The 1,104,439-nt window shown below is 43.4% G+C and overlaps 8 protein-coding genes, 10 long non-coding RNA genes and 2 pseudogenes across 72 annotated transcripts; 11 read left to right on the forward strand and 9 right to left on the reverse strand.

The window, feature by feature from the left end:
• The first annotated feature begins 100,625 nt into the window (after positions 1–100,625).
• Positions 100,626–362,066, forward strand: CHD6 (chromodomain helicase DNA binding protein 6). Of its 7 annotated transcripts, none has more exons than XM_077168258.1 (38): positions 100,626–100,819; positions 109,648–109,746; positions 174,482–174,537; positions 198,297–198,820; positions 229,250–229,397; positions 232,123–232,272; positions 260,189–260,251; positions 261,065–261,123; positions 261,842–261,959; positions 265,906–265,992; positions 266,196–266,330; positions 267,785–267,906; positions 269,291–269,534; positions 270,724–270,900; positions 271,531–271,674; positions 274,104–274,359; positions 274,915–275,125; positions 285,108–285,303; positions 299,624–299,788; positions 301,052–301,231; positions 302,250–302,360; positions 304,113–304,315; positions 304,976–305,175; positions 305,900–306,059; positions 311,833–311,922; positions 314,136–314,239; positions 318,661–318,790; positions 320,450–320,510; positions 341,694–341,754; positions 342,445–342,661; positions 344,125–344,333; positions 345,405–346,976; positions 349,737–349,888; positions 350,234–350,440; positions 351,520–351,972; positions 353,652–353,843; positions 354,882–355,001; positions 361,148–362,066. In XM_077168258.1, exons 3-38 carry the CDS (start codon positions 174,505–174,507, stop codon positions 362,042–362,044), a joined length of 8,151 nt encoding a protein of 2,716 aa, XP_077024373.1. In that variant the 5' UTR covers positions 100,626–100,819; positions 109,648–109,746; positions 174,482–174,504; the 3' UTR covers positions 362,045–362,066. The 7 variants fall into 7 exon arrangements, with proteins under 7 accessions (XP_077024373.1, XP_077024378.1, XP_077024362.1 ...); XM_077168263.1 differs by lacking the exon at positions 109,648–109,746 and adding an exon at positions 133,723–133,842; XM_077168247.1 differs by lacking the exon at positions 109,648–109,746 and adding an exon at positions 147,090–147,255.
• LOC143678132 (endogenous retrovirus group K member 5 Gag polyprotein-like) lies at positions 147,387–164,095 on the reverse strand. The gene is made up of 3 exons (XM_077155228.1): positions 163,537–164,095; positions 162,310–163,284; positions 147,387–147,466 (listed from the first exon to the last, which is right to left on the reverse strand). Exons 1-3 carry the CDS (start codon positions 163,853–163,855, stop codon positions 147,387–147,389), a joined length of 1,374 nt encoding a protein of 457 aa, XP_077011343.1. The 5' UTR covers positions 163,856–164,095.
• LOC143690646 (uncharacterized) lies at positions 311,952–355,161 on the reverse strand. The gene is made up of 7 exons (XR_013179159.1): positions 355,042–355,161; positions 352,392–352,507; positions 351,185–351,270; positions 349,427–349,557; positions 347,103–347,360; positions 313,540–313,677; positions 311,952–312,072 (listed from the first exon to the last, which is right to left on the reverse strand). It is a non-coding gene; the product is annotated as an uncharacterized LOC143690646 (long non-coding RNA).
• Positions 362,067–370,451: 8,385 nt separating the features above from the next.
• On the forward strand, positions 370,452–382,854 carry LOC143690654 (uncharacterized). Of its 2 annotated transcripts, XR_013179161.1 has the most exons (6): positions 370,452–370,983; positions 372,542–372,679; positions 372,848–373,030; positions 373,694–373,811; positions 382,181–382,334; positions 382,594–382,854. It is a non-coding gene; the product is annotated as an uncharacterized LOC143690654 (long non-coding RNA). The 2 variants fall into 2 exon arrangements; XR_013179160.1 differs by lacking the exon at positions 370,452–370,983 and having other exon boundaries at positions 371,952–372,679.
• LOC143690665 (uncharacterized) lies at positions 377,232–392,944 on the reverse strand. Its single transcript, XR_013179162.1, has 3 exons — positions 392,816–392,944; positions 392,207–392,432; positions 377,232–377,385 (listed from the first exon to the last, which is right to left on the reverse strand). It is a non-coding gene; the product is annotated as an uncharacterized LOC143690665 (long non-coding RNA).
• A 2,004-nt stretch (positions 392,945–394,948) lies between these two features.
• On the forward strand, positions 394,949–400,683 carry EMILIN3 (elastin microfibril interfacer 3). Its single transcript, XM_077168289.1, has 4 exons — positions 394,949–395,106; positions 396,401–396,523; positions 397,750–397,973; positions 398,252–400,683. Exons 1-4 carry the CDS (start codon positions 394,949–394,951, stop codon positions 400,033–400,035), a joined length of 2,289 nt encoding a protein of 762 aa, XP_077024404.1. The 3' UTR covers positions 400,036–400,683.
• Positions 400,521–416,341, reverse strand: LPIN3 (lipin 3). 6 transcript variants are annotated; one of them, XM_077168281.1, is made up of 20 exons: positions 416,234–416,341; positions 412,482–412,691; positions 411,218–411,313; positions 410,105–410,388; positions 409,863–409,943; positions 409,405–409,525; positions 408,904–409,246; positions 408,050–408,149; positions 407,780–407,940; positions 407,357–407,450; positions 407,204–407,273; positions 405,422–405,514; positions 405,306–405,349; positions 404,764–404,902; positions 403,661–403,809; positions 403,384–403,470; positions 402,738–402,890; positions 402,440–402,554; positions 402,248–402,351; positions 400,521–402,023 (listed from the first exon to the last, which is right to left on the reverse strand). In XM_077168281.1, exons 2-20 carry the CDS (start codon positions 412,671–412,673, stop codon positions 401,879–401,881), a joined length of 2,571 nt encoding a protein of 856 aa, XP_077024396.1. In that variant the 5' UTR covers positions 412,674–412,691; positions 416,234–416,341; the 3' UTR covers positions 400,521–401,878. The 6 variants fall into 6 exon arrangements, 5 of the variants coding, with proteins under 5 accessions (XP_077024396.1, XP_077024391.1, XP_077024393.1 ...); XM_077168276.1 differs by having other exon boundaries at positions 409,863–409,946; XM_077168278.1 differs by having other exon boundaries at positions 409,863–409,946; positions 412,482–412,694.
• A 234-nt stretch (positions 416,342–416,575) lies between these two features.
• Positions 416,576–593,837, forward strand: ZHX3 (zinc fingers and homeoboxes 3). Of its 18 annotated transcripts, none has more exons than XM_077168438.1 (6): positions 511,891–512,060; positions 512,156–512,274; positions 515,063–515,147; positions 536,232–536,338; positions 586,893–589,901; positions 593,666–593,837. In XM_077168438.1, exons 5-6 carry the CDS (start codon positions 587,042–587,044, stop codon positions 593,674–593,676), a joined length of 2,871 nt encoding a protein of 956 aa, XP_077024553.1. In that variant the 5' UTR covers positions 511,891–512,060; positions 512,156–512,274; positions 515,063–515,147; positions 536,232–536,338; positions 586,893–587,041; the 3' UTR covers positions 593,677–593,837. The 18 variants fall into 18 exon arrangements, with proteins under 18 accessions (XP_077024511.1, XP_077024536.1, XP_077024564.1 ...); XM_077168362.1 differs by lacking the exon at positions 512,156–512,274 and adding an exon at positions 512,538–512,586 and having other exon boundaries at positions 515,063–515,158; XM_077168389.1 differs by lacking the exon at positions 512,156–512,274 and adding an exon at positions 512,538–512,586.
• On the reverse strand, positions 425,056–460,057 carry LOC143690809 (uncharacterized). Of its 3 annotated transcripts, none has more exons than XR_013179194.1 (5): positions 459,984–460,057; positions 457,641–457,705; positions 457,462–457,525; positions 456,074–456,122; positions 425,056–425,946 (listed from the first exon to the last, which is right to left on the reverse strand). It is a non-coding gene; the product is annotated as an uncharacterized LOC143690809 (long non-coding RNA). The 3 variants fall into 3 exon arrangements; XR_013179198.1 differs by having other exon boundaries at positions 459,911–460,032; XR_013179199.1 differs by lacking the exon at positions 425,056–425,946 and adding an exon at positions 454,608–455,754.
• LOC143690802 (uncharacterized) lies at positions 522,100–539,705 on the reverse strand. Of its 3 annotated transcripts, XR_013179193.1 has the most exons (7): positions 539,294–539,705; positions 538,755–538,894; positions 537,661–538,009; positions 535,941–536,037; positions 527,008–527,260; positions 525,294–525,425; positions 522,100–522,290 (listed from the first exon to the last, which is right to left on the reverse strand). It is a non-coding gene; the product is annotated as an uncharacterized LOC143690802 (long non-coding RNA). The 3 variants fall into 3 exon arrangements; XR_013179192.1 differs by having other exon boundaries at positions 537,794–538,009; positions 538,755–539,705; XR_013179190.1 differs by having other exon boundaries at positions 538,755–539,705.
• Positions 547,940–548,561, reverse strand: LOC143680067 (brain acid soluble protein 1 homolog; annotated as a pseudogene).
• A 9,229-nt stretch (positions 593,838–603,066) lies between the features above and the next one.
• Positions 603,067–638,720, reverse strand: PLCG1 (phospholipase C gamma 1). 2 transcript variants are annotated; one of them, XM_077168295.1, is made up of 32 exons: positions 638,489–638,720; positions 619,296–619,448; positions 619,094–619,187; positions 618,892–618,939; positions 616,060–616,144; positions 615,886–615,969; positions 615,626–615,660; positions 615,310–615,382; positions 615,109–615,210; positions 614,778–614,896; positions 614,612–614,697; positions 614,411–614,531; positions 613,578–613,746; positions 613,318–613,440; positions 613,137–613,238; positions 612,843–613,030; positions 612,330–612,530; positions 612,127–612,246; positions 611,862–612,042; positions 610,829–610,906; positions 609,893–609,996; positions 609,532–609,628; positions 609,161–609,230; positions 608,486–608,643; positions 606,746–606,842; positions 606,350–606,574; positions 606,121–606,269; positions 605,176–605,290; positions 604,909–605,070; positions 604,714–604,802; positions 604,425–604,609; positions 603,067–604,297 (listed from the first exon to the last, which is right to left on the reverse strand). In XM_077168295.1, the coding sequence occupies exons 1-32, from the start codon at positions 638,703–638,705 to the stop codon at positions 604,255–604,257; spliced, it is 3,873 nt and encodes a 1,290-aa protein (XP_077024410.1). In that variant the 5' UTR covers positions 638,706–638,720; the 3' UTR covers positions 603,067–604,254. The 2 variants fall into 2 exon arrangements, with proteins under 2 accessions (XP_077024410.1, XP_077024406.1); XM_077168291.1 differs by having other exon boundaries at positions 604,425–604,612; positions 638,489–638,705.
• A 1,689-nt stretch (positions 638,721–640,409) lies between these two features.
• LOC143690823 (uncharacterized) lies at positions 640,410–646,943 on the forward strand. Of its 2 annotated transcripts, XR_013179204.1 has the most exons (4): positions 640,410–640,583; positions 642,075–642,108; positions 645,438–645,511; positions 646,156–646,943. It is a non-coding gene; the product is annotated as an uncharacterized LOC143690823 (long non-coding RNA). The 2 variants fall into 2 exon arrangements; XR_013179210.1 differs by lacking the exon at positions 642,075–642,108 and having other exon boundaries at positions 640,417–640,583; positions 646,156–646,938.
• Positions 646,944–647,284: 341 nt separating this feature from the next.
• On the reverse strand, positions 647,285–756,399 carry TOP1 (DNA topoisomerase I). The gene is made up of 21 exons (XM_077168493.1): positions 756,097–756,399; positions 755,752–755,776; positions 725,242–725,344; positions 710,300–710,423; positions 707,686–707,741; positions 706,363–706,458; positions 705,310–705,385; positions 702,009–702,115; positions 696,005–696,120; positions 692,431–692,552; positions 691,705–691,827; positions 674,349–674,536; positions 673,981–674,125; positions 659,125–659,268; positions 657,998–658,183; positions 656,870–656,938; positions 656,179–656,293; positions 654,955–655,082; positions 650,007–650,101; positions 649,634–649,783; positions 647,285–648,589 (listed from the first exon to the last, which is right to left on the reverse strand). The coding sequence occupies exons 1-21, from the start codon at positions 756,127–756,129 to the stop codon at positions 648,487–648,489; spliced, it is 2,304 nt and encodes a 767-aa protein (XP_077024608.1). The 5' UTR covers positions 756,130–756,399; the 3' UTR covers positions 647,285–648,486.
• Positions 730,817–755,382, forward strand: LOC143690830 (uncharacterized). Of its 4 annotated transcripts, XR_013179214.1 has the most exons (4): positions 730,817–731,035; positions 735,143–735,238; positions 750,406–750,453; positions 754,808–755,382. It is a non-coding gene; the product is annotated as an uncharacterized LOC143690830 (long non-coding RNA). The 4 variants fall into 4 exon arrangements; XR_013179211.1 differs by lacking the exon at positions 750,406–750,453; XR_013179213.1 differs by lacking the exons at positions 750,406–750,453; positions 754,808–755,382 and adding an exon at positions 736,658–736,984.
• On the forward strand, positions 748,976–749,843 carry LOC143690818 (exosome complex component RRP43 pseudogene; annotated as a pseudogene).
• A 17,997-nt stretch (positions 756,400–774,396) lies between the features above and the next one.
• Positions 774,397–796,992, forward strand: LOC143690870 (uncharacterized). 2 transcript variants are annotated; one of them, XR_013179236.1, is made up of 5 exons: positions 774,397–774,761; positions 778,039–778,141; positions 779,300–779,367; positions 792,168–793,311; positions 794,783–796,992. It is a non-coding gene; the product is annotated as an uncharacterized LOC143690870 (long non-coding RNA). The 2 variants fall into 2 exon arrangements; XR_013179237.1 differs by having other exon boundaries at positions 792,168–792,331.
• Positions 796,993–836,458: 39,466 nt separating this feature from the next.
• On the forward strand, positions 836,459–1,030,340 carry LOC143690839 (uncharacterized). 14 transcript variants are annotated; one of them, XR_013179231.1, is made up of 14 exons: positions 836,459–837,180; positions 837,451–837,932; positions 843,713–843,852; positions 843,996–844,072; positions 844,816–844,969; positions 899,737–900,346; positions 902,079–902,309; positions 912,420–912,693; positions 960,314–960,436; positions 962,737–962,875; positions 963,470–964,570; positions 995,780–995,843; positions 997,005–997,086; positions 1,005,555–1,009,297. It is a non-coding gene; the product is annotated as an uncharacterized LOC143690839 (long non-coding RNA). The 14 variants fall into 14 exon arrangements; XR_013179235.1 differs by lacking the exons at positions 899,737–900,346; positions 963,470–964,570 and adding an exon at positions 854,914–855,279; XR_013179220.1 differs by lacking the exons at positions 836,459–837,180; positions 837,451–837,932; positions 843,713–843,852; ... (7 more) ...; positions 963,470–964,570; positions 1,005,555–1,009,297 and adding exons at positions 991,105–995,574; positions 1,010,890–1,010,964; positions 1,027,142–1,027,346; positions 1,029,922–1,030,340.
• Positions 1,030,341–1,042,060: 11,720 nt separating this feature from the next.
• On the forward strand, positions 1,042,061–1,048,688 carry LOC143683475 (uncharacterized). 3 transcript variants are annotated; one of them, XR_013175443.1, is made up of 3 exons: positions 1,042,061–1,042,462; positions 1,046,383–1,046,471; positions 1,047,509–1,048,688. It is a non-coding gene; the product is annotated as an uncharacterized LOC143683475 (long non-coding RNA). The 3 variants fall into 3 exon arrangements; XR_013175447.1 differs by lacking the exon at positions 1,042,061–1,042,462 and adding an exon at positions 1,043,208–1,043,668; XR_013175442.1 differs by lacking the exon at positions 1,042,061–1,042,462 and adding an exon at positions 1,045,736–1,046,141.
• Positions 1,048,689–1,055,380: 6,692 nt separating this feature from the next.
• Positions 1,055,381–1,058,409, forward strand: MAFB (MAF bZIP transcription factor B). Its single transcript, XM_077168601.1, has one exon. The coding sequence runs from the start codon at positions 1,055,438–1,055,440 to the stop codon at positions 1,056,407–1,056,409; it is 972 nt and encodes a 323-aa protein (XP_077024716.1). The 5' UTR covers positions 1,055,381–1,055,437; the 3' UTR covers positions 1,056,410–1,058,409.
• The last annotated feature ends 46,030 nt before the right edge of the window (positions 1,058,410–1,104,439 follow it).

A 1,104,439-nucleotide genomic window follows, 5' to 3' on the forward strand; every position in this document is an offset into this window, starting at 1 on the left:
TATTTTCCCTTATTGTTCTGCCACTTGCGTTTTTTCACTTAATACATTACCAACCTCTTGCACGTTTAGGTTCATACCTGGCACTTCATGCCTGAGCTCGCTTAATCCTCCACGAAGCTATGAGACAGGGATAAGTACACCCACTTCACAACGGAAGACACTGAGCATGGAGGCTGAGTGACGCACTCGGGGGCACCGTTCACGCCAAGCCAAGCCCTGAGCTGGCTTCCTGCAGTCAGTGCCAAGCGTGACAGCTAGGCGGGGACAGGCAGGGCTGTGACGAGGCCCTCACCGGCTAGTAGCTGCACTCCAAAAGCCTGGGGGTGGGGGGTAAAGGAGACCAGGCCCGTCAAGGACAGACTGGGGAAACTGGCCTAGGGTGACCAGCTTGTCCTAGTTTGTCCAAGACTTTCCCAGTTTCTGCACTGAAAGCCTCACAACCAGGAAACCCCTTCAGCTTTGTTCTAAAACTCAAAGTTTTACATCCGGGTAATCCATCCCCTCTCTGTCCCCGCACACAGGGCTGGTCGGCCACCCGATCTCACAACCAGGTCAGCTCCTTGTCCATCAGATGAGGGGCCCAAGGGACAGGCAGGGCGCCCATCAGCATCAGAGCTGAAATTCAGATAAACCGTTGAAGACATCCATCCAGGCACAGCAAGGCCCCAGCCGGAGATGGGCAAAGAAGACAAGAAGCCTGGGCAAGGGCTGGTCACAACCAGCTGGAGCCAGGCAGGGCAGGGCCCAGAGGGACAATTCAAGCCAGAAGTCCTGGCTGTCTTCTTTGCAGTTGTAGCCCTCAGTTCATGGCCCAGTATCTGGCACATGGGAGGTGCTCAGTGCATATTGGATGGATGGATGGATGGATGGATGAATGCCTGGCCCATTGCAATTAAATACCAGACTTTAAACAGCTAGAATGGATCCCCCACAGCCCAGTGGCACTCAGCTCAAGGGTGCAAATGCTGACGCATAAGTTGGATACATGGGGGCAAGGTGTGAGGGGCCAGGATGGAAAAAAAAACAGTCAGGCAGGGTTTCCACTGAGCAATCACTTCTCACTTGTAAAGAGCTTTTTTTTTTTTTTTGCCTTTTTTGTTTTGTTTTTTTATTAATTTAAAAAAACATTCTTAACATATGATCATTCCATTCTACATATATAATCAGCAATTCACAATATCATCACATAGTTGCGTATTCATCATTATGATCATTTCTTAGAACATTTGCATCCATTCAGAAAAAGAAATAAAAATACAACAGAAAAAGAAAGAAAATGAAACAGAAAAAAAAAAAGATTATACATACCATACCCATTACCCCCCTTCATTGATCACTAGCATTTCAAACTAAATTTATTTTAACATTTGTTCCCCCTATTATTTATTTTTTATTCCATGTGTTCTACTCATCTGTTGACAAGGTAGATAAAAGGAGCATCAGACACAAGGTTTTCACAATCACACACAGTCACAATGCGAAAGCTATGTCATTATACAATCATCATCAAGAAACATGGCTACTGGAACACAGCTCTACATTTTCAGGCAGTTCCCTCCAGCCTCTCCATTACATCTTGACTAACAAGGTGATATCTATTTAATGCGTAAGAATAACCTCCAGGATAACCTCTCGACTCTGTTTGGAATCTCTCAGCCATTGATACTTTGTCTCATTTCACTCTTCCCCCTTTTGGTCGAGAAGGTTTTCTCAATTCCTTGATGCTGGGTCTCAGCTCATTCTAGGGTTTCTGTTCCACGTTGCCAGGAAGGTCCACACCCCTGGGAGTCATGTCCCACATAGACAGGGGGAGAGTGGTGAGTTTGCTTGTTGTGCTGGCTGGAGAGTGTAAAGAGCTTTTTACCATAATTATTCCGATGTACACAGGCATGGCACCATGGCTGGGCCCGAAAAGCTGCGGCACCACCTTGTGACCATCTTGAGAATGCCACAGGGCCTTTGCGTGTCACCTGTCTGGACGCCAACTACATACATCACATGGTCTCTGAGCATCCGCAACTCTAGACTTCTTAAGAAGGAAATCTGCTCCACTATTTGACAATCTAATCCACTGCTCAACCTGTATCGGAATCAAAAAACCTGAAATCGATGCCCAAGTTCAGTGTGGATTCATTGATGTGTTGATACAACCTTTGTGTTTTCAGGAAACTTGGAGCTTCCCAAAGTAAACCAATATTTGCTCAACTAACAGGCACGCAATGAACAGGTGCAAATCAGACGGCTCTCCTCACGCCTTCCATTCTCCAGCCATGGAGGCACACCTTTCCTGCTTGTAAAAGGAAATATTCAGAGACAGCATGAGCTTCCTGATAGGAGGTTACTGCTGGGAAGAAGGGGTTTGAATTGCTCCAGCACTGGGGTGGGTTTTCAGCTGAGTAGTTTATTCATTCATTTAATTATTTATCAAGTGCCCATTATTTGCAAGGCCCTGTATAAGGCACTGTGATACAACAATGAGGAAAGCAAATGCAGTCGCTGTTCAGCCTGGTGCTGACCATCTGAGGCATAAGTCAAATAATTACTGAACTAATACCCTCCCTGCGGAAGTGCTGTGAAGGAGTGGTGACATCCAGGGGGATGGAATGCTTAAGGTGAAAACTGAAAAGCTGAATTCTCTTCCAGTAAACTTCAGAGGGCATGAGCTTCCTGATAGGAGGCGTCTGCTGGGAAGAAGGGGTTTGAATCGCCCCCAGCACTGGGGTGTGTTAGCTGGTTCCCTTTCACTCCTCCCCCCACCCCAACCCCGCAACCCAAGCATGCACGCCTGTGTGTACAAACAGCACACATCCACACGCACAATTGATTTCTCATCCCTTTGTGTTGAAAAGGAACTAAATTACGTGCAGACAAGAACTGTAATCGGATGGAGTCAGGCTCAGGTGGGGAGGAGCTGAAAGGTTCTTTAAAAGAAAACCTTATCTCTGCGGTTCAGACAAGCCGGGTCTGCAGCACAGCCCCAGAGCAGCAAGACTGCCTGAGCCCCTCATGGAAGAGAAGAGGGGGCTACAGCTCAGCACACTTGCTCTCCAGGATGCAGAGATTCAGATTTGCAAGGAACAGGAACGTTAAGGCTCACCTCCTCCTGATGCCTGAGGGGTGGGTGGCATGCGGGTGAGCCTCAGCATCACATCATTGTTACCACCTGGGCTCCACCGTGACTGGAATTAACTTCTCTGAGCCATTTCCTCATCTGTAAAATGAGATTAACAATCTCTCTGCAACTGAAAAATCAGGATTTAAGGGCTGATTATGTTACTGAATCATGATATAGATATTCCTTTTTGCTTCCTGGTGTATGAGAACAGACAGCGGGAAATACCTCAAGTCTCTGATCTGTAGTCCAGCTGCCTGCATCTCTGATGGTGATTGTATAGCCTTTATCTTGCGCTCTTGTGATTGCAAAACCTTGTGACTAACCTTCGCTGTATCTATTTAGCCAGTTTTTTGAGTTTAGAGTTTGTGATCCCTAGAGCCGTCCCCTAATGTTTATTAACGACGGGTCTTGGGTAGGCCGGGAACTAACCAGTTCAAAGTTATTTTGATAAGAGAAGCTGGATCTATCCAAAATGGGCTGCCTGACATGTGGATAGCTTAGTCTCTACCTGTACATGATCTATGCCTCGTTACAATACTTAACTCCCGCCTGTCATCTTATCCAGGCCGCCGATTTCTTACACACGTTTTCGAAGCACATGCCCCATCTGCGCATGCTCAACACTTAGACCCTCTCTAATTACATCACCGGGGGCCAGGGGGCCACCGGTGCTCAGTATGCTAAACCCTGCCCGTCTTTAAATGCTATAAAACTATCAGACTTACTGCAGTTTGGGGAGACAGAGTTTGGGGCCGACAAGCCATCTGCTCTCCTGCCACACACTTAGTAATGACCTCTTTCTCTCTCTGAAGCCCCAGGGCCTCAGGAATTGGTCATTTGAGCGCATCAGGCAGAGTATCCCCCCCTTTGTCTGGTAGCATCTCTCCTGCAGGGAGGGCCAAGCTCTGCTCTGGGCCCCAAGGCTGGGCGCCAGCCCCCGCTCCCTCTGCTCTGCGTCACAACAGATCATTTTACCAAATATTATTACTTCTTTCTTTCTGGAAAAAAAATAAGTCAAAATGCAAATTTAAAATTTGCGTTAATGTTGTGAAGAGAAGATCTTTTTAAACATGTTTATTTTCCACACTGATATAAATAAATGTAAATAAACAAAATAAATTGGGGAAAAGGGACAGCTCTCCTTTACCAAAAAAAAAAAAAAAAAAAAAAAAAAAATCCCAGTCAATAAATCTAAAAGGGATGATAGAAATAGAGCAACACCATTCGGCAAACCCCACGATAATAACTTTTGCAGGCAAGTACCTTGAAGGTACAATGAGAAATAGGATATTTGCATAACCTCAAAACAGCTTCCGCAAGATACTTACTACATACAATCAGGAAAATAGTAACTTTTGGTGGAGAAACCCCGCAGCCACCACCTTAATCAAGAGATCAAAGCTAACATCACAAAGTAGTAAGATACAACAGTGACAAGGAGTCCTGAGGAGGGGACAGTACCACTTCCATAACACTCTTACTAAAAATGCACAGCTTCCATTTAATCAGGAGAAAACAGCAGGCAAACACAAACTTACAGCCAGTAATAACTCAGGAGTACTCTTCAGAACCGTGAAGGTCATGAAAGACAAAAATCTGTGAGAGAAACTCTCCTGGGTTAGAGAAAACCGAGATATGACAATTAAATGCAATACAGCTCCTGGGAAAACTGGTGAAAGTTAAATAAGGTGTGTAGCCTTAATTCATTAGAGTGTATCAATGTTAATTTTGTGAGTTAGTTACAAAGGGAACTCATTGAAACCATTTAAACAACACAGATGAGTGTAAAGTGGAAGTAGCCTTCTCAAAGTACTCAAAGACATTCAGTGTCTTTCACACAAGTATGCACATTTATATGTTTACACAAACACATATGTGTGTACAGATGTACATATACATAAATGGAATTCTACATATGTACTGTTTTAAGACATGATATATAATACATCATCCAAGATATTTTCATTTAAAAGAAAGAAAAAAGCCATTCTTTTTAATGACTGCATAATATTTCACTATAATGACACACCATTCTTCACTTAACCAATCCCATATTTGTCTCTAATATTTTCCCTATAGTAAATGACACTGCTGTAAAAAAAATTCTATATGTGTGTGTGTTCTGTGAGTGTGTGACAATATTCTGTATGTATTTACATAGGACAGAGTCCTAGAAGGAGTGGCTGAGTTAAAGTCTAAGAAAAGTTTACATTTTGATCATTCTTCCACAGATAGTGAACGACAGAACCCATTTCCTCATATCTTCACAAATAATAAATACTACCAGCATCTTGAAGATGTTCAGTAGGATGGCAAAATGTGAATTACTGATTCTTTAGCTTACTTTGACTGTCACCCAAGGCCCCTGTCCCTCCTGCAAAGGAACCGTGGTGCCTTGAGTCAAGGCCAGTTTCTCTGCCAGGTGGCCACCTTGCTAAAGCTCTTGGGACTAACCAACTCCAAACGCCCCAGCGGCCCAGTCTACCGTCCCATGTCCTCGTAGCGTCCCTTCCACACTGTTAGAGAGTTGGTTTGGGCGACCAATAGAAAACGGCAGCAGTGATGGTCTATGACTTCTGAAGCCGCTTTTCTTGGCTCACTGGACGGAAGGAAGCCACTGCTTTGGCGTGCCATCGCGCAGGTGCCTCTGAGGGCCCTTTCCATGGCGGGAGCCAGAGGCCAGCGCCAAGCAAGTGTGCCCGCTGCAAAGCAGCGTCCAGCCCAGTCCAGCCTCCTGTGGCGGCAGCCCCGGCCACCGTCTGGGCTTCACCCTTGTAAGAGACCCTCGATTAGGACCCTTGGCCAAGCTGCTCCCAGATTCCCAACAGTCGGGTCATAAACTCTCGTATTTTAAGCTGCTACGTCTGGGGGTGCAGCCGTGCAGCATAGACGCATGCCGTGAACCCCGCTTTCCTCTTCTGGAAGGAAGGAAAGACGATAATAACAAAGGCCCTTCCCAGACCCCAGGGGTGAAAGCACCTGCCGCCTGCCCCGAGCGCCAGCCTCCTCCCCGCTCGCCTAGGCGGCCTCCACTCAGGCTGGCAGCCCTGCCTAAACAGAGAGCAACGTTTGGAGCTGCAATGCCTTTGACCTTTTCATTTAAAGTATGTGTCAAATCAGCTTCTAATTCGTTTTCTATACCCATTATTCTGGGAACAAGCAGGGAGTAAACTTCGTAGCAATGAGTTCCTTGCCCTTTTATTTATGTCATTACAAAAGCAAGCAGCCCTGTCACTCTAGTCTTGGAAGATCTGCCAAGGCTCCCTCTGGGGGAACAAAGGGGGCAGCTGCTTTGGGGCCCCAGCAAGCCACCAGCTAGCACCGAGAGGGGGACATGGTGGGGGGGGGGCTCAGGAGACAGAGCCGGCCATGGTGAATATCCCACCCCTTTGTTTCTGAGCAAAGTAGGCACACACACCAAAGACTAAATTACTCCTCTCCTCCCCTCTCAGCTGATGGGGTGTCCAGTGGGTGAGGGGTGGCGGTTTGGGGTAAGCTGCCAGGAGCCATGAAAAAAAAAGCCCATGGATGCTGCTCCCTAAACATTCAGCCCAGTGAATTCTGAGCTGGGGACATAAGACCGACCGACCGCTCCTCTCCCCTGGAGAAGCCACACTCTGCCAGAGCAGGCCGGCGTGGGATCTCCTTCCTGGAGCACCCCTGGAAGCCCGAGCACCGCTCCTGTCCAGACGGGAACAGTGCGCCGCTCCACTCTGCCACTTGGTGGCCGTCGTCAACGATTGCAGCCTCCGTCTCCGTTAGCAACTGTTTCTCCCCTCCCAGCAGAGTAGCTGGATTCTTTCTGTTTAGTTCCTCCATGGCCAAGAATTGGCAAAGTTGCCAGAGAAGGCGCTAGAATGTTTTAAATAGACACCCCTCTGAGTCTTATTCCTCAGCTCCGCTGCCAGCCAGGGCCCAGTTTGGGGTCTTTGTCTGCCCCGGGGCAAGCTCCGACTACCCCAGCACACTCTCCTTGGAGGGTGGAGTGGCCTCTGCCTCTGTCGTTATTCCTTTCTTAATCCCAGGGCCCACAGCCATCAATCCCAACAGGCTCTCCATCCCCAGGAGGCTCCAGACGGGCGCGCCAGCACAGAAAGCCCAGGAGCCATTTCACCTGCATGTGGCAAGAGACACAGCCCATGCCCCTCTCTACTTCAGCCTGCAACAGGAGAGCCACAGTGGAGAGAAGAGAGGCGTCGTCGTGGGGGGCAGACATGTGAACTACAGTGAAGGACACTCGTCAGGATGAAGATGGCCCACAGCGCCAGGGTGGAGCTCCAGGAAGCAGGGGCTGGAGAAGGGAGCATCCCTCCAAACCTCTGAATCCTGCGTCCCACCATGGAGGTCGCTAGAGGTTTGGGAAGAGAGAAAGCTGGGTTTGAATTCTGCTCGGTCCCTTTTCTCGGTGACCTTGGGCAACTCACTTCACTTCTCTGAGCCTCAGTTTCCTCTTCTACAAAATGGGTGTGAAAAGCCTGGCCCCACAGGTTGTGGAGAGGACTGGGTGAGGCTGGGTGTGGATGCACGATGCAAAAAGCCCACTTCTCTGGAAACACTCAGCGATGACTGCTGCCCTCCTCTCATCCGCGTTTTCAAGCTACAGAAAGCAGCCATTGGCAGGGGAAATGGAAATGCAAACTACTTTCTCTGGAACTTAAAAAAAAAAAAAGGCTTAGTTGATTTTATTTATCACACTTTCAGAGGGTGATTCCGTCCGATATGGCTTTATTGAGCACGAGCCTAGCGTAAGGTTCTGGGAGAGAGAAAAAGACAAGGGAGGCATGGCTCCCAGGGGCTCACGGCTCATCAGCGGAGACAGAAAAATTGCCGTGATCCAGAAGGGTGGGGTAACACCTACAGAGTGCTGGCTCCATTCCAGGTTATATACTGGATTAACCCTGACCCAGCCCTCTGAGGCAGCACTGTTGTCACCATCCCATGCTCCCTGTGGGAAGGCTGGGAGACAGAGATTGAGAAGCTTGCCAAGGTCACACAGCAAAGAGATACCCAAGCTGAGGTTTGAACCCAGGTCCTCAGGAGCTAGAATCCCTACACTTGCCCAGGACACTGTCCCAGCCTCAGCAAGCTCAGGGAGCCATAAGCCTTTCTCAAAGCACGCGATGGCCGTTCATACCCTTGCAAACTGTTCATGCTGTTCCCTCTGCCTGAAAGCTCCCCACCACTGGCCACCTGGAAAAAAAAAAGAAAAAAACATTCTATGTTTAAGACTGGACTTAGTTTCCTTTTATGCAAAGCCTGTGCAAATCCCATCCGAACCTCATGACACTAAGCACATACCACTCTGGGGACACTCGGGACACATCTTGTAATTGTCTTGTTGAAGATGGGACCCTCCTGAGGCAGGGGCTGGCACTTACTCCGCCCTGGCTCCCAGCTCCATGCATGTCCCCGACAGGAGCCCGTGGGATATTTCGGTCTCAGGTCACCATGCTCGCCCGACAACTACTCCTGCATCCACACGAGCTTGGCGTGCCAGTCAGCGCCACGCGCAGGAGCGGCCTGCAGAAATTGGGGTTCAGAAGGATTTGCGCACAGCCCAGCCCACTGGGCACCGTGGGAATGGAGTCGATCACAGAGTGGGCTTTGCCATCACTTTTCAAAAACATGTTAATACCAAGGTATTAAAAATGTGACTGGGCTCGCTGAGAACAGGTAGGACTGGTCGCTGGTGGGCTTCGCTTTGGGGTGATGGGTTGGGAGCTGCTCACATCAGGGGCCCAGGTCAGGGCTGCCCTTCCCTTCAGGGACCTCGGGCACTTGTACCTTCCTGGGCCCCTCCTCCATAGAAGGGTGTTAAAAAGTTTGTTTTTTGAAGTACTGGTATGAAAGCAAAACAATCCAGGCTGGATTCATTAGTATATATTCCTGACTACTGTTATACTCATTTTTTTTTCTTCTGATTTCAAAAGAAATTAAAACTAAAACATTTTCATGGGCCCCTAAGCGTATTGTGGGTTCTAGACACAATGCTTAATGTGTAAGTCAGCCCTGCCCCACATGCCGGATGGCAGAGGCCATCTCTCTGAGGTCATTCGATTTTTCAAGAAAAGAACACTCCAGGGTAGGCACGGTGGCTCAGCAGGCAGAGTTCTTGCCTGCCATGCTGGAGACCCAGGTTCAATTCCCGGTGCTGCTCATGCAAAAAGGAAAAAAAAAAAAAAAAAAACACTCCAGTGTGTTGCTTGGCCTTTCTGAGTTGGGAGAGGGGAATCAGCATTTCCACATACAAAACTTTGCTTAATGTCCATTGCCCACCGCACCCCGCAACTCACTCACCACTGCGGCTTCTTCAGTTGCCATCCGCTGCCCCCTTTCCATTGTCCAGAACTTTCTTGGGATCTCTTGCCTGCTAACGATCCTTCTCCCATTCTCTGCATCATTGTGACTTCCTTATGCTTTCATTTCTTCAGTGTGGCCTCAGATCGGGGAGGAGGTCGACACATATTGTGAATTCGCCATCCTTAACCAGAAGCCAGCTTCACATTTTATCATTTTGGCTGCATGTAGCAGAAAAAAAAACATTCAAGTTGGCCTAATCGATAAGGAAAGTTGTGGGTTCATGTAAAAGAAAGGCAAGATTGTACACTGGGTTGAATTCTGTCCTCCGAAAATGCATGTCCACCTGGAACCTCAGCATCTTTCCTCGTTTAAAAATAGGGTCTTTGCAAATGTAATTAAGTTAAAATGACGTCACACTGACTAGGCTGGGCCCTAAATCCAATATGACAGGTGTCCTTTTAAGAAGACAAAGAGAGGCCCACAGGGAGAGAACCAGGTGAAGAGAGAGGCAGAGAGGAGAACGGTGCAGCCATAAGCCAGGCATTTCAGTTTGTTAAAGCTGCTGAAATGCAATATATCAGAAACAGAAAAGATTGGCTTTTTAAAGGGGATTAATTAAGTTACAAATTACAATTCTAAGGCTGTGAAAATGTCCAAATTAGGGCATGAACAAACAGACACCTTCTCAGAGGAAAGGCTACTGGCATCCAGGGTTGCTCCGTCACATGGGAAGGCGCATGGCGACATCTGCCGGTTCTTCTCTCCAAAATAGCTATGTGGGTGTTTTCTTTCTCTCTTAGCTTCTCTTGGCTCTGGGCTCTCTCCAAAGTGTCTCTCCCTTAAAGGACTTCCACGAGCAGATTAAGACCGAGCTTGAATGGTAGGGTCGCATCTCCATGGAAGCAATCTAATCAAAAGTTCCAACCCAATAGTAGGTGTGCCGCCACAAGACTGGATTAGGACAGGGGTCTCTCCGGGGCACGTGACAGATTCGAACCAGCACACCAAGGAATCCCCAGGATTGCCACAGCCACCAGAAACTAGAAGAGTCAAGGAAGGATTCTTTCTTAGAGCCTTCAAAGGGTGCATGGTCCTGCTGACACTTCGATGGCAGGCTTCTAGTCACAAGAACAATGAGAGAATGCATGTCTGTTGTTTTAAGCCACCAAGTTTGTGAAGATTTGTGACAGCGGCGCTAGGAAACTAAGTCCGATGGCTTCAGACCAGCCTGAACTAGAGGCTCCAGCTTCACTTCTCCATAATCCCCTAGCTATGCCCACCTTGGGGTGTCAACTTTATCCTGGGGCTGCTTTTCCTACTGTGACAAAATGGCTGTAGCAGTTCCTAACTTCACATTCACACACTATGACAGCCAGATATGATGGCCAGTCGTTCAAAAACGAGAAAATCTCAGATAAGCAGCCAAAACAGCAGTCTCTCCCACCTCCACAAAAGAAAGAAAAGCTCAGAATGGAACAGACCCTGGCCTTACAACTTAAGTCAGAGCGACATATGTGTTTTCTGGGCCTCTGGGGAATGAGGTTTAAAGATCTGCTAACTGGGTCACGGCGCAGTGCCATCTGAGCCACGGGGCAGAAGCGGGACCCCAAACGATCTCTGTCCACTCAAGCAGATCTAAGTGTGATTTAGCGAGACAAGTCAGCTCTCAGGCAGGCAGCTGATGGGACAGAAGGGCAGAGACCTGGAAAGTGAAGCAGATCCCCAGGCCTTGAGGGACCTACTTACCTACGAGGTACCCAGACAGGGCCTTGGCTATTGGAGCTGGGTGATCTCCAAATAAGACAAACAAGGAACCCCCCACCCGCCCACCCAAATTTCCCACATCCTAATCCTTAGACCCTGTGAACATGTTACATAACATGGCATGCGGAGGATACCACTGTAGCCCTCATTTTATACCTGATGAATCTGAAATGTAGACAGTAAGTGACTTGCCCAAGTTCACACAGCTAGAAACTTTGCCATCTGCTGACAGCTAGTCCCGGAAGTGGCCCATCCTCATCTGAAGAAGAAAAAGAATAAGAAAGAGGAGGAGGGAGGAGGAAGAAGAGGAGACAGAGGAGGAGAAGGGGAAGGAGGGAGGGGATGAAGGAAAAGGAGAGGAGGAGTTGAAGTAGGAGGAGGAGGGAAAGAAAAAGAAGGAAAAGAAGAGGAGTAGAAGAACTGAAGATAGAGCAGTGTAAGAAGAAAGTTGCTCTGATTGAGAATGACAAGAAACGTTCTCATCAAGGGAATGTGCTTAGGAGCATACTGGCCTTGGGGTCTGGAGTCGGGGGTTCGGTCCCTCCCCACAGTATCCATGTGTGACCATGGGCAGTGGCCTTCCCCTCCACTCAGCTACCTTCACTGATGCTCAAGAAGATAAAATAGCAAGTTCAAGTACATAAAAGTAGTACATGCTAGAGTTAGAACCAAAATCCAGATCAACCAGCTCCAATAGCCAGAGATCTGACCTCTGAATACTCTGGCCTGGGGGACAGCAGTAAGTGGTGTCTGTGTCCAGCACAGAAGCTAGAACTCATGTCCTGGAGAAAAGCTGTGTGATGTCAAGCCAAGCATCAAGTTAACAGGCTGGGGTTTGGGGCAGAAACTGGGGATGAAGCCAAGCAAGCATACGGGGCTCTGAGGACACCTAAAACCAAGGACAGGGGATCAGTGCAGCCTGAAGGGATCCTGGCAGAGGCTTATCTCCAGAGCAGCCCCAGCCCAGGCTGGCAGAGATGATGAGCTGTCCCTTTTGGCTCCACACAGAACACATCAATCCACCGCAACCCTGAGAGTCCCTGGGCAGGGAAAACTAGGTGACCCTAGGCATTATGGAGGTGAGGGAAAGCCCCCTCTGGCTCCAAGACCAAGGAAGCACTTCTCCCTTCCTTCCTGCCTTCATTCTCTGATGCAATATTTTCTAGATCAGTCCTGCACAGGCCTGTTTTTTTGGACCCTGAGACATTGGAACAGTCTCAGAGACTGCAAAGATGCCATACCCCAAGGAAGGCAAGCAAGCAGGAAAGAAGTGTGGGGCTCGCTAGGGTGTGGCCATGCCCAGCTGGGGATTTCCTGAGCTCCTCATTCTGTATTGTCCTAGGAACAAACCAGCCCTGTGCAGATTTGCCATGTGAAATGGAACAGCAGGCAATGCACTCACCCTGCTGAGTTTTCAGAGCCATACAATATGCTTGATTGAAAACCTCTTTGAGAAGCTTAATTTTTTTAAACATTGAAGAATTAAATCAATAATGTCCTCACTTGGCCTTCCCTGTGATTTTGTCCTTTGTGTCCTGTTTGCTATTTAGTTACAAGCTTTCTAAAAATCCCAACGTATGTCATCTGTGCCAAAGGAAATCAAGGGAAGGTGGGGGGGGGGAGGAAGTAACAGAAGGTGAGGGCCTACTATGTGCTGAATACCCTTCCAAGTATGTTACATCCATTATCTTAAGTCATCCTCAACACAAACACAAAAGGAAGATGTTGCTATAATCCTCATTTATAAGCAAGGAAGCTGAAGCTCAGCGAAACAAAGAGAATTCTCCAGGGTCACACAAAAAAACTGCGCATTATTGGGACTCTGGCCCTTTGGATTCCAGGCCCTTCCTCTTCCATTACTTTCTTTGTTGATTTCCTCCACTCAGAGGCCCATTCAGCAACAGGACCACTTGGTGCCAAGGACCCTTCTGGCCAGCAGGGCTCCCTATCAGGGATGGGTCCGTGGGGCACACCTGGCTGGGCCCATCCGGTGCTGCTGTGCCTCCTGTGTCCTCAGGTATGGAAAAGGAGCCCCAGATCGCCTGGCTGCAGAGGGTCAAAGCAATAGCCTAAGTAGGATTTTGATGTGTAGGCCTCCTGCCTTGGGACTAGGCGTAGGGTGGCTGTGACAGAGTTTAGACCCTAGAAAACAAATGTGGTGTTCCAGCACTGATGGGGTACAAGCTAGAGGCAGGATGCCTGGCTACAGGGGAGACTTTGGGATGGACACTGTTCTAAGCCAGTGTCCTTGTCAATAAAATGGGACCAACTATACCTTCCACAGGAATTGTGGAGATTAAATCAGAGGTTGTACAGAAAAGTTTCCGGAGTCTTTCCTTCATGGCGTCTGCAGAAGGGACTCCCAGCCGGCACAGGGGGACCAGAAGAGGAACTCAGGGGTCAGTGTGCTGGGGAAAATTTTCATATATGAATATGGATTTTTGCTCACTGAATTAGAACTCAAGAGTGTGTGTTGACAGATATCCAAGTCTAAGGTATAACAACTCCCCTGTCTGCTCGGCAGGTTTGGGTTTGCAAAGCAGCACACAACCACGTACACACATACACACACACACACATATATCACAACCTGCTCACATCTCATAACTTTAATTGACACAAAAGGACTTCAGCAGACAAATCAGGGAAAGCGGGGCCTGGACGAGGAATCAGGAGTTGGGGTTATAGTCCTGATGGGACCTGTGACCCCATTCTAGGTTCTGAATCATAAAGCACCCCAGACATGCTCTATGCCTCTCTAGCTGGCTACAGCCAGGCTTCTGTCCCATCATTTGGAGTACAGCGATTTATCCAGGACCAGACTCAAGACTGTCTTGAATGGCAGGTCCCACCCACGTCAATCACATCAGGGCAATTGCAGGCATTGTGGCTTCCATCATGGAAGGAGTCGCTGAGATGCCTTTTTCTAGAGGCTGAGTACAAGTTCCGTGCGTGAAGAGAGGTGACCAGCCTTCTAGATGTTGCTGGGCAACCTCAGGCAAGCCTTCCCTCCTCCTTTATTCAATCATTCATTCAAGAGAGAAACATTATTGAGACCATTGCACCCCATAATGGAGACCTGACAGTAAACAAGGTAGACCTGTCCCTCCCTCCATGGCATGGCAGCCTCATCTAGCTCCAGTCCCTGACCCATGATCTGAGAACCAGATTGCCTGCCTCGTGGGGCTGTGGCAAGAAGTAGGAGAAAATGTGTGTGGATGAGCCTAACAAACTTAAAAATGTACACAAAAGTTCATGGTAGGTTCATTCATAACAGCACAAAACTAGAAGCAACCCACATGTTCGTCAGCAGGTGAATGGATAAAGCAAACCATGGAACAAGCATACAGTAGAATGGTCCTCAGCAATAAAATGAAACAACTGATGCACACAGCATGGGTGGGTTGCAAAAAAAAAATATGCAGAGTGAAAAAAAGACAGAAAAAGAAAACATGCTGGATGATTTATATACAATTCTTATAAAATGTAAACCAATCTGTAGTGACAGAAAGTAGATCAAGGTTGCCAGGGGATGGGGGCAGAGAGGGGAGGGAAGGAGTAACTACAAAGGGTTGCAAGGAAATGTCTGGAAGCGATACATGCATTCATCATCTTGTTAAGTAAAATAAGAGGGCTTCCTGCCCTGGGTGTTGCTAGAAGATTCCCCACCTGAGAAGGGCTTATCCAGAAAACAAAAAACGATTGACCTGCAGGGGGTTGGGAGAAAACCCCAAGAGGTGCTAATAAGCAGCATCTGGTGCTAAAACTAGCTTAGGTCCAATTGAGAGAGCTTCAGGATGGATAAATATACCATAATAATCCATGTAAAACTGTCCCCCATCTTGTAAGACTGCTCCCTGTGTAAAATGAAACAATGTCAGCCAATCAGAACATTTCCTCTCTTCCTTCTGCATTGACCCTATATGAACTTCCCTTACCACCCCCTCCATGGAGCTCCTTTCTACTTTCTGAATGGGTTGCTGCCAGATTCATGAATTGCTCAATAAAGCTGTAAGATCCTAAATTGCATGAAAAGTTTTTCTTTTATCAATCTGGATTGTGGTAATGGTTTCAGGGGTATATACATATGTCAAAACTCATGTAATTATACATTATTAATGTGTACAGTGCATTGTATGCCAATTATAGCTCAGGAAAGCTGTGTTTTAAACCATTAAAGTTGTTGTTTGGCTTAATCAAGCATTCACCCCAGGCACCCTGCCAGGTGTTACATCCCCTGCAAGGAGGTCTCAAGGCTGGCCACTCGACAGTGGAAGCCCAGAAAGGGGAGGAGCCTGAATGGCCTCCTGCCTCCAGTCCAGCCCATGCATCTCAACCGTGCCCCGCAACTTTGAATCACCTGGGAAGTTTTTAAACTTCCCATGCCAGGGATACCCCCCAGATCAACTAAATCAGAATCCCTGAGGGTGGGACTCAGGCATGGGTAATTTTTACAGCTCCCCAGGTGATTCCATTGCGCATCCAAGGTTAAGCAGCCACTGCTTCACCCTTTGACCTGTGAGGCCTACCTTACAGAAACAGGCTTCTTACAGCACCTAGCAAAAGCCAGCCAGGCACACTGATCTGCTCACCTGCACTGACTGGGAAACCTAATTACCTCAAGTTTCTGTGCTGAGCCAGCCAGGGCTTAATCATTCCACTCACATCAAAATATTTACTCCAAATAATCATCACCTCCCAGAAGGGGCTTGCAGGTAGCTAGGGAAGAGGGGTGGGGGAGGCAGCAGAGTTCAGCACACCCTGTAAGAGGCGCAGGCTGTTTGCAGAGGCTGCTGCCCCTGTCTTCCAATGCTCAACTGTCCCCTGAGAGATTTCTTGAGTTAAGTGTTTTCACTTTAATGCTTGGAGGCCTGAATCATCCGATCCTGACTGGTGCAGGTGCTAAGGCTTGGGAACACACGGTAGGTGATTTGCATAAAGTGAGTGATTTGCACAGAGTGGAAAATTTGCATGCAGTAAATAGCTAAAGGGAGGATAAAATCATGGCCCAGAAATGGCCTAAAATAATGTGAAAGCTTCACTGAAAAGCGATCATCTCCCTTTGAAAAGAGCTGCCCAGTTCGTGACCACCAAGGCTCTTGGCCCAGAATCTGTTGGGACAGAGTGATGTGATACAAGGTCGACAAGGTCAGGGCGGTGTCCCACAGGCTGGACACTCAACCCTTCCCGGCCACCACTCCCTCGCCGCTCACCACTTTGTGCCCAGATGCAGCTCCCACATGGTGCTCCTTGTTGGAACTGCGAGCCCCTTAGGCCCCCTACCCCAGCACCCAGCACAGGGTACAGCTCTGTACTGCTCGAGAATATTTTCAGCTGCAGGTAACAGAAAACCCCACTAACAATGGCTTTACACCAAAAGAACATTTAGTGTTTACTTAACAAGAAGTGCAGAACTAGGTTGGGGGAGGGTTGACTCAACAATACCATTAAGAACCTCAGCTGCTGGGCTCCCTCTGATGCTGGGCTCCCTCCACTCTGCCATCCTCAGAGCCTGTCCTCATGATATTAGGACAGCTGCCTCAGTGACAAGCCAGAACATCCTCTCAAGAGAATGCAGGAAACAAGGGGTCTGTAGCCAAAAGGCTGCTCTGTCTTATCAGGGAGTGGTTCCCTGATGGTCAGGTTCATGTGTCAACTTGGCCAGGTGATGGTGCCCAGTTGTCTGGTCAAGGAAATACTGGCCTAATTGCTACTGCGAGGACATTTCGTGGACGTAAATCTTCAGTAAGTTGACTGCATCTATGGCTGATTACATCTACAATCAACTAAGGGGAATGACTCTCGCAATAAAAGACATTTAGTCCAATCACTTGAAGGCTTTTACAGGAGAATTGATACCTTCAGCAGTCAGAAGACAGAATTTTCATCTCCACTTCAGCCAGCCAGCCTCTCCTGGGGAATTCATCAAAGACCTTCATTGGAGTTGCCAGCTTGTGGCCTGCCCTTCGGAATTTGGACTTGTGCATCCCCACATATTCGGGAGACACTGTTATAAAATGTCATATTTACAGATATCTCCTGTTGGTTCTGTTTCCCTAGAGAACCCTCACCAATACATGGAGGTAAAATTTCCCCCAGAAGCCCAAGCAGACATCACTTTAATCTATTTCACCAGAGCTGAATCACCTGTCCACTTCTAGACAAATCACTTATAAGAGGGAGAAAAATCAGGTTCCGTTAACAGGGATAATCAGAGAAAGGCTGTTGGGTAGAAAACCAATGATACCTACCAACGACAATGTCTGCTGACACTGAGAAATATGTATTTAAATCTGTTTTCTCTATCCTTCTAGACTGTCAGCATGCCAAGGACAGGACCTGTGGATATGTTGGGCTGTCAGTCCCACGATTATGTTGAATAATATGGCCAAAGGGATTTTGCAGATGTTTTAATCTTTGAGTTACTCAAAAAGGAGTATATCCTGGAGAAGCCCTACATGATCAGGTAAATCCTTTAAAAGGAGATTAAAGGCAACAGAGACAGCCTCCTCTTGGCCTTAAAAGCAAACTCATCTTGTGAAAGGACCATGACACAGAGAATGGCAGGCGACCTCTAGAAGCTGAAGTTCTGAGTCCTACAACCACAAGGAGGTGAATTCTGCAAACTTAGAGCTTAAAAGAAGACCCTAAGCTCCAGCTGAGAATGCAGCCTAACCTAGACCTTGATTTCAACCTTGTGAGGTCCTAAGCAGAGACCTCCTGTGTGCCATGCTCAAACTTCTGACCTACGAAACCTGTGAGAAAATAAATGGGTGTAGTCTTAAGCACCTAAGATTGTGATAATTTGTTGCAAAGCAATAGAAAACTCATATAGCAGAGGTTAAACCTTAGCCATTTTTGTCACACACACACATGCATAGCAGCTATCACGCTATCTTACATGCAGTAGGCCCTCATCAGTGTTAGCTGAAAGAGTGAATGGCTGCTGGGAGGTAGTTGTTAATAAGCATGGATTTCCCAAGGACCATGGATGGGTTCTTCTTTTCAACTGAGTTGAATGGATTAATCATTGTTTTTGGGGCCAGTGTGACATGTAGGGGCTTTTGCCTCTGGTTCCCTTGAAAGGCCTGACTTCTTGTCTTCACCCTTTTTCTCCAAGAAGAATGAGAAATAGGAAATTATGGAGACCAAATTCCTATTTGGGGCTGTTCTGGAAGAAACAATTCCACCCAGAGAACACCGAAGCCAACACAGGCCCAGGCTGCCTCTCAGAAAAGGTGTGGGTCTCAGCTAGAGGTGCTAGCATGTGGCGAGAGCACTCCAGCAGATGGAACCCTGCTGCTGCACCCCAGGAGAAGGCTTCCGGAGAAACAGTTGGCCTTGAACTATGCCATGACTGCAGAGTCAGCCAACTGTCAACCCCCGAACATATGTTCAGCCACCTGGGACTGCCACAAGCCGGAGAGGCCAAGTGAGAGCCACCCCCAGAGCGGCCACCCCGCCAGCCGGGCAGGAACCAGCAGGGAGCACATCAGTGTGGAAGGCTGAACAACGCAGCCCCAAATATGACCACGTCCTAATTCCCAGAACCTATGAATACTACCTTATACAACAAAAGCAACTTTGTAGACATGATTAAGTTAAGGATCTTGAGATGAGGAGATTACCCCACACTGTCCCGGCAGGCCTGACAATGGAGTCCTTACAAGTCCTTGTAAGGGAAGGCAAAGTCCCAGGAGAGGGTGATGTGATGATGGAAACAGAGGGAGATTTGAAGATGCTACACTGCTGGCTTTGAAGATAGAAGAAGAGGCCATTAGACAAGGAATACAACTTTAGAAGCTGGGAAAGTCAGGGAAATTAATTTTTCCCGAGAGTTTCCCAAGGGTTTACAGCTCTCCTGACACTTTGGTTTCAGCCCAGTAAAACCCATTTGGACTTCTGACCTTGAGGACTTTACAATAATAAATTTGTGTTGTTTTAGGTCACTAAGTTTGTAGTAATTTGCTACAGCACCAATAATAAATTAATACAGTCAAGGTTCATCTTTCACTGCTTCTGTGTTCAGCTCTGCTTACCTTCCACTCTTAGCTGTCTTCCCAGCAAACCAGAACTACATGGTCCCAAGGTGGCTACTGGAGCTCCAGACCTCTCATCCTTCAGGTCCCATGGAAAGAGTCTGCTCGGTTAATCTAGATCACCTGCCCACCCTCTGGCTCTACTATACTCTGAGAAGAAGGAGTCGCCTGAAGGAGCTGAAGGGACTCTTTGACTTTATGGGGGGAGAACAGTACAGTAGTGTGGTAAAGAATATGGATTCTGGAGCCAGACTGCCTTAGTTCAAACTAAAGATCTGCCACTCAGTACTGTGTGACCTTGGGCAAATTACTTCTAATGCAGGTCTTCCTAGACCCAAAACTTGGTCTTAGAGGTGCAACAAAGAATTAGAGCTCCAGCACAGTTTGGCCACAAGTAGCACAAAGCAGGGAGTAGGGGGGAGAAGGAGATGGTAAGGAATCAGATGGAGGCTGAAGAGAGCCAGTCTTGAGGTTCTCAGTCAGAACCTTCACCACACATTCATACAGCCAGCATCAATGGAAAGCTGGAGACAAAGGGAGGCACCAGACAATGGCCCTACCCTCAAGGGGCAGTATGGGATAAAGGAAACATAAAATGACAGCATTGCATGATGGGTGCAAGCATAAATGTATTTACAAAGGCTGTGGCAGCAGGGCAGGGGCCAGCTCGCTGTCCAGGTGATCCTGGGAAGACTTCATACAGGAGGTGCTGTGTAGCTGGGTCTCAGAGAATGGACAGACCATCTCTGAACCAAGAAAGGGGGAGGGGGTGTGTGCATCCCAGGCAGAAAGAAGAGCTTGTGCAAAGTCACAGAGCTGTGAACACTGTTATTGTCTTCGTTTCTCAGCTATGGTCACAAGTATCACAAAATGGAATGGCTTAAACAATTTATTGGCTCATGCTTTTTAGGCCAGGAGAAGTCCAAAATCAAAACATTCTCCTTGGAGAATGTGGCATTCTGAGGCCAGTTGCTGAAGATCCTTGGTCCTTGACGTTTCTGTGACATGGTAATGCACATAGCGGCCTCTTCTCCTCTCTCTCCTGGGTTCTATTGACTTCCAGCTTCTCCTGTGGCCTTCTTTTCCATGTTCAATTTCCTTTGCTTATGAGGATTTCAGCCATATAGGATTAAGATCCACCCTCACTGAGTTTAGGGTCACATTAATCACATCTTCAAAAGACTTATTTACAATGGGTTCACACCCACAGGAATGGGCTAAGTTTAAGAACATATTTCTTTCTCAGGGACTTAATTCAAACCACCACAGTTACCATTACTAAGGATACTTTTAAATCCTGGTCTTGCAGCAGAGCTGACATGAGAGCACTCTAGCCAAAGGCTGGGGTAAGCCAGCAGGTTGTATAAATGATGTCCAGACTCCTTGCCCCACCCATAAGCACTGCAGGATCTGGCCTCTGCCTTCCTCTCCGATCTTGCACCATTCTTCCCTTCACTGCCTTCTCTTCCTTAGGTTCACCAAGCCCATTCCCTCTGCCTGGGACACTCTCCCACCAAAATCTTCTTGTGCTTGCCTCCATCTTATCTCTGTGCAAGAGTCACCTTCTCAGAAAAGCCTTCCCTGATTATCCCCATGAAACAGGCACCACCATTACCACCACCACCACCCCCTCGCACCCCCAGCACAACACTCATCCCTTGCTAAAGATCTGATTTGTTTAAGAGCAGGGCATTTGCATGACTGTTCACCTGGTACCTCAGAATGGGTTAGGTGCATTGCTGATGCTCAGGAAATGTTTGTAGAATGGATGAATCAAGAATGAACAAATAAACCACTTACAAATACTGTCAGAGGTAAAATCTATGTCAGAGAGGCCAGCTCAAAAACAACCATGGAGACACCAAGTGGGCTTCCTGGAAACCCTCCCAGGAACCTGAGTGCACCTACAGGTGTCTGGGGAAAGCATGGTCCTTCCCAGGAAGGAGGAATGGTTCTGGTCGGCAGCTTGTGCTTGAGCTCACTCATCGGAACTTCCCCTCTCCTCTCCTCTGCTCCATGAGGAACGGCATCCCTGGGCTGACCAGCACTTACCACCATGACTGGATGAGTGGCTGGACTCTGATGTGGTCTTCCCGGAAGCATCCTCATGTGAGAGTATGACTGCTCACCAACCCTGGAGTCAGTCAATCCTGGGCCTAAGAGCCATCTCAGCCAACTTGTATATAAAACATCAAAAGTTGTCCTGAAAAGTTTTATCTTTCATATTTTTGCTTGAACATTTTTTCCAAGGTCGGTCGCAAAAGCACAAGTCTGACCCACCTTCTAGAGCTACCCTCTCCCATAAAGTTCTCTGCCTCACAGCTTCCCTAAGCAATAGTCCCATCCAGCACCCTCACACGCTGTCCTCATGCATTTTCCCCACGTATTGTCCCTATGCAGTGCCCCCACTTAGTGTCCCCAAAGAGAGTCCCTTTTCTGACATATAAGAAGTATTAACTACCTTTTTTTCAGTGCTACATGTCAGGCACTGAGCTAAGCATTTCACGTTACATGTCTCATTTGATCCTCACCAGAGCCCTATGAGGTGGGATCTATTTTCACAGATGGGGAAATTCAGGGTCAGAGAATCACCTGCTGAAGATTGCAGAGCTGATGGGCAGCAGAGCCTACACTCCTTACCACTACCTGCTATGGCCCTGCTGCACAGAAGAAAGGAATCATGTAAATCCGAGGACAAAATTCTAATCCCAAAGGCTACATGGCAGGTTCAAAGCAAAAATTAGAGTTGTTCCCAGGAGTGGGAGCTGCTGGCCCACCATCCATCAGCCCTGCAAGGTGGTGCTGGTTCTCAGGATTGAGGTTTGCAGGTAGCCAGACTCTGGGCTTCAGCAAATTCATCCCACTTTCCCAGGATCATCACAGAAGCTCTGTTGTTTCTTAGATTACCTGGCATCTAGCCACCAAGTGATTTTACTGCCAATGGGGCTGTCGTGTGAAACCAGATTGAGAGGGCAGGAGAGACAAATTACCTGGAAGGAATTTGCTTTGCCTCTTTTCTGTGAGATTATAAATACATTCCAAATTTCCTGTGAAACAAAATGGGCAAAGACTGGGCATGAGCAGCACTGGTGGGTCTTATCTCTGCCCTAAGGAGCATCTCAGCCCTTTTCAAGGTTGGGTGCTTTAAAAGACAGTGTAAAGAAATGAGCCCAGAACTTGGAATCTGAAGCTTCAACTGAAGTGTAAGAGTCTCTCTAAGTCTCAATTTCTGTAACTCAAAAACAGTAGCAGTGTCTGCAGCAGTGCTAACTTTACCTGCTTGGAGTATCCAAGCTCCAGGTAAACTACCAAGGTCAGTCCAAGGTCAAGAGTGTCCATCCTTAACAACCCAACAGCATTTTCACAAGCCACACAGAATGTAATTGCTGAAGAACAGCCAACTCCTTTCCCCTACCCATAAAGAGCAACGTGTTGTATTGAAAACTCAATTTTCTAAAATAGTTTAATTTCTATGCATTTTAGCTTTAGAGAATGATTTCAAGTGTGGGAGATTCATTTTTTCCATGCAAATTAGCTTTGACTTCGAAAGAACTGAAACAGTTTTCTGGGGTGTGGCCTCCCATCTTAATGACCACATTTGCATATCAATGGCCTCTCACTTCATTTGCTGCCTTGGCCACCCTCTGAGCTTAGATGGCTCAAGACATAGTGGAAAGATGGGAGAAATTCTGGGCATTCTTTTCACAGAGTTTAAATATAAGAAGTGCTTTGGAAAAAAAAATCTCCCCAAGGATTTTTGAAGTCAAATCAAGGAGATAAATAAAATAGATAGTATTTTCCTAAACTTACCAAGACTATACGAGAGTATGGAATGAACTCTTTTACATCTACATGGGCACACGTGCCCTCTGGGATTCTCAATAGGCCTCCTAAAGACCAGTCATCCATTCCCAAACAGCTACAGAGGGCTCACAGTGCCAGGCACTGTGCTAGGGCCACCAAGGGAAAGGAAACAGACAAGGTTGTTCTTTGGAGCTCGGAAATGGAGAAGACATATCTTAATGAAACACTGAAAAACTGCAGAAATAAAATCTGTACTAAAGGCCAAGAGTAAAAGAATAGAGTGTTCTGAGAATGATGAATAGGGGAAGGGGAGGGTTCCCTGAGAAGAGCGAAACTGTGAAGGAAGAACACAGGTGAGAACACGTGTGTGCACATGCATATGGCAAGCAGGAGAGGTGAGAAGTCATTTGAGTTTAAGACCTGGAAGGGGCCAGTGTGGCTGTAGCACAAAGAGCAAGGGGAAGGAAGGCAGAGGCCAGGAGCCAGACCCTAGAGAGGACTGTAGACTTTGGTCTCCTTGGAAAGAGCAATGGAAAACCACTGAACGATTCTAAGTATGGGGATGGAGTGATGAGATTCACCTTTTTAGAAGATAATATGGCTGCTGTATGGAGGGCAGGTTCAGAAGGGAGCACATGTGGAAACCTGGAGACAGGAGGCCATTGTAGGACTAGCCTAAAGGCAGAGAAGATAGAGAGAGTAGATGGATTCGATAGCTGTTTAGATGGTCAAACCCACAGAACTTGGCATTGGACTAGCTATAGGAGGGGAAAGAGAAGCAGTTATCAAAGACAGTTCCCTCGTTTCTGGCTTCTGTAGCTGAATGGATTGTGGTGCTATTCATGGAGATGGGAACACAAGAAGAGAACCAAACTTGGAGAGGGGGCTGATATGGAGACCCTGGAATTCAGTGTTGAATGTATTGTCTGTGAGGGACCTTCAAACACCTTTGAGAGGAAAAGGAACAATTGGACATTCAAGACTCAGTTTAGGGAAGTGCCCTGGGCTGGAGGTGGAGAGTCCTGGAAGACGGGCTGGGCTTGGAGGGTACGGGAAGAATGAGAAGACAAAAAGAGCCTCAGGCAACTCCCACATTCCTGGCCTATAAAACTGTCCCTGCCCACACTCTGGCCCTTGGCCTAAGTGCTACATCCATGTACCACACATGGGGTATCTGTACTAACTGCCGATGCACTCTTCCCTTTATCAGTCAAAATCTTCTATCAACACATCACCTATGTAGTTTGTATTCTTGCCACAAATGTATAATATGGATCTAAACTCCTCTCCCCTGCTTTGTTGATAACAAATCTCCAAACTCCTGTATCATGAGACCCTGCTGAAATTTGTTCTCATTCCTATGAAATGTCCTAGTTCTAAACCCTTATAAGCCGTCCCTTGAACTCCCCACTGTGTGCTGACTTCCATTTCCCAAACGGCAACACTGGGAAGAATCTTCTGTTTTTAAGTCCTAATAAAATTCATGTACAACTCCATGCCTGGCGTGTTCTTTGGTCTTGGGGCTGCTCCGACTTGTGCCCTTCAAGGGCTGGGTTGGAAGAGTGACAATACAGTTTGTAGGAGAATCTCCTCGTTCTTAGGAGATAGATGCTGAAATGTCTAGAGATGACGTGTCTGCAAGTTTTAACTGGTTTAGACAAAACATTCTACACATAAAGCATAAATAAATTATAAAACACAAACACTTGGAGAAATAAAGCAAAGATGGCAACATGTTAACAAATTGGAGACTCTAAGTAAAGCATGAGTATTCATTATAGCACCACCGTAATTTTCTTTAAGTTTTAAATTTTTCTAAATAAAACATTAGAGAAATAAGAAAACAAAAACCTTCACCAAGAACCACAGTAGGGGTGGCCTAAGGCATTTGAATCAAAGAAAGCCAGGCTCCAGGGATACTGTCTCAGCTCCAAGCCTCTGTAGGATAGTCTGTTTGCATGTTGAGTTTAAAGAGGCCACTCAGGTGTCTCAACAGTTCCCATTTCAAAGGCATTAGAATAAGTCGTTTCAATTGTCTGTGCAAGATCAGTCACAAACAGCAAGTCATAGTTCTGCAGGAGTGAGAAATGGAAAGAAATAATTTACATTTGTTGCCCAATACTTCCCAATTCAATTTAATTTGCCAAACCTTGGTGATCTTCACAGACTACAGGACTTCAATCAAATCTCAGCCTCTAACTCTCCAACCCAAGCAGGGAGGAAGCTGGGATTCCATAACAGTGTGAAGAATCATTCTATAATTGCACATTAGAACGGTAATCAGACTTCTGGCCCCTGAGTCATGTTTGTCACTAGGCTGCAAGCCAAAATGATTTCTTCCGAACATATCTGCAGAAGAGTTCCAAAGCACGGAGGAGCTAGCACTGCCTTGTGCACGGACCCAGTTGAGAGCATTCAGGGGAGAAACGTTCATGAATAATGAAAAGAGGAAGTCTGTGGTGTGGAAAATATAGGCTCTAGAAGCATCACGATTCTCTTTCTAACTAGTCCGTTTTTAAATATGAAAATGATGCACACACATGGCTTTTTAAAAAAAGTTCAAACAGTAAAAGGATGTAACAGGAGTGATGTTCAAAATATTCAATTGTTGTAGGAATGTAATCGAGAAGTTAGGATTCAAAGGATGATTATGATTACTGAATCATTATATAGATATTCCTTTTTACTTTCTGGCATATTAGAGTAAACAGAGGGAAATCTCTGAATTGTAATCCAGCTGCCTTGATCTCTCATGATTGAACAGCCTTTATCTTGTACCCTTGTAACTGTAAAACCTTGTGATTAACCCTCAGTTGCACCCTTTTTATCTGCTATAATCTATTGCCCTGATCTTTGATGATTGTATAACCTTGTGCCCAACCCTCATTTGTACCCATTTAGCCAGTTTCTCAACTTCAGAGTCTTGTGATCACTAGAGACAGCCCCTAATGTTTATTAACAAAGAGTTTTGAGTCCGCCCAGAACTCACCCACCCCAAGTCCAAGGTTTTCTTCATAACCGAAACTAGATCTAACTAACCAAAATGGACTGGCCTCACATGCGCAGTAGCTTAGACTTTAACCCATAAGTCACCTATAACTGCTTATAATCCTAAAAATCATGCCCATCATCATATTAAGGCGCTGCCATTTTCAGACATATGTTCTGTGGCTAAACATGCAATCAATGTGCGTATGCTCAATAATTAGTTCATCTCTAATTATATCATCTAGAACCACAGTACTCATTATCTTAAAATCTGCCCATCTTTTGATATCATAAAACTATCAGAATTATTGCAGTTCAGGGAGACAGATTTTAGGGGGCAGATGGGTCATCTGATCTCCTGCTTCACAGCTAGCAATAAACTCTTTCTGTCTTTGAAACCCCAGTGTCTCGGGAAATGGTCATTGAGCACATCCGGAAATCTACCACCTTTGTTCAGTAACAGGAAGGGCGCAGACCAATCTGAACAGATTAGGCCATCACTGTACTAGTACACTCACTGCGTAGCAGCCGGATGTACAATAAAAGGAGCTTTCTCACCCAGACTCTCAGTCTCACTCCCAAGAGGTAAACACTGTTAATTTCTTAGGTCTTCTTCCAGAAATATTTTATGCATCCACCAGCATATCTGTGTTTATTCCTTTTTTTCCATACAGGTCCCTTTCTTTGAAACACCATACCGTCCTGCAGCATATTTTTTTCTTGTAACAGTGTAGCTTAGAGATCTTTTTTTTACATCTGCACATGTAACTCTATATCATTTTTTTCAAGCTTTGCAGTGTTATTCAAAGTGTAACCTGTGTACTGGTACTAGGAATGTTTTGCTACTGGTCTGAGAAAAGATAAGGAGCTTGCCCCAGAATGTAAACCAAGTGTGTCTCTAAACATATTTTTTCATTGTAAGACTCTCTTCATAAAGGCATTGATTTACATTCTGGACCAAGCTCCTTCTCTCCCAGCAGACCAGTAACTAACAGCAGACTGTCTACGTACAGCTACACTGCTGTAGAGTTTGTACATTATTTAACCAATCACCTCCTGCTGGGCCAGTTATTCCATACTGCAGTCTAGGCCTCAATGAACATTCTTGTATTCACATCTTTAAGCATTTAAGAGACTATCTTTGTAGGAGTGGCTTTTAAAAAAGGGTTTATTTTTTTCTCAGGTTAAAGATTTCCAGAAGTACCAATCCGAGCTAGTATGAGGTCTCTAAACACGAGAGGGACACACTCTTGCTATCTCTCTGCCTTTTCATCCTTACTATATTGCCTCTTGGCATATGGTGGCTGCTGGACTGCATATAACACTTCTGCTTATACTGCACTGACCAGAACTTAGTCACAGGGTAACATCTTGAAAGAAAAGCTAAGAACTATCTATAGTCTTTTAGTTCAGCATCAGGTCTTTGCCACACCAAATAAATCAGGCTTCTGTTACATATATATGAATAAATATTGCCATGGTGGCCACAGGAATGCACCTCATAGGTTTCTTACTACTTGCAGCTAGCTAAAGGCCCAAGCTGCTAAGCTTTGAAGTCCATTGACCATATCGCCCATGGGCTGTTCTACCACATTCAGTCCTTACTCTGGCGATGCATGGGGCTCCTTTGTTGGCTGACAGCTTTGCTGAGCCTTTGCTAGATGGCACCTTCCTTAGACCACACTGCCATCTGGGATGCTTGCACTCAACTTTCTTTCCCTCTCACCTTCAGTATGGCTCTCTCAGCTTTCTCCAGCTCCCTTCCTATTTCCTTTCACATAGATAGTCCCCCTAGTATAAACTTGCACATTTAATCTCATCTTGGTGTGTGCTTCTCAGAAGACCTGGACAAACAAAACTGGCAAGGTAATTCAGTCTCCATCATATATTCAATGCAATGATGCAAAAAACACTTGCTCAGCTCAGTGACAGGATCACCATAGGCAAACCATAAATAATAGCTGTGTTGTCATAATGGTGGGGGCAGGGGAAGGTGGTGTTGGAGGCAGTGGTGGTGGAAGTCGGGGCAGAGCCAGCCATGGAGAAAGTATTTGCAAGGAACGGGACATAGGATTGAGGCAAATCACTCTGTTTCATTCTCCTTCACCTCCAGAATATTTCTATTGCAGTAAAATCTGGTTAAAAACATCACTAAAGTAAGTGTGAAAAGGAGAAAATAGAATCTAGATAGTTCTCATCACAGGGCAACTGAACGGTTATTACTTTGTATCAACCTTTTCAAGTTATTTTCAACAAAAAGAAAGGAAAACAGAAAAAAGTAGGCTAGGCCTCAAGGCATAATCTCACAAAATCAACCCAATGTTTTATCAGGGCAACTCTGACTCTCTCCAATTGGAAAAACAGAGGCCAAAAATTACTTGTCATGATGACCTCATGACACTCTATCTATGAGAAAGATTTCAGTATAGATGTTAAAGCACATGTGAGTCTCTATAAAAATAATAAAGAATTCAAGGAGAATACATAGGGTGAGAGAAGGTAGAGTGGGAGCAAAAGATGGGTGTGAATTCGTACTTGACACAAAAGTTAAGTGGAACTTAACAAACATTATATGCCTGGAGCTTAATTAATGATATCGGAGCTTAATAAATGATGGTTGCACAGATAAATGAATGGTTCCTCAAGATTACAGTTCACCATTCATTCATTCATTAAAGAGACATTTGCAGAAAGCTTTCTATTCCATGCCCTGTGCTAGGGACTGAGGATGGCAGGACAAACGAAACAGAAATTTCCTTTGCACATATTTTATGTGAGCCCCTCTGCCTAAATGGGAGCCCAGATCTATCAGATAAAAGTTCATACATTGTCTCTGAAATAATTTCTTGGTCTTTAAAACCAAGTTTAGACCACTCGGCCATCCTGACACACTGAAATACAGAGACACACAGCAAACAGTGAATTTACTCTGTCCTGGAAACCCAGTGTTTAGAACCCACAGAACTGCTTTTCCTCAACTGTACTTTAGCACCATGCCACAGTCCTGCATAGAAGGAGAGCATAAGAAACAGCTTCAGTTTAGTAGTTACTGTATCTTTGTCATGGTTTAGACAGTATCTTCCGAGAACCCACAGGAAAAATATTTCTGGTCAGGAAAATGTGTGCTTCCCCTAAATAAGTATTCTGTTTTTCTCTTCTGAAATTGGAATCTCAACACTCATGTTTCCTTCTTTGCTTTGACTGTTCAGAAGCTCGGAGGCAAATGTACCAGCCTCTGCAAACAAAATTCTATGGCACCTATCTGCTGACCTAATGTTAACCTGGGGTTGTTCTTTCCATTGGTTCTCTATTTTCTCAAGTTCCTGAATTTTTTCATGTTATCCTTTTGTACATTTTGTACTCTTGTAATCTCTCTCAAAGCCTTTCTGGATTGAGGTGGAACAGAAACACATAATAAATAAAGACTGATGACCTGTACATGTTTGCCATCTAGTGGTGAGAGGCATAACTGCGTGAACAGAGGCTTCCCTGACTTTTCAGGTTTCTATTTTTGCAGGGAAGTGCAGAAGACCAGGGCTGCTCTCTGTGCTATGTTAGAGAATTGAGACTGCCAGGGATTAAAGAGACTCCAGGCAGAGCTAAAGAACAAGTGATTCAACGGCTGGAATACAAGACAACTTACTGGAATCTGAAGAAGGCAAAAAATAGTGACAACCTTGCAAGTGAGGAAGGTACTGGCAGTGGAGGGGTTAAGTGAAAGGTGTTAGAAAAACTAAACAATAAAAATAGACCAGACTCAGGCAAATGATCACTTGAAAGATGCTTAATGTGGGCTGATTGCAGATGTGACCAACCTTTTTTTTTTAAGCATTCACATTAATATAGAAAGAAGCTTAGATATATATTGTGATGTTTTCATTTTACTCATGAGAAAACTGAGGCCCAGAGGCATCAAGCACCTTGTCCAAGGTCACAGAGCCTGTAAGCCACATTCCAGGGTGACTCCTCAGCCAGTTACCTTTCCCCAGCACCCTGCCGCCCTTAACTATACGTAGCAGATGCTCATTTGGGCTTTCATTTTGCAAACAGGATTTCCAAATAAAATCAGATCACATAAAATGCTGGATCCAGCATGTTTCCAAGGAATCACTACTCACTGTTTTTGCAGCTGCCCCTTGGCATAGCCTCAAAAAGCCAGGGTGGAAGAGGCAGTTACCAAGCACTAGTTTCATTAACCTTGACCTCCAGGCCGAGGCCATCAGTTCACAGTGATAGGAAGGGAATCCAGAAGTTTCCATAGCTGGGAGAGCACTAGCCTGGGAAGGTATGTTCATTCATTTGCCACTGTTAGACAAGCACCTGCTCTGGACCAGGCTCCAGCATCAATCATGTACCAGCAAAAAAAGCCTAGGCCATGTCTGGAAGCCATACACATTCCATCTGTCCGCACCAAGACGCAGGTACACGTCTTGATCTTTTGCTTCTCTGAATGCTACCTGTTCTCCCAGGCACGTCAAACACTTGAGACTTCAGTCACTAATTTCTGGACTGGGGAGGACCCAGGTGTAACAGTTGTTCCAGTCTGAGGTTCTCACATTTACAAATGACACACCTGCGATAGAAGGTACCTAGAATTCAGCCCCTTAAGCATTTCAGGCTTCTCTGCTAGTAAAAGATGTCAGAGTGGGGCTGAGAGAAGGCAGTGGGAACATGAGGGGGCGCAACCTTTAAGATCAGAATAACCGAAATTTCTATCCCAGAGCCACCATTACTAGTTGGGTGATCTTTGGGCGCCTGTTTCTTTGCCAGCAGAAAGAAGCAAATACCCACTGTTGTTACCGACTAAATGAGACACTAGATGAGACAGTGCCTGGCTTGTGCTAAGTGCAGATTTCTTACTCAACCCTTCTTGCCCTTTCGGTAACTCATCTCTATTCCACTATGGGTAGGAACTGAGTCACTGTTTCTTCAGGTACCAGGTGGAGGCTGGTCATGATCAGCCACTCCACACTTTCTCTCAATGAAAACACCAACTGTCTGGCTTCGTGCTCAATATCCTACAGAGCTAGAAAACAAATTCCTGAGATGAGGAGCTTATTGTCTCATGGGGGACATTAGTGGATAAATATTAAATAGCAGGGAGAAGTTAATTGAGAGTGCACAGAGGGAAAAAGGGACTCAAGGACCTCTTCACTGAGGATGTGATTTTAGGACAAAGAGAGGAAGAGCAACAGAGCATATTAAGCAGAGGTAACAGCACACGCAATGAAGGGAAGGTAAACCCACTTATGGAGGTCCTTGAACGCAGGGCTGAAGAGTTTGAACTAATACTTACAGGGAACATACAGCCTCCAAAGGAGTGAAGTCATCATATTTTGGTATTGAAAAGATTTCTATGGTTGCTAATGCAGGAATGGCTTAGAAGAGGCAAAACTAGAGAGAGGAAGCCAGCCTCAAAGTGCATCACTCTCCCCTACCTCACTGTGCTCCAATCACAAGGGACTTCTCTGCTCCCGAGGAGCAAAATACCAAGTACTTTCCCGTCTTTGGGCCTTTGCACTTGCTGTTGGCTCTGTCTACGTGAGTCTTCTCTTGGCTTGAAAAGAGCTCACTCTTTCTCAGTCTTCAGGTCTCAGATCATACATTTCTTCCTTTCCCTAATTTTACAATCTAATGCTCTTCTATTATTCTCTTTTGTAGTACCCTGTTTCTTGCTCTATTTATCACAATTGGAAATTTCATTCTTGTGCTACGTGATTAGCGTCTCTCTTCCCTATTAGACTGTAAACTCTGTGGGGGTGGGACCACGTCTACCCCATTCATCTTGTCCCCAACACCCAGCACAACGTCTGACACTCAGCACGTCCTCAATAAATACTGGACCGATGAAAGTGTTAGAAGAGCTGGGATGACCATGGCTGGTTTTAGGCAACAGCACCAAAACCAAGGAAAAGAAGTTACACCACACGAAGTGGACAGGACACGTTTGAGGCACGAATTGGAATGAGTTCCGACTGTGCAAAATTCTGCCCTCACTACTAGCTGTCTGCCCCGGGCAGGTTACCCCTTCATTCCCTCCACCTCCGGTTTCCCCCTCGGTGAACTAAGGAGGACACCCCTGCAGGTGGACAGAGTGCTTGTCCAGGACCAGCAAGGACACAAAGGGCTGCGGTGACGCAAACGAGAGCCAGCTACCGGATGAGAACACCTGAAAGAACAGCTGACGCTCCTGCGGGCGGAAGTCGCCGTCCGATGGGAGTCCCTCCATAAAGCGGATCCCCCGGGAGCGCAGCGCCATGGCTCTTCGTAACACCATAAACTGTCCGATGAGCAGCAAGAGGGAGGGAATAACGTAGGGCCGTTATCATTTGTTTCTTTTAAGATTGTTTCCCCCCATTTCTCTGCAGAACTCTAAAAATTGTTTAATCGAAATCTAAGCCCGGAAGACTCTCAGGACTACAGGGCGGAAGGAAAATTGAAGCTGAGGTATAACTGTGGTGTATGTAGTTAGACGCCGCAAACAGCGCCATCCGGGGAAGAAAAGACAGTGCGGAAGCCCCGCCCACCCACTCCTCTTTCCGCTGGTTCCCGCCCCTCCCGCGACCCCTCCCCCTGCCCCTGGGCGTCGGGAACCCAAGCAGCAGCCGGAGACCTCCACGTGACGACATTTCCCTTCCTGTCTGCGCAAAGGAAGGAGCCGTTTTGATCCAAGATTTTTCCCCTCAGGACCCCCTCCCCACCTTGTCAAGATTCCCACCACCACTGGGCAAGCCTGACTCCACCGCTCTGGATCAGCCGGCGGGAATGAGATGCCGCAGCGCCCCCTGGGAAATGTGGCTTCCAAGACGACTCCTGGCTGACAGTCCCCAGAGCAGCCCGCCTTTGCGGCCAATCGGAGCCCGGCGCGGGCGCGTCACGTGACCCGCGTGGTCAGCTGTTGTGGGACTGCGCGTTGGCGGGTCCTGCGGCCAGGAGGGCTCGGAGAGCTGGGCAGTGGCCCCGCTAAGGCACGTACCCGGCCTCAGCGCTGGTCTCCAGTCCCTACGCGGTCTCTGTCGCCGGGACGCAGCGCTGACCGCATATTCGCAAATACTTAAACTTGTTTCGACCTCGAGTTAATTTGCACGCGCCTTTGCCTGATAGTCCAGACTCTGTAAGGTTCTTACATGCACTTGTCCCACCTATGCCCCTGCAGCAGCCAAGCTGAACCACTAGAGTTACTTCAAAGCTTTGGTGGATAAACCTTAGTTATTTGATGGCCTCATCTATGGGAACCTTTTCCACTACCTGTTCTCACTCTACCACCTTGTCCTCACCCACGACTGTCACTTCAGAAACTTAAGTCCTGTGGCCCTTTTACTTTATCACTACCAGTCCCGTCCTATTTTCATATCTTCCCCTGCCCAGCCTAGACCCTAAGACTTTCGCCTCAGCTCCAATCCCTAGATTAATAAAATTGTCTGCTTGCTACTTGCCTTTTGCCGGGTGCCCCTGGAGGGGAAAGAATGAATCACCTATCCTCAAGTTGGTGCCGCTGCGAAATGAAGGTCTCAGACTTCAGCTAAGCCCTAGATTTAGTGGGTTGGGACAGCTTTGGAGGGAAGGAGGCAAAACAACAAGGGTAGGAAGTCGGCTTCTATATCTTCTGGTGGGAATAAGAGGTTTTGGAAGGGCTGTCTTCTTTGTTGCTTTCTGCCTCACCTATAAGCCTCATATCATTTTTACCTTTCTATAAGGACGTGAGAGTGAAATGTAGAACAAAGGGTAATATTTGATACAAGAATATTCTAGAACGGCAGATTGGTAAGAAAAGAGAAAACACACAGAGTCAAATAGAAATGTATAAAGAATGAAGTATGTTTCATAAATAAATTTTAAAGAAAGAATGAAGAAATATCAAGAAAATATAGCAAAGCCTCTAAATTAGTATAACTTAAATGAACCCGGAAAGCAAATGATAAAAGTCCTTTAAAAGCATTATGATGAAACACGATTGGGTATAGCTGATGGAAAAACCATGCATAGGCAATGTTTGGATAGCTTTCCAGAAAGATTAAAAGATTATACAAAAAAAAAATTCCCTTGAGAAGTGGCAGGTGTAAGAAAACCCTGGAAATCAGTAGGTAATCCGGCTTCAAAAAAATAATTTTTTAGAAGAACTCTTTTTTTGAGGGGAAAAGAGTTCTGTTTGGGCACATCAGAGGCCCCTACTGTGCTGCACCTGTAGAGGCAGAATTCCACGCAGATTGGGCTCCTGCTGTCACACAGGCCATTAAGCAAGCTTTGGAGTCCTGGGTGGAGGACACACACAGCTGAAACTTCTCAGGAAGTGTGCTGCCAAACACTAGGGGAGAGGTTTGGTTTGGTTTGGTTTTCTTATAATGATAATATATTAATAATTTATAGCTTTCTTTCCCCTAATGCATAAAGTCCATTTGTCATAACAAAAAGAAATTCACGGAATGCCTTAAACTATAGTGTTTTCACATACCATGTGATAGCTGATATAATTAAAGCAAGCAAACTAGTGAGCTAACACTTAATTGGAAAAGGTATTGCTTTGAAAGCAATCATATTTTGTTACATATCGACCTCACCACCTAGTTCTAAATGTAAAGACTTGGTGCTGTTCGCCGACAGGAAATTATGACTACATTTACATGTGTCTCTAGGAAAAATGAATGTAGAGAATAGTCACATCTTTACCTAGGACAAATGTCCGGAACCGAACAAAACAATTCTGGAATTGCACACATTAATATTTTAGGAGTAGAGCACCAGATACCCAAAAACAAGAAAACCTACAAAAGAGAAATCACATAGACAGCGGTTTTCAGTGGGACAGAGAAATGCATCAACTATTTGTGCAGGTCCAGTTTGTTCATTGTTTACCAGTACTTTTGTGAAATAAAAGTTTATTTCTACTAAAAATGAAAGTAAAAAAAAGATACAAAATATAAGTTCCATCTTTTTATTATTAGATTCCACACACATAAAATCACTCTGTAAATAGCTATTAAGGTTCCCAAACACTTAGTCTCAGGTCTACATTTACTTCATCGCAGACCAGATCACCAACTCCCAATGGCCCAAGGATCATGCTTGAAGTAGCATTGAAAAGAGGCATCTAAAAATGGGAATCTTCCAGAAGCATAGCGCATAATACTCCCTGGCCCAAAATTTCATTATTTTTATGTTGACTTTTATTGAAATAGTCATTATGAATAGTTAAAACGTCTACCAGGAGCACAAGGTTTATAACAAAAGTAACCCTTCAACTCCCCACTCCCAATTCCTCTTTTGTTTCCCTCCATATTTCTGAATAATAAGCCTATCATGCTAAACTTACATATTTCACTCACAGACACAAAAAATGTTGAATAGCCATACACCCATCATCCACCTTAAGAAATAGAGCATTATTATATCTATAGTTGAAGTTTTGGGTTACCCTACTTGATTCCCATCCTTCTACCACAAAAAAAAAAAGAAAATTATCACCATACATGTCTTTTTACAGATGTCTATATGCCCAAACATAATTGATTTTAATGTTTTATAAAAAATGGTACAATAATCTTTTAGCAGCTTTTTTCCACATTCAATGTAATTTTTTTTAGAATTATCCGTAGTGATACAAATAGCTCTGATTCATGAATTTTCTTTTCTTTAATATTTTTATTGACAAATCTTCACACACATACAGTCCGTACATGGTATATAATCAACGGCTCACAGTATCATCACATAGTTGTGTATTCATTACCATGATCATTTTTAGAACATTTGCTTCACTTCAGAAAAAGAAATAAAAGAAAAATCTCACACATTCCATACCCCATACCACTCCCCCACATTGGCACTAGTATTTCAATCTACCCAATTTTTTACCCTTTATCCCCACCCCCTATTATTTGTGTATTTTTTTACTCATCTGTCCATATCCTGGATAAAAGGAGACTCAGACACAAGGTTTTGACAATCATGCCATCACACTGTAAAAGCTATATCATTAAACAATCACCTTCAAGAATCAAAGCTACTGGAACACAGCTCTACAGTTTCGGGTACTTGCCTCCAGCTACTCCAATACACCATAAGCTAAAAAGGGATATCTGTCTACATAATGCATTAAAAATAACCTCCAGGAAAACCTCTGGACTCTGTTTGAAATCTCTTAACCACTGAAACTTTATTTTGTCTCATTTCTCTCTTCCCCCTTTTGGTCAAGAAGGCTTCCTCAATCCCATGATGCCAGATCCTGGCTCATCCTGGGAGTCCTGTCCCACGTTGCCAGGGAGATTTACACCCCTGGGAGTCATCTCACCATAGAGTGAAGGGCAGTGTCACCTGCCGTGTTTGCATAGAGAGAGATGTCACATCTGAGCAACAATAGAGGTTCTCTGGGGGTGGATGACTTTTAGGCATAGTTATAAGTAGGCTTAGTGTGCTGGCTTGAACCTGTTGTATACCCCAGAAAAGCTAAGTTGTTTAATCCTCATTCAATATTGCTGAGTGGGAGCTTTTTCATTGTTTTCACGGAGTTGTGACCCACCCAATTGTGGGCCATAACTTTTGATTAGATGGTTTCCATGGAGATGTGTCTCACCCATTCAAGGTGGGGATCCATACTGGAGCCCTTTAAGAGGGAACCATTTTGGAAAAAGCTTTAGAGCCAACAGAGCCCACACAGCCAGAGGCCGTTGGAGAAGCCTGGAGAGAAAGCTAGGCGGCATCACAATGTGCCTTTCCAGTTGAGAGAAAAACCTTGAACATCATCGGCCTTCTTGAACCAAGGTATCTTTCCATGGATGCCTTAATTTGGACACTCTTATAGCCTTGCCTTAATTTGGACATTTTAATGGCCTTAGAACAGTAAACTTGCAATTTATTAAATTCTTCCTTTTAAAGCAATTCTGTTTCTGGTAAATTGCATTCCAGCAGCTCTTGCAAACCAACATACTTAGCTTCTCCTTTGCAGGAATAAGTTTCATAGGGCAAACCCAAGATCAAGGCCTCATCCTATTGAATTGGTTTTCCCCACAGCTTGTGAGAATATCAGGAATTCCCAAAATGGGAAGTTGAATACTTCTTCCTTTCTCCTCAGTCCCCCAAGGGAACTTTGCAAATACTTTTTCACTCTGCCCAAATTATTCTGGGATATATCGGGGAATCACACTAATTTGTACACATCAACAAGATTTCACACCCTATTCAAGATTCCATGTACTTGTGGTGTTCAACTAAACTGACATACAAGTTAAATCAGGTAATGTGCTACCCAAAATATAAATTTTGCACCAAATAAACATCTCTCGCTTTAGTCTCACATAAAAGTTGAAGTTTTAAAATATGGACCATATCATCCTCTACCCTGTATTCAGGTTCACTTTTTTACTTTTGATTAGATTATCTCCATGGAGATGTGACACACCCAGTTGTAGGTGCGACCTTTTGATTACATGGAAATGTGACTCCACCCATTCTAGGTGGGTCTTGTTTAGTTTACTAGAGTCTTTAAAAGGGGAAAGATTTTGGAGAAACAACAGAGCCGACAGAAACTTCAGAGCAGAGCTGACAGGCACAGAGAAGAAAGACACGGATGTCTGGAGATGCTTGAAGCCCAGCAGACGTCGCCATGACATATTAAGCAAGCCAGAACCTGGAGAGAGCCAAGGAAGCCAAGAGATGAAAGCCAGCCCTGGATATGTAAGGTGAGTAACCCCCAAAGGAGCAGAGGCTGAACACAATGGAGCACAGGAGCAAGGGACCAGGAGAGGAGATGTCAGTCACATGACTTCCCAGCTGACAGATGTGTTCCAGACCCATCAACCTTTCTTAAATTAAGGTATCTTTCCCTGGATATCTTAGTTTGAACATTTTTATAGGCTTAAGAGTGTAAACTTGTGTGGTAGTTAGGTTCAGGTGTCAACTTGGCCAAGTGATGGTGCCTAGTTCTGTTGCTGTGGACATGAGCCAATGACATGTGAACTTCATCTGTTACTGTTTACATCTGCAGTCGGCTAGGAGGCGTGCCTGCTGCAATGAATGATTTTGACTTAATTGGCTGGTGCTTAAATGAGAAACTCAACGTAGCACAACCCAAGCAGTTTAGCATACCTCATCTCGGCACTCACAGCTCAGCCCAGGCCTTTCGTGATGCAGAAAGGAATCACCCCAGGGAAAGTTGTTGGAACCCAGAGGCCTGGAGAGAAGACCAGCAGAGATCACCCTGTGCCTTTCCATGTAAGAAAGAACCTCAGTTGAAAGTTAGCTGCCTTTCCTCTGATGAACTATATGTTAACTAAATAAATCCCCTTTTATTGGAAGCCAATCTGTCTTTGGTGTGTTGCCTTCCAGCAGCTAGCAAACTAGAACAACTTGCAACTTATTAAATTCCCCTTTTAAAAACTGTTCCATTTCAGGCATATTTGCATTCTGGCAACATTTAGCAAATTAATATAGACACCTTTTAAAATTTTTTATTTTCCAACTCTGCATGCCTGGTCTATAGGAAAACAATTGACTCACTTTGCTAAACTCTCATGTTAATTCTAAATAATTTGTAAGTTTTCTTGGCTTTTTCTGTGTAAATAACCGTAGAGCCTGTGAATGGTTGCATGGAAGGGATGTGTGGTGGGCAGAATCATGGTTCCCACTAAAGACGTCCCACTAAAGACAAAAGAGGTCCCTGAAACCTGTGAATATGTTACCTTATGTGACAAAAGGACTTTGAAGATGTAATTAAGGTTACAGATGTTGAGATGGGGGAATAATCCTGTATTATCTGGGTGGACCCAATGTAATCACAAGGTTCCTGATAAGAGGGAAGCACGAGGGTCAGAGGCAGAGAAGGAGATATGACAATGGTAGCAGAGAGTGACGTGACAATGGAAACAAAGGTTGGAATGATGTGCTCTGATGACAAAGGAGGGGTCACAAGTCAAGGCATGCAAGTGGCCTCTAGAAGCCAGTAGAGGCAGGGAAACAGATTCTCCCCTACAGACTCCACATGGAGCAAAGCCCTGCCAACATCTTTCTTTTAGCCCCGTAAGAATCATTTTGAACTTTTGACCTCCAGAATGATAAGATAATAAGTTTGTGGTGATTTATTACAGCAGCAATAAGAAATAATACTGGCTATATGGAGGATGAAATTTTAAAGACCTGTTGTCTCTGAATTTGTCTTATGTTCTCACTTTTGCTAGTTTGGTTTGGGTCTAGATTTCTAGGCTCAAATCTTGTTCCCTCAGAGAAAGAAAGTTTTGTTTCTCCCCTTACAATCTTTATACATTATATTTTTCTTGTCTTACTGCACTGGCTAGGCCTTCCAAAAACAATGCCAAATAGAAAGGTATTCGAGGATACCTCTGACATCTTTCTGACTTTAGAGGAAATGCTTCTAATAGTTCATCATCAAGTTTCCTATTTTCTGTAACTCATTAGTAGAAACTTTTCATCAAATTAAAGAAGTTCCCTTCTCCTAGTTGGCTAAAATTGTTTTTATCATTAATGACTCCTGAATTTTATCAAATGCTTTTTCTGTACCTATTGATACAATCATGCAGCTATTCTTCTTTAATCTATTATTGTGATGATTTACATTAATTTTTTTAATTAGACTGTTCTAGTTTGCTAGCTGCTGGAATGCAATATACCAGAGACGGAATGGCTTTTAACAAGGGGAATTTAATGAGTTGCTAGTTTACAGTTCTAAGCCGAGAAAATGTCCAATTAAAACAAGTCTATAGAAATGTCCAATCAAAGGCATCCAGGGAAAGACACCGTGGTTCAAGAAGGCCAATGAAGTTCAGGGTCTCTCTCTCAAGTGAGAAGGCACATGGCGAACACAGTCAGAGCTTCTCTCTCGGCTGGAAGGGCACCTGGTGAACATGGCATCATCTGCTAGCTTTCTCTCCTGGCTTCCTGTTTCATGAAGCTCCCTGGGAGGTTCATGAAACCTTCTTTTTTTCCTTCTTCATCTCCAAAGGTCGCTGGCTGGTGGACTTTAGCTTCCAGTGGCTATGTCATTCTGCTCTGCTCTCTCTGAATCTCTTATTCTCCAAAACGTTTCCTCTTTTATAGGACTCCAATAAATCAATCAAGACCCACCCAAATGGGTGGAGACATGTCATCACCTAATCCTGCTTCACAACCACTTTTGACTAAATCACATCATCCAGGGAGATGAGCCAATCACAGTTTCAAACACACAGTATTGAACAGGGATTATTCTACCTTTATGAAATGGGACTTATATTAAAACATGGCTTTTCTTAGGGGGCATACTTCCTTTCAAACCAGCACATAGACCAACTGCATTACTGAGCTAAGACTAACTTGGTCTTACTGTGTATGTTTGCTAACATTAATTTAGACTTCTTGCATCTATGCTCATCAGTGAAACTGGCTATAATTTCCCATCTTCTGCTGTTCTCGTCTAGTTTTGTTCCAGGGTTAAACTATCCTTACGAACTGAGTTGGAGAGCGTTCCCTCTTCTGTTATTGTGGTTAATTCTTTTCATTTTAGAAATTAGGCATTTACTTCCAACTACCAAAAAATGCAACTACAAAAAGATTCAGTTTTTTTAAATTTTGCACACTCTGCTAACTTCATCCTCCTTATATAGTTGTATCACAATTTTTTATTCAACCAATATTCAGCATTATTAGGATTTTTAAATATTATATGGTAATGAGCCATATTATATCCTTTTATGTGCAACCTTTGGTTTTCCTTAGATTTAATAAATAACCTCTTTTTTTCTTTTTTTAGGCATAGTTTTGCATGTACCAAGCAATAATTCTTCCTAAAACTGTCCCACAGGAATATCTTCTCAATACATTTACGTATCAATAAGTTTCATGTTTTCCATGGAGAAATCTTTCCTGGAGCACTCATTCTCTTGTTCTAACCTGGATTTATTTTCCTGTGTGCCTGCTTCCAGCTGTCTTTTGGGGGGCTCCCCTGGACTAGCATCCTTTATATCCTCTTTGTCTCTCTCCTGTGTTGGAATCCCTGTCCAGTTTCCCAGTGTTTTCCTCTTCCCTTATTTGCTGGCTCATTTTGGCAGAGTATATTTTCTGGTAGCTTTTGAGAAGGGGTGCATGAAAGATAAAATTGTAAGACCTGTCCTGTTTGGATTTGCCTTAATTAATTCTGCTCTCTTATTTGTTACTTTGAGTGGTCTGGAATTCTAAGCTAGAATCTTGTTCCCTCAGAATGTAAAAGGCCCACCATCTTCTAGCTTCTGACAAGATGATCTTGCCAACAAGACTATCTCCATTATGACTCTTGGATTTTTGTATATGAGCTGTTTTCTCTTGTTTTATGAGATTCTCTTTATCTCTATTTTGAAATTACATGAAAATGTGCTTTGGTGTAAACTTTTTTTCTTCATTGCATTGGACCCTTGGGACCTTATACTCTGGAAATCCACATCCTCAATTCAGGGAATTTTTAAATTTCTTTGTGTGGATGGGGTGTGGGGGTGGGTGGATAGAACGAGAGAGAGAGAAAAATACTTGATATTTATTTTACGGTATCAAGGCAACTGGACACCGATTCAGAGATCTCAGTTATTTGCCTGTCTTCTCCATAATTTCATAAAGCAAAAAGGAATCTTTGTATAATGATTTACTAATCAAAATCATCTCTTCAGGAGATGTGCCAAGATGGCGGCTTAACAAGGTGTGAGATTTAGTTCATCCCCCAGAGCAGCTACTAAATAACCAGGAATAGGACAGAACAACTGCTGAGGCCACATCAGTGACCGGACACATGCGTACCCCAGTGTGGACTAGCTGGACCGGCTGCAAGCACCCCCAGAACCGTGAGTCCCCCAAGCCATGGCGGCTGGCGCCCTTCCCCCACAGGCTGCTTCCCAGAGGGGAAAGGAAAGAGACTTTACCAGCAGCAGGGGCTGAATCCAACCAAACACCAATTGTGGAATTAACTAACAAATTCTGACTACTAAAAATAGGCCCCCAGCTCAGATGAACCTGGTCAAAGCAGAGGTTGCCTATTTTTGTCCCAGCACCAAAGGGGCAGGGCTGACAGAAAAAGAAAAAAAAAGAAACAGTGGTTTTGGTGGCTGTGTTTCTACAAAGGTTTGACTGCCTTAGGGTACACCAGCAGGACTTCTCAGGCTGCAACTGCCCCAGGCATAGGCAGAAACAAACTCATTTGAGAGCTTGTCTGGAGCCTGTGCCTTCCCCAGGGGAGGGGTGAAGCCCAGCTCAGGTGGAATCCCTCCCTCAAGGAATTCAGACCCCAGGGCTTGGTAATTTGAAGCCATTAAAACCAGCCTACAACCTCTCCTCTGTCTCCACCATGCCCCCAGCAGGGAGAGTCTGCCTGAAATTAAAGGTACCACATCACCTTATGCTGGCGGGACCCGCAGGCAGACAAGCACCTCATACTGGGCATGATAAGAAAAACAGAGCCCAGAGACTTCACAGGAAAGTCTTTCAACCTGCTGGGTCTCACCCTCAGGGAAAACCGACACAGGTGACTCTTTCCTTCTGACAGGAGGCCAGTTTGGTCTGGGAAAATCCGGCTGGGGTCTATAATATCTAAGTAGACCCTCCTAAGGCGGGGGGTGGGGTGGGGTGGGGGGGGAGGCACCATACAGGCAGGGCAAGAAACAAGAAAACAAGAACTGAAAAATTCTGCTCTGTTAAATAAAACCTAAGCTAGAGGTCCAGAAAAAGCTGAACTGAATGTCAAAGAACAGGCAGCCAACAAATTCACCCAGCACTAAAAACCTAGGTAAATAAAGTGAAAACAATCTCCAGAATAAACTAATTAAGGTAATTAAATGCCTAGATGCCAGCAAAAAAAACAAATCACACTTGGAAAATTGAAGATATGGCCCAAAGGAACAAACCAACAATTCAAATGAAATGCAGGAGTTGAAACAAATAATTCAGAATTTTCAAACAGACATGGAAAACCTCATCAAAAACCAAATCAATGAATTGAGGGAGGATATAAAGAAGGCAAGGAATGAACAAAAAGAAGAAATCAAAAGTCTGAAAAAACAAATCACAGATCTTATGGGAATGAAAGGCACAGTAGAAGAGATGAAAAAAATGGAAATCTACAATTTCAGATTTCAGGAGGCAGAAGATAGGATTAGTGAACTGGAGGATGAGACATCTGAAATCTGACAAGCAAAACAAAATATAGGGAAAAAATAGAAAAATATGAGCAGGGACTCAGGGAATTGAATGACAATATGAAGCACATGAATATACATGTTGTGGGTATCCCAGAAGGAGAAGAGAAGGGAAAAGGAAGAGAAAAACAAATGGAGGAAATTATCACTGAAAATTTCCCAATCTTATGAAATACTTAAAATTACAGATCCAAGAAGTGCAGTATACCCCAAAGAGAACGGATCCAAATACATGTACTCCAAGACATTTACTAATCAGAATGTCAGAGTTCAAAGAGAAAGAGAGAATCTTGAAAGCAGCAAGAGAAAAGCAATCCATCACATACAAGGGAAGCCCAATAAGACTATGCATAGATTTCTCAGCAGAAACCATGCAGGTGAGAAGACAGTAGGATGATACATTTAAATTACTAAAAGAGAAAAACTGCCAAGCAAGATTTCTATATCTAGCAAAATTGTCCTTCAAAAATGAGGGAGAAATTAAAACATTTTCAGGCAAAAAATCATTAGGAGAATTTTTGATCAAGAGACTGGCTCTGCAGGAAATACTAAAGGGAGCACTAGAGGTAGATACAAAAAGACAGGAGAGAGAGGTGTGTAGAAATGAAGACTATCAGTAAAGGTAAAGAGAAGAAAAATTAGATATGACATATAAAATCCAAAAAGCAAAATGGTAGAAGAAAGTACTACCTGTACAGTAATAACACTAAATGTTAACAGATTAAACTCCCCAATCAAAAGACATAGACTGGCAGAATGGATTAAAAAAACAGGACCCATCTATATGCTGTCTACAGGAAACACATCTTAGACACAAGGATAAACATATGTTGAAAGTGAAAGATTGGGAAAAGATATTTCATGCAAATAACAATCAGAAAAGAGCAGGAGTACCTATACTAATATCCAACAAATTAGACTTCAAATGTAAACAGTTAAAAGAGACAAAGAAGGACACTATGTATTAATAAAAGGAATAATTCAACAAGAAGATGTAACAATCATAAATATTTATGCACCGAGCCAGAATGCTCCAAAATACATGAGGCAAGCACTGAAAATACTGAAAAGAGAAATAGACACATCTACCATAATAGTTGGAAACTTCAATTCCCCACTCTCATCAATGGACAGAACATCTAGACAGAGGATCAATAAAGAAAAAAGAATTTGAATAATACAATAAATGAGCTAGACTTAACAGACATTTATAGAACATTACACCCCACAACAGCAGGGTACACCTTTTTCTCAAGTGCTTATGGATCATTCCCAAGGATAGACCATATACAGGGTCATAAAGCAAGTCTCAATAAATTTAAAAAGATTGAAATCATACAAAACACTTTCTCAGATCATAAAGGAATGTAGTTGGAAATCAATAATAGGCAGAGGGCCAGAAAATTCACAAATATGTGGAGGCTCAACAACACTCTTAAACAACCAGTGGGTCAAGGGAGAAATCAGTAAATATCTCAAGGCAAATGAAAATGAAAACACAACATATCAAAATGCATGGGATGCAGCAAAAGCAGTGCTAAGAAGGAAATTTATTGCCCTAAATGTCCATATCAAAAAAGAAGAAAGGTCAAAAGTCGAGGAATTAACTGTCTACTTGGAAGAAGTAGAAAAAGAACAGCAAACTAACCCCAAAGCAAGCAAAAGGAAAGAAATAATGAAGATTAGAGCAGAAATAAGTGAAATCAAGAACATGAAAACAATTGAGAAAATCAACAAAACCAGAAGTTGGTTCTATGAGAAAATCAATAAGATTTATAGACCCTTAGCAAGATTGACAAAAAGAAGAAGAGAGAGGATGCAAATAAATAAGATCAGAAATGGAAGAGGAGACATAACCACTGACCCCACAGAAATAAAGGAAGTAATGACAGGATACTATGAAATGTTATGCTAATAAATACAACAATGTAGATGAAAGGGACAACTTTCTAGAAAAGCATGAATAACCAACATTGACTTGAGAAGAAACCAATCACAAGTAAAGAAACTGAATCAGTCATTAAGAAACTCCCCCAAAAGAAAAGTCCAGGACCAGATGGCTTCACATGTGAATTCTACCAAACATTCAAGAAAGAATTAGTACCAATCCTGCTCAAACTCTTCAAAAAAATTGAAGAGGAGGGAAAACTACCTAATTCATTCTATGAAGCCAACATCACCCTCATACCAAAGTCAGAAAAAGATATTACAAAAAAAGAAAATTACAGACCAATCTCTCTAATGAATATAGATGCAAAAATCCTCAACAAAATTCTAGCAAATTGAATCCAGCAACCCATGAGAAGAATTATACACCATGACCAAGTAGGAGTCATTGCAGGTATGCAAGGATGGTTCAACATAAAAAATCAATTAATGTAATACACCATATCAACAAATCAAAGCAGGAAAACCACGTGATCATCTCGATTGATGCAGAAAAGGCATTTGACAAAATTCAACACCCTTCCTTTTTGAAAACACTTCAAAGGATAGGCATAGAAGGGAACTTCCTCAAAATGATAAAGGGAATATATGAAAAACCCACAGCTAACATTCTCCTCAATAGGGAAAAACTGAAAACCTTCCCTCTAAGGTCAGGAACAAGACAAGGATTTCCAATATCACCACTGTTATTCAACATTATGTTGGAAGTTCTAGCCAGAGCAATTAGGCAAGAAAAAGAAATACAAGGCATCAAAATTGGAAAGGAAGAAGTAAAACTCTCACTGTTTGCAGATGATATGATACTATATGTTGAAAACCCTGAAAAATCCACAGCAAAACTACTAGAGCTAATAAATGAGTACAGCAAAGTGGCAGGGTACAAGATCAACACTCAGAAATCTGTAGTGTTTCTATACACTAGTAATGAACAAGCTGAGGGGGAAATCAAGAAAAGAATTCCATTCACAACTGCAAACAAAAGAATAAAATATTTAGGAATAAATTTAACTAAAGAGACAAAAGACCTATACAAAGATGTCAATTCTACCTACACTGATTTACAAATTCAATGCAATACCAATTAAAATCCCAAAAACTTACTTTTCAGAAATAGAAAAACCAATAACCAAATTTATCCAGAAGGGCAGGGTACCCTGAATAGCTAAAAGTATCCTGAGGGAAAAAAATGAAGTCGGAGGTCTCACGTTACCTGACTTTAAGGCATATTATGAAGCTACAGTGGTCAAAACAGCATGGTACTGGCATAAAGATAGATATACTGACCAATGGAATCAAGTAGAGTGCTCAGATATAGACCCTCTGATCTATGGACAACTGATCTTTGATAAGGCAGTCAAGCCACCCACCTGGGACAGAACAGTCTCTTCATTAAATGGTGCCTAGAGAATTGGATATCCATATGCAAAAAAAGAAAGAGGACCCATATCTCACACCCTATACAAAAATTAACTCAAAATGGATCAAAGACCTAAACATTAGATCTAACAGCATAAAACTGTTAGAAGAAAATGTAGGGTAATATCTTATAAATCTTATACTAGGAGGCAGTTTCCTAGACCTTACACCCAAAGCACGAGCATTGAAGAAAGAAAGAAAGAAATGGGAACTCCTCAATATTAAACACTTTTGCACATCAAAGAACTTCATCAAGAAAGTAAAAAGACAGCCTACACAATGGGAGACAATATTTGGAAAGGATATATCAGATAAAGGTCTAGTATCCAGAATTTATAAAGAGATTGTTCAACTCAATAACAAAAAGACAGCCAATCCAATTACAAAATGGGAAAAAGACTGAACAGACACTGCTCAGAAGAGGAAATACAAATGGCCAAAATGCACATGAAAAGATATTCAATTTCTCTGGCTATTAGAGAAATGCAAATCAAAACCACAGTGAGATATTATCTCACACCCACCAGAATGGCCATTTTCAATAAAACAGAAAATGACAAGTGCCGGACAGGATGTGTAGAAAGAGGCACACTTATCCACTGTTGGTGGGAATGTCAAATGGTACAACCGCTGTGGAAGACAGTCTGGAGGTTCCTCAAAAAGCTAAATATAGAATTGCCATATGACCCAGCAATGCCATCGTTAGGTATCTACTCAGAGGACATGAGGGTAAGGACACAAACGGACATTTGCACACCAATGTTTATAGCAGCATTATTTACAATTGTGAAGAGATGGAAACAGCCAAAATGTTCATCAACAGATGAGTGACTAAACAAACTGTGGTATATACATGCAGTGGAATATTATACAGTTGTAAGACAGAATAAAGTTATGAAGTATGTAACAACATGGATGGACCTTAAGGACATTATGCTGAGTGAGATTAACCAGAAACAAAAGGACAAATACTGTATCGTCTCACTGATATGAACTGACATTAGTGAATATACTTGGAGAATGTCATTGGTAACAGAGACCATCAGGAGATAGAAACAGAGTAAGATATTGGGTAACTAGAGCTGAAGGGATACAGATATTTTAAATTTTATATTTAAATATTAAAATAAAATGTTTTATTAATAAATAAAATAAAACATATTAACATAAAATTATTTTAAAATTTTAGCTTATGTGTGAAACTAAAGCAAAAAATGTTTATTTGGTACAAAATTTATATTTTAACTGTGCATTTCCTAATATAACTTCTGTAGACAGCTTAATTGAACACCATAAGTACATGGAACCTTGAGTAAGACATGAGATTTTGTTGGTTGTCCAGAGTGATGCCCTGATAAATCCCAGAGTGATATGAACAGTGAATAAAACAGTATTTGCAAAGTCCCCTTCGGGGAATGGTGAGAAAGGGGAAAAATTCAACTTCCCCAAGTTGAATTCTTGATATTCTCACAAGCAGTGTGGACAAGAAAAGCTATAGGCTGAGCCCCTAGTCTTGGCGTTTGTTCATATGAAACTTAACCCCACAAAGGATAGGTCAAGCCTACTTAAAATTAGGCCTAAGAGTCATCCCCAAGAGAACCTCTTTTGTTGTTCAGATGTGGCCTCTGTCTCTCTCCAGCCAACACAACAAGCAAACTCACTGCCCTCCCCCTGTCTATGTGGGACATGACTCCCAGGAGTGTGGAACTTCCTAGCAACGTGGGACAGAAATTCTACAGTGAGCTGAGACTCAGCATCAAGGGATTGAGAAAACCTTCTAAACTAAAAGGGGGAAGAGCAAAATGAGACAAAATAAATTGTCAATGGCTGAGAGATTCCAAACAGAGTCGAGAGGTTATCCTGGAGGTTACTCTTACACATTAAGTAGATATCACCTTGTTAGTTAAGATGTAATGGAGAGGCTGGAGGGAACTGCCTGAAAATGTAGAGCTGTGTTCCAGTAGCCATGTTTCTTAAAGGTGATTGTATAATGATATAGCTTTCACAGCATGACTGTGTGATTGTGAAAACCTTGTATCTGATGCTCCTTTTATCTACCTTGTCAACAGATGAGTTAGAACGTATGGAATAAAAATAAATAATAGGGGGAACAAATGTTAAAATAAATTTAGTTTAAAATGCTAGTGATCAATGAAACGGAGGGGTAAGGGGTATGGTATATATGAATTTTTTTTCTGTTTTCGTTTTATTTCTTTTTCTGAATAGATGCAAATATTCCAAGAAATGATCATGATGATGAATATGCAACTATGTGATGATATTGTGAATTACTTATAATATATATATATGTAGAACGGAATGATCAAAAGTTACGAATGTTTGCGTTTGCTTGGGGGTTTTTTGGTATTTTAAAAAAATTTTTAAAATTAATTTAAATAAGTAGTGGGAGAAAATAATATGAGTAATATCAGTTATGAAGCATAGTAGTGGGACAAACATTTATGAATACCACCCAACTTAGGAAACAGAGTATCACCAAAACCTGGAAGCTTCCCATATACTCTTCCTGACCCCATCCCCTTTCCTTCTTTCCACTGCCCACCAGGCGCTCACCCTTCACCAGCCACATAACCACTCCCATTATTTTTTTTCTAATTCAATTACCTTCCCTTATTGCTTAATTTCATATGCATGCACCCCTGAACGGTACATTGTTTACTTTTGTTTGTTTTTTAACGTCACAGAACTGGCATCACACTGTATTATTCCCCTGTGGTTTGCCTTTTGTTCAACTTTTGTTCCTAAGAGTTATCTATGCACATGGGCTATAGTTCATTAACTTTTTCTTGCAGTGTAGCATTTTGTTATGTGGAGGTATCACGATTTATTTATCCATCCTTCCAAAAATGGTCATTAGGGTATTTCCTTCCTTTTTATTTTTATTTTTTGTCATATCTGTTAGCATGATAATTTCCTTTCCTCATTTTGTCTCTCCTTTCAGGAACTTTTATTAATCAGATGTTGGATCTCCAGAGCTGAGTCTTGAATTTTCTTACCTCATCTTTCCTGTTTTCTGTTTCTTTGTATTGTTTTCTACCATCTCAGAGAATTCCTCAAATTATCCTCTAATTCACCTGTTGAATTTATTTCTGCTATCATAATCTGAATTTTCAAGGGCTCCTTCTTAGTCTCTAGATGATACTTTTATAGCTTGCGATGTGGTTTTCTTTTGCTTCCTGCATCCTCTGTGTTTCCCCCTTGTATGGCTGGCTGGGTGGGTGGTTGATTTACAGCTCTGTCTTTCATGTTAGAAGCTCCCCTCTACTGTCTAGTGATGCTGAGCTGTCTGCCCAGAGATAAGAGTCAGGGTACCAAAATGCTGATTTGGGGCCCTGTGCACAGGGAAGAGGGTTCTCCTGCTGATGGGCTTCACAGCCGCATGACTTGGTGAGGAGACAGCAGCTTCGCTGGGGGAACATCAGATGTTAGTAGGCGAATTTTGGACTCGTTCAGTTTCCCCCTAGAAGAATCTTCCATTTTTCTCCTGGCTGGAATAAGCCTGGCTGCTCTCATTCTGGTTGCTGAGCGGGAAAAGTGAGGCAGGGTTTTTGCCATTCACAGGAGGACTTTCATTTAATGCCCCTGTTTTCAGTAGAGTTCCCTTTTCTCAGCTGTGCCTGGTGCCTCTGAATGCAGAGGTCTCTCTTGGAACCCTATCCCACCCCTCACCTTGGGTGGGTGGTCACCAGGCTGCGTGGGGCAGGAAGGGCAGTAGTGGAGACCTGGGAATCTAACTGCTCCTCAGACAGCCAGGTCATGCCTCCTGTTTCCAGCCCCGCCCCTTGTCCCCACCCTCCAACTGGGGTTCTACAGCGAGGAATTCACTTGCTTCTTTTTATCGTGCACCACCCCCCTTTCAGGTTTAAATTCCAGCTTTCTCTGCTCTAAATCAGTTACCACTGACTTTCTAGCTTCCAAAATGTTCTTGACATCCATCATCTGCTGCGGAATCATCTCCAATTCTCTTTGTCCTTGTGCATTTATGCTTTTTCAAATAATCACTTTACTGTCCTTTTGAGGCTTTGGGGAGGAGGTAGAAATAAATGCATATGTTTTCACTGTGGCTACCCCACAGGACGCAGAGATATTAGACTCTGGGCACATACCGGAGGGGAGGAACATTGAAAGCGGCAGGAAGTCTGCAGGGCCTCTCTTGGATGTCTGCCGCAGCCTCTGGCTGGCTGCCTGACACAGTATCCAGTTATATGGCGACGAGAGAGGTATGTGTTCAGCTTTGCGATGCTTTTGCAGAGGGTAGCAAAGGAGGCTGCTGTTGAATCGAGAAGAGAAGGTCAGGTTCACTTGGAGCAAGCAGAAGTCTACTGCAAAAGCACTGACTGCTGAGATCTAAATGAATCTTCTCCGCCCCAATCTTCCTGTCCATAGAGTTAATTCCTTGAAAGGAAGAAAAGGCAACATCAGATAGCTGTATTAGTTTGCAAGCTGCCAGATACAATATAACAGAACTGGAACCGCTTTTAAAAGGGGGAATTTAATAAGTTACAAATTTACAGTTCTAAACCTATAGAAAATGTCCAAATTAAGGCACCTACAAGAGGTTACTTTCATTCAGGAAAGGACAATGGGTCTGGAACACCTGTCAGCTGGGTGGTCACGTGGCTGGCACCCGCTGGTCCCTTGCTCCTGGGCACTGTTGCTTTCAGCCTCTGTTCCTGTGGGGATTCCTCACTTTACTTCTCCAGGGCTGGCTTTCATCTCTTGGCTTCCCTTGGCTCTCTCCAGGTTCTGGCTTGCTTAACATCTCATGGTGACATCTGCTGGGCTCCAGGCATCTCCAAACATCCGTGTCTCTGTTCTCCACATATCCATATCCGCATCTGTGTCAGCTCTGCAGGGAAGTTTCTGTGGGCTCTGAGGCTTCTGACTCTCTACAAAATGTTTCCTCTTTTAAAGGATTCCAGTAAACTCTTCGAGACCCACCTAGAATAGGTGAAGTCACATCTCCATCTAATCAAAAGGTCACACCCACAACTGGGTGTGTCACATCTCCATGGAGATAATCCAACCAAAGGTTTCCAGCCTGCAGTCTTGAGTCAGGATGAAAAGAAACAGCTCATCTGCCATGAGGGAGACCTGGGTTCGAATCCCTGTCCACGCACTTCCTCCCCCCAGCCCCCCCCCCAAAAAACACACAAAACAAACAAACAAAACTTCAACAAATGGTGTTGCAATAACAGGATACTCACATGGAAAAATAATGAAATGTGACCCCGCCACACAGCAAACAAAAAAAAACAAAAAGCTGCTCCCACAAGATTGGATCAGGATTAAAACATGGCTTTTCTGGGGTACACAGTGCTTTCAAACCAGCACAGCAGCCTTCAGAAATAACCCAGGACAGCAGAGTTTACATCAGCAGCCCCTGCCCAGACTCAAGGATCTAATACCTGCAGTTGAGTTCTGACATGGAGAAAACAGCTATCTCATCTCCAGGTCGAGGGCCCCCCAAAAGGCCCAGGAAATGGTTAACAACTGCACCCACTCTCTTTCCAGTGTGGGGCCGAGAGCCAGAACAGGAGAGCTGTGCTTCAAACAGGATAGTAACTTGCCCCTTGCATCTCACAGCCCAAAGTCTGATGACATCAGTCTTGAAAGAGGACAGGGCAGCTGCCACCTGCACAGCGAGGGCACTGGGATGAGGACAGAGATGGCGAAGGAACCCTGTCTGTAAGGGGAGCTGAGCAGTTCCCCATGAGAATCCTGAAGGGCAGATCCCCAGGCTTGGCATGAATGCTCATCCTTCTCTCGCAGTTGTGAGCAGCCTGCAGGCAGCCGTCGTCCTGAGCAACTAAGCCGTACCCGAGAAGAGTCAGAAAATGGGAGAAGGGCCTGGAAGCATAGCTCCTCCTGGTGAGGGGCATGCTAGGGCCATGCCGCACTGATGGCTTCTTCTGCTTTCTGCAGGCTGGCACGGTTTCTTATCAGTGGGGGAAATCCTTCTCTACCCATTTCCCTTTCCCTGCCAGAGGTGGGGGACGGGGTGCGGAGGAGAAGGTAAGACTCTGCACCAGACATGTTGGAGCTCTGCCGGCAGCACCTCGGAGGCCGGGATGGGTTTCGGTGCCCACCCGCTCTGTGTGCTTTCACACCCAACAGCCTGCAGCTACATCTCTTGGGCGCAGCGCCTGGGAATGTAGAACCCCTTAGGGGCAGCTCTTAACAAATTCAAAAATGCGGGGGTGTCATCCTCCAGCTCCTTTGCCCTCTGATGGGGACAATTTTAAGGTGTCTCCAGAATTCCCATAAGGAAATGAGTGGAAGTTACCCTCCTTGGCACTCTGCTTGATTGCACGTCTTTGCTCGGCCTCCTTTCTCTCTGCGCCCCACATCCCCATTCCCTCCCCACCGGTTTTTTTCTGGGGACGCTTCTGGAATAAATACGTTTCACATCCATCCTCACCGTCTGTCTCTGGGGACTCAGTCTGAGACAGCCTCGTATTTCAGAGTCCTTGCTGGTTCTTCGCTACTGGAAAAATGGGAAGAGTGGGCCGTCCTTTGTTTCTCGGGTTTATTAATGACTGTAGGTATGAAAAGGTAGACCTGGGATGAGGAAAAGGTGGAGACTTATACTGAGTTTTCAAACTGGAGGGGGAAGGATGGAGTTCCTGAGGGGAGCGGGAGTGGTAAGGAGAAGAGGAGCCTTGGAGATGGCGGTGCAAAGGGGCTGCGCAGCATGGCAGAGGGAAACCCGTCTACTGCTCAAAGCCTTCCACGAAGACTCCTCCTCACACAAACGCTGCGTGGGTGCAGTGTTTGGGCTGGAGAGAATCAGATTAAAAGGCTGCCTGGGCTGCAGAGCACAACAGAGGAGCCCGGGGGGAAGGCGAGACGATCCCGAAACGGAACTCATTTAGTGGAAGCAGGAGGTCTGCAGAGAAGACCACAGACTGCAAACCTGCCACACACGCGCCGCTGTCACACACACACACACAGACACGCACACGCAGACATGCACACGTGCACACACACACATGCACACACACACAACAATCCACCAAGAAGCTGAAAGAGATGAAGACTCCCTCTAAGATCTGGATTGTGCAGGAAATGGCAAACGAAATGACACACTTGAAATGACGGAAGGGTAAGTTCTAAAATCATCCCAAGAAAACATCCAAAGGCTTCTACAGCACCAGAACAGCATTTCCCGGTTGGAGTCTATATGTTGACTCTCACGGTAAAAACAAGAGTTCGTGGAAGATAGGATGAGTTAAGGCGATGGATTCTAAACCTACACTGGGGGGGAGGGTCTGCGTCCCTCCTACCCCCACCCCATGGTAGAGCTGGGGCACCCCCGGAACGCCCTCCCCTCTGCCCTGCCCAGCCTGCCCCTTCCCCGCCCTCCTCTCCTGCTGCCAGCCTCTGCCCCTGTGGCCTGGGTCACTGAAGTCTGATGTGGGCAGCAAGCCAGGCACCTGCCTCAGAATCCACTCTGATCTCTGGCTCTTTCACCTTTTGAGTCTTTATTCCACAAGCATTTATTCACCACGTGCTATATGACAGAGCTGGCCTATTGTCCCTGTCTCTCTTCCTGTTTCTGCTTCTCTTTCTCTTTCTCTCTCGCCCCCTGATTCCTGTCTTTTCCTGTCTTCCTCTCTCACCCCTTCTCCCTCTCCCTCTTCCTCTCTATCTTCCTATCCCTTTTCCCAATCGTGGCCACTTTGAATTAAAGACATCTGAAGACCGATGACACCGCAATTTTGACAGTGTCCACAGTAACTGACATATCACAAAGCAGTGAGGGCTAACAAGTCTATGAATAACCATAATGAACATTATTTTGCATTTCAGTCTCTGATTAATTCCTTCAGGAAAATTCCCTAGATATACAGTTTCAGGCCAAAGGATACAGACATCATTAAGGCTTGTGGTATATTTAAAAAACTGTTTTTACAGCAATGTTGTACATATCCCTGGACTTCTTCAAGTTCATACTAATGTTAGGTTTAAAATGGAGTCACACCTTGCACCCAAAGCAAGAGCATTGAAGAAAGAAAGAAAGAAACAGGAACTCCTCAAAATTAAACACTTTTGCTCATCAAAGAACTTCATCAAGAAAGTAAAAAGGCAGCCTACACAATAGGAAACAATATTTGGAAATGATATATCAGATAAAGGTCTAGTATCCAGAATTTATAAAGAGATTGTTCAACTCAACGGCAAAAACACAGCCAACCCCATTAGAGAAATGCAAATCAAAACCACAATGAGATATCATCTCACACACCAGAATGGCCATTATCAACAAAATAGAAAACAAGTCCTGGAGAGGATGTGGAGAAAGAGGCACACTTATCCACTGTTGGTGGGAATGTCAAATGGTACAACCACTGTGGAAGGCAGTTTGGTGGTTCCTCAAAAAGCTGAATATAGAATTGCCGTATGACCCGGCAATACCATTGCTAGGTATCTACTCAAAGGACTTAAGGGCAAAGACACAAACGGACATTTGCACACCAATGTTTATAGCAGCATTATTCACAATTGCAAAAAGATTGAAACAGCCAAAATGTCCATCAACAGACGAGTGGCTAAACAAACTGTGGTATATACATACAATGGAATATTATGCAACTGTAAGACAGAATAAATTTACAAAGTATGCAACAATATGGATGGACCTTAAGGACATTATGCTGAGTGAGATTAACCAGAAACAAAAGGACAAATACTGTATGGTTCACTGATATGAACTGACATTAGTGAATAAACTTAGAGAATTTCATTGGTAACAGAGACCATCAGGAGATAGAAATAGGGTAAGATATTGGGTAATTGGAGCTGAAGGGATACAGATTGTGCAACAGGACTGAATGTAAAAACTCAGAAATGGACAGCACAATACTACCTAACTGTAATGCAATTATGTTAAAACACTGAATGAAGCTGAATGTGAGAATGATAGAGGGAGGAGGGCTGGGGGCACAAATGAAATCAGAAAGAAAGATAGATGATAGAGACTGAGATAGTATAATCTAGGAATGCCTAGAGTGTATAATTACAGTGACTAAATGTACAAATTTTAAAAATGCTTTTGCATGAGGAACAAAGGAATGTCATTACTGCAGGGTGCTGAAAATAGATGGTAATTAATATTTTAAAACGTTACCTTATGTGTGAGACTAAAGCAAAAAATGTTTATTTGGTACAAAATTTATATTTTGACTAGTTGCATTTCCTAATATAACTTATGTAGACAGCTTAATTGAACACCATAAGCATATGGAACCTTGAGTAGGACATGAGATTTTGTTGGTTTGTCCAGAGTGATGCCCCGATGAATCCCAGAGTGGTTTGAGCAGTGAATAAAAAAGTATTTACAAAGTCCCCTTCGGGGAATGATGAAAAAGGGGGAAAACTCAACTTCCCCAAGTGGAGAATTCTTGAAATTCTCACAAGCAGTGGGGACAATCAAAGCTATGGTCTGAGCCCCCAGTCCTAGAATTTGTTCATATGAAACTTAACCACACAAAGGATAGGTCAAGCCTACTTAAAATTAGGCCTAAGAGTCACTCCCAAGAGAACGTCTTTTGTTGCTCAGATATGGCCTCTCTCTCCAGCCAACACAACAAGCAAACTCACTGCCCTCCCCATGTCTACATGGGACATGACTCCCAGGGGTGTGGACCTTCCTGGCAACGTGGGACAGAAATCCTGGAATGAGCTGAGACTCAGCATCAAGGGATTGAGAAAACCTTCTCAACCAAAAGGGAGAAGAGTGAAATGAGACAAAATAAAGTGTCAGTGGCTGAGAGATTCCAAACAGAGTCGAGAGGTTATCCTGGAGGTTATTCTTATGCAGTAAGTAGATATCACCTTGTTAGTCAAGATGTAATGGAGAAGCTGGAGGGAACTGCCTGAAAATGTGGAGCTATGCTCCAGTAGCCATGTTTCTTGAAGATGATTGTACAATGATATAGCTTTCACAATGTGACTGTGTGATTGTGAAAACCTTGTGTCTGATGCTCCCTTCATCAACCTTATCAACAGACGAATAAAACATATGGAATAAAGATGAGTAATGGGTAAACAAATGTTAAAATAAATTTAGAGTGTAATGCTGGTGATCGGTGAGGGGAGGGGTGGGGGCTATGGTATGTATGAATTTTTTTCTGTGTTCTTTTTATTTCTTTTTCTGAATATATGCAAATGTTCCAAGAAATGATCATGATGATGAATATGCAATTATGTGATGATATTGTGAATTTACTGGTTATATATGTAGAATGGAATGATCAAAAGTCACGAATGTTTGTGTTTGTTTGGTGTTTTTTGGTATTTAAAAAAAAATTTTTTTAATTAATTAAAAAAAATGGAGTCACAGTTGTTTTTTGAGGGTCCCTAAAGACACCTGGTTTCTGGAATGTCTATACAGATTGGTTGGTTTGTATGAGTCTTGACCTCTGAGGACATGTGTAATCCCTTACAGGGGCTCCTGCAGACCTAATGTCCATTCATCCATGCTGTGCTCATCAGCACTTGTCCATATCAAGCATGTGCCAAGTGCTAATAATGACCCTGGAATAGACCCTGGTGACGTAGAGACATTACAAAATCATGGGTGATTCCCCCTTTTAGTCTAGTTTCAATATTGGTACATTTAAAAATCAATGACCTGATTTTAAAGCTTATTATCCTAATTTTAAAGCTTATTATACCTGATTTTAAAGCTTATTACAAAGCCACAGTGGTCAAAACAGCATGGCACTGGGTACAAAGACAGAAGTATTGACCAATGAAGTCAAATCGAGAGTATGGAAATAGCCCACCAAATCTTTGGCCAACTGATCTTGGATAAGGGCCCCAAATCCAGCGAACTGGTACAAATTATTATTTTCAATAAATGGGCATGGGAGAACTGGATATCAATAGCCCAAAGAATGAAAGAGGACCCTTACCTTAAACCCTATGCAAAATTAAAGTGGATCAAAGACCTAAATATAAAAGCCAGTACCATAAAACTCCTAGAAGAAAATAGAGGGAAACATCTTCAAGACCTAGTAATAGGAGGTAGCTTCCTAAACTTTACACCCAAAGCACAAGCAATAAAAGAAAAGAATAGATAAACGGGAACTCCTCAACATCAAATGCTTTTGTGCCTCAAAAGACTTTGTCAAAAAGGTGAAGTAGGCAGCCTACTCAATGGGAGATATATGGGGAAACCACACATGGGATAAAGGTTTGATATCCTATATACATAAAGAAATCATACAATCCAATAACAGAAGAACAACCCAATTATAAAATAGGCTAAAGATATGAATAATATTTTTCCAAAGAGCAAATACAGATAGCTAAAAAGCACATGAAGAGACGCTCATTTTCATTAGCTTTAAGGGAAATGCAGATCAAGACTACAATGAGATACCCCCTCACACCTATTAGAATGGATGCTAATAAACAAACAGGAAGCTACAGATTTTCCTGTTTGAAACTACAAATGGAATGAATGTGGAGAAATTATAACACTTGTGCACTGCTGGTGTGACTGTATAATAATGGTACGGCCGCTATGGAAGACAGTCTGGCGGTTCCTTAGAAACCAGACCCTATGACCTGGCAATGGCACTACTTGGTACAAACCCAGAACAGCTGAAAGCAGTGATATAAACAGACATTTACACACAGATGTTCATAGCAGCATTATTCACAATCGCCAAAAGAAGGAAACAATCCAAGTGCCCATCAACAGATGAGTGGATCAACAAAATGTGGCATATATATATGATGGAATATTATGCAGCAGTAAGACTAAATGAGGTCCTGAAGCACTTGACAACATGAGTGAACCTTGAGGACATAATGCTGAGTGAAATGAGCCAAACACAAAAGGATAGATGCTGTATGATTTCACTTTTATGACCTTGGTAAAGGTAAACTCAGAAGCTTATAATACAGACTTGTAGATACACAGAAGCTAGAGGTGGGTGAATGGTTAGCTAATGAGGTTGAACTTAAATGTAAGGGAATGGATAGAAGTGAAGGTGGTTCATTAGTGGGTCTATAAGTAATATTACCATATTGAAGGTGAACATGATTGAAAGGGGTTGTATAGACACACGTGTCCCACCAGTTAACACTACAAATATAAATAAGTTCTTGCATGATCTACTTCAAAGGTATGAATCTTGTACAAAGAGTAAATAATATTTGGGTATGGGGGGAAACTACTACTGCATGCTATGGGATATGTTTAACAGGAAGACATCACAGTACCACAGTAATACCAGGGGTAAATAATTGGGGGTGGGGTGGGGAGGACAAGAGTTAAGGGGAGGTTAGGATTTTCCATTTGGTGAGGGTATGGTAATCAGTTATTTTTCTCTTGGGAGAAATGAAAATATTCTAAAATTGAGAGTGTTGATGATTGTACAACTAAGGGAGGATAATGTGAGACATGGACTGTTGACTTAAAACATTATACATGAAGCCCAACAGATGGAGATGGCTGAAGGATACACTGACTGGGAAGTAGAATGGCAAACTGTGATGTATTCATATGATTGAATATTGTGCTGCTACAGAAAGGAACAAAGTCATGAGGCATGCAACGAGGTGAATGAACCTAGGGGACATTATATAATGCAAAATAAGCCAGAAACAAGAAGGTAAATATTGTATGGTCTCATTTAGAAAATAATTATAAGAAAATTGGGGCCTAGATTGTAAACTCTTATAGCAATCACATTTAGTCTGGAGCTGTAATTGTTATTTGTAGATCTTGAGAGGCTGTGCTATATATGTATAACCTGTATTTCCCTGGAACTTTGGGTTCCTGTATGGCATCTAAGACCCAGAGTAGTAATTCTGCAGGTCTGAAAGTCAGTATTGCCACATACAACTACTGTTAAAGACATTGAAAAAGAGATCAGACTTCAATTAAAGACAAGAATGAAGGCTTTCAGGTGAGGACTAGGATAAACTGAAATAGGGGTGTGCTGGTTTGAAAGGATTATGTACCCTACAAAAGCCATGTTTTAATCTTGACCCACTTGAGGCAGCCTTTCTTTTAATCCATATTCAGTACTGTAGTTTGGAAAGTTGATTAGATTATTCTTACAGAGATGTGACACACCCAATTGTGGGTTTTAATCTTTGAATGTAGGGAGATGTGACTTCACCCATTCCAGGTGCATCTTGATTAGCTTACTGGAATCCTTTAAAAGAGGAAATATCTTGGAGAAAGCTTCTGAGCCACGGGAAAGCCACCAGAGAGTCATAAAGACCAAATAGAGCCAGGCAGCCGGAGACTTTTGGAGATGAAGAAGGAAAATGTCTTCAGGGGAGCTTCATGAAAGGATAAGCCTGGAAAGAAACCTAGCGGACGTCGCCATGCTTACCACGTGTGTTTCCAACTGAGAGAGAAACCCTGAACTACGTACATCGGCCTTTCTTGAGTGAAGGTAACCTCTTGTTGGTGCCTTATGTTGAACATTTTTATAGACTTGCTTAAATTGGGACATTTTCACAGCCTTAGAACTGCAAACTTGCAAATTAATAAATTCCCCCTTTTAAAAGCTGTTTCATTTCTGGTGGATCACATTCCAGTAGGTAGCAAACTAGAACACAGGGGTAAAGAGGACTTTGTCTGCATTTTAGAACTTCACCTACTCCATGAGACCAAATGAAGACAGGTTTATTTTGTCCAAAACCTAAATTTTCTGTAGCACATAATCTAACTTACCTGTCTGGATAAAGTATTTAAACAACCCAAACATATGGAGCCCAGAATGGGAATGAGGGCTTGTAATTCTATATAGTTTTATTTAATGCATCCCAGAGTATGTTGAGCTGATAATTTAAAAGTATTGTCAAAGCCCCTTGAGGGATGGGAGAAAAAATGTGGCCTCCCTGGTCAACAGGCCCAGCCCTTAATCTTGAGGCTTGCTCTTGTGAAGTTTATTTATGTAGAGGAGAAGCTTAGCCTACCTATAGTTATTCCGAAGAGTTATTTCCAGAGGGCCTCTTTTATTGGTCAGATGCAGCCTCTCTCTCTCTAAGTCCAGCTCTGCAAAGAAAAACATTACCCTCCACCACTACGTGGGACATGACATCCAGGGGTGAAAATCTTCCCTAAACATTGGGCATGACTCCCAAGGTTGAGTATGGCCCTGGCACCATGGGATTGCCAATGCCATCCTGACCAAAAGGGAGAAAAGAATTGGAACAAAATAAGGTATCAGTGGCTGAGAGAGTTCAAGTAGAGTCGAGAGTCTACTCTGGAGGCTACTTTTATGCAAGCTTCAGCTAGATACTGCTATTTACCATGGTTTGCCGAACCCCAACCAAAACCATTCCTGCCAACCCTAAAGAACACCTAGGGCTCTCTCTGAGATTCTACCATGGTTCTATGCACTATCATTACTTTCCAGAAACCTGCAAACTCCAGATGTGTTCCTAGGCCAGATAAGTCCCAAAACCCAGAGGGGCCAGCCTCTCAAGAACCTCAACTACCCCATATTATGGATTGTCCTTTCCAACATTAAAAAGTTAGAATAGGTAGCCCAAATACCCCTAAAGATTGGGAGAAAAATCATAAGAGAAGGTGGAGTTATAACAGAGAAGTTAGGATCTAACAAATGAGGATGACTGTTCAATCATTATATTGATATTTCTTTTCATCTCCAGTGTCTTTGAACAGCTAGAAGGAAAAACCTAAAATTGTGGAACCATAACCCATACCAAACTTTGAAATCTGTTCTATAACTATTTATTGCAATGTGCTTTGAAATTTATTGCTTTTTTTGTATATATATTTCACAATTAAAAATTAATTTAATATTGGGCTGGCCACGGTGGCTCAGCAGGCAAGAATGCTTGCCTGACATGCCCGAGGACCCGGGTTAGATTCCAGGTGCCTGCCCATGTGAAAAAAAAAAAAAGGTTAATTTAATTTAATTTTTTACAAATCAGTGATAAGGTGTAAGTTTTCAGACACTGAGAGACAGAGTATGATCAAAGGTCATACTACTTTAGACATTTATTCTCCATCCAGGCAACAATCAACAACGTTCACTTCCACCCTCACCGCCTTCAGTCTCTGTTGGCTGAAACTTCTTTTTTCAAACATGTAAACAGTTTTGGACATCCTATAACGTTTAGTGCAGCAGTGACTTACTCATAGGAGGGAGGTGCTTTGACCCCTATATTTCCTTGCCTATGGCAGAAATCGTGGGCCATGGGGCCCACTCATAATTCTTTTACCTCATTTGAGATGGATTCAGTGGGCTGGTCCATCTCTACTATTCACTGGGAACATGAAAACACAAGAATTATATGTTTGACTTGCAATATTTGCTCACAGGCCTTAGTATAATGTGCTCAATGATCACAATTTTTAGCTGTGAGTGTCAAGAAGTTAGGTCCACAAAGAATATTTGATGAAAGTTCCCTCAGAACATTTAGATGCACTTAGAAGCTCATAGTCTGCTATGGGATACCAGCATGTTAATCAAATAATCACAAAAACAGTATGAAAAAGACTTTGCTGGACTTGTACTGTAGGTGGATGGAAGAAGTCCATAAAACAACAAGCAAGGGCAAAAGACAGATGCCTGAAGAAGAGGCCATGTGAGCTGTATCACTCAGTTACTGCTGCCTAACAAACAGTTGCAATAATCTCATTGTCAAACAACAATACCTATTTATAAATTTCTCAAGAGACTGGAAATTTGTTGGGCTTTGATCCTGACCTTGTCAGGGCTTAGATAAACTTGTCTCCAGGCTGTAGATTTGTTTGATATCTAGTCCATGCATCTCTCTTCCTCCTGGGACTAGTTGCTCCCTGAGGCATGTTGTTATCATTGCAAAAGACAGGCGCCCAGGAAGCCAAACCCAACACGCAAGTACTTGCAAGTCCCTTCTCCGCATCACATGCACTAATATCCCACTGGCCAAAGCAAGTTACATGGCCAAGCCCAAAGTAAAGGTGCAAAAATGTGCATTCTTCCCATAGAGTTGTAATGAGAAGCAGTGAATAATTGCTAAATAATAATCTAATTTACCACAATCGGATCTTGAAGAATTGGGACTGTTGTTCTAGAGAGAAGTGGGGGAAGCATATCAGGAAAAACAGGGAGACTCAAAGAAGCATGGCACAAATTAGGGAATTAGGCAGGTAGAGGAGGTTGGAAGGGGCAGAAGCCCAGGACACTGGTGGGAAATGTTGAGTACATGTAGGGAGCTGAGGCAAGAGAGACAGGAACTAGTATCCCAGGGTTGGGGAAAACCCAAAACATTGGACTGAGAGGAGCAAGGTAAGAGGCCTGCTCTCCCTGTTGGATTTTCAGGGGGCTGATGTCCAGTCTCCTGAAGTCTCTACTAGCTGGGAATAAAGCCCTTCATTACCTTTCTAGCCAACCACATTACCATCTCCTCACCAGACAAGTGAACTGCACTAGCTCTCTTTCTCCTCATCCCTAGCAGAGTATCTCATAAATGTTTGTTGTATACACACCAGAATGTGTAAACATCTGGGAATTCTTTTTTCCAAATTATTTGTTTGGATAAGACATACTTATTGAGAGAGTGGCACAGAAAAGTGAATATGATAAGGGTATGGTCAGATAATTGATGGGAACAGATCATTTAGGGTCTCGTTGGCCACTACAGGACTCTTAGTTATTATCTCATTTCATAGAGTCGGTGAGACTTGGTCAGATTCAGAATATATTTTGAAGGTAGAGCTGACAGAACTTGCTGACAAATTGAATACGGAGTAAAAGAGAAAAAGATGAATCAAGGATATTCTATCAGCCTGAGAAGCTGAAAAGATGAAGTTGTTATTTGCTGACATGGGAGAGGCTGTAGGAGAATGAGGTTAGGAATTTAATTTTGAACACGTTATATTTGAGATGCTATTAGACAACTAAATGAGGATATCAAGCAAGTAGTTGAAAATGCAAGCCAAGAGTTTTTGGAAGAAGCCTAGGATGAAGATGTAAATTTGGTAGTATTTAAAGCCATAAGACTGGATGAGCTCACCAGAGAATAAGTGTAGATAGAGAGGAGGACCAAGGACTGAGCCCAGGGAGACCCAATAGCTAGAGATTGCAGATATGAGGTAGAAGCAACAAGGAAGACTTAGTAAGAGTGGTCACTGAGATGGAAGGAAAACTAGGAGAATGTGATGTCACAGAAGCTAACCAAAAGAAGAGTTTCCAGGAACAGAGATTCAAAAACTGCATCAAATGCTGCAGATAAGTTGTATTAATTATAGTAGACCTAGTGCCATAATAGGAACGTCTCCATGTCTCAGTGGCAGAGCACATTAGAAGTTTATCACTCATGTAAAGTACATTTGGTAGCAGAAGGAAGGGATGGAGACTTAAGAGAAACAGTAGCTCTCTGCTCCAGGACAACAACCAGGGTCCCAGGGTGACAGAGGCTAAGTCATTTTCAACATGTGGCTTTTAAAGTTGCTCTGGGTGTCACTGTCTGGGACAAGGAGAGGAGGACAGTGCATGGAAGGATATTGGTCAGAGTCTAGCAAGAAAGAGGGCACACTCTAGTTGGGAAATTGAGAAAGGTATAATAAAGAGAATATTTACAAAGCTGTGAGCAGGGGCAGGAAAACTATCAAAGGATGTTGCAGTAGCCCAGAGATAGTAGTAGGAGCGCTTGCCACTTCTGGGTCTGAGGAAGCAAGAGAAGGGAATGTGAAACATGGAGAAAGAAAGAACTTCTTTGGCCTGACTGACGCTTTGGCCTTCTCTAGAAGAATATGGTCAACTTAAAGCAACCCCACAGGGATAGATCTTGGGAAATAAATAACCTGACTTCACTCACTTTCTTCCCTCCAATCTCCTGCAGGTAACTCCCATCCAGAAACCATTGATAAAAGCTCATTGATAAAGCTCCTAATGAAATTAGACTTCCAAGACACAAATAAGGAAGGAGAAAAGTGAACAGTTTATCTGGAGGAGAAGATACCCAACACAGAAAGTTTTCATGAGTCAAGCTTAAAATTTGTGCATGTCCCTTCCACCAACATTCCATTGGCAAGAACCCAGTCACATGTCTTCACCGAGCTATGAAGAAGTCTGGGAAATTTGGTCTAGCTAGTGCCCAGGAGTAGGAAGAGAGATTTGTAGCTCCTCATGGACCATGCAAGATGGTCAAGCAAGATGAGACCTGATTGACCCCTGGATTTAGCAACATGGAGGCAACTCATGGTCTTAATAATCCAGTCTTGATAGGGTGTAGGGTGTGGAAGCCTGATTGTGTTGTAGTAGGTTCAAGAGAGAATGTGAGGAGAATTGGAGAAAGCACTTATTTTTTTAAAATGGAAGCAAAGCAATGTGGTAGTAGCTGGAAGGGGTTGTGAGATCAAGAGAGTTTTGTTTTGTTTTGTTTTGTTTTTATGATGCAGAAATAACAGCATGTTTTTATGCTGATGGGAATGTTCCAGTAGAGAGAAAAATTTGATGATGCAGGAAAGAGAGGAAAAATTGCTGGACTGATGTCTTTGAGCAAGCAAGAAAGGATGGGATCTAGCAATAAGTAGAAGGTTGGCCTTGGAAAAGAACACAGGCAGTTCATCGATAATAACAGTGAGAAAAGTAGAATATGGACAGTCCTGGAAGACAGCAAATGTGGTGGTGGGAGCTTGTTGCAGTTCTTTTCTAATCATTTGCTTTTTCTCAGTGAAATAATAAGCGAAATTATCAGCTGAAAGTGAATCTGGGGGAGGCATTGGAGGGGGTTGAGAAGATATGAGAAAGTGTGCCATAGTTACCTAAGAGAATGTGAAAAATTCTATGTAGATGTTAATCTTCCCAGTGGAATGGTCTAATTGTCCTTGAGATACTCTATTCTGAATCCACCCCCAGGTGAAGGGTGAAGACTTCTGGCCCAGCCTTTCTCTGCACTATCTACAGACCCCTACTCATCTAATTCAGCATCAGAATTGGATAATGATCATAGATAGCACTTTTTTAATATTTACAAGGTCCAAGCACTGTAATAACTTGACAAAGTAGCATTATTAACCCCATTTTACTATGAGGATACTGAGGCACAAGGTAACAAACATAGTAGACGCCCAAGTTGAATTTGAGCTTAGGCAGTCTGGCTCCAGGGCCCTCCTTGACCTCTACATGTATATTTCTACATACAGAAGTGGCAGAGATGGATAAATACTAGAGGGGGCTGGGCTTGGGAGGAATACATGAGATCTTTAAAGGTCAAGGGGCTGTGGCTGAATTGGGGGAGGCAGGGAGAAAGGATGTACTTGAGAGAGAGTTGGTGGGGGTTTTCTGCTGAATTGGAGAGCCTAAGACCAAAGGACAGAGCCAATGTCAGGAGTCCAGGGACAAGCTAAATAGGCTCGGGAAGAGCCCCATGTATCTTCCTCATCCTATGTGTAGACTCTTTACCAGTTGGCATACGATTGATGTGATTGCAATTTAACGTTCCTTTGGATTCCAAGGGTGCTTCACTGGCTGACATTACATCTATTTTGTTTCCACAAGAGGGGACATGGTCCTGTGATGGTCACAATAATGGTGAGAAAACAACTCCCAATCAATGAACACTTTATCAATAAACATTGAATTTCATGAAGAACTTTATCAGTGGAACACCAACCAATGAGAAAAGTACTTTACTCGTATCATGTCATCCAGGGCTTACTACACCTCTGTAATAACAGACCATCATTCCCGTTTTCAGGTGAGACTCAGAGAAGCTGTGTCATGTGACCACGGACACATAGGTAATAGTGGAGGTGGGGCTGGAATCCACGCCTGTTAGAGTCCACAGCCTGCGCTGGCTCTGCTGTACCAGCTGCCTCTCTATTTTGGGATGAAGCACCAAGAATGCTAAGGAACTTCACAGGGTCCCAAGGGCCTCTGGGGCAGGGCACCTCGGTAAGATGGAGTTCCTTTAATGAAGGCAATTGAGAAACAATCCTCCTCTTTATTTGCCTGTAACAGGGGCTCAGAAAAGTTCATTATCATCCTGTGAACCAGTTAACTACTCAATTTTCTCCATTTGGGCAATTAATTATCGGAGTCAAATGCAGGATCCAGCTAATTTTAGAAACACACAGCTGTAGGGTCATCTAGGGAACAAGCTCAGCTGAGAAAGGAGGAAAAGCAGGTGCCAGCCTTTGCCATGGCTTGGAGAGAGGGGGGGAGTGTTGAGGGACCTCACTTGGGCTGTTGGAGAGGTGGTCAGTTCAAAGAAGCATGCCAAGGCAGGCTGGCTGGGATTTCCCTACAATAGAGAGCTGCAGAGTCAGTATTCTGGGCCCAGGGGGGCAAAGCTGCTATTGCAAGCTACCAGTACCACCTAAAGGTGGGAAGTACACTTCAACCACAACTTCTTTAACAGCCTCCCTTCTCTCTTTGAGGGACAGTGGGAGTCTGTCATTTCCTCGGACCTCACTGTCTCAGTGGATGCCAGCTCCTAGAGGTGGTAAGCCACAGAGAGGGAGAAAGCATAGGTCCTATCTCCAGCTGCCCCATATGTTAACATTACTAACATTTATCAAAAGCCGGGCATATCTCCTACCAGAGAGGTTAGTGCTATCACTTTCCCGTACTACAAATGAAAAACTGAGGCTCAGAGAGACGATGGAACTGGTCCACGGTCTCATGGTAGCAGTGGGATTAGGACCCAAAGCTGCTTGACTCCTGAATCCACATTAGCTTTGCCTCCTAAAGTGAGATGCTACTTGGGCAATTTCATGAACAGTTCCAAGGTGAAGATGGGGTGTTTGGGACAGCGAGGGTTAGAAGAGCACTTGGTTCATTAAAACAAAGTTCAACTGGTCAAGGGTATTGAGATCCTCAGCAAGCTCCTCAGGGGCAGGAGGACCCTCCTCCCATCTTCAAAATGCAGAGGGTCTAGAGTTATTGCCACTCTCTAGTCCTGAGTGCTCCAGGGGCATCAAGCAAGTCTGGAGAGGACCTGGCTTAAAATTCTGTCTCCTGGGTTTGGTTGTTGCTGGTGTCGTTGCTGTGGTGGTGGTGGTAAAGGTGATGATGATGACAATAGTTTTATTAAACACTAACTATGTGCCAAGAAGTGCAATACTCACTTTTACATGGGTTAACTCATTTAATTCTTCTAACAGTCCAAGAGGTGGTCACTCTTATCACTCCCATTCCACAGAGAGAGAACATTTAAATATAAAGTTCGGTTCATTGCCCTTGGATGAGGGAGCTGAAGTCAAATCTAGGCAATTTGACGCCATGATTTACTGGCCTCCAAGTCAAAGAGCCCTGGTTTAGGGTTAGAGAGAGAGCTGGTGGGGAGGCCACCCCCAAACCACGGAGAGCTCCCAAAGGCTCTGAGGTTTAAATAGCCAGGGCTCCTGGGGCCTGGTTCTTTACACCTCCTGACCACCAGTGTCCACCTGTTATGAACAGCCCTGCATTCAGGAGAGGGGACTTTTTCTTGGACTCTTAAGGGACCAGATGCTCTGGCTTGGTTTGGTTCCCTGAGAAGCCCTGGGGAGTTGGGTGCCTGAGCCAGGTACACTCTCCTCAGGGTTTGGAGACCCCTCTTCTGAGATGTTCAGATTTTCTCTGGGGTGGATCAGATAAGGAACTGCTATTCACATCAGCCCAGCTGTCTGTCCATCCTACCTAGCTGTGCTCCTCCTACATCCTCCGCCCTTCTCCAAGCCAGTCCTCTCTGCCTCGGTGTCCCTATCTCTACCTCTACCACCCCTGCAAAAGCCCAGATCCAATACAGGGCCTCCCCAAATTGGGTCTTTCTCCTACTGCCAGCTGTGATGGGAGTTTCCACGTTCAAAGCCAAGCTTCCTGGCCCAAGCTGCAGGCCCAGAGCCCCAGCAGGTGCAGCATGGTTGCTAAGCAACGTCTCCAGATCTCTGTGTGTTCCTGTCACATGATTATTGTTGCTAAGGAAACAAGTCCTCTGGCATCCCAGGACACAGCAAGTCCTAGGCAGCGGTGTGTTACCTGAGGCCTAATGAAAACCCTCCTGTCCCATGGTCCTGAGGAGTTATGAGTCCCTCAACTGCTGCAGGGGGACTCTCGGGTTGACCCCTGTCACTTGTGTTGTCCTGGCTTTTCGGAAGGAGCGCCCAAACTAGAGTCTCAGTCACCTTGCCGGGCCCTCGTAGAATCCAGTTCTTTGAGGTGGCCAGGATTAAGAGTGGCTTTAGAGGAACAAATTAATAAATCAGGGTTCAGAAGAAAGTCTTTCCTCCTCATTTCCCCATTCTCTATCGTAGATTCCTGCTGTTGAGGCAAAATGGAAAAGACCTGGATTGGAGGAAAGGAAAACTAATGAGGGTCTGTGAGCCACAGGACTGTAGCAGGGTCACAGGAACACAGCTGGAGAAAGCCGAGCAGGGGCTCCCCGTACTCACAGCTCACACATGAAAGGAGGATGGACGTCCTGTGAGGGGCCACCGTCTCCCAGAAAGGCTGGCCTTCCTGGATCTTCCAATCTAGACATCGGGGGTTCCTTACACAGGAATGACCCAGAAATGAGGTAGAAATGAGGAAACTTGTCAAAAGGAAGGACAAAAAGATATGGAGATGAATGAAGGGGAGGAAATAGAAGAGAATTTGAGCACCATTGAGGAAGTCCAAAAATTGAATAATAGGAATTCCAGGAATAAAGAACAGACAGAACAGATGGGAGGAATTTGTCAAAGAAATATTTGAAATATATTGGAATCCACTGAAATAACCTAGAAAAGAAAAGCACACACGTCCACGTGCAAAAGTTCCACAGAGTAGCCAGCACAAGCACTGAAAATATTTCTATCCCAAGTGACATCTTTAGAAAAGATCACTGCTGGCAAGAAGAAGATCCTAAAAGCTTCCAGAGAATAAAACCGATTTTCATAGAGAATATAAAATATCACAATGGAATCAGATTTCTCAACTGGAGTTTAGAAGACCACGGAGCAGCATCCTCAAAATATCCAAGGGAAATGACTTTCATTCTATTACAACAGTTTTCTTTTCCAAGGTCTCTTTTGTTAAAAAAGCTAATTGATCCCCTTTTTATAACACCCTCTCCTTCATTCATGGCTACAGTGTCTCATCTTATCTTTTCCCTACATCATCTCTAATGCACCTGTTGGCTAGTTTAGGTCTCTTTCGCAATGGAGGCGTTCCTCAAACGCTTTGTGTTGTCTGATCGTGTTAAGAGTAAAGCGAGAAACACTAACCTGAACCTCTATGCACATGTCTGGGAAATGTGGTCTGTGAACTTCATTGTTAGGTAATCTCCTGGATCCATTTTTTTGGTCCTTCTTATTAGGCTGGTAGATTCCCTGGAGAGAAGTTTCCCATTGTCCTACCTAGAGGATAGAATCCTGGCTATCAGCATTCTAGGAGCTGGGAGAAAAGAGGAGGGTGGAAGTTTTAACATCTAGTATGCAAACTTATCCCCTGTTTTCATCATGGAGCACCCCTGCCCTCAACTGAACCCGACACCCCCAAATCCAGAAGCTCTCTCTTTTACCTTCACCAGAAAATAATCTTGCTATCTGCTGAGATTGAGGAGGGGATCTGGGGATTTGCATAATTAGACTTTGAACCAATATTCCTGGTTTTAGCCCCTCTTGCTATCACCAATTTGGGGGTTTCTGCAGTAAAATCAGGTTGCTGTTTCATGGTTCTCCCCACTTCCAGTTCAGGATTCTGTTTCTGGGACCACTACATTTATTAACATTCATGCATCTGCTTTCCATCTTCTAAAATTTCATTGGTGCTTGAGGGTATTGTCTCCTCTCCCACTTCTTCTCCTTGTAGATTAATACCTTTTGAAAAAATTCCTTGACTATTGTTTTAGGAGGGTTTGGGGAGAGAGTGGTGGTAATCAACTGCATTATTTTCAATCTGCCATGTTAAACCAGAGGTCTCTATATTGGATGATACCAGGACTGGAACTGATGGCTCCAACTACTTCGGTTGGAATCCTGGCTCTAGCATCTTGGCCCCAGCACACACCATGTTTAACTATGGATAAGTTACAAAAACTCTCCACGCCTCAGTCTTCAAGCGTTGCATCAGGAATCACTCTCACTCCTATTCTATAGTGCCTAATCACCGGTCGTCACAAGGGCAGGGGGTCCCGGGAAACCAAGATGCACATATTCCACGTTCAGCGTGCACTCTTTTCTACCCCAAACTGGTAAGACCCGTTTTCCCACTCTGGTCTACGCCATGTAAACACTGTATGTCCCCTACATAAATTATCAAGCAAGTAGAGGTTCTACTTGTGCAAATATAACCGGTAACAATGCAAACAGAGTATTCAAATGACACAGGGCAAATGACACCATCTGGAACTGGAGACAGCACGTGCCTGGGGAAGTCTCCTCCCCCTTCAAAGGAGCAGCCTCCGCTGCCTTTTCTTCCCCGCCCTGCTCGGCTTTCACCTTCCCTGCTCTGCCCTCCCACCCGGGAACCGGCAGGCAGCCCTGCGGGTCCTGTGATCCCGCTGCTCAGCTTCAAAACAAAAACAGCAAAACTCTTTTGCAATTTGTGAACTTTCCTCCTGGAAGGCACAAGCCATCAGCTTTATGTGAAAGTAGTTGCTGCAAGGAGCTGGCCTTGAAACTGAATAGGAATAAACTGAAGGGAAGGAAGAAGGGAGAGAGGACGGGAGTGAGGACGGGAAAGAGAGGGGGGAAGAGAAAGAAAGAACAGAGGAAGGGAGGGAGAGGGAAAGAAAGAAAGGGCATGGGGAGGAGAGGGAAGAGGAGGAGATGGGAAGGGAGGGAGGGGGATGGGGAAGGGGAGGGGAGGGGGAGGGGAGGGGAGGAGGGAGGAACAGAAGAAAGGAAAGGGATAGGGAGGGAGAGAGAGGGGAAGGCCCCGAGGCTGAATCCTGCTTGACTCAGCATTTAAAGAAACAGGGCTCGGATAACATGAGTGCAGGTATGAGTCAAGGCATTTGCACTGCGCATTCACTACCAAGCTGGAAATGGCCTGTCATTTTGAAAATGATAGCAGCTGGGCCTATCCTGGAAGATGCGGTTATCCAGGCTGTTAATGTCCCCAGGCCCTCTCCTTGGAATGTCCCTTCTCCAATGACGTGTATTTTAATGACTCTTGCCCCAATTTCAAACACGGAACTTCCCAGTCAAGAGCCTCACAGAGACTATTCAGGTACCCAGGGCCATCTCCCTTGTATTTTTGAGCCTGGGAAGTTATCCTGGGAGGTCTGCAGGGATGTTCTTCTTTGGCTCCAGCTGTGCTCCAGTGGGTACGACTGCAGTCTGCTGGGCGGTGGCCTCTCCCTCCAGACACCATCACCAGTGCCAAGAGGTGCCAGGGCAGCAAGGCATCAGGCTGCTGAGGGGGATCTATAGAGACCTAAAGCTGCACTGCTGAGGACCTGGGCTGCCAAAGTTTCTAGCGGAGCAGCCCTTCCAGTCTTCCCGTGCTGGCCATTTGCAGTTTTCAGAGTTCAGGCTCTCACTCTCTCCCCTCTTAAGATTCAGACACATGCCTATTGGGAAGGGCCAGGAGACAGATCTGAGTGGAAGCCGCCTCTCTGACACCATCTGGAACTGGACACAGCACATGCCTGGGGAAGTGCCCCCCACCCTCAGAACAAGGACCATCCCCCAGAACTTCTCTCAGTGGGTCTTGTTCTCCGGTTCCCTCTTTGTTTGGGGTAAGTTTCTCCAAGGAGCCCCTCAGATCCTCCTGTAAATAGCTGTCAGGTTGACAATCCCAATAGCTCCATAGAGCCATACCTAGGCTGGTCTACACCCCCTGGGTGTAGCAATCCCAGCTGCCCACTTGATCCCAGTAAAAATTTTGCAGTTCCTCTCATGAACCTCTGTCTTCACTCTCCTGTTCCACCTTAGAGAGTGAAGATACAATTCTTCTATTAACTGGGGCTCTTGGGTACTTCTTCAGCACTTGGCTTCTAGAGACAATGACACACATGTACTCAAAAACCCTTTGCTAAAGCCCCCTGAGTGCAAACGAAGCTGCGCTAACATAACCTAGGAATGAAGTCAACCAGCCATATCCCTGCCCTGTTCTTTGGTTTCCTGTTTAGGAATCTGCTCCTGCCACCCTCATCCACCCTCACGATTGACAGGTTTGGTGAATTGTCCTGGAAGCAAGAGGACTCTGATTTGTCCCGATAGGCCGTCTGGTCTCATGCCACATCTTCATTCTCATATTGGCCTCCATTTTGGTTCTTTCTAAAAATTTTCTGTTTTTTAATCTCCCTATATATATGTATTTCTATATCTATACATGCACACTCACAGAGGCAGATCTGTGCTATGTAGATCATAAGGGAATTTTGTTTACAATGCTTTGTGTGTGTGTGTGTGTGCATGGGCTGGGAATTGAAACCGGGTCCTCTACATCACAGGCAGTAACTCTACCACTGAACCACCCGTGCACCCCTTCCACTTGGGTTCTTGACTAGTGTTTTGGCTAGAGAGGGAGATTCTCCTGCCTCTTCATGTCACCACCTCTTCATGCTGTACTCATTTTTACTGTGGTCCAGGGTGCAAATACTACAGCTCTCCACCTGCTGTCTCTTCTGGGAGATCTTCTTTGTCTGCATTGCACGCAGCCTTGGTGGATTTCCTACAGAAGCCAGTCATCTTGCCTAAAGCACTAGTCTATTATGTCTGTCTTCAACTTAAAATATGCTAATGGCATCCTACTTTCCCTCAGCCTAAAATCCAAACTCCCTGATACGCCTTCCACTCTAGTTCATTTATCCTTTTTGCTTGCATCCCCAGCCCTATGGAATCAATTTCAGTTGCCCAAATGCACCAGGTCTTTACATGCCCTGGACCATTCTTCTCCCTCATTTCTTCGCCTGGCTAATAGCTACTCACCCTTGAGGTCTCAGTTTAGAGCCTTCTTGGCCAGGGATGCCAGCTGTGATGAGTTAAGTCGTGTTAGAGATCATGGAATCTGCCAGATGCCCAGGATTCCCCAAGACCTGAAACCTGTCCTGCCACACCCACTACTACCCAATTCTTCTCCCCAAGACTTTGAAGGAAATACGTGTCCGGAGAATAAGGCCAGACAAATGCACACTCTTTCTTTCTCAGAGGTTCTGGCCTCTGAATGTGCTAGATTAAACAATGTGGAAGATTTCTTTGACCTGCTCTGGAGGGAGACCTGACTCAGAAGATGACATTATTATTTTTGACTTCTCAGCATCTGAGCATTCATCCTATTTAGGGGAAGGGGTGGGACAAGAGCCCAGTGACTCGGCAGTGTGTCCACAGCACCAGCAGAATTGACCTAACCGGACTGTCCCTCCCTATGGTAGGACCAAAGCTGAGTTTTCCAAGGCCAGTTTTTCAGGTTCTTATCAGTTCTGTGAACTACTTGATATTCTTCCGATAAATCCCTGGAGATGGTCTCAGAAACCCTTAATAGTACAATGTCCTTTCTCCTGCTCCCGTGCCCCTGCTGTGGGAGGCCATCCCCACTGCCCAGTCCCATAGTGCAGAAGTGACAAGCCCAAGTTTGTGTAGAATTGCCATATGGCCCAGCAATCCCACTTCTAGTTATATACCCAAAAGAATTGAAAGTAGGGACAGATATGGGCACACCAGTGTTCATACCAGCGTAATTCACAATTGCCAAAAGATGCAAACAACCCATATGTCCATCAACAGATGAACAGATAAACAAAATGTGGTGTATGCATACAGTGCAATATTACTCAGCTGTAAAAAGGACTGAAGTTCTGATACATGCTACAGCATAGACGATCTTTAAAGGTACCATGTGAAGTAAGCCAGACACAAAAGGACAAATACTGTGTGATCTCACTGATACAAAATAATTAGGATATGCAAATTCATAGCGTCAGAAAGTAGAGTAGAGATTAGCAGGGGTTAGGAGGGAGGGAATGGGGAGTTAATGCTTGGTTGGTACAGAGTTTCTGTTTGGGGTGCAAAAAAAATTTGGCAATGGATGACAGTGATGGTAGCAAAACATTGTGAATGTAATTAACACCACTGAATTATATATATCAAGCGGTTAAAATGGGGAATTTTAGATTGTATATTTGTTACCAGAATAAAAATTTTTTAAAAACACAGAAAGGTACAATACAAACAGCAAGCCTTAATGTGATCTGTGGACTACAGCTAATAGTATAATTATAATAATATTGTTTCAACAATGGTAACAAAAGTACCATACCAATACAAAGTTTTACTAATAGGGAAAGAAGTGTGTGGGGGATGGGAATATATGGGAACTCTGTACTTTCTACATAATTTTTTTGCAAACCTACAACAATTTTAATTTAAAAGGCAAGCCCAGAGAAGACAATACTGAGCAGGATAGAGTTTCCAAGTTCTCTCTAATATCTTAATTTATCCACTCACCCCAGGCTTTTCTTGAGGGGTTGAAAGCACAGATCCTAAGGGGAAACAGACCAAGGTCATCTTCCTTTTTCAGCCAAATAGGAGGAAGAGGGGAAGAATGCCGAGTTGGTCTCCTGGCCTGTGGCCCACCAATACCGACAGGCCTCCTACCTGGAGGCAGAGTCAGGGAGAGAGGACACAGGGAGTTGCTGGACCTCTCCCTGGAGTCCAGCAGGTATGGATGAACAGCAGATGTTATTCTTTTTCCAGGCATCGTGTGGTTCCTGGAGAAATAGACACCATTGCTCCCTGCTTCTGTCGCTTCCTTTCTATCTCCACTCTCCTGGCAATTGCATTGACTTCTCTCACCCCAGCCTATTTATTTACTTACCAGCTCATAGCTTCTTTTTTCTTTCTTTTTTTTTTTTTTTGCTGGGGGGAGCGGTGCATGGGCCGAGAATTGAACCCTGGTCTTCCTCATGGCAGGCGAGAATTCTACCTCTGAACTGCCATGCACCCCCTCTCCACCTCATGGCTTCTTTCAAGGCTCCATCTGTCCACCCCATGGTTTCTGCTGCCTGATGGCCTCTGCCACCTTATTGATTCTGTTTGCTGCCTTTTCTCTGCATTTCTCTCAACTTCCAGGACATCTCAGTCTATCTCTTAGAGTCAAACTTCCCAAAAGGTGATGTGATTGGATCTGTTGGTCCCTGCTCATACAAAAAAAAAGTCCTGTGCAGAGTTCTACATGCAAAGCAAGACCTGTGGCCCCTTAGAAAAACTAAGGAAGTGGCAACCACAGAGAGCTTATGAATTTCATTCTCATCCAGTATTTCAGACTCAACTTCTGCAAACCTAAATATGTCATCTTCACTCATAGTTCTGTCCCTTCTTCTGTGTTCCTTAACTCAGTGAATGCTTTGCTGTTCCGGTGTATAGATCAAGACTTCAGAAAAAGCCCCTTCTTGTAACTACCTCTCCAGCTTCATCTCCCACCACTGCCACTGTCCTGAAACCATCTAAACTTACTCTTCAACATGTAATTTAAGAAATGAAATCAGCTCTCCTGTTTCTCTGGCCAATACTCTCTTCCTTCAACCACGCTTTGCACAATGGGGATTTGCCTGGAATTCTCGGTCTCTGCTTGTGTTTTCTCTCCTCTCCAGGAGCCTAACCTGGAATGCTCTGACCTCCTCATCTGTTGCACCCTGAGCCCTCCGGGGCAGGAGTGGTATTTTGGTAATCTTTGGAACTGGCTCAGAGTGAGTGTCCGTGAGTATCTGAAGATTATCTCAGCAATGACCCTCAAATGTCCTTCCCTTAAACTCAGGACACAGTGTCTCATTAGTTCCCCATCCCTTGTCCAGCAGCCCACGTTGGGGAGGCATGCAGAAACAAGCATCCTATGGATAGTCTGGTGGGGCTCTGCAGTTCTCGCTTTGAGATGGAAACTGAGCAGATGTGAATGGGTCTGCAGGCACAGGTCTGGAGAGCACCCCTGTCCAGACAGGTGACTGCTGAAAGGACACAGTTGTGATCTAGGTGTCCTTTACTTGGCCAGCCTGGGCCTTTGGGCTGGCTGGCTGCTCCAGGGGCCTCTTTGTGGAATGAGTTAATTTTCTCCTGTTCTATTGGTTTCTCTCTGATGCTGCAGGACTCCTGGCCCAGGAATGACTCAGCTGATTTGCCTTCTGACATGCCTGAAGTGGTGTCGGAGAGGAACAGGGATGGTAGGGAGCCAAGTTGGAACTAAGATTTGAGTCCTGTGGTCATGAGGAGACCTGGCCTCCTGCCCACAAGACCAGGGCCTGGGACTGAACTCACCCCTGGAGCATGGCAGCGGCTGGGGGAACTTTTCCAGCTCAAGAAGGATTTAAGGCACTGCAGGGTTCTCACTGAAGCCCAAGCTTCCAGACTCTCCCATCAGGTAGCCAGAACTAGTGAAGGGAGGGACAGGGGAGCTGCAGAGAGCAGGCAGGTGGTGCAAATCAAAAGGTATATAGGGCTCTCTTAGCAAGGCTGAATGAGAACCCGTTTACACAGAAAGCTGGGGAAGGAAGCAAATTCCTCAAATGAATAAATCAGAGTTAGATCCAGCCCAGGAGCCAGTCCTGTGAGTCAGAAACATCCACATTCATTCACCCACCCTGTTTTGGGCGTGGATAATGAAGAGATGAACACAGCTCCTGCCTGGAAGAAATCCCTGTTTGAGTTTGATAGGGAGCCCAGACACACAAACAACTTCTAAGGTCAGCACGGGATGAGGACCTAGTCTACCTTTTTAAAAGGAGGTTCTGGGGTCCATCAGAATGGAGGGGAGGGTCTGGGGGTGAGTTAGAACCTGAAGGATGTAAGCAATTTTGCTAGGTGGAAAAGAGAAGCCTACGTTGGCGTGGAGGTGTGTTACAGCAAAGCCTGTTTAGGACACTGATGGTAATGAAGTGGACTGATGCACATGGCATATACGTGTCTATAAATAACACTGCAGTACACACTGCAGATGTTATCAGGAAGCAGAAGGAAGGTCCTTACTCCTGGCTATGATTTTAGTGACACTGCCCACTAGTAAACATGGATTCTCACCCACAGCCATAGCATTAACCCAATCAAATTACAATACTTCCTCTTGAGGAGGGGAGATGAGTAACAGCTTGCTCCTGTTTAGTGTGCGTTCTTTTATTCTAAGTGTAGTGGAATGGCTTGGCCTGGCCCTTGAAGAAGAGGGAAACTGAGGCAAGGCAGGGGGCAACTAAAACTCAGTGGCCGCTGAAGTGTCCAGGACTCAATCTCAGTCCCAATTCCAAACAAATAATACTGAAGCAAGGGCGGTATGCCTAAATTTAGCCTACTCAGTCTATCTCCTGAGCAGTTGGTATTGGTTCTGGAAGGAGCTGGGGTTAATCCTCTGGCTGGATTCCCCATATGCTATAGCCTGATGGTGATTACATGATGGTCAGAAGAACTGGGAGCTTTCTGGGAAGACACGTGCGTGGCGGAGAGGAAAGAGCACAGCCTTAGGCTTCAGCCTTAGGCTTTGAGTTCAAATACTACTTACTAACTGTATTTCCTTGAGCAAGTGACCCAGTCTCTTTGAGCCAATGGGTCTTCAACTCTAAAATGGGGATCACAGCACCTTCTTCCTTGGATTGCTGTGAGGGTAAATGAGATATCTGTGTAAAAGAATCTGGCACACAGTGGACAAGAGAATTAAAGAGAGTTCTCTTCTCTTTCTCCCCCATGACCCTGCACCAAGAAGTCCAGGGAAGGGAAGAAGGGAGAAAGAGTTTATGCAATATGCATAAAGGGTAATATCTGAATATAAAAAGGTCTCTTTTAAATCAATAAGAGAAAGAATACCATAATAGAAGAATAGACAAAGGATAGAAGGCAATTGATAAAAGAATAAATTTTGGCAGCTCTTAACCATATAAAAAATGACACTATTATATATATACCACATACAAATATACAGGCATATACCTATATACTGCCCAAGAGATGGCTCTGTTCTCAGTGCTGACAAATCAGGTTTCTGAGCTGGAAGTCTGAGAGTCACACTCTGGGCTGTGTTAATCCATCCAGGCCTTTTTGGAGAAATAACAGTTTTATAGCCTTTTCTTGGAGATATTCCTCAATATTTCCTTGACTACGTAAGTATCTTTATCAATGGGCAAACAGTGAAGGTGAATTTGTTGAAATCCCAATACTAATAATCATACCTATGTCTTGTTAAGCTCTTTCCAGGTTCCAGGCACTGTTCTTGGCACTTTTCATGGACTATTTAATAGCCATAATATTTCTTTGATGTAAACAGTATGTTTCTAATATACAGATAAAGAATTAGGGACCCAGAGAAATCAAATAATTTGACCAAAGCTGCAAAGTAAGTGCACCAAAGTAAGTGGCGCCACCAATATTCGAACCCTGGACTGTCTGCTTTTCCTTGTACTTGTTTTTATAATAATTGATTATGACCTTTTCATGAAATCTCCTTTTAACTTAGGGAGCCTCATTGTTATTCTACCATTCTACTTACCCCCCCCCCCCAAAAAAAGTTTATAATCCTTTCCCACTGATTTCTCATTTGCTTTCTGAATTTTCATATCTCTAGCATTAAATCAGGCAATGAGCAGCTTCTTCTGGGTAACTCACAGGAGTCTCCTGCAAAATACCTCTTCCCAGGAAATGTGGGCCTCCAGTCTTCCACAAGCTTCATGGCTGTTCCATCGGACTCAAAGTATAAAGGGTTTCTTTTCTATTGCATTGTAGTGGAAAAAATAACTATAGGCTGACACATTCTCTGTGAGGTCTTAGGCCTCTAGGAAAATGTCTTTCCCTTACCATTTTCCATAGTATTAATCTAGCTCTTTATTATCTGAATGTGAATTTAAACTTTTATTTACCGGTTTCAGATGCTTCAATAACGCTCAAAGAACTACAACTGGCCAGCCCGTAGTTGAGTTATTTGGAGGCTATAAAAATATTGTGAAATTTGTTTTATGTAGTACTATTTTTATGAAAGCTAGCAAATGTTCTGTAGACAGAAAAGTACAAAATAGAAAAGGAGACTACATTGTGCTTAGGAGGAAACAAGAGACAAAAAACTGGGAGGAAAGAAAAGGAATCAATAATTGATTATTACTTACTATTGCCAGTTCCCATGCTAGACGTTTCATTTGTATAATCTTGTGTACTCCCCCCGAGCATCCTGTGACATCAGTTTATTGCATCCATTTCGTGGATTAGGGAACTAAGGCTCAGGAAGATTGAAGTAGCTTGTTCAACAGTACACAATTAGTTCATGCAGAGCTGGGATTGGAGGGCAATTCTTTCAGATTCTTAGTGTCCGGTACAGAAAGGAAGAATATTACAATACTCAAACAGAAGTCTAGTGCATTACTGAAAAGATAAAAATGAAACTAACTGGAGTTGAGAGAAGAGAAGGAGGAGCAGGGTGAGTGCCAGAAGAGGGTGTGCCAGCCATTGATAAGAGGTGTGACCTCCCAGTTTGCCAGCCTGGAGATGGCCTTGATGGAGGTGGGAGACGGCTAGAGGACTTCATCAAGTCCTGCTGGCCCCAGGAGAGCTGAGTGAGGAGGACCCAACTTAAGGCAAATAAATGGTTAGCCTGGGGCAGAGGGGACTGTGGGAAGAGGCAGTCCTAAACTCACTGGTTGGCTCCTTCCTTTTGGAGAAACGCTCTCCTTGTCAAAGTCATCCAGCAGGAAGCCAGATGTAGTCCCCATAGTGTTATAGTGCCCCTGCTGCCCGTCAAGATCATTCCTGATGAGTGGCAGCACCACAGAAATGTTCCCATTCATTCAACAAAGTACTTACTGACATTCACTATGTACCAGGCATGACTTCAGTGATAGGGATAAAATGGTATGCAAAGATACATTTTTCCTTGCCCTCCTGAAGCTCACAGTTTCGTGTGGTGAGAGACAGATACTTATCAAATAATCATACAAATAAATGTTATATTGAAACTTTAACAAGTGTTTCAAAGGGAAGGTGCACAATACTATAAGAACATATTGAGAAGGCTTTTCTGAGAAAGAAATGGTTGTGCTGAAATGCAGGAAATTAGAAGTTAACTGCTTGAAGGAAGGGTATTTCATTACAGATATAGAAATCATTAGATTTTTGCAAAGGTCCCTTGTTTCAAATGGGCCATCCTGTAGGATGGAGGGTTAGTCCAAGATCAGAATCTTGGACACATTTTACAGTCAATCTGGATATCTCTTTCCCTAACTGGAAACTTCCCTAACAAGGTCCACATTTCAGGTCAAAGATAGTACTTCTATCTTTAAACATAAGACGCTTTACAGACACACACACACACATGCAGCTACCTATTTATCCAATTATAACTCCAACCAAGTATATATTTATCCATCTATTCATCCATTACCCATTCAGGTATCTGTTTAATCACGCCTCATACCAATCATCAACACATTGTTTGTCCATAGACAACCATTCACCTATCCATGTATCTATATATCTGCCCATATTCCATTTTTTCGATGTGATTACATATTCTTTTGTCCATCCATCCACCCACTTATTCATCCATTCATTTACACATGCAACAATTTATTCATTTATGTATATGCCCATACATCCATTTATTCATTTATCCTTCCCTCCTATCAACCAACTAATCATTTATCCATGTATCTACCCATCCATCCATCCATTCATCCATCGTCCATCTATTTAACCATTAATGTATTCATCTAGATGCCCATCCAAATTAATTTTATATTGCTGCTGTGACAAATTATCATAAACCTGGTGACTTAAAACGACGCAGATTTATTATATTATAGTCCTAGAAGGCAAAATTCTGAAATGGTCACATTGGGCTAAAATGACAAAGTAACAGCAGGGCTGCAATCTTTCTAGAGGCTCTAGGGAAGACTTCTTTTCCTTACTTTTTCCGACTTTTAGAGTTTGCCTGCATTCCTTGCTATTGGACCTCTCTTCCATCTTCAGTGCCAGCAATGGAACAATTTCAAAACTCTCTCTCTGACTTTTCTGCCTCTACCAATTATAAGGACCCTTGGGGTTATATTGGGTTCATCAGAATAATCCAGAATAATCTTCCACTTCAAGGGCAGCGGATTAATAACTTTAATTCCATCCACAAGCTTAATTATCCTTTTCCTTGTGACTTAACATATTCACAAGCTCCAGAATTAAGATGAGGACATCTTGAGGGGAGGGGAATTTATGCTGCCTAACACCATCCATCCATTTCAGCTTTAATTCATCCATCCATTCATTCATTAATCCAACTTTTTCTTCATCCACCCATGCATCTGTTTGGTTATCCATTTTCTCATGTATATATCTATCATCTATGTATATCATCTGTCATCCACCTATCAATCTATCCATCCATTCAACTGTCCATTTATTTATCCACTCAGACTATTAATCATTCACTTGCCCACCATCCATCCCTCAGTTATATTGGCCATCTGTCCTAATTTTGTTATTTTCCTTTATTCATCTCACCATCCATGCACCCATCAACCATTCATGCACCCATTTACCTATCTACCTAACCATTTTTATACTCATTCATGAGCTACTCTTACCTGTCTTGCCTCTGACCCTTTAATTAACTAGATAGGATCTTCCAAGACCCTAAACACACACACATACACACAATTTGGACCTACTTACCAAAGCAGGAGATTCTACCTGAATCTTTGATCCTCGCCATTTTTTTCTCAGTCATCTCTTTTCTGATCCTAACTCCAATGATTTGGAGCTCCTGGTTCCTAGCCCAGATTCCATTTGTTCTATGGCACTTTGTATTGTCTGTATGCCAATGGGTCTCCCTGGGATATTACTTAGTTTATTGAGCCCTACCTGTGTTGATTCTGCCTATGTTGACTCTGACTGCCCTTCCCCTGGGTATTTCCAGAAGAACTGGGGGAGATAAACAACTCTGCAATATGTGAGCGTTTCTGTAGAAGAGGTGCTGGATTTGATCTGTATTTCTAATTTTTTTCCTGCCACCCTTCCTCATCATGAGGAGGTCTGGATGAAAACCATCCTCCCACTCTTAAAGGTTTTTCCCCTAGGAAGTAAGATAAATAGTACTGGAAAATAGTTTGGTATAATTGTCATAAAAACATTTTTCAAATACTTGAATAATGATAAAAGCCATTTATGGATTTCAAAGCTGCCATTATATAAGGAAAACTAAATAAATATGACTAACTTTATTTATTACAATAAGTTTGTTTTTCTCCCAGACTTTCCTCACTCCCACAGCTACAATTAATAAGGTGAGACAGCATATACCATTGAAGTAAAAGCATAAATACGGCAATAACTATAAAATCACCACTCACAAGCACTACCATAATTTATAGTTGTCAGAACCTTTAATGGTCTCTCACCACAGGAGTAGACATAGATAAGGTGGGCTGTGGGCTGTGTGAAATTCCCAGTGCTTGGCTAAAATGCCACCCCGTGCTCTATTGCTCAAGAGAGTATGTCAGAATGCAAACAAATGGGAGTGACATTATTATAAGAATAATTGCTCCCATTTATTAATAAAAAGGTAAATCACTCATAGACCCTGGTACTTTATATATGATTAGTAGCAAATTAATTGCATAATTAATATACCTCATTACTGGCCATGTCAAGACATGGCCATTGAGAACTGGCTAGATGACTGCTAGATTCCTATACAGTTGAAAGATCAAAAATCCATGATTGTACCTAAACGAATAAAATATCTAGGAATTAATTTAACCAAAGAGGCAAAAAACTTGTATGCTGAAAGCTACACAATACTGCCGAAAGTAATTAAAGAAGAGCTAAATAACGGAAAGACGTCCTGTGTTCATGATTGGAAGACAGTACTGTTAAGATGTCAATACTACCCAAGGCCAACTTACTGATTCAATGAAATCCTTATAAAAAACCCAGCTGATGTTTTTGCAAAAATATAAAAGCCAATCCTTTAATTCATATGGAATTGCAAGGGGCCTCAAATAGTCAAAACCAACTTGAAAAAGAAGAACAAAGTTGGAGTTCTCATACTTCCTAATCTTAAAACTTACTACAGAACTACAGTAATCAAAATAGTGTAGTTTTGACATAAGAGTCAACATATGGACCAATGCAATAAAATAGAGAGCTGAGAAATAAGTCGGAGTGCAAGTGTAGTTCAGTGGTAGAATTCTCACGTGCCATGCAGGAGACTGCATTTGATTCCCAGACCATGCACTTCCCAAAACAAACAAGCAAACAAAAACAAACAAAGAAACGAAAATTCAACAAAATGGTGCTGCAATAAGGGGATAGTCACATGGGAAAAAAAATGAAATGTGTCCCCTGTCATACAGCATACAAAAAAAAAAAATCAACAAATGCATAGTCAATTGATTTTCAACAAGGGTGCCAAGCCAATTCAATGGAGAAAGAATACTCTTTAACAAAAGTTGCTTGGAAAACTGGATATCCACATGCAAAAGAATGAAGATGAACCGCTACCTCATACCATATACAAAAACTCACTCAAAATGTATCAATGACCTAAATTTAAGAGCTAAAACAACAAAACCCTTAGAGATAATATAGAGGATTAACCTTGGATTTTGCAATGGATTATTAGATACAACATCAAAAGCATGAGGAACTAAAGGAAAATTAGATCAATTTGACTTCATCAAAACTAAAAACTTGGGCGGGCCACAGTGGCTCAGCAGGCAAGAATGCTTGCCTGCCATGCTGTAGGACCCAGGTTCGATTCCCGGTGTCTGCCCATGTGGGAAAAAAAAAAAAAACTAATAACTTTTGTGCGGCAAAGGATATTATCAAGAAAGTGAAAAGACAACCTACAGAATGGGGGTAATAGCTGCAAGTCATGTATTTGATAAAAGTTTAGTATTCAGAATATATAAAGAACTTCCACAGCTCAACAACAAACACAAATAAAAAATGAGCAAAAGACATACAAATGGGCAATAAGAACATGAAAAGATGCTAACATCATTAGTCATCAGAGAAACGCAAATCAAAACCACAAAGAGATACCACTTCACATTTATGATGATGGCTATTATTAAAAAATGGAAAATAGAAAGTGTTGGTGAGATTGTGGAGAAATTGGAACCCTTGTGCATTGCTAGTGGATATGTAAAATGGTGCATCTACTGTGGAAAATAATTTGGCCGTTCCTCAAGAAATTAAACATAGAATTACCATATGACCCAGTAATTCCACTCTTAGCTATCTACCCTAAAAAAGCTGAAAGCAGAGACTAAAACAGATACTTATACACCAATGTTCATAGCAGTATCATCTACAATGGTGGAAACAATCCAAGCATCCATCAACAAGGTGAATGGATAAACAAAGTGTTTATATCCATATCCAATTAGTATATACACACAATGGAATATTATTTGGCCAGAAATAAAGGAATGAAGTTCTGATACATTATATAACATGATGCCTTGCAACAATGTACCTTGAAAACATTATGTTACATGAAATAAATCAAACACAAAAGGACAAATTTTGTATGATTCCACTTACATGGACTTTCTAGAATAAAGGAAATTCATAAGAGATAGACAGTACATTAGATGTTACTAGGGCTGGGGGAAGAGGGAAATGAGGAGTTACTCTGGGAAACAGAAAAATTGGCAATGGTTGTAATGGTAGCACAACATTGTAAATATAATTGCAGTGACTGAATTGTACACTTAAAAGTGGTTAAAATGAATCCACGATGGACACAAGTTAGAATTGGAGTGAACTAATTTGAATTAGTCTGGGTAGACACAGGTCTTCTGCAGATATCATTCAGTTGTAGGGTGAGCATAAGTACTGCTACTCCTCCATGGAGGTCACAACTGGCCCATGAGGGCAAAGTCAGTATAGAAGCTTCTAAAACCTTTCAGGTGAGATTTATTGGAAACTATGCTGCTGTCAGAACCTTGGTCAAAAGAGTAATTCAGAAATGAATGAAGAGGGGTAGTGCCCTGGAAATTCCCCTGACTTATCAGCAGTCTGGTCTTGGAAGATGTCAATTATTAGCAGTGAGAAGATTCTAAGGTCCCGAGTCAAAAGATTTTGAAGTTACTGAAACTTCAACAACACGAGATTACTGGTTTATAAATACAGGTTCAGGCCATCACTAAGGCATATGCAAATTATACATAAAGGGTTTATAAATTAAAGTCCCACATATAAAACACTACACTTAAAATCCTTAACAACAATTCTTAGATTTTTGCCAAAGCCCTTTTGTTCTAGTTTGCTAGCTGCTGGAATGCAATATACCAGAAACGGAATGGCTTTTAAAAAGGGGAAATTAATGAGTTGCTAGTTTACAGTTCTAAGGCTGAGCAAATGCCTCAATTAAAACAAGTCTAAAGAAATGTCCAATCAAAGTCATCTAGGGAAAGATACCTTGGTTCAAGAAGGCTGATGAAGTTCAGGGTTTCTCTCTCAAGTGAGAAGGCACATGGCGAACACAGTCAGGGCTTCTCTCTCAGCTGAAAGGGCAAATGGCGACCACAGTGTCATCTGCTAGCTTTCTCTCCTGGCTTCCTATTTCATGAAGCTCCCCGGGAGGCATCTTCCTTCTTCATCTCCAAAGGTCTCTGGCTGGTGGACTCTCTGCTTTGTAGTGTTGCTCTCTCTGAATCTCTTTCTCCAAAATGTTTCCTCTTTTATAGGACTTCAGAAACTAATCAAGACCCACTCAAATGGGTGGAGACATGTCATCCCCTAATCCGGTTTAACAACCATTCTTAACTAAAGCACATCAACCAGGGAGATGATCTCATTAGTTTCAAATATACAGTATTGAATAAGGATTATTCTACCTTTAAGAAATGGGATTTATATCAAAACATGACTTTTCTTAGGGGGCATATAACCTTTCAAACCAACACACCTTTCATATGATTCATCTCATTTGATACTGAGAAATTGCCTAGACAAGGCTTATCCAATTTTACAGATGAAGTTCCTAGCACAGAGAAATGACTACAGCTAGAGAATCAATGTCCAAACATAGCGGAAAGTTTCCACACTTCAAGCCATTCCTAGTTGATTGATATCTGAAGGAGCACAGAATTGAGGATTCTGGGGCTAAATCCAGGATTAGTGAGAAAGAACGTGAGGATAAATTAGCCTGAATTTCTCCATGAATGGAAGAAGGAGGGGTAGAAACAGGTATGTCATGTACTTTCCATCACTTTTACAGTGTTCTCCATTAGTCAACCAACCTTTGCTGAGTACACACTCCACGCAAGTTTCTTGTTAGATGCTGAAAATAGTGAAAAAATATAAAAGACCAAAATATAGTTCTTCATCTCAAGCAGCTGATAGTTCAGTTAAGTGCACGCCACTATGTTCCAGTTGCTATCTCCTCTACAGAAATACATTTCTTCTTCATCTTGAGCACACAGGTAGACTACATTGCTTAACTTTCCTTGTGGTTAGATGTGGCCATGAGTTCTGTCCAGTGACATATGAGCAGAAGTGATGTGTCAATTCCAGACCAATGCTTTTAAGAAGAGGGTGCATTCATGCCACAATCTCTCTTCCTACAAACTAGATGCAGAGATGAGACCCTAGGATGGTGTAGTCATGTGGTTAAAGGAACCTGGATGATGCCTGAATCACCAGGTAGAGGATTGTGACTTGCCAACCAGAAACTCTTTCCTTGAACCGTCATATGAACAAGAAATAAACTTCCTTTTGTTAGAGTCATTATTCTTTTGTGGCTGTATTTGTCATAGCACCTAGGGAGTGCTACTTTATCTAATCTTGGTCTAAAGTGACCGGGCCTCTGTCAGCCTTCTCCCAACATAGTTCATATCCATCAAGATGAGCATTTATTCCATATTTTCAAGTTAAGTCAGGTGGGTACTCCCCGACCCCAATCCCAGGAGTCTGTCTTTGACAGGGAGTACCAAGGACATGATGGGGATCTCTGCTTTATTCTATACTTCTGAAGGAATGATAGTTATGTTTCTTTTTGCCTAGAATGATGTCTTTTATTGTTGCTGTCAGACTTCAAGATTGGCATTGTAATGATTACCCAGAGCTGTTATAGACTCTGGAGTCACACAGTCCATGTGAAGCCCAAGTGGGTCTCCTAATCCATTCATCTCAAAGTTTAGAATGTGTCTAATAACCTAGCACTTGTGAAAACACAAATTGCTAGCTAGTCCCACCCCCAGATTTTTGATCCAGTTGATTCGAATTGGAGCCAAAAATTTGTGTTTCTACAAAGTTGGTAATGCAAGGGTCCCACTTTGAGAACCATTCCCCTCAACTAAGCCAGATGCCTTTGTCAAGCTATGTTGCAGCTATTCATCTTTTTAAATTAGGATAAGACATCTGTATTCTGCAGATGTTTTTGTTCTTATGCATTGACGTGTGTTTTCTTCCCACTTTTCCTTCAGTAAAATCTCAGCCTTGTTGAGATTGCTTGTGATTCCTGGAGCAGGAGCCCAGGGGAACTTAAGATGCTGGACTGAACAACCATGTGTGTGATAATTACTGACCCACCACAGCATCTGGGCCTGCGGCTGATGGAAAGAGATGGTAATATCTGTAGATGGTGCTGCCTTCCTTCTAGTGATGTGCCTCAGTGTTACCATCTACAAAATGAGGGTGATTACATCTCCTTTGTGAAAGTCAAAAGTGGCTTTTCATGCAAACACAAAACAATGCCTGATGCATTCTAAGTCCTCAATAAATATTAGCTATTATGAACTGTCAGTATAACAGTCCATGTTTTATCAACATGGTGCATTCATTCTCTTCAAGGATTAAGGATGTCCCTTCAACATTATTTCCTTCTATATATTCAAATAAGAAGCAAAAGAAGTCACAGGAGCTGGACTTTGGGGCATCTCAGACTTTACCTACATGGAAATTTTAAGAATCATTGACAAAAATGGGAATTGGCTAGAGAAATACAGCTTACTCTATCAGTCTGGTTCAAGTTGTCGATGGCCTATCTGAATTTTCTGTCACTAACAGGTCATGAAACATGTAATCAACACATGTTTGTTGAATGGGTCTGAAATAAGCCATAGAGCAATTTAAAATATCTGGATGTAGATTATATGTTGAGAAAAGATTTTAAATTTTAGGGAAACTTATACAATAACCATTATCAATTGATATCATCTGTATCACCCAAGGAAATACTGAATATATTATTTATCTATTGCCTGAAACTTGGTGGCTTAACAACAGCAATAAACATTTATTATCTTATCTAATTTCTGTAACTCAGGAATTAGGGAGCAACTTTGCTTGGTGACTAAGGGGTCTGTCATGAGGATGCAATCAAGTTGTTGGCTGAGGAATGTAGTCTTATCTGAAGACTTGACTGAGGCTAGAGGATCCACTTCCAAGATGGCCATGCTCAGGGCTTTTGGCAAGAGACCTCAGGTCCTTGCCACAGAGACCTCTCCAGAAGGCTGCTTGAATGTCCTCATGACATGGCAATTGGCTCTCCCACTGCAAGTGATGCAACAGAACTAGGCAGAAACTACAATGTCATTTATGACCTAGCCTTGGAAGTCACTCTGTCATTTCTGCCATATCTTTTTGGTTGCACAGGTCAGCCCTATTTTATGGTGAGGGGCCACTATAAGGGTGTGGATCTCTATAAGTAGAAATTACTGGGGGCCATCTTGGAGGATGTTTACCACGCTTTACCTCAACCAAAAAACCTGGAAACTAATTAATTAATTTGAAAATTAGAGTGTTTTATTCCTATAGTGTCAAACAGTTCTACTTCCTTTGTTGTCAGTTTGCAGATGGTAGCCTTTTTAAATTGGTCAGTAATGCTGAAGGTGGAATTGCACACATAGAGGAAAGGAGTCTACAGCAACTTCAGGCTTAGAAAAAAAGCCTCATCTTAAGCAAGTTTTTATAGCTAAAGTGGTCTAACCATTGCTGCAAGAAAATACAGAGCTGAGCAAGAATGAAGGATTTATGGAGCTGTTTCAGAGTAGGGTGTTTTTAAAAAATCCCGTTCAAGAACATTTGAGGTGTTCAAAGTTATTAATGGAGAGCAGAATCATAATTATTAATGGAGAGCAGAATAATTTATATTCATAAACTCAGATTTTTAAATATCAAAATACTAGTAGGGCTATATATGAGTGAGAGCAAAAGCTCTGCAGCACTTTAAGAGTTAAAGCTATCAGATTAATATCTAAGGGTTAGAAGTCATATATCAGCAGAAGGCACTCTAAAAGACAGAGGGTCCTCCAGGCCAAAGACAAAATGAACAAAAGGGAACTTCAATCGAATTAATGGAATTAGTATGTTTCAAAAAGAGCATGTCATCAGAAGAGGAAAAGTCTACACAAAACATGGGAGAATAGAGGTCACAGGAAAGGATTCAATAATAATGTGGCAATTAATAATTTGTTGAGCAGTTACCATGTGCCAAGCACTTTGTGTGAATCAGAATCAAGGAACTGTGAAGTTAAGTGACTTTCCTAAGGTTATAAGCAGGAAACCTTTGAACTTGACCCAAAGTCTGTAGGCTTTACTCTTATTCAGTGTTGTCCTGGTGAAAGGGTGCGTTTGGCCAGAGGTTCCCTTGTGGCAGATCCATCTCTTTTGGGGAGATAGAGGCCTTGCACTGTTCTACTCCATAATACTGGCCATTAGCATCATGCCATCAGTGCCATGTGAGCCAGTTCCAAGTTCCAGAAGTCATCTGCCAATCATGACTCCTCTTCTCACAGAGAGAGAACAAGGTTGGCATCTAACAAGACAGGCTGGACCATACAGCAGGTACAATTCTCAAGGGAGTTAAAAGAATCCAGTTTAATCATGAAATATTTCAAATGAAAATATTTCAAAAGAAAGGTACAGAAAATAATGATACCCCAACGTACCCCAAGTAGTCTTTATTGATAGTCAATCATATTTGCTTCAGAGACCCTCCCTCTCTCTCTTAAAGAAATAAATTATTAAAGATAAAGGGAAAGACCCTCACAACCCATCCCATCCCTCTCCCTCTCCCCACAGAGGTCACTACCACTGTGAAGTTGATGTATATAACCCCTTGTGTTCTCATGATAATTTAGCAACCGCCATCTGGCTTACATACCTGTTCCCTGGGAGTTTGGTTAGAGACTTCTTACATTCAACAAGGTCAAGTTTCAGCATCTGCCAAGGGTCTGCTCCTGTGCAGGTCACCTGAAGTGCCTAAAAACCTTTCAAGAGTTTGGCATTGGCATCACAGAGGAGCCCTTGGAGCCTAATTTTTCTACACACATTCTTCGATTTCTTCTTTGGGAGTTACCGCCACACACTGTGGGGGCACTCTTTGGACTCTTCTCAGTGGCGAATCGCAGGCACATGAGTTTTGAGATATAAGGGAGGACAGAAGTGATATTATTCACCCTCCTCATTTTACAGATGAAATCTGAGTTTATTTTTGCAAACTGCCATGAACCCCTCTGTGCCAACTCTGGGGAAATATATTCGTGATCTTGCAGGGGAATTCCATTTTTGGTAAGAAGTGAGATGTGATTCTGAAGGGATGCAGTTGATTTTCTTGCATGGTTTATTTTATTGGTCATGGTCTAACCAGAAAACAAAAATGCTGGGAGGTTAAAACACAGGGTCCTTCTCTAAAGACAAACAGACCTGTGCCAGCACACTTGTAAACTGGCTCTGAATTATTTGCAAAGGTCGCATTTTTGGGATAAGCGTATGGCCTCAAAAGATACTACTTTGAAGGGAAAAAAACTCATTGGAGTGATGAAGTTCTGATATTCTTCAGATTCAGCTCAAAGGCAGCTCTCTTGACCTCTATGACCAAGGCAGATCCTTCAGTAGATGCTCTTAGCATCACAGACTGCTTCTTTATCGTCCTTGCCACCATTGGGATGCTACATTTGTTTGCATGATTATTTGACTAATACCTGTTTACTCCACTAGATCGCAAACCCCAAGGGGGTTGCGTTTGTGAGGGATTTTATTCACCATTGTTTCCGCTGACACTTGGCACAATGCATTTCAGTAAAATGCATTCAATAAATGCCCTTTCATCAGGATGAATTCAATTTTAGACTTCAGTCTCCTTAGGTACCCAACATGGGAGATAAAAAAAACTCATGTTCACACAAAGACTTGTATGTGAGTATTCATAGCAGCATTATTCAATCGTAATAGTCTCAAAGTGGAAACAATCCAAATGTTCATCAATTAGCGAATAGATGCATAAACAAAATGTGGTATATTCTTTTTTAAAAATTTATTTATTAATTAAAAAATTAACAACAAATGAACTAAAACATTAACATGTGATCATTCCGTTCTACATATATAATCAATAATTCACAATATCATGACCAGTTGCATAGAAGGTGGTATATTCTTACAAGGGAATAATTCTCTGCAATAAACAGGAATGAACTACTGAAACATTCTGCAAAATAGGTGAACCACAAAAATATTATGTTAAGTGAAATAAGCCAGACGCAAAAGACTAAATATTGCATTATTTCACTTACGTGAAATTTCTAGAAAAGATACAACTATAGAGAAGAAAGCAGATCAACTGCTGCCTGGACAATGCTCGTGGGAGTGGGGGAGTGTTTACTGAAAATTGGGACCCAGGGGACTTTTGGGGGTGATGAAAATATTCTAAAACTGGATTGTGGTGATGGTTGTAAAACTGTATACATTTACTGAAAATCACCAAACTGTATACTTACAGTGGTGTGTAAATTATATCAACAAAATACTAAAACTGTTTAAAAATCAATCTCTTTAGTCATTCAGATGTCAACTTGGCCAGGTGATGGTGCCCAGTTGTTCTGTTGCATGTGAAATTCATCTGTGGTTGGCAAAAGGGGAGTGCCATCTGCAAAGAGTGAGGCTTAAAAGGAGAGGTCAGAAGAGAAAGATGGAGCTCAGCCCAGCCCAGCCCCTCAGCTCAGAGTTCAGAGCCGTTTGCTGATGCATAAAGGAACTGCCCCAGGAAAAGCTGTTTGAACCCAGAAACTGGGAGAGAGGCCAGGCAGACCTCCACAGTGTGCCTTCCTAAATTAGTAAATTTGTAACTAAATAAATCCCCTTTATAAAAGCCAGCCCATCTCTGGTGTGTTGCATTCTGGCAGCCTTAGCAAACTAAACAGTCATTTTATCCCAACTTAATCTGTGTATCACTATTTCCGTGGAACGTTGTGTTAATGACTGCTAGCTGAGTGCCCCAGATCCTTAGTGACAGCCCCAATTTTTAACTTGGCATACAGCCATGAAAAATAAAAATACCATATTTCCCAGCCTCCTTTGCTGCTTGGTATGGCTATATAACCAAGTTCTGACCAATGACACATAAACAGAAGTGATGGACGGTATTTCCAGGAAAGCTCCTTTAAGGGACATGATTCAGCTTCACTTTTGCCGTTTTGCCTTTCCCTCTTCCTTCCCAGAACTGGTCCTCCAGCAGCCTATGTGGACCATGAATTGACCTTGGGAATGAAAGCTAAGGATGATGGAGCAAAAACATTGAAGGTTCGAGACTCAGTGACATCATAGAATGACCATACCACTGTTGGGCTCTCTGCTTTCAAGATATCTTTTTACATAAGACAAAAATAAATGCCAACTTTTTTTTTCTGTTATATGCTGCCAAATGTAATTCTTTGTGATAGGAATTTTAGTAGGTATTAAATGACAAGACGGCTCTGTGGTCAAATAATTTTGAGGACTATTACATTAAAGTTCAACTGACTTCATTAATTTAAGACCTCTCAGTTTTAATATGCTAATGAACAATGGAAATGTCTAAGAAAGGGCAGAATTTGTACAGCTTCTCAAACCACTTTGACCTCCAAACTTCTTTCTAGTGGAGCATCTCATGTGGTGAATGATTTGGGGAAAATACACTTTGGGAAGTGTTACTTTAGAAAATCCATATGTTGCTTTTTCTGATTCTATCCATCCTTCTCTTTTGCTAGAGAAACCTTTCTTGAACTTAAACCCAGTGATATCACACCCTGTTTAAAATCCTTCAATGATTCCTACAGGATAAAGTTTAAGCTCCTTCATGCAATGTACAAAGCCTTTTGTGATAAAGCCCTTATCTTTTCCCTAGTCTACCTTAGTTATCTGCCTCTCCATTCCACGGTCCCCCATCATGAATCATTTGCAATGCTGAGAACTGACCATTTTCTCTCTGGTCTCTGCCTCTTCACATGCTCTGCCCCTGCTTGGAACATTCTCTACTGGCCACATTGTCTGACATTCTGCCTCTGATCCTTCAAGACCAGGCTCAGGTTTCATACTTTGAGCAATGCCTACTATGTGCCAGGCATTGAGCTAGTGCTTGGGTTACAAAACCACATCCACATGATCCTTGCCATGAGGGGTGTAGAGTGAAATGAAGTTAGACCAGTACTGTTGTTCTAGTTTGCTAGCTGCTGGAATGCAATATACCAGAAACGGAATGGCTTTTTAAAAGGGAAATTTAATGAGTTGCTAGTTTACAGATCTAAGGCCGAGAAAATGTCCCAATTAAAACAAGTCTATAGAATTGTCCAATCAAAGGCATCCGGGGAAAGATAACTTGGTTCAAGAAGGCCGATGAAGTTCAGGGTTTCTCTCTCGTCTGGAAAGGCACATGGCGAACGCAGTCAGGGCTTCTCTCTCAGCTGGAAGGGCACATGGCAGACACAGCGTCATCTGCTAGCTTACTCTCCTGGCTTCTGGTTTCATGAAGCTCCCTGGGAGGCGTTTCCCTTCTTCATCTCCAAAGGTTGCTGGCTCATGGACTCTCTGCTTTGTGGTGCTACAGCATTCTCTGCTCTCTCTGAGTCTCTCCAAAATGTTTCCTCTTTTATAGGACTTCAGAAACTAATCAAGACCCACTCAAATGGGTGGAGACATGTCACCCCCTAATCCAGTTTAACAACCATTCTTAACTAAATCACATCAACCAGGGAGATGATCTCATTACAGTTTCAAACATACAGTATTGAATAGAGATTATTCTACCTTTACGAAATGGGATTTATAGTAAAACATGACTTTCTTAGGGGACATATATCCTTTCAAACCAGCACAACTGTATTAGGGTGTGCTAACAGCTGTAACAAACAATCCTTGCATGTCAGGGATTTAACACAACAGTTTATTTCTGCTTCTGAGCATAGTCCAATGCAGGTAAGCTCCATGCAGTAGGGACCCAGGCTTTTCCCACTGGCATGTTCTGGGGCCTCTGAGTCCTCCATCGGATTTTTTAATATATATATTTTTTCAGTTTCTTAAACTCTTTTTTTTAAATTTATTTATTAATTTAAAAAATTAACAAATGAAAGAAAAATTAGCATAGATAATCAGTAATTCACAATATCATCACTTAGTTGCATATTCATCATTTCTTAGAACATTTGCATCCTTCAGAAAAAGAAATAAAAAGACAACAGAAAAAGAAATAAAACAGAAACTGAAAAAAAAGATTATACCTACCATACCCCTTACCCCTCACTTTCACTGATCACTAGCATTTCAAACTAAATTTATTTTAACATTTGTTCCCCCTATTATTTATTTTTATTCCATATGTTCTACTCATCTTGACAAGGTAGGTAAAAGGAGCATCAGACACAAGGTTTTCACAATCTCACAATCACATTGTGAAAGCTGTATCATTATTCAATCATCTTCAAGAAACATGGCTACTGGAACACAGTTCTACAGTTTCAGGCAGTTCCCTCCAGCCTCTCCTTTACATCTTGAATAACAAGGTGGTATCTACTCAATGCGTAAGAATAACCTCCAGGATAACCTCTCGACTCTGTTTGGAATCTCTCAGCCATTGACACTTAGTCTCATTTCACTCTTCCCCCTTTTGGTCGAGAAGGTTTTCTCAATCCCTTGATGCTTAGTTTCAGCTCATTCTAGGGTTTTTCTCAATCCCTTGATGCTGAGTCTCAGCTCATTCTAGGATTTCTGTCCCATGTTGCCAGGAAGTTCCACACTCCTGGGAGTCATGTCCCACATAGACAGGGGGAGGGCAGTGAGTTTGCTTGTTGTGTTGGCTGGAGAGAGACAGAGGCCACATCTGAACAACAAAAGAGGTTCTCTTGGGGATGACTCTTAGGCCTAATTTTAAGTAGGCTTGACCTATCCTTTGTGGGGTTAAGTTTCATACGAACAAACGCCAAGACTAGGGGCTCAGCCTATAGCTTTGGTTGTCCACACTGCTTGTGAGAATATCAAGAATTCAACTTGGGGAAGTTGAATTTCTCCCTGTTCTCACCATTCCCTGAAGGGGGGGGCTTTGCAAAAACTTTTCCACTCACTGATTGAATCACTCTGGGATTCATCGGGGCATTACTCTGGGCAAACCAACAAAATCTCATGTCCTACCTGAGATTCCAAGTACTTATGGTGTTCAAACTATCTACATAAGTTATATTAGGAAATGCACTAGTCAAAATATAAATTTTGTACCAAATAAACATTTTTTGATTTAGTCTCACACATAAGGTGAGATTTTAAAATATTAATTCCCATCTATTTTCAGCACCCTGCAGTAACGACATTCCTTTGTTCTTCCTCATGCAAAAACATTTTTAAAATTTGTACATTTAGTCTCTATTATTATACACTCTAGGCATTCCTAGATTATACTATCTCAATCTTAACATCTATATTTCTTTCTGATTTCATTTATGCCTCCAGCCCTCCTCCCTCTATCATTTTCACATGCAGCTTCATTCAGTGTTTTAACAAAATTGTATTACAGTTAGGTAGTATTGTGCTGTCCATTTCTTAGCTTTTGTATTCAGTCCTGTTGCACAGTCTGTATCCCTTCAGCTCCAATTACCCCATGTCTTACCCATTTCTATCTCCTGATGATCTCTGTTACCAATGAAATATTCCAAGTTTATTCACTAATGTCAGTTCATATCAGTGAGACCATACAGTATTTGTCCTTTTGTTTTTGGCTAGTCTCACTCAGCATAATGTTCTCAAGGTCCATCCATGTTGTTACATACTTCATAACTTTCTTCTGTCTTAAAGCTGCATAATATTCCATTGTATGTATATACTACAGTTTGTTTAGCCACTCGTCTGTTGATGGATGAGTTTCGATCAACTCGTTGATGTCCATTTTGGCTGTTTCCATCTCTTTGCAATTGTAAAAAATGCTGATATAAACATTGGTGTGCAAATGTCCGTTTGTGTCTTTGCCCTTATGTCCTTTGAGTAAATACCTAGCAATGGTATTGCCGGGTCATATGGCAATTCTATATTCAGCTTTTTGAGGAACCACCAAACTGCCTTCCACAGCGGTTGCACCATTTGACATTCCCACCAACAGTGGATCAGTGTGTTAATATTTTTTTTTGCAGCTGGCCAGAGGATGAGAGAAAGTCGAGAGTGTAGAGAATCAAGGGGAGGATTTAGGGGATGCCCAGGAATGAGATATATCACTTCTGTCCAGATTCCATTATCCAGAGCTCAGTCACATGGGCCTCCTGATTATTGAGAAATATAGTTTTGCTATGAGCAGCAGAGGAAAATGAAATGGGTTGGTGAACAAAGCATTTTCTCTGCCACAGATACATAAATAAAAATAATAAAGTAACTTACAGTCTAATGGAGGAGACATACAAGAGAACAGAGGCAGGAAGGCAAGAGAGAACATGGTCAGGCAGGATGCAATTCATATTTAGGGAGTTACCTATTAGAAAGTCCTAGAACTCCTGGAAACTTTTCTGTAGCTCCCTTCAGAGCTCCTAAAGATTGATCTTCTGGGGACGTTTGTAACCATGGACATACTATATGACACAGAAAGATGACAATCACTGGTGTTACCCCTGTAGCAGACCTTTAGAGGCTCTTGGCATCAGCAGTCTCCTATTCCAGCAGGTGTTATGGTGTCCTGCTCTGCATGGGCTCATTCTGACCTCACACAGCTGCATGCCCCTAATGTTTTGCCTCATGGCCCTGCCGGTGCCTCTTGCCAGGTTTTCTGTTGACACTGAGGTTTGCCACACCATAGAACTTCACTTGGCACTGGGCATGAACAACTGGGATGAGTCTTTATCTAATGGGAGATGAGCTGGTGGATGAATTTCCTTAGACTATATTTGAGACTCATTTTATATTGCTTCTCAGAGGATGGTCCCTTAAGCAGCAGTAATCAGACACACATAGAGCAGGCCAGATTAATAACCATTCTGGTATTGGCTTTCCCTCCTTCCCTGCCTCTTCTTTTGTCTCTCACTCCCGCCCTATGGAATCAGGCTTTGCATTGTGGAGAACCTGGTCTAAGACATCTCCAAGAACAGCCTCACGGTTATAGGGAATTGCCACTCAGCTGTCTCTGGATCCCCTCCAGGGTCTACCACAGGCCTCTGGAAGCTTTGAAGTGTTCTGTTTGTTTTTTTAATTTTTATTAATAAAACCAATCAACATACAATATGAACATTCTTTTTTCATCACATAGTTATATATTCATCATCATGATCATTTCTTAGAACATTTGCATCAATTCAGAAAAAGAAATAAAAGAAAACAGAAAAAAAATCATTCATACCATACCCCTTACCCCTCCCTTTCATTGATCACTAGCATTTCAATCTACTAAATTTATTTTAACATTTGTCCCCCCATTTTTATTTATTTTTAATCCTTATGTTTTACTCATCTATCCATAAGGTAGCTAAAAGAAGCATCAGACACAAGGTTTTCACAATCACACAGTCACATTGCGAAAGCTGTATCATTATACAATCATCTTCAAGAAACATGGCTACTGGAACACAGCTCTACATTTTCAGGCAGTTCCCTCCAGCCTCTCTGTTAGCCTTAACTAAAAAGGTGATAGCTATTTAATGCTTAAGAATAAGCTCCAGGATAACCTCTTGACTCTATTTGGAATCTCTCAGCCATGGACACTTTATTTTGTCTCATTTCTCTCTTCCCCCTTTTGGTTGAGGTTTTCTCAATCCATTGATGCTGAGTCCCAGCTCATTCTAAGTTTTCTGTCCCATGTTGCCAGGAAGGTCCACACCCCTGGAAGTCATGTCCCATGTAGACAGGGGAGGGCAGTGAGTTTGCCTGTCATGTTGACTGAGAGAGGGAGGCCATGTCTGAGCAACAAAAGAGGTTCTCTTGGGGGTGACCCTTAGGCCTAATTTTAAGTAGGCTTAGCCTATCCTTTGCGGGGTTAAGTTTCATATGAACAACCCCCAAGATTGGGGGCTCAGCCCGTTGCTTTGGTTATCCCTACTTCTTGTGAGAATTTCAAGAATTCTCCACTTGGAAGTTGCATTTTCCTCCTTTCTCACCATTCCTCCAAGGGGACTTTGCAAATACTTTTTTATTCACTGTTCAAATCCTGCTGAAGTGTTTTAAGGGTAAGAGTAAACCGACTCCTCAGCTCTGCTTACCTGACTCTTTGAAGGTCAAGCTTGCAGCCTTCAGACCCATTCTTTGTGATTTAATCATGCGCTCCCTTATGTTTTGTTTGGGATGGTAACATTTGTGCCTCTGTGTGAGTTTAACTTCTTATGTGCTACTGACTTTGCAGGGGGGACAGGCTGTATACTTGCTCAGGGTCCACGTGTTAACCTCCAACCCGTTCTCAACTAGACTGTAAGCTCCTTGAGGAATGGGATGCTGTCAGCCCTATCTAATGCTGTATACCCCAGCATCTAGAACAATATCTGGAACATAATTGGTGCTTAATAAATATTTGTTTAAGGAAGGATGAAAGGAAGAGGAGAAAGGAAGGAACATGAGGTATCTTGGCCAGCTTTAAGTCAAATGAGAAAAATGTGCACAAATGAGACTGGTAGCAGGGGCTGCTATCTTAGTATTTTTGGATGGGAGAAACCTCTAGTGTCTGCCAAGAACAGAAGAGGTGGTTCTCAGGAGAGTTAGGAGCAAGGGGTGAAAAAAAGGAAAACTGGGGTTTCAAAGAAACTAAAAATATCCTCTCTCTGGGGGTGCAGTAAGGCTCATCTCTGCTAAAGCATCATAGATATCCCTGACAAAGTGAAAACATGCTCATCTCAAACGTCTCCCACAAACTGCCCTTTTAATCATTAGGACTCAGATAACTGCAGGCCTGACTGAGGAAAAATGAGCGTGCACTGTCAGAATCCAACTATTTTTTGACGAGGGCTGAGGAAATACCAATGATGGAGGAAGGGGGCAAGTAATGGAATGCCATTCAGAGAACTCAGCCGGGCAGGTTAAATTCCCCAGCCCTCCCCGCCTTCCCTAATTGCTTCTCCCCAATTCCGGTCCAATTTCTTTCCTTTCTCCATCTATCTTCTTTATAGTATTTATCACTAACCTGCCTTTTGTATTTATTTATTGTCTTTCTAACATCCTTGGCAGGCCTAATCCACGAGGGCAAAGGTTTTGTCCCGTTGACCGCTGTATCTGCTGTCCCAGATCACTGGCACTTAGAAGGCGCCCAGGAATTACTTGTTAACCATCGAATTAAAGAACAGAACAATTAGTCGAATCGCTGCCATATGCTGGGCCCTGTCCTCGAGGACGCTACAAGGATTGTGGGGGAGATAAGCCTGGAAATAAATACACCGTAGCTCGCCACCTGGTTTTTCTGGAGGTATATATCCAAGATGCCGCAGGATTCCCGGGGCCAGAAAACGCCCAGGGTTGTGCGGGACTTTGGGAGGAGGCCCGTGTTTGCCAGGAGTGCCAGGGAGCCAGGCCGAGCGGCAGGAGATACGCCTGGACACCGAGGCTTGTCCTCGCATTTCAGTGCCTTCTTTTCCTGACTCGCGGGACCCTCGCCTCTCCTCGCATCTGTCTGCAGGACCTCAGCCCCAGAGGAAGCTGTGTCTCGCGGGACCCCAGCCACATCCCAGTCCACCCCTGGAGACGCCTGTCCCCGGTCTTCCAGACGGCTTCGCCTGCTACCTGAGCTCTCCACCTGCGGGCTAAACGTCCGCCCCGCCCGCGCGCGCTCGCGGTCCCCGCCCCCTGCCTGCGGTCTGCGGCGTGCGGGACCCCGCCCCGCCCCCTCGGCCCGCGGGACCCCGGGCCCGCCCCGCCCCCAGGCCCCCGCCGCTCAGTCCCGGGGGGCGGGGCCGCGCGCAGCGGCGTCTCGCAGGCGGGGGGCGCGAGCAGGGGGAGGGGCAGCCCCGTTGCCGGCCAATAAGCGCAGCGATCACATCCATGCAAATACGAGCACAATGGAGCGAGCCCATCACTCGCCCCTGCAAGCAAGCTTGAAATGGGCTTCTGCCCGAGCGACAGCCTTGCTGACCAATAACTCCGTGTTTTGGGGCGCTGAAGGCCAATGGCGAGGCACGGAAGGCGGGCCCGAGCTGTGTTAGGGTGTCCTTGCAGGGTGTCTGAGCTAAACTTCACCAAATAATAGCTGTTTGTATTTTGGCTGCTGCAGGAGCCATTTTAGGTAAGTTCTTCTCTTAACTTTTTATTTTCCCCCTGGCCTCGGAGGGCTGGCCTTGTCCGTGGGTCGCCGGCCCCGCCCCGCCGGCCGGGCTGGGGTGCCCCTATGAATGGAGCCGGACTGAGGGGCTGCGGTGGCGCCGAGGCCCGGTCGGGCCGGGGTCCGAGCGGGGCCGGCGGGCGGGCGGGCGGCCTGGCGGAGGGCAGGCGGCGGCTAGGCCTGAGGAGAAGGGCCAGCCTCCGCCGAGCCCCGCTCTCGCCCAGGCCGCGCTCGGGCCGGGCGGCCGTCCTTGGGAGTGCGCGGCTGCGGGCCGCGCGGAGGGGCGAGGGTCCGAACAGACCCCGGCCCCGGGCCTGGCGGGCGGAGGCGGGGCTAGTCGAGATTCCCCCTTGCCAGCCCCCGGGGCGTGCGGAGGAGGGACCCCCGGGCCCGGCGCAGCTGGGGCGGGGCGGGGTGACCGCTATTCCCGCTGCCGCCCCCGCAGAGAAGTTGCTCTATTCGCGTCCTGCGTCTGTTTGCAGGGGTGGAGGAGGGTGGGCTGGTGCCAGGCTGCTGCTCTGCGGGGGGCGGGGGCGCCGGCGCGTCCTGGGGTGGCGCTCCCCCTCCGCCCCCTTCTTACGCACTAGCGCTTGCTCGCCCTGAAAATTGAACCCTAGAGGTGTCCAGCAACCCCACAGCCAAGTTTTGTGCGTTATTAGATTGCATGTTTGAGCTTTTAAGAAAAAAATAAGAAATCTGTCCCCTTTAGGGTATTTATTACAGAGTCCGTTGCTCCCAAATGTCCAGGGACGTACCTGTCAGATGTGCGGAGGCTTGGCAGTCACTTGGTCTTTTTAAACAGACGTTATTAGGAAATCCCCTCACTAGTGAGATAATTGAAATTTGAGTTTGTTTGCAGCTTCGGTTTTATTTGATCCAATTAAAAATACATAAGCAGGCACTTATAGTTGTGTACCTAAGTATTTCTAATTCCAGTTATGACTAATGTGACTGTGGTTTCGGTAGTGCGGGATCTAATAAGGCAGTATGATTCAGTTTTGAGCTTGTAGGTCCGTGTTCTCCAAATTAGGGTTTATGGACCATTTAGTAATCTGGCCCAGGTTTCTAGTGGATCTTTGGCATCTCCCGGCATCTTTTTCGGGGGCTGTGTGTAGTGCGCGCGTTATCCTTCCTTTCCAAACTCCCGGCCAACTTTTTACTTCTTGGTGTCACAGACCCATGTACAAAGAAAATGCACGTTTTCGATATTGACAGTTTTCAGGAGCTCTGGAATATTGCCTGAGATTTGATTATCGTTTCTTAAATGGTATATATGAATGCCATCCTAAAAGGCCCCAAATTTCCGCATTCATTATGGGGATATGATTGTGGCCTTTGGAGAAATCCTGAGAACAGAGAGGCCACTCTGTTGAGTGCCCGAAAATAATTGGGAACTGCCTGCCTACCTGGGGATATGTAAGCCAAATTGGAAAGTCAGGTTGGCCACCGTAGAAGATAGTATATGTGAACTTTGTGGCTATCTCAATAGGTAGAAGATTTGAGACCCATGTATGATCAAGATTAAGCATGACTAGTCAGGTAACATGGTTTATGCCAACCAGAGCAGGTGGTTTCCTATAAGCAATGCATGACAGTAACCAAAGGCCTGGGAAGAATGTTGAGTGGTAAAATTATTAATTTTGGAGTTCGTTTTGTCCCAGGACAGATTTCATAGATGAATTATGACTCCCTTTGTGTTTCAACTTTATTCTCTGTGAATAGGCTCCTAAAAGCTAGCCTTACCTGTGATGCTGTTCTGAGTGTAGTCTGGCTGTGGGCAAAGTAAATCTAGCTCTGTTGTGAAATGAGAGTTGTGTCTCAGTGTGGTATGAAGGTCCCCCTGGGGTCATGTCTTTTGTACTACAGTTATTTCTTTGCTTCTTACATTTAGTTTTTCTGTGATAATACTGCAAACTCCTTCCATATGATCATATTATTACAACTTTTTAGTATTCTCTATCTTAATAATTAACTTTGTAATTTATTATTAGTATAGTTGGAGATTTTTTGAACTCCTAAGTATATTATTTCAGGCAAACCGCACAAAAAGTTGAAAGCTCAGAAGTGAAGTGGAGGGCCACAAGTAAGGTTGCTGCATTTCTGAGTGGCAGAAATAGTAATTCCCTTGGCAGTTAATTTTTGTTGATTTATTTTTCTTATAACTGTTTCAAATACCAAAAAAAATCTAAAGAAGAATAGTACCACTTTAGAAATCAGATCTTATTTGGGATGGTTGCCATACTAGTGTATAAAATGTATCCAAAGTAACAAGCCCTTGGGCTACTGTGTCTTGGAGACCTCTTTTATTTATAGACTTTTCAAATAGACTTTTCAAATACACTTTTTGGTTTTCTTGAAAGTAAGGTGTTGCCCAAGCAGTTTGTGACTGTGTGGTCCTGTGTTAAACCAGGAGGAAAAAGGGTTCTATAGTCTCAGATTTGATTAGCAGTTCAGGTGTCTGTTTATGTTTTCTTGGAAAGACTATATATTGGTTCTATAAGACTATATATAGGTTCTATATATATAGTCTTATAGTCTATATATAGTCTCTCTATATAGTCTTATAGTCTATATATATACAGTCTTATAGTCTATAAGACTGTATATATAAAGACTATATATAGGTTTGTTCTAACTCGTGTTCTAAACTCCTTTGAACAAGTTTTAGGATTCAAGTACTTTCCCCTTGCAAAAATATCTTTGGTATAGGGCAATGACAGAATCTAGATCAACAGAGGAGACTGCTTGTATTCCCTTCCTTCTCTCAGTATAACAAAGTTTGAAATAATTTTATTTGTATTCAATATTAACTAGTTATCTTCATAGTTTCATCCCTCATACAAAGCTTCAGTTTAGGTGGAAGGAAATCTGCAGCAATTTCCATGGGGCTGTAAATTGTCCTGTGCTAGGTTATTATATTGAAAAGTTTTGGAAATACATAAAATAATAGCCAGGGCTTAGATATATCTTTTCCCCATAGAACATTTTTGTTTGCAGTGAAATATGACATACTTGGTAGGGGACTGAAAAAGAAGGAACACTAATTGAATACCTGGTGTGTGTCAAGCACTCCGCCAGGCATTGGAGCTACAGAGATGGAAAATTATCCCTGTTTTCATTGCCACTTTGAGACTGGACTAAAGCTCAGAGAAATGATGTAACTTACTCAAGACTATAAGGCTAGTAAATAGTAGAGCTTGTATTTGAACTCAGAACCACCTAAAGTTCTTACCATATAGTTCTCTCTAAGGATATCTTAAAAAGCTGGGGTGTGCTGCCATGTTTTGGTGGTGTGGTGCTAGGTTAACAAACTTAGTTCCTAAGTTCTTCCATACACATGTCCATCTTCACTATGGACCATTTTAAGAATTTGTCACTAAAGAGCTGGATTGGAATACGATGAGGGCACCCTCTCCCCCCTTGTCTTTATGGTGTAGGCGTTGTCTTCTTAGGGCACTTAGTTCAGGTGTAGCCTGGTACGGTGATAACCATGAAGTGCAGAGGGAGAATGCAGCCACTTTTTCCTTGCCAAAATGTTTTGCTCTTTAATTCGTGTTGTAGAGGCATTGATATCCTCATGAGAAATTCTTCTACTTCCATAGAAGTCCTGAAGGTGGTAAAATGGAGTTAAAGATATCCATCCTTGTTTCCATTTCCTAACAAAATCATTTGCATAAAATCCAGGAGAAAAATTGTTTAGTTTTGCCTTACAACCTGTTTTTGTGGTCTAAAATAGTGATTCTTACACTCCTATGTTAGTTTATTCTTTGTGTCATGTGCCATCATTGTTCTGTTCTGTGGCCTTTAGAATCTGTGATGGTGTATTTGACATAATTTAGATAGCTCCTATCTTGAGGAATCAGATTTTTAAAATTGATGAACCTCTTTTTCTTTATAGTCATAATAAAGGACTTAAACTTTTAGCATGGAAAAAACTGATTGTTCAGCAGACTTCCTTCATGCTTTTATCTGCTAGCTACTTCAGAAGAACTTAACTTCTAAGACAGTATTTGAAAATTTCAGGAAAGCCTAGAAAGTAGAATTTCAGGGACATAAATATAGGGAGTTGTCAAACCCCTTTATTAAAGTATTTTTTAATAAAGAAATATTGGGAATATTCATTGATATAATTTTATGGATCAAATATATTTTATAAGTAGCTAAATTTTAAATGAGTTTCAGGTTTTCTTGTACACTGTATGATCAAGGTATTTTACTTTTGGAATTTATGTATTAAATTCTAAGATTGTCTTTATGTAAAAGGGCACCATGGTTCAGATTAAAAAGAGTATTTCACTGCTGTGGCAATGATCTTTATGTAGTTCCTACTTATTTAGGTTGGAACTTCTTAATCTGAAATTCAGGGTTTTATGGTTGGTCTATGATCGCCCCCAAAATAGTATGCAAAACTTTGCTTGTGGGCATATTTTTATAGGAGGAGAATCTATGGTTTTTTATGATCCCCCCAAACAAAGCAAAACATTAGGAATCATTAATTCCGTTTATTTCAAAATAGTTATTTTACATTGGCAAAATCTTTTCACTGGAAGCCAACTTATTTTTGCCCTTTAGCAGGTCTTGCAGTCACAGCCTTGACCAATTGGTGTGGGCATGGAGAAGTACTTATTCTTCACCCCTCTGGGCAGCATCTGGGCATTCAGTGAGGTCATCCCAAAGTATCCCCTGATTTCTTGTACTAGAGACTTCCATACCATTGCCCATGCAACCTGAAAGTAGAGTAAGGGTTGGAGTGGGGGGCCTGGGGCAATTACAAGACAGTCTTGGAGGGTCCTGGGTCTTTCTGTCTCAGCCATCTGCCTCTGCAGGTGAGACTGAAGGAAATAGCTATGGCAAAAGCTTCTGACATGTTCCTTCTTTGAGTACTACTTCTTATTCAGTCTGTTTTTGCTTCATTCAGTATGTTAGGAAGTATAAGAAAGAGCTTTCTTTCTTGTATTGTAAGAGGAGCAATTAAAAACACTCCTTCCCTTTTTAAAATTCCCTAGATTTTGCCTTGCAACTGTTTTATTACTGTTAACTTTAAGTGGTTTTTCTTAAAATAATGCCTAGTTAGATATGTAACAGCGAATATGCATATGTATCAATTTCTTTTTAAACAGATGTTACTACAGGAAGAAGGTTCACATAGTGACAAGCCTTATTTTATGATTTACTTAAGTCAAGCAAATTGGTAAAACAAAATTCTAGAGCAACAAGAAAATTATGAGGAAAATTCTTGGAGAAAGTTGAGCTTGATGTTATCGTGGAGATTTTCTTGCAGAAGTCATTTTTTTGGGCCAGACCAGAAGTTGAACAGAAGAAAAATCATACTTCTATGATTTGGTTTTATATGTGAATTGAGTAAACAGCTAAGCTGTAGGCAGTTTGGTGAAGGGCATTGACTCTAAGGGAATTCTGTCTGATTTGCTCCTTCTCTAAGGAAACATGCCTAAAGAAGTGTATGTAGCGGGTTCGAGGAAAACCATCAGTATTCTAAGAAACCCTATGAAGGATTTTGTCTGGTAAACTGGGTTCAGATCATAGATTTTATTTACTGAAAGAAGTTTTACATAACTTAACATAGAGACTTTGTTAATGTTCATTGTGTATTTTGGCTTAATTCTTGCAGCGTTAGTAGTGTAAATTCAGCAGTGGATTAACATGAAAAAGTTAAGCCACCATCTTTGTTGACAGGATTGGATCACATGATAAATGATGACCCAGATTGCTTTAAGCAATGCTGTCACTTTAAGGGAATCAGGGATACTCTGCTTAATGAAATTAAGATTTTTGCCTTGAGTTGTCAGAATGCACTGAGGAAATAATAGAGGATGTGAAAGAGATGTTTAACGACTAGCTCTAAAAAGATGATTGTGAAAATGTAAAATAATTTTCCTAAACCAGGGCTACTCTAGGATTCTGCAGATCTGTGCCAGCATGTGGAATATTTGTTACCTGTCTGTGAAGAGGGTAACTTGAAGCATTTAGATTCTTTCATAGCAGTTTGTCCGAAAAATGTTACATCTTGTTAAATCTAATAACAATAATGTGAGTTTATATTGTAGTTCTTGTTTTTTAAAACATTTTATTTTTATGGTAATTTATTTTTGTGATATTTTATAAAACCATTGGTCCATGATGGATTGGGAAAAATGTAAACAAAAATTGGTCCTTTACCAAGGAGTGCGCTACTTAAAATGATAGGCAGCTTCAGCTTTATCTGGGAGCCTGTTAGAAATGCACATCTTTGGTCCTCATCCCACACCTCCTGAATTAGACTATTTGGGGTGGGGGGCCCAGGAATCTGTGTTTTAAAGAGTTATCCTGATGTTTTTTTGTGCACATTAAAATTTTTTCAGTAAGAGAGGAAAATACAATTTGGGACAAGACTATGTTTATAGCCAAACATGAGTCAAAGCAAATCATATAATAAAATTTGCAACTATTTATCTATTTATATTTATTTACCTAAGATGTTGCTGTGATGTTCAGAAAATAGTAAGGTCAGAGAGTAAATTTAGATCTTTTTCTTGTAAGGCTTCGCCAACTACAAGGAAACTGTTCTCGTGAGGCTTTACAACCCTGACCCTTCGTGTCTGTGACTTCCATGCATGATGTCTTCTGAAACATTTTCCTTTCATACAAAGATTTAAGACAGGCAGCCTTTAAGTGCTGGAAACTGAAATTCTCCAGTCCTCAATAGAAAATAGTGGTTAGCTGGGTTCTCATTACTTTAGACTAGTTAATGGAGACTTTTACTATGTAAAGTAGTTCAGGTTTCTCTACTAGCTAACCTAGAAGATGGTTATTCAGTTTATAAAGGGATTGTTGTTTTGTACAATATTAACCAAGACTGAACGTTATCTTTTGTTTCCTTTCCAATATACTTTTTACATGATTTGTTAAAAGAAGGGATTTCTTGTGCTCATTTAGGATTATGTATACTTCACATATACACGCCTTCAAATTTTGAACTCCTAAAAATCAAGGATAGCATTGATTCTAGTATATTGATCCACTGCAGAATTGGAAATTATTTTGCATTTCACAAGCGGAAGAAAGTTTGGCTTGTAGAAATAAATGAAGAGCTACATATAGATCATAGCTTTTTAAAATCCTGCCCAGTCAAAATAAAATGAATCTTTGTAATCACACTGTAATTTGATTAAATATATTTGCCATGTTTTTGACTTTCAAGCTAAAGATTATTAGTTGTTTAGGCAATGGCTCTTGAAGTATGAGAGACAACAGTAAGGGGTGTCCTGTGTGATTGTAGACTCATAGAATGCTGAAATTGATAGTCTTCTTAAAAATCAGTAGCAAAATTTATAGTGCAGCAGTATATTGTTTTATTTATGGTGTGAATTAATATTGTATCATTCCATTGGTGTTTCATTAAAAATCAGTGTTGTTTTCCCATTAGTTCTTTTGTGGGAGTGTCTTACACAGAGTGAGCGAAGATGTGTTGGTAGGTTTTTCTGGGCAGGGGCTTCTGTATAGCTGAAAATGATAGAAACATTACTGATAGAGAGGAATTTAACATTTTGTAACTTGCTGTTTTGGACTCTTTTGTCTGACTTTCTTCAAAGAGTTTCAAGTTATACATTTCTAGGTGTATTTGAATTACTACTGTGTGTCTTAAGACATTGGAGAGCCTGATCTATTGGAATTGAAGTCTAATAATTAACAGATCCCAGCTTGAAAGGTTTGGAGGTTCTTTGCCTGAAGTTTTTTCCCATCACTGCCACTGGTTCCCTGAGCTTCAACTGGAATGTTGATTGAGATGTTACTAAAAGACTGTGATTTCATAAGCCGTGCACAAATACTAGTTTTTTAATTTACGCATCATGGTCATACTCTGTCCCCTCTTGCCCACTCTTCTTGTTCACCTTAACTGCTGCACTTCATGCCAGCATGCCTCTCCTTGGGTATTCCCGAATGTGTTTTATGTTCACTCTGGAACTCAGCCTTGTAGCTGCTATTACAGAGGGGGTTGTGGCAGTTCTTTCTAGTTTAAGACTTAAGTGCTATTAGGTCTTACTCAAGTTAGCAACATAGCTAGATTCACTTAAACCAAAGCTTCTTTCTGGCTCCTCAGCATTGTAGAAGAGTAGAGTTGGAAGGGATTTCAGAGGCCATCTAATCCAGTTTCCTCACCTCTAGATGATGGGATTGGGGCGTAGTCAGGTAAGTATTTTGTAAGGTCACAGAGTTGGTCTGTGACTAAAGCCAAAATTAGAACTCAGTTCTGATTTTTCTATATAGACCTCTTTTCCTAATCACATAGGAGAATTTCTTTTAAGAATTTATGATGGAAAATCTTGGGAAGGAGTGCTCTGAAATTAAGAGTGAACCTGTAAAAGACTGTAATTTTTGTTTATCTTCTCTAAAATAAAAAAATAAAGAGCTTATCAATGAAATTTTACATGTCTTTAATAAGATTGGGTGTGCTTTTTTGGGTAGCTTTTGTTTACTGTCTTGCTTGCTAGAAACTTTTTGGCGTATCCCTTCCACATTGTATGGTAAAATGCTTGGACTGTTTTGGTAGGTCTTGTTTACTATTTTTTGCTTACTAGGAACTTTTTGGCATGTTCCTCTCTTATATTATGGAGAAATACTTGTAAATTCATTTTTGCTTTGTTGCACTTTCCTCAATAATGGTGTTAATAATAATAGCAGCTACCAATCATTGAGTGCTTACTATGTGCCAGGTATGGTAATAAACTCTTTCATGGTAGGTGGTCATTAGGGCTATTCACCAACATTCTGGTTCTTTTTCTTCTGGCCACTAGTTCATCACCTTGAAGTTGGGCAAGGCTGTGTGACTTGCTTTCGATTTTGAAATCTGAGTCGAAGTGATAGGTGCAACTTCTAGGAAAATACCTAGACAGGTATGTACATGATTCACCTTGCTCTTTGACCCAACTGGTGAAGTTCCAGTTGGGGGATTTCTGAAAAAAGATGATGTGGAGCAGAGCCCCAGCCAATCTGAAATAGTAATGTACTGTAAGCAAGAAGTTTCTTTAAACCATTGAGATTTTGGTGTTTTTTTTTTTTTTTTTTTTGGCTTCTGCAGCCTATCCAAGCCTATTCTGATGAATACACATAGATTATTTCCATTGATCCTCATGGGTTTGTGGTTGAGGAAACTGAATCAAAGAGGATTTAAGTTACTCGTCCACGCTTATGAAACTAGTAACCCGGATAAGCTTGACTTTTTTTTTTTTACCTTGTATTTTTTTTTTTTTTTTTTTATAAATTAAAGAAAAAAAAGAAATTAACACAACATTTAGAAATCATTCCATTTTACATATGCAATCAGTAAATCTTAACATCATCACATAGATGTATGATCATCATTTCTTAGTACATTTTCATCGATTTAGGAAAAGAACTAGCAAAACAACAGAAAAAGATATAGAATGTTAATATAGAGAAAAAAATAAAAATAATAATAATAAAAAAACAAAGAAAAGGAAAAAGAAAAAAACAAAAGACAAACAAACAAACAAAACTATAGCTCAGATGCAGCTTCATTCAGTGTTTTAACATAATTACATTACAATTAGGTATTATGTGCTGTCCATTTTTGAGTTTTTGTATCTAGTCCTGTTGCACAGTCTGTATCCCTTCTAAGCTTGACTTTTGAGCCCAGCAATGTTTAGCACTAAAGTTTGCTACCTTTTTCTTTGTTGTACATCTCAGTACCCAGGATTGTATACATATATGAGTTTTGTCCATGATAGCTTTTTGCCAAAGCATATGTTTACATCTCTGTTTTGCCCCTTCTCACAGATGTGCCTGAAGTTCAGTTCTAGGTCCAGCCGACCATCTTTTACCATCATTTATTCTTCCCATCATTGTACTGAGCAAACCTCTGTTCCTTTTCTGTCATCTGTTACCTACTTTTACTGCCTTCTGTAATTTTGTCTCCTACAGTGTGATGAGGATACTTCCTTGTCTTAATTAAACATCCTCTTAACTGTAATATTTTTGGTGATTCTCAGAAGGCCATAATTCTAGACCAGCCATTAGCTGTATGAATAGGCCAGCTGCCCAGCATCATTAAAGACATTACAGCCTTGTGGTTGAATGCATAGATTCTATCACCAAACTGCCTAGCTCTGCCACTTACTGGCTGCTTGAACCTCTAAAACAGTTTCCTCATTTGTGAAGTGGGGATGGTAATAGTCCCTGCCCATATGGTTATGTTATGTTGGTTAAATGAATTAGTTTATGTTAAGTCCTTGGAACAATGCCTGGTATTTAGTAAGCATTATATAAGTATTAGGTACAGTATTATCATTTTAAACAATCAGGTATCATAGGGTCAAGACAAATGGAGAGAAGTCTTTATTAGTCTTTCTGATGTTAATATTAAGATATTAAGGGTTTAATAGCACTTTTAATTTAATTTTTCCTTTTATTCAACAAAGATTACTGAGCAGCTGTTCAAGGTATGATGCTTAGGGGAAAAATGACCCTAGAGCTTGCTCTCAAAGAATTTACAGCCTAAAGGGGAGATAAGATAAACATAAATGCTTGTATGTAGATAATTGCACTGTTACAACATAGCCTGTGAAAAGTGTCATAAGACATGAAAGATAAAGGGTTTTGGGAGTTCAGGAAAGGGGGAGGTAAGGAATCAGAGAAGACTTTGAGTCAGGCAGCCCCTTTGGGGTTGAAGGGATAGGTAGGATTTGGATGTGTGGGGTTGTGGAAAAGAATCTCTAGGAGGAAGGAAGTATTAGATCAGTGCCCAAAATAAATATGTTCATTCATCCATTCAGCAAATACTTATTGATCATCTTCTATATGTTAGGCACTGATATATGCCCCTGGAGATACAGCAGTAAGCGAAACGAAGTTCCTTCTTTCATGGAGCTTAAGTTCTAGTGAGTATTTGAATATGCAGAACCATAATGTGTTAAGTGATGATAAAGGCTAAAAAGAAAAATGAAACAGGGTTATAAAACAGAATAGACTTAAAGCCCTTGGGCTTGCGGCTTGCTCTTGTGAAGCTTATGTATGTAATGGAGAAGATTAGCCTACCTATAGGTATGCCTAAGAGTTATTTCTAGAGGACCTCTTTTGTTGTTCAGATATGGCCTCTCTTTCTAAGCCCAACTCTGCAAGTGAAGTCATTGCCCTCCCCCTACGTGGGACATGACATCTAAGGGTGAAAGTCTCACTGGAGGTATGGGAGATGACTCCTAGGGACGAGTCCGGCCCTGGCACTGTGGGATCAACAATGCCATCCTGACCAAAAGAGGGAAAAGAAATGTAACAAGTAAGGTATCAGTGGCTGAGAGGGTTCAAATGTAGTTAAAGGACGACTCTGGAGTTCATTTTTATGTAAGCTTCAGTTAGACATTGCTAACTATCATAACTTGCCAAACCCTAGCCAAAACCATTCCAGCCAATCCTAACAAACATCTAGGGCAATATATAAGAGTCTACAAAGATTCCATGCACTAGAGTAACTTTCCAGAAACTTCCAACCTCCAGATGAGTCCCTGGACCCTGAAACCTAGAGGGCCCAGCCTCTCTAAAACATCAACTAGTTCCATCTCCCTACCCCATATTATTGACAGTCCCTTCTACCAAGAAAAAGTTAGAATGTCCATAGCCTAAATACCCCTAAAGAGTGAGATAGAAAGATCAAAGGTGATGGTAGATTTATACAGAGAAGGTAGGGTTTAACAAACAAGTATGATTGCTGAATCATTAAATAGATGTTTCTTTTAGTCTCCCGTATCTTAGAGCAGATAGAATTAAAACCTAAAATTGTGAAATTGTAACCCATACCAAACTCTGAAATCTTTTCTACAAGTAATTGTTGCACTGTGCTTTGGAAAATGATTGCTTTTTTGTGTATATGCTATTTTTCACACACGCGAAAAAGTCGATTGTGATGATTAAAAAAAAATACTTACTCCTTCTAGCCTCCAATGTTCTGGAGCAGCTAGAGGGAAAAATCTGAGATGATGGTGTGGTAGCCCATGAAAAACTCTGGAATCTGTCCTGTAACTACTTGTTGAAGAATGCTTTGAAAAACTATTGCTTTTTTTCTTTCTTTGCTTTGTATGTATGTTATATTATACAATAAAAAAAGATGGAATAGATCTACATGACCAAGAAAAACACAATACATTTCTCTTTTGAGTGAATACATAGACAGGGGGAGGCAGTGAGTTTGCTTGTTGTGTTGGCTGGAGAGAGAGAGGCCACATCTGAGCAACAAAAGAGGTTCTACTGGGGGTGACTCTTAGGCCTAATTTTAAATAGGCTTGACCTACCCTTTGTGGGGTTAAACTTCATTTGAACAAACCCCAAGATTGGGGGCTCAGCCTATAGCTTTGGTTGTCCGCACTTCTTGTGAGAATATCAAGAATCAACTAAGGGAAATTGAATTTTCTCCCTTTCTCACCATTCCCCGAAGGGGACTTTTTAAATACTTAAAAAAAACAATTTATTTATTAATTAAAAAAAATTTAACAAGTGAACTAAAACATCAACATATATAATCAGTAATTCACAATATCATCACTTAGTTGCATATTCATCATTTCTTAGATCATTTGCATCAATTCGGAAAAAGAAATAAAAAGACAACAGAAAAAGAAATAAAATGAAAACAGATAAAAAAAAGATTATACATACCATACCCCTTACTCCTTGCTTTCATTAGCATTTCATACTAAATTTATTTTACCATCTGTTCCCCCTATTGTTTATTTTTATTCCATATGTTCTACTCGTCTGTTGACAAGGTAGATAAAAGGAGCGTCAGACACAAGATTTTCACAATCACACAGTCACATTGTGAAAACTATATCATTATGCAATCATCATCAAGAAACATGGCTACTGGAACACAGCTCTACATTTTCAGGCAGTTCCCTCCAGCCTCTCCATTACATCTTGAATAACAAGGTGAAATGTACTTAATGCATAAGAATAACCTCCAGGATAACCTCTCGACTCTGTTTGGAATCTCTCAGCCATTGACACTTTGTCTCATTTCACTCTTCCCCCTTTTGGTCCAGAAGGTTTTCTCAATCCCTTGATGCTGAGTCTCAGCTCATTCTAGGATTTCTGCCCCACGTTGCCAGGAAGGTCCATGCTCCTGGGAGTCATGTCCCATGTAGACAGGGGAAGGGTGGTGAGATTGCTTGTTGTGTTGGCTGGAGAGAGAGGCCACATCTGAGCAACAAAAGAGGCTCTCTTGGGGGTGACTCTTAGGCCTAAATTTTAAGTAGACTTGACCTATCCTTTGTGGGGTTCAGTTTCATATAAACAAACCCCAAGACTGGGGGCTCAGCCTATAGCTTTAGTTGTCCACACTGCTTGTGAGAATATCAAGAATTCAACTTGGGGAAGTTGAATTTCTCCCAGTTCTCACCATTTCCCGAAGGGGGCTTTGTAAATACTTTTCCACTCAATACTTTTCGAATCACTCTGGAATTCATCAGGGCATCACTCTGGACAAACCAACTAAATCTCATGTCCTACGTGAGATTCCAAGTACTTAAGTTGTTCAATCAAACTATCTACATAAGTTATATTAGGAAATGCACTAGTCAAAATATAAATTTTGTACCAAATAAACATTTTTTGCTTTAGTCTCACACATAAGGCGAGGTTTTAAAATATTAATTCCCATCTATTTTCAGCACCCTGCAGTAATGACATTCCTTTGTTCTTCCTCATGCAAAAACATTTTTAAAATTTGTAATTTAGTCACTATCATTATACACTCTAGGCATTCCTAGATTATACCATCTCAGTCTTTATCGTCTTTCTTTCTGATTTCATTTGTGCTCCCAGCCCTCCTCCCTCTATCATTCTCACTTCAGCTTCATTCAGTGTTTTAACATAATTGTATTGCAATTATGTTAGGTATTATTGTGCTATCCATTTCTGAGTTTTTACAGTCAGTCCTGCTGCACAATCTGTATCCCTTCAGCTCCAATTACCCAATATCTTACCCTGTTTCTATCTCCTGATAGTCTCTGTTACCAATGAAATTCTCCAAGTTTATTCACTAATGTCAGTTCATATCAGTGAGACTATACAGTATTTGTCCTTTTGTTTCTGGCTAATCTCACTCAGCATAATGTCCGTAAGGTCCATCCATGTTGTTACATACTTCATAACTTTATTCTGTCTTATGGCTGCATAATATTCCATTGTATGTATATACTACTGTTTGTTTATCCACTAACATGAACATTCTCAACGTATGAACCTTCCATATTTGGTGTGCAATCAGTGGCTCACAATATTATCACATAGTTATATATTCATCACCATGATCATTTCTCAGAGCATTTACATCACTCTGGAAAAAGAAATAGAAAAAACTCATACATACCAAACCCCTTACCCCTCCCTCTCATTGACCACTCATATTTCCCTTACCCAATTTATTTTAACATTTGTTCCCCCATTATTATTTGTTTTTAATCCATATTTTTTATTCATCTGTCCATACTGTAGGTAAAATGAGCATCAGAACAAGGTTTTCTCAATCACACAGTCACTTTGCAAAAGCTATATCATTATACAGTCATCTTAAAGAAACATGGCTACTGGAACATAGCTCTACAGTTTCAGATACTTAACTGCTAGCCTCTCTGTTACACCTTAAACTAAAAAAGGAATATCTTTAAAAATGTAAGAATAACCTCCAGGATAATCTCTGAACTCTGTTTGAAATTTCTCAGTCACTGACACTGGGTTTTTTTTGTCTCATTTCTCTCTTTCCCCTTTCAGTCAAGAAGGTTTTCTCAATCCCTTAATGCTGAGTCCTAGCTCATTCTAGGATTTCTGTCCCACATTGCCAGTGAGGTTTACACCCCTGCGAGTCGTGTCCCATGTAGAGAGGGGGAGGGCAGTGAGTTTGCTTGCTGTGTTGGCTGGAGAGATAGGCCACATCTGAGCAACAAAGGAGGTTCTCTAGGGGTGACTCTTAAGCCTAATTTTAAGTAGGCTTAACCTATGCTTTGCAGGAATAAGTTTCATATGAACAGACCCCAAGATTGAGGGTTTGGCCTGTTGATTTTGTTGTCCTCACTGCTTGCAAGAATATCAGGCCTTCTCCAATTGGGGAAGTTGAATTTTCCCCTCTCACTCACCATTCCTCCAAGGGGACTTTGCAAATACTTTTTTTTTTTTTGTCGTGGACAGGCATCAGGAATAGAACCCGGGTCTCCAGCATGGCAGGCAAGAACTCTGCCACTGAGCCACTATGGCCCGCCCTGCAAATATTTTTTTATTCACTGTTCAAATCACTCTGGGATTTATTGGGGCATCACTCTAGACAAACTTACAAAATCTTGTGCCCTACTCAAGGTTCCATGCACTTATGGTGTTCAATTAAACTGTTCATATAAGTTATATTAGAATATGCACTAGTCAAAATATACATTTTGTACCAAATAAACGTTTTTTGCTATAGTCTCACACGTAAGTTTAAATTTTAAAATATGTTTACCAGATGTTTTCAACACCATGCAATATTGACATTCCATTGTTCTTCCTCATGCAAAAACAGTTTTTAATTTGTACATTTAGTCACTATCATGGTATACTCTAGGCATTCCTAGATTATACCATTTTAGTCTTTATCATCTATCTTTCCTTCTGATTTCATTTGTGCTCCCAGCCCTCCTCCCTCTATTATTCTCACATTCAGCTTCATTCAGTGTACTAACATTATTGTACTACAGTTAGGTAGTATTGTGCTGTCCATTTCTGAATTTTTACAATCAGTCCAGTTGTACAGTCTGTACCCCTTCAGCCCCAATTACCCAATATCTACCCTATTTCTGTCTCCTGATAGTCTCTGTTCTTAACTGAAATTCTCCAAGTTCATTCATTAATGTTAGTTCATATCAGTGAGACCATACAGTATTTGCCCTTTTGTTTCTGGCTAATCTCACTCAGCATAATATCCTCAGGGTTCATCCATGTTGTTACATCCTTCATAACTTTGTTCTGGCTTATAGCTGCGTAATATTCCATCATATGTATATACCACAGCTTGTTTAGCCACTTGTCTGTTGGTGGACATTTGGCCTGTTCCCATCTGTTTGCAATAGTTAATGCTGCTGTAAACATTGGTTTGCAAATGTCCGTTTGTGTCCGTGCCCTCATGTCCTCTGAGTAGATACCTAGCAATGGTTTTGTCGGGTCATATGGCAGTTCTATACTTAGCTTCCTGCGGAACCTCCAAACTGCCTTCCACAGCAGCTGTACCATTTGACAATCCCACCAACAGTGGATAAGTATGCTTCTTTCTCCACATCCTCTCCAGGACTTGTTGTTTTCTGTTTTATTGATAATAGCCATTGTGGGGAGTGTTACATGATATCTCATTGTGGTTTTGATTTGCATTTCCCTAATAGCCAGGAAAGTTGAGCATCTTTTCCTGTGCCTTTTGGCCATTTGTATTTCCTATTCTAAGAAGTGTCTGTTCATGTCTTTTGCCCGTTTTGTAATAGGGTTATTTGTCTTTTTGTTGTTGAGTTGAACAGTCTCTTTATATATTCTGAATACTAGACCCTTATCTGATACATTGTTTCCAAATATTGTCTCCCATTTTATAGGTTGTCTTTTTACCTTCTTGACAAAGTTCTTTGATGCACTAAAGTGTTTAATTTTGAGGAGTTCCCATTTATCTATGTCTTCAATGCTCGTGCTTTGGGTGTAAGATCTAGGAAACTGCCTGCTATTACAAGATTTATAAGATATTTCCCTACATTTTCTTCTAAAATTTTATGGTCTTAGGTCTAATGTGTAGGTCTTTGATCCATTTTGAGTTAATTTTTGTATAGGGTGTGAGATATGGATCCTCTTTCATTCCTTTGCATGCTGATATCCAGTACTCTAGGCATCATTTATTGAAGAGACTGTTCTGTCCCGGGTGAGTTGGCTTGACTGCCTTAGCAAAGATCAGTTGTCCATAGATGAGAGGGTCTATTTCTGAACAATCTGTTCTATTCCATTGGTCAGTATATGTATCTTTATGCCAGTACCTTGATGTTTTGACCACTGTAGCTTTGTAATATGCCTTAAAGTCAAGTAGCATGAGATCTCCAACTTCATTTTTCTTTTTCAGAGTATTTTAAGCTATTCGGGGCACCCTGCCCTTCTGGATAAATTTGGTTATTGGTTTTTCGATTTCTGGAAAATAAGTTTTTGGGATTTTAACTGGTATTGCATTGAATCTGTAAATCAGTTTACGTAGAATTGACATCTTAACTATATTTAGTCTTCCAATCCATGAACACAGTAGGCCCTTTCATTTATTTAGGTCTTCTGTGATTTCTTTTAGCAATTTCTTGTAATTTTCTTTGTATAGATTTTTTGTATCCTTAGTTAAATTTATTCCTAAATATTTTATTCTTTTGGTTGCAGTTGTGAATGGAATTTTTTATTGATTATCCCCTCAGATTGCTCATTACTAGTGTATAGAAACACCACAGATTTTTGAGTGTTGATCTTGTACCCTGCCACTTTGCTGTACTCAGTTATTAGCTCTAGTAGTTTTGCTGTGCATTCGTTAGGGTTTTCTACATATGGTATATCATCTGCAAACAGTGAGAGTTTTACTTCTTCTTTTCCAATTTTGATGCCTTGTATTTTTTTTTTTTTTTGCCTAATTAATTGCTCTTGCTAGAACTTCCAACACAATGTTGAATAACAGTGGTGATAGTGGACATCCTTGTCTTGTTCCTGATCTTAGGGGGAAATTTTTCAGTTTTTCCCCACTGAGAATGATGCTAGCTGTGGGTTTTTCATATATTCTCATATATTCCCTTTATCATGTTGAGGAAGTTCCCTTCTATGCCTATCCTTTGAAATGTTTTCAACAAGAAAGGATGTTGAATTTTGTCAAATGCCTTTTCTGCATCAATCGAGATGATCATGTGGTTTTTTTGCTTAGATTTGTTGATATGATGTATTACATTAATTGATTTTCTCATGTTAAACCATCCTTACATACCTGTGATGAATCCTACTTGGTCATGGTGTATAATTCTTCTAATGTGGTGCTGGATTCTATTTGCAAGAATTTTGCTGAGGATTTTGGCATTTATATTCATTAGAGAGATTGGTCTGTAATTTTCTTTTCTTGAAGTATCTTTGTCTGGCTTTGGTATGAGGGTGATGTTGGCTTCATAGAATGAGTTAGGTAGCCTTCCTCCTCTTCAGTTTTTTTTTTTTTAACATGGGCAGGCACCAGAAATCGAACCCAGGTCCTCGGGCTTGGCAGGCAAGCATTCTTACCTGCTGAGCCACCCTGGCCCTCTCTTCAGTTTTTTTGAAGAGTTTGAGCAGGATTGGTACTAATTCTTTCTTGAATGTTTGGTAGAATTCACATGTGAAGCTATCTGCTCCTGGATTTTTCTTTTTTTGGGGAGCTTCTTAATGACTAATTCAGTTTCCTTACATGTGATTAGTTTGTTGAGGTCATCTGTTTCTTCTTGAATCAGTTTTAGTTGTTCATGCCTTTCTGGGAAGTTGTCCATTTCATCTACATTGTTGAGTTTATTAGCATAAAGTTGTTCATAATATCCTGTCATTACTTCCTTTATTTCTGTGGGGTCAGTGGTTATGTCTCCTCTTCCATTTCTGATCTTATTTATTTGCATCCTCTCTCTTCTTCTTTTTGTCAGTCTTGCTAAGGGTCCATCAATCTTATTGATTTTCTCATAGAACCAACTTCTGGTTTTGTTGATTTTCTCAATTGTTTTCATGTTCTCAGTTTCATTTATTTCTGCTCTAATCTCTGTTATTTCTTTCCTTTTACTTGCTTGGGGTTAATTTGCTGTTCTTTCTCTAGTTCTTCCAAGAGAACAGTTAATTCCTTGATTTTTGCTCTTCTTTTTTGATATGGTCATTTAGGGTAATAAATTTCCCTCTTAGCACTGCCTTAGCTGCGTCCCATACACTTTAATATGTTGTGTTTTCATTTTCATTTGCCTTGAGATATTTGCTGATTTCTCTTGTAATTTCATCCTTGACTCACTGGTTGTTTAAGACTATGTTGCTGAGCCCCCATATATTTGTGAATTTTCTGACTCTCTGCCTGTTATTGATTTCCAACTTCATTCCTTTCTGATCCGAGAAAGTGTTATGTATGATTTCAATCTTTTTTAATTTATTGAGACTTGCTTTGTGAACCAGCATATGGTCTGTCTTTGAGAATGATCCATGAGCACTTGAGAAAAAGATGTATCCTGCTGTTGTGGGGTATAATGTTCTATAAGTGTCTGTTACGTCTAGTTCGTTTATTGTATTATTAAATTCTCTGCTTCTTTATTGATCCTCTGTCTAGATGTTCTGTCCATTGATGCGAGTGTGGAATTGACGTCTCCAACTATTATGGTAGATGTGTCTGTTTCTCTTTTCAGTGTTTGGCTCATGTATTTTGGAGAACTTTGGCTCAGTGCATAAATATTTATGATTGTTATATCTTGGTGAATTATTCCTTTTATTAATACATAGTGTTCTTATTTGTCTCTTAATTGTTTTACATTTGAAGTCTAATTTGTTGGATATTCGTATAGCTAGTTCTGCTTTCTGATTGTTGTTTGCATGAAATATCTTTTCCCAGCCTTTCACTTTCAACCTATGTTTGTTCTTGGGTCTAAGATGTGTCTCCTGGAGACAGCATATAAATGGGTCCTGCTTTTTAATCCATTCTGCCAGTCTGTGTCTTTTGATTGGGGAGTTTAATCCATTAACATTTAGTGTTACTCCTGTAAGGGCAGTACTTTCTTCCACCATTTTGTCTTTTGGATTTTCTGTGTCATATCTAATTTTTGGTTTTTTTTTTTTTTTACCTTTACTGATAGTCTTCATTTCTACACTCTTCTGCACACCTCTCTCTCTTGTGTTTTCCTATCTGTCTGTAATGCTTCCTTTAGTATTTCTTGTAGAGCTGGTCCCTTGGTCACAAATTCTCTCAGCGATTTTTTTGTCTGAAAATAGTTCGATTTCCCCCTCAATTTTGAAGGACAGTTTTGCTGACACAGAACTGTTGGTTGGCAATTTTTCTCTTTTAGTATGTTAAAATATATCATACCACTGTCTTCTCACCTCCATGTTTTCTGCTGAGAAATCTATGCATAGTCTTATTGGGCTTCCCAATCTATGTGATAGATTGCTTTTCTCTTTTCTCTTTCAGTAGTCTCTCTTTCTCTTTGACATTTGGCATTCTGATTAGTAAGTGTCTTGGAGTACATCTATTTGGATCTATTCTGTTTCGGGTACGCTGCAGTTCTTTGATAAGAATTTTAAGTCTTTCATAAGAGTTGGGAAATTTTCAGTGATAATTCCCTCCATTAGTTTTTCTCCTTCTTTTCCCTTCTCTTCTCCTTCTGAGACACCTACAATATGCATATTCTTGCGCTTCATGTTGTCATTCAGTTCCCTGAATGACAGGGAGTCCCGGCTCATATTTTTCCATTCTTATCCCTACATTTTCTTTTCCTTGTATGATTTTAGATGTCCTGTCCTCCACTTCACTAATCGTATCTTCTAACTCTTCAAATCTGACATTGTAGGTTTCCATTGCTTTTTCATCTCTTCTGCTGTGCCTTTTATTCCCATAAGTTCTGTGGTTTGTTTTTTCCGACTTTCAATTTCTTCTTTTTGTTTGTCCCTTGCCTTCTTTGTATTTTCCCTTAATTCATTGATTTGATTTTTGATGAGGTTTTCCATATCTTTTCGAACATTTGAATTAATTATTTCAACTCCTGTATCTCATTTGAATTGTTGGTTTGTTCCTTTCACTGGGCCGTATCTTGAGTTTTCCTAGTATGATTCATTGTTTTTTTGCTGGCATCTAATTTCCTTAATTACTTTATTCTGGAGATTGTTTTCACTTCTTTCACGTAGGATTTTCTTGCTGGGTGACTTTGTTGTCTATCTGTTCTTTGACATTCAGTTCAGTTTATTCTGGACCACTAGCTTAGGTTTTGTTTAACAGAGCAGAATTTTCAGTTCTTGTTTCTTGCCCTGCCTGTATAGTGCCTTTTTTCCGCCACCCTTAGGAGGGTCTACTTATTAGACCCCAGCCGGATTTTCCCAGACCAAACTGGCCTCCTGTCAGGAGGAAAGAGTCACCTGCATCAGTTTTCCCTGAGGGTGAGACCCAGCAGGTTGGAAGACTTTCCTGTGAAGTCTCTGGACTCTGTGTTTTTTCTATCCTGCCCAGTATGTGGTGCCTGTTTGCCTGTAGGTCCCACCGCATAAGATGATGCAGTATCTTTAACTTTGGAAGATTCTCCCTGCTGGTGACATGGTGGAGACAGAGGAGAGGTTGTACACTGGCTTTAATCACTTCAGTTTTCCAGACCCTGGTGTCTGAATTCCTTGAGGGAGGGAATCCACCTGAGCTGGGCCCCACCCCTCCCCTGGGGATGGCACAGCCTCCAGAGAAGCTCTCACACAAGCTTAATTCTGCCCATGCCTGGGGCTGCAGGAGCATGAGAAGCCTTGCACTTGTATCCAAAGAGCCGTCAAGTGGTAGAAACACAGCCACAAAAAAAAAAAAAAATAAGAAAAAAAAAATCCTTTTCAGAACAGGATCCCCGTTCCTCGGATTTGCCAATCAAGAACTTAAGTTGGTATGTTGCTCTGTGTATCTCCAGGTTTGTGCCACCTCCTTTCCTTCAGGGCCCAGACCCTTTCAAGTATTTTGTGCTGCCTGATCCAAAGGAAAAAAAAAAAAAAAAAAAAACCTCTTTTTTTTTTTTTCTTTTTCAGTCAGCCCTGCCCCCTCTGTGCATGGGCAAAATCCAGCAACCTCAGGTTTTGCTGGAGGTTCAGCTGAGCTGGCAGCTTATTTTTAGTAGTCAGAATTTGTGAATTAATTCCACAGTAGCATCTTGGTTGCTCAGCCCCTGCTGCTGTTAAAGTCCCTTTCCTTTCCCCTCTGGGAAGCAGCCTGCGGTGGAGGTGCGCTGGCGTCTGCAGCTTGGGGGACTCAGGGTTCTGGGTGGCTCACAGCTGGTTCACCTTGTCTGGACTGGGGTACCCTGTGTGTCCAGTCACTGATGTGGCCCCAGCAGTTGTTCTGAACTGTTCCTGGCTATTTACTAGCTGCTCTGGAGGACGAACTAAATCCCACACCTCATTATGCTGCCATCTTGGCTCCTGAAATCACATTTCTAAAGAAGGCTTTTTACAGGATATCTCTTGAAGAAACCTAAGACAGAGCTGGATAGCTTTTTCCTGTGCGATGGGCCATATTTGCACTATTTCCCATGCATGCGCTATTTCATGCATGCCCCTTGCTTATCGTTGTCTTCATGGGGCCTTTGCTCGCTACATATGCCTAAAGCAATCTCTCCCCTCTTCTGCTTTGTGTAACTTTTGACATTTTGCCAAATTTGCTTTATAGCCTTGTCTCTCTATATATATGCACTTTTTTGGGATTGTGGTGGCGTGGTGGCGAACCATTTGAGGGTTACTTGCCGACATTGTGACACTTCACCCCTAAATATATTTGCATATTTACTCTATGAATAAGGGTATTCTCCTCTGTAACTGTAGTATAGTTGTATCACTCAGGCAATTTGACATAAAACCATATTCAAATTTTCCCAGTTGTCCCAGTGCTTTTTTTTAAACTATTAGAGAAGCCATAGGTTTATAGAAAAATCATGAATAAAATACAGCGTTCCCATATACAACCCTGTTATCAATACCTTGGATTAGTGTGGTACATTTGTTATAGTTCATGAAAGAGCATTTGTATAATGTTTATGCTTTTTTTTTTGTCTGATCTGGGATCCATTCAAGGATCATGCATTATATTAAGTTGTTGTGTCCTTACATTTCGGTATAGATTAGTCTGATCTGGTAGTCACAGAATTTCAAAATGGGAAATAAAAACACCATAAAGGACAGTGTGGAAAAGCTTCCCCATCCTTCTTCCCTGCGTACCTCCTTCCGTGTTCCCCAGCACAGGAGTTGGGCTTCTGAGATGGATAGGCACTTAGCACTCAGTGCAGACCTGTTCACAGTTTCCTGAGTGAGGCTTTCTCTTAAAGAGAATTCTTTCCCATCTTTTCTAGGATTAAAGCCATTCAGGTCACCCAGGTGCTTAATTAAGACAATGAGATTGTATTAATGAGACTTTGGAAAAGGATTTTTATAGTTGACTTTTGAGTTATCTGATATGCTAGGAGTTAGATGAGGAAGGGGCTTCTGTTCTTGGGGGCCACTGGTTATCAAAAGCTTGTCTTTATATCGATTATGGGGGTTCTAATTTATTATTATTTTTAAATATTAAGTATCCTCCTTTAAATATTCCTCAGGATCATGACTTCTGCCCTTCTTGCTTTACATATCATCTCTGGGCAGACTTATTCTCTCCCGTTTTTTCACCTTTGGATGATTCTGAAATCCGTATTTCCCTCCCACCCTCTTCACTCCAAACCTTCATTTCCAACCGCATACTCAATCGCTGTACTTGTTTTTAAGAAAACTGAGCTCTTTTCCTGTAAATCTGAGCACTGCTTGGATTTTGGGCATAGGGTGAAAATGAGGTGGTATTTGAACAGAGGACTTGAAACCTTAGGATCATGTCCTTTCCCAGCCTTCTCCCCTTCTTATACACTCTTGTCCTTATGCACGAAGAGAAACAAGTGACCAAAGCAAGGCCTTGCTAAGCCATGCCATTTCCAGCTGCATATGGAGTCTGAGAAGTTAAGGTTCATAAAGTGAATTATTTTAACCTATTGTTTCTCAGCCTTTTAATTTTCATTATTGCTGTCCTAAGGCAGTTTTTTTTTTTTTGGACGTATTTTTAGACTTTATTGCCCTCCCCATGAAATTTTAATACCACAGAGGTACTGTTTCTGTTTATGTACTATATGTACATCTGTGCTTTAGGCATAAAAATGTAAGATGTTTTGACCCCCCAAAACCAATTTTTGCCTCTTTGGGAAGATATTGCCCCATTGAAAATACAATGCTTGACCTAAATTGCAGGCAGCCTGAAACCTAGAAACAAAGTAGCTCTGAGAGTCTATTTCTCCTACTGGCAAGAATTTACCTTCCACTCACATCTGATTGCCAAAATTACAGTTTTGTAATCTTGTTGTGAGTATAATTCAGTAACACTGTATTATATCCTGTATGCACACAGATGCGTATGTATGTATAGCTAATTCAAAATTAAAAAAAAAAAGTTATTGAATACATACCATGAAATTCACCAGTTTTTATTCTAAGTTTTTTTTTTTTAACCTAAGAAGAAATACTGATGGTGATTCACTGACTAATTTTTAAGACCTTTCCGCAGCATGACAGCCAGTGAGAAGATAGAGCCATGAACCCTGTGGAGGCACAGCTGGTCCAGAGACCACCCGCCATCCACCAGAGGGCTGAGGGGGAAGAAGAGAGATGGGGCAGCGTCCTAACCTTGAGCCGCTGTGCTTATTGCAGTCATTGGACTGTTTAAATAAAGGCCCTTGAATCTGAGCACACTCTTTTTTTTTCATCACATATTTGTATACTCATCATCATTTTCATTTCTTAGAACATTTGCATAAATTCAGAAAAAGAAATAAAAAGAAAACAGAAAAAAATTCATATACACCATACCCCCTACTCTCCCTTTCATTGATCACTAGCATTTCAATGTACCAAATTTATTTTGACATTTGTTCTCCCTATTATTTATTTCTAATCTGTGTGTTTTACTCATCTGTCGAAAAGGTAGGTAAAAGGAGCATCAGCCACAAGGTTTTCACAATCACACAGTCACATTGTGAAAGCTTTATCATTATACAATCATCTTCAAGAAACATGACTACTGGAACACAGCTCGGCATTTTCAGGCACTTCCCTCCAGCCTCTCCATTACACCTTAACTAAAATGGTGGTATCTATTTAATGCGTAGGAATAACCTCCAGGATAACCTCTCGACTCTGTTTGGAATCTCTCAGCCATTGACACTTTATTTTGTCTCATTTTGCTCTTCCCCCTTTTGGTTGAGAAGGTTTTCTCAATCCTTGATGCTGAATCCCACCTTATTCTAGAATTTCTGTCCCCCATAGCTAGGAAGGTCCACACCCCTGGAGTCATGTCCCATGTAGAGAGGGGGAGGGCAGTGAGTTTACTTGTTGTGTTGACTGAGAGAGAGGCCACATCAGAGTAACAAAAGAGGTTCTCTTGGGGGTGACTTGTAGGCCAATTTTTTTTTTTTTCTTTTTTAAAAAAATATTTTTTACGGATCTTCACACACATAGAGTCCATACATGGTATACAATCAATGGCTCACAGTATCATCGCATAGTTGTGTATTCATCACCATGATCATTGTTTTAGAGCACTTGCATCACTCTAGAGAAAGAAAGAAGAAAAAAGAAAAAAAATGCGTATATCCCATACCCCTTACCTCTCCCTCCCATTGAACACTACTATTCCTATCAACTCAATTTATTTTGTCTTAGCCCCCTATTATTTATTTATTTTTATCCATATGTTTTTTGATTTATTTATTAATTAAAAAATTAAGAAACCAAATAAAGCGTCAACATACATAATCAGTAATTCACAATATCATCAGTTAGTTGCATATTCATCATTTCTTAGAACATTTGCATTAATTCAGAAAAAGAAATAAAAAGAAATAAAATGAAGACAGAGCAACAACAAAAAAATTATACCTACCATACCCCTTACCCTTTGCTTTCACTGATCACTAGCATTTCAAACTAAATTTATTTTAGCATTTGTTCCCCCTATTATTTATTTTTATTCCATATGTTCTACTCGTCTGTTGACAAGGTAGATAAAAGGAGCATCAGACACAAGGTTTTCACAATCACACAGTAACATTGTGACAGCTGTATCATTATTCAATCATCCTCAAGAAACGTGGCTACTGGAACACAGTTCTACATTTTCAGGCAGTTCCCTCCAGCCTCTCTATTACATCTTGAATAACAAGATGATATCTACTTGATGCATAAGAATAACCTCCAGGATAACCTCTAGACTCTGTTTGGAACCTCTCAGCCATTGACACTTTGTCTCATTTCCCTCTTCCCCCTTTTGGTCGAGAAAGTTTTCTCAATCCCTTGATGCTGAGTCCCAGCTCGTTCTAAGATTTCTGTCCCACATTGCCAGGAAGGTCCACACCCCTGGGAGTCATGTCCCATGTAGAGAGGGGGAGGGCAGTGGGTTTACTTGTTGTGTTGGCTGGGAGAGAGGCCACATCAGAGCAACAAAAGAGGTTCTCTTGGGGGTGACTCGTAGGCCAGATTTTAAGTAGGCTTAGCCTATCCTTTGCAGGGTGAAGTTTCATGTGAACAAACCCCAAGATTGGGGGCTCAGCCTGTTGCTTTGGTTGCCCCCACTGCTTGTGAGAATATCAAGAATTCTCCACTTGGGGAAGTTGAAATTTCCCCCTTTCTCACCATTCCCCGAAGGGGACTTTGCAAATACTTTTTTATTTGCTGTTGAAATTGCTCAGGGATTTATCGGTGCATCACTCTGGACAAACCTACAATATCTCATGCCCTACTCAATGTTCCAAGTATTATGGTGTTCAATTAAGCTTTCCATAGAAGTTATATTAGGAAATGCACTAGTCAAAGTATAAATTTTGTACCAAATAAACATTTTTTGCTGAGCACACTTTGACAGTTTATTTCTTGGTGTGGTTTGGAGGCTGGGGAGCACATGAAGGGGAGAGCTGCAGTGAGCTTTTTAAGCCAAAGGTAAAACTGCCTGAATGGGTTTGTCTCAGAGGCAGGTGAATTGGGCAGTTTCCTTCATTCTGTGATTTGTGGTGCCTGTTGCTGCTCTCCATCCCCCCAAAAAGGAAGAAGGGACAGAGGGAAAATATTCCATCTGACAGTTGGTTGGTAGAGCCTGAGATTCTTGAAATTCTCATTATTAACTGGTTTATCCATAAAAATATTTGGGCAAGTGACTGTAGGAATCTGTGTATTTGATTAATTTGCTGTCACTAATCTGTTGGCTAACAAGGAATAGAGAGGGCACTGAGGAAAAGAAATAGGGAACTACAAAGCTTTTGTTAGAAGAGTGGAAGAGGACAGAGTACGAAGAATGAAATGTAGCTTCACTTTTCTGAGCTGTGTTTATGGTCAGAGAAGGAGGCCCAGCATAGCCAGGGGGAGTCAGATGTTCAGGCAAGGAGGCCAGTGAATGGAAAGGCCTAAAGAACACATTTTGCCCCTGGTTAGTTTTGGTCCCAGTGCCACATAAGATAGGAATGTGACAGGACCAAATAGAACTGAGGCATCCCTAACCCATCCTAGAGCAGCTGCAGAATTCCAGTTATGGTGAATAAAGATAGAGCAAATGCTTATTGGTGCTTACTGTAATGCTAGGTACTGTGTTTAGCATTTTATATTTATTGTCTTATTTAATCCTTTAAACTGTGTGCTGTATAGGTAGTGTTTCTACCCCCATATTACTGATAAGGGAACTAAGACATAGGGAGATGAAGTAACTTGTTCAGGGTCACGTGATTACTTGTCTTCATGTGTAATATAAATGCAGAGCTTTGGAGACCCTGCCTCAGAGAGGCTCAGCTCCCCACTTCTGGGGCCATGGCTGCTGCATCATACCTCTCTTCAGGAGCTTAGCTTCCCTAGCAGATTCATGATTTACATTTAAGCCATTTAGTCTTGAGGTTGCTACCCTGAAGTTCCTTCTTCAAGGCTGCTGACCACAATACTAAAATTAACATCGTTCAAGAGAATATTAATAGTTTTTTCACCCCTTTTTTGAGTACAGACTGTGCCTTATCTGGGATATACCACTTATTTTAGAACTCTAGAGTTGGGTATTTAAATGGCAGGGCTTGTCCAGTGGTAGTCATGTTTCAAGTTAGTTAACAGACATTGCCGTTTCCTAAGTGCCTGCCATGCAGTAGAGGCCAGAGTGATGAATGTGATCACAGTATGGAAAGTAGACATAACCAATATTTTAATTATAGTGAAAAAAGTAAGTACAGCAGTAAAAGGAATGTAGAGGAGGGTGGTGAGGATAGGGAGAGCTTTCCAGAAGAGTTGACATCTAAATTGGGTTTTGAATGATGAATAGGAATTTGTCAGGTAAACAATTGCAGAAGAATTAAATGAAAATTGCTAGAGAGTTAGAGAGAGACTTCCTTTTGATCTTATTGTCAGTGTGTCTAGATTCTTAACATAGTAGAAAGAGCTTCCAGTTGTAAAATTCTATTTTTTTCCTAGTGTCTGTAAGTGCCATTGGGATAGTACCCTCAGCAATAGGGCTGGACACCTAAGGACTCTGCTCCTGGCCAAATGTACGTGGAGGAAGTGCTGCTTGAGGGTGGCTGTGGGTGAAGGTGTCCCTGTGGCCTAGCGCCGGTAACCCAGGATGGTGATTGGAATTGCTAGGTTTTTCTTCTCTTATATGTAAATGGTTTATTGATTATTGTATTCAGAAGGTATTTAGGCATTCAGTCCCAGAGCCTTTACTTGAGCACTGATGTTTTCTGGGTGGGGAGTGTGTGGGGTACCATGCATGGAACTTTTACCCAGGTAGGTAATGGGAATGAGGAATCTTTTTTATTTTTTCCTTTTTTTTTTTTTTTTTAACTTTTTTATTTTATAGTATAACATATATACAAAGCAAAGAAATAAAAAAGCAGTAGTTTTCAAAGTACTCTTCAACAAGTAGTTACAGGACAGATCCCAGAGTTTGTCAAGGGCTACCATAATATCCTCTCAGATTTTTCCTTATAACTGCTCCAGAATACAGGAAGATAGAGGCTTAAATATTTTTTTTATCACCACAATTGACTTTTTTCTTTTCTTTTTTTTTTTTGTGAAAAATAACATATATACAAAAAAGCAATAAATTTCAATGCACAGCACCATAGTTAGTTGTAGAACAGATGTTGGAGCTTAGTATGAGTTACAATTCCACAATTTTAGGTTTTTACTTCTAGCTAAGTTTTTCATATTGGAAGTGTCTGTCACTAATTTTATCATTTTTAAATTAAAGTAAGACAAAGTGTACTAGTCTCAAATACGTGCTTCATGAATTTTTTTTATTAATTAAAAAAAATTAACACAACATTTAGAAATCATTCCATTCTACATATGCAATCAGTAATTCTTAATATCATCACATAGATGTATGATCATCATTTCTTAGTACATTTGCATCGATTTAGAAAAAGAAATAGCAAGACAACAGAAAAAGAAATAAAATGATAACATAGAGAAAAAAATAAAAATATAAAATACAAAAAATATAAAAAAAAACCAAAAAACTATAGCTCAGATGCAGCTTATTCAGTGTTTTAACATAATTACATTACAATTAGGTACTATTGTGCTGTCCATTTTTGAGTTTTTGTATCCAGTCCTGTGCACAGTCTGTATCCCTTCAGGTCCAATTACCCATTGTCTTACCCTGTTTCTAACTCCTGCTGAACTCTGTTACCAGTGACATATTCCAAGTTTATTCTCGAATGTCGGTTCACATCAGTGGGACCATACAGTATTTGTCCTTTAGTTTTTGGCTAGTCTCACTCAGCATAATGTTCTCTAGGTCCATCCATGTTATTACATGCTTCCTAAGTTTATTCTGTCTTAAAGCTGCATAATATTCCATCGTACGTATATACCACAGTTTGTTTAGCCACTTGTCTGTTGATGGACATTTTGGCTGTTTCCATCTCTTTGCAATTGTAAATAATGCTGCTATAAACATTGGTGTGCAAATGTCCATTTGTGTCTTTGCCCTTAAGTCCTCTGAGTAGATACCTAGCAATGGTATTGCTGGGTCGTATGGTAATTCTATATTCAGCTTTTTGAGGAACCGCCTAACTACCTTCCACAGTGGTTGCACCATTTGACATTCCCACCAACAGTGGATAAGTGTGCCTCTTTCTCCACATCCTCTCCAGCACTTGTCATTTTTTGTTTTGTTGATAATGGCCATTCAGGTGGGTGTGAGATGATATCTCCTTGTGGTTTTGATTTGCATTTCTCTAATAGCCAGGGACATTGAGCATCTCTTCATGTGCCTTTTGGCCATTTGTATTTGCTCTTCTGAGAGGTGTCTGTTCAAGTCTTTTTCCAATTTTGTAATTCGGTTGGCTGTCTTTTTGTTGTTGAGTTGAACAATCTCTATAAATTCTGAATACTAGACCTTTATCTGATATGTCGTTTCCAAATATTGTCTCCCATTGTGTAGGCTGTCTTTCTACTTTCTTGATGAAGTTCTTTGATGTGCAAAAGTGTTTAATTTTGAGGAACTCCCATTTCTTTCTTTCTTTCTTCAGTGCTTTTGCTTTAGGTTTAAGGTCCATAAAACCGCCTCCAATTGTAAGATTCATAAGATATCTCCCTACCTTTTCCTCTAACTGTTTTATGGTCTTAGACCTAATGTTTAGATCTTTGATCCATTTTGAGTTAACTTTTGTATAGGATGTGAGATACAGGTCCTCTTTCATTCTTTTGCATATGGATATCCAGTTCTCTAGGCACCATTTATTGAAGAGACTGTTCTGTCCCAGGTGAGTTGGCTTGACTGCCTTATCAAAGATCAAATGTCCATAGATGAGCGGGTCTATATCTGAGCACTCTATTCGATTCCATTGGTCGATATATCTATTTTTGTGCCAGTACCATGCTGTTTTGACCACTGTGGCTTCCATAATATGCCTTAAAGTCCGACAGCGTGAGACCTCCAGCTTCATTTTTTTTCCTCACGATAGTTTTAGCAGTTCGGGGCACCCTGCCCTTCCAGATAAATTTGCTTATTGGTTTTTCTATTTCTGAAAAATAAGTTGTTGGGATTTTGATTGGTATTGCATTGAATCTGTAAATCAATTTAGGTAGAACTGACATCTTAACTATATTTAGTCTTCCAATCCATGAACACGGTATGCCCTTCCATCTATTTAGGTCTTCTGTGATTTCTTTTAGCAGTTTTTTGTAGTTTTCTTTGTATAGGTTTTTTGTCTCTTTAGTTAAATTTATTCCTAGGTATTTTATTCTTTTAGTTGCAATTGTAAATGGGATTCGTTTCTTGATTTCCTCCTCAGCTTGTTCATTGCTACTGTATAGAAACACTACAGATTTTTGAATGTTGTTGATCTTGTAACCTGCTACTTTGCTGTACTCATTTATTAGCTCTAGTAGTTTTGTTGTGGATTTTTCCGGGTTTTCAACGTATAGTATCATATTGTTTGCAAACAGTGCTAGTTTTACTTCTTCCTTTCCAATTTTGATGCCTTGTATTTCTTTTTCTTGTCTAATTGCTCTGGCTAGAACCTCCAACACGATGTTGAATAATAGTGTTGATAATGGACATCCTTGTCTTGTTCCTGATCTTAGGGGGAAAGTTTTCAATTTTTCCCCATTGAGGATGATATTAGCTGTGGGTTTTTCATATATTCCCTCTATCATTTTAAGGAAGTTCCCTTGTATTCCTATCCTTTGAAGTGTTTTCAACAGGAAAGGTTGTTGAATCTTGTCAAATGCCTTTTCTACATCAATTGAGATGATCATGAGATTTTTCTGCTTTGATTTGTTGATGTGGTGTATTACATTAATTGATTTTCTTATGTTGAACCATCCTTGCATACCTGGGATGAATCCTACTTGGTCATGATGTATAATTCTTTTAATGTGTTGCTGGATTTGATTTGCTAGAATTTTGTTGAGGATTTTTGCATCTATATTCATTAGAGAGATTGGTCTGTAGTTTTCTGTTTTTGTAATATCTTTGCCTGGTTTTGGTATGAGGGTGATGTTGGCTTCATAGAATGAATTAGGTAGCTTTCCCTCCACTTCAATTTTTTTGAAGAGTTTGAGCAGGGTTGGTACTAATTCTTTCTGGAATGTTTGGTAGAATTCACATGTGAAGCCGTCTGGTCCTGGACTTTTCTTTTTGGGGAGCTTTTGAATGACTGATTTGATTTCTTTACTTGTGATTGGTTTGTTGAGGTCGTCTATTTCATCTTGAGTCAAAGTTGGTTGTTCATGCCTTTCTGGGAACTTGTCCATTTCATCTACATTGTTGTATTTATTAGCGTAAAGTTGTTCATAGTATCCTGTTATTACCTCCTTTATTTCTGTGAGGTCAGTGGTTATGTCTCCTCTTCCATTTCTGATCCTATTTATTTGCGTCCTCTCTCTTCTTCTTTTTGTCAGTCTTGCTAAGGGCCCATCAATCTTGTTGATTTTCTCGTAGAACCAACTTCTGGTCTTACTGATTTTCTCTATTGTTTTCATGTTCTCAATTTCATTTATTTCTGCTCTGATCTTTGTTATTTCTTTCCTTTTGCTTGCTTTGGGGTTAGTTTGCTGTTCTTTCTCCAGTTCTTCCAAGTGGACAGTTAATTCCCGAATTTTTTCCCTTTCTTCTTTTTTGATATAGGCATTTAGGGCAATAAATTTCCCTCTTAGCATTGCCTTTGCTGCATCCCATAAGTTTTGATATGTTGTGTTTTCATTTTCATTCGCCTCGAGATATTTACTAGTTTCTCTTGTAATTTCTTCCTTGACCCACTGGTTGTTTAAGAGTGTGTTGTTTAGCCTCCACGTATTTGTGAATTTTCTGGCACTCTGCCTATTATTGATTTCCAACTTCATTCCTTTATGATCCGAGAAAGTGTTGTGTATGATTTCAAGCTTTTTAAATTTGTTAAGACTTGCTTTGTGACCCAGCATATGGTCTATCTTTGAGAATGATCCATGAGCACTTGAGAAAAAGGTGTATCCTGCTGTTGTGGGGTGTAATGTTCTATGAATGTCTGTTACGTCTAGTTCGTTTATTGTAATATTCAAATTCTCAGTTTCTTTATTGATCCTCTGTCTAGATGTTCTGTCCATTGATGAGAGTGGTGAATTGAAGTCTCCAACTATTATGGTAGATGTGTCTCTTTCCCTTTTCAGTGTTTGTGGTGTATTCCTCACGTATTTTGGGGCATTCTGATTCGGTGAGTAAATATTTATGATTGTTATGTCTTCTTGTTTAATTGTTCCTTTTATTAATAGATAGTATCCTTCTTTGTCTCTTTTAACTGTTTTACATTTGAAGTCTAATTTGTTGGATATTAGTATAGCTGCTCCTGCTTTTTTCTGGTTGTTATTTGCATGAAATATCTTTTCGCAACCTTTCACTTTCAACCTATGTTTATCTTTGGGTCTAAGATATGTTTCCTGTAGACAACATATAGAAGGATCCTGTTTTTTAATCCATTCTGCCAGTCTATGTCTTTTGATTGGGGATTCAGTCCATTAACATTTAGTGTTATTACTGTTTGGGTAATACTTTCCTCTACCATTTTGCCTTTTGTATTATATATATCATTTCTGATTTTCCTTCTTTCTACACTCTTCTCCACACCTCTCTCTTCTGTCTTTTCGTATCTGACTGTAGTGCTCCCTTTAGTATTTTTTGCAGAGCTGGTCTCTTGGTCACAAATTCTCTCAGTGACTTTTTGTCTGAAAATGTTTTAATTTCTCCCTCATTTTTGAAGGACAATTTTGCTGGATATAGAAGTCTTGGTTGGCAGTTTTTTTCTTTTAGTAATTTAAATATATCATCCCACTATCTTCTTGCCTCCATGGTTTCTGCTGAGAAATCTACATATAGTCTTATTGGGTTTCCCTTGTATGTGATAGATTGTTTTTCTCTTGCTGCTTTCAAGATCCTCTCTTTCCTTTTGACCTCTGACATTCTAACTAGTAGTGTCTTGGGGAACGCCTATTTGGATCTATTTTCTTTGGGGTGCGCTGCACTTCTTGGATCTGTAATTTTAGGTCTTTCCTAAGAGTTGGGAAATTTTCAGTGATAATTTCTTCCATTAGTTTTTCTCCTCCTTTTCCCTTCTCTTCTCCTTCTGGGACACCTACTACACGTACATTTGTGTGCTTCTTATTATCATTCAATTCCCTGAGCCCCTGCTCATATTTTTCCATTTGTTTCCCTATAGTTTCTGTTTCTTTTTGGATTTCAGGTGTTCCATCCTCCAGTTCACTAATTCTAACCTCTGTTTCTTGAAATCTACCATTGTAGTTTTCCATTGTTTTTTTTCATCTCTTCTACTGTATCTTTCATTCCCATAAGTTCTGTGATTTGTTTTTTCTAACTTTCCATTTCTTATTTTTGTTCATCCCTTGCCTTCTTCATGTCCTCCCTCAATTTATTGATTTGGTTTTTGAAGAGGTTTTCCATTTCTGTTCGTATATTCAGAATTAATTGTCTCAGTTCTGTATCTCATTTGAGCTATTGGTTTGTTCCTTTGACTGGGCCATATCTTCAATTTTCCTGGTGTGATTTGTTATTTTTTGCTGGCATCTGGCCATTTAATCAGATTTCCCTGAGTGTGAGACCCAGCAGGTTGAAAGATTTTCCTGTGAAGTCTCTGGGCTCTGTTTTTTTTTTTTATCCTGCCCGGTATGTGGCGCTTGTCTGTCTGCGGGTCCCACCAGCAAAAGATGTTGTGGCTCCTTTATTAATGCCACTATTGGTGTTTGGTTGGACCCAGTCCCTGCCTCTGTCGGAGACTCCCTCCTCTCCCTCTGGGCAGCTGCCTTGGGGGAGGGGCGCTGGCCACCTGCTGCCGCGGCTTGGGGAGCCACTGCTCCAAGACTCGCTGCCAGACCGGGAAGCCGCCTGTGGGGGAGGGGTGCTGGTCGCCGGCCGCCGCGCCTTGCGAAGCTTGCTGATCCGAGACTCGTAGCTGGTCCAGGAAGCTGCCTGTGAGAGAGGGGTGCCAGCCGCTGGCCGCCGCTGCTTGGAAAAGTTGCCTCTCCGAGACTCTCGGCCGGTCCGGGAAGGAGGGAGGGAGGGGTGCTGGCCACCAGCCGCCGCAGCCTGGGGAAGCGCGCGCCGCTTGGGGAGCTCACCGCAGCGGAGTCTCGCAGCCGGTCCAGCCAGGCCAGACTGGGGTACGCTGTGTGTCCAGTCCCTGCCGTGGCCCCGGGAGCTGTTCTGCACTGTTTCTGGTCACCTAGTAGTTGCTCTGGAGGAGGAACTAAGACGCGCGTACCTTACTAAGCTGCCATCTTGGCCCCGACCCCTGTATTATGTTTGTTTCATCTGATCTTGGTTTTCCTTTTTCCTTTTTTTTTTTTTTTTTTAATGTGGGTAGACACCGGGAACCTTTTTCCTATTTTTATTCTTACTTTTAGATTGAGTGTTTTATTACTCCGTTTTATCTCCACTATTGTTTTAATTACTCCATTTTATCTCCATATTATTTTATTAGTTATACTTCTTTTTAAAAATTAGTAGCTATAGGTTTACTATGTATTTATAATCTGGTTATGCTTCTTTTAAAACAAATTGACGATAGTCCTAGCATTTACAATCTACATTATAGTGTGTCTTCAAAGGATACTACACCACTTCACATAGAATGTAAGATCCTTACAAAACGCAGTAGACCTCCAGTTTTTTTGTCCTATTCCGTGTGATATTGTTGTCATACATTTTATGATTACATATTTTATAAACTCTACGTTCTGCTTTTACTACTTTTGCTTTAGATAGTTATTTTTCAGAGTGATTGAAAATATGGTAAAAGGTCTTTTATATTTATTTCCATTTTTACCAGTTTTGGAGCTCTTCACTTCTTTTTGTAGATTTCATTTTTGTCTGGTACCATATACTGCTCGAGGAACTTTGTTTACCATTTCTTGTAGTGCAGCTGTGTTTACCTTGAATTGTTTGTCTGAAACAGCCATTATTTTGCCTTCATTTTTGAAAGGTAAAGATGATAGAACTTGGTTGACAGATTTGGTGTTTTTGTTTTAGTACTTTTGAGGTGCCATACCATTGTATTCTGGATTGCATAAATTCTCATGAGTTTTCTGCTAAAACTTTTATTGCTTTTTTTCCTTGTCAGTGTAATAGCTTTTTCCTCTGGCTGTCTTTAAGAATTTTTTTTTAATTTTGGTTTTTAGCAGTTTAACTGTGAAGTGTTTAGGTATATGTTATTCATTGTATTCTTTATTTGCATTTATTCTGTTTGGGGTTTTCCTGAGCTTTTTGCATCTGTGGTTTAATGACTCTTTGCTTTTGGAAAATTCTCATTTTCTTATCGGTTATCTTTCTTACCCCAACCTTTGTCTGTCTGTCTTTCCGTGTTGGGACTCCAGTTACATGACTATGATATCATTTGATCAGAGCTTACAGCTTGTAGATACTCTTTTCTGGGTATCCCCTTCTTTTTTTTTGTTTTTTTCTTCTTTTGTGTTTTAATTTGGTTGATTTCTAGTGACCTAACCTCAAGTTCATTAAGCCTGGTCCTTCTCTGCGTTGAATGTTCTGATCCCGTCAGAGGAAAGTTTCATCTCTGATATATATATTTTTTTAATTTTTAACATTTTCATTTGACGCTAACATATTTCATCTTTCTGCTGAAATTTTTCATCTTTTCATGCCTATTGTTTGCCTTTTCTACTATATTCTTTAATATATTAATCATTGTTATTTTAAAATTTCCTGATAGTTCCAATATCTGAGTAATTTCCTGATTGTTCCAATATCAGTGTCATCTTTGTCCATTTCTGTTGATTGCTTTGTTTCTTGACATTCCCCCATCCCTACTTTTTTGGTATTTCTTGTAATTTTTATTTGGCTGCTGGGCATTATGTGTAGAATAGTAGAGACTGAGATGGACATTAAAAATTGATGTTGAAACTATTATGTTAGTGGGTAAAAAATTTAAAAGGAAGGAGTCAAATCTGTGCATGGAGAATATTTGTGATCTGTTATGGGACTTGGAGCATAATTTTATTATTTTCAGGTATTATGTAATTTCACATATCCCGTGTCTTATTTTCCTTCTGTAGTGTCTCTCAGAAACACTTTGTCTGGGACTTCCCCTTGTAGTTGCCCACTCTAATTTCTGCTCCCACTGCATTTGAAATTCTCCCTCACTTATATCTTCTCTGACATCAAATGACATTTGTTATCAGGTTTTGTTTTTTACTAGACTGATTTCTGTAGGTGTCATATCTTTTTCATATTTGGGTCTGTAGGTCTTCTAATTACATTTTAGGTTGAAGTCTTTATTCTAATTGAATTCAAAGTATTTAATGATTTTTATTCCTCAGTTGGAAATCCATATGACCAGTTTGTGGGGGAATTGTTCCTACTTTTCCACAGTCACACTTGATATTTCTAAAATATGCATTGGGTTGAGAAGTGAGGGAGGTAACTTTTACACCAAGAAGACATTTTCTCTACTAGTTTATTTGAATGCTTTTCTCCCTACCTTGGTGGTAAGATTTTGGGAGGAAATACCTGCCATCTATTTCTCCAAATGATCCTTTAGTATCTAGCACAATTGTGAGCACGCAGATACTCAGCAAATATTTCTTAACTAGATTTGACTAAACTAAAGAGTTTGGGAGTAAGTTACTAATAGCTTTAATATTTTCAATTTACCCCTTAAATCTGAGTAGTGATGATGGTGTTCTATTACTTACTGCCCTCCTCCCCCAACATTAGATTAGTGGTTATATCATTTGAGCAGTGTTTTCTTCCATACAGTAGAGCACTATCATGTGTGTGATGAGGGTGATAATTACTCTCATATTTTTTATGTTTTGAAAGTACTAAGTGATGTATTTGACCTGCATACCTGTGGTATAATCTGTTAATATTTTAAGTACTCTGAAACCACATATGAGGTGATAATGGCCAAAACTAAGCTGGGGCAATAGAAATGGAGAAGGGATTGGGTTTAAAGAAATATTTGTTTAAAAAAACACATTGAGTATAAAAAAAAAATTGTACTAAAGGTTATTTGCTCAATTTGTACAAAAATATTTATTTATATGACCATTGGAAAAACTGAAAAGTATAAAGAGACAAACTGCTAAATTCTTAGAAATATGCATACCCTAATAAAAAATATTTGTTTTGTAATCAATTTCTTTGAAAAACTTTTCAGGATAAAGATACCGAAAGAGTTTGATTTCATTTCAAGATATCTTCTTTACACCTTGGTAATAGAACATTGCTTTATAGAAAGCATACCTTCGTTGGAATGTGGTAGAAAGAATTCCTGCTGACGAAGGAAATCTGCCCAAAGTATTCACATGTGATCTTAGAGACCACTAATGTCAGCTTTTTCATAGGCTCTCTGCAGTTTTTCATGCCTCTCATGAATATTGGCCAAACTTAGATTTATATACAGATTACTGTTTCTTTTCCCCTTATCCTTTTTTTAAAAAAAATTTATTATGGAAATTTTCAAATATGCACAAAACTAGAGAGACTAATACAAGAATCCTTATGCCACTCTTGTTTTATCTACCCTCTCTCAATTAATTTCTTTCCTGAAGTATTTTAAAGTAAATCTCAGGCAACTCATCATTTCACCTGTAAATATTTAGGGTGTATATCTACTAGATAGGTACTTTAAAGAAAACTGCAATATTATTATAGCCAACAAAGCCAACCCTAGTTCTTTAATATTACCCAATATCATGTCTATTTTCGTTTTCCTCAATTTTTTTTTCTAAAAATGACTTTTATTTTTAGTTTTTATTAATAAAACCAATCAATGTACAATATGCTTTCAAGAGTCTCTCTTTCTCTTTGACATCTGACATTCTGATTAGTAAGTGTCTTGGAATATGTCTGTTTGAATCTGTTCTGTTTGGTGTACACTGCACTTCTTGGATCTGTAATTTTCAGTCTTTCATAAAGAGTTGGGAAATTTTCAGTGATAATTTCCTCCATTAGTTTTTCTTTTCCTTTTCCCTTCTCTTCTCCTTCTGAGACATCCACTGCACATATATTCGTGCGCTTCATGATGTCATTCAATTCCCTGAGTCCCTGCTCATATTTTCCCATTCTTTTCCCTATATTTTCTTTTGCGTATCAGATTTCAGATGTCCTGTCCTCCAGTTCGCTAATCCTATCTTCTTCCTCTTGAAATCTGACATTGTAGGTTTCCATTGTTTTTTTCATCTCTTCTCCTGTGCCTTTCATTCCCATAAGTTCTGTGATTTCTTTCTTCAGACTTTTCAATTTCTTCTTTTTGTTCATTCCTTGCCCTCTTTATATCCTCCCTCAGTTCATTGATTTTATTTTTGATGAGGTTTTCCTTGCCTGTTGGAATATTCTGAGTTAATTGTTGCACTCCTGTATCTCATTTGAATTGTTGGTTTGTTCCTTTGACTGGGCTGTATCTTCAATTTTCCTAGTGTGATTCATTATTTTTTGCTGGCATCTAGGCATTTAATTACCTTAATTAGTTTATTCTGGAGATTGTTTTCACTTCTTTTTACCTAGGATTTTCTTGCTGGATGAATTTGTTGTCTGTCTGTTCTTTGACTTTCAATTCCATTTATTCTGGACCTCTAGCTTAGGTTTTATTTAACAGAGGAGAATTTTTCAGTTCTTGTTTTCTTGTTTCTTGCCCTGCCTGTATGGTGCATTTTTTCCCCCACCCTTAGGAGGATCTACTTGGGTATTATAGACCCCAGCTGGATTTTCCCAGACCAAACTGGCCTCCTATCAGGAAGAAAGAGTAACCTGTGTCAGTTTTCCCTGAGGGTGAGACCCAGCAGGTTGAAAGACTTTCCTGTGAAGTCTCTGGACTCTGTGATTTTCCTATCCTGCCCAGTATGTGGTGCCTGTTTGTCTGCAGGTCCCACTGCATAAGATGATGCAGTACCTTTAATTTTGGCAGATTCTCCCTGCTGGGAATGTGGTAGAGACAGAGGAGATGTTGTACATTGGCTTTAATCACTTCAGTTTTCCAGACCCTGGTGTCTGAATTCCTTGAGGGAGGGAATCCACCTGAGCTGGGCCCCACCCCTCCTCTGGGGAAGGCATAAGCTCCAGACAAGCTCTCAAACAAGCTTGTTTCTGCCTATGCCTGTGGCCGTTGCAGCCTGAGAAGTCCTGCTGCTGTATCCTAAGGCAGTCAAGACATAGAAACACAGTCACAAAATAGAAAGAGAAAAGTCCTTTTCAAAACGGGGCTCCTGTTCCTCAGGTTTGCCAATCAAGAGCATAAGTTGTTATGTTCTTTTGTGTACCTTCATATTCTATGTGCCCCCTCTCCTTCAGGGCCCAGACCCTTTCAAGTATTATGTGCTATCTGATCCAAAAAAACTCTGTTCCTTTTTTTTTCTTTTTTCTTTTTCCATCAGCCCTGCCGCCTCAGTGCCCAGGCAAAAATCAGCAACCTCTGCTTTGACTAGGTTCGGCTGAGCTGGAGGCCTATTTTTAGTAGTCAGAATTTGTGAATTAATTCCACAATTGGAGCTTAGTTGTGCTCAGACTCTGCTGCTGCTAAAGTCCCTTTTCTTTCCCCTTTGGGAAGCAGCCTGTGGGGGAAGTGCGCCGGCCACTGCGGCTTTGTGAACTCACAGTTCTGGTGGGCTCGCAGCTGGTCCAGACTGGGGTGTGCTGTGTGTCCAGTCACTGACGTGGCCCCAGCAGTTGTTCTGTACTGTTCCCGGCTATTTACTAGCTGCTCTGGAGGGCGAACTAAATCCTGCTCCTCACTAAGCCGCCATCTTGGCTGTCTCCTCTAATCAACATATAATACGAAGATTCTTTTTTTTCCATCACGTAGTTGTATGTTCATCATCATGATCATTTCTTAGAACATTTGCATCAATTCAAAAAAGAAATAAAAAGAAAGCAGAAAAAAATTCATACATATCATACCCCTTACCCCTCTCTTTCATTGATCACTAGCGTTTCAATGTACTAAATTTATAAAAATGGCTTCTTATAGTTGGTTAACTTTGAATAACTTTCTTCTACTCTGTAATGATTCACTTTTTTTTTTTTTTAAATATATATACCATTTATTTGTTGGAGAAACTGGGGAACTGGGTCATTTCCCACAGTCTGGATTTTGTATTCTTGTGGTGTCATGTAATATATTCCCCAGGTAAAATGATGGAGGCTTGATCATTTTTATTACCATTCCTATTTTACAAAGATTCAGCATGTTTTGTTGTCCCACTTTGTATGCTAAAATTGATTGGTGGGTTCAGGTTACCGACAGCCCTTTCGTTGTCAGGTTGTGTTTTGCCCATTTGACCAACAAAACCCATGGGGCGACCAAACTGGTTATCCAGATCTCTGTCCACCCTTTATTTAATCGTTTTAGCATTCTTTGAGGAATGCTAATGATTGTTGCCTGAATCATTTGTTTTGCTATCATTACATTTTAGGAATACTGAGAAATTTTTAAAAATGAAATGAAAGTTTTGATTCAAAACTTAAAAAAATTGGGAATAAAGTTTCAGGTGTTTGGAGAATTCATTTATGCAAAGTATCCTTTTCTCTGATTATGTTAGAAAAGAATGTTGGAAAGTTCTGTTTAGGTAAATTAATTACCCTTTTATTTGTTTTTGAATGAGTTGTCTTTAGAAGGTTTTATGGGAGAAGATTTTGAGCTTGAGTCATGCTTCTGGATTATCACACATTTGTGAGATGTTTTTATTCATGTTAGAGTTTGCTCCTTTGACCAAGGGTAATAAAATTCTGCTGTTATTTTGGTTGGGGATCATGGTAGAGGTATAGGTCATGAATTCATATGGATTCTCAATTACTGCTGTGGCCATTTATTTTTCCTGTAACCCTACATGACTGTTGTGTTAGTATCAATTGTAATGTTTAGTTTTTATAGTACTTCCTATATGCCAGGCTGTTCTTTGTAATTTACATGCGTTGATTTATTTAATCCTCACTTGATTGCTGTCATCCCTGCTTTACAGATGAGGAAAATCAAGGCACAGAGAGGATAAGCAGTTAGACTGTTGACACAACTAGTAAACTGCAAAGGCTAGGATTTGGACCGAAGCAGTTTAATTTCAGAATCTGTGCTCTAAACAGAAGAAAGGAGTGGATTATGCAGTGTAGCCAGTGTCTTCTACTAGAAAAATACCTCAGAAGTATACTGTCCTAGTAACCACAGAGGAGAATATATTTATATTAGATAATCTTCATATATATGAATTTTGTTAGTGTGTGTGTGCAGACACAGCATGCCCACATGAGGGAGCAAATGTGTAGGGTTTTCCCTTTAGGAAGGCCCTTCGTGGGCTAAAACTGTTTTGAACCTCTTAACTTCACTTTAGGCTTGGGAGAGGGGAAAACCTCCAGACTCTGGCATGTCATCTGGTGTAGGGGAAACCTACAAGGTCAGAGCAGGGAAAGGTCACAGAGGAAATCTACAGACAGCTTAAGGTCACAGTCAGATTCACTCAGGATACCACTTTAGCCCTGGTCTTTGAATCCTGTTTACCTTGAAGTTAAAGCTGCTTGTTCTCTAAGTAACCAGCCAGGTAGATCTTAACTACATAATTCCAGGCTTATTTTTGGAGCAGAAAGCTATATAGCTAGTATCCAATACTATAAAAACAGTATTTCACATTCTCCAATTCATAATAAAAAGCAGCTGTAGGTCTCTGATTATAGAACCAAGAATCAGGAGTGATCGTAGAGACCATTTTGTTCCAGGTTGTCTCTGCTGCCGCTTTGCTTAGTGATTTTTTAAAAAATTGTAGTTAATATTCTCTTCCCCTCTTTTTACCTTAGCAAGTGAATTTATTGTTTCTACCAAATGTCGACTGAGATGTTTTCTCATAAATAATTACTGCCTTTTCCTACATTTTAATATTTGAATTGTCCTTGTTGTATATTGGTCTCATAAAAGGTTACTCTGTGTAGATGAGGAAATGACCAGATCCTCAAGAATCTGAACATAGTAGTAACCATCTGATGGGTTGAACAGTTGAATATCCTTGATAGGGATGAGTGAGAGAAAAGCGATGCCGTCAGGAGCTGAATGAAATGGTCTGGTGTCTTCTAGCACGTGTTTAAAGCTTCAAGCAGTGTGTCCTAGTGGTAAAATTTATCAGGAAAGTCCTCAAAGGATCGATTCTCTAGGTATAATGGTGAGGATAGACTTAAAGAGAGCATATTTCTTAATTTTATTTATTTTGTTTACAGAATCAAATATACAAACTCTATGTAATGTTGGTATTCACTATTGCATGATTAATTTTTCCCAAACACAGAGAATTGTTTTAGTACATAACATGTTTTAGTAAGGATGTTTATGCTTTTTGACAGAAACATTTCCTGAATCATCTTCCTGACTTCTGTGCAACTTTCCTTTGTTTTGATTGAAGAAAAAAAATGAATGTAGTTTTCCTCTATATACAAAATATCAGCTTTCTTACTCACCTGGAGAATGGAGAAGTCTGTAGACTAGAATGTTCCCTATTTATTAATTTTTCAAAATGTTTTTGTAGAAGGCTATGTTTCCTAGATTTATTTTTCTCTTGGTATGTAGGTATTGTATGTACTGGGGTCTTTTAGAGTGATAGAATTGTAGGAATTTAAAGCATAGGATTCTTAGGAAATGATCATGAAAATCTTAGGGCAAACTCATTTTATAGTCGAAGAAATGGAGCCTGTTCTTTTAGTTTCATTGGTGTCTTGTGCGTCGTCTTGTGTTCTTTGCTGAGTTGGCCAGCTCTTTAGAGATACGAAAAGCCATAAAAGGAGATGGTTGAACTTGAGAAATAGCTGGATTTAATGTAATAGAAATTCAAAGTGAATATTATCTTGGGTTATACTAATACAATTCTAGGGGCTTTAATGAAGACAAGCTAAACATGAGCTGCACTTGTGGATTTTTTTGTCTGGTTTGGGTGAGTTCCAAAATGGTGCCAAACTATAGCTCCAAGAGGTTGACCTGTTGTATCCTACTGGAAGTGGGCATTTTCCTTGGCCCCATCCCTTGAGTAGGCCATCACAGCCCGAGTGGTAGGATTGGTTCATTTGGTGTGCATGTCATGGAACCAACAGCTGCACACATGAAGAAAGTGTGAGGTTTCTTTCCTCACACTTTCAGTGTTTGTATACATATATGTTTTTTACTGATAATTTCATATGCTCTTTTTGTGGGTTCTTTTAGTTTTCAAGTGATTTCTTAAGGGCTTTCAAGGTAAACATTTACGTCCTATATGAATAATAATTTCGTATCTCTCTTTCCAGTTTATTTATGTTGTAGTTTTCTCTCATGCTCTCTAGAATGTCGGGAGCAATGCCAGTAGGTGGTGTCCTTCCTTGCTTCATTCCTGACTTCTTAATGGGAGTGGCTGTGGCATTTCACCTTAAGATTTGACTTTCTGTTTCAGATGAACATTTATAAAGGTTGATACTCCTTTAACCTGATAAAGTATCTTACTTCAGCTTTTGAGTTTGCAAATGAAGAAGGATACAGAACATAGAAGCTTCAGGAAAGAGCCTAAAATATATAGATTATTAAATAAAATCTGAGTGGAGAGATTAGAAACTGGGGATAATTGTCCTAGAGAAGAAAACCTATGGGATGCTTTCACGATCCTTAGGTAGAGGCAGAACCTGTGCTGGCAAATTAAAACTACCAGGCCACCTTTGAGAATTAGAAAATGTTCTGTCTTTTTTTTTTTTGTTTTCCCCTCTGGTAAACTTTCTGTTGAACAGTAACATACCCAGAAAAGTGCAGAGCATTTTAATTTTAGATGGTTTTTATGTGTTTGTGTTTCTCTGTGTTTCTCCTTGTTTAGCTCCCGGTTCCCCATGTAGCAGTAGCTAAAATAATGTTGGCTTGCTTCAGGGCATTGCAGACGTGAATTTAGGGAAAAGTTAGATTGTTATCAGAACTTGAGTGATGGGGCCTTTGCTTTTCTCTGGACCCTAATAAATCCACAGCCCAGTGCTGCCTTCTTCTCTGTGGCCTGTGAGGCCCTGCGCGGGTGGGTGTATTTGTGTGTCACCGTGAGCCCTTCTCCAGGCTGGTTTCTCTACAGCTTGTTCATGTTGAGAGAATCCTCCTAAATGGCAAAAGGTAGAATCAACTCCCCAGGTTTTCTTTGTCTTCACTTCCAGTTTTTGGATACCCTGTGCGCTTTGTGAAATTAATTCTTCAAACTTTCATTGATATGGTCCCTTAACTTTTATAGCTCTTAATTGTTTAAGCATAGGTTTTGATGTTTTTTGTTTAATTGCTCTGCAGCTATTTTGTGCTTTGATCTCATCTTCTCTGCTAGATTATATGTCTTCATCCCCTTAAGTCATAGATATTTATATCATTTTGGTCTTCATATTCCCTATTTGAAATACTCAGAGTTTAGCTCCTCCTTTTCACTTGGCCTGGGTATTTACGTGCTTTAAACAAGATAATCTGCAGTGTATCTTCCCAGTTACTGTTGCTGTGTGACATTCATAAGGCATCCTGGAAAATCACTGGGTTTGAGAATTTAGGTATTCTAATATCATTAGCTCAACAAATGTTTATGGAGTAACTTCTCGCTGCCAGGCACTGTATAGGTACTAGACTATAGTGGTGAATAGAACACTGTCTCAATCTGCTTAGAACTTAGAGAATTTGGTGAAATCTCTTTTATTTCACCCAGAATGATGGTGATAAAAAGAGCTTGGAAATTAGGACCACACCATCCTGGGTTCAGATCTAAGTTCTGCCACTTACTGAAAGCTGTGTGACTTTAGAAAAGGAGCTATACTTTGGATGAGATAGAAGGGCCCCTTGATTAGGGCTGGGGTTCAGATATTGTTACTGATATATAGTTGTAGCCCGTTGAATAGCAGAGAAGTTCTCTGAATTGTCTGGGCCAGAGCTGTCTCTGCAGTTGTTGGACAAGCAGGAAGCAACCCTCTGTGGGTAAACTGAGGCTGGTAGGTAGGTATGCACTGGGAGTCAGGGTGCCACTGTGAGTGCAAGGCTTGGAGCATGCAGTGTCCACATTGGGAGGGCCACGGGAAACTGCCCTCCAGGGTGCAGGAGAGCCAAGGCTAGTGGGTGGGCATGCAGAGGGAGTTGGTGTGCCACTACAGGCGCAGTCCTTGGAGCACAGTGTGTCTGTGTTGGGTGGGCTGCTACCTCAGGATGCAAGTGAGCCAAGGCAGTCGGGATGCAGTATGGGCATGAGGCCTAGAGTCCCTAGTTTCTGTGTTTGGGGGACCATAGGAAGGTGTTTTTTTGGCCTGGGCTGCAGCTGTGTGGTTGCTGAGGGACTGTTTGCTCTGGACACGTGGACTGGGGCAGGACACCACCATATGTCACATGTACTTTCCGGCATGCCACATGCCTCAGGGCAAGATACACATGCTGTTTCCTTTACTTGATCTCTTATTCTAGTTGTTTGTGTGGCTAAGTCATTTTCATCATTTGTATCTCAGTTTATGTCGCCTCAACATTGATAATGATTGCAGCAGGAGCAAGAAAAAGCGAAAGCTTGTTACCAGAGAGACAGCAGTCTTCCTCCTGCAGTGCCCCTCCAGCGCCCTCTACTGACCAAGTTTAACATCATGCTCACGGTACAGGAGACATGGTATGGCAAAGCAGGTACTGAAGGGTGAATTTGGAGCTGAGGGGCAACTGGCACAATGGCCAGAGACAAGAATACATGCTATATGATTTCACTTTTATCAGGTACAGAATAAAGACAAAACTAATCTATTTTGTTAGAAGTCAGGCTAGTGATTACCCTTAGAGAGGGTGTAGTGATCAGAAAGTAGTGTGGAGGGGGCTTCGTAGTGCTGGTAGAGTCCTGTTTCTGGGTGTGAATGATGGTTACATGGGTATGTTCAATTTTTGAAGAGCCATGCTTTTTAATGTATGTAAAAGCTAAATTATGGTATAGTCTGATTCAAACTGTAAAAACTTGGAAACAGGATTCAGTCTCAAATAGGGGAAATGCAAAATAATCTAGTGATCTTCACTTTTCTTTTTAAAAACCTGTTTGAAGGTTATCTAACTTAATGTACCTCTAAAAAGAGATGTCTAATTCGTTCAACAAAGATATTGCCAAACTGCCTTTCTTTTCATTTGGAATCAAATTGTTAATTCTGAGACCTTCTATAGAGCAATCTGTACCTCCTTTTACTGATCTTCTTCACACCAAGTAGTTGAACAGCAGCTTCCAAGTGGTTTTTGGCTTTCCACATACAGCTTTGTTCTAGGTCTAAATAAAACATCATTGCTCTCTTCTGTTAGTCTTGTCACCACATACCCTTCTTCTAGCAACTGAAAAATCACCAGATTTCTTTTTTCTTGGTTAAGGGTTTTGTAAGCCCATCATGATGGGAAACATATCTGTTAGATTGAGAAATCTGGTGGTGATAGAAGAAACTTGGTGATGGGGCTTGCAGAAGCTGAAAGCAGAAGCAGCACAGTGCTCTGGTCTGTTTAGGAGTAGGTAACTCTTGGGACAGAATCTAAGGCATCCACTAAGCTGGGGCTTGAACCTGACTTTGAATAGGAGTCATATTCTCAGTTGGCAAAGGTTGTTAGGAAAAGAAACTCTGGTATTAGATGCAGGTAGAATTTAGAGTGAATTTTAAAGTGGTGTTGGCTGTTTAAAGCCCAAAGCCTAATTATTGTTAAATTAAAATGAACAGTAATAATAGACTTGGAATTACCTACTTTTATGTTAGAGCTTGAGCTTTCCATAGACATAGGTATGAGATTGTTTTTATGATTTGAATAGCTGGTGGTACTCTTGTATCTAAAGAGGATTTAGTCACGGCAGGAGTTACTGAAAACATTTAACACGAAGGCTAAGAATCTAGAGTGGTTCACCTATAAAAATAGTCTTCTTATATGTTTTGATTCTTAAGTTATTTATGGAGGGAAAAAAATTGTCTAAGTGATGAAAGTAACCAGTGAACCATTCAATTATATATTCAGTCTTTGTACTCATCCACCGATATAGGTCTACTTAGAATATCCTAGCCCCTGTCTGAGTTATTGGGAATCCAAAAGTGAATCTGCTGTTGTCTCTTTGCCCTTGGGAGGGTAATTATTTAGTGCTCCTCTGTTTGAGGGCTTCCTTTATTATACTTGTCTGTGACATCTCGCTTTGTTACCAGCTCTTTTAGGATTCTGTTGAGTCCTGAACAACTGATACTTGAATTTCATATCCAGGCTAATAAGAACGTTTTCTGACTTTGTTTGATTACTAGCCTGGGCTGATGTTATGCTATAATGTTCATTGGGAGATTTAGCATCTTGAGGAAAGGGTGTCTATGATCATCCTGTGTGAGCCTCGTTCTGGGTGCCACTTCCAGAGCGTTCATTTGGGAATTTGTGCCTTCCAAATTGGTCATTTGTATCTCCAGAAAAATCTTAAATCACACCCCTGTGCTTGAGCTCCTAATGGAAGGGAGCATTGGAATGTGTAATATAAATATAATGTAGTGTAAGTGGGTGATGATTTATATTAAGAGGTTAAGTTTGTAGTTGTCTTTTGATCTGGGAATTAATACTATTTGCCAAGCAAACTGAGAGGCCTTTCTCCTTGGTTCTCTTGCTCATTCTCTCAGATCATTCCCCTTAAAGTAGTGCAACATGCCAGTCCAAAAACTTGTTACCTGTGAGTTTTACTCCTAGGTAAGTAACTATTCAGGTGTTAGAAGTCAGCAGTTTTAATAGTCATTTGTTTGCTCATATTCATTTAAAATAGGTGACCATGTCCATGCAAATTTGTAAGCAAATTAAATGAGTCAAACATAATGTAGATGGTGTTGTCAGATTTTTAGTTGGTGGGCTTATATCTGCCTATGGTAACATCGTCAGAATTGTGTTCAGTGCCTGACATTTCTCTTTCTTGTGCTTTTAATGTAGTACAGCCAGATTTTCTTTTAGAAATTAAGTATTGAGGATAGTGCAGGGTTTGCATAGTATGCTTTTAGGAAGCTGAGGAAACTTTTGGAATCCGGTAGGGTACAGCATCCTCCTGGGTTTACAGCAGGTGATTTGTAGTGAAATGAGAAAATGTCAGGATTTCGCCATAAAGCCTTAAGGAAGAAATTTTATGTCAGATTTAGAATCCATTATTTGTCTTTTCTTTAAGCAAAGGAAAAATGTTTTGGAAAAATCTTGGTTTTTATTTTACTTTAACTTGGAGGAGGCAAAATGGAGTTGTAGAATTTGAGGGGAAAGTCCGTCTTTTTAGTACTAGGAGTGTTGCAGATGTAGTTGAGAAGATTTGCATCTTGTAGAGAATAACTCATGCTGGCTCTTCTCTTTCTTGTAGAATGGAGAATGCTGAGCTGGGTACCATAAATATGTGGTTTTTTTTTTCTTTTATTTTTTATCCCAAAGGAAAAAAAAAAACAACTACAAAACTCTGCTGAGTATTGCCTATGTTATGATTCTGTTAATGTGTGTACTTTGTTTCCTGTGGTCTTGGATAGCTATCAGATTTTGTTCCTTACCTTAAATTGCTCTAAAACAATTTTATTTAACAATCCAGGATTCAAATGGAAGGCCTTATAAATGTAGATAAAGAGTTTAAAGAGAATTACTTGCAGTTGTATCCCTGAAAATTTTATCTGGTTTATCTTATGAATTTCTTGTATGAAATATTTTGTTCTCCGTAGTATGTAATCTTATCTGAAGAGTCCATCTATCTCCTTTAAAATATGCTTTACGGTCTCTTGAGTGATAATATTGTCAAGCCCTTATGTAGGGCTTTGAAGACTTGTTTCTATATCCCCCCATACCCCCCCTCGCCCCACAGTGTTAGTAGTTATCCCTTCTCTTGCTGTCTCCATGACCACTGTCCCTTCATTCCTCTGCTCTACCTACTCTCTTTAACCAGTGTTAAAAACACACTGTCAAGGGCGCGGCGCTCACGCCCCGCCAGCCAGCCCGCCCTCCTCTCCCTCTTTGTCCGCCGGCCTGGTGCGGCGCTCACGCCCCGCCAGCCAGCCCGCCCTCCTCTCCCTCTTCCCCCTTCTGCTCAGGCGGCGCTCCATCCGCCATCTTATTCTTCCCTTCCCCCTCCTGCTCCAGTGGCTCTCCAGCCACCACCGTGCCCTCTTCCTCCTTCACCGGCTCCTCCGCCACCGGCCTTGACAGCCTTGCCACCCTCACCTTTCCTCCTCCAGAACAGCTACTGGGGGAGTGGAGACAATACAGAGCAGCTACTGGAGCCACGACGGAGATCAAAGGGACGGCGTGCCCCATCCTGGAACGGCTGACTATCTGGGAGAACCAGCTCCGGTGAGATCACCGAGGGGCGTGGGCTTTCCTGGGCGGGACGGCAAGTGGCCGAAGTCCCTCCCTTCCTCCTTCCCAGGCCAGCTGGCAGAATTGGGCATGCGGTCCCCTTGGGCCGCGGCGGCTGGCGCCCCCACCACGCGAGGCCCCCCGGACCAACTGAGAGAGTTGGGTCGGAAATCCCCAGACTGCGGAGAACGGTGACCAGGGGGTCCATTCCAAACACGTGACTCCCCGGTCCGGATGGGAACAGTGCACTCTCCCGGGCTGCGACAGCTGGCGCCCGCCCGCCACGCTTGGCGCCCCGGGCCGACTAGGAAATTCGGTCGGGCGCTCTCCCGTGCTGCGGTGGCCAGAGACCCTCCCCGCGTTCGGACCCCCGGGCCGGCTGGCACTCTTCCAAGCCGCTTCCGCTGCCGAACCTCCCCCACGGCGAGAGTTTTCCAAAGTTAAAGGACCCACAGCAATTTTTACTGGTGGAACCCGTAGACAAACGTGTGCCACGAGCGCCACCTACTGGACAGGATAAGAAAAACAGAACCCAGAGATTTCACAGAAAAATCTTTCAACCTATGGGGTCCAGCACCCAGGAAAATCTGACTAAATGCCCAGACGCCAGCAGAAGATAACGGATCACGCTCAAATAATTGAAAATATGGCCCAGTCAAAGGAACAAACCAATAGTTCAAAGGAGATACAGGAGCTGAAACAACTAATGCTGAATATACGAACAGAAATGGAAAACCTCTTCAAAAATGAAATCGATAAATTGAGGGAGGACATGAAGAAGACATGGGCTGATCAAAAAGAAGAAATAGAAAAACTGAAAAAACAAATCACAGAGCTTATGGAAGTGAAGGATAAAGTAGAAAAGATGGAAAAAACAATGGATACCTACAATGATAGATTGAAAGAGACAGAAGATAGAATTAGTGATTTGGAGGATGGAACATCTGAATTCCAAAAACAAACAGAAACTATCGGGAAAAGAATGGAAAAATTTGAACAGGGTATCAGGGAACTCAAGGACAATATGAACCGCACAAATATACGTGTTGTGGGTGTCCCATAAGGAGAAGAGAAGGGAAAAGGAGGAGAAAAACTAATGGAAGAAATTATCACTGAAAATTTCCCAACTCTTGTGAAAGACCTAAAATTACAGATCCAAGAAGTGCAGCGCACCCCAAAGAGATTAGACCCAAATAGGCGTTCTCCAAGACACTTACTAGTTAGAATGTCAGAGGTCAAAGAGAAAGAGAGGATCTTGAAAGCAACGAGAGAAGAAGCAGTCCATCACATATGAGGGAAACCCAATAAGACTATATGTAGATTTCTCAGCAGAAACCATGGAGGCTAGAAGACAGTGGGATGATATATTTAAGTTACTAAAAGAGAAAAACTGCCAACCAAGACTCCTATATCCAGCAAAATTGTCCTTCAAAAATGAGGGAGAAATTAAAACATTCTCAGACAAAAAGTCACTGAGAGAATTTGTGACCAAGAGACCAGCTCTGCAAGAAATACTAAAGGGAGCACTAGAGTCAGATATGAAAAGACAGAAGAGAGAGGTATGGAGAAGAGTGTAGAAAGAAGGAAAGTCAGATATGATATATATAATACAAAAGGCAAAATGGTAGAGGAAAATATTATCCAAACAGTAATAACTCTAAATGTTAATGGACTGAATTCCCCAATCAAAAAACATAGACTGGCAGAATGGATTAAAAAACAGGATCCTTCTATATGCTGTCTACAGGAAACACATCTTAGACCCAAAGATAAATATAGGTTGAAAGTGAAAGGTTGGGAAAACATATTTCATGCAAATAACAACCAGAAAAGAGCAGGAGTGGCTATACTAATATCCAAAAAATTAGACTTCAAATGTAAAACAGTTAAAAGAGACAAAGAAGGACACTATATACTAATAAAAGGAACAATTAAACAAGAAGACATAACAATCATGAATATTTACGCACCGAACCAGAATGCCCCAAAATACGTGAGGAATACACTGCAAACACTGAAAAGGGAAATAGACACATATACCATAATAGTTGGAGACTTCAATTCCCCACTCTCATCAATGGACAGACCATCTAGACAGAGGATCAATAAAGAAATAGAGAATCTGAATATTACTATAAATGAGCTAGACTTAACAGACATTTATAGGACATTACATCCCACAACAGCAGGATACACCTTTTTTCAAGTGCTCATGGATCATTCTCAAAGATAGACCATATGCTGGGTCACAAAGCAAGTCTTAACAAATTTAAAAAGATTGAAATCATACACAACACTTTCTCGGATCATAAAGGAATGAAGTTGGAAATCAATAATAGGCGGAGTGCCAGAAAATCCACAAATACATGGAGACTCAACAGCACACTCTTAAACAACAAGTGGGTCAAAGAAGAAATTGCAAGAGAAATTAGTAAATACCTAGAGGGGAATGAAAATGAAAACACAACATATGAAAACTTATGGGACGCAGCAAAGGCAGTGCTAAGAGGGAAATTTATTGCCCTAAATGCCTATATCAGAAAAGAAGGAAAGGCAAAAATGTAGGAATTAACTGTCCACTTGGAAGAACTGGAGAAAGAACAGCAAACTAATCCCAAAGCAAGCAAAAGGAAAGAAATAACAAAGATTAGAGCAGAAATAAATGAAACTGAAAACATGAAAACAATAGAGAAAATCAATAAGACCAGAAGTTGGTTCTATGAGAAAATCAATAAGATTGATGGGCCCTTAGCAAGATTGACAAAAAGAAGAAGAGAGAGGATGCAAATAAATAAGATCAGAAATGGAAGAGGAGACATAACTACTGACCTCACAGAAATAAAGGAGGTAATAACAGGATACTATTAACAACTTTACGCTAATAAATACAACAATTTAGATGAAATGGACGGGTTCCTGGAAAGACATGAACAACCAACTTTGACTCAAGAAGAAATAGATGACCTCAACAAACCAATCACAAGTAAAGAAATCAAATCAGTCATTCAAAAGCTCCCCAAAAAGAAAAGTCCAGGACCAGACGGCTTCACATGTGAATTCTACCAAACATTCCAGAAAGAATTAGTACCAACTCTCCTCAAACTCTTCAAAATAATCGAAGTGGAGGGAAAGCTACCTAATTCATTCTATGAAGCCAACATCACCCTCATACCAAAACCAGGCAAAGATATTACAAAAAAAGAAAACTACAGACCAATCTCTCTAATGAATATAGATGCAAAAATCCTCAATAAAATTCTAGAAAATCGTATCCAACAACACATTAAAAGAATTATACATCATGACCAAGTAGGATTCATCCCAGGTATGCAAGGATGGTTCAACATAAGAAAATCAATTAATGTAATACACCACATCAACAAATCAAAGCAGAAAAATCACATGATCATCTCAGTTGATGCAGAGAAGGCATTTGACAAGATTCAACATCCTTTCCTGTTGAAAACACTTCAAAAGATAGGAATACAAGGGAACTTCCTTAAAATGATAGAGGGAATATATGAAAAACCCACAGCTAATATCATCCTCAATGGGGAAAAATTGAAAACTTTCCCCTAAGATCAGAAGCAAGACAAGGATGTCCACTATCACCACTATTATTCAACATTGTGTTGGAAGTTCTAGCCAAAGCAATTAGACAAGAAAAAGAAATACAAGGCATCAAAATTGGAAAGGAAGAAGTAAAACTAGCACTGTTTGCAGACGATATGATACTATACGTAGAAAACCCAGAAAAATCCACAACAAAATTACTAGAGCTAATAAATGAGTACAGCAAAATAGCAGGCTACAAGATCAACATTCAAAAATCTGTAGCTTTTCTGTACACTAGTAATGAACAAGCTGAGGGAGAAATCAAGAAACGAATGCCATTTACAATCGCAACTAAAAGAATAAAATACCTAGGAATAAATTTAACCAAAGAGACAAAAAACCTATATAAAGAAAACTACCAAAAACTACTAAAAGAAATCACAGAAGACCTAAATAGATGGAAGGGCATACCGTGTTCATGGATTGGAAGACTAAATATAGTTAAGATGTCAATCCTACCTAAATTGATCTACAGATTCAATGCAATAGCAATCAAAATCCCAACAACTTATTTTTCAGAAATAGAAAACCAATAAGCAAATTTATCTGGAAGGGCAGGGTGCCCCGAATTGCAAAAAACATCTTGAGGAAAAAAAATGAAGCTGGAGGTCTCACGCTGCCTGACTTTAAGGCATATAATGAAGCCACAGTGGTCAAAACAGCATGGTATTGGCATAAAGATAGATATATCGACCAATGGAATCGAATAGAGTGCTCAGATATAGACCCTCTCATCTACGGACATTTGATCTTTGATAAGGCAGTCAAGCCAACTCACCTGGGACAGAACAGTCTCTTCAATAAATGGTGCCTAGAGAATTGGATATCCATATGCAAAAGAATGAAAGAAGACCCATATCTCACACCTTATACAAAAGTTAACTCAAAATGGATCAAAGATCTAAACATTAGGTCTAAGACCATAAAACAGTTAGAGGAAAATGTAGGGAGATATCTTATGAAACTTACAATTGGAGGCGGTTTTATGGACCTTAAACCTAAAGCAAGAGCACTGAAGAAGGAAATAAATAAATGGGAGCTCCTCAAAATTAAACACTTTTGTGCATCAAAGAACTTCATCAAGAAAGTAGAAAGACAGCCTACACAATGGGAGATAATATTTGGAAATGACATATCAGATAAAGGTCTAGTATCCAGAATTTATAAAGAGATTGTTCACCTCAACAACAAAAAGACAGCCAACCCAATTACAAAATGGGAAAAAGACTTGAACAGACACCTACCGGAAGAGCAAATACAAATGGCCAAAAGGCACATGAAGAGATGCTCAATGTCCCTGGCCATTAGAGAAATGCAAATCAAAACCACAATGAGATATCATCTCACACCCACCAGAATGGCCATTATCAACAAAACAGAAAATGACAAGTGCTGGAGAGGATGCGGAGAAAGAGGCACACTTATCCAATTTTGGTGGGAATGTCAAATGGTGCAACCACTGTGGAAGGCAGTTTGGCGGTTCCTCAAAAAGCTGAATATAGAATTGCCATACGACCCAGCAATACCATTGCTGGGAATCTACTCAAAGGACTTAAGGGCAAAGACACAAACGGACATTTGCACACCAATGTTTATAGCAGCGTTATTTACAATTGCAAAGAGATGGAAACAGCCAAAATCTCCATCAACAGACGAGTGGCTAAACAAACTGTGGTATATACATACGATGGAATACTATGCGGCTTTAAGACAGGATAAACTTATGAAGCATGTAATAACATGGATGCACCTAGAGAACATTATGCTGAGTGAGTCTAGCCAAAAACTAAAGGACAAATACTGTATGGTCCCACTGATGTGAACAGACATTCGAGAATAAATTTGGAATATGTCCAGCAGGAGGTAGAAACAGGGTAAGATAATGGCCAATTGGAGTTGAAGGGATACAGACGGTGTAACAGGACTAGATACAAAAACTCAAAAATGGACAGCACAGTAATACCTAATTGTAAACTAATCATGTTAAAACACTGAATGAAGCTGCATCTGAGCTATAGGTTTTTGTTTTGTTTTGTTTTGTTTTGATTTTACTATTATTACTTTTATTTTTTTCTCTATATTAACATTCTATATCTTTTTCAGTTATGTTGCTAGTTCTTCTAAACCAATGCATATGTACTAAGAAATGATGATCATGCATCTATGTGATGATGTTAAGAGTTAATGAATGCATATGTAGAATGGTATGATCTTTAAATGTTGGGTTAATTCCTTTTTTTCCGTTAGTTAAAAAAAAAAAAAGAGAGAAGGGATAATTGGAGCTGAAGGGATACAGACTGTACAACGGGACTGGATATAAAAACTCAGAAATGGACAGCACAATACTACCCAATTGTAATGCAATTATGTTAAAACACTGAATGAAGCTGCATGTGAGGTATAGGTTTTTTTTTTTTTTCTCTTTCTATTATTGTTTTAATTCTTATTCTGTTGTCTTTTTATTTCTTTTTCTAAATCGATGCAAATGTACTAAGAAATGATGAATATGCAACTATGTGATGTTATTAAGAATTACTGATTGTACATGTAGATTGGAATGATTTCTAATTGTTTTGTTAATTCTTTTTTTAATTAATAAAAAATAAATAAATAAAATAAAATAATGCCACAAGGAAGTCAGAAAATGGCCTGGAAAATGCCCATTGGTTTTGGCAATTTGGGAGTTATTACTAAGAGCAACTTTCATGGGAGGAAGTGAAATTTCAGAGGTGTGTGGCAGCTGTTTGTGTTGTTATTTTAAGAGTTGAACATACTTTATTGACAGAAGTTCTGTAGAAAGGGAGAGATTTCGTGATAAAGGAAGGAAAGGAAATAATTCATTTAACACATAATTATTGGGCACCTGCCTTATATCCTCTGCTACTTTACACTTAGAACAGTGTGAATAAAATAAAGCTTACATTCTAGTTTGAAGGGGCCACACAGATCAAGACTATCTGTCAAGAGTCTTGGTAAGAGGAAGTTGGGTAGGAGCTTAAAGAAGGGGACATTCCCCAGGAGATCTCTGCCTTCTTGATTAATTCTCTCCAAATGAGTTATATTCTTCGTGTCCTGTTCGTATTCCCTTCTTTAACCCCTACCCTGTAACAATGTGGGGTTCCCTTACATTTATGCCTGCTGTTGTTGGAGTGGCTCTTAGGAACCATCCTCAAAGATAGTTGATGTTAGGCATAAATAAATATGTATTCAGAAACTATTAACCTTTTCTACTGGGGAAACCCATGGTACTGTCTCAAACACTAGGAACTCCCAAGTCAATAGGCCAAGCCTTTGATCCTGAGGCTTGCCCTTAATGAAGGTTATTTCAGTAGCAGAGAAGCTTAGCCTACCTATAGTTATGCCAAAGAATTACTTTCAGAGGACCTCTTTTGTTGCTCAGATTTGGCTTTTCTCGAAGCCCAACTCTGCAAGTGTAATCATTACCCTCCCCCTCTGTGTGGGGCATGACATCAGGGATGAAAGTCTCTCTGGCAGTGTGGGGCATGACACCCAGGATGAGGCTGGCCATGGCACCGTGGGATTAACAATGCCTTCCTGACCAAAAAGGGGAAAAGAAATGCAATAAACTAAGGTATCAGTGAGTAAGAGAGTTCAAATAAGAGTTGAAAGGTTGTTCTGGAGATTGCTCTTAGGCAAACTTTGGCTAGGTATTGCTAATTGACATAGCTTGCCAAACCCCACCAAAACCATTACTGTTACCCTATAGAATACTTGGGGCTCTATCTGAGATTCTACAGATGTTCTGCACTCTTTAAGATTACTTTCCAGAAACCTACAACCTTCATATGGTTCCTAGGCCATCTAAGTCTTGAAACCTAGAGGGGCCAGCCTCTCCAAGTCTCCAGTGTTTTGGAGCAGCTAAAAGTAAAAACCTAAAATTATGAAACTGTAACCCATACCAAACTCTGTTCCATAACTGCTTGTTAAAATGTACTTTGAAATTTATTGCTTTTTGTATATATTTCACAATTTAAAAAATACATATCCAGTGGGGAAATTGGAGCTGTCTACGATTTTTAAGTTGATTCACATGTACTTTTTGTCCCATGGTGCCTGATAGAGTTGGAGGGGATGGAGGACCCTGCTGACTCTCCAGCTCTCTATCCTCATTGCCCTCTATTTTGTTTGCTGTGAATATGAAGGGTCACGGTGGGGGCTGCTGTTTGTGCACTTGTCTGTGTTTGTAAACACATACACTCCTATGATAATATAGTAACGTTGGACTTAGCAGAAATGGTTAGGATGACAGAGTTTTTAAGGTTTAATAAATTAAATTGATTTCTGTGAATGGTGAAATATTGTGTACCTGGTGATTTATTATTTTTAAGTGTCCATAACACAGTATGGAGGAACTTGGAAATGGTGCAACACTGTTCCAGAATTTTGGAACTGGAGGGAGATTTAGTAATTAAAATAACTTTCAAAATGTTCTCATTTAAACCTCGCACCCAGTCTTCTTACTAGAAGCATCATTAGATGGGTGAAGATAAGAAGGAATGGGAGGGTGGGCCATGGTGGCTTAGCAGGCAAAGTTCTCTCGCCTGCCATGCAGGGACCTGGGTTCAATTCCCGGTGCCTGCCCATGCCAAAAAAAAAAAGAAGGAATGGGAAATTTTTTTTTTGTATATATATATTATAACATTCATTACAGTTTTATTATTTTTTGAATTTTAACTTTTTTATTGTATAGAATAACATATATACAAAGCAAAGAAATAAAAAAGCAGTAGTTTTCAAAGCATTCTTCAACAGGTAGTTACAGGACAGATCCCAGAGTTTGTCATGGTCTACCATATGATCCTCCCATGTTTTTCCTTCTATCTGCTCCAGAATATAGGAGGCTAGAGGGCTTAAATATTATTTTATCATCACGATTGACTTTTTTTGTCCGGCGCCGTCTCGCTCAGCTTCTGGTCCCCGGCCGGCGGAGGGAACAGGAGGGAGAGAGAGACAGACGCAGACAAACTGACTCAAGTGACAGACACGGGTTCGAGACACGCTGCAGTTGTGAGCACAGACCTTTACTGGAGCTAAGCTTGCAAGCTCTGTTACAAATTCCGCGCGGGACAGAATACCCCGCGGGGGAACAACCTCTATGCGGCCGTCAGGTACGGCTCCCTATGGGTCGTCTCCACCCACCCTGTCCGGGTAACCTCTTATATACTGTGCCCAAACCCAATAGGTTAGTGCCACGTATACAGAGGTGATTGGAAGACAGGGTTGGTGGGCGCGTGCGTCATACGCGGAAACAGGATGCGGGCGCCATCTTGACTCACTCGATGGGCGGGGGGAACTCTAGAGCAGGCCGCAGCGTGTCCACTAGGCCAGACCCGGGAGGCGGCTCTCCACATCTCCCCTTTTTTTATTTATTTTGACCCAGTGTCTCCATTGATGAGTGTGCTCCCGTGGACCTGAGCGGCCCACTACTTGTTTTGGTGCTTTGGGGAGTCTGGACTAGGCTTGCTAGGCACCAACCAGAATGCCACCTCATATAGAGACCGGAGAGCCCGTGAGCTGGAAACCACGTGACTCTCCCTGCAGTGCTTCGCCTCGCAACTGGGTTAGGAGGGGGGCAGGAGAGCGGCAACCAGGGTCGAAAGTGTCGCTAGGCATCTCTGTGCAATGGCTGGAGCCTAGTCTGGCCAGGACCGTTACTCCGCCGTAGAGATTATCCTGAGACTAAAATTATGACTCCTGGCGCCGCCTTTTATACCCGGGACACAGCCATGGGCCTTGCAGCGGGTCTTGCTTTCGAGCGTCCCGCCCTGAGTGGCCGGGATGGGTCATACGGTGAAATGGGGGACTGGGCAGCAGGGCGGTCGTTGTCAGGAGCACCAGGGGTGAGCGACATAGCCAACATGGTAGTAACACGCAATTGCTGCTGTGTCTGGAACAAGCGTTCTAACAAGCATTTAACAGTGACTAATCCCACTAATAGTCCCACCGCTACGAGAATCCAAGTAGTCAAATTGGGCCAAGAGAACCAAGAGGTGACTCGGTTCCACAGACTTTGTACAGTCTCGCCCAGTTTGGAAAGGTCGAAGGCAACGGGGGTTAACTTGATCTTCCCAAGCACTTTAAGGTCTGATTCCACCTGTTGGGAGAGTGGGGGGTATTAAAACTGGTCCCCCTTCTAAACAATCGAAGGGTGACCGGCGTTTTCGTTGCCATCTCGTCAGTCGCCGCCGTCATCAGCAGAGTTGGAGGCCTGATCTGATGGTTCAGGTTGAAGGCTTGTTGGTTTTTTGGGCAACAGCTCCTTGGCCTCCTCGGGCGATGTCACGGTTCTCACCAGTCTTTCTGGAACCCACACTGGCTGACGTCCTGGCTCCTGGGGAAAAACACAAACAGAGCCTCTGGCCCAGCTGAGCACTGGGTCAGGGCCTTGCCATTGTCCTGACAGGACATCCTTCCAACGGACTAGACCTCTATGTGGAGGACTCGGAGTAGTGTGCTGAAGAGCAGGTGTCATTCCTAGTGAATTTTCATTTAAAAAATTGTACGTAAACAAGGCTATAGACAGTTGAGCCTTTGGGGACAGGCCGTGACCTATTCCCCCTTTCTGTTTCTTTAGTAAGTCTTTGATGTCTAAGATGAAAATAGGCCAATGCTCTGGCAGAGCTGAAAGAAGGGGCAACCCCATCTGAACAGGTCCTAAGGACTCCATGCAATTATTAATGGCTCTTAAATCATGTAACAATCTCCATCTGCCTGATTTTTTCTTTATGACAAAAATAGGGGTGTTCCAAGGTGATGTGGAGGGAATGATGTGGCCCTTTTTTAACTGATCTGACACTAGAGTGTGTAATGCTGAGAGTTTTTCCTGTGATAAGGGCCACTGAGGCACCCAGACTGGAGTCTTAGTTTTCCACCTTAGTTTTATAGGTGTGGGTGGGAATCTCTCCTCAGTGGCCCCTAGGAAAAACCCAGGCCTCGTCTGTCAGAATTGGAGACAGCTTGTATAGGCCTTGCGCGCCCCTGCAATGAGGCTCCTAAGCCTTTGCCGGGGACATATCCCATTCCTTTTAACAAGCACTTAGAAGTTGGAGAGCAGCCACTGGTCAAGGTAACGTCCATCTGGGTTAGAATGTCTCTTCCCCACAGGGAAACGGGCAGGGCTAATACATAAGGCTGAAAACTACCTTGATGTCCTTCCTCATCTGCCCAGTGGAGGGCAGTGGCACTCAGCATGGGTGCTGAGACCTGGCCTATTCCTCTAATGGTGTCCTCCGCCTTGCACGTCGGCCAGGTGGAGGGCCAGTCTTGTTGTCTTATGATTGACCGATCGGCCCCGGTATCTAGCAGGCCCAGGAAGGATCTGCCTTGTACCTTAATAGTCAGCATGGGTCGAGACTCCAGAGACATATGGAGGCCCTCAAAAACTTCTCCAGTAGACCCAAATCCCTTATCTCCTCTTTGTCTGGCTTTACTCGGAAAGAGCGGATGTAAGCTGGGCAAGAGCAGGAGCTGTGCCAGCTTATCACCTTTTGCAATGACCAGAGTACCTTGCTGAGATTGTACCATAACTTGGGCGTAACCTGTGAAATCTGAATCTACAACGCCTGGTATGACTGTTAGTCCTTTCAGGGCTGTGGATGCCCTCCCTATTATGAGCCCAACAGTCTTCGTTGGTAAGGGCCCTTTAAAGGAGGTCCCTATCAACTGGACACCCATGGAGGGGGTCAGTACGAGTCTGGAGGTGGCACAGAGGTCCAGTCCTGCTGATCCAGGGGATGCGCGAATTTGGACGGGTGTTGTGTCGCCGGATGGCATGCAGGTCCACCGAAAGGGTGGACCCCCTCTGCCCGTTTTTTGGGTCCTGTTCAGGACGGCCAGAAAGGCGCACACCCTGCGCATTGAAGGCTGACCTACAGTCTTCTGCGCAATGGGGTCCCTTGTGGCAACGGCCACATAGCCTGGTTGCCGCATATGGTCTACCAAACTGTTGAGTGGCAGGTGGTTGGCCTTTATTGGGACAGTTCCTCTTAATGTGTCCCAACTGGCCACAATGATAACATCCTCTTGGCTTTGTTCCTAGGTCTTTGGATTTCTTTGCAGCTACTTGTAAGGAGCTGGCTAGCATGGCAGCTAGACCTGCATTAGTTAACGGGCTACCAGCATCTCTGCAGAGCCGAACCCATTCCGTCAGGTTTTTTCCTCTGTTTTGTGCTAGGATAACTTTACATTCCTTGTTGCACTGCTCAAATATCATTTGTTTAACTACAGTCTCTGCCACTCCTGGATCTGAGAAAATTCTCTCAGCCGCAGTTTGCATTTTGGCTACAAAATCCACGAAGGGTTCTGTGGGGCCCTGATGTATGTTGCTGAGTGAGGCTTGAGCCTCTCCCTCACCTGTCAGCTTTTTCCAGGCTCCTACGAAACAACGGAAAATCTGGGCGTAGACTTCTTGAGGGAACCCTGTTTGATTCTGGGAGTGGGCACCTTTCCCTAGTAGCATATCTGCATTCCATCCGCCATGTCTCCCCGCTGCGTTTTTCGCAGCTTGCTCCTCCGCTAACTCTTCGAACCATGCTTTCCAATCTATGTATCGGCCCTGGGGCAAGCAAGCACGGGCCAGCTGATATATATCTGCGGGCGTATGATTCAGGGTGGAAAGGTTTTCAACCATATTCAAGGTAAAAGGAGCATTGGGGCCATACTGATGGACAGCTTGCCTCAATTCCCTTAAAACTTTGTAATCATATGGCTCATACTGGTTATTACCTTGGGGATTGATAATAACCGGGTACGTCTCTGAGACTGGTTCTGGCTTAAGCGGCTGGTAACCACCCATCATACCGAAAGGTCTAAAGGTTGAAAAAGGAATCCAATTCCAGAAATGCCTCCCTCTATTGTTTGATGACGTGGGACCCTGAGGGCCTGCGTACGCAGGCGTGGGGCACAGCTGTAACTGCCCCTCCCTAGACCAGCCTGTAGGGGGTTCCGGGTCTCGCAAAGGAGGGCCACTGTAATTACCTGATTCGGCCACCAGAGGGAGCCCGTGGTGAGGGTTTTTGGCGAGATCACCAAAACCATTCACCGGAAGCCGCCGCGCCCCTGCAGCAGGCGCTGGCGGGGCGGAAGGCTGCGTGGGTGAGACAGGGGGCCTCCCCCAATCGATCAGCGGAGGCGCGTCTGCACCCTCGGTCTCGTCACCATCTGACTCTGAGTCAGAGTCGTCTGAACTAGCGCCAGACTCTGGCGGCTTACAAGTGGGCGGCTCACTTTCACAGGAGCCGTCCGCTAAAAGGGTCTTTAAGGGAGCTAACAAAGGTAAACTTCCGAACTGCCCCATGTTTGCAGTCGGCACTGTACTTTAATCACTCGGAGAGCTCTTCCGAGTCCCCGGGGCTACCTGAAAGCCCGCGGGCCTTAACTCTCACGTAATAAGAAGTACTCACCTTCTCGCGGTGATCAGGCGCGGGAAGTCCGCTGCGAGCTCAGGATGCACGTCCTTCTCAGTTCAAGAAGAGACAGTACGGCTCTCCTTGCAGAAGAGGTGTCGAGAGAGAAGGTTCCCCGTACGGGCCACCACTTGTCCGGCGCCGTCTCGCTCAGCTTCTGGTCCCTGGCCGGCGGAGGGAACAGGAGGGAGAGAGAGACAGACGCAGACAAACTGACTCAAGTGACAGACACGGGTTCGAGACACGCTGCAGTTGTGAGCACAGACCTTTACTGGAGCTAAGCTTGCAAGCTCTGTTACAAATTCCGCGCGGGACAGAATACCCCGCGGGGGAACAACCTCTATGCGGCCGTCAGGTACGGCTCCCTATGGGTCGTCTCCACCCACCCTGTCCGGGTAACCTCTTATATACTGTGCCCAAACCCAATAGGTTAGTGCCACGTATACAGAGGTGATTGGAAGACAGGGTTGGTGGGCGCGTGCGTCATACGCGGAAACAGGATGCGGGCGCCATCTTGACTCACTCGATGGGCGGGGGGAACTCTAGAGCAGGCCGCAGCGTGTCCACTAGGCCAGACCCGGGAGGCGGCTCTCCACATTTTTTTCCTTCTTTTTTTGTGTGTTTGTGAAAAATAACATATATACAAAAAAGCTATAAATTTCGAAGTACAGCACCACAATTTGTTGTAGAACATATTTCAGAGTTTCATGTGGGTTACAGTTCTATGATTTTAGGTTTTTACTTCTAGCTGCTCTAAAATACTGGAGACTCATATGGGGTAGGGAGATGGAACTTATGGCGTGCAATAGCAGTTTTCCCCCGTACCCTGGACTTAAGCACTCTTTGTACAAGAATCTTATCTTTGAAGTAGTTCTTGCAAGAACTGATTCATATTACTAGTGTTCATCAGTGGGACCCGTAGGTCAATACGACCCCTTTCAGTCTTGTTCATCTTCAATGTGGTAATATTACTTATAGACCCACTAGGAAACCACCTTCACTCCTATCTATTCCCTTACATTGGCATTCAACCTCATTACCTAATGGTTCACCCATCTCTAGCTTCTAGGTATCTCTAAGTCCCCTATATTCTGTATTATAAGCCTCTGATTATACCTTTATTCTAGTCATAAAAGTGGAATCATACAGTTTCTATTCTTCTGTGTCTGGCTTATTTCACTCAGCATTATGTCCTCAAGGCGTGTCCATCTTGTCATGTACTTCAGGATGTCATTTTGTCTTACTGCTGCATAATATTCCATCCTATATATATACCACATTTTGTTGATCCACTCTTCTATTGATGGGCATTTAGTTTGTTTCCATCTTTTGGCAATTATGAATAATGCTGCTGTGAACATCGGTGTCCAAATGTCTGTTTGTGTTGTTGCTTTCAGCTCTTCTGGGTATATACCAAATAGTGCTATTGCTGGGTTAGGGCAACTCGATATTTAATTTTACTAAAGAACCGCCAAACAGTCTTCCATAGTGGCCACACCATTATACATTCCCACCAGCAGTACAGAAGTTTCCCAGTTTCTCCAACATTTATAGTTTCCTGTTTGTTTAATAGCAGTCATTCTTACAGGTGTGAGGTCGTATCTCATTATAGTCTTGATCTGCATTTCCCTTATAGTCGGTGAAAATGAGCATCTCTTCATATGCTTTTGAGCCGTTTGTATTTGCTCCTCAGAAAAATGCCTATTCATATCTTTAGCCCATTTTATTCTTGGGTTTTTGTTCTTTTGTTGTTGAATTGTATGATTTCTTTTTATATACAGGAAATCAAACCTTTGTCTGATACGTGATTTCCAAATATTTTCTCCCATTGAGTTGGCTGCCTTGTCACCCTTTTAACAAAGCCTTTTGACATACAGAAGCATTTGATTTTGAGGAGTTCCCATTTATCTATTTTTTTTCTCTTTTGTTGCTTGTGCTTTGGGTATAAAGTTTAGGAAGGTACTTCCTATTAACTAGGTCTTGAAGATGTTTCCCTACATTTTCTTCTAGAAGCTTTATGGTGCTAGTTCTTATATTTAGGTGTTTGATCCATTTTGAGTTAATTTTTGTGTAGGGTATTAAATAGGGGTCCTCTTTCATTCTCTTGGCTATTGATATCCAATTCTTCCATGCCCAATTATTGAAAAGACTATTTTGTCCCAGTTCAGAGGATTTGGGAGCCTTGTCAAAAATCAGTTGACCATAGATTTGGTGGTCTATTTCTGCACTCTTCAATTCGAATTTGATTTCATTGGTCAATGCTTCTGTCTTTGTGCCAGTACCGTGCTGTTTTGACCACTGTGGCTTTATGATAGGTTTTAAAGTCAGGGAGTGTCAATCCTCCCACTTCGTTGTTCTTTTGTAGGATGCTTTTAGCTATTTAGGGTGTCTTTCCCTTCCAGATGAATTTGGTAGTTCAGCTCTTCCAAATCTTCAAAGTACGTTGTTGGAATTTTGATTGGTACTGTGTTGAATCTGTAGATCAATTTGGGGAGAATTGACATCTTCATTATATTTAGCCTTCCCATCCATGAGCAGGGAATGTCTTTCCACCTATTTAGATCTCTTTTGGTTTCTTTTAGCAGTGTTATGTAGTTTTCTGTGTACAAGTCCTTTATGTCCCTAGTTAAGTTCATTCCTAAGTACTTGATTCTTTTAGTTGCTATTTTGAATGGATTTATTCCCTTAATTGACTCCTCAGCTAGATCATTGCTTGTCTATAGAAATGTTACTAATTTTTGCCATTAATTTTATATCCCACCACCTTGCTGAATTTATTACCTCAAGTAATTTTAGTTTTGCTGTAGATTTCTCAGGATCTTCCAAGTATAGTATCATTTCATTTGGAGATAATGAGAGTTTTATTTCTTTGTCCTTGCTGATTGCTCTAGCTAGAACTTCTAGCACAATGTTGAATAATAGTGGTGACATTGGGCATCCTTGTTTAGTTCCTGATTTTGTGGGGAAAGCTTTCAGTCTCTCTCTGTTGAGTATGGTGCTGGCTATCAGGTTTTCATATATTCCCTTTATCATATTGAGGTAGTTACCTTTAATTCCTATATTTTGGAGTGTGTTTATCAGAAAAGGATGCTGAATTTTGTTGGATGCTTTTTATAGTCATGTGATTTTACCCTTTTGATTTGTTAATGTGCTGTATTACATTAATTGATTTTCTTGTGTTGAACCGTCTTTGCATTCCTGGCATAAAACTCACTTGATCATGGTGTATAATTCTTTTAATATGTTTTTGGATTCGATTTGCTAATAGTTCATTGAGAATTTTTGCATCTTTGTTCATTAGGGAGATTGGCCTGTAGTTTTCCTTTCTTATGGCATCTTTACCTGGTTTGGGTATTAAAATGATACTAGCTTCATAAAATGAATTAGGGAGGGTTCCTTTTTCTTCAAGTTTTTGGAAAAATTTGAGCAGGATTGGTGTTAGTTCTTTCTGGAATGTTTGATAAAATTCACCTGTGAAACCATCTGGCCCTGGGCTTTTCTTTGTAGAAAGATTTTTGATGACTGGTTGAATCTCTTTACTTGTGAGTATTTTTTTGAGACCTTCTATTTCTTCCTGAATCAGTGTAGCTTGTTTGTGTTTCTCCAGGAATTTGTTCATTTCATCTAAGTTGTCTAGTTTGTTGGCATATAGCAGTTCATAGTATCCTTATGATTTCTTTTATTTCTTCAGGGTCTGTGGTAATGCCTCATTTCGGATTTTATTTGCACTCTCTCTCTTTGTCAGTCCTGCTGGTGCCCATCAATTTTATTGATTTTCTCAAAGAACCAGCTTTTGGTTTTATTAATTCTTTCTGTTGTTCTTTTGTTCTCCCATTCATTTATCTCTGCTTTAATCTTTGTTATTTCTCTTCTATTTGCTTTAGGGTTAGTTTGCTGTTCTTTCTCTAGTTCCTCCTGGTATGGTGTTAAGTCCTTAATTTTTGCTCTTTCTTGTTTTTTTAATATAGGCATTTAGGGCAATAAATTTCCCTCTCAGCACAGCCTTTGCCACATCCCATTAGTTCTGATAACTCTCATTATCAGAACTAATGTTGTACTCTCATTTTCATTCATCTCCAGATAGCTACTGATTTCTCTAGCAATTTCTTCTTTGACCCACTGGCTGTTTAAGAGTATATTATTTAATCTCCATATATTTGTGAATGTTCTCATTCTTTGATGGTTATTGAGACCCAGCTTCATCCTCTTGTGATCAGAGAAAGTACTTTGAAAAATTTCAGTGTCTTTAAATTTATAAAGACCTGTTTTGTGCCCCAGCATATGATCTATCCTGGAGAATGTTCTATGAGCACTAGAGAAGAATGTATATCCTTGTTTTGGGGGGTGCAATGACCTATATATGTCTGTTAGGTCTAATTCATTTATCAAGTTATTTAACTTCTCTATTTCCTTGCTTATCTTCTGTCTGGTTGTTCTGTCTATTGAGGAGAGTGGTGTATTGAAGTCTCCTGTTATTATTGTTGAAACATCTACCTCTCCCTTCAGTTTTGCTTTGGAGCTCCTTGATTGGGAACATGAACTTTCATGATAGTTATATCTTCTTGGCGAATTGACCCTTTAATTAGTATATAGTGTTGTGGTAGTTAGATTCAGTTGTCAACTTGGCCAGGTGAAAGCACCTAGTTCTGTTGCTGTGGGCATGAGCCAATGGTAGGTGAATCTCATCTGTTGCTAATAACATCCGCAGTCGGCTAGGAGGCATGTCTGCTGCAATGAGTGACGTTTAACTTAATTGGCTTGTGCTTAAATGAGAGAACGCAATGTAGCACAGTCTAGCAGCTTGGCATCCTCATCTCAGCACTTGCAGCTCAGCCCGGGCCCTTGGAGATGGAGAAAGAAATCACCCCGGGGAAAGTTGTTGGAACCCAGGGGCCTGGAGAGAAGACCAGCAGAGACCATCCTGTGCCTTCCACGTAAGAAAGAACCTCAGTGGAAAGTTAGCTGCCTTTCCTCTGAAGAACCAACAAAATAAATCCCCTTTATTAAAAGCCAATCCGTCTCTGGTGTGTTGCATTCCGGCAGCTAGCAAACTAGAACAAGTGTCCTTGTCTCTTATGATGTCTTTACATTTAAAGTCTGTTTTGTCCGTTGTCAGTATAGCTACTACTCCTGCTTTCTTTTGGTTACAACTTGCATGGAAAATCTTTTCCCTTCCTTTCTTTCACTTTCAACCTATTTGTATACTTGTGTCTAAGATGAGTCTCTTATAAGCAGCCTATAGCAGGATTATCTTTCTTAAGCCATTCTGCCAATCTATATATTTTAATTGATAAATTTAGTCTGTTAACATTCCAAGTTATTACTAGAAAGGCATTTCTTGAATCCACCATCTTATCTTTTTTATTTTATTTGTCAGATCTTTATATTCTTTTCCCTCTTTCTCTTTATATTCTTTAAGTTACCCTTAGTGGTGCTCTTCAATTCTGTGCCCTCCTCCAGACTTCCCTTTTCCTGTCTTTTTTTTTCAGCAAGCAGAGCTCCTTTTATATTTCTTGTAGGGCCAGTCTTTTGTTGACAGAGTCCTTCAGGACTTCTTTGTGCAAACTTTAATCTCTCCCTCAGTTTTGTAGGATAGTTTGGCTGGGTACAGAATTTTTGGCTGGAAGTCTTTCTCTTTCAGGATGTTGAATATATCATACCACTGCCTTCTCTCCTCCAGGGTGCTAGTTGAGTAGTCTGAACTCAGTCTTATTTGGTTTCCCTTGTATGTGTAGATTGTTTTTCTTTTGCCACTTTCAGTATTTTCTTCTTCTCTTCAATATTTGACAGACTGATTAGAATGTGTCTTGGGGGAAGGCCTATTTGGATTTATTCTGTTTGGAGTTCACTGGGCTGTTGCTTCCTGTGAAACAGAGCTCAAAGAATATTAAGGAATGATGAGAAAGAATGAATGAAAGACAGACACAGATGGGTTCAGGGGGTCTGAAGCTCAGTGATAACAGACCAGAGACATCAGACAACTTTATTTTTAACTGGTTCCTGCTTATATACTGCAGGGTTCACGTGACAAAGAATACACATGTTGCACCTGGTGAGAATACAGAGTGCTTACTTAAGATGACAACAAAGAACCTGGGGGTAAGACAAAACAAACATTCTCTCTCTCCCAGACTGTTCTCCATTAAGCAAATAACTTCTCAATTTCTTGCCGCCACTTTGACGCCAGCTGCCACAAATTCTACAGGTCTTGTTTTAACCCTTGGCTCCTACATTGGGCTTCTTTAACTTGTATGTTTATGTCCTTTATAAGGTTGGAGAGTTCTTCCTCAACTACTCTTCTTAGACCTTTACTCCTCTCTTCTCCTTCTGGGACACCAGTGATTCTTATATTTGTACGCTTTTTTTTAATCTGTCATTTCCCTGAAACCCAATTCAGTTTTTTCCACCTTTTTTGCCATTTGTTGATTTGAGTCTTCAAAGTCAATTACCGTGTCCTCTATATCACTTATTCTTTCTTCTGTCTCTTCAAATCTGGTGTTGTGTGCCTCTAGTATGTTCTTTATTTGGTCAACAGAGTCTTTAATCTCTGTGATATCTGCTTTTTTTCTATTTATTCTTTCAAATTCCTTTTTATGCTCTTCTACTGTCTTCTTGATCTCCTTTATGTCATTTGCTATCCCACTTATTTTATTAAGTAGAGCAGTATGAACATCTTTGATTAGTTGTTCCAACGTTGTGTCTCCTTTGGTGTTTTAATTTGGTCATTAGTCAGGGCCCTATCTGTCTGCATTGTGATCTGTTTAGTGATCTTCTGCTGTCTTCGTGGCATGTAAGTATCTTGAAGATTTACTTTGGGAGTTGATTTCTTTCAGTAGTCTAAGGCCTTGTGTTTGAGGGGTGGTTGCACAGCAGGGAGCAGGGTATGGGGTGGGCACTTAGTGTGGTGATTTGTTTCAAGGCAGGTATAGGTACAGGTTGGGGATGTTACACTGAAGCTTGTGGATGTGGACGCCCAGCAGCCAGGGAGGATGTAGCTGGCGGGGTGCACCAGTCACCAGTCTGGGGGGCATAACTCTGGGAAATAAATTAGAAGAAGCTCAGGGCTGAAGCTGAAATGCCTATCATAGCAGAATCTGGGCACAGGTTCCTTACTCCCCAGCCTGTTTCCTCTTAAGGCCCACGATGGGAAAAGACAAACGAGCACAGGCTGAAACAAGTGTGGCTTGAATTTGATTACTCCTCAAGGGGAGAACGCTTGAAGGAAGAGAGATGGGTGAAAGGTCCTACACCAAATCTTTTCCCCTCGCTTTGTTCACATGCAAGACATTACCGCCCTGCATCTTCAGGCTGTATAAGTAATTCCAACCAATTCCATCCTATTGAGAGGGAGAAAAAGAGGAAGAGTTGTGTGTGTGTCAGATCCTTGTGAGAGTGAGGCTACTGTAAGAATAAATGCTTTAGTTCACTAGAAGCAATCTTAGGCAAACATCATGTTAGTAATAAACAACCCCTGGATGCATCTCCAGCATGCCGCCACCCCACAAGGTAAGAGACATCATAGGTGTTCAAAAAACATTTATTGATTTTCACTTCCTAAACAGCATCCTATAATTTAAAGGATTGTCTCTTACATTACCTCTACTTTCTACCTCTCTCTCTCTCTCTTTCTCTCATTGTGAGAAATAATATATATACAAAACAATAAATTTCAAAGCGCACTGCCACAAATAGTTGTAGAACAGATTTCTGCATTTGGTATGTGTTACAATTCCATAATTTTAGATTTTTACTTCTAGCTGCTCCAAGACACTGGAGACTAAAAGTATCAGTATAGTGATTCATCATTCATACTCATTTGTTAAACTTTGTCATCTCTGTAGACCTCCACCTTCTCCTTTGATCTTTCTCCCAATCTTTAGGGGAGAAAATACAGTTATAGAAAATGTCTAACTTTTGCCCATTCTGACTTTTTAATGTCGGAAAGGCTGTCAATAATATGAAATAGGGAATGGAACTAGTTGATGTTCTAGAGAGGCCGGCCCCTCTGAGTTTCAGGACTTACCTGGCCTAGGAACCCATCTGGAGGTTGTAGGTCTCTGGAAAGTAATGCTAGTGCATGGAACCTTTGTAGAACCTTAGATAAAGCCCTAAGTGTTCTCTAGAGTTAAACAGAAACTGTTTTTGTTGGGGTTTGGCAAACGATGACCGGTAGCAATGTCTAGCTGAAGCTTCCATAAGAGTAGCCGCTCGACTCTATTTGAACTCTGTCAGCCACTGATACCTTATTTTTTATACTTCTTTTCCACTATTGGTCATGAAGACATTGTTGATCCCAAAGTGTCAAGGCCAGGCTCATTCCTAGGAATCAAGTCCCACATTGTTAGAGAGACTGTCACCTCTGGATGCCATTTCCCACATAGAGGGGAAGATAATGATTTTCCTTGCAGAGCTGGGCTTAGAAAGAGAGCAAGAGAGAGGCCTTGGTATATATTTCTCAAAATGAAATTGGCAGATGAAAGAATTGGAAGTTTATAGATCTAGTAGCATATTGCCCAAGTGCTCTTCAGAAAATTTGCAACAATTAAAAGTGCCTTATCAATGATAAACAGGACCTGTTTTCCCACATTCCTGGCATTGTTGGTGCTTATTTGCTTGTTAGTTTGTGGTATTTAATTGGAAATCACAGTTTTTGATGTCTTTAGTGCATTAAACTTAAATTAGTTCTTTGTATATTAAAAAGTAAATTTTTATTGGTATTGGTGAGTTTTTTTGTATGTATGTTTTTTGATGACTGATTTGATTTTGCTGCATAGAATTTTATTTGCGCACATATGTTTTCTTGATAATATCCCTTTTTATTAGTCGAACTTTTTTCCCAAATTCTTTCTTCATTTCAAAATTTCTGGCAGTTTATGATGATTGAGGATGATGACTTTCTGGAGTCTGAAAATTTGAAGTTGGGAGATAAACTTGTACTAATATAATTTATGTAGAATTGACTTCATAATGAAGCTCGGGTGAAATTAGGTGCTCTGATTCCAAGCACTTAGCATTTCCCTGAGATTTGTGGCTTCTTCCTTGAGGTGAATAATTGTTCTAGCAAATGCTAATCTTTACAGTGACTCTTGGAAACATCATTGGCTAATTTAACTTTACCTTTCCCAGATTTTGCCAATTCTTTACCCTCCTCCTGCGTGGTCTTGCACCTGACCATGCCCATTTTCTAGCTTGTTACTTCCTTAGGCCACTATGCTCTTTGCAAGCAGCAATATCTCCAAGGTAGTATTCATGGTATTTTATGGTCCTTTTTATTGAAAATGTCTTTGACTCTTAGGGAAAAAGCTAAAATTACAGGCATTAAACCGATAAACTATAATTAATTCTGGCCCCTAGGATGATTGGAGTCACAAATTCTTAATTTTTTGTTTATATCAAATATGCCATGAACTCACTTAGAAAATGAGACCCTCTCACTGTAATCTCAAAGCTCTGCTTAATAACTAAATATCACATTCATCTGGATATCAGAACTAAATATGAAACTTAAAGACAATTGTGTACCTCTAAGACATCTGTGAGATGTCCATGAAAGCAAAATTAAGCATCAAATATGAGGCAGTATCTACATCTGGCTAGAAATGGAAAAGACCTTCAAGATCTGGTGATCCCTCCATCGATTACATTTAAGGAAGGTGAGAGCTTCAGAGCTGGATTATCTGACCAGGTGCAATGCCACTAGCCCCAGACCCTGGATTTCACAGACAGGACTTCTTTTTGCTCTCCCAAGATGCTCCAGTTGCGCTTCTAGATCACTAAAACCAATTACTGGGCTCTCATTATGGTGTTCAAAGGGCATTTATGAGAAAAAGCTCAGTGTCATCCAGGGCATTATGGTAGGGGGCTTAAATCTTGGGTAGATTAAAATCACTCATTTAAAAAAATCAAATGAAATACTGGAATGGAATTTATCTTGTCAGTAATGTATGCACGTGGTTTTAAACGTCAAAGAGTATAGGAGAGCTTATGATGAAATGGAAGAATGACCTGCTCCATTTGCACTCAACTCCCATCTGTCTCACTCAGTAGAGAGAACTACTTTAGCTCTGTTTTAACTATATTTTTATTTCTTGGATTTTCAATTACAGATATTATTTATTGGTTTTCTTCCAAAGAGACAAGGGTTTAGCTTATTTCTTTCTCCTTTTCCCCACTCCTTCCTATAATGTCATTATTTTTGGTTCCTCCTTTAAAGTTACCTTTTTTAAAAAGTTGCCTTGGTAATTTTAAAATGTCAGAATCTTTTATAAATTATTTTAACTACAAAGACAGTTCTTTAAACTCTATCCAGTTTGGAGCAATAAATGAGGGTTTGGAATTTAGGATTAGGGTTACATTTAGTGCTCTTGGGGTAGATGAGCTAGAACACCACCCACCATAAATATTCTCTGCAAGTATCTACTTGTGCTTTCTTCATGTATCACATTCAATCATGAGATTATCTAAAATGCTTTATTTTGAACTTTGTTATAATCTTTGTCTTTTTTTATTTTTTCCAGAAATAACTTTCTTCATTCAACAGATGATAATGAAAATACAGAAGAAGGAGAAACAGGTAAGTGATCACATTTCTTTTAAGTGAATGCATCCTGCATACAAAGGTGCTTTTATAGCGAGAGGAAATGCTAGCAGTGTTGTCTCATCTCTTAGTCTCTAGAGTACCCACCCTATTGCTTGTTTCCCATTCTCCACCTGGTAACTGAGAGCTTTGTTTTGAATGATTTATGTGGATTTTACCTTTTGCTCAGATCAGTACCAGATAGGAATAAATGTAATGAAAACTGTGAGTCAAAATATTATTCAGAATTAGCTATGTAGGAGAGACATTTCTTCCCTCCCTAGGAATAGCTTTCCAAGTTTTCATAAAATAGAGTTGTGACCAATTCTTTGCAGTTTATATTTTTATCATTTTGGATTTTTTCCTAAACTATAACCATTCTTATTTATAATGATCTGTAGGAGGTTCCTTCCAGAGCTTGTGAATTAGTTGGAAGGGTATGAACATGAGCTTTTTGGCATTTGGTTTTTTAGAGGGGATGGGAATTGATTTAAAGATTTGGACTGTGTGACCCATCCTGCTTGGATCTCTGACTTTAGTTGCTATTTCCCTGCTCCAGTTATTTAAGGAATCCAGAGACTGCAAGCAGTGTGGCCTAGTGGGTGAAATGAAGGATCTGCCTCTGGCTCTTGTGAACAGACTATATTGGCGGGCTGTTTTCCCTTTTACAAAGTTAAATGACAACTTGGTTACTGGGGGCGTCTGAATCCCTGCCCTTTACTAGGACCCAGGGGTATTTGATTGAACCAAGGATAACTTTTTGTGTAGAAGTTTGACAAAACCAGCCACTTATACCTCTCCACTCTACTTCTGGGGAGCACTATTCAGATAAGGGGTGGCTAGTCAAATACATAATTACGGGGACTAATCTCATATCTATACTCAGTGAATAGGTCCCTATGAAGCCAAAACAATCTATTGGGGAAATAATTGACTCATCTGCTACCAGTTCCTAACAAGAGCAGTGGCTAAATACTGTCTACATATTGGATTTCTTTCTATCTAGCTCTGTGAAGAGTTTTCAGCTGTAGTGTAAACACTACAGAGATGTAGTTGCATCTGTCAAGAATTTATTCTATGGATATATTCAGGTGCACAAAGCTGTGTGTGCAAGGGCTTTCATTGCTGCTTTATAGTAGCAAAAATGGAAAATAACCTACATGCTTATCAAAGACGGGACTGTTTAAATGACAGCACAGCCATTTTAGTAGAATATTATGCAGCTGGTAAAAGGAACACAATACTGAAGATAATTCTGAGACCTCAAAACTGTCATCATTTATATGTGTAAAGGTTTATATTTCCTGAAGCCATCTGCAGATTTAGTTTTTTAAACTTTCTTTGAAGTTAAGTTTTTATTTAAGTAAAACATACTATTCTAGTTGTCATAAAATGAATTTTGATTTCTTTTGACATTCTTCTTTTTCTTCTTAAGTATGTCAGCTGTTATGTAGCCTCAGATAGATGGGGCTTTGTTTTATCACCTTACCAGGGATATTTTAAACCGCATAGTAATATTGATAAACATGGTTGGGATTTTATTTAAATGTTAATAGAAGATACAGTAGAGGAGCAAGTTCAATAAGTGGAGCCACTTTCAGGAAGTCTGTCTTGTTCTTCTTAAAAGTATTGATGTTAGGCCAAACTGATGACTTAATTGCAAGAAGTTTCACAGCATGAAAACAGAAAGTTAAGTTGGAGCTAAAGCAGTCTACAGGCTCCCAGATTGAGCATGTGTGTAGAGAGTTCGGTGCTTGACAGAGGGGAGGTCCACATTCTGGAAAGAACTTGACTTCAAGTTCAGCACAACTACAATGAAATTTTAACTCTCACTTAGCTTACATGCCTTTGGGCAAGTTCAGCTTAGTTTTACTTATTACTTAAAATTGGAGCAGTCATACATGCCTCACAATGTATTGATAAGGATTAAGTGAGATAATTTGTTGTGTACTTGGCATTCAGTTTGTCAGTGGCAAGGAAACTAAAATTCTATAGTATCACAATAAAATTAACCAAACTTCATCCTTTCTTTTATTATGATTCCAAAGCGGGAGAAGTAGCAGCAAATAAAACATTCATATTTAAAAAATCTTCATTCCCATTAATTCATTTTTCCTCCTCTCTAGAGAAAAAGGACATGTTAATCACATTCTAATCTTGAAAATTCCCCATTTCTTTGTCCACAATCTTATCAGAGTAAATTAAACTGATATAACAGATTTTACAGGTTAATATTCAAAACTCTGTAATAAATAATCATGCTTGCCATTTGCTGGAAAGGGCATAACAGGAGTACTACACCAAGAAGAAAGGGTCCAAAGATTGACTTTATATTACCTAAATAAGCATTGCAAGAAAATAGACTTCAATAAAACATTTTATAATGAATCATTCTGTTAAATTTGTTTATTCCCCTTACTAGGAGGTGCCATAGTCATTTGTCTAACTTAAAAAAGAATTAAATTTCAGCTTCGAAGAAATAATATATTTTAATTCCTAAGATGACCAAGCAATATTAGACAGAAAAAATTTAGAGAAATAAAATGTGAACTCTAATTGCTGAAAAACCATATAGCATTGCTGATGATAGTATAGTCAAAAATACTTCTTTGACAGGGGACACATCCTATTGTTAGAGGTGACAAATCTATAATATGGAAAAACTGATTTTTATTCATTCCAGCTCCTTGCTTTACAGTAAGAGAGGTACAAAATATGAAAGGCATGGCCCTGGTATGTAGGCCCTTCTAAACTGGAGGTGAGGGGATTTTTTTTTTCCATTCTACTGAATTTATTTTAACATTTGTTCCCCCTATTATTTATTTCTTTTTAATCCATATATTTTACTCATCTGTCCATAGGTAGATAAAAGAAGCATCACACACAAGGTTTTCACAATCACACAGTCACATTGAGAACGCTATATCATTATATAATCATCTTCAAGAAACATGGCTACTGGAACACAGCTCTACATTTTCAGGCAGTTCCCTCCAGCCTCTCCTTTACATCTTGAATAACAAGGTGATATCTACTCAATGCGTAAGAATAACCTCCAGGATAACCTCTCGACTCTGTTTGGAATCTCTCAGCCATTGACACTTTGTCTCATTTCACTCTTCCCCCTTTTGGTCGAGAAGGTTTTCTCATTCCCTTGATGCTGAGTCTCAGCTCATTCAAGGATTTCTGTCCCACATTTCCAGGAAGGTCCACACCCCTGGGAGTCAAGTCCCACATAGAGACGGGGAGGGCAGTGAGTTTGCTTGTAGTGTTGGCTTCGAGAGAGGCCACATCTGAATAACAAAAGAGGTTCTCTTGGGGGGTGATTCTGAGGCCTAATTTTAAGTAGACTTAGCCTGTCCGTTGTGGGGTTAAGTTTCATATGAACAAACCCCAAGATTGGGGGCTCAGCCTGTTGCTTTGGTTGTACCACTGCTTATGAGAATATCAAGAATATCAAGAATTTGGGGAAATTGAATCTTCCCCCTTTCTCACCATTCCCCCCAGGGGACTTTGCAAATACTTTTTTATTCACTATTCAAATCCTAGGATTTATTGAGGCATCACTCTGGACAAACCTACAAAATCTCATGCCCTATTCAAGGTTCTATGCACTTATGGTGTTCAATTAAACTGTCCACATAAGTTATATTAGGAAATGCACTAGTCAAAATATAAATTTTGTACCAAATTAACATTTTTTGCTTTAGTCTCACACATAAATTAAAGTTTTAAAGTATGTATTACCATCTGTTTCAACACCCTGCATTATTGACATTCCTTTGTTCTTCCTCATGCAAAAGCATTTTTAAATTTGTACATTTAGTCACTATTGTTATACACTCTAGGCATTCCAAGATTATACCATCTCAGTCTTTATTGTATAGCTTTCCTTCTGATTTCATTTGTGCCCCCAGGCCTCCTCCCTTTATCATTTTCACATTCAGCTTCATTCAGTGTTCTGACATTATTGTATTACAGTTAGGTAGTATTGTGCTATCCATTTCTGAATTTTTACAATCAGTCCCATTGTACAATCTGTATCCTTTCAGTGCCAATTACCCAATATCTACCATATTTCTATCTCCTGATGACCTCTGTTCTTAACTGAAATTCCCCAAATTCATTCACTAATGTCAGTCATATCGGTGAGACCATACAGTATTTGTCCTTTTGTTTTTGGCTAATCTCACTCAGCATCATGTCCTTAAGGTCCATCCATGTTGTTACATACTTTATAACTTTATTCTGTCTTATAGCTGCATAATATTCCATAGTATGTATATAACACAGCTTGTTTAGCCACTCGTCTGTTGATGGACATTTGGGCTGTTTCCATCGGTGAGGGGATTTTTGGTGCACATATCCAGTGTGGGGGAGACTTAGTAAATGATGAGTGTAATAGAAATAGATAATATTATAAGCAGAATAAAAAGTTGGAACTACAACTTGCAGTAACTGGGGGGGGAGTCTTGCTTCCTCACCGTATGATCAAGAGTTAGATAAGTAGAAAACATAAAGGTGGGTAGAAAGAATTTTCTTCAGGTATGCTGTGGGATTCTCAAAGGCATTTAGGTGATTAGCTTTTATTTCCTTCCCTAGAGTGAATATGGATATAATTTATTTAGTAAACAAATATTCAGCATTTATTCATCTAAGAAATATTTGAATGTCTACTTGGAGCCAGGTATGGCAGTGACTACAGGTTGATTCTTCTTCGTGCGCAGCTTAATTGCTGATTGTAGGTAGGCAGTTTACATTGTGGGCAGAGGAGTGATGATCTGGAAATGGGAATGTCATCCCCATCAAAGCATTTGAGAATGTTTTAAAAGAGGTGATGTGTTGTCCTATGGAGAAAGCCAGGTTTCAGTTAAAAGTGAAGAAGAAAATGAATGTTCTGGTTGCTTCAGAGGGAGGGAAGAGAACAGTGTATGGGTAGATTCAGGAAGGTGAGGCACATGGTGATGAGGGAGAGTGGAAAGACCTGCAGTGCAGTGCTCTGTTTTGGGTGGTGACCGAAGATACACTAAGATAAGAAGCATGGTAGATTTAGGTGGCCACTAGATCCCTAAATAATTGGTTTTACTTGTCAGAAGATCTCTAGATCCTAGCTTCAGATCTCTAGGAAAACATTTATACCAATATGGGTCCCCAAATAATGATCCACGACTCAAAGTAGTGGAAGAGGAAGAATAGCAAAGTTGATGTGTAGGTGTGCAGATAATTAGTTTCTAAGACTTTTCCGCTTCATCCCATGAAAGGTCTGAAAATGAAGGCTTATGCCAGTCAGAACTTAGGTTTAATAGTGAGTGGGAAGCCTCTTTCTTCAATGCATAAAGAGAGATAGCTAGTAATTTGCCCAGTAGAATCAAGAGTCAAAATAGCCTCACCCTGGTCTTACGTTTCAAAAGTACTTACAGCTACTATGGACCTTATCTAACCTCTCTCTCCTCTGAAAAAAGAAATCTGAACATTAAGTGCTCTCCTCAATTTGTAATTGAAATAGCAGTTTTTTTTTCCTCATTCTAATTCATTTTATGTTATGAAACATAATTGAGAGGTCAGAGCAAAGTGACCTGAGATGTGATAGATGAAACTACAATTAACCTAAAGAAGTGAAGGTTTAAAGGCATCATGTGAATGAGGTATTAAATTTATCTGTTGCTGGGCCTGTGAACAAGAATGAGATACATGGGGAAAGGTGCAGGATGATAGGCTTTTAGCATGATATAACGAACAATCTGAGAAGTGGAGCTGCCTAGCTGTGACATATGCCTTGTAAGCAGTAAGCTTCTTGTCCCTAGGAGAGACTAGAGGGCCATTTCCTTATATGTAGGGGAGCATGAGATGTGAGTTTGGTCTAGAGGACCTCAGAGGTCCATCCTGACAAGGATCCTAGGTTTTGCTGGTAGATTTATTTATGGTAAATTTACGTGAATACCTAATAAATGTCATATAAATAAAATTTTAGCTAACATAAGGTAGTTATTACATCATACATAATGGTTCTTTCAGCTTTTATTACTCATGTCATCTAATATATCATTGGCATTTATGAGACAGAACAATTTATTTTTTAATGGAAATAAACTACTACTTTTTGAATTCTATGAATAAAAGGGGCTTTAGCTCTGTTTCTGTGTGGAAAACATTGGGATAAAGAAGACTACTTAAAAACATTAGTTAGAATTATCTTGTTCCTGTCCTAAGCAGGGGAGGAGTCTTGGGAGCTCTGATGAAGAATCCTTTGGAGCCATTTCATAGTGCGATTGAAGATTTAGGAGTTGTGATGTTTTTAGCTTACCCATAAATGTTGATATGACTGTGGAGAATAGTTTTCCTCTACCTAATTTTTATCCAACTTTGGGAAAACTATCCCAAAACATCAGAGTATTATGAAAAAAAAAAAAAAGCGGGAGCACAACAGGGAGTTACTTTGCGTTTTTGAAAGGATATGGTTTATAACTTTCTCACTGACTCACTGTTCCATTCCTCAGTTTTAGCCCATCCCTTTATTAGTTGGTCTTGGATAAATTTTGCAAATTTTTAGAAATGAATGATATTTAGTGACCAAAGGTCAAAAGTTTTCTCATTCAGTGGGAGTAAAAGATATAAAGTGCCCATGGTTTGCAGAATGTGCCCTTATAGGTGGTGGTTGTAGGTCTTCTGGTAGCTGCCAATCCACAACTGATGTGCATTTACCCTCATCTTGGGACCCTAGTGGGTGAAGATAAAAAATCTTAGAAACCACTTATTTAATCTTATGTGTTCTGCTAAGTAACTTCTAGCATTTCTCATTCTGATCTATGAAACAAATAGATTTATCAAGAAATGGGTCGAAGAGGAAACGTTAACAGTTGGAAGTTGTCTGGGGAAAGACTGGAGAGGTGGAATGGTTTTGGGAGATGGATGAGGGATATAAAGTAGAAATGTTTAGAGGTTCTTGCTGATTCTCATTTCTAAATTTGATGTATCCAAAATATGAGGCAACACTGTGAAGTGGTCATAAGTATGGGTTCTTGAACCCAGGAGTCAAAGCTGGGTTTGTTCAAATCTTAGCTTTACCGTTTACTAGCTTTTTGACTTAGGTAAGTTATTTAATTTCTCTCAGCTTCTTTCCAGTTCTTTAAACTTGAGCCATAATTGGAAGCATAACATGCCTCTTAAGGTTGTTTTGGTGATTTAACACATTTAAGATGGTTAGCGTACTGACGGATACTTCATACTTAATACAATTAAGGCTCAGGTCTCTCTGAACTTGGTTCTTCTCACCCCAGTAAGGCCATGTCACAAGTTGAATACAGGGAAGCCCAGAGATGATATCTGATTTGTTATTATAGCCATCTTAGAGGCTATAAAATTATGATTATAATTATTAACATCCATTTTATCTTTATATTTTAAAGCAGTTTTTGGTGTCCAGAGTGTTTTAATCTGATTGCTTCTAACTAAAATGTTGAGTTTATGAAAAGAACTTTTCCCTTTGCATGCATGCAATATTCATAATCCCAGGACCAGGATCTTGCTTTCATTTTTGTATACGGCAGTGATATGGGCAAAGTTTGACCTAAATTCTGGATTTAGGGGCTCTGGTAGTCCAGGGTTACAGTAAAATTGCAGATGGGGCTAAAATGAAGTAGTAGGTAAATAAGTCTTTTTCAAATCTGCTGAGTGTCTTCTTAGCCTAGAAGATATCACAAAGAAATTCTAGAAGAGATTTCTCCTGGCCTTGGTGGAATAAGCATCTTTCAGCTTAAACATATTAGGAAATGAGGGTTTAGTTTGGGCAAAGTCATAGCTGTCTGGAAATAAAACTTGTAGTTTTTAAAAATAGCACAGATACTTATTAAATATTACTTTCCCTCTCTCCTCCAATTCACCAGTCCTCAGTTTTTGTTTCTGCCCAGAATTATGAGGATTGGATTGACTTTGCTTGTGGACTTAAAGAAGTCAAACTTCTAAGACTCTTGAAGCATCAATAGAGAAAATGTCTCTCCCTTATAAATTCAACCATGTGGAACTGGAGGTGGGAACTAGAATTGAGAGAGATAATAGAACAATTATATCCCCAAGTTTGTTGATCACTTTTTTTAAAAATGTTTTTTATTGTAAAATATACATAAAAAGCAAAGAAAGAAAAAGAATAATTTTCAAAGCATGCTTCAACAAGTGTTTTACAGAACAGAGTTTGTCAGGTGCTCGCATTCCACCAACTAAGAATTTTCCTTCTAGTTGCTCCAAAACACTGGAGGTTATTAATATAGTAATTCAGTAGTCATATTCATTTATTAAATCCCATTTTCTCCAGAAGTCAGTCTCCACACAGTCAGGGAGATTTTCACCCCTGAATGTTATGTCCTACATAACGTGAGAATGTGCCTAGGGTTTCTGAGATGGGAAAATTTAATAGTTTCACATATATTTTCATCCCCTTTCAGACCCTCAAGGGATTCTACCAATACTTTTTTTTTCTACTAATACTTTTTAATTATCAACCCACCATAGTCTGAGTTGTATCCTGGTATTACATTAAGCTGTACTGAATTATAAGGCCTCACTCCTGTTCTGGACTCTAGGAGTTTGGGTTGTTTAAATGCAAGTTGATTTAGATTATGTGTTACCAGAAGTTCAGGTTGTAGACATAATAAACCTCTCTGCCTTTGGTCTCATATAGTAGGTGAAGGTCTAGAGTACATACACTATCGTCTTTTACCCTGTATTCTAATTTACGTTAGACTCAGCCAGATTGGCTTTGTTTTAACTCTCATTGTGACTTGATCTCTTTTTTGGTTATTTTAACTATTGTATAATTATACATAGCTATGCTAACTTTCAGGGCTGCATCACTCCATTTCTGAGTTTTAGATGTCACAAAGTTATTCAAAGTTCCAGGGAAACACCAACTGATATACATATATAGTTTGGTGTCTCAGAATCTAGAAATACATTTACAACTTCAGCCTAAGTGTGGCCACTATAAGGGCTTACAGTCTAGACTCCAATTTTCTTATAAATATTTTCTGAAAGAGATCTTAGCATATCTCTTCTTTTGTTTCTGGCTTATTTTGCACAACACATAGTCTCCAAAGTTTATTCAGTTTGCTATGTGCCTCATGAAGTCCTTCCTTTTTGTAGCCGCACCATATCCCATCATATAGATGTATTAGTTTGCCTTTCTGCTTCTCAGACATTATACCCTTTGACTCTCTCAATCTGTTGGGCATTATGGGTAATGCCCAAAATAAACAAGCCATGCCCTGAGGTTTCCTCACTTGGTTTTACAATCAGCAGCACTTTCAGTTTCAGGCAGTTTTCATTTGTCCATAGTGACAAAGAGCTGGCAAGCATAGCATCACCAACTGTCAAATCAAAACTTATCACTCGTCCCTCTCCCCCACCCCCCATTAGATGGCCCTGGTATTGTTGTGGTACTATTGATGTCCTCTTGTTAACTATCGGTCATAGCATGCAATTTTAGTTTTCCCCCATACCCCTCTTCTGTCGACTCTATGTCCACTATCAAACTTTTAAAATAGCTAATGCAAGAACTTCTTCATAATTAATTGTAGGTTTAATTTAATCAGTGGGATACATGACAAAAGACATCCCCTTTCAATCATATTAACCTTCAATGTGGAAATGTTACTTATAACCCTACTAGTTAATTACCATTACTTCTATCCATTCCCTTGCATTAAGTTAAACCTCATTGGGTAGCCTTACCCCTGTCTCCAGCTTTTTTGTATCTCTGTGTCTGCTATATTTTACTACATGTAACTTCTGAGATTGCCTTTACCAGAGTCATAATAGCAAAATCTTACAGTATCTATCCTTTTGTGTCTGACTTATTTCACTCAGCATTTTGTCCTCAAGGTTCATCCATGTTGTCATATGCTTCAGGACTGCATTTCATGTTAACTGCTGCCTAGTATGTACCACATTTTGTTTATCCACTTGTCTGTTGATGGGCACTTGGATTGTTTCCATCTTCTGGCACCTGTGAAAGTGCCACTGTGAACATCGGTGTGCAGATGTCTATTCATGTCACTGCTTTCAGCTCTTCTGGGTATATACTCAGTAGTGGTATCAAGTCATAGCACAACTCAATATTTAGTTTTCTGAGGAATTGCCAAACTGTTTTCTGCAACACTACATGAGTATACGTTCCCACCAACAGTGAATAAGTGTTTCAGTTTCTCCACATGCTCTCCAACATTTGTAGTTTTCTGTTTTTTAACAGCAGCCATTCTGTATGGCGGGGGTCACAATTCATTCTTTTTCTATGTGAGTATCCCATTGTTGGAGCACCAATTTTTAAATTCTTTGTTTGTTTGTTTGTTTTTCTGTTGTTTCATATACTACTATCTATATATGTATTTTGGCCTAGGTATTTTAAAGTTCTCTGTTTCTCTAAGCATATTCTTTCTAGAAGTTTTATTTATTATTGAAAGTTTTCCAATCTTCATTTACTGTTTTTGAACTTCCTCTTTCTTCCTTTGTTTCTGTCAGTTTGCTTCATGTAAGTTGGAGTTCTATTATATGAATTATATATTTATAGTTGGTATATCTTCCTTTTTGAATTGATCCTTTTGTCATTTTATGGTACTCTTGTTTCTTATTAACAGTTTTACACTTAAAATATAATTATCTGATTTTAATATATATAAAACAATATATAATTATTTTGTTGTTGAGCTATGTAATTTCTTTTTTTTTTTAACATGGGCTGGCACCGGGAATCGAACCCGGGTCCTCTGGTATCACAGGCAAGCATTCCTGCCTGCTGAGCCACCGTGGCCCGCCCTGTGTAATTTCTTTATGTACACAGGATATCAAGCCTTTATCTGATATGTGATTTCTAAATATTTTCTCCCATTGAGTTGGCTGCCTCTTCACCTTTCTGACTGTCCTTTGAGACACAGACGCTCTTGATCTTAAGGAGTTCCTATTTGTCTATTTTCTTTTGCTGCTTGTGCTTTAGGTGTAAAGTTTAAGAAGTTACTGCCCATTACTAGATCATAAAGGTGTTTCCCTGCATTTTCTTCTAAAAGTTTTATGGTACTGGCTCTTACATAGGCCTTTAATCCGTTTTGAATTAATTTTTGATTAATGTGTAAGGTAGGGGTTCTCTTTCATTCTTTTGGCTATTGGTATGCAATTCTCCCGTTTGCATTTATTGAAAAGACTGTTCTGTCCAACTTCAGTGGATTTGGGAGCCTTAGTGAAAATCATTTTTTCAAAGTTTTTTCAAATCATATTTGGTGGCCTATCTCTGCACTCTCGATTTCAGTTCCATTGATTGATACTTCTATCTTTGTGCCAGTATACCATGCTGTTTTTTTTTAATGTTTTTAAAAATATATTTTTATTGATAGAACTTAACATACAAACATAAGAACATTCTTAACATACAAACATTCCATACATGGTGTATAATCAGTGGATCACAATATCATCATATAGTTGTGTATTCATCGTCATTTTTTGGAGCCTTTGTATCACTCCAGAAAAAGAAGTAAAAAAGAAAAAACTCATACATACCATAACCCTTACCCCTCCTTCTCATTGACTACTATTATTTCCATCCACCCAATTTATTTTAATCTTTTGTCCTCCCATTATTGGTTTTATTTTTTATCCATATTTTGTACTCATCTGTCCATATCCTAGATAAAAGGAGCATCAGACACAAGGTTTTCACAATCACACAGTCACATTGTAAAAGCTGTATCATTATACAATCATCTTCAAGAAACAAGGCTACTAGAACACAGCTCTACGGTTTCAAATACTTCCCTAATACTCTAATACACCATAAACTAAACTAAAAAGGGGATATCTATATAATGCATAAGAATAACCTCCAGGATAACCTCTCAACTCTGTTTGAAATCTCTCAGCCACTGACACTTTATTTTTTCTCATTTCTTTCTTCCCTATTTTGGTCAAGAAGGTTTTCTCAATCCCTTGATGCCGGGTCCCTGTTCATCGCTGGATTTCTGTCCCATGTTGCTAGAGAGATTTACATTCCTGTGAGTCATGTCCCACATACGAGGGAGGGCAGTGAGTTCACCTGCCCAGGTGGCTTACAGAGAGAGGCCACATGTGAGCAACAAAAGAGCTTCTCTGGGGGTGACTCTTAGGCCTGTTTTTAAGTAGACTTGGCCTATCCTTTGCAGGAATATGTTTCATAGGGGCAAAACCAATATCGAGAGCTTGGTCTATTAATTTGGTTGCCCCCACTGCTTGTGAGAATATCAGAAATTCTCCACATGGTGAAGTTGAATATTTCCCCCTTTCTGCTCATTCCCCCAAGGAAACTTTGCAAATACTTCTTTATTCACTGTCCAAATCACTCTGGGATTTATTGGGGCACCACACTGTCAAGCCAACAAAATCTCATGCCCTATTCAAGATTCCATGTACTTAACAGTGTTCAACTAAACTGACCATACACAAGTTAAATTAGGAAATGCACTAACCAAAATGTAAATTTTGCACCAAATAAACATCTCTCCCTTTAGTCTCACACAGAAGTTAAAGTTCTAAAACATGGACGATAATATCCTTTACCCAGTCTTCTGATATACCTTAGTCCTATCCAGATCAGCATCGTTCATATCTCTACTTGATGTCCAATCACTTTTTTAGCTTTTTATACAGTTCCTGTATGGGGTACTGCTCACTTTCATGGCTTCAGAGCTCTAACTCTGAGTCTCAGATATCACATAGATACCTGAAGATTCTGGGAAAGACCATGTTATATACAGACAGCTCAGTATCTCAGCGTTTAAAATTAACAGTTACACCTCCTGAATATATATGATTGCTATAAGAGCTTACAATCTAGGACCCTTTACAGTAAGCCCAACCTGATAACTCATGCTGTTGACTTCAGTTCACCAAATTTTTATATTATAGTCTATATGATTAAGGCATGATAATATTTGTCTTTTTGTTCCTGACGTTTCATTCAACATACAGCTCTCAAGGTTCATTCCTGTAGTTGCATGCCTCACAACTTCATTCCTTCTTGCCCCTGCTCAGTAGTCCATTGTGTGTATACACCATAGCCTCCCCCCTTCTGTACCTCAGTCCGTGTACCCTTAGGCCACCTCCATTCATTGTGGATCAGGAACACTGCCCCAGAAACACCAGTGTACAAATGTCTATTCGTGTCCCCTCACTCGGTTCCTCCAGGTATATACTGAGCAATAGGGTTTCAGGATCATAACACCATGCTGTTTTGACCACTGTGGCTTTATAGTAAGTTTTGCTTTTTTTCTCCCCCCCATAGGCAGGCACTGGGCACCGAACCTGGGTCTCCGGTATGCAGGCGAGAATTCTGCCACTGAGCCACCATCACACCACCTATATTAAGTTTTAAAGTCAGGAAGTGATAGTCCTGAAAGAGTCTCTTTCCCTTCTAAATAATTTTGATAGCAAGCTTTTCCAAGTTTTCAAAGAAGGTTGTTGGGATTTTGATTGGTATTGCATTGAATCTATATAACAGTTTGGGTGAAATTGACATCATAACATTCATTAGGGAGATTGGACTGTAATTTTCCTTTCTTACAGCATCTCTAGCCAGTTTGGGTATTAAAATGATATTAGCCTCATTAAATGAGCTAAGTAGAGTTCATTTTTCCTCAGTTTTTTAGAAAAGTCTCAGTAGGATTGGTGTTAGTTCTTTTTGGAATGTTTGATAAATTTCTCCTGTAAATCTGCCTGCCCTGTGCTTTTCTTTGTAGGAAGGTTTTTGATGACTGATTGAATCTCTTTACTTGTGATTGGTTTGTTGAGATCCTCTAGTTCTTCCTGAGTTAGTATAGCATGTTGTGTGGCTCCAGGAATTTTTCCATTTCATCTAAGTTGTCTAGTTTGTTGGTATATAGTTGTTCATAGTATCATCTTATGATTTCTTTTATTTCTTCAGGGTCTGTGGTTAACAACCCCTGTTCTAGTTCGCTAGCTGCCAGAATGCAATATACCAGAAACAGAATGGCTTTTTAAAAAGGGGAATTTAATAAGTTGCTAGTTTACAGTTCTAAGGCCGAGAAAATGTCCCAATTAAAACAAATCTATAGAAATGTCCAATCTAAGGCATCCAGGGAAAGATACCTTGGTTCACGAAGGCTGATGAAGTTCAGGGTTTCTCTCTCAAGTGAGAAGGCATATGGCAAACACAGTCAGGGCTTCTCTCTCAACTGGAAGGGCGCATGGTGAACACGGCGTTATCTGCTAGCTTTCTCTCTTGGCTTCCAGTTTCATGAAGCTCCCTGGGAGACGTTTTCCTTCTTCATCTCCAAAGTGCTGGCTGATGGACTCTCTACTTCGTGGTGCTGCAGCATTCTCTGCTCTCTCTGTATCTCCTTCATTCTCTAAAATGTTTCCTCTTTTAGAGGACTCCAGAAACTTATCAAGACCCACCCACATGGGTGGAGACATGTCGTCACCTAATCCAGTTTAACAACCACTCTCGATTGAATCACATCTCATGGCTACATCGTTCTGCTTTCTCTGAATCTCTCATTCTCCAAAATGTTTCCTCTTTCATAGGACTCCAGTAAACCAATCAAGACCCACCCAAATGGGTAGAGACATATCATCACCTAATCCAGTTTAACAACCACTCTTGATTAAATCACATCTCCAGGGAGATGATCTGATTACATTTGCAAACATACAGTATTGAGTAGGGATTATTCTGCCTTTACGAAATGGGATTTTGATTAAAACATGGCTTTTCTAGGGTACATACATCATTTCAAACCAACACAACCCCCTTCTCATTTCTGATTTTGTTTATTTGCATCCTCTTTCTTTTTTTGTCAGTCTTGCTAGTGGCCCATCAATTTTACTGGTTTTCTCAAAGAATCAACTTTTAGTTTTTTGTTCTCCCGTTCAACTCTGCTTTAATCTTTGTTATTTCTCTTCTTCTATGTGCTTTGGGGCTAGTTTGCCGTTCTTTCTCAGGTTCCTCCAGGTTTGTTGTTAAGTCCTCAATTTTTGCTCTTTCTTGTTTTTTAATATAGACATTTTAGGGCAATAAATTTCCCTCTCATTACAGCCTTTGCCCATCCCATAAATTCTGATAAGTTGTGTTCTCATTTTCATTCATGTCCAGATAAGTACCGATTTCTCTAGCAATTTCTTCTTTGACCCACTGATTGCTTAAGAGTGTGTTATTTAATTTCCATATATTTGTGAATGTTTTTGTTCTTTGGTCGTTATTGAGACCCAGCTTCATCCCATTGTGATTAGAGAAAGTGCTTTGAATAATTTTAGTGTTTTTAATTTTATAAAGATGTGTTTTGTACCCTAGCATATGATCTATCCTGGAGAATGTTCCATGAACAGTAGAGAAGAGTGTATATCCTGTTGTTTTGGGGTGCTGTGACCTATATATGTCTGTGAGGTCTAATTCACTTATCAAGTTGTTTAACTTCTCTGTTTCCTTGTTGATCTTCTATCTGGTTGTTCTATCTGTATATTGAAGTCTCCTACTATTATTGTTGAAACATCGCTTCCTTCAGTTTTGCTAATGTCTGTCTCATGTACTTTGGAGGTCCTTGATTGGAAGCATAAACATTTATGATTGTTATATCTTCTTGGCGAATTGACCCTTTAATTAGTATATAGTGTCCTTCTTTGTCTCATATGGTGTCTTTACATTTAAAGTCTATTTTGTCCAATATTAGTATAGCTACTCCTGCTTTCTCTTGGTTATGACTTGCATGGAAAATCTTTTTCCATCCTTTCACTTTCAATCTATTTATATCCTTGTGTCTAAGCAGCATATAGCTGGATTATATTTCTTAATCCATTCTGCCAATCTGTATCTTTGGTACTCTTCAATTCTGTGCCCTCCTCCAGACCTCCCTCCCCTGTCCTTTTTTTTCAACTGGCAGAACTCCCTTCAGTATTTCTTGTAGGGCTGGTCTCTTGTTGACAGATTCTTTCAGGATTTGTTTGTCTGTGAAAATTTTAATTTCTCCCTCAGTTATTGAGGACAGTTGGTTGGGTACAGATTTCTTGGCTAGAAGTCTTTTTGTTTCAGGGTCTTACATATATCATACCACTGCCTTCTCGCCTGCATGGTGCCAGTTGAATAGTCTGAATTCAGTCTTATGTGGTTTCCCTTGTATGTTGTAGGTTGTTTTTCTCTTGCCACTTGCAGGATTTTCTGCTTCTCTTCAACATTTGACAGACTGATTAGAATGTGTCTTGGGGAAGGCCTGTTTGGATTTACTCTGTTTGGAGTTCATTGGGCTTCTTTGACTTGTATGTTTATGTCCTTTATAAGGGTTGGGAAGTTTTCCCCCATTATATCCTCAGCTACTCTTCCTAGACCTTTACTCCTCTCTTCTCCTTCTAGGACACCAGTGATTCTTATATTTGTGTGCTTTGTTTTATCTATATTTTCCCTGAGACCCAGTTCCGTTTTTTCTACCTTTTTTTTGCCATTTGCTGATTTGAGTCTTTGAATTCAGTTTCCCTGTCCTCTATATCACTTATTCTTTCTTCTGTCTCTTCAAATATGGTGTTATGTGCCTCTAGTATGTTCCTTATTTGGTCAACAAAGTCTTTAATCTCTGTGATATCTGCTATTTTTCTGTTTATTCTTTCAGATTCCTCTTTATGCTCTTCTACTATCTTCTTACTCTCCTTTATGTCATTGGCCATCCCACTTATTTTATTAAATAGAATTATATGAACGAATTTGATTAGTTGTTCCAGCGTCTTTGTCTCCTCTGGTGTTTTACTTTGACCAGTAGGCTGGGCTCTATCTGTCTGCATTGTGATATGCTTGGTGATCTGTTGGTTTTGTCACATATAAGTATCTTGATTGATTTACTTTGGGAGTTGATTTCTTTCGGTAGTGTAAGTCCTTGTGTTTTCAGGGTGTGTGTGTGACTGGATGCAGTATACAGGGTGGAGCACAACAGTGTCGTGATGCGTTGCAGTGCAGGTAGAAACGCAGGTTGTGGATGTTACTTTGGTGCTTGTGGAACGTGGGCGCCCAGCAGCCAGGGAGGATGTAACTGTGTGGGTGCACAGGTTTGGGGGTATAACCCTGGTATGCACTGGTCTAGGGCGCAGGACCCTTTGTGTGCATGCGCAGAGCTGTAACAGTGGGTCAGCGTTATTCCCGTGCGGGCTGGGGGCGGATGTGACCTGGCTTTGCAGAATGAGCAGTTGACTCTCTGAGCTCCTCAGAAACTTAGGTATCTACCAGGTTAGAAGCACCTTAAAGACTATGGTTGTCAGGTATCCATGTTTAGATACTTTACAAATAGAAATGTGGTTTTTGACTCAAAAAAGTATAGAGTGAAATATGCTTGTTTTATTTTTTTCAGCCTGTTGTGTTGGAATTTAATGATTATGGCTACGTGAGGTTTTTCTTTTTTTCTTTTTTTTTTTTTTACATAGGCAGGCTCCGGGAATCAAACCTGGGCCTCTGACATAGCAAGCTAGAATTCTGCCACTGAGCCACCATTGCACTGCCCAGCTGCATGAGTTTTAACATATCATTTCCAGGCCTGACTGGTCAAGGAGATTCTGTAACAAATAAAGCTGTAATAGATAGTAAATTTTTACTTTTGCAGGCTTGAGTGATTCTTAGGGTGATAGCCCAGGTTTGTTTGAGACCTCTCTTTGGCAACCGCTGTGCTAGGCCACATGTAATCTTTCCATTAGTTCTTAAATCCTTTTCAGCTGATGTGAATCCAGTTTATCGGGATTCATATTATTGTGTCTTTTTTTTTTTTTAACTTTTCAGTACTTTTATTTTGAAATAATTTCAAACTTACAGAAAAGTTTCAAAAGTAACACTGAAACAGTAGACATTTGGGGGTAGGTTACATATATCATCCTCCTTTTAATACTCAGCACTTCAGTGTACGTTTGCTGAAAAAAAGGATACTTCGGTAATCACTCGAAGCATAGCCATCAAGTTCAGGAAATTTAGCATTGCTATAAAGCATAATGTTCATATTCTGATTTTTTTCAGTTGTCCCAATAATATCCTTCTGGGCATTTTCTTTACCATTATTAGATCCAGTCCAGGGTCTGTATTGCATTTAACTGTTACAGTTTCTTGTAGTCTCTCTCTCTCTTTTTTGGGGGGTAGGGGGGTGAAAATTAAAAATTAATTTGGTGTTGAAAATATTTTTTCCTTTCTTATACCTTTAATTTTTTCCAGATTTGGCCCTTTCTCCCTGAAATCACTGTAGGCTCTGTCTATTACTCTTGCAGATTTAGTTTTAGTTCCACTCTCTCTTTGTGTATCACTTAAGTAGATGTTTAGCTGCCTAGGACTTAATTAATTGTTATTTTTTTCCATCTCTCTTTTTTTTCTAAGAATTTTAAAACTGTTATTCTGAAATAACTTCAGACTTACAGAAAATTTATAAAAGTAGCTCAGACAGTTCATGCATACCCTTTGCCCACTTTTTCTAATGTTAACATCTGACGTCTTACCATTGACCTGGGGGATTAATGTTAAAATAGTCATATTAAATCAACTACAGATCTTGTTTGAATTTCACCATTTTTTGTCCTCTAATGTCCTTTTTTTGCTCCAGGATCCCAGATAGTATTTTTTTTTTAAGTTTTTTTTAATTGTATGATATAACAGATATACAAAGCAAAGAAAGGAAAAAGCAATAGTTTTCAAAGCATTCTTCAACAAGTAGTTACAAGACAGATCCCAGAGTTTGTCATGGGCTGCCATACCATCATCTCAGATTTTTCCTTCTAGCTGCTCCAGAATGTAGGACACTAGAAGGAATAAGTATTTTTTATCATCACAGTCGACTTTTTTCTCTTTTGTGAAAAGTAACATATACACACAAAAGCAATAAATTTCAAAGCACAGTACAACAATTAGTTGTTGAACAAATTTTAGAGTTTGGTACGGGTTACAATTCCACAATTTTAGATTTTTACTTCTAGCTGCTCTAAGATACTGGGAACTAAAAGAAATATCAATTTAGTGATTCAACAATCATTCATTCATTTGTTAAACCCTACTTTCTCTGTATAAATCCACCATCACTTTTGATCTTTCTATCCTACTCTTTAGGGGTATTTGGGCTATGTCCATTCGAACTTTTTCATCTTGGAAGGGGCTGCCAATAATAAGAGGCAGGGAGATGGAACTAGTTGATGTTCTGGAGAGGCTGGGCCCTCTAAGTTTCAGGACTTATCTGGTCCAGGGACCCATCTGAAGGTTATAAGTTTCTAGAAAGTTACCCTAGTGTGTGGAACCTTTGTAGAGTCTTATATATTGCCCTGGATGTTCCTTAGGTCTGGCTGGAATCATTTTGGTTGGGGGTTGGCAAGTTATGATAGGTAGCATTGACTAACTGAAGCTTGCATAAGAGTGACCTCCAGAGTAGCTTCTTAACTCTATTTGAATTCTCTCAGCCACTGATACTTTATTAGTTATACTTCTTTTCCCCCTTTTGGTCAGGATGGAATTGTTGATCCCATGATGCTGGGGCCAGACTCATCTCTGGGAGTCATCTCCCACGCCACGAGGCAGACTTTTATCACTGGATGTCATGTCCCACGTAGTGGGGAGGGCAATGATTTCACTTGCAGAGTTGGGCTTAGAGAGTCTCTTTTTAAAAAAAAATATTGTGAAAATATATATAAAACAGAAAATTTTCCATCTCAACCACTCTCACCATTCAGTGGAATTAATCACATTTGCAGTGTTGTACAACCATCTATTACCAAAACTTTTTTTTCACCCTAAACAGAAACCCTGTTCCCTTGATACATGAACTACCCATTCCCCTCCTCTCCCTTCCCCTGCCTCTGGTAACCATACTCTGTTTATTGTCTCTGTGTATTTGTGTATTCAAATTATTACATATAAGGTAAATCATATAATATCTGTCCCTTAGCATCTGGCTTATTTCATTCAACATGATGTCTTCAAGCTCATCCATGTTGTAGCATATATCAGAATGTCTTTCCTTTTTACAGCTGAGTAATATCTCATTGTACGTATATGCCACGTTGTGTTTATCCATTCATCTGTAGAGCAGTTGAGTTGCTTTCATCTTTTGGCAATTGTGAATAATAATGCTTAGAACATTGGTGTACATATGTCTGTTCCAGTTCCTGTTTTCAATTCTTTTTGGATATATACATAGAAGTTAATTTGCTGGATTAAATGATAGTTCTATGTTTAGCTTTTTGAGAAACTGTCACAGTGATTTTCACAGCAGCTGTACTGTTTTACATTTCCACCAACATGTATAGGATTCCTGTTGCCAGCGGTTGTTATTTTCATATATTTTTTTAAATGATAGCCATCCTGGTGGGTGTGAGGTGATATCTCATTGTGATTTTGATTTGTGTTTCCCTAATGACTAATGATGTTGAGCATCTTTTCATGTGCTTATTATTCAACTATAGATCTTTGGAAGACTGTTCAAATCCCAGCCCATTTTCAAATGGGCTTGTCTTTCTTTTTGTTGAGTTGTAGGACTTTGAATATTTTGGATATTAAACCTTTATTAGATACATAGTTTCCAAATATTTTCTCCTAATTAGTAGGTTGTCTTTTTACTTGTTTCTTGTTAATGTCCTTTGATATATAACATTGTGTCTTTTTTTTTTCAGGATTATTGTGGATTGGTAATTTTGGATAAAAGGAACTTTTTTTTCTTTTTTTAAACAGTGTGCTTTATGAGTTAACATTTTGCTTATTTTATCACTTGGCCCCTCTTCATATATCCTTGTGTTCTAGATGCTTGTCATTATTTAAATAGTCAGTTAATATAAAATATTTTTGGTACCTTATAGTCTATGATTTTCAATCTGTTCCTTTTATTCCATTTTCAGAGTGACGCTTTAATGATACAACGTCCTTCTTGTTAGAAGCCAAAATACTTTATTTAGTCTCTTTGCCTTCATCCCCAACCCCCAGCAGACACACATATACACTCTGACCTCATGGGAGAATAACTTTTTGTCTAATATTTTTATTTTTATTTTTTTGTTATTATTATTTTTTTATATGGGCAGGCACCGGGAATCAAACCTGGGTCCTCGGGCATGGCAGGCAAGCACTCTTACCTGCTGAGCCACCATGGCCCGCCCTGTCTAATATTTTTAATCCTCAGCAAGTATCTTTTCCAAACTTCCGATAGATGCTTTAAAAGTAAAATAGTTTGTGATATAATTTTATATTTTTTCATCACTAACACTTGCTTTTTGAGGCATTTTCCCTTTTTTGAACATTGAAAACTCGTGTTGCATTTCTTGGGTTTCCCTTCTCACTCTCAGATGTCCCATCTCTGCCACTCCCTAGGAGTATAACCTTGGATAAATTGCTTCATCTCTCTGAATTGACACTATTAGCTGTAAGATGAGCTTTAGACTAGCCAGTTATTTATGATTCCTGGAGTGGAATTGCTGGAACATGAGTAAGTGTATGTTTTTTTTAATAGGTAACTGCCTGACCTTTCCCCAAAGTGGTTGGATATATACTCCATCACATTTAACATTTCTAACCATGTTGGTTTGGTGGTCTGTCAGTTATTATAGTTACCAAGGAGGCCACAAAATGCTCAGTGAGATGAACATTAGCTTTTGTCCAGATAAAGATTTTAAATCCAAGCTCTTCCACTTACCAGCTATATAGCCTTGTGCACATCTCTTAGCATCACGGGTCTTCCATTTCTCTGTATATATGCTAACCTGGTAGGATTGTGAAGATTCAAGATATCCTAAAACATGACAAGTGTCATTCCTGGCATATCCATGCAACATTTGTTCAATGAATATTAGCTGCTGTTGTTTTTACTGCCTAGTGATTGAATATCCTGTTAGTACCCCTTGCCTCTAGCTGCTTTGGAGAACCCTATCTTTCAGAAGACAGACCTTGATAGGAAGAGGTCTGAGTTGAAGAGTCTATAGGAGAGCTGCCTTGGTGGAATTAGTTCTTTTATGTGTTGTGTTTGAAAGCCTCTTAAATAAACAAATCTGTATCTCTTGCTTTTTTAGTGTGTTCACCTCTGCATGCTAAGCAAAAAGTTGTTCCATCTGGGCCAGTTGTCTCCAGCATAAAATTCAGTAATGTTCTAGGATGGCTAAGTGCTCACAGGACCTGAGCTTTAACTGGATTCCTGTCACCCACTGTTACGGTCTCCTTTTGCCTTGTGTTTGATTTTAAATTCCTTTTCAGCCCATTTAGCATCTCCTTTTCCTAAGCTGTCTTAAATAATGAATCTACAATGAGGTAGTCAACTGAATTTTCTTTTTTTAATTGTTGTGTCCTCCAGAATGACCATTTCCCTCTGGATTTAGGCTTGTTTAAGAAGCTGGACTTTATGATAGAGCTCTAAAAAGCTTTCTTTTCTTTCATCCTTATCTCCTGTTGTTTTCAGTGTTACCCTTTGGAAGCATCATACTAGGGAAGGGAACTGGAAAAAAACAGAAGGGGAAACATGCAGCTTAATTTTGCACTCTCCATTACTTCCAGAATGGGCCAGGAAGTCTGAGCAGTGGCTTCAAACAGTCTTTGGTCACTTGCATGCTGGTGGGAGACCATACCACCTGGACAAGTGTCTGGGCCCTTTAGCACATGCCAGGCCTCTTGTTAGGCACAAGCTACTTACAGATGGTGGTGTTCCTAAGCCATCATCCAAAGATGATTGTAGCCATCTTACTGGCGAGCATATCTGTCCCTACCAGGCACTCCTGAAGTCATGTTTTGTTCCATACCCAGGAGCGCACGCTGTTCACTGAAACCAGCACCCACATTGTTATTATTATTGCCAGCCTTAGCTTGGGCATGAAATGGCAAATGTATTTTGCTGCACCAGACCTGAAATTGTGAGATGCATCTTTTACTTCCAAAGGGATGTTTCCCTAAAAGTAACTTACTGTGGGAGGCTACATCTTTATTTGATGGTGCGCAAAGACAACTTTGAAACTTCCCTTTTAGGGTTCCCTTTAGTACATGCGACACAGTCTTCCTAGTGACATCTTTCACAATAAAGCTTCCTCTTCTGGGTAGTTTGTGTTTTTGCAAGTGGCCAAAGATTATTTGGTGCTGAGTCTGATGGCTAAGTCAGATGAAAATACAGAAGAACACAATTTTTAGTTAAAAATAAAAGGAATAGCTTTGATTGATTCTGATTTTCTAGTTGAAAATTATCCCAGCTGAATGTTGATGTTGTTTGGTGATAGGTGAGAATAAAGATTTGGTGGAAATAACACACTGAGCTTGAACTTGCTTCCTTTTCAGCTCAGTGATATCATCTTTATTTATGACCAAGTTTCAGAGCACATTTAATGCTAACTTGTGTAGTAGCATAATAAATGCCACTCTGGGTCAGAACAGTGTGCCCGTTTTGTGATAGTGACATCTAAAGGTATTTTGTAGGAGAGTGTTACACTTGCTTTTTCTAGACTTGGGGCTTAAAAGATTGTTCAGTTCCTGCATATAACTATGGGAATCCTTCAGATTTTTATGTACTGTTTTATTGTCCCACTCCCCTCCTCCCGCCCCCCACAACACATTAGCAGCAATGTAATACAGCTCCACAAGGGCAAAGGGCCCATGTATCCTGTTTGCCAGTATATCCGCAGCCTAGCACAGTAGGAGCTAACACATATTAGGAACTCAGTAAATGTATGTTGAATGAATCCATTCATTCAAACTTAATATTCCCTGCATGAAGCAAGCAATGGAAGGGTAATATGCTTTTCTATTTCTCTCTCTTTTACAGTTATCAAATTTAAAAGTTCTGAGTCACTCCCCAATGTCTGATGCCTCTGTCAATTTTGACTACAAATCCCCATCCCCGTTTGACTGCAGCACTGATCAGGAAGAGAAAACTGAAGATGTTGCTGCTAGTCATTGTCTGCCCCAGAAGGACCTATATGCTGTTGAAGAGGAAGCTGATACCCTTTTCTCTAGGAAAATGACATCCCATAATGGGATGGAGAACAGTGGAGGAGGAGGTACTGGAGTGAAGAAGAAACGGAAGAAAAAGGATCCAGGAGAGCAAGAGGGTACAGCAAAGGGAAGCAGGGACAGGGAGCCCAAGCCAAAGAGGAAGCGAGAACCTAAAGAGCCAAAGGAACCCAGGAAGACTAAGGAGCCGAAAAAGGCCAAGGAGCCCAAGGAACCAAAGCAGAAGGATGGAGCGAAGAAGACACGGAAGCCCCGGGAGGCCTCCAGCACCAGGGAGGCCAAAGAGAAGAGGAGCAATACTGACTCCGTAGGGAGGATGAAGTCCAGGAAGGCCAGGTGCGCAGCTTTCTCCCTGCTTTGAGCACTTTGCTCTGCCTCCACAGAATCTTTTGCCTTTGGTATTACCAAGCCTCTGGGCATCCTTTTACTACACTTCTATGGGCCTAAACTTCATACCTCACTTGTATAAAGTGGGGAATGGGGCAGCCACTTGGTTCTCATGCATGCAGGGGGCTGTTCTTGGCAGTTGCTATTTTCTGATTGCATTCCAGAAGTTGTCTTACTCCAAAAACAGCATTATGTCTTAGAATTCTAAGGACCATTTTCTCCATCTCAATCATCCTTTTTGGCCTGCATACTTAATACTTAGCGTTCTTTAGTTGGTGGCTAGTATCCTATCTCATGTGTGGATGCCCCCCAGATCCTGTGTTTTGTACTCTTTGTGTATATATTAGCTTTTGGCCAATGAGTTACTTTTCTCACCTCCTGATGAGAGAAAAGTAGCTTTAATTAATGCTGGCCATAATATTTCTTACTGTTTCTTTTGGGTTAAAATATAACATGAGCAAGTTATAAAGGAAGATCTGATAAGGGGAAAGTGGCAATTGTTGGAATGGTGGCAGCTTAGAGAGTGGCAGGAGAGCAGATGCGAGGAGATCTCGTGGTGTAGGAGGTCCGGGAGAGCTGTCGGTGCAGAGTTCCAAACAGAAAAGGACTGAATTGCTTCCTGTAGGCTACGTGCTCTCTAGATGTGGGGACCATTGGTGCTTTCTTTCAGTGTCTTGCACAGTGCCTGACACATCAGCAGTGCTTAAGAAATGGAGCCAGAGGCGACTGTAATGACTTCAGGGAGCTCAGAGGGCATAGGCACAGACTCAGCGCAGAGTGGGTGCTGTTGAGGCCCTGCCATATCTGTCAGGGATATGTATCAGGATAGTCAGTGCCCTCCTTTTTCACAGGATGTAGTATGTCATCTATATACAAATATAATGGTTATCATTTTCTCTTTATAAAACTTTGTGAAGAACATTATATTTAAGCTTTTTGAGGAAATACATAGAACAACGACATGATCCCAGTCATAAGGAATTTAAGTTTCTAAAATTTAAGTGCAGAAAGTGAGGACAAGTGTATATGTACGTCTGACCAGGAGCATCCATAAAAATCCAGAGATTGTTGTAAATACTGTTGGAACATAAGATAATGAGGCCATCAGGTCTGTGTGGGGTCAGAAATGGAGGGAGGTAAGTTTTAAAGAGACAAAGTATTTTAGGTGGTGTGTGCTGTGACTTGGAGTTTAGTGTATGGTTCTCTTATTCTTCAGAAAGACAAATTGCTGAAACCAGGGGTATAATTTCCTACTCCAAGTTAAATGTTTGCTTCATGATACTCTTCTGCCTAGCAGGGAATTTCATCTTTTATCTATCCAAGTGGTTTGGGCAGGATCCCAGGACTGTCGTTTTTCAAAGAATGGCCAGAGAAGATAAAGAGAGATAGGTAAAATCAGGACTCTGACTAAGAAAAACTTACTGGGCTTTATTTCTCAGTGAACCTAGTAAATATACTTTGATCTCTGGTTTGTGTATGGGGCAGCAGAGTGACTTTTTGGCTTCTGCCAACAATTTTGATCTCCAAATTATTTTGGAGAAGCTGAAGTACTTCTTTAGGGTAGTAGTATGTGTGAAAAGGGTGAATCAGACTTGAATTAGTGCTTGATTTAATTTGGTTATGACTTAGAACAGATAGTGTTTCAGAATAAGGGTAGTTAGAGGAGGGTTTCATACCCTACTGAGGAGTCTGGTTTGGGTGTAGAAAGCCAGCACACAGATATCTGGGCTCATGTAGCCTCGCTAGTCTCTAGTGCTTGTGATTTTATCCACCTCTGTCTTAGAGGAGTTTACATTTATCTTGCATGAGACAAAGTAGTAAGTATACACACAAGTGGAGTAAGGCATTTCACAAAGCAGTTGTGTGTCAAATGTATATATAGCAGTAATTAAGGGAGCATGGTTTTGATTAAGTAGTCCGTGTAAATTGAAGTGACTTGGAGAAGTGCTTGGTAGTATTAAGGGCTGCTGACTTAGAAGAAAGCAGAACTTCTTGAGATTTAGAAATCCAGGAGACACATTTGTAAGGATGCTGGCAGATAGTTAGAACTAGTTTAGAAATGTGGGCAAGTGACATGACCCTTTCTTCTTTATTTTGGAGATGTATGATATTGATTTGTAGCATAATAGAATTTTTCTATGGCGTATATAAAGGTTTTTTGGATGGTAAACCTTTGGTTTCTTCTCTATCTCCTTATAAAATTGCTTCATTGCCTTTTGTTGATGACCCCACTGGCCAGCAGAAGCTGTTTTAGTTATGAAAGGACATTATTTGATATAAATATGTATTAGTAATTTTTTTCTGCTCTTTGTTTTATTCTTTTGAAGATTGGCTCAAATACATGTTTTGATTTGAGCAGTTATTGATTAGACCCTGCATAAATACTTGATGGTTACAAATGATTCACTGAATCCTTAGATTATTGTAGGAACTTCACTATAGGCTTCCGATACTTTCTTCCTACAGGTCCATCTTGCCAACTGTTGCTTTTTCTGAAGTACGGCTAGCCGTACCTTACTTATTTTGGGAGTTTTGAATGGGGTGGTAAATCAAATCCCTTTTTCTCTCTCAGTTCCAAATCACTTAACGGATAAATGGAGGTCTAATTACTGGCTTTATTATTGGTAAATTGGATCGAAGAACCTAAGCTGGCTTGTGGCCAGAATTGGGCTGCTGATTATCCCCTCAGTTGAGTTTATTCACCAGAACTGAGTCCATACCTAAAGCAGAGGGAAGGACCTCTGGCCATGTACTTTCCATTACTTTTCTCAGGATTTCCAATCAGGTATGTCCCTAGTCAAAGAAATGAGTTGAGTTTGAAGGGCAGAATATATGTTTCCAGTATTTTTCCATTCTAGGGACTAAAACATGATGTTCCTCATGAAAACATGGGGGCAGGGAAATAGGATTCTCTGCTTAGAAGCTGCTAATTGTTCCTGTTGTCACCAGGGCAAAACTCAGACTCCCTTCTCTGATATTCAGACCCTTTGTGGTCTGACCTCATGCTACCTTTCTATCTCTCTACTCACTGATACAGACCTCTCCAGTTTGATTGACCTCAAGTTATTAACTTCACTGATTTCTCCTTCGAATTAATTGCTCATGGTGTTTCTCCCAACCATTATGCCCTTTACACTTCTCCCAGTATTCCAACTTCTTTCCATTCTTTGGGTCTGAGTACAAGTCCCAATTCCTCAAACCACTATGCCTGTGTATTCCCCCTGCACTTCTGCAACACTTGGAGCCTCACTTTCCATCATGAGTCATAGACTTTTAGAACTGGAAAGGCTAAAAGACATTATCTAGTCCAACCCTGTCATACCATAGACAGTGAAACGGAGGCCCACAAAGAAGTGACTTTTTTAGTATCGTTCACAGGGGTGTATTATAAACTTGGGTCTTCTGATTCCCAGTTAAACTTTTCCCTGTGCAACAGGTTACCTCTCACTCTTAAGCTGTTATTTTCATGTAAATTAGTATTATGACTTGCCTCCTTAACAAAAGTTGAATGCCTTCAGGTGCAGACCACCATGCCTTGTCTTTTATGTTCTTGAATGTCAATCACCAGAAAGGCTTGTCAGGTTGTTGGACACCTAGGAGGCATGCATAGATTATATATAAATTCTATAATTTAATTGTATTCCTAGAATAAATAGAGCTTTTCTTCCTGAAAATAAAACTCATATAAAAGATACATTGTTAAAATAACAGTAAGTCATGTCTCCATTTTATTTTTATTTTTTATTATTATTTTTTGCAATGTTCTTTTATTTTGCTGTGTAAGCATCTTCTGTTTGTTTTGTTTTGTTTTTTTAATTGACAAGCCAAAACAACATACAAACATGAATATTCTTAACATGCAAACATTCCATATATGGTGTACAATCAGTGGCTCACAATATCATCTCATAGTATATTCATCACCATGATCACTTTTTAGAACATTTGCATCGCTCCAGAAAAAGAAATAAAAAGAAAAAACTCATACATACCATACCCCTTACCCCTCCCTCTCATTGACCACTAGTATTTTCATCTACTCAGTTTATTTCAATACTGTTTCCCCTGTTATTTATTTATTTTTAATCCATATGTTTTACTCATCTGTCCATACTGTAGATAAAAGGAGCATCAGACACAAGGTTTTCACAATCACACAGTCACATTGTGAAAGCTATATCATTATACAATCATCTTCAAGAAACATGGCTACTGGAACACAGCTCTACAGTCTCAGGCACTTCCCTCTAACCTCTCTAATACATCTTAAACTAAAAAGGGGATATGTATATAATTCGTAAGAATAATTTCCAGGATAACCTCTCAACTCTGTTTGAAATCTCTCAGCCACTGACACTTTATTTAGTCTCATTTCTCTCTTCTCCCTTTTGGTCCAGAAGGTTTTCTCAATCGCTTGATGCTGAGTCCCAGCTCATTCTGGGATTTCTGTCCCACGTTGCCAGGGAGGTTTACACCCCTTGGAGTCATGTCCCATGTAGAGATGGGGAGGGCAGTGAATTTGCTATGGCTGAGAGAGAGAGGCCACCTCTGAACAACAAAAGAGGTTCTCTGGGGGGTGGATGTCTCCATTTTATAATTAAGGAAATGAAAGTTAAAAAATTAAGGCCCAGAGCTAAGAAGTAGCAATATCAGAATCTGACTCCAGTTGACCACTCCCCCTACCCCCGCCCCAAGCTTTGCATCTCTTTATGCCTTATAAGAGACGGTTAGGAATGGAAAAATGTAGGGAGATTCCAGTGTCAGAGAAATTGTTTTTTTTTATTTATAAGAAATGATCCCTCTTCTACAAATTTCAATTTGTATTTTCCACTGTTTCCTTTTAAAGACTAAGGTGGTTCTGGCTTTTCCTTTGCTGTTTTTTGAACTTGAGGCAGCAAATAGGTAATTGAACATACCTTCTACCCTAACAGTAATAGATAGAGTCCAGCAAATTTTTCTTTTCAAGGAAGCTATTAATAGCGACAAATATATATTCAGTGCTTAGGAAATAAAAGTCTAAAACTCAGCAAGTGGGTGAAGCTTTTCTTTTTAAGGAACCACCCTTTCTTCTTTCCCTTCCAGATTATCTTAAAATGTGAGTTTAGTTGACCGCTTTATTGTATAAAGCTTCAGCAGGACAGCTCCTCCAGGAAGCCGATTTAGACTCCTTATCATTTCCCTCGCTCTGGAATTAGAATTTTCTTCACAATAACTTGTTTGCTTTTCCTGTTTTTTAATTATAGTACCTTTTTTCAAAGAGTATATAAGGACTATGTGTTTATATACCTGCTCACTTATCCAGTTTATTTTTAGTGCCTGCTATGTGCCTTGCTTTGTTCTTGAGTATTTCTGTTGGGAATGAAATAGTGAAAGAAAGGTGTGACCGAAGTATAATCTCTGAGCCTTCTTTTTGAAGAGCTTCGGCAAGTTAGAGAGAGAGCCTTGCCAGAATTCAAAAAACAGGCAAAAATATAGGCAAATGAAAGACAACCTGGTATAATTTTATATACATAGCTGAAAAGATTTAGATGATTATAAGGGTTTCATTCTAATATAGGGAGTCCCTTGGAAGAAGTGAGTATTGAGCCCAGGTAGTTATTAAAGGAATTAATACATGAGAAAAGACTTAAAGCAAAGAAAGCAAGACTTTTAACTAATGTTCTTTGGGGGACTTCAGTTTAAGATGGTAAACCGAGCATATTTTTTTTTTCCCTTCTTCTCTAGGTCCTATTAAAATGGTGGGGAATACATTCTTCAAATTTGAGGGATGCTACTGAGTATCTGGGTGAGAAAGCCAAATTTTTGATAAATTTATCCAAAAATGTATTATATTTATGGATAAATTCAATGTAGGGAATCCCAGCTTATGGCATATGATATGGGCCTTATTGGTAGCAGGGTTAGGGCATCCTCCTCACATTAGAGCTGGCAGCCCTGGAGAAAGGAATGGAGATAGGCCAGAAATGGAGGTGGCTGGTTAAGGGACCACCTGCAGAGTGGCTGCATGGTTCATCATCTCTAGACTGAAGTCATCAATTATTCTGAAGATACAGAGCAGTTTGTCTTGGGGAGGGATTAGGACTCCAGGTGAGGGCTCATATCCACCAGAAGGGCCATAGGGGCCCTAAGTTATCTGCCTTTTCCTGCCTGGGGAGGAGGAAACAGCCTTTTGACATGGCCAGCCTGTGCTTGCAGAATTCCCAGCCAGGCCTCCCTTTCAGGGGCAATGGTTTTTGGAGAAAGCAAGACTTATCTCATCGTCAGAGGAGAGTTTTACCGGTATAAAGTATGCATAACATAAAGGTCATTTTAACCATCTTTAAGTGTACAATTCTGTGACATTAGTTACATTGACAGTGTTGTGTAACTTTCACTACTATCTATTTCTAGTACATTTTCGTCATCCCAACAGAAACTCATTAAGCAATAACTCGTCATTCTCCTACTCCCCCCACCCTTGATAACTGCTCTTCTACTTTCTGCCTCCAAGAATTTGTTTATTCTAAATATTTCATATAAGAGAAATTATAGAATAATTGTCCCGTACCTGGCTTATTTCACTTAACATGATATCTTCAAGGTTCATCCATATTGTAACATATATCAGTACGTTACAATATGGATATTTTTTGGTGTAAGGTTGTGTAATGTTTTTTGTGTAAGTTTTTTTTGTGTAAGTATGTTTTTTTGTGTAAGGCTGAATAATTTTCCATTGTATGTAAGTACCATCTATTGTTTATCGATTTATTTATTGATGGGCACTTACTTGAGTTACTTCCATCTTTGTACTATGGTGAATAATGCTGCTATGAACCTTGGTGTACAAATATTTGTTCAAGTCCCTATTTTCAATTCTTTTGGGTATTTTCCTAGAACTGGAATTGCAGGTCATATGGTAGTTCTCTGTTTAACTTATTTTTAGGGAACTGCCAAATTGTTTTCCACAGTAACTGCACCATCATACTTTCTCACCAAAAAGGTAAGAGGGTTCCTATTTCTCTGCATCCTTACTTGCTCTTTTTTTCCACTTTTTAAATAATACCCATTCTATCAAGTATGAGGTGGTACCTCGTAGTTTTGATTTCCATTTCCCTAATGACTAATGATTTTGAACATCTTTTCATGTTTTTGTTAGCCATTTGTGTATCTTCTTTGGAAAAATGTCTATTCTAGTCCTTTGTCCATTTTGTTGTTATTGTTATTTTTTTTAATTAGAGAAGTTGTAGGTAGAAAGAGCATGAAGAAAATAAGGGCTCCCTATATGCTCTCCTTACACACCTTTGTTTTGGGTTCTTTATCTTTCTGTTGTTGAATCATAGTAGTTCTCCATATATTCTGGATTTTAAACCCTTTCAGGGAAAAGATTTCCAAATACTTTCTCCCATTCTATAGGTTTTTTTTTTCTTCTTAATAATGCCCTTTGGTATGTAAAAGTTTTTAATTTTGATGAAGTCCAATTTATCTATTTTTTCTTTTGTCGCTCATGCTTTTGGTGCGAAATCTAAGAATCCATTGCCTAATCAAGGTCCTGAAGATATTTCCCTATGTTTTCTTGTAAATGTTTTATAGTTTCAGCTCTTATATTTAGGTTATTTATCTATTTTGAGTTAATTTTTGTACATGGTGAAAGGTAGAGATCCAAATTCATTCTTTCTCATATGTATTTTCACTTGTTCCAGCATCATTTGTAGAAGAGACTGTTCTTTCCTTATTGAGTGGAGTTGGGGCCCTTGTCAGAATTGACTGGTCATAGATGTGAGCGTTTATTTCTGGACCCTCAATTCTATTCCATTGGCCTTTGTGTCTGTTCTTATCCCAGTACCACACTTTATAGATTACTGTTGTTTGTAGTAAGTTTTGAAATCAGGAAGTGTGATCCTCCAACTTTGTTCCTATTTAAAATGAACTAAATTGAGCAATCTACCAAAAATTATGAGACCATAGAGGAAAACAAGAAGCATAGAAGAAGGAAAAAAGATAGATGAATAACATAACTGTTCTTAAATAATTTGAGGAAAAGACACAGCTAGTTAAAATTTTAATTAGCATCTGTATTAGTTAGAGTTCTCTAGAGAAACAGAATCAAGAGGAAACACTCGCAAATATAAATTTATAAAAGTGTCTCACGTGACCATGGGAACACAAAGTCCAAAATCCACAGGGCAGGCTGTGAAGCTGACGATTCCAATGGAGGGTCTGGATGAACTCCACAAGAGAGGCTCACCAGCCAAAGCAGGAATAGAGCCTGTCTCTCCTGAATCCTCCTTAAAAGACTTCCAGTGATTAGATTGAGCATCACTCATTGCAAAAGACACTCCCCTTGGCTGATTACAAATGGAATCGGCTGTGGATGCAGCTGAAGTGATCATGATTTAATTCTATGAAATGTCCTCATTGCAACATACAGGCCAGCACTTGCCCAGCCAGACAAACAGGTACCACTGCTTGGCCAAATTGACACATGAACCTGACCATGACAGTCCCAGCTATACATATCACCTTAAACCGTATTAATTTCTAAATAAAAAATATTAAAACACACATTTTTTCTTTCACCTAACAATACTCAACTGTCCTGCATATAACTGGAAACACATTAACTCTCTCCAGCATTACAGTCCTTGTTTCTGTAACTGATCACGTGGTTATAGTTCATATTTATCACTACCTCTTTAACTACCCATTCCATGTTCCCTGTACCCTCAGCGAGCACTTCATCTGGCCGTGGTTCTTTGCCTGGTGGAGTGACCCAAACTTTCATTCCTGAAGTTTCAGAGCCATTGGTAGTCCTGCCTGGATTGGGCTTTTGCAGTTTTCCATTGATTTTAATCACAGGGCATGGTAGTACTAACAGATGCCCTAGGGGATCGGTTTGTTGATCCAGGGGCATGAGTAGCCCAGAGTGACCAGGTGGCAGTGTTAGATTCCAGTTCAATGGAATCATTGTTTCGCCTGGTGGAAGCACTCCCCCTTTTGGAACTAAAACCTGTAGACCAGCAGAACTCAGGGTAGCAGGGACAGGAAGCAGAAATTTTTCTAGTGGATCACTAGGGGTAATAGTGAGTGGTACCACTCCCATTTCCACCCCTTGGTTCCTGGACCCGTGGATCCTGGCTATGGGAGAAACCGCACCATACAGCAGATGCTGATTCAAAGCATATACAGCTTCCTGGAAAACATTACCCCAGCCGTTCAAGGTATTGCCACCTAGTTGACACCGTAATTGAGTTTTCAAAAGGCCATTCCACCGTTCTATCAGTCCAGCTGCGTCTGGATGATGGTGAACATGGTAAGACCAGAGAATTCCATGAGTGCCCATTCCTGCACTTCATTTGCTGTGAAGTGTGTTCCTTGATCAGAAGCAATGCTATGTGGAATACCGTGACGATGGACAAGGCATTCTATAAGCCCCAGATGGTGGTTTTGGCAGAAGCATTGCATGCAGGGAAAGCAAACTCATATCCAGAGTATGTGTCTATTCCACTTAGAACAAATTACTGCCCCTTCCATGAAGGGAGTGGTCCAATGTAATCAACCTGCCACCATGTAGCTGGCTGGTCACCTCAGGGAATGGTGCCATATCGGGGGCTGAGTGTAGGTCTTTGCTGCTGGCAGATTGGGCACCTAGTGGTGGCTGTAGCCAAGTCAGCCGTGGTGAGTGAAAGTCCTTGTTGCTGAGCCCATGCATAACCTCCATCCCTACCACCATGACCACTTTGTTCATGAGCCCATTGGGCAATGACAGGACTTGCTGGGGAAAGAGGCTGACTGGTATCCACAGAACAGTTCATCTTATCCACTTGATTATTAAAACCTTCCTCTGCTGAAGTCACCCTCTGGTGCACATTCACATGTGACGCAAATATCTTCATGTTTTTAGTCCACTCAGAAAGGTCTATCCACATACTTCTTCCCCAGACCTCTTTGTCACCAATTTTCCAATTATGGTTTTTCCAGGTCCCTGACCATCCAGCCAAACCATTAGCAACAGCCCATGAGTCAGTATGCAAACACACCTCTGGCCAATTTTCCCTCTAAGCAAAATGAACAACTAGGTGCACTGCTCGAAGTTCTGCCCACTGGGAGGATTTCCCCTCACCACTGTCCTTCAAGGACACCCCAGAAAGGGGTTGTAGTGCTGCAGCTGTCCACTTTCGGGTGGTACCTGCATATCATGCTGAACTATCTGTTAACCAGGCCTGCGTTTTCTCTTCCTCAGTCAATTCACTGTAAGGAACTCCCCAAGAGGCCATAGCTCTGGTCTGGGAAAGAGAAGGTAATGTGGCAGGAGTGGAGACCATGGGCATTGGGTCACTTCTTCGTGTAACTTAATTATGCCTTCAGGACCTGCTCTTGCTGTATCTCGTATATACCATTTCCATTTTACAATAGAGTGCTGCTGTGCACACCCAACTTTATGGCTTGGTGGGTCAGACAACACCCAGCTCATGATAGGCAACACAGGTCTCATGGTAACTTGGTAGCCCATGGTTAAGCATTCAGTCACTGCTAAGGCCCAATAGCAGGCCAAAAGTTGTTTCTCAAAAGGAGAGTAATCTGCAGCAAATGGTAAGGCTTTGCTCCAAAATCCTAAGGGTCTGTGTTGTGATTCTCCTATAGGGGCCTGCCAAAGGCACCAGACAGCATCTCTTTTTGCCACTGACACTTCCAGCACCACTGGATCTGCTGGATCATACGGCCCAAGTGGCAGAGCAGCTTGTATAGCAGCCTGGACCTGTCGCAGAGCCTCCTCTTGTTCAGGTCCCCACTCAAAATTAGCAGCTTTTCTGGCCACTCGATAAATGGGCTGGAGTAGCACACCCAAATGAGTAATATGTTGTCGCCAAAATCCAAAAAGACCAACTAGGCGTTGTGTCTCTTTTTTGGTCGTAGGAGGGGCCAGATGCAGCAACTTATCCTTCACCTTAGAAGGCATATCTCGACATGCCCCACGCCACTGGACACCTAGAAATTTCACTGAGGTAGAAGGCCCTTGTATTTTTGTTGGATTTTTCTCCCATCCTCTGACACTCAAATGCCTTACCAGTAAGTCTGGAGTAGTTACTACTTCTTGCTCATTAGATCCCATCAACATGATGTCATCAGTATAATGAACCAGTGTGATGTCTTGTGGGAGGGAGAAACAATTAAGGTCCCTGCGGACAAGATTATGACATAGGGCTGAAGAGTTGATATACCCCTGAGGTAGGATAGTGAAAGTATATTGCTGATCTTGCCAGCTGAAAGCAAACTGTTTCTGGTGGTCCTTGCTAATAGCTGTTGAGAAAAAAACATTTGCCAGATCAATAGCTGCATACCAGGTACCAGGGGACGTATTGATTTGCTCAAGCAATGATACCACATCTGGAACAGCAGCTGCAATTGGAGTTACTACCTGATTGAGCTTATGATAATTCACTGTCATCCTCCAAGACCCATCTGTTTTCTGCACAGGCCAAATAGGAGAGTTGAATGGGGATGTGGTGGGAATCACCACCCCTGCATCCTTCAAGTCCTTAAGAGTGGCAGTAATCTCTGCAATCCCTCTAGGGATCTGGAATTGCTTCTGATTTACTATTTTGCTAGGTAGGGGCAGTTCTAGCGGCTTTCACTTGGCCTTTCCCACCATAATAGCCTGTATTGCACGAGTTAGAGAGCCAATGTGGGGATTCTGCCAGTTATTCAGTATGTCTATACCAATTATACATTCTGAAACTGGGGAAATAACTACAAAATGGTTCCAGGGACCCACTGGACCTACTGTGAGACGGACCTGATCTAAAACTCCATTGATTACCTGCCTCCATAAGCCCCCACTCTGACTGGTGAACCAGAGGGATGTCTTGGGTCCCCAGGAATTAATGTCACTTCTGAACCAGTGATTTATAATCCCCAAAATATCTGATCATTTCCTTTTCCCCAATGCACAGTTACCCTGGTAAAAGCCTGTCGGTCTCCTTGGGGAAGGTTTGGAGGAAGATTAACAGTATAAATTTGTGGCAGTGTGACAGGTTTCTCCCCCAAAGGGACTTGGCCTCCCCCTCATTCAAAGGGCTCTGGATCTATAAACTGTCTCAAGTCTGGAAATTGATTAAAGGACCATGACTCTGTTTCTGTAATTCAGATTAGACTTTTGTTCACTTGACCTAGAACTGTTTTGTTTATACAGCTCAAACAGGAATTTAGTAGATTGCCCTTCTATTGTAGTTTTAGGTACCCCATGATTTACTAGCCAATGCCACAAATCTCTGCGAGTCAGATTATTTTGACTCCTGCTTTGAGTTTGCTGTCTATTATAGTAGCCACATCTACCCTGTCTTTGGCGAGTAAGCGCTACCACCTAGCTTCTGCCAACTCAGGATCCAGTCATCCCCATTGTATTTAAGGATTCCAGCTCAGTGACAGCAGTTCCTACAATAATATCTGACCTACAGAGAAGTGCAACTGCAGAGCTCTTCATCAATGATGGCGCTAGTCTCACAAATTTATTTCTTACTGTTCTGGTAAAAGGTGCGGCCTCTGGACATTCCTGGGGTGTAAGAGCAGGCTTTGCATGATAAATCCACTCTAACATTCCAGTCTCTCTAAGCCTCTGGATCCCCTCATCTACATTATACCAGGGCAGTTCTGGCATTTCAACTTCAGGTAATGTCGGCCACCTTCTGATCCATGGTTCAACCAATCATCCAAACAAACTGTTAATACCTTTTCTAACCCCTCAAGCTGTAACGTTGAATGCAGAATCTCTGCTTAGTGGGCCCATATCAATAAATTCAGCCTGATCCAGCCTTATATTCCTCCCACCATTATCCCACACTCTTAAAATACATTGCCACACATATTCCCCTGATTTCTGTCTATATAAATTGGAAAACTCACACAGTTCTTTTGGAGTATAATGTACCTCCTCATGTGTGATACTTTGTACCTCCCCTTTAGGGGCCTGTTGGGACTTTAGTCTAGTTATGGGTCTGGAAGAAATGAGGAGTGGTGGGGGTGGGTCATGGAAAGAATTAGAAATATCTTCCAAGCCGTTCATTTCAGGGCATTCATTTGCAGTTTCATCTAGTGAAACAGGATTAATCAATGTAGGACTAATCCTAATCCCTTCTGGAGGAAGTTGGGTGGCCAATTCCTCAAGGCAGGCTGGAGGTGGGGCGGCTATGTCCTCAGGGCAGACTATTACAGGGTTACCTAAGAGAAGACTCAGCATAACCTAGGATTTCAACCTCACTCCCAACATCATTATCAATACATATGCCACCATCCAATTTTTCCAGGGTCCCATTCCTTTCTAATCAAGCCCTCAGTTTAACGGCAGACACCATGCAACATTGAGATTTCCGTTTACATTGTAAAGTTGCTACTCTAACAGCAAGATTCTGAGTTTGATTTTTAGAGATCTCAAGTCTACAGTTACAGGAAATAAGATTTTCCTTCAGGATACTCATAGAAACTTCTACATCTATCACACCACTCTTAAGCTTCTTGTTTGAAGCCTTAAGCCCATCCCTTTCACTCCTTAATGTAACCAATGTATCTCACAATGGCTAGCCAACATTTCTATGTCTCTTATTTCCACAAAACTCCATAAAGGTGTCAAAAACATTATCCCCCAGAACCTGACTTTGTACAAGCGAAGCATAATGAGAATCAAATGTTGATATTTTGACTATCTCTTTTTCCAACTCACTCCATGGATTGGGAGTGTCATTCTCATTATGGGAATCAGAGTCCTTAGTGCCTTTGAGTCCAGTCAGAGTAGAAAAACATTCATTAAAACCCATTTTTAAGATTCTGTTTCTTAAGAATCATTCCTGGTACCAAGTTGTATTAGTTAAGGTTCTCTAGAGAAACAGAATCAACAGGGAACACTCGCAAATATAAAATTTATCAAAGTGTCTCACGTGACCGTGGGAACGCAGAGTCTAAAATCCACAGGGCAGGCTGCGAAGCTGATGACTCCGATGGATGGCCTGGACGAACTCCACAGGAGAGGCTTGCCAGCCGAAGCAGGAATAGAGCCTGTCTGCTCTGAATCCTCCTTAAAAGGCTTCCAGTGATTAGATTGAGCATCACTCATTGTAGAAGACACTTGCCTTGGCTGATTACAAATAGAATCAGCTGTGGATGCAGCTGACATGATCGTGATTTAATTCTGTGAAACGTCCTCATTGCAACAGACAGGCCAGCACTTGCCCAACCAAACAGGTACCACCACTTGGATAAGTTAACACATGAACCTGACCATGACAGTGGATTCAAGATGATTTTTTGTGTACAAAAGAAAAATGGGTTTTTATGAAAAAGAAGTGCAAATCAGGAAAATTAATGACAAAAGTATGGTTGCTTAAGCTAAAAAATGAATCGGCAAAAATATTGAGTAGAGGAAGTATATAAGTGCCCGCGACTTCTCGCTCAACGTCAAGTCTCCGGCCGGCGGGTGAGACAATGAGGAGAGACAGAGAGACGCAGACAAATCCGCGCTGGTGAGAAACACAGATCTAAGACACGTAGCAGTTGTGAGTACAAACCTTTACTGGGGCTAAGCTTGCATTCTCTATAGCTGGCACCGTGTGGGCGAAAGCACCCCACGGGGGAACAACCTCTATGCGGCCGTCAGGTACGGCTCCTTGCGGGTCGTCTCCGCTTTACCCCGTCCGGGTAAAGCTTATATACATAGTCAGGGTCCAATAAGCTAACGCCGCGTGTACGGGGGTGATTGGTAGGCGCGGTTTGAGCAGGCGTGTGTCATTTGTGGAAGCAGGATGTGAGCGCCATCTTGGCTCACTCGATGGGCGGGGGGAACTCTAGAGCAGGCTGCAGCGTGTCCACTAGGCCCAACCCGGGAGGCGGCTCTCCACATATAAGATCTAAATTTTTCATCATTCGTAGTAGGAAGTCAGCAGTAATTGCCTAATATTGTTAAATCGAAGACATGAACATATTTGGAGTTATAGAGGTATCAGTTAAAAGTGACTGTCCCTGTGAATTGAGATTTGGTACAAATGGGTGTGGCTTTCACTTTTCCTTTGAAATCTTTCTATACTTTTTTGAATTTTTATTTTAATTTGCTTTTATCACTTGTAGGAAAGGTATTTGGTGAAAATCTGCTTTCTCATTTTTATAGGTAGGGATTTTGTTTTGTTTTTTAACCTAGGATATCACAAACCTCTACAATCTTTGTTTGGGTGGTGATGATGGTTCCATTAAAAGGATTGAATGACAGGAGACAGGATTGGTTTGGTTCACATTTTGTCTGCAGCTGATTACTTCTGCACCACAAAAAATTAGTTTCTGTGTTGTTGTTTTTTTAAATCTGCGCTAACTCAGTTTTCTGAATATAGACTGAACTAATATTGTCATTATCTAAAAGTTGTGTTCAGGTGAGCTCTTTTGGGATTATCCCTGAGTTTTTATTGTATCCCTGGGAAGAGGGTCAAAACCTGTAGGAAAGCTGAGACTGGAAACTTATCTGAAGAATTATACCTAGAGTCAAGTCGTGTTTCCTAGGCTGTACTTTCAGACTTGTGCATGTCTGTTGGAATCAAGAGATATTTTCAGTGGTTCTGAATATGGAGATTATGACAACTCACTGTGGCAGTACTTATTCTTTCCTGCTATGATTTTGATGCTCCTTTTATAAGGCTTTAATTTAAAAATGGAACATAAGGATGGGCCACGGTGGGTCAGTGGCAGAGTTGTCACCTGCCATGCCATGCTGGAGACCCAGATTCGATTCCCGGTGCCTACCCATGCAAAAAAAAAAGGAACATAAGTTATTTTGAAATAATGCAATCTGTTTGATGGATAAAATCTTTCAATATGCAGAATCCATGGGAACAAAGTAATAAAAGACTCCTGGTAGTACAGTATTGTGAAACATACCCTTATATTTCTCATATTCAGATGCAGCTCTAATTTTCCAACTCTCAGATCTGGCAGAGAGATCTGGAAGTTGGGGGGCTGGAGAGCAGATGAAGTGAAAAGTTTCAGAAAACATATCTACTTAGTGTTTTAATACTGTAATTTCATATTCGAAAGATCAGTTATTTATTTTCCTAATACAAACTGCAGAAAGTAAATATGGACAAAATATTCTTGGGGTGAAGCCTATTGGATATACCAGATAGTTTATTGCAAGTAATTTATATATTGTGAGTTCCTTGCATGCCAAAAATATATAGTAGGTGTTTTCTTTAAAGTAGATATATGTTTTATTGCAAAATCAAGTTTGATTTTGTTATTAAAAATAGGTATGTTAGGCGGTGCAATGGTGGCTCGGTGGCAGAATTTTCGCCTCCCATGCTAGAGACTCAGGTTCGATTCCCAGAGCCTGCCCATGCCAAAAAAAAAAAAAAAAAGGTGTGTTGAAAAATAAAAAACAAACAAAATAGGTACGTTGAACCTCAAAAATCTTGTTTTCTATTTTTTTCTATCCTGTAAGTTAGTTTGTTCTAACTCCGAAAGCTAGAAAAGAGATAATGATAGAAATGATTGCTTTGATCTGATCTTAAGTGCTCTTAAATGGTGGAAATTTAAACCTTATTATTCAGAACTCTTGATTGCAAGTGACATAAGCCCAACTTGAATTAGATTAAACTAAAAAATAGATAAATGAATAAGGGATCAGAATCAGGAGAAATAGTTGAGGGTTTACTATGGCTCTTTGTCTTCAACCCTTCTCTGCATTTCTCTGGCTGTCAGCTCCATTCTTGGCAACTGCTTTCTTCCCGAGATGGGACTTATGGCTGCAGCTCTGGGCTACCTCACAGCTTAATGACTTCATGACCTAGGAGGAAAGAAATATGTGACCTATGCACTCCTGCCAAAACAAAACAATATTAAAGGAAGCGCTGCTACGTTGATCTGGCCACAGGTCATATGTCCATCTCTGGACCAGTCTCTGTGGGTGTAAAAGGCATAGGATACCTACTATAGTCCAGCCTGACCTTCTGCCCCTCTCATAGACTGGAAATTAATATTGGTGATCATAAAAAAAGGTGGGGAACACACCTAGTATCCACTTTAGCAGTGGACTCGGTATATATGTAAAATGGATTGTATGTAATGTATATGTATGTATATATTTTAATTGGGCCTCATCATGACTGGATGCCTTAAATAGTTCAGTTACTCAATAGCTATTATCAATACCATTCCTCAGTCTGCTTTCTGTGCTGCTTACTCTCATCAGGTCTTCTCTTTTTCTTAATCCATTTTTTCTTCCTACAGATGCCCACTCCCTCCCCTCCCTTGCAAAAAAAAAAATTAAACTGAAAATTTAGTGATGAATGAATCAGTTTTAGTTCATTTGTCTTGCAAGGCTGAATTCCAGTTTCTTCAAGTGATGACTAAAAATAATGACAGTCACTTGGCCCTCTCATTTTCACTTACATTTGGGTCAGAAATCATGCAAGCCCAAATTTATAAAATCAGTGAAGTAGTGAGGATATTGTGGGGTTAGTTCAAGAATACATTATGAGAAATCTGGAGGTTATGAAAGTTGGGTGTGAAATAACTCTTAATTGCAAAGGATAACATTAGATCATTGGAGAAACAATCATGGAATCTTGAATCTTTTTAAATTCAAAAATTTGTTCCTTAACTACAGAGTAACACGTTTTGTTGTAAGAAAATTAAGCAATACAGATGTGTAGAAATGAAAAGCCTCCCAGTGAGGCAACTAGTTTGTGTTGACTGTTCCTGAACTTGGTAAATTTTCTAAAATATCATTGAATTGTACATAAAAAAAAGTCTATCATAAAGTATGTAAATTTTGCCCCAGTAAAGTTGTTTTTAAAAAGAGCCAATCAAAATAAATAAAATGTAATTTTTAAAAAAAGGCCTCCCATCCCTCAGTCCCACCATTCTCACTAGGTGACCACTGTATTGGTTTGTTAAATTTACCTTTCCAGGCCTTTTCCTGAATGCCACTAAAACTTTGCTAGAGAACAAATTGAGGATAACTCCCAGAATTGTCTTTGCCCGATTACAGTGGCATACAGACTAAGCTAAGTCAGACATCCAGTTTTGCTGGACCAGATTGTGGCTCGTTTTTACTTTTAATCGGCATGACTCATTGAAGGACATTTCATGTGTCCTGAGATATGTCACTCAATTAGTTTTTGCTCAGCTACTGTTTTATGTGATATATTTAGCTAAATCTTTATTGGAAAAAGGAATGTCCATTTTCTCAAGGTTTGAAGACATCCAGTAAAACTGAATAATTTTTTAAGCTGTACCCAAATTCTTCAAAATAAATGGGCTGCTTTGGAAAGAAATGATTGAATTATATTTCTGATGGTTCTCTAGATTTTGAGTTCATGGTCAGTGGAAAAACACTTCTCTGTTATAAGTAGATACAGTTAGGGTTCATCAGCAAGCACTGGTTCCTAAAACTCTGTCCAAGAATCTATGAGGAGACCTCAGTCTCATTATCAAGATATTCAGTTTTGTGAAAAAATAAACAAACAAACAGGGCTTTAAAGACAGTTTTTTTGTTAACTTGCCATAGCTGTCAAAAGCAAATTCAATGAAACTTGACACATATGCAGTTTTACTTTGTTAATGCTGCAGGAAATTCAAAATACCAGAAATAGGTTGACTTTTATAAAGGAAACTTAAGTTACAAGTTTACTGTTTTAAGGCCATAAAAATGTCCAAACTAAGGCATCCAGAAAGGATACCTTGACTCAGAATAAGGCTGGTCTGGGAAGGCATGTGCTGGAATCTGCTGGTCCTTTGACTTTTGGTTTCAAACAGCTTCTCCGGGGATGTTTTCTTTCTGAATCTCCAAACATCTCTGTGTTGGCCCTGAAGCTTTTTCCAAGATGGTTCCTTCTTCAAGGACTCCAGTAAGCAGATTATGAACCACCTTCAATGGACAGAGACACATTTCCATGGAAACCACTCAATCAGAAGTCCTACCCCCAATTGGGTAGGTCACATTATCATGAAGCAGCCTAATCAAAATATTCCACCCTAAACAATAGGTCTGCCTCCACAAGATTGGATTAAGAAAATGAACATAGCTTTTCTGGGGTACATAACAGTTTCAAACTAGTACACACACCTTTATATGTATATGAATATGTATATATGTCTGTGTATTTATATATACTTATGATTTTTTTCTGGACCACTTGTGAGTAATAATACATCATGCCCTAAATACTTCAGTGTGTATTTCTTACAAGTAAGGCCATTTTCTTATATAACCATGTTATATAACCATTACTACTTTTATTCCCTTGCAACTAATAAGCAATTTGTGGTAAGACACTTTAAGATCAAGCAAATATTCTCCTCTTCTTCAAAAATCTTCTCCCTAGATTTATTATTTATTGATAATGCTTGACTGTCCAATCTTTTCTACAGTGGTTGCAAAATCGTTTTCTAACTCCAGCACTTCTACATTTACTATTCAGATTTACAATAAGCAAGAACTGCCGCCCTCCCTCCCTCCTTCCCTACTTCCCATCCATCTGTCCACTCATCTTCCCATTTAACCATCCATCTGTTTATATTTAGCTCCACCCCCCCACCAATGGCTGTAATTTATTACTGATTTCTATTATCTGGTGCTTAACTGTCCCAGTTTTGCCCGGAATTGTCTTCATAATGATTACTGTCATTTGACAGGACACCTCTGTTTTGTTTTGTTTTCAGTACTTCACTTACTTTCTAACATAGTGAAATATTTCAGGCTCATCTTTCATCTTCCCTAACCCATCCTTGTGTTCAGCTATTCTTCTAAGAAGCTTTGGTGTTAGAAACCAAGATTTGGGGCTAGGCGTACTCATTGGTATTGGGCATCTTTGCTGCTAGGCCCTTCATTTGCCAAAACTAAGAGGAAGAATACACACATACTATGTTCATAAATTAATTGGATTAGGATATGTGTTTGAAATATTTGTGGATTCATTTGTTTAGCTTTTTTCATCCTTAGTTTTTCCTTTCCTTTCAGTCATTATTGATTTTTTATTTTTTGAAAATCTAGAACTTTAACATGCTTCCGTATATGCTCATAGAAGCATCACTCCCTCCTGTAACCCTTCTACCCACTGATTCATCACCTTTCCCTTATAGGTAATCAACTTCATTGTTTTCTGTTTTATCCTTCCTGTGTTTCTTTTTGTGAAGATATGTGTGCATGCTTTTGTATTTCTGTTTTTTTCCTTATATAAAAGGTAGCATACTATGCTGTTTTAGTCTGCCAAAGCTGCCAGAATGCAACACATCAGAGATTGATTGGCGTTTAATAAAAGGGAATATATTTAGTTAAAAACAGTTCTTCAGAGGAAAGACAGCTAACTTTCAACTGAGGTTCTTTCTTATACGGGAAGGCAAAGAGCGATCTCTGCTGACCTTCTCTCCAGACCTCTGGGTTCCAACAACTTTCCCCAGGGTAATTACTTTCTGCATCTCCAAAGGCCTAGGCTGAGCTGACTGCTGAGATGAGGTATGTTGAGCTACTTGGGCTGTGCTACGTTGCACTCTCTCGTTTAAGCACGGGCCAATTAAGTCAAACATCATTCATTGCAGAAGGCACGCCTCCTAGCCAACTGCAGATGTAATTGGCAGCAGATGAGGTTCATGTGCTGTTGGCTCATGTCCACAGCAACAGAACTAGGTGCCTTCATCTGGCCAAGTTGACACCTGAACCTAACTACCACATGTGCTATGTTGCACTTTGCATTTTTTTTTTCACCACTTAACTCTACCCTAGAAATCACTCTGTATCAGTTCATACAATTCTATCTTAATCATTTTTTAAGCTGTATAGTACTTCATTGTGTGTATGTATCCTGGTTTACTCAGTTTCTTATGTTTGAACATTTAGGTAGTTTCCATTATTTTGTGGTTACCAAATAATGCTGCACTGAGTAACCTCATTTGTGTGTATTTTTACATTGTTGGAGTAAATTTCTGGAAGTTGAATTGCTGGGTCCAAAGGTATATGCATATGTAGTTTTGTTAGATATTATTTGACAACTATTTTTGAAGAACCTGGAACTGAAAGGAGCAGGCAGGCATTCATAGGACAGATCTCTCTATGAGTATAGCAATTTGAAAGTTAAAATGTTTTTATTTGGGGAAAGTATCAAGCATAGGTATTTTTTTTTATTAATTAAAAAAAATTAACAAAACATTTAGAAATCATTCCATTCTACATGTACAATCAGTAATTCTTAATATCATCACATAGTTGCATATTCATCATTTCTTAGTACATTTGCATCGATTTAGAAAAAGAAATAAAAAGACAACAGAATAAGAATTAAAACGATAAGAGAGAAAAAAAAACCTATACCTCACATGCAGCTTCATTCAATGTTTTAACATAATTGCATTACAATTAGGTAGTATTGTGCTGTCCATTTCTGAGTTTTTATATCCAGTCCTGTTGCACAGTCTGTATCCCTTCACCTCCAATTACCCCTTCTCTTTTTTTTTTTTTTTAATTAACGGAAAAAAAGAAATTAACCCAACATTTAGAAATCATACCATTCTACATATGCAATCAGTAATTCTTAATATCATCACATAGATGCATGATCATCGTTTCTTACTACCTTTGCATCGGTTTAGAAGAACTAGCAACACAACCGAAAAAGATATAGAATGTTAATATAGAGAAAAAAATAACAGTAATAATAGTAAAAACAAAACAAAACAAAAATCTATAGCTCAGATGCAGCTTCATTCAGTGTTTTAACATGATTACTTTACAATTAGGTATTATTGTGCTGTCCATTTTTGAGTTTTTGTATCTAGTCCTGTTGCACAGTCTGTATCCCTTCAGCTCCAATTGCCCATTATCTTACCCTGTTTCTACCTCCTGCTGGACTCTGTTACCAATGACATATTTCAAATTTATTCTCGAACGTCCGTTCACATCAGTGGGACCATACAGTATTTGTCCTTTAATTTTTGGCTAGACTCACTCAGCATAATGTTCTCTAGGTCCATCCATGTTATTACATGCTTCATAAGTTTATCTTGTCTTAAAGCTGCATAATATTCCATCGTATGTATATACCACAGTTTGTTTAGCCCTCTTCTGTTGATGGAGATTTTGGCTGTTTCCATCTCTTTGCAATTGTAAATAACGCTGCTATAAACATTGGTGTGCAAATGTCCGTTTGTGTCTTTGCCCTTAAGTCCTTTGAGTAGATTCCCAGCAATGGTATTGCTGGGTCGTATGGCAATTCTATATTCAGCTTTTTGAGGAACCGCCAAACTGCCTTCCACAGTGGTTGCACCATTTGACATTCCCACCAACAGTGGATAAGTGTGCCTCTTTCACCGCATCCTCTCCAGCACTTGTCATTTTCTGTTTTGTTGATAATGGCCATTCTGGTGGGTGTGAGATGATATCTCCTTGTGGTTTTGATTTGCATTTCTCTAATGGCCAGGGACATTGAGCATCTCTTCATGTGCCTTTTGGCCATTGTATTTGCTCTTCTGAGAGGTGTCTGTTCAAGTCTTTTTCCCATTTTGTAATTGGGTTGGCTGTCTTTTTGTTGTTGAGTTGAACAATCTCTTTATAAATTCTGAATACTAGACTTTTATCTGATATGTCATTTCCAAATATTGTCTCCCATTGTGTAGGCTGTCTTTCTACTTTCTTGATGAAGTTCTTTGATGCACAAAAGTGTTTAATTTTGAGGAGCTCCCATTTATTTATTTCCTTCTTCAGTGTTCTTGCTTTAGGTTTAAGGTCCATAAAACCGCCTCCAGTTGTAAGATTCATAAGATATCTCCCAACATTTTCCTCTAACTGTTTTATGGTCTTAGACCTAATGCTTAGATCTTTGATCCATTTTGAGTTAACTTTTGTATAGGGTGTGAGACATGGGTCTTCTTTCATTCTTTTGCATATGGATATCCAGTTCTCTAGGCACCATTTATTGAAGAGACTGTTCTGTCCCAGGTGAGTTGGCTTCACTGCCTTATCAAAGATCAAATGTCCGTAGATGAGAGGGTCTATATCTGAGCACTCTATTCGATTCCATTGGTCGATATATCTATCTTTATGCCAATACCATGCTGTTTTGACCACTGTGGCTTCATAATATGCCTTAAAGTCCGGCATCGCGAGACCTCCAGCTTCGTTTTTTTTCCTCAAGATGCTTTTAGCAATTCAGGGCACCCTGCCCTTCCAGATAAATTTGCTTATTGGTTTTTCTATTTCTGAAAAATAAGTTGTTGGGATTTTGATTGGTATTGCATTGAATCTGTAAATCAATTTAGGTAGGATTGACATCTTAACTATATTTAGTCTTCCAATCCATGAACACGGTATGCCCTTCCATCTATTTAGGTCTTCTGTGATTTCTTTTAGCAGTTTTTTGTAGTTTTCTTTATATAGGTTTTTTGTCTCTTTGGTTAAATTTATTCCTAGGTATTTTATTCTTTTAGTTGCGATTGTAAATGGGATTCGTTTCTTGATTTCCCCCTCAGCTTGTTCATTACTAGTGTATAGAAATGCTACAGATTTTTGAATGTTGATCTTGTAACCTGCTACTTTGCTGTACTCATTTATTAGCTCTAGTAGTTTTGTTGTGGATTTTTCCGGGTTTTCGACGTATAGTATCATATCGTCTGCAAACAGTGATAGTTTTACTTCTTCCTTTCCAATTCTGATGCCTTGTATTTCTTTTTCTTGTCTAATTGCTCTGGCTAGAACCTCCAACACAATGTTGAATAATAGTAGTGATAGTGGACATCCTTGTCTTGTTCCTGATCTTAGGGGGAAAGTTTTCAATTTTTCCCCATTGAGGATGATATTAGCTATGGGTTTTTCATATATTCCCTCTATCATTTTAAGGAAGTTTCCTTGTATTCCTATCTTTTGAAGTGTTTTCAACAGGAAAGGATGTTGAATCTTGTCAAATGCCTTCTCTGCATCAATTGAGATGATCATGTGATTTTCTGCTTTGATTTGTTGATATGGTGTATTACATTAATTGATTTTCTTATGTTGAACCATCCTTGCATACCTGGGATGAATCCTACTTGGTCATGATGTATAATTCTTTTAATGTGTTGTTGGATACGATTTTCTAGAATTTTATTGAGTATTTTTGCATCTATATTCATTAGAGAGATTGGTCTGTAGTTTTCTTTTTTTGTAATATCTTTGCCTGGTTTTGGTATGAGGGTGATGTTTTTCTCTTGCTGCTTTCAAGATCCTCTCTTTCTCTTTGACCTCTGACATTCTAACTAGTAAGTGTCTTGGAGAACGCCTATTTGGGTCTAATCTCTTTGGGGTGCGCTGCACTTCTTGGATCTGTAATTTTAGATCTTTCATAAGAGTTGGGAAATTTTCAGTGATAATTTCTTCCATTAGTTTTTCTCCTCCTTTTCCCTTCTCTTCTCCTTATGGGACACCCACAACACGTATATTTGTGCGGTTCATATTGTCCTTGAGTTCCCTGATACCCTGTTCAAATTTTTTCCATTCTTTTCCCGATAGTTTCTGTTTGTTTTTGGAATTCAGATGTTCCATCCTCCAAATCACTAATTCTATCTTCTGTCTCTTTCAATCTATCATTGTAGGTATCCATTGTTTTTTCCATCTTTTCTACTTTGTCCTTCACTTCTATAAGTTCTGTGATTTGTTTTTTCAGTTTTTCTATTTCTTCTTTATGTTCAGCCCATGTCCTCTTCATGTCCTCCCTCAATTTATCGATTTCGTTTTTGAAGAGGTTTTCCATTTCTGTTCGTATATTCAGCATTAGTTGTCTCGGCTCCTGTATCTCATTTGAACTATTGGTTTGTTCCTTCGACTGGGCCATATTTTCAATTATTTGAGCGTGATCCGTTATCTTCTGCTGGCGTCTGCGCATTTAGACAGATTTCCCTGGGTGTTGGATCCAAAAGTTTGGAAGATTTTTCTGTGAAATCTCTGGGTTCTGTTTTTCTTATCCTGCCCAGTAGGTGGCGCTCGTGGCACACATTTGTCTGCGGGTCCCACCAGTAAAAGGTGCTGTGGGTCCTTTAACTTTGGAAAACTCTCGCCGTCCAGGAGTTTCGCTAGCCGAAACAGCTTGAAAGAGTGCCAGCCGGCCCGGGGTCCGAACGCGGGGAGGGTCGCTGGCCGCCGCAGCCCGGGAAAGTGCCCGTCCGAATTTCCTAGTCGGCCCGGGGCGCCAAGCGTGGCGGGAGGGTGCCAGCCGCAGCAGCCCGCCCGGGAGAGTGCACCGTTCCCAGGGAGTCATGGGTTTGGAAGGGGCCCCCCCCGTCACCATTCTCCGTGACCTGGGGATATCCGATCCAATTCTCAGTTGGTCCGGGGGGCCGCGTGTGGTGTGGGCGCCAGCCGCCGTGGTTTAAGGGGACCGCCTGTCCAATTCTCCCAGCCGGCCCGGGAAGAGGGAAGGAAGTGGCTCCAGCCACTTGCCGCCCCGCCCGGTGAAGCCCGCGCCCCTCGGCGATCTCACCAGGGCGGGTTCTCTCAGCCAGCCAGCCATTCCAGAATGGGATACGCTGTCTTTTTTATCTCTGTCGTGGCTTTGGGAGCTGTTCTGTATCGTTTCTACTCCCCTAGTAGCTGTTCTGGAGGAGAAACTAAGATCCGCGCGTCTTACTGAGCTGCCATCTTCTCCAAGCATAGGTATTTTGAAACCTTTTCCAGAGAGGGAGAAAAACACATTTCATCTAATCTTCCTACAGGAGAAGTTCAGATGGTATTTTCTTAATGTCCTTTTTGAAAATCCCATTTGTAAGCTTATAAGAACCTTTTCTTCCTGATATTTGTCTTTATCAGAAGAGCTCCAAGAACTTTTGGACCTCAGAATTGATTCTTTTGCTTAAAGTAAATCCTTCAGAAAATCAATTCAAAGATTTCCCATGAAGAATATCTTTTTGTTTACTTCCAAATAAGTGAATGGTTTTCTCCAGGCATTTTCCTTTTTTCCTTATGTATATTTGAGAAGGTGTTCTCCCCACTTCAGAACTTCTGGCTAAGATAATCTAATAGTGACTTAGGCTTGATTTTGGAAGTGTGTCACTGTGAAGCCTTTTTACATTGATAATTGAATGTGTTTCTGAAAACATGGAAGGTAAACGTACTTAAGTTCTGCAGTAAATATTCATATTTTAAGGAGGCTTTATTCCTTGTTATGGTTTGGGCTTGAGTTTTGAGTATGATGTTTCACAGTAAAGCAAGTGTTTCCAGCATATGAGAAGATTTAAAAAGGAAGATTAAACATATGTAGACAAAGTTTTTTAATGTAACGAAGTTGTACAGAGTAGATACGTGAAATTGATTTCAAATGTTGGAAGGTTTTATTGATTTTACAGGAGATTGAATTGGGCTTTAAGTATGCATTTGCATGGCAACTTTTGTTTTAATGTCAACTTTCTTTTAAATTTGTGTCAAAAAATCAAGATGAAATCTTTTGATAAGCAGTCCATAAAAAATCAACAACTGTGGATTTTCAAAGTTTTTTCTGTATTTGGGTTGTTGAAATGTTTTTGTTGGTTCTTTTAGTTATTATTTGAGTTTCAAATAACAGTTAAGAAATTTTCCCTTTATCCAAAAGGGAGAATGGAATTTAAAAAAAAAAAAAAAAAAGATTGAGAGACATTTCGTGTAAAAACTAGTGGACAGTGACCCTAATGACCCAAGTGTCAGCCTTGGCTCTGCTGCTGACTTTGGAACTTTTGCTGCTTTTAAACCTCAGTTTCCGCATCCGAAATATAGGACTCTTACCTGCCTTTGCTCTCTGCTGACACTGTGGTTGCGACAGTTAAGTGAGACATGAAATATGTAAGTACTTTTTAGAATATAAATTGTTACACATTTTTCATGATCAGTTGCTGCATAACATGATATAAATATTACTATGAACATTGAGCATCTTTTGAAACTTTCACCTGAGTCTCTGCTTCTGAGCCAACTTTTCTCCTGCTTGAGAGATCAAATCCCTTGCCAAAATCTATACTCCTATAAAAAACTGGACGTACTTTTCTCTTCCTTAGGCTGGACCAAAATAGTTTTCATCATGAACTTTCCTGATAGGTAGGAAAGCTGGTGAATCTGGGGTGGGCTAAGCTTGTGTTGACCTTGATAGGATCTGTGAGGGGTGAAAGGTATTCAGGAGAGAGAGGCAGGTCCATTCAGCAGTCAGGATGCTTGCCACGCGTCATGTGCTGGATCACTCGTCTCTAGACAAGACCACCCAGCATCCCTCACTTCCTCCATGCCTTTGAGACATTCACCTCATGGGAAATACTGTTTTTTGAGGTTCTTTTCTTTTCCTCTACATTCTGTCACTTGGCAGAACTTATTGGTTCTCCTTTGCTGGGCCTTTTGAATCATATTCACCTTTGTGCTCTCACTGATCGTATCTAACTTAGGTCTTCATTCCTTCTTGCCTATGATTGCCATAATGGCCTTTTCCACAAAGACGAAATCTAAACTCTCAAGCCTGACATAATCTTTGTATTTATTTCCAGCGATGTCATTTAGCGCTTTTATTTACTTGTCCTATCATCTAGTTATACAGACTATCTTTTTTTAGTTTTTTTAAAAATACCAAAAAACACCAAACACAAACATTCTTAACTTTTGATCATTCCATTCTACATACATAATCAGTAATTCACAGTATCATCACATAGTTGCATATTAATCATCATGATCATTTCTTGGAACATTTGGATCTATTCTAAAAAAGAAAACGGAAAAAAATTCATACATACCATACCCCCACCCCTCCCCCTCACCGATCACCAGCATTTCACTCTAAATTTATTTTAATATTTGTTCCCCCTATTATTCATCTTTATTCCATACGTTTATTCCGTCTGTTGATAAGGTAGATAAAAGGAGCATCAGACCCAAGGTTTCACAATCACACAGTCACATTGTGAAAGCTGTATCATTATACAGTCATCTTCAAGAAACATGGCTACTGGAACAGAGCTCTACAGTTTCAGGCAGTTCCCTCCAGCCTCTCCGTTACATCTTGAATAACAAGGTGATATCTATTTAATGCATAAGAATAACCTCCAGGATAACCTCTCAACTCTGTTTGGAATCTCTCAGCCATTGACACTTTATTTTGCCTCATGTCACTTTTCCCCCTTTTAGTCGAGAAGGTTTTCTCAGTCCCCTGATGCTGAGTCTCAGCTCATTCTAGAGGATTTCTCAATCCCTTGATGCTGAGTCTCAGCTCATTCCAGGATTTCTGTCCCACGTTGCCAGGAAGGTCCACACCCCTGGGAATCATGTCCCATGTAGACAGGGGTAGGGTGGTGAGTTTGCTTATTGTATTGGCTGGAGAGAGAGGCCACATGTGAGCAACAAAAGAGGTTCTCCTGGGGGTGACTCTTAGGCCTAATTTTAAGTAGGCCTGACCTACGCTTTGTGGGGTTAAGTTTCATGTGAACAAACCCTGAGATTAGGGACTCAGCCTATAGCTTTGATTTTCTGCACTGCTTGTGAGAATATCAAGAATTCAACTTGGAGAAGTTGAATTTTCCCCCTTTCTCACCATTCCTCCAAGGGGACTTTGCAAATACTTTTTTATTCACTGTTCAAATCAGTATTTATCGGGACATCACTCTGGACAAACCAACAAAATCTCATGTCTTACTTAAGGTTCCATGTACTTATGGTGTTCAATTAAGCTGTCTGCATAAGTTATATTAGAAATGCACTAGTCAAAATATAAATTTTGTACCAAATAAACATTTTTTGCTTTAGTCTCACACATAAGGTAACATTTTAAAATATTAATTACCATCTATTTTCAGCACCCTGTAGTAATGACATTCCTTTGTTCTTCCTCATGCAAAAACAGTTTTTAAATTTGTACATTTAGTCACTATCATTATACACTCTAGGCATTCCTAGATTATACCATCTCAGTCTTTATCATCTATCTTTCTTTCTGATTTCATTTCTGCCCCTAGCCCTCCTCCCTCTATCATTCTCACATTCAGCTTCATTCAGTGTTTTAACATAATTGTATTACAGTTACATAGTCTCGTGCTGTCCGTTTCCGAGTTTTTACATTCAGTCCTGTTGCACAATCTCATACAGACTATCTTTTAATAAAAGTGTCTTTTAAAACTATTTGATTCACTAAGAATGCTGTGGTGGTTACGAGCACAGACTGCCTGAGTTCAGTTCTTGTCTCCACCATTTACTAGCCATGTTACCCTAGAAATATAATTTCACTGTGTCTCAAATTCCTCAAGGATAAAATGACAATAATAATACCTGCCTCAAAGGATCATTGTAGGGACTAAAAGAGATAATCCATGTAAAGGACTTAGAACTATGCCTGCTTGAAGTGTATGAGCCGCAATTATATTTATACTAATAATAGTTATTCTTCTCTACTATCTATCAAAACTCTATGTGTATTCCGTTGTAAATGTGTTTTCCAAATCTCCCCAGCCAGAAGTAATCTTATCTGTTCAAAAATGCATCCATCTATCCATTGCTTAAATATTTATTGAATGCTTAGTATTTATAAAGCAGAAGACTATTCACTGTGAGGAATATGAAACTTAAGTACATTCTGTCCTCTAGGAACTTTGAGTTTGACTGGAGAGATGACTGAAGTATAAAACATTCATCCATTCAGCAAATATTTATTGAGCAACTGTCGCAGATAATCAAGGCTCTGTATATAGTTACTGGTGTCATAGTTAAGACTAACTTTGATGAAACGTTAGTATTTGATGCCTTAACGAAAGCTCAGTTGAACTGCTTTGGGAGTATAGAAAAGAGAAATTTTTACAAACTAGAAGGATGAGGAAAGGGTTTATAGAGATGTTGAAATTTTAGCAGAAACTGGCAGGATGGGATGGATTTACACACCTCTGCCACTCAGGAGGCATTCATGTACTGCCTTGGGCTATGGCTGTAGGTGTACTTACAGGATTTTCATAATTGTAAGCTCTTCAAGTTCAGAGACAGTGTTCTCTTCCTTTTTGAATCCATAGCACTCCAGGTCTTGTACATAGACCATTCTTAAAGGACGACAGTTAGATAATAGATGTCTCTTACTATGTAGTCTAAAGGAAGATTGTAATTTGATGATTCTTAATATCTGTGATGCTAATTAAACTTCCTACAGATAGGTCTGTATAAAATGAAAGTGATATTTTTGCAGATACTCATTTTTTATTACATTAATCACAGCCATAGTGGTCATGATATGGGTGTAATAAAGTGAATTCTGAATCAATCATGTGGTTATTTCTTCCCATATTTCTAGAAGAAACTCTTATAGATTCTCCATTGAAGCCTGTTCTAGTCTTAGAATTCCGGGGTGTGGAAGACTTTGCCTCATATATTTTAGTTTTAAGAACTTCCCAAGAGGTTTAATTCTGAATTTCTCCTTGTAGCAAGGAGCAAGGACCAACCCCAGTGGAGAAAAAGAAGAAAGGAAAAAGGAAAAGTGAAACCACAGTGGAGAGTTTAGAGCTGGATCAGGGCCTGCCAAACTCATCTCTGCGAAGTCCTGAGGAGTGCACTGAGTCTGCAGACAGCCAGGTACAGCTGTGACTGGGAACCCTGATGCAGGTTACGGCTGCTGGATGGAATCTCATTTACAAGATCTTGTTGCTCCTCTATGCCTGTCCTTAGCCTGCTATTTTTATGTGCAGAGCTGGGCTGGCTTTTGCTGTCTTGGTGGGTGGGCAGGTAGACCACAGGTTTTCCTCTAATAACTAATTCTTACTCAGTTTTTTAGTGGTGTTTGCTTCCTTCTTGGAAAGTAGTTTGATATTAGGCTGCAGAGGGAGCTGATATGGGAAATGGAATTATAAACCAAGCTGGGTAGGCTCAAGGCGCATGTTTTGCTCAGAGTGCTGGGCCAGTCTGTGCAAGGATATTTTCATGATCCTAGAGGTTAACAGAGTCAGGAATGTATTCATTATGACAAAATAGTAAGGGAGGTTTGGCAAAACATGGAAATAAATTATTGTACACCTAAATCTCGTTCCTTGAAATATGCCAAAATGTCCTGATGACATTTGTAGGAAGTGTCTTCCTTAATTGAGGCCATCTCTCTGGCACATGAATTCTGATACTCAAAAAATGTTGGATTTCCTCTGATATCCATAGCAACTTATCTGACCCCTGTTGCTTCAAGGAGACTATTTAGACTTAGACCAACTTATTGTATTTTCAAGGCTCATCTGAACCCTTAGGTTCAGTGTAGGAAGGTGCCAACTCCTAACATCATAAGCAACAATAAATAGTAGTATCTGGGCACCAGAACAGAGACCCCCATGTTGTTTGTGAGCTGTATGCAAGGATGTTAGGTATCCAGTTGAACATCGGCACAAGCATATCAGATTGATGGGATTTGGCAGGAAGTTAAGTGTAGGAGGGTGATCTGTATGATGTAGGGAATGGAGAAGAGGTCATTATGTGGAATCTTTCACTTAAACATCATAAGTGTGGCATAGTGAAGAAAGGATGGGTACATAGAGAGAGGCCCAGGAACTTTTAGAATAAAAAGGAGGTGGTTGTTTTTGTATTTGGGTTTTTAAGCTTTAAATATTTGAAAATGAGCTAGCAGGGGAAAGGTTCTCTGGAGTGTTTCTGTGCTTAGTGTATTAGAATTCTCTAAAGAAACAGAACCACAGGAGATATATGTTGTCATGACCAGGTTCATGTGTCAACTTGGCCAGGTGGTGGTGCTCAGTTTTCTGGTTGGGCAAGTGCTGGCCTGTCTGTTGCTATGAGGATATTTCATGGATTTAAATCATGATCACCTTGGCTGCATCCACACCTGACTGCATTTGCAATCGTCTTCTGCAATGAATAATACTTAATCTAATTGCTAGAAGGCTTTTAAGGAGAATTCAGAAGAGACAATTACTCTTCTTGCTTCAGCCAGCCAGCCTCTCCTGAGAGTTCATTGAGAACCTTCACTGGAGCTGCCAGCTTTCAGCCTGGACTCTATATCCCCACACTTGCCCAGCCAGCCTTTCTGAGAGTTTGTTGAGGGCCTTCATTGGAGCTGCCAGCTTGCAGCTTACCCTACAGACCTTGGACTCTACATCCCCACATTTATGAGACACTTTTATAAATTTTGTATTTACAGATGGAACCTACTGATTCTGTTTCTCTAGAGAACCCTAGCTAATATACCTGTTAATTTGGGATTTATAAAAGTATCTCACGCAACCATGGGGATGGAAGAGTCCAAAATCCATAGGGCAGGCTATGAACCTGGCAGCTCTGACAGATGATTTTGATGAACTCCACAGGAGTGGCTCTCTGACTGAAGAAGCAATGAAGTTTCTCTTCTCCCTTAAAAGTCCCCAACTGATTGAATTGTCTCATTTGTGGAGACCTGCCCTTAGTTGATTGCAGATGTAAGCAGCCACAGCTGCAGTCAGCTAAGTGATGATTTAATAAACCAGCCTTCCTGTTTATCAGCCAGCCACAAGGTATCCTTGCAGCAGTGGTCAGGCCAATGCTTGCCTGACCAGACAACTGGGTACCATCAGCTGGCCAAGTTGACACCAGAACCCAACCATCACACTTAGATATGATGAGTGTGTAGTTGATGAATTGTGTGTTTTTCTGTTTGAGGAGAGCCACTGGGGCTGCTTTGTTATTGAATGCTGTCTCTTTAGAAGGTCGTGTGCTATGTAATTATAGATGCGTCCTTAGATGGTAACTGATGATCCTTGCTTTGTCATACTTAAGATATCTCCCTGCATTTCAAAGGGTATTAGGAGATTCTCAAAGTAAGGCCTGAAAAAAATTGGTATTAGTTTTTTCAAATCCCACTTTTAGGAGTTTGTAGTAGGTAGAGTGACTTCAGTACAAAACAAAACAAAAGTTCCATATTATTGTCTTAAAATCTGAGCTTTCAGCTAGAGCTAGAAGGGACCTCATGGATGGTGGAGTTCACTTCCCACCTCCATTTTACTAGAGTAGAAATTGATTCCAGAAATGAAAAAAGGGGGAAAGGTCCCTGCCATTGATGAATAAAAACATGTCTCACTGGGTTCTGAGACTATACCTTCTTAGTGAATTCTGATAATTTGGAGATTGGGCTTTTAATTCCTCCCACCCCTAGCCAGATCCCATTTTAAGTGAATTTAGTACTTTTGAATATAGTATTTAAAGAAGATGCCTTTTATAAATTTAGAAAGCTCTCCTTCTTATGTTAGTAGGTATAGATGAGGATATGCTGTATAAGCTCTTGCTTTTGACTCATAGAGCTCCTCTCTGACGGGGTGTGCTTGCCCTGCAGAAACGACGCTCAGGACGACAAGTGAAGCGCAGAAAATACAACGAGGACCTGGACTTCAAAGTGGTGGATGATGATGGTGAAACTATCGCTGTTCTTGGAGCTGGCCGAACATCCGCCCTCTCAGCTTCTACACTGGCTTGGCAGGCAGAGGTATGGCCTTGGATAAGAATGCTGACCATCGCTTGACAGTCATTATGGCCTACTGAGCTGGATTGTTCTGTGGCTCTTTATTAAAGCATAAGTTAGGTCATTTGGATTGCTGCTTTAACCCTCTAGTGGTTTCCTGTTGCTAGAAGAAAATTCAGGTTCCTTACTGTAGCCTGTGGGAGCCGCTTTGATCATACTCTCTCCTTATTTATTCAACTTCATTTTTTTAGATAAACTGCCTTTCCCCATCCCTCATTACTCTCTAGGCACATTGCTGTCTTTTGTTTCCGAACTAACAGTTCTTTCCCACCTACAGGCCTGTGCCTGTGTTGTTCCTTCTGCCTGGAGTGCTTTTGACCACATACTTTACATGGCAGCTCTTTCACATTTCACCTGAAGTGTATCTTTTCAGAGAGGTCTTTCCTGATTCATATCTGAAGTAGATCCCTATCCTTCATCCCAGTGATTCTCTTTCAATTCCTTGTTTCCTTCATAACATTTATCACGTCTTGCAATTGTGTTTGAATAGGTCTGATTTCATTTTGTCTCTCTCCTTAGACTGTAAACTTCCATCTAACTCATCAATGTATAAGAACCTCGCACAGAATGCATAGTAACAATTGTTCAATGAATTAATGCCATCACATGAGCTAGTAATTACAGTTGGAATTTTGACTGAAGAAATACATATTGAGAGTCTACCTCAAAGTCAGGTCCTTGAATACAAGGATGAATAAGGCATGGTCCCTGCCGACAAGGAACTTTGCCTAGGAGAAGGGACACATGGTTATAATAATATTGTGATAAATGCAGAACTAGACAGTGGCTACACAGAAAGAGGAGAGTTCAGAAAAGGGAGGTCAGAGATAGAAGGGCATTTCTGATATGAACTAAAGCTCCAGATCCTGAATAGTGCTGTTCGTTATGGCGTGACAAGGATCTGAGCATAGCTGGACTGTGAGGTCTGATCTGAGAAGCAGGAGGAGCCATGCCATGTAGTGCCTTGAATATCTGCTAAAGTATTGAGCCTTTATACTGTAGATTAAATGAGTGGTTAGGGCACATTGATGGATTCAAGCAGAGAAGCAGGGTGACTATATTTGCATTTTAGAAATTTCCATTGGCAGCCATTCCAAGAAGGCAGAGGAATTGCACTAGGACCTGATTCACAGATACTAGAAAAGAAGAGGAGTAAATGTTGAAAAAGAGGAAGTCTGTGCCAAAGAGCTTAAAGGGAATAAATTGTAAGCAAAAGAAGAAGTAAGCTGTGCATGTGGGAGGGGCGTTGTTGCCATAGCACGTTCTGGGAGGCAGGCCGTCTGTTGTCACAGAGGTGCCATCACAGATGTGGCAGAATGCATGCTGTGCGGGGAGTGGTAGCAATGCAAATAACTGTCCCTCTTCTGGACACTAGTGTATCTTACCGAAGCTAATAATACTTTTTCTCAAACCACCTTTTCTCCAAATTAAAGTCTTTTTGTATAATTTCACATGTCCTTTCACTGTGTGTTTGCATGGAAATTAGCTAAGAGCAGTGATAATTTTCTTTATTTTATTAAGTGAGAAACTGAAGCACAGAACAATGCAGGTCAAAGAGTTATATAGCAGCAGTTAATCAGTGACTGGCATATGTGAGTTGATTTCATGTCTCTGTACTAAGGGTTATCCAGCTAATGAATATAAAGCTTAGTAGGGGGCAGCCCACGGTGGCTCAGTGGCAGAGTTCTTGCCTGCCATGCCAGAGACCCGCATTGGATTCCTGGTGCCTGCCCATGTGGAAAAAAAAAAAAGCACTTAATAGGCAATTTGATATATTGTCATTGCAATATTTTTCAAACAAATAGTTATGAATAGCCCTTGCCAAGACTGCCACGAGGTGATAGGATTATATTGCTTCAAAATATATTTCACTTCCTTGGGGATTTTATAGTAGCTTTGGTAGTTAAAACATAAGGGATTTTATTTTCTCCTAGTAGCCATATAGTCTAAATCATTAACCTTGTTTCAGTTGTTTTCGCTGCTCCCCTGGTACCTGAAGGACAGGTAGCTGATCATTAGCTGATCTGACAGTAATAATTCAGGAAATTTTATGTATACGCCTCTGAGGGTAGAGCAAAGAAAGGGCTTACATATGGTGAAACATAAGGTAGGATCTGAATTTGCATTACTTATGCCTTATAAATTTTTGCCCAATCTAGGCAAGAAAGGGTCCTGATGTAGGTTTTGGATTTGATGTTCAGAGAGGCAGCCGTGTGAATCTGGCCTCCTGGCCAAAGGCTCACCCTGCCTGCTGGGACTGAGGAGATCAGTTTGTTGAGTGGTTTTCGAAATTTGTCCTGTATAAAGCCCTTGCAAGAGCAGAAGCCAAACGCTTCCACTTGTACCTGTTTTATCTGTTGGACTTTCTGGTGAGGTTTGAGCAAAGATTTCCCTGGGCTACAGAAAAGCTTGAAAGTCATGGATCTCATCTAGCATTCTAGGCAGTCCTCTCAGAACCCACAGTGGGATGAAAAATCATTTGGAGAAGATGAGAGTTTTTCATATTTCCTTTTCCTGAGGCCCTTTGGGTAGGTTTCTTACTGCCTGTTAGCACTAGCTTGGGGCAGAGAAGGGTGCAGAATCAGCACCAGATAGGCCACACTGCCACCTCTGCATATCTGTGCAATGTCTTTTCAGCATAGCTTTGGTAAGTTGCTAAAAACATCTTTACACATGATTTATTCTAGCTCAAGACTTGCATGTTAGTACATCCCTGCATTGGGATTCAGGAGCTGAAATTAAGTTTCTGTCTTGACTGTGATGCTTTGCTTTCTTATTCTTTGTCAAACTGATGTTGGTTCCTAGAAAAGAGACATACTTTCACAATTTGGTGCATTTGTGATGGAAAGACTTTTACAAGACTGTCTTAGTTGTCTCCTACATTTTGGATGATTTGTGTGATTTTGCCTTTTGCAACAAAAGGACTTTAATCTGAATGAGGCTTCAACTCACTGTGCTTTCTTGTGCCTGGCTCTGTGCAGAGGCACTTGGTATCTCTTTGGCTTTTTCCTGCATCTGGCAGGCTGAGCTTAGTTGTTACCTCCTCCAGGAGACTCCTTCCTCACCCTGATTTGGGGATAAGTTCCATTCTCTGTCCCCGGAGCACTCAGATATGTTTAACTCTGTCACTGTTCTTTAAACACCTGCCTGCTTTTTGCTTCCTTCTTCTAAACCATGAGCTACTTTAGAGTAGGACATATCTTTTTAATTTTTCCCCCTTTGGATCCCTCAGGCATAAAAGAGTTTCTCTAAAGTAAAATTTACATTAACTCTCAGGAACCACTCAGATGAAACCTCGGTTGTAGCATTTTTCCATCCTCTGTTTTATGGTGTTATTATTACTGTTAATATATTTATTATTCCCAAAGTTGAAAGTTAATTGGAACTCTGTTTCAGCTATACCAATTGTTCACAGCTTGAGCCTATTCTGATTTGTCAGTGTCTCTGCCATACTGTTTTTGAATGTCATTCTTGGTTGTTCTCTTAATTAGATTGTAAATTTTGCAAAACAAGCATTACTTTATTATTATTTTTTCATGGGCAAGCACCAGGAGTCGAACCTGGGTCTCCAGTCATGGTAGGCAAGAACTCTGTCTGCTGAGCCACCGTGCCCTGCCCAAACATTACTTTTTAATATTCCATAATTTTCGTGGTAGCACCTAACATAAGGACTTACATGTAGTTGTATTTATCATATATTTATTTAATGAATGAATAATCCTGCTTAAAATTCATTATGTAAAACAGGTACTATTTTATTCCTAGATTAGAATGACAGGAATAGAGATAGTTCTCTTCCTTGTCAAGCTCTCATTGTCTCCATTTTCTTATGTGGGTATGTTTTTCTGCTGGTGTGTATCTGTTTCTCACTTCAAGCAGGCACTTGCAACTGAAGACAGACCCATTTCTGAGGTTACTTGCTACTGTTTGGCAATACTCTAGCTTATTACTGGTTTGCGTGACTGTGCAGGGAAATCCATTTCTGGCCTTTCATCAGTAGATTCCTATCTGCTCAACCTGGGTAAATGATAGTTTTTGATTTTTTCCCATTTCTTCTTTGACTAGAACCACCAAACACTGTTCTGTGTGTTTCTTCAGAATGTTTTCTGTGTTTGTGTCCCCTGAATATCCTCTGCCCACTCCCCCCATCCCACCCTGTGCAGAGACCAGTGTTCAAGTATTCAATAATCTAGTTCCCTGCCACAAGTCTCTGTCCTCCCTGATCCTTTAACCAGAATAATTTTCTCAAAATACAACCTTCTGGAGGAGGGGCCAAGATGGCGGCTTAGCAATGTGCACATTTTAGTTCGTCCTCCAGAACAACTAGTAAATAACCAGAAACAGTACAGAACAGCTCCTGGAGCCACGATAGTGCCCAGACACACAGCATACCCCAGTCTGGACCAGCTGGACAGGCTGCGAGCCTCCCCCAGAACCGTGAGTTTCCCAAGGCGCAGCAGCCGGTGCGCCTCCCCCACAGGCAGCTTCCCAGAGGGAAAGGAAAGAGACTAACAGCAGCAGGGGTTGAGTCCAACCAAACACCAATTGTGGCATTAATTAACAAATTCTGACTACTAAAAATAGGCCCCCAGCTCAGGCGAACCTGGTCAAGGCGGAGGTCGCTTATTGGGCTAACCGAAAAAGAGGAAAGGGGACGAAACAGAGGTTTTTGTGGCTGTGTTTCTATGGAGACTTGGCTGCCTCTGGATTCAGCGCTGCAACTGCCCCAGGCATGGGCAGAAACAGACTGCTTTCAGGCCTGTCTCCTGCCTGTGCCTTCCCCAGGGGAGGGGTATAGCCCAACTCAGGTAGAATCCCTCCCTCAAGGAATTCAGAACCCAGGGTTTGGCAATTTGAAGCCATTAAAACCAGCCTACAACCTCTCCTCTGTCTCCACCACGCCCCCAGCAGGGAGAGTCTTCCAAAGTTAAAGGTGCCACAACATCTTTTGTTGATGGGACCCGCAGGCAGACAAGTGTCACATACCAGGCAGGATAAGAAAACAGAGCCCAGAGACTTCACAGGAAAGTCTTTTAACCTGCTGGGTCTTACCCTCAGGGAAATCGGATGCAGGTGACTCTTTCCCCCTGATAGGAGGCCAGTTTAGTCCAGGAAAACCAGGCTGGAGTCTATAATACCTAGGTAGACCCTCCTAAGGGTGGGGAGGGAAAAGGTACCATACAAGCAGGGCAAGAAACAAGAAAACAAGAACTGAAAAATTCTCCTCTGTTAAACAAAACCTAAGCTAGAGGTCCAGAAAAAGCTGAACTGAAGGTCAAAGAACAGATAGACAACAAACTCATCTAGCAAGAAAACCCTAAGATAAGGTAAGATAAGTGAAAATACAACTTCTCAGTTTCCTGCTCAAGAATCTATGGAGGTTACTTCTTCTTAACTCTCGGATCAGATCAGAACTCTAGCTGAGTTTTTGTTTGTTAGTTGTGTTTTATTTTAATGTGGCCACACCCTATCTGTTTACCCTCATTTCCACTTCTTTCTGTAGAATGCTTTTGCTTTAATAATACTGGTTACTTAGTATCAATATTTCCTATACACTTGTTATTTGATCCTCTAGGTTCACTTCAGCTTCCCCTCCTCCTTGCTGTCTTCTTTTATTAACCATTATTCTTTAGGGACCAGCTAAAACGTCACTTAATTCTGTGAAGTCCAAGAGTCTCTCACTCCTTCTGAACTCTCTTTGGACTTAACAGTTACTGTCACACCAATTAGCATTTACCCTGAGACACACATGCTAATTTTGTCTTCCCTGCATTAGTGTAAATCCCTTGAGATTAGGCAGGATATTTGATGCTACTTTCGTTCCCTGCGTGGCACTCTGTAAATACTTGTTGATTTAAAAATGATTTGCTTCTTGTGAGATCCCCTCCTTATTAGCTAAATAGAAGTAAATAAGGTGGTTGAGTTGGAGGTGAATAGGGTTCAAATTTTTTTAAATTTCCTCTAATACTTTTAAAATTAGAAGAATGCACTGATTTAAAAGTGAATGAATTAAATGGTCTTTTTTAAAGGGTAGTTTGAGAAAATTCCAAGCAGTGGAAACAGATGGCAGTTATGGAAGTGTCTTTGGCAAACAGGTTTAGTTTATATCTATGTGTGTCTGAATATACTGTGTGTTTATACACAAATGATCATGCTCATGTACAATCTCTGTTTAGGGGGAAAAAAGACCCTGATTTTCCAGAGTTCCTGTCCTAGTTCATGTATTTCCTTTTCCTTTTATAAAGGTGGAGTAAAAACCCATTCTCTATATTTTGATCTGCATTGATTCTTTAACGCTAGTGTTCACCCCTAATCTTTAACCAATGTTGAAAAGTAAATTGAAATAAATTTTTGTGCTTGAAAATATTTTATAATGAAGAATATTTTAAACCCTCTATTCTCTTTTTTCTTCAATAAATGATTTTGTCAAACTTTAACAAACATTTAAACATTCTATACATAATGTACAATCAAGGGCTCACAATATCCACACATAACTGTATATTCATCACCAAGATCGTTTTTTTTGAACATTTGCATAACTCCACAAAAAGGAATAAAAAAGAAAAAACTCATACATACCATATATCTTACCCCTCCCTCTCACTGACCACTAGTATTCAATCTACTCAATTTATTTTAACCTTTGTTCCCCCATTATTTATTTTTTTTAATCCATATCTTCTACCCATCTGTCCATACCCTAGATAAAAGGAGCATCAGACACAAGGTTTTCACAATCGCACAGTCACATTGTAAAAACTGTATCATTGTATAGTCATCTTCAAGAAACATGACTAGAGGAACACAGCTGTACAATTTCAGGTACTTCCCTCTAGCCACTTCAGTACACCATAAACTAAAAAGGAGATAGCTGTATAATGTATAAGAATAACCTCCCGGATAAACTCTCAACTCTCTTTGAAATCTCTTAGCCACTGACACTTTATTTTGTCTCATTTCTCTCTTCCCCCTTTTGGTTGAGAAGGTTTTCTCAATCTTTCGATGCCAGGTCCCAGCACATCCCAGGATTTCTGTCCCATGTTGCCAGGGAAGTTTACACATGTAGAGGGGGAGGCAGTGAGTTCGCTTGCTGAGTTGGCTTAGAGAGAGAGACCACATCTGAGCAACGAAAGAGATTCTCTAGGGGTGACTCTTAGGCCTAGTTTTAAGTAGGCCTAGCCTATCCTTTGCAGGGATAAGTTTCATAAGGGCAAACCGCAAGATTTATGGCTCAGCCTTTTGATTTAGTTGTCCCCACTGCTTGTGAAAATATCAGGAATTCTCCAAATGGGGAATTTGAATATTTCCCCCTTTCTGTCCATTCCCCCAAGGGGACTTTGCAAATATTTCTTTATTCACTCTCCACATCACTCTGGGATTTATTGGGGCATCACACTAACATGGACAATCCCAACAAAATCTCACGCCCTATTCAAGATTCCATGTACTTACGGTGTTCAGCTAAACTGACCATACAATTTAAATTAGGAAATGCACTACCCGAAATATAAATTTTGCATCAAATAAACATCTTTCCCTTTAGTCTCACACAGAAGTTGAAGTTTTAAAATATGCATGACCATCTGTTTTCAACACCCTGTAATATTGATGTTCCTTGTTCTTCCTTATGCAAAAACATTTTTTAATTTGTACATTTAATCACCATCATTGTATACTCTAGGCATTTCTAAATTATACCATCTCCGTCTTTATCATCTATCTTTCCTTCAGGTTTCATGTGTGCCCCCCAGCCCTTCTTCTATCATTCTAACATTCAGATTCATTCAGTGTACTTACATTTTTGTGCTACAATCAGGTGGTATAGTGAATCCATTTCTGAATCTGTCCTGTTGCACAGTCTGTATCCCTTCAGCACCAATTACCCAATCTCTACCCTATTTCTATCTCCTAATAACCTGTGTTCTTAACTTCAATTCTCCAAGTTCACTCATTGATATTAGTTCATATTAATGAGACCATACAGTACTTGTCCTTTTGTTTCTGGCTAATTTCACTCAGCATAATGTTTCCAAGATCCATCCATGTTGTTGCATGCCTCATGACTTTATTCTATCTTACAGCTGCTTAATATTCCATCGTATGTATATGCCACAGCTTGTTTAGCCACTTGTGTGTGGGCCATTTGGGGTGTTTCCGTCTCTTGGCACTTGTGAATAATGCTGCCATAAACATGGATGTGCACATGTCCTTGCCCTCATGTCCTCTGAATAGATACCTAGCAATGAGATTGCTGGCTCGTAGGACAATTCTTTTTTTTTTTTTTTTTTTAAACAACATGCAAGCACATACATTCTTTTTTTTTTTTTTATTAACGGAAAGAAAATAAAGAAATTAGCACAACATTTAGAAATCATACCATTCTACATATGCACTCAGTAATTCTTAACATCATCACATAGATGCATGATCGTCGTTTCTTAGTACATTTGCATCGGTTTAGAGGAACTAGCAACACAACAGAAAAAGATATAAAATGTTAATATAGAGAAAAGAAATAAAAGTAGTAATAATAGTTAAAAAAAAAAAAAAACAAAACAAAAACCCTATAGCTCAGATGCAGCTTCATTCAGTGTTTTAACATGATTACTTTACAATTAGATATTATTGTGCTGTCCATTTTTGAGTTTTTGTATCTAGTCCTGTTGCACAGTCTGTATCCCTTCAGCTTCAGTTACCCATTGTCTTACCCTGTTTCTAACTCCTGCTGGACTCTGTTACCAATGACATATTTCAAGTTTATTCTCGAATGTCCGTTCACATCAGTGGGACCATTCAGTATTTGTCCTTTAGTTTTTGGCTAGACTCACTCAGCATAATATTCTCTAGGTCTATCCATGTTATTACATGCTTCATAAGTTTATCTTGTCTTAAAGCTGCATAATATTCCATCGTATGTATATACCACAGTTTGTTTAGCCATTCTTCTGTTGATGGACATTTTGGCTGTTTCCATCTCTTTGCAATTGTAAATAACGCTGCTATAAACATTGGTGTGCAAATGTCCGTTTGTGTCTTTGCCCTTAAGTCCCTTGAGTAGATTCCCAGCAATAGTATTGCTGGGTCGTATGGCAATTCCATATTCAGCTTTTTGAGGAACTGCCAAACTGCCTTCCACAGTGGTTGCACCATTTGACATTCCCACCAACAGTGGATAAGTGTGCCTCTTTCTCCGCATCCTCTCCAGCACTTGTCATTTTCTGTTTTGTTGATAATGGCCATTCTGGTGGGTGTGAGATGATATCTCATTGTGGTTTTGATTTGCATTTCTCTAATGGCCAGGGACATTGAGCATCTCTTCATGTGCCTCTTGGCCATCTGTATTTCCTCTTCTGGTAGGTGTCTGTTCGAGTCTTTTTCCCATTTTGTAATTGGGTTGGCTGTCTTTTTGTTGTTGAGTTGAACAATCTCTTTATAAATTCTGGATACTAGACCTTTATCTGATATGTCATTTCCAAATATTATCTCCCATTGTGTAGGCTGTCTTTCTACTTTCTTGATGAAGTTCTTTGATGCACAAAAGTGTTTAATTTTGAGGAGCTCCCATTTATTTATTTCTTTCTTCAGTGTTCTTGCTTTAGGTTTAAGGTTCATAAAACCGCCTCCATTTGTAAGATTCATAAGATATTTCCCTACATTTTCCTCTAACTGTTTTATGGTCTTAGACCTAATGTTTAGATCTTTGATCCATTTTGAGTTAACTTTTGTATAAGGTGTGAGATACGGGTCTTCTTTCATTCTTTTACATATGGATATCCAGGTCTCTAGGCACCATTTATTGAAGAGACTGTTCTGTCCCAGGTGAGTTGGCTTGACTGCCTTATCAAAGATCAAATGTCCATAGATGAGAGGGTCTATATCTGAGCACTCTATTCGATTCCATTGGTCGATATATCTATCTTTATGCCAATACCATGCTGTTTTGACCACTGTGGCTTCCATAATATGCCTTAAAGTCCGGCATCGCGAGACCTCCAGCTTCGTTTTTTTCCCTCAAGATGTTTTTAGCAATTCGGGGCAACCTGCCCTTCCAGATAAATTTGCTTATTGGTTTTTCTATTTCTGAAAAATAAGTTGTTGGGATTTTGATTGGTATTGCATTGAATCTGTAGATCAGTTTAGGTAGGATTGACATCTTAATTATATTTAGTCTTCCAATCCATGAACACGGTATGCCCTTCCATCTATTTAGGTCTTCTGTGATTTCTTTTAGCAGTTTTTTGTAGTTTTCTTTATATAGGTTTTTTGTCTCTTTGGTTAAATTTATTCCTAGGTATTTTATTCTTTTAGTTGCGATTGTAAATGGGATTCGTTTCTTGATTTCCCCCTCAGCTTGTTCATTACTAGTGTATAGAAAAGCTACAGATTTTTGAATTTTGATCTTGTAGCCTGCTATTTTGCTGTACTCATTTATTAGCTCTAGTAATTTTGTTGTGGATTTTTCTGGGTTTTCTACGTATAGTATCATATCGTCTGCAAACAGTGATAGTTTTACTTCTTCCTTTCCAATTTTGATGCCTTGTATTTCTTTTTCTTGTCTAATTGCTTTGGCTAGAACTTCCAACACAATGTTGAATAATAGTGGTGATAGTGGACATCCTTGTCTTGCTTCTGATTTTAGGGGGAAAGTTTTCAATTTTTCCCCATTGAGGATGATATTAGCTGTGGGTTTTTCATATATTCCCTCTATGATTTTAAGGATGTTCCCTTGTATTCCTATCTTTTGAAGTGTTTTCAACAGGAAAGGATGTTGAATCTTGTCAAATGCCTTCTCTGCATCAACTGAGATGATCATGTGATTTTTCTGCTTTGATTTGTTGATGTGGTGTATTACATTAATTGATTTTCTTATGTTGAACCATCCTTGCATACCTGGGATGAATCCTACTTGGTCATGATGTATAATTCTTTTAATGTGTTGTTGGATACGATTTTCTAGAATTTTATTGAGGATTTTTGCATCTATATTCATTAGAGAGATTGGTCTGTAGTTTTCTTTTTTTGTAATATCTTTGCCTGGTTTTGGTATGAGGGTGATGTTGGCTTCATAGAATGAATTAGGTAGTTTTCCCTCCACTTCGATTATTTTGAAGAGTTTGAGGAGAGTTGGTACTAATTCTTTCTGGAATGTTTGATAGAATTCACATGTGAAGCCGTCTGGTCCTGGCCTTTTTTTTTAGGGAGCTTTTGAATGACTAATTCAATCTCTTTACTTGTGATTGGTTTGTTGAGGTCATCTATTTCTTCTTGAGTCAAAGTTGGTTGTTCATGTCTTTCCAGGAACCCGTCCATTTCATCTAAATTGTTGTGTTTATTAGCGTAAAGTTGTTCATAGTATCCTGTTATTACCTCCTTTATTTCTGTGAGGTCAGTAGTTATGTCTCCTCTTCCATTTCTGATCTTATTTATTTGCATCCTCTCTCTTCTTCTTTTTGTCAATCTTGCTAAGGGCCCATCAATCTTATTGATTTTCTCATAGAACCAACTTCTGGTCTTATTGATTTTCTCTATTGTTTTCATGTTTTCAGTTTCATTTATTTCTGCTCTAATCTTTGTTATTTCTTTCCTTTTGCTTGCTTTGGGATTAGTTTGCTGTTCTTTCTCCAGTTCTTCCAAGTGGACAGTTAATTCCTGCATTTTTGCCTTTCCTTCTTTTCTGATATAGGCATTTAGGGCAATAAATTTCCCTCTTAGCACTGCCTTTGCTGCGTCCCATAAGTTTTGATATGTTGTGTTTTCGTTTTCATTCGCCTCTAGGTATTTACTAATTTCTCTTGCAATTTCTTCTTTGACCCACTTGTTGTTTAAGAGTGTGTTGTTCTTAGGGGGAAAGTTTTCAATTTTTCCCCATTGAGGATGATATTAGCTGTGGGTTTTTCATATATTCCCTCTATCATTTTAAGGAAGTTCCCTTGTATTCCTATCTTTTGAAGTGTTTTCAGCAGGAAAGGATGTTGAATCTTGTCAAATGCCTTCTCTGCATCAATTGAGATGATCATGTGATTTTTCTGCTTTGATTTGTTGATATGGTGTATTACATTAATTGATTTTCTTATGTTGAACCATCCTTGCATACCTGGGATGAATCCTACTTGGTCATGATGTATAATTCTTTTAATGTGTTGTTGGATACGATTTGCTAGAATTTTATTGAGGATTTTTGCATCTGTATTCATTAGAGAGATTGGTCTGTAGTTTTCTTTTTTTGTAATATCTTTGCCTGGTTTTGGTATGAGGGTGATGTTGGCTTCATAGAATGAATTAGGTAGTTTTCCCTCCACTTCGATTATGTTGAAGAGTTTGAGGAGCGTAGGTACTAATTCTTTCTGGAATGTTTGATAGAATTCACATGTGAAGCCGTCTGGTCCTGGACTTTTCTTTTTAGGGAGGTTTTGAATAACTAATTCAATCTCTTTACTTGTGATTGGTTTGTTGAGGTCGTCTATTTCTTCTTGAGTCAAAGTTGGTTGTTCCTGTCTTTCCAGGAACCTGTCCATTTCTTCTAAATTGTTGTATTTATTAGCGTAAAGTTGTTCATAGTATCCTGTTATTACCTCCTTTATTTCTGTGAGGTCAGTAGTTATGTCTCCTCTTTCATTTCTAATCTTATTTATTTGCATCCTCTCTCTTCTTCTTTTTGTCAATCTTGCTAAGGGCCCATCAATCTTGTTGATTTTCTCATAGAACCAACTTCTGGTCTTATTGATTTTCTCTATTGTTTTCATGTTTTCAATTTCATTTATTTCTGCTCTAATCTTTGTTATTTCTTTCCTTTTGCTTGCTTTGGGATTAGTTTGCTGTTCTTTCTCCAGTTCTTCCAAGTGGACAGTTAATTCCTGCATTTTTGCCTTTCCTTCTTTTCTGATATAGGCATTTAGGGCAATAAATTTCCCTCTTAGCACTGCCTTTGCTGCGTCCCATAAGTTTTGATATGTTGTGTTTTCGTTTTCATTCGCCTCTAGGTATTTACTAATTTCTCTTGCAATTTCTTCTTTGACCCACTTGTTGTTTAAGAGTGTGTTGTTGAGCCTCCATGTATTTGTGAATTTTCTGGCACTCCGCCTATTATTGATTTCCAACTTCATTCCTTTATGATCCGAGAAAGTGTTGTGTATGATTTCAATCTTTTTAAATTTGTTAAGACTTGCTTTGTGACCCAGCATATGGTCTATCTTTGAGAATGATCCATGAGCACTTGAAAAAAGGTGTATCCTGCTGTTGTGGGATGTAATGTCCTATAAATGTCTGTTAAGTCTAGCTCATTTATAGTAATATTCAGATTCTCTATTTCTTTATTGATCCTCTGTCTAGATGGTCTGTCCATTGATGAGAGTGGGGAATTGAAGTCTCCTACTATTATGGTATTTGTGTCTATTTCCCTTTTCAGTGTTTGCAGTGTATTCCTCACATATTTTGGGGCATTCTGGTTCGGTGTATAAATATTTATGATTGTTATGTCTTCTTGTTTAATTGTTCCTTTTATTAGTATATAGTGTCCTTCTTTGTCTCTTTTAACTGTTTTACATTTGAAGTCTAATTTTTTGGATATTAGTATAGCCACTCCTGCTCTTTTCTGGTTGTTATTTGCATGAAATATGTTTTCCCAACCTTTCACTTTCAACCTATATTTATCTTTGGGTCTAAGATGTGTTTCCTGTAGACAGCATATAGAAGGATCCTGTTTTTTAATCCATTCTGCCAGTCTATGTCTTTTGATTGGGGAATTCAGTCCATTAACATTTAGAGTTATTACTGTTTGGATAATATTTTCCTCTACCATTTTGCCTTTTGTATTATATATATTATATCTGACTTTCCTTCTTTCTACACTCTTCTCCATACCTCTCTCTTCTGTCTTTTTGTATCTGACTCTAGTGCTCCCTTTAGTATTTCTTACAGAGCTGGTCTCTTGGTCACAAATTCTCTCAGTGACTTTTTGTCTGAGAATGTTTTAATTTCTCCCTCATTTTTGAAGGACAATTTTGCTGGATATAGGAGTCTTGGTTGGCAGTTTTTCTCTTTTAGTAACTTAAATATATCATCCCACTGTCTTCTAGCTTCCATGGTTTCTGCTGAGAAATCTACACATAGTCTTATTGGGTTTCCCTCATATGTGATGGACTGCTTCTTCTCTCGCTGCTTTCAAGATCCTCTCTTTCTCTTTGACCTCTGACATTCTAACTAGTAAGTGTCTTGGAGAACGCCTATTTGGGTCTAATCTCTTTGGGGTACGCTGCACTTCTTGGATCTGTAATTTTAGGTCTTTCACAAGAGTTGGGAAATTTTCAGTGACAATTTCTTCCATTAGTTTTTCTCCTCCTTTTCCCTTCTCTTCTCCTTCTGGGACACCCACAACACGTATATTTGTGCGGTTCATATTGTCCTTGAGTTCCCTGATACCCTGTTCAAATTTTTCCATTCTTTTCCCGATAGTTTCTGTTTCTTTTTGGAATTCAGATGTTCCATCCTCCAAATCAGTAATTCTATCTTCTGTCTCTTTGACTCTATCATTGTAGGTATCCATTGTTTTTTCCATCTTTTCTACTTTATCCTTCACTTCCATAAGCTCTGTGATTTGTTTTTTCAGTTTTTCTATTTCTTCTTTTTGATCAGCCCATGTCTTCTTCATGTCCTCCCTCAATTTATCAATTTCGTTTTTGAAGAGGTTTTCCATTTCTGTTCGTATATTCAGCATTAGTTGTTTCAGCTCCTGTATCTCCTTTGCACTATTGGTTTGTTCCTTTGACTGGGCCATATTTTCAATTTTCTGAGCGTGATCCGTTATCTTCTGCTGGCGTCTGGGCATTTAGTCAGATTTCCCTGGGTGCTGGACCCCACAGGTTGAAAGATTTTTCTGTGAAATCTCTGGGTTCTGTTTTTCTTATCCTGCCCAGTAGGTGGCGCTCGTGGCACACGTTTGTCTACGGGTTCCACCAGTAAAAGGTGCTGTGGGTCCTTTAACTTTGGAAAACTCTCGCCGTGGGGGAGGTTCGGCAGCGGAAGCGGCTTGGAAGAGTGCCAGCCAGCCTGGGGGTCCGAACATGGGGAGGGTCGCCGGCTGCCGCAGCACGGGAGAGCGCCCGACCGAATTTCCTAGTCGGCCCGGGGCGCCAAGCGTGCGGGCGGGCGCCAGCTGTCGCAGCCCGGGAGAGTGCACCGTTCCCAGCCAGACCAGGGAGTCACGTGTTTGGAAGGGACCCCCCCCGGTCACCGTTCTCCGCAGTCTGGGGATTTCCAACCTAACTCTCTCAGTTGGTCCGGGGGGCCTCGCGTGGTGGGGGCGCCAGCCGCCGTGGCCCAAGGGGACCGCATGCCCAATTCTGCCAGCTGGCCTGGGAAGAAGGAAGGGAGGGACTTTGGCCACTTGCCATCCCGCCCGGGAAAGCCCGCGCCCCTCGGTGATCTCACCGGAGCTGGTTCTCCCAGACAGTCAGCCGTTCCAGGATGGGGCACGCCGTCCCTTTGATCTCTGTCGTGGCTCCGGGAGCTGCTCTGTATTGTCTCCACTCCCCCAATAGCTGTTCTGGAGGAGGAAAGGTGAGGGTGGCAAGGCTGTCGAGGCCGGTGGCGGAGGAGCCGGTGAAGGCGGGAAGAGGGCACGGTGGTGGTTGGAGAGCCACCGGAGCAGGAGGGGGAAGAGGGGAGAGGAGGGCGGGCGGGCCGGCTGCTGCGGGGCGTGGGCGCCACGCACCGGGCCAGCGGACAAAGAGGGGAGAGGAGGGCGGGCGGGCCGGCTACTGCAGGGCGTGGGAACCGCGCGCCGGGCCGGCAGTCAAAGAGGGGAGAGGAGGGCGGGCGGGCCGGCTGCTGCGGGGCGTCGTAGGGCAATTCTATACTTAGCTTCCTGAGAACCCACTGAACTGCCTTCCAGGGCTGTTGTATCATTTTATATTACCACAAACAGTGAACAAGTGTGCCTCTTTCTCCACATTCTCTCCAGCACTTACTGTTTCCTGTTTTTTGTTTTTTTTTTTTAATAATGGCCATTCTGGTGGGTGTGAGATGATATCGCATTGTGGTTTTGATTTCTGTTGCCCTAATAGCCAGAAAAATTGAGCATCTTTTCATGTGCCTTTTAGACATTTGTATTTCCTCTTCTGAGAAATGTCTGTTCATGTCTTTTATCCATTTTTTAATTGGGTTGTTTGTCTATTTATTGTTGAGTTGAAGAATCCCTTTATATATTCAGGATACTAAATCCTTATCTGGTATGTGGATTCCAAATATTGTCTCCCATTGTGTAGGCTGCCTTTTTACTTTCTTGACAAAGTTCTTTGATGCACAAAAGTTTAATTTTGAGGAGTTCCCATTTATCCGTATCTTTCTTCAGTGCTCATGGTTTGAATATAAGATCCAGGAAACTGCCTCCTACTACAAGCTCTATAAGATATTTCCCTACATTTTCTTCTGAAAGTTTTATGGTATTAGCTCTAATGTATAGATTTTTTTTTAGTTAATTTTTGTATAAGATGTGAGATATGGATCCTCTTTCATTCTTTTGCATATGGATATCCACTTCTCTAAGCACCATTTATTGAAGAGGCTTTTGTGTTCCAGGTGAGTTGGCTTGACTGCCTTATCAAAGATCAGTTGTCCATAAATGAGAGGGTCTATATCTGAACACTCTATTCAATTCCATTGGTCAGTATATCTATCTTTATGCCAGTACCATGCTGTTTTGTACATTGTAGCTTCATAATATGCCTTTAAGTCAGGTAGTGTGAGACCTCCCACTTCATTTTTCTTTCTCAAGATATTGTTAGCTATTTGGGGCACCCTGCCCTTCCAAATAAATTTGGTTATTGGTTTTTCTATTTCCACAAAGTAATTTTTTTGAGATTTTAGTTGGTATTGAATTGAATCTATAATTAATTTAGGTAGAATTGACATTTAACTGTATTTAGTCTTCTGGTCCATGAACACAGTGTGCGCTTCCATATATTTAGGTTCTGTGATTTCTTTTAAGCAGTGCTTTGTAGTTTTCTGTGTATAGGTCTTCTGTATCCTTAGTTAAATTTATTCCTAGATATTTTATTCTTTTGGTTGCAATTGTAAGAAAAAAAAATAATTTTTTTCTTGATTTCCTCCTCAGATTGCTCATTACTAGTGTATAGAAACACTGCAGATTTTTGAGTGTTGATCTTGTACCCTGCCACTTTGCTGTACTCATTTGTTAGCTCTAGTAGCTTTGCTCTGAATTTTAAAGGGGTTTTTTTTTTTTACATTACATTTTATTTTCAGCAAACATTTTTTGAGAGACCGCCACATTGGCTATATGATTGACATTAGAGTTTACAATAAATAAAACATAGATGTTCTCAACTGCCACAGAATATTAGACTAGTTGAATCATCTGCCCAACTCAGCACAGTTTTCCTGTGTTCTTTTTTGTCTGTTCGCTGGGTGGTGGGGATCACATTTCATTCTTTTCCATGAAACATTCCATTTTCGCAGCACCATTTGTTGATCTTTTTTTTTTTTTGGAGTGCAGGGCCAGAAATTGAACTCTGGTGTCCTGCATAGCTGGTGAGAATTCTACCACTGACCCACCGTGCACTCCTTTATTTTTGTGTTGTTAATGGACTGGCATTTGGTTTCTGTTGCAAAGTCTGCTGGGTTTGGTTGCTGGAGATCCATCAATCCTGGTAGAACCTTGAACTTACTTTGTTTAGCTGAACTCCAGTGTATCATGGTTCACCACAACTGTGTTCATGAGAACACTATATGTGATGGGGGTGGCAAGGAGCAGTGGACAAACTGCTTGCTAATTGATAATCTCTCTGCTCACGTGCATGCTCCATTGTCCCATCCAACTTCAAGTCGCTAAAAGGTGGAAACAACTCGCACAGATGAACCTTTAAAATATTCTTAAAGGGTTTTTGACATATAGTATCATATCATCTGCAAACAGTTGGAGTTTTACTTTTTCCTTTCCAATTTGATTGCCTTGTATTTCTTTTTCTTGTCTAATTGCTCTGGCTAGAACTTCCAGCACGATGTTGAATAACAGTGGTGATAGTGGACATCCTTGTCTTGTTCCTGATCTTAGGTTTAAAGTTTTCAGTTTTTCCCCCATTGAGGATGATGTTAGCTGTGGGTTTTTCATATCATGTTTAGGAAGTTCCCTTCTGTTCCTATCCTTTGAAGTGTTTTCAGCAAGAAAGGATGTTGAATTTTGTCAGTTGCCTTTTCTGCATCAATTGAGATGATCATGTGGTTTTTCTGCTTAGATTTGTTGATATGGTGTATTACATTAATTGATTTTCTTATGTTGAACCTTCCTTGCATACCTGGAATAAATCCCACTTGGTCATGGGGTAAAATTCTTTTCATGTGCTGCTGGATTTGATTTGCAAGAATTTTTTGAGGATTTTTGCGTCTATATTCATTAGAGAGATTGGTCTATAATTTTCTTTTCTTGTATTATCTTTGTCTGTTGGTTTGAGGGTTATGTTGGCTTCATAGAATGAGTTAGGTAGCCTTCCCTCCTCTTCAGTCTTTTTTTGAAGAGTTTGAGCAGGATTGGTACTAATTCTTTCTTGAATGTTTGGTAGAATTCACATGTATAGCCATCTATGAATGGAAAAGAAAAGTCATTTCTCTTTTGGGAGCTTCTTGATGACTGATTCAATCTCTTTCTTTGTGATAGTTTGTTGTGATCGTCTATTTCTTCTCAAGTCAATGTTGGTTGTTCATGTCTTTCTAGAAAGTTGTCCATTTCATCTATGTTGTCCAGTTTATTAGCTTATAGTTGCTCATATTATCCTCTCATTACCTCCTTTATTTCTTCAGAATCAGTGGTTATGTCTCCTCTTCCATTTCTGATTTTATTTATTTGCATCCTCTCTTTCTTTTTGTTAGTCTTGCTCAGGGTCCATCAATCTTATTGATTTTCTCATAGAACCAACTTCTGGTTTTGTTGATTTTCTTGATTGTTTTCATGTTCTCGAGTTCATTTATTTCTGCTCTAATTCTTGTTATTTCTTTCCTTTTGTTTGCTTTGAAATTAGTTTGCTATTCTTTCTCTAGTTCTCTAATTCCAAGTGAATTCCTTGATTTTTGCTCTTTCTTCTTTTTTGATATAGGCATTTAAAGCAATAAATATCCCTCTTAGCACTGCTTTTACTGCATCCCATACATTTTGATATGTTGTGTTTTCATTTTCATTTGCCTCAAGATATTTACTGATTTCTCTTGTAATTTCTTCCTTGACTCATTGATTGTTTATGAGTCTGTTGTTTAGCCTCCATGTATTTGTGAATTTTCTGGCCCTCTGCCTGTTATTGATTTCCAACTTCATTCCTTTCTGATCTGAGAAAGTCTTTTGTATGATTTCAGTCTTTTTAAATTTATTAAGACTTGCTTTGTGATCCAGCATATGGTCTTTCCATGAGAATGATACATGGGCACTTGAGTTAAAGCTGTATTCTGCTGTTGTGGGGTGTAATGTTTTATAAATGTCTTTTAAATCTTTTCAGTAGTTAACTTATTATATTACTCAGATTCTCCATTTCTTTATTGATCCTCCATTTAGATGGTCTATCTTTTGATGAGAGTATGGAATTGAAGTCTCCAACTGTTATGTTACAAGTGTCTATTTCTGCTTTCAGTGTTTTCCTCATTTATTTTTGAGCACCCTGGGTCAGTAATGATTGTTATGCGTTCTTGTTGAATTGTTCCTTTTATTAATACATATCGTTCTTCTTTGTCTCTTTTAATTGTTTTATATTTGAAGTCTTATTTGTCGGATCATTAGTGTAGCTGCTCCTGCTCTTTTCTCATTGTTTGCATGAAATATCTTTTCCCAGCCTTTCACTTTCAACCTGTTTTTGCCCTTAGATGTGAAGTGAGTCTCCTGTAGACAGCATATAGATAGGTCTTTTTCTTTTAAATCCATTCTGCCAGTCTGTGTCTTTTGATTGGGTAGCTTAAACCATTAACATTTAATGTTATTACTGTAAAGGCAGTACTTTCTTCTGTCATTTTGCCTTTGGGATTTTATATGTCATATCTGATTTTTTTTCTCTTTTTACCTTTTCTGATAGTCTTCATTTCTACACTTTTCTCCACACCTCTCTCTCCTGCCTTTTCCTTTCTGCCTCTAGTGCTCCCTTTAATATTTTTCACAGAGTTGATCTCTTGGTCACAAATTCTCTCAGTGACTGTTTGTCTGAAAATGTTATAATTTCCTCCTCATTTTTGAAGGACAGTTTTGCTGATATAGAATTCTTAATCAGCAGTTTTTCTCTTTTAGAATCTTAAATGTATCATACCACTGTCTTCTATCCTCCATGGTTTCTGCTGAGAAATCTATACACAGTCTTATTGGGCTTCCCTTGTATGTGATGGATTGCTTTTCTCTTGCTGCTTTCAATATTCTCTGTTTCTCTTTGACATCTGACAGTCTGATTAGTAAGTGTCTTGGAGTATATCTATTTGGATATACTGTTTGGAGTACGCTGAACTTCTTGGTTCTGTAATTTTTTTTTAATTTTTTATTAATTAATTTAAAAAAATACAAGAAAGGAACACAAACATTCCCAACACATGTGCATTCCACTCTACACATACTTAGCAATTCACAGTATCATCACATAGTTGCATATTTATCATCATGATCATTTCCCAGAACATTTGCATCAATTCAGAAAAAGAAATAAAAAGACAATGGAAAAATAAAACGAAAACAGAAAAAAAAAAAGATTTTACATACCATACCCCTTACCTCTCCCCTTCATTGATCACCAGCATTTCAAACTAAATTTATTTTAACATTTGTTCCCCCTATTATTTATTTTTATTCCATATGTTCTCCTCATCTGTTGACAAGGTAGACAGAAGGCTCATCAGACACAAGGTTTTCACAATCACACAGTCACATTGTGAAAGCTGTATCATTATGCCATCATCATCAAGAAATATGGCTACTGGAACACAGCTCTACATTTTCAGGCAGTTCCATCCAGTCTCTCCATTACATCTTGAATAACAGGGTGATATCTACTTAATGCGTAAGAATAACCTCCAGGATAATCTCTCGACTCTGTTTGGGATCTCTCAGCCATTGCTACTTTGTCTCATTTCACTCTTCCCCCTTTTGGTCAAGAAGGTTTTCTCAGTCCCTCAGTGCTGAATCTCAGCTCATTCTGGGATTTCTGTCCCACATTGCCAGGAAGATCCACACCCGTGGGAGTCATGTCCCACGTAGACAGGGGGAGGGTGGTGAGTCTGCTTGCTATGTTGGCTGGAGAGAGAGGCCACATCTGAGCAACAAAAGAGGTTCTCTTGGGGGTGACTCTTAGGCCCAATTTTAAGTAGGCTTGACCTATCCACTGTGGGGTTAAGTTTCATATGAACAAACCCTGAGATTGGTGGCTCAGCCTATAGCTTTAGTTGTCCACACTTCCACACTTCTTGTGAGAATATCAAGAATTCAACTTGGGGAAGTTGAGTTTTCCCTCGTTCTCACCGTTCCCCGAAGGGGACTTGGCAAATACTTTTCCACTCACTGATCAAATCACTCTGGGATTCATCAGGGCATCACCTGGACAAACCAACAAAATCTCATGTCCTACCCAAAGTTCCATGTATTTAAGGTGTTCAACCAATTGTCTACATAAGTTATATTAGGAGATGGACTAGTCAAAATATAAATTTGTACCAAATATTTTTTGCTTTAGTCTCACACATAAGTTGAAATTTTCAAATATAGTTACCATCTGTTTTCAGAACACTGCAGTAATGACATTCTTTTGTTCTTCCTCATGCAAAAACATTTTTTAAATTTGTACATTTAATCACTATCATTATACATTCCTAGATTATATCATCTCAGTCTTTATCATCTATCTTTCTTTGTAATTTCATTTATGCCCCCAGCCCTCCTCCCTCTATCATTCTCATATGCAGCTTCATTCGGTGGTTTAACATAATTGTATTGCAATTAGGTAATATTGTGCTGTCCATTTCTGAGTTTTTACATTCAGTCCTGTTGCACCATCTGTAACCCTTCAGCTCCAATTACCCAATATTTTACCCTATTTCTATCTTCTGATAGTCTCTGTTACCAATGAAATTCTCCAAGTTTATTCACTAATATCAGTTCATATCGGTGAGACCATACGGTATTTGTCCTTTTGTTTCTGGCTAATCACACTCAGCATAATGTCCTTAAGGTCCATTCGTGTTGTTACATAATTCATAACTTTATTCTGTCTTACAGCTGCATAATATTCCATCTTATGTAGCCAACCGTCTGTTGATGGACATTTGGACTGTTTCCATCTCTTGGTAATTGTAAATAATGCTGCCATAAACATTGGTATGCAAATGTCTGATTGTGTTGGTTCTTGTAATTTTATGTCTTTCATAAGAGATGGGCAATTTTCATTGATAATTTCCCCCATTAGTTTTTCCTCCATTGTCCTTCTCTTCTCCTTCTGGAACACCCACAACACGTATATTTGTGCACTTCATATTGTCCTTTGAGACCCTACTCATATTTTTCCATTCTTTTCTATACATATATATTTTTTGTGTCAGATTTCTGATGTCCAGTCCTCCAGTTCACTAGTCCTTTCTTCTGACTCTTCAAATCCATCCTTGTAGGTTTCCATTATTTTTTTTATCTCTTTTGTTGCCTTTCATTCCCATGAGTTCTGTGATTTGTTTTTTCAAGCTTATGATTTCCTCTTTTTGTTCTCCCATTGCCTTTATATCCTCCCTTAGCTCACTGATTTGATTTTTGATGAGATTTTCCATGTCTGTTCAAACATCCTGAACGAGTTGTTTCAGCGCTTGTTTCTCATTTGAATAGTTGATTTGTTCCTTTGTCTGGGCTATATTTTCAGTTTTCCATGTATGATTCAGTATTTTTTTTGCTGGCGTCTAGGCATTTGATTTTCTTAATTAGTTTATTCTGGAGATTATTTTCACTCTTTTACCTAGGATTTTCTTGCTGGACAGCTTTGTTCTTTGACATTCAATTCAGTTTATTCTAGAACTCTACTATAGGTTTTGTGTAACTGATCAGAATCTTTCAGTACTTGTTTTTATGTTTCTTGCCCTGTCTATATAGATCTTTTTTTTAAGAAGGGTTTACTCAGATATTATAGGCCCCAGTCAGATTCTCCCAGACCTGACTGGCTTCCTCTGAGGAGAAAAGAGTTACCTCATCAGTTTTCCCTGAGGGTGAGACCAGCAGGGTGAAAGACTTTCCTGTGAAGTCTCTGGACTCTCTTTTTCTTATCCTGCCCAGTGTGTGGTGCTTTTCTGCCTGCAGGTCCCACCAGCATAAGGTGATGGGATGCCTTTAACTTCAGCAGACTGTCTCTGCTGGGGCGTGGTGGAGACAGAGGAGAGGTTGTACACTGGCTTTAATCACTTCAGTTTTCCAGACCCTGGAGTCTGAACTCCTTGAGGGAGGGAATCCACCTGAGGTGGGCCCCACCCCTCTCTTTGGGAATTAACTCCTTTCACCTGACCAGCCACCTTGTCTCTCAGACATGTTTAATTTTGCCCTGGCCTGGGGCAGTTGGAGCCTGAGAAGCCTTGTAGTTCTAATTTAATGACCTGTTAATTGGTGGAAACAAAGCAAAAAAGGAAATAAATGCTTTTCAGAGTAGGACTCCTGTTCTTCTGGTTTGTTAATCAAGAGCTTAAGTTGGTATGTTGCTGTGTGTATCTCCAGACTCTCTGTGCCCCCCTCCCTTTTTTTTTAGGGCCCAGCTCTTTTCAAGTATTTTGTGCTGTCTGGTCCAAAAAGCCTCTGTTTTTTTTGTTTTTGTTTTTTGCCCCGTCAGCCCTGCCCCCTCTTTGCTGGAGCAAAAACTCCTAGTGCCTTTAGCTCTTATTCCAGGTTTATCTGAGCTAGGGGCCTATTTCCAATTGTCAGAATTTGTTAATTCCGCCATTGTAATTGCGCTAATTCCCATTAGCTAAACCCCTACTGCTAGTAAAGTCAGTGTCCTTTCCCCTCTGGGAACCAACCTGCCATGCCCATGGGGGATGGGCACTGGCTTCCACTGCTGGGGGAACTTCCAGTTCTCTGGTGTCACAGCTGGTTCAACTTGTCCAGACTCGTGTACGCTGTGTGTCCAGTCACTGATGTGGCCCCAGCAGTTGTTCGATACTGTTCCTGGCTATTTACTGACTGCTCTGGAGGACGAATTAGATTCTGCACCTCACTAAGCTGCCATCTTGCCCCAGGATATATCTGTCCCTCTATTCTCTTAATACTCAGAGTAAAGTCCTGTACTTTCTTCATCCATGCATTAAAATTTGTTTGGATTTGATGCTGGTAAAATACTCTGAATAGCAATCAAAATACTATCTACCACCAGAAACCATCTTTATGTATATTATTCATGTTAGGTAAGAATAAGAGAATATTTGAAGCTTTCTACTAAAGAGTAGGAAAACATTGTTCCTTTCAGTGTTTATGTATATGTAATTGGTAGTCCCAATTACGAAAGTTTAGTGCTAACAGATATCTAGTTCAGATGTCATTTCAATCCCAAAGCTTCTCCCAGTTTGCCCAAGTGCTCTGGCTTCTGTTTTCCCTAGGCACTTGCTTTATACTCCTACTACAATATTGTATTGCAAGTCTCTGAAAATTCATTCAGAAATATTTATTGAGTACTTGCTACATGCCAAGGACCATTCCAGGTGCTGGAGATAATATCAAGTAACCAGAGATACAAAAATTTCTGACTGCATGAATAGGAGTCTACAATAGAGATGAGGCCTGCAACAAAACACACAGCCAGTCTCTCCCTCTACATGTTTGCCAGAATTTGAACATGTACGGACTGGGAAGCTAAAGGGCTAAGCTCAGAATTTCCAAAGGGTAGAAATACCTTGGAACAGGCTGGCAATGCATTTAATAAATAAATTATATAGTACGTCACTGGTGGTAAGTGTTATGGAAAAAAATTTAGAATAAGGGTACTATGGAATTCAAGGATGAGTGCTGCAGTTTCAAATAGGACGATCAGAGTTGGTGTCACTACAATGGTAACATTTGAGCAAATAATTGAAAGAGGTGAACAAAGAAAGGAGTCATGCAGTGAGGAAAAACATTTTAGACAGAGGGAACAGCCTATGCAAAGTCTTTAAAGTATAAACGTGCTTGGTGTGTATGAGGTGGGAAGCTAGGGACAGATCCTGTAGAATCTTGTAAACCATTGGTGTGTCTTCGTCTTAATGAGAAGGCTTTTATCAGTTTAAGCAGAGTAGTGACATAATAAAAAGGGTCATTTAGAATGTTGTACTGAGAATAGACTATTGGGACAAAGGTGAAAGCAGGGAGACTAACTAGGAGGCCGTGGGGATGATCTGGGTGAGAAATGAAGGTAGTTTGGACTAAAATAGAAGCAATGGAAGAAAGGTGAATTGGCTGGATTCTGGATGTATTTTGAAGGTAGAGCTAACAGGATTTCTTGGGGAGTCAGATATGGTGTATGGAGAGAAAAGAGTTAAGGATTATATCAAAACTTTTGACCTGAGCAACTAGAATAATGGAAATCCCTTGAACTCAGGTGGGGAAAACTATAGTAGGAAGGGGTAGGGATGGGAGGTTCGTTTGGAGATCAGGTGTTTGGTTTTTGGACATTTTAGGTTTGAAATAGCTATTAGATTTTCAAATGGAGATATCAAATAACCATTAGAAAAATGAATCTGGAGTTGTGGGAGAGGTTCTGAGCTGGATGTGTGAATTTGTGTCATCATAAGTTTCTGGCATTTTAAACCGTAAGAGTGGATGAGATCACCAAGAGAAATGAGTATAACTAGAAAAGAGAATATACCCCGAAACTGGGCTAGGGAATCCAATGATGAAGAGTTAATGTTGGAAAATATCCACTTCTAGGTAAGATGTCATGGCAGGCCAACACTCAGTATAAGAAAACAAAACAAGAAAAGAATAAACAGCAAAAAATATCGCTTTTTTAAAAAAGCGGTTGTATCGAGATGAATTCACATACCATACAGTCCGTCAAAAGTGTACAATCAGTGTCTTCTAGTAGAGACACAGCGTTGTGTATTCATCACCACAATCAATTCTAGAACATTTTCACCTTCAAGAGGGTTCACTATGTTATACAATCCCATGTTTCATCCTCTGGCTTTCCTTCTAGTGACATACTTAACCCTAAACTTTCCCTTTCAACCACAATCACAATATCATCTCTGTTGATTACACTTATTAAAGTGACATAGATAAAGAATAATTGCCTGCAGTCTGTGGTGTCAGAATTGAATGCTTTATTTCCTCACTGTATTTCCTTTTATCTCTTGTTTCCTCTTCCTTATTCGTTTAGCATCCAGCAGGTATTTATTGATCACCCACTGTGTGCCTGGCATGTAGCAACATCAGTAAAGAAAACAAGGATACCTGCCCTCAGAAGGTTTACATTGTAATGGGAGAAGACAGGCAATAAACAATAAATGCTTCCTCCTCTTTTCCTTACCTGTGTTAAGAATCACACAGAACAAATACTTAAGAAAAACTAAAGCTTAATCTGTCTTCTCACCTGTTCCTTCTGTTGATGAAAAGTATGGTTCATACATCACTGCTTGCCTTTTTGCTGAACAGTAGGAAGAGACTGTTGTCATTTTGGATTAATTTCTGCCTGGCACCCAGTACAGTGCCATTGTCTGGGGGAACATGATCAATATTTGTAACTTTTGGGAGTATCTGTCTCTGCCTGCTGATTTCCATAATTCTTTTCTGTCATCTCTCCTCTTCATCTTTTTTTACTATCATTCCTTTCTAGGAAATGCTTGATTTAAGATTTTAAGTAATATCATGTTTTCTGTAGTAGTATGGTTTTGGACAGTTGAACCCTAGAATGGGTACACTGAAAACTGTGAAATGCAGCATAAATTATCTTTCTGGGGAGTTCCAACCAGGAACCCAGAATAATAAATTTGGCTATTAGAGTTCTTGTGCTGAGTGTCCTTTTCATGTCATCGCTTTAAGCCTCATTTTGTAATAAATATTAGGTATGGAGAGATTATAGTGCATATGAAACCATTGAATTAGAACTGCTTGAATAAAGTCCTAGAAAGAATGGTAAATGCATTGAATATTCTGACTCATTGCATCCTTATGAAGTTTGTTGTTTTTAATGCAGTTTTGATGATGATGATGATGATGATTATAGTCTGTAGAGAGATTTCATGGGGATTAGGAGTCTAGAAAATTTGAGGTATATCCAGGATGGGAAGGAAGGAATTAATTTGTGTTCAGGTGGGATTGCATTTAGAGGATGATCCATTGAAACAAAGAGCCATTTTCGGGTACAGAGGGGAAAAAATGTACAATTTAGTAGAGAATAATTGTATCTTACATTTACATAGTGCTTTTTGTTCAAAAAATATTTCACATACCATTTTATCGTCCCAGTCACTCACTGAGATACGTATTTTTAAACTCCTATTTCAATAGATTTAGAAACTAAGAGGTGTTAATTGACTTAGAATCAGGACCTTCAGGTTATAAGTTTTCCAGACTTCTGTTACAGCTTCCTGAAAGATTTATACAGCAGTACATAGGCTTTTTGGCAAAGAAAGGAAGTTCTAGGACCAACTTTAATGACTCTAAAGGCATATCTACACTCAAGAGTATGAAAACCAGAGAAACTTTTCTGTTCATGTGGGAGGGAAGGTTATAGGATTGTCCCAGAAGTTAGAGTCCACTGCTCTGCAATCTAACTTGCAAAATGTTTGTGCTAATAGGAAGGAGGTGTTAATATGCAACGACAGTGAACTTTAGGACGAAGTGGTACCTATTGTAGTATTTTTATTTTCTTGGATTATCTACTGCCAGTAATTTTCTTTCTTTTTAACCTGTTTCCAGGAGCCTCCGGAAGATGATGCAAACATCATAGAGAAGATCCTGGCATCTAAGATGGTCCAAGAGGTCAGTGGCTCATTTTTCTAGCTTTTCTATCACTAGCATTGATTACACCCCTGTGAAGAGGTGTTTAGCCAGAGAACCTTGAATTCGTTCTTGGAGTGAGAATTGGGCAAGAATATTGTTTGGCTAGTCAACACTTATTTTTATTCCCTCCCCCCACCCCCGAGAATTTTAAAACAGAATTATTAAATATTTGAGTGTAGACTAAACTGACTTTTCCCCATTGTGATCTTTGCAGAAGGTATTTATTTATCCCTTAGTTGCTAGGTTAAGAATAAGAAATGGAAAAAGAGTCCTAATGGAAACATTGTGGGGTTTTTCTTTAAATTATAAGGATATCCTTAAGTGTATTATAGGTATCCCCTAGATGGTGGAAGAGGATGGTAGTACCAGTGAGAGCATAGTTTCATCTTTACCTCAAATATGAAAGTAAACTTCCTTATTTGGTGAGGAAACACCACTGGTATTTAGGGAATGAGGGTTTAGAGGCATCAGAGGTACATGTACCCACTTTTGCACCAAGCTCTAGTCCCGATATTTCTCAGATCCCTGGCCCGGTTTGGGCTAAACCCTGTCCCAACCTGGATCTTGAAAGGACACAAAGAGGATCTGAGTCCATATTTTCCTTTAGAGCTGTGTATTCATTCTTTGGAAAACTTGATCTGTAGATCTGTCAGAAAAAAACTTGGGAAAATATTAATTCCCTCAAGAAATCTTTACTAAGCCAGACAGAGGTGTTGGTTTGCTTGTTTCTTTTGGCACCCAAGGATGATCTGCCAGGAATCTCAGCTGATATGTGCTTGCTGTTTGTTGCAGGTTCACCCAGGAGAACCCCCATTTGACTTGGAGCTTTTCTACGTGAAGTATAGAAACTTGTACGTCTCTGAGAAATTGTTATAGTTGGATTTTATATAAATAAAAATTCCTTTCCTCATCATATTTTCTGTATTTTCAGAGAATGGCCCCTAAGGCATGACCCACAAATATTGATTGACTTGAGCTCACTTAGAGAGTAGTGTTCAACTTTGACTACACGTAGAATTACCTGGAGAGATTTTTATAGGAATTACCTGGAGAGATTTTTATAGAATTACCTGGAGAGGTTTTTAAAGTTGTTAAAACTCCTGAAGCCCTTATTCCAGCTAAGACTTTGAGAAGTGAGTCACAAGGATTGGTATTTTTCAAAATCTCGCAGGGCAGTTATTGCACCCAAGGTAGAGAACCACTGTCCTTCAGCATGTATCCCTTCCCCCCCACACACATTTTTTTTTCTTTTTCTGCCACCTGCCCAATTTCACTAACATTTATCAGTGATAGCCTGCTTGCACCTTCCTTCCCTCTGCCTTGAGGCAGTTTCTATAGAAATTGCATAAAGATTAGATGCTTAGAATTACTCCCATGTTTTTTTTCCATTTTTTTTGTTGTTCTGTTTTTATCCTCAAGGGCAGCCTTCTAAGCCTAATCTTCAGTATTCTACCACAGACTACTGTGCTGCTTCTGTGATAGATGGTTACCCTGTTTATTGAACACACCTTAAAGTTCAACCGTTTGCTTGTTTTGTGCTTGTCTCACAATGTACATGTCTTTGGATAGTTCCTATTTACATTGTAAATGGGCCACAATGGAAGAACTTGAGAAGGATCCTCGCATCGCACAGAAGATCAAGAGATTTAGGAATAAACAAGCCCAGATGAAGCACATTTTTACTGAGGTGATGCAATATTTACTGACTCATTTGACTACTGCTTTTCTTGCAGTATTAAATCCTGGGTTTAAGTTTCTAAATTTTTAAGTTGAAGTAAAAGTCCTATGCAGATCAGTTACTCTGTCAAGTTGTTAAGTGTCTATTGATGTACAGGCAAAACTAATCCAGATTTAAGCTGAAGGAAACAAAGTATCCACCAAGGTATGAGGATCAAATCTTACAAAATGATCACTCGTAAGAACATTGTATCTTGGTATCTTGATCAGAGTACCTATAAATAAATAAGGCAGGAGGATTAAAGTCCTTTAATTTCTCCTCACCTAAAGAAGAAATCAATTCTGAGCATTTAAAATTTTAATATTAAAAATATAAAGCTGAAAGTATTAAAAATATATAAATAAATATCTTTATATAGACTTGGAAATTTCTGTATATAATTCTGACAGCAAGAGGAAAGATTAATGGGTTTGAATATTAAATCTGTGGAATCTGTACATCAGAGAATACCCCTAGCAAAATTTAAGAATAAATAATTAGAAAAAATGTACCTGTAATGTTTATGTTTATACATTACATACACATACATTTTTCCTAATTAGATGCTGGCATACATACATACATACATACATATATATATATATATGGCACATATTCTTCTTAACCCAGTATAGCAACCTTCCTATTTATAGATAAATGCGCAGACGCATACACACTCGTTATACCCTGTACCCACATGACAGGTAACTTTAGTGATAATAAATGCTCTTATAACTCAAGAAAAATACAAAACCCCAAATAGAACAAATGGACAAATAAAGTATTGTTAGTCAGAAATGTCAGGCTCTGATATATATGGCACAGTTCGATTTTGGAGGAATGGGATATTTGTGGATATGTGGAAGAAAGCACCATAATGATGCATTAAAAATGTTGTGAAAATACATAAGATGCCGATATTGTTTTCTCTAGTTGATGGTATCATGGTCATCTTTATTTTTTCTTTTGTTAGCATGTAAATTTTCAATTTTATACAGATAACTTTTGAAATAAAAGAAACCAAAAAAAATTCTTGAAATGAAAGTCACTTATACTGGTGACCTGAGAGTGCACTCAGATGCCAGCTATTAGAGTAAATTACAGTGCAGACTTCATCAATTCATTATTCGTGTTGTGTTCCTTTTCCCCAAGAGACAAAAAAAAATTGCCTAGTCAAGGGTAATGTCATTGAGAATCTTCTTGTCCCAATACATAGGATACTTCCTGTTTAGCCTTAAAGTTTGGCCACAGCCCTCTCTGTCATGGTTTAAAAGCGTATGAGGATGACTTTTCATGACTTTGTTCCTCTAATAGACGGGGAAAGGAAGAAGGGTAGAATTGGAAAACTATTCGTGAAACTCTGTTGAACACCCTCCCTCAATTCTTGAAACATTTTATTCACATCCTTATTTTACAAGTATTTGCAGTGCAGTGACTTGTTTCTATGTCTCTGTTTTCCAGTTGAAGCCCCACAAGGGCCCATGCCTTCCTTATATTTCTGTCATTGGTACTAGGCACAGGGTAGTGCTCAGCAAGTTTTTGGCTCTTCTGAAGTAAAACCATACCCCTGCTTCAGACCCTCAGGCACTTCCCATTTTCTTGGATTAAAGTCCAAACTCCTTAACATGGCCTGCAAAACTCAGTGTTTCTTATTTTCTGAGTTATCCCTAAAATAATGAATTTTTGCTTGGTTGGGATAGAAAGGAGAGGAAATGTGATAGGGAATGTAGAAATATCGTAAGACTTCAGTCTTGTGGGGGAAGGGAGGCTTTTGAGAAGATTGGAGGATATCATGAAATGAAGGAAGAATAATGGGAAGGAGTAGTTCCGGTAATGCTGTCTTTGGCCTTGACCTATTCTACATTTTTATTAGTAACTTGGGTAATTAATATTCTTATGGGATAGATAGTAGTTTATTTTAAATAGAACATCTACAAGTCCATTATTTCCTAACCACTTTGTGAGGTGGCTAGAGCACATGTGAGGGAGACTTGGGCTTGAGAGGCTATGATGTCCCAAATGCCACAGGCCTGACTCTAAATTCTGACTCCTGAAAAATCAGAAGATTTCTAATCAGAAACAATGCTGGGAAAATAATCACAACACTGTAGTTGAGATTTACCTGGACAGGCTATCATAAGTGAAATACTATGAGAATAGTGAAGTTTGCATTTGTTTCCTAAAAATATGTGGAGTGGGGAAAATGACCAGGTAATGGTTCTAGGGGAAAAAAAAGTTATTGCCAATTTAATTACTTGCAAGTTAACTGTGTCAAGAGTGGGGTTATAACTACTTAAAAAGTAAAGCAAATACTGGACTCCACCAATAGAAAGGTACTGCTGTGCCTTGTTTTTTTCAGTCCTAAATGTTAAATTCATTTGAATACCAGAATTCAGCAGGGGCAAACTAAAGAGCAATTGCAGGAGGACTGCAGTAGTGGTAAAGGGGCAGAAACATAGCTTAGTGATTGAAAGCAAAGATGGAAAGCAGCCTGCCCGATGCTAAAAGCCTGAACTCTGGAGTTCAGGCGTGCTGCTTGATTACAGCTTCTCCCGAACAGTTGTGTGCATTGGGCCAGTTGCATAAGATTCTTTGGACTCAGTATCCTATATATGTAGGACTTATAATACTACTGAATAGGATCAACCTCACAGAATAACCTATAAGGATTAAGTGACAGCATAGTGTTCTTAGTCCTGTTTCCATATTAGCTGACCCATCATTAAGAGGTCTGGAAACATGCCATATGAAGAGCAGTTGAACAAACTGGGGTTATTTAACCTACACGGGAGATTGCTGCCTTCAACTCTCTGGAGAGCCAACATGGAGAGGAGAGAACTACTTATTTATTACTGCAGTAGAGAAAGCAGCTCACACCAATGAGTCACAATTATAAGGAATGAAGTTAGGTTATAATTTAATAATAATATGATAAAGATCATGGTATTACTACTAAACAGGCAAAGGTAAAGCTGCCTCAGCACTGGAATGGGTGTTAGAGGATAGTAAATTCCTTGACACAGAAATAATCTCTGGCAAATCCACCCCTATATTTAATTATGTAAAAAGGATTCCTGCATTGATTAGACTATGAAACTAGATACATCTACATGCCTTCCAACTCTAAAAGCAGTAAGATTTCAGGTTCCCAGAAACATTCTCTGGGTAAGAAAGAGGTGGGTATTAGTTCCATCTCACACAGCACTATGACCTTGGTCACATTACTTTAACCTCTCGAGTCAGTTTCCTCATTTGTAAAGTAGTTACAGCACCTATCCTATCAGGTAGTTTCAATTAAGTTTTATTGTTTCACTTAACAGTATAATTCTGGACCCACATGAAAGATTCCTGAATGTTACTTATTTACTTAAAGCTAAACTTTAAAAATTGAAGCATAAAGTGTAAAAATCAATTATGTTATATAGCTCAATGATTTTTACAAAATTAACATACCTGTGTAACCACTACCTAGATCAGGAAATAGGACATTAGCCGTAACCAGAAACTCCCCCCATGCCCCTTAGCTATTTTGTTCTTATTATTAAGAAGAATAAACTACTTTTCAGTTTCTGAGGGCTATCTTTGAAACAAGATGCATTAGAAAAAGGAATCCTTTTTGTGCTAATTTGTGTGTAGTACTATAATAACCAGTAGGATAGGCCTACCTCAGCCCTGCTGCAGGTGCTAATACAAAGTATTAGCTTTGAATTTAGCTTTAGTAGAGCAAGTTTTGGGGACAGTGAAGAAATGTCAGTGAAGTGACTTTTATTCACAAGTGTACCCTTTCTGCCTTTCCTGTTAAGACCCAGGGAGTAAGGTCACTTAAAGATAAAACACTGGATGTTGGATGAAACATGATGTGTTGGATTTGAGGGAAGAGAGGCTCTTCTGAACTGTTCTCCTGTGTTTGCATTAGCCTGATGAGGACCTGTTCAACCCAGACTACGTAGAAGTTGATCGCATCTTAGAAGTGGCCCATACCAAGGATGCGGAAACTGGGGAGGTGGGTGTTTGCCATTTTTGCCTCTCCTGTAGTGTCTTCCCTTCTTACCGTATATTGTAGTGAACGCTTTTCTTGTTAACATGTGGCCGTTGTTTTAATGGCATCTTGTTTGTCGGGTGGTTTTCAGAGGCTGGCCACAGTATTATCAGCCTATTTAAAGCAGCGGAAAGTATGCAGGTTTCTCACCCTGTGTCTCCCCCTAGGAGGTCACCCATTACCTGGTAAAGTGGTGCTCACTGCCATATGAAGAAAGCACCTGGGAGCTGGAGGAAGATGTAGACCCGGCGAAAGTTAGAGAATTTGAATCTCTTCAAGTACTCCCTGACATTAAGCACATGGTAATCTATCTCTGTTTTGTGCCTCTTGTACCGTAATTGTATTAACTTGGTACTTGTCAATGTCCGGTTGGCTGTGTACCTCTGTGAAATCATACCTTTAACCACTCCCCATTGAACCTGCGGTTGAGGGTGCTTTCCTCCCCAAATTAAACTTTGTTAGCAATCCCATTTAGCCTCAAGTTTGGACTCTTATTTTGATAGATGGGACATTTAAGAAGCTTGAATTCTTGGTGGTTGGCCTGGTGTGGAGTCCATAAGATAGCAGGTGTGAAAAATGTAAAGGAGCTTGGGAGATTATTGTCTTTCCTGTTTCTTATCTGTCGCTTCATCAATCACCTCTTCTTTGTTTTTCCCCTTTGCCTTCACTAAAATGGAAGATTCTTAATGGAAAGAACTCTTGTTTGTTGTTTTCTATAGATCCTTGACACCTTGCAGAGAAGATAGGGCCTCAACATATGTTTACTGAATTTTTTTTTTCTTTTAATTCTTTATTATTACCACAAAATTCAAGTGTCAGTTTAGGGGCTCACTTTGTCCATAAGCAAAATAACCTGGAATGCATCCAAATAATATAAAATCTAAATAAATAAACAAAAATTTTAGAGGGAACATTCCCTATATAAAGATTTAAATGTTCCTCAAACTTGTTAATTATAGGTTTAGTGTATTCCAGTGGGAACTTGACATTGTTTTTTACGGGAACATGACAAATCGATTCTGAAGTTATACAGAATAGTAAATAAGATAGGATAGTAAAAAAAATTGTAAAAAATTATTTCCCACTCTATTTAGAGCTATGGACAAACAGATCAGTGGAACGGAATGAAGAATCTACATACAGCTCCATGGATATATTGAAACTTAGTACGTGATAAATGTGGCATTTCCTATCAGTAGAAAAAAGATGAATTATTTTTAATAATTGGTGAATCATGAAAAAATAAATTAATAAGATTGCCTTTATTCTATGTAAGGGGAATTTACAGGATTTCAATTTTTAATACACAAGATTTTTCTTTATATGCTGACTTTAAAATCTAACCAACAAATTCTTGACCCACTGTACTTAGTTCTGAGCTGATACCTCAGACACAAAGTAACAAGAAAAAATTCTATGAAAACCAAAAACCTGATTAATATTGACTTGTTGGCAACATAAAAGGGTAAATGGAAATGACATCTAAGAGTCTAAGTAAAACAGTATAACACTTACCAAAATTTAAGGTGGGTCTGTTTCTCTTCTTAATTACTTACAGTTTTTATAGAGGTGTTCTTAATGTAATCTAATGAAAGACCTGCATATTAGTCAGAAAATAGTTGATGCAAATTGAAACCAGCCTTAGGACATACTTTTGAGATTTACCACCTCCTCATAATTATCTTATGTCCCTGTCCATATTATGCTCCCCAAATCATCCTCTTTATGTATTGTACTCCTTGCTTCCCTTCGCTAGGAGCGGCCTGCTTCAGACTCTTGGCAGAAACTGGAGAAGTCTCGTGAGTATAAGAACAGTAACCAGCTTCGGGAATACCAGCTAGAGGGGATGAACTGGCTGCTTTTTAACTGGTATAACAGGTGAGAAACTGGATTTTTCTACTATGTGTGTGTCTAGAGATATTTTGTTCCTTTCATCTAGAAATCTTAGAGTGGCATTAGTAGAGTGTTGAGAGAGCAACTTGGCCGTCGATTTGTGGGTGGTAATCTGCACATTTGTCACACCAAGACTTACTTTATTTTTATATCAGGTGTAGACATCATTAACTTTGTGCTGTTTTTTTTTTTCCTTTGTCCAGCCAACAGGTTAGAGTCAGTCAACCTCGATGAAACAAAACTCAGAATCCTTTAAAGCTGTTTTCTACCTCTAAGTCTCTAGGAAAAGGAAAAAAAAAAACCTCTAAGAGGGAGTAGATCTGGATGCTAGTCACAATTCTGCTATTTTGTTATGAGCTATGAGTGTTCTGGACTTGTACCATAATGCTCAGTTTTGAACTATTTGTGCTGTAGTTCCTATCAGAATCTGGCTGAAACAGGTGAAACTTGAGAAAGATGGGTTGATATTTTCTTACATTCTGAGATCAACCCCATAGTATTAAGTTTAAAGACAGCATGTTGTGATGGAAAACACACCAAGATGGAGCACTGTGACTTAGAGCCCAGCACACAGGGCTGCTGTGCCTTAGTACAGGGCTGCCGCCTGGGCACTGTGACTTAGAGCACATGGCTGCCACCTGAACACTGTGACTTAGAGCACAGCACACTGGGCTGCTGTGCCCTGGTACAGGGCTGCCGCCTGAACACTGTGACTTAGAGCACAGCGCACAGGGCTGCTGTGCCTTAGTACAGGGCTGCTGCCTGGACACTGTGACTCAGAGCTTAGCGCACAGGTCTGATGTGCCCTGGCACAGGGCTGCCGCCTGGACACTGTCACTTAGAGCACAGGTCTGATGTGCCCTGGTACAGGGCTGCCGCCTGGGCACTATGACTTAGAGTACAGCACACGTAACCTTTCCGGGTCTTGAGTTGCTCACCCCACCTTCTCCGTTGTCACAGCTCTGGGCAGTTTTACGATCCTTATATGTAGGTTAAAAGTTTTTATTTTTGCCTTGGTTTCCAGGAAGTTTAATTGTCTTACAGAAACTATCTTAGGTTTGAAGCATTTTTTTCTTCCTTGTCTTTAACTATTGCCTTAATCTTCAGTATTTTTTTATGTTTTAATGGGCTTATTTTATGTATTTTCTCCCAAGTTGCCATAAGGCCTTTTAGGAAGTAGGCAGAGTATTGATAATAAACTCTCAGTAAAACCTAGCTAATATCTCTCTTGGCTTCGGTTTCATCTCTGTAAAATGATGATTGTAAGACCTTCTCTAATGAGTCAAGGCGTATTTCTGAAACATCTCTTTTTAGTGGATATCTTTCCTAACATTGATAATGAATTACCTGCATTTTTTACTCTCTGCAGAAAAAACTGTATTTTGGCTGATGAGATGGGCCTAGGGAAAACCATCCAGTCCATCACATTCCTTTCAGAAATATTTCTCAGAGGAATACACGGCCCTTTCCTCATCATCGCCCCTCTCTCCACCATCACTAACTGGGAGCGGGAGTTCCGGACATGGACAGAGATGAACGCTATTGTGTACCATGGCAGCCAGATCAGCAGGCAGATGATCCAGCAGTATGAAATGGTGTACAGAGATGCACAGGTAAGCCTCGCACGAACCACGGAGACCTTTGGATTGTCTGACGTCAAGTCTCAGAACAGCTTTTCTCTCGCTTATCTTCAGGAGTTTTAATCCCCGCATCTAGAGTCATTGTAGATCCTTTGAACAGTAATTTGTTTATTGAGATAGACTTCTTGTTCCTCCTTGTTAGCTTATTTATAATAAAATGCAGTACCCTAGTGTATGCTTTCCACTCTCTGAGACATATCTGAGGCCTGTTTCAAGACATTGAAAGCTTGGCTTCTTGATTGGCTCATGGAGTTGCTTTTATATGCAGAATATTTTGTCTGAATTGTTATGTGCTCAATAAAGAAAGTAAGCAAATGAGGAACTAGTATACAGAGGATGGATTCCCTACCAGAAACTTAGGAGAGAGGTTTACAAAAATGACAAGAAGGGAAAAAGAAAAAACAGGTTTCAAACTACAAAAAGTACAACAGAATTTTTTTCTGTAGTTTTTGTTATACATAATTAATTTGCTGTGGGGCACAGGATTTTATAATTAAACAAGCCAGAAATTAAATGAATCCCATCAGAGAAATGCCGGTGTTCTCCCCAGGCATTAAATAGAAAGCAGAAGGAGACACTTAGAAGAAATTTAAGATATGCTCTAGCATGATGTAGCTCTGCTCCTTAAATGTGACAGCAGCATCAGGACAAAGTAAAAGACAAAGACATATCCTGCCTGGTAGCACTTGTCCAAGGTCAGTCAGGATCATTACTTTGAATTGTGCTAGAGCCTAAGTTACAAGATAGAACTAATTATATCCAAAAAGGAGCAAAGAGGGCTTTTTGGGTATTCAAGCCATGTGTTTTATAGACAGGCTCCTGGTTGGGGGTGTGTGAATCAGTACCCATCGCTTTCTTTATTATGGCAGTTCATCTGTAAAAGGCTCTGTTGGCTGGGATTTCATACTGCTCATCTTTCTTAAGTTAGTGAGGGCTCATGCTCTCTTGATACCTATTTCATTTCGTTTATGAGGTCTCTCTTTTGTCTCAGTAGCTGGTTCATTTTTGTATTCTCTTTTCTCACATGAGGTACAGCAGTGCTTGTTGGCTTCTTACTAGAATTTATAGTTCTTTCCAACTATATGTTTAATCCAGCAGGGACCCCTTAGCAGAATTCTATAGCCATTGCATAAAGCAACGCCTGTGGTTTTGTCATCCTCAGGGAAACCCCCTTTCAGGAGTGTTCAAGTTCCATGTCGTCATCACAACATTTGAGATGATCCTGGCAGACTGCCCAGAGCTGAAGAAGATTCACTGGAGCTGCGTGATAATTGATGAAGCCCACAGGTTGAAGAATAGGAACTGTAAACTTTTGGAGGGTCTGAAGCTCATGGCCCTAGTGAGTTAGCTCTTTCCATAAACACGGGTTCCTTCTGTTCCCCGTGGAAGAGGCATTCTTTAGCCATTCTTCATGTAACTTACATAATTTGTGCATAGTCCTTTTATTCTGGATCTTCTTTTGTCCTCTATAGCTATAATAGTGTAGAAATCAAATGTTTCTTTTTTTTGTCATGAGCTGGATCAACAATTTGACCAGTGCCATGGATTGATTACCAGAGGGACTTGGGAGAATCTTAAGTACCATGAATTTTGTGGCCTAGAAATGTAAGGTGTTTTGGATTATTTCCAGGTCCTTGAATGATCTGGTACCAACCATGATGGCCTTTTAACATTACTGTTTTGGTATAGTGCCCCGTACATGGTGACTAGGTACTTAATATTAAGAGAATAAATGAATAGTTACTTTAGTTAACATGAAATTGCTACTGCAGTCAGTGATGTAAAAGGAAAGTTGATCCATTTATCAACTGTACCCTATAAATTGTTGGTACCCTATCTTATCTGTTCATAACAGATAAGAGCAGAATTGTCCCAAATTAAGCATAGAATTTTCTAGCTTAATTTTCCTACCAAAACTTGATGTTTGAGGTTCTAATGCTGTTTGTCATGCTCCCTTTAATTCATGCAGGAACATAAAGTGCTACTCACTGGAACACCCTTGCAGAACTCTGTGGAAGAGCTGTTCAGTTTGCTGAATTTTCTGGAACCGTCACAGTTTCCATCAGAGACTGCTTTCTTGGAGGAGTTTGGAGATCTGAAAACAGAGGAACAGGTAAATAGGAGTCTGAGAAATTGAGGACAATTGTGCTAGTTCCTTTCTCATCATGGAGACATGTTACTGTGGGGACAGGAGGTGGCAAATTCTCATATCCCTGGTGGAATGAGCATTACTTCCTTTATTTTATTTATTTATGTTGGGAGAGTAAGCTGGTTATTATTACTCCAAAGAGTAGATAAATCAAGATTCAAAATATGGTGTCTTAGTATATGAGGCCTCCTGCCTTCCCTGATCTCACTTGGAAGTTTGAGATTTTGCTTATAGCTCTGGCTCCAAGAGCATGGTGCTTTCTTCTGCTTCCCTCATCCTTCATCCTTCCTCCTACATAATCTGCAACATATTCTCAGGCCCATCTTCTTGAGTACAAGATACACAGGTGAGGAGAAAGAGGCAATCATATACCTAGAGTAGTTAAAAACTCCAGTTATGTCCAATTAAAGTAAATTCCCTTACTTTTGGAAGGTCCAGTACCCTGATCTATCTACTGTGGATAGAAATCTCTTCTAGGGATTATAGAAATCAGCCAGGCAAGTTTAAATGCCCCCTAAGAGGGACAGATTATAGGGTTGGGGACTTGAAAAGATGGAGAAGTCACATCTCTTTGGAAATCAGAAAAAACTTCACAGATTACAATTTCAAAATGGACTTTGAAGAATGGGTAAGTTGTCAACAGGTAGAGAGAGAATTGTTGGTGACTACTTTGCATAGAAGAAAAACCCAGCATAATTGGAGCCATAGAATTTATTAAATGATAGTCATCTTGTTGAACTGGAAACTTGAGTGAATGAATTGTAGTGTATGAGCCCAGGGGATTATAATGTGGAAAGATCTTGAAAGAGGGTTGAAGAATTTACAATGCAAGGCTTTCGTTGCAGAAATGATAAATTAGTAATGCTAAATCAGTCTATCAGTGGTATGGAAGAGGGTTGGGACAGAGAGTTTGGGAACTGGAAAAGTTGAAATTTTGTCAGCATCTGTCAAGAGTATGATCTGTTTCTTTCTACTTCCAATGCAATTCACATTTTGAGGCCAGTGATTGATTAAACTTCATACGCCTAACATTTGCAATAAGTATCAGTCCTTCAAAAGTCAACACCAATACTCTCCATTTTTGGACATTAGAAATGCATCCTCTTCTCCCATTGCACTTAATTTGTGGTATGCATTTTTTTAAATTCTTCCTAGACAATGACCTCCTTGAGGATAAGGTCCTCATATTCTCCAAAGTTGTGTTTGTTATATTGGTCAGCAATGTCTGGCCTTGAGTCTCCTGTAAATGATTCAAAGGTGTGGTCCAGGTGCAGGGCAGAAGTTGAACTCAGCGTGTGGTAGACTGGAATTTGTCCCTGTCTATTTTCTTTGGATTCTTATATAGTAATTCCTTACCCATTTAGGGGATTAGATTCCTAAGTACCATGCATGGGTGGTAAAATCCATGTCTCATCAAATATTAGTTTTAGGAGAAAATCATAAAAATAGTTATCAAATGTCTACATATATATGTCTGTCAAATGAAGCATATTCATCGTTGTGTAAAACAATGTAATTCTCTAAACATTCTATTTTTCAGGAGATATTGCCACAGCATTTCTTCCACAATTTATTTATGTAGATTCAACCCCTTTTAAAATTTTTGTGCAACTCTTTCAGACTTGAAACTTAATTTCTTTTGTATTCGATTTTTCCTCTTATTTTATTTGTCCACCGGGGTTAATCTTACTGGTGTCATGTTCTAGCTGACAGTTAGCCCTGGTGCCTTGAATACCTACTCTACCCTTGTCTTCCTGGGAGAGAAAGCAAGTCACCTTTGCCACTGCAGTCAGCTGAGTGGAGATCTGCTGTCCAGGCCTGGGCTGTTAGGAGAGAACAGCCAAGAGACTGTCAGGCTTCAAGTGTCCCTGATGTGACAGCTTCCAGGATGCAGTGGGAGATGTTACCTTACAACATTAATTTTTTACATACTGTTACCACCAAACATGTATGCTGCTATTATTTAGAAGATATAAGGAGGAATCCTTTTCCAGATTGCCTCTGCTTCTTACTATGTTCTTTGAGCACCTAAGTCTTCCCTTCATAAGGTATCACTTGTACCTCCTAAAATGGCTTAAAATTTTCCTCAGGTAATTACTAAGGACATGTGTGTTAGAGAAAGCAAAAGAGATTTATTTTCTTCATCCTAGAGTGTACTGCCATTTGTGTCTTCCTCCCTTTATATTTGTAAGGGTGCCACATAGGTCTTCAATAATTTCTTGTTAACTGGAACCAGATCCCTTTTTTCCTGCCACTGTTGTTGTAAACCCCCACTTTCAGGGATCAATCATGCTATGATTTAGATGCTAAAGAGACTTTGGTGAAGGTTGATATAGCCCAGTAATGATTAAATCAGGATTGGGACAGGTGAACAGGTCTCATTTCCTGGACAGGTGAAGAAACTGCAATCTATTCTAAAACCAATGATGCTTCGGCGGCTGAAAGATGATGTGGAAAAGAACCTTGCTCCCAAACAAGAGACGATCATCGAAGTAGAACTGACCAATATCCAGAAAAAGTACTACCGAGCCATCTTAGAGAAGAATTTTTCCTTCCTGACCAAGGGGGCAAATCAGCACAACATGCCCAATCTCATCAATACAATGATGGAGCTGAGAAAGTGCTGTAATCACCCCTACCTGATCAATGGTGAGTGGTGAGTGGGGCAGCCTGGAGTAAAGCAGGCCTGCATGGGCCTCTCCAAAGCTATTGATGGTCACAGATCTCATGTATCAAGTTTCCGCTAGTGCTGGAATGTATGTATTCTCACTTTTTTCTTACAGAGTATAAAACTGAGGTTCAAAGAGGTTCTTAGATTTGCCTAAGCAAGCTAGCTAATAAGTCACAGAACTGAGTTTTGAACCTATCTCTACCACTTCTTTGCCTCTGCAGTCCAAACTCTGCCTGCAAGAAGATGGCTATCACTCATCAGTCTGCTGTGTACGTTCTTGCAGTCTATTTGGTGAGCTTTCCCAGGAGAGCAGAGCTTCTGGTTGCCCTGCAGGGGACCCTGCTGCTGTTACTGAAGGGCCCTCTGCTGAGGACACGGCTAGGGATGCACAGTCTCTCCCTACTGGCTGCTGGTGTGGGACCCAAGAATTCACTTCTAACAGTTGGCTTCATTCTTCTTAGGTTCTTTAAAGCAGGGAGCAACTTTTACCCTATGTTTTGTTCAAGGAATAGTTTTGTTCTTTTCCTTTTCAGGGGCAGAGGAGAAAATTCTGGAAGATTTCCGAAAAACCCACAGTCCTGATGCTTCTGACTTCCAGCTGCAGGCCATGATTCAGGCAGCAGGGAAGCTGGTGCTGATTGATAAACTGCTCCCTAAGCTGATTGCAGGTGGCCACAAAGTACTCATCTTCTCCCAGATGGTACGCTGCCTTGATATCTTGGAAGATTATCTCATCCAGAGAAGGTGAGAGTTATTTCAAAGCTATGCATCGAACACTGGGAACTGCTCCTCTTCTTAGATATATTTTTGATCCATTCAAAAATTATGCCTTGGCAAGAACAAAAAGCATTAAAAATGGAGGAAAATAATCTAAAGATGTAATAAAATTCAGAGTTAAATCTTATTACCACATCTCAAGTTTAACTGTCTGGAATGAATTTTATAGCTTGTATGTGGAGCGCTGGCTTTGAAAAATAAATTCAACATTTAATTATATTCGCTTTTGTTGGAAGAGTAAGAATTCAGGGAGCATCAGACAGGTTAAGAAAAAAATGTATTTACTGTTTTGTTTTGTTTGTTGTTATTGGTTAATAATACTAACAGTAGTGCATCCTGGAAAGTATTACTTCATTGGTTTCTAAGAAAATGTAAGCTGTCAATTCACAGAAAAGGATCTTGGGGATATGATATGTCCTTTCTTAGTGCATTCTCTTAAGTTTTATGATATGCCAGCTACAGCATTCTTTTATTTTCTTATTTGTACTTCTGTAATTCCTTGAACCTGAATTCCATTACTCATTCAACTGAAACATCTTTGGTGGTATTTGGATGTTTGGTTTCTGTGTGGATGCTGCATTTATTATATCATATACTCTGCCTTAGATTTTGTCATTGTGATACATCAATGGCCTAAAGATGGTGAATCACTTTTAAAATTTACACTTAAGGATAAAAGACCTTTCAAGATCATCAGAATTGTTATAAGCCTAGGCATTGCTGAGTTTTAAAGGAAATCTTTATTTTCATATGGTAAAATCATAGCAAATCTCAGTTGTCTTAACAAAAATATCCTTATCCTTAAGTATTCTGTTTGCCATTATAACATGTAATTTATAGAAAGAGTATTAAAGGAAATGATAAATTTAACTATGGTATATGCTGACATTTAATGTTTCATTAATGATTCTCTGACACAATAAAAGAATTTTTCAGAGCCTGATAGTAGAATTTATCCATAAAGAATTCTTGATACTTTTAATTATTTTTGAGAAAGCTACAATGAATAAATCAAAACTAGTAGTTTCTTATTTTTAAATTCACTACTGATTAGGAGCCCATTGCTAGAGTACTTAAGTACAAAAATCATTAACTACCCTTTATGCTTTTTTTCCTTTATCATTTGTTTCTCATTTTGGTTTCAAATTACATAATATTATAATTTCTCTTGAAAATGTAGAGATACGTAACACCACAACCACACAAAGCCCCCATTCCTGCTTTGGGAATTATCTTTTCAAGTCTTTATTCTTTGTGCAAACATATGTTTAATTTTGTTATTTGTTTGAGTCAAGATCACATTCTATACTCTATATTGTAATTCATGTTTTTTATTTAATATATTATGAAATTGTTTTCTTTAATTATTTTTTCTGCAAGATAATTTTGATGATATGCATGATACTGTCTTACATGTTTCATTTTTCAGCATTTTAAGGAACTCTATGAATATCCCTTTACATTCATTGCAAGTGTGTCCAATTATTTCCTTAAGATATATTCTAATGTATATTTTTAAAAGCATTTGATATGATTTCCAAATACTCTCTAGAAAAATTGTTCTGTTTATATGCCTTTCAACAGTGTGTGTGAATACTTTTTCCATACAGTAATCAATTCTGTTCTTCTTAATTTTTGCTAATTCAGTAAGCAAAATAATAGTCTTTTGTTTTAATTTTTAATTCTGATTACTAGTGAGGGTAAATATTTTCATATTTATTAACTTTGTTTTGTGAATTGCTTGTTCATGTTTTTTCCATTTTCTGTTGGGCTTTGCCTTTTTGCTTATTAACCTATAAAAATTGTTTATTTATGAATATGGTGCAAACACTTTGCCCAGTGTTGTTTTGCCTTTTAATTTTATGATTGTGATTTTTTTGCTTGTTCATTTATTTTGTTTGGAAGTTTTAACTTTTACAAAAGTCAGATTTTTCCGTCTTAAAACAGTTTTAAATAAGCTTAAATGTGCTTAGAAAGGCTTCCCCTACCTTTTAACCATAAAATTATATAAATATCTGAACTATTTTTAGTTATGGTTTCCCCACTCTGACCCCATCCACCAGGGTTCTGCTGGTCTTACCAAAATCATTCCTTTTCTCTTCTTAATTTAGTTTTTATTTCCGTCAAAGTTATACATGCCTATAATTTAATCAGTCTATTAGTCTTACAAAAAACTGCATTTCCTGGGCAGGCCACGGTGGTTCAGCAGGCAAGAATGCTTGCCTGCCATGCCAGAGGATCTGGGTTCAATTCCCGGTGCCTGCCCATGTTAAAAAAAAAAAAAAAATTGCATTTCCTAATTCACTGCTCTTTTTCCTGGCCCTATCCCCAGTTTCTCCCACTCCCTGGAAGCAGTTACTTTCAACCTTTCGTGTTATTTTGGTATTCATAGTTAATGTCTCTAAATAGTGTTGCTAGCTGTAATTTCTTAATTATTTTCAGTTTTAGGTATTACCTGTTCTCGCTAAAAATGATGAGTATTTAGCCTTCTTTTACTGTGCCTCGTAACTACCACTTATGCAACTTCTTGTCCTCCCCTCTTCTCGGTGTATCGTGTAACACTTTATATAGATTGATGTTCAGTGTTTTTTATGACTTATGTAAATGCCAAATTAAAATTCAGTCATGTAGTAATGCCGTTGACTTTTTCTTTCCTGTGCACTTTTTATTTTCCCCAAAGCTAAAAATTATCTTAAAAAATTTTTTTTACTTGATTGCTTATTTTTCTGTATCCTTTCAAAGTTCAGCTCCAGACTTTTCCCTGTTGTCTAACTCTCCTCTCGTTATGTTCAGGCACATCAGTTTCATCTTCCTAGAGGCAGATCTCCTGTCCTGGGGCTTCTGAGCTGCTCCTCTCTGGCCTGTTGCTCTTCTCACTTAGTTCAGGGATCCTGTGATCCCCTCTCTTTCATCACGCTGGCAGTTTTCTTTCCTTCCTCCTGAGTAGATCTCCTTGCTGGTAGAGCCCATGTTGGAGGACCCCCTCTTGGAGCTTTTGAGAAAGGGTGAATAATAGGTAAATTTTAAGACTGCCTGGAAATGTTTTTACTCTGCCCTCATTCTTGAGTAATAATTTGATTGGGTTTGAGATTATAGGTGAGAAGTAACTTGCCCTCAGAATTTTGAAGATGTTACTCCATTGGCTTCTTGCTTCCAGAGTTGCTGTTGAGAAGTTCAAAGTCCTTTTGATTTTTGGTCTGTGTATGTGACCATGCATTTTTCTTTTTAGAAGTTTTTGAGATTTGTGCTTTGTCCCAATGCTATGAAATTTTACAATGGATAGTACGTGGGTCTTTCTAACTGAAATCTTAAGTTCCTTCAGTTCTGAGGACTTTTCTTGAAATTTTTTAAATTTATTTTATTTCTTATTTATTTTTAATATTTCTTTTTGTGGAACTCCTGCTGTTTGTATGTCAGACCTTCCAAACTGATCTCCTAATTTTCTCTTTTTTATTTTCTATGTCGTTATCTTTTGCTGTACTTTTTTTTTCTAAATTTTTTTAAATTTATTAATTAAAATAATTTAACGACAAACGAACAAAAACATTCTTAGCATATGCTCATTCCATTCTACATATATAATCAGTAATTCACAATATCGTCACATAGTTGCATATTCATCATCATGATCATTTCTTAGAACATTTGCTTTTGCTGTACTTTTTAATAGAACTTCCTTACTCTATCTTCAAACTTTAACCCCTAGGTTTTATTTCTGTCAATTTATTTTTAATTTGCTAGAACGTTTTCTTCTCTAATTTTCCCATTTTTAAAGTATCATGTTATTTCACAAGTAGTGTCTCTTCTCTTGACTTTCTGAGGATAATCATAATAGAACTGGTTATCTTCCTTCAGTGTCTGTTTTCTCCAAGTCAAAATTTCTCTTTGTTTATATCTCTTGTCTTTCATATGGAATTCTGGGTTGATTTTTTTTTTCTTTCAGCACTGTAATGTGTTTTTCTACTGCGTTCTGTGCCCCATGGTTTCTGGCAATGGGTTCTACAGTCATTCAAATGTTCTCCTGTATGTAAGGGGTGGTTTACTCTGGCTCATTTTCAGGTTTTCTTTTTAATTTTTGGTTTTCAGCATTTGACTGTGATCTGTGGAATTCAACCTTTTTAAACTTTGATAAGCTTCTTGAATTTGTAGATGCATGTCTTTTAGCAAATTTAGGAAACTTTTGGTCATTGTTTCTTTAGCATCTTTTTCTCCCCCCCCCCCCCATTCATTCTCTTATCTCTTTGTGAGTCTCCAGTTACCTGTATGTTAGACCTTTTTATATTGTCCCACAAGTCTATGATCCTGTATTCTTTTTTTTTTCTCCTTCAATTCTTTTTCTCTCATTATGTTCATCATGATGATTAAGCCCCTGTCCACTGCTTTAGTTATTCTAGGTATTATATATTTTAGTTCTACAGTTTCCACTTGGTTCTTTAATATTTTATTTCTCTGCCAAGATTTTCTATCTTTTCATACATTATGAGTGTCTATTTGTTTATCGAGCATAATTATAATAGCCGTTTTTAAATTTTTATCTGATAATTATAATATCTCAGGGTTGGCATCTGTTGATTGTCTTTTCCCTTGAGAATGGGTCACATTTCCCTGTTTCTTCATATGTCACATAGTTTGGGGCTTTTCCTAAGTCTGTGAGAAGACTATATTGAAAAGATTCAGTATTCCTTTGTGAAGATGTTGAGTTTTTATTTGGAGGCAATCAACTAAATTAGACTCAAAATGCAAACTTTGTTGCAATGTGACTGTGATTGTGAAAACCTTGTGTCTGATCCTCCTTTTATCTACAGTATGGACAGATAGTAAAATATATGGATTAAAAATAAATAAAAAATGGGGGAACAAATGTTGAAATAAATTGAGTAGTTGGAAATACTAGTGGTCAGTGAGAGGGAGTGGTAAGGGGTATGATATATATGAATTTTTCTTTCTATTTCTTTTCCTGGAGTGATGCAAATGTTCTAAAAAATGATCATGGTGATGAATATACAACTGTGTGATGATATTGTGAACCACTGATTGTACACCACGTATGGAATGTTTGTTATGAATGTATGTGCTTGTATGTTGTATCAGTTTTTAAAAAATGCAAACTCTGTCAACATCTTTGGTGGAGAGCAGCTCTGATCAGGCTGCTTTCAGTCTGTCTCTTGAATTTGTGAGTCAGAACTCAGCCAGAGACTTACAGAGTTTGTGCTTAGAGTTTGGACTTCCCCTTTTCTGTCTCTTTCTTTTCTGGGGCGGTCCTGATTTTCAGGCTTCTTCCCCTCCTGCCTCTTGTCAGAAAGACAGAGGCCTTGTAGGGGCGGGTAACGTATACAACATAACATTTCCTATTTAAGACATTTGCTTTTTACTCAGAGTTGTAGTTGCCAAGTACCTTAGCCACCACGATTGAAAGACCTTCCCGTTAGGCCTAAACCCAATTCCTCTCCAAAGCCTGCTGCTTTTGTTAACTCTCCACTCCCTTAGGTAGGTAGGTTAGTAGCTTGTTTTCTGCTGTGTTTTTTTTTGTTTGTTTTTGTCTAGAGTTTATGGTCGTTACTTGCTGGCAGGTTGGTTTGTTAGGACCTTACCCTTCCATACCAGAAACAGAGGTGCCGTGGCTCACATTTACGTCTTTCCTTGGCTGCCTGGTGTCCAGCTGTCAGGTGGTGGGCAGTATCACACTGTTCAGAAGCTCTGGGTATGAGCTCAGCTTGTTGACTCTGTGTTTCACTATTCATGTGTGAACACTACCTTTCTGGCTGACCATTTCACTGAGGAACCTTCACTGTCAGTGGTTCTGTTTCTTGTTCCTCTTTCTTGCCTAGATGGTGGAAATTTAGCTGCTAGTATAGTGGGAACTGATGGGAGAGGAGGGGTAGTGATAGCTAGGGGTCTCAATAGTCTTGTCTCTCTCCCCTTTAATCATTATTGTAACTTCACCTTTAACTGCAATCTCCTAGAGTAGAGGGGTGAGAGCCTCTGTTTACCCTCCCGAGGTTGAGGTGGGTGATCTAGGAGGCTGATAGATACTGATCAAATATCCAACCAGTTCCCCTGTTTGGACTCACAGGTCCCTTGGCTTGTTCAGTGTTAAATTGGGTTTGTACTCTCTAAGGATTCTGCTTTCTTCAAATCATTTACCAGTTGACCTGCTTTTTAGCTTCTAGACTTTTGTCATCGCTTTCTCCAGTTTATTTGTTGTGGGTTTATTTGGGGGAAGGGAGAACTATGCTTTTCAAAAATATCCTTTTACTCTCATTTTACTAGAGATTTGAGGATATAAAAAAAATTAAATGAACATGTTAGTTCATAATCTTCAACTGGATTCTTTAGTTTTCTTTTTTTACTTTTAAACCTTCAGTCCTTTTATAATTTTGGTAAATGGCGCATGACGGGTCTAATTTTATTTTATTTCCAAATATGTCTAATTTCTAACTACCATTTATTAAATAGTCCATTCCCCCATTCATATAAAATATTATCCATAAAATATACTGAAGTGTGATATTTGCTGTGTGTCTAGCCTTCCTTTTCTTTTGATCAATACTTATTTTCCTTTACTTGTCATGTATTATTCCAGGTGAACTTCAGAATTATTCTTTTAATCTATCCCTGATCACTCCAGCCCCTCAGTGGGGTTGGGGGGAGGAATATGCACACACGCACATGTACATATCTATCTCTATGTACATATATCCATTTGTTGAGATTTTGATTGGCTTTTACACTTAGGACTAGTATCTATGGGAAATGCTATCCATTACACTTCTTTGGGCCTTTTATATTCCCCATTCATTCGTTTACTATTTATAACATGCCTACAATGTGCTAGAGCCCTCTGTGGGTGGTGGGGGCATAAAGATGAACATATCAGTGTGGCCTGTAGTGTCATGCATATTTCTTAGGGAGTTTAATCCTAAGTATTGTATATGTTTGTGGCTATTCTGAATGGAATCCTTTTCACTCATTATGCTTTCCACCTGGTTATTAATGGGAAATGAGCAAGTTGTTCATTTCCCTTCAGGCCTTCTGAGGTCAACATTTCTTGTTGTGCTAAGAACTTCTGTCTCTCTTTCTCTCTCTCACACACACACACACATTAACATACACATTCATTTCCCCCTAATAAACAAAACACACAGAGGTTTTCTAGGGTGCTACTTGTTTCTCATTGAGACTTGACAGAGACTTAAGATTACAGTTTGATAAGCGACATTAACTTCTAAGGATTTCATTCAAGACATGTTTTTGCTGTGCTGAAGTTTGGTGTGGAAAATTTTATGTATTTCTTCATTCAAACTTACTAGTCCTCAAGAATTTATTTGTTTTTGAGCCTCTTTGCTTCTCCAGCTGTCAGTATAGTTTGTTTCCTTTTAATTTCATGCCTGGTTCTCATACAGTAATGAGGGCATAGCCAAAGGGTCAGAAGTAGAGAGAGGTGGGGAGTGATTTAAAAGAATCAGATAATTGCACTTTAATTTCATGTTCTTCGGAAGCACTCCCTCAAAATTGATCAAATTATGGAAATGGGAACTGTTGTTCTAACTGTCCTGCACCATTTCTAGAACTGTTGCTGTATCGTAGCTGACGACACTGTCTTATTTTATGGGAATTTTCACCCCTGCGTGCTGACTGAACTATGTATCATCACTGTTTGGTGACCTTTCGTCCCCCTCAGGGCTCTGCATCCTCAGCCTTGCTCAGGCGCATAAGCACATAGCTCAGTATTCTCTGAGGACTAGGGGTCCAGGCATCACACTGTACCTACAGCACAGCCGTTCCTCTTGGGGTGGGGCAGTGATGGTGGTGGTCGCGGCGGCAGCTACCGTGGAACTGAATCTCAGCCCTGTCTCCTGACTCCAAATCTTGCGCTTCTTCCACCACTGCACATACATGGCCAAACTTCTGTGAGTACTTGTTACACATCCTTGGTGCATTGATTTATTAAAATCATTTTGATAGCTACAGATTCTGCTATACTTGCTGTTAGATTTTTAAATTTCCTAAGTTTGCTAGTATCTCCTATTTGTCTTTTAAATTTTTAGAGAAGCCTTTCCATCCCATGGCACTTGAATGTAAGGGGCTGTGTGAAGTGTGGGTCCTGATCAGATCAGTTTGGACTCTGCGCACACACCAGACGGGTGACCGAGGTGACTGAGCAAGTCACTTACCTTTTTTTTAAAGATTTTCCTCAAGTGCAAATTGGAGACAATAATGGAAACTACCTCATAGGATTATTGTGAGAATTAAACTAATGATGCATATAAAGCATGGATCACATTGTCTGGCACAGAGCTGACAGTTCTTTAGAGCTTGCTGCTAATATTCCTGTTGTGGTTGTAATTAACAGTAATGATAATTATGTCTCATTCAGTCATGTGACTCTTAGCTGTTGTCTTGTGACACAAGATCTTTATCGTCTGCCTTGATCATAATCCTGTCACCACCACCCCTGTTTTATTTATTTGCCAATGTAATCCCCGTGTATTACTCTTGAGTTTATTATTTTATGAAAAGAAGAAGAAAGGGGAAAAAAATCCCAATTTCAGATGTGAATACATCATGGCTTTGTAAGATGACGGCAGTATGTATTCTCAAGTGTTCCTTTGCTTTGTACATGTTCTTTATGAATCTGAGTTCGCCAGGTTTCTTTACATGTATTTCCTTGTGTTGGTTTCTTTACATGGATTTTCCTTTTCCTCAAGGAAGTCAAAATTATATTGTCAAATTTAGTTTTCTAGAGCATCCCCACAGAGAGTCATCTAACCCTAGAGTGTCTGTTCTTATTCTCATACCAGTTATTTATCTGAAGTTTGAGAGATCTGATTTCCCAAACTTTGGATCACCAATCTGTCATTTGTGAGGGTGCACATTCTTTGCTATTGCCAGCTCAAGGGTGACTTGGCCCTTCTCAAGGTTCCTTCCACTTTACCACCCAGTTGTTGCTTGTTGGTCAACATTGGGCCCAACCTAACATCCCCTTGTTAATTCCTTTTACCTTCAGCAGGTAAGTAAAAAAGAATGGCACACCCAGCCAACAGTCCAGACTGCTACCATGTCTTACCTCTGTGTTAATCACATGACCTGCATCACAAAGGTACCTTCTGTATTTTCTGTCTGAATGGACAGATAGAAATATTGCTCTGATAATAGTTTTAGTCTCATTCTCTTTCCTTGTACCAGTAGTTAGAGCTTCTCCACCATGCTTTCCACCTTGTTTTTTCTACATAGATATATGCCTTCTTAATGATATTTAACTTCACTTCATCAGTTTAGTTTCCTCTAAAAATTCTTCAGTTCTCCACCCCACCCCCACCCCCAAAAAAACCTTTCTTGTGACTCATTCTTACTTGTTTGGCAGTATGCTCCCCAGAAGACTTTGATTTCGGCTATAAACTTGGAGGTTTTGCTATGTACCTCTTCTAAATTCTAGAGCTTTGAGAAACTGTTAGGCTGAGAATGACCAGCCCAGATGTAAAAAAGACTGCCTGTTGGTATTTCTTACCATCCTTAGTTTACCTTAAAACCCTAAAGACTGACTGGAACTCTGATTCCTTATAATGAGCACTACTGAAAGAAGATGATTGAGGCTTTTATTTGCTTTTCTTGGTCTTACGTTAGATTAGTGCAAAGTATTAACTGGAATTTCCTTGAGAACTAATAGATTGGGTAGTGGGGATTAATGTCATATGTTTACAATTCTTCCAATCCCCTTTAGTTTGCTGCTGGGCTTTGTTGTTTTGGGGGTCATTTCAAAATGCAGTTTTGTAAGTATCTGCCCTGCTATTTATCTGGGTGGGGGATTCCTTCTAGACTGCTGTCATTTGGTCCAAATTTAGAAATAAGAAGTTTAAGGCCCCTAGTCAACAGCTTCCTGCATTGTTCTGCTGTTCTCTGTTGAAGTCATGATTAACACCTGGGCTTTCATTCGTTTGGGTCCCCTCAGATACACCTATGAGCGAATTGATGGGCGAGTACGGGGAAATCTACGCCAGGCAGCCATCGACCGGTTCTGTAAGCCAGACTCAGACCGCTTTGTCTTTCTTCTGTGTACCAGAGCGGGAGGCCTGGGGATCAATCTCACAGCTGCTGATACCTGCATCATATTTGATTCAGACTGGAATCCACAAAATGACCTGCAGGTAACCACTAGAATGATTGCTGTTTACCTTCGCTTCCCCTATACCCAAGAACATCATGACCTGATGTGGCTTGGCTGCAGAGTGTCTGCCATGCTCCTTGCTATGGTGTTAGCCAAGTGACAGGTTTAGGGGTCTTGTTCAGGGGGGTGAAACTGAATGAAAAGTAAATGTCGACCCATCCCACTAATCAAAGAGTGGTTCTTTCCTTCCGCTTGAAATCAGATGGAGTTTCACAGCGGTGGCCTCCAAATACAAAATAGAATTGCTGTTTAATATTATTATCCAACATAAAGAAAGCTTGACTAAACTCTTTCATTTCTGATATGTGGATTGACTCTGATTTTCACTTGGTTTGTTTGTCAGATGGTTGTATGTCGTATAGTAAATGAGACAACCCAAAGGTCTTGGAAAGTTCCACAGTGTGGCAGGGTTGACAGAGACTCCATTACTGCTTCATTTGTTTGCTGCTTAATGTAGCGTATTAGAGATCAGTGTGCCTAGTGGATTTGCAGATTATGTTTTCTAGTTCTCCCGCAACTAAATGACAGGCACATTTGGAGTTAATACATAAAAACCAAGTATTAAAAAAAAAAAAAAAGAAAAATGACAGAGCTAATGTTCCTCCTGGCTCAGAGTTCTTCGTCAACCCTGTTTAAGTGAACACAATGAGAGTCTCACCAGGTGAGGCAGACGATCTCACCAGGTGAGGCAGACTATCTCACCAGGTGAGGCAGACTATCAGCCAGAAAGATTCTATATTCTCAAGTATTTAAGAACATAGAATTACATCCTTATCTTTATTTCGTGTACTTCATCCTAAGTGTATATCGTATCTTGGGTTATTTGCTAATGCTCGGAGTGTGAATGTGTAGTGGGAAGTGTGGTTCAAAACCTTTTTCATGATAGGGGTGATTGATCAAAAAAAGTTGGGAGGGGCGGGCCACGGTGTCTCAGCAGGTAAGAATGCTTGCCTGCCATGCCCGAGGACCTGGGTTCGGTTCCCGGTGCCTGCTCATGTAAAAAAAAAAAAGAAAAGAAAAAAGTTGGGAAGCTGATGTTTCACAAAACTAAAGAGGTACCCTAAGAGCTACTGCAGAGGAAGAGATGCAGGGAAGAAGGAGGCAAGTTGAAGGGACTCTGAGTTTCTTCCCTACCCACCTACATCACATGGTCTTTCTGCTTTGTCTTTCATCTGATGAGTTTTCAAATAAAGTTTTGTCTGAATGAAGCAGCCAACTAGTTGAAAATCGATGTTTTAAATTATTATATTGGAAACACTTGACTAAATCTCAGGAAAAATATGATAAGTCATTGTAAAGCACATTGTGTGGCATTATGTTCAGCATCCATCTTCAAAGAAAAGAGCTGTTAAAGAATTTTTGGTGAAAGGATGTTAAAATCAAAGTTAACTTGCTAGATACAATGAGTAACCAATTTATTAAAGTGCTATTCAAAATTAAAATAATAAGGAAAAATTAATATCTGATGAGGTCATTAGCAAGAACCCTTAGAGGGTAATGTATGCATCAGCAGTTGGATAATGTATCCCCATCGACACGCATGGAGCAGCTGCCTGTGTTTGCAAATAGTTTTATTTGACAGCTTCATGTCATTGTGTATGGCTGCTGTAGTTATAGTGGCAGAGTCAAGTAGCTGTGACAGCACTTCTTAGCCCACAAAACCTAAAATATTTACCATCAGGCCATCTATAGAAGATGTTTGCCAACCCCTGATAAAGATGATTTCTTATGTCCTTGAGAGCAATAAAGTTCTTTGCTCATTTACAGTGCTCACTTGACTGAGAGGCTTGGTCCCTTGGAGAATGATGGAGAAAATGAAATTCGTTGGCCAGTTTGAGACCATGTTAGCTGGACATGCACAAAAAGGGAATATCCAGTAAGAAAAAAATGATGGAGTTGGCATTTAGAGATAGGTCATGACCAGAGACAAAGATTTTGAGATCACCCTGCTTTACCTAGGTAAAGTCTCAGCATTAACAGGTAATAGGTACAATGCCAAGAAATGGAAGCAGAAAGAACAAGAGTATTCAAATCTGATGGAGAAGGTGAAGTCATCTGAGGTAATTGTTTGCTGTGTGTATCACCAAAAGGGTTCTGGGACTGTCCAGAATTAGAGTATCGAGAAGGGAGAAGCTTTGGAATAATGTTGTTAATGTTGACTGCGGGGGATCTGGCAAGATATGGGAATAGCAGTGAAATCCAAACTGAAATCGGGTAGTGTGAACTTTTTAGGGTGCTCAGTTAGTTTCTGTACTCCTAATGCTCAGCCTGAATGATGAAACAAAGAATACAAGTACTGTGATTGATCCATGATGGAGGCTTCTACAGAGACTGTAGCACGAATTTAACAAGTGAGTCAGTGATGCTGGTAGCCTCTTGGTTTTCCATACTGGCTACTCTGCTCTTGAGTCACTAGTTTCTGTTTTTTTGTTTTGTTTTGCCTTTTTGTGGTGTTTTGGTTTTGGTTATCCTTATTTAAAGTTCTGTAACTCAGAGAGAGCTGTCACTCTTTACTTTTGAAATATCTGACCAGACTGGGTAGGAAAAAGAAACTTGAAAAGAGCAATTTTACAACAGGGAAGTGCATTGGTGGCTTTTGGGGAGAAGTATTGGTAGACTGTAAAAAAGATATGATAGAAAAAGGATGGTCCAAGCGCTGAGTCTCCCATAAAGATGAGCAAGGCTCTGTGCTTATTTGGTATGAGGTGGAGCAAGAGGGCTTGAGACTATCCACAGAATGATGCACACTCAGTAGACACATGCACTTGCCCTGGCAGTGTTCTTTTGTACTCAGGTGTTAGAAATGATGAGAAGACAGAGTCTGAGTACTAGAACCCTTAGACCATCTGTGATTCACAGGAGTACAGCTAAATCAACTTAAATCTGTGAAATAAGATGCTAACCCTAACAGTAAAAACTTATTCAGACCATTCTTTTGAAGTAGGACATGGTAACACATGCACAATCATTTACACACACAAATATGCACGTACACAGATATTTTTATAAATAAGGTTTTCAATCATCTGTAGGTCTTAAGGTTACTGAACAACCATAATTCCTGCTCTTGATATAACATGTTTGTATTTCCTTTGGCAGATGGACTTGATCATAACCCATAGGGGTAGGTTGAGGTATATACTCCTAGTAGAAATGTCAGGGCCACAGGAAAGAAAATCTCATCGTGATCAGAGTCTTACTCTCTTCCCTAGAGGAATTTGAGCACAGTTTCGAGTGTCCCAGTTCAGGCAATAGAAAAATTTGTGTGTCCAACCTGGTCTCATACAGCCTGGGAAGAGCAGATACAGGCCATGGTTTTCCTAGTCAGGACACCATGGGGAAGCAGTGTCAGTGCCTCAGAACCTTGAAAGTGAAGTCGTCCTCATTAGGGGGAGAATAGACCCCACTAAAGATGGCCTGTTTCCCTGAGGCAGGCCTGCAGATGGACCAGCTTCCAGGACTGAAGAACAGAGCTTCATGCTCTGCAAAGTCAGCTGAGAGTCAGAGAATAGCATTTCCTTTCCTGGTGCCTTTTCATTATTATTAGCAAAAGTTCAAGCATCAGCCCAACTTCTTTGCTGAGATTTTCTGTTCTTTGGGTATAGAATTAGAGGTTTAGAAGTTTTATTTTGTTTTGCTTTTAATCTAAGTCTTTATAAAATATATGAATGTCATATCTTGGTGTTTTTTGGTTTTAGGTTTTGGTTTTGTAAGTCTGAGGGGTCCAGTAAAGCACATACCTCCCCCTATCCTAGATCTGAACCAGTTACAGAATAGATACAAGAATGAAATGGAGAATTAGAGTATTAGTAAATTGTACAGCTGGATTAGGTAATACAGCGCAGCCTCTACCCAGAATTAAGCTTTCTGAGACCCCTGAACACCCCTTCCTCCCCATCCCTAAGTTAAACTTATGTGCCCAGAACTGCTGGCAGCCGTCTGTGGAGGAGAGTCTGTGCTGGTAAACCTGCCAGTGGCCCAGAGAACACTCTCTGCATTCTACAACAGATGTGGGAGAGGTGTTAAGGCCACACAAGTTTAATTCCTGTCCCATCTCACGTTGGAGTAGAGAAAGGATGGAGGATAGAGATGGTGAGAGGGACAGACTCTGTTCTGTTCCTACGTGGGAACAGCACTCACTTTTGGAAATACAGAGAAATAAGACTCTCTCCATGGTATCTACTCTGTTAGCTTAGCTTCTCTTTTCCCTTCCCAAGTCCTCACTCCAAGAAAAGTTAAGGCACAGGTATTATAGGATCCACAGTAGGAACTAGACACTACTTAGGGCAGGAACAGGGCACAAGAGAGATTAAAATTCATACTGAAGGACCTCAACAGTATTATTTTATCTAGATTGTCAGAGGCAAACAAATTTTTAGTTCCCGCAAGGGAAGATCTTATCTAGGGATGTAGGGTAAATGCCACACCTTTTCTCAAACCTTGAATGTACCTGTTCAGTCAATGTATGTAAAAAAGTTAAGAGTGTAAGTTCACCTTTTCTCTCACCTTCATTTGGAAAGCACAAGCTATGATTCAGCTCTGAAACTTCAACAACAGTAGCTTTTTTTGTCTATGTTTCCTGCAACACCAGGTTAAGAAAAAACAAAAGGGGAGGTGGCAGTAATCCAAGAAGGAAAAAATAGCAATGAAAAATTAGTTTCTCTCTCTCTCTCTCTCTCTCTCTCTCTCTCTCTCTCTCTCTCTCTCTCCCTCCCCCCCCCCCCCCCCCGCCCGCATCAAGAAGAAGTCAGTACTGCTGCTACTCTCCCTCTCTCTCTCCCCATCAAGAAGAAGTCAGTACTGCTGCTAGCTCTGAGGATATAGGTGGGCCTCTTGGGAATAGCAGAGAATCAGAGTCTCCTGAAGCCTCTTCTCTCAGAAACCACAAGCCCCTTCTTCTTTCATTGCTTCATGATACTTCTGATTCTTTTTCTCTTGGGTGGGCTTTTTGCCCTTGGAGGCAAAGGTCCCTTGGGGGCTGTACAGGGTTCAGGGTAACAGTGGTGGTGGCTGCACAGTTCTGTGTCCTTCCTTTTGCTAAGGTTCCTAACGGGAGCATTCTCAAAGTGTGAGAGGAGATGTGCTGGCAGAGAGTACAGCCACAGTGTAGTGCAGCTGTTGTATGTCAAAAGCGTTTTGAAAGCGAGAAGAAAATTGCAGCCTAAGGAGCCAGAGCCCCTTCCATGATCATTAGAAACTGGTTCCAGGAACCTAACACTCTGCTTAAGAAAGGAGAGGTGCTGGCTTTGCCACTACCTCTGCTACTACTATATTGTTTAGCAACACCCTTCTTGCCAGTTCATGTGCCTGGAGCTTGCAGGACTAGATCCTACAGAGCTTATTTTTTTTTGCTAGAAGAAAGTTAGAATCTGTGGGTGCAGGCACACATGCTCCATTACACAGTTCATTCATTCAGTGAATATTTATTGAACACAGCCATAAGCTACCCTGACCAAGTTTTCTGCTCACATGGAACTTTCATTTTAGTGGGTAGACAAACAATAAACAAATAAAAATAAAGAAGATAATTGCAGATAGCAGTCAGTATTGCAAAGGAAATAAAACAGAATGAGGGTATAAGAATGATGGGATTTGAAAACCCTGATTTAGGTAGCTCTGTGTAGGAAGCCTTCTTTAAGATGATATTTGAGCAGAGGCCTAAATGATGAGAGGGATCTTAAATGATGAGCACAGAAGAATGAATGTCTGGACAGAGGGAATCAAATGTGCAACTGCATGGAGTGGGGGTGAGCATAGGTGGCACTCCGGAGGCACAGGATGGGATAAGGACTTAATTACTATGGCATCACTCCCAAGCGGAGTCAAGTTTCTTTTGTTTTTCACTTTTTTCACTCCCTGCTCATTATTTCTGCTGCTCTAAAGCATCCTTTTCCCATTCTGTAAACTCATCTCTTTCTTGTTCTTAACTGTCTCTTGACTGATTTATCTGACACATTTATTGAGCCCCAGACACAACACTAGGCCCCGGGGAAACAGCAGTGCTCATGACTTTGATTTGATCTGATAAGCTAAGGCAGACAGTAGAAAAAAGTGCAGTGAGCAGATCTCTGTGCTATTTCCCAAAGGCATTTTCATTTTTAGAGGGTTTGGTACCTTACTCCAAGGAATAAATCTGGAGCTGGAAGTTGCAGGAAAAAACATAGGCCTGCTAAGAGGATAGTCAAGGCAGGGCAACTTCCCAGTGCTTTCCTTTTTATACTGCATAGATAGCCCTTTTAAAGTATTAAAGAAAATAGTTTTTCGGAGTAATAAAGGTGGTGATTTGGGAAACTGTTATGAGTTAGGAGAGAAATCAATATTGTACTTGATTCTTTGTATCAGCTATTTAATACTCACATAGTTTAAAAGACGTGGTGTTAGATTTTTCTGAGCTCTGGGCATGAAACTAATATTAGTAAATTGGGGGCCTGGAATCAGTCTGGAATCTGCCACTGCTTGGGCAACTGAACCAAACCCTTTTTCTTCCCGTTACAGTAGCTAGAGGATCTGTACATACTTTTCATATTTAAAAAAATTTTTTTCTGAACATTATTATTTGTTTCTCTTAAGCCTTTGTTCAGCTTATACGTATTAAAAAATGAAAAACAAACTATGAGACTGCAAATCATGCCTGAGAACATTAGAACTCTAGATTTTCCCTGAGGGCTGGGGTAATACTTGTGCTCCTTGTTTGTATTTATACCTTTGCTGGTTCATCTTATTTTGACTTCATCTCAGTATTGCCCTTGTTCAAATATATCTCTATCTACTTCATTTTTTATGTGAGTTCTAATTAGGAAAATAAGGAATGTATGATAAATTGTTTAAGATTTGACTATAAAATGACAAGTCTCTTAAATGTGACAGGACTTCATCCTTTGTCTTGTAGATAAGTCATCTTGGAAGAGTATGTTTATCTCCTGGTGTAATTTAGCTGCTTGTGACAGTGGTTCTCTCCAACAGAGATTTTTTCCCCCTCAGTTACCAAGAAGTTCAAAGATGGGAAGTCCAGGACTGTGCTGGTTTGAAAGGAAGTATGCCCCCTAAGAAAAGCCATGTTTTAATATAAATCCCATTTCATAAAGGTAGAATAATCCCTATTCAATACTGTATATTTGAAACTGTAATGAGATCATCTCCCTGGTTGGTGTGATTTAGTCAAGAGTGGTTGTTAAACTGGATTAAGGGATGACATGTCTCCACCCATTTGAGGGGGTCTTGATTGGTTTACTGGAGTCCTATAAAAGAGGAAATATTTTGGAGAATAGAGACTCAGAGAGAGCAGAATGACATAGCCACGAGAAGCAGAGTCCACCAGCCAGCAGCCTTTGGAGATGAAGAAGGAAAATGCCTCCCGGGGAGCTTCATGAAATAGGAAGCCAGGAGAGAAAGTAGCAGATGATGCCTTGCTTGCCATGTGCCCTTCCAGTTGAGAGAGAAACTGTGACTGTGTTTGCCATGTGCCTTTCCAGATGAGAGAGAAACCCTGAACTTCATCGGCCTTCATGAACCAAGGTATCTTTCCCCAGATGCCTTTGATTGGACATTTCTATAGACTTGTTTTAATTGGGACATTTTCTCGGCCTTAGAACTGTAAACTAGCAACTCATTAAATTCCTCTTGTTAAAAGCCTTCCGTTTCTGGTATATTGCATTCCAGCAGCTAGCAAACTAAAACAAGGACTAATGCAGTGGCTTCATAGTGTCACCAGAGTCGCAGATTCCTTTAGTCTTTCTGCTCCCCATCCTCAGTGTGTGTGGTTTACATCCTCCTGCCCTCAAGACGGATACTATGATGTTCAACATGGAATATCACAGAAGGAAACTGTGCCCTTCTCAGGGCATGTCAGGGGGTGCATGATGATAGTGGGGCACATCACTGGTGATGCTACCATGATCGCTTGGTTAAGTTGGTGTTGTGTCTGCTGGATTTCTCCACTGTACAGTGATTGTTTTTGCCTTTAAAATTAAAACGTCAGAAAATTCAACTTCTCCATTTAGGGAAGGCCTGATATTCTCGCAAGCAGTGAGTACAACAAAATCAATAGGCTGAACCCTCAATCTTGGGATTTGTTCATATGAAAATTATCCCTGCAAAGAATAAGCTAAGCCTACTTAAAATTAGGCCTAAGAGTCACCCCCAGAGAATCTCTTTTGTTGCTCAGACGTGGCCTTTCTCTCTCAGCTAACAAGGCAAGCAAATTCACTACCCTCCCCCTCTCTACGTGGGACGTGACTCCCAAGGGTGTAAACGTCCCTGACAACATGGGGCAGAAATCCTAGAATGAGCTGGGACTCAGCACTAAGGGACTGAGTAAGCCTTCTCGACCAAAAGAGGAAAGAGAGAAATGAGACAAAATAAAGTGTCAGTGGCTGAGAGATTTCAAATAGAGTCGAGAAGTTATTCTTACGCATTATATAGATAACCCCTTTTTAGTTTAAGGTATAATGGAGAGGCTAGAGAGATGCCTGAAACTGGAGAGCTGTGTTCCAGTAGCCATGTTTCTTTAAGATGATTGTATAATGATATAGCTTTCGCAGTGTGACTGTGTGATTGTGAAAACCTTGTTCTGGTACTCCTCTTTTATCTATGGAATGGACAGATGAGTTAAAAATATGTAGTGAAAATGAATAAATAATAGGGGGAACAAATGTTAAAATAAATTGGGTAGAGGGAAATGCTACTGGTCAATGAGAAGGAGGGATAAGGAGTAAGAGTTTTTTCTTTTTTTCTCTTTATTTCTTTTTTCTGAAGTGATATAAATGTTCTGAGAAATGATCATGATGATGAATATACAACTATGTGATATTGTGAACCATTGAATGCACACAAGTATGGAATATTCATACATGAAAAATGTTTGTGTTGTATGTTGATTGGTTTTATTAATAAAAAAGTTTTTTAAAATTAAAAAATAACTGTGGGCAGTACAACAGTGGCTCAATGGCACACTTCTCACCTGCCATGCCAGAGACCTGGGTTCAATTCCTGGAGCCTGCCCATGTCAAAAAAAATAAGTAAATAACTTGTTAGGAGATATTTTGAAACTCTGTAAATACCTTGTCTCATCATAATTTTGCCTATTAATTTTAGCATCCATCAATGGTTCTTATCTTCAGTAATTTTTACTGTGCTATTGGCTAATGGGAATTTTTTGTTTCCATCATTCCTTCTTTATTTATTAATTGGAATTCTACTGTAAAGTAGAGTTGTCCTTTTTTATTTATTTATATCAGTATGAGTTGTGAGTTTTTATTTAATTTTATGGGTTATAATCCATTACTCTTGGTATTTATTTTATTGCTCAAGTTGTTTGAAATTTGGCCATGCAGAGCTCCTTTAAATTAACCCCTGAGTCGACTTCTGACATGCTCCCATCATTTTTTGAGGACTTCTTCACTTTACCCTCAAGATGTTCCAGGTTCATATTTTTCTCTCCACAACCTTGGAATCAACCATTTCTCCAAAAATCCCTATTTTCTTTTATTAGCGAATGAAATTTAGAGGCCATGATCCTTGTACTAGATATTCCCATTGCTACCATATTAATTGTTTCTAGACCTCTGAGCAGACACATAATTGGGAATGTAAGTATGTACACTAGCATACTCACTCACACCATGCATCTATACTTACTTCATTATCTTTCTGTCTGTCATGAAATCTCCAATTCCAGCCTGTCACAATGAGATTCATTCCAGCCTTCTTCCTTTCCTTGTTGGTACCTCCATTCTCTGAGAGTGAGAAGCCTACATGCTCAGTCCAAGTATACACATAAGGTAGTTTCAGAATTGCTAACCCCATATCCTGTGAAAAATACACTTACTACAGTATGATATTGGTCTATAGTTTTTTTGTCTTTGGCTTTACAAATACTGTTTTCCAAAGTAGTTATTTTCTTTGCAGTCCCTTCAGTGTGGTTAAATTAATGGAGATGGAGAGGGGTAGGAAAAAGCAGTTCCTAAAATTCAAAAGTAAAACAAAACTACTGAATCTAGCTGCGTATCAGTTGGACAGGATAACCCCAAGAGAGGGATTTTATCAAGTGTCGATATTTATTATTTTGTACGTTTTAATTTTTGATATAATTTCAGACAGTGAAAAGTTTGAAATTCCCATGTACCCTTTTATCCAGATTCATCAACTGTTTACATTTTGTCCCATTTACTTATCATTTGTGCTGTAATTCTCTTCTTTCTCTGTTTCTGTCACTCTCAATAAACATAATTTTTTGTCTGAACCATTTGAAAGATACAGACATTGTGCCTTTTTACCCCTAAATACTCTCATATGTATTTCCTAAAAGCAAGGATGTTCTCATATAACCATAATATAATTTTCAAAATCAGAATATAAGGATACCGTTTTCCAATCCACAGTCCATATTAAAATGTTATCATTTGTCTTATGTCCTTTATAGCTACTGTTCCCCCAGTTCAAGATCCAATTTAGGATCATGCATTACCTTTAGTTCTTACATCTCTTTAGTCTCCTTTAATCTGAATCAGTTTCCCTAGTCTTTCTTTTTCTTTTATGACCTTGATAGTTTTTGAGAGTACTGGCCAATTGTTTTGTAGATTGTCTGTCAATTTGGGCTTGTTGGTATTTCCTTATAGTTGGATTAAGTTTTAGTAATACCACAGAAGTGATATGTCCTTCTCATCATATCATATCAATATAGCATGATACCCATTTGTCTGGTGATACTGACTTTGATCACTTGCTATCTGCCAGATTTCTTTACTACAAGGTTGCTAATTTTCCCTTCAAAATTAATAAGTAATTTTGGAGAGACAATTTGAGACTATGTATAGATTCTGGTCCTCTTCAAGTCATACCCACTGATTTTACTATCCATTAATTATTTTTGCCTGAGTCATTTACTACCATGATGGCTTGCAAAACTGTTATTTTCTAACTTTGTCGCTGTTTCTACATTTGTTAGTTGGCATTGTACTAAAAGGAAGTTTTATCCTTTTCTCCCATTTATTTATATCACTATGAATTCATGAATTCTTTTTTTAATTCAGTAAGTTACAATCTGTTGCTATCTTTATTTATTCTGATGCTCAGGTAGTCCTAGATTTAGCCAGTGGGAGCCTCTTCAAGCTCAATGTTATTATCCTCTGTGTTCATCATTCTTTAATTATCGCCTTACATATGGCATAGGTTTAACCTATGCTTTTTCTGCCCCAGTCCTGAAATTAGCTATTTCTTCTGAAAAGCCTTTGTTCCGTTTTATGGAGAGTGGTATTTAGAAACCAAGATCTGGGCGCTAGGTATGTTCGTTGTTACTAGAATATCATTCCTTTTAGACTCTATTTGTGGACACAGCTAGAATACACACATGCATGATAGAAATATTCATATGCATTCATGCATGTATGTATACCTGTATATGTATAGAAACATACAGAGATAAATACATACATAACCATATCTATATCTTCGCGTATATACACATACAAACCCCTGAATACAAGTTCATACAAATACCTCTAAATCCATTCTGAAACCACAGAATCTTCCTTCTTTTGTATTTATAACTCCCTACTCTTAGTAAAATATTTTACTTGCTACCCTCAGTATATTTGCTCATTTGCTCAATCCCTATACTTACAGAAAACAGTTTCAGGATTGCTAGCCCTACAACTGCAAAAAAGAAGTCTGCTTTCAGGTATGCATTTAAAAGGCTAATTTGACTTACAGAGTTAGCAGTATTAACTTAAGGGCAGGAAAACAAAATTCTTATATTGTTTTCAGTAATCATATTGTTGAAGATAGTGTTGGTATTGTTTTTCTGAAACTGTTATGTGAATGTTGTAGGATAAATCAAATGAGTGACGGTGTTGGTCTTGAACTGAGACTTTTCAACATGGTTTAAAAGAGATGTAGATGTGGTGGGGTGGATGGAATTAAGTTAAAATCCTTTAGTCCTAAATTTGAAATTGAAATATCAGTATGAGTTCATGATATATTTTGTCTTTTATAATGCACATTTGTGTACACTATACACACATAAACACTTCCTATTTCTGTTCATTGAATAGGCCTAAAAAAATGACCAACCTAGAAGCAGTGAGTATACCTCTCCTGTCCAGATTATTGCTTCTGAATACCATTTTTCACTAAAATAAACTTGATGAAAATGGCTGAAACCCGCTCAGGACAAAAAAAGTATGAGAATGGTCTGGAACATTTTGCTGTGCCAGAAAACAAGGAAGCTATCAAAAATTGTGTGGGTCCCTCCCCCTGTCTACATGAGACGTGACTCCCAGGGGTGTAGACCTTCCTGGCAGCGTGGGACAGAAATCCTGGAATGAGCTGAGACTCACTATCAGGGGATTGAGAAAACCCCTAGAATGAGCTGAGACTCAGCATCAGAGGATTGAGAAAACCTTCTCGACTGAAAAGGGGAAGAGAGAAAAGTGTCAATGGCTGAGAGGTTCCAAACAGAGTCGAGAGGTTATCCTGCAGGTTATTCTTACACATTCAATAGATATCACCTTGTTGGTCAAAGTGTAATGGAGAGGCTAGAGGGAAGTGCCTGAGAATGTAGAGCTGTGTTCCAGTGGCTGTGTTTCTTGAAGATGATTGAATAATGATATAGCTTTCACAATGTAACTGTGTGATTGTGAAAACCTTGTGTCTCATGCTCCTTTTATCTACCTTGTCAATAGACAAGTAGAACATATGGAATGAAAATAAATAATAGGGGGAACAAATGTTAAAACAAATTTAGTTTGAAATGCTAGTGATCAATGAAAGGAAGGGGTAAGAGGTATGGGATATATGGATTTTTTTCTGTTTTCTTTTCATTTCTTTTTCTGAATAGGTGCAAATGTTCCAAGAAATGATCATGATGATGAATATGCAGCTATGTGATGATATTGTGCATTACTGATTATATATGTAGAATAGAATGATCAAAAGTTAAAAAAAGAGAAAACAAAATGGAATATTGGGTAGAGTGGGGTTCGTTATATTTCTTTCTATATTTTTGTTTATTTTTTAACAGTCCCATAATAAAAAAAAATTAGAAACAAACTAAAAAAAGAAAGCTGTGTGGGTCATGTCAGAGAGCCCCAGGTGCTAACCTGAAGAGGCTCCGACAGGCCATATTTGAGCAACAACAAAAATAATAATGAAATGCAGTAACATATAAAACATGTATTTAAATGCATGACTTCACAGTATTCCTTAGAAAATAATAATCTTTTAAAATCTTCGTTGGCCACTTTTGGAGGATGTTATTTAGAAACTGATTAAATAACCAAAAAAGAATCAAATGTTTATTTGGTCTCTCTTACATGAACTGTGCATCCGGGTAGCTAAAAAATGAATGAGGGGAATTGTAACCATAATGAAATTATGTATCTAAACAATGACATAATTCAAAAGAAAGACAACCAGATATCACGTGCCTCTTGATGGAAATTGAAGTACCACCCATGAAATATTCTTGTCAAAAATCAAATCTTAACCTGATCAAGTGCCAAGATAACTCCCGGTTTACAGGAAATATAGGAAACAAGGAGTATCTATAGATTAAATGATACTTGAGACTTATCACTCAATTGCAATGTATTATTGGTCTCATTTGGACCCTGATCCAAACAAGCAAACTTTTAAAAAATATATATGAGAAAAAGTAGGGAAATATGAACACTGGCTAGAGATTTGGTACTAAGAATAAATTTTTTAAACTTTGGGGCAAAGGTAAAATGAATATGTTTTATAAGAGTCCTTGTCTTCAGAAATGCATACTAAAGTATATAAGGATGAAACAATATGCTGTCAAAGGATTTACTTCCTAACAGTCTTGGAGGGTAGCGCGTGGTAGAGGTAAGACAAGATTGCCCATGAGAGGGACATTATGTTTTCTTGACTTTTGTCTGTGATTGAAAATTTCTGTAGTGAAGTTTAAAATTAAAATGAAAAGTGACCTTGCCTGCTATGAAGCATTCCTAAGAGGACAGGGCAGAGTTCTTAAAGTGAGCACTGCCCTCACAAGACGTCTGAGCTCAGGCCACAGGCTTGGGGAGGGAGGGAAACCATGTCTTCTCATTGCTTTGTCCCTAGCACCCGATATAATTCCTGGCACACAAGTGGTCATTCCAAACAAAATTGACGAAGAAATGAGTGACCCTGAAGCAGGGTTATATTCTGTTCTGAAATTGGCCCATGAACTCATAACTGTGAGAGTTGGCCACTGACACCATATGACATTTAAGCATTTCCCTGTTCCCTCACCATTATGCATGGTGCTGTGGTATGATATGACCCTCCTTCCTCTCCAGGCTCAGGCTCGTTGTCACCGGATAGGCCAGAGCAAAGCTGTGAAGGTGTATCGCCTCATTACTCGGAACTCCTATGAGCGGGAGATGTTTGACAAGGCCAGCCTCAAGCTGGGTCTGGACAAGGCTGTCCTCCAGGACATCAACCGAAAGGGTAGCACCAATGGAGTGAGTATGCTGGCACCTGCTCTGGGGCCGCAGGGAACATTTATCACACAGCCTGGGCCTCTCTGCATCTTTCCTTCCTGCACCTGTTTTAAGATTCACTTTCACTATATTGAGTAAACCCCCACATCTTTGTTAGGTAATTCCCTTGGGTGGAGATTAGTTCAGCGTCAGGTCTCTGCCTTTTATAGGTGGGTAAAGATCTGTAGGAGTATTACATGGTAAGATTGTACAGCATGCAGTACGATTTTGATAAACTGTTTAACAGTGCTCATGTAGAAGTCACTGGATCTTAACGCTGTGTAAATATGTCATTATGATCATGTAAATAGGATTTGTGACTAGACTTTGAGTTCCTTGAACGTTTAGTGGGATTTCCACAATCCCCCATGTCCCCTGTGTTTGGCATGTTAAAGATGTTCAGGGTATGTTGGTCAGTGAATAAATGAAGGCATGAACTCCAGAAATATGACAGTTCATAAAATCCTTTTCCCCTCTCTGGGGGGTGATAGAAATTACAGCTAAGAGTTTTTCCTAAAGTATAGGCAAACAGAGCAGGATATCTCCTTAATCTCTATGATCATGGCATCAAAGATGGGAAATTTAACCTTCTAAATGAATTTTCTCTAGTCCAGATGGTCTATATCCTGTTAACTATGCATATGTTGTAAGTATATTATTTCAAGTTACCAGTGCTGGGAATCATGGTATTCCCTCTTCTGACTGGTATAAAGAAAACCGAGATCCTTAATTAGAACCAGGAAAGGGTGTTTTGAATCCTGTTTCCTGTTTTCAACAAGCAGTTGAGAAAGAAGATCACATTTAGCATGGGATGCTTTTTTTTTTTAACTTAAGAAATGACATCATTTGCAATGCCAGTGTACATATTTAATAATGAAAAAAACATTATTTTTCAGCTTATTGATTACATCTGGAGGTTTGTGAAGATACAAACAAAAACATTTTTAAAAAGCATGTGTAGATCTCCTCTTCACTAGTGCATAGTTTTAATGGCTCTTGCAGAGTGTTGGGGGCATTGTTTCGTGTGCTGGGCTTTATTCCAGCTGTCTGCTTGCCCTCCCCATAGTTCTTTTGAGAATCTTCGTCTTGTTTTCTTTCTTGTAAGATTTGTTGTGCGTGTCTTTTATTCTTCTGACATGTGCAGTTAATGGAGGAACTGTGTATTAAATCATAAAGGCCAAATTTTCGGCTGTATCTCTCCTGTGCATCTTCAACTTTGTGAGTAGCCTTTGGTGACCTGTCCAGGTGCAGCAGCTCTCAAAAATGGAGGTGGAGGACTTGCTCCGAAAAGGTGCTTATGGAGCGTTAATGGATGAGGAAGATGAAGGGTCCAAGTTCTGTGAAGAAGACATAGACCAAATTCTGCAGAGGAGAACTCATACCATTACCATCCAGTCTGAAGGGAAAGGATCCACTTTTGCCAAGGTATAGGACCTTCGCTCCAGAGTCCTTGATGGGGATGGGAGAAAAGAAAATTGTTTACTCTTTGACCTTGGTTAGCCAGACTTCTGTTTCTCTCAATATAAAGCATTGAAGTTTTCTGACTGCACATGTAGTCTGCATGATACTCTGAAGATGCAGATCCTTAGAGGGAGTCTGAACAATGAGTCAGAGGCTATACAAAGAAAACACCATTCCTAACCTTCAAGAGCTGATCTTTAGTAGACTCTGATTCGCAGTTTGCATTCTTTTCAAGAACTGTTCTGAAACCCTTGAACGGTCATCATGATTCCCTTATAAAGCACTCAATGATCAGTATCAGAGTGTTGAAACTCCAGTGAACACTCCGTTCCTCAAATTCAAGCAAATGTTTTGTTCATTTTATGAGAAAAGAGATTTTACTCGGAATTCCCAACTTCTAGTCTGGGTCCTTCTTTTCTCTGCAATTCAGATAATTGGATTTAGAATTAAACTTATCAGATCACTTAGATTGCCCTCAGGTTTCCCTGGCTACAGGCTCTGCCCACTATGAGAGCTTTGTGACTTCTACTTAAATCTCCCGTTAGTGGCTTATGTGGTATGTTTTTGTGCTTTAATTTATAGAGAGAATGCAAGTAATACATTGCCCATCTCTTTACCCCTTACACTGCCTAGCCCAGGGCCTTTCCTATAGCAGACATGTGAGAACTGTTGAACTAAAAGAAAAATTACATCTAGAGAAATCTTATCAATTAACCTTTTCATGGGAAACTAGACCCAACTTACATTTTGCCATTGCCTTCCAAGGATTATCTTGTTGCTTCAGAGTTTTAAGTTCTGAAAAATGGTCCTGAAAATAAAAATAGCTTTGAGCTTTGCATGCTTATTTTGGAGGCTGTATTAGCGGTTTTGGTTTTGAGTATAGGTCGATTTATTTAAGTTTCTGGTGCATTTGAAATAACATATGTGTTTTATTAGTTTTTACTGTATTCAAATACAGTTTGTTGACTCGTCTTCTTCACAGGCTAGCTTTGTGGCATCAGGAAACAGAACGGATATTTCCTTAGATGACCCTAACTTTTGGCAGAAATGGGCTAAAATAGCTGAATTGGACACAGAAGCAAAGAATGAAAAGGTACAGCTTTAAGAATATTTTATTCCATTGAATATTTCATTGGTGTCTTAATGTGACAGTAAACTCACACATGCCGCTCAAGTCCTTAACCGTGGTTCCTTACATGATATTTTACATGTGAAGCACTGAAAATGTGCCTGACACATAGAACTAAATGTTATTTTTACAAGTTAAGAATGACTTAATAGGGCTTAAATGCTCTGTGGGACATCTGGGAAGTTACACAAAGGCAATTAGAACTGGAACTGATTCTCTGGTACAGCCCTTTATCCCAAGCCACATTCCTCCCTGGCACGTGATTATTTTACGGCTGTTTAAACACTTCCCCAAGGAAGACTTCACCTCTGACAAATAATAGAATTAAAAATGAGCATGATGAAGAAAAATGTGCTGGCTTTATCTACATTCTTTCAGTATCTTGGGATTTCCTGTTTCTGAACACGAGGAAAGAATGGGTTTGGGGATGAAACCAGAGTTTGAGTAGTGACTCTGCTGCTGACTGGTGCTGTGTTCTGGGCAAGTTGCTTGGCCTCCCTAAGACTTGGTTTCCTCATGTGAAACACAGAGGTGGTGATGCCTCTTTCTGGGATTGTGAAGGACATTTGTGAGTATAATTGGCATACTGCACAGCCTGTGGTGAAGCTGTCTTAAGTGCTAGTTTTTCTTCCCTCCATCTCTGTCCCAACACCTCACTTCAGAATGAATATACATCCCTTTTCGCCTGTCTTTTCAGGTGAGTGTTGAACTCTTTTGGACCACAACCCAGGAGACAGTCTGCGCTTATGTCTAGCTAATTTAGTAACCAGCACCAGGTCGTACCTGTTCATCTGTAGATCAATCCAACCTCTTTCCTCTAAATAAAAAAGTTTTTTTTCTCTCTTTCATGAATATTCTACAGTCCTCTTTCGTAACTTCTTTTAACTGTTTTGCAGTCTCACGGTCAAGACATTACTCTATATACAGGACAGTGAGTGAGAAAGGGTGAAGAAAAAGAATTGGCTACAGGCAGTAAGAAGCAGTTGCAACAACTTCAAACTGGGAAACTATGTTTTTAAAACGGGGATGGCACTCGGATTTGTTATCAGGCAATGTAGAGGAGTATTCAGGAGCTTAGCCTAGCTCTGGGAGGAGGTAGAGGGAGAGGGCTGAGGAGCAGGAAATGATGGAGACTAGAAGCAATGAGTGAGGCCAGTAGAGGCCCTGGAATGAGTGGGGTTCCTGAACTAGGGATTGTGTTTTTGGTGAAAGACAAAAGGTTAATAGATAGTGCCAGTGGAAGACAGATAATAAAGCAGCAGGAATATGTATTTGTCTTTGAGAAGTTGCTGAGCAGATGGAATTCTCTGACTTGTCCTGCTTCCAGAGCTCAGTCTGCAACTCTGCATGCTGAGCAGAACAGCTGGGGCTCACCACTCCAGTCTATCTTGGCAAGAGCTGACTGCCACGCTGTGCAATGGGGGGCCTGCCTGTCCATACCCGTGTTAGAATACTACAGTAACAGCATATGGTGGCAGACAGCACTGGGGGCTGAGAGCACACCAACTTCAGCAAGTTCCAGAGAATCCCCCCTGTTTGTCCTATGGTCATAGAGGTAGCAGGTGTGCTGAGAAGGACCTTTTCTCTATTTTATAATGAGACAGGATGTGGCTCTTTGTCAAATATGTCCTGAGGAATGGCGATAGAGTGTATTTGGTATTGCCATGAGGGTAGAGAAGAGGGGGCTTTCTCCCCAGTAGTCATCTCTGTTTTTAGGAGAGCTTAGTGATTGACCGGCCTCGTGTGAGGAAGCAGACCAAACACTACAACTCCTTTGAGGAGGATGAACTCATGGAGTTTTCAGAGTTAGACAGTGACTCTGATGAAAGACCCACACGATCAAGGCGCCTCAATGACAAAACCAGGCGCTATCTCCGAGCCGAATGCTTCCGCGTAGAGAAGAACCTGCTCATCTTTGGGTAAGTGTTGGCTTTCCCTATGTCTTTTTACCATCGTTTGTGGTTTTTCCTCTTTGTGTTTCAGTTCCTGGAATTTGTTCAGTGTGTTTCTCCAGTCGCTTCTGGAGTTATGGAGCTGATGGTGGATCTATGGGCGCAAGAGAGAACTACGCTTTCTGCCCAGACTTTCCCCTTGGTCATTGTATCTTTTGCTGCCATATTGTAGACGTGCCATGGTTTTCCCTTATGCCTTGCTGCCTGATACTAATTTCCTGCTTTCTTCCCCCAAGAATATATAAGGAATCAGTGCAACAGATGTCACCATTAAGGCATGATTTGTGCAGGGCTCTGGCACTGTTAGAAATAGAAAATTTAGCTTCTGTGAGCTCACCATTGCAGCTGGATTCTGTTTTAATTCAAATTTTATTTTCTGCTCCCAATATTTTGGTCTCTCCCTTAACATTCTGGTGGTCAGTGGTAGCATTCTGTCTACTTTCCAGGTCATCTTAGTGACATGTGATATGCTACAGGTATGCAGGCCTCAATGGCTTTTCAGGACAAAGCCTTTAGAGTGGTTAATAGACCCATCAGAGGTCAAGAAGCACTCTGGGCTCTTGCTGTGTTAGTGGTGCATGCAGGCCCTTCCTCCCTCCAACAGCCTTCTGTATTTCCACACTGCAGCTGGGGTCGGTGGAAGGACATCCTGACTCATGGACGGTTCAAGTGGCATCTGAATGAGAAAGACATGGAGATGATTTGCCGTGCCCTGCTGGTATACTGTGTCAAGCATTACAAAGGAGATGAGAAAATCAAAAGTTTCATTTGGGAATTGATCACACCTACCAAAGATGGGCAGGCTCAGATCCTCCAGAACCACTCAGGTGAGAGGTGGCAGGGCCATGCCTGAAAGGTACAAATCCCTGTGTAGTTTTCATTCCCCCTCGTGTTTATCCATGTTGCTATGCTTTGGGGGACCTCCCTTTCAGAGATATTTCAGAATGTTACCTGGGTAAGGATGGTGATTCTTTCAGTTCTCCCTCAGAATCAGAACTTTCCATAGTTACCCATGATATTTTATGTACGTACATTTGGGCCCTCTTGAATTTTTCCCACTGCCCCCTGCTCACTGAATGCTGTAAGGGTTCCTCCTCTGAATTGAGGGCCCACAGCACATGCTCTGGGGCTTATCTTTTGCATTTCCCTGTTCTGTCCCAGTACCACTGCTGTTTATGCCTTTTCTTGTGTTGTACTTCTCCTTTCCTTTGCGTGGCCAAAACTCATCTTTCAAGTTTCAGTTGCCTTTTGTTCCAGTAGATTCTAAGTTTTGAAGGACATAGGTTATTTTACACCTTTCTGGATCCCTCACAGGATATCCAGTAAATTCTTACTGATTGACTGAGTGATCCTGTGGGTTTCTAAGTAGAGGACCAAGTTCACCCTTTCATCAGCTCCAGTACCTGGTAGACTGAGGAGTGGGGTCAGTTATCCAGAGCTCATCTTAGATGACCTGGCTGCTTCTTTGCAGCTTAGTCCACCTTAATTCTAACACTCATGTTTATGCCCCTTTCGCTGAGGCCCCAGCCCTACCCTGCCTTTCTGTTTCAGGATTATCTGCCCCAGTCCCTAGAGGGAGAAAAGGGAAGAAGACAAAGAACCAGCTGCTCCTTCCAGAGTTAAAGAATGCAGACTGGCTGGCCACCTGCAACCCTGAGGTGGTCTTACATGATGATGGCTACAAGAAACACCTCAAACAGCACTGCAACAAGTGAGTATGCCCTACTTACAGGTAGTCCAGCATCCTGGACTGATGCTCTTGTACTATCATGCAAGGTCTGCATAAGGTCTAAGTTGGGGCAGTATTCAATCTTGTTAAAGCCCCTCTAACTCTGACTATATCTCTTTTCTCCCACAGAACCTGTCCTCTCTACTGATGCATTTTGTACTCCTAAGAGTTTTTCTAATCTGACTTTCAAAAACTGATATGGACACTACAGTGATGTCACTGCTCGCTGCCCTTTTCCGTCCCCTCCCTCTGTTCCTGAGGCTGTTGTATTAACAAGGACAGAGGACTGGCCTCAGTGGCCACTCCTCTCAGCGCCCTATGCTGGGTTGTTTCCTCTTCCTGTTACTGTTGCCGTTTATAGTCCAGTCAGTTGATAGGTATTTGAGATGGTATTGTTTCTATCTTTATCTAACAGCTAAAAGGGAGAAGGAGGCAAAAAAAAGTAATGGAAAGAGAAATTTTTTGTTCTTATGAAGTTTTGTCAATTAAGGAGTTAAGGCACTTAGCTGTGAAACAGTTGTATGTTGGTGCATGAATATTTGCATCATTGTACTGTGTATGTAAACCCAAAGAACCTTAGAATTAATTAAAATTATGTGATTATGTAATTAAAAATTAATTACATGACCTTTGGAGACCAGCTTCCTAGGCCTTATAAGAATTCTCTTTCCAGCATTCCTGTAGGTATTAGAAGGCTCAGATACTTTTGATTACTTTATAAGTTAAGGTGTTTTCATTTTGGACAACTATTTGCTGGGTTTTTCCAGTCTCCCTATAACATCAACCTAATGGTTTTGTAATTGTTATTAGGTTGTTTGGTTCTTTTTCTCCTCTGGATGAAGTCTTATCGTTTCCCTTGATCCCTCCAAATATTTGAAGCTAGGTCTCATGCCCAGTACTGTAGTAACAACTACTGTACCCAAAAGTACAAGCTCTTTGGAGATATGAGATCTTAAGTTGAGACTTAAGCCTTATTGGTGCCTGATTGGGGCAGGTCCCAGCAGAATGTTTGATGTGACCGAATTAGACTAACCACATGGAACTCACATTAAGAGGAGGCTGGCTAGGTAGGTAAGAGGACTTTTGTTTCCTAAAAAAGTAAGAAAAGTAAAATGATATTTTGGTGTGAAAAATTAATCTGGCAACAGTTGGCAAGATGGAAATGATAAACCTAAAGCTAATTGGCCAATAACTTAAGTATTATTAGGTCATGAAGACCTAGATTAGGGTGAAAGTGTGGACTATGGAAGACGTTAAAGAAGCATCTACAGTGTAGCAGTAAGGAATACAAAAAGTCTGTAACTCCAAGGTTGTAAGCCTTACAGAATGGGAGAATGGCAATCCTTGTAACCATGACAAAGTCAGAATAGTTATATTCAGTAAGAGATGAAGAGCAAAACAGAAGTCTCAGGTTTTACCTTGTTGTTTGTGTGGATCCCGAACATTGAAAAAATAGGCCTAAGCTGGAGAGAGTTGACATAGAACTTCACTTTGCACTTGCAGTAGTTATCACAGATGACCAGGACCAAGTTTTGAGCTTCTGGAAATTCCTGAGTGTGTGCTGGACCCTGGGAGTCGAAGAAGAATGCAGCAAAGCGCTTTTCCAAATTAGAAAATACTGACTTTATAATCTATAGAGATCCACCATCCTCTTTAGTTCTGGTTCAGAAACTGAGGGTACTATAGCAAATTACCACAAACTAGGTGACTTAGCACAACAGAGATTTATTCTCTCACAGTTCTGGAGGCCAGAAGTCTTAAATTAAAATGTCAGCAGGGCCATGCATCTTCTGAAGCCTCTAAGGAAGGATCCTTCCTTGTCTCCTCCAGGCTTCTGGCACTTTGTTGGCAATTCTTAGGTTGTGGCTGCAGCATGCCTGTTTCTGTGTCCGTCTTTACATGGCTGTCTTTTTTCTATGTGTCTGTTTGTTTCCAAATCTCCCTCTCCTTATAAGGGTACCAGTCATTGGATTTAAGGTCCACCTAATCCAGTATGACTTCATCTTACCTAGATTACATCCGCAAAAACCTGTTTCCAAATAACGTCTCCTTCCCAGGTACCAGGGATTAGGACTTGACATATCTTCAGGGGATATGGTAGTTAGGTTCACGTGCCAACTTGGCCAGGTGAACATGCCTAGTTCTGTTGCTGTGGCCATGAGCCAATGGCATGTGAATCTCATCTGCTGCTGATTACATCTGCAGTCGGCTAGGAGGCATGCCTGCTGCAATGAAAGATGTTTGATGGCTTGTGCTTAAATGAGAGAGCTCAACATAGCAGAGTCCAAATAGCTCAGCATACCTCAACTCAGCACTCACAGCTCAGTCCAGGTCTTTGGAAATGCAGAGAGGAATCACCCCAGGAAAAGTTGTTGGAACCTAGAGGCTTGGAAAGAAAGCCAGCAGAGATTGCCCTGTGTCTTCCCATGTAAGAAAGAACCTCAGTTGAAGGTTAGCTGCCTTTCCTCTGAAGAACTATATGTTAACTAACTAAATCCCCTTTTATTGAAAGCCAGTCCATCTCTGGTGTGTTACATTCTGGCAGCTAGCAAACTGAAACAGGAGTCGGGGGTGGGGGGCAGCGGCGGACACAACAGAATTTAGCCCACTGCCATCTACCCTCTGGCCTCCTAAACTTCATGTCCTTCTCATGTGCAAAATACATTCACCCCAACCTCTTCCAAAGTCTTAAACCCATTCCAGCATCAACTCTAAGTCTAAAATCTCATCTAAACATCATCAATTCAGTAAGTCCCATCTCATCATCTAAAACACAAATGGATGTGACTCTGGGTATGATCCATCCTGAAGCAAAATTTCTCTTCATCTGTGAAACTAGAAAACAAGTTATCTTCTTCCAAAGGACAATCGTATGACAGGCGTAAGATAGACATTCCCGTTCCAAAAGGGAGAAATTGAAAGGAATAAATGGGTTATCAGTTCTGAGCATGTCCAAAACCCAGCAGGGCAAATTCCATTAAGTTTCAAGACCTAAGGACAATCCTCTGTAGCTCCATGCTCTGTCCTCTTGGCAAGAGACAGAGTCTTAGCAAGTCGGAGCTGGCAGGGTCCTTGCGGCTCTTCCTCTCAGTGTCGGAGTTTCCTTCGGTGGTATCCCAACAGTGTTTTCAAGCCTCACATGAGCATTACTAGATAATTCTAATTAATTGTCCTTCTGCATATTGAACCTAAAACCTGCCTCCTTGAACGTCCAACCTTTGATCTTGCATCCTAGTTCGGTCCTGAGGTGCAGTGAAGAATAGCCCAGAATGTCTTGAGCATAACAGGGCTCTGAGTTCTGTAACGCAGGGTTCTGTTCATTATGCGCTTGTTAAATGGGTGATAAAAGGAAGGGAGAGAACATAAGAATGGTTTTAATTATTTGAAATAGGCATTGTCTCTTGGTAATTTCTGGAAATTGTGGGCTTCATTTATTCTCAAACTTATAGCCATCCCAAGGTCAATAAGAGTTAAGACAGGCTCTGGGATTAAGACTCTGGGTTTGAATCCTGGCCGCACTTACCAGCAACGTGAACCATTCCAGGTTACTTATCCTATAATGTGCCTTCTTCTCTTTGTCTGTAAAATGAGGGTAATAGGTCCTACCACTTTGTATTATTATGAGGCTTAAGTGAACTAATAACTGATTGGCTCATAGTAATAACTAAAGGAATTGTTTCTTACTATTGTTAGTATATCATTTAGAGACATGAAATTGCCATCAAAAGAATGAAAAACAGAAAAAATAGCATAGCAATTTCTTCAGAGCTAGTCTAAGTTGTTAGAAGTCAGGTCAGTGATTATCCTGTGGCAGTGGAGTTGACGATAGGACGTGGACATGGGGGCTTCTGGGGAAATGGTCCGTTTCTTGATTTGTATGCTGGATATACATGTGTTCAGTTTGTGGGACTTCATCAGGCTGTACATATTTGATGTCATATTTTGGAAGTATATTTCACATAAATAAAAATGTCTAAAAAGGAAAAGAAAGAAAAGAGACAGCCAAATAATTAATGAGTTGTTTTATTTGGCTGAAGTGAGGGTGTTAGAAATCGACCTCTGGCTTTTCTTCCCCTTTGCATCCAGACACCACCTGAGATTAGCATCTTACTCTGGGAGGCAGTGACTCTCTAGGGGGAATTGTCTATCTGCCCTCTAAATTGATTTGCTTCTCATTTGGGGAATAAGTGAACACAAATGGCTTTAAATTCTATTCTCTCATACTTCAGAGATCATTAGAAACAGCGCTCTCTCATATCTTCAGGAGAGCCTTAGTTTGATTAAGGATGGATCTAAGAAAGCAGGACACTGACATTCTGTACCTAAGATACCTTTGTTCCAGCTCTTACTAAGGAAGTGCTCAGCTACTGCCAACTAGGTACTTTAAAAGAAAAATCTCAAAATTATTTTAATTGACAGCTGAAGTAGGAGTGGTGTATACAAGAAAGGTAGGAGTTCTGTGTGTGTTTGTACCTATAACTTGAGCCCTTGGTGACATTCTACTCCAGTCTGATAGAGATTATGCTTTTTTAGAGGCCTCAACCTTCATTAGTAACATCTTTTGAATAGGTAATGTGTGTGTGAGTGAGTGTGTGTGTGTGTGTGTGTATGTGTTTAAGAAAAAATTCCATGAAAAATAAGTTTTCCTCCCATCCCCAGTTTTCCCATTTTCCTCTCCGGAAAGAATATTCTGGGTAGCAGTATCTGGTTCTTTCAGCAATACTCTGTGCATGTACCAGTATATGTGAATGTATCGCCTCCTTTTATCTTCCTCAAAATAATATATACTGTACACACTGTTAGTTCTCCCTCTTTTTAAACAATTTATCTAGAGATCAATCAGTTCATATATAAGTAGATGTAAATGGGCTTTTTTTAAAATGGTTGGCCTTAATTTTTGACTGCTGTTTGAGCAAATTACAAGTACTCTTCCATAGCATTTTGCAGCTTAGCCTTGAGTATGAAGCATCTCCTTGAAAGTGGTCAGCTTCTCTGTACCTACCCTTACTTCTACCCTGATTTTACGCAGTGAGTCCTCCCCTCCCTGTGTCCCCACTGTCAACTCTGCTCTTACTGTCTCATGATTGGACCTATTTCCCAAACTGCATTGCTATAAGCTGTACAAGAACAGGGATTGAGTTGTTTACTTTTGTTATTTACTTCACAACACCCAGCATGGTATAGGGCACAGAGAAGTTGCCGAGCAAATACTTTGCAATTAAGCTTTGTCTGGAAAACATTTGGTGCATTCCCACGGGGCTTAAGCATGGCTCCTGCTGAGTCACAGTGAATTGACTAGAAGTGAAGACGTGGTTGCTCTCTAGTAGTGCCACGAAAAATAGTACTACCTGCCTATTAAATGTTTGTTTAAACTTGTACAAGTGAAACCATTCGAAAGTACCACCATCTGATATAATTCACTTTTTAGTAAATTAATAGCTAGCCTCTTGGAAGCCAATTCTGCCTAAGAGGTCATTATGGCCACATGGAAGAGATGAGTACTCTTTCAAGGATCAGGAGGCTTGCTGTTTCTGCTGCCACCTGTGACTCACAGGTGATATCTTTTTGTATAAAACTGAGATAATCATAATAGCATCTGGCAGTATTCTGTTTTTCTGGTTCTTTCTCATGTATAACTTCATACCAGTGGTTACATAGGATTGCCCAGAGTTCTCCTATGTCAACTTGGGAATGAGAGTTCACAGGCAGATCATGGGTTCTAATGTGTTTGCATTAATCTGTTCCCCTATGATAGGGTACTCTTGCGAGTCCGAATGCTGTACTACCTAAAAGCTGAAATACTGGGAGACGCAGCTGATAAAGCATTTGAAGGAACTCCTGCCAGGTAAAACAAGTCAACCTTAGCTCTTGGAGTTAAAGAATTGACATCATGTGCCAGTCCAAAGCTGCCTGTATTTCAGGAAGTCCATGTTCCCCACTCCCCCAGGATCAGTTGCCCAGATGATAGAGCAGGCATATAGACCAGTCAGGTCATCTACAAGGAAATAAAAGCAAAAACAGTTTCTTAGAAACTTTTGTTGAGTTTTTAGGTTTGTTCCCTCCACCCCTAATATGTTGTAAAATAGCTTTAAAAAATATTCATTTTTTCTACCTTTATAATAGTTGTAGAATTAGGGTCAATTACTTTGTTAGGCTTGATACAACAGGTATAGAATGGAAGTTTTACCCAGAATCCCATCCCTTGCCTCAGTCCTTTTACGCTTTTGAGTAGTTTGCTTTTTTGCAATCATAATAATACCTTGTGACCTGTTTGATTTGTTGCACCTCGGTTTTGTTAATTAGTGTTTCCAAAACTGTAGAATCGTTTGGGAGTCTCTTAAGATTTCAGAAACCAAGACTGCCAAGCTCTCAGCCAGTACTTGTTAAAGCTGTCAGATGCCAGCCAGCCTCCTCTACCTTCCCTGGGCTGCAGTTTGTTCTAACCTTGTACAATGTCTGTCCCTCCCATAGAACACATGGAACAACAAAACCTTAAACACCACAAGTGTTGCTTTGAGATTTTCTTTGAGACTGCCTGGGACCATGATTTCTTCTTTCTCTTTCTTTGCATTTGTCATTATTACTGGCTTCAGTGGGCATAAGAGCACTAATAAAGGAAAGAGTTGAAGGCCATTGACAGCCCTAGTCATGGGGCAGGTTCTAAGCAGGAATAGTCCCCCCAATGATTATTATTGCTTGATATTCTTTTTGTAGTCAGTGTAGTTTCCTGTAGGAATAGAGAGGTAAGATGTTCTGCTAAAAAGGTTCAATTTGTGAATTGTATAAATACAGCAGAATTGAACCTGATAGTTTATATTTGAGGTTATCTGGCAGAAGTAATCTCCCTGAACTTACTCATACGCTTTCTTAGACATGTAGGAAGTAATAGATGGAAACTAGGTATAACATATTGAGAGGGTGAGTCTACTCCCTACCGTAGCTCTTCCTTCCTTCCTTCTGCTTTCCTCAATCCTGACTTGGACTCATTCTCGTCAAGTGTAATGCCTTCTTAAGGAGAAGTTGCAATGAAGAATGAACAAAAGTTCATCCTAGAGAAATTGCTTAGTCCACAGCAGCATGCAGGCAGAGCTGTTGGTCATACAGTGGTGTGGGTAGAGAGCACTGCCTGGGAGGGTGGGAGCCAGGGAAACACTATCCCCACAGAGTGACTGGGCCTAGGCCTAACAAGGTGCAATCAGTCCGGTATCGCCACAGAAGAGCCTAATGGAAAAAGAAACTGCAAATGTGCAGCTGAACATCTCAGGCAGGTGGGAGAGAAGAGCATCAAGGGAAAAGTTCTCCAAAAACACCAAAGAGATTAGGACTGCTCAGACAAATGACAGTGAGCTTGCTTCATTGCAGATAGAGGGTGATGGAACAGGCCTGCTGCTTCCCTTCATGTCTGCTCCCTGAGTAGAGTTACAGTAATCCTGTGACTTGGAACAGTGCAATTTGTACTCACTTTTGACCCAGCAGACCACTAGCAGACCACTGTTAGGAGATGCCACCTGCTGTGTAAATCCTTTGAAAGGCCTTCGTATCCCTCCATGTACCATTACAGATTATCGTCTTCTCAGATGTTGCTTGAGATCTCTGCAGACTGAGCAAGATGATTTTGGTACCATTATTCTAAGCATTTGATCATGTATGATTTGGGGGAAGTTCTATCAACAGATTACCAATATCAGTGTGTTTTACTATGTTTCCCAACTGAAAATAGACATCAGAACCACCTTTTTTACGTACAGATCCCAAGGTGATAACCTATACCAACTGACAATGGGTTCTCAAAGAGATTCTTTAAGATTTTGAGCCAGTCAGTCTGAGGTGGGGCCTGTAAATCAAATACATGTACTTAAAAAACTCTCTAGGTGATTCTGTTGCACAAGCCCTTGTTAAGAAACTTTGCCCAGCAGCCTTTTGAATCCTTTCTGTTATAACTTCAGCATCTAAGCACCAGCTAAGGATGTGGTTTAATACCAGGGCTGGGCCTGTAGCTCTTGTGTTGTTTCCTGGCTGTGTTGAAGGGACTCTGAATGTGTGCCATTCCTCCCCCAGAGAGCTGGAGGTGCCTCTGCCTGACATTGACTACATGGAGATCCCAGTGGATTGGTGGGATGCTGAGGCTGATAAGTCCCTTCTCATTGGTGTGTTCAAGCATGGTATGTATTTCTGTGAGTATTTTCCCTTCTGGATCAGTCCCCTTAGGTAAAATGAGTTCAGGTGCTCTGATTAAGTTTGGCATATTCCTAAGGAAACTCTTACCTCAAAAAAGCAAATTTTTTAAGTAGTGTTGCTGCCTTTGCTTTAAGTCGTTCTGTATGAAACCTTAAAGCATGCCATAGTCCTGTTACACATTTCTATTTGAAAGTAGTAGTGCCTAACCTCTGCACTCTTGGAATTTCGTGATACTATTGTGAATGTTAGTATTAGTCAGGAACCTCAAAAGGGCAACTGTTGCCACAAAAAGCTTGTGTATCTTTCTCGTTAGCCTGTCTGATCTCTTAGGGCTGGGGCTGCCCCTCGCTTGTTCACTCTTGAAATCTCAGGGTCTGCCGAGTGCCTCTCACGTAGTAGGTACCCGTTGTTCCTTGAGTGAAAGAATAAATAAATAAATAAATATGCTGGATTTTAGCATTTCATAGGTATACAGAATTCTCAGGGCATTCTGAATATCTAAATATCTATGTAGATATTTCTTATGTATACCTTTTGTCGGGTTGGTATAAAAACCAGTAGGGGGTACAAGGGTAGTTCATTGTAGAATTCTTGCCTGCTTGCAGGAGACCAGATTCAATTTCCAGCCCATGTACTTCCCCCAAAACAAAGAAACAAACAAAAAACCAAAGAAACAAAAAATTCAACAAATGGTGCTGCAATAACGGGATACTTACATGGAAAAAGAATGAAATGTGACCCCCGCCATACAGCATACAAAATGGAAAAAATAAAAGTTAAGCATCGAAGATGGTCCTGGGCATCCTTTTTTAAATGTGGTAACTAAGAATCTATGACCTGTAGGCTAAAGGGGACCAAGAGGGTTTTTTAGTGGCTTGGAAAAATTGAATTAAGTACCCCCCTTTTTTTTTCCTGACACTGTTCTGCATCTGCCCTTGATTTTACACAGCTGACAGTTATTAAAGTAAATAATGAAAGTATTAGATAATAGTCACCTGTAATATGCTCCATAACACACCTTCCCTGCAAGGTGAATTAATAGGAATTTTGAACTGGGAGCAGGGGATGTGATAGTGAAAAGAGTTAAGTATACCTGGCTTTAGCTGTCAACTCTACCACATACTAAATGTATGACCTTGAGTAACCCATAAATTTCTCTGACCTCTGTTTCTTCACCAGTGTATAAAGGTTATTAACATTGTAACAAATGCCCTATGAAGAGAATTTTTCAACTTTTTAGGCCAACAGCTACATTTATGTATTAACTATTCATATGCATATTTTAATGAGAAGTCCCTCAGTCTTTGGATTCTGATGTTAAGAATGCAAACTTCAGGAGGGTCAAACTACGGGGGTGAAGCTAGAAGTGTCTTCCAGTAGAACTACCTGCAATGATAGAAATTCTTATTTCTGCACTCTCCTGTATGGAAGTCAGTAGGGCCTCGTGTAGCTACTGAGCATGACAACTGAGAAGTAATAAAGTAAGTTGCAGGACAACAAAGTTGTTTATTTGGGGTCTTAAAATTACATTTTGGGGCACCTGGGTGGCAACCCAAATTGTTTCCTATCTTGGCTCTTCCAGGCAAGGGTTTTTTAAGAAAAAGAAGAATAGATAAGTTGTCTGTGATTGCTGGATATTTGGGGTATACTCCAGTTGTCCTTCGGGTTGTATAGTTCACTGAATTTTTTATCTTGTGGTTTGTTTATGGTGTCCAGATGTCCTTGGGGTATTGAGGAGCGTATGAGGCTTTGTATATTTGGCAGTTTGTGATTTCCGGTTGAGATTTGTTGAGAGTAACCTCCAGAATGACTTCTCGACTCCATTTGAAATCTCTTAGTCATAGTAATTCAATTGGATTTTATTTCTTTTTATAAGTATGTGAAATGTGGATAGCGCTACTGAGTAATTGTACTTTTAATTTTATTTAATTGTAATTAGTTTACACTTAAGTAGCTACATGTGTCTAGTGGGTTCTCTATTGGACAGTGCAGGGCCAGACTCAGCTCCTAAGTGAGAGGAAAAAGCATGTGGCCTCCTTATTAGAAGGTGCAACCGAGAAAGATTGGTTTAGTCTAATTTTGGAAAAAAAACAGAAGACTAATTGTTGGAAACAGCAGAATTCCAGAGCATCTCAACTTGGTGTCTGTGAGATAGCCTAGTGATCTTTCCATGGCAGTTTTAGGGCCAAACCCATTTGGTTGGATGGTAACATTGGAGCCAACCTAGACTTAGGTTGGACCTAGTGGGACCTTCCTCCTTGGTGTCTTCCAGAGCCCAAAACAGATAGATCCTGCCCCCAACTGGGTGCTACCATCAAATGTTCTGTGAACAGAGACTAAGAACCTGTCCTCATTTGAGTAGCATACCTGACCATCCAAGACAGCCTTGCCAAAGTTATAACCAAGCCAGACAGCATGTCCAGGTGGCAGTCAGATTCCCAGATACTCAGCAGCTGGCAGAGATGTGATATTCAGCTATTTTCAGAAAGCCAAGCTCTCTGATGTTCACTCTTCAGAGATCTTCTATCAGGCATTTCTCTCTGCCTCTCTCCCATGCCTTGGTTAAATTTAATCTCTAATACTGCAGCCATTTTCTCTGTTGAGAAACACACAGTGGTTCCTTGTCTGAAGTTTTGTGAATCTTTTGAGTCTATCCCAGGCATAGCCTGCTGCAAACACTTCTTAAACCAGAAAAATCTGTGCATGGTTCATCTCCAGGCTGATCCTGGTGGAGGAATTGACTGAGTCTTTGGTTTCGGCCTTAGCCTGCAGCACTAAGGCCCTTTGTAGTAAACCTGTTCTGAATGATGCTGTTGACAGTTCTCAATTGCATTTGATGACTGCTGCCCCTTAGGGCAGCCTGGATTTATGAAATTTGCATCAAAGTGTGGATCTTAGTATTTCTGTTCATATTGTTAGAGAGGAGGCAGCCTACACTCGCTCAAAGACCTGTCATTTTTGCTATTTATTTCTTTGTATTACTGTTATATCTCTTGCTACTCTCTTTTAGAGACAATTGTTAGGGTTTTGGGGGAAATAGAATCAGTCTTTCTTCTTCTCCCCCAGCTTCTCAGCTGAGGAAGAGAAATCCAGAGTCTGTAAACTTTAGACCCACACATGGCAAAAGATCTGCAGGTAAAACTCACCCAGGTAGCTGCATGGAGGATCCCAGCCTGCTTCCGGCCCTGTCCGGACAGAGCACACGGGTCAGGACCTTGCGGAGCAGCTGACCTCACTCGGCGGAAAAGGGTGGTGAAGGAGGGCTTCTCCGCCTCAGCCGCCCAGTGCCTCCCTGCTCTTTTCAGGAGAGTTAATGGGTTAGGCAGTGGCAGGAAATTTCTCAGGACAGAAGGAATATTAGGGAAATTTCTGTTTTGATGTGAGTTGAGTCAGGAACATGGGGAGAGGGGTAACAGTGATTACTGGAAGAGAATGTGGGCAAAACTGACTTAGAAAGTCAGTGTTTGTCAATTTTGTACAATGCCAGGCCTTTTTCTAGGTCCTAAATATAAATACCAATTGTTTTCCTAGGAAATCCACAATCTCAGGAGAGAGACTAACAGTAATCAATTAACCACTTTAAGGAATGAGTGAATAAAGAAGAACATAAGTCCACACAGTGTCTTATGCCATGTCTTATGTGGGCAGTGCCTGACATGGAGATGGCAGGAGAGAAACTTGGGATTAAGAGATAAAGTGCCCACTGTTCCACATTTAAAAAGTACTAGGTACTGCCCTCAGGGTGAATAGTAGTGTTAGAACAGAAGCCTATATAGACATGAACATCAAACACAGTAAACAGATCTATTATTAACAGCCAAGTTCTCAAATTTACATTCAGTTCTTCCCTCACCTGTGATGGGGGTCTCTCTCCATATTACTGAGCTAGAGATTGACTTTGTTTGCTTGGAGCAGCATGAAAAGGGTTTTGATGATCATGAAGGAGTTTCCCACTAGGTAGTTCTGTATGATAATAGATTTAGGTCTTTACATGGTCAAGTTTGCCTCCTTATAAGATAACACTAGATTCAATAAAATAATTATAAATTATTTTTAATAATATTTAATAATAATAATATAAATTAAAAGTGATTTTTTTCCCATCATTTTCCTTCCCTTCTGAGTCCTTCATCTGGATCAAAAACACTCCATCTGTTGGATTTGGGAATGTGGTGAAAACAACCCAAAGCCTTGGCCAATAGATTAGGATTTCGTTGCATTTGGCCAAGCGTTGTTTTTCTCCAATAGGAAATCTTTATAGGACCCAATTAATCTTAAATATTTTTTGTTTGGTTTTTTTTTTTGTTTTTTTTTTTTTACTTAATAAAGGAAATAAAATGACTGTCTTGAGCCAAAGCAGAGAGTTCTGACATGATTTCTGGCTTTTCTCATTACTCTTATTCAGGTTATGAGAGGTACAATGCCATGAGAGCAGACCCGGCACTTTGCTTCCTGGAGAAAGTCGGCATGCCAGATGAAAAGTCCCTTTCTGCAGAACAGGGAGTCACAGATGGGGCTGCGGACATTCCTGAAAGGTAAGAAGCCACGTGGGCCAACCCTGATGTGGGTTCTTCCACATCCGTCAGGCAGTCCTCATAGTCGCTTCTCAGCGTACTCAGAGTCTGGCATCGCCGTTACACCAAGGTCAAACTGCCACTGCCTTCCGAAAGTCCTACCGTTCTTCGGCCGCAAGCACTTTGAACCAAATATCAGTTTGTGTCCTTCATAGGTTCCCCGGGCTACTTGTCATCCTTCCTTGTTCCTTAACCCAGGCTTATCTCTTGTCTGGTCTGAAAATGTTCTAAGAATTCAGACCTTTCATACCTGGCAGAAAGCTGAGAAGAGGCATAGCAGGTGGAAGTTCCTCAGATGAAAGCTAGGCATTATTTAAGCATTGTATAGTCCACAAGTGAAGTTATATAGGAGCCACTGCTTGACAGCCATGGCAATTTGACCTTGTCCGTGGGTTGTATGCAAAAAACTATGAGCATATCCCTTTGGCTGATTTTATTTACTGTTGGCATAATCCCAAAATGAGTAAATTCATAAGAAAGCGAAATTAACCCAAAACTGTAGCTCTCCTAAAATACCAATTCAGAATATAAAACCTATCTCTTAGCTTGGTAAACTTCTAGCCTGATCTCCCCAAAAGTAGCAGGCGCTGCTTCACATTGCCTAGAACTGAGGCCAGGCTTAGGCATGCGTGGGGGGGGGGGGGGGCTACCAGGAGCTCCTACCCATCTGCTGTGGACAAGAAGAGAGGGAAATGTGTTTTCCATCTGTCCTGGTGAACACACGTGAACAACCACAACTATGTTCTCTGTCCCTAAGGTGTTTCCTGTGGGCAGGTAATAAAGATGCATTCTGGGAAATGTTAAAAAATGGCCAAGTGACTGGTAATCCTAACGTTAGATTCCCTGGTTCAGGAAAAATACTCCCCGAGGACCAGAATGTGGCTTAAAGCTTATATGTTTGTGAGGTGGCTGTTCTTTCTGTGATTAAGCAATAAAGGTAGGAGATTTGCCTGCCTCCAGGACCTGAGCAGCAAGGACAGAAATATATGAAAGTCAGTTTTAAAATGAGCCATCAAAGTCAGATAGGCATCAACAATAATTAAACTCACGAGAGACAGAGAGAGGACATTAGACAGCTAACCTGAGGCAGGTGTGCGATGGCAGTGAAGGGGGCGTGTCTGTCCCCCTCAGGAGCTACAGCACAACTCCCTTCCAAGATCACGATTTTGTCTGAAGATTTATCCTCCTGTGGTTTTGGGGGTTGGTGCGTCAGTGCTTGCTTGGTTTGTGCAGTCTTCAGTCTCCAGAGTCTGTTCTTTTTTCAAAGCAACCATTTCAAGTATCTCTTTTTCTCTCATGGTATCACTGTTGACTCTGAACTTGCTTGCGCAGGTCTTGGGGCTGGGGTCTTATGCTAATTCAGCCCAGAAGCTTACCAAGTCTCAGTTGAGTAGGGGTCCTTGCCCACAGAATTGATGATGCTGTTTGGCAATAGTTTCTCTCATCATCACTGTCTATTGAGTTCTTCAGGAAGGCAGGGAGGGGAACACGAAGATTTTGAGCACCCGTGGAAGAAAAATTTACTAATATTCCCTTTGGTTGATGATTTTTAAGATTTTCTTGCACTTACCAGAATAACCCCTGGATGATATATAATGCTTTTTTTTAATTTTAATTTAGAGGCAACACAGATAAAGAAGACAATACTGAGGACAAATTAGATGGCCCTCAGAAACAAATGGTGAGTTAAATGTGCTGTAGTGTAATCCATGAAAGAAATAATATCAGGAGAGAAACCCCTATCTTGGTGGTGGTGTCAGGGAACTCAGCTGCATTGTTGCAGTTACATTTCCATTTCTCCCAATAGGTTATGAAAGTTGTCAAACATACAAACTGCATTGCCTATTTATTTTAATTAAACTTTTTATTTAAAGATAATTGTGTATTAAATGCAGTCGTAAAAATAATACAGGGAGAGTGTGCGTACCCTTTACCCAGTTACCTGTGGTCACACGGCCTCTCACGCAGCGTCACAGCTAGGACACTGCATTGGCGTGGGAAAGGCGCAGAGCATGTCGGTCCCCACGAGGACCTTCATGTGCCGCTTTATGACCACACCCGGTTCCCTTCTGCCTCGCTCCTTCCTTAGCCCCGGCACCCCCCAGCCTGTTATCCCCTTCTTTAGTTTTGTCATTTTAAGAATGTTACAGAAGTAAAATCATATAGTAGGTAATCTTTGAGGATTATTTTTTGTTTTGATTTGTTCTTTTACTCAGTATAAGTGGCTGGAGGTTCATCCAGGTGGTTGCATGAATTAATAGTTTATTCCTCTTTATTGCTGAGTAATATTACATGGAATGAATGTGCCATAATTTGATTAACTATTCACCCAGCGAAGAACATTTGGGTTGTTTCCAGATTTGGGCTATTACAAAGCCTCTAGGAACATTTGCATACAGGTTTCTGTGTGAGTTTAAGTTTTCATTTCTCTAGGATGAATGTCCAGATGTGTAATTGCTAGATTGTATGGTAGTTGTATATTTAGTTTTTTTAAGAAACTGCCAAACTTTTCCAAAATGGCTGTACCATTTTACATTCCCACGAGCAATGTGAGATGATCCAGTTTCTCTACATCCTCTCCAACATTTGGCAGTGTCAATATTTTTTACTTGAGCCTTTCTGGTAAATGTGTGGTAATATCTCATTGTGGTTTAACTGTTTTCCAAATAGCTAATGATGTTGAACATCATCTTTTTACATCCTTATTTCCTTTGTCTTCTTTTTCAAAGTGTCTCCTCATGCCCTTGGTCCATCTTTTGATTACACTGGTTGGTTTTTTTGTTCATTTGTTTTTTACTGTTGATTTCTTTTTTAAATAATTTTATTTGGTAATTGACTGTTAGTTTTTTTTTTGTTTTTTTTTTTTTTTTTTAAAGACAGAGAAGGAAGGAAGGATGGAAGGAAGGAAGGGAGGAAGAAAGGGAAACATCTTTAAACATTTTCTTATTTTATTATATTTTGTTTGTTTGTTTGTTTTTTACATGGGCTGGGGCCGGGAATCGAACCGGGGTCCTCCGGCATAGCAGGCAAGCACTCTTGCCCGCTGAGCCACCGCGGCCCGCCCCAGACTGTTAGTTTTTATCCATGTTGACAGAGTATAGGTTTTTGAAAACATTGACAAGTGCGTAGAGAATCATTGTACAGAATCTATTGGATGACTCTTCATCCTCATTACTTTTCCTGGGCAGTAGTACAAGGATATGGCATGCAACATTCCTTATTCTTTTGGCTCAACAGGTTTGTTGAACCTGATGTCACTGCCATCTCCTTCATGGCAAATTTCCAGTTTTCTGTGAGTGCCAAGGGGCATATTTCCTGAAGGCCTCTCCATGAAAGTGTTTGTGACCATTAATGGCATGCTCCCTCATCACTGCTTCACAGATGGCAGAATGGCTTCTCACCACTCTTTTTGCAGGAGCTATTCTGCCTGGACCAAGTTGAAAAGTTACCGTTGAGTTTTGAAAGTTATTTATATATTCTAGATTTCTAGTCTTCTGTCAGATATATAGCTTGCAGATATTTTTTCCTACCCTGTAGCTTGTCTGTTTATCTCCCTCACAGGGTCTTTCACAAAGCAAAAGTTTTTTATTTTGATAAAATTTAAATGATCAGTTTTTCCTTTTGTGAATCGTGTTTTTGGCGTCAAATCTAAGAACTGCCTAGTTGTAGATCCTGAAGATTTTCTTACTTTTCTATTTTTCTAGTTTTCTGTCTTTCTCTGTCTTGTTTTTTGTGTGTGTGCCAGTGGGGGTGGGGGGTGGTGTCGGGAGTGCTATGGATATCTCATGGCTTCAGAACCGTTGGTTGAAAAGGCTGTCTTTCCTCCGTTGAATTGCTTTTGCGTCTTCGGAAAAAATTCATTTGGACATACCTGTTTGGATCTCATTTGTGGGTTGTCTGTTCTGTTCCATTTATCTATGTGTATTCCTCTGCCAGTAGCACACAATCTTAATTACTCTACCCAAATCATAAGTTTTAAAAAAGCAGGTAGGCTGATTCCTCCCTCTTTATCATTTTTCAAAATTGTATGATTCCTACTTCCTTTTCCTTTCCATATAAATTTTTAAATAATCTTGGCTCTACAAAAGAGACAAGATTTTGATTGGAGTTGCATTAAACCTGCATATAAATTTGGGGAGAATTAATATCTTTATTGAGTCTTCCAAAACTCGAACCATTGCTCCCCTTTTATTTCTATCTGCTTTGATTTTTTCCATCAGTATTTGTAGTTTTTGGTTTCATCAGTGTTTTATAGTTTTCAGCATGTAAGTCTTTTCTTATTTTGTAAGATTTGTATCTAAGTATTTCATTTTCTTTGGAGTGATTGTAAATGATATTGTAACTTTAATTTCAATGTCCATGTGTTCATTGCTAGTTTATAGAAATACTATTGATTTTTCTAAGTTTATTTTGTATCTAATAACCTAGCTGAACTCATTCACAAGGTCTGAGAGGTTTTTTGGTAGATTTGGGGACATTTTCCATGAAGACAGTCATGACATCTGCAAGTAGAAATGATTGTATTTCTTCCTTTCCAAACTATAGGCCTTTTATTTTCTTTCCTTATTGCACTAATTAAAAAACTTTCAATACTATATTGAGTAACAGTGATGAGAGTATACGTTCTTTATTTGCTCCAAATCTTGGGGAATATTCCCAGTTTTTAAAAATTTTTTACCATGAAAAGTATTGATCTTTTGTCAAATACATTTTCTGCATAAATTGATATGATCTTATGATTTTTCTTCTTTTAACTATTAATGTGGTGGATTACATTGATTGATTTTTCAGATATGAACCAGCTTATATCCCTAGATAAATCCTACTTGGTCATGGTATATAATTCTTTTTATGTGTAGTTGAATTTTATTTACTAATATATGTATATATAAATACTTATGTTGTTTACATTTAGGTGCTGGTATTTTTTTAAGATTTTTGCATTTATATTCCTGAGGGATAATGGTTTATGGTTTTCTTTTTTTTGTACCATCCTTGTCTGGTTTTGGTATCAAAGTAATGTTAGTGTCAAAAAAATGAACTGGAAAAAAAAATGAACTGGGAAGTGTTCCAATTGATGTTAATTCTTTAAACATTTGGTAGAATTCTCCAGTGAATCCATTTGGGCACGGAGCTTTCTTTTTGAGAGGGTTGAATTATGAATTCAGTGATCTATTTTTTATTGGGTGAGTTGTTGTGATAAGGTATTCTTGAATGATTTGGTCCATTTCATCCAAGTTGTCAAATTTATATGTGCTGAGTTATTTAGTATTTCCTTATTATCCTCTTGATGTCTACAAAGTTTATAGTGATATTTGATACTGGTAATTTGTCTCCTCTTTTTTCTTTGTTAGTCTTGCTTAGAGATTTGTCTACGTCACTGATCTTTTTTGAAGAACCAGCTCTGTTTCATTGGTTTTGTCTATTGATTTCCTGTTCCCAATTTCATTTATTTCTGCCCTTAGCTTTATTATTTCCTTCCTTCTACTTTGGGCTTATTTTCCCTTTCTTTTTTCTAGGTTTTTGAGGTGGGCTTTAAATTATTAAGTTGAGACTTTTTCTCTTGTCTAATATATGCATTTAATGCTATAAATTTCTTTCTCAGCACTACTTGAGCTGTATCCCACAAATTTTGCTATTATACTTTCATTCTCATTTAGTTTAATGAATTTTTAAATTTCCTTTGAGAGTTCCTCATGGACCTGGGGATTATTTAGAATTGTATTATTTAGTTTCTGAGTCTCTCCTATTGTCTTTCTGTTCCTGATTTCCGATTTGATTCCTTTTATGGTCAGATTACACAATCTATTATTTCAGTTGTTTTAAGTTGTTAAGGTTTGTTTATGGTCTTAGTATATGTTCCATGGACCTTTGAAAAGAATGTGCTTTCTGCTGTTGTTGGGAAGAATGCTCTCTAAACGTTGTTAGTCCTGTAGGTTGATACTGTTGTTGTTGAATTCTTCTCTATCCTTGCTGATTTTCTGTATAGTTGTTCTATCAATTGTTGAAAGAGGTGTGTTTTTTTTGTTTTGTATACTGTATGGCAGGGTCACACTTCATTCTTTTTCCATGTGAATATCCCTTTATTGCAGCACCATTTTATGAATTTTTGTTCGGTTGAGTTTTTGTTTTTCTGTTGTTGGTTTATTTTGCTTGTTTGTTTGGGAAGTGCATGGGCCATGAATCAAACCCCTGTCTTCTGCATGGCAAGAGTGAATTCTACCACTGAACTACCCTTGCACCCCCAAAAGAGGTATTTTCTCCATCGCCTAGTGGACATATTTTAATATCCAGCTATAATTGTGAATTTGTGCATTTCTCCTTTCAGTGCTGTCACTTTTTTCTTCAGATATTTTGCAGCTCAGTTGTTTGGTTCATAGCGTTTAGTGTTGTTTTGTTTTGGTAGACTCATCACTCTTTCTGGTAATGCTCTTTGATCTGAAATCTACTTTGTCTGATATTAATATAGCCACTTTTGGTTTCTTTTGGGTAATGTTTGCTGCATGATATGTTTTTCCATCCTTTTACTTTCATCCTGCCTAAATCATCATATTTGAGTTTCCTGTAAACAGTCAATAGTTGGGTCATATTTTGTAATGCACTCTGCCGATCGTTCTTTTAATTGGTGTTCTTAGACCATTGACATTTAATATAGTTATTGCTACTTTAAGGCTGCCATTTTATTTTTTGTTTCTGTTTTCTGTGTTTTTTTATTCTCGGTTTTTTTTCCTGCCATTCTGTGTGTTACTTGGGCATTTCTAGAATTCCGCTTTGATTTTTCTGTAGTGTCTTTGAGTGTATCACTTTTTTTTAGCTTTTTAAAGTGCTTGCCCTAGGTATTTCACTATACAACATAACTTATCCATCACGGGGATCCTTTTACCTGTTGAAATAAAGTGTAGAAGCCTTACCCCCATTTATGTCCCTTTGCCCTCCCCCAGTTATAATATAATTGTCTAAATACTTCCTCTACAGCTGTTTAGTACCATACCAGGTAATGTTACAATTTTTGCTTTATCTTTCAAGTATAATTGAGAAAAAACGCAAGAGAGGAAGGAAAATCTGTTCTCTTTGCCCATATTTTTACTCATCATGTTCTTCTTTTTGGTGTTCCAATGTTCCTTCTTTTATTATTTCCTTTCTGTTTAAATAACTTCCTTTAGCCATACATTTAGAGTAGGTACGCTGGTGACAAATTCTTCTAGTTTTCCTTCATCTGATAATGTCTTAATATCCCCTTTATTCCCAATGGATGGATGTTGTCTCTGAATACAGGGTTCTGGGCTGACAGTTCTTTTCTCTCAGCATCTAAAAAATGATTGCCCAACTTCCTTCAGGCCTCCGTGGTTCCTGATGAGAAATCTGCCATTCAAATTATTTTCCCCCTATAGATAAGGCATCTTTTTCTGTCTTGCTGCTTTCAAGATTTTTCCTTTGTCTTTAATTTCCAGAAGTTTAACAGTAATGTTTTTTATGTGAAATTCTTTGGATTTATCCTGTTAAGGGTTTGCTCATCTCTTCAATCTGTAGGTTTATGCTTTTTGACAAATATGGGAAGTTTTCTGTGATAATTTCTTCTAGTATTTTTTCAGATCCACCTTCTTTCTCTGCACTTTCCAGGACTCTGCATGGAATAGACATTCTCTTATTACAGTTCTACAGGTCCTAAGTCTCTGTTCTTCCTTCCTGTTTTTATATTTTTTCTTTTCTTTTTTTCATTCTGATTTTCTTTGTTGTTCAGATTGGGACTTTTTTCTGTCTTTGCTGAGACTTTGCTTTTTTTTTTTTCCCATTTTTGTAAAGTACATTCAGAATTGCATAATGAACCTTTTTTTTTCATATGGGCAGGCACTGGGAAACGAACCCGGGTCTCCAGCACCTGAGACACTGTGGCCCACTCCATACTGAAGCATTTTTATAAGGACTTTTTTAAACTGTTTGTCAGATAATTCTGACATCTCCACCTCTCAATACTGGCATCTAAGGATTTTTTTCATTGAGTTTGAAATCTTCTTGATTCTTTGTATAAGTCATTTTTTATTGGAACTGGGACATTTAGGGTATTATATTGTGAGACTCCAGATCTTTTTCTTTATGCTACAGAAATAAAACCTTTTATTTTATAGACTCATAACCAAAATCTTTTCAATTTTCAATACAGCCCAAAGGTTCCCCTTTTAAAATAATTTTCATAATCAGTAACCAGTTAGGAACATTTGTGCCAATACAAATGCAGTAACATACCAATCAGCAAATTTAAACAGATGCTTAACCCTTGTTATATTTAAGTAATACATCAATTAATAAATAGACTGCACACACTTACTAAAAAGGCATTAAATGCTTATCACACTGATTAACAAGTAAACAGACATCAGCTCTTACTTTACCCAGGTAGCACATCAGCTAGCATTTAAACAGGCCTATTTAATTTCATTAAACACCAGTCAATTGTAGGATTACTCATTTTTTTTAGATTAGGGTCTCAAACCCTGTACAGTACAGTACCCAAAATCAGAAAGTACAGCAGACTCCAAATCTTATTTAAACCTTCCTTTAGCTGATTTCCTCAGATATTTCTCTGACAGGGAAAGTGCCACTTGATGTGCCACCTTATTACTACCAAATGGGGGGTATAAATTCAGGTTCCCTCCTCTGTCCTTTGACACCTTTGGACTGCCTCATTCTTGCTCACATGGCCTTCACTGACACTGTAGGGTGATGTAGTGAGTTCACGTTTGAGAGTTTTGGAACTGATCAAGAAAAAAGCTTGACCACTAGATGGCAGTAACACTCAAGATAATTTTTCAGAGCATCGCTTTGACAAATTGTGTGAGAAGGATTATCCTTTACATCATAGGGCCTTTCAGAGGCTGCAAGTGGGAGACACCCACCAGCAGTGGAATGGGGGAATGGATGGGTCAGTGTGAAGGGGAGTTCCCAGGTCAGAGAACTCAGAGGGACACAAAAGGCTTGAGGTCCTATAACTGTAAGATCTTATCTTATCTGTAGCTAGCAAATGTTAGGTAGTTTTGCTGGGTATGCAAAGCAGATCAGTTCTAAATGGCTAAAATTTGATTATTTGGGCTATTTTATTTACTCTTTTTTTTTTTTTTTACAAACAAACACTCCCCCTTCCCCCCCGCATGTCCCTTGTAAGCTTTAATGTTTTCCATCTCTCTGAATTTGCTATTTCTAGTCCTCTCTTATAAGTGCTGTTATACAATTTTTTTCCTTATGTGCCGTATTTATTTCATTGAGCATAATGTTTTCAAGATTATTCCATGTCACAGTATGTCTCATAACTTTGTTCTTTCTTATGGCTAAATAAGAATGAATGTATGACATTTTATTTAGCCATTCATTTGTTGGTGGGCATTCGGATTGTTTCCAGCTTTTGACTAGTAAAAGTAAAGCTGCTGTAAACACCAGTGCACAAGCATCTGTTTGAGGCCCTGTCTCCACTCTCTTTGGGTATGAACCTAGAATCGGAATAGCCAGGTCGTATGGTGAGTCTATATTTAACATTTTGAGGCTCCTGCTATATTGCTTTCCACAGTGGTTACAAATATATTTTACATTCCAAATTTAGGCTATTTTGAAAGCAGCTGAGTATGTAAGAATTTGAGTTTGGCACTGGGAGGCTTTTTTCATCTAACTGATGGGTCCAAGCTCCTGTGAAGGAGTAAACAACACACAGGGCAGTGCACAGGGTCCATCTTTGGCTCATTTAAATAAAGTTGTGGGGGTTTATTATTGCCCATCGGAGATGAAAGTCCCAGATCCAAACTAGACTTTTTCCGACACTGCCTTAGACAGCGATTTTACCTGGGCCACAGTTTTTTTCTGTGTTATTGGGCTGGAGAATAGGGTTTTTGTCTGAAAGTTTTCTGTATTGCCCACCTGCGCCTTTCCTATTCCTTTAGCCAGAGAGGACAGACTTTTGATGGGGCTTTTGTTATCTGTACCTGTGGCATTTCTAGGTAGCTGGCTTCATTACCTCTAAGTCTAAGGTACATGAGGAAAAAAGAAAACCTGGAAATGCACCGCTGTGTTATTCTTTGGGTCCCACATCCATATCTGGTCTGCTTTATTCTTTCTGTCTTTCAGGGTTCCCTTATGTTTGTTTTATATGTAATGTCCAGGGATTTTAGTTGTATTTAGCATGGGACATAAGAAAGTAAATGCCATCTACTCAAAATTCCCCAAAGCAGAAGTCTGCATTGCATTTTAAAATTGGGTTTCTGGAGAAAAAAAAAAAAGTATGGGTTTCTGGGGTTTTGCATAAACAATTCTTCACTTGGTCTCCCACACCATTTGACCAAATGTTCTCTGGTATTGACCTGGGGAGCAAATGTATCTCCCAGAATTTTATGCATCCTGGATCCCAGAGATTCCCATAGCATTGTTCTGAAGCAGCTCCATTGCCAGGGTAATCTCTCTTCTAATTACTACCCAAAAGTTATTATTTCTTTTCTCTTGGTTCTAGCTTGGAGAATGTGTGCTGTTTGCTTAGCCTCTGTTCATCTCTAATCCCTATAACAGCGATAATGAGCATCACTGTTCCAAAATAGGAAACAATTATATATTGAAAATATTTTTCCCATTACCCCTGAGGTGTGAGAAGTAATGGATTCAACAAACCATCATGAGCACCAGACCCAGGACCTGAAGGGAGTTGGGTTTTGGTCTTGGCAATTAAAATCCAGGTTCTCAGAGCCAAGATGGCGGCTTAGTGAGGTGTGGGATTTAGTTCGTCCTCCAGAACAACTACTAAAAAGCCAGGAACAGTACAGGACAACTGCTGGGGCCACGTCAGTGCCGGACACACAGTGTACCCCAGTCTGGATCAGCTGGACCAGTTGTGAGCTCCCCTCCCCCAGAACCTTGAGTGCCCCAAGCTGTGGTGGCCAGTGCCCCTCCCCCACAGGCTGCATCCCAGAGGGAAAAGGAAAGGGACTTTACTAGCAGCAGGGGCTGAGCACAACTAAGCTCCAATTGTAGAATTAATTAACAAATTCTGACTACTAAAAATAGGCCCCCAGCTCAGCTGAATCTCGTCAAAGCAGAGGTAGCTGATTTTTGCCCCAGCACTGAGGAGACAGGGCTGACAGGAAAAAGAAAAAAAGAAACAGAGGGTTTGGGGATTGGATAGCACATAATACTTGAAAGGGTCTGGGCCCTGAAGGAAAGAAGGGGGCACATAGGATCTGAAGGTACACAAAGCAACATGCCAACTTCTGCTCTTGTTTGGCAAACCCAAGGAACAGGGGTCCTGGTCTAAGAAGGATTTTTCTCTTTCTTTTTTGTGGCTGTATTTCTACAAAGGCTTGACTGCCTTTCGATACAGTGGCAGGGCTTCTCAGGCTGCACCTGCCCCAGGCATAAGCAGAAACAAGCTTGTTTGAGAGCTTGTCTGGAGCCTGTACCTTCCCCCAGGAGAGGGTTGGGGCCCAGATCACATGGATTCCCTCCCTCAAGGAATTCAAATCCCAGGGTCTAGAAATTGAAGCGATTAAAGCCAGCCTACAACCTCTCCTCTGTCGCAACCACGCCCCAGCAGGGAGAGTCTGCTGAAGTCAAAGGTACCACATCACTTTATGCTGGTGGGACCTGCAGGCAGAAAAGTGCCACATACTGGGCAGAACAGGAAAAACACAGTCCAAAGACTTCATAGGAAAGTGTTTCAACCTGCTGGGTCTCACCCTCGGGGAAAACTGACGCAGGTGACTCTTTCCTCCTGATAGGAGGCCAATTTGGTCTGGGAAAATCCAGCTGGGGTCTATAATACCTAAGTAGACCCTCCTAAGGGTGAGGGAAAAAAAGGCACCATACAGGCAGGGCAAGAAAGAAGAAAACAAGAACTGAAAAATTCTCCTCTGTTAAACAAAACCTACGCTAGTGATCCAGAATAAGCTGAACTGAATATCAAAGAACAGACAGACAACAAAGTCATCTAGCAAGAAAATCCTATGTAAAAGAAGTGAAAACAATCTCCAGAATAAACTAATTAAGGTAATTAAATTACTAGATACCAGCAAAAGATAACGAATCACACTAGGAAAATTGAAGATATGGCCCAGTCAAAGGAACAAACCAACAATCCAAATGAGATACAGAAGTTGAAACAATTAATTCAGAATGTTCAAACAGACATGGAAAACCTCATCAAAAATCAAATCAGTGAATTGAGGGAGGATATAAAGAAGAAAGGGAATGAACAAAAAGAAGAAATCGAAAGTCTGAAAAAACAAATCACAGAACTTATGGGAATGAAAGGCACAGTAGAAGAGATGAAAAAAACAATGGGAACCTACAGTGTCAGATTTCAAGAGGCAGAAGATAGGGTTAGTGAAGTGGAGGACGGGACATCTGAAATCCGACAAGCAAAAGAAAATATAGGGAAAAGAATGAAAATATATAAGCAGACACCGGGGAATTGAATGACAACATGACACACATGAATATATGTGTTGTGGGTGTCCCAGAAGGAAAAGAGCAGGGAAAAGGAGGAGAAAAACTAATGGAGGAAATTATCACTGAAAATTTCCCAGCTCTTATGAAAGACTTAAAATTACAGATCCAAGAAGTGCAGTGTATACCAAACAGGATAGATCCAAATAGATGTACTGCAAGACACTAATTAGAATGTCAGATGTCAAAGAGAAAGAAAGAATGTTGGAAGCAGGAAGAGAAAAACAATCCATTACATACAAGGGAAGCCCAATAAGACTATGTGTAGATATCTCAGCAGAAACCATGGAGTCAAGAAGACAGTGGGATGATACATTTAAATTACTAAAAGAAAAAGAACTGCTAACCAAGAATTCTATATCCAGCAAAATTGTCCTTCAAAAATGAGAGAGAAATTAAAACATTTTCGGACAAAAAATCACTGAGAGAATTTGTGATCAAGAGACCGGCTCTGTAAGAAATACTAAAGGGAGCACTAGAAGCAGATATAAAAAGACAGGAGAGAGAGGTGTGTAGAAATGAAGACTATCAGTAAAGGTAAAAAGAAGAAAAATTATATATGACATATAAAATCCAAAAGGCAAAATAGTAGAAGAAAGTACTTCCTCATACAGTAATAACACTGTTAATAGATTAAACTCCCCAATCAAAAGACATATACTGGCAGAATGGATTAAAAAAACAGGACCCATCTATATGCTGTCTCCAGGAAACTCATCTTAGACCCAAGGATAAACATAAGTTGAAAGTGAAAGGTTGGGAAAAGATATTTCATGCCAATAACAATCAGAAAAGAGCAGAATATACTGCTACCCAACAAATAGGCTTCAAATGTAAAAGTTAAAAGAGACAAAGAAGGATACTGTGTATTAATAAAAGAAACAATTCAACAAGAAGACGTAACAGTCATAAATATTTATGCACCAAGCCAGTATGCTCCAAAATATATGAGGCAAACACTGAGAAGAAAAATAGACACATCTACCGTAATAATTGGAAACTTCAATTCCCCACTCTCATCAATGGATAGAGGATCAATAGAGAAGCAGAGAATTTGAATAATACTTTAAAAGAACTAGACTTAACAGGCATTTATAGAACATTACACCCCATAACAGCAGGATACACCTTTTTCTCAAGTGCTCATGGATCATTCTCAAGGATAGACCATCTGCTGGGTTCCAAAGCAAGTCTCAATAAATTTAAAAAGATTGAAATCATCCAAAACACTTTCTCAGATCATAAAGGAATGAAATCGGAAATCAATAATAGGCAGAGTGCCAGAAAATTCACGTATATATGGAGGCTCAACAACACACTCTTAAACAACCAGTGTGTCAAGAAATTACAAGAGAAGTCAGTAAGTATCTCAAGGCAAATGAAAATGAAAATACAACATATCAAAATGTATAGGATGCAGCAAAGGCAGTGCTAAGAGGGAAATTTATTGTCCTAAATGCCTATATCAAAAAAAGAAGAAAGGGCAAAAAATCGAGGAATTAACTGTCCACTTGGAAGAACTAGAGAAAAAACAGCAAACTAACCTCAAAGCAAGCAAAAGGAAAGAAATAACAAAGATTAGAGCAGAAATAAATGAAATTGAGAACATGAAAACAATCGAGAAAATCAACAAAACCAGAAGTTGGTTCTATGAGAAAATCAGTAAGATTGATGGACCCTTTGCAAGGTTGACAAAAAGAAGAGAGAGGATGCAAATAAATAAAATCAGAAATGGAAGAGGAGATATAACCACTGACCCCATGGAAATAAAGGAAGTAATGAGAGGATACTGTGAACAACTTTATGCTAATAAACTCAACAATGTAGGTGAAATGGACAACTTTCTAGAAAGGCATGAATAACCAACATTGACTCAAGAAGAAATAGACACCCTCAACACACCAATCACGAGTAAAGAAATCTAATCAGTCATTAAGAAGCTCCCCAAAAGAAAAGTCCAGGACCAGATGGCTTCACATGTGAATTCAACCAAACATTCCAGAAAGAATTAGTACCAATCCTGCTCAAACACTTCAAAAAAAATTGAAGAGGAGGGAAAGCTACCTAACTTATTCTGTGAAGCCAATATCACCCTCATACCAAAGCAAGAAAAAAATATTACACAAAAAGAAAACTACAGACCAGTCTCTCTAATGAATATAGTTGCAAAAGTCCTCAACAAAATTCTAGCAAATCGAATCCAGCAGCCCATTAAAAGAATTACACATCATGACCAAGTAGGATTCATCCCAGGTATGCAAGGATGGTTCGACATAAGAAAATCAATTAATGTGATGCACCATATCAACAAATCAAAGCAGAAAAACCACATGATCATCTCGATTGATGCAGAAAAGGCATTTGACAAAATTCAACATCCTTTCCTGTTGAAAACACCTGAAAGAATAGGAATAGAAAGGAACTTCCTCAACATCATAAAGAGAATATATGAAAAACCCACAGCTAACATCATCCTCAATGGGGAAAAACTGAAATCTTTCCCCCCTAAGATCAGGAACAAGGCAAGGATGTCCACTATCACCGCTGCTATTTAACATTGTGTTGGAAGTTCTAGCCAGAGCAATTAGACAAGAAAAAGAAATACAAGGCATCAAAATTGAAAAGGAAAAAGTAAAACTCTCACTGTTTGCAGATGATATGATACTATATGTCAAAAACCCTGAAAAATCCACAGCAAAACTACTAGAGCTAATAAATAAGTACATCAAAGTGTCACATTACAAGATCAACACTCAGAAATCTGTAGTGTTTCTATACACTGGTATTGAACAATGTGAGAGGGAAATCAAGAAAAAAATTCCACTTACGGTTGCAACCAAAAGAATAAAAAAATTAGGAATAAATTTAACTAAAGAGACAAAAGACCTATACAAAGAAAACTACAAGAAATTGCTAAAAGTCACAGAAGACCTAAATAAATGGAAGGGCATGCCATGTTCATGGATTGAAAGACTAAATATCGTTAAGATGTCAATTCTCCCTACATTGATTTACAAATTCAATGCAATACCAATTAAAATCCCAAAAACTTACTTTTCAGAAATAGAAAAAACAATAACCAAATTTATCTGGAAGGGCAGGGTGCCCCAAATAGCTAAAAGTATCCTGAGAAAGAGAAATGAAGTTGAAGGTCTTACGCTACCTGACTTTAAGGCATATTATGAGGCTGCAGTGGTCAAAACAGCATGGTACTGCCATAAAGATAGCTATACTGACTAATGGAATCAAATAGAATGTTCAGATATAGATCCTCTTGTCTGTGGACTATTGATCTCTGATACGGCAGTCAAACCAACGCACCTGGGACACAACAGTCTCTTCAATAAATGGTGCCTGGAGACCTGTATATCCATATGCAAAAGAATGAAAGAGGGTCCATATCTCACACCCTATACAAAAATTAACTCAAAATGGATTAAAGACCTAAACATTAGATCTAAGACCATAAAACTGTTAGAAGAAAATGTAAGGAAATATCTTATAAATCATAATAGAAGGCGATTTCCTAGACCTTACACCCTAAGCACGGGCATTGAAGAAAGAATTAAATGAATGGGAACTCCTCAAAATTAAACACTTTTGTGCACCAAAGAATTTTGTCGAGAAAGTAAAAAGACAGCCTACACAATGGGAGACAATATTTGGAAACGGTATATCAGATAAAGGTCTAGTATCCAGAAAACATAAAGAGATTGTTCAACTCAACAACAAAAATACAGACAACCCAATTACGGAATGGGCAAAAGTCTTGAACAGACACTTCTCACAAGAGGAAATACAAATGGCCAAAAGGCACATGAGAAGATGCTCAACTTCCCTGGCTATTAGAGAAAGGCAAATCAAAACCACAATGAGATATCATCTCATACCCACCAGAATGGCCATTATCAATAAAATGGAAAACAACAAGTGATGGAGAGGATGTGGAGAAAGAGGCACATTTATCCACTGTTGGTGGGAATGTCAAATGGTATATCCGCTATGGAAGACAGTTTGGCGGTTCCTCAGGAAACTTAGTATAAAATTGCCATATGACCTGGCAATACCATTGCTAAGTATATACTCAGAGGACATGAGAGCAAGGACACAAATAGACATTTGCACACCAATATTCATAGCAGCATTATTTACAATTGCGAAGAGATGGAAACAGCCAAAATGTCCATCAACAGACAAGTGGCTAAACAAACTGTGGTATATACATACGTTGGAATATTATGCAGCTGTAAGACAGAATAAAGTTATAACGTATGTGACAACATGAATGGACCTTAAGGACATTATGCTGAGTGAGATTAGCCAAAAACAAAAGAACAAATACTGTATCATCTCACTGATATGAACTGACATTAGTGAATAAACTTGGAGAATTTCATTGGTAACAGAGACCATCAGGAGATAGAAACAGGGTAAGATATTGGGTAATTGGAGCTGAAGGGATACAGATTGTGTAACAGGGCTGATTGTATGGATAGCACAATATTACCTAACTGTAATACAGTTATGTTAGAACACTGAATGAAGCTGAATGTGAGAATGATAGAGGAAGGAGGGCTGGGGGCACAAATGAAATCAGAAAGAAAGAGACGATAAAGACTGAGATGGTATAATGTAGGAATGCCTAGAGTGTATAATGATAGTGACTAAATGTACAAATTTAAAAATGTTTTTGAATGAGGAAGAACAAAGGAATGTCAACATTAGGGTGTTGAAAATAGATGGTAATTAATATTTTAAAATTTTAACTTATTTGTGAGACTAAAGCAAAAAATGTTTATTTGGTACAAAATTTATATTTTGACTAGTGCAGTTCCTAATATAACTTGTGTGGACAGCTTAATTGAACACCATAAGTACATGGAACCTTGAGTAGGGCATAAACTTTTGTAGGTTTATCCAGAGTGATGCCCCAATAAATTCCAGAGTGATTTCAACAGTGACAAGTATTTGCAAAGTCCCCTTGGGGGAATGGTGAGAAAGGAGGAAAATTCAATTTCCTCAAGTGGAGAATTCTTGATATTCTCACAAGCAGTGGGGACAACCAAAGCAAAAGGCTGAACTCCCAGTCTTGGGGGTTTGTTCATATGAAACTTAATCCCACAAAGGATAGATTAAGCCTACTTAAAATTAGTCCTAAGAGTCACCCCCCAAGAGAACGTCTTTTGTTGCTCAGATGTGACCTCTCTCTCCAGCCAACACAACAAGCAAACTCACCGTCTTCCCCTTGTCTACGTGGGACATGACTCCCAGGAATATGGACCTTCCTGGCAATGTGGGACAGAAATCCTAGAATGAGCTAGGACTCGGCATCAAGGAATTGAGAAAACTTTATCAACCAAAAGGGGGAGGAGCGAAATGAGACAAAACAAAAGTTTCAGTGGCTGAGAGATTCCAAACAGAGTCGAAAGGTTATCCTGGAGATTATTCTTACACATTAAATAGATATCACCTTGTTAGTCAAGATATAATGGAGAGGCTGGAGGGAACTGCCTGAAAATGTAGAGCTGTGTTCCAGTAGCCATATTTCTTGAAGATGATTGTATAATGATACAGCTTTCACAATGTGACTGTGTGATTGTGAAAACCTTGTGTCTGATGCTCCTTTTATCTACCTTATCAATAGATGAGTAAAACATATGAAATAAAAGTAAATAATGGGGGAACAAATGTTAAAATAAATTTAGATTGAAATGCTAGTGATCAATGAAAGGGTGGGGTAAGGGATATGGTGTATATGAATTTTTTTCTGTTGTCTTTTTCTTTCTTTTTCTGTATTGATGCAAATGTTCTAAGAAATGATCATGATGATGAAATATGCAACTGTGATGATATTGTGAATTACTGACTATATATGTAGAATGGAATTATCATATGTTAAGAATGTTTGTGCTTGTTATATATCTATTTTAATTTAAAAATTAATAAAATAAATAAAGAAAAAATAAAATCCAGGTTCTCCCATTCTAGTCCCTAATTTATATGATTACTTCTTCTATTTGAAATTTGGGATATATTCTCATATAACCCACTCAAGTACCATAGAATGAAAATAATATTTTATATTTAAATGGATCTTTACCCTTTCCAAAGCACTTTCATTTGTATTTATTTCAGTTGGTCCACATCTCGGCCATGGGAAGTAACCATATCAGATATTATTACCCTTGTTTGACAGCTGAGCAAATTTCGCCCGAGGAAATGAAGGGATTTTGCCAGATTCTCACAGCTATTAATTATGTGACAAGAGTTAGGACTAAATCTTCTCTAGATAGTCTAGTATTCTTTCCATAATCAAAAAGGTTAAAAGTGTGTCAGTTGACTTCCCAATTTTGGGTTGGAATGGTCTGGAGCCTAGAATTGTAAACAAAATCTTTGTCAAACCTCGTGTATAGGAAGATTAGCATTTCTTTTAACAGAAATAGCGATAAGTAATGGCACAACTTTTATTCAGATAGTTATTTGGGGTGCCTTGTCCACGCTCTGACACAGTCACTGCTCCGTGTGTTTGTGATGTGTCTCAGGTACTCAGAGAAGCTCTGAGAATAGAAAGATGATATCGTGGCCAAAGATCAGAAAATATCTCTTCGTGGAAATTTAATATTCAAAATGATTAAATCCTATTGTAAGAAAATTCAGTTAGGAACTGAACAGTTACCCTTATGAGTTGAGTTTACGAGTTCTCTGAACTCAAAATAGTAATATTTGAAGGTGAAGTACTTTGAAACTTACAAAATATGCTTCATGTTCAATTAGGTATTATTCTTATTATCCCATTGTAAAGAAAAGGACCTTAAGTTGGTTCAATTAGCTACAAAAAAAATGTCATGCAGCTGAAGAACAAGTGTTTTCCCTGCTCATTATCTTTTTCTAAATGCTTCTGTATTTGCTTAACAAATTCCTTGAATTTCATTTTAAGGACATTTGAATATGTCTGCTTTCTAAGTGAAGTTTATGTAAGGGTAAGATGTTTGATTTCCCTGGAAAATGAAAACTTCTGTGGGCTCTCTCTACCTCTGCCTTTGTATATCCCCCTACACAGGGTGTCCTTGTGTTCTCTTCCTGGTAAATTCAGGCATCCTTCAGTATCAGGCTCAAGGGTCACTTCTTGGATATCTTTCCCCTACCTGGTTCAGGTCAGGCAAAGTTGATGACTATTGTTTTCCCACTGTGTTTTAGGAGTAGTTTTACACAGTGTGGCCAGTATTTGTTTATGCGTCTCATTCCTACCAGCCTGGACTCAAGAAGAGTAAGGGTTATGCCTTTGTTACCACTGTAACCCTCTCTCTAGTGTACTTCCTAGCATTTTAAGAGACATTTATTGTTTGGTAAATGTAAGAATATAGCTTCTCACCTGTTACTTTAGCCCTGGGTTGTGTGAAAACACAGAAGAAATTCCCCACGTCTGCAGATCCCACCTGTGTGCACTGCTGCTGTCACCACCTCCACACACCCCAAAACCAGAGAGGATCGGGTGGTCTTTGAAGGGCAGCCACAGTCAAACAGGACCAGCCTTCTGCTTTCAGATACGGGTACTGAGTGCCCCACTCCCCGCTCCAGAGGGGAAAGGAATTCCATGCACTTAAGTTACTTGTAGTTCCTAACACTGCTTTCTTCAGCCCGGTATTTCTTCTGTCCGCCAGGGACAATACAATGGTAGATAAGAACTTGTCCACAGGAGTCAGACCATCTGGATTTGAAGTCCATCTTCACCACTTAATAATGATAACTTGAACTAGATTATCAATCTCTCCATTTCATAATTTCCTTGTTTTTAAAATGAGTTGTTACAATGAATAAATGAAAAACTGCACATAAATTACTCAGTACAGTATCCGGCAACTTAGTTACTGGGACCTAATAGGCCTTTGTGGTTATCGCTGCTGTTTTAGTATGTCTCTTTGCTTTCCTTAGGACAAACATTGTAGTTGAAAAGATAGAATTATTGAGTGGTTATTTAGCAGCTAGGTGACTGTCAGTATTTCTTCAGTTTCGGCCAGCAGTTGTTTGTTTTTGTTTTGTACAGCATTGGTTAAATACTTTACGTACAGTGACTCATTTGTGCCCCACAATCACTTTGTAAAGTGTCTGTCATCGTCTCCACTTTGCTGAATGAAGGCATGAGTGAGGGAGATGGAAGCAGCCTGCCCAGGGCTGGAGTCTGATGTGTGAGACTCCAGGTCACAGCGTCCCCACGCTCAAGACCTTGTGAGGTAAAGAGTCCTTCCTCCAGCATTTACGCGCTCCTCTTCTCAGTGCTCTCTGGACCCCTTCACCCAGAAATGATCGGTTGATACCTCTTCTAAAATAAACATTTCCTCAGGTCGATTCATGTGAGCAAAATTTGAGGTACTAAATACAGAAGTTGAGGTGAGCAAGGTCCCTCAGGCTAGGGCCGTCTGCGTTCCGATGGATGGTCTGCTATTGCCTACGACCCAGGGCTAGCCGGGAACTGCTTCCAAGGCACCATGTAGTCTTCTAACCCACGGCGTATCACACACTCACATTAAATTGGTTATCAACTAAAATTTTGACATCTTTTATCACCTGAAATACTGACAAGCAAGGTCTTTTTCTTCCATTCTGTCATATCTAGAGAGAGGAGGTACCTTCACAAGGGGGCAGGCTACAGGAAAAGGCGCTTTTTCCTTTCCTGAGAGTTTGCCTAGGGCACTCCAGTTACTGCACCCACAGTCTGTTAGATGGAGTAGAAGGGAAAGCAGCAAGTGCCATGCGTCTGCCTCACACAGGCTGGGAGCCCACCCCTGTGTATTTGGGGTGTTATGAAGCTCACATCAGCCACCATATATCACAATAGGAAGCATGTTTGCTCCATGGCCTGACTCCCACATTTTGTGGGCTTTGGAACATTTCTCATTGTGGAAGTGGTCAGTACTTGTAGATTTCAGCATTGAGAGGATAGTCACCAGCACTGTGGGGATACTTCAGGCAGGAAGCATGTAAGACCAGATCGGTGGTTTTGGTTGGTTAGTTTGTTTGTTTTAACTACTTTAATAGTAGGACAGGATGAGATGGTGTATTTAAATGCCACTTCAAAAGAACACTAGTGGATTAGCCTGAGGCTTCTCTTCATTGGCATTAGATAGCAAAAGATAGCTCTGGCCAGGGAAGGAAGATTAAACTAGCATTTCCCGATTCTAAATACATTTTCATTCTCCAAAACAAATTTTCATGCGGTCCTCTCTTTTTTGGATAGCTTAGTGGTTGAAAGCATAACCTGTCAATTTAGACGACCTATGTTTTGATGACAGAGCTGCCACTTGCTACCTCTGTGATCTTGAGAGGTAGCAGAACCTTTCTAAGTCTTATTTTCTGCCTCTGTAAAGTGAAGATAATAATAGCTTCTACCTCCTGAAGCAGTTCTGGTATCTAAACCCGATGAGCCACGTAAAAGGATTTGCATAGTGCTTGACATAATTCTCAGTAATGTTAGCCTTAATCACTGTTCTATGTAAAGAAACACATTCAGAAAATGGACCCTAATCTTGGTTACCTTTTCAGAGTTTTCTTTTTCACTTAGATCTTTCCGTAGTATCAGAGGGCCCAAGAGGGTGTTTTGAATTTTTAAATTTTTTTCTAGTGTTTCCAGTTTTTACAATGGCCAGTCGTAGGTGTCTCTCTATTCCTACTGTGCCTCAGGTACCAATCTCCTGTGCTTTGTGTTCCAACCTAGTGGACTGCAAATGTTTTCTTTAAAGTAAATATCTTAGACTTATGGGACATTTACAGTCACAGTTATCCAGCCTGGATAAGATTCACACCTATCATATTACTCTAGGTTAACTTGCAGTCTCAAATCTTGATTTTAATTTTAAATTCCTGGGATTTTATGCCATCAGGTTTCATGTCTGGATCAGTCATGTTTTATGAAAACAGCATCTGTTGCTGTGAAGTAAGCTAACCATATTGAACATGAGCATGACACTTTTTCACAGCACAAAACAAAAATGCAGGAACAGCCTTTGTGAAATGGCAGTATTAAATTGCAAGTGACAGTGTTAAAGCAAATATTTAAATTCACAGCTAAAATAGTGCTTAGAGAATATAACTGCCAGGGAGAGCATGCCAGTTCATTGTTCTTTAAGCTAATTCTCTACAGGCAGAATCATCCCACGTGGTTCCAGGAACAAATGTTTTGTTTTGTTTAATAAATTGCTTCCTGACTGTTTTAAAACTGCGTAAGTAAGATAAACTTTATTTATCGGGTACTGACCATCTTGGTCTTTGGGATGTCCATGGACAGAAGGTAGATGGCTCTTGTGCATGCTGACCCTCCCCCCGTAAGGGGGCATTTGAGGTAGCCGCTGCTTAACTCTAGTTTTGCTGATAGGATGGCTTCATTTATCCCTAGGAGAGTTCCAGTGAAGGAGGTGATGGCATTTTTGGTGAAAAGAAGGATGACAGCCGGGCAGGTGAGACTCTGTCCTTCTGAAGGCAAAGATAAGTAAGGTCCCAGTTTATGGTTAACTTGGAGTTCATATGTAATGAAAATGCTGTTTTTTGAGGAGGCTCTTTTATAAGGCTGAGTAAGTTGTTCTTCATCGAACTCTCCTGATGTCATACATGGAACTTTACGTGGTTTGGGCAAACTTCATCTAGCTGTAACTGAAATTTAAAAGTAACATAAATAATGCTTAAGTCAGGATGTACTCTGACAGATAAGAATTGTGAGTTTATTGATTTTTTTTTCTTGATAAAGATTTAGATTTTGTTCTTGGCTTTGGTTTTTGGTTTTTGTTGTTCCTGATTCTAACATAATGGAGGCTTTGGCAAATGGAAAGACCAGTTATACAAAAGCCCATAGTTTCTGTATGGAAAAGGCAATAGAGGTCTACGCATTCCTGGGCTTTAGAGAAAGATTGTCTCAAATCAGTTTCTCCCCCACAAAAGGGTACATTTTTATTTGAGAGATAATTTTTTCCTAAAGAAAAACTGAACATCTTCAAGTATGCCAAAGTTCTGAGCCTCTTTTATAAAAGTAGCCACTTTGATTAAGTTATTGAGTCAGGTTTGTTTTTCTTTAAACATCAACAAAAATAAAAAACAGTTACCCTTGTTTTAGTTCTATTTGTAAATACTAATATCCTCGCTGATGTTTGAAGCCCAGGATGGCTCTGACCCAGACAAATCGCCCTGGCCAGTTTCCTCTGCTCTCACAGCTCGTCTCAGACGTCTAGTCACTGTTTACCAGCGCTGCAACCGCAAAGAACCCTGCCGACCTGAAATTCTGGGCCCAAGTAACCAAGGATACTGGGTCCAGGAAGAGATGTTCAGGAGAACCTCAGAAATGGACCTCATCAACAAGGAGACCCAAAAGAGGTAAAAGCCAGTGGCCCAAAGGGCCCAAGTAAAGCTAATAGCTAAGGAGCAAGTGTATTTATGTTCTTCTGTGGTTAGGATGACTCCAGGATTAATTAAAAGCAACCTCCATATGTGATGGTGTGGTGACTGGGGAGTCTTCTGAGATGTAGGATACCCTCGGTTCATGGTTTCCAGACTTCTGTGGTTTTTTGACTTGGGTCTCTTCTCTAGATTATTGGACTACAGTCTCTGGGGGTATGGTTTGAGAGCACCATACTGGCATGTATCAAACCATTTCAGACCTCTTGGTTCTTCCAGCAATGAAGCAAGAATTGTGCATTAAAACTGTATTAATATAGCCTCAAGTCCTCATCAGTCCTTTGAGAGCAAAAAGTACCGTAAGATGACAGCCCAGAAGGAAGGTATAAATTACTAGGAGTTACTTGCCCATCTGAGACTCAAGCTAGAAAGGCTTCAAAAAGCCAACACAGGCTAGGAATGATGCTACCAGAAAATATCAACAAAGCTGCGATTCTTTGAGTCTTTATATCTTGCCTCCTTGTGATATAACATTCAGTGAATTAAAAAAAAGTACCAGATAACAAATTCAGTTACTTCTGTGTACTCCTTCTGACTTTATGGAATTTGGTAATTCAAGGAAAATATTTTTCCCATCTTTCACAGCTCCAAAGAGAAGAACCAGAGCCCCAAAGAGAAGAACCAGAGCCCCTTCTTCCCTGCTTCTCACTCTTCTACTGACCACCTCACCCCACTCCTAGCCTGTCTCCTTCTGGGAGTGGAGACTACCATGCCCAAGAGTCCCTCCTAAGAACTATGGGTGATACATAATGCCCAGTTCCCGTAGGTCATTATCTTCATCCTGTAGGATGTAAAGACAAGAGAACCTTTGTGCCTAGAGAAGATACTGATTTGTGCGACTTCTCTCCATAAAACCAGCAAGAAAGCCGATGTGAAATAGGGGTCAGGAGATCTCTGTGGCTGAGGTTTTCACTCCCTTCTCTGGACCAGTTTCTTCATGTGTAAAATGAAGAAGTTGAATTTAATGATCTGAAAGATTGCTGAAGGATTCTATCGTTCCACAGGGGGGGAAATATTTAAGCATATGTAGTATTTAAAAGAAAAAACTTTTATCTACCATAGAAGTTAAGTAGGTAATTTCTAAAAATGATAAATCAAGAGATGGCAAGTACACACACATGATTTAGAAGTAGGTAAATACCAGAAAAAAGTTTGTTTGAAACCAGAACCTCTTTGAGAATAGGACGATGGGCTGTTTTTATTATAAGCCTCTTAGCACAATTTAGCTTAAATGAAAATAAACAATAAAAAAGACAAATCAGCTCTACTTGCTTTCTTGACTTAATGGCATTGCATAGTAGGTGCCCAATAAGTAGTTCTTGGCTTTACAGAAAAAAAAAGAACAGCTCACTCATTTTCTCCCTTTCTGATTAAATCTCAAGGTGGACTAGGAGAGAACAAGCAGACTTCTACAGAACAGTGTCTTCCTTTGGTGTTGTGTATGATCAAGAAAAGAAAACCTTCGACTGGACACAGTTCCGCGTCATTTCCCGTTTGGACAAGAAGTCGGACGAGAGCCTAGAACACTACTTTCACAGTTTTGTGGCCATGTGCCGGAACGTTTGTCGTCTGCCCGTGTGGAAAGATGGTGGTGAGAAAACCCTCCGCCAGTATATCCCAGATGAGACGAGGAGAGAGCATGCTGATTTATTTTCAAGTTATTGAAAACCTTTAAGTATAAATATAGAAGTAGAAAGAAAAGTTGGTTTTTAGAAACTCATGAACTTCTAATTACATTCATGAAGTAAAATCTGTCTCCCAATATGGTTTGAACAGAAATTGAAATTCAGCTTAAAAATCACAGCAATATTGCCACTACTATTAATCTTAATAATTACTATTAAATTTCCAGAGTATAGTTTTGTTTTGTTTTTTAAGAAGTCATATAGACTTATCCTCCTATAAACTGTACCTTGCTTAAATTGAGTCTTAATAACCTTAAATGTTTTCTCGTGTTTGGATTTGTAACTATAAAAAGTAAGTGGCTGTAATTTAAACATCCCCTGATCTGATAAATTGCCTTTCTGAAAAATTTCTTCCTGGTTGAAATATACAGCAGCTTCTTCTAAGTCCCCCTTCAGCTTCACGCTTGTAGATAGACTTGCTCTGGACCATGAGGCTGTAGTTTAGGAAAGTTAAAACAAACGTTGAGCCTGCCCAACTGGCTCATGCCCAGGACCCCCAGACTCTGCCTCTGTGGGGCGCGGGTGAGGGTATTCTCAGTCAGGCCAGACAGCGGGGTGTGCTGCAGTGAACCAGACTTTGGAGTCACACTGATAAGACCTTGATTCAAATCCTGGTTCTGCCACCTTGAGCAAGATAACGTCTCTGAGCCAATTTCCTCATTTTTGAAACAAGGATGATGATAGTATGTGTCTCATGATTTTTGTGAGAATTAAATAACAATACATGCTTACTAAATTGAAACCAGTATTCCAAAATTGAAGTTTTCGTGTTCTTCTTTCACCCTCACTGGGTCTTTCCCTGTTTCATAAGAATCTTCCATCCCCTCTTACTTTCCCATTTTGTCAAGTGCACACACCTAAGACTATTGTGCTGAGGAGACAAAGAATTCAATTGTAAAATCAGAGATTCAGAAGCTCAAGTAGGCAGTGAGTGTCCTTAAGTGATACGCTCTGTCTGTGTTTCCCTCTCTCGCCAGGTCCCCTAGATACCGCCATCTATGTTGAACCCATCACTGAGGAACGTGCTGCAAGAACTCTGTACCGCATTGAACTTTTACGGAAGGTCCGAGAACAAGTACTGAAGTGCCCTCAGCTGCACGAGCGCCTCCAGCTCTGCAGACCCAGCCTTTACCTCCCAGTCTGGTGGGAGTGTGGGAAGCATGACCGAGACCTGCTTATCGGCACTGCCAAACATGGGCTGAACCGTACTGACTATTACATCATGAACGATCCCCAGCTGTCCTTCCTGGATGCCTACAGAAACTATGCCCAGCATAAGAGAATTGATACCCAGGCACCAGAAAGTCTCTGTTGCCTTTACCAGACCAACTCCAAACTATATGAATCTCTTACATATACTCAAATAAGTAGGACTTTGGAGTCCCTTGAGAATGAACCTGAAAATCTAGTGAAAATAGAAAACAGAGATGATCATCTTGGTCATCCTGGGGGCGGCTTATCTGACATAGTTTGTGAAAACTTTATTTCTAAAGTGCAGGATGTCATTTCCATCAACCATGATGAAAGCCTGTTGCCTGAGTCCTTGGAGACCATGATGTATGGTAAGAAGGTGCTCAGCCGGGACCCAGGCCATTTTCAGGACAGCCCAAGTGGTGCCAGTACAGAATCCAGAAAAGATGCTGTGGTCATCTCTGCAAGCAAAGATGGGAACTACCAGTCTGGTGGCCATGAGGCGGAAATAGCTTCAATCCCCTCTTTTATGGGTAGTTTAGAAGCAGGAATAGCCCAAATGAACAATAAGGATGCAAACCATTTGTTGATGTCTCTTTCAAAGGAAGGAGAACTCTGCTGCAGTGAGGCAGGGCAGACACCTGACAGCATTAAGCTTCTAGAATCCCAGAGCATGGCTTCCCCTTCCTTGGATCAAGGAAATGAAAGTGGGTTTATAGATATGTATAATCTTGGTGTCTGTGACTCCAAAAGAAACCTGTCCTCAAATCAGCAATTAATTGATTTACTAGAAAACAGAAGTTTAGAAAGTAAATTGATTTTGAGTCAGAACCACAGCGATGATGATGAGGAAGAGGAAGAAAACTTAGACATGGCAACAAGCATGAGGGAGAGGCCTGAGATTTTGCATCTAACCAAGCCCTCTAATATCGCAAGAGAAAAGAGCCAAGGTTTACATATCGATGAGACCAGAAAAGGAAGCCTGGAGGCGATAAGCCAGAATCCTGGGCCCCAGAGGGCCTTTCCTCAAGCAGCCTGTCAGTGTCAGTGCAGACACATGGAGAGGTGGAAGCACTGCATCGAGAAGGATGACTTTGATATGGAGAAACCTAAGAGTTATAACCCAGACCTGTACAAAAGCAAAACTAGTAATGCCACAATGGAGGGTGACCCTACTGCTATTTCATCAGAGCCGTTTAAAGTGAAGCATGAACTCTTAAAAGAACCCTGGAAAGAAAGTACAGAAGAGAAAAAAGGCTTCCCTACATATCCTCTTGAAGGAAGTGACCTCAAGTCAGAAAACATGGATTTTGAGAATAAAGATGATTATGATAGAGATGGGAACTGCCATGGTCAAGGTACAAGATGTGGGATCTTATGCTATTTTAGATGGACTGGTCCTCCCACAATGGGATGGAGCAGAGAGGAGAAGTGGGGAGTGTGCAGGTATTTTATACTTCTGAAATGTACCTATCTCTACTCACCATGTTTTAAACTGAAGGTTTAAAACCAAAGATCACAGGCATAGCTTTGGTCTGAAAGTTAAAGCAGTTCCCCTGTGTTCATTCCAGAAATTGACGATAACTGTAGAAAGTCATGTCATCTTTCCTCCATCAACCATGCGATTTAGGCTGGGGTTCTTGTGCAAGGTATTGCTTCAAGGACCCGTAATTTATTCTTCCATTAGTAGATCAGGTACTTTAAAACTGGTTAAAGCAGAGCAGTCTTGGACTGTTGGGAACCTGTAATTTAATATAGGTACAGTTAATGTTTCAGAAACTCAAAAAAATACAGGTGTTTGATCTTTTTTAAGGTTGGCAAAGATAGTATCATTTGTTCATGTCATTTTCAGAAAACCTGTGATTTAATATCAGTACATTTGGTTTAGATTCCTTTTAGTGACTCAAATAAAAATAGCAAAATTAAAAGTAACTCAACAAAAACACAAATAGACTTGATCTTCTTAAGTAGATGAAGTCTTAAATAAGGGTTCAGATTAGAATGAATTTTAAAGTTAGGAAAAGAAGCCAAGTAACCTCAGATTCTTATTGCTCTTCTGGGATATAAGTACAACAAAAAATGGTTAACTATTGTTGTTATTTCTTGGGACCCAAGTGCACATGTTAAAGTGAACAAAAGCAGTTGCAGTCATCCTTGTCATCATCAAAACGAGCCTCCTGTTCCTGCCTGGGCCCCTGGCATGGTGCTCAGTGATTGAGACCGGCACAGCCTCTCCATTCTGGGACAGTGATTTTCTGTTAAAGGGAGGAGCAGAGTTAAGCTCCTTTGAATTTTCTAGCTTCTTTGTATTTTCGGGCTCTCTCACCTTTGGTTTAGTCATTGTAGTTAATGACTACCTTGAGAAGAGTCCTAACCCAAATCAAATCTGCACACTAGCCAGGAGAATGGATCAAGAAGTTGAATTGAAAATAGCTTGACCAAATTGCATCCCAAGGCGATGCAGGAGGAGCCACTTACCCTCGTGCTCTTCACCTGAGGCCATAGGGGCTCACTATGATCTGTGTCCTAAAACCCACCTTGCTTTTTGAGCCCTGTGTCAGGGCAAAGATACCAAGTATCAGCCCTAAGAAACCAAGACAAAGGAATACTGGGTCAAGATGAGCATGCTAATGGGGAGAAATGTTTCAAGACTGATGTCCTGTGGTGGCAGAGCCAGACTTGCTCAGTCAGGATGGGAGACAGTAGTGAACTTGGCAGCTTGCGCTGATGCTTTTAAAAGTGCTTTTGCAGACCTCAGAAGGGGCCCTTTGCACACCTGAGGTATGGGGAGAGCAGGACAGAGAAGTGAGTCACCGCTCGTGGAGATAAAGTAATTGCTTCAACCCTCAAATGCAGCTCCTAATCCAAGTTTTCTCCCATCAATATACTTTTTCTTAAACTTTACCCCGTTCCTGTGCTTAAAACTTTTTATTGATGTTTTTCCATTGGAGCTAGGCTAAAATCCATATTTCCTGTTGCATGACAGGAAGGCTTTCTCACCCTCCAGCCTCCTGTCGTTTTCCCTGGCCGTCTTTGCCTTCCTCAGCATGGACATCTCAGCACTGCCTCCTCCTCTTCTTGGTGTCCTCTCTTCCAAGAGACCCTCTACCAGCCTGCTTGAGTAGCTCCTCCTCTCTTATTCCCTTCTCAGCACCCTATTTTTTTTTTCCTCTTATAGCACTTATTACAGTTTATAATTTCAGTTACTCATTTACTTTTACTTCTTAACCGACTATCTTTCCGTCTCTTGAGGCCAATTCTCCTTGGATTTGCAGAGACTGGCAAGTCGTCTGCTTATAGTGAGAGGCCTCTGCATCTCCCGCAAGAATTGTTCTGCAGTCAAAAGTGAGAGCTGAACCTTTTAGAAGATAGACAGTCTTTGTCATTTCATGAAGAAAAGAGATCCACAAATTTTGCTGCCTTGGGCATTTACTTCCCCTCTACTCATTCTGTTCCATTACTGATGAGGGGTCTCTGAAGATCCCTTCCACGTTGGTAATGAACTTGCAGCCTGTGGAAGGTCGATTGAGTTTCATTTCCATTTTTTTTTCTCATTCAGAGAACTAATTAAGTGTTCCAGGTTTCTTTATACTGTTTTCTATATATGAATCGGATCTATTTCACCTTTGTTCTTTTTAGGTTTCATGACTTTTTATCATTTCACCATAGCCTCTTGCCGTGTTAAATTTCATAAACGGCCCCTTAAAAAATGTTGCCACTTCTTGAACCTTATTTATCAAAGTATTAGGATGTTCCATTTCCTCCTGACACTATAGCAAATGTGAAAAGCCTCTTTATGACCACTTACCTTCTCTCTTTCCTTTCTGTTTTCCTTTTTTGTGGGGAGGGGTGTTTTTGATTATGCAGATTTTGTCAGATGATATGTGTGGGTAGCTCTACAGTAGAAATTACCTTTTTGGCTTAACTGATATGGTTCTTCTGGAAATAAAAAATATGGTAAATAATATTACATTTAAAACAAACCCAGAAAGGGCTAATTAAAAAAAAAAAAAAAACACGACAGCTTGCATGCCCTGACCTCTGAGATCACTCCTGTAGCTCAAGTGTCTAATTTACTTTTTATTTTTATTAAAAAGAATTTATTTTTTTCTTCCCAGATTATCCAGGGAAGTACTCTGAAGAGGAAAGTAAGAGCTCCACCCCGGGCATCGCAGGAGATATCGGGGAGGACCTGCAGGAGGCCCGAGCGCCCACCATGGCTCAGCTGCTGCAGGAGAAAGCCCTCTACTCCTTTTCGGAGTGGCCAAAGGTACCTCCCGGACCTTGTGTTCTCCACCCACAGCCTCTCAGCTTTGATTCCTTTATTTGAACCAATTGAAGTATTTCTAAATAACATAGTCAAAGAAACATTTAATATCTTCAAAATGGTATTCATTTTGTAACATTTGAACATTAAAGATGTATGCACTCGACTAATTAAGCCATGAGATAAAAGTATAAGTTGTCCTCATTTTGAATCTTGTACAGTAAGTACATTTGAGTGTACTCTTTGCTAATCAACTCCTGATGAGAAAACTTGACCCTTTGTCTCAGGGGATTTTGTAAATTTGGGCCACTTCGTACTTAACTCCTCAACTATTGTCCTTTCTTATAGGATCGTGTGATAATTAACCGCCTAGATAATATCTGCCATGTAGTGTTAAAGGGGAAGTGGCCCTCTAGCCAGCAGTATGAGCCCTCGGGCACAATGCCTACCCCTGTGCTAAGCAGCGGTGCTGGTTCTCGAAACAGCCTCTCGGAGCCAGAGGCATCAGAACACAGCTTCAGCAATGGCGCAGCATTGGTGGCCCAGATCCAAAAGGTGAGGCATAGAATGGTATTGACCACAAAACAAAGAATGGTGGGCACTTCCCACTTCGTGATTCAGTCACTCATTTAACAAATATTTACCTAGTGGATAGGAGTTTTATAAGTGAAGCCATTAGTGTTAATTGAGGAATTTAGACTTGGGCTGTGGGGCATTGGGGTGCTATTAAAACTTTCAGAACAGGGAAATGCCTGGTGAAAGCAGGTTGCATTCCCACCTCCACTGGAGTGCTGTGCCAGTTGGCATGGAAAGCAAGGGGGTCACGAGAGAGGAGTGCTATAGAGGCTAAGAGGCCGAGAGACAAACTGTCGAAGGGGTAAGATTCTAAGAAGACTGTAGGTTAATGGCAGGGCAAATACAAAAGGGCAAAAAATTGGTGACGATGACTTAATGGGACTTGATACCTAATATGTAAGGAAAGGAAGGCACAGATGGGTCAGTGTGTTCAGCTCTTGAGTAACTGCACTAATGATGACAACTGACAGGAATTATGGAAATCAAGGCAAAAGTAAAAACATTTCTGTGGAAGGTGATACATTTTCTCTGAGATAAGTTGTTACCACACTGGTTCTCACTCTCAAACTGCACGTTGGAATCAGCTGGGAACCTTTAAAAGATGCTGTCTGAGTTTCACCGCCCGCCCCCCCCACCCCCCCCCCCAGCGATTCTTCTGATTCATTTGGTCCAAAGTGTGACCTGGGCATTGTGATTTTTTTTACTTTTTATTTTTTAACTCACCAAGTGATTTTGATGTGCAAATGAGGTTGGAATCATTGAGTCATAATCTTGCCATGTAGTTTATGGACTAGCAGAATTAGCAGCATCTGAGAATTTGTTAGAAATGCAAAATTTGTTAGAAATGTGGAACTTAGGTGCCACACAGGCTCACTGAATAGAATCTGCATTTTAACAAGACATCCAGATGATTTGGTACTAAACTTTGAGAAGCCCTGACTTAGAAGAAACTGATTAGAAATAATACTAGGCCCAGGGAAATCAGGCTTGGAGAAAGAGCTGGGATTCAGCCACAGAGTGGAACTGAAACAGCTCTGTTGCCACATGTATGTTCACAGGAGAGCTTCTTGTCTCCAGTGTTCACAAAGGATGAACAAAAGCACAGACGTCCTTATGAATATGAGGTGGAGAGAGAGGCAAAGGCTCGGAGCTTGGAACAGTTCTCTGCCAGCCATGGGCACCCCTCCACTGTCCTCAATGGCTGGCATGGAGAGTCAGCTATAGATCTCTCCTGCACATCAGAAGGGTCCCCAGGAGCCACATCCCCTTTCCCAGTGAGTGCCAGTACCCCTAAGATTGGGGCAGTCAGTTCACTTCAAGGAGCCCTTGGCATGGATTTGTCTGGGATTCTACAAGCTGGGCTGATCCATCCAGTGACCGGACAGATTGTCAACGGAAGCCTAAGAAGAGACGATGCTGCCACAAGAAGGCGGAGAGGGAGACGAAAACATGTGGAAGGGGGAATGGACTTCATCTTTTTGAAGGAACCTTCACTTCAGGCGGGAATTTTGGTGGGTATATAAGGTCATTAAAATAAAAACATTGACATTTCTACAGTGAGAAACAAACCCTTCTTCCTCAGATACAAAATATTTGGCTTATAGTCTTTTAGTCTTATCTGTTTGTGTTCACTCTCATTAAAAACTATCCTCAGTCTGTTTTAGAAATAGGTATTAATCCGTAATGGTCCTTAGTCTACATTCAACCTGGAGAAATGAGCCAGGAGCCCTTACTAGTTCAGAGAGAAACAACTCAAGTCCTCCTGTGTTTCTGGAAGAGCCCTTGGTGATTGAATGTGTGTAATAAGAAAAGGTTCAGTTTGGGGCAGCATTTCTCCAGGTTAGTGGGGCTTTTCTTTTCAGGACCTGGAATCTGAGGGAAGGAAAGGAGTCAGGAATACCTAAATGTTGATACTGGCTGCTTGACTTACTGGGTGATCTTGGGTGCGTCGCTGGGCCCTTCACTCCTCTGTAAGGTCAGGGCAGCAGCATCTATTGCAGAGGGTTGCCACAAAGATTCACTGAGCTCATACCACAGCACCACATCCTAAACTCAAAGGAATTCATTATAAACAGAAAAGGTCAGAAACTATACCTGGCAAGGGGCTCCTTTAGACTTTGCTTAAGTATTAAAGACCATTGAACTATCTTTGTATTTTGTTTTTTCCCCATTTGTTGAATTTAGAGCTCCAGAACAGGAGTCATATTTCATGTTTCTTGTTTTAAAAAAAATAATAATAGCCACTGTGTATTGAGTACTTACTATGTGCCAGGCACTGTGTTCAAGGATTTATGTGATTGTCCTATTTGACCCTCACAACAGCCCCATGAAGGTAAGTGTTATTATTATTCCCATTTTATAGATGAGGAAACTGAGGCTTAAAAGCATTAAATATTTTAGCCAGTATTACCCAGCTAATAATTGGCAGAGCAGGGCTTTGTGTGTCTAGAGCCTGAGAGCTTTTCCTCCTGAGCTGTGTTATTTAGGTTATGTCTTCCTCTTAGATTTTCTTTATCATTGGTGAAGCAAAAGGGGCGGATTCTCTGCCCAGTCCTATAAGCTTTTAAAAGGTTGGCTAATGTTTTAGAAGTACAAAGCCATAGTTCCTCTGATTTATCTGTAATCATCATAGAACTCTAGTGGGATGACTGATAAAAACAATGTTTTTCCTTGGTCTCAGAGAGTATTTTTAAAATTTGTTATGAAACTATTTATTTAGCACTGACATGGTAGTTTATCATTAGACCCCATTATAGGGCATTGGAAATACAGAAAAGAGTAAGTCAGGCATTCAAGCTCTAGAAGCAGAAATAGGCAAGGAAATAAATCACAGTGCCGCATTTTTCATTGTGTGGAAGAGCTGTGAGCACAGTGCTGTGGGAGAACAGAAGCTGGAGCAGTCGGTGTGGCCTGGGACAATCCAGTTGTGACAAAGGAGGTAACAGTGACTGAGCAGATAGACAAGGGAGGAGAGGAGCATTCAGGTAGGTGGGACATCCAGCATGTGCACAAGTTGATGTGAGCATCAGTAGTGCGTGTAGGGTTTATCCAAGCACTCTAACAAGAGTGATATTAGAGTAGAAATAGATGCAGAGATTTAAAGAAAATCTTAGCAGATGTCATTTCCTTGTAGAAACTAGTTTTCATTCTATTGTGATTAACTACACGTACTTGTTTTCCCTTTGTCCAGGAAGTTCATGAAGACCCAGGGCAGGCTACTCTGAGCACCGCACACCCTGAAGGGCCGGTGCCTGCTACCTCAGCACCTGAGACAGGCACAGCAGCCGGCAGCCAGGCTGAGAAACCCATTCCCAGCAAGAGTCTGCTCGACTGGTTGAGGCAGCAGTCTGACTATTCCCTAGAAGTTCCTAGCTTTGGGACAGTAAGTGTTGGTTTGTGCTGTCTCAGACCACTGCTTATTTCCTGCTAACTTGGTGCAGGGTTTTTTGATGAGAAGCTTGCTGAGAAAAACCAGGAAGTTGAAGCTGTTTGAGAGAAATCTGGGTCAACTGAGAATGTTTAAATTTTTTTTTTTAATTTCAAGTTTAAATTTTACTTAAATTCTCCAGTAACAGAAATTAGTCTGTCAGAACATGGTGCCAAGTAGTCAACATACAAGATCTTAGAAGAATAGAAGTTGCCTAAGTTCAGCCCCTCCATCCCCCATAAATTTACCAGACAATATTACCAGCTCACAGGGAGGTTTTTAGGTTGCCTGAGTTCTGCCATTTCATGAATTCTTTCCTGCATATTCTTTTCAAGTTAATACATTATCACCTTTTGGGGAAGTCTGTTCTTAGTTTTCTAGTTACTACTTTGGGGACTTTTCCTTCAGGTCATATTACTGCCTTGCCCTAAGTGCTTCACGTTAGAAATAGGACAGAGCACTTCTGAGCATGGACCTTTAAGACACACAGATGTCCTTTCTTAGTTTTTCTTTTCTTACCTGCTCATCTACCTCACCACAATAGATCTAATTAAGAAGATACATAGGTAGAGAGCTCAACATAAAAGGAGGAGCAATGCATACACAGACATATACCTTCCAAAGACAAACAAAACCAGCCAGGTATGTAGTAGAGAGAAAGAATCAGAGAAAATGATTTTTGGAGGAAAAAGCTAACAACAAAGCGGTGCCCCAGGGGGTCAGCTCAAGTGTTCTAGTCTGGGCAGGTGGGCCCACAAGGCCAGCAGTCATCTCCATGGCCTGGGCTCACTGGTCAGCTCTCGAGCATTGATGCTTCAAGGAGAGAAAGCCTAGGTGGGGCTTGGTGCCTCTTTCCTCTGACATAAGCTTGACTGGATCCAATGCACAGGGCCATTAATTAGAAAAAAGCAAAATCAGATGAAAAAATACCACCCTTGTCAGAAGAATCTGTGATAGAATACTTTGTAATGTCAGTTTCCATTTCCCTCCTAGAATTTTTCAGACAAACCGAAGCAGAGGAGGCCACGCTGTAAGGAACCTGGAAAATTGGATATCAGTTCTCTGAGCGGGGAAGAAAGGATTCCTGCTATCACCAAGGAGCCAGGAGCAAGGGTAAGGACAGGACTATAAACAAGGAGCCAAGATTCCTTACAAAGGGTAGTTTCCTTGTAGAGCCACCCTCCAGAGGTAGTTTCAGCTGAGAAATGGGTAGTGGGGCCCTGTTTTCTAGGAGATGAAGAGGCCAGCACAGGAAATTGGTAAATGGTGACCAGTGGTGCTGGAGCATTTCTGACTGCATTGTGACATCCCCGGTCATTTGTTTTCAACCCTTACCTCCAAAACTGTTTGCACTTACGCCACCCCCAAAGCTTGGTCCTGTCCCGTCCCCCCACCCCCGCCCCGATTTGTGGAGAGTTACAAAGAAAAAGAAACCATCAGAAGTCTTTTTCCAGTGTTTAACAAACTTCATTGTTAGAAATTTCCTTTTTTTTTAATCTAAGTTTTCTGGCTACAATTTAGGACATTTCCTCCTAGGCCATCCTCACTGCCGATTAAAAACAGATGAGTTCAAGCATAGCCCTTTTCCTATTATAGAATCATAAAACTGGAAGGGACTTCAAAGACATCTGCAAAATACTTCTAGTATAACGAACCTGAGTTAATTATAGTTTACAGATGAGTCAAATTTGGAATACAAATTTCATAACCTCTAGGGGGCGATAATAACATTTCAAACTTAAACTGTTGAGCTTTTGGAAAAGTGTACATAAATGTGCTTTAAACCTTCTAAAAGTACATTCTTCCCAAATAGGTTGCTTACAAAGAGCCTCGTGGGGGCATTTACTCCTCCCAGGTTGTTCCATAAACTCATAAGCTTTCCTGAATGCCTCTTCAGTACTCTACCGCCAGCTCCATCTTTCCTTGTGTATTAATTCCCTTCTTGGTGGGATTGGCTGAATGTGATTTCTTTTTTTTTAGCTTCAAAAGACCACCCACCCTTGTCATTTCCTCCTCCTTGTGCAGAAAGAAGTTGGTATTTAATGTTCTCAAGGAACTTATTATTGATTTTGTCACCTGGATTGTTACTTTTCTAGCTGCCCTGCACACAGGTGGCACTCTGTCATCTCCGTCTGTTATCACAACTACTTTGGAAGAGAAACCTGTCTCCCTGATGTGCTGCTCATTAGAAAGTTTATCCCATTGGAAAAGCTGCCCTTTTCCCCTCCCTTGTTATTCCCAGAAAGTGTCCTTACACCCCTTTCTTAGACCTTGTTTGTGCTATGCAGATTGATTCAGCTTCAATTTTTTTCCCATCTGTCTTTCCTCCACCCTTCATCCTGTCTCTACACATTCTCCTTTTGTCTTAGTGCATGGTGTCTCGGTTAAGTTGTCTCAGCTGAGTAAAGACCTCCAGTTCTTCCTTTGTTGTAGTCTCTGCACTATTGGATTATGACGTGTCAAAAAAAATCACGTGGTTTCCCCCTTGGCTTTCTTATTTCTTTTTACATGTTAAACAATATCCTTCATGTTCTCTGGAAATTAATGTTCGTCACTCCCTTGCAGATGCTAACCTCTTGCCAGAAAACCTCTATCTGAGCTGTTCTTGCAAGCCCCAGTCTCTTACCAGTGATGCACTTTCCCTTCATTGTGAAATAAACACAGTCCCTGCCTCAGAGGCCCTTTACTTGCAGTAAGGCGAAAAGAGGAAGCACTTGTGCCCCTCGTCCACAGAGCTGCTTGTCCCCAGGAGGGTGAGTCCCCTCGAATTCATGTCCTCACACCTCATCCTGTGACAGGAGACCTGACCACCTATTTTCTTTCCCATCAGAAATCTTACCACTTCTTATAGAAACAGATTAAAATCCCACACTGAACTTCTTCCTTCCTTCAAGCTCACAAGTCCCTTCTGCAGTGTATGCTGTGGCTCTGCTGGGCAGGTACCACAGACTTAGCATAGCACGCAGGCTCTGCATAAGGCTGTGGAATTAAACTTTCAAAATGCTGAGTACATAATGGTCACTCATGTAAAATATATAGACCCATATATTTTATATGTAAAATATATGAAGTTTATATGCACATAGACTTTAATATGTTAATATATGTAAATTACATGCTTGTTTTACATGTATGTGTAGATTTTATTGGTTGTGCCTTTAGAAAGTAATATGCGGATATATCACATCACTTCTCCTAAGATTATTTTCCTATGTAAGTATTACCAGTATCATACATGTAAAGATTAATAACTTGTAATATCTAGTATCCAATTTATTTTTCAGAATTCTCAAGATATTCTAAAAATATCTTTAGAATTGGTGGTTTATTATGTTTTGTTCTCAGGCTTTTTAAAACTAGGATCCACATATTGCATTTGGTTATTAGAGCTCTCTTCACTTAGTAAATATTTGTTGGATGAAGCTACAAACCTTCCTGCAATAAGTCAGGAAGCTCTAGCCACCATCTTTCTCTTATCTCTACCCAAGAGTTAAGTTTTGGATTTGGGAACGCACAGGCTTTGGGATAAATGCTAACAAGTATTCATGAAGATGTTCTTAGTTTGGAATGCCTGTATAATCCTCCGGGAAAGCAAATCTGCCGCCAGCATGGCTTAAATGGTCTGCATGTCTCCTTTTCTTTGCTCTCTCTGCCCTCTCCCCAGGCCTCCTCTGAAGGAGGAAGCAGGTTTGCTCCCAGGGTATAGTTACCAGGAGGGACACCTGCCAAAGTCCGACTTGGCCGCTTCGTGTGGTCACAGAGCTGCTGGAAAGGGTGCCTAACTAGGGTGGGCAGGAACCGGGCTGCCAGACTGACTCCCTCCCACAGGACGTGGTTAATGGAGACTTCCTCTGCCAGTGCTCCTCTTGCTTTGTTTTAGATGGAGAACTGTTCTCTTACCCCAGGGCCTTTCTGCTACTGCTCTCCAGAGCTGAGGCGGAGAGGAAACCAGCTAGTGCTTTCTTGGCATATTTCCATTTTTAAAAGGGCCCTCTCTATGTCCATGGTCCTCGGCCAGGGCAGGGCAGGGACACTTAAGGATGCTTGAGAAGTGCTGCTTTCACTTCGTGGGCCGGGCTAGGGAGGCCAAAGGACCACATGCAGGGCTCAGACTGGTCCTAAATGTCTTGTCTAGTCCTGAGTGAGTGCCCTCAGAGGTACACATGTCTGTGCTGTTACCCAATATAAAGTGCACTGAAGGAGGCCTGATTTATTTTATTTCTGGAAATAAAGTAGAGGCAGTATTCATCAAGCTCTGAGTTTGTTTTCTTCCCAACAGAAAGACCTCTGAGATCAAACGTGCCCCTCCCGCTGGAGTGTTATGGGTGTAGAGGGATCACTTGTGGCACAAAGAAAACGTAGCACTTTTCCCTGGCTCTTTGTGGAGAAGTGGGTTCAGAAAAGCTTTATGGTCTAGATAAAGCTAGCCCTGGCCAAGGCCCTGGGCTGAGGTGTGTGGCCAGCGGAGCCCAGAGACTGGGCAGTGTGGACAGAGTGGCCAGCCCAGAATGAGACAGTTTGTACTGATGAGCTCAAGGTAGACTGGTATTATGCTTTAAACCTGGCCCCAGTTCATCAAGTCCTACTGCCTTGCTTAGAAACAGGAAGCAGCTGGGACTTCCTCGGCAGGTAATCATCCCCAGGACCACAGAGGGCAGCTCCTCCCCCACACTACAGAACTAATCAGCCTAGCCAGTTGCAGCTGGTCAGTCCCATGTGCGAATGAGAGGGCTGTGGCGTGATGTAGTGCATGGATAGGGCTCTGGGAGCCTCAGGACCCAGGTTCCAGCCCTGCTCTGTTCCTGGCCACCTGTGTCATCAGGCACATCCCTGCCCCTCTCTGGAAATCGCTGTCCCTGTTTGTGAAAAGAAACGAGAGTAAACTTGGCAGTTTCTGAGATTTCTTCCAGCTCTGTGATTTTAAAACAGATCTTTTTTAGATGAGTTTTCTCTTCAGTCAGACATCGATTTGTCATCATAAAGCTTTTCTGCCCGCAGTTAACTAATTTTTATTGAATATTCTTTGGAAAATTGAAGAACAGGTATAGGGTTCCCAAAATAACATTATTTCTGGGGACTCAGAAACATTCATACCTATGCATCTGCGGCTTCAAGAATGCAGTAAGGTGACCTGATTTTGGTGATTAGTAGAGGCAGAATCACAGTCCTGGAAGTGGGGAGTGGGCCTCTGCGTTCTTGGACGCAGTAAGGTCCTACAGGGGGTGGACTGGCCAGGGGCACCCTGACAAGTGGGTATGTTGGTAGATTGTCCTACAGCTACATGCAGCAGCCCTCTCAGGCTCAAGAGCTCATGAAAGGAAAGGCAGCAAGGTCAAAGGAGACCTCTGCTACTGCTTTAGAAATCAAGACCAAGTCGCAGTACCAGACCACCCTCCTGCCCTGCCCTGTCACCTGTGCTAGGTGGTCACGGTGTCTCAGATAGAAGGCTAGAGTCCTTGGCGCCTCTTTGCCTCAGGGAAGAAAGAGATGAAAAATGTCATAGATCAAGAAGTGACTGCCTTGGATCAGAGGAAAAGGAGTTGTCTGTGGTAACTGTTTGACATGACACCCAGAAAACTGTCGTGGAGAAAAGAAAAAAGCATTTGCTTTCAAAGAGAAGGTGGTAAAAGAATACCAGCTTTGTAACAGAAACAAAAGAAGCCTGAGAAGTTAGAGCTGCTTTATTTCAGTGGCTTATGAAGGGAAAATGACTTCCTACAAACCCAGGGGGGAATTATTTCTTTTTTTTACATTCCTATATACAAGAAAAGACTGAGACTACCCAACAATAGAAGTTTAATTTGACTTTTTTTATACAGTGTGCATATTACCTTGATTAAAAATCGATAGCAAAAAAAAAAATCTAAAAAATTATAACAATTAGAAGGAGTAGAGAAGAACAGAAAGAGAAAAAACAAAAGGTTTACAGTACATGGTTGGGTCAGGTTGGGTTGCAGGGGTAAGGAGGAATGCAGGGATTTCAGGCACTAAGTGTTGCAGAAATTTTCCCTTCACATGAGGAAGCCTTCTTCCCTTTATATGGGAATTATTCATGTCATTTTTTAAACAAATCGTTGTAATTGCAATGGTTTATTTAAGTATCTCTTAAAACTAGACTGTAAGCTTCAAGAGGGCAGGAGAGGCCCTTTTCTTGTTTTCTGCTTTGTCCTCTTTACCTTGCAAAGCTCCTGAACCCCAGTCCCAGAGAAAGGAGAGAGTGGAGCCACCAGAGAAACCACTCCTGACTTGACACCTCCCACTCCCCCTGCTGCTTGTCACTCATTGATCATTTTAAAGCATTATGTCTCCTCTGCAAGTCTGTGTAGCCTCTTCATCTTGATGTGTAATGGATAAGTATTAAAATGTGTGATGCCAGATGACCTGCAAATACAGTGTGGAGTCTCAGGCACAATCACATGGAATCCATGTGGCACAGAAATGCTTAATAAGGGAGCTCTTTGCTAATAAAGGAAACTGGAGAGTAAACCTCTGAATAGAGGAAAAATCAAGTGTTTCCCTTAAAGGAAACTACAGAACATCACTTATTTTTACGACATTTCTTCAACAATATTCAAGAATTCCTTCATTTGCTCGTCTGATACGTAGGGATCCTCTTGTACTTCCAAGTAGTTGTCCTCCAGGAGCTCACAACCCAGAAGGGAGTGAGGCAGGCTCACCCATGATAGTGTCCCTTTAGCAGGTACTTCTCCCTGTAGATCAGGTAATGAATTAAACATTTCACTTTATAAAAACCCTAAAAGATCTCATTGTCCTTTTTTACTGAAACTGAGCAGTTTACTGGCTTGACCCAAATCCCACAGCCATTGCAGAGTCAGGCTTTAAACTCAGGTCTGTCTGACCCCCAAACCTTGTCTTACACATTAAGCTTTGTTGCATCAATTAAAAGTTCTTCCTGCCATGAAGAAGACAGATGTTGGGATCTGAAGGATGTCAGCCGTAACAGTCTCCACTCTGACAGATTTTGTATGGGGCAGACACCACTCTTGCCCAGCAAGCACACTGCTTGGTTACAGGCACTGTGGCTGTGCCCGTGTGGCTGGCTGAGGGAGAGACCCTCTGGGCAGGTCCAGTCCGAGGAGAGAGCTGTGGCACTGGGCCAGTAGACGAGAAGCGTGCCTGCTTTGGGACCCTGTGTGGAGCTGGGCAGAATAGAGCCAGTGCAACCGATCAGCTGTTCTAAGGTGGTCGCCTGCCATCCAGTAACCTTCAATATCTTTCATTTCTTTGTCCATTTTCAGGGGTTTCTTCCAGAAAACAAGTTCAATCACACCCTGACTGAGCCTGTTCTTCGAGATGCAGGTCCCCGCAGGAGGGGGAGGCGGCCTCGGAGTGAGCTCCTGAAAGCTCCTGCCATTGTGGCCGATTCTTCCTCTGGAATGGGGCCCCTGTTCATGAATGGACTGATTGCTGGAATGGACCTGGTAGGACTTCAGAACATGAGAAATATGCCAGGCATCCCTCTCACTGGACTGGTAGGGTTCCCGGCCAGCTTTGCCACAATGCCTGCAGGTGAAGATGTCAAAAGTACCTTAAGCATGCTGCCTATGATGCTGCCAGGAATGGCCACGGTGCCCCAGATGTTTGGTGTCGGGGGGCTCCTCAGTACACCCATGGCAACTACCTGCACTTCGACTGCTCCAGCATCTTTATCAAGCACAACAAAAAGTGGTGCATCAGTGGCTGAAAAGACTGCAGAAGACAAGCCAAGTAGCTGTGATGTAAAAATGGATAGTTTTGCCGAAGACAAGCCTGGACCTAGTCCATTTTCTGATCAGTCTGAACCTGCAATAACTGCTAGTAGTCCAGTGGCTTTTAACCCATTTCTCATCCCAGGGGTGTCTCCTGGACTCATTTACCCATCCATGTTTCTCTCCCCTGGCATGGGCATGGCTCTGCCGTCCATGCAGCAGGCCAGACATTCTGAAGTAGTAGGTCTAGAAAGCCAGAAGAGGAAGAAGAAGAAAACAAAAGGGGATAACCTGAACCCCAACCCAGAGCCTGCTCCCGCGTCCCAGAGGGAACCAGGGAGTGATCAGAACTGCACAGAGCCCAGTGCCCCTTTGCTCCCAGATAGAGAACTTGTGGCACAGGCCGGGGAAGGGGGACTCCAAGACTCTAACAGTGACACCAATTAGAACTTGTTTCATTTAAAATCATTGTGACTTGTAAGTTTCTTATCCCATAAAGGTTTGTTACTTCCCTCACTTCACCTTCATAAGAACCTGTGTTTCCATAAGTAATATTACCTACCTAATTTCCTGTCTGAGAACTATGGTAAAAGATGTTAATAGTTGCAGGGTCTTGCCACTTCATTAGGTAGGTGTTGTCTCTCTAGTCCGGGAGGCACAGGATCCCCGTGGTTACCCAGCTCATTCCACAGCGGTAGTTATCACAGTTCTTCGTGACACGCCCTAACCCCTTCTCGTCCAAGTTTCCCGCTTACTTGAGGAGGAAAAATGACAAAAGAAAGTTGTCTAGGGATCTACCATAGAAGAGTTGACGAACAGAGACAGAGCAGCTCATTTTACTGTGAGCTGTGTTGGATGGGAAGAATGTAATGGGGGAACCAAAAAGCACAGAAAAAAAAGTGCTGGTGTGTATTTTTGAGTTAAAGTATTGCCCTATTTTATCATGATTACTAAATGAGTAGTAATAGACAGAAGTATATAACCTAATGGTTGAAAATACATATATTCATTTCTTTATAAAAGACAGAAACCTTACTGTTAGTAATATAATTTTGCCCTTTGTTATGGTTTTTCAGATACCTGCAGCAAGAAGAAATACTGACTAGGCATTATTTTATATATATGTGTTACTCCTCCCCCACTCCACTCCCCAAAGTTAAAATTTTATTCTCAGTTTGAGAGAGTTTTATGCACCTTGAGTTCCTGCACAGGGCTGGGTGATGAGCTCCCACTCCACAGAGCTCGCTGCTTCCCCAGGGCCCACCCCTGCTCTCACTCCTCCTAAGAACTGGCCTAGCCACTAATTGACATCTCTGGTTTCGAGAACACCAGGGCCTAGTGGGTTTTTATTTTGTGCTTTCCTTTACCCAGAATAATGCGCCTTCTGAAACCTGCAACAAAATAGTCACTCAACACTTTTACACTTGCTAAGTCCTTTAGTCAAATTATTCGAGGTCAAAATGTGTATCTCCTTTTATAATCCGACTGTGAAAGGGTCTTTTCTCCTCTCCGTTACTGCTCTACTCTTTTATATTTCACAATCGGACCCAAATTCTAAACTGTCAAGTCAGTTGAGACTATGTTGTGAATTAACATTTTCTCTTCCTCGGCTTCCTGTTTGGGACCCCAAATTCGCTGGGAAGAACCTGCTCCAGCAGCGCTTATTCCCGTTTTCCATCTCCTTCCCCTCATTGTATGTCCCTTTCAACAGTAGTATTCTTTATTGGCAGTTCATACTCCGAGACGTGATATCAGCTCATGGTTCAGTCCTCTGGGGCACAGGCTGTGCGGGGTGGTCGGAAGTGTCGGGAGTGTCACTAGTATCAGTTTCACTTTTTGTCACAATTTACTGTATTTTTTACTTTTTCTGTTACAGTTTTGCTAATTTATCAGAAGGTCCAAAAGTTTGACATAATACTTCAGTTTGCATTATTTATTTATGATGCTTTTGTCATTGTCTTTTATACATTTGGGATTATAAATTATGTAAATGTTAAACTGAGCATCTCAAAGAAGTCTGTTAAATCGTGACCGAAAAATCAGTCATATGTATTTTCCGAAAGTGGAATCCCAGTTCTGTGAATCAAAGATGTAAAGCAGAAATTCTGTAACTGATCATATAGGAAAGAATCCAGTAATTGAACAAATTCTATTTAATGACATCCTTGTAGAATAGATGTTATATGATGCTGACAACAGATTTCTTAGAAATGCTGCTATCTCTATTTAACTAACATTTTGTTCAGTTTTGCCTCCAGTGGAAGCGGAAAGGGTTTTTTCAGCTGTTAAATCCTAAAAATCAATATAATTTATTTATGTAAAAAAAAAAATCACTCAATCAATATATTTTTGAACCTTTTAAGTACTAATTTTCTTTTTATCAAGTAGAAAAAAAATGTATTTGCCCTAAATCCTTAAAATACAAATGCTATAAAAACTCATGTATCTTGAAAGCCTTACTGCAAATGAGTATTATAGACACCCAGCAGAGTCTGGGGTCTCTTCGTTGTCGTTGTTGTTACTGTTTTGTATGGAAAAGCTGCTTTCCCCAGGTTTCACTTATAATCTTTAGTAGGGCACAGGGTTCAATATGGATTTGATTTTAAAACCCACTAGCATGCTAAATCCCTTGTTACCCTTTATCAAACCTGTATGTTAACTCTCTGGGTGTTTAGGCTTATGTTTGATTGCTATTGTGACCCTGTTTACAAAATGAAAATGACACTCTGTGGATTATTTGCTCTGTAAGGCATAAGTGCTTCTTATGATTCTTTTGACGTTTCCAAGAGCAAAAGCCAAATTTAAACTCTCTTCGGCAAACGTGAGCCTTTTCATCGAATTCCATGTCACTCACAGTCATACCTTTCCTTGATCCTCCTTCACCCCATGTCTTACATAATAAATTGTCTGTGGTCTTGATCCTGTATTTAAAAAACAAAGTTTAGAAGTCAAATTTGTGTTTGAGGAATTCAGTGGAACTTGGACGTGTTCTGCTGCCGGGGCAGTTTTCTGAATGCATCATATGTGCACAGGAATCAAATCCGCTGCCCACCCTCGGTGCCTAATTTGTGCTGGGCACTTTATGAGGGTTCGCTAAATATTCGTTCATGTGGATTGACATGATTTTTCTCCATCTACCAGACACCTGGGATACATGACACTGAGAGGGAGTGGCAGCACAGCATCCCACTTCTCAGACTTGGGGCCTGAAAGCTTCTGAGCTGATACCTGGAAAATGCCCCTTCCTTGTGCCACATACTAGAAGTCCCATCTCATCACATACTCAGGGACTTCTGGGGGGACGAGAGTAATGTGGGTTGGAGAAGATCCATACAACCACAGTAATATCTCAGCAGCTGAAGTTTTAAAAACTTTACTTTTGGGAAGCATCATTTTCTCAAGCCCCAGAAGGTCTGGGTCAGAATTTATCATTGAGGCCAACAGGAAAGAGGGCCAAAACCTCATGCAGGATTGAGCAGGTGGCCAACCCAGCCTCACCCCTTGTTGGTTCCCTCACAACACCTGGCACCTCCTGGGTACCAAGAGATGGGTGGATGAATGGCCTGACATATGAGTGAACATGTAGATAAGACGGGTAGATGGGACATCCTTACAGTAAGGCCTGCTACAGCTTCTCAACTAAGAAGTTGTTAAAGGTTTTATCAATGTTTGATTGAGACTTAAAGACCCTCCTGGATAAAGTAATGATACAGGCAGAGTACATGAGATTATTGATTTCACTCTTTGCATCAAACCTTGCTTCAGTAGATGCTATCTCCTTGTGTGAGGGCAGAAGAGTCCAGTTAGTCCAGTGCTTTCAACTCGTGTTACATGTGTGTTTGCCATAAGTGATCTCATTTGTCCTCATAGCATCTTGGGAGCTGGGTAGAGGGAGGCTGGCATTGAGGCTGCCCTCATGCGAGTCAGCAGAGGATGCCAAAGATACCTCATCAATCACAAGGAGCAGAGCTGGGTAGACCCTGTAGTCCCACTGGCCCAGAGAGATGGCACCCCAGACCTGAATTCCTAAGGCTGGAACACTGGATTTTGTGGTGCCAGTCTCGGGCCGCTCCACCTCAGAGACCGACACTGAGTGGAGAAATTATTTGTGGAAAAATTGGCAGTGGGAACAAATGGAGCACTCAAATAAGTGTCACACCCTCTGGAAAATTTTATGCTTGTCTCATTTACAGTGAACTCCTTAACATGGATTCTTGCAAGAATTACCATTCGTTTGCCTGATCCGGAAGCCACGGAAGGATTTGTTTCTTAGGTCAGAAACAAGGTTCTCCCACGACCAGTGATTTGGACCTTGCTAGGCTGTGACTGTGCCCTCAGCCTCTCCCAAAGCAAGTACAGAGTGGGTCTGGGATTAGACTCAGAGTCTGCAGAAAACAGGCTTCCTGGCTTGCTTCATTCCCAGAGCTCTGCACTCAGGAAAGAAAGGGACATTTTACATGAACCCATTAGCCTGGGAGGACTGAAGGGATAAGGAGGTTATTTGGGGACTGGGGAATAAATCCAGGAGCCTCTCTCAGTGTAGGGTTGCCAGATTTAGGGGGGAAAAGGCCCAGTTAAATTTGTATTTCAGATAAACAGTGAAATTTCCTAGTATCTCCCATGCCGTACTTGTACACTTAAAATTTTTAAAAATTTTGTTTACCTGAAATTTGAATTTTAATGATCTGGCAACCCTACTTAGTGCTATTAACATGTGCTTACCAGTCATTTCCCGTGAGTGGGGCTTGTTTTAATTGCTTTGCGGCCTTATTTTCAATTCCCCCCAAAACTGCTGCTATCATCATTTTACACATACCTGAGGGCCTCGGAAAGACTGACTCCAGAGCTGTAGACTGAGCAGCAGGGAAGTCAGTTTGGGCATCTGTCGTGTGGGGCCTGGAGCAGACCCCATAGCATCCATAGCAGAGCATTGGGTGCTAGTGGTGAGCAAGGGGAGAGGCCGTTCTGGCCCATACTGCCTCTGGGCTACTACGAGCTCTGAGACTGGCCTGGGGAGGCAGCTAACCCAGGAAAGAGAGCACTTCCCTCCCATCCCAGCTGAGAGGTTGGCCGGCCTCTGAGCCCGGGGACCACCCTGAGGACATCCTAGGTTCCTGGGTGCTTGGGACACTAAGGCAACATCCAACCATAGAACGCGGGAAAGAGAGACGGCAGAGTCGTTTGGGTGATTCCCACTCAGCTGGAAGGGCCTAGGGAAGGGGTGTCCTCCGAGACTTGAGAGGAAAGGCAGGTTGCAAGTGATATAGGTTGAGTTTCCTTGATAGCAGACCTTAAAGAGCCGAGCTTTATTTCAAGCAGGAAACCTGAGGACTGACCTGGAAGCACAACCAGCAATCCCGTTTGGGAGAATGGTGGTCCAGCTTGTTGGTGTTAAAACGGCTTACCTCTCACCCAAGGGCGTTTGTGGATCTCCCACCACTAACTGCTGTGCTGGTGCTGCAGGAGCCATCTGGGAAGGGGACATCTGCCTCCCTCACCCATGCCCTGACCACCAGGGCAGCTCGGCCACATCTGCCACTAAAGGTTGCCAGTGAAGGAAAGAATAGGACGGCGGCCACAGCTCTTGGTGGGGGCCGACGCTGCTGCTCCTTGTGCCCCGCCTTGCCCCCTGAGCTCCGTGCAGCCATGGTCTGCAGGTGAGGGGGTGCACACAGGTCGTGGCCGCTGCCTTCTGTCGCACACCCAGTGAGCGGAAGAACTGGGGTCAGAGGCGGGGCTAGGGTGCCCCAGGGCTTGGCTTACAGAGAAGCCTGGGGCTCAAACGCTCCTCCTTACATGGGGGTCAGCTCCTCACTGCTCTTATACAACCCATGAGCAAAGAATGGATTTTCCATTTTTAAATAATTGAAAAAAATCAAAAGAATATTTCATGACGTGAAAATTATACAGAATTCAAATTAAAGTTTTACCGGAATGCAACCATGCTTGATCCTTTATGTACTGTCTGGGACTGCTTCCACACCACCACGACAGAGCTGAACATTTGCGACAGAGACAGTACGGCTGGCAAAGCCTCGAGTCCTTTGCAGAAAAGGTTTGCTGGTCCCTGTCTGAGAGCATCCATTTTATTCACAGGTTCAGTGCAAAAGCTAATTTGAAATATTTCTGGATCAGCTCAAGCGTGGTTTTATATGCATTTGAGTCATACAGTTGAAAATGATTCACATCCACTTAGAAGATCAAACAGGCTTCAAAGACAGGCTGGACTTGGAGCCGCCTCCACGCCCCAGGGGATGCTTCACTCTGGAGGGCGATTTGGCGCCGCCCCGCCCTGCCCCGCCCCCCACCCCCACTCTGCCCCCCCTCCCCCTTCACGTGTGTCTGGTTTGTGAGCAGAACAGGAGGGCAGATTGGAAGAGGCCCCAAAGAGGGCAGGAACAGGAGGGTCAGGAGGACACAGCTCTGGTTTATAGACCAGGAGGCAAAACCACCCACAACATGGGAAGTGGCCAGCCCAAAAGCCCTTGCAGGTGGCCTGGGGACTGCCCACCTGCAGAGCGCACAGGAGGGCAGCCCCCCAGGAAGACACGCCTGACACAGGGAAACCCAATGCTGGTCACGTTCCCAACTGGAGTTCAGGCGACAGGCAGGCTAGGTGTCGGGGAGCTGAGTCCAAGCAAGCAGTGGCTCCAAGCCATGGCAGGTGCCCTGGCCTAGCTGAGTGGAAGCCACGTCCTAGGAAGCAGAACCCAGAGGAAGCCAGGAGAGAGCAGCTGCAGCAGAATCCGCACAGCGAGTCTGTGACTCCCCGTCCCGCCCTCCCTCAGCCTGTGGCTCAGAGCAGCAGGCATCCCTCCTCAGCCCACCCCACAGCCAACTCGACCTTCATTTGACAAAGAGGTAGCAAGCTGCCTCCAAAGCCACTGAACCCTTGGGATCTGCTTGGGGCCTTGGCTCTCCTGCTGTGTGCCAAGCGTGGCTGTGCAAGAGGAGACAGACTGGGCACCACCCTTCTGTGAGGGACCTTAGAGCCTGCTTGGGGCATAGGACCGACCCGGGAACTACCAAGCCCACTGGCCTTTGCTCCCTACCCACTGAGTACAGGTAGAGGGTCTGGAGGCAGCCAGTGGATTGCCCGTCGGATTTCAGGTCCTTTGCTGGCCAGTGGCAATTGCAGAGCAGCTATGGTACAGCTGCTTTCTGTCATCGTTGAGCATTTGAAGGTGATGGCAGAGAGGTAGGAAGACAAAGAGAGGAAGTACTATAATTTTCAGATATACAAGAAGAGAGATTTAACTAACTGCAGCCTAGTAAATTTGGCATCAACCCTAGTGTTCAAAATTGTAGAAGGAATTTTTAAAGATGTGCCCCGGGTTTCCCAATACCAAATCAAACCGTGCCCCCCCTTCCCTTTTTGGTATGACTGTTGGATAAAAAGAGCAACTTCTGGTATTTTTCATGTTGGTGGAACTCTCCTGGAGAGTTCTGGGACTTTGTCCTGCCTGAATGGCTGGCTCTAAGAAATAGGGTTCCATCTGGGAGACCTCAGTGTTCCCGGGCGCTTTTCTCAACACATACCATTGTCCATATACTCAGATGCCTACTGGACAGAATGGATGACATACGTGAGTGACAAGAGCCAGATCTGAGGCAATGGGAAGCTGCGGGGACTACGGAAACTGGGCATCTGTCACCTGCGCTCAGCGGGACAGCTGCTGTCGGCCGTAGCCAATTGCTACCTGCAGGAATGTAGCCCTGTGTTCCCCGATACCTGATTTTTTTTTCAATAGAGGATGGAATTCAGCTATTTATGCGAAATCTTCTGATTTTTAATTACATGCAGTGGATTCAATCAAAATAATAATAATAAGCCACAGGGCAGACAAGTATCTGCCTGCAAGTTGGGTCCCGGGCACAGCCTAAGTTTGCTCCGTGAGGAGTTGCAGAGTCAGGGGCATTGAGAGGCAGTCAGCAGGGGGGAGAGGGGGAGCATTGAATTAGGTGCATTTGAAGAGTGCTGACTGTCCTGCCCCCCTAGGGGGTCCAGCTGGCCCTCAGAAGGAAAGACTCAGGAGAACAGGGTTAGCGTGATGCTGGCAGCTGGCAGGCAGTGGAGGGGGCTACTCCAGAGGAGAGAGCTCTCCACCTCTGGGGATGCCCAGGAAGTACCACATACCACCAGGGGAGGTGCTGGGGGTTCTGACACCAGAGAGGATGCTGGACTGCAGCAGCTTTGCAAACCCTCCTAGACCCTGCGTCTAATCTCTCATTAAGCCCCTCAGCTCCAGGGTCCGCAGTGCGTGCAGCCGTGCTGTGCCAGCACCCTCAGGGTGACAGTTGGTGCCTCGCCTTTCTGTGTCCCCAGCACAACATTTGGGCTCTGGGAGACTCCTCGGGGACTGCCAGAGCGAGCCACCGCCACCTCAGCAGGAGCGGGAGAAGCGAGGAGGAGTGCAGCTGGACGGACGGGCGGGGGCCGAGGGCTGCTGAGGTGAGAAGCCTCTTTCCTGGCTTGGACCAAGAGGAGGCCCGACCAGGAAAATGGGGCAGAGCTCCCAGGCCGCCCAGCCCCATCCCACTCCAGCTCTGATCCAGGCTTTTCCATTCACGGCTCCCAGACTTCTCAGGTCAGCAAAGAGCTAGAGGAACTGCCAGGGCCGGGTGGGAGCCTTCAGCAGGAGGAGTGCTGGCCTCCAGGTGGCTTTCAGGGGCCTGAGGCGAGCCCCCGCCCCTGGGGCCACAGGTTGCAGGACCCACCTGGCCTCAGCCCAGGCCCTGCCGCAGGCTCCCCGTCCAGGGGACATACATATGCATGCGGCAAGGGGCTCCCACTTGGATAGTCCCTTCTCTTTATGCAGGTACTGGCGGGCATCAGACAGAGGGAGAGGGAGGGAGGAACCAGGGGCGGAGGCAGTCTTGCTAACTAAACCCCTACAGCTACTTCCTTTGTTGCCCAGACAAGTTGGGGGAAATGCGAATTCTGAGAGGGAGGGGTGGAGAGGCAGCCTCCTTCCCTGGACCGAAGTGCAGGAGGATTGAGAGTCCGGCCAGTCCCACACTCAGTGCAGGCATGGCCCAGCTGCACAAAACAGGCCAAAAAAGAAAGGTACGGGTCCCATGTCCCCAGTCCAGCCTCCCAGCCTCTATAAGAAGCAAGAGTTAAAAAGGAGTCAACATCCACCCAAATGTAGTACTTTCTCGGCAGAATCATCCATTATGGTACAATAGTCTTGAAATCCTGACCTTGTTTTGTTTTGTGATATTACTGCTATGTGTTTCCTCTTTGGCTCCACTCCCCTTTTCAAGCTGAGCCAGCCTGTGATCATTTCTTGGGACAAGATATGACAATGGACAGCAAAATCAAAATTCTCTGCTTGGCTTTTAAGTTTCCAAATCCAGTCCCTAGCCCAGACCCAACACAATAGGTAAGTGCAAAGCTTCCCATGACTGTCTGTCCCCATGTCGAGAAAAAGACCCCTGCGGAAAAGAGGCAATGGAGAGGTTGGTGGGGACTGGACCCAACGAGCCACCCCAAAAGTGAGAACTGTCACTTTCAAGCACCCTGGAGCCTTCTGGAGGGAGACTGGGCATGCAGACTCCTGGGTCCTCTCCTACGGCCCCTGCCTACCCTTCCCCACAGAGCTGTGGCTCCCCCCACCCACCCACAGCCCACGCACCCCTGCCCATGACCAGGCCCCACCTGCGCCCTGCGTTTTTGCTCTGGATCAGTTTGACTCTCCCCATTGGTACAGCTCTCCTTTCAACACCCAAGGCTGCCCCTAAGACCCTTGTCCAGATGGAGGGTGGAGTACCAGCAGGTGACAGCATGGACAGCCTCCACACCTGGGCTTCAGAGGGGCTGGGGAAAACCAGCTTGAGGTTTCTTTCTCCCCAGATCTAGTCGGTGATGCGTAAAACCTCCCTGTAATCTTAGCACTGCTCAAACTCTGACTTTCTGGGTTCCCTGCAGCCGGCCCCTGTGAGTGTGCGAGCCTGGCACAGCAACCCCAACCCGGGGTTGTCCACAGCAGGGTTTTTAGGGCCCAGGGGCAGCAGGAGGAGAGGGGCTCAGGCTCCCCAAATGGCTGGGTCACCTCTCTGGAACCTCACCAGCCATGTTTTCTCAGTGGGGGGTGAGATGCCCGTTCTCTTCCCCGCCCCTGCCCCCCTGCAGCTCTGTTCCCTTGGCCATGAGACCGTAAGTGTGGGGAGTTCTCTCTTAAGCGGAGCCTCAGGTCACAGCCCCTCTTGGGCTCAAGCTCAGCTGACTGATGCTCCCCTTGAATCTTGGAGATTGGAGCGGGGGTCCTGAGCCCCCTAGGCAGGGTCCCCACCTTCCTGTTAGGCTACTTCCTATGAGCCTTTCTATAAAGAGTTCGGCTGGCAGCCAGGGAACTCTTGGAAAAATGTATGGGCCTAGCCAAGCTGTGCAAACCTGTCTTCCTCCCTGAGCTGAAAGAGGCCAGGTTGTTCGCAGGCAGATGCAGAGGTGGGGGTGGGGAGATGGACGTGAATAGTTTAGGAGACCTTGCACACGGCAGAGCCCCAGAGCAGCTGCCAAAGGTGAAGTTGGATGGGGAGGCATGGCCAGAAACAGCAGCTGGAGCTGGTACTTGGTATCTTGTGTAGACACACACATAAAACACATGCACACACGCAAATGCAGACATGGTTATGCTGGTACAGAGGCATGCAAGCCTGTGTAGACGTGTGCTCACAAATATTGAAACATGCCCAAGTACATATACACAGGCAGTCACACAAAACAGCCACAGAGACCCACTCAAACATGTTCATACAAGCATGGGCAGCTAAATATATTCACAAGGATAAAGACAGAGCAGAACCAGCTCAAACCCAGGAGGCGGGGAGAGGGTTTGAACACCCTGATCCAGCTCCCTGGGTCCAGCGTGCACACACACACACACACACACACACACATGCATGCCTGCACACCCTGAGAGGGAGCCACTTCCTTCATAGGAGCTTTTGGACCCAGAGCAACATGCAGTCGAGCCCTTGTGCTGGAAGAGAAAGCGCCTTTGTCTGCTAGGACAGGGCTGGGAGCAGCTGAGGGCCCCTCCGAGATAAGAGCCAGTCCAGGTCCGCCCTGGGCGGAAGGTCAGGCCAGGCCCGGGGTGGGGGGAGGGGGATGGAATGGCAAGCCCCGGCAGTCCCTGCCACCAACCCTGAGACCTTGTCTCTGGCTGGCTGCACAAAGTCCAAAAAGCCGGTCACTCCCACCTCCAGCCGGACTGACCCCTGACCTTGGTCTGGGCCTGTCCCCAGGATGACCCATGGTTCTGACGCCTGGCCCTGGTGCTACACTGACCCAGACAGAAGCCTGGCCCTGCCCCCAGGCTTCCCGCTTGTCATGTGCCCGTGGCCTCACCTTCTTCAGTAGAGAGCAAAGGTCAGCATCTGCAGTTAGGACGACGTGGGACTGAGTCCAGGCTGTCGCTCTCTCGCTGGGTGAGTTTGGGAACATACCTAATCCCTCTGAGTCCTAAATCCCAGCTCCCATTGCAGGGCCTGGTTCATGATCAGTGCTCAGGACAAGGAGGGAAATCACCTTTCTTGGGCCCACAGCCCACTGTGGCCTTCTCTGTGCACACTGTCTTCTGGGCTGTGCTGCCCCCGCCTGGTAAAGCTAGGTTGGCTCCCTCAGCCCCCGGCGCCCCCACCCAGCACCCTCCTGCCACTTCTGCTGCTCTGTCCCCAGGAAGGAGGGCACGACCCAGGCTGTCTCCAGGGACTGCTGTCACTGGGGCTCCCCTGGCCTCTTTCCCGCTTCCCTGCCCTCTGTGGCCCTGCCTTGGTCCTCGGGGACCCAGTGCCCCTCTGAGACCCCTCGTCATGCTCTGGAGGCACCCCTCACTCCCCCCACTGCCCAGGGCCCCCCATCGACCCGCACCCCCTCAGAGCTATGCACTCTGAAGGCCCCCAGTCTTGTGGGAACAGCCCCGTCTCCTAACTCAAGTAGAGGCTTTGACCTTGGGAGACCCCCCAGAAGTAATTTAAGCATCCTCTCCAGACATATCCCTTCTTTAGGGCCATTCCAGGCCTATTACCTGGTCAGTTGTTCCATCAACAAATACATATTGAAGACCTACTATGTGCCTGGTGCTTTCCTAGGTGCTGGAGATGCAGCAGTGAACAAATGGACCAAAACTCCTGCCCTTGAGGAGCTCATGCCCCGTTCTCCAAGCCTGGTGCCCTCTGAGCTGTCAGCTGCACGTCTCCCCAGCAAACTGTAAGCTTCCCGCCAGCTCAGCCATCTCTGCCTTCTTTGTGCCACTGCAAAACCCTGAGATGTCGCTCTCATAGCTCTCTTCCACTCCCGGGTCCCCCAGTAGGCTGGGGGTATGTCAAGGGCAGGGAGCCCTCGAGGCCGGATGGCCTGGCACGAGGCCGCTGCTGCTGGAGTGAAGAGTTGTGGCTGAAGCAGGTTCAGCTACCGCCGCCCTGGGGTGTGTTTCTTTCTTTCGATTTTATGGTAACTTTGCCCCTCCCTTTTAATTTCTTTAAAGTTCTTATAAATACATGATGATTAAATGACGCGTGTCCTTATTTTAATAAAATTGCACTGTTTTAGGAAATAGATTGACTGAATCAGAAACTGAACTAACCACGCCTGGGGGAGGCCACTCCCCTGCTCTGTCCAGCACCCAAGGTATAATTGATTTGTTCACAAAATATTGACTGCCCTGGGCCAGACCTGGAGAGAGGGAGGGAGTCCTTGGAGACCCCCCCCGCCCCCCACCCCATCTGGAGAAGCCCAGAGACTAGCAGGGAATCCAGACGGGCAAACAGAAAATGACAATGCGTGGTGACAAGTGCTGGGCAGGCTGACAGACAAGAGCTGCAGGAGTCCGGGGGGGAGCTCTTTTGGGGGGCCAGGGTGGGGCAAAGGTTTTGCAGAACAGGGGGCCTTGGAGTTGAAGCCCGAAGCCCGGAAAAGACAGTAGGATGCTTGGCAGTGGCAGCGCAGGAGGGTAAGCCGGGCAGAAGGGGCAGGGAAATAGGGAAATGCGGCAGCACTTGTAAGCACGAAGCAGTCGGTGAGCTCAGATGCGCGAAGGCAGGACGTGCCACGAGGGGGTGGGGTCTGTGCCCACCCACAGCGCTGAGGCTGGGAAGGAGGCAGCACCAGGTGGCGTGCAGATTGCAGGGTGCCCTACCACAGGGAAGGCAGCCCCCCTCCGACCCTGAGCAGTCCACTCCCACCCAGGGCGCTCCTGCCCAGGCCCCCCACCCCACCTTCAGCCCACCCCCAGGAAATGATGGTTTCATGATGGCCAAATCCCCCTTTATTGTTGATGTAAAAGTAATTATAGGAGGCAGGAATTCTTGTGTGAGCTCTTTATAGAAATAAGATTCATGATCCTTTGTTATATTTCTATGGTCTTGTCTTTTTTTTTATTTTTTTCCAGTTTGACCTTTATCTGTCATGTTTATCTTGTTTTCATGGAAAGAAGCCTTCCATTTTTCCGTGGTCAAATCTATCTTTTCATTTGACACCTTCTTAGAGAGTTGTTCCTTATCCTAAAATTGTCTAAGTATTCGGGCTCTTTTACGGTTTAACTTTTAACAGTTAAATCTTTAAACCATCTCCGGTTTATTCTGGTGTAAGGTACAAATCTAACTTTATTTTTTTCCAAATCGTTAGCCAGTTTTCCAGTCCCATTTATTGAGTAATCCATCATTTCTGCACTGGTTTGTTTATTTTTTTCAAATTTTCATTCCCCCCTTCCTTGATTTTTAGTTACACTTGAGAGCTAGAAGAAAGAGGAAGAGGTGGAGGAGAGGAAGAAGAAGATGGGGAGAGAGAAGGGAAAGGGGAGGGAAGGAGGAGGAGGAGAGAAGTAGGAAGAAGGAAGAGCAAATGTTATGAAAATGTATGGCTTAAAAAGCGAAACACCTTGTGCAAACCTTGTGTCTGATGCTCTTTTTATCTACCTTGTCAACAGACGAGTAGAATATATGGAATAAAAATAAATAATAGGGGGAACAAATGTTAAAATAAATTTAGTTTGAAATGCTAGTGATCAGTGAAAGCGAGGGGTAAGGGGTATGGTAGGTATAATCTTTTTTTTTCTGTTTTCGTTTTATTTCTTTTTCTATTGTCTTTTTACTTCTTTTTCTGAATGGATGCAAATGTTCTAAGAAATGATGAATATGCAACTAAGTGATGATATTGTGAATTACTGATTTTCTATGTTAATTTTTATTTCATTTGTTAATTTTTTAAATTAATAAATAAATTTGAAAAAAAATCGTAAAAGAACAACAACAAAAAAAAAGTGAAAGACCTCCCCTGACCCACCTCCCAGAGATCACAATTGCTAATGCTTTAGCATATATCCTTTTATTATTAGTGTTATAACATTTATTAGGTTTCTCTTAAATACAGAGATGTGCAAAGGAGAAAACTCAAAATGGATAAAATTCTCTGGATAACATATGTTCGCATAAAAACATGTTGATGTTGTAAAAAGTACTACATATATAAGGTAGCCAAACAACCCTGAAAGATACAAAATGAAAAATAAACATTTATCTCTTACTCACCACCCTCTCTCGCCGAGACCCTCTCCCCAGCGCTAACTGTTGAAGCCCATATTTGTTTTAGTTTGTGATGCATTTCTTTACCTCAGTCCCCATTCTCGACTGTAACAGAATCTATTTCTGGACTTTCAGTTTTCTGTGCGATTTATCCCGCTGCTCTGCTGGTTCTAGTGCCATGCTGTTTGAAGTATTATAGTTTTACCATATAGTCTGGTTTTTAAATCTAAGAGGGTAAGTCCCACCTTCTTGTTATTCAATTTCAGAGATAGCTTGACTATCCTCCACTTATCTTCCAGGGGCACTTTATATTTTCCCTTCCTCAATTTGACTGGAATTGTTTCAGAATTGTATTAGCTTATAGATTAGTTAATTTATGGGAGTGAGTTTTCCTATCGTAAGGACTTGTCTGCCTCCTGCCATCGGGTTTTGTGATTATTTTGTTCCACCCCTCGAACAACTCCCCTTAGGGTGTCTAAACCTTTAATCCATCTGATGTTGAGCTATAGCCACCTAAGAGGAAAAGGGTTGGAAACTTGGTCACTGTCTTCAGAAGGGCCATTGCGGTGGCAGAAGGAATGGACATGTCCAGCGTGACTCCAGAGAGTGGAACTCAGACCAGTTGGGGAGGCCGCTTTCGGTTCAGGAAGCAGAAGGATCTCCTGTCTGTTGGAGCTGCAGGGCCATGGAGAAGCCTAGGGGAGATGGCGAACTCCCCATCACTGGTTCTTTCCCAGTGTTCCAGGGACAGCATCCCCTGTGCGGCAGAGAGGCCTCCTGGAGTGTGGGGAAAATGCTGAGTTACTAAGGCCCCAGGTCCTTCTACCCTGGCAAGGGGAAAGGCCCAAGGCCTTCCAGCGCCCACTCCGTGCTGCCCACCTGGGTTCACCCTTCACATAACCCTCAGAGGTGGAATCATGTTATTTCACTTTGTATTTGAAGACAACTCGGCAAGCCAAGTTCACTCAGCTGGGACTGGTGCAGCTGGGATAGCAGAGCTCACTCTCCCCAAGCTGCCACCCTGTGGCTGTCCCCTGGCAGCCCCTGCTCAGGCCAGGGCCAACGAGTCGAGGCTGGACATCCTCCCTACCTCTAGCCAGGTGAGTGGCCCAGTGACTGCAGAAGGCACCGCCAGCGCCTGCCCCATCCCTGGTCCAACACGTACGTCTGTCTCTCCCCCGAGCAGCTCTAGGTTTGGCTCCTGGTGTCCTCCTGGGGCCAATGGGCTTCTTGATTCCAGGCTGCACATCTGGAAGTTGAAGCTGTTAAAGCAAACCCCATTATATAACAAGCAGACATCTGGAACCCGTTAGCACTGAGTTTTTAGAAAAAGAAATTGTTTTGGATGTGCTCTCTCTTAAGAACGTGGCAAAACGCCCTCCCCCAGGCTGTCCAGGAACCCGAGGACCAAACAGCCCCTCCTGGGTCCATTTCTCAGGGTTTCTCAGGCCAGGCCAGAGGTGAGCAGGGCAGAGGCCAGACTGGCCCCCCGCTCCCCCTCCCTCCAGACAGGCAGTTTCCCTGTCTCCTGTGCTTGCGTCTTTTAAAATCATTGGACATATCCACCAAAACCCAGAGGGCCTACCCTATGCTCCCAACTCGAAATCATCCACCTGCCCCTCCTGACACCCACACTGGCCTAACCACTCCATCGCTGCTTAAGGGAAAGAGTGAGAGCTGAGTGGATTGAATGCACTGGCCAGCATTCTAAACAGCAATGCTCAGCATCTCCGCCCTCACTTTCCTTGGACCCCAAGTCCAAACACTTCAGCTAGTCCCTGGAACACCCTAGCACCCTCAGGTCTCTCCTGAAATTGATTTTCCACCCTTCCTTCCCTAGACATAGGTGGGAGTGGTACTAAAGCACAGATGACAGATGGGATAGCACTGGTTATCTCCATGAGTGGGCCTTCATCTAGCAATAAAAAAACTTTGCGAGAAATGTCTGGCTAAAATTTTCAACTGAATAATTTATGTTTCGTTTTGCCCCAACATTTTATGGTAAAGCTTTTCCAACCTACAGAAAAATGGAAAGAATTGTACAATGGACACCCATAAGTAGCAACCAGCTAGATCTGTGATTGTTACCATTTTACTGTATTTGTGTTCTCACATATCTCTCCATCGGTTCACCCATCAATCAACTCAAATGCAGTTGCAGGCTCTGACATCTCACCCCTCCACACTTTCTATGCATATCATTAACTAGGGTTCAATATTTATTTCTGGTGTTCTTTGAGGTGAAATTGACACACAGAGAAATGCACAAATCCTAAGTGTACTATTCAGCATCTGACACGTGCAGATAGCTGCGTAACCCAAACCCTTACGACCATATGAGCTTACCATCAACTCCAGAAAGTTCCACCAAGCCCCTTCCAGTCAATCCCCACCTCTACTCCCTCCAGAGGCAGCCACTGTTCTGATTCTCTCCACCATAGACTAGTGTGCCTTTTCCAGAGTTTCATATAAATGAACTCAGACATTATATGCTCTTTTGCACCTAGCTTCTTTCGTCCAGCATAAGGCTTTTGAGATTCAGCCATGTTACTATGTGAATCTGTATTTTGTTCCTTTTTACTGCTGAGTAGTGTTCCATTTTATAGATAGTCCACAGTTTGTTTATCCAGGGCAATTTATTCTTTAATAACAAAGGAATCATTCCATAGCCTTTCACCCAAATGAATTTCCTTTATTTCATCCCAGCAGTCATGCCGACATCCTGCAGCCATCCCCACTCATCAGGGGCTTTCGGAACTATATGCAGATGCCTAATCATCTGGAAATGTATAATATTTGTCTCCTGAATTGAAAAGTTCTTAGAGATGAAATTATGTTAGTAACACATCATTTTTATCCAGCAAGTGCAGCTGAGTCCATGATGTCACAGGGAACTTCATCTGTTGGGTTACAAGCAACTCAGTGATTACACGGGCTTTGGAGTCAGGCAGTTCCGGGTTTGAGGCATACGTGCTGTGTGACCTTGGACAAGTCACTTCAATTCTCTGAGCCTACCGGAAATGAGGCTAATAATTCCTTCCCTTAGGTTTGCTTTACAATTGAGTGATATAATGAGTTCAGGGTATGTGCTGGTTATATAATGTGAATCTATTATGTACCCCAGAAAACTTTTGTTCTTTTAATCCGATCTCATGGGGAGAGACCTCTTGTTGGGTGGGACCTTTTGATTGGGTTGTTTCCATAGAGATGTGGCACCACCCTTCATGGCGGGGTTTAATCTGCTTGCTGGAGTCCTTTAAGGGAGAGACATTTTGGAGAGAGTGCAGAGCCGAGAGATGCTACGAGAGAAAGAAAACACCCACAGAGCAGAGATGGACCAGCAGACGTTGCTATGTGCCTCTCCATGTGAGAGAAGAACCCAGACACCAACAGCCTTTCTTCAGAGTCGAGGTATCTTTCTCTAGATGCCTTAACTTGGACATTTTCGTGGCCTTAGAACTGTAAATTGGTAACCTAATACATCCCCTTTGTAAAAGCCAATTCATTTCTGGTATATTACATTCCAGCAGCTTTAGCAAACCAAAACAGGGTGTTTGCAGTGTCTGGTAAAAAGGAAGTAAGGTCTGGCTGTTGTGATTTGTCCCACTCAACAACCATCATGGCCAAAACCTCTTGTTCAATAGGGCAGCAGAAGTAGATTTTTATGCAACGACAAGTAGCTTTGTGTACTGCCATGTAAAATTGCTGAGACCAAGAGGTTGAATGGTGAAGACTGTGTCAAATCAACAGGCTGCCAAGATCCATTAAGCTGATACAATCATTGCAGACGTTTCATAAGACACAAGTGATGGGAGCCAAAGGGCTTCAAGTCTGTACAAGACTTGTCCATGTTTGAGCATTTCTAATTGTTACTTTGTTCCATTTGAATTGGAGTAGTCCAGAAATTTGTTTTATTTTGTCATGATCGTTTCTAGGAAAATGCAAATTTAAATTTGACAATGTAGGAACCCATCCTTTGTACTAAATATTAATTTAATAATTTTTCTTCTGACAAAGTGGGAGAAATGCATGACCCCATTGCCATCATCTCTTTTATTTCAGAAATTTATTTCTTCTGAAAGAAATATTTTCAACTTGGAAGTCCTTGGGAATTGTTTGGGTTATTTTTGTCATAATTTATCCACTCTGTCCCAAGTGGTTCTGAAATATTCGTAATTTCTTTCAGATGATAAAATTTTTTGGCTCTTGAGGACGACATCTATAGTTTCACTTTGAAGCATTTTAGAAAAATATAATCCTGTGATACATCATGTGATAAAGAAATGTAAAACAAAAGATAAATTTAAATTTGGAAACAGAGCTAGCTGTGGGTTACACTGATCACCTGCAGGTTTTTGCTGTTGATGTTTTTAGTTTTAAATTTTCAAATAATTTCATACTTACAAGAAAGTTGAAAACACAATCCAAAAATAATACAGAGAATTCCAATATCCCTCCTACCCAGATACCCAGATTTACTAATTTTTAACATTTTGCCACATTTGTTATATATTTTTTCTATCTCTTTCTTTTAACCTATCCATCTATCACCTATCTATTGATCTATTGATCTTTGTTTTCTAAATCTTTGAGAACAGGTTGCATACATCATGTTCCTTTACTATTTAATATTTCCATGTAGACCTCCTAAGAGCAAAGACATTCACTTATGTAATCACATTAAGTACAATAATCAGATTCAAGAAACTCAACATTGATGAAAAGCCTAACTATATATTCCAGTCTTTTCAGTTATCCCAATAATGCACTTTGGGCATTTTCTCCTCCATTATTAGATCCAGTCCGGGATCATATACTTAACTGTCATTGTCTCCTTACAGTTTTTTAAAAATTGTGATAATGTATATACAACATAAATTTCCCATCTAACCACTCCAAAGCATTCAATTCACTGGTGTCCATCACATTTCCAATATGGTACTACCCCACCACCATCCCTGACCAAAATTTCTCCATGACCCCAGAGCCCCTGCACCCATTAGGTGTTAACTCCCCACCCCCCCTCGCTCTCACTCCTCGTCACCTGTACTAGACTTTCTGTCTTTATGAATTTGCATGTTCTAGTTGTTTCATTGAAGTAGACTCATACAGGGCCTGTCCTTTTGTGTCTGAATTCTTTCACTCAACCTGATGTCTTCCACGGTTTATCCCAGTTGTGGCATTTCTTCATTCCTTTGATTTCCATCTTCTTGAAAATGAGTCTTTTCCCAAAAGGCTCACTGGTCTTTAAAGCAAAAAAGGCATCTGCAGACTGCTCGAGTCATGCCAAAACACGTCAGAACCATTGGGTAGAGCTATAGAGGGACATGGAATACGGGAATGCAGGCAATCAGTTGAATATCCCAGCTGCTTATACAAATAACTTACAATGGGTTGGCTTAGACCGTTGGAATTTATTGGCGCACAATTTTAAGACTAGACATCCAAAATCAAGGCGTCAGCAACGCAGTGCTTTCTCCCAGAAGACTGTGGCATTTGGGGGCTGGCTGCTGGTCTCACTGGCCCGTGGCTTTTCTGACACATGGCAACATACCTGGCAATCTCCTATCCTTTCTCCTCCAGGTTCTGTTGACTTCGGGCACCTTCCTGTGGCTTTCTCTCTCTTTTTGTGAATTTCATTCTGCTTATAAAGGAATCCAGGAAGCCAGGTTAAAGCCTAGCCGTATACATTTGGGTCACACCTCAATTGAAGGAATATCTTTTTTAAAGATGGTTTTGGCTCTTCAGGCCCTTCCATATAAATTTGACGTTTGGCTTTTCCATTTCTTCAAAGAAGGCTGCTAGAATTTGATTGGAATTGTGTTGAATCTGTAAATTACACTGGGGGGAATTGAATCTTAACAATATTTAGTCTTCCAATCCATGAACACAGAATGTCCTTCCATTTATATGTCTTCTTTGATTTCTTTTGGCAATGTTTTGTCATTTTCTATGTACAATTCCTTTACATCCTTGCTTAGATTTATTCCTAGATATTCAATTCTTTTAGTTGCTATTGTAAATGCAAAAAGGAATTTTTTTCCTGCTCATGTGCAGGTTTTGAAGAATCATGTGCTGCAGCTCCCCGTGTTCTGATGATGTCTGAAAGTGGTTTAGTCACAGCCAAAGGTGCACAGCTCTGCCCCATCCAATGTGTTTGAAAGAAATAACTGTACTTCCTGCACACTTCATCTTCACCCCACTTCAAAAGGTTTGGAAAACTCCTTAGTAGATACGTAAATAATACCGTGCCAAGAAAAGAACTGAGAGTTTTTGAGGGTTTTTTTCCTTTGCTCACAAAACTTTATTATTGCCAAAACCAAAATATGTTCAGAACTCCTCAAACTTCCTTCAATACCACTCAATTTTCCATTCGCGCTAGGTGCATCGTCATAGCCTTAGCGAGGCATTTTATTCCATTCAGTTCCATTTTGCTACTGATTGTGTGTGATGTTTTTATAACCCCGCAGGAGAGGACTGATGCGTCATCTCTTCGCCACCCATGGAACCGAGAACCTCTCTTGGATGAAACCTTCTGGGCGCTAGCCGTCTGGGCGCCCCGCTGCCCTCCTTCCCCAGCTCCGAACCCGCTACCGCCGCAGAGCTTCGGGGACAGCCGGCAGCCCCGCCCTGGGACTGGGCAGGGCCTCCGACCTGGGGGCGGGGCTAGGGTTAGTCTCCCTCCGGGCCAGACACTAGGGACTGACCACGCAGAACTTTAGGGGAGAATCAGCGGCCCACGGTTCCCGAGACAGCCTGGCCGGGGGAGGCGCCCGCTGGGAGGCAGAGCCGGCGCTGAGCGTGGGTCCTGCAGGACCCGCCGGGCCCGCCCCCGCCCTGAGGCTGCGAGGCGCGGGCGGACAGCGCCCTCCTGCGGCACAGCGAGGCACCGCCGGCTGGGCCGCTGGCCCCTCCAGGCGCCCACCCACGCTGGACCTGAGTCTCTGGGAGGTTTAGAGCTGCAAGAAGGCAAAGGAAAGACAATCAGGCTCCTCAGGGGGCCCAGCAGCCCCGAAGAAAGCGCCTGTAATTCATGCAGAACAACGGGGAGAAGAGACACAGCCCGCCCAACAGCAGCAAAAAGAAAACAAAACAAAGCAGTAAGAACGCTTACAAAATAAAATAAGATGCTTTCCTGAACTAAGAAATGTGCTTTTTACTTTTAACAAAGAATGGAAGGAGAGGATGAAGACCTGGAAAGCCAAGTGGAAGAGAGAATGCAACACTGAAAGCAAAATGCTGAGAAGAAAAAATATATGTGAAGCTAGAAATCACACAAAGAAAACAAGAGCCTTTGCAGGCGAGAGATCCAAGAAATGTAATGTGTGGATAATGAAAATTCTAGAAGGGAAAAAGGAACAAATGGAGGAGAAGCAGTAATTTTAAAGCAAGAAAGAACATTTTCCACGAAAGACTTGCGTTTGCAGATTGAAAGGGCTCACTGAGTTCTAGGCAAGAATAATGGAAAAAGACACACATCTAGGCATATCCTGGTAGGATTACTGAATTCCACGATTAAAGGAAAAACTCTTACAAGCTTCCAAAATGAGAGAACACATTACATACAAAGAAAAGAAAATCAATCTGAAATCACACGTCTCATTGCTATGCTAGAAACAGTCAACAATGGAACAACTGCCATAGACTACAGAGGAGAAGAATCCTATGCCTGCCAGTTTGCCATTCACCTACCAGGATGGAAAAAAAATGCAAGGATCCAGAGAATGAACTGTACATTCCTCATATGGGGAAAATGCCTGAAAAAGGAATCTAGTCAGTCAGCGAACGAATCAGATTGGAGGCGAGGGGAGATGAAGAAAAGAAGCTGCCGTGAGCAATAGTTAGCTCCAAATTGTTAATGATGGAGTTCAATGGAATTTGTAATAATGCTAAATAGTATTTTTTTTAAACCGAAGAGAGATGCTATAAAAGACCTATTGCTAGCCTACAACTAAAAGAGCTAAATGATCTTGGCAAAATCTAGGAGTTAGGGAGGAGAAAGTGGGCCAGCACAAACATTTTAAATCTGTTTTTGAGTGGGAGAGGAGAAACAAGGTAAGAGAGCCCCTTTTGTTGCTCATGTTTTGGTGTTAAGTCCAAGAATCCATTGCCTAATACAAAGTCCTGAAGATATTTCCCTGCATCTCCTTCTAAGAGTTTTACAGTTTAGCTCTTATATTTAGGTCTTTGATCCATTTTGAGTTAGTTATTTGGGGGAGGGGGGTGCATGGTCTGGGACTCGAATCCTGGTCTCCCATATGGCAGGCGAGAAAGAATTCTACCACTGAGCTACCCTTGCACCGCCTCTTGAGTTAATTTTTGGATATAGTGTGAGATAGTGGTCCATTTTTATTATTTTGCCATGAGGATATCTAGTTTTGCCAGCACCATTTGTTGAAGAGACTGTTCTTTCCCCATTGAGTAGTCTTAGCATCCTTGTCAAAAATCAGTTGGCCATAGGTGTGGATTTAATTCTGGATTCTCAATTCTATTCCATTGGCTGATATGTCTGTTCTTGTGAGGCTGCTGGAATTTTGATAGAGATTGCATTAAGTCTATAGATGGCTTTGGGTAGTACTGCCACTGTGCTGGTTTGAAAGGAAGTATGCCCCCTAGAAAAGCCATGTTTTAATCAAAATCCCATTTCATAAAGAAAAAAATTGCATAATTCCTATTCAATACTGTATGTTTGAAACTGTAATCAGATCATCTCCCTGGATGATGTGATTTAGTCAAGAGTGTTTGTTAAACTGGATTAGGTGACAACATGTCTCCACCCATTTGGGTGGGTCTTGATTGGTTTATTGGAGTTCTATAAAATAGGAAACGTTTTGGAGAATGGGAGGTTCGGAGAGAGCAGAGAATGCTGCAGCACCACGAAGCAGAGAGTCCACGGGCCAGCGACCTTTGGAGATGAAGAAGGAAAATGCCTCTCGGAGAGCTTCATGAAACCAGAAGCCAGGAGAGAAAGCTAGCAGATGATGCTGTGTTCGCCATGTGCCCTTCCACTTCAGAGAGGAACCCTGAACTTCATCGGCCTTCTTGAACCAAGGTATCTTTCCCTGGATGCCTTTGACTGGACATTTCTATAGACTTGTTTTAATTGGGACATTTTCTCGGCCTTACAACTGTAAACTAGCAACGTATTAAATTCCCCCTTTTAAAAGCTGTTCCATTTCTGGTATATTGCATTCCAGCAGCTAGCAAAACAAAACAGCCATCTTAACAATTTTAAGTTTTCCAATCCTTGAACACAGTATATCTTCCCAATTGTTAGAATGGATAATTTCTGTAATTTCTTTCATCAGTGTTTTGTAGTGTCCAGTATAGGGTGTAAATCTTTTACTTCCTTGGTGAAATTTATTCCTAGTTTTTTTTTTTTTTTAACACGGGCAGGCACCGGGAATCGAACCCGGGTCCTCTGGCATGGCAGGCGAGCATTCTTGCCTGCTGAGCCACCGTGCCCGCCCTATTTTGTTCTTTTTGATACTAATGCAAATGGCATTGTTTCCTTAAAAATTTTCCTTTTTAGATTTTTCATTACTGGTGTATAGAAACACTACTGCTTTTTATATGTTGATCTGGCACCGTGCATTTTGCTGAACTCATTTATTAGCTCTACAACTTTTTAGAGAATTCTTTGGCATTTTCTATATGTAGGATAGTGTCATCTGCGAATAGAGATACTTGTCTTGCTTTGATCTTAGGTGGAAACTCAGTCTTTTCATATTATTCAGTATCATGTTAGCTGTGGGTTTTTCATAAATGCCCTTTATTATGTCAAGAAAGTTCCCTTCTATTTTTTTAGTGCTCTTTTTTTTTCATAAAAGCATGTTAGATTTTGTCAAATTCCTTTTCTGCATCAATTGCAATGACCATGCAGTTTTTTTTCCCCTTCATTCTATTAATGTGGTATATTACATCAATTGATTTTCATATGTCCAACCGCCCTTGCATTCCTGGGATGGGTCTCACTTGTCCTTGTGTGTAATCCTTATAACAGACTGTGTTTAAATAATCACAGCTCCTAAGAAAAGAATCAGCCAACCTTGGTCAAAACCTCCAAAACTGAAGAAGAATAGAAAATGCTTGCAAACACAGAGATACACCCACCAGGCAGGTGGGCAGGTGTTAGCACCCAGGTACACAGAGATGCCAGCATTAGTCGGCTTTTTCCCAAGCATTCGTATTAGCCTTTACTTTTTTCTTTCTCAGTGACAATGTGTGATTTTTTTTTTTTTTTTACTTTGCCACAGAACAAATAGTATTGTCATGCTTTACAATTTACGTTCCTGGTTTCAGATAACTTTTGAAGGCGCTATCATGTTTCAGCAGATTCTACATTTGTCTGCCTCTGGGAACTGGGGCAGGAGAGCACCCAATCTTACTTCACCAGGGTCTCCCTTCCCACTCAGATCCTCACACATAGCCTTGGATATGGGGTCCACTCTGTCTAAGGCCCTCCCCTCGCAGCCTGCACTTCTCTTTAGCCCCATCCCTGCCCCAAATCTCAGGACAGAACCTCGCCTCCCACTAAGCACAAGAAGCAGAGGCCATTAAGAGGCCCTTTTCGCTTCTTGCTGCTCTCCCCATCCCGTTGCACCGGCAGAGCGCTGCTTTCCAGTTCTTCCCGCCTTCTTTCTCCTCCCACCAGCTGGGGTCCCTTCCATTTCGGGTCTGTGCTCCCTGATCTCTCCGCCTCCAACCTTTCCCTTCTTCTGGCCCCTTCCCCTTCTAGAAACATGCCGAGCCCTTCCGTCTCTGCACTTCAGTCATCCATCTGCCTGGGTTTCTGCCCTCCCGCCTCCCTCCACACCCCATCTCCACTTCTGGCCCCCTTCACCCGCCTTCATTCACCCGGTCCACTCTGGCCAGGGCAGAGGACATTGGTGCTTTTCTCTGGGTCGTGAAATCCAATTTCTCACTGATCTCGCTGTCTTCCCTCCTCTCTGCTCCTCCTACCATATCTTTCTGACCTTTTTCAGGTACTCTTTCACCTTGTCGCCCACATCAGTGTCCTCAGCTTTTTCTCACTCTACACACACTCTTTTGGAGATTCCTTTGTTCCCAGGCTTTTAATTTTTGCCTGCAACTTAACTTTTTGCCCCAATTTCAGACAGACCAGATGGGACAAGTTTTCAACATTCCACTTGATTTGTTTTTTTTTTTTTTACATGGGCAGGCAGCGGGAATCAAACCCGGGTCCTCTGGCATCGCAGGCAAGCATTCCTGCCTGCTGAGCCACCGTGGCCGCCTTTGATTTGCTTTTGAAAGCATTTTGGGGTCTGTTCCCCCCTGCATTAGGGGTCGTTTAGCCCATTCTTCTGGGGATGAGACCCTCCCCAGGATGGGACACAGGCCTCTCCCCTGCCCTCCCATGAATGCCCGCCTGGCTCATCCTTGAATTTCTAAAGTCAGAACCTTCAACGTGCAGGAAAGCAAGTTTTACGTTGTTGACCATTTGGGATCCGGATATAATTGGCAATGAAATCTCCTCCTGATTATGGGAGAAGGAGAAGAATGAGGTTTGGGTGAGGAGAGAGGTAGGGAATCTGGGCAGGAAGCCTAGGGAGGCTGGGGTGGGGGGAGAAGATAGGATGGGGGAGCGCCAGAAGGGTGGCGGGGGTGGGTGGGAGGTGTCAGGCCTGTGAGACCAGGGAGGGTGGCCCAGAGGGTCAGGGTCACAGGCAGCTGCCCATCCCTCCCAGTGCCCCTGCCAGCTGGCTGGAAGGAGCGAGGCCACCAAACCTTGGGCCACCATTCTCTGTGTTTTATCAGCAGGAATACTGAACAGCAAGCGGGGGTGGGATGGGGGGTGGAGGAGGGGGCTCCTACCTTGCCCTAGAGAGCCACCCCAAGCACACCCAAGCCCCCAGGCTGGGACCGGGCAGCGGACAAACCCTGCATGCTCTCCCACTGCCTCCTGGGCGTCTGTCTCCCAGGGCATCCTGCAGGCACCTCTGATTCATCACGGCTTCCTACCAAACTTGTCTCTCCGCTCTTGCCTTGTCTGGGCAAAAGGGACCCCAAGCCGGAAACCTGGATCATCCTGAAGTCCCCCAAAACCAGGGCCCAGCAGTTCTCCCACCTTGAATCTTTCCCTTCCCTCCCATCCTCACCCATCTAATGTCGGTTCCGGCCTGCCCCGCCCAGGGCACCACCACCGCCTCCCAGCCCACACCACTGCCACCTTCCTCGTGTCCTCCGTCACCTGTCCGGGACTTGACAGTGGGCAGCTGGGGCTCGGTGGGGCTGTTCATGAGGCGGAGGCGTGAGAGGAGGAGATGCGAGGCGGAGGGAGAAGCAGGACTGGAGCTGGGTTTGCACAGGAGCTCAGGGGTCCTGGGGTGATATGGCACAGGCCACAGGCAGCCGGGACTGGTGGAGGTGGGGAGGGCCCTTAACCCCAGGGCCTTCCCCGGGGCAGGAGGGGGAAGGGAGGGTGAGAGCCCCACCCATGGGAGCCTCCTGCCTGCCCTTTCCCAAAGGAACCAGGGCTGCCGGCCAACATCGGGGCACCAGGAATGTGTTGACGGCAGACACTCAGCCAGGGGACAGCCCCAAAGGTCAGGGTGGGTGCCAGAGCAGGTGGGCGGGACCCAGGCGAAAGGGGACGGCGGGTTTGCTCTGGAGGGGTCAGAGTGGCAGGACCCTGGCAGGGAGCTCTTTTGAGTAGCTGCCAAAAATATCATCGCTAAAGCCCTAAGGCTGAGACGGGCTGGGGGGAAAGAGGGCTGGCGCCCGCCGTGGCACAAAAACCTCAGCTCTGACCTGGGCATGACCCATCATCTCTCCAGCCTGCGGGGTAAAGCCAGGCAGCTCCCTCCAAAAGGCCCAGCCACTCCTCCCAAGCATCTGGTGCCTGGGTCCCTGCACCTGCTCAGTGACCTGCCTAAAATTCACAGTTCATTATTTCTGCTCACCGAGACAGGAGCTGGCCCCCGCACCGGGTTCTGTCCGCCTGGAGGGACATGCAGGCATCACAACGACAGCAGGAGGTGAGTGGATGCTGGGGCCTAAGGGACACGCGTGACCCTGCACCACCTCGGCGGCCCCCCACAGCCCCCTCGGTGGTCCCTGGGGCTTGTCCCTGACCCTCCCTCCACCGCGTCCCGTCCCAAGTCTCTTCCCTTGGCTTTCAGCCTGCGCCCCACAGCAGGGGAGCTCCTTGTCCAGGGCTCCTGAGACGTCTCCCAGTTCTCGGGGGCCTTGGAGACAGAGCCTGGGGCCAACCTGTCTGTTCCCAGCCCCCAGCCTCCAGCGGGTGCCAGTTAAGGCAGGTGGGGCTAAGATAAGGACGGGTCAGGTTCTGCCCATCCAGGCATGAGTTTCCATGGCAACGACCTGCCCCCAGTGGAGGGTCAGCCCTCCCCAGCCTGGCGTGGCCCCTCCAGGCCTGCCCCCCCATGCCCGCACCCCTCCGTCCCCAGCTGATGATCCTGTGTGGTTTTTACTCCAGGGCCCATGAAGAGAGAAGTTAGAGGACAGCAGGCGGTGAGCTCTACCCAGGGCCTTGCACCCTGACCCCCAACCTTGGCCCCGGCCAATGACGAGGTGGAGGGGGCAGGGGCAGCGCCCTCTCCCCACCCCCACCTCGCCCCATCCCGGTCCTGGCAGGCCCAGCCCTGGCCCCTCCAGCAGGGGGCAGCGCTGACTCCAGCTGGAACCAGGCCAGCTGTGCCACACACTTTTGCCAGCACCTGCCCTGGCAGAGAGGCCACCTGGCTCATGGCTCGTGCCCTGGGGTAGGGCACCGGGGAACAAAGACCCCTGCCCTGTCGGCCTCCTTAACTCCTTCCCCTTTGTCCCTGCTCATGACCACACACCACCACCCCAGACGTGGGGCTTGTCTCCGGCAGCACCCTCTGCTGCCAGCCCGCTCTCCTCCCCAGCGCCCAGGCGGAAGCCCAGCACATCCCGGCTTCTTCCTGCACCCACAGCCCACCCGAGTCAGCCACCGAGGCCTGTCATCTGTCTGTCCTCACTCGGGGTCTCTGTCGCTGCACAGGCAGCCCCTCCCTGGCATCTGCTCCCTACAGTAGGAGCCAGAGGACATTTGTCAAGACAGTTCGGAAAGCCTCATTCCCCTGCTGGGAAGTCCCTGCTCTTCTCAGGGCTGCCCAAGCTCCTCTTGTCTGGCCCCCGTCAACTGCTCTTGGGCTCAGTGCCACCCAGAGCCCAGCAGGGGCCCCAGCCCTCCCAGGCATGCCCGCCCCCTGCCTCTGCACATGCGCTCCCTCCCCTGGGACAGCTGGGCCCCCTACACTGAACTCAGCGCTGCCTGTTTTGTGAGACCTTCTCCCACCCTGTCCCCCAGCCCCAGACACCTGGTCACTTCCTCCCCTGTGCCCCCGCGCCACACTGTGGGGCTCAACCAGAAGGACCGTCACCTCCATCGTCCCTCCTGGCCTGCAGCTCTGCTCCCTGCCTTGGTCGGGCTCTGACCAGCAGAGCCTCAGGCGGGGATCCAGGCAGGTGCCCTTACCGAGGAGAAGGTTCTCGGAGAGTCACAGAAGGAAGCAGGGGAGGCAAGGGGCAGAGAAAGGGTGGATCTCAGAGTTTATGGGCTGGGGGGCACTGGAGCATGAACTGAGCAGAACTGAAGCCAGAGGCGAGCCTTCTGCGTCCTGTGTCAGCCTGTTGTGGCTGCAGGGTGGGGGGAGGTGACTCTCACCAGCCAAGGGCAATTCGCAGAAGGGGCGGCTGTGCGGTCACCGGGGGTGGGGGTACTGGCGGAGTGAAGGGGTGGGGGTGGGGCACCACCAGCATCCACCACTCACCCCTGCCCACGGGCTGCTCCGACACATTTCCAAATTAGGGAGAAGTCGATGAGCTTCCTAGCCCATCCCAGAACCTACATTCCCAAACCCACAGCTGCCCTGGGAGGAGGCCCCTCCCATGGCCTGAGGGGGCTCAGTGTCAGCGAGTGGAGAGGACCCCACCCTCCAAGCCCCAGGGCAGGACTCCCTGCTGCCCCCGACCAGCTCACTGAGCCCTGTCCTGTGCAGGTGGGGGCTCTAGCCCACGTGGTCATTTATTCCTTGTAACAACCATTTCACACAGCAGGAAACAAGGTTGAGAGGAGAGAAGTGACTCCATCAACTCCAGGCAAATTGTGAGTGCTAGAGTCAGATTCAAACCCAAGTCCCCATCTGCGTCCTTGTAGCAACGCGTGGCCTGCCTGGGAGCCAATCATCAGAGGCCCTGCCCCCACGACAGGACGCCTCTGGCTTGCTTGATCGCTGGGAGGCCCAGGCATGTATTTTGCATGTGATTTGCGTAATGGTTGCATCTGGTTTGCATGTGTCCCCACTGAGGTCCCATCCGCTCTGCACAAGTTTTAAATTGCTTCTAGGCAACTCTCACTCAATGGGAGTCCATCAGGGCTCTGTGGAGTTCAGTTTCCCCAATTTCTGGATCCTTTCCCAGGCCCTCAGCTAAGGGCTGCCCACCTACCCACCCCGGGTCCTAGAGAAGCCATGGAGAAGCCATGCTCCCACCCAGCTGGAAGGGGTTACTGCCAACCCCCAGCCAAGAAATGTGTATGGATTTGAAAGAAACCTTTTTGACACTGCCAATGTACTGAGGATGCCGACTGGGCTTTGGGCATGCTGGTTTTAGGTTGAGGAGAGGGCGAGGTCGGGCAATGAGTCTTACGGACAGAACATCCCAAGGGTGGCAGGGTGTGCAGTGGTGCGCTGGTTGGGCACTCTCAGAAGCAAGGAGAACTGGTAGGGGTGGTGGGCAGGGACCAGTGGCTGGCTGAGGAGTCAGGAGCTGGCACCCCCAGGCTGGTGCCACCTCCAACTGGCCACAGCCTGCTTGACTGCAATGGGAGAGGGCGTGTGCCCCAAAACAGTCACTTTCTGTGTCTTTTAGGGGAACCAAATTCCATAAAACTTCGTGTGGCTCTCAGTGATTTTGGGTGGTGGGCTCGGGGCAGGACAGGAGAGAGCCACAGCCAGGGGTGAGGAGGGAGAGGACTGGAAAGGGGAGAGGAAACTCAGATTCTGGGAGGCACATGGAGGGAGGGAAGGGACAGTGGGCAGGAGGCCAAGCACCAGGGCCCACGAACTGACTCACCGCTGAGCAAGCCTACCTCTTTGCAGCATCCAGGGACCGATTCTCATTTTCTCTGCCCCCAAGAAGCCCACGGAGGAGAGGAGGAAGCTCCTGTGTTGGCAGAGGAGCCCGCTCACGCCACTGTCTACTCTCCATGCCAGGCTCTGCCCTCTTCCTGGGCAGGATGATCTTGTCATGCTGACGACACCCTTGGTTCCTCCTGAGAAAGTCCTGGCACGTCTGTGGCCTGCAGTAGCGAAGACAGGGAAAATGGGCTGGAAGGGGGCTGCGCGTGGACTGAGCGTCTGGATGTGGCCATGGATGTCTGAGGGGACAGCCACCACGTCCCTGCGGGTGGCGTCTCCACCCGCCTCGCCCAGGTGTAGAAATGAGCCTGAGTCTGTGGGGTTGGGGGGACAGGGCTGTCTGCCTCCCTAGGCTTCCTGTCTGCCAGATGCAAAGTGGCCTCCTGGCCCGCGGGGGGAGACCCCAGCCTCTGGCTGGATCCAGCCAAGACCCTGAGCACCCCGCGTCCTGCCGTTCCCCGCGTCCTGCCGTCCCCCGCCCCCACCGGGACGGGGCCCCAGCCTGGCTCCTGAAACCGGTCCAGTCGTGTTTGATGTCAGCCACCTGGGAGACAGGGAAGCGGGCGTCCAGCTGTCCTCCCAAACCCCTGACCCCTGCTACGTGAGCAGGGTCTAGCCTCCTCCGGGTGAGCCGTGGCCCCACATCTGGGGCTGGGAAAGAGAGTGAGAGGAAGGGGTGGGACTCCTTGGAAAAGGATCACAGCTCTGGGGCGGGGGAGTTTCTCCCAGAGCCAGCTGGGCCGCGTTGCCAGGCAGTTGGGACCCAGCTCGGGCGGGCGAGGCTCTAGGCCCTGTGCGTTTCCGACTTACAAGGTCAGGGGTGTGTCGTGTATCCTGTCGCAGCAAAATGGCTCGTGACATCTTTGTTAACGGCTGGAGAAGAGTGGCTGATAGATAGAAAGGCGCATTTGGAGGGTTTGTGGCATTAGGTGAAAGGCTGCCTTAGACAGGCATCAATTGTTTGCTGGGATCAGAAATCCACTCAAGCAAGCTCACTAAAAGTGAGTTATTGAGACAAGATTGCGGAGACTACGGCTGTCCCCAGATGGCTGCCAGCACGGTTCTCCTGGGCAGCATGGCCCCTTGTCTCTACCCCACTATCCCTGTCCTCTCCCTCAGCTTTTCCACAGCAAAGGCTGCGGCATGGCCTGCCCTCCCATCCGCCCCCAGGGGCCTCCCTCCTTGATGATCCTTGACACCTCACCCCACCCCATCCTCTGGGCCCCACTCCGAAGTCTGGGAGAAAGAACGATTGGTCCAGGGTGGGGCAGGTGTCCACCCCGTGCGACCCACCACCCACTCTGGCTGGGGCACAGATGTAGGCGTCAGAGCTGTCTCCCAGGGCACAGCCTGGGGCAGGCTGGCTAAGAAGGACGCATGGGAGGGATGAGCTGACGGGCATCCTCCATGCAAAGCGCTGATCCATGCCACAAAGTCCATTTGAAGGGAGAGCTGTCCTGGTGGGCCTCAGAGTGGCCTTTCCTTGGGTAAAGACCCAGACTTGTGGTCACCTCTGTGGATGACACAGGAGGAGGGGCCACTGTGTTGGATGGCGGAATCAGGATTCAAAAGCTCTTTGAAGGTTAGAAACCTAAGATGACGTTGAATGAGGATGAATGTAAAGGCTAACTCTTGGATTCAGAGTCAGTCTCACAAGTGAAAGGTGGAGGAGAACTGGCTTCAGAGCAGCTCCTAGAGCAAGACCCGAGGTTTTCTTTGACCAGCACTGGTGGTGAGCCGGTGCCTGGGCAGCAGATGAGGACTTGAGTTGCTCCAAGAGAAGCAGAGCATCTTTGCTGGACTGGGGCGGTCCTGGGTGTTTGGGGTCAGCGCAGCCCTTACCTATTAGCAACGGGAGACAACCAGACCCCACCAGGGGGGCAGCCTGACTTGCAGGCTGAGTTGCAGGCGCTGGGGGGACCTGGGGAGGGGTCAGCAGAATGCGTAATCCTGGGCACTCCCAGATCACGATGGCCTGAGGAGGCAGAGCTGGCCAACAAGGGGCCTCTGTGCTCTATCTAGCTCAAGGAGGTGGCTGAGAGGGTCGTGCAGGCGCCCCCGAAAACAGGCTCATCTCTGGGCTGCGACCCTGGGAGCACCGGAGTTTTCTAAAAAAAAATCCGTGTGTTCTGCGCGTGGGAGGTTATTACAGAGCCCCGCGCCCAGGCGGGCCTCGGAGGGTGGGGTGGGGTGGGGTGGAAGGTGGGGTGGGGTGGGAACGCTGGCTCTGCCGCTCGCCCCGAAGCTGGTAAGCGATGGTGGTGGATGGGTGTGTTTGGGGGCCTCACGGGACACGGTGGCCTGCGTCCCTGCCCCCTGTCCCGCCCCCCCAGGATCCGCTCGCTTCTTAACCCTTTGCTTGCGGGCGTCCTCGGGCGTCAGCTCCGGGCTGGGCTGGGGTCTGGCTGCGGAGGAGGAGGGGGCCGGCGGAGTGGCGCGGCGCGGCCCGGAGTTTATGCTAATCCGCGCAGAGCCCGCCTCCCGCCTCCCCTCGGCGGCCCCAGCCGCGAGCAGCGCCGGCCACTCGGCGGGACGCAGCCGCCGCGAAGCGCCAGGCGGCCGGGCCAGCGAGCTCCGGGGACCGCGACGGGCGGCGGAACCCGGGACGGGCCAGCTGCGGGGGCGGCGCGGCGGGCGGGGAGCAGCGCGCGGGGCCAGGTGGCGCCCCGGGGCCGCGATGGGCCCCCGCCGCCTGCCCGTCTGGCTGTGCGCCTTGGCGGCGCTGCTCTCGGGGGCGCAGGCCAAAGGCACCCCGCTCCTCGCGCGGCCCGGGGCCGCCCGCTACAGCCTCTACACGACCGGATGGCGCCCGCGGCTGCGCCCGGGGCCGCACAAGTAAGCGCGGACCGTGCCGCGGGGCGGGAAAGCGGGGGGGTGGGGGCCGCGGGCCGCGGGCACGGCTCCCACCTGCCCCGACCCGCGCGGGGGCGTCGAGGCACCAGGCACCGGAGGCCGCGGCGCGGAGGGGGCGGCGCCCCACGCTCCGGGAGGCTGCGGGGCAGGCGAAGAAAACTAAGCCAAGGGGGCCTGGCGCGGCGGCTGGGATCCTGGCAGTGCCCGCGGAAACCTTTCCAGCGAAGTAACATTTTCCAGCTGCGCTGTGTGCAAAGCCCGGGCGCGGCGGACCAGGTGGGGCTAGAGGAGGCAGCGCGGTCGGCGCGCGCTGCACGCGGGGTGAACCCCACCCGCGCCTCCCAACTCCCCCCTGCCCCATCAGGGAGGGGATGGAGCCGTGTGTCTCGCGGCCGGGTGCCCCTCCCGCGGTCAGCATGATTCCCGCCCCCCGTTCCCCAGAGCTCAACGGGGGGCTTCTGGATCCGGAGCCTGTGTTGTGGATGTAAAGTGGAAGAGCCGAGCACAGGTGGTCGACTTAGGCCAGGCAGCCCCCTCCCCAGCTCTTCCGACTTGTGAGGAGGACCCCCTCCCCCGCCTCAGTTCCGGTCTTTAGCAGGCAGTGGGCTTGTGAACTGGCGGGGGTTGGGGGGGGTGCCACCTGGGGTCCCATCGTATGGAAACTCTAGCTAAATTCGAGAGGAATGGCGCAAAGAGAGCGTCCAGCCCATGTCTGACCCTCAGTGGGCCTGGGCATATTAGAGTAGGCTTCCTGGAGGAGGAGGCGCAAGAACTAATCTGACAGAGAGAAAACAAGGAGCAAAGGCAGGACCTGGAAGACTGCAAGGCTTCTCCAGGAATTAGTAGGGGAGGAAGAATTAGAAACATGGTTTCAAAGGAGACACTAACTTGGAATCTCAAGAAGCCTTGAGCTGGAGGAGCATGGGAGATGTGGTCACACTCTTAAGGGGAAATCTGGGATGGGGCTGTGCCCAGGGAGGGAAGGCAGAGTGTGAGTGTGTGGCATAGGTATGACAGACACACCACATTCCTCGCTCAGTACAGGCTTAGCCTACGACCACCCACCAGGGAGCTGGGATCACAGAGACCGGCAGTGGGGCTGGGGCCAGGCCGGAAGGTGCTGGACCCCAGGCCAGGGGTTCTAACTCTCAACAGCCAGGAGGGGGTGAGATGGGGGTCTGGTCCCCCACAAAGGCCCACGGATGGGGGAGAGGTTGGACGCCTCCGTGAGCCTAGCCTGGGTAGGATATCCCCAGGGTACTGCTCTCCCCTGCAGGGCCCTCTGTGCTTATGTGGTGCACAGGAACGTGACCTGCGTCCTCCAGGAGGGAGCAGAGAGCTATGTGAAGGCTGAGTACCGGCAGTGCAGGTGGGGGCCCAAGTGCCCCGGGACAGTCACGTGAGTGCACCTCCATCCCACCAACTTAGGTCCCTGGGCACAGGTCCCAGGCCTTCCTTCAGCTGAGAGCGGCAGCCAGCTAGCTCTCCAAAGAGTTCCCTGAGCCTCAGAGTCTGCACCTGCCCCCCCACAGGTCAGAGTGGACTAAGGGGCCCTAGGTGTAGGGAGCTGGGGAGGACCCCAAAGTTTTGAACAGCCCCACTTCACTTGCACAGACAGGGGCAGGCTCAGGTTGGAGGCCGGGACCCCACCGGGGTTGAGGGGAGATGGAGATCTCCAGGAAGAAGCAGTCCAAGACAAAGGAGGAAGCAGCAGAGGCTGAGGGAAGGGTTGGGAGAGAGTAGAGGGTCCCACTGGCAATGGCAGGTACCAAAGAGAAGGCTGGGCAGAGCCAAGGAGGGCTTTGGTGATGGTGGAGAAGTCAGGGGTGAGGGCTTGGGATGTGGGGCATGTGTGACGATCTGTAGGTACACATGTGACACCCAGACACCTGCAAGACTGTATACCAAAGAGGGCCAGATGCCTGTGTGTGGAACAGGTACATGGCTCAACAGGTGAGGGAGCCCTGCCCCGCACCGCTGGGACCTCCCCTCTGTGCTCAGAATCAGAAATGCCCTTCCACCACCTCTCAGTGTCCAGAACGGAGCTCAGAATAGGCTAGGAAAGAGTGGGAAGAAATCTGGGGGGCCGATGGGCGCCAAGAGTGGCCCCCAGGGCAGTGAGAGGTGTTGCCTGCCCCAGCTCCAGGGCTGTCCCCCCCACCCACACTCCCTGTGCACATGAATGGAGCTGGGTGGGGAAGGGTGAGAAAATGGAGAGGAGGAGGAGGGGGAAACTTTGAAAAAAATCTCCAGGACAGGGTCAAATTTCTGATGGCAGCATGAGCTAAAGGGATCCAAGTAGCCTTGGGAGAGTGGGGATCCAAGTAGCCAGGCTCACCCTGCTAGCCTCCTTCCCCAGCAAACAGGGTGGGGTGAGGGTCTATCTGCGTCACCATAAACATGTCTCACCCCCACCCCCACCCCACTGCCCTGTCACCTTAAGCCATTGAAAAGGAAAGCCCCTGGGGGAGGGGCAGTGGGGAGAGATCTAGCCTTATGCAGGCTCTGACAGTGGCCCTCAGTACCAGCCAGTGGGAGCAGGGGTGCCCAGAGGGAGGCAGGAGCCACGGACACAGGCGCAGGACCAACAGTGCCACCCAGCCCGCCCCCTGCCGTCCGGCCCAGGTACCGCACAGCGCTCAGACCCAAATACAAGATCGGCTACAGGACAGTGACGGACATCGCCTGGCGTTGCTGCCCTGGCCTCACGGGACAAGCCTGCCCCGAGCACCTCACAGACCCCGGGGCCACCCCATCCCAGCCGAAGCCTGAGCCCCAGGTTCCCTCGGGGCAGCTGGACCCAGGCCCTCGGCCCCCTCCTTACAGCAGAGTGGCCCCCAGCCCGCATGGTGAGTCTGCCCCAGGAGCCCTTACCAGGCTGGTCAAGTTTGGGGGGCTCTGTGGGGGTGGGGGTGGGGAGGGGACTGAGCCAGGCTGGCAGGGCTGGGGGAGATGCATGCCACACTGGGTGAGAGAGTGATGCCCCAGCACCCATTCCCCCAGCTGGGGTGGGGGTATTCCAGCCAGAAGGTAGGCTGAGAACAGAAAGTTTCTGCAGTGTAGGGATAGGGCCAGCAGAGAGTCTAGGCCAGTGAGTCCCCTGGGGCTCTCTCCTCCTCTGCCCCAGGAAGGAAAGGCCCAGGGCTGTTTGGCGAGCGGCTGGAACGCCTAGAGGGTGATGTCCAGCGCCTGGCACAAGCATACGGTACCCTCAGCGGCCTGGTGGCCAGTCACGAGGACCCCAGCAGGATGACGGGCGGCCCCAGGGCTCCTGCCGCCCCTGTGGGCTTCGGGGTCATCCCCGAGGGTCTTGCAGACCCAAGCGACAGAGCTGGGGGGCTGCTCGCCCCACCCCTGGATGAGATCCTGAGCAAGGTGACGGAGGTGAGCCACACGCTGCAGACTAAGGTGCAGCTGCTGGACGAGGTGCGCGGCCTGGCCCTCCGCCATGAGGCCCACCTGCAGCGCCTGCGGGAGGCTCCGCCGGCCCCGCTTACCTCCCCGGCGCTCCTGGAGGAGTATGTGGACCGGCGGCTGCACCGGCTCTGGGGGGGCCTGCTGGACGGCTTCGAGCAGAAGCTGCGCGGCATCCAGAGCGCCTGCGACCTGCAGGTGCAGGAGGTGCGGCAGCGGTGCGAGGAGGGCCAGGCGGCCAGCCACAGGCTGCACCAGAGCCTGGACGGCCAGGAGCTGGCCCTGCGCCGGGAGCTCTCGCAGCTGGGCACCCGGCTGCAGGGCCTGAGCACCGCCGGCGGGGCCCGCTGCTGCGGCCAGCTGGCCTTGATCAGTGCCCGTGTGGACCACCTGGAGAGAAACCTGCAGGCCGTCGCAGAGGCCCACCGGAGTCACGACCCACCACTCGGGGGTGAGATCGCTCGGCTCTCGGCTGCCGTGCTCGAGGGAGATGTGGCTGGGCGGCTTGAGGTCCTGGAGCCCCTCAATGGGACGGAGAGTGGAGTGCAGGGGTGCTGTCTGGGGACGGAGGAGGGGGCCTGGGGGGCAGGGGGCTTCGGGACCGTGCTGGAAGAGCGGGTGCAGAGCCTGGAGGAGCGTGTGGGGGTGCTGGCTGGGGGCACAAGCCATGGCAGTGCCCCACCGGGCAGGACCACGCCGCCCCTTGTGCAGACGGAGCTGGCCGTGCTGGAACAACGGGTGGATTCGCTGGAGACCTCGTGCACCCCCAGCCCGGGCTCAGCCGTCCTAGACAACCTCACGGCAGAAGTGAAGGCCTGGCAGGGCCGCAGTGAGGCCCTCCTGCGCCAGGTAGCCAGCCACGCGACCCTACTGCGGCAGCTCAATGGCACCGTGGCCGACGTCCGAGGGCAGCTGGCCGAAGCCCTGGGCAGCTCGCTGCAAGGTGAGATTACCCTGCTCAAGGTCAACCTGAACTCGGTGAGCAAGTCACTCACGGGTCTCAGCGACTCGGTCAGCCAGTACTCAGACGCCTTCCTGGCCGCCAACACGTCCTTGGACGAGAGGGAACGCAAGGTGGAGGCTGAGGTCCATGCCATCCGGGAGCAGGTCAGCAGCCAAGGCTCGCGCCTCCAGGCTGGCCACAGGCAGGTCCTGAGCCTGCGGGGGGAGCTGGAGCAACTCAAGGCCGGCGTGGCCCACGTGGCCGGCAGCCTGAGCCGCTGCCGGGACACAGCACAGGAGCTCCAGCACGCCGTGGGCCACTTTGACCAGAGGGTGGCGCAAGTGGAGGGCGCATGCCGGCGGCTGGGCCTGCTGACTGCGGGCCTGGACAGCCTGCCCGCCCAACTCAGGCCCACCGCGGGCCTGTGGGACTACGTGGAGCAGCTGAACCGCACGCTGGTCCAGCACGCCCAGGACATCGCCCGCCTCCAGGATGACCTGCTGGATTGCCGGGCCCAGTTGGCTGGGCAGGTGCAGCCCAGAGCGGCCGACTAGGCAGGCCAGACGGGGCCAACCCCTGGGGCCCAGCTCTGCACAGTGGCCCCCTCTCGACCTCCCCCGCTGTGGACGCCGGCTCAGAGGCCACCGAAGGCACAGTTGCATGACAGAATCCTCAGAGCTGCACAACCTGGGACAGGGCAGGAGAACAGTCGAGGCCGGGATATTGCAGACTCAGGAGATATCAAATTCCGCGCCTGCGAATTGCTCTCTGTGGCCACGCCAGAGCCCAGCTCCCTGCAGACCTGCAGGCCTTTTGCAGACAGCAGCTCTACCCATTGACCCTAGCCCCCACCTGCGGAGACTTCTGTCCCCAGCCATCTGGGCCAGGTTCCCGCAGCAAGGCAGTGTCCCCCATCCTGGAGCTCTTCTCACCCACGGCAGCTGCACAGGGGCCACCCCTGAACCAAGAGACCTGCCTCGGTAGTCAGAGGCTTCCAGCTCCTCACAGGTCCTTGAGGACCAAACGGAAGCACACAGACTCGGCTGAGAGTTCTCTTTATTCCTTCAGATCCTGCCACCAGGGGCGGGAGTTGGCAGCTGTAGAATCTCAGAGGAAAAGACCGGGTCTAGGTCATCTGTTTGGAGACCCCACCCCAATTTATCCTTTTTCTTTTCTTCCCCCCAAGATATGTTCCAGTAATTCTGGTCACCACATAGTCCTCTTCCATTCCGGGGGGGGGGGGGGGGATCTTTCCTCCCAGGTCACGGCCTCTCTCCAGAGTGGTCCCAACGTACATCCTGGCTGGAGTGAGGCCAGACCCCGGGCAGGAAGCCACAGCTTGGGGGGGAGGGGGCCAGGCTGTGCAAGGCCCCAGCCCGGCGAGAAATTCAGGTACGAACCAGCTAAGTGACAACTTCAACAGTGTTCATCAGGCCTGTGCAGCTTCCTGGAGACCCTCACGCTGGTCTCTGCTGAGGCCCCTTGCCTCGATTTCCCTCCCAGCAGCACGAGCCTTCCTGTGTGGTTCTGTGCATGCTCACAGCCATGCCTTCTGGTTTCTGGGCATTCGCTATCCTGCCCTTCCCTCTGGGACTGCTGGGGAGGGCGGGTTCTGGAGTAAAACTTTTAGCTGGTCAACAGGAATGTTCACCAGCAACGGCAGGAGGGAAGGCTGTGGGGGCGTCGGGCCTGCTCCCCTCAGGAACCCAGGCAGCAGCTCTGTGAGCACTGAACTGGCTGCAGAGGTGAGGGATCCACCTGCCCAGGCAGGGTTCGGGGCCGAATCCTCAGGGAAGGTGCTGAGAGCAGTGGGGGCAGCCGGGCCGGGGCAGGTGGCAGCCATGCTTCCTCAGCTCTCGCATTGCCGGGGAACCCCACCTGTCCTGCTGCCCGAGGGGTGCTGGGACCTCCAGCGTCGGGGTGTACACTGTGTGCTGAAATCCCTGTGCTGTCTGGCTCATGAGCCAGGGCGAGGGGCCAGGGCTGATGAAAGAGACAGGCTTCCACAGGTCCTGGCTCCCAGGACGGGTGGGGGCACTATGTCCCCTTCCCAGATGCTTACTCAGCTGCTCTCCCCACTGCGGCCTCAGGGCAGCCCCAAACCTTCCCTATGCACAGGCCTCCCTCTTCTCTCTATCAGTGGAGCCGAAGCCCCTGGGTGACAGGGACAGAGACACCACGGGCAAGGTGGCCCCTGCACAGGCCCAGATGATCTACATTTAATTGCCGCAGGCCGGGGCCATGCTGAGGCCTGCAGTACCTGCTTCCCCGCCACCACTCAGCTGGCAGCCCCCAGCCCCGAACTCCGCTTCAGTGGGTTGGCCCTGTGGTACTCCAGCTCCCAGGGTCCCTGACACCCAGACAGCTCTGGGCCAGGCCAGAGCAGCCAAGGCAGGTTCAAGCGAGGATATCAAGGTCGACCGGGGGCAGCAGCTCCCGCCAGTAGCAGAAGTTGCTATATTCAGGCTGGGTCAGGTCTGTGCTGGGGCCACGGGCCACGAGCGGGAAGAGGAGCTCAACCACCTCACTGAGCCGCTCGTACCTGCAGGCAGAGCCGGGCGGGTGAGAGCCTGAGCGGCAGGGGAACGTGGCCTTGGCCACATCGCGGGGGGGGGGGGGGGGAGATGCCACCAGCACCCCTGGGTGTCCCAGGGCAAGTGACAAAGTCCCAGGCCGGAGGAGAGGTTGGGGCCCACGGAGAGGCTGGGGTGAGGGTGGACAGGGGGCAGGGCAGGCTCTGGGGTCCCCTAGCGGGATCTGGCTCACGTGGATTTGTGGCTCTTCATGAGCTCCTGGATAAGCTCTCCCCGAGGGTTGACCGTGAAGATGCGGGACTCGGGGAGCCCCACTTGCCGATAGGCAGAGACGTCCTGTGGGAGTCAAGGAGGGGCTGGAGGAACAGAGGCTGGCTGGGAGGGAAGCTGGCGGCCCCTCAGGCCAGGGAGGGGACACACTCACGTTGGGCCTGTTCCCAAACGCTGCGTAGAAGGGCTGTTCCTGGGGCAGAAACAGCTGCTGGACGTCACGCAGGCAGGCGACCTTGAACACCTCCGGCTTCTTCTCTATCACCTCCCTGGGCCGCCGGGGTCATGGTCAGGGAAGGGGGTCAAGGAGGGGCAGAAACCAGAGGGGTGGCAGGGTCAGGTGGCTGTGGCCCTGACCCAGCTCCATTGACACCTGCGGCCCGAGGCTGACCTGGCCCGGGCTGCCCCTCCCTCTGGTGGGCCGTGGGCTGGCATTGCACACGGGCGGTTACCTGTGGAGGGCCGAGAATAGGCTGCTGGGAGACAGCAGGATGGGGCCTTTCGGGAGGCCGCAGCCCCGCTCGCTCACCCACTGCAGGTACCCCTTGGTGAGGTCTGCCATGCCGATGGCCCGCGCTGAGCAGTACAGAAACCTGTATCCGTTTCTGGAGGGGAAAGGGACACCTAGCTGTCAGGAGCCATCCCGTGCTCTCGGCTTCAAGGCCAGCCCAGCCCTGGGACTCCAGCCTCAAATCCAGACGTCTTTGCAGGGGGTGACTTAGGGAGAACAGCTGGGCTGGGCTGGAGAGCGGTGGCCTCAGCAGCATTCCCAGCCAGACAGAACCCAGGATGGCTGAGGCTCGGGCTAGTGTGCAGGCCTCCCTGGCAGCCCCGTGGAGATGAGTGTTAAACAGGAGAACTGAGGACCAACAGGTAGGTGCCAGTACTCCAGGAACCTGCTGCAGGCTTCTGCCCTCATGCCCAGCTCTCCAGAGCAGAAAGCAGGCTGGCCCAACAGAGACACAAGCTTGGCACTCCCTCCCGTGGCTGGCCCTGGCCCAACCTTGGCTCCCCAAAGCAGGGGCCTGGGTGGCCTGGGGCTTCCTGCACTGCCTCCTGCTAGCCGAGAGCTCGCCCTGCCCTGGCCTTGGCACTTACAGGTGGATTTTATGGTAGAGACTGGTGATGCCCTGGTGTGTCCAGTCTTTCCCGAGCTGGGGCAGTATGTGGCCCAGAGCGTCCGACCTGGAGCCAGAGAGGAAAGGTCTGGGGCAGCCTCCGTGCCCTCCCGCCCCATGGGCAGCCTGATCACACCTGTGCTGGACAGGCGAACTTGGCCCCAGCCCCAGCCAGCCCACCCCACCCCACCCCCACCCGCACAGGGGAGGCGCGTCTCTGGCCCTCTCTCCCCTGCCAGTGGCCAGCCGGGCCTCACTTGGTGATGGTGCCGTCGATGTCGGAGATGACCACCTTGTCGTCCCACTTCCACAGGTAGATGGTGGCCTTGCAGCGGCAGGTGCCCTGGTACTGGGTTGTCACGCTGAAGACCACGTCATTGGCGCCTTCTTGTAGGTTGAGGCGCCGCTGGAGCCAGGCAAAGGGGGGAGATGTGGCCACCCCTCTCCCCGAGGAGCCCAGTCCAGCTGGGGCCTTCCATCCCCACAGGTCTCCATCCTCTTCCTCCCAACTCACAGAACCTTCCCAGTTCATCCGGGACAGCCACGCACAGACGCAGCCCCTGGACAGAGGGGGTCCGGGGCAGGGGGCCAGGCAGAGCTCTGACCCCCTTCATTCCCCTGAGATGAAACCCACAGGCAAAGCCTGGCCCCGGACTCCCCACCCAGGTCTCCTGGCGCCGCTCTTGGCAGGGAGAGACCTCGTTCCATAGACAGGGCCCCGTGGGGACCTTCACACACAGCCCCCTACCTGGGGCGGGAGCATGTCTCAGCCTTCCTCTCGGGAGACACCTCGCCCTGTCCTCGGTCCAGAAAGGAGGATGAGGGCCGAGCCCAGCCAAAGCTGGTGACCAAGGCTTCAGGGCCCAGTAACCCCAAGTTGGGTGGGAGCCCCTGAGTACCAGGCAGATCCTGCTCTGTGATGGCTGTCCAAACGCCCCATCCTCAGGAGTGACGTCCCTGACCATGCAGCTCGGGGACAGTGTGACTTGGGGAACGGGCGTCGTGGAACTCAAAGGGCTGTCATGTGCGTTTGATTCCCTTAGGGCAGCCTCTAGGGCGGACCAGAGCTTGCTGCCCTGCAGCAGGCAGGCATTTTAAGATGATGCATGAAAGGGGTTTTGCAGTCGGGGCATCTAACTGAGAAATGAGCTAGCTTCACAGTAGTGAGCCTCCTGTCCCTGGGAGTATGCAAGCAGAGGTTCTCAGGGAGGCTGCCATGGGGGATGGATTCTGTCCTTGGCTGGCGCCCAAGCAGCAGCACAGAGCTGTTTCTTGGCCAAGCTCTGAGGGACCTGGACAGCTCCGCCTGGCCATCCCGTCCTCCCCCACTGCAGGAACACATGCGCATCCACACACTTACAATCTGCTCGGAGGAGAGGCGGAGGGATTTCTTGTAGGCAGGCGTGTAGGCTGGAGACGAGAGCGGTGGGGAGGGGGCCTCGAGGACCACAGGGCTGTCTGGGGCGTCGGCCTCGCTGCCTGGGGTGCCCGCCTTCTCCCTGCAGCCAGCCTCAGCTGAAGGCCCTTCCCTCCCAGGGGACCATCATCCTGGACCTAGCCACGCCCTTGTCCCTCCAGAGACCCCTCCTTGCCGTCCCCCCTTTAGAGGCGAGGGAAGGAAGCAAGGCCAGCTGTTCCCTGCAGACCCCCTAAGGTGGCACCCCCTGCAGGAGCCGGGGACCTGGGCACCCATTCCATCTCTGCCGTTCCCTCGCCGGGGGGCCCTTCAGTGCACCTCTAGGTCTCACATTAAACAGAAATGGGGACATTTCTCAGGAAGAAAGGGATGCAGAGGTGCTTGGGGAAGAAAAACCTCACTGGGGATGAGTGCTGGCTCACCCACCCCACAGGGAGCTCCTTCCCAGCTCCAACCCCGAGACCCAGCCAGGAGACCCAACGTACCCCTGCTGCTCCCTGGCTGCGACCTTCTCCCTACGGGCACCGTGCTGTGGGAACAACAGGCCATGAGCCCCACCCCAGCCCCGGGCTGGCCCCACCCCACGGGCATGACCACCCACCTCCTCAGCCGGGAAGTCCCTGCGTCGCCAGGAAAACCACCACCGCCCACCCTTCCGGGGCATCTTCTCCTTCTCCAGCTTGTCCACGGTGCTCTGTGGGCACAGGAAGGGCAGGGCATTTTCTCCCCCTGCGCCACATGAACCTACCTTACATTGCCCTTGGGGCCCCCCCTAAGCCCACAGCCTGGGGTTGACCCTGGAGCCTAGAGGTCAACATCTGGAGGCTGAGGCCCTGCACTTGCTTCCATCCTGGGATTCCAAGCAATGATTCTTGGGTCTTTGCCCAGGTGACCAAGAGCCATTTCCTGTACCTCCCACCCCCACCCCAATCCCAGCCCCCTCACTCTTGCACGGTCTCAGCCTGGCCTTGGAATCCTGTGGGTCAGTCTCCTTGCCAGAGCAGGTGAAGGCAGTGCTAAGGGGATTTCTCAAGATCCGGTTCTGCCTGCATGATGCCACCAAGTGGCGGCAGGAAGGACAGACTATAGCCAATAATTCCTTCTACCTCCAAGATCACACAGGCAATCTCCCGAGGTCACTGACCCTCTCCCATGAACAGCCTTCCCCTCTGCATGCTACCATCACCTTCTGGCTGGGGCAATAGGACTGTGTAAAAAGTGCTGATTAGATCTGTGCTAGATAACCCCAGGGAGAGCCCAGGCCAGGGCCCATCTGGGAGACACCTCAGCAGCCTATAGTACAGAAGGGAGAACCTGAGTCAAGAAGACATGGGCTCAGAGAGGGCCAGCTAGGGCACCCCCTACAGCTGGGAACATGCTTCGGGGAGTCCCTCAGGTGGTGGGTCTGCCTGGGTAAGGCCAGGAGAGCCAGGCCGCTTAGTGACCCCTACCTCCCAACACGTCCCAGAGACAGCAGGAATGCCAGGGGAGGAGATGACTCTCACCAAAGGGAGGCACCAGCTATCAACATCTGGTTGGTTATGTCACTTGGCAAACCTAATGAAGCCAAGCATAATGGGGCGGGGCAGGGCCCCAGACTGTTCCAAGGGGCAGAAGGGGAGGGGCAGGAGCAGGCCAGAGGGCTCTGTCCTCCAAGAGTGAGGGGAGAGGGCCCAGAAGGAGCAGGGTGGAGGCTCTGGGAGAAACTGAGGAGCCCCTTCCTACCTGCACAGGGTGTTCCTGCCCCTCGCCTGCTTCAGGCCTCCCCAGAGCTGCCCAATGGGCACAATAGGCAGTTTCCCTGTGGGACCCCAGACCTTTGCTTCCCAGCACTCATACTGGGGTTTTAGATTCATCTGGGTGAATCTTTGATCAACCCCATCTTTCTAGGACTGGGGCTGTTTCTGTTCCATTTATGACCATTCCCAGCCAGGGATGGTCCTACTACTCGCACATAGTAGGTCCTTGGAAAATGGGTATCGATGAAGGGACCCAACACCCACGCGCAGCCTGGAGGAGTTCCTGGGGCGAGGTGAGGAGTGGGGTCTCTGTCTCCAAGACTCATCTCTCAGATCCAGAAACCTGCCCTGGAAGGCATGACCCTGTGTAGGCATCTGTTGGATCTTTATTACTCTTTGGCTTGTCCTGACCATCTCTGATACAAAGGTCAAAGTCTTAGGGAATTCAGCCGTGGCAGGAAATCAGAGAAGGGTTGAGCTTTGTCCGCCCGGGACAGGGGCAATGCTGGGGGTAGGGCCTTGCAAGTCAGCCAGCCCAGGCCTTGAGGGCCATCTCTGTCCGCCTTCCACTTCCTGCCAAGGGGTCTCCACCCCAAGGCTTCAGCCCTTCTCCCCAGCAGGTCCCAGGGTGTCCTCATCATTACCTTGGGCAGATTCTTCTGGAAGGCTTGCAGGGAGAGAATCATGGGGGCAGCCACGGCCCAGTTATAATGCCTGGGGAGAGAGAAAACGGGGCTCCTGGGGCTCCTGGAATGGAGATATTCTCGAGCTGCCAGGAGCGCAGCCCCAGCACTCACTTCTCATTGATTTTCACCACGAGGTTTGGGTCATCCAGGATGCCAGGGTTTTCAGCAAGGTCCTGGTAGGAGATGATGTGCTGGTTGAACTTTTCTGGTCATAAAGACGGAAAGTGAGGGATGAGGCTTGCCACAGCCCATGTGCTCTGCCCCCCGTGTCCCTTCTTGCCCCCCATGCCTCCTTGCAGCCCCACAGACCTCCTGCTGGTCAGACACCTCTCCCCCCAGCACCCACTCATCCTGGATTCCCATGGTCACAGCTTAGCCCCGAGCAGGAGCTGCACCGTGACTTGGGAAGGCCCCGCCCTTGCCGGCTCAGTGAGATCCACCAAGTCCAGCCCAGCCTCACACCTCTGCTGCCCTCCCTTGTCCCCTGGGCTCAGTGCCAATCCCTGGGAGGGCTTGGGCCACGGTCAGGCCTACCCGGGTTGATGTCCCGGCTCTCGGCCAGTCCACCACAGAGGGACAGCGCCATCGTGTCCACTGTGTCTGGAGTGGGTTCTGGCATGTGCTCAGTACTGGGGTCCTGCAGGTGCTTCTGGCTGCTGGGGTCACTCCACCTCCTGGCCCCCAGCCCACCGTCACTGGGGGCAAAGGGGCAACACTGACATGAATACAAGGAGGCCTCTGATGAGGTCCCCCTGACCCCGTGGGCCCAGATCACAAGACAGCCTGGCACCAGAGCCTAAGCACCTGCGTGGGAAGTAAAGGGCTGCGTTCTCAGAGTCCAGGGAGGGCAAGTCATCGAGATAGATGTCACTGGGGCCCAGGTGCTGGCTTCTCTTCCAGGAACCTGTGGGCAGAGGAGGGGACATCTGTGGACCATACATGTTTGGTGACGCGTGCAACTTTCAGCTCCCTTCACCTGTGGACCCTCTAATGCAGCGCTGTCCGATGGAATGTTCTCCGATGACAGAAATGGTCTACACCCACGCAGCCCCATATGATACCCGCTAGCCCTACACAGGTGATTGGTGCAAGACAGAAAAACTGAGTGTTGATTTTTCATTTAATTCATTTCCACTAAGTGTAACTGAATGGTAGGTAGCCATATAGAGCCTGGGACTCAGGATTTAGACAGCACAGGCCTCAAACCCTCACACATCTCCCAGAAAAATCCCACTGTGAGGCCGGAACCTCTGGCGTCTGCTTATTGTGTCCTCTCGGTGCCCAGGACAGAAAGCTCCCTCCCTGCCTGTGGCCTCGGTGCACGCAGTTTTCTCTGCTTCATGTTTGCTTCCCTTCCCTCACCCGGCTGGGTCTTTGCCTTCAGGCCACGCATCACCCACGCAGAGGGGCCTTCGCTGGCCATGCAATTTAAATAGCCCCTGTCCGAGCCGTCACCCTCTTCCCCATCGCACACACCACATGTCCCTTATTTATTCATGTGTTGTCCGCCTCCCCCCAGGGCCACGAGCTCCGTGGGGGCTGGTCCCAAGCCCAGTGTCTGGCACACAGTAGGTGAACAAAATGCGCCTGAAGTCCCAGCATCACTCCGGGGACAACCTGTGGCCAGGGAAGCGTGGGCAGGCCCGGGCATCACTCACCTTTCTTCCTGAAGTCCCCTGCTGGCTGCCTGCTAGGCGCAGGGTCCTCCAGAGCTGTCCAGCTCCGGGATTTAGAGACAGAAGGGAGGCTCCTGTGCCCAGAGTGCTGCGTCTGGATTTCCTCCTGCTCTGGGGTGGGGAGAGGGGGGTCCTCGGAGGTAGGAGACTGTGCATCAGACTGAAACAAGTTGGCGCCAGCCCCTGTTTGCAGGATCAGGGGCTCCCAGGGGTCCACGCCAGCCATAGAAACAGGAGGGGTACTGGGGCTTCCTTGAGGAGGAGAGGTCATCCGGGCGCTGCATTCAGGGACCAGGGAGGACTCGAGCCGCTCGGCTTTGGCCACCTTCAGTCAAACAAATGGAGGGGCCTGTGGACCAGGTCCTGCCTCCCCACCGCAGGAAGCCTTGGGTGGGTGCCTTGAGTCTCGGTCACTCCAAACTGACCCCCAGGGCCCCTGGACCCCGAGAGGCAGCGATGAGGGGCTGACCTGGAGGAACTCACCTTGGGCAGCCTCCCCCAGGCCCACTGCATGTGGGACTCGGCTCGCAAGGGGCTGGGCTCCGGGGTCCGCAGCTCCAGCTCGGAGTCACTCTTTGGAGACGTGAGCCCACCTGACGTGGGGCTGCGGGAAACAAGAACTCAGAGGCCCCCAAGACAACTTGCCGCCCACCCGAGCCTGGGGAAAAAATATCTGCAACACATATTTATGCTTATGTTGGAAACACAATATAAAAAAAGCACGTGAAGATATACAGAATACATAAATGTGTAGAGAACTACGAAGCAATCCAGTAAAAACAAAACAAGGCCAGAGATAGGCAAAAGACTCGGACTTCACAGAGAAGAAATGCCAATGGCCAGGAAGGACCTTAAATGTGTTCTATGCCATCGGTCATCAGAAAAATGCAAACTAAAATGACCGCAGACCTCGGTCCGGAGCCCCCGCCCTGGACTCTCACCTGGCCTGGGAGGAACATTCCCCATCAGAGTAGGGGTAGATGTCCTTGGGCTGCGGCGAGGACGCCCCTTCTGACTGGACACTGCTGAGGGGTCACAGGGAGATGGTCACTGGTAGGCCCGGGAGCCTGCGGGTCAGGGGCTTGGGGAGGGGAAGACCTGCGGCTCAGAGAGGTCAAGGACTGGCCCAGGCCCACCCAGCGTCAGCAGGACCAGCACTTGAAGGCCAGTCGGAGACCCCCACCTGGTGCCCACACCCCCCGGGGGCTCCGGCCTCGGCTCCTCCCGCGGGGATGGCTCGCTCTCGGGGCCGGCCTCCAGCTCCTCCGAACTGGAACTCGCGGCCGCCGCGCCCTCCTTCCGCCTGGTCTTCCTCCTGCGGCGCCTCCTCTTCTTCCCCGGAAAGGCCGTGCCGGGAACATCGGGGCCCTCGGGCTCTCTGGCTGTGCCTGGCTGAGAGCCCGAGGGGAACCCGGACAGGCCCCCCCAAGGGATGGGCGAGGTGCACAGGCGGGGGGGCACGGGCTCCTGGGAAGCAGAGCAGGACAGAGCTGAGCGCGGGGCAGGGGTCACCCTCGCCACCCCGAGTCCTGGGCCCTGGGGTGAGCCCACGTGGGGTCAGAAGAACGGCTGGGGAGGCCTCGAGCTCCCTAATCGAGCTGAGGCAGCCCCAGTCCCAGGGAGAGGGCTGCTGCACCAGCCATTCTGCCCCGAGCAGAAACTTGGCACCAGTCTCGCGTCTCCTTCTCGGCCCACACCTGCCGCTGTGGACGCTGCTCTGCCTCTAGGGCGGCCTGGGCACCGCCTTGTCCCGCGATCACCCCCCTTCACTGCAGCGACCACTGTTCCATCACCCACCATGTGTCCCAAACACGTCTGGGAAAGTTCTTTGAAGGCCCCTTCCAACTCCACCAGACACTGTCTGGCATCCAGCAGAGGCTCAGTTAAAGTCTGCCCAGCACAAACACTTACACCCCCTCTGCTTCACCCTGGGCCCTGCCTCCCTCCCCCACCTCCTCAGGGCCTGCCCACGCAGAGCTGGGTTCCAGCTGCACCGGAACAAACCACACCTTTGCTTTCCAGCCCCCTCAGCACCCCGTGCCCAAGCTGCCCGGGAAATGTCTCCTTTGCACCCTTTAGAGGCCTGGCTCAGGGTGCCCTCCTCTGAGAATCTTTCCCCAACTTCCCCGGGATTTAGACTCAGCCAACCTTCTCCTCTGGGCTTCAAGAGCCCATGGGGTGCCGGAAGCCCCTGCCAGCGGGGTGCCCCCGAGGGCCAGTGACAAGTCCCAAGACCCCACCCAGAAGGGGCGCTGGTGAAGGGGGCGGCAGGGCAGCTGAGGACAGCGGCCCTCACCTCATCGCTCTCCAGCTCCTGGACAAAGAAGGCCTCCCCGCTGTCCCCCAGCTTCATGTGCAGGTCCACCGGCTCCCCGTTGATCTCGATGTCCACCTGCAGCGGGGCGTGGAGGGACAGGGGGTGCACGGTTCCCACCGCGGGCCCCCAGGCCCATCACTCTAGTCCCCCGGCCTTAGCGCCTCCTCAAAGCACCTGGTTCCCTGCTGCCCAAGCACTCCCTGTTCCCCACAGGGAGGGGAATTCCCCATCTAGATCGAGCCTCCCCCATCCCATTCTTTGAGCTTTATTGCACATATCACTGTCCCAGTTAACTTGCCGGCTCCTTTGTTTCTGGGTTCCCCTTTCCCCCAGATCCGCTAAGTATAGGAATGTGATCTGACTTGTCACTGCTGTGTCCCCAGCTCCACGAGATAGTACCTACACATCTGTCTACCCTACAAACAAGGGAAAGAATTACCACTTATTGAGCACTTCAAATAGAATTTTATATAGATGATCTGATTTAAACTTCACAACAAACTCCTGCAGTTGCTCCTAGCCTTATCTCCACTTTACAGCTGAGGGTCTTCAAGACTAAGGAATGTTCTGGGAAGTGGCCAAGCAAGGAAATGAACCCAGGGAGGAGAGTGCTGTGCGGAGGTGGCCACCTGGTCCCAGCAGGGTGCTGGCCCGGCCAGCAGGTCCGGGTGATGCCAGTGGGGTGGGCTCCACCCACACACGTCACCACTCCCCTTTCCTATTAGGATTCTGGAAAGCTCACAGCTGCTCCAATGCGAAGGAGACTTGGCTGCACTAAACCTTGCCTCAAACAATCTCTGTCCAGTTCTCCGGAGTCCGGTGAAGAGACTGAGAGTTGACTAAGGGAGAGGAACTAACCTCTGAGTGCCACCTGCACGCTTGGTCCTGGCGCAGCATTATCAGTACTCACTGAATTCTCCCAAACTCTCCCACCACCCACCCCAGCAGATGAGGCTGTATCCATTTGGACAGGCAAAGTCACCAATTTCAAAGACATGAAGTGACTTACCGAGAACACAGCTAAGTTCTAAGTACACTGGAGCCAGTTCTCATGGGCCCCAGAACCAGGGCCAGCCCCACGGTGCTGCCCCCACGGGAAAACGGGAACCCGCCAGGACCCGAAACCCCAAACCGACCCAAAACCCTTAAAGAGAAGGGACGCGTGTCCAGAAGGCAGGTCTCCACAGGACGGAGGCCCGAGCCCCTCCCGGGACCGCGGCGGTGGCCGGGCCGCAGCACTCACCACCTTCTCCCGCGACCGCAGCACGCCCAGCTTGCCGAAGCGCACGTGGAAGGGGGAGCAGCGGAAGGAGCCGTCCAGCTGCCTCACGACCAGCACGTCGATGCCGCCGCTCAGCGTGGCCGGGTTCAGGCCCCGGTACAGCTCCTTCACCGTGCCGAACACCGTCTCGGCCAGCTGCCCCATGTAGTTCATGGCTGGTGCTGGTGCCCGCTGCTGGGGACAAAGGCCTGGGCCACCTCCTTCCGTGGGGAGGTTCCCCACGGGCTGCCCGGGGATTCCGGGCGAGCCGCCTCCCTGCTCCCCAGGCCGGTCTCCACACCCCTGAAGTGGGGCGCCGGCTGCCCTGCGCCTCTAAAAGCCGTGACTCAGGCTAATGAGCCCCGTGCCGCGTGCGCCCGGCCCCTCCGGTGTCGCTAGTCCTGTTCCGACACGCGCCCGCCGAGGCCCAGCGGGGCAGCCGGGATCAAACCCCCGCCTGTGTGGCTGCCGGAGCCACAGGGGAAACCGCTGGGATGGGCCACGCGGGGAGAGCCCCGCTCTGGGGTCCCATTCGGGATATCAGGCCCAATCGGGGGTCTCTGTTTTTCCATCTGAGAAATGGGTGAGGCCATCTTGCTGCCCCGTGGTTCCAGGAGTTGGAAGGGGTCTTCCTGGGTTACGCTAGCTGATATGCGGCGGTCCAGAGGTGGGGGCACGCCACATACCTCAGGCTCTGCTCAGCCCCATTCCTGGGGTTAGATGCCCAAGGCAGGGCAGCCCTATGGCTGAGGGCAGGGAGGGCTCCCAGCTTAAGGCTCTACTCTCCTCTCCAACTCCCCTGGCAGGTAGCCCCTCCCTTGAGCTAGGTCCCAGCCCAAAGCAGCTGCCCTCCGTCCCCCCAGCCAGATGGGTCCCTCGGCTCTCCCACACCAGGTAGGGCTGGCCAGGAGCGGCAGCTGTGGTGACCACAGGGAAAGAAAAAAAAGTCAGGGTCACGATGAGAGCCACTTCCCAGCTGGCATGGTGCCCACCCTGCTAGACTCAGCTCCCCACCCAACCCTGAGGGCCAGGCCGGCACCCTACTGCCCCTCTGGCTGCTGGGACCGCCCAGGCCCCTCCACAGGGCGCCTCCCTCTTTCTGACCCTGCATCAGATCCCCCAGAGGACCGTCCACAGCACAGGACCACTCTTCAAGGAGGTAAAGTGACTGCACCAGGGGCCCTATTAGCTCATAGGCCCCAGGAGGGGCAGGGGGAGTGGGAGGGAGGAGGACAGAGGGACCCAGGTCCAGGCCTCCTGACCCCACCCCACGGGGCCCCTCCACTCCATACACCCCAGTTGTCTGCAGGGGGCAGCCCACCCACAGCCCACCTCTGCTCAGCCCCGAAGGCCTGGTCACTCAAAATAGGCTCCATGGGCCAGCAGCAGCACATCACCTGAGAGCTTAGCGGGAAGGCAGAGTCTCAGGCCCCACCTGCCCCTACAGAATCAGCACCTGCATTTTAACGAGATCCCCAGGTGATTCCTCCACCCTTCCCTGTTTGAGAACCACCTTGGTGTTCACGGTTCACAGCTTACTCCTGGGAGAGCCTGAATGACAAGCCACCGTGCACGGCACTTCTCAGATAGTGCCCCCATCCCGCCCGTGCCGGGACACTGGAGGGAGCAGTGAATTCCGGTCTTCACCAGTGCAAACCCAAGGCCTAATTCACACTGCTGACGTGAGAACTTGGGATAAAATGAGACTCTCTGGACACCCCCTAAAATGCCATTCAAATTCAATTAATAGTTTATCTGTAAGACACTGCTATGTGTTAGGTGAAAACTGCCACTTTGGTTTTCTCTCAACCTAACGCTGAACTTTGTGACTACAGATCTGGGGAGATAAGACTGACAAGGAGAGAAACTTGGTGAGCAGAGCTCCAGATCACTGCACTCAGGAAAAGCAGAGAGGACTTTAAAAGCTTCCGGGAATAAAGGAGCAGGTGTAGGAGGGGTGGGCCAGAGGTAGGGGCAAAGGCCTGCCCAGCTGGAGGTCCAGGCAGGGGATGCCCAGCCGGACTGACTGCCTGGCTGAGGACAAAACGCTGGGATGGGGGAAGAGGGTGGCAGGCTCTATGCCAGCTAGATCTAACACAGGATTTCTTAACTTCGGCATTATGTCATCTGGGGCCCGGATAATTCCCTGGTGTGGGGCTTGTGCACTATAGGACGTTTAGCAGCCAGTAGATGCCAGTAGCATCTATTCTTGGCCAGTGGATGCCAGTAGCACTCCTCCAACACTGACTCCAGACATTGCCATGTATTCCTCGAGGGGAAAAGCTGGCCCAGGTTGAAGACTACTGATTCAGCAGAAAGAGCCGCAGGGCTGAGATGGCCACCAGGGGGCGCTCGGGTCCTACTGCAACCCCTCATGGAGTGATCTCAAGTGAGTAACTTGCTCGCCTCAGTTTCCCCTTTCATGAAATAAAGTCTCAATTTTTCAGAGCCTTTTCAGCTCGAATGTCATGGGCATCTAAAATTCTTTCCTCTCCTTGCTTCCCCCACCCCACTAGTGGATGCCCCCTATATCTGCCTGCTTCTCTTCCTGCACATCCCTGAGAGCATCTTCTCTCCCCAGGACCCAGCTCTGACTCCCTGTGTGTCTCCACAGGGAGGGGCAGCTCTGGCTCCAGTTTACCACCTCTCACGCCCTAAATGATGAATCTCAAGTCAAATGTCGTCTGATCTTTGCCCCTGGGGATGCTGATGTGACTCTCAGGACTCAGCAGTTCCTCGCCCTCCCAAGCCTTCTGAATCCTCGTCCCTGATTTCCTGCTCACCTGGCCCCTCCTGTTGTCCTAAGTCAAAGCTTTATTACCAAATGCCCAGATGATGAGTGACAGCAGGGCCCTGAGGGTAAGGGCCCCAGCCTGTGTGGGTTCTAAGCCCCACCACATCACTTGCTTGCTGTGACACCCTGGGCAAGTCACTTCACCTCTCTGAGCCTCAGTTTCAGCCTCTAATTTGGGGATAACAATAGAGCCTACTTCCTTAGGCAGGTGAGTAATTAATAAGCGAAATAAGGTAAAGCCCTGGCCAGCAGGAAGTGCCCACTGCGCGTTCCTTAGCAGCAGTGTCCTGCCCTCCTGACAGCCCCAAGCTGCTGCCCCACTCACCCAGGCGCCTGCGGCTGAGGCTTTAGACTTCTTAACTTGGCCTTCAAGGCCCTGAACAGTGTGGCCCCATTATCTGCAGGTGGGCTTCCCCCAAGCCGTAGACCCCACTCCGGGCACATTGAAGGGTCTCCCAGGGAAGGGAAAGCAACTCCACTACAGGGAAGCTGGACCAACCCTCCCATGTCTGAGCTCTCAGCACCTCAAGGCCCCGGATTTGGGGAATGAGGTTCCCTACTCAGAGGGAGCGGGGAAGGGTAAGCGCTCCCTTTGGCCTGTAGGGGAGCGAGGGCCACCCCTGGCTTCCCAGTGCCTCTTCCACCACTGTGTCTGATCCGCAGGGTGGGGGTGGCGGGGCAGGGGAGGCACTCTGCTTTGCAACTGAGGACACTAGGTGCCAGCGCGGGTAGTTGTCTCCCGAGTTCCTGGGGTGAAGCGGGACAGCCTCCCCTGCCTCCACATCCCTTCGGAAGGGACGGACTGAAGCGGGTCCCTCCACCCCACGTTGCCACCTGGTGGCTAGAGGTGGACTCAGGCAAGCAAACAGGAAGAAACCAGGGTCGGATGGCAGGACAGATGGGCCGGGGACACATTTTCCCGGCCTGAGTCGGGTCCTACCTGGAGCGCGGCCCACTGGACTTCCTCGACCCGGCGCCGCCGCCTCACCTGTGTGCACCGGCTCAGCAGGTAAGCGTCTAGGCCGCACACTCACTTGGCGCTTCCGGCTTCACCACAACTGGGTGAGATCCCGGCTCCGCCCCCTCCACGAGCCAAGGGCGGCCTCCTCGGGCCCCAATCCGTCCAGGCTCCACCCTGCGAAGAGACCCGGTCCCCGCCCCGTCCCCACCCACTAGGGCGCTCTTTCTTCCAGCGAGGCTGGGACAGGGCGAGGATGCAGGCTCCGCCCAGGCAGGCTCCGCTCCCAGCCCCACCCCGCGCCCTGGAGCTGCGCGCTGGACAGTCCCCGCGGCCGCCGGCCGCACCGCCCCGAGCGCCGAGAAAGCGGGGATTTGGGAGTCGGTCAAACTTGGGCCTTCCCGTCTCTGCTCCCAGGTCGCTGGGTGTCTCTGGGTAAGTTCCTTCCCTCTCTGAGCCGGTTTTCTCCTTTGCCATAAGGGAGTAAAGTGATAGTCTCTTTGCAGGGTTTTCGAGATTACATGAAATGACCTCTGTGAGGTCCCTGACGTTTAAGGGTCCCCTCCTCGGGGTCGCCTTCCCTGACTCCTCGAGACTGTCACACACTCAGCGCACAGTTGTAATTTTATGATGCTTGGATGAGTCTTTGATGATGTCTCCTCCCCGTTTGAATTTAAGCTTTGTGAAAGCAGGCGCCGGATTGGTGGCGTCCATCCTTACACCCCAGCGCCCCGTGCAGTGGCTGCGCATACAACAGGAGCTCAGTAAATGCCTGCTCCCACATTCTGTCCCTCGGACGTAGCTCTGGGTGGGCGGGAGCGGGCTCAGTACCTCCACTGGCCGGCAGAGGGCAGCCGGCACCCAGCCTTCTCGCCCAGCCTCTCCCGGGATCGGCCTGCGTTTGCCCAAGTGGTCGCCGCCGCGGCGGGAAGTGGGCAGGTGCATCCAGGTGTGTCCAGGTGCGTCCAGGCGCGTGCACCCCTCGGCCCGAGGAGGAGGGGTCCGGAGGCCCGCGTTGCAAAAGCGAGACCCAGATCAGGGAGCGGCTTTTCCCTTTGGATCTGTGGTATTCATCCCGTGTTGGGTCAGAGCGCCCTCTGACAACCTGTAAGGATGTATCTCCCTGACTCAGAGGATGCTGAGAAGCATCAAGAGGAGTGCCGCCACCCCCCCACCCCCACCCCCGATGACCTGAGGTGCGTGGAGGAGACTCGGTAATTAACTCGGCAGGGGCGAGGCTGGAGACTGTGGAGGCAGGAGATGCAGGGAGTTTGCACCGGGGAAGGTTTGGGAGGTTGGGTGGCACGGCTGAAGAACCAAGCTTGAGAAAGTTTTGGGCAGCAGGAATAAGAGGTGGCCGCCATTGTCCTGTGACCCAAGGTGATAGGGCCTGGTGGGCAGTAACTGACCCCATGCATCGTCGCCTTGGCAAATGGGATTTGGTGCCAGTCCTGAACCCAGGCAGTCTCTGGCTGGTGTATCAGAGGGGCCCTGTGGGCAGTGCGGCTGTCTCAAGGTGGGCAGAGGGCAGCGCTTTTATAACAGTGAGACACTGGACACCTCCCGGGCAACAGGAATTCCTTAAGGGAGGCTGGAGAGGGAGGAAAGAGAGGTCAGAAATTGGGGCTACACAAGTTGCAGTTGCTTTATACTTCTTTGAGCCTCAGTGTCTTCATCAGCTTCATCTGGAGATAAAATCTGCTTTGTAGAATCGTATTGTGAGGATTAGCAGGATGCACTCAATTAGTGATTCTCAACCTTGTCTTTACATTGGAATCACTGGGGAGCTTTGACAAGTACCAGTGGCGGGTCCCACCCCCAGAGATTCTAATTTAACTGGGTGGGGTGTGGTCAGGGCATGGGGAGGTTTAAGAATTCCCCAGGTGGCGGTAATGTGCAGCCAAGGCAGTCTCTGGCTGGTGTTTCAGAGGGGCCTTAAGCTAAATAAATTAAGCAAATAAATTAAGGTAAATAAATTAAGCAATAAATGCTTAACAAATAATTTTTAAGTTGGGGTACAAATTGCTTTCATGGTTCCTTTTGGCGAGAAAAAAATGATAACAGAGGTTGTTGCACAAACTGGATTTCTGGCAGGCTTGTTTCTGGAACTATTATCTGGAATTTGATAATGGGGATGGGGGAGAGACAGGCAGCTCTGCTAACACGGCTCGTCGCCACACCCAGCCGAGCTGAACAACGCAGAGGCCACCCTGCTCTAGCTTGCAGTTTGCTTCACCTGGGATGACTTTGAGGCATGTATGTGTGTGCAAGCAGCACGGGGAGCTGTGTTTGCCCGTTTCTGGGGCGAAGGGTAGAGGCCATTTTCTCCCTCTCACTGGTTATACTCACCACGTGCATCTATAGTACCAGCAGCTGTCTGTCCCTTGGGTGCAGGTGGCAGACTTCCTTCTCTGTGGAACTTGGTAGCCCTATGTGCTTTGTTTATTATTGCTCCTACTTGGCCAGTCCTCTTACTTGCTGCATGAACCTGGTGTGATGTTGGAGACCCTCTCACCCAGGCCTACAGTTGTGGTCAGTTGTATTGGGCAGCAAGACACGCTTCCGGGAGCAGTTCCTCAGCTACTCCTGGTGACCTTCTCGGAGGTGGGAGGAAGGCAGAGGAGGCTGGGCCTGGCTCCTTTCCACTTGCAGGCTGTGAGGGGCAGGCAGCTGGTGCCTGGCTAGGGTTGCCATATTTAGCAAATAAAAATACAGGATGCCCAGTTAAATTTAATTTGAATTTCAGATAAACAATGAATTTTTTTAGCACAAGTATCTGAAATTCAAATTTAACTAGGCACCCTGTATTTTTTATTTGCTAAATCTGGCGACGCTATTCCTGGCCAAACAGCCAGGGAGAACCCAGAGTGAGGGATTTGCTGCTGGCTGAGGCCTTCTGTCCAACATTGCTGCATTCAGCTTCCATCTGTCACTGCTCTGCTCTAAAGCTATGCGTGGCTCCCAGCTGCTCTCACAGCACAACTTGGACTCTCTGCTGCTGGGCTGGGCCTGGGGTATTCTACCAGCCCAGCTGATTTGCTTAGGCCCTTGTCCATCTCTGCTCCTATTGATGTTTTCCCACCTGGACTGTTTCCTGCCCCCGCCCAGTAACAATTGCTGACACTTATTAAACACCTACTGGCTACAGGTACCATGCTGAGTTCTTCATCTATATTACCTCATTGGATCTTCATGAAACCCAGTGTAGTAGGGATGTAGTTAACCCCTTTTGTTGACGAAGGCTCTAATGCTCTAAAATAGTTGTTCTCAAAGTAGGGTCCCTCGGCCAGCAGCATCAGCCCTACTGGGAACTTTTTAGAAATGCAGATCCTCAGACCCTATGCCAATTTTACTGAATGAGAGACTCTGGGGATGGGGCCCAGTAACCGGTGTGTATGTTTTTGTTTTGTTTTGTTTTTTACTTTTTTTAAAATTTATTTTTCATCAAACCAAAACAACATACAAACATGAACATTCTTAATATACAAGCATTCCATGCATGGTATACAATCAAAGGCTCACAATATCATCACATAGTAGTATATTCATCACCATGATCATTTTTTAGAACATTTGCATCTCTCTAGAAAAAGAAATAAAAAGAAAAAACTCAAACATTCCATACCCTTTACCCCTCCCTCTCACTGACCACTAGTATTTCCATCTACTCAATAGATTTTAACCTTTGTTCCCTCTATGTTTTTTCCTATATCCCTTACCATTCCTTTTCATTGTCCATTAGTATTTCAATCTACTCAATTTATTTTAACATTTGTTCCCCCTATTATTATTTATTTTAATCCATGTTTTTTACTCATCTGTCAATATCATAGATAAAAGGAGCATCAGACACAAAGTTTTCACAACCACATAGTCACATTGCGAAAACTATATCATTATATATTCATCTTCAAGAAATATGGCTACTGGAACATAGCTCTGCAGTTTCAGGTACTTCCCTCTAGCCTCTCTGCTACACCTTAAACTAAAAAGGGGATATCTATTTAATGTGTAAGAATAGTCCAGGATAACCTCTTAACTCTGTTTGAAATCTCTCAACCACTGACACTTTATTTTGTCTCATTTCTCTCTTTCCCCTTTTGGTTGAGAAGGTTTTCTCAATCCCTTGATGCTGAGTCCCAGCTCATTCTAGGATTTCTATCCCACGTTGCCAGGGAGGTTTACACCCCTGGGAGTCATGTCCCGTGTAGAGAGGGGGAGGGCAGTGAGTTTGCTTGCTGTGTTGGCTGAGGCTGAGAGAGAGAAAGCAACCCCTGTTTTAACAGATTTCCCAAGTGATTCTTTTTTTTTTTTTTTTTAACATTTTTATTGAGATATCTTCACACACATACAGTTCACCCATAATATACAAGCAATGGCTCACAAATCATCACATCGTTGTGTATTCATCACCATGATAATTTTTAGAACATTTACCACCACTCCAGAACAAGAAATAAAAATAAAAAAAAGTATCTCATACATCTCATACCCTTTACCCCTTCCTCTCATTGGCCACTAGTAATTTCAGTCTACCCAATTTGTTTTACCCCTTATCCCCACTATCATTTATTTTGTTTATCCTTATTTTTTTTATTCGTCTGTTCATATCCTGGATAAAAGGAGCATCAGACACAAGGTTTTCACAATCACATGGTCATATTGTAAAAGCTATATAGTTATTCAGTTATCTTCAAGAATCAAGACTACTGAAACACAGTTCAACAGCTTCGGGTACTTCCCTCTAGCCACCCCAATAAACCATAAACTGGAAAGGAATATCTATATAATGCATAAGAACAACCTCCAGAATAACCTTCAGGATAACCTCTTGACTGTTTGAAACCTCTTGGTCACTAAGACTTTATTTTGTCTCATTTCTCTCTTCCCCCTTTTGGCCAAGAGGGCTTTCTCAGTCCCAGGATGCTGGGTCCCGGCTTGTCCCGGGATTTCTGTCCCGCATTGCCAGGGAGATTTATACCCCTGGGAGTCATGTCCCATATAGGGGAGAGGGCACTGAGTTCACCTGCTGGGTTGGCTTAGAGAGAGAGTCCACATCTCAGCCAGAAAAGAGGTTCTCTGGGGGTGACTCTTAGGCATGATCCAAGCAATTCTTAAGGACAAGCAGGAAGTTAGGCAATTGCAGTGTAAGGTGATGTCGGCTGTGGTGGGGCAGACTCAGAGGCCTGTAGAGGGACTGGGAGGGAAAGGTCGGGGAAAGCTTTCTCAGATGGGCACTAAACCTGAACAAATAAACAGGAATTAGCTGGATGAAGGCAGGTGTGGAGGTTGTTTCAGGTGGAGGATGAATTTGTACAAGGGTCCTGTGGTATCACCTGGGGGAAACTGCAAGTAGTTCCGTCCTAGAGGTGGGAGGTGAGAAGAGGTGACAATGGGATGACTCTGGGCAGGGTGAGAAGTGACAATGGGACGAGTCTGGGCAGGGTGGAAAGAGGTGACAATGGAATGAGTCTGGGCAGGGTGAGAAGTGACAATGGGATGAGTTTGGGCAGGGTGAGAAGAGGTGACAATGGGATGAGTCTGGGCAGGTTGAGAAGAGGTGATAATGGGATGAGTCTGGAGCAAAGGGAGACCCTCTGATGAGTATTGAGAAAGAGCCTGCAGCTTCCAGGTGGGGAGGGGCAGGCGCCAGCTCTTTCTCCTCCTCTAATCCAGATACTTCTGCTCCTCCAGTGCATCTGGACAGACTCAGTTCTCAACTGCAGCAGTGGGTGGAGTGCGCACCACCAAAACACAAGTTTCAGGGTCAAGGCCCCCCACTTCTTAGGCCAGGGTAGAGGCAGGACTGGGGAAGCAGCACCCTCTGCCCGTCCCCTGGCCTGGGTCATTTTTGCCTTCTAAGTCCCCTTCCTCTGCTGACATGTCCCAGGCTGTATGGCCACGGGGGCCTCACCCCCAGTCTTTAGGGAACAAGCCCTGGGATGTGGTCAGGGACCCCTTAGGCTTGGGGCAGTAGACCTCGGTGCCAACAAGGACTGATGGGTCCTGGCCGGGACGCCAGGCAGTGATGGTCAGGGCTGGGCGGTTCCCAGCTCCGACTGTCCTTCCTGGAAAGATATCAGTTTGGCCAACCCCTCTGGAATCTGTTTGTGATTTCCAGCCTGGGGAAGAACACTGAAGGGTCATTATTAATCACTAGATGAAATGAAGCTCTCTCTGTGCTAAAATCCCTGCAGGACCTACCAGCTGCCCCATGGGCTTGACCCTCAGCATGTATGTTCTTTGGGTATACATACCTTCTACCTCCCCTGTCCCCCAACCTGGCATCCAAAAACATCTCTCATGCTTTGCAATCCAAGGAGGGTGTGTTGGTTTGTTAAACTGCCGGAATGCAATGCACCAGAAATGGAATGGATTTTAAAAAGAGAGTTTAATAAGTTAGAAGTTTACAGTTCTAGTGCCAGGAAAATGTCCCAAGTAAGGCACCAACAAGAGTTTACCTTCACTTCAGAAAGGCTGATGTTGTCTGAAACACCTCTGAGTGCTGGGAAGATACGTGACTGGCATCTGCTGGTCCCTTGCCCCTGGCCTCCGTTGCTGTCAGCCTCTGTTTCCTGTGGGAGTGCCTCACTTGGCATCTGTGAGCTTTCACCTAGCTCCTCTGGGACACAACTCTGGGCTCTGGCCTGCTCAGCATCTCATGGGAAGGCACACAGCGATGTGCCACATCTTCAAAACCCGGGTCTTGCATCAGCTCTGTCAGCTCTGAAGCATCTGTTCTCCAAGCATCTACATTCTGCTCTGAGTTTTCTCCAAAATGCTTCCTCTTTTCAAGGATTCTAGGAAGCTAATCAAACCCACCTTGAATGGGTGGAGTCACATCTCATCTAATTAAAAGGTCACACCCACAATTGGGCACGTCACATCTCCGTGGTGATAATCTAATAAAAAGTTTCCATCCTGCAATATTAAATCTGGATTAAAAGAAATAGCTTGCCCCATAGGACTGGATCTGGATTGAAACGTGGCTGTTCTGGGATATGTAGTACTCTCAAACTGGCACAGAGGGTCACGTGTGGTGCCCTCCACTTAAATAGATGTTGAGTATTTAGGGACGATCAATTTCTGCTGGGCCTTGGAGTATATATGAGTGGACTCTATATGGAAGCAGAGTCCAGGGAGATGACCTTGACCTTGGGACAAAACCAGAGGCTTTGAGGAGCCGTCGATGATTGTTGAACAGAAGAGTGACACAGTATTGCTAGTCCCTGCACTAGGTCCCTGGTCAATGGTACTGCACCTGTCTTTCCCACACTGTGCTCTCTCTGGACAGTTCTGCCCTTCTCCTGTCCACTAGTTAATGCCAACGTTGTCTTACAGGTCCCCACTCCATTGTTACTTCCTCAGGGAAGTCTGTGGCAGATGGGCTCTAAGGTGACCCCCCCGCCTCGCCATGGTCCGGCCTCCTGGTGTTCGTGCCTGAGTGACAGTCTATCACCTTTGCCATATTCTATTGGTTAATCACCATGTTCTGTTGGTGATCCTACCTCCACTCAAGCAAAAGGGGTTGCATTGTCAGAGGTCAGAGCCGTCTGACAGGGGCATACTCTGGTTAAAACCAAAGTCATTTCCTGCTAAGCCTCTGTTCAAAACCCTCAGTGGTTCCCAGTCTCACACCTCTCACCCTCCCCTTGCACCTCCTCTTCCACCACGCTCTCCCCACTTACCTGCATCTGCCACATTCACCTCCTCGCAGATCCCCAAGCACCTCCGGTGCACTGCTTTGCACTGGCTGTTCCCCATGCCCAGAATGCTCTTCCCTACATGCCCGCATAGCTCACTCCCCTGCCAGCCTCGAGACTCTTCATATGTCACCTTCTCGGGCCTACCCTGATCGCTCTGCCTGCCTCTCCCTGAGCTGACATTTCCCAGTAGCACTAATTCCTTCTAATACACTGTAGAAGTGAATTACGATGTTTGGTGTTTGTCCGTCTCTCCGCAGAAGAATGTGGGCCCCGTGAGGACAAGACGTCTCGTCTGTCTTCACTGACATAAACCAAGGCGCATAGTAGCTCTTCAATAAGGATTAGCGAGTGGCTGCCACGTCAGTGACGGTCTTGCCTCCAGCTCTGAGTCTGGGTCCTGCCTGCTGGCCTGGCTGGCTCTGGCCTCTTTCCCCAGTGCTCTCGGACCCAGGTGCTGGCTTGTGGCCCGGGAGCTGCCTGACTCGTAGGGTCATCCTAGGACACCAGTGTCTTCACCTCTCTGTGTCCCAGCCAAGTCTCCAGTAGGTACGAAACGCTTAAGTCCAGTTTTTTTTTTTTTTTTTTTTTTTTTTTAAAGGCAAGAGGGTCAAAGAGCACAGGGTTGGAGTATCTAATGCCAGGGGAAAGGAGGCGGCAAGGGAAGTACTGGGGAGGGTGGAGAGAGGACTTTCTGGGTCACAGACTTCCCAGGGACCCCCACACGGTCAGCTGTCACGGTGGCTGAGAGCTGCAGTGGGCAGTGGGTGAGGGCTGCGTGCCACGTACCCTGTGCTGTGCACCACGTGGCAGAGCAGTCCCGTTGAGTCATGGGACACGCAGCCACGCAGCTCTTTAGAGTTTGGTGTGAGGAGTATTTTTGTTTTTTACAACCCAGCTGTCTATGTAATGACTTCCTTCCCGCTGCCTTGTTCACCGAGGTGTCCCCAAGCGACCAGCTGAGTCACCGCATTCCTTGCAACTTAAAACACTGGCCCAAGTCCCAAGCACCAGTTCTTTCGCATAGGTGGGACCCTAGAAGGCAGCCCTGGAGTGTCCAGGGAAGACAGACTGCAGAGCTCCCATCTCTAACCTGCACCCCTCTCCAAAAATATGATTACAAAAAAAAAAAAAAAAAGGTAAAAAAGATGGAATTCCATCTGTCACTAGGGAATGGTCACGGGGCCCTGGGCCATTGCCTGAAGAATTTACTGAGTGACCATGAAGTGTATACCAAATTGGAGGGGGAGGGGTACCAGGAATCAGCATGCATCTGCTCTGCCTTGTTGCAGAGTGAAGTGTCAAACACCCAAGTGAGGGAAACTGCCGGGAATGGAAACTCACACAGCCCTTCTGTAAAATAAGCAGGTGGTTTAGTGAAAACGAAGCGTGCATAGGACATGGGGTGCAGCAGTCTCACTCTTGGAAATGTATTTTGGAGAAAGTTTGCTCAGATCTATACGAAGATAAAGAGAAAGGTATTACAGTGGGGAACTGGAGGTGAGGCTAGCCCTGCAGAAATGAGCTAGCAAATGGTGGATGCATACCTTGAGAGTCTAAAGAACATTTAAAAGTGATAAATTAGATGTCTGTGCAAGAGCACGGACAGAACTTGAGGTTAAGTGGAAGCAGTGAGTTGAAAGGTGCCCCTCCCAAATCCACATCCACCCAGATTGCTGAGAGTGGGCCCTTATTTGTAAGTAGAGTCCTTTCATAGGTAATTAAGTAAGTTATGGATCCTGAGATGAGGTCATCCTGGATTTCAGATGGTCCCTAAGTCCAGTATTGGTGTGAAGATGGAGGCGGAGAGTGGCGGGATGCAGCCGCAAGGCGAGGAGCGCCAGGAGCCATCGCAAGCAGAAGACCGGGGAGGACTCTCCCCTTTCACCTTCAGGGGACCCTTGGCTTTGGCCGTCTGTCCTCCAGAGCTGAGAGAGGGAAAATTTCTGTTGTTTTAAGTCACCCCACTGGTGGCAATTTGTTACGGCAGCTCTAGGAGAGTAATATGATGGGGAAAACAGTAAAAAAGATTTAAAGCATGATAGTTTTCCAATGTGAGCTTTGACATGTGTCACCACGATCATCTGCTCCTCCCTCCACCCCATCCCATCCCCAGGCGACAACAGCTGATGTGCTTAGTGTTCTCTGCATTCTCTAGAGTTTTACATCAATGGTATCGTTTGCTATGTTGTCTCTCCCCTGACTGCTGTCATTCAGCATCTATAATGTTGGTTGTATCAATAGTTTATATCTTTTTATTGTTGAGTGACATTGCATTGCATATACCACAGTTTGTTTATTCACCTGTTCATGGATATTTGGGATGTTTCCACCTTTTGTGTATTACAAATAAAGCAATGATATAAATTTGCATATAAGTCTTTGTGTAGACATAACGCTTTTACTTCTCTCAGGGAAATACCAAGGAATGAAATGGCAGGGTCACATGGTAGAGGCATGTTTAACATAAGAAACCGCCAAGTAGTTTCCCGAAATGGTTGTATCATTTTACGTTCCTAATAGTAATGCATGAGAGTTCCAGTTGTCTAGCATAAGAGTTTTTTTTTTTTTATTAATTAAAAAAAATTAACTAACACAACATTAGAAATCAATCCATTCTACATATGCAATCAGTAATTCTTAATATCATCACATAGGTGTATGGTCATCATTTCTCAGTACATGTGCATCGATTTAGAGAAAGAAATAGCACGACAACAGAAAAAGAAATAAAGTGATAACACAGAGAAAACACAAATAAAAATAAAAAGTACAAAAATATATAAGAGAAAGAAAAAAAAAAAACAAAAAAAAACTATAGATCAGATGCAGCTTCATTCAGCGTTCCAACATAATTACATTACAGTTAGGCAGTATTGTGCTGACCATTTTTTTTTTTTTTTTTTTAGACATCATACCATTCTACATATGCAATCAGTAATTCTTAACATCATCACATAGATGCATGATCTTCGTTTCTTAGTACATTTGCATCGGTTTAGAAGAACTAGCAGTATAACAGAAAAAAATATAGAATGTTAATATAGAGAAAAAAAATAAAAGTAATAATAATAAGAACAAAGCAAACAAAACAAAACAAAACAAGAACCTATCGCTCGGATGCAGCTTCGTTCAGTATTTTAACATGATTACTTTACAATTAGGTATTATTGTGCTGTCCATTTTTGAGTTTTTGTATCTAGTCCTATTGCACAGTCTGTATTCCATCAGCTCCAATTACCCATTATCTTACCCTGTTTCTAACTCCTGCTGAACTCTGTTACCAATGACATATTCCAAGTTTATTCTCGAGTGTCGATTCACATCATTGGGACCATACAGTATTTGTCCTTTAGTTTTGGGCTAGACTCACTCAGCATAATGTTCTCTAGGTCCATCCATGTTATTACATGCTTCATAAGTTTATCCTGCCTTAAAGCTGCATAATATTCCATCGTATGTATATACCACAGTTTGTTTAGCCACTCGTCTGTTGATGGACATTTTGGCTGTTTCCATCTCTTTGCAATTGTAAATAACGCTGCTATAAACATTGGTGTGCAAATGTCTGTTTGAGTTTTTGCCCTTAATTCCTTTGAGTAGATTCCCAGCAATGGTATTGCTGGGTCGTATGGCAATTCTATATTCAGCTTTTTGAGGAACCGCCAAACTGTTTTCCACAGTGGTTGCACCATTTGGCATTCCCACCAACAGTGGATAAGTGTGCCTCTTTCACCACATCCTCTCCAGCACTTGTCATTTTCTGTTTTGTTGATAATGGCCATTCTGGTGGGTGTGAGATGATATCTCATTGTGGTTTTGATTTGCATTTCTCTAATGGCCAGGGACATTGAGCATCTCTTCATGTGTCTTTTGGCCATTTGTATTTCCTCCTCTGAGAGGTGTCTATTCAAGTCTTTTTCCCATTTTGTAATTGGGTTGACTATCTTTTTGTTGTTGAGTTGAACAATCTCATTATAAATTCTGGATACTAGACCTTTATCTGATATGTCGTTTCCAAATATTGATTCCCATTGTGTAGGCTGTCTTTCTACTTTCTTGATGAAGTTCTTTGATGCACAAAAGTGTTTAATTTTGAGGAGTTCCCAATTATTTATTTCCTTCTTCAGTGCTCTTGCTTTAGGTGTAAGGTCCATAAAACCGCCTCCAATTGTAAGATTCATAAGATATCTCCCGACATTTTCCTCTAACTGTTTTATGGTCTTAGACCTAATGTTTAGATCTTTGATCCATTTTGAGTTAACTTTAGTGTAGGGTGTGAGATATGGGTCTTCTTTCATTCTTTTGCATATGGATATCCAGTTCTCTAGGCACCATTTATTGAAGAGACTGTTCTGTCCCAGGTGAGTTGGCTTGACTGCCTTATCAAAGATCAAATGTCCATAGATGAGAGGGTCTATATCTGAGCACTCTATTCGATTCCATTGGTCGATATATCTATCTTTATGCCAATACCATGCTGTTTTGACCACTGTGGCTTCATAATATGCCTTAAAGTCAGGCAGTGCAAGACCTCCAGCTTCGTTTTTTTTCCTCAAGATGTTTTTAGCAATTCGGGGCACCCTGCTCTTCCAGATAAATTTGCTTATTGGTTTTTCTATTTCTGAAAAATACGTTGTTGGGATTTTGATTGGTATTGCATTGAATCTGTAAATCAATTTAGGTAGGATTGACATCTTAACTATATTTAGTCTTCCAATCCATGAACACGGTATGCCCTTCCATCTGTTTAGGTCTTCTGTGATTTCTTTTAGCAGTTTTTTGTAGTTTTCTTTATATAGGTTTTTTGTCTCTTTAGTTAAATTTATTCCTAGGTATTTTATTCTTTTAGTTGCAATTGTAAATGGGATTCGTTTCTTGATTTCCCCCTCCGCTTGTTCATTGCTAGTGTATAGAAATGCTACAGATTTTTGAATGTTGATCTTGTAACCTGCTACTTTGCTGTACTCATTTATTAGCTCTAGTAGTTTTGTTGTGGATTTTTCCGGGTTTTCGACGTATAGTATCATATCATCTGCAAACAGTGATAGTTTTACTTCTTCCTTTCCAATTTTGATGCCTTGTATTTCTTTTTCTTGTCTAATTGCTCTGGCTAGAACCTCCAACACAATGTTGAATAATAGTGGTGATAGTGGACATCCTTGTCTTGTTCCTGATCTTAGGGGGAACGTTTTCAATTTTTCCCCATTAAGGATGATATTAGCTGTGGGTTTTTCATATATTCCCTCTATCATTTTAAGGAAGTTCCCTTGTATTCCTATCCTTTGAAGTGTTTTCAACAGGAAAGGATGTTGAATCTTGTCAAATGCCTTCTCTGCATCAATTGAGATGATCATGTGATTTTTCTGCTTTGATTTGTTGATATGGTGTATTACATTAATTGATTTTCTTATGTTGAACCATCCTTGCATACCTGGGATGAATCCTACTTGGTCATGATGTATAATTCTTTTAATGTGTTGTTGGATACGATTTGCTAGAATTTTATTGAGGATTTTTGCATCTATATTCATTAGAGAGATCGGCCTGTAGTTTTCTTTTCTTGTAATATCTTTTCCTGGTTTTGGTATGAGGGTAATGTTGGCGTCATAGAATGAATTAGGTAGTTTTCCCTCCCCTTCGATTTTTTTGAAGAGTTTGAGGAGAGTTGGTACTAATTCTTTCTGGAATGTTTGATAGAATTCACATGTGAAGCCGTCTGGTCCTGGACTTTTCTTTTTAGGAAGCTTTTGAATGACTGCTTCAATTTCTTTACTTGTGATTGGTTTGTTGAGGTCATCTATGTCTTCTTGAGTCAAAGTTGGTTGTTCATGTCTTTCCAGGAACCCGTCCATTTCCTCTAAATTGTTGTATTTATTAGCGTAAAGTTGTTCATAGTATCCTGTTATTACCTCCTTTATTTCTGTGAGGTCAGTAGTTATGTCTCCTCTTCCATTTCTGATCTTATTTATTTGCATCCTCTCTCTTCTTCTTCTTCTTGTCAATCTTGCTAAGGGCCCATCAATCTTATTGATTTTCTCATAGAACCAACTTCTGGCCTTATTGATTTTCTCTATTGTTTTCATGTAAGAGTTTTTTTTTTAATTTTTAATTTTTTTAAATTGTAAAATGTAACATATATACAAAAAAAGCAACAAATTTCCAAGTGTGTTTTTTAAAAATTTTTTTTATTAATCAAAAAAAAGAAAAGAAATTAACACAACATTTAGAAATCATTCCATTCTACACATGCACTCAGTAATTCTTAGTATCATCACATAGATGTATGATCATCATTTCTTAGTACATTTGCATCATTTTAGGAAAAGAACTAGCAAAACAGCAGAAAAAGATATAGAATGTTAATATAGAGAAGAGAATTAAAATAATAATACTAATAAAAATATATATATATATAAAAAGGAAAAAGAAATAAACAAAAACAAAAGATATAAACACACAAACAAGCAAACAAAAAACCATATTTCAGGTGCAGCTTCATTCAGTGTTCCAACCTAGTTACATTACACTTAGGTATTATTGTGCTGTCCATTTTTGAGTTTTTGTATCTAGTCCTGTTGCACAGTCTGTATCCCTTCAGCTCCAATTACCCATTATCTTACCCTGTTTCTAACTCCTGCTGGTCTCTGTTACCAATGACATATTCCAAGCTGATTCTCGAATGTCGGTTCACATCAGTGGGACCATACAGTATTTGTCCTTTAGTTTTGGGCTAGACTCACTCAGCATAATGTTCTCTAGGTCCATCCATGTTATTACATGCTTCATAAGTTTAGTCTGTCTTAAAGCTGCATAATATTCCATTGTAGGTATACGCCACAGTTTGTTTAGCCACTCGTCTGTTGATGGACATTTTGGCTGTTTCCATCTCTTTGCAATTGTAGATAATGCTGCTATAAACACTGGTGTGCAAATGTCCGTCTGTGTCTTTGCCCTTAAGTCCTTTGAGTAGATACCTAGCAGTGGTATTGCTGGGTCGTAATCCATTCTGCCATTCTATGTCTTGATTGGGAAATTCAGTCCATTAACTTTTAGTGTTATTACTGTTTGGATAATATTTTCCTCTACCATTTTGGCTTTTGTATTATATATATCATATCTGATTTTCCTTCTTTCTACACTTTACTCCATACCTCTCTTCTGTCTTTTCGTATCTGACTCTAGTGCTCCCTTTAGTATTTCTTGCAGAGCTGGTCTCTTGGTCACAAATTCTCTCAGTGACTTTTTGTCTATAAATGTTTTAATTTCTCCTTCATTTTTGAAGGACAATTTTGCTGGATATAGGAGTCTTGGTTGGCAGTTTTTCTCTTTTAGTAATTTAAATATATCATCCCACTGTCTTCTAGCTTCCATGGTTTCTGCTGAGAAATCTACACATAGTCTTATTGGGTTTCCCTTGTATGTGACAGATTGTTTTTCTCTTGCTGCTTTCAAGATCCTCTCTTTCTCTTTGACCTCTGACATTCTAACTAGTAAATGTCTTGGAGAACGCCTATTTGGGTCTATTCTCTTTGGGATGCGCTGCACTTCTTGGATCTGTATATTTAGGTCTTTCATAAGAGTTGGGAAATTTTCAGTGATAATTTCTTCCATTAGTTTTTCTCCTCCTTTTCCCTTCTCTTCTCCTTCTGGGACACCCACAACACGTATATTTGTGCGCTTCATATTGTCATTCAGTTCCCTGATTCCCTGCTCAAGTTTTTCCATTCTTTTCCCTATAGTTTCTTTTTCTTTTTGGAATTCAGATGTTCCATCCTCCAGTTCACTAATTGTAGCTTCTGTCTCTTTAGATCTACCATTGTAGGTATCCATTGTTTTTTCCATTTTTTCTTCTTTGTCCTTCACTCCCATAAGTTCTGTGATTTGTTTTTTCAGATTTTCTATTTCTTCTTTTTGTTCAGCCCATGTCTTCTTCATGTCCTCCCTCAATTTATTGATTTGGTTTTTGAAGAGTTTTTCCATTTCTGTTCGTATATTCAGCATTAGTTGTCTCAGCTCCTGTATCTCATTTGAACTATTGGTTTGTTCCTTTGACTGGGCCATATCTTCAATTTTCCGAGCGTCATCCATTATTTTCTGCTGGTGTCTGGGCATTTGATCAGATTTCCCTGGGTGTGGGACCCAGCTGGTTGAAAGGTTTTTCTGTGGAATCTCTGGGCTCTGTTTTTCTTTTCCTGCCCAGTAGGTGGCGCTCGTGGCGGTCGTCTGTCTGTGGGGCAGTCGGCCCGGGAAACCGTGCGTGGAGGCGGGGGTCACTGGCCGCGGCTTGGGGGAGTGCCGGTCCAAATTGCCCAGCTGGCCCGAGACACCAAGCGTGATGGGAGGGCCCCGCTATCCAATGTTCCCAGTCAGACCGGGGAGCCACGTGCGTGGAGGGGACCCCAGTCGCCAGCCGCCCCGGCCGGGAAAACGCGCGCCCCTCGGGTATCTCACCGCAGCGGATTCTCCCTGCCCGTTCAGCCGTTCCAGAATGGGGTACGCTGTCTTTTTGGTCTCTGTTGTGACTCCGGGAGCTGTTTCGTATTGTTTCTGTTTCTTTAGTTGCTTTTCTGGAGGAGGAACTAAGATCCGAGCGTCTTACTAAGCCGCCATCTTCTCCGGAAGTCCCAAGTGTGTTTTAATAAGTAATTATAGAAGAGATTTTGAAGTTTGGTATGGGTTACAGTTAAAAAATTTGTTTATTAATTTAAAAAAATTAACAAATGAAATATAACATTAACAGAGATAATCAGTAATTCACAATATCATCACTTAGTTGCATATTCATCATTTCTTAGAACATTTGCATCCATTCAGAAAAAGAAAAAAAAGACAATAGAAAAAGAAATAAAATGAAGACAGAGCAACAACAAAAAAGATTATACCTACCATACCCCTTACCCCTCGCTTTCACTGATCACTAGCATTTCAAACTAAATTTATTTTAACATTTGTTCCCCCTATTATTTATTTTTATTCCATGTTTTCCTCATCTGTTGACAAGGTAGATAAAAGGAGCATTAGACACAAGGTTTTCACAATCACACAGTCACATTGTGAAAGCTATATCATTATACAATCATCATCAAGAAACATGGCTACTGGAACACAGCTCTACATTTTCAGGCAGTTCCCTCCAGCCTCTCCATTACATCTTAACTAACAAGGTGATATCCACTTAATGCATAAGAATAACCTCCAGGATAACCTCTCGACTCTGTTTGGAATCTCTCAGCCATTGACACATTTTTTTGTCTCATTTCACTCTTCCCCCTTTTGGTTGAGAAGGTTTTCTCAATCCCTTGATGCTGAATTTCAGCTCATTCTAGGGTTTTTCTCATTCCCTTGATGCTGAGTCTGAGCTCATTCTAGAATTTCTGTCCCATGTTGCCAGGAAGGTCCACACCCCTGGGAGTCATGTTGCACGTAGGCAGGGGGAGGGTGGCGAGTTTGCTTGTTGTGTTGGCTGGAGAGAGAGGCCACATCTGAGCAACAAAAGAGACTCTCTTGGGGGTGACTCTTAGGCCTAAATTTTAAGTAGACTTGACCTATCCTTTGTGGGGTTAAGTTTCATATGAATAAACCCCAAGACTGGGGGCTCAGCCTATAGCTTTGGTTGTCCACACTGCTTGTGAGAATATCAAGAATTCAACTTGGGGAAGTTGAATTTCTCCCAATTCGCACCATTCCCCGAAGGGGGCTTTAGCATAAGATTTTGATGGAAAATCCATAGTCACTCAACTTACAAGAATTTATGTTTGTTATAGGATATTTATGGGAAATAGAAGAAAGGCTTCTATTAAAATGGCAGGGACTGATGCAGGTATGTCATAAACTGAGGGGCAGGACTAACTTAACGCTGCACCAAAAGTGGAAAGAAATATCAACACCCCTTGACTTGGAGAGACCCAAGGTGTGGGTGGGACATGGGAGAAGTGTGAACGCTGGGGTTAATTCACCCCAAAGAACGGCCAGTTGACGGATTCAAACTCCTCTTTGATTACTGGCTTCTCAGCCCACCAGCATGACCTGCTGTACCCATGGGGTAGTGGAGGAAATCTGAAGGGAAGCCCCACTGTTCCCATAGCCCAGGGATGGTCAGCCTCAGTGAGGAAGTGTTTTAAAGGCCTCAGGGGACTGGACTGAAGGAAAGAACAGGGGCCACAGGCTCCCAAGGGCCAGCCGCCCCACTGGGCGTCTAAGTGAGGTACTCAAGCAGGGCCCAAGTCTACAGGGAGAAGGTCCCAGGGAATCCACATGCTGTGCTCAGGTATGGGCAGACCAGGAGAAAAAGTATCCTAAATGGGTAGAAATTAGGCCAGAATAACATAAGGAAACTTTACAAGTGAAAAGCTGGAAAAGTTTTGCAATCTATGTATCAAAGAACAAATTTACCTAACATACCTACAAATTAATGAGAAACAACATAGTTAAGTTGAATGAGCAGTTGGCAGAAAAAGAAATCCAAATGGGCAGTGAACGTGAGAGAGTACTCAGCTTCACTGGTAATTAAAGAAATGCAAACTAAACTTTAACCCTCCTTTGCTTTGCCTATTGGAATGGCAGGAATTGCAGTAGTACTCACACAGGTGATAGTGGGACACTCATACGCTGTTGGGTGCATATACCTGTTGGTGCAGGTATAAATTAGTATGCTATTCTGGAGGGCAAATTGACAATATTTGTTAATATTTTAGATATTACTGTCTTTCAACTTATCCATTCTACTTCCAGGATTTCACCCCTCAGAAAGACTTGAACCATTATTTTGAAAAGATGGAAAACTGACAGCTGCAGGTGTTCCCATCTGGAGGAGATTGAGTAAATTAGTATTTCTAACGGGGAGAACTACGGAAATTTTGAGTGGGACAATTCTTTACTATGCTGGATCCCACCCACTGAACACCAGCTGTGGCCCTCAGACACTGACGAACAGAATGACGTCCTGCCCCCCACCGACTCCTCTAGTGAGAATCACCAATTTAAATAAAATTTTCTATAGAGATATAATGGAGTACTATACAGCTATTAAAAAGCATGGAGTAGATTTATAGATATTAAAATGGGCAGAGGTTTACATCCGCCTGTTAAGTAAAAAAATGTTCGATGGTTTATATAATATAATCTCCTTTTTTAAAACAATAAATAAGGCTTAGATACCCTGAAAAAATTCTGAAGGAGTATATAGCAAATTTAATCATGCTTGTTGGTGGGAATCTTCCCAAAGCCATGTGGCCCTGTGTCTAATGCTGCCTTACACGTTGGAGATTTTGCATGCCTATTGTCCCATATCTTGGCTTCCAAAGTTCCACAAAGGTTCAGCTCACTGGAAACGTGGTAGTACGACCTCCTACCTTCTAATGACTTTATAAAAACATCATGGCAGTCATCAGGATGGATTCCAAAAGCAGGGTGCCCGGCTCTGTCCTTCTCCATCCCTATGTCAGACGGGTGTGTCAGTAACTTCCTTGAGGCCACCTCCAGGACCAGCTTCTGTTGTCATCTCTCCAAGTAAGAGAGAGCCCCGCAGGGATGTTGGTTGTCCAGCTGGGTGCAATGGTGATTCCCCCAACTTGTTATCATGAAATCCATTTTTTATTACCACTCTCCCCATGTCTCATAAGTGCAAGAATGGTGGGAGATTGCGGGGACAGGGACATGTTTAGTTTTGCCTGATTGTGGGCTTTGGGCAGTCATAAGATATGTGCTTTTTGTGTCTGGCTCCTTTTGTTCGACATTGTAAGATTCTCCCATGTTGAGTGCAGCTGTAGCTCATTCACTTTTTTCCCCTACAATTTTTTTTTAAAAGTTTTATTCACACACCATATAATCCATCCAAAGTATACTCAATTTTATTGCTGTACATAGAATTCCCTCCCACAATCTGCTTATCCCTTCTACTGTTGATGGGTATTTGAGTTTTTTCCAATTTGGGGCTTTTGTAAATAATGCTGCTATGAGAGTTTTTATGCATGTCTACTGGTCTACCTGGGCACTGTGGGTCTGGAGTAGTTTAGTATGGCTTGTGCGAGTATTTCCCTAATTACTAACAAAGTTAAGCACCTTCCATAAGTTTATTGGCCGTTTGGATTTTTGTGTGTGTGAAGTTCCTTTTCTTGCCCATTTTTCTATTGGTCTGTCTTTTCATTATTTATTTGTAGTAGTTATTTATATATTCTGGGTATAAACCCTTTGTCATTTATGAGCATTGCAAATCTTTCTCCTTTGTGACTTGCCTCTTTATTCTCTTAATGATGTTTCCTGATGAACAGAAGGTCTTAATTGTAAAGAAGTCAAATTTATCGGTATTTTCTTTATGTTGGTGCTTCTTTGGTATATTTAAGAAAACTTTTTCTACCTTGTAGTCATGAGATAATATGCTTTGTTATTTTCTAAAGATTTATTGTTTTATCTTTCATGTTTAAGCTCATAATCCAACAAATTTGTTTGTCAAGTAAATGAACTAAATTTGAGCAACATGTCTCATATATTCACCCATTTATTCTAGAGTTATTAAGTACCAGCCGCTGTGGAAGGCAGTTTGGCGGTTCCTCAAGAAGCTAAGTATAGAATTGCCATATGGCCCAGCAATACCATTGCTAGGTATCTACTCAGAGGACATGAGGACAAGGACACAAATGGACATTTGCACACCAATGTTTATAGCAGCATTATTTACAATTGCCAAGCGATGGAAACAGCCCAAATGTCCTTCAACAGACGAGTGGCTAAACAAGCTGTGGTATATACATATGATGAAACATTATGCAGCTGTAAGACAGAATAAAGTTATGAAGTATGTAACAACATGGATGGACCTTGAGGACATTATGCTGAGTGAGATTAGCCAGAAACGAAAGGACAAATACTGTGTGGTCTCACTAATGTGAACTGACATTAGTGAATGAACTTGGAGAATTTCAGCTAATAGCAGAGACCATCAGGAGATAGAATAAGGTAACATTGGGTAATTGGAGCTGAAGGGATACAGATTGTGCAACAGGACTGATTGTAAAAATTCAGAAATGGATAGTGCAATACTACCTAACTGTAATACAATAATGTTAGAACACTGAATGAAGCTGAATGTGAGAATGATAGGAGGAAGGCTGGGGGCACAGATGAAATCAGAAGGAAAGATAGATGATAAAGACTGAGATGGTATAATCTAGGAATGCCTAGAGTGTACAATGATAGTGATTAAATGTACAAATTAAAGGATGTTTTTGCATGAGGAAGAACAAAGAAATGTCAGTATTGCAGGGTTTTGAAAATAGATGGTAATTCATATTTTAAAACTTTAACTTATGTGTAAGACTAAAGCAAACAATGTTTATTTGGTACAAAGTTTATGATTTGTCTATTGCATTTCCTAATATAACTTATGTGGACAGTTTAATTGAACACCATAGGTACATGGAATCTTGAGTAGGGCATGAGAGTTTTTTTTTTTTTTAGATTATATGATTTTCATAAATATACATACATATCATTTAAACAAAATCTCAAAGGATCTATATCAATATATAATGGTGGTTATCTCTGGGGAGGAATTATGAGTACATTTCACTTTCTTTTCAAATGTCTTATCTATTTTGTTTTATTAAGCATGAATTTCTTTTGCACTCTGAAAAAGAACAAAGTAATTTTATTATATTTTATACAAATCAAATATACAATTTCTTATTTTGCTAGTCTTCTCATTTCTTTATTTTTAAAACATTTTTTATTGTGAGATCTGATATATACACAAAAAAGCAACAGATTTAAAAATATATTGTAACAAATAGTTTAGAACAAATTTCAAAGCTTGGTATGGGTCACAGTTCCACAATTTCAGGTTTTTCCTACTTGCTGCTCCAAGACACTGGAGACTAAAAGAAATATCAATATAATGCTTCAGCAGTCATATGCATTTGTTAAATCCTAACTTCTCCATTATAATTCCTCCTTCCCTTAGATCCTTCTCCCAATCTTTGGGGATATTTGGACTATGCCCATTCTAATATTTTCACGTTGAAAAGGGGTGTTGACAATATGGGATGGGGGGTGGTACTAGTTGATGTTCTTGGAGAGACTGGCACCTCTGGGTTTCAGGATTTATCTGGCCTAGGAACCCTCTGAAGATTTTAGGTTTCTAGAGAAACGGGAGTCTCCTAATTGGTTCTCATTACATGCTGGTAAAGCTCCTTCTGCCACACTTCTAGAGTCTGCCATTCTCGTTCCATGGAATAAGTGGCAACATCCTCAAAAGTAAAAAGTAACTGACCCTGGCTATTATTTTTCTTCTTTGATTCAGCATTTGTGGAGTCCTTCTGTGGTTTCCATCATCCTCCAGTTCCGAGCAAGTGGGGTTTGTCCTTTTATTTGTTGATTCTGTTGGAAGACTTTGCCAGAAGATGTCTTATGTTGTCACGTTGATGATGTCACTCACTTCCATTTCTTTTTTCGATTACAAACAATGCTCCAATAGGCTTTCTTAGATATTAGTACTTTTACTTCTATAGGATGAAGTCAGAACCCAATTGGCCATGGCCTTTCGGGGTCCCGTGCAGCCCCAGCTGGGAGAGACTGACGTCCCTACTCGGCTCGCAGGAACCCTTTTGGCCATGTGCCGCCTCCAGCTCCCGCCCTGGTCTGAGGCTGAGCAGGGGGGGCCCAGACACCCCAGCGGTTTCCCTAAGGCCTCGTGATACACCCTGGGTATCAGGGCATGAGAGTTTATAGGTTTGTCTAGAGTGATGCCCCGATAAATCCCAGAGTGATTTGAACAGTGAATAAAAAAGTATTTGCAAAGTCCCCTTGGGGAAATGGCAAGAAAGGGGGAAAATTCAACTTCCCCATGTGGAGAATTCCTGATATTCTCACAAGCAGTGGGGACAACCAAAGCAATAGGCCAAGCCCTCAATCTTGGAGTTTGTTCAAATGAAACTTATCCCTGCAAAGGATAGGTCAAGCCTACTTAAAATTAGGCCTAAAAGTCACTCCCAGAGAACCTCTTTTGTTGCTCAGAGGTGGCCTCTCTCTCTCAGCTAACACGGCAAGCAAACTCACTACCCTCCCCCTCTCTATGTGGGACATGACTCCCAGGGGTGTAAACCTTCCTGGCAATGTGGAACAGGAATCCTAGAATGAGCTGGGACTCAGCATCAAGGGATTGAGAAAACCTTGACTGAAAGGGGGAAGAGAGAAATGAAACAAAATAAAGTGTCAGTGGCTGAGAGATTTCAAACAGAGTAGAGACTTCTTGGAGGTTATTCTTACGCATTATACAGATATCCCCTTTTAACTAAAAAGGTATATTGGAGAGGCTGGAGGGAACTGCCTGAAACTGCAGAGCTGTGTTCCAGCAGCCATGTTTCTTGAAGATGATTGCCTAATGATATAGTTTTTGCAGTGTGACTGTGTGACTGTGAAAACCTTGTGTCTGATGCTCCTTTTATCTATGGTATGGACAGATGAGTAAAACATAGGGATTAAAAATAAACAAATAAAATGGGAACAAATGTTAAAATAAATTTAGTAGATTGAAATGCTAGTGATCAATGAAAGGGAGTGATAAGGAGTATAGAACAAAATTAGGGGGAACAAAGGCTAAAATATATTGGGGAATGGAAATACTAGCAGTCAATAAGAGGGAGCAGTAGGGAGTATGATGTGTATGAGTTTTTTTCTTTTTTGTTTTTATTTCTTTTTCTGAATTGATGCAAATATTCTAAGAAATGATCATAGTGATGAATATACAACTATGTGATGATATTGTGAGTTATTGATTATATACCAAGAATGGAATGAACATATAGTAAGAATGTTCGTTTTTGTATGTAATGTTTAAAAAAAAAGTTATTGAGTACCTTTCATGTGTCAGGCCACGTTTATTGTTCTATTTTTCATATTTAGGTCCATAATACATCTAAAATTGGTTCAAATATGGTATGAGATAACGTTTCAATGTCATTTTTCCTCAATGGATATTTGCCCAAAATCTGGCTGAGTGTGTTCTTCAGTTATCTTGCAATTTTAGGTCTTTTGTATTGCCATATAAATATTAGAATCAGCTTATCAATGTCCTTAAAGAAAAGTCTTCTGGGATATTGATGGGTATTGCATTGAATTTATAGAACAATTTGAGGAGAATTGTTAACGGTATCGAATCTTCCAATCCATAAACGTGGTCTATTTCTCCATTTTTATAAATGAGTTCTTCTTAGTTTCTCTAAAGAATGTTTTGTAGGTTTCAATGGATTAACTTGTACATCTTTATTTTATTTCTAGATCTTTGTTTTTTAATGCTATGGTAAATAGTATTTTTTAAAACTTTTTTATTAATTAAAAAAATTAACAAACAAAACATTTAGCTATCATTCCATTCTACATATACAATCAGTAATTCTTAATATTATCACATAGTTGCATATTCATCATTTCTTAGTACATTTGCATCGATTGAGAAAAAGAAATAAAAAGACAACAGAAAAAGAAATAAAATGATAATAGAGAAAAAAAAGACTATACATACCATACCCCTTACCCCTTGCTTTCATTTAAAACTAGCATTTCAAACTGAATTTATTTTAACATTTGTTCCCCCTATTATTTATTTTTATTCCATATGTTCTACTCTTCTGTTGATATAGTAGCTAAAAGGAGCATCAGACATAAGGTTTTCACATTCACAGAGTCTCATTGTGAAAGCTGTATCATTGTTCAATCATCATCAAGAAACATGGCTCCTGGAACACAGCACTACATTTTCAGGCAACTTCCTCCAGCCTCTCCACTACATCTTGAACAAGTTGATATCTACTTAATGCGTAAGAATAACCTCCAGGATAACCTCTCGACTCTGTTTGGAATCTCTCAGCCATTGACACTTTGTCTCATTTTACTCTTCCCCCTTTTGGTCGAGAAGTTTCTCTCAATCCCTTGATGTTAATTCTCAGCTCATTCTAGGGTTTTTCTCAGTCCCTTGATGCTGAGTCTCAGCTCATTCCAGGATCTCTGTCCCACATTGCCAGGAAGGTCCACACCCCTGGGAGTCATGTCCCACGCAGAGAGGGGGAGGGTGGTGAGACTGCTCACTGTGTTGGCTGGAGAGAGGGGCCACATCTGAGCAACAAAAGAGGCTCTCTTGGGGGTGACTCTTAGGCCTAAATTTTAAGTAGACTTGACCTATTCTTTGTGGGGTTAAGTTTCATGTGAACAAACCCCAAACCTGGGGGCTCAGCCTATAGCTTTGGTTGTCCACACTGCTTGTGAGAGTATCAAGAATTCAACTTGGGGAAGTTGAATTTCTCCCCACTCTCACCATTCCCTGAAGGGGGCTTGCAAATACTTTTCCAGTCACTGATCAAATCACTGGGATTCATCGGGGGATCACTCTGGACAAACCAACAAAATCTCATGTGCTACCTGAGATTCCAAGTACTTATGACATTCACTCAAACTATCTACATGAGTTATATTAGGAAATGCTCTAGTCAAAATCTAAATTTTGTAACAAATAAACATTTTTTGCTTTAGTCTCACACATAAGGTGACATTTTAAAGTATTAATTATCATCTATTTTCAGCACCCTGCCATAATGACATTCCTTTGTTCTTCCTCATGCAAAAACATTTTTAAAATTTGTACATTGTACATTTCACTATTATTATACACTCTAGGCATTCCTAGATTATACCATCTCGATCTTTACCATCTATCTTTCTTTCTGATTTCATTTATGTCCCCAGCCCTCCTCCCTCTATCATTCTCACATGCAGCTTCATTCAGTGTTTTAACATAATTACATTACAGTTAGGTAATATTGTGCTGTCCATTTCTGAGTTTTTGTATCCAGTCCTGTTGCACAGTCTGTATCCCTTCAGCTCCAATGGTAAATAGTATTTTAAATGCAATTTTCCAATTGTTCATTCCTAGGATATAGAATTACAATGGACTTTTAAGTAATCATCTGTTGCATAAATCTGGCAAGTTCACTTAATTCTAGAAGTTTGTTTCTAGGATGCAGCTCCTTAGGATTTTCTATATATTCAATCGTGAAATCTTTGAATAAAGATGTTTTGATTCTTTTTTTCTGTCTTTAAGACTTTCTTTTCCTTTATCTTAACTTATTGCTCTAGCTAGGACATGTAGTTAAATGTTCATTACATTGGCAAGAGTTGGCATCCTTGATCTGACCTTAAGGATGAAATGTTCAATACTTTCCCATCAAGGTCAACATTAGCTGTAGGGTTTTTTGTAGATACCCTATATCAGACTGAAGAAGTTCTCTTCTGCTCCTAGGTTGCTCGGAGTTTTTATTGTGAATAAATGTTGAATTTTACCAAATGCTTTTTTCAGTATCTATGCAGATGATCATAAATTGTCTTTCTTGTTTTGTTAATGTGGTTGATTTTTGAATGTTAAACCAATTGCATTCCTGGGATAAAATTTACTTGGTTATGATCTATCATCATTTTAATGTATTGCTGAATTTGATTTGCAAATATTTTGTCTAGGGTTGTTGCATTTATGGTCTGCAATTCTTTTTTTTTTTTTGTAATTTTCTTGCCAGTTTTGGTATCAGGATTATACTAACCTCATAAAATCAGTTGGGAAGTGTTCTCTTTTCATTTTTGGAGAGAATTTGTCTAAAATAGAAATTATTTCTTATTTAAATGTTTGCTAGAATTTTTCTATTCTTTTACCTTTTTAACCTATATGGTTATATTAAAGTGTGCCTCTTTTAAACGTCATATAGTTGTCTTTTTAAAAATTCAGTCTGTCTGTCTCTTTCTTTTTATTGGAGTACTTAGTTCATGTACATTTGACACAATTACCAATATGGTTTGCTTTAAGTCTACAAACTTGCTACTTGTTTTCTGCTTGTCCTACCTGTGTTTTGTTATCTCCCTTTCTGCCTCTTTTTTTATTACACATATTTTTTAATATTCTAAGTTATCTCCTGTATTGGATTTTTAGATATAACCCCCCTTTTGTTTTTGTTTTTTATATCTCAATTGTATTTTTATGCTCCCCAGTTTATTTTGGAAACAGCCCTTTCTGATATATGTCCAAAGGAATTTGAAATACAGTTATAGCAAAGTACACAGAAATTACCTATAAATGAAACACGATACAAGAACACTTTTAGCATATTATTGAAGGACTTCAACATAATTGAATTCTTTCTCCAGCTTTTTAAACTATTTTTTTCCCATCTAAACCAATATATATTTGACTTTTGAGTTGTATGTGTGTATAAAACAGGCACATTTGTCAAAGTGAGCATAAGATGAAATAGTATACAGCATCCTTTTTGGATATAATTAAGTTTTCAAGGCCAAAGTGGTCCAAATGGGAGCAAAAAGCTGACTTCCCCATGAAATAAGCTAGATAAATAAAAATTAAGAATAAAACTGAAGATTTATACCATAAATCATTCTCTTTCCTGTCTTTTTAACATACAAGTGTGAGCTTTGGGTATGTGTTGTTCTAGTTTGCTGGCTGCTGGAATGCAGCACACCAGAGACGGATTGGCTTTTAATAAAAGGGGATTCATTTCATTAGTTCTTCAGAGGAAAGGCAGCTAACTTTCATCTGAGGTTCTTTTTTACATGGAAGGCTCAGAGTGATCTCTGCTGGCCTTCTCTCCAGGCCTCTGGGTTCCAACAACTTTCCCCGGGGTGATTTCTTTTTGCATCTCCAAAGGCCTGGGCTGAGCTGCAAGTGCTGAGATGAGGTATGCTGAGCTGCTTGGGCTGTGCTACATTGAGTCTCTCATTTAAGCACCAGCCAATTAAGTCAAACGTCACTCATTGCAGCAGACATGCCTCCTAGCCGACTGCAGAGGTAATCGGTGACAGATGAGGTTCACATGCCATTGGCTCATGTCCGCAGCAACAGAACTAGGTGCCTTCACCTGGCCAAGTTGACAAGTGAATCTAACTACCACATGTGTGAATCAAAATACTTCCAATCAAGATTGTGAACTACTATGACTAGGAAGGGATGTAATTCAATAAAAGACTCTGGGGTAAAAAGAGAGGGAGTATAGGTGAATAAAGGACATTTTTCCATCTAGTTATATATATTGACTTAATAAAGAGATAGACTATTAAGAGTTTCAATGGACTAAGATATTGACTTGGGCCTGAAAGTGATGTTTTAATTATTAAGATTATATTTAAGCATATTAGAAGGCTAGTCATCACTGGATAGTATCTTAAGGTTAAACACTGGAGAGAAATGATTGTTACAAAACACATATAAAACTTTATATTTTGTGGTTCCATATTATCTGTTTCACTGTTTTTGTAATTGGGGCAAGATAGGAGGTCCAATTTGTTTAAGATCATTTAATGTATCCCATAAATTGACTGAACCAAAGATTTTAATTCTTTTGCCAAACACAGCATTGATTTCAATCTACAATTATTTATTTTATTTTATTTATTAAACATACCAATATACAAACACAAACATTCTTACCATATGATCATTCCATTGTTAAAATCAGTAACTCACAATATCACATAGTTGTGTACTCATCATTATGATCATTTCTTAGAACACACAATTTTTTTTTTTTTTTTGCATGGGCAGGCACCGGGAATCGAACCCGGGTCTCTGGCATGGCAGGTGAGAACTCTGCCTGCTGAGCCACCGTGGCCTGCCCTACAATTATTTATTTATTTATTTTTTACATGGGCAGGCACAGGAATCGAACCCGGGTCCTCGGGCATGGCAGGCAAGCACTCTTACCTGCTGAGCCACCGTGGCCCGCCCGCTACAATTATTTTTTAAGAAAAAATAAGTGAATTGAAAAAAAAGTTGTGGCCTAGAGCTGTGAAATGTTACGCTTTTAACACACTGACTGAAAAACCTAGAATATCACTGTAAAAATGTTAGTCATTGTTGGTCTTTAGCAATGAGTAGATGCAGCTTTACTGTGACAGCTCTTAAAATGCTGTGCGGTGCCAAACACACTGCAGAACCTAACACACTGCTGGTCGGAATCATTCTCATGGTACCGACCTTCAATAGTAAGTCGTTTTTGTGGATCATAGCTCCCAAATTGTTCAATTAAAAAAAAAATTTTATTGAGAAATACCCATACATGTACAGTCCAGCCATATTACACAATCAGTGGCTCACAATATCATCACTTAGTTGTGTATTTTTCACCATGATCATTTTTAGAACATCTGCATCACTCCAGAAAAAGCAGTAAAAAGGAAAAAAAATTCATACATCCCATAACCCTTAACCCTCCCTCTCATTGACCCACGGTATTTCAGTCTATCCAGTTTTTACACTTTCAGTTTTTGCTTTGAGGTTTTTAACTTCCCTACCTTTTCTGTTCAAATCACTCAGTCTGCGGTCATCCAAACACAGTATATAATCCAATGTGGCATGGCCTTCATTGGTGCCCTGCCAGGCAGCTTGATCCGTAGGAATATCAGGCTTCTTCATGCCATTTGCCCTCGATAATTAGGAGGGTTTGCTATCTCATAAGTGATGTTGCAGCACTGTCTGTCCTCCGATGATCTGAAATATTTTGATCACTTACAATTGTTCTGCAAACTGCTTCTGCAATGGGTGACTGACCAATGTTACCCGGACATAAAAACATCACTGACTTGGGCAGCTGCCCTCTGTCTTCTCAGGCGCAAAGAAAGGCATACATCCTTAACTTATTGCAATATATCTTGCTATATATTTTCCAAATAATGTAAGAACCTTATAATAGTGTAATTCCTTTCACTGCCCCTACCATTTGCTTTACTTTTGTCATGTATTTTACTTCTCCATGTTACAGATTTTACAATACATTGTCATTATTATTGCCTTAAATATTAAATGATTTTTTTAAGTTTTAAAATAGTTGTTTTATTAACTCACGTGTTTACCCTTTCCTGTGCTCTTCATTCTGTTCTATAGATGAATGTTTTCACTTGGAATCATTTTTCTGCAGCATTAACCCCTCCCTTTGGTAACCTATATTGTAGTTTCTGACTCTAAGAATTCGCTTACTCTAATTATTTCGTACACTGTCCTTTTGTGTCTGGCTTATTTCCTGCAACACGATGCCTCAAGTTTCATCCATATTATTGCATGTCAGAACTTCATTCTTGTTATGGCTAAATAATATTCCATTAAATGTTGTTCTAGTTTGCTAGCTGCTGGAATGCAACACCCAGAGACGGATTGGCTTTTAATAAAAGGGGATTTATTTTGTTAGTTCTTCAGAGGAAAGGTAGCTAACTTTCAACTGAGGTTCTTTCTTACACAGGAAGGCACAGGGTGATCTCTGCTGGCCTTCTCTCCAGGCCTCTGGGTTCCAACAGCTTTCCCCAGGGTGATTTCTTTCTGCATCTCCAAAGGCCTGGGCTGAGCTGCGAGTGCTGAGATGAGGTATGCTGAGCTGCTTGGGCTGTGCTACGTTGTGCTCTCTCATTTAAGCACCAGCCAATTAAGTCAAACATCATTCATTACAGCAGGCATGCCTCCTAACTGACTGCAGATGTAATCAGCAACAGATGAGGTTCATGGGCCGTTAGCTCATGTCCACACCAACAGAACTAGGTGCCTTCACCTGGCCAAGTTGACAACTGAATCTAACTACCACAAATGTGTATACCACAATTTGTCCATTCACTTGTTGGTGTACAGTTGGGTTACTTCCATCTTTTAGCAATTGTGAATACTGCCACTGTGAACATCAGTGTTTAAATATCTGTTAAAGTCCCTGTTTTCAATTTTTTTGCATATATACCCACAAGTGGGATTGCTGGGTCATATGGTAATTCGGTACTAGACTTTCTGAGGAAGTGCCAAAAACTGTTTTCCACAGTGATTGCAACATTTTACATTCCAACCAGCAATATACAAGTCTTCCTATTTCTCTACATCTCTCCAACATTTGTTATTTTCCTTTTTTTTATAGCAGCCTTTAAGTGATTGTGCAATGGTATCTCATTGTGGTTTTGGTTTGCATTTCCCTGATGGCTAATGATGGTGACTACCTTTTTGTGTGCTTGTTGTCCATTTGTGTATCTTCTTTAGAGAAATGTCTATTCATATCTTTTGCCCATTTTAAAATTGGGTTGTCTTTTTGTTTATGAGTTGTAGGATTTGTTTATATATTCTGGATATATCTAGATATGTAATTTCCAAATCTTCTCCCATTCTGGACTGTGTCTTTTTACTATCATGATGAATGAAATTTTTCTATTATGATGCACAAAGGACTTTTAATTTTGATGAAGTCATCCCATTACCTTTCCATATAAATTTAATAATTGGCTTTTCCATTTCTTCAAGAAGGCTACTGGAATTTTTATTGGTACTATGTTGACTCTAAATTGCTTTGGGTAGAACTGACATCTTAATGATATTTAATCTTCTGATTCATGGACATGAAATGTCCTTCCATTTATTTAGGTCCTCTTTGATTTCTTCTATCAATGTTCCATCGTTTTCTCCATGTATAAGACCTTCACATTCTTGGTTAGATTTATTCCTAGGTATTTGATTCATTTAATTGCTATTAAATGGATTTTTTTCTTGATTTCCTCTTTAGATTGTTCATTACTGGTGTATAGAAACACTGCTGATTTTTTTTATTTGTTTTTTTTTTTTTAGTTTTTTAAAAAATGTTTTTATTGACAAAACAGCATACAAACATGAACATTCTTAACATACAAACATTCCATCTGTGGTATTCCATCAATGTGGTATCAGAAACACTACTGATCTTTAAGTGCTGCTCCTGTACCCTGCCAGTTTGCTGAATTTGTTTATTATCTCTAGCAGCTTTATTGTGGATTTTTTTCAGGAGTTTTTATGTATAGGTTCATGTCATCAGACAATAGGGAGAGTTTTGCATTTTCCTTCCCAATTTGGATATCTTTTTCTTGTCTAATTTCTCTGGCTTGAACTTGAGTATATTGTTGAATGCAGTGGTGACAGTTGGCATCCCTTTCCTGTTCCCGATCTTAGAGGGAAAGCTTTTAGTCTTTCACCATTAAGTATGATTCTAGCCTAATATATGGTTTTTCATATATGCCCTTTATTATCTTAAGGGAAGTTTCCTTCTATTCTTTGTTTTCTAGTGTATTTATCAAGAAAAGATGCTGGGTTTTGTCAAATGCATTTTCTGCATCAGTTGAGATGATGTTTTTTTTCCCTTTGTTCTAGTACTGTGGTGTATTACATTAATTGATTCTCTTAGGTTGAATTAACCTTGCATACCTGGGATAAATCCCACTTGATCATGGTGTATAATTTTTTTTAATGTGCTACCAGATTCAGTTTGCTATTGTTCTGTTGAGAAATTTTGCATCTATGTTCGTAAGGGATATTAGTTGTAATTTTATTTTCTTGTGATATCTTTATCTGGCTTTGGTATTAGAGTGATGTTGGCCTCATAGAATAAGTTGGGGAGTGTTCCCTCCTCTTCAGTTTTTTGGAACAGTTTGGGTAGGATTGGTGTTTATTCTTCTTGGAATGTTTGGTAAAATTCACCTGTGAAGCTATCTGGTCCCAGGCTTTTCTTCTTGGCGGGTTTTTGATGACTGATTCGATCTCTTTACTAGTTATTAATTTATTGAGATTGTCTGTTTCTTCTTGAGTAAGTGTAAGTAGTCTGCATGTTTCTAGGGTTTGTCCATTTGCTCTAGGTTATCTAATTTGTTGGTGTACAGTTGTTCATAGTAACTTCTTATAATTCTTTTTATAGCTGTGGGGTCAGTCCTCCCTTTCATTTCTGATTTTAGTAATTTGGGTCTTCTCTCATTTTTTCTTCATCAGTCTAGCTAAAGGTTTGTCAATTTTATTGATCTTTTCAAAGAACCAACTGTTGGTTTTGTTGATACTCTATCTTTTCTCTGGTTCATTTATTTCACTCGAGTCTTTACTATTTCCTTCCCTCTACTTACCTTGGGTTTAGTTTGCTCTTATTTTTCTAGATTCTCCAATTGTTAGGTCTCTGAGTTGAGATCTTTATTCTCTTTGAATGTAAGCCTTTAGAGCTATACATTTCCCTCTCAACAGTGCCTTTTCTGCATCCCATAAGTTTTTGGTATGTTGTGTATTTGTTTCCATTTGCCTCGTGATATTTCCTAGTTTTTCTTGCAATTTATTCTTTCACCAATTGGCATAGGAGTATGCTGCTTAAAGTCCACATATTTGTGAATCTTCTAGTTCTCCCTGTTAATGATTTCTAGTTTCATTCCACTGTGGTCGGAGAAGATACATTGTATTATTATTATTTTTGAGACTTGTTTTTGATCTAACATAGGGCCTATCCTGGAGAACGATTCATGTGCACTAGAGAAGAATCTGTATTCTTTAGCTATCCGGTGAAGTGTTCTATATATGTCTAATAGGTTTAGTTGATTTACAGTATCCTTCAAGCCTTCTATTTTCTTATTGATCTTCTTTCTAGATGTTCTATCCATTATTGAAAGTAGTGAATTGAAGTCTTCTATTAATGTAGAACCACCTATCTGTCCCTTCAAATCTGTCAATATTTGCTTAATATATTTTGGGGCTCTGCCTTTAGGTGTATATATTTATAATTGTTATATCTTCTTATTGAATTGACCCCTTTACCAGTATATGGTGACCTTCTTTGTCCCTTCTAACAGTTTTTGACTTAAGATCCATTTTATCTGATACTAGTATAGCTACCTCAGCTCTCTTTTGAGAGCTTTTTTTCCCCATCCTTTCACTTTTAACCTACTTATATCTTTGAATTAAGGTGAGTGTCTTATAGACAGCATATAGTTGGATTATGTTTTTTTTTTTTTTATCCTTTCTGCCAATCTCAGCCGTTTGTCTGGAGAATTTAATCCATTAACATTTGAAGTATTAATGATAATTCATGCATTTCTTCTGCCATTTTGCCTTCATAAGTCATGCCTTTTTGTCCCACAATTCTTCCATTAATGTCTACTTTCATATTTATTTGATTTTCTGTATTGTACTATTTTAACTCCCTTCTTTCTTTCTGTGTGTATATTTCACATGTTTTCTTTGTGGTTGTATGGGGCTTAAATTTAACATTCTAAATCTATAACATTCATGTTTGACTTGATACTAACTTAACTTCAATAGTATACATATGCACTATTCCTATATACCTATGGTACCTGCCTTTTTGTTGTACTTGTTACAAATTATTTTTATATGTTATATATCCAAACCCATAGATTTATCATGACTTTTTATGCATTTGCACTTTAGAATCTGTAAGAAGTATAAAGTGGACTTACACGTCCCCCAAAATATGATATATTAGTACTGGCATTTATAATTACCCATATGGTTACTTTTATCAAATGTCATTATTTCTTTATGCTACTTCAATCACTGTCTGGTGTCCTTCCCTCTGAATCTGAAAAACTCTGTTTAGCATTTTCTGTGGGGAAGGTCTAATGGTGACAAACTCCCTCAGCTTTTGCTTATTGGGGCCTATCTTCGTCTCTCCCTTGGTTTTTTTTAATGCAATTTTGTTGAGATATATTATATATTCACATACCGTATAATCATCAAGAAACAGCTACTGGAACACAGCTCTACATTTTCAGGCACTTCCCTCTAGCCTCTCTAATGCACCTTAAACTAAAAAGGGGATATCTATAAGATACATAAGAATAACCTCCAGGATAACCTCTAGACTCTGTTTGAAATCTCTCAGCTATGACACTTTATTTTGTCTCATTTCTCTTTCCCCTTCTCGTCTAGAAGGTTTTCTCAATCCCTTGATGCTGGGTCTCAGCTCATTCTAGGATTTTTCTCAATCCCTTGATGCTGAGTCTCAGCTTATTCTAGGATTTTTGTCCCACATTGCCAGGAAGGTCCACACCCCTGGGAGTCATGTCCCACATAGACAGGGGAAGGGTGATGAGTTTGCCTGTTGTGTTGGCTGGAGAGAGAGGCTACATCTGAGCAACAAAAGAGATTCTCTTGGGGGTGACTCTTAGGCCTAATTTTAAGTAGGCTTGACCTATCCTTTATGGGGTTAAGGTTCATATGAACAAACCCCAAGACTGGGGGCTCAGCCTATAGTTTTGGTTGTCCACACTGCTTGTGAAATATCAAGAATTCAACCTGGGGAAGTTGAATTTTCCCCTGTTCTCCCCATTCCCAGAAGGGCACTTTTCTTAGGCCTAGTTTTTTTTTTATTAATTTATTAATTTTTAAAAAATATAGCAATAAACATTCTTAACATATGATCATTTCGTTCTACACAATAATCAGCAATTCACAATATCATCACATTGTTGTATATTCATCATCATGATCATTTCTTAGAACATTTGCGTCAACTCAGAAAAGAAATAAAAAGAAAAACAGATAAAAAATTCATACATACCATACCTGCTACCCCTCTCTTTCACTGATCATTAGCATTTCAAACTAGTAAATTTATTTTAACATTTATTCCCCCTATTATTTATTTTTATTCTGTATGTTTTACACATCTGTCGATAAGATAGATAAAAGGAACATCAGACACAAGGTTTTCACAATCACACAGTCACATTGTGAAAGCTATATCATTATACAATCATCTTCAAGAAACATGGCTACTGGAACACAGCTCTACATTTTCAGGCAGTTCCCTCCAGCCTCTCCATTACATCTTGACTAACAAAGTGATATCTATTTAATGCGTAAGAATAACCTCCAGAATAACCTCTTGACTCTGTTTGGAATCTCTCAGCCATTGACACTTTATTCTGTCTCATTTCACTTTTCCCCCTTTTGGTTGAGAAGGTTTTCTCAATCCCTTGATGCTGAGTCTCAGCTCATTCAAGGATTTCTGTCCCACATTGCCAGGAAGGTCCACACCCCTGGGAGTCATGTCCCATGTAGACAGGGGGAGGGTGATGAGTTTGCTTGTTGTGTCAGCTAGAGCGAGAGAGAGAGGCCACTCTGGCTTGATGCATAAATATTTATCATTGTTATGTCTTTTTGATGAATTGTTCCTTTTATTAATACATAATGTTCTTCTTTGTCTCTTTTAATTGTTTTACGTTTGAAACCTAATTTATCGTATTTTAGTGTAGCTACCCCCATTCTTTTCTGGTTGTTGTTTTTGCGGAATATCTTTTTCCAGCCTTTCACTTTCGATCTGTTTTTGTCCTTGGGTCTAAATCGAGTCTCTTGTTAACAGCATAAAGATAGGTTCTGTTTTTCAATCCATTCTGCCAGTCTGTTTTGATTGGGGAGTTTAATCTGTTAACATTTAATGTGATTACTGCACAGGTGGTACTCTGTTCTGTCATTTTGTCTTTTGTATTTTATATGTCATATCTTTTATTTCTCTTTTTACCTTTACTAATAGCCTTCATTTCTCTACTCTTCTCCAAACGTCTCTTTCTCTCCTGTCTTTTCCTATCTGCCTGTAGTAGTACTCCCTTTAGTATTTTTTGTAGAGCTAGTCTCTTAGTCACAAATTTTTTCAGTAACAGAATATTTTAAACTCTCTGTGCTGGTTTGAAATGATGTATATACCCTAGAAAAGCCATGTTTTAATCCTAATCCCGTTTTGTAAAGGCAGCTGTTTCTTCTAATTCCTATTCAGTATGTATGTTTGAAACTATAATTAGATCACCCCCCACTGGAGATGTGATTTAATCAAGAGTGGTTGTTAAATTGGATTAGGTGAAGGCGTGTTTCCACCCATTTGGGGTAGGTCTTGATTAGTTTACTGGAATCCTATAAAAGAGAATGATAAAAGAGAAAGCCAGGAGATTTCTGAGAGAGCAGAGAATGACATAGCCATGAGAAACAGAAGGTCAACCAGCCAGCAACCTTTGGAGATGAAGAAGGAAAATGCCTCCTGGGGAGATTCATGAAACAGGAAGCCAGGAGAGAAAGCTAGCAGATGATGCTGTGTTCGCCACATGCCTTTCTGGATGAGCGAGAAACCCTGACCATGTTCACCATGTGCCTTCTCACTTGAGAGAGAAACCCTGAACTTCATTGGCCTTCTTGAACCAAGGTATCTTTCCCTGGATGCCTTAGATTGGACATTTCTATAGACTTGTTTCAATTGGGACATTTTCTCAGCCTTAGAACTGTAAACTAGCAACTTATTAACTTCCCCTTTTTAAAAGCCATTTCATTTATGGTATATTGCATTCCAGCAGCTAGCAAACTAGAACACTCTCTCTCATTTTTGAAGGATAGTTTTGCTGGGTATGTCTTGGTAGGCAGTTTTTCTCTTTCTCACACCACTGCCTTCTCACTTCCATGTTTTCTGCCAAAAATCTGCATATAGTCTTCTTGAGCTTCCCTTTTATGTGATGGATCACTTTTCTCTTGCTGCTTTCAGAATTCTTTCTTTTTCTTTGACATTTGACAATCTGATTAATAGCTGTCTGGAGTAGGTCTATGTGGATCTATTCTGTTTGGTGTACACTGTACTTCTTGGATCTGTAATTTTATGTCTTTCATAAGAGTTGGGGAATTTTCAGTGATTATTTCCTCCATTATTTATTCTGTCCCTTTTCCCATCTCTTCTCTTTCTGGGACACCTATAACACATATATTTGTGCCATTTATTTTGTCATTTAATTCCCTGAGACCCTGCTCATATTTTTCTGTTCTTTTCCCTATGTGTTCTTTTGTGTGTAGGATTTCAGATACTCTGTCTTCTAGTTCACTAATCCTTTCTTCTGCCTCTTCAAATTGGCTGTTGTAAGTTTCCATTATGTTTTTCATCTTTTCTTTTGTGACTTTCATTCCCATAAGTTCTGCCATTTTTTTCAAGCTTTCAAATTCTTCTCTGTTGTTGCACAATTTTTTCTTTATATCCTTTGTCTCTTGCCATATGTTCCCTCAACTAGTTGATTTGATGTTTGACTTGATTTAGCATGTTGTATTGAACATTAATTAGTTGTTTCAACTCCTGCATCTCATCTGAAGTGTTAGCTTGTTCCTTTGGCTTGGCCATATCTTTGTTTTTCCTAGTACGACTCATAATTTTTTGTTGGTTCTTGGCATCTGATTTTGTTGGTGTCTTGGCAGCAGATTGTTAGAGATTCCTGTGAATCTTCCAGGCTCTGTGTTTTAACTATCCTTCCCAGCAGGTGGTGTTTGTCAGCTTGCAACTCTGGTGCAGTGCCTTTAATTCCAAGTTGACCCTGTAGCTGCCAGGGTTGTGTGTGAGGCAGAAGCTGATGTAGAAGGTGGGTTTAGGGCTTAGCCTCTGGGGTCTGAATTATCTGATTGAGGGCCCCTACTTGAGCTGGGCACTGCTCCCCCCTACTTTCTTTTCCTGGGAAAGATCAGCCCTTTAGGGAATTAACTCCTTCACTTGACTTGTTACTTTAACTCTGAGACCTATCTTAACTATGCCCTTGCTTGGATCAGGGCTGACAGTTGAAAATGACTGAGGCTTTCTCTAATGAGTTATTAAGGCTTTTTTTTTTAATTCCTTTTCAGAGCCAGTTCCCAGCCCCCAAGGTTCACTTGTCAAGAGCAGGAGTTGGTACCTGGTTTTATGTGCTTTGAGGTACAGTCCTTCTCCAGTATTCTGAGCTAGGCTGACTCCAGAAGTCTTGTTCTGTTTTTGTTTTTGTTTTTGTTGCCTCCCCCGTGACTCCCTCACCCTTCACCCACCCTCCGCCCCTGCCCCCACAGAGCCCTATCTCCTGTCTGCCAGGAGAAATTTTAGGATTCCTTCCCTGCTTGCTCTCAGTTTATCTGTACTTGGAGCTTGTATTCAGCAGACCACTTTTATTAATTAATACCACAAGCGTAGCTTCACTGCACTGTCTTTCCATGCTCCCAGTGGAGGCCTCTTCTTTTTCACACAGTAAAGTGTTTCCAACTGAGCCTTCCTGCCAGTGAGGGAGGGGCACCAGCCTCCAGCTTTTGAGAGGCTTTACTCACAGTTCTGTGGTAGGATCTCGGCCCTTCCACCCATTCCAGACTGGTGTACGATGTGTCTCTGGTTATGGATGTCCCCCAAGCAGTTTTTCCAGACAGTTCCTGGCTACTTACTAGCTACTGTAGAGGATGAACTAAATTCTACACTTCCCTATGCTGACATCTTGCCTCTCCTCCTCTCCCTTATTTTTGAAAGAAAAGCTTGTAGGTATAAAATTTGTGGTTGTCATTTATCTTTCAGTACTTTTAATATTTTGTCCCCTTGCCTTCTTGCAATCATGGTTTCTGATGAGAAATTGGGACTTAATCTTATTGGGACTCCCTGAATATCAGTGGGGGAGCATTTTTTGCTGGCAGCTATTTTGCAACCATGAGGGGAGCTAGCCTAAAAAATGGAGCCAACACGTGGAACAGGAAAAAGCAGAAAGTACTGAAGAGAAGTAGAGTTGGAGTGCTGATCAAGTCATACCTGAATCCCCCTCTGCCACATAAAGTTATGTGGACCATTAAATTCCCTTTATTGTTGATTCCAGTTTGAATTGCATTGTTTATTTCTTGCAACCAAAAGCATTCCTTCTGTGGTTATTCTGCCTTATTTTTAGTTTTCAGCACTGCACAACTCCAAGTAGCTAGCACTTAGATCACGAGTAAGGAAGAGTGAGCCTTAAACAATTGTATCTAAGCCCCTCCCCAAGGATTGGGTATTTCAATGCAGGCAGAGAACAGAGGAGGAGCAGTAATGGACTGAGAGGCTCCTATTCAATTACGATGATGAGGTGACTATCAGGCATTGATAGGTGTAAGCCTGGGTCTATCCCTGAAGCAGCTGATACAAGGTGGATGAGATTACTTCAGCTGGCTTAGAATAGTCAGGCTCCATATCCAGTTGCCTCAAGGCTGTACACCTGGGAAAGGATAGACTGGATGTTGGGGAGGTATATCAATCAGGATATGTTAGGTTCTGCTGGGTAAAGACAAGCCCAAATCTTATTTTATAGCAACAAAGGTTTATTTCTTGCTCCTACTACAGGTCTACCATGGGTCAGCTTGGAGTACCATACCATGTTTACTTACTCTGGGATACAAACTAATGCAGCTCCCACCATCTCGAGCACTGTATATTGCCATGACAAATGGAAAGAGAATATGGCAAAGCACCTACTAACTCTTTACGTTTAGACCTAGAATTGACATACTTACACTTTATGAGCCAAACCAAATTACCTGCCACTTTCAACTCCAAATTGTAAGGAAGAGCGATCTTTTCATGGGCCTGGGAGGCAAACAAGAAATATTTGATGGCTAACACTAATGTAAACTACCACAGGAGGTCACTGCAATGCCCTATAGAGGGCTTATGGAGGCCACCCTAGCTTTTGTCCACTTTTTGTTGGGAAAAGAACTTCCTGTTTTGATTGCTACCTAAAAAAAAGGTCTCCTTACTGTGCAGAAGTCAGGAACTTAATAATTATTTCCTGTGTCACTATCATATATCTCCCTGGGGTTTTACCAGTGGTATCTCCTCAACACAAAACAATTCCCCCTTTTACCGTCATTGCCTTTTTCTCGTACAGAGGTGGGTTCCTGGCAACTTTCATAGTCTGTGAGCTGGCCATGATTGCTGGGGTCACCTGACTCCAGTTCGGCCATTTAGAGCCTCATCTCTTGAAATTTGATATTGGAACGATTATGGATTTTTAGTTTCTCTCTTTGGGTAATTGGAACTGTAGCATGTACTCGGGAGTGTTTAATCCATATTTCCCATTGTATTACCCAGAAACAGAGAAAACAAGTTTGCAGGGAGAGTCTCATGGGCTCCCCTTGCTCTGCTTTCAACCCATCCAGAAACCTAGTTGGATTCTTGTCTTTGGCCTCTGAAAGTCCTCCTTTCCCCCCACTAAAAAAGTCTTAAGGAAATTACCCTTCTATTTTCCCTAAACTGGCTCAATTGGTTACTGGTGACCTATGTATGTTCTTTGCCTCTGACACAAAAAGGACGCAGGTGTAGTCCACTCCAATAAAATAAAGAATATGTTGTCATTCATCTCAATTGCTATACTTCTGGCGCAGTTTCTTTTCTGCTTATCAGAATTTGACTGAGAGTGACAGAATTATAAAGAGCACCTGGAATCTACTTAACTACTTTTCTTAAATGAAAATAAATTGCCTCCTTGGGGAAACATTATTTGTGACATATCTCCTGACTAAGTTGTGTCTGGAGCCTTTGGATAAAAATCACTGGTATTAACTGCATGTGGGATTTCTGTTTCCTCTGCCTGGAGTCCCTTTCTCAACAGCTCTTCAGCCCCAGCAGTCCCACCTTTAGGAAGCTGTTCCATACCCTCCTATGTACTGTTAATTATGTTTATCTCTGTGCTTCCCAGAGAGGTTGGCATATTCATCTAGTGTTTTCTGCCAGAAGTATTTCTTTACATGTAGATTTCCTCCCAAATTCTGAGTTCCTCAGAGGTTGGGAGAGCTCCTTGTTCATCTCTGTATCTTACAGTGTCTGGCTTGGAAGAGACGGTCAGAAAAGTTTGTTGAATACGTGAAGCTAAATTGGGCAATATAGCTCATATATACACACACACCTTCATTCAATAAGTACTTACTGAGTACCTTGTGTGTGTCAGGCCATGTTCCAGATGCTGCAGCTGAACCACATGGAGTTCCTGCCTGTAGGATGAAGGGATAGACTGTAATGGGAGTTTGTGACTTGACATTTTAGTAAAGTGATCTGGGATCGTCTCTCTGGAAGGTGACTTTTGAATAGAAAAATGAGGGCACATACCTTTCTGATATATAGGAAGAAACAGCAGGTGCACAGATCCTGAGTTAGACGCGAGCATGCTTGTTCTAGAAGCAGGAAAGAGGGAATGGTGTGAGAGGCCAGAGTGGAAGAAGAAACAGTCAAGAGGTAATGAGTAGGAGGGGAGGAAGATCACAGAGGGTCATGGAGTCCCTTGAAAAGATTTTGTTTTTTTTTTAATTCTGAGTGGGATTGGCAGCCATTGGAATATTGACAGTAGGGAGAAATACCTTTTAAATTAGGCTTTAACAAATTCCCTCTGGCTGCTGTGTTAAGAACAGGCTCTATGCGAGCACAGTGCAATGAGGTAGAGCCCATAGGAGGCTATTGATTTAATCCAGGTGAGAAAGGATGCTCAGCTGGCTAGTAGCAGTGAGATGGTGAGGAGAAGTCTGATGTAGAATACATTTTAAAGATGGAGCTGGCATACCTTGCTAATGGATTGCATGTGGGTTATAATAGGAAGAGAGGATGATCTTCTTATTCATTAAGAATGATACCAATGGTTTGGTCTGAGCACAGAAGAATGGAGTTATCATTAACTGAGGTGGGAAAGACTGTGAAAGGGATAAGTTCAGGAGTTTGGCTCTGGACGTGTTAAGTTTGACATATTGCTCAACACTTATGTACAGGTTCATGTTTTGTTTTGTTTTTTTTAGGATCTGTATTTTATAAACAACCTGAGGTTAAAGTCAATAGTGACCATGCACCAGGCACTGTGCAGAATGCTTTATGTGTACTGTCATTTAATCCTCTCAATAATCCTGTTGGCTTAGTTACTAATATTTTCATCGCCCTTTTATGGGCGAGAGATTAAATAACATGTTCAAAGCCACTCAGCTAATAACATGCAGATCTGGGATTCCAATTCGGGTCCGTCAGATTTGCAGAGCTCTTGTTTATCATCTCTCGATTCCAAAGGTGGGACAAGTTTTAGAGTATATTGGCTACAAACTTGGGCTCCATAATAAAATAATTGCCTGGAATTTGTGACAGGGACTCAGAAAAGTGTCCCCACCCACCCACTCTGGGCCGTTACCGGTTGCAGAATAGCAACTGTAAAGAAAGTACAGAATTATTGTACTCGAGGAAGCTGACGGATGTTTGATAGTTTTCAAGTTCTGGGAGATTGAATGTTAAGAAATTGGTCTTTAGAAGTTTTGTTTGTTTTTTAGGAAGAAGTAAGAAGAGATAACAAACTGCTCTGAAGCGTTGGCTAGGATAAAAGAAATACCAGCTCCCAGGCGATGCTTGTTGGGAAACACTGGACTTGGTGGGCTGGCAGGGCGCCTGTCTGCCCTGCCTCCATCCTTTTTAAAGTGTTGACTGGTGTGGCCTTCCTTACGTAGTCCTCTAGAAAGACCAGGATATGGAGTACAAAAGCCGGGAACCTTTTGGGTCCGCAGCATCCGCCCCTACTCCACTCCTCCCCCGCCCCCTGGAGCCTGCAAGTGGTGAAAAGCAGGGCAGGCGCCCGCGCATGCGTCCCGGGCAAGGTTCGCTCCCCACGACGTCAGGGGGCTCGCGCCTGCTGGAAAGCCCCGCCCCGCGGGAGCCAGAGGCGACCTGGGCGGGGGGCCTCGGGCCACGCCCCCAGTCAGGCCGAGCCGGGTCGAGCGGAGCCGAGCGCTTCCGAGCGCGGCCGACTGGAGCCGAGCGGCCCAGAGTCAGTTGGTGCAGCTGCGTCCCCGCCGCTCAGCAGTCTGAGGCTTTGGCGTCACGGCCGCCTCTGCGGGGCCTGCGCCCGCCGCCCGCCCGCCGGGAGGGAGGGAGGGAGGGAGCCCCGGAGCGCGGGAGAGCGGCCCGGCCGCGGGCGCCGCCGCCGCAGCCGCTGCCAGGTGAGCGCCCGGCGCGGCCCGCCGGCCCCATGTCCCGCCGCGACTGTCAGTCCCCCTTGTCTGTGTGTCTCTCTGCCTGTCAGCCCTCTGTGTCTGCGCAAGCTCCTTCCCGCCACGCCTGACCTGGACCCTGCTGGTAGAATCCTCAACCCCCCTCCCGCCCGCTGCCGGGGGTCTTTCTGTCAGGCGCCAGCACCCCCATGCGGAGAGGCTCCACCCCTTCCCCCCGAAGCCCCGCCCTTCGCCCCCATCTGTCACCACTCCCCTCCCCCAGCCCCAGGCTCTGGCGACTTGGGGTCCCGTGGCTTTCGGGGGTCAGCATAGCACCCGCAGGCCCCACAGTTGCGAAAGGAGCCAAAGGGGTGGGGGTAGGGGCGGAGGGGAAATGGGGGTGTCCGCAGATGCCCGCCTGACCGTGTGCAAGTGCGCGTCCGAGTGTGTGCCAGTGTGAGCGCCGCGTGTGTGCCGGTGTGGGCGCCGCGCTCACCCGGGCCTGACAGACGCGGGCGCGGATGCTGAGCGGCTGCGACCCGCCGCCTGGCCGCCCGCGGGCTCGTGGCATCCTCTGGAATGTGGCCGCCCGAGCCCCTGGCGTGAAGGGCGGCAGCTCGCGCCGCGAAGGCGGCAGAACGAGATGGAGCCCCTGGGCTCCGGGACCATCCCGGGACTCTTGCCTGCCCACTTCAGTGCCCGATGACGCGGTCCACTAGGGCCCCTGGTGCCGACTGAGAGGCATGAGCGGAGGTTCGGGCTGGTTAAACCTCCCCAGCTTAGGGTTTTCACACTGAGCAGTGGTGGGACGCGAGTCATTTTGAGTTGTATGGTTTGTATTTCTGAGCAGTGATTGCGCTGGGATTGTGCCCTGTGAGAATCTTATGTGATGGGGGGGAGTGTGAGAGGGAGGTGGTAGGTGGAGGGGGGAAGGCATAGTCTTTTCGATTTTTATTTATGTCATAGGGACACATGGTGTATATTTTATCTAGATATCCTAAACGTTTATTCTGCCACCTCCAAACATCCTCAGTTTTGAAAGGGATTATTAAAAGTAGTTTCCATTTATACACGTTTTTGTATGTTGTTTTCTTGATGTTCTTTATTTGTAGTGACTTAGTACTGCAATATTTCAAAGCTAAGAGAAAAAACGTCGTAAAACAATTGGTATTTTGCTGGATAATTCTCAGCCACGGGGGAAAGAGCCAAAAGCACAGTTCATTAGCTGGAACAATTTATTTGGCTTAATTTATTTCTCAGAGACATACAATGGAAAAATCCAGAAGTAGCAAAGAAGTATCAAAAAGTCTTAGGAAATGAATGAAAAGGGCCTTTCTGTTGCTGCTGGAAAGATGGTATCAAAGTTACTGTAGAGGACAGAGCTACTATGTAATGATAAACATATTAACCAAGTAGGTTTTGTGACCTTGATACATTGAGCAACGCTTGATTTGTTCAGTGGTTCATGACAGGCCAATTTTGCCTGTCAAACGTAGTAATTTTTGGAGAAAATACTCCTCATATTTTTTGTTTTTCCTTCTCATATTTAAATAGGCTCTCAGACTATGGCAGTTTCTTGACATAGTAGAGGTTCTTCTTTAAGATAAAATTTTAAATTACAAAAGTAATTTCATGTTTAATGCAGAAAACTTGAAAAATGAAGAAAAGCATTAGAAAGAAACCGTAGTCCCACAAACCAAAGTAAATCACATTTCAGCATTTTTTTATCCTTTTGTTCCCATTTACGAGTACTTTTTCTTACAAAAAATGCAACCATAGTGTAAAACTTTTTTTTTTAAAAAACTTTTATTATATACTTTTTTTCGCTTTTGAATAGATTATAAGAAATATGTATTGGTTTTAGGAGTAGGATCTTGAGTTCCCTTTGTGATTCTTTTAAAAGATAAGTCAAATCATGTCTGTTCTCTGCTGAGAACTGTTCAGTTCGTGTCTCATCTTAGACCAGGACTTCAGATTCTACTTTACCATGCTACCTCTCCATCCTCACTTCCACCCTTGCCAGATTTTAAAACATTTCTCTTTGCTATGCCTTTAAAATTTAAAGAGTCCTCCAGGCCTTTGTATTTGTTGTTCCCTTTACCTAGAGCTCTAGTTTCTTCATATTATCATGGTATGGCCTCAGTTTCCTTAGGTCTCTGCTCAGATGTCTTCCTGTCAGATCTCTCCTAACCATACTGTACAAGACATCTGTTTTCCCTGTTCTCCATACTTAACCTTATTTTTCTTCATAGCACCACCACTTGGTAAATACTTATTTATTGGTTTATTGTCTGTCTCCCCCACCATTAAGCTGAAAGCATGGGACTTCATTTTTCACTGATATATTCTCAGGGCCCAGGACAGTGCCTAGCACTTAATAGATGCTTAATCAGGATTTGTTGAATGAATGAATGCCTGCACATTATCTATTCATGTGACCTTCCTGATAGCCTCTTAGACTTTTAGATAGCTGTGTCATTAACAGTTCTTCTAAAGATCAAGATATTTCTCTCCTTTCCATATATATGTATTTTTTAATTGCATTCTTAAGTTTCACAGGTGTGAGATATCAGGAACCTTTCCATATTTGAAAAGAAGAGGCCATATGATCTTAAAAAGAATTAGTCTTGAATTAAGTTGAACAATTGAGGGAAGGAACATTTGTGGCCAGTGTTGCTAGTTTTCCTTCTTAGGTAGTTCTCAATTAGAGCTTAGATGTCTTCCTGTCAGATCTCTCCTAACCATACTGTATAAGACATCTGTTTTCCCTGTTCTCCATACTTAACCTTATTTTTCTTCATAGCACCACCACTTGGTAAATACTTATTTATTGGTTTATTGTCTGTCTCCCCCACCATTAAGCTGAAAGCATGGGACTTTATTTTTCACTGATATATTCTCAGGGCCCAGGACAGCGCCTAGCACTTAATAGATGCTTAATCAGGATTAAGATTAGATTTCAATTTGGTAGTTCTCAATTAGAGTATAAGCCTCGAGATCATAGTGGGCTTTTTGTGTCAAGATACCCAGAGATATGGTTATAGCTTTAATGTGTTTTTATTTGGGGAATAGCTGTATATTTATTTATTTTCTTGGCAATTCTATCCTTTTCAACTCACTGTTTATTAGTTTTTAGATGACCTAGCAGGTATACTTAAGGGTTTTTAAAAAATGTTTTAAAATAAATCCTTGACTTTTTGAACATTTTACATTTCTCTTATAGCTCTTAAACTGTCTAAAAGTATCTGTTTAATCTTTCAAGAGGAAATGACATCTGTAGTAGAACATATCATTATATTTTAATTTATAAGGGTAGGGAAAGTTGTGTCTTGGGGCAGATTCTTTACAGGCAAGATATAATGTAAGCTTTTTAAAGACTTGAATTTCACATAGGCTACTTTTAATGTCAGTGAGTTTTTGGGAAAAATCCTTGCTTTTTGTTTTTAAGGAAAAGGATCCCTTTGAACACCATCCAAATTTAGACCTTCAAAAATATTGTTTTCCTTATGTTCCAAATATACAAGAATTTAAGAAAAAAGTCATGAATGCTTTATTATTTTAAGGACCTAAAAGGGACATATTAGCTTAATTAATTAAATTAATTAAAATTTTATTTAATTTCATTTGTTCCACAGGCATTTATTTAATATATACTTGGGGCAGGTCTTTGTGGGTTTGTGTGGACTGCATTAATTACCATGCTTAGTTTTAGATTACCAACCTGACTAATTTCTTCAATTTTTTTTTCTGGGTTACCTCCCTTTTCTCATAATATTCTCTTCCTAAATAATCTCTCCCAGTCTCAGGACTTTAGTACCCTCTAGATGCAGATGAAGTCCTGCCTGGGCCTTTCTCTGATTTCAGACTTGCCTTTTCAGCCGTCGCCTTCCTGTTATCTCTACTTTGAGAGATGCCTCATAGTCATCTCAAACTTCATTTCTCCAAAACTCATCTATCTCCCCCTCAGCTGTCCAAATTTGTATTCTTCATTCCTAACCCTTCCTTCTCTTAACCTTCCCTGTCTCAGTCGCATCAGTGTCCACTGCATTGTTCAGGACAGACACCTGAAAGGCATCCTTGATTCCTCCTGTTTCCTTAATCCATGTCTGAACTCCAGCATGAACCGTTGGCCTGGCTTCCACAATTTCACAAATCTTTCCTTCCCTTCATCCTCCTCATCTAGCCACTGTCTTCTCTTAGATAGATGGCTGCCCTGGCTTCCTAGCTAGTCTCCCAGTTCCCACTCTTGCCCTCTTCTAACCCGTTTTCCCCACAGCAGTCAAAAGTGATCTTACTAAAAAAATAAACCAGATTGTGTCACTTCCTTGCTTAGTGTCTTCCCACTGCACTTAGACTCAAATCCATACTTCTTACTCTGGCCTCCAGGCTCTGAGGCACCTGGCCCCTGCTTCCTTTTCAAACCCAAATCCTTACTCTCACCGTATTTCCGTCAGATTAGAGCATCATCATTTCCTCCAACATGCCAATTTCTTTTCTTCCTTTGTGCAGCCCTTTCCTTCTTCCCGACATTCTTACTGCCTATTCTTTCTCATAGAAAGAAAGATCTTTCTCAAACATCTGGTTTCAGCTAAAATGTTCTCTGTTCACCCCTTCTACAGTAGCTCCATCCCCATTGTACTCTTCGTTGGCACATGGTGTACTTCCTGCTTAGCACTTCACCAAAATTCCAGTTATTTCACTTATTTGTTTCCTTTTTTGTTGTCTACTCCCTCAGTGGACTGAAAGATCTATGAAGGCAGGGAGAGCCTTGCTCTGTTTATGGTTATAGCCCCAGAATTTAGCATTCTGCCTAGAGTCCTATCGGTACATGGCCTCAGTACATTTTGAATAATAATTGTAGCAGGTAGGTCTTTTAGACTTACTAAGTGTGTTCATGCTTGATCTCTTGCAGTCTTTAGGAGAACCCAGTGGGGTGGTGATGGTTATTACATTATCATTCCTATTTTGTAGTTGAGACAATTAAGCTTTAAGAAGTTGTGCTTTTGAGAGTTGCAGAGTGTGGACCTGGGATTTGAATCTATAAGGTCTTTAGAACCTTCCCTCTTATTCATTACTGCCTTCTAATATGAATATAGGAATGAAGGTGTATATGATATACTGTAATATTAATATTTAATGGTCCCTCATATTTGTGTTTCTAAGCACATATAAGAGTATAAGAAATAAGAAAACTTGGGTTAGGGTGTTGCGTTGTCCTGGGAAATTTCTGTTAACCACTATGTCAAAGCACATATATTAGTTTGTGCTAAGGTTATTATTATTATTATTATTTGCATGGGCAGGCACCAGGAATCGAACCCGGGTCTCTGACATGGCAGATGAGAACTCCGCCTGCTGAGCCACCGTGGCCTGCCCTGTGCTAAGTTTAGGTTTTGAGTTTATTTTTGCAACTTTCTACCTATCGACCCTTGGGCAAATTGCTTTACATGTCTAAATCTGTTTTATCTGTAAATGATAGTTTCTGTTTCATAGACATATTGCGAGGAGCAGAATTATATACAAAAATTAATCAGTGTTAGCTGGTATTACAAGGAGAAAGAAGATCCCTCAGGAAAAGACTTTATAGCCTTATCAACAAATTGGAATTTGGGTAGGAGTAGAAGGCAGGCAATAATAATTGACTACTTGAAATTATTTATAATTTCTCTATTGATGTGTGACAACTTAATGTTTGGATTTACACTTGTTAAATCCTTGTGAGGTAAGATACTATTCTTCTCTTTTTAAACTCCTCCCCATCTTTAGAAGGATTCTCAGGGCAAAGAGATATTTAGTGAGGCTGACAATAATATTTTTTTTCCTTTCACCTCAAAGGTACTTGTTATCATTTCTGCTTACTTCAGTAATGCTTACCACTGGAGAGCTCACTGCAGATAACCAAGTGAACAGTAGAGCATCATAAGTCAAATAGGCTTGGTAGCCCTTATGACAAAATATCTGGGCACCCTTGCATTTTCTGGTGAGATAACATTTTGAGAGAGTGTCATCTCATCACTGTGAAATACAGGGTGAGGTTGTCCGAGTAAGTGGAAAGAGGCCAGAGGAGAATCGAGGAGGTTTAACATACAGTTTAGGTCAAGAGTATTGATATACGGTTGAGGTCAGGAGGAGGGAGAATGAACCTGGGCAACTTCCATGATCTTCAGGCAGTAAGCAGAGCTCCACTGAGGTAGGGGACCATGAGTTGATTGGAATAGCAGTAGCATTCTTCAGCTGCCTAGTTTTTGGAGCAGAGAAAGCATATAATTATATTGAACCAGGGTTGGAGTTTGCAGGGGGCAAGAGGCAGAAACATTGTGGTGGGGCATGAGAATTGAGGAAATTGGCTAGAGAGTGATTAACATGATAGATAAGAGTGTCTAGGTCAAATAGGGAGGGGAAGAGGACCAGAGGTCTTCATGAAGTCAAGTAATGAGTGTATTTGAGTGATGGACTAATAAGAGAAAATGATCAGAGGGGCCATGCTAATGGAAGAACTTAGAGTTTGTAGGAGCAATTAATTACTGGGCATGACAGGTCCCTGGGTTTTGCTACAGGCATGAATGTGTGAAATAAAGTGACCTCATGTAGATGAGTGAAATCAAGGAGATGAAGAAACTGAGAGGTTGGAGTGTTATTTGTATGCCAGAAAAATAACACTCTGTATGCCAGAAAAGTCATCAGAAGAATGGCAGGATATATAGGGATAAAGAGGAGCAAGATGGGCCAGGCCTTCAGCAAATGAGGTGGGTCTGGTTAGAGATACAAGCAAGAGGAGAGGTATTATTATGACTAGCCTGCAAGAGCCTCAAAGGCTCAGGGGATTTTGTTGGAAGGAGGTAGAAGAGCAGTGACCTGTAAGATTAATTGATTACAAGGTCTCTCCAGAGGGAGTCACCTTGGCCCAGATTAATTATGCTCCTGAAGGGATTTCAATTCAAGTGGGCAGCCACCAGTGGCTTCTAGTATTATGTTTCTAAACTTGCTTGGTCATGAAAGTCACCTAAGGTGATTAAAATCATATTAAAAATACTGAATGCCAGGGCTCCTTCCCAGGTCCACTGAATTAGAATCTCTAGGGAATGAGACTGAGAATGTATATTTTTACCCTTAATTTTTAATTAGGCAAGTTTGGGAAATGTGGTTGTAGTACTTAAGAACATAGGGTCTGGAAGCACACTGCCTGGGTCTGGGAGAGGTGAGCCTTAACCCATGAATCTTAGCCTTCCAGGTCTATTGCATATCAGAAGTAGTGAATTAATGGAATGCTCTGTAAGAGGCAAGCATACTGATAGCAGCAAGAAGGGACAGCTGGCCATGAGAGAAACAGAAAAGCTATACAAAAGAATTATAAGTATGGCTGTTTGGGGACATTCATTGTAGAGGAAAACAGCCCTGTTTGCTTCAGTGGTCTCTGAATACAGTGATTGATCATAATTATCCTGTTTAACAGGAATTCATCAGATTATGTTTTGATTTGTTAAGAAAGACCAAGAAGGAAGTATTGCAATTTGGAAAGCTTTCTGTCATAAATGAGCATGTTTCAACTATCTGTAAAAATCAGCTTATGTGACACAATTCTGTTTCTGAAGATACTGGATAAAAAAAAAGTATTCAATTCAAGAGCAGGTATTATCCCCATGAGGCTTTGAATGTGATTAGATATTATGATGCCAGCAGCCCTACTACCCTATTTTCCTTAGGAAAGGAAAAATTCTCCTTTCTTTCCATGATTAGGAAGAGGAATCTTGTGAAAGGATAGTTGCTAGGGGAAGGAACCTGGACTTACCATTCATGAATGACCTCTATGGTCACTAAAGGAGATGTTGAGTTTGCACTGCAGTGGTTAGAATACTTAAAACTATACTTATAACTTGGTTTGTCATACCCCAAACTAAAGCTTTGGGAAAAGAATGCTGCTAGCCCTGTTAGAAGTGGTTGCTCTGGACCTTGAGCCTAAAACTTGATTTACTCTATCATGTGTTCCATTTCTTATTTCCTCATAGCACTATGGGGACTGAGAAGCCTGGCTTTCAAACTGGTGAGCTGGGTGCCAAATACTGGCCAACTGTCTGTTACTTTCCTGTCACTTACCAAATCCTTCCACAGAGCTCTCCCCTCCTCTCCTGTCTCTCCCCTTCCCTCCCCTCCTCGTGAATTGCAGGGACCTAGTTGAATGCAGATTTTGAGACCTAGAAAATATGGCAGTGGAGATTTTGCCATACCACCCAAACCAGAACTTTGAGTTTGCTAGTTCAGATTTTAAAAGGTGATTCCATTTTAGAAAAAGAAAAAAAAAATTCAGAGTATTTTTTCCCTTTTAGAAAAACATTTTCTTTTAAAGCCAAGGAATAATGAACTGAGGCCAATGAGTAACATGTTTTGTAATAATCACACTTTTCCATCCTACAGAGGTCAGGAATCCTTGAAGATGTGCACATTTATGGTGCTCTTCATAATGTTTGAACCACTAAGAGTATTCAATTAGTGAAGTGTTTGAATGCTTGCTGCGTGTTAGGCACTAAGGGGTTAAAAAAAGGTCCTTGGCTTCAAGGAACTTATCTAAAAAGTTAGAGAAAGTGCTTTTCAATCTTTACCTCCAAGTAGAAAGAGTTCCATACAAGATACTGTAGGATCACAGATGAAGAAAGGTTATTTTTGGTAGGAGGTAGAGTAAATTTTGAACTATTAAGTAGTATTTGTTATTCTTTGTCTACTAAGGCATTTATTTTAGCAAAACTGCAGAAACATTTTGGTGCTTAATGAATCAGCATTCAGTTATCTAAACGACTCACTCATCCAGAATACCTCATTTTAAAATTATTTTGGACAATTTATTTGTCTCTGTAATTAATGTATGGAGTATTAAGGAATATATGATGGAGAAGCGATTTTATAGCTGAAAGTAAGCTTGAAATCATAATGGATATCTCAAGTCTCAGAAGAATTAGAAATATAGTGGCATGGTGGTAAACAGAAAACCAGAATGATAATGAAATATATATGATTGGATACACGGTTTAGAAATTGGGGGAAGGTATAGCTCTAAGTGAGACTGGTGAGGACTTCATAGGAAATTCTTCCAGGTTAGAAGACCTCTTGGATACTCATCATCTCATTTCTCAGTAACTTTCTCAAGTATGGACAGGAAGCCTTTGTTAGCAAGCCCTGTAGGAGGGGGCTGTGTTAAGCTGAAGAAGGCCATCTCTTCCTCATTCTCTCTTGCTCTAGCATGGCTAAGCAAGGAGGGCTTTACAGTCAGGCTGTAAAGCCATGCCCACATGGCTCTTTACTCTGAGCCTCTGTGCATCTTGTTCCTAGCTCAGCCTGCCTCAAAGCTATGTCTTCTTGCCCTGGAGGGGGTTCTGTCTTGTTCATGTATCCCTCAGGGTAAGTCCTCACTCCTTTGGCAAGTCTATTTCTTGCCATGGTAAGTTAGCTACAGCTGGACCAACCTTGTAATGGCCATTGTTATACCTGAGACCTTGCTACCAGTTTTTCCTTTCCCTTATTAAGGTTCTATTGTCACTTCGTTACCTACCCCATTGAGATAACTCTTAATTTTCCAGGACGTTAAAAATCATGCCAGTCCTACCTTTATTGTTGAAATGGAACCTAGGACCCAGAATTCTGATCTCCTTAGGATTCAGCACATAGAGTTTTGGCAAGATAGCATTTCCTTCTTGCTTATTCCTGATAATGACAGTAGCATTTAAAAAGCTGAGATATTTGGCAATGTCGTATGCCCCATTTTACCATACAGGTGACTTAAGCAAGTCTAAGAAAGTGAATTCACTCATTTATCAAATGTATATATTGTGTGCCTACCATGTGTCAGGAACCGTGCTTCACACCAGTGAGGAGCATATCCAGCATCATCTCTCTCTGGCCTCATGACATAGACTGGTGGGTCCATGGCCTGGAAGCCATGATAGTTTTACGGAATGACTGTAGTCCTAGGGGTTGGAAGCCCTGATATCTAGTCTTTTCATCAATTTCATGACCTTAAGTATTGTATCTGTTTTTTGACAACGGGAATAAAAAGGATCTGTCCTGGTTTTTAAGATTATTATAATAGTTAAAATGATACTACATAGAAAAGAGCTTTGAAAAAGTCAAGTTCTATGTAAAAATAGGTGGGGGTTACCAGCCCCTGCCACCTTTAACAAGAATGGCTGTCCTCTATACTCTTTGCTATAGAAGATATATATTTGAACTAATTATTATTTCACTACTTCTAATGTTTATTAATAATAAATAAGAAATCCAGCTATCATCTTGATGCCTGGGGTTAATATGGGCTACTTAGCCAGCCAAAAGAATTATAGATTTAATATATACTAACATAATTTCAGAATACAGTGCTTCTAGATATTTGCTGTAGAACCAGAAATTTATTACTCTCACAATGGATATGATAATGTCAATACTCTAATAATACCATGATAGTATAGTTCAGTAAAAAAAACTTAATCTGAGCAATAATTATAATAAAAAAATCCTTTGCTAATAGTAGAAGGTATCTTTTCTCAGATTTGGGTAGATAATGAATTTTGAGTTACATAGTTCCTTTTTGGTTCTGACCATATATTGGTTTTATGATCCCCCTTAACCTGCATATCACTGAAGAACTATGACCTATAACTGTGGGTGTTTTCTGCAGTATTCTAGACAAATTCCTTAAACTTTCTGAACTACAGTTTACTCATAAAATGTGACTGGTTGTCTTTGTCATTCCGGCCTCACAGGATTTCTGAGACATTCAAATAATTGGGCTGGATGTGGTTCTATTTGTATGACAGTCCTCCTTAGTTCATAGATGTAGTTGTCAGGTAGTTCTGGCAAATGAATACCTCGGAAGGGCCATGTCGTGATTTGTAACACCCCTTTGTCCAAGGTTTCTGATTCTTTCTCATCACAATCCAGTGCCTTTCACATCCTCTTCTTTAGTCTCATTTAATAGCATCTTGCTTTTTCTCCAGATATGGCAGGATGTAAATATTGGCCTCTAGCCAAAATTTATTGATCTTCTGCTGTTGACACCGCTACCATGTACTGTGCAGGGTGCTGGGGATACAGAGGTGGGAGAGCCAGACCTTGCCCTCAGGGGTGCCTGTTCAAGTAGGGGATTAACCATCTGGCAAGGGCTTTGATAGAGTCATGGGGTGCACCAAAAAGATGTTCGATCTGCCCTAGAAGACCAAGAAAACTGTTCCACAGGAATTGATGCTTAACCAAATCTTAATCTTAATTTTACTGTTTAAATAGGCTATAAGTTTGCAAGGTTAAACATTCAGAAGGTCCAAAAATTGTACAATACAGAGCTTCCTTCTTTCCTACTTCTCCCATAGCTGTGCAGTTTTCCTCCCCTGAGGTAATAAAGTTACTAGTTTCTATCACTATTCTAGGGCAGGGTCTCTCCAGCTATCTTTGTGAAGGACTGGTGTTTTTTTTTTTTTTTTTTTTAATTTCTAGTACATTGCAGACCAGTGTGTGGCCTTGATGTGCATGATTCGTTGTAGCTTGTGTGACTCACCACAAAAGTTTGACACCAGACTGATTGATATACAGTCAAGTAAATAGAGTTGTCATTGCATGCTTGAATATCGTGGTGATGTTAAACCATGTTGAAAGTTTCAATTCTGTCCCATCACAGACTGGTAGTAAACAATTTGTGGACCCTAGTCCATGAAGAATTTAAGTAGCACAGTTCTAGAACAAGGACAAGAAATATTTCATATGTATATATTATTTACCTCTATTTTTTTACACAAATAGTGGCATACCAAATACACTGTTCTGTACTACACTGGTTTGAAGCTATTGTGTACCCCAGAAAAGCCATGTCCTTTAATCTTCATTGACTATTGCTGGGTAGAATCTTTTTTATTGTTTCCATGGATATATGACCCACCCAATTGTGGGTGGTAACTTTTGATCAGATGGTTTCCGTGTGGATGTGTCACTACCTACTCAAGGCAGGGTTGCTTATTGGAGCCCTTTAAGAAGGTACCATTTTGGAAAAAGCTTTGGAGCCGTGAGAGCCACCAGAACCAACAGAGCCAACAGAATGGACAGAGCCCTGGGAAGCCATTGAAGAGAAAGCTAGTAGATCTTGCCATGTGCCCTTTAGCTGAGAGAAAAACCCTGAATGCATCGGCCTTTTTGAACCAAGGTATCTTTCCTTAGATGCCTTAGATTGGACATTTTTATACCCTTTAATTTGAACATTTTCATGGCCTTAGAACTGTAAACTTGCAATTTAATAAATTTCCTTTTTAAAAGCCATTCCATTTCTGGTATAGTGTACTCTGGCAGTTTTTAAACTGAAAGACCAACCTTGTTCTTTTCATTTAATATATATCAGAGGTTGTAATGTGGAGCTTTTGAAGAATTTTGTGAAATATTTTATTATGGAATTTTAAAACATATCCAAAATAACAAGAATAGTATAATGAGTTCCCATGCCTTCATCACCAGTTTCAACAGTTAGTGACATTTTGCCAATCTTGTTTAAACTATCCTCCTAGATTAATTAATTAATTCATTTTAGCTTGAGCATCTAAAGCAAATCTCAGAATCATGTCATTTACCCATATAAACTTTAGTATAATCACTAAGAACATTTTTTTCTGTATAACTAATGTTATTACATTTAACAAAAATGATAATAATGCCTTTAAAAGTGTTTTTAAGAGATCACTTTGGCAGCAGTAAGGAGTTTGCTCAGGAGAGGAAAGATTAGAGGGACGAAGACTAGTTGGGCTAGTTAAAATCCCAGGGAAATACAAGCAGGGCCAAAAAGGGAGCAATAATAAATGACAATGGAGAGCAAGAGGATAGCTCTAGAGGGAAACTCAGCAAGGAAGGGAACTAGATAAGTTTGTGGAATGAAGGATTGTCAGGAGAGTAGGATTTTACTCAGATATCTGCCTTGTCTGCCTTAGGGAAGGTTGTGCCATTTTCTCAGATGGAGAAGCCAAATAGCTGAGAGTTTAAGAGCATAGATTCTAAAATCACATAGCCGGGGTTCAAATCTCAGCTTTTGACCTTGGACAATTATTTAATTTTCCTTTGCCTCAGTTTCCTTATCTGTGAAATGAGATGATAATAATATTTACTTTATGAGGATGTTATGTCAATAAAATGAGTAATGCATTTGTAGTATCTGACGATATCGCTGGTACTCGATAAATGTTTGCTGTCATTGTCAATGCGAAAAGAGGAGGAGCAAGCATTGTAAGATGTTGAGTGTGGGTTTTTTTTGTTTTTACTTTTTTATTGTATAATATAACATATATACACAGCAAAGAAAGAAGAAAACAATAGTTTTCAAACAACAAGTAGTTACAGAACAGATCCCAGAGTTTGTCATGGGCTACCATACCATCATCTCCTATTTTTCCTTCTAGTTGCTCCAGAAAATAGGAGCTAGAAGGAATAAATATTTTTTTATCATCACAATCAACTTTAAAAATTTTTTTTGAAAAATAGCATATATACAAAAAAGCAATAAATTTCAAAGTACAGCACAGTTAGGTGTAGAACAGATTTCAGAGTTTGGTATGGGTTACAATTCCATGATTTTAGGTTTTTACTTCTAGCTGCTCTAAAATACTGGAGACTAAAAGAAATATCAATTTAATGATTCCTTAATCATATTCATTTGTTAAACCCTACCTTCTATACATAACTCCACCATGACCTCTGATGTTTCTCCCACTCTTTAGAGGTATTTGGGCTATGCCCATTCTAACTTTTTCATGTTGAAAGGGGCTGTCAGTACTATGGGGTAGGGAGATGGAACTAGCTGATGTTCTGGAGAGGCTGAGCCCTCTACATTTTAGGACTTATCTGGTCCAGGGACCCATCTGGAGGTTGTAGGTTTCTGGAAAGTCACCCTAGTGCATGGAACCATTGTAGAATCTTATATATTGCCCTTGGTGTTCTTTAGGTCTGGCTGGAATGATTTTGGTTGGGGTTTGGCAAGTTATGATAGGTAGCAAAGTCTAACTGAAGCTTGCATAAGAGTGACCTCCAGAGTAGCCTCTGGACACTATTTGAACTCTCTCAGCCACTGATACCTTATTAGTTATGGTTCTTTTCCCCCTTTTGGTGAGTGTTCTAGTTTGCTAGCTGCCAGAATACAATATACCAGAAACAGAATGTCTTTTAAAAAGGGGAATTTAATAAGTTGCTAATTTACAGTTCTAAGGCCAAGAAAATGTCCCAATTATAACAAGTCTATAGAAATGTCCAATCAAAGGCACCCAGGGAAAGAGAACTTGGTTCAAAAAGGCTAATGAAGTTCAGGGTTTCTCTCAAGTGAGAAGGCACATGGTGAACACAGTGACAGTTTCTCTGTCATCTGGAAAGGCACATGATGAACACAGTCAGGGTTCCTCTCTCATCTGGAAGGGCACATGGCGAACATGGCATCATCTGCTATCTTCTCCTGGCTTCCTGTTTCTTGAAGCTCCCCAGGAGGTGTTTTCCTTCTTTATCTCCAAAGGTCACTGGCTGGCGGACTCTCTGCTTCATGGTGCTGCAGCATTCTCTGCTCTCTCCAAATCTCCTCATTCTCCAAAATATTTCTTCTTTATAGGACCCCAGAAACTTATCAAGACCCACCCAAATGGGTGGAGACATGTTGTCATGTAATCCAGTTTAACAACCACTCTTGATTAAATCACACCTCCAGGGAAATGATCTATTTACAGTTTCAAACATACAGTATTGAATAGGGATTATTCTGCCTTTACGAAATAGGATTTTGATTAAAACAGCTTTTCTAGGGGACATACATCCTTTCAAACCAGCAGTGAGGATGGCATTGTTGATCCCATGGTGCCAGGGCCAGACTCATCCCCAGAGTCCTCTGCTATGCCGCCAGGGAGACTTTCATCCTGGATGTCATGTGTCATGTAGGGGAAGGACAAAGATTTCACTTACAAAGTTGGGCTTAGAGAGAGAGAAGCTATATCTGAGCACCAAAAGAGGTCCTCCAGAAGTAGCTCTTAGGCATACCTAAAGATAGGCTAAGCTTTTCCACTACCTACATAAGCTTCATAAGAGTAAGCCTCAAGATCAAGGGCTTGGCCTATTGATTTGGTTGTCTACAGTGTTTGACACAGTATTAGGGGATTCCCTGATAGTAAAGTTTAAAAGTTCCATATTAAAAGTCCCCTGAGGGGACTTTGCCAATATTTCCTGATTATCTGTTTAATATATTCTAGGATGTATCCAGGCATCACATCAAGCCACACAGGATTAAAGGCCGTCATTCTTATTCTGGGCTCCCCATGCTTTAACTGTTCAAATGAGCTATCCTGACAGGCTGAGCAAGACCATGGGCCACAGAAAATCTAAGTTCTGGATAAAATAAACCCCTCTTCCCTTGGTCTCAAAGAGTAGATGCGGCTCTAAAATATGGACAGTGTCTTCCTTACCCCTGTGTTCTGAATTACCTTAATCCTGACCTGATTGACTTTGTTCTTATCTCTAAATACCAGGTTATACATATATAAAACACACTCTCAAAATCCAGAAATAATAATTACCACTTGGACTAAATGTGTCTGCTATAAAAGCTTACAATCTAGGCCCCTGTTTTCTTATAAGCATTTTCTAAAGGAGACCATACAATAATTGTTCTTTCATTTCTGGCTTATTTTGCCTCACCGAATGTCCCACAAGTTCATTCCTATTGTTGCATGCCTCACAACTTTGTTCCTTTTATGAGTGTGGTTTTGAGTGTTTGAGGTGCCTATGGAATCCACGTGAAGATACCAGCAGGCAAAGCAAAGATATCAGCAGGCAAATGTAGCCAGGGTCTGGAGAGCTCACATGAGTGATCTGGATTTGGAGAGATGTCAGTTTGGAAGTCACCAGCATGTAGGTGCAAGTTGAAGCTGTTTTGTGGATTATTTCAGACAGGGAGAGAAGAGTATGTAAGGTAAGAGGTATATAAAGATGGTACCTATGAGTCACCAACATTTGGGGGGAAGTGGAGGAAGAGGAGTCTATAGAGGAATCCAAGTAGAGGTCCAAGAAGAAAGAGAGGAGAATGATCAAGAGAGAGTGGGTCATGGAAGTCAAGGTGGGGGGAATTTCAAGGAGGAGAGGCTCCAGGAGTGTCAGGAGCCATAAAAGGTCAAATATGAGAAATGTTGGAAAATACCTGTTGAATTTGACTGCTATGGGGTATCATTGGAGGGGACTGTTTCATTATCATGATGGAGGTACAAGCCAGACCTGCAAGTGGGTAGGACAGTGAATCTGTGATGATGAAGTGGAGGTATGTGTTTGCTGCTGTTATTTAAAGGTAATATTGAGAAGTGGGTGTGAGGTTCTGAGGAAGGGATGATTTTAGGATGAGAAGGACTCTAGCATGTTGAGTTCAGAGCCTGAAGGGAGGGAATCAGAAGAAAGGAAGGAGGCAGAGATTCAAGAGAGAGAAATGATAAATGGTGGAGCAGGGTTTTCTCCATGGATGGAGATGTTCAGTAACATTGATGGTCAGTAGCATTGCCAGGGGAGGGATGCCTCTTCCACTTGAGGGTATGGAAAGAGGAAATGGAGGTACAGATTAGTCTATAGGAGGTAGGGGATTGGAAGTATTGCGTATATAAAAGCTTTTATTTTCTTTGTGAAGTGGACCTTTGACACCCACTGAGAGTCAAGAGTTGGTGCAGTAAAGTCTTTGAAGACAGAAGTGAAGGTAAAAAAATTATTGCTGTGAATCTTGGAAGTAGGAGCTAATTATTGCTTCCCATTGTCTATTGAATGAAGTTATACTCCACAGTCTGATGTTTATAAAGTCCTCCACAATCTGCCTTGAACTGACTCTGTCAGATTGCCTATCTTTTTGTTTCATTCCAGCACCCTGTTCTTAAAGCAGGAGTATCTCTGCGTAGCACTGGCATGTGGTAAATCCTACTGAAACCTCAGACTTTTTGGTGCTTCTTTAAAATCCAGTCCAGCCAGCCATGGGACTGGAGGGAGCCCAATCTGATGGATACTCTGCCATCCTCAAATCACTATTTCCAAAATTGTCCTAGGTCTGATGTCCAGCCAGCAAGTGGGAGAAGAGATAGTGAATGACTGTCTGGAGGCTTTTATGCACCAGGTCCAAATGTGGACTATATCACTTCTCCCCACATACTGTCCAGAACTCAGTTTCGGGGCCCCACCTAACTGCAAAGAAGGCTGGGAATGATAGCTGTTGCGTGACCAGGAGGAAGGGAACACTGGTTTGGTGAAGCTAGTCAGTTTTTACCACACTGTCCCTTTATTGAGGCTCAGTTCAATCACACCTCTACTTTGAAACCCTCTCTGCCTCTACTCCCTCAGTCTACATTAATCCTTCTTCCTAAACTCTATATAGTACATTTCTGTGTTAGTTTTTAGTAAATAAATGCTGCCTGGAATTGTTGGTTATGTGTTAAATGAGTACATGATTTCCCTGACTAGACTGTATTATTGCTAAGGAAGGATCAATCATACCTTGCTTAACTTGTATCCCCCATCAGACTTAGCAAGAAAGACACGATTTATTTTTCTGTGATTAAATATCACTATGTTATATCAGCATATAACTGAAAATTGAAGAGTGCTAATAAAAGTCCTTGTTGGATGTTAATATCATAAGTCACTCACGAACTCTCAGGCCTACCTGCCCAAGAGAGATGACAGTAAATCAGACTTAGATTTGGTTCCCATTGGCAATATGTGTGATTTCTTAACAAAACCTCTGTTAACTTACTGAGGAGCCACCTTTCTGAGCTCTAAAATGGGAGAAGACAAGCCGTTTTATGGTAACTTAATAGTTCCAGGAGAAAGAAAGTTTTTTTCCTTCTGTTTCTCTCAGTCAACCATTTAAGCAGAGCAGATACTACTGTGAACATTTGGAATCAAGATCTGTTTCCTGAGACTTCAGAAAAGTAGCAACAAATTTGGTCGTTAATATCTCTTCAAGGGAACAGTTGAGGGACACATATGTGGCTAGGGCCACTTATGAAAGCAGAAGGAAAGATAAAGAGGATAAAGACTGAGATGGCATAATTTAGGAATGCCTTGAATGGACAGTGATGGTGGTTAAATGTACAAATATAAAAATGTTTTTGTATGAGGGAGAAGAAAGAAATCTCAACATTGCAAGGGGTTGAAAATGGGTGGTATATAAGAAACAGCACAATCAGAGCAAGCTAGGTCTATAGTCAACAGTAACATTGTAATATGTTTCCACTGAATATAACAAAGGTATTACGCTAAAACTAAATGTCAAGAAGCAGGGTGAGGAGGGGGTATGGCTTCTCTATGTCTTCATATAGGTTATGGTGGTGAGGCATGTCTGTTTACTTAAGTTGGATTGTATGATGAGCAAATAAAATTGTTTAAAAATAAACAGAGAAACAAGCCTAGAGAAAATGTGGAGAAAGAGATATACCTATTTACTGTTGGTAGGGAAGCTGAGGGGTTCAACCCCTCCGGAGGGCAGTGTGGTTGTTCCACAGGAGGCTAGGAGTAGGGTTGCCATATGATCTTGTAACCCCACTGCTAGGTATATATACTGGAGGAACTGAGAGTGGGGACACCAACATTTGCACAGCGGTATTTATGGTGGCAGTGTTTATGATTCGTAATGGAGGGAAGTGTCCTAAGGATACAACAACTAAGGAATGAAAGGGCAAACTGGGTTTACATTCAACTGACTACTGAGCAGCTGCAAGAAAGAATGAAGTTGTGAGGCATGCAACTAGGTGAATGAACCTTAAGGACAGTATGTTGGATAAAATGTCAGAAACAAAAAGACAAATGTTATCATGCTTCACTCATGTAGATTAACTATAATATACAAACCTAGAGTATTGAAGTTGAGAGCATGGGTTATCAGGTTGAGGCCTATTGTAAAGGTTCCTAGATTGTAAGCTCTTACAGCAGTCACAAAAATATAGTAGTTGTAATTGATATTTCTAAATTCTAAGCTACTGATCTCTTTGTCTAATAACGTGGTTTTCCTCTGAAACTTTGGGTATTTATGTGACACCTGAGACTCAGAGTTAGAGCACTGAAGCTATGAAAGTCAGCATTACCCCATTTAGCAACTTTTAAAAAAGCTAAAAAGTGATCAGACTATGTCTAGAGATATGAGTGAAGCTGATCTGGAAGGACTAAGGTAAATCAGAATACTGGATAAAGAATGATATGGCTGATATTTTCAAACTTCAACCTCTGTGCCAAACCAAAGGGAGAGATGTTTATATTTTAGGTAGCACATTATCTAATTTAACTGGTATGGTCAGTTTACTTGAATGCCATAATTACGTGGTATCTTGAATAGGGCGTGAGATCTTGTTGGTTTGTACAGGTTAGTGTGATGCCCCAGAGTAATTTGGGCAGAGAATAAAAAAGTATTTACAAAGACCCTTTGGGGGACTAAAGAGAAAGGGGGAAATATTCAACTTCCCCATCTGGGGAATTCCTGATATTCTTACAAGCAGTGGGGACAACCAGTTCAGTAGGCTGAGCTCTCAATCTTGGGGCTCACTCCTATGAAGCTTATTCCTGCAAGGGAGAAGCTAAGCCTACCTACTGATAATTATGCCTAAGAATCACCTCCCAGAGAACCTCTTTTGTTGCTCAGATGTGGCCTCTCTCTGTAAGCCAACTTGTAGGTGAACTCACTGTCCTCCCCACTATATGGGACATGAATCCCAGGGATGAACTGGGACCCAGTATCATGGGAATGAGAATGCCTTCTTGACCAAAAGGGGAAAGAGAGAAATGAGAAAAAATTAAGTTTCAGTGGTTGGGAGATTTCAAACAGTCAAGAGATTATCCTGGAGGTTATTCTTATGCATAATATAGATATCCCTTTTCAGTTTATAATGTATTGGAGTGACTAGAGGGAAGTACCTGAAACTGTTGAATTGTGTTCCAATAGACTTGATTCTTAAAGAAGACTGTATAATATATAGCATTTGCAGTGTGACTGTGTGGTTGTGAAAACCTTGTGTCTGATGTTCCTTTTATCCAAGGTATGGACAGATGAGTAAAAAAATAATAATAAATGAGGATAAAAATAAATTAATAGGAAGAGATAAAGGGTAAATATTGAGTAGATTGAAATACTGTGAGTTAAGGTAAGGGGTGGGATATATGAGTTCTTTTTTTTTTTTCTTTTTCTTTTTCTGGAGTGATGTAAATGTTCTAAAAATGATCATGGTGAAGAATACACAATATGTGATAATATTGTAAGCCATTGATTGTATAATATGGTTGGACTGTATGTGTGTGGATATTTCTCAATTAAATATTTAAATAAATAAATAAGGATAAAAAATATCCCTTCAGGACTTATCTGGTCCAGGGACCCATCTGGAGGTTGCAGGTTTCTGAAAAGTTACTCTAGTGCGTGGAACCTTTGTAGAATCTTATATAATGCCCTAGGTATCCTTTAGGATTGGCTGGAATGGTTTTGGTTGGGGTTTGGCAAGTTACAATAGGTAGCAATGTCTAACTGAAGCTTGCAAAAGAGTGACCTCCAGAGTAGCCTCTGGATTCTATTTGAATTCTCTCAGCCACTGATACCTTATTTGTTATTCTTCTTTCCTCCCTTTTGGTCAGGATGGCATTGTTGATCCCACAGTGCCAGGGCCAGGCTCATCCCTGGGAGTCATCTCCCACAGGGCCAGGGAAACTTTTATCCTGAATGTCATGTCATGGGTTGTGGGGAAGGCAGTGATTTCACTTGCAGAGTTGGGCTTAGAGAGAGAGAGGCCACATCTGAGCAGCAAAAGAGACCCTCCAGAGGTGACTCTTAGGCATGCTGATAGGTAAGCTAAGCTTCTCTGCTACAAACATGAGCTTCACAAGGTCAAACCTCAAGATGAAGGGCTTGGCCTATTGATTTGGCCTATTGTCCCCAATGTTTGACACAGTATTAGGGGATTCCTTGGTGATAAAGTTTAATAGTTCCATATTTTTCTCCCATCCCTCAAGGGACTTTGCCAATACTTTTTGATTATCTGCTTAATGTACTCTGGGATGTATCCAGGCATTCCATTAAGCTATACAGGATTAAAGGCTCTCATTCTTATTCTGGGCTCCCTACCTTTGTTCTTTTTAAAGATTGATTTGGCTATCCAGGTGTCTTGCAATTCCATATGAATTTGAGGATCAGCTTTTCTATTTCTGAAAAAAAAAAAGGCTGCTGGAATTTTTACAGGGATTGCTTTGAATTTGTAGATTGCTTTAGGCAGAAACAGTATCTTAACAATATTAGTCTTCCAATCCATGAACATGGGATGTCTTTCCATTTATTTAGGTCTTTAATTTCTTTCAGTAATGTTTGGTAATTTTTAGTGTATAAATCTTTCACCTCCTTGGTTAGATTTATTTCTAGGTATTTTATTCTTTTAGATGCTATTATAAACAGAATTGTTTTCTTCATTTCCTTTGCAGTTCATTACTGGTATATAGCAACCCAACTGACTTCTGCATGTTTATTTTGTTTTCTGAAACTTTGCTGAATCCATTTATCAGTTCTAGTAGCTTTCTTGTGGATTTGTAGAGATTTCCTAACTGTAGGATCATGCCATCTGCAAATAGGGAAATTTGACTTCTTCCTTTCCAGTTTAGATGTCTTTTACTTCTTTCTCTTGCTTGATTGCTCTGGGTAGAACTTCTAATACAGTGTTGTATAACAGTGGTGACAGTTGGCATCCTTATCTTGTTTCTGATCATAAGGGTTTTCAGTCCCTCACCATTAAGTATGATATTTGTTATGTCTTTATTATAGATGTCCTCTATCACACTGAGAGATTTCTCTTCTGTTGCTAGTTTTTCTGAGTGTTTTTATCATGAAAGAATATTAGATTTTGTCAAATGCCTTTTCTGCATCTATTGAGATAATCATGTAATTTCTCCTTTCGTTCTGTTAATATAGTTGTAGTACACTGATTTTCTTATGTTGACCCATCCTTGTATCCATGGAATAAATCCTACTTGGTCATGTTTGTATTACTCAGAGATCTCTAGGGAAACAGAGCCAATGGGAGATATCTGTAAATCTTACGAGATTTTATGAAAGTGTCTCATCCAATTCTGGAGATGCACAAGTCCAATTTCCCTAGGATAAGCTGCAAGCTGTCAGCTCCAGTGAAGGTTCTTTATGAATTCTCCAGAAAAGCTGGCTGGCTGATGTAGAGATGAAAATTCTCTTTTCTGACTTCTGAGATCACCACATCTCCTTTTAAAGCCTTCATCTGATTGAATTAAACATCTCTTGTTACTGAAGACACTCTCCTTAGTTGATTTAGATGTAATCAGCCATAGATGTGATCAATTTAGTGATGATTTAAGTCCATGAAATATCCTTGCAGTAAAAGCTATGCTAGTGCTTGCTTCTGGGTACCATTCCCTGGTTAAGTTGACCCATGAACCTAACCATCACAAAGATGTATAATCATATTAATATACTGTTGGATTTGGTTTGCCAGTATTTTGTTGTGGATTTTTACATGTATATTCATAGGGGATATTGGTTCATAATTTTCTTGTGCTGTCTTTATTTGGCTTTGGTTTCAGGATAATGCTGGCCTCATATAATGAGTTACAAAGTAATATCTCCACTTCTGTTTTTTGGAAGAGGATGAGAAGAATTGGAGATTTTTAGCATGTTTTTGATAATTCATTATACGGGATGACAGACTGCATGCAGAGATTTGAAGTTTTGCTGTTACCTCTTGAGAGCTTTATGCTGTTTTTCATACATATGAGTTCTGCTTTCTTGAACCAACAAATTTCCCCTAGATAGACATGAGAAAAGTTAAATATTTGTTTATTATATACTATAGTTACGGACTTTCCTAAGGCATTAATTTGTTCTTCACATTCTTTAGTGTTTACCTTTAAGGCAAAACAAGAGGGAAGCTTTAGCTATAAATATGCAGAAAAATTTCTTCAGTTTAAAAATCACTCTTGGAGCAGAGAGCTCCCATTTATTCATTTGCAAGTCATCAGTGAGACCCTGGTGCATGCATGGAGATATGCCCTGTGCTGAGGACACAAAGTAGTTGGAGTCAACCTGTTTTTATTGTTTGTTCATTTTTTACTTATTTATTAACCCCATCCCTGCCACATGTTTGGTTGTGTGATTTTAGGCAAATCTGCCTCTCTGAATTTCCATTTTTCATCTGTAAAAACAGGAGCCCTCAAGAGCTGTTGTGAGAGCCTTTGTGGGAATACTTGGCCCGTGCCACTCAGTAGATGCCATTTATTTTATTCAGTTCTCCGTGGAGCAGGCTCATTGCTGTTGGGAGCTCACAAGCTCTTTTTTTTTTTTTTTTTTTTGGAGGGGGTGGGGTGCATGATCTAGAAATTGAACCTGGGTCTCCTGCATGGAAGGCGAGCATTCTACTACTGAACCACCTGTGCATCCTTCAGGCTCATTTTTGAGATATATGTTTATTATAATCCAGAACCAGAGAGGCTTTTCAGTGGTCAACAACACTGTGTTGAAGGTGCCTAGAAGGAAGAGAAGGTTCTCCCAGGATGGGAGCTGGTGACTAATGCTAAAGGAAAAATGATTGAGAAGAGCTATTTGCTGGGAGATGAATTTGAGGTGTTGTGGGTGCTTATTTGCTTGCACAGGATGATGGAAGGGGCCCTGAGAGGAGCAGGGCAGCACCTGTGCAGCCCTAGAATAGAACAGAGAGATCATTCCTCCTGCCTTGATGAATAGAGCTTGGGGAGGGCTGAAATGCTTCAGACTGGTTCTGGTGAAGGCAAACACAGCAGAAATGGGAGAGAGGTTACTGGATCAGGGGAGATGTGGGAGAAAACCACACTGTTTACATGCTTCTGAGGTGAACTTACTAACAGCTGGGGATGCATACTCTGTTTACCTTTTTAAAAATGAGAAACTGATGAGATGGTTCCTCGATAAAGGGCACACAACTAAATAAGCAGCAGAGAAATGAGCTAGAGCCTGGGTCTTTTGCTGTCAAAGCCCCTGGGGGTGGGAGCCAGCAAATACTCCACCTGGACAGTTGACAAATCTGGACTCTGAATGAGCTGGTATGATTTGAGTAACTCTGGGCACAGCGTGGAGGGCCACCTCTATGGTTGCTGTTCCTTTGTAGGTGATTCTTCCTTTTGGCTGCATCTTTTGGAGGAGGGTGGGCAGGAGAGAAGCTTTCCAGGCAGAGGAAACTACTTGAACAAAGATTCTAAGGCAGGAACATGGAGGGTTTGAGGACTGAAAGAAGGCCAGGTTGGTACATGGCAAATAGGAGGGAGAAGTGCATGTAAAGATGCTGGGGAGGGAAGCAGGACCCAGAGAACAGTAGAGCTTATAAACCATGCAAGGAGTTAAGATTTTACTCTAAGGGCACTAGAAACTATTATACATTTTGAGTGGGGGTGAGATTGTCCAGTTCATAGTTTAAAAAGACTACCCTGGTTTTTGTATGGAGAATTGGTGGAGGGGAGGTCAGAGTATAAATTGAATACAGTGGCTAAGGGAAAAAGAGGCATGAAAGTGTGGAGCTCAGAGTGTAGGTTCAGACTGAATAATAAAATTTGATTTTGTATTTCCTATCAGTTCCCTCCCTGTTCTTAGGAAAGCTTCCTACAAGAAGCCTTATTCATGGTCTCTACTTCCTCACCTCCTGCAACCCAGCCCTCTGTTCTCTGGCTTCTGTCCCCACCATTTTCCTGAAACCGCTCTGGCAGAAGTCACTCAAGGTTCTTTGTGGTTAGCTAAATCCAGTCCTTTAACCCTAGCCGCACTTGACTTGTATCCATGTACACTGTAGAGGGTTTCGTCCTTGAAATGCTCTTCTCCTTGGCCCTTCTCTCTCTCTCTCTCTGGCCCCTCATCCATTGACCTCTTATGGTCTCCCAGTCCTCTGGTCAGCTCTGAAATGCGAGCATTTCCCAGGCTTCTGATTCTGGTCTTCCTGGGTCTCCTTTGTGGCCCCTCTGCATAGACGACCCCCACTCCACATACACTTTCATCAGGCCAATACCTACTTCCCTTTCCAGTTTTATCTCAGGTGCCCCCTCCTCCAGGAAGCCTTCCTTCACATCTTGGGCTGGGTTAGGTGCTACTCCTCCTTTTCCATTTCTCCTGGAGCATAAAGTACATATTTTTATGATAGCACACTATTTACTTACTTCTCTCCCTAGTCTAATAGTACTTGAGAGATAGAGTTACCACAACATACCCTGTGATCTAGGACAAAGATTGCTTTTTTCAGTTCAGTGAAAGCCATACTTTGTAATGTATCTATACCTGATTTTAAGTCCTTTTCTGGAGCATTCATTTCTTACTGGGTCTGAAAGCCATGAATTCTGGTATAATATCTTCTGTGAACAGAAGGAATTAATTTGACTTGAAAGAATTAGTTATTGTTTCCATCTTCTTAAAGGAGAAAAAAATGAGTTAAGAATCTGATTGGCTTGAGAAGCGCTTTCCAAGTCCTGCATTTCTTATCTGGTAATTTGGTTCGCCACTCCGTTGCTCCCACCCCAAAACCTGCTACATGTGTCTTGTGTTTTATGATTCCACAGTTCTGAGTTTGACATTACAGTTGCCTCTATGGCTATGAGCATAATGTTCTCCTGTACTGAATTGTGATAGCTGTCAAAGGCAGCAAGTAGGCTGAATGAAATATGAACTTCTGCCCTTATAATCTTCTCTCCTGCTGACCAGCTCATTGTGTTGAACGAAAAAAGAAGAGCTGAGTAGAGGTATTTAGGTATACAAGTCATACATTTGGAATTTCAGTGAGGTTCTGAGTGGTTAACATTCACTATTCCTTATGCTTGTCTTTGTCTACTTTTTTGAATTTTGTGTTTTTGTCTTTCTCTCAGTTCCAAACTCATTTTATCTCTTTTGACAAGTGGAACAGAGAAAATAAAATCACTTTCTTCACAGTTCACATTCTAGATGTATGACTTGTATACCTAAATACTGAGATTTTTAGACTCTTTCTTGATTTTTTACAATGTTTAGTTTCCTGAACCTAGCAGCAAAAAACAATGATGGCTCTTAGCATCATTACTCAGAATAGTGCTACAAGTTGTATTTGTACCTTTTTGATTAAATGTAGGGTGGACTAATTTTTTTTTTTAAAGGAAAAACATGGTGGGGATTGCTTTTATTTATTTTTAACTACAGATACTTCTCAAATGGAATAAGACTGTCTAAGTGTATATGATAGTGGGCTAAATTTGAGCCCTCATCTCTCTCAAGGGTTTTTTGTTGTCCAGGTAAAAACGCTAGTGCATGCAACCTGCACTCTGTTGATTCCCACTTATGTTTAACTCTGGTGCCCAAACAAGACATTGGCATCAAAGACTCTCAGAAAATGACCATAGGGTTTTCCAGTATGGCCACCGGTGAAATGCATACTCCCTTCTTATGTGAGGGACTTCTCAATTGGCCCAAGAACATTCTTCCTCATAGAAAATGACAATCTTTGACCTGGAAACATTGACCCATTAGACTTACTTGGTTTCTCCCATAATATATAATGTATACATCCTTCAAGTACTTGAAGAGAACTATCATCTTCCCTTTCATCCCCTGAATCCTACAGATAGTAAGTAGCCAAATAGCCTCAAGTCTCGACTCTCTCTACAGCCCATTCCAGAAAGCCACATTTCATGACATTGCTGAAAGGACAGTGGAGGGCTCTAACAGAGCTGCTGTGTATTTTTTTTTTCTTCACATCTATGAACATGAGAAGAAGGCAAAAAAGGGTAAAAAAACAACTTGGCATGAGGGATGTTAAATGAGATCAAATAAGGTAAAAGGAGAAATAGAATCCAGAAAAAAAGTTTTGCTTTTACCCAAAGTTTATGGGCTGCTGCTGTGCAAAGTCCTTTTTCCTTTTCACAAATGTTAAGCTCTTTTTGTAACTGGAATGTTATCTTTTGATTTTGCTATTTTATTAAATATCAAAATAAATATTTAAGGGACAGAGAGTCAATTGAACATTAAAATCAAACTATTTGCCACCATTGTTATTTCATTTCTTGCTAATGTTCAAATTATTTTGTTTCCTGATACATTAATCGTAAAAGTATTTGAACAATCAACAGGGAAATAGAAATTTTAAATGAAAAAATGGAATTCTAACACCATAGGAAGAAAACTTTTAATTTGTCTTTGCAGTCCTTGTTCACATTTATGCATAATTTTTTCTTTATAAACATTTTTCTTTGTATTTTTATGCATCTGATTCTTCTTTTATTCTTTCAGGAAGTGGGAAAGAAATTGTTATTTCTTTAGGATAATTTCTCTGGAGTAGGATGAGCAACTCCGAAGCCATATCAAAGAACAATAAATATAGGAGTTTTAGGGGAAGGTGATGGAGGCAAGATTAAAATCAAACTGAGTCATTAAGCAGAGTTGTGCTTATAATGTTAATGTGGATTTTCATTAAATCCTAGGGTTTTAAGAACTATTGTGCAAGGGCCTCAGTCTAAAACTAAGGTCCTTATTAAAGATTTTGTTTTTTTACTTTTTCTGAGTATTTAAAATTTAGAGATTAACATTAGACCAGACATAAATGAAAGAAACAAATTTCCATTTATCCAAGTGATTTATATATGTCCTATTTTGTTTTTCTTGGGGTTCCAGTCTAATAATGGAAATAATCACCTTTATTGAACGTGTATTACAAACAAAGCACTTTCCATGCATTTTCTCATTTATTTCTAATTAGAAATATTTAATATATAAATATTCCCATTCTAAGCCTAGGTTAATTTTAAAAGGTAAAGTGACTTGGCACCAAAGTAAATTAGTTGATAAGCTTAACATCTGAAATTGAATTCAGGTACATTAATACTAATTCTCAGAAAAAAAAATATTGCTGAAAGAGAAATTATACATCATTTACATTTACATACAAAATTGAATGATACCCTAAGTTGTGGACTAGTTTTTTTTTCTTTGTATACTTTGTGGCAGGGGTCACATTTCGTTCTTTTTCCATGTGAGTATTCTCTTATTGTAGCACTATTTGTTGAATTTTTTATTTTGTTTGTTTGCTTTTTTTGTTTGTTTGTTTGGGAAGTGCTTGGGCTGGGAATTGAACCTGCGTCTTCCACATGGCATGAGAATTCTACAACTAAACTACCCTCACATCCTCAGTTGTGGATAAGTTTTAAAAACTTTTTTCCGAGCCTAAATTGAATGTAGTGTAATTTGGACCAAACTTGTATTTTGATTACTGATGCTGTCCTAATTGTCCTTCAGCCCTGGAATATTAGCATTGTCCAGGTAGTCCTTTCGGCTACTTCTTTGAAGGTGGCCAACTCCTCCCTAACCCCTTCTATCCTTCTCTGAGGAGCTTGGGCATTTCTGTCCATTTAACCCTTGTGTGGTGCCCACAACCTTCCATTTGTCTTCTGTCAGCTCTAGTTCTGCTTTCTAGAACAACAGACTAGCTTCCTCTACTACTAGGCAGGAAACCAGAAAATCAGCAATCAGTTCTGGTTTGTACTCTCTGTGTCCTTAGCTGCTGGCACAGTGCCTGGCACATAGTAGATGCTCCAAAACACAGTGTAGAATAAAGTGTCTTCTTAAGACAGACCTTCAAATGTGTGAAAACTACCACTTAGTCACCTTTTTCTTCAGGTTTAATGTCCTCCATTCTCATGATAGAATCTCGGGATCCTTTTTCTTCCTGGCGCTTAAACAGTCATTGTCTGTGGCCACAGTTTGCCATAAGAATGTCTGTCCAGATTTGCCACATTTGAATACATTCAAGTGTGCATTTTTTTCTTTCACAAATCATTTGTTGTTTTTATCTGTTCACAGGATCTGTTTTTCACATGTCAATTTTGATCGCTTCCAAGAATGTTTCCTTCTAAATTATTGTCACTTGGGGTTTGATAAAGGTTTGATGAGAACTCTTTAATATCCTCATTTGAGTCATCAGTAAAAATGAGGGCCAGGACAGGCCCAAGGAAGAGCTGTGTGGAAACTGCCCTCAAAATTGGCAGTAATCTTCTAATCTCATGTTTTTCAAACTGCACTGTGCATACAAATTACCTGGGAATCTTTTCAAAATGTCATAGGTCTGGTTGCAGCCCGAGATTCTGCCTTTTTAAGGAGTGCCCAGGTGATCCAGTGCTGCAAGTATACTGTATCATACTTTGAGTAGCAAGGCACAATTTCTGGGTAAAGCTGTTAATGTCAGCAAATCCTTCAGTGGTTGGGTAGCTGTGCTTTACCCACCACAGCTCCTGCAGACACTGTCTGATGCAGTTACTTGATCTCATAGGAGAAGATTTATCTCTCACCTCACTAGGTAAATAAAAAGAGCAAGAGTGGGGCTGTTTCACTGGCTTCCAAGTGGTTATTCACCTGTCTCCTACATGTTGGACTGGAACCCTTATTCCAACTCAACATGCCATTGTCCAACACATTTGGTATCTTGTCGAGTTTCTTGTCATGTGGACATTGATAAAGTGCTCATGTATCCTGTTTTTGAGTAATTAATCTGGTATACTTTCATATACCAGAAAGTTATTCAGTGAGAAACTAGATAGTTACTTCGTTTTGAAAATGTTGATTAGAAAGTACAGTGTTACTGATAAAATTCTTTTATAAGAAATGTTATGGAGCATCCAAAAGTTTTTTCACTCTATTGGAATTTGGATAAAATGGATGTATTATTGCAATTACATTCTTAAACTGAAAGATACTCATATAGACAGCAGCCTTTCAGTAGTAGATTAGGAAGGGAGTTCTGTAGGACATGGGGTAGAAAGGTCATGAGCACCTGATCCCCCTTCTTTCCTTCAGCTTGAGGGAGGGTACTTTTCTTTTGCACATTGTATAAGGCAAATGACATAGTGATTAAGACATTTTTAATCATCTCAAAGAATAATTATATGTCAAAATTTAGCCAAGAATGAATACATCTACACTTACTTGTTTTGTAGAGCTTATTGTGACCTGGTTAACAAGAGCATTTTTCTGGGTTAAGGATCTCCTAGCTCATTGTGAAATAAGCTCTTATTTCCTTAAAGCCTTAGGATGAATAGCAAGAAGTATGGGGCTGTTCATATGTAAACACAGCTGTAACACCAATTGCATTTCCCCTTTAACAATTTTTTATTATAGTCATTTTCAGTGTGTACATAAATCCCCATGAAGTATGTTGATAACTTCAACAATATTGATATTTTGCTAATCTCATTTCATTTATTTCCCATCCTGCTTTATCCCCCTTCTTTACCACTGTCCATATACCTCTTCTTCCTTTGTTAGTCAGTCTATTAAAACAAATCCCAGATATCCTTTCATGTGTAATACTTCACTTTATAACTCAACAGAAAAAAGCTTTTTTCTTTTTTAATTCAAGTATAATATACATAAAGAAAAGTGAACATATCACAAATTTGGACTTGGTGAGTTTTCACAAACTGAATGCACCAATGGAACTAGCATCTAAATCAAAGAAACAGAATATTACCAGCCCTAAGCATTGAACTTTTCTGGATGAATTCAATGTTAAACTCCAATTTCTTCTTTATTAAATGTCCTGAACTTATTTTGGTTTTCATTCTAACTATATAAAATGCAATTTAACTCTAACCCTGTAAATAACAAATACCAAAGTATTATTAGTCTCAATGAATTGATTACTCCACCACTGTTATTAATGTACTTAGATAATTCTGACTCCTAAATACTAGAGATAACATCTTTCAGATGCTGCAAAAATGGAATCCTGTAACTGGATATTAGATTGGGAAATCTCAATTCAAGGAGGAAGACAAGAGCAAGAAAAACAAAGCCTCAACATTGATAATTATTTGACTGCTCTATTTTCAGTGAAAAATAACAAAAATGTTCATATTTAATCTAGTTTGAAAATTAAAGACTTAATTATATATAATCATAATGCCATACTTAAAATAACAATGGTTCTTTAATATCATCTAATACTTATTCTATATTCAAATTTCCTCAGTTGCTCAAAAAATGTCTTTAGATTTATGCTTAACTTTTTTTTAACCATTTAAAAATTTTTTTAGAGAAGTCAGATATTTATAGAAAAATCATGCAGAAAAACAGAATTACCCTACACCCTACTCACTGCCTTCAGTTTTCCCTATTATTACACTAGTGTGGTATCTTTGTTATAATTGATGAAATAATATTATTGTAATTATACTATGAACTATAGTCCATAGTTTACATTAGGACTGCTAATAAGTTTACTGTTTACATGGTACAGTCTTATAGCTTGGTTTTTTATTTTAATTTTTATTCTGGTAAGATATATGCAACCTAAAATTTCCCCTTGTAACTATGTTCAAAAATATAATTCAGGGCGGGCCGCGGTGGCTCAGCGGGCAAAGTGCTTGCCTGCTATGCCGGAGGACCTCGGTTCGATTCCCGGCCCCAGCCCATGTAACAAAAACGGAGAAACAGAAAACAATAAAACAAGAAAATGTTTAAAAATGTTTCCCTTTCTTCCTTCCTTCCTTCCTTCTCTCTGTCTTTCCTTTAGAAAAAAAAAAAAAAAAAAAAAAATATAATTCAGTGATATCGATTATATTCGCAATGTTGTGCTATCATGCTTTACTTTTAATTGGAGGTCCATATAAAAACAGTTGTAGTTTAGAAGTTGTATGTATATTTTATACATCAATCTTTTGTTTTTATGTAAACACAGCATTCATATGGTATTCTCTATGCTTGCTTAATTAATAACAAAGAAAAATGTAGTAGTTTCTATCACAATTCTTATGTCTTTGATCCTGCCATCCTTTCCAAACCTGTGCTCAGTTTAGTATACCACCCACTTGCAGACTCTCTTATAGCCTACTTCTGGAATGTCTCTTTTATTATTCTGGGCTTGTTTCTCTGGCAGCCCTTCTCACATATTTCCACATATTCTTAACATATTAAGGGAATTCTAATCTCTGATCTTCCCTTTTCCAGGTGGGTTATGGATCTTCAAATTATGTGACTCCCTTTTCAGTAGGGAAAGGAGCACTGCATGGAAAAAGGCTGGATTCGAATCTCAGATCCACCATTACTAGCTGTCTGACCTGAGGCAGTGTGTTTAACTTTCCTAATCAATTTGTAATGAGTAATATGTTTAGTTCCTTTTTAGTGGCCTGCATCAAACAATATTATAACAGGTTTAAAATATCGTAAGGTTCCCCAAATGTGTAGGCAAGGAAAAATTGGATTACTGCTTATCTTCCCAAACTTTAACTTTAGAGAGTAGAACCTAAGGAGCCAGAATGGTAGAACCCCAGTTGAAGACAGTGGGGGAGGGACCAAGAGAAGGGGAATTGATGGTAGCTTCCACATGCTGACTTAATCCTCACAACTGCCCTGATGATTTTGTGGATCAGGGAAACTTTGGTTTTGCTGGCATAGCCACATGGTTAAGAGCCCAATGGTCTAGGTTGAAATCCCTGCCTTGCCACTGAGTACTATTAGTAGCTGTGTGATATATGGCAAATTTCTTTACCTTTCTGTGTGTGTTTCCTCTTCAGTAACATGGAGAAAATGCTACTTCACAGGATGTTTGTGAGGATTCAATGAAATAAGTACGGAAGGTGCCAAGCACAGTTCCTGGTACAGTATTAGCATTCAGGAAAGCAAACTTATTCATTCTTTACTTCTTTTAGGAGGAAGTGTATGGAGTTAGTAGCTTAATAGTATTCAAAGTTGTAACTAAAGATCAAGCAGATTTTCCAACAACTATAGTAGAACTTTGCCAAACATATGAGTGCTTTCCTATCAAACTGGCATCTTGAAAGCCTCTTACTTATTCCCTTGTGGCCCTTGCTGAAAAGGTATTTGGGCTTATTTTATTTTTCAGTCCATAGGTATCTTTTGCTAAAATTATAACAGGATAGAGGCAAATACTTATCTAATTAAAATTAGTTATTTACTCAACAAATTTTTCTTGAACATCTACTGTATGTCAAGCATGCTGCTAGGCACTGGGACTGTAGCAGTGAACAAAGACAGGATCATTTCCCTGTGGCAGTCATAATCTAGGAGACAAAAAGCTTTCACCTATACCTTGGATTGTAACCAAAAGGTAACAATCCTAAATTACATTTTAAAAACTGCTAAAAGGAAAACTGCAGATTTTAGATATGTCCAAATCTTTTATTCCACAAGATCTTATCCTTGACGTGTTACCCGAAAGAAAGACAGATGCCTTCTTTATGAATAAAATGAGATGTACTGAGGATGACACATGCTGTCTCCACAGCAATGATATAACCATCCCTTTAAATTCAAATTTGGAGTAAAACAGGGAGCCTCCTTATTTCTTCTCTGGCTGTAACTTTGGAGACATTCATTCAGGAACTTGAAATCGGAGACATAGTTCCATTGAACAACACAATTGTAGCTAAATTATCATTCACAAGTTATTTGGTGATTATTGAGAGATCCAGGGCAGAGAATGATTATACCTTCAAGAATATTTGTTAGGTTCTATTAATTAGCATGTCTAAAAAGTGTGCTGATTTTCTTCTTGGAATCCTCCAGATATGTGCATGTTTTCAACACTTTAGTGTTAAGCAGTTGTGAAATACATACAATTAAAATACAGTCCTATAATTCAGAGGAATTATAATTTAGGTTAGCCTCTTTACACTGGGAGAATGCTCCCAGTCCCTGCTGGACAGCTCTGGTGGTAGGAAAGTTTTATCTGTAGACCAGGGGTCACCGGCCTATAATTTAAATGCAGGCACTCTCAGTACAATTTTTTTTTTTACCCCAAATATCATTCTGGTCAACTAAGATTTGTCTTCTGCAGGCCATTTTCTGCGTATGGAACTTCAGTTTGTCACCCTTCTGGTAAATTTGGCATTGGTTAAATTACAATCTTAAATTACGTTTGACATTGGCTAAATTACAATCCTAAATTACATTTTAAAAACTGCTAAAAGGAATTCTCACCTGCCATGTCAGAGACCCGGGTTCAATTCCTGGTGCCTGCCCATGCAAAAAAGAAAAAAAGAAAAGAAAAAACTGCAGATTTTAGATATGCCTGAATTTTTTATGGTACAAGATCTATCCTTGACATGTTACTGATGGTTTGAAAGGATTAGGTACCCTAGAAAAGCCACATTTTAATCCTGATCCGTCTTGTTGAGGCAGCCAATTCTTTTAATCCCTGTTCAGCACTGTAGGTTGGCAACTTTAGATTTTCTCCACAGATACGTTATGTGCCCAGTTGTGGGTATTAAACTTTGATTAGAGGGAGATGTGACTCCACCATTCCAGGTGGGTCTTAATTAGTTTAGTGGAACCCTTCAAAAGAGGAAGTTTTTTTTTTTTTTTTTCTTTTTTAACATGGACAGGCACCAGGAATTGAACCCGGGTCCTCGGACATGGCAGGCAAGCACTCTTACCTGCTGAGCCACCGTGGCCCACCCAAGAGGAAGTATTTTGGAGAGAGCCATGAGAACCAAGAAAGCCTGCACAGCCAGAGATCTTTGGAGATGAAGAAGAAAAATGGCCCTGGTAGAGCTTCATGAAACAGGAAGCCTGGAGAGAAAGCTAGCGGACATCGCCATGTTCACCACGTGCCTTTCCAATTGAGAGAGAAACCCTGAATGTCATTGGCCTTCTAGAACCAAGGTATCTTTCCCTAGATGCCTTAGATTGGGAATTTCTATAGCCATGCTTTAATTTTGATGTTTTCATGGCATGAGAACTGCAAACTTGCAACATAATAAATTCCCCTTTAAAAAGCCATTTCAGGGCCACGGTGGCTCAGCAGGTAAGAGTGCTTGCCTGCCATGCCCGAGGACCCGGGTTCGTTTTCCGGTGCCTGCCCATGTAAAAAAAAAAAAAAATTACATAAACTGAGCAATAATAAAATATAATTAAAAAAAAAAAAGCCATTTCATTTCTGGTATACCGCATTCTGGCAGCTAGCAAACTATAGAACAGCTAGGAAAATACTCTAAGATCTTTTTAATTTTCTAAATTTGTAATTAATTTTATAACGTAATTTTTAAAAAACTTTTTTATTATATATAAACTTTGTATATAACATATTTACAAAGCAAAGAAATAGAAAAGCAATAGATTTCAAAGCACTCTTCAACAAGTAGTTAGTTACAGGACAGATCCCAGAGTTTGTCATGGGCTACCATACGATCCTCTTAGAGTTTTCCTTCTAGCTGCTCCAGAATATAGAAGGTGAGAAGGCATAAATATTTTTTTTATCACCACAATTGACTTTTTTCTTTCTTTTTTGTGAAAAAGGAAATATATACAGAACAATAAATTTCAAAGCACACTACTACATTTAGCTGTAGAAGATATTTCAGAGTTCGATGTGGGTTATAATTCCACAATTTTAGGTTTTTACTTTTTGCTGTAGAGCATGTAATTTTAACCATTTATTCATTTAGCTAATATTCGTGGTGACGGTTGTGTGCTAGTCACTCCTGGAGTATTTGAGGAAGAGTGCAGTCCAGGTGTGGAGATATTAAGGAAGGGAAGGGTAAGAAGATGAGGTCAAAGAGTAGTGGGGGAAGGGGAGATCATGCAGGGCTTTGAAGGCTTTGAAAGAATATTAGCTTGTATTCTTAGTGATATGGGAAGCTATTGAGAGTTTTGACTGGAGATAGGAAGAGAATAAAGAGAAAGGTAAAGTAGCAACACTCAAAGATAAATTTCCAGAATGGATGAGAGATATGAATTCTCTTATTTGTGAATTACAAGGAGTCTTGAGTACAATAAATAAAATAAAAACAAATCCTTTCCTATGCACACTATAGTAAAACTGTAGACCCCCAATGAAAAGGATAACTTCTTAAAAGCAACCAGAGAGAAAATAAAATCATTTTGGCTTACAGACTTCTCAGTAGTACCATAGAGGCTAAAGTGCTATGAGAAAAAACAACAACAAAAAAAACTGCCAACAGAGAAAATCAAGGTAAACTATTATTCAAGATTGTGAGTGAGATAGTTTGTACAAACACTGAGAGGTTTACCATCCCCAGACCGTTGCTTAAAGAACCACTAAGGAAGTGGAAAAATGAATGCAGATAGAAGGAGTGAGATGCAAAATGATACAATCTTTCAACAATAGTCATCTTTCTAATTAAAAAAAATTGTTTTAAATTAAAAGTGGCTGATTGGGGTAGTGAAAACGACTGATTTCCATTAATCTTTATGCATTTTCACATTTTTATTTTAAAAGACTGAAAATACACAAAGAAACTGCATTGTAAACAGTACTCTGGTACTGTTATAATTTTTTATTTTTGTTAATCATAATTCTATTAGCGAATAGTTTAAAATTATAGTGATAACATTTATTGAGCATTTACTTTGTTTTAGGTATACAGAGTAATATATTTTTCATATATTTCATTTAATTCTCACAATAATTGTATGAGATAGGCACTGTAATTTCTAGTCCACAAATGAAGAGACTGAGGCTATAAAGATTAAATAGCAGTATTTATTAAGTAGTACACTAACTCATAAGTAGCATAGCCAGAATAATGGCAGCTACCGAACAGCATAGCCAGAGCAAGAAATCAGGACAGTCTGACCCTAGAGTTCATGCTTATAATTACTACACTGTTCTCTCTTTTTTTCTACCCAATTATAATTATTATTTTGGTGAAACAAGTATCAATTATTGAAGGTCTAATTTAATCTGGGATTCTCTTGGAAATAATTTGAATTTATGATATTTTACTGCATTTGGATTTATAGAATTTTATAAAAAATTCTCATAGGATTTTAATGAGCTATTTCAGCTCCCTCATTTTATAAATGAGGCTTAGAGAGTTCATTGAATTGTCTGAGATTATACAGTTGGCCACAACAGCATTTCAAAGACAGGTCTCTAATATTTCTTCCTCTAGAATCTGAGCATTTAGTTTCAAAAAGGCAGAGTTCTATTGGGAGGGCTTAAGAAAATAAATGTTTTGTCCAAATATGCTTATTCTATAAGATGGCCTTCACATAATCATATTTACTGACATAAATGCCTTCTACATGCTAAAGATTGAGTGGTGAACATGGCAAACGTGGTTGCTGGCCTCAAGTAACTTACAGTCTAGGAGAGAGAGAAGAGTAAAAGGAAATGATAATTCACTATGTTAGGGTCTATGAGAGTAGTAAGAACATGAACAACAACCAACTTGGTATTTGGAGAGGGGAGAGGTAAGGAAGGTTAGGGAAGACTTGTAGAAGAAAGAGTGTTGAAGCTGAAACCTAAGGGACTGATGAGAGTGTGAGGTCAAGGGAAGGGTGAAGAGTACATACAGAAGAGGGAGAGTGTACCAGATGCTAATGGGAAAAACTGTAGTGCAAGAGAACACTTGGCTCCTGAGTAATCCAGTATGGCCTGGATCAGTGTGGAGGATGAATTGGAGAGAGCTTGGAGGCTGGGGTCTTGGTAAGGTAGGATGGCCCTTTGGACAAAATTCTAACAGTCCTAATAGGGAGCAGCAGACAGACTGAAGAAAGATTTAGGAGGTGAAACTAGCTTAGATACTGGTTAGAAGTAGGAATTAGCAGGAGGGAGAGGAATTAAGAATGCAGGAAGTCATCAGGTCAGAAAGAAATGATGGCTCTGACTTGGGCATGTTGGACTTTGGGAGCAGTAGACCATCCAAAGGCAGGTGTCCAGTTGGCAGCTGGCTCTTTTTTGGAGAGAAAGCTGGCTTTGGGATTTATTGATGTGTACGGTGGGACTGGAAACTATTAGAACAGATGAGACCAGTGATGGAAAGCAAGTGATATGAGTATAGGAGAGTCTAAGATAGCATGGTATTTGGCCCCTTATAAGTGCCAAATGTGTATGAATATATTTGATGAACAGGTGTATTCCTTTTTAAGTTATTATGTAATAAATATCCTTTATCTGGTAATTGTAACATTATGAAGCAAATAGAATTTTCTCATTACTCTTTAGAAACTTACCTCTTTTCTATTGCAAAGGTTTGGGGAGTGGAGGTTTTTGTGCCATAGCCTTCCTTTTATTTTCTTCTAAAAATTAACCTAAGTATTTATTTGGTGCAAAATTTATATTTTGGATAGTACATTTCCTAATTTAACTTATATGGTCGGTTTAGTTGAACACCATAAGTATGTTGACTCTTGAATAGGGAGTGAGATTTAATTTGTCCAGGTTAGTGTGATGCCCCAGTAAATCCCAGAGCAATTTGGGCAGTGAATAAAGAAGTATTTGTGGGGTCCCCTGGGGGAATGGGGTGAAAGCGGAAGGTGTTAAATTTGTCCATTTGGAATATTTCTGATATTCTCGCAAGCAATGGGGACAACCAAATAAATAGGCCAAGCCCCTATGAAACTTATTTCTGCAAAGGTTAGGCTAAGCCTACTTAAAATTATGCCTAAGAATCACCCCCCATAGAGCCTCTTTTGTTGCTCAGATGTGGCCTCTCTCTCTAAGCCAACTTAACATGTGAATGCACTGCCTTCCCTCTTACGTGGGACATGACTCCCAGGGGTGTAAATCTCCCTGACAGCATGGCACAGAAAGCTTGGGGTAAGCAAGCCCCTGGCATCAAGAGATTAAGAAAGCCTTCTTGACCAAAAATGTAAAGAGAGAAATGAGAAAAAATAAAGTTTCAGCTGAAAGATTTCAAAGAGAGTTGAGAGGTTTTCCTGGAGGTTATTCTTATACATTATATAGATATCCCTTTTTGGTTTATGGTGTATTGGAGTGGCTAGAGGGAAATACCTGAAACTGTTGAGCTGTGTTCCATTAGCCTAGGTTCTTGAAGACGATTGTATAAAGTTAAAATATTTACAATGTGACTGTGTGATTGTGAGAACCTCGTATGTGATGCTCCTTATATCCAGGGTATGGACAGATGAGTAAAAAAAATATGGATAAAAATAAATAAATAATGGGGGAAAACGGATAAAATTAGCTGGGTAGTTGGAAACAGTAGTGGTCAATGAGAGGGAAAAGTAAGGTATATGGTATATATGAGTTTTTTCTTTTTATTTCTTTTTCTGAAGTGATGCAGATGTTCTAAAAAATGATCATGGTGATGAAAACACAACTATGTGATGATATTGTGAGCTATTGATTGTATACCATGTATAGAAAATATGTGTGTGAAGATTTTTCTCAATAAAAAAATGTTTAAAAAAATTAACCTAAGTAATACATGAACACATAGATTCCTTGACATGAAAAGAATACAGAAGTGTAGAGAGTAAAAAGTTTGAACCTTTTATTCTTCTCTTCACCTATCTCCACCCAAGACCTTTTTCTTATACTCTGCAAGCGCCAATACTAAGCAGAACTGTATTATGAATAGAGTTTGGGTTGGAAAATTGGAGAATGTTTCCTTATGTTTATCTCCATCTCACAGTGACCACAAATAATTTTTTTTGATAGTTCAGTGTTTTGCTTCATTTAAAATTTTTTTTTTAAATATGACAAGAAACACAAACATTCTTAACATATGATCATTCTGTTCTACATATATAACCAGTGATTCACAATATCATCATATAGTTGCATATTCATCATCATGATCATTTCTTAGAACATTTGCATCAATTCAGAAAAAGAAATAAAAAGAAAACAGAAAAAAATTCATACATACCATACCCCTTACCCCTCCCTTTTATTGATCACTAGCATTTCAATCTAAGTTTATTTTAACATTTGTTCCCCCTATTATTTATTTTTATTCCATATGTTTTACTCATTTGTTAATAAGGTCAATAAAAGGAGCATCAGACACAAGGTTTTCACAATCACACAGTCACATTGTGAAAACTATATCATTATACAAACATCTTCAAGAAACATGGCTACTGGAACACAGCTTTACATTTTCAGGCAGTTCACTCCAGCCTCTCCATTACATCTTGAATAACAAGGTGATATCTACTTAATGCATAAGAATAACCTCCAGGATAACCTCTCGACTCTGTTTGGAATCTCTCAGCCATTGACACTTTATTTTGTCTCATTTCTCTCTTCCCCCTTTTGGTCGAGAAGGTTTTCTCAATCCCTTGATGCTGAGTCTCAGCTCATTCTAGGATTTCTGTCCCACGATTCCAGGAAGATCCACACCCCTGGGAGTCATGTCCCACGTAGACAGGGGGAGGGGACCACAAATAATTTATATTAATGTTCATTGACTGCCACTCCAGATAAACTTGCCCTCACTCTTAGTAGTGTCTTTGCTTTTGTAGGAAGTCATTCAGTTACATAAATACAGGATATATGAAACCCCAAATGATGGACTTTGGGAAGCTTTATCACACCTGGATAGATGTGGGTTAGGGGTCTAATTTCAGGGTATAAAAAAAAATCACACACTCCGTGATGGGACATCTAGAGTTGTGAAGTCGGTGATGTATTTTTGGTGATGCTCTGAATTTTAAATGTTACTTATACCAGTCTCTAGCTGATCAAAATAACTATCTTAACTATCTTTTCCATAGGGAATGTTAGTGAAAAATAATCATGAGACACTGCACATTTTACCAGGATATCACTAGTTCCTTATTTGCCCCATTTTACTGCAGGTAATGAACCTAAACATTCACCTCTTGTCTGAATGAAACATCTAGAGTTGATGTTTGGCCATTCTGTAGAGAAGGACTTCATTAGAGGTATTTACAGCCTAACTCTATCTGATGGACCTCTGAGGCATTCTCTTTTTTACAGTATTAAATATGCATAAAATATAGCTTAAGGAGGATTGGTATATGGTGTTGTAGTTTGCTAGCTGCTGGAATATAATATACCAGAAACAGAATGACTTTTTAAAAGGGGAATTTAATAAGTTGCTAGTTTACAGTTCTAAGGCCGAGAAGATGTCCCAATTAAAACAAGTCTATAGAAATGTCCAATCAAAGGCATCCAGGGAAAGATACCTTGGTTCAAGAAGGCCAATGAAGTTCAGGGTTTCTCTCTTGGCTGGAAAGGCACATGGCAAACACGGCGTCATCTGCTAGATTTCTCTCCTGGTTTCCTATTTCATGAAGCTCCCCGCGAGGCGTTTTCCTTCTTCATCTCCAAAGGTCGCTGACTGGTGGACTCTCTCCTTCATGGTGCTGAAGCATTCTCTGCTCTCTCCGGATCTCTTGCTTTCTCCAAAATGTTTCCTCTTTTATAGGATTCCAGTAAGCTAATCAAGACCCACCCGAACGGGTAGAGACATGTCTCCACCTAATACAACTTAACAACTACTCTTGATTGAGTCACATCTCCAAGGAGATGATCTAATTAAAATTTCAGGCATACAGTATTGAATAAGGATTAGAAGAAACAGCTGCCTTCACAAAATGGAATTAGGATTAAAACATGGCTTTTCTAGGATATATACATCCTTTCAAACTGGTAAGAAAGATGAAAAGAGAGACTATGTGATTGCCTTTGATGTTCATAGAATGTCACAGAATCTAGAATTTAGATGAAGAATTAGTCCCAGAGCAAAAGAAGTGAAAGGGTACTTATTATTTCTTTGACACCTTGCTGATTGGTTTCTCCTCTGGTCTTTTCTGTCTTGGTAGAATGTAAGTCCTTCGTGGACTCATTGTTAATGTCAGAAACACGAGAGTATTCTTGACTAACTCTGCCCCTCACATCCAGTACTCCAGAAGGCCTCCTGATTCTACCTCCAACTTGTATAGAGAACTCATGCACATGCCTCCATCTTCACTGCCAGACCCTATTGCAAACGACTGTCACCACTGCCCAGGACTTCTGCAGTAGCTGCTGCCTTCTCTTTCAGCTTCCTTTCTTGCCTCACTCCAGTCTTTTCCACACATCAGCCAGAGTGGTCTTTTTTTGTACACACGAATCAAATATGTTACTCCCCTGCTTAAACTCTTAAATGACTTCCCATTGCACTTAGGATAAAAAAAAAAATCCCAACCTGGTCTGTAAGGTTCTCTGTGATGTAGCATTGAACTAACTAACCTCATCTTGAGACTTCTTGCTTCCATTCAGTACTATCCATGAATTCTTGGAGAAGATTATCCTTTTTAGTTCTTCAGGACAGAAGCTGTTCCATCTGCTAGACAGTACCCACCACCCCTTCATGGCCTCCTCCTCCTCATCCTTTAGTTCTTGGCTCAGTTATCACCTCCTCTGAGAGGCCTTCCCGATATTGAAATTTCTCCTGTATTTCTCTGTCTCAGCCCCTTGCTAACTTGATTATGTTTACTTGGGTGTGTGTGTGTGTTTTGGTCTGTCTTCCTCCAATAGATAGTGAACACCTAGAAGGCACTAATTCATTTCTATTTAGAATCACTGTTGCACTGATATGTTTGGTCTTTCTGTCATCTGATTTTGTTTTCTTTTTATAATGACTTTTGTTTCAGTTTTTTCATTTATTGTATTGAAATCAGTTTTTTAACCCTCCCCCCATCCAATGATTCCTGTGTTACATATGACTATTCTAACCTTTTAGTGTTAGTGGTGAGATGGTAAAGTCTTATTTTAGGAACGTAACAATTACTTGCCTGTCTTGTTTGAGCACAGGTAATGGGCAGGGTTTAAACACTGGTGGCTGGACACAGGCTGATGGTCTTTTTTTTTTAGAGAGGATCAGACTCTAAGTTGGAAGAATTCATGGTAGTATTAAGTTAATATTAAATATAATGGTTGCCTTTGCATTATATAACAAACATATTTAGCTCTAACTTTCACTATAAGCATCCAGAATTAAATATCATTTATGTTTATGTTTCCTCCACAGATAAGAAAACGCTTTTAGTGTATGGTCTTCTTCACTTTTCTTACACCTTTAGTTTCCATGTTTTTAACAGTTTCTGATTAATATTCTGCCTTATGCCTCTTTTGTTACAATAATTCTCACTAGAATTGCAATGTACTTACATTTTTCAATAATTGTTGAGATTTAACTGTTTTACTTATTTCTTTGCTCACCTCTGCTTTGTATATCCCAAGTTCTTTTACCTCTTGAATTCAGATTTAATTTTGCCACAGTATAACCTTGAGTCTTTTGCCCACCAATCCTTTCTCTCCTCTGCCTCTAGAAATGTGTGGATGGTGAACTTTGAGCTCTTGAATACCCCACCCCCAAAAAAACCACTTTATTTTGCCTCAATAGTTAAATGAAAGTTTTAGGGCAATATAGTATTATTCACTTAAAAAAATTTTTCCTTTGAAACTTTGTAAAAATGGTTCCATTTGTGTTTTAGCATCTAGTATTACAAATGAGAAGTCTGGTGCAAATCCAGTTACCATTTTTTTAGGTTAGCACCTCCTCTCCCACCTTAGATTACAGGATTTTGTTTATTTTTTTCTTGTTTATTTTCATTGAAGTAAAAGTAAAATTCATGTAACAAAAATTTAATCATTTTAAAGTGGTATTTGGTCCATTCACCATGTTGTGCAAATACTACCTCTGTCTAGTTCTGGAACATTTTCATCACTCCAAAAAGAAATTCTGTGTGCAAATAGCTGTTCCCTATTTACCCCCTGCCCCCAGCCCTTGACAATCACCAATCTGTGTTTTGTCTCTATAGATTTACCTGTGTTGAATATTTCATTCATGCATGACTTTTGTTTCTGCCTTCTTTCACTTAGAATAATAATTTTGAGGTTCATTTCTCAAATTGTGCTGCTGTGAGTGTTCAAGTGTGGGTATTCGTTTTGAGTACTAGATTCAGTTATTTTAGTATATACCTAGGAGTGGAATTGCTAGGTCATATGGTAATTTTGTTTAACTTTTTGACTTTTTTTTTGGTAATTGTTTGTTTAACCACTGAACTGTTTTCCACAGCAGTTGAACCATTTTACTTTCCTACCAATAATGTAGGAGGGTTCCAATTTCTCCACTTCTTTGTTAACTCTTATTTTCCTTTTTTTTTGTTATGCCCATCATAGTGGATTTAAGTCCTTTACAGACCCTTTCAATCTAATACACAAGTCTATCTTCAACTCAGAGACATTTAGTCCTGTTATATCTTTCATCTTCTGTTTTGAAAAAAAATTAGAAACTGCTATTAGACTTATGTTGAATCACTCAGATCTATCTTTCTTTCCCCCTCATATTTCTTATCCCTTGGTTTGGGAGAATTCATCAGTTTAATCTTCCAGATCACTACTTGTGTCAGATTCTGCTCCTTTTATTATTCAGACCAATGTTGAGGAATTTTGTTTTTTATTTGTTTATTTATTTTGCATGGGCAGGCATTAGAAGTTGAACCTGGGTCTCTGGCATGGCAGGCAAGAACTCTGCCACTGAGCCACCGTGGCCTGCCCAAATTTTGTTTTTTTAAATTTGTAGTTCTATTTCTTTTATTCCCACAAATAACCTTTCAGTATTCTCTAATTGTTTTTCCCTCATAGTATCTTCATAGATCTTTCATGGAATGCTAATATTATTTTCTGTTTCTTTTATTAACTCTGTTGCCTCTGGGCTTTATTCTTCTATTAATCTTGGTGTCACTTCTCAGTTACCTGTGAAAAGGGTCAGACATCCAAGAAATTTAGCAACCAGTCCGTAGAAGAGGAACTGTAGGTGGTTTAGGCAAATGAAAAACTTTCATTCCATTAGTAAAATATTCACTGGAAGCCGTAACATCATTTTTCCTGTAGCCAGTGTTTTGTGGGGGCAGGTATGGTGGGAGGGGTGGAGAGTATATACATGTGTTTCAGGTGTATGTGTGAGAAACACATAGAATTTATGGCCAGCAGAGGTGTAGTAGTTTGGGCATTCTTAAACACTCTTTGTAGAATGCAAATTGAGACAATTCTCAAAGCAGTTTGGCATATGGGTCTTAAAAATGTCCATACCTTTTGACTCACGAATTCAAATTCTGCAGCCTATCCCTAGAAAATAATCATAGGTTAAGGTAATAATTTATATACAAAGATGTTTAATTCCAGATTATAAAGTGAAGAAAAACAAAGCAAACCCATGAAAATGCCTGACATTGGGTAATTGTTAAATCATAGTATATACAGCTAGTAAAATTCCACAAATAAAATACAGCCAACAAAAATAGATGTTTACAAAAATTTTTAATGATACAGGGAAAATGCTCATGAAATGATGCTAAGTGAAAAAATGTATACTTAAAAACAATTTTGTTCAGAATATCAGTTCCATAAGAAAAATTTATATGCACAGAAAAGCAAAAATTAGTTGTGATTATTCTTATGATTTGGACTATATGAGTCTTCCCATGCCCTATAATCTTAGAGTCTTCTGTATTTCCCACATTTTTACAGTAAGTATATTATAATCAGGAAAAACTCATTATTGTTTTTAAAATTCTCAAGCTATTTCACAGGGAACTGTGAATGGCCAATAATTATATGGAAATATGTTTAACCTTATTTGTGATAGAAAATGCAAATAATGCTCATTAACATGGAAAATGTTTATATTTACATGAAATAAAAAACAGTTAACACTATGTCCAATAACAGTATGTCCCAATTTGGTTAAAATTCTGTGTGTGTGTGTGCATATGTCTATCAAAATATTTACAGTGCTTATCTCTGGGTAGTGGATATCTTTTAGATGGCTTTTAATTTTCTTCTGTATGCTTGTGATTTAGTTTATATATGTTTTTCTGCCTGTGGTCTTATATATACTCCTCTGTATTTTCTAGTTTTCCTATATTCAATGTATACTGCTCTTATAATCAGAGAACATTTTTTCAAGCACTTAAAAAAGTCAAATTATATCTATCTTCTGCATACACTTTCTCTTAAAACATACTTAAATGATTAAACATAGAAATAAAAGAGAGATTTGAGAGAATTCTCTATGTAATTCAGTTTTAAGAAGGAAATGAATTCTTAAATAAAAATGTCCGTATTACTTTAAAGAGGTTTAACTCTCTTTTGTCTAAAAAGGTATATTTGAGTACTTTGAATGTCTTCTTTCTCAAAATGTTGAACACATTGATGCAATATGATTGAAAACTGCTTTAGTGCCTTTTAAATTTCTTCAAATTGAGGCATAATTTATTTAGAGTGAAATGCATAGATTTTAAGTATATAGTTCAAGGAGTTTTGACAAATGTTTATTCCTATCAATCAATATTTAGATCATCTTTGTCACCCCAAAATGTACCCTCATGCTCTCTTCCTGCCAGTCTTCATGATCGGAAAGTAATCACTATTCTACTTTGTACTACTATATCTCAATTTTTGTTTTTTCCTGGAACTACATTGTATTAGTTTGTTAAGCTGCCAGAATGCAATGTACCGGAAATGGAATGGCTTTTTTTAAAATGGGAATTTTAATAAGTTACAAGTTTGCAGTTCTAAGACTGAGAAAATGTCCAAACTAAGGCACCAACAAGAGGTTACCTTCACTCAAGAAAGTCAAGAGCTGTCTGGGACACCTCTGTCAGCTGGGAATCACGTGGCTGGCATCCACTGGTCCCTCACTCCTGGACTCCATTGCTTTCAGCCTCTGTTTCCTGTGGGGGTTCCTCACTTGGCGTCTGTGGGTCTTCACCTAGCTCACAACTCTGAGTTGTGGCCTGTTTAGTATCTCATGGGAAGGCACATGGCAATGTCTGCTGGGCCCTGGGTCTTGTGTTGGCTCTGAAGCAACTGTTCTCCAAGTGTCTGCATCTGCTCTGTTGTCAGCTCTGAGGTTTCTTCAAAATATTTCCTATTTTAGGGCGGTGCAATGTGGCTCAGTGGCAGTATTCTCACCTGCCATGCCAAGACCTGGGTTCAATTCCCAGAGCCTGCCCATGCAAAAAATAAATAAGTTTCCCATTTTAAAGAACTCCAGTAAACTAATCAAGACCTACCTCGTATGGGTGGAGTCACATCCCCATCTAATCAAAAGGGTCACACCCACGGCTAGGCATGTCACATGTCTGTGGAGATAATCTAGTAAAAAGTTTTGCCCAACAGTTTTGAATCAGGATTTAAAAAAATGGCTGCCCCCCACAGGATTGGATCAAGATTAAAACATGGCTTTTCTGGGGTATAGAATGGCTTCAAATCAGTACATACATATAAACAGAATAATAAAATGTTTTCTTTTTATTGGCATTTCTTAACATTTTGAGATTCATCCATGTTGTATTATAAATTTGTTATTTTTAATTGCTGAGTAGTATTCTATTGTGTGAATATAGCACAATTTGTTTATCCATTCTCATACTGACAGACATTTAGGCTATGTCCAGGTTTTGGCTATTATAAACCTTCCTGCCATTTTAAAATCAAAGATGATTAGTTTCTAGCTGTGTCATAAACCCTGACCTGCCATTCTGCTTCTCTTTTCCTGTCTAGCAGCACTAGCAAACCAGGTGTTTGCCTTGCAATTAAGGGCTTGTTTCCTGGAGCCTGTAACTAAGATCAGTGCAAAGAGACCAGAGAACAAAATTAAAGGGGCACATTAGTCCAGGGCAGACGGCTCAGGAGTTCAGCTCTTGGCCCCAGAATAGCAGGCCTGTAGATGACTGAAATCTCCCTTTACAGAAAGATAAAAAAGAAAAAGCTGAGTAGTGAAAGAGCTCAGGGTACTCAGTTAGGGACCAAGAGAGCCACCTCTAGATTGTTCAGATCACTGCAGTTTTGAGGCAAAGAGGTTAGGAAGACTGTCCTCAGAATGCTAAGCAGGGACCACACTGAGAGTGGTGCAGGGATGCTTCCTCATCCTAGCCTGCAGCAAGGGTGGAAAGGGTGCCTGATCTGGGCTCCCTTCTGTTGGGCTTCTGAGTAAGGCACACCAGAATGCACTTGGAAGACCTTGCTATATGACCCCTAAGTGCTTTCCCAGTAGGAACTGCCTCAAAAACCCAAGTAGCTCAAGTAGCTGTGGTCCATTCATGTATTCACCATTACCACAAATTCTTAGTTCTGGGATTGAGAGGCAGAGAATGTTTCTCTCCATGATAGAATAGGGGCTTGGCACTTCTGCCTCAATCTCATTTTTCATGGAGTTCATTTTCTCAGTGCTGCCATCACCCAAGGAGAACATGGTCTTTCTCCTATTTCCTCAAGCACTTCCCCCTTTTCCTACCTGGCCCTTCAAACTTAATACAGAGTTCAGGTTAACTGAATGCAACTAAAGCTGAGGAAATGTGGAGGGAGATGTAGTTATTCAGTTAGCTTGTTGACAGGTCCTCAGCCCTCTTAGAGATGGGAAATTGCATGAGACCTGAAGTCAAGACCCTCATTAGGCATTGACAGGACCAGAAAAGAGGGAGCCCTTTCCACCTCCTGTGTTCTTGGCTTTCCAGTTCTAAGAAGAATTTATGGCAGAACTCATGCTGTGATATGTTACTTTGACCAGCCTTGCTGATAACTCAGCTGAAAGGATCCTGTGACTGCTTAGCATTAGACTCAGCCAGCAGTCTGCTCCAAATACATCCTAATTCTTTCCCTCTGCTCATCTGTTCCCTAGATTGTTGTTAGTCTGCTGCTTTACTGCATTAGATTCTTACCTGGTTATCTTCTGGCCTCTATTTTTTCCCTTGGCCCCTCCCCCACCCGTTTGCCTTGCCCTCTTCAACTTGAACCTTCTGATTAAGAAAAGACAATAAAATATGATTTAAAAACCCTAACTTTGCATTATCTAGCATCCCCTGCCGAGAAACTGACCCTGAGCACCTGCCAGGAGATATTTTTATTGCCTTTGGTTTCATTATAAATGACAAAATATTTTTTGTGAAACTGGATTTCTTTCTTTTTGGGATTTGGTTGCTGGTGGTTTATTTCTACACCAGATGGTATTTTCTTGCTGAAGTTATTTATAAGCAGTGTGATTCTTAAAACCCTTTCTGATATTTATAGATCACCTTGGACCATGAGTCTCAGCTATGTATTGGCAAGAGGTATAACTGAAACTATGAAAAGTTGACACCAGACATGGAAACTAAAGGAATCATTGTCTCTCACTAATAGCGTACTGGTGTTAAAATGACTTTTAGTTTTGGGAAATACATAATTTTCTTGAAATTACTAGTCTTAAAAAATCCCATTTATTTATTTATTTTTTTTGATGTACTATTACCTTCAATTTTAATTTTGATGTGCAACAGAGAACAGATTTTTCCAGCCCAGTTTACATTTATAACTTTAAGTGATTGTTCTCTTATAGACATTAGTCAAAATTTTGTAGAGAAAAGACTTTTAAAGTCTTTCTCCCCCACCCCCACCCCACAACTCCTCGTTCCCTGATTATAGTTGACACTCTAAGCTCTGTCAGTCCAGGCTTCTTTGAGCAAAATCTTTGACGAAGTAGCAAATGTTTCATAATCACGTTTTTTTCATTATCAACTTTTTGGGATTTGACCTATTTGAAAGAGAGCTCTTGATGCTGTTCTTGAAGTCTGTTAAGTAACTTACTCATGTATCAGTGAACATATAGGGTTCATGTGTGTCAACTTCTCAATTAGGAGCTGAAATGATAAAACTTGATTATAAATAAGAGAGTTGAAAATCCTTAAATTCTGATCTTTTCCATTGGCAAAAGCAAACTGTAAGACCCCAGATAATTGGCATTGTCTCTGGGATGTGAATACTGGAACTCTTCATGACAAGTGTAAACTTCATATTTGTGAGTCGTTCCAGGGTGTTAGTCAATTACCGTAGAGATACAAGCCACTAAAGGAAGTTAGTACATTACCTCATCAAGGATGTTAAAATTTCATATTACATCATACAGTATAAAGACACTCCATGTTCATGGATTGGAAGACTTAATAGTAAGATGTCCCAGAAGACTGGTTTTCTGGGGCTGGCTGCCAGCAATCCTTGGTCCTTGGCTTTTCTGGTACATGACAATGTGCGTGGTTCTCTCTCCTGGCTTTTCGGTTCTGATGACTTCCAACTTCTGGTTGCTCCCTGTGATTTTTTCCCTGTGCATCTGAATTTCATTCTGCTTATAGAGGACTCCAGTGATAGGATTAAGACTGATCCTGATCAGTTGGGCCACACCTTAACTGAAGTAGGGTCTTGTTTATAATGAGTTCACAGCTACATGAGTGGATGAAATTTTAAAACATGTTTTTCTGTGATTCATAACTACAAACCACCACAGTGGAATTATTACCCAAAGCAATCTATGGATTTGGTGTAATCCCTATCAATCCTAAAATCCCTGTTTTGCAGAAATGGAAAACTGACCCTAAAATTCACATGGAATTGCAGGGGTCCATAAATATTCAAAAGAGTCTTTAAAACACAAGACAAAATTTGAGGACTTAGTTCCCAATTTCAAACTTTACACAAAGCAGTAGTAATCAAAACAATGTGATACTGCCATAAGGATCGCTATATAAATCAATGGAATAGAATAGAGAGCCCAGAAATAAACTCATATAACTATGGTCAATTAATTTTTGATAAGGGTGCCAAGACCATTCAATGAGGAAATATGTCTCTTAAAAAAATGATGTGAGAAAAATGTATTCCATGTGTATAAGGATGAAGTTGGGCCCCTACCTCACACCATATAAAAAGATTAATTCAAAATGAATCAAAGACCTAATTGTAAGAAATATAATTATGAAACTCTTAGGAGAAGACATAGAAGTTGAGTTATTATGACTTAGGATTTGGCAGTGGATTCTTAGCTATTACACTCAAAAGCACAAGCAACAAAAGAAAAAATAAGCAGGGCTTTGTCAAAATTAAAAACTTTTGTGTAACAAAGAGCACTCTCAAGAAAGAGAAAATACAACTTGTAGAATGGGAAAAAGTATTTGCAAATCATATAAGGGTCTAGTATCCTAAATATATAAAGAACTTTTCCAATGTAACGTGGAAAGACAAGCCAATTTAAAAATGAGCCAAGGACTTAGATGCTTCTACAAAGAAGATATGCAGGTGGCCAAAAAGCAAATAAAGAGATGCTCTTTGTTAGTCATTAGGGAAATGCAAATCAAATCTACAATGAGCTACAGTTTCACACTCACTAGGATGGCTATTTTAGTTTGCCAGGTCTGCTATAACAAATAATACAGACTGATTGGCTTCAACAATGGGAAAGTCCAAAATCAAGGTGCCTGCAGGCCATGCTTTCTCTGAGGTCTGTAAGCATTGTAGTGGCAGCTTGCGAGTAACCCGTAGCTCAATCCCTGCCTCAATCACATGGCTATCTATCTCCTTTCTTCTCCTCACTCATACAATTATGTCCAAATTTCCTCTGGTTATAAGGAATACAGTTATATTAGATTAAGGCTGAAAGGATCTTCAGATATCCTATTTACAGATAGGTTCATATTTACAGGACCGCAAGGTAGGACTTGAACATGTGTTTGTGGAGGGACATTTTATTACAATGGCTATAATAAAAAAAAGGAAAATAAATATTAGCATGGATGTGGAGAAATTGGAACCCTCAAACATTGCTAATAAAAATGTAAAATGATGCAGTTGTTGTGGAAAACAATTTGGTGGGTCCTCAAAAAGTTAAACAGAATTATCATATGACCCAACAATTCCAGTCCTAGGTATATACCAAAAGAACTGGAAACCGGTATTCAAGCAAGTACTTGTAGTGTGAACGTTCATAGAAACATAATTCAAAATAGCCAAAGGCAGAACTAACCCAAGTGTCTTTTTTTTTTTTTTTTTGCCAGAAATTTTACTATTTTATTTTCTTAATTTGTGTACTTAATCCATATGGAATTGATTTTTTTTTTCTTTTTTTTTTTTTATTAATTAAAAAAAGAATTAACAAAACAATTAGAAATCATTCCAATCTACATGTACAATCAGTAATTCTTAATAACATCACATAGTTGCATATTCATCATTTCTTAGTACATTTGCATCGATTTAGAAAAAGAAATAAAAAGACAACAGAATAAGAATTAAAGCAATAATAGAAAGAAAAAAAAACAAAAAAAACAAAAACAAAAAACCTATACCTCACATGCAGCTTCATTCAGTGTTTTAACATAATTGCATTACAATTGGGTAGTATTGTGCTGTCCATTTCTGAGTTTTTATATCCAGTCCCGTTGTACAGTCTGTATCCCTTCATCTCCAATTATCCAAGTGTCTTTTGACAGATAAACACAAGGTAGTATATCCATGCAATGAAATATTATTAGACCATAAAAAGGAATGAAGTGCTGATACGTGCTACAACATATATAAATCTCGATAACATTATGTTAAGTGAAACAAGACAGATATAAAAGGTCACATATATGATTCCATCTATATGAAATAATCAGATAGGTAAATTCATAGAGAAAGCAGATTAGTGGTTGCTAAAGGAAGGGAGAAGAAGAGAATGGGAGTGACTGCTTAATGGATGTGGGCTTTCTTTTTGGAGCAATAAAAATGTTTTAGAACTAGACAGGTGGTTGGTTTCACAACACTGTAAATAGATTAAATCTTACTAAATGTGTATACTTTAAAATGGTTGATTTTATGTTATGTGAATTTTACTTCAATAAAAAAAATTGCATCATAGAGTTTCTGTGATCTCACAAATTATTGTGCTTTGCTGTCATAGTTACCTATGACTGTTGGAACCCATGTGATTTGTAGCATTAGTACATTGGGAAAATTCTTTCCAGCTGTGGGCAGAAAAACTTGAAGATGGATGGTCTCAAGTGGGTTTCTTCCTAAAATAATTATAAGAATATAATTGTGTTTTTTCACTTTTATTTGCTGAAACTGATACATCTTCTACCTTGAATGGCTCCAGGTTGTTTTTAAATGTAATCTGGACTCAAGTTGGTTGGTTCTGCATTTAATTTGACAAGCATGTTTAAAATAATTTCATATTTGAAATTGAGCAACTTTTGGCCTTATGAAAATTAAGAGGTAACTTTTAAGTATTTCTAAGTAAGGAATAACGTGGGATGGACTGCAGTCAGATTTTTCTGAAGATTTTCTTTGCTGCATTGCTAGAGATTTTTGTGACGGTTCCTAAAACCATTGCAAGTATTTTTTTTGGTCAGTGAAATTGGTGTCAAGCATAAGAAAATTCTCTTTTCAGATCAATCAAGCAGAGCTTGTGCATCAACTGAAATTTAGTTTCTTATTTTTATCTTATACCTGTGTTTTTTTCTTTTTTTTAAGTTTAGGTTATTTGGCAAAAGATCTGAGATCAGGACGAGTTTCTCACTCACAAAGGTAGAAGTGCCTTGCCAATCAGTTATCTTGATACTTTTCTTTATAAATGAGATTGATACTTCTGCTCCACAGTCAGTACTGTGTTACATGTGGATTTGCTTCTATAGAGATGTATTTATGCTATATGTCTTACACACTCCTACCTCGTTAATCTTATGATCTGAAATATGCCATCTAGGCTAAAGAGTCTGTTGTTTGTAGCAAACAAAGCTAATCTGTTGTGGACTAAACCTACAACTTTTTTTTTTCTCCAGTGGGTATGCTATGTTTATTTACATATTATTATTGTTATTATTTACTTTTTTTCTCTTTTTGTGAGAATAACATGTACAAAACAATAAATTTCAAAGCACATCACAACAAGTAGTTATATAACAGATTTCAGAGTTTGGTGTGGGTTACAGCTCCACAATTTTAAGGTTTTACTTCTAGCTGCTCTAAGATACTGGAGACTAACAGAAATATCAATATAATGATTCAGCAGTCATACTCATTTGTTAGACCCTACCTTCTCTGTATAACTTCACCATTACCTTAGATCTTTCTCCCACTCTTGAGGGGTATTTGGGCTATACCCATTCTTACTTTTTCATGTTGGAAGGGGCTGTCAATAATATGGGAGAGGGGAAGGCTGGGCTCTCTATATTTCAGGACTTAACTGGTCTGGGGACCCATCTGGAGTAAAACCCTGACTTTTGACGTCATTGGCATCATGTCCCAATCAGCTGAACTAGAGAAAGTTAAAGAATAAATGCCTGGTTTGATTGAGGGCTTTATAATTTTAAAGTTAGAAGGGGTCTGGTAAGCATATCAGAATATCTAGGATAAATGTAAAAAGCTGGTGTAGTGGGTGAATGTGAGTATTTAGCTTGAAATAAGTATTGCTTCTAACTCCATAAAATTAGGAGGGCTTCCCTTTTGTGATATTCATAGGGTAATTTTTTTTTAAATAAGAAAGGATTAGTTTATATTTTTTTAATAAAAATAAGTTGTAAAGAATTAGAAGTTTTATTAATTGTCAACATTTTCCCAACATGAGCTAATTTAACTAGATATTGAACTACTGTGCAAAATTATATTTATATTTGTTCAAGGACTGCTGCCTTTTTCATAAGGCATAGCTCATTGTGTTTAGGAGCAGAGTTCTGAACCAGATTTAGCCACTGCTTTATCTTGGACAATTTACTTAATTTTTCTGTGCCTCGGTTTCCTCATTTGGTTGATTCTAATAATCAAATCTACCTCATAGGCCCATTGTAAGGCTTGAATTAGCTGATGTAGTTAAAGCTCTTAGAACAGTGCATGGCACAGAATAAATTCTATATGAGTGTATGTTAAGTACATAAAAACATTGGTAATAGAGTTCCTTCAGCAATGGATGTCTTTCTGAAAGGCAAACCTGTTTACCCTCAAGATGTTCATAGTCCTCTCTAGTGTGCTGATGTTATCTGTCTTTGACACTTAAAATACAAGTTTGAATTTCAGAGACCTTTGACTTACTCACTTTGGAACAAATTGACTATTATGGGCATTTCAAAGAGAATGCTTGGGGAAAGAGAAATGAAGAACTTAAAAACTGCTTTTTCAACTGTTTCCCAAGAAATTTCAAGATCCCATGAAATGTCCTTAGTGGTTTGTTAAAAACCTAATTACTATCTCATTCATTCACGAGAGTTACTGTGTGCCTATCCTGGGTCTTGCACAGAATGGGACAACAGAGGGGTGAAAGTCAGAGACAAAGATGAAGATGACATTTACTCACAGCCTGAACCAGTTTTGTGCCTTTGAAATCCAAACCAGGAAAACCCCAGGACTTTGAGTAGAAAGAGAATCAGAAATAGCATATCCTTAAGGGAGTGCATCCTTGAGGTTGTAAGACCACGACTTCAGCTAATTTTATTATTTCCGCCAAGCCATATCAAATGGCCAGAAGAGAGGGCTAGACATGTATTGATGGGAACAGTTGTTAAAATTCCAGGTACTAATAAATCATTTTGTTCTCATCTTTTATCAGAGACAATTGTTTGCCTTATTTCTATTTTTGTGTTCCATTTCTACTTGCATTCCCTCCCTACCTCATGGGCAGGCACTGGGAATCAAACACGGGTCTCCAGCATGGCAGGTGAGAATTTCTGCCCCTGAGCCACCATCGTACCACCCAGCTACTTGCTTTTTTTTTGGTTGCACAGTCCGGAAAGCAAACCCAGGTCTCCCACATGAAAAGCAAACATTCTACCACTGAACCACCCATGCTCCCTACTTGCATTTTTAATAGGTTTAAGTTGCTAGTTTGCATTTTGATTATCTCCTTTTATTCTACCCCCTTTCTGCCCCCTGCCCCCATTCTTCTGTTTGTGTGCAGTTGTGGCAAAAATGAATGAGGAAAGGAGATTGATGAGATTGTGTTCCATTCAGCTTCCTAGTATCTGTTTTATCTCTTTTCTCATGAAGTGATGACGTGTTGCTTCTTTTATAGGGCTGCCGAAGCAAGAATAAGTCACCCTTTAAAGATGCATCCAGGACTGCAAAAAGTGAAAAGGGGAATCAGAAAAAACAATGAAGTAAGGAAAAAGTATGTTTCTCTGGTAAATAGCTTACTTCTGAATTTTGAATAGTTCCTTGCTATATAAATCACCATAATCTTATTATGCCAAAGTCTTATAATCATATTTAGTCTTTATTTTGCTGTTAAATATTCTTTTACCTTCCCTCAGCTTTTATTGCCAAGCTCTCTGATCAAGCGATTCTTTTTTTTTTATTAACCTAAAAATCAGTATTAAATACCAACTTAAATGGTTTCTTAGATTGTTTAATAGGAGCCTATTATATCTTAAGTTGACTGTGGTGTATTATAAAATTGGATTTGTGCATGGCATTTCTGTGATATGCACGTTTAGTCCAAGTGTCAGCTTCCAGCCTGATTGCAAAATTTATACTTCTGCTTTGTTAAACTACCGACACAAAAAACCAGAAAATTAGTTTGAATATTGATTATCTGAGATACGTGGCTGTACTCTCTGAAATGGAAAATATTTTAAATTCTGAATACAGAAGACAAAGCAACTAGCAAATAATCAGTGTAAACAGATACAGCCTTTACTTTGTGAAATAAATGTGCCCTCATAAAGCCTTATAAATAAAGGGAATCTCTTGCCTTATTTTCCATTATAAAGCTAAGAACCCTTCTCTAGTACGCTGAATAGAAATTTTTAGAAAGAAATGGAATCATTGATTGTGTATCATGTTGGAAGTTTTGTGCCACAGTCTCCTGACTTGGGCATCTCCTTGGCAATATCAATATCACTTCTTCTTCACAAACTTGGGGACCTCCCAGTACTTGGGGGACTTTTCCACAATTACAACTTCTGTGACTTCCTGTCTTATGGTGGGGTTCTTTCCCTGTGTTTCAGTAATGAATTGTAGCATAAGATATGTGATATATTCAAGTTTGACCATATTTTGATTTTGAGTCTTAAGGTTCAGAATAATTATTTAGTGGCCTTGTATATCAATCCTCTAAATTAAAAATGGCATAAGAAAAGTTTATTTGCAAGTACACTTGTCCACACATCACCTAGTACTTGCCCTCCCACTGACTCTGCTTCAGCCACGCTAGTCTCCTTGTTGTTCTTCAGTTAGTCCAGAATGTTCCTATCTAGGATCCATTGTACTTGATGTTTCCTTTGCCTCATATACTCTCCTCCCAGATAGCCACATGGCTCCTGCCATCATTCTTCATCAGATTTCTGCTCCAAAGTTAACCTTATCAGTGATGCTTCCCATGACACCCTCATTTGAAAGTGACACCTCAACCTTACCACACCCTGGAATTCACCTTCTCTCTCTCCTACTTTATTTTCTCCATAGCAGTTATCACTATCTGACTACTACATATTTATTTGTTGATTGGCTGTCTCCCTGCCTCCCTCCAAACCCACACACCTTCCCAGCACATAAGCTCCATGAGAATAAGAACTTACCTCCACCACTGTAGCTCCAGCATCTAGAACAGTGCTGGAGAGAACAGTGTGCTGAGCTGGAGACCTCAGTAAGTATCTGTTGAATGAATGAAGTATGCTTGTGTTAGGAAGATAAAGTAGATTTAGGGATCATGCAATTGGATTGAAACTCAGTGGAGTTAATCAAGGAAAACTTTGTGGAGGAAATATCTTAAAGTACATATCAAAAGTTTGAAAAACAGGAGGCACCATGAGATTGACAATGCCTTCCTGACCAAAAGGAGAAAAAGAATTGTAACTAAATAAGGTATCAGTGGTTGAGAGAGTTCAAATAGAGTTGAGAGTCTATTCGGGAGCCTAGCCTTACACAAGCTTCAGCTAGCTACCACTGTTTACCGTGGTAAATAGCCAAACCCCAACTAAAACCATCCCTGCCAACTCTAAAGAACATCTAGGGCTCTATCTGAGATTCAACAAAGATTCCATACACTATGATTATTTTCCAGAAACCTACAACCTCTAGATGGGTTCCTAGGCCAGACAAGTCCTAAAACCCAGAAAGGCCAATCTCTCCAGAACATCAGTTAGTTTCATCCTGTATCCCATATTATCAACAGTCTTTTCTAACATGAAAAAATTACAATGGGCATAGCCCAAATACCCCTAAAGATTGGGAGAAAGATCAAAGGAGAAGGTGGAGTTGCAACAGAGAAGATATGATTTAACAAGTGAGTATAACTGCTGAATCAGTATATTGATATTTCTTTTACTCTCAATTGTCTTGGAGCAGCTAGAAGAAAAATTTTAAGTTGTGGAACTCTGACCCAAACTCTGAAATATGTTTTATAGCTTGAGTGAGGTGCTTTGAAATTTATTGCTTTTTCGTATATGTGTTATATTGCACAATTAAAAAAAAGACAAACAGGAGCACTTAAAAAATCATCAGAAATAACTTTGATCTAGAAGTTAATTCACTTCAGGAATATAAGTGGCAGATGAGATTTATATAAAATATTATTTAAACAGAAATGTCTAAGAAAGTTTTAGATGACAGAAGGTTGGGGGGTAAGCTAAAAGATTTAGAGTGATTCAGATGGGAGGCGACTTGAAAGGGGAATGTAGTGGTCAGGGTAGAGGGGCAACAGATGGCCTGTAGGGTTAGGGAACTGGTGGAATGGAGACACTGTATATGGTGGCTGGTGATTGCAGTGGGAGAGAGTTAATGGAAAGGGCAAAGCCAAGTCAGGATCACAAATAATTTTCTGTTTTGTCAGTCTCTGTACCTACTACCTGGCTATACTTCTTGCTTAGCTCCAGCTTGCCTCATTTCTCCCACTCTATTCCTTACCTGAGTATGATGCTTCACTCATTCTACACATTGTACCTTTTCTATTTCTTTCATTGCTAAAATAAAAATTTATCCCTCATTTTTAAAGGCATCTACATTTGATTCATCAATTGCGTATCTGGGAACTTATTTCACACTTACCCTCATACAGCTATGCAGGTAATCCTGTACCACTCAGCCTTTATTAAATTCTTGTATATGTTTCCTACTCTGTAATTCTTGGATGGAGAATAATTATCTCTCTGTCATCATTCTGTTGTGACCAGAGGTCAAGACGCCCCTCTGCTTGCTCGGGCCTTAATCGCCTGCCTCCTTGCCTTAACTTCAGTGGCTTGGAGGCTTTTGCATAGAGGTAACTAGATTCCCTTCCAGGTTTTTCCCTTTGAACCCTTAGAGCAGTCTTTCTATGTTGTGTGAGCTTCAGCCTGCTATTCATACCTATTTTGTTATTCTTGATTCAGTCCATCATTTAACAATCACTGAGGCCATAGTCTAAGCCAAATGGACTTTGAAATAAGAGCAGGAGGAAGGGCAATAATGGCAGTTTTTTCCCTGCCTACAAGGTCCCCTTTTTGGTTGAGGAGGCAGCATGACATGCAGACCACAATGGCAGAAGATGTGGTGTGTCAGGTGTACTGGAGACACAGAGGGAGGGAATGAGGGATGGAATGGTGTTTGGTGAGTTCATGAAGGCATCCTGGAGGAGAAACATTTCTGCTGAGTGTTACTGTACCAGCAGGACTTCATAGGATACGGAATGAACCAACTGAAAGGCCAAAAGCCTGAGGATGCCACGAGGGTACCTTCCTGTGCTCAGGCAGTAGCTAGAGAGGAGACTGGACAGAGGGATGTTGGGGACATATTTTAGAGCACCTTGCATGCCAGGCCAAATGTTTCAGTTTGTACCCTATGGCCATACCACAAAAGTTTTGAAGCAGGGAGTAACATGCCCAAGTAGGGTTTTTTAGGAGGAAAACTCTGGCTAACTTGTGAAGCACATAGACAGTTAAATGACTATTGGAAAAAAATTAGTTAAATGGCTGTGCAGGCATTCAGGTGAGATTTGATGAAAGCTTGAACAAGGTGGCAGGAGTAGTGAGAGAGAAGAGAGGTATTTTGAGGCAGAATCTAAAAATACTAGTGGCTGATTTGAGGGAGATGAGGAATTAGAGGATGACTCGGAGGGATTTTGTTTGTTTTAGCAAAGGTGATAATAGGTGGCTAAATAATTAGACCAATTTAAGGATTGAAGTGAAGAGTATGGGGGGTGCCTGTAGAAGCTAATTTGGAGAGAAGCAGAGAAGAGTTTCGTTTGGGACTTGTTGAGTTTAAGAAACCTGTGCCATGTCTAGGAAAACAGGTTTAGTTGCAATTGGATATATGAATCTGAGACTCAGGTGAGATTTGAGGGCTAGAGAGAAAAATGAAAACTCACTTGCTGTAAGGGGATGTCATATAGAATAGATAAAAAATCCCCAAAGACAGCGCATGTAGACAGAAAATCAAAAGGCTGAGAATGGGCTCTTGGCTAGACCAGTCTTTATGTGCAGGAAATCAAAACCTACTGACCACCGACTGTATTATGTGTCCAGCACAGGTGGCTGGAGGTTTTTCAGATGATTGACTTTTCTCTTTTCAATAGCCCTGAATATGGAAATTATCACCCTACTTTGTGTGCCTAGAAACTAAGACTCAAATGTATTTTTAAATAAGCTGATAAGTGGGATTGAAAACCAGGCCTGGATGCCAAATCCATGCTAGAGGAAGAGGTAAAGGAGAACAGAAAAAAAAAGTAATGTGGGAGGGGTGGTGCAACGGTGGCTCAGTGGCAGAATTCTCACCTGCCATGCGGGAGACCCAGGTCTGTTTCCCGGTGACTGCCCATGTAAAAATAAATAAATAAATAACAAGATAAAACATTTATAAAAAGTAATGTGGAAGCGATAACGCCCTACAAGAGGCAGTGGAGATATCACGCAGAGGTCAGGCAGAATCTGGAGGAAGCCAAGCCACTGATATTCTCAATTAGAAAACTGATAGTGACCCTGAGCATCCTCAGTTCCTAAGGGTACCTAAATCAGCTTGCGCTGAAGTGTGAGAGAGGTGAAGAAATTCAGAGAGCAGTTTGTTGACTACCTCTTGGAGGCATTTTGGTGGTAGAGGAATGATGGGGGTACCATGTTTTCTGGAGAGTGGCATGTATCTTGTTTGTTTACATCTTTTGTTCTTTGAGATCTTATATATTGTCTTATCTCTGAACTTCTTATGTGTTACTTAAAAAAAGAAAAAGTAACTCTGCTGGATTCCCTTCCCTTGGATTTCTCTTCTGCTTATTTAGTTTACTTGGAGTTTTTTTTTTTCTCTCTTTTCCTTCTATACATTGTTTTCAAATGTTTCCAAACTGTGTCTTAGTGACCTTCTTGGATCCCATTTTGTATTAGATGCTGGGAGCTCCTGTTTATTTATTCTGTCAGGTCTTTCCATTCTGAAAGTGATTTTCTTCTGTCATTTGAGCCTTTTGTTTAATTCAGCTTCCTCCAGAACTCACATTCCCAGATCCTGTCTCTCTCTCCTCCAGATAAAAATTTTTCTTGCATTTTTTGACAGTGGGAGACTATAGTACCTGAGAGCATGGATTCTGGAACCAGGCTGCCTGGGCTCAAATTCTGGCTCCACCAACTTCCAGCTGGATGACCCTGGGCAAGTTACTTAGCCTCTCTGTGCCTCAGTTCCTTATCTGTGAACTAGAGGCAATAATAGGGTCCACTACCGAGGACTGTAGTGGGGCTTAAATGAGGTACTGCATATAAACTGCTTCTAATAAACGGTGTCCAGTGTGTGTGTGGTGTGCTCAACCATTATTAGCTCCTTTGTTGTTGTTGTTATTCTAGGGAAAAATAGAGATTTCCCCTTCCTTGATGAATTCATTTGCCTAGAAATAGGAAAATCCTGGGCACCCGGTTGCATTGCCTCTAGTTTTTAAGTTCAGCAATGAACAGTTTTAACCTTGGTCCAGATATGGAGCTGGAGTTGTAGGCGGCCACACCATGATAGTGTTTGATTGATGTCCCTGGAAAACAGGCCAGAAAATTTTTATTTCTACCTTATTAAATAACTCTTCTAAAAATGTTATTTTTTTTTGGTCTTACAACTATCCAACATCCCTTCTGTGAATGACACTTTTTAAAAAGTATATATTTTGTATTATCAAACCAAAACAGCATACAAACATGAACATTCTTAACATACGAACATTCCATGTATGGTGTACAATCAATGGCTCACACATATCATCACATAGTAGTATATTCATCACCATGATCATTTTTTAGAACATCTGCATCACTCCGGAAAAAGAAAAGAAAAAAGAAAAAACTCACACATGCCATGCCCTTACCCCTCTCTCTCATTGACCACTAGTATTTCCATTTACTCAACCGATTTTAATCTTTGTTCTCCCTGTTTTTTTTCTATACCTCTTACCACTTCCTTTCATTGTTCACTAGTATTTCAATCTACTCAATTTTATTTATTAAAAAAAATTTAACAACAAACGAACAAAAGCATTACTATATGATCATTCTGTTCTACATATAATTCACAATATCATCACATAGTTGTATATTCATCATTTCTTAGAACATTTGCATCAATTCAGAAAAGGAAATAAAAAGATAACAGAAAAAGAAATGACGAAAACAGAAAAAAAAAGATTATACATACCATAGCCCTTACCCCTCACTTTCATCGATCACTAGTATTTCAAACTAAATTTATTTTAACATTTGTTCCCCCTATTATTTATTTTTATTCCATATGTTCTACTTGTCTGTTGACAAGGTAGATAAAAGGAGCATCAAACACAAGGTTTTCACAATCATACAGTCACATTGTGATCAATCTACTCAATTTATTTTGACATTTTCCCCCATTGTTTGTTTATTTTTAATCCATATTTTTTACTCATCTGTCAATATCATAAATAAAAGAAGCATCAGATGCAAGATTTTCATAATCACATAGTCACATTTCAAAAGCTATATCATTATACATTCGTCTTCAAGAAACATGGCTACTGGAACACAGTTCTGCAGTTTCAGGCACTTCCCTCTAGCCTCTCTAATACACCTTAAACTCTTAAACTAAAAAGAGGATATCTATAAGATGTATAAGAATAACCTCCAGGATAACCATTCTCGACTCTGAAATCTCTCAGCACTGACGCTTTATTTTGTCTCATTTCTCTCTTGCCCCTTTCGGTCGAGAAGGTTTTCTCAATCCCTTGGTGCTGAGTCCCAGGTCATTCTAGGATTTCTGTCCCACATTGCCAGTGAGGTTTACACTCCTGGGGGTCATGTCCTAGAGAGGAGGAGGGCAGTATTTGCTTGCAGTGTTGGCTGAGAGAGAGAGAAAGGCCACATGTAAGTAACAAAAGAGGTTCTCTGGGGGTGACTCTTAGACCTAATTTTAAGTAGGCTTAGACTATCCTTTGCAGGGGTAAATTTCATAGAGGCTAACCCCAAGATCAAGGGCTCAGCCTATTGATTTGATTGTCCCCACTGCTTGTAAGGGTATCAGAAATTCTTCAAATGGGGACGTTGAATATTTTCCCCTTTCTCCCCATTCCTCCAAGGGGACTTTGCAAATACTTCTTTATTCACAGTCCAAATCACTCTGGGATTTATCAGGGTATCATGCTAATCTGGACAAACCAACAAAATCTCATGCCCTATTCAAGATTCCAGGTACTTACGGTGTTCAGTTAAACTGATTGGTCAGAATTTTAATTATTCAAGATGATAATGCTAGCCCACACCTACTTTTAGAAGAGATGTATTATATTATCTTACCTAAATGCCCTTTAATTTTCTTCTGTTCTTAGTATTTTTATTAGGAATGAATCTTATCAGATTACTTTCTTATATCCACTGAAATATTCATTAGGTTTTACTCACTTTTTGATTTCATGTCATATGAATGAACTTCTTCATCTTGAACCATCATTCCATTCTGGGCCAAATTCTTATCAAGTTCTGTTATTCATTCTTATATATCATTTAACTACATTTGCCAGATTTAAAAAATTTCAAGTCCATATTCATTCAGAGTTGTAATTATAGCAAGTTTTTTTTATCTTATTGTTTTTTTTAATGTAACATATGCCTTTTGTGTATTTATAGACTACATAAAGAATAAAAGCTACCTCAATTTTCTCATAGTAATTAGTGTGTATTGTGAAGCTTTCCAGATTTTTTTCTCTGCATCTCCATTCCTTTCCTTCCTGTTTGCCTTCCCTCTCTCTCTTTCTTCCTTTCCCTTCCCATTATTTCCTTTCCTTTCTTTCCCTCTCTTTCTCTTTCTCTATTTCTTTCTTTTTCTTTGTTCTTTCTTCCCCCCTCTATTCCTTTAATACCTCCTTCCTTCTATCCCCTTTGTTTTCTCATTCCTTTTTCCCTCCCTCCCTTCTTTCTTTCCCTTTCTTTTTTCCCTCTTTCTATTTTCTTTCCCTCCTCCTTCCTTCCTCCCTTTCTTCCTTCTTTCCTTTCTTCCTTTTCTTTTTTCAAGACAAAAATGGAATCATGCTATCCATAAAATCCTATAACTTTTCCACTTAATAATATATCATGAGCATCTTTATGTCCATCACATAGATCTACCTCATTCTTTTTAACTGCTGCAGGGTATCTCATAGTGTACATTGATCCTAATTTTTTTAGCCAGTTCCCTGTTGTTGGATGTTTGAATTATTTCCTTTCGTGGGTGTGTGCTGCTACAACGCAAAACACCTTGGGTGTATGCTTGTATGCGCAAGTATTCTATAGGATGGATTACTAGAAATGGAGTTGCAGATCAAAGGGTCATGATTAGAACAGGGGTTTTTGACCTACTCTTTGAGCCCCTGTAGTTGTATGCAGAATGTGGTATATGTGTGTGTGTTGTGCATTTTCCTAAAATCAAAGTCCATATCCACAAAAGGATCACTGGCCCAAAAAGGAAAGAATTACCAGCACACAAAATTAAGTAACTTGCCTAAAGTCCATGGTGGGGCTGGGATTTAAGCTCAGTTTATCTGACTCCAGTGGTATAAGAGGAGAAAAAGGTTTAAACAGCATATACATCAAACTATTCACAGTGATGATCTCTGGAGGTGGGATTGTAAGAGTGCCACAATAACGATTTTTTTTTTACAATGAAGATGTGTTACTTTTATAAGGAGAAAAAAAATAAAGCTCACTGAACAAGAAAAGCAATAACAAAGTACATATAGGATATAAATGGTAAGGGGAAATTATACTTAACTTGGGGTTTTTAAGGAGAGTGAGCAAGCTTATGAATGAGGGAGCCAATTGTCTTTTAAGAATCCTTTGACAAAATTTGCATAGTCTCAAAAAATCTCCCTCAAGATGTTTATCAAACATAAAGGAAAATATAGCACCTTTAGAGTATGGAAACATAGCAGAAACCACTGGTTTGACATCACCTGGGTCAACATCAGTAATAAAACATATCAGGGTGAACATCAGTAATAAACACATATCGACGTCAGGATTTGATTTCATGTGCTAAGTAGGACACATAATTTCTGTGATATTTTTGCTAAAAATGCATAACCTCAGCCTCATCTTGAGAAAACATCAGGCAAACCCAAACTAAGGTACTTTCAACAAAAATACTCTTAAAAAGTGTTAAGGACATGAATGACAAGAAAAGACTGAGGAATGGTCACTGAGTACAGAAGACTAAGGAGAAATTACAATGAACTACAATGGGGCATCCAGGATAGGATCCTAGAACAGAAAGAGAACATTGGTAGAAAACCTGGTGACATTTGAATAAGGTCTTTGGTTAATAGAATTGTACCAAGTTAGATATACTATGGTTATGTAAGATGTTAACGTTAGAGGAAGCTGGGTTAAGGATATCTGGAAACGTATATGTACTGTTTTTGCAACTTTTTCTGTAAGCCTAAAATTAGCTAAAAGTAAAGTTGTTTTCCTTTTTTAAGTAAGATTTTGACAACATTCCTTACAAAAATTTTCTACTTTATTTTTCTTTTAAATAAAAGGTCATTGTGAAATTAGAGACTCTGTGTGGTTTTGTGCAGAAATTGGCTTCAGCACAGGAAAGAAAGCTTAGGGTTAAGTTCCCTTCTCCGAGTGGGTAAATGTTAATGATGAACTTCCCTGGATAGGCTCATTTTCTAATATGTTTAATTTTGCACTTTCTAGAGGATACAGTAGTGAAAAGTCAAGCTGATGGGAGATTTTCCTGAGGCCAGTGAGGCAAAGAATTAGTCAATACAAGATACTATACTTGGAAAAAGATTCCAAGCCAGACATATAGATTCATGGGTATCAAGATTTCACTTAGTACACCCTGCAGTTCTTTGAAGATATTACCTCCATGTTTGCTGCTATGGCCAAAATGGTCTGGAAATTGGTCACATCCATGGGGAGATTACCAGATCCAAGTAGTCCTCCAGAGGCATATGTGGATGAAGTCCCCTCCTTTGTCATAAGGATGCAGTCAACCTAAAGCAGTTATAGAGCAGGAAAGTCTTTAAAATTAGGGATTTTATAATATGTTGAGATGAAAAATGTTACAAAGATGCAGGAGAATGGAGTCTACATGTAGTCTAGGAGGATTGGGAGGGTTAGACTCTGACAGAGTACCTCTGGCTCTGTCTACAGGAGGGGAGATGCTGCATTGGCCTGGGCCAGATGTGCCAGTTGCTGCAAAGCTGGGCATGCTAGGTACATGGGTTGAAAATCTTCTAAAGGACTCTGTATTTGTTCCTTAGGCAGCCTTCTGGTTAGGTAGGCTGTTTTCTAGACCCCCTAAAAGGACATCTCTGGGTAAATGACATGAATAGTGGGACTCCAGAAAGCTATAGTCCCTCTGAAATAACAAATCTCATTTGTCTCTTCTGAGTTCAGTTGGTATTAAATCAGTTCTATCCCATCCCAATAAAGAATTTAGTAATCTATTAATGAATTAAAAATGTCATATTTCTGAACTTACAAAGCTGGGGACAAGACCATTTACTTATTCAATTAATATGCATTTCGTGAGTACCCGTTATATGCCACGCACTGTACTAGACTCTGAGAACAAGCAGTGAGCAAGATAGTCATGAAGTCACAGGCCAGGAGATTGTCCTCTGAACCTGAAACAACCAGCACACGTACCTCACTCACTGGTGCCTCAGCTAAAAAGACTTGGTTTCTCCCCCAAAATAAAAATTTGCCTGTATATAATCCTAGAATTTTTGTGTCTATTTTTTATTTTATATAGTGTTTATGCTATACTAATTTTCTTTCAATAATGCTAAAAGGAAAAAAGGAAAGGTTTTCATGCATACTTCATATGTTTATTTTGCATAATTTTGAAGCAGCATTTTGTCCCCATACTTATATAACCCACCCTCTCCCTAGCCATTCCCTATCAGTTATGATGTTGGAGACACTTCAGTAAGTTTAATGAGTTCACTCAGTACCTATGGCAATCAGAAATGTGTGTACAAGGCCTAGTAAGCCTTGAGAGTTGCTGCATGGTCTGCTGGCAGTGTCCAGAGAGAGTCAATCTTTTTCGACTGTTGTGTGGACACTTCTCTCTTCTGGAATTCAATCTCTTGGGTCAAATTCCAAGTTGTAACCTCAAAGTAGTGAACCAACTGGAGTGGCACTAACTCGTTCTACACTACAACCTCTTCCCTGACCTTCCAGAGGTTCTGGGGCTTTTCATTTAGTAGAGATTCTTTTTTCAATGACTTCAGTGCCTTGAGTTAGTAAAATGATTATGGTACTGAATTTTTAATTACTCTATATAAAGAGTACAGTGGATAAATAATGAACAACATTTTTATTTATCAGATAGAAAAATCAAGGATAAGTTATTGGTTGGCAATTAATTTACAAGATTCACTCGGAGCTAAGTGGAGTTAAATAGATGGTCACTTATTCAAAGTACTTCTTTTACAGAACAAAGTCCAAACCCATCAGCAGAGCTTCCACCATCCAAAACACTGTTTCCAATCACAAATATTCTATCCACCCCCTTTCGTGTCCTTTGTTAAGCTGCAAGAGGTGATCTTTACCATGTAGTTACATATACCTGAGCTTTTTCTTTCCCTTCTCTGCCATCAAGTCCCACTTCATTAAATGCCTCCCTCTCCTGAAGCCTTCTTCATTCTCCTTCAGTCATTACAATCAATCTCTTCCTTGGGCATCCAAAGCGCTTTGCAGCACCTCTCCTGTGGCACACATCACATGCTGCTCTGTGATACTTCTGTTGACATGGTTTTCTCCTCTCCTGAATTAGCAGCTCCTTGAAGTGTCAGGAACTTGTACATTCATCTTTTTGTTCTCTGGGTATACAGCAGAGTAAATTTGCTAACATTGAGTGCTTACAGAGTGCCAGCCACTGTCTAAGTACTTTATATATATTATCATATTTAATTCATAATCCTATGAGAGGGACACTTACCCTCATTTTACAGATAGAGGACTGAGGCACAGAAAGATTAAGGATTTTTCCCAAAGCCGCAGAGGAAATAAATGGTGAAGTTAGGATTTTTGTGCCCCGGCAGTCAGTTAGGAGTCAGTGTTCATAAACACTACTTGATATTGGAATAATCCACTATAATACCCATACTCTTGACTATATGTTACACTGGCATAATCACAGCTAACACTGAACACCAATATGTCGCAATCACTGGGCTATGTGTTATTTATTTATTATGTCACTTAATCCTCACCCGAATCATATGAGGCACATGCAGTTATTATTTCATAGATGAGGAAATTGAAGACTCGGAGGGTTTGGGGTTAAGGAACTTGTACAAGGTAATACTACAGTGTGTGCCTATTAAGTATTTACAGTTAGTGAGTAAATGGATGACCAATGATAGAGGCAAGGTTCAGAAGAGATCTAAAGTTAATCGAGTACCCTTTTTTTTTCAGTATAAAAAATTTTCAACATTTTATGAAAAATTTCAAATATATAGCGAAGTTGAAAGAATTTCACAATGAGCAGCCATTTACCTACTACCTGGCTTTGACCTTTAACACTTTATTCCTGTGCTCCCTTTCTTGAGCCATCTGTCCATCTTATTTTATTATTATTATTATTATTATTTTTGGCACGGGCAGGCTCCAGGAATTGAACCCAGGTCTCTGGCATGGCAGGTGAAAATTCTGCCACTGAACCACCATTGCCCACCCTGTCCATCTATCTTATTTTTTTGATGCATTTCAAGGTAAATTGCAAGCACAAATATACTTCCTCTCAGTACTTCATCATAAGTATCATTAAGTATAGTTCATTATTTGTAGTTTTTTCTTTTGAGGTAAGATTTGTGCATTTTATAAGCTGAGCCCTCAATCTTGGGTCTCACCCCTATGAAGCTTACTCCTGTGAAGGAAAAGCTAAACCTACTTATAATTACACCTAAGAGTAACCTCAAAGAATCTCTGTTGTTGTTCAGATGTGGCCTCTCTCTCTCTAAGCCAACTTGGCAGGTAAACTCACTGCCCTCCATCACTACAATGGGACATGACTCCCAGAAGTGTAAATCTCTCTGGCAACATGGGACCTGACTCCTGGGGGTGAGCCAGGTCCCAGCATCATGGGATTGAGAAAACCTTCTTGACCAAAAAGGGTAAGAGAGAAATGAGACAAAGTCTCTGTGGCTGATAGATTTCAAACAGAGTTGAGAGGTTATTCTGGAGGTTATTCTTATGCATTATATAGATATCCCTTTTTAGTTTATGGTGTATCGGAGTGGCTGGAGGGAACTACCTGAAACTTGAGCTGTTTTCCTATAGCCTTGATCCTTGATGACAACTGTATAATGACATAGCTTTTACAGTATGTCCTTGTGATTGTGAAAACCTTGTGTCTGATACTCCTTTTATCCAGGGTATGGACAGATGATTTTTAAAAAATAAGGATAAAAAATGAATTAAAGTGATAAAGGTAAAAAATTGGGTAGTTGAAATACTGGAGGTTAATGAGAAGAAGAGGTAGGGGGTATGGTATGTATGAGTTATTTCTTTTTTCTTTTTATTTCCTTTTCTGGAGTGATGCAAATGCTCTAAAAATGATCATGGTAGTGAATACACAACTATGTGATGATATTGTGAGACATTGATTGTATACTATGTGTGGACTGTAAGTGTGAGAAGATTCCACAATAAAAATATTAAAAAAAAGACTTGTGCATTTCACTGCAGATATATTTTAAGTGTGTATTTGTTTGACAAACACCTACACCTGTGTAACAAACCCCTTTCAAGATACAGAACATTATTATCACCCAGAAAGTTGCCTCATGCCCCTTCCCACTCAAACCCAATCCCCACTTTCCAGAGGAATTCCTACTCTTTTTTATATTGTATATTATAAGCTATCTTATTCCTACATAAAGAAGACTCACTGAGTCTTATGGCAAGAAAGCATAAATTAGAAGTAGATGGAAAAAAGAAACTAAGATAGGAATATTAAACAGTACCAGGAGAGCACCCATTTTCCTAAATAATTTATTACTTTATCTTACAAGAGATGTATTATTATTTCCATTTTATATATGGAGAAGCTACAGGGTGTGAAGGTGTGTAGCTATTGAGTAATAGAGCCACTCTTTGATTCTAAAGTCCATGTGTTTTTCTCTCTAGCCCCTGAATAGCAAGAAAACAGATAAAAGACCATTTAAAATGCTAACATAGTTTCAAATAATGCTCAAATATTTGTAAAATTCTGTTGCCTCATCTTGTTAGTAATTTAGCCATGGGAGATGACAAGGGTGGGGCACTAAAATAGTCTTGCAGCCCTTGCAAAAGTGCTTAAGGTCAACATTGACCTTGAGTTATCTTATGTGACCCTAGGGATGGGATTGCATGTTCTCAGTTAGGAAAAAAAGGCAGCTTTTAATGTCTGTTGATAGAAGTGGGAAGTCTTGAAATTGACTTAAATAGGATGCAGCAACCAAACAAGGAAACATCTTATATGTTGAGGCTTGGTCAGTGCTTTCAAATTTGATTTTATTCAAAGGGTCCGTTGTTAGTTGTGTTAAGAAAAAGTGAAAATAATATTTGTAACTGAATTATAAATATCCAATTTGGGAACCTTAGAATATCATTGTATCTGATACCTTCTGATTTCTGTATTGAGTTAACTTTACAATGATTGATTGAATATAAGTATAAAGTGTGAGGAAGAATTGAAGATTATGTCTAGGATTCTTACTAGAAACCCGAGAAAAAGGAGAAAAAAATAACTGGACTTGTTACAGTACATTGTCACAGGGCTCCTGGGTAAAATTAAGGAAGCTTTTTTGAAAAAAAAAAAAAGGACAATGGCTGTGTTAAATTGATACTGACTTGATTATATAATACGAAGAATTTCCTCTCCTGGATTATGGCCTCCAGCGTGATGGAATGAATAACTATGTTAGGCTCTGATGAGCTGTGAAGACTAAGACATGCTCATGTGGCCTTGTGGGTGATGGGATGATGAAGCATAGCAACTAGCTAAGTGGCCAGGTCTGTGGAGACTTGGAGCAGTGTCTCTGGAGACCACTGGAAGTAAGGCAGGCATCTAGCAGTCCTACTCTGTGGTCTCTGGTGTCTACACGGTGCCCTTCCCCTCTGCTGCTTCTACCACTCCTTCTCCTGCCCCAACCCCTCACCTATGGGTCCCATTGACCAAAGCTTGCAAAAAGAGCATCCTCTGGATTTTCTGGGTTTTCTGTCCTTTGCCTCTGGCCCTCTGGAAAGATCTATGTTAATGGTAGCTGTGGATGATAAAAATTAGTTCCTGCTGTCTAGGCAGCAACACAGTTATGTTTAATAGCCTGCTTGAATTGAAGAGAATTTTTAAAAATGACATTGTTTTCTGATTATGGAAGCCTTTTATTCATATGGTAGACTGTTTGAAAAGTGCAGAAAAATACAATGAAGATAACTGAGATTCCCATTAGTGATATCTTGATAATGAAGATAACTGATATTCCCATTAGTGATAACTTGATATCACTCCTTTTAGGTGTCTGCCATTTTATTACTTGTTTTCGGTTTGTTTTTTCTATTTCTCTTTTCTTACCTCCTGTGGGTTACTTGTACGTATTTTTAGGATTTTGTCTTGAATAATTTATAGTACTTTTAAATGTTCGTCTCAGTATAGTTTTCTTAGTGTTTGCTCTGGGTATTACAATAAATATATGTGACTTATCACAGTCTATTGGTATCAATATCTTACCACTTTGTGTTAATATATAGAAACCTTACTTTTATTTAGGCTCTTTTACCACCCTCTTTAAAATATAATTGTCTTGAGTATCAGATGATATAATTTTTGTTTCAGTCATCGATATGATTCCTAAAATTTGTGAGGATAGTATGTTGTATTTACTCATATTTCTGCTCCTTCTGTTGTTCTTTAGTCCTTCCTGATGCACCAAGATTTCTTCTATCATTTCATTTCAATTTGAAGTACTCCTTTAAGGATAGATCTGCTTCTTACACCTTCTTCTAGTTTTCCTTCACCTGAGAACATCTTTATTTCATTTCTGAAGTATGGTTTCTCCAGATACAGAATTTATGGCTAACAGTTCTTTTTTTCTTTTAACATTGAAAATGTGACATTTCCTTCAGCCCTCTATGGCTTCAGATCAGAAATCTGTTTTCATTTCAATTGCTGTTCCCTTAGAAGTAATATGTTGTTTCTCTCTACTTTCAAAATTTTTTTCTTTGTCTTATTTTGAGAAATTTAATTATGCTGTGTCTTGGTGTGCATTTCTTTGGGTTTATTGTATACTGGGTTTATTCACTTTCCTGACTCTGTAGGTTTATGTCTTTCACCATTTTTTTTTTTTTTCAGTTTTTGGACATTATTTCAGTCCGTCTCTTTTTCTTCTCTCCTTCTGAGAGTTCAGTGAATGAATGTTGGATCATTGTTATTGTCCAACAAGTTCCTGAGAATCTTTTCTCTGCCCTTCCCCCCTCTTCTAGTTTACCTCTTTTGTATATTGTATACATTCTATTGATATGACCTGTCCTTAAGTTCACTGTTTCTGTCATCTGTTATTGAGCTCATCCAGAGTTTTATCTCTGTTATTATTTCAGGTCCTTTTAAAATAACTTATCCTAGGTAGGATTTTCTATTTTTTAATTTGTTTCTAGAATATTTGCTTCTTGAAACATTTTTATGATTGCTTTCAGATAGTTTTTTTTTTTTTTTTTGACATGGGCAGGCACCGGGAATCGAACCCGGGTCCTCTGGCATGGCAGGCAAGCATTCTTGCCTGCTGAGCCACCGTGGGCCGCCCCAGATAGTTTTAAATTAATTCCAACATCAGATTCATACTGGTGTTGGATATCCTTTTCTCATTCAAGTAGCAAATTTTCTGTTTTCTTGGAATGATGGGCGATTTTCAGTTCTATCCTGTACACTTTGTCTGTTACATTAGGAGTCTCTGGGTCCTATTTAAATCTTGCCTTCATTTAGGTTCATTTACCACCCTCTTTAAAATATAATTGTTTGAAAAAATATATAATTGTCACCCTGTTTAGGTTTAGCACATGGGTTGGGCCATACTTTTGGGGCTGTAGTTCCAATGACAATTTAATTTTCGGAACCTTTACAGTGCTATTAATGTTGTTTGATTTATCTGGTTGTTTTATTCATTAAAGCTGCTGGAATGCAGTATACCAGAAATGGGTTGGCTTTTATAAAGTAAATTTATTAAGCTACAAGTTTACAGTTCTAAGGCTGTAAAAATGTCCAAACTAAAGCATCCAGAAAAAAATACCTTGAGTTAAGAAAGGTCCGTGGGTCCAGAACACCTCTGTCAGCTGGGAAGGCATTTGGCTGGCATCTGCTAGGGTCTTTGGCTTCTGGTTTCAAACAGCTTCCCTGAAAGTAGGGGCATTTACTTTCTGCATCTCCAAGCATCTGGGTCTCGTGTTGCCTCTGTTTCTCCCTTTAAAGGACTCCAGTAAACTAATCAAGACACACCTTAGATGGGCAGCTGCATCTAATCAAAAGGTCACACCCATAATTGAGTGGATTCTATTGCCAGTGGAAATAATCTAATCAAAAAGTTCCACCCTAAACAATATTGAATGAAGATTAAGAAAATGTGGCTTTTCTGGGGTACATAATATTTTCAAATCAGCATGCTGGTGTTGCTGGGGTTCCCACTGGCCCTGCTGGAAGGAGGGAAGGAGTTTCCTCAGGGTGCTGCCTGGTGCCCCTAGGTAGGAGAAGGGAGTCTTTATACTGTGGGGATAGAAAGTACTTCCCCAGGGCTAAGAAAGGAGGAAGAGTGCTTCTCTGGACTACTTTATTACAGTGGGGCTCCTGATTGATCATTTTTACTGGTGCTGCCAGCTGGTCTGTTGGTGTCACCAGAGCTCCTGTTCAATCTGGGGAGGAACAAGCCTACCTGAGCTGCCTACTGTTCCTAAGTTGGGGGTTGAGACCATCAAGCCTGAAATCCCTTCTTCTGTTGGAAGGAGGCTTGTAAGATGCTCTGGTGCTATGTTGTTCCATGATCCCTAACCAGTTTGCCTTTCTTTTTCCGCTTTTCATGCTTCTTTTGTTGCCTCGTGTTATTTCCAGGCTATCTAGTTATACTTAGCAAGGAGTTGTGGAAAGAAACAAGTTTATGCCATCTTGTCTGGACTGGACAGTGTTCTATTTAACCATTCATCTTGTGGTTGATTATATGGTTTTAAATTGTGAGTACCTTAGACATTATGATAAGGACCTTCCAATAGCCTTACAATCTGAAGGGCTTCCTTACTTCACAGACCCATAAGCCTGGGCCTGGTTGACAGCTCAGTATGAGCTATTACTCATCTGTCTTCTGCTTGCTTGGCTGGTGATGTCAGTTTTTCATGTCTGCTTTAAAGCCAGGCATTTCTTGTTGTTCTTATGCTCATTGAATGATACATAGTTTTGTCACACTTCTAGCATGATTTTGGCAGATAAATTAGCACTTTTTAACTTTATGGTCAGTGTTGTCTCTCTTTTGGCAAAGATTTTACATTAAATTCAGCCATACAAATTGTACTTAATATGTGACTTGCTGTGAGATATTTACTTTTCTTATGAAAATATTTCTATTTCGGGGCTGCAAAACAATGATCAACTTTTTCATAAATTAGTGTGAAGAAAGTTTTTGACATTTTCCATTTGCGAATGAGGAATTTTAGGTCATTTCAGTTTTTCCACAGTAAATGTATCTTTAAAAATATCAGAGTGGGAAATCCTTTAAGTTGGAAGCCATGGATCACTTCTTTGTAGGGTTCACAATAATAGTTTTGCTCAAAAAATTTCAGGTTAAAATTGCATACTATTTATTCCCACCCATTTCCTTTATTGGCTGTGACACACAGGAATTACGCCCATTGCTTGACTAACCTTTCTGACCTTTTGTTACTTGGCTATAAATTGACTTGGGTCTTTTGCAAAAACACTGTCAGGGGGGAAAAATCTTTTTGTTAGAACCCAGCCAATTCCTGCATCAGTGCAGAACAGTTTGTTCTCCTGAAGAAATAAGCCAGTTCACTGAACAGAAAAACAGCCATAAACTGGCATCGCCAAAAGCTGCAAAAGCAATTGCCCACATTCATTCCATGAAGCAGGGAAATTTATAAAAGAATGAGGCTTTGGAGGGAGAAATACAGTGATGAGCTCCATGAGCTTTAGGTAAATGCAGTCAATTCATTAGCGTGAGGTATAATCACTAAAAAAGAAATCCTTCTTTGAACCTTGGCAGTCACTAATATTTTATCATTTTAAATGGGAATGTTATAGAATTCTCGCTGTCTTCTCTGATGGTCCTTTCAGACTTCTATTATAGCTTATATTCCTCGCATTTCAGTTACTCTTCCCACTTAGTTGGAAGATTCTTCTATTCAACAATACAAATATTTCCATAGTTACTGCTCTGTGCAAAGCTAAGTCCTGGGTTCCTCTCTCAAATAAATCACTTATAGTGGTCCAGTGAATTATATGAAAACTAATTGCATTACAGTTTGGCAGGTGCAGTAATAGAAAGTTGTTTAAGACACAAAGGTTAAAACAGACTGAAATAAATAAATAATAGGGGGGATAACAGGTATGGAATGTTTTGGGTATTCTTTTTTATTTTTATTTTTATTCTTATATGTATTTTTTGAATAATGGAAATGTTCAAAAATTGATTATGGTGATGAATGCACAACTATATGATGATACTGTGAACTATTGACTATATACTTTGGATGATTATAGGATATGTGAATATAGCTCAATAAAATTGCATTAAAAAACAGAGTATTCTGGGCAAAGAGAGGGGCATGTATAAAACTGAAGAATGGTGGAACAGCATATGGGTACCATATACTTTAGTAAATAGAATTGCTTGAGTATAAGGAATGAGGATGGAAACGAGTGGGGGATGGTGAAACTGGACAGGGACAGGGACTAGATGACTTCTGTCTCAGATGTTACATAAGGTAATTTGGAATATACACTGTAGGCCATGGGAGTTATTATGTGAGGGCTTGAAGCAGGGGGGTGACCTGGGTAGAGTTGGTGTAGGGAGATGTGGATTTTCAAGGAACCATGAACTCAGACTAAGAAAGGACAGGGCACTAGGCTAAAGTGGGCAGCTTTGTCCTGTAGGGTTCACTAAAGACAAAATTGGCGGTGTGTTCTGGAAACCCAAATATGGTCATAATGCAGAGGATGGTATGAGGAGGGAGTGAGGCTATACACGCAGTATAGACCACTGAAGTCTGTAGCAATCCATAAACAAGAGGAGAGGGCCTGTGCTCAGAAACCTGATGTAGGAGCCACTTTGATGAATGCAGAGTACAGGGAGACAGGACGGAGGCATGAAGCCTGAGGCTTCTGCTGAACTCTCCACCTGTCCATCAAAGGTGCTGCTACATGGACTATCTTTCATCTAATCTTTGTAGTGAACCCTGTAATGTATGCACTAATAAGATTCCTATTTTATAAAAGAGAGAACTGAGGTTTAGGAGGTTAAATACCTTGCCCAAGCCCGAGTGACTTGCACTAGGAAGTGGCTGAGTTAATTGAATCAGGGTTGGAGTCCAGGTTTATCTGATTCCAAACATAGTGAGCCACCTGATGTTAAGCAAATAAAAAAAAAATGTATACGTGCTGATTATAAGAGCTTATACCTATAAATAATAGTGCTACCAATAGTTATATATTAGTACTAATGCTAATACAATGAATATTTTGAAAGGCTGTTTTTCTTTTTCTTTTTAACCTGTATCCCTTGTAAACATCAGATACATGATTTTGTTTCTTAAAAGGTCACACCATTTTGGAAGAATTGGTTTGGGGAAGGCCCAACCGAATTGGCAAAAAGTATAAATGACTGACTATACGTAAAGAAATGAATTTTTTTTCAAGTGTCTGTGTAAGTAACAATTCATATTATAATAACAGACTATGACTATCAGAAATTAGAGAACCTGTTAGAACTAATATGAAGTTAATGTGATTTCTTTTAATAAATGTATGCCTTTAAAGGTCTTAGAAAATACATTTTTCAGGTAATTATACTGTAGCTGAAGAAAGGGTTTACTAAGCAAAAGTCATCTTTATCAAGCCCCAAGACAGATTAACAGTTCTTCCTATGAAGCATTGATTATACTGGTATGAGGTCATTGATTCCACGGTTAGGGCCTAGCAGTCGGGGGGTGGGGCAGGGGTGGGGTGGGTGGTGGGAAAACACCAAAAAACAAATCTGGCTTACTTTATATCAAGAACGTATTCTTGGTTACAGCCCTGTTTAGTTGCCAAAGGGAAATACTGCCCCATTTTGGATTGGAGCCTTGAAGTTCCAGCATCATGGCTGTAATTATGGGATGTTGCAAGCTGTTTCTGCAGCATCTCATTTTCACTCTTCCTTTGCTTATTTCTCAAAATGAAGCCAGAAATAATAAATGTTTTTGAGATAGAAAAAATGCAGGAAATAGACCTGCATTTAGATACTTTAGAAAGTATCTAAACCTTAAGTCTGTTATTATCGTGTGACATCACTGTCACAGAAAAGTTTCTGGGTTTTTAAGTAATAACAATATCTAATATGACTGAGCTGTGGAAATGTAGCATGATCCCCTGCCAAAACAGGGTTGGGGTTAAATATAGCACAGGAAAAGAGAGACAGCCCTGCTTTCCTCAAGCCGCTGCTGAGCATAGTGGGAGAAGCAGTTATGTAACTGGGTGTGCTCATTAGTTCTGCTGTAAATTCACACAGCTGGGCCTTGGTAGGCCCTTTAGTTCATGTCAGTAATAGCTCTTACTTGCTTCCTCAGTGGCTTTGGGACCTGTGCCTGGCACATAAGGAAATGCTAGAGACTCAGAGCCTGTCAGGGGTATAGTATAGCCTAGCAGAACAGTTGCAGCTCATGTGGAACCTGAGGCTCTGAGTGCTAGAGCCCAAGGAGGCACAGCTTGGAGGAACCCACCAATCCAGCCTGTGGCCACTCTGGTCATGCTCAGAGCCTCCTCAGTCAGTCAACAAAGTGAAACTACTTATGTCGCTGAACCTCACTCTCCTTCTCTCTAAAAGGAGGATTGTAAAACTCACTCTCTACGCAGGTATCACATGATGCTGTGAAAATCTAATGTGGTAACTCACATAGCATGCCTTTACCAGGATTGGCACTCTTTTGGCATTTTGTAAATATTCATTTATCTGCCCATTTCCATTCCTCAAACCCCAAGACCTTGTACCTTGTTTTCACTTTACTGAGAAACATGGCTCCCTTTTTAAACTCTGTTAATATATCTCTTGAACCTCGAAATTCTCTCATCTTCGCTCCAGTTCTTTTTCCTTCCTGACTCCCAGGAATAAGTATTGCAATACCTTTCTGCTTTTTCTTGGAATCAGCAGCCCAAGGGTGAGAGCTGTGGGAGTGGAAAATAGACTGAGAAGGTAAAGATGGCATTGCAGTCCCAGACACATCACAGGTCTGTGTTCTCCTGATCCAAGTCCCTCATACCATCCCAAATAGATTTAGGAATTCCATGCTCTTGACTACCTTTCACGTTCCCCCGTGCTCTCCTTGCATGCTTCAACATACTGAAAGGAGAAAAGAGTGAGTTTTTGCTCTTTCCAAGTTGCCTAGGTTTTGAATCTTTTCTCTCGTCCGGTAGATATTGTACCCCCAGCCCCAGCCCTACTGAGCTTTCTTCTGAGGGACCCCATGGTGGGTCCATGCTTAGTTACCTTTTTTTTTTTTTTTTGGTTTTGTTTTGCATGGGCAGGCACCAGCAATCAAACCGGAGTCTCTGGCATAGCAGGCAAGAACTCTGCCTGCTGAGCCACTGTAGCCTGCCCCATATTTGGTTACCTTTTATCTTAATGCTGTTGGAGTCCATATCTGAGGGAGTTGATGAGAGGACACCACAGCAGACATCTGTTTCCCTTCCTTTCCTCGTCATGCTTCCCCTTCTACTCCATTCCTCCCCACCCTCTAAATCCAGCCAGTCCCTAATTTCTGGCACATCTTCATCTAAGCAGTGATTCTCAACCGGGGGCAATTATGTACCCCCCTGCCAGGAGACATTTGGCAATGTCTGGAGACTTTTATTGTCATGACTGGTGGTGCTAATGACCTGTAATGGTAAAGGTCAGAAATGTTACAAAATCTCCTAATATGCACTGAAAAACCCACCATGACAAATAATTATCTGATCTAAAATGTTAATCATGCCAAGGCTGAGAAAACCTAATCTAGGGTGTTTCCCACATGAGTTACTTTCTTTGTGTGCTCCTGCCTCCATGTCTGTGCTTAGGGGACCTTCTCCCCAGTGGAAGGTCTCACCTGTTTGAGGTCTTCTCCCTTCTTCTCTTGTCAGAGTTGATCCTCACCCAGGATTTCCCAACTTCTTGTGTCTGCTCATTGCAGCACTTAGCATACCCTTTGACTTCTGGTAGCCTCATTCAACATGATTTGTCCTTTCCCTTTTGGGAGCAGAGTAAGAGCTTGATCTTAACAAGGATTGCCATTCAAACCTCAATTTATATAATAATAGTATTCCAAGGCCTGAGAGCTTAGCATTGGGAGAGGCAGTTGTACTTAGTAGAATGAGCAGTCAACCTAGTGTCTGCAGATTTGGTTTGGTACCCAGCTGCAACTTTCCAGCTTTCTGACAATAGATATAACTTCTCTGGACTTTGCTTCCCACACATGTAAGACAGAGATAATGCCTATTTCCTAGGATTATTGAGGCTTGAGATGTTAGCATAGAACCTGGTACACGGTAATCCTTCAAATCTGAGTTGAATTGAAAAATGAAGGTATTGTTGCAGGTGTGGCCCAAGAAATAGATGATTGCTTCATGGAGAAAACAGTGTTGTTACCTGTTGACTTGGTAGTATCAACTTTAGCTCCAAGTAGCCTTCTCACCATTACGCTTCATGAGGATAGTAGACTTATCAGTGCTGGGCTGGTAGCACATCCTATTCACTGTAGAAGTAGTAGAAAGTGTTACATTACCCTGTCCCCATGGAAGCAGAGGGAAATCCTGTATACTTCTTACTCCCTACTATTTTATAAATAGAGGAGATACTTCTCCTTCTTTTAGAACACTGGAACCCTAGAACCATAAAACCTTGAAAGTTGGGAGGTCTGCCCTGACCAGGGGTCAGCTTCTTCTGTAGGGCCAGAGGTCAGCTTCTTCTGTAGTAACCAGAGGTCAGCTCCTTCAGTAGGGCTGCTGAGGCATGAGAAGGACACTGCATCCATCCACACCCACAACTTTTGGTACATAGAGACCAGCACAGAGGAAGTGGTATTACATTTTGTTCAGACATTATGATGTATTTACCTCTCTCCACAGTGCTAGAGGTTAGTGACACTTGATCCCATGGGCAAAGGCAATTTTCATATCTTCTTAGGCTTAGGATTATAATAATCATACAGATATTTAAAGGTGGAAGTCCATCTTTTGTTTGTCCAGAGAATTTCAAGCCAGACCACATACAAGAAGTTATTTCTATAAGAGTGAGGAAGTCTGTGCACATCAGGCAAAGAGCTGTTTGCATCCTTGCAGACAGCTTTGAAGCACATAAGGTTTGCAGAAATGTCATTGGCCTTCCGTTTTTACCAATGGCTAGAGAATACAGAAATAAAGACATGAATAAGTCGTGGGTCCGAGGACAATGAATAGATTGTGTGAGGTTAAACATCACCATTCACAGGGCTCACACAGCTAAAGTCAGCATTTCTCCTCTGAATCCTAAGGCACACAGCTCTACATCTCAGATTTAACCCTACACTCTAATATCTCTTGTATTGTTCACTCTTTTGGGATGTTTTTTTCTGTTTTCTTGCCAGCTAGATATGCTGTGGGATTAGGAAGGCAGGTTTGGAATCAGGAAGACCTGGGTTTAGATCTAGCTGCTGCCTACTGCTTGTGTGACCTTAGTCAAGTTTCTTAACCATTTAAACCTTGGTTTCCCGATTTGGAAGATTGAAGTGCATGATAGTTCTTAGGGTTATTGTGAGGATTAAGTTAAATGAGAAAAGTAATTCAGTCAGCGCAGGGCCTGATGTAGTAATTTTATTCAGTCAGTTGTGATAGTAGTTGTTCTAGTTTGCTAGCTGCCGGAATGCAACACACCAGAGACAGATTGGCTTTTAATAAAAGGGGATTTATTTTGTTGGTTCTTCAGAGGAAAGGCAGCTAACTTTCCACTGAGGCTCTTTCTTACGTGGAAGGCACAGGATGGTCTCTGCTGGTCTTCTCTCCAGGCCCCTGGGTTCCAACAACTTTCCCTGGGGTGACTTCTTTCTGCATCTCCAAAGGCCTGGGCTGAGCTGCAAGTGCTGAGATGAGGAATGCCGAGCTGCTTGGCTGTGCTACCTTGCGCTCTCTCATTTAAGCACCAGCCAATTAAGTCAAATGTCACTCATTGCAGCAGACACGCCTCCTAGCTGACTGCAGATGTAATTAGCAACAGATGAGGTTCACGTACCATTGGCTTATGTCCGCAGCAACAAAACTAGGTATGCTCACCTGGCCATGTTGACAACTGAATCTAACTAACACATGTCCACCCCTAGTCAACTTGGCAACTTCAAGCATCACCTTAAACAGGTGCAAAAAATTCTCTTCTTGCTGTGGACCTGTGAATCTCAAAACAAGTTGTCTGGTGCCAAGATGCAAAGGAGGATATTCACAGGATATAGGTTTTCATTTTCATAGGGAGAAATTGAAAGAACACAGATGTAAAACCTCCAGGGCAAACACCACTGGATTTCGAAGTCTGAAAGTCATTCATCCTTCAGCTTTAGAAAGTGGCAGTCCCACCCTTTCCGAGGGCCTATGCAGTGGCCCGCCTGTTTCCAAATCAACCTCGGGGAACATCGAAGAGACCACCTCTCGGCTCCACTCTCTCCAGGCATCAGGGCCACCCCTGGGCTCTCTGCCATTTCTGGGGCACACGCTTAACCCCTCCATGTGGTGGCAGCCAGGCTCTCCCAGTCCCCCAAGGAGTGTGCTCTACCTTCTCCAAGGCCTGAGGCTGCACAACTCTTCCACTCCAACAAGGTGGGAGGCTCATCCTCACCCTTCAAGGTAAACTTACCCTCTCCATATGTATGGGTGGGTCTACTCTCCTGGCCGAGGTTTCTTGGCTTCAGACCTGAGCTTCCATGGTTACTCTGCAAACTCCAATTTTACCCTTTTGTGTCCTCCTTTGTCAAAATTGGCAATGGTTTCATTTATACCAACAGTCTCTTCAAACACTCCAGGACTTCTTCATCATTCTCTTCACAGTTCCTCCAAAGTTTTCCCCTTAGCCATCCAAAACACCGTTCCAACAGATCTGGTATTTGCAAACCACAGTAGCACCCCACTCTCCGGTACCAGCTCTGTTCTAGTTTGCTAGCTGCCAGAATGCAACACACCAGAGACAGATTGGCTTTTAATAAAAGGGAATTTATTTTGTTAGTTCTTCAGAGGAAAGGCAGCTAACTTTCCACTGAGGCTCTTTCTTACGTGGAAGGCACAGGATGGTCTCTGCTGGTCTTCTCTCCAGGCCCCTGGGTTCCAACAACTTTCCCTGGGGTGACTTCTTTCTGCATCTCCAAAGGCCTGGGCTGAACTGCAAATGCTGAGATGAGGAATGCCGAGCTGCTTGGCTGTGCTACCTTGCGCTCTCTCATTTAAGCACCAGCCAATTAAGTCAAATGTCACTCATTGCAGCAGACACGCCTCCTAGCTGACTGCAGATGTAATTAGCAACAGATGAGGTTCACGTACCATTGGCTTATGTCCGCAGCAACAAAACTAGGTATGCTCACCTGGCCAAGTTGACAGCTGAATCTAACTAACACAGTAGTTTTTGTCTTTCTTAAGGGCATCAACAATGTAGCTTTGAATTCTCCTCTCCTTTTCCCTCCATATTTCTTAGCACAGAGCTGAGCATCTAGTGGCACTCAATTTTTTTTATTTGTAATAAGTGGCAGGTGTACACATGTACACATAAATACAGGCTTAGAGGATAATCTGATAATGACAGTCAATAATTTGAAAAACTCTAGAGGTCATTTTTTATAAAGTGTTTTAGCTCATTTTTAGAAATTTGATACTCAAGAGGGAGTCTAAGATATTCAGTTCCTACTCTTTGCAGAGTTAGATCATTTGGAAGAAAAGCATCTGGACCATATCATCTCAGTTCTTTGCCAAAATAACTTCATTTGGTTATAATTTGCTGTTGTCCTCTGCCTTCCTGGAGGATCAGTGTAAGAATTGCCTATTTGAGCATATTTTAATTTCTTTCCCAGCTAACTCCACAGTCCTCAACTTTACCATTTTCCTTTATGCCCATTTTCCAAGACATTTTTTCTTGAGTTTATCTCTAAAATAATTTGTCTGTATATATGAATAAATTCATCTTTGTTGCATGATAAAATTGGTATTACTTAAAATGCATTTTCACTCTTGTTCTTGATACTGAGAATCTGAGTCAAATTCAGTGCACAGGTGAAGGTTGGAGCATATTACAATAGTCTTCCTTTCACCGACATCCCTCCTACCTCCCCATTCCCTTCCATAGCAAATAGGCAATATTTATTTTTGTCTTCTGGTGGGAGGGTATGCTGGTTTGAAATGATGTATGTAGAAAAGTCATGTTTTAATCATAATCCCATTTTGTAAAGGCAGCCGTTTCTTCTAATCCCTATTCAGTATCGTATGTTTGAAACTGTAATTAGATCATCTCCCTGGAGATGTGATTTGATCAAGAGTGGTTGTTAAACTGGATTAGCTGGAGGCATGTCCCCCTCCATTTGGGTGGGTCTTGATAAGTTTCTCGAGTCCTATAAAAGAGGAAACACTTTGGAGAATGAGAGAGATTTGGAGAGAGCAGAGACTGCTGCAGCACCACGAAGCAGAGATTCCACGAGCCAGTGACCTTTGGAGATGAAGGAAAATGCCTCCCAGGGAGCTTCATGAAACTGGAAGCCAGGAGGGAAAGCTAGCAGATGATGCCGTGTTCACCATGTACCTTTCCAGATGAGAGAGAAACCCTGAACTTCATCGGCCTTCTTGAGCCAAGGTATCTTTCCCTGCATGCCTTTGATTGGACATTTCTATAGACCTGTTTTAATTGGTACATCTTCTCAGCCTTAGAACTGTAAACTAGCAACTTCTTAACTTCCTCTCTTTAAAAGCCATTCTGTTTCTGGTATATTGCATTCCGGCAGCTAGCAGACTATAACAGAGGGGGATTGATCCCACCCACCTCCAGGGATAGGTCTTCATTCTTTTAACCAAGGTAACTACATGCCTGTTTGCACAGTGATTGACCCAGTGGGGTTATTTCAGGGTTCGGCATATGACCCGGTTCAGACTATTATAATATTTGCTGAAGACCTTTGGAAGAAGGTGCCTCAGTCTTCTCAGAGGGCTTCCAAAATTATCCCTCACTCCGTCCTTCTAGATGGTGTGGAAACATGAAGCCTGGGACTGCTGGAGACACCTTGCTATGGTTAGGGAAGTTGCCCCTAGGATACAAGTAACAAAGTAGAATGAAAGAAAACAGGCCCTTGTTTTCATCACAGAGCAACTGAATCAAATCCAACCTGAAGCCACCCAACTGCTGGAGCTTCTACTTACTTACATGTGTCGATAAATTCCCTTTATTATAAAAGCCAGTTTGAACTGTATTTCATTACTTGCACTATGGGGTCTAAATGGTGCTTGGTAGGTTTATTGCCTTCCGTTTTGTGTATATTAGTGATTCCAACCCATAACTCCAAGTCCTGCCTTAAAGAAGGGGGGACCTGGAATTGGAAGGACTCCATTTTGGTAAAGCACAAATTGCTTGTATGAGCGTGCTTTTGCAAATTAAAGAAATTTCTTGCTTGTATCTATGTATTAACAGTTTTCAAGTTCATCTTGCTGTTTTGATGAATGAAATATAAATTTAGGTTAAACTCCTGAGTTCATAGGTCAATGTGAATCAACAGATATTAAAAGCATCATGTAAATTTCTGCAAAAATTTTTGGTAGAAAATTTTGACAATTTGAGAAAGAAGCCATTGTTAACTTAGATAAGTATTTCCTTCCTTCTATCTAAATTTTCCCTCCTTTGTCTAAATTTTTCATCACCCTGTTTTCCATCTATTTAATCGCATTAGTTATCTCAAACTCTGTTAGAAATGGTTGAGATATAAATTCTACTTAATTTTATTTAGACAGTTATGTTAAGGTTCAGCTTAACTTTTCAGACCCTGCATCTATGAGTTTTGTACACACACACACACACACACATGCAGATACACACAAATAGTAGGTATTAGGTTTGCTTTAATATCAAGGGACCTGTTCTAGTTTGTTAGCTGCCAGAATGCAATATACCACAAATGGAATGGCTTTTAAAAAAGGGGACTTTCATAAGTTACAAGTTTACAGTTCTAAGGCTGAGAACATGTTCCAATTAAAACAAGTCTATAGAAATGTCCAATTTAAGGCATCCAAGGAAAGATACCTTAGTTCCAGAAGGCCAACGACGTTCTGGGTTTCTCTCTCAGCTGGAAGGACACATGGTGAACATGGCGGCACCTGCTGGCTTTCTCGTGGCTCTACAAAAGGAACTCTTTCCAAAATGTTTCCTCTTTTAAAGGATTCCAGTAAGTAATTCCACCTTCAATGGGTGGAGACACACCTCCATGGAAATCATCTAATCAAAAGTACCAGCCACAGCTGGGTGGGCCACATCTCCATGGAAACAATCAAAATGCTCCCACCCAGCAATATTGAATGAGGATTAAAGCCATGGCTTTTCTGGGGTCCACCACAGATTCAAACTGGCACAAGACCCAAAACTGAAGTTCAATCCATATGCATCAGATTGGGTATTGGATGGGAATGCTTGTATCTCCCTCTATTTTGCCAGAAAAACAAGACACTACGGGTGACTGCTTGTGACTGACCTGTGCACCGAGTGTCCACTGTGTGCACGTGGTCATTGGTGAAACTAAGTGGTCCACCACTGAGGCCTTACCTCAGAGATCTTTTAGTCCATTGGAGAGAAAAGACATGTACACCAGATACTATGTAAGCATGGGCTATTTTATCAGGGAATACATCACTAGGCTAGTTTGGAACCTCTTTCTTAGAAGTACTCTACTAAAATAGCAACTCTGGAACCTTGTGTCCATCACTGTTATTATGAAATGTGCTGTCTGCTAATAACATTATGCTCAGATGCCCTTTTCTTTACCATCTCTCTTCTACTGTTTCTTTGTTTTTCATTTTAATTGTTTAACCTTATTACTGTTGCAGCATTTATACAATTACATATAATTTCAGTGTATCCATTGTACATTTTTTTAAATTTGTATTTTCCTTTTTCCAATGAGTGATGTGTTGATGTCTGTGTCACCTAACAAAAGAAACTGAAACTGCAATAAACACAGGTGTTTTTTTTTTTATTTCCACTGACCAATAAGAAGAACTACAGGTGCACCCAACCATAGACATACATTAACTCATCATAAGAAATCTAGGTAGGCTGAGTAGGATGAGAATGTTTGCTACTTCAAAAAATATCTGGAGAGGAAGGATGGAGGATTGGCATTGAGATACATGTGGACAAGCTAAGAGGGCTCTATCTGAAAGTTGGCATTCATCCACAACATTAAAAAATATTAGAATAAGAAAGGCTGTAAATTAAAAAGAAAATACTGCCTTCATAAAGATCTGATTACATTGGCACAGGCCCTGTGGGTAGAATCCAACACATTGCTCCCAGCCCCCATTACAGAAGAAAAGCTATTTAGATCTTAGTGGTGGAGGACATGTAACAGCAGTTCAGGTAGAGAAGGTGTACTATACTTTCAGACACTTATCGTTAAAATCCAGGATTTATTGGTAAAGTTGACTGAAGGTATATTAGATATTTTCCTATATAAATACTATATGGATTATCCCCACCCACTCCCTCCCTTGATGAGACAATAGCTTTTTTTTTCCTCTTGAGCAAAACATATCATTTACTTGCAATTTGAAACAAGATAGTATAGCAGAGAGAGAGAATGAGTAAGAGAATCAGGTTGTGTTTTTAATGTGGTAATATTTTTCTCCATAGACTATCCTTGTTACTCTTTCACTGCTACAGTTTGATGCAAATTAGCTGCCTGGGCCTAAGCAGGTTTAACCTGATCCATTGGGGCTGCAGGGGCCTGGACCTTAGGTGTATGTTCTACTTTGTTAGCTCCCAGAATGCAGTATACTGGAAATGGAACAGCTTTTAAAAAGGGGAATTTAATAAGTTGCAAATTAACAGTTTTTAGGCTGTGGAAATGTCCCTACTAAAGCAAGTCTATAGAAATGTCCAATCTAAGGCATCCTGGGAAAGATACTGTTCTAGTTTGCTCCTGCTGAAATGCAATATACCGGAGGCAGAATGGCTTTTAAAAGGGGTAATTTAATAAGTTGCTAGTTTACAGTTCTAAGGCCGAGAAAATGTCCCAATTAAAGCAAATCTGTAGAAATGTCCAATCTAAGGCTTCCAGGGAAAGATACCTTGGTTCAAGAAGGCTGATGAAGTTCAAGGTTTCTCTCTCAAGTGAGAAGGCACCTAGCGAACACAGTCAGAGTTTCTCTGTCATCTGAAAGGGCACATGACGAACAAGGTCAGGGTTCCTCTCTCATCTGCAAAGGTCACTGGCTGGTGGACTCTGCTTCTCATGGCTATGTTGTTCTGCTCTCTCTGAATCTCCCATTCTCCAAAATATTTCCTCTTTTATAGGACTCCAGTAAACCAATCAAGACCCACACAAATGCGTGGAGACATGTCATTACCTAATCCTGTTTAACAACCACTCTTGACTAAATCCATCATCCAGGGAGATGATGTAATTACAGTTTCAAACATACAGTATTGAATAGGGATTATTTTACCTTTATGAAATGGGATTTTGATTAAAACATGCTTTTCTAGGGTCCATACATCCTTTCAAACCAGCACAGATACCTAGATTCAAGAATGCTGATGAAGTTCAGGGTTTCTCTCTCAAGTGAGAAGGCACATGGTGAATATGGTTAGGATTTCTCTCTTGGCTGGAAAGGCACATAGTGAACATGGCATCACCTGCTAGCTTCCTCTCCAGCTCCCCGGGAGGCGTTTTCCTTCTTTATCTCTAAAAATTGCTGGCTGGTAGACTCTCTGCTTTGTGGTTCTGCGGCATTCTCTGTTGTGGCTTTCTCGTGGCTCTGTGGTTCTCTGCTCTCCAAATCTCCTGGCTTTCTCTCTTGTTATTCTCTAGCTTTTTCCAAAGTGCTTCCTCTTTTAAAGGATTCCAGTAAAACCAATCAAGACCTACCTGGAATGGGTGGAGACACATCTCCACCTAATCCAGATTTACACCCACTCCTGAGCGAGCCACATCTCCATGGAGATAATCTAATCAAGCTTCCAAAATATAGTGTTAAATAGGGTTTGAGAGAAACGGTTGCTCCCACAAGATTGGATTAGAATTAAAACATGACTTTTCTAGAGTACGTTAGTCCTTTCAAACCAGTATGGTGTAAAACTAGGTGCTTCCATGGCTGTTGGGGTCTGCTTGGAAGATGGGGCAGCCTCAGTGCTGCTCCTTTTTGAGTCTGAAGCTGGGGCCCCATCGCTTTTCGTTTCCTAGGTGGTCAGGAACCTCAGTCTTTTTTGGGTTTCCCTTCCTCCTTGCTCTTGTCATCCACTTTAGTGGATGCCATAGTTTCCACCTCGGCGTCAGCACTTACCTCAGGAGCTTTAGGAGCATCATCGCTGGCAGCAAGGACAGAGGCTGCAGCCTGCTCTTGCTCTGTATCCTTCAGGGGGTTGGATTTGGCCTCCACTGTTCCATCTCAGGCTCTGCCTTTGGAGCTTCTTCCTTGGTCACAGTTGTGTCTTTGTCCCCTTCTTTTTCTTCAGTTTTCTTTGAGGTGTCCTGGGCATCCTTCTCTGGCCTCTTCTCACCCATCTTCACCTTTGTGGTCTCCATAGCTTCCTGGGTGTCATTCTCTTTTGGGGTTCCCTCCTCTTCTGTCCCCGTTCCCAAAGCCTTCTTGTCTTTGCCCTTGGCTTTCTCGTCATTCACATTGTAACCCTTCTTCTCATTGCTAAGCTTGCCTCCCATCTTGAAGTTGGTTAGTATCTAGAAAAATGTCCAAATCACAGCCTCAAGGTGATGGTTTCCTCCTGAAGATTAGCTACTGGTGATCCTTGGCTCCTCTGCCACATGGCAGCATCTGCTGGTCTTTCCCTTCTCTTCTGGGTATCATTGCTTCCAGCTTCTTGCTTGCCTGGCTCTCTTCTACTGTTTCTTGATCAGTAATTCTAAGCCTCTTTTTCTTTTTCTTTGAGCAGTTACACAGCAGATTTTTGTAATAGAAGCAAATTTTTAACACATAATTCTTCAGTTGTATACATGCAACACATACACACATACATACACAGTTTGCTACAAGTAAAGTAGTACAATAAATCATCATGACAACTTGTCTGTCATGGAAAAGAGGCTACCTGCTGACTCTGCACAGGTATAAATGACCTAGTAGAATTCTATTAATTTGTTTCTGACTAAATAAAGTATAGCTAAATGCAAACAAGGGTGACTTAAAATAAAAACAACCTTAAAATGCCTCCTAATTTGTTGAAAAAAAATTTCCAACTTTGCTATTTTATGCCAGCAGTGACAAAGGCTTACTGAGCTCCCCAGTGGTTGCCTGGCCCTGTGTGCTGCTTCTAGAATGCCAGTGGGAAGTCCAGGCCAAGGAAGCCAGCTGGCTGTGGAGCCCTTATTCTAAGACCATGCTGCCACTTTCTTGTGACATTGGAGTCAGAAGAAAATGAAGCTTGCTGCCAGTAACCCAAAGGGCTGTATTCATTCAGTGACCTATTTTTACCCTGTGATTGGGTTAGGTTTCTTTTTCCCTTGTGAGGCAGTAATCTCACATTCTTCTGAGTATATGAGAAGCCAATTCCCTGTTACCTCTTTGGCTTGGTTGTTTTTTAGTTTCATATTAGAGATTCTTAACTGGGGAAAAGAATGTCTGCCCCTTTTCCCTGATTGGGAGGTGGGAGTTGATTTATAGGGATAAAATGAAAGGATGGGAAAACATGAACCAGTGAGGATGGATAGCTTATGAGCTAATAGGAAAAATAAAACAAGATGAACTAGATAGAGGATGGTGTTTGGGATTATAGGTCCAGGATTCTGTTCTTTTAAACCCGAATCATGCATCTAAACTAATTCCTTAGCTTATTCATCAAATATTGTTTGAGTTCCGTATGTGTTGGGGGTAGAGAAGCAGAACTAAAACGATAAAGCTCTTGCCTCAGCTCACTGTCTTGTGGGAGAGGAAGCTTACCCACAATTATGATGTGATGATATTGTCAGTGCCTTCTTTTGTTCCTGTGTGAGCCCTCAAGTCCTCACAATTTACCTTATCTATTTACGTTTGCATCTGTTTGTCTCTCCAGTGGCCTGAAACCCAGGCACAGGGTCTGTGTTTTATTCATCTAGACATGCCAACTGCTTAGCAATGGTGAGTTGTAGAAATAAGGTATGAATGTTGTATAAATGAAGTTCCTGTCCAGCACCAAGATGACTAAAGATCAGGAGAGAACATCAGAGATTCTTGATTGGTTCTCAGGATTTTTGAGCTGGTAGAATGTCTTTTGAACTTAAAGGAAAGGATATGGGAGAAGTTTAAGAGCTTGAAGCCTAGGAGGAAGTAAAAAAGTAGTCTATTGACATTCAAGAGACAAAGAGGAATTGATAAGAAAGGGCTCTTTGTACCATAACAGAGCAGGAGGGCACATTGGAGGGGTACCTCCATATAGATATTCCCTGAGTTTTGCACATAATGTACTCCTGAACACAGGGAAGAATTAAAATGACCTGGCAGACAGCATTGTCATATCTTAGCATGAAATGTTCATGTACCAGCTTATGTATCAAAGTCTGAACCAACATTCTCAAAAAGTGATTTAGAGGTATTCATGTTTAATGTATAGAAATTGAGGTTGCCTGTATAACAGCCTTCCTGGTATCAAGGGCGGAAGTGCATAGTAGGTGCTTGATAAAGATGCATGTAGCAATTGAGTGAACAGAAGGAACCCCCTTGTACAGGTTTCTTTTTACTCTATTATGATTTGGACCTTATATTTTAAGAAATACTGATACATATATAGACTTTTCCGTGATTAAAAGATGTACACCAGAGGGTGCTGTGTTTCAATTTTCATATCTTTATTTTTTTTCCATTCCTATGTTTGTCTTTACATGATTCACTCAAGGATTAGCCAGTTGAAGATTTGCCCTCAAAAAGGATTGCCAAAGGCCTGAACACACCCTTCCCGTTTGCTGCTTTCCCAGCATAATGAAGGCGTTCAGAGATGGCTGTGCTGCACACTCCCTGGGTCTGCTTTGCTGTGTACTAGTTCTGAGCCATTAAATTCTTTCTTTAAAACTGGATGGTTTTTCTTATGCTGCAACTTAAGTCCATTTTCAGTATTCTTTCATTGGTGGAAATGGAGACCATCTGGTCACCATCATCTGTGTAATAACAATGATTGAAGATGGCTATTAAGTCACCCACTGCCTTTTCTCTTGTCCAGGCAAAATTGTCTCAGTTCCTGTAGCCATTCCTCATAAATCTCATTTGCCAACCCTTTAATCGTCTTGGTGGCTTTCCTTGGAAACTACATCAAAGGCCCAGTTTCAGTGCCTCTATTCTGGTGGGGTCTGTGCCGTCATCAACTAACAAATATGGAATGTAGTTATTGTAACCATCCAGTTTCCATAGCCAGCTCCCACATTTCCAAACCAATCAATAGCTATTAACCAGTAGGGGCTGGTTTATAATCAGTTAATTATGACATGCTTTATAAATATCATTAAGATGTTGATTTGGCTTAAAATACTAATCTTAAAATTTGTGAATAATTCAATTGGCTGATAGTTTTGCCTGGATCACTGCATTTGAGGTCCTTTTCTCAGCTGTCTGCTTATAAGTGGACATGTTATCCCTTATCAGAAGATGATTTGAATTTTGCTGTTTCATTCATTCAACATGTGCAAGTACCCACTATGTGTCAGGCTCTGTTCACCAAAGGTGAACAACACATGATCCGTAACTTCACGAAGCTCACAATCTAGAGGAAATTCAGATAGGTACTAAAGAAAACACTACAGTGTAAAGTGGCACACACTGTGCAGGATGAGTTAAGTGCAGCGGGATCTAAGAAAGACTTCGCTGAAGGTATAATATTTGAACTGGGCCTGAGGCATGAATTAGTCTTCAGATGGAAGGGGGTTAAAGAAGGTTCTAGTGAAGGAACTTTAGTACATGTGAAAGCAAGGAGGTTGGCATATTCAGGTCACGGCGAGCTTCAGTGTGGCCAGGCATGGATTTGAGTGGCTGGATAGGCACTAGATGCCAGAAGGTGAAAAGCTGCCTATGCCAAGCCAAAGGATGTCCAATAGAAGTATAATGTGCGCAGCACATGTCATTTAAAATTTGCAGGTAGCCACATTTAAAAAATAAACACATCAAATTAATTCTAATGATATTTTATTTAACCTAATATATTGAAAATGTTAGTATTTCAACATGTAATCAATAGAAAAGTTATTAGTGATATTTTACATTCTTTTTCATACTAAATCTTTGAAATCTGGTCTGTATTTTATACTTACAACATCTCAATTCGCACTTGCCACATTTCAAGTGCTTAGTAGGTATATGTAGCTAGTTGCTGCTGAATTCAAGGCAGGATAGGTCCTGAAGATTGAAATCTGGGCTTGCCTGTCTTAAAAGCCTCAATTCCCAGCCAGTAGGCTCTCCTGTTCCCTAACTATTGTAATGATAAGCACAAAAAGAAGGAAGCTTGCAATTAACCCAAAGGCTTCAACATTGCCCACCACACTGTCTGGTGGCCAAGGTTTGGAGCATGTAGAGCAGCACTGTCCAAAAGAAATATAATGCCAGTCCCGTGTGTGATTTTAAATATTCTACCAGCCACTTTGAGTAAGTGAAAAGAAATAGCTGAAATTAATTTTAAGAATGTAATTAACCTCATATATCCAAAATATTATTTTAGCATGTATTTAATACTAAAAATTATTAACGAGGAATTTTGCATTCTTTTTTTTACGTAGGCAGGCACCGGGAATCGAATCCAGGTCTCTGGCATGACAGGCAAGAATTCTGCCACTGTCATACCGCCTGCATTTCTTTTTATATTGTCTTCAAATCCAGTGTACATTTTCCCCTTATAAGCACATCTGAACTCAGACAAGGCACAACCAAACTGCTTAGTAGGTACATGTGGCTAGTGGCTACAGTATTAGCACGGGTCTAGAATCTTTTTATTGGCAATAAGAAAACAGCAGGAATTCTTTAAACCAACTTGTTTTTTATGATGTTGATGCTGATAGCAATGTTAAAAGAAGGACTGAAGAGGAGAAAGAAATGGGAATTGGGAAGGTTGTTACAGGGCACCAAGGGACTGAGTTATGGTGGAAGGCACAAGGATGATGGCAATAGCCATTGTCTCTGGCGTTATTTGCCATGTGATGGTCAGAGTGTTGAGCCCCATATGGCTTATCTTTTTAATTCTTGCAACAACCATGGGAGATTGAGCCTATTATTTCCATTTACAAGGAGGAAATGGAGACTTAGAAAGCATAAGTACTTTTCCTGGGTTACCAAAGTTCATAGATAACACATTCAGGATATGAAACAAGCCTGTCTAACTCCAAAGCTTACACTGTGAACTATTTTGTTAGACTGTATCTCACAAGGGTGGAGAAAAGGTCATATCTGAAACAACATTCTTAGATTTATATGATTTGATAGCAGGTAGATAAGGGAAAGAAGGGAGAGGGCTGCATAAATGATGCAGGAAGGATTTGGAGAGGTCTTATTGGAAGTCTGGATGGGTGGTGAGAAATAAGATAAAGATTGGGGCAGTAGGACATGGTGGTTGGGAGTTTGTTTGTTTTTGTTTTGTTTTGTTTGAAGGGTGAGTGTAGAGGTAGGAAGAAAACTGAAACTATTTGTATAGTTTTTTAAACTGCAGGATCATTGGCAGCTAGAAGTGATAGATTTGGAGCTTGGCAGAGAGGTTGGGGTTAGCAAGTATGATTTGGAAGTCTCTTGGATATGGGAGATTGCTAAGTCCTGGTCATAGGTGAGTTGGTCTGTCGTGGAGAGCTTGTCTAGAGAGACATGGGTCTTAATCTCTTTTGGGTCCTGAATGGCTTTGAGGCTCCAAGGAAAACTCTAAGGAGTTGGAAAGAGCCACTTGACCAGTGGTAACCTTGGTGCCGCTGTATCACTGTAGTTTGGGCAGAATGGGAGGAGGGAAGAGAGCCTACAGTGTGCCAAAGACTGACTGAGCAAAGAGGTTGAAAAAATGAGTTGTGGCAGGCTGACTTCGTGGAGAATGGGCGGATGAGGGAACAAATAGACAATGAGAGTTAAGTGGCATTTTAAGTAAAGTCAGAGGAAATGTTATTGTTCAGAATTATCAGAGAGACAATAACAACCCAGATATATGTGATAATATTAAAGCAGCCCTTTTGCTTAAAAACAGATAGACACAGAACTTTCACTAAATTTATAATGGCAGGCAGTTCGTATCAGTTCTCAATATATGGCATTATGAGTGATTCTTAGAATCTTTTGATTTAGGCTCCTTACGTCTCATGGAAAGGAAATAAATATGCCTACTAGTTTGCAATAAAAGTTAAATCTCCCCATTCTCCTGAGTCTATAACTGGTGAGTGTGTGTGTGTGTGCTTGTACACTCACCCACACATGTTTACCCAAGTGCACTAAAGTATTGTAGGAGGAGATATTTAAGTAGATATTTAAATAAATAGATATTTAAAAAATATCTATTAAATAGATATTTAAATAAATAGGAGATATTTATTTTTCGTGCCTGAAGATAGTAGTGAATAGTTTGAATTTTATATTTTGCATAATCACAGCCATTCTTACTTTCATAAATTTTTATTAACTTTACCGCTTTGTAGATCAGAGAAGACTCGGATGGTGAGGACTAGTCCTTTTCCTTTCCACTAGATCACATTGGGATACTAAGGAGAGCCAAGTACCTCAAGAAGCCCCCCTAATGCATCTTCTACTTGGCAATCAGCACCTCTGTTCTGCAGCACTCAGTACAATAATGTGAAAATTAGTGTGATTCTGAAGAGAGGTGGTAAAATGTGGAGCTTTGCTGATCAAATCCAGTTGGTTCCATTAATTGGGCACCATAAAATTGGAAATGCATTTGCATAAAAATATCCTTACTCTAAATTATGAGGCTGATAAACCCAGTGAATGTTATTTAATCTCACCTGTCAAGGAAAACTAATAACTTTCTGATGAAATACTACCAGCATTCAAAATGTTGTTCATAGGGTTAACGTTAATAAACTGTCCTGGAAGAACTCTTTTGGGGAGCTGGGCCTTGGGTGCCTCAGCTTCATTCAGATCAGGCCAGGGACAGTACCCTACTCTGGATGAGGTCCTGGAGTTTTTCCAACAGAAAGGGAGGAGGAGAGTTTTTGAAAGTGAAATAAATTTGAGATTTGACCTGTTGAATTCACTTAAAATAGAGAAACCAAGAGGGCCTCAGAAAGGGTTAATGAGTGAGCTTGAGGAGATAATTTGGTGAGAAGAGTGAAAGGTAAAGACAAACTGCTGATGCCTGTGACTTCTGCAGCTTTGCAGCATCATAAGATTATGGAAAGCTTAAAAATGAAAAAAAAAATGGGCAGAATAAAACAGTTGATGTACCTTAAGTTATTACAGTTAGTTGCCATCCTCCAGTGACCAGCCCCTGAGTGGAAAGTAATGGTCATCACTGCAGCAGCAGTAATAGCTGTAGTAATGTTGATTTCTTGAGTGCTTACTATGTGCTAGGCAGCACACTAAGTTATTTGTAAAAAGTTGTTTACCCAGGAATACACCGTTCCTGAAGTAGGACTATGAGACATAAACCCAGCTCTATCTGATGTTAGAGTTTTCAACCTCTACTCGGCTCCCATTTAATCATCCATTCTTTACTGAAAATCTTATTTGGCAGGCACTGTGCTAGATGCTGGGGACAGAGTAGTTATAAGCCCCGATGTGACAGAGCTTGAAGTCTACCTGGGATGAAATAGAAAGCAGGGGAAAAAAAAAAAAGAAAGAAACTATTAAACGTCTGGTAACAAATGTTGTAAATAGTATGAAGGAAACAATTAGGGCCCTGTGACAGGACTGTTTAGGGTGGAGTTGTAGGACTCGACTTAGATACTTGGGGTGTACAGAGAAGGTCTCACCAGGGATGTGGAGCTGTTCCAGATGCCATGTTGATCTCACTGGAGGCTGTCTGGGGTCTGCAAGAATTTCATTGGCCACCAAGTGCTGATCTCCATGTGGCAAAGGTATAATGAAGAACAGAAGTAGAAGCACTTTCTCCTTAGGATGAGAAAGTATAATGCAAAGAGGCAATGGGGAAAGAAAGTCCAGAACTCCTTGATCAGAATTGTAAATGAGTGTCTGGAAATGTGCACCCAAATGACCTTTGATGAAAGAATCCCAGTCCTGCCAAATTCTAGCAGTGTTTTGTTGCCCAACCAGGACAATTCACCTCTCTGGGTCTCAAATTCCTCTTCTGTGTGAAGAAAAAGAAAATAGAGCTTTTATCTAGTTAGATTTCTGATAGGATTAATAGTGGTAGTAGAATGATAAAACCCTCTCTCCATTTAATTCTCTTCTGGTTGGGCCACATCTTGAATGTTTTGTTCAGTTCTAATTGCCAAATTTTGAGAGAGACATGGACAACAGAATGGATTGAAAGAGAGCAGACCACTGGAGAGAGTTTGAATGAATTGGGGATGCTTACACTGCAGAAATGAATACTAAGGGATAAAATACGAACTTGCAACTTTGTAGAAAAGAGAGTCGATTCATAATATCATAGAGAGTTGACTAGTCCTGCCTCTGTTTTAAAGGCAGATCTGAAACCAGGGAACCAGGTTCAACTAAGAAAGGAACTTTGTAATCAGTTGCCATAAGTCATAATGCCCTCCAAGGCCATGGAGATAATCAGATGGAGACTGGAAATCAGGTTGCTATAGGTTTTCCTCTGGGAAAGAGGCTGGACTGGATATATTTTCTCATTCCTCCATATCGGATATTTCTCAGGTATTTTAGAAGTATGACTTTAAGTGGAAGACTGAAATGTTACATTTAGTTTTAAGTAGCTGTCGGTGAAGTGCCCATGTAAGTTCAGAAGTAAATCTACATCCAGAACAGATCATTTATATAGATTTTTAAATTTTTCATTGTAAGTTTTGTATGTGGAACAAAATTTAAGATGCAAGTACATTTTTAAATAACACATTTGCATTTGAAAGAAACTATCCCACAATCTCCAAGGGTGCAGGCTCTGATATAGTCAGCTCCTATGGTGCCCTAGCTTTGCTTGCAGCTTCCTCCCACCACTTGTACACACACTTTCCCACCCCCAGCTTTTTATAGTCTCTATGGGTTTCAGCAGGTTCTGACAAAGACGAGAGTTTTTTTTATTGAGAACACTGGCTTTGCACAACCTCATTAGCAGTCTGATCCATTAATTCCCTGAAACACTTGTGATCAAACCAGTTCAATCCAGTTTTCTCCTAGAAAGGGACCCTTCAGTCCTGCCAGCACAGATTTGCTTTTTGCTTTTTGCACTGGTATTACCAACTTCAAACCTATCTTGGTTGATGGCAATGCCAGCCTTCTAGGTAAAACTTCTCTGAGTCATCGTTCATTCCTATGAATATAGTGTTCACACCCTATATCCAGTCCTTGAGGAAATCTTGCCAGCTCTACTTTCAAAATGTAGCCAGTTTCTGGCCACTTCTTACTACCTCTGTCTCCACCATCCTGTCCAAGCTACTGTCATCTGCTGCTTGCATTGCTACCATACCTACATGATAGGTTTCCCTCTTCTCCACTTGTTTGTCCTATAGTCTGTCCTCAGCAAAGCAGCAAGAGTCATCTGTAGGATATATCAGATCATGTCAGTCCTCTGCTCAAAGCCCTTCAGTGGTGCATCCCATCTCAAAATACCCAAATCATGATGATAACCCTACACAGTTACCTCTAGTTGTTCTTTAACTTCATCTTTTGTTGCCTTCTCTCTACTGCTCCCACCCCATTTTTCTGGCCTCCTTTCTGTTCGTTGAATGTGCCAGCACATTTACTTCAATCTCTTTGCACCTGCTGATGTGCCTCTGCCTGGAATGCTCTTCCCTACATATCTAGATGGCTTCCTCCTCACTTTCAAGTCTCTACTTTAGTGTCACATTTTCATTGGAGGGCTCCTCTGACCACCATATTTTAATTACAACTTCATATCCTCATGCTCCGTGTCTCCTTTCCTGCTTTATTTTTTTCCATTATATTTGACTATTAATACATTATTTCATTTACTTATCATGTTTATTTTCTGTCCCCCAAATTAGAATGCAAACTCCAGGAAAACAGATCCCACACACACACACCCATGCGCACACACATTCCAGCACCTAGAACAGTGCCTGGCACCTGGTAGGCACTTAGTAAACATCTGTTACTATCCATTAGTTACTCTCTATTAAATTAGCCATCTTTTTTTTTAATCTACCAAACTTGTTCCTCAAAGTCTGCCAAACCTAAATTGAAACAAACAGGTGTTGTACTTTGGTTCTTGTGAATGTGTGAATGAAGTCCAAGAGCACTGATTCATATTTTTCTGGGGAATCTCACAGTGTAAATAATGTGGCATCATTTGGGTAGCAACATCTATGGAAGGATTAAGTATGACATAAGAAACTCCATTAAAGATGATAAATACAGTCAGACCATATCTGGAGAATTATATTCAGATTTAGGTGCCATATATGAAAGATCTATAGACAAATAAGAACACATTCAGAGATGAGAAGAATGAGGATGTGTGAAGACTCCAAGTTATTACACGAAGCACAGTGGTTGTAGGAACAGAGGACGAATAGCCTGGGAAAGGTAACTCTTAGAGAACATGATTTTCAAATACTGAAAAAGTTGTTATGGGGAAGATTGCATACCTCATCTTCTTATTCCCCTTACTCCCACCAAAAGCAGACCCAGGTTTGATGGAATCTGACTGTTGGAGCATGGGGAGAGGCCCTCCTAAGAAAAAAATACAAATATAAATTTGTAAAAATATAAAGTTAGGTACAGGCCTGGAAGATCCCTGTGTGAGTGAGAATTGTTGAAGCTTCAGCTTTATTAGCTTCACAGTAAACCTACCACATTCAACTTCTTATGCCTACAAAAGTGAAACTATTTGTAATTCCCACACATACCATGTTTTCTTTTCCCCCTATGGCTTTGCATAAACTGTTCACTTTGTCTATGCTCTAGTTTGCTGGCTGCCGGAATGCAACACACCAGAGACAGATTGGCTTTTAATAAAAGGGGATTTATTTTGTTGGTTCTTCAGAGGAAAGGCAGCTAACTTTCCACTGAGGTTCTTTCTTACGTGGAAGGCACAGGATGGTCTCTGCTGGTCTTCTCTCCAGACCCCTGGGTTCCAACAACTTTCCCTGGGGTGACTTCTTTCTGCATCTCCAAAGGCCTGGGCTGAGCTGTAATTGCTGAGATAAGGAATGCCAAGCTGCTTAGCTGTGCTACGTTGTGGTCTCTCATTTAAGCACCAGTCAATTAAGTCAAACGTCATTCATTGCAGCAGGCACGCCTCCTAGCCAACTGCAGATGTAATCAGCAACAGATGAGGTTCACACACCATTGGCTTATGTCCGCAGCAACAAGACTAGGTATGCTCACCTGGCCAAGTTGACAAATGAATCTAACACAGTCTAGAACACCCTTTTTCATACTTTGTCTACTTGACATTTATCTACGCATCCTTAAAGCCCCAATTCAAAGTCTGTCTTTGAATTGTAGACCTTAAACCAAGGACCTTAAACCCCTCAGAAGACTTAGGTAGGTGGTAAGTCTTTTCCTATACCCCACTGCACCTTGTCATATTTCCACCAGAGAACTCAACTTATTGTTTGCTTTCTGTCGATTTGTTTGTCTACACCTAGCATCAGGTAAGCAGGGAAATCCATTGTGCCCAGGAGACAAGAACCCTGGAGTACTGATGAATAGCCTAATGATCACAACAGACTATTATATATGTCCATATACAGACTATCTATATGTACAGACTATCTCTATACAGCTTCTTGAGTATAGAGATGTCATCTTTTCCAAAATCTTGTATCCCAGTGCCTAGCATAGTACTTGGAACATAGTTCTCAACTGTTTCTGAGTGAAAGAATTTAATTTAGTGAGTTTCTTAGTTTGCTGAAGCTGCCAGAATGCAACACACCAGAGATGGATCGGCTTTTTTAAAAAAAAATATTGTTATTGAGAAATCTACACACACATTGTTCCATACGTGGTTTACAATCAGTGGCTCATAATATCATGTAATTGTATATTCATCACCATAACATTTTTTGAACACTTGTGTCACTCTAGAAAAAGAAATAAAAAGAAAAAACACACATACCACATCCCTTCCCCCTCCCTCTCATTGACCACTAATATTTCCATCTACCCAATTTATTTTAACCTTTGTCCCCCCATTATTTATTTTTTATCCATATTTTTTTACTCATCTATCCATACCCTGGATGAAAGGAGCATTAGACACAAGGTTCTCACAATCACGCAGTCACAGTATAAAAGTTATATCTTTGTACACTCATCTTCAAGAATCAAGGCTACTGGAACACAGCTCAACAGTTTCAGGTACTTTCCTCCAGCCACTCCAAAACACCATAAGCTAAAAAAGGGATATCTATATAATGTATATGAATAACCTCCAGGATAACCTCCAGACTCTATTTGAAATCTCTCAGCCATTGAAACTGTATTTTGTCTCATTTCTCTCTTCCCCCTTTTGTCAAGAAGGCTGCCTCAATCCCTTGATGTCGGGTCCCAGCTCATCCCAGGATTTCTAACCCACGTTGCCAGGGAGTCATACCCCACATAAGAGGGAGGGCAGGGAGTTCACCTGCCCAGGTGGCTTAGAGAGAGAGAGGCCACATCTGAGCAACTAAAGAGATTCTCTGGGGGTGACTCTTAGGCCTAATTTTAAGTAGGCTTGACCTTTCCTTTACAGGAATAAATTTTGTAGGGGCGAACCCCAAGATCGAGGGCTCAGCCTATTGATCTGATTGTTTCTACTGCTTGCAAGAATATCAGAAATTCTCCAAATTGGGAAGTTGAATATTTTTTTCTTTCTCACCAGTCCCCATTGGAAACTTTGCAAATACTTCTTTATTTACCACCCAAATTACTCTGGGATATGTCAGAGCATCACGCTGACCTGGACAAACCAACAAAATCTCACCCCTATTCAAGATTCCATGTACTTAGCGTGTTCAACTAAACTGACTACACAAGTTAAATTAGGAAATGTACTACCCAAAATATAAATTTTGCACAAATAAACATCTCTCCCTTTAGTCGAACACAGACGTTGATATTTTAAAATATGGGCGATATTCTTTACCCTGTATTCTGACATACCTTAATCCTATCCAGATCAGCTTCATTCATATCTCTACTCAAAGTCTGATCACTTTTTCAACTTTTTAAACAGTTCCTGTACGTGGCACTGCTCACTGTGAATCTCAGGTCACATAAATACCTGGAGTTTCTGGGAACAACCAGGTTATAAACAAACAGCTTCGTATCTCAGAATTTAGAAATAACAGTTACACCTCCTGAATATATGTGACTGCTGTAGGAGCTTACAATCCAGGACCCTTTACAATAAGCCTTAACCTCATAACCCATGTTCTCGACTTCAGTTCACCAAGTTTTTATGTTATAGTTAGTCCATATGGTTGAGACATAAAGATATTTGTCTTTTTGTTCCTGACATTCATCCAACATACAGTCCTTAAGGTTCATACACCTAGTTGCAAGCCTCACAACTTCATTCCTATTTGTGGCCGCTCAGTAGTCCATTGTATGTATACACCATAGGTCCCCCTTCCATTCCTCAGTTGTTGTATGCTTAGGCCACCTCCATCCATTGTGGATCAGGAACACTGCCCCACTGCCACCAGAAACACCAATGTGCAAATGCCCATTTGTATCCCTGAACTCAGTTCTTCTGGGTATATGCTAAGCAATAGGGTTTCAGGATTATATGGCAATCCCACCCCTACCCTCCTGTGGCACACTGCCCTCCAAGGGGCTGCTCCTCTCAGTTTCCCTACCAACAGTGAATAAGTACATCTTTTTCTCTGCATTTTCTCTAACATCTGTTTCTCTCTGTTCATTTTTAAACAGTTTTATTCACACATCACACAATCCAACCTAAGTGTATAGACATGCCTCGCCACCATAATCTACATGAAGACATTTCCTTTCTTCCACAAAAGATCCATACCCTTTCCCCATGCCCCCTCCCCATACCTGTTGACATTTAGTTTTGGCATAATGTCTTTGTTACATTCAGTGGAAGCATATTACAATATTACTGTTGACTATAGACCCTAGCTTGCGTTGATTGTACTTTTTCCTGTATATGAAACATTTTTGACACCCTGAAATATTGACATTCATTTGTTCTACCTCATGCAAAAACGTTTTTATATTTGTACATTTAATCACCATCATTGTCCACTCTAGGCATTCTTAAATTATACCGTCTCAGTCTTTATCCTCTATCTTTCCTTCTGGTTTTATATGTGCCCCCAGTCCTTCTCCTTCAATCATACTCACATTCAGTATGATTTTATTTTTGTGCTACAATCAGGTAGTATCGTGCTATCCATTTCTGAAGTTTTGCAATCATTTCTATTGAACAATCTGTGTTTCTTCAGCACCTATTGTCCAATCTCTATCTCCTGAAATTCTGTGTTCTTAATTCTAATTCTCAGAGTTCACTCATTAATGTTAGTTCATATTAGTGAGACCAAACAGTATTTGTCCTTTTGTTTCTGGCTAATTTCACACTGCGTAATGTCCTCAAGGTTCATCCACATTGTTACATGCTTCATAACTTTATTCTGTCTTAAAGCTACGTAATATTCCATTGTATATATATTTATACCACAGCTTGTTTAGCACTAATCCGTTGATGGACATTTGGGCTGTTTCCCTCTCTTAGCAAGCATAAATGATGCTGCTATAAACATTGGTGTGCAAATGTCCATCTGTGTCCTTGCCTCCGGTCCTCTGAATATATCCCTAGTAATAGGATTGCTGGATCTTATGGCAATTCTATATTTAGCTTCCTGAGGAACTGCCAAATGCCTTCCAGAGCAGTTGTACCATTTTACATTCCCACCAACAGTGGATAATGGATGTGTGCCTCTTTCTTCACATACTCTCCAGCACTTGTCATTTTCTGTTTTTTTTTTTTTATAAAGGCCATTCTAGTGGGTGTCAGATGATATCTCATTGTGGCTTTGATTTGCATTTCCCTAATAGCCAGTGAAGTTGAACGTCTTTTCATGTGCCTCTTAGACATTTGTATTTTTTCTTCTGAGAAGTGTCTGTTCATGACTTTTGCTCATTTTTTAACTGGGTTGCTAGTCTTTATTGCTGAGTTGAAGAATCTCTTTATATATTCTGGATATCAAACCCTTATCTGATATGTGGTTTCCAAATATTGTTTCCCATTGCATAGACTGCCTTTTTTACTTTCTTTACAAAGTTCTTTGATGCACCAAAGTGTTTAATTTTGAAGAGTTCCCATTTATCTAGTTTTTTCTTCAAAGTTCGTGCTTTGGGTGTAAGGTCTAGGAAACCACCTCCTATTACAAGATTTATAAGATGTTTCCCTACATTTTCTTCTAAAAGTTTTATGGTCTTAGCTCTAATGTTTAGGTTTTCGATTGGTTTTGAGTTAAGTTTTGTATAGGGGGTGAGAGATGGATCCTCTTTCATTCTTTTGCATATGGATATCCAGTACTCCAAGCACCATTAATTGAAGAGGCCGCTCTGTCCCAGGTGGATTGGTTTGACCGCCTTATCAAAGATCAATTGTCCATTGATGAGAGGGTCTATATCTGAACACACTATTTGATTCCATTGGTCAGTATATCTATCTTTATGACAGTACCATGCTTTATTGACCACTGTGGCTTCACAGTATGCTTTAAAGTCAGGTAATGTGAGACCTCCCACTTCATTTTTCTTTCTCAAGATATTTTTAGCTATTTGGGACATACTTCCCTTCCAAAGTAATTTGGATATTGGTTTTTCTATTTCTGCAAAGTACGTTTTTGGGAATTGGTATTGCAGTGAATCTATTAATCAATTGGGTAGAATTGACATCTTAACCATATTTAGTCTTCCAATCCATGAACACGGTATGCCCTTCCATTTATTTAGTTCTTCCATGATTTCTTTTGCAATTTCTTATAGTTTTCTGTATATAGGGCTTTTGTATCCTTAGTTAAATTTACTCCTAAATATTTGGTTTTTTGGTTGCTATTGTAAATGGATTTTTTTTCTTGATTTCCTTCTCAGATTGCTCATTACTAGTATATAGAAACACTACTGATTTTGGGGTGTTGATCTTCTACCCTGCCTCTTTGCTCTACTCATTTATTACCTCTGTTAGCTTTGCTATAGATTTTTTGGGATTTTCAACATATAGTATCATGTCATCTGCAAACAGAGTTTTGTTTCTTACTTCCTGATTTAGATGCCTTTTACTTCTTTGGATCGACTTTTGGGGGTGGGGGGCGGGATGCATGGTCCAGGAATCGAACCTGGGTCTCTGCATGAAAGGCGAGCATTCTTACCACTGAACCATCCTTGCACCCACTGAACCGACTTTTAATAAGGGGATTTATTTAGTTAAAAATGTATAGTTCTTCAGAGGAAAGACAGCTTTCATCTGAGTTTCTGTGCCACAAGGGAAGGCACGTGGTGACGTCTGCTGGTCTTCTCTCCTGGCTTCTTTCTGCTTTCCCCTGGGCGATTCCATTCTGCGTCTCTAAACATCTGGACTGAGCTGAGATGAGGTATGCTGAGCTGCTGAGCTCCCTTCTGACCTCTCTCTTTTAAGTCTCTACCTAATTAAATTAAACCTCACTTATTGTGGAAGGCACTCCTTTTAGCTGACCACAAGTGTAATCGGCCATAGAAGAATTTCACATACTGATGATTTAAGTACCACAGAACAGTGGGGCATGATCACCTGGCTAAGGTGACACCTGAACCTAACTACCACAGAGAGTAAAACCTATAGGGAGGTTTTGTGTTTTTGTTTTGTTTTTATTTATTTATTTGCTTTCACAAGGAACCATTTCTGACATCTTTCCAGAGATGGAGTGGGTAGCCTCAATAGGTGCTGAGCTTTCTGTCCTAAGAATGTCCAAGTATAGGTCATTCTAGCCGCTTGTTAGTGGTACTTTTGAAATGAGTTATGCAAAGGGGTGGTTGAAATATGTGGTCTCAAGTCCTTTTTATTCTGAGGGATCTGTATTTATATTATAGTCTCCCTTTTTAGCTTTGGAAAGAATAAATTAGCGTTCACTTCAGAAGTGATAACATCTGACTGGAGCAGGCTATTTCTGATAGTGATTTGACAGAAATAAGAATTGTTTGAAGGGAAAAATCAAGTAGGGAGCTGTGGCTGTGGCCCCTCAGCTGAATGGTAATTACTAAATCCAGAAAGTATTCTTGTCTTTAAGTATCAAGAAGGTGAAACTAGGCCAGCTCTGGGCTTGACATTGCTTCAACACTTGAGGATTCCGGATTGGAAATAGGCTTGAATTCTAACTCCTCTCTTTGTCTTCAGCAGCAATCTGACTATTCTAACCGGCAGATCCACTGGAATGCCAAGGTCCTGCCCACATACATTCCTGAGGAGGGACGGTTTCCCTTGTGTTCTTTTGTTATAGGTTTCTACTGACTATCCTTGGTCTAATCACTTAGCCCCACTGAACAGAATTCTCTGTTCATACTTAAGAGTAAATAATATGTCCCCTCTTCTGACAGCATAAAAATGTTATCAATATTAAGGCTCACAATAGCCCTGTCGAGTCTTCTTAATTAAAAACAAAACAAAAAAAACTCCAAAACACTAGGATAATTCAGCACGTAAAATCGTTAAGCCCTCTGTAAAAAGGAAATATAAAAATAATTAGAGGTCACGGATTTATTGTTCTGTTCACATTTGGAGTAAGTATGGTCTAAAAACAAAGATAGGAGTTTAAGTGAGAATATCAGGCTCTGCCATGAATCTGCTGCCTGGCTTTGGTCATATCATGTCTCCTTTCTTCCTTAATAGATCGTCAGTGCTAAGATGGGTGTTCTAGTTTACTAGCTGCTGGAATGCAATATACCAGAAATGGAATGGCTTTTAAAAAGGGGAATTTAATAGATTTCTAGTTTACAATTCTAAGATTTAGAAAATGTCCCAGTTAAAGCAAGTCTATAGAAATGTCCAATCTGAGGCATCTAGGAAAAGATACCTTGATTCAAGAAGTCCAATGAAGTTCAGGGATCTCTCTCAAGTGGAAGGGCACATGGCAAACACACTCAGTTTCTCTCTCATCTGGAAAGGCACATGGTGAACACGGTCAGGGTTCCTCTCTCATCTGGAAGGGCACATGGCGAACACAGCATCGTCCACTAGCTTCTTCTCCTGGCTTCCTGTTTCATGAAGCTCCCTGGGAGGCATTTTCCTTCTTCATCTCTAAAGGTCGCTGGCTGCTAGACTCTGCCTCTCATGACTATGTTGTTCTGCTCTGCTCTCTCTGAATCACTCTCATTCTCCAAAATGTTTCCTCTTTTATAGGACTTCAGAAACGAATCAAGACCCACCTAAATGTCTGGAGACACACCTCCATCTAATCCAGTTTATCAACCACTCTTGATTAAATCACATCTCCAGGGAGATGATCTAATTACAGTTTCAAGCATATAATACTGAATAGGGATTAAAAGAAATGGCTGCCTTTATAAAATGGGATTAGGATTAAAATATGGCTTTTCTAGGGTACATGCATCATTTCAAACCAGCACGATAGGGGAAGGGGCAAAAATAACTAAAAGAAGGCCATGGGGGATGGATAAAGAGAGATAAAAGTGCCTTGCAAACTATGCAGCACTTTGAGCACTGGAACTGAAGGGAATTCAGTTTTCTGGTTGGTCATGGAAACTTTCCAGAAAGCCTGCTGATTTATATAGGGTTGGCTGAGGCAGTGGTGAGGTGGGTGGTTACATCTGGTTGTCCATGGCCAAAGTCACTATTTACCAAGGGAGAGAAAGAGAGGTATTTAAAACAAAAAATGATTTTTTAAAATGTAAATTTAGGATTTATGATCCAAGCTTTCTTTTCTGAGTTTTTAATTTTTTTTATTATGAAAATTTCAAGTATATGCACAGGTATAGAGGCTGAACCCCCATCTATCCAAACCCAGCTTGGACAGTTGTCAATTCATGGTCAAATCTGTTTCATCTGTGTCAACCCAACCCCCACCTGGGGGCTGGGGGGGTCAGTTAGCAAATTCTAGATAACAAAATATTTTACCCATAAATACTTTAGTGTGTTATTAGTCCATGTGTTCCTAAACTGGGTGAGGGCAGGCCTCAGTGCAATTTGGATAAAGTCCTTATAAGCAAAGGAAAAGAGTATGGTCTAAAAATGAACATAGGGTTTTATGTGGCAATAGGTAACCTAAGACACCAAATGCGTGCTCGTGTTTCCCCAATTGTCTAGAAAATGGCTTTTTACTGTTGGTTTGTTAGATTCAGGATCTAATGAGTCATGACTCATGGTGGCAAATGAAGCTTGTATTTATCCTGAACATAGCATTTACTCTAACATCCTGCATAGAATTTTGTGTTCTTGTTAGGTTTCCCTTGAGTTCTAGTTTGCTAGCTGCCAGAATGCAATATACCAGAAATGGAATGGCTTTTAAAAAGGGGGATTAAATAGGTTGGTAGTTTATAGTTCTAAGGCCGAGAAAATGTCCTAATTAAAACAAGTCTATAGAAATGTCCAATCTAAGGCATCCAGGGAAAGATACCTTGGTTCAAGAAGGTTGATAAAGTTCAGGGTTTCTTTCTCAAGTGAGAAGGGACATGGCAAACACAGTCAGGGTTCCTCTCTCACCTGGAAGGGCACGTGGCGAGCACGGCGTCATCTGCTAGCTTCTTCTCCTGGCTTCCTGTTTCATGAAGCTCCCCAGGAGGTATGTTCCTTCTTCCATCTCCAAAGGTGGCTGACTGGTAGACTCTGCTTCTCGTGGGTATGTTGCTCTGCTCTGCTCTCTCTGAATCTCCTTCATTCTCCAAAATGTTTCCTCTTTTATAGGACTCCAGAAAGTTATGAAGACCCACCCAAATGGGTGGAGGTAATCCAGTTTATCAACCACTCTTGACTAAATCACATCATCCAGGGAGATGATCTGATTACAGTTTCAAACATACAGTATTGAATAGGGATTATTCTGCCTTTATGAAATGGGATTTTGATTAAAAATAGCTTTTCTAGGGTCCTTACATCCTTTCAAACCAGCACACCTTGTTTGCCATTTTTTAATCTACTAAATTTAGTAGAATCAGCTTGAATAACTGGTAGACTTTAAGAAGGATGCATTTTTAAATTTTTAGCTAGTTTCGATCTTTCTGTTGGTCAAGGCATTGTGTGCCAATGAAAGTTTAATAGTGGCTTTTGTTGAATTCTTGACTTCTTTTTCCACATTAGCATGAGAAATCTTATCCTGTTTCCCAGGGGAAACCCAGGGACTGGGCTAGTAGGCATGTCAAATGGGTGGGGAGCTTTTGGGATTGTCATCGGACATAAAAGTATTGCCTAAGCTGTTTGTAGATATTAAAGGTGAGAAAGAGAGCTGCTTCAGTACTTTTAAGCTTTCATGAGCTTCTTAAAGGTCAAGAATTTCACCTACTGGTATTCACTAATATATGGAGACGCAATTTTAAAAATTACTAAAACAAGAATCCCATACATTTAAACCAAAGAGGCATAAAGTCAGTGAAACCTGAACTTTCGGGACTGGAAGTGTCTTAATAGAGATCCTTGAGCTTTACTATTTTGTTTTCAAGTTATGTTTTCACCCTCTTTGTCAAAAATCACTAGAACAAATTTGTTCTTTACAGTAAAGATATCTCAATTATTACAGAAGGAACTAAAATAGAACTGCAGTTCATAGTAATTAGAGATACAAGAATGATTACATGTTAATTAAGAGATTGTTGCTGTAGCTTCTATTAAATATTGTACGAAAAACAAAAACTGAAGTTTTGTATTATCATTTGCTTTTACGTGGTTTCTGACCTTTGAGATATAAAGTGAAAATCTTCTCTCATCATCTCAGATGTCATGAAAACCTCCAGCCTTTTCTTTTCTAGTTGAAGAAATTGTATTTAAGCACACAAAAATTCTCAAGCTTCATTGTCTCAAACTCCACTTGGATTTGATCGTTATTCGTAATTTGATGAGCTACCCTTTTATTAAATCACTATCCTTGGCGAACCCAGGGTTAAATTAATTAATTCAGTATCTATTGTCGTTGCTGATGGTGGACTTTTGTTTGTAGGGGATTTGGCTATGTTAGGATCCCCATATAAAGGGGCATTCAATGGGACATGAGTGGTCTTGTCGCTTCAATTGAGGTAGTCATTCCTTCATTTTCTGAAATAACATTTGTTAAAGAAGAAGTTAATGGAATTTCTTTTTTCAACATGATTTATACAAATTGGAATATTTTCTGATAAAAGCAAATAACTTCTCTCTTCTTATCCTGTTCGTCTTAGTTTCTTGCATATATTGACTTAATTTTAGATGTTAGAACGAATGTTCTATATTCAGTAAAGAAAATAATAAATGCCCTATTTTTTTAGGACATCATTTCAATTATTGCTTGGTTGAGAAGGAAGCCTCATGTCGGGGAAGCCCCTTTGTTGCCTCATGAAAAAGTAAGATTGTGCTTGGTACCTATTTCTATAGAGAAAGCACAAAGCAACAGTGGTTCAGAGCAAGTCCTCTGGTGTTTATAGCTCCCACAGAGTATCCAGAGCCTCCTTCAGTTTTGACTGTCAAGTGAAGACAGTTACATGACAGTCCAGCATACGGTGAATGACCATGATTTGAGGAATTTGTTTCTTTACACAGGAAACAGAGCACTACTTAATTTCGAGCAGAGCAGTGGTGCCACCAGTACAAATTGATGCACTTGTGTGTGGTGTTAACTTACACTTAAGACTTCTCTTGAGATGGAACCCATTGGTAGCATTCAGAGTTTATGGCAGTGGTTCACATTACCAGCCACTGCCACCCTCCCCCTCACTTGATTGATTATGCCAAGCAGCCACCTAAGAGGTACTTATATGTTCCAGAACTTATAGCCCAGACTGAATGCCAGTACAGTTGACATCATTTCACAAGAGAGTCTGCTGATTGTTTTGTTTTTTTTTTAGTACATCTGGCCCCAGTACAACTTTTTTACTCTTCTAGTACATGAAGTTTCACTAATTTTTTCAGCTATTATATGCAAGTTCACACAAATATGCAATTTATAGGATGCTTATAACTTAGGCCATTTTCAAATTCAAAACCCCACATATCCTGAGGTTTCTGCCTCAATCAAATTGGGCCTTTTGGGATTTCAGGATGTCAAGATCCTTGTCTGTCAAAGTGGCCAAACCCATTGATGATTTGAAATTGATGTTTGAAAACCTAAGTGATCAGATTCCCTCCATCTCCTTGGTATGGGCAATGTCTTCAACAAGGCAAGGTTACCAAGTGCCAGCATACCTCGTTTAAATTTGCTTTGCTTTCTTGCACTTCGCAGATAATTGTGTTTTTTTACAAATTGAAGGTTTGTGGCAACCCTGCATCAAGCAAGTCTATGGGTATCAATTTCCCAATAGTGGGTACTCACTTTGTGTCTCCGTGTCACATTTTAATTATGGTATGTACATTTTTTAAGGCATAATGCTATTGTATCATATATTAAGTATAAATGTAACTTTTATATGCACTGAAAACCAAAAAATTCGTGTGACTTATTTTATTTACTTTAAATCAAGTATTTACTTTATTAAGGTGGTCTGGAACCAAGCTTGTGATATCTGTGAGGTATGCCTGTAAATGATAAGGCATTGTTCCCCGTTGGGGGCTGAATTCTGACAAAGCATTGGCACTTCATTTGTGTGGGTGTCAGGAACACCACCACTGCCACCACCAGGGGTACCCACAGTGGTCCTCTTCACACTGTAGCCTCCTAACTCAGAATAAGCAGCTCACCGCTGCTCCATGTGTTCTGATTAATAATTTTATTTATTTTTACCATTATTGTTCTTTTTTAATTATAAAAACAACACATAATTGCTAGCAATTTCAAACAATATAGAAGGCATGAAGTAAAAAAAAAATTCTCCTCTGTCCTATAAAGTCATCAGTGTTTGATGGATTGATATTTATACTTTGGACTTTTTAATTCTGTTCACATTCAAATAAATACAAGTCTACATTAATTATTCTTTGTACAATTAAATTGTACATAGATATTATACAACATACTATACTATATATTAATACATCTTGGAGATGTATTTGCATCAGTATTCATAGGCCTTTATCCTCCTTTTAAATGTCTACATTTCATTTCCTCAAATGTATGTACTATTTTTAATTTTATCATTACCTTACAAATGGGCATTATTCATGTGAATAAATGATACGAGTGACCTTATTGATATCTTTGAGAACTTGTGCTTAATCAGATTATGTGGTTTCTTAGAAGTGGAATTGCTAAATCAAAGAATATGCCTTTTTAAATTTTGATGGCTATTGCTAAATTGTACTTCATAAAAATTTTACTAATTGATACTCTCCCCAGTGATGTGTGAGCACTGCATGGTCTGTCTTTCTGAGTTTTGCCAATCCCAAGGAGAGAGGAAAACCTAATTTTTTATTTAATTTCCCTAATTATTAGTGAGGATGAACATCTTTTCTAGTTTACAGTTTGTTTTTTATAAATAGCTTGTCTATCTTGCTCGTTTATTTCTTTGCCTCCTTTTCTAGTATTTTTGTCTTATTTTTATTTCTATGAGCCCTTATACAGTATAAATATTATTTATAATTTATATATAATATTTATATATTATAAATATATATGGTTTTATATATTTTCTCCCAGTATGAAACTTGTGTTTAAACCTTACCAATGGTTTCTTTTAATATTCAAAAGTTTGTAACATTTATGTAGTCAAATCAATCAACCTTTTTCTTTGATGTTTTCAGGTTTTGAATCCTGCATAGGAAGAACTTCCTCACTATTCTCAGAAAAAATCCTGTTTTTTCCAATATATTTTTATTTTTGTTGGTTATATTTATCTGTTAAATCTATTTGGAAATTATTGTTCTTTATGATTTGAGTTAGGGCTTGAACTCAGTTGTCCTGATACTTATTCATTTGTCTCTCTTTCCCAACTGATTTTAAAATAATACATCTTCCATATTCTAAAAATCCCATGTATACAGAAATCTGTCTAGATGATCCATATATCCATTTATCATTTCTTTTACTGATAATACATTATTTTAATTATTCAAGCTTAAAGTATTTTTTAATGTCTCTTAAAGCAATCTCCTCCTTACTGTTCTGTTTCAGAGTTTTCACAGCTATTTTGTATTTTTTCCCTTCCAGAGGAATTTCAGATTCAGCCTGTTAAGTTCCATAAAAAATTCTGATGGCATTTCCTCCAACATTTTTTAATGAAAAATTTTAAACATACAGGAAAGTAAAAAGAATTTTGTAGTGAACCCTCATGTACTTACCATCTAGATTTTACCATTAACATTTTACAATATTTGCTTTACCTGATGATGCCACTTGATTGTGATTATGACTGTGCTGAATTTGGAGATTGAGATAACTGACATCTATATAATATTGAATCTTTATCTCCAAGATTATGCTGTAACTCTCCATTTATTTAGCTCTTCTTCTTTGTCCTTATTTAAAGTTTCTTTTAACTTTTTATTTTGAAATATATTCAAACTTACAGAATAGTTAGAAAAATAAAGCAAATCCTATATAGAGAACTCCAGCATACCTCTGTACCCTCTTTGCTGTATCATTCTGTCATCTATCCTGCTTTCTATGTGTCTACTGATCAATCCATTTTCTGAACATTTTTAGTGTAGGTTTTATACATCATGTTCCTTGATGTATAAAAACTTAATGTTTCTGTGTACATTTCCTATGGACAAAGATATTCACTTATGTAACCATCTAAGTGCAGTTATCAAATTCAAGCAATTTAACATTGATATAAAGCTTCCCATTTTTCACATGCCTCAGTAATGTCCTTTTGAGCCATTTCTCCTCCCTTGTTCGATCCCATCCAAGATCATATATTGCATTTAATTGTTATTGTCTCTTTAGTTACTCTTTGTTTTTAAAATTAATAGGAATATAGATACAGTAGAAACTTTTCCATCTCAGCCTCTCTCAAATGTATGGGATTAATCACATTTACAATATTGCAACACCTTACCACCTTCCCTTACCAAAACTTTCCCATCTCTCCAAACAGAAAACCTACACCCATTATACGTTAACTACCTATTCTCTCTGCCCTCTGCCCCTGGCAACTTGTACTCTAAGTTTCTTTCTCTGTGAGAAAGATATTTTCTTCGTAGTTATCATGAAGCTTAAATTTAACATCCTAAATCTATAACAATCTAATTTGCTTTGATACCACATTTTTGGATAGTTCTTGTCACAGATTACATGTTTATACATTATGAGTCCAAAATCACTGGTTTATTACATTTTTAAAATATTTTTTATTTAAGAAAACAAACAATATACTTAGAACCACCAACAAGATAGCCATCAATGGCTATCTTGTTAGCTTAACCATACGCGTATTTAAATAAATTATCCATATAATTTTAAAGCCTTTGTTTGTAAGTTTTATAAACCAATTTAAAATTAAGGCAACAAGGAAAAAATCTACATATTTAGTTTGCAAAGTTTTTAAATTCTAAGTATTAAAAACTAAATGCCATTTGATTGGCTGTCAAAACTGTGAATGTTATCAAAAACTCAAGTAGAGTGGGCCACGTTGGCTTAGTGGCAGAGTTCTCGCCTGCCATGTCAGAAATCCGGGTTCGATTCCTGGTGCCTGCCCATGCCAAAACAATAAAAGTTGTTAAAAAAAAATAAAAATAAATAAAAAAAAAACCTCAAGTAGAAAGTTCTTACAAATATCTGCATTGCTTTAGTAATGACCTATGTTACTAAATATTTTCCTTATTTCAGGAAAATAAGAAGATACAAATATTTTTATCATATGGAAATCTTAACCACCTAAATGGATATCTTAGTTAGCTTATCCATAGGCATATTGAAAAAATATCTAAGTAATCATTGTAAACCTGTTTGTATAATATGTTTCATGGTTTATTGCATTTTATTCATCTGCCTTTTTGATGCTGTAGGAAGTAAAAAGTAGAGATACAAATCAAATATACAGTTGTACTTGCATTTATATTGACCCTGTATTTACCCATGTTGTTACCTTAACCAGAGATCTTTATTTCTTCATGCAGCTTCAATCTGTGTTCTATTGCCCTTTCCTTTCAACGTACAGAAGTCTCTTTAGCATCTCTTGTGGGACCAGTCAGCTAGTAATGAACTCTCTTAGCTTGTATATCTGGGGATGTCTTAATAATATCTCCCTCATTTTTTAAAAAAATTATTATTATTTGCATGTCAGGTACCAGGAATTGAGCCTGGCATGGCAGCCCAGCATGACAGGTAAGAGCTCTCCCTACTGAGCCACCATGACCTGTCCTCTCCCTCATTTTTTTTTTTTTTTTTTTTTTTTTTAACATGGGCAGGCACCGGAAATCGAACCTGGGTCCTCTGGCATGGCAGGCAAGCATTCTTGCCTGCTGAGCCACCGTGGCCCGCCCTCCCTCATTTTTAAATATTTTATTTTATTTTATTTTTTCCTCCACTTTTTTTATTAATTAAAAAAAAGTTAACAAACAAAACATAAAGATATCATTCCATTCTACATATATAATGAGTAATTCTTAATATCATCACATAGTTGTGTATTCATCATTTCTTAGAACATTTGCATCAATTTAGAAAAAGAAATAAAAGACAACAGTAAAAGAAATATAATGATAACAGAGAAAAAAAAAGATTATACATACCATACCCTTTACCCCTCGCTTTCATTTACCACTAGCATTTCAAACTAAATTTATTTTAACATTTGTTCCTCCTATTATTTATTTTTATTCCATATGTTCTACTCTTCTGTTGATATAGTAGCTAAAACGAGCATCAGACACAAGGTTTTCACATTCACAGAGTCTCATTGTGAAAGCTTTATCATTGTTCAATCATCATCAAGAAACATGGCTACTGGAACACAGCTCTGCATTTTCAGGCAGTTCCCTCCAGCCTCTCCACTACATCTTGAACAACAAGGTGATATCTACTTAATGCATAAGAATAACCTCCAGGATAACCTCTCAGCTCTGTTTGGAATCTCTTAGCCATTGACACTTAGTCTCATTTCACTCTTCCCCCTTTGGTCGAGAAGGTTCTCTCAATCCCTTGATGTTAATTCTCAGCTCATTCTAGGGTTTTTCTCAGTCCCTTGATGCTGAGTCTCAGCTCATTCCAGGATCTCTGTCCCACATTGCCAGGAAGGTCCACACCCCTGGGAGTCATGTCCCACGCAGAGAGGAGGAGAGTGGTGAGACTGCTCGTCATGTTGGCTGGAGAGAGAGGCCACATCTGAGCAACAAAAGAGGCTCTCTTGGGGGTGACTCTTAGGCCTAAATTTTAAGTAGACTTGACCTATCCTTTGTGGGGTTAAGTTTCATATGAACAAACCCCAAGACTGGGTGCTCAGCCTATAGCTTTGGTTGTCCACACTGCTTGTGAGAATATCAAGAATTCAACTTGGGGAAGTTGAATTTCTCCCCACTCTCACCATTCCCCGAAGGGGGCTTGCAAATACTTTTCCAGTCACCAATCAAAGTACTCTGGGATTCATCGGGGCATCACTCTGGACAAACCAACAAAATCTCAAGTCCTACCTGAGATTCCAAGCACTTATGACATTCAATCAAACTATCTACATGAGTTATATTAGGAAATGCTCTAGTCAAAATATAAATTTTGTAACAAATAAACATTTTTTGCTTTAGTCTCACACATAAGGTGACATTTTAAAATATTAATTATCATCTATTTTCAGCATCCTGCAATAATGACATTCCTTTGTTCTTCCTCATGCAAAAACATTTTTTAAATTTGTACATTGTACATTTCACTATTATTATACACTCTAGGCATTCCTAGATTATACCATCTCAATCTTTAACATCTGTCTTTCTTTCTGATTTCATTTCTGTCCCCAGCCCTCCTCCCTCTATCATTCTCACATGCAGCTTCATTCCGTGTTTTAACATAATTACATTACAGTTAGGTAGTATTGTGCTGCCCATTTCTGAGTTTTTATATTCAGTCCTGTTGCACAATCTGCATCCCTTAAGCTCCAATTACCCAATATCTTACCCTATTTCTATCTCCTGATGGTCTCTGTTACCAAGGAAATATTCCAAGTTTATTCACTAATGTCAATTCATATCAGTGAGACCATACAGTATTTGTCCTTTTGTTTCTGGCTATTCTCACTCAGCATAATGTCCTTAAGGTCCATTCATGTTATTACATACTTCATAACTTTATTCTGTCTTACAGCTGCATAATATTCCATCTTATATAAATGTCACAGTTTGTTTAGCCAACTATCTGTTAATGGACATTTTGGCTGTTTCCATCTCTTGGTAATTGTTAATAATGCTGCTATAAACATTGGTGTATAAATGTCCATTTGTGTCCTTGGCCTCGTGTCCTTTGAGTAGAGACAGCATATAGATGGGTCCTGTTTTTTAATCCATTCTGCCAGACTATGTCTTTTGATTGGAGAGTTTAATCCATTAACATTCAGTGTTATTACTGCATGGGTAGTACTTTCTTCTACGATTTTGCCTTCTGGATTTTATATGTCATATCTAATTTTCCTTCTTTTTACCTTTACTCATAGTGTTCCTTTCTACACTCTTCTCCACACCTCTCTCTTCTGTCTTCGTATCTGTCTCTAGTGTTCCCTTTAGTATTTCTTGCAGAGCTGGTCTCTTGGTCACAAATTCTCTCAGTGATTTTTTTGTCTGAAAATGTTTTAATTTCTCCCTCATTTTTGCAGGACAATTTTTCTGGATATAGAATTCTTGATTGGCAGTTTTTCTCTTTTAATAATTTAAATATATTATCCCACTGTCTTCTCGCCTCCATGGTTTCTGCTGAGAGATCTGCGCATAGTCTTATTGGGCTTCCCTTGTATGTGATGGATTGCTTTTCTCTTGCTGCTTTCAAGATCCTCTCTTTCTCTTTGACCTCTGACATTCTGATTATTAAATGTCTTGGAGTATGTCTATTTGGATCTATTCTCTTTGGGGTACGCTGCACTTCTTGGATCTGTAATTTTAAGTCTTTCATAAGAGTTGGGAAATTTTCAGTGATAATTTCCTCCATTAGTTTTTCTCCTCCTTTTCCCTTCTCTTCTCCTTCTGGGACACCCACGACACGTATATTCGTGTGCTTCATATTGTCTTTCAATTCCCTGAGTCCCTGCTCATATTTTCCCATTTTTTTCCTATAGTTTCTGTTTCTTGTCAGATTTCAGAGCTTCCGTCCTCCAGTTTTGAAATCCTATGTTCTGTCTCTCGAAATCTACCATTGTAGGTTTCCATTGTTTTTTTCATCTCTTCTATTGTGTCTTTCATTCCCATAAGTTCTGTGATTTGTTTTTCAGACTTTCAGTTTCTTCTTTTTGTTCTTTCCTTGCCTTCTTTATATCCTCCCTCAGTTCATTGATTTGGTTTTTGATGAGGTTTTCCATGTCTGTTCGTATATTCTGAATTAATTGTTTCAGCTCCTGTATGTCATTTGAATTGTTGGTATGTCAGCCCTTTGACTGGGCCATATCTTCAATTTTCCTAGTGTGATTTGTTATCTTTTGCTGGTGTCTAGGCATTTAATTACCTTAATTAGTTTATTCTGAAGATTGCTTTCACTTCTTTTACCTAGGGTTTTCTTGCTGGATGAATTTGTTGTCTATCTGTTCTTTGACATTCCGTTCAGCTTTATCTGGACCTTTAGCTTAAGTTTTGTTTAGCAGAGGAGAATTTTTCAGCTCTTGTTTTCTTGTTTCTTGCCCTGCTTGTGTGGTGCCTTTCCCTCACACACACTTAAGAGGGTCTACTTAGATATTATAGACCCCAGCCAGATTTTCCCAGACCAAACTGGCCTCCTATCAGGAGGAAAGAGTCACCTGTGTCGGTTTTCCCTGAGGGTGAGACCCAGCAGGTTGAAAGACTTTCCTGTGAAGTCTCTGGACTCTGTTTTTCTTATCCTGCCCAGTATGTGGCACTTGTCTGACTGCAGGTCCCACCAGCATAAGATGATGCGGTACCTTTAACTTTGGCAGACTCTCCCTGCTGGGGGCGTGGTGGAGACAGAGGAGAGGTTGTAGGCTGGTTTTAATGGCTTCAAATTACCAAGCCCTGGGGTCTGAATTCCTTAATGGAGGGATTTCACCTGAGTTGGGCTTCACCCCTCCCCTGGGCAAGGCACAGACTCCAGACAAGCCCCCAAAAGAGCTCAAGTCTGCCTATGCCTGGGGCAGTTGCAGCCTGAAAAGTCCTGCTGCTGTATCCAGAGGCAGTCAAGCCTTTGTAGATACACAGCCACAAAAACCTCTGTTTCTTTCTTTCTTTTTTTTTTTCCCCCTTTTTCTATCAGTCCTGCCCCCTTGGCACCAGGGCAAAAATGAGCAACCTCTGCTTTGATCAGGTTCACCTAAGCTGGGGGCCTATTTTTAGTAGTCAGAATTTGTTAATTAGTTCCACAATTTGCGTTTGATTGTGCCCAGTCCCTGCTGCTGGTAAAGTCCTTTCCTTTCCCCTCTGGGAAGCGGCCTGTGGGGGAGGAGCGCTGGCCGCCGCAGCTTTTGGAACTCACGGTTCTGGGGGGTGCTTGTAGCCGGTCCAGCTAGCCCAGACTCGGGTACGCTGTGTGTCTGGTCACTGACGTGGCCCCGGGAGCTGTTCTGTACTGTTTCTGGTTATTTAGTAGTTGTTCTGGAGGACAAACTAAAACACAAATGTTGTTAAGCTGCCATCTTGACCCGGAAGTCAGCCTCCGTCATTTTTGAAAGACAGTTTTGTGGGATATAGAATTCTTAGGTGGAAAATTTTTGCTTTCAGCACTTTAAAATTCTCTTTTTATCTTCGATATTCAATAATCTGATTAAAATAAGATGCAATTTGGGTTTATCCTGCTGGAGTTGGTTGAGCATCTTGGATGTCTATGTTCATGTCTTTCATTAATTTTGGAAAGTTTTCAGTCATTATTTTCTTGACCATTTTCTCTGCCCATTTTTCTCTCTCTCTCGCTCTTTTTTTTTCCTTCTGGGACTCCTCCAGTGTGTATATTGGTACACTTGATGGTACCTCACAGGTTCTTCAGGCTCTGCTCACTTTTCTACATTCTTTTCTTCCTTGGATTGAATGATTCCAATTACAATTGTCTTATCTTCAAGTTCACTGATTCTTTCTTTTGCCAGCTTCAGACTGCTATTGAACTCCTCTAGGGAATTTTTTTTTTTCCTCTAGGGAATTTTTAATTTTTGTGATTGTGGTCTTCGTCCCTGTTTGGTTTCATTTCATAATTTCTGTCTGTCTGTTGATAGTCTCCTTGTGTTCATCTGTTGTTTTCCTGATTTCCATTAATTCTTTATCCATTGTTTTTCCATTATGTCCTTGAGCATATTTAGGGCCATTTTTTTAAGTCTGTGTCTGGTATGTCTCAGGTGTGGTCCTCCTGGTTGATGGTTTATAATGTACTAATTTTCTCCTTTGTCTGGGCCATTGCTTCCTGTTTGTATATTTAGTAACCTTTTGTTGAAATCTAGACATTTTGATATTTAAACTTTGCATTCTTTATCTGTTCCTTAAACTTATATCCGACTAGTGTTATGATTCAGTTTTCCTTAAATACCTGGAGCGAACAACAACAAAAAACGCTGGGTAGTTAATGCATAATGGGGGATAATAAAACACTTCTTCCAGTCTTTGCAGATTGACTTGGATTGGTGCTCTCCTTCAGGGCTTACCCATACAGTGTGTTGTATGAGAATAGATCCAGGCCAAAGGGTAGGAACCTCCCTCGGACTTTCTGTACCTGCTTCTTGTCTTGGGCATGCCTCTTGTGTGGTCTTGGGAATTTCCCCATTTACACAGACACAGATGTCCCCTCTGCACTAGGAAATAGTTTCCTTACAGTCCAGGGCATGACACTGTCATATCAGTAGCTAGAAATCCCTTGGCCCAAGCAGCACAATTTGACTGTTCTCCCACAGTGTTCTATAAAGAAGCTCTCTGAGCTGCCTTCTATATGCAGAGCAAGATCGGGATGGCTAATCCCTCAGGCCACCACCAGACAGATTGGGCCAGACACACATGTTCTCTGCCTAGGCATGAAGGTTACTCTGCTCCTTCTGGAATCAGGACCAGCAATCTGCCCTGGGAGTGGATGAGTGGTTGGGGAGCCAAAGTGCCGTAAGATCCTACCACTTTTAAGAATGCTTTTTCTTGATTTGATGTTCACCTTGTAATGCAGTCCTTCAGCTGTTGTTTGGAGCTCTAAGAAAGATTTTTTGTCAGTCCTTGCTTGTTGTTCAAGGCTTCTATGAGGGGCACAGAGCCCTAAAGCAGTTTTACTCCTCCATCTTGATTGGGACCTTTATTAGAGTTTTGTAGGTACAGAAATTAGAGCAGAAATTGGTGAAATTAACAGCAGGAAATTAATAGAAAAAATCAGCAAAAGCAAAAGCTGGTTCTTTGAAAAGATCGATATTATTGATAAATCTATGGCAAGGAGAAAAAAGAGAAGATACAAATTGCTAATATCAGGAATGAAAGAGGGGCCATCACAGCTAACATCATGGACATTAAGATAATAAACTCTGTTTAAATGGCTGAAATCCAAAACACTGACAACACCAAATGCTAGTGAGGATGTGGAACAACAGGAACTCTCATTCATTGTGGGGTGGGTGTGGGTATGCAAAATGGTGTAACTACTTTGGGAAGACAGCCTGGCAGTTTCTTATAAAGTTATGGCTTACTATAAGATCCAGCAATTGTACTTCTAGGTATTTGTCTGAATGAATTAAAAACTTATGTCCATGCAAACACATGCACATGAATGTTTATAGGCGCTTTATTCATAAATGGATAAAGCATATGGAAGCAACCAAGATGCCCTTCCATAGATGAATAGATAAATAACTGATACATCTGTAAGGTGGAATATTACTCAGCAGTAAATACAAATGAGCTATCAAACTACAAAAAGACATGGAGGAACCTTAAATGCATATAGTTGAGTGAAAGGAGCCAGTTTGAAAAATCTCCATACTGTATCATTCCAACTAAATGACATTTTGAAGAAGACAAACTGTAGAGACAGAAAAAGAATCAGTGATACTAGAAGTTCTCAAAGTGGGGATGAATAAATGGAACACAGGGCATTTTGAGGGCGGTGAGACTATTCTGTATGATACGTAACGGTGAATGAATGCCATATGCATTTATAAAAACCCATAGACCTGTACAACACAAAGTGAGTCCTAACATAAATTTTGGACTTTAGTTGATAATAATATGTCAACATTAGTTCATCAACTGTAACAAATGTAGTACACCAATATAAATGTTAATAGGAAAAACTGTTTGGTGGGGAAACCCTCTGTACTTTCTGAGAAATTTTTTTGTAGATCTAAAATGTCTCTTTTAAAAAATTCTGTTAAACCATAGTACTTGGAACCTTGCGTAGGGCATGAGATTTTGTAGGTTTGTCCAGAGTGGTGCCCAGATAAATCCCAGAGTGATTTGAACAGTGAATTGGGAAGTATTTGCAGAGTCCCCTAGGGAGGATGGTGAGAAAGGGGGAAAATTCAACTTCCCCAAGTGGAGAATTCATGATATTCTCACAGGCAGTGGGGACAGCCATAGCAATAGGCTGAGCCTCCAGTCTTGGGGTTTGTTCATATGAGACTTAATCCTGCAAAGGACAGGCTAAGCCTACTTAAAATTAGGTTTGAGAGTCACCTCCAAGAGAACCTCTTCTGTTCAGATGTGGCCTCTCTCTCTTGGCTGACACAGCAAGCAAACTCACCGCCCTCCCCCCTCTCCGTAGGACATGACTCCCAGGGGTGTAGACCTTCCTGGCAACATGGGACAGAAATCCTAGAATGAGCTGGAACTCAGCATCAAGGGATTGAGAAAATCTTCTCAACCAAAAGGGGAAAGAGCAAAATGAGACAAAATAAAGTGTCAGTGGCTGAGAGATTCCAAATGGAGTTGAGAGGTTATCCTGGAGGTTATTCTTATGCATTAAATATGTATCACCTTGTCAGTCAAGTTGTAATGGAGAGGCTGGAGGGAACTGCCTGAAAATGTGGAGCTGTGCTCCGGTGGCCATGTTTTTTGCAGATAATTGTATGATGATATGGCTGTCGCAGTGTGACTGTGTGGTTGTGAGAGTCTTGTATCTGATGCTCCTTTTGTCTACCTTATCGATGGACAAGTAAAAGAGATGGATTAAAAATAAATAAATAATAGGGGGAACAAATGTTAAAATAAATTTAATAGATTGAAGTGCTGGTGATCAGTGAAGGGGAGGGGTAAGGGATATGGTGTATATGGATTTTTTTCTGTCTTTTTATTGCTTTTTCTGAATTGATGCAGATGTTCTAGGAAGTGATCATGATGATGAATATGCAACTATGTGATGATAGTGTGTTATTGATTATATAACAAGAACAGAATGATCATATGATAAGAATGTGTTTGTGGTTATGTATCATAAATAAAAATTAAATTTAAAAAAAGAAAGGGAGGGGTAAGGGGTATGGTATGTATGAATTTTTTCTGTTGTCTTTATTTCTTTTTCTGAATTGATGCAAATGTTCTAAGAAATGATCATGATGATGAATATGCAACTATGTGATGATATTGTGAATTACTGATTATATATGTAGAATGGAATGATCATATGTTAAGAATGTTTGTGTTTCTTTGTTGTTGTATTTTTTAAAAACTTTTTTTAATTAAAAAAAGATTTTAAAAAATTTTGTTAAAAGATTAGTAGTTGGCTGTGCATAGAAAACATATTTGAAATCACGTTCAGCAGCCTGTTAACAATGTTATCTCTGGTAGTGAGATAAGAGAGGATTTCTACTTTTCTTAATTATTTCTGAGGAAGATGTGTTTCTCTGTAAAGTGTACTTTGAAATTGAAAAACATACAAAGGATAAATTTTGAAGTAAATTTCGGTTGTTAACACTTAAAAAAAAGGGGACTGATACCTGTAAATTTTGTTTTGGAATGAGTTGACGTTTTTGTATAGTCTATTATACCATTTGATCTACCTTTTAATATGTTTCATAGATATTTTTGAAAGAACGCAAAATCAATCATTGTAGAGTATCATTTCAAGACTATATACCACCTGAAAAATCAAAGTACTACTTAAAGTTAGTTTAAAATTAAATGATTAATGTTTAAAAAATAAAAACAGTAGTTCTCTTACCCACTTTTCTGTAGTTTCTTCCAAAATTTGTGTTCCTATTTCTAAATAATATGTGCATGACACTTGTATTTTTTGAGGCAAGTGATGAGTTTATTTTTAATGAATTTCCCTAGACACATTTCTGCTGCCCAACTCTATCTAATATAGTCAATTTTATTACATCCGAAATCATTGTCTTCAATAAAATTATTACAATTTTAATTTTTTTGTAGCAATTTTCATATGCCAACAAAAACAGATAATGGTACAAGGAACATCCAAATAGTCTTCACCCACTTCAACAACCATCCAGAACAACCACCTGTTTTCTTTTTTGATTATCTGCAAATACATCCTCACCCTCTCAATTTTAAATAAATCCTATATTTTAGCAGCCTTCTTTACATTTTTATTACTGTGAAAATATTTCTTAACATAGAGCCCATTAAATTATTTCCTTTTTGTATATGTTATTTACCTATGGTTAATAAATGTCTTCTATAAAATTACTTAGTTTTTACTAATTACTTAATATTGTTTTAAGATGTACCACCTATATATAAACTTTAAAATAAATGGTCTAAAAATTCAATTGATCAATTTCATTTTCCCCTCTGAGTATTTATTTCTTTAAATTACATACATTGTAGGTTTACAGAAAAATCATGCATAAATATAGAGTTCCCATATACAACCCTATTATTAACACCTTGCATTAGTGTGGTATACTTGTTACAATTGAAAGAACATTTTTATAATTGTCTGATTATCTGTAGCCTATTATCTACATTAGGGTTCAACGTCGTGTTGCACAATCCTATGTTTGCTTAATTTTTATTCTAGTAACATATATATACAACCTAAAATTTCCACTTTTAACCACATTCCAATATATAATTCATTGCTGTTAATTACAGTCACAATATTCTGCTACCATCAACACCACCCATTGCCAAAACTTCTGTACTACAGAAATTCTGTACCAATTAATTATTAACTCCTGATTCCATATCCTGACCCCACCCCCCAGTAACCTGTTTCTGACTCTAAGAGTTTGTTCATTCTAATTATTTCATGTCAGTGAGATCATACAATATTTATCCTTTGGTACTGGCTTATTTTGTGAAGCATGATACTTTGAGGTTCATCCATATTGCCATGTGTCAGAACTTCATTTTTTAATGATTGAATAATATTTGTATGTATATATCACATTTTGTTTTGTCCATTCACCTGTTGATATATACTTGGGTTACTTCCATCGTTTAGCAATTGTGAATAATGCCGCTGTGAACATCAGTGTGCAAATATCTGCTCCAGTCCTTCTTTTCTTTTTTTTTTTTGATTAACATGGGCAGGCACTGGGAAACGAACCCGGGTCCTCTGGCATGGCAGGCGAGCATTTTTGCCTGCTGAGCCACCGTGGCCCGCCCCCTATTTTCTTTTATGTACCTAGGGGTGAAATTGCTGGGTCACATGGAATTCTGTACTTCACTCTCTGAGGAAGTGCCAAAGTGTTTTCCACGATTGCAACATTTTACATTCCCACCAGCAATACCCAAGTCTTCCTGTTTCTCCATAACTTGCCTAACACTTATTCTCCTTTTTTATTTTTTTTTAAGTAGCCATTATTGAGTATGCAGTGGTAACTCATTGTGATTTTGGTTTGCATTTCCCTAGTGGCTAGTGATGCTGACTAACTTTTTGTGTGCTTTTGTCCATTTGTGTATCTTCTTTAATGTAATGTCTATTCATGTCTTTTGCCCCTTTTAAAATTGGGAGCAAGGGCACAGGGCCATCCACTAAGTGCCAGCTAGCTCCAAACTTCCCTGGAAGGAACCAGGCAGGGCTCCAGGAACTTATTCCATGGCTGCCCAAAGCTGGGCTTTCTAGCCTCAGCTCTACCCAGCAAATGCAGCCCTTCAGCTGTCTTCTGCGGTTCTGAAGAAGCTATTGTCTTTAAGTCTCCTCTGCCATCTTTGTTCATGGCAGGTTGGAACAATGGCTGCCCTTAGAGCCAGGCCCCCAGCGTTTCGAAGTAGCTAATCAAAAGCAGTGGATAATGGGCTGCACCCCCGACCCTGACCCTGGATCTTGGGGAACTGACACCAACAAGGCTGCACGAGGGGCTGGACCCGACTGCTGCCTGCCGCAGAAGTGGAGATGAGGATGGTAGCTGCCATGTGGAGAGAACAATTTGCTGTTATTTATAGTAATTTACCAGCCTCTTCCTCCTGCTCTTCCCTGGATGCTGTAGTGTGTACTACTAAACTTCAGAGTTTTAGAATAGTTGATCTAGATCCTGCCTGTTTAATAATTCTTCTGGTGGAGGGACTGATTCCTGGAGCTTCCTACTGTACCATCTTCTACAATTCTCTCCTCACCCCTACTTTTGAAATAAATTTCAGATAGATTGAAGATTTGAAAGTTGTTTTTTTAAAGGAACAATAGAGACACTAAAAGAAATTTAAGATGAAAAAGTAAGCACAACACAAGGTCACTTGAGGTAGGTGTACCCAAGGTGAGACCCGACTTTGAGTTGTTACTTCCAGAGAGAGTGTGTACAGCTTGCTAGGCCATGAACTGGGTCTGTGGATCCTCTGATCCTCCAGCCTTGACTTCATCTGAGTGACCATGGCTTGGGTGATTCCTCTTTAGTGGCCTGGAGTAGGTAAGGTAGGACAGCAGGCAGAGAGGCCTGACTCTGTATCAGCCACCATGGCCAACCTCCAGCCCACCCCCTCCCTACCCCTCTCCACACACTGTTTTTGATCCCAACTTGGGAGAGAACAGAGGCAGCATCTTGTTCTTATTTGTGGGAGGTCTATAAAAAGAAAAACCCTTGCTGACCCAAACATTTAAATAAGAATTATACTAGGATCTTTTGTTCCCACTCAGACATGATCAGAATTAACTTAAAGGTTCCAGAGAGGGTGTTTGTTCTGTTTTTTTTTTTTTAATTTTTTATTAATTAAAAAAAATTACAAGAAACAAACATTCCCAACACATACACTCAGCAATTCACAATATCATCACATAGTTGCATATTCATCATCATGATCATTTCCCAGAACATTAGCATCAATTCAGAAAAAGAAATAAAAAGACAACAGAAAAATATAACAAACAGAAAAAAAAAATTTTTACAGGCCATACCCTACTGACCCCTTTCATTGATCACTAGCATTTCAAACTAAATCTATTTTAACATTTTGTTCCCCCTAGTATTTATTTTTATTCCATATGTTCCTCTCATCTGTTGACAAGGTAGATAAAAGGAGCATCAGACACAAGGTTTTCACAATCACACAGTCACATTGTGAAAGCTATATCATTACACAATCATCATCAAGAAACATGGCTACTGGAACACAGCTCTACATTTTCAGGCAGTTCCCTCCAGCCTCTTTTTTCTGTTTGTTTTGCATTTTAAAAAATCTGAGTTTTTAATGCAAGGATGCAGGATGAAAAACAAAACTGAACAACATCACTTAAGTCTATCAAATGGTATTGGAACATCCCCAGGTCATTCTTCTGTTAGAGTTTGGGGATTTCTACCCCAAACTTCACATCCAAGCTGCTGATGAACATTTTTTTAAAGACTTGGATAGTAGAAGGCAAGATGGAATGTGTCCCAGTATCTGAGAAATACGCAGATCTCAAGAGACTATAATAATTTTTTTTCTTCTTCCTCAGGTTTAATAAGAAAAACCTGCTTTCTGCAAACAACTAAAAAGCCACCCTTAGAAACTTCTTCCTTATACCCCATGGAGCAGCTGAAACTTGGACTGTGAGGCCCTTGCTGGGACACTCTCTCCTGCTGATCCCCCAGAGTGGCCGTCACCATGGCCAGCAAGAGGAAATCCACCACCCCATGCATGATTCCTGTGAAGGCAGTGGTGCTGCAGGAGGCCAGTACGGAGGCCCCGCCCACCACAGCTCCGCACGAAGGAGCCCCGCTGGAGAAGCCCCCAGAGGGGCCTGGCCCCGGCAGTGAGTCAGCCCACCACACCAGCAGGCCTGATGGCCCAGCACTGGCCAATGGGCATCGCAGCACTTCAGATGGCTATTCATATTCCTGCAAGTACTGTGATTTCAGATCCCAGGACGTGACCCACTTTGTGGGACATATGAACTCAGAACACATGGACTTTAATAAAGACCCAACTTTTGTATGCACTGAATGCAGTTATCTAGCAAAAACTCCTGAGGGGCTTTCCCTGCACAATGCCAAGTATCATTTGGGGGAAGCCAGTTTTGTGTGGAATGTGGCCAAGCCAGAGAATCATGTTGTCGTGGAGCAGAGCGTCCCTGAGAGCACCAGCACACCTGACCTCTCAGGTGAGTCCACCGCTGAAGGGACCGATGGGCAGGCCGAAATCATCATTACCAAAACCCCAATCATGAAGATAATGAAAGGCAAAGCTGAAGCCAAAAAAATTCATACACTAAAGGAGAATGTCCCCAATCAGCCCGTGGGCGAGGCCTTACCAAACCTGTCAGCTGGGGAGGTAGAGGTGAAGGATGGGGACCATTCCTTCATCAATGGGGCAGCTCCAGTCAGCCAGGCAGCTCCCAACACCGCAAAAAAAACCCACACTGCCAATGGGCCCCTGATAGGCACAGTCCCAGTTTTGCCAGCAGGTCTAGCACAGTTCCTCTCCCTCCAGCAGCCGCCCCCTGTGCAAGCACAGCCCCATACCCACCAGCCACTGCCCTCCTCCAAGTCCCTCCCCAAAGTGATGATCCCTTTGAGCAGCATTCCCACGTACAATGCAGCCATGGACTCCAATAGCTTTCTGAAAAACTCTTTCCACAAGTTCCCCTACCCAACCAAAGCTGAGCTCTGCTATTTGACTGTAGTGACAAAATATCCAGAAGAACAGCTCAAGATCTGGTTCACGGCCCAAAGGCTAAAGCAAGGTATCAGCTGGTCCCCCGAGGAGATTGAGGATGCCCGGAAAAAGATGTTCAATACAGTCATTCAGTCTGTGCCACAGCCTACAATCACTGTGTTAAACACTCCTCTGGTGGCCAGTGCTGGTGGCGTTCACCACCTCATCCAGGCTGCTTTGCCAGGCCAGGTTGTGGGGCAGCCAGAGGGCACAACAGGGGGACTTCTGGTCACTCAGCCGCTGCTGGCCAATGGATTGCAAGCAACAAGCACATCTCTCCCCCTGGCAGTTACATCTGTCCCCAAGCAGCCAACCACTGCACCCATTAACACTGTGTGTTCAAACACAACATCGGCTGTGAAGGTGGTCAATGCAGCCCAATCGCTCCTCACTGCATGTCCCAGCATAACTTCCCAAGCCTTCCTTGATGCTAGCATCTACAAAAATAAGAAATCTCACGAACAGCTGTCAGCTCTGAAAGGTAGCTTCTGTCGGAACCAGTTCCCAGGACAGAGTGAAGTTGAGCATCTGACCAAAGTGACTGGCCTCAGTACCAGAGAAGTACGGAAATGGTTCAGTGATCGAAGATACCACTGTCGGAATCTGAAGGGCTCCAGAGCCGTGGTGCCTGGAGACCACAGTGCCATCCTCATTGACACCACACCAGAGGTGCCCTATCCCCCTTCATCCAAAGCCCCTGAGGTGAGCTGTATCCCAACAGCAGCCACACTAGTGAGCCTCCCTTCTGCCAAACGACAGTCCTGGAACCATACCCCTGACTTCACACCAACCAAATACAAGGAAAGGGCCCCCGAGCAGCTCAGAGCCCTGGAAAGCAGTTTTGCACAAAACCCCCTTCCTCTTGATGAGGAACTGGACCGCCTAAGAAGTGAAACCAAAATGACCCGAAGAGAAATTGATAGCTGGTTTTCAGAGAGACGGAAAAAAGTGAATATTGAGGAGACCAAGAAGGCTGAGGAGGGTGTCTCTCGGGAGGAAGAAGAGGCTTCTGAGGATGAGGGTGGAGAAGAGGATTTAGCCAGTGACCTGAAAGTTCCTGATGAAAATGGCTCCTCAGAAGAGCTGAACAGCTACACCTTGGCAGAGCGCAAAGTCAGTCCCATCAAAATCAACCTCAAGAACCTGCGGGTCACTGAGGGCAGTGGCAAGAATGATCTTCCAGGACTGGGTGCCTGTGAGGCCGAGGATGACAGCTTAAGCAAACTGGCAGAGCAGCCTCCAGGCAAGGTAAGCTACAAAAAGACAGCTCAGCAGCGGCACTTGCTGCGGCAGCTCTTTGTCCAGACCCAGTGGCCAAGCAACCAGGACTATGACTCTGTCGTGGCCCGGACTGGCCTGCCGCGGCCAGAGGTGGTACGCTGGTTTGGGGACAGTCGGTACGCCCTGAAGAATGGCCAGCTCAAGTGGTACGAGGACTACAAGCGGGGTAACTTTCCACCAGGGCTGCTGGTCATCGCCCCTGGCAACCGGGAGCTGTTGCAGGAGTATTATGTTACCCACAAGATGCTCGATGAGGGGGACCTGCAGAGCCTCTGCGACAAGACCCAGATGAACCCCCTGCAGGTCAAGCAGTGGTTTGCTGAGAAAATGGGTGAGGAGACCCGGGCTGTGGCAGACACGGGCAGCGAGGACCAGGGCCTTGGCGCAAGCGAGCCTGCGGCAGTTCACAAAGGGATTGGTGACACTTATTCAGAGGTGTCTGAGAACAGTGAGTCATGGGAGCCCAGTGCCCCTGAGGCCAGCTCAGAGCACTTTGACACCTCAAGTCCCCAGGCTGGACTTCAGCTGGGTAAGGAATCTATGGGAACCGTGGCTGTCGTCTGTGGGTAAGGGGAGGGGGCAGGGAGTGGGCTTTGCATTTATTTTACAGTAGGCATCTGCTGCTTCTGAGGCTGCCTGGTAACAGTATCTGCCTGCTTGCTTCAGGGGACAACAGGCAGCAGAAGCCAGTACAGGACTATGACAAAAGATTGAGAGTTTTGTTCTGTTTTTCTTTGTTTTGCAAAACTGTATAGGAAAAGAACCTGGTGAACTAACAGAGATCTGAGTTTTTCTAGCTATTTCTTAGCAATAGGAGAGAGGATTCTGAGGGTAGCACCAAGAAAAGCAAAGGGCCAAAGCATCATCTGAGTAGGCAGAGAGAGAGAACTTTTGAAGAAATTTAACTCAAATAAGAGAATATAGGAAAAGAAAGCCTTTAATTACCTTTAAAATCATAAAATGCTTTTTTATATCATGAAAATCTTGAATTTTGTATTTCTATTGTTCTTCCTGATGTGTATTATAATGGAAAATAACCTTCTCTCTTGGACATATATAGGATAAAAAACTTGAATTTTGTTCCTCAGTTTCTCGAGATCATGGTATTTTAAATACTTAAAAGTAAAATTTAGATAATTTTATTGATGCCACAACTTTGAGGCCACAGACCTGTCACTTTGTCAGGTGTTACTCTTCTGTGTCCTTGGTCCAGGTGCCCAGCCTCTCCTTTACACCCCCGGTTCTCTACTATTTGTCTCCTTATCAGAGGCCCCCTCACAGGGTAGTCAGAAGAGGTGCAATTTAGCTTTTCACTGGAGGCTGTGGAAACCGATGGTGTATCTGAATTCTTGGTTTCTTTGATACATGAATCTTGAGAAGTTGATTTCTGGGGCCTGGTGTTTCTGGACTTGACATTGTTTTCCCTCTAGGCCCCCAGAAATGGATCAGGGAGGTCTTCATGGGGTACCCCATGGGACACCAAGGAGCAGGTTTGGGTCCACAGGGCTGGTTGTGCAGGCTCCTTGGGTATCTTCACCTGCATTAGACCTGCCACCTGGGGAATGCCCACCCGAGCTTTGGCTATACCAGCAAAACAGCGGGGATTGCTGCGGTCTAGAGTGTTTAGCATGCAAGCCAATTTCATTTTGTTTGTTCTTAATTGTAATTTTAATTATAATTCTTTGGTAACATATAATATTCGGCTGTTGATGATTAGAAACATTGGCAAAGAATTCAAGTGACGCTACCTAAGAAGCAATGTTTAAAGAGATAACAAATGCCAGGGTACATATTAGGTGCTTTGCCACTAAATTTCATGTGTGGTCACCTATTTTCATGTTGAGGGATAAATAGAAAACAAGTTTTGATTTGAACAGAGCTTTTCTTCAGCTCTGAGGCTGCCAGTTTCTGTGCTTAAATGCTTCTGGATGATAAAGTAGTCTCTATTTGCTTTATAAAGAGACTACTAGATGGCTTAATGCGTGGGTTTGAAAGAGGCAAGACCAGAGGAAGGGAGGCCAATGAAGGAGCTTTCATCTCCTCCAGGTGAGCAGTGTTCAGTGTCTGGACGGCAATGGGGTGGTAGAAATGGAGAAATGCATGGCCTCGAGCCAGGACTTGGGCCTTAGGGTCATACGGGACTTGGTAGGCTTGAATCCTTGCATATCAGCTCTGTGACCTTGGATGGGCTCCTTTACTCTGAACCTCAGTATCCTCATCTGTAAAATAGCAATGTGCTAGCTATTGAATGGATTTCAGGGAGCATTAAATGGTGTGTACACAAAATGCCTAGCAGCAATTCTTTAAATGGGAAGGTCAATATACTCCTTTGGGAGAGAAGGGAGCAGAAAGTGGTTAGTAGGTGAAATCAGGGTACTTGGTGATTGAGAGAGAGGGGAATGGAAGATGACACTGGGTTTATGACTTGGGTAGCAGGGAGATAGAAGCTCCCAAACTGAGGCAAAGAACACAGGGAGGAGGGCATCTGGGAGGAGGAGATGCGAGTTCCCTTTGCACCTTTAGCTCCTGAGGCCTGTGGAAAATCTCCAAGTGGGTCTTGCCAGCAAATATTGGGTCAGAGTTTGCAGATCTTGGAGGGAGTCACAGGTCTGGGTCACCTGCTGTGTGGTGGTGGGCCAGGAGAGCCGAGTGTTAAGAAAGACAAGATTCTGGAGCTCGGGGAGGGATAGTCCAAGTGGGAAGGGTGAGAGCCAGGAGGGAATGGCCTCACTGACACTGAAAGGTGCCCCACTAGCAGGGTTGGCCATGGTGCACAGGTATAGGAAGATACCCAGAAAGTGTCCGTGGGGTTGGGGTATGAGCAGCCTCTGTGGGGGATCCCTGTGAGGATATCTCATTCCCAGGCCCAGAGTGCCATGTATACACATTCTCCCCAGAATAGTTTCACACTGTCTCCACACAGTAGCCGAACATTGATGTGTGTTTGTTTGGGCCTGGCAAATCCCAACTCCTCCACCCCAGTCACTTTCTACCCAAGATCTCTCAAAAGAACACAATTTTTCCTCTGAGTATTTTAAATTCATTTGAAGACAGTGGTTTTGAAGCATAGTTTTGTTTTGTTTCTTCCCTCACCTAAGGAAAAGGAGACTTCCAAATCTACCCCTAATTTGAGGTGTGGGGGAGCCATATTTGCATCTGTTTAGCTTACAGAAGAAGGGGAAATCTAGCTCTGAGAAGCCCATGGAGGGAGCAAGCACTTGGTGGAGCCCAAAGTCACTGCTCTGCAGTCAAGCTCTGGGCGTACAGGGCCACTGGTGGGGAAGACACATCCTCCACAAACCCCACAGCTCACCAATGCTTCAGGCAGGGGCTGGTGGCACTTTCTAGAAGCAGAGCAGCATGGAAGGAGGCTTTGGGTGACTGGTTTGGCCTGTTTCAAAGCAGAGAAGTCTGTCTTTCCTCTTTCACCTGGGAAGCTGTGTCTGTGTTGGCCTGAGCACCCTCAGTTACACCCAGCTCTGGGCTTCTTATGATTACAAGTAGGCATGCGTGTCATGCTTGAGAGAGAAAGGGCATTGAACAAGTTTGATAGAAAAGCTAAGGTGAAGACAGGATGAGTGGGTTTGGGTCACAAGCATTGGTTTGCCCAGCTACTGAATCGAGCACACAGTGGGGTGTCAGTGTCCATGGTGGGACAGAGCAGAAGTGGCAGGTGGTGGCCATGCCATTGTGGCACCTTCCTCCTCTATCCAAGGCAGTCATCATGGGTGCAAGAAGAGCCTGCTCATCTTTGGCTGGTTTCTTATGACTTCCCTCAACCAATCTTGATGCTAGAGACAAATCTGTCAGTATCACAGATGATGAGCCTCTCTGAACAACCCCAAAGCCTTTGACTCTAGGGTTGGAATTGCAAATGAATTGAAGGCATCAGTAGACTACCTGTCAGACACTACACCCAGTGTGTTCTGGAGAGTTGGGAAGAGAGGGCAGGGTGAGGGATATTAGGACAGAACTCAAGAGGGACTGGTGGCCCTGGGAGTTGGGCCAAGTTGAGCCAGGATTAGTGGGCCCAAGAAGAAAAGCTGCTGTTCAAGCTGTGAAGCCTGGGGTTGGCAGGGTCTTTTGGATGGTCTGGAGGCCTTGCCATGTCAGCATCCTGTCCTTAACCTGCTTGTGCTTTTTTCACAGTCCCTTGGGCTGAAGAGTGGGAGGAGTGTTGGCTGGAAGGCACTGCTCGTGGAACTAAGTGGTTCCCAAAGCCAGTGACACTACCCTGGGGGCTGTACAAGTAGCAGCTGACATGGAGGTAACAGGCCTGTGTTTTCTCCTCAGAAACAGACTGAACATGAAGCAAGGACTGTGAAGGACTGGCCAGTCTTGGAATCCTGCCTGCCTACACAAAAGGGCCAAACCTGACTCTCTGCTGCCAGATGTCGTTCCCATGCCCGGCCGCTGGGCACCCAAGAGAGCTTCCCAGAGGCCTCGCAGCCATCCCAGTGCCTGCCACCACTGACCTGCCACTGAGCAGATGGGGAGAACAGGTTTCTGACCAGTTCTTCCTCCCACAATGTAGGACCTTTCCTTTGCCTTCCAATGGATAAAATAGTTCAGAGTTCACATCCAATGGATAAAATAGTTCAGATTTCATATCCATAGACACAGAATCAACTTTTTAACATATACATCTGCATATACACATTTAATAAAACATCAAATTTTATACACTTTCATTACTTAGAAACTTTGGTTAGCAGAGTAGTACGCTGCCTTTTGCATCATCTCTGAAAATGCCCTGTGTCTGTTCTCTGGAGGTTGTTGGGGCCACATGTTCCCCTCACCCTCCTGTGGCCACACCAGCCTCATCAGCCCATTCAGAACTACATTCAAGACCCAGTGAGCCTCTACTTGTCATTCCTTAAGGAATGCAGTACTTTTGAAAAGCTCCTGTTGCATTAAGCAGTGACTAGTAATGTTTTATGCCAGACTTGCCTTGCCTTATGGGATAATCAGTTCAGAACCTTTTGTTTACCCTCAGTCTCAAAAACACACTGATTATTTAATTTCAAAAACAGACTGATTATTTAATCAGCATTTGCTTAGCACTTTCTTAAATTGTCACAGGAATTCTGCTTTTTCATGGGAGTTTGAATCATGGACCATAACTTTCCAGTTATCAGATCAACTAAAGAAATATTTGTTTTTAAGCCTAAAGACTGACCTGTATGTCCACTTTTCTTTTTTTTTTTCAATCTAGATGCTTATAGAGTGAGAGGAAAATTGGAAAAAAAAGAAATGGGGTGGGAGGGGCAGATGAAAATGTAGCCATGGCCTGTAGCTTTGTGCAGGGCATTTCTCAGAGCACTTTATTGATACTTTAAAGCCTCATGTGGCTTGGGAGCCACATTTGTAGGAGAGTGACAGCGAGGGCTGAAGGGATTTCAGACTTTCCATAGTGGTGGGAGCCAGGGTGGGCTTCACCACAAAGGCCTGCATGCACATGGGGATTCCTGACAAAATATCCAGCCTGCTTCTGGCCCCCACCAAGGGAGTTCTGGGTGCTACCCACCAGACCATGGGGAGGCACCTTCAGAGGTTCTATATTTATATCCCCAAACTTGGAAATGTGATCTCTATGTACCTTGGCCTGATTCCTCATGTCCATTTTTGAATTGAGGAAAACACATAAAAAGGTGCCTTTGAAACACTTCTGGCGTAGCTTCCTACACTGTCAATTCTTGCCTTCCCCAGACAGGCTGCTCAGGGAGCAGCAGTTAAAGGGGGTGGCCAAAGCCACATCACTGTAACCCTTTTTGAGACTACCTGCTGCCCTGAGTTTTGTGTGTCAGGGTTCTCCAAGGCACATTGCTCCTGGGGCCCAGGCTGGGTGGGTGATACTGGTGACCCAGAGATAGGACAGGGGCTTTGGGCAAGAAATGATGGTGGTGCTTTAGTGACCCAGACCAGGTAGGGCACACAGCTGGCTTAGCTCAGAGGAGGACAGTGGTAGAAGCTGCTGCCTTCCCGGGATTTCTTCGGAAGCAAACAGTCCTTGAACCACTGCTCTTTCAAAGTATCTTTCCCCTTGCCTGTCTTGATAGGGACCATCTCATATTTGTCTCAAAAAGGTGACTTGTGACTACTTGGCAAGTTTTGCAGCCTATTTTTGTATCCTTTCTATTTTGGGGGTGAGAGCTGTTTGGACTCAAGACCTCTTTGAGGAATTACCAATTACCAAGAGTCCAACTGGTGAGTGATTGCCTTCCTTCAGAGAACAGACACCTGGAACTTTTCCTTTAGTGTTTATGTACATGCAGGTTAATTTATATATACGTATATACAGTACAAATACTTGTTTGATACTTTACTCATAAAACGTACCTCTGATGTGTACATTTGAGGAATTTTGTGGCACATAGACATTAGGGGGGAATAGCCTCTGTTGGAGGGCGTGCCAATGTACTGAGGGCAGCTGGGGTGGCCCAGCACTGAGCCATTCCGCATGTCTGAGGAGTCTCCTGGCACCTTGCCTCCAGATGCCACTGCCAGCATCACTTCCAGAGCCCTGCATGCACTGGCTGAAGGGTTGTGTCTTTAGAGAGGATTTTCTTGGTTACTTTATTTGTATTTGCATTGAATTTATGACCCCAACAGCAATTCGGAAAAAATAAATCACATGGTTGAAGAGGTCATGCAGGACAAAGAGAGTGGCCCAGCCTCAGGCATCAGCTTGTCTTTAAGATGCAAAAGTTACAATGCTACCCACCCTGACGTGTTTTTCTCACAGATGTTGGCCCCGCCAAACAGCCAGGATCATGCCAAAATGCTGGAACTGCCCAGGTAAGGAGCACAGCAGACTGGATAGACCCCAATTCTACCTGTGCTCTTGCAGTAAATAAATGTGATTTAGGCCTTATGCTTTAAAGAACAAGCTGGTCCAAGGTAATGGTGAGGGAAGCAGTGGGTCATTACACAGGTGCCTAAGGGGTTATTATGGGGCTTTGGGTGTAAAACCATGAATGCTGCCAAGTAGGCACATGGGAATGCCCCCACTAGCCCAGAAACTGGAACCACACCAGCAGTGGGGGCAGTGGGATGGCTCTGGCAGCAGCTTGCCCTGTGGCCCTATTACAAGACGGATCAATGTAGTTTTTGCACAGTGGAAGGCTTAGCTCTGTGATGTCACCTTTGCTAGAAGATGGGCTATGGGCTGCAGAGTTGAGAGAGGTAGGGTGGGGGTTAGTTTCTCATGAAGAAAAAGTGTATTTTATAAAGTGACTAATCTTTCCCCTCTTCTCTGTATGCACTTGGACTCATCAGAGACAGTAAAATCATATTTCAGTGTCTCTCATTGCCTATGTTTTGTACACGTTTATTATATTTTTTACATGGGATTTTAATAGATGAAACTAGACGTTCTGATAAAGAAAATCTGGATTTATGATACATATACTTTTCATATTTTGATTGTTTTAATCTTTGACTACAGAGGAGCTTTTCTGTTCGGGGGTTGGATTCTCATTTTCGGGGGTTTTGTATGAACTATAAGACCGGGAATGGCTGGCCAGCCTTAGGGTTTGGTAGTGGCTGTAGGACCTAGAGCTTCCTTCTCTTGGCCAAGGGACTGGCAGCTCTTCAGATGGACAAAGTGCCTCAGCCCTGCTCTCTGGAAGCAGAATGGGGGAGGTGGGCAGAGCCTTTGGGCTTCCATGTGTTCTGATGGTCTTGTCCCCAGCTGGCCTCGGGAGGCTGTCCCACCAGGAAGTTTCCGTGGTTGAGACTGTGGCTGTTGGAGGATTTATCCTGCTCAGTCAGTGGTCCACTGACAGGTCCTGTGTCATCTCCCGGCAAACTGGGACATCTGTTCCACAGCCACCTTCCCCTGAGGGCAGACGTCCAGCCCTTCTGGAGGATGCTCATATTTCTATGCACATTTTCTCCTCAGCTCCCTGCCTGTGCTTTCTTTGTCTTGGACCCCATTGCCTCTTATCTTCCTAACCTCTTTTTGGACCAAAATCCTGATTGGAGCAGCTTTTTCAGTTCAAATATAATAGCCCAAATGTTTCAAGATACTTTGAAAGAGGAGAACCAGGCAAAAAGAAAATCTTAAAACCAAATCTAGGGTTTAGGCTTTTTGTAAATTATTTTTTCTCCTTTTCCTTGTTCAGAGTACTTGGAGCAGTTTATAAGTTTGATTCACTTTGTGCAGAAGATGCACTTCTGTGATTAGATTACCATATCAGATTGATTTGCAAAACTCCATTGTATGCTAGAGAACAATTCTTGAGGCTTGGAGGTCGGCACAACCAACTTTCAGGCCAAAACCAGCAGCTTGCTTAGCTCGGGCAGATGGCAGGTTTCACTTATCACTCAAGACACAGAGCCTCCTCTTCAGAATTCCTTATCTCAGCCTCCTCCTCTCCTTTCCCTAAGAGCCCAGACTCTAGGAGACTGTCTCAGTGTGGCCTGGGGAGCACCTAACCTCAGAAAAGTCAAACACTTAAGAAAGCATACGGTGGCAGGAGCCACGTCTCCCAGTAAAGCTTTAATCTGAGGCCCCCAGGAGTTTGGCTGTGCCATTCAACCCTGGGTCTGATGAGGTCGTGGCAGCTGCATCTCCAGAAACATCAGAGAAGTGGCCATCCCAAGTGCTGCTTGGCTTACCCAGCCCAGCTCCAATTGGAACTGGCAGGCCTTGGTTAGAATTCGTTTCTGCTGGAATCTGTACCTGTTCTCATTGCCAGGTCATACTGGGAAGAACAGCACTTGGGAAGGCAAACCTAAGTTCTCTCTGAATTGGCTCAGCCTCTACATTTGGTTATAAAGTCAAAGGGGCACACGCAGAGCTCTTGGGCCTAGAACACTTGGTTGTGAAGTTAAAGGGGTACATGCAGAGCTTTGGCCCTAGAGGATCAAGAGCCTGCCTTTAGACGCTTCAGTCCTGAGCTCACTTATCATGACTGTTCTGGGACCTTCTGTCTTTTGAATGGGATACCCTCTTCTTCACCAGAATGGAGATGAGACAGATGATTTCTTTTTAGCCCAGGATCCAATAAGAACCAGCCATTCTAGCTGCCTAAAGTCCAGAGCCAGAGAAGGGGTCCCAGAGTCTGGGAATGGCACCAGACAGTACTGGTTGCCTTGTGCACAAGAACAGGTCCCAGCACTTGCTTCCTTGACTTTTCAAAATTGCATTTCTTAGTTTGCAGGACTGCTATGATTGACAAAGAATGTATTGTTACTGCTTTGTTTCTGTCCCCAAAGCTTTCTCAGACCTCTGAACCTAGTGCTGGCCACTCCAGGCAGGTGGGAGGAGAGGCGCCTGAGTGTTTACCTGCTGTTAGCCATCTCTCCCTTCAGACCAGCTCTGGGGTGAACATGCTTGTGTGGTGCAAATACTTGAGTGTGTAGCTTTTCTTGGTTAATGCTTTTTAATTCAACTTGTGTTCCTTTCTATGATGAACGGATGATTCTGAATTACTTGATATGACTCGAGTGAAAGATCTAGGATAAAGGCTGGTCAGTCAGTGAATATAGAAAGCTGCAAGTGCTTTTTCTTTTCCAAGAGTCAAACCCAGAGCAGAGGGTAAGAATCTACCCACGTGGCACCTGTTAGTTCTGTGATTTGTGTTTGAAGAGAGACATTGCCACTCATTCTGGTTCCTGTGCATACAGTGTCCTTGCAGTTTGCTTGAAATGCAGGCCGAACCCACAAAACTGTGGACTGGGGCTGGAAGTGCTGGCACCCGCTTCCCAGCATGGTCACCAAGCCTGCCTCCAGTGAAACTGGGCGAGTGCCAGGAGAGGAGCACGTCTCCCTCTGTAGCGGAGTTACCACCGCACTTCTGAGTAGCCGCTTTGTTCAACTGTGTCAGGAAGGTCAGACTGTGCCATAATTGTTATTAAAAAAAAAAAAAAAAGAAAGAAAACACGCCAACTTTCCTCTCTCCCTTGCTGGCCATTGTTCATTGAGTTCACTGACCACGGCCTTTGTGGATGTCAGGGATGTTGCCAAAGGCTGCAGATTCCTTCCTGACAAAGTCCTGATTCCTGGTTTTCTACCACCTATTTATATTCCGGATTTTGGTGCAAACTCTGTTGCCTGTGGGCCACGTTGCTGACCAGCAAGGCTGGGGGGGATGGCTCTTGAGCAGTTTGCTGTGGGTACCCTTTCGGTCTCTGAGAGATGGCTGAAGAAGGGATCACCTTGGTGCTAGTCAGAGGCAACTGTCCTGTTTGTCTAAAGCAAGTTGAAACTTCAGCCAAACTGAACTGCGCAAGAGGTCCTACCTTCTGCTGCAGACAAGTGAGAGACCCGACTGAGGAAATGGCACACTTTGACTATCATTAAGGCCTGGGTGTAATACTTCTGAACCTGGGTAAATATTTTTAGCAAAATCTAAAACTTGCCTTTGGTTTGAACTGTGGTGGTGCTGAGGTGGTAGGGGTGGGACCGCCCTCTTGGGGCCTTGCCTCCAGGCCTCACAAGGACCCCTGTGGGGATGCTGCTATTTCTAAGATGCTTATTGCACATTTCCTAAATTTTGTATCTGTGGATTTGGATAAGGGTGGGGAACAGGGAGAAATTGCTTGTACAATTTGAAATGAGCCTAAATGGTACTATAAACCTTTTTTGATTGTCCCTAAATAAAAACATAAATACATTTCACATTTGCGGACTAATTTTGTGGGGGAGTCAGAGTAAAAGCTACACATACTTCAATTCTGTTGATTTATTTTGAAGGCAAGAAAGAACTTAAAATCTGAATGGACCAGTAAGCAGTATCCCTCAGCCCACTTCAGGAAAGTTCCAGCTCATTTGTTTCCTTGCATTGCTTAGTTCCCTGATAATGGCCTCTACATGAAAGACACTTTGGATATTTTAGGAATTGTGCTAAGGCAAACTTAGTCAAACCTACACTCATCAGTTACCCAGTGAAAGGACATTAAGCTTTTTTTTTTCCTGGGAGAAAAGTGCTGATAAACAGAGCTTGCTATTTGCTAAGGAGGGATAGGAACTATGCCTAAGGACCCAGAGGCCTTCTGAAGAAGGTCAGAACCCCAAACTGCTAAGATTCAAAGCAACTGAATATTGTTGGGGTGACCCTAAGGCCTGTGGCAGAAGGAAAAGGGATCTCTGGAATAAAATCACCCGAGCAGAAATATCTATAAACACCCTAGGGCAGTGATTCTGGTGCCAGGTGGATACCATGGCATGTGGCTGACTTGGCCCTTCAGGAGGCAGACCCAAGACTTGGGGAAGGATTTCTGTGCTGAATCTAAAATGCCAGGTCATTGGGAGCCAAAACAAACTTGTGCAGAACCCTGAAGCCAATCAGGTCAACACTGTGGTGGGTGCAGACTGAAGCAGTGACTTACTTGAGACACAACTGTGGATGGAGCTGACTGTGGTGTCCAGCAGGAGGTCACAGTGGACTTCCCTGGGGCAGCAGCAGTGGCCCCCAGGCAAAGAACAGAACATCTAGGCCAAGCCTCGGACACAAGTAAGGCCCTGGGGATTGTCAAGGGAGGGGAAAGCTCTTGGCAGACAGAGCTTGATCCATTCAATTCAGATGTGAAGGAAGGTATGACCTTATTTTCTTCCCTGAGCTACTTTGGTGAGAAAACCTGTACTAGTGAAGGTTTAAGTTTTTGCCTTTTTGCTTAACAGAATGGATTTGTTCTGAGATGATGGGCTCAAGTTGAAAGGTGCAGCAAGTTTTCAGCCCCAGGTCCAGAAGGGGCTTGGTCAGGCGGCCACCATCTAGATACTTGGAAATGGCACAGGGGGCTCAATTTTACTTTGCAAATGTGAGGTCAGAAATTTCTCCTTTCTTCTTCCCACAAGGAAGCCTTTAGAACGAGGGTCTCCAGATCCGAGTCCCATGGCTGTAGAAAGCTTGCAGGCAGTGCTGTCTGTGCACATGCTCACCAGGGAGAAGCTGATGAACTCAGGGCCTGCCACTATGACCCCTGGTCTAGTTGTACAGCTGGCTCAGCTGCCTCTTAGTAATGAGAGGAAGAGAAGACCCTGTAGAGATATCAGTCTAGTTCTTTGCCTTTGTCCCAACACCCTAACCTCCCCTCCCACCAAAACTAGTGGCTCTTAACCTTGGCCACTGCTTCAGATCACCTGGGAAGCATCTGGAAAGTACTCATGCCAGGGCGCCAGGCACAAGCACTTTTTACTAGTTTTCTGGGTGATGCTAATGTGCGATCAGCAGTGAGACCCACCAGTCACAATCTAGTGGATGGAAGGAGGTGCCAACCAAGCTATGGAGCTGCTGCAGCAAGACCTTGGTACTTCGTGCGAGGCAAGCAACACAGTACGCCAAGACATTCCGTCCCCAGTGAGGGTTTTCTCCTGGGTCAACCAACAATTGCCAGGTTTGTGTGGAGGAATCTGAGGTGAAACTGATTAGCGTAAGGGTTGACATTTTCTTCTAGGAAGGATCAAAACATTTACAGTGAGCAGCAAGAGAACATCATAAGACTCCCCCACCCTGCCCTGAGACAGCGTTCCTCAGGTTTTAAGAAACTGCTTTAGGGAAGGTGGAGCTGTACCTGCCCCAACGTCATGTTCCAGAGGAAGACTGCAGAAACAGGCATATATCAACTAAAGCTAAACTGGTCAAAACCAACAAGCCAAGTAATCCATGATAATGTAGACATACTAACTGAATGGCTAACACAGACCTCTTCCTTCACTTATAAGAAAAGTTTTTTCTCTTAGCCACAATGATTAGGGGTGGGAAAATGGAGTCACGATGACGCAAGGTAATCCCCACCCAGCATGTTGTCTGCAGGAAAGACCCACCCTCTCTGAGCTAGGACCATGGGGTGTAGGAAGCCAAAGAACCCACAAGAACCTGAGTGCCCAGTGCTCTGCTACAGGCTACTGTACCTAGACCTATAGATGGCCTGAAACATTTTGTGATTCCAAGGTGGTGCTCACAGGCTGAGATGAACCAGGACTGGGCCCTAATGTGTGAAGTATGTAAACCAAATGTCTTTAACTTGTCAAATAGGAGGGTTCTGAACTTACAACTTTAAATCCTCCTTTTGCAATGGCTTTTCTTTTAAAGGAAAAAAACCAAAAACATAAACCTGGTCTCTCCAAAGCCACTTACTATGCTTTAGTACATGCATTAGGAGGGATTTGCCAAAATCAACTGACTGTATCTGTTAAGTGACAGAGATCTCATGTGGACTCCCTGAGCTGGCTTTTTATGCAGCCTGGAACAACCTGTTTTGTCTTTTCAGCATCATTTTTGAGCCACCCCAGCATAGACCTCTATGGAAACAGACACAGGAAAGGCAGAGCCTTCTTGACTGTGTCCTGAGCATGGAGTTTTTTATTGCAAGCTTGAGGGGGAGCCAGAGTGGCACCAGGCAACCACTCTGGAATGTATTTTTTTTTAAAGGTTTCCGTGGAACTGGGAAGGGGCTTTGGTTGCTTCCTGCTCACCCCAAAGCTTGCTGGCTAGTAACTCTGGGCTTCTTTTCAGCCTGGCTGTCCTACCCCCAGCCCACCGTCTACAAAGGATGGGCAGGGAAGAGGAGGCAGCACACTTCCCTTGAGCACAGAGTTGGGAAGAGCTGCTTAGCTTGAGAAATTTCCCAAAACTCCTCCCCTGATTCTACTGTTGAATAATCATCAGGCAAATGTCTCTAGTTAATAAGCCCTCAGACAACAGGCTTTCCTGAGCCCCAAAAGAGCAGATAAGTGACAGGAAAAAGGACATGAGGACGATTTATTTGGCAGTCAGATCTTAAGAGGGCAGCAGAACTAGTGAATTGGCCAACCCCAACCCAAATGTGGCAGTGGGTTTGCGTGTGCTGAATGCTGGCTATGCTGAGACACCTCTGGGCCCCTGGCCTGGATGCCAGCCTCTGGCCACGGAGGTGGGGCCTACCTTCCTCCCTCACCTAGATCTTTTTAACAGCTAGACAAAGCTGCAGTAAGCACAGCAGCTTCATTCAGCACCTGCCTGCCTGTTCCCACCTACCCCATGAGGCAGGCAGCTCCTTTATCCCCTTTTATTCCTAAGGAAAAGCAGACTGAGTTGTTTTTGCTTAAAAAAAAAGAAAGAAAAAGAAAAAAAAGTCACCAGCATGGGCTTGGTCCTTTTCTTCTCTCCCACCCCCAATCCCATTCCTGACAGTCCTCCCCGTCCCACACTGAGCCCTTCCCAGCATGGCGGGCAGCACCTGCCCTCTCCTCTCAAAGGCACTGCTCCAAGGGTGAGGAGCAGGAGTAGTAAATAACTTAGTTACAATACCACTGAGAAGAAAACCAATACTGCAATTTTTAACATGGCCCCCTGTATCTTTTAGGCTGGGTTGGTGTCCCTGTGTAGGCAGCCTGCCCTCGTGCTATGTCCTCCACCTCAGGGCAGGCCCTGCCTTCCTCCACCCCAGCTCCAGGGCCAAGCTATAAATTGTGGGGGCACCTATGCCCTCACCCTACCCAGGTGTGGTTTTAAAGCTACAGGACAATGTAAACTTTGTTTCCCTGGCCCAGCAAGTCTGCTCCTCTTCCTCCTCCATTCTCAGGAACATCAGCAGCTCCTCAGAGCCCCATGTGCAGCCACTGGCGAGACAGCCTCTCTCCAAGGGGCTGTGGCCGTGGTCCTGGCCCTGCCAGATGGAGGGCTCCATCTCCAGAAGTTAGGGCCAGACGTGTGTGCTTAACGTGAGACACAGTACAGTTTTTGCCTTCACTCACAGCTAGGGTGAGGAGGCCCAGACAGTAACACAGCTCATTAATGGCTTGGTTTTTGTCTAGCATTTGCTGCTGGAATACAGGCTCCAGGCTGTGAGACCAGGAACGCTGCCCCAGCAGGCCGCTTCCAGAGAAACCAGTTCACGGAATTCCACGAGGTGCACAGCACCCACTGCTGTCCAAACAGCCTGTTTCCCAACTAGAGGCGGTTGTCTCCATTGACTCGAGTCCTTCGTGGAGCCCTGGAGAGAAGGGAAAGTGTCCTTATTGGCAGCGGGGACTTCCACAAAAAGAGAAAGACCTTCCAATCCCTCTAGCACCTCCTGCACCAAGTAGCTCACTGGTTGCCCACCCCTCCACACCCCTCACCTTCGGTCCCGACCATCAAAGTGGTCTGCAAGATGTTCCTGGGAGCTGCGCAAATCCTCAAATGGCTGCTGGTAGCGGGCTTCAAAGGAACCTTCCCGGGCCCGGCCATGGAAGAGCTGACCCGAGACATCAGAGCCCCGTTCCCGCAGGGATGTGCCACTAAAGGGACTGATGTCACCATTCTCCTGCTTTGACAAGGGGCAAGTACAGGAGCTGACCCTTCTGGAACACATGTGGCTATTGCTGGCTCTCCTCCCTCCCCAGGCCCACTCGCCCCTGCTGCAGTCACCTTGGCAGGGAAGATGTCAACCTTGACGAGCAGAGAGGCCAACTCCAGGTCCTCACTGTAGTTGTTCTTCAAAGGCACAGCTCTGTACCCTACAGGGGAAAATCCTGGCCCTCAACCTAGGAGGCAGCCAAGCAGGGGCCAGCCCCACCCTGGGACCAAGATACTCAAGGCACTGGCTCTAGCAAGGCTCCTCACCTGTCTTCAGGCCTTTTACGGGGAAAGTAGCCTGAGCCAGGAAATTCTGGTCACTAAACATGTCTTCCTCATATACCACGAAGCGCAGGAAGGCAAATTCAGGGTTACTGATCTGGAAATGGAAGGGCTTGGCCGGCCACACAGGGTTCAGTCCGTTGTCCACTGAGAAGCAAGGGCAAAGGGCCTCAGGCCACTGCGGGGGTGTGTGGGTGGGGTCACTGGTAGGGAGAGGAGGATGAAGACACTGACAGGAGGAAGAAGACTCACCCACAAACTCAGTCTTCTGCTTGGTGTTGTCATACTCAGCTCCCGCTACCTCGATCTCAACAAAGGGACACACAATGCCTCGGCCGTTCTTGGGCAGATGCCGGGCCCCCAGCACCTATGCAGGCAAGCAAGGGTGGGCCTGGATCACCTTTCCTGCTCCCATCAGGCAGCCAGGCTTCCCCCCACCCATTCAGCTCCAGGAGCCCCTGTGCCGTGGGAGGAGTGTGCCCTCTGCTGGTCCTGAGCAGCTGTTGCCAGTAAAAATTCATTTGAAGTTTTACTTTACCCAAAACTTTCATGTGAGTTTTGCATTCTGCTTCATATTTAATCTATGCCCGTTTTAATGTGAAATCTTTCAAGTTACTTGCCCTTAAGAAGGAAAAGTACAATTCTCTTCTCTGCGAAGCAGATGCACATGGTCTCCCAACTACGCGGACATCCTAGACAGGAGCAGATGGCCCTCTGCGCTGCCTGCCCATCTCCTTCAAGACTCTGCTCAGGACTCACCCTCTTGAGCACCCCAATGCCAGGACCAGCTCACCCAGGGATACTTTGGGACTGCCCAAACCAACAGGAGCCGCTATTCCTATTCTCGCCCAGGACCAATGCGGGTACGTGTGGATGGCCCACGGCTTCTATTGACACCAGCTTCCCACCTGAGCAACCTCCCACTGCTGGGCAATGCCTCCCCACAGGTGGCCTTAGTGGACCAAGCACTGGCCACATCTAGCCCAGCTGCCTCGGCCCTGGGCCAGTCGAAACCCCGGCTCCACAGAGGAGGCTCAGTGTTGTCATCCCACCTCTGACAACAGTCCAGCCTACCTCAGGGCCAGGAAGAGCCCAGCTCTAGTGTCTCCTCCCCACTAGTGGGAGCTCAGCACGCACACTCCCGGCTGAGCAGCCTCCTTTCCCACCCTGGAATCCCAAGAAGAGCCCAGCACCCACCTCGATGCAGATGGTGCATGGCTCCAGCCCACGTAGGCTGCTCTTGTCAAAGGGGTCAAAGCCCTCGTCCCGCATGGTGCTCGGCTGCAGCACGTAGCCACAGTGCCCACCGGCCATGAAGAGGGCCTGGTTCATCTGCATAGGCTTGTCTGGAAAAGCCCATCATGGGGCTCCAGCCCGGCTGCCGGCAGTGCCCCACCCCCCACCATCCATAGGGCTGCCTCCTCACCTGGGGTCTGGAAGTTGAGGGCCACGAGCTGACTGCCACAAATCCACATGGGTAAGGGATCGTAATTGGAGGAGTCCAGCCGCTGGCCCTTGGGGTAAATGCGGGAGAGCTGCAGGCGATTGTACTGGAGGAACTTCTTGCCTTTGGCCTTGTTCACGTATTTCTCAGCCTTGGTTTCCGGGAAGGATGACATGTCCCGGTAGCAGGCACGCTCTGTGCCAATCTCTGAGCCAGACAGGAAGAGTGCTTACAGATCCTGCCCCAGTGGAAGGAACTAAACCTCCTCGCAAGGTGAGTCTCCCACCATACACTCCTTACATACTCACCCACCACGGGGGGCACCTGTACCACCAGGCCCCCCGAACTCAAAAACACCCGCCTGGGCCCGGCCCTTACTCTCTTCATCGAAGGGAACAGGCCGGCAGTAGACAACAAGCTCAGACAGCTCCAGGGCAATCTTTTTCCGCCGTTCCATCATCTTCCCCTCGGTGAGCTGGGGATACAGGCAAGGCCCTGTAGCAGCAGGCTACAGCCCAGCCCAGGGTGAAGGAAGCTCCCCTGCCAGCCTGGAGCTGGCTCACACTGCAGTTGTCCTGGGCCTCTCTCCTGCTCCCCAGCACTGTCCAGGTTCCATTTCACAGTGAACAAGGTCCCTCTGTCCTCAGCCTCTTCTCAGAACTCTTTCCCCTTCTTGGCCCTGCAACCCTCCTGGGGGCAGAATCCTTACCACCACCCCTGACCCCGGTGATACCTCAGGGATCCTGCGGGTGGCCTGGCTCCCCAGTGCTACTTTTCTCATCACCCAGCCTCACCCTTAAGCAAAAATACTCTATGACCTTACCATGGACTAGCATGGACTAGGACTGGCTCGGGCTCTGCTACGCCCTAAAGCCACCATCATCCATGAGGATGGTCCTTTCCCCTCACTGGCCTAAAAACCTCTCACCTCCTCATTTCCCTCCACTCCAATGCAACCCCACCCTCCAAGGCCAAATCTCCACTACAAAGGCCCATGCTTACCCCAAAAGCCTACCACCTCAACTTCTCTATTCAGAAGTGGCTTCTCTATTCAGACACTTCTTTTTTAGCCTAGACCCCAGGACCCACCACTTCAAATACCTGGTTTAACCAGTACCTTGTCCTTCTGGGGCACACCCTGGAAAAATCCCAGCATCCATCCTTTCTCTGCTGCTCTGCCCGGCCCACAGGTGACCATTCTACAAAGCAGCCACATATCCTTCTGGTAGCCCCTCCACCCACACCCAAATGCAGTTGGGAAAATGACCCTGAAGTAGGAATTCCCTTTACCCTTGAACAGTACTTTCTTCTCCCTGTTCTCCCAGGCTCAGTAGAAGATGTCGCCCTCCTCCAGAAAGTTGGGCCTTCCAACCAAGCCTAGGACCCAACTCCTCCCACCTCTGTGAGCTCTGTCAACCATCAGCATTGAAGAATGCACAAATGTCAGCCCTCCGGCATTCTGTGTCCATTCAGTGCCAGGCCCTAAAAAGACCTGTGCCCACTGACACAGCTTCTTCATTCCCTGACTGCCCACTACCTCCCAACATGGCTCTCCAGTGTCACCAGAGCTATTTGCTGCTGCTAATCCAACAGGCGTGTTCAATTTCTCATCATATCTTGCCTGTCTTATCTTGGAAGTAAGTGGCTCTTGGCAGCAGATACCCTCCCACCTCTCCTTGCAGCCCCAGCCTCTCTGACCTGGTTTTCTCAGGTTCTTCCTTGTCCACACCCTCAAATATTAATTTTCTCAGTGGTCCACCCCAAGCCCTCTCCCTTCTGTATAACACCTTGTCCCTCCTAAGCCTTTGGGCCACCAATTCCGCTTTCCAGCCCAGAACCTCTCTTAGCTCAGGCCTTACATATCCAAATGCCCAATGACATGTTCAACTCAATACACATTAAATGGCACTGGCTAGCAACACTGCTGTTTATACACTGTCCTTCCTGCCTGAAGATTGGGCTGTGGCCAGTACAGGCTACAGCAAGAGGCTGCACATCTGGAGGCTGCCCTGCTGCATGGAAGTGGCTGGTGGTGTGAGCCAAAGATCTTGGGTCACCTGACAGGCTCCCCCACGTACGCCTACCCAGCAGCCCCCAAGGGCTCCAGCAGGTCCTCACCCTGGCATCTGCTGTCTGGGCCACTTCCCGGATCTTTTTCACCCAATCCTGCAGCTCCTCCTGTGAATCAGCAGCGACATCCAGGGACCAGTGTGCCACTGAAGCCATACTGATGGAGAAGACGAAGAGCCGGCTATTCTTGCCCTCGGGGCGGATGGCTAGGAAGGTGAGAGGACAAGAGTTGGGAAAGACATCTCTGTGCTCTGCCAAACGCTCTGGCTTGATAAGTTCTCTATCACATTTCATTCTAACCACACCCCGGAGATGGAAAGTGCTATTCCTGTCAACCCATTTCACAGATAAAGAAACTACAGCTTGCAGACCCTACTGTTTTCTTTTTTTTTTTTTTGCATGGGCAGGCACCAGGAATCGAACCCAGGTCTCCAGCATGGCAGGTGAGAACTCTGCCTGCTGTGCCACCTTGGCCTGCCCTTGGAGACCCTACTGTTAACAGCAGTGATGGAGTTTGGGTTTGAACTCAGATCAGGCCCCTCCCCACCCCACCTCCCAGCCTAACACCCAAATCCCATGAGGATTTGGCATCTCAGCTGGCCCCCAGCCCCCTTGTTCTGTGCTGACTACCCCACAGTGCCTAGTGTAGGGGAGAGGACCCAGGATCAGAACCAGGAATGAAGGAGGAGTATCCAGAGGAGAGGACAGCGACTGGAGGCTCACCAATCTGACAAGCCGGAACATCCAAGACCCCCCGCAGCAAGTCCCCCAGGGGGCTGTTCTCGTCCAAGTGCTGCGGGAAGCAAAGCCCCAGGGGTTGTCAGCAGATGTGCTGCACACAGCAGGGGTAGTTGTGTGCAAGAGACAAGTACACTTTCTAAGTGCATGTGCACCTGGACAAATGCGTACATGGCCGTGCTCACTTGCGAATGAGAACACGGACAGAACCAGGGGGTGCAGATCTGCGGATAATGGTTGCCTGTGTGTGACTGGGCATGCTGAGAACTGTGGGAAGGTGTGTTCACTGCCTAGGATGCTGGTGGGAACCCACCCCCCCCACCCCCACCCCTGCACTCCATGCTGTCTGGCCTCACCTCCCTCTCAGGCTCCAGAGCCGCTGGGCTGACCATCTCTTCCACGTAGTTTGATGGGAACCACAGCTGCTTCTTTCCCCCATAGTCACCCCGCCACCTGCCAGAACCACAGGGTAGTGATTGCCAGCACCACCCCTATGAGGAGGGTTCCCCCTTGCTGGGGGTATCCCCATCCAAGCCAGTCCCAGGCAGGCACGGCTGGTGCATGGGGAATGGAAGCTCCACACACGTTCAACACATGAAGCACACAACAGGCCCCGACCCAGCAGACCCTCCAACGCCAGCTTCTGCTGAGACCCTGTGACTCGTGGGCCCTGCTAACTTAAGGCCTGGGCTCTCCAGCCCCAAGGGCCAGGCTCACCAGCCTCCCTCTTGCTTCTCCACATTCTGGATGATGGCGCTCTTGGTGAAAGTGAGCTCGTCCTCTCTCTGAGCCTTGTAGTCAAAGAGGGCTTTGACAGCACACTGCGGAGGAAGGCAGACAGGCCACGGTGCTGCTTGCTTCCCCTGACCTGGGACCTTGCATGCACACAGGTAGGTCTGGGCTCAGGTCAGTGGGAGGTACCCAATGCCTGCAACCTCCCCCATTTACAGGTGCACTACAGGCCTTAGAGGGAGCCTCCTGAATAATAGAGGTGCTTTGGGAGAGAAGTCAGACCTTCATGAAAAAAGCTCCTCAGGATCCAGGTACAACCCTGTGAGCCCTGTCCTGGGCCACAGGGCAAACCTTGACCCTGCTCCCCCGAGTCAGGCTGGCAGGCTGGGAAGGGAGTACCTGTGAGTGACCTGCAGGTTTATGGGGCTGGTTGGGAGTCCCTCACTTCAGCGGGAGAAGGAATTGTGTGTTCAGTGAGGGGCCCTGGCTGCTGAGGGGAGGTGGGATGGAGAGGAGGTGTAGAACAGAGGTTCCTACCTCAGCGGAAAAAAAAAAAAAAGACAAAAAGAGGAAGTTTCTGCCTAACAGATCACCATGAGGTCAGGGGATTATGAGTGGCAAAGAACAGATTTCTGGCCAGCGTTTACTCTGCCCCAGCCCCAGGAAGGGAGCGAGAGATTACTCCTGGGATGCACCGTCTGCCAGGGTCAGTGCTGCCCCCAAGGGATAGAGGCTGAGGAGTGGGTCCACCCTGGGAAAAACTGTGGCCACACAGTAACCACAAGACACTCAATTTTCTTAGGTCTCAAAACCACAACCACCAGCTCCCCACAAAGACCACAGCTGGGTCCGGGGCAGAATAATGCAAGCCTCAAGCAGCTGTGACCCTTCCAGCTTCCTGTGCTGAGGCAGAGGCTGTACCTTGAAAGTTGGCATAGGGTTTGCCTCCACATAGAAGCCAGGGTTGCGTCCCTCATACAGGGCCCCGTAGTCGGGCTCCTGGAAATGGACAGAAGACAACAGGTTAATGTGCCAGAGCCCAGAGCCAAAAAGCAGCTGCTGGCTTCTAACACTCCCTCTCACCCCAACACAGCTGACCACTACCGGCCACCTCACCAGGATGGCAAGTGTGTCCCTTCAGCATGCCTTGTCCTCGGGGGATGGCCTCAGAGACCTGGCCTTCCCTCTCCTCTCCCCACGTTCTTACTGTAAGGCCCACCCCTGATTCTAAACTCTTTCAGTTCCTGGAGGCCCAAATCCCAACTGCAGCAGTCGTTATTGCCTGTGGCTCCCTGGTTCACTACTGTGCACCCCAAGGAGGGGCTCCCACCCGCCTCTCCTCTCAGCAGTCTTCTCCCTGCTCCCGCCAAGGTCCACTTACCTCCACAGTGCCTCTGGCCCTTGGCTCCTCCCTTCTTCCCTAGGCCAGACCCTGGTTGGGATCCCTCCCTGCTGCCTGCACTATGGGCCCTGCCTTAACTCCTCGCAGGCCTCTATCCTGGCCACCAGGAAGCTCCACAACCCATTTCTCCAGCCTGTCTGCCTCTGCCCTGGGGATGAAGCCGAGTCTGAGCTTAGCAGCTAAGGCCCTCCGACATCCATAACAATCCCTGTGGAGCTCCAGGCCTTCCTCTTCCACGCCTTGGTGCACTTGCCCTCTCTGCTTGAATGCCTGCCCCTATCAGCCAGCCTACAGTGTCTGGCCTGGAAGACACAACTCAGACACCACTCCCTCTAGGTGCTCACCTGTGGCTCCCAGCAGGGCTGAGACCCTCCTAGGAGCTCTACACTACCCCAGGCCTTCCTGTTGGGCATCTACACTTTTTAATGCCCGTGAAGTTCTGGCCCTAACACTGACTAGCATGGGAGTTTCTGGAAGACCATACTGGTCTCTCCTGCCTCTAACCCACCATGAGCCCAAGCACCATGCGCCCTCCAACCACTGTGCCCTCACAGCAGTGCCGATCTTCTCCAGCGCTTCTTCGTTGATGGGGTAGCGCAGCTTCATCTTGCGGTACAGTGGGTGCTTCTCGTAATAGCTGATGAGGTCCACAAGGCTGTCGAACTCCGAATTCCCCAGCATCACCGTCTGGCCCTCCTGCTGGACGCGGCAATGTTTGATCTTGCCCTCAGCCCTACAGGAAGAAGAGTGGCCCCGGGTCAGGGCAGCTGACCCAGGCGAGGTTCCACAGCCCCTGTGTCGCGGCGACACTCCTTACCGGAAGGAGATGGCGTAGGAGTTAGGCTCGTTCCGTTTCCGTACCAGGAAGGCCCCATCCCGGGGGACGCGCATCAGCATGTGCTCAGCCTGGGCTCTGGTCAGGCTCGCGTGGTACCACCTGATGGCAGGCCCGAGTCAGGCCCTGGCTGTCACCTCCCACAAGGCTGTCCCCCCCCCGCCCGGCCAGGGTCCCTCCCTCACTCTTTGCTCTCGTGAGCATTGGTCTGTGGGACAGGCTCTGAAAGGCGCATCTCAAATTCGTTACAGCGCAGGGGCACCTGCTGGTAGTGTGTGATGAGGTCATAGAGTGAGTCAAAGACGAGGTTGTCTGTCAGGAAGAACTTGGGGGTCCCAGCGTCCTGCCGGGAGTGAATGCGGCAGTGCTGGACTTTCCCGTTCCGCCTGAGGGGAGACAGAGGGGCAGTGAGCAGCAGGCTGGAGTCCAAAGGCCACGCTCTGTCCCAAGCTGGGCATCCAGGTCACAAAGAGTGAGGCGGCCCTCAAAGGAGCTCGGGTAGGGGGCAGTCCTGGAGAAGGGGCTAAAAACAACCAAACGGTGTGTGCACATGAGAGACAGAGGAGGGGGAGAGAGAGAGAATGAGTTTCACATGAAAGTCTGAAACAAAGGCCTTGGTGGTTCTGTCTGGGGGAGCAACGTCCCCACACACTGACACGCACCGACCAAGTACGCGCAGATGTGCGGGAGCGGGTTACCAGAAGGACAGCGTGTAGTCGCCCACGAAGGTCTCGCTCTCGCGCACAAGGAAGGAGCCATCCGGGGCGCCGGTCTCGATGCAGTACTCGGTGAGCAGGCGCTCGGCGATATGCCGCCCATCCCGCCCGGCCCCGAGTTTGCCATGGAACCACTTCTCGTTGGAGTGCAGCTCTGTGCTGCCGCTGGCCTGGGCGGGGAGAGGCGACCGCAGAGACCCCAGGTCCCCAGTCAGCCTGTCTATCAAGGGCGACTGCAGCATCAGCCCACCAGCCCCGACTGCAGCCCGGCCTCACCTCCTTGGGCTCCTCCTCATCCTCGTTGCCCTGGGCGCTGCTGGTCTCCTCAGAGTAGTAGATCTTGCTGCTGGTCAGAACAAAGTAGTGGGGGTACCATTCCTGGAACAGATGGAAGGGGGCCATGTGAAGGCGAGCCGGCTCTTGACACCCTGACCCCAGTCCCTGGGCGGGCCCTCACGTGGTTCACGGGGTCCTCCAGGTAGAGGATGCCATTCTTGATGGAATTGCTGATGTCGCTCTCCGAGTACATCACTGAGGTGGGGACCTCCTCATAGGCGCTGCCCTCAGCCAGCTTCTTGTGCTGCAGGGACAGGCGGGGACGTGGCAGTGCCGGGCCCACTCCTGGAGCCCCAGCTCCTCACCCAGGCCATGCCCAAGCTGGAGCCATGGTTTGGGAGAGGCACCAGGAGGGTCCGTGCCACTGCCCACCTCCCTTACCTTGATGAGGATCTTCCTCTTGAGCTGGCTGGGGGAGGGAAGCCCATCGGCAGCGATGTCCACGGGCTTGGTGAGCAGCGTGTCCCCAAGCACCTTCTTGAAGTACTGGGCCATGTTCCTCTGCTGGGCGATGCTACAGTGGTCCTCGATAGACAGGATCACCGGGTACCTGCAGGGACAAGGCCTGGGCAGTGGGACACAGACCCTGCCGTTCTCCAGGGGCCAAGGCTCAGGCCAAAGAGCTCCTCAAAGTGTAAGGAGTTAGGAGCCTGGGTGCTTCTTGCCTATGGGGGTGCAATGCCGAGAAGAGGCGAGCATAGCTGCTGGGAGAGCGCAGCGGGGCCACTGGGGGCTGCCATGGGAGGCCCCGGGCTGGTTTGATTATGGAGCCTGCACCAGGGGTGCAGAGGGCAGTTCCACACCCCAGGGTCCACAGAGATTAGCGCATCCTCCAAATTTGCTGTTTGGGGCCCCTGGTGACCACTCAGTGAGGTAGGTGGGAGAGACCAGTAACCACAGGTTCGGGGTGAAGAGGACCTGGGGAATGGGACACAGGGATGGTACAACTCCCTGGGCTATGGGCTATGAAGGGCAAGGCACGGGCAAGGCAATGGGTCAAGGAAACAATTTTTGAGGATTGAAAGAGCTTGAACGTGTTCCACAGGCTAAAGAGGAAGCCCCACGAATAAGACAGGCCAAGGATGCAGGAAACAGGAGTAACCTGGGAAGCAAGGGGTCAAGGAGGAGAAGCTGAGAGAAAGGAAAAGACGACTGAGGTGCAGTGAAAGGTGGGAGTGAGGTAGCTGAGGGTCCCCGTCCCAGCATGCCCTTACTCTGAGGCCACAAAGGCGTGCTCCTTGATGGTGTGCAGGACGTCTGAGAACTTGATCTTGGTGGTAAGGGTGTGTCCATGGTAAATGACCGGCATCCCATCTGGACCATCCCAACAGTCCACTGGGGAGCAGCATCACCATGGTCAAGTGGGCAGGCCTCGCACCCCTGCCCCCACCACCCCCTCCCCGGCCCCCACGCACACTCAATGCAGCGGCAGCCCATCCGCAGGCAGCGAGCATAGGCTTCCAGGGAGGACTCACTGGAGAACTGGTCACCGGTCAGGTACCTGAGACGGAAGGGCAGGCAGGTGAGACTTGGTGCGCCCTCCCTCCCCAGAAAGGGCGGGGGGGGGGGGGGCGCACTTACGTATTGTGTGAGGAAGAGATCCAGTAGTGGGAAAGGGGGTTGTTCATGGTGTCTGGGCACACTGCATCCAGCTGGGAGTTCCACACGCTGTTCTCTTTAGAGAACAGGAAGGTGACAAACTGTCCAGAAAATAACGGAGGAGGAAAGAGAAGCTGAGCCCCTGCCCTTCCCGACCTGGGATGGGGTGGTGGGAAGAAGAGAGGGTGCTGAGGCTCCAGCTGGGTGGGCAAGGTAGACAAAGGAGGAGAACCAACTTCCTGGGGCTCAGGTGGGGCTCTGGTTACCCCCAACCCAGTCTCTCTGTGACAGAGGGGTAAAAAGTGGGGCTCACCTCGTCCAGGGAAAAGTACGGCTCCTCGACTTCCCGCAAAGGGTCCCGGAGGAAGGCGAGCATGAACTCTTGTACCTGCAGCCGGTCGACAGCCCACAGCTCCTGAGGGGCATGGGGGGGGGGGGGGGGACCCAGTAAGAGCAGTCGGCGACGACCCGTCCCCCGCAGTGGACCCCTCGGCCAGCCCCAGCTGCACCATACCCCTTGGTATTCGAGGAGAAACTGCTGGAACTCAGGAAGGGACACTCGGCAGACCTCTGGCCGCTCCCCAGCCCTGTGTGGAGGGGTGGGGATGAGTGTCCCGGCAGCCAGCCTGCTAGCAGGTCCCACAGACAACACAGGGCCCCAGGGAGGCAGAGACCAGCTTGCGCCAGCACAGCTGCCAGAACGGTCCAGTTCTGCCATGGCTCACCCCCTCCCACTGCCTCTTCCCTGGACCAGGAATCAGGAGAGAAACCAAAAGGGTTTCTCAAGGGAGACCCAAGGGAGAAGCCCACCTTCCCCCATCAAACCAAACCTCAGGGCACTGGCTTCCAAGAAGGGAAGGTCCATCTGCAGGAGACAGAACCTGGTCAGAGCGAGAGCCCTCAGGAAGCCACGTGGGAAAGGTGCTCTCAGGAAGAAGGGCTGGGGCACAGACTGGGACAGACCTCAAGAGGAGAGCCAGAGAGAGACTGCACCCAAAAGCCCCCAAGCAAGGCAGCAGGGTTGAGGCAAGCAGGGCTGGGGGTAGGGGGCGGGGAACAGGGGCTGTGGGAAGGGAGGTAGCTCAGGCACCGTCTTCTGGGCGCTGTACATGAGGCTGCGGTACAGCTGAGCAAACTGCCCATAGGTGATGTCCCCGCTGCGCTGCTCCAGGTCCTGGAAAGGTACAAGCAGGATTGCCAGTCAGGCCCTCGGCAGGGCTCGGCCCCTCCCGGTCCCACCTGCAGGGCTCCAGGAGGTCCTCACCGTCAGCCGCTCCCGGAGAAAGCGCATGTTGGGGACCCGGTAGTTGACCTGTGACAGCATGTTCTTCAGGTCCTTGGCTGATATACTGAGAAAAGAGGGACGTCTCAAAGGCCTCACACAACCCCTCACGGGGACCCTGGGGCAGGAGAGGCGAACACCACTACTCTGGGACCCAGACACTGAGGGTGAGACGGGGCTGTGCCCACAGGGTGACCAGGGGAGGTCCCTTCCTCTCTCTGGGCCTGTTTCCTCATCTGAGCAAAGGGAAGCCCATGATCCTGAGAAAAATGAAGGGACCAGGCCTGGGGAGAGGGCAAGTCTACCTTCAGGCGTCACCCCCCACCAGCACAGCTGCTTGCACCTATGATTCCACTGCTCTCTAGGGCAGCCATCAGCCCTGTCCAGGACAGAGGGAAGCAGCCTCCCCAGGACCTGCACCTCCAGGCTCGGCTCACCTGCAAATTCCTCATGAGGGGAGGCGCCCCAGAGCCCTCCCCACCTGCTGCCCGCTGGGATGCTTCGAGTTTGGTCCTCACCAGCTGGGGCTCCCAGGCTCCACCGACACCAGGTATGGGGCAGGGAGGGGCAACCTCAGCCAAGCACAACTGCTGGCCACTGAGGCCAAGGACTCATCAGAAAGAACACATGCCCGGCTCCAGTGGGGGAACCCTGCCCAGGACCTGGGGTTAAAGGACACTGCTGGACCTGGCAAGAGGGTGGGAAAGATGGGAAAGGGGGCTTTCTCTCCTGGATGACGAGTGTCAGGAAGGGGAGGGTAGCTTACACCACCTCCTCCTGCCCCAGGACCCGGCAGGCACCAAAATGCCTTGGGGCAGGCTCTAGACTGAGTGACAACCGCTACCAGCAGCCTTCTGGTTTTCATTTCCTCCAGGGAATCTTCCCCATCAGCATAGTCACATGCTCTTATTTCTCCCATCTAAAAAAATGCCTTGCCCTCGCTTACCTCCTTCGGCTCCTGGCCGTTTCTCTGCTCCCCTCCACAGCAGAAGGCCTTGAATCCTCTGCATTCTCCTCCACTGCCTGGAAGCCCCTTCGAGATGGCTTCAGCCTCACCCCTCCTGACACTGCTCTTCTCTAGGTCATCGCTGGGAGACTCTCAGGCTCCAGGGTGTCCAATGACGTCTGACCCGCTGACCACTCCCTTCTCCCTGCAGCACGGTTTACCCTGGGCTTCCAGAACTTCCCCTGCTCCAGGTTTCCCTCTTCCTTCACTAGCTACCACTTCCCAATCCCCTCTGCCGGTTCCTCCTCACCACCCTACCCCTCAACGTCACAGTGGTCTGGGATCAGCCACTGGACCTCTTCCTTTACTTGCCACAGGTGCCCCCCAGGGGACCTCATCCAGCCTCGCAGCTTTAAATGCTGGTGACATGTTCCAAGTTACCATCTCCAGACCAGCATCCCCTAGCAATTTCCACAATTCCCTACTCAACACCTCCACCTGGACATCTGGCAGGCATCTTAAACCTCAACTCCAGAGCTTCTCATCATGCCTCCATCTTTCTAGCTGCTCGGGCCAAAAAGCTTAACGTCATCTTCAATTCCTCTCTTTCTCTGACACCCACAAGTCAACCTGTTGGTAAACTGTTTTACTCTACTTTTGAAATACAGTGTAGCCAAAAGCCAACTTCTTCCCACCTCCATCACTGCCTCCTGATCCAAGCCTCGCATGTCTTGCACCTGGGAAGTTGAAACAGCTCAGCCTAACAGAACCTCTGATTCTCCCCTTGCCCCTTACTTTCCACACAGAAGCCAGAGGAATTCTGTTCAGCAATTATCAGGCCATGCCATTCCTCTGCTCAGAACCCTCCAGTCATTTTCCACATCTTTCAGAGCAACAGTCAAAGGTCCTTACCGTGAGCTGCCACCTGCAGCGCCCACATGCTCTGGCCCCAGCACTTCTTGAGCTCTCCGTCTACATTTCCTCGTGTGGCCTGGTGAGCTGGTGCCCCAGCTCTTTGAACATTCCAGGCCATGCAGGTTCCCTCTATCTTGGCAAGCCACCATCCCTCCCCTCAGTATCTTTAGGGCTTGATCCATACCTCCCTGAGGTCTCACTCAGAGCTACCAGCCCAGTAAGGCCATCCCCGGAGCATCCCATTAAAACTGCTTCTGTAACTCCTTATCCCCGTCTCTGTTTTATTTTTCTCCACCACCCAATATATCACTTTTGCTTGCTGTTTTATTTGTTGTCTAGTTCCATGATGGCAGGGATTTTTAACTAATGCTAGGTGCTCAATAAGCATTTGCTAAACAGGTAAATGAAGCAGCGACGGGTGAAGTCTCAGACCCATGGACACACTGCCTATAAGAGGCAAAGCCAGGATTACAACCGCAGGTCTCCAGCCATCAGGTTTGGCTCTGGCATCTCTTCTTGGCCCCTCTGGCTGCCATACCAGGGCCCCAAGGCCCTAAGTCTCCAGGCACCCTGCACACACCACAGGGTTCCTGGCTTCACCTGCAGGACAGCCAAGGCCCGTGTGGTCCAACCTCACAGCCACCCTGAACTTCTTGTCTCCTGTTCACAGTGGCAGGGCAACGGGATACTGCCACTGTTCTCTCATTAGCTCCTCCCTACCCCACCTCTCCTGGGGCCCCAAGGTCACCAGAGGGCTTTCTGCAGAAAGCTACTTATGCCAGGACCACCTGTCCACCACCCAGCTCCCTTGAGGCAGGTTCCCTGGTTCCCCTAAATCCAAGCTCAGGGCTCAGTGACAGAGAAGGGAACCGAGGGCCTCTGGGCTATGGCTCAGACGCCTGGCTGCCATTCCACTTGCCCCTACCCACTCCATAGCACAGCTCAGTACCCACCGGTCCTCACGATTCCGATCCACTGAATAGAACTGCTTCCGGAGCCACCTGGAGAGAGATGATTGAGTGAGGTCGGGTTCCTGCTCACGGGCGAGGCCACAGAGAAGGATGAGCAGGTTGGGTCTGGGGGCTCAAAGGCCTGCAGTCCCTGCCCTGATCCCCTCAGGCCCCCAACACTAACCATGTCAGGAGTGCCTCCCACCTCTCAATCTGCAGGGGCGTGGCTGCCTGCCAGGTGTCCTCCATCAGCCACGTCAAGCCCTTGATCCACATGTTCACTTCATCCTCAGATGTGGCTGTGAGAGAGGGGCAGAGACCTGAGTGTGGGCACGAGCCCTCCCCACTGGGCTGGGGGCAGCAGGCTCGCCTCTCGACCACCCTGCACCTCTAAGCCGCGGCCCTACCTTGGAGGCTCAGGGTCTTGAGGCGGAATTCCATGCCATACAAGATGACAAAACAGTGAGACTGGTCGGGCCGGAAAGCAGGGTCCTCCTGATAGCGGTCAAAGTCCCGGGAGGTCTTCCCTGGACGGATCTCCTTGATTTCACGAATATCAACTAGGAAGGTAGTAAAAAATGCCAAGATCAGGCGGGGAGTCTCGGAGAGGTCAGGACCACCAGGGGGGTGGCCTGGTTTCCTTGCTCACTCCGCCTCAGCGAGGCACCGAGAGGAATACCCCGTCCGCCCCTCCCCAGGAGCTAGGCCAAGCCCACTCACAGCCGTATGGGGAACCAGATGGCAAGGCTGAGGCTGAGAAGCGCCTCTGCAGCAGCCAGAGAAGGCGCTCTGGGGAGCAGGGAGCACCGTCTCATGTGCCCCACCCGCCACGCCCCGCCGTCTATCCCGGTTTCCTCCCTGAGAATACGGGCTTGGTTACTCTGATATGGAGAAAAGCTGGACTCTCAAAGGAAAAATAGGGAGCCAAGGTTGTTCTATGAGGCCCACTTTCTGACACAAAGTATACACAAATCCAATCATGAGGTCCCAGGGCAAGGTGGGCCAGAGCAGGTCCAAACAGGGCCTGGGCCCAGAGAACTGCTGGACCTCTGAATGTCCCCTTCCTGGAACAAAGCCCCAAACCCACGTCATCTGCTCTGGGCCTCTCTCACCCACTGTGCCTGGGACAGTTTCCACATCTTAAGGGACTGCACGTGCCCCTGCCTCCCACAGCCCCGTGTCTGCCACTAACTCGAGGACAACGCCGAGTGGCTCATAAAGCATCTCAGTCTCAGTTACCACCCACGAGGCAAAGGGACTGACACACGGCTCTGCCCTGAAGGCAGGGGGGCACCAGCAGAAAGGGCAGACCCCAGGGCTGGTGGGTTGGAGACCCCAGGGTTGGAACCCTAGCTCCGCCTCGCCCTGTTGTGTGGCCCCGGCAGTGACAGCCCCCCTGACCCCAGCTCCTCCCTTTGTGAATGAGCAAGAGCAAGGCGAGGCTGAAGGTAAGGTCAAAGGTGAGACGGCAGTTCAGAGCACCCAGCACAGGATGTGGCACATGGTAGGAACTCACTAAACACTGGCTCCCTTCCCCTGCCCCCTCCCCACAGTGTGTTCAGCCACAGGGTTCCGACCCCAGGCCCGGAGCAGACTCCGATGCTCTCCACCAGGGTGAAGGGCTGCCGCTGGCATGCACACCCTTCCACCTGCTGCTGCCAGGGACTCTGGCTCCTGGAACCTCTTAAAATGCTCTAAACCCAGACCGCCACAGAAGAGATGGAGCAGTGCCAGCCGTACCCCACTCGGCTGGAATGTCCTAAGGGCCCAAATCCCCCAGGCTCTCGTGTCCCTTCAGCCAGTCACATTTTATCCCCCGTCGAATACTGGACATCGCCTCTGCACACCTCTAATGCCCCGGCCATGATATCATCGGTTCCCAAGGTCTCTTCTCCCTGATCCTCAGCACGCTGCTCTGGCCTAGGCCTGCAGCTGAGAGCCCTGACTTACCTGGGGCTGGTCTGTCCCTTAGTTCTCATCCATCACCCATCCTTCCTAAGTCTTTTTAAATTCTGATCTCACCAGACCCCACTGAACTCTTCCGAGGTTGTTCAGGCAGGGTCTTGCCCAGTGTTTGCCAAATGACTGAAGGAACAAGTAAAAAGAGCAGGCACATGGATGGGGGAGGGGCAGCAAAAAGGGAATGGAGTGAAAATGAAGAGCAGAAACCGGGAGAGGAGGGAATGGGGTCACAAAGACCCAGCCTGAGGAGACAAGAGTTTCCAAGGATGGAAACAAGTACTGGCCAAAGAGAGGAAAGGCCCCGACCAGAAACTGCAGAACCGCCATAAAGTGTCCCCGCCATAAACTGTCCCCTGAAACAGAAACCAGCAAGCTTTCCTGTGTAGACGCTGCCACCCCCCACCTTCTTGCACAGGTCCACACACCCAGGCATTGCTCGCACACCCTCACACGAAAGGCACGAGGACCAGACCTGTGTAGTTCACAGCCCCTGCTCTTCTCCTGCACGTGTGTGTGCGAACACGTGTGGGCACACGTGCTGCTGGCAGCCCTGGGGAGCTGCCATGCTCCTGGGTACACCTCGCTGAGACCAGTCTGGAGGGAGAACACGCCGCCACCCAAGAGTGGGATCAACAAGGCACAGAGCAGTTCAAGGCCAGACACCCAACTCTCCCAAGCCCCCAGCTGGATGTACCTGGTCCCCCATACTTCTTCCCGTAACGGGGAGCCAGCCTGGCCCTCAACTCTGTCATGCCAACAGCAGGATAGAAGGAGCTGACACAAGATGTGACATTCTCGTAGGTTTCTGAAAGCCACATCCCAACCCTAACCCCCACCCTCCTGCTTCCCAAACCAATACCGCAGACCCTTCCTGAGAGAAGCCAGGGCTGGTTCCCCAGGGACCATCATCGGGGACGGGACTCCTTGAGAAAGATGCTGGGATCTCACTGGTTCCGGCATCACAGGCTGAGCCATCCCAGGATGGTCTGGGTCAGAGCCGTACTGGGCCAAGAAGGGCAGGGAGAGACTTTGAGGGCGTGGGAGCTGGGAGCAGAGGAGACCTACTCAGAGGCATGGGAGAGGAGAGGAGAGGAGAGCCCCGACCCCCACAGAACCAGGGGAGACCACGCTCAGGGGAATAAGAACAAAAGCCAAGGGAACTGGGAGTCCTCGCTCTGCAGGAGCAGGAGAAGATGGGGGCCCGGGCACAGCAGATGGCAACCCGGGGCTCCCACAGACGGCAGACGCCCAGTCACCAGGCTCACTCTGACTCCTTGAGGGGTGCTGAAGTACTGAGCGAACCCCCTGGGCCTGTGCCAGGGACGGGCATCAATGGCCACCTATGAGGGCCCAGAGGCTTCCCGGGTGTCAGGCTCCCCCGCCCCAGCGGCCCCTCCACTCCTTCGGGGGCCTGCCCTGAATATCCCCCTCCCTGGAGCTGCCTAGGCCCAGCGGGGGAGAGCCACGCAGCTGTCATATTCCAGCTGTGAGGCCCTGGGCACCCCTCTACCCACCCACTGCTCCAGCCTCGGTTTCCCCATAAGCAACCCGGCAATGTCTGCCCCTCTCAGGGTTGTTTGAGGGGACTTGGGAACTGCGAGCCATAGTTGAAGTCTGCACCAGCAACGTGGGGCCTTCATGGGCCACTAGCCAGGGCTCTGCTGGGGGCAAAGGCAAACCAGGAGAAGGAGAGGTGGCCACGGCGGCCTCAGCTCAAGGAGAAGAGTCCAAGCAGCTTCTTCTTCAGCTCAAAAACGTGCCTGGGCCCTGGGTGGGGAGGACTGGGGCTCCTACAGGGGTGTGCAGACAAGCCGGCAGCCTCCTGTGCCTCCACACCTACCTATCCCAGCTACCGTGCCCCAGGTCACCTGCACGCTCGCCAGCAGTCTGAGGCACACGCGCCACCCCCACCCCACACAGCAGTGGTGGTGTTCCAGAATGGGAGACTATCAGATCTGAAGTCACCAAAGTTCCAAATCCTGGCTCCAAACTTAGAGCTAAGGCCTGGGGCAAGTCTGCTATGCGCTCTGGTTTCCCACAGATAAAATAAAGGCTTTAGTGGGGAAAGACCCTCCATAAATCCCTCCCCTACAGAGAGACCACTACACAAGGACACCACGACAGGGGAGCCAGCCTCAGGCCTGCTCTGACCACCCAAGACATTGATTGATTTTTGGTTTTGCTTTGTTTTTACGCAGAGGGAAAGGTGCTTGCTGCCTGGCACAGGGCAGAATGTACCAGATTTGTGAACTTAAAGCTTGCTCAACCAGGCTGGGGAGAGTAAGGAAGATGACTTTCCTTGCCTTCCTCTTTCTTCCTCTCCCCTCTTCTCTTCCTGTTTGGAGCCCAGGAGTAGCCTCTTTGCCTGAGCCACCGAGACCAGAGACCAGCAACGTCTCAGAGCAGAGCATGTGGGTCAGAAAGGCCTGGGGGGCGCGTGCCCCGAGACAACTGCAACGCGACTGAAGCAGTCCCTTCCCCATAAGAGCCTCAGTTTCCTCGGCGCGTGCCATGGAACTAATCACGAGCACTTCGGGAGCTGTGGAGCTAGATATCAAAAACAGGTATTGCTGCTGTTCTCAGGGCCCGCTGAGAACGCGCCTCTGCAGGAGCGCAGGCCTCCACTTCCACGACAGCACCCAGTGTCTTGGGTGGGGAGAGCAGAGGGTGTTAACAAGCTCCCAGGCAGGCAGCCAGCGTGGAGCCTGGGAAGGGGGTGAGGACAATGACCACAGAGGGCCCGTCTGCAGGCTGGCTCCTCCGAGGGCGGGCTGCTTCCTGTCTCGGAATCTTGCTCCCCACCCCCGCCCCGACATGAGGCCAAACCACAGGCTGCCACCAGCTCCCCTCCTGGCCTGGGCGTCGGGGTGACCAGCCGGGGTGGCCATGAGGCTGTGTACACAGGGCAGTATATCTGGTGACAGGAAGAGAAGCAGGGTGGCCTCCCCCAGGGTTCCTCCACAAGCAAGGCCTGAGGCCAGCCACCCTGCCCTGGGGCCGTGGAGACACAGTCCCGAGAAGGCTCTGCTGCGACCTCAGCACGGCCTGCGAGGGGAGAGTGGGTCCAGCCACCAAAGCCAAGCCCCTAGTGATGGGAAAGTTCGGGAGCTGGATAGCGGAGATGGCAGCACAATGTTGCGAATGTAATTAATGCCACTGAATTGGATGCTCGAGGGTGGTTAAAATGGGAAATGTCATCTGTGTATATGTTATCACAATAAAAAAAAAATGAAAGTTCCTAAATCAGACTTATTCTTGTTGGTCAGGAACCCGTCCTAGTGTCCCCTGCCCTCAACAAAGCTGCTTTTCAAATAGCCCTACAGACAGAGGCCCCCGAGCCCACTGGCCCATTAGCCACCCATGCAGAGAAGTCTCATGATCAAAAGCACCCACCAGGCTGTCAGGAGGTCAGGCCCACCTTTCTGAGCTGCATTTTCCTCGACTGTAAAATGGGACCACCACCCCTGCCACCTCCAGATGCCAGTAAGATGAGACAAACGACAATCGCCCTACCAGAAAGAACGGGAAGATATACTGAAAATTAAAGCCCAAATGAGGATATGACAGGAAACTGTCAAGAAAACCAGAACCACGACAAAACAGAAGAAATGGCTCATACCAAATTTCTGTAAATGAAACATGCTTTTACTGAAATAGTTCCTTAAGTGAGAGCCTTCCCTTTACAAAGTACGTAAGTTAACTGATCTAACCTGCAGCAGAAATTACCCATTTAGGAATATCTGCAAATAAAATTTCAAAAATTGCAACTCACCCTAAGTATGAAAGGTCTTTTTAAAATCTAGAGGCTGAAAGAGGTAAGTAAACACTGCCTGGGCAGGCCCCTTGCCCTCGGCGGCTCTCCAGGACCCTCACCTGTGGGACGCCCTCAGATCCCCTCCGGGCTGGGGCCTGACCAGGAGCTGGAGGGATGCAAGGAGCCCAGACCCTGGTCAGGAAGTTCCAAGTCCCATCACCGCAACAAGGTGCAGCGCCCCCAGCCCCACCGCGTTTCCCAAGGCTCCCCTTGCCTCTGGGCCTTTGTGCCTGCTGGCCCCCTTCTCGCTTAGGTCTCCCTCAAGGCCCCCCGCAGCGGCACGACTCGATGCTCCCTCCTCTCCTGTGCCCGTCCTTCTTTGGGTCTAAGCCATGGGCCTGTGGGCTTCCCCAAAGGAAAAAACCATGTGACTCTCCTCATCATTCTCCACTAGTGCAGCACCACCTCAGGTCCTGGTGGGGCCTCACCATGTTTACAGGGTGCTGCAGAGCAGGTATGAACCCATAAAAGTCAGACTCCAGAGCTGGTTCTCTAACAGAGGCAGCAGGAGCCACAGATGTTCAAAGATGAAACCAGGGATGGCTTCCTGGAAGAAGTACAACATTAGGGCATCAAAGGTTGAGGAGGTACAACAAATATTCAAGGCAGCGGTCAGTGTAACGACTTTGGGGACAGAAAAATAAGGAGGCAGGCACTGGGGGACTCATAGATCCCGGGGGGCCGGTGGGGTCTAGAAACATCAGGAAGCCCCTATATAAAGGTTCCTACAGCCAGTGGGAAGTCTGGGTAGCTAATAGAGCTTTGAGAAAAACAACAGTCTAAGAGTCAGCGCTACTGCCAAGGCCTCCTGAGCACCCACACCTGCCTGGCCCCAAGTCAAGGCCACTGGGAGGCTGGAGAATGCAGGTCCCAGGGGTCAGGAGAAGCACTCTCTCAGCAGTCACCCTCTCCCCACACAGCCCCCTCCACCATGGGCCTCCAAAGAAACCACACCCAGCGCCTGGGGGAGTGTAAACCGAGCTGAGCCTACTCCCCTAGAGGATGCTGAGAGATCGACAGAGGAAGCTGCAAGGGGAAGCCGCGGCCATTTCCCGGCCCACACCTCTGCGGCACCCAGGTTCCCACACAGCTCCCTGTGAGGTGGGGCCGGCACTGCACTGCAGGGAGCCCAGAGCTCCTGCACCAGTCAGAAACACAACAGCTTTGGCAGGGCCTTCACAGCTGGGGAGGGAAAGGATGGTGGTGGCTCCAAGAGGAGAGAGATGGAACCAGGCAGCTGCAGGGAGGGAACCTGTCAGAGAGGGAGGGCCTGGGGAGCAGATCCAGGCTCAGAGATGTTCATGGCGTACCAGGGTCACACAGCAGGGGAAAGGCTAGGCTGGGGCTTAATCTCTTCTCATTCCTGTGTAGGTGCCTTCAAACCAGATCAGCAGAGAGGGAAACCCTAGCCAAGCCAGGAAGTCCACATTATATCCACAAGGGCAGAGCTTGAGGCTCTGCTCCCAGCTGGGGTTTTGTCAGCACCTCAAAAGAACTGACCAAGAAGGGCAGGTGGGATCTGACTCGGCATCCGGCCCCTCTCCCACCTTGGTAAACAGGAAAAGGCCATTCAGACAGCTGGGTGGAGGTCTGTGGGATCCCCCTCCCCAGGACCCTGCACCCCTGCTATAGTGACTGCTTCAGGTTACAGCTGTAAAGGCTCCTGGCCAGTACATGAATCATCCAGAGTTTAGATTCTAGATGAGTCTCCTCTTTGGAGCAATGAGGAAACAGCTGTACGAAGCCTTAAAGGGTCTCGTCCTGGTCCCAGGGTGACTTCACAGCAGACCTGCTCTGCAGCATCCCCACAGCGGCCACCACCCCGACATCGGGTATATGAAACAGGGCAGCCCTGGGGAGCCTTCACACCGCCCAGGCAAGCAGCCCTCTACTCAGGGATGCTGGACTAATCCCACCCATTCCAGAGGTGGGAACAGGACCTAAAGGAAGGAGGGGAAAGGAGGCTCCACCCTGAAAACTCAAGGCTGGAAGAGCGCTCAGCGCTGTCTATTAGGCTTGGTCATTCATTCCATCATCCAAGCAAACATTCATCAGGCATCTACTCCAGGTCAGGCCCAGTCTGGGTCCTGGGTAAATAGAAATCAATAAGGCAATTGAATTCCTGCCCTTTGAGAAAGACCCTGTCTCAAGGCGGAAACAGATGGGGAAGCAGATAACTATGAGCTCATGCAAAGAGTGGAACAGGGACATGCCTGTGGCGCGAGACTGCAGAGAAAGCGAGCGGTTCTCCTGGGAAAGTCTCAGCTTGCTGTGCAGAAGGCCGGCCTTGGTGCATGTCAGTGGAGGGCATCGTGAAGGGAGCGCATGGATGCAGGAGTTTGGGGAGTTCAGAGTTTCGTGGATGAGCGGGAAGGGAGTGTGTACCTACACTGCTGTTGAATGCCATAGTAATGAGTCTAGTCTTTAACAAGGGAAAGCAGTAGCAGGAAGGAGTGGCTTTCCCCAACCCTTCTGCCCAAGCCTAGAAGACCCTCCCCAGCCAGCTCCTGGGTCAGCTGCTGGGTCAGAAGTCCTGTGGGCTCTGACCTCTGCTGCCCCTGCAGATGGACGCTGCCCATATTCTTTCTTTGTCTGCTGAGCCCCTGACTACAGGAGAGAAGCTGGGGGCTGGCTCTCTACGGCCAGGGCTACCCAGGGCCTGAGAAGCCCTCATAAAATGCTTCCCATAGCATATTTGGGCCCCTTGGAAAACTCAGGTATTAGGCATAAGTCACTTTTCTATCCTCTTCTTTCCTGATCCCTAAGCAGCAATCAACTTAGCTGACCCTCCTGCTTGAAGCTCTCTGCCCCTGGCCCCCAACAAGTTCTCCTCCTGCCTCTTCAGACCAAGCTTCTACTGGGCCCTTAAATGCTGGCCTTTGTCAAAGCTCAGGCCTAGCTCCTCTCCTCTGCTGATGCTCGCTGCCCACAACTTTATTAACCTCCTATATACAAAGACACCTCCAGCCTAAATCTCTCTAAGCTTCATCCCCTTAAACCCAACTGTTTCGTCCCATGAACATTTTAAACTCAACCAAACACCGTGTTTCTCCTTACCATACCCAGGCTTCTTGCTACATCTCCTGGCTAGCATCATCAATTCATACAGGTACACAAGCCAGAAACTTAGAAAATTCAGGATGATCCTTAACGTCTCCTTTTCTCTCACTGCATACCCTGCCCCCATCTAATCCTTCAATAAGTCCTGCTGGCTGTATTTAATATTCATAATTAACCATGTTTACTGAACAGCTACATGTGGGACGTTATGTTAGGTATTTGGAATACAAGCATCCTACCCAAGGAGCTTGAATGCAGGAGGAACAGAAATGCATACGCTGCTAGATAACGTTAAACAGAGTTCTCAGCCACCTGCTGGGAGGAGAAGCCCCAAGGATGAGGAAGCCCCCTCTGCTGGGTGGGAGAGGAGTACAGCAGCAGCGGCACCTGGCACTGCTACCACTCACTTCCTGCAAGTTTACTTTGCCCAAATTCTGTGCAAAGCTCTCGATAAGATCACCTCTTTTCATCCTTACAAATTATACCATGAAGTAAGTATCACCTTCCCATTTCACAAGTGCAGAAACCCAGCACAGAGAGGTTAACGAACTTCCCCAAGCAGCAGCTGGTGACTTATGCCACTCGGCAGAGCCAATAACATTTCAAAGCCCAGACTGAGTCTCAGGCTCGCGCACTGCACTGTTCTGCCCAGGACACCAGCCTGTAGGGGCCAAGCAGGGCACACGGACAGAGAGGACAGCTGGAGGAATCCCAGGCTGCACAGCACCTGCTGCCTCACAGTACTCACTCATCACAGCACTGAGCAGATGTGGTAGCTTTGGGCTAGCTGACTGCCTTCACCAGACTTCCTGAGGCATGGGCCATGGTTCTGTACCCAGCAGGAACTCAGCAATATTCGGGGAATGAGAAAAATACAATGAAAGATTCCCGTTGGCCCCCCTGCTCCTGCTCACTAGACAAAGGAGGCTCACCTACGGCAGCCTCAGGACCCCTGCGAGCCTCTCCCGGCAGGGCCCTTCCACAAGGCTGGGGAAATGGAATGGGTCAGAAGAAGGAAGAAAGATCTGGGGCTTCCCTCAGGAAACAAGAGGGGCTTATGATCGAGGGGGTGGGTCAGAGTGAGGAGGAGACAAACAGGTGGGAGCGCTCCCCTGCAGAGTTCCCGGAGCTGCACATCCTCTCAGGGTTTGGGTTGCAGCCACAACACCCTACTCCATCTGGGGGTCAGGGGAAGAAGTGGGGCCAGCCTTGAAGCCCCTGAGCTGTCAGGCTGGAAGCAATTCTAAGTAACTGCTCGCTCAGAACCCCCCTTCTGATAACCCTCCCCAGCATGGACCACTCTCCCTTGGGGCCATGCCAACCCAAGCCAAACCACTCTCTTTGCCCTTCTGCTTCCTGGGGAAGTAAGTCCCCAGTGAGTGATCTAATCTCTGACCTCACCCCAAAGTGTATAGGGAATTCTCTCGCTCATTGCCTCCCCAGGAAGGAATTCCATTCTCCACAGCTCAAACTCTTTGAAATTGCCTCCCCTACTGAAAGAGTTACCTCGGGATTCCCCCTTCCTGATTTTAATTCCTTAGTTTTGCCATCTTAAGATGGTGTCTCACCCCTGCTCCCACTAACACACATTCTAGATAGCATCTCCTCGCAGCCCTCCACCCCAGCTTGCAGAGCCTCATCCTTTCAGTGTGGGCCAGTTTCTTGGGCCAGTGCCAAGGACATCTTCCCAGGAGCAGTGACATTGCCAGGCGTTCTGTCTTTGCTGTAGGAAACTCTTTCTGTGTTTCATCTCGATAAAGTCCCTGAGAAGTGACCCATGCCAGCTTTTCTGACCTCCCTGGTGGAGATGCTAAGAACTCCCAAGAGAGTCCACAGCCTCAGTTAGGAACAGAACGCCAAGATTGGCACGTTACACTCAATCACCACGGTGGGTGGAAGAGGTACCAGGGGTAGGAAGGAGAGACCTGCCTCCAGAGAGCTGAAGGACCACTGGGAGGTGCAGGGAAAGGGGGATCCGCAGAGCTCAGAGAGGACCCATCACTCCTGCCCCAGCTGAAGGAACTGAGCTGTATCTATTAGCTGACCTCTTGCCCCCTAGTAGAATGAGAAACCCCTGGGTACTGCAGCCAACTGGGTACCCCTCCATCCTTCCTACAGGCAGTCATTCCATGAACTCAGGCCCACACTCTCTGAGCCTGAGGCCAAAGCCACTCAATCCCACACCATGCACCCACACATCAACAGCCAGAGCCCCCACGTGGCCAGTGGTTAGGGGCCTACTCCTGCCACAAGGAGGGCCAAGCCAAGGCCACTGCAACCTGGAAAGGTCCCCTAAGCAACCACTTTCCTTAGCACATTTCAACTCAGCCATATCCCCAGGTGTCCAAGAAAACAGGAAGTCAATCCCAAAGTGCACTGCTCACTTTGGGCAGAGGGAAAAAGGATGGTACACAAACGAGTGGTCATACCCTCTGTGGTCAGACCCCTCACTGGTCTGGCCTGTTAGTCACTGCAGGCTCTGGAGCTGCACCCTGATGTCCCACCCTTCTCCAGGTCCACACCTTGCTCCAAGGCCCCTGGCTGCCTTTGGACAGAGCCATAGGTCCTCCAACCAACACTGGTCTGCCAGAGACAACAGCAGGGACAGGGCTACCAGAGGTGCCAGGGCTGGCTGCACAAGTGAGGAAACAGATGCATCTGGGACCTCAGACTCAGTCTACAGCTCCTCAGGTGACACCGTCTCCTGCCAGCCATGGCCATTCATAGTTTCCTGTACGTTCTGGACAGCAAGCTTCCCAGGATCAAGGACTGGGTTACCACCCTTTCTCGCTCCACAGCCCTAGCGTCCTCTGTGCCAGTTCTGGGCTCAGTAAGGAGAAGTCAGTCTTCTGGAGAAGAAGCCTTGTCCTGATTCCCCTGCATCTCGAGCCTTGTTAAGAGCCAACCAGGGCCACCCGCCAGCCCCAGGAAGGACCGGAAGGAAGCAGCAGAGCCTAAGCACAAAGCCTACACAAAGGCTATAAAAAGGAACCCTCCCTGCTTCCCCCAGGGCCTGCTTCCTGGGAGGTGAGAAGCAGGTTACGGGCAAATACTTGTGCCTGGGCACACAGCCCCTGCAGCCTCTGTAAGGCTAGTCAAGCACCACCTCAAAGGAACTTGTCTTGCAAGGAGGGGTGGGGGAATATCTTGGGCTGAGCCAGGAGTGGAAGTGGATACTCTGAGCCCCTCTACCTCTTTCCTTATCCTCTGGAAGCCTTCGTGGAGTCCACAGTCACCACCCCCTCTGGGGGCTCTAACGCACTCTGCAGAGGAGCTCTGGGGAGCAGCTGTGATGAGAGGCAGTGAGAGGCTCCAACCCTGGGGTGAGAGCAGGAAGCTGTGGTCACAACAGCCCAAGCTCAGGGGAAACTCCAGTAGGGGCACATGCCGGGGCTATGGCAGGAAGATGACAACTGAGTGAGGACAGAGCCAAAATAGCCCAAAGTATGAAGACAGAAGTGTCAACTTCAGAGACCCCAACAAGGCCGTCTCCTGACCCACGTGGCATCCACCTATTCTGCCGCAAGAGCAGAGTCATGACCCTGAGTCAGAGAAACCAGTGCCTCCCCCAACCACCACACATCCAAGTCTGCCCAGAGTGCTCAGCTCTCCCACCAGAGGGCTAACCTGCAGGGACAATGGTGTGCCCAGAGCGTGGCTGCTGATGTAATTCACATTGGCACAGGGAAGGAACGAACCTTTGCTGCTGCCAGCCGGTGAGCGTTGGGGCCCTGTTATCACAGCGCACCGCGTGTGCCTGACTGATGGAGCAGTCTCTTACTATTTCCTTCACAGTCCACGCCAAACCCTGCAATTACTTCTTTTTCTGACTGTTTATGTCCTTTTTGGCTGTATCCACCTTAACCTGTGTGTTCCCTAACAGTTTCTGATCTGCTCACTAGAGCCTCTTGGCCAGGCGGTTAACAAATACCAGGACCCAGAGCCTGGGAAGCACAAATGGGGTCTTGCTTGTTCAGTGAGCCATGAGGCCAAGAGAGCTGTGCTGTTGTCGTTTTTAAGGAAACGGCACACCTGGCTAGAGCTCTGCTGTCACTGGAACACATCAGGGCAGAGTGATCCCCTCCAGTGCAGCCTGCCTAACACCCAGCAGTGAGAGCCTGGCCAGTTGGGGGAAGAGACACACGGATGATGGCATGTTTCTGGGCTGGTAATAAGGGGCCTTGCAAAGGTGATTCTTGTGGCTTCTGGGCACCCCATGTCTCAGTGCAGAGGTTTAGACAGAGCCGTCACCATGAACCAGCGGGAGCAAGTCAAGAGGGCGAGGCCCCTCTCCACCCCACCCCAGACGGGCTGCTAGCCTCACCGCCCGCAGCTGAGAGGGAAGGGTCTGGGTGGCAAGGAAGAGCAAGGGAAGGCTCTGAAGGCAGTAGTGATTCCAGCTGGTTCTACAGACAGAAAAGCCTGAGAACTTTAAATATCTGAGCAGAGGGCAGAGTAGAGATTGGCTCCTTCTGTCCACATTAAAAAAGCCAGCAACTCTCATCCTTCCACAGCAGGAAAAGGAGCGCAACCAGGAACCCCACGCTCTGCTCCCAGCACCTGCAGGAATGCGCCACGTGACCTTACCGCACGCCTTGGCCACCTGGTCTACAAGAGAGGGACAGCAATTCCTGCCTCCCTTGATTCACAGAATTGTGATGCTCAAACACCACAACGGGGGGAAAAGGCTCCATGAGCTCCAATGCACTAATCAAACCCCAGACATTTCTTACCACTCCCCTCAGATGTGCCAGTCCTGTGTACAGATTCAGGGAGGGAACAAAGAAAACAAATAGGAAAACACCCCTTGTCCTGGTTGTTAGAGAGACCACTTCTGTCTGGCCAAACTCAGTGGTGGAGAGAACTGGAGCTCTGCAATTCAGCTTGGAAGTGAAGGAAACAAATACTTCAGAGGGCTCAGTCAGTGCCACACGCCATGCTGGGTATTTTCATAGAATGTCTCTCACTTGTCATGTGCATTCTCCTTTGGTTTTAATACACAGCCCTGAGAGGGAGAACTTCATCAGTTTCAGACGGGTTAAAGGAACATTCAGGGTCACAGGCAGAGCTGAGACTTGAACCCAAGTTTGACTGGCTCTAGCCACAAATCTCTGGTCACTACAGCTCGATTGCCAATGCGGGTAGAGGGTGGCAGATGGGGGGTACCAGTGGGGGTAGAGGGGGCAGATGGGGGGTGCCAATGGGGATAGAAGGGGGCAGATGGGGGGTGCCAATGGGGGTAGAGGGGGGCAGAATGGGGAGTACCAGCGGGGGTAGAGGGGGGCAGAAAGGGGAGGGCCAATGGAGGTGGGGGGGCAGGTGGGGGGGTGCCAGGCCAAGAGCTGCAGGAAGCTGCTCCTCTCCGGCTGTCTGGAGTCCTGCCATGTGAGAGCAGACTGCATCCGGAGGCCCCCTGGGGAAGCACCCTGGCACTGCGCTCCTCAGACAAAGTGCTCTGCGAGGGCCGCCAGGACACTCCCCTCCTTCTCCCTCACCCCATTTCTCCTAGGACTGACTGGCCCAGGAAGTCCCCCTCTGACTTCTCCAGCACCAAGGAAGGGAGCAGAAAGAAGTCAGTCTCCTCGTCCTGGCAGGCCTCACATCCTGCCCTCAGTTTACCCTCTCAGGCCTCCTAGCAGCCACGTCCCGCAGGAAAGGGCCCACGGTAGGGAGAGAGTGCCGAGTTAGCAGAGACCAGGGTGATGGTGACGGCAGAGGCAGCAGCAGGCCCCGCCACACTGAAGTCGTGGCTTTTCAGCACTTCCTGGAAGACTGGGGTCTCCCACCCACCTACTCAGATAACACTTCTCTGGGCGAGGCCCTTAGAAATAGGCCAACAATAACTTCACCCCACAGAAAAGGTTACCCTCTAAAGCAGCTGCTTCCGGCCAACTGCCCTGTCACCAGGGTCGCTGAGAGCTCAGGACAGGACAGGTGGCCTCCTTGCCTTGGGGCCCAAGGGCTTGGCGGTGACACACCAGCTCCTCGTGCAAAAAGGGGGTCGCTCTCTTTCCCTACGTGTTCTCCTGGGGAGAGCAGTTTTCCTCTCCCTCCTCTCAGAGCATGCACATGCTAAGCACTCACACCGGCTCCGCTACACGCTAAGCCCTCCACACAGATTCTCACCGAATCCTCCTAAAATCCTAGTAGATGCTGTTTGTTACCACTCCCCTCTCTAGATGAGGTGCCCAGAGAGGTCACAAGGCCCAGAGCTAAGAAGGCACACAAAGGATTTTAACGCAGGCTGCCTGACTTCAGAGCCCTAAGGCGTGACGATGATGCCCTCCTGACCCCCAGACTCAGCCACACATCCTTCCCCCACTGCATCCCAGCTCACCTCAGCAAGGTCTTCTCAGGACCTCGCCACCTCTTTCCCGCACACTGCAGCAGCTGCCAGCCTCCTCTTTAACATCTACCCCCGCCAAGCCATGGCTGCAGTGGTTTCTCCTAGCATCTGCAAGCCGCCCCCTCTCAGCCTCTGCAGACTCCCACTGCCTATAGGGCAAAGGGGAACCCTCTGAGTACCATACACTGCGGCTCTCCCAAACCGCCTCCATCCACCCAGCCTCCTCTCTCCCACACCAAATGCATTCTTGACCCCTGCACAGAGTGACCCCCAGGCCCTTGGTCTCAACAAAGACAGGTACTCAAACACTTGGGCCCAGCTCAAAGGTCACCTCTCCTGCAAAGCCTTCTCTGGTTCCCAGTCACTCTGCACTTGCAGACCTCTTAACACAAACCTTTATTATTATGGTATGTAATATCCAGGGCCAGAATTACCTCTCCAAGTATGCCTCATCCAAGTGCCTGGGATTTTCTCAATGCACAGACCATGTCTTACTCAGTTTCTGAACCCTTGGTGCCTAGCACACAGCAAACAACGAGGTGTTCCAATAAATATTTATTAAACAAATAAACGCCCCTCATTCGAAAGGGCTACCCTAAGCAAGGCCAGTGCCAAGATCTCTGCACTGGGACTCAAGCATGTGTGCATGTGCACCAAGAGTCCTGGGGGAAGCGGGAGGTGGTGCAAGCCCCGGGGCTGGGTGTGCTCAGCTGGTAGACGCTGGTGAGGCAGACCCTTTTACTCTGTGCACAGCTGGGCAGGCAGGCCTGCAGGGCTGGTCTGGAAACCCAATCTTCGGGGTAAGCCTAGGGTATTGAGGAAACATTAAGAGATTTGACTTCCCCTGGAAAAACTAGCGTCAGACAGGAAACACACCAGGGATGGCTAGCTCTGGAGATCCGGGCATGAGTGTAAGCCCCTCTGCCTGCTGTGGGCAATCCACCACTAAAAAAAGAAACCCCTGCTCACCCTGGGCCTGGTCCCCACAGGAAAGGGCCCTCAAGCTCCTTGGGGCCCAGCTGCACAGGCCCCCTGGTCCACTTCTCCCAGCCAGTCTCTGTTCCTTACCAGGCTGGAATCCATGCCTGTAGGAGCCAAGCTCCAGCAGCTGGTCCCGAGAGCAGCTCCTCTGTGATGCCCAACTGCCCTTCAAGTGGGTCCACTGCTTTTTCCCGTACTCCCCTTCCCACTACCATTACTGAAGGTACCACAGTGACCTGGTTTTAGCTTCCCTGGGTGCAAGGGCCTGCTTCACTCATCATCTAAGAGAGCCTGGCTTCTAGAAGAGTATCTACTGGGCTCCAAAATCACCTCAGACATGCTTGGCCAGTACTCTCACAGCTCCTTCAAGGAGCCTTCCTCAAGGGCTCCTGTGCCAACGGTGACCCTAAACTGGACAACCTCACCATGCACAGGTCTGAACCCCACCTCCCCAGAAGGCACCAGAGGGAGAAGTGGAGCCAAAGCAGGGAGAGGCTGAGGCTGTCTAAGGATGCAAAGGCCAAGGAGGCCTCTGCCCTGGAAAGTACAGCCTGAGTACCAGGGTTTTTCCTCTCAGGTGAGCCACACGGACCAGGTAACATGGACCTGGGACCAACTGGAGAGGTTCCCCTTGCTTCCTGGGTTTGGAGTCATCTTGGGACTGGCTGGCCAGCCACTAGCTGGAGAGTTGGGTCCCACCAGGGTTGTCTCACACTAGCAGTATCGCCTGTGACATACTCCACTCCCTGTATTTCCATCTCCTCATCTGTAAAATGGATGGACCCTTGTGAGAGTTAGCCACGAACACACAACTAAGTCTACAGAACCCAGCAGGCAGTCTATTGTTTTTCATTCACTTATGTCAGTATTTGCAACAAAAAAGTCAAACAACAACCTGGTCCCTGTTACACCACCACCACAACCAAAGCACTTCCCCACTCCTCCTTTGAGCCAAACCCCCCGCCCTAGAAATCAACAGGTGCTAGCCCCACTTCACAGGCGGTCAAGTGAGGGTGTGGAGTTAGAACACGACAAGGTCTGACAGACGAGCGTCATGCACTTTCACTGAACCACACTCTTTCTCCTCCGGCCCACAGACACAAACGCTCCTCTCTCTGGCCAGGCCACAGGCATTGCATGGTACCCTGGCAGGGTCAGCAGGGGAAAGACAGGCCCCTGAGGCCCCTGGGCAAGAGGCCAGGTAGCAGGGGGCCGAGCTGGCAGCCCAACTCTCCTCTGCCCTCTGGTCAGCACAGCACAGCCCATCGGAGCCTGCAGAGGAGGCTGCAGGGATTGGAGCCCACCAGAGGGTGAACCCAATGCACAGGCAGAAGCAAGGCAAGGCTTCAGAGGGAGGTTACACTGACAAGAACTGAGCTCTGCTCAAGTAACCTACAAGCCTTTTTACCCAGACTCCTTCAACCTGAGCCCCCCAAAATGAAGGGTTGGGGCCCCTCCCACACCTTCTGCCTACTCCCCTCCAGGCCTCTCAAATCCACAGCTACCTGATGAGATCACTGAATCTGTACACATCTAGCCACCCCATCCTTGGTGAATAGGGTAATCAATCCACATTTCTGCCTCCAGTCCCCAAAGACTTGAGACACCATGGACTAGACTTCCCCTCCACACTTCTCAGGCCCCAACTTAGAAAAAAGATAGTCAAATACCTTCCCTGCAGAAATACCATTCTACGTGGTAGGTAGGTGGGGGGTGGAGATGGATTGGGGCAAAGCAAAACCATTTCCTCCCTATTTCAAGGTAATGATCTAAGTAAATGTGAGCTTGGTCCCCAACCTCCTTCCTTCCTAGCAAGCTCATCCTCTCCTGCAGCCACACTCTACCTCCCTCAACCTTCCCCAGTCAGGGTCTAGGAGGGCGGCCACACTATGCTTATTAATAACAGCTCCCATGCACTAAACATATACCACATGGCAGGCACCGTGCTGGATGTTTTCCATCAGTGATCTCAGTTAATCCCCACGGCAACACTATATGAATGGATATACTATACCCTCGTTCTACAGATGAGGAAACTAAGGTGCGGAGAAGTGGTTGGCTGGGGAACACACTCATATTTGGGCTTCAAACACAGCCCACCTCCAACCACCGTGCTACACTTACTGCCTGATGGGCAGCCACTGTTTAAAGTGCCACCAAATTTAGCACATTACGGGGGCACCACCAAAGCTGGCAGTGTCTGTCCTTCCTCCCCTTGGGGTCCACAGCCACCTCACCCTAACTCTTCCCCCCAGTGACTGGACAGCTAAGATGGGGGTACGGTTCAAGCGGCTCTGTCAGATCTGGAGTCTGTAGTTGTGGCTGGCTGCCTCACAAGACCTTCCTTCTTTCTTCCCAATCGCCTAGCACATCTGCAGCCCATGTACACCCTAGCCAGGAAGGTCTGGAGGAGCCTCCCTTGGGGGCGGCACTTCCTGACCCCCTTCCTCCACATGGACCTGGTTCTGAACATGGCTCTCTAACAGGAGCGGCTGGGGTCCTTGCAGGAAGCAAACCACAGCCTACAGTTGCAGTCACATCATCTCTCCACACTCGGAGGTGGGGAAATGGAGGGCAGAGCAGAGTGCCCATCCGGCCACAGCACAGGCACATACTAAACAGAGTAAAACTCCCAAAGATTTGGGGTTTTACAGAATCCTCCAACTCCCACCAGAGACCTGCACAAAGCAGCCAAGCTCAGGACTGGGAAGGGAAAGAGGCAGGAAACCAAGAGCAACAGCTTCTGGCTCCCAGCTCCCTGCAACCACCGGACCCAGGACAAAAAGGGCTAATTCCAAACTGGGTGAGCATTCTTGAAAAGAATACCTGACTCCAAGGCACTCAGGCTGGCCTTTTTTGAGGTCAAGCTCCTAGGAATGTGCTCCCAAGTTCAAGGGAGCTGGACCCACTGTGAGTCCCTGCCCTGGCTCTGGGTGTCTGCTGACCACACAGGCCTCCAAAACTCAGCTTCAGGACAAAAGGAGCAGCAGGAAAGAGCAGCCATTGCCTTCTCTGCGGCTTTTCCAAAGCAAACAGGACCACCTTCCTCCCTCCTCCCAAGAGGGGGATGAGAAAGCCTGGCTCTGTTCCAAGACCAGTCCTCCCCCAACATCTTCCTAAGTTCTCCTTAGGGAACCCAAAGGCTCCTTTACAAATGAGAGCCCCGGCCTGATGGTCCAGTTTCACTAAGACCGCTCTTTTTGAAGAAAGGCTGGCCGCGGCCAGCTGGGGGAGGGGGTGTCCTGTCAGGTGACCGAGGATCCGGATACCCCCGCCCCCCCGGTGACCACCCGAAACGAGTTGGGGACCGGAGGGGGTGGAGAAGGGCCGAAAGTTTGTCCGAGTTGTTCCAGCCGCCGGCCGGGGCGCGCCGGAGCCCGGCCCGGATTCCCCGCCGCCCCCGCGCGCGCAGCGGGCCCCCGGAGGAGCGCACTCACTGGCCCCCTCGATCTTGTCGGCGCCGCGGCTCCAAGTGATCTGCCTCGTCTCCAGCTTGACCTGAAAGGTCTTCCGCTCGGGTCGCTGCGACTTCTTGGAGTAGAACAAAGTCATGACGGTGCCCACCTCGAGGCTGCGGCAGAGGTGCAGCACCTCGGCGTCCGAGGGCGCGCCGGGACCGCAGCCATTGGCGCAGGGGGACCCCGCGCCGGCCATGGCTCCCGCTGCGAGAGCCGGAGCGAGGGGCGCGGCGGCGACGCAGGCCCGGCCGGCCGGGAGCAAGAGGCAGCGACGACGGCAGCGGCGGCCGGCGAGCGGGACTCGGCGGCGGCTCCTGCGGGCGGAGACCGAGGGGCGGGGCCTGAGCGGGAGGGGGCGGGGCGTCCCTGCAGACCCCGCCCCGGCCCGCGCGCCGGGAACAAAGGCGACCGCGCGCGCGTGGGGAGGACCCCCGCCCGCCGGCCCGTCGCGCCTGCGCCCAGCGACCCCCGGACAGGCCCCAGGCGGGGGCGCGGGGCGTGATGGCCCCGGGCGCGCGCACGCCGCTCCCACTCAATCAGTCGTCCCTCCGAGTCTCCACGCGCAGCCCGCACGCAGCCTGACGGCCACGAACGGCCCCCGTCCCGCACGGCGGCCCCGCCCCCAGGCTGCAGGGCCCGGCCGTCAGCCCCGTCGGTCAGTCGCACCGGCACAGAAGGCCGCCCAGCCCGCCGTCCCGCACAGGCCCAGCCGCAGCCTTTTCCTCAGCCCCCACGGCCCGCCCCACTCGCCAAGGGCCGCCCGCGCGGCCACGGGGAGGAGATAAGAGGGTGCAGATCGCCTCCTGGGCCCGCCCGGCCAAACCAAGTTACCTGGGCGAGATGCCCGGCGGAGGGAGCCAGGCCGGGCCGCCTCACACCCGCGGCGGCGGCGGCGGCGGCGGCGGCGGGGGCGGGCCCTCCGTGCGCCCTCTCAGGGGAGGGGTGGGGGCGGGGTCGTCTGCGGATTGGCCGGCGGCTGCTGATGGGCAGCAGTCCTGTCCCACCTCCTCCCCTCTGGCCGTGCGGGGCTGGCGGGCGGGCCTCTCTTGCCACGGCTAACCAGACCCACTCCTGTCCCGCTTTTGCGGCCGGCGTGGTCCTCGAGAGCCGCCCGGTGGAAGACGCCCTCCAGGCCTGAGCATTCTTTGCAAGGCCTCTCGTCCCGCAGTCCCAGTGTCCTTCATCCACCTCAGCGCACCTTCGGTCTTGCCCGCTTCCCGTCTGTTGCATCCTCTCCCCATGCTTTCATCTTTAAAATGAAATTAAAACATGCTCCCCTTCGTCCAGCCTGAAGCCCTCCCTCACTTCCCATTGCACTTAAAAACCACACTCCTGGCTGTGGCCCAGAAGGCCTGCCATTCCCTCCCTCTCGTCTCCTTCCCTTCACTCTCCATTCCCCAGCCACAAGGCCTTTTTGTGGTGGTTTGACTATCACACGCTTTGTCTTTCTGAAGCTGTTCCCTGGACTCGTCCCTGCACTCTAGCAGCCCCCTGTCACAGCACCGCGTCGAGCCAGGCAGGTGGTCAGGGCTGAGAGGCCCAGTACAGCATCCAGCAGCTTCCAGGTTTACTGAGGCTAGAAGAGTGGGCGCTCACTTTGGTAACCGAACTGTACAAGAACTAGTGCCGTGCCTGGAGCTGCCTCTGACCTTGTCTTGGTGTAGTGGTAACTTTTTTTGTGCATTTGTTCTTGTCTGTGATTCCCTTGAATATGGCTCTTAAAAAGCTCAGAATTCCAGCATGAAGTTGAAAAGCTTTGTCCTAATAGTTTCATGGAGCTTGGGCCCAAGAGGATATGGGGCAGCTGAGATGGACTGCCACCTAGCGACGGCCCTTTAGAATAGGAGGGAAGGAACTCACGGTCTGTGCTTGTGATCACACCTGATCCTCACAATCACTCTCTGATCTCACAGTATCGTTGTCATTTTACTGAGGAGGCCGAGATGCAGAGAAGGTCTGCGGCGTGCCCTGAGCCGCATAACAAACAAGTCGATGCCCTGGGATTTGAACTCAAGTCTGATGCTGTGTGGTTTCTGCCTCACAGGAGAATCCCTGGCTTAAGCAGGCCATGGCAGTGAGTAGTCAGGGGGCATAGAGCTAGCTGGTTCGTCAGTATGGGTGAGAAGAGGCAGAACATAGCATCCAGCAGCACATGGTTGCTCATAGGGTGCAGCTTGGGCTTGTTTGGGCTTAAAGAGGTACTGTCCCTGACTACAGAACCTGAGCACACCTCTGCCAGGTGTCAGAACCACAAGCTGGGAGGACAAAGGGGCCCAGAATTCACAGACATTAATTTAAGAAACACTGTGATGGAAGGAAAAGAACAGGGGGCTGTGAGAGAAAACATTAGAGAGACCTACCTCAGATCAAGTAGACAGGGAAGGTCTCTTTAGGATTCATTAGAAATATTCAGGGGAATTATTAGAGCTGGGTTGGAGGAAAGTGCCTTCCAGGCTGAGGAAACAGCATGTACAAAGGCCCTGAGGCCAGAAAGAGTTTGGGGAGTTTAGAAATAGAAAGAAGGCAGAGTTTAGTAAGGGAGGGAGTAGGGAATAAGGAGATAAGGAGGAAGGCAGGTGAAGGCTGAATGGGAGCCCCCCCTCTACCAGCCTAACCAGACCTTGTCCGTTTTCCCTAGAAGATCCCCTCTTAAACGCTTCAGCCCTTGTTAAACTTCCCTGTTCTGACTTGGGCTGAATTGCACTTTGTAGATCTGTTTCTCCATTCTCTGGATGCTTCCCAGTGTGCAGACCATACTCCTTTGCTTTTGCTTCTGCTGCTGGGGCTGGGCCCACAGGGGTTCCAGAAATCCCTGCCACCTGGAGCCTGTGCTTTGAGTCTGCTGCCAGGTCCCTTGATGAGGAAACAAAGACCCATTTCCTCCTGGAACTTCTAGACCAGCATCCCAGGTCTCAGGTGCCTCCCTCTGCCAAAGGCAGTTCTAGAAAAACAGGGCAACAAAGGGTGTAGCTGGCCTGGGCTTCCCCAAGCTCAGTAAAAATATGAGTACGTGGGTGCTACTGGCAATACGTGTAGCTACACAGGTTGGGAGGGAGTAGCCCCAGCACCCACACAAGCACACATCCGTGACATCACCCGGGCAAGCTGTGCTTGGGCCTATTTCTGTGAACACTCATGCTTCAACATGCCCTAGCCTACACCAGTGCCTGTGCCTGGAAATTGGGGAGAAGTCGTTCAGCTGCTCCTCCGGCCCTGCGGGATTGGCCTCACAGATTTATTTTGTTCTATTTAACAACCACTTAGAACAGTGCTTGGCACGTAGTAAACACCATGTAACAGCATTACCCACATTACAACACTGAGATAGCACTGTTAGTATCCTCATTTTACACATGAGAAAACTGAAGCACAGGGAGGTTGAGGGATATGCCCAAGGTCACACAGCTAATAAGTGGCAGAGATGGGATTCAAATCCAGGCAACCTGGCTCCAGAGTCAATGCTGTGTTGCCTCCTGTGTATGTATAAGCATTTATTGTATATCCTCACGCCTTTCCATAATAACACTACGTAATCTGTTTTCTATTTTGTTAAATGTTGTTGCAGTTGGGTTCTTTCGGAAACAGACTCTATGACAGAGGTTAGTGTGCAGAATGTTTACTTGGAAGTGCCCTTGGGATCAATACTGTGGAAGGAAGAGGAAGGAAACAGGAGTGGGCAGAGGGAGAAATCAAGCTGTGATGCGAGCCTGATGACAGGCTCAGCCAACCCTCAGGGAGTTCTGTTGTCCAGCTAGGGCTGGACTGGCTGGTCTTCATAGCCCCGCCTCAACCAGTCATTGGATGTGGACTGCCCTGGGAAGAGCACAGGGCCAGAGGGCTCCCTTAGAGGGAGCCAACAGCTGAAGGTGTTCTGCAGGTGGCTCTCACAGCAGTTGGGGCTGTAAGTCCTTCCTTACCCTCCACAAATGTATTATTTTCCAACCGCTAAAAAAAAGTTGGGTATTTAAAACAAGAGTCAAAAATATTGTCCTATAAGAATGGGTACGGGGTCATAAGAAGATGATAGAATAACCACATAGGTTAACGTAGCTGCCATGAGTGGTAGCCAAGGCAAAAGCTCTTTCTATTCTGATTCTTGGGGGTAGAAACATTTTCCTGGGCCTAAATTATAAGTTTCTCACATGGAAACTTATTTGATTGAAATAGTGGAGAATGTCCTCAACATATTAACAACAAATGATGAAGCAATATTCATTTGTCTGTTCCTAATGACCTTAGGTGAATATAGAAGGTATAATTTGAAAGAATAGCTCAGAGAAGCTCATTCTGCAATCTAAGGTAGGCAGATTTATAGACCTGCAGTATCCAATTTGACCCATGCATAAAATTTTGCCCCTTTCCTTTTTAACTTTTACTAGCAGTTCTTACCCAGCACCCTGGGTTTGTGAGCCAGCAGCCTGCAGCTCAGCCCACAGCTAATGCTTAATAAGTACATACCTCCACCCACCTTGAGCTCCATCTCATCACCTGCAGTTTAGACTTTTGACCTCTGTCTCCACTACCTATCTCTGGCTCTTGCTTAGCCCTTAGACCTCATACTACTTAGGTATGACTTCCTGCTTTCCTCTTCACTGGGAAGTTACTCTCAACCCCTTGATATCCTTGTTTTCTACCACTGGAGACAAATGCACACCTGGTCCAGCCTTTCACAGGGACTCTGCTTTCTCCACAGACGCTGCTACCTCCTAATGGGCCCCCGATGTTGAGGCTGAAGAGCGAGGCTCCAAATGCACCTTCTGGGGGTGGCAGGGATGCTGCTTCCCCTGGGAAGTGTGACACTGAAGGAAGAGCAGGAGAAAATCCTTGCTAGCACCCAGCCAGGGCTAGTCTGTTTCTCCTCTCTCCCTCCTGTCCTTCCAATAAATATTCCTGATGCCTCATGCATAGCACTGAGAGAGCAGAGATGAATCAGACACAATTCTCAACTTCTCACTCCAGTTGGGAGTGAAAAATCAGTAGACATGACAATTCAGAGGTGACAAGGACCCCTGGAGCACTGAGAAGGGACACCTGACTTCACTAGAACTTTTATTGGCTGTGGAGATAGAGAAAAGTGAAAGATACTGTACAGCCCTGAAGTTAAATCGTGGCTCCAAATATAAGGCCAGCCCTCATTTTCACAATAAGATCATCCCAGGTATTTTTTGTTTGCAACTAAAATAGAAACATTTTTAGAGATGTATTTATTTAGTTACCGTACATATTTTCAACCACATACTATTTAAAACAATATATGAGCAAAATATGAATATTGATTTTGCATTCTCACATTTCCATTAATAAATTGTGCTCAGACTCTTTACATGAATCTCTAATTTCCATGAAATTGTCACCATTAGGGCCACTTTTTGAGTCATATAATTTCTGAAAGCATATCACCTTCACTGCCTTCTAAGAGAAAGCACTTTTGAAAAGTCAACTTCATTAAGGAATAATTTACCATAATAAAATGCACCCATTGTAAGTGTAAACTTTGGTGAGGTTACACAAATGTACACCCTCATGTAACCACCACGCAATCAAGACAACATTTCCATTGCTCTAAAAAGTTTCCTGGTGCCTCTTTGCAGAAAATCTCCCATCTACCTACCCTATGTTTAACATTAAAACAATTTTTCATTTGTCCCATATATATATATATATATATATAAATGATCGTCAATTAATACATTTAACTGTTTTGCTTTAAAAATTATTATGGAAAATTTCAAATATATACAGGTATAGACAGGATAGTACAGTGGACTTCCACATCCTCATTAACCAGCTTTAATAATTATGAACTGGTGGCCACTTGTTTCATGTCAAACTCTACCCATTAACAGCTTGCATATTATTTTGAAACAAATCTCAAATATTATGTTATCCATAAATATTTCAGTGTTTTTCTAAAAGATCAGGAATTCTTTATAAAAATAGAAACATAACCACAGTACCATGATCAAACCTAAAAAACCCAGTTTTACTATTTAAGTCAAACTTTAAGAGGCTTGTTTATATGTAATACTTGAGATTGTGAGAAACACTGAATCTGTTACACTTAATTGCCTCCTTGTTTCCTGATTGTGTCAGGGGACTACTTATAAGCATTCAAAACTAGCCTGACTTGAGGTCATTTCAGGGTAATGTGTTTTCCCAAAAAAGTGCTTTTTGGCTCAAAACAAGTTGAGAGAGCATCCCATTACATGAAGGACTTTATAAGGACTGAAACTTAAGGAGACTCTTTTCTCAGGAGAAAATTTGAAACTTTTTCTGGGGAGAAAATACCTATATGTGATGTATATATTTAGGAGTTGGTAATTTATTGGATTAGAAGTGAGGATAAAAAGGAAGTGAGGAATGAAGATTGCCCCAGTTTTTGGGTTGGGAGAGTGGATGGCAATGCCCTGCCCAATTTGAGCTAGTTTCCGAGAGGCTGATGGAGGTTCCCATGTACGTCCCCGAGGATGCAGTTGGTAATGTGTCTGGAGCTCAGGAACGATGTCAAGGCTGTAGAGAGGTGAGTCATCAGCAATAGGTACAAATGAAATCGGCTGAGCAGAGTGAGAACAATGGCATTTAAGGACCTAAGAGAGGTGGTTGGGAAGCAACAGCCTGATAGGGCAGGAGTAAAACTAAGAGAGGTGGCATCGTGGAGGCCAGAGAGGTGTTTTAAGAAGGGAGTGTTCACATGTTGTATAATTCCACTTATATGCAATGTCCAGAAAGGTCAAATGTATAGACAGAAAGATGGAGGCTGGGAGTAGGCATGGGGATTAACTGTAAATGGGCATAAGGAATCTTATTGGGAGGATGAAAATGTTCTAAACCTGATATATGGATGGTTACAAAAAATCATTGTACACTTGAAATGAGTGAATTTTATTTGTAAAATATACTCAATAAAGCTTTTTTTTTTTTTTTAAAGTGGTCAGGAGTTTCCAGTGCCACGAAGAGCTTAAGCAGTATGAAGAGTCCATTCATTGATTTGGTCACTTGGAGGTCAGCAGTGATCTTGCTCCGAGTGGTGCGGAGTAACTGGGGGCAGATGGGACAGAAGCTAGTTATAGAGGGTGGGGGAATGGCTGGGTGGTGAAGCTGGAGGGGTGGAATGTAGATGATTCATTCCAGGTGCTTGTTTGTTAAGTGCAGAGGGAGGGTGTGGTGGCTGGAAAGGCCGGGGGTTGAAGTTTCTTTTCATTTTTTTAATGTGGCAAAGTCAGCGGTAGATTTTATAGTTTTGGGGAGGGAGAACAGACAGGTTTTGCTGAGCAGATGTGGGGCTGAGGGAGAAAGAGGAGCTAAGTATACACACCACTGTCTGGCTTGGTAGCATGTGGAGGCCCGTTTCTTACGGATGATCCTCCAGTCTCCCTTTTCCCACCACTGGATGTGTGCACTACTGAAGGGCCTGACATAAAGGAGTTTCTCAGACATTGCTCAGAGAAATGGCCTCTGCTTCTACCTCTGGGTTTCTGTCCTTGGGACATGCCTGGAAGAGGGAGGAATGAACAGGCCGTGCTCTTATGACTCCTGATTCAAGCATCCTTCAAAAGCCTTAACATGTGGCCCCTGCTACCTGGCCAGCTTCTTCCCTGATCCCCTGTGGCCAGGTCCACTCCCATTCTTTGGCTTTGTTTCTCCAGGTCTGCTACCACTGCCCATCATGCTCTTCTCAGTCCTTCTCCTAGTTACCCTGCATCTACCCTCAGGACACTTGCAGGAAGAGCTAGGCACTACTTCCTGCTCATCAAGACCTGCTGTCTACAAAGCTTCCTGGTAGCTGATTTCTAGTTAGGAACAGTTTTGGCAGGCCCTGCTCAAGTCCATGTTCTCGACAGCAATAAGGTGTACTGACTGGATACCAGAAGAGCCTCTTTTGCTATTCCTTGCATTTGGTGGTCCAGCTACTTCAACACCACAGAATTAAACAATATCTGGCTGCAATACTCTTGGCTCCAAAGCAGTGACTGCCACACAATCCATTTTATTCCCTGGGGTGAGTGCTGCCTCCCTCACTGGCCAGTGAAATACAGGTTGCCAAGGGCCTCCAGGATTCTCTGCAGTGGGCCCAGCCCACTCATACTCATGCTAGCAATGTTAGAGGCCCTCCGCTGAAGCCAATTCTGACCATCCGGGCTTTCCTGCTCCCTGCTCCATTTGACCTAGAGACATTATCCTTCACTCTGAATTCTAAGTTTTAACTTTGCTCTAAACTAGGATAAGGAGAAAAACTTTCAAAGGGACCATGGTCATCTTGGGTACTAGGAGAACCAAGAAGTGGTCACACACATTTTTCTTCCTCTTTCAACCAACCAATCAACAGGGAGAAGTCTGACTTCCCCCCAGGAAGAGGACTTCTGGGAAAGTATTCTGATTGGCTTAGAACCCTTCAATACACTCATCTTAACTGTAAACTTAGCCACATAAGCAAACCCAAGAAGCTCCCTTCTGCTTCTGGCCAGCTTCTGGAAGCTCTCCAAAAATCTACCTCTCAAAAACTTTTGCTCCATCTTGCTCAATAACCATTACCCACTCAGCTTCAGATACAGTTCTTGTACTCCATCTGCAGCTCCCGGGCTGTGGACTTTGGATACCTTGTGAGCCACACCCACACAGGATGGATACGCCACTTGGCAGGCCAGGCCCAGACCCTGGGGAGGGACTCATTCTGCTGACCGGACCTAAGTGTTAGATTCATCCCATCCCAAGCTCAGCCCCATACTAAATCCCAGCCCAGGGTCCCAGCTCTGGCATGGGGCCTTAGGTAACAAAGAGGCAGACACTAAGTTTCCGTTAAGTTGTAGGAATTTATTTTAAATAACCTACAGTTGATTAAAAGGGAATTCATGATAAAAATAGAAGATACTTGAGGAAAGATGTGGGAAATGGACTCTGCACACACGCTAAACTAACAATGCCTCTAAAACTAATGATTATAGCAAAAAATGTCTTCACATTAAAATTCTGCTTTTTATGTTTTTTCCCCCATTTTTTACACAATTACAAAAGAAAAAAATAAAAGCCCTAAAATCTTGATTATTTTTCCTTTTTTTGGACCAAATACTCATTTTCCTCTACATTTACTGACCTGTGGAACTTTTTACAAATAAAATCTTTCAAGTTGAAAGACTGGGATTTAAAAAGAAAAAGATGGATATCTTAAATGGTACAGAGAATGCTCAGAACAAAGTATGATGGGAAAATGGTTTCAGTCACTGATTATTTCATTATCCTTAGACTCACTCGCCCCTCATCCCTCCCCAACCCCAATCTACACGATCTTTAAGATCAAGAAAAAGGTTTAAATATTTTAAAATAATTAAAAAGAAATAAAAATTCACATTTAAAAAGGAACACTCAAGTCAGGAAGTATTTTCCCATCATGCTTTTCTGTGAACAGGTGTCTGAACCAAAACACTGCCAATGTCACAACTGCTTCAAGTTTAATGAAAATTGATTCCCATGACAATAGATAGTGACAACTCTAACAGGTGCGCTCGGTTTTTGTTCTACTTAATTTTAAATTCCTGAAATGGGGGAGGGAGGGTTTAGGAATTCATTTCTATTAAAATATAGAAGTTATTGCAAAACCCTAACTGTAAAAACGCACCAATATAATCGGACTTCGTATACAGTAGCTAAGAGAATCCAAATGCTTCAGTGAAACAGTGAATTTGCCTGGCAGAACTCTGACAAATTCCCATCCACTTGCCATCTTGAAAATAAAACAAAATTCCAAATAAATCATACAGCTAGAATTTTGATATCTGAAATATTTTTAAATAAGTTGTCCATAGGACAACTGGCTCAGCTCTCCCTTATAATATCTCCAGGTTTATCTTTTCGCAAAGATGTTGGCTTGTTAAGACTTGCTGCCTCTCTCCCTCACGCGCGAGGGCAAGCGAGGGTCCCAGTTCATCCATCTTCCCCACTCCATACTGTGCCTCTTCACAGAACCCTGCCTCTTCAACTGGCTAAAACTCATAGTCCTCGTCTGCCATGTCAATGGCCCAGGCAAACTTCTCCCGCTGGGTTTTGTTGTAAATTTTCTCAATTGGGACTCCCCACTTCTTGCACCTGCAAAAAAGGCAGAAAGAACTGGGATTAGTTAACTCAAGAGAGCGATGGCCCAGACCTGGACCCTGGGCTTGAATGTGCCACCTTCTACTTTACACTCACCTGATGAGGAACCCAGAGTGAATTAATGGCACACCAGACATGTTCTAAGAGTTTTGTGGGATTAACTCCTTTAATCTTGAGAATTACTCTCCTATATAGATGCCAATATCATATACATTGTACAGATGACAAAACTAAGGTACAGAGATTAAGAAATTTGCTTATAGGTTCACATAGTCATTAACTGGTAGAAGTGAAATACCAAGCAGTGTTGGTCCAGAGAACATACCCTCAACCACTGTACCACGTTGCCTCATAAAAGCCAATACCTCTAGCACAAAGGACACATACAAGAGCGGGATGGAAATTCTCCAAGAACAGCAGGTGCCATGAGATGATACCTCTACCTATTCCCAAAATTAAACTACTCAAGTTAACTGAAGATCTTCCAAAAAAACCACTTATTTTGGATGCTATTACTTGATTCTGTGCATCTGTGAGTGTGCATGTGTGCACACATGTGTGAGAGAAACAGAAAAAGAACAAGTAGAGAGAAATTTGTCTTTGTTAAAGGTTCCTGTCTCTTTCTTTAGTTTGTTCGAATCTGTATTTTTCATTTTTTCTCTGACTCCTTTTTTCTTTCATTTGCAAAAACTTGACTGAAAAATCTTCTTCAAGTGCTGATGGATGGGCTCTTTTTAATGCTTTTTTCTTCAATAAAGGCTAAGAATTTCTATTCCTGTCTTAAAGTTCCAGAAGGGATAGGGACTGTGCCAACCTTTAAAAACAGAATATAAACCCACTTGAAGGTTAATATGATAGTACTGATCACTGAGGACCACTTGCAGACAAGGCTCAGCAACCAGAGCACTACTAACACAGCAGAAGCAAGAGGTTTCCACACAGGACTAGAAGCGTGGGGCTTAGGAATGGCATGTGAAGGCAGAATCCCCTCCACCTTTTGAGACAGAAGCAGGAGCTCAAGTGGGGCTTGAAGCTTACCAAGCCACTGTGATCCTAGGATCCAGATAATTAAGTTTGGAGGTTCCTAAGGCAATTTGTTTATTCTCCTCTCGATCTGTGGCCTGAACTTCAAGCTTCATTAATTGCTCCTCCAGTCTCTGCACAGCCTTCTTCTTTGACTCAACTACCCTGGAAGAATGGAAAAGAGTCATGAAGAACCATGCTGGCCTCTGCACAAGAGCACACTGCTTCCCCACCCTGCCACCTTTTGGCAGGAAAAGCCCAAGGAATGGAGTTTTCCAAAAGACAGTGCTCAAAAACTACAGAATAGCTGTGTCCCCAGGGCCGGACTAGTGTTGCATATTTTTCTCTCTCAACCAAATCCCAGTTTCACATAATACCAGGCACATACTTCCTGGTCTTGGCATCCTTCATGACTTTGGCATCAGCCTTAGCACTCTTCAGGTCTCTCCGGGCATCTGCTAGCTGTTCCTTCTTGGCATCAATCTAGATACAGAAGAACAGAACTAAGGATTAGGAGAGAAAAGAGAAGGGATTCACCAGAAGTCAACTCCACCAGGCAGGCTATCACTCATGGTGGTTTGTCACATAAAAACACCAAGGGTAAGTTTATCAAGGTACAGTGACTGTGGAATTCACTGCTATTTGTTTATTTATGTTCTTTAGTGAGCCTTCAAGAAATGAGGGTTCCACAGTGACCTGGAGCCCCATTACGCCAGAAGCTCAGGGAAAAGACCCTTCTAGGACTAGGAATCTGAGTGCTAATCTTTCCATCAGAGAACACTTTGGATTTAGACCCTGGGAGAAGGGCTATGATGAGAGCTGTTTATCAAATAGCTCCTAAGCCAAGTTTTAGCTGCATCCCAAGAATACTGCAGGAGATGCTCCATTTGAAGCCTGAGATAGCATCCTTGAACCTACTTCTCCAGCTCCTTCCTCAGATTTGCCAGTGCTCTGAAAAGGTATTGTCAGCATCTCAAGAGAAAAGGATTCACTGAAGAGAAATCCAAGCGACTCAAAAATGGCAATTAAAAAGAATGCAGGTTAAGTCCCCTTGGGGGAATGGTGAGAAAGGGAAAATTCAACTTCCCCAAGTAGAGAATTCTTGATATTTTCACAAGCAGTGGGGACAACCAAAGCAATAGGCTGAGCCCCAATCTTGGTGTTTGTTCATATGAAACTTAACCCTGCAAAAGATAGGCTAAGCCTACTTAAAAGTAGGCCTAAGAGTCACCCCTAAGAGAACCTCTTCTGTTGCTCAGATGTGGCCTCTCTCTCAGCCAACACAACAAGGAAACTCACTGCCCTCCCCCTCTCTATGTGGGACATGACTCCCACGGGTGTGGACCTTCCTGGCAATGTGGGACAGAAATTCTAGAATAAGCTGGAACTCAGCATCAAGGGATTGAAAAAACCTTCTCAACCAAAAGGGGGAAGAGTGAAGTGAGACAAAGTGTCAATGGCTGAGAGATTCCAAACAGAGTTGAGAGGTTATCTTGGAGGTTATTCCTACACATTAAACAGATATCATCAGTTTAGTTAAGGTGTAATGGAGAGGCTGGAGGGAACTGCCTGAAAATGCAGAGCTGTGCTCCAGTAGCCATGTTTCTTGAAGATGACTGTATAATATATAGCTTTCGCAGTGTGACTGTGTGATTGTGGGGAAAAAAAAAGTTAGCAGGTCTGGATAGATCATTTAAACAATCCAAACATAGGGAGCCCAGAATAAGAATGAGGGCCTTTAATCCTGTATTGCTTCATGTAATGCCTGGATATATCCCAGAGTATATTAAGCAGATAATCAAAAAGTATTGGCAAAGTCCCTTGAAGGATGGGAGAAAAAATGTGGAACTATTAAACTTTACCACCAGGGAAACCCCTGATACTGTGTCAAACATTAGGGACACCCAAATCAACAGGCCAAGCCCCTTGATCTTCAGGCTTGCTCTTGTGAAGCTTATGTAAGTAGTGGAGAAGTTTAGCATATCTATAGGTATGCCTAAGAATACTTCCGGAGGACCTCTTTTGTTGCTCAGATGTGGACTCATACTCTCTAAGCCCAACTCTGCAGGTGAAACCATTGCCCTCCCCACTATGTGGGACACGACAAGCAGGGGTGAAAGTCTCCCTGGTGGCATGGGAGGTGACTCCCAGGGATGAGCTTGGCCCTGGCATCATGGGATCAACAAAAGCTATCCTGAAGAAAAGGGGGGGGGGGGGGGGAAGAAGTGTAACAAATAACGTTTCAGTGGCTGAGAGAGTTTCAAATAGAGTCAAGAGGCTACTAGGGAAGTCATTTTTTCGCAAACCTGAGTTAGACATTACTACCTATCATAACTTGTCAAACCCCAACCAAAACCATTCCTGACAATCCTAAAGAACACCTGGGGCAATATATAAGATTCCACAAAGGTTCCATGTACTAGGGTAACTTCAGAAACCTACAAACCTCCAGATGGGTCTGTGGACTAGGTAAGTTTTGAAATGCAGAGGGGCCAGCCTCTCCATAACATCAATTAGCTCCATCCCCCTATCCCAAAATATCAACAACCCCTTCCAACATGACAAAGCAAGAATGGGCATAGCCCAAATACCCCTAAATAGTGGGAGAAAGATCAAAGGTGATGGTGGAGTTATACAGAGAAGGTAGGGTTTACCAAATGAGTATGACTGCTGAATCATTATACTGATATGTCTTTTAGTCTCCAATGTCTTAGAGTAAAAACCTAATCTTAGAAGTAAAAACCTAAAATTGTGGAGTTGTAACCCATACTAAATTCTGATATCTGTTCTACAGCTAACTGTCATGATATGCTTTGAAATCTATTGTTTTTTTTGTATATATGGCTATTTTCCACAAAAAAGAAAATAAAAATCGATTGTGATGATTGAAAAAAAAAAAAAAAGGTACCCAGGAAGCCAAATGAGCTTAGCCAGTCTATTCCAAACCAACCTATGGGATACTCCAGCTTTGGCAATCTGTTTCTAAAAGGTGAGAGGTCTGAGGCAGAAAGGACATTAAAGCAGTTATCACTAAAGAGCAGAAGTTTGAAAACATTTTTAACTGTAGACTTTTTCTCCTCCAAATGAAATATCATGGAGTTCTGGTCTATGAAGGAAGACGCAATGGCAACTTTAGCCATGGTTGCTTGTTATAACCCTTGAAGCTTCTCTGAAGAACCCCACAATTTCTGCACAAAGACAGCAGTGAGTGCCACCATGGAAGGAGAGCCCAAATCAGTGAGCTCACTCAGTCAACGGATAGAAGAATCCCATACCTGCTATCATCTTGTTGACTTGTGAGGTCAAGGGAACCTCCACAGAGTAAATATATGCCAGACTCACATACTTGGGGTTGTTGCTTACTGAGCTTAGAATTGTCTGTTAGAAATACACACACACAGTCCAAGATTGGAAACAGAGGCCACCATTGTGAGAGAATCATTAAGTACATTTTACTACAAATGGCTTACTTCCAACATCCAAGTTGTTGAAAGCCAAACTGAGGGAAATGATTCTATACACAAAAGTACCATACACACCACTGATCAGATTCTTCTTACAGCTAGATATGCAGCAAACCACAATCATTTAACCATTTCTGTAAATGCTAAATTGGCATGCTATGTCAAATTTTCTCAGAGCATCAAAGACTCCATTGATTCACTTGACAAATAGGGATGTGTGTTTGCTTTGTGGGACACAGGGGAGAGTTCTGAGGCTTGGAGGGCCCGTCTGGCAGGCAGCCTAAGCTGCCCAAAGAGTGGTTCCAGAGTGAGATCAACAAAAGACCTCCTCATGCTTTAGGGAGGGGTCTCCTGAACTAGGTGAACACAACCTGAATATTCAGCTTTTATTTCTGATTTGGGTTGACAATATGAGGAGAGTTCAAAAAGCCAGATGACTACCATTCAAGAGTGGCAGCAAATGGGAACTGCTAGGATAGGTGGTTGTAGGACTCTATGCCTGTCAGCCATAAGGTCCAAGTATGCAAGAGGTCTAAGGATGGACGCGTACATTCCTTCAGGAAACACTAGATTATATCTATGCATGAATCGTAGGTTTTCCATGTCTTTTGACCCAAAGTGTCTAACTCCTAGGTATTTATCCTGAGGAAATTTCCACAGAAATTAAACATTCTGGTCCTGAAAATGCATACAGTCTCGCTCTACAGCAGTTTTTAAATTTTAGTTTTCCAACTATAGAACTCTGTGCACTTGTATCAAAAAAAATTAAATCTGTAATTACACTAACCTCTAATTCAAATGAGGCATTTCTTTTTCAATTATGAATACAGGCAATAAACCATAACAATGTCAAAAGTATCTGTGACTTTATCAATAGAAATTTGATATTTTTATATAATTGTTGCAAAAATATTGAAGTAACATTTATATTCATTACAACCTTGAATTTTACAGTTTTATTAGACCCACCCTCAAGAACTTACTTAATAATTTAATAAGGAAACACATCTATTACTATATCACAGATTTTAAAATATATTTTGAAAATGGTATTTCAATGTAATTGGTTTCCTTTATAATCCTATGCCTTTCCTCCACAGTGAAATATCTAGGACTTCTCAATGTTAGTAAATTAGGATGGACTGGTTATGTAGCATTACTGATGCAGAAATATTCATCATAAAATGTTAATTAATGCTTTGTGGCCTAAAAGCACAGTACCAGGCAGAGTCAGAGGGAAGAGACACTTGGAAGAGTAACAGCAGCTACTTGTTTGCATGTCAATCTCTCCCTCTAGGCGGAAGGGCAGCAACTCTGTCTGGCACATAGCCAGTATTTAACAGATGTTTGATGATAAATTATAAAAAAATATGATTAGTGTGGAATGTGTGAAAATAACAAAAGACTTGTGCTACAATTAGGGGGTCATTATTTTGCAAATAAAGTCTTTAAGTACCATTGTTTAATCATCTTTTCAATTTGAAACAATCTAATTTGGGAATAGCTGTATTTCTGTTCTGTGGCAAGGAATTCTGAAGAAGATCATTTTTATCTCCATTTCCTTATGTATACATATAAAGATAATCATTAGCAGCCTTTCAAAGAGGTCTATCTTTCCAAGATTTAGCTTTCCAAAATAGTAGTGACCAACACAGAACTTCTATCCATAAAATAAAAATAAAGACTTAAGACTTCCTGAATAACAGGCACTCTTTAGTCACATGGTCCTTTACTCTAGAACAGACCGAGAACTGGATTTCTGATATCCCAATTTAGACAGCTAGATTATAAATGCCTCTCATTTTCAGATTATCTGCCCATAGCAGATATGTTTTCTTCATTTTGTTACCGCATCATCCAGATCTAAGATACCTTGGTCTGCAAGTTCATCATGGACTTCTCAAAAGTTTTTGGTGGTGCTCTCTGATGGTTACAGAGAATTGCAACAGCTCGGTTGGCACGGTTATAAGAAAGGATCTTCGCTGGGATGTTCTCATCCGCTATAGAGAAAGAAATATAACAGTGAGGCTCATTTGTATACCTGAACAGAACACACAGCTTTTCTTTCCCTAGTGCCTCATCTGGCCCTTATCTCACCCAGATGATTAATTCAAGTTTTCTCCAAAGCACAAGATCAAAATCTGAAAGTCAACAGAGTCCTAAGAACACGACACTAGGAATTTTGTAGGTAAGCTTAACCTGGGCAAATTTCTATTACAAGAGGAATTCTGGGTCTCAGTAATATTATTATAGTAAATTCATATCCTTCTCACCCAAGGAGTTTGGGTCAGGGACCGCCTGTCTTATTCCCTGATGCCCTACCTCCTACCCAATGTGGTCCTAAGATAATGTGGAATTGGGACAGGAAAAGTCTGTAGAGGAGGGTAAGACTAAAGGACTGTCAATTTTACATTTTTAAACTATAAAAGAATGTATTTGTTCAAAATAAAAATCTCAAATGTCATCCTAGGACTTTTTTACTTGTACTGGATGGCATTCTTTAACTCACCCAAAATAATGACCCTCAAAATACCCATCTCTGGCTTTTCTGGCTCATCTTCTAAGGCCACTTGACATTTTTAGAGAGGACAGTAGAAACTTAGCAGTGATTGAGCTCCAGGAAAAAAAGACTGTGGATCTTGGTGATACCTTCTGCAACTACTTTTAGGAGACTATTACCTACTCTTGTGGTTTAAAAAAAAAAAAGATCTTAGTGAAAGGACTTGCTCCTATATTTTTCTAGTAACCATGACAACCTTACTTTTTATGATTTTACAGAACATCACAGTGTTATGTCTTCACTCTATGAGCCTTTTAATAACATATATACAAAATACAAAATGCAAAACATTTTCAGAGCAGATGGAAAGCCCCTGTAGCATTCCATGAAATTAACTTAGAAACTGCGACGGGAGTATGGGAAATAGTAATGATCCTAGGTTTATATAACTAAGCCTTAGCTCTTTACTTTATGTCTGGGGAGTGGGGGTGGGAATTTAGTCCCAATATTAAGCAGAAATAATGGAACTGATCTATGATTTAGCTAAGCAAGGATACTGGACATCTCGGTAGAGAAGTAGGCCAAGCAGTACTTACGGGCTGTGAGTTCTTTTAGCTGCTGCTGTAGTGTGATGGAGGCATTGTATGTACGGAAAACCTTCGCTGTCAAGCCCTCCATGAGATCCTGAAGATGCTTATTTAGAATACCAGTCTGGAGAAGACAAAGCAGAAGAGAGGATGTTGGAATTTAGGTAAAGGCATACCTCTGCCCCCTCTGGCAAGTTCAAGGAGTCACATCTGCCAGTGTAGTCAAAAACTCTACCAAATTCCTGCCAGTATGAAGTAAGAAAAAGAGGGCAAAGAATCCCTGTGTATATAGGGTTGTGTGATATCTTCCCTCCCTATGAAGTACTTTAATCTTAGGAAAGCCAATAAAGCAAATTTGTCCTTCCCTGATAGGACCTCAGGGACAGGTCTTGGGTGTCCAGCAGAGGTAGCTGGGCATTCAGCCAAGTGAAGGATTCGTAGGAGCCAGGAAAGAATGAAAGGCAGGACTTCTCTACTCCTGCCCTCAGGGTTTGGCAGTCCTTCTGCAATACAGGGGTGACCCACTCCTGGCTATGGATTCACAGTGTGCCCTGAGGGAAGAAGAAGTGTCTAGAAAGCCATAAAGCCAGGCTACGCTGCAGGGAGAGCCCAAGTTACCACCAGGTAATTCTCTTCTCTTTGGGAGCTTGTGAGGTCCTGGTTTGGACCCGTTTCAACCCTAGGTACTCTGTTGACTTACATTAAGTCTATCAAAAAGATCATCTTCAGGCTGCTTGTTTTCCATGAATAGTTGTAGGTTCTTAAAAACCTAAAAGAAATAGACAAAGCCTGATTACCATTTTTTAAACCTTGTCTTTGGAAATAATTTCAAGCTTACAAAAAATTTGGAAAAATACAGATATACACAAGGAACAACACACCACCTGTTAACATTTAACCCCATTCCTCATTTGCATATGTACACACACTTGCTCACTCTGTACATATATGTGTCTAGTGCACATATATACATAATTTGGGAGGGGGAACCATTTTTGGGTAATTTACATATATTATAGCCTTTACCCATAAATATTTCTGTGTACTATTTCCTACAGATAGTCTCTTACATAACGATGGTACCCATGGTACCCATCAGCTTCATAAATCTACAATACCTACTTTCACCTAATTTACTGCCCACATTCCAATTTTGTTAGTTGGTCCAATGATGTCCTTTACTTCTAGTATAGGATCCAATTTAGGGTTACATTTAATTGTAAGGTCTCTTTAGTTTCCGTTAATTTAGAGGATTTCTGCAGCCAGGAAAGCCTTATTACTGCTTAAACTTCAAACTGCTGATGGCTTGATTACTGGGGTCAGGCATACTATAGGTTTCTGTTTAAGCCCAGCATTTTGGGAAAGATTAGGCCAGGGACTACACAGCTGCAGCACCCTTTTCAGCTATGGCTCAGAGACCTGGGGACTAATGGCTACATTTTCACACTCAGGAGTTGGGAAGAGGTCGCGCAAAGCTGCAAAACTGATAAATGTGCTAGTTGACCAGGGGGTACTGGGATGTGGTTAAATTACTAAAACAACATGCTAGGTTAGATCTTACTTGGAGTTAACTGTGAAGCCAGCTCTCTTAGGATGTTCTGTTCAATACTCCTAAAGGAGATGGCCTCTTATTCCCAAGAAGGTAGCACAAGGGAGAAAGGGACTAAAAGGAGGTATACAGGACACTGAACAGTTTTCTCCTCTCTCAAGTCATTTTTTCCAGCACCCAGCACAGTGCAGAGTACACAGAAAGCAGTCAATAAATGCTTGTTTCATGAACGACAATTAAAAAAAAACATGCCAGGGAACAGAGGCCACGTTAACTTACTCGTTTCTCAACAGGGACCTTGTTATAGTATCTGATTGAGTCCTTCCCAAGGAAGTCAAATTCTACTACATATTCCTGACCATCCAGTTCCGGGTGCAGGTTAATATGTTCCACACGGAGAGAGCAGCAGCCCACAGTGTCTGCTGTTTCGCCTTCCTCCTTCTCATTGCCTGCTCTCAAAGCAAGCTGTTCAGGAAGGAAATAGAAAAAGAGAAGACTAAATGAAAAGACTGGAATCTCACAGGATTTCTAGAAAACCCAAACCAGAAGCCTCTCATTTCACTTTGGGGAAAGGACATCATTTCACGGGGCCGGGAGACACTCTGGATTCTGCAGTGGAGAGCCATGGTGATATTGAACTTTGCGAGAGATTCCGGTCTTTTTCTTTATGTCCTCTCAAATGAGGAGGGGGAAAAGGGAGATGTTTTATTTTAAAAACAAGGCAGCAAGTGAGAGTGTTTCTATTTTGTACAACCAGACTTAAAAAGGCTAATCTCCTAATTTTGTGACAATTCAGAACTTGTGGCAAAATATAAGCAGTGCAAAATTAGGAAAAAACATATGAAGTCATTTTCTTCTAAAGAGTACTGAGAAATCGATGCCTACTAAAACATTCTTTTTCAAACTGTAGTTGTGATTAACTAGTCTAACGAATTAATCCAGCCAAATTTAAGAGTTAAAACCATCCTTTAAATAGAATAGTATAAGAAATAAAAAGAATTCACTACTAGTAGTAAGGTTACAATTGTTTGTACAACTTTTGTTTCCCTTACATGCACACACACATACACGCAAAATTATGTTTACTGGGTTGTGATGCAAATAAAATGAATTTTGTATTGCGGGTTATGGGCAAAAAAGTTTGAAAGCCACTGCTATAGAAAACATCAGTGTTCCTGACACATTCATATTATGTAAATCCTTCTACTAGGTAGACTGTTATTCAGACAGCAGCAAACATACCGAATACCTTACTGGACCAGAGACTTAGGGAGGACAGGCTTGTGGGCATCTTGGCTATTACCACCTCTCCAGGACTTGACAATGGGACTGGAGCAAAGAAGATACTCCCCATATTCGTATTGATCTGAACACATGAGCCGGTGCTGACAGGAAGGCAGCCTCACCTTGTCAATGAAGTACAGGGCTACAGCTCTCTGCCGCACTTTCATCTCTTTGGACTTCCAGTCTTCTCGATACTGGTTCCGGATCTTGTCCACACACTTCTTCAGTCGCCGAGCGGTCTCATATTTCTGCCAGTCTTTCTCACCCTGCAGAATCAACCCCAAAGATGGATTCATTAGGAAAGGTAAATTAAAGATACACTTTGAATATCAAAAAGTTCAAAGCTTTGAACCAAAGAGATGGAACTTGAGCTTAAGCAAGACAGAAAAAGAATATATTGAAAAGTGAGTTTGGGGCATTTAACCTGTTAAGAATTCATTGTCCAATATGCAAAGTCCCCTTGGGGGAATGGTGAGAAAGGGGGAAAATTCACTTCCCCAAGTGGAGAATTCTTGATATTCTCACAAGCAGTGGAGACAACCAAAGCAACGGGCTGAGCCTCCAACCTTGGGTTTGTTCATATGAACTTAACCTCACAAAGGATAGGCTAAGCCTACTTAAAATTAGGCCTAAGATTCACCCCCAAGAGAACCTCTTTTGTTGCTCAGATGTGGCCTCTCTCTCTCAGTCCACACAACAAGCAATCTCACTGCCCTCCCCGTCTCTACGTGGGACATGACTCCCAGGGGTGTGGATCTTCCTGGCAACGTGGGTCAGAAATCTTAGAATGAGCTGGGACTCAGCACCAGGGGACTGAGAAAACCTTCTTGACTGAAAGGGGGAAGAGAGAATTGAGACAAAATAAAGTGTCAATGGCTGAGAAATTCCAAACAGAGTCAAGAGGTTATCCTGGGGGTTATTCTTATACATTAAATAGATATCACCTTTTTAGTTAAGGTGTAACAGAGGATGGAGGGAAGTGTCTGAAAATGTAGAGCCGTGTTCCAGTAGCCATGTTTCTTGAAGATGATTGTATAATCACATGGCTTTTGCAATGTGACTGTGTGATTGTGAAAACCTTGTGTCTGATGCTTCTTTTGTTTTTTTTAAAATATATTCATCATCATGATCATTTCTTACAACATCTGCATCAATTCAGAAAAATGATGCTTCTTTTATCTACCTTACGGACAAATGAGTAAAACATATGGATTAAAAATAAATAAATAATAGGGGGAACAAATGTTAAAATAAATTTAGTAGATTGAAATATTGGTGATCAATGAAAAGGAGGGATGCGAGGTATGGTATGTATGGATTTTCTTCTGTTTTCTTTTTATTTCTTTTTCTGAATTGATGCAAATGTTCTGAGAAATGATCATGATGGTGAATATACAACTATGTGATAAAAAAAAGAATGTTCATATTGTATGTTGATTGGTTTTATTAATAAAAATTTTAAAAAATTAAAAAAAAAAAAAGAATTCACTGTCCAATTTTACCGTCAAGCAAAACTGACTCCTTTCTGATTGCTAATAAAAGCCTCTGGCTTTCCTTCTGTAAAATATTCATGTTCTTGGGGAAAACCCACATGGCATGTCCCCAAATTTAACTTCTCCTGTCACCACAAAGGGTATAAAATATCTCAAGATTCCCATTTCCACATCACCACCACAGCCTTGTGCTCAAAAGCAGTTTTCTCCTAGGACTAAATTCCATAAAAGATAACCATTCAGAGTGTGCTAAAACTTTAAGAGATGCAGAACCAAAGACTACAGCATATAATTACTAAGGTACACAACAGCCATAATTATTTGCCATTTTCTAACTTCTATATTTAAGAGTGTTCCTTGACTGGACTGAGGGAAATAGATCTTTTGGTGGAAGGTTTAAAAATTGATTCTAAAGTCAATGAAGGGTTATTAAAAGGATCTAAAAACAACTGAACTTATACATCACCGAAGGATGAATATTTCTGATACCATGTTGAATGGAAATAGACTCAAGCAGAGGCCAATAAGAATGTCAAGTGAGAAAGGGAGGGAAAGAAAAAGCCGAAGAAATCCCAGAAAAGGAGGCAGTGTGACAAAGTGCAAAACAAACTACATGATATGTTCACAGTGAAGGAATTGAAGAACCCAAGAATCTCTGCTCTGAACCACCCCCCCTGGCTGAAACAAAGGAGAAGGATAGTTACTCCTACCCACATTTTATGCCTATCACTGCCTATGTCAATGTATGGTCTTTGAGGTCTAAGAAAGAAGTCAAGATAACTGGCCATTTGAGCATGCAGGAGTGTAGGATACATAAAGCAAAAAGTCTTTCATTTGTATATCTTAACATTCAGAAATGAAAGCTTACAAGGGGTGTTCTAAGGAGTCGTAAGCACTCTCCCACAACTGTATGCACACTAGTTGTATGTGCTTATTTGGCTACAAAATAAGAGGTTCAATAACTACTTAGTTGTGTGTAGGCGACTTACTAGTCGGTGACAAAGAAGAAATATCTAAGCCCTATTCTTGATACTGGAGAGCTCAAAATTTCTCTAAGTACAATTTGACATTTAAAATGATGAATAAGAAAAGGTGTGATACAAGCTGTTCCTCATGTACAAGTCAATAAAAATCTCTATGACAACTGTTCTTACATATACATACAAAACAGAAGATCTAAAACGCCCATCTTCCAGCAATATAACATCCAGCCCAGGAGTGGGCTCTTGCCCATCACTCTAATACACATGGGCCTACCAAATCCTATCTCCTAGTCTTCAAAGTCCCCAAAGGTTACATTTGTTCAACTCCTTAGTCATGATTCTGAAATGGAAGGTAACAGTCAAGGAAACAAGGTTTAGAAAAACCCAGCAATTAAGTCGTTCACAGAGGATACCACTAGATCAATTTTTTTCACAGGACGGCTAGGTATCTGGCACGAGGATCCAAGACTCTCTCAAATAAGGACATTGGGATGGGGTCAGAGGAAGGAAAAGCTTTTGTCTAGATCTAGACTGGAAGAGCTGACCCCCAGGAAGCACAGTGGTTCCTGTAAAATGTCCCTGAACAAAGCCTCTAGAGTAACACCACTCTTGGACATGTTTTCTCAGACTACTTCTAGAAAACGGAATTTGTCCAGGTCTTACAGGCAAGGTCTTCATGAAAATCCTATCATTTTATAACTACTGACTCATTATATAAATATTTCTTTTTAGTTTCTAGTATATTAGAATAGCCAGAAAAAAATACCAGAAACTGTTGAGTTATAAAACAGTAGCCTTGATCATAGTTTTCATTTTATGACCATCTGACAGCAAAACCCTTGGTACCCACACCCCATTTAAACAGGACATGAATAGATGAGTAATAAAATAAAAATGTATGAAAATAAAAAAAAACATACACAATTGGCTGGGAATATGGGAAAAAATACCCCTACTTAAACTATGTACAATAGTTAATAGTATGACTTTAATAATCTTTCATCAATTGTAACAAATGTAACTACTTCTAAAAAATAAAATTACATAAGAAGTACTATTATCAATTGTAACAAATTTTCCTCACCAATGCAATGGGAATCCTATATTTTATGCATGATTGTTCTGTAACCCACAAGTTCTCTAATACAATTTCTTTAAATTAAAAACAAAAGCAATAACCGTATCAGTAAAACAAGATATCTATTGTAAGGGCAGAGAGGAGGCTACATTTAAGGTCCTCTTCACTTCCCTAACTCAGTCACCCTTCTCTAATGGATAAGAACCTAAATTGATCGGTTACATTTGATATTCTTTGGGTAACTATTTTTTTTTTTGTATGCAGTATGGCAGGGTCATATTTCATTCTTTTTCCTGTGAGCATCCCATTATAGCAACACCATTTGTTGAATTTTTTGTTTTTGCTAGTTTCTCTGTTTGGGAAGTGCTTGGGCCAGGAATCAAATCCAGGTCTCCCACATGGAAGGTAAGAATTCTACCACTAAACTACCCTCGCACCCCCTGGAAGACTTCCTTTAAAAAGCAGTATGCCCACCATGTTTTACCTTTTTCTTTCTAATATAACTGCTTATTCACTTAGCAGAGTGGGTAAATGGGGTCAAGATATAGATTCAGGGTGAGAAGTGGGAGGTCAGGAAGGGGCTAAACCTTGTTCTCTAATTCAGTCTCCCTCAAAGATTTGTACTGCGGACAATGACATTTGCCAATATATATATTTTTTAACTTAAAATTTTTTTTATTATGATCATTCCGTTCTACATCTATAATCAGTAATTCACAATATCATCACAGTTGCATATTCATCATCATGATAATTTCTTAGAACACTGACATCAATTCAGAAAGACAACAGAAAAAAATTCACACATACCATACCCCTTATTCCTCCCCTTCATTGATAACTAGCATTTCAACTAAATTTATTTTAATATTTGTTCCCCCTATTATTTATATTTCATTTGTTTTACTCATCTGTTGATAAGGTAGATAAAAGGAGCATCAGACACAAGGTTTTCACAATCACATTGTGAAAGCTATATCATTACACAATCATCATCAAGAAACGTGGCTACTGGAACACAGCTCTACATTTTCAGGCAGCTCCCTCCAGCCTCTCCATTACATCTTTTTTTTTTTTATTAATTAAAAAAAATTAACTAACAACATTTAGGAATCATTCCATTCTACATATACAGTCAGTAATTCTTAATATCATCACATAGATGCATATTTATCATTTCTTAGTACATTTGCATAGATTTAGAAAAAGAAATAAAGACAACAGAAAAAGAAATAAAACGATAATAGAGTGAAAAAATAAAAAAAATTAAAAACAAACAAACAAAAACTATACCTCAGATGCAGCTTCATTCAGTGTTTTAACATAATTACATTACAGTTAGGTAGTATTGTGCTGTCCATTTCTGAGTTTTTGTATACAGTCTTGTTACACAGTCTGTATCCCTTCAGCTCCAATTACCCATTATCTTACCCTATTTCTATCTCCTGATGGTCTCTGTTACCAATGACATATTCCAAGTTTATTCTCTAATGTCGGTTCACATCAGTGGGACCATACAGTATTTGTCCTTTAGTTTTTGGCTAGTCTCACTCAGCATGATGTTCTCTAGGTCCATCCATGTTATTACATGCTTCATAAGTTTATTCTGTCTTAAAGCTGCATAATATTCCATCAAATGTATATACCACAGTTTGTTTAGCCACTCGTCTGTTGATGGACATTTTGGCTGTTTCCATCTCTTTGCAATTGTACATAATGCTGCTATAAACATTGGTGTGCAAATGTCCATTTGTGTCTTTGCCCTTAAGTCCTCTGAGTAGATACCTAGCAATGGTATTGCTGGGTCATATGGCAATTCTATATTCAGCTTTTTGAGGAACTGCCAAACTGCCTTCCACAGTGGTTGCACCATTTGACATTCCCACCAACACTGAATAAGTGTGCCTCTTTCTCCACATCCTCTCCAGCACTTGTCATTTTCTGTTTTGTTGATAATGGCCATTCTGGGGGTGTGAGATGATATCTCATTGTGGTTTTGATTTGCATTTCTCTAATGGCCAGGGACACTGAGCATCTCTTCATGTGCCTTTTGGCCATTTGTATTTCCTCTTCTGAGAACTGTCCGTTCAAGTCTTTTTCCCATTTTGTAATTGGATTGGCTGTCTTTTTCTTGTTGAGTTGAACAATCTCATTATAAATTCTGGATACTAGACCTTTATCTGATATGTCGTTTCCAAATATTGTCTCCCATTGTGTAGTATGTCTTTTTACTTTCTTGATGAAGTTCTTTGATGCACAAAAGTGTTTAATTTTGAGGAACTCCCATTTCTTTCTTTCTTTCTTCAGTGCTCTTGCTTTAGGTGTAAGGTCCACAAAACCGCCTCCAATTGTAAGATTCATAAGATATCTCCCTACCTTTTCCTCTAACTGTTTTATGGTCTTAGACCTAATGTTTAGATCTTTGATCCATTTTGAGTTAACTTTTGTATAGGGTGTGAGATACGGGTCCTCTTTCATTCTTTTGCATATAGATATCCAGTTCTCTAGGCACCATTTATTGAAGAGACTTCTGTTCCAGGTGAGTTGGCTTGACTGCCTTATCAAAGATCAAATGTCCATAGATGAGAGGGTCTATATCTAAGCACTCTATTCAATTCCATTGGTCGATATATCTATCTTTATGCCAGTACCATGCTGTTTTGACCACTGTGGCTTCATAATGAACTCGCTGATCCAAGCCTCGCAGCCAGACCAGGAAGCCGCCTGTGGGGGAGGGGCGCCGGTCGCCGTGGCTTGGGGCACTTGCTGATCCGACACTCCGGTCCGGGAAGGAGGGAGGGAGGGGCACCGGCAGCCAGCCGCCGCGGCCTGGGGAAGCGCACGCCGATTGGGGAGCTCACTGCAGCGGAGTCTCACAGTTGGTCCAGCCAGTCCAGACTGGGGTACGCTGTGTGTCTGGTCCCTGCCGTGGCCCGGGGAGCTGTTCTGCACTGTTTCTGGTCACCTAGTAGTTGCTCTGGAGGAGGAACTAAGACGTGCATACCTTACTAAGCCGCCATCTTGGCCCCGTCTCTCTCTCCATTACACCTTGACTAACAAGGTGATATCCATTTAATGCGTAAGAATAACCTCCAGGATAACCTCTTGACTCTGTTTGGAATCTCTCAGTCACCGACACTTAATTTCGTCTCAATTCTCTCTTCGCCCTTTTGGTCGAGGTTTTCTCAATCCCTTGATGCTGAGTCTCAGTTCATTCTAGGATTTCTGTCCCACATTGCCAGGAAGGTCCACACCCCTGGGAGTCATGTCCCATGTAGACAGGAGGAGGGTGGTGAGTTTACTTGTTGTTTTGGTTGGCGAGAGAGACCACATCTGAGCAACAAAAGAGGTTCTCTTGGGGGTGACTCTTAGGCCTGATTTTAAGTAGGCTTAGCCTATCCTTTGTGGGGTTAAGTTTCATATGAACAAACCCCAAGATTGGGGGGCTCAGCCTATTGCTTTGGTTGTCCCCAAAGTTTGTGAGAATATCAAAAATTCAGTTTCTCACCATTCCTCCCAGGGGACTTTGCAAATACTTTTTTATTCACTGTTCTAATCACTCTGGGATTTATCGGGGCATCACTCTGGACAAACCACTAAAATCCCATAACCTACTCAAGGTTCCATGTACTTATGGCGTTCAATTAAGCTACATAAGTTCTATTAGGAAATGCACTAGTCAAAATATAAATTTTGTACTAAATAAACATTTTTTTTTTCCGTGGAGCACATCTGTTTAATGGCATAATTCAAATTAATTTCCAACAATTCTGTAAGGGCTCACGGAGCCGTGCAGCACTTCTGCCTGACACCTAAACATTTTTTCCTTTAGTCTCACACATAAGTTAAAATTTTAAAATATTAATTACCATCTATTTTCAGCACCCTGCAATAATGACATTCCTATGTTCTTCCTCATGCAAAAACATTTTTAAAATTTGTACATTTAGTCACTATCATGGTACACTCTAGGCATCCCTAGATTGTATCATTTCAGTCTTTATCGTCTTTCTTGCTGATTTCATTTGTGCACCCAGCCCTCCTCCCTCTATCATTCTCACATTCAGCTTCATTGTTTTAACATAACTGTATTACAGTTAGGTAGTATTGTGCTGTCCATTTCTGAGTTTTTACATTCAGTCCTGTTGCACAATCTCTATCCCTTCAGCTCCAAATACCCAATATCTTACCCTATTTCTACCTTCTGATGGTCTCTGTTACCAATGAAATTCTCCAAGTTTATTCACTAATGTCAGTTCATATCAGTGAGACCATAAAGTATTTGTCCTTTTGTTTCTGGTTATTCTCACTCAGCATAATGTCCTTAAGGTCCATCCATATTGTTACATACTTCATAACTTTATTTTGCCTTACAGCTGCATAATATTCCATCATATGTATATACCACAGTTTGTTTAGCCACTCGTCTGTTGATGGACTTTTTGGCCGTTTCCATCTTTTTGCAATTGTAAATAATGCTGCTATAAACATTGGTGTGCAAATGTCCGTTTGTGTCCTTGCCCTCATGGCCTCTTAGTAGATACCTAACAATGGTTTTGCCAGGTCATAAGGCAATTCTATATTTAGCTTCCTGAGGAACCGCCAACTGTCTTCCACAGCAGTTGTACCATTTGATATTCACACCAACAATGGATAAGTGTGCCTCTTTCTCCATATCCTCTCCAGCACTTGTCGTTTTCTGTTTTATTAATAATGGCCATTATGTTGGGTGTGAGATGATTATCTCATTGTGGTTTTGATTTGCATTTCCCTAACAGCCAGGGAAGTTAAGCATCTTTTCATGGGCCTTTGCCAATATTTTTTAACGGCCCTTTACTTATCACCTAGCTGGTAATCCCCATATGAGTTTGCCATTGTGTAGAACTCCAAAGAAGAAGGGATAAACGGCATTCTGAACTTCAAACATTCAACAGTGAAATAAAACAACAAACTGGCTCTATATATTTATTCCGTGTTTAAAATAAAACCTAACCACTAACCAGCCTTTTATACATGTCCATTTTTAAATATGGCTGTCTTTTTATTAATGTTTATACAGCAGTTTATATATTCTACATACCAGTCCTTTTGTCAGATATCTAAACTATTCATTTTAATTTTTAAGATTTTTAGATATAAAACACAGACTTAAGTGCAGTTTGTTCAGTTTTGACAGTTACATACATCCATGTAACTTACACCCCTATTAAGATATAGAATATTTTCATTATTCCAGAAAGTTCCCTCACGCCTCCTCCCAGTCAACCCCCCACTAAGCAAACACTGATCTGATTCATATTATCATACAGATTAGTTTTGCCTATTATAGAATAAATGGAATCAGACAGTATATACTCTTGCTTCTGGCTCCCTTTATTCAACTTGTTTTTAAGATTCATCCATTGTTGTATGTATCTGTAGTTCATTTCTTTAAATTGCTGGTATACACAGTATATTCTATGGCTAATCCACAAGTGTGCATATCCATGCTCCTGTTGATGGGTCTTTGAGATATTCCCAGTTTGGGATTTCTACAAATGAAGCACAAGTATTATCATTCTTATACAAGCCTTTTAGTGGGAGTATGATTTCATTTCACTTGGGTAAATATTTAGAACTGAAATTGGTATCTCATTGCAGTTTAAATGTCCATTTCCCTGATGATTAACGATGTTCTTATGTAAAATATCTCTTCAAGCCTTTTGCTCTCTTGTGTATGGGAATGTGTCTTTTTATTATTGAATTATAAGAACGCTATTGTGCTGGTTTGAAAGGATGTATGGACCCTAGAAAAGCCATGTTTTAATCAAAATTCCATTTCATAAGAGCAGAATAATCCCTATTCAATACTGTATGTTTGAATCTGCAATTAGATCATCTTCCTGGAGATGTAACCCAATCAAGAGTGGTTGCTAAACTGGATTAGGGGAGATGTGTCTCCACCCATTTGGGTGGATCTTGATTGGTTTACTGGAGTTCTATAAAAGAGGAAACATTTCGGAGAATGAGAGATTCAGAGAGCAGAGAAGAACGACATAGCCACGAGAAGAAGAGAGCCCACAAGCCAGCGATCTTCAGAGATGAAGAAGGAAAACGCCTCTCAGAGAGCTTCATGAAACAGGAAGCCAAGAGGGAAAGCTAGCAGATGATGCCCTGCACGCCATGTGCCCTTCCAGCTGAGAGAGAAACTCTGACTGTGTTCACCATGTGCCTTCTCACTTGAGAGAGAAATCCTGAACTTTCATAGGCCTTCTTGAACCAAGGTATCTTTCCCTGGATGCCTTTGATTGGACATTTCTACAGACTTGATGTAATTGGGACATTTTCTCGGACTTAGAACTGTAAGCTAGCAACTTATTAAATCCCCCTTTTTAAAAGCCATTCCGTTTCTGGTATATTGCATTCCGGCAGCTAGCAAACTAGAACAGTTATGCATTCTGTATACAAGTCCTCTGCTAGATATAACTTGTCTGTAACTAGCATATTTATTTTTTAATGGTATCTTCCGCTGAACATAAGTTTCTAATTTTTATAAAGTTCACTTTATCATTGTTTCTTTTTTTCCCCTGGCTTTGAATATATATAAATATAAATTTATTTATTTATTTATTATTCATTCATTTGCATGGGCAGGAACCAGGAATTGAACCTGGGTCTTCAGTATGGCAGGCTAGAACTCTGCCACTGAGCCATGGTGGCCCACCCTCAATTGTTTCTTTAATTCCTTTTTTTGGTGTCCTAAGAAATCTTTGTCTACTCCAAGGTCATGAGGATATTCTACTATGTTATCTCTTAGAAATTTTAATGTTTCAGCTTTCACATTTAGACTCTGATAGTCTTCGATATATGGAATATTTTAATAAGATTAAATACGTGATGTCCACACTGATCCTGAAGTTCTCTGTACTTCATTTAAAAGAAAAAATATGACAATAAATTTTGCTTGTAAAATTACAACTGGTTTAAAGAAACAAATATATATTTCAGTGTGATTAAAAGGGGAAATGTTAGGTTATATATATGGTAAGAGTACCAAAACTAAAAAAAAAAAATCCATGAAACTGCACCATACAATGAGTGAATCTCATGTTAAACCATGGACTATAGTATGGCACAATTACAAAATTGTGCTGCCATCAAATGTCTGACAACAATGCAAGGTATTACTAATAAAGTGGTATACAGGAATCCTGTAGTCTATGCATGATTGTTCTGTAAATTCACAACTTCTCTAATAAAGAAAAAAAATGGTTTGAAGAACATTATATTTTTGAAGGGCCACTCTCCCAGGTTATGAGAATAGATAAAACTTCCAAATTTGACAGTGGGCAGGACTTGGCAATGAGTATTCACGAGCAGTTCTTCTGTAAACTCAAACAGTTCTTCTGTAGATTTATGGGTTATCTGAGATCAAAGAGCTTCCTTAGTTGGAATTACATAGATTCCAGAAGACTGACTGTTATCCACTGCTATTTCAGATCCTAAGGGTACCTCGGTACTAAGCAGGAGAGGAAGGGATAGGAAGCACTTGCAAGAAGATGAGGATATAATAGAAATCTTGGGAGGAAAAGCAGAATAAACCAACATGAGTGTAGACAGATATGAATAATCCCAAGACACCTTCTCAGTACCTAAACAACATTTTACTGTGGCTCTCAAAAGGCCTGATCCTTTCAATGACCTTTGAGACTGGGAGCATGTAACCCTGGCTGTTAATACAGGCAGAGATGAAATAAAATCAGGTAGATACAAAAGGAAAAATGAGAAATTCTGAAAAAAAAATCAAAATAAACAGAATAAAAATTAGTTGGATACAATTTAAAAAGAATTAGTGAATTTAAAGTGGGTCTCAGAAACCAGCCAATTGAAGAATACAGACCTAAAGAGATAAAGAATATGAAAACATAGTTTAAATACATAGTCTGTAGAAAGGAAATGGAAAAAATGGCCTAAAAGCTGTGGAAGAATCAATGGCTGAGAAATTCTAGAATAAAAATATAATACTACTCACTACTCTAAGATCGATGATGAAAGATACATTCATTATTGGGGAAAAGATAAATTATGAATTAGGATGAAAAGAAAGACATTTGCAGGTAAACAAAGGAGAGTGTTTGTCACCTATGGATATGTACTCTCTTTAAAAGAAACATCAAAAGGGTAAATTTCCACAAGAAAAAAAGTATACCCAGAGATTAATATAGAGAGATTAATCAAATATTAGACCATGAAAATGTTGACTGGGGGAGGATTTGGGTTTTATGGATCACTGTGTTTAAAAATAAAAAGTAAAACTGGGTGGGCCACGGTGGCTCAGCAGGCAGAGTTCTTGCCTGTCATGCCGGAGACCCAGGTTCGATTCTCGGCACCTGCCCATGCAAAAAAAATAAATAAATAAAAAATAAAACACATCAAAAAGTAAAACTTAAGGAAAAATAAGAACTGGAGAAGAATAAATAAAACTGTCCTTATTTGTAGGTAATTAATTGTCTATACAGAACAAAACAGATACAAGATTAACATTCAAAATTCAATATTATTTCCATTCCAGTAATAATCAACAGAAATGTAAGGGAAGAAAATCCCATTTACAATAGCAATAAAAATAAAGTCTCTAATAAATAAAATTTTAAAAAGTGTAAAAGCCTCTATGGAGAAAATTACACAAACAATATTGGAGAATATAGTCAAAGGCATGAAACAGAGAGGTAGTTAACATGTTTATTGACTGGAACACTCAATACCATAATGTTACTATCTTTCCCCTATTAACCTATGAATTCAATTCAATCCTAATAAAAATTTCAACAGTTTTCATTAGAACCTCGCAAATTTATTTTGGCAGGAGGCCAAGAAGAGTCAAGAATACTTTGAGGAAGGAGATGAAGGAAATTTTTCCTACTCAATATCAATGGTAAGATCATATAAAGCTACAGTAGTAAGGACAGTTTGCTATTGATGCAGGAATGGACAAACAAACAGGACAGAGAGCCCAGTAATATGCTGATACAGATGTAGAAATTTGATATATGACATAAGCAGTACTACAATTTAATTTTGGGACAACTTGAAAAAAATGTAGTAGTTGGCAAAGTTATGGCAAAATAGGAACTTGCATACACAACTGGGGTGGGGGTAGGAGAAATAAACTGAAGTATTTTAAGAAACAATTTAGAAATATCTAATAAAGCATCTCTTTAATACAGAGAAATTGTTTATCTGTATACCCAAGGAGAGTGTATTTATTTATTCCAGCATTATTTATAACAGGAAGAGGTTGTAAACCCTAAATATCTGACAAGAAAATGAGTAGTTTTTTACATAGTGGAACACTATACAGCAAAAAAAATGGATTAATTAGATGTGTGTCAGGAAAATAAATTCTCAAAATCAAAGCTGAGTTAAATAAGCAAGCTGCAAATGATCCTAACATACCTATTTGAAGATAAAACCTGTCTATTCATAACACTGTTTACACAAACATAAACATATTATAAAAATACAAAAGCACTCATGAAAATGAAACATCAAATTCATGAGAGTAATCCCCAGGGAAAGAGGTGAATGGTACACAGAGGGGTATCTGTCAGAATATTTTTGTGAAATAAAATAATTGAACAAATAGGACATAATGTTTAAGATTTGTGACATAGCAGGATAATGGATCCCTGAGTGTTTACATTATTTATGCTTGCATATTTCAGATATTTCATTAAAAAAAAATCCTAATAATGCTTGTACCCTTTTAAGTTTTCATCTAAAAACAGAATGCGTCTTCTGATGTTTAAGATGCTGTCAAACCCTGACCTCTAGATCTCACTTCTGAGTGTGAGACAACTGAGAGATATCTGGCAGCAAAGTGAAGAAATAACAATTCTACGTCCAACAAAGATACTACTTGCCACACTTGAAATCATCTTCATGCCTCTTCTTGGGATCCCACCCCAGCTGACTCGTCAGGCATGTTGTCCTGGGCACAAGGTTCTAGGCAGGGCCTAACTCTAGATGACTTTCTAGGTTCACGACTATGTATCATCCACAAACCTGCACAAATGCCTACTGTGTATAGGAGCTATCTGGATATTGTCTGGCTCTCTGTCCTTAAGATGCTCCACCCGACCTAATTAATAAGGACTTCAATGCTCACAGACTCTCTATCGGTCAACTCTAATACACAGCTTTAAGAATGTATATATATATATGGAATCTGTAAACTTCTTTCCATCTCCACTGTCATCATCGTAGTCATCCCCATTTCCTGTGTGGTGCGCTACAACAGACAGCCTCCCTATCTGCTTTCATCCAAACAAGACTACTGCTTACCTACCTTTGTAGCCTACAGCTCTGTGTTATTTCAGAAGAGGAATACGTTTCTTGAAATGACTTGATTTTGGCTCATCATGAGAGTCCCCATTTTTCTGATTTTATACTTAGTCTAAATGAAGAAAAGTGACATTCTCCAATTGAAGAAAATATTAATGCTCATTTTTCCTTAGAAATAATGATATTTTATACCATATATAGGGCTGTAAGCTCAAAAATGTGCAGTTTAGTCTTGACAAATCATACAACTTTTGAGTGTGGCTTACGTATCTAACAGATGTTAACTTACAAACCAGAATTAAGAAGGTCTTTAGTCCCCAGTCCCTCTGTGAAAAAAGTCACACTTTGCATAGAACTAATTACTTGCATTTTCTATGGACTCCATCACTCTTTCAGATTGCTTTTCAAATTTCCATAGTAATACTGTCTGAAGGAAGTTTGCAGGACACCAGGGTACAGCTGGCTGGTTAGTAAGAACTGATTGCCCCTCAAAGATAGTTTTACCCTATCAATAATAATATCAATAAATAATAACACATGGGTATGAATCAGTTTATAATGTGCTTAATGTGCCTTCACACACATTATCCAATTTGGTCCTGGTAAAATAGGAGTAACCTACTATGATGAGACCCTGGGAAGCCAGAAGTATGTAAGACATTCTAGGTCTCACAACTTCGTTCCTCTGGATTCAGAGCAATAATATTCCCTTTCTCAGAGCCAAGAAAGGAAAAATAAAGCGCTGTAAAAGACAATATGCATTTACCACACTCTGCATCACATTCTGACCACTATACAGGAAGCAATGTGAGTGCAGGACTGCACCTGTCTTATTTCCCAACACTGCCTGGCACATACTGGGCTTTCAGTATATTTTTGTGAATTAGTAAACTAATAATAAGGTTTTGAATAATAAGGTTAATATGATGCAAAACACCGATAAATCCCGAAGAGCTCACTATATGTTAACCATGAAAGTACCTACCTCCTTCTGAATTTTTAGTTTGTCAAAGTGATTCTGGGTGATAAGAGCATTGCATTTCAACAAAAACAGAGATTATCAGTCCCAGTATCTGGTACAGCTTTTGGCTACCCCCTTACCTTGATTCGTGAACTGGGGTTTAGCATGATATATTTAATGGAACCTTGGATATTCTCTGTCCAGGAGACCAGCCAAGTAACCTTGTTATCATGTCGGACCTCTTTCCACTTATGTCCTGGAGGAGGAGAAGGAACCTTGGCATCTCTGTGGAAAATAACAAAATAGGAAGGAAGTGAAATGAGAAGTGGGGAACAATTTCACCTTCCATGACATGAAGTGGATAAATCTGCTGAGCATACATCTTTAAGTTTCCTCCTCACCAGTACCTCTTTCCCAATCTCTTATAATGTGGGGAGATTACCAACTATTGACAAGAAAAGAAGCCCTACATCTAATTTCTGGCCAAAAGGATGAACTATTTGCTCACTTGCTACAGTTGATGATTATATCCTCTGGCATGATCCGTCTCTTCAGCATGCCCATCTTGGGGTGGTTGCCACGGCCTCGGAAAAGCCCAGGAGGCTCAATTTTGAAGTTGGCAATCCTCTCTCTGTGGTTATCCATAACACAGAAGCCATATTCTTTCAATAATTTTTCATTCTCCTCTTTTATTTTCTGGAAGACAGCAAAAAAGTACTCAAAATGGATTCAAATGGTGGTTCAATGACATCACATCTTTATCTCTTGGGAAGGGGAGAGATTGGTCATGGTAGAGTAAGGTCTAAAAATCACTAACAAATGAATTCAAATGAAGGAAAAGCTCTAGTGGGTTTTTCAAACTTAAATACAATAAAATTCCTAAAAGATCAATCAATAAAGATTGACTTCAACTACAGATTCATATCTTTTTAAGGATATATATTTGTGAACCTATTATCTAGGGATTAAAAATGTAACCTTAAAAACAAATGCCATACCTGTCATAACCTGCCAACTCTAACCAGGACCATTCCAGCCAATCCTAAAGAATACCTAGGGCAATTTATAAGACTCCACAAGGGTTCCAGGCACTTGAGTAATTTGCCAGAAACTAACAAACCTCCAGATGGGTCCCTGGTCCAGATAAGTCCTGAAACCTAACCCAGCCTCTCCAGAACATCAGATAGTTTCATCTTCCTAGCCCATATTAGTGATAGACTCTTCCAATATCAAAAATTTAGTATTGCCAGAGCCCAAAGAGAGGTATGGAAAGATCAAAAGTGATGGTGAAATTATACATAGAAGACAGGACTTAACAAATGAATATGAATGATGAATCATTAAATTGATATCTTTTTGTCTCTAATTTTAGAGCAGCTAGAAGTAAAAACCTAAAACTGTGAAACTGTAACCCATGTCAAAGTCTGAAATATGATCTACAACTAATTGTAGTGCTCTACTTTGAAATTTATAGCTCTTCTGTGTATATCTTATTGTTCACAAAAAAAGAAGGAAAAAAATGTCGATTAAGATGATAAAAAAGTATTTAAGTCCTCTAGCCTCCTATAATCTGGAGCAGCTACAAGGGAAAATATGAGAGGATAATATGGAGCCTATGACCAAGTCTGGGATCTATTATGTAACCACTTTTTGAAGAGTGCTTTGAAAACTATTGCTTTTTTATTTCTTTTCTTTGTATATATGTTATACTATACAATAAAAAAAGTTAAAAAACAAAAACAAGACAAATGCTATTTTATTGCATAGCGTCACAATGGAGGTGGGCCTCGTAGAAGAATCTCTGTTTTCCAGAGACATTTAGTTGAACAGCGTTTCTTATGGGTTTTCAATCCAGATGAGCCTGTCATGGATCCTTCTCAAGCTATATGGGTATATATATTCTATACTTTGTGATCCTTTCTCCACAAAGCAGGGGCGGGGAGCGCACAGATTCAGGACCTCTCTATCCTCTGCTGACTCTTCATCCATCTTATACTCAGTGATTCAATTTAAACAAGTTCTGCTGCCTTGAGGGTGGAAACCTCAAGGTTTCCACCCTCAAGGTGGAACTTGCGGGCAGCAGATATCTTTGGCAGAAGTCCTGATAAAGTAATGCTTATAAAATTCCCCTATCTTTGGATTACTATTATAAGAACAAAATTACAAAGTGGTCTTTAAGTTTAAAAACATCTCAAAAATGAATGATATAGCTTCCAGGAAGATGGCAGAAGAGGATAAGGAGAGTTCACCCCTGCTCTGAAGAACAGCTAGAAAAGGGACAGAAAAAAGACCAAGAGAGGGATTCTAGGATATAAGTGACCTAGGAAGGTCTTCTGCACTATACAGGGAGGTCCTGGTTGAAAAGGCAGAACAATGAAAATGCAGAGAACCAGAGACCCACCAGCTAGTGCATACAGCCTGGTGCGTCCATTTCTAGACAGAGGCCAGGAGCCGTCAGGAGTGCACAGACAGGGAGATGGGGACAAGGAAGTAAGTCAAGCTGCGTTCCTTGAATGTGCTACCCACAAGCGTGCCGCCCCCACCCCACAACCTGCGACTTTCCTCACACCCCATGCACCTGAAAACCCTGTCTCCAGCCCCCCACCATACTCTAAGCACCTGTCCCACAACCCTGCCCCATGCATGAACACAAGCCTGTCCCAGCACGACCAACTTCTCCCATGCAAGTGCACAGTCTCACCCTGACCCCTCACCCCCGCCCCAAGACCCACAGCCAGCCCCTTGACCCCCATTTCCCCCTCCCTGCTCCCTGAAAGCAGTCACCTGTGCATTCAGGCTGCAAGTGCTCACCTTTATAGCAGGGCCACACTCTCACTCAAACCTTACAGTCGTTCAACCCTATCTGGCATCCGCCACCAGCTCTGTGCATACACACATGAGCATCTGGTCCCCTAGACACATGCACATGCCCTCTCATGCCATGCCCGCCCCAGGTCTGGGCAAACACTGACCTGTGCATCCAGGCCACACCCACCCCCAGCCCATGCAGTCACAATCCCATCTGGTTGTCTCACGCACTGTGCATGTGCACACCAGGGCTCTGACCCCCAGAACCACCCACCAGCACAGCCACATACTCCTATATATACCCAGGTATAGTGCAAGGACCTCTTGACTCCTGCATCCCACCCCTTATGCTCCACAGACATTTACACCCTTGCTCCACCCCATGGCACGAATTCCCTTCTCCCACATGTGGCAGGTGCTCTCAGGCACATCTCTGCCACATAGACTCTGCCCTGAACAAGCGGGCTCCCCACCCTGTCCGATCCTTGCACCCGCAGAACTAGGCCAGGACCCCGCCCACCCATCCACCCATCATCACCCATCCCTGATACATGTCCCACAACCTCTGTGATCTGTGCTCCACCCCTACACACTTGCACATCTCAGCCCCCTGGCCTCCTCCCCCGCACAAGGACACATCCCTGTTCCAATCTCCCTGTAGCTTACCCCCTGACACCCACAACCCACATGCTTCATGTGCCTACCCATATCCTCCCACATACCAGCCCCAGCATAGCTGCTCAGCACCCCCATCCGCCTCCTGCTAGACACTATCTTTGTGTCCCCAATGACGCACCCTGCTCCTGTGCTTCAAGGCCTGCTTGAACTGCACTTCACCCCCACAGCCCCCACATCATATGTCCATAACCCTGTGACCCACACCCCATACTCACAGGTACCAGTGTAGAGTCCCCGACCTGTGCATATACTGGCACCGCAAACCATCACCGGACTGCTGTGTCCCTTCCCACACTCTGCATCCTGCTCCATACCCATCCTGCAAATTCAAAACCTTAGACCACCAAAGGAAATGAACATCCAAAGTAACCCTATCAAAATATTTACATGCCATGAAGACAATACAAGATCACTAAGCATACCTAGATGCAGACAGATATGGTCCCATCTAATGACCAGATTAAAACACCAGAGGAGACAGACTTTGGAAAAACTAATTCGAGATGTTCATAAAACTTTACTAAATAAAATCAGCAGGATGGCTAGCGACAAAAAAGGAGATCAAGAAGACAGAGAAGAGCAGAAAGAGGAATTTGAAAGAATAAACAGAAAAATAGCAGGTATCATAGAAGTTAAAGATGCCATAGACCAAATAAAAAATATACTAGAGACACACAGCAGATGATCTGAAGAGGGAGAAAAAAGAATAAGTGTACTACAGAACAGGACAATTGATTTTGAACACACAAAAGAGTAAATGACAAAAAGACAAAAAATTTGATCTCAGGGAAATGATGGACAAAACAAAGTGCAAAAATATAAGAATCATTGATGTCCCAGAAAGAGAAGAGAAGAGTAAAGGGCTAAGAAGATTAGTGGAGGATATAATGGCAAGAAGTGTTCCAACTTTATAAAAAATATAAATATGCAAATCAAAGAAGCCCAACAAACTCCAAATAGAATAAATCCAAATAGGAATACCCCTAGTCACATATTAATCAGTCTGTCAAATGTTGAAGAGAAGCAGAAAATCTTGAAAGCAGGAAAAGAAAAACAATCTACTACATACAAGGGAAACCATTTAAGCCCGAGTTCAGACTACTCAACTGGCACTAGGGAGGCGAGAAGGCAGTGGCATGATATATTTAAGATCCTGAAAGAGAAAAACTTATAGCCAAGATCTCTGCACCCAGCCAAATTGTCCTTCAAAACTGAGGGAGAGATTAAAAATTTCACAGACAAACAAAGGCTGAGAGAATATGTCAACAAGAGAGCAGCTCTACAAGAAATACTAAAGAGAGTTCTGCCAGCTGAAAAAAAAAAAGAGGGAGGGAGGTCTGGAGGAGGGCATAGAATTGAAGAGTATCAGTAAGGGTAACCCAAAGGATAAAAAGAGAAATAGGAAAAAGAACATACAGATCTGACAAATAAAATCTAAAGGAAAAGATGGTGGATTCAAGAAATGCCTTTACAGCAATAACTTCGAACATTAACAGACTAAACACACCCATTAAAAGATACAGACTGGCAGAACGGATTAAGAAATACAATCCAGCTATTTGTTGCTTACAAGAGACTCATTTTAGACACAAAGATACAAACAGATTGAAAGTAAAAGGATGAAAAAAGATGTTTCATGTAAACTGTAACCAAAAGAAAGCAGAAGTAGCTAAACTAATACTGGACAAAACAGACTTTAAATGTAAAGACATTATAAGAGACAAAGAAAGACTATATATTAGTAAAAGGGAAAATTAACCAAGAAATGACAATCATAAATGTTTATGCTCCCAGTCAAGGAGCTACAAAGTACATGAGATGGACATTGGCAAAACTGAAGGGAGCAACAGACGTTTCAATAATAATAGCAGACTTCAATACTCCACTCCCCTCTATAGACAGAAAAACCAGACAGAGGATCAACAAGGAAATACAGAACTTAATTTGATAACCTTATTAGATCTAACGGATATATATAGGTCATTGCACCCCAAAACACCAGGATATATATTCTTCTCTAGTACTCATAGAACTTTCTCCAGGACAGATCATATGTTGGGGCACAAAACAGGTCTTTATAAATTTAAAAACACTGAAATTATTCAAAGCACTTTCTCTGATCACAATGGAGTGAAGATGGAAATCAATAAGGACCAAAGAACAAGAACTTCCACAAATATATGGAGATTAAGTAACACACTCTTAAACAATGTGTAGGTCAAAGAAGAAACTGCTAGAGAAATCAGTAGCTATCTGGAAACAAATGAAAATGGGAACACAATATATCAGAACTTACGGGATGCATAAAAGGCAGTACTGAGACAAATGGTGCAACCACTGTGGAAGGCAGTTTGGCGGTTCCTCAAAAAGCTGAATAAGCAATACCACTGTTAGGTATCTACTCAGAGGACTTAAGGGCAAAGACACAAACGGACACTTGCACACCAATGTTTATAGCAGCATTATTAACAATTACCAAGAGATGGAAACAGCCAAAATGTCCATCAACAGAGGAGTGGCTAAACAAACTGTGGTATATACATACGATGGAATATTATGCAGTTTTAAGATAGAATAAACTTATGAAGTATGTAACAACATGGATGGACCTTGAGAATATTATGCTGAGTGAGACTAGCCAAAAACTAAAGGACAAATACTGTATGGTCTCACTGATATGAACTGACATTAGTGAATAAACTTGGAATATGTTGTTGGTAACAGAGACCATCAGGAGATAGAAATAGGGTAAGATATTGGGTAACTGGAGCTGAAGGGATACGGACTGTGCAACAGGACTGGATACAAAACCTCAGAAATGGACAGCATAATACTACCTAACTGTAATATAATTATGTTAAAACACTGAATGAAGCTGCACATGAGAATGATAGAGGAAGGAGGGCTGGGGACATAAATGAAATCAGAAAGAAAGATAGATGTTTAAGATTGAGATGGTATAATCTAGGAATGCCTAGAGTGTATAATAATAGTGAAATGTACAATGTACAAATTTTAAAAATGTTATTGCACGAGGAAGAACAAAGGAATGTCATTATGGCAGGGTGCTGAAAACAGACGGTAATTAATATTTTAAAATGTTACCTTATGTGTGAGACTAAAGCAAAAAATGTGTATTTGTTACAGAATTTATATTTTGACTAGAGCATTTCCTAATATAACTTATGTACATAGTTTGAACGTCATAAGTACTTGGAATCTCAGGTAGGACATGAGATTTTGTTGGTTTGTCCAGAGTGATCCCCCGATGAATCCCAGAGTGATTTGATCAGTGAGTGGAAAAGTATTTGCAAGCCCCCTTCAGGGAATGGTGAGAGAGGGGAGAAATTCAACTTCCCCAAGTTGAATTCTTGGTAGTCTCACAAGCAGTGTGGACAACCAAAGCTATAAGCTGAGCCCCTAATCCTGGGGTTTGTTCATATGAAACTTAACCCCACAACGGATAGGTCAAGTCTACTTAAAATTTAGGCCTAAGAGTCATCCCCAAGAGAACCTCTTTTGTTGTTCAGATGTGGCCTCTGTCTCTCTTCAGCCAACACAGCAAGCAAACTCACTGCCCTCCCCCTGTCTATGTGGGACATAACTTCCAGGGGTGTGGACCTTCCTGGCAACGTGGGACAGAGATCCTGGAATGAGCTGAGACCCAGCATCAAGAGACTGAGTAAAACCCTAGAATGAGCTGAGAATTAACATTAAGGGATTGAGGGAACCTTCTCAACCAAAAGGGGGAAGAGTGAAATGAGACTAAGTGTCGATGACTGAGAGATTCCAAACAGAGTTGAGAGGTTATCCTGGAGGTTATTCTTATGCATTAAGTAGATATCACCTTACTGTTCAAGATATAGTGGAGAGGCTGGAGGGAACTGCCTGAAAACGTAGAGCTGTGTTCCAGTAGCCATGTTCCTTGATGATGATTAAACAATGATATAGCTTTCACAATGTAACTCAGTGAATGTGAAAACCTTGTTGTGTTTGATGCTCCTATTATCTACCATTATCAACAGAAGAGTAGAACATACGGAATAAAAATAAAGAATAGGGGGAACAAATGTTAAAATAAATTTAGTTTGACATACTAGTGGTAAATGAAAGCGAGGGGTAAAGGGTATAGCATGTATAATCTTTTTTTTTCTCTGTTATTGTTTTGTTTTTATTTCTGTTGTCTTTTTATTTCTTTTTCTAAATCGATGCAAATGTTCTAAGAAATGATGAATATGCAACTATGCGATGATATTAAGAATTACTGATTATATATGTAGAATGGAATGATATCTTAAAAAAAAAAAAACAGGCAGTACTGAGAGGGAAATTTTTTGCCATAAATGCCTATAGTTAAAAAAGAAGACGGTGGGCCATGGTGGCTCAGCAAGCAGAATTCTCGCCTGCCATGCTGGAGAAACCAGTTTCAATTTCTGGTGCCTGCCCAGGAAAAAAAAAGAGCAAAAGTTGAGGACTTAACTGCTCACCTAGAGGGACTTGATAAAGAACAGCAAACTAAGCCCAAAGCAAAAAGAAGAGAAATAAAAAGATTAAAGCAGAGTTAGATAAATGGGAGAACAAAAATAACAATAGAAAGAATAAAAAAATAACCAAAATTTGGTTCTTTGAGAAAACCAATAAAATTGATGAGCCACTAGGAAGGCTGACAGAGAAAAAAAAAGAGAGAGGATGCAAATAAACAAAATCAGAAATGAGAAGGGGTGCGTCATCACAGACTTTGAAGAAATTAAAAAAAAAAAATCATAAAAGGATACTATGAACAACTACATGCCAAAACAACTAGACACCTTAGATGAAATCAAATTTCTGGAAACACACAAACAAGCTACCCTGACTCAGGAAGAAATAGATCTCAACAAACCAATCACAAGTAAAGAGATTCAAGAGTCATCAAAAATCTTCCTACAAAGAAAAGCCCAGGGCCAGATGGCTTCACAGGGGAATTTTACCAAACATTCCAAAAAGAACTTTAACACCAATCCTGCTCAAACTTCTCCAAAAAAATGAGGAAAAAGAACACTACCTAACTTATTTTATGAAGCTAAAATCACTTTAATACCAAAACCAGGTAAAGATGCTATAAAAGAAAGGAAAACCACAGACCAATCTCCCTAATGAACATAGAAACAAAAATTCTCAACAAAATATTAGCAAATCAAATCCAATAGCACATTAAAAGAATTATACACTACCATCAAGTGGGGTTTATACTAGGAATGCAAGGATGTTTCAACACTGAAGAAAATCAGTTATATAATCAGTACATTAACAAATCAAAAGGGAAAAATCATGTGATCAACATATGATCATACTGATTGATGTCGAAAAAGCATTTGATAAAATTCAACATTTTTTTCTGATAAAACCACTCCAAAGGGTAAGAATCAAAGGAACTTACTCAACATAATAAAAGGCATATATGAAAAACCCATAGCCAGCATTGCACTCAATGGTGAGAAGCTGAAAGCTTTCCCCCTAAGATCAGCAACATGACAAGGCTGCATTATTCAACATCATACTAGAGGTTCTAGCGAGAGCAATCAGGAAAGAGAAAGAAATGAAAGGCATCCAAATTGGAAAGGAAGAAGTAAAACTTTCATTATTTACAGATGATATGATACTATACTTGGAAGATCCTGAGAAATCTACAGCAAAGTTACTTGAGCAAATAAACAAATTCAGCAAGGTGGCGGGATACAAAATTAACATGCAAAAATCAGTAACATTTCTATACAAAGCAATGACCCAGCTGAGGAGTCAGTTAAGGGAAAAGTTCCATTCAAAACAGCAACTAAAAGAAGCAGATACTTAGGAATGACCTTAACTAGGGTGTAAAGGATTTGCACACAGAAAACTATATAACATTGCTATAAGGAATCAAAGGAGATCTTAACAGGTGGAAAGATATTCCTTGCTCATGAATAGGAAGGCTAAATATAGTTAAGACGTCAATTCTCCCCAAATCATACAATTCAACAACAAAAGAACAAACAATCCAATTATAAAATGGGCTAAAGACATGAATAGGCATTTTTTCTAAAGAGCAAATAAAGATGGCTCAAAAGCACATGAAGAGATGCTCATTTTCACTGGCTATAAGGGAAATGCAGATCAAGACTACAATGAAATACCATCTCACACCTGTAAGAATGGATGCTGTTAAACAAACAGGAAACTACAAATGCTGGAGATCATGTGGAGAAACTGGGACACTTATGCACTGCTGGTGGGAAGGTATAATGGTGCAGCCACCATGGAAGACTGTCTGGTGATTCCTTAGGAAACTAAATACCGAGTTGCCTTATGACCCAGCAATAGCAATACTTGGTATATACCCATAAGAGCTGAAAGCAACGACACAAACAGACATTTGCACGCCAATATTCTTAACAGCACTACTCACAATTGCCAAAAGATGGAAACAAACCAAATGTCCATCAACAGATGAGTGGATCAAGAAACTGTGGTATATGCATATGATGGAATATTATGCAGCAGTAAGACAAAATGACGTTCTGAAGCACATGACAAGATGCATGAGCCTTGAGGATATAATGCCGAGCGAAGTTAGCCAGAATCAAAAGGATAGATACTGCATGATTCCACTTTTATGATCAGTATAAAGGTATAACCAGAGGCTTATAGTACAGAATATAGGGGACTTAAAAACTAGAGATGGGTGAACTGTTAGCTAATGAGGCTGAACTCCAATGTAAGGGAATAGAAAGCACCAAAGGTGATTTTCTAGTGGGTCTAGAAGTAATATCATTGTATTGAAGATGAATAAGATTGAAAGGGGTTGTATAGACTTACGTGCCCCACTGACTCACATGAGAAATATAAGTTCTCATAAGAATTACTTCCAAGATATGATTCATGTATAAGCAGTGTTTTAAGTCCAGGGTACAAGGGGAAACTGCTATTGCATCCTAAGAGCTATGTTCAAAAGGAAACCATCAGCACCACCACAGTAACAGCAGAGGTAAATAATGGGGTAAGGAACAAGAGTTAAGAGGAGGTTAACATTTCCTATTTGGTGATGTTGTATTTATTGGCTTTCTACTCTCTTGGGAACAATGAAATTATCTAAAACAGAGAATGATAATGGACTGTGGACTTTGGGCCCTCTACATGATGCCCGATGAATGCAGGTGGCTGAAGGATGTACTGACAGAGAAGTAGATTGGTGAACAACAGTGCATACTTATGAACGAAGGTTGTACTGCTACAAAAAGGAACCAAGTCGTGAATAATGCAACGATGTGAATGAATATGCGGGACATTTGGTGAGACAAAATAAGCCAGAAACAAACAAACAAAAAATGTTATGGTCACGGGAAAATGCTTATAAGAAAACAGGAACCTAGATTATAAGCTTTTAGAGCAGACACATTAAGTCCAGAGTGATTACTATTTCTGGATTTTGAGAGGCTGTTTTATATATATAACCTGATATTTAGAGTTAAAAATGAAGCTGAACAAGTTGGGGTCAAAGCAATTCAGAACACAGGGGTAAGGAAGACAGTGTCTATATCTTAGAACCACACATACTCTTTTGAGACCAATGGAAGAAAGGTTTATTTGATTTGGAACCGAAATTTTCTGTAGTGCGTAATCTAATTCAACCTATCTCATTTGAACAAGAGAGACACAGGGAGCACAGAGTAAGAAAGAGGTCCTTTAATTCTGCATAGATTATTGTAATGCCTGGAAACATCCTAAAGCAAATTAAACAGATAATCAAAAAGTACTGGCAAAGTACCCTGAGGGAGGGGATAAGACTATGGAACTATTAAACCTTACCATCAGGGAATCCCTTGGTACTGTCTCAAACTTTAGGGATACCCAAATCAAAGGGCCATGCCCTCGATCATGAGGCTTACTCTCGTGAAGCTTATGTAGGTAGTAGAGAAGCTTAGACTACCTAGAGGCAGGCCTAAGAGTTACTTCTGGAGAACTTCTGTTGTTGCTCAGATGTGGCCTCAGTCTCTCTAAGCCTAACTCTGCAAGTGAGATCACTGCCCTCCCCCTACATGGCACATGACACCCAGGGGTGAAAGCCTTCCTGGCAAAGTGGGAGAGGACTCCCGGGGATGAATTCAGACCTGGTACCATGGGATCAATAATTACATCCTGACCAAAAGGGGTAAAAGAAGTGTAACTAATAAAGTATCAATGGCAGAGAGAGTTCAAATAGAGTCAAGAGGCTACTCTGGAGGTTGCTCTTATGCAAACTTCAGGTAGACTTTGCAACCTATCATAACCCGCCAAACCCCAACCAGGACCATTTCAGCCAATCCTAAAGAACCCTAGGGCAATATATGAGTTTACACAAGGGTTCCAGGCAGTAGAGTAACTTTCCAGAAACTTACAACCTCCAGATGGCTCCCTGGTCCAGATAAATCCTGGAACTTAGCCCAGCCTCTCCAGAACATCAGATAGTTCCATCCCCTTACCCCATATTAGTGACAGATGCTTTCAATATCAAAAATTTAGAACTGCCATAGCCCAAACAACCCCAAAGAGAGGTATGGAAAGATCAGTGGTGATGGTACAATTACACATAAAAGACAGACTTAACAAATGAATATGAATGCTGAATCATTAAATTGATATCTCTTTTATTCTCCAATATTTTAGAGCAGCTAGAAGCAAAAACTTAATATTGTGAAACTGTAACCCAGGTCAAAGTCTGAAATATGTTCTACAACTAGCTGTGGTGCTGCGCTTTGAAATTTATAGCTTTTTGTATATATGCTATTGTTCACAAAAAAAGAAGTAAAAAAAAAGTTGACTGTGATGATAAAAATAGTATTTAAGCCCTCTAGCCACCTGTATTCTGGAGGAGCTAGAAGGGAAAATATGAGAGGATTGTACGGTAGCCCATGGCAAACTCTGGGATCTATCCTGTAACCACTTTTTGAAGAGTGCTTTGAAAACTATTGCTTTTTTATTTCTTTTCTTTGTATATATGTTATACTATACAATAAAAAAAGTTACAAAAGAAAACAGCAAGGTACTGGCACAAAGACAGAAGTATAGACCAATGGAATCCAATTGAGAGCACAGAAATAGATCACCAAATCTATGGTAAACTGATTTTCGACAAGGTGCCCAAATTCACTAAACTGGAAACAGAATAGTCTTTTCAATAAATGGGCACCCTTATACAAAAATTAACTCAAATTGGATCAAACACATAGACACAAAAATCAATACTATAAAGAAGAAGATGTAGGGAAACATCTTCAAGACCTAGTAGCTTCCTAAACTTTACACCCAAATCACAAGCAAACAAATGAAAAAACAGATAAATGAGAGCTCCCCCAAATCAAATGCTTTTGTGCCTCAAAAGACTTAGTCAAAAAGACGAAGAGGCAGCCAACTCAATGGGAGAAAATATTTGGAAATCACATACTGGATAAAGGTTTGATATCCTGCATACATAAAGAAATCATATAACATAACAAAAGAACAGGCAACCTTATTATAAAGTAGGCTAAAGATATGAATAGACATTCTTCTTAAGAGCAAATACATATGGCTGAAAAGCACATGAAGAGATGCTCATTCTTATTATCTATAAGGGAAATGCAGATCAACATTACAATGAGATACCACCTCACACCTACAAGAATGGCTGTTATTAAACAAGTAGGAAACTACAAATGTTGGAGAGGATGTGGAGAAATTGGGACACTTATGCACTGCTGGTGGGAATGTATAATGGTGCAGTCACGATGGAAAACAGTCTGGCAGTTCCTCAGAAAACTAAATATCGAGTTGCCCTATGCCCCAGCAATACCACTACTTGGTATATACCCATAAGAGCTGAAAGGAGAGACACAAACAGATTTGCACACTGTTGTTCATTTAGCACTATTCACAGTTGCTAAAAGACGGAAACAATCCAAGTGCTCATCAACAGATGGGTGGATTAAAAAAATGTGGTATACACATATGATGGAATATTTTGCAACAGTAATACTAAATGACATCCTGAACCACATGACAAGATGGATGAGCCTTGAGGACACAATGTTGAGTGAAATAAGCCAGATGCAAAAGGACAGATAATATACGATTCCACTTTTATGAACATGGTAAAGGTAAAATCAGAGGCTTATAATATGGAATATAGGGGACCTAGAGATACATACGCAGAAGCTTGAGATGGGTGAATAGTTTGCTAACGAGGTTGAACTTAATTTTAAGGGAATAGACAGAAGTGAAGGCAGTTCGGTAGTGGGTCTATAAGTAATATTACTGAAGGTGAACATGAGTGAAAGAGGTTGTACAGACTCATGTGTCCCACTAATTAACACTACAAATATAAATAAGTTCTTGCATAAACTACTGCAAAGGTATGAATTTTGTACAAAGAGTGTATACTGTACACTTTCAGGGTATGGCGGAAAAATGATATTGCACGCTATGGGCTATGTTTAACAAGAAAACATCAACAGTACTACAGCACTACCAGGGGTACATAATGGGGAAAGGGACAAGAGTTAGGGGGAGGTTTGAATTTTCTATTTGGTGAGATTATGTTTATTGGCTATCTTTCTGTCGAGAACAATGAAATTACCTAAAATTGAAAGTTTGATGGACTGTTGACTTTGGACGTTATACATGAGTCCCAGTAGACAGAGGTGGCTGAAAGATGCACTGACTGAGTAGATTGGAAATGATGGTGTAAACATATGAACAAACATGGTGCTGCTACAAAAAGGGACGAAACAGTGAGGTATGGAATGATGTGAATGAACTTGCAGGGCAATTGGTTAGGCAAAATAAGCCAGAAACAAAAGGGCAAATATTGCAGAATCTCATTTAGAAAATACTTACAAGAAAACTGGGGCCTAAGATGTAAGTTCTTGTAATAGTCACATTTAGCCTGAAATGGTCACTGTTATTTATAACCTGGTGTTTAGAGTAAGGATGAAGCTGATCGGATCGGGATTAAGGTAATTCAGAATATAAAGGTAAGGAAGACATTCCCTGTATTTTAGAATTTCATCTATTCTTTGAGACCAAAGGAAGGAAATTTTACTATGTCCAGAACTTAGGTTTTCTGTAACACATAATGTAACTCACCCTGTCCAGATAGATCATTTAAAAATACCAAACACAGGGAGCCAAGAATAAGAATGAGGGCCTTTAATCCTGTATTGCTTCATGTAATGCCTGGATACATCCCAGAGTATAATTAAGCAGATAATCAGAGTATTGGCAAAGTCCCTTGAGGGATGGGAAAAAAATATGGAACTAAATTTTACCACCAGGGAAACCCCAGATACTGTGCCTAACATTAGGACCAATCAATAGGTCAAGCAAGCCCTTGTTCTTGAGGCTTGCTCTTGTGAAGCTTATGTAAGTAGTGCAGAAGTTTAGCATACCTACCTATACGTATGCCTAAGAGTACTTTCGGAGGACCTCTTTTGTTGCTCAGATGTGACCTCACTCTCTCTAGGCCCAACTCTGCAAATGAAACTATTGCCCACCCCCTTACATGGGACATGACATCCAGGGATGAAAGTCTCCCTGGTGGTGTGGGAGATGATCCCAGGGATGAGCCTGGCCCTGGCACTGTGGGATCAACAATGCCACACTGGCCAAAAGGAGGAAAAGAAGTGTAACAAATAAGGTATCAGTGGCTGAGAGAGTTTAAATAGAGGCCAGAGGCCACTCTGGAGGTCACTCTTATGCATGCTTCAATTACACATTGCTACCTTGCATAACTTGCTAAACCCAAAGCAAAACCATTCCTTCCAATCCTAATGAATACCTAGAGCACTATATAAGATTCTACAAAGTTTCATGCACGAGGGTAACTCTCTAAAGCCTACAACCTTCAGGTGGGTCCACGGACCAGGTAAGTCCTGAAATGCAGAGGGGCCAGCCAGCCCTTCCAAAACATCAACGTTCCATCCCCCCATCCCATATTACTGACAGAGCCTTTTAACATGAAAAAGCTAGAACTGGCATAGTCCAAATACCCCTACATAGTGGGAGAACTTGTGGGATCAACAACTCCATCCTGGCTAAAAGGGGGAAAAGAAGTGTAACTAATAAAGTATCAGTGGCAGAGAGAGTTCAAATACAGTCGGGAGGTTCTGGAGGTTGCTCTTATGCAAGCTTCAGGTTGACGTTGCTACCTATCATAATCTGCCAAATGACAATCACAACCATTTCAGCCAATCCTAAATAACATCTAGGGCAATATATAGATTCCACAAGGGTTCCATGCACTTGAGTAACTTTCCAGAAACCTACAATTTCCAGATGGGTCCCTGGACTAGATAACTCCTGAAACATAGAGGGTCCAGCCTCTCCAGAAGTTCCATCTCCCTACCCCATATTAGTGACAGACCCTTCCAACATGAAGAAGTTAGAATGCCATATCCCAAGCACCCCTAAAGAAAAGGAAAGAAAGATCAAAAGTGATGGCTGAGTTATGGAGAAGATAGGATTTAATGAATGAATATGAATGCTGAATCATTAAATTGATATTTCTTTTAGTCTCCAGTATTGAGCAGCTAGAAATAAAAACCTAAAATTGTGGAATTGTAACTCATGTTAAACTCTGAAATATGTTCTACAACTAATTGTGGTGCTGTGCTTTGAAATTTATTGTTTTGTATACATGTTATTTTTCATAAAAAAGAAAGAAAAAAGTCAATTGTGGATAAGAAAATATTTAAGCCTCTTAAGCCTTCTATATTCTGGAACAGCTAGAAGGAACAATCTGAGAGGATTGTATGGTAGCCTATGACAAACTCTGGGATCTATCCCATAGCTACTTATTGAAGAGTGCTTTGAAAACTATTGCTTTTTTATTTCTTTGCTTTCTCTATATATTATACTATAAAATAAACAAGTTAAAAAAAAATAGTGGGAGAAAGATCAAAGGTGACGGTGAGTCATAGAGAAGGGTTTAACAAATGAGTATGAGTGATGAATCATTAAATTGATATTTCTTTCTGCCCCCAGGACCTCAAAGCAGCTAAAAATAAAAACATAAAACTGGAATTGTAACCCATACCAAACTCTGAAATCTGTTCTACAATTGTTGCAATGTACTTTGAAATTTATTGCCTTTATGTATAAGTTATTTAAAGAGGAGGAGTATAACAGAGAAGACTGGATTTAACAAATGAGTATGTCTGCTGAATCATTATATTGATATTTCTGTTGGTCTCCAGTGTCTTGGAGCAGCTAAGTAGAAAAAACAAAAAATCATGGAACTGGGACCCATATCAAACTTTAAAAATCTGTTCTATAACTACTTGTTAAAATGTACTTGGAAATTTATTGCCTTTTTGCATATATATCATATTTCATATTTTAAAGAAATGTTTAAAAAAAGTGAATGGTATAAGAAACTACACTAAATGGCATATGACACTCCACTAATTTTGGATACTGGAGATAAGACTAAACTGAAACTGCAAAGTCTGATACAGTTTTCATTCCTAAAATACCTCAATTTTTAAACTAAGGGACAAACAATTCAATATCAAACAATGAGTTATATAATGAAAAGGGCCTAAATTACATAAACAGGTTAAGTCTTAAAAAATACTAAACTACAGGCTTTGAAGTGCAAAGAGTTCCTTAAATTCTTTCATTTCTAACACACCTGGGTTTTGTTTTGTTTTTTTTAAAGTAAGATTCTAAGCTGGATTCTCCCAGATCAGTAAATGGAAAGTTTTTTCGAGATATAAAATATTTTACACTTGAGGACTATCCAGTCTTTTTTGCTATTGCCTGACTATGCCATTGTCATGTGAAAGCAGCCATAATGAATCTAAATCAACGAGTGTGCCTGTGTTCCAATACAACTTTGGTTACAAAAACAAGCAGCCCATCGTCTGCCAACTGTACTTTAGAAGAAAATGATATTTCAGTTGGATAGTAGAAAGATTCTTCAGGATGAGGATGGCCAAAGCTGGAAGACGGGGATGGATGAGCAGTTAAATTCCAGAATAAAATTGATCCAAGAACAGGGAAGTACATAGTCCATATTATAGAATCTGTCTTAAATCCTAACTATTGAATATTTAGGGCAGAGCTGTCTACCCTTAAATGCTATATGTTATTTGAATTATTAATTTTTATTTCAGTGGGGGCACCAGAGTTCTTATATTTGGCCATAAATTTAGCCAAAATTTTCAGTATAAATAAAACCTTAAGAAATTTAGAATTTAGACTTTATTATGCTGAGAATCCTAAATCTTTAGTATAAAGGGATATGAAATTGCTAAAGTCACGTGCCAGGTCACGGAAACCAAGAAAATAAGATGAACTAATCACTATTCTAGAATCCTCCAGAGGCTTAAAAGAATTTGTGGTACCAATTTCTCTTCTTTGCTCATCTGTTTCCGAGCCTCTGTCTGGGCTTTGAAATACTGGCTCATCTGGGTGAAATCACATTTGCTTAAGTTGGTAATAATATTCTTCTCTTCATTAGTCATTTCCTAGTCAAAAGAAAAGGGAGAGATAGTTAGAAAGGCAAATAGACTTTAAGAATATAGAAAAGCACCATTTCTGTAGACAAGGGAGAGGTAGTTGATCTAAATTAGTGAGTTTTGAAGAGTAAAGAAAAAAAAAGCTTTTGCTCAGTTTTTATTTACATTACCCAAATTGAGAATGAGATTATTTTAAAATCATCTAACCAGATAGAATATAAAGTGCTTCAAGAGCAGAAAATACTACAGCAAATGGGCAAGAATCTAGAAGGAACTGGATATCAGATTAGCCATCTCTCTTTGTAACAACAGTTTGCCAAGACAAACTTTCCTTTGCTCAAGTGAAGTTGAAGATTTCGGTTTGGTCTAATCTAATAATTCCCCTCCTGCAGCTGTGTAAGAACTAGGAAGAAAGAAATAAGCATATTTATTGGATAGAAACTCTATATAATATAGCAAGTGAACAAACAAAAGATAAGCAACTTTAATATGACCAAATTCATAAAATACAAATTATTTACATAGGCAATCCTTCATAAAATTATAGTTTAGTACTTGACCAAAATTTTTTCCAAGGTGTTAAGTAAGATAATACCACATGGGATATAATACCTTTCTCCAGTCTTTAAAGAAATTTTTCCTAAATATTTCCTTAGTAGTATATTCATGGTCGAGCATTTTTGCAAAGAATGTAGCTACTTCTTCTGCTTTGGGGCTCAGCTTCATGACTTTACCTAGAGGAAAAAGTGGTTGCAAAAAATTAAGTGTGGTATTCATGTTCTAAGTACAAATACTGAGATTCTGGAGATTTCTTCTTTAGTAATGGTTTACTTTCCCAAGGTATATAAAATTCTGGTGACACATTATAACAATGATGACAAAAAGACAACATACAGATTTATATCTACTTGTATAAATTTTCCTTGTCTTTAGCAGATATTTACCTGGGTCGCTCTCTGAAGACTACGCCAGTAAATTGTTCCCAGATGCCTGGAGGAGGCCCAGTTACTCCTCCTTTTTCTTTCAGCAAGCAAGGTTCTTTACACCTCTTCAATGGTTTTTAAAAATCAAATCCTCAGAGGGACTCCTGCCATTGCTAAGCTAAGCAGCCTGTTCAAGAAGGGGAGGGAAGGATAGCGCAAGGAGTAGAACAAAGGAATTGTGGGGAAAAGAAATAGGCATCTTTCTTCTTCAAAGTAAGGTGGGTGGATTATGAATAAAATATATATCCACAGCAGGGAAGCCTAGACTTCCCATATGAAATAGCCTAAATAAGGCCTTCCTCTAGAATCTTGCTATACAAAGTGGACTCGTAGACCAGCAGCATTACCTGGGATCTTGTTAGAAATGCAGAATATCACCCTAAAACTAACAGAAACAGAAATTACATTTTAACAAGATTCCCAGGTGACCTGTGTGCATATCTGAGCTTGTGATGTACTGCTCTTGAACACAGGCATTAAGAAGTTACCTTTTAACTCTCCAGAGCAGAAGGAATGGGGTGCCTGGCACCGAGCAAGTATTTATATAAAAGATGTTATCAAGAAACCCTGATGTTACACAATGAAAACTACTAAGTGGTAAAGAAAATTCTAATGGGGCCTAACAGTTTTGTGTACCTTAATTAGTTAATAAAGCAACAAATGAAAGTACTTGAGAGTTTAATCTACTTTTCAACTAGAGTACTTTTAATACTACTTAGGGCCAATTTCCATTTTTTTTTTGAAAATCCAACTTACAACACCATCTGGAACTAATCCATGCTGCAATAATAGCAGTTGGCTATATTTAAAACAAAATGAAGTTAAATAATAATTCCACTGCCTTTCTAGTACATTTGGTATTAACTCACCAAGGTTTTCATATTTATTGCAGAAAACTAAAGCTCAACCAGAAATCCATTCATTTTAAATCTCAAAAGGCATCTCATACCAGAATGGGTGGAAGATTATAATCCTTAATTATCAGAATACTGAGAATTGTAGCACAAAATTGAAACTGGCCAAACAGATACCAAAAACCTGCTTGGAAGCCATAACTTAAAAAGCCAACAGGTGGTACAGCTTCTCCCTCTCAAACCCCCAACTCTTATCTTGGAAGGAGACACTCAGGACAGGCTGGCATTAAGCATTTCCCACAGTTTTTTTTAATTCCTCCACTAAGATCTGAACCAGAGTGTCCCGCAAAATTGTCACATGCTTCCAGCATAAAGAAAAACATTAAGAAACTAAGAATAAAATAAATGACATAAAATAAATGGCAAAAGAGAATGTAAACCTTTCCCGGATCTCTTCAGCATAAGCTAAATATTAACAACTTTGAAAAAAAAAGCTGAGACTCTTTGAGTAATTTTACTGCATTCTGTCCCAACAGAGGAAGCAATTTGACTCCTCCTGTTTTAGAGATATTAGACTGTTTTAGAAGAGCTGTCGGAAAAATGAAATGACAGCTTCCTGCAGCAGAGTGGTGGGGAAGTTATTTGAAGGTTCCTGGCAATGGCTGTACTTTCTTGAAAAGGCTGAGTCCAGAAGGAAAACTGCTAAGTCAGAGCTGAAAAGTGAAGGTCCTTAGTTGTGGCAGCCATTCAGTCTCAGCCAGTCCATACCTCATCTGCCCTGGCAGGTGCCATCCAGATAGTAGGCAGTGTTTACAGTGTCAGTTTGGATTAATAAGTCAAGACTTATTAATGCAAAGTGGAAGTTCACACAATCAAAGGAAACAAAGCCCAGAGGAAAAAGGGAGTACGATGACCAGGTCTTTGCTCCCTGTACTGAATAGGACAAGAAGCCCCAGGACTAGGGGAATCTACCTTTCCCTCAAATTATTTTGAACTACAAAACGAGGCTTTAATAGTTGAGCTTTGAAATCTCTTGGTGAGCATGTACCAGGGCTGAAAAACACCTGCCCTTTAATGATTGTTCTCTTCAAGGTTCTAGGCCATTTCTCTTCATCAGGAGTTTTGGCTTTGAGTCATAATGAAGGCTCCAGAAATGACCTGCTGTGTGGACAGAATTCTGTACTGTCTGGTCAATACAGGTAAAAATATTTATTCGATGTAAGCCATTTGTCACTGAGGCTGTAAGGTTCCTGGTAAACTGCAAATTTCAAGACCTAGTGTCCTATGCTGGGTCTGGCATACGTGAATTCAGGGCACATTCAATATGTAGTTTTAAAAACGAATTCAAGCTTGCCAAATTTGGCACTTCCTTCACTTGCAAACCCAGCTCTTCAGTATAAACTACTAACTAGACCTAATATAAGCATCCATGGCCCTGAGGCCACGGATGGTAGGCAGACCTCTACCAGAGCTCTCTGTGTTCAGCACAGATGTTTTTCAGCAGCTCTCCTGTCCAGTGTTTCTCAAACTTTGGTCAGCACACCACCTGGTACAAAATCATTTGGTCCCACCCCACACCCATTAATGGGCACAGATCCACTCTGGTGACTCTTAAGGGTTTAAGGAATAATGCTCCAGTAATTTCTGGATAGGACTCCTGTGATAAGAGAAACCAACTGGACATTATAATCTGTATACTGCTACATTGCCAAAAGGAGTGTCTCAGACTACAACTCAAATCCTTCAACCTAAGGACAGGAATATTGATGATAGTTAATGGGCAATTCCAAGAGTTCAGACAAGGCATTTTTCCAAAGCAACTCATCTAACTTGACCACTCAGATATCAAAGGAATATTGCTGTGCAGTGGGAGTGAGTGATAGATGCCTACCAGCCCTACCTAGAGGTTGATGAGGGATTAATTCTTAACTAAATACCAGTACTATTTCTAATGGTGAGTAGCTTGCCAGCTGGCTTCATATTATGAAAAAAAAAAAAACAAAACCACAAACCTCCATTCAAGTAAAGTTTTTCCTATTAACACTTACAGAGCGTGATTCCTTATAAATGAAGTTCAAATATAATTATTCAGATTTGGTTCATGTGCTAGGAGCCATATAGATGGACCTTTTTTTGTACCATAGAGATAAGCCCCTTCTCACAGCACTTTTTCAGCACCAAATAGGCCTTTAAGAGAATGCCCTTCCCCCAAATCACACAGTGACAATAAAACAAAATTAAATAAACAAAAAGGATCATACAGTACAGAATCCTTCCTCACTTTCTATCCCTAAGTAAGAAGCAAATTCTTCTCTTGGCCAGGAACTGGACTACCTTGAAACAACTTACCATCATAATAAAACTTGACACTCTCCGGAAGAGGTTCATATGGTGGAGCAAACACAGGACCTTTGTGTTCTAAGAATTTCCATTTGATGCCTTCAGGATAGCGCTCTTCTTCCCACCTTTAAAAGACAAGGCACAATCCCATTTACTGATCACATTGCCTAGTACAGAGATGATCACTTATTAAATGCCAAAATGATTATCTGCTCAATTGACCTGTGCTCTGGAATGACTCTGGCCCCTCAGTCAAGGACTGGATCAAAGTAACCAGAAAGGCCAACCAGGTGGTGTCCTGCACTTTGAAAACGCCAACAGTCTCAATTAGTAAACATGAAATACTTGGTAAATGGAGGGAAATACACTTCATCTCAAAGATACTATAAATCATCACTCAAGGAGCTCAACAATAAGCGGGGGATATGGACATGGAAACAGTTGTTTTATCACAATGGATAACAATAGACCACAATGCTATGCATGACAGAGGTATTATTTACACCGTTCATATGCAGGAAAAGGTTTCCTGGGAGTGGTGTTGCTAGATGAAGATACAGGGGAAACAACCTTATGAGAAAGTGGATAATGGAACAGGAAGGCTGAGAAGCAACAGTTCCCTTGAGACATACTGAGTTTATAGTACTCATAAGTTTTTCAATTTAGAGATATCAAAAAGACTCTGATAAGTGAATCTAAAGCTCAGTGGAAATCACTTTTTTAAAAACTTTTTATTTTGAAAATGATCAAACAGAGAAAAACAAAGAACACTACAATGAATATCAGATACCCACCACCTATATACATTTGTTAGTATTTTGTTAAAACCATTTCAAAGTAAATTGCAGATGATACCTTACCTCTAAATATTTCAGCAAGCATCTCTATAAAAATAAGGATAATCTCTCATAATGAGAATACCATTATTGTACCTAACATAATTAATGATTCCAGATTCCCTGCCAGTCCATACTAAAATTTTCTCAATTATTTCCAAAATGTATTTTATAGAACAGGATCCACTGTCACTGGCTGAGATGTTTCAAAAGTCTCTTCTCTGGAATCAGCACACCCCCTTCCCATCACCACTTATTTTTTAGAGTCAGGAATTGTTTTATGAATAGAATATTTAAATATTTCACAGGTTTTAATCCTCACTATTTCTACCTTAAAATGAAAAACTCTGTAGTTCTGAGACCCTTCTGAAGCCCAAGTCCAATTATACATGTTTCATTACCTTCCCGTCATATTTCAACTGCTGTATCTTAAAAGTTCAGAGACATCAAAACAACTGCATATATAATACTGCTGTAACAACAGCATTACTATAAAACCAATCTAGATTTAATAAAATCTTAGGCTTGCAAGGAGCATTAAAGATCCTCTATAAACAACTTACCACTTACAGATATGAAACTGGCAGTATCCCTCTACTCGTCGCTGACATAGAAAAGACTTGGACACAGGAACCCAACTAACCACCAGTGTCTCCTTACTCTTTACACTTCAGTATGCTTTGCTCCCCTTTCCAAATCTATGACATTCAAGGTGAAAGCAAACAGGTTCATGTCTGACACAAAGGTGTACTGAACCAAACCCAAGGCAGAGCTGAAATCCTGTATAACTACAATGGGTAACAATCACAAACAGGAGCATCTGGGTTAAGTAAGTTTTTATGTATGAACCTGGGCACCGCTACCTATATATTGTTTCTGTGGAGAAAATGATACAGCAAAGAAACCCAGAAGGACCTGGACTGTTCTCCAATTCCAACAATTGCTGAAGAGAGGGAGTTAAGAATCAGAATAAGTACTTTTCTCCTATCAGGATGGACATGTCTGTACACTTTGGAGGGAAATGAAAGATATGTACATGTGTCTAGTTGGTAAAGTATATGTTCTAGTTTGCTAGCTGCCAGAATGCAACACACCAGAGACGGATTGGCTTTTTATAAAAGGGGATTTATTTTGTTAGTTCTTCAGAGGAAAGGCAGCTAACTTTCCACTGAGGTTCTTTCTTACGTGGAAGGCACAGGATGGTCTCTGCTGGTCTTCTCTCCAGGCCCCTGGGGTGACTGATTTCTTTCTGCATCTCCAAAGGCCTGGGCTGAGCTGCAGCAAGTTCTGAGATGAGGAATGCCGAGCTGCTAAGACTGTGCTACATCACGCTCTCTCATTTAAGCACCAGCCAATTAAGTCAAATGTCACTCATTGTAGCAGACAAGCTTCCTAGCCGACTGCAGATGTAATTAGCAACAGATGAGGTTCACGTACCATTGGCTTATGTCCGCAGCAACAAAACTAGGTACGCTCACCTGGCCAAGTTGACAACTGAATCTAACTAACACATGTCCGCCCCTTGTCAACTTGGCAACTTCAAGCATCACCTTAAACAGGTGCAAAAAATTCTCTTCTTGCTGTGGAACTGTGAATCTCAAAACAAGTCCGGTGCCAATATGCAAAGGAGGATATTCACAGGATACAGATTTTCACTTCCGTAGGGAGAAACTGGAAGAAATACTGATGTAAAACATGCAGGGCAAGCACTGTGGGATTTCAAAGTCTGAAAGTCATTCATCCTTCGGCTTTAGAAAGTGGCAGTCCCACCCCTTCCAAGGGCCCATGCAGTGGTCCGCCTCATTCCAAATCAACCTCGGGGAACATCGAGGAGACCACCTCTCTGCTCCACTGTCTCCAGGCATCAGCCACTCCTGGGCTCTCTACCATTTCTGGGGCACAAGCTCAATCCCTCCATGTGGTGGCAGCCAGGCTCTTCCAGTCCCCCAAGGAGCGTGCTCTACCTTCTCCAAGGCCTGAGGCTGCACAACTCTTCCACTGCAATGAGAGGGTAGACTCATCCTCGCCCTTCAGGGTAAACTCACCCTCTCCATGTATATGGGTGGGTCCACTCTCCTGGCAAAGGTTTCCTGGCTTCAGACCCGAGCTTCCATGATTCTCACTCTGCAAACTCCAATCTCTCCCTTTTGTGTCCTCCTTCGTCAAGATTGGCAGTGGTTCCATTTACACCAACAGTCTCTTCAAGCACTCCAGGACTTCTCCATCATTCTCTTCATGGTTCCTCCAAAATCTTCCCTTTAGCCACCCAAAAAACTGTTCCAACATATCTGGTATTTGCAAACCGCAGCAGCACCCTACTCTCCCGTACCAAATCTGTTCTAGTTTGCTAGCTGCCGGAATGCAACACACCAGAGACGGATTGGCTTTTAATAAAAGGGGATTTATTTTGTTAGTTCTTCAGAGGAAAGGCAGCTAACTTTCGACTGAGGTTCTTTCTTACGTGGAAGACACAGGATGGTCTCTGCTAGTCTTCTCTCCAGGCCCCTGGGTTCCAACAACTTTCCCCAGGGTGACTTCTTTCTGCATCTCCAAAGGCCTGGGCTGAGCTGCGAGTGCTGAGATGAGGAATGCCGAGCTGCTAAGGCTGTGCTACATTGCTTTCTCATTTAAGCACCAGCCAATTAAGTTAAACCTCACTCACTGCAGCAGACACGCCTCCTAGCCGACTGCAGATGTAATTAGCAACAGATGAGGTTCACGTACCATTGGCTTATGTCCGCAGAAACAAAACTATGTATGCTCACCTGGCCAAGTTGACAACTGAATCTAACTAACACAGTATAGAATTATTTTAGTGAGACAGCAAGAGAAATAGTAAAAATGAGAGTATCAGCCATTTAAGGTCCCTGAGCAGGCCATCACTGGCAGTCACTAAGGACTGGATCACTGACTTCAGAACACAACAGGCAGCCTATATGGTGACAGAAGGAAAAGGTAAGCTATCAGCTAAGAGGCCATGTGATCCTATTCTCTACCTCAAAACACCAACATACCACCAAGCACTGTGCTTGAGAAAAATGCTCAAAGTGTAACAATTAGATTTGAGAAAAGCATGCATTAGAAGCTGAAGCAAAGACTGCTCATTCTCAAACCGACTATGTTTAATTTAAACACTATAACCAGTCCCCCTTAAACCAAAATAAGAATGAAACACAAAGGTCAGGGTTCTTCAGAATTTCTATGGGGCAATACTAATAAGGATTTCAATCCACTGAAGCAAAAGCAGGCTACTGGACCCTTCAAGGACATCTAACTTTACACACATATAGCTGAACAAGGATAAGAGTACATCTGTTTCAGGGCCCAACAACAGCCAAGACTCTAAAGGAAAAGGGGGAGCAGATAGAGAGCTACTGACGACAAAGAAATCAATTTGTTCATTCAAAAGCATTTACTGAGTGCCTTCCTCAGAACCATGCAAGACATAACAGACTGATGAAGTACTAACTCACCACTCTCAGGACTTCTAACAACAGCCCCTAATTTACAGTTTTATTTAAAAAAAAGAAAAAAAAATTTTGTAAAAGCCACAAAACCCATATAATACTCTTATGAATCAAACTCTAAGAAATACCACTGAAAACATATGATTAGTTTGAAAGAAAAAAATGAAATAAAAGTTAGGAAAAAAGAAATCCATGTTGTTTTTTATGATTCTGACCTCTGGTAAGGCCCAGAATTCCTTTGCTCTGTGATTCTCCTTGACTACTTTCCCTTTAACCCTACGGATGTTCACACAAGCAATGCCAAACTCAATCACAAGCAACAGGTTCCACAAGCAACAGGTTCACTACCACGGCCCTGCTGCTCCCAACGCCTCCCTATATCACTGATCTTTTCCCTTTCCTTTGAGGGGCTGGGGACAGTGCTGTCCTAAATCATAGAAACAACAGAGTAAAGTAAAAGCTTATAAAAAGATCTAGAAGGCTATACACCAAACTATCAATAGTGTTACCTCAAGACAGGAAAGGAAAATGGGAATCGGGAGGAGAGGGGAGGGTAAAGGGAACTTCTGTTTTCTTCCAACTCATATACCTCTGGATCATTTGAATGTTTTCACCACAAATACAAATTGTGTGTCTGGTATGGTAGCTACATAACATAAAGTTTAAATAAAAACAAATACAAAAATACACGCTTATTTCAAAATTTGCCATACCAAAATTTATTTATATAAAATAAAAGTTCCCCACTTCTACATGCTCTTCAAAAATAATATTTGTTATTGGTAAACTGCCCTCCATACAGACTCTCTGAACCTTCACATCCACAGCGGAAAGAGTGCCTGTCTTCACAACCTCAGATATTTTTCACTTAACAATCTTTGCCTATCTGAGTGGCATTAAACAAAAAGGTATCTCCTTGTTTTTCATCTTTGTGAGATTGACCATATTTTTAAAAGTTTATTAAACACTTATTTTCTTTAACTAATTGACTATTTCTCACTTTTCTATTAGGATCTCTTCATATTAAGAGTTTATTAGCCATTTGTATTGCAAATATTCGCCCTCAGGTTTTTTTTGTTTGTTTCTTTTGTTTTTAAATGGCATATGAGTTTCCTCACTATATAGAAGATTTCAATTCTGATGCATCAAATTTATAAATATTTTCCTTATGGCTCTGGCTGTAACTCTTCCTTCAAAAGGTCTTCACTATTATTCTACAATTATAAAAATATTCACCCATACTTTCTTGTAGAGATTCTTTTTTTAAACAAATAGGTAATTTTCCCAACATGGCTTATGGCATAGTCCATCTTTCTTTCCCCCCATCAATTTAAACACAACTTTCTCCATAAGTTAAATCTATTTCTAGAAACCATTCTATCAACAGGGTGCAACCTCCTAGTTTTAGAGCTAAAGATTTCACCAGGGCCTGGAAAACTTATTTCAGAAGTATTATTTTAGTATCACATCACTCATGTTTACCAAGTCATAATACAATGAACAAGTAACTGGGAAAGCCTAAAATGATTATTGATTCCAATGGTGATATTTCTTTATGGCTGCCCTTTTGAATTGTGACTCTAGATAACCTAAATATTTCTGAGTATTTATTTTCCCTTCAATTATCAAGCTACTAATTTTAATAACACTCTTTCTTAACTAGGTTGTGGAATAAAGGGCTGACATTTTAACCCAGTGCTGAGATGTTACCATTTCCACTTCTGCTCTTCTTCTTTCTTCGGCTTCTTTTTCTTGTTATCTGGCTCAGAAACTTTTTTATCTTTATCTTTGCTCTTGGGTTTTTTCAATTTACCATCCTATAAAGAAAAATGATGAAAAAGCAAAAGGACCAATTACATTTCTAGAAGTAGTTGCCAAAGGCCATGAAGAAGAAAGACTAGAATCACAGAATGTCAGAACTACAAAGCATCTCAGATCTAATTCTCTCATTTGACAGAGGAATAAAAATGTACTGGTACTTTGCTCTAAAGCAGTATTCCCCAAAACAATTACATGAGAAAGTGATTACAAACTTTTGCGTTGCTGGGGAAGAGCCTGGGAAACTGTATATTTTAACATCAGGAGAATCTCGGAACCCACTGCTAGAATAATCCCAGTGTATTATTCTCACTTGTTGTTAAACCTCTTCCAATACTATCAAATAATGGATAAAGGATATAGGAGGCTTTATATTTGAAAGGAATAGCATCACATCACTCATGTTTACCAAGTCATAATACAATAAACAAGTAACTGGGAAAGCCTAAAATGATTATTGATTCCTATGGTGATATTTCTTTATGGCTGCCCTTTTGAACTGTGACTCTAAATAACCTGATCACAACTGCACAGTAAGAGCATCAAGCCTAAACAAGTACAACTCACAATGTAGGAGGTAAACCTCAAAATATGCACACATATACATATCCAGACTAAAATGTGGTATGCAATACGTAAGAATCCTGCACAATCTAACTCTTTTGAAAAATGTTTTTCTTTGCCCCAACTTTATTCAACAAATTTTATATAGCAAAGAAAAAGTGGTTTTACACCATCTTAAAATCAATTACAGAATGGCAGAGATGAAAAGAACTTTATAGTTTGGTTTGATCTCTTCAGATTATAATCAAGGAAACCTCAAAAACAGAGGTTTAGTCACTTGCTTGAGGTCATGTAACTGTTATTGACCATGATAGAGCCTTAGTTTAAAGGAAAAATGACTCATGGGAAGAACTGGAATAAACATTCTAGGACTACCTGATAGGATGGCAATCAAGATAGGAATAAACTCAGGATCTATAAACAAATGGCCTCTGGGGTATGTGAAAGATGAAACCCTGTAATACCACACATATTTTAAAACAGGCATGGACAATATAAATGTGTCATTATGTTTGGGAGGAGAAGGTACTAGAGGATCACTTAATTCAGATGATGTTTACTATGTAGGATGAAACATACTATAGAAAGGGAAATGTTTTTCAGTTAAGACCATCTCTTAGCCTCTGAACAGGCATGCAGATGGTACCATCAGGAGACTACTAACTGCACTGCAGGTTTTCAAGTCTCTAAATGGAATAATCGTTCACTGAGACATTTCAGAACAATTCCTGGAAATTAAAACAAACAAACAAACAAAAACAGCCATCTGGGGTCTCTGCCACAGTAAGACTGTGTATTAGTGCATAGGGTCTTTCAGCCTGAATTTTTTCTCCCTAAAAGGGAAGGCTGCTAAACTGAAAAATAAAAAATGAAGTCAACTGTTCTTTTATTCAAACGGCTTAACAATTACACTAATCTCTTCAAAACTCAGAAATCAGTATTATATAAACATAAAGGCAATACAGAAAGCATAGAGATAAAGTTCTATGTTCTTAATTGAACAGTATATACGATAATCTACCTAAAAGGGAGATGAGTGGCTACCAAAATCAATTTCACTCTAATTCTTTGATTTGGCTCTCATTAACTTGGACTTTGGCCAAGAACAAACATTTTTACTATAGTTTCATTAAGACTTTTTCTCTCCCTCCTTCTGTAATTAAAGGACCAGCAAAGTTCCATAGCAGGCAGGATAACAAAGTAGATTGTATGCTGGCTGTAGAATCAAACTGCATGGGTCCAAATTACTACCTTAACACTTAGCAGGTATGTGAAATAAGTCAACTGGTTTAAGCTCTCTATATACCTCAGTTTCTCTACACCTGTAAAACGGGGGTGCTGATAGCATATTTATCTCTTGGGGTTGTTGTAAGGAATAAATGGAAAATGATGCATTAAAAAAGTATATACATCAGTGCAACAGTGGCTCAGTGGCAGAATTCTTGCCTGCCATGCCAGAGACCCAGGTTTGATTTCCGGAGCCTGTCCATGTCAAAAAAAAAGAAAAGAAAAAGTGTGTAAAATAGTGCCTGGCACATAGTAAACACAATTAAATTACACTTAATTACATTTAATTGTAAATATTAACATTATTCTTACTTCTTCTATGATAATGTACTCTCAAAGACTCCCTGTCCCTTTCTATGACTATCTTTACTGCCTCGACTTTACACTTGTGACCCAATTTTGCCCAAGGCAGTGATTAACCGCAAACATAGTATTAAGAGCTCAGAACTCGCTCAACCCCTTCTCTGAGGAGAGTGCAAGATTAAGATGCATGTGAATTTCTGACATCTTTTTCTTAAATTGCTGACAACTCTTCAGTACAAGAAATAGAAAGGATCAAAACAAGGACTCATTTTTTGTTTTACTTTAAACCTACCACAAGACTGTGCATAACCCTTAGAAAAATAGTTTACTTGAATGGAGGTTTTAAGGAAGTTGATAAACCAGCAGAAGAAAGGGAGGAAGAGTGCAGGTATTCCAGACAGAGGGAACAGCATGTGCTATATAAAGCCCTGAAGTGTACAAGAGACCATCATGGAAAAAAAAAAAAGAACAAAGGAGGTGAGTGTGGATAGAACAAGGTGAGCTAGAGAAGAGAGGCATAAAAGGAAGAGACATGCGCAGCAGCCAGATTTGGAGTAAGTAGCAGAAAAGAGCTTAGATTTTATCTTACGTTCAAAGAGGAGTGTTAAATAGTCATGATGGTTACCCAAAGTGAGTAATGAGCAAGCTTTGTTAGATGTAAGAGAGCACAAAGTAAAGCTCTTCAGGGTTCTAAGCCAAGATGTGGGCTCTTGTTAACACTTCCTCTGTATGTATGAAGATGGTAGTTTCTCCAGGAACATCTTAGTTGACAGCGTATCTATGGATAGACATCTAGGATGCTAAGAGGGTAAAGAGTCATTGCTGGTTGTGGTTAATTTATGACACTTACTTTGCGGGCTCTGAAAGATGCTAAAATGAACAGTGCCACTGGCACAATTTTCATCTAAGATTTTTTTTTCCAGTGTTACCAGTATCACAGACCAGTAAAGACCTAAAAACCATGTGCCTTCAAAAGTTGTTTTTTGGAAGTTCCCACTACCAAACCTAAGCCCCAAAGGCCCTAAGTCTCTTTACTAACCTCTTCTTCCTCTAGTTTTCGTTTCTTCTCCTTCTTGACATCTTCAGTTTTAATTTTTTTAGGCTTATAATCAGCACTAGGAAAGGGGGACACAAATACGCAATTAACACAATTGTGACTCAGGAGCTCTCGCCCATAGGATCAGGACCTTCAAACTCTTGGAGACCTTTCCAAGGCAGGCGTGGTTACTGTTATTCTTGTCTAGGAATTCTACAGTCAAGAGTAGCAAAAGGGGAAAAAGTAACTGACCCAACATCCAGACTCAACACCAACAGTTACTAAACCCAGATCTGGCAGAAGCATGGTGGAGGAATTTATACAGTAATAGACATCACTATAAAATGGAAGCATGGGAACCAAATAAATAGTACAACAATGGCTGCCATGCAATAGTAACTGTTTGGGGGGTGAATGAGATTTTTTGTACTGAATAAATACAAATGTGAGTTCTTGGAGTATTTCCCTCCTCCCTTTCCACTCATTTTCTACCATAAATTCTTTGTAGATTCTGGAAGCATGATAAACTACAAAAGATGAAAAATAGTAGAATTTATTTCATTGATTGAACCTGGGAAAGAGGTACATGTATGTCTCAAACAACTGTTTTGCATAACAATGGTTTTATTACTTCTATACACTAAAATTTCACTTAGATTGTGCTGACAGGTATAGTTCCTTGAGGAAATTCCTTTAACATTGAAAACTCATCTGTGGTAGGCTATGAAAACCTTACAGCAATAAGTAATTTAAGCATTCTTTATGAATTCTACAATACTTGAAATTGCTACAATAAATATAACATTACCTTTGTAATAAGAAAAATATAACAAGAAAAATATGAATCTATGTGGGTCTCAAGTACACTACTTATTTCCTCAGCAAATTCTACTTCTCTTAAGTCAAAGAGAAATCAGTTGCCCAGTTCATTAATCATAAATTGCAAATGAGTATAAGTCAATGTAGTTTTGCTATGTTCTGTAGAGATAAGAATCACATTTTTCCTTTAAACAACTCCTTTTTGTCTAAAATGGCAAAGTAATAAGAAACACTCACTCATCCTCATCGCGAGGTCTCTTTAATGGCTTTATATCCTCTTTAGGAGGAGCAAAATAGCCATCATCTTCAGGTTCATCTTTAATTCGTGGTGGACTAAAGAGAAAAAAAATTGCAGTCAAAAAGAGCTGGGATATCTTTATTACTTTAAATAAATACAAAGGAGGGATAAATGACACCACTGAGAAGAAGCTGATATAAAGATAACAGCATAGATATGCAGCATATAGGTTTCCCGTGGGTACTTTTTTCACTTAACTCTCACTACAACCCTGAGAAATAGATAATACTGCCACCATTTTACAGATGAAGGGGCAATATTCAGGATATGGGATCAGGACTCCTTATTATTTCAAGTCAGTGTTCTTCTCTACTACATCTTAGTTACTTTTCAGAGAACAAGCCAAAACCGCAATAGAATAAATTTGTTTCCTGAACTACCTGAGTGTTTTATTATATATCTAGCCCCACAAACGACTGGAACTGATTATTTATAGTAAACCAAAAGCTAAAAGGTAGCTTTTATAATACCCTAACCCCAGGAGAAAGCAAGCCTTTTGGCCTGTGAAACCATGAGTTAATGAATTCCTGCTAGGTCAACCCACTGTATGGCACTTGTTTTAGTAGCTAGGACACTAATACATTTCATTCTGTCATTCAATGAGTGAATGAGGATTTTTTATCATAAACTTACTATTTTGAAACTAGAGGCTTATTTTTAGAGAGCTGATGCTGATGAGGAAAACAGAATCATAAGAGCAAAAATAGTAGAGGAAAAGGAAAAGAGACCTCTAGATTGTATACATTTTCTTCTCTTTCTAAAAAAAGATAATCTAAACCTAAGTCTAAATCTTTTCCTGCCAATAGGCATATTCATAGAGACAGAAAGTAGATTAGTAGCTGCCAGAGGCTGAGGGAAGGGAGAAAATGTGAAGTAGGGTTTCTTTTTGGGGTGATGAAAATGTGCTAAAATTAGATAGTGGAGTGAGTGCACAATCTTGGGAGTATACGAGAACCAAAGAACTTCAAATTTTAAAAAGGTAAACTTTATGGTATGCAATTATATCTCAATTTAAAAAAGTCTCTTCCTATCAACCTTCTTCACTTAAAATAATCTTCTGGAAATGTGCCGGTCAGTACCACTAAAGCAATCTAAAAATGCTCAAATTGGCTTAGACCAAATCCTTTCACTGCCAGCTCTCATTGAAACATCAAGGTGGCTAGGTCAGTACGTTTTTGGTAAGTTCAGACACTACAAACCAGGCAGCTGGTCTGCTGGGTATCCACAGAGAAAGGGATGCCAATGGAGCAAAGGAGTCTTACCTGGAGAAGCCATTTTCCTTCTCCTTCTTTATTTTTGCATCCCCAGAGGCTCTAATCTAAAACATAAAATAACAACTGATTAATACCTTGAAAGGACTAAATTTAAAGATGTATTTCTCTTATCTGAGAATACTTGACCTCAACTCTTGGGGCACTGTGATCCAAGGTTGGCTTTTGTTGTTAGCAAAATTGAATGGATGAACTAAAGGCTCTTGATATCTTTCAAAGACTAGTCTTTGAAAATTCTTCAGGATGAATACTTGTCAAATTTACTGAGAAATTTACCCATTCAAAATGGAAGCTTTTTACCTTTAAATGATGGCAGGTCTCCTTCCCTTAATAAATATATTCCAACTCTCAACGATTCACCATTGGCTGTGAACTAGGGAAACCAAAACCAAAACCAAACAAAAAAGAAGAGTCTACTATTTCCTTTCTTCTCTGATTCAAGAAAAATATACTTTATCTCCCTACTCCTTCAAATCTCCACATTCTAGACTTGTCTTTCAAAATTCTGCACACATACATAGAAAAGGATACATACATATTACACATATAAATATACAAAGAGAATCTCTGTAAGGATACAAAAGATAATCTATAGTGGCTGCCTCAGAAAAGAAAAAGATGGAAAGATACAGGAAAGCCAGCAAGAGGAAAATACATTTTCTACCAAATTCCCTATTTCATATTGTCTTAATTAACTAAATACCAACAGTATTTTTTAAAAAGTAAAGCAAAAACAACCTTTTTTCTTCCTGAGGGACTGGAGAAAAAATATGGAACTATTAAACTTTCCCACTTGGGAAACCCCTGACACCTTCTCAAACACTAGACCAAGTTAATAGGCCAAGCCCTTGATCTTGAGTCCTGCTCTTATGAAACTTATTTCTGTAGTGGAGAAGCTAAGACTACGAACAATTATGCCAAAGAGTTACTTCTAAAAAACCTGTTGTTGCTCAGATGTGGCTTCTCTCTGTCTCTAAGCTCAACTCTGTAAGGGAAACCATTACTCACCCACCTCCACGTGGGGCATGACTTTGGCTCTGGCACATAAGACTGACAATGTCTTACTGACCAAAAGGGTAAAATAAGGTATCAGTGGCTCAGAGCTAGTAGAGAGGCTATTCTGGAGGCTACTCTTATGCAAGCTTCAGCTAGATATTGCTAATTACCAGTTTCCCAAACCCCAATCAACATTACTCCTATTAAGCCTAAGAGAACACTGTGCCGATTTGAAACTGTCATGTATCCCAGAAAAGCCATGCTCTTTAATACTCATTCAATATTGCTGGGTGGGATCTTTTTGACTGTTTCCATGGAGATGTGGCCCACCCAATTGTGGGATATAACTTTTTTTTCCTGCATGGGCAGGCACCGGAATCAAACCCCAGTTTCTGGCATGGCAGGGGAGGTAACTTTTGATCAGATGATTTCCACGAAGATGTGCCTCTACCCATTCAAGATGCAGTTGCTTACTGGAGCCCTTAAAGAGGGAACCATTTTGGATAAAGCTTTAGAGCCAACAGAGCCTACACAGCCAGAGACCTTTAGAGACATGGAAGGAAAATGCCCCCGGAGAGCTTTATGAAATGAGAAGAGAAAGCTAGCAGACATAACCATGCGCTTTCCCAGCTGAGTGTGAAAACTGGAACTTCATTGGCCCTTTCTCTGGAGCTAAGGTATCTTTCTCTGGATGCCTTAGTTTGGACATTTCTATGGCCTAACAACTGTAAACTTGTAACTTAATAAATTCTCCTTTTAAATGCCATTTCATTTCTGGTATATTGCATTCTGGCAGCTTCAGCAAACTAAAACAAACACCTACCACTCTGAGATTCTACAAAAGTCTCATGTACTAAGTTTACTTTGCAGAAACCTTTAACCTCCAGATGGTTCCTAGGCCAGATAAGGCCTGAAATCCAGTGGGGCTAACCTCTCAGAACATCAACCAGTTTCATTCCCCGATTCTATACTGTTGACACCCCTTTTCAACACAAAAAATATCCCTAAAGATTGGGAGAATAATCAAAGGAGAAGAAGGAGTTATAACAGAGAAGACAGGATTTAACAAATGAGTATGACTGCTGAATTATTATACTGATATTTCTTTTAGTCTCCAGTGTCTTAGAGCAGCTAGAAGGAAAAATCTGAAATTGTGGAACTAAAATCCATATCAAACTTAGAAATCTGTTCTACAACTACTTGTTAAAATGTACTTTGAAATTTATCGCTTTTATATATATATAATTCAAAGAGGACCAACATGGCATTAGGCATTCTGCCAAAAAACAATTCATTTCCTCCCAAGTGACAATCAACATATCTGGAAAACCCTATATCCTCAAAGTATCCTTTTGCCATATAAAGTAAGGTGATAAGTAAATATGGATGAGAAATTACAGTAGTAAAAGGCTTGGTTGGATTTCACAAAGATTATGATAAACTCTAAATCTCTTGATAGAGAATTTTTTGACTCAAGGGCCAACAGATCTTATGTTAAAGAAAAATAAAATTAGTATACAATGAAGGTACTTTTTATGACCTGCTTATAAAGTGAACAAAACAAAAGAACATCCCACATCTCTTCTTTCCCCACTGGAAAGTTCGGTACCTTTTCCTCCTTTCGTTTTTCCTTGTCTCTGTCTTTATGTTTATCTTTATGCTTTTCTGAGCTTCCATCTTTGTGTTTGGTTTTCTCCTTTTCTTTGTGTTTCTTTTCAGAATCTTTATGTTCACTGAAAAAATAAGACACAAATGGTTAGCCTACAATAGGAACCACATGAGTTCATTTCACAAGATCAACTCACAAGATACCTTAAGATAACATGAACCAAGGAAACTTACAATACTTTAAATAAACATCCTGACAGAAGGTTCAAATAGAGGCTCTTGGCTACATCTGAATTCTTTATCTTATTTGAAGGATTCTTGTTTCTTCTTTTGCAAAGGAGAAAAGGAGCCAGATAGAGAAACATAATCATTCTAAACATACCAGGACATTTTTTAAGTGACTAAGAATAAGCCCACTGTACTTCCACAACATTTTACAAGCCATAGAATATAATGAAAACTCCAACTTTAGCATGTGTTGGGTGGAATAGAAGTTGGGACAACTTACCAAAAATGCATTTGATGGCTCTGTGCCAGACCTGAGACATACCACATATGTTGCCCAGGAAGAAGTTTGTGCAAGGAACAGTTCAATAAAGTGGATGTTTCCTTTTAGCTTTAACTACGAAAGGCCAGTGACTTCTAAATGTGGCTTATAAATTTTGCTTGGTCCTCTTTTCCTCATAAGGAAAGACCCATCTGAAAGCAAGGGCATATTTCCATTGTATTGCTAAGAAAAGCCACATGCTAAACACCTTGATTTTAAAGGTGTTTTTGGAAATACTGTTAGCACCGTAAAAGGCAGCTCTTTTGGAAAGCAAAATATGACAAGGCAAACGCCATTAAAATGTTCATCCCTCTGAACCTGGGATCTAGTTCTTGGAAATTTCTCTTAGGGAAATAATTTAACATCATATAAAGATGTTCATTTTGGTGCTTCCCGTAATAGCAACAACACCAACAAAAACTGGGCACAACCTGAATGATTCACTAGAAGGGGAAACTGATATATATCACATTATGCAGCTATAATGCTATCATTTGTGAATACTTCAAATATACAAAGAAAATGCTTATGACATCAACGGAATAAAGGAGTATATAAAAATGACTGTATATGGACAAGGACTAAAAAGGCAATAAGTAATAATCACAAGGTATTGTTTAAGGCAGAACACTTGAATGACTGTTTTTTTTTTCAGTGCACTGGGGCAGGCAGTTTGGAACACTTGCTCACTGCACCAATCAAGTACTCCACAAAAAGAAAAGGGGGGAGAAGCTCAAAGTGCTAATTGGGGATCTGCCCCAAATGTAGAACACCTGACAGCAATCCCAGTTGATGGGATAGTCAGGCCTGTAGGCAGTTTCAGCTCTAGCCTTTTGCACCATTTACTGTATTTCTCCTTTGTCAAATTTAGCACCTTCAGCCCAGAAAAACAGATTTTTACCAGCAACAAGCTCATTAGGCTCTGTTCATCCCATGAAATTTGTTTTAAAGGAATCTGGCCAGTAAACTTTGCTACACAGAAGGTCAAAAAGGAGAAACAAATGATGGCACCCAGTTAGGCAGAGAGACATCAACCCCGGATCAGGAAAATATCTACTATCACCAGCATCTCTGCACACAGAAGGAGCTGCAACTATAGAGAGGAGTCTGGGTTATAAATGAGCAGAAAGTCTAGAAATATAGCCAGGAGAAAAGGGAACTTCAATTAAAACTCGTTGTAGAAACAGAAATATAGGTTTAGGCAAGATCCAGGAACTGGCACAGACAGAAAAAAATGATGCCAGCTTTCCCTTGTTTGCATATTCTACCCTCTATGTTGCTATCATTAGGTTGTTGTTTATATGTGCCACAAAGTTAAATATCAATTTCCATCATGAGCAAACTTTTTTAACTGATGAGGGCAGAGCCTCCCAGAGTGCCAGAGGAACACAGTGATCAAGATACCCCATGCTTTCTGTTCTTAGCATCAGTCTGATGTCACTTTCTATAAAATGCAGACTGAAAAAATTACACTTTTCACAAAGAAGGCTCCCATTGTATTCTCATGCTTACCACAGGTTCATGTTAATTTCTTCAGATTCTGAGCGACTGGCAAAAGAGCAAAGCTGTCACTAATTCTTCAGGAGTTTACAGATATGCAATTACATGCGCATTATCAGAAAAGTGCTTAAATTTGCTATTCTACTATACAAGCACTGTCAGGGGGTTTTATATCCTTTTTTTTTTCTTTTAACATTAAGTGTAACAGGAATTAATAAATTCCTAAACCTATACAATTTTTTACCTAAGATAAAAAATTTTGGAAACACTTGCATCCATAATATCGATGGATTAAATAAACTTTTTTCACCAACGTACAGGGAAAAAACACACAATAAAGCAATCACTTTCTAAGCAGTCATGGTGTTTGGTGTTTCATATTTCATTCAATCCTCACCACACAGGTTTTATCATCCCCTTATGCTGATTAAGACACAGAGATTCCAGTGGTAGATGACTTATTATATTACAGAGAAGCAGAGCTGGGATTTAAACTTAGAATTCCCATCTCCACCCAGGTTCAGAACACATTTCACTAAATCGATGCCATTATATTTCCACTAAATTGATACCTACACCATCAAGGCAGAGAGTGTTAGAGAAAATACATGGAGAATCTGAGATATGATAAATAAGGCCAAAACTTTATTTTACCATCAAGTAAAAATTTCTATAAATCTTGGACATATGAAATGACAAAAGCTTTGGAAAAGCCTCTCATTTTGTCTTCACATGAAACTAAAAATAACTGATTCACAGATCTAAGTTCAGTGATGCCCATCTTCCTTTATGTTGCATCCTCACCCCTTGTCTTCTTTCTCAATGAAAGCAATTCTTAGACCATTAGCCTATTTTACTAGAAAACAGGTCTTCTGGCAATCACAGCTTTGATACCTAGAAGCCCTTCACACATAGCCCTTCAGTTTTTAGTTTTGCCGTTTATTATCACACCAAACAGATCAGGGAAAAGAATTCAGCAAATGACAAGGTAATGAGACAAGTAACCAAGCCACTTACTCCAGGAAAGCAAAAAAAAAAAAAAAGCTATGTTCTTTGCCTGTTAAATGGAGGGAAATCATTCAGGAGATTCAAAGGTCCTACTAAGAGAGTAACCCCTTTGTAGGTCCATAAATACCGGAATGGGATGAAATTATTAACCTGACTTTCCAAAGGAAACTCTCTCTCTTTTTTTTTAATTAATTAAAAAAAAAAGCAAACAAAAACATTCTTAACATATGATCATTCCACTCTACATATATAATCAGTAATTCACAAGTTATCATCGTATAGTTGCATATTCATCATCATAATTTCTTAGAGCATTTGCATCTATTCAGAAAAAGAAATAAAAAGACAACAGAAAAATATTCATACATAGCATACCCCTTACCCCTTCCTTTCACTGATCACCAACATTTCAATGTACTAAATTTATTTTAACATTTGTTCCCCCTATTATTTATTTTTATTCCATATGTTTTACTCATCTGCTGATAAGGGAGATAAAAAGAGCATCAGACACAAGGTTTTCACAATCATACAGTCACATTGTGAAAGCTATATCATTACACAATCACCTTCAAAAAACCTGGCTACTGGAACACAGCTCTACATTTTCAGGTACTTCCCTCAAGCCTCTCCATTACATCTTGACTAACAAGGTGATATCTATTTAATGCGTAAGAATAACCTCCAGGATAACCTCTTGACTCTGTTTGGAATCTCTCAGCCACTGACACTTTATTTTCTTTCATTTCACTCTTCCCCCTTTTCGTTGAGAAGGTTTTCTCAATCCCTTGATGCTGAGTCTCAGCTCATTCTAGATTTTCTGTCCCACGTTGCCAGGAAGGTCCACATCCCTGGGAGTCACGTCCCATGTAGATGGGGGAGGGCAGTGAGGGAAACTCACTCTCTTTTATTCCCAACTGTTTTCTATTCCCAACTGGTTAGATGCAAGAGAACAGGTTTGAATTTTATAGTAGCTGAGCTGAGATGGCTCAGGGTTAAAGGACAGCTTGTGACACATGGCATTCCAATACGGGTTTATTGGGAATTAGGGTTTATGGGCCCAATCAGGCCTCTGAACACAATGCTGACATCATCTCTACTTGTCTATTTCCTCTCTCTGCCTCAAGAAGTAGAGCAGAGAACCTGGAGTACTATCCCTCCTCCTCATCCATAACCCTCATACTTGGCAGGAGTGCTAGCAAAAAGCAAGAACCATTGCCAATCCTTTCTAGTAATTTACCTGAAGTAGGTAGCAAAGCCACCTTGGGAACAAAGTCCTTGATAAAGAAGTATGTCTAAGGCTGTGCCATGAAAGTTAGAAGCAGGATTTGGTAGAAAACTGAACCCATATGGGCCCAGTTAGGCTGACTCCATCACCATTCAAGATTTTCTAACATGCACCACTTTAACCAAAGGGTTTAAAACTAATTTCACTTTCAGGGTGATTGAAAGCTGTACCTTCTCCACTGATGGTGAGAATGAAGGAAGCTGCAGTGCAACAGTTCATGTGTTGACTGCTGGCTTCGAGATGCCATCCTTATCTTCATACTGATCCTGTTACTTCTCCATACTCACAAGGCACAAAATCAGGAGTCATAAAATAGGCTTTAAATACAACTGAAAGCTACTATATTGGTCAGTTCAGCGATTGGGGAACAGATGATCAAAATACTGAAGTAAGGAGCTTATTTAGTGAAGTAAGAAAAATAAACTAGAAGAAAAGATTTAATAATGACTACAGGAAAGAACCCAAAGATCTGAAAAACAAACACATCTGAAGAATTTGGTCTGGGATATGCCGAAGGGCCAGGATACAAACAGAAGCATTTCTAGAACCTCTGTAATGACTACACTTTTGGATGAAATAAGAATTTACCCCATGGTCACCAGAAACCCTGAGAGAGAAAACACCCAATAACTGGGCTATGCACAGATAGATGCTGACTCAGCTCAGGGCTCATGTCTGTCTGAGGATAAGTTCTACCACACTAGCAGAGACCAGCATGAACAAGCAAAAATTCATGCTTTAAAGCCATTTTTCCAGAGTGTTCATGCCTGTCATATTTCAATTAGCTAAATTCCACAAGGACAATAGTAACCCACAGCTTTTCAAAAGCGATGATGGCAAAACTTTGTCTGTTACTCTCGCTGGAGCTGCACAGACAACAGAGAAGGTTTGACCAGGGGGCTTAGGGTCTTAGGCGCTTAGGCAGGAAGGTGGTGAAAGGGGGGAGGAAGCCAGGAGGGAAAAGTACTTCACTTCTGCCCCCTCAAGAATGTGCTGCCTCTTCAGAAAAAAAAAAAAAGTGTCTGATACTCCAGGAAGCTACAGAAAACCATCTAAATTGGTTTAAGAAAACAAGAACAGTCCTGTCCTCTATTACCAATAAAAGTATTTAACAAATAATTATATAGCACTAAGAACAAGGCATTCTTCCAAGCACACTTAACCTCCATAACAAAACTGAGATAAATGTCATTATCTCCATTTTACAGATGTGAAAACTGAGGCACAGAAAAGTTAAGTAACTAGCTCAAGGAGAACAGCTAATGAGAATCAGGTAAGGATTTGAACTCAGTATGGCTCGAAAGTTCTTGCACTTGACCACTCTGTTAAGGCTATTTCCCAGAGAAAGCAAGAAGCACTGGGAGGGATAGAAGGAGCTTCCTTATCTTCTGAGGAATAGAATTTAAGCTGCTAATGGGTCAGGGAATAAACTTTTTCCCAACTACCTGCCAACTCCTTCAGAAAGCATAACCCCTTCTATAAGGTCACAGTCAACTGCATCACAGGAAGTACCTGTGGGAGAGCCCAGAGAGTCTCAAAGCCCTGAAAGAGTGAATCAATGGCCCCTTCAAGAAAAGCAGACAGTTAAAGGCCAAAATATGTTTGCTAAACAAAAAATTTCAGGTAATTTCACAAGCTGCCTCTGGGAAAAGAGTATGGTAGCCAGATTCTAAAAGGCTGTAAGAAATAAAGGTTTCTTCAGGCCCATCACCATGACAGTCTACTGAACAAAATCATAAGGACGCTGGTATGTCATATTATAAGATTATGAAACTTCCAGTTGAAAGTAATCTTGGAGATTTTTTAATCCTTTTTTGTTTGCAGTCCTCAGAGGATAAAGTGATGTGCCCAAAGATGTCAAAACCAATACTTATTTTGAACCCACATTCTTCCCTATCCAAATTCCTAAACTCTATTAATAGCATAAACATGTACCCAGTTATCCAAGCTAGGAACCCTTTATCTTACATTCCTCAAGGCATTTGTAGCACGTGTCATCAATCTCCCTTCTTCAACCATCTTCAATGGCTGTTCATTTCCTTCAGAATCAAGGGAGTTTTGCTTCAGTCCATTTTTTTTGGCCTCATTTTCTCCTATCCCACTCTGTATAACCCAGGCATTCACCTAATTGGATTCTTCCCAGAACAAAGCACATACTACAAGGCCTCCATGTATTGTTTATGCTTTTCTCCCTGCCTGGAATGCATCTTTCCAACAATCATCACCATGAACTCCTAAAAACACCAAATATAGTTCATTATAGTAGGGTGAGATATAATAGAAAAACAAATTAGATATTATCAGTAATTTGATTCTATTACCAGGCTTTGTGATCATCATTATCATCATCTCAATTATTTAGTATATTACAGTTTTCAAAGAACTGTCATGTGCATAATTACATCAAATTTTGCCACAACAAATCTTCAAATTTGACAAGGCAAGTACTGTTATCAACATTTGACCAAAATAGAAAACAAGACTCAGAGAAGGTAAGTGGCATGCATTACGATACACAGCTAGTAAACGACAGGACCTAGACCTGTTAACTTCTATTTTACTGACTCCCATGTGAATCAGGATGGTGCTCACTTTTTAATTTCTGAACTACCTAATAATTTCTACTTATGTCTGTTCCAAAAGCAGCTTTATTCTCAGATGTTTCTCACCATGACAGTATATACCAGTACTGCCAATATAGCTGGGAAATAACTTCCCTTGCTATTTCACTGCAGTAGTTTTCTGTCTTTCCTAATTTCTACAAATCTGTCACTCCAATCTGAATGCCAGGTTTAAAATTGGTCAGGGATGCACACAATCAAAAAAACCAGCTTAAGGAATCTTATTTTTCACGTGATAGCTTTTTAGTTTCTAAAAGTAAATCCTCCCTGCAAAAACTGTTTTTAATAATATTTTATTTATATACAATATCTAGTAAAAAAGGATAATTTATGGTAAAGAACAAACTTTAAGAGTCATCTAGTGAGATCCTTCAAGTCCAGTGATTTCTAGGCATCTATAAAGAGTATTTTAAATTTTTTTTAAGAGTATTAATAATTTTTTAAAAGGACACGAAACACCACACCTTTAAACAACTCATGGACCAAAGGAAAAAATAACAAAGGAAATTAGGAAATATCTTGAGGTGAATGGAAATGAATACACAACATACCAAAACTTATGTGATGCAGCACAGGCAGTGCTGAGAGGGAAATTTAGAGCCTAGATGTTTGTATTATAAAAGAAAAAAATCTCAAATCAGAAACCAAACCTTACAACCAGAAGATACAGAAAAAGAAGAGCAAACTAAACCCAAAGCAAGCAGAAGGAAGGAAGTAAAGATTAGAATGGAAATAAATGAATTTTTTAAATAATTAAAAATGGTGGAATTAACAAAACCAAAAGTTGGGTCTTTGAAAAAATCAATAACACTGGCAAACCTTCAGCTAGACTGACAAGGAAAAGAGAAGACACAAATAACTAAAATCAGAATTGAAAAGGGGGATATTACTACCAACCCCACAGAAATAAAAAGGATTATAAGAGGATATTTTGAAGAAATGTATGCCAACAACTTAGATAACCTGGATGAAATGGATATATTCCTAGAAACACACAAACTACATACGCTGACTCAAGAAGATCTCAACAAACCAATAACAAGAGACTGAATTAGTTATCAAAAGCTTCCCAACAAAGTCCATTCAAAGAAAAATTAATACCAATCTTGCTTGAACTCTCCCAAAAAGCAGAAGAGGCAACACTCCCTTACTCATTCTATGAGGCCATCATCACTCTAACACCAAAGCCAGATAAAGAAATCATAAGAAAATTATAGGCCAATATCTCCCCCTTTTGACTACAGATGCAAAAATCTTCAACCAAATACTAGCAAACCAAATCTAACAATACACCCAAAGTATTATACACCATTAATAGAATGAAGGAAAAAACATGATCAATAGACTCAAGAAAAGTTATCTGACAAAATTCAGCACAGCTTCTGAATAGAAACAAAGAGAAAACTATGAATAGCAGGAAACTTCCTCAACACGATAAAGGACATTTATGAAAAATGCACTGCTTATCTCATACCCATTGCTGAAAGACTGAAAGCTTTCCAGTAAACTTAGGAACAAGAATGCCCACTGTCATCATTGTACTGAAAGTTCCAACCAGAGCAATAAGACAAGAAAAATTAATAAAAGGCATCCAAATTAGAAAAGAAGTAAAACTTTCCTTATTTTCTAATGACAAACAGAGAAAGTTAAACAGAAAATCCTGAAAATCCAAAACAAAGCTACTAGAGCTAATAAACACTCAACACTAATATTACTAATATTGAATAATGTTAAGAGAAAATCAAGAAAAATATTCCATTTACAGTAGCAACTAAAAGATTCAAATATCTAGGAATAAATTTAACCATGAGTGTAAGAAGTTTTTACATGGAAAACTAACCACAAAAAATTGCTAGAAGATATCAAAGAACACCTAAACAAATGGAAAGACATTGTGTTCACACACTTGAGAGACTAAATACTTTTACAATGTCAATTCTACCTAGAGCAATTTGCTGGCTTCAATCAAATTCCTATCAAAATTCCAATAGTCTTCTTTGCAGAAATGAAAACACCAATCATCAAATTTATATGGAAGGGTAAAGAGCCACCAATAGACAGAACCATCTTGGAATAAAAAAAAAAAAAAGTTGGAAGACTCACACTTCCTGATTTTAAAACTTCTCACAAAGCTACAGTAATCATAACAGCATGGTACTGGCACAAGGACAGACTATAGACCAATGGAATCAAATTGAGAGCTGAGAAATAAACCCTCACATCTATGGCCAATTGATTTGATAAGGGTGCTGAGTTCACTCAATCTGGAGAGAATAGTCTCTTCAACAAGTAGTGCTAGAGACAGGATTATTTTTCTACATTCTTCTACACAGAAGAATGAAGGCAGACCTCTACCTTACACCTTATATAAAAATTAATTCAAAATGAATCAAAGACCTAAATATAAGAATACAAACTATAAACTTCTAGAAGAAAATCTAGGGAAGCACCTCCAGGACCTTGTGTTAGGCAATGGTTTCTTAGACTTTACACCAATAGCTCAAGCAAAAGAGAAAAAAGAGATACAAGAGACTTCATTAAAATTAAAAACTTTGTGTAAAGGACTTCAAGAATGTAAAAAGAAAATATGTGGAAACCACACGTCCATCAAAGATTTTAACATTCAGTATATAAAGAAATCCTACAGGGCAGGCAATGGTGGCTCAGTGGCAGAATTTTTACCTGCCATTTGGGAGACCAGGGTTTGATTCCTGGAGCTTGCCCATGCTTAAAAAAAAAACAGTACTTACAAATCAACAACAAAAAGACAAACAACCTAATTTTAAAAAAGGCAAACAACTTGAACACACACTTCTCCAAAGAAGATAAACTAATAGCCAATGTACACAAAAAGATGCTCAATATCATTAGCCATTAAGGAAATGCAAATCAACACCACAATGAGATACCATTTCATACCAACTAGAATGGCTAACATTAAAAAGAAAAACTGAAAAATAACAAGTCTTGGAGAGGATGTGGGGAAATAGGAACACTCATTCATTGTTCATGGGAATGTAAAGGGTACAGCCTCTGTGGAAGACAGTCTGGTAGTTGCTCAGAAACTTTAGGTATAGAATTATCATATGACCTGACAATCCCACTTTCAGGTATATACTCTCAATATCTGAAAGCAGGAATCGAACAGATATTTGCACACTGATGTTCACAGTAGATACATTCATAATTGCCAACAGACAGAAGCAACCCCAAGTGTCCATCAACAGATGAATAAACAAAATGTAGTCTATACATAAAATGGAATATTATTTGGTTGTAAAGAGGAATAAAGTTGATACATGCAACATTATGGATGAACCTTAAAGACATTATGTTGAGTGAAATAAGTAAGACATAAAACCGACAAATATTATCTGATTCTACTTATATGAACTATATAGAATAAGCAAATTCTTAAGGACAGAAAGTAGACTACAGGTCACTGGGGCTGGGGAAGGAAAAATGGAGAGTTACTGCTTAAGGAGTACAGAGTTCCTGTTTTGGTTATGAATAGCTGTGATGGTAGCACAACACTATAAATATAAGTAATGTCACTGAATTAATACATGCACACACACATCACTACAATTAAAAAAATTAATTTTATTTAAAAAGGGGGGAGAACTCGGCAGGTAAACTCACTGGGCTCCCACCTACATGGAACATGATTCCCAGGGGTGTAAACCTCCCAGTGTGGGACAGAAATCCTAGGATGAGCTGGGACCTGGCATCAGGGAATTGAGAAAACTTTCTTGACCAAAAGGGGGAAGAGAGAAATAAGACAAAATAAAGTTTCAGTGGCTGAGAGCTTTTCAACAGAGTTGAGAGGTTATCCTGAAAGTTATTCTCATGCATTACACTGATATCCCTTTTAAGTTTATGGTATATTGGAGTGGCTAGAGGGAAGTACCTGAAACTATTGAGTTGTATTCCAGTAGCCTTGATTCTTGAAGATGATTGTGTAAAGACATAGTGTTTACAATGTGACTGTGTGATTGTGAAAGTCTACTGTCTGATGCTCCTTACATCCTGGGTATGGACAGATGAGTAAAAAAATACAGATTAAAAAATAAATAAATAATAGGGGGATAGAGGGTAAAATCAATTGTATAGATTGAAATAAAAGTGATCAATGAGAGGGAGGAGTAAGGGGTATGTTATGTATGAGTTTTCTCTTTTTATTTCTTTTTCTGAAGTGATGTATATGTTCTAAAAAACGATCATGGTGATGAATATACACAACTATGTGATGATATTGTGAGCCATCGACTGTATGCCATATATGGAATGCATGTATGTGAACATTTCTCAATAAAAATATTTTTTAAAAAATAAATAAATAAATAAATAAAAGGGGGGGGGGGACTTAAGGTAGTGGTGGTAGGTAGGGTGGAGGTAAGAGACATACCAGAACTCAGAAGCCCTAGTCTTTTATGCTCACCCTGCTACCACAATGCTGTGTGACTTTGGTCAAATCACTCCAGGCTCCTGTTCACATAACGAGAGGTTAAGATGACATGATCTTTAAATACCTTCTTCCTTATTTTGTACCTTGAGTAAGGACAATAAAGAAGAAACCAAATGAATAAGATGAGATCTCATAAAAGATAAGAGGACCATAGCCTCATTCTGTAACAGCAGAAGGTTAGTTATCCCACTCTCTTATACTCCAAATATACAGGACTGTTACTACACACGAGAAAAATGCCTCCCAAATACGGGTCCTAAGTGCAGGCCAATGACAAATGATTGATGCCAATATCTAACAGAGAAGGAAGAAACATGGAAACACATTAGGTAAAAAAAATTGTTTCTTTATAAAGGGTAGCCACAAAATTAGCTAGGACTGACCAGCAAAAAGTTGGCATCAAGTGACGTATTTTGGAATAGAACATGATAAATTTTAATTACAGTGGCCTTTACAAATGATTAAACAATTGATTCCCTTAATCTGCTTAAGTGAAGAAACCCAAAACTATTAGAAAGATCAGAAGTCACTCAACAAAAAGGTACAAAGCATAAAGAATTTTACTGTAATCTAACCAAATACACTTGCTTTGATGATAAGAGGTACTGCACCAGAAGTCAAAACAGGAAGTTTTTAAAGTTTTGCTTACAATATATCACCTGGTTCAACTGTCTTAAACTTAGGTATGAATTAGAAAACCAGGGTTAGATTTAGTCATATGTAAACAGAAACTCAGGCCAGATTTTTCCAATGCCTCTTGGTCAAACAGTCTAATATTTTTAAAAATAATTTGATTAGACATGAAGAAAATATTAAAAGGCACAAAATTATATAAAACAAATTCCTGGTTTTACCTATGCTATAGTCTTGGGAAAAGACTTTTTAAATAAATGCATACAACATCAACCTAAATTTGTACAGTTATAGGGCTTTTATATTTATTGATCCCCATGTGCTGCCTCTGAAGCATGTATTAATACGGAAGAAACTGAGGAAAACGGGGAAGGTTAGGCAACTTAGCCAAGATCACATGAGATCTAAGTGCCATGATGAAGCCTTCTCTTAGATAAAGGCTAATAAGTTGTTGTAGGCTTTTCAAGAAAAGCACTACCATACCTGCATCCTGTATTTTCAAAAAGAGAAGACTTTTGATAAAACAGGGAAAGGCCAAACTTACATACCAGAGACCTTTTTGCCACTCCTATCTCATCAACTACCATAGCGTAAACACAGAAGGCAGTATGAAAATATTTGTTTGACAAATGGGATAGCCAAGGGAAAATATCCTGTAGAAGACTGAGAAATGTGACTAAAGAGAGCACAGAAGATGGGAGTTAGTATATCCATAGATCACTTACTCATTGATTGAAAACATACCTACTAATAAGTGCCAGCTATCTGCCAGATACTATTTTAGGCCTTGAAGATGTTAAAATGAAGACGTGACTTTGCTCCCAGGGACCTTAAGAGTGCAATAGGGCATGCAGACAAACAGATCATTCCAACACTAACACAACTTGGTAATTACTATGATCGGCATGTATTCGGGGTATCATGAGAGAGAGCACAGAGGAGTAGCACTAATATGAAGGGTACCTGGAAGAAGCAAAATCTAGAAGTCTTCTGCAACTAGATGAATGATATTAAAAGGGCAATAGAGTATTCAAGAGCCAGCAATAAAATACCAGAAAATATGCAATGTAAGAGAATAACTGAAAAGAAGTTCAGTGTGACTGGATCTGCAATGTAAGAACTCAAAAGTGTAAATGACAAGAGAGGTGGCAGAGTAGGACAAGCAGGGTTTTACAAAGGGCTGGGCAACTATAGTCCAGAATATGGTATATCTTGATAAATGTGTGTACTTGTAAGAGTATGTATTCTGCTACTGTGGGTTGAAATACTCTATACATGCCGATTAGGTTACCTGATGATGTTCAAGTGTTTTAGATACCTTTTTCTCTCTGCTTATACTATTATATTGAGAAAAGCTCTAAAATTGTAGATTTGTCTATTTCTCCTTACAACTTCATTTGTTTTTGTTTTGTGTATTTTTAAGCTCTGATATTAGTGCATAAACATTTATAACTGCTATGTCTTCATGATTAACTGATCCTTTTATCATTATGAAATGAATTTCTTTACCCTTGGCAATATTCTTTGCTCTGAAATCTAAAATCTATTTTGTTTGATATTAGTATAGGCTGAACAATTATAAACTGGAAAACTAAAGATGCATGTGAACTGAGAGTAGATACAGTGCTGAAGTTAAATTCACTAGAGTAATAAAAAGGGAAACTAGGTGATCAGATGGTTAAAAAAAAAAAGCCTGAGTGGTGTGGTAAAAAGGCTATAGACATGGTAGTTATTCACGAAGAAAACTACCTCCTACTATAGAAAATTAACCTGGTTATTTTAATGAGTCATAAGAAGCCAAGAAAACTTAGAAAGCAATTCTCATTTTAACTAGTTTAGAGACAATAAACCAATCCAAGGAAGTCATTCTACAGGACTCTAGGATGAAGGCACATGTAACAAATGATGAATCCCTTCTATCAAAGCTTTTAACAAAGTTTAAAGTCAGTAATGGAATACTATACGGCTTTCCCACCAATGACTGCCTTAAAATAAAAATGGAACTAAAGTTCTCATTTTCAGCAACAGGGTCTGTATTCAGATATACTAGAGCTTTATATAATCTTGTCTCCCACACCAAAAACTGAGCAAAATGAACAAGGAAAGCATCTCTCTGGGGCTCAGATCCCAGAGGTCAGTCCTACTGGGTTTCATTTATCCTAAAGGTTACCAGCTTTTGAGGGAGCTGAACCACTCAATCTAATGACCTGCTTTCCAGAAAAATCTAATATACCCAACCTTTTGTGTAACATTTCAGGAGCTCACAAACCACTGAAGCCCAAGTTAAAAACCCTTAAATTGGGGGTGTGAGGGTAGTTCAGTGGTAGAATTCTCACCTTCCATGCAGGAGACCTGGGTTTGATTCCTGGTCCATGCACTTGCCAAAAACAAACAAACAAAAATTCAACAAATGGTTCTGCAATAATGGGACATTAACGTGGGAAAAAAAACAACTGTGACCCTGTTATGCAGCATAAAAAAAAAAGAACTCTTAATTTACATCCTGTTAAGTACAGAAAGAAAAATAATCAGGTTCCCAACCCAGTCACATTTCTCTATCAAGGCAAGGTCTCTGGATACCTGATTAAATGCCATCATCTGTTACAGTGAACCACAGCTGACTTAGTTAAAAACACTGTTCATATATTCAAAGAAAGTTCACCAGTATTGCTTTGTAATCTCCTGAGCTGAACAATGGTATTTCAAGTAAGCCTGAGTTATTAAGGTCATCTTATTAGCAACTCCAGGATCAAATGGCCTCTGCTTGTTTTGCTATCTATAATTTTTACCTCTGGCTTGAGTTAAGGTCTACTCCAGGTGAGCCAAGTCGAGGTCAACAACTGCTGAGTGATAAGAGACTTGTCCATCCAACTCTTACCTGTTGCTATGCTTAGACTTTTCCCGGTCCTTCTCCTTGTCCTTCTTGTGCTCTTTGTGCCGGTGTTCTCGATCTTTGTGTTTATCTTTGTGTTTATGAGAATCTGCAACCAAAGGAGATGATTCAGTTAAGAGGAAGTTGTGAGGTATTTTCCTGCCAGCCTTCTTGATAAGGTGGTCAAGAAACAGACTGACAGTACTTAGATGGCATGGAAGCCATAAAAGCACATTCCATTCAGAAGGAAAGCTTTTACAAAGAAGCCAAGAGAAGGAATCTCATTACTCTGGCTCTAAAACAGACATGTATTAGAAAAATGCAGGGAAAAAAGTTAATTCTGTTATGAAAGGAAGTAACAATTTCCCACACTCTACCTCTGGGTCTGAAGCAAACACTGATCTGATAGCATTATAGACTAGATGTGTCAAGTTTCCTGGAGTTTTACAGACATGTAATATAGGATTTTCTCTTTTACTTCTGTTTCCCCCCCCCCAACTCATCATATGTTTGAGATTCATCCACACTGCTGGATATATCAGTAGTTCATTCCATTTTATAGATACACCACATTTATTAGTTCATTCACCTACTGATGAACATCTGAGTTGTTTTCAAGTATTGGTTATTATGAATAAATCTGCTATGAGCATTCATATACAAGTCTTTATATGGACAGGTCTCTTTTTCTCTTGGGTAATGACCTGAGAGTGGGATTGCTGGATCATATGCTACGTGTATGTTGAACTTTACAGGAAATGATGAAGGTGTATTCCAAAGTGACTGTACCAATATACAGTCCCACCACAAAGCACTAGAGTTCCAACTGCCACAAATTCTCACCAACAGCCTTTAATTTTAGCCATTCTAGTGGGTGTATAGTGGTAGTGCTATCTCACCATGGCTTTAATTTACATTTCCTGGATGATTAAATGATGCTCTTCTTCTTCTTAAATTAAAGAAGAGCATCTTTTCATGTGCTGACTTCTTTGATGACACATTTACTCAACTCTTTCCACCACTCTTTATTTTTTGTCTTCTATTACTGAGTTGTAAGAGCTCTTTACACATTCTAGGTTACAAATTCTTTGTTAGAAATAAGTATTGTAAATATTTTCTCCCAGTCAGTGGCTTGCCTTTTTATAATTTAACAGTGCCTTTCAAAGAACAGAATTTTAAAATTTCAATTAGGTCCATTTTATTGTTTTTCCTTCCGTGGTTTGAAAAAGATTTTTCTCTCATGTTTTTTTCTAGCAGTTTTGTAGAGATAAAGGTTAGGGTTCTTTTTTTTATAACATGGGCAGGCACTGGGGAAGCGAACCCAGGTCTCCAGCATAGCAGGAGAGAACTCTGCTTGCTGAGCCAGGGTGGCCCCCCACCCCAGGGTTCATTTTTATCTATAAAGATGCCAATTGCTCCAGCAGTGATTTTTTAAAAGACCACTATTTCCCTATTTAACTGTATAGGTCTCCTAGTTGAAAATCAAGTGATAAGTTTGGGTCTATTTCTGGACTCTATTCTAGTCTTACATTAAAACACACTCTACTGTTATCCTGGAGGTTATTCTTACGCATTAAGTAGATATCACCTTGTTATCCAAGATGTAATGGAGAGGCTGGAGGGAAATGCCTGAAAATGTAAACTGTGTTCCAGTAGCCATGTTTCTTGATGATGATTGTGTAATGATATAGCTTTCACAATGTGACTGTGTGATTGTGAAAACCTTGTGTCTGATGCTCCTTTTATCTACCTTGTCAACAGACGAGTAGAACATACGGAATAAAAATAAATAACAGGGGGAACAAATGTTAAAATAAATTCAGTTTGAAATGCTAGTGATCAATGAAAGGGAGGGATAAGGGGTATGGTATGTAAAATTCTTTTTTTCTTTTTCTGTTTTTATTTTTCTGTTGTCTTTTTCTTTTTCTGAATTGATGGAAATGTCCTAAGAAATGATCATGATGATGAATATGCAACTATGTGACGATATTGTGAATTACTGATTATATATGTAGAGCAGAATGAGCATATATTAAGGATGTTTGTGTTTCTTGTAATTTTTTTTAATAATAAAAAACTATTAAAAAAAACACACTCTACTGATTACCTTAGCTTCACAGTTAGTAAAATACTCTTTCATTATTTTTCAAAATTATTCTGGCTATATTCTCTGCATTTCCATGTAAGTTGTAGATTCAGCTTGTCAATTTCTTCCAAAAACGGAAAAAGAAAATTGAAAGAAAAAAAATCAGCTGGGATCAGCTTTGTATTCTATAGGATAATTTGAGGAGAAGTGACAAAAAAATGGTAGTGTGTCTTTTGATCCAAGAACATGGTATATTCTCAACTTTGGCCGGTGGCTCTCAAACTTGAATACGTATCAAAAATGCAGCTCACTGGGTCCTCTCATCAGATTTCTTATTCAGTAGGTCTGGGGTGAGGCCTGAGAATTCACATTTCTAACATGTGTCCTAGTACGCTGCTGTTAATCTACAGAAATCAGATTTTTAGAACCAATTATTGAAGCTTTTTAATATCTCTTAATAACATACTATAGTATTGTCTTGCACAAGTATTTCATGTTTTGATGCTACTATAAATGGCATTTTTAAAAATTTCAGTTTCCAATTGTTTGTTGCTAGCATTCAGAAATTCCTTGCATTCTGCAAACTTACGAAACTCATTTATTAGTTTTAGCAGTTTTTTGGAGGACTTCTTAGAATTTTCTATGTAGACATTCATGCTATCTGCAAATAATCACAATCTTATTTTATCCTTTCCAATCTATATGACTTTTTTTTTTTCCTTTCCTTATAGCAAAGTCTAGGACCTCCAATAATAGAAGTGGGGAAAGTGAACATCCTTGCCTTGTTCCAAAATTTAGAGGAAAGCATTCAGGTCTGTCAACATTAACTATGATGCTAACCCTATTTTACCATTTATTAGGTAGAAGACCTCTTCTGTGGTGGTTTGAAGCTGTATGTACCCCCAGAAATATAGTTCTTAAATCTAATCCATACGGGTGTAAACCCACTGTAAACAGGACCTTCTAATGAAGTTACTTCAATTTAAAGTGTGGCCCAGCCCAATCAAGGATGGGTCTTAATCCTATTACTGGAGTCTTTTATAAGTGCAATGAAATTCAGATGGAGAGAAAGCCATAGGAAGCAAGAGGCTATACCAATAGAACCCAGAAAGAGACCAGGAGACAAAGCTATGTGCCTTGCTATGTGACAAAATAACTACCAAGGATCACCAAGAGCCAACCCCAGAATGCCAGTCTTCAGGAAGAAAGCATTGCAAAGCATTGCCTTGATGATGCCTTACTTCGGACTTTCGCTCAGCCTCAAAAACGTGAGTGAATAAATTCCCATTGTTTAACCCAACCCATTTCATGGTATTTGCTTGAGCAGCATAGGAACCTAAAACACCGTTAAAACACAGTCTATTCCTCATATTTGCTAGAGTTTTTAGCACTGGGTTTTTCTTGGGAAGCTTTTTGTTCTCTTAAATCACTGGTTTTTAGCAGTGTGCTTATTGTGTGTCTTGGTTTGTTTTTCTTTTTTGTTTATCTTGCTTGAGGTTTGCTCAATCTTTTTGACTATGGGGTTTATAATTTTCAAATTTTGGTAAAAATTTTGGCTATTACTTCTTTAACTGCTTTTCTTCTGTTGCCTGCTCCCCCCCCCCTTTTTTTTCTTGGGCTTGAATTACACATGTATTAGAATATAATTCCACGGTTCACTAAGACTTTATTCTTTTTTTTTGGTCTTTTCTCCCCCTGTGCATCACATTTGTTCATTTTTATTGCCTTTATTCAAATTTACTTACTTTTTCTTCTGTAGTGTCTAATCTGTTTATCTCCGTTTATAAATTTTTCATTTTTAAGTTCTGTTAGGTTCTTTTTTTTTGGGTGCATGGTCCAGGAATTGAACCTGGGTTTCCAACATAGAAGGCGAGCATTCTACTACTGAACCACCCATGCACCCTAGGTTCTTTTTTATATCATTAATTTATTTCTTCAATATATTTTTTCCTTTAAATCTTTCAATATAGTTACATAGTTGTTTTAACATTCTTTTCTACAATCCCATCATCTCTCCTATTTGGGCCTTTTTCAAATGACTGATTTTTCTTGAGATTCTGGGTCACATCTTCCTACTTCATGTCATGCCTAATAATAATATTCTATAATTATTTTGCTGGATTTTGTTGTCATCCTTTAAAGAGTATTGCTTTGATCTGGTAAGCAGTTACTTGTGGTTTGAACTGAACCTTTTAAAGGCTTGTTAAACTTTTAAACTTTGTTGAAACAGGTCTAGAGTATCTTTACTTTAAGGATACTTTAAGTTTAGCCCCACTACTAAATTGTGGCCCTTAGGAAGTATGCATCTACTGAACACCCAGAGTGATCAAGACGGACTCTCCACTCTGGCTTGGGGGAAAATCTGTTCAACTCCCAGACCCATGTAAGCTATGAGAAATGTACAGTAACAGCTTCACAGTTGCTCTTTGTTTCACGATATGGAGTTTCATCTATTGCATGTACATTTACCATTCAGCAAAGACTCAAGGAAATCTGTGTGCAGGTAGGTTTCTGGAGCGCTTTTTCTGCATAGTTCCCATTTCTCCATTATTCTGCCCTGCAACTTTACTGTTGCCTCATTTTTTGAACTCCAATCTCTCTTTTCAAAACAGGAAGCTTCCTGTGCTGTGTGGCAACTCTAAGGACAATGGGAGGGCTCATTTCATTTGTTTTTCTTCTCTCAGGAATCACAGTTCTGGGTCTTCTTGTTGTTGTTTAAGACACTTGTTTTATATATTTTGTACAATTTTCTAGTTGTTTAAGGTGGGAGAGTAAATGTAGTCTCATCATAGCTGGAAGCAGCCCCAAAAGTATTTACCTCTGCTCAAACCAAGTCAGTGGACTCCTGAACCTTCGTGGGGATGAGTTATGGAATCAAGCAAATACTTCAAAGACAAAGGTTACTTAAAATTTTATCTGCCAAAAGGATATTATTTGTCTTTAAATAATTCCCATTGTGAAAAGAGAGGACAATTTTTGTTACCACTCTGAACTGCAATCAGAATTAATTGCACTGAACAGCTTTCAGCCCACAACTAAAGATGCAAAGAACTTTAATTCAATTCAGTTACCTTCCCTAACTCATAATCTGTGACAGATGCTGTCTGACTTTCAAATTTTTCCTAACTTTTTCTAATGTTTTGTGCTTTTTTAGATGCCCTGGGTTTATTAAAAAAAAAAGTAATAATAATCATCCAGCTATACTTCAAGGAAAGGAAATATTGTAGTTACACAGCTTCTTAGGTCAAGTCACCCGGATGTTGAATATGAATCAACTGAAAGTTTATGTATAGTTGATTCAATATGTATGTGGTGATTTTAAAATACGTCCCATAGATTAGTTGATACCTTCAATAAGTGTAGCTTAATTCCCTTACCCCTCTGTGTAGACTGGATGTAGTGACTCGCTTCTAACAAATAGGTTAAAGTGGAAACATCAGTATGTGACTTCCCACACTAGGTCATAAAAGGCACTACAGCATCCTCATTGCTCTCTCTCTGCTCTGGGGTAAGCGGCCATACTGTTGGAACACTCAAACAGCCCTATAGAGACCACAGGCCATGTGGGGAGGAACCAAAACTTCCTGCCAACAGCCATGTGAGTGAACCATCTTGGAAGCCTTAGTCAAGAATTCAGATGACTGTAAACCTTGTGACAGACCCTGACCTAACACCCAGCTAAACTGCTTTTCAATTCCTGCTCAAAGAAACTATGTAAGAAAATAAATGCTTATGGTTGTTTTAAGCTATTATATTTTTTGATATATATTTTGCAGCAACAAATAACTAATAATGTGTTGGCAATGTGTATGTTCATGCCATTTCTAGCCCACAGCAAACAACGTCACATTTGACATAATCCACTGAGCATCTTTTCTGTGCTGGACCCTGGGAAAACAGAAATTCGCATGATCAGATCCCTAGTCATAAGAAATTCTGTTTAGTCAAAGAATGAGACATACACAATAAAACTATGTGCTGTCAGAAGTAGGACTGGAATCCTACCTTTAATGCAGGGCACAGAATCTTCCAACTTTCAGAAATCTCAAGTCTAACACACAAGCTAACCCAACCAAGGTTGGTGGCCCAAGTTTATTTGACAATACTAACTCATTACTTCTACCCCAAACCAAAAGCTTATGGTTAAAATCATAATAATGACAATACATGCTACTAGCCCACTACAACCTGGAATGAAGCATGTGCTATTTGATTTCGCTTTCAGGACAGATTCAACAAACAAATCTCAGAACATTAGAAGCTGCCATATGGTCCAAGTTTATGTCAGGGATATGATATAAAAAAAATATTACCCTATGTACAAGTCAACATACCTAGATTCACAATTACAAGAGACTAGAAGACAGACATCAGAATGTTAAGAGTCACCTTTGAGTAGTAAACTTATGGGCAATTTGAGTTCTGTGTGTATACTTTGCTTTTCTTTTAAGTTTTTCCCATAACAAATTACTCTTATAACAAAATTCCAAAGAATCCACAAGAAAGCTACTAGAACTGATAAATGCAGCAAAGCTGCAGGCTACAAAATTAATACACAAAATCCAGTTGTTTCTATACATCAGGAAAAAATATTTTGAAATGGAAATTAAAAAAAAAATTCCACTCACAACAGCTCATAAAAGAATAAAATGCATAGGAATAATTTTAACCAAGGATGCAAAGGACTTAAGAGTACTGAAAACTGCAAAACCTTGCTGAAAAAAATAGAAGACTGAAATAAACAGCAAGACATTCTGTGTTCATGAATAGGAAGACAATATTATTAAGATATCAATAATACCCAAATCTACAGGTTCAATGCAATACCCAAAAGCAATATCAAAATCCCAGCAGTTTTTGTTTTTGCAAGAATGAAAAAGCTTATTCTCAAATTCATGTGGAATCACAAGTGGGCTGAGCAACCAAATCAATACTGCAAAGGAAGAGCAAAGCTGGAGGTCTTACAGGTATCGATTTCAAAACTTACTACAAAGCCACAGTAATCAAAACATTGTGGTACTGACATAGGACAGATAAATAGACAAGCAGAATAGAATAGAGTTCAGAAACAAAATTACACATCATGGCCAAATCACTTGGCAAGAGTGCCAAGTATATCATCAATTGGGGAAAGAACGGTCTCCTCAACAAATAGTGTTAGGAAAAGTTGCTATTCACTTGTGAAAGCCTGAAGATGGAACCCCCCCCCCACACACAAACACCATGTACAAAAATCAAATCAAAAATAGATCAAGGACCTAAATATAACAGCTAAAAACATAAAACTTCTAGAAGAAAATATAGGGGGAAACTTCATGACCTTGGATTTGATAGTGCTTTCTTAGAAATGACACCAAAAGTATGAGCATCAAAGAAAAAAAACAGATAAAATGGACTTGATCAAAATTAAAAACTTTTGTACATCCAAGGATATTATCAAGAAAGTAAAAAGACAACTACAGAAGTGGAGAATCTGCAAATCATACATTTGATAAGGCTCTAATACCCAAAATATAAAAAGAATTTCTACAATTCAACATAAAAAGACAACCCAATTTAAAAAGGAGCAAAGGACTTGAACAGACATTTCTAAAAAGAAGATACATAAATGGCCAATAAGTACATGACTTGTACTTATCAACATCACTTGTCATCAGGGAAATGCAAATTAAAAGCACAATGATGTACTACTTCATACCCAACAGGATGGCTATTTAAAGAAAAGAAAGATAATAAAAGGTGATGGTGAAGATGTGAAGAAACTGGAACCTTTATACATTACTAGTGGTACCAAAGAATGATGCAGCCACTGTGGAAATCGGAACAGATATTTATATACAAATTTTTACAGCAGCATTATTCAAAATAGCCAAAAAGTAGAAGCAAATCAAGTGTCCATCAATGTATGAATAGAACAAAATGTGGTATACACATACAATGGACTATTATTCAACTGTAAAAAGGAATGAAGTTCTAACGTATGCTACAACATGGCTGAACCTTTTAAGATATGTTGAATGAATTAAGTCAGACACAAAAGTACAAATATTATATGATCTCACTTATATGAAATACCTAGGAGAAGCAAACTTATAGGTTACCAGGGACTGATGATGGGGAAAGAGGAGTTACAGTTAATGGATGAGTAATTTCTGTTGGAGATGATGAAAATGTAGGGGTAATAGAATTTGGTGATATTGCAATATTGTGAATATAATTAATACCACTAATTTTACACTTGAATGTGGTTAAAATGGGAAATTTTACACTGTTTATCATCACAATAAAAAGTTTAACAATTTTTTTTAACTTTAAAGTCAAGGCCCCAAGCCTTGTAAAGTAACAGTTACCCAAAATGTAAAACTAAAATGTCTAATGAGAAACTTAGAGCTGGCTATAGCTGAAAAATCCCACTGGTACAAATTAGATCTAGGTCAAAGATCTGAACTCCAAGTGACCCTAATTTAAAAAGCAGTTATTATATGTCTACCATAATGCTCAAATTATGCTACATGCTGTGAAAGATACCAGAAAGTATAATATCTAACAACTATAGATGTCTGAATGGCTATTATGTTAAAGTGACATGAAATTTATTCAGTATAGCTCTACACAGCAGGCTAGGACCTGAGGAGAAATGCTGAAGTGGCTCATTTGGGTCAGTACAAAAACTGCCTGCCCACAGACAGAATGGGATGCTTCCTTAATGCCAAAACCGTTAAACCAGCTAAATAACCAACTGAAAGGAAACCGTAGAGATGATGTCCACTACATAAACCAATAGATTCAATAACCTCTAAAGGTATACTGAAGTACTTATGGGGGTGAATGATATCTATTATCTCTCAGGAAAAAAAAAGTAGAGGGTATAGGGATAGATAAAACAAGATTGGTGAAAGGTTGACAGTTGCTGAAGTTGTGTGATGGCTACAAGGGAGTTCATAATATAAGGGTACAAAAGGAAAAGACTAACCTAACTCCAAGAGAGGATTTGGTTAATGAACAGTTAAGAGATAAAGTTTGAGCAATAAAATTAACCCAGAGTCAGAGTGGGTTAATTTTAAGGGTGACAGGGAGCCACTTGAAGCAGAAAAGGAACAATATAAACACCAAACTAAAAGAAGATTAACTGAAGGGCAGTGTGGGTAGAAACGTAGAAGCACAATAACTAGCTAGGGTTTTGTAGCAATCTAGAAAATAGTGATAGCAAAGGGACTGAAAAGGAAGGAATACTGTAAAAGTTTGTTCAGGAAAACAGAAGTAGAATCCAGTTCTAGGAACTCATTGGATATGTACAACAAATGCATAGGAGAAGATCCAAAGTCTTTGGGTCCAAGTGAGTAGGAAAATGAGGGGTCTCTGCACAAACAAGAAGGCTGTGTAAGACAAAGATGACGAAAAAGAAAAAGCCTGGAAATGATGAGCCTAGTTGAAGCCATATTTTATTAACCAGGACATCTGACTAAAGATGCTATCAAAAAAGAAGCTGATAAGTGAAAGAATAAAGCCAACAAGGGCACACGGTGAAATTATTTCTTTGTGGATAGTATACTTAGTGTCCTTGAAGATTACTTTTAGTAAATACCCTACCCTTTCCCCTTAACTGGGATTCACCTAAGAATAGATATCGTTAACATGTTTTGGAGAAAGAATCTTGCCACTTAACTGGATCCATTAAGTACAAAAAGGAACTGAGTTGAATCTGATTGATAGATTAGGAATGAAAAATACAAACCATCATATATTACATCACCAGAAAACTCCATTCATTGTTAATTCCAGTTACCTAATACATCTGATAACATTTTTTTCGATTTCTAGCATTCAGAAATTCTGGATGAAGACCTGGGAGGACAACCCCTGAAATAAGGCAGCCTTGAGAAGACTGAAGACATGTAACAACTAACTTCTTTCATAGTAAGTTAACCATGTTACTTGATAAGGTTGGATAAGTGAATAGACAGACTAGCAACCAACATCTTTTGTTACCGTTATCTAAGGTGCTCCCTGAGGTTAACAAAAGATTTTGAGTAAAGAAACTTTCAAAGGATAAAAGAAGAAAGTACCCCTGTCTTCCCACTGGAGGAATAATTACAGGATAGCATTACACAAGGACTTGATGGTTAATATGCAAAAGAAAAGAAACACTTTTACTACTGAATTCAGAACCTTATTCTGAGGGCTAATTCAATTTATGACCATTAGTTAAGTCCAAAGCAAGCTGCTAAAGATGAATTAGACATGGACTGTGCCCTCAAAAGTTTACAATTCAATAAGGTAATTAAGACACGAACCCAAACATCCACTGCAACAAGGCACAGAAGAGAAAAGGACACTAACATTGGTGCCAGAAGTTTTTTAGAAAAAGATACAGATAAATTCATACTTCTTGTAGCATCAGAGTCCTAATCCTCTGTTTAGACAGAAGGGAGAAAAAAACACCAGGAATAAGAAACTCTGGAAACAAAACAGCTAGGAATAAGAAACGCCAGTATCAAGTAAATATGGCAAAGTTTTATCTGTTACAGAGTCCCTGAAAATTGGCCTAATCACAGGATGGCAATGAAGCTGCAAGTTTGGAAACTAAGTAGAGCCAACCCGACGTAGCCAAATCAGTGTCCAGTCAAGCATAAGACTCCACAGGGTCTGGTCTCCACAGGGAAACCAGACACATATACAAATTTTGTTAAAAAAGGAAGCCAAGTCCATAAATCATAAACCACTTTGTTAAAACATGTTCAAGAGTAATGAGGTGGAGCAGAAATCATGGCTAAACCCTAATGCCAATTAGAGGCATCACAGACCAGCACAGAATGCTGGCAGGGTACCTTTGAAAGAAGATGGAAGAAGCAGACCGGTTCAATAAAGTAAAAAAGATCTGATTCAAATCCTTTTGCTACTTACAGTGTGACCTAGGCGAAAGTCACTTTACTACTGGGTCTAGATCAGTGGGTAAGGGCTTCAAATCTCTGCTTATCACCTCCTAGATACTTGTGACCTTAGTAAATTCAACTCCCTTAAAGAACAAATTGAGGCTCAGGAAATTTAAATGGCCTTAAAGAATTTTTGTTTTCAAAGTCAAAATTATTTGTGTATAGTTTTAATAGAATTCCTAACTAATATCCAAGAAATTACACGTAGACAAATGTCAACAAAATGCAACTATTATCTAACCTTCCTCATAATAAATGTATAGAGTACTGAATTAAGCCTACTTAATCATCCTATACAACTTAGGGGTCAGGTTCTGTATGCATGCACCTTGCCTGACCACCCTGCTATGGATAAAAGCTGTTATCAAACCTGGTCTGATTTATTTCCTGTACTCTCATCTAGGAAGGAAAAGCACTATGAAGAAAGAAGTAACAACCTTATATCCAGAAGCCTGGAAGAACCTCCAGGTTTTAGGGGATGAACTGAAAACATCAGTTAGCGTTTCCACAGGGAACCACATTTGTATCAGTTTGGTTGCTGTCAGAGATGGCTTATTGTGTTGTCACTGCAATCTAAGCAAAATGTACACTTTAAAAGACACAAAGACTAAGAAATAGGCACAGGTTATTGATTATTTTATCAATTACTACATGACCTTTCTTAGAAACAAAGGCAGAGATCTTTCTGGCATAAGAGCTTTCTGGTATTCTTTTTAAAATTTTTATTAATAAAACCAATCAACATACAATATAAATATTCTTATTTTTCATCACATAGTTGTATAGTCATCATGATAATTTCTTAGAACATTTGCATCAATTCAGAAAAAAAAAAATAAAAAGAAAACAGAAAAAAAATTTATACATACCATACCCCTTACCCCTCCTTTCATTGATCCTAGCATTTCAATCTACTAAATTTATTTTAACATTAGTTCCCCCTATTATTCATTTATTTTTAATCCATATGTTTTACTCATCTGTCCACAAAGTAGATAAAAGAAGCATCAGACACAGGGTTTTCACAATCACACAGTCACATTGTGAAAGCTGTATCATTATACAATCATCTTCAAGAAACATGGCTACTGGAACACAGCTCTACATTTTCAGGCAGTTCCTTCCAGTCTCTCTGTTACACCTTAACTAAAAAGGTGATATGTATATACTGCACAAGAATAACCTCCAGGATAACTTCTCGACTCCGGAATCTCTCAGCCACTGACACTTTATCTTGTTTCATTTCTCTCTTCCCCCTTTTGGTCGAGAAGGTTTTCTCAACTCCCTGGTGCTAAGTCCCAGCTCATTCAAGGATTTCTGTCCCACGTTGCCAGGAAGGTCCACACCCCTGGGAATCATGTTCAACGTAGAGACGGGGAAGGCAGTGAAACTGCTTGTGTTGGCAGAGAGAGGCCATATCTGAGCAACAAAAGAGGTTCTCTTGGGGGTGACTCTTAGGCCCAATTTTAAGTAGGCTTGGTCTGTCCTTTGCAGGGTGAAGTTTCATACGAACAAACCCCAAGATTGGGGGCTCAGACTATTGCTTTGGTTGTCCTCACCACTAGTGAGACTATCAAGAATTCTCGACTTGGGGAAGTTGAATTTTCTCCCTTTCTCACCATTCCCCCAAGGGGACTCTGCAAATACTTTTTTATTTACTTTTCAAATCCTTCTGGGATTTACTGAGGCATCACTCTGGACAAACCTACAAAATCTTATGCCCCACTTAAGGTTCCATGTACTTATAGTGTTCAATTAAGCTGTCCACATAAGTTATATTAGGAAATACACTAGTCAAAAAAATAAATATTTTTTGCTTTAGTCTCACACATAAGTTCTTCTGCTTTCATTTGTTGATATGGTGTATTACATTAATCGATTTTCTTATGTTGAACACATCCTTGAATATCTGGGATGAATCCTACTTGGTCATGGTGTATAATTCTTTTAATATGCTGCTGAATTCAATTTGAAAGAATTTTGTTGAGGATTTTTGCATCTATATTCATAAAAGAGATTGGTCTGTAGTTTCTTTTTTTGTAATATCTTTGGCTTTGGTATGAGGGTGACGTTGGCTTCTTCCTGCTCTTCAACTTTTTTGAAGAGTTTGAGCAGGATTGGTACTAATTCTTTCTTGAGTGTTTGTTAGAATTCACATGTGAAGCCATCTGTTCCTGGACTTTTCTTTTGGGGGAGCTTCTTAATGACTGATTCAATTTCTACTTCAATTGGGTCTCTCTGTTCCTTTAAAAGGCAGGCACAAGGTGCTGAGTCAGCCCCTAGGGTTGTTTTGCTTTTTTTTTTTCCCCTTCTCTGAAGTTCACCAGCTGAGAACATAGTCCTCACAGTGAGGAAGAAAAGAGGTTGCTCTCACCTGCTATTCTTCCAACTCCTATTTGAGAGGAAAAAGGAAGAGAGCTTTATAAGGGTGAACCCAGCCACCCCAACTTAGGAAATGGAGTAGTTGGGGGTTACAGAATAGCAAAATTCTATGTTGTTTTTATATCAGTAGGCAGAGTCATACTGCCATGCTCACAGAGACACAACTAACTGAGTTCTGCCTGTGAGACTCAGGAAAATGAAATACGTAGAAAAAAGACATAGGATTATGACTTAATGATGTACTATATCATCAAGCGTACTATAAACTCTTAACCCTTGGCTTATACAGATTTCTTCAAGAACAGGAGGCTACCAACATGAAAAGAATTCGGAGTGTCCTGGGATATATACAAGTACCATTCAATCAGGGAAGTGTAAATAATTTAGGCTTCAAGTAAATGTTCAATTTTGCCACTGCAGTACTAAGGCAGTCACAGATTATACATAATGAACAAGCATGACCATGTTCCAAAAAAACTTTATGGACACTGGAGTTTGAATTTCATGTGATTTTCACGTATTATGAAATATTATTGTGAAATATTCTTTTGATTTTTTCCCCAATCATTTAAAAGTGAAAAAAAAAATCAAAAACATTCTTAGCTTGTAGGCCATACATAAAACAGGCTAAAAAATTCAGGTAGTTTGCTGAAGCTTGCACTGATCAATAGTAACTAGAAACTATCTTCAATGCCTCCTGTAGAAAGGTGCCTCTCTTAAGCTCAGTGTCTAGATGAAAAATATCCTCCCACTCTACCCCTACACCTTCCCTCCTATACCTCTGATTCCTCCAAACTTTCTTCCCCTGCCACCTAGCTCCCACCTCTCTCCTTCCTGCAAGCAGTCCATTAATCAACTTGATTTGTAAGCAGTTAAAATTTAGTCCTGCTCTGCAAAACTAGACAAATAGGCCACATGTGTGAGGAAGCAGAGGCCAATCTGGGCCCACTGCTAATTCTGCTTCTTAAGCAGCAAGCTGGTTAAATTTGTTACTTATTCCCCTTGAAGTGGGAACATCATCACATATGATCACGTAATGCTAACCATCTCCAATGAGATTCTTCAGTTTATAACCAGGCTTCAGGGAATCTTCCTCTAAGAGATTCTCTGGTTAATCCCTAGTTAGTAAAAAGATCCCTTTCCTTACATACTTGGATAAATAATGGATTTCTGGAATAACCAGCTCCAAGCATCAACTGAATTGTTACAACAAACTACCCAGGGGTTTTTGCTGAATAGGCAGGCAAAGCTTGTCTTAATAGGGAAACGATTACATGTTAGTTTATACTGCAGCAGAGCCTACCATCCAATGATATTTTCCTGTTATGGATACATCATAAAAGAAGGCTGAATTCAGTGTATTTGAACCCAAGGAGATAAGAGTCTTTAGTCTTTTACTGCATGGGTAGCACCACTACAGCCCAGAATTCCCAGAGAGCAAATAAGTCACCCAGCCCCCTTTGTTTTGTGTCATATTTAAGAATTCAGGCCATGGCATCCAATTCAGGTCTAAATCAGCCTCCCAACTCTGCTGATTTACAAACTACACAATTCAGCTAGCTACTTCACCTCTGGGCCCCAGTTTAAAAGTAAAGTGGAACAGGGATACCTCAGGATTGATAAATGAGACTGCAGAATACTTAAGATACTGCCTAGAACATAGTAAATGTTCAAATATCAGCTATTTATTTTACCCTTATTCCATTTCCTCCTCCCACCCAAAAACAGCATAATTTGTAGCTAAAGATGGAGGTAACTAGATCTGATCCTGATCTTTAAACAATTGACTCAAATTACCTGAGACCTTACTTGTCCACTCTCTGTCAGTGGTTCGTAGTGGCCAAGGCCATAAAACTCAGTCATATATCCCTTAATTTACTGTGGGACAGATTACTGAATCCAGTTGACACTCACTGGGATAGTGATAAGAAGACCCCAGACAAGAGGCTGAATTCTGGCCTGCTTTCACTATAAGCAACACTTTGGATGGGTCAACCTCCTGCATTTGTTTGTGCAATCTTAGATTCTGTCTCTTACAGTTAGCTAGTCACTTATTACTAATTGCAATTTAACAAATATGAATTTACTTGTTATATGTAACATACTAAAACAACCATTTCAAATGAAGCTGTGGGCTAATACCAACTATTTTAAAGGGCTGATCCATAAAAGTGTATATTAGTGCAAGTTAACCTGTTTTAGCAACTACAAAATAAACATGACCTATCTCACAGGGTGGGCTGCTGAGATAAAATGAGAACTGACTCAATGCAAAGGATCTTAATTTTTCATCTTTGTTTAGCACTAAAAGTGTCAAGTGAAATGCAGAACTGCCTGAACTTCCAACTGCTTTAGTAAACACAACCTTACCAGTCATAAGTTCTCTTAACATGCCACCCAAGACAAGGCAATGTGGACATACAGACAGAAGGCTGTTGCATACCAAATTCACACCTGACTGGATTTTTAAGTTCCCAGAGCCTCAATCACAAATATTTCAAGCAAAAACTAAACTTGAATTCCTGAGACCTTACCTAGATTTTATCTACAGCTGTGCTATCCAATATGGTAAATACTAGTCACATGTGGCTATTTTAAATTTCATTAAGTGAAATTAAATAAAAAATTAAGTTCTTCAGACATACTAATGACTTTTTTTTTTGTATGCTGTATGGTGGGGCCACATTTCATTATTTTTTCATCTGAGCACCCATTATTGCAGCACCATTTGTTGAATTTTTGTTTTTTGGGGGGGGAAGGGCATGGGACTAGAACCCGGGTCTCCCGCATGGCAGGTGAGAATTCTACCACGGAACTACCCTTGCACCCCACATACATTCTGAGGGCTCAAAAGATACATTTTGAGGGCTCAAAAGCTCCATATGGCTAGCAGCTACCATACTTCCTGGTGCAAACCTAGAACATTGTCATCATGACACAAAATCCAATTGTACAGCACTGATCTAAAAGCTTAGATTCAGGTCAATACCCCCTTTTTAATGGGGAGGAGCCTGAGGTACCAGTGTTGTGTGCCTGGGTCAGAGGCGACAAAGCCAAGAATGAAACTTCCCTGGTCCTAATCCCTTGCCTAACATTCTCTATTCCACCACTGATGTTCCTACTGGAGCCCAATTAGGGGCCTTTTCCCTACATGGCACTGCACTATGTTGAATATTCCTTAAAACCAACCAGATGCTTGCCTGGCTAAGCTGGTCCTCTCAAAAGCAGGCTTCTATTGCACAGAAGCCCTTGAGAGTCAGCGCCTCAATGGCTGTCTGCATAGAGAATATTTCAAGTGAGGTATAAGACAAACCTATAAAGAGCAATTATTTTAAGCTTCAGGAGTATGGCAAACAAACCCTATTTTAGTAACTTATTTCTGTTCTAAAATACAAGACTTAAAGTGGAAACTTACTTTTGCATTAAAGGTACAAGATCCTTAACACGGACACTTGTCTTTTACTTTAGAGAGTCACATTTTCACAAGGATATCCCTGCACCAAAAATGCTTCTCCTTTCCCAGAAGGTAAAACTTAAAAGGGAAAAGGGACTTGTCTAACCTGAAAACATACCTTCTCAGGCCAGCTCAATTAGGGCAGGCCCATTCCTGCAAGCTTGTCCTCCTTCGCTTCTAATAAATGAGCCCCTAATGCCTTGGAATTAGTAGAAGTGTCTATACTACCACAGAAATCCACAGCTCAGCCTAAACTGCCTTTGTTTCCAGTGGGCACAGATCTCAGAATGCCTTGTCTGACCATAGAGGTGCTAAGTGTGTTGCTTCATGTATTCTATTACTAACTGAACCAAGAGGTCTTCTCTGTCTGAAATATCACTACTGACTATGCTTGAAATGCAGAGGCTTTTCTCTAGGAAGCTGTAGTTGTAAGAATTAAGCCTGTTAACACACCTCACCTACTGAGCTAATATATATATATTTATAGGAATACAAGGAGCCTTTCTGGTGCTAATCATGTAACTGGCTCCTTGAAGATGTTTATGCTCCAAAGGACATTACCCCCTTCCCCCCAATTATGAGTTACTCCAACATCACAGCTATAAGGAAGTACAAATATTGAACTCTAGTCATGAGTCTTGACTCCAGAAGCTTATTTTTTATGAAAAGCTTATTTTTGATTGGTTAACTTACCTCATTCTTGTCAACTATTTGACTGGAGATACAGCAGTACCAGGTTCTATTAGGTGCTCTTTTATATACTTAATCCTCACAACTTGGAGGTAGCTATTACCTCAACAGATGAGAAAACTAGGATCAGGGTTGTGACTTGCTCAAGGCCACCCAACTAAGAGCTGAACCCAACCAAGCTTATCTAACTCCAAAGTCTATCTTCTTTCACTGGCAAGCATGTGGACTTTGTCAACTCTTTCACTAGGAAAGGGAAAAGTGAGGCTCAAAAGGAGAAGGTAAATTCAAATTCTGCTCTATTCTAGTGGTTCTGAAACTTTAGTGTGATCACATCACCTGGTAAACTTGTTAAACCCCAGATGGCTGAGCTCCTTATGCCCAGAGTTTGAGTCAGCTGGTTTGAGTGAAGCCCAAGAACTTGCATTTCCAACAGGTTCTCAGGCAATGCTGATGCTGCTGATCAGGAGAACCACCTTGAAAACCTCTGTTCTATTCACAAATGTTCCCATTTTAATCAATGTCCTCAGTAACGGAAGACCCCAATTAATTTAATTTACAGGTAGTAATGCCCTCCATAGATTGAATCTTTAGCATTCCATTAAATTGTGTTGATAGCTCCCCCGAGCCGCACCCCACTTACATTCTGAAGCTCCTGCCTTAACCATCTTGGGAATATAAATATGAAAATATCCTCTCATTCTTTGTTCTCCCCCTAGTCATCCAGTACTAACAGAGGAAATCAGGATTAAATTATTTTAGTCACTTAAAAGTTTAATGGGTTGTTAAACATGGAAGTAGAAGAAAGAATTAGGATTCAGTAAAATAGCTGCAAAGGCTACTTAGGTAAATGCAAATTGAAAGGTAGAAGATATCTACTTAGAGTATGGTAAGTGTCAAGCTTTCATAAACATATATTTAAAAACACTGTGTTCTGGCTCTTTTTTTAAAATTCTGTATATTTAGTTGGGTGACCAATGGGGTACCCTTAATCAAATGAGGTAAAAAAAACACACCTTAGCCAAATAAGATAGTAAAGTCTGGATAAATCAGTTTCTTTCTCCAAAGGTGATTTATGGATCATCTGTATTAATATGAATCATTTAGGATTATTAAAAACATATTTAAAATGTAAAGTTCTCAATGTTTTTTACTTTATCTTCAACTAGCTGGTAAGCTCTGGGAGAGAGGGGTTCCCATACAACAATGTGAATATTTGGTGAAAGCATCTGTATTGACCCTGTTTGAGGATGAGATAGTGCTTTTGCTCACTTAAAACATATAAATTTCTACAGACTACAATAAAAAATTATTCTACTCTGTGGAATAGAGGACAAAGGATCAGTGGAAGCCAGACAAAAGTAGCTTGGTTGGGGCTTGGTGGTAGCTGCAGGCAGACTTCACTGGAAAGGAAATGGTATAACTACAATACTGAAAAGGCCAAAATGTTTCAAACACTCGAAGAGTTTTGCCAATACTCAGTGACTTCTGAAAAGTAGGTAGTAAAATGGAGGTACACTGTGTATTATCTATCTAAATCCTACTACTTCCTAAAGAGGCATTCTAGGATAAAAGGACCTAACATGACCTTAAGGTTATGGGAGAAGCACACAACTTTATTTCTGGGAAACAGTGCAAGGAGGTTGCTGTAGGAGCCTTTTTTATAAAAGTCAAATTTTCAATAAGCATACTTAGCATAATTATCTTTACTTTTGCCCAATCAAAGCTACCTGCATGCATGTATGCCTGGTATTTTGTTAGTCTTACATATGCAAAACTTCTTCTATGTTTCCAGTCACTTATGGTCACAGTTCATCCTATGGTACTATATCCTTAAACTATTCCCTCCAAAATTTGATCTTAATACAAACACTGCCTGAGATTTAATTTCCAGAGGTTAGCACCAGTTCTAAGGATATTCTGTAGTATTTTCAGGACTATAAGAAGGGAAATTTTAACTTCTTACTTGTCCAACTAGATTATGTTTCTCCACAGAAATTAAAAAAAAAAACACTTCTGCTGAGACAACGTCGTCCCTGGTATTTTGGTTAGGGTAGGGCAACCATCTATAATGGGCTATAAAGTTCCAAAGAATAATGAAAGTGTCCATTTTTCTATCACACTGCATTCAAGAGAGGAAGGAGAAGGTAAACTGACTTTTAAGGAAAGGAAGTAGCAATTATGGTCAAATCACCACTGGCTGAACCTACACTGTCCCTACCCCATCTGGCCTTAGACTTTCAGACTTCTAATGGCACTAATCTGAAGACTTTTCAGAGAGGTGGGGTGCCTGGCTTTGTAGAGCTTTGGGTTTGGAATCAAGCCAGCAAATACAGACACTAGCCAATTTGTGTTCCTCTCCCCTTCTGTTTCCTTTCCTGGTTAACAAGAACAATGAAAAGTTAAGAGTCTGAGGTGTAATCAATTCCTTGAGAGGCTCATTTCTTCATTTTTGATGTTAAATAGCAGGAACACTAACTACTCTGTGCTTATTTCTGGGGAAAACAAAAAAGCCTAGATTGTAAGAATAAGGTGCAGCAAATCTTAACATAATCCTGGTTGCTTTTCTAGGCTTAAATCACCATATTCTGCACCTGTATCACCCTGTATTCTGCACATTTCCCTGAGGAGTTTAAGTTTTACTATACCATCCATATCAAAACATGCTACGGATTAAGAAGGAATCAAGTATTTCAATGGTTTCATAAAATTAATATTCCAGGATTTTAAGTACTAAATCCAATCTCAGAGATTTTTGTTTAAATCTGTGAATACCATTTCAAATCCTTTATTTCAGGCAGTTCAGTTCAAGAATTTAAATTCTTTCAAACAAATAAGTGAATTAAGGTACTGCCATATGGATCCCTCCCACAGAATGTGAGCATTTCTAGTCACTCTGAGGAGCTATTTGCTCAGGGAAACTTGAAAATTACTTTTCTAAAATTAATGCAACACAGGTGTCTGATACAAAAAATATTGAAATAAGTACACCAAACCAAAAGTTAAGCTTTTCTTCTATTCCGGTTGAAAAGGTTTAATAAACATATAGTCATCCTAAAAATCCATTTTCTAGAACAGTTATAAAAGAAGAATTTACACATCTCTGGAAACGTTAAGGTTCTAGGTTTCCAATTTCTTTAAGGGGGGGGGGGTCTCTCCCAGGATTAAGAATAAATGGAGACATCACTCTCTTTCACTGGCAGTGAAGCATTTAAGTGCCAGAAAGTACCTCCCATCCCCATTCATCCTGGTATGACAGGAGCCTTTATACTGAGACCCACAGAAAAAACTCTGGAACCTCAATAGAGGAAGTATGTGCATACCTACAAATTATTAATGACAGAATGTTCATTCTGACAGCCATGCGAGTTTGCCTTGTTTATGTGAATCTAGTAGTTACAGGTATTCACTTTCTGAATGTTCGCATAAATTAATACAGCAATTTAAAATTTCCATTTACAATTAAACACAAAAATTACAGCATCCAAAGTACAGTTCTAAATATAGTACCATTCCAAACCCAAAGGGGGCAAAGTTATTAGCAACCAAAGATTCTTAAACTGTAACTTAGGAGAAACAAAGTGGTTTGCACACAGCAGGTGCCTGTCAGTAGGTGACTGAGACTGGCACAAAGTCAACGCAAGCAGTAACCTTCCTAAGCCAGTCAGTCTCAGAAACAGATCAGTCTCATATTCAAGTCTCCCTGAAGCCACCTCCCTCCCACTTTAGGTAAAACCTTACAACAGATATACACAAATCAAACGACGAATGAGCAATCTCTGAAAAATGTTTTTTTTAAAGGGTTGACAAGGAACTAAAAATGTTGTTCTAAGCTTCACTTTTCATAAAATAAAACTCACATGTCCTTTAAACCACGATCTTGTGAATTAGTATACCTGCTTTACAGGTGAAAACCTAAGGCTCTGAAATTAAGAACTCAAATTCAGATCCACTTGATTCAGTCTCTTATCCTTTCTACCATATCATGGTTGATGGATTTGGCATGGGGAAAGTGGGACCCCTGCACAGACTTTATTCACATTCTGAATCACAGAAAAATGGTATGAAAGAGGCCCAAGCTTTGAAGACTTTGGGACACTCTCTTTATACATGAGGGTAATCTAGCCATGCAGTATCAATAAATACTCACGTTCTCAGTTTCTTCCCCATATACTTTAAGAACCATATTTCCCCCGAGATGTTTATCCTTGAAGACTCTATAGGACCTATTCTGTAATTTCTATCCTACAAAATTATTTTCTCTGGCCTACCTTAAACTGAATATTAAAGTCTGTTCCTATTGCAATGCTTCTGTGATGATCCTTCTGATCAATGGTGTAAAAGCTCAAGTAAGATCCATTAGGCTTAAACTAATGGACATTAGTGAACACTTCCCTAAATGACTTTGGTTTATTTCCTTTAAGTAGCATTTGCAAAATAACAAATTCAAGCCAATTCAATATCAGTATTAGCTACACTCATGAGCCATTTACTGAAATTTCTGTTGATTTATAAATTTCTTCGTGGAATTTCCCACATCCCTTATATTCATTATAACTGTTAGCATGGAGTTTGTTACTAAATTTTCAGAACCAAGCTTTATTATTTAAGGCATTCTTATTCCTAAAAATTATTATTTCACAGAAACTTGTGTTAGTAATTTTAAGCAATCACTTGAATAAGGGAAAAATTAAGGCAACTCTCAGGTGCTTTGTTTGAATCTTCAGATAAAAAGAATGGGGGAAGGGTGATAAAAATAATGTCCTTTGAAAAAACATGCTGACTTAAGTTTCGTAGTTTAAAAAAAAAAATCACAAATTATGAACTTGGCATTTCAATTATTAAATGTGTCTGAAAGATAAGGCTCTGGGTGTCTTTAATAGAAAATACACAGTTCTATTAAGTGGCTGAGGAATTAGCCATATCAATAGCCTTCCTTCATTTCTGAGACTCTTTTCTCTTTTGGTATATAAGTTCTTTTGGCAATAACCACTTTGCCTTAGTCTTATTCTTTAAAAAGTAGGAACCATACAGACACTTACCTTCTACTCAACCCAAAATAGATACAGAATCCTCACCTTTTATTTAAAGTTATTGCCTTATAATTGGAAGAGACCACTGTAGGCTATATGTAGTTCAATGAAGTTTAAGTCTCAATCAACTGTTGTAACATATATGTTACTGTTTACAGTATAAATTCCACTAAGATTTAAAATTTGAACAGGGACTACCAATGAAGCTCAGTGTCACCAACATCACTATTTCAAATACGACATTCAAAACAAAGCTCCATTTCAGAACAGAACCTGGCTGATAAAGTTTAAATTTTAAAACATGTAGACAGCAGCACCTTCATATACTGAAAGGCACCTTCATATACTTAATTCTCAATAGCTATAATAGCTAATTCTCAATTTTATAATGAAGACGAATCATCCTCGTTTATAACAGAAAACAAGATTTGTTTCCCAGACCAAGTTTCATAGTAAAACAGGGACTTAATTAGATTTTTCTGATTTTTACTTCAGTCTTCTACCTTACTACAGCTATTCAAGAGCCTATCTTCCAGAAGCCTCTCTCTCCTCCTCAATCTAGGTCTAACCTTAACACCAAACCATCTCTGGAAGATCTAACATACCAGGTACAAAAAGTCCAAGGGATCTGTACCAGTAGATAATTAAGGATAGGCTGTGACATCTGTGTTAGCTTACCAATATCACAGCTTGAGTGGGGTTTCTGGAATCTGGACCAAGGTAGTACGCTAATAAAAATGGGAGGTGAGTAGAGGCAAAAAGAAAATTTCTCCTTTCCTGGTTTCTAGTTCTCCCACAAGTCAATGCAATCTGTGTTCATCCTTATTAAATTGAGATTTAATGCATATAAAAATGTGTCTAGTGAATTTTCAAAATTAGTTCCCTTCTCTCCACTTCCTTTTTTGCTGTTGAGCAAGGGCTCAGATAGCTGACAACAAAGGCATAAAAGAGTTCCTTTGTAAGAGCTGGGTAAAGAAAGAGGTCTTAGCTAAGGAGATCCCCAAGTGAAAATGACAATGATCCTAAAGTATGCTAAATTAGATTCCTGTCCAAGTACTAATAACAATAGACCTATGAAGCTTTGTAAATCTTGACATTCATATATACGGTAGCCAGATTAAAATCTGGAATTTTATGAAGTGGCAAAATGGCGCACTGTTGGAAGATGGTGGTGGGCTTCAAAACTGTGGAACCTCTGGAGTATTACAGGAGATTTTTGAAAGAGAACTGCCACCCTGATGGAAGAGAACTTGGTGAATTCAGAACCACCACTGTCAACATAGGTTCGATTAGTACTGCAGATGGTTCTGCTTTAGTGAAGCTGGGAAATACTACAGTAATATGTGGAATTAAAGCGGAATTTGCAGCACCACCAGCAGATGCCCCTGATAAAGGATATGTTGTTCCCAACGTGGCTCTCCCACCACTGTGTTCTTCGAGATTTCGATCTGGACCTCCTGGCGAAGAGGCCCAAGTGGCTAGCCAGTTCATCACAGATGTCATTGAAAATTCACAGATAATTCAGAAAGAGGACTTATGCATTACTCAAGGAAAGCTCGCTTGGGTTCTATACTGTGATCTCATTTGCCTCGACTATGATGGAAACATTTTAGATGCCTGTACCTTTGCATTGTTAGCTGCTTTAAAAGATGTACAGTTGCCTGAAGTTACTATAAATGAAGAAACTGCCTTAGCAGAAGTTAATTTAAAGAAGAAAAGTCACTTGGATATTAAAACTCATCCGGTTGCAACGTCCTTTGCCATATTTGATGACACTTTACTCATAGTTGACCCTACTGGAGAGGAGGAACATTTGGCCACTGGGACCTTAACGGTAGTAATAGATGAAGAGGGCAGACTGTGTTGTCTTCACAAACCAGGTGGAAGTGGGCTGACTGGAGCTAAACTTCAGGATTGTATGAGCCGAGCAGTTACAAGACATAGAGAAGTGAAAAAACTGATGGATGAAGTAATTCAGAGTATGAAACCCAAATAAACCACCACATTTTCAAAACAGATTCGCAAAAACTGTATTTGTTACACTGTGCACAAATCTTTTATACGAAATAAATATTAAAACTATAAAAAAAATAATAAAAATGGCGCACTGTTCTAGTACAAAACTAACGTTCTACATAAAGTTTTCTTTTTTTTTTTGTAAACCCCAAATAGCAAGCATGTCTCAACCAACAAAGGGATCTATCTTAAGTTGTGATAAGAACTATCTTAAGTTTGTGATAAGAAAAACAATAAAAAGAATATTTAGGAACAAGAGTTGATGGGTTTTTGTTTTCAAAATATTGCAAAATGTCGGAATACTCAAGGATTTGTTAAGCCTGTCTTCAACATCATCCCCAACAATAAAAAAAAGTACCCAACAAGTCTGATTGCTTTAACACCTTTTATTGGAATCTGTCTAGGTGTTTCTCGGGAACACTAAGCTAATGTACTGAGTTAACTCCAGAGAAATAGAAAAGTTAACTTCAAAGGCTCAGAGGGAGGAATTAATGGCTTGGTAGAGATATGCTTCCACCCCAAATGTGATGGGGGTGCAGAATGGAGATGTATGCAAAAAATGTTTATTACGCATTTCAGAAAAATTCTCAAGGACATTACATAAAGGTGAAGGTGGCAAGGAGACAGGTGAGTAGATCTGAAAACTTAAGGATGTCTAGCTTGATGATATTATACATAATTACAGTAGATTCCAGAGATAGCACCTCTCTCCCAGTTTGAAAAGTAAACATATTTAGCATCTTTCTTAAACATACAGAATAAAATAAGTTCAACAATATTTATTTGCTGCTAAATAATTTTAAACTATTAGCCATTTCCTAAAACATTACCAAAGAATACCAATGATATATTAACAGATACTCAGCTATAAGCTCTCCTCCACCTAATCAAGTCCCAGCCACCTGCCCAGGCCCTATACTATCAACAGAGCACACAGCCTGAACCTAGACAGACAGGAGTGTGGTGGAAGGAAAGTGAAAATGTTTCTTATGTGCTAATGGTCTTTATTTTAGACTTCCTACTTCAACTATTGGCCTGGAGTCATGAGAATGGAAAGCTGCTTCTCAACTTCAAATTCACTAGGGATAGAAATACAGAGAAAAGACATGATCCAAATAATACTACTCTAAGTTTAAACACATCTGAAAGTGCCAATTTGGAACTTCTCCCACCCTAAACTTTTCACCTTAAAAGAAGGTATTCTCAACTATTTGCCCAAATATCCTTATTATGCAAAACTAATGGTTTCAAAATAATTAAGGAACAGCAGAAAATCCAAACCACAGGACAAAGAAAATTCTACCTCTAAATGTAATGAACTGACTGAATTTTACTGTTCTTTCACAAGGGTTTTCGGCAGGCTACACCCCCTAAAATACTCATCTCAAGCATTCCCACAGCTTCATTTAAAAGTAAATAATTCCATTTGAATCATTTTTTTCAAGTGAACTGAGAACTTGATTGGAATTCAAGTTCCACATGGGAAGGATGCAATCCTTCACGAAACATACTTTTGGGGAAACGATTTTGGGGTTGAAGAAAATCAGTTTTATTTTACACTAAAAGTATAGCAAAAATTGTTAAAGATGCACATGTGCATTTAATATAGATATGCATTCTTATCAACTAATATAAAATAACATGTACAATTTCAATATAATTCTGAAGGCTCCTAAAGTTAAATTTATCATGAAAGTATAACAGAATAATTTCCTGACCACTAGCAGGAGGACAACTGTTAGTATAACTGATGTACAACTCAAAGCTTTTCCTAACACATTCAGACTCAAAAGACAGACATTTTTATGCACCACCCCCTATTGAAAAGCCAAAAAAGCTATCAGTGTTTTTAATACCACAGCCTAATTTTGGAATATAAGCTTTAGAACACATTAAGAATCTCTGGCATGCATACAAATTAGTACTAATTTACTATGACCCTGAGTAAATTATTGCATTCCTCTTTCAAATCCTTACAATTCCCCATTTTTATGTTAACAATGAGGGAAAAGTCAGACAATTCTTTTTGTTGTTGTTACTGTTGGTTAAAGATTTGGGGACCGACCTGGGTCCTATTCTCCACTTTATCTTCTTACCTGGGGTAAGGCCAGCGAGCTTAGGTTATCTAGCTTTCACTCTGCAAACTATGAGGCATTCCTGATTCCTTTAGTAGATCCTGGCTTTTCTTGTTTTACCAGGAACACTGTAGTCTAAAATTTGTGAGATATGTTATGCTGGTTCATTTAAAAAGCACATGCTGACAAGTAACTCAATTTCATTTCAAAATGTAGTATCAAGATTCTTCAACAGCTAATTCTGAAAAGGCCCCCAATAGCTGGCTGTAGTGGAAAGACAACACTAGAGCCCAATGCTTAAGTGTTTCCGGATCGAGTCTAAAGAATTTGCCAGATTTCATTTGGAGGTGCTATCACGCTTCAGTTTTAAATGACAGGACATTTCAGAAAGCCACATCATCCTTCTCACCCTCCACCCTAATCAGTATCCAAAAGCACATAAATACAACTATCTGTTAGCAGCAGAAACAATTCATATTCAATTCCCCCCATCAAATTCGAATCTGTTAAGCTGACCAAAATCAACACAAGACGATGTCAAACCATGACCATAACATTTCTTAGAATTATCAATGCTGAAGTCAAGTTATTTTGCTCATGCAAAGTGAATCAACATTAATTACTGATCAACAGTAGGAAAAAAACAACAAAACCCACACTTCAGAGTAGATGAGCAAAAACTTCAAGTGCTTAAAACAGCAAAAGGATCACTAACACCCCAACCTGATGTTATCACTACCAACTCTCCAGTCTAGGCAGTGTGTACTTACTGCAGTAGTGCCCTCGGACACACTACATAGTGCTACCAACACTTAGAAAAAGTATTTTCCCCTAGATATGAAAGAGAGGTTATGGTTCCTGCTTCTCAAACTTCCAGTTCAGTAAATATTTCAAGTTAGGAATACAGTTCACAAATAACAGATTTTTCCAACAGTTGAGTATGTGTCATAATATTCTAAATCCCACACTAACTGCAAGAGTTTAAACTATGGGACTCAAAAGGGGGAAAAATCTTTTAGATTTTAGGGGATAAGAGCAAGCAAGATAAGGGATGTTTAATTTTAATACATGATCTTTCCCTCTTAAAATAATGCTTAAGCAAACTCCTGTTAATACAAAGATTAATAATGATATGTCTGAACATAAGTAAGCACTGATTTTTATTTTTTAAAAACTATCTTTTAAAGCTGCACAAATCAATCACTAGTTACCAGTGTGTTACTTGATAGAGTAAGCACAAAGTTACTAGCACCACATCTTTCTTCTAGACAAAATCCACAAAGATAATTATTTCCATATCAAGAACCTTACACATGCAGATTCAGAAAAAGTGCTTTTCTCTTGAAGGCGCAAAATTAGATAAAAACTAAGAAAATGATAAACTATCAAATCCTTCCCTCTCTCTCTTTTCAGCTCTGCTAAGAAAGTAGAGACAGGCAGGTTTTAATTTCATGCTAGAATCATTTGTATAGATAGCATAGCGGCAAAGCTGTATGTGGATTCCTGGGTTTTGGAATCCACAACTCACTGCTCTTGGGCAAGCTAGTAAACATACCCAAGCCTCAGTTTCCTTTGACATGAAATGGAGATAATAGTACCTAACTAATAAAGGTCCTTCTGAGAATTAGATTAGATGATGCATGGAAAGAGCTGAGAATCATACCTGAAAGACAGTAAGTGTTCAATAAATACTAGCTGTTATTTTTATTACATGTATATAGACACATTCAAAAACTCTAGCCAGTTTACTTCATTCTCTGTAACAAAGTCAATAAAGATAACCAGCTACCCAGCAACCCAGCCCACAATCATTCACATGTTCAATAGTTTCTTTGTCTAATTTACTTAAATATCATAGTAGTTAGCTTACTCATGAGGAGAAAGGGATAAACTTTGTTTCATTACTAAATACATTACCTACTCAGCCCAGTCAAGAAGCAAACAATTCTCTTTCTCTGTTAAGATCCTACCTTCCTCCAAACAAGACTTCTTACATTCTCACCTGCCACATCCTTTGCCCCCATATCCCAAACAAACATATCCATACTCTTTGTGGCTGTTTGGACTGCAGAAGCCTCATCTCTTCCCCCTTTTAAAATCCTGATACATTGGCTAAACAGGTAGTTAAACACTCCAACCCGACCATTCTCTCAGCACCTGGTCTTGCACAAGACCCAGCTCAGAAGTCACCTCCTCTGAGAAACTTCCCCACCGTAGGCAAAATTAAATCCCCTAAAGCTCCCAAATCTGCCCCAGTAGTTACCTTAAAATGAACAAATCATGTCTCCCCCAACAGAACGGATTACTTGAGGGCAAGAGGAGTGCTCTGCAAGTTCAACTTTAGCACTAAGCAGAGTGCTTGGCACATGTTAAGTGCTCAAGAAATGCTACACTTGAACTGATTTTCTCCCTAGAGAGCACCATCTCTTGCTGGGTGTCCCACTTCAAAATATGAACACAAGACAACTCTCAGAAGAGTAGGGTAACACCGAGGACTGTCCATAACAACACCAGAAAACCTACTCATCAGCTTCTCCCCCGGAGAAGTTCCCAGAACCCAAACTCAAGTGAGCAGGATTACATACCAACACAATTAGTAGGAATTCCCAGCACATTACATGGGGTACCTTCTCCTTCAACAGAATTGTTGGAAAGTCTACAGGGGTGAGCTTTCAACTGGGGGCAGAGTTGGGGAGTTAGTCTTTACTGAGTAAGGACAGTAGAAATATGCAAATAAATGTCTTGACTTGGTTGAAAAGAGTTCAAAAACAGAAAGATCTGGGAAACACTGGCTAGCCTCCGGAAAAACAGCGGCTTCTGAAAAGGAATGAATAGGAAGCAGGGGTGGGGGCTGGCCACTTTCTGTTTCAATAATTAAAATCTTCTTTTTCTTCCCCTCTCCACAGGCCTCCCCTCCAAAAAAGGCCAATATACTAGGTTAGATGGGATGCTCAACCTTTCTTCATGGCAACTACATTAACTGGGCTTCTGAGAAACACTGCTTTGAGAAACCTGCCACAGTGAAAAAGTTCTAGGCATTAATGCCTTAATCTTTAAGAAATCAACATGCCAGAGTCCAACATTTACATGGATGGTTCACAGAAAATCTGCAAACTTTCTGAAGGGTAAGGGAGGTACTACCATCTTTGCAAAGAACAGAACTTGGAAAAAGCAGTGTGGAATTATGAAGAACTCCACAAAGAGCAGCTTTAGTTTTAGAGCCATAATTCCTATCATAAACATCTTACCAAAAGAACAACACAGTTGACGAAAGGAATCTTTCATTCTGGAAGCAGAAGAGGAAGCAAACCAGAAGCAGAAAGGGAATAACCCCCAAAATAAAGTTCCATTTGGAAAAAATAATGGTAATTCAATCTCCCACCCTTCCTTCCCGGGTGAGCTTTGTGATTTCTACTGCTTTGCTCTGCAGAAAGCCCTTTCTGGACAGCTCAAGGAAGGAGCCGAGGGAGGGAGAGAAAGACACAGGCACAGAAAGGAGAGGAGAGAGAAAAAGAAAATGGCGCAGAGACTAAGTCCCGACCGTCGACAAGGCGACTTTCCCGGGAGGAATCCGGGCTCGGGAAGGTTCCCCGAGACCCGGCGGCGGGCGATGCGGGGTCTCGGTTGCCCCCTCTGGGGAGGGCCGCGATCTGGGGGGGCTAGGGTACCCGGAAAGGGGATCCAGAGGCGGCCCGATGGGAACAATGGGGCCGGTAAGCGAGGAGCCGGGACTTAGTCTCTGGGGCGCCATGTCTGTCCTCTGCCGGGCTCCGGCCGGGCGCCGGGTGGGTGGCCGGCTGCTGGGGGGCCCGAGGTCGGGGCGGGGTCGAGGGGCCGGGGACACACTCACCATTCAATCGGAAATCCGCTTCGATCTGGAGAAAGAAAAGGAGGGAATATAAAACAACAGGCAATTTAGCCCCCCGGGAGGTGTGCGCGCGCGACCGGGGGCCTAGTCCACCCTGCGCCCACTGGAATGAGGGGACCCCGGGAACCGCCTATAAGGGCAGCTGAACCCCCCACAAACTATAACTTCGTGGCCTTGGTCCACGGCCTAGCGAGCCGATCTGCCCTGGCGGGCGGCTCCTCGCCGGGAACTCCGGCCTGTCAAAGCAGCCGGGCCGGGGCCTGCGCCGGGGGTCGCGGGAGGGCCGGGGCGGTGATTGGGCGCCGGGAAGGGCCGGGCGGGGCATACCTGGGAATCGTTGTGGAGATGGTCCCCGCTCATGTCGGCCGGAGCGGCGAGTGCGGCGGGCGGCGAGGGGGCGCGAAGGAGACGCAGACGGTCGGGACCGGGCTCTGCAGGGGACGAGGGCTCCCGGAGGCTCCCGAAGCCGCGGATAAGCCGCGACAGCAGCGGCCCTAAGATTCCGGGAGCGGCTGAGGCGGCAAGAGTGGCAGCGACGGTGACTGACTGCCGGGCGGGCGGCGAAAGCAGACCCCAGCAGTTGTGTAACAGCCTAAGTTCGCATTTCGACTCACTGCGCCTGCGCGGCCGCTTTTAAACGGGACGCCGGCGACGTCAGAGACTCGCGGAAAAAGGCCGAGGGTTGCGGGACCCGCCCCCTCACGGTTCGCTAGGAGAACCCGGCTTTGCATCTCAGGCCACGCCCCTAGCCCTCGCACGGCGCTGTGATTTGCATAAGGAGCCGGCTCCTCCCACCGCCGCCCACCAAGAGCAACCTTCCGGTCCTGTCCACGAGCCTTTTCTCGGAACCCAGGATGGCTCTGCTAGAGAGTGCGCACGCGCTGCGGGGACACCGCCTCCAGACCCAGGCCCGCGGCGCGGACACGTGGTGGGCCTTTAAAGGCCGCGGCGGGACCGAGCAAGGCCCGGGTGGATCATCAGCATCTCCCGTGAACTGAGGAAACTCGATGCTGGCGGCGCGGGTTCCAGAGCACACACCGGTGCGTCCTCGCTTGCTGACCTGGCACTGAGACCGCTTGGCGGCAGCTACCCCTTCGCAGTCTTTGTCGAAACCATTCTACTTAAGGATTTTTTCACACCCCCTTAAGAAAATTATTTTACTTTTTCAACAACCGAGAGTCTGGGTTAGTCCCAGTTTCCAGCTGAGTACATGGAGCCCTGGGCTACAGAGGGTCTAATTTCATTCTTTCGTTCTGCAATTAGGTAACGAGCATCTACTTTGAGCCAGGAATTGTGCTAAGGAAGGGGGCCTGGTACCAAAGGGAGTGGAAACACCCGGGCGCTGTCCACCGCTTTGTCCCCAGTATGCTGTTGGAAATGGAGTGGAGTGATTTAGGGAAATTTGTGGGGACATCTACTATGTACTCTGTTCTGAAGTTTAGTAATAGCTCTCTAAGTTTGTCTTTAAAAAGTCAAAGTGTCTCAGAGATAAGTGACCTACAATCGCCTACCTGACATCTATACTTAGATGCCTCATGAGCTTCTCTGGGCTAAACTCATCCGCCTCCTCCACCCAGTTAGGGAAGCCCCACCCTGGACGTATTCCTCTCTCTCATTTCTTATTAGTCCTGCGCATTGCATCCCTTTGTTCCGTCTACTTCTCTCCTGCCCCCTGCCCACATGCCTGTCCAAGTCTAACTTACCTCTTTCATGGATTATTAAAAATACTAATAAGGATCCCTGCTTAACTTTTTGGTCCACAAACCGCTCGGCAACGCTTGCCAAAGTAGTTCTTCCAACACAAAGATCTAATCATGACCTCACTTCCACCACACTTCCCATCACTCAGAGTATGATGTCCTAAATCCTTAAGTAACCATTCTTAAGACCTTGCTTAGCCAGCTTAACTCAAGTATGATCTCTATAAATTTTGCCATATCTATTACCACTTCCACTATTATTACTTAATATTTTAATTCACCCCCCTTTTTTTGTTTGGCTTCATCCTAAGTAATATCTATGAAATTCATTTAAAAATAAATATGAAAAATGTTCACCCTTGGACTGTAAAATCATCTCTATCACATCTAGTGGTAAACACTTGGAGGTTAGTTTTTTTTTTGTTTTTTTTTTTGTCATGGACAGGCTCTGGGAATTGAACCCAGGTCTCCGGCGTGGCAGGGGAGAGCTCTGCCACTGAGCCACTGTTGCCTGCCTGTGAAGTTAATTCTTATGAATGCTTCAAAGTTCAATACAACTTTCCCAAAGAAGCTTTCTAAGACCGCCCCCCCTCACTCCCAGGTTAAGTGCCCTTCATAGAGCACTTACCACAATTGTCATTAAGCTACTAATCAGGTAATTAGTCTTTGTCCCAGTAGAATGGAAGCTCTGTGAAGGTAAGAACCTTGTTCATGTTGTTTGGTGTTGGATCCCCAGCACCCAGTCACAGGCCCTCCTACAAAAGAGGTGCGCAATCAACAAGTGGGTGAAAGCAGGATAATGCATTGGTTAGAAGCACACCCTTGGAAGTCAAAGCAACCTAGGTTTGAATTTTGCTTTGCCTCTTATTAGCTATGTATCCTTGTACAAGTTGTTTAAATTCTCTGAGTCCCATTTTCCTCATCTTTACAATGGTGTTAATGGTAGGAATCTAATAAGCTATTGAAAAAGTAGTTGTTTGAGAACACACGGCTTGTAAGTGGTGAGTCTTAGGTTCAGACTCTGGTCTGTTTGACTTCAAAGCCATGCTCTCTTTCTGAAGCAAGCTGCCAGAGCCTGTTTTACCTTGCTTCTGGTGCCTGTCCTTATAATCTTCCAGGCCTCAGAAGCAATCCCAGGCCACCAGGTGAGAATCTGGCCCTACCCGCTTGCTGCAGTTAAACCAGTATAATTTGATGATTGCCTTTGGGGATAGCAGGACTACCACTGCAGCCCTGCTTCCGTTCTCAAGTCCTCAAGGAGAATCTGCGTTTGTCTACCAATGGGCATTTGCCCCAGTGGGCCTGAAAACAGAGTGCAAACTTCAGAGCAACCTATCAAGCATGTGCCCCATGCACAAACATACAGGTTTGTAGGCAGTCTTGTCACAGACTGAGCTTCTCTGCCAGCGTTCTAGTTTGCTACCTGCCAGAATGCAACACACCAGAGACGGATTGGCTTTTAATAAAAGGGGATTTATTTAGTTAATGTATAGTTCTTCAGAGGAAAGGCATCTAACTTTCGACTGAGGTTCTTTCTTACATGGGAAGGCACAAGGCGATCTCTGCTGGCTTCTCTCCAGGCCTCTGGGTCCCAACAACTTTCCCCGGAGTGATTTCTTTCTGCATCTCCAAAGGCCTGGGCTGAGCTGCAAGTGCCGAGATGAGGTATGCTGAGCTGCTTGAGCTGTGCTATGTTGAGCGCTCTCATTTAAGCACCAGCCAATTAAGTCAAACCTCATTCATTACAGCAGGCACCCCTCCTAGCCGACTGCAGATGTAATGAGCAACAGATGAGGTTCATGTACCATTGGCTCATGTCCACAGCAATGGAACTAGGCACCTTCACCTGGCCAAGTTGACAACTGAATCTAACACAGCCAGCATGAGTGACTGGCAGTGTTCAGAGGTCTCTGGGCAGAAAACGAATGCCTGGGTTCACTGGCTTACCCAGGCCCATGTGGCCTCTCTCCCTCCTGAAACTTCCCCACAATGTGACCCATCTAGTATTTGAGAAGATTATAGTGACACATAGGTAAACATTTTTGTTTTAATAGTTATGGATATATTTCAATGTATATGAGAAAACAAGACATTTAACCACCACGTCAAATCCATGATTTTAAGGATGTAAGGATGAGGCTTGAAAAAAAAAAGTTGGTTGATTGACTAAAATAAAAATATCAAGGAATAGCACAGATACGACAAATGAGATACAGCTTAGGTCTATGACAAAGGTCATAGGCAAGCAAATCAAGCTCTGGAAACGCTGCTTTAAATCAATCTGCTCACTTGTGGACTGTCCCAGGCCCCATAAAAAGGCAAATGAGAGCTGATTTTGTAGGTCTTTTTCCCAAAGTATGCACTGTGAAAGGTGGACTACACCTAGTACATATTCCTCCAGAAGAAGAGCTCCTCCTACAAATGTATACATTGTTATGTTTTAAAGTTAAACAGGTTTATTTTCCACGGGACTTCTTGCAGCCTTTGATATGCTAACACATGCATGCACGTCTTCGAAATGCATTTAAACACAGAAACTGTTTTCTTCCAGACTACCTCTTGAGACTTGGGCTCTTTGGAATGACTGTCTTGGGACATCCTGATCTAAGTGGTTGCCCAAGATTCTGCCCTCACTCATTTGCCTCTGACTCACCTGGGCTGGCCCAACTCTTGGCTACCAGTACTGAACACCTATAGGGTTGTCTGAATACCTCCTGCTTTTCAGGGACCAATCCTTCTGCACACCTTCCCCAATGCATGGTTATAGAGTGAAATGTATAATGTGCTGCTTGCCTTCTGACTGTTGTGTGGACCAGGATGGGCAGTTGATCCAAACTGGACCCTATAGATGCACTTCCTTGGGACTTCAGAATTAGGAAGAAGGGATTTGGTTGCTTCTTGTGGATGGATCTTTATCATGTAGATTAGGGAGCTGTCCCTAGTGGTATTTTCTGCCAATAGGACCAGAGAAGCAGAGAAAGCTGAAAGAGAGAGAGAGAGAGAGAGAGACAGACAGACATAGATATGCAAAATAAGAAGAGATGGAGAGAAAGTCCCAATGGTATTTTGCTCTATTCAGCTCTGATGGGTCACTTAAGATCAAGAGCTCTAACATAGAGTACTAATCTACATTTGCTTCCTGGGCAATCTCAAGGCCTCTGATATCCCTCTGGACCCCTCAGGTTATGACCCTTGGATACTCATCCTGGCATTTTTCGTTTGAGGGGGTGAAGTCCATGGGCGGGGAATCAAACCCAGGTCTCCCACATGACAGGCAAGCATTCCACCACTGAACCAACCATGCATCCCCCCTCCTGACATTTTAACCCATGGATGCCTGCTCCTTCTCAGCTTTGTCGATCCTTTTGAGAGCAGCATCTTCTAGCAGTTCTCTCTGGTCATATTGCCTTGTCTGAGGACCCAGTGCCCTTTCAAGATTTAGACATACTCAGAAAAGTACTTCCTTGATACTCCAGAAAGGAGACTCAGGCTTGCAATTCCAGTTGCAGCCAGAAATATGACAAAATGAGGGCAGTTTGGCAGAGCTGACATTGGAGATAGGCAATGAGGCCATTGCAGGTATCTCAGGAGCATTGTCAACTGCTTTGGAATGAATGCTAAGGTGAGGACTCTGAATGAGACAGCAGGATTTTGGCCCATGCCTTGGGTAAAGCCTAAGGTAAGTTTATGGCAGCAGCTCTCTCTGAATCTCCCCCTAACAGGGTGTGTTGCTGGGATATCCTGCTGCTACTCAGGTCCAGCTACCTCTACCTGTTGGAAAGCTGAACCAGTGGGCAGGAGGAGCCAGAGAAGTGGGAACCAGGCTTCAAGAAACACTGGAAAATTCTAGGAGAGAAACTCTAAGCTGATTCAGCATGACTTCCCAGGAAAATGCAACAGAAGCGGCAGCTTCACCCAATAACCAGCAAGTGACAGCTTAGCCAAGATCAGGTTTTAAAAGATCTGGCTTCCCACCCCTCTCACTAAGCCCCCTAAATCCTCAATACCATCCCTTTCACCTCCCCAGACCCTGGCTTCCTCAAGCATCTTCTCTCCCTCCTGCATGGGGAACTTCTCCACTTACTTCCTCTTTCAATTTTCCCCCTTGATCCTGTTAGAGATAATAGCTCACATTAATTTTTTACTTACTTACCATGTGCTCTGCCCTGTGGTGAGGGCCTCATGCATGTTATCTCATTTAATTTTCACATATGAATCAGGTACTGCTGGTTACACCATTTTACTGACAAGGAAACTGAGGTTTAGGAAGGCTAATTAAATTAATTTGTCCAAAGTCACACAGCTACTGAGTGGTAAAGCAGCCTGACTACAGAGCCCTGTCTCTCTTTGTGTGTGTGTGTATCTTTTTTTCCCTCCCCTTAGACATTTTATTTTGAAGTAATTTCAAACTCATAGACAGTTACAAAAAATATGAAACCCACACAGAGAACCCCCAACACCCAGATCCATGAATTTTAACATTTTGCCACATTTGATGTATCATTCTGCCTATCCATCTGTCTATCTGTCTATGTAGCTATCAGTCAATTTTCTTGGAACCCCCTCTCTTAACCCCCCAAACTTGCTCCCAAGTTGCCCTGAGGTCACTGTTCTCCTCCCTCTTGTCTAAGACATTTGAAAAGAATAGTCTGTACTTGCTACGCCTTCTGCTTTATTCCCCATCCTTCAAAACACTGTTGATCTGGCTTCCATTCCAATCAGAGACTTCCTAGTTTCCAAACTGAGTATCCTCATTCTCCTCCACCACCCCACAGTACTCGATGGTGACTGTGCCCATTCTGTGGTCTCTTTCCATTTGACTCTAGTGACCGTTCTTTCTCCTACCTCTCCAAATGCCACTTCTCTGCCTCCTCCTCATCTCCCATCACAATTTAAGGGCTCTTCTCTCTCCACACCTTCCTCTTCATTGCTTTATGGATTCTATACGGACTTCTGAAGGTAGTCTCTCAAACAGATGTCTCTAGCCCTGCCTTCTTTTTTTGGAGTTTCAGAGATATGTACCCATCTGGGTTTCTGTATGTGTTCACTTAATGGCCTCCAGAGTCCTCTTGTCCTGTGTGCAACTTTCCCCCCAAATCTGTTCCTCCCTATTATGGTCCCACTCGGTGGATAGTTCTGCCCTTCCCTGTCTCTCAGGCTCAGACCCTTGGAGACTTTGAGTAAACTCTTGATCCTGTTCACCACATTTTCTGTAGAGTCTGACCAAGCCCCGACTCTGTAATTATCCATTCCTTCTTCCTCGTAGTTTCTCATTGCATCCTGCCTCTTCACTGCCTTCCTTGCATCACACTCATTCAAACACACATGCATGCATACGCATGCGTGCATACACACACACACACACCAATTCTGAGCCACCATTTCTGGTGCTGAGGGTTCAGCCATGAATAGATAGACAAGGTCCCTGCCTTCAAGGAGTTCAGGATAGTGAGTGGGACAGGCAAGTGAAGAAGTAATTACCCCTAGACTGTGATAAGTGCTTTGGAGATGAATACAGTAGGTTTGCTGTAGGAACCCTTTAGAGAAATTTCTATCCCAGAATTCAGGAGTCAGGCAAGGCTTCACAGTGAAATGACATTTAAACAGAGGCCTGAAAATGGCAACAAAAGCTAACCAGGTGGAGGTTAGAAAGGATAGAGGACAAGTGAAAAAGATGGCCACTACTACAGTCCAAGAGAACGATGTGCAATTACATGGAAATTGGGGAGAGTAGGGTCAGTGGGTAACTACTGGTAGTTCAGTCTGGCCGAGGAGTAGAATGAGAGATGAGGCTGGAGGTGTAAACAAGACCCAACTCAGACAAGGCTTCCTGAATTATGTTAGAGGTTTAGAATTTATTCTGAGAACCAGTGAGGAACTACTTAGGAGTTTTAAGCAGTGAAAGAATATAATCGATATGGCATTTTGGAGAATATCCTACAGTATAGAAGGTGGATTTGAGGTAGGCAAGACTGGAGGCTCATTAGGCTACAGTTAAGAAGGTTGTGACCGTTAACTAGACTAAATGATGGTGATGGTGGTCCATAAGCAATGGTGCTGGAGAGATAAATGTATGAATTTGAGGGATATTCATGGCGTAGGGGTGTGATTGATTGGTTATATATGTCAGGGGAAGGGATCAAGGAAGTAGATGGAGGTATCATTCACAAAGATAGGGCACACTTGGAGAAGACCCCTTTTGGGAGAGAGATGGTTGATTTCAATTCTGTTCATGCTGAGTTTGAAGTATCTGTGGATTGGCTAAATGGAGCTGTCTAGTAAGCAGGTGGATATGGGTTTGGAGCTTAGGAGAAGAAGAGGCATTCATCAGTATCGAGGTGATACCTGAAGTCATCAGACCGGATGAGGTCATCTGGGAGGGCCCAGAGGAATAGCCTTATTTTAGGGATGGGCCCGAGTTAGGAAGTGAATAGAAGGTGAGGAAGTATGCATAGCAAGTTTAGACAAGTTTTTTTGAAAAGTTTAGCTGTGAACAAGAGGACAGATATAATGCAGTAACACTGGATAAACTGGGGATAAAGGAGGGTATCTGTTTGTTTTATGATGGAAGAGACATGCTCATGTATAATAAAATGGTCCCCAGATTTCTAGTTCAGGGCCTTTTGTTTCATGCCAGCCCCCAACATAAGTTGAGCCAGGAACTCTGGTGAGATAAGAAGGAGGAAGGTCTTATCTGAGGATACACTCCTCTTTGCCTCCAAGAGCCCACAGGCTGCTTCAGCACTCACGCCCCAGGTTCTGGGCTCTTTCCCACCAGAACTCACTGGAGGCTTGACTCTGAGAACTAGTTTTTCAAGATGGTCCATTCCAGTCCCTGAGGATATTCTCCAGAAAGCAGAGTCCATCCCTGTAGAATCTTTCTCTACCTTTGCAGGACTCAGCAAATGGGGCCAGGAAGTGTCTGGCAGAACAAACAGCATCTCCCCAGAAAAGACACTCAGGTCCAGCGGGCAGATGTTCCTTCTCAGATGCTGCAGTGCTGTTAAGTTCTGCTAACATTTCCTGATGCCTATTCGATGCCAGACCCTCCTGGGTGAACTGTGACATGGCCTCTGCCTGGAGGAGCCCACAGTCTGGTAGGGGAGATAGACAAGTAAACCATCAATGAAAATACAGTTTTCTGTGTGCCTTGTGAGTGAGTTCCTTGGTTGGGAAACCAGGAAGTCTTCTCCTGCCAAGCCCAGCTTCAAGAGTTTGATGAGAGAAAGAGAACTGCTGAAGACTCCAGATCCTCCAGCATTTTCCTTGGTGCACTCCTACCAATCCATCTCAAAAGCCTGGTTTTCCTCTGTGTTTTTGAAAATTATAACAATCTATTTTAAATTGTTGTCTTTTTTTCTTCAGCAGACTTTTTCCCTTTCTGGTAAGCATATGTGTTCAGAGCTGAGAGATAGAATTTGGGGAAAATATTTGGATAAAACCTTCAGAGTGTCCAAGTCTCACTTGAATTCTCCAGTTAAAAGTAGATGAGGCCATCATTGCTAGATGTTAGAGTCCCTGGGCTCAGTCCTCAGAACTTTTCTCTTTGCAACCTGCCTCTTCACTTGCTTCCTTTCATCACATACATTCAGACACACATGTGCACGTGCATGCACGCACACACACACACACACACACACACATACAAAACAACTTTGAGTCACCATTTTTGGTGCTGACGGGTATCTTCATCCATGATCACATCCACTCTTATGATTTGAAATGTCAATTATATACTGAGAAGTCCAAATTTGTATCTATAACAGGACCTTGCTCCTGAACCCCAGAGTTGTATATCCAGCTGCCTACCCAATGTTCCCACTTGGATTTCCAGTGGGTTTCTTAAACAGAACAAACCCATCTTTACCCCCAAACCTGCTTCTCCCTTCAATTAGTAGTTCAGTCTAAAAACTTCAGAGTCATCCTTGATTCTTTCTCTGCCCTCCCCACCCCACCATCCAATCTCTTAGCAAATACTATTGATGTGATTTTTCAAATATCCAGATGCTAAACATTTCTCACCACTTCCTGTTTCCACTTTGAAGCAAACCACCACCGACTCTATGTGTTTTAACGCAGGAGTCTCGTAACTGGTGTCCCCTGTTTGCCTTCCTATGGCGCATACTCAGAAGAAGCCAGAGTGATCCTATCATTGGAATCCTGCTATTCCTCTGCCCAGAACTCTCCACTGGCTCCCACTGGAGAAACCAAAATCCTTACAATAGTCCTCAAAGCCTTCCCCCACCTGCCCCTCCCTGACCTCATCTGCTAGTGTCCTCACCTACACACCCCTGTCCAGCCACACTGGTCTCCAAATGAAGCCTACAACACACCAGTTGGCCTCAGCCCCAGCCCCTTTGCCCTGGTGGATCTCTCTGCCTGGTGAATCCCTCCCTTGGACCTCCCCGTGGTCTATTCCCATACCTCATTCACATCTTTACTAAAATATCTCATTTTCAGTAAGAACTTTTCTGACTGCTCTATTTAGCATTATGAGTCCCTTCTCTTAATGCTCCCACCTTTTACTTATACTTTCTTTCCAAGGTACTTGTCAGCATTTAACCTAGTAACTATTTTACTTGTTTATTGTTTGTTTCTCCCTCCTAGAATGTAAGCTTGATGAAGACAAGCATTTTCATTTTCACTGCTAAATTTCTAGAATCTGCAGCAGGGCCTGACACACACAGGCACTCAGTATTTGTTAACTAAATGAATTAATTATGTCCTGCGGTGTATCAAGCAGGGAACTGGAATGTGCCAGAAAACTCTTTGAAGTGAGTGACACAATTCCCATTTTGCAGATGAGGAGAATGAGCTTGGAAAAGAGTGAGTGCCCTTCCTCTCCGTTCCCATAGCAACCTGTGCATATCCCCAATCCCAGCACTTCTCACACTGCCCTGTCAATATTCATTTCCTAACTAGATGTAAGCTTTTTGAGCTCAGGGACCACCTCTTACTCACTGTTGCATCTCCAGCACCTACTGGAAAGCCTGACATATGGTAAGTACTTAAGAAATATTTTTTACATGAACAAATGAATAAATGAATGAATGAAGTGGCCAAGCAAGGATACAAACCCACAACTGTCAGATGGCAAAGTCTCTAACACCCTACTCTGCCCAGTATGTCCCTAAGACAGCCATAGAGCCAATAGTTAAAAGTCTCTCCCTTGGCAGTGTCCTCCTTGTATGCCCTTATCCATGGAGACAGAAGTGTTTCAGAAGGAGAAAACTACACTGGCTGACTGTTCTTTCCCATCACACCAGGCAAATGGAAAGAATCTCTCCACTCAGTCTCTCTGCAGTCCCAAGACACATTCAAGGTCTCTTGAATTCCCTCTCTCTTGGTCTTCATTCTGCCCTCCTTTATCTCCCCAAACTTCAGCTGCTGGGTGGGCTGCCTGCCCATCCATCCATTCACCCAGCCAATAGTTCACAGCCTCCCGGAGCCTTCTCTGGGGCACAGTGATAACAGAGCTACCTGTCCCACCCTCTCCCCATCCCCACTGTGAGTTGACTTAATTCCCAACTCACAGTCTTCATTTCAATCAACTCTCTCCTTTGCTGCTTTGCTCTCTGGTCTCCTGCACCCTGCACCCTACCCCCTACCCCCTCCCCTTGATCCCATGTCTTAGGCTGAAGGAGCTCCATCCTGTGATTGTGGGCCCCTTCTCATCTGCTTCCTCTCTCGGCCCTTTCCCCTCCATTGTTTCTTTTTTTTTTTTTATTTTAAAAAATTTTATTGAGAAAAAGAACATATATACAAAAAAGCAATGCATTTCAAAGCACATCGCAACAATTAGTTACAGAACAGATTTCAAGAGTTGGGTTAAGTTCCACAAACTTAAGCTTTTTCTTTCTAGCTACTCCAAGACCCTGGAGGCTAAAAGAAATATCAGTATAATGATCAGCAGTTATACTCATTTGTTAAATCCTATCTTCTCTGTTATAACTCCACCTTCTCCTTTGATCTTTCTCCCAATCTTTAGGGGTATTTGGGTTATGCCCATTCAAAATTTTTCATGTTGGAAAGTGCTGTCAATAATATGGGATAGGGATGAAACTTTTGATATTCTAAACAGGCTGGTCCTTCTGAGTTTCAGGACTTACCTGGTCCGGTGACCCATCTGGAGGTTGTAGGCGTCTGGAAAGTAATAATAGTACATGAAACCTTTGCAGAATTTCAGATAAAGCCCTAGGTATTCTTTAGGGTATGGGAAACCATGGTAAATAGCAATATCTAGCTGAAGCTTGTGTAAGAGTAGCCTCCAGAGTAGCCTCTCGACTCTATTTGAACTCTCTCAGTCACTGATCCCTTATTTGTTACTATTCTTTTCCCCACTTTGGTCAAGAAACTATTGTTGATCCCATGGTGCCAGGGCCAGGCTCATCCCTGTGAGTCATATCCTATGTTGCCAGGGAGACATTCACCCCTGGATGTTATATCCCATGTAGGGAGGAAGGTAATTATTTTACTTGCAGAATTGGGCTTAGAAAGAGAGAGAGGCAGCATCTTTGTACAGTTTTGGTTTTAGAGTGATGCTGGCTTCATAAAACGAGTTTGGTAGTATTCCTGTTACCTCAATTTTGGGAAGAGTTTGAGCAAAATTGGTAGTAGTTATTTTTGAAATGTTTAATAAAATTTCCCTGTGGTCATGGGGTGGGAGTGGTGCAGAAAGAGAGACCACATCTGAGCAACAAAAGAGGTCTTCTGGAAGTAACTCTTAGGCATAACTAACTATAGGGAAACTTAGCTCCTCCATTGTTTCTTTAGATCAGTCACTCAACCTCTTGTGGGAGGTCATGGAAGGCTTTGGGATCTTCCTCCAAGGAATATATGTACTCTTTGTGTGTGTGTGTGTATGTGTGTGGATGGGCTGGTAATCGAACCCAAATTTCCAGCATGAGAGGTGAGAATTCTACCACTGAACTACTATGCGCCCTTTACATATATTCTTTTATTTTTTTTAAATATTTTTATTGACAAATCTTCATACACATACAGTCCATACATTGTGTACAATCAGTATCTCACCATATCATCCATGGTTGTGTTTTCATCACCATTTTTAGAACATTCGCATCACTCCAGAAAAAGAAATAAAAAGAAAAAAGAAAATACTCATCCACCCCATATCCCATACCCCTCCCCATCATTGAGCACTAATATTTCAATCTACCCAATTTATTTTACCCCTTATCTCCCTTATTATTTATTTTTTTATCCTTATTTTTTTTAACTCATTTGTCCATACTCTGGATAAAAGGAGCATCAGACACAAGGTTTTCACAATTACACAGTCACACTGTAAAAGCTACATCATTGTGCAGTCACCTTCAAGAATCAAGACTACTGGAACACAGTTCAACAGTTTTAGATACTTCCTTCTAGCCACTCCAATACACCATAAACTAGAGGGATAACTATATAATGCATAAGAATAACCTCCAGGATAACTTCTTAACTCTGTTGGAAATCTTTTAGCCACTGAAATTTTATTTTGTCTCATTTCTCTCTGCCTCCTTTTGGTCAATAAGGTTTTCTCAATCCCCTGATGCCGGGTCCTGGCAAATCCTGGGAGTTCTGTCTCACATCACCAGGAAGGTTTGCACCCCTGGGAGTTGTGCCCCACATGGCGAGGGAGGGCGGTGTGTTCACCTGCTGAGTTGGCTTAGAGAGAAAAGCCACATCTGAGAAAAAAAAAACAGATTCTCTGGGGGTGACTCTTAGGCATAAGTTTAAGTACGCTTAGCCAGTCCTTAGCAGGAATAAATTTCATAGGGGTGAACCCCAAGATTGAGGGCTTGGCCTATTGATTTGGTTGTCCCTACTGCTTGTGAGAATATCAAAAGTTCCCCAAATGGGGAAGTTGAATATTTCCTCCTTTCTCTCCAATCCCCCAAGGGGACTTGGCAAAAACTTCTTTATTCACTGCCCAAATTACTCTGGGATATATTGGGGCATCACATTAACCTGGACAAACCAACAAGATCTCATGTCCTGTGAAATAGTCCATGTATTTAGGGTGTTCAAACTGACCAAACAAGTTAAATTATGTAATGTACTACCATAATATAAATTTTGCACCAATTAAACATGACTCCCTTTGGTCTCACCCAGAATTTGAAGTTTTAAATATGGATGATATCATCCTTTATACTGTATTCTGATCTACCCCAGTCCTATCCAGATCAGCTTCATTCATATCTCTAGTCAAAGCCTGATCCCCTTTTTAACTTCATAAACAGCTCCTGTATGGTGTACTGCTGACTTTCATAGCTTCAGAGCTCGAATTCTGAGTCTCACATGTCTTCTTACATACAGTATTTTGAATTAGAAATTTGGGTGCATCCAGATTAAGAATGCCTCTTCTAGGTGTTCTCTCTTCCCCTCTTCCCTCCTTTCTTGATTTCTGATTGTTGTTGGGTCTCAAGTCAATCCACCTGGTTTCCTTTCAGAAGCAGAAGTTTCTCCCTACCATATTATTATCAATACCGTTATGATTATTAACAGCAACTACAAGATTCATACAGCATTTTTCACGCATCGACTGATTTCATCTTCTCAACAAGCCCAAGAGGAAGGAACTATTATTGTCCCCACTTTTACAGAGGCAAGAACTGCTTAGTTATTTGTTTTGCCAATATCACACAGCTCTAAGTCCAGGGTTTCTTTGCCTCGCATCGTGTAATGTTGCCTGGTGTTCTTAACTGCTCATTTCTTTGACCTCCCCCATCTCTACCACCCGAAACCCACCTTCTTCACCACTACCACCCCCACCTCTCTGAAGCTCCCTCTTTCTCCCCCATCCATGCCTTCAGACAACCACAGGTGGCTTCTTTGCAGTTGCTTGAGCACATGAAAGCCATGCAAGGGTTTCGCTTCCCCTTCCATTCTCAGCCCAGCTGTGCCAGCCCCTGTGATCCTCGCTGACCCTAAACAGGGCCTTCCAGCCCCTTCTGCCAGCAGGCCTTAGCATTTCTGGGATGGCCACACCTGAATTCCAGCTAAAAGGAATGAAGGGGACATATAATTGAGCACCTACTTTGTCCCAGGCACCAGGCTTCCAGGTACTTACAGGTGTCCCACTAATGGGCCCCCTGAGGCCCTGAGAAGATTGGTCTGAATCTATCTACCTTCTGGCTATGGATGGTTAGGGGTCTCTCTGCAGCATAATTGACCTTTAGCTGCCCTCTGAACCAGCAAAAAATGTTTCTCAGGTCCTGCATGACAAACACCTGGCTGATGGTTAACCTCTTCCTGCCTGGCCCAAATCTCAGACCAGTCTGATAATTTTGGTTGGTTAATCATAACCTCCATATTTGCTTTTCTTAGTGTAATAAAGTAGTATGTCATCCCAAAAGAAATGTCTAAGACTTTTTATCAGAGTGTAAGATATGTGCAAAAGTTCATGTTTCAAAATTGTACAGCTTATTGAATTTTCAAAAAGTAAACACATCTGCGTAACTTGCATCAAGTCAAGAAACAGAACATTTACCAGCACCCCAGGCCACCCCCCCCTCTGTACTTCCTTCCTGTCATTCTCCCCGAGGGTAATCACTATCCTGATAACTTCTAAGGTCACAGGCTGATCTCGTCTGCTTTTGTCCCACCAAAGCAATTTTAACAGAAACTTTAGGTGCTTTTAAAAAAATAATAATAACCATAATAGAGCCCATTATTTGGGCTCTTATTGTGTTCAGGTAAAATGTCGGGATTTTTTTCCCTGTAAATTCTGGAGGGTAAGCTTTATTATCTTCATTTTAAGTTTTATATGTTCAAGATGACAGATTGAGGGTTCAATTACTAAGCCTATGACTGCCACTCTGTAGAAGATGAGTACATCGAATATGTATTTATCCAGTTGCCAGATACTGACTTAGCATCCACTGTAGGGAAAGTCCTGGGCTAGGCTTTGGGAGGGGCATAAAAGATTCTACAGCTGGTTCAAGTTCTTACCATATTTTGATCTCATGTGACACTCACCAAGGCAATGGCCTAAGACTACACTTCTGTCATCACCGACACGAGCACTCTGGCCATCCGCCACCACCAGCTCTGTCAGCCCCACCATTACCTAAGTCATAAAAAAATTAATAAATAAAAAGAAAAGAAAAGAGCATCCTCTTGTCCACTACTCAGACACACATTTTGATTGACTGATGATTGATTGATCCAATCACTCAATGAACAGATGTTGACTTTGTATAAAGTGGATCAAGCATCTCCTGAATTAAGGTCCTAAAGTCTCAAAAGAACTTCAGCTATAAACTGATCCTTTACTCAAGTCCCCAGAATCCCAAAATATATTGTTAATAGAGAGCCCAGAACATGCCTGCACGCACATCAGATCACTTCCTCTGAAGCTCAGGTTCTATGCCTGCTACTGCTTTTTTCCTTTCTTTCCAGTTCCGAAAGAGGGAAATGAGAGACTTAGGAGGAGCCTTAGAAGGCATTCCCACCCCAAACAGAATTCCAACCTTTATCACTTCTAGTGGCAGATAAAAATCATCATCTCACAGGGCTATCTGTTGCATTTTCCAGACAGACGTGGCCAGCTAGCTTTAAAAACACACACACAGAACAACAACAAAAAAAACTCTCTTGTTTGAGCTCAGATATGCTGCAATTTTTGCTCACTGATTGTAGTCCCAGAATTAATCCAGTTGGGCTCTGGGTGCCCGCTCTGTGCCAGGCTCAGAGGTACCCGAGGTGGGTTCCCCAAACCCCAAGTGCTTCCTGTGTGGGGATCCTGGGATCCACCGAGTCAGGGATTTGGCCAAATCAGCATTTACCAAAGAACATTCCACAGGACACGAATCCCCAGAGATGCTTTACAAAAATAGACCTCCGAGTTCCAATAAGGTGGGGAAACACTACATACTCTCTGATCTAGACCTAGTGTCGCATCTCACGCTAACACAGCTAAGGCTCCAGGAAGCCCTGCAGCATAAAAGCCCTGCTTCAGTGTTCAAGATCCATTTGACTGCGACTGTCTTTTTTCTGCAGAATGCCTGTGAATATTTCTCAGAATTCAATCTCAGAACAAATATCCTCAAGAGCAGGATACAGGCCAGTTAGCTTTGAGCATCCTCCAATACTGTGCTGTCCAATAGTGGCTACCAGCCCGTGAGGCTCTTGGGCACTTGAAATGTGGTTAGTCCAAAGAGAGATGTGCCCTGAGTGTAAAATACAAAGTTTAGTACAAAAACAAAATGAAACATCTCATTAATCATGTTTTAATATTAATTATATGTTGAGATAGTATTTTTGAATTGTTGGGTTAAAATATAAGAAGTCATTTTATCTATTTCTTTTTACTTTATTTCATGGGGCTGCTAGAAAATTAAAAATTACACACATGTAAAGCATTATATGTCTATTGGAGGGTACTGCTCCGATACTTTGTCATGGTTGTGAAGGCTTTATTAGCCACGGGGGACCATGATGGGGCAGGGGAGGGGGGGGGGGGCGCGGTAAACCAGTAGGGGACGTATCAGGAAACCATGGAAACATTGGAGGGGCAGCTCATGCAGTTAAAGAAGGAGTGGCCGGGGAAGTAGTGACAAAGCTGAGACCTGAAAGATGAGAAGGAATTAGCCAGGGGAAGGCAGAGGAAACAGTACATGCCAAGGCCTTGAAGTGAGAGAGGAACTGTGAGTATATCAGGATGTCCAGGCTTTGGGGATATAGGTAGGTGGTGACCCACCATGAGGCCAGAGAGGGCATAAGGGTCAAGACTGTGGGGGCCTGGCTAGCCCTAGTAAGGTGTTAAACCTGTGGACATTGAGAGACCATATAGGGTATTCAGTTGGGTGAGACTAGGCAGATGTGCATTTAAGAAATATTATCCTGACACTTGGCTGGGGCAGGGGTGGTGTAGAGAGAAACGGGAGGCAGGAAAGACATCCTGAAGCTGTTGTGGTCATCTAGGGGTGAGAAGATAGCAGCTGGACTAGGCTATAAACCCTGGGATTGAAGAAAGCCAGGGTCTAGGAAACAGAGTCAGAGGAGGGATCCCTGGTCCAAGTTACTACTTGGATATGGGGCAGGGGGAGGTTGGAGCACAGGCTGATATCCTAATTTCTGTGTGGGGAGGCTGTGCTGGGAGTCTGGGGTGGGGAGGGGACAAGTTAGCAGAATCACTTGAGTTTGAGCAGCCTGTGGGGGGTACAAATGGGATGCCCCATCAAGATAGCCAAGTCTGGAGCTCGAAAGTTATGGGCTGCAAGTAGAGAGTTGGGCAGGAAGCCCACCTCCCACCATGAACCTCAGGTTCCTCATCTGCAAAATGGGCACATTATCTATGTGGGCCTTTTTTATCAGATAATGCAAAATGTTGACTATGCCTGGCCCCATGCAGGCATACAGTAGGCATTCAGGGAGAGGTGGCTCTTTCTTTTCCTTCATATGGTCTATCATCCCCATTTCTTACATGGTCAAACCCCACCAACGTCTCGCAGCTACTCCTGTCTCCTCCAGAACAAGATGAGGATCCCATGGGATTCACAGAAGTGCTCCCCAAGCCCCCAGGGCAGTGGCAGGGAGATGTTGCTGGAAGAAGTTGGTCACTGTGGGAAAGGAAGAGTGAAGACAGACTCCCCCCTCAACCCCCACCTCAGATCTCCTAAAACAGTAGGGGCCACAACATGACTCCTGTGCAGTGGCAAGGACTCTGGGCTGGAAGGCTGGGGGCTAGGTACTTGCCCCATCCCCATTGGTGAATCTTGACCTGTTCTGTGCCTCAGTTTCTCCACTGGTTCCAGGAAGGCCCTGCTGGCGGGGCCCTTCCATGCTTCTCTCTCTGCCTTCTTCTCGCTCCCAGAAAGCCTCTTCCCTTTTCTTGACCCACAAAAGACATCACTTCCTTGAAGGCTTGGCTCACTTTCCTTCTACTGGCAGATCCTTCCTGGGGCGGAAGTCCAAACTTCTGACAAGATTAAGATGAGGCTTTGGGACTGAGCCAGCCTGGGAAAACAGGAAGGGTGAGGAACCACACTCCCCTCTTACTGGGGGTTGTTTCTTCCAGCTTTCCCTCAGCTGAGTTTTCTACATACACAGAAGCCCTCGACTTTCCCTCCCATGTCCAGCCTCTGGCTCACCGCTGCCCCCCATCACCCGGTATACCCTTCAGTCATGGAACTCATTAAATGGGTTTGTTCCATGTCGTCTTGGCCAGTTGCACTGAACTCTTAGAAAGCAGGAAGAACTCAGAAGTCTCTTGACTAAGTGCCTACCGTGTCTCGTAGGAGGAACTATCATCTCATATAAACCTCTCTACAATCCTGTGGGGTAAGTGACATTCTCCTCATTTTGCAGTCGTGCAAAGTGAGTCTCAGGGCTTTTAGGTAACTGACCCAAGGCAACCAGTGTGGTAGTGTGAACTCCAGAAGTGGGGTGGAAGGAGGACGTATGCCGTGTCAGCTAAGGGTATATATTCCTTGGAGGCAGATGAACCTTGCCTGGTTTGAATTCTGACTCTGCCACTTACTGCCAGTGGAATTTGGGCAAGTTCCTAGTGAGAGGCAGCGGCAGGAGGTGGTTAAGAGCTCAGGTTCTGGAATCAAATGTCAATTCCACCATCTGCTAGTTATGTGACCTTGGGCAAGTGCCTTCATCTCTCCATTTCAGTTTCCGCAGCTGTAAGACAGGGTAATAATAGCTCCAGCCGCCTCGACTTGTTGCGCGGATTAAACGCGCTAATCCGCGGGGAGCATTTAGCGCCGTGTCTGGCCCACGGTCAAGGCCCCGTCTGTGTCAGCTATGGTATGAATGTGGCCACACCGATTCTGGCTGCCACCTGCTCCCCCACCTGTCACCCGTCACCCTGGTGGCTCACTCAGCGCTTGGCTGACGGTGGGTGCTCCCGAGCGTGCCAGCCGAGGAGCGCTGGGGAGTTGACTCAGGGTTTCTGGAAACAGGCTTCTGACAACGTGTGGGAGGAGGATTCTGAAGGAAGATGATTTTTCAGCAAGAGATTGCTTGCTACACGATACTATGAATTTTAAAAACCCATCCAGAGCCCCCCCCCACCCTGCCCTGATTACAGAAGCAATCTATACTCATATCAACTGTTCACATGTTCCCAAACACACAAAGCAGAAAGTTAAGAGTCCCAGGCAACCCTGACTTTGAAAAATGTGCCCACTGTGTATCTGATGCATGTCCCCCAGAATTTTCTAGGCTTCTTCCTAATTTTTTGAGCTCTTCTGTGTGTCCAGCTGTGTTAGACACTTGGGGTTCCCCAAAGAAGTAAAGATAAGCCTGTGCCTTAGGGGCGGGTATAGCCTGGGCAGGGAGGCAGCGTTTCACGGAATACTTAGTCAGCAATTAAAGTCTCAGTGATGCCGATGACTCACTTGCTTAGTAGGTACTTAACCATCGGGGCTCTGGGACCAGGAAATGATGAATCAAGGTCCTACCTTGCTTTGGAGTGAGCCCCGAGAGCGAATCCAGCAAAGAGACCCTCTGATGTACTTGCCCCCCGATTATGTCCCCACCAGCCAAAACACAGTGGCAGAGCACAGTGGCTCTATCTCCCAAGGCCTTGCTACCCAGAAAAATAACATTTTCCCACGATATTCAATGTGTGTAGGGAATTGAGCCGAAGGAGCAGGACAGGATTCACTTGCCACAGGGGGTTTCTGTGGCCTTGGGCAAGTCGTTTCTTACTCTGAGCCTCAGTTCCTCATCTGAAGAGTGGGGAGAATCTTCCTGCTTTGAAAGGCACATTTCCTCTTTCCCTCTGTCCCTCTCTCCCTTCATTCATTCATTCATTCATTTACAAACGATGGTGTCTCAGGGGCTGCTTTAGCAAAATGCCATAAGCTGGGTGGCTTGAAACAACATGACTTTATTGCATCCATAGTTCTGGAGCTCAGATTCCAAAATCAAGGTGCTGGCAGGGCCAGGCTTCCACAGGAATCTGCTAGAGGAGTGCCTTCCTTGCCGCTTCTAGCGTCTGTGCTAGTCCACAATCCTTGGCATTCCCCTTGGTTACAGAGGCTGCCTCTAGTCTCTGCCTTCATTGTCACATGACCTTCTTCTCTTGTGTGTCTCTGCCTTCTCTCCCCTTCTTTTTTATTTTTCATTTTTAAATTATGAAACATAACATATATACAAAAAAAACAATAAATTTCAAAGTACATTGTAACAACCAGTTATAGAACAGATTTCAGAGTTTGGTATGGGTCACAGTTCCGCAATTTTAGGCTTTTCCTTCTAGCTGTTCCAAGACACTGCAGACTAAAAGAAATATCAATATAATGATTCAGCAGTCATACTCATTTGGTAAATCCTATCTTCACTGTTATAACTCCTTCCTTCTCCTTTGGTCTTTCTCTCAGTCTTTAGGATATTTGGGCTATGCCCATTCTAACTTTTTCATGTTGGAAAGGGCTGTCAATAATATAGGATAGAGGGATGGAACTAGTTGATGTTTTGGAGAGGCTGAGCCCCCTGGGTTTCAGGACTTATCTAGCCTAGGAACACATCTGGAGTTTGTAGGTTTCTGGAAAGTAATCATAGTGCATGGAACTTTTGTAGGATCTTAGTTAGAGCCCTAAGTGTTCTTTAGGGTTGGCAGGAATGGTTTTGGTTGGGGTTTGGCAAATCAAACTATATCTAGCACTATTTAGCTGACGCTTGTGTAAGAGAAGCCTCTAGAATAGTCTCTCTACTCTATTTGAACTCTCTCAGCTGCTGATACCTTATTTTGTTACAATTTTCCCCCATTTGTTCAGTGAGGCATTGTTTTGTTGGCACCCACGGTGCCAGGACCAGGCTCATCCCTGGGATTCATGTCCCACGTTGCCAGGGAGACTTTCATCCTGGATGTCATGTCCCACGTAGGAGGGAGGGCAATGATTTCACTTGCAGAGTTGTCTCCTTCCTTTTGAGGGCACAAGTCATCTTAACGAATCATATCTTCTCTTCACATCTTCAAAGGCCCTGTTTCCAAATAAGGTCACACTCATACTTGAACATATCTTTTGGGGGGCATGATTTAATCCATAACAGCATTTCCTGAGAGTGTGAGGAGATTTCTCAATCACTGTGGCCATCTAGGGAAAACAAAGTTAGAGTGTATAGTAGATTGTATTATGGTTCAGCAAATAGTTACCTCCCCTGGCCCTCCCCACTGTGGTGGGATAGACTTCCCCACCCCATTAATATTGGACTTGACCATTGACTTGCTTTGGCCAAAAGCATATCTTTGGAAGCGACAGGTGCCATTTCCAAAGCATCGAGCGTTTCCATCTACCCCTCTTGAGCAGCTGTCCTCTGCCATGAGAACCTCAAGTTCCCGGTCAGTGGTAGCTCCCGGACCAGAATGAGATATGTGCAATGGACCTGCGCTCAGTCCATAGTAACGAGCCAAACCAATGTGGGTACTGCCGAATCCCAGCCCGCCCAGAGATGAGACACGAGATGAGAAATTTACTATTGTGAGCACTGTGTTTCTGGAGGTTTTTTTTTTTTTTTTATTTTAATGTGGTAACATGCATAGCATAAAATTTGCCATTTTAACCATTTTTAATGTATAATTCCACGGCAACTGCTTTTACAGGGGTGTACTACAATCACCACCTTCCATCAGTAAAACTTTTATCAACCAGAACAGAGCTCTGTGTCCATTAAGGAGTAACTTCCTGCTCCTCCATTCCTTTCAGGTAACCTCTGATGTGCTTTCTGTCTCTATAGATTTATTAATTCTAGATATTTCAAATGAGTGGAATTAGACAACATTTGTCCTTTTGTATCTGGCTTATTTCACTCAACATGTTTTCAGGCTCATCAATACTGTAGCATGTATCAGAACTTGTTTTTTATGTAGTATTGTTGGATCTCTAGCTTACTGCCATTAACTTTAGCATGGGCAGTTGGGGAAGGAGTCTCTGACTAGGGGATATGTGACCTGTGATCAGATGTTATGAAGGACTTAGCCATGGGGCCATCTGGGGGGAATGTATTCCAGGCTAAGGGATCAGCAAGGCCACATTCCTGAGGCTGGAAGAAACTGCCTGATTAGGAGTAGAAATAAGACCAGAGGCTGGGTTATTTGGTAAACAAGGAGGGAAAGAGGCCAAGCTCCAGGCCCGTCTGTTCAATGGGACACGTCACATTTACACTGGGATGTCCCTCCAGACACTTCAGACGTAAAACATAAGACCCAAAGCTGAACTCCTGGCTTTCTCCCAAACCTGTTCTTTTTATGCTTTCCCATCTCAGTCAGTGGCACTGCCATCCACCCCATCACCCAAGCCAGAAAGCTGAAACTCATTCCTGCCCCCTCCCTCAACACTTTACTCAATCTGTCTTCAAGCTCTGCCAATTCTCCAGCCCATGTTCTCACTTTTTTCCACTTCTTTCCACCACCATTTAGAACACCCAGTCCAAGCCACTACCCTTGCCTGAATGGCAGCAGTAACCACCTCCCTGACTTCACCTTCATTTTAAAAAAAAACTATTGGAGTGAAATTAACTAAAATTAACTATTTTAAAGTGAACAATTCCGTGGCATTTAGTATATTCATAAGGTTGGGCAAACGCTACCTCTCTGCCTAGGTCCAAAGCATTGCCATCATGCCAAAAATAAAATCTTGTACCCATTAAGCAGTAACTTTCCACTTCCCCCATCCCACCCACTGACAACCATCAATTTATGTTCCATTTCCATGACTTACCTATTCTGGATATTCCATGAAGCCAGGGACCCTATCTGTCTTCTCCATTGTATCTCTAGTACTTAGCTCGTGCCTGGCACGCAATAGGGCACAGTGTATGTGTGATTGAAAATAGAAGTATTAACCAATGTATTTCTTTTTCAGCTCAATGTCTTCGATGCTATCACCTTTCTCAGGCTCAAACTATACAGAAGGGACCCTTGGCTTTGGAGGTGGGTGTTGAAATAGAAATGCAAAAAGAATCTGGATAAGTTAACCTTCGCCTTTTTCCCTTAAAAATTTTATTGTAGAAAATTGTAAATAGAGAGAATAATATGATGAATCCTTGGATCCATCACCCATCTTCAACAGCCTTCTTGTATGCATCCGCATTCACTCTCTGCCCATACTGGATTATTTTGATGCAAATCCCAGACAGCATATCATTTCATCTGGAAACATTTCCACATGTCTCTCTAAAGGAGAAAAACTTTAAAAGTGTAACCACAATCTCTAGTTATACCTTTAAAAAAAAATGACGAATCCTCAATATTTTCAAGCCTACAATCAGTGTCCAGATAGAAGCAGTTGTTGTATCATTTAAAAAATACATAATGTGTTTGAATAAATATCCAAACAAGGTACACACTGCATTGATGGCTATGTCTCTTGAGACTCTTTTTAATCTGCAGCTTCTTCCTCTTTCTGTCTCTTTTTGAGTATAAGAGGTGGGATAGAAGGGACTTGGAGAGCTTCTCCCTCTCTCTGTCTTCAATTAAGAAATAAGGTATTTGTTTTGTGGAGTCTCCTACTGGATTTTGCTGATTGCATCCTCCTGGTGTCATTTAACGTATCTTACCATCCTCTATCATTTGTATGACTAGTGTCTTAACAGAGTCAGGTTAAACATCTTTTGGCAAAAATACTTCCTAGGTAGGTGGTGTCTACCTCCACCAGGACAGACATCCTGGTAGAATATGCGTGTCTCACTTTCTGTGAAATTTCCAGTCACTGACGATTATAGCATCGATCTGTTATTTCCTTAAAGGTTGTAAAATATAAAATGCAAAATTCTAATTTTTTTTTTCATTTATTAGCAAGAGTACTTCTACAAAGAGAAACTTCCCATAATCAATTACTTGGCAACACTGAGATTCAGTTTATATAGGAAAAGTAGGATAAATACTTGATTCTTTCCATTTTTTTAAACCAATTTTCAGAAACAGCCTCAAAAGGAATCCAATAGGGTTTTCCTTTTTTTTTTGAATATTCTTATGAACTTATGGATTTCAAATCTATTTGTTTTTAAACTATATTGATACTCAAATGGTTCCATGTTTGTTCAGTGAGAATCCCTTACAGTTGGCTTCTGAGTGCTTTTTACGTGGCTCTAATAGCTTCCTTGTTTTCTGCAATGATACTGCGTTCCAAATTCATCTTGCACATTTTTTTGCTCCAGACCTTGAAGCTATCATTTCTCCAAGGAGTCCTCATTCTTTTGCTGGAGATGGTTTTTAGAGATACAATCTTTACTCCAGGGATGTGCATAGCTGATACATTGGTAATTGTTTCTAGGTATTTTCAGCAGAATTAGAGAAAATTTTTAAAAAGAGATCTCGAGTTCATTCTAATATTTTCAATTTCAGGATTTTAACCTAACTTCTTTGATTTTATATTTATATATCTTTTATTTCATGCTGAGGATCTTCATTTTTGATGGCAATGTAGTTACTTGCTTTATCTGGTAACGTATAAAATAACACTTTTTTACTAACAACACATAGTACTGAGAACATTTTAAGACTAAAAGCTTTTTGTGTGTGCAGTTTTTCTTGTCCTTTGAATATCCCGCTGGGGACGTCCATTCCAATTATTGTGTTTAAAGTCACTTGAAATATTTCTGCTCTGATTGGACACCATCAATTTGATCCATAGTTAGGTACATTTGTTTCATTTTTGTTTTAAGGTTTGGGATTACTTTACTTAAAATTCAATTTTATTTTAATAATTTTGCAGGACATTAACAACTTTCAGTGGCCGAATCTTCAAAATGAAATATATTCAGCTAAGCTTAGCTTCTGTTTCCTCTACTCTATTCTCTCCCTCTCCCATAGCTAGCCATCTTCTAAATTTTTTCTTCCATTTTTAAAAATATAAGTATACGTATGTTTTATAGATGCTCATATCTCCTCTTTTTTACATAAAAAAAGGCAGCATGCTATACACACTTTTCTTCTTTCAATCGATACCATATTCTGAAGATTGCTCTACTATGGTATGTGGAGATAACTCTCATTCCTTTTTACAATTGCATAGTACTCCATTGCATGAATACAGAATGATTTATTCACTTAATCCTGTGTTGATGGCCATTTGAGTAATTTCTAGCCTTTTGCTAATATAAAAAGGGCTGCAACAAATAGTCTCATGCATAACTATTTTGGGGGATCTGCCAGTATATTTGGGGGATTAATTCCTATTTTGGCTTTTGAGGCATAAGCCCAAGAATACTTCCTGTGTGAGCTTTTCCATACTACCTCTTTGTACCTCAGTTGCTCATCTGTAAAATGGGGGATAATCATATTACCTACCTTGGAGGGTTGTTTTGGAGACTAAACGGCTGGTGATTTTAAAGTAGGAGGGATTCAATTAACTATTATTAACAACGGGATAAGGACTATGGGGTATGTGGGCAGAGGGGAGCAGTAGAGTTGGATGCTGGTTTAGGTCTCTGATGTGGGACTTTCACACACACCCCCCCCTTCACCTCTAGGGATAGTAGAACCTAGAGATGAGGTCTGGAGATTAAGAAGAGACTCAAAAGAAAAGGCATGGACTAATGGCTGGATGCCAACATGGACTGTGACCCAAATGTCCCCCCTCCTAATGCTGGATCCTGCCTATTCACTGCCCTGCTCTGAGACTTGAATGCACTCTGGGGAAAAAGAGGGAGAAACACCCACTTGACTCCATTTAACCTGAATTTATTTAGAGTAAATCTCTGCCACTAGGCAGGCTGGGGTCTTGAGGTTAAAATAAAATACTCTAGAAAAATGTTGCGTGGGTTTGTTTTGCCTGGGTTTATAGCCTGTGCAATTCACAGCCATAACAAAAGTTATTGACTGATAGCATGAGATACCAGAACAGGAGGATGGGAGAGAACCGGAAGACAGGGAGGGAAAAAGAATGGTTGAACACCAGAGTTGTGCTGTCCAGTGGTGGCTGGCCACATAGGGCTATATTGAACAATGTAGCTATAGAGCATTTCTACCATCGCAGGAAGTTCTATTGGACAGTGTTGGTCTACCCTAGAGCCCAAAGGATTAGCAAATGTGGAAATGTCGATTGGACGTGTGGTGGGGCGGTGGGGCAGACCCTGGTACCACAGGGCCCATCCTAGTATCCCCCCCACCTTTGATGCCCTAGGAAATGAGCCAAAACTGGTCCTCTGAGAGTCCAGAACAGCTGCTTGCAGCCACATGCCCAGCTAAGCGTGTGTCTCAGGCTCGCTCTCTCGCGCTCCTGGGAGCACCTACCTGTGACTCTCTCTCTTTCATTCCTTTCCCTCCAGGCTGTTTTTCCCCAAGGTCAACCCTGGTCTCTGTCTCAGGGTCCCAGCCAGTCCCAGCTGCTCTATTTGTCCTTCAGCATCTGCCCAGCCTGCCCAGGGAGGATGCCTGGAGGTGGAGGCCGGCAGGGCACCCTTGGCTGGTCCCTACAGAGTCTCTGCTGGCTCATGTTTCCCTTTCCTGTCTCCAGGTCACTGTGTCTAGCAAAGGGCGATGAGGAAGCCTGTCCTTCCCTCCCCCAACTTGTTTACTTTTGAAAAGAGGGAAGTGGAACCTCCCATGGTCAGTGTGTGGGCGGGGCTGCCAGTACATTTCTGCCCTGCAACTTCCAGCTTGCAGTCTCCTGGCCCCGCCCCGCTCAGGTACCCACACCCGTCCCACACACAGCCCCTTGCCAGAGGCTTCCCCCAGCATGGCGGGGTCTGGGGGTGCCGGGCTCCAGATTCCCCAGGAAGCCTCATGCTGTCTTCCACTGGCTTCTGCTCAGCTGATGAGACAGCCCCGCTACTATCCCTGCTCCACATGGCAGATCCCCTCGGGGCCAGACCCTGGGAACCCTGGGGTCCACCAGACACATGAGGCCCTGCCTCACTCACCCTAGTGGGAGAGCAAGGCTGGGTACAGCTGCCTGGATGGGTGATGGCCCTCAGCTGGCGGAGGTGAGAGGCGGAGGCCCTGGCAGAGACTGAGAGGTGCCGGCCGGTTTCCTTCTGGTTATAGGAAATAACCAGAAGAGGTGGGGGGACCTGGCCGAGGCACTGGTCTGGGGTGTGTTCTAATACTGGGCAGGGCGATGGGGTCAGAGGGACTGGAGGAGAGGGCATGACTGTGAGCCCCAGGAAGGCAGGGCTGGGCCCTGTGGGCCCCACGTGGAACCCCCAGGGCCTGGCCCAGATTTGGAGCTCATTAAGCACCAACTGAATACACCACCAGTGCTGCCTAAGACGGGGCGAAGCCGAGGGCTCCCGGGTGTGGCTTGGCGTCTGCAGTTCTCGCTTGGCCTGCTCGCGGGGCCCCAGGCCAGTCAGCTCTGCGGCCACTCGGGGTCCCTCGCCGGCACCTCTCAGTCTCTGCCAGGGCCTCCGCCTCTCACCTCCGCCAGCTGAGGGCCATCACCCATCCAGGCAGCTGTACCCAGCCTTGCTCTCCTCACTTAGCAATCCGTCGAGTGGAGACATCAAGTGGTGAGACCCCGGAGTGGCAGCGGTCAGGCAAGGGGCGCGGAGCAGAGATGGCCCTTCCTTGTCCCAGGCCCAGCCCTTCCAGCCACCGAGTGAGCCTGGACTCCGGGCACACACTGAACCGTGTCCCCGCTGAGCCCGATGCCAGCCTCACAGTGAGCCCTCGCCCTGTTCCAGACAGAGGCCGAGTCTCTCCCACCCCCCAGACGGCATCCCTAATTTTAACTTGGCGCCGTCGTGGCCTGATACACCGTGCAACTTTTTATTGAAGTATAACAAACTGAGAAAAGGGGCCATATCACAAGGATGCAACGCAATGGGTTTCCACGGACGGAACGCATCTTGTTACCCACACCCGGATCACGTTAGCAGAACCTGGCCAGCCCTGCAGCAGCGCTCCCTCGCTCCCTCCGCTCCCTGCCTCCAAGGCGTGAGCCACGATCCTGGCTTCTATCTGCACATACAAAAAGTTTTCATACTTTTTAAGTAATTGAAATCATACAGTTGTCTACTCTTTGGCGTCTGGCTTATTTCGGTCAATGTCATGTGGATGAGATTTATCCATATTGTATGTGAAAGCTGGTGCCTCCACAGGCTGACTTTTTCCTTGTAGATCTTGTCTTTAGTCTAGAACATTCTTAGACTTTCTGGACGGTGTGTACTGATGATATCACTTTAGATGAGCCTGAGATGCTGATGAGCCTACGTGCAAATGTTGTGTTTTTATGGTTAACCACTAGAGGCTTCTAGTTATTGCAGGGACAACTGGCCCTGTACTCTTACATTGACATTCAAAAGGCATCCAGCTCAATGCTTCTAAAATACAATAAAAAAGTTTTAGTTGCTAAGATAAAAATGTATAAATCTCCCAAACTCATAAGGGACAACTTCTATCACTTAACTGCTTGCTCTTAGTAACCCTTAACTGAACAAGCATTTTGTAGCACTTACCCTTGGAAGGTTCTCCAGGAAGCGACTGTTGTTACTAAATCCGGCTTCAGCATTGTAATGTGGGCCTTCACTGGGGAGAGTTACGAGAAACAGCCCCAGGAAATCAACAGCTGGAGTTACTGTCAAGATCTTGCTTAGGATAGATTCATTTATTCTGCCCACAGGGGCTTTTCCATGAGAGCTCTAGAAGAAATTTCTTCTATACATAAATAATGCAAGTAGATGTTTTCCTTGGAGAAAACTTCTGTTTTTAGCTGACAGGTCTTCTGAATCATATGACAGACTACGTTCCCCTTTTCTCAATGGCTGCTAGGAAGCTCAGAGTCAGAATTGTGGCCCATGGCTTGCAAGTGTCTAGGACTCTGTAAGTCACATTATTTGTTAACCTCACCCTTGGTTGTTCTTAGCTTTCCCTTCCCTATTTCCCCTTTGTGTCTGTTCACCTTCTGGTTTGAAGCTGTTATGTACCCTCAAAAATGCTATGTTCTTTTAACTCATTTCTGTGGGTACAGACCTACTGTGGGTGGAACCTATTGATTAGGTTGTTTCAATTAAGTTGTAACCTAGCCCATGCAAGGTGGGTCCAAATCCTTTACTGGAGTCCTAAGAGAGACTCCACCTAGAGAAGTCTGGAGAGAGCTTAGAGAGAAAAACCCATAGAAGTTGAGAGAAAAGCCCCTGGAGGAACTGCGAGAGCCACTGAAACTAGAAAAGCAACGGAACCTGGGAGCGAAGGACCAGCAGATGTCGCCATGTGCCCATAGTCGAAGAGGAGCCTTGGATGCCAACAGCCTTCCTTCAGAGAAGGTATCTTCCTCTTGATGCCTTAATTTGGACATTTTTATTATTATTTATCATTTCACTGTAAATTTGCAAACTAATAAATCCCATTGTTAAAAGCCAGTCCTTTCCTGGTATACTGCATTTCAGCAGCTTTAGCAAACCGAAACACTTTTCCTATATTTTACTTTTCTACCCTTGAATTATCACTTCTTAATGGTGGCCACCCCAGGAGCACAGGAATGAGAGTACTAAGGTTGCCTTTAGTGTTACTGCTGAGATTAGCCCAGGCCGGCTGGAGCAGCGAGCACAAAGGCTCCTGGTGGACTGTAACTTGGGTGTGTCTGCCCTCCCTAGCAGGATCCCCATTCCAGACGTGGCCTCCTCTCCACCCTACCACCCAGTGATTGATGGCCCAGGCTCTGATCCTGCCGTGTGACCAATTTCCCCCTGCAGTAGAAGGTTGACGGTTTCCTATGTGTGTGTCTGCCATGAGCCAAGACAACAATCAACCTGTCACTTAAACAAGTGGAGATTTATGACTTTCAGCTGAAAAGAACCATTTATACAAGAGGCATACGTGATGGGCTCCCAGCTGTGCTGGCTTCTGCAGGCTGGGGGCTGGGAGGGTGTTCTAGTTTTCTAGCCACCTAGCTGCTGGAATGTGATATACCAGAAACGGAACGGCTTTTAAAAGGGAGTTTTATTAAACTGCAAGTTTACCATTCTATGGCCATGAAAATGTCCAAATTAAAGCAAGGCTATAAAAATGTCCAAATTAAGGCACCAACAAGAGGTCACCTTCACTCAAGAAAGGCTGATGAAGTTCAGGGTTTCTGTCTCACATGGAAAGGCACATGGCGAACATGGCCACATCTGTTCCCTTTCTCTTGAGATTTCTTGTTTCATCAAGCTCCCAGGGACGTTTTCCTCCTTTATCTCCAAATGTCTCTGGCTGCGTGGGCTCTGTGGTTCTCGTGGCTCTCGGGACTCTCAAGCTTTTTCCAAAATGCTTCCTCTTTTAGAGGATTCCAGAAAACTAATCAAGACCCATCTGGAATGGGTGGCGTCACATCACCCCCTAATCAGAGGTTAATACCCGCAACTGGGCGTGTCACATCTCCTTGGAGATAATCTAATCATGCACCAAACTATAAGTGCTGAGTAGGGATTGCACAGTGATGAGGGTTAAAACAAGGCTTTTCTACAAATAGGGGGAACAAAGGTTAAAATAGATTGAGCAGATGGAAATACTAGTAGTCAATGAGAGGGAGGGGTAAGGGGCATGGTGTGTATGAGTTTTTTCTTTTTCTGTCTTTTTCTGGAATGATGCAATTGTTCTAAAAAATGATCACGGTGATGAATATACAACTATGTGATGATATTGTGAGCTGCTGATTGTACACCATGCACGGAAAGTTTGTATATTAAGACTGTCTGTGTTTTTATGTTGTTTTAGTTTCATAATAAAAAGTAAATTAAAAAAACATGGCTTCTCTAGGGTGCATAATCCTTTCAAACCAGCACACACAGTGTCCTCGGCCTCTCTGCCTGGCTATCCATCTTGCACTGGCGTCCAGAGCCAGGGCACGGCCAAGCCAGGTGAAGCTGGGGTAGGGGGTTCTAGAGAGGGGTGCAGATCTGGGCCCCTCCAATGCTTTCGTTCTTTGGATCTGATTTCTTCAGAGCTAGAAGGCAGCCCCTCAATCTGGCCCCTGTGGGCGGTCTGAAGGGGCAAAGAAACGATCTCTCTACACCACAAGTGGCAGGGGGTGAAGGCCTCCGTGGCCTGGCAAGTAATGCTTGTTCCTGGCTGCTGACCCTTGTCCCCAGGCCGGTATCACAGGTGAATTTGGGTGCCACCAGGGTAGTGAACCTAATGGCTCGTCCAAACTCCAGGGAGTTCCAGAGGGATCATTCACTCTGCCCCCAAACCGACTGGGTCCTAGCCTTGGACAACCTCTCCCAAAGATCACATGGGTAACTTCCTGAGGGATAGTGTGTGCCAGCCACTGCCTCAGTGTTTATACTCAGTAACTGGGTCAATTCTCCCAGTAACTGAGGGTAGGTTATAGTATAACTCCCAGTTTAAAGTGAAAGGCCACATATTTTAAAAGTATCAATTGAGTCTTGGACTCTGTGTGAAATAGATCAAAAGTGAGATGTTAAATCTATTCATTCATTCATCATGCATGGAATAAACTCCTGTTATGAGCCCCGCTGAGTGAGGGGCTGGGGATTCCAGCAAACAAGGCAGATAAGGGAGGAGGCTCTGCTTGTGAGCTGAAAGCATGTTTCCTCTCTTCCCTGCCCCAACTCACTGATGCCCACCCCCTGGGGAGAGGTAGAAAGGGCAGTCCAGCTGACCTCTTAGATACAGGCAGAGATGGTCTCCCAGACCCTCACTCTCCCCAGGGAACAGAAAAGTCAGGGGAGCTGTCGGGAAACAGAAGTAAGTTTACTGGAGAGAGATGGTCACAGGAATTCAAATGCATTTCCAAATTCAGAGCCCGGGTGAGAGGGTGTGGAGCTGGGCGGCAGCTCCTGAGAGCCCCAGGAAGCCCCTGCACAGGGAGGGGCCCGGGCTCACTGCAACTATGCCCAGCTGCATACCACGGCCAGCAATTTCCCTGCCCACCCCCCAATCCCCTCCTGCTGTATACCCAGGCCGGGTGGATGTAAGAGCCTGATCGTTTTAACGTGGCTGTTTCCTGGCAATAAACTCACCGGACAGCAGCGACTGTTTGTTGAATGAACAGATGAACTTCTTGGGGTTTCACGCCCAGCTGGGCAGCTTAGCCCATGTGTGGTCTTGGATGAGTTTCCCCTTCATCGCCCATCAGAAGTCACCCATCAAAGCAGCCTGTTAGGATCGTTCATTCATTCAGTCACGTAGTCTTTTTCAAACCCTTTTATTGTAAAATAAACATAGATAAGGAAAACACGCACAAAACAAATGCTTGATTTAATGAGTTATCTCAACACAAACATCTTTGTAACCACCACTGGAGTTAAGAAATAGTACTTTGCAAGCCTCTCCCAGCCCAGGCTCCTCTGGGTGCCTCTTCCCAATCTTAACCCACTTGGTCCCCCAAATATGACTAGTAGTCTTTGTTTGACCACCTTAATTTGTGTTCCCAGACACTATTGTTTATCCTTGATCATTTAAAAAAAACTGATGTCTTTAAAGCTCTTTTAACCTATAATCCCTCCCCCCCCACCCTTTTCCTTACAATTTATTTGCTGAAGGCCCCATTTGTTTGGCCAGAGTGGTTTTAGCTGGCTGCCTCCTCCTGGTGTCGTTCAGCAGGTTCCTCTGTCCCCTGTGATTCCTGCCAACTGGCAGCTGGCTCCTGAGGCTTGATCAGACGCCAATACAATCCTTTTGGTGAAAACCCTGGGTGTGTGTGTGTGTGTGTGTGCGCACGCGCATGTGTGTTTTCATCACGAGACACAAGTTTTGGGGGGCCCTCTCTCTCTGTGACATTAGTGGTCGTGGATGTTCACTATCATCTAGTCCATTCATTCATTGGGGGTTGCAAAAATAGCGACGTTCTAATCCTATCCTATCTTATTCATTTATCTGTTAGAATACTTGTATAAAGGGACGCTTCCCCTCACATACTGTTCGTTTTCCTGATACAGTTCCTACAAGAAAGGCGGGATAAGAACTAGATTCCCTTCCCTTAATTACCAGTTTTCAAGATAATGAATTGGTACTTTATCATCCTCTGAAAAAGTCACATCAGTTTCTTTCCAATATCATCATGAACTCTGGGATTTTTAACATATTTGCTGGGTTTTAATCACTTGCAAGTGTTGTTCTTTGTGAAGGCCAAATTGTCTCGTTCTTGGCCAGTGAGAGCCTCCAAAGAGGCTTAAGAGTTGGCTCCTAAGTTATTTTGATGTGACTATAGTCATTGAGTACGTCCTTGCTTCCGTTCCGGGCTCACCTTGCACGTTTCCTCTTTCAAACCTGAAATCAGGCTTTTCTCTAAGAAGGCCTTTTAAAACTAAAATGGAAAGTCATATTTCATAACCACTGTTTGGGTGCTAGGGATGCACCCTGCTACCCGTTTGTTCATTAGGGAAGACATTTTATCGCACATACACCCTTCAGCCAGGAGCCAGGAGAAGAGGCCCTGCGTTTATACAAATAATTTCAGTTCACCTTTAGGATTTTTAACTTAATCTCTCTTGTAGTACAGCCCTCTCTGATCTCCTCAGTATTAGAATATTCTAAAATTACTTATTTGCTTTATTCCACATTACATAGACAACTGCTTCAAAATTGCAATGGTGATAGCTCTACCACCGCCACAACTCCTGGGAATAATTTAGAACATGTTTTTTTCTGTTTTGTTTTGTTTTTTTGCATTTGCTCCTCCTATGCTCTGTATTTTATAGTGGTATCGTAGCTATCTTGTTAGAGCAAACAGCCATTACATGCTATATTCTCTCAATCCTCAGTCTTAGTTTTATAAGGGATTATATACTTAGTGTTTACCAGTAGTCCTTATTTTATGCCTTCCTGTTCATTTTGGTTGTCTGAAGTTTGTTTCTCTTAGATTATTCAGGAAGGGCACATGAGAACAATATTCTCTGAGTCCTTGCGTATTAAAAACAGTTTGTACCCTTTATACTTGCAAGTCAGTTTTGCTGGACATAAAATTATTAACTCATATGTTCTCTGCTTCAATATCTTCAATATGTTAGCTATTTTTTTTTCTGGTATACCCCGTTGTTCTCCAAACGTCTGATGATAATCTAATTATTTTTACTTATAAGTTAGTTGAATTTTTCCCTAGATGTCTGAAGGATAGTTTGCTATATTTTTACAGTCACAATAATTTTATTACAATATGTCCTGATCTTGATTGTTCTGGACTAATATTTCTAGGTATGCAGTAAGCATTTTTCAATATGTTATTTAATTTTTAAAACATTTCAGTGAGTTTTCTTGAATTATAATTTTTAGTATTTGTTCTGTCCCCTTGCTTTGGTTTTCTTCTTTGGGGGTTCATTATTCATATGTTGAAGCTTCTTTTCCTGATTTCAATATCAATCAATTTCTCTAAAATATTTTAAAACTCTCTCTTCAATTCTTTTTTCTTTTCTTCATTCCTTTTTGATGGAAAACTTTTTCTTCCTTTTCACCTTTTCTTCTTAAGGCATTATCTGTAGGGTTTATTTGTCCCTGGTTTCCTTCTAGTTTAGTCTTCATTTCTAAAATGACTTTTTTTTTTTTGGCTTATCCTATTGACATTTATTTTCATTTAATACTCCCAAAATAATTTTTGTAAAGTATAAACATCTTAGATTGTCTTCACAAAAATGTTTGTGAATAGCAGTAAAAATATTTGTGCCCACCACTTCACCTGCAAAAATTAATTACAAAACCTCCTTATTTAAGTTTAAGGTTTAGCTCTTTATTTTTCGTTGAAGACCCACATTAATCACCTAGCAATTTATTACCTTCAAAAGGGCAACAGCACTGTACATGCTAAAACATTATCTTTGCTCTATTTATCACAGGAAATTTTTATATTTATGAATTTAAATCAACATCTTTATAGCCAGTGACCAGAAAATGGGGATATTGAATTTTCCATTCAGAAATTTTACTTATAAGATAAGCAAAGGCTGATCATTTGCCAAGTGAACTCAAAAGGCCCTGCTGAAATGTCTCTGCTGCTTGATCAATGGATTCCCTCTAAAATGACTATTTAAATTTCTAACTGTTTCCTGAGCTCCATCACTTTATAAGATTTTCTAATTCTGATTTACATTTTGCATACTATTAAAATGTCCTTTAGCTCACTTTGAATAGAAGTTTACAGTTTTGACCCTTTTAAAAGTTATGTCCTGCTGGTGTGCTTTCGTGCTTGGAGGGATGCTGTTTTGCTCCTTATTCTCTTTTGAGCACCCACTTTATGCCACGTCCCCCACTCGGCTGCAGGGAAGAGGAAATGAAACGACAGATGTTTGTAGAAGTGTATAAAGTCCCTGGTTCTCCGTGATCGACCTGCAAACCAGCTGCCCTTCCCTTCCACAGCTGTGCAAACAAGCCTGACCCTTTCACGCCAGGTCCACTCAACCCATGCCGACTTGACCTCATGGGGTCTGACTCAGAGCAAGGGCGTGGGGTGGTGCAGACCCCATGAGGAAGTTCAGGACCCCAGACTGGCTGCCCTGAGACTGGGTGACCCCCCCCCAGGACTCTGTGCTCTTACCTTGCCCTGCTGTGCAATCCCTCCTCGAGCGGGTTTTGTAGAATAGAAGGAAAAACCTTTACTCCTGTCAACCTGTCCCCACCCCAAGCCCCCGCCAAAGAGGAGGGGTTGAGGAGGCTGCTGTGAGCATGGCCCGCCATCTGCTGGCCATTTGTTATATTGCAGTGAGGAGAGGCATCAATTTCAGTGGAGGGAGGGCACATCTACCTGCCACCAGTTGAAAAGAGTATATATTGCTAAAACAGTGATGATAAATAGAGTGTTTCTGTTATGATCCCACTGTCTAATAAACATGTCTTATTTTTTTTTTAAACTTAAGAATTTTCTCTACGGAGCTGGGCTGATGTGTCCTGCTTTTCTGCCTCCCGAAAAGGGGTCTGGAGACCCCGAGTTCTTTCCGTGGCAACAAGGGGAGAAAGAGCCTGGATTCTGCAGCCGGGAGGATTTGGGCTTGAATCCTACCTCACCAGCTACCAGGCCTCGGTGAGCCAGTTCATTCACTTCTCTGTTTCAGAGTCTGCAGGTGGCAGGCAGAATAGTGGCCCCCCAAAGCTGCCCACGTCCTCACCCCTGGAACCCGTGGGGTGTGCTACCTCACATGGCAAAGGGGACTTTGCAGATGTGGTTAGGGTTGCAGATGTTGAGAGGATTATCTGGGTGGGCCCAGTGCCATCCCGTGAGTCCTTAAAAGCTGATCCTTTCCTGACTTCCATCGGAGAGACAGGATACTGCTGGTACTGCAGAGGGAGGAAGGGGCCACGAGCCAGGGAGAGCAGAAAGGCAGGACACAGCTTCTCCCCAGAGCTTCCAGAGGGGAACACAACTGTGGGGACACCTTGGTCTTAGCCCTGTGAGACCCACACTGGGCTTCTGACCTACAGACTTTTAAGATAATGAATTCGTGCTTCTTTAAGCCACTGAGTTTGTCATAACTTGTTATAGCAGCAATAAGAAAACTAATACACTGTAAAGCAGGGGTAATAATAGTACCACACCAATAGTTAGGTGTGAGCATGAAATGAGATCACTGTGGGAAGTGGTTGGTAAATTGTAAGGCATTTTGTAAGGGTTTTAAGGTCTCCTCTGGAAGGCATGCACTTATTCTTCAACGGATTCTGCAGTCATTTCTGGAGCACCTACCAAGTACCGGCACTACTGGGTGCAGGGATGACAGGCATGACATGGTTCCTTCTTTCATGGGGCTTGCAGCTTAGGGGGGTGTTGGGACAGCAAAAGGTCACACACACACACACACACACACACACACACACACACACACACACACACACACACACAATTAGTGCATGTGGCCTGGAACCTATTAGACCTCAGGCTTTAGGCAGGCTTTCTGGGGTAGTACTTGTCCTTGCTTACCTTCCCTCCACAGGCTTGTCTGCCCTGACCAGGGGCTGGGGCACCGGGGGCCAGAAGACAGGCCAGAGGCAGCACCCCCAGTCCATCAGGTGGGTCTGTGCTGGGTGCTGGCCCAGAGACCTGGGGTCTCAAAGGGGGCTTCCTATGCTGATGTACGGGGCCACAGAGGGCTGAGGTGAGTGTTTAAGGCCAGTGAGGTCACAGATGCCTAGAACAGTGGGGGGGGGGGGGGGGAAGAAGGCAGGGCTTGGCATGTGACCCCAGACCACTGGCCTGTGACCCTCCATTTACCTTTCCAGACCAGGCTTGGGCCCAAGCCCACGGCTTCAGGGAGTGGAGCTGAACCTGAATTCAGGCCCTCGTGGCTGTGGGTGAGGAGACAGGAGCTGAGGCAGGGAGCTGGGCCACCTCAGTGGCTCTGACAGTCCTCACTCTGGTGGACGCTGGCTTCAAACATCCTCGTTTTGCCTGAGAGGTTTTCCTGACTGTCTGATAACCCTGCGCTATGCTTGATGGAATGGCATTAGCCCCTTTGGAAACAGACTCTCAGGTGACACAGGAGGTCCCCTGTGTCTCAACTGACTGCCAGTGTTTTATCCAGCTGGAGGGCTTTTCTGATGGGGTTGGGGATGGGGCCCAAAATGAATCACACAGCTGAGACAAGTAGAGGAATTGCCAGGCAGGGTCTGGATGCAGATCTGAGGGTCCTAGTGAATCCCCAGTGCCTGTCTTACATTATCAGTACCACAGGCCCATATTACGATGGAATAGGTCTGGCTTGATGGAAGACTAAAACCCAGAGACGGGCATGGCCAACTTGAGGCTCAGGGCAGCCAGCTGGTCAGGGCTTACTCTAGTACCCATGTGGTACCAGCTGTCAAGGAGTGGCTTCAACTGATCTCAGGGGCAGGCTGCCTTCTCTGCTGGTTTCAACTAAGGAACCAGGCTGTGGAGAAATGACGGAGAGAGATCCCGGAGAGACCAGGGCAAAGCTGCCACCTGGTGGTGAACTTCGGAGCTGCCACGGATCAAATGTCCTCTCTCCTGGACCAGGTGTTTTCTGCTTAGCTCTGCTCGGCTCAGCTGATGGCAGAGTGGACCATTCACGGTTCCCAGTGAATGAATTTGGTAGAGAACGGGACAAGGCCTGGCCACAGAATCCCTTTCACCAGTCATCAGTCTAGCCTTGTGCAGGCTTCACCAAAGATCTGAGGATCAGGGCAATTTCAGAAAAAGTGCTGTTAGGAGTGTCCACCCCTCCCTCCACTAACACACACTCAACACCTCACCACCCTGTGCCTCCAGATTTTTAGTGCTGACTTCTTCCCCAGACTTGCCATCGCAGAATCCCCAACTGTGTGAGTTTACACTCACACCTGGAGTCAGGTGTAGGGGGCATGACCCCTGATGGGGATTAATGAGAAATACGGTGCTGAGTGACTCCAGGGTCCATGTGAGGCTCCTCACAGATGGGCACCCTGCAAACCAGCTCACCCCCTAATGGAAATACAAACAACTCCTCCCAGGCATTGCCCACGTCTAGGTGTTTTGCACCTGCAGGTGACCTGGGGTAACGACGAGGGTGCCACCAGCCCTGACAACAGCCAGCCCGAAGCTGAGGAAGTTGTCAGCCGAAATCCTGAAATCACTCTGCGAACATAGCCCTGTTGAGGAAAACAAGAGACTTATTTTATCAACGTCATTTAAAACCCTTTATATATGTCTCCTAAGCAGCTGTCTGTTTTGGAAACATGATAAAAGAAAAGGCAAGGGAAAAGACGGACTGCAGAAAAGTGGGAAATGTTTTGCCAAATGTTTTTCAGAACCTTAACTTGGCTTCAACTAGTAAGTGAACTAGTAAGTGAATTTGTTATTGTATAAAGCAAACATTGCCAAAGTGACGTTGACAAGGATTTCAAAGTTTAAGGCTACAGACCATGGAGGAATTGTCACACGCATGCGCTTGGAGATCCGTCCACTTGGAGGGTGTTGGCTTTAGCTCTGTTTGTAAGAATGCAAAATTGGAACCAACTCAGGTGTCCGTCAGCAGGGGACAGGCTAAATAAATTGTAGTGCAAATGGCAGATGTCAATAGTATGATGGCCCCCTTAGCTAAAATGAATCTTCTCCCTGAATTGACATGCAAAGACCTGAAAAAACAATGCCAACCGAGAAAGCAGTTTGCAAAAGCATATATTTGGTAGGATGTAAGAGCATGCTATAAAATTTGTGGATTCATAGATGTGTAACCAAAAATGAGGACATGGATGGGAGACATGTTGCTTTCATTTGCTATCAACAAATGAATGCCTCTTTGCCTAGGGAAGGCTCAGCCACCTCTCAGAGCTCAGCACAATGCATGGAAGACTTCCCCTACCCCCAGACCAGATAGGCAACCTGACATTCGGTCTCAGAACCCATACCTTTCCTTTACGTTTCCTCTCACAGGTGTATATTTATTGTGTGATTATTTAATTAATTTCTGTCCCCCCCCACAAGCTCCAGGGGGCCGGCACTGTGGCCACCTTCCCCACGGCATCCTTAGCACGTAGCCCAGTGCCTGGTGCACAGGGGCACCTGCTGAGTGAATTCGTGATTTCTGCCTCTTCTCCCAGCTAGGCAGTAAGCTCCATGAAACCAGGGACCGGGTCTGTTTTGCTTGTTACTGAATCCCCTGAGGCCTAGCTGAGTGATCTTGGGCAAGTTACTTTGTGTCTCTGAGCCTGGTGGGGGGGGGGTGTCTTCATTTGTAACAGGATAATGAACCCTTGTTTAGAGTGTTGTTATACTTAAGTAATATAATAGTATGAAAAAAACACCCATCAGTGCTTTGTAGTAGGTCCACAATTAACATTGGCTGAATGTTTAAATGCCCTCAGGAGAAGCCCCTGGAACAGGTCCTGGCGTTTAATGAGTGTAGGAGCTCCCATCTGCCCTCCGGGGCCTGCTGCGCCATCTCCCATATCACCACCGGGTGGCGCTGCGGTCATTTGCACGGGTGACGCTCCCACCCTCCGCTCACACAGCTTCTAAGAGGCTTCCAGCCTCCCTCCCAGCAGGAATCCTACCTGCAAATCTCCAAGTGGCCATCTGGCCTCTGCCCTAACCTCTCAAGGACTGGGAGCTCATGGGTCTCAGGTGGGAGATTCTTGAAGAGCTGGGGGGCAGCTTGACCCCAGGGGACTGGGGAGACTCCAGATGGAAAGCAGTGGGCAGACCAGGGTCAGAATTAGGGTGAGGCAAGTGAGGCATCCAGGGTGCAAAATTTAAGGAGGTGCTCACTGTCAGCCTCCTGCAAAGGCGGGGTCTGACCACAACTGCTGGCTCACAAGGACAGCTATTTTCTGAGCACCTACTGTGTGGTGGGCTTAGGGCAGGGGTGACCCCTGGGTACAGGAGTGACCAGTCCAAAGCTTCAGTACAACCTGCCATGTACCCATGGAGGGCGTAAAGCCCTCACCAGGTACCGGGTTTATGCTAACACATTTGCTTCTCTTAAGAACCCTAGGTGGTGAGAATCCGCTCTTATCCTCCGTTTTCAGATAAGAAAATGGACAGACAGGCAAACTAAGAGAAGCTACAAAGAAAAGAAGTACAGCTATAAGGTGGCCAAGGGATTTGGAGCCTGCCAGCTTGGCTCCCACCACCACCTTGTCACCACTACACTACACGGCTGTGCTAATTTGTCTATCCTTCCGTCCCTCTGCTGGGCCACCCGTCCACCCTGGGGGTCGGTGTGGGTCTCCCCTGCTCTCACCCAACATTTCCTGCATACACGTACCATCCCCCGCGCCGCAGCTGCTGCCGCCCTTCCGTTCCAGGGACGGGAACACTGAGCCTCTGCGACAGGATGACATGTGACCCCCCCCAAGGTCATGCAGCAAGGAAGTGTCCGGTGGGAATTCACGCCCAGTTCTGCCTGCCCCTCCCCCTGCTCCCCTCCCCCTTCCCAGCCTCCCGGCTTTCTCCTCCCGCACTTAATTTTAATGGCCCTTTGATTGCACGCCTCTTCTTGAGGAGAGTCTAATCATTATTAATGAATTTGGCCTGCTCCAGGGTGAGTGAGCCAGTGGGGGCTGGCCGGTAGGTGGCAGGGCGGGCAGTGAACTGAGCGGACAGTGGACATCTCGGGAGCAGGCCCTTCGGACCCTGGAGAGTCATGGCTGCCCCCTCGCTTAGCCATGTGCTCCTCTTCTCAGCCACACTAGGCCCTCGCTGCAAGGAACCGAGTCTGGGGCCAGCCTCGGCTGGATCAGAATGCTTTGACCTCTGGGCCATGGACAGGGGTGGCTCCCTGGAGCCCAGAAGGCCTGCGCCCCAGGGGATGAGGCCTGAGAGCAGAGCCCCCCAGCTGCCCTGACCCCCCACCTGGCCCTGGGCTGCTAGGCAGCAGCCTGACCTTGGCAAGACGCACCGCTGTCAGTAGGTTTGTTTCCCAAAATTGGAAGAAGAGAAATAACCCTACTTGGGAAATAAAACAGAGATGCAAACCACAAGCAAAACCTCCCAGAGGAGCCTTCGATCCTGAGCCTTTTCCCTTGTTTTCCGGAGACTCCTTCGCCGCCAACCTCTAACCCCGGACCCTAAGGCAGCCCCTCTCACCTCAGCTTCCTGAGCCGTCCAACGGGGGCTACATCGCCCACCTGTGCGGGGTGTGAGGTGCCGTCCCGGGAGAGGGGCTCTGGGCGTGTGTTATAGATGAGGATCCTGATTAGAATTTTATCACCCCTCCCATGCCCACCGCTCACCGACGGGCCTCCCTTGTAGGGTGCTCCCTGCTTCTTGAGACGGTGTGATTACTCAGTAAGCTCTGTGCAATTATTTAATCAAGCCCCAGCCAAGCTCTCCGCGCGGAGCTGGGTGGCTGACCGCCCCCCCCCCTCCCGGGTACCCTAATTAGTCAGAGCTGCCGGGTGGGAGCTGGGACCCCAAGCTCTTCTTTGTATCACTGCTGGGCTGCGTGGGAGGGACCTGCCCTCACACGGAGGGGTCAGGTCACCTTGGGGCTCCGTTGGGCTGTGGGTGGGCAGAAAGGGTCCTCAGAGATCTGCTCCTGAAACACCCTTCTTTTTCTTTGTGGCCACTGAGGACCAGAGAGGGAAACGGCAGCACCTGGGGTCCCACAGCAGGTCAGTGGCAGGGTTGGCCTCTGTGATTTCCTGCCTCCCCCTCGCCCCCCTTCCCGTCCCCCTCATTATACTGTAACAGACCCATATGTACATTTCCGGGAAAACAGGCAGATAAAACATAAGGTGAAAGTCTCTCTTGTTATCCCTTCCTCCCTCCACCCAAATTCCCACTTCCCTTCCCAGAGGGGACACTAGCTCCCATTCTGGAGACTCCACGAATTCACAAATTTACCCAGGTTCCTATAGAAATACTCGTTTTGGTGATTGCTTTGTTCACATAACCATCCCTGGTGCTGTGTAGACAGTGCTGTGTAGACGGGTGATTCTCCGCGGGGCTCGATTTTATGCCCAAGGAGCCTTTGGCAATGTCTGGAGACATTTTTGACCATCATGGCTGGGGGGGTTGGGGTATTGCTGATGGCGTCTAGTGGGTGGAGCCCAGGGATCTGCTGAGCACCCCTCGATGCACGGGAGAGCCCCCACAGCAGGGGGTTATCTGGTTCCAGACACTGATAGTGCTGAGGATGAGAAACGCTGGCCTGACAAGTTGAAGTTCCTCAACTTTCTTGTTTTCTAATAATAGAAATGGCATTAGTGAAGACCTCTGCCTCCTTCTTTCTACTTCTGCATAGTCCTTCTACATTATGGTCCAATGATCTGGTTCTCTTGGTAGGTTTTTGGTTGCTTCTGATATTTTTTTGGGGGGGTTATTGCTGGACATCGTGCTGCGGTGACCACCCTCATCTCTACAGCAGGCTCTTGGGCGTTTCCCTGGGGAGATGTGGGACCCCTAAGTTGGGGGGGTGCTTAGCAGGGGGCTCATTTACCAAACTCTCAGAGAGCACTTTTGAGTGCCAGGCATTATTTTAAGCTCTATTGAATACTTGTTTTCGATTTTAATGGACTTTTCCTATCACATCTCAACACTTCAGGAAGATGACTTTAAAAGTTTGGCGGGATAGCTCTTAATGCCCCCAAGAGGACTGAAGGGGAACGGGTGGGCCCCTCTCGGAGCTGGTGGGAGACTGACTCTCCCACCCCATTGGTCAGACCCGAGCGCACTGACCACTCTGGGGGGCCGGAGGGGTGGCTGGGTGTCCCCATCTTGCAAGGAAGGCCCAGCGAGGTTGAGTGGCTTACCCAGAGGCTCGGAGAAGTCATGGCACCTTGCGGTCCCCAGTCAGAAACCCAGGTGCCCAGAGCAGTTTAGCAGGCAGAGAGCAGGGGGCAGAGTGACGGTGGCTATTCTGGAGATGGGGGGTCAGCCCAGCACCCCACCCCCACCCCCAGATCCCTCACCGCCCTGGGCTTAGGGCTGGCAGATTTTACTGGACATCCAGGCAATATTTGAGCCATGAATAAATATTATCTGAAATTCAACTTTAAGGGGGCATCCTGGGTGGGCCACAGTGGCTCAGCAGGCAGAGTTCTTGCCTGCCATGTAGGAGACGGGTTCGACTCCCGGTGCCTGCCCATGTGAAAAAAAAAAAGAGGGCGTCCTGTATTTTACCTGGAAAACTCACCTGGCTGCAGTGGAGGGAAGAGGGTTCTGCAGGGTCACACTTGCCTGGGATCTCCTCTTTGGCTGTTGTCTTTTGGCCCTCCCCCTTCCCATGCCAATGATTTGCTCCAGCTCAGGGAAGAGAAGGAGGAAGGTGTAGATGGCTGGGGCTGGACGGCCCCTCCACCTCTCACCTGTCCCGGTCCTCTGAGAGCCTTGATGTCCGTGCCCCAGGACTGGCTCTTGCCTGTGTGTGTAAGGGGGGTCGGACTGGGGCAGAGGTCAGTGGGCATGTCCACGCCAGCCCCCCCCCGGTCCATCCTTCCAACTGGAGGCCACTGTGAGTGTAATTAGTTAATAAATCACCCCAAGTGATAAATAGAATGATAGATGCAGGTTTCACTTGATCACTTTTTTATTAAGGAGAAATAAATCAGTTCTATATTGTTGCTATAAACCTTTCAAACGGGTCAAATCCTGGCTGGTAGAAGCTGATTAACACGGCCGCATGGAGGGACCATTTGTAGCTGATCATCGAGATCAATCAGTCCCTGTCATTTTAGCTCCCTGGAGGCCTTGACGGAAGCCAGGTGCCAGCCCACGGTTTGATGGCCTCCCGCTTCCTGCTGCCTGGGTCGTGGGGAAGAGTAGGGCACAGACCTTGGAACACACAGCCCAGACTCGGATCCCAGCCATGCGGCTGCCGAGTGGCTGTGTGAGCCTGGGACGCTGTCGTCCCGTCTCTGAGCCTCAATCCTCCTCCCGAGCAGGGAAAGTGAGGGAGGGTGGTCTCCGACCTGGCACGCAGCAGTCCTCTTTTTGCTCTCAGGCCCCCTTTTCACTCTTGTTGGCGGATTGAATCATGTCCCCCATAGAGACAAGTTTATCCCAAGTTCCTGGGGGCGTGAACCCATCTGTAAATAGGACTTGAGGTGTGGACTCATTTGTGACTAGGATCTTGGAAGGTCTTATTTAGATCTAGGTCGGGTGGGCCTTAATCCAGATGACAGGAGTCATTGATAAGCAAAGGAAAGTCGTTGGCGGTCAGTTGGCAGCTGAAGTCAGTGGAAACTGGGTCAACAAGACCCAAGATGAGAGAAAGCGTGTGCGACAGGGGACTGCCAGGATGCTACCGAGGCCGAGAGAAAGCATGCCCTGCCAGCACTCTGCTTTTGGACTTTTAGCCTCCCAAACTGTGGGACAGTAAATTTCTGTTGTTTAAGTCAACCCGTCATGTGGTGTTTGTCATAGCAGCCCTGGCGAACTAAGACACACCTAAAAACTATTAATGACCCCAAACAGCTCTTTCTATGTGACTATATCAAGCAATATTTATTAGAATAGAAGTTAAAACAAAAATGAAAAAATGCTTATTTATGCATTCATTTGAAACAACTGTAATAAACCTATCACATGTCAACATAAATGATGCTTTTAATGAAAACTAACTCTATTTTCCAAAACAAGAAAAACATGAGAAGATTGACATCATTCTACATTTTTGCAAATCTGTCTAATTACTGGCTTAATAGGTGACTGCTGGATTCTCATCTCTGCTTCCGCATTGATGGGTTGTGAGGAGTTATTTTGGTTTGAGTGTTGAAGATAATGTGGCCTCATTCAAATAAGTAGTTGGAAGAGGGCGGGGTGTCTCAGCAGCCTTTTCAACCGTAGCTACGCCAAGTAGCCTCTGGAACACTCGAACTTAAGCTTGTGAGAGAAAGAGAGTGAAAAAGGCAAATAATGTCTTAGTATTATTATGAAAATAGTTTTGACCTTGGGGGTCTCCTGACAGGGTATCAGTGTCCCCAGGGAGTCCCCAGACCATGTTTGAGAAACCCCGAGATGAAGCGTGCGTGGGGAAGGGGCTGGTCGCGGTGGTGGTGCCCCCGAGGGGCTGGTCGCGGTGGTGGTGCCCCCGAGGGGCTGGACGCGGTGGTGGTGCCCCCGAGGGGCTGGTCGCGGTGGTGGTGCCCCCGAGGGGCTGGACGCGGTGGTGGTGCCCCCGAGGGGCTGGACGCGGTGGTGGTGCCCCCGAGGGGCTGGACGCGGTGGTGGTGCCCCCGAGGGGCTGGTCGCGGTGGTGGTGCCCCCGAGGGGCTGGTCGCGGTGGTGGTGCCCCCGAGGGGCTGGTCGCGGTGGTGGTGCCCCCGAGGGGCTGGACGCGGTGGTGGTGCCCCCGAGGGGCTGGACGCGGTGGTGGTGCCCCCGAGGGGCTGGCTGTCTTCCCCGGCCTCTATCTTGCCAGGTCTCGGAGCATCCGCTTCGGGTTTCCGCTGAAGCCCACATACCCTCCATGGAGGGGGTGCTGGGGAGCTTCCCTGTGTCCTTCCAGGTCCGGTCTGCCCTCCTGACCCCAAGGACTGCACTAAAGGGCCTCCTTACCTCCCAGCTTCAGGATGGGTTTAACCGATGGCTAGTTCTGGCTGGAGACTGGGGAGCGAGAGGAGACTGTCCCCTACCAGGTTGGTGACAGCAGCCATGGCTGCTGCCGGGAGCCCCTGCTTGCTCCAGGTCCCAGGAACCACTTTCCTCCTGCCCCTTCAGGCATCTCATCATTTCTGCCACATTCTCTTGGGCCAGGCAATCCAACAAGGCCAGTGCAGAATTAAGGAATGGAGAACTAGACTCCATCTGTTGATGTGAGGAGCTGAAAACTCAACATTGCAAGGGATGTGGACACAGAGAGGGGAAAATTGGGGCCGCCTTCGTGATGAATCTATTGCCGCTGGGGGGCTAACTGATGGAATGACTGCGTCTAAGACTGCATTGCACATGGGTAATTTTTATGGCTCAAATTCTTGACCATGGCCTCCTGGCCCTACGTGGAGTGGCCCTGCCAACTTCCTCAGCCTTAGCTTATCCCATGCTCCAGCCACTGTGGTCTTTTTTTTTCATGCTTTGCTCTTAAAATAGTTTCTCCTTCCCCAGGACCTTTGCACAAGCTACCTTCCTTAAGTCTGCTCTTTCTTTAGTGTTTCCCTTATTTAATGCCTCTCCTCCCTTCACAGTTCAGCTCCAGGCCATCCAGACCTCCTGGATACATTCAATTCCCTTATCATGGGCTTTCCAACCACCACGTATCTGCCTGCCACAGTTGCAGTTTTATATTTGAATTGACTTAATAAATGCTCACATGATGCTTAGCATGTACCAGGCACTGTTGCAAGTGCACTATAAATATTAAATCATCTTATCTTCAACACGTCTATGAAGTAATACCATTGTTATCTCCATTTTACAGACGAGGAAACTGAGGCACTGGGAGACGGAGTGACTGAGCCAAGGCTACACAGCTGTCCGGCTCCACTCCCCGCCCCGTCTCGCTCACTATAGAGTGATTATCTGCTCCCAGCCTGCCTCGCCAACCAGACTATGAGGGCTATGTTGGTTGAGTCGCTCCTTTTTGCAGCCCCAGGGTCCAGCACCGTGTCTGGCCCAGGTGTCATGAATGAACGGGAGCCAGGAGTTGCCTAGAACCGCGGATGCAGGGAGTTTCCGTGGCACCTCTGGGTTTTGGGGGTCCTGCCCTCTGCAGCCCGACCCCTGTGTGACAGCATCCCTGCCTGGGGGCCCTCCCCTCCCCTCCAATCCTCTGCAGCCCCGAGCCCCTGTAACCTCCTGTTCCCTCGGCCGTCTCTGGCAGCTGCTCCCCCTGCAATGGCCCCGAGGAAGTTTTGACATTGCCCATTCCCACCGCTTCCCGGGCGCCCCTGAACGAATGACCCTGCTAAGAGTGCAGTTTTCACTCCCTCTCGCCCTAACTTTGATTTGATCAGGCCAAATCTGAAATGATGTGTGAAAGTAATGATATTTTGTAATTAAATCTCTGGTGACGGCCACTGCAATTTGTGCTACATGCATTGTTCATAAGGAAAAAAGCGCATCAATTCATTTTCTGACTGGCTACTCCAGGGACTGGCAATTAGGAGAGGCTCATCTCTCGTTGCCTCGCATATTAAAGAGCTACTGAAACGCAAAGAGAATTTGGGAGTTTTTTTTTTTTTCTCCAACCTTCTAATAATGTTAGTTTAATTAGGGAGGTTCAGTGATAAAGGGGAAGTTTTGGATGATTTGAGCATATTGTGGTGGAAGGAAAATAAAAAAAAGCAAATAGAGGGACATGAAGGTGCCGGGAGGAGGGGCAGTGATGGCTAGAAGATGAGAAACTCTGCGTCCCCAAAAGCTTGCCTTTCGGGGCTGCTGCTGAGTCAGGGGTGGCCCCGGGACATGCTTGGGATGCTGGGGGTCCAAGCTCACTGTGGCTCCCCTAGCACTCTTGCCGGGCTTTTCTTTTATATCCTTATTTTTGGGATTGAGCATTGGAATGAGTCTTTTCATTTGCTTTCCAAATAATGGCTCTTCTTCTAAGCTGGTTACTGCTACTGGCATCTGCTCTGGACCAAGGTATAAAAGCCTGCTCTATCCATTTTTTAAGGCTCATTTCTCAGAGCTCAGGAAAGCCAAGCTCCTGGACCCCTTACTCCTCATATGCCCAAGCCTTGGGACCCTGACTGTGTGCTGATGGCTGGAAGGGGTGGGAAAGAGTGAGATGCCCATCCCGGGAGAGTAGATGGCTGGGGTGGGCAGCAGGGGCCCACTAGAAAAATACAAAGGTTTAGCACCCAGGGATCTAAGAGGAAGCAGCACAAAACTAAAAGCTGAAGTAGATCCGGCCAATATTGTTTGTGCAGCCAGGACTACACTTGTCTTCACGTATAATTTTTAATTTGGCCCTTGCAATAACCCTGCTACCTAGGGTGAGATGATTATAGCAGCTCTGCTTTACAGAAGAAGAAAATGAGGTTCAGGGAGCTTGGCCAGGCTGCCCAAATCTCACAGTGAGGACGGGCAGTGCCAGGTCTGAATCTTGGAGGTGTCCGCCTCTAGGCCAGCCCAGAACTTTCTATGATGAAGGACATGTTCTAAGCTGTGCAGCTCAATATAGCAGCCTCTAGTCACATTGGGTGATTGAGCAATTGCACTGTGGCTAGGGCGACTCAATTTGCAATGGCTTTAATTTTAATTCATTTCAATTTAACGAGCCACATGTGGTTAGTGGCTACGGTATTGGGTGGCGCAGTGCTAGACCCTTGGAGCTCTGGGTGTGGCTTCCCAGCATGGCAAATGGCAGCACCATGCCTGACCTAGCTTTCTACATCTTATCTTGCTGGTTTGTCTGTCAGCTCCAGGAAGGGGGCTCTGTGCCCATTACAGAACTAGACTTCTATCAATACTTGTTGAATGAACACCTGCTTGTGCCAGGGGCTTAACCTAAAGGATTGCGATGAACCATCCCAGACCCTGCCTGATGGGTCCTATTATTATCCCCATTTTACAGTAGAGGAAAGAGGGGCTCAGAGAGCCCAACTGACTTCCCCTAAGCCACACAGCTGGTAAACACAGATTTGGAAGCCATGTCCCTCTGCTCCAAAAGCCCACATTCACCCTTTGCAGCACACACAGAGGCCAGTTTGGGGCGAGTTTCCATTACAGCTGCCAACTTGCTGACCCGGAGGTATCATTCTTATCCATGTTTTACTTGCGAGGATCCAAACGAAGTAATTAATTTGGGAGGTAAAGGCAAAACAGGTAAGAGAGTGAGGAAGTGAGAAAGGGAGGGGAGAGCAGCCAGTACAGGGCCCTTCATCATGCTGGTTTCTGTGGGAAACTGAGGCACAGAACACGCCACAGAATTGCTCTCCCTAAGGGGCAAGGGAGCTGGGGTCTCTATGGCTGCTCCTGGGTGTTTGTGGCCCTTCTGGTTTGTCGTACGGGTGGGCAAAGCAGGTTCGATGGCCAGAGAAGGTCCTCAGGTGAAGGAATGGCTGGAGGCAGTGACCACAGAAGGTTGTGGAAAGTCCCTCACTCTTGCTAAGATCCTGGGGTCACACGAGCTCCATTTCATTAGAATGTAATGCGGAGCTTTCCTTTGCCTGCCTCCAAAGTTCCCCCTGGCCCTTTGCTTTTGAGGGCTCTAGCCATGACAAAGCAGATGGATGCTTTGCTCATGATCTTTGAAAATTGGAATCTACTTGCAATTCAGAAAGGGGGACTGGGGAATAGCTCACTTGTGTATCTATAAGGAAGGTGCTTCCTAGGAACCGCAATGGAGTAAATAAGGTTTCTGTGCATGTTTAACCTACTTCAGGAACAATTTTTTTGTGAGCATTCCCAAGGTCTCTAGAAACACCCGCCAGCATATACACAACTCATGGGTTACAAATTACTCTATTTCATTAAAGCAGGCCCCTAATCACTGATTGCAGGCCACTCTTAACCTCGTTTGAGGAACTGTGAGCTCTTGGGGGGGAGAAAAAGGCAGTTTTCTTTTGTGTGTGTATATCCAGCCATTCAGATTTGGTTCTAAAGTCAGTGGGGCTTCCCCAGTCTGCATCCAAGTGGGAACATAAATCTTCTGGTCTTAAATTGTTCAGATTTAGTGCTCTTTTTTTCCCCCTCTAGTTTTTCATGGCCTCAGAAGCTATAGCTAAGGCTCGCTAGACATTTGTCTTGTTCGTAATGCCCAGCATTTGGAAACCACTTCATGCCGGGCTCTGGACTAGCCTCTCTTAGCTCATTTCATCCTTGCTGCCACCTTCTAAGGGAGGCATTTGCACTCCCATTTTGCAGACAAGGCTAAAACTCTCCAGGGGGAAATGAGAGGGGAGATTTCAGGGAAAGCCCATCAGCAAGTGTCCCAGATGATTGGGCCTAAGACCTGGGGGGGCTCAACCCTACCAGCCCAGCAGAGTCACCCGAGCAGCTTTTAAAAAATACTGGCGCCCAGGCTGCACCCAGACCAAATAAACCAGAGTCTCCGGGAGAGGGACCCAGAACTGGGTTTGGAAAGTTCTCCAGGTGGGGAGTCAGGGGACCCTAACAGACTGGCAGGGCTGAGAACCATGGTGTTAGGGGGCATGAGACCCCTTTCCGGATGGCAAACCCTAACATCCAGCGGAGTGGAATCAACATGTACATCGCAGCCCATCGCGCCACGCGGCTGTGGCTTCCTGTCTCGACTCTGCCACGTCCCAGCTGTCGTTTGGATGAGTTACCGTGCCACTCGGAATCTCGTTTTTGAACCGATGACAATATATATTGATAATAAGACGACCTGCAAGGTTGTTGGGATGATTTGATGGGAGTATTTTGTGCAGAGCCCTGGCACATGGGATGTCCGAGGAAATGGAACTCCCCTACTTAAATACCGAGCTCTTCTGGCCTTGTCCAGGTGGCTTGCTCGGCCCCCTCTCCGCCGCCGCCCCCTGTGCCCGACCCGCCTGTGCTGAGCCGAGCTGTCTTCTCCCGAGGAGGACGGTATCGACATTTCAAAACAGTTTAATTATTCTGCGGCTGCCTGGCTATTACTGCGACAAGAGAGCTCAGGGCTATTTTTCAGCATTAATTTTCCATTTGAAATGAATTCCTTTTGGTTACACTTTTTAAATGTTTCTTTTAATTAGACGCAATTACTTCAGAAGAATTGCTTTTATTCCTCAGCCTGAGATCCCAGTGATAAAGTCGCTATCTGGCCCCACTGAACGGCCGGGACGGCTCATTTAGTCGCTGCACTAAAGTATATTGAACTAGGAAATTATACAGCGAATCAACTATTAATTCCTTTTATGATCGCTCACTCTAACATCTTGAATGAGATCTTCAGGGGAAAATTCAGTCACAATGGGGATCATTGTTCTCCACCCTCGAGCCCCGCCGGCCGGCCCAGCGCGTGGGGGGCTGGTGCCGGGGGCTGCCCCGGCGATGCGGTGTGGGGGCAGGGGACTGCCCGCGGTGGCAGTGCCCCAGATGCGCTCGGCCAGGCTGGGAGCGGGGGGGGGGTGCTGCCGGGTCATGCGATGCAGGGGAGGTGGCTGTGGCTACGGAGAGGGAGGGTGGCGACAGTTCCTCCCTTTGGAGGCTGCACGGCTGGACGATTCCTTAGTGGTTTGGTGTTTGGGGAGGGAGGCGGGGAGTCGGTAGGTGGCGCTCTTCCCTCTGCGTTGGCAACTCGGCCGGGACTGATGGATGGCCCTGGAACAAGCCTTCGCAGCCAGGTCTGTAAGAACCCTCTGTTTAGAGGCTTTAGCCCAATCAACTCCTAACAGATGGGGAAACTGAGGCACAGAGAGGCTGAGCCAAGTCCCTGGCCAGGTCTCTGAACATGTCCCTAGGGTTTTCTTGGGATGGGACGCCCCAGCCCCAATCCTGGATGACGGATGGCTTCTCCTGGACAGGGATGCTGCCTGCCACGTCCCCGAGAGGTGACTGCACTCCCTCCCTGTTGGCCGGATAAGAAGGGGCAGGCCAAGGGGCAGGCCGAGCCGCAGGGTGTCCCTCCTCACCTGGAAACCACAGGCTGCAGGGGTTTGGGAAGGGAGGGGCAGAGGAGGACCTGGATGCTGGCAGTGACCCCAAGGGAGTCGTTCCCACCTCCACAAACCGTCTGGCAGCGAATGTAAGCTGAGCACTGAGTTGGGTCGTGGTGGGGGAGATGAAGAGGAGGAAAACATAGTCTCAGACCTCGAGAAGACGTTCACTCAAAATCACAATATGATGGCTGTGGGGAGCTCCTCTTAGCTGAGCTGGGCTTTTGAGGATGACTAGGAGTTCTCAGGGGAAGGGTTATTCTAGTAGAGGGACCTGCACATGCAAAGGCAAGGAAGCATGGAAGTAGGGAAGGGTGGGGTGTGGTGGAGGGGAATGGCAGGAGATGGTCTGAGGGCCTGTGTGCTGGGCACAGGAAATTGCACTTTGTCCTCAAGGTAATGGGGAGCTATTGAAGGTTTTCAGCAGGGAGGTGACGTGGTCAGATTTGTGATTGTGACAGAGCACGCTGGCTGCTCTTTGGAGGGTGGATCAGAGACTAGTGGCTGGGAGAGCTGTGGCTGCCTTCCAGGGGAGAGGAGAAGGGGGACTGAACTGGGATAGGGCAGTGAGGATGTGAAAAGGGAGGCACAGATGAGGTTTCCAGCAGGGAGGGCCTATTTATGACTAGAAACTTTGCCTATGTATTTTTGTGGGTCCTAAACATTTTATTTGGTCTGAAGTGAGAAGAAAATGGAAATGCTTTTGTTGACCCTAAAAGCTCATTTTTTTAACATGGGTAGGCACCAGGAATCGAGCCTGGGTCTCCAGCATGGCAGGCAAGAATTCTGCCACTGAGCCACCATGGCCTGCCCGATGTTCAGTTTTTTTGTTCTGACTCTAATAGAGATGAAAATATTTTTCGTGGGTCCCTAAAATCTCTTGGACCTAATGGAGAAGTGGGCCCCGGTTTGAGGAATGAATAGTAGGATTTGGCAGGCGGGCCTTGTGCTTTGGGGCTGAGGGCGATGCGGTAAACCCCCTTCCCGGCCCCTGCGTCCCGGGAAGGATAGTAGTGATTACAGAGTCACAGCTACTTAGGACGGATGGAATGACGGGCTGATTAAAACACTTTCGGATGTGGGTCACGGGCTTCCAAATGTGTTGGAGAATCGCTGAGGGGAGAACCCAGCGTTTGGACTGCAGGCCACATACTTGTCAGTTTGAGTTCTGCCTTTTCAAGCAATGTGGCCCGGAAGCTCGTTGTACCTGTGAAGCTGCCCTTTCCATTTAAATTCACCACTATGAGGAAACGTGTTTCTGCAATTTGCACTTAAAAAAAAAATTCAAATATGTTCCACAATCGTAATAAAGAAAAATGCATGACCTGTTAGGGCAGTTGGTAGATGATTTTGCTAAACCGCTTAGTTTAAAACCTGATCAGGTATTTCATGAATACTAGCTTTGAAAAATGGGGATCTGTTTAGGAAAAAAGAGGTGAATTGTCAAGAAAATCATATGATTGAAGGGAAACATATTGAATTATACCTCCGTGGACTGGAGGTGTAAAACCCAGCTCTGTGAGTGTGAGATCCACAGGGTGACTCTGTGGAAAAGAGTGGTCAGAGAAGGGCCGAGAACAGTGTTTTCTTGGGTTTGCCACTTAACAGCTGGGCAAAAATGCTCAGCTTTTCCCAGTCTTAGTTTTTTTCCTTATCTACAAAATAGGTATAATGATAGTTGGGTTGTTCAGAGAATTAAACAAAATCCTTAATGTAATGCACTTAGCACAGTTCCTGGTACATAGTAAGGTTTGATAGATGGAAGTTTATTGTTATCATTTTTATGAAAAAAATTACAAATTATTGTATTGTGAGTAGGAACCTGAAGAATTCAAAAGGTCATTGAATACCTTTTCCTCTGTCAGTGGTTCTCAAATTTGAGCATGCATCAGAATCACCCAGAAGGCATGTTTCTCATTCAGAAGTTCTGGAGGGACCCGAGAATGTACATTTTAAACAGGTTCCCAGGTGAGGCTGTCGCTGATGCTGGCTGGGGGACCACACTTTGAGGATCGCTGCTCTGTTTAAAAAATTGATAGTTTAAGAAGGGAAGGAAGTTGTCTGCTCTGAAGCATCACGGAGGTGAAACAAGATGCAGTTAAAGTGGGAGCAGGTGCAAACTTTCACCGTCCCTGCCCCAGAGAAGGGGTTGCTGAGGGCAGCTCTCTACCTGAGCCGGGGCCAAAGAAACAGCTTAATTAAATAGAGTTTGTGAATAGCTGAGGTTTAACGAGGGTATACTCAGCCGCTTGAATTTCTTTAAACCTTGCTCCAAATCAGTGGTTCTGATTGTTAGAAATGCAAATTTTGTGGCCCCGCCCCAAACCTACTGAGTCAGAAATTGGGGAGAGAGGGAGGTGCTCAGCAATCTGTAATTTATAAGCCCTCCAGGTGATTCTGATGTGTGCCAAAGTTTGGGAAGTGGTGTTCTATATAATGTATCACTTCCTTCTGTACAGAAAACAGAGTGGCTAATGTACATTCATCTCATTTAAAATAAAAATTATGAAAAGAACAATTGGCTGATCCTACCCTTAAACCCCCCCAGGGAAAGCAAATGGCCACCTGGTGGCAGCGGTGTGAATTGCAGCTAAGGTGCATTTCTCCTCCTTTGGGGCCCTGGCCGGTGGGCTCAGCCTTGACTGCACATTTAGCATCACCTGGGGAATTAAAATAATATACTCATGGCTGGGTCCCACCCCCAGAGATTCTGCTTTTTTGTTCGTCTGGGTTGGGGCCTGGGCAATGTACTTTTAAAAGCTCCCCTGGTGATTCTAATGGACTGAGAACTGCTGCTCCATGTAATTATATATCTGTTTAATGTCTATCTGTTGCAAAGGGCTGGAAGCTACACGAGGACAAGGAGTGTAAATATTTGTTGAATCAAAAATGAATGATGAACGAGACTATTGGAGGGAAGCAGGTCTTCTCTAGGGTGCTGGGGAGGAGACAACTGGAAGCGGCTGGCCTGCCCCAGACCCCTGACTGGTGGAGCTGGCCTTCCCGGTGGAGGCAATGGCACAGATGTGAGTGTGGAGGCTGGAGCTTGCATGGGTCACGCAGAGAAAACCAGTCAGCCCAGACTGATCAACATGGGTCAGCCAGGAAATGAATAATGAAGCTGGAGAGGGGCCTTGAATGCTGGGTTTAGGAGTTTGGACTTTTTCTTCTACTGGTAACTTCTCTGGGGGATCATCCCTTCTGTTTCCTTGCCCCTTCTCTCTTGGAGCTCAGCTTCAGGGTGGAGAAGGCTTAGGGGTCAATTTCTCCTATTGATGCCAGCCTTGTTCCCTGTTCAAGGTGGGGCTGAGAGGAAAGCCCAAGCTTCAGCTGGCCTCTCAAGAACACACGGGCCTTGGAAATCATATTAAGGGGAAGCCATCTTCTTCATTAATTGATTAATGTAATTAACGAAAGATAAGTATGTCGATGCCGACCACATTAGAGTTAATTTGTACAGGCAATTAACTGCGCTCCTTTCTTTATGCTAACTGCCTCTGATGTGCTGCGCGCAGCCACCTGGAGGTCCTTAGTGGGTGCTTGGCTCGTACCTGATTCCTGTGAACCTTATTCTGGGCAAAAGAGTACTCGAACCTCCAGACGTGGCCTAGATCCCAGGTCCACGGCCTTGGGAGAAGTCTCCTGACTTTTCTGATTCTCAGCTTTCTGGTCTGTCCAATGGGGGTGATTACACTGACCTCACAAGGGGCTTGTGAGCATTCAACGAGGAGATGCATGTGCCAGGTCCTGGCCAGGAGCAAGGCTGTCCCTTCCTTCCTGTGTCCTTCCAAGGCCGGTATCTCCCTTTTCAGTTCTGGTGGCCAGATCCCTGCTCTGGATCCCTGGCCAGAGATGCTCCTGTAAAATCTCTGGGGACTTCATGGTCTGGTTCTAACCCCACTTCTTTCCTTCCTGAACCCTGTCTCTGTCCTCACTTGCTCTCCCTGGGCTCTCTCGGAGGCCTCCTGCTTTCCCTTTCCCTCTCCATGCTCTCCAGGGACAACATACTCACTCCCAGGGAAGCTTCTAAATCCCTCTCTCCAGCCCAGATCTGTACTTTGCATTTCGGATCCAGGGGTCCATCTGCCTGTGGAATTCCTTTATTGGAATACAGCAGCGGCAAAGCTGGCTCATTTTCCCTGCCCCCATTCCAAATCTCTTTCTAGGAATTCCAATTTTTGTTCTCCTCCTGCTTTTTTTCTCAGAATACAGCAGTGTCCAAGGAGGCCACCTTGATGCTACCCTACTCTCAGCTCACCCACCCACTTGTCCTGTTGAAGTTGCTCCCCATCCCTGCTAAGGGGGCTTCAGGCTCGCTCCTCCTCTCCCCCTTGCAGATGCCACCTCTCTTTGTCTACCTGCTGCTACTACTGCCTTCGAGGTGCTCCTCCTTCCATCATGTGCCCTGGCCCTCTCTCCAACCTGCTCTTCCTCCTTGGAAAGGTGTTTTGGTTCAGACCATTCTCTTCTCCTTTTTCCCTGAATGAGTTCTCCCCACATGGAGCATCCTCTGGCCCTCTAGACCAAAGATCTCTCTTCTGAATTACAGACTCATAATGCAACCATTGTCTCCATGCTTCCACACGGACATCAAATTTAACATGTTGGAAACGTAGTTCTTGTCCTTATCTCCACTTGTCCATGCCCCCCCAAACTTCTTTCTTCTTGAGTATTCCCATGTCATGAAACAGCACTCCATGCATCAGTGACTGATATGGGAAACTGGGGGTCACTCCTGAAACTAATTCCCTCCCATCTGCCACATCCAACACATCAACAAGTTCTGTTGATTTTTTAACAGCTTTATTGGGTACAATTGGCACACAAACGGCACACAATTAAAGTGTACGATTTGAAAAATTTTATCTATTTCCCATCTCCAATGACCTACCACTTCCAGAAGTTTTCTCATGCCCCTTTGTAACCCCATTCTCCTCCCCGTCTCCTCCTCTCCCCTTCCCCCATCCCCAGGCAACCTCTGATCTGCTTTCTGTTCCTATAGATTTGTTGGCATTTTCTAGAACTTGATATAAATGGAAGCATATGGAAGGTACTTTTTTGTGTGTCTGTGTAGGGTGTTGGATCTGGTTTCTTTCACTCAGCATAGTTATTCTGGGAGTCATCCATGTTGTTGAGTGTATTAATAGCTCACTTTGTATTGCTGTGTAGTATTCCATTGCATGCATATGCCACATTTATTTATCTATTCATGTGTTGATGGACACTTGTGTTGTTTCCAGTTTTTGGTTACTTCAAATGAAGCTGCCAAAAAGATCTGTGTACAGCTTTTTTTTGTATGGGTATGTGCTTTCCTTTCTGTTGGGTAAATACAAAGGAGTAGAATGGCTGGACCGCATGCTAGTGTGTGTTTAACTTTATCAGAAATGGTCAAACTTTTTCCAAAGTGGTTGTCCCATTTTACACTCCCACCAGTATTGAACAGTATTGTATGAGAGTTCCAGTTCCTCCACCTCTTTGCCAACACATAGTGTGATGAGTCTTTTTTTTCTCCCTACATTCAATGACTTTATTGTGCATTCATCACCACAATCAACTTTACGCCATTTATATTACTCCAAAATGAAAAACGTCGTACGCCTTAGCAGTTTTCTTTCAATCCCTCTATCATTCCCCAGTCCTATATCACCACTAGTGATGAATCTTTTTAATTTTAGCCATTATAATTGGTATTTAGTGGTTTTTTTTTTAATGCCGTATGGTGGGGGTCACGTTTCATTCTTTTTCCATGTGGGTATCTCATTATTGCAGCACCATTTGTTGAATTTTTTGTTTGTTTTCAGGAAGTGGATGGGCCAGGAATCAAACCCAGGTTTCCCACGTGGCAGATGAGAATTCTACTACTGAACTACCCTTGCACCCCCAGTGGTATCTTATTGTGGTTAATTTGTATTACCCTAATGAGTGATGATGTTTCATTTGCCTGTTTCCCATCTGTATATCTTTTTTTTTTGGTGAGGTATCCACATATTTTTGGCTTGTTTTTAAAAAAATTGTGTGGTTTTCTTATTCTTGAGTTTTGATAGGTTTTATATATTTGGAATACAAAGTCCTTTATCAAAAATGTAATTTTCAAATACTTTTTCCTCATCTGTGGCTTGTCTTTTCCTTTTGTTAACACTATCTTTCAGAGAATGAAAGTTCTTAATTTTAATGAGATCTGGTTTATCAATTGATTTTCTTTTATGAATTGTGATTTTGGTGTCATAGTTAAGGAAGTTTTACTTCTGTTAAAGTTACAAAAATTTTCTCTAATATTTTCTTTGGCAAGTTTTATGGTTTTAGATTTCACATTTAGGCCTATGATCCTTTTTTATGGGGAGGGAGCGATATGACTTTACTGAGATAAAATTCACATACCATACAATTCACCCATTTAAAGTGTACAGTTTAGTGTATACGCCCAAGACTGGGCACTATCACCGCTATCTAATTCCAGAACTTTTCCATCACCCCCAAAAGAAACTGCATATCAATTAGCAGTCTCTCCCCATTCCCCTTTTTCATAGTCCCCTTTCTGTCTCCATGGAGTGGCGTAACCTGCACATTTCATATAAATGGAATCATCCAATATGGCCTTTTTTCTGACTTCTCTCATTTTACATAATGTTTTCTAGGCTTTTCCATGTTGCGTTATGTATCGGTATTTCATTCATTTTTATGCCTGAATAATATTCCGTTGTATGGATATGCCACATTTTATTTATCCACTCCTTAGTGGGTAGGCTTGGGTTGTTCCCACGTTTTGACTATACTGATTAATGCTGCTATCAACATTTGTGTACAAGTTTTTGTGAGGACACACAGTTGTGGTTCTCTACCTAGGAGTGGAACTGCTGGGTTGTGTGATTACTTTATGTTTAAATTTTTGAGGAGTTGCCAAACTGTTTTCCAAAGACTTCTAAAGAAGGCTTTTCCAAAGATTGTTTTCCAAACACTTCTCTATATACTCACCAACACTTGTTATTGTCCATTTTTTGTTGTTGTTGTTTGCATGGGCAGGCACCGGGAATCAAACCTGGGTCTCCAGCATGGCAGGTGAGAATGCTGCCTGCTGAGCCACCGGGGTCCTCCCTGTCCATCTTTTTGATTAGAGTCATTCTAGTGGTTCTGAAATGGTATCTCAGTGTGGCTTTATTTGCATTTTGCTAATGACTAATGATGGTGAACATCTTTTTATTTACTTATATGTCATTGTATATCTTCTTTGTTGAAATGTCTTCTCAAATCTTTGCCCATTTTTAAATTGGGTTGTTTGTTTTTTTTATTGGTGAGTTATAAAAGTCCTTTCTATATTACGAAGTTATTATCCTCCCTCTTTCCCAAGGCTTAACAGATACATGATTTGAAAATATTTTCTCCCATTCTGTGGATTTTTCTTTTCACTTTTTTTTTGGGGTGGGGGGGGTGCATGGTCCAGGAATCGAACCCGAGTCTCCCACATGAAAGGCGGGCATTCTAACCACTAAACTACCCGTGCACCCTCTTTTCACTTTCTTGAGGGAAGCAGAAACATTTTTACTTTTCATGAACTCCGATCGGTAATCCATGTTGAGTTACCCTTGACATGGATTAAGGTTCTTTCTCCTTTTTTTTTGCATATGGATATTCCATTGCTCCAATACCATTTCTTAAAAAGACCTTTCTTTCACCATTTAACTGCCTTGGTACTTTACAACAAATCAACTAACATATATGTGTAGGTCTAATTTTTGAACAAGTCCCATTAAGTTTGATAACTTCAAAATACATCTCACATTTGTCCACTTTTCTCTCTACAGCCACCTCCCTAGTTTGGGCCCCCCTCTGCTGTTAGGGTGACTGCAACAGCCTCTGCTCCCTGGGCCCCTCTCTCCACTCTTGCCTCTTCCAATCCACTCAATAGCTCAAAACCCTTTACTAGCTTTCCACTACTAAATACACTTTTTTTTTTTTTTTGGTGATGGCCCATAGGTCTACATGACCTTTTCCTAAACTTCCTCTTCCTTTTTGATCTCATGCCCTACCACCACCTTCTCCCTTCCTCTCCAGCCTTTGTCGAATTCTTGGAATGAACTTTGCTCTTTCTCCCCTGGGGGCCTTTCCATATGCTGTTCACTCTGCCTGTAAAGCTTCCCCCATTTCCCCACTCCCCATTCTTGCACCCCTATGTGTCTAAGAGTTAAAATTTTTTTTCTGTTTAAATGTTACTTTTCTAGGGATATTGACTCTCTTCCCCTTCTCGGGTCTTCCTTTATCACCTATCTTCATATCTCACTATCTCTCATCACACCCTATATTGGTCTGATATTGCTGTGTAATAAATAAGCACAGAATCTCAGTGGCTTTCAACAATAAATATTTATTTCACTCGTGAGTGTGTGACTTAGCTCTCGTCCTGTTCTCTGTTCTCATCCATCTCCTGGGATCAACAGGCTCACCAGGGCATGGCCTTCTTACGATGATGGCAGGGGTTTAAGAGGATAGGTCTCACCTTGCAAGCACACTTCCCGCTTATGCCAGGGCCGCTCATATCCCAGGGGCCAAAGTTTGCTGGTGGAAGGACTGCAAAGGGCTCGATGCAGAGAAGACTAGAGAACTGGAACCAGTTATGCAATCTCTCCCCACCCCCATTTCTCGATCACATTGAATAATTAATAACAGTGCGTTTCTTTATTTGATGATTTGTTAATTGTTTCCCCATAGACTGTGTGCTCCACGTGGGCATGGCACTTCCTGTCCCATTTACTGCTGCGTTCCTTATTTCCTAGCACCGTGCCTGGCACATAATAGGTGATCAATATTGAAGTAATTGGTTGAACAAAAGAATGGATAAATGAATGAACGGATGATGTCATTTCATTTCTCTCAGCCTCTTTTCCTTATCTGTAAATTGGGGACAGTAACCTTCACAACACTGGGTTGGTGGCAGGATTCTATTTCAGTGAGGTGTTGTCATCTGGAAGGTCCTGAGGATTTTGTGGTTCAAGGTCCAATTCAAGCCGAGGGTCCCAACCTGACCAAGAGGACCTGACCCCCCTGCCACCCAGGCTGGCATACCCTCCCCCACCTATTAGGGAGACACACCCTGTGCGTCTTCTGTAGGGCAATGCATTAGCACCCATGCCCCCGGGAGCCAGTGACCCCAGACTGAGTGTTCCCAGATCCCCCCGAAGAACTGAGGACTTGACTCCTGTTCTAGTTTGCTAACTGACAAAGTGTGATAAAAGTGAAACAGAATGGCTTTTAAAAGGGCGAACTTACTAACTTGCAAGTTTACAGTTCGAAGGCCGTGAAAATGTCCTAATTAAAGCAAGTCTATAAAAATGTCCAAATTAAGGCACCAACAAGAGGTCACCTTCACTCAAGAAAAGCCAGTGACAGTCAGGGTTTCTTTCTCAACTGGAAAGACACATGGCGAACACGGTGATGTCTGCCAGCTTTCTCTCCAGGCTTCTTGTTTCATGAGGCTCACCCAGGGGAGTTTTCCTTCTTCATCTCCAAAGGTCTCTGGTTGCGTGGGCTCTCATGGTTCTCATGGCTCTCAGGACTCTGAAGCTTTTTCCAAAATGCTTCCTCTCTTAGAGGATTCCAATAAACTAATCAAGACCCACCTGGAATGGGTGGAGTCACATCTCCCTTTAATCAAAGGTTAATACACACAGTTGGGCATGTTACAGCTCTGTGGATATAATCTAATCACATTTCCAACCTACAATGCTGAACAGGGATTAAAAGAAACAGCTGCCCCCACAAAATGGATCAGGATTAAATGAAGGCTTTTCTAGGGTGCATAATCCTTTCAAACTGGCACAACTTTCTGGGGGGCATCTCCATGGCCAACTCTCCCATCCGGGGGGTTCTACTTTGCACCCCTTTGTATGGACTGCAAATGTGCTGTGTGCAAGCATGGAGCACAGCTTTCCCAGTATCATCTGGATCTACCTGAGTAGAGAGCATATTTATAGGCCAGGAAATGTCACCTCTTTAAAAAGATCTTCTGATATTTCCCCTTCTGACAGGTACAACCTCGCAGGCTGCACAGAGAGACTGCTCTGTTGTGGGAGCAATGGCTGAGGTGAGAGCCATGCTGAGGTTGGAAGCTTGGTTGCCAAAGCCCTTTCCCCGCCCCTGGCTCTTCTGTGAGCAGCCCCTTACCCTGCTGGCTAAGGTCAAAGGACTCTCTGACCCAGCGAGGCCATCCGTGACCCCCCCCCCCACCTGTGCTTGAGGGTCTTATTTTCTCTAGCCTTTGCACATTTATTATTCTCTCTCTTTTCCATTGCTTAAGAGTAATCCTCACAGCTGGTTGGGAGGGGGAGCATACCAGGAGCTAGGTCTAAGCTAGCCCGTTATGAGTGGAGCTCATTTAGTCTGCTCAGCAGCCTCGGGAGGTAGACAGCATTATTATCTCCACTTCACAGAGGAGGAAACCAGGGGCTCAGCAAGGTTGTCACTTGTTTGAGGATGTGCTACTCTTGGCTCCTTCCTCTGGTGACTCACACGTGTTTGGAGACCAGATCTCTTACCCATGCCCCGGACCTGTTTCCCCTGAGCCCCCACCCTCTTGGGCTTGCTGACCAGTGTCCTCGGCGCTTGGGGCCAGGTGGCCCTCCTAAGCCCAGGGCTCCTCCAGCTACGGTGCAAGTGGAGGCAGCCTACCCCTGGGGGCTGCTTCCAGGCAGTGAGCGTGAACTCACTTTACTAGATGTCACAGAGGCCAAGACCCCGGGAATCTAACACATTGAGTGTGGGCTGTGGATTCCTCAAGAAACACCCAGCCACCTCCGTTGATGTGAAACCCATGTTTTTAGAGGATTTTGGAAAAAAAAATTCATAATGTGAAAGAAAAAAGCTATGTGATTAAAAAAACCATCTGAGAGGCAGCCGTTACCATCTGCTGCTGCCTGTGCATCTGCTCCCAGGTTGCAGACCACGCCCCCCTGTCTCCCATGATCAAGAATCTCTGGGGTTGGGCGGGCCACGGTGGCTCAGCAGGTAAGAGTGCTTGCCTGCCATGCCTGAGGACCCGGGTTCGATTCCCGGTGCCTGCCCACGTAAGAAAAAAAAAAAGAGAATCTCTGGGGTTGGCTCTGGGCCCAGGACTGGTGTATTGGGTCTGGACCTCACACTTCTCAGCAGGAACCCACAGGCACCCACCAGATGTTTTGAGAGCCCCATCCTGAGCCCATCCTGCCCCCTCCAGGTGTCTCTCCCAGCTCCACAACTGCCTGCTCTTGACTGCACATGACCAAGCCTTTAGTCCTTCCAAATGGAAAATGGAAAAACATCTGTACATAGCATTGACCTGGAGAATTCAGACATAGGGACCAGCTCTTGCTTTTGGGTATAAAGTCAAACCTCCATCAGCCTTCAGGTCTCTGGACCGCACAGAGCCGTCATTGATTCCCTGAGTGATAAGCTATAAAAGAGGGCAGATGTGTTTTTCTGATCACCATTTGGTGGCTTTTTGGTGTAGGGCACGGAGGGTGAATTTGACGGCAACTTCCCCTGGCTGGAGCGCCTCTATCTGGAGGGGGATCTGAATGGAGACTTCAGTTGCGGAGGTCTCAAGTTGTGAGAGGGTGAGCTCAAGTGGGGGCTTTTGAACGATTAAAAGACCAGCCTGGGGTCATGGCTTCTTTGCCATATGATTCAAGTGAGCTCAAGCTCCTTCCAGATGACCTCGTGCTCCTTGTTCCTCAAGGTCTGAGGGGCAGGTACCATGACTGGCTGTTTTGCCTACATGTGAGAGCTACCCATGGTGGTGGGGATGTCTACGGAGGGCAGGAATGGAACAGGGTCTGCCCACAGAGCAGAAGTCTTCTAACCTCATTCGGAGGGCAGAGAATTGAATGAGATGATGCAAAGGGAGCTCTCAGCACAGTGCTGGGGTCAGAGGAAACGCTCACTGAATGCTAATTTTATTATGATTATCATCACCAGTATTGTTAGTGCTATTGTTGTCATCACCTCCATGATTATTAGGGGAGGCAGGGAGGGATAGAGATGGCTAGTTGACCCCCCAAAATTCATGTTTCCCCTTTCGTAGACAGAGTTGGTGCTTGGAGGCAGCTGCCTGGACAGAAACATTTCCCAGACTCCTTTGCCTCTAGTTGGGCCCATAAGACTAGTTTTCATCAATGGACTATGAGCAGGAATGCTGTGTGTTGATTTTAGGCTAAGGGGTTAAGAAGTGGATCTGCCTGCTCCACCCTCTCTTCCTCCACCTAACTCTGAGGCTCCAGCTGGGATGCTTAACTTCTGGTGTGCCATGGACCCATTGGTAGACTGGTGACACCCACGGTTCCTACTCAGAATTTTGATTTCCTGAAGCAGAATCTGTAGAATTACAAAGGAAACCAGCTTTATTGAAATAGAATTCCCTTCAAAGATGCCTTGGGGTTTGTGACCCCCAGGTTAAGATCCTGCTAGAGCAACGTCTCTCTATAGCACTACTCTTGCCATTTTGGACAAGACAAATGTTTGTCCTGGGGAACTGTGCTATGCCTTGTGGGATATTTAGCAGAATTTCCAGCTTCTACTGACTAGATTCCTGTACCACCCCCTACCCACACCCCAAATCATGACAATCAAAAATGTCCTCAGATATTGCAAATGTCCCCTTGGGAGAAAACTCTCTTCCATTTGAGACCCAATGTGGTAGAGGATGGAGGAGCCTCGAGATGGAAGGAGCTTGGATCTAAGATTCAGGATGAGGTGGAAGACCCATCGATCAGTAAAACCTGCACCGGACTACTACATGGATGGAAAATAAACATTTATTATGTTAAACCACTAAAACGTGGGCTTTACTTTTTACAATACCTAGCAATATCCTAACACATAAGGTTGGTGACTTGAAAGGAATAGCTAACAACATTCAGTCATTCATATAACAAATAAGGATAACCCTCCACCTCAGCCTGTTTGGCAGAATTGCAAGCAAGAGGGTCATGGTAGGCTCTTCACAGAGTTTGCTTCTCCCTAGGAAGCAGATTCTGAGATGGAGATTAACATGCAGGAGCTTTTTAAAATTAAACTTAAACTTAAAAATTTTTTAAATCGATATATGTTATATATTCATATACCATGTAATCATCCAAAATGTACAATCAGTGGTTCACAAAATCATCATATGACTGTACATTTATCATCACAATTGACTTCTTTTTCTTTTTTTTGTGAAAAATAACATATATACACAAGAACAATACATTTCAAAGTGCATTGCAGCAATCAGTTGTAGAACAGATTTCAGAGTTTGGCAGGGGTTACATTTCATGCAGGAGCTTTATAAAGAGTGCTCTTGGGGTAAATTCAGTGGAGGGAAGGAAAGGAATTGGAATTGGACAGAGACAGAAGCTATGATAAAGTCTCAATGGAAGCCTCAACTGATCCTATGGGGAGTTGGATGGAAAGACTCAATCACGGTCATTCAAAATAAGTGTGAACAAGGATGTGGAGGAATTTGAGCCCTCACACATTATTGTGAGTAATGTAAAATGGTACAGCCACTTTGGAATATGATTTGGAAGTTCCTTAAAAAATTAAATGTAGAATTACCGTAAGACCCAGCAATTCTACTCTTAGGTATATATACAAGATAATTGAAAATGGATTCATACAAAACTTGTACATACAAATGTTCATGGCAGCATTATTCATGGTAGTCAAAATGGGGAAACAACCCAAATGTCCATCCATCAATAAATGGATAAGCAAAAAGTGGTCCATCTTACAATGGAATATTTTTTCAGCCATGAAAGGAAATGAAATTTGGATACATGCTACAATATGGATGAAACTTGAAAACCTGTGAAATGAAATAAGCCAGATACAAAAGGCCATATATTGTATAATTCCATGTATATGAAATGTCAAAACCATGGATTATCAGGTTGGGGCTTATTGTAAGCTCTTACAGCATTCATACATATTCAGGAAGTGTAACTGTTCATTCTATCTTCTGAGATGCTGGGCTGTTGTATACAACGAGGTATTTCCCAGAAACTTTGGGTACTTACATGACACCTGAGACTCACAGTTAGAGCTCTGAACCTATGAAAGTGAGCAGTGCTCCAGACAGGAACTGTTTAAAAAGTTGTCAAAAGGATCAGACTTCAACTAGAGATATGAATGAAGCTGATATGTTTAGGACTAAGGTATACTAGAAGACTGGGTAAAGGATGATATCATCCATATTTTAAAACCTCAACTTCTGAGTGAGACTAAAGGGTGAGATATTTATTTGGTGCAAAATTTATATTTTGGATAGTGCATTTCCTAATTTAACTTGTATGATCAGTTTAATTGAACACCATAAGTACACTGAATCTTGAATAGGGAGTGAGATTTTGTTGGTTTGTCCAGGTTCGTGTGATGCCCTGATAAATCCCAGAGTGATTTGGGCAGTGAATATAGAAGTATTTGTGGGGTCCCCTTGGGGGAATAGGGAGAATGGGAGAGGTGTTCAACTTCCCCATTTGGAGAATTTCTCATATTTTCACAAACAGTGGAAACAACCAAATCCATAGGCCAAGCCCTTGATCTTGGGGTTCACCCCTATGAAACTTATTCCCACAAAGGATGGGCTAAGCATACTTAAAATTATGCCTAAGAGTTCCCCCCAGAAATCCTCTTTTGTTGCTCAGATGTGGCCTCTCTCTCTAAGCCAAATCAGCATGTGAACTCACTGCCTTCCCTCCTACGTGGGACATGACTCCCTGGAGTGTAAATCTCCTGGCAACGTGGGACAGAAAGCCTGGAATAAGCCAGGACCTGGCATCAAGAGATTGAGAAAGGCTTCTTGACCAAAAGGGGGAAGAGAGAAATGAGATAAAATAAAGTTTCAGTGGCTGAGAGATTTCAAGCAGAGTCGAGAGGTTATCCTGGAGGTTATTCTTATGAATTATATAGGTATTCCTTTTTAGATTATGGTGTATTGCAGTGGCTAGAGGAAAGTACCTGAAACTGTTGAGCTGTGTTCCATTAGCCTAGATTTTTTTTTTTTTGACATGGGTAGGCACCAGGAATTGAACCCAGGTCTCCGGCATGGTAGGTGAGAACTCTGCCCGCTGAGCCACTGTGGCCCACCCAGTAGCCTAGAGTTTTGAAGATGGTTGTATAAAGATATAATGTTTACAGTGTAACCATGTGATTGTGAGAACCTTGTGTCTGATGTTCCTTATATCCAGGGTAGAGATAGATGAGTAAAAAAGATGGATAAAAATAAATAAATAAATAATAGGGGTGAAAAAGTGTAAAATAAATTGGGTAGATGGAAAACACTAGTGGTCAATGAGAGGGAGGGGTAGGATGTGTGGTGTGCATGAGTTTTTTCTTTTTATTTCTTTTTCTGGAGTGATGCAAATGTTCTAAAAAAATGATCATGGTGACGAATATACAACTATGCGATGATATTGGGAGTCATGGATTGTGCACCATGTATAGAAAGTATGTGTGTGAAGATTTTTCTCAATAAAAAAATAAAAAATAAAAAATAAAACAAACATTAAAAAAAATGAGAGATTTAGACAGTCCTAGATAAACAAAAGCTGAGGGGACTTGTCACCACGTAGATCTTAGGTAAGGCTAAAGGGAGTTCTGCAGGTTAAAAGGAAAGGACAATTGACTGAGGCAACAGGAAGAAATAAAGATTTCTGGTAAAGTTAAGGACATGGATAAAAATAAACGTCAGTACTATTGTATCTTTGGTTTGTAACTCCATTTTTTACTTCCTACAGGATCTAAAAGGCAAAAGCACAAACTGTAATGATGAATCAGTGATTTTGGACTCAAAATGTATAAACATGAAACTTTTATTAGGAACTCCATCAGGGTGGGGCTAGGTATCAAGGCAAACAAGGTTTTATAGATTTAGGTTGTTAAATGTAAGCCCTGCGGTAACCAAAAAGAAGCCATCAGAGGATATGCAAACTCATGGAGACAGAGAATAGATTACAGCTTACCACGAGTGGGGGACTGAGGCACTGCGGAGTTAATGCAAAACGAGGGTAAGATTTCTGTTTGGGGTAAAGGGGAAGTTGTCGTGACTGGTGGTGTGAGGGCACTGCAACATTCTGAATGTGATTCATCTCACTGAATGTATGCTTGGGAGGGATTAGGATGGGAAGATTTATGTTGTAAATGCGCTTCCACAATTAAAAAAAGAGAAAGAGACACTGAAGAGATAATGACACGTAAATGGAATACATGATACTGGACGGGGTCTAAGAATGCAGGAGAAAAGATTCAAAAGGACATTATTAGGACATCAGAAAAAAAACTGGAATACAGATCTAAGCTTCCTATCAACATGATATCAACCTGATAACTGCACTTAAGCCAATTGTGCAAGTGACCATCCTTGTTTCTAGGAAATGTGCGTGGAAGTGTTATGAGTTTAAGGGGTGTAATCTGTGCTCGTGCTATCAATGTTCAGAAGATAGACAGAATGACGTGGCAATGGCAGAAAAATGTTAACATTGGTAGATCTAGGTATCTGGGGGTGGGGGCTGAAGTTCTCTATATGGGGTTTGTATTATTTTTACAATTGTCCTGTAAGTTCGAAATTATTTCAAAATAAAAAGTAAAAAAAATACCAACAACACAAAATGCTGGCAAGGATGTGGAGAAACTGGGTCATTTATACATTACTGGTGGTAAGATGGTAAAGCCACTTTGGAAAACACTTTGGCAGTTCCCTATAAAAACGCAACCTGCAACTACCATGTGACCCAGCAATTGCACTTTGGGACATTTATACCAGAGAAATGAGAATATACGTCAACACGTCAGTAAATCCATATGAAAGTCTGTGCATGAATGCTCATGGCGGCTTTATAAGTAATGGCCAAATACTGGAAACATCTCAGATCTCCTTCACTGGGGAAATGGCTAAGCAAATTGAGGTATATGCATACAGTGGAATATTACTCAGCAATAAAAAGAAACTTTTTATACACTCAATGGTTTTGATGAATATCCAGGGAATTATTCTGAGTATAAAAGGCCAATTTGAAAAAGTTACATATGGTACGATTCCATTTATACTAACAGTTTTAAAAGATAAACTTTTAGAAGTGGAGACTGGATTAGTGTTTCCAGGAATTGGGGGCCGGGGGCGGGAGAGGAAGATGTGGCCATCAAAGGGCCAGGTGTGGATGGGGCTTTTCTGGATCTTGGTCATGGTCAAGCACAGCTGTGATTGTATGGAAGGAAATACACAGGCTCACATGAGTTTAAGCACAGCTGGGGAAATCTGAATAAGAACGGTGGATTATACCAATGTCAGTATGCTGCTGCGGTATAGTATCATGGTTTTGTAGCACACGTTACCATTGGGGAGATATGAATACATGGTAACTGGAATCCCAGTGTATTTTTTCTTGAAACGGTGTGACTCTGATTATCTACAAATACAAAATTTAATTGAAAAGACCCCTATTTGACATATCTCAAACATGGTGAGAATGAAATGATGATGGAAAAAAAAGAAAGGAAGGAAAACAGGCAGGCAGGAAGGGGGAGAGGTAGGACAAGAAGGGGAAAAGAGAAAGAAAGGGAGAGAGGAGAAGGAAGGTTGCAGGGAGGGAAGAAAGTAACATTTGCTGTGGATAGTCTATGTTCTAGAATCCAGGTTCTTTAATACCTGGTTGGAGACAGATATCAGTATCTCCATTTAATAGATGAGGAAACCGGCTCAAAGAATAACTGTCCCAATCTCAAAGACTCTGAAGAGCCAGGATTCAAGCCCTGTTCTCTGACTCTCCTTCTGCTTTCCTCCATCCTTTAGCCAAACACAACCATCAATCAAATGTAGGCAATGACTGCATTACTCAAGAGGAAATTGAAGCCAGACTGTAAGATGCAGTCCACAAAATTCATGATTTCTTCCCCCACCCCCGCCCCTACTTCTTGGTCCCTTTTTCATATGGATCCGGTTTTTATTTCTGCATTTATTGCACATGCAAATTACAGATGAGAGCATCGACTACACAAGTCATTACTCAGAGTAGCATCTCCCCAACTGCCACTGGACGAGAACCGAACAGCTTGTGGTTAATTTGCTATATAATCACTGCCTGTGACAGGGGGGCAGGGCTGTGCCAGTGCTAATATTAGGAAAGGAGAAGCTGAGCAGAGAGGACTCCTGGGGTGTGGGGAGGGAGGATGGTATTGAACCAGGGAGAAAAGAAGAGAGTTGTTGGGGAGCAGGGCAAGGGAGCCCCACTTGAGTTCGAGGCTCCCAGGGCTCTCCTCCTCTCCCAAGGCTGTTTGGCTGTTCCATGCCACAAGTCACGTCCCCATGGAACAACTGACAAGAATCCCTATTTTCCTAACCTTTGCCATTTCCTAGCCACTGCCTCCCCATCTCAGAGAAGAGGTATTTGTACATACCCAGTGCATCCCCTGGCATGGACCCCCTATGGGATGGGTCATGGGAAGGAGGGAATTTATCGACAGGCAAGAGTTATAGCCACTATAGCAGAGTTCTAACAAATCAATAAGAAAAAAGGCCAATAATCCAATAAAAAATGGGCAAAGGATGTGAACAGGCAGTTCAAAGAACAGGACATTTAAATAGTCCTTACAACATACCAAACAATGCCCAACACTAGTCTCAATAAAAAAGAATTAAAAATTACAACTGCAACGAGATGCCATTTTTTAATCTATCAGACTGACAAAGGTCAAAATGTCTGAATACATACTGTGTTGACCCGTTTGAAGAAACCAGCCCTCTCAAAGGTGGTGGGAATCTGGCACTCCTTATCAAAATGTTTAACGTACATAAGACCCATAAATTCTGCTGATCTAGAATGTACCTCACGGACGTACTTGCATTTATGTATGCAATGTTGGATGTATAAAGCTATTTACTGCAGTGCAACTTGCAATAACAGAAGATTGGAGACAGCCTGAATGTCCATCAAGAGGGGACTGTTTAAATAAATTACAATGCATCCATACAATGGAAATCTTTATGGCTGTTAAAAAAGAATGAAGTGGCTCTTTATGTAAGGATATGAAACAATCTCCAAGATCTATGAAGCAAAAAAAGCACAGCGCCAACAGTGTGATTAGAATGCTGCCATTTGTGGCTTTTAAAAAGGATATATATATGTACACATACACGGTTGGATACATAAGGGAGATCTCTAAAAGGATGACAGTATTTGATTCTGCAGAGGGAAAGAAGTTCTGGGATCTACAGAGAGAGAGGGAGGGAGGCCCATGGTTCACTGTTTGCCTGGTTTCCTATTTGATTTGTTTTCCATGTGCATGTATAACCCATTCTAATCAATTAATAATATATATTTTTAAAGCCTTTGTTGGCTCCTTTTGGCCAAGAATCACCCCCCTTGGCCTGATACCCAAGGCCCTTCATATTTGACTTGAGTCTACTGCCCCCTTCATCTCTTTCCACACGTCCCTAGCATAGTCCTCCCCAAGCCCACTGCATGTCTCCCCTCTCCCAAGCACATCATATGATGTGCACCCTCAGCTTTGCCCTTGCTGCCGTCTGTGTCTGGAATGCCCTTCCATGTTCCCGTTTGCCTTACACATTCTTATTCATCTTCAAGACTCGGAACAAACATGTGTGGCCAGAGTGTGGCCTTCTCCGACTTCCCCAAAGAGCTATCATCCCCGTCGCTCCCACAGCAGCCTGAACAGACCTCTGTTCTAAGCATATCTGGAGTTGCATCTGGACAAGAATTTAGTCTATCCATGGTCAGCACCAGAGTCTGTAACTGAGTGGGCAACAGACGGGGGTCCCACAGTGTGCTGTAGGATAAAGGATCTTATAGTTCCATAACTGGAGATCCCAATGCACATTAGTGTGTTAAAAGCTCTGAGTAGTCCCACAATTAAGGACAGAAAAACCTGTTAAATTTATGTAGCCTGATATGTCCCTCACATATAGTCACAGAACTTGATTTTCCTTGGAGCACCTGTAAACATTCCACACAGCTAGTGTTCTAAGAGGAAGAAACACTGGGAAATGTTCATCTATAGCAATTATGAGAGGAGCTCTTTAATTCAGAACTTTGCATGGACAATAAAGGGATTTGAGATGTTGGGACTCAACTGTGTAGTTTAGCAAGAAGTTAACTTAGATTATAAATTCTTTACTACTTTAGTAAATGCACAGAATGTTTCTGGTTGAATAGTTTACTTGCTCCTTGCTAAGGAACTGGTTAATACAGGATGAGAAGAGGACATGGGAAGTCTCTGTACTGGTTCAGGACTTCTCTGATTTTTATTGGCCATCATGGGCATCCAGGATCTGTGTTCCTTAGTAGGTGTGCCGTCCCACCTGCTGCATGGGAACAGTCTCTGCCTTGGATCAGGGCTTTGAACTCCAACTGCAGATAATTTTCAGACTCCCAGCTAAACTGCCCACTGTTTCCACTTGTAGCAGAGTCTTCACTGCTATTTCTGTTATTGGCTCCAGTTATTTCTTCTCTGAATGACAGGAAAACCAAGAACGCCCATCTCTTCCATCAGTTGCTGAACAGGACCTGCCTGTAGTTACTTCCACTTCAAGAATGGGGTCTTTCCCCCTTCTTCCTTCAGATGAGTTCCATACGTCTCCCTGCCGAGCTGTCATCATGGAATGATGATCACGTCATCATCTTCCCATCATCATTTTGGGAAGATTAACCTTTAACCTGGATCCAAAGTGAGAAGGCTTTAGCTGTCCTGTGCAGAGGGTATGGTTCTTTGGTGCTTGCAGGGTATCACTTATTTTCTACACATTTTTGGCCTCAGCCTCCATCCTGAATCACTCACCCTAAACACTTAAATTCCACTTGCCACTGCAGCCAGTTCTCCTTTGGACTCACTGTCCTGTTTATGGTCTTGCCAGGCTCCATAGAGCTAATGTTTGATCTCTCTTTCCAGATCTGACCCCTCACTTACGTATTGAGCCACCTTTTTGAAAACTCTTGAAAAATACCCCACCTGGGTCAGCCATCCTGGAGCCCTACACCTCAGTATAAACTCCCATGGCTTGTGTCCCCAGAGGATTGACCTCAGCCCCACCGGCCAGACCCATACCTATGGGGCATCAGACCTTCTCCCGTTTTCCACTGTCACTGCCCTTGTCCAGGGCATCAGCACCTCGTGCTTGAACATTACTTCAACACTTTTCCTGCTTCCATCCCTCTTCCATCCTTGTCCGTACAACTGCCAGAGTGCATTAAGAAAAGAAATAAGACCATGTTATTTCTCTGCTTAAAGCTGTTAAATGGGCTTCTTTTTACTTATTTTTGTTTTACATTTTTAACAGCTTTATTGAGACATAATTCACATACAATACAGTCACCTAATTAAAGTGCACCAAAAATGGCTTTTACTATATGCAAAGAATTGTGCAATTGTCACCACAAATCAACTGTAGAATATTTTCATTACTCCAAAAATAAATGCCTCACCCCTTACCTTCATCCTCCACTCCCAATTCCCTCATCTCCCCAGCCCATTAAATCATTTAATAGTTTAATGAGGCAACCATTGAACTATTTTCTGTCTTTATAGATTTTCCAATTATGGATATTTCATATCAGTAAAATCAGACAACATGTGGTGCTTTGTGTTTGGTTTCTTTCACCTGCATAATGCTTTCAAGTTTCATCCATATCTAGAATGCATCTGTCTTTCATTCTTTTTTATGTCTGAATAATATTCCATTGCATGTATATACCACATTTTGTGTATTCCTCAGTTAATGGACATTTGGCTTGTTTCCACTTTTTGGCTATTATGAATAATGTTGCTGTGAACATTTGTGTACAAGTTTTGGTGTGGACATATGCTTTCAATTCTCTTGGGTATATACTCATGAGTGAAACTGCTGGGCCATATGGTAACTCTAGGTTTAATCATTTGAGGGACTGCTGTTTTCCAAAGTAACTGCACCATTTTACAATCCTACCAGCTGGTGTATGAGTACCTTTACTCTTAGGATAAAGACAAGATGCCTCTCCTTGTTCTTTAAGGTCTGACTAGGTCTTAAGCAGTCTTGTCTCTCCTCCCTCTGCTCCTTGCTTGTCATACTCCATCCACTCTGTCCTCTCACTTCCTTCCGAAGCTCATGCTCCTTCCAACCTCCAAGCCTTTACTCAGGCTATTTCCTCTGCTTCCTCAAAGGGTTGCTGTGAAGGTTGAATGAGCTAATAGATGTAAAAGGCTTATAGAGAGTATGGACAAAATTAAGTGCTGAATAAATGGTAGCTTTTATTAATAGTGTTAAATATTTTCTAAGAACTGTAAACAATTAGGAACAAGAGAAGAGGTGTCAAAAATGTGTCCTAAGAAAGCAGAGAGTGGTATCAGGGAGGGCTGCATGGAAATGTGAGCTTTGAACATTCGATGGATTGGGGGAGCTGGTTGAGATTTCTGGTGGAAATAAAGGTAGTGGATTTTGGCAACATACATGTAGAAAGAGTTCCATATGACGTCAAGAGGCCAATACCTCTGCTCTCCTTTTCTCCCCTTCTTGTAGATCCCACTAGGCTGAGCTATGGTCCTTTAACTGGGATGACTGCATCTTAATGCTGAAGATTAGACTGTCCCCCAAACAATTCCCCACTAGAAACCAGTCTTTTGTTTGATAAAGGCAGACCCTGTGTCCCTAGGGAACTTGTCATCAACCTTCAGAGGGCGCAAGTAGGAATTTACATCCTTTACATATAACATTTAATACTTCAAAAAAATAAAATTGATATATCTTCATAGGAAATGTGGAATACATAGGAAAGTATAAAGATCATTTTTTCATGTCTCAAGTCAATCTTTCTGAGTGTGATTTTTTAAAATTTATTTGTGAGTGTGATTTTTAATGGTTGCAAAATAGTTTACTGTATGGTTTCATTTAAACCAATCTTCTATTATGCATTGAGGTCGTTTCCATTTTTCATTTTTATAAATAATATTGTAATGATATTTCAAAGCCCAAATCTTAATATTTGTTTCTGGCTAATTCTATAAGATAATTTCCTTTGAGTGCAATTTGACATTTTTAATTTAAAAATATTTTTAATTGTTCCTCTTTGAAGAGTTGGTACATACACAGAATTAAAAACTCCAAACAGTTCGAAAGAGAATTCATTAAAATGTAAGTTATGTTTTCATCCTTCAGTCCATGTTCCTATATCCACCTCTTAGAGGCAATCTGAATCATTAGTTTCTTTAGGATGGTTCCACAAGCATGTAGATATGGGTGTGAAAAGCATTTTTTTACATATATCACCTTTCTCTTACCATTCTCTGCACAGCTGCACTTTTTTGGCACCTTCCTTTTTGCACTTAATCTTGGATATCATTACATACAGTACATGTTCTACAGCTGTCCCGTTTGTATTTTTTTATTCTGGTAAAATGCATACAGTGTAAGATTTACACGATATTCATTTTAAAGTGTACAATCCAGTGGCATTAAGTGCATTCACAATGCTGCCCAACTGTCGTCACTATCTAGTTCTGGAACTTTTCCATCACCCCAAATGGAAATCTGGTGCCTATTAAGTAGTCACTCCTCATCCGTTCCCTTCCAGGCAACCACTCATCTACTTTCAGTGTCTGTGAATTTGTTTATTCTAGAGATTTCATGTAGCTGGGCTCATGCAAGTGGTCCTGCATGTCTGGCTTCCTTCACTTAGCATAATGTCTTCAAGGTTAATTCATGTTGTAGCGTGTATAAGAACTTTATTCCTTTTTATGACTGAGTACTATCCCATTGGATGGATATGCCACATTTTGTTTATTCATTTATCTGTTCATGGACACTTGGATTGCTTCCACCTTTTGGTAACTGTGAATAGAACTGCTATAAACACTCATGTACACGATTTTGTGAGAACATGTTTTTAGTTCATATACACATACATACACACACACACACACACACACACACACACCTAGGAGTGGAATTGCTGTGTTATAAAATAATTCTATGTTGAACTTTTTGAGGAACTACCAAAGTGTTTTCCATAGAGGCTGTACCTACTACTTTCCCACTAATAATGCACAAAGTTTCTAACTTGTCCACATCCTTGCTGACACTTGCTATGTTCCATTAAGTAAAATTATGGCCATCTCAGTGGGTATGGCATAGTATCACACTGTGGTTTTGACTTGTATTTCCCTAGTGACTATTGTCACTGAGTCTCTTTTCAAGGTTTTTTTTTTTTTTTTTTTTGCTATTTGTTTATCTTCTTTAGAGAAATGCCTATTCAAGTCGTTTACACATTTTCAAAATGGGGTTGTCAATTTTGTTGACTTGTAAGCATTCTCTAAGTACTCTGATACGTAAAAGACCTTTATCAGATATACGATTTGCAAATATTTTTTCCCTTTCTGTGGTTGTCTTTTTACTCTCTTGATAATGTTTTTGATGCTCAAAGTTTTAAATTTTGATGAAGCTCCAATTTATCCAGTTTTGCTTTTTTCACTTGTTCTTGGTTATATTATCTAAGAAACCAATGCCAAATCCAAGGTTGTAAAGATTTGCCACCAAAGTCGTGAACATTTGCTGCTATGTTTTCTTCTAAGAGTTTTATAGATTTAGATCCTTGATTCATTTTGAGGTGATTTTTGCATATGGTATGAGGAAAGGGTCCAACTTTATTCTTTTGTAGGTGGATATACAGGTATCCCAGTGCCATTTGTTGGTGTCCCATATTTTAAAATTGCCACATGACATTTCTTTGCATGGATATACCACAATTTATTTAATTATGTATTAATACAAAAGAAATCTTGTAGTGGTGGACATTTATTTTGTTCACAGACTTTTGCTCCAAAAAGAATTCTTTAATGAACAACATTGTGTGCTGGTTTGATTCTGTTATGTACCCCCAGAAAAGACTATGTTCCTTTAATCCATCCTTGTGGGGGCAGATCTGTTGTGGGTGGGACCTTTTTAGGTTGTTTCCATGGAGATGTGATCCACGCAATTCAAGGTGGGTCTTAATCCTTTATTGGAGTCCTTTAGAAAGCTCACGGGGAGAGAGAGAGCTTAGAAAGAAAACGCCTGGCGAGAAGCTAAGAGAGAAAGAAATGGCCAGAGACATTTTGGAGACAGCCATTGAAACCAAAACCAGGAGAGAAGGGCCATTAGATGTTGCCATGTGACTTCCCATGTGATGGAGGAACCCTGGATGCCAGCAGCCTTCCCTCAGAGAAGGTGTCTTACTCTTGATGCCTTAATTTGCACATTTTCACGGTCTTAGGACTGTAAATTTATAGCCTAATAAATCCGCTTAGTAAAAGCCAATCCATTTCTGGTACATTGCATTCCAGCAGTTTTAGCAAACCAGAACACCTCGTATATGCATCTTTTAACCTATAAATAAGTATATGTTGAATAAATCCCTGAAGTTAACTTGCACATTTAAAATTTGGAGACATAGTACCAAAATACCTTCCAAAGGGTATGCACCTATGTACACTTCATCAACAGAGTCTGCAAGTGTAGTTTTCCCACATTCTCACTGTTGACGTATTATTAAACATTTTGTTTTGACCCATCTGACAGAAAAAAGTATTTTTAAATTGTGGTTTTAATAAGCATCTGAATGAGGTTGGCCACTCCTTCACGTGTTTAAGCCATTTGTATTTCTTTTTCTGAGAACTCTGTTCTTTTTTATTTTTGTTTTCTACTTTTTCCCTTATTGATTTATGCAAACTTCTTTACATATTGGAGAAATTAATACTATGTCTATTTTATATCGTATTGTGTTTTTTTGCAAAGTTTGTCAATCCTCTTTTTCCTGTTAGTCATGCAGAGACTATTTTTTAGGCAGTCAAATGTCTCAATCTTTTATTTAATTCACTAGCTTTCCGGATCTTGTATCCAGAAGGCAATCCAAAAAGCCTTTATACATTCTGAAATTTCAAACATTATCCCATATTTTTTCTAGTCTGTTCTGATTTCGTTTTTATGTTTAAAATTTTCTGGATATATTTGGATTTTATTTTGTATGAAGAGTGAGGAAAGGATCCAACTTGCTAATTTTCCAAATGGCTAGCCAGTTTTTTACCTTTGAGTAATCTCAGGATAGATTATTTCTAAAGATGGCTTGAGTCCACTTAGAAAATGCAGTGGCTACAAAAGGCCAGTATAGGATTGTTCTGGAGCAGCAAGTGGGACTCATCCTACTATCTTTTTGTACAGAGATTCTGGGCTGTTAAGCCATAGCAGGTTGCAGTAAAGTGTCTCTAGGTTTTAGTTCTAGATTAAGCAGGACTGTCACAAAGCTGTGTGGCCAGATGATAGCGTTTAGAACTCTGTAGAATTGCTCTTTTAAAGTTATACTGCAGGGTAATGTACATGACTCCTTTTATGGATGCTATAAGAAATAGTCCTAGGGAATGGGCAGCATTGCCTGAAGGGCTGTTGAGAGGGCATTGTTTGACACAATGGTTCTCAACCAGAGATTAAAATTTTTATTTTGTTTTGGTTTGGAAAGAAAAAACAAACTTGCCCTACTTTATTTGCAGGACATTTCAGAGTTCAAAAAAAGGTACAAAAACAGACAGAAGACAAACCATTGGTCACATATTGGTCACATATAAATAAAAAAGAGCACTAAAGACAAAACACGTTTTCACCATTTTAATGCTTTTACAAGTCCGGCATGGGGGGGTGAGAGCTGTGCAGTACTTCTTGTTTGAAAAGTTCCTGGGGACGGTGCTCCGCAGAGGATATTGCCTACCAGGAGGGGTGGGCAGATAAAATACAGGATGCTCAGTTAAATCTGAACTTCAGCTCAACAATGCATAATATTTGTCTCAAATATTGCAAAGGACACATTGCATGGGACATACTTATATTAAGACATTATTCAGTGCTTAGCTGAAATTCAAATTTACTTGGGCATCCTGTACTTTGTTAAATCTAGCAATACTATTCCAGGGGACCTTTGGCAATGTCTGGAGACATTTCTGGTCGTCACCACCGTGTCCAATGGGTTAAGAGCAGGGATGCTGCTCATTATCACATAATGCACCGGACAGCCCCCCACCACAAAGAATTGCATGGTCCCCAATGTTAATAGTGTTGAGGTTTCATTTAACACCCTTCTCACAAGCTTCAATTAAGAGCTCTCTAGTATATAATTTCCTTTAGAAACATGTTTGGAGAAACTAAGTCCTCTGAGGACCTGGCTTTTTAAATCCTTTTTTTTAAGGACAGCAAGAACTAAGTAACTGATTTTATTTCCCTTTCAACATCGACTATTAGGAAACAGATCAAATGAACGATCCAAGCATTGTGTGGGCTTCTATGTGCTATATATATTTTTTATTTTGTTCCTTTTTGTCTTGACATTCCAGCCTGATCTACATCCTGGTCTTAATTTTTATTCTTTACTCACTTTTCACCATTCCCTTTAAATCACTCAAATCTCTTGTGGATAAGGGGGGATATGCGCACAAACAGGCCCGTTCATATAAATCACAAACACGGAGTTCAACACACCTGTGACGAGGCCCTGCATCGTATCTACGGGGACCAGGATGAAAATGGGGGCGACCTAGTCCCTTCCCCAACACCCTGCAGGCCCCAGGAGACACCTGCTCTTTAGCTTTCTCTTTACCTTCAGGCCCAGGTATCAGAACGCCGGACGCGGCCAGCCTAACCTGGAAACCAGAACTGCTATGAGACCGGACTTTGGTCACTGGAAGAGCAGCCACTGGTTTCCCCCTACTTGATACTGAGAGGCAAAGAAAGTCCTCCCTGCTGCCCCGGAAGCCAGGGGCGCTCGGTGGAGGCCAAGCCAGGCACCGCGGCGGTCCACACAGACACACGCTAGGAACGAGATTGCATCTTCCCTCAGACCGGCGAGATTCTATAAACATAATCAAAATGTAATAGAAACTTTTTGGAAATGCTGTTATGCGGAGAAAGCATCAATCTTGATGGAACTCCGCTCAACAGGCTTTGCGGAGCTAATCAATCATGGTCAGGACTCGGCCTCCCCATCTGTCTGCGCGGGGGACCGCGCAGAGCTCGCTCACTCCCGGGCTGGGGCTGCGTCCCCTCACCAGGCAATCCATCATGCTGCAGGGGCATGGCGGGAGGGGAATAATAGCACGCTAATAAACTAGGGGCTTTTTTCATTCCCAACTAATTTTTAGTAAATGAGCCCAATCCAGACGGAGCAGGAAAAAGAGCCTGAAGGGATGGTGCTTCTGAGATGCGCCTCGCTGGCCCGGGACAATGGCTCATTGGCCCGAGGGGAGGAAGCGCCAGCCCAGCCCAGGGATAACTGTTTCAGTGTTCGACTGAGGAACGACCCGGCCCAGGGTGGTGCAGGGAAGAAAGAATCCAGAACAACTTCCGGAACCACTTCCGGGACTGAGAGCGTGTACTTCCGGGTCTGGCTGACGACGCTGATGCCAAAGAGCAGGCTACCAGGTCCGGTCTGGCGTGCAGCTTGGGAGTGAGAGGGAACGTGGCTTCTGAGGGAAGCCAGAAATTAGAGACGGAGGTCCACGCAGTGAGTCTGAGGACTGGTAATAGGAAATGAATGCAGAGGTCAGGGGCCAAGTTGGAGAATGAGGAGTAAGGTGCCCGACGAGCAGAGCAGAAAGATTTAGGACAGAGGCTGTGAATACTGCAGAGGTGCAAGGGGCCCATTTGCATGTGGTAGTAGCTACCATAGGGGTGACTCCTCCAGGTTACGGAAAAGTACACATCACTGGAAGGGATGCTCTCAGAGAGGCCTGTGATTTGGGGGACTATGAATGTTTTTGCTCCCCCTTCTATTTCCATCACTTTTAGTGCCTGGCAGAAGCCACGCTCCCTCTCACTCCCAAGCTCCACGCCAGACCAGACTTGGTAGCCAGCGCTTTGGCATCAGCGTTGTCAGGCAGACCTGGAAGTTGTCCCTGAAGTTATTTCGGATTCTTTCTTCCCTTTAGGCCTGGTAGCCACTCGTAAAATATTGGGTAAGTGAATACGTGAATGAGAATTGTCCCTGAGACAGTTGGAGTTAGAATATGTTCTCATAACTTCCTGAAATTGTTCAACATTAGTTTCCTGTCCTGCAGTGCACCACAGATTCAATCCCTGAGTTTCTCCTACAGCAGGACTCTGTCTTGGACAGGGACTGAGAGATGGTTGTGGGGAAGTTATGTGCATCGTTATGTATTGCTGTGTAACAAATTTCTCCCAAACCAAGTGGCTGAAAGTAACAATAAACATCTATTATCTCTCAGAGTTGCTGTTTGTTAAGATTCAGGAGCTGCCTTTTCCGGACCGTTTCCAGTCCCAGCACATCTTTCTGGAGATGTAGCCATTTCTGCACCAGGAATTTACAGATGGCTACAGATTTTTTAAGGTTACTCTGAGCAAGAAGAGGGGTCAGTTTCCTCTGCCATTAGATCTGGGCTGGCAGGCTAAGTGTCAAAAGTGATGCCATGCCAGTTATGGGCCCAGGTATTCAGAGGAGTGTCAGCTTTTTCCTTGGTTTCCTGGAGCCTGAGCTGCCATGTAAGACTGTGCTGCTGGAGACACTTATGGACAGGCCCTGAAACTACATGTAAAGAGCAGGCGCCCAGCTGAACCCAGCCCTCTACTTCCTGCCAAGGTACAGAGGTAGCAGTGACGCCATTTAGGACCCTCTAGACCAGTCCATCTGCCAGCTGAATACCCCCAAGTGACCACAGTCAATGCTACATAGGGTAGAAAAATGGCCCAGGTAAGCCCTGCCTCAAAATCATGAGATATAATGAAATGATTGTTGTTTTAATCCAATCAATATTGGGTTGGTTTGTTTTGCATCAGGAGATAACTGGAACATCCAGAATCCAAGGAAAGATTTTAGATACTATCTGATCCACAGCATATTCTGTGTTTGCATCTTTCTGAGCTTTCCCCTCCTAGATGCCACTGTCTTTTGCTAAATACCTAGAGGTACAGGGCATTTGTTACTTCTATCATGGGATGGTCATGCTTTTCCTCTTCCTTCTTTCCCTTCCTCCTCTTTCCCCTTTTACCTTCTTCTCCTTCTTTCTTTCCCTCTTGAATATTTATTGTGAAGAGAATCAGAGAAAGCTTCCTAGGAGGGGTGAGTTCTAAGCTGAGTCTTGACTGGAGTGTAGATGTAGAGCAGGCACATGGGAAAGAGCTCTTTTTAGGCAGAACGTGTGCAGAAGGGCAGTGTTGGAGTTCAGAGCACATGGTGGGGGGAGGGTAGTAATGGTGGGACTTGAAGAAGGACAGGTTGTTTAAACATAACATAATAGGCTTTAGTATCACTAAGGAACTTAGATTTTATGGCCAGGATGAGCAGGAAAAAATTTCGTTTTCAGAAGCCTCCCTTTGGATGTTGTGTGGGTGGTCAGTGTGGCAGCAGCAAGATTAGTTAAGAGACTAATAAGCAAAAGATGGTGGTTGTACGGACCAAGGTGGAGGCAGTGGAGTTGGAGGAAAGAGGGCGGTTTGGAAAATGTATATGTGTTTGCTGCATTATTTGAGAATACTTAGTTCTGCTATAAAAGACAAGTAAACAAATTGAGCGAAACACTAAGAAGTCTTAAGACATAAATAATCATATGTAATGTAGTAGCTTATGAGATGGAGGCAGACTTAGAGGATGTGTTAAGTACACACAATAAGTAAGCTTGTGAGACTTGGGCAGAATTCCTAAGATGTGCTAAAACCAGATAGTGAGAATGTTAGTAACATGTGAATCAGATGGCATATATGAGAAAACAAACAAGTGTATTATTATAGATAGAAGTGGATGGAAGGACCAAGTCAAGAGAGAATGCCACCTTTGGGCTGACAGCTCTCTCACCCTTAAATTGACCACCCATAGTGATACCAAGCCTAGTCTTGCTCTGGCCCCACCTATGCTGTGCCCAGAGTCATGGGTTTTGGCAGGCTAGTGGGTGAGCCCTAACAGCCCCCAGGTGCGTGTACTTCTCTCTGAGTTTCTCCGGTAGAGCATGTTTATGACTGGCCCCAGGCATCTTCCTTCTGTTGGATCCTCTTGCTCAGACCTCAACTCTGGTACTCCAAACCACACATCAGCAGTGAAGGCTGATGTGACAGAGAGAGAGACAGGGCACATGAATTTTGCATAGCTTAGGGGTCCAGGGTAGTTTGATCCTTCCACTGTTTGTACCCCATCATAAGTATGCTGTCCTATCTCTTTTTTCTTGGTTTTTTGCTTTATGTTGTTTTTCTTTGCATGGGCAGGCACTGGGAATCGAACCTGGGTCTCTGGCATGGAGGGCGAGAACTCTGCCTGCTGAGCCACCATGACCCGCCCTACTTTATGTTTTAATTATGTTTAGTGAATGATGTGATTAGAACATCTTAACTTAGTCTGGGATTCTTTCTGTTCTATTGCCTCTGTGATAGCTGACCTGGTAAATTTCTGAGGGTCAGGAGACTGGGTACAGCTTAGCTGGTCCTTTATTTTAGGGTCTCACACAGCTGCATTCAATCTATTGGCCAGGTCTGTTGACTGGGGAGGGATCCCCTTCCAAGTTCATGTGGTTGTTGGCTACATTCAGTTCCTTGCAAGTTCCTGAACTAAAGACCCTATTTTCTGGCTGGCTCCTTTGCTGCTCCCAGGCAGAGGATGATTCTAATTTCTTGCCATGTGACCCTTTCTATAGGCAATTCGTAACATGCAGCTTGCTTCTTCAAAGTTCACAAGTCTATTGGCAAGATGGCACTACAGTCTTATGTAGCATAATCATGCACATCCCACCGCCTTTTCCTGTCCTTTTAATTCAAAGCGAGGCACAGGTTCCACCCACCTCAAAAGGAGGGGGTCACACAGAGTGTGAACACCAGGAGGTGGGGATTGTGGGGTCTGCCCTAGAGCCTGTTTGCCACAGGTTCACTTCTTTCAGGGGGTCTGGGGTCTCACTGCTCTAAGGCTGGGTTCTTGGAGGCACATAGGTCACCATCCTCTCCTCTGGGGAGTATGGACTTGTAGGTAGTTGGAGGCAGCTAGAGTGCTTGAGCTAGGACCTGGGCATTGGCAAATCCTAGGGGGACAGAGCTCCGGGCTGGGTGTTTGGAGGTACCGATTCTGGTCCTTGACTGGCTAGGGGACCTTGGATGAGTGACTTACCCTTTCTGGGACTCAGTTTCTCACGTGTACAATGATGGGTTGGACCAGATGACTTTTAGGGGATCAAAGAGCCCCCACAGATACAACTTATTGGATGTGAAACATCTCTATGCTCAGGTTGGGAGAAGCAGCCACAAATTGCTGACTCCTTCCTTGGCTGTGTCAGTGCTTTACCTTTTCCTGGATTGTGCCCCCTGGTGAATTTGAGACTCCAGAGGCTCAAAGCTCTAAGGAGATGGAAGTACTCCTGTACATATACAGTTAAGAATAAAAACAATAACGAACCTGCAGCTACAAGGCTTACATGCATGTTGAAACTCAGTAGCTTCTTTAAAATTTTTTTGGTTGTAAAATTATAGATAACTTTATTCAGTCCATTTCCTACTTTTTCTGGGCACCATAAGTATGTGCTTATTGTGCCTAGGGGTAAGCCATAAGCTGCTGGGGTGCTGCCACCCCAACCTCTAACCACACATTTCATAAGAAAATCCTGTTGGTTCTATCTTTGACACTCCTGACCCCTCCACAGCCACTACCCTGGTCCAAAGCACCATTCTCTTGCCTGGATCATTTCAACAGCCCTAGCTTGGCTCCTTTCAGTCTATTCTCTATACAACACCCAGACAGATCCTGTTAAAACAGTCAGGTCATATCACTCTGCTCCATGGCCTCACAGCAAATTCAGTCCTTTTAGTTGGCCACAAGGCCCTTCATGAACTGCCCCTCACTACTTTTGACCATATGTCTTTCCACTATCCCTTCATTCACTCTGCTCCTGCCCACACTGGCCTCCTATTCATCGAGCATGCTACTCATGTTCCTGCCTCAGGGTCTTGGCGCTTGCTGTTCCCTCTGCCTGGAATGGTCTTCCCTCCATACTTGTATGCCAATTTCCTCATCTCCTTTTAGTCTTGGCTTAAATGCCATCTCCCCAGAGAGGGCCTCCCAGGCCACCCTAATTAGTGAATGGGCCAGTCTAACAGAGTAAGCTCAGTCTACTTACTCTGTTTTCTTTTTCTCCACAGACCGTATCCCTTATGTCATGTTACATAATTTACCTTTTAATTTTATTTAATGTCCTTCCTCCCTCATCGGACTGGGAGCTCCATAAAAGACAGGGATGTTTGCTTGCTTTATTTACTGACATGTTTCCCCAGTGTCTGGCACAGAGTAGGCTCCCAATAAATATTCATTGAATAAATGACTAAGTGAGAGGTGGTGTAGTGTGATCGTGCGGTGTGTGGGTGCTGGAGTCAGACTGCTGGGACACAAAAACCAGCTTGATTGGTCCCTTGCTGTACTACTCTTGACAATTACTTAACCTCTCCCTGCTTCTATATCTTCATCTGTAAAAAGGGGATGCTAATACCTGGTTTCAATTCCCAGCCCATGTACTTCACAAACAAACAAACAAACGAACAAGCAAAGAAATGAAAAACCAACCAAACAAACAAAAATTCAACAGATGGTGCTGCAGTAGGGGGAGACTCGCATGAAAAAAAGAATGAAATGTGACCCCCACCATACAGCATACAAAAAAAAGGGCAGGGGATGATAATAATAGCAACTACTTCTTTGGGATATTATGAGGATTCAATAAAATAACTCATACAAAGCACTGAAGATAATACCCTGCATGTACTGAGAACTCAGTAAGATGAGTCTTATTGTTTTTTTTTCATAGCCCTATTTCTGACTCACTTTATATTATGTATTTGTTTTATTGCCAGTCTCCTTGACAAGAAAGTAAGTTCCAGGTGGGCAGGGACTGTGTCTGTGTTGTTCATTGCTGTATGCTCAGAGTCTAGAAAGTGCTTGGGACATAGGAGATAGTCACCAAATATGTATCGAATGAACAAATGGATGAATTTTCATTAGCAAACTGGGTTGAGTTACTGTAGCTTCCCCTTAAATATGTTGCAGTAGGAGAATACAGCCCTTTGGCAGGGACATGGTAGTTATCTAGAACTCTTTTAAGCTAACCTCCTCCATCTCTATTTGGGAAGTGCACGTTTACTGTACTCAGAATACTGTGGAGGGTTGCAGGGCCTTCACTCTGCAGGCCTGTAACATTGTGAAACAAGTCAGGAATTAATGCATGTTAACCAGACCCTCCCCAGTTTGTGCCTCCTCCATTCTCACTTGGACCATTGTCTCAAGCTGCCTGCTCATCTTTCTGCCCAAAGCCTGGCCCCTGCAGCCCGTCTTCCACCCATAAGGATTATTCTAAAACATAAATCCAGGGTATGATGTTAGGTCTGTGTTTCGGTTTGCTGAATGTTGCCAGAATGCAATGCAATATGCCAGAAATGGAATGGCTTTTATAAAGAGAATTTATTAAGCTACAAGCTTACAGTTCTAAGGCCATAAAAATGTCCAAATTGTGGCATCCAGAGAAAGAGACCTTAACTCAAGAGAGGCCAGTGTGTGTAATGTGGGAAGGCATTTAGCTGGTGACTGCTGGCCCTTGTTCCCAGTTCTGGGATCAGCTTTTGCTGCCAGCGGTCTCCTCTGTAAGCATCTGTGGGCCTTCACTTAGCTCCTCTGGGACACAGCTCTGGGTTCTGGCTTGCTTAGCTTCTCATGGGAAAGCACATGGTGACGTCTGCTGGGGTGTGCACCTCCAGATGTTCATGTCGAGGTGTCTGCTTTCTCTTGGTACTCAGAACATCTCTAAGTATCTGCATCTCTGTTGGCTCTGAAGCAGCTGTTCTCCAAGCATCTGCATCTGAGGTTTCTTCAAAATGTTTCCCCTTTTAAAGAACTCTAGTAAACTAATCAAGACCCGCTTTGAATGGGTGGTGTCACATATACGTCTAATAAAAAAGCCAAACCCACAACTGGGCACATCACACCGCTGTGGAAATAATCTAATCAAAAGGCCATGCCCACAACTGAGTGGGTCAGTCTCCATGGAAACAATCTAATCAGAGGTTTCCACCCTAAACAGTGGGTCTCACCCCACAAGATTGGATCAGGATTAAAACATAGCTTTTCTGGTATACATAATAGTTTCTTTTTTTTTTTAATTATTATTTTTTGATTCAATAAAACAAACAATACTGTTAGAACCACCAAAAATGAATGGATATCTTAGTTAGCTTAACCATAGGCATGTTTAAATAAAGTGGGTTACATAATAGTTTCAAACCAGCACAGCCTGTGTGCTTGGAGGGGACTGTCTGTCGATGTGAATAACAAGAACCTGGAAGAAGAAGTGAATATATTAGTATTTTCTGTGTAACAAACATTCCCCAATATTTATTTCTGTGCTACAGCTCAGCTGAGGCTCAGTTAACCTTGACTGGGCTTGGCTGGATCCGGCTGGAGTCCACGCTTCCAGATGGACTCAGGTAGTCTCTCTTTGTCTTCATTCTGGGACCCAGGCTGAAGTGTCAGCAGCTGCCAGGGTGTGATATTTCACTGGAGCACAAGAAGCCAAGCCAAACTAAATACTCACATTTAAAGCCTCTGCATGTGCCATGCCCTTCTGCTCACAGTCCATTGGCCAAAGCAAGTAACATGAGTAAGCTCAATTTAATGGTGTGGGAAAGTATGCTCCACCTACAGTGGGAGCGCTGCGAAGTTACAAGACAAGGAATGTGGGTTATAATCCTAGAATAGTGAAATAAGAATTGGGATCAATAATATAATCTATTATATTCTCAGATTTGCATGTTGAGAAAACTGCTTGGATAAACACAGTGAGGCATGACCTGGCTCTGGGTGAAGAGACAACAATCCAGGTGAGGGAGAAGGAGGCCTGAGTCAGGGCAGGGGCAGTGGGAATGGAGGGGAGGGGGTAAAAGATCTAACAATAGCCGCATTGTAGGGCTTATTATATCTGAAATACCATGCCCAAGGCTTTGCATTTGTTACCTTAATTAGTTTAGTTTTTAGCAGCCCAATGATTTAGGTCTATTATAAATCCTACCTTACGATTGAGGAAACTGAGAGGAGAAATGTCTTGCCTAAGATCCTTCACTTGGAAAGAGCCAAAGCTGTCATTTTAACCACATCTGCCTGCCCCAGGGCCCAAGTATTTAACCACCACACCATAATGACTTGGCTGAAGGAAACTGGCATTTGAGTTGATCTCCAAGTTTTCAGTTTGGGTGACAGCTGGATGGTGATGCATCGACTAAGGCAGAGTACCATGATTTTGAGGTTAACTGGGGACAGTAATGTGAGACAGAAAATTGGTAGGAGACTGATTTTGAAAGGAAAAGAAAAGAGCTATTGACTCCAAAATAACAGCATTTTTCTCTGGCCTTGCTTTTCTCCACTTGTTTTACTGTAACTTCTTGTAACTCAGAGAGAAGGGAAGGATGGGAATCCTCTAGGGGCTCGGGCTGCTGTTCAGCTTGCAGTATAGCCTGACAAATCAAGTGGGTAAAACCCATTAATTAGCAGTTTTGGAAACAGTTGCAAAGTTAATTATTCCGTTTTCTGATGAAAGAAAGCTAATTTTTGGCATTTACATTGACAGTGACATGAACTAACATTTTTCGAGTTGACATCCCTCAAGATAAATGATGCTGTGAAGCATTTGTGCAAACATCCTGACCCATAGCTCACTGCCGAAGACTGTCTGCATTGGATGCCTTTGCCACAGTGTTTTGCCCAGCACCTTTGGAAGTTAGGTGAGCGAAGGAAGGGGCTTATGAGGGGGTGGGCAAAGGGGAGAGAGCTGATGACATAAAGAGAAGACTCAAAGCTGAAGAGAACATTTGCATATTTAGAAGGTTTTGCTGGAACTGCGGATCACGGGAGTGCATTAATGTCTCCGTCCATTTGTTTGTCTCTCTCTGGTGAGAGTCACACCCAGAAGAGGAACCTAGTTTCTAAGGGGTGGCTTCTAGATTTAGATCTCTTTCCCAGACTTTTCTTCCAAATACCAGGCATATAGATTCAACTATTTACTTGACATTTCCACTTGGACATCTCATTGGTGTGTCAGACCCACTGTTTCCCAACAAATCTTTGAGCACTTCCTCTCCCCAGTATTTTCCCTCCCTTAAGTCTTCTCTAGGAAATCACATCATCCAAAAGCTCCAGCCAGAGCTGTGGCCATCATCTTTATATTCCCCATTTCCTTCACCCATTCCTGATATCCAGTTTATCAGCAAGACCTGCCAGTGTACCTCCAAGACACATCTCATATATGTCTTCTTCTTTTCACTTCTACTACCATCAATATAGTCTAAATAACTAAAAAACTATCCCGCTTTATTAAAGATACTTTTCATTGGTCTTCTTGAACCAAGGTATCTTTCCCTGGATGCCTTAGATTGGACATTTCTATAGACTTGTTTTAATTTGAACATTTTCACGGCATTAGGACTGTAAACTTGCAACTTATTAAATTCCCTTTTTAAAGAAGCCATTCTGCTTCTGGTATATCGTGTTCTGGCAGCTAGTAAGCTAGAACACTTGGTGAGCCATATTTCAAGTACTCAGTAGCCGCATGTGGCTAGAGGCTGCTGTGTTGAATGGTGAGTTAGAAAGGGTCTCCCCTTCCACTCCGGCCTCTGTCCGGCCCATTCTCCAGGGAGCAGCCTGAGGGATCTCATATATGCAAATTGGACCATGGCGTTTCCTATTGGCCTTAGAAGAAAAATGGAAGTCCTTACAGCCTATGAGGCCTTCAAGATCTGACCTCTACGTCTGGCCACCCCATGCTCAGGTCAGCCTTCCCAGCAGCCTAGGCCTTCTTTAAGTTCCTCAGACATATCACATCTTGTGTTGCTGAAGTGTAAATTGCAAAGTGGGGTGGAGTGGGGGGTGGAGGAGGTATTGAGGTACCACTGGGGGTGTGATTTGGGGGTGGTGGTGGAAGTACCAGGATTTATATTAACCCTTTGTGGCTGTCTCCCTCTTCCTTTCTAGAATGGAGCTTGAATTGCTTGCTCCAGGCATCGTCCTTTTTAACACAGGCAGATTAATTGGAAACAGATGTCAAGTGGTGGGAGTTAAATACAGACATCTCACCAAATGTCAGCCCTTCCCCTGGGTCATGAGGGAGTCCTCACTTCTTGCCCTCGACAGAGAATTGGGAAAAAGCCTCTTAGACATGCTGGTGGCATGCTTGACCCTAAGTGTTTTAGCCTTTCTCAAAAATCAAGGTAAATGACAACCCTGAAAATTAGATCCTATTTGTTGGATTTATTCTTATCAGATGCATGAACAGTTTACCACAAAGCTAAAGTAGCCACAGATCAGTTGCTGCCCTCTCCTCCCACTTAGTATTTGTTGCCTAAAACCCCTTGGCAAAGTCTGGGAGTTCCTTTGCCCCCCATTCACCTCAACTACACTCCTTAGTTCTCCCTACTTTGCTCTTAAACTCCTGCCAGCTTAAATTCCTCTTTGTGTTCTTGAGTGTTTTGGTTTGCTAAAGCTGCCAAAATGCAATATACCAGAAATGGAACGCTCTTAAATAAGGGATTTATTAAGCTGTAACTTTATAATTCTAAGGCTGTGAGCATGTCCAAATTAAGGCACCCACAAGAGTTTACCTTCACTCAAAAAAGGCTGATGCCCTGTGAACACCTCTGTCAGCTGGGAAGGTGTAGGGTTGGCATCTGCTTATCCTTTGCTCCTGGGCTCTGTTACTTTCAGCCTCTGTTTCCTGTGGGGATTCCTCACTTGGCTTCTCTGGGGCTGGGTTTCATCTCTTGGCTTCCCTTGGCTCTCTCTAGGTTCTGACTTGCTTAAAATCTCATGGGAAGGCACGTGGTGACATTTCCTGCTTGTGTCTAAGCATCTGCTCTCTCTGTTGGCACTCCAGGCAGCTCCAAACATCCATGTCTCTGTCAGCTCTGAAGCAACTGTTCTCCAAGCATCTGCATCTGAGCTTTCTCCAAAATGTTTCCCCTTTTAAAAGACTTTAGTAAACCATTCAGGACCCACCTTGAATGGGCAGGGTCACGTCCCCATTTAATCAAAAGACCACATCCACAATTGAGTGTTTCACATCTTCGTGGAAGTAATCTAACCAAAGGTCACACCCACTACTGGCTGTGTCACATCTCCGTGGAAACAATCCAATCAAAGTTTCACACCCTGCCCCCCACAAGATTGGATCAGGATTAAAACATGGCTTTTTTTTTGGTACAAAATAATTTTAAACCTGCATACTGAGCATCTCATACTCAATGCCTTTGTCTGTGATGCTCTCTTTGTCTCCCCTCCTATCTAGGAAACTCTTATTCATCCTTCAGGACCCAGCTCAGGTGTGCCCCGCTCTCAGAAGTCTCCTTAACTCTCTAGAAAGAGTTATTCTTCCGGAATCCCACAGGACAGAACACATGTCACTATAATTATTTGTGTATTTCTCCGTCTTCCTCCCCCACCCCAATCCTTGTATTTATTTTTATCTTTGCTTCCTAGAGCTCTGTATAGAGATTGGCAGTAAATATTTGTGACTTTCACATCTTCAAAGTCCTTTGCTTTGTTACTCAGCTTTTCTGTACTATTCTGATGCCTCTAAACACTTTCTCCTTGAGATGCATCCCCTCCCTTAGTGCCTGTGGTTCTTTCCCTCTTTGTTTGCTCTGTCTCAGACTCCTTTTTTTTTTTTTAATTTTAAACCAATTGATTTTTTTATTAATTAAAAAAAAATTAACTAACACAACATTTAGAAATCATTCCATTCAAACCAATTGATTTTGAATTGTCTTCATAAAAGTGCATCTGTGTGTTGGGGGCTGTGCAAATAGAGATAGTATGAACATAACAACAAAGTATGTGTGTGTATTACAATCATTATTATTATTTTATAGTTAACAATGTATTTTACTATTCTTTCATCAACCGTGACAAAGGCACCATTCAGGTCTTTTTGGACAACCCCTCCTCTGTCTGTTTCTTACAACCTGCAGTCATTTAGGAATTTGTCCTGGGCCCTCTCCTCTCTTCTGGAAAGGCTTCTCTGTCGGGGTCAGGTGTCATAGGCCTCAGGATCTTTACCTGGGACATTCTCTTCCTTATTTCTGGCATGGCCATCATTTTCAACTTTCCAGAATCAGCTCAAAGGTCACCTTCTCAGAGAACCCTTCCCCGGTCACTTGGGTACCGAGTCTGAGGGTGGTCACTGAGCACCTGGCGGGAATGTTGGATACCTGGGGGGATGAAGAAGCAGGCAGACCTGGGCAGAGCAGAACCCGTGGGGAGCCTGGAGGTACTGGCACCTTGAGCACAGGTACTAGCATCTCCTTTAAGATCATCAGAGAGTTGGCTCACCCTCCTTAACCCAGAGAGGCAGGCCTGCATTTTTGGATTGTTAACTCCTCTCAGCAAACTTCTAGTGAGGGTGATAAAACACCAGCAGAATGCAGCTAGAGCTCATAAAAGCAGATTTAGGGCCATTTTATAGCTGTCAGGCCTGACTTCCACACCCAGGCTAGTGTATATTTAAAATTCGTGGTTGACTCACTCCCTTTGGGAAGAAGGCCTGAGGTCTGGGGAGGAGATGACCTGGCCCCATTCTCACCTCTCAGGGCCCACACACCTTGGAGCACAACTGCACTGGCCCTAGAGGGCTCAGGCCGTGCCAAGCTGTGCCTCATTCAGCCTCCTTTCAGGAATAGTTTTCCTCAGGGGCTGTGAATATGGGCTTTAGAGTCAAACGGACTTGTATTTGAGTCCTGGCTAGGTTGACCAAATGCTCCTGTTGGTCCAGGACTGAAGGGTTTCCTGGGATATGAAACTTTCAGTGTTAAAGCCAGGAAAATCCTGGCAAACCAGTTACCTTAGTCCTGGCACTACTATATATGTATATATATATATTTTTTGTTTTCTTTTTAAATTTAGGTGGATCACTTCCCTTTTGGAACCTTATTTTCCTCAGCTGTCAAAAAGGAACAATTATTCTACTTTATGAGTCAGGTTAATTAACGCAAATGTCTATAACAAATAATTCACAAATCTCGATGTCGTCACACAGTTAAAGTTATATCTTGTTTTCATCACTGTACAATATGAATTAGGTGGTTCAGGTGGTTCTCTTAGAGCAGTGACTAAGGGAGCCAGGCTCGTCTGTTTTGTGGCTCTGTCATCCCCTATACCTACGAGACAAATTTAAGCCTTCTGCCAGTTTTTGTAAATAAAGTTTTGTTGGAACACATGCACACTGATTTGTTTGCTTACTCTCCGTGGCTGCTTTTGCATTATGATGGCAGAATTGAGTAGTTGCAACAGAGATCACAGGGCCTGCAAAGCCTAAAATATTTACCATTTGGTCCTTTATAGAAAATGTTTGCTGACTGCTGTTTCATGGGTTAGTCCTGGAAGTGGTATCCATCACTTCGTCTTGCAGTCCACTAGCTAGACCTCAGTCTAGTGACCCCAAACTAGCAGCAAGGGAGGCTGGGAAATATAGAGGAGCACTTGGACATTGATGTACACTGATCTTGGCCATTATGAGCGTGTGACAAAATGATGCCTGAAAGCTGTTTACGAGAGGGTTTGGCACCCGGTAGTTCTTCTGTAATGGCATCCGTAGCTCCCCAGGCCTCAGGGATATACTAAGTGGGTGAGCTGCAGGATTGTATGAGAGAACTCCTTCCCCACTCTTGGGAGAAGGCTGTGGAAGAGAAAAAAGAGCTAGATTTTTCAGGTCTCTGGGTAACCAGGACATGACTTGAATGCCTGGTTCCATTTTATCTGGATTTGGGGCTCTGCCTATTTCCGTGTGGTCGACTGAGTCAGGGAACAGGAAGAGCTCAGGGATACTTGGGCCTCAAACACAGCACTTCCCAATCGTATTTTTTCTTTTAGACAAGCAGGATAGCTGCTGTGTGTTCACCATTTTCAGCTCTCATTAAGCATGACTTGGCTGGACATACATGATATGTGTCCTGCTCATCCTCCAAGTTTTACCCCTTAAAAATCATTTAAAGGCCAAATCAGCAAGTTTGGCAAATTAAAACATACTTTCTATTAATCACAGCATATGAAAGATATATAACTTTGACTATATTATGCTATTAATGATATTTTTTTGAAAGTAGCTATAATAAAATGTATTTAAAGCATTGGTTGAAGGTTAATTAGTAGTTAAACCTGATATTTTAAAGTTAATTCACTAATGTTAGGGTAATTATTCACTAATAATAAAGATGCAGTTCTCACTTTAGGTTCAAGTTTGCTAAGTTTTCTCCTTTTTTGCATTTGATGTGACGTTAAAAACATATGGCAGGACTGTCAAGACTTTTTCTTTTATTGCACAGTTTCCTTTTGTAATTGAAGTCTAGAACTATAAATCAAGAGATATGACTGAGTGTTTCATTTTAAGGCCTCAATCTGGAAATAGAAGTCAATTTTTGTAAATATAAAATTGAACTCTGTAATAACAGCACCTTGTTCATAACTGTAATTGCCAGGTGTCTTACATTATCTAGAAAAGCCTCCACAACTAGCACTCTAGGCATTGGATTGTCCTTCAGCGCTGAGTCACGGTCTGAGGAGACCCGTATACTGACCTGACAGGTCCTGATTTTCTCAGAAGAAGGAAGATTCTTGCCTGTCCCAACAAGCACCCACTCCCCCGGGTGACTGAAAGCTGGTGACTCTACAACTCACTGCTTCCCGACTCAGCGGAGTAGTGATGGTGGCCACAGAGGCCCTCGGACTTCAGCCCAGCCGTGTGGCTCCCCAGCCTGAGGAGCACGTTTTGAACAGTAGCAGACAGGATCTGGTCTGTCCAGATCCCTTCAAATCCCTTCTTAGTTTCAGTGCTCGTTTGACCTCCTACCCTGGGTTTGGGTATGCTATTAGTGACCAGTGCTGTGCCTGTTTTCTCTTCTTTGAAGGATTGCTTTAGGCCTCTGGAGTTACTTTGTCCACAGGAACAGAGAACAGAATGTACCTGGGAGTTGAGTTTACTTCCACCCATTCTCCTGTTGGAGCTGTCTTACGTTGGGGGTATAAATTATGCTACAGAGCTCCCCTGAAGATTAGGCTGCTGCTTCCCTGAGTGGGGTTTTTGTATGCGAACACAACCTTGGCTTATTCTTCTTCGCTGTCCTGCTTTTCCGAATCCCTTACTAGTTTCTTTTGGGAGCACTTGTCTGATGAAACTTGTCTCAGGGCCTGCTTGTGGGAAACCTAAGCTAAGATGTGAACATCGATAGAAGGTTGGTGTTACATCTGTGAACCAAGTGTTCAGCCATGGGGTAGGGCATGGAGGGGGTTATAAGGGCTCAATTTAAGACCACAGAGAAATGTAGACAATAGAGTGTAATGGTTTTGAATATGGACTTTAGTGTCAGACAAGCCCATGTTATTGCCCCAGATTTGTCACTTACAAGCTTTTGGGGGTGGGGGGCAGCTTGGGCAGTGTATCAGTCAGGGTTCTTTGGAGAAGCAGAATAAATAGAATATATATAGATTGTATATATATATACACACTCTGGGTGTGGAATCTCAGCTGGATGGTGATCCTGAGGGGCCCCTGCACACACCAGCCCATGTGCGCTTCTCACTCTTCATGTCTGACTGCTCCATTGGTTATAAAAATGAAAGCTGCTAGCGAGTTGGCTAAATGACTGAACGAGTAGTAGTTTCCTGATTAAAAAGACACCTTTATATTTAATACGCCAACCGAGGTAGCTTGTTGAGAAGACCCTGTCATAGGGAACGCATCTTTAGCTTCCTCAATGACCAGACTGATGGAAGTTAGAGCTGAAAGGGACGTTAACAATGATAGGACTGCACATGGCCATTTCCCATCCCGGATTTCAGTTTTCGACCCCCTCCCAAAAGAGCTTTCAGAAGATGATGTAATGTTCCTTCCTATGGTAGGTTTTGGCCCCACTGTCATTGATTGTCCCTGTGTGTCTTCTTTTTATGGCTGGTGAAAGAAATGGAAGCTACTTGGGGCTGAGACTTCAGACTTCAGGGCCTGTCTCTCCCAGGAGGACAGCTTTGAAAGCTCCAGTGTGGCGTTTCTCTGGGGTGGGCAGCCTGGAAGACCCAGCAATACTAGGCTCCACCTTTCCCGCGTTGATGGGCCATGACCAGGTCTCCTTGGGGTGATCAGGGCTTCTGAGCAGTGATTCTTGGTCCGTTTTGTGGGATTTGATAAAATCTTTAGTTCCTTTCTGCAGAGGAATGTAACAGACTCAGACATAATTTTGTATGTCATAGCTCTTCTGGAAGCTTGGATCAAAACTCTTGTTTTAGCTTATTGTGAGTCTGTTCTCTTTTGATTTATTTTGAGGGGTCCCTGTTCGGTTTTACCTTCCCTTTAGGACTGCATTGGTGGTGATGGTGCCAGTGAAACTCTGGCATGGAGAGTGAAGCCGAGGCAGAGTAATCATCAGTTAACTGTGTCCCTGGTCAGTTGTGGAGGTGACTGTGGGACAGCATCCATGATGGGGGCAAGAATATGAGTGTCCCTAGCCCAGAGACCTGGATAGGGCACATAGTTGCTGAAAGGAGAGGGCGGGGGGGGGGGGGGGGCAGAAGAGCAAGGAGACAGGCAAGAGGAGAGAATTTGGGGAGGAGGAAGAGGGAAGAAGTAGAGGAGGGAGAAGGGGAGGAAGGAGACCCCAGAGGAAGGGGAGGGGTGGGGCAGGTGGGAGGCAAGGGGCAGAGGGAGCAAAGGTCTCTGACTGGGGGGCATTCAGCACAGGATGACACGTGAGTGATGCCCGGTGACTTAAGAGAGAAGAAGTTGGCAGCCTGAAAGGGAGGGAGACAGAAAGCAGGGCTTTTCAATATGAGCATTCATGTTGCTGTGACAGCAGTCATTTATCATGCCCTGAATGGGGATGCAGGGCCCGGTGCTGCCGCCAAAGGCCTCTGGTTAAAGTTTTACCTGAGTGTGAAAGGGGCTGGGGCCTGACCAAACTACGGCTCTTCCGAGGCTGTGGGGGCGGCCCCATGGGGGCCCATCTGTCTGCAGCAGAAAGACTTTAGCACCAGGGGAGGAGACCAGGGATGGGATGTTTCCTGGGGTGGGAACCCTTCCAGGCATCCCAGGCCTGCCTCACATAGGGGCCTGAAGAGGCCCTGCTCCAGGCACTGAACTAGGAGCCTGACCCCAGATCAATCTTGTGAGCCTGCCTGGTGGGCAGGGCTGGGACAAATGGGAAGCATGTTTTTTGGCAAGTGATGTCACTGGTGCCCAGCTCCAGCTTATAAAAATATTTCCCAGGATGCGGGAAACTTTAATGCTAAATCCTTTAGTGCTTTAAACTTTTAGTGCTAAATCCGGGACAGTCCCCGGCAAGTCCTAATATTTTTCGTTAATGTCACAACAACTTTTGAGAAGTAGGTACTGCATTTGCCCTGACTTACAGCAGGGAGAGTAAAGCAATGTGTCCAAGACGACAGAGCTAGTGGGTGAGAGAGCCTGGATCCCAAACCAAGCAGTTGGGCTTTAAACTCTGAGCTCTTAACCCTGTCACTTTGCTGTCTGCTCTCCACCACAGGAACCTAGATGGAGCAAGTTTTCTGAAGCCAGAACCAGGACAATGAGGTCTGATATGTTCATTATTCATTAGGACCGAATGTGTGAGATGGGGCTTTTCCTACTTCTGGCCTCTCTGGCCCACAGAAGGACAGGTGATGGAGCAGTCAGTCTCTCCTTAAGGGGTGCAGTATTTAGACATTTGTCCAGGACTACAGTTAACAGCCTCTGAGGTCCTTGCCCACACTCACATGCCAGTGAGGAGCAGAGAGGATGGTCAGGGAGGGCTTCATGTAGGAGAAGATGAACAGATTGGACCTAAAAACCCCAGCAGGGCTCACAGAGCTTAGGAGGAGGGACAGCAGCTCAGGACACAGTTACAGAGGAGCCTTTAACTCATGGCTGATGTCAGGGCTGTGGTTAGGGGAGTGCTCCTGGGAAGGGCCTACTTGGATTTCTTTACCATCTTGGGGACCATTCATTTGTCCCTGAACCACATTCTTTACAGGTAAATGATTCTAATCCAGACCTGGGAGTCAGAATCTGCTCAGAGACCATTTTAGGAGAAAAGCTGAACTTGAAATATCTCTCCTGTATAGTGTTTTGGTGGAGACTTTCAGTGCAAAGTATTTTCTGGAAACCAATACCCTGCACTGTGCATTGAGGTTCTGACCCTGAGAAATCAAGCTGAGGGGTGGGAGTGGCACCCTACCTCTACCTGGACAAGGCCTTTGAAGGTGTGTGTATACATATGTGTATTTGTTTAGGAAGAAGGAGCCAGGATGTGTCATTTCTGCCAGGAACATAGCCCAGTTAGGAGCAAGGAACCATCAGCAGGTTCTCTGTTGGCCCAGGTACCAAGGCCTGGCTCATCCCCAGTCCTAGCCCAGGCCCCTTACCTCCCTCCATGATGGTGAGATCTTGCTGAGTTGGGCAGTGCTCTTTTGGAGACTTGGGAAACCACATTGTAATATCCTGGAGATGGCTGATGGGTTCTGAGTGATGGGAGCACAGAGATTTTGGGTGACACAGAGAGGGACTGCTGTTAGAAAGTGTGAACTTTCTCAAGGACCATGGGGAATTCAGGTGAACATGATGGAGGAGGTTGGAGAGGAAGAGTTCAATTAGGAACCTGAGACTGATGCTGCTCTCCATTTCTCTCTCTCCGACTAGAGTCATCCGTTCATCTCTTTGGAAACATTCACTGACACCTACTGTGTGCTGGTCCTGTGCTAGGCTCAGCGAATGGAGGAGGAAATATGATATGTTCCCTGCCCTGTGGAGTTTGGATGCCCATGCAGGAGACAGATATGGGTCAAATAAGTCCCATATTCCGATTGGCACTGTGAGAGGGATGCGATGCCAAGAAAGCAAATGACAGAGCGGTCTGGGAAGGCCCTTCTGAGGAGCCTGAAAGATGCAAAAGAGCCAGCCAGGGAGGAACTGGGCAAGTTCCTGGGCAGAGGGAACAGCATGTGTGAAGCCTCCGAGCCTGGAATATTTGAAGAACTAGAAGATGATTTGTGAGGCTGGAGCGGGGTGAGTGCGTTTGGCCTGAGATGCAAGTGCAGACAGAGGCCAGATCCTTCAGGGCCTCACGGGTGTGATGAGCAGATGGGTTGTCAATGGATTATTTTGTTAGGACAGGGCCTGTATGCCCATTGTTAGAGCTCAGTGTTAACATAAAATAATAGGTGCCCATTAGTGTCTGTTGGAGAATGAGTGGCGGTGTTACTGGGGAGCTGGGTCAAACTGAGGGGCAGTGAGAATGGTTTCTGGGTGGATGGGGCAGGTCCTACCAAGTGGCCTAGGTAACCCCTGCTCCTTGGAGCTGCTGTGCTGACTGTGTGCCTGCCATGCGTCTCTCTCCCTCCTTGGCCCTCTAGCTTGTCTTGATTACCTTGGAGGAGCCAAACATGGAGCTTCCAAGGGCGCATGCATTTGTGCTTTGCACAGGGAACATTAAGTGAACATAGTCCCTCTTGGTTTTTCATGTCATTAATTGGTGATCTTCAGGCTCTGAAGTAGCAGGTTTCCTCTCCCATCCCTTATTTCATTATCCTCAGTTCAATACACATCAGTGCCACACAAGGCAGCCTGCTTGGATATATTAGGAATTATTTAAATGAGATGGGGATGTATGGGTAGTTAAAAACGCAGTCTTCTATTCTGTCCTAATTATGTATCAAATTACGTTACAATTATTCCCAAATATAAACTTGCTGAGTGCCTCAAAAGGGGAAACTCTGAAAGGATCAGGAGAAGAGTGAAATAGGGCACAGTGGAAGTGGTGGCTCTGGGCAAAATGTGGTCTGAAACCCAGGTAATCTGTGTATGTGTGTCTGTATGTTTGTGTATCTGTCTGCCTGCCAACCTGCCTATCTGCCATGTATGTCTGTCTCTATGTGTCTGTGTTCCTTTTGTCTGTCTGTGTGTCTCTGTCTGGCATCTGTCCCTGTCTGTAGCTGTGTCTGCCTTTGTTGATGTTATCAGCTTCACTGCCACACTGTGCCTGTTTTGGAAATTTTTGGCTCAGGATTTGGCAGCCATGAGTGAGCAAAAAGAATTTTTGTCCACCTTCTGTGTCAGGTCATTTGTTGAGTTGCTACCATTCCCCAGCTGTGTGATCTAGGAGAAATCTTGTAATCTCTCTGAGCCTCAGTTTTTTCCTCTGTAAAGTGGGGGAGATAATAGCAGCTACCTTGTACAATGCTTGGCACATAGGAAGCTTTCAGTAAATGGGATGAGCTATCACTGTTGATGTCATTAGTTAACCAGATAATAGCAGCTACCTTCAACAATGCTTGGCACATACGAAGCTTTCAGTAAATGGGATGAGCTATCACTGTTGATGTCATTAGTTAACCAGTTGTCATCAGATTCTCAAAGGGGCAGGAACCTCTGAGGTTATCCTCTCCCTCTGGCTCTTACTTCCTCACCCAGCAGCTTGAGTCAAGCTTGGGATGGCTGTGATGCAGGGCTCAGGTCAGCAAGGCTCCAGCCTCAGGCTTTCTGTTTAAGACCTGGCAAAAACTTACAGAGCCCCTACTCTGCATGGACATTTTGCAAATGTATCTCATGCAGTGCTCATCTGGTCCTGGGAGAAGGGGTGGACCTGCCTGTGGTGTCTCAGCCAGAAAGTGGCAGAGTGGGATTCACCCTCAGGTCTGCTTCTGAGCCCATATGCTCCAGGACGTGAAAGGGAGCCAGCTGGTTTCCAGGTTGGTGAGCAGGTTTTCTCTGAGTTGATCTCATCCATTTGTCTCATATTATTAGCCAGCCTCCTCTGCAGTTCTTAAGAAGGGTCCTGATTAATCTTCATTAATAACTTATTAATAATTATTAATCATCATGAGGCTTCTGGTGTTGCGGGGCACTGTGTTATGCTGCTTCTGTTCCTTTTCCCACATGTCTGCAACCCATAGCTACTCATATTCCAGGCCTGGGGTGGAGGGTGGGGAGGTCATTTCCCTCAGAGGAGCCCTTCTTCCTGTCTTCCTAATGAGGCAGGTGGAATTGCCCAGGCTGTCAAGGCATTTTCAGCCTAGACTCCAAAGCACACTGGGACTGCAGTGGTGGGATGGAGGGAGTGGAGAGCTACCTGGTAGGGGCCCGGAGCCTGGCCCTCCCAACTGTCCAAGGCATTATAGCAGGCCTAGTCTGAGCCAAGCTTGTGGATGGGTGATTGACATCTTGTGACAGCCAGAGTTTTAGACAGCCACCTAGGGTTTTATCTCTGGGTCTGGGCCAAAGTCCAGCCATAGGGGAGAGGGAGCAGGTTCCTCCCTATGGAGGAGGACACTGGTAAGACCTGGGCATTATGGCGGGCTTTGGGGCAAAGATGTCTGGGTGTACCATTATCTATCTCATCTGTATATATTCCATTGCCGTTAGCTAGTCTCATGATCCCATCCTGACTCAGGGGTCACTGGGAATGTAGTACGCTCTGTTTCCAGCACCCCTTGCCTCTGAGCAAGGCCATATGACAAATTCTTGCCACTGGAATGGGAGAAGTGATGGGAGCTACCTCTGGGCCAAGGTAGTGAAGCAAGAGTGTGCCCTCTCCAGGCTACCTCTCCTTTTCCGTCTGTTGACTGAGTGGGGAGGACTATGAGGGTGGAGACTTGACATAAAAGGCACCTGGGTCCTGGAGTCCTTGCTTGGACTGGAGGATAGCTGCTATGAAGAGCTACCTGACTGCTGTTTCAGGGAATCTGTTGCATGAGAGAATAATCAAGATCACTATTAAGGCACTGACATTCGGGGGTTGTTACAGTAATCTAATTTATCTGCGTGTTAGATTTAGACTAGCCCCCAGAGAAAGTGGATACAGATACATTGTGGGGCCTGCCTTGTGGACCTAGCCTGTGCCTCTGGTATTCTGCTGTACTGGGAAGGTGGACACAGAGAGGAAGTCGTGGACACAGGTAGGTTGGGCTCTTGGTCCCGACTCTTCTTGCCTTTGTGATATTAGGCAAACTCTGCCACTGTACGGAGCCTATGTTCTTCATTAAAGTGTGCAGGGTTTGGGCGAGAGCTATATGAGCCAGTGAAGGAGTGTGTTTCAGTTCATGGTGCATAGCAGCTAGGGTTTGCTTGGTAAATATTTCTTTCTCTTTCCCTTCTCAGGGTGCAGCTCCCCCATCCCAAAGGTAAGACCACATTGAGTGACCATTTCTTTCCCAAATAAGAAATCCTTCCTCCTACCAATGAGAGCTCTCCTCCAAGTACCTCCTAGATTCCCTAAGAGATGCTGGGTCCCCAAGCCTGATTATGGAGCCTCTTTGATTTGCAAAGATTGCTTATTTCCATTTTAAAGGGAACATTTCTAATTAAGGTAATCAAAACCACCATGGTAGTTTTGGATGCAACTTCCTTTTTTTTTTTGGTAAGACAATTGATGCTAATTAGATGTAAAAATCATTCCTGAGAAAGTTATATACTTGACATGTAATTTATAAAATGGATCTTTGTTATTATTTGTGTTGCTGCTTTGCTGAGACATTAACAGCATAAACGCTGGGTCCGGGTGAATGTGCTCCAGGGGAGTGATACCAGGTCTCGGGCCTGGTGCTGTGGGTGATGTACCAGGTGCTTGGTATAGAAGTTCCTCTTTCCCAGAGGAAGCCCGAGAGGTGCTCACTGACACCAGCCCTGCGCTGTTTGCACTGGATTGTAGTTTCAGGAGGTTTCACATCCAGATTTCTAGATGTCTTGTGTTTGGTGTGATTCGCGAGTACCCTGATGTGATGAAGGCCTCTTGGGAGATGTTTTTTGGAGAAAAGGAGGGAGGTCTTCGGAGGTACACACAAACCTCTGCCTGGGTGGTGTTTTGATCAGAGACTTCGAAATTGAATCAGTGGTAGATGACATGAAGTAAGGGGGGATGGTAAATGTGTTGGAAGACAGAGTCAGGATCTGACATTTTTCTTCACAGTCTGGAGGTGTATTCATACCTAATCGAGTAAGTCTACCTGTCGGGCTAGGAAGTCACCCTTTAGGTCTGCAGTGGGGCAAGACAGGACTTAAAATCAGTGTCTCAGTCAGGGTCCAGGAGACAGAAGCCATGCCAGGTATTTTAACAGAAAGAATTTAGTATAAAAAATAGTTAACTATAAAGGCAAAAAGTGAACGCTAAGTATCACTAAGGGAGCAACTGCAGAAACAGCCACCATCCTTAGGGAATGGGCAACAAAGGGAAGAGATTGGAATTATTAAACTTAGAGGCTGGAATAAGAGCCCTGAGGAGACAGGACTCAGACCTCTGGAGGAGGCACTGGTGATACTGATATCTTAGGAGTTCAGAGAAGGGGCTCTGTGGGGCAGGGACCCCTGAGGAGGACCAGCTGGCAGGTGCTGGTGTCTCTTTAGGAGATGTGGTGTGTCTGGTTCTGCTTGTGTTGAAAAAACTACAGACTGTATTCAGCTGCCGTTACTGGGACAAAATGCCATGCCAGGGGGAAGAAACATTCAGGGGCAATGCCCTCAGGAGCAGAAGCTCAAACAGGAACAGAGAGGAAACATGGAGGAGCATGGCTCTCTCTTCCTACCTCAGGCTTCAGGTCTCCCTCCAGGGGGTTGCAGAACCTAACATGGAGACTTCTGGCCAAGGAGAAATGTGGTTTGTGGAGTTCTAACTCCAGCATCACAAAGCAGAGTATTGAAAGGTAGAATTGAAACTGAGAGACAACAGCTTAGTAACTAATACAATATGAATCAACACAAATTTAATGTCATCATAGGCTGCATTATTAGAAGTATAGAGCCTTGTTTGAGGGAGCTGACAGTCACGTTTTACTCTGAACTGGTCAGTTCCATTGTGTTCAGGGGTGTGTGCTACGCTTTAAATGGAACCTAGGCCTCCTGAAGCCCTACCTAGGGGAGGGTCCCTATCCTGGGAAGGGACACTCAGAAGCACGGCAATATCAGGGACACATGGTTAGATGAGCTAGAACAGACAGAGGAAGCGTGTACCATCTTCACGCCACTGAGGCTGCAGATGAGATGGTTTCAGGCAGGTAAGGCCAATAGGAGTGACCAAGAGAACACCAGGAAAGCAAGTTCCAATTTGAGATAAAGAAAACTTTTTTTTCCCTTAAAAAAGAAAAATAAAACATTTATTCCTTCTCATTGTAGAAATGATATCTGCTTATTATTGAAAACTTGGGACATACAGGTTACCAGATGGCAGCACAGGTGCAGAGAGGAAAGTACTACCCCTTAGAGCTCTAGGTGAAATGAGCTAGAACCTTCCATTTCCTGAGTGAAGGGCATTTAAAGCCCTCCCAGGGAGTTCTGCCTGTTCCCTGGTGATATATGTTCTCCAGGCCTCCCCTCCTCCTAGGCCCCTGCTGTACATGGCCCCAGAGATGGAGCTTGGCTTGGTGTCAGTTTCCCCCTTGGGCCAGGCCCTCGAGGATTCAACTTCTAGCTTATATGTCTACTAAGGTATTTTTCCACAGTCAGTTTCTTTCCTAAGAGTAACTTTGGCGCCGGCTCTTAAGATAATTACATTTTTTCCACTTTGTTGCATTTGGAGAAGTTTAAAGAAGCAAATAAAAATCATTTGTAATTATACCTCCCAAAGATGACCATTGTTACCATTTTGATCCTTTTTTTTCTGTGCAAACATATTCATTTTTAAGACAATTGGGATTATAGCAAATATACAGTGCTGTATCTCCCCCCCCCCCCACTTAACCCATGAACATTTTCCAAGGACCAATATGTATTTTTAAAAATATATTTTTATAATTCAAATATTTGGCTATACCATAACTTGTTCTGGATATTTTTCTTGGAGCTAATTTTTCTTTTTTAACCAGCATTCTAATTTGATAGCTTTGTACATAAATCTTTGTATATGTCTTTGACCATTTTCTTAGAATCCTAAAGGAGGATCATTGGTTCAACTGATATACTTAAAAAGCATTTCTTATGGAAAATTTTTAAATGTACATAGAGAAGAGAGAATAGTATGATAGACCCCTCTGTATGATTACCCAACTTCTTCTGACAGTGTTTCTCTGTCTCCTGTTTTTTTGGTTGGAATGTTTTAAAGCATGACCCAGATGTTATGTTATTTCCCCTATTTGCACACCTAAAATACTAATAATAATTTCTAAATATCATCTAATACCTGGTTCTATTCAATTTTCTCCAGTTATCTCAAAATGTTTTTTCATGGTTAGCTTGTTTGAATCAGGATCCAAATAAAGTCCAGGTTTGGAATTTGGTTGCTATGTCTTGTAAGTGTTTTTAAATATACACCACTTCTCCCTCCTTTTGCAACTGTGGTTTTTGTGTTTTGAAGAATCTAGTATAATTTTAAGGTTCTTGGTACATATTAGAAAACCAGTTTCCAGAATAGTTGTAACAATTTGCATCTCCACCAGCAATGTGAGAGTGTGTTCATCTCTTCATTCTAGCATTGAATATCATTTAAATTAAAAAAATCAATTTGATAGGTGAAAAATGGCATCCTATTACTGCTTTAACAGGCATTTCTATGATTATGAGCATGACAGAACTTTTTTCCATATGTATATTAACTGTTTGTATTTCTTCTTTAGTGAATTATCTGCTTTGACCTTTGCCCCTTTTAAAAAGTGGTATTGATTATCATGCTCCAGTCTGTGACACAGAGAAATTTAAAATTTTTATGTCATCATATTCATGATTTTTTCCTTTGTGAGGTCTTCCATTATTTTTATGCTTAGAAATTCCTTTTCCTACCCTTAAATGCCATTCACTTTTTTTTTTTAGGATTTCTTGTTTGATTTTTACTGAGTTTTAAAATCCTCCAGCGAGCTATGTATTTTAGACAATTGATCTAGTACTATGAGTTGAGTAATCCTTCATTTTTGCACTAGATCGTGGAATAGCTTTATCATACTCTAATTTCATACACACACACACACACACACACACACACACTTGTCTGTTAAAGAGTAGCCTGCTCAGTCACCCAGTTCCCTGGGCCTTGAGAGGTGATGAGTGCCCTGTTGTGGGAAGTGTGCAAGCAGTATCAGATTAGGCTGGGATCTTCTGCTTCTGGGAGCCTGGGGGTTTCTGGTTTCTCTGTCCTGGAAGGCCTCTGCAGTCCCTCTCAGCAGTAGGAGGTGATGACCTCTCTTCCTCTCCCTCCTTCTATTCTTCCTGCCTCTAGCATGAACCTCAGACCCCTGTTTCTGTCATTGCTTGTGTCAGGGGTGTGTAGCTGAGCCCTTGGCAGAGAAGCCAGTCTGAAGGGTACAAAGGCCTCTTGGCTGAGCTGCCTGCCATACTGTGGCCTCACACAGTGCCAGAGGTTGGCTCTGAGGGGATATGGAGCTTGTCCACTTTCCTGGATATTCTTTTTCCTCACAGTATGTCTCACAATTTATAGTTATAAACAATTTCTTTTTCTGGCAAATGCCAGGTGCCCAGGAGTTGAAAGAATGGATGATAGCTTTGGAACTGGTGGGTAATGGCTACAGTGGCCTCATAATCTGAATAAAAAGCAGAGAGGGTCATCTGACCAGAACAAGTGTTCTTTTGGAAACAAACAGTGGGGATATCTGAAACTGAGGTCCATCCCAGCAATTCCGGAACTGCTGGTTGCCACAGGATGGCTGAGCCTCCTGAATGTCAGGTCTGTATGGAGCCTGGAAAGTCTCCCATTTTGACCCTGAGCTGACATCTAACCTCTAGAGCTGATTATTTCTCCTCTCCATGAGTACATTCCCGACAAAATGGGGTCGAGAGGCATTTGCATCCAAACCACCAACCTCTTTAAATGCTGGGGCTTTGAGGCCTGGATGGGTTTATTAGATTATCATTGCGGAAGTTAATAAAGAATTAATTTCTCTTCATGTGACATCCAAAGGCAGTTATTTCAGGAGCCTGTCCATTTACACAAAGCCAAGTATTTGTCAAGTGTCAGAGGCAATTCCCAGGTCCCAGCCCCCCCTCAATAATTCTGGATTAGGGACAGCCTGAAATGACATTACACAAATTTTCTTTCAAGATGCATTGAGCTCTGGGGACCACTCAGGAATTTCAGGTTCCTGAAGGTTATACTGTCAGCACAAGGGTGGGGGGTGGGGTGGGGGTGGGAGTGATGGGGGTGGTGAAAGGGGGAGCAACTGCATCTTTCCAGCTGGGCCAGCTCTAGATGAGGGAATTGGGAAGCTCTGGGAGTAGGGGGAGGAGGCCATGGATGGCCATTAGTCTGTGAGGGACCAATTTGCTTCCCAAATACAACTTACTGCCATTTGCATGGCAAACCTTATGCCCAGCTTGATGGTTTTTTCTTGTTCTTTGCTCAAGCCCCGGGAGGGGCCATGGTCTGACCGGGACTATAGGCCTGGCCCATGTCACCTTATGGCAATATATTAGGGAAGGTCAAGGCGCCATCAATACCTGTCTTGGAATTAAGTGCTGGGAAATGGAGTCACTGCAGGGGCGGACTCACTACAAGACCCTAAAAGCAAGTCTCTGAACAGCCAGGCCCCCCCTTAGGGCCTTGGGGAAGAAATCTCTGGGGCGGGGTCAGACTGGTGGGAGAACAGCCTGGGCGGGTCCACATTGGGCTCCTGGAATAGGAACCTGGTGTAGAAGCAGCCCAGCATTCTTGCTAGAGCTCCAGGCACAGGTGCTTGCCCCCTCCTGAACCCCTCCCCCTGAGTGGCCTATAGGCCCCCCAGATACTCCATGTTCCAAATGCAGTTCCTCGTCTCTGAATCATCTCCTCCACATACCTGATGCTCCAGCCAACTGGAACTTCTTCCAAGGGCATTAGGCCCTTTCAGACTCCTGTGCTGCTCTCTTTCCTTGGACTGGCTCCCTGTTTCTTCCCCATTTGTTGTTTAAGGTTTAGCGAAGATGTCATCTCCTCTGTGAAGACCTCCCTGACTACTCGAGGAAAAGTCAAAGCCTCCTACCAAGACCATGGTCACCTGTGTAGCCACTTTGTGCAAATTGAAAAATAGTCCTCCAGTCTGGGTGGCCATATCTCTTGGCAAATGGACAGTACGTATGTATGAATTAGAAAAAGGTGCCCTTTCTTTCGAGACACAGTCCTCACAAGGGCCAAGGATTTGGCAAGCAGAGTGTGGTCTGGATTTTGGCCCCCTCTTTGGCTGGCTATTTTTGATAGACTATAACCTGAACAACTGCACACAACAGCCCTGCTTCTCTCTTTGAGTCCTACAGACCCCTGCATTTAACTGTGTGACCTTATGATCACATTATCAAATTGGTGTCCTCTACTAATTAGAAACTCCCTGAGAGTAGGATCCTTGTCCTATTCAGTTCTCTCTTGAAGGCTCAGTTCAGCACAAGGTTTGGCACAGAATAAGTGTCCAAGGAATGCTTCTTGATCAAATACATAAGTGCATGGACACACAGATCCGAGCTTCTGGGAGACAGCGGCAGCAGGAGATACCTGCCCCTGGCTTGCTTCAGAGAGTTGGACACAGACCTGCTACAGTTTATGTTTGCAGTTCTCACCTGGGGGCAGTTTTGTCTCCTAGTGGACACAGGGCAGTGTTATTGAGATTTTTTTGGTTGTTAGAACTGGGTATGTTAGTGGCATCTAGTTGTCGGGCTGCTGAACATCATACAGTGCACACGACAGCCCTGCAACAAAGACTTATCTAGCCCCAAATGCCAGTAGTGCAGAGGCTGGAAAAGCCTGGTTTACACCAATGCTGCGTGACTGGAAGGCCTCAGAGGCACTATGAGTCTGCACTGGATACCTCAATGTATCACACACTTTATACCTCAATAGATTGGGTTATCCAACTCCAATTTGCAGGTGAGAAAATGCGCTGCTGGAGGTGCAGCACCCTGGCCAGGTTTTACAGCTAGCTCTGATGGGGTCAGATTTGGAAGTCAGGTCGCCCTGATCCACACAGAAGAGTAACGTGAGCAAAGGTGGAGCCTGTCCTCAGCGCGCTGTGCTTCCCTGACTTTCCTCTTCCCTCTCTGATCACTCCTTCTCTGCTTTCTTGTTCATGCTTTCGCTACTGGACCCCTCTTCCCTATAATATAGGTGCAGTTTCCACCCTCTTTCTGCTCTCCCTCAACAACCTCAATTCTTTTATGGGGCAGCTCTTGAATGCTTGCTTTAGCCCAGACCTCTTTCCTGAGCTCCAGTCCCACGTTTTTTACTTCTTCATGAACCTCTCTACCTGGTCTCCCCCTCAGCACTGTCCTGTGCTGATCGTGCCACTACTCAGAACTCTCCAGTGACATCTGGGACCATCCCCAAGCCGTGCATTCAAGGACTTGCAAGATTGGGCTTTCCTCCAGCCAAGCCTAAATGCTCACTGTTCTCCAAACTCACTTTGCATTTCTTCACTCTCTTGTCTCAAGCTGCTCCCCTGATGCTGTATACCATTCCTCTTGTTCCTTATCTTTAGTCTCCTACTACCCTCAGGAGTCCTCCAGACTATCATCCAGCCCACAGGCCATCTCATGGTTTTCTTGGGGGGATTAACCAATTCTTTTGTTCAGCCAACGTTTATAGAACACTGCTATTTAAAGGCACGGGGCTGGAGTTTGGGGGTACTAAGATGGGTAAAAGATTCGGGGACCCAGACCTGGAACAGCCAGTTTTGTAATGCATTATTTTGTTTCCACTGTGGTCTAGGTGCTGAGGAGTGGTTCTGTGAGGAAGCTATGGGAATCAGTTCAGCAGAGGGTACTCTAGATCTGCTGGTCCTTGTCAGGCCATGGAGTCTACCCTGTAGCCCCAGGGTGGCCTGACTTGCAGCTTGAGCTGCAAGAGTCTGGAATGCTGATGTAGGAGCTCTCTGTTGAGCGGGGAATCATGGCCAGGGTGGTTATAAATCAAGGAGACCTCTGCCAGGCCTCTTGGGGCTGTGAGGAAAGGTTACCCTGAGTTGTGGGTCCTGGCCAGGCTGGCTCAGATGCCATTAATCCAACTTCCAGGAAAGGCATCAGGGTGGGCAGGAGCTGGGGTCAGGGAGGGGCTGACTGGTCTGGGCAGGAGGGAGAATGTCTCACTGTAGGAGGGTTGGCTGGACTGAAGGATGAAGGATGGTGCCAGGAAGCTGGGAGTGGCTCTGTCATTGGTATTCCGGCCCCAGCTTGACTTCTCATCTGCAGTGTGACCGGGTTGTGTGCACCTATCAGAGTTTGACTTTGTGTACTCACTAGTGTGATATTTGATTAATGCCTACCTCCCCCACCACCCATGAACTCACAAGGCAGGCACTTGTGTGGGGCCTAGTGAGTGCTGATACCTATTTGCCAAATGAACTGGGATATCTGGGGCTTGCCTCTCACGTGGCCCGAAAGGGCAAATGTGGGGTGTGTATCCCTGGGCTTGAGAAAGCAAATCCAAGGAAGGCTTGAATCCTTTGGCTCCAGTGAGCATTTTACAGGATCCCTGTCCTCAATTCAAATTCCTTAGAGTGATTCTTAAGGCCTTTTACATCTTGGCTTCTTAATTCTTTCCAATGTCAACTCCCCACCTGGCCAACCCAGACTTCTTACAGCTCATCTACCCTGCTGAGTTCTCTGGGGCTTCTGTGTCTTTGTGTATATTGTTCCTCTACCTGGATCCTTTCCTCCTCGTCCTTGGTTCATGCTTCAAGACCCAGATCCTCCTCCTGTCCCTCCTCTATGTTCCCCCAGCTCTCTATTAAAGCACTTGGTGCCCTGTGAGTGATAGTGTCTCACCTCCCTGGATTCTGTTTTCCAGGGTACTGGATCTCAAACTTCGGTGAGCATCTTTATGGGACATGTACAAATTCCCAGGCCCCAGCCTCTGAGATTCTAAGTAGTGGAGCCCAGGAGACTACCTCTTTTGCAGACTCCCCTGATAGTTCTTTTGCAGGAGTGGGCAAGGTGTGAATTTGAAGCCCTTTTGGGAGTTATGCCTCCAGGGATGGACCTCTGTCTGACTCAGGGTAGCCTGAGCAGTGAGTGGGGCTCAGGGTTGGTGGAGACTGGGCCCCAGCTCAGGGGAAGCTGGGAGTTCCCATTCCATCCGGCAAGCTTCTGGCACTGCTGGTGGCCCAGGCAGAGCAGGGCAGCGCTGCAGCTTCCTCCCATTCCTAGAGTGTGGATTTGCAAATCAAAGGGCCTGTTCCAGCCAGGTTCCTGGGCCACAGGGAGCCTGAGTGAAAACAGCATCTTTCAGATCCTTATAGGCCTTGCTTGGATGGATTTGGGGGGTTGGGGAGGTGACTGTAAGGGAAGGCCTGCTAGCAGACAGAGCCAGGTGCAACTGAAAAGGACCTGCCTGGTTCCTTTGGTCCCTGCATGGTGGCTGTGGCCCCCACAGACACACATCCTGGCCCAGGTTAACCTTTAACCAGGCAGCTCCAGTCCTCGGTGGCTGGGCCCGGGGCCCCCACCAGCCAGTGAGCAGGCCTTCTTTTCTGCTCTTGTCTCCAGCGGACCCGAGTCCTTGATGAATTGCCCACACATCCCCGCCTGGAGCCCTGCTACCATGTTGAGTGCTGGTGTCCCCAGTAAAGATGAATGGGCCCTACTAATGAGCTGGAGGCAGCGGCGTTGTGACCCCTGACCCCATGTACTTGGAGCCAGCGGCCTGGGGAATGGTTGCCCCAAGCCCCCCTAATGTATCGGGCTGGCCTCTGAAAGGAAAACACGTTTATTGCTACTTAGAGAAAATTGATCTAATTGGACTGGAAGCGTTCTGCTGATGGAACATGGAATTTTTATTAGGAGGGTGACTTAAGTTCAGCCATGGCATCCTAGCTGGGAGGAGGCGCCACAGCATTTCTAGGGATTTCATCCCAAAATCTCCTTGAGACTGATAGGGAATATCTGGGGAGGACTGAGCTTGAATTCTGGCTGTACTGCCTATAGCCTACGTTGTGGAAACCTTTGGCAGCTTCTCTCCGGCCTGATTCCTTAACTGTAAAATGAAAAAGAATAATTATAGCGCTCTTGCAGACTTGTAGTGAGAGAGAAATGAGATTATGCACGCATCAGGGCCACGGCATGGCACTTAGCAGGAGACTGGAATCCCACGGGACTTTGATGAGCCAAGATGACACGTGGTTTCAAACACATTGGGCCAAATCCCCTGCAATACAGTAGTAACAAACAGGCCAAACTCCTTGCTGCCTGGAATTGAAGTGACTCATTTGGTGGTTATATTTAGATAGAGCTCTGGTCCCCGAAATATGGGGATTCCCCCCCCCCCCCCAGTTACCTCAGAGTCACCCTGATGGCGTCTCCTACTGCAGCCAAGTCTTTTTAAGATCCCCTAGAATTTCCTAAACTTCTCTTGACTCCATCACTACTGCTCCTGCCTGAATATATCCTGCCATGGTCACTGATCGCTAGTGTGTCCTTCTCCAACTTGGTCCTTCTTCCTTCTGCCTTTCTTTTTGTTCACCCTGATGGGGTTTCCACATCCGTTCTCCATACCAGATCTCCCTCCATACCAGTTCATCCTGTATGCTGGCACATTCTCTGCAGCAAGTGGGATCTTCCCATAATACATTCTGGGTCAGGTTGGTCCCCACCGTGAATCCTTTCCATGGTTCTCCATTGCCTCCAGGGAAAAATCCAAATGCCTTTGCCAGGTGCACTGAGTTCACTAACAGGGTAACCATAAAACTTATAGTCTAAGTTAGGACACTTTTTTCAAGACAAACAGTAAATTACTTGGGACGCTTAGTCAGCAGGCATAAACCAGGACTGTTGTGAGGCTGTGTAGTCACTCTGTTCAGCACAGTCTGGCCTCCCTCCCATCTTTTGCCACTTACTGCAGTACCTCCTATGGATCAGGCACAGTCCCCAAATGCCACCTCATTTCACTCATCTATGTCTTGGCACGTGTTGTTCCCTCTGTCTGGAAGGAATACTCTCTCCCTCCATTTCAGTCTCTGTTCTTTGAGCCCTGCTTAGATGTCATTTCTGCAGCTATCCAGGACTCCTGTTGGTAGTGAAATCTGTTCCTTGCTCATTAATTTTCTCTTGCTGCAAAACGAATATCCCAATATACAGTGGCTTCAAATAGCAAACATTTATCTCCCAGTTTTTTTGTATCAGGAATTTGGGAGGGGCTCAGCTTGGTGGTTGTGGCTCAGAAACTCTCCAGAGGTTGCAATTAATATGCTGGCCAAAGCTGTAGTCATCTGAAGGCTTGATTGGGGGTGTAGGATCTGCTACCAAGGTGGCTCACTCCCAGGACTGCTGGAGGAGGTGTCAGTGCCTCCCCACATAGACCTCTCCATAGGATTGCTTCTTCATAGCATGACAGCTGAGTTATCTGGTGGGGGGTGGGGAGGAGAGGGGATGGAGGGAAGTGCAAGCTGCAATGCCTCCATGATCTGCATGGTGCTTCTCACCTATCACCTGGCTAAAGGGCTGGCCTTTGTCTTGTCCCTTCCTTTTTCATGCCATATCACATACCATCATTTCTGCTGTATTCTGTTAGGGCCAAGTCAGTAAGTCCACCCATTTCCAAGGGGAGGGGGATTTGGCTCTGCCTTTTAGAGGAGGGGTAGGACAGAATTTATGGACATACTTTAAAACTACCACATCCTGTCTGGTCATGGAGTTCCTCAGAGGGTGGTCCTCAGGCACCTGCATCCAAACTTATAAAAAATGTTGGTTCCCAGGCCTCACCTGGCTGGAATCTGAGAGTGGTAGGAAGTGGTGAGAAGTATTGGGACCAAGAATCTGTTTTTGTACTAATTCTCCAAGGTTTGAGAGCACAGTGGTCAGAAGGATGGAGGTTGCGTCTCTGGGTGGGAGCACTTGCTCTTCTGACTTTGAGCAAGTTACTTGAGCTCTCTGAGTCTCAGTTTCTTCATTTGGAATTTGAGGGCAGTAATGGTACCTTCCTCACACTGTTGTTATAAGGTCGAAATGAGTTAAAGGTATTCAGTGCTTAGAACATTGTTTAGCACCTGTAAGTGATAGAAATGTTTGTTAAAAGATTAACAAAACAAATACCTGGAAAATAACTCTTACCGTACTCATTTTAATTGCTTACCTACCTATTTCTCATATTAGGTAGAAGCTGCTGGAAGCATTTCTGTTCACCCAGTTCCTCAATTAGTGCTCCCTCAGAGTTTGTGGGTTGACTACTAGTGGTTTTCAACTAAGACTGCCTTTGAGAATAACCCGAGAGAACTTAGAAAATATCAAAACCAAGCCTCACTTTAGGCCAATGTAATAAAACATATCTAGGGTGTGGTCTTTCCATATGTAACCAGGGTTGAGAATGACAAGAAGGAGCAAGTGAAGTAGGGGTTCCACTGATGGCCTTAAAATTAGGTTTTGGTTTTGGATGAGTGTCTTCAAGAGCAGAGTGATCAGATAGCTGGGCAGAATGACAGGTGCTAAGGATTTTCCCAAACCCAAACTGGGACCCAGTAGCTGGCAAAGGATTTTTGCCATTGTCCCCAGAGTAACCTGGAAACTGTCACTGGGAATAGTGGAATTTATGAATTATTTATGGAGATAATGAAAATGATTAGTTCAAGTAGGAGCCATGGGGGGACATCTGGAACCTGTAGTTTTAGTTGTGGTCAAAAGTCCTGGGGTGGACGCCATGATGTCCTACACTATGCCACTGTAGGGCTTGAGCAAGTGACCCCACCTCACCTGTGATAGGGGGAGTCACCCCCATTCCTTATGGTTGCTGAAGGCATCATGATAATAATGCTCACTATTAGCTCTTTCTAAACTACAGAGGGAGTCACAAAGGCAAACAGTTATGTTATTACCATTGTTAATGAAAATGAAGATGATTGATATTCAGCACTTAGGAAGTGGTCACCTGTGCTGGGCTTGGGCAGGACCAGCTCCTTCCTCTCTGAATGAAAAGGGTGTGCAATAGGCAGGCTCTTCCCTGGATCTCTGCATAACCCTATTCTTAGGGGACCTACCTCTGGCCTTTATCTGCAGGACACTTGGGGCCCTGTGCATGTACATGGTTACTTGTAGCTGTTTCTCTGCCAGCAGCCAAGCCCTCACTTTTACATGGAGGATGCAGCTGGAGTGGAAGCAGGAAAACAAACAAGGATGGAGGCATGGCCTAGAAATAGGGAGAAGTAGCCAAATGCAAGGTAGATACTGAAGTGAGAGCAGGAAGACCTTGCAGTTGTGAGGGTGAGGATCAAGAAAAGAGAAGAATCAAGGTGGACTCCTTTGGTTTTGGTTCGAACAACTAGGAGGATATGATGGTGCCTTTTACTGAGATATGAAAGATAGGGAAGATTAAGTTTAATTTTTGCCATTTAGGTTGGAGGTGCCTTTTGGAAATCCGTGTAAAGATGTGGAGTAGGCAGTTGGGTCTGCGAGTCTTGGAGTTCAGGCAAAAGGCTGGGGCTGAAGGTGAAAAAATTTACACGTCAGTGCTATTCAGCTTTAGGAATGGAGGAAACAAAGAACTGCAGAGAGAGGAGAGATTCCAAGATGAAGCCCTGGGGGTGCTCCAACACTCAGAAGTTATGTAGTTGAAGAGAAGGTGCTTGCAAAGACAGAGGAGAAGCAGCCAGAGAGGTAGAAGGAGACGTAGATGAGTGTGATGTCATGGAATGCAAGAAAAGAGGATGCTGTGAGGGGAAGTGGCCACCAGGACTGAATGCTGTTGAGAGGACAAGATAAAGCCAGAGTGTCCCACAGGGAGGGACTGATGAGGCAGATTGAGCGTAAAAGCTGGTACACAAGCACTCAGTCCTGTCTTGGAGGTGGGGAAGGTTTCCCAGGACAGGAAGAATGAGAAGAAACAGGGAAGACACAGATTCTGTGGAGAAAGGAGTCCCCCACCCTCAGTGCTCCAGCCCACACCTTTACCCAGGAGTTTGCTATTAACGGAGATTCTCCTCTACTGGCCCCTTAGGGATGCTGAACTCATCCAGCTGGAGCTGGGGGTGGGAGAGGAAAAGGAAATTCCCCAATTTAATAAACCACCCTGACTTCATTTCATATCTCAGTGATTTCTAATAAATTTTATGGGTGCCCTTAAGGAACTCTTGTATTAGAATGTACCTCATTAACAATACATCTGGGATAGACCCACTTTTAGGTATATGGAGCCTGGCCATATAAGGAAGGGCCTGAGGCCTTGTATGTGGGGACTCTGGTCAGCTGAGTGGGTGAGAGCTCCTAGGGGCTCTGGGGGCCCCTAGAAGCCTGAGCTTCCTTTCATAGGCATTCCCATACCTGTTCTCTGGTCCTCAGGGGTCTTCACTGGGCTATGACTGAAAAGGGTCTGGAGAACTGGCTTCATTTGGTCTGTGATTGGCTAGTTTTCTTGGGGGGGGGGTAGTCCCCTTTATTCTTAATCATTGACTTAACATATGGCCAGAGGACAGAGTTAGTACTTGCCTTTGATCCCTAGATGTGAACTGTTCCTCTCTCCATCCCTCCCTTCCTCTCTGTACCCATCCATATCCATGCATTCATCTAGCCTCACAACACATATCTGACCTCCTCTCCTGTTCCTCTCCCTTTTCCTCATTCCATTCCATTTGCACTAAATGTTCCTTGTACTGCTAGGCATGTTTCTGCCTCAGGGCCTTTGCACTAGCTGTGCCCTCTACATGGAATGCTCTTCCCCTAGAATCTCACAAGGCCAACTTCCTTACTCCTTCTAACTTTGCTTAAATATTACCCAACAATGAAGACTTTTGGACCATCTTATTTAAACCTGCACTCTAATACCTGCTGTCCTTACCCTGCCCTACATTTCTTCCTCTGACATAGTGCTTTACCGTCTCCCCAAATCCTATATAATACTTATCATGTTCATTGTTGAATGGAGCGTATGTGCTTCATGAACACAGGATTTGTTTTGTTCATCTAGAGCAGGGCCAGCGTAGGATAGGCACTCGTTGTTGTTAATAATTGAACATTTATTTAGCACCTATTGTATACCAGGCACCATAGATTCTGGACTGGGCACTAGGAAAATAATAGAGAACAAGGCAGAAAAGGTTGCTCCCAATCAGGTGGGGAGATAGACAAAAACATAACAAACAGAGATGACAGATTGTTATTACTAGTGTGAAGGAGGCAGAAAGGAACATGGGTGCTAGAGCAGAGAGACTTACATCAGGGAGTCAGGGAAGCATCTTCTAATGAAATGGCAGTGAAACTGATAAACTGTAATTTGAGCCACCTCAGGTAAAGGAGATTAAGAGCAGGGAAGGTGCTCCAGGTTGGACCCCTGCAGGAGCAAAGCTCAGGCACCAGGGAGAGTGGCAAAGTGCTGTCCATCCTAGTGGCAGCCCCAGTAGGCCCCAACCTCGCCACCTAGAGCTTGTCCTGATAAGGAAGGGGTGGGAATGGATGGGTCTCTAAAAACTCCTAGACTAGTAGCAGTAGTGATGGTAGGGATGGGCTGAATACATTATGATGGCTCCAAAATGAAAATCTGACTTGATTTCCCCACTGTTCATCACTCTTCCATGGCTCCCCATTGTCCTCAGGACATGTTCCAAGCCTAGCTTCTATCCTTCCCCAGTTGGAGAGGAGGGAAGGTGTGGGAACAGCTCCCAAGTCTTAGCTTTGTTGCCTTGGGCAGGTCACCTAATCTCGTTGAGACAGAGTTTCCTCATTGTTAAAATGAATGAAACCATAGCTCCTCCATCCCCCATGTGGAACACTCTGAGATGTGTTTTACACTGTCTCCCAGGGGTCCCAATGGGATTGAGCTTCCAGTTGCCCACAGCAGTGACCTACTTGAAAACAGGCCCTTTATTGGTTACCTTATCCTCTCTGTTTTCCCAAACTGCACAAGATTGTTGTGGGGGTTGAAGGAGGTCACGGAGGTAAAATGCTAAATCTGGCATTTAGTGGATTATCAATCGGATTAGCTTCCTTTCCTCTCCTAACCACCAGGTTTTCCTCTTGCTCCCAAGCCATTGGAACCTCTTCATCACCATGCCTTGGGTGGGCATTATGACTCAGAGCAGAAGGTCTGACACCCAGGAATATGTTCTTTTGTCAATGTGTTGGAGATGGAAAAATCCAGGTTCTTATCTCCACCCTCATGCCTTGATGCTTATAAACTGTCCTTCAAGTTTTTCTGTGCCCCTTCTCTGATCTGTGATCATACCATTCCAAATGCTAATGCCCATGTACAACTCAGATGGCTAGAAGTCACGAGGAAAAGACAGAAGAAGGAAAGCTGGGAAATTAGTACAAAAGTGATGTACAAGGTCTCCTGTAGTGGCTGATCAGCACCTTAGCCAAGAAGCTTTCTGTTTCCTCCAAGGAGTGAGCAGAAATGAAAGGGTGACATTTTCAGGATGGCAATGTTTGGGCTGATTTGCTGGGCTGGCAGGGATGAGTGGGTGTGGTTGTGAATGCTGGTCATTTCTCTTTGTTGGGTCCCCATGAGTCTGGGAGCTCTTGGGGGTCCAGCAGCCATGTCCCCAGCAGTCAGCACAGGGCATGACATTGAGCAGGAGCTTAATGAAAGAAAAATAAATGCCTGACCTTTACCAGTTCTGAATTTTCTGGTAAGTTCCCATTTGACCAAGGCATTGATCAGGTTAAGTTCCTGCAGAAGCAACCCCTGAGACAAGGATTTGAATACACGTAGTTTATTTGGGAGGTGATCCCGAGAGGTGCTTGTAGGAGAGAAGGGAGGAAAAACAGAGAGGATAAGATAACCAATAAAGGACCTGTTTACAGGCAGGTCACTGCTGTGGGCAACTGGAAGCTCAGTCCCACTGGGGACCCTTGGGAGACAGTGTCACAGCTCAGAAGTGTTCCACATGGGGGATGGGGGAGCTGGGGTATTTTTCTTCCAACTTTGTTCATCTTTGAGGTTTGCTTCTGGGGCATTGACTGCCTGGCCCTTCCAGCTAGCTGTGTCCTGGCTGAGCACGCTCCTGTAGCAAAGGTGCAGGTGGTGCAGTGAGAAGCTTCAGGCGTGTGCAGGTATGTACAGGAACAGAAACATGTGCAGAGCATGTGTAGGGTTCCTGGCTCTTGTGGTCAGTGCCTCATGCTTCTTTAGATGGGGTGCCCTGCATTGGCCTCACAGTCCTCAGGCCCCAAACTGAGGGGGGTGGTGTCTGATAGAGGAGAACCTTTCTGGTATTCCCTTGGCTCAGTTCCCAGAGATCCTGGTGTGGGTCCCCTTCACAATCCCATCACAGGCTGTATCTGGGCCCACTTTCTGGAGAGAAAAGTGGCAGCGGAAGGGAGGAGAGAAAGCATTTGGGTGCCAGGAGGCAGACTTGTGCTCTCACCCAGACAGGAAACTGACTTGAGTGCTGAAGTGGGGATGAAAAACGAGCAGCCTTGTGTGCATTAAATATTTAATATTCTCTCCCTGGGAGGTGTCAGGGAAAGGACCCTGTAATAAATACCGCATGGGACAATTCCATCACGGAGCTCGTCAGTTAATGGCCTCGTTTGCTCTGACAGAAACATTATGGATGCTGGGTCTGTGGCATGTTTCAGGCATGTGCCTCGGACTCAGGAGAGCAGTGGACAAGCTAGAGAACAGGGCTCTCCGCTTTGCCAGTCTTTACCATGATACTTAAAAAATTAGTGGAATTAGGCTTACACAGAGGAAAGATTTATCTAACAAACACATACCAGACTCTGTTTTAAGTGCTCCATGGATATCAGTTAATTAGTTCCCATCATTCCTATGTTATAATTATTTCTCTTTTGTAGATAGGGAAACTGAGGCACAGAGAAGCTGCTGAAGAACTTACCCAAGGTCACATTGCTAGTGAATGGAAAAGGCAAGATTTGAAGGTTCAGAGTCTGACTACAGAGTCTGGGCGCCCAACCACTGTGTCATGCTGCCTGGGCTCCGGAGACAGCAGTGGGTGGGTTGGGATCCCAGCTTCATCACTCACCAGCTGGGTGTCCATGGCTCAACCTCTCTGAGCTTAGTTGCTGTACGTACAAAACTGGGATAATACTAGTCTCATTTTATGGAAGTTGTGAAGATTATATGAGGAAACACATGTAAAGTTCTAATCATGACACCGATAAATGTTAGCTCTAATCACTACTGGATTCCCAACTCTGTCATTTACAAGCTGTGCAATTTCATGGCACCTCTCTGAGCATGTTTCCTTATCTGTAAATGGCATTCAAAGTCCTATCTCTCAAGGGTACTTGGTGTGCCGTTTGATCTCTGGGCCTTGGATTAAGAGTTCTGCCCTCAGCAACCAATGCTTTGTTTAGTCCCGAGAAAGCCCCAGTGTACATGGATGAGCTGGGCCTGAGTCATGGGGTTCCAGTGTACATTGTTGGGCCAGGTGAGTCAAGGGTTGCTGTGTACCTCCATAGACCAGGTCGAGTCAAATGTTTCCAGAATGTCTCAGTGGGTCCTTCTGAGTCAAGATGTCCTAGCATGCCTTGGTGGGCCAGGCCTGAGGCAAGGGGTCCTGTTGTGCTTTGGTGGGTCAGACCTGGGTCAGGAGACCCATGGTAGCCTGCAGATCCTCAGCCCTGGGCTCCTTTGCTGATACAAACTGATACTCCAGTGGCTCTGGCCCACCTAGGGCTGCTGTGCTCTGATACTGTGCTGCCAGGCAGTATTCTTACTTGAATTTCAGCTTAGGACGCAGAAATGCATGTCTGCTTCCTCTGTTCCTGGAGAACACCTCTGCCCCTGGGTGAGAGTGTGGGACAGGAGAGTTGGGGTCTGGCCTATTGCTGAGCTCTTTGGCCCCCTGTTCCTAATGGCAGCGTCTCTCTGGATGATGGCAGTGTTCCAAAGGTCACAGATTCTGGGGGGTTCTCCTTGGTCCCAGTGGTCCCTCTGTTGTCCTATTTTACACCTCTGGAGCCCAGAGCTTATGGTGGGGGCATGGAGGGAGGGAGGGAAGAGGAGGAGGAGGAGGCAAGAGTGCACGGTCAGCAGCTGCTTTATGGATGGCTGCGTGAATGTGAGGTGAAAGAGACCTCGATGCTGCCTCCCCAGCAGCCCCGTTCTCTGCCTGATTGGGAGCAGCAAGATGTGCTCAACTAATTTATATTAATTCAAGACCATTAATGATGAGCTATAGTCTCTCCTTTCTCTCTGTCTTCCCTCTCTCAGTAGGATGACAATGCTTAGACTCAAATGCTGAGTTTTGCTGGCCCCCAAGTTCTTTGTGTAACAAGCACAGGGTGGGAGTCCAAGTCAGACAGCTCTCACTCCTGATTTCCAACCCACCCCTCACCTCCACCCCAAGACAAGTCTCCGGGATTCTTTTCTTCTCTAAGTTCTTCCAGCTACTCTCCTGATGAAGAAGAGAGCCCCAAGGCTGGCCTGAAAAGTTCAGTGCTGGTGTGGTGTGCAGGGCCTCCTTGCAACTCAGGTGCATTTGCAACGGCCACACAGTACAGCTTCACAACAACCTACTCCCTTTGTTTCCACCTGAGTATGCTAAAGGGGTGAGAGTCCTGTTGCTCTGTTCTGGGGACTCCCTGCCCACAGCTTTTCTTCTTGTTCTGATTGGAACTTCACATTGGTCCTATAAAGTAGACAGGGCTGATAGATTTGTCTCCATTTAACAGAAGAAGGAAGTAATGCTGAGAGAAAGAGACCAAGCTGAGTCCAGGACCTGGGACTGTTGAATCTGGGCATTTTGTTGCTTGGAGCCACCGGGTTCATTTCTGATTAGAGACCTTTGACTGCTCTTAATCCCACTTGAATGGTCTGGAAGTAACTTCCCAGTCCCCATGGACCAAACCAGACCCCGGGGAGGGCTGTCCCCAGTGCCAGATATAATAGGCTTCTCATTTTTAGGGTGCCTCTAAAGGTCAAGAGTGGAGGCACAGAAGTCAACCAGGGGCAGTTTGCAGATAGCAGACCAGGTGCTGGGGTGTGTAGGGGCCATAGAAGGGTCCAGAGAAGGTGAGAGGGTGCGGGTCAGGAGACCTGCCCACTGGAGCCCTGTAGCCAGTGCGCTTCCCCTGTCTTGGCCTCAGTCTTCCCCTCACACTGGGACCTGGCTGGAAGACCGCTGTGACCATCAGCCTAGAGACTCCTGAAAGGGACCCTGAAGGAAAGGAAGGCCCTTTGAGCACTGTGCCTAAGTGTGAGGTCTCCATCCTTTGGAGCTTCCAAGTTTTCTGAGTCTCAGACCCCAGACCTATCTGTTGTGTGCCAGGACAAGGCCAGGGAGGCTGCAGAGCACCCCCCCCCCCCACCCCCGCCCCAGCTCCTCCATACCTCGGTGGAACAGCAGTGGCTTAACTTCACTGCTTCTGCTTTTGCTCCTGGTTAAACTTGGGGGCGTCTGAAACATTCACACTAGAAACCCACACAAATGATTTCTCCCAACATTAACATATTTCCTTTTGAAACCCTGTGAGGCTTTTCTCCAAAGTAATGGATTTTTTTCCCCATCCCCTTGTCTGGGCCAAATGTATTCAAATCTGGCCTCGGTTAAGTCAGAAGATTGCTATCGGCCCAGCAGGGCTTCCCTCCTGTTCCTTGCAAATCAGCATCCTTTTTATTCTCCCCTCAGATCTCTGTGTAAAAGGGAGGCTTTCTTTGCGAAAGTTTCCCTGGGACAGACAGACGGACGCGATGTTGCTGGGGCCTTTGATAGCCAAGAACACAAGATCCGACTTCAGGGGGCTCAGAAACTTCATCAGCCGAGGAGGGGGAACAAAGAGAACAGGATCCTGCTGAAACAGCCCTTTGAAATCCCCCAAATGATGTTTGATGTGTCAGTGCCTTTCAGTCTCGGCCATACCTTTGGCATCAAAAGCACCTTTTGAAAAAAAAAATTAGCTATTTTTTAAGGCACAGAAGGAGTAAATTTAACATTAAATCCTAATGGCAGAAGTCTTTGAAATGGCATTTCTAGACTTGGGATCATTTACTATTTCCCCCTGATCTAGTAGCACAGCTCCACCCCCACCTTCTTTAATTCTTAATCCTCCTCTTTCCAAATGTTGGGCCTCTGTGATTGTATCCCATGGGGCTGCAGTAACTTCTGGACAGTGGAGCAAAAGTTTCATTCCTTTGGCCACCCAGATTTCCCACCTTTTAAAGCACCAGCCAGCCCTTGAAATTTTTTTCTGGCCTTTAAAGGGTCTGGAGAGCAGATGCTGAATTTGCTGCTAGTGTTGGAGCTGGGGCCCATACCTGGTTCCTCAAGGTGTGAACACAGACCATCCAAGTTGACTTCCATTCCAGCATGACTGGAATGAGAAATGGAGAATTAGTCCTTGATGGATCTTAGCCCTTCCTGGAGCCCATGGATTCACCCAGTTCACCTGGATCTTGATATGCCAATCAGCCTGGCTCAATTCCCCAGTAAGTGACTTGCCCAGCTCTGCTTCTGTTGGGGAACTCTCCTTACCCCAGTGAGGGTTTGTGACCTGCCTTGGTGAGCATCATTGCCTTCCTCTTTGCTGGACCAGAGCAGCCAGGACCACGGACAGCTCTGGCTGTGCCCATTCTTGTTGCAAGGGACACTGTATCCTATCTCCCTCTGAGGGTGTTAAGGGGGTCTTGTTGAATTAAAGTGAGTTTAGCTTCTTGGGGTGGGGTTGTATTTCCTCCTCACAGGATCAAATGCTCAGTTCGAAGGTTTCTGAGGGAATCTTAGGGGTTGTGGGGAATGGAAAAGGAAGGGGTACAGAGAGATTCCTGAGTTTCCTTCACCTGCCAAATATCTGTTCTTTGGTCAAGACCCAGTTCAAGGGTCACTGTCTTGGTGAAGCCCTCCCTGACCCCTCAGGAATGTGTTCCCATAACACAGGACCCAGACATCCCTAATAGCATTAACTTCTTGCATTGGGGCAGTCTGCATCTCTAAGTACCTCAAGGGTAGAGTCTGGATTTCCTTAATCTTTGTATCCTTATTACCCAGCAATCCAATCCAGTCCAACTCTGTCTCCTGTAAGCTTCAATAAATGCTACCATCCCCATTTTACAGATGAAGCAATGAAAGTACAGAGACCTTAAGCATTGCTAGAGATTATATAGCTAGTGAGTTGAACAGTCCAACAATAAGGGAAGGTCTATAGGAGATAAGGGAGTTCTTGCAGCGTAAATACTATTTTCGAAGTCAAAGCTTTCAGAGATGGCAGATGGCCAAGTGAAAGCCCTTTTTCTAAGCATAGCCTCTTCCCTTGACCTATAGATCAGGCTGCCCCAAATCCCCTGAGGGTGTTAATCAAGGTCTGAGGCATTCCAGGTCCCTAACTGGTGGAGTTGCATCTCCTTATTCCATGGGAGGGAGAGAAACCTGCAGACAGCAGAGATGGAGAAGTAAAGGAGCTATTTCTACATGTCCTGCCAACACTGCCCATTCCTGGTTCCGAGAAGGTATGGAAGGACACACCCTAGCCCGTGGTTCCACTGATACATGGTGTCCCCCACCCCCTACCCCCAAGGCATTAGCCCCATATGACTCCATATTAATCTGCCAGCACTTATTGCTCTGCAAGGCTGTTTTGACAAAAGTTCATTATCAAGACTGCTAAATGCTTTTAAAGCATTGATTGGGCGAATTATTACATCACTGGGGTAGACGCTGTGTTTGAAGATGGATGGTGTTGCTCAGACCATCTGAAATTTCCTTTCTTTTAATTGGATCGATCCCCAGAATAAACGAAGTTTAATTGAATTTTGAGGAAAATTGAGCAGTTGTTTGTGAGACTCTGTCGATAGGCATTATTTCAATTACATGGTGATAAGTGAGTGGGGGTGGGGTGTGGTGGGGCTTGGTGGTGGGATGGGCTGGAAGGGGGTTGAGTTCCACTGCACGCAGGACAGGATTAAAATTTCCCAGAAATGAAGCCAACTTCAGGCCACACTCAGTAAATATAACACCAACTTTATGCCCCAGCTCAGTTTTGGGCCAGTCACTGTGTTTGCTGACCTCATTCAGCTCATTCCACAGGCAGCCAGGAACACAAGCTCTGGAACCACATGCATCTAGGCCCAAATTCTGGTGACTCCTTAGCCATGTGACCCTGGGCAAGTTACATATATTTTTTAAGCCTCAATTTCCCCTCCTGTAAAATGAGGATATGTTGCTCCCTGTGACTTGGGGTTGATTTGAGCCTGAAATAAGGTTATTCAGGTGCTGTCCCTCAGATGTATTTGGAAGGTTGTACAAGTATAGTCCCATACCAGCATGGGAGCAATCATGGACACACACAGATGTCAGAAGATGGGGAAATACTGGAGTTGTCTTTTTTTTTTAATTGTGAAAAATAACATAAATACCAAAAAAACAATAAATTTCAGAGCACACTGTGACAATTATAGAGCAGGTTTCAGAGTTTGGTATGGGTTACAGTTCTACAACTTTAGGTTTTTCTTTCTAGCTGCTTCAAGACACTGGAGACTAAAGGAAATATTAGTATAATGATTCAGCAGGTATACTCATTTGTTAAATCCTATCTTCTCCTTTGATCTTTCTTCCTGTTTCTAGGGGTATTTGGGATATGCCCATTGCAACTTTTCATGTGGGAAAGAGCTGTTTATACTGTGGGATGGGGGATGGAACTATTTGATGTTCTGGAGAGGCTTGCCCCCTCTGTGTTTTAGGGCTTATCTGGCCTTGGGACACATCTGGAGGTTGTAGGTTTCTGAAAAGTAATCATAGTGCATGGAACTTTTGTAGAATCTCAAATAAAGCCCTAGGTGTTCTTTAGGGTTGGTGGGAATGGTTTTGGTTAAGGTTTGGCAAACCATTGTAAATAGCAATATCTAGCTGAAGCTTGTGTAAGAGTAGCCTCCAGAGTAAACTCTTGACTGTATTTGAACTCTCTTAGCCACTGATACCTTATTTGTTAGTTTTTCCCCCCTTTTAGTCAGGAAGGCATTGTTAATACTACAGTGCTGGGGCTAGGCTCATCCCTGGGATTCATATCCCACGTTACCAGGGAAGCTTTCACCCCTGGATGTCATGTTCTATGTAGAGGGGAGGGTAATGATTTTACTTGCAGAGTTGGGCTTAGAGAGTGAGAGGCCACATCTGAGCAACAAAAGAGGTCCTCCGGGAGTAACTCTTAGGCATAACTATAGGTAGACTTAGCTTCTCTGCTACATAAATAAGCTCCCCAAGAGCATGCTCAATTAAAGGACTTGGCCTATTGTCTTGGGAGTCTCTAATGTTTGAGACAGTATCAGAGGTTTCCCTGGTGGTAAAGTTAATTAGTTCCATATTTTTTCTCCCACCTCTCAAGAAACTTTGCCAATACTTTTAATTATCTGCTCAACATACTCTGAAATGTATCTGGCTATTACATTAAGTTATACGGAATTACAGGCCCTCATTCCCATTCTGGGCTCCGTGTGTTTGGATTGTTTAAATAATCTGTCCAGGTAGGTTGAGTTAGATTATGTGCTACAGAAAATTTAGGTTGTGGATGAAATAAACCTCTCTCCCCTTAGTCTCATAGAGTAGGTGAAATTCAAAATAAAGACAATGTCCTCCTTAAGCTGGTATCCTGATTTATCTTAGTCCTGACCTGTTAGCTTCATTCTTATCTCTAATTGAAGTGTGAGCTTTTTTCAATTTCTTTAACAATTGTTGTATGTAACCATTCTGATTATCAGACCAGCAGAACTCCTATTCTGAGTGTTAGGTGTCATACAGGTACCCAAAGTTGCAGGGAAATACCAGATTATACATATATAGCACAACCTCTCAAAATCTAGAAATAACAATTACTGCTCCGGATTAAATGTGACTGCTATAAGAGCTTACAATCTAGTCTCCAATCTTTTTATAAGTGTTTTCTAAATGAGACCATATAATATTTGCTCTTTTGTTTCTGGCTTATTTTGTATCACAATGTTATCCAGGCTCATTCACATTGTTGTATGCCTCACAACTTCATTCCTTCTGTACAGCACAATATTCGATTGTATGTATACACCACAGTTCACCATTTTACTTCACAGTCAGTGTATCCTTCAGCTATTGGGCATCATGTATAATGCCTAAAGTCAACAGTCCACGTCTTACATTATCCTCACTTAATGGTATAATTATCAACACACTCAATTTTAGACAATTTTCATTGCTCCCAAGAGAAAAATATCTGATAACTATACCCTCATGAGATAGAAAATTCAAACCTACCCTTAACTCTTGTCTTCCCTACCCCCTCACCCCTGTTATTTATCCCTGGTATTGCTGTGGTACCGTTGATGTCTTCCTGTTAAACACAGCCCATAGCATGTAATAGTAATTTCCCCACTATACCCAGATATTATAAACTCTTTGTTCAAAATTCAGACCTTTGAAGTAATTCTTGCAAGAACTTATTTATATAGGTGTGATGCGTGGCTCTGTACAACCGCTTTCAATCATTTTCACCTTCAATATGGCAATATTACTTATAGACCCACTAACGAACTGCCTTCATTTCTATCCGTTCCCTTACATTTAAGTTCAACCTCATTAGCTAACCATTCACCCATCACTAGTTTTTGTGTTTCTCTAGGTCCCCTATATTCTGTATTATAAGCCTCTGAGTTTACCTTTACCAAGGTCATAAAAGTGAAATCATTCAGTATCCATCCTTTTGTGTCTGGCTTATTTCACTCAGCATTTTGTCCTCAAGGTTAATCCATGGGTCATCTGAGTTGTGTTTTAATCTCAATGGCTTTATTTATTGTGGAGTTTTTCTCTCCCTATTTGTCTGTCTCCTTGTCTCTCTTTCTTGTGCATGCTCTCTCAGGCTTATTTCTTTTTGTCTTCCCTACCTTTCCCTCAGCCTTTTCCCCCTCCATAAATGGTATTTAATTGTCAGCAATACAGGGTGCAGTATAGTTCACACCATGGGGACCTAATAGTCCAGGGCATTAGAGAAACTTCTGTGAGGAGGCAACATTTAATTCAAGACCTGAAGAATGAGCGGAATGAGTGAGTTAACCATGTGTGTGTATTTATGGTTGGGTGCAGTGATCTAGGCAGAGATAACAGCATGTGCAAAGGCCCTGAGATTGAGTAGTGATATATGAGTTTCTGCCAGCAGACCAGTGTAGCTGGAGTATGGTAAGGAAAGAGAGTGTCCAGTGCAAAGGAGAGTCTACATAACAAAGTGAGGAGCCTGAGCTTAAACCCAGGCCCACTGAACCCTAAATCTGGGCTAATTCCATCACCACATACCATCTGATCAGTTCTTCTCAAGCTTTTTTTGAAGCTTCAAGCAGATCAAAGCTAAAGGACTCTGTCACCTACCCCACAGGTGCATTTCTTGAGGGCAGTGGTGAGCTCTGTCATCTTCTATTGAGGTAGGCTAGGGTCTTCATATTCTTCAAATGGAAGATTTTTAAGTCCGATAAACCTTTCTCTTGAAAATTCTAGACTCTTTTAGCTTAACCAAGACTCAGAACTTGTTGTCGAAGCCCTAGGCCATTTCATCTCTACTGGGGGCAATCTGTCCCATGGGACATTTGGTAATGTCTGGAGACATTTTTAATTGTCACAACTGAATCAAAGTGACATGTAGTGGGTAAGGACTAGGGATATTACTGCACAAACTACAACGCACAGGATCAACCCCCACAAGAATCATCCATCCCAAAATGCCAGTCATGCCAAGGTTGAGAAATCCTGTCCTAGGCAAAACTGGGCAGTGGCCACTAGCCCAACCATCACAGCTGGTAAGTAGAGAGTCAGAGGCCTCTCTCTTGCAAGTAAGTAGAAATTTCTCCCCCTGTGGTGCTCCTGCTCTGTGGCTGGCCTGTACTCCCTAGTCCCTCAGTTTATTCTGTCAGCGGAAAGAATTTCCTTCACTGGTTTCCTTCTACATTCTGGGAGTCATCTGTACTTCCTGATATTAAAATCACTGCTGTTCTTGTTAAGAGCTGGAAGGCAGCTCAGTCTCTTCTTTGGGGGTTCAAATTCTTCATTGCTGCAGTCTTCCACCCCCATCCTCTTCTCTGGAGCTAAGCACTTGGATAACACACACCCTGTGTGGTGCAGAGTGATCTGGATATTTTTCTCACTTGTCACTAATTGCAAACAATAAAATAGAACATCAGATTGCCACCAAGACTGCATTGCCATTGAAATCAAGTCCATTTTGATTTAAACAAGTTTGTGAAACATGCTCATTGAAAACAAATGTGTTCCCTGCTCATGAATTCAGACGATGACAAATGGTTTTGTTATTTTCCTGACTGCATCTTTCCCTTCGCTGAGAACTGTGAACTTCTTGCAAGTGCTTTTGTGACCTTGAAGTCAGCTCAAGGCCGTATTCCATCTCCCTTTGGTCACCCTCTCCTAGAGATAGAATTCAGGAGAGGGCAGATTGCTTTAGGGGCTGCGGCTTCTTTGGCTAGAGGGTTGAGTGAATATGAGAGTACAGATGTGTCCCTTCCAGGTTCAAAACCTTGTTACAGGAAAAGGTCAAGCACCTCTGATTGGCATCTGAGGCTTTCCATCCTGTGGCTCCTGCCCACCCATTGAACTTTTTGTTCTTTCCTTAATCCCACTAGATTTTTTCCTTTTCCATGAACACCCTGTGTCTTTGCAGATATTATTCCCTCTACCTGGGATGCCCTTGGAATCCGTGCTTGTGAAGTGAATATATCCTTCTGAATCCACCTCAAACATCACTTCCTATGGGAAGACTTTCTCTTTTTCCTCTATGTTCCCAAAACATTATGTTCACACCTCTATTGGAGCATGTTTCACAAGGTGTGTTAAATGCACATTTACTCATATAACAAACCAAACCAAAGCCCTGTGGGGTCCAGTCTCCCCCACAGTCACATTCAAACATCCAGCAATCAAAGGAATTTAAAGCAATTAAAATCTCTATAGGTATCTCCTGAAGATTCTCAAAGAGGACTCCAATCATAATTCCCAGTTACGCTTGCTAATACCCTCTCTCTTCATTCCTCTTGCTTTCAACTTTTCCCTTCCTCTGCAGCTACCCAGAGGCCATTCTTTTCTTAAGTCCTTCTTTTCTCCCAAGTGGTCTTCCCTCCTTTCCCAAATGAAAGTAAAGAATTCCTGTGAATCTCCTTTAAGTGGCAGGGGAGAAAGAATGGCCAAAACCAAGATTTTCTTGAGGAGATGGAAGTTTCTAGGCTTGGATGTGTCACCACCTAAAATCCTACAAGCCTAACTTAACTTCTAGGTATATATTATAATTTAATATCTTTTCCTTTTTCCCCATGACACTTGTATGTCTCGACTGCTGGACTTCAAGACTGGATGTGCACCTCATTCATTCTGGTTTCCAGCCCCATGCAGAGAACTTTTCACCAAATAGTTACTCCATGTTTGTTCCCACATGGAGAAACAGAACCATGGAGAACAGCATCAGGTGGGGTGGTATGAAAAGGCTGCAGGGCTGAGATAGAACTGGTGTTCATGCTCAGCCCAGACCCTTTGCATTCCATCTGGAGGGAGGTGGGATATGTGTGCTGTAAGCTATGGGACCAGTTCTAGTCTATCTATTGGAACCTATATCCTGTCAGAGTTTACTTTCTTTTATTTTTTTCCTATGGTTCACACTTGTTTGTTTTTGTTTTTTATCTGGGAATGGATACCTTATTTTTACATGCTCTCTGCATTTTGAAACAGATTTTTAACTGTTTTCAACTGTTTTAATGTGAACATATGATCAGCTACTGAAAGTGCAGATTAAAGCACCTCATTCCCAATTGTTTGTCACAATATTTGCTTTTTGTGAAACATTCTGGGGATGTGGTCTCCCACGTTCAAGTTTTGTAGGCTGCTTTGGACTTTCTGCCAACAACGTGGCCAGTGTTATGAAAACTGAGAAAGTAAGGGTCTGGAGCTTGTATAGGCATTATTTGGGTAAGTGAGTTCCAGAGTATGGTACAACCAAGCTGTGGGTATAGCAGGAATGGAGGTAGGGTGAGTTTGGATAGAGGCTATCCAATAGGCCAAAAGGTAGGCTGGGATTTCTTTCTTTTTTAATTAATTGATTAAAGAAATGATTCTTGCATATTTACTATGTGCCTAGAAGTTCAGCTCAGGGTAGGATTTTGGGTGGTGACTGTCCAAGCCTGGAAACAAGCACTGACCAGTGGCTTTGGGACATGGCCAACTCAGAAATTCATCACGGAAGTCAGGTAGTCTGCAGAAAAGCTGTGTATACCCATAGTGGTGCCCATAGGATCTTGTGCATGGAATGAGGCAAGGGCCCCAGATCTTTCTCTCTGTCCCAAGGGGTGGGAGCACTGCACTGTGCTCAACAGAGATTTAAGGTAAGGGATGGAAAGTCAGGTAAATGACAAATACTCCCTTCCTCTTTTCTTCCCTTGCTGCTTGCCTTTCCATGTCCATTGGAGGAGTATACTTAACTGCTCCATTGAATTTGGCTCTGCCATATGCCTTACTATGGTGTCATGAGAGGTGTAATTTACTTCTTTGACCCTTGACTTTGCATTTGACTATTGGCTTGCTTTGGCCAATGAAATGTCAGCAGATGTGATGTGAGCCAAGGCTTGAAATGTGCTGAGACCTGTAGACCCACGAGTGAAAAATAAGTGGTTATTTTTGCGTGCTACTGAGATTTTGTGGTTGTTTGTTACACTTAGCAATGGCTGGCTGATACAGGGTTCTCATCGATATGGAAGACTCTTCAAAGGCTGTACTGAAATGCTCCTTAATGATTTTAAACCCAAGTCTCCTTTTGATAAATCACAAATCTTCACATTTCCTCCACTCTAGCTCAGAGATGACACATCCCTTGAGGGGTGGTGCCCTCTTCTTCCCTATTAAGCATTACTGTCTTCCAAACATCTTCACCAGCCAGGTTTCCTTTAAACTCTACTTCTTGTAATATGTGTGATGAAGGAGTAGGTAGGCTTTTCAAGTTCCGAGTGACCAAGTTACATTAGGAGGTTGAGGATGCTTTCCAAAGCTAGGCAGATCCCCTGACATGGGCTCCTTGAAGGTAGATTGAGCCCATAGATTGGACTGGGGGGCAGCTCTACCCCATGATGACTGTAGTGGGTTTAGATATTCGTGGCCTAGATTAGGGCCTCTGCCTCTTTCTGGCCAGGACCTGGGTTCATTCCATCCAGAGTTAGGGCCCAAGTACAAGCCCAAAGTGATATTTCCAGCCTTGTATCTGGAATCAAATAAGGGTCCAGCAGTCCAGGGATGGACTCACTTCAAATGGCCACACTTGACCAGGCTACCTCTTATCTGGGCTGTCTGTAACTGAGGCCTTCCTACTTTCCTGGGACCCATCATGGAAGGGACTTTCAGGCTTTCTACATGGCTTGAGCTCCTCTCACAAACCCCAGAGGCTTGAGCATGACTCCAGAGGTGTAAGCAGAGCTCTTTATCCCACAGCTCAGAAATATCCATGCTTTTATGGTCCCAGAGGACCAAACCTGCTCAAATTTGTGAAATCAGCTTCCTCTAGGAAACCCTCCCTGACCTCCTTGATGAAATACGTCTCTCCATTCTTCTTCAGCACCTCTCCATCTCAGTGATTGTTTGGGAGATTATTAAGCAGTGCCAGTCTCCCCTATCATGAAGTCCCTTGGCCTCTCTTTGCTTGCTGTTTTATTCCTAGTGCCTGGCCTGGTAGTTTTCATACAGAAGGTGATCAGTAAATATTTGATAAATAAACGAATTTTCAGTATGATGGGATGTATCTTCTTATCAATTTTATCCTGACTGATAAGTTCTCAGGAAGAATAGTGAGGGATGATAACAATACCATAACCACATCAGCAGGTCATATTTATTGAGTTATTAAAATGTGCAAGACATTGAGCTAAGCACTTTTCCAGGCATTTTCTAATTTAATATTCACAACAACTCCACGAGGTAGGTCCTGTTATTATCTTGATTTTAGAGATAAGAAAGTTGAGGATCAGGGAAGTTAAGTGCCTTGCCCGAAGTAAGACATGGTGAGAGACAGGCTGAAAACCTTTGGGACCCTGAATTCGTTTCCTATCATGGCTGAACCAAGTCATCATAAACCGAGTGGCTTAAACTAATACAGATTTATGATCTTAGAGTTCTGGAAGCCAGAAATCAGAAATGGTTTTTTTGGGAGCTAAATCAAAGTGTCAGCAGGACTATTTTCCTTCTGGAGGCTCTAGGGGAAAATCTTGCCTTTTCCAGCTTTTAGGGCTACCTGCATTCTTTGGCTTATGGCTTTTTCCATCCATTTTCAAGGCCAGCAGTGTAGTAATTTCTGATCTCTATCTCTTTCTCTTGCTGACCCTTCTGCCCCCTGATTGCATTGGGCCTGCCAGGATAATCCAGTATATTCTCCTCATTTCAAGATTCTTACCTTAATTACATATGCAAAGTCCCTTTTGCCATGTAAGGGAACATATTCGTGAGTTTCAGAGATTAGGATGTGGAACATTTGGGGGGCTGTTCTGCCTGCCACAGCCTCTCCTGCTGTGCTGCCTCCTGTTTGTTTTCTTCTTTGAGGGCCTCATACAAACTCCAAAGAGTCCTCTTTCTTCTGAGTCCACAGAACTCAAGATTCATAGAAGAAGCCCTGAAAGCTGCTGATAGGTTGGGTCTGAGGTCACAGACGTGCCCCCTTCCCTGCCTTGGGACAGAAAGATGGGTGCCAGGGGCCACAGCGAGTGAGCTGCTCCCTTCTGCAGCACAGCACAGAGGCTCCAGCCGTGGGATCACAGGTTCCCCTTTGGAGCAAGCTGATCCTTAAAGTAATATTTGCTGCCTGGACCTGCTGGGCTGAATCTTCAAGTGTAATTTAGGACAATTACAATGAAGTGTTAGCAAGTAGAGTGTTTTGCCCACGATGACAACTCCCTAGCATTGGCACAGCTGAGTGGCTGGGTTCCCTGATCCATCAGAGGCAGTCTCCCAGCTCACGGCTGATCTCCCACGCAGAATGAATTAACGTGGCATATATAATTTCTCTGGGTCAACGTGCTTTGCCCTGCAGATCCATCTCATTTCAAGCTCAGGGAAGGCTGACTGAAGCCACCTGCTTGCCTGGCCTTAGAGAGCTCGTCTGGCCTTGTCCCTCTGCCAACCCCACCCTCTCCTTGCTTGACCACCCCCATCACCACCTCCCCCCAGCCTCTGCTTCCAACCACCCATCACCCTTTCCTGCCTAATCACCAGGGGGAGGGGAACACAATCAACTTGGGTGTAAAATTCTAAAGTCCTCTGGAAAATGCAATTGGAACATAATCCTGCCTGTTAACATTTCCCAGTTAATTATCATCGGCTGTATTTTTGGCACCAGGGCTGAGCTGGCGGGAGGGGGTGGGGATCATTTCTTCATCACAATACCAGTTTTAGGAGTCGTTTATCTTGTCTTTTAGACTAATTATCCCAAACTCACCAGTAGGCTGTCACACTTACATGCTCCAATAAATGTAGTTTTAAATCAGACGCTGACTTTGCGGCAGGGGTAGCAGCGTCCCTGGTTTGTGTCTAACTAGGGCCATCCATCTGTAATCATGGCACTGAGGGGAGGCGGCACTGTGCATGCCTCCATGAATGATCATGCTTATTTATATGCAAATACGTTTGACAAATCAATAATGTATGATTTAGCTGTTCAGTGTGGGTTGGTACTCAGACTTGCAGTCCCTGGTGCGGGTTCCACAGAGGGTCTGATTTGGCCTCTGCCCTATCCCGTGGCCCACCGTGCTTATAGCAACCCTGCCGTACTGCCTCCAACTTCCAAAGTTTTCACATTCAATGTTTTCTTTGTTCAGAACTTGCCCGTATGAAAGTCTTTGTCCCTATCTCAGGCTTTGCCCCAATTAGGACTTTGTTTCTTTGTCAGACTCAGCACGTTATTAATTCAGCAAATATTTATTGAGCATCTACTATTATATGTATCTACATCTACATCTGTTTATCATCTAACCATATCTAACAAACCCTTATATGGCATTTACTATTTCCAACACTGTTCTTGAGTGCTTTATAAATAGCATAATTAAAGTTAAATAGTATAATTTAATCCTTCTAATGAGATAGGTACTACGATTGGTCCCATTTTGCAGAGGGGAGGACTGAGGCACTGTAGCATTCAAAGTTATACAACCAGAGAGTACCAGATCTGTGATTCAAACCCAGGCAGTCTGGGACAATCACTGTACTTTTAACCACTAAGATTTATGCCAAATGCTGTATTGGTGTTGGGGTGCTAGCAGTGAACAGGGAAGACTCAGGGCCTTGTCCTCAGGGAGTTTCCATTTTGGTGGATAGATGAAGAAACAAGAACAATATATACAACAGAACAAAACAATGACAACCAAACCCATACAAGCATACAACTTAACTAAATAGAAATTTACAAGTTGTGATAAATGCTTTGAACAAAAGTGATGGGAATGAAAATAAAGGAGTTGGAAAGCTTACCTAGTGGAATGCTGTACTGTTAGAGTGACTGTCAGTCCAAAAGGAGCATGATAGTCCTTTGAATGTGGGTTTGCATGTTCCTCAAGGCTTCTTATCTGGTGGAGGGGTGGTCTAGCCATAAGACTCTCAGAGCTAGAATCCCAGGTTGTGTTTAAAAGCTGGGGAGGAGCAGATTGTTAGTGGGAAGGGGGCTTTTGAGTCTCATAGAGAAGACCTTTGCCACATGTGAAGGCCTCACCAACTCTGGAATTACCTACCCTATGTCTTAGCTCAGTCAGTGCCTACACCAACTTATGAGTCAGGTGCTACCATTATTCCCACTTTACAGATGAGAAAACTGAGGTCCACTGAGGGTGGGTGACTTGTCTAAAATTACATAGCCAGCAAGTGAGTGTGGGGGCAGCATAGCTGGCATTTTAGATAGATCTGCTGCCTCTGAGGCTGGTGACCACTCCCCATTTCTCCAGTTCTAACCTTAACCCTAATTTAATTCTCACCCTAACCTGGATCCTCTCTAGAGTATGGTATATCCTGAGGCTGGCTCAGGAATCTGCTTCTACCTCTCCAGAGCATCTTCTCAAACCCAGACCTAGACCCACCCAGAGTTGCTGGAATGGAGCAGACTTATGGCCCACCACACCCACAGGGCAGCCAGCTGCTTAAACCCTTTAAAGACTCCACAGAGGCCTCAGAATAAAGCATGACATTCGAAGCCTTCATGAATGTTTTTCAGCTCTCTGGATTCCTCATGTGCCTGGCTCTGGGCCATTGTACAGGTTGTTCCCTCTGCTGAAAGCTCTTCCAGACTTCTTTTTTGCTGAGATAACTTTATCTTTTAAATCTCCAATCAAATGTCATGTAATTTCTCCTAGGAAGCCGCACCTGATTCTCTTTCACCAGACTAGCTGTCACTCCTTCTGCTTCCACTGGTCCTTGTGATGACCGTCCTCCACGATGGTCCCCAAGGACCCCTGCCTTTCATTGGTTATGCCTTTTGGAGATGCCTCCCATATTGCTTCAGGGTGTATCCTGTGCGACCAAGAGAATACAGCACAAGTGTGCGACTTCTAAGTGTAGGTTATAAAAGACCTTGCATTTCTGCTTCTATCTTGCTCTCCTGGATCACCCACTCTGGGACAAGCCAGCTGCCACATTGCAAGAACAGTTAAGCAGCCCTCTGGAGAAGTCCATGTGTTGTGGAACTGAGGCTTCCACCAACAGGCAGTACTATCTTTCTACCCATATGAGTGAGCCATCTTGGAATCGGAGCCTCCAGTCCCAGAAAAAACATCAGGTGTCTAAAGCCCTGCCAACATCCTGCCTGCAACCTCATGAGAAATCCTGAGCAAAAATACCCAGCAAAACCACTCCCAAATTCTTCACTCACAGAAACTGTTTTAGATAATACATGCTTATTCTTTTAAGCTGCTAAGTTTGGTGACAATTTGATAAGTTGGAGGAGATAGCTAATATACCCAACCAAGGTAATTTCCTGTTTTCCCTCTGTCTTTCCCACTCATTTGAGAACTTCATATAGACAGAGACCTTGCCTTTTTCACAGTTGTATCCTCAGCACTGGCAAGGAAGTTGGCAGAGGGCAGAGACTTGAGGTTGTTGTTGAATGAATGGCTGACTTTAGGTAAGGGTGTTCCCAGAGACATTTAAAGAGGGGAAGAGACTGGGCTGGGACTCCTGATTCCTCAGAGTGAGGCCCTCCTTTGATGGGCCATTCCATTTTCTGCCCTCTCTGCTAACTTCTGTTCTATCACGTGGCCTGGGAAGTCAGCAGACGATGGCTTGGACGAACTCCCTTCTCTGCAGAAGTTTCCAGGAACCAGAAGGTGGAGGCAGGAAGTAGATTATTCTGCTGACTTGAAAAAGCAGCTGTGTCCAGATGATAGGGAAGCTCATCAATTCCAGTTAGCGGCTCCCCTCCTGGCTTGAGAGATTGTTCTTGCTTCATCTCCTGGACTATTAATGCCAACCCTCCCTAATACACATGGCCAGGGCCAGCTCTGGGCTGGGGAAATTCGCTTCCTGGAGGGCTCACAGCCATGAAATATTCAGTGCCAGTGACTTTCCCTCTCATATTTCTTCATATTCAGAGTGGCCACTCAATTGATATGTAAATAAAGTGCACCAGTACTGAGCCTGTCCCGCGCTGCATTATTTAAGTCACAAAACGATGCATCATCTGTCATGGGGCCCATTGGCGGGACCCTGCTGGGCGCTGGGCAATAAAGCCCGCAAGAGCCTCATCAGAAGCAGCGGGTGGCCTAGTGGAAGTTCATTTATGCATGAAATATTCAGCCAGCAACAGTGCCAGCCTTAAACATCAGTAATTGGGGGGTTTCTATTGCTTCTAACTAGTGCCTCTAAATTATTGCAAAAGATTGGCCAATTTACAAATTACATATATTTGTCATGCTCATGTACCTTTCCTGAACTAACTGAAATGGCCCCCGTGTTGTGGCTGTTTGTGCACTTGCCATGGTGAGCCATGGCCAGCTGAGCTGGGCCCCTCTGTGGAGCAGAATGGAGTAGAGGCTGCACTAGCCAGGGAAGTACTGTGCTGTCCGCTGGAGGGCCAGGCTGGGCTGGCCCATCCCCCTCCCCCTCCTGATTGTGGGCAGTGCCACTCACTCTGGCCCCCTTAGTGGGGTCTCCTTTGTGCACAGTCCAGGTGTCTTGAGGTTCGAGGGCCAAACATTCCCTGGGGCTTTCCTGAGAAAGGTCATGTCCGATGTCTGTCCTTTGGGGAATTAAAGTACTCCTGTGACGTCAGCCTCTCATTTGACAATTATTTGTTGAGCATCTCCTCTGTCCCCCGTCATCTGTGAGATGTTGGGTATGCAGCAATAAAAGCGAGAGTGCCACAGCCTTTAAGGAGCTCACATGTTTAGTAGTTCATAATTCTATTTAGGTTAATAAATAATCATTGAGCACTAGGGTATGTTGGATTCCCTTGGAAGCAAAAGACTCTGAGACAAGAGTGTGAATGCAAATCATTTATTTGGGAAGTGGTCCCAGGAAACAGTGGTTGGAGAAAGGGAAAGTGAGACAGGGAAGGGAAGGAAGTTAATTTGGGAAATGTGAATGAGCAGGACAACTGGGGCAGTCCCACTGGGGACCTCTGGGAGACAGTGTGGAGTACACCTCAGGGTTATTCCACCTGGTGGGGGAGGGATCTGGGATATTTATCCAACAACTCCTGTCAGTCATTGATTGAGGGCTGTACCCAGAGGTGCTAATACCCTCACATTTCTGAATTGCCCTAGTGGGTTGAGAAAACCCACAGGGGATATGTTGCAAACACCTGCACTAGGAATTGTTGCTTGGTGTGCATGGAATAGTAGATGTGAAGCAGGTGTGTGTGTGTGAATCTGGGGGAGGGGCATTGGCAGTGTCTGCTGTGTCACCTGTTGTAATCTCTAGACTCAGCCATGTATAAGACAAGGTCCCTACCCTTATAGAGCTTACCCTCTAGCCTATGACTGTCTAATTCAGTTTAACATGTTATTGTTGGGTATGCAATTTGATGGCATTCCTTTCTCAGCTCCTCTCTTACCAAGTGTCAAATAGTTAAGAAATGGATGTATGAATTAGAGAGATGGACATCAAAATATTTTGCATCTTGTATTGTGGTCAAAATCAGGCTTCCTAATACTTCCCAAGTTTAGACCTTGGAATGTTCCATTCACGGGAGCCTCATCTATTCAGAATTATTGCCTCATACTCACTGTGCCCCAGGCAGAGAGACGGAGAAAGAAGCACCTCTAGCAGGTAGGCTGATGCTCCAGCCTGGTTGCATTTATGCCATGGAGGCAGGGACAGAACAGAATGTGTCCTCTTGGTAGGCAATCATATCTGGAGGAGATGGAAAGGGATCTAGGACCCAATCAGACAAGTCTCTTCATCCTGGAGAATCAGTGAGGGAGAGAGGGAGACAGTCCTCCTTGGGGCATGGAGCCAAAGTTTCCTGCTTTATGAGCTAAAGTGGGAGCACTGGGATGCTGAGAGGATGGAGTGGATAGTTCTACTTTCAGTGATTTGTTGTGCACCTAGTATATTCCAGGACCCGAATTAGGCATGATAACAGCTCAGAAAAGGAAGCTTGGAAGGGAAGGGATGGACTCCTTCCACCTTAGGCCAGGACTGACTCAGTTCAGTGATCATTCATTGAGATCTTACTCCACGACAGACTGTGTGTTAGGTATTGCAGATATTGATTGTAAGAACCTGTGGTCGACCCCTGGCCTTGTTGTTCAACCTCCACTCTGATGGAACGCCAGTGAAGCCTAAACCATCAAGGACTTGGGATCTTATTGAAAGATCCAGCTGTTAAAAATCTTTTTCCTTGGGCGGGCCATGGTGGCCCAGCAGGTAAGAATGCTTACCTGCCATGCCCGAGGACCCGGGTTCGATTCCTGGTGCCTGCCCATGTAAAAAGAAAAAAAAAAAAAGAATCTTTTTCCATGAGGAAATTATCCTGGATTATCTGGGTGGGCCCTAAAGGCAATCACATGTATCCTTATAGGAAGGAGGGAGAAGGAGACACAAAAGAGAAGACAAGTAACCACAGAGGCAGAGATTGGAACGATGTGGCTACCAGTCAAGGAAAGCTCAGGGTCACCAGGACCTGGAAAAGGCAAGTAATGGATTCTCAAACCTCTGGAGGGAATGCAGCTCTCCCAGTGCCTTGAATAAAGGTGTCAAATAAATTTCTATTATTTTAAGCCACAACTTTGTGGTAATTTACTGCAGCAGCCACAGGAAATTAATACAAGAAGACAGGGATCCAGAGAATAGCATTAAACACAGCAGAGAAATGAAGGGAATTCCTAAGATGATGGTGATGGGGGTTCCTGGATGACGTCTGTGCCTTAGGCCTAGCGTGCAACCAATCCAGACTGGACTAGTAGGATGAGGCACTCCAAGACAAAGAAAGAAAAAGGAGCAGACGGGATTGTCTGATCATACTGGGAAGACATATCTCTGGAAGACATTCATCGATGAATTAATGATGGGCACATAGAAAACTAAGCCAAAGGAAAAAGAGAGAGAGAAAGACATAGACATTTATTAAGTCCAGAAAAAACAAAAAGTTACCGGAAAAGAAATATGATCATGTTACATTATATAACTCAAATGTGAACAATAATTATAAAGCCTTAATAATGTAAACAATGAATATTGATTTAACTCCAAATTGTAATAAAATCATATTAGAGGTTAGGGGAGGGAAAATGTGTTTAGAGAATTGTGAGTGTGTGTGTCTGTGGGGTGAGGGTTGGGTTGTAGAGAGCTAAATTTTCTTTGGCTATAGTAGGAATCAAATGATAATGTCTAAAGTTGAAGAAAGATCAATAGCCATGTAAGCATACATTTAGAAATTTGGAATAGGATGCTAGAATAACTAGCTAAAACTATTGATAGTAGTTGCCCCTGGGAGCAAGATTTAGGGTTGGGGAGGGGTGAGTCATAGGATTGCTGTTTAGTTATGAGCCTTGTAGTAATTTTTTACTTTTAAAATCCTGTACAACTATCCCTTTGATAAAGATGAATATTGAATTTAGAAAAGAAAGAAGGAAAGACATAGATTCCAGGGATTTGTTATGGCTGAATTGTGCTCCCTCAAAAAAGATATGTTCAAGTCCCAACACCACCCCCATCCTGAATATTACATTATCTGGAAATAGGGTCTTTGAAGATGTCATTAGTTAAGATGAGGCCAAACTGGGTTCCTTATAGGAAGAGGGAAATTTGGACACAGAGACATAGGAGAATGCCATGTGAAGACAGACAGATGATTGTGTGAAGATGGAGCAAAGATTGGAGTGATGTGGCCATAAGCCAAGGAATGCCTGGAGGCCCTGGAAGCTTAGAAGAGGCAGGGAAGTATTCTCCCCTAGAACTTTCAGAGGGAGCAGGCCTGCCGACACCTTGATTTTGGACTTCTGATTCTGTCAGAAATGTGAGAGAATAACTTTCTGTTGTTTAAAGCCACCCAGTTTGCACTACTTTGTTACAGCAGCTTAAAATACGAGGTTTAAGGCATTTCTTTCTTGTCTGAAAGAATAACCTGAGCAGAGGAACGCGGACAGGTGGACTCGCATTCCGTACAGTTACTGTAAACAGCAGTGATGGCTTTGCATTTCTTTACTCACTCATATATCCACTCAGAGAGTCACCAGCCCAGGTTCTGCCTGTTGGTCCCACCCAGGACATGCCACAGGATGTTTTTGGTTATGGTAGACCAGGTGAAGGTGGCCTTGGATTTCAGAAAGGTACCCTTGACTATGGGAGGGATGCAGACAAAGGGAACATCTTGCAACTGTCTGGAAAGGAAGTTTATAATTTTTTCTCTGAGTTCTTCCTGTGTGTGCAGGAGCCTCAAGGTGTGCTGGGACAGAGAGGGAAGAGGTCCCTGGAGAGCAAAGTGAGTGAATGAGTAATGGATGGTTGTAAGAGATATGTTGATTCCCCTGGTCTCAGATGGGGAAAATGAAGCCAACAGAATCAGAGGGAATTGTTCAAAAGGTGGAGTCAGATGTTGATCCCCAGTGACAGAAAAGGGGGCAGGTCGCAGGGCCCGCTTTCCTGATGAGGTTGCTCTGACCAGCAGCTCTGCTTTATGTCCCTGCAGGGACATGATGATGGGTGTCGATTCCCAAGGTTCAGGATTCAAGATCCTGAGGAGGAGAAAATAACCAGAAAGACCTTCAGGTCCAAGACTCTTTCTGATGAATTCCTTAGAGGCATTTCTTATGCAGGAATGGCTCTTTCCTTGATGTCCTTTACAATGTACTGGAGTTTTTAAAATTAATCTTTTGAAAAACAAGGAATGAGTCTCATTGGCTTAGCCCTTCAGATTTACCTCATTGAATTTTTCCTCATCTTCTCGGTACCTTGTGGTCAGAGAACAGTATCATAATCCAGGTGGGGATTGATCCTCCAAAATGATGATGTACTTCAGCTGTCTTCTCCAGCCTTGTAGCTGGTTTAGGCCTCATCATCTCTTATCAGGACAGTTAAAACAGTCCTTACTGCCATTTGCCCTAAGTCTCTCACCTTCAACCTACTTTATATAGGGCCTCTCTGTAGGCACATCTATTTTTAGGTGTCGAATTGGCTCAAAACACTTTTCAACCTACTAATTCTGCAGTCTGGCACACAAGTTTCTGGCCAACTTCTTCAGCCTCTCCCACCTCTTGACTGGTTCTTTGCTCACAAGGACCCCCAAGACTCTGAAGTTCACAAACACACCAGCCTGGCTCATACTGTATGCCTTTTTACATGTCTTCTCTGCTAGGAATGTGAATCTACCCTAGTGTGCTTGAAAAATTTCCAATGTACTTGCAAACTTCCTCTTGGAAGTCCCTGTGACTATGTCTTTCTACTTGCTTATTTCTAGCACAACATATATTGTCTTGAACTGAAAGTGTTTCTTTGTTTAGACTAGTCTGGAGCTCCTTGAGGGCAGACCCGAGTCTTGTTTACACTGTGTTCCTTGAGCCTGGCATAGTGCTTGGCTTAGATGATACCTGGGAAATATTTGTCGAATAAATTAAAATGACAGTGTTTTGATCTGGCTCAAAGACCTTTTATTCAAACTGCATATCTAAATTTTATGCTCATTGGTTTGCTAAAAGATCTGGGGACTTCAGGGGTCCTTGAAGGGAGAAGGGGATATTTAATCCTATTGCTCTTCCTTGAAGGGAAACATCTGGTTGTCATTTTCCTCTTCCCATACTTCTCCAGTCTCCAGATTTGCTCCTTTTTAGACTGTCCTGTCCCCTAACCATGGGTGTCTGCTTCTCCTTGATTCCTGAACTTCCCAAACAAACTCTCCATTAATGCTTGTCTGATGCAAATCTTGAATGGTCCTATGTGGATGCTATTAAAATAATGAATGCAGAAGGGTATAGATGAACAAGGCTGGGAATCGATCTTGGGCAAAACTCTGATGAGATCATTAAGAACTAGGGGAAAGGGTGGGAGCATCACTCTCACAGGTTGAGATTTCACCAGCCTCTTCCCCCTCCATCAACTCCTTTCCCCCTACTCATCCCCCTGTTGATTTATGGGTTGAAGCCTATCCCTCCCCCATCCATTACCCTCAATGCAATGCTAGCTCACCATGGAAAATCTATTTGAGTGAAATGGAATTTTCATCTTTGCCTGGGAATTAATGCACTTTGTAAAATATATTTTAACTGTGCTTTTCTTTTGGCAGGAATTACTGCATGAAGAAAATATCAGCCCGAAAGACTCAGATAGGTGTCACGTAGAATACACACCTTGGTTCTGTGGTGGGGGTAATTTGATAAGGAGTTTATTTTGGTTATACCTGAGGGCTGTATGTTTGTGGGGAAAAGGAGAAACTGCATGGAAGGCTGGGTGATGGAGAGGGGCATGGAGAGCTCTTTAAACTCTTAAGAGCAATTGCGTGTTTGATTATTGTTAATAAATTCTTCTTGGAATTGAGTTCTCACATTCTTATAAAATAAAGAAGATTTTTATTCTGATTATTTGATTCAGTTCCAAAGAAGTTGAAGAGGGAGCATGATGTGCAAATAAGGACCGCACCCACATAGATCCAAATCCCACTTCCTGGATGTGTGAAAACTCTTTTGAGTTGCAGCAAAATGGAAATTACCTTAGATACTACCTCCCAGCATGATATGAGGATCAAGTGAAAAAATATGCATGAAATTGCACATTCATGTCTGGCACATAGTAAACTCTCAATAAATGCTAATGTTCTTTTATTCTGTTCCCTTCTTCCTAGCCAGAAGACGCTATGTCAAGTTTTGACATTGCTGCTTCTCACAGCCAAGCACATAGTAGGTGAAAGAAAGCACATATTGAGTGAAAGAATAATTTATTTCTTGAATAACTGGCAAAATTGACTGTCTGTTTGGAAGTGGCTTCCTTTCTAAGAGGGTTGTAGATTTGCTATTCTCTCTGTAGTCTGCCTGGATTTCATTTTTCTGTTCAGTAATTTTCTATTATGTCACCTTGTTTAATTTAATTAATGTTTTATTATCTTATATTTTCTTTTTTGTTTACTTGATTGTTCATTGCCTGTCTCTTCCATTGGATTATTGGGTTTCATTATGGCCAGACTTCTGTCTTTCTGACAAACTATGTATCCCTAGGATTTTGTACAAGTAGGTGCTTGATAAAATGGAAATAAATTTGAATACATAGTAGAGGCTCAATAAGTTTAATATAGTCATAAATATATATGGAATTGCCTGATTGTATAGGTGCCAGGAAAGCACATTTCTAGAATAGCTGTACAAATGACTCAAAGATATCCAAAGCAGTGGAAGTAGCCGTAGGGGTCTCTGGTAAAAAGAGGTGCCCTAAGATCTCTGAATAGTGGGGAAAAAAAAGCTCCCCTCCTCTCTCCTTTGTTCTGGGAGAGTGGTTTGGTTTGCAAAGACCAGCTTCTTAGCTGAGATGGGAGGAGAGAGGGGCTGAGCTTTGATAGTGAGTCAGGACAGAGCATGGCAGAGGCCTTCCTGTGAGGATGATCCCGCCCACCAACTCTGAGAAGTTGGGAAGGGAAGAGATAATTCTCTGCCATTGGACCCTGGCTTGACAGTTGCAGGGAGAAGGCACATGCTGCTGCTTGAGCTTCCCTCCTGCCACCCACTGGAGCTGGGAAAATGGGGTAACTGCCAAGACTAAGATTAGGGGCTGGCGGGAGCCCCCTCAAGGTGGACATAAGCTTCCAGAATCACAAAAGCTCATGTCAAAGGCTCTTATTGGTTCACAGGAAAGGGGCTTATGGGTGATAAAGTGCGTTCTCAAAATGGGAGAGAGAGATGGGATTGTGTACATGGAGTGGTTGGCAAAGAGTTAGGGATACAGATACTGCCTGTAAATGCCAGCATGGTGGCCACTTTGCACAACTTCAGGGCACATCTTTTATAAGGAACGCACAGTGAATGGTGCCTTCTGAATTAAGCAGTGAAGTCCATGAGGACGGGGGATAAAGTTGACCTTTAGGGCTAGGTAACTTGGTGGTATGCAGCCCTCATGGGGGTGGGACCTGGATGGAAGCTTGGCATGGCATTTGAAGGGATGCTGACCTGTCCCCACACTGCCCTCCCCTCTCAAAGGGGCTGTCCATCTGTCAGGGACTCGGATCGTCAGGCAGGCTGGTGAGGGGGCCTGTGGGCTAGGGATGCTTCCTCTGACAGGGAGTCCTTCACTGTCAGCGGCTTTGCTTCGCTGGGTTAATAAAGCCATCCATCACCCTTTTCCATGACAGGTATCTAAATGCCTGCTTAATACCACCCCGGGGAGCAGGGAGTCTGTAACAGGGACTCTCACCTGGAGCCAGGGTACTGGGCAAGGAACCTTCCTGGGTGTTTGGAGCCTTGCTGCAACCCAGATGGAGGTCACAACCCCAGGCGAGAATCTTCCTCTTCCTGGCTGCTGTGGACTCTAAATGGTCACTGAGTTCATGAGCTGTGGGCTGTGGGCTGTGGGCTGACGAATGGGATTGGTGCAGCCCTGGGGTGGGCACGCTGAAGTTCGTGTTTGCTGTTTTATCACTTGCAGTGGCCCGGTGTTGGAATAGGAACAGGTTTCTGCTACCCAGGGCTGTCTACACAGCTCTGTCCCCACAGCTCTGTCCCCACACACCCATCTGTGACACAAGAGGCAGGCATGGAATACCACTCAGAACACACCACTGGCTATTCAGAGCAAAGAACCTGAGAAGCACTGGTGGCTGCTCTGATGACTGACAGAGTTTCAGCTGACAGAGTGAAGGCAGAGGAACTTGAGTTGGTGAGTATCAATCAAACCACAGGCTCTCATTTACTGGGAACTTAACTATGTGCACTTGCCATGCTCTGTTCAGGACATAGGGGTAATTATTATCTTATTATGCAGATGGAAAAACTGAGGTTCAGAGAAGTGAATTGAATATGATTACACAGCCAGGTTGTTCAGGGCTGGGATTTGAATCCAGGTCCACCTGACTCTGGAGCCTTCATTCTTACCTGCCCTGCTTTTCTGGCTTCAAAGTCTGGGCACTTTCAGAGTCCTCACAAAAGTCCTCCCAGCAACTCTGTGAGTCAGCATTATTCCCCGTTTTATCTCTGTAGAGAAGGAGGGTCAGAGATGGCATGTGGGGTTCAAGATCACACACACAGGAATCTCAGAGCAGACTCTGACCAGTGTTTTATTTACCATCAGATCGATGTGTCTTCACACCTTTTAAGCCATGAACACCCCTTTTCCTAAAAAAAAAAAAATAGAAATCTGATATAGACTTCTGATATAAAGAGTAGGTAGAAGAGGGGGCCGCTCTGCTGAAGTGAAGTCCCATTCCATTTATCTATTAGCACATAACAAATCATCTCCAAACTTGTGGTTTTAAATACATTTATTGCTTATTATAGTTCATGGTTTCTGTGAGTCAGGAATTCAGATGGTGCAATGGGAATGAATTGTCTCTGCTCCATGAGGTCTGTTGGGAGACCTAAGGCTGAAGCTGGAATTTGAAGGCAAATTTGCGCTCATGCTTTCAGTCGATGCTGACTGCTGGTTGGGGCCTCATTTCCTCTGCGTGGCCCTCTCCATGTCAGCTGTCAGAGCGTGGTGGTTGGGCTCTAAGGGTGACCACCTCAAGAGAGAGAGAGAGGCCAGCAGAAGCCACACCATCTTTTCTGACCTAGCTCTGGAAGTGGTGAAGCATGAAGTTTTGTCCAGGTTCAAGGGGAGGGAAATAGGCCGGAAGAGCATGTGGGACTGGAAATACTGCTGGGGCTAGTTTTGGAAAATACAATCCCCCACAGGACCAGAACCGGGAGGCGGGTACCTTCTTCCTTCTCATCCAGCTCCTGGAAACCTCTGGATTCCTAAGAGTAATTAGAAAACTGACCTGTAACTCGTGATCTAATACACAGTAGGCATTTTCATAATCCGTCAGTTCATCAATCAACCAGTCAAATAAATCTTTTCCTCCCTTAGTTTGCCCGGTCTTTGTTGAAGTGGAATTCAGTCTCCTCACTAAGCTCATTAGGAGGCTCATTCTTCATTCATTCACACATCCAGGTGGGCATTGAGTTCCAGCCCTGCAGGGACGTGTGGGCTGGTGGAAGAAACACACGTGCAAACAACCCATGCTAAGCAGTAGTTGAATGACACACAGGAAGGAGCTCAACCAGTGCAGCCTGGGCAGGAATGAACACACCTGCGGGCCCCGGGAATACTGAGGACTGTTTCTTTGTTTGCCCCCACACTCTGTCCCTCCTGATTCACCTCTCTACACCCCCCAGGGCTTGTCCCCTGCATTGTTGTAGAGGCGGTGGCTTCTGCTCTGTGGGCCCTCTGCCCCTCTAGTAGTGTTTCCTCCTGGCCAGCTTAAAAATAGCCCCTGTCTCCAGCTCCATCAGCTCCCCGGTGGTCATCCTGCTCTCTTGCTTTTTGATCAGCAGCTGTATTAGTTGAGTTAATTCTGTCAACTCACGCTTTTTATACCCAGGATGTGTCTGGTAAATCTGTTAAAGAATACCCCAGACTAACACATCATTACACTCCCATACTCATCTATCTTTTACTTCGGATTAATTCTCTCTTTCCCTCTCTCTTCACCTCCTCCATAAATCCTGGTGCACTTAATTAATTTCAGTTCCACTGTAAGGTCCATAATACAGAATTGTTCAAGCAAACACAAAATTAATTATTCTATTTACAGCCTTCTCATTGAGAGGAGCATTTCATCTTTCATAATTACATTTTGGAACGTCCAATTATGAATTCAGACGCCTGCTGTTTTGCATACAGGGACAGTCCCTGAGTATACTCAAAGCAGGGGGGTCGGGCTGGTGGCCTATTGTGCCTTCCATCGCTGACCCAGGTATTGTTGATTCGGCCTCTGAAGGAGGCCTTGACATTGAAATAGGGGCAGGTTAGCAAAGGCTGGAAGGAAGTGAAGTCCATATATAGGAGAAGGAGGAGGAGGCAGGAGGGAAGAAGGAATGGCAGGGGATGTGCCAATTTAAATGGAATCTCATCACATGAGGAAGAGCCTTTAAATGAGAGGAAGCTGATATCTTCATCTTGCCAAGCCGGCAGGGAGTAGAACCCTTGGCTTCCCTGCGAGTGAGTGAGCCAGGCTCAGGGACCTGTCTCATGCCTGGCCTTTGCCCTGGTCTCGGGTATGAACCCTGGAAGCCTGCCTTTCCCTCCTCTCTGACTGTTGACCACAGAGGACCACAGTGATGGCATGAGTCTCACCAAGCCATCAAGTGCTCAGTCAAGACACCTCCAGCAGCCTGGGAGAGACACTTCCTCTACTCCTCAGGTGCTGGCCTCTGCCTCAAAGACTGTGGGCCAGCCACACCTCTCATATGGGAGTTTGAAGGACACTCATTCTCTGTTCAGGGTCCTGCTCTGGATACCCCAGAGCTAGTCCCATGGGGCAACTGCTTGGCTGCACCATGGTGATTGACCTGCTGGAATTTTAAGAAGCTGTAAAAGCCCCTGTTAAAAATTTGTCAAAGAATTCCTTGACAAAAAGCTCTATGAAAATTATGGCCTATTTTTGGTAGAGTGTGTGGCCTGCTGACCTCAATGGGATGGCACCCTTCCTCTCACCCTTCCTTCTTTTCCTTCTGCTCTTCTCCTCCCCCCACCTTTTCTTTTTAAAATCTACTGACTTCCTGCTAAGTGCTAGGCATCAGGATGGACACCATGCTGGAACCTTGCATATATTGTTTATTTAACCTTCATAGCCACCCAATAACATTCAGAAGTTAATTCTTGACATCTGAGACAGGTGTGTGCAGCTGGCCAAGAAGAGACTTGAGTTCCAGGCCTCAGTGGGTTGTGAAATCTCAGGGAAATGATTTACACCATGAAGACAGTAGGGTGGAGTGAATTAGAATTAGGCTCTGGACTCAGACTGCCTGTGTTTGAATCCAAGTTTTAGTACTTTTTAGCTGGGTGATCTTAGGCAAATTCTTAGCTTCTTTGTGCCTCAGTTTCTTCATGTATTAAATTAGGCTAATAATACCCACCTCATTGGGTTGTTGTCAGGTTCTACGGAAATCATGCATGTAAAGCCCTGGCTCATACCAGTTTGGTACTTACTAAGAAGCCATATTTCAGCTTCCTTATTTGTCAGATAAGTAACTTTTGAGTAGATAGGTGATGGTAATGTATTTTGGAAATGAATCATTTATCATGGTTCCCAAAGGCATGCTGGAACTTCAGGGGTGGACCAGGAAATAACGGGAATAAAACAGGCCTTGGGTATCTGCTGCACCTTCCAGTTATATTTTTATTTATGATGCACTTTGCCTTATGAACCCTTCCAGTAGTTTCCCAGGTCACTTAGAATAAAAGCATAACCCTACAAGGTCCACCCCGACCCTGTCACTTCCTGCTCTCCAAACTTAGCCACTTTTCACTTTGTCTTTTACTCCCTATACTTGAGCTACACTGCTCTTCTCTCTGCCCCATTAACTGCCAATGTCTTTCCTGTCTCAGGGCCTTTGCACTAGCCATTGCCTCTGCCACACACATTCTTCCCTAAAGGTGCCTGGCTCGGCTTAAATGTCATCTTCCCAGAGGACTTTTCCTGATGATCCTACCTCTAAAGTAGACCTCATCAACACTCCTCACCTTTTCATCCTATCACTATCTGAAATAATTTGTTTGCTTCTTTGTGTATGGTCTATCTTCAACCCACTAAAATATGAAAGCAGAAATCATGAATGTTTCTTGCTTATTTCTCCATCCCCATATTCATAGTAGGTGGACTATAAATAGTTCCAAAATGAATACTTTACCTCTGTACCCACTGTGGCTACAGTGAGCTTGGAAAATGAAGACTTGAACATCCTGTTTTGTGATTCACTGTAGAGGAAATGGTTGAGGCGTGTTTTCCTTTAAATCACTTTCCTGATCTTGAGGAACCTGCCTCCATCTTCACAGACCCTCGAGATGGGGGAGAGGCCATTGATTTATCTCATAAGCATTTTTTTCTGGACCTGCTCACATCAAATAATTACTTGCTTTCATGGACTGAGAATGTCTTTCTGTTGTTCCACTTGGTAGGTTTGTGTTGTTTATTAATTAGCTATTAATTGCAAGGGTTTTTGGGCACTAGAGATGAGGGGAGGCCTCAGAGGTGGGCCAGGGGGGTCTGGGGCAAGCAAGGACCCCAAACAGGAATGTGAATGACCTCTCTGGGCACCGGGCTAATTTATTTCAAATGGTGTCATGTCCCAGATAGTTGGTGACTTCCTGGGATGATGAATGGTTTTGTTAATTAAGTCCTGTAAACACTATGGCTTAATTTCTAGCAATCGGGCTGCAGCTGGTGGGCGGGAGCTGGCGGCAGCTGCTTCGGGGTTGTCCTTGAAGGGATAGACCACAGGAGGTGGGAATGCTGAGAGGGGAGAGGGTATAGGAACCTCATCCTGGGGGGATTCTTTTTTTTCCCTCCTCTCTTTGTCCCTTTGTCTCTCTAGGCCAGGCCCCGCCCTTGGGAAGGTCCCGCTTAAGCATGTAAAGATAACGCCCATAAATTATTTGAAGGGAATTTCAGGGAGAGTACTTCTATCCCTCCAGAGGCCCAAGCTGGATGCTTCTATCATTTTTTTTTTTTAATTTTCCTCTACTTCCTCTGACCATCTTCCCCATCTTATCCATCTCAAAGGTCTAGAAAGTTGGTCTTGTTCAAGCATTTTACTTCTTGAATTTGCCCGCATCTCTCCATCTCTTCCAGTAGCCCTACTCCAGCCCACCACCAGCTCTCCTGGAGGTCTAGTGAGAAGGACCATTTTGTGGATCTCCTTGCTGCACTCCACACAGCATCCTGTGTCATCTTTTTAAAATGTACACCTGACCATGCCACTCTCCTGCTTAAAACCCTCCACTGGCTTTCAGTTTCCTCTAGATAAAGGCAAAACTCTTTCCCAAAGCCCATACAACTCTGCCGTAACCCCTAGCTTGCCAGTCTCAACTGTACAATTTGGGTTTCTGCCCCATAACTGATTTCTTTCTTCTTCCTTTTTTTTTTTTTTGGAAGCAGCCACATTTTTTTTTAATCTCCATGTCTTTGAAAATGATGTTCCTTCTACTTGGGACACTTCCAGTGCTTCCCACCATTTATGGCCCAGTGCCTTGCTGGCTGACTCCTCACTGTGTGGAACTCAGAAGTCCCTTTACCTGGTCTGGAGGGCCCTTGTGTGGTCCCTGCAGCCTAGAGGAGGGCCGATCCTCTGGCTGGGAGCATGGAGGACTCTACCACATTAGAGTGCTTGCACTGTTAGTGGGTTCAATTGTCAGAATACCCTCCTTGAGGGTAAGGACCACAATTGTCTTACTCACTGTTGAACTCACGGTGCCTACTGCATGGTTGATGCTCAGTAAATATTTGTTGAATTGCATTAAGTAGGTGCTATGATGGATGGAGTATAGTGGGGTGCAAAGGTGGGGAGGAGTTGCTTCCATGGGGCAGAGGTAAGGGGAGCTTGGAGGAAGGGCTTCAGAAAAGAGGAGACTTTGAGTTGAGTCTCAGAAGAAATGGCTGTCATCATCCAGGAAAGGAGCCAGCTGATTCCAAATAGCAAATGTCCTTCAAGACTACCAATTCTGCAGCAGAGTGAAGGAAATTGGGAGCATGAGACAACCAGTAGACAGGCTAGGGTGGAGTGGGTGGGAGGGACCACTGGAGGGTTATCCCAGACCCGAAAGCCAGGGATACCAGGCTTTGGGGAGCTGCTGTAGCCCCCTCTGTGGGTTGGTTCCAGACGCTTTCTTCCCTCATCTTTGTCATCCCTTCAGGGATGTTCTAGAGGTGTTGACATTGAGGGGAGTCTGAATTCAATTTTTTGAGCCAGCTCCTAAGAGAGATCTAGCCTCCCCAGAGACAGCTCACCTTTCTCTCTGATGAGGGTGAAGTCCTTTACAGGGCTCCACAGCTTCTCATATTTGTGTGACCCCGTGTTATCATTAGGAAATGATTTTATGTTGTGGACTGATCAGATCCTCACAGCCAAGTAGACCTTGGAGGATTTGGCACTGGTTCTTTTGTCTTAGCTGGTCCCACTTCCTAGGTTGTTGTCCTGGTTATCTATTGCTCTATCCTACCCCACAACTTACTGTTGTAAAACAACAACCATTTTATTATGTTCACAGTTTCAGTGGGGCAGGAATTAGGAAAGGGCATAGCAAGAATGGCCCTTCTCTTCTCTGCCATGTCTGGGGCCTTAGCTAGAATGACTTGAATGGCTGAAGGATTCCTTCCAAGATGGCTGCTTTACAGCCAGGTCTGGCCCGTGGCCTGAATGGCTGAAGGCTGGGCTGAGATGGGACTGTCAAACTGAAACACCTCATATGGCTTCTAGCATTGTGGTCTCAGGGTAAAAGGATTTTCATTTGGGGATCTCAGTGCTCCAAGAGTGAATGTTCTCAGAAAAAAAAAAAAGACGCTACAAGCCCTTTTATAACCTTATTATATTGTGTTTTCCACTAAGTCCTTCCTTGCTATTAACTCATCATGTGACCTTAGTTACTTAGTTTTTTTCTGATTCCCCAATTCCTCATCTGTGAAATGGGGATAATAATAGCAGTTATCTCAAAGACTTGTGGTGAGTATTAAATGAGAAAATGTATGAACATGCATAGAATTAAAACTCAGTGCATTTTAACATTCTATTACTTCTGCATATCTGTCATGTGGGACTAGACTACCCCAGGCTACTTCAGTCTCTAGGATTTCCTTTTTCTAGAGGCAGTGGTGGCCAAGAGACATTAAGAGATTTGTCAGACCACACAACTTCTAAATCTTGGGGTTAGCACTGGAACCTGGATGTCTTCACCTGGAGCCTGGAATTCTTTCCCTTGTACCCTGTGCCCTGCTGGAGTCTAATTGCTGTGCATCAGCTCAACAAGACTGTCAGACTGGTTGCTGGGATACGCTATAGCCAGAATAGAGCTCTGACCCTAGTGATCAGTTTACTTATTTCACTAGTTACTGCCTAGGCAGTCATTTAATTATTACCCTAGTGGCGTTGCATCTTTAGGAGTTGTCAATGTCGACAACAGAATATACCTAAGATAATGTGCTACAGCAACTCTGGTGTAAAATTGATTTTATCCTTGAGTCTGAAGTCCATTTATTTGGGTTGAATCTTGGTTCTTTGAAGATCTTTGTGTTCTTGGATGGCTAATTTAGCTTCTATTTTCTCGTCTCTCAAATGGGTATAATAATAGCACTGGCCTAATAGAGGTTTTAGAGGATTAAATGATTAAATATGGTAAAAATTGTAGCTTATCATCATCACCACTGTCACCACGACCATCATCATCATGATCTTTTCATGGAAACTACATAAGAAGAAAGGAAACTAGTTTTATTGAGAACATATTTATGCTAGGCATTTTCGTGTATTAACTCTCATTTGATCATTTCCAAAGGATCAAATCCAAGAATACACAGCAAGTAAATGGCCAAGTCATGTTATGAAAACCTGTCTGTCTTATACCAAAACTTGGTTGATGGAGGAGGGGATTGGGACCTATTAGTGGGAGTATGGGGAGAAGAGGTGTCCATGAAACAAATTTTATTTTCGTGTCTCAATTTCTTGTAATATGTTTTGTGGTTATTTTTCTGAAAGCAAATTTTAGTTTTTCTCTTTAGTTTTCAGTTCTTTGCCCAAGTTTTTAAAAAACTTTTTTTTAATTGTGAAAATAACATATATACAAAAAAGCAATAAACTTCCAAGTACATTTTAACAAGTAGATATTCAATAGATTTTAAAGTTTGGTATGGATTACTGTTCCATGATTTGTCATTTTTTTTTCTAGCTGCTCCAAGAAACTGGAGACCAAAGGAAATATCCATTTATTGATTCAGCAGTCATATTTATTTGTTAATACCTATCTCTTCTATTACACTCTCCTTTTTTTTTCTTTTTTTGTGAAAAATAACATATATACAAGAAAACAATAAATTTCAAAGTACATTGCAATAATAGTTGTAGAAAATATTTCGGAGTTAGGTATGGGTTACAATTCCACAATTTTAGGTTTTTATTTCTAGCTGCTGTAAGATACGGGAGACTAGAAGACATTTCAGTATATTGATTCAGTACTCGTACTCATTTGTTAAACCTGACCTTCTCTGGGTAACTCCACCATCAACTTTGATCTTTCTCTCACTCTTTAGGGGTATTTGGGTATAGTCATTCTAAATTTTTCATGTTGGAATGGGCTGTAAATAATATGGGATGGGGGATGGAACAAGTTGATGTTCTGGAGAGGCTGGCCCCTCTGCATGTCAGAACTTATCTGGTCCAGAGACCCATCTGGAGGTTGTAGGTTTCTGGAAAGTTACCCTAGTGCATAGAACCTTCGTAGAATCTTATATAATGCCCTAGGTATTCTTTAGAATTGGCAGGAATGGTTTTAGTTGGGTTTTAGCAAGTTATGAGAGTAGTAATGTCTAACTGAAACTTGCATATGAGTGGCCTCCAGAGTAGCCTCTGGACTGTATTTGAACTCTCTCAGCCACTGATACCTTATTTGTTACACTTCTTTTCTCCCTTTCAGTCAGGATGGCATTGTCAATCCCACGGTGCTGGTGCTAGACTCATCCCTGGGGGTCATCTCCTATACTGCCAGGGAGACTTTCATCTCTGGATTTCATGTCCCACGTAGGGGGGAGGGCAATGATTTCACTTGCAGAGTTGAGCTGAGAGAGAGAGAGAGAGAGAGAGAGAGAGAGAGAGAGAGAGAGATAGGCCATATCTGAGCAACAAAAGAGGTCTTCCAGAGGTAACTCTTAGGCTTACCTATGGGTAGGCTAAGCTTCTTTGTCTAAGTTTTATATGTACATAATTAAGAGTCAACAAGTTCTACTAGATGTGTTATAAACCCCATCTGGGAGTTTCTACCCCCATTCCCTCTTTCCTTGAGTTAACTACCTTTCTCTTTTTTTTCTTTTTTTAAGTACATTTTGGTATTTATGTCTGTATCTCTATAAAACACGTTTGCATTAATGCTTCTTGATTTTTCAGTTTAGATATTATCTCTTGATTTTCCATCCTGGAAGATGAGGATTTACCTCTCTTTCCTCTACCTGCCCCCACTGCACTCATACATCCTTCTCCATCCTCCTAGCATAGTTATATACTGATTGTGCTAAGATCAGTGTTTAATGTTTATATTTTGACTATGTAAACACTCTTCACAACTGAGTCATGTAGTAAACTATTATGACTTTTCCTTTCCCATGCAACTTTTAATTCCCTGAAGTTAATATTTATCTTTTTTTTTTAAAGCTTGGTTTGCTATGTGTTTATCATTAGTTCAACCCCAAACTCCTTGCCAACTGCTAAAATCACCTATCAAGACATGCAGACACAACAGCTATTCTACCAGTCTCTTCTTCCAGAACTCTTTCCCAGTGTCCTTGAACTGCTCTGCTCTTGCCTGGTTGTCCTCTATGCCTGGTGCACAGCTCTCATCCTAGCTTCTCCTCATGCTCCTGAGGATTCCCTGTCCCTCATTCCTGTGTTGTAATACTTGTTTTCTGACTCTCAGTCCTTCCTTTCTTGAGTTACACACTCATTTTGCTGGGACATCACTAATTGTGCCCAAAAAAGAGATACATGAGAGAGAAACAAATTTAAAGATCTTTGATTCCAGAAAATATCTTTATTTTATATTCACACTTGAATAATATTTTGGCTGGGAATAGATCTGCTTTGTAGAATTCATCTTCCTTTATAATTTTGTAGCTACTCTGTGGTAACCAGTCTCTATACTCATGCCCCATGGTGTCCCCTCCATACTTACTTGAACTGACCTGGGTAGCCAATAAGATATTAAAGAAATGGTATAGATGACATTGTGGTTTCTGCCTTGCTCTCTTAGATCACCCTTTCTGTGGGGAGCCAGCTGCCAAGTCATGAGGATACTTGAGCACGCCTATGGAGAGGTCCACATGGTGAGAAACTGAGGCCTCTTGCCAACAGCCAACATCAGCTTGCCAGCCATGTGTATGAAGCATCTTGCAGATCTGCCAGCCCCAGTTAAGCTTTCAGATGATGACAACTCTGGCCAGCATTTTGACTACAACCTCTTGGAAGACCCTAAACCAGAACCACCCAGTTAACCTGCTCCTGAATTCCTGATTCACAGGAACTATGTGAGCTGGAGATGATCTCTGTTGCTTTAAGCTGCTCTGTTTTGGGTTAATGTGCATAGATAACTAATACATCCTCCTCCATTGTTTTCTCATTCTTGAGAAGTCTGAGACATTTCTGATTTCTGATCCTTTATTTGATCTGTTTTTTTTTTTTTTTCCTCATTGGAAGCTTAAATCTAGTGTCCTAACATTTCATTATGCTATGCCTGGTGTGAGACTATTTCCTTCTTCTCTATGAACCCTTTCAATGAAAAAACTCATGTTCTTTAGTTGTGACAAGTTCTCGTGAATAATTTCTGTGACTTCTTCCCTTCATTGTCTCTAATTTCTCTTTCCAGAACTCCTATTATGAGGATTCTGAACCTCCTTGACTGATCCTCTAATTTTCTCTTCTTTCCTATTTACTACTTTCTTGTCTTTTTGCTTTCTCTTCTGGAGACATCTCCTTTCATATTCCAACTATTGTTTGAGTTTTCTAAAACTGTATTTTTACATTTCTTTTTCATGTGTTCTGAATATTCCTTTTTGTTCTATATTTATTTCATGCAATCCCTCTGAGGATATTAATTATATATATAGTAACAATTTTATTGAGATGTAATTCACATAACATATATAATTCACCCATATAAAGTATATGGTTAAATGGTTTTTAGTATATTTACAATGAGTTGTGCAACCATGATCACAATCAATTTTAAAACACAATACTCCAAAAAGAAGTCCCAAGCCCTTAATCTATCATCCCTCAATTTCCCCCATTCCTCTCCTAGCTGTAGACGGTCATTAATCTACTTTTTACTTCTGTATATTTGCCTTTTGTGGATATTTCATATAAATGAAATAATATATATATATATATATTTTTTTTTTTTCACTTTTAGGTTCTAGAATATATATATTTTTAAGACTCTGTTTTCTGTTTCCTTCTAGTTGCTCCCTTCATTTTTTTACTTTGGTCACCGTCTTCCATGTGAGGGGCTTTTATCAGATGTCTGCTGATCCTTTGTTGTCTATTTCCATTGAAGTGTAGAGGACCAGCAAGCTGATTGGATGTGTTGAAAGAGTGGATGAGATTTGTTAACTTTGAGCTTCCCACAGGATGGTCTGTGGGTCATTTGGTAGGGTATCCTCAGAGGTCATTTTTATGTCCCTCTTTTTGGGATGGTTAGATTCTAATGGAATTAGGGCCCAGTACCCTACTTGAAGGTAAAAATTTGGCTTCCAATGTTCTAAGAGCCAAGTGAGAGAAGAGCATGGGTGGACTCAATGTCCAATGTGCCTAAGTTCATTTGATCCCCCATGTTTTCAATAAGGAGCTCTGCTCTCAACAGTGTCTGATGCCTTTAGTCTAGATATCCTTGGTCTTTTGTTCTCTGGAGAAAAGAATCTTCTTTCATCTGCTGAAATAGGGCAGGGACAATTGCTTCTTTATGAAAGTATAGAGGAGAAGATCTAGAGATATGACTGCTTCTTAAACATATTTTCAACCAATTTATTTATAAATAAATAAAATTCAACAGACATTTATATAACCATTGGATACTGTTCTAAGCTTTTTACAAACAAGTCCTCCTTGTAGATCATCTTTCATCCTCCACTTACAACAGACTTGATATCTCCAATTCATAACCCATTTGGAAATTCAGAGGTGACTCAGGCCTGTTCTCAGCTTTCACAACTATTGGCTTAGGATTCAGTCTTCTCAGACATGTTAGTTTGGGTCTGTCAAGAAGTAGACACCAAGATGGAATTAGATATGCAAAAGATTTATTGGGGAAACATTTGTGCAGGAAAAATGGGAGGAAGCCACAGGAGGTTGGGAGACTCATCAGACTTGATGCAGGTCTAACTCCTGTGGAGGAGAGAGGGAAGGAAGGAAAGTTAGGTAGAAAAAGAATCAGACTTCTGTGTAGTTCTTAAAAGGTTTTGGCAAGCTGATGGAGAGTTCTTGAGCTAAAGTCACTTTTCAGAGGCGTCTCATGTCTTCCAAGGATGGACCTTTCCTAGCATCTCAGCTATGTCTAGTCATGTTGAGTATTAATGTGGTGATGGATTTAGTGCATGGTAGCTGGTTAGTTGGCTGATTAAAATGAAGTTGGCAATCTGAGAAACACATTATTATGGCTGCCGCATAGCTACATCGGGTGTGCTAAGTCACTTCCAAACTCCACATTTAATGGGTAAACCTTTGTTTGTGATAAATATAACCAGTTAGTGACGGTGGTATATTAAAGACTTTCTGTATGGTTGTGGTATTATTCTGTAATCTTTGTAACAGAGGTTACAGTACATCTCTACAGCATGGCTGACCAGAACCAATGGGTCACTTCAGTTCATTTCGGCAACATTCACTGAGTCCTACCAAGTGCCTGTCTCTGGTGAATCAGAGAGATGTTTCTAATTCTAATAAGATAGTACAGTAGATAATGAAGGTAGCACAAGGTACTGTGGCAGGATAAATTGTGGGGACTCAATCAGCCTCTGGGGTTCATAGAAGACTTCTTGGGGGAGAAAGTCCAATCTGAACGGTCAAGTGAGAGTAGGCAGGAGATGTGGGGAAAGGTATTCACATAGAGACAAGAGAAGAGGCATGCTGAGAAATGTTGGGTGTATTCTGGAAGCTCCTGTTAGTTCAGTTTTATTGGAGAGTGGGCAAGGAATAAGGTGGTGGGAGATGTGGCATGCCTGACTGTCAGGACTGTGAATGTCGTAGGGAATTGGGACTTGTCCTAAAGATGATAGCTTACTCACCCTTTTCTAGTAGTACCCTGAGGCTAGAACCCCAGGTCTTTCTGGAGGCTTTGCAGGGTGTAAGGCTTGGCTGATTGTGGACATCTTCCCATGTCCATAATTCTTTTTTTTTCCATGTCTATAATTTTTATGTCCTAACATCTCCATGTCCTGACATCATACTTTGTTAGATGATGCCCGTGCCACCTCAGCCTGCCTCTGCTTTCTAAGCAGCTAGCCTAGCAATTCTATCCCTTTGCTGGCATCACCTTTCTCTAAGGGTCTCATATATGAGCCTGCCAGATTGTACTCTCCACTCTCTACCTTGTAGGAAGCAGGAGGCTGGGGACCCTCTCCAGACTCTAGGATCTGCTGTCTGGCTTTGAAGAGAGAATGCGTGCTACATATTTTCCCGGGTGCCCCAGAAATCTCCTGCTCAGAAGAAATGTATTGGGAAAGGAGGTATGTTGGGAATCTGACGGATCTTGTTCTAATCCTGGCTGAGGCATTTGCCTCTTGGATGATCTCGAGCAGATTCTTTCTTTAGCAGTCAAGCATTGGCTCATGCCCTCTCTGTGCACAGACATGTGCTGGGCTCCAGGGGCACAAGACTTCGTAGGAGAGACAAACAGAGAAGGGGAGGACTGAGTTGCTGTGTAAGCCCAGAAGGACCCAAGCCCTCAAAATACTCCAGAAAGTGAGCGTTATCAAGACTCACCTATCTTTCAGTTGAGGAAATTGAGGCTTGAAGAGGTCACATGACTGGCACAAAGTCCTTGTAGCTCTGTTTCCCTGGACCATAAGCGTGGTCTCCATCTGCCTAGCGATGTCATAGCAGCAACAGCAGGCTGCAGACTCTATAGCCACTGACCCCTTCATCCTGCCTGTGGAAGGACTGGAGGTGTCAGTGAGCCTGGAGAGATGGAAAATGCTCCAGAACTTCAGATGGGCCCACCTGGAGTGGGTAGGGAAGCTGGGTTGGTGGCTGAAAGCTATTCTAAACCCTCTCTTTCTTCATCTGCAAGACTGTGATGCTTATATTCCTGGGCCCTGGGCAGGGGATTACCCCCAGATAAGACCTATGGGGGACCATTGGGATTTCCCTCCTTGGCAGAGCTGACCAGTGGGGCTGGGCATGTGTGCCGGCCTGTCAGGAAGAGTTATCTCCTGACAGCCCCTTGGTCTGCCTGCCTTCTCCTCCACGGTCCCCTCCTAATTCATTTTCCGCCTTTAATGTACTGTTGTGGAGCTTCCTCTCCCATTAGGGCCTGTAATGTGCACCGATTCCCTTCAGCTTGACTGCCCTTAATAGGCAGCGTAAATAGAATTTAGTGTGGCGTGCACTAACATCTCTATCCATTGTCCAGAGATTAAATACATGCCACCGATGGTTCATGCATCATCAGCCTCGAGCCCAGCTTCATAGCTCCCAACCAAAGGAGGATATTAAATTAATTTGCAGGTTGCTTTAGCAAAACCTAACAAAAAAAAAACCTCTGTGGGAGAAGAAGGCAGACGGGGTGGGGGTGGGGACAATGCATCTGCTCACCATCAATTATGATAGGTAGGGGTAAGAGTTGTTAGGGACAGGAACGGGGGTCTTGTCCATCTTGGCCTTGGTCCTTCTGAGGGCCAGACTGCTTGACTGTCTACTTGCATATTATATTCCAGGCTTTGGTCCGTATTCAGCTCTTCTGTCAGCTTTGGAATTAGCTGTGTAGTCTGAGTGGAGTAAGTGACGGAGAATCGGGTGGGGGGTTGGGATTGAGAAGACTGAGTCCAAAATGCAGGGGCCACTTTCCTTTGCAAGCCAAAGGGGACCTGATTAGGGAGAACCCTGGAACCTCTCTTTGCCTGGGTGAGGGAGAGTAGAAGTTTAGGGATGCCAGACTATGTGATGGCAGGAGTGAGGGTCGGTGCAGGCCCTGCCCCTGTGGCCTGGCTGGAATGTTGACTGGCCTCTCAGCAGTAGATGTGGTTTCTGTTATTGGCCACAGTGGGGAAGACAGACATGCAAACAGACAGTGATGACCTACATATGTAGAAGGAAATGTGGAAACCCGATAGCAGCTTACACTGAGAGGATCACAGTGGGCACTGGGACAGGTAACCTCTGGGTTGGACCTTCAAGGATAAGCAGGAGTTATCTTGGCTGGGGTGGGGTGTGGGGTTAGGGTGCTACAAGCAGAGGGCTTGGAACTAACCCCACGCATGATGTTGTCAGGAAACGGTGAAGACTTCAGGGTGGCTGGGGAGCATGATAAGCATGAGGAGTGGTGGAGATGAGGCTGGCAATAGGCACTACTAGTCAGGCACTTGGGAGCCACAGAGAAATTTTCAGCTGGGGAGGCACAAGGCTCCATTGAGTTTAATGGATAGGCTTTGTGGGCCATGTGATGTGAACAGAGTGAGGCAGGTCCTCAGCAGTGGCACAAGACTCCTTTGTGGGCTGCTGATTCCTCCCTGATGGCCCCCTCTACCAGTGGCCTCCACTTGCCGTCGTTTATTAATAGCTTTTAACACGATCATTTAGACTAATTGAAAATGGGAGCGATGTTAATATGCCCTTTACATTTCATTCTTTTTTTATTTAAAAAAGATGCTAAAAGCATTTATCGAGTAGTTTTCTGGAGAAAAGAAATAAAAAGGTCTCCCCTCTGGCCATTGCAATGGCGTGGTCTCCTGCCAGCACCCCACGCGGGGTTTTCTTGCAGTTCATTAGTGTGATTTAAAGTGTTCAGGTGACCCTGTTATAAAGCCATCAGCGGTTGCTGCTCCGAGACATCCTCTGCTCGGTGGAAAGCTCTGCCTTGTCCTAAGGTGGAGAATGAGTGGGACTGGATCTGGGCTTTTGCGCTGACAGCCCTTCTTCACCTTGACCCCTTAGTGTGGCCTGGGTGTGATTGTAGTGTGGGTCTGGCTATGGGAAGGGATGGATCCTGTTTCCTGTTCTTCTGTCTCTCTGGTTGGCATTTAGAAGGTTTAGGAGAGAAATGTCCTAGTTTGGGGTTTGTGCCCTTCTCTCTGTCAAAGAGGACAGATAATCCGTTTGCCCTCCCTGCCCTTCTCTGACTTCTTGGACTTGCCCTTGGGCTTCCAGTTGGGGTTGGCAATGGGAGATGTTGACAGGAGATCAGAGGGTGGGAGGAAAGAAAGGGGATCGTTCCTCCTCATTCCTTCTGCGTTGGGATTCTTCTCTAGCAGTTGTGGTCCCTCTGGGGCTTCATTTCCTACGTGATGGCCCCTCTCCATTGTCCACTTCTCACTTAAGCCCTGAGGGTAGTAATGGCTTCCCGTGGCTGCTATTTTCAGAGTGCCTTACCAACCCTTGTTTGTTTCCTTAATGCTGTTGGCACCTCTTTTCTTAACTCTCCATTTGTACCACCTTGGGGTGAATCCTCTTTTCAGACTCTGACTGATAGAGCAGAGGCTTCGATTCCAGTGATCGCAGTAGAAGAGACAATTCCCTGAAAGGTATCCTGCTGTTGTTATCCAAAGAAGGGAGAATGGATGGTCCTCAAAGTTTCAACTGCCTGTTATGTTCTGGTCCCGCTCTTGGCCATAGACTGAGCCACTGATCTGGCTTTTTCTTTTCTCTGGGTGTGTGGTTCAGGGACTAACTTTCAGCTCACTCTGCTTCTGACCATCTGGCTGTGCTCAACCAATTCCCCATTCTGCTCCCGATTCTCTCATCTTATCCCCAGCAAGGGATATCGTAGCTGTAGCCCCAGCTGGAGATGACTGTGGCTCCCTAGTGGTCGTTTCCAGAACCATGTCATGACACCTTCTCTTGATATATTGCTCCCTCCTATTATTCTGCAATGGCCTGATACAGTCTGTTCACCTATTATTTATTTATTTATTTATTCATTCATTCATTCATTCATTTCTCCAGAATAAATACCGTGGCCAGGATTTGTTTCCAAAATCATCTCCACTGACAAAGGATGAATATTTGCCCTTGACAAGGCTTTTTCTTTCTTTTTTTTTTTAAAGCTCTGAAGGCTACTCATGGCACTGTCAGATTAAGTGCAGGGCTTCCCGAGGGGATACCTTTGATGCCTACCAACATGGGGATATGGATGAGCTGGTGATTTTAAATCAAGTAGCCGCAGCTCAGGTTGTGGGCTGAATGCCTATGTGCCTGAATGTGTGTACATGTGGGTGCTTTTATGTTGTGTTCTTGACAAGAGCCCTTATGGGGTGAGGGAGCACTCCCCAAAGGAAAGCTCTCTGGACTCATATAGTTTTGCTGTGGGAAGTAAGTCCCTAGGATCCACAGTCCTAGCTCTACCTTGTCTTGCTGTGGGGTGGCAGCTGAGGACAAGCTGAGCAGTCAGAGGCCATGTCAACTCAACGCCCACACTGAATTAGTTAGGCTCAGTTTTCAACTTGGCCAGATGATGGTGCCACGTCGTTCTGTTGCTGTGGGCTTAAATCACTAGCATGTGAAATTTATCTATTGCTGATTACATTTGCAGTTGGCTATGGGGAGTGCCTTCCACAATGAGAGACGTTTAATTTAATTAGCTGGAGGCTTAAGAGAGAGAGAGGTCAAAAGAGAGCTCAGTTGCTCAGACCCAGATGTTTGGAGATGCAGAAGGGAAACACCTCAGGGAAAGCCGTTTGAACCCAAAAGCTGAGATAGAGGGCCAGCACACTCGCCATGTGCCTTTCATGTGATGGAGAAACCCAGGTGAAAGCTAGCTGCCTTTCCTCTGAGGAACTGTAAATTTGTAACTAAATAAATCCCCTTTATAAAAACCAGTGCATTTCTGGTGTATTGCATTCTGGCAGCTTTGGCAAACTAAAACATACGCAGTGCTGTTTCAGGTGCTGTGCTAGACTCTGGGGGTACAATCTTGACTTGGACCTGGATACTGGCTGCTTCTAACTTGGTGGTAACTCTGCAGTCTTCTTGGGTCCTCAGTGTCTTCATTCATAACAGGAGTGGGCTGGGCCAAGATCTTCTAAGATTCCTGAGGTTCTATGGTATAGCCCCCTCGGTATATGCTGGCCATCCTCTCATCTCTATCTTGGGGTATAATCCTTGGCTTAGAACAGTCTCTCAATCTTGGTACTAGTGATATTTGGGGCTGGATAACTCTTTTTGGGCATGACTATTCTGTGCCTTGTAAGTTGCTTTGGCAAATATCTGCCTCTACCTACTAGATGCCAGTAGCATCCCTCCCAGTTTTGATAACAAAAATGGCCCCAGATGTTGCCAAATGCCTCCTAGGGGGCAAAATTGCCCCTGATTGAAGGCCTTGGTTTAGGGTGGTGATTGAGGCTCACCAAGAGCTTCTAGGGTTCTTCCTGGGCTCTCTTATTGGACAGCCTTGTACTTGGTTATAGGTCTTCAAGTCCTGACACTTGGGGCCTGGGCCTGTACCATCCTAGATTCTTATTTGGAACCCTGATGCCCAGACCTTTACTGCTTTAGGGATTGATGCCTCCTTTATTCAATGATCAGATAAGGCCTGAATCTAACAGTTGGAAGCCCAGCCCTGTGGGGTGAGAGAAGGACCCAGGGAGGCAGGAACAAGCCCCATGAGTATAGAGGGTGGGTGGCAAGGGGCATTTGGAGAAGGCAGAGCAGAAGTAGTCACTTCTCAGTGTGCTGTTGGGCAAGTTACTAAGCTTTTAGCGTCTCAGTTTCCTCATCTACAAAATGGGGGTGATAATGGCAATCTATCTCCTAGGATTCTTAGATCAGTCAGGATCCTGGCAGAAAATAGCTGGCATATTTGAAAGGATTTCTCTGAACAGGATTCAGTGAAGGGACTGTTTAAACAGCGTGGGCAGGATTGAGGAGACAGTAAGGGATGGCAGGCTCACCCGGGCTAGCGATAGCAGGGGGCCTGTGCCCTCTCTCCCCGCTACCTGTCTGTAGGGCGAGGAAAGGAAAGATATTTTCAGCGGGTCTGAGAGCTAGAGTCTTGGAGCCTCCCCACCCCACCCCAGCAGCTGGGGCAGAGGAATGCAGTCATGGCTAGATCCACAGTCCCGGCACACTGGGAGGAGTAAATAGCCTAATAGCTCCCTCCTTGTGCTCTTTAATCTCTTGCAGGTGCTTCCTGTTTGCCAGGACCCACCCATAGCTGGAGGGTGGGGAGACCCCGTGCCCCAGCTGGTAGAATTCAGCCTCCTGGGGCACGATTAAATCAGAGAAGGTCAGAGAATAGATCTGAGCAGCTGTCTAGAGTGGCAAATGGGGAGCAACCAGCCCCGCTGTTAGGAGGGTGAATGTGTGACTATCGGTAAAGTACTTATGACAGTGACCGGTGCAGAGTAAGCGTTTGATACATAAAATCCTGGGCTGACCTCTTGGTGCTCCACACAGGCTAGTCCCCTGTCCCCACCCCCACCCTACAGACTCAGCCAGTGGAACAGGCTTTGGGCTGCTTCCTGTCCTTGCCGGGCAGCTGGCACCGCCATCTGGCTTCATGCACTGTGCCCCTCAGCCCTGCATTGTCCCTCTCGCCAACCCTGGTTCCACACCTCACCCCTTTGGCTGTGACCCCAACAGTGTGCCGGAGGCCCCAAAGCCCTGTCTCTGGGAGAGTGGGACCAGCCTCCGTCCCGCTCTGAGACTGTGCAGCACTGACGTTAACACGATGCACTGAAGGGTTTCCTTTGCTTCTGTGAGTCCCTTCAGTGCAGACCCACTGAGATGGGATGGGGGATCCCCAAAGGGGCTTCTGTGGGGCCAGTGCTCCTACCTGCCAAAGGGGTGCTGTGGGCTGGCACCCCTTTTCCACTCAGCTTTGGCAGAGGACCTGGGAATGGAGAGTGGCCTTGGCTGGGCTCCTGGGGCAGGCATAGGAAAGGGAAGTTACTAAGACCCCCACCCCTCCCCCCATCAATCCATGGCTGGTTACCTGTGCCCAGAGGGCTCAAGGGAGCCATGGACCCTCTCCCAGCTTTAGCTTGCCATGACACCTCACCTGGGGTTGCCAGATAAGATACAGAACACCCTATTCAACGAGAATTTTAGATAAACGGTGAATAGTTTTTTTAGTATATGTATGTCCCAAACATTTCCTGGGATATACTTATACTAAAACATTTATTGTTTATCTGAAATGCAGATTTAACTGGGTAACCTATATTTTTATTTGCTAAATCTGACAGCCCTACCCCACACCATCTCTGGCCAGAAGTAGGGGTTTCAGTGCATCCTCTCCCCCCAACCCCATGGTTCCCTCAAAAATGAAGTACAGGATCCAAGCTAGAACTCTGAAATGGGACCATTTCAGCCCCAGGAGCCATGGGGGATCCCCCACTCCTATTGGCCTTTGTCAGGATTAGGGGGGTGGGCCTACATGCATCTGGACATTGGGTGTAGCAGAACAACTGACCCCACCTTGGAGTCACACTGGGGGACCCGTAGGAGTGGCTTGTACTGACCTCGTACTCAGCACTCGGAGCTGCCTCATTTCATTTCATCCTCTCACAGCCCCATGAAGCAGGTGCTGACAGTACCTTTTTGCAAATTAGGAAACCAAGGCATTGAGAAGTTAAGGATGGGCTTAACGTTGCTAATAAACTGGGGTTTGAATTCAAGTTTGCTTTCAGGGCTGAGCTCTCGGCCCCTCCCAGTCCCTGGCCGAGATGTCATCAGGCCCCTGGGGTTGCTGTGTGGAAGGGGCTGTGGTTTGGGGATGGAGCTAGCTTGGGAATGTTTTCTGTATGAGCCCCACCCCCATTGCCGCCCCCCACCCCGTGCAGCTGTGTAATGAGTCCACATCTGTTACCACCACATGTTGCTCAGCGTTACGCAGATGTAAAGTCTCAATTTTTCTAATTAGCAGCAACACGAAGTCTATCTTAATTTTCTCCTCCCCTCCCTCTAATAAACGTGATATTAACAAGGTTACACGTCTGCGTTTTTGCTGGGTGTAATTGAATCAGGTTGCAGATTTGATTAGTGGGTGTGGGGCGCTGGGGTCTGGTCAGGCTGTGGGGCTTGGGGGAAGGGAGAGACGGGTGCCAGCAGTGGTTGGGCCTCAAGTTGGGGTGGGGGTGGAGCAGAGAAGGGGAAAGTTAGACAAAGGTGGAAAGAAAGGAGAAAGAAAGTGAGATGAGAGCAAAGGGTGGGAGAGAGATGGAGGGAAAGACACACAAAGCCACAGAGGGTCAAAGCTGGGTAGTGAATATATAGGGACAGAGGAAGGTGCAGAGAATGAGAGAAGAGGGGGAGAAAGAGAGAGAGAGAGGAAGAGAGAGGGAGAGAGACTCACACAGAGCAGGTGAGTACAACCAGGAGAGAGAGAGAGAGAGGGAGAAGGCAGAGATGCAGAGGGACAGGGAGAGCAGAGAGGTGCCTCAGTGCCTTGTCCCCTGCTTCCTGGCCCTGGGGCTCAGGCAGAGCCTGTACTGAAATGGGACAGGCAGCCAGAACCCCTCCCAGCCTGTACTGCTACCTCTGAGCCTGGAGCTGCAGGCCTTCTCATCCTGGTCCTGGCTTTGGGCACCAAGGGGTAAGTGAGCGCCCCTCTCTAGGCTTTGGTTTCTCCATCTGTAAAATGTGGTCTGTAAATTCCGCTCCCTGCTCTGCAAGTCTATGATTTTCTGAGCCTCCCCCCTCCCCCTGTCCCTGGGGGACCTTAGAGGGACAAGTGGCAAAGGTTCTCAGCCTTACAAAAGCCTTATGTTGGTACCTCCAGCTCTGAGATGCTCTCTGGAAGCATCCTTGCCGAGGGGGCACACTGGACAGAACCAGAGGAGGGAAACCAATGTCTGCAATGGGAACCCCCTCTCCTCCAGTGGCCTCCAAGCCCTCTGAGCTGCATGATGCCCATTTCATCAATAGTATCCCTCTGGGCACCCTCCACTTTTAATGGCTCCCCATTGCCCTGGGTGAGCCCAAGGGCATCTGGGTTGTTACTTTTCCATCCCTCTGTAATTCCATCCTCCAGGTCACCAGCTCATGCTCTTTCATAACTCCACACTTTTGCTCCTACACTTCCCTCACTGTTTCTACTATTGGGGCTGGTTGGCACCTGGTGGGTGTGTAGTGCATGTGTGTGTTTAAGTGTGAGCGGGTGTGTGCATACACAGTTGACTATGTGCAGGGGGAGGGCTGTGTTGGCTGCAGCGGCTGTGGCAATGCTGCATTCTTGCTGTGACAATTTCTCCCGTTGATGACTCAGTCCCCAGGGCTTTGGGAGGCACTGAGAAGCTTCTGTCAAGGGGCAGTGGCTTTTCCCCCCTCGCTTAAATGAGATATGAATAATTGATTCTGCTCCTGAATAATTAATCAGATATTCAATAAGGAAAGTAATTGTTTGGCGCATCCCCCATGGATGGCCTGGCTCAGCCTCCCCTGCACATGAGCTGGGAGGCTGGTGGGAGTGATGGGTCCGTAAGAAGCCCAGCGCCAACTGGGGAGTTCACCTTGTCCAAACACTTCTGGCACACCCATCTGGCTCGCTGTCCCCCAGGAGACCACTGTTTGCCTCCAAATGCAAGCCAAGACCTCACAGCACCACCTCCCGAGTTACCTCCCAGGTGAGGTGTCATAGCCTCACCTACCCCCACCCCCAGCTTGGTGATGGGCCCCTTCATCTGACGTTGGCACCTTCAGGGCTTCCTGGATGCCAGCCCCCCTCCAGAGGATGCTCTGGTCCAGTTGCCAGAAGAGAGGGGCTGTCGGCAGCCTCACTGTCCCATCACCAGCCCCTCTCCTCCTTCCCCAGTGTGAGGCTGGGTGGGGTCTCCCCCTTTCTGTACTGTGAGGCCAGGCTCTTCAGAGGAGGCAGAAGGGGAGGTGGGTAGCCAGAGCCACTCTGTATTGAGCCCTGGGAAAAGCCTCTGAGAAGTGCTCTGTGTGTGGGGCTCTCGTGGACCCAACCCCAGTTTCTAAGCCAGCCTCTCCTTCTTAAGCTTCCTCTTCCTGGGAGCCACCTTCTTCTACCTCCTCTGTGTGAATCCCCACCCACTTTTCAGGGATCCTACCCACCCACTCTCTGTCTCCTTCCCTGGAGTTTATTTCTCCCAGCTGACTTCGAGGGAACAGTTTCCCTGGGGCTTCAGCAGGCTAACAAGGATGGCCTTGACTGCTCCGATTCTCATTGAACAATTACGATTTGGGGGTATTTGGGCCCCAGTTCTGTCTTGGGCTTCTATGGGCATCCCTAGTGGAATCCCCTTTATGATTTTCCCTGTGAGTTGCAGGTACTTCAGTACCTTGGGGCAAACATATGTATATATACCACATGCCATGCACGCACACACACACACACACACACACCCAAACTCATGGGCCACACACACACACCAAATAAACATAACATACCACACACACATATATTATATACATATTACACAAACATACAGATCACCCAACACACAAACACCACACATGCCTCATACACAAACCATCCTAAAACACATACGATGTAAAATCACACATCAGACAACAAAAACAAACATGCTGCACACGTAGACACATATAGCACCCGTACCACATACACATCATACAAACATACACACAGCTCACCCATATATACCACAAAATGCACACAACACCATACCACATACACATGCAAATACACATGCCGGGCATACACACAAACCATCCAAATATACATGTCATGCACACACCACAAAACACACCCATCAGCCACATACATGTCCCACACAAACACACTACACACGAAGACATGACAGACACATCACACAAACATACGGAATGAGTTTCACATAAACACATACCACACAAACACACAGACATCAAACACTAACATATTACACATATACATACACACCACACATATGCAAATATACACACAAATCACTCAAACAAATACATCACACAAATGCATACACATTGCAATACAAGCACAAACTTCTGTATACCAATACAAAAACATATATGTCCAAACACATATATCACACACAGAAAAGCAAACATACCGCTTATACACATTTTATGCACATAACTGAAACATACACACAGACTACCCAAACACACACCCCACATCGTATGCACACAGGCACACATTTCACACACACAGACATACATGGCATAACAGATGTAAGCATGTGTATCATCTATCACATACCGTGCACACACATCACACAAACATGCAGAATGCACCCCACAAAGTCACATACTGCACATATACACACACATGTTTCACACACATTTCACATTTCATGCGCATATATTATACATACTTCAACCACACAAACATGCCACATAAGCACACCAGCCATACATGCATAACCATAGACACACATGCATACGCTCTTTCCTGAGGGTCTACATTAATCCTCGGAGACAGAACATTTGAAATCTCTAAGGAGGAGATTCTTAGCCGTCTTCAAGGCTGCTCTCACTAACTCACAGGAGTATGCAGAAGGGTGTTTAGTTCTTTTCCTTTAGCTACCCCCGCAGTGCCTCTTCATGTATTCTGGGGGTGAGGACCGGGCTCATTTCTGGGGCATCACCTCTCAACAGTTATTTCCTCTGGCAAACAAAGAGCAACCTTGAATGGCTCCTTTGGGAAAGATCCTATTATCCTGGCTTTCTAAGAAGAGGGAAACAAAGGCTCTGGGCTTCCAGACAGTTATCAAAACCAAGGATATTGGGTAGCTCTCAGCTCAGGGAATAATGATGTGGGCGAAGGAAAAGGAAAGATTTTATGGGCTGCCTGTGTGTGTGTCTGTGTGTGCGTGCGTTGGTGTACGTGTGTACACATGGAACCCCTCAGACGTCAGAGCTGTCCGGCAGCCCCCGATACACCCATCACTGGCCGTGCCTGTCCTGCCACTGCTCAGCTCTGATTTTCTGTGTGTTGCCTTCATGGCAGGTCATGAAGGTCACTGGTGTTTGATGCCCCGATCAAAGCACCTGCTTTATGACCACTCATTCTAACACAGAGACTAGGCAAACACACGGACTGGTCATGTCAGGAGACTAATGGACGGTGGATTCAGGCTGGAGTCTGCAGGGCATTTGGGCTGGGCACTGGGTCAGCAATGGGAATCTGCCCCAGGGGCACCACAGGCTCAGGCTGGGTCTAAAATGAAGTGGCCACCAGGTGCTGCATTTATCTATCTGAGCAAGTATTTATTGAACACTTTTTGCATGCTGGGCACTGTTTTAGGCTCTGGGGATCCAAAGCAATAAACAAAACAGAAACTTTCTGCCTTTGGTCTAGTAGGAGAGACAGATGACCAATGAGAGGAACCAGTAAAATGTAGTGTGTTGGACAGTGATCATTGTTAAAGAGAAAAATCAAAGCAGAGAAGGGGGTTATGGAGCATTGCCGCAGGGTTAATATTTTAGGCAGGAGTGTGGATAAATGAGGGGCCAGTGAGAAGGCTAGAAACCACTTCAGGTATGTGTAATAGAGGGTATTGGTTCCAGTGGCAAGGAAAGAGCAGAGACACCAGCAGGGAGCGTGAGGCAACCAGAGCTTAGCAGCAGAGGGACACTGCCACCACCTTGGGTTAGAGAGATGCATCTTGGGCAATAGCCATCAGTTCAGTCCTGCAGGTGGCTTTCATCCCGGGAACAGCTTACAGTGCCACCAGTTTATGCCTGATGGCCCCTGGGGTGTTCCTCTCCACCCTGCAAATCACTCCATCTCTTTGGACCTCAATGTCTTTATTAGGAAATTGTGAATTATGGTGTTGACCTCTCAAGGTGATTGTGGAATGCACATGGCATTATGGGGTAAAGCTTTGCATATACACATCAGGGGTCTGTCCTTCCAGCCAGCCACTAGGAATGTTCCAGAGTAAAATAAAAATCAAATTTCAGGGTACCCCGATTTAAGTATGGCAGGTATCCCAGTGTCAAAGAATGTCCCCAAATCTGCTACTATGGGCCAACTCTGGACGAAAGATCTTCCTCAGCTGTAAGCTTGGTTGGAAAGTCAAGGCCCTCAAAGAATACTCTCTTCTAATTCCAGACTCACATGGCTCTTTGCATGGGAGGTGGCAGGTTGGACATGCTAACAGAGCAAAGGTTTCCTGGGGACTAGGGGCCGGGTGGTCAGGCAGGCCCCAGGATGCTGAGGTCATGACCTGTAGATGATGCTGTTGAGACCCTGGCCCAGATCCTCCTGTCCCACCTGGGCCACCTGCAGCTGCAGGCAGTTCCCTTTGCTTCTCAAAGGATCTTCCATGGTGTAAGTCCGTGTCCGTCTTTTCTGTTCCTTCAGCTTTCTCTGCTGTGATGGGGATTTGCTCAGCCTCAAATAGGCTCCATTCCAAAGTGGGGTGGGGGTGGGTAATGCTGTGGGAGCAACCCATATCTATCCTCCAGGTGGATAATTCCCATAGTTGTTTTTTTTTTCCTTACTGTTCTTGTTTTTTGTTTGCTTTTTTTTTTGTTTTGTGTTTTTTCCTTATTTGATTCCCATAGTTTTTGTAGGGTACTCAGGGGACTATTTCCCATTTGCCCACAGTAGCCTGTTCAGTGACACACCATAAGCTGTTTTTCTCCCTTGCTCTTGCTTTCGGGGTTCAGTTCCCATATAAACAAAGTTTCTCCAAGTCCTTGTCTTTGGGACACCTTTTGGGGATCACAAGCTATGAAGGCCTTTCTCCTGAATCTGAGGTGAGGAGAGAAGGGTTCTTGAGCTTGTCCCCCTCCTTGACTCCATCTCTTACTGCTACTTCTGAGAGTCCAGATGCCAAATATTCTGCTTTGACCCCGAGAACAGTCTTAGTGCCTGCGAGATTAGAGCAAGCTTTTTGCTCCTCACTGGTAGGACAACGATCCTTTGCAAGACCTGAATCTGCATGTTCGGCTTGAAAGGATATTGTCGGCCAAGCTACAGCCAAGTCTGCCTTCTCTGAGGTGGCTGTGCATACAGGCTCTTTCTCAGCCAAATCTCAGCAGAAACAGTTCTCGTCTCGAAGGTCCACATTCCTGGGGGAGCTTTTAGAACCCTCTCAACTATTTAGCCAACCATGCTTTGCTGCCTGTATGTCCTATCTGATTCCCCTTAGAGTCTACTAGAAAGGCTCTCAGTGTTCACTTCTATGGGTCGTTGCTATCTTCGGTTGCCCATCCTGGTGCTGCTTCTTTGTCAAGACTGCTGCATGCACCTGTGAAGTTTGTACGCTACACAACTCCAGAGAGCACCATTCACGTAGATTATGCAGTGAATGTTGGCCTGTGGAGTTGTGCAGTGCACACACTGAACAACCATACACAGCAGCTCTGCTCTCAAAAACGGTAGTCTGCCCTACTGTGCTGTCTGGCTTCTATCTTTACCTGCCTCTGGATTCTTGCTCTGCCCTGGCTCCTGGCTATAGGGTAGGGCTACAATCTACATTTGGGTCAGTAGGCTTAGAAGTCCTCCCATAAGCCTTAGGGACTAAAGCATGTGCCATTAGGAAATAACAGAAGGTGAGAGGGTCAGAGGAAGCAAGCACTGGAGACTGATCAGTAGGGCATCAAGAAGTCACCCTCAGCCCCTAGATCCTGAAAATCAGGGAATGCTTTCTCCAGGACTGACCTTTCAGAGACTTCAGTGCAGATCTAGACTCCTGGCCATCTCTCTGGGATCTGGGCTTGTTCCTGGTCCTCTGACTCTCTTTGACCTCCGAGGCTCCTGGTGCAGGCTTTTTGCCTGATCCTTATAAGATTTGTTGAAGGTCAGACCAGGAGGCCCTTAAAAAGATTTAGATGAAACCTGGCTTCTGGAACCTTCTGGAAGTGAAGGATACAGGAAAAGAGGGTGGCAGCATTTAAATCAGAGGGAGGGAATGCCACCCAGGACCTATGTCCGGGTTTATTGATGCATGTCCAGAAATGGCTTCTTGCATCCAGGCGCAATCCAATGATTTGTCAATGAAGGCCTCCTTGCGCCCCCTGCCCCCGCCCCTGCCTCCGATAACATTTACAGTAAATCTGTTGCACTGACCATTAAATCCGAGGCCGCCTCGAGCGATCGCTTCAATGGGGTGCTGACAGGCTGAGAGTTAATAATGACGCAGACGCTAACCTGTTTATTGATTTGCTTTTTGTACCCTTCATCCTTGCTCACTCCTCCCTCTCGGAGGAGAAATCTTGGAATTAGTAATCAGGTGACAACCCAGCCCCCCTCCTGTTTCCAGCCATGTCATCCTGCTTAAACTCGCCCGAGATAAATCACCGCTACCTTCTCTGGTCCCTGCCAGCCATTCACTCTCCAGTTACTCAATACGAGATGCAGCATCTGTCACTGGTGCCAGCAGACAGAAAAAAACATTAACACAGACATGAAAAGCTTTTAACTTTGACAAGAGGAGCGCAGCAAAGTTTTATATTTAGCCCCTCCAGCAAAGGCCACCGTCAATCCATTAGGGTGGCTTGTCAGACTCAGGGTGAGGTGGGAGAGGGCTGGGACCATGGGGTAGGGAGGCTGGGGGCAGGGGGGTCCCTCCAGCCCTGGTCTGGGGGATGTGGACCCGGGTGCAGGATGTTCACTGCATCCTCCTCTTCCTTAACTTGGGGGTGGAAGGACAACTGACAATTAGGTTGTTGAGGGGTTGTGGGAAGGACCCAGATGGAGGGGGGGGGGGGTGTGTCTCTGTTTCTGGGTTAAAATAGAAATTTTAATCTCTACTTTAAGATCTTAAGATATGCTCTAGTATAAACCTGACCCATTTTGTGGCCATGATATTGGAATCATCCACAAATAGCATGAGTCTTTGTATGGAAGCCTCGGAAAACAAGAGAGGGTCCTTTTGTAGCAAGAGGCAAAACTTAAGAAAAAATAACAACAACCCAAAATATAAGTTTTATTTACTTTTTCCTCAAGAGCCAATTATTTCAAGCTGATAGTGCCTTCTGACTTCTCGCTCCCTCTTTCTTTCTGTCTCTCTCAATACTACCCACCTCCTCAATTTCTCTCAGAATGGGTCTTGGTAACTCTTGTCCTCTCTCTTCTTCTTCTTCTTTTTTCTTTTTAGGCACATGGTTCGGGAATTGAACCTGGGTCTCCCTCATGGAAGCGAGCATTGTAATACTGAACCACCCGTGCACCCTCTCTTCTTCTCTTGAATCTTCCTCAAAAAAGGTTTTCAAAAGAAAAATCAAGTGTTTTTCATAATTTTGCCCCTGTATGTCTTTTCTCAATCTACTCACCCAGGCTTAGAAACCCAGTAGGCACAGGCAGGGCTCTCCTCAGCAGCACTCAGTGCACGTATGTATATATATATATATATATATATATATTTTTTTTTCCTCCTTGTCTTGTGTGTATTACTGCTCCAGGACAGTGGTGGCTAGCATGGTTTCATGGAAGAGAGAGAACCTGAGCTTGCCCTGTAAGAAATAAAGATTCTTATTAGCAGTGTTTGGAGAGGTGGGGACTTGGGGTAGAGACTGCAGGTTGGTCCATGGCACAGGCAAGGTAGGAGCAGTGGTCTTGGAGTGCTGGAGGAGGAGAAGTTCAGCTGGCTCAAGTAGAGGACTCCTGTGGATGGGACCAGGATGTGAAGAAGGCTCTGAATGCTGCCTGAGCCTGGGCTGCCCCCAAAATAGACCTTGAAGGAAGGACTCGAGGACAGTGGTTCGTTTAAGAGGAAATCCCAGGAAGCTGGCTGGGGAGTTGTGAGTGACATAGGGAGGGAGGAAGCCCATACAGAGTGCATTCATGAACAGGTTATATTGCTTTGAGCAGCTGGGGCACAGTCCTGTTGGGGACCTCTGGGAGACCGTGTGGAGGGAACATGCCTCTGAGTTGTCCCACCCCCACAGAGGAAGCAAGCCGGGCCATTAGCTAGTCTGCTCTCTGTGATTGACTGAAGGTTGATCCTGAAGTCATTGATTCCTTGGTAATTCTGGCCTGCCCTACCTGGGCAGGTTCCCTACTCAGCAGGCTCCTGGGGCCAGAGAGGATGCTCAGGAGAGCATCTCAAGTGCCTGAGTAAGAAGCCTTCAGTATTTACAGACATGGGTGGTGCACCAACAGCACCTCCTACCAATGTCCATCCATCAGGAAATGTGCCCTCCATTCGTCTGCCAGGTGACCCCCCAGAAGGTTTTGGAGCAGGGGTCTTTGTTCATAATACTTTCTTGGGAGCAACTTGCAGAAGAGTGAGAAGTTTATGTGAATGTTTCTTTTTCTCTTCAGACTAAGTCAGTCATTTATCTATCCTAGTGCATATTTTTGGGGAATTGGCTCATAGTAGGTGTTCCAACAATGTTGAATGTGACCATATTTATTTTTGCCCCCCATCTCGTTTCTCTATGAGTTTAAGAGCTATGGAGGGCAGAGAGGGAGTGCTGGGAGAGCTCAGCACTTTTATATTAGGTGCTTAGGAAGGGTTTGTCGGATGAATGAAGGGAGGAACAAGTCCAGGGAACTTGAGTGGGTTTAAACCTACAGACATGCACTGTGGGTCCTTTTCCTGGAGGCATTAAAAGGAAGACGTCTCAACCCTGGGTAAGCTGAGGGAACCTTCTTAGGCTGGGGGGATAGGACACCTGTGGAGTGGAAGGGTGGATATGGGAATGGGGAGGGGAAAGTGAGTTGGACACAGTAGAAGGACTGTGGAGACAGCTCCCTGCGGTAGGAGCCAACAGCTCAGCTCCAGGTTGAGAAGGAGTCCTGGGGGAAGAGGCCGGAAGTCAGCTGTGGGCAGAACAGTAGCAGCTGTATCCCCTTTCTGCCTGTCTCTCTGATTTCCCTACCCGTGTTTGTCCTGCTTTAGGGTCTCAGCCAAAGCTGGGAAGATTTAGGACTTTCTGGGTTAGCTCTGAGGGAAGCATTGCATTAAGAAAAAATTATTATATAAAATTTGCCATTTTAGACATCTTTAAGTGTAAAATTCAGTGGCATTAAATACGTTTACAATGTTGTGCTGCCATCACCAGCCTCCATTACCAAAACTTTTTCGCTACCCTACACAGAAACTCTGTATTCCCCTGGCTTCTACTTTTATGGTCAAATTTCCTTTGCTTATAAGGGCTCTAATCATGGAGGAAGAAGGTCCGTGGTGCTGAAGTTTAGCCTCGTAGGGTATTTGAGGATCCCATTTCTAAATGGAGCAGGCTTTGAACTTGACATGTCGTTGTGGAGCACATGATTCAGTCTCTCATGTCCCCTCTCCCTGGCTCCTGGTAACCTTGACTCTACCTTCTGTCTCTGTAAACATGCTTATTCTAGATACTTCATATAAGTGGGATCATACAACCTTTGTCCTCTTGTGTCTGGCTTACTTCCCTTGGCATAATGTTTTGAAGGCTCATCCATGTTGTAGCATGTATCAGAACATCATTTCTTTTGAGCCTTGCATTTTTAATATTAACATGGTAATTCCAAGTTTGAGAATGGCTCTTCCTCCCAAGGGGCTGGGACGAGAGGAAGGAGCCAAGCATCTCTCCCAGCGAGCAGGAAGAAAAGCCTCCCTCCCACTCCTTGAGCTCAGGCAAACGTGGAGACAGGGCTTTAGTCTCAGGGCCACCTTGGCCCCTGTCACAGCCTTCCATAGGGGACCCACCCTGGCTCAGTCTTTGAAGGGACTTGCTTTACCAGGAGCCCCAGGTGACAAGGACAGAGTCTGCCCTGGCTGGGGGTAGCTTTCTTTGGGGAGGGTGCTGAGGAACCCAGCAGTGTGGGTGTTGGGAGAAGGAGCCATCTGGTGACCCCAGAGGCTGGGGTATCATCTCACCAGTGCCAGACGAGGCGAGTCCTTGGCTGCGGACAGGGCATAATGGCTCTTACTCTGTGTATGGAGATAAAGGCTGAGAGAAATTAAGCCGGTGCGGATCTGTGTCTCCTGTAGCAGCCACAGATGCTGAATCTGCTGTTTCTGAGAAAGTGAAATTCCAGTCCCTCCGCTCCCCTTCCCCGCTGGCTGTCAGGGCATGTGGAGAGGGTGCCCACCTCCCAGGCCTTCTAGGAGAAAACCGACAACCTTGTAGCAGCAAAACCTGTGTCTATGCAGACACTGCCCATCTGGTGATGCGGTGTAGGTACATCTGGACCCCGTGTAAAGGAAGCAGCAGAGGACTTCTTTTCCATGTACTCAGCTCTCTGCTTGGCTGCAGTGGGTGGTGGGGCGGGGAAGGGGCAGAGAGTCCATGTCTGCCTCCATGGAAAATGATGCCTCCTCCAGCCCGCCTCCACCCTCCCAACCCTCCCCTCTCTTATTACACAAAGATAAGGATGAAGGCAGCAGGCACACGGAAATAGTGAAATCTTTAGCTTCATTGGATGTTCATTTGACGTAGGAAGGTTGACGGTGGGCAGAACTCGGAACAAAGAGAGCAAAATCAGAGCACTATGTGTAGGATGGCTGTGTTGTCGACGTCCCTGTCCAGTGGCAAGTTGTAATGAGGGATTTAATAAATGTAGTGGTTCTCAGGGAAATGTTTTGGCTCCACTTCTAACACATAAGTCTAGTTAACTTTCACTCAGCCTTCATAAACATTTTCAAGAGTGCGTTATATACCAAAGCAGGAGGCATGGATGATAGCAGGGGAAACAAGGACATCCTCCGTATTAGTTATCTTCTGCTGAGTAACCAATATAGTGACTTGAAACAATGCCTGTTTATACCGCACAGTTCTCTGTATGTCAGAAGTCCGGGCAGCCATGGCTGGGTTCTATGTTGGGGTGTCGCGGGCTAAAAGAAAGGTGTTGGCTGATCTGGGTTTTTATATGGAGGTCTGAGGTTCCTGTCTCCTCGCTGGTTGTCGGCCAAGGTCCACTCTCAGCTCCTAGGGGCACCCACAGTCATTCTCACATGGCCCATTCCATCTTCAAGCCAACAACAGTGCTTCGCATCTACCTTCCTCCTTGGTTCTCCGCTTTTATGGAATCTTATGGTTGGATTAGTCCTACCTGGATAATGTCAACTGTGCCCTATAACATAACATAATGAGTGATAGCTCATCACATTCACAGGTTCTGGGGATTTAGGGGAATGAAATCTTGGGGACAATTTCTAGAAATTCTGCCAACCCCACACTTTATATGCCAGAATGCTCCTGAACCTAGGACTTTAAATGTGTTCTTATCCCTGATCAGACAGTACCTGACTGGCAGAGACTGCTAGCTGCGCCCCAATCTTCCTTCCTTTTCCTACAGTAATGGAATCGGTGAGTGAACACATTGCTGCCTGAAAGAAAGACTACTTTTCCTCGTTTTCCTAGACACCAGTTGTGAACATGTGATTCAGTTCTGATCAATGGGATATAAGTGGAAAAGCAGTGGGGCAGCTTCCAGGAATCTTCTGAAGAGATACAATCTCCAGGTTCTTAGCTCTTTTCCCCCTTCCTTCATCTTGCTTCTTGCATCATGGACCAGCTGCCTGGAACTCCATCTTTGGCCACAAAGGTGAGACCATGATGGCAGAGTGACAAGAGAAGAAGCCTAGGACCCTGTCTTGGTGAAGTGTCGGACCAGCCCTGGATTACCCAGTAGGTGCACATGTGTGCGTTTGTATGTGTGTGTGTGAGAGAGAGAGAGATTGAGAGAGAGAGAGAGAGAGAGAGAGAGAGATCGAGAGAGAGAGAGAGAGATAGAGAGAGGGAGAGAGAGAGGGAGAGAGAGAGAGAGAGAGAGAGAGAGAGAGAGAGAGGTGGGGTAGGAAAGGGTGGCGGTGGAGGGGGAGACAGAAATTTCCCCCTTGTTTAAGTCACTACTGTTTAGGGTTTGTTCTCACACACAGATAGCTTAGTATTTTTTTAAAAAATATTTTTATTGACAAATTTTCACACAAATACGGTCCATACCATCAGTGGGTCACAACATCATTACATAGCTGTGTATTCATCACCATGATCATTTTTAGAACATTTGCATTACTCCAGAAAAAGAAATTGAAAGAAAAACTAAGAACTCATACATCCCACACCCCTTACCCCACCCTCTCATTGACCACTAGTATTTTAATCTACCCAATTTATTTCACCCTTTATCTCCCCTATTATTTATTTATTTTATCTGTCTTTTTTTACTCATCTGTCCATACCCTAGATAAAAGGAGCATCAGACACAGAGTTTTCACAATCACACAGTCACATTGTAAAAGTTATATCATTATAGAATAGTCATCAAGAATCAAGCTTATCTATATAATGCATAAGAATAGCCTCTGGGATAACCTCTCAACTCTGTTTGAAATCCCAGGAGTTCTGTCTCACATTGCCAGAGAGATTTATACCCCTGGAAGTCATGTCCCATGTAGAAGGGAGGGCAGTGCTTTTACCTGTGGAGTTAGCTTAGAGAAAGAGGCCACATCTGAGCAGCAAAAGAGGATCTCCGGGGGTGACAGGTCTAATTTTAAGTAGGCTTAGCCTATCCTTTGTAGGAATAAGTTTCACAGGGGTGAACTCCAAGATTGATTTGGTTGTCCCCACTGCTTGCAAGAATATCAGAAATTATCCAAGTGGAGAAGTTAAATATTTCCTCCTTTCTCCTCAGTTCCCCAAGGGGCCTTTTCAAATACTTCTTTATTCACCACGTAAATAACTCTGGGATATATCAGGTTATTATACTGACCTGAACAAACCAACAAGATCTCATGCCCTATTCAAGATTCTATGTATTTATGGTGTTCAACTAAACTGACAGTACAAGTTAAATTAGGTAATGCACTACCCAAAATAAAATTTTTGCACCAACTAAACATCTCTTCCTTTAGTCTTACACAGAAATTTAAGTTTTAAAATATGGATGATATCATCCTTTACCCTGTATTCTGATCGATCCCTGTCCTATCCAGATCAGCTTCATTCATATCTCCAGTTGAAGTCTAAAGTCTGATTTTCAACTTTTTAAACAGTTGCTGTATGGGGTACTGCTGACTTTCATAGCTTCAGAGCTCTAACTTTGAGTCTCAGGTGTCATATAAATGCCTAAAGTTTCTGGGAATGACCAGGTTATATACAAAGAGCTCCGTATCTCAGAATTTAGAAATAAAGTTACAACTTCTGAATGTACGTGACTGCTTAGGAGCTTATGATCTAGGACCCTTTACAATAGACCCCAAGCTGATAACCTATGCTCTCAACTTCAGTTGACTGAGTTTTTTATATTATAGTTAGTCCATATGAGTGAGGCATGATATTTGTCTTTCTGAGATAATTTAGTCTTAACACCTGATATCTAACCTGTCACCCTGGCCAGGAGTTTCCTTGTTGAGGTTTAGTAGTGTAAGTCTCTTCTGTGGTGTGAGGTGCTGTCCTCAACTGGGGCAATATGAGTCCTTTGGACTGAGAATCTCAGCCCTGCTTCCTTTGTCCTTCCATTGTCTGAACACTTAGGTGGGACCTGGAGAGCTTCTTTGGTAAAGCAGTGACTGAGAATAGTTGATGAATGTTGAAATTTAGTGAGAAAATATACTTACGGTTACATTCAGGTGTTGCATTTTTAAATGTAATTATTTTTTCTGATTGTATGTCTTAGGATTTGCCTTTCTTATAGTAGATAAAGCAATTTGCTAGCCAGCTTTTGCTTCTCAACTAATACTACTAAAACCATGCCCTGGTCCTCCCCTCTTGGTGCTGACATCTCCATCCTTTGTGCCCACGTGTCTACTTCAGCCCTTGTGATGCTTTATTGCACATAAATGTCTCCTCTGTCAATCCTTTGAGGTCAAGAACTGGGTTTTCCTTGTCTTTGAATCCCCAGAGCCTAGCACACTGCCTGATACATGATAGGTTCTTCAAAAAATGGGGCAGGTAATTAATATGTGTTCTATTCAACCCTCAGAGCAGTGTTGTGGAGCAGCCACTGTTCTTAATCCCATCTTATAGGGGAGCAAACCGAGGCTCAGAGAAGTTCTGCAGCTGTTCAAGGTCATAAACTAGTTTAAGTGGTAGAATTGGTATTGAAACCTAGGCTTTCTAGAGCTCGATGCTACCACATGGCACCACCCTTAACCTGCATGATTTTAGTCCCTAAGATGTCATCTTGCTTGGGGATGGGCCCTCTTCCCACTGTGATTTCTTATTTAAGAAATTTAAGGTGTAGTAGAAAGAAAATGTGCTTTGAAGCAAACCAAATGGGATTTGAGTTTTGTCCCCTTTATTCAAACTCCCTGGACTTTGATTAATCTCCATGATCCTCTGTTTCCCCACCTACCAAGTTGATTTATAAATCTGATTCTTAGATTTAGGCTTTAACATGCAAAGTTTTTTCCCGAAAGGCAAGCTCCAAGGCAGTCTTGCAATAAGAGTCCATTTTCATAAAATGATAATAATAATAACAATACTAAGGATAAATGTTAGTAAAAGTGCAGAAAATTGCTAGGGGAATATACACCAAAGGTAGAAACAGTGATTATCTCTGATGATATAATGAGGCATTTCCACCTGCAATGTTTTATATTTCATATTCCTATTTTATAAAAAAGGAAACTGCGGTTCAGAGAAGTTGTTAAACTTGTCCAAGGTCATGTTTGGATTTTTTACAAATAATGAGCATATATTACTTTTGAATCCTAAAAAAGCAATAAAGGCACAAAAGATTAAGTGAAATAGCATGTTTAAAATCACCTGGCACAGTGCCTACCATATAGTAGGCCTTAATAATTATTTTTTTCATAGACCCAGTCTCACTTTCCTCCAGGGAGGGAGTGCATGAGGAGAATCTCCCTTGGAGTAGAGAAAGCCACATTGGGATGTAGAGAAAGAGTCAAAGTTCTGTGGGGCTCCTGCCTGACAGGCCAGGGGAGTGGGAAAGCAGACTTTAGTCCTGGAATCCCCAAAACAGTCCTGTTGATTGACTTCAAAGATTTTAGAGAAAAGCTTTTCTGTCCTGGGCTCACGGTAGAGAACTTGTCTGGGGGAAGAGAGGATATGAAAGATATAGTGTCAGATTCGATTGTCAATATTCATCTCTTAATTTCCTCTATTTTACCTGCCAGGAATGGAATTTTTAAAACCATCTTTGAGAGATAAGCTTGCTTTCATTTGGGGTTTCAGAGGAAGCCGCGTGAAAAGTCTTTTGCCCATTCACCCTTCACATGAGCCCTGGAATGACAGATGAGAAGTGGCCAGAAGAGAGCAAGGACTCTCTGGCATCTCGGAGGCACACACGCTAGCCAAAGAAATGACACGGATGGAGGGTGAAGGGCTGAGTCACCTCTGCCCCTGCCTTTTAAAATATCACACAGGGCCTTAAAGTAGTGCCCAACATTTGGATTTCATGAACCAGGAAATGTTAAAAGAATATTTTGAGGACCAACATAATGCTTTCAACTTTTCATTTTGCCAAGTTAGGGCATAAAAAAAAATAAATCAAACAACCATCTTCTAACAGAACCATTTAGTATGCCCACAGGAGGGGCATACTTTCAAAACAAACCATCCATTCTAAGAAAAGGCAGTTGGCATTCATGCAAGGATATCAGACATTTGGCTTACTCCGTTGTGGAACAGTGAAAATGTTGTTACAGCTCAGTAGCAGTATGTGGCAGGCATTTGAGAGCCTAAGGCATTAGTGTTGGGTAGATTTGGATTAAAACATACTTGAACTACTTATTTGCTTATGGCCTTGGAAAAGCCAAGTTACCTTTGAGTCTTGGAGTTCACATGTGCAAAATGGCAAATATATGACTTTGCATAATTCACTCGTGTAAAGTGCCCAGAATGGTTCCCTGCATAGGATAATAGCACGAATCCATGTGACTTCCCCTTGACTTGTTCTGAATAAAAAGTTACCAGAAAATGTGTGAGAATGCAGGAGAAGTCTCTACAAGTGTGACCTCTAGGATTCTGGGTTTCTTATTTCTTGATGAGACATTGGGGCTTTAGTGAGTGTACTCCATTCTTCACTGGACATTTGAGAGGGTGAGAAAAAATGTGGTGGTGGGAGCAGAGGTTGCTGGGGTCTTGCTGGTTATTTTATGGAAGGGCACTTTTAAGTGGGACACTTGAGTACGCTACATAAGTGTCCCCAGGGATCTTATAGCAGGAAGGTGTTTTCGGTTCTACCTTCACTCCTGAGCCCTTACCAACTGCATATTGGACATTTCCAATATGGACTTCCTACAGACACTTCAAATCAATGTCACCTTTCCTTCTAAGCCTGCTTCTCCTTCTCCACTATCCACTTAGCCTCTTAAACTAGAAACCCTCTTACCACATCTTACCTTTCCATCTTCCTTGTCTCTCACTCTCCAAGTCCAATCAGATATAAGTCCTCACCCATTAACTTCCTGAATCTTTCTTGAGTCTGGTAACTCTCCTTTATCCCACTGACCCTTCCTTAGTTCAGTTGTCCATCATCTCTTCCTCAGATAATTGTTTCTGGCTTTAGATCATCCCATCCCAAATCCATAGCTGCCACAATGGTATTTCCAAAATAGAAATCCAGTCATGTCTCTCTCCTGCCAAAACCTTCAATGGCTCCTCATCATTTCCGGGGTCAGATGGAAGTTCCTTAACAGCATTGCAGGTGTGACTCCTGCCCGCCTCTGGCTCTGTCACGCACCTCTTCCTCATATGCAACAATGGCTGCCACCTTTCTGCTGAAGAATACTGTACGTTGAACCTTGTGAGCTCTCTCATGAGTCATTGCTCTCTGCTTGAGTGCCCTTCCCCTCTTGTCCATGTGGTAAACTCCTCCCTACTCTTAAAGAAATAGCTCAAAAGTCACTGCCTCTGGGAAGGCTTCCTAACCTCTAACCCCACATGGAGAGCATTTCCCCTTCTTAGAATTTCCACACACTTGATGTGGATTGCATAACAGTAGAACGCAGCAGTTGATAGAATGAATTCTGTGGTGAGCTGAGGTTTAATCCAGCTCGATTATTTGCTAGCACTGTGAGGATGAGCAAATTCTTTAATCTTCCCAAACCTCCATTTCCTCAGGTGGAAAATAAGGAACAATAATAGTAACACCTATCTCCTAGGGCTACTGTGAGAATTAAAAGAAATAATGCACCTAAAACACTTAGATCAGTGTCTGGTACCTGAGTGTTTTCTCAATAATATTATATTCTAGTTGTTTATTTTTGTGTCAGCCATCCTCCTACCCTACTACCCTGTTCTCAACTCTGCCCTCCTGAAGTGTTGAGCGATGTTTTATTTGTCTTTGTACCCTTCCTCTAAGAAGCCAGTGCAGGGACTCTGACACAATATTTGCTCAGTTTAAAAATTTTTATTCATTTCCTTCTCCTCTGCTTTGTTCCAAAAATATTTGAGGAGGCAAAATGAATGGATGAGAAAGATAGATGGCTGGTAGAAACAGGGAGAGTTATGCTGGTTTTTTTAGGCTTAAAAGAGCTGTCTTCACTGGTTGGGGGAAAAAGCCCAGAGAGTACAAACAGACAATAGAGGTAAGGGCAGAGCAGCAGCAGAGAGGAGGCAGTGGCATGAAATCCCCTCTGGGATACAGTAGGAAGGAAGGGTATCTGGGGACTTGGGGCCCCATGAGTTGAGGTAAAGGTTTGGATATTGTTGAAGACCAATGGCCTTCTCTGGCATATATCCCAAGGATGTGAAGATTACTGGGGATTGCTGTATTCCTAAAGATAGGGTGACCAGCTGCTCCTGGTTTGCCTGGGACTTTCCCAGTTTTAGCACTGAAAGTCCCACATCGCAGGAACCCTCAGTCTCAGAAAGGATGACTGGTCACTACATGTACAGTAGTGTGTGTGATTATATTTGGAGAAGATACTGAACTTCACCAGGAATCCTGGGATATGGGTCACAAAACATTCTGAATTTTAATAGACAATCAGAGAGACAGATCACAGAGGCCTCACAATATTGCCTTCTAATCTACTGAGCTTTATACTTCTCAGAGCATTCGCTCACTTTTTACCTTATTTGACACTAACAGGTTTTTAATTTAAAAGCATTATATATGTATAAGTAAATATTTATGCAAACATGAAAATACTATGTTCATTTGTTAAGTATTGAAAAATATTCATATTTGTGCTTGAGTATCTAGATATTTATATTTACGTTTTTTTTCCTACCACCAAGCCATCAAGACTGTTTCACAAAATGGCATATAAATGTCTAAAACTAGTGAGGCAGATTGGTCTCAACTTGGAAATCAATCACATTCAGTTGGTAGAAGCTACTTAGAATGCTGTGTAGAGATGGTCTAAGGCAGCCAGTGGGCTCAGTGATACAAGAGCCATAGTTGATTAGTAATGTCTGTCATGGATTTCAAAGAGAGGAGTGGCAATAGGTGTACCACATTTGTGGTATCCCTGTTCTAATGACTTGAACATACTTAAATTTTCATTGCTTTCCCTTTCTCTTTAAGCAGCTTTTTCCCATAGTGGATGGGCTTTCTGGCCAGATCTCTTGATTGATCTCAGAGATGTGTGCATTTCTGTTTTCCCTGAAAGACTTTATCCCAAAGTCATGATTCTCTCCTTTCCTAGTTTCCTTTTTCTTATGAGCACCTTGATTCTCCACCTTCTTTTTGATGGCTACAGCCTATTCACTCATCTTTTGCCTATAATCTTGACTGATTGGCTTCAATAGACACTTATTGTGATATGTTAAAAAAATTAGAGTTATCTTTGATGTGGCTGCTTCTTCCTCAGTGATGATTAGGGAAGACAGCAATAGAAACATCCAAAATGAAAGAGAGAGAGCAAAAAAGGTAAAAAATGAATAGATTAGTGACCTGTGGGGCAATAAAATCCAGTAACATATGTGTAATTGGAGTCCCATAAAATAAGAGAGGGGGAGGAAATGGGAAAATATTTGAAGAAATAATTGTCAACATTTCCAGGATTTGCTGAAAAATATAAATCACAGATCCAAAGAAACTCAATATAGGCTAAGCAGAAACAACATGAAGCAAATTATACAAAGTCATAATACAATAGAATTTCTGAAAACCAGTGATGAAGAGAAATCTTAAAAGCATCTAGACTAGGGGAACAACAACAAAAGACATATTTGCACAAAGGAACAAAGATAAGAATTACAGCAGATTTTTTGTCAGAAATCAAGCAAGCTAAAAGATAGTAAAACAGGGCAGGCAATGGTGGCTCAGCAGCAGAGTTCTTGCCTGCCATGCCAGAGACCCAGTTTTGACTCCCAGTCCCTGCCCATGTGAAAAAAAAAAAAAAAGATTGTAAGACAATATCTTTAAAATGCTGAAAGGAAGAACAAAATCTGTGAACCTAGAATTCTATAGCCAACAAAAATCGCTAATAAAAATGAAAGTGAAATAAAGAAATTTTCAGACAAACTAAAGCTGAGAGACATCATCACCATCAGATCTTAAATACAAGAAAGGAAGTTCTTCAGGCAGAAATAAAATGATACCATATTGAAATTTGGATCTACACAGAGAAATATAGAGCAAAAGAAATAGCAAATATGACTTTCAAATTTAAAAGACTCTTTAAAAGTTAACAATTAATAAAAAATAACAATGGCTGTGGGGTTTCATGTAAAATGTAAAATGTATGACAAAAAGAACACAAAGGATGGGAAGGGAAAATGGAAGTATGCTGCTATACGTTTCTAAAAATATACATGAAATGGTATAATATTATTTGAAGGTAGACCATGATAAGTTAAGATGTATATTGTAAACTGTAGAGCAACCACCAAATAAACAAACAAACAAAAAACAACCAACCAAACAATGATGGAATAATAAAAAATACTCAATCCAAAAAGATAGAAAAAGAAGGGGAAAAAGGAGCCAAGAACAGATGGACAAATAGAATGCAAATAGCAATATGGTATATTTAAATCAACAATCTTGATAATACCATTAAATGTAAATGCTCTAAACACTCCAATTAAAAAGCAGAGATTGACTGAATAAAAAAGCAAGACCAAGGAGCATGCTTTTTATAAGAAACCCATTTTAAATATAAAGAGACAAGTTAAAAGTAAAAGGAGGAAAAAGATATTCCATGCAAATAGTAATCAAAGGTACAAAGGCAATCCAATGGAAAAAGAAGAGTCTTTTAAAAGAGTAGTGCTGCACTAATTGGGTACCTATGTGCGAAAAAACCAAAAGTGAACTTCAACTCTTACCTCAATTAAAAAAAAATAAAAAATTTGTATAATTTTTTTCATATAAAAATTAAGTAGGAATGTATGAATGACCTAAGTGTATGAATTAAAACTATAAATCTTCTAGAAATAAAGAGAAGAAAATCCAAGTGATGTTGGGTTAAGCAAAGATTTCTTAAATAGAACAAAAATATAAACTATAAAAGAAAAAAATAATAAATTGGACTTAATAAAAATTAAAGACCTTTGTCTTTCAAAAGAAAATGAAAAGGCAAGCCATAGAAAATATTTGCAAAAATATTTAATAAAGGACACTTATCCAGAATATATAAATAGCTCTTAAAATGCAATACTGGGTGGGCTACGGTGGCTCAGCAGGTAAGAATGCTTGCCTGCCAAGTCCGAGGACCGGGGTTCGATTCCCGGTGCCTGCCCATGTTAAAAAAAAAAAAAGCGATACTACGGTGGGTGCAAGGGTAGTTCAGCGGTAGAATTCTCGCCTGCCATGTGGGAAACTTGGGTTCAATTCCTGGCCAGTGCACTTCCCAAACAAACAAAAAACCAAACGAAAATTCAACAAATGGTGCTGCAATAAGGGGTTACTTACATGGAAAAAGAATGAAATGTGACCCCCACCATACAGCATTAAAAAAAAAAAAAAAGCAATGCTAAGACAGACAACTTGATTAAAAAAATGGACAAAATATTTGAAGAGATACTTCACCAAAGAAGATAAATGAATAGTAAATAAGTACATGAACAGATGCTCAACTCATTAGGGAAATGCAAATTAAAACCACGAGTTATTGCTACATACCTGCTAAATTACCTAAAATTAAAAACTGATAATATCAAGTGTTGGAGAGAATGTGGAGCGACTGGAACTCTCATACATTGCTGGTGGCAGTGAAAAATGGTGTATCTACTATGGAAACAGTTTGGCATTGTCTTCTTTCAAAAGAAAATGAAAAGGCAAGCCATAGACTGGGAGAAAATATTTGCAAAACATTTAATAAAGGACACTCATCCAGAATATATAAACATTTACTGGATGACACGCAATTCCACTCCTAGATATTTACCCAAGAGAAATGAAAACGTGTCCATATGGCCACACAAAGACTTTTACTTGAATATTCACAGCAGCTTTATTTATAATGGCGCCAAACTGGAAGCAGTCCAAATATCTATCAGCTAATAAGTGGATAAACAAATTGTATATCGACACAATGGAATACTACTCAGTAATGAAATTGAATGGACCGTTGAACATGCAAGAACGTGGGTGAATTCCAGAAGCTTTATGTTGAGTGAAAGAAGCCAGATACAATAGTGCATGTGCCCTATAATTTCATTTATATGAAATTGTAGAAAAGTCAAGGCTATTGTGATAGAAACGAGACTTGTAGTTGCCAGGGGCCACTGGGTGGGGACTTGTGACTATTTGGGTTGATCCAGATGTTCTAGATCTTGATTTTGGTGGTAGTTACATAACTGTATATTTGTCAAACTCATCTAGTTGTACTACTGAAACAGCTGACTTTCATATTATGTAAAATCATATCTCAATAAAACTGATTAAAATTTTTTCCTCTTTTTCAAATTCAATTTATATTTTCTTATTTTGCATTCTTCACTTTGATCTGGCATCTGAAGTAATGATTCAAAAAATAAGAACTGTAACTACTGTAATTTATTAAACACATTACGTGCCAGCAACTATACTGAGAAATTTACATGTATTTATCTCATTTAATGGCATTTCTTGCTCTTTTCACAAGAGGAATTCAATTTTATTTTGTTTTAATTTTATGGGTCCTGTAAACCATTTTTTGTCAGAGGAGGTGCCCTTTCACCTGTCTCCACTCATTAGTAGATAAGATTAGATTTTTCCTTAATAATTGACAATATTTGCTTCTTATCCTTGAAACACTAATAAAAATTATAGAATAATAGTAGTTAGTCCAAGTTGAGCACTAATCATGTTCCAGGCACTGTACTAAGTGAGCACTTAATATATAACACCTTGCTGAGTTTTCACTAAGTTATTACATTAGTCCCATTTTACTAATGAGGAAACTGAGGCTGACAGGAAATGATTTGCTAAGATCACCTGTCAGAAAGTGGCAAAACTGGGATTCGAACTCAGATCTGTTAGACTCCAGACTTCCAAAAGACTCTCATGGCTCTTGATTTTATTCCTCCCTTTCCTGATGCCCCGATAAGACTCAAATAAAAAAAATCTTCTTGGGCCTTTTAATGCCCGTCCCTAGTGGTGTGCAGGGTAAACGTTCTGATTGTAGCATTTGCCAATTTCCGTGTGAGTATTTATACTCTCCCAGTGGCTCATTTCAAGCTACCCGCATGAGGTCACTAAAGTAGAATTGAAAAGAGATAATAATGGGTTTTCTTGAGCCGGCACCAGCTCACCACTGCCTTGTCTCCTTGAAATGCTTCTGTTCATTCTGTAGGATCAGTGCCTTTGTCACCTGCTTTGGGAAATCTTCCCTAATCCTTGCTGGCTAGTTTAGAGCAGGCTTTAATCAGCACTTATCACCTTGTCCTCTAGTGATGGTTTTCTCTTCTGTATTCTCCTTTGGGTCATGAACTCTTCAAGGGCGGTTCTGTGCACAGCATCTAGCACAGAGCAGATATTAGCTTTTGTTTACTGAATGAATAAATGAACCTGGAATTTGAATTTAAATCTTTGTTCTGACCTGCCTTCAAGGGCTCAGCCCATTATCTCAAAGCTGGCCAGCTTTTACCTTATTTGCTCATTAGATATTTAAACAGATGGAGGTAGTTCTGCATTTTCCTTTTAAGAGTTTTCCTCCCCCCTTTTTTCAATATTATATTTGATACATGTAAATGAATACATTATATCAAAGGTATAAAAGATGATGATAAAATGAACACATATGAACTCACACCCAACTTAAAAACCAGACCTCTTTCTTCATCTTGTTTTCTCTTTGCACCTTGAAAGAGGAACCAGTCTTCCCAAATTTGGCCAATTCCTTTTGCCCTATTAATTTTTTCTCCCATCCTCCTTAAGTCTTTAAACACCCACACTTCCTAACATGTGGTCAGAAATTAGTAGGGCCTGGCCAGACAGAAGGGCATCTTCTGTTCTGCGTACCACAATTGCTATTTGGACTTACTCTGGAATTGTGTCAGCTCTTTCTTGGTCAGTGGTTCTAGTTGAGTAGATGTTCCAGCTGGCCAAGCGGTCTTCATCCCTGGGTTCTTACAGGTCAGACTGAGTATACTGGATGCTTTCAACCCACTTCTCTTTCCCTGGGATGCAGCGAATTGCCTGAATCAAAGTCAGAGGACCAGAAGAACAACTTCAGTGAGGAGAGACTGTGCCTGGGACTTCTGTGTTGATCCATTCTGTAAGGGACCCAGGTGGGTGTGGAACTGAACCCATGTCCTTTTGCCTTGGCCTCCAAAATATGCCCCAAATCAGTCAATTTCTCTCCACTATCTATGACCGAGCCTCCATCATCTCTTGCCTGGATGACTGCAATGGTCTCCCTGAAAGCTATCCACTACATAGCAGCCAGAGTGATCTCTTTAAAAAGTAAATCACATCTTGTCATTCTTCTGCTCAAATCCCTCCCATGGCTCCCCATTGCTTTCCGCATAAAATCTAAACCCCTTCCCTTAACAAGGCTTTGCTTCATCAGGCCCTTGCTTTTCTCTCCAACATCTTCCCCAGCTCCTTTTCCCTTCCTTCACTGCACTCCAGTCTTCATGATTTTCTTTAAGTTACAGACACACTAAACCTTGAAGCTTTGCAGATCTCTCTCTTTTTTTCTGCCTAGAATCCTCTTACCCAGTATTTTCCATAACTGCCTCCTTTTCATCCTGCAGGTCTGATCCTCCTATTTTCTCCAGAACTCCAAGTAAGTAGCCTATCCCTTCCTTCCATCCCAGTGGTCTGTTCATCCTCATCATATCTTTCTCATTTTGTAATTATATATATATTTATCTCCCATTTGTTATCTGTCTTTTCTTCCAGAATATAAGCTCCATAAGGACAGGGACTGTATCTATTTCCATCACTCCTTATGCCTAACAGTACCTCAATAAATGTGTATCAACTGAATAATGTGTATATATATATATTTTTAAACTTTTTTATTGTATAGTATAACATATATACAAAGCAAAGAAATATAAAGGCAATTGTTTTCAAAGCACTCTTCAAGTGGTTACAGGGCAGATCCCAGAGTCTATCATGGGCTACCATATGATCCTCTCATATTTTTCCTTCTAGCTGCTACAGAATATAGGAGGCTAGAGGGCTTAATATTTTTTTATCATCACAATCTACTTTTTTCCTTCTTTTTTTTTGTAGAAAATAACATATATACAAAAAAGCTATAAATTTCAAAGCACAGCACCACAATTATTTGTAGAACATATTTCAGACTTTGACATGGGTTACAATTTCACAATTTTAGGTTTTTACTTCTAGCCGCTCTAAAATCCTGGAGACTAAAAGAGATATCAATTTAATGATTCAGCATTCATATTCATTCGTTAAACCCTGTCTTCTCTGTATAAGTCCACCATCGCCTTTCATCTTCCCATCCCTCTCTTTATTGTTATTTGGGCTATGGCAATTCTAAATTTTTGCTGTTTGAAGGGTCTGTCACTAATATGGGGTAGGGAGATGGAACTATCTGATGTTCTGGAGATGCTGGGCTAGGCTTCAGGACTTATCTGGACCAGGGACCCATCTGGAGGTTGTAGGTTTCTGGAAAGTTATTCTAGTGCATGGAACCGTTGTGGAATCTTGTATATTACCCTAGGTGTTCTTTAGGATTGGCTGGAACCTGGTTGGGGGTTAGCAGGTTATGATAGGTAGCAAGGTCTACCTGAAGCTTGCATAAGAGCAACCTCCAGAGTAGCCTCTCGACTCTATTTGAACTCTCTCTGCCACTGATACTTTATTAATTATACTTCTTTTCTCCCTTTTGGTCAGGATGTAATTGTTGATCTCATGGTGCCAGGTCTGAATTCATCCCTGGGAGTCATCTCCCATGTTGCCAGGGAGACTTTCCCCCCTGGATGTCATGTCCCATGTTAGGGGGAGGGCAATGATTTCACTTGCAGAATTGGGCTTAGAGAGACTGAGGCCACATCTGAGCAATCAAAGAGGTCCTCCAGAAGTAACTCTCAGGCACGCCTATAGGTAGTCGAAGCTTCTCCGCTACCTACATAAGATTCACAAGAGTAAGCCTCATGATTGAGGGCATGGCCTATTGATTTGGGTGTCCCTAAAGTTTGACACAGTATCAGGGGATTCCCCGATGGTAAGGTTTAATAGTTCCATAGCCTTTCTCCCCTCCCTCAGGGGACTTTGCCAATACTTTTTGATTATCTGCTTAATATACTCTAGGTTATTTCTAGGCATTATGATAATCTATACAGGATTAAAGGACCTCTTATTCTGTGTTCCCTGTGTTTCAGTTGTTCAAATGAGCTGTACAAATAGATTGAATTAGATTATGCATTACAGAAAGTTTCAGTTCCATATCAAATAAACCTTTCTTCCATTGGTCTCAAAGAGTATGTGTGGTTCTAAAATATATACACTGTCTTCCTTCCCCTTATGCTCTCAATTCCTTTAACCCCAACCTATTCAGCTTTGTTCTTATCTCTAAATATCAGGCTATATATATAAACAGCCTCTCAAAATCCAGAAATATTAACCACCACTCTGGACTTAAAGTATCTGCTCTAAAAGCTTACAATCTAGGGCCCTGTTTTCTCATAAGCATTTTCTAAAGGCAGTCGTACCATTGTTGTTCTTTTGCTTCTGACTAATTTTGTCTCACCAAATGTCCCACATGTTCATTCACATCGTTGCATGCCTCACGACTTTGTTCCTTTTTGTAGCAGCACAACCTTCGTTCGGAAGCATACACCATTGTTCGCCAATCTACTTCTCCATCAGTGCATCCTTCAGCCACCTGCATTCATTGGGTATCATGTAGAAGGCCCAAAGTCCACAGTCCACCAACATTCTCAATTTTAGGTAATTTCATTGTTCCCAAGGGAAAGAAAACCAATAAGCACATCCTTGCCAAATAAGAAATCTAAACCTCCTCTTAACTCTTGTCCCTCACCCCATTATTTACCTCTACTGATGCTGTGGTAGTGCTGATAGTTTCCTTCTGAACATAACTCATAGCAGTTTTCCCCCTGTACCCTGGATGTAAATGCTCTTTATAAAAGAATCATGTATTTGAAGTAATTCTTATAAGAACTAATTCATATTTCTAATATGATTCAGTGGTACATGTAGGTCTATAAAACCCCTTTAATCTTGTTCATCTTCAATATGCTAATATTACTTCTAGACCCACTAGAGAATCACCTTCGCTCCTATCTATTCCCTTACATTGGAGTTCAACCTCATCACCGAATTCTAGTTTCTGTGTATCTCTATGTCCCCTATATTCTGTATTATAAGCCTCTGATTATACCTTTATGCTGGTCATAAAAATGGAATCATACAGTATCTATCCTTTTGTGTTTGGCCAGTTTTGCGCAACATTATGTCCTCAAGGCTCATCCATCTTGTAATGTGCTTCAGGAAATCATTTCGTCTTACTACTGCATAATATTCCATCGTATGTAAATACCACATCTTGTTGATCCACTTGTCTGTTGATGGGCATTTAGTTTGTTTCCATCTTTTGGCAATTGTGAGTAATGCTGCTATGAACATCGGTGTGCAAATGTCTGTTTGTATTGTTGCTTTCAGCTCTTCTGGGTATATACCAAGTAGTGCTATTGTTGGGTCATAGGGCAACTTGATATTTAGTTTCCTAAGGAACTGCCAAATAGTCTTCCATAGTGGCTGCACCATTATACATTCCCACCAGCAGTGCATAAGTGTCCCAGTTTCTCCACATCCTCTCCAACATTTATAGTTTCCTGTTTGTTTAATAGCATTCATTCTTACAGGTGTGAGATGGTATCTCATTGTAGTCTTGATCTGCATTTCCCTTATAGCCAATGAGAATGAACATCTCTTCATGTGCTTTTGAGCCATCTCTATTTGCTCTTCAGAAAAATACCTTTTCACATCTTAGCCCATTTTATAATTGGGTTGTTTGTTCTTTTGTTGTTGAGTTGTATGATTACTTTGTATATACAGGACATCAAACCTTTGCTGATATGTGATTTCCGAATATTTTCTCCCATTGAGTTGGCTGCCTCTTCACCATTTTGACAAAGTCTTTTGAGGTGCAGAAGCATTTGATCTTGAGGAGTTTCCATTTATCCATTTTTTCTTTTGTTGCTTGTGCTTTGGGTGTAAAGTTTAGGAAGCTACCTCCTATTACTAGGTCTTGAAGATGTTTCCCTACATTTTCTTCTAGAAGCTTTATGGTGCTAGTTCTTATATTTAGGTGTTTGATCCACTTTGAGTTAATTTTTTGTGTAGGGTGTAAGATAGGGGTCCTCTTTCATTCTCTTGGCTATTGATATCCAGTTCTTCCATGCCCAATTATTGAAAAGACTATTTTGTCGCAGTTCAGAGGATTTGGGGGCATTGTCAAAAATCAATTGAACATAGATTTGGTGGTCTATTTCTGCATTCTCTATTCGATTCTGTTCATTGATGCTTCTGTCTTTGTGCTAGTACCACGCTATTTTGACCACTGTGGCTTAACCATATTTAGCCTTCCTATCCATGAGCAGGGAATATCTTTCCACCTATTTACATCTCCTTTGATTTCTTTTAGCAATGTTATATAGTTTTCTGTGTACAAGTCCTTTCTGTCCCTAGTTAAGTTCATTCCTAAGTATTTGATTCTTTTAGTTGCTATTTTAAATGAAATTTCTTTCCTCGACTGACTCTTCAGCTAGGTCATTCCTTGTGTATAGAAGTGTTGCTGGTTTTTGCCATTAATTTTTTATCTTGCCACCTTGCCGAATTTGTTTATTAGCTCAAGTAACTTTGCTGTAGATTTCTCAGGATCTTCCAAATATAGTATGATATTATCTGCAAATAATGAGAGTTTTATGTCTTCCTTTTTAATTTGGATGCCTTTTATTTCTTTGTCCTGCCTGATTGCTCTAGCTAGAACTTCTAGCACAGTGTTGAATAATAGTGGTGACAGTGGGCATCCTTGTCTTGTACCTCATCTTCAAGGGGGAAAGCTTTCAGTCCCTCTCCATTGAGTACAATGCTGGCTATCGGTTTTTTTTTTTTTAATTTTTTTTTATTAATCAAAAAAAAGAAAAGAAATTAACACAACATTTAGAAATCATTCCATTCTACACATGCACTCAGTAATTCTTAGTATCATCACATAGATGTATGATCATCATTTCTTAGTACATTTGCATCGATTTAGGAAAAGAACTAGCAAAACAGCAGAAAAAGATATAGAATGTTAATATAGAGAAGAGAATTGAAATAATAATACTAATGAAAAAATATATATATAAAAAAGGAAAAAGAAAAAAAACAAAAACAAAAGATACAAACAAACAAACAAACAAAAAACTATATTTCAGGTGCAGCTTCATTCAGTGTTCCAACATAGTTACATTACACTTAGGTATTATTGTGTTGTCCATTTTTGAGTTTTTGTATCTAGTCCTGTTGCACAGTCTGTATCCCTTCAGCTCCAATTACCCATTATCTTACCCTGTTTCTAACTCCTGCTGGTCTCTGTTACCAATGATATATTCCAAGCTGATTCTCGAATGTCGGTTCCCATCAGTGGGACCATACAGTATTTGTCCTTTAGTTTTTGGCTAGACTCACTCAGCTTAATGTTCTCTAGGTCCATCCATGTTATTACATGCTTCATAAGTTTAGTCTGTCTTAAAGCTGCTTAAAATTCCATCGTAGGTATACGCCACAGTTTGTTTAGCCACTCGTCTGTTGATGGACATTTTGGCTGTTTGGCTATCGGTTTTTCATATATTCCCTTTATCATATTGAGGTAATTACCTTTCATTCCTAAGTTTTGGAGTGTTTTTATCAGAAAAGGATGCGAATTTTGTTGAATGGTTTTTCAGCATCAATTGAGATAATCGTTGAGTTTTCCCTTTCGATTTGTTAATGTGCTGTATTACATTAATTTATTTTCTTGTGTCGAACCCTCTTTGCATTCCTGGTATAAACCCCATTTGGTCATGGTGTATAATTCTTTTAATGTGCTGTTGGATTCGATTTGCTAATATTTTATTGAGAATTTTTGCATCTATGTTCATTAGGGAGATTGGCCTGTAGTTTTCCTTTCCTTTAGCATCTTTACCTGGTTTTGGTATTAAAATGATATTAGCTTCATAAAATGAGTTAGGTAGAGTTCCTTCTTCCTCAGTTTTTTGGAAAAGTTTGAGAAGGATTGGTATTAGCTCTTTATGGAGTGTTTGATAAAAATTTCCCTGTGAAGCCATCTGGCCCTGGGCTTTTCTTTGTAGGAAGATTTTTGATGACTGATTGAATCTCTTTACTTGTGATTGTTTTGTTGAGATCTTCTATTTCTTCCTGAGTTAGTGTAGCTGTTTGTGTCCAAAATCCAGGAATTTGTCCATTTCATCTAAATTGTCTAGTTTGTTGGCATATAGTTGTTCATGGTATACTCTTATGATTTCTTTTATTTCTTCAGGGTCTGTGGTAACGCACCCCTTCTCATCTCTGATTTTGTTTCTTTTGCATCTTCTCTCTTTTTTTTCTTTGTCAGTCTTGCTAGTGGCCTATCAATTTTATTGATTTTCTCAAAGATCCAACTCTTGGTTTTATTGATTTTTTTATTGTTCTTTTGTTCTCGCATTCATTTATCTCTGCTTTAATCTTTGTTATTACTCTTCTTCTGTTTGCTTTGGGGTTAGTTTGCTTTACTTTCTCAAGTTCCTCCAGGTTTGAGGTTAACTCCTCGATTTTTGCTCTTTCTTATTTTTAATCTAGGCACTTAGGGCAATAAATTTCCCTCTCTGTTGCATCCCATAAGTTCTGATAAGTTGTATTCACATTTTCATTCATCTCCAGATAGCTACTGATTTCTCTAGTGATTTTTTCTTTGACCCACTGTTGTTTAAGATTGCATTGTTTAATCTCCATATATTTGTGAATGTTCTTGTTCTTTGGTGGTTGTTGAGAGCCAGCTTAATCCCATTGTGATCAGAGAAAGTCCTTTCAATACTTTCAGTATTTTTATATTTATAAAGACCTGTTTTGTGCCCATATGATCTATCCTGGAAAATGTTCCATGAGCACTAGAGAAGAATGTATAACCTTATGCTTTGGGGTGAATGACCCATATGTGTCTGTTACGTCTAATTCATTTATCAAGTTATTTAACTTTCCTACTTCCTTGTTGACCTTGTCTTGTTGTTCTAGTCTCCTACTATTATTGTTGAAACATCTATTGCTCCCTTCAGTTTTGCCAATGTCTGTCTCATGTACTTTGGAGGTCCTTGATTGGGAGCATAAATATTTATTATTGTTATGTTTTCTTGGTGAATTGACCCTTTAATTAGTATATAGTGTCCTTCTTTGTCTCTTTTGATGTCTTTACTTTTAAAGTCTGTTTTGTCTGATATTAGCATAGCTACTCCTGCTTTCTTTTGGTTACAACTTGTGTGGAAAATCTTTTTCCATCCATTCACTTTCAATCTATTTGTATCCTTGTGTATAAGATGAGTCTCTTGTAAACAGCATATAGCTGGATTATGTTTCTTAATCTATTCTACCAATCTGTATCTTTTTTTTCAATCTGTATCTTTTAATTGGTAAGTTTAGTCCATTAACATTCAAAGTTATTACTGAAAATGCATTTCTTGATTCCACCATTTTATCTTTTTCATTCTATTTGTCAGATCTATATATTCTTTTCCTTCTTTCTCTTTGTGTTCTTTAAATTACCCTCGGTGGCACTCTTTAATTCTGTGCCCTCCTCCAGACCTCCCTCTCCTGTCTTTTTTTTTTCAGCCAGCAGAACTCCTTTTAGTATTTCTTGTAGGGCTTGTCTCTTGTTGACAAATTCTTTCAGCACTTCTTTGTCTGAGAAAACTTTAATTTCTCCCTCAATTTTGAAGGACAGTTTGGCTGGGTACAGAATTCTTGGCTGGAAATCTTTGTCTTTCAGGATCTTGAATATATCATACCCACTGCCTTCTTGTCCCCAGAGTGCTAGTTGAGTAGTCTGAACACAGTCTTATTTGTTTTCCCTTGTATGTAGTACATTGTTTTTCTCTTGCTGCTTTCAGGATTTTCTGCTTCTCTTCAACATTTGACAGACTGATTAGTATGTGCCTTGGGAAAGCCCTATTTGGATTTATTCTGTTTGGAGTTTGTTGGGCTTGTTTGACTTGCGTATTTATGTCCTTTATGAGGGTTGGGAAGTTTCCCCCATTATATCCTCAACTACTCTTCCTAGCCCTTTACTCCTCTCTTCTTTTTCTGGGATACCAGTGATTTGTGTGCTTCATTTTGTCTATCATTTCCCTGAGTTCCCATTCAATTTTTTCCATCTTTTTTTGCCATTTGCTGTTTTGCGTCTTTGAAGTCAGTTATCCTGTCCTCTATATCACTGATTCTTTCTTCTGTCTCTTCAAATCCGGTGTTGTGTGCCTCTAGTATGTTTTTTATTTGGTCAACAGAGTTTTCAATCTCTGTGATAGCCACGATTTTTCTATTTATTCTTTCAAATTCCTCTTTATGCTCTTCTAATGTCTTCTTGATCTCCTTTATGTCATTTTTTGTCCCACTTATTTTATTAAGTAGAATTGTAAGAACATCTTTGATTAGTTTTTCCAGCATCTGTGTCTCCTCTGGTGTTTTAATTTGGTCACTAGGCAGGGCTATATCTGTCTGCATTGTGATATGCTTAGTGATCTTCTGCTGTCTTCGTGGCATGTAGATATCTTGATTGATTTGTTTTGGAAGTTGATTTCTTTCAATAGTCTAAGGCCTTGTGTTTGTGGGATGGTTGCAGGGACCAGGGCACAGGGTGGGAACTCTGTGTGGTGATTTGTTTCAGGGCAGGTATAGGCACAGGTTGGGGATGTTACACTGATGCTTGTGAACGTGGGAGCCCAGCAGCCAGGGAGGATGTAGCTGTGTGGGTGCACTGGTCTGGGGGGTGTAACCCTGGTATGCACTGGTCTAAGGCATGGGGCCCTTTGTGCACATGCATAGAGCTGTGGCAGCAGGTTGGCCTTATGCCTTCGTGAATTGGGGGCAGATGTGACCCAGCTGCATAGGTCAGCACTTTCTCAGAGCTGGAAAGTGTGGCTTAGGGCTCTTGTGCATGTGTGGTTCTAGGAATGCTGTAAGGTGCGGTTCCCAGAGCTGAATGAAGTGATTGGGGGCCCGTGTGCATGTGCGGGCCTGGGAGTACTGTAAACAGATGTGTAGAGCTTAGGCCGGGCGGTTTGAGGTTGTGGACACTGTGGGTGGGTGGGGGAGGGGCAGGGGTAGCCTAGGTATGGAGGTTTCCACAGCCTTTATGGGCTGGCAACGGCTTGCAGAGAATAAGGAGTGGGAGGTAGTGTTTGGGAGATGTGCTCCAGGAGAGGTGGGTTGGGCTGCCCTTGGGGTGGGGGTGGGGGGCAGGTACGTGCACTGGGGGCTGGTGGGGTGGGGGCGCCTGGAGCGCGGGGAATGAGAGTGGGTGATGGAGTTTGGGTGCATGGGCTGTGGGGTGAGTCGCCGGGCACGGGACTGCGCTGGTGAGGGTAGTGCGCCCAAGAAGCGTGGCCCGGCTTACTTCCTGGTCCTGGGCTCCCACCCGTGTCCTCCCGCAGGCTTCATGGCTCTGTGCCTCCGCACCAGGCTCCAGCTTTCTGCCTCTCAGCTCCCGGCCTCTGCAACCAGGGCTGCCGCATGTGGTGCAGAAGGCTCTCCCAGGTCAGCCGCGCTACTGAATCGCCACCTCAGTCGCCCTCCTGTCTTTCTCTTACTTTTCTGTGGAGCAGGGCTAAGCTCGAGCTAGTCTATTCGGCCATCTTCCCAGAAGTCCCATGATGTGTATATTTTAAAGGTCAATCTAGTTTTGCAGGTTGATACACAAGCATATATATTGGGGAAGAAAAATTATTCACTCATTTATTCACACACTCAATTTATTATCTGTTATTGTGTTAGGTAGGCTCTGAACTGTGTAGTCAGGGCACAGAGGAAAATTACATATTGTGTTCCTGCTCAATATAAATGCAATAAGGGCATAATGGAGTTATGTACAATATGCAGTGGAGACACTGGAGAAGGAACACTTAGGGGACTCAAGGGAGGCTTTGCAGGATTGACTCAGGCTTTGAGTGTTGAGTAGGAGTTTGCCATTGGGCAGGTTGAGATAAAAAGTTTCTATGTAGAGGGCCTATGCAAAACTGCAATGGTATGACAAAACATGGGAAAAGTAAAGTATTTCAGAGCAATAGGGAGGTGGGATATAAGGTGTGGTGGGAATGATAGGAGATGAAGCTAGAAAGAGAGAGGCAGGATCAACTCATGAAGAACTTTGTATGTTATCCTACAGGTAAATTGAAGAGTACTGAATTGGAGAATTTGTATGTTCACATACGTGTTAGGAAGATTGGTGAGGAGACATTGGAGAGGCTTTCATAAGCCTCCTAGCCAAGTTGCTCTTTCTTGCCTAACCGACCTTACTGATAGAATGCTTTACTCTTTCCCATTGAGCCTATGCCCTATTTCAGTGTATTAGTCAGGTTCCTCAGAGAAACAGAACCGAGTGGAGATATGTATAATGAGATTTATTACAGGAATTGGCTCATGCATCCATGGAGATTGGCAAGTCCAAATTCCACAGGGCAGGCCACCAATTGGGAACTCTGATGAAGGTTTGATGAATTTCCCAGGAGAAGATAGCTGAGGTAGAGAGAGAAATTCTTCTTTCTGACTATTGAAATCATTCATTCTCCCTTTAAGACCATTTCCTTTGTTGATTGTAGATGTAATCAGTCATAGATGCAATCAACTGACTTATTAGAGACAGGGCTCCCAGGATTCTTGGGATGAGCAATGGAAGCAGCCAAGAAGGTACTAGGCAGAGAGCCCATAAACTGATGGGCTGGCTCAGGAGCATCTGGTAGACAAACCCCCATTTTCCCAGTATATTCTGGGGAGATGATCCTTGAAGGGAGAGCAGCTCTCTTCAACTGACTTATGGTTTTAGTTCACAAAATAACTTCACAGTAAGCATTACACCAGTGCTTGCTTGACCAAATCACTGGACACCATAACCTAGCCCAGCTGACACATGAACTTCACCATCACACTCAGCATACTTCTCATCACAGCACTTCAGGCAGCCACAACTAATTATTAGATGTATCCCATATGCTTTTCTGGGCTAGGTACTTTTTTGGGGGTGTGCATGGGCCTGGAATCAAATCCAGGTCACCTGCATGGCAGGTGAGCCTTCTACCTCTGAACCACCTGTGTACCCTAGATACTTCTTGAGACTCTTTTCAACTCAATCAGGAGTATTTTCACCTTGACACTTTGACATGTGGTCGTACCTTAACTCAAGAATGTATGACTCTCATCGTGGAATTTTTGGCACTTGAAGCAGTAAGGGGGAGGCATTTTGGAGGAAACTGCCAAGTCCTTGTCAAGTCATACATAGTTTATGGAGTTTTGACTCTTCCTTTCTTCCTTTGTACAGAATATTGCTCCTTTGCTACATTTAAATTTGGGAGGTCCAACTGTCCTGCTTTTTGAAAGGAAATTGGTTTTAGTTTCAGTTAGTTTCAATTTCTGCAGGGGACAAAGCATGGAAGTCAGTCAGCCATGGCTTCAGATCCCTGCTTTGCCCTACCCTGACTTTAGGAAGAAAGTTAACATTTCCTGAGCACTTATGGTGAGCTAGTCCCAAGCTAGGTGCTGTCAGACTTCATGTCATTGAATTGTCACAAAGTATAAGCTTTGTTTTACAGATGGGGAAACTGAGGATCAGAGAAGTTAATTAGTGATTTCCAAGCTGTGAGACTTTGGATAAGTTCCATAATCGCTCTAATTTATCACTTGCTGATTTGTAAAATATGGACCAGAAAGCCTCCTGCCTGGGGTGGTTCTGATGATTAAATGAGACCACAACTGAGAAAGTACCTAGTAGCTAGCAGGTGCTCCCCCAAATCACCTCTTCCTTCCCCTTTATCAGCAGAAAGGCTGGCCACACTTTTAGCAAAGCAAGCCTGAGTTTAATGTCCTCAGGGAGAAACATGTCTTTGCTCTGGGCTCCGAAATCCCTGGTGCCCACAACTTAATAGACTTACAGTTGGTTAATTTTCTCTTGACAGTGATCAGCAATGGGTCCCTTCTGGTACTCGCTGGCCTGGCCCGGGGGTGGGTGTGGGTGGAGCAGTGAAATGCCTGGCCTGGCCTCCCTAACCAGAAATTCAATAACTTTTTCATATAAATTGTCCGTAAGAGAAAACTTCTTGTTTTCGGCAGTTGTCGCTGTTTCAGCATTTTTCTGTACAAGATGAAAAACTTTTGCATTGAACAAAATACAGATTTATGGTCAATAAAGTGAAGTTTAACAGTTTATAGGGGCCATACTTTCTTTCTTAAAAACTGATATTAAAAGCCATTTTTCCTAGTCTTTGTGAAATCGGCTCTTCTATCAATCAGGATCCCAGTTTGTTTAAATGATGGGAGAATTAGGAAAACTCTCCCATCAGAAGGTCTCCAAACACATGCCCAACTCCCTCTCCCTTCTGTCCTAATGCATCAAAGGTTAGTGAGATCAGGGGTCATTTTATTTCTTGAAGCTGAAGATGGTCAAGGTGGAAGTCAGAGGTTTCTTGAAGCCAGAAGTGAGCTGAACCTCAGATGGGGCTTGAAGAGTGGGTGAATGTAGAATGCTTCTCTTGTATTCAAGATCTGTCATTTGTTCAGCAAATGTTCACTAAGCACCTATTATATGTTGGGAAGACGGAGATATATCACATCCACTTCCTGTCCTCCAGGTGTCCACTGTTGAGGAGGAGAGTCAGGAAGATAGTGACAGAGGAGTCAGTAGTGGATATGATGGGAACACTGAGGATGGATACTTCACCAAGACTGAAGGCATCTGTGAAGACTTCTTGGAGGTGATGCCTGAACTCAGTCCTGAAGACATGTGAGGAAGGGGATGGCCAGAGAAGGAAGGACAGCAGGATGGTGTGAGAGCTGCTCTCCCTTCAAGGATCATCTCCCCAGAATATACTGGGAAAATGGGGGTTTGTCTACCAGATGCTCCTGAGCCAGCCCATCAGTTTATGGGCTCTCTGCCTAGTACCTTCTTGGCTGCTTCCATTGCTCATCCCAAGAATCCTGGGAGCCCTGTCTCTATCAGTGTTTCTATCAATCTGAAGTTGATTTTAGGAAGTGTCATGACACGTAGCCCATACTTCCCTCTCCTGCCCCCACACTGCCAGTCCTTTCTGTTCAGTCATGCAAGGCAGATGTTATTGAAATGTTGATAGAGACTGATGGAAATTATCATGTAGGAGTAAATATTTAAAACTCTGTCTTCAGGGTCCAAGAAAAAAAATCAATAATAAAAAGGGACACTGCAGGGGGTTCTCAGACTTTCACCCTTTTTAAAAGTTTGTTTTTCCTTCTTTCCTCTCCAGACCCCAATATTATCTATACCCCATCTTTGGACAACCCCATCACCCTGACCTGTGGAAACTGATCCCCCTATCCCCACCGGTGAAATCCACACCCACATCCACGTAACATTCAACTACCTGAACACATAATAATTCTCACAGACAGAGATGTTTAGTTTTTTCCTTATTGTAGCAACCCCATGCAGCTTCCCCGGCTCACAGCAGAGATAGCCCTTAACATTTTTATGCAGAATTCTGCAGCCCCACTCAGTTCTTCTTCCACTTTTGGTCTGCCAGGGCTCACCAGTACTTGGAAAATGGGGGACCCATTTGCAGCCAACTCCTTACCATACAAAGAGAGGGGCTAACACTTTGAAATGATATTTTTCTTTGTCAACCTTAGGTCAGTAGAAATTCTTGGACAAGACATGTTCCCTGGACCCTGAGCCAAGAAAACTTCAAGGTGTTGGTGGGAAGGGAGGATGTTCTTATCATCCCGAAGGGACGAGAGCAGCACTGCTCGATAGAAATATGATGTGAGCCGCATACATCAGTTTAAATTCCCTAATAGTTACATTAAGAAGTCAATCTTCTTTAATGAAGCAGCTGAAATTAATTAACCAAACACGTCCTAAATATGATCATTTAAGCATGTAGTCAACAATAAAAAATATTTTTGAAATATGTTACGTTCATTCTTTTCATACAAGGTGTTGAAAATCTGGTGTGTATTTTATACTCATAGCACATTTCAGTTTGGACCTGGCATGTTTTGAGTGTCCTATAGCTACATGTGGCTGGTGGCTTCCTCATTGGAGGGCACAGAAATGGAGTCTAAATGCATGTGTATGTGTTTCATCACAGGTGCCTGAGAGAGAGGGAGAGAGAAAAAAATCTATAGGTGAGGCTTCTGAGAGATTCAAGGACCAAATGAGGAAGAATCGTAGCTGGGCAAAGGCAGTTGGACTTTATCCTGAGGACAGTGGGGCAGATATAGAAAGTTTTTAAGCAAAGGAGGTTTGTGATCAGATCCACATTCTGGGGAGATCTATGAGAAGAGAAGATATTGGAGGGGGCAATTAAGTTTTGGAGCAGGAAGACTTATCTAGGATACTGCTTCCTGGAGATGAGGGCCTGAAGTAAGGGGGAGTGATGGACAGAGAGAGGGGTGGGTGGATTGTAGACTTAGGAAGGAGGTAGGACCCATAGGACTCGTCGGATGGGAGGGTGTGAGGGGGAGTTGGGAGTCAAGGATAACACGTCCTGCCCCATACAACTGGGTAGATGCTAGTGCCATTTACTGAGAAGGGGAACACGAGAGGATGGCTAGGCCTGAGGGTGGGAGATGGTGAGGGCAGTTTAGGACATGTGAGTCTGAGAGTCCAGTGGTTAGCATGGATCTCTGCAGATACCGAGTGTCTACAGATGGGAGCTGTCAGCGATGCTGTTGTGTTTGGTCTTTCCCATTCAGGCACCTGCCTTGTAGGCTTTTAAAAATTTTATTATTATTATTTTTGTGGGGATACATGGTCCGGGAATCCAACCCAGGTTTCCCGCATGAAAAGACAGCATTCTAACACTGAACCACCCGTGCACCCTTCTGCCTCGTAGGCTTTTGCTTTCACCCACCTTGACCATTTTGCAAAGATCTGAGACAGGAGGTTGCCTTTGGGGACCTAGGACCTGGAATTGAGGGCCCCAAGCTCACTCTGCCTCTATCTTGAAAACCAGCTGCTCATTAGCACACACTTATCAACACCTGCCTCCTAACTCACACCTGATTCTTTTCTTTTCAGGACAACCCCTGGTTTCCATCCAACTTGAGTTCTCTTCACCCTCAAATTCTTTACTTGGTGTTGATGATGCTGTGTTGCTCTGCCAGAACTCTTCGGACCAAAGGACCAATTCTACCAGCTGCTGGAAAGCTGTCAGCGGGTAACTCTCAGGGGAAAGGGTTGTTAATGGGTAGGTCTCAGCCATCAGCTCTCTCTGGGGATCACCCTGGCTGAAGAGGGCCACATCAGCCAGAGTCACACCTTCCTTGGGCAGCCGTATCCAGCGACTGGTCAGTGCAGGAGTATAAAGGCCTAGACCCCTGCCCCAAATTCTCTTGGGGTTGCCGTGGCTGTGCTGTGACTGCATTGCAGCCTGATTCTCCCTCTGCCTGCTCCTGCTTCCTCTCCTTGCTCCAAGGTGTTGACCCCAAAAGCACTCCCTAATAAGCCTCCTGCATGCTAATTTTCACCTCAGTGTTGCTTCCCCAGAAACTCAGCCTGTGACACTTGACTTTGTTGTTAGTTGCAGCCATGAAATTACAGCACTAGACGGATGCTATTTGCAGACAGACACGACACACACACACAAACGCACGCACATAATCTTTATCATTCACTCATTTGGCCACCAGGCAGTAAACCTCCAGGGTATTTGTTTTCTTAGAATTCTGAGCCCCCTGGAAAATTGGGCCAGAGGACAAAGGATAAATCTAAGGGTTACAACATTGGTCTCCCCATTGTTTCATCTCCTCAGATGCACCCTGAGCCTGCGAGGTGGAGAGGGCATTTGAGGGCTGTGTCCCTATAGTCCCCCAAGCTGGGCCTTGGAGGGGAGGGCCAAGCTTTCTGCAAGGATCTAGAATCTGAAGAGCCTAAGTCATAGCTCACGTCCCCACTGAACAATGGGGCTTGATGAACGGGGTGTGATGTGCAATTGCTGATGAATATCAAGCTGATTCCCTGTGACTCTCAACGTGGTGCATATGTGAGAGCCAAGCTGTGTTGTCCCAGGAGGGCTCAATATGGGCTTCAAGTTTCCCAACTTCCTGGTCTCAAAATTGATGTGTACAAAGGAAAAAAAAGGAAGAGCAAAACCTACAAAGCAACGTTTCCTAAGGCAAAGCCTGACATTATGGCCATCTCTTTAAGCACTTGTACTGCATATATATATATATATATTTGTAGCGTATATCTCATTTTTTTGATATGAGATATATTTCAACTGCATCTTTTGATTGACAAAACTCTTTCTTGCCAAAAGCGACTGTTATAAAATTATGACTTACGCATATGTAATGTTTGTGTTCAACAAGAAAACAGAAATGCTACCTTATTTTGTGGTTACAGCTGCACAATTCACATCCGGCAAGTTTGATCATATTAAGGTTATGCAATCATCTAATTGCAGAGACAAGCCTTGAGTAATAACTCCAAATGCTCGTACTTCAATCTGCACAGCATAGTCATTGCGGAGTCCTGATTAGCGCCTGACAGCATTTGGGCACCATTATCCGCTCTGGCATTGTCTAAATCTCCATTTCCAGCAGAAGCAATCTACCCACTAACTGATCTATGACAAACAGGCCCATAACAGCAAAGCTGTTTGGGTTGCAGATACATACATAACAAAACACGACTCTTTGGGCTGATTCCAGCTCTTTGTAGCAAAGTATCCCCCACCCCTTCCCGGGAGGAAACAGCCCCCACTCACTTCCCTATCCTCCACTTGTTGTCAGGAGGCTGTAGATGACTGGACAAGGAATTTGCGCAATCTTTATCAAATTAACTCCTACTCAGGTCTCAGATCTTAGCTCCAAGGTCACTTCCTTAGAAAGGCTGCCTCTTCAGATTCACGGTAAGGCATATCATCTCTGCGCTTTTTCTTTGTACCACACAGCTTTGTTTGCAACTCTAACTGCAAATCCTGAGGGATCACCTTTAAAATATATTTGGAATCCAATCATTTCTCCTCACCTCCGTAATCTGGTTCCACCCACCAACACCTCTCCCCTGGATTAGCAGCTTCCCCTCCTCACTGGTCTCCTAGCTTCTGCTTTTGCCTCCCTACAATCCATCCTCAATTTAGCAGACAGAATTTAATTTTTAAAATGCCAATCAGATAATATCATCCCATCTACTGAAAACCCTCCAGTAGTTTTCCATCTCACTCAGAGTAAAAGCAAAGTCCTTAGAATGGCTTCATAAGGTATTATATGATCTCCCAGCTTCACCTCTGTCATCTCACTTCCCATCTCTTTCCTACCTTCTCACTCTGTTCCAGGCTTTGTTAGTCTTCCTTGAACATGCCAGGCACACCCTTACCTCTCGGCCTTTGCACTCACTGCTCTGCTTGTCTGGACTACTTTCCCAGATAACTGACATGGTCTGCTTCCTCTCTTTCTTGGGTTGCTGTTAGGTGGTCATTCTTACCAAGAAGGCTTTGCTGACTATCTTATCCAAATAGCAAACCCTCTCCATCCTGGTAACCACCCCTGCCCCCGCCAGCCCCTTACCCCTTGCTATCTCTTTCTGTGGCACTTGTCACCCTCTAACATACGGTACAGTTGACCTATTTATTTTGTGGATTGTCTTTTTCTCCTCTTTACAGTCTAGTGCAGCATTGTCCATTAGAATTTTCTGCAATGATAGAAATGTCCTCTATCTTTGTTGTCCAGTATGGAAGCCAGTAGTCACACATGGCTATCGAGCACTTGAAGTGTGACTAGTGAGACTGAGGAGTTGAATTTTTATTTGGCTGTCATTTTAATTAGTTTAAATTTAATAGCCACATGTGGTCAATGGCTACCGTTTTGGACAGCGCAGGGCTAGACTGTGTACTCCATGTAGGTGGGGGGGGGGGAACTTCAGAAGGGCAATTTAGAAACATGTACCATAAGCCTTAAAAATATTTATACCTTTTGACTTTGTAAAATTGCTATTAGGAGTTCACCCTTAGGAAATGTTAGTGTGCATACGAATGTTCACTGCATTGTTATAGATAATGGTGAAAAGCTGGATATAACCTAAATGTCTAATAGTAGGGGATTGAGCAAATCAATTATGGTGAGCATATGACAGGCTTATTAAATTAATATAGAATAATAATTAGTGAATGGATAAAATGTTTATGATATATTGTTGTTAAATGGCAAAAGAAGCTAACAAAACTACGTCTCTCACAATCCCAATTTTATGAAAAAATTTTACTTATATAAAGTGATAAAACAGAATAGAAGACAATCTGCTAGTGGAATTACAGGTGATTTTTATTTTCTTTGCTGTGTTTTTTTTTTTTTTGTATATTCCAAATATTCTACAACGAATATGCATCAACTAAATTATCAGAAAAATAAAGTAAATTTAATCTTTAAAATATTTTTCTCCCTGTACTTCTGATTTGATGTAGCCATTTATAGATATGGGGGTTACGGACAAAGCTAATTTGGACCCCTAGCCCTCATTTTCCATGATTTAAAATCATCCCTAGGCTGATTTCCCTTCTTAAGAGATTCTGTCCCATTTATGTGTTGCTGGAGTTCCTTTTTTGAGCACTGGGTGCGACCATGAGATGGTTCTAATTCTCCTCCTCCTCCCCACCTAGAATGCGGTGCTCCAGGCAGTTTATCCACCGCAGAACCTCTGCAGTGGTCAGTGATCACTGAAGCTTCCAGCTTTGAGCTGGGTGTCTGCTCAGGATTCCAGCACTGTGTCTCTTCTTCTGGGCTTTGCTGACTTGATTCTGGCCAAAAGCATCGTCTCCCACCCAAATCAGCGTGGCTCAGCTGGGATCTATTGAAGCTTTCTGAAAAATCCTTCCTTTTGTGCGTTATGGAAATGTGGTTCCTTTGCCTGGAAACCTGCCCGGTCTGGCCCCCGTGCACCTCTTCTGCTTCCTCTCTCATTACTTCCCACTTGCACATGCACTGATACTTGCGGTTCCTTCAAAACTCTACCTTCATGCCTGTGCACCTGCAGTTCCTTCTGCCAGGAATACCTTTTCGTCATTGACTTATTGACTCTCTCCTCCTTGTGCATGAAGATTCCGCCTCTTTCTTCCTCCGTGATGTGAACACCAATGACAATTGTATTTGTAGGATTAGTTTGTTGTTCAAGGCAAGTCAATAAAGCACTTAGATGTGGCATGCACTGGGCTAGCATTTGATGATAGGAGGCTGAAGAAGGGAGAGGAAAAAAGCATTTGCTCAATTCCATAGGAGTTACCTATGTATGCTTCAAAAGGCTCTCCATTTACCAGCGGAGACATACAAGTAAAAGGGTCATTAAAATGCAGTGACAAGTGTCCTAACAAGATTGTAGACAGAGTGTTATGGGAACAGTAATTTATTCTGGAAAGGGGTGAAACTTTCAACTGAAAGGTTGTAGGGTGAAGGTCTTGGAAGGTAATTTTATTTTAAAGTCCCACCTGGCTATAGGGTAGTGGACCAAGTTCTTCACCTCTCAGGGCCTCAGTGACCTTACCTCTAAAATGGACATAATAACTTGTGTTTACCTCTCAGGTGGTTTGATAGATTACCTAGTGCAGAAGCTGCTGTGGATGCCCATCCCTTGCTATTCCCATGCCTGAGTGGAGGTCAGCAGCCCTGGGAAGTCAGTGCCCCAGGAGGGGTGCTCTGCTGATGATGGATGGGCACCCCAGCACCCACTTCCGTTAGGTAGAATACACTGACTCCCAGAGGTCCCCACAGTGGTCACCTGCTTCACCAGGCCCTCCTACTGGCTTCTTCTCTTCCTGTCTCACTTTCCCACTTCCCCGCAGGAGCTTTCTTGAATCGCCTCTTATATATGTGACTTGCCACTCAGATTCTCCTTCTGCGGGACCCAACCAGTGCCCCTGGTTTCCTATGGAAATGTGAGGCCTTAATCCCAAGTCAGCTTTGTCTCCTGACGTCTCCTCCTCCCTTTGCAAATCCTCCCTCTTCCTCAAACTATACCGTGTTTTCCCATAGGTTTCCTGGATTCATGATTTTGACAAAAAAGGCGTCTGGAGCAAAACACCCAGAGACAATAGGAACCCAGAGAACACCAAGGCTCAGCAAAATGCAGAGAAAGGGTGGATTTTATTTTACAGTGTGTGTGGGAGCAATTCCCAAGGGCAGCCACCTAAGGCCAATCCATCACGTCGCGCTAGCTCTCCAGTCCGGCAGGGGCGTTTGAAGTGGGCTGCGGTGGGGGAGGGCGGGTGGGTGGCGGATCTGATAGGAGTTCGGTCTGTGGGCCTTTGTCGTTTCTCGCAGTCACGTCAAGCTGGGATGAAAGGAAGGTCTGTGCTGCTGGCCCTGCCCCTCCCCGCGCACTCCTCCCTCCCTTGGGCGTGGCCTTCGGAACAAGGGGCCCAATCGGCGGCGAGGGCTCTTTGGCCTGGGAAAGTTGCTGGCTCAGCCACCCACTTCAGCTCCGCCCCCGCAGCCGGCTCTCCCAGCCAGCCTCGCTCTGGCCTGCTCTCCCGGGCCTGGATCTTCGGAATTGATTAGTATCAGCAAGCCTGCCCTGAGTATTTCCACCGTGCCAAGGCCCTAGCCGGGAGCTAGGCCTTCTTCCTCCAGATGAGGAAACTGAGGTTGGAAAAGAGGCTGGAGTGGTGCTGGCTACCAAAGCCAACCACCCAGAAACCGCATTTCCCTGCCAGGGAGGGAGCTGGCAGGGCCGAACCCAGTGTCACCTTCCCAGCCCCTGCTCACAGGAACCTCATTTGCAGGTGGCAGCAGAACGAGTGGTGTTCCCACCAGCACCAACATCTGGGGCAGGGGTGGGGGTGAGGTGGGGTCTTCATTAAAATTCAGTGACTCCATTGGCACCAAAATAAACGTGACATTTATCAGAACCTGCTAAATCTATTCAGCGCTGGCTTCCTTCGGAAGTGCGGTGTTGGTGCCGTGGGCCTGGGGAGACAAGGTCTTTGCTAGTGAGAAAAATAGGGTAGCAAGATGGAAAGGAGGAAGAGAAGACTAGAAAAGGAAAGACTGAGAGGAGCTACAGCCTGGAGTTGCTATCTTGACCTGCCATGTGAATCCTTTGCAAAGGGAAGCTATCTCTTTTAAGGCAAAACTCAATCCTGTTCAGCTGGTTATCCAGAAAGGAGTGCGTTTCTATTGCATGCTAAGGAAATAATACAAAAGTGAGCCCCCACAACCCAAACCAGATCAAACGAGCCTTTGTGGTGTCCCTAGAATGCTATTAGCACTTTTATGTTCTTATGTTTCATGGCACTATTAAGTTAGTTCCCGTAAGAACCTGGTAAGTTGCTTTTCATGCTCTTACAGAAAGGGGAAACTTTACGGAAGGGGAAACTGAGGCTCAGAGAGGATCAGTGAACCACTCAAGATGATTCAGCAGGTGGCAGCTTGTGGCACAAGCTCTTTTACACCGAGGTGGAGCAACGTTATCTCATAAGGATGGATTAGCAGTGAGCCCTTGATTGGAAGAAAGGAGACGGGGGGTTGAGTCCAGAGTTACCAGTGGCTTTGGAGAGTCTCTTCTCCTTGCTGGCCCTCATGTCCCTATTTGTGAAACATAGTCCTTAATGTCCTTCTGGTTTTGATGGCCTTATATTCATGAGTACTTGTGTGCACTCAGTTATCCACCGTGGAAAAATGTCAAGGCATTCCCAGACTACTTGCTGGAGTATAATGTGAAGCTGGGGATTGGAACACTTATCAGGTGGAAGTAGTATAGGATGGTGGCACTCTACTTGTCTGGGTACAGATCCCAGCTTTTCTGCTTACTAGCTGTGTAACCTTGGGCAAGTTACTTAACCTTTCTGAACCCTTCATTATATATTACATATTATCTTTATTGCTGTGGTTCATAGAGTTGTTGTGAGAATTGTGAATAATGATTGCAGCAAACATTTATCAAGTTATTATTAAGTGTCAAGGGCTGGGTTAAGGGCTTTAACGTATGATATTCAATCCTTATAACTATCCTATGAGAAAGCTTCTTTCAATTTCTCCATTTTAGAGATGAGAGAGCAGGTTTAGATGTGATACATCATGATCCCTGGAAAACAGTAGAAACTCAAGAGGCTTTTATTTGTTGCTCCTTCCTGTCCTATGAGTTGACAACTTCCAAATAGACAGAACCAGCAGAGGAGCAAGAAAATGAAAATACAGGGGAAAAATTACTGTACCTCAAGGAGGAAATTATTTATTTTTCTTTTTAAAGAACTGACATATTGCCAGACCCAGAGTTAGCTAAAACTTTATTTTGGAGGGACTCTTTCTCAGGAAGCTTCAGATCCTGAAATCTTTTGGAAATTTCTTTCCCTGAGTGGTGGCGGCCTTAGGTGGGTAGATGAGCCAAACAATTTGCTCAGAAGAGTAGTTACCCTTGGTCTTGTGAGTCTTTGCTGCAAAGCTGTCCTTTATCCAGGCACGTAGTTTATGTGGGGGGATTATATGATTCCGGTTAGATCCTGAATCCCCACCGTTTCTGGGTTGCCACCCCTGGTACTGTGCAAGAAACATTTATCTAGAGGATCTCATTATCTTCTGAGCAATGGATGTTCCTATCCCTATTTTTCAGAGTAGGAAACTGAGGCCTGGTTGCACCGTCAGCAATGAGCTGAAGCAGACATTTAATCCAAGACCTTGTCCTTCACATCCTGCTCTCTTTCCTCCCTGCCCAGTTTTCTTTCTTACCCTAAATGGTTAACAGTGAGGAGATTAAACACAAGTGCTCAGTGTAATGATCACAGAACAGTTAATACTTAATTGCATATTTTTGTAAACAAGCTTGTAGGCTTTTTCAGTGACCTTTCTGTGGCCTTGAAGCTTTACAGATAAATTCTCTTCCTTTTTACTCTCAGATTTTAATTGGGAACAACGATTATGTGCTCCGTCTCTGACTGCCTCTGCTCCCTCTGGTGCTGTTCTTGGCACGCGTGTGTGTGTCCTGCACGAGCATACTCAGCCACCTGGTGTGTGTGTGTGTGTGTGTAGACACTTATGCCTCTCTGTGGCCATGGCACAGTTAATGACACTACAAACGTCTGACAAATTCTGCTGAGAACTCCTGGGCAAGGAGGAGGGATTCCTTTGGATATAGGGTAAAGTTCGTTGGCAGGAATAAAAAATCTGGAGGTTCCAGACCCTGAGACGACTGTGAAGATCATAATGGGGCTCGTTCATTCATTGAACAAATATTTATTGAGGCCCATCGTGTGCCAGGTTCCTGGGGAACTAGTTCTGAACAAGGCAGATCTGGTCACAGGCAGGCAAGAAAGTGTTCTCAAACATATTTAATATTTCAACAAGCTGCCATCAGGCCACCCAAGTTATCTAAAACACCGAGCTTTGCCCTGGGCAGAAATTATACCAGTTTGATGGGGTCACTCTTCTGGCCAGAAAACCCTTGCTGGGTTATGACTTGTAAAATCTGGAAATGAATGGATGATTACGTAAAATATTTAGGGGGCCGTTAGACAAACTCTTTTGAAATATGGTCCATGGGGGTGGTGGCAACTATCACCCATTGGGGTTCCTACTTTCCACCTCCCCCCAGCCTCTGGAATACATTCTTCCACGCTGGGCCTCAGTCAGCAAGGCAGGGTGATTTGGTGATTTGGTGATTTGGTGAGGGACAGGAGAGATTTGGCTCAAAGCTGTCCCACATTCACAAGCTTCCACCACTCTCTAATTTCTCTGCAGCCTCCAGCCCCACTACCCTGCTCCCCAGCCCCCTGTCCTTCCCAGGTTGATGGGCAGCTGGGTGAAGGCCATGCTGAAGCCACTGCCTCTCTCTTCCTCAGTTATATTTGGGCCCATGGCTATGTCACAAAAGAGGTCCTCAGCTGGGAGATCAGTGAAGTTTGCCTATTCCTGCAGTCCTTCTCCCACCAACCTGGGCATCTTCCTCCTATTAGCCCTGCAAACCCCTTGGACACTGTGGGCAGGGTGCAGCTGCTTCAGGAGCAAAGTTCTCCAAGCCCTCCCTCTAATTTGTGGAATGATGCACCAAGTGAAGACCTGCTCCAGGACACCAAGGATGCAGTGTACTGGGTGCCAGCCAGGTTAGGGAGGGGGCTTGGGCCAGGTGTCATGAGTATTAAGAGATCAGAAGGTCACTGTCCGATGACTTCCACCAATCACCTGAAAGGTGAGGGGCCTTCTTGCAGCTCAGTGCATGATTGTGCCCCATCCCAAGGTATCGGGCACAAGGTCGGTGAGATCTTTGGTTTTGGGGTCTACAGACCAGTGTTAAGAGTCCCAGCTTTGATGCCTACTTGTCCTTGTGTCTCAGTTTGCTCTTCTATAAAGAGAGAGTCAACACATCTACCTCATAGAGTTGGATGTGAAATTTTGGGGTAAATTATAAAGGGATGTGTATACGTGTTTATGTGAAGGGGTGTAATTATGGTGATGTAGTAGGAGAGGAGAGCTCTGAGGTCAGATTGCCTGGATTCAAATTCAGGTTTCACCAATAGGCTGCTGTGTGTTCTTGGCCAAATGACTTAACCTCTCCCTGCCTCAGTTTCCTAATCTGTACAGCAGGGATAATAATAGTTCTTAATTCATAGTGTGGCTATGCAGATCATATAAAGTGCTTAAATACAGTGACTGGCACATAGTAAGTGCTTAAAAAATAATGATGATTGCAGTGGTAGGGATGGTAGTGGTGGTGGTGGTGATGGTGGTGGCAGTTGAGGAGGTGGTGGTGATAGTGATGGTGGTAGAGGTGATGGTAGTGAGGATGATGGTGATGGTAGTGGCAGCAGTGGTGGTGGTGTTGCTGGTGATGATGGTAGAGGTGGTGGTGGTGGTGGTGGAGGTGGTGGTGGTGGTGGAGGTGGTGGAGGTGGTGGTGGAGGTGGTGGTGGTGGTGGAGGTGGAGGTGGTGTTAGTGCTGGTGGTGGTGGTGGTGGAGGTGGTGGTGGTGGTGGAGGTGGTGATGGTGGTGGAGGTGGTGGTGGTGGTGGAGGTGGTGGTGGTGGTGGAGGTGGTGGAGGTGGTGGTGGAGGTGGTGGAGGTGGTGGTGGAGGTGGTGGAGGTGGTGGTGGTGGTAGTGCTGGTGGTGGTGGTGGTGGAGGTGGTGGTGGTGGTGGAGGTGGTGGTGGTGGTGGAGGTGGTGGAGGTGGTGGTGGAGGTGGTGGAGGTGGTGGTGGAGGTGGTGGAGGTGGTGGTGGTAGTAGTGCTGGTGGTGGTGGTGGTGGAGGTGGTGGTGGTGGTGGAGGTGGTGATGGTGGTGGAGGTGGTGGTGGTGGTGGAGGTGGTGGTGGTGGTGGAGGTGGTGGTGGTGGTGGAGGTGGTGGAGGTGGTGGTGGAGGTGGTGGTGGTGGTGGAGGTGGTGGAGGTGGTGGTGGAGGTGGTGGAGGTGGTGGAGGTGGTGGTGGTGGTGGTGGAGGTGGTGGTGGTGGTGGTGGAGGTGGAGGTGGTGGTAGTGCTGGTGGTGGTGGTGGTGGAGGTGGTGGTGGTGGTGGAGGTGGTGGAGGTGGTGGTGGTGGTGGAGGTGGTGGTGGTGGTGGTGGAGGTGGTGGTGGTGGTGGAGGTGGTAGAGGTGGTGGTGGAGGTGGTGGTGGAGGTGGTGGAGGTGGTGGTGGTGGTGGTGGTGGTGGAGGTGGTGGTGGTGGTGGTGGAGGTGGTGGAGGTGGTGGAGGTGTGGTGGAGGTGGTGGAGGTGGTGGTGGAGGTGGTGGTGGTGGTGGAGGTGGTGGTGGTGGTGGTGGAGGTGGTGGTGGTGGTGGTGGTGGTGGAGGTGGAGGTGGTGGTAGTGCTGGTGGTGGTGGTGGTGGAGGTGGTGGTGGTGGTGGAGGTGGTGGAGGTGGTGGTGGTGGTGGAGGTGGTGGTGGTGGTGGTGGAGGTGGTGGTGGTGGTGGAGGTGGTAGAGGTGGTGGTGGAGGTGGTGGTGGAGGTGGTGGAGGTGGTGGTGGTGGTGGTGGTGGAGGTGGTGGTGGTGGTGGTGGAGGTGGTGGTGGTGGTGGAGGTGGTGGAGGTGGTGGTGGAGGTGGTGGAGGTGGTGGTGGAGGTGGTGGTGGTGGTGGAGGTGGAGGTGGTGGTAGTGCTGGTGGTGGTGGTGGTGGAGGTGGTGGTGGTGGTGGAGGTGGTGATGGTGGTGATGGTGATGGTGGTGGAGGTGGTGGTGGAGGTGGTGGTGGTGGTGGTGGTGGTGAAGGTAATGATGATGATATGAGGAGAGTGTACAGACCCTCACCTTGTCTTCATTCATGTTGCAGGCACGTAACCATTCCAAATCCTCTCCCTGAATCTTTGACTTCACCTGACTCTGATTGGGTGGGTAGCTCATTGTGGAGTGGATGCCAAGTCTCAGCCCTTAGTCCCAGGGAATGGTGTTTGGGGGTGGGTATCAGGCAGGCCCCAGTGGAACGGGGTATGGGGATGATGGGGAAGAGCATGCCCTTTGGGGCCAGTTTTCCCAAATTTTCTTGCATAGTCAATGGCAGGTGCCTTAGATGGGGACTGCTCCCTTTCATAATCAGGACGCAGCCCCCAACACAGTTACTAAGCTGGGATGACTGGGGCATTGCAGAACTAACAGGAAAGAAATAAGCTGCATGTGAATTCTTCTGTGTACTTGACAATAAAAAGCACATCTGAGCTGACATCTGGGGAAGGATTCAGAGTTCTTTCCATTATAAAGTGTTTTCAGTGGCAGAGAAGAGAGCCTCTGGGACATGCAAAGCAAACATTCTGTGGTGCACCCTGTTTTCCATGGGACCTCATTTCCTGAGGAAGTTCCCCCAAGCTCTGATCTGGACAGAGAACTGCTGCCAGATTCCCAGGCCTGGGTGGCATGGACAAGACAGCAGGTCCTGGAGAAGGAAGGGGCTAGGTGGGGTCCCTGGAGGGAGGAAGGAAGGACATCCTGTGAGTCCCAGCAACCACTGACTACCACACTCCATCTTCAGGGCTGACTCCTACGCTCTGGCTAGGTTCCTGTTCTGGGCAGACTTTCGTCCTTGCCTTGGTTGTAGGCATCTGTCACTCCCTGAAAACAGTGAACAATAGTGAGAGCCACAGCTAGGCTGCATGGAGCACTTACCAGGAGGGCACTATGTCCCAGGTTCTACAAATATTATCACTTAATGGACATGTGATTCATCTGTCAGCCACTTGCCGGTTTGGCTTTAGTCATCAGAAGGCGTTGATTACCCCAGGTGGGGAATCCAGAACTTCAATAGTCGCAGAGCTGGGGTCTTGGCTGGGACTGTGCCCTCTTCTGTCCCTCTCTCCCCCATGTCACTCCATCCTGACCTCTCTTGTCCATGAAGTCTCAACCTCTATGTCTCTCCCTCTCTGATATCTCTCCCTGTCTGAGGTCTCTGCCCCTCTGTTGTCTCTGACTTTGGCCCCATCACCCTCTATCCAACTATGTCCCTTGAGTTTTCTGGAGGGACAGGAGGCATTTGGTCTGCTGAGATCATCAAAAGCCTTACATGTTGTCCAAAAAATCCCAATTGTGGCTTCTTTCTCCTCCGGTTGTCTCTCACGCTAACTCCTGTGTCAGCCCATCCAGGTTTCCTGAGAAAGTTGGCGTTGGGGTGGTCCTGGCTGGTGAATTGGGCAGTGGCTGGCCTGGATTCCCATGGGAAAGTATGTGTGTGTGTGTGTGTGTGTGTGTGTGTGTGTGTGTGTGTTTCCCAGCCTGTGGTGACACAGTCCCTCACCCCTCATGGGCCCCTCTGCTGGCTCAGCTTCCCCAGCCACAGACCACCTGGGTTGTCCCACGTGGAGAGAAGTTGGGACCTCAGAGCTAAGGGAAAGAGTGGGCTGTGGTCCATGGCAGGGCACCGGGGTGAAAACCACGCGTTTCCTGGAGTGTCCTTTCCCTGACTCCCAGCTTGGCCCAGGACTCTGGGAGGGGATGAGAATCAGTGTTCCTGAGCTTTCTCCACGGGCAGGGAGAGCATGACTTGGAGCTGGATTGGTTTCCTGGCTGCGTGTCCTCCAGCCAATTAACTCCCCATTCTGAGACTCCTGCCTCGGGCTGTACTGGTGATGGTGAGAACACTGGGGATGCAGGTCCTCTAGGTGTTCTGTGAGGATGCGAGGCTTGATACTGGGTAAATGTGTGAGAAGGGAGAGCCTCCCTTTTCTCATCTTGCTCTTCTCCCCCATTCTGTCACTCCTTCCTCCCATCAGATCACTCTTGAGTAACTTCCATGGCCCAAGCCTCCCCCTGATACATGAAACCCGGGGGAACTGTGTTACATGGAAAAGACATATCCCTGTCTTTGAGGTGATCTCAGTTAACATAATGATAGTAATGATGATGATGATGGTGATGGATGGGTGAGAGAGACATACAGATTGACAGTTACAATGCAGTTGTCATATGGAGCATTGCTACTGAAACTGGCCCAGTACCCACCAGAATTGGCAATCCTGCGCACACATCAGTGATGCAGAATCTCAGTCTGCATTCAGATCTGCTGAACTAGAATCTACTTTTGCACAAGATCCCTGGGTGACTGAAATGCACATTGAAGTCCTGGTCTAGGGGACTAGTTTGAGTCCTAGGTTCACCGTGGCTCCATTACTTACCAATTGGGTGATTTTGGGCAACTTCGTTTGCTTAACTTCTCTGAATCCTACTTTCCTTATCTGTAAAATGATGTGAATAATAATTTACCTTCTGGGGTTGTTGTGAGAATTAAATGAGTTGATGCACCCCAGGAGCTTATGCAGGCTACCCAGAAAGCACCCAGTCCCCAGAAATGTAATCAGGTAAGAGCTGCCAGGCTCCCCAAGCCTCAGGCCTTATGGATTTATTCTGATACTAAAATAAGAAAGGCTGGAGTCTCTCTCCCACATACAGAGGAAGTCCCAAAAGAAGTGAAGTTCATGGGCCCTGGAGCCAGATGTCCTGGGTTCAAATCCAGACTTTTATTCACTGGGTGACTATAGGCAGGTAACTTCTGGAAGCCTTTGTTGGCCCCTCCGTAGAAGGGGTTGCTGTGCAGATTAACTGACAACTGTGCAGGCCCAGGGAGTGCTGGCCCCAGCGGGCGTGGGGTAGCAATTCTTATCCTCCGTCATCTCTGGCCCCTGTTTCCTGCATTCTCACGCTTATCCCTCTTCTTTTTGTCCTGGCCAATCCTTGATGTCCCCTAATTAGAAGTGACTGTGACAAAATGCCCAGTCATGCCCGAAACTATCTTGGCTCATTCTTGTTGTCGCTGCATCCCGTTGGGTCACCCCCCACCCCTTTACAATTAGGTCATCCTGCCAAGCCCCTCTCACGAGGGTCAGATGTGTCCAGAAGACTTAAAAAATAGCTTTATTAAGGTATAATTGACATGCAATAAACTGCACGTATTTAAAGTGTACAATCTGAACGTTTTTGACACACGTATTCCCCTAAGCCATCATCATAGTCAAGATAATGAGCATACCCACCCCTCTCCATGCCCCATCCCCCCAAATAAAGCTTTGTTAGACTTTTAATAAAGCTCCAGGTAACAGCAGTGGGTCAGGTTTAGGGCCAGCCTGGCTTTACTACATAGATAAAATGAGTAGCCAGGTGAGTGGGAAGTGGAGTCCAGGCAGAGGGACTTGTAAGAGCAGAAGCCTGAGGCCTGAAAGCATCTGCCTGTAAGGCAGCAGGGAATGAAAAGGCCACCCCAAGGGGGCCTGCCAAGAATCCCGTTGTCCATAGGCCTGGGGCTCAGAAGACAGTGAGTGTAGCCCTGGAGGGGGGTGCTGGCACACCCTGCCCATTGATACATCCCCACAGAGATGAAGGTCTGAGACCCCCACCAGGGGAATTGGAATGGGTGGGGGTCTTGGGCATGGGCGGTTCCTCACCATCTGGTTCTGAAATCGTGTCTGAGCCATCACTCCTGAACTGTTCAGGGGCAAGGCAGCTTCATTTTCAATGGCATTCTCCCCACTTTCATTTGTAAGACCAATTATAGAGCGTTTTGCACCACAATTACTGGCGTTAAAACCTCTCTGTTCCGTTTGATGAATTTTAGTAGTAATTGAACAGAGGAAGCCATCACATAGGAGATTGTCCAATTGAATCTGCCCACACATTGAACTGTTAATTCCAGCCCCCCAGAAGCAGCCACAGGGAGACCGGGTGGGGGCTCCCCATTTTGCTTTCCCAAGGGTCTTGCCCGATCCCATGTGCTGTCTGACTGTGCATGGAAGGGCGATGGGAGGTGCCTTGGACAGGACAGCAGAGGCATTCCAGCTCTTAGGGCTGGCAGGGAGAGAGAGCTGGAGTGGGGCCTTCAAGTCCTGGGAATCTGTGAGCTCTGAAGTTTCGGTGCTGGGAGCTGGGCTGAATTCATGCCTTCATTTATTATTCATTGAACAAATACTTCTTTAGCATTTACAACCCTCTGGCCTCTATTTTAAGTGCATTACAAATATTAACTTCTTTAATCTTCCTAGCAACTCCATGAGGTAGACGTATTATTATTCCCACTTGATGGTTAAGGAAACTGAGGCTGAGGTAGGTTAATTAAATTACTCAAGGTCACACAGCTCGTAAGTGATGGAATGGTTTGGTTCCAGAGTTCCTCTTCTTGTTTTCTTATTCTCGTGTGATGTGTTCCCTGAGGAGCTGAGGGGAGGGGCCTGATGTGACAAAGGATGGAGTAGCAGAGCCTGGGATCCTGTTTGGTGGTGGCAGCAGAATCCAAGCAAAATCCCTAAGGAGGGGATAGAATGAGGGTTGGGTGGCCCAGGAGCCACTCCTTTCCCCTGAAGGTTTTGTATCCAGACCCAAACTATGAGGTTTGGGTTTTGTTTTAGCAGAGGTGGCCATAGTTCCTTACCCTGGCCACATCCCATTGCCCTGTCCCCTACAGTGAGAAGGATGGACAGAAAACCATCTCTGGATGCGTAGATTTCTTTGTGGACAGAGTCAGATGAATCTAGGTACCAACTCTGAGTCTTGAACATTTTCAGATGAGGAAACTGAGGCTCAAATAGGAAATGCCATTTGCCCAGGATCATGTGGCTATTTGTGGCCATCAGGTTTCAATTCATCTCTGCCTGACTCCCAGATCTCTGCTCTGCTCATCAGATGGTGCACCACTTCATTAGGATAAAAAGACACCATTCACGCAGCTGATGGGGAGGGGCCCAGAGACAATGGCCAGGGCCTTGCCCACCTGCTGTTAGTGAGAACTGCCAGTTCCTCTGTCCTCGCCCCTCTATACTTGGAACTCTGTTAGGGTTGAGACTGGGTCTGAGTCAGCTGTAAGCCCACCCCAGGACTTGGCTCACTAGAAGCTGTTGATAAATGTCTGTTGATGGGTCAGAGGGTTGGGGAGTTGAAAGCAGATAAGGGCGTGTTGAACTCTGCAGACCATAGCTGGAGACACTCCCCTTTCCTTGAACTTGGGAATTTCTGCTTAAATTATTACTGGAGGGGCTCAGCTCCCTCTTGGGTGGCTCAGGCTGGTCTCTACTTCCCACACCCCAATCTGGGTACCACTTGTGAGGTGAGTGGAGAGGCTCTGGGCTGGTTTGGCTGAGGGAGGCTCTTTTCAGGAAGTGGCAGGAAAGTCCTGGGTTTGGCTCTTCCTAGTCCTCTGTGATGGTGGTTCTACTTCTCCTTCATGTAACCACCAGATCAGCCTCAGGCTGGGACCTCTCCTTGGGGTTTACCTCCCACACCCTGGCAGGGACTGGGCCACAGCCAGTTGTGTAGGGCAAGGCTGCCCCTCAGGGCAGGTAAAAACACCAAAGGCCTTGCTGGGGATGCCTTTATCTGGGACCAGAATGGCTGCCCTATGTCTTCACATCAGTGGTTTTCAAACTTCAGTGGCACTAGAGTCACCTGCAGGTCGTTTAAAACCAACTGGGGAGCCCCGCCCTCAGAGATTCTCATTCAGGAGGTCTGGGGTGAGACCTAAGAATGTGCATTTCAGCAGACTCCCAGGTGATGCTGTGATGCCCCTGGCCCAGCAGCCAGCTTCAAGAACAATGATTTTGGACATTTCTCACGTGCCTCCTCCCTTGGGGTCGATGGGGTGCAGGGTGACAGCCAGGGCTGGGGAGTCTTGGGCAAGAGCTGCACGTGATGAGGACTTTGCAGAAAGCACCCTGGGGTACAGGAGAATGGTCCCTGGAAGCAGTCATGATGTTCCCCACGAGAAGTAACCGAATCAGAGGCCAGCGGCCTCTCAGAGAGCTTTAGAAAATCCCCTAGGAGGCCGTGTGGAAAGAGCACATCTTTGAAGGCGCTGACACATTCTGGCAGTGTGTGTGTGATTTTAAGCAAATTGCTTCCCTCTCTGTGCCTCAGTTTCTTTTTCAGTAAAATGGAATGACTAATGCGTTCCATGGTTGTCGTCAGGATATAATTGAGATTACAAATGAGAGCTCATCGCGTGGTGCCCACCATTTAAATATAGGTTCCTTCTCCTATTCTTTTCCCCATCGTAGTGATTTCCTTTGCATGGGTTAGCTTGGCTCCCCTCTCTCTCCTCCCGCTTCTGCCCACTCTCTCCAGCCACTGGCCCCTTCCTGGACCATCAGCCCACATTATCATAAAAAAGAAGCTGGATTTTAATTTGTGGAATGCTTCTTTCTTTCTTCTCCTTCTATTTTTTTTTTTTTTTTAAAGAAAAGCCTAATTAGGAAACCCGTTAAATGCCAGCAATTCCAATATAATTCTATTAAATTCTCCCTGTAAAGTTAATGTTACAGACTTTTTAACAGATGTTTTAATTAGGCATTGTTATTAAAGAGAATACTGTCGAAATTAAAACCAGACCCTAAATGGGGGAAGAAAGGCAGTTTTCTTGTGCTGGGTAAATGGTGGCAGCAGCCCAGCAAAGAGCTGTTGGCAGCAGGTCATGAAAAACATGCACAAAAGGAGAGGGAATGCTTGGCACGATCCGCATTGCTCAGCAAGAGGGAAAAATGCCCACGCCTGGTCCACTCGGCCAGCACCACCATTGACCCAGCCAGGGCAGGAAACTGGGAGAGAAGCTGGGAAGGGCGGAGGCTGGCGGGCTGGGCATCACAGGTTTTCGGGCCTGCTTCTGTGGTTCTTTCATTCACATCCGTCTCATCTGACCCTCATGAGAGCCTGAGAGGCAGGGATTATTCTTACCTTTTGCAAATGTTTGCAAATGAAGAAACTGAGGCTCAGAGACGGTTGATCATTGGCTCAGGTGTACACAAGGGGAAGACAAGGAAGCGGAACTTGGATTTCATTCTGTGTGGGGCTGGCTCATTTCTCCAACAGCAATCTATATAGTGGTTATATATAACACGAGTTTTGGCGACAGAAAGACCTCAATTTAAGTCCGGAAGTTATTCCTTACTGGCTGTGCATCCTTAAGCTACTTGCCTCATGTCTGTGAGCCTTGGTTTCCTTATCTATAAAATGGGGGGAATAATAGAAGCTAAATGAGATGTTGCTCATAAGGTACTAAGCACATGGGTTGGCTGATGGCAACTGCTCGGGGAGTGATGGCACTTATGATGAGGGCTTTTGGCTAGCAAGTGGCATAGCTGAGACTCCAGTCTAGATTCCTGGTCCAGAGTCTGTCCATATTGCCAGGGGAATAACTGGAAAATAACCTATTCTTGATGCTAGCCAAGTCAGGCGTCGGCCAGAGAGTGTGTCTGGCTCAGGTAACCCATTCTGCACCAGAGTTGGGCGTCATTACTTGCCATGGAGACCTTAAGTGAGTCATCATATCCTGCTGAGATGGACACCCAACTCTACCTGGCTCCACTGTGGAGGGTGGGATAAGGTTGGAGAGCCCTAGATTCAAATCCTCTCTCTCTGGCAACAGGGGAAAAGGACCCTCTCCTCTGAATCTATGTCTTGCCGTCTCCATTACTGGGCAGTGAACCATGAGTCTGGGTGAGGGTGAGGGCTCCTGGGAGGCATTGAGGTGACTGAAACATCCTCTGGTAGCATCTGGTGAATGGCCTTTTCCAGGGGGTAATTTTCTTGTGCATCCTCCAAGGCTGTCAATCTGGGATTATTCAAATGTTTATTTTGGTCCTGTGACCTAAATAGATTTGCCACAAAAGAGCTTGAAAGGAAGTAATAACCCAAAGGGGAGCCACCCAGTGGGTCTTATCCCTTGGTGCCTTCCCAGGGAAACCCTGTAGACTCTTACTTGTGCCTTCTAGGGCTGAACAAGCCTCCCATGCCCACCACTGCCTCTGTTTTTACCCTTCAAGTAACTTTCCTGGGCATTGGGGGAGACTCCAGATGTTCCCTTGACTCAGGATGTCCATTCTTGGGGCTATCACACCAGAGCCCAGAGGTGCTAAGGGGCATGCCACACTGCATGGCATTCAGTAGGTGTTTGATGTTTGCTCACTGGTGAAGATGACTTCATCCCCCTGACCTTGGACCTTCTGGGCCTCTCATTTGAAGGCCATGGAGCATTCCTGCTTGTTCATTTCTCTTTGCAGGTAGGAAAAAGTTGCTGTGGCCTCTGATGTCAGCTGATTTGGGTTTTACCTCCAGTTTTGCCTACTAGCTATGTGAGTCTGTGCAAGTGGCTTAGCCTGTCTGAGCCTCGATTTCCCCTTCTATAAAATGAGGCTGGTGATAATGTTTGAGGAGACTTGTGAGGATGAAGTGGGACAACGTTCCTGAAAGCATCTGATGTGGTGAGGATGTTCATAAAGAAGTGGGCAGAGCAGTTAGTATTTGTGCATTCACACATGCATATGCACAGAGAATGCACAGAAAATGTCTGTAACAACCCCAAAAACTGGTCATGTAAGTTACCTCTGGAAAGTGGGTCTGAGGGCTTCTACTTTACTCTCCAGTTTGAATAGTTTTTATACCATGAGGCTATTTTTTTTTAATTCAAAGAAAAAGCAGCTAAAAACCAATGTAGGAATCACTGGTGGCTTTGAGAACCCCTGTTAGTGGAAATTAGCTGATTTTCAGGGAGCAGGGGATCTGGTTGAGTCAGGTCATTTGGCCCATGGGGTGCCAGGCCACCCTTCCAGTCCAGGAAATTGATCCAGCTTTGAGCCTTGAGCAAGTGGGCTTGCCCCTTGACTTTGTAACATTTCAGCCATATGACATCAGATGATGTCTCTGAGTCTCAGTTTCCTTGTCTGTAAAATGGAAATAACAGAACCTACTTGCAAGTGCCTGGGACGGGTAAGTATGCAGCTGGCTTTGGGGTTTTCATGTTGCCTCTCCTTCCCCAGGAGGCTGGACTCAGGTGAGGGCACAGGTGAGGGCACAGAGGAGTACCTCTGGCTCACTGATTCCAACAGCCATGTCTGGTCTTCATTTTATTTGACTTCGCAGTAGCAACCACACTGCTGCCCTCTCCCTGTTTCTGGAGACACCCAGCTCTCCCTGAGCTTGGGTGCCCCATACTCTCCATGCCCTGTGAGAAGGAAAGGAGGTGGGGACTAGGCTGGCCTGGGGGGGTCCCAGGTGGTGGAGTCAAGGGTGGGTGTGGACTTCCCTGACTTGAGAACCTGCAAGTGGAAATCATCCAGAACAACCTGGATGGTCATCAAAAGGGGTCTGGTTGCATAAGGGCATCCAGCCTCAGCACCCCGTACAGCTGTGACGAATGGGTTAAACCGTGCCTCTGGCGGGTGAAATATTCCACAATAGATTAAGCAGAAAATAAACAGAGAATGAGGTTTATAGTATGAGCTCATTTTAAAAACAAACAAAATAAACAATCCCTGGAGTAACAGAGATTATCAACTTTTTTCATATATGTTGCATCAACAACAACGATAACAGGAACAGCAATAAAAGTTTTTTAACAAATGAAAGGACCTAGTTCACTCAAGTTGCTAAATGGGGTGAGGCTGGCGGCCTTGCAGGGCAGTCCACCCTGGGGAGTTCTGCTCCAAATTGTGAGCTGGAGGGCTGGGTCCTGTGGCGAGCCTGGGGTCAGGAGTGCAGGGCCAAGCACAGGGTGACAGGGGCGTCTTTGAGTGGCTGCTTCAGACACAGTGCTGTAACCTGTGGCTGGGCTATTCCCAGCCCTTCTACCCTCCCCTGTGCTCCCCACTCCCTACTGGTGGTCTGTGGATGTAGTTGGCAGAATAATGAATCCCTACCCCAAAGATGTCCATGGCCTAATCTTCAGAACTGGTGAATATGTTAGGTTATATGGCAAAGGGACGTTAAGGTTACAGAAAGAATTAAGACTCCTAACAAACTGACCTTAAAATCAGGAGATTATCCTGGACTATCTGGTTGGGCCCATTGGAGTTACAAACATCCTTAAAAGGAGAAGATGGAACACAAGAAAAGTCAGAATGTCAGAGTGATTCGATGTGAGGACTCAGGCCACCATTGCTGGCTCTGAAGAGGGAGGTGAGGGCCGTGAGCCAAGCAAGGAGTGTAGGCAGCTTCTAGAAGCTGGAACAGGCAAGGACAGGGATTCTCTTCTAGAGCCTCTAGAAAGGAATGCAGTCCTGCTGACATCATGATTTTAGCCCAGTGAGAATCATTTTGGACTTCTGACCTCCATAACTTTCAAATAATAAGTTTGTGTTGTTTTAAACCACTAAATTTGTGGTAATTTGTTACAGCAGCAGAAGGAAATGAATACAATATGGATCTCTCTTTAAAGGGCCAAGGTTTTGAGGGTCAGGAGTGAATTTCATCCAGTCCCATCATGCCACTGTGTGCCACTGGGCCCCAGCTCCAGGTAACACCAGGAACAGGTATAAGTTTGCAGAGCCCCCAAATACTCCTATATTCAAACCTGGGGTCCAGAGTCAAAACAGTGAGTTACCCACTGGATGAGGTTGTGCCTTTCTGGCCTGCGGGATGGGCATGTTGGAGGGTGCCCAAACAGTATCTCCCTTCCTCCCCAAGGGTGTGGCTTGTATTTTCTGTATTGAGTAGATGCCATTCAAGATTTGGATTTGGATCCCAGCTCCAGCACCTCTACTGAGTGACTCTGGACAAACCACCTCATCTCTGTCAGCCATAGAGACCTAATCTTTTAAATGGGAAGAGTAATATTCTCCGAAGTGGATGTGGGGTTCAGGTGAGGTCCTGTATGTGAAGCACCTGCATAATTCCTGGTTCAGAGGGGAAACCGAGATCTGGTGGAGAAGGTGGGCAGCCCTGGCCCAGCCTGTCAACCCAGGAGTCCCTGCAAAAGCTTCCCAGGTCTTTTGCCAGCCACATCCTGAGACTCATCTGTTTGAAGGACATGTGTCCCACATGTGATTCTGCCTGTCATCCTGTTGACGGATGCTTCAGAGAAATTTCTTCTGAGTTCCAAAACACCTTGACAAAGTGTTTTCCAGCATGGCAGCCCATTGTCTCAGAGGGAGGCACAATTAGACATTTTGAGCAGCAAATGTGCCCTGTGCTGGTTGTTAGGTGGGATTTTCTTTCTTTTGATTCTTCCTGCCTCTCCACCCAGGAGAGACTTGGGCCACCAAGCTTATTTCTCCTTGAGACCTGGGACCCCTTCTCTGCCCTTGGTGATATCTGCTGCAAAGAAGCCCAGCCTTCCTGACCGTTCAGGCTTTGTGTAAGTCTGGGCCAATAATTGCTTTAGTCAGGTTCCAGAAAGCTCCAGAGAAATCACTTATTTTCTCCATTATTTGTTGCCCTTAACTTGCACTTGAACCAACTGAGGGGCATAAGCGCAAACCCCTGGCTAGTCGGGGTGTGGGCAGGCAGACTGGCATCAAGGGAATTTGGGTCACAAAAGTAGATGAAAAATGCAGATCCCTTGCCCCCCCTGCCCCCAGAGGTCTCAACCCTGGAGGTTTGAGAAGGGGTCTGGTCTTCTGCTCTTTAACCAGCTCCCCAGCTGATTCTGATACAGGTGTCTACAGACTGTTCTTTGAGGGATACTGATACAGTGGACCTTGAAAGGTCCATAGAGCACGAGACTTGAATTCAGATTCATCGTTCATCTGTATGACTTCAGATATGTCACTTCACCTTTTGAGCTCCAGTTTCCCCACCTATAAAATGACATTGTTTTAAATCAACATGATGGAGGGTTTTCTAAGGGGCTGGCTTAATGCTAAACCCTTTGCCTCATCTCATTTCATCTTTATTACAGTCCTCAAGGTGGGAAGTGTAATTTTTGAGCTCCAGCAGCCTCGCTCAAGATCCCACCACCACTTGATTTTAACTGCGATGCTGAAGTTAAGTATCTTAGGGTAACTAGCCCAGTGCTGGGCTCAGAACAGGTTCTTGATAAGCACTCAATGCCCCCTCTTTTGCCTCGGTCCACTGTCCCAGCATTGGATGAGTTAGGAGCTGCCGGGGATCTGAGACTGGGGACCTTGGAGGGGCTCCTAATCCAGGCGTGAACATCAATCCTTTAGTGAGAAGATTCACAAGGCACAGGTGGAGGTAAACTCAGAGAAGAGCACAAGACATGTATCCTGTAGTGTTTTGTAGGGCTAACTACCTGAATAAATAAAGAAATAAAGGAGGAGCCTTCCAGAGGAGGTAACCCTACAAGAGATGGCTCAGCAGGGAGCTTGGGACAATTCGGATAGAGTGGAGAATTTCAGGATGGGCAATTCTCATGGACTTTTCCGAAATCATCCCCTCTCCTTGCTCAGCCTGAGTTAGACCAATTAAGCCTCTTCCAGGGAAATAGCTCCTCAGTGTTATGGTTAAATGGAGACAGACTTAGTGACATGAACAGAAAGTTAACTCACTTATCAGCAATAAAACAAACCATACCAAAAAGACCAGAAGGAGGAAAATGAATGAATAAATATCATTTATTGTTTACTTTGATTGTTCTATAGCAAGTTAAGTTTTAGCTTTTTCACCCATAGCCTCTTCCCAACTGTGTTTTAAATCATCTGAACTCTGAGATGGGACAATGTTAACACCCTGTGTGGTTCCGCAGAGTTTCAAGGGAAAAAGGCCACAGTGTTGGCTTGTCTTTGAACTGCTGGAATAATCCCTTAATTCATCTAACAAATATTTACTGAATGTTTACTGTGAGTGAGGCAATGTTTTGGGCATTGGACATAAATCAGAGAATAAAATAGACAAAATCCCTCCTCTCATGGAGCTTACATTGTAATGGGGGAAGACAGATAAACTAACAAATAACCCAGAATAAACATCAGGGTGAAGTGTGTGTAAGAACTCTCTGTACCGTCTTTGCAACTCTTCTGTAAATACAAAATTAATGAAAAAAAAAAAACAAACCCAAAATTATAAGTCAGTTGGTGATAAATGCTGTTAGGAAAAGTGAATCAGGAATGGAGGTTGCTGAACGCTCTGGAGCACGGGGAAAAGTTGTAGTTTTTAAAAGGCTGGCCTTTCGGCAAAAGTGACATTTGAACAAAGACTGGAAGGAGGAAGAAGAGCACACCAGGGGGAAATATGAAGAAAGGATATACCAGCAAGAGGAAATGATAAGTGCAAGGACCCAGGGGCGCCCGGTGCCCAAGACGTCCCCAGCGACCCTGGTGTTCACATCCTTGCATAGTTCCCTCCCACAGCAGAGCCTATACGTGCAATCAGCGGAAGTTTGTGGAAATGAGACTTCCATATCTTGGGTCATAAAAGAGATTATCACTTTGTTCTTATTTCTCTTGAATTACTTGCTGATGTTGTGAGGACACATCAGCAGCCCTGTGGAGAGGTTCCCCCCGACCCCCCAAGCATCCAGCACTGCTCTGCTTGGCATGTGGGTAAGTCCTTTGGAATGAGACCCTCCAGCCTTCAGATGGCTGTGGCCCCATTGCAATGACACCTTGACTCTGAGTCTCTGAGACAGAACCACCAAGCTAAGCCACTCCCACATTTCTGACCCACGGAACTCTGTGAGATTTAAAAAAAAAAAATGTTTATTGCTTTAAGCAAGTACAAATTGGAGTAATTTGTTACACAGTGTTCTAGTTTGCTAGCTGCTGGAATGCAATATACCAGAAACGGAATGCTTTTAAAAAGGGGAATTTAATGAGTTGCTACCTTACAGTTCTAAGGCCGAGAAAATGTCCCAATTAAAACAAGTCTATAGAAATGTCCTATCAAAGGCATCCAGGGAAAGATACCTTGGTTCGAGAAGGCAAATGAAGTTCAAGGTCTCTCTCTCTCATGAGAAGGCACATGGCAAACACCGTCAGGGCTTCTCTCTCGGCTGGAAGGTCACATGGCGAATATGGCATCATCTGCTAGCTACTCTCCTGGCTTCTAGTTTCATGAAGCTCCCCGGGAGGCGTTTTCCTTCTTCATCTCCAAAGGTCACTGGCTCGTGGACTCTCTGCTTCGTGGCACTGCAGCATTCTCTGCTCTCTTTGAATCTCTCTGAATCTCTCATTCTCCAAAATGTTTCCTCTGTTATAGTACTTCAGAAACTAATCAAGACCCACTCAAATGGGTGGAGACATGTCATCCCCTAATCCAGTTAACAACCATTCTTAACTAAATCACATCAACCAGGGAGATGATCTCATTACAGTTTCAAATATACAGTATTGAATAGGGATTATTCTACCTTTAAGAAATGAGATTTATATTAAAACATGGCTTTTCTTAGGAGGCATACTTCCTTTCAAACCAGCACACACAGCAATAACCAATACAAGTCTTGAGGTGAGAACATGCCCGGTTGCTCAAGGAATGGCAAGGAGGCAATGCAGTTGTAGTGGAGGGTAGAAGGGGGAGAAGAGGAAGAGATGAAGGCAGAGGGCCTGAGTCTGTGTGGATATATATATATATATTTTTTTTCAGCAGTTGGCCTCTTCTGAGCACCTCTCAGGCCTAGGCCTTGGGAATGGGTTCGTGATGCCCATTCCTTTCCTTTTCTGGTTTTCTGAGATGGGTTTAAGTCACCTCCTCTTGGGCAGTCTGTGGTGGTGTCATCCTCGCTGAAGTGGTTTCAGTGAGACTTCTTGCTGAGACCGGGCCAAAGAATCTTTGGGCATTTTGTAAAAGACCAGATTTATTTTGATAGAGAACTAACATAACAAAAGAGAGGAAAGGAACGTGATTATTCATAAACAAATGGAAGTGCTGAGGAGAGTTCAGAAAGAAGGTGAAGTTTGAGTGGGGTCTGAAAGTGGTTAAGGAGCGCTAGGAAAGATGGTGATCAGGGAAGTGGAAGGAGAAGTGAAGACCTGAGGGGGCGTGAGAAATCTTCTCACTTTCTGAGAATTTGGCATAGTTGGATTGGAGGTTGGGAAGAAGACAACAGAGATGGGAGTGCAAGGGAAAGGGGGAAGGGACTTGGTCTGTAAATGACTCTGAATCTGAATGTATCCTGCAGGCTAGAGGTTCGTCCCCTGGGGAGCTTTCATTCCTTCAGGGATTTAATCCTTCAGTGGTAGACTGCCAAATGGTGGCCGATTTGAGTTTCAGTTAGGATTGTTTGGGTTGTAAAGTTCACAAAAATCAATCCAAGTTGGAGTTAAGAAAAAAAGAAATTTATTGATTTGTATAAATGGAAAGATCGTGGTTCAATGTAACCAGGACTCATTTGCTCTCTCTCTTTTGGTCCTTTCTTCTACCATGTCAATGACATTCTCAGGCTCTTTCCTTGTGGTTGCAGGATGATTGCCATTATCTTCGTGGGGCTGAATCTAGCAGAAAAGAGTAATCGTGTTCAGCCCAGCATATCCAGAAAAATATTTAACTTAATTGGTGATTCAGTTGGTGTAGGTCATGTATCTGTTTCTAGACTAATTACAGCGATCAGTGCTTTACCTGGATTAGGTCATGTGCAATCCCTGTTGGATCCCATAAATTGAGAATGCGAGTATAGTGGCTGCCCAGATGGAAATCAGTAGCTGTGCTAGAAGAGGGGTCATGTGATGATGCAAAGAGGCATATTTAGTAGAATAGTCAAGGATCTTGCTTCATGAACATATGATAGAGCATGTTCAAGACTCTAAATTTACCCTATGTGGTAAGGTTTCCCATTGAGTAGTTAGGTAAGAGTCTGTGCCTTAGAGATTCTATGAGGTATTGTGCCACTGTAGTCATTATCATGACCTTATTATTGATTTATTTCATGCTATTTTGAATCTTTTAACCCTACTGTTAGCTGCTACAACTCTAAAATATTATTAGCTTAAAACAATTCTCTTCCAAGTGAAATCCAAAGGGTGAATTTTTGATAGGCAGTGCTGGGACTTTGTTCCACAGAGTCATTCAGCAATCAAGGCCTTCCATTTTATGGCTCCACCATCTCCTTGGGCCTTAACTTCCTTTCTTCTGGTTAGATAGGGAAATAGAAGGTGGAGCATGGTCACCTGCTTCTTAAATACCTCTGCCTGAAGAGGAGATGCACATTACTTCCATTCACATTCCATTGATGAGGTCATGTACTTCTACCTAGAGGCAAGAAGGGCTGGGAAGTGTAATCCTGGTAGGGTAACCGTAATTCACAACTTCGTACTATAGAATGGGTATGCATCTTCTGTAGAAACCAACTTTGCCACACTCCTCAAGTGTACTTTCCCAAATTCTACTTTATAAAGTGAGTCATGCACCAGAAAAAGTGGAGAATTATACCAAATGTGACTGGGGGGTGGGGTGTCACTGAGAGATTTAGGCAGAGGAGTGACATATAAGAAGAATCTGTACTTAAGGGACACAAAGCTGATGGCGGTAGTGGAATGGAGAGGAAGGGGTGGGGTATGAGAGGTTTTTTGAAAACTGCATTAAGACCAGATCCTTCTTGTCTCCACTTCTGCTCACCATTTTGAATGGTGCAATGCGCAGAAGTACCTTGCACTTACATTCGTATCATCTACTGAGGAACCACCATGTGCTTTTAAAACATTATCTATTGACTCCTTAGGATATTGTGAGGCAAGTTTTATTTTCTGCAATTTACAAATTTGAGAATTAAAGTTCAGAGAAGGAAATGACTTTATTATGTTCCTGGGCCTCAGGCAAGTTGCCACTAAACTGTTCACCTGTATTTGGAAAAGTTTTCGGGGACTCTGTGGTGCCAAGCATGTCTTTGCTTCATGGCATGGCGTCTTCTTGGCTTGGGGAATAGAGAGGTATGAGAATCCAGTGATGATGAGGCCTGGCTAGCAGGTGTATTAGCTGGCCCTTTGCACCAGCAGTTCCTGTGACAAAACTTCAAGCATTGACCTCCCTGTCTGTGGTGTTTCCCATCAAGTCACCTCTGAGTCCTAATGAAGATGCTGTGTGAATTCCCTCAGCAGTTCCCAGGAATTTGCTCTGTGGCTCCTGGCCTTTGTGGAAGAGGGGGGGGGGCACAGACATGCTCCCCCAGCTGGACAAGCCAGTTCTGCTGACTGGGCAGATGGGGCCCACGCACCGGGACCTGGGGAGATTGAGAGGAGAAAGTGGCTGAGCACAGCTCTGCGAGGCCTGGTGATTTATGAGGAGCAGCTTCTGCGGGCCATCTGGACCAGGAACTTCAGGAAGCACATCCTGTGTGGAGGCGCAGGCAGCATGGGAACCCTGCCAGGGAGGAGGAGGGCTGCAAGGGAGCGGGAGGAGGGAGGGGATGGGGAGGCAGGGATGAGGCGGAGGCAACGTGGAAAGAGCCCAGGTTGTGTAATCTGACAGATCCAGGCTCTTTCACTTGCAGAAACTTTGGGCAGGACTCTAAATGCTTGGGGTCCTGGTTTTATCAACTTTAAAAGGGAGTGATAATTCCAACTCAGTGGGCTGTTGAGAAGTTTAAATAGAGTAATGTGTCTCAAAGTACCCAACACAATGCCTTGAAGGGAAGAAGTTGATATTACTGAGCATTTTACATGTGCCAGACATTGGGTTAGGTGCTGGGAATACAAAGATCCTGACTTTGTAATCTAGTGGAGGAGGTGACTATTTCCTACTGCATGAGATACTTACAAGGAACTCTGAGACCATAGCAGTGAAAACAACTCACTCATCCTGGAGGTGACATTTGGGCTGGGCTTCAAAGGAGAATAGGAAATCAGTGGTCTGTGCAGAGATGGCAAAGGAAATAACATGTGTATAGGAATGCTACCCTAAAGTCAATGTTGGATCATTCATTTAACTCCAGCCCTGTTGCTCCACTGAGTGCCAAATGCACATATCCAACTGCCTACTTGACATCTATAGTTGGATGGCTAATGGGCATATCATACTCAACATGACCAAAAAAAGCTCTTGGTCCTCCCCCAACCGTAACACATACATCAGCCATCTTTCCCAGGTCTTCTTTATCTGGGTAAGTGGCACCACCATCTGCTCTGTCATAGAACTAAGAAATCTAGGTGTAATTCATCTTTGATTTCTCCATTTCTCTCACCACGTCTAGTGGTGCAGTGTTGTAAACTTCATGTGCCTGAGTCCTCCTGGAATTGTGCAGTGTGGTCACACCTCACATCCCCAAGTTCGGTCTGTCAGCAAATCCTGCTAGTTCTTATCTTCCAAGTACATCCAGAATCCATTTACTTCTCTTCATCTCTGGCACAACTGCCTTGGTCTAAACCACTATGGGGCTTTGCCCAGACAACTCCAAGGGGGCTGTTTACTTGTTTTCCAGCAGCCAAAGTGAGTTTTACAAAATAAAAATCAAATCAAAACACGTTTGCTTAAAGCTTTGATCAGACAGTTATTTTCACAGCATTTCTGTATTACAAGTCACCCTTGAAACTCAGTGCTGTATTGCAATAAACATTTATTTCTTGCTTATGTATCTGAGGGTTGACTGAAGCTTGGATGGTCTAGGCTGGGCTTGGCTTCAGACTGCAGGTTGGGTCCAGGACTACTCTGTGTGTCATGTCTCTCAGCCTTTTTGGACCAGTGGATACCCAAGGCATGTTCTCATAGTGAAAAACAAAAGCACTTGAGAGCAACTCCATCTGTATAAGAGCATTCAAATTTTAGCTTCCAATATATCCACTACCATTCCATTGCTCAAAACAAGTCATGTGACCAAGTCCAAAGTCAAGGGGGAAAAAAGTACATTATACCATGAGGTCATGGCAAAAGTGTGGATATATAGTTCATCAAAAAGAAGTAAAGAATTGAGATCAATAATTTAATCTTCAATGAAAAACCTTTAAATTAGAATAAAATCTACATTTCACCCTCTTCCAGGTCTGGTCTCTGATATATCCCCAACCTCAACTCCTAATACTTTTCACCTCACACATTCCTCTTTAGCCATACCATCTTCTTGGCTCTTCCTCAAACTTTCAAAACTCTTTTTCCCACCTTAAGTTCTTTGCATTTATCATTCTCTCTGTTTGGAACACACTGCTCCCAAATCTAAATCACATAGCTATCTTCTTCTTGCCATCAGGTCTCTGATAAAATGTCCCCTCTGTTCACGGAGCTCGTTAAAGATATAGATTTCTGGGCTTCACCCCAAGAGATTCTGACACAGCAGATCTAGGGTGGGACTCAGGAGTCAGTTTCTGACAAGGTACCAACAGACAATTCCATTCAGATTTTCCACAAACACATTCTGAAAAAACACAGCTGTGCCAGAAGATCATGCCCAGGGACTACTGGAAAAGAAGTGAAAGACTTAAGTCTATTGAGGGGTCAGTGAAGGCTTGCAGAAGAGGCAATGGCTGAACCAAGACTTGAGGATGTGGAGCGGGTTGTCAGGCAGAAGGACTATATGTCTTGGGGTTATCTCATGACTCTATGAACTTCCTAAGTGATCCAAGTTACTCTCCTTGGAAATCACACCATTTAGCCCAGGCCCTGCTGGCACTGCCTCCTGTTGAGAGCTAGAACTGACAGTATTATATATGACCTTCATTTGAGCTTCTTTAGACAACCAGTTCCACAGGAAGTCTTAGAAAGCTTTTTCTCTCCAAATGATCTTTTTTAGTGTCTGTCACCCAGAGTTGTAGAGATTTTATATCATTGATGAAATCCTATTAAGCTTTTATTTCCTTATTTTCCTTTTATGATGACTGGGGTTTCCTTCCTGAGAGGAGGCCTCAGGAAGTGGGTGTGCCTTGGCTGGAGCCAGGCCCTGGGGAGGATGGGTCATTAAGACAGTGCAGCCTCAGCTGTAGCACAGGCATTCAGGGCTGGCCGCAGCCTTCAAGGTCATTTGGGCCCATTTTCCACCCACAACACCTTCTTTAGAGCATCCCATGACCCAGAAGAGGCAGCCATGGGCTGTAGAGTCAGAAGACTTGACCTAAGAGCCAGAGGAGCTGGTTCAAGACTTCGCTTCTTGGAGGGCTGGCCCTTCGGGATGTAACATCAGGCAAGCCATTTGTCCTCCCTGGACCTTATTTGTATTTGTGTGTACTGCGTACATATTGTGGTAAAGATGGGATGTGATAAGTGTTATGTAAACGAGGTCTGCAAAAGGTCTTCTTATCCACTTTCTACTTGAACATGTCCAGTGATGGAAAATCTGCTACTTTGAAAGCACAGTGTCGAGATCCTGTTAGATCTGGATGCCATTAGCCCATTGGTGATCTCTTCTGATTTAAGGTTCTCTAACATATGATTCTAAAACTTGAAACCCTAATCAAAGCCACCAAATACTGGCCAGGAAAGCATCAGGGACAGAGACCATTGCATACTTCCTGTTATATCACTGACTCTCAATCCTAGAATCACCTGGGGTAATAGTAAAACATACTCAATGTCTAGATTTTAACCCAGATTTATTAAATAAAAACCTCTAAAAGCAGAGGGCAGGGCATCAGTGTATTTTTTAAAGCTCTTCAGCTGATTCTATTATGAAGTCAAGATGAAACTTTCTGTTAGGTATATTCAGACAACCACAGACCCACCTTGGAACACTAGCAATCAGTCCACATTTTCTCACCTGTCTCTAAAGATGTTTGAAAGCATTTGCCTGCTTCATTCCAGACATAAGATATGGAACCTGAATTTATCCAGGTTGTACCAGGTTGAGGTTAAATCTGGGACCACATTAATAAAAATCACATTTTAGTGGCTTTGGACCCATTTACAGGCCTCGGCAGAGTTCTCCCAATTTTGGTATATTTAGGAAGAAAGTCCCATTTGACATAAAATGGAGTTTGCTGAGGCTTTTCTCTCTTGGAGTCACACTTTGTCTTGTGGTGTCGGGACTGCTGGTGCACTAGGTCTCGGCAGGCCTCTTGTGAGGTCAGCCCCCTAGCCTCTGCTGGAGGCTTCTCCCTAGGTCTTGGGCAAGTGTTCCTGGCCCTGCCCTGGGACATGAGGCTGATGCTGGCTCCAACCCTCCTGGCTCCTCCAGTGTGCTTATGCTCCTTTTACTCCAAACTCAAAATAGTTCACTGGTTTCAATTCAATTTGACTCATAAAAAGCACCTCCTGACCAGTCTATACAGAAATCTGACTTAGAACCCAGTCCACTCAGCAGTCTGTCTTAAGAACCCAGGCTCAGCTCAGATTCAGGTGCTGACACAATTTAGGTCAAAGCTGGGACTGAAAATTCCAAGTCTGTGCAATTTCCCTGGTCCCTCGATTTGGCACAGTTACCTGAAGAAATAATAATAATAATAGCTGCCATTTATTGAGAGTTTAGTCTGGACAAGGCATGATGCTAAGTGCTTTACATGGTTTATCTCATTTGATTCTTGCAAAAGTCTTGTATGGTGGGTGTTATGATCCATTTTACAAATGAGGAAACAAAGTCAGAAAGGTTAAACACTTTTCTCATTGTCAATTAACATGAAGGTGGAGGAGCTGAAATTTGAATCCAGGCCTGGGTGATTCAGATGCTCCAACTCATGGCCTGGCTGGGCAGTTTCTACAGAACCCATGTATATTCCTGGTGATCCTTTCCCAAGGGCTCATGGGTCATATAGAAAATAAGCCCATCTGTAAGCTTAACAGGCGTCCAGCATCAAAGATTAGGGAACCATATTTTCTGTTGGACAATTTGGGTGGAATTTGTCTTTCTTTCTAAAGTCCTAAATTCTTCCTAAATTCTCCATGATGTCATAGAGAACCCATTGAAACTGAGAACCCAATGTCAAATGTCAGAATGTAAGAGCTGGCAGTGCCCTTAGAGGTAGACCACCAAGTCCACCCCTTTTACCATGGAGGGGAAATGTAGACATAGAGAGGGCAAGGGACTTGTCTAACACTTTAAAATCAGTCTACAGTGAGCTGCATCCAGGACCCAGGGTCTTTTCCCCTTAGCTCTGGATTTTTTTGTATTAACTTGATTCTATTTTCTGTATAACTATAAAGTACATGAAGCTTTATTTCCACAGGCCTCAGAAAATTTGCAGAAGCCACAGGACAATCTTTCTCCCACCAAACAAGTTGCATATTTTGGTAAGTATTTGTCCTAGAAGGAAAAACTGAAATCTACATTAGCAGTGCTGTGCAAGTTTCTGACATAGAGACCTCCTTAACCTTGGATTTACTCTATGACCTTTCATAAATCAACCCTGTCTGAAGAATGAAACAGGCAGATATCCATAGTGCCACTCCAGCATTATACTATGCTTTTAGAGCAGTGGAACCTTTGACAAAAGGGAACCTGAAGTTGAGACTTACTCTCACGGCTCAATACCAAGATGGGTATGAGTCTGAAAGACCCATGCCCTTCTTTGCCTCCTGCCTCCGCCCTCCCACCCTTGTCTACCCTTAGGCACTTCTGGGAATGCTAAGTATCTGCTGGTGTCAAGTAGAAAATCAGGGACATAAGCATTTTAGGGGCTTTGAAAGAGAAATTGATTAAGCTGAATTTGATCTCAGAGGAAGAGCCCTCCAGCCAGTTGGTTTGGTATGGTTAACAACCTGCTCTCTGAAAAAAATTTTTAAATGTCTTGATTTATAGCATTTGCCCATTTCCCTGATGAAAATGTTTCTATGATGGCCAGTTTCAAGTGACCAAAATGTCATTAAACAGGTTGTGAATTTCCTGGAAGTTCAACAGTTGGCTCTAAGAGCTCGAGTAGTTCAAGCCTGTTGTAGCATACCACCACTTCCAGTTCCTCAAAAACTACGCTAGACTTATTATTAAATTTTAGATGCAGACTCCCATTGTATCTGGGGGGTATCACAGTGATAGGTCCCTTCCTATGATACAATGGTCTCTGTTTCATATCTTGATGAAAATATTGTGATTCTTATACTGTTACAGAACAAATAGAAGTGTGACATGTAGTTCACAATCTATGTAGTTGATTTTATGTAATTTTAATAGTTCTGTCACATTTCTCACAGTTATAATTTTTTCCTTTCATGAATGGCAGAATGTCATGTTAGGACACTATGGTGGGTGCTCCTTCTCTCTATACCTTTTTGTTGGGCTCTCTACCTCTTCCCAGGCTCACACTCACCCACCGCCTAAGTTCAAAGCATTGGCATGTCTACCTTATCAGTTTCTCCTAGCTACCCCTACCTCCTCCCCACTCCTCCCTGGTGTGTCGGAAGGATGGGGAGATGGGAATCCAGAGTTCTAAATCTCTCCTTGGCATATGTTCTCAGGCATGAGTGAAGAATCAGTGATTTGATTTGAGAAGAGAAACTGCAGACAGATGTGCTGTTCTAACATCTGGCTACTTTGGAGGTACAGCTGCATTTGGGCACCCACTCTTTTTTGCATTTGTGGGGGGAGGGGTCAGTTCTTTTCTTATGCTGGAGGTTTGTCTGCACGGAAGAAGATTCTTTGGTCAAGTTCTTGGAAATACCAGGCAGGCTTGGAGGGCAGATCTTTCCTTAAATCTAGGTGGGGTGGCAGAGGGTGTGTTGAGGGTAGAAGACGTCTTAAGTCTCTGGACAGAGATACAAGGATGCCAGATATAACACAGGATGACCCCTTACTCCAGGTGGCTTAGTTAGGGAGAGAAAGCACAAACCCATTTTTATCCCAATGACTCCAACTGTACCTCTTCAGGGGTTAGGAAACCCATTCCCCCATGGCACTGAGCCAGAAAGTGAACGAGGATCAATGAAAGGGGAAGGATGATGAAATAAAAGTGGAGTCTCAATTATGCTTTAGATGAGCAAGGCGATGTTAAGTCTTTGACAGAGGAGGGGCTGGGGACTGGAGGAGAGGAAAAAACGATTTCTTGGAAGAATTCAGTGCCCCAGTCTGGACTTAGCCATTGATTTCCTATTCTAGTTCTATAGATGGACCATAAAGGCCTTGTAAAGTGCGTGTCTCCTCCTGCTATAATTCTCCACAATCTGCATAAAGGAAATGTAAATTCAGCTGCCTTGCTTTTCCTTCCGGCAACATCTGATCCTAGGCGGGTCTAAGGGAATGAATGTCTCTGGGCAGTATATTAGAGATTTGAACTCACCAGCTGCTGGGAATTCAGATTTGTGGTTTCAGGGTGCAGGATGTTTCTGTGTGAACCATGGTCAAAGTTGCTTTTGTAAAATTATAAAAGTTATTTTTTCATGTTTGCATGAAATGGAAAGCTAAAAAAATTTTATGGGATTTCAATGGACTTTAAAACAAAGGCTTTTTTCCCTTAAACTTTGTCAAAAGGCAAAGTAATTGATGTTGAATTTTGTTATTTGCCCTGAAAAAAAACATGCAATCATTGGTACGGTCTGTATCAGCCATTTAGAATGGAAACCAAATGTTTCCTTCTATGTATATCCAAAGCATAAGACTTATCTTCCATCTGGCAAAACCACTTACTGTTGAAATGTTCAGAGTGGAATTGCATTAATAAGTAGACATCAAATGAAATTTACTATTTATGCACTTCCAATGGTCTTTGTCAACCAAGCTGCACATTAGGCCTTTTGTATCAATAAACATCTCTACCTGTGGGTTTTCAAGACAGATTAGCTGAGAAGAACCATTAGGGATGAAAGGCAGGGGCATGCCAGAAGAAAAATGAAATCAAACATTCACCCATGAAAACACTTCCTTCCTGGATACTATTTCGATTTTAATTTCTTTTTTTAAAAATATAAAATACCTGACACTGGTGCTTTTTGGAGATAGCCCACGTCTGTATGGCTATGAGACAGTTCTCCAAAGTGCAGCTCTCGGTGGGGTATTTATTTAATTTGTATTGGTTTTGGACCACAGCCTGTAATGAGGAAAGATATGGGAGAGGCAGGAGATGGCAGTTGAAGGTCTCTACCTTTTTGAACATGAAAGTACAAAAGGCTTGTGCATGTATTTGGGTTTTAGTGAAAATTCAATAACTTCAGCTGCAGTCACTTTGCTCCGGAACACTAATAAAGATGGGAGAGCTAATAAAGGGCCTGAATTAGAGCTTCTTGGAGATGAGGGCTGGAGCGCTGCCAGGTTCGGCTGCCCCCAGTGTCAAAGAACACCCTGGTATGATTTTGCACATGAGCCAATCGAGGACGAAGTTGATTTTAAAGCATCATCCAACAGTATAAGTCCCGCAAACATTGAACAGGTCCTACTGAAATTTCATTGAAAGGGGGATCAGGGATATTCAAATTTCTGACTGGCAAATGCCTGGACAAGCAGAGGGGGTACAGTTAAAAACAGGAGACTCCTTCCCTAAGGTACACTGTCTCCTGCTGAATATTTGTCATCACTCTTCAGGGCAGTGGTGTGAGGATTTGTTGCTAGGCTGGAGTTTAAGTCAAAAGCCTCTAAGGAAGAGTCACCAGTCAGAAGCTGTGGCATGAGTGGAAAGAGGCTGGCCTCTGGAAGATTAAGCACTCCCCCTGAACTATCTAATTTCATCTTTACCTCCACCAGTACTTTCACTTTTTCCTATTTGAGGATGTTCACTGTCTAAGGTCAGGTCCTGGCAAGTGGCGGATCCAGGGTTTGAACCCAGGTGAACTGCATGGATGGCATGGTCTTGCCCTGCCAAGTAGACTGAGATTTCAGAGCCTCCTGCGCCAGATGGGAATCAGAGTTCTGAAGAGGAAACGTGCACATCGCCATTCTATGGGTGGAGTTCCATCTAGTGACTTGCTTTGGTGCTAAGATTGGTCATGTTTGCTGAGAGCTGTTTGGGGATCAACTTGAAATCACCTGCAGCCTTCTCTGCTGTCCGCTGGAAGTTGTCCACTAACAACAGGGTTCATGCTTTGTTGATGGGTTTGAGAAGCTCAGTGTTCCCCAACAGGATGGGGATTCTCACCCAGCACCAGCTTTCCCTGATGTCCTGATGCTCGTGAGTGTGGTTGTAATCCCTGATCACCGCTAAAGTGCCAGGCTCTGGCACTGTACCCCCCACATTGCATCATGTTACTATTGTCATAACTCCAGAGGGTTGGTGCCATTGGACAGACGAAGAGGGTGAAACTGCCGTTTGTGGGATTTGACCCCAGGTCTGTCTAAATTCGAAACTCATTAGGTTAATACTGACCAGGGAAGCTGTGAGTTGGGCCCCTTGTGGAAGGAGTGTGGAGGATGCTTTGGCATTTTTGCCAGACTCATTGCGGTGAGCTGCGACACACATGTGCGTGTCAGACCACCTGACCCCAGGGCACCGCCCACACCAGCTCTCCCTCCCAGTCCTGTCTTCCGATGCCTGTGCTCTGCTCTGCCCCCTTTTTGTTTGTGTGAATTGCCTTCCCCTTCCCGGTGGAGTCCTGGAGCCTCTCACCCAGCGGAGCTGACCTGCCAATGATAAATACCATTTAATTACAGAACAAGATTTTCTGCCATTTCTCTCAGCACGACTTCTATTGCTGAAGATTAAACTTCATTGCAACACCACTGAATTACCTTTTTAAACCTATTATTTCAATGTGATTAACTTCACTTCTTTTCATTTAGCTGTAAGCAAAATCTTGTTTACAAGGCAAAAAAAGTCTTTGTCGTAATATCGGCAATAATAATATAAACGAACATTGCAAGAAAATAATTTATGTGGAAAACAGGAAAAAATGGCATTGATACATGAGGCTCCTCCTCAATTAATAAAAAGGAGGAAATATTTAAAAACAATTTATCAAAGAAATATTATACAGTTCATACATCATGCATTTGCAAAGAATGTACTAATATTCATTCCACAATAGCTGTGTGACCCCCAGATACTAACTCTTTTGTGTGTGATAGTATCTGGGCTGTGGTTAAAATCCAGGGCTGGGTTTGTTTAGTGGTGTGCCAGAGCAGAAAGGCCACTGACGGAGGAAAAGGTTTGTGTTTGCTAGACACCTGCCATGAATTAGGCTATAGTCTCTCTTTTAAACTCTGCCAAAAAGTGTTCGAGGTTTTTAGAGGAGGTTGCTTCCACTGCAAGCCTGATGGGGTATTGAATTGCCCAGGAAGATTTTTAAGGCATAGGTCCACACTGTAATTTGTGCTTCTTCTTTGCAGGCTTGAAACCCAATCCACTAAAACACACGCTTTTATTAAAAATTGCAAAAGGAACAAATGCTTAGTGATTTAAAAAAAAAATTCTTTTATTTGAAGCGAACCCTGGCAGACTGTTTCCAGAAAGTTGTCAAGTCCGGGTGGCCGCTGGGAAGCAGTGGCATCTGTCACTGCAGTTATGTAAATCCTTCCCTTTTGCGGCCAGAATTTGGGGAGGGGACACACGGCTGCGTGTTGGCAAAACAGACACCGTATGCTACCACCCGCATGTCTCCCTAATTTATTTTTACCATTTTCTTTTATGGCCCTCCATGAGACGTACTTCCCAGGGAGTTCTTTTGCAGGGCATTGCAGGCAAATTAGCATTTACATCATATTTAACAGTTTACAATGAGTTCTTCTGCCCACACATTAAAAAAAAAACACATGCTTTTATAAGGGAAACATCAATATCAGAAGGAATATTTCCACATATGGTGTCCACGCTTTGCTGAAATTTAGACTCCTTGATGGTTTAAGAGGAAAAACGGAGGGTTGGCAAAATCCTCCTCAGCCCTGCGTTGCAGGGATGCCTGTCCCCCTGGTGCCCCAAGGGGTCCAGTCCATGGCGCCCACCACAGACCAGGGCAGGGGCGGCAAGGATTGCCTCCCCTGGCCCACCTCTTCCTCCTCAAATATGTCTTCTGTCTCCTTCTTGCTCACATCTCCCCTCAATGCTTTTTATTTTTATTTACTTTTTGCCTACATTTTCCCTTCTTTCCCTCAACTGCGTGATGAACCACATTTACTGAGCACCTACCCTGGTCCAGGGCTGCCCTGGGAACTGGCATGATGGAGGAGAATCAGACATGCCAAGCTTTTCTAATGCACGGATTCTTAAATAGATGTATAAAACATGCAACCCATGCACTACCAGTCTAACTTTCCCCCCTTAAAATATATAATGTTGACATTATTTAAGACTGCCCCTTGATGCCACTACCGTGCCTCCGAGAAGGACCTGTGGACTCCAGCCTGGAGGTGAGTTGGGTGCTCGCCATAGCGGAATGATCCCCAGTTTTTCTCTTTTAGCACTTAGTCTTGTTCTACCCGGAAGCGTTGAACAGTGATTGTCAGGAACTTTGTTTACGTATTTTCGCTGCATCCTCAAAACCACTCGAATTTTGGAGGAGAAAATGGTGGCTGTTTAGCTATTGGGCCATGCAGGAGTGGCTGAGTGTCTCTCCATGTTGGGGTCTGCCTGACTGCAGGGAGGTAGCCCCCCAGATTGCTGCTTACTGTGTCTGTGGGGGACGCTTGGGTCTTCACCCCATTTCCTGTCTCAGAGGGGGCTTATCAGAGCAGAGTCATGAGTCCCAAGAATGGGGCACTGCCCTCCAGGACAGCCACCTCTAGGGATGCCTCAGGATGCCCTTCAGAGGGGGGCCAGGAGCTGGCAAACCCTGAGAGCATCTACTTCTTCCAAGGTGGGGGAAGAACACTGCAAGGCTGAGGGGTGTGCCAGGAACCATCAGGGTAGGTTGACAGATGTGTTTTCAGCATCTGCCTTGCTCCTGGTGCTTGGCAGATGGGGCGTGGGGACCAGGCAGCTGAAAACCTGGACCAGTTTCAAACAACTCCATTTCCCAGGCTGCAAGCAGAGCATTTCTTGAGGGCAGCCATGGAGCCAGCAGCTCCAGGGTTCCCCCAGCAGGAGAAAGCACCACTTGAACTCTGCACAATGTCTGGTTTTGCCGACCCAGGAATTTGTGGGTCCCAGTGAGCATTCTCTGGCTGATGAAATCCCTTATTTCTGCACTTGCCGTTACAGATCTGCATTTCTCCTTTGGTGTCTTCAGACACCTAAGATATGCCCACTTGCTAGAAGGGACTATCAAGCTAAAGGCTGACTTGACCTTCTAGAGCTGTGCTGCCAAATGCAGTAGCTGCCACACAGAGGTGGCTGTTGATCACTTGAATTGTGGCTAGTGTGAACTGCATGCACCACAAGTGTGAAATATTCGCCTGATTAAAAAAAAAACAACTAAAACATCTCAACAATATTTTAAAATTAATTACATGTCAGAATGGTAATATAGTGGATATTTTGGATTCAATAAAATATATATTAAAATTAATTTCACCAGTTTCTTTTTACTTTAAAAAAATGTGGCTACTACTAGAAAATTTCAAATGACATTTCGGGCTTGCATTCTGTTTCTAGCAGACAGTGCTGTTCTAGAAAGCAGACCTGGCGGCATTATCCTCAGATGACTCTGTGCCTGTGCCCCCAGTGAAATTTGCCTAGTAGTCCTCTGGCTGATGATGGCCAAGTCCTCAGGGCATAAGCCACCTCTTCCTCTCTTGACCATAACATGAGGTAAATCTGGTCCTCAGGGACCCAGCCCAGCTGTTTTCGAAGAGCAGTGGCTACAGATGCTGCAGCGTGTTCCATGTTCGGTTACTTGGAGCAGCTTCTGCCGACTAGCCAGTGCCAGCATCTAGACCCAGCCCTGTGCAAAGCCCAAGGCTCATGCTTATCCCTCTGGACCCCATGACAGGCTCCAGTGGACTCTCTTCCTGCTCCCCCTGTCCCAGGCTGACCCATAAGACCCCGGACTGCTGTAACTCACCTGCCTCATATCGCCTCTACCTTCCAGGTGCTAGGAGCCAGGCAGGAGTCTCCCGCAAGCTGGTGCAACCTTGGCAAACAAGCAGAAGTAGCGTTTTGCTGTAGTTGCTCCATCCTGGCTCACTCCCGTACCTACCACCACAAAGGGAGCTTTTTCAGCCCCGGACAACAGGAGACACTCGTCCCTTGGGATGGGGCAGTAGGGGTGGCGGGCTGTTTGTTCTGTGTCTCAGCTCAAGCCCACCCTGCGAATGGACCCATCCCTTCACTCATAAATCCATCCTCTTTGGACTCTCCAAAAGCAGCCAGAATTCTCCAACTCCCCTTACTTTTGGGGGTGCTGGTGGTGGTGGTGAGGATGCACTTTCATTATGTTCTTTCCTCATGAAGTAGACATTATTGGGCTTTTGACAGGCCTTGTGCTGAGCACTGGCGATGGCGTAGCAACCAGAAGTCATCACCAGCTTACACCTCAGAGCTCCCGTATAGAGGAGACACACTCTAATCAAGAAATCACAGTGTCATGAAAAGCCAGAAGAACTACTATGCAAAGGATGCTGGGGAGTGCTCAGTCTTTGGTGGCGGTGGTTAGGATCCGGGAAGGGTTCTCTAAGGATGTAAGGTGTGAATAGGAATTGTTGTATTTTGAAAGCTTAGCTGTTGCTAAGCCAAGTGTGGCTCCAGAGAGGGTTCTGGGAATCAGGGGAGGCCAGAAAACATTTTCCAGGGTGGCCTGTGGCAGAATTGGCTGGGAATAAAATGCTAGTGAGACTAGAAGAAGAAGGTCTGATCATCAGCATGTCTTGGGATCAAGTCTAAAGAGAAACACAAGTCTGCAAATGGGAGAGGAGGTATTCAGGGCTGGAGTTTATGGTGGGTTGAGGCAAGGGGCTCAAGCCTAAAGTGGCGAAGGGTGGCAGGGCGTGTGCCTCCCTCCTGCTTACGACTCAGACAGCTGCACAGAGATGACTTAACAGATTTGTGAAGGGTTGCTGCGTACTTGGTGTTTCGATGGGCCTTATGTTTTGTTGGATCCTAAAAAAGCATCAAACAATAGAGTAACCTGATGGGGCACCCAAGAGTTTGAAAGAGTCCTGAACCAGGAGGTCTGGTTCCAGCCCTGATTTTGCTTTCTGACCCACCGTGTGACCTGGGGCAGGCCCCTTCCTCTCTCTGCAATGTAGAGCCTCCTCATCTGTAAAATAAGGGGGCTGGACTGGGTGACCTCCAAGCCCACATGCACATCTCAGGTCCCAGAACTCTGGGAGTCAATGACGTGCTTGGCTGAGCCATTCCCAGCTATAGCCGAGAGGTTAGGGTTCAAGCCTGTTATGAAGCTGCCACTCAGATGCTGCCACTTCTGATATTAATTTATTTTCCCCCCATGAGGCATGGAGGGCTTTATGAATGTCTTTGAGAATTACCTCTGGCCTTGGGAAAGGAAACTGGGCCTGAAAGCAAACGGAACTAAAACCCCCAAGCACCCCCAGGCTTTCAGTAAATTGACCTAAGTCACCTTTCTTATGAGCAAGCTGTGGCTGAATTCCCAAGAACAGGGAACTGACAACAAACCTTAGTTCTGATTGTCCCCGAAGCCATGCTCTGTTCCACTCAAATTCTGAGCAGAAAAAGACCTGTTTTTTTTTTTTTTCGCATGGGCAGGCACCAGGAATCAAACCCAGGTCTCTGGCATGGCAGGCGAGAATTCTGCCACTGAGCCACCGTCACACTGCCCAACCTGGTTTTATTAGAAGTGCAAGGTCATGGACATGAGGTTGCTCAGTTATGGCTTAGAATCCCTTAACCAGCTGAGTAACCCTGGGTAACCTCCATGAGCCTCAGTTTCTTCATCCATTGAACAGGAATAGTAAAGGGACCCAGCACTACCAAAAATAGTCAGAGGATTAATTCATTGAAGCTCACATTACATTATATCATACCTAAGTGCTTAGTACATTTTAGGGCAGCATGTCGATTATTATAAAAGAATAACAATAATAAAAATGTGTATCCTTTCCAGATATATAAAAAAAGGTAGAGCTTAGAGATGCCATTATAGCTAATAAATGTACCCTTCATTTGCATAGTGCTTCAACTTATGAAACACTTATCCATATTCATTATCTCATTTTATTTTCATTGCAACCAGGTATCATTCATTACTCCATTTTTTCTTCTGGGGCAATGACTCAGAGAGGGGAAGTGGAATAGCCAAGGTCACTGCCAGCTGAAGGGACCTGACTGCTTCGGAATGAAGTATTTTCCCACTGTCTCAACCTGTTTGGACTGGACACAACTCTAAAGCCCTCTCCCCTTAGGACAGCCACTGCTCTTTTACTGGTAGATAAAAGACTTGTGACATTTTTGCTTGAAGCCTCTTTAATTGGGCAAGTACCCCTTTCTTTTTGTGCGACCTGAGGGGAGCTAGAGGTCAGGTAGCTTCATCCTCAGGTAAGGGGCGGCTGGACCTGGGATGGCCTCTCCCGTGTCCTGGACAGGGGCAGGCAGCGTGTAAAGGGTGAGACAAGCTGGGGAAAGTGATCAGACTGTTTAGAACAGTCTTCGATTCCATTCCAGAGAGACTCGCTTACACCTTCTTTCTGCCACACTCCAAGGCAGGGGAGAAACACTGATTTATGGCAAAACTTCCTGCCTGCCTTTGAGACGCTCACAATCGTGGCCTGGAAGAGCTCTTTGGGTGGGCACCAGATATCAGCTTAGCACAAAATTTCTGATTCCTTTCCAACTAAAAAGGAAAATGTCATTTCAGGAAAAATAAATAAATAAATTTAAAAGCCCCCCCCCACTGGCAACACAGCCTTATCCGAATAATAAAATTAAAATATAACAGGGCTGTCAGTGACACAATATCTGAGGGTGACAAGATGTAATCTCAGTAAAAACATCGGATCTGTCTGTTTATAGATCTAATAAATTATGTTCGAATTGTGCTCTTATAAATCCAGGCTGTCGAGGAAACCTAACAACTAATTCATCAGTTGCTCGTCGAGAGGTCTGCTTCTCTGTTCCAATCGCTCACCATGTAGATAACAAGGGGCCTTGCAGACCGGCTGGTTAAATGTCATTTGTTTCAGAGCTGTAACACGGCACGGATCATTGCTCACACATAGTCACCCAATTATATTAACCTGTGCAGCAATACAGTGTAATGACATGACATTAACGCAGCCACTTCAGAGGGGCGAAAACTTCCCTCCTGGCAGAGCACTGGCTTCTCCCCAACAGCTCCCTTGTCATTTAAATGCAAAACAAAAGCTCTGGAATGGGAGGAGCAGAGAGAGTCGCTTCTCTCTGGCAGCCTCTGAAATCTAAAATATTCTATGCTTTATCTTCTGTCAGCTCCGAGGGGGTTGCCGGCTGAGTTTTTGATTCAGCGGCTGAATTTTCGCGAAGGATAGGACTTTTTTTTTCCCCCACCCAAAAGCCACAATTTCTTGTCTTTGAGAACAGTTCTGGGGTTGCCTCAATAATAAGGTACAATGAGGCGATTGAAAAGGGGGGGGGGAGCTGGGGGGCACAGAGAAGGAGTCCTATTTAAAGCCCTTCGGAGGTGGGTGTGGATTAGGGCATTTGGGGTATCTAATTTCTTCCGTCTTGTCGGAGATAGAAGGGGAAGATAAACAAACTAGCTGATTCCAAAGTCTAGTGTTCATCAACCTCGGCATGACTGACGTTTTGGGTCCGGATGGCATTTTGTGGTGGGGGCTGTCGGCTGTTTAGTGGCACCCTTGGCATCTACCCACTAGATGCCAGTAGGATCCGCCCCCCCCCACTCCAGGTCCCAGTTGTGCAACCAAAAATGTCTCCTGACATTGCCACCTGTCCTTTGGGAGGCAAAATCACCCCTCGGGAAAATCATTGATCTAGGATAAAACTTTTCATTGTACATTCAGCAGATATTCACGGAGTACCAGATTTGTGCTGGACTTCGGGCCTCTGAAGTTGCTCTTGAATTTTCTTAATAAAGGAGGGGACTGTCTGGGCTCCCTAAGTCTCCTCTGAGAGAGAGATTTTGAGGATGCTGAGAGATGGCTCAGCTTTTCAGGTGTGAATTTCAGCTCCTCTTCTTAACCGCAGGGAGACCTCCAGGCCTCAGTTGCTTCATCTGTACAATGGGAATAGTGACAGTACGCACCTCATGGAGCTCCTGTGAAGATGAACTGATTTGTGCAAACAAGTCCCCAAAGCGCGGCACCCGGTATTGTTATTTTCATTAAAGCCCACCCATGAAGGACAGGGAATAGGGACTCAAACCCCAGGGACAGAACCTGGCTAGAAGTCAGGGCCGAGGGTGCCCTCTGAGCAGAGCTTCAATCCCAGCAAAGGAAATCCAGGAAGCAGTATGTCAGGATGAACTGCTCCTGCCCAGAAGGGGTAGACAAGGTTGTTTGCTGGGGGCTCATAGTTCACCACTGGTGGCTATTGGGCTGCTTTCAATTAGTTAAATTAACAGTCACATGTTGCTAGGTGCAGTTGTGGTTTTCAAATATCACATCACTTACTCCTCACAATAATTCTATGAGAGAGATTCTGTCATCTCCATTTCACAGATGGGGAAACCAAGGTACAAGAAGGTTTAATAAATTGCCCAGTAACGTTCAATTATGTTTGTAAATGGAGGAGCTTGATCCCAGGCAGCCTAAGTACTGGAGGCCACACTCTTAGTCCGTCCAATCTGCTGTCAACCCCAGCTCCCCTCACTATAGGAAGGAGACACTTGCTCTGTTCAGAATGTACTTGGGGATAAGGCCAGGCCAGGCCAGGGCAGGTGGAGAAGATGGGGAGGCAGGGCAGGAAGCTGTCCATCTCCCATGTTGAGTTTGCTTCCCTGTTTCAGCTTATGGGGGCAAAGTGACCACGTGTGTTTCGTCTTCCCTTTCTTTCCACTGAAATGCTTAGGAAAACCCACAAATGCTGCCGTGGTTTAAAAATTCTGGAAACCAGTAATACTAACCAGTGCTAAGTAAGCAATAATTCCCACCAGTCCAAACTCAGATGAAGTCTTGAGACAAAAAATGGGGCCACATGGGGAAAAGCAGAAGGCAGCTTCAATCTCAGCATGCTCACTCCATATATTCAACCTGCAGACCTCCAGACATGGCTTTTACTGGAGAGAAGGAGGGAAGCATGCTCACCCTGTTTAGGGGCCTGTGTTCAAGGAGGCCAGAGAGTTCTGTCTCTTCCTTCTCCCCTCCAATGGCAACCTTCCAGGACAGCTCCCAACACTGCAAGGCCACTGAGCTGGACATGCGGGAGGGCAGATGCTGGCCACCCTGGGATGTGGTGCTGGCTTTGGGGAGGCATGGAAGTTCAGGGGTCAGAATTTGAATTCACTCTTCATACAGTTTCTTTGGGAATATGTGACCTTCTCATCATAACGTGGCCATGCGGTTATGTTCCACTTCTCATGACCCATCAGATTCAGTGAATAAGAGGCTGGAGAACACTGGAAACTTGGAGAGAAGATTCCAGGATATCACATGGGTCCAGCATCAGTTCTAGGCCTCAGGGTTCAAATAGCAGCCAGATGGACCGTGAAGAGGAGCCAATGAAAATCTATTTTTTGTTTGCTAGAAAAGCCCTATTCTCTGCATAGACTTTTCTCCTGCCACCGCCCCCACCACCCCCTGCCACCTTCCCCTTTTGGATCAAGGATAAGTAAATATGAGAAAAAAGGTAGCATGAGGCCTATGAAGACAAACTGTGTCGTAAGACAGAGAAGATAGTATAATGCAGTGGAAGAACTTACTCTTGAAAAATACGCATTATAGTAAACTGAAGAAAATTTTAGAACATATTTTATTTGTCCTTTCAGCAAAATTGAGGGAAATATGCAGACCGTAATGCAAGAAATGAAAAATGAGCTGATGATACACCAGTATAATATATGAAGATTCAGAAACAAGCTGAGAGGAGGTAGAAATTAAATAAAGGTTAAGCAAAATAAGAAGAAACAAAGTTAAAATCAACATTAGATGAAGTACAGAACAGTTGGCAATGCAGAGAATAGTCAATAGTCTTTAATTGCTATATATGCCTCAGTTTCGTCATCTGTTCAATGGAGATAACAGCAGTACCTACTTGAAAGAGTTGTTTTGATGATTAAGTGAAATAAAGCATGTATAGCTCTTAGAGTATCTGAAATAGGCATGCCCTTAATAAATATTAGTTATTATTTTTACAACTTGAAACCTAATGTAAACACCTATTTTGATCACAAAAGAAATTGTTTTTAAGTGATTTAAATTGTGCTTTTGAACTAATAATAGTTGAGGCAGACACTGGATTTGAAATCAGAAATCTTAGATAAACTTCAGAAACTCTACTAGGTTGTAGAAGAAAAAAGAGATTAAATATATAGAAGACAGAGAATGGCCGTCCAACATAGAGACAATTGTTTATCCTAAAGAGATTATGGTGTATATTCTACTGTACACATGAAACAATGTTAATATTTCCAGTAAAAAAAAAATATATATATATATATTTTTGCATGGGCAGTCACTGGGAATCGAACCTGGGTCTCTGGCATGGCAGGCGAGAACTCTGCCCGCTGAGCCACTGTGGCCCGCCCAAAATATTTTTTAAAAATTTGAAAAGAGATCAGAAAAATAATTAAAGGTGAACTAGAAGAAAACTTTTCCCAGCCTTAAGAAAAAACTGAGTATGATGCTGAAAGGTCCATAATATGATAAGGAAAATTAATAAAAAGAGAACAGTGTTTGACAAAACTCGTTTCTATTAGTATTTTATCCAGCTTTATTTTTCCTTCTTTGCATTTACTTCTTTCTCTCTCTGCTGTGACTTCATATAAACTGTATGAAGGCAAGGGCTTTGTTTTGTTCATTTTGTATCTTCAGGGTCTGTATCAGTACTTGCCACATAGTAAGTGCTCAATAAATATTGTGAGTGAATTATTAAAGAATATAGTCATAGGTTTGCTATAATAGGATTCCATATACAGATCAATTTTTGGAACTTTACATAGTACATTTCCTCTTGGACAGTAATGCTGCCCAATGTATATTTCCCATGGAAGGCCAGTTTGGAATGTGCTGACCTGGACATGCTCTGGCTAACTAGACCCTAAAGGGTTTGGCCCTCCATTGCATCTTTAATCTCCCTTCTTCTTCTCTCTTCCTTGCTCACTCCACTCGAGTTACGGCGCCTCCTGTTGTTTCTTGGACGTTCTAGATGTGCTCTCAGTTCAGGGTCCCTGCATTTGCTGGTCCCTCTGCCTGGGAGCATTGCCTACAGAGCCACATGGCCCACTCCCATGCTTCCTTCAGGTCTGTATTTGAATGTCACCTGACCGAAGGTTTCCTGAACAACCTATTTAAATTGTCATGCTCCCAGCTCAGCATGCCCTTCCTTGGCTTTATCCTCCTCCACAGTGCATGTTGCCATCAGAAAGGCTGTATGTTTTATCTATTCATTTTGTCTTTTGCCTGTCTCTCCCCTAGAGTGCCAGCTCCATGAAGGCAGAGATTTCTGTCTGTTCTGGTGGCTGCTGTGTCTAGATTGGTGCTTGGTACACAGTAAGTACTGAATTCATTTTTTGAATGAATGGATTTGTAAATGAATGGACACTGTAGGCATACAGGAGGAAAACCGTTTTTTTTCCATAAAGGACAAAAGTCACCCTGTTTTAAGACTTTGCCAAACTCTGAATGCTCTAAGACAATGGAATAATATCTGTGGAATTTTGGGAAGAAAAAGTTACAACTCAAAGCCACACTATCCTCAGCCAAGTTTTGTTTATTTGTGAAGACAACAGAAAGATGTATATGCAACATGTATCACTTAACGAGCCCATCCTACAACATGAAAACAAAGCAAATAAAATCTGTGAAGGAATATTCCATGTGAATCAGATGAATCAAAATTGGGGACTCACGAGTGGGTAAATAGAGATATAATATCAGAGCAATGAACATTAAAACCAGTTAAACATAGAACTGAGTGTATGCTATGATATTTTAATAACCATAAATATGGTTACATAGCAATGCAATTATCCAAAACAATTCTTGAAAAAGATGAACATAATATAAACAAACATAAAATTAAATATTAATAATATGGTTCTAAAAATTCTAGATCGTATCAATGAAAACCTCTAAATGTGGTAAGAATAGTAATCACCTATTTCATCCTCTTATGTAGGAAGAGTCAAGAGAAATTATTTCATTTATTATGTTGATGAACAGGCAAATGCAGATTCACGTAATTTTTTACAAATGAAAAGGCAATCACTTAGAAGAACATATGACAATATTATACTCTTTTTAAATAACCAGAGGAGGAAAAGGCAAAAATAGTAGAGTTTAGAGGAATTATTTTTTGTATATTATTCTCTGTGCTTTTACATATTTTTTTTTTCAAAATTTAGGAAAATAGGTACAATACAGAAGGGGGGAAAACTAATGGCAAAAAAGCATAAAGAACAGAAAACGTAATATAACAATTTTATTAGATCTGGGATATGAGGTCTTTAAATAGAATAAACTTTAATACAACTTTAACAAGCAAGGAAGTATATAACAAATCAACACAAACCACCTACAAACTTTATAAGTTTTAAACTTAAATAAAAATGATAGAGATTCCTATATAAAAAAGCATTAAATAAAAGATGATTTTATTTTGATAAGGAAACAGTCAGTTAATTAAAAAATAACAGTCATGAATATTCGTGTGCCAGATAATATAACATTAAAATATATAAAGTGAAAACTGTTAAAAATGCAAGAAAAAAGTGACAAAACACAATAGTGATAGGGAAATTTGTTTCATCCCTCTCAGTCTTTGATGGGTCCTATTTTTTAAACTTTGTTTTTATTGTATAGTATAACAAATATACAAAGCAAAGAAATGAAAAGGCAATAGTTTTCAAAGTATTCTTCAACAAATAGTTACAGGACAGATCCCAGGGTTTGTCATAGGCTGCCATATAATCTTCTCACATTTTTCCTTCTAGCTGCTCCAGGCTAGAGGGCTTAAATATTTTTTTAAATCATCATAATTGACTTTTTTTCCTTCTTTTTTGTGAAAAATAACATATATACTAAAAAGTTATAAATTTCAAAGCACAGCATCACAATTAGTTGCAGAACATATTTCAGAGTTTGACAGTTTCACAATTTTAGGTTCTTACTTCTAGCTGTTCTAAAATACTGGAGACTCAAAAGGATATCAATGTAATGATTCAGCATTCATATTCATTTGTTAAATCCTATCTTCTCTGTATACTCCACCATCACCTTTGATCTTTCCATCCCTTTCTTTATGGGTGTTTGGGCTATGGTGATTCTAAATTTTTCAGATTGGAAGGGTCTGTCGCTAATATGGGGTATGGAGATGGAATTATCTGATGTTTTGGAGAGGCTGGGCTAGGTTTCAGGACTTATCTGGACCAGGGACCCATCTGGAGGTTGTAGGTTTCTGGAAAGTTACTCTAGTGCATGGAACCCTTGTGGAATCTGATATATTGCCCTAGGTGTTCTTTAGGATTGGCTGGAATGGTCCTGGTGGATCCTATTTTTAAATGTAAATAAGGATGTTGATGAAGTAAGCAACCTATATTCTTTTCCCCATATAAATACGACATCGAAAACATCTTTGATCCTTGAAAGCTTAGGTGAAATTTTCCTAGATCCTATCTCTACGACTTAGGGTGTTAAATACTTCCTACAACCTTATCTCCTGCTTCTCTGGATTTCCTTTCCGAGTCTGTGTGACTTTGGCAGAGGTCTCCATGAAAAATCCACTTGAGCCAAGTGTCTTGTGGATTTAGTTAACTCTCTTGAAGATTCTGAGTTGGCCACATGGAGGGGTCACATGGCTCATCCCTCCTCCATTTGCCATCTTTGGTTTCCTTTCCATACACTGATGTTCTCCATAACTGATCCCTGGGGGCAGTCTTGTTTTGATAGATTCTTTCTGACTAGCAACTCCTATGAAGCCGAATTGCTTTACCTACCTTCCATAGAATTCTGATAAACAAAATTTTTCCATTTCTTTAGAGAATCATTATCACTGATAACATAGTTGTCTCCAAATTGTTTTTGAACGTGAACTGTGAATTCCTTTATATAAAGCATTTTTGAGCATACACTTCCAATATAAGTGCATTTGTTAATTATGTGCACATACCACTAATGTACGAACTCTGTGCTCTTTAGACAAATTGTCTCTATCCGTTTTACTATGTATCTCATGTTTAAACCTTTTCAACATGTGCATATTATTATTAATTTTCATCTTCTATGATACACAAACATGAAGCATATGCAAAAATAGCAGTTAAAAGAGACAAAATAAAAGATAAATATTAAATATCAATTATAATATTTTTTCCTCTATCCTGTTAGATAATCCTCTGTTCCCCTCTGTAATTCAAACCCTAAAGTGAAGACTACATTCTAGAAAACAAGCTTCTTTTCAGAGATTCTTGGAATATGAATCCGAATTGATTATATATTAGCCAGAAAGAAAAACTTTAATAAATCTTCTAAGATAGACGTTATATTAATCCAATTCTCTGAACACAGTGCTGTAAAAGTAGGAAACAATAAGAAAGATTAAAGGGAAACTATTTAGTTAATGGAAAGGAAAAAATATATATACCCTTTTGGGTTATAGGGACCTAAACTAGCACTCACAAGATACTAAGACTAAGATCATTATTTAGCAAACTTATGGGATATGGTCAAAACTCTACTCAAAGGTAAATTTATTTCCTTAGTGAATTCACTGTCAAAATAAGAAAGAATACAAACATGAGAGAAACATTTAACTCAAGGAATTAGGATAAAATGTGCATTTTAAGAAAATAGGTGAAAGGTAATATTCAAGGACAGAAGCAGAGCCAAATGATTTAGAAAGTAAACTGATCAAATTGATAATTAACCCTAACAGAAATTCCATAGATGTTAGCCAGAGACAAATCTCCTGCAAAAAAAGTTTAAACACCAGTACAAAACAACATAGGCAAATAAGGGCACTTAAGTTCATAAAGAATTTTTATGAAGAATAGACCAGTAAACTAGCCCAGGTGATTTTATAGGTACATTTCTTTTCTAATTTCATTTCTAATTTCTAACTGTTTTCTCATGATAAACTGTTTCAGAGCATAAACAAGGAAAGCAAAATTAGTGTAATTTCATACCAAAATGATATTAAGCAGAAAACTTGAGACCAATCTTACTTTTGAATGTAGTTACAAAAACTATATAGGACATCAGCTCCAATATTAAGAGACTAAACACTGCGAGCACATAAGATTTGCTTAAGAACTGCAAGGGTGATTTAATATTGGGGAATCTAGGTTTAAAAATTAGTTTTTTTTCTCTTACTGTGTCCTGAAAATGCCTGGATGAAGGCCCCTGAAATTTAAAGGGTATGTTTGAAATTGTTTGTCCCATAGTGTCTGTGCCTGTGTCCATGTTATATGAAAAATTCAGTTCATGGGACTGAGAATTCTGAGAAGATCTCACAAAAGTCATCAGTTAATCCTCAGAGCAACTGAGGACAAAGAGACCTGTGGTATCCATATTTAGTCATCCTAACCCAGAGGAAACAAACAGTGACTTCATATATGAGTTCCCATTGAAAACCACCAGGGCAGACACTCCCAATTACAAATTACAGGCATTGATTTGTAATCAAACTCCTTCTCATATAGGCGATTCCTTATAGAACTGTAGGGAGAGAAACAGCAAGGATGTGCTTATTTAACAGTGGTCAATGATTTCCTAAGGTAATGTCAGGGAAGCCAAGGAGTCAATTATTGTAAGAATAGGTCAAATGCAAAAAACATCTTGGTGAAGACTATAAAATAATTTAATAATACTCTTTCTGATTTTAAAAGCCTTAGTTAAGGGAGGTTTAAAGAATCTTCCCTCAACAAAATTTCTGTCTTAAACTAATGGGCAAATCCATACATAACTGCAAAACACAAAATGCATTTTCATTAAAATCAAGAGTATGAAGGCCCTTTCTCCACTGGAGATCAGTAGCATCTACCCAGTATGACAACCATAGATGTCCCTAGACTTTGCCAAATGTCCCCTGGAGGGTAAAATGATCCCTGGTTGAGAATCTATGATTTAGGTTAAGAATCACCATTCTAGAAGTTCTAGCAAATGTAATAAGATGGGGTGGGGTGGGGAGGACTCCAAAAATTGCATCTGTGGAAAGAATAGTTACATCAAGTTTTATTTTTCTAGAAGTTCTAGTAAATATAGTGAGGTAAGAAAAAATTACATGTTATAATTACTGAAAGAGAGAATTGTCATTACTTGTAGAAGATGTGCTTATCACCCTAGAACATTTTATTTTTTCTGTTGAGAGTAATAAAAAGAGTTCAGTAAGGTGGCTGGATATGAAACAAATGTACAAAAAAAATATCCAAAATTGTAACAACAACCAGTTAGAAGATATAATGAGTCAAACAATTTTGTTCCCAATAGCAACAAAAAAAGGAGACCTTGAGGAAAAAATTTTAACAAGACGTGCACTGGATTACAATAGAAGGAAACCGTATAATTTTATTAAAGAAAGTGTTCTTGGACCCATATCCTATTGTTAGCAACCTGAGTGATATTTTCAAAATAAAAAAAGCAAACGTCACTGATTGCCTAACACTCTGATGGTTTCCCATTGCCTTCAAGATAAAGATGGAGTCTATGACATGACCATTTTAGCTCATGCCCTGCGCTCCAAGAGGACTCAAGAGGGCTGGACGCAGCATCACATGCCAACAATTCTACTCTTCTCCAGGCCTGTACACTCCAGAACTTTCATCTTACGTGACATGATTTTCTGCTTCTAGACCTCTTTCATCGCTTTCTTCTATACTTGTTCTATTAGCCAATCAAAATCTCTCTTTACAGTGTGGGTTTGGAATTGAATACCCTAAGTGTGATCTGACCAGAGCAAGTATAGTCCCTTCACTGGTCTAAATATTTTACTTACCTATTCACTAACACTTCTGGAGATGCAATGGACCTGGATTTAAACCCCAGCTCTACTGTTTATTAGCAAGGTACATAACGTCTCTGAGCCTCAGTTTCTCCTCCAACACTATGGGGATAATAGCACCTCCTCACAGGGCTGTGATATTAACCAGCATAGAGCACCTGCTCTTTTCCTCTGTCTGGGTCCCAGTTCATCATGCCCTGAGCCTCCCATTGTCCTTTCCCTTTCACCCCATGGCCACTGTCCATGCCAACATGATCACTTGCTTGGGCTGTGGTTGAAGCCACCTGGACTTCTGTCTCTGTTCACACTCTTCTCTGGTCCTCTCTTTATAGTGATCTTTATAAAACACAGATCCTCTTCCAGCACCTTCAACGACTCTTCACTGCCTCCCAAGAGTCCAAACTTCTTATCTGCAGTTGGTCTGCACCTACCTTTCCAGCATCATCTCTCATGCCCTCCCTCTGGGTATGCCATAACCCATCTGGCTCAGAAGGTCCTTGTCTCAATAAGCCCTGGGCTGAGAGAGGAGAACTTTTCTACATGGGTGTCCTTGCTCCGAGTGCTCTTTCCTAGAAGGATTCTTTACCAAGAGAGAAAAGATTGCAGCAAAATGTCTACCTCTGGAGCTAACACTGAACTGTTCCCTGCCAGAGAGAGGAGCCAAGGAAATACTGGCGGGCTTGCTGGGGGCAATGAGAAGATCTCCAGGTGGAATTTGTCTCCCACAGCTGAACCAGCCCTGGAGCTCTGGAGACCCCATTTCTCAGAACAACAACCTCCCCCATCCCCCGCCCCCCTTCCCAACACCTCATTGGTCACGGGCACTTCCATTTCATGGTCAATTGACCATAATTTCAATTATGTGGGAAGCTTTTATTTTACATGCAAATTCCAAAACGACTCAGAAATCTGTGGCGAGACCTAGGTATAAAGGACCAGAAGTTCAAGCATGAGAGGTGAGAAATATCCCCCTATTCTACATCACCATCTCCTGACCCCAGCACACTCAGAGGACATTGCAAACCATGGTTATGGAGAAAATACCTGAGGCAAAGTGTCTGGTACGTAGCAGATACTAAATATCAGTTGGTGTAATGCTCTTTTTGTCTTTTAAGCAAAGTCAGTTTGTTAAATGTATAACTAAGACGTCATGTTTATATTTTAAAGCCCATTGCATATAATATATTCACACACATGTATATATATTGGTCAGACGAAGAGTCCTGAGTCTTGATTTGAAACTCCGGTCCCCGATTCAAGTGGGAACAAGAGGGTTTTAGGCCTGGATAACATGAGTTTCTTGCCACTGAAAACCTCAGCCTCCCTGCTTTGGCTTAGGCTGACAAAATGAATCTGCAAAGCAGGAAGCCCCAGGTCTGACCCCAGGAGAGACTCAATGGATGACACTCACCCACAAACACAGATGCACACATGTGTGCACATGGCCATTACACGAGTCTTCCGTGTGGCAGGCCCTGAGCGTGTGTGCATGCCCGATGATATAAGGAAGTGGTTTATTGAAGAAGAGGTGAAAAGTCTAAGCTCTGAAGACAGATGACTTGGATTTTGACCCCAGTTTCTCAGCTCTGTAAACTCAGCCAAGTCATTTAACTTAAAACTTTTTATTCTCCTCCTATTACTGTTCCATACAAGAATTTATTCACAAATATCTCAGGGTATGGCGCTGGATGAGGGAGCCAGGGACAGCTCGCAGGCTGGCGTCCTCAGAGACTCTCCTGCAGTCAGGCTGAGGCCTCGGTGGCGGCAGCAGTGTCTGCCCCTTCACCCTCATGCTGGGGTGTCAGCTTCCATGGGGATCAGATATCAAGCTGGGTCCCGCCAAGGCCAACCAGAGGAGACTCGGAGGCTGGGGGTATTGTGCAGGTGTGTGGCAGGGGGCATGAGGTTGAGAAGCCCCCACCTTGCCTCCAGTGCCCCCACTGTTGCCTCTTTGGCCTCTTTGCAATGCTTTGGGCTAAGAGGGCAAGTGCGGGCATCCTGTCTCCCTTCTGGAATTTGCCTGGCTGTTCCCAGGGCTGAGGCCTCAGACAGACAGATGGACATCCCTAGGGAGGTAGGTCAGTCCTGCGGTTAAAGCAAAGTCAGTTTGCTAGTGTGTAACTAAGACGTCAGGTTTTCTCTTAAACCACCTTGCCCATCACTTCCCTCTATGCTTAACCCAGGGCCTGGTGTCCCATTACGGATCTCCCATGTTGAGTGACGGGCCTGAGTCCACTCTCCTTGTTTTAATAGTTAGGCTTGTTCAATTTTCCCAGCTTAGTCCTCTAAAAACAAACTGATTTTAAAAAGCTTTGAGCCTATCAGAAAGTCATTTCCCACTGGCTGTCACTTAGCAGGGCCTTGCAGTGTCGCAGTGGAAACTGTGGTGAGTTAAGGAGAAGGGCCCAGGCCTTTGGCCCAGAGTCCCCAGGGACCTTGGGGAACCGCGCTGGCAGAGCAGCTGCACCAACGCTGGGCTGGGGAGTCAGCAGACCTGACTCTGAGTCTGGATTCTACCAGTGGGCAATTCTGGGCAAGTTACTTAACCTCTCTGTGCCCACTAGGGGGGAGGGCGGTGAGTTCACCTGCAGAGTTGGCTTAGAGAGACAGGCCACATCTGAACAACAAAAGGGGTTCTCTGGTGGTGGCTTTCAGGCATACTTGTAAGCAGGCTTAGTTTCCCCTTTGTAAGAATAAGTTTCATAAGGGCAAGCCCCAAGATCAAGGGTCTGTCCCACCAAATTAGGAGTCCACAATGCTTGTGAGAATATCATGTCTTCTCCAGGTGGGAAAGTTGAATATTTCCAATTTTGTCCCCAGCCCCTCAAGGGGACTTTGCAAATACTTTTTAATCTTCTGCCCAGCTTACTCTGAGATGTATTGGGGCATCACACCACCCTGTACGAATCAATAAAATCCCACTCCTTTTTCAAGTTATGGTTTTGATTTAATTTAATACAAGTTAAATTAGGTAGTGTACTACCAAAAACATAAATTTTGCACCAGATCAACATCCCTTCCTTTGGTTTCACATGGAAGTTAAAGTTCTAAAATGCAGTCAGTATCATCCTTTATCCTTAGTCTGATTTGCCTTAGTCCTACCCAGATCAGCTTCATTCAGGTCTCTAACTGAAGTGTGATTCCTTGTTCAATGTTTTTAACACTTGCTGTGTGCGGTAATGCTGACTTTCATAGCTGCAGAACTCTAGCTCTGTGTCTCAGTAAACCATTGATTTAACCTGGTTACTTCTCTCTGGTCCTGAAAAAAGGCCAATCCCCCTGTAGAGCGTTTCGCAACTAAAGAACCCTTCCCCCATAAGCCTCGTCTCCATTGTCATTGGATATTTGTTTGGGTAATGATTTGATTGCTGTCTACTCCATTTGACTATGAACTTCATAAAACAGGGCCCTTGTCTGACTTATTCACTGTAGCAGCTGTAGGCTAGCCAGGGCCTGGAACATAGTAGGCACTTGGCAAATAAATGTTGAAAGATGAACTAGGGGTGGCCAAGCTCAGGGCTGTATCACACAGTTAGACCCACTGAATCATAAAGATGGTCCATCATCACAAAAGGACAAATATTGTCTGACCTCACTGATATGAGTCAGAATTTAGAATGCAGGTTCCAGGGGCTGGATTGGGGGGTATGGAATGGGTAGTTAATGCTTAAATTGTAGAGTTTCTGTTTGGGCTGATCGTAAAATTTTGGTAATGAATGGTAGTAGAAGTACAGCATTGGCAATGTAATTAACTGCACTGAATTATATACTGGAATGTGGTTAAAAGGAAAAAATTGAGGTTGCATGGATGTTACTAGAATAAAAATGAAAAACAAACAAACGTGAGTGGATAACACAAACAAGGGAATCTTGTTGTAAACAATGGACTATTATGAAGAGTACAGTTATAAAAATGTTCTTTCATGAATTGTGGAAGTATACCACACTAATGCAAGATGTTAATAATAAGGTGATATATGGGAAGACTGTATTTTATGCATGATTTTTCTGTGACCTTACAACTTCTCTAAGAAAAACAGAAAACAAACGTACAAAAAGTGGTCCCGTGCCAGGAGCTCCTGGGGGCATATCATGTCTGCACATGGCTGGTGAGCTGACCCATTTTGCAGCCTAGGGAACTGGCCTCATTGCCTTAAGGTTGAGCTCCCTTCGACAGAACAAGAGCATCTGGGAAGCCAGGCTTTCTTCTGTGCTGCAGGCCCACGCCCATGGGGCATTCCAGGTATCTGGGCTTGCTGAAGCCACATGGGGGCCCAGGTCTCCCCAGCAAAGGCATTGTGCCGATGGAGCACTGCAGGCAAAGGAGTATTTCTGGGGGAGAGAGCCTGGTGCTGGGAGTCAGGAAGCAGAGTCTAAGGCAAGAGTTTGAATGTCTCTGAGCACGGCAGGCGGCTCACATGTTGTTGTGCGAATTAGATCATGCGATTTGAGTGTCAAATTATGACAGTAATGGATTTTAACACATCAAATAAAAGAAAAATCTGAGTCCCTACTGTTAGAAATAAATAAATGAATAAGAAAATAGACAGAGAAGAAGGGAAAGTTCTTCTTTACAGCGGGATGCCAACCAGAAATGTAGAAGACACGAAGGATTTAGAAAAATTGCCATTTTGCACCCATCACAGTAATAATTGATTCAGGCAAGAATTATCAATAGATATTGAAAGGAGTGAAAGGATATTTACATCATCTCAAAGCATCGCCAAATTTGGATTACCAAGGGAAAATCGTATCTTTAAGGAGGAGATACCTGGGTCACCATCTTAACCAAGTGGTCAAAGTCAACCTCACCAGGAATGGAACAGATTGACATCACGTGCCTCCTGACATGACACACTGAGAACACAGCATCACATTTTTGTTATCCCAGTCCAATATGCACAACCTGAATTTAATCGAGAGGCAACACCAAACAAACACAAAGTGTGGGGCCATCCACAAAATAACTGACCTGAATTCTTCAAAAAAGATCAAAGTCATGAGAGGAAGGTGAGGGAGCTGTTTCAAAGTTGAAGGAGTCTGAAGCGCCATGACACATACATGCAAAGTGTGAGCCTGAACTGAGAAAATGGCAACAAAGAACATCATTGGAAACACTGGCAAAATTTGAATATGGATTGTGCACTAGATGGTAATATCGCATCTATGTTAATTTTCTGATCCTGATGATCACAACATGGTTATGTTAGAGAATGCCCTTATTCTTAGGAGATACACTGTGACGTTTTAGGGATTAAGGGGAAATGAGGTAGTGTGTGGGAGGTGCACAACTCTGGGTGTAACTGGAGACTGGCCCCGAGGCTGCTGTCTTGGGTGTTCCCAGGAGCTGGGCTCCTGGTGGGGAGAACTCAGCCATACCCTGTGGACCCACACGGGTTGACTAGAACCAGCTCTTGGGGCTGGGTCACCAATCGGGGCCTGATCAGGGTGGGGGAGGGTCTAGATTCCTATCCATGACGATCTCGAGATCTTCCCTCCCCCAGCCAAAGACAAAGAACAGACCAAAGACATAATGTTCTTCTGTTATGTACTCTCTATGCTCCCTCCCCGAAACATCTCTGGGACTCATTACACAGGGGCTGGGGAAGGTGAGGAATGAGTGAGGGAACAGACACTGAGCAAGCACCCCAAGTGTACCAGAGTCCCCCCATCCCACCCCACCTCAAGCACGCCTAATGTTCTTGGGGCTGGCCCTTTTTATGTCCAGCCTCATTAAGTCCTCATGGTGACCCGGGAGCAAATTATCAATGCCAACTTCACACGTGAAGAAACGGAGACACCTTAGAGTCTGAGGGCCAAGGCTGAGGTCGCCCAGCTAGGAAGTGACTGGGCGAGTAGTTTGAAGGTGAAAGAGTCACCATTTCCTTCAGGGAGGTAGGAACGGGCTATCTTACCCCCTTGCAGAGCCTCCTGACTTCCTAGGGGTGAGCCAGACCTAGTTCTGTGGGTGTCAGCAGCCACGAGTTCTGTCTTGCCTTTTGGGAGCCCTCAGTCTGGTTCTAGGACACACGTTCCTCCTCAGCTCCCTTCTTAATATCTGGCACATTCTGGGTAACCACAAAGGGTAGAGGAATGAGGAGCCCCAGTGACAGCCCTCAGCTACTCATTCATTCATTCATTCATTTGTTCATTCATGCAGCAAACACAAATTAAGCACCTACAACGTACCAGTAGGGATACAAAACTTGAGTCTCAAAGTCTGACCCCTGGGCCAGCAGCATCACCTGGCAACTTGTTAGAAATGCAGATTCTCAGGCCCCACCCGGCCCTATTAATCAAGAAGCTCTGAGAGTAGGGTCCAACACACTGTGGCTCAGCAAGTCTTCCAGATGATTCTGCTGCAGGCTAAGGTTTTGAGATCTCTATACCTGAGGACACATAAAATAGTCACAGGTGGTGACAACAGCCATGGACTAAGGTGTTTGACTTTGGGGCTCTGATCGTTGTAAACAGATCTCAGAGGAGCCTAGAGATACCTTCCTCCCATCCCATCAGCGAGTCTGGTCTATGAAGCATCCTGCAAGTTGCTCATGGTGTTGTTCGGCCCGAGTGCACCAGTCCTGAAGGGAGCCCATGGATGTCCTGGGGGACCTGGGACCCGGGATGGGGCAGCTGACTCTCGAGACAGTGAGCAAACCCCTTAGGTTGTTTCTCCCTTGCACTAAGAGAGCAATACCAATGAATTATCCAGAATTTGTAGCAATTGATAATTCAATTTGGTTGCATTTAAAACTGGGCAGGGAATTTGAGCAGTATTTGGAACAGTAGCTCATAAATTTTAGTGTGCAAAAATATCATATCAAACATTCAGACTCCCAAGCCGTACCCCCAGGTGAATCTGTGGCAGGTCTGGGGGAGGCCTGGAATTTACATATCTTACCAACCCTAGGGTGGTCTCAGTATAAGTGGCTGGAGGGTCACCATCGGATCAACGCTGTCTAATGTGTCGTGTTCACAGGCACCAACTCTTAACTCAAGCCACATGCCTGGGCTTATGGCCTGACCAGCCCTGGCTTCTGGGCACCTGGAGACAAGTTCAAGGTTCAGTGCAGGTTTCTCGGAAGGAGGCGAGTAGCTACTTCTCTCATCTGATGGGTGATAGCGGGGGCTTGAAGACTCTAGCATGGCTGAGGAGTGGTTAATGGCACTATAAGCAATGGAGAAATAATGAAGGCTTTCTCATTTTATAAAAGTAGCTTTGAAATCTAATTAGAATATGAAAGTTGAGATCTCGGGCTATTTTTAAACAATGCACGAGTTGAGCAGAAATAATCAATACAGAAGCTGTGAGCTGCCTGGCAGGTCTCACTGGGGCAGGCAACAAGCCTTCTCAGGAAGAGTCCTCTATTATAGGACAACTGGACAGAGCAGGGGGACCCATGGTTACAAACAGGGGTTTCTTGATGCTTGAAGCAGTTAGGGGAAGAGATAGGGAAGGTCATGAAATTGCCAGACCTCCCAGATGTCCCATGTAACACCTGAAGGCAAAAGGCAGACGGCCGGAGTTTGGATGGTGCATAGTCTGCTCTGTAGGAATCACACTTGCTTTTGCCTGGGAAGGTGGGAGGCGGGTGTGGTTTGGTGGAAAGGGCCTGTGCTTTTGGAGATGAGCCCTAAACTGAAGCCCCACCTTGCTTCAACTGAATCACTCACTGTGGGATTTGGGCAAGTCTCGCCACTTCTCTTAACCTCAATTTCCCACCTGTAAAATGGTGATAATAATATTGACTTTGAGAAGGTTAAATTAATTTAAAGGGAAATGTTAATGATAATAATACCTTACACTTACTGAGCACTTGCTTTATATGTTTTCTGTGCCTGCATCATTCCGGTTGGTCTTCGCAACAACCTCATGAGCTTCAGGGAGGTAGGGAGGCTTGCCTTATTAACTCAAGTATAGTATCTGGGACAGTGTGGAACAGAGTAGGTGCTAAATTATTGTTTCCTCTTCCTTACAAGGAGACTAGAAGGAGGCTTGTTTACAGGGAGCTGGACCTCTTTGTGAACACTTTTCTCTGCTGCATGTCCCTAGCAACCAGGGACAGTTGATTGCTGAAGTGTCCTGAGCCAGAGCAAGGCTTCTAGAACTGTTGGCAGGGGCGATGCTGATCCTGGGACTGCCAATGGCAAGGCATGCCGATTTGGTAGCGTCTGCATGAGCCAGCTTGCACAGAACCCAAGGACAGTCACATGACAGCTGTAGGGCCGCTTCCCAGGAACATCCCACCCAGATTTGCCTTCCTTTAAGAAAAGTAATGCAAAAGGCCATTTTTCACTTTTAAATAGCTTTCATTCTATGTCTTAATAAATGCACGTTTGTTGATTTGTGTAAGCATGATGTGGGAAGTCTGCAAATGGATGTAATCTGCACCGAGGGCACATGTAAGCACCAGCTAGCACTTTTGAATAATGAATCCCTCCCGTAAAAGACGGACGCTATTCATAATAATTCCTTGCTTTTCTCATTTTGCTGTGTACAGTAGCGATTAATCAATTTGCAATGTTATGTCACCCGCAACAAATTGCTAGCACCAAGACAAATTTATTGCTTTATGATAAAAGAACTTGTTTAGGTAGAAATAAATTAAATTTGGAGGGTTGTTATTTGGATTTGATGTTTACATAGGTGACCCATGTAAGGGAGAGGGCTGCAGAAGTCTTGAGAGACCCTGGGGCTTCCCGCCTTGATCAGGGGGTCCCAGCGAGGCGTTCCGAAGCAAGAGGGTGGTTGGCTAGTTATCTGACCTGACAGAGTGCATCTCTGATGGGAGACAGTCACACCGAAAGCTTTCGGCTCTTGCCGGGAACCAGGGCTCTCAGTGTCGGTAAGTGTACTTTGGAGCTTTTCACCAAGAGGTTTGAATAATCAGCACGGCTCAAGGGAAACACCCCACTTTCCCTCCTAAAATTCACCTGAATCATAAGATCCCAATCTACCTCAAATTGAGGGCGAAAGGAACCTGGATTATAGGAATTGGGGATGGATTCAAAGCTCAGAGGGTGAGAAGGACCCCGATGCTTCTATTTATGGAGGCTCCTTATCTACTAAAGTATTGGGGTAAAAAAGAGTCAAAGTGGGGTTACCAAAATTGTAATGTAGTAAATGCTTCCATTTGACAAATGCAATGGGCGCTTTGAACATGCCCAAAATTTAATTCTGTATAATTGTGCTATGATTACAGTGTCAAAAGCCTTAATTTGAGGCCCTTCTTGAGTATAAGCTGGGCTAAAGGGGCCTGGTGGTTCCCACCAGGAGGAGGGTGGCCTGGGGAACTGCAACCCCTCTCCTTGGTGTTATGTCTGTAGAAAAGCTGCTCATGGACGGACGGGAATGACTTCGCCGGAGGACACAGAGTGTGGGGTGGCGCGCGGAGAAGCGTCTGACTTCCAGGACACCGCACACGTCTGTCATTAATTTATACTCCATTAATTTGGAATCTGCAGTAGAATCAGGGGCTGATGCATTAGTTCTGCCCTCCCCCACCACACACACACACGCGAGCACGCACACACACAAACACACACAGAACAGGGTTTTTTCCCTTAAGCAATCTGATAGTCTAACACGATTTGCAAAAAGCAGGTTTCAATTAGGGAGGACATCAGTTTCATCGCTCACGTTAATGGATTCCTGTGCCCAGGCTCATCAGAATCCGCTCCTTTCTGCTCTTAAAGCAGGCCGGGGACCACCTCATCAGAACACACTCCCCTTCCAGCTGCCAGAGACGTTCTTGGGCCCTGCTCTCTGTCACCCTTGCCTCTTTGCTGTCTCGAGGGCGGGGGGTAGAAGGTGTGAGGACCTCCTGCCTGCAGAGGTTTCTGCGGCCTTTCTGCAGCCCAGCAGCTCCTGGCGGCTCCCCAGCCCTAAAGCTCATACCCAGAGGCCCGTGAACAACAGGGAGCTGAGAACTCAAGCCCTTTGCCAAGGGGCTAGAGGGTACCACAGGGGGCATGTGACAGTCCCCCAAGGGTGCTGAGCTCACCTTGTGGCGGCTTCTTTGTCTTCTATCCTGCCAGCTTCCTGGGCTCCAGTCGGCTCACATCCCGACTGGGGGCAGCCGACACCCCTGCCCGCTCCCGTGACACCTCCCCAGCCCGGGGTCCTGGGGTGCCTTCTAGCCCTCTGTGGGGCTGCATTGCCCCTGCTCCCGCTGCCCGCCCGCTGGCTAATTCTGATTAATTTCTCCTTCTCCTTGCTCTCTTGGGCGCCTTTATTCCTGACCGTGCATTTTCTCTGGGCTCGGGATTTAAAAAAAAAAAAACAAAAAACCCACACTGCTAATATTCTTGTCAGCCTTTTCCTGAATCATTGCTGTGCAGCTCCAGGGAGCCACGGGCCGGAGACTTCTGGCCTGCAGTCTCCATCTCTGGGCCCTCCTGGCCTCAGGGTTCTGGAGCCCAGACTGGTCTCCTTGCGCCCCGAGGCATCACCCAGAGGCCTAGACCCTCTAAGAAGTGCCCAGCGGGGGGTGGCCGACCGAGCCCAGAATTGAGAGCCCAGTTGAGCCTTTCCATCTCACAGGTTACTTCTCTCAAATGCTATATGTTTTTTTTCATGTTAAAGTATTTCCCTGTACACTGGCTAATTTGCTGTTATTCCCCCTGTTTTACAGATGAGCACACTGAACCCCACAGGGCTTGGTGATTTGCTCTGGGGACACCCAGCTACCGAGGGACCGTATGGGAGGACTCATGATCTCTTTCTAACAGACAGGGAAACTGAGGCTCGTGCTGCTGAAAGGGTTTGTCTGAAGAGTGGTGGAGCTAGACGTGGAAGCCAGGCACCCAGCACCCAAGCAGGCGGCAGAGCTGGCCGCTACTGGGCCCTAACGGGTTCTCCTGTCCACAACAGCCCTGTTGCCACGCTCAGCTCTGGGCAGGGGTTTGTCCCTCTGTGTTGTACATGAAAATCCAGGTCAGTTCAGGCTGGGAAACATCCACCAGAAGGTACTGGAAAGCCACGAGTCCGGGAGTGCCAGGTGGCGAGGGGCTCCTTGTCACTCTTATCTCCCATATGCACGCGGGAACTAGGTTGGGAGTAGACATTCATATTTTAATGGAGAAGGCTGGCTAACTGCCTTAGCTCATTATGCAGTTTCACTTGGGTGGTGTCCCCATCTCTGGCAGCAATGGAGACCAAGTATGACTCTGGTTAGTCAAACCACAGATTCTGGTTCAGGCCCATCCTATTAGAGACTCAGGAGGAAAATCCCATTTAGCAAACACCCCCTTCTCCAGGCAGTCTTCCCTGACTGTCCGAGACAGAGCCTGCATAAACTTTTCTGAATGGTCTCCTTTCTACCAACAGGAAAGACTGTTCCCTACCAGCCCTCCCCTCAGCTGAAGTGTGGGCTGGAAGCCCCTCATAGAAGCATTTCACCTTCACGTGTTCACGGGTGCAAGTCCACGGGCATCCACACATCCAGCCACCATCACTAAAACACGTGCCTATTCACCCTCATCCTTACCACACACAGACACAACCACACACAGAAACACTGCCCCACACGTCACACTTGGAAACGTGTACACACACACACACTCACACTCACACACATCTGCAGACATGGCATGCACCGGGGCCCACTGAAAGCAACGAGTCCGTGTCTCAGCACACACAGGCCACTTCTTTCGGGACGTACCCCTGTCCTGCCCAAGCTGTTTTGTGCATCTAGAGCAGAGGCCACAGCCTATGGAGATTGGGAGCTTCGTCTTCTCGGGGCTGGAGTGTGTCGAGGGCCAAGGTCTAACACTGGAAACCTTCTGGACAAATCGCCTTTTCCAGCTGAGGATTCTCTCTGCCCTTTTTTCCCCCAGACATCCTGGCTGCGACTATCTCCAGATAGCATCTGCCCACATTCCACCCCCAATCAGATGGCCGCCTCCCTGCGGGCCCTCACCAGGCCCTGTCGGCTCAGCACTTTCTCAGTGACCCACCAAGGTCAACTGTTGCTCACTCAGTGGTTTTTCCCTCGTCACACCTGAACTCTCTAGACAACTACCTTTCTAGCTCTTTCCTGTCCCTGCATGAATCTCTGGCTAGATGGGGGAGGGAGAGGCCAGGGTCTCTGCTGAACTCTGGCTTGTCTCCTGCCACAAAGACCACAAGTCCTGGGAAGGGTGGCACAGGTGGCAGAACCCAGGTAGGAGAGTCTGCATGACTCGGGCTTAGCCCCCAGCCCTGCCTCTGCCCGGCTCCATCACTTTGGACAGCCACTTGACCTCTGCAAGCCTCGGTTCCTGCTTCTGTCAAGAGGGCATAACCATTTGAACCTTAGAGTTGTTGGAAGGATTAAATAAAGTTGAATGCGTGTAAAAAGCTCCTGATAAATGATGGAGGGCTCTAAAAAAATGTTAGCAGATAAGGTTATCGTTATAACGACTACCTACCCCGGGTCTAGTGGCCTGTTGGCCCTCCTGAGACTCAGGCAGGGTCCGAGGGGAGCTATGAAGAAGGCCCAGCAAGCGCCTCTGGCAGGGGACAAGAGCCTGGGAGCCTTACTTGGTAAAGGCAGGAGAGAGCTGCTTGCGGGGGCTGCTCCTTCCCTGGTGTGGGAGGTCCCGGGGCTGCCTGTTACTGGTCACTTATTGCCTGGAAGGGTCTGATGGGGCCATCCCTTTCCTATGAAACAGGGAGGGAGGGGATTCACAGGTAAGGAGCCCATGTAGTGGCCAAACGACTCAGCAGAGGGGGAATTATTACAACCGAGGAAGCTGAGGCTTAGAAAGGTGACATGGCCCATCAGCGGCCAAGCTGGGTATCGGACCCTTGATTTCTGACTTCGCATTATGGGCTGCTTCCAGCCTCTGGCCACCTTTGGAAAGTGAACAGTAGAACGAGTGCATTGAACTGAAATGACGAAACTGGTTTCCTTGTCTTCGGAGGCAAGATGCTGAACAAATCCACCCAGTAAGCAATACGTACAGTGAATCTCACTCCACGGGACAATTTAGACAAAGACCTAGTTTATGCAGCTGAATATGAAATATGGCTCCTGTCTCAGGACATTTGGATAAAAAGACTCTATCTTTACTGTCACAGCCTCAAAGCCATCTCTTCTGGTTGTGCTGCCTGAAACAGGAGGCTGATCTGGAAGGCAGAAGTCCAGGGAGTTTTCCCATGAGTTCCCTGGGGAGCTTTGGGTACACGCCATGTCCTTTCTTGGCCTCAGTTTCCCCATCTATAAAAGGACATGTTTGGGGTGATTTCTCTGGGTAACTTCTAGTCCCTCCAAGCCACAACTATATTCTATGATGCAGAACTCATGTTAGATTAACAAAGTTTGTTTTTCCAACTGGTGAATTTGCTTACTAGAAAATTCTGACAAAAGGCGGACCACGGATCAATGCATTGAGAAAATCCTAGAATAAATTCTCTTTGGGTGTAAATGCTCCGATCTTAGTAGTCTGACCCCCAGAAAAGAAGCATTCTTGGTCTCTAACAGCTGCACCCTTGTCACTGACTTAAGTCCTGGCTCTCCCTCATTCAGAGAAAGCAGCAAGTTTCCTGGTCCAAGGTGACCTGTCCACCCTTGTCCCTGTTGGAGGTGACAGAAGACCTTTGTGGGACCCTTCCTTCCTCCAGAAAAAGAAGTGCTGGGGGACGGACGCTGGTTTTGGCTTCCTTGCTGTCAGTGGAGCTCCTGCTAAGGAAGACACTGTCCTGAGAGCAGACCCTCGTGGCATCTCCTCTGGGGGCACGGGGCTGGGGAAAAGGGCATCAACATCCGGTTACCGTTCTGGACAAATCGATGTGTTGACAGAGCTTCTCTCCCCACGAGTCTGCTTAGACACCTATCCCGCCCGGGATTCAGGCTGACTGCCTCCCGTTTGCCAAATGCAAATGCATTAACCTTACAATTGGGTAATCTAATAAAAAGGATCAATGGTCTGATACGGTGCTTATGAAGTCATTTACTGCGAGTGAGAGCAATTTAGCCAGGACCCAGAGGAGCGGCTTGGGGCGGCCGGGAGAAGGGCTGAAGCTGGCCGTGTCCTGCTGGCTTTCCCCGGAGGCCCACTCTGCCTGGAGACGCCGGGGCCGAGCGGGCGAGGGGACGGGGAGGGGGCCATCCATTCATTACAGCCGCTTTAATCACTTAGGGGTTCAATTAAGTCTAAATCGTTAGTGGTATTTCGAGTTGCTTTATCCAGGCCCGCGTGTAACACACTTGGCTGGCGGTGGGAAGCTTTCTGCGACTAGATTTAGCGTGCGACTGAGCAAGGCAGTCATATGGGTTTTTCTGCTCTGAAATTGATAAATGAAGCGGGCATTCGAGGTACAGCAGTAATTTCTGCGGCGCAGTCAAGTGCTCGCTCCCTTGTCTCCTCCAGCAGCGAGGGAATGGGCCTCTTTAATACGGCCGCTTTCCCCCGGGGGGACCGAAAGGCCAGGCTGGCGACAGGCCCGGGGTTTATTTCCTTGCAGAAGTTCCCAGAGCCAGCCCTGGGTCATTAGTGGGAATATACCTGGAGGTGGGGGCGGGGGGGGGTAAGAGAAAGGAGAAAAGAGGGTTCCTTCACCCTCATTCACTAGCGCTGATGCTGTCATCATTTCCTCAAAGCAGCGGTGAGCAAAGGACAGAATCAGGAAACCGGGACCATCTCTGCAACGCGTCCCCTCTTCCCAGGGAAACAGTTGTCCCCGGTCGGTCGGGATCCCTGCCTGGAAAGCATATTTTCTCCTAATCGGTTTTACAGCTCTTTTAAAGTAATATGTCAGATCATTTTCCCCATATACATAGTTAATGAAAGTAACCCTACAAATTCATTTTAAATAGATGGAAGTTGTTATAACCCTGATCCAGAATTTATTACATTCATTACAATCTTGCTGAAGTAGGTAATGTAATGGACTATTACTTTTATTATCTTTTTAATCCCTCAAAATTATTAGGAACTGACTAATATTTGGCATCACCCTGTTAATGTTTAAACAGAAATTGATACTTTAATTCATCTAATAAATGATGGGGGCACTTTTAGTGGAAACAAAAGCCTGATGGGTTTTATCTCGATCAGTCCCAAAGACTTTTAAGTGGGACTCAGAGGTCTGAATGCAATTATTTCCAGGCAGGGTGTCTTCATCAGGTACTCAGAAAGGATAGAGGAGCAGCGAGGGAGATAACAACAGGAGGACTCAGACTCACGGCGGCAAAAACAAATGAGAAGGAGAGAAATTCCATTCATACATCGGAGGTCTAATCCTGATTCTCAAAAAGCTCCAGTTTGTGCTGATAGCTGCGGTGGCGAGCTCTGCATCTCTTTACTTCTTGCCCTTCACCCTCCCTCCTCTCCTTCCCATATTAAAAAGATGTTTCTTTACAATCATTCCTATGTTAGTAATCAGCTTTGGCTAAGAATTCTCAAGAGCTCTAGAATTTGTGCATTGCCAGACAAATGATTGGGTCACGTTATCCCAGAGAGGAGTGGAGACCCGGCTTGCTCCTTGGAAAGTAATGATGGCTGCTTGATTTGCAAATTACCAGATCTCACCCTGAAATGGGGGGTGGGGATGTGGCTGTGTCTTCCAGAAGTGGCTGGGAGACCTATTTACGCTCCAGAGCTCCTCTGACCCGTTTCCTGCCGGGTAGGTGACAGGTGGGATTTAGGAGAAATTGATCTCTTGCACTTTCTAGTTTTTACAAGGCAAAATGCAATGGTGACCGCTTAAAGAAAATAATAAAAAATAATAGAAATCTGTTAGCTCTAACAGTGTGAGAAGAACAATGTACTTCCCTTTCGTGACTTGGTAATAAAAGACTAAGGATGATATACCCGGGAAGGGAAACGCTGGCATTTCGTGTCCCTCCAAGGCAGGGCGGTGTTTTCTAACAGAGAAAGCTACCAGTTAGCAAAGTTACTAATTAGTATAGAGAGGCTCATTAGAATTTAAAGCTGTTTTACCGCGTATTGTGGCTTTGCTGTTTTTAACTGCCCTGTATTCTTAAAGGAAGAAGGATGCTGATGAAATTGACTCAGCATGAAATGCATCTCATTGGTGGCGAGCCGTAAGACCTGGGCTTCTCGGCTTCTCTAGCAGAAAAGTCAGTGCAGGGTCCTGTGAGCTGGACCCAGCGAGAGGGCTGGGGACAGCGTGCTACCTGCTCGTCTGCCTTAGCTGAATGGAGGGGCTGGCTATCTGAGGGACAGGCTGCCCATCACGCAGCTAAAACCCATTTTGATCAGTGGAACGGAGTCTGCCCTTAACTAAGTTTGCTCCTGACGCCTTACAAATCACCCTGCTTGCTTTCGTCAGTGCCGAGTTGACAAGGAATACACGCTGTTTGGGGCTTGATAAAGAGACTAACAGGCCGCTTCTCAGCATGTTTATTTTTAATAGACATAAAAAATGGAAACAAAAAACAGAGGCTTTCTTATTTCTCCAAACCCTCGTTGGCAGAAAAGGGCTGAGAGCACGGCAGAGGCCATGGACAAACAGAGATCTGGGGGAGAAGGTTTTTAAGCAAAGAATTAGGAACATTAGAATGGCTTCAGAACTGGGGAAGAATGGGCTCCAGAGAGATCGTTTTCAGAAAGCTCTGTTATTTCCTTCTCTGACCTGAAGTGCTATGAGGACTATTTAGGCATCAACATGTCGGAGCCGTGGCAATGCACTCCGTGCACACAGCCATGTCCCAGCTGGCCATCATTTTGCAGGTACAATAAACCTCATCTGTCCCTATGTAGTCCATTGGAGATGCAGCATTTTGAGTTGAAGCCATGTTTTCTGAGGTGTAATATCAGAAATTAAACCCTTTTACTTTTTCCAAAACCCTTACATAATAGAAATAACTCTGAAGATGTATTGGCTGTGGGTGGCCCCCAAATAATTTCTTGGAGACCATCAAGCAGAAAGATGTAGCCTTAAAAGCCAATTAAAAAATATTCACAATTAAGCAGAAGATAAAAAAGTATTTTTGTAAAATTCCTTTGAAGGACTGGAGAAAAAAATGTGAAACTATTAAACTTCCCCACCTGGGGAATTCTGGATATTCTCTTAATCGTTAGGAGCTTCCAGTTTAATAATCCAAGCCCTTGATCTCGAGATTCACCCTTATGAAACTTATTTCTGCAATGGTGAAGCTCAGCCTACTTATAATTATGCCTAAGAGTCACCCCGAGAGAACCTCTCTTGTTGCGCAGATGTGGCCTCTCTCTCTAAGCCAAACTCTGCAAATAAACTCACTATCCTCCTTCCTTGTGGGACCTAATTTCCAGGGGGGGGGCAAGTCTCTCTGGCAACATAGGACATGACTCTTAGTGATGAGCCTGGCCCTGGCATCGTGGGATTGAGAATGCCTTCTTGACCAAAAGCCAGAAGAGAAATGAAACAAAATAAAGTTTCAGTGGCTAAGAGATTTCAAATAGCGCTGAGAGATTATTCTGGAGGTTACTCTTATAAAGTTCCAGCCAGATATTGCATATTGCCACACTATGCCAAGCCCCAATGAACAACATTCCTGGAAACCCCAAAGAATACCCTGGGCTTTATCTAAGACTCAATAAAAGTTTTTCTTAGTAAGTTTCTTTTTTTCAGAAACGTAAGGCCTCCAGATTGTTCCTATGCCAAAAAAGCCCTGAAACCCAGAGGTACCATCTCTCCAAGAACATCAACCAGTTTCATTCCTTTACCCTGTAAAGTCTACATCCTTTTCCAGCAGGAAGAAGATCAAATGGCCATTGCCCAGATATCCCTGAAGATTGAGAGAGTGATTGAATGGGAGGGAAGAGGTGTAACTGAGAAATTAGGATTTAACAAATGATTATGACCACTGGCTCATTATATAGAGATTTATTTTTAGTTTCTAATATCTTAGAATAGTTCATTGGTATACTGGAAATTGTTGAACTGCAATCCAGTAGCCTTGATCTTTGATAATGATTATATCTATATAACTATATATATCTATATATATAACTATATATAGATATGATTGTGTGACCGTGTGATTGTAAAAGCCTTGGGGCTGACACTCCCTTTATCCAGCATGTGGGTAGATGAGTAATAAAATAAAGACAAAAACAAAACAAAACAAAACAATAATGGGGGGGTCATGGGATGTTTGGGGTTTTCTTTTTTCTTTTTACTTCTTTTTTGGAGTAATGAAAGTGTTTTAAAATTGATTGTTGTGATGAATACACAACATAGGATGATACTGTGAGCCACTGATTGTATACTTTGGATGGATTCTATGGTATGTGAGTATATCTCAGTTAAATCGCATTAAAAATATTCACAATCAATTTGACCAAGGACTAATGTCCTTTATATCAAAAGAGCTCCTTCAGATTGATAAGAAAAATATTAAGATCCAAAGAGAAAAATGAGTAAAAGTTATGAGAACAATTTACAAAAGAAGTAATTCAAATAGCTAATATTTATTGAGCACTTACTGCCAGTTATAACTTACATGGAATCCCTAATTCATTCTTTACAAAAACCCTGTGAGGTAAGTGTGATTATTATCATCCCCAGTAAAAGATGAGGAAGAGTTTAAAAATGATTTGATAAGTTAAACAGCCATCCCAGGATCACACAGACTGAAGTTGGGAGCTAGGATTTAAAACTAGGCAGCTTGATTTAATATGTTCTCTTAACTACTCCAGTGTAAGTCTCAAATTCACAAATATAATCATGTAATAAAGTTGAAGAAAATGTTTATATTTATTAGCAAGCAAGGATTTAGTAACTTAAAACAGTAAAAATTCATTGATCAAATTAACAGACTTTTAAGAAACATTAATATTCAATGCTGGCAAGGATGAGCTAAAACAGTCAAATCTATTGTGAGTCTTAAAAACGTGCCTGTCATTTGACCCAGTCATGCTATTGTAAATAATTTATCCGAAGGAAATAAAAATGGAGGCAAAATTTTAGGCACACAGATTTGCACTATAGTGGTGGAAACTAGCTAATGTCCCACGTTAGAGGAGAGGTTAACTAGATCATGGGTCACCAATTCAATGAAATATTACGTAACATTTAAAATGATATTGGCAAAAGATTTCCATTAACATGGGGAAATGCTTATGCTAAGTGAAAAAAAAGGCAGGATATAAAATTGTATGTGTAATTGCAATTGTATAAAATATGGGTAGAAATAAGAAAGGAAGGAAATAGAAAATGAGAACCATGGAGTGGCCTCTGGCAAAGAGATGCATAAAATAGCATGTCTCTTTTGTTACAAAATATTTTCAAGTATTCTACGGTAAATATGTTCGACTTTTAATGTGGGGGGAAGACATCCTTTATTATGATTTCTAAAAGCCGACTTCTTAGCTTAAATCTCAAACCTAATGGGAACAGATCACCAGAACGCAGAGCACCAAATTAACCTTAGACCCTGGGTATGTTTTTCCCGGAAAGTCCAGGGATGCCCCAAAACACCACTTTATGGTCTTCAACCCTCTGAGTTTCTCCCTCCTCTGTGACGCATCTACTCGTGGAGTTACTGCAAGGCTAAAACATGTGCAAAGTCCTTTGAAGAGTGCTGGCCCAGTGTGGGCGCTCAATAAATGCAAACAACAACCACAGCCACAACAGCATATGAATTACGGTTGCTGTAGCTCGGTTTTGACAGCAGGAAGGAAGGACTGAACATCCAGCAGGCATGGGGAAGTGTGTGCAGTCCAGCTTGACTTCAGCCGGGGCTACAAGCATCTTCCATTCATGCTTATGGTCTCCAGTTCTAGATCTGGGCTTCTACTGCTGCCCGAATGCTTAGACTGCTGCTGCAGGAGTAAAGTGGGCGCCCTTCAGGTGTGCCAGGGACCCGATCGCTAATCCTCATTTGACTCCCACGTCCTGAGCTCCTTCTTGGGTGCTCAGGGCCACTGTGCTGTGCCTTTTCACATAAGGATTTTAACATCTGCAACTTCGAGAGGCATGTTTCATTAGCTTACCCACATTTTGGCTCAGAAACCAGAAGTTACTTCCTTCAATTATGAACCCAGTAAGTGACCAAGCTGGAATTTGAACCTGTATCAACTTACTGCTGAGATGCCAGAGGAGCCTGGCAATGAAGACTGAGAGCATAGGTTCTGCAATCAGAAAGATCTAGGGTTTTGACTTTCTGTGTGGCTTTGGGTAAGTAATAAAGGTCCCTAAACCTTGGTTTGCTCATCTGTATGATGGGACAGTACCATATCTCACCTAATCCAAGAAGCCAGCAATTGTATGTTCCACTGTTTTTTATATAATACGAGAAAAGCGGACTCATTGTCCATTAAACTCCAATGCTTTCTTATCACTTAGAATTTTAATTTTATGACTATTGAAAGAAGTCTTTTGGGCTTATTTATATATAGTTTTTTTTTTTATCATATATGACATTTGTACTTACATAAAAAGGAAAATGCAAATAAATAGATAGTTTCAGGTGCTCCTAAAACGTCTTCATATTCAGAGATTGACTCAGCATGGTTGATGATCTTGCTTTTCTAAGCAATATCATCTTTTGTAACTTCACAAGTATTGGTGGTGTAGCATTTCTTTAAAATCCACTCCTGTCTTGTCCCCAGGATTTTCTTCCAAGCCACAGATACCCATTCTGCAAGTTTTGATGTACATGAGTAGATAGGACAATGACATCGAGACTCCTGTCAGGCTGGCAGTGATTGCAAAATGCATCTCAATTTCGGAGATGCTAAAATGGGGGTGGGGGTGGGTGGGAGTGTATGTCCTAGAAAGAATGAAATGTAGTTTCTACCTTATAGGGTTGTTAGGAGAATTAAATGAGGTCAGGCTTGTAACAAACTTAGACACTAGACTGGACACATAGTAAATGCTCTCAATTTTACTGTCATCATCACACACTTCTCGCAGGTGCACTGTGTGTGTACTTGGCTCTGTGGTCTCTGCCTGCAGATTCTGAGCTAAAATGCAGGGCTGCTGCAGTCCTGTGAGCTGTGGGAAGTGCGGTCCCATCGCTCTTTCTATCTCTCTCTATATACCTGTTTTCTGAACCTTCTCCCTCTCCCCCTGCCTCTCCCTCCCCTCCATTTCCCCCTCCTCCTCCTTCTCCCTGCCTCCCCTTTCCACCCCTCCCCAACTCTTCTGCAAATAAATGGCCCTGTCACTCCAGCTCTTTTGTAGGTTTAGAGTGAATGGAAGTGTCTTTTGAAAAGCTTGTTCTGTCTGACATTCCTGACCAACTCGGGAGCAGGGACTTTGCACTCCCCTCTCCTCTGTTCAAAGATCTGCTCATTTGGTAAAGGATTGACAGGGCTGCCACCAGGCCTTAAACGCTCCATCCAGGAACAGAGGTAGCCTGGCCTGTGTCTACCCGGAGGAAGTGGATGGCAGGTGTGAGGGCTGCAGGCGGACTGGCTTAGGGCCCGCCCCCGAAGAAACCATCTATTCCCGTTTATGATGCTTTAAAAGAGAAGTTCACAGCTTTTATGATGAGCCTTATACATGCGTTTAATGACATTAAAGTATTTGATTATGTGCATTAAAAAGAGGTCTGAGAGCTCTCTGGTGTCCTTAGTTTTAAGTGTATTTTAACTGCCTACAATGAAATGAACAAGACAAAAAAACGAGCTGTGGCAGCATCGTCATAAATTCTGAATTGTAATTGACACACCCTTGCAGGCACCAGGAACGGTCCAGGCGGGGTGGACCCAGGAAAGAGGGACTCATGGGCTTGGATACCAAAAGGAGAGCAAGGCGATCCCCGCCTGCAATAGTTTCTCGCTAACCAGCATCCAAGCCGGAAATGTGCAAGGGCGAGAACTAACATCAGCTGAAAGTCCTCTTTGGACTCAGCCCTGTGCTCGGCTTCTCGTCCCAATCATTTGTTTGCTCTCAGCGAGAAGGTATTATTATCTCTATTTTTCAGATGAGAAAACTGAACCGCAGCAAAGTATGGTGACCTGTCCCAAGTTGGTGAAAGTCAGAGCCATTATTTGAAAGGAACGCTTTCTGGGTCTAAGGCTTCAGTCTTTTGCACAGGCCTGGGTGCAGAGCTCAGCATGACCACCCATTTGGGGGACAGTTAACGGAGAGGGTGGAGGGAATAGGCGCTGGGGCCCAGGAAACACAGGCCTTCAGAGAGAAAGAAGCCTCTGCTCCTGCCCTCTGCGGCCCAGCTCCGTGGAAGCATACATCGTGGTGGAAACTGAATCAGGACAGAAAAAGCCACTTGAAATGAACTGTGCCCAGACAGGCCTCCGTGGTGGCATGATTGATACCGGAGCATGTAGGTGTAATGAAACTGATGCCGGCTCCTCTGCACCTGTGATTTATTGAGGACAAATTTAAGATGAGAAAGGGCCCCATACCAGGAGCTGCGTCTTCCCTTCTAAGGGAGGATGGTCATCCATCACCAGCCATTGCAAGGGCCCATTGCAAGCGGCTCATCAGATGAGCCAATAGTCTCTTTGTTGGGGTTCCTAACAAGTGTTGGATCAGCAAAAGTCTATTTATGCTGGTGGACCTTTCAGGACCAATTTGTAGTGGGTCACTGATTCTGCTGGGGTATTATCTTCTTTACTACTCGAGCCAGTTGGGGAACGCGGCAAAGATTAATGGTTTTGGCTGCCGACTCGCCGCCGCAATCTACTGCTTCTGGACCAAAGATTAAGTTTTTTCGTGCTTTACCAGAAAGGGCCCACCTTGCGTATGAGATGTGTGCTTTGATTTACTAACTTGCCTGTGGAGGAAGGAGTCATGGAGAGGTGCTTGGTCGTGGTGAAAATTTGGCAGATGGGCTGTGGGAGGCTGGACCCCACACTCTTCACTTCCAGACCCTGGGCAGGGGTGGACAGCTCCGTGAAACGGGGTGTGAACCTCATGTGTGGCTCACAGCAGCTGTGGGGTTCTGTGGGCCCCGGGGTCTGCGGGATTAGGGGAGCTTCCTTTAAGCTCACTGAATATTGGCACTTCGTCTGCCACCTTCAGCAGGCTCTGGGTTCAGAGCGGCAGGTGATGGCCTGCCTTGGGGCTGGAGCCCAACATGCTTTATGACTATATTATTAAAAGAAAAAAAAAAGCTAGTTACGGCTCTCCTTATTATTTAAGAAATTGCACATCCTCCTTTCCCACATCTTGGGGAAAAAAATTTAAAGACAACAATAAAACCATGCATAAATCAACTGCACAGAGATATGACTGTCACTATTTTAATTTACATTTTCGTCCAGGATTTTTTTTTCTAGGCACAAATATATACACGTTATTCTACACAATTAACAGCATGCTAGATTTGTGTGTGTGTGTTTTGGTTATATGGTTTGTGTCCTGATTTTTTAAAATGGACGTTATACATAGCATTTCTCTATCCTCTCATCATTTTATTATGCCACTTCATTTTTCTTTTCTAAAGTTGGATATTCTGTTGTGATGCCTCCAGTGCCAAAGATCCGTTCTTTTATTCAGCAAACACTTGCAAGTGCCTTTTCTCGGCCAGACCCTGTGCTGGGATCACAGAGCTGCAAGAGCCCCAGGGCTGCTGTTCCTGAGTGCTGGCCACCTTGAGTGTGTGGCACGTGGGGTACGTCTTCAGAAGCATGTCATGTGCAGATAGTTTGTGAGCAGGGCGCTGTCACCCATAATCCCTCCTACTGTGTCCTATGTCTAAGGCAGGAAGGGAGTGCTGATTTCTGCAGGAGAGGCAGCTGACGTTAGCTTTGGATACTCCAGATTGTTTTTGTAGGGTGAATTGGGGGCTGGGAGCCAAACTCTCTTAATAGGCGACAAAAGCCCAATCTTGGAAAACTGCAGAAAAAACTCTGCAGCTCACAAGAAATTGCCATGGAGGTAGTAAAGATACGATTTTTTAAAAAAGTGTGGCCTTCAGACTCTAAGGGACCTGAGTTTTGCTCTCCTACCTGGTCACCTTGAGCAAATCATCTTTCTGAGCTTCATTTTTGACATCTGAAAAATTGGGCTTACACTGCCCCCCACCCCACCCCCAGCTCCCAGGGTTTTGTGCCCGTTCACCACGTGGAAAGTCCAACGCAAAGAGCTGGCGTTCAGCCCAGGGCAGCCCTTGTCCTAGGCCCATTTTCCAGACGCTATGCTGACTCAAACAGATGGATGGACCCTAATTGTTCCAACAACATGTCTGAGTTTCACGGGGCCTTTCCTTGGGAGCTTTTGTCTTGGGGCCATAAATCACCAGGCTGCTATGTCCACAGTTGGCTGGGGCTTCCTTTCCCTGGCTGGGGCTGGCGTGGAGGGAGAGCTGGGCAGGACCCAGGCCTGCTTTCCACCCATCGGTTTTTAAATCTCTAATTGGGGGGCATTACTTACTCTGCAGTTCCAGTGGTTTCCATTGTAATGGGCTCTTCTGTGCCCCAGGGCCAGCCACCCTCCCTTCTTCTCCACCCTGCTCCTACATTAAAATTCTTTAAGTAAGTCCAGCTATTTCACTAGACTACATGGAGGCAAACTTTTCCAATATCTATCTTAATAACTCGCAGGGGAGTTTGTCACTTTGACTCACGACCTACGTCTCCATAAGATACGCTCTGTTTATGGGAGTGAAGTTTCTCTTGGTTCAGAGCAGCAGATAAGAGCCTCAGACATTCCCCAACCTCAAAGACCATTGTCTCATTCAAGTCCTCCCACCACAATCTACTCCAACCCCCTCCCCCTGTCCTTACCATTCCTGAAAGTGTTGGGCTCCTTCCTGCCCCAGGACACTTGAACCTGCTTTTATCCTTCCCTGAATGCCTTTTCTGAGGCTCTATACACAGCCGTCTTCTTCTTATTGGTCAAATCCCAGCTTGTGTCACATCCTCAGAGAGGTTTTCCCTAACCATGCCTCACCCCAGACCAATTCAGTCCACCGCCCGCCATTTTAAACTCCTTAGTGGCATTCAATCTGTCTCCTTCCTCAGACTTTTTCAGCACCGCAGGACAGAGACGATCCCTTTATAGCCACTTTGTCAGTCTCAGTGTGTGGCACATCATAGGGACTTGACAGATAGGTTGGCTGAACGACCAAATGAATGAATGACTAAGTGAATAAATGAATTCCAGGGTGATGACCAAAACTTGTTTTTCCCCTGAGTGGCCTAAGAACAAGTAAGGGACGTGCGACTCTTTGATGGCCAAGGAGTTGAGCAGCTTTCTTGGCCTGTCCCAGCTCCAAGGAGCCAAACCTCACTTGCAAGCTGGTGCTTCTGGGACCTGTATTCGTAACCCCTCCTTCAGAGTCATCTGCTTCCTTACTCTTTTTCTTTTAAACTTTTTATTGTGAAAAATTTCAAACATACACAATGGTAGAGCGACTTACATTAAACTTCATGAACCTCTTACCCCATCTCCTTGCTGGAGCATTTAAAACAAATCCCAGATACCATTTCATTTCCTACATACGTACTGTAGGGGGTATTGTTAACAGATAAGCACTTATTTTTTTTTTTTTAACATTACCACAACACTATGATCACATATAACAAAATAAAAACAACCAGTTCCTTTCCTATCTTAACATGTGGTTGATGTTCAAATATCCACATTGTCTCAAAAATGTCCTTTTATGCTTGGTTTGTTTGAATCAGTCTACAGAGATTGCGTTTGGTCGATATGTCTTTTAAGTTTCATTTCATCTATACTGATCCTTTCCCCTTCCTCTTCACTTTTCTTTTTAATGCTTTTATTTCTTGATAAATCTGAGTCTTTTATTCTGCAAACTGCTTCGTGTTTTGGCTTTGTCTGACTGCCTCCTTGCAGTGCTGTTTAACGTGTGCTTCCGTCCCCCGTGTTTTCTGGAATCTGATAATTACAGCCAGAAGGTGATCAAGGCATCTTCAGTTTTTGACTAGAAGCCGTAGCAGATGGTACTATGTACTCCTTGGTGTATCGCATTCTGTTGTCTGGATGTTTCTCCTTTAATGATGTTAAGATTGATCATTGGCGCATCCTGTATTTCTTAATTAACTCTCTACTTCCTTCTCGATTCCCCTTGCTATATGAACTTGTTTTACAAAATAAGTCAGTTGCTAACATCGATCACATTAAGCAGATGAGAGAGCAGAAGGTCTGATGGCAAGTGCACCGATTTAAAGCACCCAGCCCAGGTAAGAGATGTAATTTCTCCGCCTCTGTTTTCTTGATCATAAGATGGGGTTAATATTATTAGCTTTGAGAACCAACACACTGGGAATATGTTTGCAACATAATTGTTAACACAAAGCAGTAAATGCTTAACATATATTAACTCAATCATTCTAACAACCGTACAAGGTATATGCTGCTGTTAGCCTTGATATACAGATGAGGAAGAGAAGGCACAGAGAGGTTAGGTAACTTACTCAAGGTCACCCTGCTACTAAGTGGCAGAGCTGGGATTTGAAACCAGGCAGTCTCCAGAACCTTTACTCTTAAACACAATACTATGAAATACATAGCAAGTAAAGGGGAATTCCATGCTTTCCTCCGTGCTGGATGTTTGTTGAGTCATTTCAGGGGATGGGCACTGGTCAGTCCTACCCTAAGGTGGAGTAAGAGCCCCCAGTGGCCTGAGGGGGTTACATGCATTACTCTTTGGACTTTTTCAAAGTCATAATTTCTCCCCCTCTGTAAGACTGCTGCGAGGTGGGCCAGAATCAGTTTGCCAAGCTTACATGTTGGAGGGGGGGCTGAAGACATAAGGTCCCACGTCATTGTTGGGGGGGATTTGGCCTCCCCAGAAAAACTCCTCTGAAGTCCAGAGAGGTTAAGCAACTGACCCAAGATCACACAGTAAGATTGCCACTGAGCAATCTTAGGCTTAGAACCCCAGACTCTCTCAAGCCTTGGGCTACAGTGTCTGGATCCCTGAGGGCTTCCAAGCCCAGTATGGCTGCACACGACTTGGGGGGCTCTACCCCCCCCATCCAACAGACTTCTGACACACATTCAACTTGGCAAGGACTCCCCTGGGGGTGCAAACAAACAAACATGCCTGCCAAAGCTGCTGCGGCATTCAGGCTTGCCTGGCATGTCAAAAACATGCCCTTCACAATCAGTGTCACAGGCATCTAGGCCTGTTAATCTCACCCTCCCGAAGGTCTTTTGGGAGTTGACCTTTCCTCTTCTGGGCCCCAATCTTGAAACAAAAGCATAAAAAGGTGCAGGGCCAAGATCTGAGCCCAGTTCTTCTGGTTCCAAACTCAGCAGGGCCAGACGTGAAAAGAAGCCCGTGATGCTTGGTGCCTACTGTCCTGCTGGCTTCTCCAGACAGTAGCACCACTAGTGCCCTACTTTCCAGATGCGGGGAGCGAGCGTCGGAGAGGGGTGCTAAGGTAACGGGATTACCCAGCCTCACCTTTGGGCCAGGCTGCTGCAAAGGGGCCTAGCTGTTCCTGCTGTCACCTGGGAGCCTCCAGAGTGGTCTCTAGAGGGTGGCCGGGCTGGGGGCTGGGGTTTCTGAGCCCAGTGAGCCAGCCCGCAGTCTGCAGGTGCTGCTCCTCCGGGTAGGAAGGCCAAGGCAATAAGTGAAGGTGGCTGTGGGCTCCCTGAGCAGGATCTGGCGCCGATGCCCGGTGGCTCCATTGGCGCCTGGAGCCCTGGGCACGCACTAATGGACTGCGGCTGATCCCGGGACTGATTGGCAGCCAGCCCCAAGGTCCTCAGGGGATAGCTGGAAATTGTGGCCTCCAGCCTGGAGACGCTGCCCTTTTGGGGAGATACAGCAGGGCTTCTGGCTGGTCCAAGATAGGGGGGGCCTCAGAGCTCATGGGGCGAGACACAGCAGGGAGGTGAATTGTGGACCTCCAAACACTGAGATGGACAGTGGGTGGCCATCCAAGATGGTGGATATACTGGAAACTGACAAGTGCCACCTCCTCATTTCCTCTCCCTGCTGTGCCTCCCTGCCCTGCTCTCCTCTCCCAATCCCTGCCAGCATGGCAGGAGTGCCAAGAAGAGTGCTCAGTGGTGTCCCCAAATACCACACTGGATAGTGTATGATCCCAAGACAAGCAAGGTCACGGTCCCAAAGGAGCGAGAAACTAACCCTTCTGGAGACCACGGAGGCCCCTGTGCTGTTGGAAAGGGCTTTCCAGGCCCAAGGCACAGAGGCACGTGCTTGCAGGGGACAGCAAAGGGGAACTGGAAGGAGGGAATACGCCAGGGACCAGCAGGGAGGTGAGGATAGACGGCAGGCGGGGACCTGGAAAGCGATGCGGAAATCTCAGGCTTTCCCTGGTTGGCAGTAGGGAGCCATGGAAGGTTCCAAAGGCAGGGCAGAGTTAGAGGAACCCTGCCTTGCCCAGACGCATGCTCTTTCTCAAGCACCTTAGGGCGAAAGCCAGATACAGAACAGATGCATCTGACCTTTTCCTGGGACACCCAGTATATATATGTGCTTTGCACATCATCCAAATTGTATTCGTTTACCCAAAAGAGTGTGAAAAAGGCGCTTTAGGAAACTGCTATAAATCCAGTGCAAGTCACCATGGTAACCTGATTAGCAGCTAAATTAAGTTCATGATTAAGAAGAAATAAATAAAAATAACTCTCCTCCTTGGCTGGGGCTATCCACTGGGCCACCTGCGGCCAAGCAAGACGCTGAAGTTTGGGAAAGCCTGGGCCTGGCCCCCTCGAGGCAGTTGGGGAGTGGGTGAGGAGCCACTGAGTGAGTGAGAAAAGCCAGACGCCCGGTGTAAACGCCACCTCGGGGCTGATGAGTCCCCTGGCGGCCAGGCCGGGGAGAGCAGGCTGCGCTTCAGAACGCTAAAGCTACGGTTCTCAGGGCCAGGCGCCCCAGGCGTCGCTCTGATGCCCAGCAGCCTTCCTTTGTCCGAGCTCCACCTCCATGTATTGCCATCGCCCCCCCAGGGGCAGGTGCCTAAGTATTGAGTGCTGGGGATGCTAGCACGATTCAGACCTGGTCTTAGCCCTGGAGGGGGCCCAGTTTAGTGGTGAAAACAGATATGACAGGCACTTTGGGCACATGTGAAAAATACAGCGCCGGATGTCTATCAACATGCTATGGAAATATGGGCCAGCCAGGAGGACCTCCTGGAGGAGGTGATGCCAAAGGAAAAGAACATATGTATGACTGCCAGAGAGTACCTTCTTCAGGTGTGCACTCTGGGCCTTTTGTTTGGAGATGGCCGTCAGGCTGTTGGGATCCCAAGGACAGCATGAAATGGGCTGGCATCCGCTTTCTGATGAGACTGGGGAGGGGTGCATCTTCTTGGGAGCTGTGTTGTTAACATATCACAGGGGCTCAGCAGCAGCAGTGATAGGCGCAAAGGGAAAAATGACTTACCCTTCCCAAGCCTTCTCCTGGCCAAAGCAGTCTGGTGCAGTGGTTAGAGTCAAACAGGCTTTGAATCCCCCTAGTGCCATCTGCTAGCTGTGGCCTCTGGTTAAATGATTTAATTTATTTGAGTCTCAGTTTAAGCATCAATAAAATGGGTATGATTGTGATAATTGTGCCGTCTCATATGACGGTCTCATATGACATCATCTCATGTCGCTCACACATAGAAAGCACTCAGTAAGTGATTGTGCTGTAATGCCGTTATCTGGGAAGCCAGCCTTGGCCGCACGGAACGGGGAGGGTGTGGTAGCTATGCAAATGCAGCACTCAGAGCTCCTTCAGGGGAAGTTGTTACAGGAAGCATCGCTGGCTGGCAGACTCAGCTGCGGCACCTCTGGCTCCGCCAGCGTGCTTGAGCCGAGCCTGGGCTCCCTCCCAGCCGCTCCCAGCTAGTGCCTGAGCACGGGGTGGGAGAGTGGCATAGTGCTGGCCTATTCCTTCAGGAGGTAGGACTCCTCCAACAGGTGGCTTTGGGATGCCCCATCAGCCTGTTCAAAACCTAGAGCAGGGCTGTAGTCCAAGCCAATCCTGCCCTATCCCCTGTCCTGCCCTCATTTCACAGGTGTCAGCCTTGCATTGTCTGAAGGCTCTCCCTGCCTCCCCTGGCCCCACCTCCTTCATCCTTCACAGCTGTTTCCCCAATAATACCCTTGCACATCTAATCTGGGTTTTGCATCTATTTTTCAGAGGACCCAAGGTGACACAGAGGGTCCCAGAGCAAGGGCCCTGGAAATGGGTGTTGGTGGAGGTGGAAATGGGACCCAGTAGTAGGTCACGTAAGTGTCTACTGGGGGGTGGGGGTGGGGACCAGAGCCTCCAAGGACTCGGGGGAAGAAATTCTGGTCTTTTCCTATGCCCTGTCCGTGTGTGTGTGTGTGTGTGTGTGTGTGTGTGTGTGTGTGTGTGTGTGTGTGTGTGTGTGTGTGTGTGCATGCACGCATTCCTGTGTGCACAGCCCCGTGCATGTGTCCATCACTGCATTAACCATGGTGTAGAGGAACTATCTGTTCCCACCAGAAGAAGATGAGCTCCTCAATCCCAGTGTTCCTAGCACCCAGCCCTGTACAAAGCCTGGTGCATGGCAGATGCTCAAATAGACAGAAACTGAGCACCACTGGAATCTGTATGTGTCTTTAGGTTTTCTTTGAACTCATTTCGTTTTCATGTTCTGGTATTTTCAATTGCATCACATAGATATATGTGTGTACCTTTATACCCACACAGAAGGGTGACAGCAGCCCTGCTTCATGGAGGCCACCCCTGCCAGCAAACCTTTTAACCAGCCTCTATGTCACTGCTGAGCCCTCCACCATCCCCTTTCTAGAAAGGAGCTTGGCGTCTCCCGGCTCAGTTGGACTGGGTGAACTTCTTCAAGCCCTGCCCACCCCACCCCTCCTCCTGTCTCTGGCTCCCAGCTCCTTCTCCCATCCCTGCCCCCATGCTCAGCAAGATCAGGGAAGCTGCAAACTCAACCCTTACATCAAAAGGGAACTTGAAAAATACTTGGAGCAAAAACTGCTAACTGTGCATCCTTGCTCTGTGCTGGCCTGATATTAAATCAGGAAATGGCACTGAACAGCCGCTCCAAACACAGAAACGGGGCTTGTCAACACAGAAACCAAAAGCAATCTCTAATGGGCAGAGGTGAAAGGGATGTGGCAGCAGGCCAGATAAGGGGCAAAACCCAGGAAAGGGTACTCTCAGAGCCCAGAACACAGCCTGACCCACGGGCCCTGGCAGAGGTCTCCATGAGAGACAAGAAAGAATGAAGCATGGTGCTTAAACACCTTTGGAACTCTCCTCATTTCCACAGATATTTACTGAGCACCTACTACGTGCCTGGCAGTGAGTGGAAGAGATGCCTGCTTGTGTGGAGATGAGCTTCTCGCCCACAGGACAGAGCTCTCAATTTTGACAAGGATTCAAGGCCTGTCAAGTGTTGGCTCCTGCAGAAGCCTCCAGCTTTTCCCTCAGGCTCTCTGAAATAGGCCCCCCCCCCCAAGTGCCTGAGGCCATTTCAGATTTCTGTGCCTTTCTTTGGGCTACTCCCATCACCAGAGTTTATGGCATTTTTCTGTTGAGTCGATTTCTGCTCAGCCTATGAAGCCTTATTCAAGTGTCGCCTCATCTCTACTGCCTTCTCTGCCAACCCCCGACCCTGCCCCTAATGGAACTCAGGGCTCATTTATGTGGGATCCCCCAGCATTGTGGATGCACTGCCGTCAGACCTTCTCTCCAGCAGCAATGGGGGGAAGAGGCCACAGCCATCCCTGAACCCAGCTCTGGTCATAGAATGGACAGAAAAATGAAAAATCTTGATAAAATACATCATTGGCATGAGTATGGGGAAACAGATACCTTCAGAGATTGCTGATAGGAAATTAAATAGGTGCAATCTTATTAGAGGTTAATTTGACTGTGTTAACGTTGCAAATGCGCCTATCTTTCAGCCCAGCAATTTCATTTCTTGCCATCTATTCTAGAGAGATGCTTGCACATATGCAAACAGTAGCATGTAAAAAGCTGTTTGTTGCAGCATTGTTTGCAATAGTGAAGGACAGGATATAGCTTACATGGCCATCGATACAGCACTGATAAAAAACTATGGAGCATCCATTGAGCAGAATGCTATGCATTAATTTAAAAAAAAAAGTAGATCTTGATGTATTGACACAGAACGGCGTTGAGCAAAAATAAAGTTGTTGCCGTAGCTATAAATGCTAAAAACTACATTGCTGCTTTATTTTTTTACAATGAGAAAGTAGCATGGTATATTTTGTGTAGACTTCCTTTTAAAAGAAGAAAGGGGGAAGATAAAGGGATTGAGTGGACACAGCAGCTCCTGGCTGAAATGAGCCAGGCCCCTGGCAGAGCCAAGCAGCACCACTCTTCAGGGCATCCAGGCAGTGGCCCTGGACAGGTGACTGGCCTGGGAGGTGTGGGCAGGTGCTGACCCATTTTCTGTGCCCAGACACTTGCTCTCCAAGCTGTGATGGGCATGCGGTAGGGCAGCTGGACCCCTGGGCCCCAGAAAACATCTAAACAAATGAGGAGGAAAGCAAGGAGGTCAGTGGGGCAGGGTCACTCAGATCATTCAGATTTCCTCTGAGTTGCCCCTTGTCTAAGGAGGAAAGAGTAAGAGTTGGTTCAGGAATGAACTCTAACTAAGCGTGAGGAAGGGGCTGGAGGACTGAGCAGGAAAGGCCTGATGGTTCTGAGGCATCATGCTGCAAGGAGGTGTCAACGTTTGCCTACTTCATTCATTCATTCATTCATTCATTCCACAACTGTGATTGACATATGGGCACTGCACTGGCTACTGGGAATACACAGGCGACTCCAACACAGCTTCTTCCTCCAGCTCATGGTCTAAGTGTGTTTCTTGGACCCCATGCACCAGAATTTCCTAGGGAACTTATTAAAATGCAAATCCCTGGCCCCTATTCAGACCTTTATAAATCATATTGTGGCAATGAACATCTGCATTTTGTAATGATGTGTTTGAGTGGAAAACATTTGGACTAGACAAGCAAACCATTTCCTTGGGCTCCTTGTGTTAAATCACAAGTCCTCCCCTAAACCTGAGGGCTATCTTGAACAAGCTCAGAGAAGGAAGGGATCGAGGCAAAAGTCCTGCCATATGACCACTATGTGTGATATCCCTAGATGATCAGGACCTTGTCTTTGCCAGTAGGCTCTTCTCCATACCCTCAGGCCCACTTACAAGCCGGTCCCTTGAGGTCACAGAAGACTTACAGACCACCTTTTCTGCCTACATCCTTCAGACACAAGAGACGGACTCATTCTAGGGAGGGAGAATGGTTTGTGCAAAGGCCCTGTGGCAGGACATAAGGGTGAACTTAAACAAGTCAGTGAGATTGGAACATTGTGAAAGGGGAATCAGGGGATGCAGCGAGAAATGAAGCAGGAGAAGTTGGCAGGAACCAAATCATTCAAAGCTTTGAAGGCCATGCTACAGAGTTTGGTTCTTTTTCCAAGTGTCAAAAGTGTTGTATTTAAGCTGCTGGGGTGACAATGGGGGGTAAAGGCGGAATGAGCAGATCATATAACATGAAAACTTGTTCCACTGCCCCTTGGAGAAGCAGGAGGTCTGGGGCCACGGCCTCTGCAGACATCCAAGTAGAAGATAATGGTGGCTTGGCCTGGGGTAGAGAGACAGACAGAGAGCTGATGGTTGGATTGCTGGAGGTGAGGGCTTCAGCCCTCAGAGCAAAGGTGAGGTGCCAGAACCTCTGGCTCTGGGGTCACAGGCAAGGTGGGTCCTCATGAGGTCACAGGGAGGAAGCCCTCATGGACATCTGTGAGCCCTCATGGACATCTGTGAGTCCTCACGGTCACCCCTCACTGAACAGTGGCTTTGAGTGGGGCAATAAGCTTCTCATCACACTAAGCCACTTATATTTAAGACCCCTAATATTTAAGAGATGGATGAATGGGGGCTGAAGGCCAAACTCAGGCTAGAGGCAGGGTCAAGGGTCAGAATCAAGTTTAGAGGTCAGGCTGAGGCCAAGGATAAGGGAAGGATGCGAGGACAATGCAAATTTTCTCTCCTTTGGCTCACACCAGGCTTGGTTTCTCTCCCATTCCCCAGCCCCACACAGTTACCTCCCAGAGAAGGGACAGGGAAAAACAAGGGGCAGAAAGATGTTTGACCATTATCGACAAGAAAACACCACTGAACATTGCCCTTAGAATCAGTGACTCGAATGGAATCACTAATCTTGTGGAATTGACACTCCTGACCCAGAGAGCAGCTGGAGAAAAACCGCTGACATCTGGACCTGGGTCCCTGGGATGCCACCCCACCTTCATGGAATTCAGAGTGCAGGACTTGGGGCCAGAATGCTGGATAGCTTTAAAGAAACCACTACAACTCTCGGGGCTTTGGTCTCCTTTGTGTAAAAACGGGATAATCCTCCCCAACTCAGAGGGTGGTTGTGAGGACTGAATGGATATGCATAAAACTCTTAGAAGGCTGTTACCTATCTACCTCTGTGAAACAGGGACAGTATAGTTGCTTCCTCACAGAGTTGGGGGGATTGAATGAGAATGGATAAGACAAAAGGCTTTGCAAACCCCTGTGCAAATGGGAGGGGATATTATCAAATATCCCATCTATACGGGACGCTGGACTGTCCCTTCCTTGTCTAACGCAGTACTGGCCAAGAGAACTAGAATACGAGCCACGTATGTCATTTAAAAATGCTCGAGTCACATTACAACAACGTAAAAAAAAGCAGGTGAAATAAGTTTTAATAATAAATTCCCACTCCCAGGTGGTGTAGTGTAAGGGCTTTGCAGAGAGTCCAGATAACTTGGCTGCCTGCTGGGACCCGCTGGGTGCCTTGGCTGCCGACAGACGAGGGAGGACCCAGAACTCCTTTGGAAGCCCCTGGATGGAATCTGATGGTCATTGTGTGAGACAGTGGAGAGTGGACACGACAGCTATCTTTGGGAAGGGCAGTGGAAGCGCTTGGGTGGGGGCAGCATAACACTCTCACAGGGGGTCTCACAAAGGTGGCAGAGACCTCTGGCTTCCTGGAGGAGACGTGGCTCTACATCTGGGTAGTACAAATGCAGAAAGGGATACCTGCAGGTCCCCAGACTATGGCCCTTCCCTGGAAAATTCAGTCGTGGGGCCCTTGGGACCGCCGGTCTCTGCCTGGGATCTCCAGATGGCACCATCCTGCAATCAAAGGGACTCTGAGGGTGGGAGATGCTAGCCCTGCAATTCGGTGCATGCCGCGTGCTGCGCCTACCCATCCAGCACACACACGCACACACACACACACACACACACATACACACAGACCTACCTTTGCACGCCTTCCACCACCATAACCACACGCACGTGGAGACACCCACTCGTGCACCAAACACCTGCAGCTCTCCGAGAAGTCATGGGTCTACGGCGGAGCTGCGGACTGAACGCGCCGCGGGACCGTTCTCGAGTTATCCAGCAGGCTGGGCAGGGGCGGGGGACCCGGCAGGCACCACAACTTCGTACTGGGCGTTGCGCCAGGGCCCCTGCTCTCTTAAGGAGTAATCTCCTGTTTCCCGGGTGTCCGCAAGTTCCGCGGCGGTTCCCACAGCGCAGAGCCCGCTCCTTCCCTTCCTTTTAAAGAATCCCGAGATGGTGCGCCCAGGACGCATCGCCTCTGGTCCAGCCCGGGGTGGATGGGGAGAGGGGGTTACTTTTGGATAAAAATCTCAAGATTGGGGTTTCAGCACTAGAGATAACAAACTTTGTTCAATTGAGGGGCTCTGGCGGCCGCCAGTCCTCGGCTTCCCCTCAAAGGAGAACTGGGACTCCACGCTCTGCTCCTGTTTCTGCTGGCTTGCCTGGAGCTCTTTTCGCGTCTCCTCCCCTACTCCCCACTTCGTCCACCACCCCTTCTCTCTTTCTTCTCCCTGCCCTCGACCCCACCTGCCTTTTGGGGATGGTGTGCCGCTGCCGGGTGCGGCTGTCTACCCACTGGCCCTGTGCTTAGCACGCTGATCCCAAGTCCCCAGGCGCGGAGAGGCTGTGGCCCGCGTGGCTGTCCGGAGCCGAAGGCCGAAGGCCGAAGGGTTTGGGGCGCCGGGACCCCGCGGCAGGGCGCAGCAGGTGCTCGGGCTGGGGGAGGCCGGGGGGAGGTCCGTTGTCCTTTAGCGGCCTCGACCACCTGGCAGTCTGCGTGTCAAGCGTGGGAGGTGTTTCCAACATTTTTTGGTGGCGGTTGGTGGCCAGGGGTGCAGGGAGAAAAGGAAGGAGTGATCAAGTTGGACGAACGGCAAAGAAAGGTGGCTGGAGGGAGGAAACCTAGAGCCGGACAGAGGCAACCCAGTCAGAGCCCCGGGGAAGGGAGTGACCGCAAAAGAGATGGAGGCCAGGGACAAAGAAGAGGGCGCCTGCCCAGACAAAGGCCGATCCTGGAGACCTCGAAACAGCGGCAGGAAGCCTGCGGGTAGCGGGAAATTTGGAGCCATAGAGCTGGGGCCGCAAGAACGGCCAGGACTTCGGGGGTCCACACTCTCGAAACACGTTTCGTGGTCCTCGGTGGCACGGTTGAGACAGACCCGAGGGGACGCGCGGGGGACAGACACGCAGCAGGCGCAGTGTCAGTCGCGCTTTCGGAGCCCCAGGTCTCTCACTGCCCGGGGGTGAGGGTGGGGATGGGGATGGGGGTGGGGGAGGGGGCTGCTAGCCGCAGTTCGGGGTGGGGGCGGGGTGTGGGGGCGTTGAGAGATCCGGGCGTGAGTGTCCGGCCCTGACCGTCTCGAGCGGGAGCCTCAGTGCGCACAGACCCAAGGCAGTCGGCCCCGCGCAGCCTGCACGCGCTCCCGGCGGAATCGCGCTCCAAGTGTGAGCCCTCCGCGGGCGACCGCGACCGGGACCGGTCGGCGACTCCCGCTCCCAACTTTGGGCAGGGGCGGGGCAGCGACCCGGCCCAGGGTCCCAGGAGAGGAAGCAGAATTGTTTTGTGCGCAGAGCACGCATCTGGGAGAGAGTTGAAGACCGGCTCTCCCAGCATTACAGATGTGGAATCAAATCTTTCAGTCCAACTTTCAGTTAAAATATATTCGTTTTACTAAAAATAGGTGGCCCAAGACCACGCCTTACCCAAGACTCTGCGAGGGCGTAAGAGAATAGAGCGGATTTTCAGATTAGTTGGAGGCAAAACATGCACGCACACACTATCTGGCCGAGTCTGCGTGGGTGTGACCCACCTGCCCCCACTTTGCGGGTCGTGCGGGTCCCGCGCAGGCCGCGGCCGGGACTCACTTACCTAGCGCGTTCTCATCCCGCCTGTCCGCGCGCACCCAGAGCTGAACCACAGAAGGCGACGCGGGAGGCGGGTCTGGCCTCCGGGTCCAGCGAATTCACGATTTATCCGGTTTCAGCGTCTGGGCCCGGGGTCTCGGGAAGAACCCCTTATTTCTGGCCATCCTGCACAGGAGTAGGGAGGGTGCTCAGTGCAGGAGTCTTGTCCCGATACCCGGTGTGGCGGGCTCCGGGCTTCGCGTCTGCGCTCGGCGGTGCTGGCCCGGCAGCCCTGGGCTCCCTCGCCTTAGCGTGTTCACTTTTGGCCACAGGACCTTTCTGCGCGAGGAACAGCCGGCGGGCATCCCCCGAGGGTCGGGGCGCGGAGTTTAAAGGGGGCGGCCAGCGTGGGGCTTGCGGCTGAGACCAAGGACCGGACCGGGACATCTGTGCGTAGCCGGAGGGGCCCCCGTCCTGGTGCCCGGTGCACGCAGGGCTTGCGTTCTGGGCTGCTCCGGTCGGGCCAGGTCGGGAGAGCGCGCGGGTCCCAAGCGCCGTCCAAGCCCAACGCAGCGCAGCGGGCCGGGTGGCTATTCACGCTTTTGCGCCTAGTGGCCACTTGGGGTCGCACTTTATGCCTGTTTGAGCCTCTCGGCGGCGGGCTGACGCTTGGATCGGCTTTAGTGGTTACAAAACGTTCAAACAAAAACAGGGCCCGGTCCCCGGCTGCCGACAGCCTCCCGAAGCACGGCCCCAGGCTGGCCTCGACCCCAGGCCTCGGGGCGCTCGGGGCACTGCGCGTTTGGCGAAGGAAAGGGGTTCGGGGCCTTTTGGCTGATCCATTACCCACACTTTGAATCGTGTGCCTTTGGGGGTGGGGTGAGCGCGGGGAGCGGCCGGGTCAGTGGTGTCGCATCTCAGGGCTCGGTCCTTGCACCCACCGGGAGGAGAACGGAATCCCCTAGACCCTGCGGCCAAGTGTTGGGTCTGAACACAACTCTTGGAGCCCCAACCCTGACACACACGGACACACATACACACAGACACACACACTTAAATACACGCAGACCTCCAGAAACACAGGCGTGTATTGCACGCGACCCGCAGCAGCGCGGACACACGGAGCGACCCCCACCCGCGGGGGCCGCCTGGGAACAAAGGGCCCGGGAGGCGTCGTCGCGGTGCCCCTTGTGAGCCTCCTTGGGGATGACACGAGCTGGGAGTGGGGGGGGCGGTGCAAAGGGAATAAAGGGAGGAGAGGGCGTGTGGGGGTGGACGCGGCGATCCGGTCCCGGGTGGGGGACAGGGGCGCACGGGAGGCGAGCGCACGGGGGCCGGGGCCAGGAGAGTGCGGGGGGCTGGGCCGGGCGGACCGTCCCACTCGGCTCCAGCCCTCCGCCAGGCCTCAGCGGCTCCCGGGCAGCTCCGGCCGCGAGTCAGCTGACGCGGGGGGCGGAGGAGCTGTCAGGCGCGCCCCGCCCTGCGCCGCCCGGCCGCGGGGGCCGTGCAGCCATTGGCCAGCGCGCCGGGCCGCCCGGGCCCCCGCGCCCCTGTGACATCAGGAAGGCGATAAAAGGCGGCGGCGGCTCCGGATTCAGCACAGCTGCACCGCCGGGCTGCGAGCGGCTGTGAGCGAGACAGCCCGAGAGCAAAAGAGGTAGAGAGCGAGCGGCGGGCGCTCGCCCCGCACCTCCCCTCCGCCCAGCCCCGCGCCCCGCTCGCCTCTCCACCCCGCCCAGCTCGGCCCGGCCCTACCCGGCCACAGCCCCGAGCTCTCGGGCAGAGCGGGCAGCCTCGGGACTCTCCGGCGCGCAGCCGCGTCCCCAGACAAAGGCTTGGCCGGCGGCCCCGGCCCGCTGCGCCCTCGGCTCCCCGCCTCCCCGGCTCGCCGCTCTTCGCCCCCGCGCTCGGCTCGGCGCGCCCCGGCCCGCCGCAAAGTTTCCCGGGCGGCAGCGGCGGCTGCGCCCCGCTTCAGCGATGGCCGCGGAGCTGAGCATGGGGCCGGAGCTGCCCACCAGCCCGCTGGCCATGGAGTATGTTAACGACTTCGACCTGCTCAAGTTCGACGTAAAGAAGGAGCCGCTGGGGCGCGCAGAGCGCCCAGGCCGACCTTGCACGCGCCTGCAGCCGACCGGCTCGGTGTCGTCCACGCCGCTCAGCACGCCGTGCAGCTCTGTGCCCTCGTCGCCCAGCTTCAGCCCCACCGAGCAGAAGACCCACCTCGAGGACCTGTACTGGATGGCGAGCAACTACCCGCAGATGAACCCCGAGGCGCTCAACCTGACGCCCGAGGACGCCGTGGAGGCGCTCATAGGCTCGCACCCAGTGCCGCAGCCGCTGCAGAGCTTCGACGGCTTCCGCGGCGCGCACCACCACCACCACCACCACCACCCGCACCCGCACCACGCGTACCCGGCGGCCGGCGTGGCCCACGACGACCTGGGGCCGCACGCACACCCGCACCATCACCACCATCACCAAGCGTCGCCGCCGCCGTCCAGCGCGGCCAGTCCCACGCAGCAGCTGCCCACCAGCCACCCCGGGCCGGGGCAGCACGCGGCGGCCGCGGCGACGGCGGCGGGCGGCGGCGGCAGCGTGGAGGACCGCTTCTCCGACGACCAGCTCGTATCCATGTCCGTGCGCGAGCTGAACCGCCACCTCCGGGGCTTCACCAAGGACGAGGTGATCCGCCTGAAGCAGAAGCGGCGGACCCTGAAGAACCGGGGCTACGCCCAGTCGTGCAGGTATAAACGCGTTCAGCAGAAACACCACCTGGAGAATGAGAAGACGCAGCTCATTCAGCAGGTGGAGCAGCTTAAGCAGGAGGTGTCCCGGCTGGCCCGCGAGAGAGACGCCTACAAGGTCAAGTGTGAGAAACTCGCCAACTCCGGCTTCAGGGAGGCGGGCTCCACCAGCGACAGCCCCTCCTCTCCCGAGTTCTTTCTGTGAGTCGTGGCGGGTCCCGGCCCCCGCCCGAGCCCCGGTCCGGCCTCCCCGTCCCGTGTCCCCAAGCCCTGGACCTTCCCGGACCCTGTCCCTGCCACGGCCCCAGCCCTGACCTGTTTGACTTGAGGGAGAGGGAGGAAGGGCGCGCGGGCCGCGGGCGGGCGCGCGGGCAGGGACCTTGGCCAAGGCGAAAAGCCGCGCGCGCCAGCGCCGCCTCCTAGCCTCGAGCAGAGCCAGAGAGAGACGAGGGGGTGGGAGGTCCCGCAGCAACTTTTCTCCAGGCTGGAGGGCGGCGAACTCTAGTCCTGAGGAGTTGCCAAGGCCGCCCGGAGAGTCCTGGCTTTCGGAACTCTGCGTGTTAAGCCGAGGCCGCCGCCTAGCCGCCCGCAGCGCGGTCCGCCCCAGGAGGAGAGCACCGAGGAGAGGGACCCTGCGTGCCCGCAGGCGCGAGGCGAGGCTAAGCGGAGGAAGGAAGGACAAATGGACCTGTCTGCCCGGGCTCCGCTGGCTCTCGATCTCGAGACTGCGGGCCTCGGTTAGGACGTTCTCGGCGCGCCAATCTCATCAGTTTTATTGCCTGCTCGATTATATAGAAAAAAAAAAATACGAAAATCTGCATTAAAAATATTAATCCTGCATGCTGGACATGTATGGTAATAATTTCTATTTTGTACCATTTTTCTTGTTTAACTTTAGCATGTTGTTGATCATGGATCATAACCTCCTTGTTTCTTTGGGTGAGAAGGGATGGCTGTTCCGAAACTCGGGCGGCGGAGTGCGCCGTGCGGGTTTCAATCCCGGCTTGTAAATATCCGCCCCGCCAAACCGTGTAGAGAACGTGGCCGCAAGCTGAGTGTCTTGGTTTGGGCTTTTTATTCTGGCTTTTCTTTCTTTTCTTTTTTCTTTTTTTGTAAGTAAAGAATGAAAAGTTTCGGGCATTTTGCATCAGCACCAGAAAACAACTTTGTCTTGGGGCACCCTTGGAAGTTGCATGTTCTCTCCCCCTTCCCAGTCTCCAGTCAGTCCTCTTTTCCCACCCCCTTTAGTTTTCAGTTTTATTGGAGTTGAGAGAGAAGAGAAGACACGGGGCCCCATCCCCGGAGATCCCCCCACCCCCCCAGGGACCCCAGAGCATGCTTGCTCCCTGCCCTGTCTTCAAGCCAAACTGACACTCTGAACAAAAGAGGAAAGCAGAATAGTGTCTTGTTCTTAGCTTTTTATTGTAACCAGAATCACCCCAGGGTCCCTTTGCAACTCTGCGGGTCCCCTCTAATTGCAGGGACTGCAGGCCGCTGGGTGAGCAGCTTCTCCAGAACCGAGCAATAGACCTGAGCTTGCATTGACCCATCCGCCGTGCTCTGATTGAACCGTAAACCCAAACATTGGCAAGCAATTTTGCAACTTTCAAGCGCGTTCTTTAGACCAACTTACTAGTTACGTGTGTTTCTTTTCCCTGCTTCTGAGATAGCGGATGAGTTCTTGGTGGTGCCCCGCTCCTTTCCTTCGATTGTACAGTAGTTATAGGGAAGATCTGGGTGTGTTTTATTTTTGATTTTTTTTTTCTGCAGGTCAGTTAAAGGATTTAAGTTGCACTGTCAAAAATACCAAATTGAAAAGCGTATTTTTTAGTTCCCATTTGAAATCGCTGGCGCTGCTGGCCGGATGCATTTTTTGAGTTTGTATTAGTTGATAAATTAACAGTAATAACAAGATTGTATGAACCGCATGGTGCTTGCAGTTTTAAATATTGTGGATATTTGTCCTGCATCAGAAACGAGCTTCGGTTTTTACGGATTCAACTGTGTTGAAATCAAACTTGCCGCAATGGAAATTGTTTTTATTTCATGTAAAATAAGGGATCAATTTCAAACCCTGCTTATGATATGAAAATATTAAAACCTAGTCTATTGTAGTTTTATTCAGACTGGTTTCTGTTTTTTGGTTATTAAAATGGTTTCCTATTTTGCTTATTAAAACCATGGAGATGGTGTTTATTTAGAGGACTCCGTGTTTGTATGAGTTTGACTTTCTGGTCTTGCGCCTTCAAGAGTTGCACCGATTTGGGGGTATTCTCATCATCTTGGCCGATAGCAAAGCAAACTATGTCCCGGCACATCCCTCCCTTGTGTGAGTGCGTGTGTGTGAGTGCGTGTGTGTGTACGTGCCCCTCAACCGTGTTCTCTGCTTCTCACCCTAGGCGCTGGATGGGAGCTGGTTTGTGAGCCGAGAGGGTGCGGGTCTGAAAGGCCTTGGAGACTCTGGGTGTGACACAGAGGCCACCTTTGCGGGGCTTTCAGACTCCGGCATCAGGACTCCCAGGTTGCGGCCGGCAGAGCCTGGGAGCCATCGTCTTCAGGGGGAAGCAGCCTCTTCCCAGCGCTCAGTCCCAGCCGGCCCCGCAGCCCTCGCTCTCCCACCCGGGCTGCACGGCTCCCAACTTTCTCCTGCTCCCGCACGTCTCACACATCTCACAATCTGCTCAGAACCAGACCTCCTGTCCTGAGCGGAGGCCCGTCCTGCTGTGCCGAGAGCTTGTAGAAGCAGGCAGAGTCCAGTGCCAGGCCTTGGGGTGCAGAGCTCTTTAGTCAAAGGTCCCTGTGTGCGGACCTGTTCGCTGGGGCGGTGCCCTCGGGGCTCCCCGGGAGCCCGATGCTCGCAGCAGGGTACTGAGTTGCTGGACACGGAGTTCCTCGACTCCTTGCATTTGGGTTGGGGAGGGAGTGGGGCATCGTACCGGCTCAGCAGGCACCGACCAACCGTGGCCTGAAGATCCCCTCTGGGAGAGGCTTTTCTTTTCTGAGCTCTTCAGGGGCACTTCAAACGGCGGTACCTGCCTGTGTGTCCCCCAGCCCCTCTTCTCTTCCTCGCAGTTCCAGTCAGAGTCGGCCTCAGACACTTGTGAGAGGCAGGGCAGGACCCCCCAAACCCAGACGCACTCGGTGCGTCTTTGGCAACTGCAGGCTCCGAGAGGTCTCCCGTCTCCCCAGACCCCATATCCACGGAGGGGAGGCAAAGTCTTCCAGCTTTGGGGTCTCTGGCTGGGAGTCCTTAGTGTGCACTGTCAGGACCCCAATGGAGAGGTGTAGGGAAACCCAGGAGCAGAGCCTCAGCTGGGCACCTGAGCTGGGGAGAATCTGGGAGCAGGAATGGAAGGGTGAAACTAGTAGGAAATAGATTTGCCCAGGATCCCTGGATGCTTGTGGGTGGGGTGGGGGGTGGTCTAGGTGGGGTAGACAAGGAAAGAAGGCCTGGAGAAAAGCAACAAAACAAAAACTAAGCATGTGAATAGCATGCAAATAATATTAGCAGTAATTTGCTTTATATAGAGCGCCTTGGTATTGCTAGTAGGAGAGAAGTCTACGGTTCTAACTCAAATTTAATTTCAAGTCCCAGTTCATTTCACCAAACCAAAGTGGTGTCTAGCAGGGAAGGTTTTTGCTGTGGCCTGGAAGGAAAGAGGGCAGCTGAGTCTGGCTGTGCCTGTGTGTACGCAGATGAAGGAGCAGGGGGTATGATTAGCTGGGTAATTGCGTGTGCAAGTACGAATACACGCGAGCACATCCCGTGGACAGCTGTATCCCCTTTGGGGCAAAAGAAGCTTCTGCCAGGTGGACCGGCGCCTCCATGGTGGGGAGAAGCCCTGCTGCATGGCTCAGAGGCCAAGGGGGACTGAGGGTTGAGGCCCTAAACTAGGTGGCCTGATTCCCCTTGAAATCATCCCAAACGGATTGGCATCCCCTTGCCTCTCCGGGTCACCTCCACTCTGTATGTGCAAAACCTCCAAACTGGGAATGGACACAAACTCCGAAGCATGGGTCTTTCTTACCTTCGGCTCAGAGACACAGACACCCACCCAGTGACTGCCCCATGACGCCTCAGCCAGAAAGACACGGTGGCCCAGGGGGTGGAGGGTGGCCAACTGCTCCTGGGGAAGTCGACAGTCCCAGGACGTCCGCAGCGCCACACTTGAGATACAGCTGGACCCTTAGACACCCACCCTCTGGGTCCTCACCGACGTCTGCGCAGGCACTGCCAGGCTTTGCATCGACCCACCATTTGAGCACCGCGAGGCCCGGGGCACACGAGGGCGAGAGCCGTGCAGAGGCGGGAGGGCACGGCCACAGCCGGGGCCTCGGTACCCGGCCACGTCTCTGCCCACAGCCTGCCAGGCCCACCCGCCGAGAGGCCGCACGCCCTGCGCCCACCCGCGCGGGGAAGGCGAGCTAAGTCCCGAGGCTCTTCGACTCCGCTCACCCCGGCGGCGTCCCGCAACCCTCACCCCCTTTCTCAGTCCCACCCTTTCCCCTGGCTCTTCTCACGGGCCTCCCCGCCCCCCGGGGAAAAGCCGTCCGGGCGCCAGGAATCTTCCAAGCCGGCACGGGGGCGTCGCCACTTAGCCGGGCCGGCTCCTGCACCCGGGGACGCGCGTGGAGACAAACCCACCCGGACACGGAACGCAAGCGGGCGGCGTACACAGGCCCCGCGACGGTGGCTCGGGTCGGAGCCGCGTTCCTGCGGGGGCCGATCGGCTCGGGTGCGAAGCTCCCTTCTCGGGATCCGGGCGTCTCTCGGGCGGGCGGGGAGGGAGCGTCCCCGAGGCCCCGGTCCTGTCGCGCACCAGTCCCCGCCTTTGCCTCTTCGCCCCTAACATTCTTTCTTCGCCATTTCCCAGTCGTTCAGCCCTTCCGCGTAACCTGGGTCATTTCAGAAAACTTTCTCCGTATTCTTTTCTGCCTTTTATGCCGGGGCTGCCTGGGAGGGAAGGGCTGTGGGAGCCGCTCCTGAGGGGTCTGGTGTGTGCTGGGGAGGCGCGGAGGGTTGGAGCCCTGGGGTCTGCTCCCCGGAGCCCCTCACAGTGCCTGCCCGGGGCCCGCCCAGCAGGTGCGTGGCCTTGACCGCTGCAGCTGTCCAGCCTTTGCCTTCCCTCCTGCGGTCCGGGCTGTGTGCGGAGGAAGCAAAGATGCCGGCTGGCTGGAGAGGGGGCAAACCTCAGCTTTCCATGCAAAGGACCTCTGTGGAAGCTGAGGCTGGGCCCTGAAACCCAGGTTCCTTTCTTAGGCACAGAGGGGCCTCCTTTAGCCAGGGGTCTCTCTGCAATTTTGAGGCAGGGCGACCTTTCATCCTGCCAGAGGCCACCCAGCTCCTACCTACCTACTCCAGCATGTGCCTGGCCAGGGGCCCCCTGGACCCACTCACATGGGAGCTGCAGGGAGATGTGCCAGAGATGCCAGGCTGGTCATTTGGCTTTTTCTGTGGCCCTAGGGCTATAGCTTCTGCCACACAAGGCCGATCCCCTACTCTCTATCTCCCCTTCCCCCATCGGCACTCGCTCTGCCCGGCTCTTTCTCTCAGGATCCTGGAAACAGCTGGATTTTGAGATTCTAGTTATTCCCTTTCAGGCTTTCAAATGTAAAACCTGCGTTCTGGGCCTTTCTGTTTTCAGAATGAAAAACCCTGAACTGGCTTCTTGCGTAACCCTTCCCAATGCAGCCGGCAGTCTGACGGTGGCCTGGCCCCTCTTCCCAGAGACAGTTGTGTTTGGATTTGTTATGTAAGGAAGGAAGGATTAGAGGTTTGCTCTGCCCCTCCTCCCCCCACCAAAATAAAAGTCTTTGATTGGCACATCCTATAGGCAGCATCTTCTCCAGCAGCAGCCCTCCTAAAAGCAATCCCTCTGATTAGAAGCAGCACAGCTAGCGCTGAACCCAGTGTGACACTCTCAGGAGACACGCCAGCTGCAGGGAAGGGAGAGTCCTGTGTCCTGGGTGTACCTGGGCTGTGCAAGCAGCCACGGCATGCCTTCCGGGCTGCGGCTTTTCTGACCCAGAAGCTGAGGCTCCTTTTGAAGAAACAGTAGCAGCTTTTGGAAGCTCATTCTTTCTACAGCTCTGCCTGTCCTGAGTTGGCAAAGAAGGGCTGCACTTCCCAAGGCAGGTGTGGAGTGTATGGTGAGCTCCATTTTCAGCTGGGGAGCACATACTCTTTGTGCCCCACGCCTCCTCCATGCCCCCCACATCCCCCCCACGTCCTACCCATGTTTTCCATGCCCTGTACCACTTCCTGGTGCCTTACATGCCTTCTCCGTGTCCTACACATGAATCTCTTAAAAGATGCAGTTAGAGAAGAAAATCAGAGCTAACTGTTCTCACTTAGAAGAAATTAAATATATGAGATAAATTGCTGCCCCAATATGGAAAGCCCCCTAAATCAACGAGAAGGGTTTGTTCTGAAGCAAAACTCCCGTTTTAGTTGCTTCTCTGAATTCTTTGACCGTGAAGTGACTTTCATGTAAAAGAGCAGCCGCCCTCAGGCTGGAGGGGCCTCCACCAAGGTGGTGGGAAGAGGCCTGGTGCTTTCTGGAAGGAGCCAGTTTCAGAGCGAGGAGGGAGGTGGACGCCACAAACCCAATATCTGTATTAATGCGTTTTCCTTTCTGGAGCTGTAGGCATCTTACCAGGGCTTGGGCTTCCTCCAGTTAGTGGACAGTGGGTGGGAAGCCTGAGCGCACCCATCTCCGAGCGGAGGGGGTGAGGCCGGCATCATCTGGTCTGTGAGTACATTTGGGAAAGGCGCCAAGGGAACTCAGAGTCCAGGCTGCTCTGAGTTCGCTCTTGAGTGTTTCTTCTCCTGATCTGCCATCTCCCCTCACCTGCTCAGCCAGGGTCACATGCCCGGAGGCCCTACTGAGGAGGGGCCTGGGCCAGACCGGCCTGGTAGCCCAGCTCTGCCTGCCCCGATGTCCTCCTTCATGTCCTGGGAACCTGAGCCTGGAGCCCGTGTCGCTTCCCATGGAGATGGGGCGCCAGGTCATAGGGCAGGCGAAGGGGGGCCAACCTTGTGGTTACTCTGTGGTTGAGCTGCGCTCGACTCTGGAGCATGGGCTGCCATTTCCCACGTGTCCCAAGGGGGCAAACTAGGCCTTGGCTTGCCCCACACCCACTGGAGGGTCCAGAGCTTGAAACCCAGACCTTCTGATGACAAGATTTGTATTTTTGCCACCAAACTCTCTAAGTTCTCTCCCTTGTTTCCAAAATACTTGGGAGCTGGGAGAGAGGTATGGAGGGTGGGAAATACCCCTGTTTGGAGACAATTTCCTCCCTAATTCTCTTCGTAGAGACTGATCACTTTCTTGGGGTACATTTCAGGTTCTCCAGCTTCAAGGCCCCTGTCCACCAAGGAGGTGGGTGGTGGAGACTTGGAGATGCAGCAGAACGAACGCAGGGTGTCAGGAGAAAACCTCGGCCCTACCCATCACTCATTTCAGTCACTGACGGAGGAACAAGCAGGCAATGATGGGACAGACCATGTGTGCATGCGTGCGTGTGCGTGCGTGTGCGTGCGTGTGTCTGTGTGTGTGTAGGTCCAGTTTGGGCATCATCGACTTAGGATGTTCCTGCTGTTTGTAGTTAATTAACAGTCCTCTCGCTTTCGTCTGTTCTCAATGGAACTTTCCAGTAAATGCATCATAATTACCAAAGCAAGTGTTTAGAGAAGAAGCAGCCTCTAGGTGAGGCAATTTTGTTGTAATCAAAGACAGCTTAACCAGAGTTTTTTCTGGGGTGATGTTGAAGCTTTGGATACACTCAGAGCAGGCACAAGCCATAGCTATCCATGTGCACACACCCATGCCTATTTGTGCAGAGGCAGACGCTTGTACATGCACACATTCAAACAGAACTCACGTATGCTCATTTGTGATATATGCTCATATTCACGCGCACACATTTACGTGCACACATATTGCATGTATGGACACAACAGTGTACCCACACACACAGATCCGTGCCTAGATGTGCACACACATTCTCACAGTATAATACAATGGTCACGATGGTGCACGTCTGTATAGATTAATATACACACTGAAACACAGTTGATAACACATGCACATATGCTCTTGTAAATTGCAGGCATGCCCACATGCATCCCTGCATGCTTACATTCACACCATACACGTATATATGTACCCTACACATTCGTTCACACACAAGCAACATGCAACAAGTGAAGCTTGGCACTGATGGGGTTAATGGAGGCCCAAACTCCCATAAATATTTATGGGAAGCACTCAAGCACTCCCCACCAACCTCTGTAAGTCGCACAGCTTCTGCATGCTACCTGTCAACTCCAGGGCTGTGCAATCCAATGTTTGCTCCATGCGAGTACCACATATGTGCTAGGAGCCCGTGGCATGCTGCTCTGTGCTTAGCCGGGCATCCCAGCAAATATGCCAGGCCGGTCCCCATTCCCAGGGCTCTTCTATCAAAGGAAGCCCTTCCACACTGCTGCTACGAGGGCAGGGTTGGAGGCAGAGGAGAGGCAGTGTGTGACTCCCTGAGACCCGGCTTATGCAGTGACGACAGAAGTTACCCCGGAGGGATAGCACGTGGGGTCCCTGGCGAGGAGTTGCGCCCAAGAGTCAGCTGGAGATTCTGGGTTGAGACCAGGCTTGTTGCAGCAGGGACTTCGGTCTCTGGAGCTGTGACTGCTCACCAAAGTTTTGGGTCCCAGCAACCTGCTGTTTTCCACAGCTGCGGTGACCCTGTGCTCAGTGAACATTTCACTTCCAGCAGCTGTACAGTACTAAAACCACTCATTCAGCCCTTGGATAAATGCTTGCTGTGTCTTCCGCATGTCAAACACTGTGGTAGGTGCCAGCGGTACAATGTGCAAAACCGGAACCCATCCTTGCCCCGATCAAGTTTGTGATCTAACAATGGAGGGTGGAAGCAGCCGAATACTGCATTAAGGAGAGCACAATTTCAAAAAGAGCTAATCACCATGGAGGAAAGCAGCCTGGCCCTCTGAGAGCGTGTGACAACAAAGCTGGCCTGGACTGGAGGGCGGGTGGTCAGGGAGGGCTTCCCTGGGAGAGTGATGTTTGAGCTGAGACCTGGAGACTGAATACCAGTTACCTAGCTCAGACGTGGGGGAAAACGCGAGGACAGCAGGTCCAGTAGAACTTTCTGTGATGATCAAGTGTTGGATTTCTGCACTGCTCAAAAAAATAGCCACTAGCTTCACGTGACTACCAAGCCCTGGAAATGTGGTTCATGCAGAGAGATGTTCGATGCTAAATATTATTTAGTTTGAATTCATTAAAATTTGAATAGCACCTGTGGCTAGTGGCTGCAATATTGGAGAGAGCAGGCAGAGGCAGGAGGCAGCAGATGCGAAGGTCTGTAGTGGCAGGAAGGTTGGCATGTGGGAGACAGTGGAAGAGGTCAGGGAGGCTGGGGGGCAGAGGGTGCAGGGAGAGACAACCCCGAGTGAGGCTGAGCCCTGAGGGGTTCAGACTATGAAGAGCCTTGAGACAGCCATACAGGGCTATAGGACAACTCTGAAGGATTTCAAGCTGAGATGGCACGTGGCATTATAAGATCTGCCGTTCAAAAATTGTAAATTTTAGGTTAGAATCAAATGGTTTCTTTGCCCGGATAGTTCTTTGTTGAAAGTGGAGTTTGGCCCCACTTGGTTTCTGGACCTTTCCCTCAAGTGCTTGGAGCTTACAGAGCCAGAGAGGGAGAGAGAGAGAGGGAGGGAGGGAGGGAATCTGCTGGGCTTGCCTCCCTCCTCATGCCCCAGTCCCCTTCCCACAGTCGTCCTAAAGTGGCAGGGGGTCCCCCTTCACTGTAGTTTGGATAATGGGTGGATGTGGGGGCGCCTTCTGTAGAGACTTCGAGTGCTCACTAATATCTGGTTCTCCTCTCTTTCTGGGCACAGGTGAGGGATTGCTTTCCTGCACCCTTGCACCCTTGCAATTTGGTGGGACCGTGTGACTAGCTCTTGCCAATGAACTGTGAGTGGAAATAACTTGGGTCCTTTCCACGTTGAGGAATTCAGTCGCTCTTTGTGAGACCCTCAAGCACGCCCTTCCCTGCTGTGGCCACCACAGAGACCATATGCTCCAGAAGGTTCATCTCGAAGAGGGTTTGAGCCTCTCTCTGCCTGGGTCCCTGGGTTCCTGCATGGCTGTGAGGCGCAGAGCCCTCACCCAGACACCCATGTTGGGTGCACAGTGTGAGCAAGAAATTTCTGTTGTGCTAAAGCACCGAAGTTCTAGAGTTATTTATTGTTACAGCCCAGCCTGTCCTGTCACCACAAACCACAGTGGATTTGGCCAATCGTTTTCCACTGGAGACCAGGGCAAGAGAAAAGTGATTTGCAGTGTGGGCTCCTGGGTTGTGAGAGGCCGGAAGATGCACCTATGGCTTCCAGCTAGTCAGGAGCGGCTGCCTGGAGGAGAGGGTATCTTAGCTGGGCTCGAGGGAGAATTTTGATGGGCAGAGGAAGGATGAGAGTCCTTCAGGTGAAGTAAGTGGAAGGCATGCAGGTTGGGGTGGAAAAAGTGAGCATGCATTTGGCAGGAGCAATAGCTTTAAGACTTTTTGCTTAGTGGGAGATCTTTCCTTTCATGCAGCAGAGAAATGAGATTTTAAATATTATTTAGGTTTCATTCATTAAATGTGAATAGGCACATGTGGCCAGCGGCTGCTGTATTGCAGAGAGCAGGGCTAGGCGGGCGGCAGCTGGCCCCCACTGTGGGCCCAAACTCCATTTTCGACAAAGAACTATCCAGGCATAGAAACCATTTGCTTTAGCCTAAAATTTACGAATTTTGAATTGTAGATCTTCCATCGCCATGTGCAATCTCAGCTTGAAACCCTTCAAAGTTGTCCTGTAGCCTCGTAGGGCCTCTCCAGGCTCTTCATAGTCTGACCCCCCCTGTGGCTCCAGCCTCACTTGGGCCACTTCTCCCCTCACCCCTTGCCCCCCCAGCCTCCCCGACCTCTTCCGCTCCAGTGTGAGACGGGGAAATTTTATGCAAAAACCTGTATCCAAAAGTAGATCAAAGTAGAGCTATGCTGGGGTGGGGGCAGAGGTGCCCCCCCACCCCCCAGTATTTGCCCGCTTGCTCAGCCCAACTCCTTTTCCTGCATAGCGCTGATCACTTTAGGCTTTGGGATTGTCTATTTCATTTATTGCTCATTTTCCGTGTAGCCCCATCAGCATTTAGCTGATATAATATATATATATATATATATATATATTTAATTTTTTATCTTATTTTTTATTAATGTTTTTATCTGTAATATTTCCCTTATTTTTGTTACCTATATTTTTGATATTCCTTAAAGAATACATAACCACTGAAATTAAAAAAGGAAACGGTCTGTGTACCATCCTGGAAAATCCCGTGTCCCATCAGCGGTGCAGGGGTTGCATTTTAGGACGCATCTCAGTGTCCAATGTCTGATGTACGAGGGGAGGAGAAGGGCGCTGGGTGGGAGAGGGGTGAAGTGGGGGAGGGGACAGAGCAGCGTTCAAGCTCACTTTTTCCTCAAGAGTGGACTGATGGGTCCTTGAAAAGAAGGCTGAGGGTGGAGCAGTGGGAAGCGGCCTTGGAGATGGGTTTTGTGGGTTCCCCGAGGCCCTGCAGCCCCCCTGCACCATTTGTTTTTCTCCCTCCCTCCTCTCCTTCTTCCAGCCCCAGCGTCATAAAAAAAAAAAAAAGCTCTTCTTCCCTGTTGCTTTCTGAGATGAAAGTCTCCTCAATACTTTTGTCCTGTGGACAAGTTATTTTTAAAACGAAATAATGTCTCTAAATCCGACATTTGCGATCATATTTTTTTAAACAAAAAAAACACCCAGATCAACAGCTCTCTTGTTTTGGGCAATTGCTGAGGTTTGGAGAGCAGGCTGTGTGGCGGTAAACACGCTCTTGTAAACATTCAGGAACGATTGTATTCAGTGTCCTCAAGTCAAAATCACCCTTCCCGAGCTCCTACTTTCTGTTTTATTGACTCTCTAAAAGCAGAACCCGTAAGAAGGGAGACTGACATCTTTCCAAGAGGATATTTCTCTTGGGTGCTTGTGGGGGAGGGGAGGAAACAAACTTGTGCTTGAGCTGCGCCCTGCCCCCATCCCCCGCATTCCTCTAATGACTTTCAACTCTTCACCTCACCCTCTTCTGCAGACAGAAGGTGGGGCATCCCTCATAGAAAGGAGTCAGCATAAATATTCCTGGGTCCATTGCATAGATGCAGAAATAGAGTCGAGGGAAGCTTGCCCCCAGATAGAGTTGGAGAGGATATCATCCGCTTATACTCCTAGGCCAGGTAAATCCTTGAAGATTTGTTCCAGTTCATGAGAAACAAGGTGATTTCTTGGCTTCCATTCTGCTTCCCTTTCCTTTCTCAAATGCCCCCTCCTGTCTCTCTCCACCTCCACACCTTTCTCTGGGGTGTCCCCACTTCTTGGTCGATCCCCAGAGTCTTATGGCTCATCTTCCATGTCCCCCACCCCCCACTCCTCCAGCACTGTCAGGGTTCTTGTCCAAAACGCACTTCTGATCACATCACTGCTTTGTTTGGTTTGCAAAATCCGAAAGTCATTGGTCCGGTCCATCTTTGCCCATTTCAGTTCCCCCTAAACTGTGGCTTTGGCAGTCCAAGATGCTGAGCTCAGGCTCTCAGACCATCTGGAGAGGGTCCCGGGCAGACGTGAAGTGTGGAGGCTCCTGGGAAGAGGTTGTCCTGCCCTTTGGCTGACTTTGAAGGGCACCCATGTGTGCCTGCCTGTCGGCCTGTCCAGCTTCTGTCTCCAGGGTCCTTGGGGAGAACTTTCCCCAGGTTTTATACTTTCACATGGTTGGATAGTCACATATCATCAGGATGTGGGCACCATATATTTAGAAGACCAGCTTCCTTTAGCTTGAGGTCTCTAAAAAGGATGGTTCCTTCTTTTCTTGGGTGTCCCACGCTCCTCTCTCTGCTCACATGAGGAAGGAGAGTGCATCAGAAGACTAAAAAGGGTCAAAAATTCTTGCTTGCAAAAAGTGGAAGTATTAGGCTGGACCTTATGAAATTGCATGCATGTAATAGATTCTGCAGATTATAGGCCTCCGAGCCTGAAGTTGGTTCGCTGGGATCTTCCAGGGCATATTATTAAAGGTATGGTTTGTGGCTAGCAAAGGGGTCGGTGATTACCGGGACCCAAAATGGGATCACTTAGAACACACCACATCAGACTCACCCTGTTTTCATCTTTGCTAGGTAGATGGGGGCTGTGGGCTGAAGATCCCTGTTGGACAAAGTCTTTCCAGGGGCTAGGCACTGGTTAGTGTTTTACAGATGTTAACTCACATTAACCCTTTGAGGTAGGGGATGTTATTATCCCTGTTTTCTGGTTGAGGAAACGGAGAGGTTAAGCAACTTGCCCCAGGATGCACAGCTAGTAAATGGCAGTGTTCGAATTTGAGCCCAGGCGGTCTGATTCAAGAGTTTTCAGTGATTATATTCTTGTGAGGCCAGGGGCTGGTTGATAGGCGAGGCAGGTGAATTTGTAACTGACTGGAAGATGCTTCTGGGATTTTATTTGGCAATGACTTGACCCCTCAGATGCTTTCCTCTCCCTACGCCATCTGTGCCCAGTTGAGAACTTGGCTTTTAAATTAATATTTTGGAGATGCTGGCAACTGGTTCTGCTCAAAAAACAGTGAAGGCTCCCAATTGCCTCCAGGACACTGTCCCAAAGTGTTTAGTCTGGGCTTCAAGGTCCTGCACCATCCACTCTCACCCCTCCGCTCTTCACTCCTCAGCCTGCACTCCTGCCAGCGCACCCTGCTGCCCACCTAAGGCTCTGTGGCCTCCGTGCCCTCACCTGCGCTGTTTCCCGTGAGGCTCTCTGTCGCTCACGGTTCTCCTCTTCGGGACCCCTCCTCCAGCTATGGCTTCAGGCCAGAGCAGGCAAAAGACCTTTGCTTTCTCTGAAATCCTTACTGCAGTTAGAGTAGGGACTTAAAATGAGCTCAGGCTGTGGAGCAGAGAGCCCTGAGTTCAAACCCAGACCCCTCTTGACTTCACGTCTCTGAGCCTCCGTTTTCTCTTTGGTAAAACACCTTTTCTGGTTTCAGGAGGGATCATTTGAACAAGTGATGTCAGGTGTGTGGTGGGTTGCAGTGAGATGAGTGCCGGGGGCTGGTTGGTGGCCGGTCTGAGCCATGGCTGGTCCCTCACGGTGCCCAGGGCCAGGCCTTGACAGGAAGGAGGCAGGAGCTCAGGATATGCTCTAAGAAGCAACCTGGGGGGGGGGGGGTCGGGAATTGAGCTTTTAGAGTTCGAGTTAAAGCCGCAACTCAGGCATTGCAGCTGCGGAGAGCTCCAAGCAGGTCTAACCGGTTCTATCAGGATCACTGACTCAATTCGCCCTGGAATTGATTGGCAAAGGAAGGCCCTGGAAGGCGTTTTGTGCAAAACCCAATTGGAGCTCCTGGGAAGTGGGATTTACAGCTGTGAACGTATTGCTGCCGTGGGTAGAGTTTGAAGTTGCAGCCCCGAGTGCGAATATTCTCACTTCCACAGGCTTTTTCCAGATGCTCAGAGCCCGGGGAGTCTTGACTGGCAGGGTTTTCCAGCATGTTCTGGGGAAGGAACATTTACATGATTGCAGTGCAAACTAACCCCCCCACCCCCCAACCTTGGACCCTTTCTGGAGAGAAAATCTTGAGTGCTTAGACACGGACGTGGGTCCCTGATTTAGTGACAACTCAGCCAGGTGTTGGTGGCCGTGTTTCTGTGAGTTGGGTATGGAATGGGGTGCCCTGGTGTCCATGTTTGCAATGCACATAGGAGCAGGACAGAGTGTGCTTGGGTCAGACCTTTGCTTCTCCCTCTTGCTGGCTGTGTGACCTCAGACAAATTACTTCAGCTCTCAGGGCTTCGGATTTCAGATCTGCAAAATGGAACTATGATTGTGTCAAGGATGTTAAAACTCTTGTGAAAATTGAGATCATGCATATAAAGTGCTCTGCACTGGCCCCGATGTGTAGCAAGTGCTTAATAAAAAATGATTGCTGCTCCCTTTGCATTATAAATGTAACACAGGTAGCATATGGATGAGAGTACGGGCTCTGCAACCAGACTGGCAGCCCCAGCGTTTTCTAGCTCTGTGATCTCGGACAAGTTACTTAACCTCTCATGTCCTAGTGTTTCATTTATAAAACGGAGATGATAATGCTTGTACCTGCCTCATAGGGTTGGTGTGAGGATTAAAGGAAGTAATGTCGTGACGTGCTTACAACGGTGTGTGGCAGATGCTTAGTGCCCTCTGTGTTGGCTAGCTGTGGTTGCTAACACGTCATCATCATCAACGTCACCTTCATCATCTTCGCCATCACCATTGTCATCTTCACTACATCCTCACTTTGCCGGCTGTGGTCGGTATCCAGTGATTCCTCCAGAGAGCAAGTCTGCTGGTGAGGACACCTCAAGGCACTTGGTCCAGCTCAGACCTGAGACAGAACCTGCTGAAGACCTCAGGTGTCATTCAACCTAACACCTGGTCCTGGTTTGAATCCTACCCGCCTGCCTGCTGCCTTGGCCTCTCTGTTCACAGAGTGTGGTTAGTTACCACCTGTCCCTCCCTGGGCACGCTGGGTGGCTGGGGGGGACCAGCCTGTCATCCCCACGCTCCCTGCCCAGTCTGCCTACTGGTATTGACACCTGGCTCCATCCCCAGCGAGGAAGGATGCAGGAGCCTGGCTGGCCCAGCGTCCTGGGCCCTGAGCTGCTGTCCACTCATGCCTCCCCGGAAAGAGTCTCCCATCCAGCTCTCAGGGGAGCAGGGCCAAGGCAGGGGCTCTCAGCGGGGGTGGGGTTGGGGCCTCACCCTGCCCCACTGGGGAGACCCAGGCTCTGCAGACCGGCAGTCCCAGGCTGATGCTCTGGCTTCATGACCAGGGTGGCCTGGGGAGGCCTTGTAATCTTTTGGAGCTTCACTTTTCTCATCTGCAACTTGGCGTAATCGTATTAACCTGGCAGCGCGGTGAATGAGGGTTGAGGCCAGCCCAGGGCCTGGACCACAGCCGGGGATCGTCCCCACATATGACCCTGCTCCATTTTCCCCTCCACCATCCTCTCGGGCCCAGGGGAGTCCTGGGGGGGCACAAGATGGTCAGAGGCCTGAAGAGGGTAAAGGGGCCTCCTCTGCAGGACCTTCTGAAAGAGGGACAAGTGTGGGTTGCTGTGGGAGAGGCCGGGGCCAATGACTGGAGACACGGCGACAGAGCCAGAGGTCTGGGGCTGCTCAACGCCCGCTTGCTGGAGTCTCTGGGGAACCCAGAGAGCCGTGAGCAGGTCCTGGGGCCGCTGTCTAGCAGTCGGGGGTGGAGTATGTGTGAGTCAGGGACAGCATGCTTGTCTTAGGGACGACCCTGCTCATTCACTCAGCAAACACTTATGAAGCACCCTCTTTTTGCTCAGGGCTTTTACAGCTCCCACCTCGCTGGTCGCTGTGCCTTCTCCACAGTACTCCTGCGTGCGAGTGAGCGCCCCCATTGCGCGGCTAAGGAAGAGGTTGAGAGATTTGCCTGAGGTCTCCACGTATCTGAGCTAGGACTGGCACTGAGGTCTGTGTGACACCGGCCCCTCCGCCCCGGCCTGAGGGTTTTGCTTCATGCCCCAACATCCGGGCCTTCCAGAGTCTGGCCGTGGTGGGAAAGCTGAGCCTTCTGGACCCTGAGGGGTAGGATCAGAAGGCTGATTGCAGCACAAGGAGGGCAGGTAGCTTGGAACGGGAGTGGCAGTGGCGAGGAGGCAGAGAACTGGTGGGGTGGTTGGGGCAAGCCTGGGAGAGGAGGCAGCACTTGCGTTGGATGACAGCTAGGCAGAAGGAGCTGTAGGGACAGGCCTGCGAGGGGAGGAACCCGCCTGGGGGAAGCTCAGAGAGGGGCAGTGAGGAGTTTCCCAGAACAGTAAGATGTCCTGTTTAGCTGGAAACTAATGTATGGGGGATGGCTAGCATTGGAAAGAGGAGGTGGCACCCAGGTCCTAACAGGTCCTGAATGCTAGGATGGGGAGTTTGGGGATTACCCTGTAGTAATGGAACCCAGCTGCCATATTTCTGTTGGGTGACCCAGCCCCTGGCCCCAGCTTCTTGGATCAGGAATGGAGACCTGACCAACCTGGGCCAATAAAGATCTGTTCCCTGGGAAACAGGCCATTGGATTCTGGAGTGTGGTTACAGTAGGGTGTGAGATTAAATGGGGAATGGACGAGAAGAGAGGGCTGGGGCATGAGGAGCCAGAGAAAGCCTCTTTGCAGAGTGAGAAGAACGAAAGAGCTGTGCAAAGAAGACAGAATAGGTTGAAGGTGGCTTCATGAGCTGGGCGTAATTGAGTGAGCCAAACCATATGAAAGATGAGTGAAAAATAGGAGGCAGAAAATAAAAGCAGAGTAGATGAGTAAGATGGAGCCAGAAGTGATATCACGATATAAGGTCCATGTTGAGATGGGCCACCAGTTTGACTCTGGGCTTCCTAGTGGCCGACAGGAAGAGGGAAATAAGGTCAGCTATAAAACCCATGGTGCTTCTCAAGGAAAAGGAAACTCATTGCTCAGGAGAAAAACAGGCATTGCTGATTCTGAGGATGGAGAGAAATTTCTCTGGGGGACTGTGAAGTACCTGAGCAGATTTTTGGTAAGTGAGGAGGTGAGCGAAATCTGCAGAGTCTATTCTGGAAGTCAGGAGACTGGATTCTGGTCCCAACTTCGTCTTTGACCTTGGGTCATAAGTTTAACCTGCCCGAGACTTAGTTTCCTGTACTATATACCACAAGGGTGCCTGCTTTCGAGGGATATGAAAGTGAACTGCCGTAAGTGCTGAAAGCATCAGAACCACAGCCTCACGGGCTGGGCAGTAAGAGCTAGTGGCCATCTTCCCTCCTTGCCTAAAAACTCTCTTCCTTTAATTAAGCTTAATTTTTTTTTCAATAGACTTCATTTTTAGAGCAGTTTTAGGTTTACAGAAAAATTTTGCAGAAAGTACAGCGAACCTGTACACCCCTCCCCCACACAGCAAGGTTTCCTCTCTTATCAGGGTCTTACATTAGCATCAGATAATTTTTACAATTGAACCAATATTGAAGAATATTACTGACTGACGTCCATAGTTTACATTAGGAGTCACTCTTTGTGCTGTACAGGTCCACGGGTTTTGACAAATGCAAAAAGTCATGTAGTCACCATGACGTTACTACACAGAATAGTTTCACTGCCCTATGCTCTACTCATTCATTCCCCAGCCCCAAACCTCTGGCAATCCCTATATTTTTTTCTGTCTCTAGTTTTGTCTTCCTCATATTGTCTTCTAGTTGGAATCATACAATATATAGCCTTTTTCAGACCGGTTTCTTTAACATAGCACCATGCGTTTAAGGTTTCTCCATGTCATTCTGTGGCCTGCTAGCTCATTCCTTTTATCACTGAACAAAATGCCATAATACGGGTGCATCACAAATTTTTTATCCATTCACCTATGGAAGGACATTTCGATTGCTTCCAAATTTTGGCAATTATGGATAAGGCTCCTATAAATGTTTATGTGCAGGATTTTGTATGAAAATCAGTTTTCAACTCACTTGGGCAAACACCTAGGATCATGGGGTAAGCCTATGTTTAGCTTTGTTAGAAACTGCCAGACTGTCTTCCAAAGTGGCTGTACCATTTTGCATTCCCATTAATTAAGCTCTTTTATTGCTCTCTGCCCTCTCCTTGCTGCGGGCCAGCTCCTCCCAGGCCTCACCCACTGCCCTCGGGACCTGGGCCCGGCCAGCTGGCGGCTGGTGGGGCTCCTCCTGAAACCAGCAGCTGAACCACACGGCAGAGCTGGACCCAACTGCTGACCCAACCTGCGTTTGCCCAGGTCTCCTCTGTGCCTGGTCCTGGGTCCCGCTGGGACCTCTGCCCCCCAGCCCAGCTCAGCCTAGCCCAGGCCCCATCAGGTACTCTCTTAGCACCCTGTACATCTTCTTCTGCATAAATCCCAGGAATAGAGGAATAAGTGCATGGTAAGTTGTTTTAACTTCCATCCCCCAATGATGGGGGATGTATCACTCATGTATCACAGGGGCATGGGGTGTTTTGTCAACTGTTACATTGGTTGTAGCACCTCCTGGATGTCTGCCACATAGCAGGAGCTTGAAATATATTGGAGTGGATGAATGAATTGAATGGACTCTTGTGATGGTCCTGTGGGCTCAGGAGGCCTCGCTCCATTTTACAGATAAGGACGCTGAGGTTTCATCTTGTAATCTCTTCACTGGGTCGATTTCCACTCATTCTGCAGGCTTCAGCTGTATTGTCACTCCCTCAGGGGGACACCGCCTGCACCCCGAAGTTGGGTCAGGCACCTCCACCCCATCGTCGTGAACACCCACCTCCCAGATTTTGCTTGGATTCCTTTTCCCACCATCCATCTCACTGGCAGCCGTTGACTCGGTTTCATGAGTCAACTTCATCGAAGGGCCAGTTACATAATTTATAGGGCCCAGCACCCTATGAAAATGCAGGGCCTCTTGTTTAAAAATTATTAAGACTTTCAAGAGGCGACAACAGAGCATTAAATCAAGTGTGGGGCCCCTTGGGGAGCCCGGATCACATGCCTGTGAAGCTGGCCTTGGCTCCAGCCAGGTCTGGTTTACTACTGCTTCCTCCTGCCCTGAGCCTAACAGAGTCTCGTCCTCATTGGCTTCTCATTTAAATAGTGAACGAATGGACGAATGAATGAATGAATGAAAAAAGATATACAGATTGAAGTTATATGACTTCTCTGAGCCTCAGTTTCTTCATCTGCAAAATGGGAATATTTTGCTTTCCTCCCAGGTGGGCAGTGAGGCCTCTCTGAGCCGTGGGGGCCATGGGGTCACATGACATGTGTCCTGGAACAAGTCAGGTTCAGGTGGTCCGGGGACAGAGACCAGTACTGCGTGAGACAGAGGGACAATGGCTTAAGGCAAGTGGCCTTTGCTCTCCCCTGGTGACTAGCGTGTCTCTGATGATGCTTTCCTACCTGGCCAGCACCCAGGGCCCAGGGAGAGGCCATGGGCCTCCTCTTTCTCTAAACCTTATCTATTGAGGACTTATTATGCACCTGGCACCGCATTAGGTACTTTACACATATAATGTCTTTAATCTTACCCTCATTTTGTAGATGGAAAAATCAGAGAGTCAAAATGGCATGTCCAAGGTTGCTCAGCTGGTAAGAGGTGGAGTCAGCCATGGAAGCCAGATTTGTCATCTTTGAGACCAATGCCTGCTGACAAAGAGAAATGTGCATCACAAGGGGACTTGTTTCCTGAACCTTCTGTGAGTGTGTGCGCGTGTGTGCAGGACTTTGGGTAGCATCCATATCTTGGCTGTAGATGCTGCTGACCTCTGTGGCCTAAGCGGCGACTACTCAGGCAGGCCTGCCTTGTCTCTGGGCAGGAGGTAGCAATAGTCCCTGGCCAGCCTCGACCCTGCCAGTGTGAGGTCTACCCAATGGTAGTCAAAACTAAGAGACCAGTGCCACCCATTTTCTTGGGGGGTACTATTTTTGCCCAAATATGAGATTATGTTTTTATTTTTTTCTTTATCTTTTGGGATTAGAAAAATAATAGGTTTTAAGTTTAAAACTGCACTAAGACTTTTGGGACGCCACGTGAAAACTTGCTTAAAAAAAAAACAGACAAATGTACAATATGAATGGAAAAAAGGAATCAGAGGCCCCGTAATTCTTCTGTCCCATCACCAAGCCATTGCGCATTTTATGTGCATATATTCTTCTAGAAAGGATACAGAATGGATCTTCCTTTCAAAGGATACAGAGGCCAAAGGGAGACTGCTAAGCTAAAAAACTGGGATTTGAGTATCTTTACAGGATCTTACAGTATCTGGTTTGTCACAGCTAAGTCCTCCCCCCGTCTTATATCTGACAGGCAGGTTTTTTTTGTTTTTTTGTTTTTTTTAACAAAAATGGGTCCAATCTATTCCTGGCGTTAATGAAAATCACTTTTTTCCTTTTGCTTACAATATATTGTGTACATCTTGTCTGCGCAAAGTCTGACCTCATGCTTTTTAACAGCCACACGGTGTTCCAAGGATTTATAGTGGGAAACACCGACCTTTATAATAAAACATCAGTGGGCATCCTCTGGGGTAGAGTGTGTAAAACTGGAGACTTTGAGGAATTGTCCTGCTTGGGGAGGTTCCCGGGACTGGGGCGTCCTTGGGTGCTGGCCTCGGCCTTCAGAGTCACCTCGGCGACATCTGGGCCCTGAGGAGAGAGTGCGTGGCTGGGTTCTCCATGCCAGGAAGCACCTCCTCACACACCAATCCTCTCTCGCATATTCACACTCTTACACGCACAAACATGCATGCACACCCCAGAAACCTTCATGCTGGCAAAGTCTGTCTGTCACACATCCAAGTGCTGTCATTAATGTGAACAAGACTTCTGCGTGTCCCCAGGAAGGCTTGGGCAACGCTGATCCACTGGGGTGATTATGTCAAAGCACCCATTGAGCACTTACTGTTTGCCCAATAATGCCCTTGAAACTACACATTCATGCCTGCAGTCCTCAGAATGTTTTACAGATGAAGAAACTGAGGCTTGGCAAGGCAGTGAACTCCCCACAGAGACATAGGGGGCCGGTGGCAGCGCAACCTGCATCTGTGTCCCTTTTTCGATTACCCAAAGTTACACAGTTCCCCAGAGCCTGGCCGGAGGTGGGGCCTTGGGCCCTGGGACTTGAGCTGGGATGCTTGCACTTGGAGAGCATGGCTTGTCCATCGCCTCCTCCAGCCTCCTCCAGGGCCCAGAGTCCCAGGTAAGCTGCGGAAGAGAAGGGTTCACCGATGTGACTCAACTGCAACAAATTCAGAGCCAGGAGGGTCTTTGCCATCACCTGTTGGACATTTGTGGAAGGCAGAAGAGTGCCCTCTGAAGAGGTCCATGTCCTCTTCTCCGAAGCCTGTGAGCGTGTCACCCTATGTGGCAAAAGGGACTTTGAAGATGTTGAGATGGGGAGACTGTCCTGGATTATCTGGGTGGGTACAACCTAATCAATGGTCCTTAAAAGCAGAGCCTCCCTCCCTGTGGTGACTTGGAGAGATGTGCATCACTGGCCTTGAAGGTGGAGGAAGGGGCCATGAGAGAGGAACGCAGGTTCTGTTGGCTGGAAAAGGCAAGGAAATGGATTTTCCCCCTAGATCCTCCAGCCTTGCTGACACATTGAGCTTAGCCCAGTGAGATCCATGTCAGACTTAGAACCTTCAGAACTTTTTGTCCTCGTAAGCCAGTTTGTAGTAATTTGTTATGCAGCATAGGAACCAAATGCAACATTTGTCCGGCAAGATCCATTTGTCCATCCATGGAACCCTTCTGCAGACTTATCACACGCACACTCAATGCTATGAGTGAATCCTGGTTGAGTGTGTTACAAGCCATCCCAAGCCCTGTACATGTGGTGATCTGAGTGATGCTGGCAGACCCCCAGGCTTGAGCCCCCACGTGCATTGTGCTAAGCACTTTACATTGATCATGTCATTTCATCTTCACAACAACCCTAGGAGACAGGTTAATCTCATTCATCTGGCTTCATAGGTGAGGCAGCTGAGACACAGAGAGGTTAAGTCACTTGCCCAGGGTCACACAGCTAGGAAGAGGTGGAACCCAGGCTGTTGGGTTCACCGGAATTCACTCACATTTGGTGACACACATATCCTCCCACCTTCACACTCAGTCACACACACCACACACTTCACACATCACCCACATCTACACACTGCTCCAACCAGCCTCCCTTCCTCAGAACCCCCTGCCCCCTCCCCAGCCCCTATCTCTGGCTTTGGGACCTGAGGGGAACAAGTGGGTAAAACAGAGCCCAGAAACCCTGGCTGGCAGGTGGGCTCCATAGAGATGTTGGTGAATGGTTCACACCCTAAACTTCAAACAAGAAAAAAAAGTTGCTAATTTTTCCCCCTGAATTTCACATCTTCCTTTATGAACCTTCACTCGTTTCAATCAGATGATCTGTTCGATGCATAATTATACATGAGTCACTGTGTCTGGCCTGGCAGAATTCTTCAGGCTCACAGAAGATGGGATGTTCTTTGTTCCGGACTGTGGGGTCCAGAGATGTGGTTCTGGGGTCCGGGCATCCTCCCCTGCCTGCCCCTCTCTCGCTCCCCACGAGGGCCCCCAAGGTGGGCTGGCTGGTCTGGCCGGTGGAGGACAGGGGTGATTGGTGTCTGCAGGCAGCAGCTTCTGGGGACTCAGGCGGGGGCCGGGGCCGCTGGGACTTGCTGGGCTGGTTTGGAGGCTGTTATTAGAGCAGCTCGGAAGCGGTGGAGACCCAGAGGAGGGTGGGGCGGGGGGGGAGGGGTGATGGGGGTGGATCCGGAGACCAGAAGGGGTGGGGGCTTGGCCGGTATGGGGTGGGGCTGGGGGCAGGGCTGAGGTGGGGCTGGGGGGAGGTGGTGTGAGCGGGCCTGGGGCACAGGGCTGGGGCTGGGGCTGGAGGGGGACGGGCCAGGCTGTGCCTTGGTTTGCTCAGCCAGCAGCTTTCCTCATCCTGCCCCATTCCACATCCCGAGGAGAACCACGGCCAGGCACACAGTGCGGGAAAACCACTCCAAGGCTGCCTGGCTGCTGTCCCTGGCCCCTGGGGTGCTGAGGTGACTACCCGGCTCTGTTGCCCGAGGTTCCCCCCACAGGGAGGGCTGCTAGCGGAGTCTGAGGTGCTCGGGAGGGGTGGGGGTAGGGGGACGGTAAGCAGGACATGGGGTCCACTCGTGGGGGATACGGAGCACGGCTGGCACCCTCAGCCCAGGGGCCGCCGTCGGCCCTGCTCCCAGCCACTGGGGCCCAGTCACCTAATTACAGCCCACGTCATTGTCCACTGCTGTTCTCTATTGTCCAGCCCCATCCATGGACCCCCAGCGGCCTTCTCCCGGCCCATTTGATTTTCCCTTTCCTCCTCTCTCCTTCCCGCCCCCTTTCGCCCCCTCTCCCCTGCACCCCCACTTTCTCTCCCTCCCCCTCCCTTCCTTCCAACAAGCATCACAGCGCCCGCCCCAGCCCCGGCCCCCCTGAAGACTTAGACCCCCGCGGGGCGCTAACTCAGGGGCTCCAGCAGGCGACCAAAGAGACTAAACAGATGGGGGCGCATGGCGGCGGCGGGAGGGGCAGCAGAGACCATGTCCCCTGAGCTCCCACGCTGTGCTGTCCCTTCTCAGCGAGTTCTGGGGGAACAGATGAAGCAGGCATGTGGCACCTATTCTAGAGTTAAGGAACTCCATGCTCAGAGGGTCGCACAGGTGACCCGGGGGCCGAGGGGATTTCAGACTCAGGCTGCATTGACTCCGAGTCTGTGTTGAATCCACTGGAGAATGCCCTCTGTTGGGAAGGGTGTTCCAGGCTGGGGAACAGCATGCGTGAAGGCTGAACGATGGAATGATGTGCAGTTTGAAGAAGCCCCCGTAGTCTGGATGGCTGGAGTCCCACATAGGGGAGCCAGGGGGATGCTGTAGGAATTGGCAAAGGTCAGGTTTCAACAAGCCTTGGGAGCTGGGCTTTATCTGAGAGGCACAGAAAAGTGTAATTTGGGGGCTGTAAGGACCTGAGAGGTGGCTTATGTGGTGCTTAGGACAGACTTGGGAGCCAGGCGGGTAGGGTGGCCGGAACCCCAACGTGCCCACAGACCTGCACTGTGACCTGGACCCCAGTGAGGCCGTGAAAACACCTACTATAGGGAGTTGTTATGAGGACCGAACAAGTAGAGTCTTTAGCCCAGTACCTGGCACACCATAAGGTTAAAGTTTGTTCACGCTTCCTCTCAGCAAGCTAACAGAGGGGTTTGTGGTGGGGTGGGATCGGGGATTGTCAGGAAGCCCAGGGAAGGGCGGTTTGGGTTTCCAGAAGGGAGATGCCAAGGCCTGGGGAGGCTGAGTGGGTTCTCCTCCTACCCGGGTGAGGGGGGCAGGCCGGGCTCTGGGAGGCAGTGGTGCTTACTCTCCTTGCCCTGGAGATCCTGGGTGGCTGGGGGTAGTGTGGGGGGTGGTGTGGGGAGACAGAGAGAGGCCAGACGTCGCCCATGGGGTAGGACAGGGCTGGGGCTTGGGGCAGGCTGGATTTTCCTGCTGGTCTCTGGGTGCAGACACTGACCTGGGATGAGCCCTTGGGAAACTGGCCTTTTCCCTGCCTGCCTGCCTGGGGAGAGCAGTGAAAATGTCTCAGAGATGTGCCATGGGTGCAACCCTTTGACCCACTGCAGAGCCCCCCCAGGCCTGCACCCCGGTGGGTGAAGGGGGAGCGATTGGGTAGAGACGCAGAGACCAGGTGCACCTTCGCCCAGGGCCAGCTCATCCCTTGGGCACAGCACGCTGCGTCCAGGGCCCGTGGTTCCTTCGGGCCCATGCAAACGTTTTCATTTCTTTCAAGTCAGAAAAAAATCCAGTCTGAATTATGTTCATTTCTATCCAGTGCAGTCATAAAATATGACCTTTAAAAACTTTTGATGGCGGAAGCGGCCCACGAACCTCACAGTGTGACTCTGTCTTGAACTCCCTTGACAAAAGACCAAGAGGCAAAGGATTTAGGTGCTGGATTCACCCAGAGCTGGGTTTGAGCCCTGATTCTTACCAGCTCTGTGACCCTGGCTGAGCCACATAACCTCTCTGAGCCTCAGTTCCCTCATCTGTAAAATGGATAGAGGAGGACCTCTTGTTGCTGACAGAGGATTATTGTGAGGTTCAAATGAGACAGTGAATGAATGCAAGATCTTTGCAAGTACATAAAAATCTATCAAGAGACTAAGGTCCTTCAGCCTAGTCTTCAAGCTCATCACTTAATAGATACTTACAGAGAGCCCTTATCAATAGACTCTGTGCCAGGCACCTTTGCAGTTTGGGCCCTTCCTGCTTCCCAGTCATTTGTCTGTATTCCCATCCTGGCTGACAGAGCTAGAGTCCCATATGGTTCCCTGCCTCTGCTTCTTTTCCTTCCGTACCCTCTCCTTCCTTCCTTGCTGGTGGGTCCTTGGAATGGTCTTCCTGAGCTGGCTAGGCCAGACCCACCTGCACACATCCCAGGCCAGTTGTCATCTCCCGACCCTTTATTTATGTCAGGGGGCGCTGACCCGACCTCTGTTCCTCCACCATCCCCAAGCCCCAGCAGGTCCCATTTGGTGCAGACCAGCCTCTCTCCCCTCCTCAGAAAAGCCACATCTCAATTCAGTCCCAGAGCTTCTACTTTAACTTTCAACAATCTGCAGAAATGCGGGTCGGACAGCCTCCGATTTGAAATGTTGACAACCTCAGCTTCCTAATAAAATAAAAGGCTGTTTTCTATCTTCCCCTGCCAAAGACATCACAAATGATTGATTGATTGATTGATTTAAAGAAATTAAAACATGTCACATATTTTATAAGCAACGTAAGCACATGTGCTGGAACCTGGATACCTGGCATAAAGATTCTGGCCTTAAATGTGGAAATAAATATTTCTCAATACAAAATCAATATAGACGAATAATGAGCAAACACAATTCCTGTTCTCTTACATGCACTAAAAACTTGTCTGGAGCTCCAGTTTTTTGATGCTTGCATCTAAGGGTTAAAGATAGGAGAGAAACAAAAACTAAGAACAAAAAAATAGCCACTCACAAACGGACATTTGCACACCAATGTTTATAGCAGCATTATTTACAATTGCAAAGAGATGGAAACAGCCAAAATGTCCATCAACAGACGAGTGGCTACACAAACTGTGGTATATACATACGATGGAATACTATGCAGCTTTAAGACAATAAACTTATGAAGCATGTAATAACATGGATGGACCTAGAGAACATTATGCTGAGTGAGTCTAGCCAAAAACTAAAGGGCAAATACTGTATGGTCCCACTGATGTGAACTGACATTAGTGAATAAACTTGGAATATGTCGTTGGTAACAGAGACCATCAGGAGATAGAAATAGGGTAAGATAAGGGGTAATTGGAGCTGAAGGGACACAGACTGCAACAGGACTGGATACAAAAACTCAGAAATGGACAGCACAATACTACCTAATTGTAATGTAATTATGTTAAAACATTGAATGAAGCTGCATGTGAGGTATAGGTTTTTGTTTTTTGTTTTGTTTTGTTTTTTTCTCTCTATTATCATTTTATTTCTTATTCTGTTGTCTTTTTATTTCTTTTTCTAAATCGATGCAAATGTACTAAGAAATGAATATGCAACTATGTGATGATATTAAGAATTTCTGATTGTATATGTAGAATGGAATGATTTCTAAATGTTTTGTTAGTTAATTTTTTTAATTAATAAAAAAATTGAAGTAGAAAAACAAGTAAAAATGAATAAAGGATAAGAAAAAAATTAAAAAAAAATAGCCACTGATGGAGTAAAAGATCCTAAGGCAATGAGTTGAAACGTGACTTTTCTCTCCCCCATGACATTTGCAGCCAAATCTAAAACCCTTCATTCATTCCCTTCTGCTCTCAGGCATCCAGGAGCTTTTGGCCCTGGCCTATTTTTCCAGTCTCGTTTTCCCAACTTTTTCTTCACAGCCTCTTTACCCGATGAGCTCCATCATCTGTCTCCTTCATGCTGTTTCCTCTGCCTGAAATTCCTACTGTCAAATCCTCTTAAACGTGCATTTTACTGATGTGGAAATCTTTGTCTTCTTTATTGATATATTCCAAGCTCCCAGAACAGCACCGAATATACAATAGGTGCTCAGGAAGTATTTAGGAAAGGATGGTCAACCTAGAAAACTCCTACTTAAGTTTCAAAATCAGATGTTTTCTGCTCTTCCCGCCTCCCTGCCCCCTGGCAGTCTGACTCCCACACTCCACTTTTCACATGTCTGCAAATCAAACGGGCATTCTGGCCTCTGGAGCAGGCAGACCTGGGTTCCAGGCCCACCTCTGACACTTTATTCATTCATTTATTTGCTCATTCAACATATTACTTACTGGACATCTGCCTCTCATGTGCTGGGCCCTGGAAATTAGATGGTGAATGAAAGCAGATCGGTGCGTGCTTCTCATGCAACTTAGCCATAGGTGTGCCTGCTCAGATTCCAGAGCCTCAGTTTCCTCATCTGGGATGTGAGTGCTGTCTCTCTTGGGATGGTTGTTGGGCAAACTGAATTAGAAGCTGCCTGGGAGATTTTACCCAGAATCTGCTCACTTCCTCACTGAACTCGGAGCAATTCTTTGGAGACAGGGGAGAGTTCCCAGGAGGCTATAACAAATCTTGGCCCACACCAAGGATAGCTCAGCTGTAATTTGCCTCTGTCTCTCTTTGACACACACACACACACACACACACACACACACTCACGCATGCACAATCAGGTCTGTCCTGGCTTCACATGTTCTTCCAAGGTCCCCAACCATCCTCCAACCTCTGAGCAGGTCAGTGCTGGGAACCAGCAAGAGTGTCTCTTGCAGCTTTGTGCTAGAAGAACCCAGGATTCCCCGGTCTGGGGGCATGAAGTGTTGTCTTGGGGCAGGGCATACCCAGATGCTGATCCCTAGGGCTGAAACCTGAGGCAGGGCACACTTTCACCCATTTCTCAGAATCTCTGCGGGTTGTGACGCAGGGCAGATTCCTGGGACTCTGTCCAGCTACTCATGCCCCCACGCCTGCCGTGTGAGTAGGCGACCAGAGGCCTGCCCGCCTTGTGCAAACAGCAGTGCATGTGAGCAGGCTTCAGCCTCTGGCCTGGCCGTGGCCAGCCACTTGCTCTGGGCTCCTCTCCCAGTTCTGCAGGCAGAGAGGGGCAGAGGGAGCACCTAGGGGGCTGGGTTCCAGCCCCAACCCCAACCTCAAAGCAAGGTCTGGTGCATGGCCTTTCTTGCTCGGGGCCTCCATTTCCCTCAGTGTACCGGATTTGGCTGGCTGGTATGAGAAGCAAGGCTTGGACACTTTTTTTGGGGGGGGGGGAGGTGGTGCACGGTCCAGGAATCGAACCTGGGTCTCCTGCATGGAAGGCGAGCATTCTACCACTAACCTACCCATGTACCCTGGCTTGGACCCTTTTTAGCTCCTTCATTTTTCTATCACACTCTTGTTTTGGGGATGGGAACACGTGGGCCTTTCAGATTTAGAGTCTCCATGCATTTCTTGTGCAGTTGCTACGTGCCAGCCTCGGCAATCCCTGGAATCACCTCCCAAAACATTTCCTTCTGAGCTTTACCCATGCCTACCTGCCCGGTTCCTCGGTTTCCTCCAGGGCTCCCCACATCCTTGGGGACCTCTGGGGTTATGTGTCCCTCACCCCAAAGAGGTAGAATCTGAAGAGATGGGCATGGGTGGGAACCCTCTGATCAAAACAGAAATGGGTCCCATGTCTAAGAAGGTGGGGATCAAGGCTTCAGGAGTCACAGGTGGAAGGGCAAGGGGGAAATGCAAAAAGAGCACATTACATAATTTTATTTGCAATTATGACATAATTTCATATTTGGAAAATTATTTGTGAGCGACAAACCTCACAAAAAATTCAGAAAATTAAGCATGCCAGGGCTTTCTTTGATGATTGGGATTTTGTAGAAGACAGAAGTCCATCACTTTGGAAGGGGATGATGGCTTAAAATTAAGTTGAATCATTGAAGTTGCTGATTTTTTTTTTAGGTCAACATGCTGGCTATTGCAGTTTCACACAATTCAACCTGATATCTTGGGGTTTTCAAAAGGGCTGCACGGGCAGCTGGGAATTACTGGTGCATTGTGAGGCTCCCATTGTGGACATAATTGGAGAAAGGAAGGGGGGGGCACCAGAGAAATGGAGAAGAAATGAAGAGGTAGGAGGAAAGCAAGAAGTCCAAGAAGATGGGGGTGGTCAACAGTCAGCAGCTTAGCAGAGTGGGAGGTTACCCTGGAGGTTATTCTTATGCATTATGTAGGTATCTCTTTTTAGTTTATAGTGTATTGGGGAGGCTGGAGGGAGGCACCTGAAGCTGTTGAGCTGTGCTCCAGTAGCCTTGATTCTGGAAGACAACTGTGTAACTAAATACAAAAACTATGTAGCTTTTGCAATGTGACTGTGTGATTGTGAAAACCTTGTGTCTGATGCTCCTTTTATCCAGGATTTGGGCAGATGAGTAAAAAAAATAAGGATAATAAATAAATAAATAATGGGGGGGGATAAAGGGTAAAGAACTGGGTAGATTGAAATACTGGTGGTCAATGGGAGGGAAGGGAAAGGGGGATGGGATATCTAAATTTTTTTCTTTTTTCTTTTTCTGGAGTGATGCAAATGTTTTAAAAATGATCGTGGTGATGAATGCACAACTATGTGATGATACTGTGAGCCACTGATAGTACACCAGGTTTGGACTGTATGTGTGTGAAGATTTCTCAAAAAAAAATGTTAAAAAACAACAAAAACAAACAGCAGCCAGCAGTTTGGGACTTGGGGCTGGATGAGGACGTCCATTGAAATTACTCTACCATTTGGTCCCTGCAACCCTTTCCAGCCTCTCCCCTTGCCACCCTGCCACAGTGTCTTTGCTCTGGACACAGATGCCATCTGCTCTGCCCTTGATGCCCCGTGTGCTCTCAGAGGCTGCTCTCTCTGACTGTAGTTCTCTCTCTCTCCCTTCCCTCGCCTTAGGGGGGACACTGCTTCCTGTCATCCAAACCTCAGATGGTCACCTTCTTTGGTCTTTCCTGATCCCTTCACTGAACACAGTTAAGATCACGTGTCCCCATTTTTAACTTAAAATTACTTGTCAGACCCCTGTCCCCTTCACTGGGCTGTGAGCGCCTAAGGAGGGCATGTGTCTGTCTTCTTTGTCACCGTTTCCTCCTCTCCAGCCCAGCACCAGGCGCAATGTGGCAATGCAATAATTGCAGGGGAATGAGTGGATGAGCTGCCCAAATCCTCCGGATGCTGAAGCCCAGGTCTCCCTTAAGGCTGGCCTCTGACTCAGCCATACCTGGGCCAGACACGACTTCCCAAATGGTCCACCCGGAGCTCCTGACTTTGAAAAATCAGTGGCCATTGCCACTGAGAAATGAGGAACTGTCTCATCAGGTAGTGTTCTGATTGTCTACTGCTGCATAACAAACCACCCGAAAACTTAGTAGTGTAAACCAACCACCCTTTTATCATGCTCACAGTGTCTGTGGGTCAGAAATCAGGAGAGGGCATAGCAGGGAGGGCTCTTCTCTGTTTGGTGGTGTCTGGGACCTCAGCTGGGCTGACTTGAATGGTAGGGGCTGGGGATTCCTTCCACGGCTGGTGTGTGGGCTGGGCTGGCTGGATGCTGGGCTCAGATGGACTCTCAACTGGAACATCTGTAGATGGCCGGTGACTCAGGGGTCTAAGAGCAAATACTCCAGCAAATAAGGTGGAAGCTGCATGGCATTTTATGACTAAGCCTAGAAAGCCATGTGGGGTCAGTTCTGCTGTACTCTGTTGACCGAAGCAGTAAGAAGCCCCTCAACTTCAAGGGGAGGGAGCATAGATTCCACATCTCATTGGGAGGAGTGCCCAAGAATTATGCCCATGTTTTCACACTGCCATGGAAGGTCTATGTCATTGTGGACTCTGGGATCAGACCTGTGGGCAAACAGCAAACTGGCTTTCCAAATGTGTCTCTCACTCAATTTTCTCATTAGTAAAGCATTTTAAAATCTTCCAGATGGAGGAGTTAAGAAGCTTTGTAGCTATAGAGACTAAGGTTCAGATCCCAGTTTTATTGCTTAGTATCTTTGGGATCTCAGGTTAGCCTCAATTCACCTGAACCTCAGGTTCTCTGCCTGCAAAATGGGGCAATAACACCTCATTGGGCTGATGATGTCATCGGTACCTAATGAACTAACAGAGGAGGGTCATGGTAAGAACTCAGTAACAGCTGCCTTCTGTTATAATCGATACTCATAGGTCCATAAGAGTAAGACCAGACACCACACAAACTGTCTTCCTAGCTTTGGGCATCCGTGATATGGATAAACTCAACTTATATTCTTGGGCCGATCTCTCTGCAAGGATTCTGCAAGGATCTGGAAGCTACAGAGATGAACCTACCCGAGCCATCAGCCCTTGGAGAGCCCATGGTCAGTGAAGAGCCCTCCCATGGAGTGGGGATCAGTGGGCACACAACACTTCCGAGGGAGGTCTCCGTGCCAAGGTTCTGTCTTCATCAACATATTTATCAGTGATCCAGAAAGTGTCTGAGAGCTCATTGATTTCATAATTGCACTGAAAATAACCCAAGATGGGAAAAACCCAGTTTAATTGAGCTCATGTGGCCAATGCACAACCATGCTTTTCTGACTCCTAGTACTATGTGACGATTAGGCAGCACTGTGCTAAGTGCTCCCAGGCAGATTTCCATTTAATCATGCCAGTAGCTGGATGAGGTAGGCGCTCCTTCTTGTCTCCATGTAGAGATAAAGACGCTGAAAGAGAAGCCAAGTAGTTTTCCCAGGGCTACCTGGTGTACAGAGATGCCAAAATGCTAATGAAACTCCTGCCTTCATTAATAGAAGGCGAGTGTCCCAGCACAGGAGTGAGACATGCTGTTCCCCGCTGGTCAGATCACCCCAGGAGTGGCTCGCATCTTAAGTCAAAGGGTCTGGAGTCTAGGCAGGGGAGGGAGGGAGAGACACCTTGGAGACAGAGGACCTCAAAGTCATGTTCTGTGGAGGACCCTCTCCTTACGCCGGGAGAAAGAAAGCTGATGGGGTAAGCTCATTCCCTCCAAATCTCCAAGGGCCTGTTGCGGGGTACAGAGATACGAAAACAGTCTAGTTCCCCTGTGAACTAGGGAGCGTCCTGTCCCTGGGGGTATTCAACCACAAAGTGTTAGAAGTGTTGCTGAAGTCAGGTCTTCCAGGTCTGGGCAGGCAGTTGGACATCCATAAGGCTTTTAAGGATATGCCTGGCATGGAATAGGTGTTCCCAGAGTATGTTGCAGCACTAATGGAGATTGTATGGGACCAGGTCTCCCTCAAGATTTAAGGTTAGGGCTTTCTTGGCTGCTGGCAAGAAACAGTGTCTCAGCTTCGGGCAGCTCCTTGTATACTAAGGAGGTAAGAATGATCTTAATGATTTCCAAGCATCCTCCATACATTATTTCCTTTGAACCTTGCAATATGCCAAGAACTGTGCATACCTTATGGACTTATTCCAGTTGAGGAAACTGAGGCACAGAAAGATTAAGCCACTTGCCCAAGGCCACCGCAGTAAGTGGCAGAGCTGGGAATTGAACTCAGTCTCTGGCTCTGCTCACTGCTATCCTCCCCTATGGATCTGGCCGGGGCAAGACTGGCCGGGTGCATAGAATAATGGGTGATCCTCTGGCTTTCTTTCCTGTGGCTTTGCTTTCCTAGATCTCTGGAGTGTCCAGCTGGAAAAACAGGGACGCCGATGACAGGATCCCTGAAGCACTGGCCAGCTTGGGGACCACTCCAAGCAGGGCGCAAGTTTGATTCCCCAAATGTGCCTTTGTGCCATGTGTGGGCTAGGCCCTGTGGACGTGACCATAAGCAGGGCAGACGGGGTGCTGTCTGTGTGAAGCTGTGGTCTTGGTGAGGACAAGGCTGTGACGAGGTAGAGCGGACTCGAATGCGTGGCTCCGTCCCCTTGGCCTGTCCCTTGTAGAGCTGCCACCTGACTTGCGGCTGCCTGGGGACCCTGACTGGTGGAGCCCACCGTGCCTATGCTCACGGCAGGCCAGAGGCAAAGCCCCATCGGGATTAGCCCCCAACCAGTGAGCGATGGGCCTGGCTGCATTAAAAGTCCGGCTCCTTGTTTTCTAGGCAGAGGGGGCCCCTACGCTGGCTCCTGGACATCCTTAGCTGGATTGACCCCCAAGTTGTCCATTTGGCAATTTGCCAGCTATGCACCCTTCCTTGGCTGCCTTCCTCTCCCTGTCTCACTAACCTGCCCTCGAATCTTAGTCGTCGGGTCTGCTCCTGGGGAACCCAAAAAATAAGACATGGGGCAAGCTGGGTGGGTAGATGGGTGGGGGAACTCTGTGAGCTGGCAGAAGTCAAGAAAATATCCCTGAAGAAAGAGAAATTCTATATTGAAACCTCAAGATGAAAGGTAATTAGCTGGCCTACGGGCGGTGGGCAGAGAGGGCAGGAGGGATAAGTGTTTCAGCCAGGTGGACTAGCATTTGAGGAGGCTCAGAGGCAAGGGAGGGAGTGGCGTGCTGGGGAGTGGAGGGAAGGTGGCTGAGGCTGGCACACGAGAGTGCGGCAGGGGATTGGTGAGAGATGCAGCAGAGCCTTCGGGCTCCATCAGGAGAAATTTGTATTTTATCCTGAGTAAGGTGGCAGGGGAGTATAAGCTGCTGGGGCCAGTTAGGAGGACCTGGCCGTGTGAGGGTGTAGGAGGGGGCTGGGCCCCAGGGACAGGTCAGGCCCACCAACCAGGGTCGAGGATTTCACTGTGCCGCCTCTGGCTGGTCTGCTCTCAGCCCATCAGAGAGGGAAGGAGGGAGGGCTGGAGGAAGAGGCCCTGCTGGGAACACTCCCCATGGCCCTTTCAGGGAACTTCCTTTTGCTCAGTCCCCGCTTTCCTAGGAGCCCATAAAGCGAGGCCCTGTGGGTAATTACAGGCTGGGAGAAGCCCAGGGCTGGGGGGCCAGGGACGCCAGGGGGGCGGGTGGGGCGCTGGCCAGCGGGAGCCCTCACTGCAGCCACCACGGCCCCTGCCCCGCAGAGTTGCCCCAGGAGGAGGCTGCTTTTACAGGCATCCCAGGCGGGGCATGACATCACCCGGCCAATCCGAGGTTCCCCAAGCCCTTTGTCTTCCTTTGGGGCCTGTCTCTGTGGTTGTACATTCTTGGTGAGGTGGATGCTTTCTTTTGGAATTGCTTGGACCCACTGGGTTTGCCCGCACTGACTCTACCAGTCCTTGCGAGAAAATCAACTCCGGAGTCCCACATTCTCTCCCCAAGGCAGGAAGCCCTCCCGGCAGACTGACTGGGCCTCCTTGAGTTCCCTTCCGAGCACAGCGTTAACCTCCATGTTAAGGAATAAACCTTTTTTAAAAGACATTCATTTGAAAAAAAAATTAATCATCATGGACCAAGAAACACATCCACAAAACAGACCCTTCAGAGTAAGAGAGAGATTGGGATTGGGGTCCCGGCTCCACCCCTAACCACCTGGGTGATTCTTGAGAAGGCTCTAGCACACCCAAGCCTCAGTTTCCCCAACTTTAAGATGGGGATGATACAATCCACTCTGCAAGGTCATTGCCAGGACAAGACTTAATGGGTGGGCAGTATGTGTTCAACAACCATTAGCCAGTATTTTGACCAACCCCTTCTTCCTTACTGCACTTGATTTAGAGACTTACAAAGACTTCCCAGGTCTGTCTACTTCCCACACCACATTAATGGGACAGATGATCTTACCAAAGACGGAAATGAGGGCTGGGCAAGCTGAGGGTCTTGTGAAAGCCTCACTGTCTAATTAAGCACTGTTTGTAGTTCTTTGGTGAAGCCTGATCATTTGTTAGCTCCAGTTAAAAGAAAACTATAAAACCGACATGTAACCCAACTGCAAGTTTAAAAAATGAGGCAAAAGAACGTTCCTTATAGGGCCACCAGCTTAGCGTTGCAAGAGCAAGAGACGTTTTTTTAGGTTAATGCATCGTTTGCACATCTTGGGCTGGATGGTCAACTTAGAGGATTGCTGTATTATCACTTAGTGGATTGTTGTATTATCACAGCACCTCTGCCTGCTGCGCCAGTCGAGGGATTACCATATTAATGGATCTTTATTATTTCATCAAATTGATGGGAGGTGTTGTCGAATTTTACTTTCAGTTTTTTCCTATTTTAAATAATGCTCGCATGGACGCTTCTCTTTTTCCACTCAGAGTTTCTCTTTATTTGTCTCATTTCCTTAGCATAAATTCCCAGAAGTGGGTCTCAGAGCTGGAACATTTTTGCGGTTTGTGATACATATTTTCCAATTTACGTCCCATAAAGTCTGTTCTTATTTACTTTGCCTCCAGCAAAGTTTGTTTGGAAATTTCAGGACAACCTCACCAGCATTAGGTATTACTGTTTATCTTCTTTCTTTTTTTTTTTTTTGGCTACCAGATAAAGTGTTATTCCTTTGTATTTTAATTCACATTTTAAAAAATTTTTTATGGGTTCAAACATATGTATATATTACCTAAATATAGATTTATATCCTCTTTTTAACCTTATCTGGTATTTTTGATGGTGTCTAGCAGAATGAGTCTTTTGCTAAGAAATGTGAGAATGCCTCTCACATGTGCTTGTGTAAGGCGAGTGTGTTTCTTCCCGTGCTAGGCAGTGATCATTGTAATAAACTGAGGCTGCTGCTGAAGTTGAAACGGGCAAATGATTACATCAGCCAGTGGCAGCACACACCCGCCCCCGATTAGTGAAGTAGCTGATGAGGCTTCCGGGGTGGATGTCCACCAAGGGTTTCCCCCGTGACTTACGTGGGGCCTTCATGACAGTGCTAACTGCTGTGGGGACACTGGGAGGTAAAAGGATGCTTGCAGGGCTGGGGAGGGGGTGGGTGGGCAGAGACTGCTTCCTATAGAAAGTCTGGTTTGGAAGCACTTCACGGGAAAAGGATTTTGCATAGGCTACATCAGGGGACCCAAATTAAGAGTGTTGGGGGTGTCAGGGATGTGCAGTGATGAGCTTAGTGTCCCCGCACAGAGGCCCCTCGCCCAGCCCAGGATGGAGCACCCCTGTGGGTTCTGAACAGTCAGAGGCAGGCTCCAGGCTCGGCTCCACTGAAGGGGACTCGTGGAAGATGCTGCCTTTGGTGGAAGGACAGCAGGGAACCCAGACAGCGAGTCCCGCCGCCTTTGTTTCTCCGCACCCCCCCCCCCCCCCCCCCCCGCCCTTCACTGCCTTTTATTACTCTCAGCTGCGGCTCTTGCTTATACTCACAAAGCTTCCCTTGGACACCCTTTCCTCCTCCTTGTTACCAGCTGCCTCTAGGCTTCTAGAAGCTCTGTCCTGAGAGCTCCTTGTCTTCATCCTTGATGGGTAAGAAGCAAAACCTGCCCGTGTCTGCCCCTCTTGTGACCCTGAAGGTATGTTGATTATCTAACTAGAGTTTAAGGTGCTTACTGAGACTGTGAAGGTGAAGCCTCAATGCCCTTTCAGCTTTCCAGCACCCATGACAACACCCCTTCCTCCAGGAAGCCTTCTGTGACCTCTCCAGTTAGCCCCTGACCTCTGACTTTGCTCTCTTCTCTAGAACCTTTTATTGCTGGTCTTGCCACACCAGGCCTGTAGTTGCTCTTTCTGGTCGCTGGACTCGGTCGGCATCTGTGTTTCACTCGCCTCTCACCCCCGTATGATAACTCCATCCCTACCTCGGGCCTTGGCACACTGCTGGCTTTCAAGGACCATTTACTAAATAAGTGAATGAAAGAACAAACACTCTACCATTTCCTACCACACGACCTAATTTGGTGGAATCATACTGCACGGCAAATATGAGCCTGGGTGTGGTTAAACCCATTTTACAGATGGCAGCAATGCACCAGCTGACACTCATTAGAGCCAGGGGCAGTGCTCAGCACTTCACTGCCCATTTCCTCTTCCCAGTAACCCGGGGAGGTTGATGCCACCCGTATCCCCATCCCACGGGAAGGAGACTGGGGCTTGCTGAGGACGATTGACTTGCCAAGGCCACGTTGCCAGGAAGGGGTAGAGGTGGAATCCGGGTCCTTTCAGGGTCTGCCGCGCTGCCCCTCCAGGGGTTAACACCTTCCATGGCTCCAACTCTGGGCCTCTGTTTCAAAGAGAAGCAACTGTGTCCAATTTGTCCCTGTGTCCCCAGCGCTTAGGACAGGACTGGACCTGGGGAGTGTCAATAAATGCTGATGAAACGGATGGATGGACGGATGGTTGGATGTCCGCTCCAGCTCTGTTGTAAGTGGGGGTGTTTCTGCTTTTGTGAAGTGCGGCCAGGAGATGGGGGGCAGGGTTTAACTTGGGGCTGGTCTTGTACCTGACTCGTTCTGGTCATAAAACACAAGGGTGTTTCCTCGTGAGGAAACTCTGAGTAACGAGTCTGCCCGCCAGGGCGTCAGGTCCGGCTTGCCAGACACTAAAGGCAAAATGAATCGTCCCATGCCTGGTGAGCGGGATTGTTTTCTCCATCTGTACACATACCCCTCTCTCTCCGGATGGCCTTGGGAGGCAGTGTCCCGTGGGTGTCCTGGAGCTGGGGAGCAGCTGTCGTGAACGTGAGGGGTGCTGCGAGGGTCCGTGTGTCCAGGTGCAGTGGGCGCAGCCCCGTTCCAGGCAACAAAGTGAGGCAAGACCCCCAACCCCCATCCAGGGCTGACATGGAGAGAGGCCACCCCGGGGTCAGCATTTGTCTCTCCACTCAGCTGCAGGCAGAGCCTGGGTATCTCCGCTCAGCAGGCTCAGGTCCCCTGAAGATACAGCTACCTGGCTGCACCCGGAGCTTAGTTCTTGGATGGCCACCTGAATTCCAAGTGCAAAACCGGGGCACCGGTTTTCACGTACAGCTCGTTTGTCCAGTTTCCCTATCAGGGCACTCACCCTTGCCAGCGCCACCCCCTTTGGGTTCTGAGGCTGATGGTCCTGGAAACATTTGGTAAGCCTTTGCTCTCTGCTAGGCCCTCTGTGTGGAATGTTGACATCTCAACATGGTCAGCATCGGCTTTAGAGTCAGAAAAAGTTGGGCTCAAATTCCGGCCCCGCTGCTGATAACTTTGGAGCCCTGGGCAAGCGACTTCACCCGTCTGAGCGTCTGTCTCCTCCTCTCTAGAATGTTCTTTGTAGTAGCCGCCTCCTCCCTGAAGCCCGCCGTGATTGGGAAGGTTAATGGAGCGCCTGCATAGCTGAGCCCTCGCAGGGGCCCAGCCCATTGTTGGCGCTCCCTCAGCAGGAGTCACTTTCTTCTCTCTGGCCTGTCTCCTTCGCCTGGCCCCCAGGGTTCTGATATCTCAGCCTGGGCCCACCTCCTCCCCGGCCGTGGCTCTCCCCCTCCTCACACGGCTTCACCCTGAGAGCCCTTCCCCCATTTCTGTTCTCATTTGCACCTTGGACCTGGGCATCCTCTCGGCGGTGACGGGGGTTCTGTCTGTGGCTGGTTTCCACGGACCACTGGGAAAACCCTCCCCCTGGCCTGGGGCAGGCCCCACCAGAGCCTACCCCCCCCCACCTAAAGTTTCTTTTTTTCCTGCATCTTCTCCACCCTGGGAGGGTGTGCACGTGTGTGTGTATGTGTGTGTGTGTGTGAGAGAGAAAGAGACAGAGACAGAGAGATAGAGAGAGACAGCAAGTGTGGGGTGGGTTGGGGTCCACAGGGGAGGGGAGCAGCCAGCCAGGCTCTCTGGAGGACTCCCGCCTGTGTGCTGGGGGCTCGTTCTTAGACTCTGCTCAGAAGCTCCGGGCGGGGCAGGACCCTTCCACAGGGTCTCGCCGCTGTGGATCCTGCCTGGCCTGCACCCGAGACAAGCCCCAGGAGTCTGAGTCAGAGCCAGGACCAGGGGCTGGGAGAGGGGGTGGCCAGGGGAGGAGGGATGGGGCGGGGCAGGCAGAGGGGAGAGGAGACCCCCGCTCCTTGACTTTCCCTGGGGCTCAGAGGGGGCCCCAGAGCCTGCCTTGCGCCCTGGGGTTCAGAGTCAGCCCTCCTGGAGTTCCCAGCCAGGCTCTTTCCCGTCCGCTGTGCGGATCCCTGGCCAGGGTTAGAGAACGCCAGCGGGTGACAGAGGCTGCCTTCCCAGCTCTCTGGAGAAGGCCGTGGGGTCTCCCAGCCTAATCACTGTGGGTCCTAAAGCATATTCTTTTCAAGAAAAATGCCTGTGGCATGAAGGAATAAAATGTGAGAACGCCCCTCGTTGCCTGGGAGAGGCTATTTGAAACAGGCTTATTGAAAAGTGTTTTATAAGAAACACGTGGGGCAGGACAAGTGGTCACACTGGGTAGAGTGTGTGCACACGCGCGCGTGTGAGTGTGAATTGGGGGTGGGGAGAATCAGCTGGCCACTCCCCTCCGGTCAGGGGCAGCCCCCTTCCGGCTCCTGGGGGGAATGGGGTGCAGGGGTGGGTGGCGAGTGTCAGCCTGGGTTTCCTGCTTTCCTGGGAGGGGCCCCAGTCCTCACCATGGGATTTGTCCCAGCAGCTAAGCAGATAATTGCTTGTCAGATTGATTGAAGGCTTTTCAAAATGCCTTTTCCTTGAAACATCCTCCCCTCCCCCCAATGAGCAGATTATTTGAGTTGGAACTGTTTCCCCTTCAGCTTTTTTTTTTTTTTTTTTTTTTCCCTTTCTCAAAGTAGTAATTACTGCCCGAGTAGCCCTCTGTGGCGTTTCCTGTCATTTGGAGGCTGAAGCCAGTGGCTGTTTCCCTGGTGGGTGAGCGGCAAGCGGGCCAATTAGGGAAACATCCCAACCCCCTGCCTGGCCCCAAGCCCCAGGGGCTCCTGGTGGCCCTTCTGGGGTCACCGAGGGCCTGGCTGGCTGACCGAGAGGCCGAGGCAGCTGCCTGGCCCTCTCCCAAATCCTGGGGCTCTCCTTTGTCCCTGTTCCCTAATGTGTGCTTGCTCTCAGGCATCTGCATGTGTATATTGTGTGCACGTGGATGTGTGTGGACACACAAGTGTGTGTGTCTGTGTGCACGTGTCACACTCACCCAAACGTGCACACCTGTGTGGATACATGTTCACTGTGCACAGGCTCCTGGGCCCCTGTGAAAAGCACATAGCCTGGGTGAGCTGCAGTGGCTTTCCCAAGGGGGCTCAGCCCTGACCACCTCCTTAGGTTTTAAGCATCTGCAAAGTGTCTGCAATTGTAAGGAAACCTATGGCTGGCTAGATGGGTAGAGAGGAGATAAGGCAAGTATAGTATAGAATCGAGGTGGTGGGTTTATGGATGTTCCTGGTACAATTCCTTCCATTTTTCCATATGTTTGAAAATATTCATAATCAAACAGAAGCCTGCCCGATCCCCCTGCATGTCCTTCTTCCCTCCCCACCCTCACCCAGGAGTCACAGATGCTAAGAGCTTGCCTGTTTGTCACGCTCCTCCTCCTGCTCTTTCCCCTCCTTCTTCCCATCTCCTCCCCCTCCCCCTAAGACTTTCCTCTCAATTACAGAAGCCAAAACTCAGCAGGATCCAGACTTAAGATGAAATGAAGAGTGGGAGCTCTTGAGTCAAGACAGTTTGAGTCTATTCCAAGCTCTGCCACTCTGTGACCTTGGGCAAGTGACCTAGCCACTCAGTGCCTCAGTTTACCAATCTCTGAACTGGGGCTACTAACAATGGCACCTTTGTAAGACTGCTGAGAGGATTAAATAAGAAAATGAGCATAGAATGCTTAGCATAAGCCCAGGCCATAATGTGCATTTAATGAATATTCGATAAACAAATGATAAAACCGAACCTCTGAAAGAGGTGTGTACCATCGAGAGAAGCAGGAGGGCATGTGCCAAATGATGAGTGTGGCAGGGAATTGTGTGATTGAAGAACCCAAGGGTTTGGGTGGGGGTGGGGGTGCGGGTGGACAGTAGTGGAAAGGAGGCTGGGGAGCAAGGAGGGGCCACTTCGTATGGCAATTAAGAGCCTGGACGTTGGGCCCAGGTCAAGCCCCAGCTCTGCCACTTACTAACTGTATGACCTTGGTACATGACTCAGGTCCTCCATGCTTTGGTTTCCTCATCTGTAAAATTGGGGGTCCCAGTGGTTCCTACCTCAGGGTGCTAGAGAATTAGCCCGGGGAATAACTGCAGACAGCTCAGAGCAGGGCCTGGGAAAGCCAGATCAAAGAGTTCACTGGCGTTCTCCTTCTCAGACTGGTGGGCATGGGCGTCCGTGGCAGGGGTGCATGAGTAATCCGGGCACACACATGCATCTGCATGCCCGCGGCTGGCCACACGCTGTGTGTGTGTCCATTTGGAAGTGCAAGGAGGGGGCTGGGCACAGGGAATCCATAGTGCACTGAGGCCCTGGGGGAAGTGGGCTCCTCGAGGTCCCTGGTAGCCAGTGGACAGATGACTTCTAAGTGAGCATCTGTATCACTGCCCTACTTGAAAACCCTCAGCCCTCGCCACCGTTCATTCATTCATTCTTTCATTCATTCAACAGACAGCCTTTTTGGCCTTTTACACTTGCTGTTTGTTTGATCTTGCTTGCTCTTGCTTGGCAGGTTCTGCTTTGGTCTTTAGACATTGCAAAGCCTTTCTGACTCCAGCAGGCCAGGTTGGGGGGGGGGGTTCCCTCAGCACCCAAGTTTTTATCCCCATGTGAGTCCAGCAATTCTTGTTTATTCACTACTGAATCCCCTGCACCAGGCCCTACCCAAGGACACTCTAGACTCAGCTCATGTGTTTGAATGAATGAATGAAGGAAGGAAGGAAGGAAGGAAGGAAGGAAGGAAGGAAGGAAGGAAGCAACTGCCCGACATGAGGACACCCACAGGGGTCCTGATTCTGCTGGCGGGGGCAGTGGAGCAGCCGGGAGTTGGGGTGGGTCAGCAGCTGCCTAATCACCACCTTCCGTCGGTGCCCCCGCCCCCACCGGGAGGGGCTGTCGTCCCGAGGGGCAGCATTCAGGAGCTGGGGGTGCTCAGTAAGAGTTACGGGGTCCTGGACAGTTGGCTGCATGGAGGCATCTCCTGGGCTGCTGGGGCGTGGTGGGTTTCCCAAGGCTGCCAGATGTGTTTGGGAGCGGAGGAAACAAGGCAGGGAAGTTGTCAGGGTCCTTCAGATAACGGGACGTTCTGACCTTGGGCTCAGCCCCAGGCCCCCCCTGGAGGCCCCCAGCAGGCCAGACCCTGACCCCAGGGAGGCCAAGGAACCATCTTGACTGCTGTAGCCTGGACACCAAACCCTCCTTTATCTCCTCACACCACTTGCCAGCTAGGACGGATGGGCATGCTGCATGCAGGGGTGTGTGGGAAGTTGGGGGTGGGGGAGCGGCAGTTTCTGTCTCTCTGGGGGTCAGGGGTGCCTGGAATTTGGCGACCAGGGAAACAGGAACTTCCTGTGCCCCTCCTCAGAGCTGAGATTGGCAGCGGACAGTACCAGCAGTCCGGAGACGCCCAAGATATTTTCACGGCTAGTTCCTTCTGCAAGGATTCACGGTACACTGTCTAGTGTGTGTGCACACACGTGTGTGGTATGTGTGTGTGTGCGTGCACGTGCCAGGGTGAGGCAAGAATTCAGGGTTGTGTGTCTCTGGGTGTGCCTCTGTTTGTGCCTGAGTCTGTTTGTCTGGATGTGAGTGTACGTGCATCTACCTGAGGAATACGGGAGCCTGTGTGCGCGGGTGTGTCCACATAGGGGCAAGATTTCAATCTCTGTGTTTGAGTGTGTGGTGCACACCCTGACAAGCTGTCCTAGGACCCAGTGGGAGAAAGTAACTGAGGGAAGGGGAAAAAAGCTATAAGGCTGGAACCATCCAGCCCCTCCTGCAGTCTTGGGGGTCTGCAGAGAGGGTTTTTCTTTTGTTTCCTCCTTGCCAATAAATGTGATACTTCTCGCTCAAATATCTGAGCCCAGGCCCTGTCTATTATGTGTTAGGGATTCCCGGTCCAGCTCAGCTGGTTATTAATTAGAGTGTGGAATACGTGGGTACATGGAAGGAATGGTGAGAGGGTCATCTTTGTGGGGTGAGGGATGAGCAGACCCTCCCTTGGCTGAGGAGAGGCTCCCAGCCCCATTGGGGACAACACTGAGCCCTGAGACCTGTGGATAGAAAAGGAGTCCCTGCCTGAGTGACCCCAGAACAATGGTCTAGGCCAGGGTGGGGGACCACAGAGGGAGCGACCACTGACCAGGCTAGGAGGTGAGTGAAGCCTCCCTGGGGAGGAAGCTTGCCTTCACGGCATCAAAGAAAGTGCTGTTTGTGGTTATTAGATATTTGCCTGATATTTGCTCAACATCTGTTTCTAACACTCGATTGGGAGCTGGCAAACCACGGCCTGTGGCCAAACACGGCCTGCTGCCTGCTTCTGTACACAAGGCTTCGTTGGAGCCCAGCCATGTCCGTCACGTACTGGCTGTGGCTGCTTTTGTACTGTGACAGCAGAACTGAGTTGTCGCAATAGAGACCCAGTCACCTCCAAAGCCTAAGCTATTTACTGTCTGGCCCTTTACAGGAAAGGTTTGCCGACTTTTGTACTAGGTTGTAAATTTCATGAAGGCGAGATTTAGAGCTGCACTCAGAGTGCTTCAAATATATCAATTGGATGAGCGCATGGCTTAATTTTGGAGGATAAGGTGGTTGGAATTCCAGGCAGAGGAAAGAGCATGTGCCAAGGCCTGGGGTCCCAAACCAGTGCTGGTGTTCTGCTGATGGGGAGTGTTTGGTGTGATGGGAGCATAGGACACACACAAGCACACACACATGCACGCACATGCACGCTCATGTACATGGAGCGGTTGTGCGAGCCCAGTGGTGACACTGACACAGCAGAGGGCGGGTTGGCCAGTGAGGCTTCCCTAAGGAAGCGACGATGAGTGGAATCCTGCACAATGTGTAGGAATTTTCCAGAAGATGAGGAAGGCGCTCTGGGAAGAGGGAGCAGCACAGGTGGAGGCTCAGAGGTCTGAGGGAGGGAAGGTTGGGCGCTGGGCACTGCTAATTACACGGAGCCCAGATTGGCATGGGAGGGAGCCAGGAGGCTGGGATGAAGCTGGTGAGGATTTGGGCCCCAGATCTGCAGGGCTTGAAGGCCTGCCGGCAGGGAGTTTGGGCTTTGTCCTCTGGACACAGGGCAATTGCCCAGGGTATCAGTGAGAAGCTCCAGGGAAACCCAGTGAGATGAGGAACGTGGGGCCCTGGGCAGGCCATGTCCCTCCCCTGGACTGGCTTTAGCAGCAAAATAAGAATAAAATAGGAATAGGAGTAAAACAGGGACAGGCTAAGCAGTACCTGTGATTAGGAATGTGGGCACATCCAGCCTGTGCCTGGCACAGAGTAGCTAACAGGTAAGGTGGCTAGATAATGCCCAGGATGCCCAGTTGAATCTGAATTTCAGATAAATGATGAATCATGTTTCAGTATCAGGATGCCCTGTGAAATCTTTGAAGCTCTGTGTCTTTCTTTGCTAAATCTGGCAGCTGTTGGCTAAGGGACGCTTGCTGAATTGGAACCTGGGCCTTTGCTGGTAGCTTCGAGGCCCAAGAAAACCCACCAGAGAAGTTGGAACAGGATGATACAGTTGGGTGCTGGAATGTGAGGCATATGAATCCCTCTTGCCCTGTGAAGAAGGAAACAAGGGCTCAGAGACGGGGAGCAAGGGGCTAGCTCGCAGGCGGTCCTGGCATGGCTTGGGTATGGGGGGAATCTTCTCCAAGATGTCCAGAGGCAGGTCTGCTCTAGCAGCGACCAGTGCCGTCTCCAGACTCTTCAGAGCCATCTGCTCTGGCAGTAGATGCTGTGTGTGATCTTTGCCACGTCCCTGACCCCATCCCTGCCTTGATGCATGAAGCCATAAAATGGGGCTAATTACACCCCCCTCACAGGTGTGTTGTGAGGACTAATTAATGTTTGTAAAGGCTTTGTGACCCTTGGATGAAAGACTCTCCTGACATATAAAGGGTCATTATTTTTATTATTATTATACAAGTGCCGGGTATTATTACCTTAATTCGTTTTTTCTAGATATCAAAAGCAATTAGGCCAATCACTTGCTGAGCGCCACTTCGCAGCAGACGGAAGTCCCAGGAGCTCTCGCCCTGACCTGTTCGCTCGCCTTCTGTCGGGGCCCGGCGCATGGCAAATGGGAGGCCTGGGATTTGCAGGAGAAAGTTTATTTCTAGCTCTGGCCACGTTTCACCCCGTAGCAAAATTTTCCAGGCCTTTAAAAATTCCCTGTAAACAGGTTTTTCGGTGGAAATGTTGATACAGGGAGCTCAGGGGTGGGTAAGGCTCAGCTTCGCGGCCCAGGCAGCTTGGGCTGGGGGTGGAAACACGTCCTGTTTTAACCAGATCGCTAGTCCAAGGAGGGGAAGGGCTCCCCACCCACCCCAACCCTGCTCCTTGGTGGGGGCTACCGTCCCGGCCCCCACCCCTCCCCACGTGGGGATGGGGCAGCTTGAAGAACAATCCGCAGGGGTGGGTAGGAGCTGCAGGGCCCTTGCTTTACAGCTGAGAGCACTGTGGCTGAGAGAACCGGGCAGCTCACGCGGCTGAGAAGTGCACCAGGAACGGTGAAAACCCAGGCCTTGCTGATCCCACAGCCCAGTTTCTTCCCGCCTCTCTTTGCCCAGGTCAGAGCTGGGCCCAGACCTAGTCAGGATGGTGGATGGGATCACGTAGGGCTCAGCGGGTCCCTGCAGGGCTGGGGGTGGGGTGGGGGTGGGGGTGCCCCCACAATCCCTGTCTGGCAAATCTGCTCGGTCACGGTCAGAGAGCCCTAGTGGACTCCAGCGGAGCTCTGCCCATCCAGGGCCCTTGGCGCGAGCTCAGAACTGGAGGGCTCGGGCAGAGAGGGGCCTGTGGCCTGGACGTGCCATCAGGGCAGGAAGGACAGGTCAGGGCAGAAATCAGCGGGGTGAGGCTTCCTCTGCACTGTCCAGTTAGCTGGGAGGGTGTGGAGCCGGCTATAATGAACTTTACCAGCGTCCTTAGCAGAGGTGAGAGGAGCTTTTCCCCATTCCCTTTCTACTCTGTCCAGAGTCATTAATGGCCTTGAGGACCTTTCCAAGGCTGTGACCAGGCAGGGGGAGCACTGAACCAACTATGCCACGTAGGGTTCCAAGCCCTGATTATAACCCACAACTGCATGTTCTTTAAACGAACTTTCTTTTCACTGAATACCCCGAGGGCTGGGGTGGGGCCTTTGTACAGTCAGTGAGTGCACTGAGAGGTAGCTGAACTGTTGAGGACTTGGTGGGTGGGGGGAAGGAGGGGTTAACAGTGTAGGGAAAGGATGACACATTAATGGAAGAGTTGGATGGATGGACAGAGGATGGGTTTGGTGGGTGGATGGAGGGGGGTGGTCGATGAGGTAGGAGTTGGTGGACTGCAGGAGGAGTTGTAAGTATAAACAGAGGGGATGGTGCGCTATGAAAGGACAAAGTGGTGTGTGGGTGAAAGAATCATTAGGGGTTGTACAATGCTAATGTACAGAAGGGTTGGAAAGTTGGTGGGTGGATGGAGGATTCAGCAATAGAGAGGTTTGGTGGGTGGGAGTCGGAGGAAGGGGGAAGAATTGGCAAGTCAATGGAAAAGTTGGCAGGTGGGTAGAGGATGGATGCAATAGTTTAGGAGATGAACGGAGATAGTCATATGGGGGAATGTCATATGGGGAAGGGGTTGGCAGACTAAGGGGCTGATTCATAGATGGAGTGGTTGGCAGATGGGTAGAAGAAATGGTGGTGACTGAAGACTTAGTGGAGGTTGAAGGAGTTGGCAGAGGGGTGGAAGAGTTTTGTCAGGGAGGGCGGGTGGATGGGAAAGGAATCGAAAGGCATACGGAAGGCTGGTGGATGGGTGAGGAGTAGGCTGAATGATGGAGCTTTTGATGGATAGATGGTTTATGGGTGGGTGGAGGTAAACAAATGGGGGATGGAAGAGATGTCAGATAGGATAGAGTATTGGCAGCTGGGGATAGGGTTTGACCAAGGAGTGTAAAAATGGCAAATCCCATCACTTGGTGGAAAGACCTGGGGTTGGTGATGGGGTAGAGGGGTTGTCTGAAGGAAGGCAGAGGCGGCTTTGTGGCCCAGGCTGTGGTCTGGGAAGGCTGCCATTTATCTTCTCAGGCCTTAGACACCCCTTGCTTGTGGGGGCTCATGGGCCGTTCCAGGGGGTTGAAGCTTTCAGTGGCCAGATCAGTGGGTGGCTGTGACCCTCCTCCTATCTCCTCTCCCCCCGAGCAGACAGGCTCTCCCTAGGCTCATAAATCCCCAGTCTGACAGGCTTTCTGTAATTATCTCTGGAACATCAGCCCAAGAGGTGGGGCAGGTGGGGCCGTGAAGAAAGAAGCTGACTCAGACCCTGTTGTCTGTCTTTGGGTGGCGTGTCCAATGTGGCCAGTGCCCAGCGTGCCAGGAACAGCACCCCAGGGCGCCTCCCATCCCTACTGGCTGCCTTGGGTCCCACTCCAGCCTCGTCTAAGAACTTGGAACCAGGAGGAAAAGTGTTAGGTTGTATATTGACAAATCCTCCTGGTTTGTCACACATGCCCCGACAGATGTGTCTCTCTCTCTTCTTCCTCTCCCCTCCCTCCCTTTAGCTCCCACTCTCGTCT

This window comes from Tamandua tetradactyla, chromosome 1 (assembly GCF_023851605.1).
Source record: "Tamandua tetradactyla isolate mTamTet1 chromosome 1, mTamTet1.pri, whole genome shotgun sequence".
Classification (NCBI taxonomy): Eukaryota; Metazoa; Chordata; class Mammalia; order Pilosa; family Myrmecophagidae; genus Tamandua; species Tamandua tetradactyla.

Bases quoted from the DNA above. Each gene is read 5' to 3' on its own strand.
- CHD6 (XM_077168247.1), top strand. From the start codon at position 147,219: ATGCTCACGGTACAGGAGACATGGTATGGCAAAGCAG. The intron at 269,535-270,723 runs GTAAGCCTCGCA...TGTCATCCTCAG, and splicing joins TGGTGTACAGAGATGCACAG to GGAAACCCCCTTTCAGGAGT. The intron at 274,360-274,914 runs GTGAGTGGTGAG...TTTCCTTTTCAG, and splicing joins TCACCCCTACCTGATCAATG to GGGCAGAGGAGAAAATTCTG.
- LOC143678132 (XM_077155228.1), bottom strand. From the start codon at position 163,855: ATGGGGCAGTTCGGAAGTTTACCTTTGTTAGCTCCCTTAAAGACCCTT. The intron at 163,285-163,536 runs GTAATTACAGTG...TCAATCCCCAAG, and splicing joins CCCTCTGGTGGCCGAATCAG to GTAATAACCAGTATGAGCCA. The intron at 147,467-162,309 runs GTCCAAATTCGC...ATTCACACCCAG, and splicing joins CATCCGGCGACACAACACCC to AAACAGGACTCTACCAGCAC.
- EMILIN3 (XM_077168289.1), top strand. From the start codon at position 394,949: ATGGGCCCCCGCCGCCTGCCCGTCTGGCTGTGCGCCTTGGCGGCGCTG. The intron at 396,524-397,749 runs GTGAGTGCACCT...CGTCCGGCCCAG, and splicing joins AAGTGCCCCGGGACAGTCAC to GTACCGCACAGCGCTCAGAC. The intron at 397,974-398,251 runs GTGAGTCTGCCC...CCTCTGCCCCAG, and splicing joins AGTGGCCCCCAGCCCGCATG to GAAGGAAAGGCCCAGGGCTG.
- LPIN3 (XM_077168276.1), bottom strand. From the start codon at position 412,673: ATGAACTACATGGGGCAGCTGGCCGAGACGGTGTTCGGCACGGTGAAG. The intron at 409,526-409,862 runs GTGAGAGTCCAG...TGTTTCCCGCAG, and splicing joins GAATGTTCCTCCCAGGCCAG to CCCCACGTCAGGTGGGCTCA. The intron at 402,352-402,439 runs GTGAGTGTGTCC...TGACTCCCACAG, and splicing joins CGTTTGGGAACAGGCCCAAC to GACGTCTCTGCCTATCGGCA.
- ZHX3 (XM_077168396.1), top strand. From the start codon at position 587,042: ATGGCCAGCAAGAGGAAATCCACCACCCCATGCATGATTCCTGTGAAG.
- PLCG1 (XM_077168291.1), bottom strand. From the start codon at position 638,705: ATGGCCGGCGCGGGGTCCCCCTGCGCCAATGGCTGCGGTCCCGGCGCG. The intron at 613,747-614,410 runs GTAAGGGCATGC...TTGTCCCTGCAG, and splicing joins CACGCCTTTGTGGCCTCAGA to GTACCCGGTGATCCTGTCTA. The intron at 609,231-609,531 runs GTGAGGCCAGAC...TGCTTCCCGCAG, and splicing joins CTCTGGAGCCTGAGAGGGAG to CACTTGGACGAGAACAGCCC.
- TOP1 (XM_077168493.1), bottom strand. From the start codon at position 756,129: ATGAGCGGGGACCATCTCCACAACGATTCCCAG. The intron at 692,553-696,004 runs GTAAGTTGTTTC...TTTTTCCTCTAG, and splicing joins TGTCAAGTTTTATTATGATG to GTAAAGTCATGAAGCTGAGC. The intron at 649,784-650,006 runs GTATGTGCCTGG...CCATTCTTCCAG, and splicing joins AAGGATGCCAAGACCAGGAA to GGTAGTTGAGTCAAAGAAGA.
- MAFB (XM_077168601.1), top strand. From the start codon at position 1,055,438: ATGGCCGCGGAGCTGAGCATGGGGCCGGAGCTGCCCACCAGCCCGCTG.